Raw genomic sequence first — 1,153,433 nt, forward strand, 5'->3', positions numbered from 1 at the left:
ATCCCCAATCAGATCATGCTTCTCCAAATGCTTATTAAGTCCTGTCTCTAACAATCTTCCCCAAGGATTTGCCCACACTGAGTAAGACTCATTGGTCTATAATTCCTGTGTGTTGGAATGTGAACGAGAGAGGTGCAGCTGATAGATATAATAGCAATCTTTTATTCAACAAAAGGAGACACCTTCTGGAGAAAGAGTTTGACCCAATATTATACGGCATTTTATATGCTAAAGATCAAAGGACAATTCTATATTTACAATATATTGACAACGCTTTCTTTGAATTACATATAGCTTTCACACGTCCTTTGCACCCACACTCCAGACACCCAAAATGAACGTTAATCAGCATTGTCTGGTTTTTCAATTACTTACTGCCCACTGTTCTAGGGACATATCGTCACGGGGTGCACTTTAAATTTAATCTAGAATCCACATGTAGTTCTAGATTGGTTATTGAAGTTAACATTTTGTTATATATCCTAAATCCAGAATATGCCCTAACACCCGGGTTATCCCTACTCCCTTCCTTGAACAAGTGAGTAACATTTGCCACTTTCCAATCATCTGGTATTACTTATTGTGATTAGCAAGGGTGCAAAGATCTTTGCTAAAGGTGCTGCAATCTCTTCCCATAGAAATCTGGGATACATCTGGTCCAGGCCTAGGGACTTATCTATGCTAAATGCTTTTTCAAAAGTTCAAACACATCCTTTTTCTTAACATGGACATGTCTTAGCATATCACTTGTTTTATGCTGTCCTCACAATTGTCAAGGTCCCTCTCACTGGTGAATAAAACCATAAAACGTAAGTGAAGAATTAGACCTTTCGGCCCATTGAGTCTTCTCTGTATACTGAAGCAAAGTATTCATTATGGACCTCCACGAAATTTCCTGGAGCACATTTTCTCTTCTATCCCTGAACAGTCCTACCCTCGCTCTCATCACCTCCTCTTCCTCAGTGTCTTGGGGAATTTCCTTAATCTTACTAGCCCACACTAATTTTCTGTGAACTATTTTGTATGACATGGAGAGAATTTTTCCAATAGTGATAATGTCTAGGACCAAAGAGCATAGCCTTAGAACAGGGCATTCTTCCTTTAGAAATAAGATGAGAAGGAACTACTTCAGCAAGAGGGCTATGAAATCTGTGGAATTCATTGCCACAGATGGTGCTAGAGGCCAAGTCACCAGGAATATTTAAATCAGAGGTAGACAGGCTCTTGATTAGTAAGGGCATTTAAGGTTACAAGGAGTAATAGACAGGAGAATGGTGTTTAGGGGGAAGCAGGCCATGATCGAAAGGCAGAGAGGACTCGATGGGCGAATGGCCTAATTCTGCTCCTAATGGTCTAATTATCTCAATGAATTAGGTGACTTATCTTTGAAAAATTATGCAACTAGTGAATAAAATAGGGTCCTCTTGAGTACTGTAAACTCTACAATGCGGCAACATAATGTTATAATTGGCTTGTACAAAGTAGATGATGGATGGCCAAATAGGTCTGAAAAGCTTTATAACAGCTTAATAGACTCAGAAAAAGCATGAGAATATATTACACAATCTACCACTATACTAGTACGATAGTATTCTCACTTTTTTTTGACCAAGTCATGTAACAAAAGTTGATCATCATTCAGCTGTACAAATTAGTAGGACTAGAATCAATTTAAAATCTTTTAATTTTATCTAAAGAGTAGAAAGGTAAAGGAATGATTTGGGAGCCTGTAATATATCAATAAAGATAATTTTTTTGCAAATAATTTAAGTCATACATAGAAGAAAGGCATTTAAATACATGAGAAATGAACAACAAAGGTAGTTTGGTTATGTGTTTTCTATCCTCTTAAGTGCCAAGCATTACTGCTTTAACTTTCATTCATTTTACAAGAGAACGTTTGTACTTAGCATTGAACTACTGACTGAATTAAATCACTCATTAGCAGCATTTACATCACTCAAGTAGAAATATTACTGATAGTTGGCAAAAGAGAAATTCTTTGATATTCATGAATTTACTGCTACTGCCAAGCAGTCAATCAATCATACAAATATAGTCTCATTATAACTGTGGAGCGCATCATAATAAAGACAATAACAACAGTTTCACTATGCAAATGATAGAAAAAAGTTAACGCATTGGCAACATTTTTGTAAAAACATATTCCAACTGAAATAGAAACAGAAAATGCAAGAAATACATAGCAGGTCAGCCAACATCTTTGCCAAAAAAAACCAAAATCCATGTTTCAAGTTGGATAATTGATGCTACCTGACCTGCAGAATGTTTCTAACCCTTGCTGTTTCTATTTCAGTTAACAGCATCTGCTGGTTATAAACTTTTACATTGGGACAGCATCTACCCATTTAACTGATACAATGACAGTAATCTGACTGGGTATTTCCTGACCAAGCTGTGACTATAAATTCAAGTTTAACTTTTAATGGCCATTTACAAAGAACACTTTAAGAAGAATTGCACAGGTAAAGGGAAAACATGGAGAGATTAAATGGAAGTAACCAGTGCTGGCTTAATGGCCAAAAGGCCATGAGAGTACCCCTGTATTAACATTAGTTTTAAACAATAAAGCAGAAATTCCCCACATAACGCAGCAGGCAAGTTTGGGATTCCCAGGTGAACACCAGCTTTTTCCGCACCATGCTCTGCTGTTGGTCTGCCTATTAAGTCTGGAAGCAGAATGAGAAGTTGCACCAATTGCTTTTCAAAAAGCAGAATTTTTCAAGATTGTCATGTAGTTAGAGCAGCTAAACAGCAGGAAATACATACAAGAACAAATGGTCCTAAAAGTTATGTTACAGTCCCTAAATAACTAGCCTTTTTAAAAAAAAATAACTTTTTCTTAATTGAAACTAAGGGTAATATTGCTCCAAAGTATGAACAAAACAATGTGGCTGTCATTTAATATGGTAGCATACCAACTAGAAAGTCGTTTTAAAAGATCCTTAAATAGAAACATAAATGAACTAGAATAGAAAAAATTGAATTTAAAAAGCTGAATACTTCTATTTCTATTTTCCTAATAAACTATGAAATATTAGGTGCATGAACTAACCACAGCTCTATATAAAATTTGCCTGGCCTCCACATCTTGAAATTGATATATTGTGTATAAAGAAATAGATCAAAATAAATGGCTTTATTTAGCAAGTAATAAAGTTAAATTAAATCATATGAATTGGTGGTATCAGCATGAGAAACTTGGTCATATATGCTGAAAAGAAAGCTGAAGTCCAGACAACATTCAGGAACAAAAGTGATTTTACATCATAAGATTGCTATTTTTTAATTCCACTTGATTCCACAAACTAATTAGTCCCACAAATCTTGCGGTGTACAGCTTTATAAAGGATCCATTTACTTAGAACTTCATCATTTACCATGTACAACTTAAAATCTAAAACAGGTTTTACATAAAGTGTATTAAATAATTATGTGCATATATTAAAAAGAGAAATAAAAAGGCACATGCAATATACTTTCTTTTTTAGAAAAGCACACTTGAAAATGATTTGGCACCAGGTCAACCCTAATGCTTAATTGTGCTAAAACAAAGCACAATTTAAAATGAATATAGCATTACAGCTCATTTACATCTGCAATACAATGTTCTTACTTGTATTTTCAAAGCATTTTCACATTGTTAGAACACATTGGAAGCTGCAAGGACATATTATAAATTTCAATCTATAGACAGTAAGATCATTACAACATTGATTTTATAGTTTTTTTGTGCACCTTATACAAAATACAACAGGAACCTTTGAAATTATTATTGCTTTCAATAACATTGTAATTTATCATAACCACTCTTCCAGTTTCATGCATTATTACTTATACCAAAAGGCTCAGCAAGCTATTTATTTTGGACATTTAAGTGTTCCACACATTGAAAAATATTTCAAAAGAAGCTTTAAAATGCTTGATCAAAGTTGAAATTAATAATCTTCCCAAGTAGTCATTAGTAAAGCTATCCCCGCACAAGCTGCCTCTGCACAGGTAGACTTGGGGTTTAGGAGTAAGGAGAAGAAAAATCAATTGACAAAGGCTCACACTTATATGGTACCTTTTGGGATAACCTAAAGCATTTTACAGTAACCTACACCTTCATTTTGAAGTATAACCGCTTTTATACGAGATGTAGTAACCGATTTGCTCAAAGGAAGCTCTTGCAAGCGGCACAGTGACGTGATCAAATATTATTTTATTTATATTAAAATCCAGACCATCAAAGGAAATTCATCAGATCTTTGAAATTATGTCATGGGCTTTTCTGCAACTCAGCAAGTGCTACAATGGAATGCTTAACTAAATATTTAGGCATGAGTTTCTTGAGTGAAATTTAAACCAACCACCTACAATTCAGTGCCTAGAGTGGTATCCACGAAGTCACAGCTAGTATTTATGGGATAGAAAGTGACTGCATTGTATAAACGTAACCTTATATACAGGAGATTTACAACTTTGCACCAACGCAAGCTACGCAAACTTTATTTATTTACAGATATGGTTTACTGTAGAGGGAGAATTGAAGGCAATAAACATTTAAGTTTCCCTTACTGAAATGTGCTTTAAAATTCATGTTTGTGTGTATTTCTGTGCACACAACAAGGGGAAATGAATCAAAAGGATAAACAGAAAGTAGAAGCAAGCATGGGATACAGAATAAATACATTAGCCAGTATTCTTTTACTGAAAGAGATAAACATACATGTTATTAGCACAATGCAATGAATCTGTAATTTAGATGCAGGATAAGGTACAGGTTAACTACCAATTTCCAGCAATATCAAAACTCAGGGAAGCACTTTTATATACTTTCCTTTGTAGGAAATGTAAGAGAAATTGCTTAACTTTTCCAGTTCTGATTAAGTTGGTTATCTAGATAAAAGAAACAAAAAGCATTTGAATGATTTCCTGAAGACTATAAAAATATATACTTCTTTAATCACAATATTTAGTTAGATTTTTCAGCTATTGGTTCTGTGAAACATGATACAAATGAAATTTCTAGTGTCATACTATAATGCCATTTATTCTGCTCTGCTCAGAAAGTGTAATGTAACCAATATTAAATAGTTACTCCAAACAACCATTTCCAGAACACATTGCAAAAGAAAAATCACAAATCTACATCCATAATTTCAGATTTAAAAACACATTCTTTCCAGTTTATGTTAATTTATTAAGAGCTTTTTTTTTACACTAATTGGTGTGGTGATAGGTAGTTGGTGAGCAAATGTTACGAGGGATAAGACATCTGCTGATCCTGCTCAAAACCCATTAAAACATTCATACGCAGGACACTTAAGCCAAAAATAGCGAGGCCAGAGGAGGAATGTTTTACAGGCATAATCGAGCACAAGTCTTGTTCAAAAGGCCTAAAATATACAGGAAGAATAGATTACACAGACATTAAACTGTGCCTTGTTGGTCTTCTATCAGGAAAGCTCAGACTTGATTAAATCATAATTGGAGATATTCTTGCATCCACATTGTCTTTCCAGTTTGCTTCTGGTCAGCTTCTCACATCTAGAGATCAAGTAACGTCCTAACTGACGGTGGAAATACATCACAAGAATGAATGAACAATTAGGTAAATGTTACTTCTGTAGCTATGCCAGAAGATTAATGCATCAAATAGATTAATTTTGGAAAACCAGGTCTTTTTCCTTAAAGAGAATGGCGAGACTAAACCATGTGAGAATGTCTTGTCCTAAAACAAGTCAATTTTAATTTACTTTGTCCTGGAATATATACAAATTATTAGTTGCAGCTACAGCTATGATGTTCTCTTTCGGATGCCAAGCTGTATGCAGAATCTTCTTGTTGAAGTCCAAACTATCAACACTAATTTCATCTTTCTTCCTTTTCCCACCTGTGCAAACTTTACGCGGTTTCAAGATGGCACGTGGTTTACTGCTTTCTCGAGATGCTTCAAGTGTGATGTCACGTTTGGTATTTCTATCAAACATTCGGAAGAAGTTGTTGTATGAGCCGGTCATGATTGCACTGTTTATAAAATAAAAACAGTAAACTAATGTCACAATAAAGATATTGTTATAAGTACATGACATTCAGAAAAAGTGACTGCAGATCTTAACCTACACCTGATGTTGGGTGTTATAACAATTATTGATGGCATTATAAAAAGATACGGCATTACCAAATTTCCCTCAACAAATTATAAGATCAAACAGCACCTGATGAATGACACACAGCCAGGAACATCATTAGCAATTCAATAAGCCCCAATTACAAATACCACCATTTGACATATATAGTATGTAATTCTTCACTTATTTATTTTCTTTTCCTAACTGTAAGTTGAGAATCACTTCAGTGCTAATTCAGATCAGTGCTGTTTTATTTGCTTAGTGAAAATACGACCCTTATAATTTAAATCGGGTGGAACTTGAACTTCACAATGTGGCTAGGCTCTACTTCCACCAGCATCAAATGCACTCTCACCCAAAGGTATAATTTGAAAACTAGAAGCACTTGTATGACATTTGTTTTTGCTGTTTTCACTCGATTAGTAAACCCAAAACTAATCAGGAATATTGACACAATACAAAAGGATATGAAAATAAGGTATTCCAATCCCTCAAGTATGAATGAATTCTATCCTGGCATACAATCAATGGAAAAGGTAACTATAATTTAATCTCAACTTCAAACACAGCACTAAAGTAATGCAAATAGCAATGCTTAGCAACAGAAGGAAGAATTGTTTCTAAATACATTTTTGTCCATATAGAGCGTGAAAAGGATACTTCTTTATCAAATTTCAGAAATGCATGATAAGACGGGTGAAAGTGACAGCTTTCTTGCAGAGATAAAATGGATAGGAAAAAATGTTAAGGACACAGTTTAAAAGAGGTTTTTATACACTAGAATGGAATATCTAATGAAAAGTACAATTTATAGATTGGATATAGATTTATAGAATCATGTCCACAAATGTACTAAGATAGAATGAACGAGAAAAAGTACTTGTTGGAGACTATGAAAGTTTAGGATATAAGTTAGAAGCCGCAATACAGGTGGTGGTGGATGAAGAACCACAATACACTGCAATCTTGCACCATGAAAAGTTCAGACTATGTTACAGTTCGGTGAAAGAGTTGCTGATTTAACCTTTCACACATGCAGATCTATTTTCTGCATGGGCAAGTAGCAAGTGAATAAGTAGCATTCATTAGTTACTTGTGATAAAGGGCAAAGGTCACCTAGAAAACACTATTTTTCATTGAATATACACAATACATGCCAGTACCATAACGGCATCTGAATTTAATAGTTCAGAGATAAGGATGTCTGGATAACAAAGCATTTCAACACTCCACTGAAGTGTCAGTATAGTTTTTACAATAAAAATCTAGGAAATAGAATATGCAATACTATTCGGATACAAGATAACAACTGAATTGGCAATAAACAGAAACATGTCAATAAACACTATATTACCTGTCTGAACCATTCCAGCAACACTCAAATTTGTCAAAGATACAATCATTTTCATACAAAGAACATAATTTGCTCCGCAGGTATTCATGCACCTGGAACAAAGCATTAAAACAAAGCACAAATCAATGATCACGAATTGTTGTTACAGAGAGAGAAAAATAAAGAAAAAGCATTATCAACAGTCTAAAGTACTCACCTGGTATGTCTCTACTGGTCTAGTTTCCATATTAACGTCCCAAACCTTAACAGATAAATAGTCTCTTGTCATCATGTACCGACCATTATGGCTGAACTTTACATCAGAAATTGAGGAGATGATTTCAGAGAAAAATGATCTACTACTCGGATCTTCTGGTTCTTCAAAGACTAGAAGTAGAATATTAATAAAGGTTAGACATCTCCATCTGATTACTTAATAAATTACTTGTATCATAAAACTGTAGCTCAGTAGCGTAGTGGTTAACACAACACTTTACAGTACAGCCACCCAGGTTCATTTCCTGCCGCTATCTGTAAGGAGGTTGTACATTCTCCCTGTGACCACATGGGTTTCCTCTGGGTGCTATAGTTTCCTCCCACAGTCCAAAGACTAACTGGGTAGTAGGTTAGTTGGTCAGTGTAAACTGTCCCATGACTAGGCTAGGGTTAAATCGGGGGTTCCTGGACAGCACGGCTCCAAGTGCTGAAAGGGCCTATTCCACACTGTATCTCAATAAATGAAAAAAAAGAATAAATATTATTACTACAAGAGCAAGTCAGAGTTTGGATATTCTGCAGCAAGTGATTCACCTCCAAACTCCCCCACTTCATGGGGGAACACTCTCCATTTACTTGGATGAATGCAGCTACAAAGATCAAGCAGCTCCACACCATTCAAGGAAAAGTATTCTGCTTGATTGGCCCTCCACTCAAAAGCCTAAACATTTATTCCCTCTACCTTTAGGACACAACTGTGCATCACCTCCAAAATATGGTACTACATGGATAGCCAAACAGCATTTCCCAAACTCTGGGACCTCTACAGCGATGAAGGTGAGGGCAGTAATTGTATACAAACATCAGCACCTACAGTTTTCCTCCAGGTACACACAATCCCTGACTTGGAAAAGATACTCATTGCTGAACAAACTTGCTTTTCAAAATAAATTGGGATTGGACAGCAAACTTCCTCAATCAGCTTCTTTATTTGATAAGGTCATCATGATTTTCAACCTCATTGCCATTTTCCCACAATATCCCATATCCCTTTAGTGTTCAAAACTCTATTGAATGTCACTGGGAATATTCTCAATGGTTGAGCCTGCACAGTTCTCTGAAAATTTCAAAGGTTCATAAATCTCCAATTCTCAGGAATAAACTGGTGTCTTTGTGCTGAGACCATAAACTTAACTCCCAGATTTTTCAGCAAGGGGAAACAGTTTCAAATATCTGCTCTGATATAGACCTCAGCTATTTTGCACATCTTTTTCAACTGAGGTTATATTCCAAAAGAGGGATAGCTGCAGCAAACTTAGTTCTCATAAAACACCCAAGTTCTCAGATTTTAAAACACATAGATCACTGTCATTCACATAGATCTCAGAGGTTTCCTGAAGTTTGTTCAATGCCAATCCCACAGATGTACTACTGCAAATGGTACCAATGAACAAAAAAATTCTTTGGCTAATTACCCTTCTCAGCTCATCTCCAATCCCATTTCATCAACCGTGCATGCATTAGAAAGAGTCCACAACTAGGTAGGTTCCTAACAGATGTGATTATCGCGGCTCAAAAGAGCAAAAATAACACTTCCAACTAACGATGCAATCAACAACAGATGGAAACCACAGGAGTATGTTAAAAGATTAGATTCAAGAGTACAAAGATCAGGAAAAGCAGGCATGGTGTCAGATACACCCAAAATATTAGGCAGTTGTGCCCATATTGATATTCAGCTTTAATCTAAAGGGAGAAAGATAAATAATGGACTCAAAGATACTGTTTTGGCAAATGCTGTTTAGGTCATAATGATTAATATTTAAGACAGAAGACCACTGAATATCAAGGATATATTATTGAAAGTTTCATCAGTGAAAGCCTGCTTATGAGACCTAAGAATTAAGTAAATACTTAGCAAAACACGAGGAAATCTGCAGATGCTGGAAATTCAAACAACACACAAAATGCTGGTAGAACACAGCAGGCTAGGCAGCATCTATAGGGAGAAGCGATGTCGACGTTTCAGGCCGAGACCCTTTGTCAGGACTAACCAAAAGGAAAGATAGTAAGAGATTTGAAAGTAGAATGGGGAGGGGGAAATGTGAAATGATAGGAGTAGACCGGAGGGGGTGGGATGAAGCCAAGAGCTGGAAAGGTGATTGGCGAAAGTGATACAGAGCTGGAGAAGGGAAAGGATCATGGGACGGGAGGCCTCAGGAGAAAGAAAGGAGCCGGGGGAGCACCAGAGGGAGATGGAGAACAGGCAAACAACTAAATATGTCAGGGATGGGGTAAGAAGGGGAGGAGGGTCATTAAAGGAAGTTAGAGAAGTCAATGTTCATGCCATCAGGTTGGAGGCTACCCAGCCGGTATATAAGGTGTTGTTCCTCCAACCTGAGTTTGGATTCATTTTGACAATAGAGGAGGCCATGGATAGACATACCAGAATGGGAATGGGACGTAGAATTAAAACGTGTGGCCACTAGGAGATCCTGCTTTTCCTGGCGGATCGAGCGTAGGTGTTCCACGAAACTGTCTCCCAGTCTGCGTCGGGTCTCACCAATATATAAAAGGCCACACCGGGAGCACCGGACGCAGTATACCACACCAGCCGACTCACAGGTGACGTGTCGTCTCACCTGGAAGGACTGTCTGAGGCCCTGAATGGTGGTGAGGGAGGAAGTGTAAGGGCAGGTGTAGCACTTGTTCCGTTTACAAGGATAAGTGCCAGGAGGGAGATCAGTGGGAAGGAATGGGGGGGGGGGGGGGGGACGAGTGGACAAGGGAGTCGCGTAGGGAGCGATCGCTGCGAAAAGCGGGGGGGGGGGGAGAGAAAAATGTGTTTGGTAGTGGGATCCTGTTGGAGGTGGCGGAAGTTACAGAGAATTATATGTTGGACCTGGAGGCTGGTCGGGTGGTAGGTAAGGACAAGGGAAACCCTATCCTGAGTGGGGTGGCGGGTGGATGGGGTGAGGGCAGATGTGCGGGAAATGGGAGAGATGCGTTTGAGAGCAGAGTTGATGGTGGACGAAGGGAAGCCCCTTTGCTTAAGAAAGGAAGACATCTCCTTCATCCTGGAAAGAAAAGCCTCATCCTGAGAGCATGGTGGATGAAGGGAAGCCCCTTTGCTTAAAAAAGGAAGACATCTCCTTTGTCCTGGAAAGAAAAGCCTCATCCTCATCCTAAATACTTAATTACTTCTTTGAAGATTTTGCCTATGAATGGAAATCTTCTTCTGGTTTCCCTGACTTCCATCTGTCTCCAACAACGTAGTTTCCTTACCTGCCTTGCAAATATCTGTCATATGCAATGAAATAAAGAGATATCTGCATAGCAATCAACTGCAGAATAGGTTTCTGTGAGTAATATCTGAATGGTTGATTAAAGCTCTCCGTGACATATTAATTATGATCCAGATAACTGAATATACTTGGCTGTAACAATACTTTGCTAGGATCTGGCAGAAATCAGTAGCCTTTGCTATAAATCTACAATTCAGATTTGCTAACAGTTAATCTGTTAGCAGCACATTTTGCTATCTTCTTCCTTAATTAAAAAAGTCAGGTGTACCAGAATTATGTTCACAATTCTGTGTTCATTCTCATATATAAGCTACTTCTGTGAGTTGTATAACTTACAAAGTATGACTAAGTTGAAATCTTCCCATGAGGGTGTGTAGCCATCTCCAAAACAATAAAGTCTCCACATGTACAACATATGCACAAGACTGTCATATTGCAAGTCAGAATTAAGCATGTTCTGTTTTACAAACCAGATATGGGACATCTGATAGATGAGGCTAAGTACCCATAGATAGTTAGAATATCTTGATAGATTGTAGATAACATAACCTGTCATCAATAGCCTCTTTAAACTGTCATTCTTACATCCTACAGAAGTAAATGTAGATTTCCAAATAAGAATATCAGTTACATTCAAAAAACAAAAGAAAGAGCGAGATATCAGGAACAGAGTCAGCATTTAGTGGTAGGCCACATTTTGGTAGATGGGACTTTGGAAGTGCACATTTCCTTTTTTTACTGCTCTCCCTATGGGTACAAAATTGGGATCCAACTAGAATTTTTTAAAAACTTGTATTTAATATCTGCACAATCATTATATTTTGTAATCATTAAAGAACCTTAAATCTTTTTTATTTGTAATAAAATTATTTGTAAAAAAAAAGCCCAGCTGATTTTACAACTTAAAACAAATTCAGATATTACAGTAGGGGAACGTAATTCATGCAACTTCTTGTAAGTGAGTAGGGCATACTTACATTTTGAATGCTTGTCACACAGGGCACCAGCACGCATATCACAAAGTCTTATAGTACCTTTACTACTACTATAGGCAAACACATTGCACTGATGAGGATGACATTCTGCTGCTGTAATTACTTCTGTCAGCTCTTCCATGTTGGCAGGTTTAATATCTACAATATCTTTAGCAAGTTGTTAAGAAAAACTTTATAACTAAACAAGGAAACAATTACATGAACATATTTCACATGAAAATCAATAGTTTATGATAAATATAAAATACAAATTTCTATCAAAAGACAAGGGAGATGGGAAAGGAATAAGTTTTTTAAAAAAAACTGCAAAATGGTCAAGATATATTTGAAAGGAATTATACTTTCATTCACTATTTCAGTTAAGGGGATCTAATCTTTAAGCCCAATGTTACCAAAATAACCTAATAAAATTAAAAGGTTTGCTTTTGTATTCTCACAGAAGGTTCAAACAGTTATTGGGGGAAACCCATAAAAAAATAATTTTCTGGACTATGACTTTTCTGAATATTTATGGCAATATGAACATGACTGGCCAGTAATCTATTTAACCATATCCAAAAAAGTGATCTGTAGTTGAAACTAACCTGTTGAAAAGCCTTCGTGTTCCTCAAGAAATTCATCTGAGATTTTTATATGGTTTTCCATCTTAGTAAATTTTCTCCTGTGTAAGACTTCCTCAAATGAGATCAACAGTAGTACAGTATGCACATTTTATTTGCAGTGAAACTTCCAAGCAATTTTTACAAATCTCATTTGCCCCCAAAACAGTTTATTAAAGGAGAAATCACTCAAACTGAAGCTGTAGTTTAAGCCACAGTTGCATAATTGTTTACTAATCCTCAACAGCTAAAGCCTTGCATCTAACGAGGAATGGAAAGTATACAAATGAGAAATTGCAAAATGTCACAGATTGTGACAACAACAATGCTAGTTATATTCAATCACAGAAAACATTTTAAATGCTGGTTTGGATGAAAGAATATTTGATAGAAACAGATATTACTAAATCAGATATCACAATAGACTATAATAGGAACATTGAGAAAGGATACTAAAACTTCTATCTGTAATTTCTAAATGCCACAGGTTTATTCTAAGATCATCTGATGAAAGGTAGGTTTCATAGTCACTATTTACTGAAATTGAGTTAATGTGATAAGTATGTGCATTTGCAAATATTCTTCGCGGACTTGCTTCTACCATCAAGTCCATAGGTTTTAGTACTGGCACCTGTCAAGTTAAAAACAAAATCATTTTCAAACAGAAAATTATAACATTTACTCACTTTCTCACTTAAGTTGGAATCTGCTATACACCCAAAAATTATGTATCAAGTTCCTTGGGTTGAGTTTTCTATTGAACTACTATATTCCAGATTAATTTTCTAGAATGCCATAAGAAAATACTATATGCAATTCATTACAAAAAAATTGCGATGAGTAACTCTATTAGATTTTATTGTTATAGTCAATAAATATTGCTTTGAGTTAGAGGACTTGAATTTAAGATTGGCAAACTATAAAACAAAATCTGAAACAATATTTAGATAAAATTCACAGTGCATGCCTTGGATGGTGGTCCATTATATAGCATCCCAGACGATAGCTAAATGTACTGGGCACAAAGAATTGCTGAGAAATCCCACGTGGGCTGCATATGCCTAAAAGCAGTCAAACTACTCTTATCAGCTACCTACATTTATTTTCAAATGAAACAAATACAACATGCTTAACCTGCTATTAAAATTTAATTCAGTCTGTGAGGGAGAGGGAGGATTGATATAACTGTATAATATCCCCATTAGTTTCATAACTACCAGCCTTAATAATAACCCAAATATACCCTGATTATATCTCTATTTGAGAACTTAGTTAATTTGGTTTTCCTGACTATGTCTGCTGTGCAACAATAATGAGAATTCTCATTTAAATTAAACTCAGCTTTAAATTAAGTTATAGCTTAACAGTACTAATGCATAAAACATTCTTTTTTAGAAAACACAATTTGAATGTAGTATTTGAATGTAATCAATCAGCAGTAACACTGATGGTTGATTCCAATTACTGGTCTAATCAGACTTTTGGCATATAGGAATGACATATTTAAACAATCTTCCAATTATTTATCATATAGGCCAGGTTCTAGAAAGAAACAACTTCAATAATTTAACTTATCAAATCAGCTGTGGTAAATACAAATGTGATCTAATGTCTATTTATGACAGAAGTACCTGCAGGTTTTTCGTACTCAGTGGGGTTAAATCTAGATCTGCACAATCTCTGTGTGAGCACAGCAACATCGTCATGAATGACACAACCCAAATAAATTGATGATTATCTCTCAAACCAATCATATCAGCATCGCATACCCGTAAAGTGGTTATTCTGATAGGATCCCTAAATCTTCCATCTTCTTCCTTCAAATTATAGCCTTCTGCTCGTTTGTCCCTTTCACTTATCTTCCACAATTTTATAGTTTTATCTGAAAGTTACAAGTTAAACCTCAAAGTTTATATTCTTTCGAATGATTTACTTCAAGTACATCTAGATTTGAATCAATTGAGAATTTCATCTTTGTTGTTCAATGCGAGATTCTCAGGATCAAAAAGACTTCAATCATGACAGAAATATCTGCAGAAATAATATGTCATTATATAATTTTTTTCCTTTGGAATGTGAATAGATTCTGAAAATTCTTGTTTGCTAGCTATAAGGTTATTGATGGACATGGTAACAGCACAAAACTACACCCAAGTAAGCATGAAACAACACACCCACTCAGAAATCTGTGAAATTTGCCCTCCATATTCCCTATGTTTTAATAGTGACTAAACCTAAAAAAGAAAATTCACTTTGGGATATTCTGGAGGATTAGAAACATAGGGGACAATTTCTTTCTTTTCAATATGCAAATTTCACATTTCAAAGGATCCAATTTTCATTTATTCAATATTTTTGACATTTCAACTTTGCGTTTTTAATCCGCTGAATATCTAACTAAAATAATAAATTTAGTCAAAATTAACATGAAAATAACAAAAATAAAGCATGATGGATTCCATTTGACAATGGAATAACACGTTCTTATATTTATCTGTGTACATGCACATTATACTAATTTATTTTTGCCTGTGTCCATGCAAAGCACTACCCTAAAAATTATAGAATACCCAAAAGGGTGAACAAGACCAGTGTTTCTCAATAACTGATCCACAGAGCCATGCCAATTCACATGATGAGAAACATAAACACACACATATTATATACATATAAATTTAGGGAAAAATAGTACAGACTTAAGATTTCAGAATGGAGCAGAATTTCATGAAGTTTATGTTCTGACCCACTTCAACTCCTTTTATTTATTCTTTTATTTAAAACTATGCTTGCATGTGGTTTTCAACTGAAATTACAGCAGCATAAACCACCAAGTTAAAAAAAGATTTTAATGTGTCCAAAAAGAATTCCGTCAAAGCAGTTATTGTTGGATCATTTGTTTGGAATAAGTAAAATTCCGACAAAACTTAACAGAGATGAGACGTGATGGACTAATCAAAGAAAAAAACAGGGAAGTAGAATGCCCTTAACCTCAGTATGCTGTATGAGGTGTCATTGTGAGCAATAATGTTATAAAAGCTTCCAAACTGATTTGTTGCCTTGAAAGCAAACACCCAATTCTAAAAGAAAAGTCAGCAGAATTCTTCCATGAAGTCAGATGAAGTGGTAACTACATAAGAACTACTAAATGATTCATGCTGATCAATGAAGTTACAGACCGTCTTTGGGTTACAAATGGCCAACTTATGGACATCTCTACATATAAATGAGCTCCATAATATTAAGTTCAAAAGTCAAACAGACATATATTACAGATGGTAGAACTAGTCCCCTCTCATGCTTTTTTGTAATTCTTCTGTCTTATCAATAGTGTACTTTTGATGCTCTTCCTTACATTTGAGTTATTTCTATGTATTTTCCAACATGTATAAAATCGATTTAGATGTCTGTTAAAAAAAAGGAACTTGTTCTTTACACAGGAACAGCCTGTATGCTAAATATATCACATCTCCTGACCCAACACATTGCAAATGGAAATCATAATTTATAATAAGTAATTCAGTTATTATAATCATAAAATTATAATTCAGTTATTAAGTCTGTTGGTCAATCTTTAGAGCTGAAAAAACTTGCAGCAGCCCTCTGACAAACACTACTGTCTCAAACTGAATTACCATGTTGAAGAAAACACTAAAACACAATTTATTCAGGAAGTGAAAACATTCAGGCCAGTTAGCAACAACAGCTCGGTGACTGGTTTGGTATTCATAAAGCTGTGGTTCATATGATTTGTGGACTCTGGTAGGACAGGACCTTTGTTAGAGATTTACTTTGCATGAATGATAGCCATAACTTACATTTGTTGCTAGACTGTTTCAAATTCTGCAAGATACTCAGGCATGAACTGTTATATGGCTGCTACAATGGAATTTGTACTGACAGAGAAGCCACAATGACAGGCAGACATTCAAATATAGTGGCTAGACTGCAGGAAGTTGAACTGAATACAATACAGTGCTCTATTTCATTTTATAAGTTTCAAGCTTTTATGAAATGAAGCAATGCTTTGTATATCCAGTGAAAGCAGAAAAAAAATGTTTGGGACCTTAAAAGAAAACCATCTTTAGGAAGATGGCTAGCCACTTCAAAACCACTCCTCAAGAAGGGAGAGAGGCAGAAAAAAGGAAATTATAAGCCAGTTAGTCTGACATCAGTGGCTTGAAAGATGTTGAGTCGATTATTAATGATGAGGTCTCAGGGTACTGGGAGGCACAAGATAAAAAAGGCCATAGTCAGCATGGTTTCCTCAAGGGAAAATCTTGCCTGACAAATCTGTTGGAATTCTTTGAAGAACTAACAAGTGGGGTAGACAAAGGAGAATTGGTTGACGTTGTATATTTGGATTTTCATAATGCCTTTGTCAAGGTGCCACACACAAGGCTGCTTAACAAGGTACTACATGAAAGCTTCTAGCATGGATAAAGCATTGGCTGATTGGCAGGAGGGAAGGAGGGGAATGAAGGGAGCATTTTCTGGTTGGCTACCAGTGAGCTGTGGTGCTCCACAGGGTCTGCGTGGGACTGATTCTTTTTACGTTATACGTCAATGATTTGGATGATAGAATTGATGGCTTTGTTGCAAAGTTTGCAGAGGATATGAAGAAAGGTGGAGGGGCAGGTAGTTTTGTGAAAATAGAGAGGCCACAGAAAGACTTAAATAGATTAAGAGTATGGGCAAAGAAGAGACAGATAGAATACATTGTTGGGAAGTGTACGGTCATGCACTTTGGAAGAAGACCTTAAGAGCAAAAGACATAGGAACAGAATTAGGCCAATCAGTCCACTGAGTCTGCTCTGCCATTCCATCATGGCTAACCCCAGATTCCAATCAACTCCATACATCTCTCTGCTCACCATAATCTTTGATACCCTGACCAATCACGTCAAACCCTGACATTTAAAGTGAATAAGTGTGAGGTTATCCACTTGGGAGTAAGAACAGGAAGGCAGATTATTATCTGAACGGTGTAGAGTTAGGTAAGGGAGAAATACAAAGAGATCTAGGAGTCCTTGTTCATCAGTCACTGAAGATGAATGAGCAAGTACAGCAGGCAGTGAAGAAGGCTAATGTAATGTTGGCCTTTATTACAAAGGGAATTGAGTACAAAAGCAAGGAAATCCTCTTGCATTTGTACAGAGCCCTGGTGAGACCACACCTAGAGTACTGTGTACAGTTTTGGTCTCCAGGGTTAAGGAAGGACATCCTGGCTGTAGAGGAAGTGCAGCATAGATTCACGAGGTTAATTCCTGGGATGTCTGGACTGTCTTACGCAGAGAGGTTAGAGCTTGTACACGCTGGAATTAAGGAGATTGAGAGGGGATCTGATTGAAACATATAAGATTATTAAGGGATTGGACAAGATAGAGGCAGGAAATATGTTCCAGATGCTGGGAGAGTCCAGTACCAGAGGGAATGGTTTGAGAATAAGGGGTAGGTCTTTTAGGACAGAGTTAAGGGAAAACTTCTTCTCCCAGAGAGTTGTGGGGGTCTGGAATGCACTGCCTCAGAAGGTAGTGGAGGCCAATTTTCTGAATGCTTTCAAGAAGGAGCTAGATAGGTATCTTATGGATAGGGGAATCAAGGGATATGGGGACAAGGCAGGAACCGGGTATTGATAGTAGATGATCAGCCATGATCTCAAAATGGCGGTGCAGGCTTGAAGGGCCGAATGGTTTACTTCTGCACCTATTGTCTATAATCAGGATATTTCCATTTTTGCTTTAAATACACCCATGGACTTGGCCTCCACAACTGCCTGTAGCAGAGCATTCCACAGATTGACTACTGTCTGGTTAAAAGAATTTCTCCTTCCCTGTGTTCTAAAAGGATGCCCCTCAATTTTAGGGTTTACTATTTTCTAAATGGAGAGAAAATTCAAAAATTTGAGGTGCAAAGGGATTTGGGAGTCCTTGTGCTGGATTCCCTAAAGGTTAATTTGCAGATTGAATCTGCGATGAGGAAGGCAAATGCATTGCTAGCATTCAGTTCAAGAGGACTAGAACATAAACACAAGGATGTAATGTGGAGACTTGATAAAGCACTGTGAGGCCTCACTGGAGGTACTGTGAGCAGTTTTGGACCCCTTATCTTAGAAAAGATGTGCTGAAACTGGAGAGGTTCAAAGGAGGTTCATAAAAATGATTCCAGGATTGAATCGCTTGTCATACAAAGAGCGTTTGATGCCTCTGGGCACTAGATTTCAGAAAAATGAGGAGTGATCTAATTGAAACCCATCGAGGGGTGAAAGGCCTTGGTAGAGTGGATGTGGAGAAGATGTTTGCTGTGATGGTAGAGTTGAAGACTAAGGGACATAGCCTCAGAAGAGAGGGGCATCATCTTAGAGTGAAGATGTGAAGGAATTTCTTTAGCCAGAGTGTGGCAAATTTGTGGAATTTTTTGTCACAGGCAGCTGTGGAGGCCAAGTTTTATGTATATTTAAGGCAGAAGTTGATATATTCTTGATTGGTCAGGGCATGAAGAGAAAAGGCAGGAGATTGGGGCTGAGAGGAAAAATGGATCAGCCATGATGAAACGGTAGAGCAGACTCGATGAGCCAAATGGCCTGACAAGTTTGGTAAAGGTTGCAGGAGGCCAAGAGCTGCAATAATGGCCAGTTTCAATAATGACTGCCAGCATTCACAGCCTCCAAACTGCTATAAGGTTGTGAGCCAACTGCATATTTTTTCAAAATTAAAAACTGGGAGGGATTGGGGAGGGAAGGAAAAATCAAATTTGAATACCAGCAGAGTGATGAAAGGGCCTATATGAGAAATGAACTTGGAAGCAGTTGATCTGTGGAGAGAGAATGAAGAAAGTGAGAGATATAAATATATTACTGCAGTAATGGAAAGAAAACTTGAGGATTTAAAGGTTAACCTGGCATCCTTAAATCACTAGGAAGACAAGGTCTTCTTAGGGATGTTCAACAATAGGCATTCCTAGGATAATGAAGTCCCAGTTCTCTGCATAGCTCTAAAAGGAATATTTCAGTGGGAGAGTAACATCACCTGTGTACCTGATATAGAGTTGTGTTAGGATTCAAAAACTTAAGTGCCCAGATGAACTTATGGAGTAGTGCAAAGTGACCTAAAAAGGTTTAACACAGTTCACTCCAAGGAGGGGAAAAAAAAAGATCTTCAATAGCATAAAATATATGCAACTGAAATTTTAGAACACAGAATCCAGAGACGTTAACAACCCAGCAGCATTGTCCAAATAACCTCTTCAAATGGGCACAGGCAGTGACTGGTGGCGAGTTACTAGCTTACTAGCTAGTCTTGCTCACATTGTCACCTGCAATTCAAACACACATTTTTCTTGGCAAGATCACTGGATTACAATGAACAGCAAAATATTCTGCCCAGCTTCACCTACTTCAACCCATGGCGCCCTAGGATTCAATAATAACGTCTCTATAATACTTGGTGTAACAGCTGAAGTTTCCTACACACAACAGGCTCTGGGTTTTGTTCACTACCAAATAGGCATTTTAAATAAACTGCCACCGGTGTCACTCTTATGTTTGACTGAATCAATTCAGCAAGTAACTATCAAAGAAACCATTCACAACATCTAGAATATCAAAACCAAGAATCAAATCTTTTGAATTTATTTATAACACACTTTTTGATTTCAATAGAAAGATAGTTACAAATAGATTATGAGAATCTAAATCTCACCATTTGTAGATAGCAAGAAATGAGCAGCATTCTGTTGGGGTAACCACCTGATTTTATTAATTTTTTCCTCAATTTCTAGACTTTTCAGATAATCAAACTCTGGTTCATGACTCTGAAATGTACTGTAAACATTGTATTCGCCTCTATGGTGAGGTCTGCTTTTACTCTGCAAAAGAAACAGGAGGTTATATTGAATATTAATATATTAACATATTGACATCCTTAATACATCTTGATAAGCAACATAGTAATGGCAGAAATCTCTCCATTATCCTTTGATCTCCTCCCATACATTCTTCCGTCCTTTTGTGCTTCATTTGCAACTTTTTAGATCTAATATGAAATTGAAATTGCACAGCAGGATCATATAGTGTCTTGGGTTTTAATATGTCTTCAATTTATCATACACAATTTACATTCAATAAATTAAAGAATACAGTACTGTGTAAAAGTCTTAGGCACATGTAAAAAAATCTGTAAAGCAAAGATGCTTTCAAAATACTGTAATGAAGAGTTTCTAAATATCAAAAGCTTACTGTAAAGAGTAGTAAACAGTTAAAAAAAAATCAATATTTGGTGTGACACCCTTTGCCTTTAAAACTGCTGGTTGGTTGTTCCAAGCATCTTGGAGAACTTGCCACAGTTCTTCTGCAAACTTTAGCTGTCTTGGTTGCTTCTACATAGTTTTGATGATGTTGAGATCAGAGCTCTGTGGAGGAAATACCACCTGAAACCATATTTTAAGAAATCTAGGATGCCTAAGACTTTTTCATAGTACTGTATTTTAAACTTTAAGCTAAAACAAAGACAAATAATATTCACAAACACTCACGCAAGACACAACCATGCAGTCCAACATTAGTTTTGCAATTTAGAATTTCCATTTCAATAAACTGAAAATTGCAAGAAAGTGGCATTTCATTGGCATTAAGCCCTCAACAAATCTAAACCTCTTGCCTTTCACTCCTTCACCTCTGCTTCAAGATTGCTACCTTTCTTTTTTTTAAGATTCATTACCTAACATCATTGGCCTGACGTCACCCTTGATACTACAATACAGTGGATTGCAGTTAATTGGGTCATTGGTTAACGGGGCAACCATTTATTTGGGACAACTCTTAATGAGCAAATAGTTGGAATTCCCTGCATTTACTTGGGGCAATATGCCACATAATTGGACAAGAGATTATTGAACATTCTCTTATTAGTGTTAGTCATGTGCACATCATGTGGCATTTAGACACAATACCATTAATTTTATTTATTTAGTGATACCCTACAGCAGCCTTTCTCAACCTTATTGCCCTGGAGCAACCCTTGAAATAATTTTCAGGTCTCAGGGAACAACTGCATAAAAATTATTTTATCTAGAGCTCATGGTACGTTAGTGTGATTAGTAAGATGTAGATATAATAATCCAAAAATAATTGCTCTTTTGAGTAGAGAATGAATTTTTAGCCAACCTTTCTTGAAACGAAATAGATAGTTAAGCTTAACTTACCTTTCTGGGAATTACACTTCCTTTCTCCTTCATAAATTTTAAAAATTCATAAGGCAAACATAATAAAGTTCTCAATTCTGGGTCCTGAGATAAAAACTCATGTATTTCACCTTCAACTGAAATGAGACAATTTCTATCCTTGCTTTTCATGCTTGTTTAACAAGAAAAAGCTTGTCCATACATGTAAGAAGTTGAAAACTGTAGCAAAATGTTCATTGCTTTCCTATGAATGGCAGGATATTTTTCTTTCACAGAAATCTGGTACTTGTCCGGAGCAGGCAGGTAAGTCTCATCTTCAGTGCATGATCAGAGTGCAGCTCACAAAGTTCTTCCTCTTCTCTCAAAGTTAAGTTCTCAAACTGAGCAGAAGATTCAGAGAAAGAGTCCCTCACCCAGTCATATAGTTGTGTTAAAAGGATGGAAAAAGTACTGTTCAGTTTTGTTCTGCAGTTCCTTCCAGGTAGCTTTCAATAACATTTGAGGCCTTCTGATATCCTTCCTCATTCTCAAGCCCAAGCAGCAGTGAAAACATTTCAAGATTTCTTTTTGTAGCATGATTTTCCAAAGATTCAGTTTTCTTTTAAATCTAAGAACCTTGTCACCTGAAGTCAAAACATTTTCTCCAAGGTCTTGTAGAGACTTGTTCAACTGGTTCATATGATGAAAAATGTCTGTTAAGGCTAATTTCTGCAACCAATCTTCATCTTCAAAACACTTAGCAAAATCTGGCCTAATATTTTCTTGAAATTACTCATGCAATTCACCTTTCAGCTCAGACACCTTGTTGAGAACTCTTTCTCTGCTAAGCCACCAGAATTCTGTATTTAGCAGGGGATTGGTGTGCTCTTTGTCCAGGTTTTTGCAGTTTTTTTTTTAAAAAGCATTCTCGAATGAACTGATCTTAAAGCTACTAAACAATTTGGTTCCTGAAACTTTTTACTGACTATGACTTTACTTTCAAAAACTTTAATCTATTTGTTTTGAGATTCCAATAGTTATTTAAAATAATCAGCACTTTAACTTGTCATATAGCTGTGATCTGTGGTTGTGTCTTTTCAATTTTGCTGGAGGCATTGCTACATTTGTAAGATGTTTGCCACAGGCTAGGCACAAACTGGATCACCGGTCCATGTAGATTAGATTCAACTTTATTGTCATTGTGCCGAGTACAGATACAAAGCCAATGAAATGCAATTAGCATCTAACCAGAAGTGCAAAAGAATAGTGTTATTTACAAAGTAACTGCGAATAAGAAGTAAGTGCTACAGCATAGAAATATAAAAGTACTGAGACAGTACAATATGGGTGCAATACTACTTAGCACTGTAATGTGAGGTTCAGAAGGGTCACAGCCTCAAGGAAGAAGCTCTTTCTGAGCGTGCTGGTGTGGGAGCGGAGCTCCTGTAGCGCCTACCAGATGGGAGGAGAGTAAAAAGTCCATGGTTAGGGTGAGATGCATCCTTGATAATGCTTTTTGTCCTGCCCAGGCAGCGTTTATGGTAGATGCTCTCAATGGTGGGAAATTGGGTGCCGATAATCCGCTGGACAGTTTTCACCACCCGCTGGAGCGCTTTGCAGTCCAATACAGGACAATTGCCATACCACACTGAAATGCAGTTGGTGAGTATGCTCTCAATGGTACAGCGGTAAAAGTCCATCAGTATCCTGGGACAGAGGTGAGCTTTCTTGATGTTCCACAGGAAATAAAGGCTCTGTTGCACCTTTTTGGTCAGTATGGAGGAGTTCAGCGACCAGGTGAGATTCTCAGAAATGTGGACACCAAGGAATTTGAAGCTTGATTCATGCTCTACTACAGCTCCGTTAATGTAGATGGGGACATGAGTGTGGCTCCTAGCATGCCTGAAGTCCACAATGATCTCCTTGGTCTTCTGGGTGTTAAGGGCCAGGTTGTTGTCAGCACACAATGCGGCCAGGTGCTGGACTTCGTCCCTGTAGGCTGTCTCGTCATCCTCTCTGATCAGGCCAATCATCGTGGTCTCATCTGTGAACCTGACTATGGAGTTAGAACCACGTACAGGAACAGTCATAGGTGAAAAGGGAGTACAGAAGAGGGCTCAGCACACAGCCATGGGGGACGCCGAGATTCAGGATGAGAATGGAGGAGGAGAGGTTGTCTAACTTAACAGATTGGGGTTTGTTAGTCAGGTCCAATTGCAGAGGGATGACCTGATACCAAACTGGCAAAGTTTGGCGATCAGCTTGGAGTGGATCACAGTATTGAATGCCGAACTAAAGTCAATGAACAGCATTCTGACGTAAAAGTTGAGGCCGTCCAGGTGGGTCAGGGCAGAATGAAGTGCCATGGAGATGGCATCCTCTGTTGATGCGATAGGAAAATTGATGGGGGTGCAGGGTAGTGGGCAGACAGGATTTCGGATGTGATAGAACCAGTCTCTCAAAGCACTTTGCAAAGGTGGGGGTGAGTGCAACTGGGCAGAAGTCATTCAGGCCCGCGGCAGTGGAATGCTTCAGCACTGGCACGATGGTGGCGATCTTGAAGCTTGTAGGGACAACTGCTTAGGCCAGGGACAGATTGAAAATGTCCATGAAGTCCCTGGCCAACTGCCCTGCAGAGACTCTGAACACACGGCCAGGTATTCCATCCGGACCAGCTGTCTTCCGTATATTCACCCTGCTCAGGGTGGCGCAAACATCGGAGGTGGAAAGTAAGAGAGGCAGTTCACCACGTGGGAGACACGCTTTGAGGATGACCTTGTTTCCTCGGTCAAAGCGAAATGTAGAACTCATTGATAAGTAGCTTTTATTGAAAACATATGGTACTGACTGATAACTTCAGTCCCGCCCACTGCTTGTCTCCAGGACCCAGAAGAGGCCGGTGGACTTCTTCTGGTGCATCAGGAGGCATTGGCTCTCTGCTGCGGTCCTGAGTCTTCCAATTGTACAGGGTGCTCAGTCATTGGTGTATGTGCATACCCAGCTGGCAGCTCTCCTCCTCAGGATCCTATGGAGACACCTGTATAGCGACCACCCCCAAAATGGCATGTGCTGGCAATGCAGCCTCTCTGCCGGGGCCACTGCTACCATGAGGGTACACAGCTTTTAGCTGGCAGCATCAGCTGCACTGATTTGAGGAAACTGCTTCACTTATACCAAGAGCTGTTGAGTTTGTTTTACCATCTGGCAGCAGAGGAGGTCCCCAGTGGAAATCTCTTTATGTAGGGTCCGTCCCCTGGACATGGGGACCCAGGATGGAAGGTGTTGCAGAGGGCAGTACCGTGCCACTGGTTTTTAAGCAGGTTCACTGACACCCCGTCCATCTGTCTATTTTGTGGGCAGGAAAAGTCAGTATACCACACTTATATGGAGTGTGAGAGGGGCTGTTGCTCTAGTTCTGGTTGCACTTCAGTCCTGTGCTCCTCAGATCTGGGCACCCAGTAAGGAAGAGAGTGGGTTGCGAGGAGGATCTACTGGTGGGCGTGCTCCTGGGCCTGGCCAAGATTGCATTCGCAGGTCTAGGCGGCGGAAAGTCGAGGGTTTTGCCAGGGCTGACTGCCTGCTGCTCTCCAAGGATATATTCATGCCCAAGGAGAGGGAAGCATACAGTCCCACTCAGTACAGAGTGCTTTCTGGGAGGGATGAGCCTCCCAGAGTATTGGCTGTTTTACAGACAGTAGTATAGTAATCATACTTTAATTTGAATTTACTCAATTCTTGTAAATAATGTTTATACTTTATGTATTTGTTATGTAAATAAACATTTACAGTTTTGTAAAACAAAATAGACTTTTTTGTATCCATTGTTGCACTAGCTCTGTGAAATGACAGAAGATTGTAACTCTTCCATCATTAAATTTATTAGAGTTGTCTGTAGGTCCAGGTCTAGAATCCTTCTCTTCCATCTGACACCTCCTCTTCAAAAATTGCCACATTGGACAGCCTTTAGAATCAAAAATTTCCCTCCAGTTCTCTACTCCATCGGTAGAATTTGTTCACTCCCATAATTCAGTTGGCGACGGAATGGGAAGTTGGGGGAGGTAATTTGGGAGGAAGAGGATAACATCAAAACTCAAGTTGGGAGAGTTCATTCAAGGCTTGGAAAACACACTTCACGCTCCTCATCAGCCTACCATCCTCCCCTCCGTGCAATAACAGTGTCCACTATCAGGCTACCGTCCTTCCTTCCATGTAATACAGCGCTCATGCGAGGAAACGGCGGCGCGACGGCAGCGCGCGCGGCTACTCCAGGAATGAATATCTGTTATTTGTAACTAGATCTGTAAGTAGGGGCCGTGCACAATCCTTATGTGATGGGGACTGATGTGAGAAGCATGGAGGAACATCTGGTGAAACTTCTGACCTGCCTGTTTCGCTGCTGCTGCTACTGTGTGATCGGAAAATCTCGGGAGAGGAAGGGCCCGAATCCTCAGCTTTGCCTGTTGCTTGGCGGCCGGGGCCGGGGTCAAAACGCTCGGCAGAGATGGTGCTCGGTGCTTGGTGTCGGAGGGTTGGTCGGAGGCGCAAATTTTTTCGGACAGACTCAGTCGGATGCTTCCAGAGGCTGCATCGGGAAGCTTTGCGGCGCTGGAAGTTCATAGCAGGAAGAGTTCTTCTTCCTTCTACGTGAGATGATAGGCTATCGAGGACCTTGAGACTTTTTTATTACCGTGTCCATGGTGTGCCCTTATCAAATTACCGCATTGATTTGCACTGTTGTAACTATATGTTATAATTATGTGGTTTTTGTAAGTTAGTCTTGGTCTGTCTTGCATTTTTGTGATATCATACTGGAGGAACATTGTATCATTTCTTAATGCATGCATTACTAAATGAAAATAAACGAGGACTGAGTGTCCTCACAATCTAATCATCAACCTATTGTTCTCCCCTCAGTGCAATACAATATTCACCATCAGCTTACCGTCCTTCCCTCCGTATAATACAGTGCTCATCATCAGCCTACTATCCTCCCTTCCGTGCAATTCAGCACTCGCCAATCATCAACGGCCTCCCCATCTCACGGGCAAAAACTGCGAATGGACTCAAGCAAATAAACACGACCCTACTGCGTACTGCCATACTGCTCTGAGAAACCTCTAACGAAAGAGCTTGCTAACGGGGCTGCTCAGCCAATGCCCACCACTGCGAGTGCTAGCATCAAACGAAGTTCAAAAAACAATGTGTTTTTAAAATCACAATCTCTCATGGAACCCCTCGCAACCTTTCACAAAATACTAGGGTTCCACGGAACCCCGGTTGAGAAACCCTGTCCTACAGAGCAGGTCCTTCTGGCCCTTCAAACCACACCACCCTAGCAACCCACAACCCTGATTAATCCTGCCCTAATCAAGGAACAATTTACAATGACCAATTAACCCACCCTGTACGTCTTTGGACAGAGGAAGAAAACTGGAGCTCCCAGGGAAAACCCACACATTCCCCAGGAAGAACGTTTAGACTCCTCACAGAACAGCACTGGAATTGAATACCAAACTCCAGATCGCCCTAACCACTATGCTACTATGGCTCTGCTATGTTCAGAGCGACGGTTTTTAAATAGTGTCAGTTGTGTGTATTTGTGTTACAAAAAAAGTGATTTTTATCACTGATCGTTGGCGAGAAATAAACAGCAAGACAATTCAGTACTGTTTTGCTCATCACAGTTTCAAGCATTCAGACTTGGAAATATTAGAATCAGCCAGGAAAAACAACAGTGAAAGTTAAGTGATTTTATTACTGCAATAAGTTAGGAACTTTGAAATTGAAGGTGTCAACAATAATCTTGAATGTTACTTTTGATCCCCATTAGACACTTAGCTCTCACCTGTGACTTAAGTAGCTGTTTGCACGTGACAGTGGCCACACCCCAATGCACTGCTTTGACAGGCTGGCTAAACCAGGTGAGGGTAGCCAACAGGTCTCGTATCCTGGTGAGTTAGGGACATGCCGTCCTAGCATGCAAAGTCACCTCTGGTGGATTGGGCCAATGAGATCTACAGTGAGATCCAATGGCCAGGATGGCAGTTCTGCAGCATTAAGTGGAGAGCACAGGGCATGATGAGGCATAGAAGTAGTCATGGTCATCCAATGGAAACAGGGAAGACCCCAGTTGTGATATCTACTCACTCCAAAGGACCTGGACCTGAGGTCAGGAGAGTGGAACTTCTCCAGTGCAACAGTTTTTCCATTTTAAAAATTCTCCTGCACAGCTCTCCTGTCATCATCAGATATGACAGACAACCACCAATAATATTGACAGTGTCTAATGAGCCCTGTATTTCATTTAAATACATAAATTGGAACTCAGTTAAATGGTTGTTTGTCTTTTTTATACCTTTTTAATGGTTTCCATGAAATTTCAGTTAATCAGGGCAGTCACTTAATTGGGCCAAAATGTACTGGCCCCGATGTGTCACATTTTACTGAAATCCACTGTATTCCTAATTCCCATTCAGGCTTTAATCACAGAACTATCTTACCAGCCTCAAGATCCTTTAATGCAATTTTAAATAGAATTTATACCAGCAAAACTACCTGACTAGATGTAATGGTGGCAAAACTATCAACATTCACTTATGATAACTGAAACAGCTCCTGAAAGCTCACATATGGAATTAAATGAGAAATGCAGAATTTCCCTTCTACCTATTGCATTGTTTTGCATACTTAATGTATTTAATTGTCAGAAATTAGTAAACAGACAAAATCTCGAAGATATGAAACATTTAACATAAAGCATTAAGAATATTTTAAGATTATACTGCAGTGATATTAGCCATTTTTCAATTTTATATTTCACCTTTGACCTTTACCTCAGACCTTTATTTTGCATTCAGTAAAATGATTATAATATTTGTTATAAATTCTAACTTTTACTCTCTGTTTTTCTGACTGAGAATTCTTCCACACAACTGCCCTCTTAGTCAGCTTGCTGATATAATTTTTGCTGAATGCAAGGGATTGTCACTCAAATTGTGAGATCTTTCCAGGAAGATTTATTTAAAATCAGGATCAATAAAATACAGGTCAATGAGATATAAAGTTACATGAAACATACATGAAAAGGGTTACTGTTAAAAAAATTAACAGAAAAGGGTTAAACATGCAAATTTATAAGGTAATCAGGCGCAGGAACAGTCAAATATATTACTCAAAGTAACCGCAAAGATGAACGAACAGATATTCAGTTTTCAAATGTGGTTAAGTCAGGGCTTGGATGGTACACTAACTTAGTTAAGAAAAACATTTAACTAGTCTAGCAAGAGCATTTCTACTGCACAATAGAAATGTCTAATGATAGCATTACCATTTTTTCTGCCATGTCTTGTTCTTGTATGCATGGAATTATTGAGATAAATACTTAGCAATAGTGGAGGAAGATTAAATTTTGTATGCCGCTGTATTCAATTTCATTACCTACCTCTTGCTCCCGTTGAAATATAACAACTCTGCCACCTTTATCCCCAGTTGCTAGTAGGTCTCCAGAGTAGTTAAATTCAACAGTTGAAATTATATCCGCTGTAAAGGCAGAAAATAAAAAATAATTAGCACTGAAAATATCTTCTTCAGTCTGTAAGTTTATTCTTGTGATTTTGATCACTAACATATCAAATGAATAGATTCCAATAAAAGTAATGATGCTCCAGCAGAAACATTTCAGCTTTGAAAAACATACTTATCCATCAAGCTGATCAAAAATATCAAGATAACTGATCTTATTTTGTTCAGATTGACTACTATATTCACCTTTACTATAAAATCTAATGATCTGACTTTACTTCTGGACCAAACCATCAGAGTTAGTTAAAAATGAAGAGTCAATAAATAGAAATATAAACCAATATAAAAGGATGCACAAGAAAAATGGTCCTTCTGTCTTATGCAAAATAATATAGGTGCATCCCAAATGAACAATCCTTCTCAGTTCCCATCTGTTAGAATTTACAAGTGACCAGCTGCCAGCTGCGCTCAGCACAGTTTGCCTTTCTACTGTAAATTTTCTAATACAGTCCTGGAAACACAGTTCCAAATAAATTCTTATTTATGCAGTTAAAGCAAAACAGAGAGAGAGAAAAATAGCTTTGTGCAAAATTTTGAAATCAGCTTTTTGTGTTGAATTATTTCTGGACTCAGGCAAACTACTGGCCATTCATTTATCAATAGGTGAAGCCCTCCAAAGGAATTACAAATAACGTAAAACAACACTGACATAATTCTCTAGGTTCAGACCAAAAATACATTTTATTTCTAGCAATCTTAACCATAAATGATCTCAAAATATTGAAAATATCTTTGAAAAAAATCAAATAGTCATCTTATAGTAAATTGCAGTTGGTACTACATTCTGGGAGTTTAGAGTAAAGTAATAAAATCTTGATTTTTTTGGACCACAACACCTCATTAACATCAGCAGCAATGTTACCCCATCTCTCCATCCACAGTGAACTTAACTACACACCCTAAAAGTGACACGTTTTTTTCAATTCTGAGTATGATTAAATTTGTTTAGGGACTGAATTAAATGCTGAAATAATTGCATTGCACCCTAGGCTGCAATGACTACACTTTGAATTTAAAATTATTACTAGAGGTCATTGGTTAAGGATGAAAGGTACCAAGTTTAAGGGGAACATGAGGGGAAACTTCTTCACTCTGAGAGAAGTGAGAGTGTGAAACCAGCTACTAGTGCAAGTGGTACACGTGAGCTAGATTTCAACGTTTAAGAACAGGTTTGATAGGTACATGGATGGTAGGGGTATGGAGGGCTCTGGTCCCAGAGCAGGCTGATGGCAGTAGACCGTTTAAATGGCTCCAGCATGGACTAGATGGGCTGAAGGGCCGGTTTCTGTGCTGCATTTTTCTATGACTCTTAAGAAAGCTTTTCTTAGCTTTCACCTCACATGTAATTTGCTGACTCCAAACCAGTAGAAACTATAGCATTTGGACTGCCCTGAAGCCTAGAGTAATTAGCAATTGTGAAGAGACTCTGGATTTCTCCATCAGGAAACAGGGGCGATTTGATCAGTCATACAGCATGGACACAGACCCTTCAGCCCTTTGGTGCATGCCAACCAAGATGCTTATCTAAACTAGTCCCATGTGCCTACATTTGGCCCATATCCTTCTATATCTTTCCTAGTTATGTACATGTTCAAGTGTCTCTTAACTGCTATTAACAGACCCACCCCAACCATTTCCTCTGGAGACCACATACAGGCCACCCTTTAGATGAAAAAGTTGTCCTTCATGTCCCTATTAATCTCTCCTCTCTAATGTTAAACCTAACGAGTGTGGAAAGGCGCATCAGGAGCTACACCAAACAAACCTAAAACAAATGAGCTGTCACACTACTGAAGTTGCAGTACAGGCTACATATGTGCCAAACCGCATGCGACAGAGGGATCTGAGCAAACTCACATCTAACGGATCAGATTGAAGCTCTGCAGTACCACAAGAGAAGGAGTCAACAATGGAGGGTCCCAATGTATGAGTGCAGAGTAAAAGCTGAAGCTTCTGTTTCAGCCAGAAATGTCAAGTAGGTGAACCATCTCTGCTTAAATCCTTTTTTTATTTCTGCTTCCTCCAAAGATCTCCACCATCATACAGCAGGCTTTATTCATTCCATGTGATATCAAGAAACAGCTGAAAGTACTGGATACAGCTAAAGCTGACATCAGGGAACACCCTGGCTGTAATATTAAAAACTTGGTTTAGAACTAGCTGCATCTCAAGTCAGGTGTTCTAATAATTACAATAATGAAATCTATCCAACACTGAAAATAGCCTAGGTAAGTCCCATTCACAAAAAAAAAGGACAAATCCAATCTGGCTAATTGTTACTCATCAATCCACACTCAACAATAAAAGTGATGAAATTGACGTTGAGAGTGCTACAGAGTAATACTTAGTCACCAGTAACCTACACAATGTTACCACGATTAGGGCAGCCTTGTTCCAAATGATATCAATCTTGGACCAACTATGCACCAAAGAACTGAGTTCCAAAAGTGAGGTGAGAAAGGCTGCCCTTGAACAAGTGTGGCATCAAATTGTCTAGGTAAAACTGAAACAAACAGGCGACAAAGAGAGAACACTCCAATATTTTGAAATAATACCTTGCACAAAAATATCATATTTGTGGCTATTGGAGATGGTACATGGAGCTTGGTAAAATAGAGGGCTATAGGTAAGCCTAATAATTTCTAAGGTAGGGGCATGATCGACACAACTTTATGGGCCGAAGGGCATGTATTGTGCTGTAGGTTTTCTATGTTTCTATAAATTATTACAGCTCCAAAGTATCATTGCATAAGCTCCTCAGTGCAATGTGCTATGCAATGGCCTCCTTCCAAAACTGATCAATAAGGCACAAGTCTTGATGAAGGGTCTCCTCACAAATTGGCAACTATTTACTTCTCTCCATACCTTGAACTTGACCTACTGAGTTCCTCCAGCATTTTGTGTGTCACCCTACATTAATAAACTTACCTCTTACAAGGTCAGAAGTGGAGATTTTGTTAATTTTATTCACAACTTTTAGCAAACAAAGCTGCCATGTAAAATTCAAGATACAGACAATGCCGGACTATTAGTTGTTAAATGGCAAATAATAGTCTCACAACAGAAGTCCCAAATAACCATCTCAGATAAGTGAGACTCTAACCACATACCCTGACATTCAATGGTGCTACTATCACCATATAGATTCCTGTTTTTTCTTAAAAAACTACTCCTGGTTGTTTTAAAGAGTAACGTAAGTACTTAACTAAAAGTTAAGTAAGTTTTAATAATATTATGAGTAACCGACTGCTAAAAGCAAATCTTATGCATGCTGACACAAAAGTTAAATCCTGGTGAATGCTGGATAATGAATATTGCCAGAACTGATCAGCTGGTTAGGCAGCATCAATGGATAGTATTTCAGACAGATGAATTTTTAATAAAATTGCAATGCAAGATGACATTCAATAAGTGATAAATCCCAGATACATTAACCCATTGGCATGAAACATCCATGTGCAGCCTTCAGCTCTCCCGAGGAGCAAAACTAGCTTAGGTGTGGCGGAATTCTGTTAATAATCCATGTCCTATACTCAATGCACTCAATGACTTGCTCAGCTGCATTTTACTATTGCTGCTTTTGCCAAAATATTCAGCTTTCTTCAGCACCGAGCATCCCTATAAATGTGAAAGTTAACAATGTTTAATAAACTTGTTCAGAACTTTGCAGTCAAGTAGAATCTGTGTACTTCGACACCGTGACTTTGATGTAATTTTAAGAAACATATTAAGGAGCATTAAGAAACTCTGTGGAGAGACCCGCTATTTTAAAAATATTTTTCTAGATGTCTTTTCAACTCCTTTGGACACTTTTAACAAACTTTCAACAAACAAATGGAAGTCACTTGTACACATTTTCAATATGGCAATAATACATTTCAAACCTTAAACAGTATAATTGGCATTGCAAAGGTGTGACCACACTATTTTCTTCACAGATATATTGCTGCTGCATTCCTAATCTCCAAATGATATTGTTACCTACTCATAATATGCATTCCTGAAAAGGGTATTATAGTGACAATTGATGGAAACAAGGTGAAAAACTGTAGCTTTCAGCAAGTGGAATAAACCACCAAACTTGCAAGACAATTAATTGAGTCACTGCACATAGAAGAATAAGTATAAATATTTTGTCATGCTAAAAAACTAGTTAATTTGTGTATAGTATATACCAGTATTACAAAAGAAAATTCCATGCATTAGTAAAGAAATTGGTGCAAGATTAAAAGATTTACAAATGACAACACCTTTTTGGCATTCTACTATTTCATGCTTAAAAGAAGCAACCATGCAACTGAAATCCTTAAAGATTTTGAACATAGAAAGGAGAATCTATTAGGAGGTTGGTTTTAAAAATTCATATGAATGAGATTTTCTGCAAATTTTCCCTTTAAGGTGCAACTACTTTAAAACATGAATGCAGAAAAACAGTTTACTGCAGAACCCATGGGAATGAAGGTCAGCAACAAAAAATCTTAACAGTAAATTCTGAATATTTAAAATCCTAGAATACAGTTTGGAATCCTTTGGTTATATTCCGTACCTTGATCAAAGGATGATGTTGACATCAGTGAATTAGTACCAGAGGTAGAAGTCTTAAACACTTGAGAGAAATTGCAAGGAAAGCATTTCATCTTCTGCAGTATGCAAATACAGCTTTAACTTCCTCATTTGACACCTCCACAGTCCAAATGGGTGAATACCCTCGTCTCTAATAAGATTTTCTTTTGTTATAGATTTTCTAGATGCCTGCATTGCATAGAACAGGTAAATGTTTTAGATCAGAAAGAACAGGCATGAAAAGGGTGGACTCGGCATTTACAGCATTACAGTGCAGGCCCCATACGCTATTCCCAAGATGCTGCTAAGACAGGGGCCATTGCACTGAACAGAGCTGTCCAGTTCATTGCCAACAATTTAAAATCGAAAAATCAATGCAACTGTCACCATAACATACTGTTTTTGATTCTCTTTTGAAGCAAAACAAAATTCTGTATTGAGTAAATTACTAGTAGCTCATAGCAATTTGTTAATAATCTGAAATACATAAAAAATCTTTGCTTCTGGTAAGCTAACGATTTACAATGAAACATTGCTTTTACAGTTCAACCCAGCAGCGTGACAGTGTGGACTCTACTGTTACAATCAATAAAGCAGCCACTCAAGTGAAACTAAGCATTATCCATTTTCATCTTTCTGAGATACTGCAGCATGTTCGTTAAGGAAATCTCAAACAGCTGAAGTCACATGCTCATTAAATTATCCCACAGCCAACTACAATGACTTGACAAGTTCATTTTACAAGTGAACAAATGTTAAATTATCTGAATCTTACGGTTTGTAAGATTTTTAGTAGTGTTTATAGCTGTATTTACAATTTAAATTGGCAAAATTTACATCCACATACAAAACAACATTTTAATTTTAATTCTTAGCTATTAATAGCACATCACCAGTAATGGTTACTCTCATGTTCCTACATAAATATTTCTGGTGCCTTTTTAGGAATACCTTGTATTTTCTCTTTAAGAGAATGAATTGATCTAAGCATGTTCAATACTGCAGATATGTTCAAAAAAAAAGAAAATGCATTATATGGTACTCAGCAGTGAATATGTAAAACTAAGCAAGGACAGAAAAACTAAAAAGCTTCCATAGTTTCATGTCTGCCCAGGACTTATCCTGGAACTCTTCTACCTCTCATGTTAATGATCACCTTCAATTTCATCATATGAGATCACATTAGTTTCCACATGAAAACCTACCTTACTAATGCCTCTATCGACCCCATTCGAGGTATTTAATCTCAGCCCAACACTAGGTACTTAAGAAAACTCATCCATCTAAATTTTCATAAGACCAAAGCTAGTGTTAACTCTCACTGCTACAAGCCTTCCTCCTGTTCCTGAAGCCACTCCGCTATTGATACCTGCATCACCTGTACTAAACAATAAATAATTGGCATTATTTTTGACTCCACATTAACTGTGACCATATCTGTATATCTATGTTGTCATCAAGAGCATTTACTTTCACTTCTGAGATTTTAAATACCTCAATTAATCTGCTGACACCCTTGTTCACATGTTTGTTCTAGACTTCACTAACCTAAAGAACTCTTGATTGGTCTTCCATATTATATCATACATTAAGGTTATACTAAACAATGCTTGATCTAGTCCATCATCACCATCTTTCTTCTCGCCATTCATCAATTCTTATGGCTCAATGAACAGAAGTCACTCTGGCTTAACAACGGTTTGTTGACTTCCAGTGGTTTCTAGCTGAGTTATATATTAATTTACAGTCGGCCCTCTTTATCCGTGGGGTATTGGTTCCGAGAACCCCCCCCCCCCCCACGGATACCAAAAAATGCGGATGCTCAAGTCCCTCATTTAACCTGTCTCAATGCAGTGGACATTAGGACCCGGTGGTGCAGCTCTGAATCTGCAGTATTTCTGTTCACGAAAATAATCACGATCATGATTGAAAATAAGGTGGAAGTAATAAAGCGATTGGAAAGAAGTGAAACGCCATCGGTCACTGGAAGCTGTTAGGCTAAAGTCGGTCAATGATCGGAACAATTTTAATGGAGCATGTGAAAGGCCCTGCCCCAATGAAAGCTCCAATTATTACTAAGCAACGCAGTGAATGAATTATTGAAATACGTATGTTTCTTAAGTGTTTTATATGCATAGAAAAGTAAAATATGGACTATATACTAAGAAAAACATTTGACTTACGCTAAATAATACCGGATGTACCTGTTCCGACTTCAAATCCGACTTAAAGACAGACTCAGGAGTGGAACTCATTCATAAAAGTACAGGCAGTCCCCGGGTTAAGTCATCTCTAGATTACTTATAATACCTAATACAATGTAATGCTATGTAAATAGTTGTTATACTGTATTGTTTAGGGAATATTGACAAGCAAAAATAGTCTGTACATGCTCAAACAATGAGTGCTGGAGAGAGAACTTCTGGGTTTTCCCGATCTGCGGTTGGTTGAATCCGCGCATGCGGAATTCATGGATAAGGAGGGCCGACTATATTTTAGTTATATCATTGATTTATATTTTCTGAGCTTTTGTCTTCAATGCTGCCATACTCTCCTCCTTCCCAAATCTAATCATCAGCTTTCAGACAGGAATCAAGGGATATTGGAACAGTGTAGGAAGATGAAGTTTATGTTCTAAGTTCTACATCTAGACATCTTCAGTCCTATTCTTTTGAGCATTTTAGTTACTCTTCTAATGATTACCAAAGTTCCAAACTCTGGAATACTTTTCCTAGACCTCTTTTTCAACCCTTCTTTAAGGGTCTAGCTTTGAATTGTAACTTTGCCATAAGGGTCATTTATTTTGGGCAGAAGCAGCTGTGTTTACTCACGTCACTTCCCTCAGGCTTCTATTTTTTTCAAAAATAAAAATACAGATCTAATTTATTTGACAGTCATGTTAATCACGAGGAAGTAATCTCAATAAATGCAGGCAACATACACCGTGATGCTGGAACATCAGAGGGTCATTAGTATCTGCACCTACAGCAGAAGATTAGATTACTGAAGCTAACTTGTTCCCAACTAACCAGTGCTTTGGGAAAATAATTTTGAATCACCAACACTAATGATTCACGTTATCTTAGTATTGACAGAAATCTTAAAACTGACACATTTTTCCATAAATCTTGAACTGAAAGAAACCTTTTTTGATCAAACACTAAAAGTAAAATGCTGCTGCTGTTATATTGTCTATACCACATACTAGGTAGATCTCAGTAATATGAACGAGCCAGCGATAGTTGGTAAAGATTTCTGTGAGTGATTAGGAATGCAATGAGTTGTTAAAGTATGAAGTAACTGGGTTGCATGAGTTTAAAAGGATTTTAATACTGAAAACTTCAGAATAATGTATATTAAGTAAAATTGCTAGGAGGTGCCTTAAATAAAAACCGAGAACAAAACCTAGTAAGACATCAGCAGGGAATTCGAAAAATTGTAGGAAAATTGTAAATTGTAGGAAAAATTGTAGGAAATACACTCCAACAGAGAGCTGGTATGGGAATAATGAAGGTAAGATGAAAGCAAAGACAAAGACTGATGATGTTTCCACTTTCATTCTGGCATGGAGCTTTGGACCAGAAATTTGCTTCGTCACTATCTATGGTGCAAACTTAATTCTTAAACTGTTAGACACCATGGTGTAAAATGCTGCTGCATGGGATGATTTCTAAGATCCTTTGAGGAGTTTTTGACAGAAGATATATCACAATGACCGAGGTTCAATTCTGCCACTGTCACTATTGTTTAGCTTTATCAGCACATTGTACTTGTGATCTCATAGATTTCCTCTGGTGCTCTGGTTTCTTTCCGTGTCCCAAAGATGTGCTGATTCTTAGGTTAACTGACCACTGCAAATTACCTCGAGAATCAGTGGCCAGTGGGAGAATCAAGGGGGAAGAGAGAAGTTAATGGACGTATGAGAGAGAATAGGCTACTAGTTGATAGGAGTGCTCTGAGAACCACAAGGACTACAGACTAAATGGCCTGCTCTGTCATGAAGAGATATGAAATATGCAGGTAAAAATATAAAATATAAAAAAGCAAATGGTGCAAATGCTGTATATCTAAACCAATGTAAAAACAAAAGCAATCACACACAGTACAAGTGCATTTTCAGATCCTATCATCTTTTTGTTCCTAGAGTTATCTTTTAAGTAATGCTGGACTCAATAAGATGCACTTTACATTCTATTCAATATTAGAAAGTGAAAAGGAACACTTCCCTCATACCAAGAATATGCCACTTAGAAAATGAAACTATTTTAATAGTTATTAGCAAGTTTGCTGAATTAATCTCTATTCACACATTTTTCTTTAACTACTTCAAAATACATCTTCAATTTCTGAAGATTCATGAATAGAAAGAAGTCTTAAAATTGATTCAGATGAAAATGGGAATGAGTAAAAATGCATTTTCACTGAAACAAAAAAACTAACTATAATCTACAATTGTTTTAATATGTTGTTCACCAATAAATTACTTATAGCTAAAAATGTTTACTAACAAACTTCAATGAAATGAAGCTTAATTAGGTCAATCACTGGCTTGTCTGAATGTCTTTAGGAGATAAAGAGTGTTTATCCACCAAATTCTACTGCACCTACTTTTCCACCTTTGTGGTTGCTGCAAAGATCTATGGTGTAAGCTGAATTAGACAGTAGGTGTATGCTCAAGCTACTACTGCTAAATGTTTTTATTTATTTTATTGAGATATAGTGCGGAATAGGCCTTTCCAGCCCTTTCAGCTGTGTTCCTCAGTCCCCCAATTTAACTCTAGCCTAATCACGGGACAATTTACAATGACCAATTAACCTATCAACCAGTAGGTCTTTGGACTGTGGGAGGAAGCTCATATTGTCACAGGGAGAACGTACAAACTCTTTACAGGCAGAGATGGGAATTGAACCCAGGTTGCTGGTATTGTAAAGCACTATGCTACTGTACTGCTCTAATGTAAATATTCAAGTTAAGTCTTAATGCTTCTTGAAAAGCTATAAACCAAAGCAATCACTTTTAATTCCTCCAAATGAAAACATTTCAATTGCTTTTGTGATGAATTTGGTGTTGGAGTTAAAGGCTCCTTGGAACACCAAAAATAGATTAAATCCAATTTCTAAGCAGATATGGCACATACAATCTACTAAACTATGCCTAAAAGCTTTGATTTCAGTATTGGGAATTTTAAAAAGAGTAAGGAATAAAACTTTCTTACACTATTCTTGAGTGATTCAGGTACCTCAAATGTAAAAGCACAACGTTTACATAGGTTTTATTATAAATATTTATATTGGCGCCACTGTAATTTCTGGCATAATAGGCATTAGAAAACATTATGTTTCTGACAAGAATGTGTGATATTCTAAAGATACAGATCTATGGCACCAATCTTAGGTGGTTCCTGAATGTGATTTCTGATATCAAGTTATTCTAAATAAAGTTCACCAACTACTCTGATATTTAAAATTTATTGAAGCAAAACAATTACGGGACTAGCAATATTAGACTTCTTATTTATACTGAAATGTATAAGCCTCACAAGTATTTGTAATACTAATTACCTACCATTTACAAAACTTGCTTAAGATCATGAAAATCTGTCAATTTTATTCTCTGAATTTCTGTTTTTCTTCTTCCAAAATGGTTAAGACTTCAGCAACCACTTGGGGAGTATTGAGGGCATCTGAGCAGGGATACTCTTCGAGGAAGGGAAGATCTGAGACTTCAGCGGGGCTGCAGTAAAAATCAAAAACTGCGGTGAAGGCCCAAGACAACCTGTGACCACTGTCACAGGACAGAATTATTACAACATATATTAAATTAAAATGCATGTACATGAAACATTAATGGAGCAACTAACATTAACACAATTAAATTCTGCACAAAAGAGTAACCGGCTGGAATGGAAACAAACTATTATTGGAGAAACAAAAAAAATTGAAAAATGTTTAATGGTATCTATGATGATTGGAAAGTAATTCTTTATAAAGACATAAAAAAGGTAAATCAAAAAAACTTAATGTTAACATGTATTACACTCGGATCTTATTTTTAGTCATTATTTTTTTGAAATATGTTTGTAACTTGCATTCTCTCTTATCTTCTAACTCAAACAGAAACACCACAGTAAGACAGGCACAGGAACTGCTTTTTAGCTGAAGTCTGCTCTGCCTTTCAGTGAGATCGTGGTTGATCAGTTGTCTAGTTCTCTTGGCCCTTTGCCTCATTATCAAATAATTCTGGTTCAGAAAAATTCTATGATTTAAAAGTAATCACTGGCTTTATAACAATCCCCATTTCAATCTCTGCCATCAGCAAGCAGAAGCTCTGAAATTCACTCCTGAAAAGCCCCTCTTACTTTAGTACTAAAAACTTCTCAATCATCATTTCTCCTTCTTGTGATTTTATGTTTACATTTAACACCTTGAAAACTTTAATCCAAATGGGATCACATTTATACCTAGTGTAACTTTTCCTTTTCATTTAATCTTAAGAGTCCAGTTATGATCTGATGTATTCCTTAATTTATCCTTCCTAATGCATGTCTCCAGAACTGTACAGTACAGTGTACTCCTGATGTGGTCAAAAAGGGACTCGCTACAGCTCTAGCACAAATTCCAGCTACTTGAACCACTGTTCTATAGATATACAGTAAATAATCATCTCTACGATGTATATCAGTCACTTTGTTGATGTAGTTAGACCAAATACCAAAATCAAATCTATCCTAGTCTCTCTGAACACGTAAATCTTCCAACTTTATCACCTTTATCACTGAGCAAATACTCAGTTCTAACCTTTTTATATCAGAAATGAATAATTTCAGAATTAACAAAATAAAAATATATTTTAGATATTTTTGATCCTTTGCATCATATTTAATAATTTAATGCTTTATTTACATTGATTACAATTTTGCCTATCTTTATGTTCAGCTGATCTCTCTAGTTTCTCTGTTCCATTCCCCAAAAATGTCAGTGACACCTGCAATCTGGATATTGAAAGGAATTATTCTTAAAGTAGAAGAACTACGTAATTGTTTTCCCTACATCCTTTAAAACTGAGATGCAAACCATTTGATGTTGTATCTGTCTTCATTTAATAAGTTATTTATCTTCTGTTTATTTTGGAAAGCCCTCGACTCTGATTCAATATAAATTTCCTCACAATATTCAGGACGCTGTTCTCCTTCTCATATTTAAATACAAATACAAATCATTACATCTGTCATTTCCTTATTTACAATAGGCTTCATTATGTTTACCTTGCTGCTCTAACCATTAGCTGACTCTGTGGGTGCAATAAAGTTCACTCTGCCAGTGAGCAAGACATAGAAAACCTACAGCACAAAACAAGCCCTTTGGCCCACAAAGCTGTGCCAAACACGTCCTTACTTTAGAACAACTTAGGTTTACCCATTGCCCTCTATTTTTCTAAGCTTCATGTACCGATCTAGGAGTCTCTTAAAACATGCTATCGTTACCGCCTCCACCACCACCGCCTGCAGCCCATTCCACGCACTCACCACTCTGCGTAAAAAAACTTACCCCTGATATCTCCTCTGTACCTACTTTCAAACACCTTAAAACTATGCCCTCTCGTGCTAGCCATTTCAGCACTGGGAAAAAGCCTCTGACTATCCCACATGATCAATGCCTCTCATTATCTTGTACACCCAAGTAGTTACTGGGAACCTGCCCAGGACTGCACTGTTGGTCATTCAGTAACTTTTGCTAGCATGACCTTTTAAGTTGTTCGTAAATGCCTAACAAGAGACATTTAAAAAACAGCTGAAACCAAATTTTAAAAATTAAAGATTTGACAATTAAAAATAACAAAAATGTTTATATTTTACTGAAACTGTATTTTAAAGTCTTTTAACTTTTTCCATAAGATTTGGCTGGCATCATGCTAAAATCTAGTACTTCAGCTCAGTGTGACTGAGCTTTTTCCTGAAGTTGATGCTAATGTTCTCTGGTGGAGCTGAAGGTCAGATGCACTGGCATCTGCATTGCGAATGCACTAATTTACCATTGTGTTAGCCATTACTTTCCTGCAGTATCATTGGCTAGAGGGGAGTATGATGGGGATCTTAATAATCAGTTGAAATGTCTTTAATTTTATTGCCAATTTCCATCTTACACTTTCCTCTGAGCTGCATTTGACTCTTCCCTTTCCATTGACTTCTTCATCTCCATTTCAGAGGATACATAAGTAACTAACACCCAATCCACCCCCTTTCACAGCTATCTCCCTATATCACTTATGCAATTCGCTGCTTGACTCTTCCATCTTCACCAACTACTCCCTTTCTCAAGGTACTTTCCCATGCAACCACATCAGATGTAACACCAGACTTTTTGCTTTGTTCATTCCCAGCTTGCTGGTACCCAAGCAAGTCTACTAGCTGCAACAGCAAATTACTTGTATTTTTTCAACCTGTGTAAAATAAGTGGTTCTGATGATGTGATCTCCTATACAGGGGTCAAACCAAACACAGATTGAGTGACCACTTTGCAAGATTAGTCCACTCAGTCCCTGTGCTTCCAGTCACATTATCATTTTAATTCTCTATCCCAACCACAACATCTCACAGATGGCTTCCCACTGTTCCAATGTAAGCTCCTTAAGTTCTGCCAAGGCACACTTCATCCATCAGCATTCACCAATGAATTCAAAAATTTCAGAAAACCAGCCTTGTCTGTATATCTAGCCCGTTCAAATAAAGTCAGCCATATATATTATTTCAGTTTTCCTCTCTCTACAGATGCTACCTGATCTGCTGAGTACTTCCAACACACCATTACTGTAACAGAAACAACAGCTTAGACTATTTAAGAATAATTACTTATTTGCTAGCTGTATGTTTATGTTAGAAGTGGAGCACATTGACCAAGGAAGCACAAGTGATACAACAGAGTTAAGTTCATGCAAATATATTGGGTTCTGAAAGAAAGTTTAAGCTGAGTGTGCTTTCCATGATATTGTATAAATAATCATTTATGTAAATGTTACAGTTCAGGCTTCATTCAAATTCTCCTTACTTTCCCATATTAAGCAAGATTATTAAAGGTTATTGTATAAACTGGAGAACTTTGCTGTGAATGAACAATAGGTTTAATATTTCTAGATTTAAAATGATGCTTCCATGACTACAGAGTGAATACCATTACGATACAGTGGCATGCAAAAGTTTGGGCACCCTGGTCAAAATTTCTGTTACTATGAATAGTTAAGTGTGTAGAAGATGAACTGATCTCCAAAAGTCATAAAGTTAAAGATGAAACATTCTTTTCAACATTTTAAGCAAGATTGGTGTATTATTTTTGTTTTGTACAACTTTAGAGTGAAAAAAAAGGAAAGGAGCACCATGCAAAAGTTTGGGCACCCCAAAAGATTTGAGCTCTCAAATAACTTTTGCCAAGGTCTCAGACCTTAATTAGCTTGTTAGGGCTATGGCTTGTTCATAGTCATCATTAGGAAAGGCCAGGTGATGCAAATTTCAAAGCTTTATAAATACCCTGACTCCTCAAATCTTGTCCCAACAATCAGCAGCTATGGGCTCCTCTAAGCAGCTGCCTAGGACTCTGAAAATTAAAATAAATGATGCCCACAAAGCAGGAGAAGGCTATAAGAAGATAGCAAAGCATTTTCAGGTAGCCGTTTCCTCAGTTCGTAATGTAATTAAGAAATGGCAGTTAACAGGAACGGTAGAGGTCAAGTTGAGGTCTGGAAGACCAAGAAAACTTTCCAAGAGAACTGCTCGTACGATTACTAGAAAGGCAAATCAAACCCCCGTTTGACTACAAAAGACCTTCAGGAAGATTAAGTAGACTCTGGTGTGGTGGTGTATTGTTCTACTGTGCAGCAACACCTGCACAAATATAACCTTCATGGAAGAGTCATCAGAAGAAAATCTTGTCTGCGTCCTCACCACAAAATTCACTGTCATAAGTTTGCAAAGGAACATCTAAACAAGCCTGAGGCATTTTAGAAACAAGCCTCGTGGCCTAATGAAGTTAAAATAGAACTCCTTGGCTGCAATGATCAAAGGTATGTTTGGAGAAAAAAGGGTGCAGAATTTCATGAAAAGAACACCTCTCCAACTGTTAAGTACGGGGCTGGATCAATCATGCTTTGGGTTTGTGTTGTAGCCAGTGGCATGGGGAACATTTCACTGGTGGAGGGAAGAATGAATTCAATTAAATACCAGCAAATTCTGGAAGCAAACATCACACCATCTGTAAAAAAGCTGAAGATGAAAAGAGGATAGCTTCTACAACAGGATAATAATCCTAAACACACCTCAAAATCCACAATGACTACCTCAAGAGGTACAAGCTGAAGGTTTTGCCATGGCCCTCATGGTCCCCTGACATAAACATCATTGAAAATCTGTGGATAGACCTCAAAAGAGCAGTGCATGTAAGATGGCCCAAGAATCTCACAGAACTAGAAGCCTTTTGCAAGGAATAATGGGCAAAAATCCCCCAAACAAGAACAGAAAGTCTCTTAGCTGGCTACAGAAAGTATTTACAAGCTGTGATACTTGCCAAAGGGGGTTTTACTAAGTACTGACCATGCAGGGTGCCCAAACTTTTGCTTTGGGCCCTTTTCCTTTTTTGTTATTTTGAAACTGTAAAAGATGGAAATAAAAAAAGTAATCATGCTTAAAATATTAAAGAAATGTGTCATCATGTCTTTATTGCTTTTGGAAATCAGGATATCTTTAACTTGCTTAGCTTCTCATAGTAACAGAAATTTTGACTGGGGGTACCCATGCCACTGTATATAGTTACATGAGCTTTTACTGTAGTATGAATAGAGACACTTAACAGAAGCATTACTAAGCAAGTTTGTTATGAAACTGGAGAAAATAAAGATGTTTTCAAACTTGGATGGAGTGGTGTTAAAGATTCAGCAAAGGAATAGAGAACTTAGCAGCTAATTAGAAATGTGCAATATGTCACAATTGAAGGAGCACAGATATCATCAACAACTGAGCGTTAATAAGAACAATACAAAGGACACGTTGCCTCCAGAGATGACAAATCAAACAGACACTTCTGCAAAAAGTTACACTATCAAATAGGATTATTTACCAGTAAGCAGTTTACAAAGATTAGTTGCAGGGATGTGGGCTTCACAGGCTGAGCAAGCACTTGATTTCCCACCCTCTTTGCCCTTGAGAAGATGGTGGCGAGCTGTCATCCTGAACCACTGCAGTCCTTAAGGTGTGTGTATGCCAACAATGCTCTCACTGAGCTACAAGATTTTTATCAAGTGACAGTAAAGTTACCATGATATATTTTCAAGTCTGAATGGTATGTGACTGGGAGGGCAACCTCTGGATGGTGGCGTGCCTCTGTATTTTCTCCCTTTTCCTTTTAGCTGGTAGAGGTCATGAGTTTGGAAGGTACCATATAAGGCGTCCTGATGAATTGCTGCTATGCAGTAGATGGTACAAACTGCTGCTACTGTTGGTTGGGAGTGGTGTAAATAAATGATTATGCCTACCAAGCAGACTGCATGTCCTGTATGGCATCGAGCTTCCTGAAGCTGTCCTCACCCAGAGTAAGTGAAGAGTGTTTTATCATGCTGCAATTTGGTAATTCAAACCATAAATTTAAGAGACTACTAGACAGGTATACGGAGGAATTTAAGGTGGGGGGGTTATATGGGAGGCAGGGTTTAAATATTGGTACAACATTGTGAGCCGAAGGGCCAGTACTGTATTGTATTATTCTATCCCCCTCCAAATTCAAATCTTATTATTCACCAAGATTAGAATTTCACATGAAAAAACTCTCCATAAAAACAGGAGTACCCTGTTTGCACCCAAAGAACTAAAGTAAGGAAACTCCAGATAAACAGTACTGAATTTATATATGCGGTACAGATAATCTGGCATGTTTGGGACATTGTTACAGGATTTTTTTGGACTATTGGATGATATTCCCTCCTTTCTCTATTCCCTACTGTGCCCATTCACTTCTTCTCACTAGCCTATCACTTCTCCTGCGTCCCCGTCTCCTTCCCTTTCTCCTATGGCCTACTCTGCATGAGAAAAGAGACACTGTTCAGTTAAAAGAGAACATGGGAGCCAGCAACTCAGAAGGGAGTTTGCAAACTAGGGTCCTAGAAAGTCAGAAGGGCAAACCAGATGCCAAACATCAAGAGTTCTGAATAGTCAAGTCAAGTCAAGTTACTTCTTATTGTCATTTTGACCATAACTGCTGGTACAGTACACAGTAAAAACAAGACATTTTTCAGGACCATAGTGCTCCATGAAACAGTACAAAAACTACACTGAACTACATAAAAACAGAAAAAAAACTACACTAGGCTACCCAGGACTGCATAAAGTGCAGAAAACTGTGCAGGCATTACAATAAATAATAGACAAGACAACAGACATAGTAGAGGGCAGTAAGTTGGTGTCAGTCCAGGCTCTGGGTATTGAAGAGTCTGATAGCTTGGCGGAAGAAACTGTTACATTGCCTGGTCACAAGAGCCCAAATGCTTTGGTGCCTTTTCCCAGATGGCAGGAGGGAGAAAAGTTTGTATGAGGCGTGCATGGGGTCCTTCATAATGCTGCTTGCAGTGTAAATGTCTGTAATGGCGGGAAGAGAAACCCTGATGATCTTCTCAGCTGACCTCACTATCTGCTGCAGGGTCTTGTGATCCGAGATGGTGCAATTTCTGCTCAGGATGCTCTCAATACAACCCCTGTAGAATGTGATGAGGATTGGGGGGGGGGGGGGGGGTGGGAGATGGACTTTCCTCAGTCTTCGCAGAAAGTAGAGAAGCTGCTGGGCTTTCTTTGCTATGGAGCTAGTGTTGAGGGACCAGGTGAGATTCTTCACCAGGTGAACACCAAGAAATTTGGTGCTCTTAATGATCTCTACTGAGGAACCGTCGATGTTCAGCAGGGAGTGGTCACTCCGTGCCCTCCTGAAGCTAGTGCTTTATCAGAATTTTACTGTATGACATTTTAAAGTTAAATCCCACAAGTAGTAAGAAACCATGCACAAAATAATTACTTGTTAAAATATTTTATGAGTTATTACTGAATCTGATATTAGAAGTAACAATCATCTAATGGCAAAACAGAGCATGGACTAAAAAGACATATATATATATATACACACACTCTTCAGATTCTCAATACAGTATTTTATTTTGTACATAAGCTACAATATTTCATATTATAATGCAGCATTGTGAAATATCTATATTCAAATAAATTATGATAGAACTAGCTTTAATTATTCAATAATGATTAGATGGTGCAATTTGCAAATGTACGATTTCAATTCAGCTCAATGCATATATCATTAAAGAAGGGAAAACTTAAAGAAAACTCCCTATCATTTTGAAATGTACTGTTTTTCCTCCATAATCTTGTTTCACATTTCAGAACTGATTCAAATGCACTACAAGAGTACTTAGATGAATTTAAATCTGGTGGCTTACAGCATCAAGCCACTATCAAAGACGTACTGCAATGCTGCAAGTAATAAGGAATGAATATGAAGCACATAATTTGTATGGAACTATTGAATTGTATGTAATTTTCCTCTAGTCTTTACTTTCCTGTTAAAAGTAGCCAGCTTAGATTGTGAAAAGCTGCTTTTGATTCTTTCACCAAGTCTGGTTTTCTTCCTCTTGAAAAATTCTTCTCATAAATTTACACAGCTGTCACCATATTGTCACATTAGCATGAATTAAGTGACATAAATTGTAATGGCACAAAGCCTCTTCCACCTGTATTCACAGAACCTTCATGAACTTGTATCTCCTGATTCTGGCTAAATAAATAAAAACAAATGTTGTCGGCTCTCCCAATGCCTAAACATTTTGTCTGAGTAAAGTTCAAAGTTAATTTTATTATTAAAGCACATATATATCACCAAATACAACCCTGAGATTCATTTTCTTGTGGGCATATTCAGCAAATCTACAGAATAGTAACAGATCAATGGAAGATTTACCTAGAGTGCAAAAGAAAACAAACTATGCAAGTGCAAATATAAATAAATAGCAATAGTGAGAACTCGAGATAATGAGATAAAGAATCCTTAAAGTGAGATCATTGGTTGTAGAACATTTCAATGAAGGCCAAATGAGAGTAGTTATTCCTTTTATTCAAGAGCCTGATGGTTGAGCGATAGTATCTGTTCCTGAACCTGCTGGTATGAATCCTGAATCTCTTGTATATTCTACCTGATGGCAGCAGCAAGAAGGGAGCATGACCTGGATGGTGGGTATCCCTGATGATGGATGCAGCTTTCCATAACAGTGTTTTATGTAGATGTGCTCAATGGTTGGAAGGGCTTTATTGTGATGTACTAGGCTGAATCCATTACCTTTTGTAGGATTTCTATTTCTATTCAAAGGCATTGGTTTCCTCAGTAAGCCATGAGGTAACCAGTCAATATACTCTCCACTACACACCTATAGAAGTTTGTTAAAAGTTTTAGCCAAGCCATAAAGACCAGGAGCTTTACTAGGTTTAGTTCAAAGGTTGTACTGATCTTACAGGAATTACCAAGGCTGATGTAAATTAGCTGCAATTAACATTAGAGATCTCAGATCAAGGAGAGTAGAGTTTATTTATTTTATTTTTCTTATTTAAAGATATAGCACGGTACAGACCCTACCAACTGAACAAGCCTGCGCTGGCCAATTACACCCATATGACCAATTAACCTACTATTTCACTTGAATTTGTAAAGTGGGAGAAAACTAGAGCACCCGGAAGAAACCCACATTGTCATGGGTAGAACGTACTGAATAACCTCCTTATGGACAGCAGCAGAATAGAACCTGGATTGCTGATACTGTAATATTGTTACACTAAGTGCAATGCTACCATGCTGCCAAAGTCTCACCTTGGCCCCTGTATGAAGGTGCTGAATTCAACAGGGCTGCATAATCTGTGAGTAAAAATGCACAGAAGAATGTCCATTTTTACTAAAAAAAAAGGCTGTAAAAATTCCAATTGCATGAGATAACAGCCGTCAGTCATAATTCTTTGATTAATATCTTTGACACAATAAGCAAATAATTACACTAAACAGAAACACCATACTGTATGCATGCTTTGCGTTAGAGAACCTCTGAAAACTACTAAAGCAAAATCACATACTTGTCTCTGTATTACATTTACTGGCACTTGTAAATGTAATAGCAGAATTCCAACTTTTGATCTAATTCTCAGAGGTTCTTTATTATTTAAAGAATTCCCTTAGCGCTTGAATTTCAAGTAACTGACTGTTTCTATCCTGAAGCCATTAAGTTTTTATACTCCATGGACAGATTAACTGGTTAGTTATGATTGTCCCAAAACAGAACTAATAAAGAATCCAACCAGAATTATAAGTGCACTTCATCCAAAAAATCAGCACATCATGCAACATTTATAATTTATAATCCTTCTGGAAAAATACAGTGTAATGCAATGCACATTTCCCCAATGAAAAGCCAGGAAAGATCAGGAAAGAGCTTGGTGAATAGGTTAGAGTCTGTGATAAGTTTGAGTGGCCGAAGCTGCATTTTTAACTAAAATATCTATTTTATTTAAAGATAAATCTCAGTTACAGGCCCTTCAGGCCCAATGAGACCGTGCATGCCCAACTACATTGATGTGACCAATTAATCAAATCATGCATCTTTGAAATGTAGGAGGAAACTGGAGCACCTGGAGGAAACCTACACGGTCAAGATGAGAATGTCCTTACAGATAGTGGCTGAATTGAACCTTGGTCGCTAGCACTGTAAAAGCATTATGCTAACCACTACTCTACTAAAGAAAATCTGTTTAAAAGAATAAACAGTTTTAAGTTACCTATACAAAAAAAAAACAAGATAGGTGATAAAAAACAAAGCTCACAATTCTGGATAAGTCAGACCACAATACAGCTAATAATGAGAGAGAAAAAAGCAATAATAGCTAGATTTATCAATTAGCAAACTGACAAAACTGAAATGTTTATGAAATGTTGGCATACAGTTGTCACTGGTGTGGAAAGGGCAACACTAAAGTCAAGACATTGAGGATAAAGTACGTAGCAAGTGCAGACTACAAATGGTTTAAACATTGCAGGGCCAAAATATGAAGCTAATTTCATACTTTTCCCCATTACTCTTCCATCATTTCTACTTCCTCAATCTCTTTATCTATTTTTTCTCTTAAAAAGTTTTTGTCTGAATGCAATTCACTTTTTATTAAGAGTGCATTGTTTTTCACAAATCAACAGCAATGAATTTTTTCATATTGTCTGTGAAAATGAGGCATTTTTGTTGACATGAATACTTCAATTAATCATTACTAGGTCTGAGAAATACAAAGACAGAAAGAAGCTTTAACCAAGATGCCAATTTAACCTCATACGTAAATTTTATTTCAGAAATATGCAAACTACCTTCAAATAAATTTGCAAAACCACTAAGTAAATGTTAGCCTGAGAAGAAGTGTATTTGATCAGGTTTAATTTGACTGAAACATCTTGAAAGAGTTGCACTGTATATGTTTTGATTGTAAAATTAGCCTAAAATTATCAAAAGCAATGGTCTTATGCAAAAATATCAAAACCAAATCCAGGCTTTTGGGAAAGGCCATTTCTTCAAATAAAAGTTTCAATGAATACATATAAGAATTATCAAACAGCATTTTAACTTTCTTTGTATACAGCCTTATTCTGGGTTCAAAAAAGTTCAACTACAGAAAAAAAAATCTGGGACAACATATTGCAACCTTACAAAGTGCTGGTTAATCTGCATTTGGAAAATTGTGACTGCTACACTATAGGAAGGATGTGATTGTGCTGGAGGAATGCAGAGAAGATTCATCAGGATGTGACCTGGATTGAAGTACTCTAATGACAGGAAATGGTTGAACAGTCTGGGTTTGTATTCCCTAAAGTTTATAAAATTACAGTGCCTATAAAAAGTATTCACCCCCCTTGGAAGTTTTCATATTTTATTGTTTTACAACATTGAATCACAGTGGATTTAACTTGACTTTTTTGATACTGATGAACAGATAAAGACTCTTTCGTGTCAAAGTGAAAACAACTTACTACAAAGTGATCTAAATTAATTATAAAGTACAAAATAATTGATTACTTAAGTATTCACCCCTTCAAGTCAGTATTTAGTAGATGCACCTTTGGCAGCAATTATAGCCTTGAATCTGTAACAGTTTTGTACATCCGAGTTGTCATAGGTCTCTTAGTGGCCTCCCATTATAGTGGGAATAGTAAGTCTTGGCTTACTATTCCGGGAGACTCGAACCACCTGTCTTGACAGACTAATCCAGGGAACTCAAACCTCTCAACTTGATTGACTATTCTGGGGGACTCGAACACCCCTTTGAATTGTGGGCCACCCTGTAGGAGGGGAAAGCTATCATCCAGAAGTGCTCCAGTTGTGAGATTCCTCACTTTTGCCATGGGAGGGAAGTGTGCATTTGCATGTGGGGTACAAGGGAAGCCAGGAAGCAGCATCCCATTTAATTTCTGCTCTCTTGTTGGTCGCAGTTTCCATGTCTGAGCCGAGTGGTGAATCGAGTCTGATCAGTAGGAGTAAGGGCGGCCATAGCCAGAGGGAACAAATCTCAGGAGTTAGCGGAATGAATAGTCAGGACAGTTCTTAAATAATTACAGAACCCTTGGGGGTCGACCTTTATGTCAGGGGCGGCATTCAGTATACCACAGAGTTTGGAAGGAGTCCAGGGCTTATGGATTTGCACAGGTGCTTGTTCCGCCACTCCAGCTTCTGAGTTAGGATACGTCCTCATGGGCAACGGATACTGAGCCTGTAGGTAAAACCAATGGCACTTGTTCAGGGGTCCGGTCTGACTGCACGTGGGTACTGGGCTTCCCAACCATTCTGGAGGAACTACATCAGTCAGTGGTGATGCAATGACTGTCGAGTTGGTGATTGAAGCACTAGGCCAAGAACCATATGGGGGTAGGGAACCTGACTGTGGTAAAACAAGCGCCATACAGCTGTGGATAGTACAGCGGGATTATTATGTCATCCTACGCATTCCCAATCATCATCAGTATCGCTTGGGAAAACTGGTCAGTATGTCTGGATAGAGGCGGAGTACCCCAGAGTTATTTTTATTTTTCGTTTCCATTTTCCTTTTATTTTCCTGCTACAAACCAGTCTGCAAATGATGTACATTAAACCATACTGTAAATGTAGTGGAAGGAGTGAATGTTTAAGATGCCAATTAATCATAATGCTTTTACTTGGATGATGCCAAGTTTTTAAATATGTTTTTGAATGTGCATTTATCCAGGCAGGAGGAAAGCATTTTATCACATTCCCCACTTGGGCAACGTAGATTGTGGGAAGTCTTTGTGATAATAGAAGACAAGCCACTTGCCACAAGATATACAAGATACCTGCCCGCATTGCCAATGCTGCTAGGGATACAGAGTCAGAGTTGTGGAGCACAGGAACTCTCTCTTCGGCCCACCACAAAGAACCAATACTAACCAATAAGACTTCGGAGCAGAATTAGGCCATTCAACCCACTGAGTATGATTTGCCATTCTAGCATGGCTGATTTATTATCCTCCTCAACCCCATTCTCCTGAGTTCTGCCTGTAACTTTTGACACCCTTACTTATCAAAAACGTGTCAACCTCCACTTTAAATATAGTCAGCGATTCGGCCTCGACAGCTGTCTGGAGCAATGAATTCCATAGATTCACCACCTTCTGGCTAAAGAAATTCCTCATTTCTATTCTAAAGGGATGTCTTTCTATTTGAGGCTCTCCCCTCTGGTCCTACACTTCCTCACTGTTGGAAACATCCCCTCAATATCCACTCTAACTAGGACTTTCAATATTCGCTACGTCTCAATGAGACACCCATCCTCCATTTCTTCAAAACTCCGGTGAATACAGGCCTTGAGCTATCAAATGCTCCTTATCAGCTTACCCTTTCCTTCCCGGTATAATTCTCATGAACCTTCTGTGGACCCTTTGAACCACATTTACCTGCATCAAAAATTTCTCAGGTAACAGACAGGCTCATTTTAAAGTCATTCTTTCTCTACCTCCATACAGTGGCATTATAAATCTGAATGCAACAATTTGAAAACTGCCATGTTACTTATGGAGTACAGAGAGTCTGCATTCCTAATTAGCATCTAGTTATTGCCAAATAATCCTGAATGGAAAATATAGGCTTTTATACTTTAGTGAAATGCACACAGAGGTCGTAACAACTTTGTGTTAGATAACAGCGTTAACTTGGGCATTTCAACAGCAAACTATATCCAACAAATTTGAAACATGCCAACTCGTGAACTTCAATCACAGAGTTTGTTGTTAAAAGGAAAGGGATGGAATGATAGCTTTCAAACATGATACTGCAGTGTGAGAATGTCCCCTCTGGGAGTTCATGCTCTTCAGCCTGAGGTACAAATTCAATTCCTTCCTATTTAAAATGAACTATCATTTTTCAATTTAATAATTCATTTAACAAACTTTTAAGATGTAAACAAAAACAGTCAATGAAGATTTGAAGAAAAATCAGAAGTGTGGTCAAAGTGCATTTAAAAAAAAGGGAACAATTCAGTGATAGATTGCAAAAATCAGATCTGCGAAAGCAAGGTGGGGGGGGGGGTGTGGCATGGTAGCGCAGTGGTGAGCATAATGTGATTACAGTGCAGTGATCCACATTGTCCCTGTGACCATGTGGGCTTCCCCAGATGCTCCTGTTTCTTCCCACATTCCAAAAGATATACAGGATAGTAGGTCAATTGCTCACATGGGTGTAAGTAGGCAACACATGCTCATTAGACCCAAAGGGCCTGTTATCATGCTGTATCTCTAAATAAAATAAAATATCCCATTGGTATAGATGACAGTAGTTCAAAAATGCAACAAACCAACAATATGATTTATAGATGTAAACTAGGCCACTAGAAAACGTCCAGTGAATTTGTACACATCAGAGGATGAATTGGAGTGCATGGCGAATAAAAAGTAGAATAAGCATCATTGACCATGCCAAGATGAAGGCAATTTCAGGGCCAGAGAGGCAAGATAGATGTGTGGTTATGCATCAGAACTACTAATTCTAGTGTGCACAACTGGGTTTGATGGACTTGTAGTGTGGCAGGCCATCATTGGCTTCTTTGACTCAATTCACACACCACAAATAGCAACTGAGACATTTCACTTTCAAGACTTGACAGTAAAATCAGGTATGGGGAGCTGGATTGAATTGTGGTAATAGACCATTTGGCACCCATGTTGATGTCAGTGGTAGTGATGCAGTAGAAATTATGGCAAAAGAAATATTTAATGCATGAAATAAATCAAGTAACTAGCGGGAAAAGTGTATATCAGGGATTGAGTAAAATCTTGGGGTCAGATGGTTAGAAGGATTACAGAGGTCACAGAGATTATGAGAGAGAATGAGGTTTAAGGATAATGATGGAAATGACTAGGGGTCGTGAGGTCCCAATCTAGAACTGTGGTGGGAAGTCTTAATTATCCCCAATGTGTTCAAAAATAGTTATTCACTGAGTAATGGATTCCAATATCCCTGCAATTCCTGAAAAACTGCAGTTCATAGAGAAAAGATTAAATTCTGGCACAGAAAGTATGTCAAAGGTATAAAACTGGAAACTGCTAGCTGAATTTCCAAAGTGACAATTGAAACTGTTATTTCATTTTACAGTGATAAACTATTATATTACTAAATTTCTACATAACAACCTTCTGGATATCAACATAATTATCAGATTCAAACATAGGATCTCATCTTTTGAACGCACAGTGCATATACTCAAACATAATTTCAGATAATGAGTCAGCTACTTACATTTACATCCATCCCCCTCAAGTCCCTCATTCGTTCATCACTTCATTTTATACTGTTGCTTTTGTCATTTTCCCTCTATTCCATTTTTCAAACCAAACATGATCTTTTAACTTTAGCAAGAGGCCACTGACCTGAAACATCAACTGTTTCTCTTCCCAAATATGCAGTGCAACCTTCTGAGCATTTCTAAAAGTCTCAGCATTTTGCTTTTATATTACAATACTAGTAGTTTTCAGGCAAAACAAAACAGCAATAAGATAAATACCAATTAACCATTTAACCTTCATCATTCTGGTAAAATTCATTAATTTCAATTTGAGAAAAATGACTATCAACACTCTTATCAAGGATGCAGCAATGCCACTTTGCGATTTTAAACTAAACAGCAGATTAATTTATCACCTACAAGCTTTTACTCCTTCCACTCCCTCCCACCTTATTTATTTATTGAGATACAACATGGAATAGGCCTTTCCAGCCCTTTGAACCATGCTGCCCAGCAATCACCTTATTTAATCCTAGCCTAGTCACTGGACAATTTACAATGACCAATTAACCTACCAACTGGTACGGCCTTGGACTGTGGGAGGAAACCAGAGCACCTGGAGGAAACCAATGCAATCACAGGCAAGACACATACACTCCTTTTACAGGCAGCGGCCAGAATTGAACCCAGGTCACTGATATAGTAAAGGGCTGAGCTAACCACTACGCTACTGTGCCACCCAAAATTCTGGTTTCTGCCTCTTTCCTTTCCAGTCCTGATAAAGGGTCTCGGCCTGAAACATCGACTGACTATTCCCTCCATAGATGCTGCCTGACTTGCTGAAATCCTCCAGCATTTTGTGGACATTGCTCAATTTCAAACAGCTGCAGAATCTTGTGTAACAGATTAACTTTAATGGATCAAAGTTAGATATGGCCCTTGTGGCTAAAGGGACCAGGGGGTATGGAGAGAAAGCAGCTACAGGGTTCTGAGTTGGATGATCAACCATGATCATACTGAATGGTGGTGCAGGCTCAAAGGGCCAAATGGCCTATTCCTGCACCTATTTTCTATGTTTCTATGTAATACTTTCTATCTCGATAGTATTGCAATCATATTTATCAAAAAATTTTACACTTGCCACAAAATGAAGTAGCATAGGAAAACTCACAGAAATGACGATAATTGCTGAGTCATTGTTGAAGATAATAAACTAAGGTGGGCAAATAACAGACTACAATGCTGGAAATATGCTCCAGAATACAATAATGAATCCCTCAGGCAAATCGTGATATAAAACTGTAAGTTACTATTCACTTAAAATATCCATCTAACAGTGCAAATCAAGTCAGTTTTATTTGAATGGAATTGAATTTCCATAAGTTAATGCTCAACCCAGTTTATCTTCCTCTATTTATATCCAATTCTAGTATCACTTTTCTTCACATTTCTCCATCCAGTACCATATTAAAGGGAGACCATTATGCTTCTTAAAAGTCATATGATTTTATTATCTGACAAGATGCAAAAGAGCCAATCATGTTCCAAAATACTCAAATGGCTTTTGTTTTATCAATTTGATCAACAGGTTTCCCACAATACAATGGATATTAAAACGTGCAATAGAAGTACAGTCACTGAACCAGACAAGTACATTATAAATGTTAATCAGATATTAAGTTAATGAAGACAACATGTAAGGAGACAGATACAAATTAATGAAACTAGTTCCATGGCTAACCATGATCTGAATACAAGAAATGAACTACTATTTTCTAACATTCGTCTAAGTTTGTTAATTCTTATAAAGAATCATTTTACAACATAATTGTGTTCAGCAATTTCCACTGTCATCATCCTCAAGGTTCCATCTTTCATAATCAAGCATTCAGTATAAAAAAGGTTGTCTTTATTTCTTCTAGATTATATTAAGAACTCAAGCTCTTCAACTACAATGATTTTGTGCCACAGCTCTATTTCACAAATACAAATTATTCCACCACCTCACAAATTTATTAGTGAACTAGAATAATTATTTCATCTCACTAATATTCTATTGATACTACAACCAATGTTGAATTCACATGATGTGGATTGAAATACACAGGGAATAATGAGCTCCATTTAAATGAGGTAACATGGGTGATTTTAATAAAAAAAATTAAACTGGTTCACTATTTTGGATGACAATGCATAATATCCTTAACTAGTTCATAATCCATGCAAGACAATAAGTTATCAACATTTACACTGAAATAAATCCTTAACTTTTCTCTAAAATCTTAAGTTTTTATACTTTAGAGCTTTCTTATCCAACAGGTAGACATTACAATTTTAATGTTGAACTATTTAGCATAAAAAGAAAACATGATATATAAATTGAAGCTTCAGTATTGTGGTATTTTAACCCACAACTCAATTAGATATAGTAACATATTTCTTTTTAAATTCTTCCACTATGGTTCTCTGAACACCAGCATCAGAGTTAATTGTTCACCAAACTCAAATGAGCACTGTGTTCATTCAGTCAGATCTTCCAATGCTCTTTGGATACTGGAATGCACTGTCTGCAGAGATGAAGGAGGCAGATTGCATTTGTGGCGTTCATGAGGAAACTATATATACAAACTGGAGTACCCAACCTGCAATCCACTGACCCCTTGGTTAATAAGGCTCCATGGCATAAAAAAAATTGGAAAATCCTGTCAGCTGGAGGTATTCAGTGGGCTGAGCAGCATGTGTTAGAGAAAAGGCACTGAGGACACCCTGCATCAGAATTCCGGAACAGATGGGTCAAATTGCATCTTTCTGTGCCATAACCAGTGATTTAATGAAAGGTGGCATAAATGCCATATGACTATGATCAACTCCAACAATACATTAAACCTTTCATTCAGCTCATCTCTCCCCACCCCCCTACACACACACACAAAAAGGGATTTTAATGTTCCTATCTTGGGCCTTTATCCCTTTAATCGGTAAAGGTGCGATCGCACATTGTCTGGAGCGCGTCACATGCCTTCACCCAGTCCCCACGCCAGGCAGGCGCACACCATTTACGTCACTCCCACACCGGGAACCTTTTATTCCGGCTGCTGCTCAAAATTAACCAAGTGGCGAAAGGGGAAGGCGGGATGGATGCGGGTCTATGCCACCTCCGGGAATGGCACCCGGTGGGTATGTCAAGCCTGGCACCCGGCGCGACAACCCCGCCCCAGAGGTAAGGCCTGACCTCTTTAACAAGCACTCACCTTCCGCCACGTCCTCGTCGACGGCGCCTTTCACCTGGGAGAAACACCACTGCAGGTCGTTGTTACCGCCGACTCCGATCCCTGGCAAAGGCAAAAACACACGCTGTCAGGGACGGCAGGCCTGGCGAGGGGGAGAGAGTGGGCAACCCGGAGACTTCGATATGCACCCGTTCTTACCCGCCATGGCCGTCAGATGCTCCCGCTGGCTGGGTGGGCGGGTGCTTCCCGGCGATTTGGCTTGGAAGACGATGGCGAGGAGGGAAACATCGATCAGCGCCGGCGGACTGTCAGCAACCCGCCAAGATGGCGGACACCGCCCGTCGACATGATTCAGTGACGTCGCTCTGTGCGCGCTGCCGAGCTCCTTAAAGGGGCCGCGTCACGGTTTGTGTCGGGAGCGCGCACAGGCAGGAGACAGGAATCCGAAAACGCAGTAACGTAGGGGACACCACGGGCAAATCCCTACCCACCCTTGGCAGTACTTAGAGAGTGCAACACCTGCCATCAAATATCCCCACCATCCTCCCCATGTCATTTTCTATCAGCTGCCATTGGACAGGAGGTACAGAAGCCTGAGGTCGGTCCAATTCTCAGGTTCAAGAGCAGCTACTCCCCATTCACCATTGGGTTCATACATCAACTTGCCCAGCCCGAATCACTAACGCAAGAGATTCTGCAGATAGCGGAGATCTTGAGCAACACACGCAAAATGCTGGAGAAACTCTGCAAGACACTCCAATCTCTGTCTCAGTATAGCAACACTGTGACCACGTTGCAGTACAATGGAGTTTATTTGTATAAGCTGATGACAGAGTGGGGAATCAGCATACTTTTGCCAGGGTGCCAATGGCTAATGCGAGAGAGGATGTGTAAAGTGATTGGAAGAATGTATACGGTGGATGTGAGGGGCAGGTTTTATACGGAGAGTGCTAAGTTCTCATAAGAATGTTCTCATAAGAGATCATCTACAGGTGCTGGAAATCCAAGCAACACACAAAATGCTGGAGGAACTCAGCAGACCAGGCAACATCTATGGAAAAGAGAACAGTCAATATTTTGGTCTGAGACCCACCTGTTGCATGGAATGTTCTCAAGGGGTTGTGGTTTGGGCAGATACATTAGGGATACTTAAGAGACTCTTAAGATGGGTACATGAATGATAGAGCTATTTTAGAAGGAAGAGTTAGATTGGTCTTAGAGTAGGATAAAAGGTCACAAGATCACAGAACAAAGGACCAGTTCTAAAAAAATGATTGTGTTCTTTCTTGTAGAAATTGAGTATAATTAATATTTTTCTTGTGAATACTAGTTGTTTGATGTTGTGTTGCTGTAGTGTTTTTCATTGCTTCCCTGTTTACTTGAACTTGGGCAAAAGGCAACAAGCTCGGCTTTGAGTTTGAGAAGGGCTGTGGGACGTTTGGATGACTGGTTTCAGGAGAATGCAGATGCTGGAATCTGGAGCATCAGACTGCATGCTCCTCCACCTGTTGGCTGCTGTGAACTGATGTATTTGGGTACTAAGTTGAGTGATGCTGTGATGCAGAACATAACTAGTAGTTTGTCACTTAGATCATTTACAATTTACAATCTTTTTGTAAACATTTGATCAATAAATGCATACATCAGGATGCTCTTTATCAACCACAGCTCAGCATTCACTACTATCATCCCCGCAAAATTAGTCATAAGCTCCAAGACCTTGGCCTCAATATCTTCTTATAGTTCCTGGATTTCCTCAGTGGTTTGGATTGGTAATACATCTCCTCCATAATCTCCAACAGCACAGGTATACCACAAAGCTGTGAACTTAGTTCTCTGTTCGACTGGCTTTACACCTATGACTCGTGGCTAAGCTTAGCTCCAATGCCATATTCAGGTTTGCTGAGTACACCACTGTTGTAGGCTGAATCGAAGGAGGTGATAGGTCAGCATATTGGAGGGAGACTGAAAATCTTGCTGAGTAGTGCCATAACTATGACCTCTTACTCAATGTCAGCAAGACCAAGGAGCTAATCTTAAGAATTCAGGAGAGGAAAACTAGCAACTTATAGGATAATCAGAGATGGAGAGGGTTAGCAACTTTAAAATCCTAGGTGTTATTATTTTGAGGGATCTGTCCTGAGCCCAGCATTTAAGTGTAATTACAAAGAAAGCATGACAACGCCTTTAATTCCTTAGGAATTTGTGCAGATTTGGCATGACATCTAAAACTTTGACAAACTTCAATAGATCTATAGTGGACAATATATTTCTGACTGTATCACTGCCTGCTATGAAAAGCTCAATGGAAAATCCTACAAAAAGCAGTGGATCTGGCATGGTACATCATGGGTAAAGTCCTCCAGGCCACAGAGCACATATACATGAAATGCTATCATCTATCATCAGGGACCCGCACCAGCCAGGACATACTTTCTTTTCACTGCTGCCATTAGGAAGAAGGTACAGGAACCTCAGTACACACCACCAGCTTCAGCAACAGTTATTACCCCTCAACCATCAGGCTCTTGAACCAAAGGGGATAACTTCACTATCCCATCATTGAAATATTTCCACAACGAAGCACTAACTTTCAAGGATTCTTCATCTCATGTTGTCGATCTTTATTGCTTGCTTGCTTATTTATTTATTTATTTATTTATTATTTCTTTTGTATTTACACAGTCTGTTGTCTTATGCATTCTGGTTGAATGACTATTTGGGCAATTGTTCAGTGATTCTGTTATGGTTATTATCTTGTAGATTTACTGGGTATATCCACAAGAAAATGTATCTCAGGTTTGTATATGGTAACATATATGTACTTTGATAATAAATTAATTTTGAATTTGAAGCTAAGTTTGAAAACATGAATTAGAACTTTAAAACACTGTGACCTCCCTTGATCAAGACTTGTACTGTGAGGTACAAAATATCTCTACAAGAATGAAAGCTACTAACCAAGTAATTCTTTTACCAACAACATATTGACCATATCATCAGTTTTGAAAAATAGCCAACAGGCCCCTTCGAATGCTCACAGCTCCAGAACAGCCCTTATACTGAAAACATTGTACCAGCTACATGGTAACGTTTCCTTCATCATTGCTGAGTGTAAATTCTGGAACATTGTGGCAGTACTTTCATGTGGAGGGCTACAGCAGGTCATGAATGTGGTTATCCACCAGTATGTGTAATCAGTGTTGGTCTTCATCCTAGAAAGTAAAGGAAAACCATACTTTAACCTGAATTTGGGTGGGGGGGGGGAGAGAAAGGAAGACATGCACTCCCTCAGCAGTACAGTGACTGATGCTGACAGCAATAACATGATGTTGATTGTTGTTTACCAATCACATTGTAACATTACAACATAACCTAACATTACACTTACAACTTGAGATAATCGAGTGTTTGAGTAATTGTACTATTCTCCAAAAAAAACTAAATATAAATTTAATTTGATACATTGTGAAACAATTGTAGGATAACAATATTTTAGAATACTGCAAAGGTAAAATGCTTTGCTTTTGAGAAATAATTTAAGAGAAAGGTAGGAAATGGGAATTAGAGAAGAAGGTAATGGCATGGATGAAAGAGAGAACAATGTGAAGGTGTCGCCCCATACCAGTGACCAGAGAGAATACGACAAACAAGCCCTCAAAGGGACAAAATACTTCTACTACCTCTCTCTATTGCTTTCTTTCTGTCCCTCCATCATTTCACTTCCACACCTCTTCTTAATCAATATAAAGCTTATATCCCATCCCTTGCCTACCTCTCCTCACTCCACCTCTGCCTACTCTCCTCCTCTAGATTTCCAGAAGGCATTCAATAATTCTGTGAAGCATTAGGGAAAGGTTTAAGAATGGGAGGTCATGAAGAAGGGAAAAGCAAAGGAGAGAGAAGGGAACGGGTCCGGGTGAAAGGGAATAGGGATGAGGGCTCAAAGGTAGTAAAACAGAGGAAGGGGCAAAAGTGATGGGCAAGAATTTGCCACTTTCCCTCTCTTGCATTCTCTCCATTTTCTACTCTTTCTCCTTGCCCATCATTTTGAAGGATATATTACTGAAGTATGGGATCCCATGAGGAATTGACAGAGTGGATGCTCGAGATAGTTCCCCTAGAGGGGCATTGGTAGGTAATCTATTTGAGATCAAGATGAAGTTTCAAAGAATTGCATAACTTTGGAGAGAACTCTGGAGTAGAGTTATTAAATATATTCAAGGTGGAGACAGGCAAACATTTGAAAATTAGTGCTGTCAATGAGTAAGGGAGAGGGACCGGAAGTGGCATTGACAGTCAGTGAAAGAGAAACAGAGTTAACATTTCAGGTCCATATTTGTTCTCGTTGGTTTTGTTCATGGAATTATAGAGTAATACAGCATGAGAACAGGCAATTTGACCCAACTGATTCATGCTGACTACAGCATCCTCCCTGATAATCACAGTTGCCTGCATTCAGCCGGTAATCCTCCAAACACTTTCCTCCATGTACCTATCCAAATGCAATTGTACCACCTCAACCACTTCTCTGGCAGGTCATTCCGGGTACTCGGTATGAAGAAGTCACCTCTCAAATCACCCGTAAATCTCTCCCCTCTTGTATGTGTGCCCTCTATTTTGGAATTCCTCAACCCTGGGATAAAGACTGACCATCCACCCTATCCATGATGTTATAAACTTCTTTGAGGTCACCTCTCATAGTCCTACTCCAAGGAAAAACCAGCATGGCCAACCTCTCTGTAACTCAGGCACTGAAGTCCAGTCTGCATCCACTCCAGCTTGACAAGTTCTTTCCCATAACAGGGTGACAAAAACTGTACATGACACTTAAAGTGCGGTCTCTCTGACTTACACAATGTAATTGCAGCATAATGTTCCTACTCCTAAACTAGATGCCCTGACTGATGAATGCAGATAATTAAGTGTCTTCTTCACCACTCAGTCTACTTATGGAACTTTCAACACACTGTGCACTTGTCCTCCCAGGTTCTTCTGTTCCACACTTGTCATTGCCATTCATTGTATAGGGTCTGACCTGGTTTGAATGTGCAAATTACATCACCTCATGCTTATCTAAGCTTTAATCCATTTGCTGTTCCTTAGCCCTTCTCTCTAACTGGTTAAGATATCTCAGATAAGCATGGAGTGATGTATCTGAGTACACCGTGCTAGCTCCTGAATCTTATGCAACCTCATCTTCCAGATCAGCCTGCCATATGGGACACTATAAAAAGCCTTATTAAAGTCCACATAGACATCCCCGACCCTACCTTCATCCATTGAGTCAGTAATCTCTTTGAAAACCTCCAAAAAATTTGACAGACATTACCTCCATGAATAAAACCAGACTGACAATTCTTGATGAGGCCTTAACTATCCAAGTGATGGTAGATCTTGTCCCTCAGAATTCCCTTCAGCAACTTCCCTACAACTGACATCAAGCTCATCAGCCTGTAGTTCCTTGGCCTGTCCTTGCTACCCTTCTTGAACAGTGCAGCAACATTAACTACCCTTCAGTCTTTTGGGACCTCACCAGAGGCTCGTAACGAAGCAATTATCTCTACAAGGTTTCTTCCCAGGTCTGCAATAAGGTCCTGTGGTGCACTTAGTCAAGCTGTGGGGATCTGTCCACCCTAAGTATACCCTTTCTTGTGATGTGCATATGTTCCAAACCCTCATTATTTTTACCACCATTTGTTTGGCATCAATGATACTCTCCGTAGTAAACACCAAAAAGAAATAAACATTAAAAATCTCAGACATCTCCTGTAGCTCCACACATAGGTGGACCTGATGGTGTTTAAGAATTTCTCCCTATTCATCTTTTTACTGTTATAACTGAAGAACTTCTTGGGATTATCTTTAACCCTCCCTGCCCAATCCACTATACCCTCCTTATATGCTCTTGATCTTTGTTTTAAGCCAGCTTTTAAACTTTTTAAATATTTGTCAAGAGATTCATTTGTATCCACACTAGCTTCTTTATCCTGACCAGAGCTGTGATATCTCTTGTTATCACTCCACTTGTTATTTCTATATTCACCCTAACAGGAACAAGCTACCTCTGGACTCTTCCACTTGCCAACTGTTCCTTTGCTTTTGTGTCGAGTTCCCCAGTCAACTCCAGCTGGATCCTGCCTAATTCCCTTAAAGTTGGCTCTGCTTCAGTTCAGGAATTTAGCCTGTGGACCTGTTCTATTGTTTTCCATGATTATTTTAAAGCCAATAGGATTGTGGTCACTGGATCCAAAGTGTTCTCCACCTACAACCCAGTTACTCGGCCCACCTCATTCCCTGAGAGGAGGTCCAGTATTACTCTTTCTTGAGTAGATTCCTCTATAAATTGAGTGAGGAAGCATCTTAAATGTACCGCATAAATTCCACCTCATCCAGGCCATTTGCACTCTAGGTGGCCCAGTGAATACCAGGAAAATTGAAATTACCCCCACCCCCAGCACGACCCTACTATTCGTAGAAATATGTGCAATTTCTCGATGCAGCTTTTCCTCAATATCTCGCTGACTCTTGGGGAAGTCTGTTGTACTGTATTGTTTTACCAAGGTATGTGTTAGTGCGTGGCCAGGTGGTTAAGGCGTTTGTCTAGTGATCTGAAGGTTGTTAGTTCGAGCCTTGGCTGAGGCTGCATGTGTGTCCTTCAGCAAGGCACTTAACCACACATTGCTCAGCGACGACACTGGTGCCAAGCTGCATGGGTCCTAGTGCCCTTCCCTTGGACAACATCGGTGGTGTGGAGAGGGGAGACTTGCAGCTTGGGCAACTGCTGGTCTTCCATAAAAAAAAACCTTATCTAGGCTTGCACCCTGGAAACTTTCCAAGACTAATGGAGGCCTTCACACCAAGGTATCAATCGCTTCTTATTTTTAAGTTCTATCCAAAAAGCCCTGTTAGATGATCCCTGAAGATTATCTTCCCTATGCTATGCCATCTCTTATTAAAGTGGCCACACCCCACCTCTCTTACCTGGAATTTGGAACATTCAGCTGCCAGTCCTGTTCAATCATGTTTCTGTTATCCCAGACTCAATCCACACCCTGAATTCATCTGCTTTACCTGTCAAGCTACATGCATTGAAATGAATGCATTTTAACGTAATGGTCCCATTCGGTCTTTAGCTGTAAGCACATCTATCCTGATCACTAAGCTTACGAACATTAGTTGTTACACGTACCCCTGTCTTCTGACTGACTTCACTCTGTGTACCATACCCCACCAAACTTGTTTAAACCTTCGCCAGTGGCAAAGGAAAATTACACAACTAGGATATTGGTCCCCTCCTCTTGAACAGCTTGCTTGTATCTCAAAAGAGATCCCAACAATCCAAGAACCCTAATCTCTGTCCCCTGCACCAGCTATTCAGCCATGCATTCATCTGGCCGATCTTCTTATTCCTGGACTCACTAGCATGTGGCCCCAAGGTCAATCTGCAGATCACTGCCCTCACAGTTCAGCATTTCACTATCTTGCCTAATTTTCTCTACTCATTCCACAGGACATCATCCCTTGTTCTTTGTATCAACAAGCACTGCATGTTTGCCCACCACATTGAAAACTTTTTGTAACAGCTTAGAGACATACTTGACCCTGTTTGTTTTTGTATTCATTACTTATTAAGTGTACTTAAAATACAGATGTGGCAGTTGGCCATATGCTGATCTCATTCTTTGGTAGAATTTTGCCAGAGGCTTTTATCACATCATTGTGCTTAATGCTCTGCTCACCGTTAGTCACCGTGCGATTTTGAATCATTTTGTTTCCAAGGATACCCTTATCTATTAATGTTTCCTTGTCTGAGAAGTAGTCCTGACATTTTGAGATAAACCCTCTACATTTGTTCTTTCCATTTTATATGTCATTACATGTATATCTTGTTGCTGTAATTCAAATGTAATTTCAAATGAATACAAAAGAGACGGCAGATGCTGGAAGCTAGGAAAAAGGAACAAATCTGGAAGAACTGTGCAGGTCAAAGCAAACTGGAAGAGTAGTATCTCATATATCACTTGGGTGGCTTACAACCCAATGGCATGAGTCAAATCTGAAATTTGCACTTTCAGATTGTCCATACTCCCAGTGTTTCCCTCCCACACACCTATCACCTATTCACCTAGTTTCTTCCTGAACTCATCCCTCCCATCCCCTTCCCCCATTTGGTTACATCCATCCATCACACCCCATCTTATTCCACCTATCACCTGTCGGCATCAATCCTACCCCTCCTTTGTATTACTATATACTTGCAATCTCTCCTATTCCCCCTCAGTTCTTATGCAGGGTTTTAACCTGAAATACGATTACGTATTTTACTTCCATAAATGTAACTTGATCTGCTGAATTCTCCTAACATTCTGTTTTTATACAATATCATTTGCATTGACTACATAGGCTCTTTGTTGGCATTTTAAAAGTAACTTGAAAGAAACATCCGAAGTTTCAACAGGCCCTAGAAGAGAATTGTGAGAGAGGGCTTGCTTTATCAGTTGTAATTGAAGTACTTATATTTCAGCAGGTTGGATAGCATCTGTAGCGAGAAAAACTGATTTATGTTTCAGATCAATGACTTGATCAATCAGGCTTCCAGGATCTGTTCTATTTTGTCTTTGAACAATTGAAGCATACAGAGGAGATGTCAGAGGTAAGTTTTTTACGCAGAGAATGGTGAGGGCACAGAATGGGCTGCCAGCGACGGTGGTGGAGGTGAATATGATAGGGTCTTTTAAGAGACTTCTGGATAGGTACATGGAGCTTAGAAAGATAGAGGGCTCTGCATAACCCTAAGTAATTTCTAAGGTAAGGGCATGTTCGACACATCTTTGTGGGCTGAAGGGCCTGTATTGTGCTGTACGTTTTCTATGTTCTATGTTTCATTTCTGTTGTACTGATATAGAAGTCTGCTTTCATAAATTTCATATCGAACTCAACAGACACAAAATCAGGCAGCAATGTACCCTCTAATTTGAAATGACAAGTGTGCACAAAAATAGTGTGCAATTTTTTTGCCCAATGATAACATGTGCTCACTGAATAATTTCTTCAATATAGACAGTATAAATAAACTAGTTCCAAAATTTGCAGACAAATCATCACAAGCTTCAAGTTGTCAACACCATCTGTATCAGAAACTGGAAAAGGAAATGTGATTATGTACGATTGTGAAATATACTTAACATGCCAACGAGGTAGAAGGTGACAAGCTTTTGTGTGCAGTTTAAATTCCTTTGTGCGCTAGTAGCAAAAGATTGTGTTCATGTACACACCTTCAAGGGAACATTGTCAGGAAGCATCTGTGGAAAAGAGTCAACAATTCTGCCCAAGTCTCTTCATCTGGACTGAAAAGAGAAGGGGAACGATGCCTGAATCAAACAGTGTAGGGAAGGGGAAAGAGCCTAGCTGGAAGGTGATAGGTGAAGCTAGATGGGTGGTAAAGGTCAAGGGCTGGAGAAGAAAGAATCCAATAGGAGAGGAGAGTAGACAGGTAAGGGAAGGAGGAGGAGATGCAAGAGGAAGTAATAGGCCAGTGAGAAGAAGAGGAAAGTCAGAGTAGGGAATAGAGGAAGGGAGGGGGGGGGGGTTGGAAATGTGTTCACCTGAGGGAGAAATCAATATTCACGCCACCAAGTTGGAAGGTGTCTAAATGGAGTATAAGGTGTTGTTTCTCCACTCTGAGGGTGGCCTCACCTTGGCTTAAGAGGAGGCTATGGATCAGCACATCAGAATGGGAATGGGAATCAGAATTGAGATGTTTGGCCCTGCAGGAGTCCCGCTTGTGGCAGATAGTACTGGGGTGCTCATTTCCAATTGAATGCATGAATGAATGAAGGATTATTAAGCCCCTTCAAAAGGGCACCATGGTCGCATTGAAGTTAGCATGACGTTATTACAGCTTGGAGTGTCACAGTTTGGTGTTCAAATCCGGAATTATCTGTAAAGGGTTTTACGTACATCCTCCCTGTGAATGTGTGGGTTTTCACCCACATTCCAAAGACGTACCGGTTAATACGTTAGCTGGTTATTGTAAATTTTAAAAATCATTTAAAGTTGAATAAAAGCTATATTTAGGTTTAATTCCTTCATCCCTTCATTCCAGATAGAGCTAATCACTCCTGCACTACGAATAGCACACGTGACTTGTGGCAAGAGTTGCATACCATCGCAGACTTAAAAGCCAAACGTAGTGGTGCGGCCAACTTCACGGCCTCTCTCCTAGATGAGCTCAATTGCTATTACGTTTGATTGGATGTCTGAGCATCTGAGGAAAGTCACTGCTATAGCCTGCAACTTGGTCATCTCTGAGGTACACAGACGTTGCCAGCGAGTGGACAGTCGCAAGGTTGCAGGACTGGACGGCGTCCCAGGACGAGTACTAAGGACATGCACAGCACAACTGGCTGTGCATTTACAGAGATTTTTAATCTCTCCCTCTCCCAGTGTAGAGTGCCCTCCTGCTTCAAATTATCCACCAATGTCCCTGTACCAAAAAGACCAAGGTAACATGCCTGAACAACTAGTGTCCTGTCGTACTCACCTCAATAATAAGAAAATGCTTTGAGATGCTGGTCAAGGCCTACATCTGTAGCATGCTATCACCCAAACTGGACCCCCTACAATTTGCCTACTGACACAACTGATCGACAGATGACATAGTAGCCACTGGTCTACATACTGTCCTTACATATCTGGAGAAGAAAGATACTTATGTGTGTAACCCTTAGGTTCAGCTAGTGGTTTAATCTAGGGGAAGACAGCCTCTTCCACACTCTTCCGGCCACACAAAAAATCTTGTTTGGGTGGATGCTGTGTGATATGTTCCCATACAAATCAGTACTGCAAAATAACAAACAGTATACAATATGCAATTAAACGATTGTGCTTTATAGTTCTTAATTTGACTATAGGTTAGTAAAGAAACCAAACAGAAAAAAGGCCCATTCTCATGAAACAAACTAATGTGCAATATTGGAGCTCATGGTTTTCCAGCCTGTCCGTTCTCCATCAGTTTCCGCGCCCCCCCCCCCCCCCCCCCGGCATCAACTCCTGACCCCATTCCAAGTCCACTCTGTCCTGCAGACTACAACTTCCCCATTCTGGCATCTTCTCTCTCCTTTTTCTGCTGAGCAAAAGACCATGAAACCTTCGCTTGGGCACATAAGAAAAATATCTCCCCTCATTGACCCCTGCACATTCCAAAGTTCCCATTATCTCTAATCATAATCCAAACACTGCTGCTACAGAGAAACCATTACATTAATGTGAAACATTACAGCGTGTTACACTCTCTCCCCACCAAATTTAGTCATGTCCTCATGATATTGAGATAATTCGCCAGCCCTTCCTGCAAAGCACAAAGTCCAACTCAGGTGTAAAAGGCAGTGGCATAGCTCCCCAAAACAGTAGGGGCCACACTCTGCTCCCCTGGTGCTACATAGGCCAGCCTATCTGGTGGACTCCTAATTCTCTGAGATGTCTGTTCCCCCCTCACCTAACTCTTCAGGTTCCAACACAACTGGGGATACTTCTGGTCTACCTGGTGAGGCCTCCCCTGTCCTATCACTCATGCCCACCTGCAACCCGGACCCCTCTGTCCCGTGGCCAAGCCCTACTTTATCACTTGCAGGGTCCCGCTGCAATCCAGGCTGTCCTCAGATAGCCCCTCCAATTTCACCTGACTCTGTGGGATTAGGGCTCGGAGTCTCTTCCTCAATGGGGAGTTAGCAAAAGGCAGCATATACCACACATCCAGGTCCTCATCCTCCGAATCAGTATCCCTCTCAGGGTTGGCGGCCGCTTAACTTCTCCTGCCGTTGGCCCCGCTGTCGCCCCACATTTCTGCAGAGCCTTCTTACTAGGTGTCAGCTCCAGGTCGAGCTCTGTGTCTACCTGCACCTCTTGTCCTGGGGGCAGCAGGTGGTTCCAATGCAGAATCTGGACAGCCGAATTTCCATTCTGTGGTTTCACCCGGAAAATTGGCAGGTTTGGCATCTGACTCTCCACCACATAAGGCGTAACTGCCCAACGGTCAGCCAACTTGTGCTTCCCTGGTAGCCCCAAATTCCTTTTGAGGACCCGGTCTCCTGGCAGGAATTGGGAGAACCTGACCTTTTGATCATACTTCCTCTTATTTCCTTGATTCTGCTTGGTATCTGGGACCCCAGCCTCAGCTAATTCATAAGCCCTTTTTCAGCTCTCTTCTCATATCAGACACATACTTCAGTTAAGTCTTTGGTGGTAAGTCACCCTTGTCAGCCCCAAAACAAAGGTCAACGGGCAACCTTGCCTCGTGCCCAAACATCAGATAGTATGGTGGGTACCTGGTAGCTTCATTTCAGGTACAGTTGTAACTGCATACCATATGTACAATGTGTTGACTTCACCTGCTCTTGCTGATCTCCAAGGTCTTGAGCATGTCTAACAAGGTCCGATTAAACCTCTCGGGCTGGGGATCACCCTGTAGGCGACAGGGCGTGTTTCTCGACTTCTCAACTCCAAGCATGCCCTAACTCACGAATGAGTCTGCTCTCAAAATCCCATCCCTGATCCCTATGTATCCACCTGGGGAAGCCATAATAAATGAAATACTTCTCCCATAACACTTCGGCCACTGTGGACGCCCTCTGATCCTTGGTAGGAAAAGCCTGTGCTTACCTGGTGTAGTGCTCTGTAATGAATAAGACTTTTGCCGTGTTGCTGGCATCGGGTTCTATGGACTGAAAATCCATACACACCAGGTCCAGAGACCCCACACTATGCAAGTGGGACAAGGGAGCTGCCTGTGTAGGCAGTGTCTTCCGCCATATGCATCGAATGCATGACCTGCAATATTCTTCAACCTCCAACTTAATTCGGGGCCAGTAAAACAGACATTGCAAACAGACATTTTGCAGAACTGACACCTGTCCAGGGCAAGTTTTAACCCTTCAGCTTTCAGGTGGCCCAGCACCTTCAGTAGCCTCACTTCATGTTCTTCCAAGGTGAATCCAAACACTATGAGGTCATCCAGATACACCAATACCTCAAGTAAGTTCATATCCTCCATCATCTTCTCCATGACCTGCCAGAAGGTTGCAGGGGCTCACGATATGCCCTGGGGCATTCATTTGAACTGGAAGATCCCTGTCTTTGAAATCTCTGACCCCAGTCACAGCTACGTCGGCGCTGGTCTGCATTAAAACGAGAGTTGTGCCGGCCATTTTATCAAACCTCTGCCCACAATCGCAACTTTAATGGTACTTAACAGGCAAATTAACAATTCATCTAGAGTACCAATATCTACCCCACTGGTTCAATGCTCAGGGAAATCACACAGCATCCAACAAAATCAATACTGAAACGATACCCCCACAATTGTAACCCTTAAGTTCGGCCAGCAGCTTAATCTCCTCCAGCCTGGCCTAACTTGAGAAATCTTGTTTGGGTGGATGCTGTGTAATGTTCCCTGTTACAAATCAGTACCACAAATAACAAACTACACAATATGCAATTAAACGATTGAGCTTTATAATTCCTAATTTGACTATAGGTGAGTAAAGAAATAAGTAATAAAAAGGGCCCATTCTCATGAAACAGTCTAATGCACAACATTGGAGCTCACAGTTTTCCCGTCTATTAGTTCTCCATTGATTTTCCCCTTGGGTGTTGACAGCTTCTTCCACCAGGCCATCAGACTGATTAACACGCTGATTTGAGCGTATTTCTATGTTACATTAACTGTTCTATTTATTATAAATTATTATAAATCACTATGATTGCACATTGTACATTTAGACAGAGATGAAAATAAAGGTTTTTGTTCCTCATGTATTTTAAGGATGTAAGAAATAAAGACAATTCAATTCAATACTGATCCTAAACAGATTCCTCTGCAGTGACAAATTAATTTCATAGGATTTAATATGCTGGTCTACCCAATTCAATTTGCTGAAAATATCAGGAATGCAATCATACATCAATGCCTTGAGAAGGTATTCAGCCCCCAACCCTTCCTTCACATGAATGAGTATTGAATTTTGATCAATTTAACAGAGAATTTTTATTTGTGAATCACATGCTCCTTTTTCCCCACAGAAATAAACAGAAAATTGTAAGCATGAAAAACTAAAAATTCCAAAAACTGTAATGTCAGTAGTCCAGTAGTGTTCACCCACTTTGCTCAGTAATCAGTTGAACTACCTCCTGCGGTAATTACAGCCAGTAGCCTTTCTGGATAAGTCTCTTGTAGCTTTGCACAATGTGATGGAGCAAGAAACCCAATAGCATGAATGGCAGCGATGCTTCACTATCAGATGAGCTCAGTGCCTTCTATGCCCACTTTGAAAGGGAGAATATTTGTGAAGCTCCCTGTGATTTCTGTGTTGGAGGCCAATGTTAGTCTGTCTTTAAGGAGGGTGAATGGGTGAACCCTCACAAGGCAGCAGGCCGTGATGGCGTACCTGATAAGGCTCTGAAAACTTGTGCCAACCAACCAGCAGGAGTATTCAAGGGCATTTTCAACCTCTCACTACTGTGTCTGGAAGTACCCACCTGCCTCAAAAAGGAACAATTATACTAGTGTCTAAGAAGCGTATTGTGAGTTGCCTTAATGACTATCCACCCAGTAGCAGTCACATCTACAGTGATGAAATGATTTGGTTGGTCATGGCTAGAATGAATTCTTGCCTCAGCAAGGACCGGGACCCACTGCAATTTGCCTATTGCCACAATAAATCTATGGCAGATGCAATCTCAATGGCTCTTCACACGGCCTTAGATTACCTGGACAATACAAACACCTAGTCAGGATACTGCTCGTTGACTATAGCTCAGTGTTTGACAACATCATTCCCACAAACCTAATTGATAAGCTATAGAACCTGGGCCTCTGTACCACCCTCTGCAATTGGATCCTCAATGTCCTAACTGGAAGATCACAACCTGTGTGGACTGGCAATAATACCTCTCCCTCAGTGACAATGAACACTGGTGCACCTCAGGGATGTGTGCTTAGCCCACTGCTCTACTCTCTCTGCACCGAAGACTGTGTGTCTAGTCATACCTCAAATGCTGTCTATAAATCTGCTGATGATACAATCATTGTTGGCAGAATCTCAGATAGAGATGAGAGGGCATAGAGGAGCGAGATATACCAGCTGGTTAAGTGGTGTCGCTGCAAATTATCAGTGTAGGCGTGTTACAAATGAAGAGAGCAAAGTCGCCGCCCCCCCCCCTTTTGAGAATCGCAAGATCTCTATTATTTCGGGTCTGAGACCCAGGAACTGAGACAGATACACAGCATATCAGTAAATGAGAGAGAATAGACGCATGATAACAGAAAAAGCAGTTGTTATTGACAACGCAGGAATACACAAAGGTGGACTGTCTCCTATTGACAAAGAGAGAGATTACTGCTATCGTCTCTTGGAGAAGGAGTTGTGTATTGAGTACTGTACTATTCATTGAAACCCCTCAGGGACAACCAGAGTGGTCTGGTTGAGGGATTGCATCATCCCAACCTGATTGACCTCTGAGACCCCATGAGTGAGGGTAAAAGGAGGGTCTGGGGAACACCCCTCAGACGCACCAGGAGAAACGCTATGAGATCGGTGAGGGGGCTTGTGTGTGTGTGTCCACCCTTGCCTGGGTGACAAGTCCTCCACGGAACGGTCTCGCTAAAGGACGGATACGGATCAAGATCGTAAAAAGGTAAGTCAGCAAGTTAATAGCTGTTACTGCTTTCTCTCTATCTCTCTCTCTCCAACAATTGCAACACAGTGACAAACAAACACTGGAGCCTGTGTGAACTGAAACGAACTTTATATTTCCATTGTACAATTCATTATCCCCTAGACAACAATAGAGCTTATTTCTTATTGATGATTATTATACCCGCACTTTTAGGTTTAGTGTTGATGACATATATTATCTGTATATTTGCATTGATATTATTTTTGTGTATTTTTACTAATAAATACTGTTAAAAATAGTATCATCAGACTTCAATGGCTACTCCTATCTTTGCTGGTAAGACACCCAGTTACGGGGTTCATAACAGGCGAAAGAGTTGATTGTGGACTTCAGGAAGGCTAAGATGAAGGAACACAAACCAGTCCTCAGAGGGATCAGAAGTGGAGTGAGTGAGCAATTTCAAGTTCCTGGGTGTCAAGATCTCCGAGGATCGAACCTGGTCCCAACATATCAATGCAACTATAAGGAAGGCAAGACAACAGCTATATTACATTAGGAGCTTGAGGAGATTCGGTTTATCAACTAAAATACTGGGAAACTTATTTAGACATAACATGGAGAGCATTCTGACAAGGCTGCATCATTTTTGGTCTGGGGGGGGGGGAGAAGTGACTACTGCATAGGATCGAAAGATGCTCCAAAAAATCTTAAAATTTGTCAGCTCTGATTTCGGCAGCTTACTCAGAGTGACGGTTGGCATCACAGTAGGCTCTCTTACAAGTGCCTTTCTGTTCCAGTGACAGAGTTTAGAGGGGTGGCCTGACCTAGGCAGTGTAGTTGTGGTTTCATATTTTTAACATTCTTTTAACACTTTTTCACGATGGACTGCATTGAGTCCAAGGTATGTTCGGTGCCTTTGCTGTGGTCTTAAAGCCCTCCCCGGATTTATGCTTCTCTATTAATCATTTCCCTAACTTGTCTTGAATGCTCTTTTGTCTTAATTTTTCGTTTGGTCTGTTGCAGATGTCAGACCTTACAGAGAGAGGGGTCATTTATTCAGGTGATCCACCAATTTCCTATGTTAACAAATTTGGTGAGCTGATAAGGTAATATACTGTACAGTATTGCTCATGAGGAAAGTCAGTGTAGTAATTTCATAGGGGATAAATACATCTTCAGCCTCACAATTTTGCTTTTTTAATTTTTAGTAAATGGTTGATAGGTTTTTGAATTTTTCATTTGGTTTGAGACAATGCACAATATTTTAGATTAGCTCCAAAATTCCTACTTCAGTATATTTTAAATTTAGAAAATGAGATAGTAAAATGTGAAAAAAGTTGTGGGGGCTGAATACTTTTTCAAAGCACTGTATGTGTAATAAATATACTTGCATTTGATTCAGCTGATCACTATTGTATGAAATGATGTGTGCTTTAAGCAACTGCCATTTCTCTGAAGTGAGAGAAATAAATGTTAATGTGGCAATTGTGCTTCCAGAATGTTCTGTTACTTCTGTCTTTCATTAATACGTAATTCATTGGAAATTGAGAATGGCTTTTGCATAGACCATTTGATTCAATACAATTTTTGGAATGTGCTGGATGTGGGATGATTTTATAACATTTTTAAAATAATGTTGGGTAAAAATAGTTGAAAATTTAAAAGTAATTGTAATAAGTGAATATCAGACTTCTCTATATTACAGGCCAGATTTTCAATTTATTTAATTGCACTTCAGAGGAAATGTATTATATTAATATGTAACTGTAAGCCTGGCTTCGTTAGATCAGCAGAAATATTTAGAACTTGATAAAAAGCTGATTTAAAATAAGGCCTCTTCTAAATGCCAAAGGGTACAGGGAAATATGTGGCGTATTCTTACATAATTTTTCGCTTTTTTCCTGTAAAAACTATAAGATAACCTGTGCAAGTAAATGCCTTTTAAACAACGTTGATTAGCAAACTGTTAATTCCTCATTTCCACACATATGTGCAGCAGTATACCACAGTATTTCCACAGTATACCGATCTCTGCAGAATTTATTAAAGATGTAAATTTTCCTTGATATAAACACAGCAAAAGTTAATTTCAAGGTAACATTATTTAGGCTATATGGCTATTTCCCTGGCTTTTAGCTACTTTGATATTGCCTCTTTTTTTCCCCTGCATAAGCTTTCGTGTACATTTTTAATGATTGCTTTGTCACTGCACAGTTTACTGAGTGCTTTCAGGGATTGATAGACAGAGGAAAAGCTTCAGGGATTATTTGGAATGCCGGGGCATTAATAGAGACAAGTACCAGTTCTTAAAAAAAAACTGATAAGCTACAAGCAGTGATTAGTTTTGAAATTGAAAGAACAGCTTTGAAAACAAATGGAGCTACCTCACAGCTAGAGGACACTCAACAGATTTTGTTTTCAATCTGACGAGATATTCTTGAATACATTAGACAATGTACAGCGATGGGACTACATTAATCAGCCTACATCAAACCAGGTATTAGACATTTTCAGTTAAGTTATTTCACCTCATTGTTTTAGAGATCAAAGGAAGTTCCAGACCTGACTTATTACTTGCCTCATGGGCATATTTGGCATCATGGACCTTTTACTCTCCTCCCATCTGGTAGGCACTACAGGAGCCTCCACTCCTGCACCAGTAGGCACAGGAAGAGCTTCTTCCCTGAGGCTGTGACCCTGCTGAACCTTACATCACAGCACGAAGCAGTATTGCACCCATATTGTACTGTCTCAGTACTTTTATATTTGTGTGCTATAGCACTTAATTTTTATTTGCAGTTAATTTGTAAAACTATTCTTTGCATTTCTGATTAGATGCTAACTGCATTTCATTGGCTTTGTATCTGTACTCAGCACAATGACAATAAAGTTGAATCTAATCTAATCTAATCTAATTCATCACTTACCACATAGGCATATTTGCCATCCCATTCATCAAAATATTGAAATGAACAATATTATTGGAGCTATTGAAATTCCATTGAATTACCTGTTATTTTTGTTCTTAAAGAGTATAAAAACTGTACATACTTCCAGTTTGGAGAGTTTCAACTGAGAGTGCCTCCAAGAGAATGGTTGTTTATCATGCTGAATAATTGCAGCTACCAGCTTCAATCTCCTTGTAGCTTTAGTCACCATCTCAACAGTTGTCCTCAAAATCACAAAAGAGATGACATAGGATCAGAAGTTGCAGAATCCTTGTGGGTAGAGTTAAGAAATTGCAAGGGTGACAAACACCATATGGGAGTTAAGTACAGGCCTCTGAACAGTAGCCAAGATGTGGGTGACAAATTACAATGGGAGATAGAAAAGGCATGTCAAAAGGGCAAAGTTATGAAACTCATGGGGGATTTCAATATACACGTAGATTGGAAAAATTGGGTTGGTGCTGGATCCCAAGAGAAAAAAATTGTAGAATGTCTACAAAATGGATTTTTAGAGCAGCTTGTAGTTGAATCCACTAAGGGAAAGGAAATTCTAAATTTGGTGTGGTATTATGAACCAGAGTTGATTAGGAGTTTAAGGTAAAGGAATCAATAGGAGGCAGTGATCATAATATAATCAACGTCACCCTGCAATATGAGAGGGAGAAGTTAAAGTTAGATGTATCAGTATTACAGTGGAATAAAGAGAATTATAGAGACATGAGAGAGTAACAGGCCAAAGTTGATTGGAAGGGGACACAAGTCGTGATGACAGCAGAGCAGTAATAGCTGGATTTTCTGCGAGCAGTTTGGAAGATGCAGGATAGAAACAGCCCAAAGAAAAGGTAATCTCGGAGCAGGATGACACAACCATGGATGACCAGGAATGTTAAATCCAACAAAATAAAACAAAGTAGTGGGCATATAATAGACAAAAATTAGTGGGAAGTTCAAGGTTTGTGAAGCTTACAAAAGGCAACTAAAAATGCCATAAGGAGGAAAAAAATGAAATGTGAATGAAAGCTAGCCAATAATATCAAAGAGGTTAACAAAAGTTTTTTAAAGATATATAAAGAGTAAAAGAGAAGCAAGAATAGATACCAGACCACTGGGGAATGATGCTGGAGAGGTTATAATGGGGGAGAAGAAAATAGAGGATGAACTGATTAAGAATATTGCATTAGTTTTCACTGTGGAAGACGCCAAGAATTTGTTGGAAATTTGGGAGAAACGAGTGCAATTGCTATGAGTAGGAAGAGGGTGCTTGGGAAGCTGAAAGGTCTGAAGGTAGGTGAGTCATCTGGACCAGATGGTCTGCACTCCAGGGTTCTGAAAGAGGTAACTGAATAGATTGATAATGATCTTTTGAATCTGACGTCTGACGAATCTTATAGAATTTTTTGAAGATGTAACTAGTAGAGTGGATAGGGGAGAGCCAGTGGATGTGGTATATTTAGATTTTCAAAAGGCTTTTGACAAGGTCCCACACAGGAGATTAGTGTGCAAACTTAAAGCACACGGTATTGGGAGTATGGTATTGATGTGGATAGAGAATTGGTTGGCAGACAGGAAGCAAAGAGTGGGAGTAAACGGAACCTTTTCAGAATGGCAGGCAGTGACTGGTGGGGTACCGCAAGGCTCAGTGCTGGGACCCCAGTTGTTTACAATATATATTAATGATTTAGATGAGGGCATTAAATGCAGCATCTCCAAGTTTGCAGATGACACGAAGCTGGGCGGCGGTGTTAGCTGTGAGGAGGATGCTAAGAGGATGCAGGGTGACTTGGATTGGTTAGGTGAGTGGGCAAATTCATGGCAGATGCAATTTAATGTGGATAAATGTGAGGTTATCCACTTTGGTTGCAAGAACAGGAAAACAGATTTTTATCTGAATGGTGGCTGATTAGGAAAAGGGGAGGTGCAACGAGACCTGGATGTCATTGTACACCAGTCATTGAAGGTGGGTATGCAGGTACAGCAGGCGGTGAAAAAGGCAAATGGTATATTGGCATTCATAGCAAAAGGATTTGAGTACAGGAGCAGGGAGGTTCTACTGCAGTTGTACAAGGCCTTGGTGAGACCGCACCTAGAATATTGTGTACAGTTTTGGTCCCCTAATCTGAGGAAAGACATTCTTGCCATAGAGGGAGTACAAAGAAGGTTCACCAGATTGATTCCTGGGATGGCAGGACTTTCATATGAAGAAAGACTGGATTGACTAGGCTTATACTCACTAGAATTTAGAAGATAGAGGGGGGGATCTTATTGAAACATATAAAATTCTAAAGGGATTGGACAGGCTAGGTGCAGAAAGATTGTGTCCGATGTTGGGGAAGTCCAGAATGAGGGGTCACAGTTTAAGGATAAAGGGGAAGCCTTTTAGGACTGAGATGAGGAAAAACTTCTTCACACAGGGAGTGGTGAATCTGTGGAATTCTCTGCCACAGGAAACAGTTGAGGCCAGTTCATTGGTTATATTTAAGAGGAAGTTAGATATGGCCCTTGTGGCTAAAGGGATCGGGGGTATGGAGAGAAAGCAGGTACAGGGTTCTGAGTTGGATGATCAGCCATGAATATAGTGAATGGCGGTGCAGGCTCTAAGGGCCGAATGGCCTACTCCTGCACCTATTTTCTATGTTTCTATGTTTCAAGATTCACTATATTCTGGCATGGTTCTGGTGCACTGGAAAATTGCAAATGTCTCTCCAATCTTCAAGAAGGCAGGGTGGCAGAAGAAAGGAGATTGTAGGCCAGTTAGCCTGACCTCAGTGATTAGGAAGATGTTGGAACTGATTGTTAAGCATGAGTTTTTGGGGTACTTGGAGGCACATGATAAAATAGGCCAAAGGTTTCCTTAAGGGAAAATCTTGCCAGACAAGTCCGTTGGAATTCATTGAGGAAATAGTAAGCAAGATATACAAATAAGAATCGGTGATGTTGTGTACTTGGATTTTCAGAAAGCCTTCATCAAGGTGCTGCACATGAGGTTGCTTCGCAAAGTAAGAGCCCTTGCTATTATATACTAGCATGTCTTGAGCATTGGCTGACTGGCAGGAGGCAAAGAGTGGGAGTAAAGGGAGCCTTTTCTGGTCAGCTGCCGGTGACTAGGAGAATGGGCAAAGAAGAGGCAGATGGAATACAGTGTTGGGAAGGGTATGGTCATACACTTTGGTAGAAAGAATAAAAGTTTAGACTAATTTATAAACAAGCAGAAATTCAAAAATCCGAGGTGTAAAGAAACTTTGGAGTCCTTGTGCAGAATTCCCTAAAGGTTAACTTGCAGGATGAGTCTGTGGTGAGGAATGTGAATGCAATGTTAGAATTAATTTTGAGAGGATGAGAATATAAAAAGGCAGCCGGTGATGTAGTGGCATCTGTACCAGAATTCAAATCTGGTTTGAATCTGGCCAGCTCCTTGCTCACTCTCTATCCGTGCTAGGTTGAGAGTCAACCTAGCAAATTGGCCTCATTTAAAAAAAACAGACAAATGCTAAAGATTCGGCAAGGTTGCTGCCACAAAGCACGGAGAGGAACAAGAAGAATATAAAAACAAGGATGTAATGCTGAGGCTTTATAAAGCACTGTTGAGGCTCAGTTAGAGTATTGTGAGCAGTTTTGGACCCCTTATTTAAGAAAGGATGTGCTGACGTTGAAGAGGGTCTAGAGGAGGTTCACAGGAATGATTCCAAGAATGAAGGGGTTATCATATGAGGAGCGTTGGATGGCTCTAGGCAGTACTCACTGAAATTTAGAAGAATGGGGATGGGGAATGTCATTGAAACCTCTTGAGTGTTGAAAGGTCTAGGTATAATGCATGTGCAGAGGATGCTTCCTATAGTGGGGAACTCTAGGACCAAAGGGTACAACCTCAGAATAGAGGGACGTCCACTTGGAGTAGAGGTGAGGATGGATATCTTTAGCCAGAAAATGGTGAATCCGTGGAAGTCATTACCACAGCTGTGGAGGTCAGTTCATTGGGTATATTTAAAGTGGAGCCTGATAGATTCTTGATAATTCAAGGTGTGAAAAGCTACAGGGAGAAAGGTGCAGAATGGGGTTGAGAGGACGAATATATCAGCCATGATGAAATGACGGAGCAGACTCGATGGGCCAGAAGGCCTAATTCTGCTCCTATGTCTTATGGGCTAACTCTTTTGCCGTTGAATTCAATCAGCACTTGTTTGCTTGGTGCCTTGATGACAGAATGACCTGCAAAGTAACTGGTGATGCAGATGAAAGTACTGATCAGACTTTATACAGGTTAGACTTTTTCAAATGTAACTCGTCTACTGAGCTTAAATGTTACTATTTTTTTTGCAGTGAACATAGACAATTTTTTTTTTATTTGTGTTTGGATGGTACAATATGCTCCTGGGTTTCAATTACATTGGATCATTGTGACTTCAGAACCTAGCTTTGCAATACAAAATAGAGACTGCCTTTGTGTCAACATTTCATATTAACACTGTAATATAAAAACCACATAATCATTGAGTATTACAGCACAGAAACAGGTCATAAAGCTCCTGTTGTAATTTTTCCACTTCGCCCTCGCCATGTTATTAAATTAAACCAAAACTTAACAGTGGAAAACATAATCATAAATTGAAGTTGTTCCACACATTGAAATTTTCTTTTATTCATGTAAGGTAGTTGCAGAATGTCATGAGTTACAAATAATCAAATGGTGCATTTGCCATCTGTGGTTTTATTGGCAATAAAAAGAATTACTGCTGCCGTTACATCTTGCAGGCACAAGCCACTGATGAAAAATATATGCATAAATTTTCTCTCTCTTTCCCTCCCTCTCCCTCTCCTTCCGCCTCTCCCCTGCCCTCTTGCCCTCCTCCCACCCTCTCCTCCTCCTCCCCCCCTTTCTTTATATACAGTTTTTTAAAATACCAAATTAATGAATATGTAAAATCTGCAGAAGTGAGCATTTCTTGACTTGCTTTTATTTATTATTTAAGTTCCCAGGAATAAGTGATAAAATATTGGTGGGTGAATAACAGTTAGGAGTTTTTATCAAAATGACTATTTGCATTTTCACTTTAATTCAGCCATAAAAAAATACAGCACAGGAACAGGCCCTTTGGCCCATCTAGTCCACACTGAAACATTTAAACTGCCTTCTCCCATTGACCTGATCGGGGACCATAACCCTCCATATCCCTATCATCCATGTACCTATCTAAACTTCTCTTAAATATTGATATCACGCTTGCTTGCACCACTTGTGCTGGCAGCTTATTTCACACTCTCACAACCCTATGAGTGAAGACGTTTCCCCTCATATTCCTCTTAAACTTCTCACCTTTCAGTTTTAACCCTTGACCTCTGATTGTAGTCCAACCCAAGCTCAGTGGAAAGAGCCTGCTTGCATTTACCCTATCAATACCCCTCATAATTTTGTATACCTCTATCAAATCTTCTCTCAATCATCTATGTTCTAAAGCATACAGTCCTAACCTATTCAATCTTTCCTTATAACTCAGGACCTCCAGACCTGACAACACCAGTGTAAATTTTCTCTGTATTTTTTCAACCTTGTTTACATCTTTCCTATAGTTAAGTGACCAAAACTGCACACAATACTCTAAATTAGGCCTCCCTGCTGTTTTATACAACTTCAACATAACACCCCAGCTCATGCCATCTCCTGTACTCAGAACATTGATTTATGAAGGTCAATATGCTACAAGCTTTCTTAATAACCCTATCTACCTGTGACATCAATTTCAATAAATAATGGAGCTATACTTCCAGATCCGTTTGTTCTAACAGACTCCTCAGTTCACTGCCGTTCACTGTGTACCACCTACACATCATTGATGGTCCTCAATGATGAATGCCCCCTTCCTGATGCATTGCCTTTTGAAGGTGTTGGTCCTATCGAAGTGCAAATCCTCACACTTGCCTGCGTTAAATTCCATCCGCCATTTGTCAGCTTATTTGAGGCTAAGGCCTCAAGATCACCACTTAGATGCTTTTCACTCAGATGATAGCTACAATGCCTACCCCTGCTTGCCTTAAATTTGCTTTGGCTAATCAATCCCATATGCCAATTGGTGGCTGATCAGAACTCAGTTATGCTGTTGTGATCCGCTGATTTCTTCTGCTTGGACAGTGGACCTGAGTGAAATCTCCTCCTCTCAAGCTGGATATCCAGATTGCTCATTGATCAGAGCTCAATTACCAAATTATATAAAGTATATTTTTCAAAATGCCTTCAAATTCACGCATGTAATGCCATGAAATTTGTTGTTTTGTGTTTTTGTATGCAATACATCTAATATTACTATTAGTTACAATGAGAAATATATAGAAAATAAATATTAAAAATAGAGAGCAAAATAGTGAGGTCATGCTCATGGGTTCCTCGACCATTCCGAAATCTCAAAGCTCTTTCTAAAAGGTTGAGTGCACATTTTCAGTTCCTGAGCCTTGTCTCCGATGTAGTAATGAGAAGGCGGTGACAGTCCTCAATGATGAATGCTCGCTTCCTGAAGCATTGCCTTTTGAAGGTATCATTGATATTGGGGAGGCCAGCGCCCATGATGGAGCTGGCTGAGTCTACAGCCCCGTGCAGCTTTCTCCATCTTCTGTATTGGTGCCTCCATACCCGGTGGTGAGTCACTCACTCACTCACTCCCCATTCAGAATGCTCTCCACAGTATGTCTATTGACAGCTGGGGAGTATTATGAACTTTAACTTTGTAACTTAATAACTCAAGAACTTTAGTTTCAGAATGAAACACAATAGCACACTTGGTATATAAACTTGACAATCAGAGGATTTTCAGGGCAGAGAACACTCTGATTGATATAAATTATCCCAAAGTTTAAACAAAAAGTGCTTTTAAAAAGCAGCAGTTTGAGCAACAACTGTTGTGAAATTGATGCACCATCAATAACTCACTCTGAGACGTAAAGGTGAGATATCGGATTTTATTGACTGGAAGAAGGAACAAGCAGTGAGTGACCACCATCCTACATCCTGGAGACTGAAAGGCCGGGCTCAGGCTTCGATTGCCTTTATACAGGGGTCTGTGGGAGGAGCCACAGGAGCAGTCAGCAGGGGGCGTGTCCAGACAGGTATACGTAGTTCACCACAGGAATAAAGCAAAGTAGCCACATTTCAGATCAATAAACTCTTATCAAAATATCATCCTGAAACATTAGCTCTCCCTACCTCTCCACTGACATTGATGGACCTACTGAATCTTTCCACCATTTTGTGTTCTTTTTTTCACAATTCAGCAGAGTCACAGCAATACCACCATCACTTATATAACAAAAAAAATTCTTACTACTCTTCTAATATTTGTATATCTGTGCACTTCTAATGCTACTGTGACACTATAATTTCCATTGGGATCAATAAAGTGTTTATCTACCTAACAGAATCAGGTTTAATATCATCAGCATGTGTTGTGGAATTTGTTAACTTAGTGGCAGCAGTACAAATGCAATATGTGATCATATAGAAAAAAGATCAATTACAGTAGGTATATGTATATTAAATAGTTAAATTAAAAATAGTGCAAAACAAAAATAATATGCATATAAAAATGTGAAGTAATACTTATGAATTCAATGTTCATTTAGGAATCATATGTAAGAGGGAAAGAAGCTGTTCCTGAATTGCTGACCATCTGCCTTCAGGATTCTGTGCCTCCTTCCTAACAGTAACAATGAGAAGAAGACATGTCCTTGGGTGATAGGAGTCCTTAATAATGGACTCTATTAAAATTAGTTTAATAGAAACATAGAAAATAGGTGCAGGAGTAGGCCCTTCGGCCCTTCGAGCCTGCACCACCATTCAGTATGATCATGGCTGATCATCCAACTCAGAGCCCTGTACCTGCTTTCTCTCCATACCCCCTAATCCCTTTAGCCACATCGGCCATATCTAACTTCCTCTTAAATATAGCCAATGAACCGGACTCAACTGTTTCCTGTGGCAGAGAATTCCACAGATTCACCACTCTCTGTGTGTAGAAGTTTTTCTTCATTTTGGTCCTAAAAGGCTTCCCCTTTATCCTTAAACTGTGACCCCTCGTTCTGGACTTCCCCAACATCGGAAACAATCTTCCTGCATCTAGCCTGTCCAATCCCTTTAGAATTTTATACGTTTCAATAAGATCCCCCCTCAATCTTCTAAATTCTAGTGAGTATAAGCCTAGTCGATCCAGTCTTTCTTCATATGAAAGGCCTGCCATCCCAGGAATCAATCTGGTGAATCTTCTCTGTACTCCCTCTATGGCAAGAATGTCTTTCCTCAGATTAGGGAACCAAAACTGCACACAATATTCTAGGTGCGGTCTCACCAAGGCCTTGTACAACTGCAGTAGAACCTCCCTGCTCCTGTACTCAAATCCTTTTGCTATGAATGCCAACATACCATTTGCCTTTTTCACCGCCTGCTGTACCTACATGCCCACCTTCAATGACTGGTGTACAATGACACCCAGGTCTTGTTGCATCTCCCCTTTTCCTAATCAGCCACCATTCAGATAAAAATCTGTTCTCCTGTTCTTGCAACCAAAGTGGATAACCTCACATTTATCCACATTAAATTGCATCTGCCATGAATTTGCCCACTCACCTAACCAATCCAAGTCACCCTGCATCCTCTTAGCATCCTCCTCACAGCTAACACCGCCGCCCAGCTTCGTGTCATCCGCAAACTTGGAGATGCTGCATTTAATTCCCTCGTCTAAATCATTAATATATATTGCAAACAACTGGGGTCCCAGCACTGAGCCTTTCAGTACTCCACTAGTCACTGCCTGCCATTCTGAAAAGGTTCTGTTTACTCCCACTCTTTCCTTCCTGTCTGCCAACCAATTCTCTATCCACATCAATACCATACTCCCAATACCGTGTGCTTTAAGTTTGCACACTAATCTCCTGTGTGGGACCTTGTCAAAAGCCTTTTGAAAATCTAAATATACCACATCCACTGGCTCTCCCCTATCCACTCTACTAGTTACATCTTCAAAAAATTCTATAAGATTCGTCAGACATGATTTTCCTTTCACAAATCCATGCTGATTTTGTCTGATGATTTCACCTCTTTCCAAATGTGCTGTTATCACATCTTTGATAACCGACTCTAGCATTTTCCCCACCACCGATGTCAGACTAACCGGTTTATAATTCCCCGGTTTCTCTCTCCCTTCTTTTTTAAAAAGTGGGGTTACATTAGCCACCCTTCAATCCTCAGGAACTAATCCAGAATCTAAGGAGTTTTGAAAAATTATCACTAATGCATCCACTATTTCTTGGGCTACTTTCTTAAGCACTCTGGGATGCAGACCATCAGGCCCTGGGGATTTATCTGCCTTTAATCCCTTCAATTTACCTAACACCACTTCCCTACAAACATGTATTTCCCTCAGTTCCTCCTTCTCACTAGACCATCGGTCCCGTATTATTTCCAGAAGATTATTTATGTCCTCCTTAGTGAAGACAGAACCAAAGTAGTTATTCAATTGGTTTGTCATGTCTTTGTTCCTCATGATCAATTCACCTGTTTCTGACTGTAAAGGACCTACATTTGTCTTGACCAATCTTTTTCTTTTCATGTATCTATAAAAGCTTTTACAGTCAGTTTTTATGTTCCTTGCCAGTTTTCTCTCATAATCATTTTTCCCTTTCCTAATTAAGCCCTTTGTCCTCCTCTGTTGGTCTCTGAATTTCTCCCAGTCCTCAGGTGTGCCGCTTTATTTTGCTAATTTATATGTTTCTTCTTTGGACTTGATATTATCCCTAATTTCCCTTGTCAGCCACAGGGGCACTACCTTCCCAGGTTTATCCTTTTGCCAAACTGGGATGAACAATTGTTGTAGTTCATTCATGCGATCTTTAAATGCTTGCCATTGTATATCTACTATCAACCCTTTAAGTATCATTTGCCAGTCTGTCTTAGCTAATTCACGTCTCATACCTTCAAAGTTATCCTTCTTTAAGTTCAGAACCTTTGTTTCTGAATTAACTATGTCACTCTCCATCTTAATGAAGAATTTCACCATATTATGGTCACTCTTACCCAAGGGGCCTTGCACGACAAGATTGCTAACTAACCCTTCCTCATTGCTCAATACCCAATCTAGAATGACCTGCTCTCTAGTTGGTTCCTCGACATGTTGGTTCAGAAAACCATTCCGCATACATTCCAAGAAATCCTCTTCCTCAGCACCCTTACCAATTTGGTTCACCCAATCTATATGTAGATTGAAGTCACCCATCAGAATTACTGTTCCTTTATTGCACGCATTTCTAATTTCCTGTTCCATGCCATCCCCAACCTCACTACTACTGTTAGGTGGCCTGTACACAACTCCCACCAGCATTTTCTGCCCCTTAGTGTTATGCAGCTCTGCCCATATCGATTCCACATCCTCCAGGCTAATGTCCTATTGCGTTAATCTCCTCTCTAACCAGCAATGCTACCCCACCTGCTTTTCTTTCCTGTCTATCCCTCCTGAATATTGAATATCCCTGGATGTTGAGCTCCCATCCTTGGTCACCTAGAGCCATGTCTCTGTGATCCCAACTATATCATATTCATTAACAACTATCTGCACATTCAATTCATCCACCTGGTTACGAATGCTCCTCGCATTGACACACAAAGCTTTCAGGCTTGTTTTTACAACACTCTTAGCCCTTATACAATTATGTTGAAAAGTGGCTCTTTTTGCTTTTTGCCCTGGATTTGCCTGCCTGCCACTTTTACTTTTCACCTTACTACTTTTTGCGTCTACCCTCATTTTACACCGCTCTGTCTCTCTGCACTTGTTCCCATCCCCCTGCCACATTAGTTTAAAGCCTCCTGAACAGCAGTAGCAAACGCTCCCCCTAAGACATTGGTTCCAGTCCAGCCCAGGTGCAGACCATCCTGTTTATACTGGTCCCACCTCCCACAGAATGGTTCCAATGCCCCAGAAATTTGAATCCCTCTCCCTTGCACCATTTTTCAAGCTACGTACTCAACTGAAATATCCTCCTATTTCTACTCTGACTAGCACGTGGCACTGGTAGTAATCCAGAGATTATTACCTTTGTGGTCCTACTTTTTAGTTTATCTCCTAACTCCCTAAATTCACCTTGTAGGACCTCATCCCATTTTTTACCTATATCGTTGGTACCTATGTGCACCACTACTACTGGCTGTTTACCCTCCCATTCCAGAATGTCCTGCAGCCACTCAGAGACATCCTAGACATACTAGATTAATAAGGGACATCTTCAGTATTTCACCATTATATTATTCCACACCAGGATGAGAATTGTTGCATGTTTTGAAATGGTTCAAATTGACAACATTTTCATGATTCTTTCATGATATAAAAATAGGTTTTTATTGAAATTAAGGTAAATAAATTTGACATTATTACTTACGAGATGTTTAGGTTCTGAAGTATACAGTGATGCTCGAAAATTTGTGAACCCTGTAGAATTTACCCTACTTCTAAATATGATTTAAAATATGATCAGATCTTCTCCTAAGTCCTAAATCTGGATAAAGGGAAAACAAATAAATAACACAGAAATATTATACTTGTTCATTTACTTACTGAGAAAAATGATCCAATGTTACATGAATTTGTTGGAAAAAGCATGTGATCCTCTTGGGTAATGCATTCTACAAAAGCTATTTGGAGTTATGTGTTCCAATCAATGAGATGAGACTGGAGGTGTGAGTTGTAGAGGAGTCCTGCCCTATAAAAAAGACTCTCAAAGTCAGGTTACTGAGAGAGCCTGCTCTTCTCAAGAAAGATCTGTTTATGTGCACCATGCCTGGATCAAAACAATTTTCGAGGACATGAGCAGAAGAGTTGTAGAGATGCATCAAACTGGAAAAACCTACAAAAACATTTCTAAAGACCTAAGTGTTCATCAGTCCACAGTAAGGGAAATTGACCACAATTGGAGGAAACGCAGTACTGTTGGTACTCCCTAGGAGTGGACATCCTGCAAAGATCACACCAAGAGCACAACGTGCAATGCTGAAGGAGGTGGAAAAAAACCCAAGGACTATAGCAAAAGACCTGCAGAAATCTCTAGAACTTGATAAATTCTCTGTTCATGTGTCCACTATAAAAGAAACACTGAACAAGAATGGTGTTCCTGGAAGGACTCCATGAAGGAAACCACTGCTCTCCATAACAAAAATATTGCTGCACATCTCATATTAGCAAAAGATCACCTGGATATTCTACAATGTTTGTGGGACAATGTTCTGTGGACAGATGAGTCAAAAGTTGACCTTTTTGGTAGAAATGCACATTGATATATTTGGAGGGAAAAGGGCACCAACACTGAAACCTCATCCCAACTGTGATGCATGGTGGAAGGAACATCATGATTTCAAAATTGTACCAAGACATTTTACAGGAGAATGTCAGGGTAGAGGTATGTCACCTGAAGCTTCATAGAAATTGGATAATGCAACAAGACAATGATCCAAAAGACAGGAGTAAATCAACAACAGAATGGTTTAAAAATAAGAAAATACACATTCTGGAATGGCTGAGTCAAAGCCCTGACCATAATCCTATAGAAATGTTGTGGAAGGCCCTGAAGCAAGCAGTTCATGCAAGGAAGTCTACCAACATCCCAGAGTTGAAGCAGTTTTGTGAGGAGGAATAGCCTAAAATTTCTCCTGGCCGATGTGCAGGACTGATCAACAGTTATCAGAAATGTTTGGTTGAAGTTATTACTGTACAAGGGGGTCACACCAGTTACAGAAAGCAAAGGATCACATACTTTTTCCAAAAAATACATGTAGCATTGGATCATTTTTCTCAATAAATGAATGAACAAGTATAATGTTTTTTGTGTTATTTATTTAATTGGGTTCGCTTTATCTAGTTTCAGGATTTATGTGACGATCTGATCATATTTTAGGTCATATTTATGCAGAAATAGAGAAAATTCTGCCAGGTTCACAAACATTCTAGCACCACTGTACATTATATTGCATGCATGTTACTGTGCTTCATGCAACTCCACTGCTCCATCTGCAGGGCAGTATTACCAGTAGCATCAGCACTAGCTTGCTTTGTGAATTATATAAACAGAAATTGAGACAAATGGGGCCCATTGCCAAAATCCACAAAACATTGAACAATATCTCTGTTGAACTAGTCCTACCAATTAGACATGGCACTTAAAACAAATCTTTGTAAATGTTAATTCAATACAGGCTGACCAACAGATAGTGGCTTTGTTGTCCTGGACTGATTACATGATTAGTTACTCCAATGAACAGCTTATCATTTTGCCAAAACCATAAAACATATTAAAAATTCTGTTTAGTACATAGCATATATTATGAGCTTAGTCCAAAACATAGTGAATAAGAAATTTTAATAAAATAGATAAACAGGCTTTGCAGCTGAACTTGAAATTAAACTCAGATCTATAATTACTGTAACCAATATTAATCAAAGAATATGTTTTCTTATTGTCAGCTTTTATATTGAAAAAATTATTTAGAGAATTATTATTCAATTCTATGATCAAGTTCATTTATCTTTGAACTGACCTATGTATCTCAACCTAACTGTTACACCAAACAAACTAGTACATAACCTAGCAAAATTAATTAAGTCAGTCATGGCAATAAATTAATGTGGATTTGTTTATTGATATCAATGAAACTGCAACCACCTACCGCTTCTAAATCTAAGCCTTTGAGATATCTAATCTTTAATCTAACTTCTTGCCAATTATATACAGGATCTATCTGACTTTGTTAGGTCATGTACTAGTTGTATTCACATTCATTAGCAACTGTGCCTTCATTTACCTAGAATCTAAGCATAAGAATTCCTTTTGTAAACAGTTCCATCTTTTTCAGAAGTTTGCTTAAGTACATGGAAGGGAAGGGTATGGAGGGCTATGAATCAGGCATGGGTCGATGGGACTAGGCAGACAACAGGTTAGCATAGACTAGATGGGCTGAATAGCCTTTCTGTTTCTCCATGACTATGACTCTGAGTTTTTCATCTTCTTCAAAGCAAAGCCTACTTCTTTGAACAAAATTTTGTCATCTTAGGACATTTTACTACATTCAAAATGTTATATAATTGGAGATTATTAGTTGAAGGTAACTTTATTATCTAAGTAAATATCACCATAAATCCCCTTAAGATTCATTTTATTGTGGGCATTCACCATAAAGAAAGAAATACAATAGAATCAATGAAAAATCACACACAACAGAGGTGGGCAAACAACCAAAGTGCAAAAAACAACAAACCTTACAAGAAGAAAAAAAATAATCAACAAATATTGAGAACACGAGTTGTAGAGTCCTTAAAAGTGAGACCAAAGGTTGTGGAATCAGTTCAGTGTTGGGGTGATTGAAGTTATCCCCTCTGGTTTAAAAGCCTGATGGTTGAGGGGTATAGCTGTTCTCAAACTTAGTGAGGTGACAGTTGAGACTCCTGTACCTCCTTTCACTCCTCTCAGCAGTGAGAAGAGAACTTGACCTGGCTGGTATGGGTCTTTGATGATAGATGCTGCTTTCCTGTGACAGCATTCCTTGTAGATGTACTCAGTGGTGGGGAGGGCTTTATCTGAGCTGGACTGGGCTGTATCCATCACGCTTTGTAGGCTTTTCCTGTTCAAAGGTATTGGCGTTTCCATACTAGGCCATGATGCAATCAGTCAATATACTCTCCACTGCACACCTATAGAAGTTTGTCAAGGCTTTAGCTGACATACTGAATCTTCGCCAACTTCTAAGAAAGTGGAGGTGCTGTCATGCCTTCTTTGTAACAGTAGTTACATGCTGAATCCTGGACGGATCCTCTGAAGTGATAATGCTGAAGAATTTAAGGTTGCTGACTCTCCACCTCTAACCCCCTGATGGGGACTGGCTCATGTCCCTCCAGTTTCTTTACCCACAGTCAATAATCAGTTCTTTGGTTTTGCTGACATTGAGTGAAAAGTTGTTGTTGTGGACCAATGACAGTTGTTGCGGTCTTCGTTGCCATGACGCGTGAGTGAGTTTTTTGGGGAGGTGCATGACACCATACGGCGCATAGGTATGGTGTAGGGTATGCGGTACCTATGGCGTAGATGTGGAGCACAAGTATAAATCAGCCTTTAGCCTCATCGTCATAAATATAAAGCAAGTAGAACAGGGGTCTAAGCATACAGCTTTGTGGCGTAACTGGTGTAATTGTGGAGGAGATTCAGAGTTGCCAATCCAAACAGGGCTCTGCAAGTGAGGAAATCGAGGATCCAGTTACACAAGGAGGCATTATTGTTATGAACATTCAGAATACTTGGTCGCGTTAAATAACATGAAATGTAATATCTTAGCAGATGCTTGTTTCACTTCATGACAGTAATATGTAGCTAATTTTTCATACTATGTGCATCACTGATAGTTGTAAGTAATGTTTTTTTTAGTGCAAAGACCTGGAGATTCTTTTAGGTGCATTGACCTTAAAATTGGTACCTGTGCCACACCTGAAATTGGGCTGTGGTTAAATAATTGAAACTGATTGAATAATTGCATTGAATTGAATTGACTTTATTACTTACATCCTTCACATACATGAGGAGTAAAAAAAATTATGTTACTTTGCTGCCTAAATGCAAAATATTCAAAGAGAAAGTTGGGTGGGGAATCAGATTAGGAATTACTGTTTTTCTGAGCTGGGAACTGAGCTGGCATTTGATAATTATGAATAACTTAAGTGGGGACCTGGTGCTTTGGAAGTTGGGTCTGAAAGGATATTCCTGCATGAATAGAGGAAAATAGAGAATTGTAGACAGAGAAATAAGCTGCTGGAATAACTTAGCAGGTTAAGCAGCATCTGTAGCATCTAAAGGATGCCACATTTCAGCCAAAGACCATGCATCAGGACTGAGAGTGCAGAACAAAGATAACTAGTTCATTGATTAGTTGTTTTGCTCCAGAATGCGGCACTGACAGTCTCTTGTGTCTCAATTGTAGATCAGTTAACCTGACATCTGTAGCAGATAAGATACTAAAGTCCATTATAAAATATGTTAAGAGTAGAGCATATGGAAAACAATGACAGGGTTGGTCAAAGTTGGTAGGGGTTTGCAAAGGAAAATAATACTTGAAAATTTTACTTGAATTTTTTGAGGATATAGGTAATGAAATAAATGGAGAGAACCAGTGGATATTGTGTATTTGGACTTCCTGAATGTTTTTAACAAATCCAACAAAAGAGATTAGTGTACAAATTAAAGCACCTGGGTTTAGGGATAATATACCTAAATGGACAGAGGACTGGTTGGCAGATAGGAAACAAAGAGTAGGAATAAATTAATCCTTTCTGAGTAACAAGAAACTACTTATTGGGCACCACAAGGTTTAGTGCTTAGATACTAGTGATTCATTATAGTTCTGTTATGAATCCCGTAACTGGAGAACTTACCAGCAAAGATAGAGAGGTCCGTTGAAGTCTGATGTCACTATTTTCAAACGTTTTTATTTATAAAGGGTCACAAAAGTAGGGTTAATACATACATTTAGATAGTGCACATCGTCAACACTCAATCTAAAACGCGGGTATAGTAATAATCATCATTAAGAAGTGAGCTTTGCTGTTGTCTAGGGGTTAATAGATTGTCCGTTGGAAATATAAAAGTCACTCAGAAAGTCTGCAGGCCTCAGCCCTTTGAAAATCACTGGGTTTTAAGTGGGGCGACCGAGAGAGAGAGATTGGGGGAGAAGAGAAAGAACTTGCCGAGTCTTGATGAAGCTTCCGTGAAATTGGGGGAGCGTTGGTTTCCTCTCCCTGATGTTAGTTAAAAGCGGTTTTCTGTGATTCCAGCCACAAATTCCAATCCCGGAATCTAACGCACATGGCTTCCTTCAGAATGGCTTCCCGCTGCTGCGGGATCACTCTCTCGTGTCTTCTTGGTGCGTCTGAGGGCTGTCCCCCTGAGACTCTCCTTTATACTTCCTCACGGGGTCAATCAGGTTGGGATGATGCAATCTCTCTCTCAACTAGCCCACCTTGCCCGAGGGCTTTTCACGTGGTCTCCATGAGACAATAGTCGCTGTCGTCTTATTCTGTATCCCGGGTCTGACGTGCAATTCGGCACATTTCTCTCTCTCTCCTACTGGGTCTACTGACACCCCCCCCCCCCCCCCGACGGGTGCTCTTGCGATTCTCACAAAGGAGGGGGCTGGAATCATAACAGTTCAAAATAAATTTATTATCAAAGTACATATTTGTCACCATGTACAACCCTAAGATTTGTTTTCTTATGTGCATGTTCAGTAAATCCAAGCATCGTAACAGAATCAATGAAAAACCACACCCAACAGGGTGGATAAACAACCAGTGAGCAAAAGACAACAAACTGTGCAAAGGGAAAAGAGAAAAAAAAATAATAATAATTAAATAAATAAACAATACGTATCAAGAACAAGAGCTGAAGAGTCCTTGAAAGTGAGTCCATAGGTTGAGGGAACATTTCAGTGATAGGGCAAGTGAAGTCAAATGAAATTATCCCTACTGCTTCAAGAAGATGTTTGTAGAGGGGTAATAACTGTTACTGAACCTGGTGATGTGAGTCCTGAGGCTCCTGTACGTTTCTTCCAGATGGCAGCAGCGAGAAGAGAGCATGACCTGGGTGGTGGGGGTCCGTGATGATAGATGCTGCTTTCCTGCCACAGTGCTCTGTGTAGATTTGCTCAATGGAGGCAAAGGCTTTACCCATGATGGACTGGGCTGTATCTGCTACTTTTGTAGGACTTTCCATTCAAGGGCATTTGTGTTTCCATCCAGGCTGTGATGCAACCAGTCAATATACTATCCACCACACATCTATAGAAGTTTGCAAAGTTTTAGATGTCATGCCAAATTTTCATGTATACTAATTATAATATGATACATAATCATATATTTCAGTTGGCAGAGTTAAAAGGAGTTTCTCTACGTGTACAGTTGTCACAAACTGAGTGACATCTATGAGGAAGGTACCATGATGTTCCAATGTTATTTGGTTGACTGAGTGGTCAAATGCATGGTAGATGCAGTATGATGTGGTAAATGTGAACTATTTACATTAGAGGCAAAGCTGAAGGGCAGATTACTGTCTGAACAGGAATTTATGAGGAAAGGGTCTCCTGGCCTCTATTTGAAGGAAGTAAACATGCAAGTGCAGTAGGTGATTAAGAAGGCAAATGATATGTTGTTCATTGCAAGAGAATTCAAATATAGGAGGAAAGATGTCTTATTCCAATTGTACAATGCCTTGGTGAGACAGTATCTTGAGTATTCTGTGCAGTTTTGGATTTCTTATCTGATGAATACATAGTGTAATCTTACATTCATTGTTGAAACATTCAGTAATATGAGTTTATTCTTTAGAACCATAGCAGTGTTGCCATTCATGTGGCCCCAGACAGATACAGCACTTCAATGTTGGAGGGGCCTCCCCACCCAACTCTGCTGTTCCATGTGAGTAGCAGAAGGAGCCTATATTGTGATGTTTCCTATACAGAACCTGTACGCCGGCTATACAAGCTTCAGTGTACTCCTGTTCAGCATGTACTCCTGGAGCCTGGAATGTGCCAGTCGGCAGCATTCCTCTGCAGATATGTTGATGTGTTGGAAGACCAGCAAGTTTCAGGTAGACTAAAGAGTGTCTTTCACCCAATTGATTATACTCCACCAGCAGTTACTAATACTAGTGTTGTGTCTGTACAACTACCTATCAAATAAAGGCATGCATTCGGAGGTTCATTGTTGTTTGACATCTCTATCAACGATCTGAATGATAATGTGGTAAACTAGATCTGCAAATTTATAGCTGACACAAAGATTGAGGTGTAGTGGACAGCAAAGAAGACTAGCAAAGCTTACAGTGGAATCTGGACTTGCTGGATAAATGGACAGAAAAATGGGAGATGGAATTTAATGCACTTTGGGAGGACAGACTGGGGTAGGATTAATTGGAGAGTGGTAGGGCACTGAGGAATGCGGTAGAACAGAACAATCTGGGAATACTGATCCTTAATTCCTTCTAAGAGGCATCAATGGTAGATAAGGTCATAAAGAAAGCTTTTAATACATTGGCCTTCATAAATCCAAGTACTGAGTACAGGAATTAGGATGTTATTTTGAAGTTGTGTAAGACATTGGTGAGGCCAAATTTGGAGTATTGTGTGCAGTTTCGGTCACCTACCTACAGGAAAGATTTAAACAAAGTTGAAGAAGTGCAGAATTCAAGGATTTTGCCAGGATTTAAGGACTTGAGTTATAGGGAAATGTTGAATAGGTTAGGATTTTATTCTCTAGAGCATCGAAGAATGAGGGGAGATTTGATAAAGGTATACAAAATTATAGGTATAGATAGGGTTAATGCAAGCAGGCTTTTTCCGTTGAGGCTGGGTGAGATCAGAACAAGAGGTCATGGGTTATGAGTAAAAGATGAAATGTTTTAGGGGGACATGAGGCAGAACTTCTTCACTCAGAGAGTGGCGAGAGTGTGTAATGAGCTACCAGTGGAAGTGGTGGATGCAGATTTGATGTCAGCATTTAAAGGAAAAATTTTTTAAGTACATGGATAGGAGGGGTTTGGAGAGTTATAGCCCAGGTGCAGGTTGATGAGGCTAGGCAGATTAATAATTCAGCACAGAGAAGGTGGGCCAAAGGGCTACATCATAGAGTCATATATATTTGTGTTCCACACACAGCCCAATGCAGACACACATGGAGTTCAGTTTTGACTACCTTATTGGCAGTGATTTTTTGTTTGAATATGCTGTGTGCATACATCTACTGATGCTTCTGGACACATCATCAGTGATGTACCTAGAATCATCGGGTGTTTCGGGTCTTTCAACATCATACACCCTTCTCCAGGTGACCCAGCCGGGGCTGATCAGACCCCAGCTTGTGTCAAGATGGCCAGCTACACATGACTCTATGGCTCCCCTCTCTTGAGCCACAGCCACCTTGAGGCTCTCTCTGCCGCATCGGTGGTACTGCACATGGCTCTCCTTTTCCTCTCTCCCTCGATGCCCAAATTGCAGTAAGCTCTCTCTGGCTAAGGAACAGGCTGCAAATCCCCTACAACCAACTTCCACTGGGAGACACCTCACTCTCCATCCAGCCTATATAAATTAATCAAATAAAGTAGGTTTGTTATTTTAGTTTTGGGTTAACATACTGGCAATCATAACTGGGAAAAGTTAATAGTGCATACAATCAAAATAGAAATGGTTGGATTTTCAATCTTAGTACCTGAGTCACAGAATGATATGACATAAAAAAGAAGCCATGCTATTTCAGGCATTGAGCAGTGGGACAGCACTGACACACAGTTGGTGTAGATCCACCAACCCAACCTGCAGCATCGTTATGTGTCTGCAAGGATTCCCTGCCTCACCAAGTCCTGCTTCCTCCCAAATCCTAAAAGATGTCAGTGCTGGTAGCTTAGTTCCTATTGAAAATCGCCTCTGAAATGTAGGTGGTTTGTAGAGTCTAAGGGTATTGATGGGACTATGCAGAGAATTAAGTGTGTTTAGTGTAGAGTTAGTGTAAAATGGGCATTTCCTGGCCAGCATTTTCTTGTTGGACTGAAAGGCCTGTTTATGTTGTTTTATTCTATGACTCGATGATTCATACAAAGAACTCTCCAAATGGTCACACTCCCTTATTTTTCCACATATACCTTCAAATTATATTCCACTTCTTCTCTTTGTATTTTTTTTATGTGAAGTGCTACAAAGGCTTTTAACTGCATTTTCATCGCATCAACTGTGCATGTGGAAAACAACTTGAAAAATAAATATGTAATTACAGGCTGTCTTTTTAATTACAAGCTTCACCAGCCCGCTGAAAGCACACAAGAGTAGGTAGTCAGTGCTTGATAAAAGTCAAATCTCAATTGTAATAGAAAAGTATAATCTGCTTGGTGCTCTCCGTAACAGAACATTTACCACTTAAGCCATAAAAATAATGTTTCCAAACAATTTTACACATGGATTATAATTATCCATGGAATGTTTCCAACAGAAAAGTGGAAAAATTGATGAATTTACATCTTTATCACGTTCATCCATTATCAACCAATTTGCATCAAAAGGACAAAGGGTATTTGCAAGTTTAAGATCTTATAAAATACAAATTGCCTTTTACAAAAAGAATATATTTATGCAAAAATGATTAGAATTTTTTATATCAGCAGCTTTATATAAGACTCTAAGTACAACCAACATTAATATTTTGGAGAATTGATATATTTTAATACAGATTGAAAAATTGCTTCCTAACCATGAAGAATTAATACTTTGGTAAATTGGAACTCTACAATTTTAAAAATGGAACTTATCTGTATATAATTGGAATTTATAAAGGCATCTTATTTATTAGTTTAAAAGGTGTGCATCATTTCTCTGCAGAAGTTTATTTTCCAAGAAAATGACTAGTATAATGTTCCCTTATCATATTATCAATTTTCTGTATTTTGCTGAACCTTGCTGTAAACATGGGAACAGTCCAGAATTATAAATAATAAAGACAGGACCAAAGCAAAAATCATTGTCTCTAGCATTATGCACATTATCAATAATGATCAGCCAAAAAATTTGTATTATGCGGAGCATTTCTTCTGAAGAAGTTCTAATGCTTGCTTTTTTATGGAACTGATAGCTGCTGAGGCAAAAAGCTTCAAGTTATTTATTTATTGTAATAAATACGGTGGCTCATTGTGATTCTTATGTTTCCTTTGTTTAGTTGACTATGTCACTGATTTTTGTCTGGTGATATCTCTCACTATGTTTAAGTCACTTTTAGTCATCTTGCGGGAAGACCACTGTGTTGTAAATTGGCTTTAATGAAATTAGTCAATAGTTTTTGCCCTGCAGTTTGAATATTTTTATCTGTATTTATTCAATAACATCTACAATGTATTATCAGTTGTATTACTGGAATCCAAGAGGAATGAAACTGCCCTTGTCTGTCAATTGTTCTGCCTGTAACAAGGTCAAATAACAAGAGAAAGCATTTTCTTGAATATTCAACTCAGTGTAGGCAATGTACAATAGAAGTGTGGTCAGGTCTAAATAAATCAGCACCAAATCTACACTGAATCAAGTAAAAATTTCTTACTGATGTTACTGTTGCCTGGAAATTCAATTGCTCATGTATTTTTCAGTTTTGTACTGGAAAATAAAATATTATTCAGAATATAACCCATTATCAATAATTTCTGGGTGATTTTTGTGTCACTCAGAAAATTTAACAGTAGAAATTCACCTTCCGACTAGTATATGTTAAAGTTTCAACCTGAAGCATCAATATTCCCTTCCCACCCTCCCCACCCTAGATGCTGCTTGACTTGCTAAATTCCTCCAGCTGATTTTAGCTGATTTTGATAAATGTTATTACGCAGGAAGAGACTGACACTGTAATAATTACATGACTCAAATTAGTTACCCATTTATTCTTCCAATCCTCATTATTCCTGTTGTAGAAGTGAATGGTTGATTGTCAACTGTTTCTGTACCCTACTAAATCAGAATGTAATGAAAAATTTATTAAAAAATAAAATAAAAGAGAAGTATAACATAGCAAAGATGAGTGGGAAACCGGAGGACTTGGAAGCTTTTAAAGAGCAATAGAAGATAACAAAAAAGGCAACACGCCAAGAAAAGTTGAGGTACGGTTAAACTAGCCAAGAATATAAAGGAGGATAGTAAAAGCTTCTTTAGGTATGTGAATAGCAAAAAAATAGTTAAGACCAAAATTGGGCCATTGAAGACAGAAACGGTTGAATTTATTATGGGGAACAAGGAAATGGCAGATGAGTTGAACAGGTACCTTGGATCTGTCTTCACTAGGAAAGACAAAAACAATCTCCCAGATGTAATAGTGGCCAAAGGAACTAGGGTAAAGGATGAACTGAAGGAAATTTATATTAGGCAAGAAACGGTGTTGGATAGGCTGTTGAGTCTGAAGGCTGATAAGTCCCCAGGACCTGAAGGTCTGCATCCCAGGGTACTTAAAGAGGTGGCTCTAGAAATCGTGGACATATTGGTAATCATTTTCCAATGTTCTATAGATTCAGGAACAGTTCCTGCTGATTGGAGGGTGGCTAATGTTGTCCCACTTTTCAAGAAAGGAGGGAGAGAGAAAACAGGGAATTATAGACCGGTTAGCCTGACGTCAGTGGTGGGAAAGATGCTGGAGTCAATTATAAAAGAGAAAATTACGACACATTTGGATAGCAGTAGATCAGTCCAAGTCAGCATGGATTTATGAAGGGAAAATCATGCTTGACTAATCTTCTGGATTTTGTTGAGGATGTAACTATGAAAATGGACAAGGGAGAGCCAGTGGATGTAATGTACCTGGACTTCCAGAAAGCTTTTGATAAAGTCCCACATAGGAGATTAGTGGGCAAAATTAGGGCACATGGTATTGGGGGCAGAGTACTGACATGGATTGAAAATTGACTGGCTGACAGGAAACAGGTCCTTGCGGCTAATGGAATCGGGGGTATGGAGAGAAGGCAGGTACAGGGTTCTGAGTTGGATGATCAGCCATGATCATACTGAATGGCGGTGCAGGCTCAAAGGGCTGGATGGCCTACTCCTGCACCTATTTTCTATGTTTCTAAAGAGTAGTGATTAACGGGTCCCTTTCGGAATGGCAGGCTGTGACCAGTGGGGTACCGCAAGGTTCGGTGCTGGGACCGCAGCTGTTTACAATATACATTGATGATTTAGATGAAGGGATTAAAAGTAACATTAGCAAATTTGCCGATGACACAAATCTGGGTGGCTGTGTGAAATGTCAGGAGGATGTTATGAGAATGCAGGGTGACTTGGACAGGTTGGGTGAGTGGGCAAATAGACAATAGATAATAGATGCAGAAGTAGACCATTCGGCCCTTCGAGCCTGCACTGCCATTTTGAGATCATGGCTGATCATCTATTATCAATACCCGGTTCCTGCCTTCTCCCCATATCCCTTGATTCCCCTATCCATAAGATACCTATCTAGCTCCTTCTTGAAAGCATCCAGAGAATTGGCCTCCACTACCTTCCGAGGCAGTGCATTCCAGACCCTCACAACTCTCTGGGATAAGAAGTTTTTCCTTAACTCTGTCCTAAAAGACCTACCCCTTATTCTCAAACCATGCCCTCTGGTACTGGACTCTCCCAGCATCTGGAACATATTTCCTACCTCTATCTTGTCCAATCCCTTAATAATCTTATATGTTTCAATCAGATCCCCTCTCAATCTCCTTAATTCCAGCGTGTACAAGCCCAGTCTCTCTATCCTCTCTGCGTAAGACAGTCCAGACATCCCAGGAATTAACCTCGTGAATCTACGCTGCACTTCCTCTACAGTCAGGATGTACAGCCAGTCCTCCCAGGAATTAACCTCGTGAATCTACGCTGCACTTCCTCTACAGTCAGGATGTACAGCCAGTCCTCCCTTAACCCTGGAGACCAAAACTGTACACAATACTCCAGGTGTAGTCTCACCAGGGCTCTTTACAAATGCAAGAGGATTTCCTTGCTCTTGTACTCGATTCCCTTTGTAATAAAGGCCAACATTCCATTAGCCTTCTTCACTGCCTGCTGCACTTGCTCATTCTCCTTCAGTGACTGATGAACAAGGACTCCTAGATCTCTTTGTATTTCTCCCTTACCTAACTCTACACCGTTCAGATAATAATCTGCCTTCCTGTTCTTACTCCTAAAGTGGATAACCTCACACTTATTCACATTAAACATCATCTGCCAAGTATCTGCCCACTCACCCAGCCTATCCAAGTCACCCTGAATTCTCCTAACATCCTCATCACATGTTACACTGCCACCCAGCTTAGTATCATCAGCAAATTTGCTGATGTTATTCTCAATGCCTTCATCTAAATCGTTGATGTAAATCATAAACAGTTGTGGTTCAATACCGAGCCCTGTGGCACCCCACTAGTCACCACCTGCCATTCCGAGAAACACCCATTCACCGCTACCCTTTGCTTTCTATCTGCCAACCAGTTTTCTATCCATGTCAATGTCTTCCCCCCAATGCCATGAGCTTTGATTTTACCCACCAATCTCCTATGTGGGACCTTATCAAATGCCTTCTGAAAATGTATGGCAGATGCAGTTTAATGTGGATAAATGTGAGGTTATCCACTTCGGTGGCAAGAACAGGAAGGCAGATTACTATCTAAATGGAGTCAAGTTAGGAAAAGGAGAAGTACAAAGAGATCTAGGTGTTCTTGTACATCAGTCAATGAAAGCAAGCATGCAGGTACAGTAGGCAGTGAAGAAAGCTAATGGCTTGCTGGCCTTTATAACAAGAGGAATTGAGTATAGGAGTAAAGAGGTCCTTCTGCAGCTGTACAGGGCCCTGGTGAGACCCCACCTGGAGTATTGTGTGTAGTTTTGGTCTCCAAATTTGAGGAAGGACATTCTTGCTATTGAGGGAGTGCAGCTTAGGTTCACAAGGTTAATTCCTGGAATGGAGGGACTGTCATATGTTGAAAGATTGGAGTGACTGGGCTTGTATACACTGGAATTTAGAAGGATGAGAGGGGATCTAATTGAACCATATAAGATTATTAAGGGATTGGACATGCTGGAGGCAGGAAGCATGTTCTCACTGATGGGTGAGTCCAGAACTAGAGGCCACAGTTTAAGAATAAGGGGTAGGCCATTTAGAACAGAGATGCGGAAAAACTTTTTTACCCAGAGAGTGGTGGATATGTGGAATGCTCTGCCCAAGAAGGCAGTGGAGGCCAAGTCTCTGGATGCATTCAAGAGAGAGTTAGATAGAGCTGTTATAGATAGCGGGGTCAGGGGATATGGAGAGAGGGCAGGATCAGAGTACTGATTGTGTATGATCAGCCATGATCACATTGATTGGCGGTGCTGGCTAGGAGGGCTGAATGCCTACTCCTGCATCTATTGTCTAGATGCCATTGTGTTGACCTAACGTGGTGCCATTGCTTGTAAACAAAGGATACCCAAATCAGCATATAACCATATAAACATATTAACAATTACAGCACAGAAACAGGCCATCTCTGCCCTTCTAGTCTGTTCCGACACTTACACTCACTGAGTCCCACTGGCCCGCACTCAGCCCATAACCCTCCATTCCTTTCCTGTCCATATACCTATCCAATTTTACTTTAAATGACAATACCTAACCTGCCTCTACCTCTTCTACTGGAAGCTCATTCCACGCAGCTACCCCTCTCTACATTCCCATACTTTTTATCCAGAGAATTGCTGATCGAATGTTTCATACAAACACCTAGACATGGAACATTAGAATTATATAAACCACATAACCAACAAAATAGAGGAAGGTGGGTCTCTTAGGAAACCACACCTTCATGTGTATATGCACAAGTGCAAGTAGTCTACATTTGATGTAAACAATTGTGACTTGGTTTTCTTCCTTCAGTATTTCCTTTCTTCCACAAATATCTCAGAAGAGGAGGTTTCCTAAGCAATGATCATCAGCAGAAATTTGAATTTGTTTTATTCTCAGCTTTAGCATCAGTTTTTGATGCTGAACAATATTTATAGGTCCTAAGCAACATCAAGATAATGTAATCTTTTTATTTTGCCAGAAAATAGTTAAAATGAAAGAAGCTTCAGGTTTATATCTATCTTATTTTAGGGATGTTAAAAAGTTTTAATTATTGAGGCCATGTTATATGAATGATAATCTCCTGAAGGTTTAACTTTGCAGGACAAAGTGTTTCATTTAATGGTAGCTCATATATTGTTGAATATATAGCTAAATGATAAATGTATATATGAATAGAAAAGCAGTAAGTGCTTTCTAAAATCTGACTGGCATTAAAATGCACAAGCAGTTTTGAAACTCATTATTTCTACAGATCTATTTCAATGTATAATGTCACTTTTCATTCCCAACTGACAACATTCCGTCATTAACCTTTGATATATCAGTAAATTATTGGCTGTTATGTAGGTCGTGCAGCCTTGAACTTTCATCTGCGTTTTGAGATCTTGCAGCATAAATAATGGAATGTTTTCTTTAAAACAAAGGACACAGGCAAGGTAATTAGGGGAAAACAGCAATAGCAGGATTGGATACAAAGCTATAAAGGAGAAGCTTGATTCTATGGTAATTTAAGACCATAATGTACAGGAGCAGAATTAGACCAGTTGGCCTGTCAAGTCTCCTCCACCATTTCATCGTGGATGATCCATTTTTCCTCTCAGCTGAGTCTCCTGCCTTTTCCGCTCATGCCCTGACTAATCAAGAACTAAACTATCAACCTCTGCCTTAAGTATACCCAGTGACTTGGTCTCTACAGCCACAATTGGCAACAAATTCCACAGATTCACCATTCTTTGGCTAAAGAAATTCCTCCCTATTTCCATTCCATAAGGGCACCCCTCTATTCTGAGGCTGTGTCCTCTGGTCTCACCATAGAAAACATCCTCTCCTCATCCAATCTATTGAGGCATTTCAACATTTGATATGTTTCAATGAAGTCACCCCTCATTCTTCTGAATTACAGGGAGTAGAGGCACAGAGCCATCAAATGCTCCTCTTATGACAAGCCTTTCCAGAATCATTTTTGTGAACTTCCTTTTAACCGTTTCCAATGTCAGCTCATCCTTTCTTAGACAAGGGACCCAAAACTGCTCAGAATAGTTCAAGTGAGGCCTCACCAGTGCTTTATAAACATTTAAAGAAACTACGTTGATAGTTTTCCACCCTCTGCTTGATACATTATCTCATAGTGACACTACATTCCTTTCCCAGAAGGAGAAATAGAGCATTGAATTGCATCCTCAAGTTACTTTATATGACTGAGGTGACAGACATTGTCAAGCATTAACAATGATGTGAAGACACTCTCTGCTTGGACCTAATATTGCTTCGACTCAAATTAAATAATGAAGGAAGAAGGTAATACTTCCCAATTCTAAATTTGAATGCCAATGACCTGAGATTGCTCACTGAATCTGTTTAGCTTCTCTATGCAATAACACTCATAAGTGCAGACTTTATTAATAATCAATGACTAAATTAACATCTTTGGCTTGATATCAAAATGCTACATGATGTAAGGGTCAAATCCATCTAATGCTTATGTAAAATGCCTGATCTAAACAATGCCATGAAATTTGAATTATCTAGAAACTTTGTTCCAGTCTCTGAAATGGTAGTTGAGTTATAACTTCCAAAGTTTAAGAGTGCTAGCATGCCAGAAATAGGACGATTTTACAGAATAACACATGGCTAAAGAGTTGGTGTAGGAGGGAGGGCATAAGGTTTTGGATCATTGGGTTCTCTTCCAGGAAAGGTGGAACCTGTATAGAAAAAAATGGTTTGCACCTGAACTGGAAGGGGACTAATATCCTTAGTGGAAAAATTTGCTAGTGCTGCCCAGCTGGGTGGGAGGAGTTGTTTAAACTAGAGACCACATTCACAGTTAGGAATCACAAGGTTTAGCTTGTCCTAAACTGTGTATATTTCAATGCAAGAAGTATCGGGGGAAAGGCAGATAAACCCACAGCATGGATCAACAACTGGAATCATGGTGTTGTAGCCATTAGTGAGACTTGGTTGCAGGAGGGTCTGGACTGGCAGCTCAATATTCTGGGTTTCCGTTGCTTCAGACATGAGAGAGTGGCAGGTACTAAAGGAGGAGGGGTGGCGTAACTAGTTAAGGAAAATGTCATGGCAGTGCTCAGTCAGGACAGAATGGAGAACTCGTCTAAGAGAGGCGTTACGGGTGGAAATAAGTAATAAGAAAGATATGACCACCTTATTAGGGCTATATTACAGACCATCTAACAGTCTGAAGGATTTAGAGGAACAAATTTGTAGAGAGATCACAGACTCTTGCGAGAAACATTACTATTGCAAAAAACATAAGGTTGTTATTGTAGGTGATTTTAACTTTCCACATATTGACTGTGACTTATTGGGATAGAATTTGTCAAATGTGTTCAGGGGAGTTTTCATTGAAGTCCCAACAAGAGAGTGTGCAATATTTAATCCGGTATTAGTGAATGAGACATGGCAGGCGACAGAGGTTTGTGTAAGGGAACACTTTGCACCTAGTGATCACAATGCCATTAGTTTCAAAGTAAATACAGAAAAAGATAGGTCTGATCCACAGGTTGAGATTCTAACTTGGAGAAAGGCCAATTTTGATGGCATCAGAAATGACCTGGCAATTGTGGATTGGGTCACTGTGTTTTCTGGCAAAAGTGTACTTGGTATGACAGAGGCCTTGAGAGTACAAAACTTATATGTGCCTGTCAGAATAGAAGGTAAAGATAACAGGGTGCAGTGAACCTTTGAGACATTGAGGCCCTGGTTAATAAAAGAAAAGGAGGTTTATTGCAGGTATAGGCAGATAGGAACAAATGAGGTGCTTATGGAGTGTAAGACATGCAAGGGAGAACTTAAAGAAATCAGGAGGAATAAAGGAAAGCATAGTTGCTTTAGTAGACAATGTGCATGTGCTATGTCAGTGCCAGAATGTATGTGAAACTTGCAGATTGCCCCCAGCACACACACGTGTGTATTGGTCATTAGTTGTTAATGCAAATGCCACATCTCACTGCATGTTTCAATGAACATAAACTTGAATCTTGAATTTGGAGATCATACCTGTTGCTTTTAGATTCTCCGGCTAAGGGAAACAAATCCTCCTTGTGACCCCCTCTCCACAGTAGGCACATTCAAATTTCTCAACCCTTCATTCTAAGAAAGGCTTTTCATCCAAGTATGCACTCACGTACAGTAAGTGATGCATGAAGCCAAGGCACGTATTTCCATCTCCGTTCTAGTTCTTGCCCCTAGCCTCATAACTTCTCTCCTTTGGCAGCATTACTTTGTTGGACACATTGTCAAGTATTATTTTGAAAATTTATATTTGCTGTATATACCTCTGATGGAGAGATCCCCAAAAAAGATCTAATACATTTGCAAATTTGATAACCTTTGATGTCCCTGATAATCTTTGGCTTCTTTTGTATGATTTCAGGCACAAAAATACTGACTAGGTTTTCCTGAAGTAGCATTGTATAACTTCCAAGGTAATGGACTCCAACATTTTCCCAACAATGGTTGTCAGGCTAACTAGCTTGTCGTTCCTTGTTTTCCTGTTCTCTCTCCATAGGTACAATTGCTTTTGTTTCCTACTTTCTAGATGGTGGCATTATGGTCAAATCCTTGGAATGATGGCAGATCAGAGACAGAACTAGCAGAGGAAAAACCTTTGTACATAACCGTGAGGGCAGAGTCTAAGTATTGCACACAAGACATTGGCCACTGTGTATGAAAGAATAGTGCTGTGTGAGATATTTGCAGTAAATGGAAATGCACAAAACAAATGCTGTTTCCCTAAACATGTCACAACCAAAGACTTTGCTACAGAGTCTATGCGCCTGTGCAAACGGGCTGCAGAACATGGGTATGCATGTCCCAGCTATTTACTGTTTCATTATGGTGGCATTTAACTCCCTTCATTTCATTCTAGTCTTGCCGAGACTTGACCAAAAACACAGCAACATATACGCTGCTTGCTTACCCTTGTACTTGTCCAGGAAAGAGGACTACCATTTCGACTGACACTGTAAAAGAGCGGCATTCACTTAGTATTTAGTTACTGCTTCCAGCCACCGTGTTGTCATTTAACTTTCCATTTGAGAGTTTTAGCTAATAGCCCTGTTGGCCTAGTGTTTATTGTTTTTCTATTCCTTTAAGTTCTGCAACAGTTCTCATTAAAGTCACTGCATTGTTGACCCACTTCAGTGAGTGTCTCTTTCTCTCTCGCTCTCCGTACTTGGGCCTAATCCAAACATTTTAACAAGACAGCGTTGGAACATATGCATTTTCAGCTGTGGAGAAATTTCAAGTATTTTCTTAACTTACTTCATGTCTGAAATCCCCTGTTTTGCAGCACAGCTCTTGACTTAGTGAACAACTTGGGGGTTTCCTGGTGCCTTTACGAAATGGACACCAAGAGCCTGTCAGACATTTTATTCAGAAATGTAGCATGTAAAGCAGTACTTATAATTTGAGGTATGCATTTGTTCTGCAGTTTTAATTTAATGAATAGTATGTTATAGTTCTGACTTTTTTTTACTTGTCGTTGCTTTCGTTCCATTCAATGCTGCTTTTATTGCAGACTTTGCATATCAGTTTTCCTGTTGTCAGCACAGTTTGCTCTATTGCTGTAATTTGTGCTGAGAATGAACAGTCCACTGAATTTACCTATGGCAGTAGAAACTGAATAGAGGTCAGGCAGCAACAGTGGAAGGAGACTCAAAATTCATGTCTCCAATCATAAGTTAGCTCTAATTGGAGGATTTTTTTTTACAGAATTTGTACTTTCCTCAGAGAGCTCCATTGATAAAAAAATCTGAAAAGACAGAACTAAATATTCTTTTTGTTAAGCTTAAGAAAATAAGTCTCCTAAAAGTAAAAAAAAAGAATCTGCTGCTCTTAAGTCTACAGAATCTCTTCAAGAGCTTCTGAGATGCTGATATCCTGCCCTTCTAGCTGTCAGAATGCTCAATGGACTTGGGAAAAAAACTGTATAAAATGATGCAAATTCCTTTCTGATTCTCTGGAAGGTTGAGCTGCTAAATTAGTAACAACAGGAAAATTATCCTTTTATTGGTTTTTCTGGAAATACCCCTGATATTGTTGGATGTGAGAATATTACTGTTTTCAAATATTCTAAGCTTAAATTGTCAATAATACAGATTCAATTTTAATGATTGTCTTTAGTTATTGTCTTTAATTGCCTTTAAGAAGGATGTAGAGTACTGTTCCAACGTCTTAGGCATCCTAGCTGCATTGCACGGTGTATGAATGAGCATTATATAGGTTTTGGGTTCTTCTGTAACTTTAATGCTGCTGTGTAATTCAGCAATTGGTTACAGAGACAAATGTTCATAGATGCTGCCAAGAATGATGTTCAGTATTTTAAAAAATCAATTCTAACAGGAGTTTATGAGATTGTCGTTGAATCTGCTTACGGAACCAAGTCCAGAACCACCAGCAACTTGATCTGATAGTTTTATTTTTATTTGCCTGCATTGCTTTCAATTAGTACAGTCATTTTCTTTTTAATATAAGTAAAATATATCATTGACATTGATTGTCAATGCAGGGACCTTCCAGCCATTCATCATATTAATCCAATTGATGAGAGAAGAAATCGGGTTGCGTGATAAAGTGATAGACTAATAAGTTCAAGGTAAGAAATTGATTTGAAAAGGCCTCACTGATTCTTTCTCCCATAAAATCCACTTTGTTTTGGGATATGCAACAATATTCCACTGGGGAGGGGTATGTTATGTGTCAGTGTTGTTTTGGAATATATTGGTGATCAAAGGTGCTCATATATTTCTTAAGTGACATATAGTTTCAAGGGAGAAGTTTGATTTAAAAGCAACAAACCGCACTGAGTGTTTTTATTCCTGTAAACTAATTCAGTGAAGCTGTTGAAGACTATTGAAGCATACTCTGAAGTGCACATATTGGGTTGAATTGAATGCTCAGTATTTACTTTGCAAGCAGAAAATGTTTATTTCTGAAGGGCTTCCCCAAAGACTGGAGAAATAGCTTAACTGGCATCTTCAAACAGGCGAGGGCCCTGTGTCTGTGGTGTAAACGAGTCTAAGATTATCTTGAAGAACTGAGTGTACCATTATTACCAGATATATTATTGTTCCTGATACTACTATTTATCTGAGGATTGCTGGGTTCAATAAAGGTCACACTGTTGTTACCTCTGCCTTAGTTTATGTGATTATGCATTCCACCAGACACTAGCAGAGCAAACAGCAAATTTCCTTGCTGGCAACAGAATAATATTAGACAGATTGGAAGTAAATCTCCTTAAGAAGAATTCCATTCAATGCCAGATATGTGGCTGGATTTTAGAAAAAAATACTGCCCATGTTTAGTGAACAGTTTTAGCATATCAACATGATGGGCTGCCAGACCATTCACATTGACATGAAAATCAAGAACTGCTGAAGCTGAAAACTTGAATTCAACGCAGAAAATGCTGTAATTGTGCAACAGGGCAGGTAGCATCTGTGAAAAAGAAACAGAGTTTATGTTTCTGATCAAAGACCATCAAGATTTGTGATGAAGAGTTCAGTGTGAAACGTTACATCTATTTTTCTTTCTGTAGATGCTGTTTGATCTGTTGAGGTCATGATAATTTCTGTTTTCATTTTCATATTATGAGAAGTTATTCTTCAAATGTTAATGAATTAATCTAAAAGAAATAAACTAGCTTTGCCATCAGATCTGGTTCATTAATTTATGAATGTGTAGCTGTTGTGCATTTAATATTTGAGTAATATTGTAAATGTATTGTTTGATTAAAATTCTTGGTTGTTTACATAATACATTATGGGTTATACGTAAAAGTACATGAATGGCATATGTCATTATGCCATCACGTCATAAGTGTGCACCTCACTAAAGTAAAAATGAGACACATCTCCCACCTCCTTTGTTTTTTGTTTGATTAGTTTCAAGATTTACAAAATATAACAGTGGCAATGAGTAAGTTTTAAAATGAACCTGAGATGATTACCTACCTGTTGAAGCACTGTGAGATGTTTGAGTTTTAAAAAATAGCGTAACACACTTTCTTTCCAAAAGTGAGAGAGAGAAAAAGGCAAAAAAAAAAGGCTGGAATTCATAAACAGGGAGTACCAGGTGATAATAATAATAAATAAAAAAAGAAAAAACAGAAGTGGCTGGCTACATTGAAAAGTTAGACACGGTCAATTGCACCACACATAATTGGATTGAGCAGTATTTTAAAGCAAACAAAATAGTCAATGTAAAGTGAGTGACAGTTTTGCTGAATGCATTAGATAGAAGTGCTTACAGTTTGCTTAGAAGCTTGACTTCTCCAACCAAACCAGCTGAAATGAGCTTTATTGATATCATGAAAGTATCACAGCCACATTTAGAACCAAAAACATTGTTGATTGCAGAATGCTTTAGGTTTCATAACTGGAATTAAAAGGAAAATGAGTCTATTTCAGACCAATGTGGCTGAATTGAAGAGATTGTCTGAGTATTGGCAGTTCAGTAATGGGCTTTATGAAACACTGAGAGATTGTTTAGTTTGTGGAATCTCACAAGAAAGTATTCAAAAACTGACTCCTAACTGAAACACAACTTACATTTCTTTCTTTCTTTCTTTTTCAATCTTTTTATTAAATTTCATATATAAAAAAAACAACACAAAATAATGAATAGATTACAGATTCAATAAACTTGAGATTACATTAGTAATAGGATAATAATATCCTATTAAAACATCCATCAACAAAAGGTACATAAATCAATCAAGTCTATATAAATATATATGAAAAACAAAAATAATCGTCGAAAAAAGAAAAAAAAATTGAAATTATATATGAGAAAAAATATATAATGAAAAAAAATACTAAACTAAAACTAACATGGGCAATAATAGCACTTTATAAATATATAAAGGTGTCAAGAAAAGAACTCCAGAACTCCATACCTGAACAAGTATAAGTAGAGAAAAGGATCTGAAATAAGCCAAATTAATTCATATGAAAGTGTCGAATAAATGGTCCCCAGGTTTCTTCAAATTTAATTGAAGAATCAAAGATAGTGCTTCTGATTTTTTCCAAACTCAGATAAGAAATAGTTTGGGAGAACCACTGAAATGTAGTAGGAGGATTTACTTCTTTCCAGTTTTGTAATATAGACCTTCTGGCAATTAATGTTACAAAAGCAATCATTCGTCTGATTGAAGGGGAAAGCTGATTGCCATCTTCATTTGGTATACCGAAAATTGCAGTAATAAAATGGGGTTGTAAATCGATATTCCATACTGAGGAAATGACATCAAAAATGTCCTTCCAATAGTTATGTAAAGTGGGACATGTCCAAAACATGTGAGTCAATGAAGCCACTTCTAAGTGACATCTGTCACATTGAGGATTAATATGCGAATAAAATCGGGCAAGTTTATCTTTAGACATATAAGCTCTATGTACAATTTTAAATTGTATTAAAGCATGTTTAGCACAAATAGAGGAGGAATTAACCATTTGTAAAATTTTTTCCCATTTATCTGTTGATATATTACATCGAAGTTCTTTTTCCCATTCTTGTCTAATTCTATCCGATATTTCTGGCTGTATCTTCATAATCATGTTATAAATAAAAGCTACTAATCCCTTCTGACAAGGATTAAAAGTAAAAATCAAATCTGAAAAATCCGATGGAGTTGAATTAGGAAAAGATGGAAGAATTTTATGTAAGAAATTTCTAATTTGTAAGTATCTAAAAAAATTAGATTTAGGTAATTCAAATTTGTTGGATAGTTGATCAAAAGACATCAAAGTACCTTCAAAAAAAAGATCACGAAAACATTTTATACCTTTCCTTTTCCATATACTAAAAGCTTGATCTGTCAATGAAGGTTTGAAAGAAAAATTACATAAAATAGGGCTGTCCAGAGCAAAGTTTTTCAGATTAAAGAATTTGCGAAATTGAAACCAAATTCGTAGTGTATGTTTAACAACAGGGTTAGATATCTGTTTATTGAATTTGGCTAAATCAATAGGAAGAAAAGAACCAAGAACGGAAAATATAGAATATCCCTTAACCTCACTACATTCCAAATTTACCCACTGTGGGCACACAGGTGAATCCAAATCTAGTTTCCAGTACATTAGGTTACGAATATTATTCGCCCAATAATAAAATCTAAAGTTAGGTAAAGCTAGACCACCATCTTTTTTAGACTTTTGTAATTGCCTTTTGCTTAACCTAGGATTTTTATTTTGCCAAACAAATGAGGAAATCTTTGAATCAATATTATCAAAAAAAGATTTAGGAATAAAAATTGGTAAAGCTTGGAATAAATATAAAAATTTCGGTAAAATCATCATTTTAATAGCATTAATCCGACCAACTAATGATAAAAATAAGGGAGACCATCTAGTAGTAAGTTGCTGAATTTGATGAAGCATAGGTAAAAAATTCAGTCCAAATAAATCTTTATATTTCTTGGTGATTTTTATACCTAAATAGATAAAGTTATCAGTAACAACTTTAAATGGCATCCTATCACTCAATAAAGTTTGCGCGTTTAAAGGGAATAACTCACTCTTATCTAAGTTTAACTTATAACCAGAAAAACTACCAAATTGAGCCAACAAGGATAAAATAGCAGGAATAGACCTACTAGGATTAGAAATATATAACAACAAATCATCAGCATAAAGCGATAATTTGTATAACTTCTCATTACGGGTAATACCAAAAATATTAGGAGACTCACGAATAGCAATAGCTAAAGGTTCTAATGCAATATTAAATAATAAAGGACTTAAAGGACAACCTTGTCTCGTACCACGAGATAATTGAAAAAAAGAGGATCTATAATTATTTGTAAGAACAGAAGCAACAGGTTTATAATATATTAATTTAATCCATGATATAAAATTAGGACTAAAATTAAAGTTTCTCAATGCATTAAATAAATATGTCCATTCAACTCTATCAAAGGCTTTTTCAGCATCTAATGAGATAACACATTCTGGGGTTGTAGGTGATGAAGTATAAATTATGTTAATCAATTTTCTAATATTAAAAAAGGAATATCGATTCCTAATAAAACCAGTTTGATCTTCTGAAATAATCTGTGGTAATACCTTTTCTAATCTAATGGCTAAAATTTTTGTAAGAATCTTAGAGTCTACATTTAATAATGATATAGGGCGATAAGATGCACATAAGGTAGGATCTTTATCTTTTTTAAGAATTAAAGAGATAGTAGCTTCATAAAACGATCGAGGTAATCTCTTCTTAACAAACGCATCATTAAAGATTTCACATAGCCAAGGAGAAAGCAATAAAGAAAAAGTTTTAAAAAATTCTACAATAAAACCATCAGGACCAGGAGCTTTCCCTGAATTCATTGATGAGATAGCCTCTCTTATTTCATCCATAGAAATAGGAGCATCAAGCAAGCTACAATCTTCATCTATCAGTTTAGAAATATTCAAATTATTAAAAAAATTATCCATCGTAAACCGGTCACCGTCAAATTCTGATTGATATAAAGATTTATAAAAATCTTGAAAAGTGTTATTGATTTCTTTATAATCAGTAGTTAAATTACCGTCTTGTTTACGAATTTTAATAATTTGTCGCTTAGTCGAAATAGCTTTTAATTGATTAGCTAACAATTTACCAGTTCGATCACTATGAATATAAAATTGAGCCCTAGTCTTAATTAATTGATTCTCAATTGAAGAAGATAATAATAAACTATGTTCCATTTGAAGCTCAACTCTCTTCTTATAAAGTTCTTTGGTAGGAGTAACGGAATAAATCTTATCAATTTCTTTAATTTTATCCACCAATAAAGCTATATCTGAATATCTTTGTTTTCTTTTACCAGCGGAATATGAAATAATTTGTCCACGAATAAAAGCCTTGAAAGAGTCCCAAAGTATTCCTTTATCAATCTCTTCATTATAGTTTGTTGAAAAAAATAAGTCAATTTGTTGTTTTATGAAGGTAATAAATTCTGGATCTTGAAGTAAAGTAGCATTAAGTCTCCAAGATCTAGTATTGATAGAAGAATCCGAAATCTTGATAGATAACTTCAAAGGCGCATGATCCGAAATAGCAATAGAATCGTATTTACAATCAATAACATCTGTTAATAAACGATGATCAATAAGAAAGTAATCAATTCTAGAATAACTATGATATACATGTGAAAAAAAAATGAAAATTCTTTACCTTTAGGATTCAAAAACCGCCATATTTCAGTAATTCCAGAATCAACCATAAAAGAATTAATAAGTAAAGCTGATCTATTCGGAAGAGTTCGAATAGGTTTAGATCTATCCATCGAAGGATTCAAACAACAATTAAAGTCTCCACCCATAATCAACATATATTCATTCAAATTAGGAAGAGAAGTAAATAAACGTTTAAAAAATTCAGGACAATCAAAGTTTGGAGCATAAATATTAACTAAAACAACTTTCCGATTAAAAAGTGAACCAGTTATCAACAAAAATCTACCCTGTGGATCAGAAATAATTTCATAATGTGTAAACGAAATTGAGGCATCTATAAAAATAGACACACCCCTAATTTTAGCGGTACAATTTGAGTGAAATTGTTGACCTTTCCAGAACCTAAAAAAACGTTGATTATCCTCCCTCCTAATGTGGGTCTCCTGTGCAAAAATAATATTAGCGTTCAATCTATGGAATACTTTAAATATTTTTTTACGTTTAATCGGATGATTTAAACCATTAGTATTCCACGAGATAAAGTTAATAGATTTATCCATCATACCAATATTAATTGTGTGTATCATAAAAGGTTAAAAAGACACATAACCCACAATTTAGGAAGAAGGAAAATTGATTCAGTAGCAACCGGAGATCCTGACACCTCAACAATTTTAACAATTTAAAGTCAGCCCATAAACTAAAAGCAAAAAAATAAAAAGCAAAAGCATGAAAAAAGATCCCTCCCCCCTCCCCCCACCCTTTGAAAGAAAGCCAAGCGGCAGGCGCATAAACTAATACTAATATTACCCCCATTTCAAGATGGCAGCTCCATAAGAAAATTTTTTAAGAAAAAACTATATAACACCCCAATTAAAATATAGAGTTGCAAAAAAAAAAATATATATATATATATATATATATACCTACATATATATATATATATATACACATACACATACACACCCATATCAGACAAATCAAAAAAAAAACTAAAATAGTAAAACCAGAAAGATCATTAATAAAAAAAATGCACATTAAAGTTTAAAAATGTGATACACCTTTAAAAAAGAAATTCCATATTCAGATACAAAGATGACGTTTCACAAGCCAAGACTTATGGGAAGAAGAAACGACATTTTGAGAAAGCCATATTACAAAATATGAATATAAATTCAGCAATCTAATAAGAAAATATAGTAAAAAAGTTATCAAAATAGAATATTTTTATAAAAAAAAAGATTTAATAGACACTACAACATATTTAAAAAAAAAACTAAAGAAAAAGAATTCAAAACCTTTGTTCCATTTCTAAATACAGGCAAGCAAATAAACGCTTATAAAAAGTAAAGACTTATGGGAAGAAGAAACGACATTTTGAAAAAAAAATAATTCATTATTACAAAATACAAACGTATATAAAAAAAGGATATTATAAAAATTAAAACAGCATCTATAAGCAATAATAATAGTAGTAAAAAAAAAGACCCAGACCCATAGTTCAAAATAAGAAGTTATAACCCAACTTCCAGGGTTAAAACTTAAAATGAAATAACATCCTCTCTCCAAAAAAAAAAATCTTCAATGTAACTCATAGTTCAAGTTGCACTAGAGGATCGATATTCTTCAACAAATTTCTTCGCTTCTTCAGGAGTGATAAAAAAGTGTAGACTGTTGTCGGGCAGCACCATTCTAAGTTTCGCTGGATACATTAAAGCTTGTTTAAATCCAATCGAATGAATCTCTGCCATCACTGGTTTAAAAGCGATCCTGGCTTTCATTACTTCATACGAATAGTCTTCAACTATTCGAAATGAATAATTTCTGTAGGAGATCATACCTTTTTTACGAGCTAATCGAATTAGAAGCTCTTTCTCACGAGGATAATGAAGGCGAACAATCACCGCTCGTGGTTTATCAGACACAGACGAAAGCCTCGCAACTCTATGAGCGCGGTCAATAACAGGTTCATTTTTCAAACCTTCACCACCGAAAATTTCCCACAGTAATTTAGAGAAAAATTCAGTTAAATCACCGGACTCAACTTTTTCGGGAATTCCGATGATGCGCAAATTCTGTCTGCGAGAACGATTTTCAAGATCAGTAATTTTAAACTTGTACTGATCTAAAGTTTTAGCAGTCGACTCTATCTTCTTCTCTAACACTTCAATTGTACGTGCTTTTTCACAAATTGATTGTTCAAGAGTCGTGATCTTATTTCCATGCTGTTGAACCTCTAACGCCTGCGACTGAAACTTAGTTTCAAGCGATTTAACAACTCCTTCAAGATCGGATATTTTCGAAGTAATCCTCCTTTCCAAACTTAACAGTTTACTGTCCAATTTACCTTCTAGTCTGCCTTCCAGAGCCGCAAATTTAGCATCCAGTTTATTGTCCAATTTACTTTCCATAGCCGCAAATTTAACATCCAGTTTAGTGTCCAAAAGACCAACAATTGCGTCGATGGATACAGGATCCTTAGCCGATTTCTTACTTGTAGCCATTTTAGGTTTGACAAGATTAGATCAACTATTATTTTAGGAAAAAAGGGTCAATCAAAGGTAGCAACTCATATGATTAAGTTCGAAAAGGTCTAATTAAAGGGTGATTATAGTTAAAAAAATAAAGAGCGCCTAAAAGGCAGATGCTTACGCCGCCATCTTGAAACTCCACCCCTACATTTCTAATAATAGTTGAAATCACTGTATCAATGGAAACTACAGCCAGAGATGCAACTAAGGTGCAGTCAGGAATGAAAGTGAGCTTGAATAAAATTGTAACATTTAAACAGAAACGGGCCTGGCCAAACAAACTGTATTATTGTTGTTGCAGGTGCTCACATACACCATAACAATGCAGATCTAAAGGCAAAACTTGCAGAAAATGCAACAAAGTTGGACACATACAAAGAGCATGTTGGGCAGACAAAAATAAGTGGACTACACAGGGAAGAGAAAAAGATAAGGAGTAACAGTTTCTAAAAGGGCACTAATCCACATGTTGTTGATGAAACATCTGATAATGATGAGAATGACACAGCACTGGTTAGCCCTGAGACTTACAATGTGAGAACTGACAAGAAACAAGCAATTTGACTTATCCCAGAAGTGAACAGCAAATTAATTGAAATTGAGTTGGACTCTGAATTAGCTGTTTCAGTTATTTCATGACATGAGTTTGAATGGCATTTCAATGATACTGAACTGAAGCCTGCAGATACACAACTAAGAACTTATACTAGAGAAAAGATAATTCCTGTAGGAATGGCATTTGTTACAGTGAAATACAACATCCAACAAGCCACATTGGGCTTGTTTTTGGTAAAAACAGGAGAGCCAGCGTTGTGGGGCTGTGATTGGCTGAGACAACTACAACTTGATTGGAAATCCAGCTACAATTTGCACGCCACATCCCCTGTGATAGAGTGAACCAAAAGTGAATTAAGAAAGGTACTAGATGATAGCACAGCAGTGTTCAAGGATGGCATTGTAAAACTTAAACATATCAATGGTAAAATCGTGTTAAATCAAAATGCCACACTCAAGTTTTACAAAGCCCATAAAGTCGTCAGTGAGCTATATTTCATGGAGGCTGGAGGAATTCTTTCCAAGGCTGAGTGAAGTCCATGGGCAACACCAGTGGTCCCAGTAGCCAAGAAAAATGGGCCAGTCAGGAGCTGTGGTGATTTTAAGGCCACCATCAACCCAGTACTGAAAGTAGATCAATACCCTCTGCCCAGGCCCAGGGAAACAGTGGAGAAAAACACTTCTGCAAATTGGACAGCTGAGGCCTACCCATAGATGGAGATGAAAGAAGAGTTCAAAATGGTTTTTTTACTCTAAACACTCACAAAGGGCTTTTTTGCCATAATAGGTTTCTTTTTGGAGTAACATCTGAACCTGCACCCAGGTAGAAAGTAATGGACCAGGTGCTGCAAGGCTGTCCAGGCACTCAGAGTTACGTGGATGACATCATTGTTGCAAGTAATGATGACAAGGAACATTTCCAAAACCTTAAGACAGTGTTAAAACATTTAGAAGATTATGGGCTCAGAGCATAATGCAATATGAGTGAACTCTTTCAACAGAAACAGTGGTCACACCATTGAGGTACAGGGATTACACAAATGTGCTAAAGATATTCAACCAGTATTGAGTGTCCCATGGCCAAAGACATTTCACAGTTGTAGTCCTTTTTGGGATTTGTCATTTACTGTTACTAAGGCCTGAACAGATTAGATATGGCAAAGTTATTTCCCATGGTAGGGGATTCTAGGACAAGAGGGTACCACATTAGGATTGAAGGATGTCCTTTTAGAACTGAGATGTGGAGAAATTACTTTACTCAGAGGGTGGTAAATCTGTGGAATTTGTTGCCACGAGTGCCTGTGGAGGCAAAGTCATTGGGTGTATTTAAGGCAGAGATAGATGGGTTTTTGATTAGCCAGGCCACTAAAGGGTATGAGGTGAAAGCAGGGGAATGGGGACGACTGAAAGAATTGGATCAGCCCATGATTGAGTGGTGGAGCAGACTTCATGGGCCAAATGGCCTACTTCTGCTCCTATATCTTATGGTCTTAAGTTCCTGCCAAGCCTGTTTAAAGTGTTCCACTCATTGAACACTTCACTGCAGATTGAGAAGAAATGGCAATGGACAAAACAGCATGTGGTGACTTTCCAAAAGGCAAAGGGAGTGGTGACATTAGATACTGTACTCACACAGCATGAGCCATATCATCCAATAAAACATACCTGTAACACCTTGTCTTATGGCTTAGATGCATTTACGTCACATGTTATGAGTGATGGAAATGAACCTGTCATAGCCTTTGCATCACGCTCCCTTACCACTGCAGAGAAAAGTTACACACAGATTGGCAGGGAGGCCTTGAGTCTGGTTTGGTGTGTAAAATATTTCAACTAGTACTTGTATGGGAGAGTGTTTACCCCCATTACTGATCATTAGTGTCCATTTTCAATCTACAGGAGGTTGTTCCATCAACAGCAGCAGCATGAATGCGGAGGTGGAGTGTATTTCTTGGAGGACAGAATTACAAGATCCAGTTTAAGAGGACAACTAATCATTGAAATCCTGATGGATTGCCCCATTTACCCTTGGAAAAGGAAATAGCTGAAAAGAGGACACTCTTTTTGATGTATTTTCCTTAATGTAAATCGAATGCAGAGATGACCCAAAGGGAAAGCAGAAATGACCCACACTGTCTCAGTCTACATGGCCACTCAAAATGGCTGGAATGTTCAAATGTTCATTTTGTTATCAAAGTACATATGCAGAATACAGCTCTGAGATTTGTCTTCTCCAGATAGCCATAAAATACAGAAAATCATAGAAGTTGTTGAAAGAAAGATATCCCTCCCCCTGCATGAAAAGAAAAACTCGCAAACCGCAAACTCACTCACACAAACCCTAACAGATCACCCAACCCTCAGCGCGTCAATCGGCAACAAGAAAGAATGGGTGAGAACACGAAAAAAGCATAAAATTAAAAACTGAAGGAGGCCAATATGAACTAAAGTCCAATCCATAAATTTCAGAAATATGAAAACATCTCCAAGAGCACCAGGACTTGGCAGCCCCTCTGAGGGCAGAGACGCGAACCAACGGCCTTTCCGAAATCTGCACACTCTCCTCCACATTTGCCTTGATGTTTCAATCTTCTTTGATGCTTTAATCAGTGAGAAATGTAGTCGATTATGGCCCCTCATCTCATCTCTGAGCTTCTCCTTGTGGTAGCTTGTGCTCGCATTTCTCTCCTGGAGTTTTCTCGGGGACGACAGAGTGCTAGCTCACTCGATTGAACTACAGACTGTAAGTCATGGGCTCCAACTGTTTCAAAAACAAAATTAAAATAAAAAGAATAAGTAGGAGATGTAGAAAAACTGAAATGAGTGCCTATTTGGAAGATGCCACTTGAAGAATAGTTTTTTCTAAACTTCCAGAATATGTAGCAAAAACTACATTTTCCCCCCATTTTTACCAGAACTGGGATGAATCTGCTCTTGACAGAGGTTGTCTAATGTGGGGATTGACAGTTGTTGCATCATCCATGCTGAGAACTAAAATGTTTTAGGAGCCACATGCCTGTCATCTAGGCATGGAAGTATTGGCTTGACACTTTGTCTGGTGGCCTGGGATAGATCAGCAGATCAAGCCATGCACTGTTTGGGGCATCAACACATCCAGAAGAAACGAATTCAGAGCTGGCAGAACTGCTTCCTGCAGTTCCAAAGTCAACTTGTACAGCCGACACTGAGGAGCCCCCAGAACCTGAGATTGTTTTACAGCCACAAGTCTCAACTGCCAAGCAGGGTGACCTCCCCCCCACTCCAGCACCCTGGTCAGAAAAGACGTTACCTCACAAGAGTAAGAAATCCTCCACAGCAATGAAATTTTTAGGCCTAGAAGGACAATTTAAAGCTTACTATGCTATGAATGTCTGTATGGTAGCTGTATTATATAGTATACTGGTATATAGTTGTGATGCATGGTATATTGATTTCTCTGTTGTTTACATAATACATTATGGGTTATATGTAAAAGTACATGAATGGCATATGTCATTACACCACCATGTCATAAGTGTGCACCTCACTAAAAGCAAAATGTATCTGCATCTCCTGGCTCACTTCTTGTCTTTCAATGAGTTTTGGGAGCAACAAAACATAACAGTGGAACATAATGATCTCACTCACAGCCCACACAACCTCTTTAGAGAAATAGTTAACACGTACATATTCTGAATTCTGCCTAAAACCATCCTGTAGGTTAAACTAGCCAAGACCCACTGAGCACGCAACATTGAAATCTTTAAAACATTTATTAATACTCAGCAAACTGCTTATCCAAAATAATGTAAATAAAAGCAATATAAGCATTAAATATTACAAAAAACTATCAAAGATTGTATGATGTAGATCACTACAAAATACTATGCTCGAACATGACCTCTATCCTCCTAACAACTTCACATAGTTTTAACCCTTCACGTCAACTCCCGTGTACTTCTCTTTATTACTGGCTTTGAATGCAAATCACTCTGACAATTACCCTTTTCCATAAATTGTTCTTGCTGACAATCAGGAACTTCATAACTAAGTTTTATTTTACAGTGGAAATTCACTGAAAAAAAGAGCAGCAGGTTATAGACAATAGATGGCAGTGTACAGACATTAGAGAAATCTCACCTTTTACTAAATGTAAAGTTGATTTGTTCTATCTCATTGTTCACATTATACGATACAGAGGAGAAAGAAGAGTAACTAGTTATGGCTAAGAATTGACAAAAAAAGAGTGTTTTGTCTGCATGTTATCAAATCTAAAAACAGTAGTAAGAAGTCATAAAATCCTTTCCATATTTGAGAATACATGAAAATTATATTGCTCAAAACATATAGTTCAAAAGATCGGAAGATAAAGAAGATGCAGATGAAAGTAAAGTAGTTGAAAATGGTCACTAAGTTCAAGATTCAAGATTGCTTATTGTCATTCATCAATATGCGAGTGTAAAGAACAAAATGATTGAAATAACTGATAAAGGGGAATGAAATTCAAGATTCAAGATTGCTTAATGTCATATCAAGTACACAAGTGTAAAGGAGAACGAAGTAATTATTACACTGGATGTGATGCAGCACCAAAAAAAACTACAATAAGGCAAAACACAATTAATAGAACACAATAACCCTGGACTCATTAATCCTGAGTTCACAGGAAGAGGATGACTCATAATCTTTTTCAGAAACCAACAAGTCACATATCTTGTTAACACCCACATTTTACATTCAGTTAATTTGGAAATGTATTAAAATTCATTAAAATATGGAAAAACCTAATAGAGAATTTATCATTGCAGAATCCCACTGTGGCCTGAGATTAAAGTGTACCGTGGGCCTATATTGCAATGATTTCAGTGAAGTTGAATGGCTTGTATTTATCTCCCAGAACTATGAACATATGGAAATGGGTCATATTTTTGTCATTGTGTATCATAATTGATAAAGGAAGAAATAATTTGCAAAGAGCAAGAAGTTACAGTTGGCGAGATGCGTGGGATAATTTGAATAGGAACAATATTTTGCTGTATTCAGCAAATAATAGGTGATGCTTGTACAATTGTAAAATAGGTTTTTATGTCATTTTCAAAAAAGCAGCATCATTCTTTAATCCACAGACTCATTATACAACAAGTATTAATTCTATCTACAATACTTATGATATTATCAGACAAAGAAAATGAGACAAAGGCATGGTCAAATTTACCAGAAGCTGGATAAACACACGGGGGAGCAAATATGCAAATAGACAGATTCAGGGAATTGTGTAATAATATTGCACAGAAGGAGGCCATTAAGCTTCTCTTGCCTTCAATGATCTTTGCAAGTGATCTCCAATTAATTTTACTCCCATTTTTTTTCTCAGAGTGCTGTATTTTTCCCAGCTTTACAGTGGTTTATCCGTTCCTTTTTGAAAGTTACTGTTGAATCTACTTCAATCACACTTTTTAGCAGTGATTTCCAAACACAACTCATTGGGTAATTTATTTTTCTCCTGTCACCTTTGATTCTTTTACCAAACCACCTCACATCTGTGCCCTCAGAAAAACGCCTCCCCTCCCCACCCCCTCGTCCCCGGCAACTTGAACAATTTCAGCTTATTTTAGTCAAAACATTCGAGATAGATTTGAATAACTCTCTCAAATCTCCTCCTGATCTTGTTCAGTGTGAGGAAAACATCTCCGGTTCCAGTTTCTTGGAGAACTACTTCTGCCAGAGAATCTATTGATCTCAGTTGGGTTTCTGTATGTAGATTGTGATAATGTGGAATGGGATTTATTAAAAATGATAAAAAATACTTTAGTTTGATATTTCTAATTATTTCTATGTAAGTTATATGCTTTAATTAACTTTATTTTATCAAATGCTTTTAATTGGTGTTTACTTTAATCATGTATTTCAATATAGCACATTTTTAATTGTTGCTGCCTCAGTGAGATTTGACAACTTAAAGGCCAATTTTAGCCTGCAGGTTTGCCTTCTGCTGAAGTTGGTCAGGGCCTAATTGCCACTGAGATTTTGATGTTCGATCAAAGCACGCCTAGCATAAGCTTTGGCCTTTCTCACAGGCACAAGAAAATGATAGCTATGTGTAGTTTCTTAGTAGTGACTTCAATCAGTGGCCCAAGAAAGTAAAAAAAAAGCAATTATCACCAGACTTTGAGGCTTCCACTAAATATTACACTCCAGACTGGAAAACTTCATTAACAAAGACTCTGTATGCTTAGGCATTTCCGAATACTCTACGAGCCACCGTTTTGACTTTTAATTTGCCAATGAATCCATTCTACTGTGCCAACAGAAGTCATTATCAAGATAGCCACCTGCAATATGCTTCTTATCTGGAAGTTTCCCATTGATGACACTAGACGAAGTATTTTTATAATTGTTTACTTTATTTCTTTAGCCTTCATTGTGCAGGATGTAAAAGGATTTAAATCTCCAGCAGGGAAAACTGGATTTAAACTCACATGTCTGAGTCCAAGGACCAAGCCGTGAGATTCCAATCCATTTGCTCAATCATATGATAGCGTTACCTTAAAGTTCAAGATATTACATTTAAGTTCAAAGCATTAATTACAGTTGGAATGAAAAAAACAGTATCAGTGATACTGTCAACAAATCTACTGGATTAATATTTAATGTCTGTCAGGAAATACAACTGCGCTCCAACCCTTTTTGAATTACATGTGGTTGACTCCTACTTACTCCCTAAAATGGCATTGAAGGCCTATAAGTTCAGTTTGGGATGAACATTAAATGCTCTGTCAGAGACATCCACAATTTGTAAATGAATAATTGATCATACAATGCTTCCATTTTGTTTTTCACATTCTATATGAAAAACAGCATCAGATGTTACTGATGTGTCCCATAACTGAATGGCAGTCAGCTTAAAATAAGTTATTTTTGCCTCCAGATTCTTGGCAAACAGAATCAAAACTCTTTTTTTGTCAAAGTAAATATGCTAATAGGAAAACCATCAGTACAGTGCACAGCTGTTTATATTTCCAGCTTTCATTAAGCAATACATTAGCAAGAAAGTGCGTTGATGAATTTGGCACAATGCAGCAGTCTACAGAAACTAATAGCCGCTTTCTACATTATCATTTTAGGTGCAATTAGTGGCTAATTACACAAATGTGTTGTTCTGTAAATCACTGAAAGAGTTATTTTGCTTTGTCAGTCTTATGTTTAAGTACAGACACTATATTTCTGAAGAAATTCTAATATTTGCAGCTATGGGTATCATTTTTCAGAATAATTAGTTCTACATTTTAATTGGATCTTTATCAAATTAAATTATGCTTAATCAACATCAATCAGAAATTTATATAAAAATGTTAGAAGATTTCCCTATTCGTATATGGCAGGTTCTCTATAGGAAATGGGAATAGGACCTGAATGCGACATAAAAATCTATCTGTTATTTAGCCATTTCAAAACACAAAACATAGAACTAGCATGTAAACAATAAATTTCCCCCAAAGACAAAATTCTCAGACTACATAGCAAGTAATGGAAACGTATCAAACATGAACAGAGGTGGAAAGAGATGGTGCTCTTTCTTTTGAAACTTTCCTCTGTCCAATCAACATTTCCATTTCTCATTCATCTGGGAAGAAGACTCCTCTAAACTGGTGAGAGCCGTCGTAAATTGGGGCACTGCTTCTACAAGCACCTCTGCTCCATCTGCCAAAAGGAGAACTTTCCATTGGCCTAACATTTTAATTCCTATTCCCATTCCCGTTTTGATATATCGGTTCTTGGCCTCCTCTTGTGCTAAGATGAGGCCACCCTCAGGGGGAAGGAGCAACACCTTGTATTCCATCTGGTAGCCTCCAACCTGGTGACATGAATATTGATTTCTCCTTCCAGAACTTTTTCTCTCCCCTCCCCCTTCTTTTATTCACCACTCTGACCTTGCACTTCTTCCCACCCGCCTATCACTCCCCACTGGGCCCCTCTTCCTTCACTTTCTCCTATGATCTTCTTTCTTCTCCTATTAGATTCCTTCTTCTACAGCTCTTTACCTTTACCAGCCTCCTTCCCCTTGCTCCACCTATTTATTCTGGCATCTTCCCCATTCTTTTTCAGTCCTGAAGAAGGGTGTCGGCCCAAAACATTGACTACGTATTCGTTTTCACAGAAGCTGCCAGAGCTGGTGAGTTCCTCCAGCATTTTGTGTGTGTTGCTTGGGATTTCCAGTGTCCACAGAGTTTCATGTGACAATTGGGAACAGCTGCTTTTGGGCAACTTTGTATCTGACATGTCAGGTTTTGAAAACCAACTGCAAAGAGTACAGGTCAAGTATGTTTCAGTAAGAAGGAAGGTGAAGTAATGGAGCCTTAGAAAATGTAGACAAGAAGGAAAATGAGATGTATGTAATGTTTAGGAACCAAATTCAAACAGAGCCCTTGAGGACTGTAAAGAAGGCAGAAAAGAACTCAAAAAAGGAAAGCCAAGGGAGACTATGAAAAGTCCCCGATAAAGAGAATCCCAAGGCATTTATACATAAATCAAGAGCAAGAGGATAACAAGGGAGCAGGTAAGACCATCCAAGGATAAAGGAATCAACATGTGCTTGATGGTGGAGGATGTTGGGGAAACCCTAATTGAGTTCTGTGTATTTGCCAAAGGGAATGATGCAGACGATAGGGAGATCAGTGTTGATTATACTAATTTGTTAGGGCATTTCAAGATAATGACTGTGGGGTTTATTGAAGAATGTTAAGGTAGATAGGTCATCAGAGTCTAATTGGATATTCCTCGTAATTGAGAGAGGCATGAGATGAGATTGCTAGGGCCTTGAACAATATTTTCATGTCCTCTCTAGCCACAGCTGAAGTCCTGAAAGACTGGCAAGTAGCTGAAGTTCTTACATTACTCAAGAATGGAAAAATGGAAAACATAGACTTTTGAGGCACACCTGTGGTAGGAACGTTACTGGAAAGAATTTCTAGGGAGAGTAGACATTTGTTATCATTTGGAAAGACATCTCTAACATCATCTCAAATGACGAACTAGTTGCTCAATGCCATCAAGAGAGCATTGAAACCCTCCTCATGAGAAAGTGATGGCTGGATTGGGCATGTGCTTTGAAGGGAATCTGATAACACCACATGCATAGCCCTTCACTGGAAATTGACACAATTGACACAGAAAGAGGAAAAGAGGAATACCTGGCGTTGAACTGTCGAGGGAGAGCTGAAGACCATGAACTACACCTGGGGTACCATTCAGATGCTAGCCCAGAGCAAACAGGAGTGGAGGACCTCTGTTGCTGCCCTATGTGCCACTAGGCATAACCGGCAATAAGTAAGTAAGTAGTCTAAATTAGGGACATAGCTTGTGTGGGACAGGTCATATCCCACTAACTTGATTGAGGTTTTCAAGGAGGTGAGGAAGAGTATTCATGAAAATAGAGCTGTGGATGTTGTCTTCATGGATTTTAATATGGATTTTAGCAATGTCCCTTATGGGAGGTTCATCCAGAAGATTAAGATGCAAGGGATCCAAAGTGAATTGGCCAGTTAGATTCATAATTTGCTTGTCCATAGAAGGCAGATGGTAGTGATCAATAGTGCTTTTACTGGCTGGAGATCTGTGATTAGTGGTGTTCAACAGGGATATTTACTGGAACTTCTGCTGTTTATGATAAATATAAATGACCTGCATGAGAATGTAAATGGATGGGTTAGCAACTATGCAGATGATACAAAGATAATTGGCGTTGTGGGCAGTGTAGGAGACTGGTAAAGGATACATTGGAATGTAGCTCAGTTGCATATATGGATGTAGAAATGGCAGATGGAGTTTAACCTGACCAAATGTGAAGTATAGCAGTTTTGGAGATCAAATGTAGAGGAACAGTGCAAAGTTAGCGGCAGGCTTCTTAACAGTGTTGATGTACAGAGGGACTTTGTAGTTTAACTCCTTAACTCCCTGAAAGTGGTTAGACAGGTTGATAGTGTGTAAAGGCTTGCCTTTATTAGACAATGTATTGAGTTCAACAACTGGAAAGTAATGTTACAGCTTTATAAAACTCTGCTTAGACACAACTATAGTATTGCAATCAGTTCTGGTCGCTCCTTTCAAGGAAAGATATCAGGGCTTTGGGAAGGGTGCAGGAGAAATTTACCAGAATGCTAAACTTCTAAATAGCTCGAGCTATAACAGGAAGTTGGACATACTTGGGTTGTTGTCTCTGGAGCAGGGAAGGCTGAGGGGAGATCTGATAGAGGTTTATAAGATTATGAAGTAAATAGGCAGTGAAGACAACTGGTCAACACACACAAAATACTGGAGGAACTCAGTGGACCAGGCAGCATCTATGGAAAAAAGTACAGTCGATTATTTTGGGCTGAGACCCTTTGGCAGGACAGGAGGAAAAAAGATGAGGAGTAGATTTAAAAGGTGGGGAGGGGAGATACACAAGGTGATTGGTGAAAGGGGGATGAGGAGGGATGAAGTAAAGAGCTGGGAAGTTGATTGGTGAAAGAGATACAGGGCTGGAGAAGGGTGAGTCTGATAGGACAGAACAGAAGGCCATGGAAGAAAGAAAAGAGGAGAGAAGCACCAAAGGGAGGAGATGGGCAGGCAAGGAGATAAAGTGAAAGAGGGAAAGGGGATGGGGAATGGTGAAGGTGGGATGGGAATCATTACAGGATGTTTGAGATATCAATGTTCATGCCATCAGGTTGGAGGCCACCCAGATGGAATATAAGGTGGTGTTCTTCCAGCCTGAGTGTGACCTCATTATGACATTAGAGGAGGCCATGGATTAACATATCAGAATGTGAATGGGAGGTGGAATTAAAATGGGTGGCCGCTGGGAGATCAGACTGTACTACGCTGACTGTATCTTTTTCCACAGATGCTGCCGGGCCTGCTGGGTTCCTCCAGCATTTTGTATGTGTTGCTTAGATTTCCAGCATCTGCAGATTTTCTCTGGTTTGTGATTTGAAAACAACTGGTATTTTTTTTTTGAGGATTGAAATGCCTAATTCCAGGGGGCATGCATTTAAGGTGAGAGGGATAAGTTCAATGGAGATGTATGGGGCAAGTTTTTGTATGGAGAGTGCTGCCTGGGGTGGTGGAGAAGGCAAATATTATAAAGGCATTAAAGAGATCTTAGATGGGCACGTGAATGTCCAAAAAAGGAGGATACGAACATCGTGTAGGCAGATTGGATTAGTTTAGATGGACATTTGATAACTAATATAGTTATTTGACACAACGTTCTGGGCTGAAAGGTCAGTTCCTGTGCTGTACTGTTCTATGTTCTGTGGTACCTTATCTTATAATGACACAGGAAGAGGCCACTTAGCTTATCAAATCTATGCCAATTCCCTATGTTCCAAGCATTTCCCTATTTCTGTGTAAATCTCCTTTAAAAATTCCTCCCTCACCTCACAGCAATGTCCCCTATTACTTGACTCTGACACTCTATCTTATCTATGTTTCTTATTATACAAACGTATTTACATACAATACATTCTTCTATCAGATCTCCCCTCAGTTTCCGATGGTCCAAATAAAGCAATCTATATCTGCCTACTGTTCCATGTAGTTTACACTATCTAATCCAGGCAATATTCTGCTGAACCTTTATGGCACTCTCTTGAAATCCTCCACATCTTTCCTGTAATACAGAGACCAGAAGTGCACGCAATACTCTGAATGTGGTTTAACCAAAGTTTCATACAGCTGCAACATGGCTTCCCAGTTTCTATACTCAGCACGCCAACATATGAAGCCATGTGCCCTTTTTACCAGCTGTCTGCACTTTCAGCAAGCTATGAACTCACACTCCAAGATCCTTCGGGTATATCAAAGACCCTGCCATTGTCCATATCCAGGTAGTCTATATTTCTAAATCAGAGCTTTGAGTACAGCAGTTGAGACATTATGTTGAAGTTGTATAAGTCGGTGCTGAGTGTTTGGAGTATTGTGTGCAGTTCTGGGCACCTACCTACAGGAAAAATATCAATAAATTTTCAAGGATGTTGCTGGAACTTGAGGACTTGAGTTATAAAGAATGGTTGAATAGATTAGTACTTTATTCCCTCAAGTATAGGAGAACAAGATGTGATTTGATGGAGGCTAATAAAATTATGAGAGGTATGGACAGGGTAAGTGCAATCAGGATGTTTCCATGAGGTTGAATGAGGCTAGAACTAGAGGTCATAGGTTAAAGATGTAAGGTAAAATAATTAAAGGGAATCTGAGGGTAACTTCTTCACTTGGAGTGTGGTGCGAGTGTGCAACAAGCTTCCAATGGAAATGATGGATGTAGGTTTAATTGCAGTATTTATGAGAAGTTTGGTCAAGTATATGAATGAGATGGTGTTGGAGGCATGCGGGCTTGGTGTGGTTAAGGCTAAGCTGAGAAACAGGTGAGCACAGACTAGATGGGCTGAAAGGCCTGTTTCTGTGCTGTAAACACCTTAAAGAAGCATTTAGACAGGGACAATAGGCAAGGCATTGTGGGACATAGCCCATATACAAGTGCAGTTTAATTTGGTATCATTGATGGAAAACTCTTTGTGGAATAAAGGTTCTGTTCCTGTGCTGTACTGTTACTGTATATTTGGCGATAAGACCATAAAACCTAGGAGCAGAATTAGACCATTTAACCCATCGAGTGCGCTCTGCCATTTCATCATGGCTGATCCACTTTTTTCTCAACCCCATTTTCCTGCTTTCTCCCCATACCTTTCATGCCCTGACTAATTATGAACCTATCAACCTCCCCCTTAAATACCCCCAATGAACAGCTGCATGTGACAATGAATTCTACGGAATTGCTACCCTCTGTCTAAAGAAATCCCTCATTATCTCTGTTCTAAATAGATGCCCCTCTATTCTGAGGCTGTGCCCTCTGGTCCTAGCCAATCCCCACTATAGAAAACATCCCCCCTCATTCTTATAAATGACAGCGAGAACAGGCCCAGAGCCATCAAATGCTCCTCATATGATCATTCCTGGAATTACGTTCATGAACCTCTGTTGAACCCTCTCCAATGTCAATACATCCTTACTTAGATAAGGGGCCCAATACTGCTCATAATATTCTACCTGAGGCCTTACCAGAGCCTTATAAAGCCCCAGCTTAACATCCTTGCTTTTATATTCTAGTCCTCTCAAAATGAATGTGAACATTGCATCTGCCTTCCTCACTACCAACTCAACTTTCAGGGAATCCTGTAAGAGGAATCCCAAGTGCCTTGCACCTCGGATTTTTGAGTTTTCTCTTCGGTTTAAAAAATGTCAACACTTTTATTCCTTCTACCAAAATGTATGACGATGCACTTCCCAACACTGTATTCCACCTGCCACTTCTTTACCCATTTTCCTAACTTGTCTAAGTCGTTCTACAGCCTCTGCTTCCTCAACACTACCGACCCCTCCACCTGTACTCATATTATCCATAAATTTGGTCAAAAAGCAATCAATTCCATCATCCAAATCACTGACATACAGTACAACATAAGAAGAAGTGGCCCAACACTGACCCCCGTGGAGCACCACTAGTCATTTGCAGCCAACAGAAAAGTTTTCCTTTATTCCCATTGATTGCTTTCTGTCGATAAGCCAATGTTCTATTCATGTTACTGTCTTTCCAGTGATAGCATGGGCCCTTATCTTGCTAAGCAGCCTCATGTGCAGCACCTTGTCAAAGGTCTTCTGAAAGTCCAAGTACACAATATCCACTGACTCACCTTCGTTTATCCTGCTTGTAATTTCCTCAAAATATTCTATGTTCTAAAGAAGTAATTAAGCCATGTAAGGAAATGCTTGTTTTCCAGATACAACAGAAGAATAAGGGGCAATTTTATTGAGTTCATAGTGTTTATAGGGTGCTTTTTGTTTCTTAATCATGTTAGGGAGTATTCTGGAAATATGTGAATATAGTAGATATTATTTCAACAAGAACAAGGCTGCAGTTCTTATTGTAAATGTAAAGAAATTCAGGAAGCTTGCAACTAGCCTTCAATTTTTTTTTGTGTGTAAATTGAAGTACAGGCTACTCCGCAGTCTAAGAGATTGCATATGCAATAGCTAAACGTTAAGACAATGGGGTTGTGTTAATTGGATTGCATCAAACATGGCTAAATTATTTGCCCCATTGTACAAACTGGCAAAGCAGACAGACAGTTAGGGCAAAGAATGCAGGACTGAAGATGTTGTACTTAAACGTGTGTATTATTTGGAATATGGTGGATGAATTTTGTTGCAATTAGAGATCGTTCAATATGACATTGTGGGCATCACTGAATCGTGGCAGAAAGAATGTCAAAGTTGGGAGTTCAACATCAAAAAATATACTTTGTATTGAAAGGACAGGCATAGGCAGCTTGCTTGGCTCTATTGGTAAGAGATGGAATTACATCTTTATGAAGAGGTGACACAGGGTCAGAGAATGTCGAATCTTTGTGTGTGGAGTTAAGAAACTGCAAGGGTGAAAAAACCATTACGGGTATCATATATAGGCCTCCAATTGTAATGGAGGACTTCAATATGCAAGGGGATTGGGAAAATCAAGTTGATGGTGGATCGCAAGAGAGGGAATTTATTGAATGCCTACAACATGGCTTTTTAGAGCAGCTTGTGCTCAAGTCTACTAGGGGAAAGGTTATCTTAGACTGGGTGTTGTGTACTAACCCAGATTTTATTAGACAGCTTAACATAAATCAACCCTTAGGAGGCAATGATCATAATATGATTGAATTCATACTACAATTTGAGAGGGAGAAGCATAAGTCACGTGTATCAGTATCACAATGGAATAAAGGGAATTACAGAGGCATGAGAGAGGAGCTTGCCCAGGTGAATTGGAGAGGGATACTGGTGGGGATGATGGTAGAACAGAGGTGGCTGAAGTTTCTAGGAATTGCTCACAAGGTGAATGATAGATATGTCCTACAGAAGAAGTTCTCAGTTGGCAGGGCTAGGCAACTGTGGCTAACAAGGTAAGTTAAGGACTACATAATAGTTAAGGAAAAGACATATAAGTGAGTGGGAAGTCAGATGATTGGGATGTTTTTAAAATCCAACAAAAGGTAACTAAAAAAGCTATAAGAAAAGTAAATATGAGGGTAAACTAGCCAATAATATGAAGCAATATACTAGAAGGTTTTTTCAGTTATATGAAGAATAAAAGAGAGGTAAGAGTTGATACTGGGCCCTGGAAAATGATGCTGGTGAGGAAGTAATAGAGACAAAGAGACGGCAGATAAACTTATTAAGTACTTTGCTTCAGTCTTTACTCTGGAAGACACAAGCTGTATGCCAGAAGTCTGTGAGTGTCAGGGAGCAGAAGTGAGTGTCATTGCTATTACAAAGGAAAAGATGCCAGGCAAACTGAAAGGTCTTAAGGTGGATAAGTCACCTGGACCAGATAGACTACATCCCAGAATCCTAAAAGAGGTTGCTGAAGAGATAACAAATGCATTGGTCATGAACTTTCAAGAATCACTTGATTCTGGTATAGAAGCGATGGACTGTAAAATTGCAAATGTTACTCTACTCTTTAACAAGGGAGGAAGACAAATAAAAGCAAATTATAGGCCAGTTAGCCTAACCTCAGTGGTTGGGAAATTGTTGGAGTCCATTATTAAGGACGAGGTTTCAGGGTCCTTGGAGACTAATGATAAAATAACTCAAAGTCAGGATGGATTCTGTGAAGGGAAATCTTTCCTGACAAATCTTCTAGAATTCTTTGAGGAACTAACAAGCAGGGTGGACAAACAAGAGGTACTGGATGCCATTTACTTAGATTTTCGTAAGGCATTTATTAAAGTGCCTCATGTGAGATCGCTTAACAACATAAAATCCTATGGTGCTTGTGGTGAACTACATATACCTGTCTGGACATGCCCCCTGCGGACTGCTCCTGTGGCTCCTCCCACAGACCCCTGTATAAAGGCGATTGAGGTCTGAGCCCGGCCTCTCTGTCTCCAGGGTGTAGTATGGTGGTCAACCACTGCTTGTTCATTCTTCCAGTCAATAAAAGCCGATATCTTGCCTTTACGTCTCAGAGAGAGTTATTGATGGTGCATCAGTGCCAGAGGTAAGATACTGGCATGGATAGAGGACTGGCTGACAGGCAGGAGGCAGCATGTGGGAATGAAGGAGGCCTTTTCTGCTTGGCTGCCAGTGCCTAATGCTTTTCCTCAGAGGGCAGTATTGGACCACTACTTTTCACATTGTTTTTCAGTGATTTAGATAGTGGAATTGATGGTTTTGTGGCAAAGTTTGTGGATTATTCAAAGATAGATGGATGGGTAGGTAGTGCTGAGGAAGCAATGCAATTGCAGCAGGACTTGGACAAACAGGAAGAATGGGCAAAAATGTGGCAGATGGAATACAGTGTTGGGAAATGCATGATAATGTATTTTGGTAAAAGGATCAATAGTGCAGACTGTTATCTAAATGGCAAGAAAATTCAAATATCAGACATGCAAAGGTACTTAGGATTCCTCATGCAAGACTCCCAGAAGGTTAATTCACAGGTTGAGTGTATGGTAAAGAAGGCAAATACAATGTTGACATTTATTTCAAGGGGAATAGAATATAAAAGCAAGGAGATAATGCAGAAGCTTTAAAAGACACGATTCAGGCCGCTCTTGGAGTATTGTCAACAATTCTGGGCCCCTTATTTCAGAAAGGATTTATTGTTATTGGAGAAAATCCAAAGGAGGTTCATGAGGATGATTCCGGGTATGAAGGGTTTAACCTATGAGGAGCACTTGGCAGCTTTGGGCCTGTACTCAGTGGAAATTAAAGGAATGGGTGGGGCTCTCATTGAGACGTACCAAATGTTGAAAGGATTAGATGAAGTGGATTAGAGGAAGTTTCCTCGGGTGGGGGTATCCTGAACTAGAGGGCACAGCCTCCAAATTGAGAGTGACCTTTTAGAACAGAAGTAAGGAGGAAATTTTTGTTAGCCAAAGAGTGGTGAATCTGCAGAATGCTTTGCCACAGACTGTGGTGAAGGCCAAGTCTGTTGGTATATTTAAAGCAGAAGTTGATAGATTCCTATTTGGTCAGGGTATCAAGGGATATGGTGAGAGGACACGTGTATGGGATTGGACGGGATCTGGGATCAGCCATGATGAAATGGCAGAGCAAACTCAATGGGCTGAATGGCCTAATATTGCTCCTATGTCTTATGATCTTATGGTCTTATTGTCTTAGCATACCAAACATGGTCACAAGTACAGTATAGGAGATCAATAGTTTTTGTGTACTTACCATATTTGGGAACTCAGAAACAGCTCTGACAACATTAAGTTTGGGTTTCTGGCTCTCTGTCATCTAAAATTTTTAGAATACTTGTGATAGTTAGTTTTTTCCCAAATGGCATTTGGATCTTCAGAGAACTTTTATGAATTACAATCTGCTTCCATTATGTATCTTGAAGGAACATAGTCAACTGAAAGTACTGAAATAAACAATGTTGATGTATCTATTGAAATTGTATTGAATCACCTACCGTTACCTTTGATCTTACGGGTATATAAACGTGATGTACCTTTGGGTTTGTGAGCCTCTAGCAAGAGCATATCCAGAATGATTTCAGCTTGTTGTGATGAACAAAGACTTCTATATCACCAGTTTCAGTGTTTCTCTGGTGACTGTAATCACAATTGTGTCTAGGCCTCCGTTAGTCTCGATAGACCATGGATTTGCACCTTGGAAAGTTTCCGGGGCGCAAGCCTGGGCAAGGTTTTTTTTGTGGAAGACCAGCAGTTGCCCATGCTGCAAGTATCCCCTCTCCACGCCACCAATGTTGTCCAAGTAAAGGGCATTAGGACCCATACAGCTTGGCTCTGGTGTGATCGCAGAGCAATGTGTGGTTAAGTGCCTTGCTCAAGGACACAGGCTTCAGATAACTGGACGAACGCCTTAAGCACTTGGCCATGCGCCAACGATCACAATGACAACAGTAGGATATGGGCATTTCTGGCAAGTCCAGCACTTACTGAACATCCAGAATTACTTGTGACCTCTGCCTTGCCGCACCATTTCGGAAGGTGCAGGCTGACTGCTCCTCACTGCACATACATGTCTCTGCTGTGGAGGGTGTTAGAAGCACCAAGTTTCTGGGAGTGTACACAATGGACAATCTCACCTGGTCTTTCAACACCATCTGTTTTGGCAAGAAAGCACAGCAGTGTCTCCAGTTCCTGAAGAGATTGAGGCAAGAGAGGCTCCTCTCCCCCTCCCCCACCCCCACTGCCACCATTTTAACCAACTTTTACAGGAACACCATCAAGAGTGTTCTGACCAGTTGCATCACTGTCTGGACAGGAATTGCAAGGATTGAGAGGATCACTGGGGGCTTTCTTCCATCCACTAGAGGTATTTATCAGGAGCAGTGCATACGCAAGGACCTTAGCATGGTCATCAATCACTCCCATCCATCTAGCAATCCCTTTGACCCCCCACCATAGGGCAAGAGGTGTCATAGCACCAGGACAGGAACTGTTAGGATGGGAAATAGCTTCTTCCTCCAGGGAATAAGATTACTGAACTCCCTGCTACAGTGCAGGTCTTATTATGGTTGAAGCATCAGTAGCATTATACTGTTTACCTTTTAACCTGTATTGCATATGCATCTTACTACTTGTTAATTTATTTGTGGTAATATTACCTTATGTGTTAAGTGTGTGAATTATATGTTCTGTGTTGTGCACCTTGATCCAGAGGAACATTGTCTCACTTGGCAGTATACATGTTTTTGGTGGAATGACAATAAACTTGAACTTGATGCCAGTGAAGATTTAAAAGTCAACCACACTGCGATGCACCTAGAGTCAGAGCAGGTATTCATGGCAATGCTTCTTCCCTCGTGGATATTACAGAACCAGATGGATTTTTATGACAATCTGGAAGTTTCACTGCCACCATTACTGATACCAGCTTTTTAATTTCAGGTTTACTTAATTAACCATATTTAATTTCCCCAGCTGCTATTGTGGAATTCCAATTCACGTTTTTGGATTCTCTCAATGCCCTTGAGTTTATAATCCAATAACATAATTGTGGTATAAAGGGATTGATTATCAACCAAGATGAATCTTGGGCAGCACAATGGCATAACAATTAGTGAATTGCTTTCACAGCTCCAGCAACCTGACTTCGGTTCTGCGACCGTCTGTAAAGAATTTGTAAGTTCTTCTCATGTCTGAATGGGATTCCTCCCATATTCCAAAGACATACAGGTTAATAGTAACTCAATGGGCCAAACGGCCTAATTCTGCTCCTATATCTTATGGCTTTAATTAGTCACATGGGAGTAATTGGGCAGTGTGCGGACTCCATGGGTCAACAGGCCCAGTTACTGTGCTTTATCTCTAAATCAAATAAAATAAAGAAAGTGTCTGACCCACTGACTTCCTCTTGTGCTTGGATTTTGATAGATTCAAATTCAGATCCCCAAAGACAAGGTAGTGACGTCAAGGTAGCGTAGCAGTTAGCAGAACGTTATAACAGTGCCTGTGATCTGAGTTCAATTCGGGCACTGTCTGCAAGAAGTTTATACGTTCTGTCTGTGACTGTGCGGGTTTCCTTTGGGTGCTATAGTTTCCTCCCACTTTCCAAAAATGTAAGAGTTAATAGATTATTGGTCACATGAGTGTATCTGGACAGGTGGGCTCATTGGGTCAGAAGGCATGTTAGCGTGTTGTATCTCTAAATAAAATACATAGTTGCTGTGCTGCCCTTCTCTCTGGAAGTAAGTAAAGGAGAGAGATTCCAGTGACAGAAAAGTCAGTGGCCACTTTGATTGCTGAGAGAGTATAGATTGTTCAGATTTGGAAGCATTGTTAGAAAGCAAAGTAGATTTAGATTTAGGAGTTACTTCCTCAAGTGTTCTTTTTGGAAACTTGGAAAGGAAACATTTAAATCATTTACAAGAAGGGAGGCTAGAGTTGTGTGATTAATGGATAGCTCTCTCAAAGAACAGGAACAGCACCGCAGACCAATGGTCGGCTTCTGCGTCAGATCAGTCCATTAAGAATGCCATTTTAGGAAGAAATTAAGTACTACTTAGAGAATAATGATTTTGGGCAAGGGTAGAAAGCAAGTCAGTAGGATAAATCTGCATTAACAAAAAGCCAGAACAGGCACAATGAGCTGAACTATCTTCACATGAGAATGTAAAAAGGAGCATGAGAATGCAAAACAGAGCAGGAAAAGCATAAAACCTGCTCCCTTTATCCTCACATTCCCAATAAAGAGATTGAAATACTTTTTTACACTGCACCTCCAGGATGTCTCAAAGCATTTCAAACTCAATAAATTATTTTAAAAGGGATAGTTACTAAACCAGGAAAATACGCTTCTAATCTGTATATTAGAACCTTCCATTACAGCCATGAAATAAATGGCCTGATGATAATAAAAACAGAAAATTCTGGAGAAACAGTAGTAGGCCACATCCATGGGAATAGAAATAGAATCAATAATTCAGGTTTAAGTACCTATGACAGATTATTATACAGTTTAAGGTTCACTAAAAATAGCCATTAACCAACTAGAGTTGCAGGGAGATGGGAACTAGAGTGTCAGAACAGATAGTGGAGAAGTTTTGTAAACACATGTTGTTAAGGCTTCAGACAAAGTCTGGAAGCAAAAGGTTGAGCACTGAGGAATTAATGTTCTGAGCTGTGTATATTTCAATGTAAGAAGTTTTGGAAGAAAGATAGATGAGATCAGGGCATAGATCATATGTAATTATAATATTGGAGCTGTTATTAAGATGGTTGCAGGAGGGGCAGGAATGGCAGTTCAATATTCCAGGGTTCTGTTGATTTAGGTGCAGCAGGGATTAAAAGGGGAGGAGCAGCATTATGAGCCAGAGAAAATGTCACGGAAGTGCAAAGTCAGGACAGACTGGAAAACTCATCTAGTGCGGCTTTATGGGTGGAAATGAAGAATAAGAAAGGCATGACCACATTAATAGGCTATATTACAAATCACCCAACAGCTTGCAGGATTTAGAGGAGCAAATTTGTAAAGAGATTGCTGACTTTAACTTTCAAACATACTGTAAAAGGACTAAATTGGAAAGAGTTTGTCAAATGTGTTCAGGGAAGATTCCTAGAAGTCCCATCAAGAGAATGTGTGATACTTGATCTGCTATTAGGGAATGAGACAGGGCAGGTGACAGAAGTTTGTTTAATGGAACAATTCGCATCTGATGATCATAATGCCATTAGTTTCAAAGTAGATATGGAAAGAGGTAGGTCTGGTCTCCGGTTGAGACAGGCCAATTTTGATAGATTCAGAAAGAATCTGACGAGTGTGAATTGGGACAGGCTGTTTTCTGGCACATGTATATGGTAAGTGGGAGGCCTTCAAAAATGAAAGTCCAGAGTACAAAATTTGTATGTGCCTGTCAGAATAAAAGGTAACTATAACAGGTTTAGAAAAGCTTGCTTTTCAAGAGTTATTGAGGCTCTGGTTGGGAAAAAACAGGGAGGTGCATAGCAGGCATCAGCAGGTAGGAACAAATGAGATACTTATGGAGTATGAAAGATTCAAGGGAAAACCTGAGACAGGAATCAGGAGGGCTAAATGAAGGAATGTGGTTGTCATGAGGTAGACAATGTGAAGGAGAATCCTACGTGATTCCACAGATATGTTAAAGGATTGCAAGGGACAATAATTAACTTCTGGAAGATCAGAATGGTAATCCACGTGGACCCGCAAGTGATGGGTGAGATCTTAAATGGATTTATTTTTGCAGTGAGGAAGATTATCAGAACTTTCAGTGGCATCTGGACCAACTGGAAAAGTGGGCTAAAAAATGGAAGATTGCATTTAATGCAGACAAGTGTGAGGTGTTGTACTTTGGAAGGACCGACCAAGGTAGGTCTTACACAGTGAATGGTAGGGCAATGAAGTGGGTGGTAGAACAAAGGGATCTGGAAATACATGTGGCAGCAGAGGTAGATAGGGTTGTAAAGAAAGATTTTGGCACATAGAACTCCATAAATCAAAGTATTGAACACAAGTGATGGGATGTTATGTTAAAGTTGTATACGATGTCAGTGAAGCCTAATTTGGAGTATTATTGAAGTTTTAGTCACCTACTTACAGGAAGGATGTAAATAAGGTTGAAAGAGTACAGAGAAAATTTACAAGGATGTTGCTAGGATTGGTAGACCTGAGTTATAATGAAAGACCAAATAGGTTAGCACTTTATTCCTTGGAATATAGAAGACTGAGGGGAGAATTGTTAGAGGTATACAAAATTATGAGGGGAATATATAGGGTAACTGTAAGGAGGCCTACTTTACTAATGTTGGGTGAGACTACAACCAGAGGTTATGGGTTAAGAGTGAAAGGTGAAAAGGTTAAGAACACTAGAATACTATAGCACAGTATAGGCCCTTTGGCCCTTGATGTTGTGCCGATCCATATATTCCTTAAAAAAAAGTACTAAACCCACACTACCCTGTAACCCTCTATTTTTCTTTCATCCATGTGCCACTCCAAGAGGCTCTTAAATACCCCTAATGTTTTAGCCTCCACCACCATCCCTGGCAAGTCATTCCAGGCACTCACAACCCTCTGTGTAAAAAGACTTACCCCTAATGTCTCCCCTAAATTTCCTTCCCTTAACTTTGTTCATATGCCCTCTGGAGTTTGCTATTCATGCCCTGGGAAACTGGTACTGGCTATTCACCCTATCCATGCCTCTCATGATCTTGTAGACCTCTATCAAGTCCCCTCTCATCCTTCTATGCTCCAAAGAGAGAAGTCCCAGCTCTGCTAACCTTGCCTTATAAGACTTGTTTTCCAATCCATGTTACGAAGAACACGAGGGGAAACTTATTCACTCAGGGGATTGTGAGAGTGTGGAATGAGCTGCCTGTGCAAGTGGTGCATGCAAGCTCAATTTCAATGCTTAAGAGATATTTGGATAGGTACGTAGAGGGCTATTGTCTGGGTGCAGGTCAATGGGACTAGGATGTTTAAATAGCTTAGCATGAACTAGAGAGGCCAAAGGGACTGTTTCTCAGCTGTACTTTCCTTTGACTCTATTACTAAAATAATTTTGACCAGAATATTGCAGGGAAAATGGATTTCTTCTGTGAGGCAGCACCGAGTTGATGAGCGGAATGGTCTCCTTCTGTGTCAGTAGGAAATGTAATATGAAACTATTCCTTGATCAGTGTTGCGGATTTTGTTTTACTTCTACACCAGGGTAGTTGATCCTCAGATTAACACTTCCTCTAAAAAGTCAACGCTGCCTCTTTGTAGTGGTCTCTTAGAACTGCACCGAAGTGTGAACCTCAATTATCAATTCAGATCTCTAGAGAAAGTGTTGGACACACAAACTTCTGATTCAGAGATAAATTAGAGACAAGCGCTGTCCATAAATCTGATTTAGCCAGATATCAAGCCTGTAAAAAAAATCTTTTAAGAATGTTCAACAATCTCTATTTTGTAATTCTGGAAATTCAAATGGGCATTTTCAGTGACACGGTATTCCAAACCCTGTCAGACGTTTAACCTATGAGATGCACATGCAATGATGATGCCCATTTTCAATAATTTTAGAAAGATCATAAGAAAAGATTGGGTCAATTTTTTCACTTCAACAAAACACATTTGCCAGTCAGATGGAGTAATTTTTTTTTATGGAGCTCCCCTCCCTGCTGCTGTTGACAGGGAAACATCTGCAATGCCTGGGCTCACATCTTCAGTGTTATGCTGTAGAAATTCCATTTAGCAGCTCTGCTGTTCTGCCTTCAGCCTGTTTGGGCTATTGTTGAAGATAAGGGATGATGTGGAACATGTGCCATCCAATTAGTGGAATGTCTTCTCGGTGAGGGACAATGAGGTTGGGCTTGGTTTTTTTTTTGTTCGAGAGGAGATGAAGAGAGAGAAGATGCTGGGGAGGACCGGTTGTATAGTACGATCCAGTGGGAGACCCGTTTGTTCGAGATGGATTGTGAGTGACATTCGGAAGGTCGTGTGTTACAATAGACAATAGGTGCAGAAGTAGACCACTCGGCCCTTCGAGACTGCACCGCCATTCTGAGATCATGGCTGATCATCTACTATCAATACCCAGTCCCTGCCTTGTCCCCATATCCCTTGATTCCCCTATCCATAAGATAACTATCTAGCTCCTTCTTGAAAGCATCCAGAGAATTGGCCTCCACTACCTTCCGAGGCAGTGCATTCCAGACCCCCACAACTCTCTGGGAGAAGTGTGTTCTTTCACATTGTGTTTTTTCACATTGACTGAGGGCCCAGCATATGAGTGACAGAGAAGTTCAAGATGAGCTCCAACTTGTGCACATTTGACTGTTTAATTAGAATGGGCCTGTCTCTTTTTGTTATCCTTTACTAACACTTCAGTTAAGATTCATAAATGTAATTCCTTTAATCATATGCAGTATACTGTCTGTTATTTCATGGCATTAATTTGTAACACAGTAGCAAATGACACAGCATCCACACAAACTGAGGTTTGGGGTGGGATCAAATGTCCCTCAATTTCATGAGTTTACCTTCACATGTAAAGGGATTGACTTCTCCCTCAACACTTTGCTGCACAACACCATGTTTGTTATTACTTCAGGTGGTTGCTTTCTTTTATCTCTGGGTGAAGTGCACTATCATGTCTCCATTTTATACGCTCTGACAATGGAAGGCTCTGTGGTGAAATTGCTGGATGTATTGTATGAGCAGAAGCCATAAGTTAGGGCTCTGGGAATAACATTGGAGGAAGGGAAAAGGGATCAGTTCCCTAAGAGTGCTCATGGTGACCTCTTTCATCCTTCCTCCCCCAGGATTCCTGTTTCCATCTGTCGAGCAAAGTACTTAAGGGCTGAAGGTATGTAACCTTCTGTAAGCAGCTCTGCAACCTCACATCCTTGCTTATACTCGCCAAAGTCATGTCACCCAAAACTTTCTAGCACCAACTGATGTATGTTGAACAGTAGTAAATCAAGGCAACTGGACTTGATGTGTTGTTGAGAAGACGTTTCTCCACCCATCTGAGAGGCTTCTTCAGTTCTCATCCATGGTGGGCAGTTTTCCAGCTTATAAACTCTGTGAGTTGCTTAAAGGTATAGCGATTACATCGAGGGTCGTTAAGGGTCATAGAGGCTGTTGAGAGGGTCATTAGTCTTAGCTTTGCATGAATGGAGGTGTGAACTGTTTTGGAGACACCAGGGTAGAGATGTTAGGACTGCATTGTAGATAGCTGATAGGTGGTGTCATCACTCAGTTCAGGGATGGGTTCCCAGTTTGACAAAGATGGTTTGTTTTACCTTTCTTTCAAACTGTCTGTTTGATGAAACCAGATGAGTGATGAAATGTCTTCTAGACAACTCAGCAAGTCCAGTTGCTTTGATTTATTACTGCTTGACATATAATGACCTGGATGACAGAGAATCATCATAGACAAACTGATATATGGCATTTTTCAGAGTTTACTGTGCAGCAATAGGAGAGACACCAAAGTTTCCTACTCAAGGAAAAGATACTTTATCTTATGAGTGTTTCAGGAGAGAGGACTGCCCGAGTGAGGTAAGCTATCAGCACCGATGACACTGATGGAGTCAAACCAAATTTGCGAGGCACTTCCTGAATCGCAACAGCTAGCATTCTTTGAATGTACATGTGGTTGACAATTCTCAGAAACCATGCCAAACTTTTCAGGTATTTGCACTTTTCTGTTTCTGCACTGAAACATTGAGGGCTACTTGATTCATACCTCCTCTCTGTACTTCAGAGAGTGCAATGCAGCCACCAAATTCTGAATGAAGATTGGCAGCAGCGTCCTCAGCATTCTAAGTCTCCAAGAGCATTCTGTCTGTGTACATCTTTCTGTGTACATTCTCATACATATATGAGTGCTGTTGTTTGATGAATGTTATGGAATTCCCTATTGAATGCAAATGCATCACTGCAGTTTCAAATTTCAGTTTCCATCTCCAGCCATTTCTTCTTATCTGTTAATTATATAGTGCCACCAGATTATAGTATTTACAGTAAAAACAATTTTTGAACGGCAGAAAGCCACTGAACTTACTATGGTTAATGGCAATAGCAGAAAGCTAAAAATACAATGTTGGCAGTGACTGGTGGAAATATTCTCAGTGGAACTCAACAAATTTACTTGAATATATTGATCCACACAATTTCTTCAGGGTAGGTATTCATATGGTGCTAAAGTATGAACAAGATCAGTCAATCTCACAATTACTGAACATGTTTCCAGCTTTATAAAAATATATGAGAACTTCAGGTCAGGGCAGAGGATAGTAAAACATAATGTAAATTGATAGTTTCATGTGCGATCATGTTTCTCATGGAAATGCTTCAGGCAATAAAGTAAAGGGATAATGCATCTAAAAGAAAAGCAAACACAAAAACCATATCTGAATTTATTTCTCCTGAATACATTGTTTCTGGTACCAGTCAATAAAAAGAAATAAAGTCTTCCTTTTTCATATTTCTTATGGTGTTTCTATGGGGTTGAAAAAATTCAATACTTACTCAATATTTAAACTTTTTTTTAGGGCTATATCAATTAGACACTAATTTTGGCCAAAACAGAGTAACTTTTAGGTGGCCTGGGCTTGTCATTAAAATATTCTGCAATAAATTAGTGAGAAAATTGAAAATTTTATTATATCTTGGGACTATTGGATTTTGACGCGAAACTTAAAAACAGAAATAAAAAAAGTATTGAGCTAATGTTCATGGTTTCAATGTCCATTTAGAAGTTGGATGGCAGAGGAGAAGAAGCTGTTCCTGAATTGCTGGGTGTGTGCTTTTGGGCTTCTGTACCTCCTTCCTGATGGTCACAGTGTGATGAGGGAATGTCCTGGGTGATGGGGTCCTTAATGATGGGTACCACCTTCCTAAGGCATCACTCCTTAAAGATGTCTTGGATACAGTGGAGGCCAGTACCCATGATGGAGTTGACTAATTTTACAAGATTCTGCACCTTACTTTGATCTTGTGAAGTAGTACCCCCCGCCCCATACCAGACAAAGATGCAACCAATCAGAGTGCTCTCCATGGTCCATTTGTAGAAGTTTATTAGGTACACCTGTACACCTGCTCATTATTGCAAATATCTAATCTGCCAACATGTGGCAGCAACTCAATGCACAAAGGCATGCATCCATGGTCGAGAGGTTTAGGCATTGCTTAGACCAAACATCAGAATGGGGAAGAAATGTGATTTAATTGACTTTGCACATGGAATTATTGTTGGCATCAGGTGGGGTGGTTTGAATATCTCAGAGACTGCTGATCAGGGCCTATAGGAAAAGTAATTAATTAGAAATGTAAGAAATCTCTAATTTGAAGGTATCTGTAATGAAGTGTTTTTGGCAGTGGAAATTTAGTTGACAATTGGTCAAATGAAGCAAGAGATCCTGAATTAACCAGGTCCCAAAAACACTTAATACCTAGTTCATCCCAATCCTTAAAGACTTTGCCAGTCATGGAAGGGATAAAAAAAATTAAGGAGAATGGGAGATGATAATGAAAAATTTGCTAAACCAAAAAATTTTCTAAATTGAGACCAGATCCTTAAAGTTTGCTTAACAATTATATTATCTGTTGTTTTATTTTTTGAAAAAGAAGAGTGTGATCCAATTAACTACTTTTCCTATAGGTCCTGATAAAAATTTACTGGATGATCTTTTAAATTTAAAACCTTTTTGTTAATGGTTCTATTACTGGTATCTATAACTTGTTGATTGATTCTAGACAAGACTTTTTAGATAAAATAAAAAAAGCTTGGGAGGATGACCTAAATTGTCAGATTTCTGATGAAAGATGGAATAAAATTCTTAAAGGGGTTAATAAATCATTTTTCTGTGCTCGTCATTCTCTTCTACAATTTAGTGGTTCATAGAGCTTACATTTCTAAACAGAAGCTGTCCAGTTTTTATCCGAACGTTTCTCCACTTTGTAATAAATGCAACTCTGCTGATGCCTCTTTAATTCATATGTTTTGGTTTTGCCCTAAAATTGAAAAGTTTTGGTGGAAAGTATTTCATACCTTCTCAGAACTTTTTTAGGGTCCAATTTGATCCAAATCCCCTACTGCCTTGTTTGGTCTTATTGCAAATGAAGATATAACTTTAAATACTCCTAACCTACAGGTTTTAGTTTTTACCTCTTTTTTTGGCAAGGAGAGCAATCTTGCTTAAATGGAAGGAGTCTATCCCTCCTACACATCTTCAATGGCTACATGATATTATGTCTTATTTAAATTTAGAGAAGATCCGGTGCTCAGTATTAAATTCGAAACAATCTTTTTATGATATCTGGGGACCTTTCCTAAATTACTTTTCCAATTTATAAAGTTTAACAGAGCACAGACTTTTATGTATATTTCTATCTTCTCTTCTTAAGTGAATATGTTTTTTTTCTAATTTATCTGTTATCATCCATCAGCTTTTTTCTTTGGTGGTTGGTAGGGGGTTGACTTTTTTATATAAAAAGTTTCTTTTATGATGTATGACCTATCTTTAAATTTTTGATTACAGAGTGGGATACCTTTATGTGTTATGCTATAACATTTTGATCAATTTTATTACAATGTATGAATGTACACAAGTTATGTTGAGATGTATCTATGTGTTGCACTCTGTAAATCTTGTTTTTTCTTCTGAATAAAAATATTGTAAAAAGAAAAGAAACTGCTGATCTCCAAGGACTTTCACACACATGGTCCTGAGAGTTTACAGAGAATGGTGTAAAAAACAAAAAAAAATCCAGTCAGTGGTGGTTCTGAGGGTGAAAATGTCTTGTTAATGAAAGAGGTCAGAGGTGAATGGCCTGACTGGTTCAAACTGATAAGAAGGAGACAGTAACTCAATAACTTCAGTGGTGTGCGGAAGAGCATCTCTGAATGCACAACATGTTGAAAGTGGATGGATGTTACAGGAATCACTCTTTGTGATAATGATCAGTGAAGCACAGGGAGGATCTGTATAAATATCTTTATTGTCTCAATGGAAGAATGCATGAACTTACACAACCAACACCTGTGTGAACACTAACTAAGTTTTCCTGTCCATCCACAATAGTTGGTTTCCTACAGAATTAAAACTGCCAGCACACTTGAAGCATGTGCTTTTATATTCATTTCTTACCAATTCAAATGTTACATTCCAGTGTCATTGGCTACAGGTTATATGTCTGACCTTTAACATATTTTTATTATCTCTGCTCCAGGCCCACATCCATTTGTTGCCCTCTTCCCAGCAAATGACAATCTGTAATTTATGACTCATTGTTCTCAATCAGCAAACAGCTTGGATCATGCAGAACAGATTCAGACCCCAACAGTCAAAAACCTGCATGTTATATCCAGCCAAAGAACACCTCACAATTAGCTTCTTATTTGGAAATGATTCCTAGTTCAGCAGGAAATCATTGTGTTGACTTTAAAACAGTGATCAAGCCAAGTTGACTTTAGCTCAAAACGGAGAACTCTTCATAAAATGGCAGCCTCCATCTCGTCTCCTCCTCATGTCAAGAACAAAGACAATTGGTCTTTCTGCTTCCACTGTCCTTGATTCATTCAAGTTCATTGATTTGTAGACTGCAGTTCTTTCTGACCAACAGCCACAGCAGCAGAAGACTATGAATATACACTCAGTGGCCATGTTATTCAGTATCAGACCTAATAAAATAGTCACTGGTGCATATTTCCATAATACTCATGATGTCAACTCTCTGTTTCGGCTGTTTATCCTTTTCCATAGATGCTGCCTGGCCTGCTGAGTTCCTCCAGCATTTTGTGTGTGCTGCTCGGATTTCCAGTATCTGCAGATTTTCGCTTGTTTGTACCTGATATATATGGTGATTGGGAGAAAGACAAATAAACACCAGTAGTGACATACTATTTAGGACTTGAGAAAATGAGGATACTACAGCATTCAATCACAGTGATTGTCTTCTATGATTTATGCTCATACATTGTGTCTTGTGACAGTGACTGAAATATTCCTTTTAAGCAACACGTTATTCTGCCATTTTTTTTCTTTCTGTGCAAGGTCTCACAAGTAAATTAGGAGCTATAAATAGAGCAAATGTTAATGAAACCTTCAGAGGGATCAAAACCTGAGGAAGCATCTATATATGCCTGGAAATAAATGCAGGTTGTCACTACATCAGAGAGCTACCTGATGCAGAAAGTTAGGCATTAACTTCATAGTTAATAATGTCCCAGAGTTCAAACAGCTTTGGTCACAGTAGCTACAGAGGGAAATTTATGAAGTTGCTAAATTTTAGGGGGAAAGATCTTTCAGAAATAGGTCAAACATTACTCTTTTTAGCGTAAACATTTCAGAAGTAGATGTTGTTTTAGGAATATAACAGCAATTATGAAAATTAGTTGTGGCTGGTGGAAACTTGCCGCATGCTATAGGAAACGAATGGAATAGCCAAACAGTTTCATAGTCTCACCATACATTAAGAACATGAAATGATTTGTGGTAGAATTACTGGAGTATAGCAGATAATTAAGTAGTGAGGAAAACAAACTGTAAAAGGTGAAATTCAGAAACAAGAATTGAATATGCTGATAGAGGTGTATTTTATCCAGTACTTATAGCTCTCAGGTATAACAGGTTGTATAAAATATGTGTACATACAGTAGGAAAAATAATATAACAAAATAGCACAACAGAAACATTGGATATTTGTGGATAAGTTTTGCACTCAATTCCTTCTTCATTTTGCTAATTTGCTTGTCTTTAAAATATTAGTACATTTTATAATGACCTTTTTCTACCTGAGCCTGTAAAACTCCAAGGGACCACTTAAGCAATCAGCTCGGCTAGCTAATGGAACTAGAAGAATTTCATCAGGTAATGGGAACTAGGATTGTTATAGCACTGGGTAGCTATATTAACTCAGATCAAACAGAATAATCCTTGCAAGCATGAGGAAATCTGCAGATGCTGGAAATTCAAGCAACTCACACAAAATGCTAGTGGAACACAACAGGCCAGGCAGCATCTATAGGGAGAAACACTGTCGACGTTTTGGGCCAAGACCCTTCATCAGAATAATTCTCACTGCATAAGAAGCAGGAAAATTGCTGTTGCTATCTGCTGATAAGCTGAATTGCTTTAGCTGAAAGAGTCCTAACAGTGGGTCCATATTCATTTCAACCCTCTATACTTTTGCTCTTTAGACCTGATTCCTTATCCCTGTTACATTGTGGATTTCCTGCTTGGGAGGGAATACATAATCAGTACTGAGCTATCAGAAAGTTACCTGCAAGGTGTTGGTAGGAAATTGTATAGAAATTTCTAAAATCAATGCCTAGGTTTAGGTATATTTGCCAGGTTTGTGGAGATTTTCCAGTGCAACTTGAGTAGAAAATACTTTGCAGAGAGCACTTCCAAAGTTTTCCAATAGATGTAATGAAGAATGGATTAAATGCCTAACCAAGCAGATGGACTATATTACAATTATACAAAACAAGTGTTTGTCACTGTCGAGCAATAATTTTGTAAATGACACAGCGACCTAAAGACTAAAAAGTAGGAAATCCTGTATAGTCCATTGCTGGAAGTTTTTTAGATTTTTCTGGCCAGCAAAGTGGATGTTCATCACACATTGATTATTGGTCTGCACAATTCAACTGATCATTTGTTTCTGTAGATTCTGTTTGGTTAACTCTCTTGTTTTTACTGAGCCTTGAATGCATTGTTCTTGCAGATTAATTCATTTCAGAGAAAACTTGGTATTTTCAAGTTAAGTTACTGGTGTGTTTGCAAATCTTATTTATATTACATTAAAATATCTTACATCTTTTTTTTTTAATTTTAGAGATACAGCATGGTAACAGGCCTTTCCAGCTCAACAAGCCTGCGTCATCCAATTACATCCATGTGACCAATTAACCTAATAGCCCAAACGTGTCTGGAATGTGGGGAGGAAACTGGAGCACCAGGAAGAAACCCACATGGTCATAGCGAGAATGTTCAAACTCCTTACAGACAGCTGTGGAATTACATCTGGCTCGCTGGTGCTGTAAGGTGTTAGGCTAACTGCTATGATTCTGTGCTGGTCCCATACCACCTTGATGAATGCAGCTTTTGAGCTCGCAGGGTGTACTCTTTATGCTGGTATTTTCTTGTGATATGTATTTAATTGATCTGTGCAAAAACATATTCAGCTTTTCAAATTAGCAAGAATCTTTATAGGTTGGCCTTATCTAGACCTATATCATTTTGATCTTCAAATTTTAAATTTTGTAAGGATCTTCTGATTTAGAATCAGATTTCCCCACCTAACTCAAACTTCATAAGAATGAACATTTCTTCTAGACCAGGGGCTCCCAACTTTTTTTTTGGCATAACACACGGGGTTGGTGGACCCCAGGTTGAGAAGTGCTGTTCTAGACTCATTTTCATATTTGACATTTTGATTTTGATCCAAATTCACTTTATATTGTGCTGTGAAATGCAAACAGGAACATGGGGACGTAGGAATAAAAATACACCCTTTAGTCCCTCAAGCCTGTCTTGTTATTCTATGTGTTTAGAGTTTATCAGAAACCTAAGTCCATATAGTCAGCTTTCCAATTATCCCTTACAAGCTTTATTAAACAAAAATCTATCAATCTCAGATCTACAAATCACAATTGATCTTACATCAATTAGTGTTTATGGAAGAAAGTTCCAAATTTCGTGTAAGAAGTGTTTCCTAGCTTTGTTCCACTGACTACGTGTTGGTTCCACTGATTGGCTGAACACTGCCAACCAGAATTGCTGATTCTACTTTCTGTCTACCGAGTCAATTCTGGCAGGATGCAAGGCTGAGATGGATACTGACATTGCCATCAAATTCTGAGAGGTTTTTTAACAAGTGTTTTTCATGCCTTTGATTTCAGAAGCAGACAGATTCCAATTAAGTTTCTTTAAATTAAACAAAAGTTGAACCTTCAGTAATGTCTATCTGGCTATTGAGAAATTCTGGTGGCTTGGCACCTGATTTATCTGGTTTATGTTTCTTGTGCTCCCTTCTCCTTTGCTAGGATCTCAGATCCCAAAACCTCCTCTGACTCACTGGGACCCTGGCTGCTGTGTTCCATTCAGATGGCCCAGGACCAGAATTCCCGCGCTCCCTTCCAACACATTGGCACCCCCTTCCCATAGCTTTAAATCAGCAAAGCCATGGTTCTCACACTCCATTCTGACTCTCTAGGGCCTCAGATCCTACTCTCCTATTCAACACATCTGGCAGCTGTTTCCAATGCTCCCTTTATGATTACTGGGTTCACTGGAAAACTAAAATGCTATTGCGTAACATCTAAAGAAAAGTGAATTTAAAACGAATTGAGGGTATTAATTTGAAAAATATACCAAAGTCCTGAATGTAACGATACAAAGAAATTTAAAATATAAATTAAAACATTATATATAACATGCATTTAAATTCCAATGATTAACTAGAAAAATTAAATAAAGCAAAATATATAAAGGACACAATATTAACTAGCTTATTCTTCTTAATCTTAATTTAAGGAATTCCCATAATTGCCATCTCCACTTAAGATCGAGTGATGAAATAAAATGACAGCTAAAGTGGATGGGATCCACAATGACTTGTTTATTTGTATTAAGAGTTGTCTTTCCCTATAGATGATGGGGGGGGGGTGGTCAAAGGTTGTTTTTACTGGGTGGAGTGCTGTGACTAATGGTGTTTTGCAGGGATTAGTACTGGGATCTCTGTTGATTGTGATTTAATATATATAAATAATGTGGATGAAAACATGGATAAATTCACAGATGATACAGAGATTAATGGCACAGTGGATAGTGTAGGAGATCACTAAGTGAAACAGCTGGACATAGATGACTCGCAGATATGAACAGATAAAAGTGGCAGATGGAGTTTAATCTGGCCAAGTATGAATGTTGCACTTTGGGTGGTCAAATGTAAAGTGACAAACAAAATTAATGGTAGAATCATTAACAGTGTTGGTGTAGAAAGAGATCTTGGAGTATTTCCATAGCTCCAAGAAAATGGCTGCACATATTGACAGGGAGGTAAAGAAGGCACATGAATGCTTGCCTGTATCAGAAAGGCATTGAGAACGAGTGTCAGAGGATTTAAGTTGCAGCTTTTGTAGACTCTGGTTAGGTCACATCTAGAGTATTATAATCAATTCTTGTTGCCCCATTACAGGAAGAATGCAAAGTTTTTGATGTGGGTGAATAAGAGTTTCACTAGGATGCTGCCTGGGTTAGCAGGCATGCAATATAAAGAGAGGTTTGCCAAATGTGGGTTGTTTTCGCTGGAGCAGTGGAGGCTAACAGGGGACCTGGTAGAATGTATAAGACCATGAGAGTCATTAAAAAGGCAGCTGGCATCTTCGTCCAAGGATTGAAATGCCTAATCCTACAGGTCATTCACAATAAGAGGGATTAATTTCAAAGGAGATATGTGAAGCAAGATTTTTTACATCAAGATTGACAGGTGCCCGGAATGCACTGCCAGGGATGCTAATAGAGGCAATTAAGATAGAGACATCTGAGAAGTTCCTGGACAGGCACTTGAATGTGTAGAAATGGAAGGAGATGGATCTTGTGTAGCAGAATGGATTGTGTTTGTTAGACTTTTAATTACTAGTCTAATGAGTTTGGCACAACATTGTACATTGAACGCCTTGTTTTGTGTTCCATGCTCTAGAAATGCTAGGAATGGTTCATTAACATCTTTTCTGAATTTATAGCAGCTCCACATATGTTCAGATGTTACTCACTTAAGAACAGTTGAATGTTTGTCCCTGGAACTGCTGACTATTGCAAGCATAATGTGGCTGTAGTCTTGAAAATTACCATCAGGGGAAAATTCAAACAAACATTTATCAGTTGGGGTTAGAATATTCTGCACCCTAATTATGTTCCTAACATCTTGAGTTTTGCTTTATTACAGCAGATGGACCTCACTTCCAATTTGTGCAGCCAGTCCAAAGTTTAAACATTTGTCCTTCAGCATTTAGTAATTTATGATGATATCTATGGCTTAATGGGGAATAGCTGACCAAGAATACACAGCAACAAATGGTTATCTGATAATTTTGTTACCTACTATTTGACAATCAAGTGAATGCTTGAAACAAAGAGAAATGAATTATTATTATTGGTCTCAACTGGTCATCATCTTAAAACAAAATATTTCAAAGTTATTTTCAGATTATGGTGTCAGCCGTGGCTCAGTTGTTGGTCCTTCTACCTCTGTGTTAGAGTGTGAAGGTTTATGCCCCATTCAGCAGATTATATTTTAGTTTTATTAGATACATCATGATAACAGGCCCTTTTAACCCAAGGAACCTGCACTTCCAAATTACATCCACGTAATCAATTAACCTACTAACCTCTGTGTCTTTGGAATGTTGGTGGAAATGGGAACACTTGGAGGAAACCCACACAGTAACGTACAAGCTCCTTACAGATAGCAGTGGAGTTGAACTGGTGCTGTATACAGTAGTGCTAGGCCATCCGCTACATTACCACTGAAATCTGAAAACTCTTGACTGACATTGCAGTTACCTTCAGGAGAATAGAGTGACCTGAGTTCCCTTTCCTTTCAGATGTCGCCTTCAACTGGATTGTCCTCAATTGATTTCAACATAAGAGATCAGAGAAACTGTAGATGTGGGGAGTGCAGGAAGACAACTAGATCAAGGACAATCTGGCCAAATACTGAAGAAGATACACAAAAGGGAGCTTAGTGTACACTGTACACAGGTGTACCATTGGAAAGCCATCCATTAAAATAAAATTAACCATTGTTTGATGAGGCCAACTGTTAAAAGTTTGTATTTAAGCCTATTTTCTACACATCACTGCTATCAAACAGTTCTTTCTATTTTCATGTGCTGTATTATATGACAAAGGTAATCATGTCTTTCCATGTCCATGCTCAAGTTGGAGGAGCAACACCTTGTATTCCATCTAGGTAGCCTCCAACCTGATGGCAGGAACATTGATTTCTCAAACTTCTGGTAATGGCCACTCCCCCTCTCCCTCATTATTTCCCATTCCCTTTTCCCCCCTCTCACCTTATCACCTTACCTACCCATCACCTTCCTCTAGTGCCCCCCCCCTTCCATGGGCTTCTGCCCTTTCCTATCAGATTTCCCCTTCTCCAGCCCTTTATCTCTTTCACCACTCAACTTCCCAGCTCTTTATTTCACCTATCCCTCTCCCAGTCTCACCTATCACCTACTACCTTGTATTTCCTCTTCTCCTCTCCCCACATTCTTACCCTGACTTCTCATCTTCTTTCTCCAGTTCAGTTGAAGAGTGTCGCCCCAAAATGTTGACTGTTTACTCTTTTCCATAGATGCTGCCTGGCCTGCTGAGTTCCTCTAGCATTTTGTGTGTGTTGCTTTGGATTTCCAACAACTGCACATTTTCTCTTGTTTCTTCTTTTTATGAACACGATTGTTCTGGGCAATTTTTTTTTCCAGAAATGGTTTGCTGTTGCCTTCTTCTGGGCAGTGTCTTTACAAGACGAGTTTCCCCAGCCATTATCAATACTCTTCAGTGATTGTCTGCCTGGCGTCAGTGGTCGCATCACCAGGGCTTGTGAGATACGCCAGCTGCTCATATGACTATCCACCACCTGCTCCAATGGCTTCAAATGACCCTGATTTTGGGGGTGGCAGTTGTCTAAGCAGATGCTACACCTTGGCCTAAGGTGACCTACACACTAGTAGAGAGAAGGAGTGCCTTACACCTCCTTTGATAGAGACGTATCTCCACCTCACTACCTCTATCAAACCGTAGAGAGGTCTAAACCTTATTCAGGTGAGCATACACTGTCCAAAGCAGGCTTCCCTTTACAATGGGGCAGTATAAGGCAATAATGGAGAAATGCAAGGAAATTGATGTGTCTCTGTGGATGGATTGATCATATCATGAGGCTCCATGGCCTCACCTGGAGATGTTTTTGCATAGATAACTATTGTCCATTGGATGATTTGTCTCCGTAGTTAATTATGTTCTCTATACTATGGACTGCTTGAGTGATTGAGTTCATTTTCAGACAAGTATTCTGTCTCCTGGTTACGTTTTGCATTTAGTTGCTACTGCTCCTCTCAGAAATGTCTCCTTGCAGAACAAAAAAACAAATGCAAATCAAATTGGTAAAAATATTGGGGAGAATGCAATGTATAAGCTGAATTTAGTATTCTTCTCACATTCATTCCTTGACAAGGCTAGGCTTGTAAGCATTGACTGGGTATCTCAAAGGGGCTGCAGCCAATGCTGCAGTGAATGGCTTCAGCATTCCAACAGGCCTCTTTCCTCTCCTTTGGCATAATCGTGATGCTGTGGACTGCTGTAAAGTAATCTAGACATTCAAGTGCCGTGCTTGAGATAAGTGATCATACACCAGCCTTATGTTTAGTATACGGATTTACTTTCTATGTGCAAAATGATTATAATGCATATAGTGGATGATCTGTGCTCAAAGAATCATAAAAAAAAACTATCAAGTGCACATCTCACTTCAGCATTTAAGGCTAATACTGAAGTTCAGATTAGAAAATTGCTCTCTGAACAGCCTCAGTGCAATAGTTTCTTCTGAGAATCTTCCTCTCCATCATCACTCCTTCTTCCCTCTTTCAGCGGCTCTTCTTGTTTTCCCAGATATGCTTGACTCTCTGAAGAAGGCTAACGAGAGTGCACAAGTGTGGGGATTGGCTGCTTTAGGCAGCAGCTTTGAAGTCAGTTAGAAGTACTCTACTTTAGCAATTACCACACTACTCCCTGCAGACTTTTAAAACTTGAAATAACTGCAGTATGCACCAACAGCACATGGAATTGTAACTACTGCCAAAGCTATAAACCAGTAACTAATCTGTATGTAGTTAATGAACCCTGTAAATAGTGTTGATGCTTGAGCTGGAAAAACAATAGGGAGGAAGAGCATTTTTTTCAACTTCTTGTTGTGTGCTTGACTATTTGAGATTAGGGAACATTGGGGTGGCTCACTGTGTTCCAAAATGACAGAACTGGTGTACACTTCCTTTGACAGAACTACCTATCTTCTCCGCTTAATCATATTGTGCCTCCAATCAATTTATTACCTATCAGTATGATATCTATCACATGTTGCCTCAGAAGTCTAATGTAGAGTCCTGCAGTTGTACAGCATAGAATTAGTCCCTGTGGCTCAAGATGTCCAGGTCCATTTATTTGACCATCTTTGCTAGTTCCATGCTAATGCCTGCATTTATATGCTTTTATGCCTTGTCTATTTAAGTGCCTGTTCAAATGTCTCTTAAATATAATGGTTTGTCTGACTCTACTAGAGTCATAGTCATAGAATGCTACACCACAGAAACAGGCCCTTTGGCCCATCTAGTCCATTGTAAACTATTATTCTGCCTCATCCTATTAACCTGGACCCCTCCCATCCATGTATCTGTCCAAATTTCTCATGCTGCAATTAAACCCATGTTGGCCACTCGCCACTTGCACATGTACACTCCCACGACCCTTTGCTCTAGTTTGATCACTTCTGCCCTTTTATAGTAACACCAATGCCCAGGATTGGAAAAGCCTACAAACAGTGGCAGGTATAATTGTGTCCTTCTCAGGAAAAGCCCTCCCCACTCATGAACACTGCCACGAGAAAGCAGCTTCCATCATCAAGGACACCCACCTTAAACATGCAATGAGCTTCAGAGGTCCCGTTTCGGCATCATAAAGGCTTTGTAACTCCCTTATTCACCAACATAGCTAAAATCCCAATCTAGGCTCTTTTGCTGTGTTGCCAGTTCATTGCACTTGGGAGTCTGGTCATAATCCATAGCTGCCTTTTTTATAATAATAATTCCACAAGTGTTAACACCACTCCTATTAACTGAAAGTCAAAGTGAAAAGATGTTCCATTTGTAACCAAACAATGAAACATCCATTAGGTACAGTTAATGTTTCAACCATCACACACAGCTAAGCACAGACTCCTGAGTACTGTCAAGAGTTTCCTGTACCCACCGGATTTCAGTGGAGATGGTACCAATCTTCATGGCTCAGATTCAGTAGCTATCTCATGTCACCGGATTTGCCACCGGTCTCTGGGCTAAGTTTGAACTTACTCACATGTAACAACAAGAATCTGCTTAGAGAAAGCCAAATCAATCCATGAGGCAACAGGCCCTTTTGCATCCATGTCATCATTTTGGGGGAGGGATTGGTGCTGGTGTGAGATAAGAGGAAGCCCTGATTACAACACTACCGTCTAAATCTTGGACGGATGGCAAAACCATGCCACCGACATTTACTGCCTTCGAAATCTGTCAAACAAATTCAATGTGTCTGGATTGAAGACTTTTAAAAAAACTTTCAAGAACTACGGAAGTTGAAAAAAATAGCAAAATTGCATAAACTTAAACAAATTGAAGTTCAAAGTAAATTGATTATTGAAGTACATATATGTCACCCTACTACCCTAAGATTTATTTTCTTGCAAGCATTCACAGTAGAGCAAAGAAATACAATAGACACACAAAGACTGACAACCAAAGTGCAAAATAAGACAAACTGTGCAAACACAAAAAAGCAAACAAGTAAGTAATTTATGAAATCAAATTTGTTTTGTTTCTGAACAACAATAAGTTCTGATGGAAAACAAGTGCTATAAGTTGAACCTCCCCCAGTTTCAATGGAAGACCTCTACTCACAATAAGCTAGCCCCTTAGCACTCACTTTCACTGCTACACTATAGATACAAGCAATACACATTGCACCCTGTGGTTCTTTATCCACATTAGTCCTGCTGTTGTCTACTTCTGGGGCTCTGTTTATGCCAGTACAAATGATAGCACAAAGCTTTCAGATGGATTGTGCTGTTCGTGCTTTGCTCTGAACTGCTGCTTCCCTTTGGCCCATGGAGAAATCCTGTGATCTTATCAGCACCATATCAATTTGGTTATTTCCACTTCAGCACATGAGCTATAAGTTATTCGTTGGCACTTCATAAAAAAATTGGTGTAACATACTGAGCAGGGGGATATTTCACTTGTTAAATTGTAAATGTACCTGTATTTAACAAGAAAATTTATGTGATTTTCCTACAAGTCGCATTACAAATTAGAATGTTTTTTTTCCCCTCAGCACAGCTAGCTTTTTGAACAGTTTGCTATTTGTTTCTTAAAAGGCACTTTGAATGGTGGAGGGAAAGAATTATAATTGAAGATAATCTAAAATTTGTCAGTTTTGCTAAGATTAGCTGGATTCTTGTTACCCCCAGAACCCTCATCTGTTTCCATTGACTAATGTCCTATTATAAAGCTGGGGCACAAATGTACTTACACCAGGTGCAGGGAGGCTCATGCAGCTAGTTTGCAATTTCATCAACAACCAATGTAAGTTAAAATTCCTCCTATGTTCCTCTAGTTCTGCAATCCAACCCAGCAGCTTGCTGTCTCCTCCATTCTGTCAGATGAGATCGTGAACATTGAACTGACCATACAATCTTAAAATCAACCATACATTCACACCATTTCTCATAGAATGATCCATGACTATGATATATCACTGAATGTTGCTTAAAATCTTCCCCATAAGACCAAAAGACAAAGGAGAAGAATTAAGCCATTTAGCCCTTCACTTTATCACGCCTGATTCATTTTCCCTTTAAACCCATTCCCTTGCCTTCTCCTCATAACCTTTTGCACCCCAACTAAAGAAGAAGCTATGAACCTCTGCCTTAAATAGACTCAATGACCTGGTCTTCACCGTCATTTGTGGCAATTAATTCAATGCGAAATTTCAATGAGATCCCCCCCATTCTTCCACATTCCAATGAAGACTGGGCCAGAGCCACCAAACGCTATTCATATGATAAACCTTTCATTCTCAGAGTCATTCTTGTGAACCTCCTCTGAACCCTCCCCAACGTCAGCACATCCTTTCCTAGATAAAGGACCCAACACTGTTCACAGTGAGGCCTCATCAGTGCCTTATAAAGACTCAGTAGTACATCTTTGTTTTTATACAGTATTCTAGTCATCTCAAAATGAACACTACCCTTGTGTTTGTCTTCCTCACCTCCGATTCAACCTGGAAGTTAATCTTTATGAAACCCTGCACAAAGACTCCCACGTCCCTTTGCATCTCAGATTTTTGAATTTTCTCATTTAGAAAGTAGTCTATTCTTTTATTCCTTCTACCAAACTGCATGACCACACAAAAAGTTCCTGCCATTGTATTCTATCTACCAATTCTTTTTCCATTCTCCTAATCTGTCTAAGTCCATCTACAGTCTCTCTGGTTCCTCAACACTAACTGACCCTCCACCTATCCTTGTATCATTTGGCCACAAAGCCATCAATTCCATCATCCCCATCATTGACATACAGCATAAAAAAAAGCTGGCCCAACACTCACCCCTGTGAATGCCATTAGTCACCGGCAGACAATCAGAAAATTCTCTCTTTATTCCCATTCCTTGCCTCCTGCCTATCATCCAATGCCCTATCCATACTTGTACCTTTCCTCGAATAGCACGAGCTCCTACTTTGCTAAGCAGCTTCATGGGTGGCAACTTGTCAAAGGCTTTTAGAAAATCCTAATACACAACATCCACTGATTCTCCTTTGCCTATCCTGCTTGTTACTTTCTCAAAGAATTCCAACAGATTTGTCAAATCAGATTTTTGCTTAAGGAAACCATGCTGACTTTGACCTATTTTATCATACGCCTCCACCTTCCCCAAAACCTCATCCTTAACAATCGACTCCAATATCTTCCCAAACACTGAGGTGATGCTAACCGACCTATAATTTCCATTCCTCTGCCTCCTTCCCTTCTTGAAGACTGGAGTGACATGTGCAATAGGAGTTCTCCAGAACTCTACCAGAATCTATCGGTTCTTGAAAGATCATAAATGCTTCCACAATCTCTTCAGCTATCTCCTTCAGAACCCTGAGTGTAGTCCATCTGGTCCAGCTGACTTATCTATCTTTGGACCTTTCAGCTTCCCAAGCACCTTTTTGCTTGTAATAGCAACTGCACTCACTTCTGTCACTTGACATTTCCGACTTTTGGCATACGGCTAGGGCCTTCCATAGTGAAGAATGATGCAAAATACTTATTCAGTTTATCCGCCATTTCCGGGCCCCCATTACTAACTATCCAATGTAATTTTCCAGCCGTTTGATATCTACTCTTTATGTATCTGCAAAAAAAAAATTTTGATATCCTCTTTGATATTATTACCTCTCTTACCTTCATATTCATCTTTCTCCTTCTCATGGCTTTTTTAAAGTTACATTCTGTTCTTTTTTTAAAAACTTCCCAATCCTCTTAGTTCCCATTATGTTTTGCTCCATTATATGTCCTATTGCTTGGCTTGTATTTTGGCTTTGACTTCCCTTCTCAGCCATGGTTGCATCGCCCTGTCTTTAGAATACTACTTCTTCTTCGGGATTTATCTACCCTGTGCCTTCTGAATTGCTCTCAGGAACTTCAGCCATTGCTGACCTGCTGTCATCCCTGCTAGTGTCCCTTTCCAGTCAACTTTGGCCATTTCCTCTCTCATGCCTCCATAATTTCACTTACTCCACGATAATACTGACACAGTTGACTTTAGCTTAACCCTCCCAAATGCAGGGTGAATTCTATTATATTATGATCACTGCGTCCATTATCAGGCCCAACCCCATCTAAGATATACTCTCTTCTTGCATTCATATGATATTTCACTATTCTCTACTTCAAAAGGAATAGTTACCCAAAGTCATTTGAGTAATGTCTTAATTCGACTGCATGGAACTGAATGGAAATACATTTTGGAAGGAGTAAATCATGATGGTGAATTATTTTTGCATCTGTCAGAAACCTTGATCAGGCTCTTCTTGCCATATGTCATTTACTACCTCGGCCATCAGCCAGACCATCTGATAACCTCACCCTCTACCTCAAGTTCCCTGACCACGGTTCATCTCCCTAAACCCAAACCCATCCAGACTCACACTCAGACAAAAAGTAATGGATACGACCCTGCCCATCATGGGTAAAGCCCTCCCAACCATTGAACAAATCTACGTGAAATGCAGTCACAGGAAAGCAGCATCTATCATCAGGGACCCCCACCACCCAGGATATCCTCTTTCCTCACTGCTGCCATCAGGAAGAAGGTACAGGAGCTGAAGCACTCACACCAGCAGGTTCAGGGACTGTTATTACCCCTCAGCAAACAGGTGCTTGAACCAAAGGGGATAACCTCACTAGTCCCACATTGAGATGTTCCCATTACCAAGGACTCACTTTCAGGGACTCATCATCTTATGTTCTTGATATTATCTATCTATCTATCTATCTATCTATTAATTTATTTATTTATTTATTTATTTATTTATTTATTTATTTATTTATTTATTTATTTATTTATTATTTCTTTCTTTCTTTTTGTGTTTGTAGCTTGTTGTCCTTTGCACACTGGCTGAATGCCCTAGTTGGTGCGGTCTTTTATTGATTCTATCATGGTTGTTATTCTTTTATGGGTTTATTGAGTATATCTGTAAGAAAATGAATCTCAGGGTTTTATGTGGTAACATATGCCTACTTAGATAATAAATTTACTTTGAAGAAGGATTTTACATCTTCCAATTTTAAGTTACCTTTTTCTGAGGATTTGATTTAATTTTTTACCAACAGAGCCACATTATCCATTCTGCCTACCTGTCTTTCCTTTCAATACAATGTGTATCCTAAGATGTTAAGCTCCCAAATATAATCATCTGTCATCCACGTCTTAGTGATGCCCACAACTTCATACTTGCCAATTGCTAGCAGTGCTACAAGATCATCTACTCATTCAGTATACTGTGTGCATTCAAATATAACATTTTGTACTGTATTCATCACCCTTTTCAATTTTTTCCCCCATTACACTGTAACACATTCCACTGACTGCTATTTTTCCCAGTCATCTACCTGTCCTTCCTGACAGTCCTATCACACACTGCCTCTGTTTGTATACCAACTGCCCCATCCTCAGCTCTATCATTCCCGTTCCCACCCCCTCTGCCAAATTAGTTTAAACCCTTCCCAACAGTTCTAGCAAACCTGCCTGCAAGGATATTGGTCCACCTTAGGTTCAGGATAACCCATTCCTTTTGTACTTGCCATGCCTTCCCCAAAAGAAATCCCAGTGATCCAGAAATCTGAAGCACTGACCCCTGCGCTACTTCCTCAGTCACACATTCAGCCACCAAACCATCCTATTCTTACCCTCACTGGCACATGGCTCAGGCAGCAATCCAGAGATCCTGCTTTTCAGCTTTCTGCCTAACTCCCTATATTCTGTCTTCAAGACATTCTGTCTCCCTTTTCCTCCCTATGCCACTGGTAACAATGTGTACCACAACTTCCGGCTTCCTTCCAGCATTCTCCTTTTAGAATGTTGTGAATCAGATCTGAGATGATCCCTATGGACTCCTATGAATTGAAAGTGAGAATATTTATTTCCTGCTGTTCTTGGGTTGACATAATAGAGGTCCAATTATGAACCCCATCCTATTGAAAGCGCAAGAGAATACATGGGGTACCAATTATTCACGAGATACCGATGATTGCCCAGGATATCATCCCTAGTTAGTACCAATAGAACTACATTTCAGAAGTGGAGAAGAATATGCAGCTGTTGCTCCAATGTATTTTCAACCACTGACAAATGATTCAGAACAAAACACACAGCCAGTTCTGTGTTGCATGTTTAGTGTTACTGATGGAAGATGATTTTATTATGACACTGATGACCTTTCAGCTTGTCAGGTTCATTCCGGATCTCTGAGAAACAATTACCTTCTCAGTTGCCAAAGATGACCTACTGGTCATGTATAAAACTATTTTACATTTCCTGGGGATGCTTGAGGCAAAAATTAAACAGCACTGTGAGGAGAGGAGACAGTATTGTTCCACATGAACATTATAATATTTAGGTCCTCTGTCTTGATTATTGGATTACCTGATCTGCAGGGTCTAGATTTGAAGATACTGAGGATAGAGTGGCAGTCATCCTATTATCCAACACTAGCTATCAAGATGTTGACCTTAATGAATGCCTAGCAGGTTAAAATACCTAAATCTCATTATCCACCTTTAGCTATTTCCACCAGTCACAATAATTATGTTGCTACTTTTGATTCTATGTAATGCTGGCAAATATTAAAATATATCTGTACCATTCTACTTGCTAATACTGGTATCAAATTCAAAAGTGGCTAAATGGAGTTGTATAAAAATCAGCTGTGCCACACCAAGTGGACCAAAGTCAGCATCATTCCTACATATCCCTAATTATACAAGAAATCTCTATGCTACAAATAATTTATTTTACCATTTATAACTTTCCCTTTCTGTTCCTAACACTTAAACCTTAATTTCTAACCTTTAGTCCTAATTAACTAGAAATGTCTTAAAATCCACCTGGGTTGTCCCTATTTCAAGAGAAGTCAAGAAATATGGCAATATTTTTTGTTGGTTTCTCTGTTTACCAGATCATTATCATCAATTCACACAGGAGGGGATCAAACCTTTTGGCCCTTCAATTCCATACTAATCATCTTTGCCCACTTACTCTAATCTGACAGTAATTTTATTTTTATTCTCCTCAATTGTTATTAGTTACCCCCACTCCCTGAATCTATCACTAAACTGACACACCAGAGACAATTTGCCATTGCTAATTAACCTACCAGTCCATGTCTTTGGGATGTGGGAGAAACGCCCAATAGTCACAGGGGAATATGTAGACTCCACAAGGACAGCACCAGAGGTCAGGTTTGATGCCCCAACCCTCCCCCTCCTCTGCCACTACCACCCCCTTCCCCCCCAATCCCAGCTTTTATCTGTGCCGGGTCTTCACTATCCCCTCTGACACTCCCCTCTCTGAGGTAGAATGTTCTGTCCTCAGTAAGGTCCTCACATTTGTTCTCATGTGCCCACACCTCAGTGAGTTCCACGCCCGTCATGACGCTGAGCTCTTCTTCCATTGCCTCCGTCTCTGAGCCTATGTCTTTGGTGATGACCCCTTCTGCTGTCTTCAATCTTCCTCCTCTACCTGGACACCTCGCTCTGGATCTTTTCAGTGCTAACTACCAACGGGACATCAAACCTCTCGACTTCACCACTCCTCTCTCCAATTCCAACCTCATTCCTTCTGAATTCTCTGCTCTCCACCCTCTCCACACTACTCCTAACCTCACCATCAAACCAACAGATAAGGGGGTTTTGTAGTAGTCTGACAGACTGACCTCCAACTAGTCAAGGTTCAGCGACAACTGTCAAACACCTCCTCTTACTTGCCCCTTGAACAGGATCACACAGGCCATTGTTCCCACACCATCACTGACCTTACTAGCTTAGGGGATCTCCCATTCACTGCTACCAACCTTTTAGTTCTTGTAACCCGCACCTGCCATATCTACCTCCTATCCAAGATCCACAAAGCTGTCTGTCCAAGTTGACTCATTGTTTCTGCTTGTTTCTACCCCACTGAACTCATTTCTGCATACCTCGACTCTGTTTTATCCCCCCGGTCCAGTCCCTTCCTACCTACATCCATAACAACTTCACACACTCTGTATCTTTTCAATGTTTCCTGGCCCTGAGCATCTTACTTTCACCATGGATGTCCAGTCCCTATACATCTACATCCCCCACCAGGACTGCTTCAAAGCTCTCCGTTTCTTTCTGGACACCAGACCCACTCACCACTCATCTCCATCTGGTGGAACTTGTCTGCACTCTCAATAACTTCTCCTTTGGCTCCTCCCACTTCTTTCAAACTAAAGATGTAGCAATGGGTCCTTGCACTGCTCCCAGCTATGCCTGCCTTTTTGTTGACTACATGGAACAGTCTATATTCCAAGCCTACACTGGTGTCACTACCTCTCTTTTCCTACTCTATATCAATGACTGTATTAGCGCTGCTTTCTGCACCCATGCTGAGCTCAGTGACTTTATCAACTTTCCCTCCAACTTTCACCTTGCTTTCAAATTTACCTGCTCCATTTCCGACACCTCTCTCCCATTTCTCGATCTCGCAGTCTCTGTCTTTGGAGACAGCTTATCCATTGGTGTCTATTACAAACCTATTGACTTTCACAGCTACCTCGACTATATCTCTTCTCACTCTGTTACTTGTAAAAATGCCATCCCCTTCTCTCAATTCCTCCATCCCTGCCACAACTGCTCTCAGGATGAGGCTTTTCATTTCAGAACGAAGGATATGTCCTTCTACTTCAAAGAAAGGGACTTCCCTTCCTCCTCCATCAATGTTGCCCTCAACCTCATCTCTTCCATTTTGTGCATGTCTGCCCTCACCACACCAGGGATAGGGTTCCTCTTGTCCTCACCTATCACCCCACCAGACTCCTTGTATAGCACATAATTCTCTGTAACTTTTGCCATTTCTAAGGGGATCCCAGCACCGTGCACCTTTCCCTCCCCCCCACTTTCTGCTTGCCGCAGGGATTGCTCCCTATGTGACTCTCTCATCCATTTGTTTCTCCCAACTGATTTCCCACCTGGTACCTGTCCTTGAAAGTGGAACAAGTGCTACACACGCCCTACACCTCCCCCCTCGCTACCATCCAGGGCCGCAAACAGCCCTTCCAGGTGTGGCGGCACTTCACCTGTGAGATAGTTCGGGTCATCTTCTGCCTCGGGTACTCCTGGTGTTGTCTCCTATGTACAGGAGAGACCCAACGTAGACTGGAAGACCGCTTTGCTGAGGACTTATGCTCCATCTGCCAGAAAATGTGGGATCTCATTTTAATTTACTTACCATTCTCATTTCAACATGTCAGTTCATGGCCTCCTCTGCTGTCGTGATGAGACCACACTCAGCTTGGAGGAACAACACCTTATATTCCATCTGGGTATCATAGAACATAGAACACTACAGCACAGTACATGCCCTTCAGACCTCCATGTTGTGCTGACCCATATAATCCTTAAAAAAAGTACTAAACCCACACTTACCCTATGAACCCCTATTTTTCTTTCATCCATGTGCCTGTGCAAGATGCTCTTAAATACCCCTAAAGATTTAGCCTCCACCACCACCCCTGGCAAGTCATTCCAGGCACTCACAACCCTCTGTGTAAAAAAACTTACCCCTGATGTCTCCCCTAAACTTCCCTCCCTTAATTTTGTACATATGCCCTCTGGTGTTTGCTATTTGTGCCCTGGGAAACAGGTACTGACTATCCATCCTATCTATGCTTCTCATAATCTTGTAGACCTCTATCAAGTCCCCTCTCATTCTTCTACGCTCCAAAGAGAAAAGTCCCAGCTCTGCTAACCTTGTTTCAAATAACTTGTTCTCCAAACCAGGCAACATCCTGGTAAATCTCCTCTGCACCCTCTTCATTGCTTTCACATCCTCCCTATAATGAGGTGACCAGAATTGAACACAATACTCTAATTGCGGTCTCACCAGAGATCTGTAGAGTTGCAACATGACCTCTCTACTCTAGAACTCAATCCCCCCTATTAATGAAGCCTAGCATCCCATAGGCCTTCTTAACTACCCTATCAACCTGTGTAGTGACCTTGAGGGATGTATGGATTTGAACCCAAGGTCCCTTTGTTCATCCACACTCTTAAGTAACTGACCATTAATCCTGTACTCAGTCTTCTGGTTTGTCCTTCCAAAATGCATCACCTCACACTTATCCAGATTGAACTCCCATCTTCCATTTTTCTGCCCAACTCTGCAGCCTGTCTATATCCTCTTGTAACCTTTGACAACCTACAGCTCCATCCAGAACTTCTCCAATCTTCGTGTCATCTGCAAACTTACTCACCCATCCTTCCGCTTCTACATCCAGGTCATTTATAAAAATCACAAATAGCAGGGGTGCCAGAACAGATCCTTGCGGCACTCCACTAGTTACTGACCTCCAGGCAGAATACATCCCTTCCACAACTACCCTCTGCTTTCTTCCTTTAAGCCAATATTTTATCCAAACAGCCAAGGTTCCACTTATACCATGCCTCATGACTTACTGGATGAGTCTCTCATGAGGGACCTTGTCAAGTGCCTTGCTAAAGTCCATGTAGACCATATCCACTGCCCTACCTTCATCAATTTCTTTTGTAACATCTTCAAAAAACTCAATCAGTTTCATGAGGTACAATCTTCACAAAGCCATGTTGACTATCCATGAGTAGACTGTACTTCTCCAAAAGCTTGTAGAGCCTATCCTTAAGAATCCTTTCCTGTACTTTGCAGACCACTGACGTTAGACTCACTGGTCTATAGTTCCCAGGTTTCTCCCTATTACCATTTTAAAACAAGGGAACTACAGTTGCCATTCTCCAGTCCTCCAGCACTTCCCCTGTAGCCAAAGAGGACCCTCCAACCCGATGGCATGAACATTAATTTCTCGACCTTCTGGTGATGGCCAACTCCTCTCTCCTCCTTCACCATTCCCCATCCTCTTTTCCCTCTCTCCCCTTTTCTCTTTACCTGTCCATTACCTCCCTCTGGAGCTCACCCCACCTTTTCTTTCTTCCATGGCCTTCTGTCCTCCCCTATTTGATTCCCCCTTCTTCAGCCCTGTAGCTCTTTCACAAATCAAGTTCCCAGCTCTTCACTTCACCTCTCCCCCCTCCCAGTTTCACACTATCACCTTGTGTTTTTCCCTCTGCTCTCCCCACCTTCTAACTCTGACTCCACATCTTTTCATCTCCAGTCCTGCTGAACACCCTCGGCTCGAAATGTGCCTCTACTCTTTTCCATAGATACTGCCTACCTGCTGAGTTCCTCCAGCATTTTGTGTGTGTTGCTTGGATTTCTAGCATTTGTGGATTTTCTCTCGTTTGTGTCAGGATTGAACCATGGCTTCTGATGCTGTGAGTCAGTGTTTCGGCTAGCTGCAACGTTGTGGTGCCCTGTATAGGTATGCCTCATCTTTAAATCTATCTAAATCTGACAATTATATTCTTTCACTATATTGATCAGGGCCATTTTTAAAAATTATTGATAAGAGGGACAATAAAATGGATTCGCTTGTTTTTGAAAATCTGCATTGCATTAACCTGTTTCTAATTTATCCAGTATTCAGAAGTCATACATTTAAGAGAATAAGGATTCAAAATAAACATTGTAACCTGCACTGAGGCTTCAAAGTCTGCGTCAATATACCGCCCATACAGTATGTTCTGTAGTTTTTAAATCTAATTTTATAATGTAGATAGAGATATGTCTTTAGAGAATCATCTATGGTATAAAATATCAATTCCTTATTCTCATTTGACTTCGGCCCGGAAGGCATGACTACATCCAGTTGTATTCAGTCAATGTTGCAGCGTCACTTATCATAAAAAGAAGCACATACATTGTCAAACTAGTCTTTGTGTACTGGGGCATAAATTGTAGCATTTTAAGGAGTAAACTGCCAAACTCCTATGGCTGTGTAAAGGAGATAAGAAAGAAAGGCTTGCATCTATGCAACACTTTGTCACAAAGTTCAGAGATGCCCAATAGGTTTCACATACAATAAATTATTCTGAAGTGCATCAAGAAGGTTTGATTCGGCCCACCACCCGAATACGTTGTTGTCCGGTTCTGGCTGCACCAGGATATGAAGGACTAACCCAAGTAAGTCTCGGCAAAATGCCTCTAATTGTCAGAGGTAGTTAAAACATCTCAAATAGATAAAAGTAATTAAGCACACATGTATTGATAATAAATAATTAAAATTACTCAAATAGCTGAAGGCTTTACCCTCACTTAGATCTTGGCAACTGCATCCACGTAAACAGGATCTGTGGAGAGTGATTATCAGCTGTAAATTACTTGCTACCTATGTTCCCTCTAAGCTGTGCGCGTGTGTGCCGGCGCACACGTTTTTGAACCAGTGCACAAAGGAAATCAATGTGCGCACAAAAGGTTAGTTACCTAAAATAATGTAGTAATTAATAATTATATTTATTGAAAATAAACTTTTAGCTAAATGTTTCTGTTACCTAGTTAGTTGTTTTTTGCACGTCACTAATTTAATTTGGATATGTTAATGAGAATCAAAAGCTATTAATTGGATGAAAGTTCTATTAGTCTAGATTGAGTTTACAAAGAATGGGTAAATGCCAAAGATGAGAGAGAAAAAGTAACTGAGTGACTTAAATATGTACGTTATTTTGCTGTTATTCTGCGCAGTTTTATATCAAATATTTTGTAAACCTACATAAACTGTGCCATGTGTGCATCCAGTGCACACATACTTGTCACAGGAAAATATTTGCACAACATAAGATTTTTGCGCACACTGACTACTAAAAATTAGAGGGAACATTTCTTGCTACTTCTCTGTTCTACTCCCATTCTGACCTATCTGTCCATGATCTCTTTCACTGTTTTAATGAGGCCCAAAGCAAGGAATAATGCCTTGTTTTTTGTCTGGCTACGTGATAGCCTTCCTACCTCAAAATTAACTTCTCCTGCTTCAGGTATCTTCTTTCTTTGTCTGTATCAGAACTGATTGCTTGGGTTGTAAGTCATCTATCTATGATATTGGCACTGTTTTTCTCACTCTTTCATGGAACTTGATCTGCTGGGCATGTCATACAGCTCAGCTATGAACAAAATATCATATTTATTGGCAAATTATCATGTCAAATTGTCCCCATTGACCCACCAACAACTCCAACTACTAACCCCCATGGCAGCACTGATCTTATCCAGTTACGGATATTTGTGTTGTCCTTTTCCTCTTCTCAATGTCTCTGAAACTTAAAACTACATTTTGCTCGTCTATGAAGGTTCTCAGTCATCCAGGTAATTGGATCTCAAGCAGTAGTAAATCAAAGCAACTGGACTTGCTGTGTTGTCTAGAAGACATTTTGTCACTAATCTGAGGGGCTTCTTCAATTCTGATCCAAGGTGGGTAGTTATTCGGCTTCTAAACATATTACCTCTTTGAATCTGAATGACCCTTGTGTGATTGCTATACCTTTAAGTAACTCACAGTGTTTATAAGCCAGAAAACTAACCACTATGGATGAGAGCTGAAGAAGCCTTTTGGATGAATGACAAAATGTCTTCTAGCTAACACATCAAGTCCAGTTGCTTTGATTTACTACTGCTTGACATAGATGTTGACGCTTTCCTGTTCCTGACAAAGGATCATCAACCTGAAATATTAACTTTGTTTCTCCACACACAGATACTGCCTGATTATTTCCAACATTTATTCCTTCTATTATGAGTGGTGTTGGGTTCTGGCATCAACCCTGCCATAAAGCCAATAGTCCAGGTGAGCCATGCAACCCACTCCTGCACTCAACACATCACTGTCCTCTTGCTGGGGATGAAGATGAGTCCAATAGAAGAAAAGAGTAGAGGGACTGGCATCTGACCTCCAACTCATCTCGGACTTCCACATTTGAAGAGATGGATTGAGAGGTGGGGCTACAAGTAAATGGGATCAGAGCAATGTTATTATATAATTAGACATTATAGCGTAATGGATATATGTTGGTCCTGATAAGAATTTTCAGTATGCTGCTGACTTTTTATTTTACCGCCGTGCATTTACAAATGTACAAAATTAGTACAAAACCAAGATTTAACTACTGTTTCTGAAATGTTTGTGAGGTTTGTTTTAGAGGAAGAAGGCAGGAGAATGGAGTTAAAATGGAAATTAAGTCAGCCATGATGGAATGGCAGAGCAGACTCAATGGGCCAAATGGCCTAATTCTGCTCCTATGTCTTATGATTTAATAATCATTTAATATAACTATAAAAATACATTGAATTCTGTGATTTTTGCAGCACCCTTAATTACTTTTAAGTGTTCTTAAGTGACCTTAATGATCATTTAGTTCAACAAATGCTATGAAAACTAAATGCTGCATCCTAAAAAATATCCTGAAAACATCGAGAATAGTTTAGGAAGGAGGAGGGAAGGAAGAGTACCAATGTTGCTGGGGTGAATGTACATATCAACCAGTAAATTCACTGCTTTTCTTCCCCAATTGATAATATATTTTTTCTGAATTAATCTGCTGGATGAATAATTTATCTCTTGATTTCATAATTGCATACACTAGTTGGTGAGATCTGAAGGTGTAACACTATATTAACTTTTTTTATTTAAAGGGATATTACAAGGGTGACCTTTGGTGGACTCTAGAGTTGCTTACACACCACACAGAAGTATGAAAGTCTAATCTGAGATTATATTACTTAACCCACGAAAGGCATAGTTAGTAGTCACAGAAGTGAGCAGGAGGTGCCTAGACTATGGATCACGATAAAAGGCCTAGGTAATTTATTTACTTTATCAGACCAAGTAGTAGGAGCACGATAGCACATAAGGTTGCTGGGCAGGGTAATGCTTTACAGTGCCAGTGGTCACGATCAGGGTTCAATTCCCACTGCTGCCTGGAGGAAGTTCGTACGTTTTCCCCATGACTGTGTGTTCTGGTTTCCTCCTGCATTCAATGACATATAGGCTACGGTTAGTAAATTGTGGGCATGCCTCAATGGTGCTTGAAGCATAGCGACACATAGAGGCTGCTCAGCACAATCCTCAGATTGTGTCAGTTGATCTTGCAAAGTATGCATTTCAGTGTGTTTAAATGTTTTGATGTAGTTGTGACAAGTAAAGCTAATTTTTACCTTTATTTTTCAGTTTTACTTACATCCTTATATGTTTGTAATTTAATTCTACACTTTGCCCGATGATGCCTGTTCCCATACATCGTTCATCACAATTCATCTCGTGAGTGCACCTATCCCTCTGTCTACTTTCCGCCCTTCCTATCTATTGATCCTGGTGGTGGCATCCGTCGGTCTCGAGAGACCATGGATCTACGCCTGGAGTTTCCAGGCCGCAGGCCTGGGCAGGGTTGTATGAGAGACCAGCAGTTGCCCAGGCTGCAGGCCTTCCCCTCTATACGCCACCGATGTTGTCCAAGGGAAGGGCACTAGGACCCATGCAGCTTGGCACCGGTGACGTCGCAGAGCAATGTGTTGTTAAGTGCCTTGCTCAAGGACACAAACACGCTGCCTCAGCTGAGGCTCGAGCCAGTGACCTTCAGGTTACTAGTCTGATGCCTTGCCCACTAGGCCACGCGCCAACACATTGATCCTATATCAATCTATATCATCGCTTTGCAAATATTCTGTCTCTCTTTTCTTATCATCAACAAATGTTCTCCATCCACCTATTGTACATTTCGTTCATGGGTTTTACCTTTCTGTTTTGAACAAATCCTGATTGCAAGGTCATGGGCAACAGAAAGGTGTGGAATCTTAATAACCTGGTGGCAGAATTCTATCTCATCCTGTCATTTTGCATTTCAGCTTTCACTGAAGTCAGCGGCATGAAAAGTGATCCTGTGTGTAATCATTATCTGAAACATCTTGACATTGATGATTGTATTTCATTTGCTCCATCTTCAACGATGTTTTTACCCTTTCTCTGGGTTGTAGCATTGGGATGCCAATGACAGCTCCTCCTCTGAGGAGGGTATTTGACCTGACCATGTGACTTCACAGCATCCACACCCATTATGAGATTCTCTCTTCAACAGGTGCTGTAAAAGAAAGAGAGCAGGGCTTTCTCCATGCCATTCACATCACAATTGGCAAGCGTGGATGAGAGAAGCAGGGACAGCAGTGGAAAGCCAGCATTAGAGTATCCAGTACTTTCCAAGGTCTATTCAAGAGCAGTCACCTCAGAGACCATTAATGAAGAGAACAGACTACAGCAGAAACAGAGAATATATGATTTTACCAATAGACATTCCATCTGCACAGGATGATTTTTGCATGAGTGACACAAAATTATAAGCACTTGTGTTGATGTTCTTAAAATCATAGAAAGAATGGTCATATGCATGGAGCAGTAATTGCAGGAATCAAGTAAGTATACACAGAGGTTACTTGAAGACTTAGTTGCAAAGAATGTTAAAGTAATAAGATGTCATGATCACTTGTTGCCCGATTAACATATTGTTGTAACAAGTTATGGTCATGCCATCTTGACAACCCTTATAGGCTGTCCCCAGCATGTCCCCAGACTGCGTTTTGTCATTGGTTAAAAGGAGCATTTCACTATATGTGTAAATGTACATGTGGCAATGCTAATCTTCAATCTTTGTTGCAAATACCCACTGCTAGCAGGGTAGTTCAGAAGGACTATGGGAAGGATGGTGAGAGAATCCATAAAAGTGGGAGCTGTGGTCAAAGCACTTTGGCTTCTCTTTTGACTCAACAATGCATGTCCTGGCTTCTGTCAGCAGCATGGTAGTACAGTCTATTGCAGGGGCTCAAAGCTGTAAGAGACCAAGACATTGAAACCCAAATAACATTTCAGCAATCAGCGAAGGATTAGAGCAGCTAAATACTGTCCCTGCTGTAGCTATAAAGATTGCGTAAGGTAGGAGTTTGTGAAAGAGAAAAAATATGTTGTACACATTGAGTAACCTTTATCGGAAATGCTTAGAGCCAGAAGTGTTTTGAGTTTTGGAAAATTTGCATCTATATAACAGGATATCATTGGGTGAGACACAAGTCTAAACACAAAATCAACTTACATTACATATGCAGCTTATACATATATCCTGAAGGTAGTTTTATATAATATTTTTAATAATTTTGTGCATGAAACAATAATGTGCAGATGAACTGTCAGAAAGGGAAGCTATCACTCCCTCGGTTGCCCAGGAGAACAGTCGGTGGCTGTTAAGCATTGCTGTCATTCCTGACTCTAAATTTATGTGCTACCGATAAGCAGCCATTCTCTTACACTTGTTCATCACACATATGTATCCGTTCAGGGTGTTAGATTCTCATCAGCGACAATTTGAGCAAACTCAATGAATTTCTCTGCTGCTTCATGAACAGCAGATGCTTTATCACCACAAATCTTAAAAAATTTCATGCCGTGCTTTTTCTTATATTTCTGCAACCAACCTTCAATTTCCAGTTTGTCGTGATGGACCTTTGCTTGCTTCACGATCAGCATGATTAAGCGGCATATGCTCACTCTGACACTGGCGAATCCACTCTTTCAATACACATTCGAGATCTTCACTTTTTGCCTTATGCAGTGTCTTTCTATTTTTCATTAACTTCTGTACATTACACATGTGAGGTCACTTCTCAGAACTATCTGTGGCCTGCAGAGACCCACAGTGCCTGGTAGAATTTTCCATTTTTGATGTCAGCACTCAAAAACTCAGGGGTTTTTGGATTTTGGAATTTTTGATAAGGCACTCTCAACCTGTGTATGTATATGCACAGAAGTGGTTCACACAAAATAAAAAGAATGGTTGATGTCTGTGATTTTGACTCTGATATATTACATGTTCCATAATTGAAATCAAAAGAAAATGCATGCAAGTTTCAGTGTGGCCCAACTAACACATGGGAATGGTAACCATACCAGGTTCTTTCCACTTGCTCACTGTCATGAAGTCATCACCTAATGACATAAGGGTATTGTTCACACTGTGCCATTCAAAGCAATAACTTGCCTAAGGTGTGCTGTAACTTTGCACTGCAAAAGATGATTTGAATTCTGATCAAATCTGCAGTGTAATATTAAGTAGCAAAATACAGAACAATTCCTCACCCATCATCTGTCAAAGTCTCATCCCTATATTTACAGACCCTCATGATCTCTGTCATGCATATATTTCTGAAACACCTCTATATCTGCAAACTCTTTCTGATTCTAGCCATGTATTTCTCCCACCCACTCACACCTCTCTGGCTCATCACTGGTGACAGCTGCTTACTAGCTGAAACGTGCAGCTTCTGCTTTGCCAGCTCTCTCTCTCTCCCTTCACCTTCCCTAAAATATGCTCTGATAATGACGTTTCTGCTTATCTCTGTTCATTTATTTCTGTATCCATTGATGTCTATTTACACCTCTGTGAAGAGTGTTTATGTGTTTTCCTGCATATAATTAAGACCAGAGGGCTTCTCAATACAATAGATGGACTGGACTGTTGATTTTGAGATGGCACAAGGTGGCGGTTGTGTTTCATGATAAGCTCTTTGTGGTGCTTGGACATAGCAGACTTGTCACCCTCTTGTTTCCATGATCTGGAACACCTGATGATTAAGTGTTGACCATTCTATTTACCAAGTGAATCCTCCTCCATAATCCTGACCACAGTTTATATAGATGCCAAAAGCAGATTTTAAACAAGGACTCAATGTATTGCCATGATTAACAAAGAAGAAACGGTCTGCTCTGATGGAATCCAAATCTTTGTCGGGGACTTCAATCAAGCTTATTAGAAGAAAACTCTGCACAAATATCATCAATATATCACCTGCAGCACTTGACCACTGTTACTCTTTGATTAGGAATGCCTGTGGCTCTATGCCTAGACTGCATTTCGGGAAATCTAATCACTTAGTTATCCTCTCTTACCTGCGTACAGACAGAGGCTAACGAGCACGGCTCCAGAGGTAAAGACAACAAAGAGGTGAATAAACTCTTCTCAGACTTCCAACCGGGTGCAAGTATTGATTTTAACTGATGTTAGATGACAAACACTGCCATCTTCATCAGGGATGATTCCTGGACACACCCTTCCTGATTGGTTAGTCCTCATCCAATCAGGTTTCTGCTGTCCTATTTGTTTACCATCGAATTCCATTTCTTAGTTAGAGCGATTTCTTAGATTGTCTTTATTAAAGTTCTTTTCCTCTAGTTTTATCTCAATGGCTTCCTTCACCAGGTGGCCCCAGAAGCCATTGGCACAGCACAGTAGTTTTGTGCCATCAAAGTCAATCCTTTGGCCATTGCGAATGCAATGTTCTGCTCCTGCTGATTTCTCCGGGTAACACAAACGGCTATACCTCCTGTCCTCCTTGATGCAGATTTCTGTCATGTATTCCATCTGGCTGGTTTACATTGCTCCACATTCACAAGGAATCCTGTAAACACCAATCGTCCTGAATTCCAGGTCATCTTTGACCCACATTAGCTGTGATTTGAGCTTCCTGACGGGTTTGTGAATGGTATTTCTTCAGGGTCCTGCCGATCCTTCCAGAAACCATGGAAATATAGGGAAGACAGGTGGTAGCAACGGGTTCCTTCTTGTGGTCAGTTTTCCTGTTGGAGCTTTTAATGGCCCAATTGATTTCCTTCACCTCGTAGCTATTCTGTAGGAGCATCGTGCCGTGCGTAATCATCTTATTTCCTCATGGATACTTCTTGGTTCTGAAATAGTTAGCACAAAGTTAACTAAAATGGAAAGAACTGCTCTTCATTGGGAGGTGTGATGATGGCTGTTATTTTTGAGGTATAAGTCCATGTGAGTGGGTTCCCAATAGACACCATGTCCGAGGCTACCATCTGTTTTCTGTCATATTAGAATGTCGAGGAACAGGAAGCAACCATTCCTCTCCATCTCATTGTAAGTTGAATGTTTGGATGTGTGCTGTTCAGATGGTTGTGAATTGTTGGAGTGCCTGGAGTCCATGAGGCCACAGTACGAATCAATGTTGGTTAAAATTGATACCTATAACTGGCTGGAAGCCTGAGAAGAGTTCATTTGTCATATACACCTGGGAGCACTGGATCCTTTAATAAAGAGGTGGCTGTGGGAGGCTGAAGAGTAGCTATGGAATTGGTTTTAGTTGATAGATGGGGCCATGTTCAAAGACCTATCTGAGGATCTTAACAAACACACCAGAGTAGTCATGGACTTTATAAAAACAGTTGTAGAGGAGTGCGTCCACACAAAATCATTCAGAGTCTTCCCTGACCAGAAGCCCTGGATGAACCATGAGATGTGCAGTCTGCTGAGGTCCAGATCAGTGGTGTTCTGTTCTGGCAATCAAGTTAAATATAACAGGTCCAAGGACGGTTTCCAGAAAGTCTTCTCACATTTGAAGTGGCAATTCCAGACTAAACTTGAATCACTGAAGGATGCTGGACAGCTGTGGCAGGGCTTGAATACAACCATCTCCTATGAGGTGAAACCAAGCGTAACAGATGACAAAAGAGATGAGCTCAATAACTATAATGCTCGCTTTGACCATTAAACCATGGAGGCACCTTCACAAATTCCCACAGCTCCCACTGATCCTGTGATTTCAATCCCTCGGGCGACTTGAGAGCATCCTTCAGGAGAGCAAAGCCATGGAGTACTAAAAACCTGTGCTGATCAACTGGCTGGAGTGTTCCTGACTGAGAAGTGTTTGGATCCACTCCAATTTGCTTACTATCATAACAGCTCAACTCCAGATGCAATTTCATTGGCTCCACTCAAACCTGGAATATCTGGACAGTGAAGATGCAGACATCAGGACACCATTGACAAAAACTTGACATTCAATATTATCATCCCCTCAAAACTAATTAGTAAGCTGCAAGTCTTAGGCAATAATGCTTACTTGTGCAACTGGATCCTCAATTTCTTCACTTGCAGACTCCATTTGGTTTGGATTGGCTACATCTCCTCCACGATCTCACTCAGCACAGGTGCATCACAAGGCTGTGTGCTTAGCCCCCTGCTCTATTTGATTTATTCTTATGGCTGTGAACATAGCAGAGTTCAAATGCTAAATTTAATTTTGCAGAGAACACAGCTGTTGGTCAAACCAAGGGTAGTGCTGAATCAGCACATAGGATGGAGATGGAAAATCTGGCAGATTGCTGCTACAAAAACAACCTCTCAATGTCAACAGAAGCAAGGAACTGATTATTGACTTCAGGAGGAGAAATACTGGAGGTCCATGAATTAGTTCTCATTGGTGCATCAGAGGTGGAGACGGTCAAATTCCTTGGTGTTATCATTTCCTTGGTCCACTATGTAAATGCCTTTATGAAGAAAGCACACCGGTACCCTGAATTTCTCAGATGGCGAAGACTTGACACGTCATCTAAAACTTCGACAGACTTCTTTAGATGTTTAGAGGAGAGTATATTGCCTACTTGCATCACAGTCTGGTACAGAAACACCTATGCCTTTCAACAGAAAAGCCTACAAAAATTAATGGATACAGCCCAGTGCATCATGGGTAAAGCCCTCCCCACCATTGAACATATCTGCAAGGAGAACTGTCGCTAGAAAGTAACATCTATCATCAAGGACCCCCACCATCCAGGTCATGCTCCCTTCTCACTGCAGCCATCAGGAAGAAGGTATAGAAGCCTCAAGACCCACACCACTAGGTTTAGAAACAGTTATTAACACTCAACCAGCAAGCTCTTGAACCAGAAGGAAGAACTTCACTCAACTTCATTTGCCCATCACTGAACTGGAGTCACTTTCAATGACTCTTCATCTCATGTTCTAAATATTTATGGCCTATTTTAATATTATTATTATTATTATCTCTGTTTTTATTTTCAGGCTACAATGCTCGCAGATAGTAGAAACTGCTTAAGAAGAGAATTTAGCAGTTTTCTGGAGATGATTGGAGCGAGATGATGGATAAGACCAGGAGAAAGAGATTGTAAGGGAGCACAGGGATAGGAGAGGATTACAGGGAAGTAACTATACCAGTAGAAAAGTGGAGGGAAGCCAATCTTACTATCTGAATGAGAGGGAATGTAAGAGAATTATGTAGGTAAAAAGATCATAGAGACAAGAAGTGTGATTGTGTGGTTGGGGTGATTAAAGTATCACTAAGGCCATATTGCAGGTTTATGGAATATAGTAGCAGGAGCGAATGAATAAATCAGAAGAGAAGACTCAGACAAGGTGATAATAGATAGATTCATGCTGAGAGATAATCAGAGAATGGTGAGTGTGCTCAGTAAGGGAGGCAATCACGTGATGGTTAGACATTTAGGCTGATGACAGTTATTATCAAAGAGATGCAAAGAAGCCACTAACCTGGAGGAGGATGGATGCTTTAGATCCTTGGTGCATTCCAAAGAGAATTGTGTCCTTTTAATAATGAAGAAATGAAGAATTAATAAGAATTAATAATGAAGAAATAGGCCTCTAAGATCTGGCTAAGATCACCTTCATTGTGTGAGGATTGTACCAATTGTGGGGCTATTCATTGTGTACAATTTTGCACCAATGATTTTATTTAAAGTCCAGCAGCCACCGAGTGGAGTTTCATTGCACTGTCAGAACATTGCTACCGCATTATAAATTTAGTGGCCACTTTCTTAGGTACAACAGTACACCTGCTCATTAATGTAAATATCTAATCAGCAGATCATGTGGCAGCAACTCAAAGCATAAAAGCATGTAGTCATGGTCAAGCGGTTCTGTTGTTGTTTAGACCAAGTGTCAGAATGGGGAAGAAATGTGATCTAAGTGACTTTGACTGTGGAATGATTGCCGGTGCCAGACAGAGTGGTTTGCGTATCTCAGAAACTGCTGATCTACTTGGGTTTTCATGCACAACAGTCTCTAGAGTTTACAGAGAATGTTGCAAAAGAAAAGATATCCAGAGAGGCAGTTCTGTGGATGAAAACACTAAGTGAGAGAGGTCAGAGAAGAATGGCCAGACTGGTTCATTTCCATCCTTCTGTGATTCCAGTTTGGTCTGGAATTGTCACTTTATACATGAGATGGTTTTCCAGAGGTTGTATCTTGTACTTTACTTGGTTACCGAACCAGAATGCCACTGACCTGGCCCTCAGCAGACTGGTTCAGGGCTTGCGGTTGGGGAAGACTGTAAATCATTTTGTGGGGATACAGTCATCTATGATTGACATTATAAAGTCCATGGCAGCTGTGGTGTAATTGTTCAGATCCTCTTATACGACCTTGAACATGGCCCCGTCCACTAACTTGAAGTAATCCCATAGCCACTCCACTGCCTCCTACAACCAGCTCTTCATTGTCCTTACTTCTAGATCCTTGCTCTTTAGCCTGTGCCTGTACGTAAGTAGTGGGAGGATAATTAGATGATCAAATTTCCAGAAATCTGATTTAGGGCTGAAGTCCATGGAAAGTATCTGGCCCAGACGGGGCCCCAGGCCGACTATTGAAGATCTGCACTGATCAACTGGCTGGAATGTTCACTTATAGCCTTAAAATCTTGCTTCAGCAGTCTGATGTACTCATCTGCTCCAAGCGAGCTTCAATTATTTCAGTGTCCAAGAAGAACGCCTTAACCTGTGTCAATGTCAATCATCCAGTAGCACTTACATCCACTGTGACAAAGTGCTTTGAGAGGTTGGTGGTGAAACATCCTAACTCCTGCCCCAGGAATGACTTGGATCTGCTCCAATTTGCCTACCCTCACAATAGGTCAATAGCAGGTGCTATTTCATTGGCCCTTCACTCAACCCTGGAACATCTGAACAGTGAGCATGCATACATCAGGATGTTCTTCACTGACTCCAGCTCTGCATTCAATACTATCATCCCCTTAAAACAAATCAGTAAGGCCCAATTCCTAGGCCTCAATACCTTCTTGTACACCTGGATCCCTGATTTCCTCACTTGCAAACCCCAATCAGTTAGGATTGTCAACAACATCCCATCCACAGTCACCATCAGCACAGGTGCACCACAAAGCTGTGTGCTTAGACCCCTGCTCTACTCACTTTATGCTTATGACTGTGAGGCTAAGCACAGCTCCAAGGCCATATTTAAATGAGCTGAGGACTCCACTGTCTTTGGCTGAATCAAAGGTGATAATGACTCAGCATATAGAAGGAATATTGAAAATCTGGCTGAGTGGTGCCACAACAACAATCTCTCATTCAATTTCAGCAAGACATCAGGAGGAGGAAACCGGAAGCCTGTGGGACACTCTTCATCTGGGGGATCAGAGGTGGAGAGAGTCAGCAACTTGAAATTTCTTGGAGTCATCATTTCAGAGTATTGTCCTGGATCCAGCACACAAGTTCCATTACAAAGAAAGCACGGCAGTCCCACCGCCTTCTTAGAAGATTGCGAATATTCAGCATATAATTTAGAACTTTGACTATCTTCTATAGATATGTGGTGGAAAGTATACTGACTTATTATATCATAGTGTGGTATGGAAATACCAATGCCCTTGAATGGAAAAGCTGACAAAAAGTAGTGGATATAGCCCAGTCCATCATGGGTAATAAGGAGTCCCGTTGCAGGAAAACATCCCTCAACAAGGATATTACACCATCCAGGCCATGCTCTCTTTTTGTTACTGCCATGAAGAAGGAGATACAGAAGCCTCAGGACCCACATCACTAGTTTCAGGAGTAGTTATTACCCCCTCAAGCATAAGGCTCTTGAACAATGGGAAGAGCTTCACTCAATTTTATTCGCCCCATCACTGAACTGTTCCCATTGAATTGGAGTCACTTTCAATGAATCTTCCTCCCATGTTCTCAATATTATTGCTTATTTAGGTATTATTATTAATATTTCTATTTTTTACTCTTTGTATTTACAGTTTGTTGATTTTTTTAACACTTGTTGCTGTCCATCGTACTGGGTGTGGCCTTTCATTGATCCTGTAGAGTTTCTTGTATTTACGCTGATGGCTTGCAAGAAAATGAATTTCAGGGTTGTATATATGTACTCTGATAATAAATTTACTTTGAACTTTGAATGTAGTGTACTACTTAAAATGCTGTTGCCATATTTATACCCATGTATTTTCATTGTACCTCTTTCATCTAGAAGTTTATTTTCAAATAAAATTCATGGAACTAATTTGATACTATTAAAAAGCTTTCAGAAATTAGATTCATTTTAATGATGGATGAGAATGCATGCAAAAGCCATACATTACCTAGTGTCATAATAATTGCTGGTGCAGTAAAATTCAGATATAGATTCCACTTATTATTGCTGAATTCATTACAAAATGCAGTATCAGAGCTTATTTGAAGAGGTATTGAAGGACTCTGCTAATGCTATTTACCAAAAAGAATGCCTTAAAGTTAATACCCAGGCAATGGTAGTGAAATGGAAGTGTCCTTCACTTTGTAAAGCACTGTCATTATTCAAGCACTCCGAAATATTCATGATCTATAGCCCTTTGTTGTGAAGAAAATACTTTCACTTTTAGTCTCTGAATCAGCCAGTTTTTCCTTTTACACTCATAAGTGAATCTCCCATTGCCCATTTATCTGAATGTAGAAGTGGATGTGTTGTTGATTAATTCACCGTTTTGTTGTAATGTTGTTGAGACACAGTTCTGTGCAAAAGTTTTAGCGCATGTATGTAGTTAGGGTGCCTAACACTTTTGCACAGTACTGTAGTAATTTTATGCATTGAACTGTAATGCTGCCACAAAAAAAAATTCATGACTTATGTGAGTGATGATAAACTTTATTCTGATATGCATCTCTATTTGTGGACTGAGAGTGGGAAGACGGCAGGCAAAGGGAAGGGAAAGTGAAGGAGTGGCAAGCACCAGAGAGACATTCTGTAATGATCAATAAACCAAATGTTTGTAATCAAATGAGCTTGCATGGTATCTCAGGGCTGGGTGTGTCTGTACCTATGCCACTACTTACCCTTGGAACTCCTCTGCCACCCATCCCACACCCCTCCTGAGGCACTCCACCCTCACCCTTCCCAACGTTCTTTGCTCCCATCAGATTTACAAACCTGCTCTCTGCTCCACATTGACAAACAAAGTACTGTGTCTAAGACTTTTGCACAGAACTGTATTTTTTGATAACTGAGAAACGTAATAATGGCTGAGAGGTAAACTGCCAACATTTCACAGAAATTTGACTTAGACCATTCACATTCATTTCAAATTTCTGCATATAAAGCAAGTTTTTTATTGCTTTTATAAAATGAAACAAAATGGGCTGCAGTAAGTGCAAACATTAATTTCTTCATTGTTTCATTTGCAACTGAAGGTAGCTAATTCAAAAATAGTTTATGCTTAGTAGTCAGTCACCACAGATTAAACAAAAGGCATGGGCTGTGATATAGCAACCTAAAGCTGCTTCCTTGTTTATAAATTCACTTCTTGACACACAATGTTCTTCTAATATCACATTTATGTTTATTTATTTACAGAATGCAAATTAGCTGACAAAAGCAGTGTTTGTCATCCATCCCCTGAAGCTGGTTACGAGCCAGCTTCTTGAATCACTGCAGTCCAAAATAGTTGATTTTAGCCCAGCGATGAAGAGAGAACGCCAATATATTTTCAAGTGAGGAGTTACGTATGCCATTTGTTGGAAAATTTGTAGGTGGCTGCATTCCCATGCAGATGTGCATCTGCCCTTTGGATTTGGGAGGAGCTGTCAAAGAATCATTAGTCATCTGCTATTCTTCCTGTTTTAGGTGGTAGAGTTTGCCAACAGAGAGTGGTAGTAGTAGAGAGAGTGAGTAGCTGGTGGGTTGGATGGTCATCTAGCAGGCTGTTCTATCAGACCTGTGATGAAATATTGTTCATTTGTCTAGAAACTCAGCAACATCTAAGGCAGAACAAGGTAATACATCTACTAGACTAAATTATCACTTCACCCATTATCTGACCCATCGAGGTTATGAGACAATTCATCTTTCTGTGCGATGCAACTTGATGAGTCTTCTCTAATGGCATCTTTTATCCAACTGGATAAGAAGGACAGAAATGCAAATTTGCTTTCAAGTCATGCAATATACTCATCTAGAGAGAAAATACTGCTCCTCCTTCACCATGGCTGGTCAAAATCAGTTATGGAACATTCTAACAAATCACATTATGGGAGGACGTTCATAGGGAAAGGTGAGAAGGAGTGGGCCACTTGCCCCTCAAGCCTGCATCACCATTCGATATGATCATGGGTGATCTGCCCCAGGCCTAACCTCCACTTCTATGATAATCCCAACAAATCCAGTAGCTCAAGGTGGTACTTCATCACTCTCTTTTGAGGATTAGAGATGGCAGTAAAGTTGACTTTGTTGGGAAAATCTACTTTCCTGTAGGCATAAAAAAGATCCTTTTATAAGCAATCTATTTCATCTTACAGATAATATTATATTATTGTACCTTGATTGATAACAGTTCAATGAAGTCCTTTCGAACAGGATAGCTGCACTCTTTACCTGGTCTATATATGGCCCCAGACTCATATCACTTAATTATGTTGTGAAAGGTCTAGCAGGTTTGTTTTATGGTAATTGCTAGGTTCTGCTTTTGCATAGTAAAAAAGGAAAACTCCTGAAAGTCACGTTCAGAAGCGCAAAGCTATTTTTGAGAGCCAGAAGTATAGATTTTTATATTCTTACATGCAGTCATCATATATGTAACCAGATGACTGTTGAACGTCATTTTTCATTTTTAAAGTGCACTTATGTATTCACTCTGATAATGCTAAAATTGCTGCCTGTGTCTTTAAGAGAAAACGGTGATGTCATTTTGCACACGTGGAGTAGAAGGAAGAGTTGCAAGGTTCCAGAAAGGATGTCAAATGCTTATCATATGGTGAGGAAAGATTTTCATGAGTAAGGTGTCGGCGCTGGATAGCGTGGTTGTGCGAAGTTCCTTATTGGCCTAGTAGCGTGATTGAGGAGAACTTGTGTCAGCGTCTAGCCTATATGTGTTTGGAAGTTAAGCACACGTGTGCCAAAAAATTGCCACTACCATATTGGTTTTGTATATCTTGTTTACGTACATTGTTCATCACAACTTGGCTTGAATCAATCTTCAAAGGTGTGAGTATCTTCAAAGGTGTTTCTATGGAGGGCTATAGGTAAGCTTAGTAATTTCTAGGGTAGGGACACGTTTAGCACAACCTTGTGGCCGAAGGGCCTGTATTGTGCTGCAGGTTTTCTACATTTTTTAGTACAGTATTACACATGGACAGAGTATCGTGTTCTAAAGACTGCCCATGTATTTTTTTGTAATAGCACAGAAGCATATAGAGTATATTTAACACATGCCTGACCCCTTCAGCCTTAGAACAGGATTGACTTTGTATGTGCAGAACATAACTACATGTACATAAAGCAAGAAGCAAACTAACTAAGCCTAAAGAGAGACCCTGAATTTGGAGCAATCATACTGTGCTTTCTCATTGTGATTGGTTCTACTTACATGCCTCTTCAAATAATTTCTGTTTCTCAGCCTCTTGAAGTGTTTTACATTCCTGCTCTCTCTGCTCCTAGTCACTATTCAACAATGACTGATCAGCCTGTGCATGACTTTGAACTGTCGGCAAAAATTACTCAAGGTAGATACCTGCTATTAATAAGTCTAATGGGAGAGAGAGGGTGAAGTTTTGCTGAGAAGATTCTAGAACTGTCTTTAACAATACCTGCAGACATGTGAGCCCAAACTTGTTAGGAAGATATTCTCAGAAAGACATTATTAGAAGTAACCTTTAGGAAATTAAACTGCTGGAGGCTGTTTTGTAATTAGTGTTAGAAAGAGTAAATGGAATGAAGCGTTAAGGGAGGATCAGTGTTGTAGAATCTGAGGTGAGCCTACATATCCTGGTTCTTTGTGTCTAGTCTTGTTCTCCAAAGCATCAGTCCTTCAATGTAAAAGACTACAATTTTGTTTTATATAGAACAATAGAATACAATACAGGTGTAAGGGTGGAGGTATGTCTTCATCGAAGGAGGTGTAGGGTGCTTTTTCTCTTCATTAACTTACAGGTCACCCTTGGGAAAGCGCTTAGCTCCCACGAAGTCATGGAGGCAAGTGGTGGATGGTGGTATGAGCCCCTGGTGTACCTCACAAGTTATGGTTATGCAATCGCTGACGTGAGGCAGACAATCTCCGAAGAGTATTGATAATGGCTGGGGCCACCCCTCTTGTAAAGACACTGCCCAGAAGAAGGCAATGGCAAACTAGTTCTGTAGATATATTAGCCCAGAATGATCATGGTCATAGAAAGACCATGATCGCCAATGTCATACAACATGGCACATAATGAACAAACAAACAGCTCAATACAGGCCTTTGGCACACAGAGTTGTGCTGACTCTTTAATCTGCTCCAAAATCAACCTTACCTTTCCATCCCACGTAGCCCTCAATTTTTCTTTCATCTATGTATCTATCTTAGAGTCTCCTAAATGTTCCTCATGTATCTGCTTCTACTACCACCCCTGGCAGTGTGTTCCACGCACTCTCCACCCTGTGTAAACAAGAACTTACCTCTGGCATCTCCTCTATACTTTCCTCTAATCATCATAAAATTATGCCCTCTTTTGTAAGCTATTTCCACTCTGGGGGAAAAAGCCTTTGGCTGTGCACTCAATCTATGCCAATTAAAATCTTGTACACTTCTGTCAAGTCACCACTCATCCTCAGTTGCTCCAAAGAGAAAAGCCCCAGCTCATTCAGCCTATCCTCATAAGGCATGTTCTCTAACCAAGGCAGCATCCTGGTAAATATCCTCCGACGCTCTTTAAAGCTTCCACATACTTCCTGTAATGAGGAGAACAGAAATAAATACATTGCACTGCCTCCTTCTAAAATTGAAGAAGTATCTTTGCATTAACGCATGCATAGAATTTTCCTCCACCTCCATAATGTTCTGTGAACTCCACCCCCACACCTTCTCCCAATATTTATGAAGTAGCATTCTGTATAAGCAGGGAAGTGAAGCATTAAAGTGGGGGCCAAGAGAACAACATGCTGGAGGATGACTTGGCTTTTCTTTCAGTGAAAGAGGTTCTAGAGAAATTATTTGTATCTGTAAAATCAACTGAAAATTATAGCTTGTAGCTAAAATGCCTTATTAGGTCTAAATATTCTTCATTGTGATCATGGCTTTGACCAGTAAAATGGATCATTCCATTTACTTCCTGCTATTGAGGTTTACTCCATTTAATCAAAAGCACAAAACTATAGATGCTGGAAATTTGAAATAAAAAAAGGCCAATGACCTGCACAGTTAACTCTGTTTTTGGTTTCGACAGATGCTGCCTGACCTTCTGAGATCCTCCAGAATTTTCTGTTCTCTTTCTATACTTAACAGAAAAAAGTCCTTAGCAACAATCATAGCAGGTTAAGCTGCTTGGCTTCGCTCTATTATACCTTCTCCATCCCTCCACAGGCAGTTCAGCTCAATGTCAGTGAGTAATGAGAGGTTACTCTGCTTGTCATACACTATATTGAACATTATCTAACTTCTAATGTCAGGTTGATATTTTATTTAAGTAAGGTTAGATAAGGCAGGGGCAGAGCATGACATGCGGAATAACCTAATTTCTTCCATAGCTTTTTATCTTGTGAGCCAAGTGTCACAAAATGTAAACCTCCTGTTTTGAATTTAATTTGAACTGATGGAGATAGTTCACAGAAACTGCTTATTGCGAAGTTCATGCTGATTATGTGTTGATAAAGGACATTTTAAATGTTGAGTTATATTGAGACATAGATAAAGGACCCTGCCAACTCTTTCTAAAATGCAGATAGATTTCTGCATTAAATTATTTATGGACTTGACTCCAGAGAGAAACTTTTAGACTTTCATTGGAGTTTACAGTGCAAAATGGACCCAGCTAAGTAGTCTACTTGTTCATCCAATTATTATTTATTAGCCATGAAGTAAAAATCATTAATCGAATTTTCTTTTAACAATACTCCTTGTGAAGGTGAATGTCATAAGGCAAAGCAATACAAAGTCATGGAAAGGAAGATACTTTAGGCAGTTTAACTCACGTTTGGTAAAAAGCTAATACTACAAATCAAGAATGGAAATTAGTATTGATCAGGTAACAGACAAACAGTGGCCTAGGAATTATAATGTGCTGTTACACAGGTGTGTGTTATGGTTGTTGGTACACTGGCAATCCATTCATTAAGGGCATACTGCTGCAAATTTTGGAGCATCAGATATCATTGAGACAGATTTTTACACTTAATGCATTGTAGTGTGTGTGCAGGAAACACACAGTTCAAAGTTCAAATGTTCTAAGTAAATTTATTATCAAAGTACATATATATCACCATACACAACCCAGGTTCAGTTTCTTGCAGGCATACTTAATAACTCTATAATAGAATTGATGAAAGACCACACTAGCTTGGTCATTCGACCCAGTGTGCAAAAGTCACAAACTGTGCAGATACAAAAATAAATAATAAATCATTAAATAAATAAATAAACAAACAAATAAATAAGCAATAAACATTGAGAACATGAGATTAAGAGTTCTTGAAAGTGAGTCCATAGGTTGTGGGAATATTTAAATGATGGGACAAGTGAAGTTAGAGTGAAGTTTGGTTCAGGAGCTTGATGGTTGAGAAGTAATACCTGTTCCTAAACCTGGTGGTGTTGGTCCTGAGGCTTCTGTACCTTCATCCTGGTGGCAGCAGTGAGAAGAGAGCATGACTTGGATGGTGGGGGTTCTTGATGATAGATGTTGCTTTCCTACAACAACGTTTCTGTAAATGTGCTCAATGGTGAAGAGAACTTCTGTTGTGATGCACTGGGGCATATCCACTACTCTTTTTAGGATTTTCCATTCAAGGGCAGTGGTGTTTACTTTCCACTACACATCTATAGAAGTTTGTCAAAGTTTTAGATGTCATACTGAATCCTCACAAACTCCTAAGGAAGTAGAATCGCTGATGAGCTTTCTTCATAATTGCACTTACGTGTTGGGCCCTGGGGAAGATCCTTTAAAATAATGACACAGAAGAATTTAAAGTTGCAGACCCTTTCCACCATTGATCTCTGATGAGCACTGGCTCATGGACCTCTGGTTTCCTCCTCCTGAAGTCAATTAGAAGCTCCTTGGTCTTGCTGACATTGAGTAAGAAGTTGTCGCTATGGCACCACCAGCCAGATTTTCAATCTCCTTCCTGTATGTTGATACATCACCACCTTTGATTTGGCCTGGCCTATAATAGTGGTGTCATTAACAAACTTGAATATGGCAAAGGAGTTGTGCTTAGCCACATAGTCATAAGTGTAAAACGAGTAGAGCAGGGGGCTAAGCATACAGCCCTGTGGTGCATCTGTGCGGATGGAGGCAGTGGAGGGCATGCAGTTGCCAATATAAACTGATTGGGGTCTGCAAGTAAGAAAACAGTGGATCTGATTGCACAAGGAGTATTGAGGCCAATGTCCTGAAACATATTGGTATGTTCTGAGGAGGAGGTGATAGCATTAAATGCTGAGCTGTAGTTGATAAAGAACATTCTGCTATATGCATGTTTATTTGTCTAGATGTTCCAGGGTTGTTTGAAGAGCCAATAAAATGGCATTAGCTGTGGTCCTATTTCTCTGGCAGGCAAGCTGGAGTGGATCCAAGTCGCTTCTCAGGCAGGAATTAATATATTTTATCACCAAACTCTTAAAACATTTCATCACAGTGCATATAAATACTACTGGATGATTATCATTGAGGCAGGTTACCATGTTCTTCTTAGGCACTGGTAGGTTTGAAGTGAGCACTCCAGCTGGTTGATCAGAATAGGTTTTTAGTACTTGGCCAGATACCCCCTCTGAAGGCTGCCTGTGCATCAGCGTCAGAGACTGGAAATCACAGGAATGTCAGTGTTTGTGGGAGTTCACAATGGTTCTTTCATGTTTTGATGGCCAAAGTGAGCATAGAAGCCATTGGGCTCATGTTGAGGTGAAACCCTCTTGTCAGCTTTGTCACTTGATTTAACTTTATATGAGAGGATCGTATTCAAGCCTTGCCACAATAGTTGAACGTCTTTTGTGATTCAAGTTTAGTCTGGAGTTGCCACTTTGCCCATGAGATAGCTTTCTGAAGATCATACCTGGATCTCTTGTAACTTTCTTGGTACTAAGTTGATTTCAGAATTATCCATATTCCTCAAATACAAACTTTTTACTCTTATCCATGAGTCCCAGGTCCCATAACTTCAGAACCATTCACTCCATATCTTCACATCCTTACCCATTCCCCACTTTACAGGTATTTTGTGATTTGTAAGTTCCCACACAAAATTCCTACCATAGTGAGTTCTTAGTCAGACTATTTGAACAGGTGAATGATTGACTGAAGTAGCAGAAGATAAAGAACTGAGTTTAAGAGAACTACTTTAGAATTGAGGGGGTTCATAAGGAGCTAAAGGTTATAAAAATAGTAAGTTCCTTTACCATCACCTTACTTATCTTCCTCAAAGATCTCTGCTCCTCCTTGTTCATCACTACTATAATCCTCTTCCTTCTGTATTCTACTCCCTTAGAACCTCCAAAAGCAGGGTTCCATGTTTGGAAAATTGTGGATGTGGGATGTCTTGTAGGTGTGCCGCCATAATTCTTTAGGAAGTTGAAGTTCAATGTTCAAAGTAAATTTATTACCCAAGTGCATATGTGTCACCATATATGAAGTTCATTTTCTTGTGGGCATTCTCAATAAATCCTAAGAATAATTACCATAACAGAATCAATGAAAGACCACCAAACTTGAGCATTCAATCAGACTGCAGAAGGCAACAAACTGTGCAAATATGAAAATAAAGAAATAGTAATAAATAAATTAATAAGCAATAAATATCAGGCAAGTGAGATGAAGAGTCCTTGAAAGTGGGTTGATTGGTTATGGGAGCATTTCAATAATTAGGTAAGTGAAATTCAATAGATTGCAATAGGTGCATTTAATGTCAGAGGATTATGTACAATATACATCCTGAAATTCTTTTTCTTCCAGACATCCATGAAAACAGAGGAATGCCCCAAAGAATGACTGACAGTTATATGTTAGAGACCCAAAATTCCCCCCAACTTCCCCTGCCATGCACTGGGAGCTGCAAGGCAATGACCCCACCCCCCAACCCCACCAGCAAAAAAGCAGCAGCACCCTCCACCGAGCACCCAAGCGTGCAGCAACGCATCAATAAAGACACAGAGTTTTAGTACCTCAAAAATTACTTGTTTACCCGATAATTTGACATACCACAGGCTCTCTCTCTCCCTAATAAGGGAAAAAGAGGCGTCCCTGTTTCACAGCGAGAGGTGAGATATAACAAACAATTCGTTGGTTTACGACGTTAAAAATTTCTGAGCTTTGCACCCGGAGAGTTGGCACCAAAAAGACGCAGGTCTCCGGGCACACAACTCCCAGCGGCTGACTCGCTGCTCCCGATGTCCTGTGTTCTCCCATGACACTTCATTCAGGGGCACTGGCCTGGAATCAGCACGTCCCCAGAGCCACGAAATCCCGGAAACCTGAAGGAGTGTTCATCATCCCGGTGACGTTCCTGCGATATCAGAAAGCAGACGGTTGTGAGGTCCTGAAAGTAGATCCCATTTCCATAAAGAACTGAAGTCAGAGTGTAACTCCAAGTTAGGGTCTTCAAAAGAACCCCCCCCCATACCCTGAAAAGGAGAAAATGAGATATTAAAGATAGAAATAAAGCTGTTTCCAAAGATGCAAGCAAAGGAGTTGCCGTTTAGCGCCAGGTTAACTTCGCCCTGCCTTCCTGTATCTCCTTAGGTTCAAGAGCCTGATGGTTTAGGGGTATTAACTGCTCCTGAACCTGGTGGCATGAGTTCTGAGATTCCTGGGACCTTCCTGGTGACAGCAGTGAGAAGAGAGCATGTCCTGGGTGAGGGTCCCTGATGATGGATGCTGCTTTCCTGCGACAGCAGTTCATGTAGATGTGCCAATGGTTGGGATGGCTTTACCCATGATAGATTGGGCCATATCCACTACTTTTTGTTTGTGTGCAAGTCTGAGTGGATTTGTGTTTGGGGAGATGACTCATAGACGGGGATTTGGAGATTGGGATAAAGTAGGTATCACTTTACTGATGGTAGGAAGTGCCTGGTCAAGGTTCTTGACAGGCACAGAAGTGAGCACCACCATGATTCACTCCTTCCAAAATGTATTTTCATTCATGTGCATGCAGTCAAATTATGACCTTATTCCGGTGACTTTGGTAAATATTCCTTTTGAAGTAGAGAATGGTGAAATCTCACATGAATGCATTAAAAGGGAGATGTGCATTATTGAGATTGCTGCTTTGAGCACTCCAAAAGGAGCAGTGATTCTCACCACTATCTGAGGACATTTAAAGAAAGTTTGCTAATAATAATACAAAAACCTTAAAGAGTACCAGAATGATTACTTGAAGACCCATAAAATGACATGAGAACTAAAAATTAAAATAACAAGATTAAGTATTTTTTAAATGATGCTTGCACTTTTCAATCAAGGTCAGCCAAATCATTTAGTTAAAATCAGTTATGCAATGTATACAGCTTAGCTCAGTATGGTAATGCTTGGACTGAATGCTAAACTGACCATGGGTTAAAGTTAGCTGGCAGTGTCATAGAGCATGTGTGACCAAACAGCAGTATGCTCTCACCCGAAGTTTTATGGCATTTTGTTGCACTTTTCCGAGCACGAACTCTCCAAATACCTCAAATACACCAACTCCTTGATCCCTAATTTACGAGTTCAATGAGAGAGCTTATAATCTGCTCTGTACCCAATTCCAGTCAAGACACAAAACCCAAGCAATGGAGATGACTTAGCGACGAGCAATAACATTACTTATAGACTTCAAAGTAACAAGCCACGAGGGGCCACAAATCAAGAGAGACAAATATTGAACACAACAGGCAACTAAGGCTACTAAGGCAACAGGGAACTAAGGTTCCCCCGAAATCTCCCCCGAAAATGGAGATTTTCAGAAACGCTCTCCAGAGTGTGTAATTTTGAAAATGTCACTTGGGGAGAGCAGTGTGGACAGGGTAACCGGAGAAATCTAAAAACGCTGTCATGATGTGCCGGAACAGATGGTGGCAGCAGCGTGTAATTTCATTGTTTTCATGACCACAATAGACAGACAGGACCTCTACTATTGGCTCATCCATGGGGAACAATGGGGGTTGGTAGCCAGGATGGCATGATCTTCAAAGGGTGACATACGTTACCCATGGTAGAGGAGGTGTATAGAATGTGGGCAGCTCAGCCAAGAGCAGATACTTCTTCCATCTGGAAGGGTTAGAGACAGTGAAGCAACACAAACTTCTCCACTTGCTGCCTGGCTCTTTCTGACTGACTGTTGGTCTGCTGATGATAGCCAGAGGACAAGCTCACTGAGGTGTGGAGGTGGGAGCAGAAGGCTCACCAGAAGCGGGAGATGAATCGTGTACTCTGGTCTGACACAATGTCCGGAGGGAAACTGTGGAGACAAACTTCATGTTGCAGAGCCAGGTCTGCCGTCTCTGTGACTGGCAGAAGTTTGAGGAGGGCAATGAAATGGGCTGCCTTGGAGAACAGGTCATGTTGGGAAGTCACTGTGGGCAGTGGGTGTTATGATCACTGTCTTCCACTCATCACTTTGGAGGATACCGATCGGGTAGTACGTGCTCTGTAGATTCATTTTGGTGAAGATCAGAATCAGAATCAAGTTTAATATTTGCTGTTTTGCAGCAACAGTACATAATAATAAAAATTTAACTACAATAAGAATTCTATATAAAAACAGAAAATTTAATTAAATAAGTAGTGCAGAAAGAGAGTGAGTAAAATACTCAGGCAGTGTTCATAGATTCATTGTCCATTCAGAAATCTGATGGTGAATTGGAAAAAACTGTTCCTGAAATATTGTGTGTGTGTCTTCGGCCTCCTGCACCTCCTCTTTTATGGTAGCAATGAGAAGAGGGTGAGGGGGTTTCCTTAATAATGGATCACCTTTTGAAGGATGTCCTGGATGTTGGGGAGACTATGATGGAGCTGGCTGAGTTTCCAACTTAACGCAGCTCATTTCAATGCTGTGCAGTGGCCCCTCCATCTCATACAGTAATGCAAAGAGTTAGAATGCTCTCCATGGTACGTCTGTAAAAATTTGCCAGAGGCTTTGGTTGCATACCAATTCTCCTCAAGCTCATAATGAAGTATAGCTGCTTTTGTGCTTTCATTATAATTACATCAATATGTTGGGTCCAGGATAGGTCTTTACAGGTGCAGACACCCAGGAACTTGAAATTGATTACCCTTTCCATTTCTGATCCCTCAATGAGGACTGGTATGTATTTCCTTGACTTCCCCTTCCTAAAGTCCACAATCAATGCATTGGTTTTACTGACACTGAGTGCAAGGTTGTTGCAGCCATGCCACTCAGCCAGTTGATTTATCTAGTTCCTGTACACCTCCTTGCCACCATCTGAAAGTCTGCTAACAAAAATGCTGCTGGCAAATTTATAGGAGGAATTTGAATGTGGGTGTAAAGCGAGTGGAGCAGTGGGCTAAGCACACGTCCTTGATGTGTGCCTGTGTTGAGTGTCAGCAAGGTGGAAATGTGGTCTCCTGATGAGGAAATCAATAATTCCAGAGGGAGGTACAGAAGCCCAGGTTTTGGAGTTTGTTGATTAGAATTGAGGATATGATTGTGCAGAACACTGAGCTGTAATCAATAAATAGCAGCTTGTCATAGGTCTTACTATTGTCCAGGTGATCCAGGGCTGAGTGGAGACCTAGTGAGACTCTTGTGGTGACGAGCAAACTGCAGTGGGTCCAAGTCCTTGCTTATGGCAGGAGTTGATTCTAGCCATGACCAACCTCTCAAAACACTTAATCAGAGTAGTGGGTGATAGTGGTTGGGGCAGCTCGCCCTGCTCTTCTTGTGCACTGGCATGATTGTTGCCTTATTGAAGCAGGTGGAAAACTCCAAATGCAGCTGTAAGAGATCAAAGAAGTCGCTGAACACACCCACCAGTTGGTTGGCTCAGGTTTACTAAGCCCTACCAGGTACACCATCAGGGCATGACACCTTGCAAGGATTCAACCTCTTGAAAGACGTTCTGAGGTCAGCCTTCAGGATCACAGGGTCACCAGGTGCTGCAAGGATTTACACAGTTGTAGCTTTTATCCTCCCTTTCAAAATGCACATAAAATACATTGAATTCATCTGGAATGACCTGGGGCCTATGGAGAGCTTTGAGTACGTTATTCATCAAATGAAGGGTGTAATAGTTCTCAAAGGTGATCTTGTTAAGTCCATGGTAGTCACTGCAGTGATGAAGACCCCCCCAGTCTCATCTCTTCTCCAAAGGAGAATCCTCCAGTGGCTGGGGAATGGGATGGTCAAATGAAGTCACGCGCTTTGACAATATAATCATTCATGGCTTGGGTCTCAGGAAGAGACAGGGAGAACAGATAACCTTGGGAAAGGTGGTCCTCAAGAGGAGGCCAATCGTACATTTGTGTTGTCTGTTTGTGGCAGGGTGCTGGCTTCCCTTTTGTTGAAGGTGATGGCTAAATCATGGCATTCCTGGTATTCCTATGGGAGTTAGGAGTTAGGAGAGATCAAGGGTTTCTCCATTTCCACAGATTTATCAGGTGAAGTCAACTAATGTTGTGGGCAGGTGGGTTCTCAATCACTCTGCAACACTCACATGCACACATTATGTGCATGCTCCTACCATCCCAGACCCTAATGGACTTCTGTCAATGGTCAGGATGCAGAAGGGGTGAGAGATAGACTTGGCAGGGAGTCCAAGCTGCACACACAGAGTCTGGTCTGGAAAGTTGTCTGCCCTGCCAGAATCTATCAGAGCCTCCTATGTGAGTGGAGTTGCCATGGTGTGTATGAGGACTGAGAGATGAGTCAGGCTCTGGTGCTGGAACGAGGGGCCAGGGAGAGTTTTCCAGATGGGAGGCTCCTTATCTCCACCTGGTGGTGTCATTCCCCAAATGTTGTCAATATGGAGGGCTAGAGTGATGAGGCTTCTGAGGTTGGTAGGCATCTCGCAGGTAAAAAGCTTGCCTTTCAAATGCTCCGAGAGGTCGCGATAGCAATAAGCCAGCAGCATTTCCATATTTCTGCCCCAAGGATCTTGAATTCCATGGTGTAATCCAGCACAGAGCATGAGACTTGATGCAGGCGAAGAATCCAATCCACTATCTTCCTTCCACTTCCCAGATGGTCAAAAACCCAGCACTGAAACTCAGTGGCGAAATACTCATATTTGTTGCAAATGGTAGCTTGATTGTCCCAGTTAGCGGTGACCCAGATCAGAACTCACCCAGTCGAAAGAGAGATAAGAAATTAAAAGGATCTAGTGCTTTCCCAACATATAGAACATTGAACTTAAAAATCTACGGCACATTACAGGCCCTTTGGCCTACAATGTTGTGCTGACCATGTAATCTACTCTAGGAGCTGCCTAGAATTTCCCTACCACATAGCCCTCTATTTTAATAAGCTCCATGTACCTATCTAAGAGTCTCTTAAAGACTGTTGTATCTGCTTCCACCACCGCCACTGGCAGTGCATTCCATGCACCCATCACCCTCTGTGTGAAAAACTTACCCCTCACAACCCCTTGAACCTATTTCCAAGCACCTTATAACTATGCCCCCTCATGTTAGCCATTTCAGCCCTGAGAAAAAGCCTCTGGCTATCCACACAATCAATGCCCCTCATCATCTTATACACCTCTTTCAGGTCACCCCTCATCCTCTGTCACTCCAAGGAGAAAAGGCCAAGTTCGCTCGACCTATTCTCATAAGGCATGCTCCCCAATCCAGGCAACATCTTTGTAAATCTCCTCTGCACTCTCTCCATAGTACCCACATCCTTCCTGTAATGAGGTGACCAGAACTGAACACAGTACTCCAAGTGGGATCTAACTAATGTCTTTTATAGCTGTAACATTACCTCATGGCTCTTCAATTCAATCCCACGGTTGATGACCAACACACCATTCGCCTTCTTAATCACACTGTGTGGTGCATAAACTCTTCTTGGCCTTCCAGTCAGGTCCAGCTGTCAATTTTAACAGACGCGTCAAATGATAAACTCTGCCACCTTCATCAGGGATGATGCCAAGGCATGTCAAGCCCGGTGGTATATACTGTATACTCAATTCAACTGTTGTCCATCCCTCCTGATTGGATAGTCCTCAGAACTACTGTGGTATGCCAATGACACTTGGGACCGCCTGGTGAAGGAAGCCATTGAAATAAGATTAGAGAATAAGAATTTCAATAAATACGAAAGTCTTGCTCTAAGTAAGAGCTGGAATACAATTTTAAACAAGGTGGGATGGCAGAAACCCGATTGGTGAGGACTAACCAATCAAGAGGAGTAGATGATGGGAGGTGAGTGTAAGTTCTACCGGACTAGACATGCTTCATCCCTGATGAAGATGTCGGAGATTGTCATCGAAAAGTCAGTTAAAATCGACACCTGGACCTAGTTGGAAGAGTTTATATATGAGGAATACATTCTGTAGAATACAGAATGGGCTGCCTCTTGAAGAGTAAGATGCACTGGGGCAGAAATTTGCAGGATCACTTTGAGGATTCAAAGTGTTCGGGCACCGGAACCCAGTGTTCAGTGGGAGGAATTTGACTGATTCAGGGTTGCTGGGGAATTGGAAGAGGGTGGTGACCAGATAGTTAACAGTTTCCTGCTGCTTCTGGATCGTGTGCTCATGTCAATGTTTGGCAAGCATACTCCACTGGGTCAGCTGATGGCTCACTCATCCTGTCAGGAAATGCAGAGGAGGCCTGATCTACAGCAGAGATGCCTTAGCAGTGAGTGATAACTTTAATAATACATAGCAAAATAACAAGCCATGAGGTGCCACAATATAAGTGAACAGCTACTCAACACAACAGGCAACTGAAAGCTCGGAGCAACTGATTGAGGCCAGCTGGTCCAATGAGTGAAGTAGGAACTGGGAAGAAGGAATGGGAACTAGGTTTAGATAGGCTGCTGGTGATGAGTTGGAAATGAGTGGCGGGTGCCTCCTATTAGCTGGGTGGGCATTGGGAGGTGCCTGCATATTCAGGCCTGATACTTCCCTCTTGAACTACAAACTGCCAGTATCCAGTTAAGCATCCTCTATCTCAATCAAGTGCCAATCTTCTAATGACCAACACATTCTCTTCCATCTCAGCCCTGAGTCTCCAAAGGTCAAACACACCATTTCGGCAACTCTCCAGAATATTCTTTTTAAGTTTTTGATTTTGCATTTCATGTGATGTGGGTGTTAAATAAATTTTAATTGTCCTTGGACTGAGTGGCTTGCTGGGCTATTTAGAAAGCAGTTAATAGCCAACCACTGCACTGTATGTCTAGAGTCAGACTTCTCAGAGCAGGTGGGGACCAAATGTTCTTGTTCCTTAAAATTATGAACCAAAGGGACATTGCAATAACTGTTTGTTCAGGGTCAATGACTGATACTAACTTTCTAATTCTGGGTGTACTGAACATTTTGGAAATCTGTATCTTAATTGAATAAAATAAATACTTGGAAGAATTGTATTCCACATTTTGAAAAATAATTCATTTGACTTCTTTTCTCTTTTAACTGTATTTAATCTAACTCAAAATTATGATAGATGATATGCTGGGAAAAGTTGTAATGAATATTTGAGCATAAAGTCCAGAGCAAATATTGCAGAGACTTTTAAGCAAGAAACCAAGAATGTTATAATCCATTATCTAAATTAGAAAATTAATAAATAAACCAAATTCCACTGCATGGTATAACTACAGAATAAAGTATTTATCTTGATTGACAGGTTGCTATTGAAAGATGTAACATTCCAGAATATTCCAGCTGTGATATTTAATAATGTGAGTAGTGGAACCGTTGAAGATTCACTACCGCTTGTGAGTTCTGAAGTTGAAGAGTACTACTGACTGCAAATCAAATGATTCAAATGATTCCACTTATTATCAGAGAATGTATACAGTATACAACCTGAAATTCCTCATCTTCACAGACATACAGAAAAAACAGAGAAATCCTAAAACCCTAAAAAAAAGAACGATAGAAAAACGTAAGAAACCCAAAGATCTCCCTCCTCTCTCCCTCGTACAAGCTGCAGCAAATCATCGACCACCCCCTCTCCTCACCCATTTCAGCAAAATGTGTCAGCGCCCAACACCCACCAAGCAACAGCAGAGCACCGAACGAGAGACCATGATCTGGAATCATCAGAACCTATTGTTCACCTGACAGCTTGACATGCCGCACACTTTGTCTCCCATTAACGATGGACAGAGAACTGTCACCTACTTCATGGCAAAAGGGGAGACTAATAGTCACTGTTATGATGTTACAGTCTACCGAGTCACTTTTTATTCCGAGATTCTCCGATTTGAGAATCAGTAGCAAATTCTCCTCACTATTGAGAAAAAGAGAGAGAGAGTGTGATCACTCAACTATAGAAACCTCCTTCCACATTTTTTTTCTCAGCAATATTTTTATTGGTTTTTGAAATCAAGAAAGTATAGTACAAAGGAGGTTTTTGCAGCACATAACAAATGTAATATGCAGTACAATTCACATCTATGAAAGAGATGCACCCATAGTACAATCATGCTTTGGTTGCCTCCCTGCCCTGACCTACCCCCCACCCCCAATCCCCATCTCCAAGCCATCATTGCATTAGCAAAAAGGGTTAAACAGAACCTTTATCCCCACAGAGCTACATTGGTATAAAGAAGGTGTATTTTCCTAACACATAAACTGTTGTATGTTTACACATCTGAGTTCATAGAATTTTACTGGAGAATGCTGAAAGTCAGGGAGTTGTGCGGAAAGGAAAGTAAGAAGGGATGAAGCTTTAGTTTGGCTTGGAATTCTGAGAAAGGGTCCCCACACCTTTTGGAACTTTATGTCTGAATTGAGAGTTGAATAATGGATCTTCTCAAGCTATAGACTGGAAATGATGTCCCTGAGTCACTGAGCGTGGGTGGGCAGGGCAGCATCCCTCCACCTGAGCAAGACTGCATGCCTGGCCAAAAGAGAGGCAAGAGACAGTATGCGATGTTTGGTCGGACTTAGGTGCATGTCCCTTTCTCGGGAGGTGCCAAAAAGAGCAATCAAAGGGTTAGGTTCCCAATTGTAATTAAGTATTTGGGATAGAATTTGGAAAACATCTTTCCAGTATTTTTCCAAGCTAGGGCATGTCCAGTACATATGAATAAGGGAAGCCTCGCCCCTTTTGCATTTGTCACAGCAGGGATTAACATCTGAGTAAATGTGAGATAATTTAGTTTTAGACATATGGGCCCTGAGTACAACCTTGAACTGTAACAGGGCGGGCACATAAAGATGCTGAGTTAACTAACTTGAGAAGTGAATCCCATAGATCGTTTGACAGTGAAAAACTTAAATCTTGCTCCCAGGCAGTCTTAATTTTGTCAAGGGGGGCTCACCTCAGAACCACTAGCTTGTCACAAATAGTAGATATTAGACCTTTGCACAAAGGATTCATGCAGAAAAAACGTATCAACAACGTTTCTGTCAGGTGCCTCAGGGAAGTTTGATATCAAAGGACTCATAAAATGTCTAATTTGCAAATATCTGAAGAAATGTGTGTTGGGTAAGTTAAACTTTGCAGACAATTGTTCAATTGATGCAAAACGGTTGTCTATAAAAAAGATCTTTAAAGTGCCTGATGCCCTTTCTATACCAGTCTTGAAATGTCTGATCATATATAGAAGGCTGGAAGAGGTGATTATGTAGAATAGAACTTGAAAGAGCGAAGCCATAGATACCACTATACTTTCTGAACTGTACCCATACTCTCAGGGTGTGCCTGATAACAGGATTAGCAATCAGTTTAGGCGTAAGAAAAGGGAGTGCAGATCCAATAAGTGTGGAAATAGAGCAATTCTTAATAGGCTCCATTGCCACCCAGTCAGATTGGTTGTGGAAATGAGACCAAAAAATGAGACCGCTCATGTTAGCTGCCCAGTAATATAAATGGAAATTGGGCAGAGCCATGCCCCTAACACTTTTAGATTTTTGAAGATGGACTATATTCAGTCGGGGACGCTTGTCCTTCCATAAGTAGGACAATATGACTAAGTCTAGTGAGTCAAGGAAGACTTTAGGAATGAAAATTGGTATGGATTGGAAAAGGTATAAGAAGTTTGGAAGGATTTTCATTTTCACAACATTAATTTGGCCCATCAGGGACATGGACGGGGTGACCACTGTGCTAGGCTCTGTTTTGTATGATTTAACAAATTAGTGAAATTTTCTCCAAAACGATGTTTATAATTCCTTGTTACTGTGATGCCAAGGTATGTAAATTGGTTATTCACTACTTTAAAAGGGAGCTTATGGAACTCTGACACTTGTGCTTCTCCATTTATTAGAAAGAGTTTGCTCTTGTGTAAATTAAGTTTATATCCTGAAAACAGGCTAAATTTGTTAAGGAGTGAGAACTTGGGCGTAAGGAGGTGATCAGGTTTGATATAAAAAGCAAAAGATTGTCAGCATAAAGGGAGACTTTGTGCTCAACTCCCTCCCTCCAAATCCCTGTCAGATCTGCACAACTGCGGAACACCATCGCCAGTGGCTCTGTGGCCAGATCAAAAAGTAACGGGCTTAAGGGGCACCCTTGGTGGGTTCCACGTTTGAAATTGAAAGGTTGGGATTGCTAAGAGCTGGTCCAAACAGAGGCAGTGGGACATGAATATAACAGTTTAATCCTCATGATGAAACTTGGTCCAAAATCAAATTTTTCTATAACAGCAAAAAGGTAATTCCATTCCATATGGTCGAACACTTTCTCTGCATCTAAGGAGATAACACATTCAGGAATCCCAACTAAAGGTGAGTATAAGATATTTAAAAGATGGCATATGTTAAAAAAGGGTTTTGACAAAACTGGTTTGGTCTTTAGAAATAATAAAATGTAGGTTGTTCTCCAATCTACGGGCCAGAACTTTAGCTAAGATTTTAACATCAACATTTAACAGAGAGATTGGCCTATAGAAGGAGCACTCTGTTGGATCTTTGCCTCTCTTTGCTAGAAGTACAATGCATGCCTCATTAAATGATGCTGTTAGGTTACCTTGTTTAAATGAATCAGATAAAACCAAGGTTAGTTGACATGAGAGCAGTGATGTAAATGATTTAAAGAATTCTACAGGGAACCCATAGGGTCCTGGAGATTTACCAGTCGGCAGTGACGAGATGGCTAAAGATATTTCTTCTAATGATATTGGTTCATTCAGTCTCATTTTGAGATCAGGAGAGAGTGTAGGGATATTTAAGCTATTTAAAAAATTCTTGACCAAAATGTTATCATTTGGGGATTCAGAAGTGTAAAGTCAGGAGTAAATGTTCCTGAATGTGTCATTAATTTCAGAGTGATTCGAGGTGATGCTTCCATTTTCCATTCAAATTTTTGTGATGTGTTGTTTGTCTTTGAAGCCCTTTAATTGGTTGGCTAAAAATTTTCCAGATTTGTCACCATGAATATAGAACCGACTCTAGCTCTTCAAAATTTGGTGTTTAACTGGGTGAGTGGAAATAAGGTCAAATTTAGTTTGGAATTCCACTTGTTTTTGTATGGCTCTGAATTTTTAATTTGAGCATATTGTTGGTCTACATCTTTAATTTGATTGGCCAGGTCAAGTCGTTCTTTATGGTTCTTTCTTTTCATATTTGCAGTGTATGAAATTATTTGACCCCTGAGGTATGCTTTCAAAGAATCCCAAACAACCAGGCTTGAGGTTTCAGGTAACATATTGGTATTAAGGAAAAAGATTATCTGGTCCTCCATAAATTTTACAAAGTCATTATCTGACAGTAAGGTTGAATTAAAACACCAATTCTTATTTATTTGAGAAAGGCCAGGAAGAATTATAGACAGGACAACCGAAGCATGGTCTGATATCACTATGGCTAATAATCACAGGAACGGACAGAAGGAATCAGCTGATTATTGATTAGAAAGAAGTCAATTTCTAGAAAACGTGTGATGGGTATGTGAGAAGAAAGAATGCCTCTCTTATTTGGGTGGAGAAAGTGCCATACATCAGAGATGCCATAGTTGGAGAGGAAGGACTGAATTAATGAGGCAGATTTGCTTAATACTCTGGGAATAGGAGACGATCGATCCAGCACTGGATCTAACCAAGAATTGAAATCTCCACCTAGTATGAGAGAGTATGAACTCAAATCAGGCAGCACAGCAAAAAACTGTTCTAAGAAGTCCACATCACCTGAGTTAGGAGCATATATGTTAGTCAACACTACCAGTGTGTTATACAATTTCCCTGAGACAATGACAAAACAGCCATTTGTATCTGAGTTGTGGAGCTCAAAGGGAACGTTTTGATTTATGAGAATTGAGACCCCCCCCCACCCAGCTTTAGCCTGAAAAGTGGAGTGAAAGTGCTTCCCTGCCCATCGTGACACAAGACAGGAATTATCAGAACTGCGAAAGTGTGTTTCTTGTGGAAATGCAATTGCTATGTTAAACTGTTTGAGATGTGAGAAAACCTTCCTTCTTTTAACAGGATGATTCAGCCCCTTGACATTCCAGCTCACAAAATTTAATGGACTTACCATTCTCCTTTAAAAAGGATACAGGTTGATAGGCATAAGCAGTGTCATGTTTTCGGGTGTCAGCTCTAAGGCAAAAGTGTAATACAAAGAGAAACAGGGCACAAGTAAATCCTGTATAACAAGGACTTCTAAGGGTTCTTAAAACAAAACTGGCATTGGAGTACCCTCCTCCAACCACTCAATCAACAAGACAGCTGCCAGAGAACCTAGCACCAAGTTCTTAAGAACAATAGTCATCCAGCAGTACAACTTGCTGTCACTCGTAGCATCATCTTCAACTCCGTTGTTGTTACTTAAAGGAAATAGTAAGCATTCAACACTCCTAAACTGACAATGTGCTTAGTGAGAGATAAAACAATTCCCCCATGGTTTATTAGACACGGCTCTAAAAACTGAATCATAAAATGGAAATACAAACTGATATTTGAAAAAAAATAGACAGACTTTACCCAGTGCTCTTCCCACGGAAGGTTGTAGAGGTCACTGAATTGGAGGTAAAAAGAAATACTGTCTCTCTCTATCTCTCTAGAGAGCAGACTGAATGAGTATTATTCCACCTATCATGGTTGTCAGTACCTAACACGATCAAGTCAGACCAGACCTTGCTATCCAAGCACTGCAAACGTTACCTGGCAGAGGGTATGGGAAAAAAGTATGTTATGAAGAATCCAGTGTAGTGGGGAGGCTGTTGATGTATTTCCATGCCTCATCTACCCAGTGTAGCCACTTCTTTTCACCACTGGGAAGTGTAATGCAGAGCCCTGCAGGGTATAGAAGGGAAGGCCTGAATCCTCCGTTGTATAGCTCCAGCATTACTTCTCTATACTCGGCTCGCAGGCTCAAAACTTCGGGGGAATAGTCCTCCACAACCCGAATCTGCTGGCCACGGTATTCTGACTTCCCTGTCTGCTGGGCCTCCCTAACCAGGTGATCTTTAATCTGGTAGCGGTGGAGTCGAAGGATGTCCTGGGGCTGGTTTAGCTGCAAGTGAACGGTGGGCTCCATCAATCTCTGGTGGGGGTGGGAGCGTCTCCTTCCCAAAGCTCTCACAAAGCAGACTGGAAAAAAAATCAGTAGGACACCTGCCTTCAATTGATTCGGGCAGGCCCAGGATGCGTAGGTTCTGCCTTCTGCTCCGGCCCTCCAGGTCAGTAACTTTAGCCATGAGCTTGGTATTGTTTTCACATAAGCTGGAGTAGATGTTTCCCAGCTCACTGGCGTGCTGGCTCAGGTTGTCCATAGCAAGCTCGTGAGAGGGTAAGCGATGGCCATGGTCCTTCACTTTGCATTGGATTTGATCAAGTTTCATTTCTAGCAGGCTGAAAGAAGATTTAAATTCGGCCGCTAATGCCACGTGGTATTGATCTAGTAGTGTGGAGATGGCCTCTACTGTCAGGCCAGCCGCCAAATCATCTTTTCTCCTGGATTTAGTACTCTTTGAGGTCAATGGAGCGAGTAACTTCGCAGGCAGGGTGAAGGGCAAAAAAGTCCAACAATTTGGTATGAGAAAAGGGGGAAGAAGGAGTGCGAAAATAGAAAGTAGGATGGAGTGCGTGTTCTTCGCAACTACTTCATTTGCTTGCCAACCAGAAGTCCCTCCTTCCACATTTCAGCAAAAACCTGATGTTCCTTCCCCTGTGATGCCTCAGTCGACAACACCTGCCTAGAATTCGTTGTCCACAGATCTGTGCAAGGCTGCACCCAGAAGGTGCCATTTTCCAAGTCAAGGAGAATGTCAGAAAATGGCTGATCGGTGAGCTCCTGGAGCGGGAACTCATCCGCAGAGAGAAACCACAGTTTTGATCAGATCAGGAATCTCAATAGAACCCCAGCCACCTTGAAAAGGAAAAAAAAAGAATTTAAAGAGAGGAATTTAAGCAGTTTCTGCAGATAAGTTTTGAAGAGGCAGCGATTTGGTGCCATCTTAACTCTGCCCAATCAGATGCCAAACCTGAAGCATTCTGGTCAATATTGCATGTAGGCGAAAGGCTGACTGTCAACTTTGGTCATTTAGCACACATAGTGTGAACATTATGGGGGCTGATTGATTCCACATGACAAGCAGCAGCAAAGCATTAATGCCTCATGCATTCCACATCATGCTTACAGATGCCTACTGTGCCACAAATTATCCTCAACCACATTTAGGTGGAAACTGTTGTAGGTAATATTCCCATCTACTTTCAGTATGTAGAAAATCATCTGATCTCAGATCACCTCTGCTCAACTACATGTCAGTCGTGCAGCAGACACTATATGTTCAATACACAAAGAAGATCAAGAGTTTAGAAGAAAGGACCACCATGGGTCATCTGATTGGCATAACTGAAAGGGACAATCAAATTACTTGTAGCCTTGTTGCTAACAGATTTAGTGTTGGTGTATTTTCAGTGATACTTTTGAAGCCTACAGGCAGAAGAAAACGTGGAACCTTTCATTTCTAGGATTATTCTTTCTGTCTGTCATTTTCATGGTAAATAAGCAAATGGAACCACATGAGAAAAGAGGCATTTAAATGTTTCTACCAGCCTTCCAAAAGATTTGTTGACGTGCCCCTGTCGAGGACACTCATAACTCTAAAATCATCCAACAGAGATCTATGTAAAGCAGGATATCTCGTCGTCGTCTCCATTTCAAGTTTCTTAATTTAGAGAATTTGTGATCAAAAGGATTATGTGATCCTTAAACATCCTACATCAGTTGAATCAACAATCTGGTTTTACCTCCCTTCTTTCAGTGGACTGGTGATCACAACATCATGTTTTTTTCCTTTGTGGAGACTTACTTGTTTGCCATATGGCTACAGGAGGTCATAAAGGTAGTTAGGGTCTGAAGTGGTTGAGATCTTGGCTTGCTTGCCAGCATGTAGCAAATGTAAGATGACAATAAATTTATGCAACAGCTAAAACTGAGAAGATTGCTCCCTGGTGCCCCGGAGTCAAAGTTTTTTGAGAGATCTCTGGATGTTGATGCTGTTCCCTGCTTTTCTCTTGAGTAGATACATGGAGAAGGTCATGCCCACTCTCCCAACATAGATGGAATCTTCTCTGTAGTTTGAAGAGTACCTTGCTCCCCTGTTGAAGCAAGCAATTGAGGAGGATATCGGCTATCGTTTGCCCTGTCATAGGAAGCAGGTGTCCCCTCTGTAGTTACCATAATTAATTCTTTTTCATTTCTTGAAGATTGCCGCAATTGCAGCATCATCTGCTGTGTCTTTCATCCTCCCAGACAAAGGAGTGAACTCGTAACTGAAGTTCCTTTCCACTACATTACACTGTGGATACCTCCTAAAGATCCCTTGAATGCAATATCACACTGGGCAGACGGCACCTGCACCATCCTTTCCTCCTGCTTTTGTTGGAAACCTTTTGCGGCCAGTGATTTGTCACTTTCAAACCCGATCCCCAGGCCAGCTACTGCTTACAGTCTCAATGAATGGTGCTGAGTAACCATCACAGAATCACCAAACTCCTGAGGGACCTCAGTGAATTGAGCAGCATGTGTTGGGGGAAAGGAATTGTCGACATTGCAGCTCAAAAGCCTGCATGAGTCCCTCTAGCAGATAGTATGCTGCACCAGGTTCCAGCATTTGCAATCTCTTTTGTCCGCATTTGAATCACCACAGCCACCTTCATTCGACAACTTGCACAGATTTAGCAGGCCAAGCAGAAACTGTAGAGATAGAAAGTTAACACTTCCGGTTGACAGCCTTTTAGTGACTTACACCACTGAGCTAGGCCATGAAACTCTTCCAATATAAGAGGGGAAAAGAAACTCTGCAGGTGCTCATAATCTGAGATAAAGCAGATAATGCAGGAAAAAAATCGGCAGGCCAGATCGCATCTGTGGAACAAGGAACGGACAACGTTTTGGGTTAATGATCATTTAAAAGGTTGAAGACCTGAATTTCAACAGCAGCCGGTCTTCAGGCCCGAACGTGGATTGTAGATTGAAATTAAAAGAGAGCCCTGAACAATGGTCTTCCTGGAGCTGCATTTAGGGGGTTGACTGCAAAGAGAGAAACATTCCACTTGATTGCAAAAGCCTGCACGTGCATGAAGGTGACCCAGAGCTGGTTGGAATTAACATACATTTTGGGTGTCTGGAGTCTGGGTGTCTGGAGTCTGGGTGTGAAGACAAAGGTGTCTGAAAATCAGATGTAATTCAAAGGAAGCATTCTAGATACATTGTAACTATAGAATTGTCCTGCTGTTAGCTTTGATCTCTAGCATATAAAAAATGTCATGTAATATTGCGTCAGGGAGGCCTCTTCTTCCAAGATTGTCTTGAATGCTGAATAAAGGCTTCTATATTGACTAGTTTCAGTGTCTTTCCAAGGACCTGCTCATAGACACTGTATTCAGATCTGATGAATATTGAACATATTGGACCTGTTTCTCTTTCCACAGATACTAACTGATTTGCTGTCATTTTCCAATATGTTCTGCTTTTATTCCCCTCTAAGAAGTGCAAGTTGTCTTTAATCAAGGCAAGCTACTTTATCGTAATCCGGGTCCCTAACAAAATTGTCCTTAAGCATTCAACAGCATGGTTAATACTGGCTGCTTGCTGAGCTGACAATAATGAGCAGCCAGCACACATTTCATGCACAGACTGCACTAGTTTAAATGGGTACAAGTTAATTTCACATTACGATCCTGGCACCATTATCCGGCACTATCCAATTTACCTTGTACTTTGATTTTCTGTCACTTGCTCGATCAAATCCCTTGAAAGTCATTGAAAAGCACCTATACACTTAATTTATGCCCAAGTGGAAAAAACACTTCTACAATCTGCTGATCTTGACTAATCGGCACATGAAAGGCATCAACATGCGTGAAGTTGAAATGGCGCAGTGACAATGCAAAGTAACATACACAAAATGCTGAAGGAACTTAGCAAGTCAGGCAGCATTAATGGAAATGAATATACAGCTGAGACCCTTCTTTAGGACAGGAGAGGAAGGGGAAGCATGCCAGAATAAAAAAGGTAGGTGGAGGGGAAGGAGGGTAACTGGAAGGTAATTGATGAAGCCAATGGATAGGAAAGATGAAGCTACACAGACAGAATATAAGGTGTTGTTCCTTCACCCTGGGGTTGGCCTCATCTTGTGCCAACATATGGCCCACGGACTGACATGACTGAATGGGAATAGGAATTAGAATAAGAATCGGATTGAAAATGTTTGTCTACCAACCCCCACTCCCATTCCAATATGTTAATCCATGATTGTGCCAAGATGAGGCCGCCCTCAGGGTGGAGGAACAATACCTTATATTCTTTCTGGTAGCTACTAACCTAATGGCATGAATATTGATTTCTCTATCCATTTTAAAAATAATTCCCTCCCCTTCCCCCCACTCTGGCCTCTTTCCCTTTCTACTATTGTCCACTTTCCTCTCCTGTCAGATTCTTAATTCTCTAGCTCTTTATCTTTCCTACCCACTTGGCTTCACCTAATCCTAGCTATCCACCCTCCCATCCCTCCACCTTTTTATTCTGGCATGTTCTCCCTTCCTTTCCATTCCTGAAGAAGGGTTTTAGTCTGAAGTACCGACTGTTTACTCTTTCCCATAGTTGCTGCCTGACCTGCTGAGTTCCCTAAGCATTTGTGTGCATTGCTTTGTATTTCCAATATCTGCAGACTTTCTTGTGTCAGTGACAATGCTATGCCAAAATCCTTGAATGAATTTGTAAAATTTGTAAAAAGAATGCAGTTAATTTTATATCACTTTCATTTGTATCCAATACGTTTCTCAAGAAACACAGTTACATAGCAGAACCTGCATGTAGGAAAAAGGCTATTTAACTAAATGTGAACATTCTGTGTGGGACGTCTCATTAAATTTTGTTATTTGACATGCAGAGAAGTGAGAAATAACATGCACTACACGATTTGACATCAGTTATAGAAAATTCATTCATGCATACCTGACTGAGAGAAGACCATCATAAGACAAATGAATCCTGCTTCTTCGCTGCTTCCTTGCTGGGAAGTTGTGTACTTCTTGACAATTGTAGGTGATTTTGAAATTGAATTCTCAACAGCCCATTTCAACCCTCTTCAATATAGATGTTATTTGAACTGTTTCTACTAATGCCTGTTCAATTCATGCCTGGTCTGTTCCCACTTCATCCCATTTAAAGTTCTCACCTGATTCTCAAGTCGTGTCCATCTTTAATGCCCAAATGAATTCATGAGTAACCAGATGAAATGTCCTGTCATCATTTAAACGCATCCTCACAATGCAATGATGAATGGCTTCGAGGCTGTGGCCCACTTTTGTGAACTTCAGTTCTGAATGTTATTTGCTTACTTTTATTGTTTGTACAATTTGTGCTTTTTAATTACTCATTGGGTGTTTTACGTTCCTTTTTTTAATGTGTTCTATCGTGTTTCTTTGTTTTGTGGCTGCCTGCCTGTTTACCTACACCAACAAAATTCTAGCTAATTCCTTTATGCACCATATGTGCACAACAGAATATTAATGCAAAAGAGTCAAAGTCACATTCAAACCTTCATTTTAAGCATATGTGTAGACCCTCTGCCCATCACTTAGCTAATTGATTTCTGATGGATATCACTGCTCTTTATATAGTGCTGTCTATTTTATGGGGAGTGTGTGGCATATTATTTGGTTTATCAGAGGGTTTAGAATTGAAATAGACTTCTCGTGCATTGTGAATCATTCAGACCGGTAGTTTCAATTTACAGTCTGTTAATGCAAGTCAGAAGTTAATGACACGATGGCCCAGATCATTAAAGGTATGCTAATTCTGGAGATGCATCTGGCTAATGGCAAAGCCGTAACTCGCTCCTTTTTCACATTGTACATAGATTCCCGTGGTTTTGGGGGGTGGCAGGGATGGTTAGCACCATGGTTAACTTATTACATTATTGGACAAGTATCCAAAGACCTGAGCAGTTGTTCTGGAAATCGGTTCACATTTCACCATGGGTGCTGAGGAATTTAAATTCAGGTAATAAAGTAAATGTACAGTGATATGCTTGTGACCATGAAGCTATGCGTGAACTGAATTCCTTGGGATTTCCTTGGGTAGCTTTGATATATCATTAGACCATAATACATTCGAGCAGAATTAGGCTATATGGCTCATTGAATCTGCTCCACCAATTGATTGTGGCTGATTTATTTTCCATCCTATTAAGTCATTTAGACAGGACATAAATGTGGACTGAGTTGTACCCTTATCCAATGGCTAAATATAAGAAATGTTACAAGATCAACCAGAACAGGGTAATTACAGAAACTGGTGAATATGCACTGAAGTGATATTGCCTATCAAGCATCAGTTTAGAAATAGCAGCTAAGTGGCAACTAAGTTGTTTAGTAGTTAAACAAACAGGGTAGTTCTGATCTGCTAAACAGGGACAACGTTGAAAAAGAACTAAACTGCCTTGACATGCATTTGTGTTGCTGCTGTAGTTTCCTTTCTTGAATGATACAGACTCAGTTTTGCAGGAAATATTGCAGAGTTAAGACATGTAAAGTAATACCTGTATTTGTATTTCATACCTTCACATTTGTTCGAGTTTCTTTGTTTAGTATTTGCCAAATGTTGTCTCTATTTAGCAGATAATAAAGACTAGATTTATATGTCACATGCACATTGCAACGTACAGTGAAATGCATCATTTGCGTCATATCAAATCAGTGAGGGCTACGATGTTTGGCAGGCTTTTGCTGCCGACACAGCATGTCCAGAACTCACCTACCCTAACCATGCATCTTTGGAATGTTGGAGGAAATTGGAGCACCTCAAGGAAACCCACATGGTCATGGGGAGAATGTGCAAACTCTTTACAGACAAGGGTGAGAACGAAATATCAATCTTATAGCTAGCATTGTAAAAAGTTGTGCTAACCATTATGCTACAGTGCCACTATGTTTAAATACTAGAAAAAAACTGTTACTTAAGTGGCATTTAAAATAAAAAAAGCTAAAACTGTTGCTAAATAGTCAATCTCTGAAGTGTAGTCATAAAAGTGGGAACCAGTTTGGATACAATAAAAATAGCCATCTATATGGTGCTGGCCATTGGAGTCAAGGAGGGTTATAAAATATCAAGACGTACAAAAAAGCTGGATGAACTCAGCAGGTCGAGCAGCATCCGTTGAAAGAAACAGTCAGCGTTTCGGGTCGAGACCCTTCGTCAAGTCTGGTACAACAGAAAAGAACCTAATTTATCCAGAAAATGTTTGGCGTAAAGAATGGTCATAAATACAGCAACTTCTCCCAATGAAAGCAAAATAATTTTACTAGAGGTTGGCCTTGGTATTGATTTACTATTGTCACTTGTTCCATGATACAGTGAAAAGTTTGCCTTGCTTACTGTTTATAGAGATCAAATCATTACACAGTGCATTCAATGAGTGGAAGTGTCACAACGTTTGGATGTGGCTCAAGTGTGGAGTGACAGACATTGAAGGGGGTTGATAGCTCACAGACTTTAATGCAAACCAAGTTAGAGGGGAAAAAAAAACAATAAATGCTAGGCCAAAACAGGGCTGTTAACTAAAACTCTCAAATAGAAAATGAAGCCAACACTGCAGTTCAAAGGAATAACTAAATGTAAAGCGAATACCGCTAGTCTTCAGAATCAGTTGACTCGACAGTTCAATTTCTCAAGCCAGGCCGAATGCAAGCAGGCAGCAAAATGTCGCTCTGCTTTGCTCAAGTTTCGTCGGCACCATGACAAAAAGAATGGAATTAAATACCATCAAAATGGTATGTGGGTGGAGCTGTAGGTTGTTGAGGTTACAAGAGGATATAGACAGGCTGCAGAGTTGGGCAGAAAAATGGCAGATGGAGTTCAATCCAGACAAGTGTGAGGTGATGCATTTTGGAAGGACAAACCAGAAGACTGAGTACAGGATTAATGGTCAGTTACTTAAGAGTGTAGGTGAACAAAGGGACCTTGGGGTTCAAATCCATACATCCCTCAAGGTTGTTGCGCAGGTTGATAGGGTAGTTAAGAAGGCCTATGGGATGCTAGGCTTCATTAACAGGGGGATTGAGTTCAAGAGTAGAGTGCTCATGTTGCATCTGTACAAATCACTGGTGGGACCACACTTAGAGTATTCTGGTCAACTCATTATAGGAAGGATGTGAAAGCTATGGAGAGGGTGCAGAGGAGATTTACCAGGATGTTGTCTGGTTTGGAGAACAAGTCATATGAAGCAAGGTTAGCAGAGCTGGGACTTTTCTCTTCGGAGCGTAGAAGAATGAGAGGGGACTTGATAGAGGTCTACAAGATTATGAGAGGCATAGGTAGGGTGGATAGTCAGTGCCTGCTTCCCAGGGCCCCAGTAGCAAACATCAGAGGGCATATGTACAAAATTAAGGGAGGGAAGTTTAGGGGAGACATCAGGGGTAAGTTTTTTACACAGAGTGTTGTGAGTGCCTGGAATGACTTGCCAGGGATGGTGATAGAGGCTAAAACATTAGGGGTATTTACGAGCCTCCTGGAAAGGCACATGGATGAAATAAAAATGGAGGGTTATGGGGTAGTGTGGGTTTAGTACTTTTTTTTAAGGATTATATGGGTCGGCACAACATGGAGGACTGAAGGGCCTGTACTGAGCTGTAGCGTTCTATGGCTCTAAAATGAAATAATAATTAGCTGACACGTGCATATTCACGAGCGCAATTCCCATACCTGCTGTGCTGCCGAATCTGTGGATGGACAAAGGGTGCTTCAGCAATATAGCTAGCACTCTGAACAACAGCGAATTGAGCCAATTGTCTGCAAGTAATATTGTCTCAATATATATAACCTCAAAATGCAAGGTGTTATTGTCACCAGTACAGAAATAGTCCAAACAGTTAAGATAATGTATTGTATTAAGCTTATAAATATTTTATATTTATGATGGTTTATCAGCTAAGCATTTGTTCCAGAAAGCAAGTTTTGATAATATCATAAGCCTTTTATAACTACCTAATCCACCTTAGTAACGGGAATTCAGTTAACATGAAGTCTTTGAACATTACCTTTCCACTGATGTTGCCTAACCTACTGAGTGTTTGTAGAATTTCTTTTATTTGAACATGAACTTTCCACTGATGCTGCCTAACCTGCTGCGTACATGTAGGGTTTCTTCTACTTTTATCACAGAATGAAATAGCTGGGGATAAGTAATGAATTCAGCTGGAACAGTTTCACCTGAAATACTATGAAGCCAAAGAAAGAGCTAGGCAGCAGTAACATTGAAGCAGTCAGGGTAATCTGGATTAATATGCTGTGCAGTAGGGTGCATTTCTGGAGGGAGAAAGGATGAAACAATATTGAGTGAAGGTAAAGAATTAGGTTGACCTATGAACAAGTACTGGCTGGTGTGGGCTAATTGGCTTTATAAAAGAAATGTTTCTTTACACAGTAAAATCCTGGGGTACCTTGAGTTGGATTGAGGAGACTAATAGATTTTACGAGCTCAGCATTTAACAACCTTTTACTGAGTGTCGGCAAATGATAGGCTTCCCTTAATTATTTAAGACTAGCTTGAAGTGTACATGAACTGGGGCACACCAATGAACATTGGCAATAAACTCCCAGAGGGAAAAATGAACCAAATATTGACAGTAAGCTTGGATTTGAAGAAAAGCATGCAATACAAGTATTTGTTAACTTACTTCCATTTGCACGTAGTGATTTACAAAGATTTGGGATCTACATGATTACTACATGTTACATTTAACCTCAACCTCGAAAACCATACTTTCACCTCAAACTTATTGTTCTACCTTTATTCTTTAGAAATGTTGAATGCTCATGATTTTACATAGCATATTACACCAACACACCAGAGCAAATTCCTAATACATTTTCATGTATATGGCGAATAATTATGCAAAATTATTTTCAAAGTCAAGAATATTTGATTGCCTTCAATTCACACTAAATTAGTGACACAGTGATTTTTAAAACTTATTTAAAATCTTCTGAAAATAATGAAGGTTCTTTCTATTGTGCAATTCATTGAGAAGTAATGCAGGTTATAGCTTCATTATCTCCCTGGCAGAAGTCTCTCATTACCATCACAGAGCTTCCTGGTGCTGTTTATTCTTGCCCCAAGACTTCAACCTCTCCATAATCGAACAACATATTGCTATATCACAAAGCTGGCAGATGGTCGGTGTCTCATTGGAACCTAAGACAGGCTTGTTTTTTTGTGTGTCTGTTTGATTTCTAGCCAACTAATGACAGCACATGTCAATATTCAAAACAGTCAGTAATGCAGCTGTAGAGTGTCTTCAGTTGTTTTGTGTGCAGATAACAGTGTGAATTTAGATTTGGCTTTAACATGAAGATTGATTGTAAAGCTTCTCATATAGTCAAAATGATAGGGGCCACATGATAAATACCAACTATCACACTCTTCATGCTCTCTTATTCTCTTTTATTTTTGATTTCCAGCAACTGCTGTGCGGTGTCCTTCATTTCCAGCATGCTATTCTCTCTCACTCTCTCTAAACTGCCTTCTTTACCTTCCTCTACTTACATTCCCCTGGGCAGATATGATACGATGGTCCAGCATTTACTTTCCATTCTTAGAAGACAATTATGTCACCTGGATAACTTTGGCTTCTGCTGTTTAAATCACAACTTAAAACCCTCAACATCTCACTTCTGATCATTGATGGATGACTATAAGCTGACCTGGTGTCAGGCCAGATGATTACACCATCTGGAGCTGAGGGCTTGTACTTTGAAGTTGCTACTTATGGGGCACTGTCTGTAAGGCAGTGTTGGGATGAGCACTGGGACAAGAAAGCACCTTTTGATTCTACGACCATTTAAACTCTACCATGCTCATAAGTCCATTAGATTCTGTGTCTGCTATGACCCAGACCATTCTGTTGCCACTAAAGTCTCCAAGTACATACTATGACATGTGATCAAGAAGTACAAAACACTGTCAACAGTGTGTTTCCCAGTTGTTCTCTCTGCTTCTTGGGAGCTGCAGTAAGCTCCTGGGTGACGCCAGCCTAGCTCTGAGTGTTCTCCTCTACACTGGAGAAACCAAACACAGATTAGCTAACTGCTTTGCATGACATCTACTTTCAGTCTGCGAGGATGAGCCTGTGTTTTCAGCTGTCTGTCACTTTTATTCTCCACCCCACTCTCATTCTGACCTCTCTGCCTTTGACCTCTCCACAGTGAAATCAAAGCCAGATACAATCTGAGCATCTCACTTTCTCCTTCTCCATGGACAACTTAAACAGTTCAGTATGGACGAACTAGGCCAAAGGCCTGTTTGTGTGCTGTACTTTTCTATGATGGATGACTCTCTGGAATGCTGCAGCCCTCAGTGTTACACTGAGTTCAACGATTTTAGGTAAAAACAGCCATTTCAGCTTGTACCAGAGCTAGTAGTACGATGACTTGAGTCGAAAATGATGTTCTCCAAAGAGACTGTCTATTGGTGGGTCCTCAGCTGGCTGTAGAGGCTGATCCAGCAACCACATAACCAACATGTCAGGGTGGATTCCGTGAATGGAGAACGTCTGTGAGTAACTTTGCTTAACGTGGGGAGGTGTTGCTTGGGCAGCCATCACAGATCGGGGTCTGGGTCTGGGGGCATGGCATGTAAGATGACTGGGGACCCCTTACAGGTGTAGTCTTCCCCTGTGTTTTCTGTCATTGTGATGTGTTATCATCTTCCACCAACACCACCATTGAATTCCTGGTTAGATTGCTGTTTGTCTGGAACGTTCTTGAACCTAGCTGCATGGGTGACACTACCGGGTGCTAAGTGCCAGATGGGTAAATTCTGGATGCCATTGCTCTTGGGATCTTAGGAACTCACAAGCCTCTCCATCACAAAAAGGTGACGATCTTTGGAAAACACACACAAAATGCTGGAGGAACTGTTCCACATAGCCAACAAACAGGTAGGCATAGCTGGGACCCATTGTGGGACAGTCACCAGTGTCGGCTTGGAACATAGATTGTTCCACGTCGCCGACAAATAGGATGGCATAGCTGAGACCTATGTCTGCCTGTTTGTTGGCTACGTGGAATAGTCTATGTTCCAAGCCTGCACTGGTTACTGTCTGAAGCACCATCAATAACTCTCTGAGACGTGAGACGAAATATAAGCTTTTATTGGCTGGAAAAAAGAACAAGCAGCAATTGACCACCACACTGCATCCTGGAGACTGAGGCCAGGGCGGTGTCCCCAAATGCCTTTATACCGGGGTCCGTGGGAGGAGCCATGGTCAATGGGAGGAGCCACAGGAGCAGTCAGCGGTGGGGGGGGGGGGGGGGCGTGTCCAGACAGGTATATATAGTTCACCACACTGTCCCGCACTTTTCCTACACTACATCGATGACTGCATTGGTGCTGCTTCCTGCACCCATTCTGAACTCGTCAACTTCATCCACTTTGCCTCCAACTTCCACCCTGTCCTCAAATTCACCTGGTCCATTTCTGACACCTCCCTACCCTTTCTCAATCTCACTGTCTCTATCTCTGGAGACAGCTTATCCACTGATGTCTATTACAAACCCATGGAATTGCACAACTACCTGGACGACTCCTCATCCCACCCTACTACTCGTAAAAATGCCATCGCCTTTTCTCAATTCCTACATCTCCACCACCTCTGCTCTCACAATGAGGCCTTTCATTCTGAAATGAAGGCGATGTCCTTGTTTTTCAAAGAAAGGGGCTTCCATTCCTCCACCATCAACGTGCCCTCAACTGCATCTCTTCCATTTTATGCAAGTCTCCTGCCACCCTACCAGGGATAGGGTTCCTCTTGTCCTCACCTACCCCCCCCCCCCACCCCACCAGACTCCGCATCCAGCACATAATTTTCTGAAACTTCTGTCACCTCCAATGGGATCCCACCACCAAGTACATCTTTCCCTCCCGCTCCCTTTCTGCTTTCCACAGGAATTGCTTCCTATGTGACTCTCTTAACCATTCATCCTTTCCCATTGATCTCCCTCCTGGCACTTATCCTTGCAAGTGGAAGAAGTGCTACACCTGCCCCTACACCTCCTCCCTCACTATCATCCAGGGCCCTAAACTGTCCTTCACCTGTGAATCTGTTGGGGTCATGTACTGTGTTTGGTGCTCCTGGAGTGGCCTACTGTACATTGATTGGGAGACCGCTTCGCTGAGGATCCGCACTCTGTCCAACAGGAACAAGCTGGATCTCCTGGTGGCCACCCATTTTAATTCCACTTCCCATTCTCATTTCGATGTGTCCATCCCAGGCCTCTCCACCTGCCCAGTAAAAGCCAAGTGCTCACCAGTAGGATGAGGAGTACTGATGAGTGTGACCACTGTCCGGCCCTCCTCGACGCCACTCACTCTCATACCTGCTTCTCTGGAGTGAGGTGTCCAATGACAAGCAGTCTCCATCTTGGTCGATTCTGGTGTAGAGGGGTGTTTCAGTGATTCCAGCTTGGCTGCCCAGTGGTGATTACCCATGTCTGCTCTCCAGTCACCATTGGTGGCCAACGCCTTGAACGGTCAGAGACTGGCTAGCATCACACATATCACGGCCTCGGTGAGTCTCAGTTTACCCGGCAACCATCATGAACAGTTAACCCTTTATGTTATTAACTTCTCCTCAAGCTCCCGTTGTCCTGGGCCATCCCTGGTTAGTCAGACACAACCCCTCACATTGACTGTCTCAGTCGCAAGATTGTAGGCTGGATGGAGCCCATTCTGTCCCTCCCACTGCCTCTGCCATGCTCAGATCCCCTTGCCTCCAAGTCCAGATCCCCTCCAGACCTTAGTGCCATCCCTCCTGAGTACAGGGACCTCAAGGCTGTGTTCAGCAAGTCCCGGGCCATTTCCCTGCTGCCTTATCGTCCACATGATTGCGCCATTGACCTCTTTCCTGGCACATCTCATCCAAGGGGCCACCTGTATTCCCTGTCCTTACCTGAAACAGAAGCCAGGAGTAAGTACATTCAAGAGTCTCTGGCTGCAGGCATCATCAGGCCGCCTTCCTCCCCTGCTGGTCTGGTTTTTTCTTTGTTGAAAAGAAGGACAGATCCTTACATTCATGCATTGATCACCGGAGACTGTATGAAGTCACTGTTAAGAACCGTTACTCTCCTTTGCTCATGCCCTTGGCATTTGAACTACTGCAAGGAGCCTCAGTTTTAATCAAGCTTGACCTCTGTCTTGTCCACATCCGTGAAGGGGACGAGTGGAAGACGGCCTTCAACGCCACCTCAGGCCATGGCGAGAATCTGATCGTGCCATTCGGTCTCACCAGCGCCCCCGCTGTCTTTCAAGTCCTGGTAAATGACATTCTTCGGGATGTGCTGAACCAATTTGTTTTTGTGTATCTCGATGACATTTTGATTTTTTAAAAAGTTTTCTTGCTGAACACACAGGTCACGTCCGTAGAGTTCTCCTGCATCTACTGAAGAACTAGCTCTTTGTTTCATCACAATACCATCTCCTTCCTAGGGTATGTAATTTCTGGTGGGTCCATTCAGATGGACCAACAGAATATCAAGGCTGTGGTCAAACGTGCCCAACCTTTGACTTGCCGGAATTGCAATGCTTCTTGGTCTTTGCTAACTTCTGTCACCACATCATCAGAAATTACAGTACACTGGCTGCACCATTCACTGCTCTTACCTCATCTGCTGTCAAATTCTCCTGGTCCGCTGCTCTGAAAAAACATTCTCTGACCTGATGGAACGTTTCACCTCTGCCCCCATCCTGATTCAAGCCGACACTGACCGGCAGTTCATTGTGGAGGTGGATATGTCTGACATTGGTGTAGGAGTTGTTCTCTCTCAGCGCTCAGCCAAGGATGAGAAGGTACACCCCGTGCCGCCTTCTCTCACCACCTCACTCTCACGGAGTGGAATTACGATGTCAGAATCTGGGAGCTGCTGGCTGTGAAGTAGCTCTGGAGGAGTGGAGGCATCGGCTGGAGGGAGCTGAGGTGCCATTCTTAGTCTGGACTGATCACAGGAATCTGTAACATATCCGTACGGCCAAGCTTCTCCACTCCCGCTCGTTGGTTCCTGTTTTTCTCAAGATTCAATTTTACTCTGTCCTTCTGCCTCTGTTCCCAGAATGGAAAACCTGATGCCCTCTCCTGAAGATTTCCCTCCTCTGAGACCCCTGACATCCCTGATGTCAACATCCCTGCTCACTGTCTTGTGGGTGCAGTGCAATGGGACATTGAAACCATGGAGTAAGCTGCTCAACTGGGCAAGGCAGCCCCTAGTCAATGCCCCACTAACCGTTGTTCCCAGCTCTGTCCACTCACAGGTATTGCAGTGGGCTCATCCTTCCCCGTTACCTTGTCACCCTGGAACCAAGCGTACGTAGGCCTTCATCAGTCGATGGTTCTGGTGGCCCTCCTTGGGAGATGACATCCTCAACTTCATCTTGGCCTGCTCGGTCTGTGCTCAAGGCAAGAACTCTAACTGGTCACCTGCTGGTCTGTTACAACCCTTTTCTATCCCCAGGAAATCCTGGTGCCACATTGCCCTGGTTTTGTCACTGGTCTTCCCCCATCAGACGGTAACACCACCATTCTCACAGTAGTTGATCATTTCTCCAAGTCTGTACATTTCACTCCTTTACCTAACCTCCTCTCTGCCAAAGAAACAGCCAAATTACTAGTACCTCATGTTTTAAAATTACATTGTTTACCTACAGATGTTGTGTCAGACAGGGTCTCTCAATTCACATCCAACTTGTGGAGGGCATTCTGTAATCTTCTGGGTGCCCCTGAGACTGTCTTCAGGATTCCACCCACAGACCAATGGCCAGACCGAGCGGGACAACCCATGGCTAGAGACAGTATTGCGGTGTCTGGTCTCCCTGAACCCCTCTGCATGGAGTCAGCAGCTACCCTGGGGTGAGTACACCATAAACTCTCATCCATCCTCATCCACCGGTTTGTCCCCCTTCGAGTGCTGCCTTGGCTATCAACCTCCACTTTTTCCAGCTCAGGAGGAGGTTGGTGTTCCATCTGCTGAGGCATTCATCCGCCGTTGTCAGCAGATGTGGAGGCACACTCGCTCTGTCCTTCTCCGTGCCTCTGCTAGGATCAAGCGTCAAGCTGACCGCCATCGCTCCAAGGCCCCACGTTACCGCCAGGGGCAGCGTGTGTGGCTTTCAACCCGAGACCTGCCCCTCAAGGTGAATTCACACAAGCTCACCCACCCCTCAGCTTCACTGGCCCCTTTCCCATTGCTAAAGTCATCAGCCCTACTGCCGTCCGTCTCAAACTCCTCTCCACTCTCCGCCACATGCATCCCACCTTCCATGTGTCCTGCATCAAGCCTTTCATGAGCCAACCACATATCATGTCCCCAAACACCACCCCCCCCCACAATGGCTCATCGATGGGTCTTCACGGTGTGTCAACTGCTGGACGTTCATTGTTGGGGCTGTGGCCTCCAGTACTTTGTGGATTGGGAGGGCTATGGTCCTGAGGAGAGGTGTTGTGTCCCCACCCGTAACTTCTCTCTCATCCCCAGCACCCAGCTCTAACTGCTGTGACGCCTCTGTAGAGAGGGGGGTTGTACTGTCAGTGGATGCGGACAAGATGGAGATCAAGCTTGGTAAAAACAGATGGGTGAGATCGTAAATGCATTCTTTGCATCTGCATTTACTTGCGAGCTGGATACAGATTCTGTAGAAGTGAGGTAAAGCATCAGCAACTTCATGGACAGTATCTCCGATGGAACTTTGTATTTTTGTGTTTTCCCCTCGTTGTCAGTCTGTGGTTTTGTATTGCTTGTGCTGTTGTCTGTTTTCATGCCCCATGTGTTCCTGTCTCCACTCCTGCGCTACTCCGGCCCCTGTATTACTGAGTACTCTGTCTCTCATCTGCTTCTCATTATTACCTGTATTTCTGCCATCTGTGTCTCATTGTGCTCCACCTATCTTCTGCCTTTGTTTATTGCTCAATGTATTTCAGTCCTGTGTTTACACGTGTTTCTTGCCAGATTGTGCCAGTAAATTTTCCTGAGCTTTTCTGGTATTTGTGTCTGTACCCTGTCCATCTAAATATTGACTCTGCTTATTTCCCGATTCTGGTTTTTGGATTTCTCTGGATGTTTTGATCTCTGTCTGAACTTTGACGCTGACTTTGTTTGCACCTCAGGATTTGTTACTCAATGAATATCACTGTGTGCATGTACTGGGTCTGCGATCGGATCCCTGCACCAGTGCCCTGACACTCAGATGAAATGGCATAAATAGACCCAGATTAAGGCCACAGTACAAGCCTAACTTTCTGTATAGGAACTATTTAATTTCTAAGCACATGCACTTTTATTGTGATAAAAAGTTTCTGAAGCTCAGCATGTAAAATATAATTTATCATATATCCACCAAAATAATAACTGTGTCAATTTACTCATGTGAAAATTGATTTCATGCATGATCACAAGCAACATGGTTTAATGTAAATGTGTCACCTGGTGCTGTCTTGCACTTAATTATTTATACTTCCTAATTACACAATACAAAATGATGGACATTGGCTTTGTGACATTCTCATTGCTGCAACGTCTCGGTTTCCTCTGTTTACTGTAAAATGGAAAATATATTTGTTATAGTCCATTTTTAAGACTCTGCTGCAACTAGCAAGCAGAAGAAATCACTTCCACAGTATAAAAATTGCCATTATGTAGTGATGTAATCTTTGGGATGGATCACACTCCTGACTAGCTGCCATGTGCCAGTGCTCTGCAGGTTTCTGTATCCAGCACCTTGGCTTCACAGCATCCCAACAGCTGGTGTAGCTTCCACAGCCACATTCACTTTAATGAGGTCACCCACCTTCATTAAACAGATACATGAAATTAAATGTTCTTTCCCTTATGTTCATCAGCATTCATGGGTTATAACTAAGTTACATAAGTTGAAAGGGGTTTTGAATCAGTTTGCTTTTAAATTCCATTAATCTTTGAAAGTAAAATATATGATTTTTCAATTTCAATTGGTGAAGACAGCTGGAGCCAAAGGGCTTATTTCAGTGCTCCACAACTATGTTGCTAAATGCTTCGTATCATCGGTGACATTTCGAAACAGTAGCTGAGACCTTCTGATACAGGCAGTCCAAAGAAAGGAACTCAGGTCCCATTCCAAGTGGTCAGTCACTGCTTGAAGAAGACCTGCATCACATTTGTAACTGAGCGGGATGTTGAAAGCCGATCTGGATATTGATTATAACTGAGTCAAAGCCACAGTGAAATGCAAGCACCCATAAGCTGCATGTGCACAGCTTTATCTATTTGTAGGGTGGATGCAGTAAACATATCAACACTCTTTTTTTGAAATATACAAGCCATCTAATATAGCAGTTTTACAGATAATTATTAATTGGAACTTATCAGGCAATTTTCTTCTTCCCCTTAAATATTGTGATTGGACAAAATCGTTGTCACAAAGCACATGCTGGTAAAATGAAATGCTTCCATCATAGGTACGTTGAAGATCTCTTGACAGAGGTTCAACAGCTGCTAGAAACAGGGTAAGAGTTTCTTTCACACTCCGTTTCTTTGTTGGGGAGGTGCCATGTGTGATTGAACACTGCAGGTATGAAATAGAAACTTCGATGTATGTATTCACACTGGATATGCAGCAAAGAAGCTCTTCAACTTGAATCAAAAGCAGAATCAGGTTTAATATCACCAGCATATGTCATGAAATTTGTTGTTATGTGGCAGCAGTACAATGCAACACGTAATAATAAAAACTGTGAATTACCATATGTATATGTATATGTGAAACATCCATGAGTATGTCAGGAAGATGGCCCCTAAGGATGACCTGCTCGAAGAATGTCTCAGACAATAGACAATAGACAATAGGTACAGAAGTAGACCATTCAACCCTTCGAGCCTGCACCAGACAATAGACAGGGTCATAGAACTGGAAATGGGTGAAGCAGAGCCAGAGGACCAGAGGCCATGGCAGGACCAGCCACTGCAAGGGATGTACACTGCCGGATGTCAGAGGAGACTGACGTAAGAAGGTCCTACCAATGGCTGGAAATGGCAGGGCTGAGGGACAGCACAGAGGCGCTGCTCAGGGCTGCACAAGAACAGGTGCTGAGCACAAAAGCAATAGAAGCGGGGTCTATCATACCACACTAGGCCCAAGATGCAGAGAGTGCAAAGAATCAGTTGAAACCATCCAGCACATAGTAGCAGGGTGCAAGATGTAGGCAGGGTCAGCATACACTGAATGGCACAACCAAGTTGAAGGAATTGTGTACAGGAGCATCTGCACTGAGTATGGATTGGATACTCCTAAGTCCAAATGAGAAACACCCAAGAAGGTAGTGGAGAATGAAAGAGCTATGTTCCTGTGGGACATCCAAATACAGACTGATCCTTCTTCTTCTTCTTGAAAGTCCATTGGGAACAACGATGACATCTGTGATGCCTCTGATGAGAGCGAAGCCTGCACTGGGAAGTGCAGATGGCCCTGTAGGTCAGGGATATTATGGCCGTTGAAGAGTTGGGTCGTCTCTCCCTGCGGTCCTGATGCTTTTGATGGAGGTCCTTCAGATGCTGTTCTTCACGTCTGATGGTGCCTTTGTAGACTGCCAAGCATCAGATGTTACAGTCTTTCTCGAAGGTCTCCCAACTAGTCACAGGGATATTGCATGCCTTCAAGAAAGCTTTAACACAGTCTTTAGAGTGTTTTGTTGGGCCTCCCTACTTTCTGTTGCCACGTGTCAGCTTGGAAAAGAATACCGTCTTTGGAAGGTGGTTGTCTTCCATCCAGACCACATGTCCAACCCATCGAAGATGAAGATGAGCCTTCATGATCAGTTCTGTGCCAGAACTCTCAGCCCTTCGTAGTACTTCTGTGGTGGGGACTCTGCCTTACCATGAGATGCCCATGATCATTGTAGGTGGATCTGGTCAAGCATCTTGATGTCCATGTTTCACAGCCATACCATAGAGAAGTTAGGACTGCTCTTTAGACTGCCATCCTGGTCTTCAGTGGAATGCCACGTTCTCCACACACGTGTCCATAGCCAGCCAAAGGATGCCCCAGCTTTTGCAAGTCTGTTTGAGACCTCTTGATCTAGACTGCAGGAGGAGGTGAGGCAGCTTCCCAAATGGGTGAAGGCTTCAATCTCAATTCGTGGTTCTGCGGGGTTGGTATGGGGTGCAGGTTGAAGTAGAACTTCGGTCTTCTGCAGGCTGATGGTTAGGCTGAATTTTCTTGCTGCCACAGTGAGGCAGTCAGCGAGCTCATGCAGGTCCCTTTCACTGTGTGTTGCGAGAGCACAGTCATCTGCAGAGGAAGTAAGGATTTGCCAAAGGCCTACGCAACTGATGGTATCACATGCTTTCATCAGGTCCACAAAGAGGATGTAGAGATTCTGGTTCTGTTCCTGGCACTTCTCTTGGATCTGTCTGACAGCAAACATCATGTCCACTGTCCTTCTGTTAGATCTGAAACCACTTTGGCTCTCTGAGGCATCGTCATACAGGCCATCATCTTCCCGGTTATGCTCAGGGGAGCTATGCCTCTGTGGTTGTCACAGGATGCCCTGTCCCCCTTGTTCTTGTACAGGATTTCCAAATACAGACTGATAAGCAGGTACTGGCCAACCAACCAGACAGAGTAAAACTGGACAAGGAACACAAGAAAGCAATAGTAAAAGATGTGGCAACCTTGAATGTCAATGACATCAGGAAGAAAGAATGTGAGAAGCTGGAGACATACTAGGGCTTGAAAGAGCAGATAGAAAAGATGTGGCAGTTTAAAGCCAAAGGTATTCCAATGGTGATAGGAGCACTTAGAGGTGTGACACCAAGACTGGGAGAGTGGCTCCTACAAATCCCAGGAACAACATCTGAGATCTTGGTCCAGAAGAGTGTGCTACGAGGAACATCAAGGTTACTGTGCCAAACCCTTAAGCTTTCAGACCTCTGAGGATCTGATATTGAGGGGAAAAATACACATATGCACCACTCACAAGACGTGAAAAAATAAATCTATGGTTAATTCAAAGAAGTAGTGCAACAAAAGTTGTGAGGTACTGTTCATGGGTTCAATGTCCATTCAGAAATCTGATGGCAGAGGGGAAGAAGCTGTTCCTGAAATGTTGAATGTGTGTCGCCAGGCTCCCCTCCTTGATGGCAACAATGGAAAGAGGGCATGTCCTGGGTGATAGAAAATGAGTCTCAAGACAGCACAGAGGGAAATATTTCAGAGGACCGGAGGTAGAAACTTTTTAGTATTCAGAATGAGCAGTGGTCGGCATATAGAAATCCAGAAGCTTTTATCATTCTTAACAATTTGACACAGCAAGAACAGTAACCATGCAATTTTAATATCACACATTTGAAGAATAAAACATGAATGCAGGGGCTCAGCAACCAAATAAAAAGCAGAGAGGATCCATTAGTCAAATCAGGAATGGGACTTAAGAAATGAACCACCAACATAAGCAAAATTGAACTAAATACTGTCAACCAGTTCACCGATCTTCACAGCAATTTTTCATACGTTTTGTTAATTGATAATGAAGTCTTCTCTCAGATCAGAAAAGCTGCATTTCAATCAAGAGATGTAAAAGAGTGCGATCAAGCACATAAAAAGACTGAAAATCTGAAGAACTGTTCTAATTGGTGCCCTTAAACACTGATGCAAACACTACACATATTATCATCATTACATTTGACAGCCTCAAAAATTCCACTTCCAACAATGAGTGGCCCACAAGCAAATCAAATTGCAAGACAGAATTAGCACCAGCAAGGCGCTTTGATGTGCTTTGAAGCTGCCCTGCTCTGGTGAAGGCACATTGCTCAACTGCAAAACTCCACTCTGTCAAAAGGGATATTAACCATTGACTTAAAACAGATCACGCTGAAGCAAAAGGTCTGGTTATACAAGAATGTTCTCAAGCGCAATGTTAGCTTATTCAACAACATTGATCGTTCTGGTTGTAAATATAATTTCCTATAATATTGGTTACTATGAACATCAGTAGGTTATTCTTCTAGGAAGACAACAATTTTAATGTGAGCAACAACTAATTATAAGAATAATACCAGAATAGTATGGTTATACCTCTTGGGCAATTGGTGAAGTCATAGCTAACAATGGAAGTTATCTAACAGTACATTGATCAGTTGGAATGCTTTGAGGAGTGATCACAGATGGAACTTAATCCAGTCAAGTGTTTCTAGCTCTATGTCATCCATTTTGGAAGATCAAATTCTGGTAGACATGTAACATAAATGGCAGGGAGTTTATGGATGGAGAGACCTTGGGGTACAAGTCCATAGTTCAGGACCAAGTTCAAGTTTATTGTCATTCAATCATATAAATGTATATCACCAAATGAAACAAGGTTCTGCCAGAGCAAAGTACACAACACAATGCATCTAGCTCACACACAACGCATGAAGTAATATTACCACGAGTAACATATAATAAGGCATATTTGCAACACAAGTTAAAAAATGAACAGTATAACACTACTGGGGCTTCATACATGATTAGACCTGGCAGTTTAGTATTCTCATAGCCTGGAGAAAGAAGCTGTTTCTAACAACCTTTGTCCTAGTTTTGTGGCACCTCCTGCCTGATGGTAGGGGATCTAAGAGATTAGTGGATGGATGGAAGGGATCATTGACAATGCTAAGGGTCATTCATATGCAGCACTGCTTGGATGGGTGAAGAGACACCCTGATGATAGCTCCCTGAAAGGTACTGCACACACTTGTTTGTGAATAACGTATTTGGTATGCTTGCCTTCATGGGCTGGTGAATTGAGTACTGTATAAGGATATCATGTTGTAGTTATACAAGCATTGGTTCAACTAACTTAGCTTATTGTCTGCTGTTCTAGTTGTCACCTACATGAAGGGTATGGTAACAATAGAGAGAATGAAGAAGAGCTTCACGTGAACATGTTATGCTGTGCTCCTGACTGTGCCAGTTTCTGGGGTTTCAACGCTCCGATTCTGCAGTGTGGCTATCTGATGTGGTCCCTTTAAAGTTTATGGCCCATTCTGCTAATTGGTAGCCATGCCATGCTCAGGTTCAGTGCTCAATCGTCAGCTCAACTTTGGTTTAGTCTGTGATCGGGTTTAGTATTTTTGTCTCATTTGGATTCTCGTTCGGGCTCATCAGGTTCTCATCTAGCATCCAGTCAAGAACTCTGTTTGTATCTCAGTCTCAAAATCGTGACTCGATTCTAGTCTCGGATACTCCGGCATTTGGGTCTTCACCATCGTTGCTTAGGCCTCTTGTCTCAGAATGTTGCCAAGAATGGAGAGCTGCAGTTATATGGAGAGATTGGGTTGGCTGGAATTATTCTCATTGCAATATAGGAGACTGAGAAGCATAGACAGGATACATAGTCAGAATCTTTATTTACCAGCACAAGGGTGTTTCGAAAGGGGAGAAATTTGAAGGAAATCTGAGGAGTAGGTTCTTCACACAAGGATAATAAATATCTGGAATGAGCTACCAGAGGAGATGCTGAAGGATAATACATTTACAATGTTTAAAAGGCTTTTGGATAGGTACTTGGAAGGGAAAGCCATTGATGATGAAGGCAATCAGGTTTAGCATAGAAAGGCATCAGAATCAGCATGGATGAGTTGGGCTTAAAGGGTCTGTATATGTGTGTGTACACTTCAATCAGAATCAGAATCAGGCACACTTTATTTATCCCGAGGGGAATTGGGTTTCGTTACAGTTGCACCAACCAAGAATAGTGAAGAAGTATAGCAATATAAAACCATAAATAATTAAATAATAATGTTAATCATGCCAAGTGGAGATAAGTCCAGGACCAGCCTATTGGCTCAGGGTGTCTGACACTCCGAGGGAGGAGTTGTAAAGTTTGATGGCCACAGACAGTAATGACTTCCTATGACGCTCAGTGTTACATCTCGGTGGAATAATTCTAGGATTCTGGGGGAGGTTAAACAGACACGGGCTCTATCTCTGGAAAACAAGTGAACTGGTGGAAAGCTTTAATGTTACAAAGGGATTGGATATGTTAGATATAGAGAAGATGTTTACACTTTTTGACGGGGCTGAGAAAAAGAACCATAAATATGAGACTCAATAGAGAACTGAAGAGCAACATTATTCTTACAGAGAAACTGTGATGAAGTGTCTCGCCCTGAAACGTCGACATCGCTTCTCCCTATAGATGCTACCTAGCCTGCTGTGTTCTACCAGCATTTTGTGTGTGTTGTTGTTTGAATTTCCAGCATCTGCAGATTTCCTCGTGTTTGCTCTCTGCCAGCAACAGGATTGAAGATGAGTGGCATGGATGGATTTAAGGCATTTTAAACAAATACATGTTGGACAAAAAAAATAGAAGAGCATGTTGATAAAATTAGACACAGAAAGTGGAGTTCAAATTGACAGCTTTAAAACAACATATTTTAAAAAAGAAATTATTTTATTTAAAGAATTACAGCTTGGTGCAGAAATGGTTAGATTGTGGATAAAGATTCCTCCATACAGTTTCTCCAAGTGCTGTTTTGTCCACTGGTATCATCATGAAGACTCACAGGGCTCACGTGGATGCTGAACTTGAGTCCTGGACTGAGTACCAGAACCTCTGTGACTCATCCAGCTTTGGTTTGAAGCATTGAACTAATCTCTCCAAAAATGTTTTTGCTACCCTGAATGATACCACAATCAGAAATCCTCTACCTCAATTCTTAACATCCCTTCTGATCACAACACACACAAAATGCTGGTGGAACACAGCAGGCCAGGCAGCATCTATAAGGAGAAGCACTGTCGACATTTCGGGCTGAGACCCTTCGTCAGGACTAACTGAAGAGACAGATACTAAGAGATTTGAAAGTAGTGGGGGGAGGGGGAAATGCGAAATGATAGGAGAAGACCGGAGGGGGTGGGATGAAGCTAAGAGCTGGAAAGGTGATTGGCGAAAGTGATACAGAGCTGGAGAAGGGAAAGGATCATGGGACGGGAGGCCTCAGGAGAAAGAAAGGAGTGGGGGGAGTACCAGAGGGAGATGGAGAACAGGCAGAGTGATGGGCAGAGAGAGAGAAAGAAAAACAAACAACTAAATATGTCAGGGATGGGTTAAGAAGGGGAGGAGGGGCATTAACGGAAGTTAGAGAAGTCAATGTTCATGCCATCAGGTTGGAGGCTACCCAGCCGGTATATAAGGTGTTGTTCCTCCAACCTGAGTATGGATTCATCTTGACAAAGGAGGTCATATCAGACATATCAGAATGGGAATGGGATGTGGAATTAAAATGTGTGGCCACTGGGAGATCCTGCTTTCTCTGGCAGACCAAGTGTAAGTGTACAGCGAAACGGTCTCCCAGTCTGTGCCGGGTCTCACCAATATATAAAAGGCCACACCGGGAGCACCGGACGCAGTATACCACATCAGCCGACTCACAGGTGAAGTGTCGCCTCACCTGGAAGGACAGTCTGGGGCCCTGAATGGTGGTGAGGGAGGAGGTGTAAGGGCAGGTATAGCACTTGTTTCGCTTACAAGTATAAGTGCCAGGAGGGAGATCGGTGGGACAGGCGGACGAGTGGACAAGGGAGTCACGTAGGGAGCGATCCCTGTGGAAAGCAGAAAGGGTGGGGAGGGGAAGATGTGCTTGGTAGTGGGATCCCGTTGGAGGCGGCGGAAGTTACGGAGAATTATATGCTGGACCTGGAGGCTGGAGGGGTCGTAGGTGAGGACAAGGGGAACCCTATCCCAAGTGGGGTGGCGGGCGGATGGGGTGAGGGCAGATGTGCGGGAAATAGGAGAGATGCATTTGAGAACAGAGTTGATGGTGGAAGAAAGAAAGCCCCTTTGTTTAAAAAAGGAAAACAACTCCTTTGTCCTGGAATGAAAAGCCTCATCCTGAGAGCAGATGCGGCAGAGACGGAGGAATTGTGAGAAGGGGATAGCATTTTTGCAAGAGACAGGGTGGGAAGAGGAATAGTCCAGGTAGCTGTGAGAGTCTGTAGGCTTATAGTAGATATCAGTAGATAAGCCGTCTCCAGAGATGGAGACAGAAAGATCAAGAAAGGGGAGGGAGGTGTCAGAAATGGACAAGGTAAATTTGAGGGCAGGGTGAAAGCTGAAGGCAAAGTTAATGAAGTCAATGAGAGCATGCTGCAAGAGTCAAGTGCTACACCTGCCCTTACACTTCCTCCCTCACCACCATTCAGGGCCCCAGACAGTCCTCCCAGGTGAGGCGACACTTTGCCTGTGAGTCGGCTGGTGTGGTATACAGCATCCAGTGCTCCCGGTGTGGCCTTTTATATATTGGTGAGACCCGACGCAGACTGGGAGACCGTTTCGCTGAACACCTACACTTGGTCCGTCAGAGAAAACAGGATCTCCCAGTGGCCACACATTATAATTCCACGTCCCATTCCCATTCTGATATGTTTATCCATGGCCTCCTCTACTGTCAAGATGAATCCATACTCAAGTTCGAGGAACAACACCTTATATATTAGCTGGGTAGCCTCCAACCTGATGGCATGAACATTGACTTCTCTAACTTCCGTTAATGCCCCTCCTCCCCTTCTTACTCCATCCCTGACATATTTAGTTGTTTGTTTTTTTTTTCTCTCTCTCTGCCCATCACTCTGTCTGTTCTCCATCTTTCTCTGGTGCTTCCCCCCTCCCACCTTCTTTCTCCTGAGGCCTCCCGTCCCATGATCTTTTCCCTTCTCCAGCTCTGTATTACTTCCGCCAGTCACCTTTCCAGCTCTTAGCTTCATCCCACCCCCTCCAGTTTTCTCCTATCATTTCACATTTCCCCCTCCCCCCACTACTTTCAAATCTCTCCTTTTGGTTAGTCCTGACGAAGGGTCTCGGCCCGAAACGTCGACAGTGCTTCTCCTTATAGATGCTGCCTGGCCTGCTGTGTTCCACCAGCATTTTGTGTGTGTTGTTTGAATTTCCAGCATCTGCAGATTTCCTCGTGTTTGATCCCTTCTCATCGTTGTTTCTGCCTAGCAACTGAATTTATTGATTAACTTTACTTTGCATTAAGGCACATGGGCAGCACAGCAGAGTGCCATAGTATAACCCAAGGCTGAATTTCTCCACCAGTCTTGGGGAGGTGGGGCGGAGGAATTTCATAAGTCTTCACTAAAGCTCCACAGGGAAGGGTCATATCCAAGCTACATGGGGCCACGGTCTAGTTTAGACCATAACATCATAAGATATAGGAGCTGAATTAGGCCATTTGGCCCATCAAGTCTGCTCTGCCAGTTTATCATGGCTGATCTATTTTCCTCTCAGCCCTAATCTCCTGCCTTCTCCCTGCATTCCTTTATGCCCAGACCAACCAAGAATCTATTAGCCTCTGCCTTAAATATACATAAAGACTTGGTGAATTTAAATATACATAAAAACTCCATTCTAAATGGACGCCCCTCTATTTTCAGGCAGCGTCCTCTGGTCTTAAACACAAAGTGCACTGCAGATGCTGTGGTCAAAGCAACACACACAACATGCTGGAGGAACTCAGCAGGTCGGGCAGCATCTGTGGAAATGAACAGTCAACGTTTTGGGCTGAGGCATTGACTGTTCATTTCCACGGATGCTGCCCGACCTGCTGAGTTCCTCCAGCGTGTTGTGCATGGTCTTCTGGTCTTAGGTACCTTTGGAAACATCCTCTCCACGTTCACTCTATCAACACCTTTCACCATTTGATAGGCTTCAATGAGGTCACCCTTCATTCTCCTAAATTCCAGTAAATACAGCCCAAAGCCATCAAACACTCTTCATTTGACAAGCCATTTAATTCTGGGATCATTTTTGTGAACCTCTTTTGAACCGTCTCCAGTTTCAGCAAACCCTTTCTAAAATCAGGGGCCCAGAACTGCTCACAATAGTCCAAGTGAGGGCTCACCAGTGCTTTATAGAATCTCAACATTACATCCTTGCTTTTATATTCTTTTCCTCCTTACAGGGTCGACAGGGTTGGCCGGTCGGCAGTGATATCTGCTCCGGACTGCAGAATGGAGGTTCCCGGGTTCGAATCCAGTCGGATTCCTGAGTTCACTTTCCATCCGTGCCGGGTGGAGTGTTGAGCTCGCAACTTGACCTCGTAAAATAAAGAAAAATACTGCAAAATGACTGTGAGGAGTGGCGTGCCATACAGTCTTTTGTTCCGCGCCTTGTAAGGCATGAAAATGCCCGACGCTGGCCTCTCAAGCCCGAGTTAATGTCATCATCATCATTATCTCCTTACATTTGTCTATTCATATTTGTTTTCCTTCTACAGCAATAAACAGATTTATGATATTCAACAGCTACCTGCTTTTGAGCTTCTGTTTGATTTTCCCATGTGCTGTAATAGTCACACATTCAAGATGACTTCTGACCTTTCCTTTTTCTGATCACTTGCAAAATGTCAAAGGCACTCCAGTGTCTCTTTCTTCCCCACAGACAATCAACTGTCATCAGAGGACCAGGCCTACATTCATCAAACAGTAAGCAAAGTGTTTAAAACATATGGAGTACTACGGTAAAAGAAACAAGCCTAATGATCCCACATCAAAATACCACTCCAAACCTCATCCCCTCTTGCTATTTTCTCTTCTAGCATCTCTGCCTTTACCTGGGAGCAGCTTTGATTGTGCAAGCCAACAGCTCACTGGACGCTTGGCGCTGATGTACCATCCTAAATCCAATTAAATTATTAAACAAAGCAGTAAATTCACTTTAAAGCTGGCATTGTTGTCAACTTGTAAACATCGAAGTACTTCAAACCATGAATCACTGCAGATCTCTTCATAAACTGCCTTAAATTCTGGGAGAGTTTAACAGTAAAGGATTTACATGGTGCATTCATAGCTATGTTAACATCCTGCCACAGTTAGATCAGGGGAATCTTGAGGAAAGTCCCAGCACATATATCTCATCTAGATAATTTTTCTTCTCTATGCATTCTGACTATGTAGTGGATCTTAAATTGGTGTGGTTGATAGGGCCTTGGAGCGTGTGTCATGGTTAGAAATCTATCATCTAGAATTTTTAAAAGATTTAATGGCAATCCTGTCGGGTTTTTCTTTGGAAAAAATCAAATTCTGCAGAGTTAGGGTACAGGTGATGCTGTAACAGTTATTGTGAAAGGATGCCACTGTTTAGATGGCCTTAGTAGGATTATGGAGAATATGCTGCTCTGTTTTAAATTCAATACAGATGGTCATCATTATTAGCAGATCTGGCTGTGTCACATATCCTGCAAAATATTACCATTTTTTAAAGCTAAGGGCACTATTGCTATTGCTACAGCTCTTTATATTTTGTGCATACTAATGCTGAAGATTGAGATAGTTCGGGACCACATGCATATTTTAAGATTTTCACCCACCTATTCAAGGTGACTTGAATCCTTGAAAATTCAGCCCTTGTAATTTAATATATGTATTTTTTGGGGTATGATAATTATGTTATCATACAAGTCCTTGCAGAATGTATTTTCAAAAATGTTATTGCTATTTGATTGCAGCTGTTATTGCTACAGGTTGTATTATAATTTAACACTTCAAGGTTAAGGTATGAAAGCGGCATAAAATCTCATAAGCAATGCAAAATATAGTATAGTGTAATATATCTCCTCCCCCCTCTACAGCATTATCAGGGAATATGCAAATAAGTGCAATTCTAAAGGTTAGTGAGTGTGGCCTGAAGATATAACTATCTTGTTCAAATAAATTACTTTAAACGCACAATAATACAGGATTTTCAATAGATTCAAGCATTTGTTTTTACACTTTTAGAAACATGCTTGGGAGCAGCCAGCCATACACCAACAGAACTTAAAAAAATAATTTCATATTTTTTTCTATTTAGTTTCTAATTACTAACTTTTGATGGGTTAATACTGTGCCTGACATGTATTTCGTATTTTCTTTAATTTGGAGATAAATAAAGACACACAAGTCTGAAAATGCCAAGGTCTGGAGTAACAGATAAGATGCTGGAGGCACTCCATGGGTCAGACACCATCATGGAGTAAAATGGACAATTATGTCCGTGTCAAGAGCCTGTTTCTGAATCTATGAAGGTACTTGATCTGTAATGTCAGCTGTCAATTCAAATAATAAAAACTGAGGTAAATGGTAGGGGAAATATAACTGAAGATATTTAAAGAAAGTAGAAAGGATACCTGAAGTGTTCAGCGATCATTTTTGTTAATATTGTGAGCACAATATTTATATTATTATTAGTATTGGGATACAGTGTGGAATAGGCCCTTCTGGCTGTTCGAGCTGTGCTGACCAGCAATCCCTTGATTTAATCCTAGCCTAATTACGGGACAATTTACAATGACCATCAGTAGGTCTTTCAACTGTGGGAGGAAACCAGAGCACCGGGAGGAAATCCATGCAATCACAGGGAAAACGTACAACCTTCTTACAGGCAGCTGCAGGAATTTGTGAAAATGTTATATAAACATTTTGTATATTCAATATATACAGTATTTATGTTTATTTATGAAAAGTAATATAAAATTATATTTAATTTTATAGTACTTTATAATTTTATTTATTCAAAAATTTAAAACTGTCTGCCAACTCTGTATCACTCATTTCACGCAAACACTGTGAAACAAAATTACTGTCTATAAGTGTGAAGTTCATACATAATAATCCACCAATTCCTAGTTTAAATGAATGCAAATTTATTTTCAAATCTAGATAAACTGCTCTTAAATGGACATTACTTTTCATTCAAGAATTCCACGTCTGTGTTTCTTGTAGTGAAATGGGGAATCAAATTCCTAGGGTGCAGAAGCATGCATAGTAAGATTTGGTGATGAGGACAAACAGGAGAAAATCTGCAGCTGCAGGAAATCTAAAGCAACACTCACAAAATGCTGGAAGAACTCAGGAGGCCAGGCAGCGTCTATGGAAAAGAGTAAACAGTCAATGTTTTGGGCTGAGACCCTTCATGAAGACTCATGAAGATGAAGGATCACATTTCCAGGCATGCTTACTTCTCTTTGGTAGGAAGCATGTGTACCACCCTGGGAAAGGTTTCACTGCTAATGTAATGGTCTTTCTGTAGAAGCCGTGTTTGGGTTATGGTTAGAGATACTGGGTGCTTTGGAATGTGAGCCATTCAATTAGGGGAGCGGGTTTTTGTGTTGTGTGCCTGACACCGTGGGAGCTGGGGTCATTTATTCAGTAGGAAATGAGGAGAGAAGACACTGTAGAGAACCAGTCATAGGATTCGACCTGGTGTGATTCAATGGAGCAAGGTGTCAAGGCTGACTGAGAATCGGTGAATATAAATCCTGGGAAGAGTTGAGCTTCAACTTGTGCACCTTTACTTAATTATAACGGGCTCTTTTTGCTTGTTTGTTTCTTTACTAACTCTGTAGTTAAGATTCATAAATATAATTCCTTTAATTGTAAATTTGTTGTTTGTTAATTTCTGGCACTGAATTCTAACAGGATAGCAAATTACATACAAACTGGGGTTTGGGGTGGGAGAGCCACCTCAATCTCAGGACTTGGCAAGACCGAAGAGTGTCTTCTCTATACTTACACAGCCAAGGAAACCAGGGAGGTTTCACATATATTGTTGTTCTCTCGAGGCTTTGACTCGAGAGATTCTGGCAGTTGGACTGTGCAATCAAGTCAATCAAGATTTGAATAGCTCAGCAGAAGGCCGTTGATTAGACAATCAAGATTTGAATAGCTCAGGCTCAGCAGAAAGCAGCTGATTGGGCAATCGAGGTCAGGTGATCAAGCAGTTTGAAAAGCTCAAACAAATAAATAGAGAGTTACCTCAAGCAGACCAACCTGTGAAAAGTGGCCAGTGAGTGAGTGGGCCAGTGAAGGAGTGGAGATTAGAGGCTTTGACTTGAGAGGCTTCAATGAGAAGAGGCTGAGGACAAGCTTCACTCCAAGTGAGGTAAGGCTGGGTAAGTTCCTTTCAAAGGAGAAAGTTTCAAAAGTTCAGGCAAGTATTGGGTAGGTCATGGCAGCTGAGATCGGCTCCGTGGTTTGTTCATCCTGCAGCATGTGGGAAATCAGGGATACTTCCATTGTCCCTGATGACTATGTGTGCAGGAAGTGTGTCCAACTGCAGCTTCTGGCAGAACGCATTGAGCGTCTGGAGCTGCGATTGGATTCATACTGGAGCATCTGTGATGCTGAGAAAGTTGTGAATAGCATGTTCAGTGAGCTGGCCACACCGCAGGTAAAGGCTACACAGGCAGAAAGGGAAGGGATGGCCACTAGACAGCGTAACAGTAGGCAGTAGTGCAGGAGTCTCCTGAGGTCATCTCCCTCCTAAACAGATATACTGTTTTGGATACTGTTGGGGGAGATGTCTCATCAGGGGAAGGCAGCAGCAGCCGAGTTCATTGCAACATGGGTGGCTCTGCGGCACAGGAGGGAAGGAAAAGGAGTGGGAGAGCTATAGTGATAGGGGATTCGATTGTAAGGGGAATAGATAGGTGTTTCTGCGGCTGCAAATGAGACTCCAGGATGGTATGTTGCCTCCCTAGTGCAAGGGTCAAGGATGTCTCTGAGCGGCTGCAGGACATTCTGGAATGGGAGGGTGAACAGCCAGTGGTTGTGGTGTACATAGGTACCAACGAAATAGGTAAAAAACAGGATGAGGTCCTACAAGGTGAATTTAGGGAGTTAGGAGATAAACTAAAAAGTAGGACCACAAAGGTAATAATCTCTGGATTACTACCAGTGCCATGTGCTAGTCAGAGTAGAAATAGGAGGATACTTCAGATGAATATGTGGCTTGAAAAATGGTGCAAGGGGGAGGGATTCAAATTTCTGGGGCATTGGAACCAGTTCTAGGGGAGGTGGGACCAGTATAAACAGGATGGTCTGCACCTGGGCTGGACTGGAACCAATGTCCGAGGGGGAGCGTTTGCTACTGCTGTTCAGGAGGCTTTAAGCTAACGTGGCAGGGGGATGGGAACAAGTGCAGAGAGACAGAGGGGTGTAAAATGAGGGTAGATGCAAAAAGTAGTAAGGTGAAAAGTAGGCAGGCAAATCCAGGGCAAAAAGCAAAAAGAGCCACTTTTCAACGTAATTGTAAAAGGGCTAAGAGTGTTGTAAAAACAAGCCTGAAGGCTTTGTGTGTCAATGCGAGGAGCATTCATAACAAGGTGGATGAATTGAACATGCAGGTAGTTATTAATGAATATGATATAGTTGGGATCACAGAGACATGGCTCCAGGGTGACCAAGGATGGGAGCTCAACATCCAGGAATATTCAATATTCAGGAGGGATAGACAGGAAAGAAAAGGAGGTGGGGTAGCATTGCTGGTTAGAGAGGAGATTAATGCAATAGAAAGGAAGGACATTAGCCTGGAGAATTTGGAATCAATATGGGTAGAGCTGCATAACACTAAGGGGCAGAAAACACTGGTGTGAGTTGTATACAGGCCACCTAACAGTAGTAGTGAGGTTGGGAATGGCATTAAACAGGAAATTAGAAATGTGTGCAATAAAGGAACAGTAGTTATAATGGATGACTTCAATCTACATATAGATTAGGTGAACCAAATTGGTAAGGGTGCTGAGGAAGAAGATTTCTTGGAATGTATGCAGGATGGTTTTCTGAACCAACATGTCGAGTAACCTACTAGAGAGCAGGCCATTCTAGATTGGGTATTGAGCAATGAGGAAGGGTTAGTTAGCAATCTTGTCGTGCGAGGCCCCTTGGGTAAGAGTGACCATAATATGGTGGAATTCTTCATTAAGATGGAGAGTGACATAGTTAATTCAGAAACAAAGGTTCTGAACTTAAAGATGGGTAACTTTCAAGGTATGAGATGTGAATTAGCTAAGACAGACTGGCAAATGATACTTAAAGGGTTGACAGTGGATATGCAATGGCAAGCATTTAAAGATTGCATGGATGAACTATAACAATTGTTCATTCCAGTTTGGCAAAAGAATAAACCAGGGAAAGTAGTGCACCCGTGGCTGACAAGGGAAATTAGGGATAGTATCAAGTCCAAAGAAGAAACATATAAATTGGCAAAAAAAAAGCGGCACACCTGAGGACTGGGAGAAATTCAGAGACCAGCAGAGGAGGACAAAGGGCTTAATTAGGAAAGGGAAAAAAGATTATGAGAGAAAGCTGGCAGGGAACATAAAAAATGACTGTAAAAGATTTTATAGATACATGAAAAGAAAAAGATTGATTAAGACAAATGTAGGTCCCTTACAATCAGAAACAGGTGAATTGATCATAGGGAACAAAGACATGGCAGACCATTTGAATAACTACTTTGGTTCTGTCTTCACTAAGGAGGACATAAATAATCTTCCGGAAATAGTAAGGGACCGAGGGTCTAGTGAGATGGAGGAATTGAGGGAAATACATGTTAGTAGGGAAGTGGTGTTAGGTAAATTGAAGGGATTAAAGGCAGATAAATCCCCAGGGCCTGATGGACTGCATCCCAGAGTGCTTAAGAAAGTAGCCCAAGAAATAATGGATGCATTAGTGATAATTTTTCAAAACTCCTTAGATTCTGGATTAGTTCCTGAGGATTGAAGGGTGGCTAATGTAACCCCACTTTTTAAAAAAGGAGGGAGAGAGAAACCGAGGAATTATAGACCTGTTAGTCTGACATCGGTGGTGGGGAAAATGCTAGAGTCAGTTATCAAAGATGTGATAACAGCACATTTGGAAAGAGGTGAAATCATCGGACAAAGTCAGCATGGATTTGTGAAAGGAAAATCATGTCTGATGAATCTTATAGAATTTTTTGAAGATGTAACTAGTAGAGTGGATAGGGGAGAACCAGTGGATGTGGTATATTTAGATTTTCAAGAGGCTTTTGACAAGGTCCCACACAGGAGATTAGTGTGCAAACTTAAAGCACACGGTATTGGGGGTATGGTATTGATGTGGATAGAGAATTGGTTGGCAGACAGGAAGCAAAGAGTGGGAGTAAATGGAACCTTTTCAGAATGGCAGGCAGTGACTAGTGGGGTACCGCAATGCTCAGTGCTGGAACCCCAGTTGTTTACAATATATACTAATGATTTAGACGAGGGAATTAAATGCAGCATCTCCAAGTTTGCGGATGACACGAAGCTGGGCGGCAGTGTTAGCTGTGAGGAGGATGCTAAAAGGATGCAGGGTGACTTGGATAGGTTAGGTGAGTGGGCAAATTCATGGCAGATGCAATTTAATGTGGATAAATGTGAGGTTATCCACTTTGGTTGCAAGAACAGGAAAACAGATTATTAACTGAATGGTGGCCGATTAGGAAAAGGGGAGGTGCAAAGAGACCTGGCTGTCATTGTACACCAGTCATTGAAGGTGGACGTGCAGGTACAGCAGGCGGTGAAAAAGGCAAATGGTATGTTGGCATTCATAGCAAAAGGATTTGAGTACAGGAGCAGGGAGGTTCTACTGCAGTTGTACAAGGCCTTGGTGAGACTGCACCTAGAATATTGTGTGCAGTTTTGGTCCCCTAATCTGAGGAAAGACATTCTTGCCATAGAGGGAATACAGAGAAGGTTCACCAGATTGATTCCTGGGATGGCAGGACTTTCATATGAAGAAAGACTGGATCGACTAGGCTTATACTCACTGGAATTTAGGAGTTTGGGGGGGATCTTATTGAAACATATAAAATTCTAACGGGATTGGACAGGCTAGATGCAGGAAGATTGTTTCCGATGTTGCGGGTCCAGAACGAGGGGTCACAGTTTAAAGATAAAGGGGAAGCCTTTTAGGACCAAGATGAGGAAAAACTTCTTCACACAGAGAGTGGTGAATCTTTGGAATTCTCTGCCACAGTCCGGTTCATTGGCTATATTTAAGAGGAAGTTAGATATGGCTGATGTGGCTAAAGGGATCAGGGGGTATGGAGAGAAAGCAGGTACAGGGTTCTGAGTTGGATGATCAGCCATGATCATACTGAATGGCGGTGCAGGCTTGAAGGGCCAAATGGCCTACTCCTGCACCTATTTTCTATGTTTCGATGTTTCTAAGTGCTATGCACACAGAAATGCGCTGTATGTAGCAGCTCAAAGTTCAATAATGCAAGCTAATTTGTACAGTGCTGGCATGAGGTGAGAGCTAGTCTGGGCAGACAGATGCTAACATTTTCCTCAACGTGTTCTGCTTAGTGATCACGCCAGCACACAGCCGGAGAGAGAAAATCAAGGCAGGTGGTGGAACAGGTTTTCCTAATCAGCTCACAGCAGGAGACATGCCCGACTCTGTATGCAAGGGGAAGATTTGCAAGGGTGACTTGGGAGCAGAGGATTGCTATTCAGTGTATATTTTTCATTTATTTGTATCTGAATGACATTGCCTAGCATCACAGAAGGGCCCTATAAAATGAAGTAGGGGAGTGACACCTTGGAACAGATTGCCTGACCCGCTGAATAGCAGTTAAGGTAAGAGGGTGACAAGACTGGCAGAAACCCTCATCAGTTGCCACCTTCCGATTTTCTGAGTGCAGTTGACTTTACTGACCTCCTGCTGCTCCACTAGCAGCCTGATATCCACTGTGGTGGGCAAGATCTTCAACCAACATTTCAAGCTTCATCTTGATCGTTTGGGCCACCAAACGACTGGAAATAGCCGTTCCTTTGCAGCAACTGCACCATCATTTGACTTGTCACTCTAGTTTCCATCGCCCTGCCACAACCTTAGCTTGTCTTTTTACATTTCTGCAGGAAGCCAGTAATCAAGATCAGAGTATATAATTAACAAGTCCATAAGATATTAGGCCACTTGGAGAATTTGCAGATTTAGGCTGTTTGGCCCATTAAGTCTGCTCTGCTATTCAATCATGGCTTATTTATTTTTCCCTCTGATCTCCACTCTCCTGTGATGCCCTAACTAATCAGGAACCTATCAACTTCTATGTAAATATATCCAATGATTTGGCCCCCACTGCTGTTTCCATAGTTTTACCATCCTCTAAAAAAACTTCCTGTTCATCTCTTTTCTAATAGGACATCTTTCCAGTCTGAGGTTGTGTCTTCTGGTCCTAGATTCTCATGTTATTGGAAACTTCTCTCAACAACCACATTATCACCGATGAGATAAACCCCATTCTTCTGAACTGTGATTAAAGGCCAGAACCATTAAACTTTCCCTTTCATTCCCAGGTCATTCTTGTGAACCTCTTTCAGACTTTCACCAATACACCCATAGATAAGTGGCCCAAAACTTCTCGCAATACTCCAATTGTGGTCTGACTGATGCCTTATCAAGCCCTGCATTACATCCTTGTTTTTATACCTCAGTCCTCTTGAAAAAATATTAACATTGCATTTACCTTTCTTCCACTGACTCAACCCACAATTTAACTTTCAAGGAATCCTGCACAAGCACTCCCATGTTCCTTTGCAGCTCTGATTTGGAAAATAGCATACACCTATATTCCTTCTACCAAAGTGCATGACCATACATTTCCCTATACTGCATTCCATCTGCCACTTCTTTTCCTATTTTCCCAATTGGTCCAAGTCTTTTTGCAGACTCCTTGCTTCCTTAGTACTACCTCCCCTCCACCTATCTATGTATCATCTGCAAACTTGGCCACAAAGTTAACAGTTCTGCCATCTATATCATTAACATATAATGCAAAAAGTAGCAGACACAATACTGACCTCTGCGGAACACCATTATTCAACAGCAGCCAATCAGAAAAGGCCCCCTTTATTTCCACTCTTTGTCTGCTGCCAGTCAGTCAATCTTCTATCCATGCTAGTTACTTTCCTATAATACCTTGGGCTTTATCTTGTTTAGCTCTCTCATGTGTGGCGCCTTGTCAAAGCCTTCTGAAAATCCAAGTTAAATAGTATCTTTTCCTTTGTATATCCTGCCTGTTATTTCCTCAAAGAATTCCAACAGATTTGTCAGGTAGGATTTCCCCTGGAGGAAACCAAGTTGACTTCATTCTATTTTATCATGTACCTCCAAGTAACCCCCAAGCTCATCCTTAGTAATAACTGTGACCAACTGAAGTCAGTCTCACTGGCTTATAATTTCCTATCTTTAGCCCCCGTCCCTTTTTAAAGGATGGATTGACATTTACAATTTTCCAGTCTTCCAGAATGATTCCAGAATTAAATGATTCTGGAAGGATCATACTAATGCCTCCACAATCTCTTCAGCTACCTTTTTCACAATCCAGGGGTGTAGTCCACCTTATCCACATGATTGATCCACCTTCAGACCTTTCAGCTTCCTAAGTGCCTTCTCTTTAATAGTTGTGACTACACTCACTTTTGCCCCCGACACTCTACCCCCGAAACTGTTGGTTTCTTCCACAGTGAGGACTGATGCAAAATTCTTATTCAATTTGCCTGCCATTTCTTGTTAAAACAATGCTTCGGCTGTGTTGGATATTGCTACTTAAAGGTACCACAAAATGGAGCACACCATTATTTGAAGATGGGTTAGATTGCCTTTGTTTGTCATATATACATCAAAACATACAGTGAATGCATTTTTGCATTAACTCCAATCAGCAAAGATTATTTTGGGCAGCCTGCAAGTGTCACAATGCTTCTAGTGCCAAAATTGCATGCCCACAACTCGCTTACCCTAACTGTACATGTTTGGAAAGTGGGCGTAAGTGGGAGCACCAGAGGAACCCCAAGTGGTCATGGGGGAACATGCAATCTCACTACAGATGGTGGTGGAAATCATATCCTGATTTTACAGCTGGCTCTGCAAAGCTTTGTGCTAACTGCTAAGCTACCACACTACCCCATGGTATTTGGGGCGCAAAACAGATAATAAGATCCGAAGTAACATCCAATTTGGGGACCACCCCTTCAACAAAAGAATCACAAAAAAGTAGGGAAAACCTATGTTGCCTTTTTTATGAGAATTCACAAGATTCATGTCAACCTTCTTCCCTAGCTCACGCACACTGTCAGTATCTCTAACTCCTTATCCTGCTGCACTCCTCTTTAACACTGAAACATATTAGAGGCTGTAATGATTTTGGTTGACATTTACAAAATTTTTCTATCTTAACAAATGTGCATCACTTCATTTGTTCTTTACTGTGGGGCCATTCCTACCCGGAGCCGTCAACTATGATTGCAGAGGGTCTTCAAGTTGTCTGACAACATTTCTGACATTTAGTAGAACTGAAGTAAATAATAAAAGATATTAAACTATAATGTTCTGAAAATGACAAAAATAAATTTTAAATAACAAAACATTAAACTAAAGCAAAATAATATTAAAAATAAGTCATGAATTTTCATATTTTACTCCTAAATATTTGCTCTGCAATCACATCAAAACCAATGGGTGCTTGAACATAAGAAATAAGATCAGGTCCCTCAGACCTAGTCTGCCATTCAATAAGATCATGACTGATTTCCTATCTCAATACTGTTTTCGTGTTGAGATACTCAATTCTCTTGATTCCTCTAATATCCAATGAAAATATTGACCTTTGATTTGAATGCAATGAACCTCTAATGATTAATTGTGTTTTTAGCATTTTATCCTCATCCTCATCTGGGTCAGGATGGACCATTTTGGCCAAAGGACCAGGGTCCTAGCTGCATGACTCTATTCCTGTATATCCTCTAAGAAGCTTTATGTTTCAATTAGGCCACCTTTTGTTATTTTTCCTAATCTCTAAAGAATATAGGCCTCTGCAATGACATCATCAGAGAAAGGGACATCAAGACTGGAAAAGAAATTGGGTGGTGCAAGAAGGTATGTGATGGGGCAGCAAAACATGGAGCCAGGAGAATATGAAGAAGAAACCAGTCACAATACTTAAAGGTGTTCTATCAGAAGATCTATGCCTTGGAATCTATGGCAGGGAACTTTGTATAGGCTTCACTACTTTACCTACTGCTGAAGAAGTCTCAGCCCTCTTGGTTAAGGACTGCTTCAGATAAAGTAGCTTACGCTGTTTACACGTGTTAACTGTCCAAACTTGGGTGGTGGGGTGGAGATATGTCTCCGCTAGTGGAGGAAGTGTAAGGTCCTCCTTCCCTCCACTAGCCTGCAGGTCACCCTTGGGCAAGGTATAGCACCTGTTTAGGTGTAGGGTCCAGGTCACATGAAGTCCTGAGAGCAGGTGGTGGATGAGCAGCTGGAGCGTATCACAAGTCCTGGTTATGCAAACACTGAAGCCCAGCAGACTAGCTCTGAAGTGTATTGATAATGGCTGGGGCCACACTGTCACATGTCATTTGATGTCACTGTGTATACTCAGCAACCCCCATGCACTTGCACAGAGGGCTCAAGACAAAAGTTTTATTGTATGCAACCCGTGTACAACCAGATCTTGGATTAAATTCTTTTTACAGAGCACACAATGATGATGGACTAATCTGAAAATATTTCTGTACTTTATCTTTCAAGAAAATTAGATAAATATTTCTGACAGAAGGCATCCAATATTTTATTGGAGACTGTGATTTAGTTGGATTACCTTTGTACGCCACAATCAAATGAAAACCGCTCTCGATTTGTAGATGTGTCTAGCTTCGTGGCTCTGTGAATTATAGGTGAATGGTGTTAAATTAAATAATCAACCCAGGAAGAAAAAATCTTTAAATGTTCACAAAGTGTTACAATTCATTATTCAAAAAGAAAAGGTCCCTTCTAGTTGGACTCAGTGGCCACTTTATTAGGTACACCTGTACACCTGTTCGTTACTGCAAATATATAATCAGTCAAAGATGTGGCAGCAACTCAATGCATCAATGCATGCAGGCATGGTCAAGAAGCTCAGTTGCTGTTCAGACCAAAAACTGGAATGGGGGAGGATGTATCATCGAAGTGACTTTGACTGTGGAAGGCAGATGGGGTGGTTGAATATCTCAGAAACTGCTAATCTCCTGGTATTTTCATGCACAACAGTCTCTAGAATTTACAGAGAATTGTGTGATAAGCAAAACAAAACAAAGAAGCATCCAGTGAGCAGCAGTTCTAGGCTGAAAATGCCTTGAACGAGTTCAGATGAGCATGACCAGGCTGAGAGGAATGCAACAGTGATGCCCATTACCAGCACAACAGTGGTGTGCAGAAGAGCATCACTGAATGCACATGTCAAACCTTGAAGTGGATGGGTTATAGCAGCAGAGGTCCATGAATATACACTCAGTGGCCACTTTATTGGCATAGGAGGTACCTAATAAAGAGACTATTGAGTGCACATAGCAGTTTTTTTCATATATGACCATAAAAGTGAAATATGTAATGTCACACTATTGTTAGAAAACATACACATGAGGTAAAGTTGCAAAATGTGTGGTGGTCAAATGTATCAGAAAAAAACAGGATATACAACTGAGCTCTATATTTAATTCCATTCTAGGCCAAACTTACATTCTCTTTTTGATTTGCAATTGCCCTCCAACTTTCAATCTTTAACTTTTAAAATTTGTGTTATAAGGCTTTCTTGTTATTTTGCATTTAAAAATCACACTTTTCACCATACATGCCCAATGTGAATTTCCTCGCAAGTACTCTTGATTAGTCACTGTAAGATTGAAGGACACACTGGAGACATACGTAATGGCTACAGGTAGCTTTGGTCTTGCAGAGTTGCGTTCAATCTGGACCAAGAGTACACTTCAATTATTAGCAGGCCAGCATCAGAATATTGCACGAATGCCAGCAAGTATGATACAAATGTGCACAATCTGTAATGCCAAGGGAATACATGGAGATTTATACTATTTGTGTGTACCTTGTGGTTATATGAGAATTACTGCTTGTAGATTAGTTTAAGAGACTTGTTGAAGCCTTACTGTCAATAAATCAAGAATGAGTTGCAAATTTAAAGGGTTGTTAAAAACAATTTACGAAAACTGTGGTTTCTTGGTGGAGTAAAGGGGATTTGTTTGCATATTGTCTAAAGCTGAATGCTGAAAATAACTCAGGAAAGTTAACTACTGCAGCACTTACTACAAGCTGTTTCAGGCCTGGTACTGCTATCCCCATGTAAAGCAAACTCCTATTTGGCATCTGTCAACAAATAAGATTCTTCATCTTGACCTGAAACGTCAACTGTCCATTTCCCTCCATCGATACTGCCTCACCCACTGTGTTCCTCCAACAACTTGTTTGTTGCACCAGATTCCAGCATCTACAATCTCTTGCAGTTCTTCTGACATCTGTCAGATCAGAAATCTGCATTCACCAGACTGAAAATCTAAAAGAAAAATGCAAACATTAACACAAGAAAGTCTGCAGAAGCTGGAAATCCAAAGCAACACATCCAAAATGCTGGGGGATCTGAGCGGGTCAGGCAGCAGCTATGGCAATGAATAAACAGTCGATGTTTCAGGCCAAGACCCTTCTTCATTTTCATTGATGCTACCTGACCTGCTGAGTCCCTCCAGCAGTTTGTGTATGTTGAAATACAAACAGTGTAACCGTGAACTAAAACTTGAAAATTTTGGAAATATTCAGCATGTCAGGCAGCACCTGTGGAGCGAGGAATGGATTTGCTGGGCTCAGGGAAACGATCACCTTTCTTGAGGACAGGGTACTGCAATAACTGAATAATTATAATTCTGTACCAGGTAATTAAGTGTTTAACTTTCAAAAGGTTGATGGAACTCACATATACTATGGGCTTAATCGCACATACTGGCATTTATGTATTGAGTTTTTATGTGCCGTCAAAAGATAATTGCCTCTTGCTATTCACAGAGTAGTTTCTCACATGCGCAGGTTGCTGGTTGGAATGATTCCAAAGCTTAGCACTCTGAGGATTTCTCCTCCAGAATGTAATGTTAAACAGAAAACGATATGCAGCCTGAAAAGACTGCAGAGTCTGTTTGAAGGACAGCTTACAATTCACTAAGGAACAATGGACTGATAAACCTCACCATCTTAAACAATCTGTTTACAACAGAAGTTAGCAGCCTTAGCCTTAGTACAAGATAACAACAAAGGAACAGGTGGGTAGTAGGCACTCCAGGAGAATACAGCCCATTCAGGAACTGATCATGCACCTACAGCATTAAACAATTAGGATTAGGAGGGGAAGGAACAGGCAGTTGCAAATGCAAACAGAAGGAGGTGATCATTAATGGAGAAATTATGTTTGGCCCTGATTGACCATTCTGGAAATGTTTCTACAGAGCAACCATTATTCAAGTTGTGGATACAAAATGCAGACTGTTGACTGTGGGTGATTTGAAAGTAGAAGAGTGAATGTTAATACTGGCAAGCGAATTGATAATATTTGTGGAAGGTATAACCAGAAACGTTCACTCTGGGGAAAGTGCGGAGTTAGATTTAAAACAGTGTGGTGAACTGCAAATACCTGTCTGGACACACCCCCTGCTGACTGCTCCGGTGGCTCCTCCCACAAACCCCTGTATAAAGGCGATTGAGGCCTGAGCCCGGCCTCTCAGTCTCCAGGATGTAGTATGATGGTCACTCACTGCTGGTTCCTTCTTCCAGTCAATAAAAGCCGATATCTCGCCTTTATGTCTCAGAGTGAGTTATTGATGGTGCATCAAACAGAAAGTGGTGAATTAAACACAAACCACATGAATGAGAGAAACGATTTCAGAAATCAGTAGAAGTTACTTAGTTAGGAGATCTTAGCACTCTGCCTTCCTGCAAGTTGCAAGTATACCCTTTCTAAAGGCCTGTGAGTTGGTAGGAATCTTTTCCTGCAAACTGAGGTTGACCTTTAGCCTGTTTCTTCATTTCTGCTGATATCTGAACTTGTTTCTCTCATTTCTGCTGTCTATGTTTAATTCACCACATTTTGTTTTAAATCTAGTTCTGCAACTTCTCCAGAATGCCTGTCTCTGGGTCGATACTTGTTGTAGAAACAGCAATTCATAAGTATCATGTGAGGTGAATGAGCCTACATACTTGAAGCCTTGCTGGCTGATGGTGCTTAGCTGTCCCTAAGGAAGCACAATGGGAGAGAGTCTGTAAAGCATTCTTGTAACGTGCCATGCCAGGGTGCTGTGGTACCTGACTAAGTTGCCTGGAGATACAATATGTTGCTTTATATGAAATTCATGAGAAGAATAAAATATTCCAAAAACTTCCTATGCACCTCTAGCGAGATGCAAAGCATGGTTACCATGTGCTCCTTTCAAGTGATTCTCGAAAAGTGAATGCTGACTGTAATCAGATAAACTAGAATGGTGCAGTAGTGCAATGAGTGCAGCTGCTACCTCACGGCACTAGCGATCTCGATTCAATCCTAATCTTGGTTGTTGTCTGGGTGGAGTTGGCACAATCTGCCTGTGACTGGTGGGTGCTCTCCCCTCCAGCTTCCTCCCACATCCTGAAGGTTGGTACATTAATCATCATCATTGTCATTGTGTGTCGTGTCAGATGATGCGGGTGACCGCGGTCTCTCCATGAGCATGATTGTTCTTGCTAGTGGCTAGCCATTGCCTTGTTCTGGGCAGTGCCTTTACAAGACGGGTGACCCCAGCCATTATCAATACTCTTCAGAGATTGTCTGCCTGGCATCAGTGGTTGCATAACCAGGACTTGTGCTATGCACCAGCTGCTCATACAGCCATCCACCACCTGCACCTATGGCTTTATGTGACTCTGATCTGGGTGGGGGTAAACAGATTCTACACCTTGCCCAAGGGTGACCTGCAGGCAAGCAGAGGGAAGGAGTGCCTTACACGTACTTTGGTAGAGATGTGTCTCCACCCCACCATCCAGTACATTAATCAGCCTGTGTAAATTACCCCTAGAGTGTAGGTGAATGGAAGGACCGGGAAGACTTTATAAGAAGGTAGTAAGAATGGGCTGCATGTAAGTGCAGTGGTTAGTATAACACTATTATAGTTCCCATGACACTGGTTCAATTCCCACCACTGTCTGTAAGGAGTTTGTATGTTTTCCCCCGTGACATCATGCGCATCCTTCAAGCACTCCAGTTTCCTCCCACATTCCAAAGACGAATGAGGTTGCAGGTTAATTGGTCATGTGGGTGTAATTTAGTGGTGTGGGAAGGTCTGTTACTGTGCTGTATCACTAAATAAAATAAAAATAAGACTGATTGGTCTTTGAGTGTAAGGAGATGTCTACCTTGAATTCTGTCAACCAGTACATGTTCGGTAATGTACTGAAATTTAATGCAGCTGAAAGCTACAAACCTTGTGAGGGGAAAGACTTCTTCCTTCTGCCATTGAATATGAGATCATATTAATAAACTCCAACACTTTACTGATTTGGCGTTTGGAAATGAAGACATTTGGGACATGTTACCTGGATCCATCTATTTAAACTGTCCCCAACAGTTCTAACGAACCTGCCTGCATGTTGGTCCCCCACTCAGTTCTCATGTAACCCATAGCTTTTGTACAGGTCATACCTTCCTCAGAAGAAATGAAACCCTCCTGCTGATTATTCAGCCACAATTATTCTGCTTCACATTCATCTGCCACGTCATCTGTTTGTTACCCTCACAGGCAGCAATCCAGAGATTACTACCTTTAAGGTCCTACTTTTCAGCTTCCTACCTAGCTCCCTATGTTCTCTGTTCAAGACATTCTCCTTTTTTCTTGCCAATGTCATTGGTATCAATATGTACCATGACCTCTGGTTGCTCGCCCTTCCCCATAAGAATACTGTGAACAGATCTGAGATCTCCCTGACCAAAGCCTAGGAGTCAATGTAACATCCAGGAATCTCTTTCAGGAATGAAATACAATGTTGGAAAATGCATGATCATGCACTTTGGTAGTAGAAATAAATGTGCTGACTATTTTCTAGCAGTACACATTGAAGGTTAACTTGCAGGTTGAGTCAGTGGAGAGAAGGCAAATGTCATGTTAGCATTCATTTCAACAGGTCTAGAATACAAGAGAAAGGAGGTGATACTGAGGCTTTATAAGGCACTGGAGAGGCCTCACCTTGAGTATTGTGAAGAGTTTTGGGCCCCTCATCTTAGAAAAGATGTGCTGGCATTGGAGAGGGTCCAGAGGAGGTTCACAAGGATGATTCCAGGAAAGGAAGGGTTATCATACACGGCATGTTTGATGGCTCTGGGTCTGTACTTGCTGGAATTCAAAAGGATGGGGGGGGGGGGGGGGGATCTCATTGAAACCTTTTGAATGTTGAAAGGCCTGGACAGAGCAGATGTGGTAAGGATGTTTCCCATGTTGGGAGAGTCTAGGACAAGAGGGCACAGCTTTAGGATAGAGGGGCGCCCTTTCAAAACAGTGATGCGGAGAAATTTCCTTAGCACGAGCGTGGTGAATTTGTGAAATTTGTTGTCACCTGCAGCTGTGGAGGCCAGGTCATTGGGTATATTTAAGGCAGGGAACTGGAGTTGAGGGGGAGATTTTAAAAAAACGAATCAGCCATGATTGAATAGCAGAGCAGACTGGATGGGCCAGATGGCCTAATTCTGCTCCTTTGTCATATGGTCTTATGGTCTTTCACGTTCACAGAATCTCTTGTCTGTTCCCTAACTATTGAATCTTGTTGCTACCACTTTCCCCTGGTAGATTGTCCCCATGCCAACATATCCCAAGTAGTATAGTTTCTATTGAGGAGAACAGCCGTAGAGATACCCTGCTCTATCTGCCTATCCCCTTTCCCTCTCTAGACAGTCACTCAGTCACCTGCCTCTTGCAACTTAAGTGTCATCACTTTCCTATAGATCATATCTATTAACTCCACATTCTCTTGAATGAGGATTATAAATATTTATGGAAGATGTGAGACCATTCTACTGTAAGTGCAGATGTCCACAATAACATTGGTAGGCTGAAATTCACCTTAGTCTTCAATCTAGGGTCTTATCATCCCAACTGCCAGGTGATCCATCATTTTAAAGCAAAACTGATCTAGTGTCTCAGAACTAGGCTTTTATGAGACACTGTGCACTGATATTAACATATTCCAGGATAATTTGTAACCTGTGGTCTTGCATACCTTCACCCAATCAAGCCATGGCAGCTCTAGGTGTACTTAAAATGCACATTCCTGGCACTTTTCAGAAGCAGAGATTTGCTAAGGTCTGCTTGCTGCTGATCTTGAGCCTTTTATACTTGCCCAGTCCTCACTCAGGCCTCTCAGTATTGTTGTCTGAACAATACCTACCTTCAGGGCTTGCCATGAGCTAAGTTCATTGATCCAATGTGCAGAAGTGGAACAAAAAGTTCAGCACTTTATATTTCAGATTTCCACCAATAGCAATTCTTCTTTTAAAGTTCATCCATTATTTCTGCAGCTTTTAGAACAATGCTTTCCTTGACTTTCTGATAGAATTACAAAGGAAACATTCACTTTGTGGGATCCCAGTCCACTTTTTTTCCATCATCTAATAGCCTTCCCCATTTTCAGAGCATCTTCCCTTGAAAAGTGAGATGTGATAAACACCATTCTAACTCTCACTTGTCTCTGTGCCTGTCCTTCATCTTTCCTTGTATTTACTTCAACCTGTCCCACTCTGTAACCTTTTCTATTCCAGTGACAAAGAGGTCACTAACCAGAAATGCAAGTTCTGTTTAGTTCTTAGAAACTGCTTTGGTCTACTGAATAGTTCCAGTATATGTCTTTTTATCATAATACTCCTTGATGTAATATTACTGGTATGTTATAAAACTTTGGTATAACCTCTGTAGAATTACATTCTATGCTCAGGTCTATTCTTGCATTTAGTTACTTTATTAAATTGCTTCATCACATTGTCTGGACATTGAAATTGATGTCTATTATTCTCAGGTCCCCTATTAAACCTCCCTGAACTAATTTAATTTCAGTTATTGTACACTTAAATCTGACATTTTTTGACTTATCTATAATTTGGTACATTTATCTGTGCAAATTAATTTTTCATTTTGTATACCTAGCTTAATAACTAATTTAAATTCTGGTACAAATCTTTCCCACTGGAAAAGACAACAATGAATCTGTCAATTCATGTTTGTCCTTTATGTGAGCACTTTGTCAGCCGCATTCTGAAAGCTAAAACAAACTGCATCAAAGAAAGCACTGCTATTCATTTAGTCTTTAATGTCAAGCAGGTTTTCCCCTTATAAATTCATACTTCTGCATGCTAACGTATTGCCCTGTAGACATTCCTCTTGGTTATTCTTTGTGATTGCTTTCATTTACAAAGGGGGATGAAGGCTATAGTTCAGCGTGAGTCTATTCAGAAGCACATCTGATGTAGGGAAAGCCATCATCACTCAACTGAAATACACTCAAGTCTTCAGAGCATCTGACTCCAGAGCAAAAAGCAACTTACTCTGAGGATGAAGCTTCCCTTTGAGGATCGAGGTCTGTGCTCTAACACAATACTATGATGAGGATCTCAGACTTTTCTATCCCTTTAGGAAGTGAGCTCCAGACCCACTGGCCTTTGAAATAATTACTTTGCAAATACTTTACAAACCTTCTACTGTCTATGTTTGCTCTATGCTGCTGACTTCTAGCATATATTTTGAGAGCAAGAGAAAGAATTAGTAAGGTAATGTTCATGAGTTGGTTCATTGTCAGAAACCTGATGGCAGGGGTGAAGAAGCAGCTCCTCGAACAATGTGTGTGTACCTTCAGGCTCCTAGACCTCCTCCCTGAAGGTAGCACCGAGAAGTGGGTATGTCCTAGGTGAAGGGTGATTTTGTACCTCAGTTCCAAAGAAAGCAACTTCATCAAGGACCTTATTCACATTATACATCAAAGGAACAGATGTTTGCTGATGATTGTGCAATATTCAACTGCACTCACAATTTCTCAGTGAATAATGAAACAAAAACTAAATAAAATTCTGGGCTTGGCTGATAAGTGACACTATCATTCACGTCACTATCCATGTGTTATTAACAATACATTATTGTCCTTTATAAATGTAATTTTTCTTATCACAAGACCTTGCTGAACATTAAGAACTTAGAGTACTGCAGGTCTACTCCAACAGTGAGTTGCTGGTTGAGGTAGGAAGAGGGGAAAAGGAGTTTACTGAGGGTGGAAAACTGTTGAGAGGCTGGCAAGATGGTGGTGCCATCAGGAATGAAATCGCCTGGCACTCATAATGGCAGCCTATATACGAACTCAGCTGGGGATGACTGGACGTCCTCTTTTGGAGCTGTTCTGAGCCCCAGCAGGACCTGCGGGAGATGATTATGCCTACACTTATTGGTCAAGGAAGCCTTCAAGGCAGCCTTTAAGGAGCGGTGAAACCATTTGCATTGGCTATTGGACCGTGGTTGACATTTTGTTGTATGATGTAGTCTAACGCTGAGGTTCTGGACCATCACAGCCCAGTGGTCTGATATGACTTGGGAGCCGTGGTCAGATGAAATATCCAATGGGTTGCCAAACCGAGCAACCAAGGTACTTGTTGAAGGCCCGAGCAACATCTACGGCCATTGTCGACACTAGAGGGATGGCCTCTGGCCACTGGGTGGTATGGTCCAGGGGTAAGGGGGTACATAAAACCATGGGGGAGGGGGGAAGAAGACCAACAAGGTGCATATTGACATGGCCAAACCGTTCCTCAGGGACTCAAAAGGTGCCAATGGTGCCCGAATATGACAGTTAATTGTTTCCTGCTGCACTCTACCTAGGATGCAGTCTAATCATACATGTTCTTCCTAAGGTTGTGCCACAAGAATTTTAGTGCAACCAGTTTCTTTCAGACTTTCCCTGTCACAATGGAAAGGCCATGTATGGAGTTAAAAACCGACCACCTCTAGTTTGCTCTGAGGCAAGGGCAATTGTTTTAGATACAGGAGAGAAACTCTAGCTTCCCCGAACTTAATGTCAGCCAACTGCAGGCCCGTAACTGCTGTTCTGTAAGCCTGGACATCTGGGTCAGTATCTTGGTCAGCTGCCAACCAGCATAGTCAACCCCTCTGTGTAAGGTTTCAACAGCTGGCCATGAGAGACAATCAGCTATGGCATTATTTATACGTTGTATATTGGTTGTGAGCTCCGATATATAGGCCAGTTGGCATTGCTGCCGTGAAGACCAAGGGGCTGAAATTTTGGCCATCGCATGCATGAGTGGTGTGTGGTCAAGGAACACTGTGAAATGGAAACATTCTAGAAGAAAACAAAAACAGCAGATAGCTAGAAGCTCACAATCAAACGTGCTGTGTTTCCTTTGGAGGGACAGAGCTGCCAGCTGAAGAAGACGAGTGGCTGCCACACGCCTCTGACCAACTGTTCATTTAAAACCCCCCCCACAGTGTATTCTGAAGCATCAGTAATAATGGACGTGGGTGTATTGGGGAGCGGGTGGTGCCAGTCGTGTCACACTGGAAACAGTTCAATTAGTACCATCAAATGCCCTGGTCGTGTCCGCCAACCAGTCAAGCACGTGATTAGGGGTATTGGCTTTAAGGGCACTATACAGAGGGAGCATAAATTCAGCTTGCGGAATGAAGCAGTGATAGAAATTCACCGGACCTAGAAGCTCCTGTAGGTTTTAGTAGTGAAGGACAGTGGCAATCTGTAACAGTGGCTACTTTTGACGGGAGGGATTTTGCAACTTCTGCAGAGATGCGATTGCCAAGAAAGTCAATGGCTGACAACCCAAACTAGCAGATAGCAGGGTTAATATAAATCCATATTGGCTTAAGCATTGGAAAAGTGCACGGAGATGAGCTATGTGATTGGGTTTGAATGCGCTGGTATGCCATTCAGGTAAAAAAAAATCTAAGTCTTTTAATCCCGAGTCCATCAGTCATTAGAAAGTCTCTGCTGCATTTTTCAGTCCAAACGGCATGTGTAGAAATCAAAGAGGCCAAACGGGGCTATCACAGCTGTTTTAGGAATGTCCTCCGACCTCACAGGCACCTGATGGTAGCCACTAACTGTGGGGAAAAATTTACTTTTCAGCTAAATGTGCAGAAACATCTAGGATGTGTGGGACTGGTTAATGATCAGGAGTTGGGACCTTGTTAAGGCTTTGGTAGTCACCTCATAGGTGGCAACCACAATCAGACTTGGGTTCTATATGGAGGGGTGAAGACCAGGGGCATACAATGTCAAGTCTTTCCATGTTGGCAAACTCAGCCTTTGCAGATACCAGCATTTCTGTGTCCAGTCTACGTGTGTGGGCATGGATTGGCAGGCTGATTGTGGAAATGTGGTGTTCATCCCCCATGGTTTGTGACTGCAGTGGAGACTGTGCGCTTGGGGAGGTCTGGGAAATTGCTGGCTGTGCACTTGGGGAGGTTTGGGAAATTGCCCAGGAGTCAAGTAAACTCACGTGTGGTGGTGCATGTGCTTGATAGAGTCGTGTTGAGAACTTACCAGGTGAGCAGGGTAGCGACCCAAAGTCTTCGACAGTCACAAGCTGTCAATTTTTAAGATCGACTGATAGGCCTTAGGCACACAGGAAATCTGCACCGAGCAGAGAACTAGCCACTTTAGCCAGGGCAAAGTGACATGTGTAATGTCTCCCACTGAAGCATACCATCACCCGTCGTGTCCTGTAAGTCTGCACTTGCAACCATCGGCAGGCTCCAGCGAGGTTTCGTTGCCCTTTGCTTTCTCATCGATGGGCAACATTGGCAGCACACTCACTTTTGCATCTGCGTCACACAGGATGCGTTGAGCTGAAAGGGAGGCCATAACGAATAGTAGCTGACCCTGACAGCTGGAACCCATGGTGTTCACAGGCCTTTGATGTCCCAATGGGCTGGCGCTGTCAAAGCTGCAAGGTGGTTAGCACTTCCTAGTGCTCGCACCCAGGACACATATCTGCTTTGCGGCCTCAGGCATCCTTATGTTGGGGGGCCTTGCTGACCAGGGTTATTGAGGTCGTGAAAGGAGGAGGAATCATACACTGCTGCCGAGCTGACTGTAGGCTATCAGCCATTTTAGCAAACTCTCTATAGTCCTTCATGGGTACATTAGCAAGGGCTATGTGAACTTGATCTGGCATTTGCTACATAAAGAAACCTTTAAAAATAAAACAAGGATGGTGATTTCCCAGGAGAGACAGCATGTGGTCCATCATCCTCAAGGGATTAGCATCACTGAGGCTGGGCAAGGAGAGCAACTGTCTGAGGCTCAGAGTCCGATTGTTCAAAAAGGTGAATTTTCAACGATCGGCATTTATTGTGTTCAGGCGGGTGTTCTAGTAGATTCACCGCTCTTACAGTCATGGAGTTTCTGAGTAACTCTACTACACAGTAGAATTTGGTGTTGTCAGCGGTGGTTTCTCACAGCATGAATTGGGCCACAGCTTGTACAAAAGAAGCAATAGTATTTTCTTCTCAAAATTCCATCAGTTTCAAAGTTGACCGAAATGTTCAATAAATCTGGAATCATCCTAGAGTATTCAGGGTCACCAATGTAGGTTTTCACAAATAAAACAACAAGAGGTAATTTCTGTTTAAGAACATACTGTACAAGTTATTTATTGAACTCTAAAAATCTGAACAAAGCTCAGTAAAAACCCTTGACATAAGTATGTCATCATGTCAGACCAGCCTCTTAAAGTGAAACCCCTAAGCAATGTTGGTGGTTGTGAACTATCTACATATCCACCATTAGTTTGGTTTCAATGTTGGCAAGTTTCTGTGTTGTTTCTTTGTCTTTTCTAAGCATCTCGTTTTCCTTCAGGCATTTATATCACAATTATTTCTGATAATCTTGTAGTTAAAGTTGAATGAATTGTATTCCTAAAAAAACACTCAAAATATGTCACATTTATTTGGTTTCATAAAAATAAAATTTCACCCAAGAATTCTGCCTAAGCTTTGCACACACCATTAAAGGCTAATCAACATGGTACAGATGTCAGTGTTGATGAAATTTAGTGATAAAATTTTAAGGTTGAACACATTATGATTTGTGTATTTTCTATTAACTTTGTCACAATACATTCTAGTAGCAAATTCTGAACACAAATGCAATAACTGTATATGGTTTTCCTTTATCAGGAAAGCAAAAATGCGGTATTGCAATTCTGTTTTTCATTCTGTCCCAGTAAACGAGAAGGATTAAAAAGATATTATGGGCAGTGGTTTGGTAATACATGAAGGTAAATGCGTTCTGGGCAATTGTTGAATTTTGCAAAAAAAATGGAATTAAATTATTATTGCTAAAATTATAAATTCACTAATCTCGGATGATCAGAGATATCCATTTGTTTGGGGGTCTATCTTATAAAGTCTTAAATTTACATTGTTCAAAGAAATAACCTTTTCTACTTGAGTTTATTGTCATCTGTCAACAAGGTAAGTGTATGTTCAATTAGAGGAAGAATCACTATTTACTATAAGTGGAACATCCTTTCCTAAAACAGCCATTCACTTGATGGTGCTTCAGCAGAATTACACATTCCCCTTACTTAGTTCAAAACTCCTTGGTGTAATAAGTCAATTGGTTTTTACCAATTCATGTCCTGGTTTGACAACAGATAGAGCAACATTCAATTAATAATGTTTAACAGCTGATTGATCTGTAACAACAGTTTCAAATGTGAAAGGTATTTTAGAACCTGTTGAGAATTGATTGACTTCAGAAGTAAACTGAAAACTGATTCTAAGGTGGAAAACGCTGCCAAATTAAGAGACTGATTATCCAAGACAATGATTGTCTGATGAAGTTCATCCTGCGAACACACTATTAAGCTGAGCTCAGAAGACCAATAGATACTGCTGAATTAATTGATTATACTCTAAGTTAAGGACAGGCTAGTTCTACTTAAGGGACTAATACAAGATTCTCAAATTTAAACCTATATCTGTAATAATCAGTTATTTCTACAATGAATTTAATGAGTGCCCGTTAGTCCACACAAATTGGCAAAAACTCCATATCGCCTGTTAATGAACACAAATGAATTCCTGCACATCTGTGCACAAGATAACAATTTTAATCACTAAACATTATTGCTAGCAATGACAAGAATTGATTGAACTGTTTTTCAATGTATGTGCAATAGATTGTAATTTTTTATACAAGCATCTTTGCTACAGGTTCTACAGTGAATGATATGAAATCTTTGGTAATAGCTGAATTGCTAGGTAGCTTCAATAAACACAACTAGAAAATCTACAGCCTTAATACAAACATGATCAAAACTTTGAGAACATTTGTGCAGAAATCAGATCATCTAAATAAGAAGATTAATATACAGGGAATGGAGAAAATGGAGGTTTATGGTTCACGTGCAAGCAGAATGGGCTTTGTTTAATTTGGCAACATACCTGGGCCAAAAGCCTGTTCTTGTGCGCTAATGTCAAGGTTCTATCGTCTATGATCTATACCCTAATAACAGCTCAAATGGGGGCCAAGGGTCAGGCAACGGTTTTAATTTTCAACACGGATAGTAAGGAGGATGTTATAGAAGGCCATTTATTATATTATCAACCTTTTCCTAAACTTATTGAAGAAAAATAAGAGTAGTGATATATAAAAATTATTAGACATCAATTACTGCTCTGAAAACCAACATTGAATTATTTACAATATTAATGTGCTTCTTGTTTTATGTTGACCAATAATTGAAAAACCAAAAGAAAAATCAACGTCTTAGTTTTGCTGCCCAAGCCTTTTAGATTTTAGCTCTTTGAGTCTTCAAACAGATACTTCTTAAATAAGTATGTAGTTTCTCTCTTTACCATATTTGTATGCACCAATCAGAGATCTACCGTTAATCATTTGGGCAGGTGCGGCTTGTCAGCCTTGGTTGGCAGCCCGCCTAAGAGAAACAAAAATTCCGCTGCCTAGTGGCCCGACCCACCAATGGAAAAGGCTTTGGGAGTAAACCCCGAGGAAGAATTCTGGAGCCGGGGTCCCTAAGGCAGTTTGATGTTAATTACAACTTAACCCTGGTAATCCCTGTGACGATATTGATGCCAAGCTGTATCGGCACTTGCCCTTCCCATGAACTACATCACTGAAGTAGAGGAGGGGAATCTGCTGCATGAGCAACAGCCAGTTCTTCAAATCTTCATACCCAGGCTTGCACCCTGGAGAGGGCACGGTCCACCAGAGATGCAAACCTATGATCCCCTGGGATCGACGGCTGCCTACTATGACTAATCATGTAAAACAATTCTCAACTACCTTTTATTCCATTTAATAGTTTAACAAGAAACATTTAAATTTATTTCCCTTAATTATTGACTTTATTCCCTTAAAGATGTTCTTCCTGTTAACCTTTTATAGGCCTCATAATTTTCACACACATCAATTAAAATCTTCCTTCTAGCAAATGTTTTTTACAAAAACAAAGTCCAATTCAGTCTCTCCTCATAACCATAATTTCCCAGCCCTGTTATCATCCTGGTAAATCTTCACATTCTCTCAGTACTGTGGTGACCAGAGCTGTGGTTGTGACTTAACAATTATTGTATGCATTTCCAGTATGTCTTCCTTACTCTTGTGTTTTATGTAATAACACACAAAAGCCTAAACACATATGTTTTTTAACCGTTTTCCCTACCTGTTTTGCTGCTTCCAAGGATCGATGGATATGCTCTTCAAAATTCCTCTGATTCTTTATGTATTTTTGTATTGTATGATTGCTTTTATATTCCTATCTCTTTTAGTTTTTCATTCTAGAAAGCATGTCAGGACAGCAGAATTTATCTAGTGTTTGTTTTGCAGTCCATCTTCATTGAAATACTGACTGCTGAAACAAATTAAGTTTGCCAAATTAATTAGTTCCTCAAAGTCTAAACTCCCCATCGATCACCCACAGTCTTTGCGTGGGTACAAAATCAATAAATGCAGCATAAATAACCACACTATTGCATCTACAGTGTGGACATCATGTGTCACAAATCGGAGAAACACACACAAAATGCTGAAGGGATTCAGCAGGCCAGGCAGCATCTATGGAAAAGAGTAAGCAGTTAATGTTTCAGACTGTAATCCTTCTTCTGGACTCTGGACTAACCAAGGGAAGTAATCTTTAGGATTGATCATTGGAATCCCTGAGGTTTTACTGAAATAATGTCAGCAATCATATAGCAGGAGTTCTGCAGTTCCCAGAGAAAGAGGAATGACAGAATTCCCAGAGACTCCCAACTCTCCCCATCCAAACCTACATCCAGAAATATCTCTCTGTTCGTGTGGGAAAGCTGGGCGGAAGATTAGCTGAGATTCTCTGTATTTTTTTTGTTCTCTAGTTGGTGTGAGTATTTCTTAGATTCAATCATATTTAGGACAAATATATACAATACCTTTACCTTTGAGAAGTCTTCCATTTGTTGGCAGCATTGAATCTAAACCTATTGGAATAAATTGGTTTTAGCGTATTTTAAACAATGTGACAATAAAGAGAGGCAGGTACTAGTGACATGTGCTATGTCATAATTGGCTGGGAACTTTTGTGTAGAACAGAAATATTAAATGATTAATTATCATACAGTATTTTCAGTCCTCTTAAGATCAGAGTTTGAACTTGCCAAATTAATGCCTCTGTGCTTGCCACTGACAACTACTGGACGGTGCTGAAGGGTTCGAAATTAGTGTAGAACATTGATGCCTGAGGATAGTAGTTTTACTGACTTGTTCTCAGAACTCCATTGTAGTCTTAAACTTTAATTAACTAAATAAATATTTTGATGACCAAATATGCATTAATTTTTCCCTGATTATTATTAATTTTACACTGTGTATAATGAGCATATGTTGCAACTGGTAATGAAATATGACCATGAAATGAATGCAGTTTGTGCGGTAAGCCAGCGCAAGTATATATGTCTTAAGGCAATACTCTGAGTTGTTGCAGTACCTAATTGTTAAACAACCATAAGACATAGAACGTAAACACGAGGAAATCTGCAGATGCTGGAAGTTCAAGCTAGTCCTGACGAAGGGTCTCAGCCTGAAACATCGACAGTGCTTCTTCCTATGGATGCTGCCTGGCCTGCTGCGTTCCACCAGCATTTTGCATGTGTTGCTTATAAGGTATAGAAACAGAATTCTATCATTCAGCCCATCAAATCTACTCCATCATTTGATCATGGCTGATTTACTTTCTTTCTCAAAATCATTCTTTTGCATCCTTCCTAAAACCTTTGATGCCCTTATCAATCAAAAGTCTATCAAACTCCACTTTAAATATACCTAATCTCTTGGCCTCCATATCTGTCTGTGGCAATGAATTCTACAGATTCAACATCCACTGCCTGAAGAAATTTCCACTGGACTTTGTTCTAAAGGGAAGAGAATGTATTCTGAGGCGGTGTCAATAGACAATAGGTGCAGAAGTAGACCATTCAGCCCTTTGAGCCTGCACCGCCATTTTGAGATCATGGCTGATCAACTACTATCAATACCTGGTTCCTGCCTTGTCCCCATATCCCTTGATTCCCCTATCCATAAGATACCTCTCTAGCTCCTTCTTGAAAGCATCCAGAGAATTGGCCTCCACTACCTTCCGAGGCAGTGCATTCCAGACCCCCACAACTCTCTGGGAGAAGAAGTTTTCCCTTAACTCTGTCCTAAATGACCTACCCCTTATTCTCAAACCATGCCCTCTGGTACTGGACTCTCCCAGCATCTGGAACATATTTCCTACCTCTATCTTGTCCAATCCCTTAATAATCTTATATGTTGCAATCAGATCCCCTCTCAATCTCCTTAATTCCAGCGTGTACATCCCAGTCTCTCTAACCTCTCTGTGTAAGACAGTCCAGACATCCCAGGAATTAACCTTGTGAATCTACACTGCACTTCTTCTACAGCCAGGATGTACAGCCAGTCCTTCCATAATTCTGGAGACCAAAACTGTACACAATACTCCAGGTGTGGTCTCACCAGGGCTCTGTACAAATGCAAGAGGATTTCCTTGCTCTTGTACTCAATTCCCTTTGTAATAAAGGCCAACATTCTATTAGCCTTCTTCACTGCCTGCTGCACTTGCTCATTCACCTTCAGTGACTGATGAACAAGGACTCCTAGATCTCTTTGTATTTCTCCCTTACCTAACTCTACACCGTTCAGATAATAATCTGCCTTCCTGTTCTTACTCTTAAAGTGGATAACCTCTCACTTATTCACATTAAACGTCATCTGCCAAGTATCTGCCCACTCACCCAGCCTATCCAAGTCACCCTGAATTCTCCTAACATCCTCATCACATGTCACACTGCCACCCAGCTTAGTATCATCAGCAAACTTGCTGATGTTATTTTCAATGCCTTCATCCAAATCGTTGATGTAAATTGTAAACAGCTGTGATCCCAATACCGAGCCCTGTGGCACCCCACTAGTCACCACCTGCCATTCCGAGAAACACCCATTCACCGCTACCCTTTGCTTTCTAGCTGCCAACCAGTTTTCTATCCATGTCAATGTCTTCCCCTCGATGCCCTGAGCTTTGATTTTACCCACCAATCTCCTATGTGGGACCTCATCAAATGCCTTCTGAAAATCGAGGTACACTACATCCACTGGATCTCCCCATTGTAACTTCCTGGTTACATCCTCGAAAAACTCCAACAGATTAGTCAAACATGATTTACCCTTGGTAAATCCATGCTGGCTCGCCCAATCCTATCGCTGCTATCTAGATATGCCACTATTTCATCCTTAATAATGGACTCTAGCATCTTCCCCACCACCGATGTCAGGCTGACAGGTCGATAGTTCTCTGTTTTCTCCCTCCCTCCTTTCTTAAAAAGTGGGATAACATTTGCCATTCTCCAATCCTCAGGAACTGATCCTGAATCTAAGGAACATTGGAAAATGATTACCAATACATCCGCAATTTCCAGGGCCACCTCCTTTAGTACCCTAGGATGCAGACCATCCAGACCTGGGGATTTGTCAGCCTTCAGTCCCATCAGTCTTCTCATCACCGTTTCCTTCCTAATGTCAATCTGTTTCATTTCCTCTGTTACCCTATGTCCTTGGCCCATCCATACATCTGGGAGATTGCCTATGTCTTCCTTTAGTGAAAACAGATCTAAAGTACTCATTAAATTCTTCTGCCATTTCTCTGTTTCCCATAACAATTTCACCCATTTCATTCTTCAAGGGCCCAACATCGTTCTTAACTATCTTCTTTCTCTTCACATACCTAAAAAAGCTTTTGCTATCTTCCTTTATATTCCTGGCTAGCTTGCGTTCGTACCTCATTTTTTCTCCCCGTATTGTCTTTTTAGTTAAGTTCTGTTGTTCCTTAAAAACTTCCCAATCATCTGTCCTCCCACTCACCTTAGCTCTGTCACACTTCCTTTTTTTTAAATGCTATGCAATCTCTGACTTACTTTGTCAACCACTGTGGCCCCTTTCCCCCCTTTGAATCCTTCCTTCTCCGGGGGATGAACTGATTTTGCACCTTGTGCACTATTCCCAAGAATACCTGCCATTGCTGTTCCACTGCCTTTTCTGCTAGGCTATCCGTCCAGTCAACTTTGGCCAGCTCCTCCCTCATGGCTCCATAGTTTCCCCTGTTCAACTGCTACACTAACACCTCCGAGCTGCCCTTATCCTTCTCAAGTTGCAGATTGTCCTCTGACCCAACACTCTCCTGCTATTAAAAGCATTCACTCTTTGTCCATTCTATCTAGGCAGTTCAATAGGTTTCATTGAGATCCACTCTTGCTCTTCTAAACTCCAATGAGTACAGGCCCAGAGCCACAAATGCTCCTGATACATTAACCCTTTCATTCCTAGGATCATTCTCATTAACTTCACCTGGACTCTCTCTCTAATGCCTAACCATTCTTTTTTGTTAAGGGGCCCAAACTGCTCACAATACTCCAAGTACAGTCTGAACTATGCCTTATTCCTCAGGATTATATTCTAGCTTTTAAATTCTAGTCCTCTCGAAATGAATGCTAACATTGTACTTGCCTTCTTTATTACTGATTCAACCTGCAAGATAACCTTTAAGTAATCCTGCACTAGTTCTCCCAAGTCCCTCTTCACCTCTAATTTCAGAATTCACTTCCTCTTTAGAAAATAGTCTACACTGGGCAGGGTTATGGACTACATTAAAGTTGCTTCAATCGTTCCAGTTCCCAAGGAAGACAAGATCACTGGAGTTAGTGATTATAGGCCAGTCGTTTTGACTTCAGTAGTTATAAAAATGTTTGAATGTCTCATGTTCGCCTACCTTCAGTCCATTACTGATCCTATTCTTGACACACTACCGGTTGTTTACAGAGCAAATCGCTCAGTTGAGGATGCAGTGAAATTGTGCCTTCATAACATTCTTCAAATTTGGACTCCCCCAACACCTATGTGAGGATCTTGTTAGTGGATTTTAGCTCCACCTTCAACACTAGAGTTCTGGAGTGGCTCACAGCAGGCTAATCCAGCTAGCTATACCTTACAGTGTATGGACTACAAAATTCCTGACAGGAATTTAATACCATCAAGACAGTGGAAATGAGGATTGATCCACTGACAACACCCCCGCCCTCTTGGAAATTAATGGTCAGTCTGTGTCTGTGATCAAGTCATTCAAATTCCTGGGGACTACCATTACCAATACTTTGAAATGGGACAAGCATGTTATGCTTATCACCAGGAAAACCCAGCAGAGATTGTCTTCCTATGCCAGTTTAGGAACCTTAACAACTTAGGGCATATCCTGATGGTTTTTAATGCAGCTATCATTAAGAGTGTTGTGACCATCTCTGTCACCGTTTGGTTTCCCACTGCCTCCTCCCTCTCAAAGTCCAGTTTGCAGCCAGTGGTGCACTCATCGGAGAAGATCACTGGCTGTCAGCTACCAACATTAAAAGCCCTGTTCACTGCGAGATCAAAGGAAAAATCACTGCTGAATCCACCCACCCTAGGAGTCATCTATTCACTAAATTGCCAGCAGGGAGATAATACAAGTCCAATACCACCGGGACTACACGCCATCTCAGAACAACACACACAAAATGTTGGAGGAACTCAGCAGGCCAGGCAGCATCCACGGAAAAGGTTGACATTTTGGGCCGAGACTCTTCGCAGGTCCCCAGCATCTGGAAGATTGGATTTCCAGTATCTGCGGATTTTCTCTTGCCTGTCATCTCAGAAGTTCCTTTCCTGTAGCTATCCAGTTTCTCAATAAAACTCACTCAGGTGTAAAACTTTAAACTCCCTGCACTACACCCGTTAAATGGTCTTTCCTGCCCTCTTTGTTCAGTTGATAATTATTGAGTTTCTTCATGCATTCGCATTTATTGTAGTTGATAATTGACTTTTGAGCATGTGACCATTCTGCTAACTGTTGATTGCTCATGGCTGTTGCACTATTGACTTGTAAATTGTTAGTTGCTATTGTGTTGTCTTTTATGGTATTGTCCCGTGTTTAATGCTTGGCACCGAACCACAATCAATTCTGGTACGTTTCACATACTGGTAAGAAAATGATCCTGATTCTGATTTACTCCTTTAACCAAAGTGCATGACTATGCACTTCCCTACACATATTCCATCTGCCACTTTTTGCCCATTCTCCCAATCTATCCAACTCCTTCTGCAGCCTTTCTTCTTCCTCAGCACTAACAGACCCTCAGCCTATCACTGTATCACCCACCTCTCTGTGCTGTGTGCCGCCCTGATGGGAAAAAGGACATGGGAGACACAGGTGGGCCCACCTGCAGCATACCTTCAGCACTATGTATCCATAGAAGTGACCCAGGGCAACTAAATCAAGGGGGTAATCCAAAAGTCGAAATCCACAATATGGAAACACAGGTCAGAAAACAAAGGCTACAAGACTACAACTAGCACGATTCTTTAACAGTCAAGTCTCCCCAATAGCGCTCTCCCTCTTCCCTATCAGGTGTCCGCTCACCAAGCACAAAAATGCCATGCCCTATCAGGCCTTCAAACTTTGCCCCACAGCTGTCAATCTAGAGGTCCATTCTCAGAGTATCAGATTGATACCACTGCTAAATGTGTCAGTGTTGATTGTTTTTATTCTATTCCTAGTCCAATGATTTTTCCAACAAACTGTGGTGTGATTTGCCTCTGGAGGACATGGAAGTCTGAGTGTGTAGCATTCAGAATTTATCATCTCAGCTGATTCTGGGTCACTGCATCTCATTGAATCACACAGTCTATTTCATCCCCTCAGTAAAACACAACATGTTGCAACAAAACATTTAACAGAGAGTAAGAGTCACATTAATGAAACCAGCCAGAAGAGTCAAATGACAGCTTCTATTAAACACTGCATTTATTATTCAATAGGGATGACTTGAAATATTTATAATCTGCAGGAATAGCATGGCCAATTTAACAAAATAAAAGATAATTTTGAAGAATAACAGTTACGTTTCCACTCAAAATATGAAGTACAGTACTGTATTTTGTTGTTTTAATCCACAAACATGATCACTTCTAAATCGTTGCTGATTCTTTACCTTTATGAAAATATTTTGTAATTCCTAAAAATGAAACATCTACAGATAGCTAAATTAATATATTCATTATTCTGAAGAGTGATGCTGGCAGTAACCATTGTCAACTCAGGCAAGCAACCAGTTTGATGCAAAGGAGAGTTGCTTCTCTATTTATATGGTTTCTAATGCAGTGTCCCCCCCAGAGGAGCTCAGTGTTAATCATCTTTCAGACCCCTGCTTTACTCTGGATTAGTCTCTTATTTGACAGCTCATAATTTTGGTTTGCCTACAGCTGAATATAATGACGCAGCCCATGCTACCATCAAGCTACTGGCCATAATCTTTCATTCTTAAATCTGTTCCATGTGAATTTGGTACTTATGTTCTAATTTGTGCTGAATTACTATTGGTTGTGGGAAATCTAACTTCACCAGTTAAGATCTTGACAGTCCAAACAAAATGCAATTATCCAGTAGCAGATCATTATTCCCTGGGTTTAAAGCGAAATGGCTACGTGAAAAAACGGCTCCAACCCATAAAACACATTGTGATTTATTTTAAAAGGCACATGTTATGAAATTTTGGTGCCCAAAGGTTAGAGTAACAGCAAAGATGTCAGTATTTTTCATGCATAACATTGGCAAGTTCCTAGATGAGTGCCAGCAAATTCAGATTTTCTCACAAATTGCATGCATCTGCAATTGCTAATCTTACTGGCATCTACACAGGTCTAATTCATTAACGCTACTCAGACAGTGCATGAATAATTACCACATCAAGATCAAGTTCATGTTTACTGTCATACAGCCAGACAGGATACTCTCCATGGTGCTCCTGTAGAAGTTGTTTGAGTGGCTCAAGAAGCCTTGCACACATCAATCTCCTCTGAAAATGCAGATGCTGTTGTGCCTTCCTAACTATTGAGGATGCGTTGTTGGTCCAAGTTAGATGGTCTGTTATGTGCACACCAAGAAACACTCTTCACTTTCCATGGCAAGCCATTGACGAGCAATGGAGAGTGGTTGACTGCACCTTCCTGAAGTCCACGGTATTTCTTTTGTTGAGACTGGAGTTGTTGCTCTCACATCATCTAGCAGGCTTCTCTATTATGTTCAGCAGACCATTGTGGGCCGAAGGGCCGGTATTCTGCTGTAGGTTTTCTAAAATCTCCTCTCTGTTTGCGACTCATTATTGTTGCTAACGAGGCCAACCACTATAGTATCGTTGGCAATCTTGATGCGGTTTGAGCTAGATCTGGCAGTACAGTCGTGAGTCAGCAGTGCGCTGAGCACACGTCCCTGGGGGGCACCAGTGCTCAGCATGATGGAGCCTGAGATGTTGCTGCCATCTAGGAATAGCTGGGGTCTTTGCACCGAGACGTTCAAGATCCAGTTACAGAGAAGGGAATTGAGTCCCAATGAGGACAGTTTACCCACCAGCCTCTGAGGGATGATCGTGATAAATGCCAAGCTGAAGTCGATGAACAACAACCTGGTGTAAGAAGCATCATTTTCTAGTTAGGACAGGACAGAGTGGAGGGCTGGGGCTATGGCATCATCAGTGTACTGGTTTCAGTGGTCGGTGAACTGGAAAGGGCCAAAAGTAGCAGGAAGGTGGGATTTTATACTATCCATTACTAGCCACTCAAAACACTTCCTGATTTTTGAGGTCAATGTCACTGGGTGGTAATTATTTAGGGAAGTTACTGTCGCTGTCTAGGGCACTGCCATAATGGTGGCTGCCTTGAAGCCTGCAGGGACAGTGGACTATTAAAGATGTCTATTAAGACTGCTGTTAGCTGGGCTGCATAATCCTTCAGCATCTGCCCAGGTATGTTATCCGACTCTGTAGCTTTGTGTGGGTTTTCTCCGGCTGCGATCAGACAGGGTGCCTGTTCCTCAGGAGAAGAGGGGGCTTTCCTCAATGTCACATCATTCATTGCATCCAATTGTGCACAGAAGGCATTCAGCCTATCAAGAAGGGTGGTGTTGCTGTCATTGACACTTAGGGTAGTCTTGCAATCTTTTTATGGTTTGTATACTTTGCAATATGTGTCCCTTGCTTCACAAAGGTGTCTGTGAGTACTCTCACTTTGGCACATGAGAGTGCGGCTTTTGCCAACCTTATGGTCATCCCGTCCCCCTGAGCAGTGAACAGAATCTGCAGTCAGCCATCGTTTCCGGTTTGCCCTGGCTCTGTAGTGTTTAATCATGCTTGTGTCCTCACTCCCAGTCACTGATCCCATATGTTCATCAATGTTAATGTGATGATTGCAGATAGCCGCCTCCCTGAACATGCTTCAGTCTGGGCCCTCAAAACAGTCCCGCAGCACTGAGGTGGCATCTTCTGGCTGGGTCCTGATCCCTCTGTGAACTGGCTTGACTCGTTTAACCAGTGGTCTGTATGAAGGTATTAGCAAAATGGAAATGTGGTCTGAGTATCCGAGTTGAGGGGTGGGGGCAGGTTGGGGAGCAGGGCGATACTGCCTTGTAGCTCCATGAACATTGGTATAGACAAAGTCCAATATTGATATGTTGGTAGAACTTTGGCAGGGCTGTTTCTAAGTTGGCATGATTAAAGTCACCAGCCACTGGGGTGAGTAGATATGAGGTTGCAGATGATACTGTAAAGCTCTTTTAGTAATTCCCCAGTACTAGCACAATGACAGAAATCACAATTACAAATATAAACTTTTTTATGGAGTACCACAAATGGCTGGGACTAAAGTAAATGGAGTCATTTACTTTATGTGACCCAAGGATTGGACTCATTCAAAGATGGCACTGATAAGTGACAGCTCCTAGTGTGCAGTCCTGATAGGAATCATCAAATATTCCTATTTAGGACTTCTACAACTAATATTCACAGCTACAGTCATTCGTACTTCAGTAAGCAACATCATTCTAAGATGTTTAAAAAAATTATTAATCCTTAAAATCGACAGACCCCCATGAGCAGGCACAGGTTGCGGGTGCAGTTCCCTTTTAAGAAAATAGAAGCAGGGAAGACGCACTGGTCTACAGGTATGATTGCAATCCTATAACTGACTATCCTGTGGTGAATGTACAGTCTCTGGAAAATAAAATGGAAGATCTCAGAGCAAGGTTGCCGTACCAGAGGGATATCAGGGACTGTTGTGTACTCTGCATCACAAACACATGACTCACCTCTGCCATTTCAGACACAGAACTGAAGCCAATTAGCTTCACCATTTTCCGCAAAGACAGGTCACTTGAGTCTTTTAAAGGCAGAGGAGGGGAAGTCTACTTCATGATTAATTCATTGTAGTGCACAACCGTGATGGCTCTGTCTCAATCCTGCTCACCCAAACTGGAAAATCTAGCAGTGAGGTGTTGTTCATTTTATCTGCTGGGTGAGTTTTTCTGCCAGCATCCTGGTGGTGGTGTACATTCCACCTTTGGCCAATGTCAGGCTGGCACTGGAGGAGTTCAACAAAGTAATCAGCACTCTCAAAACAGCGTGCCCTGATGCCTTCCCTATCATTGCAGGGGATCTCAACCAGGCCAGCTTGAAGATGTCTCTGAACAACTATCACCAACATATCACCTGTAGAACCAGAGGAGCCAATACACTTGACCACGGTTTTATCACCATCAAGAACATTTACCATACTAACCCATGCCCTTACCTAGTAGGGCTTCTACTCCCAGTACATAAGCAGAGACTAAAGACAGCAGCACCTGTGGTAAGGACCAAGAAGGTATGGTCAAAGGAGTTGGAGGAGTGCTTACAGGACTGCTTTGAAATGCTGAACTGGACTATATTCTGGGATTCATTTCCAGATTTGAATGAATCCACCACAGTTGTCACTTTATCAAGACCTGGACGAGTATGTGCCTTCAGGAATATACTGGATAGATCCAAACCAAAAGCCCTGGTTGAACCAGGAGTTTCACAGTCTGCTGAGGGATACATCTGTGGAATTCAAGACCAGTGATCTAGAAATACGCAGCTTACATGCGTTACGACAGTAGTGTGCGAAAAGCATCTCTGAATGCACAATACATTGAACCTTGAAGTGGATGAGCTACAGCAACAGTAAGTCACACCAGGTTCCACACCGCTGCCTAAAAAAAGGTCACTGAGTATATATTACAATGGATGGGAGAGGCTTAGGGTTAAATGGACTAGATGTAAATAAATTGGATTAGCTTGGTGAGGTCCAATGTTGGCACGTCAAAGAGCCTGCTTCCACTCTGTATGACTCAGTGACTATGACCCTAAAATATTAATAATTGGTTTTTAATTTTTAATCTTTGAGAACCGGTCCTCATCATCAACAACTTCTCCTTCAGCTCCTGTTACTTTTGCCAAACTCAGGGGGTAGCCATGGGTACTCAGATGAGTCTGCCTTTTCACTGGCTACATAGTCCATATTCCAACCATTCCCTGGTAATGTTCCCCAACTCTTTCTATGCTACATTGCCTACTGCACTGGTGCTTCATGCATTCATGCTGAGCTCATTAATTTTTATCAACTTTGCGTTCAACTTTCACCCTGCCTTATATTCACTTCATCTACTTCTGACACCTCTCTCGCCTTTCTCAATCACCTTCTCTGGAGACAAACTGTCCACTAGGGTCTTTTATAAATTTACCAATTCCCATGGCTTAACTATACCTCTTCCCACCCTGTCTCCTGAAAAAATGCTATTCACTTTCCTTAGTTTCTTCACCTCTGCCGCTTCTGTCCCCAGGATGAAACTTTCCTTTTCTTTCCACCCTACCCACATCTCCTAAATTTCCCGGACATCTGTGCCACCCCATCTTCCCACCATTTTAAAAGGGTTAGAACTTCTCGTTTTCACCTACCACCCCATGAGCCTCTGCAATAAACACATTATTCTCTGCAAATTCCACCATCTTCAATGGGATCCTACCAGCAAACACATCTTTACACCGTATCTACTCTGTGCTTTCCACGGGGATTGTTCTATGATCTCCTTGTCCATTTGTCCTTCTCCACTAACCTCCCTCTTGGCACGCACCTGACGGAAATACTACACCTGCCCAATCACCTTCTTCCTCACCTCTGTTCAGAGCCCCAAGCAACTCTTCTACGTGAGGCAACACGTCACATGTGAATCTGTTGGCATTGTCTTATCATACCTGATGTGGCCTCCTCTACATTTTTTGGGACAGAACGTTAACTGGGGACTGCTTTGTTGAGCACCTCCTCTCCATCATAAAAATGTGGAATTTCCGGGGGCCAACCATTTTACTTCTTTTCCTCATTCCCGTTCTGTCAGGTTGGTTCAAGGCCTCTACTTCTGCCACGATGTGACTACTTTCAGGGTACAGGAGCAACACCATATATTCTGTCTAGGTAGCCTCCAACCAGATGGCATGCACATCAAAATCTCCTTCTGTTATTTGTTTTCCCTCTCCTCATTCCCTTTTCTTCCATTCCCTCCTCTGGCCTCTTACATCTTCACCTCACCTGCCTATCACTTCCCCCAGTGTCCCTGCTTCTTCACTTTCTCCCAAGGTCCACTCTCCTCTCCTATCAGATTCTTTCTTCTCCAGCTCTTGACCTTTCCCACCCACCTGGCTTCATCTATCACCTTGTAGCTAGTTCTCCTGCCCCTCCCCCCACCATTTTATTCTGGCATCGTCCCCCTTCCTTTCCAGTTCTGATGAAGTGCCTCGGCCTAAAATGCCGACTTTTCATCTATCTCCATAGATGCTGTCTGACCTGCTGAACCTCTCCAGCACTTTGTGGGTATTGCTTTTGTCACAAATATCAGAAACATTTGAAGTTACTGACAGTCTCAATAGTTAGCTTTCAGCTAACCATCCACATCATCTTTGTGCATACCTATACTGCCTATCATCTTATGCTTCAGACTGCCTTAGTAATCTAGCCTGTGCTCTGCCCAAAAGCTGCAGCATGGCTGGTTGCTGATGACCCTGAAGAAGGAGGAACTAGGAAAGACGGAGCCACTGGTTTTTGTAGACCCAGGTGACTTCTTCCAGTTTGTCCATGAAACAGCTTATTCTTCTCTTATATCTTTCTTTTCTTTACAAGGTGGTTGGGGTTCTGTCAGATTCTGTGATCTACACTTCAAACTATGGTTCTTCACAAGTGGTGGGTTTTTGGACTGGCTGTGTGGCCTGGCCATTAGCTATCTCCAGGAACAGTCTGGGAAACATGTACCTTTGGGGAGCGGCCGGTTCCTTGCCAATTTCACTGACTGAAGCATCATGGGAGACCGAAACATTGAGACAGAGGTTTTGTATATTGTCATCGTATGCTTACTCTGAACTCCAGTGATTCCAACATCATCCCCCCCTCACCCTCCCTCTCTCTTGATGGAGAGTGAGAGCCTGACGGTCCACATGAAGTGATGTAGAAGATTGTAACATCAGGACAGCAAATTGCTGGTCTCCACTCTTGTTGTTACAGGAGTGATCTCTCTCTCGCTCGACGGAGAGAGAGAGAGAGAGAGACTGTCTGAGATGCTGTGTTATGGACTGTAGTTTTTGATGGACTCTAGATCTACTTGGGGTGCTTTTTGCTTGCACGGTAGGGGCTAGAGGGGGTCGGTGTTTCTGTTGGCACAGATGGGTCAATGCTTCTGCTGCTGCTCGTGTGTGGGAGAGTGGGCCTTTGGGGTTCAGATGTTTCCAATCATGGGGTTTCTTGTTTCGAAAATATCTGTGGAGAGTAAGAATTTCAGGTGGGTTACTGTATATATTCTCTGATATGAACAGCTCAAGCTTTGGAAACACACACAAAATGCTGGAGGAACTCAGCAGGCCAGGCAGCATCTAGGAAAAGTGTATAGTTGACGTTTCAGGCCGAAACCCTTCAGGAGGATTTCCAGCATCTACATTTTTTCGCTTTTTTTTCAAGCTTGGGAAGCCCATTTTTGAATTGCACTGTATTTTCACAAAAAACAGTCTTGATCAACTGGAAATGGACTGACAAAATGGCAGGTGTAGGAGGTCACAAAAGTCATCAGCTCAAGAGGTCCATGCTCCTTGGAAGCACTGCTGCATCTGGTCTACTCTTTCTTGTTGTCCTGGATACAGATCACTTGTATCTATTGTGTCAGTAAATGAGATTCCTATACCCATACAATATGATGTCCATGCATAATCAGGTGGGAAAACGGTAACAGGATGCTATCACCATTGTTCCTTTGCTGTGCACATTGCAGTTCCTGGTTATCTGAAATGAAACAACACAAAGTTAGCACATTGTTGAAGACAACGCAGATGCTTAAACTGTCTGCTTGATAGTTAGAGAGGGGAGGTGTTGAGTTTGTCTCATCAGGCTTGGGTGAGGTATCAGGTAGAGATGAGTCCACGGTCAGATCAGCCATGATCTTATTGAGTGGCAGAGCAGGCGTGATGAGCCAGATGGCCTACTCCTGCTCCTATTTCTTATGTTCTTGTGGTGAACTACATATAACTGTCTGGATATGCCCCCCCCCCCCCCCCGCTGACTGCTCCTGTGGCTCCTCCCACTGCCCCTGTGGCTCCTCCCATGGACCACGGTATAAAGGCAATTGGAGACACAGCCCCGGCCTCAGTATCCAGGATGTATTGTGGTGGTCAGTTGCTGCTTGTTCTTTCTTCCAGCCAATAAAAGCCTATATCTCGCCTCACGTCTCCAGGAATTATTGATGGTGCATCAGTTCTTATGATAAGAAAGGCGAGGAGATGCATCAAAAGCACAAGACAGGGTTGGCAGAGGGGGTGTTGTGGCTCTGTTGGTAAAAAAAAATCAAATCCTTAGAAAGAGGTGTCATAGGATTGGAAGGTGTAGAATCTTTGTGGGTAAGGCTAAGAAATGGTGAAGGTAGCAAGTCCCTGATTAGAGTTACTGTATATACACGACTCTGAACAGTAGCCGGAAGGTAGGCTACAAATTACAATGGTGATAGAAAAGGCTTGTCAAAGGGGCAATGTTATGATAGTTATCAGGGATTTCTATATGCAGGTAGATTGGGAAAATTAGGTTGGCACTGGATCCGAAGAGGGGAAATTTGTAGAATGCCTACAGGTTGGCTTTTTAGAGCAGCTTGTGGCTGAGCCCACATGGGGATAAGTTATTCTGAATTGGGTGTTGTGCAATGAACTGGAATTGATTAGGGAACTTAAGGTAAATGAACCTTTAGGAGTTTGTAATCATGACTTATCGAATTTGCCCTGCAACTTCAGAGGGAGAGGCTTAAGTCAGATGTATCACTGTTACTGTGAAGTAAAGAGAATTACAGAGGCATGAGAGAGAAGCTGGCCAAAGTTGATTGGAAGGGGACACTAGGCAGGATGACAGTGGAGCAGGAATGGCTGGAATTTCAGGGAGCAATTTGAAAGGCGCAGGATTGATACATCCCAAAGAAGAAGTTGTTTTCTAAAGACAGGATGACAAACCATGGCTAACAAGAGAAGTCAAAGCCAACATAAAAGCCAAAGAGAGGGCAGATAATAGAGGAAATATTAGTGGGAAGTTAGAAGATTAGGAAGCTCTTAAAGATTAACAGAAGGCAACTAAAAAAGTCATAAGGAGGGAAAAGGTGGAATACGAAGGTAAGCTAGCCAATAATATTAAAGAGGATACTGAAAGTTTCTTCAGATACACAAACTAAAAGAGAGGCCAAAGTAGATATTAGACCACTGGAAAATGATTCTGGAGAGGTAGTAATGGGTGACAAGGAAATGATGGACAAAATAAATAAGTATTTTGCATTAGTCTTCACCATGGAAGACATGAGCAGGATGTTAGAAGTTCAGGAGTGTTAGGGGCCAGAACTGAGTGCAGTTGCCATTACTAGGGAGAAGGTGCTGGGGAAAGTGAAAGATCTGAAGGTAGATAAATCAGCTGGACCAAATGGTCTACACAGCAGGGTTTTGAAAGGGGTGGCTGAAGAGATTGTAATGATCTTTCAAGAATCGATGGATCTTAGCATAGTTTCACAGGATTGGAAAATTGCAAATGCTACTCCACTCTTCAAGAAGGGAAAGAGGCAGAATAAAAGAAATCATAGGCCAGTCATCCAGACCTCAGTGGCTGTGAAGTTATTGGAGTCAATTGTTAAGGATGTGGTTTTGGGGAACTTGAAGGAAAATGATAAAATAGTATTGTTTCCTTAAGAGAAAGTCCTGCCTAAAAAATCTGCCGGAATTCCTTGAAGAAATAACAAGCAGGATAGACCAAGGAGAATTCGTGGATGTTGTGTACTTGGATTTTCAGAAGGCCTTTGACAAGATGCCACACAAGTTAAGTGCCCATGGTACTACAGGAAAGATACTAGCATGGATAGACCATTGGTTGATGGCAGGATGCAAAAAAATAGGAGTAAAGGAGTCTTTTCTGGTTGGCTGCCACAGAGTAATGTTCCACAGAGGCCATGCTGGGACTGCTTCTTTTTAAGTTATATGTCAATTGTTTAGATGACGGAATTGATGGCTTTGTGCCCAGATTTGCGGACAATCTGAAGATAGTTGGAGGGGCAGGCTGTGTTGAGGAAACAAGGAGGCTGCAGAAGGACTTAGAGAGATTAGGAGAATGGGCAAAGGAAGGGGCAAATGAAATTTCATGTCCAGAAGTGTACGGTCATGCATTTTGGTAAAGAAATAGAAGTATAGACAACGTTCTAAATGGAGAGAAAGTTCAAAAATCTGTGGTTCAAAGGCCTTGGGAGTCCCTAAAGGTTAATTTGCAGGTTGAGACTGTGGAGAGGAAGGCAAATGCAATGTTAGCATTCATTTCGGGAGGACCAGATATATAAGCAGGAATGCAATGTTGAGGCTTTATGTGGCACTGGTGAGGCGTCACTAGGAGTATTGTGAATAGTTTTGGGCCCCTTATCTAAGAAAGGATGTGCTGACATTGGAGAGGGTTCAGAGGATGTTTATGAGATTGATTCCAGGAGTCTAAGGTTTACCATATGAGGATCGATTGATGGCTGGTCTGTATTCACCAGAATTCAGAAGAATGAGGAGGATCTTGTTGAAACCTATTGAATGTTGAAAAGCTTTGTTGGAGTGGATGAGGAGAGTCTCCTGTGGTGGGGGAGACTAGGACCAGAGGGCACAGACTCAGAATAGGTTGTTTGGAAGGGAGATGAGGAGGAATTTCTTCAGCCAGAATGTAGAGAATCTGTCAATTTCTTTGCCACCTGTGGCTGTGGAGGCCAAGTCTCCGGGTATATTTATGTCAGGAGCGTGGCCGGATGGACCCAAACGCAGGACGCAGACACTGAAGTACTAGGGGGAGGGCAGGATGGGGATGCCATGGCACTTAAGGGTAGAGCTGGGGTTCAGGTAGATAGAGTTCAGGCAGGCAGGCAGAGCGGAGCGGGCTCCCTGAGTTCGAGTTCAGGTAGACAGGTCCCCGGGGTTCAGGCAGGCAGGTCCCCGGGGTTCAGGTAGGCAGACAGACAGGTCTAGGTGGCTAGATAAGCTGACTGAGAGCCCTCCCTGGGCGGGCCGCATATATCCTGGGTAGGGCCGCCTCCCAGGTGGAAACACCGGAGGCCTGCGCATGACGCGAACCCCTAGGTGGGTGTGGGGCACGATCCCAGAGTTCAGGCAGAAGAGGAGGACAGGGCAGAACCCCACTGGGCCGCGGCAGGTCGGCCGGATCCGCCCAACAGAGGCAAGGGATAGGAACGGGCAGAACCACTGCTGGGCAGTGGCAGGTCGGCCGGACCCGCCCGACGGAGGCAAGGGGTAGGAACGGGCATAGGTCCAGGGTGACCAACACAACAGTCATGATAACATGAAAATCGGGAACGGCCGGCAGACAGTGCGACCGTGCGAACAACACAAACGAGCAGAGAAGGGACCCCAGCGCATGGGAAGAAAGGTGGGGGAGAGGACCAACCTGGCATTACTGGTATGGGGCAGAGAAGCACAATGAGGAGTAGATCTGAGCCCGGGCAGGATAATAGAATGCAGAGAAGAGTTCGGAGCCGGCAGAGAAACAGAACAAAACGACCACCCGCTTGGTCCCAGTCCCAAGGCCCCTGCAGCTCAATGAGTTACAGGTGTGCCTCCTCGAGCCAGGAGGGTCCTAACTAGATCACGGGTGACGGGAGGGATAACTGCAGGACCCGGAGTCCGGAGCCCTCAGACCGGATCAAAACCCGGAATGCGGATTACTGACCGGACCCTGACAGTTTAAGGCAAAGGTTGATTAGTCAGGGCATCACAGCAGTAGAGGAGGCCTTGGACTGACATGTCAGAATGGGAAATAGAATTGAAGTGGGTGGCCACTGGGAGGTTTTGCATTTTCCGGCGGATGTTGCGTAGGTGGTCAGAGCTGAGAGGGAAATGGATCAGCTATGATGAACTGTTGGAGCTGACTTGCTGGGCCGGGTAGCCTGGCTCTGCTGCCATATCTTATGGTCTCATGGTGTGCTCACTCCACTGAGAATGTGAGACCATATTATGGGTCACACGGACTGAAGAAGTCCTGTTGGTAGGTGAGTCATGTGGCTGTGATCCTTTGGGCTATGTGTATGGGTTTAATGGTGCAATCATGTATTCTCTGACTTTAACTGCACATGGGAGCTGACTAAACTTTCCTACCGCCTTATTTGAGCCCTTTGGCTTCGACTCCTCAAGTGGGTTTTCATACTGTCTCCACCTACTGCTTTAGTATTTGCCCAGCAACTTGCTGATGATGGAGAGTCTCTTCCTTCCTGTTTATCTTGTAAAGCTGCATCTCTCAGGCATTAAAATAAATCGCGAGTAACTCCTCTCAACATGATCACCCATCCCTTCTAGCGAAGTCCAAGGTCCTGTGGAGTGACTGTAATCATTAATTTTAGCAAGGAAATACCCACACTTTGGACTGCAGGCTAATATTACCATCACTCACTGGCTTCAAGTAGTGTTTCCAACTCAAGGAAATAGGCACATATTGAAGTTTTGCTATCTTCAACAGCATTGTTAGCATCTTCTGGACACTCAGTTTATCGCAATGAAGTCACAACTCATACCTTAAGAGTGCCCTGCATGAAATGAAGTGGGTATGGGGCAAGGAGAGGCAGCGGAGTCTGCAGAAGCTGGAAATCTGGAGCAAACAATTAACTGCTGGAGGAGCTTGGCCAGTCAAGCAGCATCTGTGGAGGCACAATCATTTCAGGCTGAGATGCTGCATCAGGACTGAAACACAGACAGAAGGTAGCCAGTGAGTGGGAGGAGGGAGAATAGTGTGGAACCAGATGACGGGCAAATGGAGCAAGGTCAGGGAGGGTCTGAGTCTGAGGTTGGTAGGTGATAAGTGAGATCGGATGAGGCAGGTGTATGGGAAGTAGACATGATGTGCTCCTATAGGCATCTCCCAGTTTCCACCCAGCTGGTAGGATTCACCTACTGCTCATACCAGTCTCATTATGTTCATCATGTGTCGACAGTCCTTGTTCACTTATCAAACCAACTAACCTCAACCAGTTGCTCCTAGTTGTCTGTTGTGCTTAGTTTCTGTTCTCTCTTGGTTTGCGGCCCCTCATGTTTTTATTTTGCTGTCTCTGCTTTTTGGATCAAGCCTCCTCGGAATTTCCTGACAGAAACGAGAGAGAAATAGACAGATGGAGCTGGGGGAGAGGACAGAGAGAGGCAGGTAGGAGATAAGTGAACCAGATCATGGATGGATGCTGGGCAGATGGGACATAGCTGGGGCAGGGAAGGGGATAGGAAAGGAGAAACAAGGGAGGGAATATGCTATAGTACAAAGACGAGAAAATCTGAAGATTCTGGGAATCCAAGCAATACACACAAAACGCTGGAGGAACTCAGCAGGCTCATGCTCCATCAAGGGCATGGACCTCCCAGCATCAAGGACACCTTCAAAAGGTGATACCTTAAATAGGAGCCATCCATCAATCAGGACCCCCATCACCCAGCATAGGTCCTCTTCTCATTGCTACCATCAAAAAGGAGGCGCAAGAGCCTGAGGACACAAACTCACCATTTCAGGAAATGCTTCTTCCCCTTGACAATCAAATTTTTGAATGGACAATGAATCCATGAACACAAACTCAGTATTTTTCCATTCTTTTTGTTCTACTTATTTAATTGAATCTCCTTTTTCTATATATACTTTTTGTATTTTTTATTATTATGTGTTGTAATGTTCTGCTGCTGCAAAAGAACAAATTTCATAGCATAGGCCAATGATGATAAACCCAATACTGATTCTGATTCAAGTTCCTCCGAGTGAACATCATCCTGGTTCAACCATGCTGATGTCATGGCTAAGAAAGCTCATGAGGCAAAAAGAAATATGGCATGTCCTCATTGACCCTTACCATTTCTTATCCGTGCATCATGGAAAGTGTTCTCATTCTGTCCGGATGCACGACAGCTCAGTGTGGTAGCTGCTCTGCACGTGACTACAAGAAACAGCGGGGAGTTGTGCATACAGCTCAACACTTCACAGGAAACAGCCTCCCCTCAACGGACCCAATCTATACTTCTCGCTGCCTCAGTAAAGCAGCCAGCGTAATCACAAACCCAACCAGCCTGGATATCCTCTCCGCCCTCCAACAGGCAGAAGGTAGAAAAGCCTGAAAGCACACACCATACAGCTTCTATCCCTCTGTATCAGACTACTGAGCAGACCTCTTGTACAATAGGATGGACTCTTGACCTCACAATGACCTTGCACTTCAGTGTTTACCTGTATTGCACACCACTGGTAGCTTTTACACTTTATTCTGCATTGTTATTGGTTTACCTCATTCGAGCTCAATGCACTTTGCAATAATTTGATCGGTGTGATCAGTGTGCAAGAGAAGCCTTTTACTGTATCTTTGTGCAACCAAACCCAATACCAATTTTAACAGCCAGTAGGCATCCTGAGCCTTGAGTATTAAGACTTCTTTTCACTAAGTTGGCTCATTGAGTAGTAATTACTTAGGTGGGCAACTTACCTGCATGATGTTCAAGAGTTCCTTTCATCCTTTATGGTACTGAGAAGGTTGCAGAAAAGTAGTCACTGTCACTTTTATGTCTGCTTGGGAAAGTTACAAACATCACAAACTCACACCATGCATTTCTCAGAGCCAGCAGCAAAGAATTTAAGTGACCGACATCCCACTGAGCACTTATTGGACATAATGTGTGAGATGGTACTCTAAATCATTAATATACTGTACACTACATAAAACAAGGAAATGAATCTAGTGGAACCTCTGATAATAGCTTCTTAGTTACAAAAACATCTATCAGTCATTAATCTCTGCTTACTGTCACTGAGCCAACATGGGATACAATTCTTCCTTGGATCCCATGTGCTTTTGTTTAACGACCACCCTGCCATGCAGAAACTTGTCAAATCCTTGCGAAAACCTAAGTAGATCACGCATAATGTACTGACCTCATCTACCATCCCTTTTCCCTCTGCAAAACATTCAGTCTAGTTAAACAGATGCAGTTAAATCCAGTTAAATCTAGTTAAATCCACACTGACTACCCTGAGTTAACCCATGCCTTATTAAAGGACAGCAATGTTCCTAACCTTGAGTCAACCTGCATAACCCTAATTATTTCATCAGCATAGCAACACTGTGACTTCTTTAACCATCTTGCACTATAACAGACTATTTTTCTTCTAATTATGTTCCTAATTCTGATTAATTTATGTTTAATTTATGATTATTTTCTTGTGAATACAGCTCACCTGATGCCATATGCTTCTAAAATGTTGCTGCAAGTTTTTCATTGTAACTGTGCGTATGATGATAAACTTAACTTTTAACATTTAACTGACTTCCAGAATGGATTTCAATAATTTTCACGTCTGTATTTAAGTTAAATGACCTGACATTACTAGGTCTACATTTTTTTTCACTTTTTAAACAACTATCAGTCCTCTAACCTGCCAGCAATTGTCCTGTAGCAATGGGAGTATTTGTGAACTGTGGTCAAATTTGTATACCCGTGTATTTTCTAATAAATGGGATATGTTTCATTTGGGTTTAGTAGCTAACCTATTTCTAAAGATTCTAAACAACTTAATACTTCCTTGATTATAGTTATGCTATCCAATATTTCACATGTGTTCACCTTAATGACAACAATGTGATCACTGTCCTTTTACAAGAAAACTGTGGAAAATATTCATTAACAAACCTCACTCATATACTCTGAGTCAACACTTTAGATATTTACTTGGCCTCCTGTTGGATTTAGTATTTTCTTAGTTATTCTCTTGCTCTTCACATAGAAAAAAAATAGCTTTTAATCTCCTTGCTGTTCTAATTTTCCTTATAAATTGATTTCCTGCTGTATTGATGTCCGATATGCTTCCCTTCAGCTTTGTGCAGTGTGTTGATCAGGAGATTCTCAGTTTGGGATGTCCCACCTTTTTCACGTGTTCATTCTAATCCATTGAATCTCCTTCATAAATGCCTCCCATTGTTTGGAAACTGATTTACATTCAAGTGACTGTTTCAAAGCTATCTCTGCAAAATCATTTCACACTTGATTAAAATCTGACCTCAGCCCAATTTAGAACTGATTTTATATTATAATAGTATCTATTTTAAACTTTTTCCTTCACCATAATCATGTCTTATATAAGTGAATTATGATCACAAACACATACCCCTTCCTCCTGCCCAGCTTCATTCCTTAGAACTAAATTGCAAACCTTCCTGTTCAGTTTGCTGTACCCTGATTAAATGTATTTTAGGAATTTTCTGTTTTCTGTTCCTTTCATACTGACCATTAATGTGATTGAAATCACCTACAATTACTATCTGCCTTGTGCCTTGACATTTGCCAGAGATTTGGGTAAAATGTTGCTCTTCTAATTCCTTTCAACAGTTTACAGGTCTGTAGTACATTCTCCTCATTGGGAATGATACTTTATTGATTAGTAATCTTTATAGCCTCTTTTGATGATCCTTTTTCATATTTCTTTGCTTCTCAAAGCTGTGATTGTTTATTTAATTAACATTATCGCTCCTCTTTTTTATTCTCCCTATTTCTATAACAATGGATTTTAAGCTTTCAGTCCTGTCACTCTTTGTCACAATTTCCACAATAGCTGCAATATCATACTTCTATCAATGCTATCAATTCGTTTACCTTCCTTCCTACATTCATTGCATTTAGATACAGTATATACCATTAAGCACAACCAGAATACTTATTTTTAAATCTATTTGTAATCTTTGTGTTCTCTGTCTTACAATCTTCCTCCTAATGTTCTGCTCTGGTTCCCTCTTCTCCGCATGTCCCCAACTGTAGAAAGGGGACAGTTGATGGTAATAAAGGAAGAACAGTAAGGGACGAGTGTAGGATCAGCGTAAGAGGATGTTCGATAGCTCAGTTGGCTAAAAGGCCCATTTCCATGCTTTGTGACTCATTCTCCCATCAACCTGCCAAGCTAGTCTAACCACACCACCATCATCTACTGCAGCTTGAGAAACAAGGATATTGGTCCTAGCCCTGCTGAGCTTAGACATTCCTAAATCGGTACAGATTCCCCACAAATCTGAACGTCTCACTCACACATTTACCTGTATTATCCTTCCAGTACAACACTCAGCAGCATGATAGATCAGGCATAATCTGGAGGACCCACTGAGTTCCACTTAATCACTTTTTCCCAAGCTCCTCAGAATCTGTCCGCAGCCTTTATCTTTTGTCCATTTATGCTGTTAGTGCTAATAAGGAGCATACTATCTGCTGCCACCCCTACCCCACTACTCACCCCTCTAGAACGTCCTTGACTCCTTGACCCTGGCCCGGGGAGTCAATTAAACCACAACAAAATGAAATGCGAGCACAAGCTGCCACAAGGAGAAGCTCAGAGATAAGGTGAGTGGCCATGATGGACTGCATTTCTCACTGAGTGAAGCTTCGAGGAGGATTGAAATAGCGAGGCAAATGCGGAGGATAGCAAGTGGTTCTCGGAAAGGCTGCTGGTTCACGTTGCTTCCCTTCAAAGGGACTTTGAGAGGGGCTGCTGGGTCCTGATGCTCTTGGAGATGCTATCAAAATTCTGAGATTTATGGATTTGATTGTCGTTCATATTTGCCTTTTTCAGTTTTCAGTTCTATGCTTTTTTCATGTCCTTGCCCACTCTTTGGCAGGCTGGGGGTTTGGGTGATCTGTTAATTTTTCTGCGAGGGAGGGGTTCGAGGTTTGCAAGTTTCTTCATTTCATGTGGGGGTGAATTAATGTCTGTCATTCAACTACTTCTATGCCTTTCTGTATTTTACGGCTGTCTGGAGAAGACAAATCTCAGAGTTGTATTCTGCATGCAAACTTTGATAATGAAATGAACCTTTGAAATCATGCCTTCAGCTACAAAAAGACCTGCACAATTTTCTAATATAACTTCTTCATTGATTTTTCTTTTCCTTCTTTGTCTAGCTATCACTCAGTTTCTCTCTACTTGCATTCTCATGTCTATGCCCTGAAATGCACAATCTCTGAAAGACTCACTCTTGCAGATGTCAGCTACTGCTCAGGCTTCAGAGCTGATAACCTTTCCCATATAGCACTATTACAGGGCCAACGACCTGGGCTCAATACAATTGTTGACTCTAAGGAGCTTGTACATTGTCTCCGTGTCTGAGTGGGTTTCCTCCCACATTCTGAAGACATTCAGGTTGGTACGTTAATCGGTCACATGGGCACAATTGTGTGGCATGGACTCGTTGGGCTGGAAGAGTAGGTTACTGTGCTATATTTCCAAACAAAATAAAATAAAGTCTGTGGTTATCTAGGACATCAAAATAGTTCCAGAGCTCCCACATGGCACAGAATTTGCAGGCCATAAATTAGTGCCATGCCACTATTTTTAGGATAGCTTGCTATGCAGAAACCATACAGCACTTATTCTCCTCACAAAGAAGTGAAAGTGAGCTAATACAGGCAAGCATGGTTTAAAATTGTGACAGACACAATTGGTATAAATGAGCTTAATCAGCAATGCTAGTTATTCATCCATACCAGTGAGAACTTTCAGTCCTGTCCTCAATGTGCCTAATGCCACAATTATTAAAACCCTGAGGTTTATACACTGGCAAAGCTTTACCCATGTTAACGGACTCTGAACTACAATTTGAGCTGCAGTGGTTCTGCTGGACTTGCAATGGAGAAACAGCAAAGTTTGAGAAATAATTATTATTGATTGTTGCTAAATGTTAAAGTAAATCTCTCAGAGTACTGACTCTGGTAGCAATTTTTCCACTATATTTCAGCCATAAATCTTGTGAAACTTCATTAGCTACTCTCTGAGAGGGTCAAGGAGAATGTATCAATAAGAACATAAATTACAGAAGTCGTGTTAATCCATTCTCATTCCATTCTTAATTTTTGTATCTTGTTTACTTTAGGTAGCATATCTAGAATGTTTACAATGTTATGTCAGTCTATTTTTCCAATTGTTCTTCCAAATTCATTACTATTGCAATGAGTTCTTTTAAAGCCTTCCATTTATTATGGGCTCCAGCTGATGATCACAAACACAAAGTGTCTTTAGCAACACACACAAAATGCTGGAGGAACTCTGCAGGCCAGGCAACATCTATGGAAATGAACGCACAATCAGCATTTTAGGCCGAGACCCTTCTTCAGGACTGAGAAGGAAGGGGGAAGACACCAGAATAAAAAGGTGTAGGGGTGGGGGTGGGGGTGGGGAAGGAGGTTAACTGGAAGGTGATTGGTGAAGCCAGATGGGTGGGAAAGGTCAAGGGCTGGAGAAGAAAAAATCTCATAGGAGAGGAGAGTGGACCAAAGGACAAAGTGAAGGAGGAAATGGCCTAAGGGAAGTAATAGACAGTTGAGAAGAGGTAAGAGGTTAGAGTGGGGAACTGAGGATGATTGGGTGGAGGGAAATATGTTTAGCAGAAGGAAAAATCAATATTCATGCCATTAGGAGGTTACCAGATGGAATATAAGGTGTTGCTCCTCCACCCGGAGCCTGGCCTCATCTTGGCACACGAGGAGGCTATGGACTAACATGTAATAATGGCAATGGGAATTGGAATTAAGTGATTTGGCCACCAGCAAGTCCCACACGTGGTGGATGGAGTGGAGGTCCTCAACAAAGCCGTCCTCCCCAGTTTACGACAGGTCTCACCGGTGTAGAGGAGGCCGCGTTGGAACACTGGACACAATAGACAACCCCAGCGGATTCACGGGTGAAGTGCTGCCTCATGTCGTAGGTCTGCTTGGGGCCCTGAACGGCGGTGAGGGAAGAGGTGTATGGCCAGCTGAAGCACTTAGGCTGCTTAGAAGTGCCGGGAGGGAGATTAGTGGGAAGGGACGAAAGGACAAAGGAATCGTAGAAGGAACAATCTTTGTGGAAAGCGGAGGGGTGGAGGTGAGGTGAAGATATGTTTATGGTAGGATCCCTTTGGAGGTGGCAGAAGTTTCAGAGGATAATGTGCTGGATGCAGTGTCTCATGGGGTGGTAGGTAAGGACAAGAGGAACTCTATTGCTGTTAAGATGGCGGGAAGATGGGGTGAGTATGGATGTTTGGGAAATGGAGTAGATGCAGGTGAAGGCAGTGTCAATAGTGAAGGGATGGAAATTCAGCTTTTTAAAGAAGAAGGATATCTCTGATGTCCTGGTACAGAAAGATGCTCCCTGGGAACAGATGTGGTGGAGGTAAAGAAACTTTGAAAAGGGAATAACATTTTTACAAGAGGTAGGGTGGGAAGATGTATAGTTCAGACAATTGTGGGAATAGGTAGGTTTATAGAAAAGATTGGTTGGCAATTTATCTTCAGAGATGGAGACAGAGAGATGAAGAAAGAGGAGGGATATGTCAGAGAAGGAGCAAGTGAATTTAAGAGCAGGTTGGAAGTTAGAGATAAATTTAGTAATATTGATGAGCTCAGAATGGATGCATGAAGCAATGCCAATGCTGTCATCATGTCGTAGTGGAAGAGCTGGGGAGGGTTACTGGGGAAGGCTTTGAAAATGGACTGTTCTATATAACCAATGACAAGGTGTATAGAACATGTGAGTGCCTGTAGCTACCCCTCAGGTTTGGAGAAAATGAGAGGAGCTGAAGGAAAAATTGTTCAGGGTGAAGACCAGTACCGCCAGACAGAGGAGGGTGAAGGTGGAAGAGAATTCATTGGTTCTTTTGTCAAGAATGAAGTGGAGAGCTTTGAATCCTTCTTGATGGAGGATAGAAGTGCATAGGAACTGAACATCCGTGGTGGAAGATGAGGCGGTCACCAGCAGGGAATTGAAAGCTACTGAGGAGATCAAAACATGGGAAGTGTTGTGGCTATATGTGGAAGGGACTGAATCAAGGGGGGATAGAATGGAATTGAGATATGAAGAAACATGTGGGGCAGGAGCACGCAGAGACAATAGGCCTGCCCAAATAATCCCGTCTGTGGATTTTGGGTAGGAGGTAGAAGTGAGCAGTGCGGGGTAAGGTAACTATGAGTTTCATGGTAGCTCCCCAGAATGGATGAGGTCAGGGATGTTGTCGGAGACAGTTTTCTGATGGCCCTCTTCGAGGAGTAGGAATGAGGAGGTGTCTGAGAGTAGCTGCCTGGCCTCAGAAAGTTGTAGTGTGCCACACTGTAACAGCACCCCCTTGGTCTGTGGGTTTGATGGTAAGGTTGGGATTGACGTGGAGAGAGTGGAGGGCAGTGTGTTTAGAGGGGCCAAGGTTTGAGGAGGGGATCCTTACAAAATGTTTGTGACCTAAAATGTTATTTCCGTTTCTCTTCTCATGGATGTGGACTAACTTGATGAGTATTTTCATCATTTTCTTTATGTCATTTTAACACGAAGTACAGATGGTATTATGGTAAATATAAATTCAATTCTTATTAAAAAGAATGGTTAGATAAGATTGTGAAATATTTATTAATGAAAATATTGTGAATTATGTACATACTTTAAAAAAGTAAATATTAATGCATAAATGGAAATTGATATTACTTTTGATAAAACTAAAATTCTGCCTTTTTAGATACGTATAAGCTCAAATAATGTCTGAAAATATTACATTACAAAACTGTACTGTAGATGGGTTACCTTACTGCAAGCACAATTTTGAAGTATTACATTGTAGAAAGCCAAATTTTTGAATATACAGGCAGTTCTGTATGGTTACTTTCTAAATATTTTAAACATCAAGCTAGCATTACTGATCAGGCACTCTGCATTTTATGAGGTTTAACAGATTTGATGAGGCAAACAAATTTATTAAAGAGCACATAGTAATGTAAATAATCTTGTCATACTATACTTTTCCAACCTTACCCTCACTATTTTCACTAACCTCACTAGTAAATACAGGATACATAAATAAACTAAAATTGCCATGTAATTTCTTTATATACTGCAATTATAATTTAACAGTGCAATTCAACAAGCTGACACTGAGTAAAACTTATTTTAACTCCACTGAACTAGATGTGGGTCTTTTATTGAGCATCAATACCTGTAGACAGGTTAGTATTAATAATTTAACAACCCAGAGATGACTTTTGGAACAAGCTTCTTTTTAAAAATATAAAACACTAATTAAAAACCATGGCTTTGAAATTTTGCCATGGGATTTTATAATCCAAATGCTCAATTTTATTGAAATACTGCTATTTTGTATGGTAACAATTGTATTTGTTTCTTCTTTAAAATAGTGCTGATAAATGCAAATTCAATTAAGAGCACCAGTCCAGCTTCTTTTCACATGAGTAATCCAGCCTCATTTCAACATAAGTTGATGTCATTTTAAAGAAATTAATTTCTTTTCTAGCCAAAAAGAGGGCACTTTAATTGTCATGGAGGTTATTCAATATTACATAATGTGTGTGCTGAAACTAAACTGTTTTATTAAACTTTGCTTAAATGTCAAGCAAGAATATGATACATGTAGTTTAAATAACATGTCAAAAATTGGAGAATCAACGAAATACTGATCAGAGAGTTGTGTGAGCTGGTATTACCTATAACTTTAAATTTAAAAATGATCTTACTTTATACCTTTATTATACTATTACCCAAACACTGCACAGATAAGATTGTCTAAATTCCTTAGTCATCATATCCTTCACAGTAGTTCAGTTTCAGCAGTGTTTTATCTCATCTTCCTCAGTCGAATTCTGTTTTCTTTGTCCCTCTTTTTGAGAATATTTATGAATTGATTGAAGAAATGTTCTTGATCTTTTCTCTTTTGTACCATTTTAAATCGATGATCCCTTCCATTTTTTTCTGCAAATTCCTGAAAAGTGGATCTTGAGAAGGAAGAAAGATGCAAAAGACTTGTCATGGATTAGTTGTGATATGGCATACAAAACACGTGCATTTAGTTTGAAAAGCAAGTAGGAGTTCACTCCAATTTTTGAACTGATTTGCTTCAGATTATGATGCATGTTACAAAAGCACAGTAAAAACATACAATAGGACAAATATTTCCAGTTTTTTTAATGAAGGAAATTGCAACTGACTTTAAAGTAAAATGATAGACTATTTCATGGCAGTAAGACATTTTTTTTTCTCTTGAGGTAAGGCTTCTTGAAACCTCAGTGCTTTAATTTGCTAATATTTTACAGGAATGAGAATGCAGTTTATTCTACATTCTATGTTGAGTTGAATGGCAGATTTAAAAGCTTGGTGCAGTGACCATTCCAGAAGGTATTAACATCACAAATAATTGAAATTTGACATTACTGTGGCAAATGACAGAGCAAAGATATTGTGGAGTATAGCCTATTGACAAAAGATAAAATACTAATCTGTCACATATAGCAAGATGGGCCACGTTAAAATGGCACAACCTTGAAAGGGCAGCTGTAAGGCATTAAATATGTCCTATAATATGACACAATAATATGCTGCTATTCAAAAATGATGGGTTCAGCTCTTCAATGAGTTATGAGTTTAATTTCAATAACTAGAAAAAAAATCACATCTCTTGGGGAATCATATTAGAAGTCAGTAAATTACAAAGTCATATTATTGTTAAGGAATGTTAATATATTCAAATAAAATTTCTCCCACTCCAATTCTATTGGAGGCATTTACCATATAAACCATTTAAAATAAATGGATAAACAGCTCTACAGAGCTTAATTTAATATGAATAAATTACTATTCACACATGAACATTGCTCATTTTAAATTTCAGATTATAGAGCATATTTTTTCTACTTTATTTTATTGAGATGAGATTGAATTCACAAAATAAGGATTTAATGGGTATTTGAGACCTTGTCATTTATAAATGCAATTGTACTTAAATTTAAAATAAAAGATGTTACTGAGGGTATAGAAATAGAAATGTATTCACTAAGGTCATCACTATTATAGAATCCCAGCATAGATTTGATCTATTCCACCAAAGGAAACCTAAGATAGATGATAAATCTCATGAAAAAAGAGCAACAGGAAACTGTTGCACGGCCTAAAGAATATCAAAGCACTTGTGCAATGAATAACTGAAAGGACAATATACAAAAATCTTTAAAATAATGCGGAAGGAGGAAGTGTTTTTATATCACGGCAAAAGGCTTAATATGGTATTTGAAACTGAAAAGGAAATGTAAATGCAAATGTAAAATCTTGTTGGGAATTCATTTATTGTTGATGTCCAGCAAACCTTTCCTGGGAATAATTCAGAAATTAATCAACTAATTAAGAGAGGCAAAAAGCAAGTAACTGTCTTAGCTCAGTTAAAAGAAGACAAGAAGCTTGAGGAACACACAAAATGGCTGGAGTAATTACTGTGTCAGGCAGCATCTATGGTGGGAAATGGTTAGATGATGTTGTACTGCCCTCGCTGAGGTGTTGTAACATCAACTACACCATCAGCCAAACTCCATTCAAAAATGACATGAGAGTCAGGGTATAGCATTTTAGCTCGTTGGGTTTATTACAGACTCAATGGCATGACATAGTGAATCAGGAGTGAAAAAGCAATGCTTCTGCTGGGTAAATGATAGGATGGCTTTAGACCGAAACTCCCAACATAAACCTCTGACCTATTGCCAGCCAATGTGTTCTTATACTTACTACTGCCTGGCTGCACAGGAAGTGACCTAATCTGAAATTGTTTATTGAAATAAAAGCTGAATGACCTTACCAACATAAAAAAGCATGAATGAATTGCACAAATGGTAGCCAGACTTTTTGGGAGATCATATAAGAATGACTCTCATATCTTCTTGGCCATTGGATCATTTCAAGTTATAGTAGCAGATTTTGACCTTGACCTTTGTGTCATTCCAAGCATGGGGTAAATAAATATTTCTGTTCACAAAGGATTGATTATTCCATCCTACTGTTATAAGACTCTTGAATGAACCTTTAGTACAAAAATGGACTCTTGGACTTACACTCTATTATGATCTTGCACTTTATCATTTAAGAGCCTTGCACTTTTTTAGTAGCTGTTACACTTTATTCTAAATTGTTGCTGCTTTACTTTATTCTAGCTCAATGCACTGTATAATGAGTTGATCTGTAGAAACAGCATGCAAGAGAAGCTTTTCAATACATCTCGGTCCATTTGACAATAATAAATCAATCCCAATACTTTATTACAGTGAGGAGAAGCATGCTCGTTGTGCACTACGATTTCCCAGGAGCACAGACCTTCAAGAATACCAGAAATCTGAAATATAAATGGAAACTGCAGGAACTATTCAGTCTGTCAGCTGGTGATTTTGGAGAGAGAAAATGAGTGAATGTTTCTGGTCATTGACCTCTCATCAGCACATAGCAAAATCAGAATTCAAACAATATGTGTGGATTCTAATAACACTGGCACTTCTCGGGGATGTGTGCTGACCACTGCATCACTCTCTCTGTACCCATGACTCTGTTGCTAAGCACAGCTCAAATATCATCTATAAACTTGCAGATAAAACAACTATTTTTGGCAGAATCTCATTGTAACAAGAGCGTGACCATCTAGTTGAGTGGTGTCGCAATAATAACCTTGTCAGTAAGGGGAAAGAGCTGATTGTGGACTTCCGGAAGGGTAAGATGAGGGAACATATCATCGAGGGTTCAGGAGTGGAGAGAGTCAGTAGTTTCAAGTTCCTGGGTGTCAATATCTCTGAGGATCTAACCTGGTTCCAACATATCGATGCGACTATAAGGCAGCAGCTATATTTCATTAGGCATTTGAGGAGATTTAGTTTGTCATTAAGACACTTGAAAACTTCTACAGATGTAACATGGAGAGCATTCTGACTGGCTGCATCACCATCTGATATGTGGGGGGTGGGTTACTGCATAGGCATGTCGCAAACTGCGGAGTTGTAAGATTAGTCAGTTCCATCATGGGTGCTAGCCTCCTTAATATCCAAGATATCTTCAAGGAAAGTGGCTTCCATTATCAAGGACCCCTGACACCCAGGATGTGCTGTCTTCTCATTGTTACCATCAGGAAGGAGGTAGAGATGCCTGAAGGCACACACTCAGTGATTCAGGAACAGCTCCTGCAATACGAATTCGAAACAGATATTGATACCATGAACACTAACTCACAACTTTCTTTTTAAATTTCTGTTTTTTGCACTACTTATCTTAAATTAACCTTTTAATACACACACACACACACACACACACACACACACACACGGAGGGGAAAGGGGTGAAGCAGCTATGGAAATGAATAAACCGTCGACGTTTTGGGCTGAGTCCCTTCTTCAGATTAAAATGAGAACATTAGCAAGAAAGAAAAAAACCCTGCATTAAAACATTCTCATACTCTCTTGCCTGCATCACCATCTAAAAGGGTTTCTATGATTTTGTTAATCTAATGTTGATGTGGTAAGAGTTCTCTATTCACATTTACAATTGCTGCATTTATATCTTATAAAGGTGTACTTATTTGTAATGAAAATATAGAACTGGTCTATATATTGGATCTAAGTGCCAAATAAAAAACATTAAAAAGTAGAAAAATGTTAATAATGTTACCTGGAGGAAAGTACTATGATATGGAGGAGTGCCTTTTTGTGTGGGTTATCCAAATGTGATAGGTTCATGGAAGATGGTCTTGTTTTTCAGCTGATCTTTATCGTGCTGGTCCAGTCATGACATTACACACAGAGCAGAACTGCAATTCCCAGTGTGCTAAAGGCCCTGAGTCCTCATTATGTAGTTCATTGTACATATCTCTGTACTGAGTCCAGGAACAACTTGTTCTACCGTCATGAATCAAAAGCAGAGGTATGCTTCATAATGAATCAAAGAAATGCCCACTTGAGGAATGTTTCCATTCCTTCCAACATTTCCAGACAGGTTCACCATTTATTGCGATGCTTGAGAAGAGCTGTTTTTCTATCCAACAGTAGAAAACCTGGGTATTATTTAATGCTTCATATATTTTCCTTTCCATCAAAAAAGCCAAACGTGAAAATTATGCCTTGCATTCATAGAGATGGTTAGAAAAATATTGATAGGAATAATTTCAGACCTCATTAGAAGGGAACAACGTCAACACAGGTCACCTACATCAGTTGGACAGATTAGACAGAATATTAGAACAGCAGGATAACATGGAATAGGATTTTAGTTGACAGACGATGGTTAACACCAAGCTCAATCCAGAGACCACAGTGGAGATAGAAATAGGCTTGGATATTGGGGGAGCTGGATATCATGGGAGAAAGTTGGAAAACATGCAAACCCAGAAATGACAATGTTGAAGGAATCACAAATATGTGTAAGAGATATTTTGGGTGCTCATTGAATAATGGCGATTTCTCTGCCGAGGACCAAGGAAACTAGAAAAAAACAAACAGAAGGGCATTGAAAAATGTATGGAACTCCATTGCACTTCAGGCAACATGATATGAAGCAGGAAACAAAGTGTTGGAAACAAGAGCATCATACACTCCATCTCTAGGAAACCAGTGTTTTCCTCTCCACAGAAGTTACCTCACTTTCTGACTGGCCCAAACATTTTAGCTGATAAGACCATAAGATATAGGAGAAGAATTAGGCCATTTTGCCCAATAAGTCTGCTCCACCATTTTATCATATTAAAACTGATTCTGAGCTAAGACCATAAGACATATGAGCACAATTAGGCCATTTGGCCCCACGAGCCTGCTTTGCCATTTAATCATGGCTGATTACTTTTCTCCACCTCAGCCCCACTCCACGGCCTTCTGGTGACCTTTGATGCTGTTCCAATCAAGAACCTATCAATCTCTACCTTAAATACACCCAACAACCTGGTCTCCACAGCTGCCTTTGGTAATGAATTCCACAAATTCAACACTCTCTAGCTAAAAAAATTTCTCTGCATCTCTGTTTTAAATGGACGCCTCTCTATCCTGAGGCTGTGCCCTCTTGTCATGGACTCCCCCACCATGGGAAACATCCTTTCCACATCCACTCTGTTTAGGCCTTTCAACATTCAAAAGCTTTCAATAAAATCCCCCCTTATCCTAAATTTCAGTGTGTACAGATACAGAGCCATCAAATGTTCCTCGTATGGTAATCCTTTCAATCCCGGAATCATCCTTCTGAACCTCCTCTGAAACTTCTCCAATGTCAGCACATCTTTTCGCAGATGAGGAGCCCAAAACTGTTCACAACAATGAAGGTGAGGCCTCACCAGCACCTTATAAAGGCTCAGCAACATATCCCTGCTCTTGTATTCTAAATCTCTTGAAATGAATGCTAACATTGCATTTGCCTTCTTCACCACCAACTCAATCTGCAAGTTAATCTTTAACATGTTCTACTGAAAGACCCAAGTCTCTTTGCACCTCAGATTTTTGGAATTTTCTTCCAGTTTAGAAAATAGTCTGCACATTAGTTTCTACTACTAAAGTGTATGACTATGCATTTTCCAACATTGTATTTCATTTGCCACTTTCTTGCCCATTCTTGTAATCTAAGTCCTTCTTGAGCCTACCTGCCTCCTCAACACTATCTGCCCCACTACCAATCTTCGTGTCATCTGCAAATTTGGCAACAAAGCCATCTATTCTCTGTATAAATCATTGATATACAGCATAAAAAGAAGCAGTCCAAACACTGACCCCTGTGGAACACCACAGATCCCTTTATTCCCGCTCGCCATCTGCTACCATCAGTCAATACTCTAATCAAGCCTCTTACTCTTAACAATTTCTCACCATTCTCCTCCATCTAGTGGAATTGGTCCTTACTCTTAATAATTTCTCCTTTGGCTCCTGCCACTTCCTTCAAACTAAAGGTGTAGCCATAGGCATCCATATGGGTCCCATCTATGCCTGCCTTTTTGTTGGCTATGTGGAACAGTCCATGTTCCAAACCTATACTGGTATCCATCCCCCACTTTTCCTTTGCTACATCAAGGACTGCATTGGCGCTGCTTCCTGCAAACCTGCTGAGCTCGTAGACTTCATCAACTTTGCCTCCAACTTTCACCCTGCCGTCAAATTTATCTGGTCCGTTTCTGACACCTCCCTCCCCTTCCTTGATCTCTCTGTCTCTATCTCTACAGACAGCTTATCTACTGATGTCTAAAATAACCCCACGGACTCTCACAGCTACCTGGACTATTCTTCTTCCCACCCTGTTACTTGTAAAAATGCCATCCCCTTCTCTCAATTCCTCCGTCTCCATCGCGTCTGCTCTCAGAATGAGGCTTTTCATTCCAGGACGAAGGAGATGTCTTCCTTTTTTTAAAGAAAGGGGCTCCCCTTCCTCCACCATCAACTCTGCCTCAAATGCAGCTCTCTCATTTCACGCACATCTGCTCTCACCCCATCCTCCCGCCATTCCACTAGGGATAGGGTTCCTCTTGTTCTCACCTATCACCCCGCCAGCCTCCATGTCCAACTTATAATTCTCCATAACTTCTGCCAGCTCCAATTGGATCCCACCACCAAGCACATTTTTCCCTCCCCCCCCCCTTTCTGCTTTCCGCAGGGATCGCTCCCTATGCAACTCCCTTGTCCATTCGTCCCCACCATCCCTTCCCACCGATCTCCCTCCTGGCACTTAGCCTTCTAAGCGGAATAAGTGCTACACCTGCCCTTACACTTCCTCCCTCACCACCATTCAGGGCCCCAGACAGTCCTTCCAGGTGAGGCGACACTTCACCCTGAGTCTGCTGGTGTGATGTTCTGTGCTTGGTGCTCCCGGTGTGGCTTCTATATATTGGTGAGACCCGACGCAGACTGGGAGACCGTTTCGCTGAACACCTACGCCCTGTCTGCCAAAGGAAGCAGGATCTCCCAGTGGCCACACATATTAATTCCATGTTCCATTCCCATTTTGATATGTCAATCCATGGGCTCCTGTACTGTTGAGATGAAGCCACACTCAGGTTGGAGGAACAACACCTTATATTCTGTCCAGGTAGCCTCCAACCTGATGGCATGAACATTGATTTCTGTAATTTCTGTTAATGCTTCTCCTCCCCTTCTTACCCCATCCCTAATTTTTAAGTAAAAAAAATTCTCTCTCTTTCCCTCCTGCAATAACTCCTTGCCTGTTCTCCATCTTCCTCTGGTGCTCCCCTCCCCCTTTCTTTCTTCCAAGGCCTTCCGTCCTTTGATACTCCCCCTTCTCCAGCCTTGTACCCCTTTTGCCAATCAACTTCCCAGCTCTTAGCTTCATCCCTCCCCCTCCTGTCTTGTCCTATCATTTTGGGTCTCTCTGTTCCCCTCCCACTTTCAAATCTCTTACTATCTCTTTTTTTTTCCCGTTAGTCCTGATGAAGGGTCTTGACTTGAAACATCGACTTCTTCCTATAGATGCTGCCTGGCTTGCTGCATTCCACTAGCATTTTATGTGTGTCGCTGTAATCAGGCCAGTATCTTTTCTGTAATACCATTGGCTTTTAACTTGGAAAGCAGACTCATGTGTGGCAACTTGTCAAAGGCCATCTGAAAGTCCAGATATACAACATCCACTGCATCCCCTTTATCTATCATATTTGTAATCTCCTCAAAGAATTCCAACAGGTTCATCAGGCAAGATTTTCCCTTAAGGAATCCATGCTGATTTTCTCGTACCTTGTCTTGTGTCACCAAGTACTCCATAACTTAACAATTGACTCCAACATCTTCCAACCACTGAGGTCAAGCTGCCTTCCTCCTTTCTTAAAGAGTGAAGTGACATTTGCAATTTTTCAGTCCTCTGGCACCATGCCAAAGGCCAGTGATTTTTGAAAGATTGTTACTAATGCCTCCACAATCTCTGTCACCATCTCTTTCAGAACCCTGAGTCCTCAACTGGTGCAGTTAATCTGGCTCAGGTGACTTATGTACCCTAAGGTCTTTCATTGTTTTGAGCACTTTCTCCCTTGTAATAGTACCTGCACTCACTTCTCTTTCTTCACACACCCTTCACATTTTTGTTAGTTGCTCTCTGTAGGTTTTTAAAAGCTTCCAGATTCTCTATCTTCCCACTAATTTTGCCTTTGTTGTATGCCTTGTCTTTTGATTTTACATTAACTTTGACTTTCCTTGTCAGCCATAGTTGTACTATATTGCTATTTGAGTGATTATTTATTTTTGGAATACATCTACCCTGCATCTTCTTCATTTTTCCCAGAAACTCACACATTTGCTGCTTTGCTGTCATCCCTCCCAGCATCTCCTTCCAACTTACCTTGGCCAACTTTTCTCCCATACCACTGTAATTTCCTTAACTTCACTAAAATACTGCTATATCAGACTTCACTTTCTCCCTATCAAATTTCAAGTTGAACTCTACCACTGCCTCCTATGGGTTCCTTTACCTTAAGCTCCCTAATTGCCTCTGGTTCATTACATAATACCCAATCCAGTATAGCTGATTCCCTAGTAGGTTCAATGACAAACTACTCTAAAAGCCATTTCTCAGACATTTAACAAACTCAGTCTCTTGAGATCCATTACCAACCTAATTTTTCCAGTCGACCTGCATCTTGACATTTTCCATGACTATAATAACATTGCTCATTTGCCGCGCCTTTTCTCTTTCCCATTCTAATTGGTGGTCCACATCCCAGATACTGTTTGGAGCTCTGTATATATCTGTCATAAGGATCCTTTAACCCTAATAGTTTCTTAACTCAATCCACAAGGAGTTAACATATTTTGATCTTTTATTACATGTTTGTACTGATTTGATGACATTCTTTACCAGCAGAGCCACGCTGTCCCCTTTAACTAATTCACTATCCCTTTGATACAACATTCAGCTCCCAACTACATCAATCCTTCAGCCATGATTCAATGATAGCCACAACATCATATCTGACAATCTGTAATAGTGCAACAAGATCATCCACCTTATTTCTTATACTTGCTGGGAGTTGCTGAGACGAGTGTGTGTGGGGGGGGGGTGGGGGTGAAGAAGTGGAGAGAAAAAGGGAATGTCTGTGATAGGTAAGAGAATAAGAGACACAAAATGATGAAAGTGGTGTCTCCAGCTGAGAGTGCTGAACATTTAAAGATGAATATTAATGATCTATTAGAGTTGACATATAACATTTCATTGAGTTGCAATTGAACATGACAGGCTAGTGTCACCCATTTCTGTTCAAGTAATCACCATTGACTAATTATCTCATACCTTTACGTTCCTTTTTTTTCAAGCTTAAAGCCTATTGGCACCACTGTTGTCATATATCAAATATCCTTTATGGCTAACACGAAAATGACAAACATGAGAAATTCTGTAGATGCTGGAAATCTAGGGCAACACACACAAAATGCTGGAGGAACTCAGCAGGTCAGGCAGCATCTATGAAAATAATTAACTGTCGACATTTCAGGCTGAGACACTTATTCAGATTAAAATGATAACGTAGCAAGAAAGAAGAAATCCAGCATTAAACCATTCTCGTACTCTCTAGCCTGTATCACTATCTAAAAGAGTTTCTATGTTTTACTCATCAAAGTTGAAATGGTAAGAGTTCTCTATTCACATTTATACATGCTGCACTTACTTTGATACAGCTTAATAAAGGTGTAATCTGTAATCAAGAAAATATAGAATTGGTCTATATTATTGGATCTAAGTGTCAAGTATAAAACATTCAAAAGTAGAAAAATGGAAAAAAATGTTAATAATAGCTGGAAAAAAGTTGCATGATATGGAAAAGGGTCATTTTGTTTCGATTATCTTAATGTGATAAGTTCCTGGAAGATGGTCATACTTTTCAACTGGTCTTTATCATGCTGGTCCAGTTATGATATTATACACAGAACAGAACTGTATTTCCCAATGTGCTAAAAGAATTGAGTCCTCATAATGCAATTCATTTTAATGAGTCCAGGAACAACTTCTTGCTACAATCATGAATCAAAAGAAGAGGTATGCTTTGTAATGAATCAAAGTAATGCCCGCTTGAGGAATGTTTCCATTCCTACCAACATTTCCAGACATGTTCACCTTTTATTTGAGATGCTCAAGAAAAGCTGGTTTTCTTTCCAACAGTACAAAACTTGGGTATTACTTAATGTTTCATACTTTTTCCTTTAAACCAAAATTACAGAATGTAAAAATCATGCCTTGCATTGACAGAGATGGTTTAGGAAAATATGGATAGCAATAACTTCATCTAACCAAAACCCAGGTAACTGAGAGCTAATAGCTTCAATTTAAAGTTGAAAATTTTAAGGGGCAAGTTATCATTTCATGTTTTTCAACATCAGATTTCAGCTTTGGAATAATTACCTTTGACATTATCTTGTTAACTAAAATCATGAAAAAAACATACTTTGCAAAAGCTTACAGCATAAAAAATACAAAATAGTTTAAATTTATTAATATACAATTTTTATGTCACTGGTTTCCTCATTTGCTGTGTCATTTCTGTTTCTTATTTGTATTGTTGTATATATCAATGTTCTCATGCAGAAAATATAAATACGTTACCAGGAGTAAGGTGTGCAAGTCACCTGTAAAATTGCATAGTCAAGCACTCAAATGATAACTGACTTCAGGAAGGTAAGAGATCCCAAGCACACTGTTATGCAGGTGAATAATGTTAAACCCCAGCTTGCCAATAGGCTTTGAGCATAATGGACTTTCGGATCACTTATTGCATGTAAAGATGGAATTTTGCTTTAATTAAACCATACTGCATGCATTGTATATATCTGATTTGCAATGGACTGGAGTAGCATCGCAATCTCGTTGTCTGAGCAATGATGCCTCTGTGGAACAACAGTTTTACTCTATTCTACTCTCTTTAAGGAAGTGAAGAATAGAAGAGTTTCTGCAGATGCTGGAAATCTAGCATCTTATATGTGGTTCTTCAAGGAATTGATCTCTGTTCAAGTTTCTATAGTCCTCCTTTCCCTCTCCTCTCTTTTTTACTCTGGTGTCTTCCCCTTTCTTTTCCAGTCCTGAAGAATGGCCTCAATCCGAAATGTTGACTATTCAATTCCATGGATATATGAAACATACTGAGTTCTTCTAGCATTGTATGCTTTGCTCCAACAATTATAGATCACATTTCTGCATTAAAAATCATCTTCCAGCAGAATGTTATAAAAGACTGGACATAGAGCCCAGAATCAGCCCATTTATCTGCTCCCCAGGGAAACATTTAATAAAGAAATGAAATAATGTAAAAAGAACTGCTTTTGATGGAAATGTGAAGAGAAAAACAAAATTGTTATTTCAGGTCAAAGCACATCTTTCAACTTAGTATATTGAATTCTATGCTCTAGATATGATCTCTTCTACTCTATATTGGTAAAACCAAATACATATTGGATGACCAATTTGTAGAAACCCTCTTTTCCATCAACAGCTGAACTTGATTTTCCAGTGATACTAATCTCGCTGTCTTCAACCTTCTACATTATTCCAACAAGGCTAAAGCAACCTTTAGAAACAGTCCATGATGTTCCATTTGGGTATGTTGCAGTTTTCAGGATTTAACATTGAATTCACAATTTTTGTTATCCACTCCCTTTTTCCCTCTCCCTGTCCATAAATGTAAATATAACCTTCTGTCTTAGTGTGTCGTTTCCCTCATATCTCCATCTACTAGTTTATTTTGAAGTAATATTTTGCCAACATTGGTCAGCAACACATACAAAATGCTAAGGAACTCAGCAGGTCAGGCAGCATTTATGGAAATGAATTAACAGTCAATGTTCCAAGCTGAGACCCTTCTTCAGGACTGGAAAGAAAGGTTGAAGATGCCAGAATAAAAATGGGGGGGGGGAAGAATTCCAGCTAGAAGGTTACAGGTTAAGCTAGGTAGTTGGGAAAGATAAAGGGCTGGAGAAAAAGGCATCTGATAGGAGAGGAGTGTGGACCATGGGAGAAAGGCAAGAAGGAGAGTCAACAGTGGAGGTGATAGGTAGGTGAGGAGAAGGGGTAAGACACTACAGAAATTAGTGAAAAAGAATCAGATGGGAAGGTGTACTTGTAATTCAAGATTAGTGATGATCATATTTGAACAGGCTCATGGTGGCCATATAGTTAACTTCTGTATTTATTTCTTATTAATGCATGTACCTTGAGATTGTAAGGATAAATGGCAGTGCATAAGAGTCATCTAAGTCCCAAATTGCATCTTACAGAGCAACTTTATAATCTTCCCAATTATTCCAGTAACATCATTCTTGAAGTAGCTTTCTTTTAAATTACACCGTATAGTGACATTAGTTTGTTCAAATTAGCTGACTGTTGAACCTTGAGGATCAGGCTGTTAATGAGATTTTCAAATATGCACAACAGGTAGTGACCGAGCCTACAAAATCTTTACCCTTTCTATTATGTTTTAGAAAACTAGCATTAAGGTCCTTATTTGAATGAAGCCCATTTACCAATCTTTTAGAATGTCTATAAGCCTAAAACTCCAATGCCAATAGGATATCTTTTGTTAGATATTAACTGAGCAGAATTAAGATATTTTATTAAACTACTAATTTAAAAATACTGGAGTACTTACAGCAATCTTGGCCTCACTTGTATCCTTTAACTATCCACATCTCTGCAACCTAAAACTAACTTACTTAGCTTTTTTTCCTGTCAAATAGTTTTTGACCTGCAACATTAACTCTTTCTTTCTTTGCAATGATGTTGCCTGGTCTGCTGTTTTTGGTTTAACTTCAGATTTCCAATATCTGTATTTCTTTTTCTGGATTTTGCTTTCCACTCAGACTATCCTTCAGGATGAAGGTTTATTTGATTCAACTCTGTTTTATGGATATTCCAACCAATATAGGGGGTACAGACTCTTCCAGAGATGGGACAGGACTTGGCCTAAAGGACAGCTGGGTATATAGCTTGTGTGATGTGGTGTTGGGCTTCTCTCTGGTCCCTTTGCCAAATAGTCTTTGACCTGAAACATTAGCTCTGCTTTTTTTTATTCCATAGATATTGCCTGGCCTGCCATTTCCTGCATTTTCTGTTTTAATTTCAGAATGCTCCTTCCACACATTATATAGTCATGGACCTTGCATTTTGAGGAGTCAATGGGATCTTACAGTTCTTCGAATTAGCTTGAAAGCATTCTTGATTTTTTTTTTCCATTGTCCATCTGATAACCTATTTTCATAACAGCTCAGAATCGAGCTTCCTTTTAAGGGGCAAAATACAAGTTCCTGGAGGAACACCATAGGTCGAGCAACATCTGTGGAGGTAGAGGGACAGTCAGCATTTTGGGTCAACATCTTGCATTAAGCCTGAAGATATAGTGGGTAGTAGTCAGAATAAAGAGGTTTGGGGGTTGGGGAGCAAAGCAGGAGCTGGTAAGGATTCAGGTGAGAGAGGTTGATAGGCAAAGGAATCAGGTGGAGGGGTGGAGATGGCAAGAGAGGCTGGGAGTTGATGCGAGACAACAAAAAACTGCAGGTTATGGATTCTGATTAGAAAGGATGATGATCAGTAGAACCATATAAGGAGGGATGGTACGCAGATGGGAACAATATAGGGAGGGGATAGGAACTTAATGGGTTGAGTGTGTGGATAATAAGCAGATGAAAACAGGAGTGGGTGCGGGAGGAAAGAGAAACTGGGTAATGAGTGGTGGGTTGGGAAAGAAGGATGAGTGTGAGAGGGCCTGGCTGAATCAGAAGAGAGATAGTTTCAGGGTCAAGTGTTGGGCACACAGGTGATGTTGCCTGCCTAAAGGACCAAGTGAGTGAAATTCCTTAACATTGAGAAAGATGGCCTAGGTGATACTGATGTTAACTTGCTTATCCTTACAATGAATTGGAGGACTTAAAAAAGATAGGACTTGTTGTATTTTTCCAGTGCCTTGAGTTCCCTGCTGAAACCATTTCAGCTCTGGAAAGTGGTGCATGTTTTCTGGAGCCTCACTTACAAATGATGTTGTCATTGTGCACTGTTGTGCAAAGAAGGCAGGCTGGCAGACAAATTTCAAATAGATTTACATACACACTTAGACTTGCACAAACAAGCAGCAACAATAGGAGAAGACCTAATGTCATCTGCTTTGTTATCTAGCCAGAAAGGCATACAGGCAACATTAGAAGGGAAAAGTGTCAACATGGTTAGTTGGATAGATTAGGGGGCCAATTGAAGAAGGGGTAAGGGAATTTTAGAACCACAAGATCACATGGAAAAGGAATGTAATTGACAGATGACAACCATCAACAAGCTCAGTCACAGTGTGAATAGAAAGTGGCCTGGATGACATATGGGAGTAATTTGGAATACTTGAAAGTCTAGAAATGCCAATGTTCATGGAGTTACAAGATGTACTTCAGAGATCTTTTGGTTGCTCATTTAACAATGGGCATCCTCTGCCGAAGACCAACAAAATTAGAAAAGGAAACAGTAGGGTATTGAAAACTGCATGGCGATCCACTGCACTTCAGGCAATGCGATCTGAGACAGGCAACAAAGTGTTGGAAATAAGAGCACCGAAGCACTCCATCTCCTGGAAACCAGCATTTTCCTCTCCACAGTTGCCTCACCTGCTGAGTGGCTCCAACATTTTCTGTTTTACTATCAGGTATCCTACGTCTGCAGTTTCCTTTGCGACTTTCATGCTCTCCCTTGTGTGGCCAAGCCCATCAGGAAGGATGTGGGTAAACGTGAGGCAATAATCGTAGATAATAAGGCCTACAGAATTAAAGCTCCCTGTGCATGGCTAATGTTGCCATCTTCTGCTTGGTTTCATTGCTGTTCCACAGATTAAGGAGAATCTGTGACAAATTTGGACAGGGCAAGTCAGAGTAGAAGTGAGGATGACTTCTTTCCTCACTGGGTCGACTGATATTTTGCCTCCTCCATTGTCAAGTCAGCTTGCCTGGAGCTGCTGGAAATGTAGCTCAGGGAAGCCATGGGCATATGGTGATATGAAAGCTCCAGAGAAATGAGGTGGTGAGCTAAGTGAACCCAATATGGCTCTTATCTTAATAGCTGCCATAGCAATGGGCTGGATTATGCTGTAATGGACCTCAGGTAAGAAAATATTAAGCATCACTAGATGCTAAGCATTTTTTCTGTCTTGTAAAGCAGGATGAATCCAGCCATGATGCCAAGGGAAAAAGTGGTAGAGCTTGTTTGGTGATTCTTTGATCTGGCAAAAATCATTTGGTAAAATGGTTATTCACCAAAACTTCAAGCAAGCACCAAGATCTAAATTTGCTGGTAATAGGCAGGATCTTGAGTGTTAGATCCTTAGTACATAGATGGAATCGCAATTCTACAATTCTTTAACTTCAAGGCTGTGCACTAGGAGTGAGACCGCAATCTATCTTCTTCTGGAACGTGTGTCTGCAAAGAAAGGAATGCAGTGCTACGTGTATTGCTGAGTGATTCAAGACTCTGTGTGGTGTTCTCATAATGGACAGAACTGGGGTCAAGTACCAACTGATTCACTGAATCAGTGAAGGACTGTCCCAAACACCTGGTCTCCTAGTACAAGTAGTGGTCCATGACTCATTACAGCAGATAGTACATTCTAAAGCAGAGCTTTGTTTAAATTACAGAGTCACAGAAGGATATTGCGCAGAAATAGGCCATTCAGCCCATTTAATTCTATGCTGATCATCAAGCACTGATTACAACATTAATCCTACCCTAAGCCATTTATTTTCCCCCCACATCCTCAATAACTTTGCTATAGATTGGACCACTCATCTAAATACTAGGGGCAATATTAACTGAGACTAATTAATTTACCGGTCATTTTTAGAATGCAGGAGGAAATCAGAGCACCCGTAAGAAATGTACGCAATCACTGGGAGAATGCGCAGTCTCTGCACAGGCTGTGAGAACAGCAGACAAAATTGGCAACTGTTGGTTATATTCTGAAACAGCAGCAATATTTCAGGTGATAATGCCTGTCCCTGAAAGCAGAAAGGGATGACCTATCCTGTGACTTCTTATTTCTGCTCTTTTTCTCTTTTTGATTGAAGTGGGATCAAAATATATTCTTTTCAGCGGGGTTTGCCAGCTGCCACTGGCCACATCTCAAGCAAACTCTGAGCTTCACAGTGTAATGAAAAGGAATGGAGCTAAGTCATGATAGGTCCATTTGTTCTCATCCGGCAGGCATTCAACGTAACTTCAATATGAAGCACAAGAATATTTTGCCCAGCATGTTGTTAGCGCATTTCCTTTATCCCTCCATAAGGCTCAAGTCCATGTACTTTTATCTGGATGAAAGCCCCTGCAGCAGCTAAGTAGGACCGCTGAACTAATCTATAGTGCTTAGATCCAAGCGCACATTCCTGTGGCCATTTTCAGCAGAATGATATGAAAACGAGGAGGATATTCTTCAATAGTTTAATGCTGCAGACATCGGGATTCATTCTCTTTAGAAAACTAAGTATTACATGAAGTCTATACCTGGTACTAAGTGAAGTGGAACAGACAATAAGTGATTCCTTAACATTCATTTTTAAAAGCACCTGCAATACTGTGCAAAAGTCTCAGGCACCCCAGCTACATATATATGGTTAAAACCTTTGAACAGTACTGTAGTAATTTAATGTGTTGCACTGTACTGCTGTCCACACACGCACAAGAAAAACCAAATTTCATGATATACATGAGTTATAATAAACCTGATTCTGATATAGGTTTCTATTGTGGACTGAAAGTGGGAAGGGGGAAGGGAAAGGGGAGGAGCGGGAAGCACCAGAGAGACATACTGTAATGATCAATAAACAAATTCTTTGGAATCAATTGACCTTGCCTGGAGTCTCAAGGCTGGCTGCGTCTGCACCACACTGCCTCCCCTGGTGCAGATGCAGCCAGCCTTGAGACACCACCTATTGATTCTATGCCTCTTGTCCCTCACCACTCCTGAAGCATTCAACCCTTGCCATTCCCAAAATCCTATGCTTCCACCAGATTTACAAACTCACTCTCTGCTCCACATTGATAAATGTACTGCTGTGCGAAGGTCTGAGACCTGCTGACTATTTATATCTCTGTGTGCCTAAGATGTTTGCACAGTCCTGTAATAGATTCAATGACACATTCTTAAGAAAGTACAGATAAATAGTTACCTCACTACAGGTTGAGTACCCCTTGTCCGAAAATCCAAAAGCTAAAAACCTCTGAGATCTGGAATGTTTTGAGCACGGACACAATGTCACAAAAATCTACCGTGCGCTGGGAAGGCTCCCAGGTGATGCGCAGGTCACTGTTTAGCACAGTTCTGAGAAGTAACCTCACATATGTACTGAACAGAAGTTAATGAAAAATAGAAAAACACACTACATAAATCTTAAATTGTGTATTGAAAGAGTGGACTCGTCAGCGTTGGTCTGAACATATGGCCTTAATGGTATTCTGATCCTGAAACAAGCAAAGGTCAATTCTGACAAACTGCAAATTTAAGATAATTATGAATATTCAGATGGCTGGCTGCAGAAATTTAAGAAAAGGCATGGTATTATTTTTTTAAAGTTTCTGCTGATCACAAAGCAGCAGAGTTTGCCAAGATTTTTGCCGATGAAAATTAACACCAGAACAAGTCTACAATGCTGATTGCTTTTACATCTTACATAAAACACTAGATACATCACCAAAACAATTATAATTCAAGTGCAGTGTGCTGTAATCAAAACACAACATCATAGGTGGAGACTGAAAGCCTGCCATTGTTTGTCGTTGTTCAACAGCTGATTCAGGTATTCTCCCGATGCTGCTGTGCTGCTTCTGTTACCCTGCTCACTTTGCATTGTTATTATATTAATCGTATGTAATAGATTTTACTCTTAATTCCATATTTGTGATGAACAAGTGTAAAAGAAAGACTGCTTATCGATAGCACATAAACTTAGAGTTGGAAATGATGATGTTCCCGAGCTATCTCATTATATATTCCAAAATAAAAAAAATATGAAATCTGAAGCACTTCCCATCCCAGACCTTTCAGATAAGGAGTACTCAACCTGTAGCAGCATTTCATTTTTGGACATGGGACTAGCTCAATATTCCTGACATTATCATTGTGACCACACTTCAAAAATGCTTCATTGACTATGATCTGTTTTGGGTCATGACAGGAGTTACAGTAAATTCATCTTTTAAAATTAGGGAGGAAGGAGACATTTTGTTTGAACCATAATTAGGACATACAGTAGAACATAGAACAATACAACACAATACAGTACTGGCGCTTCAGTCCATGATGTTGTGTCAAACTACATAAATCTATTTGTTGATCAATCTAACTCCTCCTTCCTAAACAGCTGTTATCATTACATTTTACTCTCATCCATGTGCCTATCTAAGAGTATCTTAAATCTTCCTATTGTACCACAATCTGCCTTCACAATCATCCTCAACTGTGTATTCCAGGCACTTGTCTATGTTAAAACCCTACCTGTGATATCTCCCCTAAACTTCCTTCCACTTATTTTAAAATGATCTCCTTCGGTATTAGTCATTGCCTCCCTGGGAAAAATACATTGGCTGTCCACTCTATTTATGCCTCTTATCATCTTAAAAACACTAGCTTGCTCAAACTTTCCTCACAGGATGTGCTCTTTACTCCAGGCAACATTTTGGTGAATCTTCTCTGAACTCTACATCCTTCTTATAATGAGGTGACCATAAACCTCCACATTCTTCCTATAATGAGATGACAATAAGTGAACATAACACTCCAAGTGTGGTTTTTTGTAGAGCTGCAACATTACCTTGAAACTATCGAAATCAATTCCATAACTAACGAAGGCCAACAAACCATACACCTTCTTAACCACCTTGTCAAATTGTGTAGGAACTTTGAGGGATTGATGGACGCCCCCAAGATCCCTCTATCCCTCGACACTGCTAAGAATCTTGCCATTAAAATTGTACTCTGCCTTTGAGCTTGACCTGCCAAAATGTATCACTTCACACTTTTCAATTGGCTGATTCTCTACCCAGCTCTGTATCCTGTCTATGTCACACTGATAACCTTCTACTCTATCCATAGCACCAACAAACCTTCATGTCATCTGCAACCTTACTGACCTGCCACATTCTCATCCTAGTCATTTACAAAAATCACAAAGTAGGGTGGGGGGCATAGACAATAGACAATAGGTGCAGGAGTAGGCCATTCGGCCCTTCTAGCCAGCACCACCATTCATTGCGATCATGGCTGATCATCTACAATCAGTACCCTGTTCCTGCCTTCTCCCCATATCATTTGATTCTGCTATCCTTAAGAGCTCTATCTAACTCTTTCTTGAAAGTGTCCAGAGAATTGGCCTCCACTGCCTTCTGAGGCAGAGCATTCCATAGATCCACAACTCTCTGGGTGAAAAAGTTTTTCCTTAACTCCATTCTAAACAGCCTACCCCTTATTCTTAAACTGTGGCCTTTGGTTCTGGACTCCTCCAACATCGGGAACATGTTTCCTGCCTCTAGCATGTCCAATCCCTTAATAATCTTATATGTTTCAATCAGAACCCCTCTCATCCTTCTAAATTCCAGTGTATATAAGCCCAGTTGCTCCAATCTTTCAACATATGACTGTCCCGTCATCCTGGGAATTAACCACATGAACCTACACTACACTCCCTCAATAGCAAGAATGTCCTTCCTCAAATTTGGAGACCAAAACTGAACACAATACTCCAGGTGTGGTCTCACCAAGGCCCTGTACAACTGCAGAAGTACCTCTTTGCTCCTATACTCAACTCCCCTTATTATGAACGCCAACATTCCATTAGTTTTCTTCACTGTCTGCTGTACCTGCATGCTTACTTTCAGTGACTGATGAACAAGGACACCTAGATCTCGTTGTACTTCCCCTTTTCCTAATTTGACACTATTCAGATAGTAATCTGCCTTCCTGTTCTTGCCACCAAAGTGGATAACCTCACATTTATCCACATTAAACTGCATCTGCCATGCATCTGCCCACTCACCCAACCTGTCCAAGTCACCCTACATTCTCCGAACATCCTCCTCATAATTTCACACTGCCACCCAGCTTTGTGTCATCTGCAAATTTGTTAATGTTACTTTTAATCCCTTCATCTAAATCATTAATATATATTGTAAATAGCTGCGGTCCCAGCACCGAACCTTGCGGTACCCCACTAGTCACTGCCTGCCATTTTGAAAAGGACCCATTAATCCCTACTCTTTGTTTCCTGCCTGCCAATCTATTTTCTATCCATGTCAGTATCTTACCCCCAATACCATGTGCTCTAATTTTGCCCACTAATCTCCTATGTGGGACCTTATCAAAGGCTTTCTGAAAGTCCAGGTACACTACATCCACTGGCTCTCCCTTGTCCATTTTCATAGTTACATACTCAAAAAAATTCCAGAAGATTAGTCAAGCGTGATTTCCCCTTTGTAAATCCATGCTGACTCGGACCGATCCTGTTACTGCTATCTAAATGTGCTGCTATTTCATCTTTTATAATTGACTCCAACATCTTTCCCACCACTGATGTCAGGCTAACTGGTCTATAATTCCCAGTTTTCTCTGTCGCTCCTTTATTAAAAAGTGGGATAACATTAGCTACTCTCCAATCCTCAGGAACTGATCCTGAATCTATAGAACATTGGAAAATGATTACCATTGCGTCTACGATTTCTAGAGCCACCTCCTTAAGTACCCTGGGATGCAGACCATCTTGCCCTGGGGATTTATAAGCCTTCAGCCTTATTAGTCTACCCAACACCATTTTCTGGCTAATATGAATTTCCTTCAGTTCCTCCATTACCCTGGGTCCTCTGGCCACTATTACATCTGTGAGATTATCTGTATCTTCCCTAGTGAAGACAGATCCAAAGTACCTGTTCAACTTGTCTGCTATTTCCTTGTTCCCCATAATAAATTCACCCATTTCTGTCTTCAACAGATCCCTGTGGAACACCACTAGTCACAGACCTTCAGGCAGAATATGCTCCATACATTACCACCCTCTTCCTTCTGTGGTTAAACCACTTCCACATTCCACATTGCCAAGCTTCCATGGGATCCCATTCTGCATGACTTTCTGGATGAGCCTTCCATGAGCTGTGTGGTGCAAAAGGCACAATAGCGCCTCTTTCACCTCAGACGATTGAGAAAGTTTTGTATGGGCCCCCAAATCCAAAGAACTTTCTACAAGGGCACAACTGAGAGCATCCTGACTGGCTGCATCACTGCCTGGTATGGGAACTGTACCTCCCTTAATCACAGGATTCTGCAGAGAGTGATGTGGACAGCCCAGCACATCAGTAGTTGTGAATTTCCCATGATTCCGGACATTTATAAAGACAAGTGTGTAAAAAGGGTCCAAAGGATCACTGGGGGCCTGAGTCACCCCAATCACAATCCGGGAAATGATACTACAGCATAAAAGCCAGGACCAACAGGCTCCAGGACAGCTTTTTCCACCAGGCCATCAGACTGATTAACTCACGTTGATTTGAGTGTATTTCTGTTACATTGACTGTTCTATTTATTATAAATTATTATAAATTACTATGATTGCACATTGAACATTTGGATGGAGACATAATGTAAAGATTTTTACTCATGTATATGAAGGATGTAAGAAATAAATTCATTCATTCATGGGGAACATTGTTATACTCGTTACTGCAATCCACACAGCATCTCACTTGTTTCATCACTTCCTCAACAAAGTCAATCAGACTTGTGATTCATGATGTACCCTTCCCAAAGCCATGCTGACTGTCCTTAATGTGATCATAATTCTCCAAATGCATGTAATTCCTGTCCTAAGTATCCTCTCCATTAGCTTGCCCATCCTGATGCAAGACTCCCTATGGAACATTTTGCTTATGTTGATTATGGCAAGCATTAACATTTCAGGTCAGAAATTACAATTAGAATACAGCATGTGGCTTTTGATATTGTTTTGTTAGTTCTTTGTTAGATCCACTTTTTTCTAATGGTTGAGCTCTTAAGATGCATCTTCCTGTCATAATTTGTCTTGATTCGGATTTTATTTCCCAAAGTGTATTTTGCACTCTGGTTGGCACCAGCAATCTGTTCTTACTTAACAACAGAAACTTTTGTTACTAATTTAAAATAAAACAATCATCACACCATTGAATGTAGGGACCTGTGAGTGAATTAAACAGACCCCATCCTTTTCTCCACCAAGACATTGATTTTGTATGTATAAAAGAAGATCTCTCCCATAATTTCCACTTAAAAAGTCAGTGTTTGACAACCATCTGTAAAGATCAGTCAGTGCACCAGATGTTAATTGTCAATTATGGAGGCTTGAGGCCAGCTAGAGCTACTAAGTGTGATCGTCTGCTCTGCACTCCATTCCATTCCTTGCCCTGTACAATGTCCATCTCCCCTTTCCCTCACCCTCACCCCACAATTCCATTCTTTCTCAGCTCCTCAGTAAGCAATTGACTTTTCAAAAGCAAGTATGTACTAATTTTAACATCTTCCAATTTAGTACAGCAAAATGCTTAACATCCAATTGCTGAGCAATGATATCCAAAAATTAACCTGGTAAGCAGGGTTAAATTTACTTGTACATTTGTATGAAGATAATGGCTACAATGGAGACCTCAGGCTGAAATTCAAATGAAGATTTAGATTAAAAGAATAAGATACCATCTCATCAGTATGCTTCTCTGGGAAGGAAATCTATTACCACCGTTAAACAGAATATAAGATTAATGAAGCAATCATTATAATATATAGAAAATATTTAGATTCAAAAATACAGTTGATGGATCAAAGGTACATATATATATATATATATATATATATATATATTTCAAGTACATATGAAAACCAACTAAATTAAAAAGAAAATCAACTGCAGCTTTATTTCAGATTTGAATATATAATCATAGAAATGAAGAAATTTGTTTATTCCAAAGATTGGTGTTCTTTATTTTTCATACATTCAGATTATCTTAATTGATGATTGCAAACCAAAGATATTATTGAAGTATAACATTTGTAAGTTTAGGATAGGCAGAATGTGTGCCTTTGGGGCACACAGAATTAGAGCTTTATTGCATTGTGCCATGGAGTATTGGATTCAGCTTTGCTGTAAGTTGAATATGATGTCAAGCCTTCATGTACTTCCTAAGAGGAAATTAGGAAACAGCAATCTTTTAGGCGAGAAGCAATATCAGAAAATTCGCCAAGCATTCAGGTCAGTGTTGAATCATTTAATCTCAGTGAACCTAGAATTTTCCAGGGAAGGAATTTTCAACAAAAACATCACTCAAATAGTTCAGATGACGGGTGGTGACCTCAGCACTGACCATTCATTTCCTTCATTGGCCTGACCTACCAATAAAATTGGTAGGTCAGGCCAACATTTTATTTATCAGGCCAACATATATCAGGCCAACATTTTATTTATTGCTTTAAATTCCAGAACCTTTAGTCTCTTGCATCTATGCACTATTCCTCCCTCTGCTTGATTATTTCTTTCATTTCTGTTTCTTTGTTTCAGATACCCAGCAAGTGCAATGTTTATACTCCAATATTCAAGTCAGGTTGGCGTAGCCACAAAGTGGAAGCATTACTGGAGATGAGGTACTGCTGCTCTGTAATGCATAAAGATAACATGTTTTCCATGGTTAAAGAGGCCATTCTTCATTGACCTCTATGTACCTGAGAAAGGAGAGATAATGGAGGAAGAGAACTAGGGAGAGGATTAGGGTGATCAGAAGGAGAGTTCAAAGTTCAAAATAAATTTATTATCAAAGTACTTTTATGTCACTTTTATGTACTTTTTATACAGCCCAGAGATTCATTTCCTTGCAGGAATATTCAATAACTCAATAGAATAATAACCATAATAGAATTGTTGTGGATAAGGACAGAGGAAGGATCAATGATTTATGATACGTGTTAGGAAAAGGGTGGTGGCAGGTTTGGGGATAGTCAGATTTTTGGGAGGGCAATCAAGACCAGTAGAAGGTTAAAGAAGGCATGCACTTGGGGAAAGATTGGACTCTCCTTCAATGTTCCAGGTAGTATGAAACTTTTCAATTATCATGGAAGTAGGTGTCTGGGTTGTACAAGAACTAATTCAATGTTGTCACAAGCCTTTAAGCATGGGATGTGACATCATTTGAGCTATGTACATTCAGTGGCCATTTTACTGTAAAATGAATACCTCTCTCAATATAGTGGACTTCTCTAGCTTTGTGGCTCTGTGAAATACCGTTACCTGGTGTTAAATTAAATAATTAACTCAGGAAGAGTAAAATCTTTAAATAGTTACATAAAGTGCTGCAGTTCATCATTCAAAAGAAAAGAAACCTTTCATTTGCACTCAGTGACACTTTATTAGGTACACCTGGACACCTGCTTGTTAATATAAATACTTAATCAACCAATCATGGGGGAGCAATTCAATGCATAAAAGCATTCAGACATAGTCAAGAGATGTATAGTTGTTCAGACCAAGCATCAGAATGGGGAAGTAATGTGATCTAAGTGAATTTGACTGTAGAATGATTGCTGGTGCCAGATGGGGTGGTTTGAATATCTGAGAACCAGTTGATCTCCTGGGATTTTCACACACTACACTCTCTAGAGTTACAGAGAATGGTGTGAAACACACAAATTAAAAAGTATCCAGTGAGCGGCAGTTCTGTGCACATAAACACCTTGTTAATAAGACAGGTCAGAGGAGAATATCCAGACTAGTTCAAGCTGTCAGGAAGGTGATAGTAACTCAAAAAAACACCTGTTAAAATAATGGTGTGCAAAGTAGCATCTCTGAACACATCAAACCTTGAAGTGGATGGGCTACAGCAGCAGAAGATCACAAAGTGATGTAGTGACCACTTTATTAGGTATTGGAGGTGCCTAATGAAGTGGACACAGTATCTCTCTGTGGCCCATGATCTTCTGCCCTTAACTGAAATTGTCCTCCAAGCTAACATTTTTAGGTAATTCTAACCTCTGACAGCCCTCCACACTATCCACAACACACCCAACCTTTGTGTCCTCAGCAGATTTACTAACCCAACCCTCCACTTCCTCATCTAGGTCATTTATAAAAAACCACAAAGAGTAGGGGTCCCAGAACAGATCCCAGAGGCACACCACAGGCCACCGGCCTCCATGCAGATTATAACTTGTCTACAACCACTCTTTGCCTTCTGTGGGCAAGCCAGTTCTGGATTCACAAAGCAATGTCCCCTTGGATCCCATGCCTCCTTACTTTCTCAGAAGAGGGATTGAGCTAAAAGAAACTTGTTATCCTGCAGGGAATGTAGGGGCTTGAGTAAAGTGGGGATAAATTGTACGCCAAGTTATCTGGTCAATGACTGAATGGAAGCTGTAAGTGTAACCTCCAGAGAGAGATAATGTGGGAAAAGAATCAGATCAGCTGACTCAATTTCTCTGTCTTCGATCAGTCTTTCCTGCACCTGTTTGTTCCCATGTGTGCCAGAGTTCATGCTCCATATGTTTCCTCCAAATCTAATCCACTTATTCTTGTCTAGATAGTTTCTCTTTCTTTCCACCCTGTGTTCTACCTATCCTACCTTTTACTGAATTTACACCTTATTATTTACCAGTACTACACTAGTTCTGTAATTGTAACATCATATTCTGTGCTGTATTATTGTTTTATTTTAATGCACCATTGTAATGAATAATGTATGAACAGTATGTAAAACAAGTTTTCCATTGTACTTTGGTTCATGAGTCAGGGGTACCTCTAATTTAATACAAATCAACAATATATAATCAAACATTTATAACAAATAAATAGACTTATTTTCATTCCATCTCTTACAAAATAGATAAACAGATCAATGTTCAAAGATCCTGACTTTATCTAAAGGTGTGTAAGAGAAGTTGAATTTTAAGATGTCTCAAATTGAGAATCTCAGCTGTTCACTCATTTCTATAGAATAGGGATAAAATGTAGTGCCGTATTTTCACAGCAATCCCCAAAATCCCATACAAGAAAACAATCAGCTAGTTTCCAATGTTAATAAATTTCAATACTAAACATAATCTGTCACCACCTACAGGGTATATTGTTTATTATGAATTGGGGAAAATGTGTGATAGCAAAACAGGAAAATAATTTACTTCTCACCTTCAATGAAAATAAAAACTAAGTATGGAAATGAACTGCTGATGCACTCTCACCTACTTTATACAAGTTCACATGGTCAAGATTTAACCAGTAATTCTAGCTGAAAAGAAATTTGAACTGACATTTGCCCCAAATGCTTTCTAATAGCCGTATTTGAGACCTGAACAATGAGGTGAAGAGATTACATTACTTCTGAGAGTTAAAAGAATTTCAAAGGTAACCATGAAGTTAATTTATTTTCTATTAATGTTCTGCTCCAGTCTGGATACAGTTAGAACTTCTATCCACTTCAACTGCACTTGAAACTTCATTATTGGCTGTTTCTTTTCTCATGGGTGTACAGACGTATTGACTTCATGTTTATATCATGCTTGTCTCTATACTCCTCTGGCCTATTCTGAACTTAACTAATCTTCAGAATGAAAAATCCCAGCACATTACTCATTGCCTGCATACTCCCACTGAGACCATTCAGATTTTATTCTTATAACTAGCACACAAAACCAAAATGTACAATAGCTTAAACTTGACATCTACAGGGAAAAAAAAGCATATTTAGGATCCATGCAAATTACTTCTGCTGCATAACTGTGCAGAATATGTAATAGAATTCCAGGGCAAGATGGCTAAAATCAAAACGGCTGGAGGAACTCAGTGGCACAGGCAGCATCTGTGGGGGCGGAGAGATGACTGATGTTGAGACCCTGCATCAGAACTTGTTTTGAAAGGCTGGCTTCTTTGTGCTTCTACTTATGTTCCATCACTGAATAAAGGTGGTGTCCTACTGCATGGTCTCCAGCTCAAAGGTTTGAACATCCCTCCGCTGCCTGAGCAGCTGGGTTTCTCCAGAAATGAAAAGAAGATTGCAACATCTGCAAGACACACAAAATGCCAGTGCCACAGCAGGCCAGGCAGCATCTATAGGAAGAAGCACTGTCGATGTTTCGGGCCGAGACTCTTCATCAGGACATCTGCAGTTTCTTTTAACTCTATAGTAAAATCAAATCTAGGCAGAAAATATAAAAAGTACCAAATAGGTTTCTTGATGATTTAAGAGTACTAAGATTATTTTAAGGATGTGCCTTGTATATGTCAATTGCAATGTTGAATAACAGCAGGCCCAAATAGAATGCTATGTTAGCAGTCTCCCTGCATTTTAAGCAACACACACAAAACGCTGGAGGAACTCAGTAGGCCAGGAAGCATCTATGGGAAGAGTACAGTCGACATTTTGGGCTGAGACCCTTCAGCAGGACTGTAGCAAAGAACATGAGGAGAAGAATTAAAAGGTGGAGGGAGGGGAGGGGGAACTGGGAGGAGCAGGGGAAGTTGATTCCTGGAAGAGATACATGGCTGGAGAGTGGGGAATCTGACAGAAGATAGAAGGCTATGGAAGGAAGAAAAGGGTGGGTGAGGAGCACCAGAGGAAGGTGATAGGCAGGCAAGGAGATAAGGTGAGAGAGCGAAAAGGGGATGGGGACGGGTGGGAGGGGAACTATTACCAGAAGTTCGAGAGATCAACATTCATGCCATCAGGTTGGAAGCTACCCAGACAGAATATAAGGTGTTGTTCTATAGACATATTGGAATGGGAATGGGAAGTGGAATTAAAATAGGTGACCACTGAGAGATCCCACTTTTTCTGGTGGATAGAGTGTAGGTGCTTGGCAAAGCAGTCTCCCAATCAACATCGGGTCTCACTGATATACAGGAGGCCACACTGGGAGCACCAAACACACACAGTAAATGACTCCAACAGACTTTCAGGTGAAGTGTTGCCTCACCTGGAAGGACTATTTGGGAGGATAGTGAAGGAGGAGGTGTAGGGGCAGGTGTAGCACTTGTTCCACTTGCAAGGGTAAGTGCCAGGAGGGAGATCAGTGGGGAGTGATAAATGGACAAGGGACTTGTATAGAGAGCGATCCTTGTGGAAGGCAGAAAGTGGAGGGGTGGGGTGCTGAAGATATGCTTGGTGGTGGGATCCCACTGGAGATGACAAAAGTTACAGAGATTCTAAGCAAGGATAACACACTGCTGGCAGCATCCTAATAATGGCATAAAAAATATTTTTTTATGAGAAGTAACATGCTGCATAGCATCCTAATGGATTAAATATTGAAATATTTACTTTGTTAATTATGGCAGCACCATTAGCTGCTGTTGCAGGTGTAAATTCAATATTTTACTGAAATAACACAGCATTACATAACACAGATGTAGACTTTTCAATAAGTTTTTCACTGTATCAGCAACCACTTGGCTTTCCCTGTCCTTGAAATATTGAATCAGATAAGTTTCGTGTATTGAACACTTCAGTAATGTCTGAGTGATCTTGTAAATATGTTGCTCGTTTAAATAATTCACTACAGGTTATAAAACCCTCACATCCATGCATTTAACCAAATGTCAGTCGCTTAATTTTTAATTTTTTTTATTTTCTTTTATTTAAATATATAAGGATTTTGCTGGACTGCGTTATGTGGAAACATTGAACAGAAAGGGACTTTATTCCTTGGAAGGCAGAAGATTGAGGGGGGATTTGATAGACATATACAAAATTATGAGGGGAATAGACAGGGTAAGTGCAAGCAGGCTTTTTCCACTGAGGTTCGGTGGGACCACAACTACAGGTCATGGGTTAAGAGTGAAAGGTGAAAAATTTAAGGAGAATGTGAGGAGAAACTTCACTCAGAAGGTTGTGAGAATGTGGACGAGCTGCCAGTGCAAGTGGTGCAGTATTGTTTCAGTTCCTGTAGCACTGTTCTATGATCAACTCCACTGAGTCCCAGCATGTGCTGTGATTGGTAGGATGTGGGGATGATGGAGTGGTGGAATGCCCTTCTATGCCACACCACCTCGACTTTAGGAAATCTGCGCCCTCTCCTCTGATTCTTTGCTCCGCATTTACCTTCATGACTCAGCATGTGGAGAAATGGTAAGGCCTCTAAAGCTGGCTAAGTCACATTTAATTTGGAGTCCTGGAGTCACAGGGCAGTAGAGTATCGAAACAGGGCCTCCAGCCGAACTTGTCCGTGTTGACCATGGTGTCCCCTAAACTAAACACATTTGCCCGTGTTTGGCGTATTTCCCCCTAAAGCCCTCCCATCCATATAACTATCCAAAGGTCTGTTAAATGTTGTTAATGTACTTGCTTCAATCACTTCAATTTTATTTTATTTTATTTAGTGATACAGCTGGCAACAGGCCTTTCCAGCCCAATGAGCCACTCCACCCAGCAACCCAACTATTTAACACTAGCCCAATCACAGACCAATTTACAATGACCAATTTACCTACTAACCAGTACTTCTTTGGACTGTGAAGGAAACAAGAGCTCCTGGAGGAAACCCACAAGGAGAATGTACAAATTCCTTACAGATGGTACAGAAATTTAACTCCAAATTCTGATGTCCAGGGCTGTATTAGTGTCACGCTGTCTGCCATATTTCTGGAAGGTCATTCCAGATACACATCACTCTGTCTGAAGAAGGTGCCCTTCTGGTTCCTTTTAAATCTGTTCCCTCTCATTTTAACCCCCTAGCTTTTCTTTTCGCTTCCCTGGGAAAAAGGCTTGCACACATCCTGTCCATTCCCCTTGTTATATTTTATGCCTAAGTAAGGTCAGACCTCAATCTTCCGTGTTCAAAGGAATACCAAGGAATTTGCTCAGTTTATTCGATGGGGCTCATGGATGATGTTACTTTGATTATCGGACTTCTGTATTCTGGTGCACTGTTATTGTATATGACTAAATTGTATATGTGGCTGTTGGAGGCTGAGAAACTCAGATCCTTCTGCATGTGGTTATAAAGTGGACTGCCCCAATAGAAAATTATCATTGCTAGGGATTAAAATAAAATACACATGCCGTAGCAAATTCCATGATTTTGAGATGACGTAATGTTCTGAATATTGAGAGGCTTCTAGCAATAATTATGTTTGCCTCCACAGCCAATCTAGGACTTCAACAAGAATGTTCAGCACCTTCCCAATGTTTGTACCCTCAATTGAACTACATTCAAAGAAGAACATCACTATTCAAATCAATGTACGTCAAAGGGTTTCCAGTTACTATTACGTGAATATTTGCTGCATTTATAGAGCTTGAAAGGTTTTTAAAAATTTATTGGCATATGCAAGCCTTACAAACCATTTATAAACCTGCTAGGGTTCCTAATTCTTATATTAAAAGCTCTTCTTCTGACTCCATTATCCCTGTAGGTTCACTCCCCACTGATCTTTTCTCCTCATATCTCTATCTTATCCCCTCTTGTCTAATCCTTTCCCACCAACATCTGGGGTATTTCACATTCCTTTGGCCATTTTAGCAACTCCACTTTCCTAACTTCCATTGCTTCATCTGCCTGTATGCATCTTCATCCTTTCATCAGGAAGGTCTTTGGACTTTACATTTTTTTTTCTGGAACATACATCTAGCAAGTTCCCCTCTACTAATATTCTTACCTGTTTTGTTCTTACCCAGAACAACATCTCATTTGATGCCTCTTAAATATTATGAATGAAAAATGTGGCCATGGACACTAGCTATTCCTGCCTTTCACTGGCTACTTCGAACAGTCCTTATTCCTAACCTTATCTGGCATCACTCCACAACATTTTCACCGCTACATTGATGACTGGTTCTGCCTTCCACACTCGTGTGAAACTTGTCAATTTTATCAACTTTGCCACTTTACCCTCAAATGATACGGGCCATTTCTGTCATCTCTTTACCCTTTCAGAGGAAAATCTATCCAACATTCACTATAAACTCCCACAGCTGCCTAAATTATACCTCTTCCCACCGTAGCTCTTGTAAGGATGCCATCCTTTTTCTCAGTTTCTCCATCTCCATTTCATCTGTTCTCAAAAAGGCGCTTAGAGTTTCAGGACTTCTGAAGTGGTTTCCTTTTTCAGGAAATGTAATTATCCCCCTCTAATGTATTTGCTGGAGCCCTTTTCTGAACCAGCTCCACTTCTCACACCTCTATTCCCCCTCAGAGACAGAGGGGTCTGCTTTCATTCTACCAGGCTCTGTATCCAGCATGACATTCTTTATCATTTCCACCACCTGCGACGCAAACCCATCACCAGCTTTCTGTAGGGACCATTCTCTCAGTGACTTATCCTTCCCACCCATCCTTCCCATACCCTGGCACTTATCCCTACAGCTGTAAGAAATGCAGCACCTGTCCCTACATTTCTTCCCTCACCTCTATCCAGAGATCTAAGCAGCCCTTCCAGCTGAGACTGAGATTCATGTGAACCTCCTTCAACCCTGCATTTGGTGCTGAAGACATGCCCTTCTCTACATTGGTAGTCAGGGTGACTTGTGATTTGTCCGCAATGGCCATCATAAGTTCCTGGCTGCGTATCGTTCCACATCAACCTGTATGTTCTCCACCTTCTCACTGCCATGGTGAGGCTAAGCAAAAACCAGAAGAACAGCAACTCATATTCCTCATAGATGGTATCCTTCTAGTCTACCCAGGATCTCTCACCCTCTTCTTTTAAATAATCCTGCTCCCACCAGTCCATTTCCCCTCACCTAGTTACATCTACCTATCACTCACTTAACCAATTCATTATCTTATTCCATCCTCAACTCCAATCTACCCATCATCCTTCCCTCATCCAGTTCCACTTTTCATATTCCTTATTAGATTACAGAATCTACATTCCTTTGTTATCTCCAATTACTACTGTCCAGTCTCTACTTCTATCCTCTCCTGCTCCTACCTGCCCTTCATTCCCCTCTCCACCTCATTTCGCCTATAATGTGTCAGCTCCTGCCTCACCCCTCCTCCTCATCACTGGCTAGCTTCCCTCTAGACCCTCAGTCCTAATGCAGGATCTCAAACTGGAATGTCAACAGTCCCTTTGCTTCCACAGATGCTGCCTGACTCGACGAGTTTCGCCAGCAGTTTGGTTTTTATACAAGGCTTCACCTGTTTCTGGGGATGGACAGAATGGAAATCTTTGGAGATGTTCTAAGAAAAAACAGACCTGAATGAACTGTATCTCAACAGCATCAACAGAGTGTTTGTCAGAACAGTCTGTTTGCATAGATTTTCCAAAAAAAAATGAGCACAGGTTAAGGGCAGTGATGATATATGCTACTATTCTAATGAGGTATTGACATCCTCCAGTGCCTCTCCATGAATGCAGCTGTTATCAGCTTATGGATCAGCCTCCCTTTGAAATGGAGGACAGCAGTGACCTAACTAAGTTCTGGTGCATTTTATTTTCCAGCCAGTTCAACTTTGGTAGAGATTGCATTATATCAGTGATGCTGTTGCTGGGATCATAGACATAAATTCCACAGAGCATTTCATTGTCTGCTGAAATTCCCATAACAATTGGTAATGGTTTTTTACTTACTCTCTGACAAGGAAGTGTAGCTCTTTGCAGATAGTCCAATACATTACATTATTACTGGTACCATTGGAAACTTCCTTATAAAGACTGGATACCTCGAGTACCTACCTATGTTCTGCTTAGTGCCACAGTTTGTGATTCATCTAGTTCTTTTGCTCTTCTGCTTATCCAACTGTGAGCACACATTTACTGCAGGAAGGGCGCAATTTGTTAAGAAGATGCTGCAAATGAGTTTGAAAGGATGTGGTTGTGAGAACAATGACAATTTTTTAAAGCGACATATGAGAAGGAAATGCAAAAACTATTCTGTGTTGACTATGACTGCAAAGGGAAGAATAAGATGAAAACTATTTGTTACACTTCTTCGGGGTGAATTGAAGCGTGGGCCCATGCATCCTCGTAGCAAATCCACAGTCTGAAAGCATACGAGTAACCATCTCTTCCCCACTACAACTATCATTAAGGACATTATGTTGTCTGTACAAGAACGGTCTGAGTGTAAGGCCCCTCTTACCACCAGCCAATTAGGATGTATCTGTCTGTGAGGTTGAATGGCAATGGCGACAAACCTTTCCTTTGCAACACCAGGGATAGGTGGTGACACTTAGTGTCTATATACTTTGTTTCTACACACAGCTTGCTGCAGCCACATAGGAATGTGGTCTTCAGGATGACTGCAATGTTCGATGCACTTTTGCACCTATTTTCAGTGGATTTGTGCATCATAACCTATCAGACTCCCTCTATCCTGGACTCATAGATCAACTGGAAGATGGCTTAGATTATTATCAAAGTGAAGGAGCAGGCAACGGGCCAAACCTGCATCAAGTACTGCAACCCTAGCAGCATATACCTTGTAGAATCTGATGACCAAGTTCTACTCAATCATTGTCAGCATCATTTCCACAGACCCACTCTTTATTTGGTCTTTCCAATCCACTCCAACCAGTTCTTGTTGCACACCTCAGACTCTATGAACCTTCAGACCCGATGATAAAGAAGAAATTGAATTGGTTGGGCTATTACTGAAGCACTTAGCCTTGCTCTTAACACAACTGACTCTCGCTCCCAATGCCAACTCAAATTAGTCACAGCTGCTAATCAACCTGAAAACTGATCATTGATCCAAGCAGAAGATAGTGACATCATCCACATACAGGGAGATTTTGTCCTGGGTGCATCCATTGCCTGGCAATGTCAGCACTCTCATGTTCAACATGCAAGATAATTTAACGTCAGTTCCTGCACACAAGCATAAATGAGAACGAGTCCTTCCTGGTGGATTTGGCAGAGGTCTATGCAACACACAAACAAGAGAAAGGAGAGTGGACAATCCTATCTGACTTGAGACTTGATGGGGAAACTATACTTGCTTCCTTACAATACTAACGCTGAAATGTACTGATCTTCCCTCAAGGAGTACAATTAGTATCAGAAGATTTAATTTAATGAAGGCTTAGCCATGAATATTCTATGGACTTCACACTAATTCCAATATTGTAATACAAAATGTATTTTATATTTAATCTTCATGCAATAATAAGCAATATTGTATCTAATAATTAAATGTGATTCCTTATTTACTTTACATAATTCCAATTTGCACTTTCATGATGATAAAGATGATTTTCTAATTCTCAATTATATTTTAATTTATCCTTTTTTGCCTGAACATTATATTTATGAAAGCTTCATTAACCAATTTGTTATTAAATGTAGTATGATTTTAATCAAATACTGGGTGATTTATATGAGTATGTTATGAATTCATTCAATTTTACAATTACTAGTTAATTACAATTAAATGGCAAACATTTTGCTGGGAATTGGTAATGTCTGGAGATACAGAAAGGTGATAAATATATGGTTTAATTATAGCTTCAACTAATTATGCTTTTAACTTAGCTTTAATGAATGTAACAAGGTTTATATTCAGTTTGCTTATGGATTGGAATAGTTAATTATATATTCAGAGACTTAGGCAAAATAATTGTTGATTGCATAATGAGCAATAAACTTCCATTTAGACAAGGTAGAATATACTGTGTGTCTGATTCTGGAAAAAAAATACTTAAAACATCTGTCAACCAACACATTTAAGAAACAGAAATAGAAAATGCTTTACTGATGCTTAAAATGCTTTACAACAGAATTAACTTTACAGTGCAGTCACAAAGTATCATCTGGCTATTTTCTTTCCAAAAATGCTACCTTGTTTGCTGTGAATTTCCAGCTCTTTGAGGTTCCAGATGGAAATTATTTCCATTACTTAGAAAAGAACATCCCCCAAAGTTTCACATTTGCCATGGAATGATTATGATGGTAATACGTACATGGGCCACTAGAGTCTGAAAGCTTTATTGCAAGTATTCAGGAATCATTAATCAGAAAAATCTTTGCCTACAGCTTCTATTTTCCCATGAGAGGTGGATATTAATTAATTTTATCAAAATGACAGCTTTCCCTCAAATTAACTGGGTCATTTGAAGATGTTTTTTTCACTTAAAATAACATTCAACCTTAAATATGAGTTGTCATCTCTTGATCACAATTAGTACTTATGGTAGTAGGAAAATCCAGCATAATTCAGTCAAAGCAAATCTGAATCCTCTGTGGTTATTAGCAAGATATGCTCATAATATGTCAATGCATTATCTGGTCATGAGGATAAAGCTGGATTTTACTGGTGAAGTAACAAAGGAACACAAGTGGCTAAAAACAAGGAGCTGGATTAAATACTGCTGCTCCTCATGCTTGTTCCACCATTATCATTACAGCTGCTGTTTTAATTCTACACCATCTTTATATGATAATTAGTAGCAGAGACATAGGCCCTTTCAGTTTGCTCTGTAATTCCTCAAATTTATGGCTGATCATCTACTTCAGCACTATTTTCTTTCCTGTCACCATATCCAATGTTTCCCTTACTATTGATCTCCTTGGATCTCTGATTTGAATGAACTGAATGATGTTTTGTTATTGAGACCATTCAAAGCAGAGCCTCTGCAGCCTCCTGAGGTGAACAGCCACAAAAATTGATCACCCTCTTTGCATCCACTCTGATGAGTCCAGGGAGAATTTTGAAGCTTCCACGTCACTTCCTATTCCTTTAAATCTGCAAGGGTAAATATGTACTTTACTCTCTTTACAAGGCAGCTCCTCTCCCAGGATTGCATCTTTGCTACAATTCCTCTACAGCAAAATAAAAACAACACACACAAAATGCTGGTGGAACACAGCAGGCCAGGCAGCATCTATAAGGAGAAGCACTGTCGACATTTCGGGCCGATGAAGGGTCTCGGCCCGAAATGTCGAAAGTGCTTCTCCTTATAGATGCTGCCTGGCCTGCTGTGTTCCACCAGCATTTTGTGTGTGCTGTTTGAATTTCCAGAATCTGCAGATTTCCTCGTGTTTGCCCACAGCAAAATAAATCTTGTTTTTTATTAATCACAAGACTTAATTTACACAGAATAAAAAGTCTTGAATTGTGAGCCCCCATATCTTCCACAAATACAGAATTCTAAAGATTCAGAACACTCTTAATTAAGAAATCTTCATTTTATTTTTATTGAGATACTGCACAGAATAGGCTCTTCTGGGCCATTGAGCCTTGCCGTCCAGCAGTCCACCAATCCCCCAAAAGAAATTTGTTTTCTTCTCTGCTCTAAATGGCCAACCCCTTATTGTGAAACCATGACCCCTGGTCCTTGGCACCCAAGCTGAGAGAAACATCATTAATGCATCAACAACATTAGCCCAGAAAACCAGTTCATATTCTATACCTTCACAGTATGGCCAGGGTCAATTTTGATCCGGCCCAAGATTCCCCTTATAACATTGTGTCTATACCAAATTTTGAACCACAGATCTATTTGAAATGTATGAATAGCCTATCTGACATTAATAAATGGGTGATTAATCCTTAATTAATGTTTCAGAGATCTAAAATCCATTTCAATAGATACTGGTCAAATTTGAGCCTGAACAGCCTCAATGTACAAAAATTTGTAGCACATGTACAAAAGTATAAAATTTTAAAGTATTTTCATTTTTGTGCATTTTGGGTCACATTCGGAAAAGTCATCATATTTTGGCTAAAAAAATGGCATTTAGGATGTTTTTACTGCTGTCAAATTTGACCTGAACAGTATGTAAGGGTTAAGATCCTTTTGGATTTTGTATCAACTCTAATTCTGCAAAACCCAGTATACTTAATTCCTCTTCACAGGATAAACCCTTTACCCATGGAGCCAGTCTAATAAACCTTGGCTGCACTTCCTGAGGTAAAAATACATGCTTTCTTACACTGCAAGATCAAATCTATACACTTCAGATGTAGTGATACCATTACCCTGAATAATGAGAGCAAGAAATCTCTACTTTCGTACTCAAATCATCTTGCAGTAAAGGCCAACATATTGTTCACCTAATTGCTTGCTGAATATTAACTTGCAATTTTTTTGCACTGAAAAATATCCAAAAAGTGATCCCTTGCAATCCCTCCCCATTTACTCTGTTCTCCTTATGTTGTTTTGATGATAAGCAGCAGTAAATCGGGGGTTCGTTAAATGCAGACTTGTAGGCTTGGTGTGTAATACGATTTGCAAGCAAGGGCATCAATACTTATACTTTTAACTGTCAAGCTGAATAATATAAGTGATTCCAAAGCAAGAATAAAGAGAGTTGTGAGCAAAGATGGATGTTCATTGCATTGGATTGATGTATGCCATAATTCTCAGAGGCTTGGTGAATAACTGAAGCAGGACATACTGCAGTCATTGATCAAAACTGTTGGTCTAAGGGGATAACAGATGAGATTTCACTGGCAGTTAACTTCCAGAAATCTCACAGAGAATCTAGTTTTGAACACAGGACCTATGGCCCCATATTCAGTGCTGTGACAGTTGAGTAACAAATGGTGCTGGAAGAGAATGGAAATCAATCAAAATGAGGTTTCAAGAAGAGAAGAAACTAATAACTGAAATGCTTCAAGAGCATTAAAAAATGAAATAAGCTAGGGGAATGAGACAGGTTGGAATTTTGTATCAGTACCAGGCATACTTACCTTTTAGAAATTCTAACTGAGTTCATGGTAAGTGCATTTTCCACTTCACAAATAAGGCTCCAACTATTAAGTTTTATGTAAATGAGGGAAATATATCAAACAACAGATTTAGTTTCATTGGTACACTGACAATGCAGTGTGCCCTTATTTGGTATTGATAAGGCTCTAGAATAGCGGTTCACAACCTTTTTCATGCCATAGAAGCTTACTATTAACTGAGCAGTCTGCAGACCCCAGGTTGGGAACCCCTGCTCCAGGTGAAATTAATTTAATAAAAAGGACTATCTTCCTTAAAGCAGGTGTTATTAGGAAAGTAGTCAGATTGAAAAGTGGATCACAAGATAGTTTTAAGCATTCTCGGCTGATTTTCAGCATCCATTCACTCTTCAACAAGATGTCACAATTAAAACTCCCTCTTTTATACAAGAATCTCACTAATGTTATTAGCCATCTGCATACTCATACACAAAGTGCAAATAATCCTGATTCCTGAATAAATGCAGTCGATGGGCTGAATAGCTAACCATATTTTCTTCCAAAGGCATTTATTGGGTTTTATTAACACACACTACTGCTATTTTTTTCATCTCAGAGACATTTTGTTCTATTACCATCATTCAGGGATAAAGACTTCAAGTTTCGGTGCTGTTGAAAACTGATTTTATATCTGCAAATATCAAAAAATCACAATGAGAATGACTAAAGTTCAAGGAATTTGAATGGTAGATAAAGTTAGAAAAAGCTGTAAAATGACCATCATTCCAGCCCATCTACAGGAATCTGATCTGTTTATAATTGAGAGATAAAATTCTGAAATGCCAATATCTTTGGTCAACAAAGGGAGCGGATATTATCTTTGCATGGTGCAGGTTTATTGATTCTTTGTTTCTTTCTAAATTTGAACAAATGTCAGAGATGTGGTGTCTCTTGTACTCCTAGCATAATAATGGCAGATGTGCAGATCCTAATATAAATTTCATAGTTTCACAGTATTATTAAATATAATATGATAAATGTTGGATGTGTTGGAATAATATTCCATCATTCACTTTAATTACTTTTCTGAAAATTGGAACAGTATCTACTTGTAATCACGAATCATTCTTTAACATTGGAAATGAGAATGTTACATCTCTTCTCAGGGACCAGCTTAAAAAAATTAAAAACACAAGGAATACTTCTTTTTTGAAATGCTAGGGGTTGTGGAATCAGTTCAGTGTTGGGGTGAGTGAAGTTGTGTGAAGTTATCCACTCCGGTTCAATAGCCTAATGGTCGAGGGGTAATAACTCTTCCTGAACTTGGTGGTGTGGGACATGAGACCCCTGTACCTCTTTCCTGATGGCAGCAGTGAGAGAGTGGATAGAGGGGGTCCTTGATGATGGATGCTGCTTTCCTGCCACCGTGTCTCTTGCAGACCGTGCTCAATGGTGAGGAGGGATGACTGAGCTGCATCTACTACCTTTTCTGTTCAAGGGGATTTGTGCTTCCACATCAGGCCACAATGCAACCTGTCAGTGTATTCCCCATCGTGCATCTATAGAGCTTTGTCAAAGTTTGAGATGAAATGCCAAATCTTCACTGACTTCTTAGTATTAGCAGTTATGTGCTGGACACAGGAAGATCTCTGAATTAATAATAGTGAGGGATGTAAAGTTACTGATCCTGAAGGTTACTCATAGGCCTCCAGTCTCCTCCTCCTGTAGTCAATTATCAGCACTTTGGTTTTGCTGACAATGAGTGAGACAATATTGTTTTGGTCCCGTTCAGCCAGTTTTTCTATTTCACTCCTATGTACCTTTCCAAGGTGCAATTCTATGGTCTATCAAGACTAACGGGGGCCTACACTCTGCACACACCTATTCATCACCACCTTTGATTCACCCCATGATAGTGTTGTTGACAGCAAATTTAAATATGGCATTTGAGCCTCACAGTCACAAGTACAAAGCAAGCAGAGCTGGGGGCTAAGAATGCAGAGTTGTGATGCACCTGTGCTGATGGTGATTGTGGAGCAGACGTTGCTGCCATTCCAAACTCACTGGGGACTGCACGTGAGGAAATCAAGGATCCAGTTACACAAGGAGGTATTGAGGCCTAGATCTTGGAGCTTATTGATTAGTGTTTTCTTCTAAGGAAGAATTACACCAATGTTCTTGTGGATTTTGACTATCTGCCTTATAATTTTGATTTCTGGATGTCTCCTCCATGATTTGTTTGCTTCTTTGTTATGCAGTCTTAAGTTAAGAACAAATGAAATGTTGCCTATAGTATTTAAGGGTGCAATGACAAGCAGCTTTGGATCTCAATACAATGAAATTAGTACAATCCCAGAGATAGTAAACACATCATGGTATCTGGTTTTGTATTTATTAAATATGTGTTTAAGAGGCCTAAAAAGATAATGAGAGTCTTCAGATGTATCTTCAATTTGAAGAAGCACAGTGAATAATAGAAAATCTCACTTCTCCAATGGGAAGTGGGATTTTGATCAATGAAATAATGATAAATACAAGTTATTTTCTAAAGTGACACACATTTCCTATCTAAGCAAGAGCTACATTTGTAAAGAACACACAGCATTCAAATTCTGGAACATCGAAGCATTTAATTAAGACAAGGAAAGGAAGATATATAACAGTGCTTCTAGTTTAATGACTTGATGTAAACATTTTGGACTATGTCCTTGGAGCGAATTAAAGCAGACACTCTTACTAATCTCCAAATCTGAAATATTACCCATTCATTTTCACTGGGATGAACAAAACAATTGGTAATCTTGTTATCCCAACACTATCTGTTCTGCCTTCAGAAGGCTTTTGTTTTAGATTACGGGGTAACCTCCTCAATTCTCTCTCACGCTTTAAGAAGCCCCTTAAAATTTACCTTAACCCTCTTCCAGTATTCGATCATGATATTTGGTAAAAGTGTTTGTTCTCATGAAGTGGCCTGAAACATTATTGTCAAAGATTCTACACAAATCAATACTGCTGCTGTGCGTTGATTCTTCTGTTTCCCAACTAAATCCAAAGATTAGTGGTTTATACAAAAAAAACTTAATAAGAAGGTTTACAGATCTATAAATCATTTTTTATTTATTCAATAACTTAGTGATTTTTTTCCCTTTAAAATAACTGTACAAAGTGTCTGGGGAGTTTTCTAAATAGTTTCTCTTCTTTGTTAACTGAATGTTTCTCCCGGCCAAGTTTGTACTGGGCAAAAGTACTTGTAGTTTAAAATATATTCTTGGTAATCTCAACGCCTATTTCACCTCAGATGGTTGAGAAAGTTTGGTACAGGCCCCCAAATCCTGTGAAATTTCTATAGGGGCACAATTGAGAGCATCCTGACTGACTGCATCAGTGCCTGGTGTGGGAACTGTACCTCCCTTAATCACAGGACTCTGCAGAGAGTGGTGCAGACAGCCCAGCTCATCTGTAGTTGTGAACTTCCCATGATTCAGGACACTTACAAAGACAAAGGGCCCGTAGGATCATTGAGAACCCAAGTCACTCCAACTACAATCTATTCCAGCTGCTATCATCCAAGAAATGGTACCGCAGCACAAAAGCCAGGACCAACAGGCTCCGGGACAGCTTCTTCCACTAGGCCATCAGACTGATTAACTCACGCTGATTGAGTGTATTTCTATGTTACATTGACTGTTCTATTTATTATAAATGATTATAAATTACTATGATTGTACATAGCACACTTAGGTGGAGATGCATCGTAAAGATTTTTACGCCTCATGTATGTGAAGAATGTAAGAAATAAAGTCAATTCAATTCAATTCAAACTATTTGCAAAACTCGACAATGGGTTGGCAGGATATTTGACCCAGTGAATATTATATGGTAGATGTGGCAAATCCTGAACTGGCCAGGAATCATTACACCATCATTTGCAAAAGGTTATTACATAACAAGCAGTCATAAGAATTCTGACATTTCCTTTTCCTTGAGGCCACCTTGGCTCATGTCAGCCAATTCATCAGAGACTGAGAATTGAACTGAAGATTCCCTTAGATAAATTGGGTGAGATAGAAACAATGTCAACATATTTTTCCTAAATTGTCACATAGATTGTTGCTCCACTATACAAGATATGAGCTATCTTTGTTTCACTATAACCTTGAAAGATGATTAATGAAAAGTCGAAGTGAGCAAAAACCAGTTCTTATCTGCAGGGAATTGTATTTTGTTGCTAGATCAAATGCCTACATTCATGTGTTGTTATTTAATATAATTAAACGATATCATGCTCCTCAAGTATGTTACTATTCCAAGACAGTAAATAATTTACTGATTTTATAATCCCATATTTCTATTGGATGTGACTTGGTAATGTCATACTCGTCAGGATTGAAAACTGGAGAAGTGGGGAAATAATGTGCGTGTATTCTCTTAAACACTTGCTTGGTTCCGAGCATGATTCTACCACAGAAATGAAATTATCCTTGCTGACTACTTGACAAAATCAAACTTTCAGGACTTTTCTGGTGCCCTCTTGTTGCAATGCAAGCAAAGAATCAGTTGAGGGGCCAACAATTTGACAGGGACCAGGATGAACTAGGTATCAGGTCGAATGAGAAGAGGAGGTGTTTTTTCCTCTCTGAGGATTGAAAGACTTTGTAATTCTGTACTACTGTGACATTAAACATATAGAGTCCAGGCTGGATATCAGATCACCCATAATCACATTTAATGGAAGGCCAGACCTACAATTGCTCTATTCCACTCCTATTTCTTCTGGAGTAAGTTAATGTACTGCCATGTTTCATATGATAACACCAAAGTACCAGAGTTTCTGGCAACACTGTTGCCAGGTGCCACCAAAGTACCAGAGTTTCTGGCAACACTGTTGCAGGTGCCACTTGTGCCCCTGTAAGCTGCAGTCCCACTGGAAGCCATGGTCCGTCATGTTCCTGATATGAATGCAAAGCAAATGGATTGCTTACTGGTTTCTTATGGTCATAATCCCAAAACAAACTTGTCTGATGTTGACCACCGGTGGGATTTTATCACAAGCGGTATTATCATGTCAGCCTTTGCAGCAGCAATAATCCATGAATGCATTATAATTGATACCAGAAATGAGCTGGAACACAAGGGGCTGCTGATGCTGGAATATAAAGCAATACACAAAGAGATGGAGGAACTCAGCAGGACAGGGAATATCTATAGAAAGAGATGGACAGTTGGCATTTCAGACCAAAACCCTTCATCTGGACTGAAACGACATGAGTAAGTGAGCTTGCTTTGCTTTGACCATAAGATAAACAGGCTTAGATCAAAACCAGATTTCTGGTGGCTAGATTTAGTAGGACACAATATGATTAACATAATGATAGTTTGGAAGCATTAATGTTGATGCCAGTTTTAGTTCATAAGAAGTTGGGAAGAATGGAATCAATTAGTATCTGACTGGCTTTCACCCTGTGAAATGCAATACATATTCAGGGCAAAATCATCACAGTCTTAGAACCCTGCTGAAATGATTCAGCTAGAAGTCTCAGAATTAAAAGTTGGTAATCTCCCTTCGATTTCCTACTGAGATGTAATGAATTTGATGTATTCAAAATATGATCAATAACCTCAAAGCAAAATAGGAAGAAGTAGAGGGAAACAAGATGCAATTTGCATCACCCATTATGAAACCAAAAATTAGATATGGTTGTTTCAGAGCAGGATTAAACCATCTTCAAATGAACATCAAGATTCCAGATACCTTTTGTCTTTGTTTTGAATGCAGTTCTTTTAAATACTAAAACCTATTTAAAGACTAGACATTGATATTTGCCCAGTATTTGCAGCAAAAACAATAGCATGACTGTCAAGCACTCACATTGTCAAAAGATAAATGAAACACCTGTTTCTGCAACTGGTGATGAATATTTAGATGTGGATGTCCGGAAACTGCCTAACACTTCCAGATTGTTATATACCTATATCTAAAATTAAGAGTGAAATTCAAAGGGAGGGTGCAAAACATACTGAGTATACTCATGTGAGAAAACCTAGGTTAGTCATTTTTAACTGTACAATAGATATTAATTACTGCTAAAAATAATCACAAATAAACTTTCTTTGAAGACTAGAGGCTCATTGCTCAGAACTTACTGCAGTAGGTTTTTAAAATAATAAGTATTTTGAAAATGTTTAATTTATTTATCACTATCTTTTATTGCAACACCAACAAATTACATTCAATACACCCAGTTGCCGAATACATTTTGACTGTTTAACCCAGCCACCCACCAATTCTCATCCCCATCACCTCTCCACCCTTCCCCCCCTCTCCACCTCTCACTCCCCTCCTCCAACCAACTGAATAGTTGTGCATACACAGACAGAGCATGCCTAACAGAAGATCTTTTGAGTTAGATATCAAATTTGTCCACATTAAGATTGTGTTTGGTCATGCATCATTGACTCTTGCTGATGATAATTCCAGGTAAGAAATGTCCAAAAAGCTCTGAATACAGTGAGTAGTTGAAATATCATGGGGAGGTTTCCAATGCTGGACTACAATCTTCTTAGCTGCAGTCAGGCCTGCCAGCCAGATTTTGTGTGTTTTTTCCATAAGGGAAAGTGGGAGTCATCAGTTAGAAGATGTACAGTGGGATCCATTGGTAAATGTACCTCCGTTAGTTCTGTAAGAGCACTGATAACCTTCCCACAAAAGCCAAAAACCCTTGGACATTCCCATACAACATGTATAAAAGAACCAACGGTTCCGTGGGGGCAAAATGAGCAATATGGGTCAGGAACCTGTCCCATTTGATGTCTAATTCTCAGTGTTAGATATGCTCTATGACAAAATTTCAAGTGTATATACTGATGATTTGACCTTTTCAAAGCACAGGCAGCATTATCCCAAATTGCATCCCAGTCTAAGTCTTGTCCCAATTCAGATATGTCCCAATCCCAGGCTTTCATCCCTAACAGTGCGATATCTAATTTCTCTCTGTGTAAGGAACCTAAAACCTTTGATCACTTGTAGGGAGAGTTTAATCCTCCAACATTAAATGATACAATAGGAAGATTTTCGAATTTATCTGTGTTGCTCATCTTCCCCTGGATCTGTTGTTTTAAGTTGGTGGTGGAGTCCTGACTTACCCCTTTCCCACCCCCTTCCCATCACCCCGCCCATTCAACCCTTTACTTTGTAACATCTGTGTGTGTCACTTAGCAATGTCTGACACCGAACATTAACCGCTCCCCTCTAGCACCAACACATTAGAAAGGCAAAGCAGTTCTCATAGACAATCATATCAAAGAGACAAGAAGGAAGAAACCTGGTCAAACCAATTAATCTATATAATTAAAACCATTCCCATCTCAAATATAGTATAACACATAATCAGGACCCCAACAGCTCCCTTGCGGGAGACTGTTGCTTTAATAGACCGTCGCTTAGTGATAACGCCAGAGACGTCTTATCTCGTGCCCAGGAACGTAAACGAGTCTACTGGAGACATAACGTGTACAACTACAAGTTATTCAGGACAAACTGCTGTTTTTCAGCTTCATTCTTAATGAAGTATAATATATGGGTGTGTTGAATATCACCTTAGAAAGTAAAAGATAAAATGTATATTCTAGGCGGACTTTTATCACATTACCATGTTATCCTTGTACTAACAAGTTGACTGAGCCATTGCCTTAAAACTCTGACCTGCAATACTCAGAAACAAACTGGCCCCTTAATTAACTAAATACAAAAGTGCATCAAATGACTTTCCAATAAAAGAATAACCAGAAAACTTCACACCTAGGACGTTAACTTGTCCAAGCCTATTAGATCGTGCGTACAGGCTGGTCAGAGCTCTTAATGCAGTTCCATCTCCTCCTGAGGGGCGTGTGGACTTTGCCCAGGGTCTTCTTCCATATCTCCCAGCACCAAAGATTTCAGGGCTTCTTTCGTTTCCTCTGCCAAGTTAAACGACATCTTCATGCCCTTGATATTCACTCTCAAAATCGCCAGGGATATGAGGAATGAGTCAATCCCCTTCTGTCGAAGCTTAGCGCGAATCTCCTTGTATCCCTGCCATTCCTGCATCGTGCTGGGGCTGTAGTCAGCGAAGAACTGCAGCTGGGTGCCATCAGGGAGAGTAGGTTTGTCTTTCCTCAAGCCCTCCAGGATAGCCTGCTAGTCGGTGTACCGTAGAAGCCTAAAGACCATGGTCCGCGGTATTGAGACATTGTTGGAAAAGATCCTATGTGCTCTATTGATCTCCAGTGGAGTGCTGTGGGTGTTCTTGGTTGCTGGAATCTAATTAGGCAGCATCTCCTGGAGGTAGCCTCTCAGATCGTCACCCTCAGCGCCTGTCGGTCGGCTGAGGTACATTGTTTCTCCTGGATCTATCCTCCAAGTCATTTAACTTCTTAGTCACCTCAGCGAGACAACAGCTAGTATCTTTCCCATTCTTGTATAAGCTAACCTGAATATTGTCTGTTTTGTTGAAGACCGTGCTAAATTTTTTAGCATGAATGTCCGCTTACTCCCTTAACAACTGGAAAATGTTGCCATTCTCTGCCATATGTTTCTGTATGGGGTCAAGAGCCTTTTCCAACAACTTCTTTAGCAAGTGGGCTACCGTTTCTTGTAGCGCTTCCATCTCCGTTGCCATTGTTTGCTTAATTAGCATAACTATTTCCTTGGATGAATCGCCAGCTTGGTGTCGTCTGCTTGTATCTTGTTTCTTGGTTGAATTTGGATCTTCTTTTGAGGTCATTTCTTTAGTTAGATCTTTCTCCAACTCAACCTTTTATTAAGACCATCTACAAGCCCTAAAGAACGTGAAAAAGGAGGGACATATGTCAGCACTCAGTGCTGTGCTGCCATCTTGCCTCGTGCTTCACCAGAAGTCCAAAAATGTTTAATGTTTAATTACTCTTTTCTTCCTCGCACTTTACTTCCTATAGTAGTAGTAGTAGGCCTCTGTTAGTCTTGATAGACCATGGATTTGTGCCTTGGAAAGTTTCCAGGCTGCAAGCCTGGGCAGGGTTTTCTTTTATGGGAGACCGGCAGTTGGTCAAGCTGCAAGTCTCCCCTCTCCACGCCACCGATGTTGCCCAAGGGAAGAGCATTAGAACCCATACAGCTTGGCACCGGTGTCGTCGCAGAGCAATGCGTGGTTAAGTGCCTTGCTCAAGGACACACACGCAGCCTGAGCCAAGGTTTGAACTAGCGACCTTCAGATCACTAGATGAATGTCTTAACCACTTGGCCATGTGCCAACACAACCTATACCTGCTATTACATTGATTTAATTATCCAACTTACATACTAGTGTTGCATCTATTTTGCTATGCATTAAGTATAATGGTTGCTTCTTTAATGAAACTATGTCCCGCTGTTCATCACAGCTTCTTCCCAATCGATAGTTGGTTGCCATGACAAACAGGTGAGCTTATGTAATACAGTATAATATAATACGAATATTATTGGCAGACATCAGCAAACTTGGTAAATATTACAGAACATAGGAGGAGTTTGGTATTTTTTGAACGATTACATATTTCTTCAGGTTAGCAATATTTCAGAAGTTACAAAGAAAAATACTGAAGAAGAAAAGTGAAAGAAAATCTTATGATTAGTGAATTGAGCCTGGACACACAGGACACCAGAGCACAGTTGATACCCGATTTAACAAAGTGGTTGAAAAATTAAGGGTATACACTTGTCAGTATAAATGATACTTAAAGAGTGCTATCGTAACATGTCTTTTACCATCTCCTCCTATGGGAGTGCATTCCAAAGACACCTAACACTATCTACATAAAAAACATGGTAAATCTCCTTTAATCTTGCCCCCTTTCATCTTAAACGTATGCCTTCTGGTATTTGACACTTCCATCCAGATAAAAGGACTCTGACTCTGCATCCTACCTATGCTTCTTATAGTTTTACATACCTTTATCAGTCTCTGATCCTCCAGATAAAGGTACTGACAATTACTGTATACTTTCTTCTTGCATCTAACCTCCCAAAATAGACCATCTCATGCTCGTCCTGTTTAAACTCCATCTGTCATTTCACTGCCCAAATTTCCAACCAATGTTTTTCCTGCTGCATCCTTTGACAACCTTCCTCATTATTCCTTAGTCCACCAATTTTTATCAGAATCCCTAATATACAGAATGCTATAAACAGAGTTCTCAGCACTGAAATTTGTAGAACATCACCACTAATTTGTGATCCTATTTACCAAATTACTATGGATCCCAATGTGATTTAATCTTCTGAGCCAGCCTACTATGGGGGCCTTGCCAAGTACCTTATTAAAGTCCATGATAACAACATCCATATTCAATTGTCATCAATCATCATTGTAACCCCTTCAAATAAAAACTCAACTAAATTTGCAAAACAGCATCTTGTCCACACAAAGCCAGACCCTTTCCCTAACAAGTCTATATTTATCCACGCTCTGTCTCAAGTAGTACCAAGTAATCCATTGTTTCCCAAAATACCAAACATACAGGTTGGTAGGTTGATTGGCCATTGTAAATTGCACCTGATGTGAAGCTGAGTGGGTAGAATCCAAAGTGGTTAGGGTGGAGTTTGCTTGCATGTCAAGAGTATAAAATGTGATTAGCATAAATGGGAGTTTGTTGGGTAAGAATAGAAACCAGAAAATTTTAGAATCAGGATCGCAGGTTTAATAAAGGTTCATGGAAATATGTATTGTTCTCATGGAGTGCTCTAGACTCTTTCCATATATGAAACAGAGCTTCACAGCTATCCCAAGGGATATCTCTCACCAGATGTTCAGTTGCTCTGATTAGAAATTCCACATGATTTAAATTCTACATCTGGGGAAACCCACATGGTACTTTGCTTTTTAGGCAGTGTCTTGTGAAAAATTTGAGAAGTAAACAGAAATGGTCAGGTTGGTCATCCTGACTTTAGAGGTGGCAAAACCTCCCGGAATAGTAGGGATTAGAATATGTCCAGTGACAGTTAGAAAAGAAGGAAAGCAGAGAGAGGAATGTAGAGATCAGTACACCCATTATGAGGGAATAACTCTACATAATTTCAGACTGAAAATTCAGTTAAATGGCTGTATACATTATACAGCTCTTTTTGATTACCTCAGTCAAATTGGTATCAATGCAATTTGCTTCCAGCAAGCAATGACCAGTGTAACAATTTGTGAGCAGCTAGGGAACAGCAATGCCACTGTTATACCTCAACATTGATTACAGTAACTAGGGAAGTAATGAGACTAATCTGGACCCACAATCAAATGATGTGATTCCATGACTGTTTTTTCCAGTCATTGACATCAACAGATCCAGCCCATATTTTGTCCAGGAAAAGTTTCTGTTTGGTATATACAATATATGGTCTGCAAATTCCCATTCTTGATTTCATTTATGCAAACTGCAGGGGTTGTTATGGGTTTGGGCATGGGAAGTTGAAGAGAAATTATTTGTGTTCCTGTCACGGAAGAAGTTCCAAACCAAGAACAGTTTTACACTACATGGAAATTCCTGAGGGGGTCCACGTGTGAGGGTGCACAAGCAAGGAGAGACAAGCAAAAAAAAAAATTGTGAACGCTAGAAATCCACATGCAAGTACCAGACACACACAGAAAATTGAGCAACATAATGAGGAGAGAAACAGACTGATTTTCAGGTTCAAGTGAAGGATAAAGCATCAGCTCTATTTCCTTCACCCGCTCAGATTTGCCAACTTCTTGCAATTTCTGTTTTCTGTTAATAAAGAGAAACTAGATAAAGTCTACTTCATAAATATATTTGCCACAGTGCTTTTATAATTCTTGTAGAATTGCGGGAAATGATTAGTGTTGTTCAGCAGAAATAGCTTAGAGCTAATGTAGAGCGAAAAAAAATGGATTTACATATATTGCACCTTTCTCATTTCTAGAAGACACTGTTGCAGAAATCTAAGATGTGGCTGGTATGCACACACACAACGGCACTTATCAGTTAAGCTCCCATCGAACTGTCCATGAACTACACATACAATCTTATCAAATCTGACCAATTAACTGAAGGATAAGTTTTGGGCAGGATATTCACCCATTCTTCAAAATAGCAAGATGGGTAGTTTAACATCCAGCTGAGCAAACTGAAGGGCTCTCGGTTATGATGCTGGATGGTTCAATGAAATAAAGGTACCAGGTAACAAAAAATGTAGTAATGGACAACGATGGGTGGAATCTCACTGAATCTGGTCTATGTATAAAATTCTTCCCTCCCATTCCTCCATCCTCACATCTCAATCAATGCTGGTCTTGGTATCAGACAGTACTTCTCCAGCTAAACAGATTCTAATACTCTCCCAGTTTCCCTGCCACAATCCTTGAAACACAGAAGGCCTTGGCAGCAAGAAATTCATAGGCAGCAGGAACTACGGCCGCAGCCAGGCACTCACCTGATAACTTTCTGACACTTTGTACTGAGAAAGGCCTTTTACCCTGTTTCTTAATATCTCTGAATATCAGGTCATTTGGAAATAATAGAGAAATATGTAAATCATATAATAAGTAAAATTAATCAACAAGAAATTAAAATATGTTTAAGATGGTTTTATGTTTCAAAGATTAATTTAAAACGTTAAAGTAAAAGAAAATTGCAACTTATCTTCTGGTGAAAATTGTCAACTACATTCAGGTTATTGAAGCCACAGCAGATATCCCGACACTGGCTCCTGTAGAATTCATGAGCCAATTATGAGGCTCCTAAGCTCAAGATGATACCTGGCACATCAGACTCCATGGCAGAATCAATGGTTCATTTGGGGAGAGTCCATTGGATCCATTGATTCATCAATTCTGAGGCAATGTTGGAGTTAAACTTCTTTCTCCGAGCTCAGTGATGACTTAAGGGTTGTAAGTTTTCCTCCTTTCCCACATCTTGCTGTAACTCTCCCAAATGGATACCCTCTCAAGTATTAGCAGTTCAGAGTCTACTGCCTCACACATCATAGGTTCTGTTGTCCCTCAAATGAACCAATGACTTGCTATTACCGCTAACTGGCCCAATTTTTGTAACTTTGGCTCAGCAAAGTTTCAGTCAGCATAGTTTACCTGCTAGTGTTGTGGGTTGTTTTACACCCACTGTGAAAGCAACTGGTACTTAGGATCACTATCCCATCTGAAAGACAGCAATTCAACAATATTGCTTTTCTTCAATAATTATGAAGAGGACAGCACTTTATCTGTACATTATTTATTCATATGTAAATATAATTATTGATAAAATTTTGGATTTTACAGTTAGGAACTGGAAAATATTTTGACGCAAAATTCACCCTTTTTTAATATACTGTAGGTGATTCAGTTTTACTTGAGACATTTTGGATGGTGGCTCCAACTGTTGTACATCTATGTGATGCATCTAAGTACAATATCTTGCACATTTTGCTGCATGACAAGATTCAGTTACAATGTGATACTAATTATGAAATGAGCAATATTTATTAAGGATCCATTGCATAAAGGGAACTGTATTAGACTTCAACATTTTATTAATCAAACTGTATCCAATAAACAAACAGAAATGTAATAAAAGGCAACACGAGTGAATCTACAGATGCTGGAAATAAATAAAAACACAAAATGCTGGCAGAACTCAGCAGTCCAGACAGCATCTATGGGAGGAGGTAGTGATGACGTTTCCGGCCGAAAACCTTTGGGGTTTCAATGAAGATTGGACTGTGCAGCCTACAAGAGTTGCCATGGTCCCAATGACAACATAGCATGTCCACAACTTAACCTTGCGTCTTTGAAAAGTGTGAGGGAACCAGAGTGCTGGGAGAAAACCCATGCAGTCATGGGGAAAATATACAAACTCCTTACAGGCAGTGGTGGAATTGAATCCAGATTGCAGGTGCTGCCAAAGCATTAAGTTACCCACTACACTACTGAGCTGACAAACACTGTGTGGAACTGCGGCTTTTGAGAAAATTACTTAAACAAACCGATGTAGTCAAAGGCTTAAAGAGCACAGTTTGAAATTATGATCAGCATTAGTCTGTATTTTCAGGGGAAAAATTGGAAGAAACAATTATACAGATATCTGAACAGAAGTGTACGTGGGTACAAAGATCAGTTTCCTAGTTTGACATCATTTCTATTTAATACTGACAATATATCAGATATGATCTGACCTGCACCAGTTACAAAGTAATGAAATTAGTAAATTAACAGATCCACAGGCGTAGTTAGCATAACTTAAGATTTCATGAAAAACAGTGTTTGCTTCCCTACTTCCTCTGTCAGTACCTGAAAGAAGCTTTCTCTGTTTGTTTATGACTGCATTTTGAGCAGTGTAGCCTTTGGTCCTCTCATTTCCATAACATTTCTGCAGCTACTAACCTAATTGACCAAACCCTCATTTCAAACCTTACGGCTTTTTAAACTATAATTCCTTCTCTGATCCTGGCCACTCTCTGTTGCAATCTTTGTGTTCAGGGCTGTAGTTTTGAATGGAAATATCAGAATGTAGATGATGTCAGCAATATTTATTATCCACACTTAAGTTTTTATCCAAAAGTGATAGTAAGTTGTCCTCTTTTAAATCACTGCTATTATTAAGAGCATTGCTAGAAAATTCACTTAGAAGTGAAACACATTTGCATTTTTAAAAGACAAAGATGATTTTTCTTAGAATGTAGAACTACGGAACTCAGCAAAAAGCTCTTCTGATTACAATACAAGATCATTTCTAGAGGCACAAAACACCTGATTTAGAATCTTTGACTCCCACATTTACATGCTCATAAAAATCATATTCCAAAATGAAAAGAATAATCTAGCATTTGACATGTTCTGAAAGGATATTCAACGTAAACTGACGGTTTTTGCTTTTTTTTGAGATATTTTGAGAAAACCAAGTAGCTTATTGATCGCATGTTAATCAAAGTCTCAGTTGGTTATAGAATCACGCTACACTAATCAATTAGAGTGACAACTGCTACTGTACATTAATTTTAGTCAACTTGATGTTCAGCCTTTTTAAATCTTGTGTGCATTTTAAGCACTTGAAAAATAAATGAAGCACAAAATAAAATTATCAGATCATCATTGAAGGGTGAGGTGGTACATGTTCATGTTCGTAAAATATGTTTTATTTTCGTGTATATGTTTTCTGAATACTTGGGAGCAATTTGTTTGCTGATGGAGACCACAGTCTGTTTACAGTGAAGGTTTTAAATATTTTTTGGGCATACTTGTGCACGGTCAACAATAATAGAGGGTTAGAACCTAATGTGTAAGCAGATAGTTAGTGAAAAAGAGAAAAATATTTTTATTGCGAACTTAACCGACTAAAAGTTCACACTTTCTGAAATTCAATGCACTCGAGCAGATGCATATCTCTGTTTTTCATTAACTCTGCACACGTCCAGCCTGCAGTGCTGACAAAATAACAGGAACGTGGATGCCGACTGCAGGCTAGGTAAATAACGTAGCAACCACACATTTACTGGCTCAAAGGTCCAATTTTTTTAAACCAGAGGAATAGAATACAGGTTGATATTGTTGCTGTTACATCAGTGAGCATGTCCTGCGAGGGAACAGAGGCCGCTGGGAGTGCTCATTAATGTCAAAATATATTAATTCTTTTTTCATGTCTCTTGAACAAAATTCATTAAACACATGGTTCCTGTGAGAAGATTGATGCAGGTCTTGATTCCTCAGGTCATATTCTATCCTCACTGGTACAATGTTTTCGCACCCTGTCATTCATCTATTGGACCATGTGATTCCCACAAACCCAACATTTGTTCAACATCAATTTTTCTTTCCTCTAATTGCTACTCCTCACTTAAGAGTCCTACTTGAATCTAGACATTCTCGTGTGATCTTCTCTGTAACTCCTAGCCATTTTCACAACAATATCCCCTCCATATCTGATGATAAACTTCTCAACAACTTCCCTTGCCTGGGGATCTTTTTCATGCCCCTGCCCCTCTTCCAGCAATCCTCCAGGTGACCAGACCCTCTTCAAAGTATCTTACCCAATGATCTCACCCATCCCCAATGGTTCCTTCTTCCTGTGACTTTTTCCCTCCTAAAAGGTCCTTCCCATGGTCCTGCCTCTCTCCTAACCATGATCCTGTGATCTTGTCCCTCTACCTATGATTCTCCTGTGACCCCTGCACTCTCCCTCTGATCTTTCCTCTTACTTTAGTCTTCACCCAGCCATGTTTTGTTAATCCTTACCAGTGTTTTTCTCCTTGAGCCTCACCTTCCTCCTATCAATCCTTTCCTCAGCCCATGCCCCTCCCTTTATGAAACTCCTACATCTCAATCTTCTCACAAATCTCACCACTTCATCAGAGATGTCCTAGCTAACCTCACCCGTCTCCTGGTAGTCTTCCCATACCATCCCCATTTTTCCAGTGATCTTCTGTATGACACCTCTTAGTGGTTCTCTTATGATCCACACATCCTACATCCCTACCCCCGCCCCCCCCCCCATGCTCCAGTCTCTCTCTGGGCATTTGTCCTAACTCATCACCCAGCGTTCTTCCTTCTGAGCATTTCCTGCAATAATCTTTCCCTTCAACTCACCTCCTCTTTGATCTCTGTAATGTCAGGAAATAGTGAAGGAAATTTTGCTACTAAGGGCTTTTGGGTTTTGTGTGCAGTGAACACTGGAGCCTCACAGCCAGAGACTAAGAATTGGACTGGACCAAATAAAAACATTTCAATTACATACTGACATTAAACATGCAGAATACTGACATTAAACATGCAGAATTAATGCAAACAATGGCATTATTTTGACATTAGGTACATTATTAATACAGTATATTAAACTTTGGGCAATGGTTATATATGTTTGTCAAAATTTTAAATATGCCTTGAGTGGGGATTTAAATATTAATTGCAAGACATTTCAGGCCAGAAATTCAGCTACTCGAGCCTTTTACCAGATGCTAAGAGAGTTTGCAATTCTTTCAACATCACGGGTAGGAAGCTTATCCAATTTTGGATAGATGGCATTAGCTTTAAGATGAAAGGGAAAAAGTTTGGAGGAGTTTGGAGCCCAGAGTAAGTTTTTTTTTACATAGAGTATGGTAGGGACCTGGAATGCACTGACTGGGCTGTAAGAGGTACTTTAAGAAGAATTTAGATAGGCATGGTGAAAATGCAGGGTGTGGAGAGATAAGGATTATTTTGCAGGCACATAGGTCAGCAAAATCATTGTGGGCTGAAGGGCCATTTCGTGTAGGGTTCTATGTACTCCACCTATTACACTTGCCATGTAGATATGGTGCTACCCCAAGAACATCAGAGAAGTTTATCCAATTTAGGGTCTGGTACTTCTTGCAACAATGCATGATACACAGAGGAAGAGGTTGGGACAGGTACAGCAATAACATTAAGAAAGACATTGAAAAGAAAAGTTGATAAGAGGAGTTTTGGAGTATTCTAAGCATTTTGGGCCCCACATCTGAGAAATGATGTGTTAGCATTGGAGAGGGTCCAGAAGAGGTTTACAAGAATGACCCAAAAATAAAAGGGTTAACATATGAGAAGCATTTGATGGTTTTGAGACTATTCACTGGACAAATGGTGGGGGGGGGGGGGGAGGTTGGAATTCTCACTGAAACCTACTGAATATTGAAGGACCTATATAGAGAGGAAGTGGGAAGGATGTTTCCAATAGTGAAAAGGTATAGGACAAGGGAGCACTGCCTCAGAATAAAATGACACTCCTTTTCGCAGAGACAAGGACAAATTTCTTGATCCAGAAGGTGGTGAATCTGTGAAATTCATTCTTACAGAGGGTTGTGGATGCCAAGTCATCAGATATACTTAAAGTGTCGGTTGGTTTGATCTGATGAGTAAGGGTTCAAAGGTTACAGGGAGAAGTCAGGAAAATAGGGTTTAGAGTGGCAGCCCTGTTTGAATGGTAGAGCAGATTCAATGAGCTGAATGGTCTAATTCTGCTTCTATGTGTTACAGCTTAAAGGGATATGGTCCAAACACAGACAATGGGTCCAGCCTGATGGGTACCATGTTTGGCATGGAGGAATTGGGCCAAAGATACTGTTTCCACACTGTATTAGTCTATGATTCTGACTGGCTGGCAGGCATCAAAACCTGTCTTAATATAGAACAGAAAGGAAAGTAGCCCTGATTGTGCACTTCCAGGATAACAAGTACGCTCTGCTCTTCCCAACTCAGAAAATAACATTAGACACATTTTTGAGGTCATCTTCATTTTTTACTAGCAGGTTTTACAGAGCAGAGCAAAGCAAGCTCATGTTCCAGTTACAAAAGGTGACTGCACAGAGACAGTCTTGGAATGTGACAGACGGTTGGTTCGTTGGTTTCATTTCATCTTTGCTAATTTTTTTTGTTTGCTGGACGAAGGAAGTTACAATTCATATTTCTGCTCTCTCCTTTCACCCTGCAAGACTTCCTACACAGACCACAGGGGTCCTGATACAGAGTTTTGATTTGAAACAATTGACAATTCCTTTCCTCCCACAGATGTTGCTCAACCTGCTGAGATCCTCCAACAGATTTACTGTTGTTCCAGATTCCAGTGCCTGCAGTTGTTTGCATTGACCACAGTCGATACCGTGTATATCCAATGGAAGAGAAGAGATTCCAGTCTAACAACACAATATACACCTTCTTAGATCTATTTCTCTGTGGATTGTCCCTTAGCTTACTTTTTGTGTGGGAAATGTTGAAGGACGTAAATAGGATGTACAAATTACAGGGTGTTATGGTCCGTGGCTAATAGGATCGGGGTCATCATGTTGGGCTGATAACAAATTGCGGTTTTATCATGGATCAGCGATTCTCAATGTGGTCGGCAGAGAAACAGGTTAGGTTGAGGTTCAGGGCAAAACACCCCTACGCATTCAGATGTGCAAGCGGTATAGAAGGAGCATGTCAGCAGTCCGTACCTCCCTCACTACACCCCATTTTAACTGCTGGGGTTCCTCGAGATGAAATGGGGGACTGGTGAAGTGGTTTAACCTGAAAGAGATGAAATATGGAGTCTGTGGTTTAATGAAACATTAAATAAGCTATCTGCCTTCAAGGAGTCATAGTGTTCACCCAGCCTTGGCTGGCCTAGTTTAAAACTAAATATGGCTAGGTTGTGAGATATGAAATCTTAACTCACTTCTGACCCAAACCCATGCATTTAAAAAGTCCCTAAATAAAAGGAAAATTATTGGTACAAACTGAATAGGATGTTGATCTATTTTACTGTTAGCAATCATCCAAACAAGACTTAGAAAAGTGACTTAAATATACGTGCACCATATAGATATGTTTGTATTGTCTCATACTGACTTCTGCAATCAATGGCAAATATGGCATTGATTACATATTCTAGTGCTGGTCAATATCAGAGCCATTCCTACTGTACCTACAGTTATTAAGCTGTTTGTCATATAACTAATCTTGTCTTTTGCCATTTGTTGTACTTAATGATTACTTACAGATTGCTTCAGATACCATTTTAATAATGAGAGTCATATTTGATAAACCAACCTTTCATGTTTGTCTGCATATCACACATTTCATCCATTTTTGGGGAATCAATTTGCTCATTAAGTTTTAATTTCTTTTTGGTACTTCAACAATCTAGAACTTGAGGTATTTTTCTGCATTGGAATCAATGATAGAATCATTATGGCTTAGAAGAATACATTCAGCCTATCTATTTTAAACCAGTTTACCCGTAGTCCATTGTGTTATTCTCTGCTTTTTCCCTCGAATCTTGTAAATTACTTGTACTCATTCAATTTTCTTTTGAAAACCAGGGCAGCAGTGAGTTCAAGATTAATACCACTCTCTGCAGAAAACAATGCTCTACACATTCCTCTCATATCATTTACACTTATTATAAATGTGATCATTGACCCACGAATCATTTGCTGATAGAAACATGTTCCCTCATTTTCCTTTTCTAAACTTGCCATGATTGTGCACAAGACTTTCAAATCTCTTCTCAAATTTATTTGATCCAACAGCGAACCCAGCTTCTCCAACTTAGTTCCTGTTGTGAACTACATATACCTGTCTGGACACGCCCCCCCCCCCCCCCCCCCGGCTGACTGCCCCTGTGGCTCCTCCCACGGACCCCAGTATAAAGGCGATTGGAGACACAGCCCCAGTCTCAGTCTCCAGGATGTAGTGTGGCGGTCAATTACTGCTTGTTCTTTCTTCTAGCCAATAAAAGCCTATATCTCACCTCATGTCTCCAAGAGTTATTGATGGTGCAAAAGTTCCTAATGCAGCCTAGTGTAGAGGAAATCTCTCATCCCTGTAACCTTTCAAATAAGTAACCTCTGTACTGTCGCTGTGACTTTCAAAGTGCGGTGATAAGATTAACAAAACTGTGTCCTAAGTACTTCTAAAAGATTCAACATAACTATCTACTTCTCTATGCTAGATCCCTATGAAATAGACACCAAATAGTTAATACAGACTATGATATACAGACTTGATCATGATATAATAGATTGTTTGGAAGGTCAGTATTAGGGTTTGTGGTGAGTTGGCTGTGGCTGTGGTTAGCAGATCTCTGAACAGGAAAATTGAAAGGACCCGAATTTTGACCCCATACTGTGCACATTTTTTGCCATGATCTCCAGCTAGAAGTCTGCCTGATTGACAGCATTATCTTTGAATTAAACAGCACAAAAGAAGGGAACAGGCTTTAACTGATGTCTGCCTCCACGATAAGATTGGTAGGAGAAGAATTCCTGTTCAATAACATGTATGATTTTGTGTGGACAGAAAAGGGGAAAACAAGAAGGTAAATTCAGCAGAGAGGGGAGATACTTGTTCTACCTGTCCTACAAGTTCTGTTGTAAAGGTAAATTCTAAATGGATGCTTGTTCAGCCAGCTCGCACATTTGGTGAGGCATTGTCATTACAGGAAAAGATACAGTCTAAAGTTAGAACAGAACAATGTGAGTTGAATTTCTCTCCCATTAAAATACAACAGCAGATTCTGCATTATAGATATCCGAGGCAGGTCCAGTCTCAACTGGAACATTAGGTTCATTTCTGATCACATATAGGAAGGGTATGAAGCCATTTGAGATGGTGGTGAGGAGTTATAAAAAATGGTTCCTGGGATGAAGAACCAGAGGGTCTGGGGCTGTTTTCTGAAGGGAAGACCGAGGGGATATTTGATAAAAGATAAGAAAAGATTAGGATTCTGGGCAGAGTGGGGAGTGGAAGAGCAGTCTCAATGGTGAAAGTATTGAGTACTGGAGATCACAGGTATAAGATAAACGTGAAAATAATCATAAATGATATGAAGAAAAATGCAGGTCCTACAGATTATGGCCTTAAAGTGTGAAATGGATAAATCTATGGTGGCGAAAACGTTGCAAGTCTATGGAGAAAGGACTAGCTGCTGGAGAAAGAAAGCTAATGTGGGGATATTTCACCAAATGGTCTCATTCTGTGCCATAACCATTTATGACTCCATGCTTCAGTCTTCAAAACTTACATTATTTATGAATGAGTATAATAAAGATTCAAACATATTTCATGTTAAAATAAGGGACCTTGTGTATTAATCAACTGAAAGTCCTTTATTCTGGCATAAAGTATGCAGCAATGCTCATTAATACCATAATAATCCTGCAGGGAAGACATTTCAAAGTAATTACTGAGGCATTAGCTATGATCTAAATGGTACTTAAAAAGTATCATTCTTACAGATGCCATATGGGGCTTAGTTGGGTACATAAGCTGTAAACATGGCAAATCTAATAGCACATCCTGAGAACTGATGACTATGAGTTTGTCATATAGCACATTAAAATGAATGACTGCTTGGTAACGAACAAATCTATGCTGCTCAACCATAAATCAGTCTTGTTTGTTTTTTTTTATCAAACCAACTTCCCTTTTCACATTTTCTCTCTGAATAGCTTGCTCTTTTTTTCCCCAAAATAAAAATAACATATCATTTATCTTTTTAAAGAAACCAAAATGCTACATTATATATCCAATGATGCACAAATCCCATTATATAACCAATGATGTTCTCTTCCAAATACCACTAGTCCAACATTAGCAAAACACAAAGGAAAACTTTGATGAATCTCTCTTTCTCAGAGTAACAAAAATTGACCTCACATTATCAGGCAAGTAAATTTATCTTTTCTCAACCAAATTACCAACCTCCTTCAATCATTTTTAAACAGGTTTCTGTCAGATTAATGATCACAATTGTTAATGCTGGATGTCAGTAGCAATAAAAACAAAATTAAAATTTTGACATATAAAATGTGAGGGTTTGGTGATATGGTTGAATGTTATTTATATGCATGTCTTTGGCCTTATATGAATGCTTAAGTGGAATGTTTTACAGAGCCTTTGGCTAATTTGCTAAGTAGTAATCAAACAGAAAAGCTTCACATACAAAACCTGGAGGAGCTCAGCAGGTCAGGCAGTATCTATGGAAAAGAGTAAACAGTCAACATTTCAGGCCGGGATTCTTCACCAGTCCTGATGATTGGATTTCTGTCATCTGCAGATTTTCTCTTGTTTGTGAAACAGAAAAGCTTGCACACTAAAACACAAAACAGGGACCACAACCAGCAAAGGTGGGCAACTAAGTTACAATTTCACCTGGCAATCTTCCATGATGAATTAAAATGATGCCACTTTCCAACATCCAGTAGAAAGACTTTGAATGTGCTCTTAATTTAAGCATTTTGGCCATAGCTGTGGTCTAGTCAACATCCAGATCACAGTGTAAGAGTAGAAATGGATATCTGTGATCCTGAATCTTGCCCCACCATCCAACATGATCATGGTTGACCTATGTTGACATTAACTCCTCGTCTGTGCCAGTTCCCCAAAACCTTCCATTCCTTGATCTTTCGGATATGTATCAATATCCATCTTAAGTATATCTGGTGATCTGGCCTCATCATCTTCGGATGCGGGGAAATCCAATAGTCCATTGGATAAGCCTGCCTTTCTCAACTTTCTTGATGTGCATAAAGACTTTGACATGATTGATTACACTATGGTCAATGAACACCACTCCCTGTAAGCTATCAGGTGGAACTTGCCTAGTTGCATTGGTAACTATCCAACTGCAGTCAAAGAATCTTCCACTGGCTTCTGCCATCTTTTTTGTTCTTGTCTCTCAAAGAAGTTTTGTTTTAGTTATTTTTCACATTCATGCCAACTTTCAATGTAACTAACAAAAGACATACTGAGTTCCTCAAATATCTGAAAGAAAATGAACCCTAATTCATCACCAGGTCTTTTAATGCCTCCATTTCTCTTTTATTTGTCTTGATGTCTGTTCAATATCAAGTTCAGGATGAGAAGATATTACCTCCAACAAATGCTGGGCAAACTGAAGCCAGAACCTCTGCTCCGTATCCACTGACTTTCATTGTTCATTGGAAACTGTCTGAGATTCAGCTTGTAAACTTGGTGTCATAAATGATCAGGATAGCCTATGAAAACCAAGATTTACTTCACCACTAAAACGAATTTATTAAAATTCTCCAACTCTGTTTTGCCTTGGGACATCTGCTGCTGAAACCCTAATCCATGTCTTTGTTGTCTATAATCTTGGCTATTCCAGCGGAACCCTGGTATATTCCTCAATGCTACATACACCTGCGACTGCCTTATTTCTTAAAATACTGACTCTGGTTCACTTATTAAGCATGTGCATGTTGACCTATACAAACTTCAGTCCAGCAATGAAAATTACTTTCCTTCATTGCTGTACTCCTCTGATATCCATAGCCTTTTCTCCAATCATACAGAGATTGCTTTCTTTGTACTCTAGCTCTGGCTTTTCCAAATTTTATCACTTTGCCATTTACTGCTACGTCATCATATTGCTGTTCCATAAGCCCCAAAGTTCAATTCAGAAGCCACTCTGTGTTTCTTTCAAGAAAATAAGAAATATGAACAGGATTAGTTCACATAAATCCTTGGTCTGCTTCACCCTTCATTAAGTTTGTAGGTGGTGCTGTCCAGATTCACTTTTCCACCTGATCCCTATAACGTCACATTATCTTGGTATGCAAAAATCTAATGGCTAAGTTGAACATGCTAACCTTGAACATCCTTCAAGATGTTCCTTAAAACAGTCTTCTGTTCCATTATACACTTGTGTGGCTTGATGCTGGAATGTGTTTGATAATGTTCCAGTGAAGTGCCTCTGTTTACAGTACCAATTAAATGCAAGTTGCAGGCTCTTTAAACTTTCTGTTTAAATAAGAGTTGGAAGGGCTTATAATCAGCCCTACTAAATGGGATAAAGACCATTTTCTAATGTGGAAAACATTATATAGCCATCTTCATTTTCTATACTGATTTGAACGTGTCTCAGATATCTCTCTCCAGTTCCTCACTGTAATTAACTTTTTCACTGCCCAAAGCTAAAATCATCAGCACAACTGGTCTAGAGTGCTAAATGAACCCCTGCTATAGCAGATAAAATCACTCAAGGTTTCGTAATATTTAAAAATCTCAATTCAGGGATACAATGATGCAAAAATTGCCTACAGAATCAATCCACAAGGTGACCCAAATCTAATTAGAAAACTGTCATGTATGCCAATGAAATCCTTAAATAAGAATAAAGGATTCCAAGAATTCCACCCAGATATATATTTTAAATGTCTGAAATTAAGCAACAAAATTACTTTTTTTTGTTGAACCAATAGCATTTTGAATTCTAGTCAATCTTAAACTGCCAAATATGGCATGTATTAAAGGAAGAATTAATGATGTTGTCACCTCAAAGACAGACCACATAGAGAGGGACAGCCCTGCTTGGAATGAGTAAATGAACAAGCACTACATCATTAGACAGCTTGATATTTCATGCGTACATGGAGCCAAATATAATGATACAACTGGTGAACATCAGTTGATCTACATATGGTTGTAAATCGTCATACAAGGCTTACTTATGCATTTATTTTTATTTAGAGAAACAGTGTAGAACAGGCCCTTCCAGCCCAACGAGCCACACTGCCTAGAAACCCACCTATTTAACCCTTTAATCACAGGACAATTTACAATAACAAACTAACCTACCAACTTGTACGCCTTTGGACTGTGGGAGAAAACCGGAACACATGGTGGAAACCCATGTGCTCATGGGAAGGACATACAAATTTCTTACAGATGGCGACAGAATTGAACTCTGATGTCCCCATCTGTTATAGCATCACACTAACCACTATGCTACCATGGGCCATGGTTTATGGCTCCATATTACAAAACATAGTTACATAGTTCTTTTTAAGATGTCAAACGTATCGGGGATGTGAGAATGAAGAAGAGGAGAAGAAAGCCCTTAACTCCGAGTGGAGTCATCAGGACGCCATCATGATGGTGTACTTTTTCTAGCAGGCTTTCTTATTTTTACAAGACCAAGTTGCTAGCTCAAGGCTCAACCCAGCACAGATGGAAAGTGTGCAAGGGAGCCGGCTGGATTTGAACTTGGGAGCCTTCACTCCGAAGTCTGGTGCTGATGCCACTACACCACCAGCTGGCTTTGTGAGAATGAACTAGCCTAATAAATTCCGGTTGAAATAGTCTGCAATTCTTGAAGAGAAAATCTCTGCTTAAGTTAATTGAGGCTGCTCAGTAGAATTGGGAAGATTTATCAAATACATAGCAAACTATCTTTGTGTGTTAATTATGACTGAGAATAGGATGGCCATTTTAAAATTTCTTCCAAATCACCTGTACCCTTTCAATATCAGTGACTCTGCTATATTACAAGTAATCAGCATCACATAGAACTGTCATTTATCCTGCATTATTCTCCTTTCACAAATGAAGTCAGCACCCTGTTGCTTCAAAGGCTAAGGAGTGATAAAGTGTGCCAATTATAATTCCACTCCCAAAGGTCATTTCCAAAAGTCAATGAGCATAATTGTCACAGCTTTCATAGTAAACAGTACCATCATCCTTTGATGGTAGTGTGAATTAGTTCATTCTCTGAACTGGAATGAGCTTCTCTGAGACTACAGACTTGTTGCACATTACCAACTATGTCAGCATTGTGTAAGTGATTTACAGTTAAGAATAGTCAAGCGTAACGTCATGGAAAGGTTCAAAGGTTTGATGAAACAATGAGCAGGTGGAGCATGGCACTGTAGAAAAGTGCTTTATCAAATCAATAAATTGACTTCAAGCAAGTGATTGGATCAAAATAACACAATAACCAACCATGCAAATTATATTCAGAATCTTAGAAGCCTTAGCAATAGTGTGTGAAAATATTATAAATAAACATAGTTATCTCAGATGCAGATTAAAGCACAGTTGTCAGGATCAGTGAGCATTGAAATTGGAGAGGAAAAAAAAGTTTCAGGTAGAGCATGAAGCTGGCCTACTCCCTTCAAATTTGACAATCTGGTTGAATCCTCCCATAAAGGACATTTGAAGTTGCTTTAATGGTGACAAATGTTGGTCATTACCCACAGAGTAATGAGTTGAGGAAGGTCCAAATTCCTTCTCAAGTCCAAGTTCAAGTGTATTGTCACCTGACTGTACATGCAGTGTATATAATTAAATGAAACAATTTTCCTCCAGACCACAGTGCATCCTTAAAACATATATCACATTCAGTTCATAAAACAAAATATTATCAGAAATAAGTTAATAACAGATGGCTCAAAATGCATGTAGTTCTCTTCACAGGTAAACTAGGAGAAGTAGAGGTATTCTCAGCTAGACCTGAATCTGGGGCAGTTTGTACATGGAGGAGCTTTCTCACCATGTCATGAATATGCACAAGCATTGGTCTAAAGGCACGAAGCAGGGATGTCCAGTGAGAAACTTACTCCAATATTGTTCTATGATCTATAGTGGAATCTCAGTGGTAAGTTCTTTGACACAGAGAGTGGTGGGTGCATGGAATGCACTGCCAAAGATGGTGCTAGAACCAGATACATTAGGGACATCTCAGATAGATATATAGATAGAAATAGAGGGCTATGTTGGAGGGGAGTGTTAGATTGATCTTAGAGCAGGTGAAAGAGTACAGATAATAATTTTTACCAAATCCAATTCTATGATATGCAGATATAGTGCAATGTTATACAGTAATAGCTTGTATTGTACACCGGGGTGCTCTCTTCAGTTACCTGATGAAGTATCCATAGCCTTTGGCCAGGAGCAGATGTCGTCAGTTGGTGCCCGACCTTCATAGAGTGTTTTGACCCTTAACCACTATGGCATAAAAATAGTTACATAACCCAAGAACAATCCTCATGTAAACAAATGCCTCCCAGAGTGTTGAACTGGGCTTCTGAACTAAAATGATAGTAGAAAAAACCTCACCTAATTTCCTATATCATGCATCAGCTGACTTTCCAGTCATCTTGTCAGTCAGTTTAGAACTCAAAGAGGTGATATACGAAAATTGAAGAAATTGATATCTCTTTTATTCCCAATATAATGGGTACTGAGCCAAATGAAATATGGAAATTCATGGGTGGTGAAAGAATAATATGCTTTTATTCACTGGTTTTGTCATCCAGCATTATACTTACCACAGATTACTTATTCATCCATTTCAGAATAATTAGATTTCCATAGTATTTCTCCATGTTTTATGCAGACTCTGCTTTTAATGTGGATTGCTGACGCAAGGCTGGTTTATAATTATTTAGATATATTCTTACCTGCTAGAGTGGTAAGGCGATTGTAGAAAATACATGCTATTGATTAAAGCCAGAAGGTGAATAGAATCAAATAGTTCTTTACATTTGTATGATAATATCAAGCTATAACCTTGGTTTGCCACTATACGGTAAGTAAATTTTAGTTTCCGGCCTAAGTTGTCAAACATCCTTTAAAATAGGCAAATCAGGTATGACTACATCTGAGTGAATGGAGGTAGGAAGTAGTATTAGGAATTATTATCACAGAAAAATTATTTTCAGGGTTCAAGTCCCATTTCAGCACAAAATCGATACATTAGGCTCACTGCTGAGAATGTGCTGAATTGTGAGAGATACTTGAAGAGAAGCTGTAAGCTATTTAAACTGACTTAATGCCTGTTACACTGCTAGTGTTTAGGGAAGCAATGAAGGCCTTCCATCTTTGTTTATCCATTGCAGCTCAGATGTAGAATGATTGTTCATTGCCGTTTCCTTAACGGTTTAGCTTAACCAGGGTTGTTATCCCTGAGCTGAACCTCAAAACCTGGACCGGTGGACCACTCTTAGTTTGGCTTCTACCCTTTGACCTGTTTGGCATGGATGACCCTAACAAGAGCCAACATAGGTCTTCGGGTCATTAAGGCACTCAAGCCTCCAAACCACAAAATGATTGTGGTTCTCGTAGACATTTAAGCCATTTATGCTGGTTACAAATCATTCTCTGGCATTATATAAAGCAGAACGTCTTTTGAGGAAACATATCATTTAGACTTGGACATCAAAACAAATAATTTGGTCATTTATCTCAGTGTCCTTTTGAAGGCTCTTGTTTTGTGCAAATTAAGATTAAATTCAAAAATAGATAATCAGCCATTGAATGCTTTTGGACATCTTAGAAATGCTAAATCCTGTCCATTGCTATCTCGATGCACTGAACTGCGCTTGGTCGACTTTAAGGTTCAAGGGTCAAGGTATATTTATTATCGAAGTATGAATACAGATATACAAACTATGTACGTATCTGAGATTCATTTTCTACAGACAGCCACGAAACAAGGAAAACATTGGAAGCCATTCAAAGAAAAACATCAACCTCCCATGTGCAAAGAAGGAGCACAAACAGCAAAAGAATATCAAATCCCCATGTACAAAAATCAAATCATGCAGACAGCAACAAGGATATTAAACCCCAAACCCAACCCCATGCAAAAAAACATATCACGCAAACAGCAACAGGAGCATCAATAACAAACCCAACTTGCAAAAAAAAAACAAATTCTTATCTATCAATTCATAGCCAGAGAATCACTGCAGTCACTTCTGTTCCTCGACTGTCACTGCAACCTTTCATGCCTCCCCACTATACTGATCCCTCTACTTCAATTCTACAATGCAGCCCTTAGCATCATTAGCTAAACAGACAACGAGTTTTCACATGTAGTTCGGTCTCACCAGTATATTTCTGTGCTCCTCTGTCTCTCATTTTCCATTGTGCTTGCCCCACAGAAGGAACAGAGAATTCCTCAATACAATATTGGGACAATAATAAACATTATTTTTGTTCACTGTCACAAACCATGCCCAACTAAAACTGTATATGACGTCTTTGCATTCTTGGGTTGATAAAGCAGGATGTATCAGCTTGAACCAGTGAACTACGTGTGCCTGTCTGGACACGCCCCCTGCTGACTGCTCCTGTGGCTCCTCCCACAGACCCCTGTATAAAGGCGATCAGAGCCTGGGCCCGGCCTCTCAGTCTCCAGGATGTAGTATGGTGGTCACTCACTGCTGGTTCCTTCTTCCAGTCAATAAAAGCCGATATCTCGCCTTTACGTCTCAGAGTGAGTTATTGATGGTGCATCAACCAGTCTAGCCATTCTCCTTTAACCTCTCTTATTGACGAGGAACTTTGCCTACAGAACTGCCACACACCAGATGCATTTTTTTTGTTTTTCACACCATCCTCAGTAAACTTTAGAGACAGTTGTGTGTGAAAATCCTGGGACATCAGCAGTTTCTGAGATACCCAAACTGTCTCGTCTAGCACCAACAATCATTCCATTTAATCACTAGATCACATATCTTCCCCATTGTGATGTTTGATCTGAACAACAACTGAACCTCTTGACTATGTCCACGTACTTTGATTTATTGAGTTCCTACCATACGATGAGATATTTCCATTAACAAACAGGTGTACTGTGGAAGAAAGTTCTGAATAAAGGGTTAAGATATGTGAGTTGTTAACACCCTTTAATTAGCAATATGGCCTGTGCTGGCCTCAGTGCTAACACAGCTGCATAAACAAGATGAAGAAAGTGAAAGTGATAAGGACACTGGAAGGACACTGTGGGCTGTCAGTTTTCTGACAGCTAAAAGTTTGTCTGGTTTTCCTTCACCTGTCAGGTACTAACACATAATTCAAATTGTACCTTTGTACTTTAATGACTGACTGGATCTAAGGATTTAATGAACCTTCCTTATATCATAAATAAAGACTCACCATTTGGCCTGGGTGCTAGGCATGCTTGCAATAATCTAACTTATTTTCAAGGGTATTCTAACAACCTCTCTCTGTGTGATGTGGGTAGAAAAGCGACTGTCTTTGGCATTTTCGAGGGAACTGAGAAGATGCACAGTTTTGACTTTTTTTAAACTTTGATGTAATTGACTTTCTGTGTGCATATATAAAAAAGGCTGTGACTGTTGTTCTTTGGAAGACTTGATGATTACACTGTTAGAGAGTCATTCTTCCCTTATTCATGAATAAAGGTATTCTCTCATCACTTTGAAGTCCATGTCCAATTTATTAGTGACCGACTCTAAATGAATCATTAGCAAATTAATTTCCCTAACATGTGCTTAACAAAATTGGCCTTTGAGAGTATGTGTTAATGCAAATCAACAGCCCATAAAATGAATGATTTGTTTGTTTATGAATTTATTACTTATTTACAGTTCTTTATGAACAATTTTCTTCTTAAGCTATATCATGACATTGTCAAACACTATGCAAACCATATATAACATAAGTCACTTTCCTTCAACTTGTGCCAGAGTGCTTTTATGCAAAAGTTACTTTGCAGACGTCGAAATTAGATTCCCTGTATGGATCAATACCCACTAAACAACTGGGCACAAGTTCCCAAATTATTCCATCCCTGTGACAATAGAACATATTTTATTTCACTAATCTGAACAGCAGGTCTCGAAATCATTAACACAAGGAAGGCTGCAGGTTCTGGAAATCTAAAGCAATGCACATAAAATGCTAGAGGAACTCAGCAAGTCAGGCAGCATCTATGGAAATGAATAAACAGTCAACGTTTCTTCAGGATGAAACAGGAACAGGGAAGATGCCAGAATAAAAAGGTGGAGAGAGGGAAAGAAGGATAACTAGAAGGCAATAGGTGGGCCAGGTGGCTAGGAAAGATAATGGGCAGGAAAGGAAGGAATCTAATCGGAAAGGAGAGTGGACCATAGGAGAAAGGGAAGGAGGAATGCATCAAGAAATACAAGGTTTAGGAGTGCAAGACTAATGTATTAACCACAAATGCTGTAAGGAATTAATCACAAGCATTTGCCAAGTTGTATTCTGAATGTAATGTAATGTACAATTCATTATCAACAAGCAAAATACTCTCAAATCAAATAGTGTGATGAACAAAAGTGTAGTTGCCAAATTCTGCAAAATTGCAAGGCAGGAATACTTCAATCATTCAGACATTGAAAAAATGTTGCCTTGGGATCAAACAGTAACAAAACCTAAAGGGAAAGTAACCAATTTTTTCCTTTTCATTGGGTGTTCTGTATTTACGATTACGTTTTATTGAGAAAGATGAAACCCTAAGGATTAAAGATTTGTGATATATAACAAAATCATACTGTTGTTTTGTTGTTCCTTTAAGCACAAATTTTTCATGCAGTGAAGTAATGCTGGATACTTTTATGCAAACACCTCAGGTACAAAAATGTTATTATTTTTCAGAACGTTATATATTTAAAGGGCAAGGGATAAATCTGGCTGAATTGGAATAGACAGTAAACAAGTTAATTATCAACAAACAGAAAAAAAAAACAAGTCATGGATTGTTTTTCCAAGTGGAGGGAAGTGGAAAGCAGTGTTCAAGAGGTGTCAGTTCAAAGAGCCACTTCTCATATTAATGATTTGGACTCAGCACAATTTTTAAATCTACAGATAATACAAAAAATAGTGGATACAGACCAGTCCATCAGGGGTAAAACCCTTCCCACTATTGAGTACATCTACATCTACAGAATCCTTCATCAGGGATTCCCACCACCCAGACCATGCCCTTTTCTCACTGCAGTCATCAGGAAGAAGGTACAGGAGCCCCAGGACCTACACCACCAGGCTCAAGAACAGTTGTTACCCCTCAGCATCAGGCTCTTGAACCAAAGCGGAAAACTTCACTCAACTTCACTTGTCCCATCAGTGAAATGTTCCCACAACTAATGGATTCACTTTCAAGGACTCCTCATGTCAAATTCTTGTTATTTATTGTTTATTTATTATTAATAATATTAATTTCATTTTTTATTTGCACAGTTTGTTGACTTTTGCACACTGGCTGAATGTCCAAGCTGGGGCAATCTTTCGCTGATTCTATTATGGATTTGTTTAGTATGCCCACAAGAAAATAAATCTCAGGATTGTATAGTGACATATGATAATATGGTAACAGACTTCAACGAGATACAGAGAGGCTGGTGGAATAGGTGATTGATGAAATTTAATATTGAGAATTGTCAGGTGTTATATTTTCGTGGGAATAATGAAAAGAGACAGTATGAACAAGGGCATTATTCTGAAAGAGGTACAAGGACACTGAAACCTGGGGGCATATGTGAATAATTTGTAGGAAGTCACAAGTTTAAAAAAAATTGGTTAAAAATTGATGAGAAACTTACTTGAAAAGGCCTGAGGGAACTTGATAGAGAGGATGTGAAGGGGATGTTTCTTCTTGTGGGAAATATAGAATAAGAGGTATTTGTTTAAAATGAACCAGTTTCCCACACTTTTTTCTCAGAGGATATCATGTCTTCCTCAAAACATGCTGAAACTAAAGTCTTCATATAGTTTTAAGAAAGAGGTAGATGCAAAGGAACTCACAGAACAATGGAGTTGGGGTTACGATAAGATCAGCCTCACTGACTGGCAAATTGATTTGAGGAGATGTGGGATAATCTTGCTCCTTACTCATATTGAGAAGTACAGCATCCAAACCAAGGTGAAGCAGTACCAGAGCTGTGTTCCTCCCACATTCTTGTACTCGTCAGAATTCTACTGCACGACAGAGAAAGGTCTTGCCAACCTGTTGTCATTCCACATCGCAAGCCATTACATCTCCAACCACACATTGCTCCTTCAGTGTCATCAAGAGGACATGGTCAACATTATCATGAGGAAATTCTGGAGATGGATTAGGCAAGTAATGAGAAGAAAGGGCAACTCCATCATCGAGACAGAACTCCTTTTCACCCCTGAAGGGCGGAGGAATCATGGGAGACCAAAAACAACTTGGTGCCATAACATAGAGGCAGAAATAAGGACCCTGAACCATGCCTGGGCCAAAATAGAGATGATGGCCAAGGACAGATAAAGATGGCGGACACTTATTGCTGTCCTAATTGCCAGTGGCTTAACAGGCAGTAACTAACTTATTCATATGCAAAAACACACTTGATTCTGGGCTTTAAAAACAGCGGTGTCAAGTACAAGAACAAGGTCATGACAAAATGGCTACTTAGCTACATCTGGAGTATTTGCTAAGAGATTTGTTCTGAAGAGATTTACCAACTGGCAGAGGCAACAAGAACTAGGAAATAGAGAAGAAAGGTGATGAGGCAAATAACCAAAAGTAGCATGAAGTTTTTTTTTAACACATTGCAAGAATAGTGTGGGAGGGAAATCAAATTGTACAGTTCAAAATAGATCTATTTAAGTGTCCAAAAGAATTGTTAGTGGTTTGAAGGAAAGATGATGGGGTGGTCTAGTTGCATTGCTCTTAAATGGTGACTCTGAAATTAATAGGCTTCATGGCCTCCTTTGACGCTATAACAATTCTGTAATTCCATATGGAAATATTATCATATATACTTTAGTTATTTTCCTAAAGACAAATGTTTGAAATACTGTGAATAAATCAAAGTTATTTCAAGAAGCAGTTAATTCAAAGTGTTTCTTCAATGAATCTCAATAATTAACAATCTTCCCTGTGAATATATTTGTTAGCCACTAGTCTTCAAATCAACTGGTAGCTTTACATGGGGTATACTTGAAAGCAATAAGGATAGGGAATTAGTTTATTGATTACCATTTTACACATAAATGGATACTTACAGTATATTATCACAACACACTGAATACAATTAATCTAATGATGCAATAACCCTAGCAATAACCCAGAATTTGCAGCTCGCATATTGTTAAAAGTGTTGGTACTCATCATCAGTATTGTCAGCAAATTATATGGGATGTTTTCAGAAAGCTAAGAACGGAAATGGAAGTGTGGATATAAATAACTCCATGCTCCTTCACAAGATATCATTTTGTACTGAGCATTATCACTAGAAATAAGTATATAGACAAAAGCTTCAGGAATTTACAAACAATATTTGCTGTAAAATCTCTGGAAATATTGTTGTACTGGAAGTTCATGAATTTTCAACTTTGTATTGAGGTATTATGACCAAATAATTTGTTCTGAGAGAAAATAAAAACTTTTGTGTAAATTAGATTCACCTTAAAATATTTAAATGCATAATGAATAATAATAATCATAATAATAACCACCTTATATTTTGTTTTATGAACCCTAATTTATTATTTTTGAACCTAAATATTCTTAATATTGCTATTTAAAATGGCACATTTTATTTCAAAATTTGATGCCAGAGAGAATCTTTCCAAATGATCAGCTGCTAACTTGATGAGATTATTGCTGCTAGGCAGGAGGATCTGGAACTGCTGCCTGAAGCAACTGATGTTGGATAAAAGGAAGGCCATGCCACAGAGATCACTTGATCTTTGTAGACAACTTACTTCAAGGTCACTCTCAAGAATAGACTCTTCACTGCTGACTGCAAAATTGTGATAGCTCTGCTGTGATAATACTGCAATTTTAATTTTCAGTCAGGATATGCACCAGCTTACCATTCCCTTCCTTGACATTGTTCAAGTCCTATGAGTACTCTAATTTTACATTCAGTGGCCACATTATTAGATACCTACTGTACTAAGAAAGTGGCCACTGGGTGTATATTTGTGGTCTGTTGCTGCTGTAGCCCATCTGCTTCAAGGTTTAATATGTTGTGCATTCAGAGATGCTAGTCTATACATCACTCTTGTAATGCCTGATTATTTGTGTTACTGTCACCTTCCTGTCATTTTGAACTAGTCTGGCCATTTTCCTCTGTGCTCTCTCATTACCAAGGCATTTCTGTCCACAGAGCTGCCACTCACTGGATGCTTTTTTTTTGTTTTCACACCAATCTCTGCAAAATCTAGATATTGTTGTATGTGAAAATAACAGGAGATCAGCAGTTTCTGAGATACACAAACCACCCTGTCCTGCACAACAAATATTCCCTTGTCAAACACGAGGAAATCTGCAGATGCTGGAAATTCAAACAACAACACACACAAAATGCTGGTGGAACACAGCAGGCCAAAGTCAAAGCCAAATTCCCTCGTCAAAGTCACTTAGATCACATTTCTTTCCAAACCTGATGTTTGTTCTGAGCAACAACTGAACCTCTTGACCATGTCTACATGCTTTTATGCATTGAGTTGTTGCCACATGTTTGGCTAACTGGATATTTGCATTAAAGAACAGGTGTAAAGTCTATTTATTAAAGTGGCCACAGAGTGTATATCTACATATACAGTAGCAACTACCTTAACAATTGAATTGAATTGACTTTATTTCTTACATCCTTCACATACATGAGGAGTAAAAATCTTTACATTAAGTCTCCGTCTAAATGTGCAATGTGTAATCATAGTAATTTATAATAATTTATAATAAATAGAATCGTCAATGTAACATAGAAATACTCTCAAATCAGCGTGAGTTAATCAGTCTGATGGCCTGGTGGAAGAAGCTGTCCTGAAGCCTGTTGGTCCTGGCTTTTATGCTGTGGTACAGTTCCATTCATATTGCAATTACATCCTCCTTTCCAGAACTATGCCATCTTAGTTTGGCTTCTCCCAGCTTCTCAAGTTAAACTACAGAGAATTTTTTTTTAATTCCCCAACTTGGTGCAAGCTAGACGTTAACTTCCATATAATATGCGCAACTAAAGTCAAAATGTTTAGTCCTATACTATTTCAGAACAACATAGCAAACATCAGAAGGGGAAGAAGTATGATCTAAGTGACTTTGACTGTGGAATAATTCTTGGTGACAGTCAGAAAGGTTGAGTATCCCAAAACTCAGAATTTTCATGCACTCTAGAGTTTACAGAGAATAGAGTGAGAAACAAAAGAAAAACAAATCAGTAAATGGCAATTTGGTGGGTAAAAATGCCTTAACAACAGAGGTCAGAGGAGAATGGCCTCAAGCTGATAGGAAAACCATAAGATAGGAGCAGAATTAGGCCATTTTGGTCCATTGAGTAAGCTCCACCATTTGATCATAGGTGATCCATTTCCCTCTCATCCCCATTCTCCTGCCTTCTCCCCATAGCCTTTCACATCCTGAGTAACTACAAACCTATCAACCCCCACCTTAAATACACCCGATGACCTGGACTCCACAGCCACCTGTGGCAACAAATTCCACTGATTCAGCATCCTCTGGCTAAAGAAACTCCTCCTCATCTCTATTCTGAGGTTGTGATCCCTGGTCCTAGACTCCCCCACTATTGGAAATATCCTCTCCATATCTACTCTATGGATGGTTTCAACATTTGATAGGTTCCAATGAGATCCCCCCCCCCCCCACCCCGGCCGCTTTTCTAAATTCCAGCAAGTACAGACCCAGAGTCACCAACCGCTCCTCTCATGATGAGCTTTTCATTCCCAGAAGCACTTTTGTGCTTGCAGCACACACAAAATGCTGGAGGAACACAGCATGCCAGGCAGCACCTATCGAAAAAAGTGCAGTTGATGTTTCAGGCTGAAACCCTTCAGCAGGATTGTGTTTTTGGATTTTCTCTTGTTTATCATTTTGGTGTACCTCCATTAAACTTGCCCCAATGCCAGCACATCCTTTCTTGAATAAACTACTCACAATACTTCAAGTTCTGTCTGGCCAACGCCTTACAAAGCCTCAGCATTACATCATTATATTCTACTCCTCTTGAAATGAATGCTAACATTGTATTTGCCTTCCTCATCACTGCCTCAATGTGCAAGTTAACTTTTAGTGAATGCTGCACAAGGACTCCTAAGTCCCTATGCACCACAGATTTTTGAATTTTCTCCCCATTTAGAAAATAGTCTAAGCTTTTATTCCTTCTACCAAAGTGCATGACCATAGACTTCCCGACACTGTGTTCCATCTGCTCCTTCTTTGCCCAGTCTCCTAATCTATGTTCTTCTGTAGGTTCCTGGCATCCTGAGTACTACCTGCCCCTCCATCGATCTCTATACTCTTCGCAAACTTGGCCACAAAGCCATCAATTCTGTCATTCAGATCATTGACATACAACGTAAAAAGCAATCCTAACATAGACCCCTACAGACACTACCAGTCAGCAGCAGCCAATCAGAAAAGGCTCCTTCATTTCCGCTCTTTGCCTCCTGCTGGTCAGCCAATACTCTCTCTAGGCTAGTACCTTTCCTGTAACACCATGGACTCTTAACTTGCTAAGCATCCTCACGTGCGGCACCTTGTCAAAAGCCTTCTGAAAATTCAAGTACACAAAGTCCAACGATTCCTTTGTCTATTCTGCTTGTTATTTTCTCAATGAATTCCTGTCATCGTGGCTATCCCTTGAGGTCGAGGATGATGGTCTTCGTTCCGTTTCCACAGAGCGAAGACACCTGTGCATGTATTTGTTTAACGTGTATTTGATGTTGCATTCCAAGAAGCACACGATATGTCACAAATCAACCGACTGATTCCAATGGCACAGAAACCATGACGATTGGAGCTGAAGGATTTGTTACAGCCTTCATCCGCCTTCACAGCTGTTGAGTTTGAAGTAACTTCATCCCCCTGTTCCACCGTTGAGGTGTTGGTTAGATTGTTCTTTGTCAGGGACCTCACTCTCGACCTCACCCCCATGGATGACCCTACCAGGAGCATTGTTCCAGACTGCATTGCTCTCGGGATCTCAGGACCACACAAACTTCTCCACCACGACAAGGTGACAATCCACGGAGAAGTCTCAATGAATTAGAACAGATTGGTCGGGCAAAATTTTCTCCTCAGGTAACCATTGCTGACTTTGCCCTGTTTTATCATCTGCCTCCAAGTACCCTGAAACCTTGTCCCAACAACATTGTCCCAGTCACTGAGGTCAGGCTAACCAGCCTATACAGTAAAGCGAAGGTAGCAGAAGCTCAAATAATCACACTTTGCAACATGGTGTCCAGAACACCCAACACATCGAACTTTGAAGTGGATGGGCTACAGCAGCAGAAGACCACACTGGGTTTCACTCCGGTACCTAATAAAGTGGCCACTGAGCAACGTTACCTCAAATGTGTAATAACCAGTGTGTGCGAAAATCATGTGCTGTGCGAATTTTACACAATGACAACAACACTGAACAACTCCTTCAACAAAGACAGTATAAATAAGTCAGTTCTAAAATCTGCAGACAAATCATCACAAACTCCACGTTTTCAACACCATCCACATCAGAAACTGGCAAAGGAAATGTGATAAAAACACAAAATGCTGGCGGAACTCAGCAGGCCAGACAGCACCTATGGGAGGAGGTAGTGACAACGTTTCGGGCCGAAACCCTTTGTCAGGAGTCAAAGGAGCTGTGATTATGTACAATCGCCAAAAATATACTTAACATGCCAATGAGGTAGAGGGTGACAACCTTTAGTGTGAGGTTTAAATTCATTTGTGTGCTATAAGTAGAAGATGTGTGAATGCACACACAAATGTACACCCTACAGAGAACATTGCTACTGAATGTATATATCACTACCATGCTTCTCTGCTCATCTTGCCAGATGTCACTTTAATTTCTCTTAAACCAAGTTATTAATCAATTAATAAAACAAAACAGCATCAGAAGGGGCAGTGAAATAAATTTGTTTTTATGAGAACAGATCAGCACTTGGTCTACCTACATCATTAGAAATAACATACCTGGGAGTAAGCTTGCATTCTTCTAGGAGTTTTCTAAATTCTTCTTTGGCCTGGAGTAGTTTACACTTTTTCTCTTTATATTCTTCTTTTATTCTTGCTTTGATAAATTGTTCAAAAATCTTTAATTTAAAAGCATTGTAGCATGAGTTGCATAATAGATATTGTTTTCAATTCCATTATAATTCATTTCAAAAGAAAAACTTTAATGATTTATGGTGCTATTAAAACAATCATTTATCATATACGGCAGTTGTAGGAACCAATTTTATCTCTTTCGCTAGTTACTAGGAAGAATAAATAATCTATTTACTTTATAGCTCTTGGAATGCTACAGATCTTATATATTTATATATATTTGGAAAGGTTCAGGCAGTGTATGTTAATGACACACTACAATGGAAACTAAAAGCAAAGGGAAAAGATGAAGACTATTATTTTAAATAAAAGTCTTATAAGTCAAAAACAATATACAGATAATGGAAAATTAACTGTTCTTGACATTACTCATTATTAATGGATATGCTGCTTACAATGTTCTTTATGGCTTTCACCAGTTCTGTATCCTGTATGTGGGCATTGAGACATCAGGAAGCAAGTGACTGGAAATGGCTAACTCCAGGGTGGGCTAACCTTTTACTTTCTATTTCCTTAAATGTTTAAAATTAAACTTAAATTAATTAAATATAAAAAACATTAAAATGCAGTATCTGTATAGGGTATATTGACATTAATATTATTACTTTGATATGTGATTTGGAATTTTGTATCAAGCACATTCTTTTTTGGTTGTAGATTCTAAATAAATCAAAAACCTAATTCTATATATATGGAGATAAGTCTGGTAAATTATTGGCTAACCAATTGAAAATTGTTTCGGATAAATGACAGATTACTAGGATTCGTAAACAAGATGGTACTCTGACGATCGACCACAAAGAGATACATAAAGCCTTTCAAGATTTTTATAATTCCTTATATCAATCAGAATTCACTAAGGACTTTTCTATAATAAATGAATTTTAAGGAAATTGAATATTCCAAAAGTAACTGTTGAGGATAACGTATTTTTAGATACACCTATTATGGAGTCTGAAATAGAAAAGGCTATTTTTTCAATGAATTCTGGTAAAGCTTCTGGTACAGATGGTTTTTCCGCAGAATTTTTAAAATCTTTTTCTTCTATACTTTCTCCTTGGCTTTGTAAAATTTTTAAAGATGTATTAAGTATAGGCAAATTACCACAATCTTTTTATGAAGCTTCTATTTCTTTAATTCTTAAAAAAGATAAAGACCCTACTGAATGCGTATCCTATCGGCCTATATCCTTGTTGAATACGGATTTTAGGATACTTAGTAAAATTTTGGCTATTAGATTAGAAAATATATTACCTCGAATTATTTCTGAAGATCAGACTGGATTTATTAAAAATCGCTATTTATCTTTTAACATTAGAAAATTAATTAATATTATTTATACTTCTTCATCTAAAATACCAGAATGTGTCATTTCTTTAGATGCTGAAAAAGTATTTGATAGAGTTGAATGGCCTTATTTATTTAATACATTGCAACAATTTAATTTTAGTTCAAAATTTATATCATGGATTAAATTAATATACCATAAACCCTTAGCTTTGGTTTGTACCAATAATCAAAGATCCCCTTTTTTTCAGTTATTTTGTGGTACAAGGCAAGGTTGCCCTTTAAGTCCTTTACTATTTGACATCGCTTTAGAACCTTTGGCTATAGCTATTCGTGAATCACCCAATATTCTGGGTATTACCCGTGGGGAGAGGACGTATAAAGTATCATTATATGCTGATGACTTGTTATTATATATATCTGACCCTGAAAGATCTATTCCTGCTATTTCATCTTTGCTTACTCAATTTAGTAACTTTTCTGGTTATAAATTGAATTTTAACAAGAGTGAACTATTTCCATTAAATATGCAAGTTCCAATTTATAAACATTTACCATATAAAATTGTTACAGATTATTTTATTTACTTAGGTATTAAAATTACTAAAAAACGTAAATATTTATTTAAGGTTAATTTTTTACCTTTAATTGATCAAATTAAGCAACTGGTTATTAGGTGGTCTCCACTATCTTTGTCATTGGTTGGTAGAGTTAATGCTATTAAGATGATGATTCTACCTAAATTTTTATATTTATTTCAAGCATTACCAATTTTTATTCCTAAATCTTTCTTTGATACTATTGACTCCAAAATATCTTCTTACTTGTGGCAGAACAAAAACCCTAGATAGGGCAAAAAATATTTACAGAAGCCTAAGAAGGAGGGCGGCTTGGCTTTACCAAACTTAAGATTTTACTATTGGGCAGTTAATATACAGTATTTAATATTCTGGACACAAGAATTGACTATAGCTGCTTGCCCACAATGGGTAAATTTGGAATGTAAATCTGTGCAAGATTTTTCACTGATTTCAGGATCTTCACTTCCTTTTTCTTTATTCAAATTGAATAAACAGATAACTAATCCCATAGTCAGATATACATTACGAATTTGGTTTCAATTTCATAAATTTTTTGGTTTGAATAAATTTATTTTATCATGTCCTATAACATCTAACTATTTTTTTCGGCCTTCATCTATGGATCAAGCTTTTCTTTTATGGAAAACAAAAGGTATAACATGTTTTCGAGATCTGTTTCTGGATGATAACATTATGTCCTTTGAACAGCTATCTAATAAATATAATTTACCTAAAATCCATTTTTTTAGATATTTGCAAGTTAGAAATTTTTTGTATAATGAGTTACAGTCTTTTTCGAAAGAATGTCCATTGAACATTACAGAAAGAACTTTAGCCCTTAATCCTTATCAAAAGAGTTTAGTAGCCATCATTTATAAGATGATCATGAATTTACAGCCAGATGTGTCAGAAAAAATTAAGAAGGAATGGCAAGAAAAGTTGCATTGTCCTATATCCACTGAGCAATGGGAAAAAATTTTATTATTGGTAAATTCGTCCTCTATTTGTGCTAAACATGCCCTAATACAATTTAAGGTTGTACATAGAGCTCATATGTCTAAGGATAAACTTGCTCGATTTTATTCTCATGTTAATTCAACCTGCGACAGATGTCATTCTGATGTTGCTTCATTGACTCATATGTTCTGGTCTTGTCCTTGTTTACAAAATTATTGGAAAGATACTTTCAGTATTATTTCAAGAGTTTTAAATATCAATTTTCAACCGCATCCTTTTACTGCAATTTTCGGTTTACAAATGATGGATAATAACCGTTTATCCGCTTCATTTCAACGAATGATTGCATTTGTTACATTAATGGCTAGAAGATCTATTTTATTGAATTGGAAAGAAATTAATCCTCCAACTGTATTTCAATGGTTTTCTCAAACTAACTCTTGTTTGAGTTTAGAAAAAATTAGAAGCATGATTTTCGATTCTTCAGTTAAATTTGAAGGAACTTGGAGACCATTTATTCAACATTTTCATATGAGTTAAATTGTCTTTTCCTAAACCTTACTTTTATTATCCTTAATTATTTGGATGGAGGTTCGGAGTTATTGGCACTACTGTATGTATTTAACATTATATATTGGCCCATGTTGGTTAGTTTTTTTTTCTCTTTTTTTTTTGTTTTTTTTTCTTTTTTTTCTTTTTTTTGTCTCTTTTACATAAATACAGTGAGTTTGGGAGGCCTTATATATTGATTATTATATATCTGATTGTCTATTTAAACTATTAATTATGTATTCTCAAACACTTTATATTCATATTTCATCTATGTTTTTCTTAAAATTAATAAAAAGATATAAAAAGAAAAAAGATTCTAATTATTCAACATTAGAGAAACAGGTGCTAACACATTTTCAGAAATTCAAAGTAAAAATTAGTTCATTGTGGCAAGCAAAATGAAAAACCATAATGAGAATAAATATCTAGATAGATTCTGAATTAATTGTATAAAACAAAATGTCAGATTCACCATTAATGAAGGAAAACAGTAGAAAGGCGGCAATCAATACGGACAAATTGAGTTCAATCAAGGCACTGTCATATATTTAATAATGAGAATAATGATGAGGCTAATAGTGCTCATCACTATTACTGACAGCAGATTCCAGAGTTCACACACATAAAGCTAAAATTTGAAATATGTATCTTGTTGACTGAGTCCTCCATAACCTGTGCAGCTACAATCACTGTTCATTATAAATGGGTTTTGAAATTCAACCGGGTACGTGAAGTTGCAAGAATTACTTCGTGGAAAGTCACTAAAGAGGCAGGAGACATAAGGACTGGTGTACTTAGGTGTAAGTCAATTTTTAACTCCATAATAATTATGGCTAAATTGTCATTTGGCCCCATAAATTTTATTTTTACAGCTTTGAAATCTAATTTCTTTAGAGTTTAAGTAGTTCTGAACCATTTTGAAAAAAAAATTAAGCTTTTCTTTCTGTCTTCACTATGTCTCTCACTTTCTCTCACTCCTATCTTTTCAGTTCTCCTTTACGTCATTTCTGTTCACAAATTAACAAATAATTATTTCATATTTCTTCATATTTTTATGGGATAAGTCAATCCTTCAAAAAGGATGATTGTTCTGGTGGAATTAGAAGCTTGACATAATAAAAACCCAGTTTTAACAAAGGCATTTTGATCATATTTCCTTACAATGGAGGGTGAGTCCATTTGGCCCATTGAGTCTCGCTCAGTTCTCAGACCAATCCTATCAATCAGTTTTATTTCCTTCTAATCTAGTTGCTCACACAGACCCATTAATAGTCCTATGGGATTTCATAGGAACGCATGAGGATTAATTTGCAGTAGCCAATTTATTTAGCAACCAGCATTTTTTTTAATATATATATATATATATTTATGTGGGAGGAAACTGGAACAGTTCAGGGAAATCCATATAGCCAAATGAAGAATATGCAAGTCCCACCAGAGGACAGAACCAAAACCAGGGCACTGGGGCTGTGAGTCAGCTGCATCATCTGCACTACAACTGGCTGGCCTATGACCAAAGACAGGCTATCAGTCGGCTTGCAAGGGTGAATGAGGCATCAGACATCCTACCACTGTGTGCAACTTGACAACTATCCCCTTCTTCCTGGCGTGTTCCATCACTGAATTTAATCCCCATGATCTCTGACTTGCCCATATTAATAGCTGGAGAGTGATCTCTCCCAATTTGCTGTGTTGCTGCATTCTTTCACTGGCTGGCAGTTAGCAGCAAATCCTGGAGAGGAGAAAATTGTAAAGGATGTCCTCCAACTAATCTATCTATTCTGGGTTTTATCTCCTTTACTCCACGTCCATTTCTCTTTGGGAAAGTGCAGGGTGCAGGAATCTTCAATCTCATTGGCCTCCGTTGATTTGTTTCTGCTCGTGCTATAAATCACGATGCTGATAACAAAAGTTGCCACTTAAAGCCCAGTGAAAAATCTAGGGTTATCTGTAAGATAAATGTATGGCAAACACAACCCTTTGTTAATCTCAAAACCTGGCTGTAATGTGTCTCAGAAATTATCCCTAGTGCAATGATAATAATAAATATTTTCTTTTCTTTGGAAGCTTTATCTCAAGATGCATCAGCTATATGTACAGCACATAGGAAAACTTCCTGTTCTGCATTCTCCTCTTTTAGGTTGGAAATGCAGTTCCAATAGAAACCTATCATACAGTAACTATTGTAATCAATAATTCTTAATTATTTTACCATAGCAAGTGCAAATTAAGGGGTACACATTGAAGTACACCATCTCTCTTTTTGCTCATGATGAAAAACTTTGATTGTACAATACAATCTGTCTGGTACATTTGGCTTGAGCAAAAAGATAAAGGTTGCCAGAATGGTACAATTAAATGTAAGAGGCATGCAGCTCGACTGTTCAAAATTATGTTTTTTAAAATTCAAAGCCAAATGCTTGAGATAATGTGTCATTTTACAAAGAATGATTTAAATATAGAATTGAATAATTTAAAACTTCATTTTGGATACATTTGGTTAAACAAGACAGAGAACGATAGGCTTTAAATAATTTTGGCAGTCTGGCTTACTTAAAAGAAACAATAACATTATTTTAAGAAAAAATAAGTAAGGGCAGCAGCTGAAAAAAAATACACACCCTTTAAAATACCCTGTTTCAAATGTTGTTCAGCTACCTTAATACAAACGTAGTTGAAGATTTATTATCTGAATTTTTCTATTTCAGAAAATACTTAAGAACACAGGGAACTTGGGTTCTGCTTGCTCCAGCAGGATATACAGCATGTCTATTATAAAATATGTAATTCCTCATTAAAGATTAATCCCACTTGTTGAAACATGCTCTGCACATTTAATATTAATAAAAAGAAATACCTGTTTACGTTCCTCAGGATTTAGAAGGAGATAACGTGGGTCAAACACTATTTTGTGCAACTCCTTTTCCCAAGTAGAAAATGCAGAGACCTAAAGAAATAAATGCAAGCTTTTAATGTGTTGTCTACCAGGGAGCTTTAAACTGTGGTCACGTTTTTGTAGTGTTTATATTCATCAAGGTTTGGCAGCACTGTGTTTACAGGGCGGTTATTAGTGCAGTTCATTTCACACAGTCTGGAATACAACAGATAGGACTCACAAGGAAATGGCACTCATCCTGTGAGGTGTTCACGGACTATTAACAGTTGAAGGATTACACGAAGTAAAGCTTTGTTACAAGTTGATAATACTCTTCTAGGATGATGCACAGACAGATCGAGGAAGAAGAGAAATTAACCTGATAATGATTCTGGGATATATTCCTATCCTGAATCAGCAAATGCAATAATTACATTGGGCTGCGGTACTTTTGCTACGATTTTTGGAATTTCTTTTGACAGTTTGATTGATGAAAATAGATGGTTTCATTAATAAAACCATTAATAAACTAATGGCATTAAAATTATATTTGCTGCATGTATGAGTTATGTTGGTGGTATATTGGATACATTAATATTAAGATTCACGATCCAGATCACATTAACTGATGACTTGAAATTCAAAACAAAACAAGTGGAACTTTAAAAACCGATTGTTAGTACTTCATTACCAACATTGGTTGTAAAATATAAAACTGACCCTACAGCCCAGCAGAAGAAAACTGCCATCTTACCCACTGTGACATGATTCCGGAGCAGCTAATGTGGTTGACTCTTATATGCCCTCTGAAATTGTCTGGTAAGACAGCCAGTTTCATAGGCAACCAGAGATGAGCAGGAAGTGCTGGCCTTGAGATTGACATTCAAATCCCAAAAATTAAACAAACTCATCAAATATTGCCAGTATGAAAATAACTGGGAGTAATTAATTCCCTGAATACACAAAGGGATGTTGACACCAGTGTCAGGGCTGTCTGAATTTAGTAATGCAGTTCCATAAGCTTTACATGTCTTCAAACTGAAGCTGGAATAAAGATTTTTTTTTACATTTGACAAGGTATCATAATGTATGCGGTCAGCTGCCAGACTTTCCGCCAAATTGCATTCCTATGCAGCCAATAATAAGAAGACCTTCATGATATTGAGTTATCCCAACTAAAGAATGCCAACCTGGCTGTTTGTCTCAAACACTCCAAAATAATACAGGTGGTATCAACTGCCTGTGAAAAAGCCACAATCTTCTACTTAGCTTGCCCCTTTTGTCCAAAGATCATTTTCCATTCCTACTTTTAGTTGAGTCTCAAGTGACCATACTACACTGGGCATTTGCTGGAATACTGAGCCAGAGATTGTTTGCAGGTACTGAGCAACCCTTGGTTGCTGCTCATCTATGTGTCACTTTATTTCAATCCCACAGCGCTACGTTGTTTCACAAGTTGTCCCATTTTAGGATGGTGAAGCCTGAATGGTGTCAGGACCTTGTACAAAGCAACGTCTTCATAGGGGTGAGCTAGAATAAGCCTATGTCAGAAGAGAGCTGACTAAACTACAATCTCAGGCTTAGAGTACTGTCAAAATACTGAAAACTTCCAAATATTCCTAACATTACTAAACAAAAAATAATAAAAAGAATTGAAATTCATAGAAAATGAAAATAGAATTAAAAGGTCATTAAGATTTTAGAATGTTAAAAGAAAACACTTTAAAACCATTCCAAAAGTTTCAGTTAATTTAACAATGTGCTTTAAAACAATTCCAAATATTTCAGTAATCTCAAGTAATTTAACAATGTAAATAGTCCTAGGTTACCTAGGTTTCTGACAGTTATTCCTCTATATTGAAGCGAATTGATTTTCTACTCTTGCACCAATCTGATGTGCAAATGCTGGCATTTCCCAGTAAATTCCAGCTCATTGAAATCAACTAACTTGATCTTGATCCTGATATCACAGTACCTTCAAAGGCAAGGATGTGGAGTGTATTGACATTTACCCTCCATCAGCTGAAGTGGATCAAGAAATTTTGCCTTCTTAAAGTTCCAACTATACTCATATTAATTAGCAGATGTACAGTAAATTATTGACTTTCAAATAGTAGTGTTTCAATTTCAAAATTCATCCATCAATGTGGCAATGACATTATGAAATAATCTGTCCAAACCATCAAATTCTTCAGCATAATCCAACAACTAATTACTGTAAACTTGAATAAGTCTAAGTGCATTGACCTCCAAGGTGCCAAGTGCCAAAACCTAAAGATTACAAATCTGACCTTCATAGGATCAACAGAATAGTACGCCTAAGATGGTGAATTCATTCGGCTAAGGAGTTTGTGAAAGCTGGCTTCACTCACTCAGAAAAACATTTCTGTCAGTGAGATTTTATTTGACCTCTTCTCAGCAATCAATCCATCATAAAATTTGTTGTGGACACTGTTTCCAAAACTCTATGATTGGTGATATCTAGTAAATTGAGTACTTTTCCCCCCAAGTTCTTTAGATCTTAAAGGTCACAGGTTCCAGAAACAGGCTGACAGCTACTGTTTTGGCCTCTAGAGGTACAGCTAATTTTGTATGAAGATCACTTTCTATATGTAAGTGGTTTTTAAAAATTATTTCCTGAACAGATTAATTTATATTCATGATGGGAAGACATAGATCTTCATGTGCTCTTTGGGTGCCCTTGAAACAGCAATATCTGTGAGTCTTAAGTTTTTGGAAATATTGATGAAGATTTAGTAGATATATTTTGAAGGAAATATGTTTATCTTTCTGCCACAATTTTACTCTTGTCTAGACTGCACAGCTATGTAGTGTTGTGTATGTGTACTGTCTTGGTTGGCACCAGTTGTGAGAATAATCAACAGTATCGGTATATTCAGGCAAGTGACCATTCTGTATTGAGTTTACATAACTTTGCAGTTACACAGTAAAAAAAAATCTCATTAAAAACCCTGAAGAAAGCTTCTGTCTGAGGTGATTTTTGAGAAGTTATTTAGCTCACTCAATAGCTGTGTCCACAAGCACAGCGAGGGCAGTAGGGCGAAAAGATGGCTCATCTTCAACGACATTGCCTCCACATCGCATCTGACTGCCGTGGAGGATAATGTCAGCTTCTGTCCTGAGCAATGTTGATGGTTAAGTCCTGGACGTCAAGTCAGAATGTGGTACATCTTCCATGTCTTTGTGATGCTCAAGTGAAGCCACCACTGGCATATCTGTAGCACGAGCTCACACCAAAGATGAAGCAGCAAGAATGAGAGCAGCATATGCTGTGTGAAAATGAGATGCAAATGGTGAAAGCACATGCAGACATGGAGAAAGCATGTGTAGTCTTGGATACATCATGTATAGAGGCTACATTAAGTGTGCTCAAGGAAGAGCATGAAGCAAAGGCTGTCTTAGCAATGGTAAATGTGTATGAAGCCACAGTTGACTTAGACAGTTGTGATCTCTTACACCAAAATCAGTTATGCTTCGCTATCACAGCAGACAATGCATCTTACTCAAGAACATGTCCAAATATATTTTGGCTATAAAAGTACAGTGCTTCAGCTCTACACGGAGAAGCTGCTTACACCACTCAGCCAACAATTCTTTCACACAGGCCAGATTTTGACAGTCAAGGTCTACAGCAGGAAAAACCCACACCACCCACTTCTGCAGTTTGACCACAGCAAAGACAATAGTCAAGACTTGCTACTGATGCCAATTCCATCAATAAACAGACATGGACGGACTGGATTCCATCCATCCCAGGAAACACATTTAGCAAACCCAACCCCCACAAAGCTCTCCTTCAGGAGTCGCAGGTGCATTAGATTTGGCTTGGTAACTGGCTCATCCAAACCGAATCACAGGAGGACTAAAGACGATTGGCCACAAGTCTGCCAGTTATCTCTCCTCAAAGTCAAACTTCCACAGTGCTAAGGAAGGACGAAGTCTCAAATCTAGTGAGGAGCATGACCTTCTCTGTGGGTGGCCTGCCGGGGAGTTAATAAAACATGCAAGAAGGATTAGGGCGGTTCACATTAATTATCCAGCTGCAGGTTTACAAATGCTATGGTTCTCCAAAGGCAATCAAATAATCTCTCTTCATGGTAATTTATGTTTTTTAATGATTTTGTATTGCAATGTACAGCTGTCACAAAACAACACATAACACGTCAGTGATATTAAACCTAAGTCTGATTCTGAAGTTTGCCTTGATTTATGACTAGTGTCCTGGAGACTGGGCACATAAGACATTTCAGACTCTGCAAGAGTAGAATCTATATGAAAGGGAAGATCGCAGGCAAACAAACCTAATGATATTGCATACCTGAAGGTCACATACACTGCTGGATACAGTGAAGTTGGGTTCATCTCGGGCAAGGCAAAGCTTGCTCCCAGACTAGATATCACCATACCACAGTTTGAACCCGGTGTTTCTGCTCTAATAGTTGAGATGGCAGAGATGATAAACAAAGAACTGGAGAAAGAACTAGATGATATCAAGTTCTTTACTGACAGCAAAGTTATGCTAGGTTGTATATTTAATGAACAAGGAGATTCTATGTTTATCCAACATACCAGAAGAGCCAATGGCACTATGTTTCCATTAAACTCAACCTGACTGACCATGTCACAAGAGGGCTCCAAGCTAATCAGCTCACCCTCTCCTTGTGGTTAACTGAACCAGCATTTATTGCGGATTCCCACCAGGAACCTCGTCAGCAGGAAACCTTTGACTTAGTCACTCCTGAGGCAGATATAGAAATGTATCCTCAAGTGTCACCCAACATCAGGATCAAAATCGGGCATAATATTATGAGCGTATGTCGTGAAGTTGGTTGTTATGTGGCAGCAGTGCATTGCAATATGTAACACCTGTGTAGCGCTTATCTAATCTTGTGTGACTGGTTGCCACACTCTTTATGAGAAAATCAAATTACATAATACTACACTAGGTGCTAGTAGTCAATCAGAAGCTCTAGGTATCGAAAGGAGGCAGTGAATGGAAAACACACACTTCTGGAAGAAAGTTTTGTTAATAAATATCAGCAATATATACAAAATATTTACATGAGTAAGAACAATTCAAAATCCAACATTCCAAATCTCAGATATCAAACAAAAACCAAATTCCTGTTTAGTTAGAACAGTGAGATTCATCAGAATAACCTTCGTTACTCCAATAAGATCTAGTGTTATACCCTTTTTAAAGAATTGCAGACTAACAATTTCCCTTCTATTTATCCCAAGTTAGTTAGGAAACTAATTGAATTCTGATTCTTAAGTATTATGGTTAACTTCAGTTTCAGTTCAAGTTAGTATGTCTACAAATTCAAATTCAAAAATTTTATATATGTATATATATATATATATATATATGTATATACACACAGCTTAAGACCTTTCATGACAAATTCTCCAATATTACAACTATTCTAAACAAGTAAATCTCATTCAGTAACTTATCAAAGCGTAGGCAAATATAATCAGTTCTTGCAGAAAATGAAATTCAGATTCTTTGAATGGAAATAAACTTATACATGCAACCATATTAAATCCTCTATGACATGAAACATTTTGTTCCTGTGCTGGTCCTTTGATCTTGGGTGGCTCACCATCTTGTTTCTTGATTCATTGGGTGAATTGGTGGTTCATCGACAAAAAGTCCATACACAATATTCACACAAAAAAACCTGACCAAATCCCTTGGTATGATGTAACAGAAATAATTCCCGATTACACGGTGGAGATCTTGGACACTTGTCTCTGCCAGTATTGTCTCGTTATAGCTGCTGCTTGTTACAGCTGTAGCTTCAATAAATCTTTTATCTCTATCATTCCTCCTCCAAGGGTTTCACCCTGATGTTTTAAATTAAGTAGGGTAGGGATACTCACTATTAATTCCTCTTTTAACAGTTTATATCATTAGTTTCTAAAAGTTTACTTTGTTTTTCTCACTTGTCTGTAAGTTGAAGAACAGGACATTCGGGGTTGTGATCTCGTTGCTACCCATGCCATGTGCTGGTGAGGCCAGAAGTAGGAAGATCATACAGTTTACCATGTGGTTGAAGAGATGGTGCAGGAGTGAGGGCCTTCGATTTTTGGATCATTGGGCTCTCTTTCAGGGAAGGTGGGATCTGTGCAGTAGGGACAGCTCACATCTGAACTGGAGGGGGATTAATATCCTACAGGATGGTTTACTAGTGCTGCACAATGGGGTTTAAACTAGAGTTGCAGGGAATGGGAACCAAAACACCAGAACAGATAATGGAGTGGTTATGGAGAGAGATGTTGTTAAGCCTACATGCAAAATCAGGAATCATAAAGTTGACCATGGTGGACTAATAGGCTGAGCTGCATATTTCAATGCAAGGAGTATTGTAAGAAAGGTGGATGAGCTTAGGGCATGGATCAGCACATGGAATTATGACAATATAGCCATTAGTGAAGGCAAATGGCAAACCATTTCTGTAGAAAGATTTGCCGAGAACAATCATGGTCAAACATACAAATCATACAACACAGTACATATTGATGATGATAATAAGCACTTAGTGAGACTTGATGTCAGAAGGGGCAGGACTGGCAGATCAATGTTTTGTTTTAGATGTGATAAAGTGGGAAGGATTAAAGGGAGAGGGGTGGCATTACTAGTCAGGGAAATATCACAGCAGTTCACAGTCATGACACTTAAGAGTTCATCTAGTGAAGACTTATGGGTAGAAATAAGGAATAAGAGATGTATGGCCACATTAATGGGATTAAATTATAGACCACACAATAGCCCACATGGCAAATTTGTAGAGAGCTCAGATTGTTACAAGAGATATAAGGCAGCGATAGCAGGTGAATTTAAGTTTCCACGTATTGAATGGGACTCCCATACTGTAAAAAGGGCTGGATGGAAGAAAGTTTGCCAAATGTGTTCAGGAGAGTTTCCTTAATGGAATTCACAGCTAGAGAGCGTGTGATACTAGAACTCGTATGAGGAAGTGAGAAATGGCAGGTGACAGAAGTTTGTGTAGGGAAGCACTTTGCATCTAGTAATCATAATGCCATTATTTTCAGGATATTTATGGAAACGGATAGGTCTGTTCCTCGGACTGAGATTCTAAATTGGAGAAAGGCCAATTTTCATTGTATCAGAAAGGATCTGCCAAGTTTGGATTGGGACATTGTATCAGAGAGGTTCTGCCAAGTTTGGATTGGGACATTGTATCAGAGAGGATCTGCCAAGTTTGGATTGGGACATTGTATCAGAGAGGATCTGCCAAGTTTGGATTGGGACATTGTACCAGAGAGGATCTGCCAAGTTTGGATTGGGACAGTGTATGAGAGAGGATCTGCCAAGTTTGGATTGGGACATTGTATGAAAGAGGCTCTGCCAAGTTTGGATTGGGACATTGTATCAGAGAGGATCTGCCAAGTTTGGATTGGGACATTGTATGAAACAGGTTCTGCCAAGTTTGGATTGGGACATTGTATCAGAGAGGATCTGCCAAGTTTGGATTGGGACATTGTATCAGAGAGGATCTGCCAAGTTTGGATTGGGACATTGTATCAGAGAGGTTCTGCCAAGTTTGGATTGGGACATTATATCAGAGAGGATCTGCCAAGTTTGGATTGGGACATTGTATCAGAGAGGATCTGCCAAGTTTGGATTGGGACATTGTATCAGAGAGGATCTGCCAAGTTTGGATTGGGACAGTGTATGAGAGAGGATCTGCCAAGTTTGGATTGGGACATTGTATGAAAGAGGCTCTGCCAAGTTTGGATTGGGACATTGTATCAGAGAGGATCTGCCAAGTTTGGATTGGGACATTGTATGAAAGAGGTTCTGCCAAGTTTGGATTGGGACATTGTATCAGAGAGGATCTGCCAAGTTTGGATTGGGACATTGTATCAGAGAGGATCTGCCAAGTTTTGATTGGGATGTTGTATGAGAGAGGATCTGCCAAGTTTGGATTGGGACATTGTATGAGAGAGGATCTGCCAAGTTTGGATTGGGACATTGTATGAGAGAGGTTCTGCCAAGTTTGGATTGGGACATTGTATCAGAGAGGATCTGCCAAGTTTTGATTGGGATGTTGTATGAGAGAGGATCTGCCAAGTTTGGATTGGGACATTGTATGAGAGAGGATCTGCCAAGTTTGGATTGGGACATTGTATGAAAGAGGTTCTGCCAAGTTTGGATTGGGACATTGTATCAGAGAGGATCTGCCAAGTTTGGATTGGGACATTGTATGAAAGAGGTTCTGCCAAGTTTGGATTGGGACATTGTATCAGAGAGGATCTGCCAAGTTTGGATTGGGACATTGTATGAGAGAGGATCTGCCAAGTTTGGATTGGGACATTGTATCAGAGAGGATCTGCCAAGTTTGGATTGGGACATTGTAAGAGAGAGGTTCTGCCAAGTTTGGATTGGGACATTGTATCAGAGAGGATCTGCCAAGTTTGGATTGGGGCATTGCATGAGAGAGGTTCTGCCAAGTTTGGATTGGGACATTGTATCAGAGAGGATCTGCCAAGTTTGGATTGGGACATTGTATCAGAGAGGATCTGCCAAGTTTTGATTGGGATGTTGTATGAGAGAGGATCTGCCAAGTTTGGATTGGGACATTGTATGAGAGAGGATCTGCCAAGTTTGGATTGGGACATTGTATGAAAGAAGTTCTGCCAAGTTTGGATTGGGACATTGTATGAAAGAGGTTCTGCCAAGTTTGGATTGGGACATTGTATCAGAGAGGATCTGCCAAGTTTGGATTGGGACATTGTATGAGAGAGGATCTGCCAAGTTTGGATTGGGACATTGTATCAGAGAGGATCTGCCAAGTGTTTTCTGGCAAAGGTGTACTTGGTAAGTGTGAGGCCTTCAAAAGTGAACTTCCACTTTTGAAACTACAGACTTTGTATGTTTCTGTCAGTATAAAAGCCAAAGATAACAGGTTTAGGGAACTTTAGTTGTCAGGAGATATTGAGGCACTGGTTTAGAAAAAGAAGTAGGTGCATAAGAGGAGTATGAGAAATGCAAGAGAACAACCAATAAGGAAATTAGGAGGGCTAAAAGAAGGCATGAGGTTGCTCTAGCAGACAGCATCAAGGAAAATTCTGAGTGTGTCTCCAGATATATTAGGAGCGAAAGGATAGCAAGGGACAAAATTGGTCCTCTGGAAGATCAGAGTGATAATCTATGCATGGAGTTGAAAGAGATGGGGGAGATCTTAAAAGGACATTTTGCATCTGTATTTACTCAAGAGACAGAGTCTATCTAATTGAGGCAAAGCAGCAGTGAAGTCTATCCAGAGGAGATGTTTGCTGTCTTGAGGCAAGTTAGGGTGGATAAATCCCCAGTTCTTAACAAAGTGTTCCCTCAGCACCTCTGGGAGGCTAGTGCAGAAATTGCAAAGGCCTTAGCAGAGGTAGTTAAAACCTTCTTAGCCATGGATGAGATGCCAGAGGATAAGAGGATAGCTAATGTTCTGTTGTTCAGGAAAGGCTTGAAGAGCCTTCTTGCTGTTTAAAGACAGTTTTATGCAGAGGAACTGCAGTACATTACAAGCAGGAATCTCCCTCAAAACCAAGTTTACTTCGTAAACTCTGTCTCTTTTTTTTTCCTCTGAGTGGCTACTGCGAGTTGGAGGATGGGGAAAGAAGGCACAGCTCACCCGAGGTAACTCATCCAATCGTCATTCAACTCATCACCTCTCTGCTCTTTAGACATTACCAAAAGCAAGTATGACATCAAGGCCAGCAGTTTCGAAGCGAGGATGATTAAAGGTGGCGTAGTAAGAATGTTTTCAAAACCAGTCTCTGAGACTATCCTTTTGCCAAAGACTAAGTGATCACTTAACTTTTACTTTCAGTAGTTAAGTTCAATATCCTATGGATGACAGTCAGGGAGTGTTCTGGCCTCTAGAGGCACAGTTCATTCTGTATTCCTATTCATAACCTGTGTTTTTATATAATTGACTGCACAGTTTTTATTCTGAGAGTGCATGGTTGAAAGACATGCACCTCACTCCACTCTTTATTTGTCCTTGAAGTAGCAATATATATGAGTCTTTTGTTTTTGGTAATATTGGCAAACATTTCATAGATGTATTTCAAAGGAAGTATTATGTTTTAAGTTTATCTTTGTTCCATGAGTTTACTCTTGTTTACACTGCACAGTTATGGAGCGTTGTGCATGTGTGCTACTTTGGTTAACATGGGTTGTGAGAGTAAGTCACAGAAAAGAGATCTTATTAAAAAGAAGGAAGTTTCTGTCTCAGGTGATTTTTGAGAAGTTGTGTGGCTCGCTACATAGCCACAACCAGATGTAAAGAGAGGGCATTAGAATGAGACTCAACCTCTCAGAAACAAAGGGAAAGAATGTAATAAATATGAGAATAAAAAGAATCTAATGTTTTCCCAGCGTATACGATGAACAATCTCTTTTCAGGCTTCCAGTCAGGTACAGATACCAATTTTAACCAATGTCTCAATGACAAACTCTGCCTTCTTCATCAAGGACGATGCCTGGGTATGTCTAGTTCAGTGGGATTTATACAACCATCATCCACCCCTCATTGGTTAGTCCTCATCCAGTCAGGTTTCCACTGTCCCTCCTTATTTAAAATCAAATTCAAGTTCTTACTTAGAGTGAGGTCCTCATCTTTGTCAGAATTCTTTTTCTCTTGTTTTATTTCAGTGATTTCCTTCATCAGGTCCCAGAAGCTATTGGCATGGCACAGTAGTTTTGTGCCATTGAAATCAATCCTATGGCCATTGTGAATGCATTGCTCTGCTACTGCCGATGTCTCTGGGCAACCCAAACAGATAGACCTTCTGTGCTCCATTTTAGCTTGGTAGCTAGAAAGAAAATATTTAAAATTTAATCTGGCAAATTCATATTTTGAATTTCAAATTAATACATTTTGAATGTATTAATTCCTTATTAAAAAGGCAAGAATTGGAGGACAAATAAGCTTCTTCAATTAGTTTCTCAACTTTCCCACAAGCAAAGCTCTCAATGCAACATCAACAGGCAACGGCAGTCCAAATGGTAGCACTAACCAGAAACTGTCACAGCTGCTTAATGCTAATGAAGAAAAGGTGTTTGAGAACAGTACTGGTAAACTCAAAGACATGACAGTGGGAATTGAACTGGATGAAGCAGCAACACCATGATTCCATAAAGTGTGTCCAGTGCTTTACGCACTGTGTCTTCAGTGGTTGCTGAACTTCAGAGCTTGGAGGCATCTGGCATTCTTTCCAAGGTTGGGCAGAGTGAATGGGCCATGCCTATTGCCCTGGTAATCAAGAAATGGAAGGCCAGAACTGTTTGCATATGTGGCAACTTCAAAGTGAGGATCAACCCTGTGCTGTGTACTGTGCAGTACCCCTACCACGAATAGAAGACATTTTTGCATCTTTAGCAGGCAGAGAGAGGTTTTCAAAGATTGACTTGTCACAAGCCTCTCTGCAAATGGAGATCAAGGAGTCAAGTAGGAAGTTCCTCAAGATCAACACTCACAAGGGACTACTCCAGTATAATTGTCTCATCTTTGGCATCGCATCAGCTCCAGCAATTTGGCAAAGAGCAATGGACCAAGTGCTCCAAGATATCCCAGGAACATAATGTTACCTTGATGACATCATCATGATTGGCAAGAATGATGAAGAGCACCTCCAGAATCTTGATCAAGTGCTTACCAGGCTGAGTGAGTATGGTCTGCACACAAAGAGAAAGAACTGTGAGTTTTTCAAGAATGAAATCATATATTGTAGCCATGTCATTGGCAAGCATGGCTTACAGAAGTCTCAGGAGATGATTGAGGCAGTGCTGCAGGCAACCAAACCAGAAAATGTGTCACAACTCAGGTCATACTTGGGCCTGGTACACTACTACCAGTGGTTTCTCCCAAACATTGCTACAGTCTGCACCCATTGAATGCACTCTTACAGATGGGAGCAAAGTGGGAATGGTCAGAAATATGTGAAAGAGAATTCAAGGAAACAAAGAGACTAATAACATCAGATGAACTGCTCACCCATTATGACCCATCACTACTCATTAGACTGGCATGTGATGTGTCCCCTTATGGCACTGGTGCCATTTGTCATATACTATGAAAGAAGGATTTGAATGTCCAATTGCAATTGCTTCAAGGTTACTGATGAGCATAGAATGCAACTATGCACAGATCCACCGTGAGCTTCGAGATTGGGCAGGAAGTCCTAGCGCTTGATTACCAAGAAGACAAGTGGACACCCAATAGGATAGCTAAAAGAACTGGACCACTGATGTTAGAGATCATACATGGAGATGTCATGGGGACCAGATACTGGATGCTCTGCCAAAGAGCATACCAAAGTTGAATGCATCCAACAAGACGGACATTTTACAGGCACCAGACTTACTTATTGGTGATGATCATGTCACTAACAGCAATGTAACACCTGCAACAGAGAAAGTTGTCTTTGACAAGACATCTGCCAAACCTGATTCCAGTCCATAGGTGCTATCCTGAAAGAAACAGAGTGCCACCCAAAAAAATGAACCTGTAGTATAATGAAGTTAGTTATGGACTGTTATTGTGAAAGTATGTTTACTTGAATATGGTTTGTTAAAGGGAAATGGAATGTTTTGTTACATATAGAGTTTTATGTTACGTTAAAAGGGGGAGGAACTGTAACGTATAGATCTACTTCTTTTAGCACAATGACTCCCTTTAGCTACTTATTGACTGTAATCCATGCAGATTGATCTGTTTGTTCTTTCAGTCTCTCTTTCTGCAATGTGAATACACCAGTTAAAGCTACTCCCACATGCGTACCTTTGTTTAATTGATACCCCTGTATGTAGTTGCACAGACACAACAGAGACCTTCCTGGAGTCTGCCAACAGCAGCAAGATCGATAGGTGACACTATGCTACAGTGGCCAATGTTACACATGGGACCTCCTTTGCAATTCCTTTGCAACTCCTAAATTCAATTCTTTCCACCTATTCCTACCTCCCATCATGGCGAACAGCATGCTTGGGTTCCTGTTGACACTACATTCCATCTCATTAGATATCATCCAACCTGATGCACACCAACATTCCTTTAGGCCCCCTTATAATGGCACGTTCTGTGTTTTGGAACAGAGAGAAAAGACTTTTTGCATAGATAAGACGGTACACCTGAACGTGTTTCGGTCGATCGCCTTAAACCAGCCCACCAAGATTTGGAGGATTCCGCGACCATGCCCCTGTTGTCATGACATGTCCACGAGCGTGTCAGCACACCTCTGGATGAGCAAGAGGCACCTGTCGTTCTTCCCCCTTTGGGATATAGGACCTGAGCCAGGAGGCTCTCCTGAGCTGCAGATAGGCTCACAACGCTGGTTTTAGTGAATTCTGGGGTGGCCTGTGTAGTGTAATGTAACTGGTGAAATGTACAGAATTCACAACCACTGACATTGGGTTGGGGTTCACTTTAAGAGGCTGGTCTGACATGATGAGAAAATTACATAAAGGATTTTTATCACACATGGTGTTCAGTTTTTGGAGTTCAAATAAATGAGTTGCTACTGCTCTTTTTAAACAGAAAACACCTCCACCATTTTATTTGTGAAAAAATGCAGTACAAACACTCCTTACAGAGGACACCAGAATTGAAATCTCAACCCTGACATCACAAACTATAATATAATCTAACTGCTATGCTGCTGTGGCACTCCCATGTAAGAAATAAACATTCACCACTGCATCATATTCCATGTCTTGTTATAATTATGACTTGGAATACTTTAAATCAATCATGAAACCTCTTTTAATGAATTTTTTGCAGTTCAGATTTTGGCTCTCTCAACAATGTTCATCTTCTGCCAAATCACACAAATAAACAACTGTGAGAGATTGGCTGTACTGATATTCTCAATTATTTTCTTGCTTCCCACTACAGGAGAATGTGGTAGTCTCCACTTGATATGTTCAAAGAATAATGAATCCTGGACATGAACGTTTTTGACTTTACTTTGGCCATGGATGTTGGATAGCTTATATATTCAGTTGTCAAAATTATTAATTTAAATAAATGTAAGTTAATTTTACAGTCTTGATCATCCAGATGGCAGATGCACTTAGAACTTGGCCTGCAATGTTTCAAAGCCATATCTGACCCATAGCCATTATACCATAAAACTAAATTATTGGAGGTTATAATTTCCTTATCAATCTGAAATATATTTCTAAATTTGCTTGAATACATTTTGTTAAAAATGTCACACTATTTGGTTAAATTACATCCTCCTTTGTCTTCCTGATAACCTTTGAATTTTCTGGAGACACTGAGGAACTACAAAAGAGTATGGAACAGGAGAATAGGCGGAAGAAGGTAAGATTAAGTTTCACAGAAGAATAGGCTGAATGTTCAGTTCTAATATGCCATCTGCTCAGACATTCCATATATCACTTCCTCCTTCATACATTGGAAATGGAACAGAGCATCAGGAAAGAGACCAAAGATTCTTCTTCAGCCATCTCAGACCAGACCTGCAGAGGACCAGTTGTTGAAGGAAACCAGAATGCATGGAATTAGATGATGCCTTCCGTCAACGTTGCCAATGCCTCCTGTGAAACACATTCACTCAGAGGGACTTGAGGGCAGCCATGATCTTGTGCATAATGATAACCCAAAACATTCTGATCTTAACAATTCCAATTCATTTCATAGATCATTCACGGTGTCTTCTAATTTCATGTATTCATAACTCAGTGTACCACCCTGCGATCCAATGGAGCAAGAACCAGCTTACTTCTCTGGATCTGTCAACAATTAATCTCTATCTTTCAGGACAGAAATGGCTAATAAGAGGGGACATAATTTTGAGGTGATTGGTTGAAAGTATAGAGTCCTGATGAAATGATTCAGCCCAAAACATCGACTATGTTCTTTTTTCCATAGATGCCCCCTGGCCTGCTGAGTTCCTCCACCATTGTGTATGTGTGGGGAATGTCAGAGATAAATTTTTACACAGTCAATGTTAGGTGGCTGTAATGCCCTGCCAGGGCTGGTGGCTGAGGCAGGTACATTTGGGGCATTTATCTCTTAGATAGGTATATGGATGATAGAAAAATGGAAGGCAATGCAAGAGGGAATGGGTAAATTGTTCTAAGAGTGGTTAAAAGATCAGCACGACATCATGGGCTGAAGGACCCCTACAATGTTGTATGTCTATCTTCTATTATTACATTCTCACATATGTAAATGCTATGGTTCAGTTAGGCATTGTGAAAGACAGATAAAGAGAGTGACATTGTAAGCGGGGAAGTAAATGGTAAATTGGGAGAACATCCGGCAGTGGGACGATGGAGGTGAAGTAAGTAAGTCTGATTGAGTATCTAATAAAACAGCAAGCAAAGGGATATGGGGGTGTGGAAGGCAGAGGGAATGTAAACACGGCACAGAGAGGGAATGTGTCAAATAACACACGTTTAAGTGGTAATCAAGGCTGATGATGAAGGCAAGGACAGAGATTGCACAGGTAGGATGTAGGATCATTCACTCACCTACAGGTAGACAGAGTGAAATAGACTTTTGGCATGTTGGCCTTCATAATTCAAGGCATTAAGTGTAAAAGTTGGAAGATCAAGGTGTGGTTGTACAGGATGCTGCTGTGGCTGCACTTGGAGTATTGTGTTCAGTTTTAGGTGTCTTGCTACCTATATGAAAGATGTTACTAAACTGGAAAGAGTACATGAAAAGATTTACACAATGCTGCAAGGACTTGAGGGAGTCCCTCTCATGCACCCCTCACACAAACTCTTCTCCCTCCTGCCACCTGGCAAAAGGTACCAAAGCATTCGGGCTCTCACGACCAGACTGTGCAAGTTTCTTTCCCCAAGCCATCAGTCTCCTCAATACTCAGAGTCTAGACTGACATTGACATCATTTATTATTATATTGTAATTTGTCCTCTAATGTGCCTATTGTCTTGTTTATTAATTATTGTACTGCCCTGCACTGTTTTGTGCACTTTATGTAGTCCTGTGCAGGTCTGTAGTCAAGTGCAGTTTTTATGCTGTTTTACATAGCCTGTTGTAGCCTTGTGCTGTCTCACATAGTCTAGTGTAGTTTTGTGTTGTTTCATGTAACACCAGGGTCCTGGAGGAACGTTGTTTTATTTTTACTGTGTACTGTACCAGCAGTCTATGGTCAAAATGACAATAAACTTGACTTGACTGAATTATTGGGAGCGGCTGGACAGGCTAGGATTTTATTCCTCAAACTGAGAGGTGTTCTTATAAAGGTGTATAACTTCATGAGGGACATAGATAGATTGAATGCACTCAGTCTTTTTACCCAGGGTTCAAGTGCTGGCGGGCATAGGATTAGGGTGAGAGGGGAAAGATTTAAGAGGATCTTGAAAGACAGCATTTTAACATGAAGGTGGTATCTATTTGGAATCAGCTGCTGGGGAAGAGGTTGCAGCAGGTGAAATAACATGAAACAACTTTTAAAAGACAGTTAGTCAGGTGCATGGATTGGTAAGGTTTGTAAAGTTATGGGTCAAATGCAAGCAAGTAGAACTAGCTTGGATGGGGCACCTTGGTTGGCATGGACCAGATGGGCCAAAGGGCCTGTTTCTGTGCCATATGACTCTATAACTTGGCAACATTAGCTCTAACAGCAGTTCCATTGCTCTACCCATAGTCATATTTCTTCGTGGGAATATCTTCAATGATGGCCAGTTGCAAATCAAAGCTAGTCTGTGCAGAGGGCATGGACATGTTGAAGATGAAGTTTAAAATTTCACACCTGGCTTTGGCCATGATGGGAATTGTCCAGAGATGGGATATGGTGATGAGGGCTTTGCTGAAAATGCTTCCACTTTTCAGTTGCTGTCACCCACTGCCCCTGTCAACAGTTCGGCCTTTTACATTCTAAAGACTGATCTTGTCTTGTGCAGATGCAGTGCTCTGCACTGGGACTAGCAGAACCCTGACAATCCCAGCCAAAAATATCTCAGCAGTCATAGCAGTGATCCAAGCTGGCCTACCCTGTCACTGCAGAATGCAGAATTGCTGTGAAGAGGAAGAATAATGATTTTCAATTACACAACTGGATTTAATTAATTTGTGATAAAATGTTAGGTTATTAATTTTGTGTAATACTGTCATACACATAAGTACAATTTGTTTCTACTATCTTCCCATTTTGTTATAAATATAAATAGGTAAGAAACAATGAAGAGAATTAAATTCTGGATCAGGATAACAACATCCATGTCAGGACCACCAGACTCAAAAATAGTTACTTCCCCTAACCCAGGGGTCGGCAACCCGCGGCTCCGGAGCCGCATGCGACTCTTTCATCTCTGTGCTGCGGCTCCCCGTGGTTTGTTAGTTTTTGAAATGTAATTCAAAATTTGAAAATTATGGTGATCTTGTACAATCTAAAAATGTTGTGGAGATCCCATTTCCTGACACATCCGAACCCGCTCACAATTAGCCACCGTTCCGGCTAAGGGAGATAGCCTATGGGGGTTTGTGAGTACGTGTCTTTTGGAGCATCCGCGCCCACGGGGATGGGTTGAGGGAGGCTTTAAAGCAAGGCTGTTTAGTTTGAATAAAGTTACCTTGACTGCAGTGTCTTTATTTTAGCGCTGCGTGTAGCACACTGCTACAACGTGTTTTTTATCGCTATTAATATACATCACCACTGCCAATGCCTGACACCCGCCAGTGTGCGCTTTCTTTTAATTATTCGATCCAAGGTAGGCTAACTATGGAGTAACCTTCAACCCAACGTCTTTTTTTTGGAGTTCAAAACGTTTTTGTTGCATGCAGAAATGTAATTTTGTTTTCTCTGCAGGAGTTCATCAATTTCATAAATGCAACACATTATAGTTTGTTTATACATAGCATAAAGGCAAAAAAAAACGTTGTATGAAGTGTTATTTCATTTTAAATGTCAAACGTGTTTTGTGGCTCCCAGTGTTTTCTTTTCTGTGGGAAATGGGTCCATTTTGGCTCTTTCAGTGGTAAACGTTGCCGACCCCTGCCCTAACCCATAAAGCTGGTCAACATCTCCAACCATTAGCACACACCACCACCAACCACTACAATATTATTTCCTGTCAAAGGCACCTTATATACATACTGTATACTCTTGGACATAAGTATCACACTATGTACATTGAATCAGTCTATGTACTATATATAAGCTAATCTAATGTATTTATACTTACAGTATATTTTATTGTGTTCTTTATTCTTAGTGTTTTTTATGCTGTATTACATCCAGAGTAACAATTATTTCATTCTCCTTTACACTTGTGTACTGGAAAATGACAATAAAACATTTTGAATCTTGACAAAGAAAAAAAATATTTGTTCCAGCATGGTGGACGCAGCTGAAAATAAAGCCTCTTTCTTATTGTAAGTCCACAAACTTCTCGTACACGTTCTTGATAAGGGTGAAGTAAAACAGGCAGGAGGATTGAAGAAGACTATGTGGAGGGGAAAGCAGCAGCCACTGATGACTTTTTTATATTCCGTGACCGTGAGCAATTTCGGCAGTAATAAATGACTGACCTATTATCTGCCATAAATGTTTAGGACCCATGAGCATAGGATGCTGTTGATCAGGTATCAGTCAGGGAATTTCCCATGGTGAAAGAGAAAAATTTTTACTGTGACTTTGGCTGTCAAAGGCAGAGGTGAGAATGTAATGGGGATAGCTATGGAAATACTCTGGTGAGTACAGGGCCTAGAAAGCTGGGGATTTGGACATACAGTTGGAAATAGCCCAGTGGAGTAGCTTCCACAGAAGAAAATTATCAGAAAATACTCGTCTTTGAACGGCACAGTTGATAAGCCTCTGAACCAATGCGCTTGGAGGGCGATGATGAATATGTGTGGATTATCGGAAGAAATCTTTGACAAAAATAGGAGCACAGCGAAGTTGCTTGTTCTTTTTCTGGAATGACTACAGAGGTTTAAATCAACTAAGGCTAAGGGAACAAATCCAATGCCAAATTTATCACAGTGATAAATTTGAGATATTATCCGGGCAGGGAATAGAATATTAACATTTTATGTGAGAGGGAGGAGAGTTGGATCAAGCTAAGTTGCATTATGGAAGAAAGCATTTTTCAGAAACCAGAGAAGTACCAAGGTATGATTTGATAACAACTACACTGGCTTGCATTGTTTTATAATCTATATGTTTTACACTTAAACCTGTACGTATCATACACTCACTGAAACATTATGTCCCACTCACTAGAGGAGGCCATATACAATAAATGGACTCACATATCAGGGACTGCCTCACCTGGAAGTACTGTTTAGAGTGAAGGAGAAGGTCTAGGGACAGGTGTGGTTGCAGGGATGGGTGCCTGGAGGGGATCAGCAGGAAGGAATGAGTGACAAGGGAGTAACAGAAAGAGTAATCAGTGCAGAGAGTGGAAAGGGGTGAGGAGGGGAAAAATATTGGACAGGGGATGGGAGGGGAAAACATTGCATTGCCGCCTGAGAAGGTAAAAATACAAACATTTGTAGGTCCTTCAATGGGTCTTTGGTGGATGAGGCATAATAGGAAACAACTGGTCCTCTGGAAGACCAGAATGATTATCCATGTGTGGAGTCAAAACAAATGGGGGAGATCTTAAATGAAATCTTGGCATCTGTGCTTACTCAGGAGACAGATACAGAGTTTACAGAAGTAACCATGAACCCTGTACAGTTACAGAGGAGGAAGTGCTTGCTACCCTGAAGCAAATCAGAATGGATAAATGCCCAAGGCCTGACAAGGTGTTCCCTCGGACTCTATGGGAGGCAAGTGCAGAAATTGTTGGGGTGCTCGCAGAGATATTTCAAACATCCTTTTAGCGAAAGGAGGGGTAACAAAATATTGGAGAATAGCCAATGTTGTTCCACCTACCAAGAAATTATAGGCTGGTGAGTCTGATATCAGCTATGACAAAGTTATTGGAAGGTATGCTACAGGACTAGATATATAAGTCTTTGGATAGACATGGTTTGATTAAGGATAGTCAGCATGGTTTTGTGTGTGGTAGTTCATGTCTAACCAACCTTGTAGAGTTTTTCAAGAAGTTATCAGGGAAGTGGATAAAGGCAAAGCAGTCTATGTTTCCTACATGGACTTTGGTAAGGCATTAGACAAGGTCCCACATGGGAGACTGGTCAAGTAGGTTTAGTCGCTCGGCAGTCAGGATGAGGTAGCAAATTCGATTAGACATGGGCTTTGTGAGAGAAGCCAAAGAGGGATATTACAGGTTTGCCTCTCTGACTGGAGGCCTGTGACTAGTGGTGTACCGCAAGGACTGGTGCTGGGTCTGTTGTTGTTTGTCATCTTTATCAACAAACTGGATGATAATGTGGTTAAATGGATTATCAAATTTGATTGGGGGTGTAGTGGACAGTAAGGAATGGCTATCATGGCTTGCAGAAGGATCTGCATCAGCTGGAAAAATGGGTTGTAAAAAGGCTGATGGAATTTAATGCAAACAAGTGCGAAGTTTGCACTTTGGTAGGACTGACTAGAGTAGGTCTTACACAGTGAATGGTAGGGCACTGAGCAGTGGGTAAAACAAAGGGGTCTGGGAATACCAGGTACATCATTTGTTGAAAGTGGCATTTCAGGTAGATAGGATCATAAAGAGAGGTTTTGGCACATTGGCTTTCATAAATAAATGTATTGAGTATTGGAGATGGGATATTATGTTGAAGTTGTATAAAACATTGGAGAGGTCTAACTTGGAATATTGTGTGCAGTTTTGATCACCTACCTACAGGAAAGACGTAAACAAGGTAGGAAGAGTACAGTGAAAATTCACAAAGTTGTTGCCGGGTCTGGAGGACATGAGCTAAAAGGAAAGATTGAATAGGTTAGGACTGTATTCTTTAAAACGTAGAAGATTGAGAGGGAATTTGATAGAGGTATACAAAATTATGAGAGATATAGAACCTTAAGGGGAACATGAGAGGAAACTTCTTCACTCAGAGGATCGTGAGAGTGTGGAATGAGCTGCCAACACAAGTGATGCACTCGGGCTCGATTTCAACCATTTAAGAGAAGTTTGGATAGGTACATGGATAGCAGAGGTATGGAGCGTTATGGCCCGACTGCAGGTCAATGGGAGTGGCAGTTTAAATGTTTTGAGCATGGACTAGAATGGCTAAAAGGCCTGTTTTTCTGAGCTGTACTTCTCAACGTCTCTATTGGTTTATCTAAGAATAATTCAAGCCTGGAATGGCAGCTGACAAGAAGGAAGGTGGAAGAGTGCTGAAAGGTTAGGATACAGATTCAAAAGAAGTGGAAGAAATTCAAAGAAACATGCAACACCAAAGAGAGAAAGAGCACAGAAAGTATAAAGGGGACAATGAGGGGAGAAAAGGTGAAAATCAAGTCACAGATTCTAGTTTGAAGCAGATAAAAAATGTGCTAATAGTCACAGAGGAATTCACAGCCAGATTACAAGGTTAGAAATTGAAGGAATTCATGGGAATAGAAGGATGGATCATGGGGGGGGGGTAGAAGGGGGAATAAATGGTACTTTTTGCACTGGATCAGGATTTTAAATCCATATACAATCTAGGCTGTCAAAAATATGATCTGATCCCACCATCCTCAGTACATAATCAAAGCCAACTAAGCTGCAATTGTATAACTCTTCTTGGGAGAGGTAAATTTCCAACTAAATGTATTAATTACTTGTTCTGCTCAAGTCTGGGCACTTGGGCTTCCAAAGCTCTGTGAAACTTGCCAATGAAATGATAGTGAGAACACAAAGGCACTGGAGAGGGTCTGGCGAGCTGACAAGGTAATATAACAAAAAAAAACTGTATTCTCTCAACTGGTGAATTAAGTGGAAGTTTTCCTTATAGACACTGCTTTTCCTTAGAAAAGTTTGATACCTATGAGAAAATCTGCACTAAATTTGTCAGTTTTTGTCTGCAGTTAGCATATCTATAGAAACTTCTTCAACAATGATGCTTATGCAGCAGTGTTGTACGACCCAGAAGAGTTTTGTGTGTAATCTGCAAATGAGAGATACCTCTCAGAGTAAACCAACCCATAGCTAATTATCATTTCCATTAAACTTCATGCTGCAAGGTAGGGACAGGGTAAATTGATGCCTGAGGCAATCAGGAGATTAGTGAACTGGAAATCAGCATGTATCACTGCTAAGCCATTGATCTAATTTGAAATGTTGACAATTGCCAGGGTAGGGTGGATGAATGTTATTGTGGATCTTCACTGTCCACGGCTGACAGGTGGTGGGGAAAACTTTCCTTTTAGCCAACCTTAACTTTCTAAACATAGCAGATGCCATTTTTAAAGATCAGAGAATTTTTTTTTAAGGAAAGTTAAATTTCCAACCAATATTTCTGTTTAGCTTCTTGCTGTAAAAGGGAGCCAGTCTTCAGTATTTACTGTAAATGGTAAGTAATAATCTGTCTGAAGTCAAAAGGACAGCTTTGAAATCAAGCACTATCTATATAGCATAGAGTGATAGCCTCATTATTTGGGCTGACTTCTCAAGAGATGCAGTCTAAGACAAGGGGGTTCTGTTAATTGGGCATGAAGCCAACCAGATGATACTGGCTAGAGTTATTTAGTTCAAGGAAACTTGCAGATCAGATTGTTGCTTCCACTTTGCACATTAAATATCTGATCTGCTCATAATTGGAAGGTTTGTATGCTCAAAGAGACAGTTTTAAAGCATTAATTGTAGGAAACTGGGAACTTGTCCCCTTGAGTGTTTACACCACCTGTGTGGAAAGGTACCTGGAAAAAATAGCACGTGAGTGGAGACACCCAAATGGCAGAAATGGCTTAGTGAGTGTACCCATAGTCAGACAGGGTTTAAGATCTTCATTTGTGTTTAGAACTTTGCGATCAGAAAACCAAATGCCATCATGTGATCTTGTGTCTACAAGCTGAAGTCTAGTTTCCTGTTCATGTTGGGACATCAGTGTTATCAAATGAGATTGTGCTTGATCTAAGTGGCTTCTTAAATTAGATTATGATGCTTGCAGGTCCAGTGGACAAAACCTTCTGCTGGATGTAACCTCTGTTCTGTCGAGGCATGTGCAGAATCTCACTACTGTTGTCAGAAATGTAGCTATGTAGTTAAAAGGTACATTATTTACTGAGTTCATGTCAAGTTCACTGTAGCTTTAGCACAGAAGATGACACCTTTTTAAGAGGTGAGCAGCAGAAAATTGTAAAAGATAATGTTGCCAGTTAGCCTCACAGTCACCTGACAAGATTATCTAAAAACTGTGAATGTTTTTAACATTAAAAAGGAACAATTAAAAGAGCAACAACTTCATGTTGTTTTTAAATTTAAAAATGCACTTGAATTTACTTCAACTATTTAAATAAATTACTGTTATAGAATTGTTGCTGACAGCAAATCCTCCCTGCCTGAAAGAACCGGGCAATGTTTTTCTACCAGTTGTAACCTGGCAGTGGACTCACCCATCATATATTGTGGGGAATTGCTGTAACTTCACTTCTTTTGCTGAAATCCAGATAGAACCATGATGATGTTCAGTCATAGATTTCCCAACAAACTGCTGTCAAGAAGTTTTGTTGTTTTGTGCTTTTCTATGCCATCGGTGTCCTAAACAATTGACATTCACAGCAAAATCGAAGTTACGACAGAACAAATACTCCTAAAGCAGGGTTTCGAGGTGAATCGTCAACAATTCCCTTACCACCTTCCCACCCCTGCAAGATGTTACTCAATCTACTGAGGTCCTCTAGCAGATTGTTGATCCAGAAATGTATTCCCACTATGAAAAAATATATCTCAAGAGCTTTTTTCATACTTCATTATTGAACTACAGTCCTCTGCAAATGTCTGAGGCACATATACTGCTAGCAAGACGTTTGCACATTACTGTAGTAATTTTATATATTACAGTGATGATGAACCTGATTGTCTCTTGAGGACTGAGAGTGGGGAGGGGGCAGGGAGAGGGGAATAATGGTTGGGAAAGGAAAAGGGAGAGCAGGAGTGGGAAACACCAGGGGGACATTCTGTAATGATCAATAAACTAATTGCTTGGAATCAAATTACGTTGCCTGGTGTCTCAGAGCTGGACGGGTCTGCACCCACACCCCCCCCCCCCCATCCTGCCCTGCCACTCCTTCTCCGCCACTTGTCCTACACTCCTCTTGCGGTGATCCACCCTGGCCATTCCCAACTTCCTTTGCCCCTGCCAGATTTACAAACTCTCTCTCCACTCCACGCTGACAAATACAGTACTGTGCAAAAGTCTTAGGTACATATAAGTCTTAGGGTACCTCAGACTTTTGCACAGTGCTGTATTTAGGAAAAATTAACCAGCTAGTACAAAGTCTATTTGTTCTGGAAAACTTTGACCTTTTGTTCTTGGCTATGAATTATTTTATTTATGATCTTCTCAGATGCATCTCCAATTAACCATCTTGTTGAACACCACTGTTTTACATCTCAGCAGTGTACAATTTGCTGTGATTTTTGAATTTCTTTAAACAGGTCAAGAGAGAATTAGAAAGCGTGACTTAATTGCATGCCCCTAATTCCTATGCTCCCTCTCCCAAAATAATTCCTGTTTATTATTAATTAGATATAATCACTTTTTTTGATTGATCTAAGGCTTACATTGGAAATTTAAGTTACTTAAGATAAATAGGACCATAGAATTACACAATAAAGCATTGTAAGCCATCAATATGAGAGAGAAATAGGGGGGCGAGGATGGGAAGGGAGAGAGGGAAGTGGAAGGGGAAAATTCTAATTCATTACTAACTCATTAAACTTTAGCTTTATCATATTGGGGGAGGTCAGGGAGAGGTATCAGTTGATAAATGGATAGTATGAATGAACATTTCAGAATGTTACAGATACCAGGTGTAACCACCAGCACCATGACAGACACACTGAGCTCCAGACGACTCAGATTTAACTATCATGTCTTGTTAGACACTGCAGCTCAAAATCTTAACATAGTTTAATTTGTCTTGTTGCTTCATTTATACAGCAAAATTGTGGAATAAAAGCTAAAAACACAGCTCTTTCTCCATCAGAATGCTGACAGATTGATCTAAGGATTTATCAAATGGTTGAAAGCTTTGAAGATAGAAGGGAAAAGAACACATTTCAGCAGTGTAATTGCTGTGAAATCCATCAGAAATTGGAGAATTCATTTATTTTTATTAGGATACATGATTTACTTTAATTGCCTATCCCATTTGATTTAATTGTGTCATCTGCACAGCCTTGTTTGGAAAATCAATACAGCTGCTTGGAGGATAAAATCAGATACAAATCACTCCTGTTGCAAGCAATTATTTGGATCAATTGAGACTTCAAATTCATAACATACAAAAGTTGGATAACCCAAATATAGAAAAGATGATTTTTCTCCTTAAGAAGAGCTTTCTTGGACTGTCAGAGAAACTGATGCCTCAAGTGCAGATAGATCCATGAAAATATCATTACTATACACTGGCATAGAACTTAAAAGTGTTTTCATGTTCACAAAGCCAATTATTGTCCACCACTGCAAATCTGACCAGCAGATCAGCAATAGAACTTAAAACTTATATTGATTCAATTATTTACTGTCTGAATCTTCATCAAAATTTTGGCCATTGAAAGATTTTTAACTGTCAATTATAACTCTCCTGGAGTGATAATGTTATTCAAAAGAGAAGAATACATGCAGTCCTATGTTCAAAGGTATGAGCACAAATATCAAGAAATAAGATAGTCAAATCCATTGGTGTCTCACCAGCAATGTTCAGATATGATTAAGAAACTGCAGATAGTTTACCCATGGTATTTTAAATTGCTTCGAGTCTATGGGAAGTGTTTCCACAGACTGGAGAAAAATGATATCTCACTCTACGTTGTTTGACAGAGAAAAATAACACAGACCTATTAGTCTAACATCAGTTGCAGGGGAATTGCTAATGGGATATAATGACTGAATACTTTGACACATCCTGGTTTCATTGGATCTCAGATGGCATCTCTGAAAATGGACTAATGATTGTTCATTAGTCAGAGGGGTATGTGGACCTGACCATCAGTGCCTGACAGCACTTTGAAATAGTGCAAAGGATCTGAAGTTCCTTATATACTTATAATATAAGGAAAGTAATAAAGGAATTTATAAAGGGAATTTTTTTATTAATGCTGAACAGCCTTTTACTTGATACTCTTTTAATTAGTGTTGTCGCTGTAACCAGCTAGATGGGTTTCCTATAACACCTTTTAAAAGCTCTCTATTCAAATTCCCTACTGACATTCTCAAAAATACCTTTCATTATATGTACCAATTATCCAGTAATTCCTCATTCTCCTCAGCAGCCATGAATGCACTTCACAACCAATACATTATGTCTCACAATGATTGCCTACACTGCCACTATGTTCATTTATTTAATGTTAAAAAGGTATCATTAAATGCATGTTTAAAATAACTCAACAGACTGCAGGAGATTACCTGAAGGGTTACAAAACATGGGCTACTTCAACATTAATAAACAGCTACCTTGTGGGTAGGAGTGCACATGGGAGAATGGTTAAAGCCAATCAGATCACAAAACTCACAGGTGATCATAAAAATTCAAATCTTGTTCTCTCCTCTGCTCACTTTGCTTAAAGGAAAGCTGCAGAGAAGGTCTGTGGGCTTTAGAGTAAGCTGCACTTGGCACTGGGCACTGAAAGCGGGCAGTGCAGCCAGAGAGAAAGGATGGAGCAAGGCCAAATTGGAGACAATTTTAGCAGTGCACATCTGGACTTCCAGAGGTGGGAATGTTAGTAATTCCAGCAGACAGGAACAAAATATTTGGCAAAGCTGAATAATGTCGGCCATGGCAAAGGATGGTGTATAAGGGTATAGAGCTCAGTGCCTCTCCAAAAAAATTAAAGCAATTAAATTATATTGTCTTGAGACCATTATTTTGTCTTCTTTCAGTTTTTTTTCCTAATGGGTTGTTGCCAAGAGGATCCCCCAAAGTCTCAATGAAAACTGCACTCTTGCACCAGTGGAGACATCCTGTTACCATTACCAGTCAATTAGGTCCTGCCTGGCATGGGAAGGAAAAGCAGGCAGTCTGCATAATGGATGAATGATTTGCTACTGTCTGCCTTGAGTCCCTGATGGAAATAAACTTCATGATAACTCAGATCGGTTGCATTTTTTATCAGGGCTCTATTTTCCTACTTTCAAATATTAAAGCACTTTAGGGAGTTTCAGCTAGTCATCACGTAATGCCCACATCAATATCAAACCTTTTCATCTTTGTGTCATTGTTGAAATAACCTATTGAAGAAAGAAGCTAAAATTAACCCTATCCCTTTCACAACTATACCAAGTAAATGAAACCTTCCTCACCCCCCCCCACCCCCCGTACAGCAGAAAGAAATGTATTCTGCACAAAAACATCAAAGGATATCAAGACAATAATCAGGGAGTAATCATGAGAAATATTGTTGAATTATCAAGCCAGGCTGTAGATTTCTAGTAGGAATAGGTGGAGTTATATAAGTTCCAAGTGGTCTGGGCTTTTCCATAAATGATTTGCGTAACCTAACTAGTTTTCAATAAACAGCAGTTATTGGAACCCATACAGAGTAATTAACTTCAAAGGTTTAGTAAAGCCAAGGGGGGTACACCCTCTGCACAAAAACCTTATAGCTGGAATTTGCTCCAAAGTGTTCATGATGTTCATGATACAGCACAGGAACAAAGTATTCGGCCAATCAATTAGTTACCAATTTTCATTAATCCTCATTACCAGCATTTGGTCTACCCCCTTCCACATTTTGGCAATTCAAGTACTTATGTAAATATTGCCTAAATGTTGTGTGAGTACCTTCTGTCACTGCCCAGTCAGACAGTGTATTTCAGATTCCAATATTCCCTGGGTGAAAACGTTTCCTCAGATCCCTCCTCTTCCTTTAGACTTAAGTCCTTTTCAAAGGTGTTACTTTTGTTATGGGATAAGGTTTATTATCTATTCTGGTTATGCTCTTCACGATTTCTATGACACAGTCAAATTTCCCCTCAATCTTCTACAAGGTAAACAAACTAAGCTGTGACCAATGCAATTTTTAATAAAGCTGTACCCTGCTCACATATTCTATGCTCATGCTAATGAAGACTAGACCTGATCACTTTTTAACCACCCTAAACTGTATATCTAGGCTGCCATTTTTGTGAGATTTATACAAAGGTCCCTCTCTTATTCAATATTTCCTCATTCATTGCATTATGTACTTTATTAGTCTTTTCAAAGTGCTTTACCTTATGCTTAGTGGAATTAAATTCCATATGCTTTGATTTCTGCCTCTTTCACCAATAGATTATTATCTTCCTGTGACTTATAACTATCCTCACTATAAAAAAACCTATTTTCATGCCATCTACAAATTTACCTTTCGTACATCCTACATTCATATCAACATTATTAACGTAAATGACAAACAGTAAAGATTCAAGCACAAGTCCCAGTGGTTAGCAACTGAAAATAGGATTCTAATCAGAAAAACAGCTCTTCCCCATTATTTTTTGCCTCCGAGCAGCAAACCAACTATGGATCCAATTAGCCAACTTGCCTTGGATCCCATGGACTCTAGTCGTTTATACCCATCTCCTGCGTGGGGCGTCGTCAGAGGCCTTAATAATATCTGCTGCCCACATCAATATATTTTGTTACCTCTTTGAAAAATTCAATCACATTAGTCAGACAGGATCTTACCTTTATGAAACCATGCTGACTCACTAATTAATCCCTGCCTTTTCAAATGTAAATTAATTCTTTTCCTCAGGACTTCTTCCACAAACTTCCCTTCCAATTATGTAGACATATTGGCTTGTAGATATCAGACATATTCCTTCTGCCCTTCTTGAATAAACATACCATATTTCCTGTCCTGCAATCATAAGGCATCTCACCTGTGGCCAGCGAAGTTTTACAAGTCCCTGTTCAGATCCCAATCATCTCTTTTGTAGCAGCCCAGGATGTGTCATCAGGCTCCATTAGGCTCTGAGGATTTGTCCAACTTTACTCCTGTCCAATAACCCCTGTTGCTCTCTCTCTATTCCCCAGGTACAATGAGCTCCTTAGTGAATACAGAAGTATTCATTTACAACCTCACCTGTATCTTCTGACTTCAAACATGTTGTCACTTTAAGATTTAATCGCCCTTTACTTGTTTTGGCCTGAAACGTTGGCTTGTGCTTCTTTCCATTGATGCTGCCTGACCTGCTGGGTTCCTCCAGTTTTGTGTGTGTGTTGCTCAGATTTCCAGCATCTGCAGATTTTCTCTTGTTCGGCCCTTGCTCTTTTCCAGTCATCTTCTTGCCCTTAATGTACTTATAGAAAGATTTGGGATTTTCTTTATTGATAGTTCATGCCTCCTTTTGATCTTCTGATCTCTCTTGTTAGTACCCACCAACACATTCTATACTCCAAAAGACCTTCTCTGTTTCCAGTTCTTTATACTTGTCATATCTTGCTTTTAGATGTTAGATTGAATTGGGCAATAATAAAGTAGTAAATTAGCTAACTACTAATGGTAGAAATAGGGAACAGGCACAGTGGATAATGTTTAGTCTTTAGAGGTGACAAAGTTAATATCAAAGTACTGAATACACATTAAGGAACATACTTTTGATGAATAAATTAAACTTTTAAAGAATCTTGTATCTTGTACAGCCTTATATATTAATAATTAAATTTATAACAGATGGCATGCTCTGCTTATAGCTACAGATGTATAACAGGAGATGCATCTATTTTTCAGCATAATATCCAGGAGAAGGACAAATGTGTCATTCAACATTGGATACACACATATGAATTCTTCTCATTCTTCTTCAATATTACATTTACATAGCATTAATTTGGAAATTAGATTCTCTCTTTATTGTTCAATTTTACAACTGTAATGTATCCAGGCCCTTCATTGCCCAGGGGTTTTCATTCTCAATAACATCACAGGCTATTGCTCAGTAGCAGCTCAAAATTATATCTATATTTGGCCATTCTGAAGGCAAGCAATTTAAATAATCAGTATTCTTGACTGTTAGGCATCTGCTTAAAAATAAATAGTAAAGTCAAATTTATGACAAATAACAAAATATTAAACATCTCAGATGAAAGATATGAGACATTTTAAATCAAAATATTTTGTAAATGATGACTGTATTTTCATCAGTCTATTTCAAATAAAATGCATTATTGTGTTGGTGTCTAGAATAACTGTAGTATTAACAAATCTCCAACAAGTTTGAGCCATAGCAAGTGAGACCCTTTTACTTGATACTTGATGGCAGCCGTTAGTCTCGCGAGACCATGGATCTGCACCTGGAAAGTCTTGCTTCAGTCTATGTTGTAAAGCAGCGTCTGTAGAGGCCCACACGGGCGTGACAGTCTCGGCTGCAGCGACTGCACTTGAAGGTGCTGTCCTCTGGTGTTGTCTTGGTGCTGTTTTCTTGGCGAGTGCGCTTTTCTTCAGCAGCAAGCCTCAGCTTCTGTCCTCCTCTTTTTAGACCTTTGTGTAGTTCCAGCCTCCAGCGAGACCGATCGCTGGCAATGTCCTCCCACCTCTCAACGTTCATGTTCAGTGACTTCATGTCTCTCTTGCAGACATATTTGAAACGAAGATGGGGTCGCCCTTGTGCTCTCTTGCCGGAGGCCAGTTCCCGGTACAGCAGGTCTTTCGGGATCCTCCCGTCTGACATGCGGTGTACGTGGCCTAGCCAGTGGAGACGGCATTGTTGGAGCAGGGTGAAGAGGCTGGGTATCTGGGTGCGGGCAAAGACGTCATTGTTGATGACTCGGTCAGGTCACGATGTCCAGGATGCGTATAATTAGCATTATAGTAAAAAGCTTCCTGGACCACGTTTCAGTCACCACCCACTGGGGCTGTGTGCTGATGGGTGTTTTTCTTCTGTATTTTAATAGAGTTGGGTAGAAATTTTCAGAGTATCTGCGTGGAGCTCTTTGGTTGACAAGAACTTCAAATGCAGACTAATTTTACTTCCTCCAGCTGGTGGATAATATGGATATGCAAACAGATTAATTAACTTTGAACTACATTGCTTCTCTCAGCATTTTTCCAATCAGCTAAAAGTGGATGCCATTCCTTGTGCAATGCTCTGTTTGAAACTGTTAGGTACAATAGTTATATATTTCTTTGTGGGGTCATTTGCCAGTCGCCGACTTTGAACTACACGCCATGCAAAGCACCTACACCATTTAAAATGGTTATCAATCACTTTTATGTAACTCTGGATGCTTCTAGTGGCTACAATAGTTATGTCTGATACTGTGAATTAGCCACATCCTCAGCACTAATCTCACTTTTCCACTTCTGTCTGCCAAGATACAGCAGAAAAGGTGGGGTTGGGGGAGAAAGACTACTGCCCACACAGTAAGAATCCACATGAAGTCACACAAGCTCTCCGAGAAACTGTATTTAAAGGCAAAGTTTTTGAAGGTCACTGATGTTAAAAGCCAGTAAGTATCTGCAATTCACCTCCAATACACCTGTGTATCTGGACGACTTCATCCAATTGGTGAAGATTGGCATTTCCCTGAGCCCTTTCAAATGGCAGCAGTGAACCTATGCCATGCATCGAGATTCCCAGCTCACCACTGCATTAGGGATTTCACTGATGTTCTTCTCAAGGGAAGGGAAATTCATCTTCTTCACCTGGAGTAGAGATCAACAAACATCATAGGCATGTTGATCTGTGAGGATTTCAGTCATGATAGTCAGCAATCTTGTGACACACTGGTCTCCCTTTTCAAACCCTGTATCTATCTGAATTGCAAGTAGTTTCACAGCCCAACTGTCCAATGTCTGGGGTGACATTGAGATTAAAATTCTGCGGAGTTCATTTTAATCTTAGGCTGCCCCTGATGCCTGCTATATTTCAGCTGCTGCAGTGCTTTCAGAGGACAAGAATATCTCCACCTTCCCTGGTTCTTCCTTCTCTTGCTCACTCCTCGGCAGGAGGGTGCAGGGACCATCCGAAGCGGTAGTGAGTGCTAGTATAATCCTCAAAGTGTGATTCTGGTGCACGGACTGACTGGGGGGCACCCTGAACTGTGACACTGTGCTTCACAGCTTGCTGCTGGGCGCCACGGTAGCGTAGCAGTTACAGCTTAGGGTGTTAGAGTTCAGAGATCAGATCTATCTGTAAGGAGTCTGCACGTTCTCCCCGTGGAATGCATTCGATTTCTCTGGACGTTTCTGTTTCTTCTCACAGTCCAAAGGCGTACCGGTTAGTAGGTTCATTGATCTTTGTGAATTGTCTCATAGTTAGGCTAGGATTATATGAAGAGTTGCTGGGTGGTGTGGCTTAAAGGATGGAGGGGTCTATACCATGTTGTATTTCAATAAATACATTTCAGAATCTTGCCAACATGAGGACTCAGCACTAACTTGAAATGTTACTGCCGCAACAAGTCAAGAAAGATGATAGGAAAGTATAGAATGAACAGTCAGAGAGCGGAATGAAGAGGGGTCCTTTCTGAATGCATAGCCTGGGAGCATCTCGCTTGAGTGTGGTGTGGGTCACCTGTCCTTGCTTGTCTAAGATATGAACAATATTGAGATTCTATTGACAAGTATATTAGAGAAATAAACCCAGAATACAAAATAATCCTGGCAGCTGCATATGGTATCAATTTCTAATGTGCTTCTCCATGAAAAAGATTGACAGCGGTGACATTACATGATAAAGGAGGTGGAATGAAATTCAGCACCTGGCTGCAGGAACACTGCCCTCATCACCAAGAGGATTAATGAAATAGAAACAGCCCACTATAAAAAGGCTGCTGACAGCAGGGAGAACTTTGAACTGCTTCTCCGAAATCCTGTCCCTGTGACAACTGACTCATCAGATCTGATAGGGTATCCATCTTCTTCCACCTCATTACAGTCCATCATTTACTCCCGGTGACTGGTGTTGGCTTTCTTGATTTGACAGCAGCACAGGAGACGGTCCAGCAATCAGCTCTTCTGGCAAAGATGTTGCAAAATCTGACACATTGAGCTGCTTGTTTAATCAGTGTTACTATTTGATGGATGCAGTTTAATGCCCAATGTATGCATCTGTGTCTGGCTGCAGTACGTCTCTTTCTTAACCTGCACAATGATGAGTTGCCAGCCACCAATTCTTGAATACTTGTCAAACCCAGTGTCTAACCTCTGCTGTACAGGCGCATAACTTCTCATTTGTGGAACTCAAACATGCTGCAAACCATTACTGCTGAAAGTGACACCTGATACTAAGATCATCTCATACAGCCTGCAGTTCCTGCAGTTCACTGAATCTATGTTTGACCACCAAACAACCACTTACATCTATCGAATTTTATTCTTCCATATTCTTTCCAATATTCTCACCAAATTCTAATCAAGTCTCCTGAGATTCTACCATTCACCTACACATTAGGGGCAATTAACTGTGGCTTACGCGATAAAAATATGGAGCATTCAAAGGAAAGCCACAGCAAGAATGTGCAAAATCCACACAAGCAGCACCCCAGGTCAGGATTGGACCCGAGTTATTGGAGCTATCAGACAGTCGCTTTACTATGCCATCCCAAATCTTGAATGCTAATTGGATCATGTTGGTGCTAATTGTCATAGGACTCTTAAAACAGTCTACCAATTGAAGGCGCAGGCTCAAGCAGATGGTTCATTTGTTACATGGTGGAAAGGAGTGGACAATTAGTTCTCTAAGCAAAAGGAAGGCAATTTTTTTAAGTCACTGAAAGATACACAGGGGAATTGAAGAAACAGATGGAAGATAGCCAGTTTGGAAATTATTACCAGTCTTAGCCTGACAGCCCTCCTTCACAAATTCAGTTTAATTAAAGTATTTTATATCATTACTTAGTAATAAGTGAGAGTAGATATTTCTCAGAGCAGTGCATTTTTGAGCTTCTTACATGAAGGTTTGAATATTAGAGTGGATATTAGCCAATAGCAAGAAAGCTCCAGTTTATGATTCAGTCACACTGTTTCCGCTGGAGACATGAAAGAGTGAAGTGACAATTGTTTTACTGCAATTTCAGATGATCAGAAAAGATTAATTCCATTCTAAGATGTAGACGCAGGGGATTTACTGAACCAATTTGCCGATTGCGAGGCATGTTTCTCAGGCTCTTTTACATGGCCTGTGAAGTATGATATTTCAGGATAGAAGTAAGACATTGAGTTCATCAACAAGGTGATTTTGAGACACACCTCACCTCATCTCTAATAGATGGGTGTTGGAGATTCTGAATCCTGTGCAGGCAACTGCAGAATGTGCACATAAAGTAATTTTGCTGTCTATTTGGTCCATGAAGATGCGGTGTCCCCTCAAAGACCTCATTATCTCCAACAAAGTTACATTTCCGAGTTAGGATCATGAAGAACAGTTTTGAGGATATTATCAAGATGACATCGTAAATGACAACTGAATTGTCATTAGCATATTACAAACAAAATGCATAGTTGTGCAGGTGTCTGCAATATGTATGTAATACTCACATTCTTCAGTGGTATGCAAGATCAACAAACACTGCAGTAAAAAGCTTCTTTCATCACTGTTCAGTCACTAAATTATTGGAATTATATAGGGATAGCTGGAAATAATTTATGAATGACATATTCCCTGTTAAATGGCTTAATCAATTCTTGAGAAAGGTGAATTTGTCGCTCTACGACAGATGCCATTGCATCTGCCATTCACCTAGCCTAGACACACCTGAAAAACATGGCCATTTATGTCAGAACTTTAATGAACAAACTTCTACTTCTTGGTTTAAATTCACCACTGGGTGTTGGACTTCCTAACAAACAGATCTCAGAGAGTCACTTGCACAACTGTTCCTCCCTCTCCATCATCCATAGTACGGGTGCCCCCCAGGGTGTGTGCTGAGCCCACTGCTGTACACTCTGCTCACACATTACTGCATGGCCAAACACCCGTGCAATCATATCATCATGTCTGCTGACGACACGACAGTGGTGGGGCTCGTCACCAACAATGATGAGGTGGCCTATAGAGAGGAGGTGGAAGAGCTCGAGGCCTGGTGCCAGGTGAATAACCTCCTCCTCAATGTCAACAAGACAAAGGAGATGGTTATCGACTTCAGGAGAACCGGCACACTCACGCCCCTCTTTACATTGGCAGTACAGCAGTGGAAATTATGAGCAGCTTTAAATACCTGAGAGTGCACATCACACACAACATCTCATGGACCCAGAACATATCCTACACAGTCAAGAAAGCTGAACAACACCTCTGCTTTCTGAGGAGGCTGAAGAGAGCTGGACTTTTCACATCCATACTCAATGTCTTTCTACAGATGCATGGTAGAGAACATCCTAACAGGCTGCATCACTGATTGGTATGGAAACTGCATTGTGTGGACAGGAGAGTTCTACAACAAGTAGTCAAAACTCCCCAGCGTATCAGTGGCACCAACCTACCCACCATTAAGAACACGTATTGAGAAATGGGCCAGAAGTGTCATAAAAGATCCCATCCATTCTGCTAATGGACTGTTTATCCCACTCGCATCAGGGAGGAGGCTAAATAGTATCCACGCCAGGATCACCAGAATCAAAAATAGTTACTTTCCCCAAGCAGTAAGGCTGATCAACACCTCCAGCACTACTTTGTATTTCCCATTAGTCACCTTAGGTACAGCCTAGTGTCACTTTATAGACATACAATTAAACTCTATATATAAAATCTATCTTATGTGGTCATATTTATTGTGTTTTTTGTGCTACATCGGATCTGGAGTAATTCCATTTTCCTCATAGTTGTGCACAGAAAATGACATCAAACAATCTTGAATCTTGAATCTTGAAATAAATGCATCACTTACAGCATTTCAGTTGGACAGAAATTGCTCATTTATATTGAAGCCATTATGTATCATCTTGAAACATGAATGATTATTTATAAATGAACAAGTAATTAAAACAAATTATACACATCAATTTTGTGTATGCTGCAAGATTTCTTACCCCCCTCTCCAGAAGCATATCTCGGAAGTGATTAATACGTTCTTCCAAGGGGACGACAGTTCTGTGTGGGGTATTTCCCAGGTTTTTCCCATCCATTTCTTCTTTTTCTGGATTAGCAATATCTGGCTCTTCAGTTCTTTAAAAAGTTTCATAATATTGATTAAAACTCACAAATGGCTATATAATTTTATTTTTAGAAACAGTATTTTATTGAAACCATTCTACGTTTTTGAGAAGATGTGCTTATTTAGCAGCATTTTGCAAGCCGTAGTCTTCTTTTGGGAAATCACATCTTGGTTCTTTCATGTTACACTAATTCACTGACATAGGATATCCAGAAACCAAGAGTATGAGCCAACACTGCCATTATCTTTTTTATGGTAAAATAAACTTCTGAATTATATAAAAAAAAGAACACGATCTACAAAAACAAAAAAAGAACAAAATTGCTCTGGAGCCTACAAGAATTAAAAGCTAATTTCTAACAAAAGCAAGTAACCCAGTAGGGCAAATAAGTTGCTTAAAACTGAAGCATAAAAATGTCTCATGTAATGTTCTTATAGCCTTTACATTTGCTACAAAGTAACATTCAAGAAGATTACTTTCCAATCCAAAGTAACATAATGCTAATTGGCATGAGACGGGGTACCATGGACATGCGGATGCATCAACTGTTCAACTACAAGGATTTGGAAAGGAATACATATTGTGGCTACTAATTATAAAACTTTGAAGAATATTTCCAAGAGCTCTCAGCAGTTACAGGAGATCGGGATGAAAGTTCCTGCAGTTTGTCAGACCTAATCAATCATTCCCACTGCCGCAATGCTATTTCAGCACCGACTTAAGTAGGTGCAAAATTCACCAGGCTTGTGAGTAAAAGCAATTCTGCATTTATATCCCCATAATTGGTAGTACCTTTTCCCATAAAAGTAGATAGACTGGACTCTACATATTCTCAACCTAGCACACGCTTTTAAGAATAAAAATGAAATTTGAAACTGAGGAGGCAAGCTGACAATATTCACTGCTATTTGTTTTCCTTTTACTTTAGTGGAGTTATTTATATTGGAGTCTTTTCAAAGATTTGTTTTAGAAAATATAGCCATTTCATTACAATATAAACTGAACAAAACTAAGTTTAGCACTAAAAGTGAATTTCCAGAATTGTGTTCACCAAAGCAGTATAAGTAACTGAAGTGTAAATATGTATATAAATCTAAATCAAACCAGTGTTGGCATACACTTATTTGAACATTTACGGTTCTTCAGTTATCTATATATTATGCATTAGTACAATTACAATATGAACATCAAGACAGCAGTGCTTTTACAGTCATCAGCATTTTTATGCATTATTTATATCAGCAATGGTTTAAATTAACATCGTTTAAATTCATTATATTACCACAAAACTTAGTCTTTTAATTAGTTAGTGTTTATTATTGTATTCTCTTCCATCAAGGCTAACCAGAACATCAATGTGCCTTGTTTAATTTTTAGGTTCACCACATCGGCAACAGGACTGTAATTAAGTTTCAGTGAAGAATTCCTATATTTTTATGCTTGAACTTTAAAATATTTGATGGAAGTAACTTCATCTAATTCAAAATCTGACAAGAGGATGTTCTTGGATAAACGTATTTAGTCTGTGGACATTTCTGAAAGATACATTTATGGGGGAGCAACGTTATTGTATGGAGAGCTACTGCAGCCATCAGTGTACAGTATCATACTAAGCTGCAGTCATAGCAATGACTGCAAATTTAAGTGTTGTTAATATTTAACGTATTTGCAGTTCCCTGACCTTCTTAACGCTTGAGTTTATATTAGGCAAATGTTCAAGTTTGCTAATTAACTGCTCAATCATCTGTTGTAATATTACGTAAAAGACATAAATGACTATTGCACTCAATGGGAATCTAAGTCAGTAAATGCTCTGCCCAATTAAAATAAAATTTTGGTTAAGGGTAATGTTATGACACTTATGACAATAGGGGTTTCATCTAATAGTACAAAGGTAATGATGAACTTATTTTCATATATCCTGATCAGCAAAAAGCTCACAACGTACCATTACATCTGCCTGTCAAAAGATATTTATCAATTTTAGATATTTTTGCAGGTTGGAATTATTTTTCAAAAACTAACATGTAGAATATTCACAGGATGATGGACAGTTGTGATGTTCTGTTGTTCATTCTAACAAATTTCACCCCTCTTGTGTTTAATTGAAACATAAATGCAAAAATTCTAGACAAACAGTTAAAGGAAGTGGTCATCTTATGCATTAATGATGTTCAATACATTTTATAAATTTGAAAGCTGATGTATATCTTAGTTGATCCATACACATGCCACTGTGTTGTCCTGATATCAGCAGAAATGACATCAGTGCATTCACCCTTGCTTGAATAAGGCATAATTAATGAAACCCCAAGCCCAGTTTGAATAGAATCAAAAGGCAATGCACAGTGTTTAATTTGATACATCTTGGGAAAGAAGATAGCTTTATATACCTTGAACTGTATTCAGTTTCCTTATTTCACAATAGCCACATTAGGACTACAAAAGGCAGCCAGATTAAGGAATAAATGAATATACTCCTGAATTTATAATTGTTAAATGATAATTGCTTAAGAAATAAATATTTTAATCTGGAAATTTTTTTCATAGAAGTTAATTTAAATCTTTTGAAACAATTAATGACTGTTTTAGAATATAGTTAAATTTTGCAGAATTAGCAATAGTGTATATATTGATTTATGAAATATAAGATAAAAATATTTTACAAAGTCAAAAAAATAACTTTCATACTTGTTTCTCTTTGTTTTCATCAGGTGTTCTTCATTTGCCTCTTCTTGATTAGAAGTGCCATCTTTTGCTAATAATGTAAGACAAGTTAAATTACATACATTTGATAATGACAATGCTTAGTACTTATTTTTGATGGATAAGTGTAATAAATATACATTTGTAGACTACATAATTATTTAAAGACTTGAGAACTTTTGGCCCAGTATTTGTAGTCAAAACTGAGATGTCTGTATCAGATAATTCCCTATGAAAGTATTTTACCTCTTTCATTTCCCTGGAGGGAACTTCATGAAAAAGAAACTGGCTTAGTTTCCCTGTGTTGGTAAGGTCTAACTTTGAGAAGAGGAAATAAATACCGAGTTACACAGGATGAAAACAGGCCTTATGGCTAAATCCATTATTGCCAACCAAGAAATCTTCCTGATCGAAAGCCCCCTTTCCCCGACCTCACCAATTTAGATGAATGCATACTAAGTCAATACTAATTCAAGTGGATGGGGTGATAATGAAGGCATACACCAATGATACCTTCATCATGTATTGAGTATAAAAGTTGGTAAGTCATGTTGCAAATGTGCAAAACTTCGGTGAGACCACATTTGGAAGACTGCAAGCATTTCTGCTAGTTGCACTGCATTAAGGATGTGTAGGCTTTGAGAAGGGTGTGAAAAAGTTTCATTAGGATGTTGTATGGATTGAGTGTATTCGCAATCAGGAGAGGTTGGACAAATTTGCATTGTTTTCTCTGGAGTGTCATACGTTGAGTGGGTGGCTGGATAGAAGCATTTAAATTTACAAAAGATAAATGATCAGTCTTTTACCATTTTCCAGAGTGGAAATGTCAAATACCATATAGCGTAAGTTTAACGGGAGGAGGGAAATTTTGAAGGAGATGCATGAGGCAAGTTTTTTTCTGGGGAGAGTGATAGGGGCCCAGAACGTGTTACCAGGGGAAGTAGTTGAAGTAGCTACAAGAGTAATTTTTAAAGTTCTCTTACTCACTGGAATTTAGAAGAATGTGGGGATCTCATTGAAATCTACTAACTGTTGAAAGGACTTAGATAGGGTGGATGTGGCGAGGATGTTTCCTATGGTGCAGGTATCCAGAACTAGAGGGCACAGCCTCAAAATTGAGGGACAACATCTTAGAACAGAGAAAAGGAGGAATTTTTTTAGCCAGATAGTAGTGAATCTGTGGAATGCTCTGCCTCAGCCTGCAGTGGAGGCCAAGCATGTGGGTATATTTAAAGCGGAAGTTGATAGTTTCCTGATCAATTGGAGCATCAACGGATATGGCGAGAAGGCAGGTGTATGGAATTGAGTGGGATCTGAGATCAGCCATGATGAAATGGTGCAGCAGGCTCGATGGACTGAATGGCCTAATTTAGCTTCTATGTCTTATGGTCTTAGACTCATGAACAGGTGGGGAATGCAGGGGTATGTACTATGGCAGTCAGGTGGGGTTAGATAGATTGGCAACAAGGTCCGTGTAGTGTTCCTGTGCTGTACTGATTTATGTTCTATACTCTATAGTAAAATGGCAAATAGGGTTATTTTTTTCACATGTACCAAAATAAAGCAAAAAATCTGTCTTGCATGCTATTCATGCAGATCAATTCACTCCAACAGTGCACTGACATAGTACAAAGTAAAACAATGTTGGAAATACTGATTTTTTAATGATAGTTTTTTCTAAGATTTGTACTTTTAAACATAAAGTCTTGTATTTTTTACACCCACAGGCAGTAAACAGTATACAAACTAACAGTTTACCACCTTTCTCAATTTTCATTCAGTACATATTAACACCTTACACACATAATGTAATTGTTTTAATTATACAGCCTAGTAACTAATTCATTTCTGTCCTGTAAAAGTGAGGAATTTTTCAGAAGCTTCTTCTTGGCTTCTTCTTTAGTCCTTTGTCCCTCTTAGAATTGTGTCTCAATTCTTTATTTAGTTTGCTTAGCATTTGTATGTTGTTTGTACTCTAAAATTAACTGAAATCTTGGAATTTAGACTGCTCATTGTTCCTGACTCCTGGAAGAACCCTAAAGAACAGAAAGTTAAAGGAGACCTAGCAGCAATAACAGAGTGCAAAGAGTGTTTCAGTTACAGAGGAAGTCTAGTGCAAGTAGAGAAAATGGTCACGGTCATACTGAGGAAGACGGCAAGGCCAAGAGTTCATCTTATTGTACTAGTTAATTGTTCAAAAAGCCTAATTTCAACAGCATAGAAACTGTCCTTGAAACTGGTGGTAGGTGTTTTCAGGCTTATATATCCTTTGTCAAGTCAAGTCAAGTGACTTTTTATTGTCATTTCGACCAGAACTGCTGGTACAGTACATAGTAAAAATGAGACAGCGTTTTTCAGGATCATGGTGCTACATGAAACAATACAAAAGCTACACTGAACTACGAAAAACAACACAAAAACTATACTAGACTATAGACCTACACAGGACTGCATAAAGTGCACAAAACAGTGCAGGCATTAAAATAAATAATAAACAAGACAATAGGCCAGTAAGTTTTCAGTCCAGGCTCTGGGTATTGAGGAGTCTGATAACTTGGGGGAAGAAACTGTTACATACTCTGGTCGTGACAGCCCGAATGCTTCGGTGCCTTTTCCCAGATGGCAGGAGGAAGAAGTGTTTGTGTGAGGGGTGCGTGGGGTCCTTCATAATGCTGTTTGCTTTGCAGATGCAGTGTGTGGTGTAAATGTCTGCAATGGCGGGAAGAGAGACTCTGATGATCTTCTCAGCTGACCTCACTATCCGCTGCAGGGTCTTGCGATCCGAGATGGTGCAATTTCCGAACCAGGCAGCAATGCAGCTGCTCAGGATGCTCTCAATACAACCCCTGTAGAACGTGATGAGGATGGGGGGTGGGAGATGGACATTTCTCAGCATTCGCAGCAAGTAGAGACGCTGTTGGGCTTTCTTTGCTATGGAGCTGGTGTTGAGGGACCAGGTGAGATTCTCCGCCAGGTGAACACCAAGAAATTTGATGCCTTTAAGTGTGGGGGGGGGGGTATAGTGTGTCCACAGTAGGTGGGATCTTCAATTATGCTGGCTGTTTTACCAAGGCTATGCATAGTGTAGACAGAGGAAGGCAGGTGTCCATGATGTACTGATCTATGCCCATAATACACTACAGTTTCTTGCCATTGTAGGCAGAGCAGTTGCTATATACCAAGCCATCATGCGTCTGATGCTTCCTAAGGCACATTAATAAAAGATAGTGAGGATCAAAAGGGTTCAAGCTCAGTTCACATTCATACTCCTTGCTTTATCTAGTTGTCAGAGCTGTGAAGAAACTGTCAAGTTTTCCTGGCATTCAGAAACATTCATAAACTTTATTGTGAATATTAAAAATATGATCAGTTTAAAACTTCCAGGAATAAGTAAAATACTTAAAGCCATTTAAATTGTATTCAAAACAATTGTAAGAAAAACTGAAAACACTAACATTTACCATAGTCTTCAGCAGTTGTTATTCTCCATCAAGATCAAGATAAAAATTCCCAGTGCTGGATCTAACATGACAGATCATTCAACTCTGCAACCTTCCCCTTCCCCCCCCCCCCCCCCCCGACCCCCAGCCATAACAACAGTACACCACTTTCACTTACAGATCTCTCTGTATTCCACAAGCTCAGAATTATATATATAGTAACTTTGGGTGTGGAGAATTATTTGCAGTTACTTTAATTGATTCTTCCCTTCAGATTTAGGTCTGTCATTTTCACTGTTGGTGTCTTGTCAAGGTAACTTAGTGATGTTTTTAAAATGGAATTAAAAAAAAGAACGTACTGTATTGATTATACTTGGCCCACCCAGCTTACCTCCCCATAAGTGTAATATAGACATGTATTCCTTTCTTCACTATCTCCACAGCAGCATTTATTTATCCCTGTAGATCTGATCAAGCTGGAGACCTGTCTACTATTGTATTCCCATGATGGAGTGATCCACAATGAGCCCCAGGCACTTTGCCCACTCACAGCCCTTACAATTGACTTCTAAGACAGCTCAAATATTTTCAAAAAACTAGCATAGATCCAGAAAAATGTCACCTAAAAAAGTAACAATGAAGTAAAATGCAAAACAGTGAACAAACCACTGATTTGCATTTAGATTTTCAGTGAAGGTTGGCAATCCCTTTCAAATAAATGGGGTTGAGCTAGATATCACATGTCTCTTCAGCCCTCTAATGGAGTTTCAACCCAAGATCCTTGAAGAAGATATTGCAGAAGGTCAGTCAAGAGTAACAAAATTCTTTGTTTTAGAATTATTTACATATGAAATCATTATCCAGTTTATTAGTTCATTTTCTGGCTATCACTGGATTCAACTACATCAGAAGATCAGAAGACTATGATGACTCCATCAATGTAGAATTGGGATCAGGTTGAGAAACAAGGGGTGAAGACAAGTTGTGAACAATGTTTTGGAGATCTAACCCAGTACCTACATTCCACAAAAAATTAACTTCCTCCCTACCTCCTCTTCCAACTATTATCAGGTAGATAATAACATCTTCTGCAAAATGTAATAGGGAGGTTATTGAAGAGCCTTCATAATAACCTCAGAAACTCTAATCTGGAGCTCAGACTCATAAAGGGCTGCTCTTCACTTCTTGCTAAATCAAGAATTGATCAATTAAGTTCTGAACACTTCAATGAAGTTACTACAGTATTCATCATGCAGTATGGCACATCAATGCATTTACTTACTGTTTCTGGTTCTTACTCTGAATTATATTAATTTTTGCACAAGTTATATTTCCATCTTAACTTACATCCAAAAATTGCACAAGGAATATTCTTGACTTTCTAGGCATTTCAACCATCAGTGTAAGCCTAATACATAATGAAAACAAACTGGAGTGGAGAGGATCAAACCATCCCTCGGGAGGAATTTTTACCCTTAAATACCCTGCCTCTAGGCTGCTGCACACAGAGAAAAGTGATGCAAATACAACTGAGCAGCCACATAAACTTCATATCAACTCAACAAATCCAACTTACTATTCTTTGTGCCAATGGTGTAATTGAGTGCTTTGTCAGATTAGTGGCCTAACAGTTAAATCATCCCCAAGGAAATGTGAATATCATAGTAATTATCTTACCCCTTCTAAATTTTATAGTCCTGTTGCCTTTTTGTCATAGGTTTTCACAATACCCTCCAAGAGAACTAGAACATCATCACTGGCTTTGGAGGCTTACATGCTTCAATGACCCAGAGAACTATGTTGACTGGAATCAGGGCTTTTTGCTTTAGCTCTTGTCAGGCCACCCCTGCCAAACAGGATAACAGGTAGAGGCCAGACTAAGAGTGGTCCTGCAGTCAGGGCTACCAACCCTGACTAATTAAACAAAATTGTTATGGAAGGAGCAATGAAGAATCCTTCTGTAGCTGAGTGGTCATGGACAGACAAAGAAGGAGGACCTTCATTGTTGCCTTAAGTGCTATTGGCAGTAAGCAAGTTTCACAGTATATTTATTTCTTTAAATTCATGATTCTTTGTTTTTGCTTTCACTGATAAAAGATTTAATCTCCTTGGTTTCTTTGCATCAATGATCAGGATAACATATGAGACTATCATAGATGCTCCCTTTGTTCATTACTCCTTATACTGAGACAATTTGCTCAGTGATTGATTGACTATCATGTACAGATGGCACTATCACTGATTATTCTTATTCACTTGTAATATTTATTTGCCTCAACATCATTCTGTATTATTACAATTTTTATTTAATATGAAATGTCATTTTGAATCCTTCTGCAAACTTGTTATGTTGCTTTAGATACCCCAGAAAGTTATCATTTATGCTTGCATGTCTTGCCTTCCCTCATACCTTGTAGCAATCTGCAGAGTTATTTTTAGTGCTTCCATTATTTATAAATAATTTGAATAGCAGAAGTCCCGAGAAAATACCTCAGGGATGCCTTCTTGTTAAACCTGTCCGATTAAAATGACTACCAGTGATCAATGACTTTGTATCTTATTACTTAGGCAATTTACTATCCAATTTACCACTTTGTCTTTTATCTGAGAAACTATTACTTGAGCCAGAAGTCTCATGACAGAGTCTTTATCAAATGTTTTCTAAATGTTAGGATCCATAAGTTTCACCACATAATCCTTTTTTTTTTTAACAAATTTGGTTATGGAATGAAAAGAACTAAGTATATTAGCTTTACTAAATAGAAATAGTAATGATTTATTTTCTTCACAATTCAGGCTCAATCTGCTTCCTCTGACTCAACTGTTTTCTAAGTATGGGCATTAAACTAATAGATTTTTAACTACTTCAGACTGTGATTCATCCCTTCTCATTTTTAGACAATGCTATTTTGAATTATCTAATACTTTCTGCAAACAAACCTTATTCTTCTTATTTTTTCCAGCCAAAGGAGTATTGGATTCAATCAGTTTTGTTTGGATCCACATTTATATTCTACCGGCAAGCAGGTGCAGGCAAAGGTCAGGGCATTCAGTTAGTAATGCCACATCCCTAGGCTAAGAGTGGGGTGGTAAAATTTCAGAACAGAAATCCAGTGATCATTATTCACTTTTTCTTCAGCCAGAAACTAGCAATTCTTATGCCCCTACTTCCCCATCTGTCTCCTTCTGCTGCCTTATGTTTCATGTTGAGTTCATGTTACCTCACTTGTACCTGCTTAAGTGAACGCCTCTGTGCAGCTGACTGCAAAGAAAGCGAATGCTGGGATGGGTTAGTCATTACAAGAGAATGATGGAACTGCAAGGTCTCGTTCATTAGTAATCTCCTCTGCTGCACACTGGCTTGCAAGAGGAAGGAAATCATATTCTTTTTGAAGTACTTGAATAGCCTTCAATTTTAACCAGCTTCTTATAGATTTTGTTTCTGAGGGAACTGGTGAAGTGAGTCAATACGGAGTAGAATCATTAGAACAAAAAGGAAAGTTTCCCTGCTGATGCAGTGAAATCACAGACAGACCTTCACCGTGATGCTAATTAACAAGGCAGGGATAAATATGGCATTGAGTCTTTTTCATGGGGTTTCAACTTGCCATATTCTCTACCATAACCAGATTTTCTCTAGGAATGTATAATGTCTTCTCCTGTAGGATTGATTAATGCTTTAAATTTTAATTTTTTCTCTATTTTCTCATCGAATTGAGAAAAGCCATTTTAATTCTATCTCTCTCTCTCTCTCTCTCTCTCTGAACTTCCTATTGTTAGTCTTTTATATTGTTTTAAAAAAGCCCACATAAGATAGAAAACAACATTTCCATGAGCACCTCTGCTCCATCTGCCACAAGCAAAATTTCTTGGTGGCCAAACATTTTAATTCCCAGTCCTACATGTAGGTTCAGGGTCTCCTCTTGTGCCAAGAGACACCACCTTCAGGGTGGAGGAGCAACACATTATATTCTGTCTGGGTAGCCTCCAACCTGATGGCATGGAAATCGATTTCTCCTTCAGGTAAAAAAAATCTACCCCCTCCTTCCTTTATTCCCCACTCTAATCTTTAGAGAACCTCTAGCCAGTTCTGATAAAACACCATCAACTGTAACATTAAATCATTCCAGAAATGTATGGTAACCTACTGTGCACTTCCAGTAATCTCTTTTGTTTCAGATTTGCAGCAACTGCTGTGTTTTATGCCTCATATTTCTGTATTTTAGTTTGCCTTTCCTCTGCCCTCATTTTCAAGATAGTTCAACTCCAGTTAATAAGTCTTCACTTTCTTCTTAGTTGGCATCTGTAGCATTCAGTTTCGCTTTATCTCTGTTCTATTGCCAACACTCCCTTTGTTTTCTCCACTCCTCCCATATCCCTGCCACTTTTAAACAAGTTTCAGTTCTGAATTAAGATGTTATTAACTGAAATGTAAGCTTTGTTTCTTACGCTAAAGTTGCTGCCAAACTAGCTGAGTATTCCCACCATGTTATGTTTTATTTTATGGACCAGATCTGTTCCATAAGAATAAAGGAAAAAGTACTTAGGATTCAGATCTGCCAAGCTTCATTAAGATCCTCCCTAAAAGAACAAAGCTTATCTACAGTTCCAGAAAATAGCAATGCTATTTAGAATGCCCCTAGTGCAGGCAAGTATACCTCAGGGCTGTAGTTTCCTGAATACACTGACTTCCCTTTCTATAATTCTTGCAGCTCTAATGGCCTCCTTGCTGTCTTTCTTACCATTTCACCAAACCCCCCCCCCCCACCAAAATGATTAACCATGCAACTATGTCAGCCAAACCCCAGCCTTTCTTAAGCATTCCTGTGCCCTTTTAACAGACCACTCAATTCTGTAAATGTGCAGGGTCTTTTAGCATAGATATTGCATGCTTGCACACCCTTACCGATCAATCTTCTGAGCTCTCAGGTGGCCTTACACCAACATTATTTAGATTATCTGACAAGAAAGTTTCTGATAGGATCAGCAGACCATGAATTTTGGACCAAAGGTTTATTCCATTAAAAGTATACAGTACAACCATACCTAAATGTTCCAGCAATAAAAAAATTCCTGAATAACAAAATCCCTGATGAAAAACAAATTCCCAAAGGGAGAATGTGAGCTTGTGATATCTTAAAAGAATCCTGCTAATGAAGTAATGGGGGGAAAAAATCTTCCTCCTGGTGTTAACTGACCTTGAATGTTCTTGAGTACAAAATCCTAAGACTAATAGGTACTTTTTAATTCTAATTCATAGTTTATTATTCTTTTTCATGTTCTACTCTGCTTACCTCTGCTCAATGTCTGTCCTTATGGGTACACTTCAAGTAAAGAGGCCACTGTACTCATTTGTAGTGTGATATCATGCCCCTCATAGAACTGTGGTGGTGCTTATTTCAGGAGTTGCAGGCTCTAGATGAAGTCACTTGAAAGGGCTGAACTACCATTGTGGATGCTTGGACAACTTGGTCCTGTATCCTAGTACTTTCTGAAGGAACCTGCCAGGGAAGCTGGTAGGTGGGATCATATAAATTATAAAAACAGAGTTGAATGAAAGAAGAATTTTAGGTGCATCACTTGTGCGAAATCATGGGACTGATTTCTGAATGATTAGAGGCTGGATAAAATGGATTGTATCTGCCCTAACCTTCAATCCCTGAGAGATGTTATTCTTTGGGTAGCTTCCTATTAATCTCTCAAAATTGGTCTTCAAGATTTAAATGCCTGAGGTCAGAATTTCCAGTTCGTCTGTACAATCTAGACTGGATGTCACTGCCATCTGGATATCGATGACTTTTCATCAATACCTATCAAACTGCTGCTACTCATCATTCTTCTGACACTGAGCGTAGTGAATGAGAAACCAGCACACATATAAAGAGTAGCAAGAAAAGCAGGAGAGTTTGCCTGTCTGGTTAAGTCATTTTGTCACAAAGGCATAATAGGATTTAAGGTGATGTTCAAAGAAGCTACAGCTTATCCATTGGTAACACCTCTGTAGTTGCATGTTCACCTCCCCCATGTGTGTTGTGCAGAATAGCCAACAAACAAATAGGTTGGCAATATTGCAGGTTAGAAATGGCAGATGAAGGTCTCATCACAAATACTTTCTAGAAACTAGGATTAAAATAAAGGGTTGGCCTTTCTTAACAAAGATAAGAAGGGATTTCTTCACTTAAGGGTTATTATCTCTTTGGAATTACCTCTCCTTAGGATGGTAGTGGGAACACAGTTGCTGTGTACATTTAAAAGAGAGAGATTTTTATATAGGGACAGACTAAAGGGAGGGGGAGTTAGTGCAGGAAAGGGATGCTGAGGAGAAAGATCAGCCATCATCTTATTAAATGCTGGAACTAGCACAAAGCACAGAATGCCCTTCTGTTGCTCCTATTTCTTGTTTTCAACCTAAAATTAGCTAATTGAATTTTAAGAAATCCTATTCAAGTTAAGATCCATCACATATTGAAATAACTGGGCAAAGAGTTAAAAAAAGGTTGGAATAGCCATTTATCATACAAGAGATAGTGCAATAAATACTACTGGTGAGAACTTAGGGTTTCGTTAGCAATCTTTGTAGTTAAAAAAAAAGCCACAGTTTTTAGACTTACACCTAGGACTGACAAAAGACCATAAAACCATAAGGCATTGGAGCAGAATTAGGCCATTTGGCCCATCAAGTCTGCTTCACCATTTCATCATGGCGGATACATTTTTTATCTTCTCAGCTCCAATCTCCTACCTTCTCCTTGTATCCCTTGAAGCCTTGACCAATCAAGAATCTGTTAACCTCTGCCTTAAATATGCATATAGACTTGGCTTCCACAGCCACCTTTGGCACTGAATTCCACAGATTCACCACTCTCTGGCCAAAGAAATTCCTCCTCATCTCTGTTTTAAAAGGAAGTCTTTTTGTTCTGAGGCTGTGCTCTCCGATGTTAGACTCTCCCACCCTAGGAAACATCTTCTCCACATTCAGACTATCAAGGCCTTTCACCATTCAATAAGTTTCAATGAGGTTATGGTTCATCCTTGTGAATTACAGTGAATACAAGCCCAGAGCCATCAAACGCTCTTTATGCCACAAGCCATTCAATGCTGGAATCACTTTCATGAGCTTCCTTTGAACCATCTCCAATTTCAGCACATCCTTTCTAAGATAAGGGGCCTGAAACAGCTCACAATCCTCTAAATGAGGCCTCACAAATGTTTTTTAAAGCCTCAACATTACCTCCTTGCTTTTATATTCCAGTCCTCTTGAAATTAATGTTAACATTGCATTCGCCTTCCTCACCACAGACCCAAACTGCAAATTAACCTTTAGGGAATCCTGCACAAACACTTCCAACACTTCCTTTGCACCTCAGTTTTTTTTTTGTATTTTCTCTCCATTTAGAAAATAGTCAACCCTTTCATTTCTTCTCCAAACTGCATGGCCATATACTTCCCAACACTGTATTCCAACTGCCACATATTTGCCAATTCTCCTAATCTGTCTAAGTCCTTCAGTAGCCCCTCTACTTCCTCAAAACTACTTGCCCTTCCACCTATCTTCATATCACCTGCAAACTTTGCAACAATACCATTAATTCGATCATCCAAAAGAATTGGACCCAACACGAACCCCTGTGGAGCACCACTAGTCATTGGCAGCCAACCAGAGAAAGGTTCCCTTTATTCCTGCTCTTTGCCTCCTACCAATCAGCCACTGCTTTATCCATGCTAGAATCTTCCCTGTAATACCATGGGCAGCCTCAAATGTGGAACCTTGTCAAAGGCCTTTGAAAATCCAAATTCAACCAATTCTCCTTTGTCTATCCTGATTGTAATTCCTTCAAAGAATTCCAAAAGATTTGTCAGGCAAGATTTTCACTTAAGGAACCCATGCTGAATACAGCCTATTTTATCAAGTATCTCCAAGCATCCCCAATACCACATCCTTAACAATCAACTGAAGCATTATCCCAACAATGAAGTCCCTAACTGGCCTATCATCTCCTTTCTTCTGCCCCTCTCTCTTTTTTCTTTCAGTGGGGAGACCTTTGCAATTTTCCAATCTTCCTTAACCATTTCAGAGTCTAGTGATTCTTGAAAAACTATTACTAATGCCTTCACAATCTCTTCAACCACATCATTCAGAACTCTGGGGTGTACATCATCTGGTCCAGGTGACCTATCTACCTTCAGACCTTTCAGGTTTCCAAGAACCTTCTTTCTAGTAATGGTAAAGTCACACACTTCATGACCCCTGACACTTGGAACTTCCATCATACTGTTTATGTCTTCCACAATGAAAACTGATGCAAAATATTTATTCAGTTCATCTGCCATTTCCTTATCCTCCCATTATTACCTCTCCAGCATAATTTTCCATCAGTCCGAAATCCACTCTTGCCTCACTTTTACATTTTACGCATCTGAGCAAACTTTTGGTAACCTCTTTAATATTATTGGCTAATTTATTTTCATATGCTATTTCTACGCCTTCTGATGGTACCAGAAAGCTTCTCAATCCTCTAACTTCCCACTAATTGTTGCCATATTGTATTCCCTCTCTTTGGCTTTTATGTTGGTTTTGATTTCCCATGTTAGCCATGGTGTGTCATCTTGCCTTTAGAAAACTTCTTCTCTTTAGGATGTATATATCCTGTGCCTTCTGAATTATTTTCAGAAATGCCAGCCATTGCTGCTCTGCCGTCATCCCTGCCGGTGTTCATTTCCAATCAATTCTGGCCAACTCCTCTCCCATGTCTCTGTAATTCCCTTTACTCCACTGTAATAATAACATATCTAACATTAACTTCCCCTTATCAGATTTCAGGGTGAACTGAATCATATTATGATCAGTTTCCCTAAGGGATCTTTTACCTTAAGCTCTCTAATCAATTCTGAATCATTGCACAGCACCCAATCCAGAGTAACTATTCTCCTAGTGGGCTCAACCACAAGCTGCTCTAAGAAGCCATCTCATAGACATTCCAGAAATTCCCACTCTTGGAATCCAGCACCAACCTGATTTTCCCAATCTATCTGCATATTGAAATCCCAAATGACTATTGTAACATTGCCCTTTTGGCATGCATTTTCTATCTCCTGTCGTAATTTGAAGACCACATCCTTACTACTGTTTGGGTGTCTATATATAACTATCATAAGGGTCTTTTTACCCTTGCTGTTCCTTTGCTCTGTCCACAATGATTCAACACCTTCCAATCCTATGTCACCTCTTTTTAATGATTTGATTTCATTTTTTTGTCCAACAGAGCAACACCACCCCCTTCCTGCCTGTCCTTTTGATACAATGTGCATCCTTGGACATTAAGCTTCCAGCTGTAGTTGCGTGAATGAATCACTGGAGTAAAGCACTGATAGATACAAAGCAGCTTCTTTATTCGACAACACAAGGTACAGCAGGCATTATATGGAGACGCTTTTGGTCAAAGGTCTGGCTAGCTCAATGTGGGGCCCAATATTTTATGTGGACAATTCTATATTGACAATGTATGGGCAATGTTTTCTTTGAAACTACACACAAACTTACATCTCCCAATATGCACCCATACCATAGGCATCCAAATGAATTTTGCTCAGCATTGTGGGCTCTGGGATTCATGGCTTTCAGGAACCCATTGTTCAGAGCTGCACTCCAAATTAAATCCGCAATATATAGCCAGATGTGAAGATTGGTAGTCAAAGTCATTTGCTAAATGTAAAGGTACTGAACCCAAAAATTGTACTAATACCAGCTATAATCTTTCAGCCTACAACATCATACATGCCAAACTCTAACTGTGCTACGTTCATCTACCTCATTCTGTATACTGTGTGCCATCAAAGGATAAAGTCAGTGATTACAATTTCACCCTAAAATGTACATTATGAAATACTTTAAAATCTGAGCAATTGAAGAATAAAACCTGACAATGTTTTAAGAGGTGACTCGTCCAGCAAACCGTCTTGGTAGAATACACCCTGCCAGACAACAAATGTGAAATAATGGTGTTCCAGGGTTAGGTGAAGTGTATCTACTGTTCCTGTCCCAGTTAATGAACAGTCAGAGAGACAGAGAGAAGGGCAGTGAGAGAGGATAGAGAGCGACAGGGAGGGAGGGGTTAGCGATAGTGGGAGAGAGAGGGGGAGGGGGAGAGAGAGGGGGGAGAGAGAGAGAGTGGGAGAGTGAGAGGAGGGGAGAGGGAGAGAGAGGGTCAGCGAGAGGGGAAGAGAGAGAGGGGGAGTGAGGGGGAGAGAGAGAACGGGGAGGGGAGAGAGAGACGGGGAGAGGGGGAGAGAGAGGGGGGGAGTGAGGGGGAGAGAGAGAACGGGGAGGGGAGAGAGAGACGGGGAGAGGGGGAGGGAGAGGGAGGGAGAGAGAGAGAGAGAATGAAGATGAAGGAAAATTGGCTTTTTGCCCTGTTCAGCAGAGAAGGCAAGTGAATAGAACTAATAACTTATTGAATTATTCGTGTGTGTATGAGAGAGAGGGAGGAACCTAGTGCTTTAGCTGTCTAAGTATAATTACTTAGTAACTTGTAATCATCAGTTCTCAGCAAATGATTTATAATTTCTCAACCTGTTGGGTAATCTGTGATTGTCTTAAAATGTTAAAATGTCACATAGCAGCTTAAATGCATTCTTGTGCTGCAGTAATCAGTATGAGGTACAAGGAGTAAGATTTTTGACAGACCCCATTAAGGATAGATGAAGTCCAAGGAATGTACAGATTTTCTATCATCAGTATAAAAGTTTTTAATGACTATATTATTAAATAAGTGATCTTTACAGTGGACAAAAGTGGACTTGAGTGTACTCAGGGAGGTAAGTACTTATTACTACCAACTCTTCTACCAGATTTTATAACTCATGTACTGGCTCATCTTTCAACTCTAATATAGAAACAGGTTAGTAAGTTGCAGATCTTATTGTGAGAAGCAGAAACAGCTAACTTCTGAGAAATTATTGTATTCGGACTCTGACATAGTCCTATTTATTTATTTATTTATTGATTGATTGATTGATTGAGGGACCATGGGGAATAGGCCCTTCTGGCCCTTCAAGTTGTGCCACCCCTCAAACCCCTGATTTAATCCGAGCCTAATCACAGGGCAACTTACAATGACCAATTAACCTACCAATTGCTTCTTCTTTAGACTGTAGGAGGAAACCCACACGGTCACAGGGAGAACGTACAAGCTCTTTACAGGCAGCAGTGGGAATTGAACCTGGGTCGCCTGTGCCATATAGCATTGAAAAGTACTACACTACCATGCCATGTGGTATTTATGTATAATACCATCATGTTTGTGAGATAGAGAGACTAAGAAAGCAGTTAAAGTTGCACAAGAAACTCAGAAATGTGACAATCCTTGTCTTTCCTTGATAATTTACAGAGCAACATTTAGGAGTGTCTTCAATAAAATCCAAGCTGAGCTACAACTGGCATTTTGCTCAGCAAGATCTATTCTGTGCTCTCACCACAAAAATGAACCCATGGTTGACTTAACATATTAAAATCACAGAGACCTCCCTTTCATCTTTCTTTATGAAATCTACCCACACAATTATTCTACTTACCTTGGACAGAATGGCAAAGTCAAACAAGAAACTAATTAAGTTAGAATTGCCTTGGAGCTAGAGTTGGGTAATCAGCTCTGTGAGGGGTGACCTTAGTGAAACCTATCAAAAATTGAAAGGCCTTGATAGCATAGAGGTTGAGTTGATGTTTTCTATGGTGGGGGAGTTTAAGACCAGAGGACACAGAATCGGAATAGAGGAATACCCTTTTAGAATGGAGATGATGAGGAATTTCTTTAGCCAGAGAGTGGTGGAATTCATTGTAACAGGTGGTTGTGGCCAAGACATTGGGTATATATTTAAGGCAGGGGCTGATAGATTCTTGATTAGTCAGGGCATGAAGGGATACGGGGAGAAGGCAGGTGATTGGGACTGAGAGGGAAATGGATCAGCCATGATGAAATGTTGAAGCAGACTCGATAGGCCGAATGGCATAATTCTGCTCCTGAATCTCATGATTTTATCAAACTAAGAATCAACTTTGGTATGGAGATTAAAAACATCAAGATTAGGGGAAATAAAAAAAACATAAAGCTACTGTTTTTGTAAGGCTAGATTATTTTGGCAATATTTTCTTCAATGCCTCTACTTCCTCCAGTGGCGTAAGAAGCATAACATGTTCGATCCTCACTAATTGCAATCAACTGACTGGGTTTGCCCATCCACCCTAGTTGACAAGAGTTTTTGACTGTGTTTTCTGCTTTCAGTAACTGTTCTTCATAGTCAAAGAGTCATAGAAAACAGGCCCTATCTAGACTGTTCCAAGCCATTTAAACCACTTAGTCCCATTGACCTACACCTTTACCATAGCCCTCCATGTACTAAACTTCTCTTAAGTGTTGAAATCAAAGTCACATCACCGCTTTGCACTGGCGGCAAGTTTCACATTCTCACCACCCTCTAAGTGAAGAAGTTTCTCCTCATGCTTCCCTTAAGCATTTCAGTTTTTACTCATAACTCCAGCTGTAATCTCACCCAAACTCTGTCAAAAACATCAGCTTGTATCATACCTCTCATAATTTTTGTATATCAAATCTCCCCTCAATCTTCTATGTTCTAGAGAATAAAGTTCTAATCTATTCAACCTTTCCTTATAAGTCCCAGCAACATCCTTGTAAATTTTCTCTATACTCTTTAATCTTATTTACATCTTTCCTGTAGGTAGGTGAGAAAATTGCACACAATACTCACAATTAGGCTTCTCCAAAGTCTTATACAACCTTAACATAATATCCCAACTCTTAAAATCAGTACCTTGATCTATGTGCCAAAAGCTTTCTTTACTTCCCTATCTACCTGTACACCACTTACAATGAATTTCCGTGGAACCACAGTGGATACAATGCTAGTTCTTTTACCTGGCTTTGCATCTCCTGAGAGACAATAACTTGATGGGCATCATACCAGATATGTCTTGGCCACTCTGATCGGTCTGAGAATCCACATTTTAAGCACCAGAATACTTCATGAATTCCATGGGTAATTCTTTTATATGAATTCTTCTTTAACATTCCAGTATGTTAAAGATGGCCATAGGAATAGTTGGAAGAATATGATATCAGGAGACAGATACTCCTACAGCATTCATGAGTGCTGGTAGATGTCCAATAGCAGATTTCAGTCCAAATTTCATATGCGAATGTGTGAACTTGGAAATTCCTCCATGCTTGCAGTATGTTTGCATAGACACGAAAAGCTGCGCACTGTGATATCCCAGTAGAATAGTTGGAGAGTGCTTTGCCATTGCAGGAGCCATCCAGCAGATGATATATTAAATTAAGATCCAGTCTTCCTGCTCTGGTGAGTGCAGAAGATTCTCCTGTGTTATTTCATAGCGGGAGCTCCCTCAGTGCTCGAGATCGAGATTCAATGCTGACCTCAGGTTCTATTTGTATTGAACCTGAACATTTTCCCTTGGTCATCTGGGTTTCCTCCAGTTTCTCCATTTTCCTGCCAGACATGGGCGGTAGGCTGACTGGCAGCACTTCAAAATTACCTCAATGCCTCTAAGGAGCTTCAGCACAACTTGAAAGAGATATCAACGGCACTTGTTAAAACCATTTTTCTTCTTCTTCCTTGCAATCTCCCTTCAGGTTGAAATGTCCCAGATCAGCAGGACTGGATGTCCATGCAAACAGGAGGCACAAAGAGGCATGAGTGCTGGTCAGGCGGAAAGTCGAAAGTATATTTATTATTAGACTATGTATATATAAATGATACAACTTTGAGATTTGTCTGCTTACAGGCTGCCTGAAAGAACCTGATTAAAAAACAGATCGACAAGCACTTAATGGGCAGAGAGAGAAAAAATACACACACATGCACATTGTGAAGCCAATAAAAGCAAGCAACAGCTATGGGAACAAACAGTGAGTCCATGGACACCAAGTCCGGAGCAGCCGGAGCATGCCCACAGCCTCAGCCTCACTTCATCACACAGTGGGGGGGGGGGGGGGGAGGAGAGAGAGGGAGGAGGGAGGGAGCGGGAGAGAGAGAGAGAGAGAGAGAGAGAGAGAGAGAGAGAGAGAGATAGAGATCATAACACATAAGAGCAGAATTAGACCATTCAATCCATTGGGTTCGCTCTGCCATTCCATCATGGCTGATTTATTATCCCTTGCAACCCACTCAACTGCCTTCTCCCCATAATCCTTGATGCCCTGACTAATCAAGAACTTATCAGTTTCTACTTTAAATATACTCAGTGACTTGGCCTCCACAGCTATTCATGGCAATGAATTCCACAGATTCACTACCATCTGGCTAAAGAAATTCCCTCTCATTTCTATTCTGAGGCTGTGTCTTCTGGTCTTAGACTCATTCTCTACAGCAAACATCGTCTCCACATTGATTTTATCTAGGCCTTTCAATATTTGCTAAGGTTCAATGAAATCCCCATTCATTCTTCTAAAGTCCAGTGAGTACAGGCCCAGTTCCATCAAATGCCAGCTCATTTTTTTTTAGATAAGGAGCTCAAAACAATTCATAATGCTCCAAGTGCAGTCTGACCAACAGCTCATAAAGCCTCAGCATTACACTGTTACTCTGTTGCTTGCTGTGTTCAGTGTCATTCTGCCAAGCATTGTTGTGGGAATGTTATCTTGGTGCCAGAATGTGTGGTGACACTTGTGGGCTGAGTCCAACACATCCCTAACGTTACGTTCTGAACTACATGTAATAAATAAATCTGAATCTCAATATAAATATCCCTAATGTGTAAGTAAGTGATAAGATTATAAGGGAGTGATGATCTGGTGGATGGTTCCTTCTCATGTACAATGTAATTACAACTGTGAAGATCCCTGCTGCACCTAGTGACCCTGTGATCTCCGTCTCAGAGGTCAATGTCAGGATGTCTTTCAGGAGGGTTGACCCTTGCAAAGTGGCAGGCCCCAGTGGAGTACCTTGTAAGGCTTTGAAAACTTGTGCCAACCTGATGGTGGGAATATTCAGACATTTTCAATCTCTGCTACAGTCAAACGTTCCCACCTGCTTCAAAGAGGCGACTTTTATACCAGTGCCTAAGAAGAGTAGTGTGAACTGCCTTAAAGACTATTGTCTAGTAGCACTCATATTTATGGTGATTAAATACTTTGAGAGGTTGGTCATGGCTAGTAAGAACTCCAGCCTCAGCAATGACCTGGACCCACTGCAATTTGCCTATTATCACAATATGTCTATGCCAGAGACGATCTCAATGGCTCTTCACATCACCAGAACAATACAAACACCTATCTCAAGATGCTGTTCATTGACTATAGTTCAGTTTTTAACACCATCATTCCTAAAGTCCTGATCGATAAGCTACAGAACCTAGACCTCTGTACTTCCCTATGCAACGGGATCTCCAACTTCTGAACCAGAAGACTACAATCTATGCAGATTGGTGATAATATCTCCTCCTCGCTGACAGTTAACACTGTTGCACCTTAAGGGTGTGAGCTTAGCCCACTGCTTTACTGTGTGGCTAGGTATAGTTCAAATGCCATCTATAAATGTACTGATGATATAACCATTGTTGGTAGAATCTCAGATGGAGTTGAGAGGGCATACAGGAGCAAGATATACCAGCTAGTTGAGTGGTGTCACAGCAACAACCTTGCACTCAATGTCAGTAGACAGAAGAGTTGATTGCAAACTTCAGGAAGGGTAAGACAAGGGAATACAAACCATTCCTCACAGAGGAATTGGAAGTGGAGAGAGTGAGCAGTTTCAAGTTCCTGGATGATCTTTGAGGATCTAATCTGGTCCCAACATTATCAATGCAGCTATAAAGAAGGCAAGACAGTGGCTATACTTCATTAGGAGTTTGAAGAGATTTGGTTTGTTACCTAAAACACTTGAAAACTTCTATGGATGTACTGTGGTGAGCATTCTGACAGGCTGCTTCACTGCATGCTACGGGAATGGGGGGTGCTACTGCGCTGGACCGAAAGAAGCTACAGAAAGTTGTAAAATTAGTCAGCTCCATCTTTGGTTCTAGCCTCCATAGTATCCAAGACATCTTCAAGGAGCGTCCATTATTAAGGAATCCCATCACCCAAGCCATCCCCTCTACTCATTGTTCCCGTCAGAAAGGAGGTACAGAAGCCTAAAGGCACACACTCAACAATTCAGGAACAGCTTCTTCCCCTCTGCCATCTGACTCCTAAATGGACATTGAACCCATGAACACTACCTCACTCTTTTTATATGTTATTTATATGTAATGTTTTGCACTATTTTTATCTAACTGTTTAATTATATTTACAAATGTACTGTAATTGATTTACTTATTTATTACCTTTTTTTCTATATTATCATGTATTGCATTGTACAGCTGCTGCTAAGTTAATGAATTTCACAACACATGCTGGTGATAATAAACCTGATTCTGCTTCAAATTCTAATGTAATTACAATGTTCCACTGCAATTAAGGAAATCACACTAACTCTAGATTAAAAAATAACCAGCATCTTTGTCGCTCTGCAATCTCTGCATTAATGCAACCATGTTTTCTCATGTGCTTTGCTATATAATTATTTGTTACATTAAAGCAGCTTTTGTAAATTTACATATATGAAGCTGTTAACAAGCTTATTCTCTATACACACCAGTTTTTTTTATATTTGAAAAATAGAACATAATTCACTGTAAATTGATAGTCAAACCCAGTTATGGACTCTACGAAATGACAGAAATTCAAATATAATTAATGAAATGAATACCCATCTCACCACTGCTCGGTTCTGATACCTTACCCCAAAAAAGGAGTCAGTCCAACATAGGTTCACTAAAGTAATTTGTGGGATGAGAGGTTTATCCTAGCAAGCGATTGCTAAATAGTTTGGATCTTTGTTCCTTGGAGTTTAGAAGAATGATTTTATTTGAAAATATATGATTTGAAGAGAACTTGACAGGGCAGATATTGAGATGAGAGAAATGGGAACAAGGAAACATAGCTTGCATGTCTATTGGGACCACCATTTAAAACTGCTGCATGTCCAAATTTCTTCTCCATATCTGGAATTCTGTGCCCTCAAGGGTGGAGGAGGCCAGATCATCAGATCAGGTTGGAGCATGGATACATGCTTCAAAGACAGAAGTATTGAGTGTTAGAAAGTATAAATATGACAACTTTAAAGACAGAAAATATGAAGCAATCCAGACAAGAGAACTGGAAGTGACTCATAATAACCTGACTAGAAAAAAGTGAAATAGTACGTCTAAATGTTGGCTAATTCTAGCACCAGGCCTCACCCTTATGTTTCTCTAATAGCATTATAATCAAAAATTGCCTGTGCTGATAGGTGGAGACACCAGGGAGGTAGAATAGCCATTTCTGTAGGGTGACAGGTTCTTCAAAAGTTACAAAGGGACACCACTGGAACCCTCAAGTAGGCTTGGTATTTGCATCATGCACAAAAGGTACTTCAATTTGCCTCATACTGTTTGTATAAACATTCAAATGTCCTTAGATATTTCTTGTTAACATTAATACTATTCTCTGGAAATTTCAATAACAGCACTTTCACTTGATAATAATGATCTCCCGAGGGAGGTAAAACAGAGATATGATTCTATGTTGGCTAATGGTGCAAGGAAATTTTCTGAACAAATGTTCTGTGATCCTTAAGTGCAATTGAGCACAGCTCCAGGAGATTATTAACCAATAATATCAATTCAGCAGCTGAACATGTAATATATTTTGAACAAGAGTGTCTGTCTGCAACATTAAAGCAATGTACAGTTCCCTAAACAGGAATGGTAAATGCCCTTGGGAATAATGGTACGTATTACATCCACAAAGAAAAAGATGCTAAAGTATATTTCTTTACTGGATATAAAATTGTGCCATCCAGAAAAGTAAAGCTCACCACCATTGAGCACATGAATCGCTGTCATAGGAAAGCAGCATCCATCATCACAGACATCTCTCTTCTCATTGTTGCCATCAGGAAGAAGGTACAGGAGCCTCAGGACTCATACCACCAGGTTGAGAAAGTGTTATTACTCCTCAACCATCATGCTCTTGAATAAAGTAAGTTAACTTCACTCACCCCATCATTGAAATGTTCCCACAAACTATGGATTCACTTTCAATTACTCTTCATCTTAAGTTCTTGCAATCTATTGCTTATTTGTTTGTTATTATTCTTTCTTTCTTTTTGTGTTTGCACGATGTGGTTTCTTTTGCACACTGGCTGAACATCCAAGTTAGTGTGGTCTTTCATTGATTCTGTTGTGATTATTATTCTATGGATTTACTGAATATGCCCACAAGAAAATGAATCTCAGGGTTGCTGGAGCTGGCCAAGTCTATAACTTTCTGTGGCCTCTTTCAGTCCCGTGCACTGGAGCCTTTATATTGGTAGGTGATGTGATCAGTCAGAATGCAGTCCACAGTACATCTCTAGATATGTTCTTGAGTCATTAGTGACATACCAAATCTCCTCAGACTTCTGATAGGTTACAGTTACCGGCATGCCTTCTTTGTGACTACATCCATATTTGAGGCAGAGGATAGATTGTAGAATATGTTGATGGCCAAGTATTTGAAGATGCTCACCCTTTCCGGTGCTGACCCCTACCGAGGAGATATCACGTTCCTCATCTAAGTGATTTCTGTGATGTTGTGCGCATTTTAGAAACACAATTTATCCATCCTTCCCTGATGTTTGTCATGGAAATAATCTGCACAAACATGTGATTTACTTAAAGGAAAATCTCAAAAATAAGACTGACAAATGATATGATTTCCAAGAATATTTGATCAAGTCTAACTTATAAAGAGTAGAAAGTAAAACTACATTTCTGATGGTTCACGAGACTCTGATATAGAATCACAGAAAAGTACAGCACTGAAACAGGCCCTCCAGTCCATCTAGTGCATGCTGATCCATTGAAACTGCCTATGCCCAGTGACCTGCACCAGGACCATAGCCTTCCATAGCCATGCCATCTATGTACCTATCCAAACTTCTCTTGAATGGTAAAATCGAGCTTGCATGCACCACTTGTGCCGGCAACTTATTCCACACTCTCAAAACTATCTGAGTGAAGAAGTTTCCCCTCATGTTCTCCTTAAACATTTCACCTTTCACTCTTAACTCATGACCTCTCATTGTAGTCCCACCCAACCTCAATGGAAAAAGCCTGCTTGGATTTACACTATCTATACCCCTCATAATTCTGTAGACCTCTATCAAATCTCCTCTCAATCTTTTATGTTCCAAGGAATAAAGTCCTAACCTATTTAATCATTTCTTATAGTAAACACAAAGTACACTGCAGATGCTGTGGTCAAATCAACACATACAAACAAGCTGGAGGAACTCAGCAGGAACTCAGGACAAAGGGTCTCAGCCCGAAACGTTGACTGCTCGTTTCCACGGATGCTGCCCGACCTGCTGATTTCCTCCAGTTTGTTTGTACGTGTTAAACTTTTCTTATAACTGAGGTCCTCCAGACTCAGCAACATCTTTGTAAGCTTTTTCTGTACTTTTTCAACCTTACTAACATCTTTCATATAGACAGGTGACCAAATTAGACCTCGCCAATACCTTAAACAACTTCAAAATAATCCTGTTTTTTTAAAATTCCAGTTTATATCCACAATAAACCACAAACAGTCTATATACTCCAGGTGTAATTAATATCCGAACAAATCTTCACAAATTATTGATTTTCATACCCTATTCCAATACCAATTTATAAACCCACCGATTTGTATTATTGCTTAACGTGCAGTTTCTGTATGCTTTGAGTGTATAAAATCTGCACTTCTCAAAAATATGCTGCAGTGTTTGATGGACATAACATCAGCCAAAGTGATGCCTGAGCTGTTTACTTCATGAAGCACCACTTTAAAGCAGCAGTATCCAGATGTCATTCTATTTAGATTTCTCTGTCAAAGTCGAATCTGATCAGTTTTAATGTTGCAATTAAATTATTCAGGAGCAGGTTCAATATTTTCCAATAGTTGGCTCACTCTGTAGATGGCTACTGGCTTTGTTCACCATCTTCCTTCTCTTCCAGGAGCCCGTGAGCTTCATGCACAAGAAATTTACAGATTCTGCCACATCCATTTCTGTTCAAGTTCTCAGATTCCATTCAATAGTCCTCTTATCATCTTTGGCCTTCACTGTCAGTTTGAAAATCAGGCTGTGTTGTTTAACTGATGCAAGTAAGTATATTGGTAGGCATGTAAGTTGTGAACCTCTACTGAATCTTAGTGCACTGTCAAGAGTGACAAGTTTCTTAGTCTGACAACATCCATATTAGATGGGAATGTATCATTCAACTGCAGTATCTGCAGTTATTTTGAGCATAATAGAATCAGCATCCACCCCATTTTGTAGTGAGCTGACGGTTTAGAACAGAGACCTTATTACTGATATTTTCTAAAAAAATGGCTTATTTGTGAGGCAGGAATCAGGATTAATGGGGTATCTTAAAAGAACCTCACTTTCAGTTAGGATAATACAACCTGGCAGCACAATCATTCACTGAAATATCTGCTACTTTAGTATATCAAAGTCACAGGAATATATAGCATTATCAAAGTTGTTTTTGTTTTCACTTAGTAGGTGATACTAAGTATTTTTTCAAGCAAGATTGTACCATTTCTTGTTATTATGCAAGGCTGTTATCAAAGCATTGAATTTTCTGCCCTATGCTTTAAGCTGTCAGTACAGTCCATCACAATTTAAAACCACAGAAATAAATGTAAAATAGAGCTGGCTTTTGTTCCTTAAATTACTTGCTAATTTAAACTCCCATATAAGCACACTTTCAATCATTTCAAATACATCTTTATGCAATGCCAGTTTAGTTACATTAAAAAAACTTGACCATACCAAAATAACTGTAATTAAACTTGTATATTTCCTAATTATTCAATGATGAAATTATTTCATAATTTTTATTGTTTGGTCAAACTACCATATCGTGGCTTTCAGTGGACCAATACACATGAGAACGATGACAAGCAGATGCCACACTTATTAGAAAACCTACTGACTTTGAGTGATAACAACACTTCGAACATATTGAGCAAAGCTTTTTAATATTGCTGCTTGGATTTTGCACAATAGCCACATTACTGTGGAGAGATCCACATTTTGCAGATGTGAGCATGACTAATGCACAACCCAAAAGGCATAAGACATCCTTATTTGTGTTCAGAGTCAGGTTTATTATCACCGGCATGTGTCATGAAATTTGTTAACTTAGGAGCAGCAGTTCAAGGCAAAACATAATATAGAAGAAATCAATCAATCAATTACAGTATGCATATATTAAATACATTAAAATCATGCAAAAAAACAGAAGCAATTTATATATATTTAAAAAGGGAGATAGTGTCCATTTAGGAATCAGATGGCAGAGTAGAAGAAGCTGTTCTTGAATCACTGAGTGTGTGCTTTCAGGCTTCTGTACCTCCTACCTAAAGGTAATGGTAAGAAAAGAACATGCCCTGGGTGCTTGGGGTCCTTCATAGTGGATGCTGCCTTTCTGAGAGACCACTCCTTGAAGATGTCCTGGGAACTTTGTAGGCTAGTACCCAAGATGGAACCAACTAAATTTACAAATCTCTGCTGCTTCTTTCAGTCTTCTTTCATTCTAATAGTGACTACTCTGTTGTACTGACCCTCTTGGTAGTGTTTTGAACTCTCCTGATTATTCTGAAACAAGGGACTGGGGTAATATATCAGCATGAATAGTTCGACTAGTCTTAGTGATACCACACATGGCACTAATCTTCTGGTTTGAGTGATCTCCGTGAACTCTCCATGGGATTATAAGATATGGCAACAAGAGTGGTCCTTGCCCTGGTCACTCATCACTCCATCTCCTCTCAGAAAATTTGTGAAAACTGAGGCTTTGGGCCTACTCCAGGCTGCTCCAGGGATTTGGATCTAAGGACTCAATTTGGTTTAGAATGCTTTTGTTGTTGCTTGCATGATTGGTTTTGATTTTTTTTCCTCTTTTTTTATTGGCACTGGGGGGTTGGTCTTATTTTTATTAATTGGATTTTTTTGGGTTCCTTGCTTTGCGGCAACCTGTTAAGCAAACAAATCTCAAGGCTGTATAATTTATACATTCTTTGATAATAAATGCACTTTGAATCTTTGAATATTTTCTGCATTTATATCCCAATGGTTAAAGAAGGAAGCGTAACAGCGGAGATGAACCAGACTTGATTCTTGGAGTGAGGAGATGGTACTGTGATAACAGATTTCATAGGCAGAGCTGATGTTCATAACCATGAAGTTAATAAATGGTAGACCAAACCTAGGGGAGAAGGCCATGGCTCACAGAGGACTTTCAAACCAGGTGATTAGTGGCTGAGTCTTATAGCATAGAAACAGGCCTTTGGCCTGCTGTTGTCACCAGTTATGTTTCTATACTGTGGTGAAGAATTTAGTTATACAGGGAGAAGTTGAAATTTTATAAATAATAAATATGTGATACTGCAATAGAAGGTAAACTGGTGGCATTCAGGTACGGCACTGTGAAATAAGAACATATACCCCCCAGCCCCTGTTGGTGCCTAGTCTAATGGGTTATTCTAAAGGCATTCCTGGATATAGTACTGTGTAAATGTCTCAGGCACATATATATCACTAGGATGCCTTAGACTTTTGCATAGTACTGCATTTGCCAATGTGGAGCAGAAAGTAAGTTTGTAAATATGGTGGGAGCAAAGGATGTTGGGAAGGGTAAGGGAGGGATGCGGGACAAACGGTGAAGAAGGAATGCCAGGGCAGGGGGGAGGGGTGGTGCGGGTGTAGACACGCCCACCCTCAGGCAAGCTCATTGATTCCAGACTATTGGTTTCTCGCTCATTACAGACTGTCCCTCAGCTGCTTCCGGCTCCCTCCCCTCTCTGTTCTGTTCTTTCCCCAACCATAATTCTCCTTCCCACTCTCAGCCCACAATAGAAATCCATGACAGAATCAGGTTTATCATCACTCACATACATCATGAAATTTGTAGGGTTTCTTTTGCAGAGGCAGTACAGTGCAATACATAAAATTACTACAGTAATTACTACAGTACTAGTGAAAATTCTTAGGCACCCTAGCTATACGTATACGGGTTTCACCCGCTATCTGAAGGTAGAGCATTCCTATGAAATGTTTCATAAGCCAGAATATTGTAAAGTGAAGGAGCAATTACCATTTATTTATATGGGAAAAATTTGTGAGCATTTGCAGACCCGAAAAATAACCTACTAAATCATGCCAAATTACACATAAAACCTAAAATAACAGTAACATATAGTAAAAGCAGGAATGCTATGATAAATACACAGCCTATATAAAATAGAAATACTTTTCGGCAATCATTGCAGCACTGTCTAGCATAGCAAAAATCTCACGCAAGCATTCTCTCCAGTAACCTTTATGCTATGAAGCTACCAAATTATCCCAAATAACACATAAAAATACACAGCCTATATAAAGTAGAAATAATGTATATACAGTGTAGTTTCACTTACCGAAATCAGGAAGACAGCGAGCATACTGATATTGGTGAGTTAGGCTGAGTCGTTGGATGTTGGGGTGGTGGGAGGCAGAGAGACTGGGGTGTCATCTCATCATCGTCTGTTTCCATCAGGGCAGGGAGGTCACCTTCTATGTCCGCCTGTCTCAGTGTTGAAGGTTGAGGTTCGTCGTCTGCTGTGACTGATGTGGAAGGCTTGAAAAATGATAGTGTGCTTGACTGCTTAGCCTCATGCATTTTTCTATCATACACTTCTTTGTAAGCACTCAAAGCATCCTGCAAATATGCCCTAAACCTATGTACCCTTTCAAAATTAAAGTCATACTTTTCTGCAATATTTGCAGCATTGTCAATCGCAGTGAAAATCTCACGCAATTGCTTCATGTTCAGTTACTGGACGACTTCACTTTCAGGCCATTTGCTTCTGTGTTTGGTTTCAATTGTTATCCTTTCCTCTTGCAATTGCATCAGCTCTTCATCTGTCAGTTCTTGGTCATTGGATGCCAAAACCTCTTCAACATCATCTTTGTCAGTTTCCACAAACCCAGCCTCCTTAGCCAAACTCACAATGTCCTTACTTCATTCACCAGGATCGAAATGCTTAATTATGTCTAGTTTTACACTAAGTGTAACACCCTTATGAGCTCTTTTAGGCTTTTGCAATAACTTAGAACTCATCTAGCTAACGGATGCACAAAATAAATCAAGATAAAGCACAGATGCTCATAGGCTGGTGATTAAGCAATGGCGGCTAGAATGCAGTTCCAGGGGAGGAGCTTGGCTGCCTGGGATGTGTGCTGCCTTTTTTTGTAACAGTGAAAACATCTTCTGTTAGCAAAAACAGGTAACTAATGTAGGTCTTTCGTAACAGCAAGGTGTTGGAAAGCAAACGTTTGAAAACTGGGGACCACCTGTATATAAGACAAGACTAAGACTTGTGAATGATACTGTAGTTTAGCCAGTCAGCAGAGGGTCCTTGTTACTCATTTGTTTCAGAATGCATGAGTAGGGATAGCTCCAAAAAGAGCATCTCAGTGCTGCTCTGTGAAATTTCCTCGAAATAACTAAATATGGACTTCCGGTCAAGATGGTAATGGACTAGTTGCTAAAAACTTTCGCTCTGCTCTTTTTCTTATCTCCACATTCCTTCTCTCCTCTTTTTTTAAATTCAAATTATTAAACTTTTTATTCTCCTTCCCGGCTGCGAATACGCCTGCTCTACAATGACCTCAATGAGTTCCAAACCCGGGAAAAAAGACATTCCAGTGGCTGGCCCGTTGGGCGAAAACATTATCTTGATACTGGATCAGCACCGTCAGGAGATAATTGCTGAATTTAAGTCCTCTTTCAGTTCTTTGGAATTGAAATTGGATCAAATCAATTCCAAAGTGGAGGATCATGCCCATCGCTTATCAAGTTCTGAGCTTGTTACGCAAGATTTGCAACAACGCGTTAACGAGCTGGAAAACATTTCTTCCAGCTTGTGCGATAATAATAACAAGCTAACAGCAAAAGTTACTGAGCTGGAAAGCCGAAGCAGACATCAGAACCTATGTATCTTGGGCCTGTCGGAGTCTATCAAACGTGGACGTCTCACTGAATTTTTCTCCACTCTGCTATGTAAGATTTTTGGGAAGGACATACTTTCAACTCTGCCCAAGATAGATAGAGCTCACCGTTCTGTAGCACATAAACCAGCTTCAGGACACAGACCACGCCCAGTAATTTTACAATTTCATCGCTACCAGATTAAATATCTCCTGGGCAGGGAGGCTTGCTGGAGAAAGAACTTAGAGTACAAGGGTCAATCGATTCGTGTTGTTGAAGATTATGCTCCTCAAGTTTTGACTCTATGAGCTGAGTATAGAGAAGTAATGAAGGAGCTATATAATCATGGATTCAGGCCTTCTCTTTGGTTCCTGGCACTACTTTGAATTACTCTTCCCAGTGGAGACAGGAAGTGATTAAATTCGGTTGCAGAAGCTCAGAAATTTATTGATAGCCTCCCTATTACTTCAATTTCTTCTGATTCGGTCTGATTAGCTAGATTGGCAGAGAAGCATTAATTTTTTTTTCTGTTTTCTTCCATGACCTTTTTTTTCAATTCCGTGAATTTTTTTTACAGTTTTTCGTGAGCAGTTCATTGGGTAAAGTCTGTTTATTTGTTTTTATCTTTCTTTTTCTAAATACTAGTTTATATCCTCTTTTTGGATTATTACTTTGAGTCATGCTTAATAAATTTTGGAGGAATTGCTCTACTTTTCACAATGTCTGGAGTGTCACGAGACAGGAAGTTGAATTAGGAGGTGACTTTTTTTGAAGATCTTGCTGCTGTTTCTCAGCAGCTGTCTTGCTGTGGGTTGGGAGGTGGTAGGAGGGAACTCTGTTGACAATATTATTCCTAGAACCTTTAGATATTTTAGTTATTCAGGACATATTTTTGTCTTGTTTTTCTTTGTTTTATATTTTTGTCCCAGAACTGTTATTCGAATTTCTGACATTGCTTATGCCTATTATCCAGTATCTTTTTTAAAGGACAATGGTTAGTCCATTGAATTTTGTGAGCTGGAATGTTAAGGGATTGAACCATCTTGTTAAAAGATGGAAGGTATTTTTGCATCTTGAACAGCTTAATGCAGCAATTGATTTTTTGCAAGAAACATACATTCATAGTTCTGATAACTCTTGTCTCATGTCAAGATGGGCAGGGCAACACTTCCATTCTATTTTTCAGGCTAAAGCCGGGGGGGGGGGGGGGGGTCTCAATTCTCATAGATCCAAATGTGCCCTTTGAACTCCATAACAAAGTATCAGATACAAATGGTCATTTTATCATTGTCTTGGGGAAATTATATAATACATTGGTAGTGTTGGCTGATTTATATGCTTCTAACTCAGATGATATGGAGTTTTTTGACCATTTCTTCTCTCTATTGCCTGAGTTGAGTTCAGACTCTCTCATATTGGGTGGTGACCTTAACTGTTGCTTAGATCCAGTTTTGGATCAATCGTCTTTTATTCATTAGTTCGGCCCTTACTTTCCAATTATAGTATCTCCGATGTATGACATTTTCTCCACCCAAGTGAGAGAGATTATTCTTTTTTTACACGTTCATCACACTTTTACTAGAATTGATTACTTTTAATTGATAATCAGTTGATCCCATCTGTCTGTTCTTGTGACTATCAGAGTATAATGATTTCAGATCATACCCCAATTACCCTGTCTATAATTCTTCCTGGTTCACCACAAATAAATAAGCATTGGTGTTTTAATTTGACCTTACTGTCAGATCATGATTTTGTAAAATTTATGGAGGACCGGATAATTTTTTTCCTAAGTACTAAGATATCATCTGAAACTTCAAGTCTGGTTGTTTAGGATGCTATGAAAACATACCTGAGGAGTCAAATAATTTCATACTCTGTGAATTTGAAAAGAAGGAACTATAAAGAGCAATTAGAGCTGCTCAATCAAGTCAAAGAAACAGACCAACTATATGCCCAAACCAAAAATCCGGAGCTGTATAAGAAATTAGTGGAACTTAAAAACTAACTTTGACCTTATTTCCACTCACTCAATTGAACACCAACATTTGGAAAGTAAGAGCCGGTTTGTGTTCATGGTGATAAATCTGGTAAATTTTTAGTCAACCAACTAAGACACTTCAAAGCTAAACAACACATTACAAGAATTCTAATGGGAAAAGGGAATATAACCTTGAATCATTCTGAAATCAATGACACATACAGGAATTTTTATTCCCGACTCTATACTCCTGAATCTTTAAATGATAACATTTCGGCTGAGAATTTCTTAAATAGTCTAAATATTCTTACACTTTCTCCTGATCTCAAAGCAAAACTGAATGAGCCAATATCACTAGAGGGAATATCCTCAGCTATTTCTATACAGCAGACTGGTAAATCTCCTGGACCTGATGGGTTCTCCATAGAATTCTATTCCTCATTGCTTTCACGTCAACTAACCTTGGTTTTATATGACTTGTTTAAACAAGGTAAGTTGCCAGCATCATTTAATGAGGCATGTATCATTCTTTTAGTGACAAAAGGCAAAGATCCAACAGAGTGTATTTCATACAGGCAGATTTCTTTGCTAAATGTTGATGTTAAAATTTGGCTAAAGTTTTGGCCTGTAGATTGGAGAACTTTATACCCTTAATTGAAGACCGAACTGGTTTTATTAAAAATCATTTCCTTTTTTCAATATACAGCATCTATTTAATATCTTATACTCACCTTCAGCTGGGATTCCTGAATGTGCCATTTCTTTAGACGTGGAGAAAGTATTTGATTATGTGGAGTGGAACTATCTCTTTGCGGTTTTAGAAAAATTTGATCTTGGACAAAGTTTAATTATGTGAATTAAATTGTTATACTCCCATTCCACTGCCTCTGTTTTGACTAACTCTCAGCAACCCCAACCTTTCAATCTTAAACGTGGCACCTGGCAAGGGTGCCCTTTAAGTCCCTTACAATTACAAATACTTTATTGTCACCAAACAATTGATACTAGAGCATACAGCCATCACAGTGATATTTGTTTTCTGCGCTTCGCGCTCCCTGAAGTACAAATCAAAGTAAATATAATAAAAATTTAAATTATAAATCATAATTAGAAAATAGAAAAGGGAAAGTACGGTAGTGCAAGTCTATTTGGAAGGTACAGCCCAAATCCAGGTCAGGATCTGTTCAGCAGTCTTATCACAGTTGGAAAGAAGCTGTTCCCAAATCTGGCTGTATGTATTTTCATGCTCCTGAACTTTCTCCCGGAGGGAAGTGAGACAAAAAGTGTGTTGGCTGGGTGGGACTTATCCTTGATTATGCTAGCAGCACTGCTCTGACAGCGTGTGGTGTAAAGTGAGTCCTTACTTTTTGATCTGGCCATAGAGCCATTGGTTCTTGGTTCTCCAAAATATTCGGCATGGAATTTCAACTGGAGGTGGTGGAGGATAGACTTAGGAAGGAGATTTTGGAAGAAGAAGAAGAAGAAGAAGAAGAAGAAGAAGAAGAAGAAGAAGAAGAAGAAGAAGAAGAAGAAGAAGAAGAAGAAGAAGAAGAAGAAGAAGAAGAAGAAGAAGAAGAAGAAGAAGAAGAAGAAGAAGAAGAAGAAGAAGAAGAAGAAGAAGAAGAAGAAGAAGAAGAAGAAGAAGAAGAAGACGAAAAGCTGTCTTAAATTTAACTGGGTTTGATTGTGTGACTATGGTAGGATGAAGATTATTCCATGTTTTAATTGTGCAGGGGAAAAATGAATTGCTGTAAACATCTGACTTGGTAGTTAGTATTTCAAATTGAAATGAGTGCCTTCGTCTGCTCCTAATAGTTTTGGGTTTGGTGTAAGATTGGTAGTCTATGTCAAGCTGACCATTTAACATTTTGTAAAAACAGATCAGAAATTGTGCTTCACATCTATCTTGGAGAGAGTTCCACTTCAATGAATTCAAATGCTGGCGATTGCATTTTGTAGCTGCGCTGATCTGATGTGGGTTTGGAGGGGGGTGTTGAGCACAAAGTCTCTCTTTATGATGATCTTTTACTTTTTATATCAAATTCGACTACCTCCCTACCTCCAATGTTTTCACTCCTTAACAAATGTAGCCAATTTTCCAGATACAAACTTAATTTATATAAGAGTGAACCGAGTGAACTCTTTCCAATAAACAGAGAAGCACAAATGTTAGAGTTTCACACCCTTCCTTTTTAAGTAGTGAATAATCGATTTACTTACCTTGGCATTACAGTAACAAGGAAATATAAGCGTATTTTGGAGAAAATTTTACTTATCTCTTAAATCATATAAAACAGAGTCTAGTACAGTGATCACCCCTGTCCATGTCACTGACGGGTCAAATTAATGTCATTAAAATGTATATCCTTCCTAAATTTTTATACTTATTTCAATCTTAACCAATTTTTTATTTCTAAAGGTTTCTTTAACTCATTAGATTCAATTATTTCATCCCATTTATGGAAGGGCAAATGCCCCTGATTAAATAAAGCTCACCTTCAAAAACCTAAAAGTGTAGGGGTACGGCTTATGGCCTTTCCCAATTTCCGCTTATGTTACTGGGCAGCCAACATATGCTGTCTTATGTTTTGGTCTTACTTTTATAATCAGTCTGACTGCTCAATATGGCTGGCAACAAAGTTGAACTCTAATAAGAATTTCTCTATCTCCACACTTCTTGTATCTGCACTTCCTTGCCATCTGCCTAAACCAATTGTCAATCCTGTTATCAGGCACACTTTGAGAATATGGGCTCAGTTTAGAAAGTATAATGGTCCTCATGGTTTCTCTCTCTCTAGACCTATCTTACATAATCATCTCTTTCAGCCTTCTATGCACGATTTAACATTTCAAGTCTGGCACAGAAAGGGCATTAGGTGGTTTGAAGATCTTTTAACAGACAATCATTCTGCATCTTTTGAACAACTGTCTGTAAAGTTCAACCTACCCAACACTCACTTCTTTAGATATCTCCAAATTAGACATTTTATCAATCCTTTACTATCAAACTTCCCTGAGGTACCTGCTAAGAATGTTGTTGACTTGTTTCTTCGCATCAATCCATTGTGGTGTAAAAGTTTAATATCTACTATTCAAGATAACTTAGTTTCTTTGAGGCTAGCTCCCCCCCCCCGACAAAATTAAAACTGCCTGGGAGCAAGATTTAAAATTTGCTTTGTCCGATGATGTATGGGATTCAATTCTTAAGACAGTTGATTCAACTTCTTTATGTACTTGCCATTTCCTGTCACAGTTTAAAGTCATACATATGGCTCATATGTCTAAAATTAAATTATCACATATTTATCCAGGCATTAGTCCCTGTTGTGACAAGTGTAAAGGGGGCGAGGCTTCCCTTATTCATATGTATTGGACTTGCCTGGTTTGGAGAAATACCGGAGAGACGTCTTTCTAACTTTATCCCAAATATTTAATTACTATTTGGAACCTAATTCTCTGATTGCTCTTTTCGGCACCTCGGGGGAGGCTGATAAGCATCTGAGTCCGACTAAACGTCGTGCCCTGTCTTTTGCCTCTCTTGGCCAGACATGCAGTCCTTTTTAGGTGGAGAGATGCTGCCCCACCCACTCATGCTCGATGGCTCAGAGACATTAGGTCCTGTTTAGACCTTGAAAAGATTCATTATTCACTTCTTAATTCGGACATAAAGTTCCAAAGGGTGTGGGGACCTTTTCTTGAATATTTTCATAATTAAAGGTCCATCCCTTTTTTTTTTCTTCTGCATATAAATCCCTTACTTCCAGCTTCTTTCAGTTAAGATTTACTGCTTTTGATGTGTAAACATATTATAGTCCAGGTAGTAGGCAATATACCTTCTTTTTATAAATACAGCTCTGTGGAGATAAAAGCTCTGTTTAACTTTTCTATATACAGGCTTCTCCTGCAATCCAAAGGTAGAGCATTCCTATGAAACTATTTGTAATCTGAAATGTCGTAAACTGAAGAAGCAATTACCATTAATTCATATGGGAAAATTTTTTGAGTGTTCCCAGACCCAAAAAAAACCTACCAAATCAAAGCAAATAACACATAAAACCTAAAATAACACTAACATATAGTAAAAGCAGGAATGATATAATAAATATACATCCTATATAAAGTAGAAATATTGTAGATACGGTGTAGTTTGACGTATCAAACTCGGGAAGGCAGCAACCAAAATCGATTTGAAGAAAAAAAATTGGCACGTGCATGCATACGTATGCATGTGCTTACGCACGTACACACATGCGCAAACAACTGCCTGCACGAGGCTTCATGGTCATTGTGGTCTTTCTCGGGGTAAACACATGTATAAAGCGGGTGTCTTGTTTTCATAAAAGCGAAAATCCTCTTTGGTTGGTGAAAACAGGTACTAATGTAAGTCTTTTGTAACAGCAAGTTGTCGTAAATCGGATGTTCGAAAAGCGGGGGCCACCTGTATTGTAAGGTTGGCTTGGAGTCGGGCAATGGGAGGGTGGGGTGGTAATTAACTACATATGATTCTACCATGGGTGCTTTTTTTTAAACTGTTATGAACTGTACATTCGATACCTTTGTTTTGCACTGTACAAACTTCTTCATTGGGACTTTTTCATTGTAAAAACTAATTTAAAAAAATAACTACATCTGCCAGAATATGATATTACAGCAAAAGTAAATAAATGCAAAAGGAACTGCATCGATATAATTTCAAGTTCTATCGCCTTTCAAACAGCTTATAGGCTTGCTACATTTCAGAAGAGTAACTGTTAAAGGAACATTTTGCAAATGATAGTGATCGAAGGAGCCTCTAAAAACTGGGACACAAATTACCATTACATAAAACATAAAAAATTGCATTTTTATTGTCTTTTTTGAGCAGAGTCAGGTGATATTCATGTATAAGCAATCTAAAGAAGCTGGGCAGTGTATTGGGAGTAGAAATTTAGATTTTGCTCTTTTACTGATGTTCCTGATGTTCTAAGTTCTGGAAGAGTAACCCTATAACAAAAATGCTGGAAATCTTTAAATATAAATTCAAAATTGGGAACACTCAATGGTCCAGCATCTTCTGAAGTGGTAGAAATAGCTTCAGTAATTCAGATTGATAATAATGCTAAGCCTTATAATTTCTTTTGCCAGACTTTCCATGAAAGGGAATTCATGCAGAATATATATCAGATACCGATTGAACTCATCTGTCTAACTAGGTGTCAGAAGTCTAGTACTCGTGTATGCAAAAAGGTTCCTTTGATGCTAGTCCTACCTGTCAATAATGATCAAAGGAACAACAGTGCAAATTCACTAATATTAAATCACAATATCACACAATTCCTTTGGAATGCCAAATGCACATTTTTGGAATCTGGCTAGCTGAGTACATCGATGACTGAAGCTGCAACATGTTGATTTGAAACAAGACACATGGTCATTTTTATTTACCTTGCCCAACATCCACAGCCACTGAATACATTAATCTTTGACAGTGTATTAACAAGATCTGTAGAAATAATTCACGCTTGTACGTTGAAGGAGAGGAAGTAAATTAAAGTGCAGCCTCCTTCCAACATTTGCAAAACATAGGAGTTGGAGCAAAATCAATTACTCTTCCTTTGAACTAGATTAAATAAAAAGACTGCCTAGTTAATGGTGATATATTTCAGTAAAAATAAATCCCCAAAAAAATTGACACAGTTTATAATTTTTCTTTTCTCAAAACATTGCCAAAATTTATTGGAGTCGTTGACACTCTATTGGTTACTAACAAGCAAGACAGAAATTCATTGGGCATGGATCCAACTTTTAGCTCTGTGATATTTCTTCTCTTGGGTACTACATGGCAAGTATGTTGTGTATCTTCAGGCTGAACATTTACCTGAATTGAAATACCTAGCATGCAATTTGATATCATAGGGATTCTATCCCTTCAATAATGTGGGGTCCCCAACTGGCATGAATTCTAATTACCCAAATACCTAATTTTTCACTGCCCTGTGCTTGTCCAGATTTGAGAAAGCTCAGCTAATGAAATGGGAGTCTCTTATTGCCTCTGTTCAAGTAGAAAATGAGATAATATAGCCATAAACTGCCTCTTATGGATTAAATGCATAGGTCCAATGATTGAAGCTGTTTTAATGTCAATAAAAATTAATTTTTCAAATCTTCTCTTTCAAAACCATGAAATACTTACATGTTACATGCCTGAGTATTGGGTTTACTGTTCCATTCCAGAAGCAGTGGAGATTTCAGATAACAACAGCAGAGTGTTTGTGTTTGTCCAGGGCTTCCCAACCAGGGGTCCATGGCATAAAAAAAAGGCTGGGAAACCTTGTAGCAAATGTTAAAGAAAGTTGAGAGATTACTGCATGCATTGTACTGTTCTCAATTTTGTAACTCAAGTTCTTGCTGCATGAATTCAGACACGTGCAGTGTGTGACATATGCTTGGATTCCACTTCTATGATCGTCCTTCATACGCTTGTGGCCATTTGTCCCTGTAGGCAAGTCATGTAGACCCAGACTTTAATGGAACAAGCAAGACCTGCTTTGAAGTACTTTAAAGCAAACTTGCCTGAGCAAGAGTCACCTCACAGAAGGCTGTTTTGGGTCCACTTTCTTTAAACTACACTTGAATTCACAAATATAATAGCTAGTTGAATGGTGTCACAGCAACGACCTTGCACTCAACGTCAGTAAGACCAAAGAACTGATCGTGGACTTCAGAAAGGGTAAGATGAGGAAACACGCACCAGTCCTCACAGAGGGATCTGGAGTGGAAAGATTGAGCAATTTCAAGCTCCTGGGTGTCAACATCTCTGAGGATCTAACCTGGACCCAACATATCGATGCAGCTACAAAGAAGGCACAACAGAAGGCACACTCTCATTAGGAGTTTGAGAAGATTTGGTGTGTCACCAAAAACACTTGAAAATTTCAACAGTTGTACGGGGAAGAGCATTCTGACTGGCTGCATCACCATCTCGTACTGGGGGGTGGGGTGGTCCTGCTGCCCCAAAGTTAACAAATTTCACAACATATGCCAGTGATATTAAACCTGATTCTGATTCTGATACTGAGGCTGAGGTAAACCCGACCTCATTACACCTACACAAAGAACTAGCCTTTAGAAAAAGTCAGTCAGGCAATAGTCTGTGCTGGAGGTCCCTATAGGGCTTTGAGAAGGGGAGGCAGTTGGAACTTTTAGATCAGCGGTTCCCAACCTGGGGTCCAAGGACCCCCTCAGTTAATAGTAGGTTTCCATGGCATGAAAAGGGTATGGAACCCCTGCTTTCGATAATGAAAGAGCAGATTACCAAAATCATTTGCTGCAAAGCCACATTGATCGAAGTTCAAGGAAGCAGAAGCAGAAATGTAAACCATAACAATCTATAATTTCATGATCCGGTATATTCTTCATTCAAATATTACAATCAAAACAACAACAGAAACACGTAATAGAGGAAGGTCTGCAATCTCACAACTAACTGATCACATCAAAGTTCCGCACACTGCACTGTAATAAAAATAGTGAATAATTAAACATCGAACAAGAGGAGGACGTTCCAAGAACATCACCATTTTCAACAATAGAGTGGCCAAGCATGTGAATATTAATAACAAAGCTGGAACATTCACAGCCCATGCTTGGCTAGAAGTAGTGAAAGATGATGCATTTCAGCTTCCTCCTTCAATCCGGCAGAAACAGAAGCCAGTCTTCAGCCAATTCAATTTTTCTCCATGCAAATTCACAAAATACCAGGAACACAAAACTTCCTGATTGTTATTTTACTATTTTTTGTTTTTTTTTTAAATACAATTGCATTTATCTTGTATTACAAATAGAACATTTTGCCTTAACACATTTTGTTCACTGAGGCACAACATATCCTCTCTGCAAAGTCATTCCCTAATGGCATACAAATACACCTTCTCAGTGCTGACAAATGATGTGCAGTAATGTGTTTACAACCGGGTTGTGTATCTTAAGAAATGTTTAAACTTGCATGCATATATAAACAAATATAGCTTTGAGTGGAATGGATTCCTCTAGCCTTTTCTAAACCAGAATGAACAATTATTCTTAGAATACTCTGCAACTGCAATATCACACCTTTGCATTCATTACATATACTATTAATAAATTAATAATGAGCTCATTAGCATTAATGTTGCTCATGGTTCAGCATCAACAGTACCAGGCTGTATATGTTATGTACAACAGAATGACTCATCGCAGACATTTTAGATTCTTCAGGAGAATAATTTGGAATGTTCTTGACAAAACTCATACAGCAAGAAGAACTCATATGTCAGGATGCTGCTCAATGACTACAGCTCAACATTCAATATAATCATCATCAATGATAATCAAAAATAATCATCATCAATGATGATCAAATATGATCATCAATCTTTTAGAACTGGACTTCTGTTCCTCGCTTTGTGACTGGACACTTGACTTTCTCATAGGCAGACGTTAATCACTAATAAATGCTAATCACTTCCTTGTCGATCATCAGCAGGTGCATCTCAATGCCTCATGCCTAGCGCCCTGCTCTACTGTCTTTACACATATGATCATGGGTAAGCACAGTTCCAATGCCACCCTGAATTTTGCTGATGACAGTAAATCAAACTCTTGAACAAACTTCTACAGATGTGACACTGGAAATATTCTAACTGCTTGTATCGTGGTCTGATACAGCAATCAGAGTGCACAGCAATGTAAGAAGCTGCAGAGTAAGGTGGAATCAGCCTAATACATCAGATATTCCCTCTGACTATCAGTAGTATCAACAGGAGGCAATGCCACAAGAAAGAAACATTCATCATCAAAAATATCCACCCTCCAGGCCACGCTATTTTTTCATAGCTACCATCGGACAGGAGGTATAGAAGGAGGTACATACCACATCACCACATTCAAGAATAGCTACTTCCCTTCAACCATTCAGTTCTCAATCAACTTGCAAAAACTTTATCACTCCAGTTTAACACTGTGACCTCTTTGATTCTCTCTGCTATCTGTAAGGAGTCTGTACATTTTCTATGTGACTGCTTGGATTTCCTCTGAGCATCCCAGTTTCCTCCCACAGCCCAAAGACATGCAGATTGGTAGGTAAATTGGTCATTGTAAATTTTCCTGTGATTAAGCTAGGATTAAGTTGACAGTTGCTGGGCGGTGTGGCTCGAAGGACCAGAAGGGACTATTCCTTGGTCTATCTCAATAAATAAATAAAAAATCATTTTGTACTAAAGTGGACTTTGTTTTCTTTTTGGTCTAAGTACATTCTTTCTTGTAAAAACTGTGTATTATGTATGTTTTATGTTTTTCTGTGAATGCAGCTATCATGATGTTATGTGCCCATGTTGCTGCTTGCTATAGGTAAATTCTTCATTGCAGCTGTCTATGCATGTACTCATGTTAAGACAATAAGCTCGACTTTGATAAATTTACAAACATCCAAATTCCTTTATACCAGTATGACACAATCTTAGATTTACAGTGCAAGCAAGTCACTATGAAATGGTCTGGTCTGTTACTTGAGTAGGTTTATGGAGAGTAGGCTCAAAAGTTGTCAAGTCTTTAACCAAATTATGCTGGTATACTGGTAACATATAATTTTGATATAATGCTACTGAGAACTATGAATGAGATAGGAACTGTAGAAATAATTAGGATCAATTACTTTTCTTACTGTATTTTCATATTATTGTGTCTTTTTATCAACATAGATTTAAAATAAAATATCTCAATAAGGTAACCATGCCTGTGAAGAAAGTAAATTTTCCACCATTAAAATATCAGGGGAATGCATCATTAATAGCATATCTCTATGTTGAAATGAATAATACACCCAAACCCTGAATTTAAACTCCAAAATTTGGACATAGAGACACTCTACTTAATTTACAGATTAAAAATCATATATCACACAGATATTTGTGCTTATAATAATATCATTCATCTCCAGGTTTATCTCAGATAAGTTATTAGCAGTCAGTTAAGATGTCAGACAAGATAACTTGTCAGGTTCAATGCCAGCTTTATTCAACTACTGTGAAGAATGGAACAGTCGGTAACTAGGACCTACTACCAGGTCTTTGGATATCAGGGGACTGATAAAAGTCCAGCTTTCATAATGGAATCTGATTTCTATGGTTAGATACACACAAAGAACCACATCCGTGAAATATTGTCATGTGACCCAACTCTTTGAATGTGTGATTAAGTGATGGTACGTTATTGGTTTACATTGAATGTTGGTTGCTTTAAAATCTGTCTACAGCTTGCCCAGCTGGTGCTTGTTAAAGGGGAAAATACTTTCCATTCTATCAAAAAGGTTAAATTTAATAGAATGTGGACTCAGAGGAACTGGGAGACAGTGATCGCAACTCCCTAACCTTTGCCACAGCTTGTGAAGAGGTAGGAGTAGACTGTATGGGAAAGTGTTTAATTGGCTGAGGGTAGTTATGATGCTGTTAAGCAGGAACTTGGGAATGTAAATTGGGAACAGGAGGATAACTGAAGTGAGGGTATGACCACTCAGGGATAAAGAGGGAAATGTATGCCTGGATACGCAAAGGAAGGGAGATCCTTAATGAATACTTTGCTTCAGTGTTCAGCAGGGAAGACTTTGAGAATGTGAGGTTAGAGTAGAACAGGCTGATGAGTGGGTGCATGCTGCAGTTAAGAAAGGCATTAGGATGGATGAATGTCAGGGACTGGACAGGATATAACACAGGTTATTATAAAAAGTGAGGGAAAAGTTTGCAAGTGCATTGATATTAACCTTGGCATCCTCCCAAACTACTGGAGTGGCACCAGGGTATTGGAGGATGGAAAATGTTGTTCTGTTGTTCACAGAAGGTAATAGGGATAATCCTGGGAATTACAGGATAGTGAGTCTTATGGTAGTGGTGGATAAACTTTTGAAAAGCATTCTTTAGGACAGGATTTATGGCGATTTGCAGAAGCATAGTCTTATTGGGAACAGTCATCATGTTTTGTGAGGGCTAGGTCAGGTCTCATGAGTGGAATTGTGTTGTTTGAGGAGATGACAAACAAGGTGATGAAGATAGAATAGTTATAGTGTGTATATGAATTTTGGTAAGTTATTTCACAAGGTTCCCATGGTAGATTAATCCAGAAAGTCATGAAAAATGGTATCCATTGAACAGGATTGCCAACAGAAGGCAGAGGGTGGTAGTTGATGTTATGTATCTAAAATAGAATTTGATGACTAGTGGTGCCCACAAAGATCTGTTCCAGGACAAAAGTTTTTCATGATTTTTATAAATGACGTGGATGAGGAAGTGGATGGGTGGGTTAGAAAGTTTGCTGATGAAACAAAGGTTAGTCCTATTGAAGATAGTGTAGGAGGTTGTCATAGATTATAATAGACAGGATGCGAAATTGGGTGGGGCAGTGGCAAATGGGGGCCAATGCAGAAAAGTGTGAAGTGATATACTTCGGAAGTCAATCTTGAAGGCAGAGTACAAGGCAGGATTCTCAGTAGTTTGGAGGAATAGAAGGATCTTTGGGTCCAAGCCCATAGATCCCTCAAAATTTCTGTGGAAGCAGTTGGGGTGGTTAGAAAGCCATATCTTGTGCTAACCTTCACTAGTTAGGAGATTGAATTCAAGAGCTGCAAGATAATGGTACAGCTCTATAAAACTCTGATTAGATCACATTTAGAATTTATGTTCCATTTTGCTCACCTCATTATAAAGATATGGAAGTTTAAAAGAGAGTGCAGAGGAGATTTACCAGGATGCTATTTGGATAAGAGAATTCTTGTGAGGAAAGGGCTTATTTCTTATCATCTCGGCAATGGAGGACGAGAGATGACTTAATGGAGGTGTATAAGATTATTAGAGGCATAGATAGAGAACAGCCCAAGGTGGCAATGACCTTTAGCAGAGGACATCTGTTTAAGGGAGTGGAGGATGCCTGGATTGTCCTACCAGGGGTGATTGTAGAGGCTGATAAAATAGTAACATTTAAAAGACTCTTAGATAGGCACATGAATGTAAGAAGAATGGAGGGTTTGATCATGGAGTAGGTTGATGATCAGTACAATATTCTGAGCTGAATAGTCTGAACCGTGCGTACTATTCAATCTTCTGTGTTGTATGTGCACAAATGTCTTCTGACCACCCAACCAAAGCTTCAGAATCCCACACTTCCCTCAATTTTTTCAGTGTAAACTTGACTCTTAGCAGTAATTGCTAGCACTATCTTCTCTGATTCCTTTTGTTCACCTCTGGTTGAATCATGTTTTCTGTCCTTCTAAGGGCTTAATTGGTAGCTCCTGTCAATATTATAATAGCCCAATATCTGATGCCTACTTTCTGCTGAGCCTCTAAAGGTATTTCATTGGACGTTTGCAGTTTGTTGTCTCGATGAACATGAGGTCAGAGTTTCAATATAAGGTGCGGTCTAGGTCTAATCACTGATGTTCAAGGACAATTTTGTGCTCTTCATATGTATCCATGTTATGTTCCATTTCGGTAAGTTGGCAAAACTGGTTCACAGTGAACAATGTTCCAAGTAATACTTATTCTGTTGATACTTACACATTGCCAATTCTATTTTACGCTTATGGGGAGGATCTTGAATGATCTTGTTAATATCACCTCGGCCTTCAAGTTCTGCTGGTTTATCCCACACTGACAGTTGTATAGAGGGGTTGAAGAAAAAAACACGGTCATCTCCAGTCCAGACAACACACCTACACATAAAAGAGATTATATTGTTAAATCATGGCTAGAAACAATGTTTTGTTTTGATTTTGCTGAATATATCCAGAATGGGAAATAAGCATAGGTTACTTATGATCTTAATTTATAAAAAAAGACCTTGAAGCCATGGATATTACCTTCAAAAATGATATTTTTGCATCAACTGGACAATACAGACTCTCAAAAACAATACCACCTGAAGAAGTGGATCAAAAATGCATTTTTAACAACAAATGAATTCCATTCATAATTTACTTGAAATGTATTACTGTTTACTACTTCAGCAGTATTTAAAATACACATTGCATTTATTTTTGGACATACTACAGCATAGTCAATTTTAGCAACTGTCACAAAGAAATGAGGTAACAAGGGCAACTGTGGTTTCATATCATGTTACAGAAATATTTCCCCATTTCAAAGAAAAATGAAATTGCTCTTTGATCTTTATATATTGCACTCCACTCAGCATTGAATGCATGGAAAATGCAGTATTTTCACTCTTCATTTTAATGTGCTCTTTAGTCAAAAGTGAACCAACTTTAGCCCATGCTATTTACCAGCAACTTACATCCTTCCAATGGACTATGCCTGGACTCATTTGATAAGGCACGTGTTGGGATGGCTTTATAGGGAATTGAAGGACGGAGAGAACTATGACCAGACCAATAGTGGGCTACAAAATGCACGAGCAAGAAAGTCAGAAACTCAGCCTTGTGTGGTCTGTTATGAATATACCACAGCTCTGAGGGGCCGAAGGGACGGGAGCAGCCCCCTCCTTCCGGAGAATCGCAAGATCACTATTAATTCGGGTCTCGGACCCAGGAAATGAGAGACAATGCAACGGTTTTGACCATGTTCTTAGAGACACCTGTGTGAATTGCATGTCCCTGCTACATGACAGCTACCATGGATATGGACACCCTTGGGCAATGTGGGGGTGGGGATTGCATCACCCTACTTTGATGGACATCTACAACTCTGCAAGTCAAGATAAAAGGGGACTGCAGGAGGCGGTACCCCAGCGACACACCAGAAGGACACCATCGCTCAGCGCTCCCGTGCTAGTGGGAAGCCATACAAAGCCACGTGTGTTCCATCTCTCCTTTGCCTGGGGAGCGGGTGGCTGATAACACTGAAAAGGACTTCGAACTAACAACGGGGAACCAACGCTCCCCTGATTCAACGGAGTTGCTTCATAAAGACCCGGGCAAGTTTTTTCCTTTTCTCACCAATCTCTCTAAAACACGTGAAACCAAGCGATTCCCCAAAAGGCTGAAGCCTGCAGACTTCTGAGTGGCTTTTATATCTCCAACGGACAATATATTATCCCCTAGACAACTGTCGAAATTATTTCTTAAGGATGCTTATTACTATACCCGCGCTTTAGATTGAGTATTGATGACATGCATTATCTGAATGTTTGTATTAACCTTACTTTTGTGCCCCTTTATAAATAAAAACGTTTGAAAATAGTGCCATCAGACTCCAACGGACCTCTCTATCTTTGCTGGTAAGTTATCCAGTTACGGGATACGTAACAGGTCCTTTAAGGATTTCTGGTTAGATTCCTCAATATTTATTACGACTGAAGATAACGTAGGTGCATGATGCCCACTAATCTAATTGTAAGAAGGAATCAGAATCAGAATCGGGTTTATCATCACTGGCATGTGTCATGAAATTCACTAACTTAGCACCTGCAGTTCAATGCAGTACATAATATAGGAGAAAATAAGCAAAATAAAATAATAATAATAAATAAATAACTAAACCAATTACAGTATACATATATTGAATAGATTAAAATTGTGCAAAAAACAGAAACAATATATATTTAAAATGTGAGTAAATACATTGAGGCCACTATTTTAGTACAATTGTTCATTAATGAGAATATCTAATCAACCAATCATGTGGCAGCAACTTAACACATAAAAGCATGCAGACATGGTCAAGAGGCTCGATAGTTGTTCAGACCAAATAATCAGAATGGGGAAGAAATAAGATCTAAGTGACTTTGACAGTGGAATGATAGTTGGTGCCAGGTTTGGTTGTCTCAGAAAATGCTGATCTCCTGAGATAGGTTCAAGCTGACAGGAAGGCAACAGTAGCTCAAATAACCACACGTTACAATGGTGGTGTGCGCAAGAGCATCTCTGACGCAAGACGCATCGAAACTTGAGGTGGATGGGTAACAGCAGCTGAAAAACATGAACAGTGACTGCGTGGGTTTCTTCCTGGTGCTCTGGTTTCCTCCCACATTATAAAGACATACTGGTTGAAAATTTGATTGGTCATCATAAATTGTCCTGTGATTAGGCCAGGGTTAACTTGGGGGTTGCTGGGAGGCACAGCTAGAAGGGTCAGAATGTATTATTCTGCACTGTGTCTCAATAAAAAGCTAGAACTGTGTAATCTTGGTTGTATCTTAATGCTTAAGGATGTGAGGAAAGAGCAGTGTTCACCTTGAATGAAAATGTTAGAACACAGCTCTTATTCAGTGCTCATCTATTATCTGAACTTAATGCCTACTCTCTCAGTTCATTCAGGGGCTCAAGTGGCCCAACCACTTGAAGCAGCAATTCACTTGCAATTCTTGCTGTCCAGTATAGTGCATTCAGAGCTGACAACGTAGCTTCACTCTTTTGCTGAGAAACCAAGAACGGATTAGCTAACTGCATTGCAGAGCTCTTCCTCTCAGTCTGCAGGGATAATCCTGAGTTCTTGTCACTTGTTACTTTAATTCTCTATCTAACTCCTTTTTTTGTTGCTATTTTTTGTGACTGTGAATCAGGGCAGCCTGTAGGTTATGAACCCTGAGCAGAACTGAAACACGCCCAGACTCGTTCGATTTTCTGTTTCATATTTGGTGTCCTTTGCTCTTTTTTTTGTTGCCATTTGCGCAATTAGCTTTTTTGTGCATGGACGGTGTGCTTGATGTTTTCCTTTGAATGGGTTCCATGGTGTTTCTTTGTTTTGTGGCTGTATGTGGGGAAGACGAATCTCAGGGTTGTATACTGCATACGTACTTTGATAATAAACGCACTTTGAATCGTTAACACCCACTCTGTTCAATCTGACTGCAGCCCCATGCTCTGTTTCAACAAGTTGAGGAACAGTACCTCAGCTTCTGGGATCCCAGGTTCCAGCCTCTGGAACGAGTATCAAATCTGTAAACTTCTGGTAGCTCATTTATTCTGTTTGTATCAGATTTGATCACTGTAATTTCTACTGTTGAGGGAGGCAGGGCAGTGTAGTAGTTAATGGAATGCTTTACATTGTCAACTGTAAGATTGGAGTTCAATTTCCACCGCTGCCTGTATGTTCCTGTTGTGAGTGCGTGGATTTCCTCCAGGTGCCCCAGTTTCATCCCACATTTCGAAGATGTACAGTTAGGGTTACTGAGTTGTGGGCATACTATGCTGGAAGTGTGGCAACAGTGGCTGATTTGATTTGACACCAACGATGCATTTCACTCTATGTTTCGAAGTTCATGAGGCAAATAAAGCTAATCTTTCTCTAATCTTTCAGCATTCCCCTCAGATACTACCTCATTTTGCTCTTATGCTTGTTGGGAAATATCAGGGAAGAGGGAACAAAGACAAGAACAAATGGATAAGCATTTGTTTGCTGGCTCGTTGGGTAACTTTATTCCATGATATGGTGTTGAATGATAAAGACTTTCAAAGTTGTAAGTAAAAGGAGGAGCCTTGGAAATATTCAGCAGGTCAGGCAGCATTTGTGGAGAGATAACACAATGACCTTTAAGTCAATTACCTTTCCACAGAACGGAAAAAGTGAACAAAAATACAAGCATTTTCAAGTTTAAGAGAAACAAAGGAAATATAATTCATTGGGTTCAAACCAATAAAATCCAAAAGATGCAGAAGGTGTGTGTGCTACCTAAGAAACAGCGGTGAATGCTTGTTAATCATAACTTACTTACAGTATCTGGAAGAAGAGGAAGCAGAAGGAATTGTGAGAACAAAGAGCAAATAAATAAACATAGTGAGATAGAAAGCAGGGTGGTTGCTGCAAATCTCTGCTAAATTACGAAAAGTACTTGCACATTCAGGTACCATCTGCGGAGAGGGAAAATACTGAAAGCTACAGATTGATGACCAGACATTAGAAATGAGCAGGAAAGGCTGGTTATCTGAAATTGTTAAGTTCGAGCCCCATCTGCTGCAGCTATCTCAGACATAAGACAAGGATCTTTTGCTTGAGTCCACCATGGCCTGTTGATGGAACAATGTGAGGAACTAAAGGTAGAAGTATCTGAGTGAGAGTTGGGGGGAAAATTAGAATGACAAATACTGAAAGCTCAGAATAATTTTTGAGAACTGGTCAGATGCGTTCTATAAAATGCTCATCCAATTTGGGCCTGGTTTTTTAAACATAGAAGCAATCAAATCATGTGCACCGAATGCAGATCATGTGAATCACTATGTCACCTTGAAGAGAAAATTTGCATGTGTTGGAAATCTGAGCAACAGACGCAAAATGCTGGAGGAGCACAGCAGGTGAGGGGGCATCTATGGAAAAAAGTACAGTTGACATTTCGGTCTGGAATTTTAACCGTATTTTTCTCCAAAGATGTTGCCTGGCCTGCTGAGTTCTTCCAGCATTTTGTGAATGTCACTAGAAGGAAATTTTGTGTCTCTGAATTATAGAAATGGAAGCAAGTGATGCTTGTGCTTATCGATTCAAATCATTGAATTTTAGCAAAGGTAAAGAAATGGGTGTGGTAGTAAGAATGGAAAAAGTGAAAAGTCTAGAGGTTTTTAAAATCACCATTGTTAAAAATCTATATATTTCAAACTGAGTGACTGAATACACTCTGTGTTATATTGAAATCCTCTTAAAATTTATTAAAGTAACTCAACAAATTATCTCTACAATTGCTACAAAGTCTTAACAATACATTCATAGTACCATGACAATTTACAGAAAGTAGGTGTACATTGATTTTTATAAAATGGACAGAGCTTTATGTAAGATGGATACACTACTAACATCAGACTTAATGTATAATCAGATAACACTATTGTGTGTCATAATTCCAACCTTTATTAACTTAGTGCATGTTCAGGCTCATTTGAAAGCATTTTTTTTTGTTTTGGATAAGATGATTCAAAGTTCAAGTCTTGTTCCAGCAAAATAAGCACAAAAACGCCTGCTGGTATATAAGTATAATAGTTCTATCAGAAGATTATATCACAGTAAGATTAAGCACATGATTACATTGTACTATATTGAAGAACAGCAAATAAATATCCCTGGTACCCTACCCAATTTCCTCAAAGCATGTCACTAAATCAAATAATCTGGCTGATATCATTTGGCATTTGTTGCGGCTTGTGAGCATAAATTCATCATCAGCTTCCCCAGTTTACATCATATCTATAACTTAAATAAAAAAGAGTTGTGATATTCTGAGCTTGGGATGCCTTATACACTCAATTGCCACTTTATTAGGCACACCTGTTTGTTAATACATATATCTAATCAGCCAATCATGAGGCAGCAACTCAATACATAGAAACATGCAGACATGGCGAAGAGGTGCAGACCAAGCATGAGAATGGGGAAAAAATTTGATCTAAGTGACATTGACTGTGGGATGATTGGTGCCAGATGGGGTGGTTTGACTATCTCAGAAACTGTTGATCCTCTGGGATTTTCATGCACAACAGTCTCTAGAGTTTACAGAGAATGGTGGTAAAAACAAAAAGAAATCCAGTAAGTGGCAGTCATGTGGACAAACGCGCCAGCAAACAACATGAGCAAGGACAACATCTTCCAGATGGTTCATGAAACTAGTTCTTTCACGCTTTCTTTTCTTTCAAATATGGTTCTTCCACAGTTGGAGCCTGAGATCTATATGCTGCTGGTGTGTTATCGGGTCAATTGAGCAAACAATCTCTGTGGGTGTTCCATGAGGCTTCGAGCAAATTGTGCAGGCATGAGGCCAAAAAGCCTGGAGACAGGGTGAATGCCCATGATCAATTCCATTTCTCACTAACCTCGCCGATTAAAGTGCTGAGGAAGATTGAAATCATCAAGGTGAATGTGCCATCTACCTGCCTCTCACTCGCTGCTGCCGGTAGAGGGTGTCTGCGAATGACAGTCTCTCTCCCTTTCGATTGCTGCTCATGGAGAAAGGTCCCTGTGTTCAAGTAGTCTCTCTCTCCCTTGATGCTGTTGGATGATGGTGCTGGAGTTCTAGGTCTTAGGCTAGGTTTAATTGACACGGTTTGTGAATTGGACTCTATAGTTCAAGTTTTGAGGTGTTCCTGGTTTCTGGTCACTCCTTTTTTGTTGCTATTTTGGGCGACTTAAATCAGGGCAGCCAGCAGATAACCAACACTGAGCTGAACTGAATATAAAAACGCAAACACAAGGAAATCTGCAGATGCTGGAAATTCAAGCAAAACACACAAAATGCTGGTGGAACACAGCGGGCCAGGCAGCATCTATAGGAAGAAGCACTGTCGATGTTTTGGGCCGAGACCCAGGACAAAGGGTCCACCAGCGTTCCACCAGCATTTTGTGTGTATTGCTGAACTGAATATGCCTGGATTCTTTGGGTTTTGAGTTTTATATTCTGTGTTTTTTTTTTTACTTTTTTTTGTTATCGTTTTGAGACTTGTTCTCTTTTGTGCATGAGGTGGGGTTGATGGTTTTTTTCTTTGAACAGGTTCCATGGCTTTCTTTGTTTTGTGGATTTCTGTAGCTATTCTCAGGGTTATATACGGCATACATACTTCAATAATTTTGATACTTTGAAAATGTCTTGCTAATGAGCGAGGTCAGAGGAGTTTGACCAAATTGTTTCAAAATGACATTAACACAAATAACAATGTATTACAACAGTAGTGTGTAGAAGAGCATCTCTGAATGCACACACCACATTGAAGTCTGAAGTGGATGGATTGTACAAATGTACATAAATACACTCAGTGATTGCTGTATAGGTATCTCCTGGACCTAATAAAGTGGCCACTGAGTGCAAAACACAAGTTCTTTCCTTTTCAACTCTTCTAATACCAAATATTCACAAGTGCTTTCAGACATTTAAAAATGAAACTAAATATTTCCATGTCATACAAAGGAAATCCCACTGAATTGTTTATGCCTACTTAAACTACTGTACACATTTACTTAAACTTAATTGTGCAGCAACTCATTTTAAAATGCTGCCATAAGATGTACATGCCAATGAATATCAATATATATGAATTCTAGTTATTATCCCTTCCCTTTCATAAACAAAGACATTATGGAATAAAAAACCTACTGGTGATTAAGAAAACAATCTTTTAGTTACAGTAGGTGTATCTCTAAAGTTCAAAGTAAATTTATTATCAAAATTCCAAAATCCGTAAAACTCTGCAATCAGGAACACCTCCAGTTTCTTCACATTGGATGATGAATGCTCAGCCTGTACTCGAATTATAGAAATGTACAGTGCAGAAACAGACCCTACAGACCATCTATTCCATTCCAAACCACTTAAACGGCCTACTTATATAGCCCTTCATACCCCTACAATCCATTAACTTCATCAAACTTCTCTTAAACATTGAAATCAAGCTTGCATGCACAACTTGCACTGACAGCTTGTTCCATACTGTCACGACCCTCAGAGTGAAGAAGTTTTCCCTCATGTTCTCCTTAAATTTTTCAGCTTTCACCCTTAACTCATGACCTTTAGCTGTAGTCCTACCCAATCTCAGTGGAAAAAGCCTGCTTGCATTTATCCTGTCTCTACTCCCTCATAGCTTCGTATACTTCTATCAAATCTCCCCTTAATCTTCTACATCCTTGAGAATAAAGTCCTAACTTGTTCAATCTTTCCTTTTAAATCTGGTCCTTCAGTTATGGCCACATCACTGTGAATTTTCTCTGTACTCTTTCAACCTAATTTACATTATTCCTTTAGGTAGGTGATCAAAACTGCACACAACACTCCAAATTAGGCCTCACCAATTTGGTGGGGTGGGGGGAGCTTTGAGGTGCTAACATTTAACTGTCATTCATTCTTTGGGGGCACCCCTCTGTTTTCATGGAAGGTTGTGAAGAAAGAGTATTTCAGGTTATATATTGTATACATTTCTCTGACATTAAATTACCTTAGAAATCAATGTCTTATACAACTTCAACATAACATTCCATCTTCTGTACTCACAACTTTGATTTATGATGGGCAATATGCCAATACCTTTCTTTATGACCCTATCTACCTATGCTGCCATTTTCAAAGAATTATGGGCCTGTGTTCCCAGATGCCTTTGTTCTACCCCACTGCTCAGTGCCCTACTGCTCACTGTGTAAGAAATACCCTAGTTGATTCCACCAAAGTGCAACATCTCACACTTAACTGCATTAAGTTCCATCTGCCATTTTTCCACTTGGCCCAGGTCCCTCTGAAAGCTCTGACAACCTTCCTTACTGTTCACTTCACCCCCAATCTTGGTGTTGTCATCTGCAAATTTGCTGATCCAGCTAACCACATAATTATTGAGATCATTGATATGGATGACAAACAACGATGGATTTAGCACCAATCCCTGCAGCATTCCACTAGTCACTGGCCTCCAGTCAGAGAGACAACCATCTACTATCATTCTCTGGCTTCTCCCACAAAGCCCATGTCTAATCCTATTTATTACCTCATCTTGAATGCTGACCGATCAAACCTTCTTGATCAACCTCCCGTACGGGATCTTGTCGAATGTCTTGCTAAAGTCCTGTAGACAATATCCACTGCCTTACCTTCATCAACTTTCCTGGTATCTTCCTTGAAAAACTATAAGATTGTTCAGATATGAATTACCATACACAAAACCATGCTCACTATCCCTAATCAGTCCATGTCTATTCAAATACTTATTTGTCTGGTCCCTTAGCATACCTTCCAATAACTTTCCCACTGCAGATGTCAAGCCTATAATTCCCTGATTTATTTTTAAAGCCTTTCTTAAACAGTGGAACAACATTAGCTATCCTCCAATCTTCCGATACCTCAGCTGTAATTAAGGATGATGCAAATATCTTTGCTATGGCCCCTGAAATTTCTGCACATCCCTGCAGATTGTGGGGGTCCCTCCATACTTTAGCCATTAATACTTGATAGAACATACTAGATATCGCATATAAATCCTTCATAATCAAGCCTGGTGATTTACCCACCCTAATTTGCCCCAAACCAGCACACGACTACTCCTCTGTATTCTGTATAGTGTTCATGAAGTCAGTGCTGTTTTGCTTCACTTATATAGAGTCCGTGTCCGTCTCCTGAGTAAATATAGATCCAAAAAATCATTTAAGATCTCCTCCATCTCTTTTGGCTCTGTGCATCGATTACTATTTTGATCTTCTATTTTGTCCCTTGCAATCATTTTGCTTTTACCATATCTGTAGAATCCCTTCAGAATCTCCTTCATTTTGTCTGCTAGGGCAACCTCATGCCTTCTTTTAGCCCTCCTGATTTCATTCTTAAGTGTTCTCTAGCATTTCTTATACTGTATTCATCATTTCTTCCTACCTCCCTATACCTGCTTTATTTTTCTTAACCTGGGCCTCAATATCTCTTGAAAACCAAGGATTCCTAAACCTGCTATCTTTACCTTTTATTCTGACAGGCACATACAAGCTTTGTACTCTCAAAACGTCACTTTTGAAGGCCTCCCACTTACCAAGTATACCTTTGTCAGAAAACAGCCTGTCCCAATCCACACTTGCCAGATCCTTTCTGATACCATCAAAATTGGCCTTTCTCCAATTTAGAATCTCAACCCGCTACTGTAAAGGAAATTGTAAAACCAAAGTGAATCTGATTTTGTGAAAGTACATTTAAAAGGTAAAATCAAAATTCAATTTGTCAGGGAGAATAATTTAGATGTAAATAATGCAATACCTAGCAAGAAAACCTTAGAACAATGTGTACAGTTGAAGAAACATTGAGATTCCAGGTGCTATTTAATCAGATCCGAAATATCAGCACCAGCCATGAGTGTACCAATATTCAAACAGCATTGAAATATTTCTATTTTTATTCTCTTCATCTTGTATTTTTGTTAAAATAGATTTATCTTCTGTCTTGTCACTGGTTTATCTTCTGAAAATATAACAACTTGTGTGGCCTATTTCAGGAAATTGACAGAACTAAGCTTTCCCTACATCATGCTATTGTTCAGTAAGTTTATAGGCAATAAAGTGACCTCAAAGGATTGTAAGAAAACATAGACCTGCATTTCTATAGCATTTTTTATGTTTGGGTCATCTCTCTGATTTTTTTTTAACTTTAGTCACTGTTGGAATGTAGGAAACACAGTATATAATACATTATTGATAACAGCATATAATAACATAAAATGCTGAAAAGCTTCAGTAACTCAAACAGCATCTGTTGAAAGAGAAATAGTTCACATTTTAGGCTTGGGACCAGTTCATCAGAACTGGGAAAGATGGAAAGCAAGATCTGGTCTCAAGTGCACGTTAACTCTATGAAACACTTTCATAGTATCACCCTGTAAAACATTCTATCCTTTATCTATACAACCCTCTTTTCCATATTCTCTGCTACTGAAAATCATTTTGTTTTTTTGTTTCCCAGTTCTGACGAAAGGACTTAGGGAGGCAATGCCAGTCAATATTTCAGGATGAAGGCTCTTTATCAGAAGTGAGAAAGAGAAAAAGCAAGTGGGTCTAACTATTAGAGAAAGAGGTGGACCAGAGATGGAACAAGAGGAATGTCTCTAATACGGTGCAATAATTTGACTATTGAATGGACAGTTGAGCTCCTTGTGTACTGCATTGCTAATATTATAAATTCTGGGTAATGTAGTATTTCATGGCCAGAATGTTAAAATAAAAATCTTGGGGGTTGCTAGCATTACTGTCCATTATGCCCTAAGGACTGACCTTAATGAACTAAACCTTTCAATGAACAATAGATGATTTCTACTCCCTCGGCTTGTGGGTGATGTGAAGCAGTTTCTTTTGGTGAATGTGTTGTTCTCGAACAGCACTTCATACTGAGGAGATTTGAACTGCTGGACAATTGGCAATGTCCCTAAATGGAGAAGCCTATAGAACATGGCGGACACAGCCCAGCCCATCACAGGCAGAGCCCAATGAGTTCCTCTACAAAGAGTGTTGTCACAAGAAATCAGTGTCTATGATGAAGGACTCCCGGCCATCAATGTCATGCTCTCTTCTTGCTGATCAGGATGGAGGTACAGCAGCCTTAGGTCACACACCAACAGGTTCAGGAACAGTTATTACCCTTCAAGCATCAGGCTCCTAAGCTAGTGTGAATAACTTCACTCACCTCAACTCAACTGATTCCACAACCTATGGACTCACTTCCAGGCCCTCTATAACTTATATTCTCAGTATTATTTATTACGTTCTTTTCAGTGTTTGTATTGTTTATCTTCTTTTGCACATTGTTTTTTTATCTTTCCTTGTGTGTAGTTTTTCAATGACCCTGTTGCATTTCTCTGTTCTACTGTGAATGCCTGCAAGAAAATGTACTTCAAGATATTGTATTTTTTTTAACTTTAATAATAAACTTACTTTGAACTTTGATTGAATACTGGGTTCAAAGGTTACCTTGTTTCCTTGATTCCTCACATTAGCCTCTGAACCCAGATACAAGGAGATATCCACAATTACCAGTAATGTCGAGAAAATTTAATTTAGTTTCCTCAAAATGGGATTTTGTTGTCGGCATCAGTCCAGCAGAGACATGACTTCCACACAGCCATGAAAACCAAAGAGAACAGCTGGTGCTAGTAAGGGAAACAAGAGCATCACCCAATGGGCTGACTGGCCTATGTCTGCTCCTATATCCTATGGTCTTATAGCCTCGGGCTATAGGATAGGGCCCAAGGAGCAGCAGGAGCAAGGAAATTTGAAGGAAGAAGGTGCCCCTGTAAAACTTCAAAGTCTTGTCTTCCAGCTGACAAAGAAGGGAACTTTGTTAGCATGCCCTATAGCAGACTCCCTGATTGAGATGTCTCTCTAAAGGGGTCTGAATATTACAAAGCAAATCAGGTGATTCCCTCCATACTTTAGCCATTAATACTTGATAGAACATGCTGATAATCATGCGGAGAAATCTAGATAATGCATAAAAATCCTTCATAGTTAGCTTTGGACAGCTACCTACACGAGATTTAACACACAAATGAGAAATCCCATGTAGAGTGACTTAAACTGCTTATTTCCTACTACTGCTAACAATTTCCTAACAAAAATGCATCACTAGGAAGACTTAGTCTTCTGTTTAATATAAATTTGTCCACTAGAAACTCCAAAATTCAGGCTCAATATGAAGGTATACCTAGTTTATTAGTCAATTTGTCTCCCTGCCTGTGTAGGCACACCCACTATTGGACTGCCCCACTCAATATGGCTGGTTTTCACAAGCACACTTCACTTTTAGCTATTTAGTTCTTTCACAAGTTGGTCATCGTAATAGACCAATTTTACAACCAGTCTGAAATATCTATGTCCTGCACCCTGTTTTACCAATGAAGCTGCCTATCCCTTTTCATCTGGGTTGTGTTGCCTTAGACAGTCCTTTCCAATTAAAGTTAGCATGTTTTCATAACTTCCAGCATAGCTGCACCTGCTGCCCATTGTCTTTCATTCTGTACTTTGCTCTAATGCCTGGAAAATCTCTCAAGAACTGGGGACTTTCCATCAACAAAATCCACCTGAACTTCAGGGCTTGGTTCATTACTGAAAATCTACAACACTGTCAGTTTACATGTCAAAGCAATGGTTCTTACTGAAACATTCACTTGATTGTCTGTTGATTGTGGCACATATGATACAATGTCAGATCCTCATTGTCTGGATGAACCTCCAGTTTCTGAAATCTTTCAATTTTATTGTCATTTTGAATTCCACTCTAACTGCTTTGTTGTATGCCTTCGCCTTGAATCTGTAGGCAGCCAAAATGTGCCATTCATTTAGCACATTTTAGCACAATGGAAGTACTTGTATATTTCAGACTAACAAACTCTTCTGAGGAAGGGCCTTTACAAGGACAGCAGTTGATTAAACTAGTCTCATCAACCTATTTTGGATTTACTGTACTTCCATTATCTTGGACTTTGGTGTTCTTTGTGCACCACGTTTATATGCATCCCTTGTGATCAAAATTTCCATGTATTCTTGGCCACTACTTCTATCAATGCAACAATTTTAATTGTAGATTCAGATTTCAGGTTTTGTGCCCTCAACAGCTTTGACTGAATTTGTTCATCCGCCAAATCACATACAAACCTAGCACATAATGGACAATCTAAAGCAACAATATAAAGTTAAGTTCTTTAATGAAACAAATCCACTCTGATTTCTGATAAATTGCTCCTGATGAAGGGTTTCGGCCTGAAACGTCATCACTACCTCCTCCCATAGATGCTGTCTGGCCTGCTGAATTCCGCCAACATTTTGTGTTTTTACTTAAATCCACTCTCTAATTGTCTTACACCAGTTCTGGGTGCTTGTCTCAAATTTGCTGTTTTCAGCTGTTGTAATTTAGTTAAAGCAATCTTCCAATTTCTGCGCACTATCTTGAAACACGAAGATTTGTCAACGCGCCATATGATCTTGGACAATGTTCATCTGGAATTGCTGGTATTACAATTTTATCTTCTCTTTCTACCTGCAGGGTGTTCCATTTAAAGAACAGACCCATGCTATTGAAATATGAACGGAACTGTTCTTCTGCTCAGTCATACTTGCACAGACTCCAGAATAAGCATTTAAGGTAGTCATTATCCATTCCCATGACTCAATGATGAAAAATTACTTTCTTGTTTCAAACTCACCTACACCCTGCCAAATGAGAGCCAATTTTGGATAATTTGTTCTTTCTTTCTCTTTGTGTCAGGACTGGCCATTAACTTGCCATTCTTCTCACTTACTTTTCTTTAATTTGATTATTCAGCTATCCCTCTACAGCATACTATTCAACATTACCCTGAGAACACAATGTTGGCAGCACAAGACACAGCAAAAGAGCTCAACAGTCCATTCAATGGCCACATTTCACACCCTGACAGACATTCCCTTTGTTCCACCTTCTCCAGCACTTAAACCGATTTTCTTTCTCACTGTTTCACTTCTGATAAAGTGTCCTTGATGTAAACTGGTATCACTTCCCACAGATGCTGCATAGACTGGATGAGCTTGTCCAGCACTTCCGTTTTTCAAGGGCTATCAGTATTTCATCTGCATCAACAACTTGTAATGTTTTCACAAATGCATTGAGGCACAATGAAAATAGAATCAAAGAGATAATGATCTATTTGCAAGGCAGCACATAAAAGCTATTGATACTTTGAGTGAACGTCTGTGACATTTTTGCGTTGCTCATTCTCTTGTCCAAAGGGAAGAGAATGTGAAAAGACATGGAGACAAAGAGAGAACAACAAATCTATCCTGAAAGATACACCATAACAAACGTATGTTCTCTGGTTGGTCTGATTACTATCATATAATTATCAAATAATAACTGGATATTCCTAACATTTTCTTTTTCCTTTGATGCTCTGCATCTGATTACTAAAACGTCTAGACAGATGTCTTTCCTTGATTATTCAAGGTCACGTTGCATAGAATCTTCTCTCTTCTCCCAGGCAGTAGCAAATTTGGAATTTTCTGCTCCCAAAGATGGTAGAGGCCAGATCATTCGACACATTTAAGGTGAAGATGGATAAGTAATGGAAAGATTGAGGTATTGAGAGCTATGGAAAACTGCAGAGAAGAGCAGATAAGGGCAACATACAATATATCAACCATGATCATATTGAATGGTAAGTACAGGCTTGAAGGCTGAGTGGCCTATTCCTGCTCATATTTCCTTATGTTCTTCTGTCGAAACCTTCTAATTACAGAGACGACTCTTGCCCAATTCACAACTGTGTAAACAGAACTTGAAAAATAAAAGCAGTGAAAGAAAACTGATGAAGTCAGAAGCTCCAATTTAGTCAGTCATATTATTTTCATGTTTGTGTTCTTTGGCACTTGTCAATTATATTAGCCATTGTTAATTTTTGCCTGAAAAATGTGTAAATTTTAATTGAATTTTACTAATGAAGCTGGAAATCTCATAATATATCTTGTAAGATTTGGGCTTTGGACCAAATTTATTTAATGAGTGAATGTGGTGAGTCGCTTATTTTGACACTGTCCTATTTAGACTCCTCTAGTGATCTCTCCACACTGTATGCTAATTAGGTATTGACACAGAGTTAGATTTATATAATTAATTAGTATAAGATTTTAATTTTCAACTTATACCTTGACTCTGTTTTATCCTCCCCGGTTCAGGCCTCCAACCTGATGGTATGAACATCGATTTCTTAAACTTCTGGTAATGCTTCCCCCCACTTCACTATTCCCCATCCCCTTTCACCTCTCTCACCTCAACTCCTTGCTTGCCCTAAACACAAAATATTCTGCAGATGCTGGGGTCAAAGACACACGCACAACATGCTGGAGGAACTCAGCAGGTCGGGCAGCATCCGTGGAAACGAACAGTCAACATTTCAGGCCAAGACCCTTCTTGCTTCCATGGCCTTCTGTCCTCTCCTATCAGACTCCCCCTTCTCCAGCCTTGTATCTCTTTCACTAATCAACTTCCCAGCTCTTTACTTCATCCCTCCTCCCTCCTGGTTTCCCCTAACACCTTGTGTTTTTCTCTCTCCCCTCCCCCCACTCCCCATCTTTCTTTTCTCCAGTCCTGCCAAAGAGTCTCAGCCCGAAATATCAACTGCACTTTTCTCCATTAATGCTGTCTGACCTGCTGAGTTCCTCCAGCATTTTGTGTGTGTTGATAAGGTTTTAATTGATTTTTTTTCAAGTGAGGCTGGAAATCTCATAATATAGCTCACAGCATGTAGACATTGGACCAAATTTATTTCATCAGGGAATGTGGTGAGTCAGGCTTATTTTGACACCATCCTATTTAGACTCCCCCTCCAATGATCACCCCACGCTCTATGCTAATTAGGTATTGATTCAGTATTAGGTATTGCTCCAGCATCCTGGTCTTCATAAACTGGCAGTCATGTGGTGAACCATGTAGGGATTTCAATGACTAATAGACTTCAACGAATGTCCACCTGAGTCCCACCTACAGAATGCTTTCAGAGCCTTTCATCGGTATAAGCCTCAATTCTGCGCAAGCCTCTGAGATGTTGTTTGGCATGAATCACCTTTAAAACAAATCTAATTTTGTTTAAGAGGGGGAAAGATATTTATTGCTTATTTATTACTATTATTATTTGTATTTACTGTGAATGCCCACAAGAAAATCTCAGGGTTGTATGTGGTGACATATATGTACTTCGATAATAAATTTACTTTGTACTTTGAATTTTGAGATAGAAAATTACGCTGAACTCTATTTTTGAGGTACAACTCATCAAACTGGCTGAGTGGCCAAATAGAGAGGAAAAAAACTGCAGGCACAATGACCTATTAATCCCTTAATGACAACATGAAAACTATTAGTAATAAGGATATATATGCAAAACCTTGATGTGACTGTAGGGTGGAGAGGCTGGGGAATTAATAGAAGAACCACAGATGTCTTGTTTATTCCGTGATTTCTTGTGGTTCAAGTCAGAGAATTGAAGAATGCCCTCCATCAGAAAAGCAATCTATTACAATTCAAGAACACTCAATGTACACCTTTTGATGAACAAAGCAAAGGTGTGTTTCTAGGAACAAATTCAAACTCCCTTTGAATCAAAATGCAATTTTTGTAAGGAAAATGACCTAAGATTGAAGGCTGCAGATTGAACAATGAAACCTTCAGCTTTTAAGATGGTAAGCAATATTCATTTTCTTTTAAGTTATAACCTAGATGCTACTAATTTAATTATAGACTATTGTTAACACTAAATTGGTGAAAAAGTGTTGCTGACACAACTCTACTATAGTTTGTGGAGCTAAAAATGCAGAAGTTGGGCACAACAAGAGGCAAAATTCTCCCATGTATTTCAGAATCAGATTTAATCAGAAACAGATTTAATATCACTGGCGTATGTCGTGAAACTTTGTAACTTTACTGCAGCAGTACAATGAAATACATGATAATTAAATATTAAGAGAAAAACTGAGTTACATTAAGTATATATAAGTGAAAAATAACAGGAAAAAGGTAGTGGGGTACTTTTCATGGGTTCAATGTCCATTTAGAAATCAGCAGGCAGAGGGGAAGAAGCTGTTTCTGAATCACTGAGTGTGATGATCACCCCACGCCAGAAGCTAATTAGGTATCAAATGCAGCATTAGGCATTGCTCCAGCATCCTGGTCTTCCTAAATTGGCAGTCATTTGGTGAACCATGTAGAGATTTCAGTGATTATTCAGTGCAGTGTTATGCCGGTGATATTTATTTTGCATCAGTAGTTTCAGTCCATCCAAAGGTAATGTGTCCTTTATAAGGTATGACACCGAAAACGCTCACAGTATTTGAAGCACTGTTGCAGTGCAATTTCTACTCCTTGTATTTCAATCCTCTGGAAAGAGATGCCAGCATACCATTAGAGTGTTGACTTTTTCAGAACTCTTGGATATTTGCTGCCAGGTCCAGAGAATTCATTACATTCTTAATCACTTTACTTTCCCTAGTGCAATTCCTCTTTGTTTCTCTCAGTTGGTTCCTTACATTTTATATGTTGTTTGTAACTTCTGTTATCCAAATATGTGTAATCCTTTCACAGTAGCCACAGACTGATTACTTTTTAAATGGAAATTTTACTTCTCGCGTGTGGAAGACGACACTCTGTATTCCGAGATTATGTTTTAGTACTGGAGATTGAAGAGATGGCGGAAGGAATACAGAAACAAGCCCCTGGCTGCCTGTGACTCCAAAAAGTATATTTTTAGAACACCTGTTCAACTGTTTTCTGGCTATTTTGCATGATTAATGAGTTAAGAATTCAATATATTTTGCAGGGGTTATTTATCTCATGTATCCGTGATTAGTGATCGGCCTTTAAGTGTTTAACATTGTTTATCAGTAATCTCCATTATAAATTAAATGTCTCAGGTTACTCAGGCAAATTCACCTCCCATGCTGAAGGGTCTAGTTTCTTAGTTTTGAAATCATTATCACTTACCACCAGATGATCTGTTACTACTAAAATACTAAATTATCTTATCTCATTATGCAAGACAAATTCTAAAGTAATCTTTTATTTTCTGGTTTAATGTGGTTGACAAGATTCTATTGGTGAAACAAAGAAATTCTCTTGAAGAGCATGAAGTGATTTATCCTGAGGCCTGATTGAAAGGTCATGGACAAATGTTATCAGCAGTGTATAACAATTGGATAAACAGAGCATTGAACATTTTAAATAGTTTATCTAAGCTGAGGTAACTCAATTGTCTTTGAAGTCTCATTGATACACGAGGAGCTAACAATTTAACAATTTCAAGCCGCAATTTAACTCTCTCACTGATAGTAAAAATTGCGCAGAGTAGTTAAATAAAACTATGGACTTAGTCATTACTTTTTGACCAACTGCAATGTTCATTTAACGCACTGTCGTTTTCATAGCCAGGGAGTTCAGGGTGTGAAGCAAAAGATGGAACGGGTTTGAGAGTGAGAGGTGAACAGGGTTTGACATGGTTTTGGCTAAACTCAAGTTCATAAAGTAAGGAAGATACTGGGTAGGAGATGATTCAAAAAATAATTCACAGATTCACTGTAATAGTTTTCATTGTTTTCATTTTAGAGAAATTACAGAACAAAAATGTGTGACCATGCTCCTCGGTGTATTTTACTAACGTTTTTCCTTTCCTTTTTCAATTAAACTTTAGTTTCTATCACAATAGGCAATACGATTAAGGATTCCATGCTCTATAACTCTCATTTCTTGAACTGTCCTCCTTCACGTTCTTTGGATGAAAAAGACCAGAATATTTTCAACTTCCAGACAAGTTCAAGTGGACATAAATTGAACTTTGACAAAATGAAACGTAAAATATTTTGGGTGGCTCTCCTGGTACACGTCCCTGCAAGCAACAGGAATGCAAGATATGCCCATTCATCATCTCCCCCACCTTCATTCAGGGTCCCAAACAGTCCCTTCAGGTTAATCTGTTGGGATTATCCATTGTAGCCAGTGCTTGCAATGTGGCCTTCTCTACATTGGTGAGACCTGATGTAAATTGAGGGACAGCATTGTTGAGCACCTCCGCTCCATCTATCAAAAGTGTAATTGCACAACTATTTTATTTCCTATCCCCATTCCCATTCCACATGTTGGTCTTTAATCTTCTGTTTTACCACAATGAGACCACTTACAGGCTGGAACAGCAACACCTCATATTCCGTCTAGGTAGCCTCCAAATCAATGGCATGAATGTCAATTTCTCCTTCTGGTAATTTTATTTCTCTTCTATTCTCTACTCTGGGCTCTTACCTCTTCTCTTCACCTGCCTATTACCTTCTGCTTGTGCTCCTCCTTCTTCCCTTTCTTCCATGGACCACTCTCCTCCTCTTCTCCAATCCTTTAACTTACCCATCCACCTGGCTTCACATATCACCTTCTAGTTGGTTCTCATTCTCCTCCCCCCATCCCAACCCTTTTATTTTGGTGTCTTCCCCCTTCCCTTTCAGTCCCAAGGAAGAGTCTGGGCCCAAAATGTCAACTGTCCATTCATTTCCACATTGACTGATTTGCTGAGTTTCTCCAGCATTTTGTGTATGTTGCTCTGGATTTTCAGCATCTGCAGAATCTCTTGTGTTTATTATTAGTGGCACAGCTAGTAGGCTCAGTCTTGACTTTAAGTGCTATCCACGTGGAGTCTGCACATTCTCCCTGTGCCATGTAGGTTTCCAAAAGGTCCTCTGGTTTCTGCAAAAGTCATGGTGGTTGCTAGTTAAGTAACTGCTGCGAATTGCTGAGTGCTTATAGCTGTGTGGTTGCATCTAGGCGTTGATGACAAAGAAGGGAACATATAAAACGGAATTCATGTAAGATCATTGTAGGAAGTTTGATGGCTGGAATAGACTTAATGGGCCAAAGGGCCTTTTTCTTAGCAGTATATCTATTAATCTGTGACTCTATAGAAAGGAAATTTATTTTAAAAAGCTGAATTATTCCACTCTCTGGGTTGTAGCAAGGTAATGGCGCAATGTAGGTGCCAGTTATCTTTGAACCCATGTGATTCTCACATGACACAATTGTAACTTCTAATAGGATTATTGCTGCAGACATTGGGGGAAATATACCTTAAATAGTCAAATATAGTTAAAAACTACTCCCAAGCTCTATACAACCTTAACTGGCTCCTGAGCCCTCTTTGTGACTAGTTAAGAATCACGATATCTTCAATTGAATGGTGTATTTAAACTAGAAAATTTTTAATGGGAAACATAAGAAAGTACTGTGTTAGTATATGAGACAAAAGGCTTGGTCAAAGAATTTGACTATACAGTGCTTATAAAAAGTATTCACTCCCTTGGAAGTTTCCATGTTTTATTGCTTTACAATATTGAATCACAGTGGATTCAATTTGGCTTTTTGACACTGATCAACAGAAAAAGACTCTTTTGAATCAAAATGAAAACATATGTAAAATACAAAATCATTGATTGCGTAAGTATTCAGCCCCTTAAATATGACACAACAATTCATCAACAGTTGGTTTTCAGAAGTCACATAATAAATTAAATGGAGATCACCTGTGTGCAGTCAAGGTGTTTCAATTGATTGTGGTAAAAATACAACTCTATCTGGAAGGTCCAACTGCTGGTGAGTCAGCATCCTGCCAAAGACTACACCACAAAGGATTCCAAGCAATTCCGCAAAAAGGTTATTGAAAAGCACAAGTCAGGAAATGGATACAAGAAAATTTCCAAGTCACTGAATATCTCTTGGAATACAGTTAAGTCAATCATCAAGAAATTGAAAAAATATGGCACAGCTGTAAATCTGCTGAGAGCAGGCCATTCTCAAAAACGGAGTGAACATGCAAGAAGGGGACTAGAGAGGGAGGCCACCAAAAGACCTATGACAAATCTGGAGGAATTACAAGCTTCAGTGGCTGAGATGGGAGAGACTGTACATACAACTGTTGCCTGAGTGCTTCACCAGTCACAGCTTTATGGGACAGTGTCAAAAGGAAAGCCACTGTTGAAAAAAAATCTCACATGAAATCTCAGCTAGAGGTTGCCAGAAGGCATGTGGGAGACTCTGAAGTCAGCTGGAAGAAGATTCTATGGAAGAAGCTCAAAAAAAATTAAGCTTTTTGGCCATCAGACTAAATGCTATGATCGTCATAAGCCAAACACTGTACATCATCAAAAATACACTATCCCTACTGTGAAGCACGGTGGCGGCTGCATCGTGCTGTGGGGATGCTTCACTGCAGCAGCCCCTGGAAGGGTTGTGAAGGTAGAGGGTAAAATTAAAGCAGTAAAATACAGGGAAATCCTGGAGGAAAACCTGATGCATTCTGCTAGAGATCTGTGACTTAGGAGAAGATTTGTTTTCCAGCATGACAATGACCCCAAGCATAAAGCCAAAGCCATATACGAATGGCTTAAAAACAACAAAGTTAATTTCCTGGAGTGGTTAAGTCAGAGTCCAGACCTCAATCCAATTGAGAATTTGTGGCTGCACTTGAAAAGGCTGTTCACTCATGATCTCCATGCAACCTGACAGAGCTTGAGCAGTTTTGCAAAGAAAAACGAGGAAAAATTGCAGGGTCCAGATGTGCAAAGCTGATAAAGCCCTATCCACACAGACTCAGGGCTGTAATTGCTGCCAAAGGTGCATCTATTGAATATTGAGGCAACACACACAAAATGCTGGAGGAACTCAGCAGGCCGGGCAGCATTTATGGAAAAAAAAAGTACAGTCGACGTTTTGGGCTGAGACCTTTCAGCAGGACTGGAGCAAAAAGATTAATTAATTAAATATTGACTTGAAGGGGGTGAATACTTATGCAATCAATTATTTTGTGTTTAATAATAATTAATTTAGATCATTTTGTAGAGATCTGTTTTTGTTCGATACAAAAGATTCTTTTTCCATTGATCAGTGTCAAAAAAGCCAAATTAAATCCATTGTGATTCAATGTTGTAAAACAATAAAACATGAAAACTTCCAAGGGGGGGCAAATACTTTTTATAGGCACTGTAGGTAGTGCCCTAAAGGAAGAGAGAAACAGAAATAGAGAAGCAGTGGGAGGAAATGCCAGAGCCATGAGCTTTATTAGCTGATGACACAATTATCAATAGCAGAGCTGTTACAAATAAGTATAGTTAGAAACATGCATGATCAGAAATAGCATGGAGGTCTATAGGGATGGGGTAATCTTCAGCTGGAGAGCAATGGGGCACAAAGCAAAAGATTTGAGAACTTGCTAAGAATTTTAAAAACAATGCCTTGCTGGTAATTGCAAGGGCAGAGGGCAATGATAATGGTGGGTCAAGGGTGAATTCACTGACCTTTAACAGAATGGACACACACGCATAATTTCACACTACCAAAAACTTTTCTTCCGGAATGACAATAGGTTTACATGATTTATTCAATTTTCCTTTTCATTAAGAGGGGAAATTTTCAGCATTTATCCTTTGAATAAAGATATATGAATAAACAATAAAGGGAAGAAAAAGAAACCATTTCCTAAAAGAAAACTTCCAATGAATTTTCATTTAAGTTTATATCCAACATATTCATAAATGATGAGCAAACAGATCTTTTTGTAAGAAACCATAAAATTGTAAACATCATGATTACTAAGCTGGTGCAAAACTGGATAATGTGTACAAATACAGAAATAACTTTTGAATAATATCCCATAATTGCCTGGAGATCTTCAATTAAAATATCCCGTTTGCACTGCTGCACTCATTTAAATCCAAATAATGTGAAAATTAATGAAATGAGCATTTATGATGAAAACAATGATCACAGATGTCTTTCTAAATCTAGCCCCCAGTGAATGAAATGGAAATTTGCATTTAGCAGCCTTAACCTTCTCCATCTGCCACTTTTTTTGTTCCTAGTGTCCTTGCTAGAAAGAAGAGAAAGGTCCACAAAAACTTATTTTCTTAGCACAATCACATATTAGCCTTGAGATAAAACTGCTTCATCTGCTGACATTTCCACTAACAAAGATTGGCAAAATAATAGAGATTATTAATTATAGTTCAAGGGAAGAAGTTTAGATTTTTTTATATTTTGGGAGAATCCTCTATAGATAACAGAAATATTAAACATTAATGATGCCACTGATGATTACTATCTTTAAAATGAGGGTTATAGAAATGCAACCATTATTGAACAAATGGAAATGCTGATTTAAGTTTAGGAACTGAACAAAGATATGTGGTTTTAGTTGAGACAAGATTTTGTTCATTCATTGAATAGGTTTGGTACGTGGATGGTAAGGCATGGAGAACTATGGTCCTGGTGAAGGTCCATGGGAGTAAGCAGCTTAAATAGTTTTGGCATGGACGAGCTGGCTAAAGGCCTGATTTCTGTGCTGTATTTTTCTATGACTCTATGTCCAACTATAACTCTCTTCATATTGGGATGATAGCACTTCTGATACATCATAATCTTTCACAGAAACATAATTCAGTAGTGTTATTTAATACTCACTAATGCCTGGATAAGTGCTGCTACAGTAACACTTTTGAAGCTTAACACTATCTCAGATCAAACAGCCTGTTCCCAATTGCCACGGCCTAGATGGGCCAAAGAGACTGTTTATGTTCTGACACTATGAATGCCCAAATGCTGTGACCAGAAATACCTGTTTTACAGTATTGACATGAAAGAGAACCCAAAATAAGCTTTGTATAAAGTAGTAGCACTTTAGATGTCCATATAAATCTACTAAGCTGAAAAATATCCATAAACTATAAAAGCCTAGAAACTTATCATCAGCTGATAGGGTTAACCAGGCCAATGCATTATACTCTGCCTCTGATATTAATCCCATTGAAGTCAGTGGAATTTAAAAGCAGAGTAGAAAATTCTGACATTAATTTATAGTATACTTCGTGCTACTGGCTAGCGACAAATTTCAATACATTAGTTCATAATTGCTTATGCTAATATATTTAGAAATTTAAAACTTTTAGATATCTTTGTACTCTAGAATCTGGAATTGCAGCTGGTTCTCAATATAGTTATTCTTCCATTTAATTTACTCTTTATAATTTCATCTAAATAAAATAAATATTTTAATTTTTTATTCTTTTACTCTATTGGATAAAGATCTGAAATGTAAGTGTCAAGAGAAGTAATTACCTAAATGGTTCATTCATTTGTTGTAAAGGTAAAAGCTCTGGGGAATATGATGGATCAAAAAGGAAAAAACTTGCATTTAATGGACATCCCATAGCATTTTTTAACCAGTAAAGCTGCTTTTCAAGTATATTCACAGTTGTTATACAGGAAATGAACTAGCTAATTAAGGCACTGCTAGACCCTACAATCAGCAATGTCTTAGTTAAGTGCATAATGTGTTTACTGTTGAAAGAAAATCTGAAACAGAAACAAAAATGTTGAGAATCAGGCAGCACCTATAGAAAGAGAAACAGTAACACCTCAGGTCCTCAGAAGTGGCTATCCAAGTTTATTTAGAGCATTCGGAATTTTATATTATTAAACATACACTCAGTGGTCACGTAATTAGGTACAGTTGTACACCTGCTTATTAATGCAAATATCTCTTCAGCCAATCATGTGGTAGCAACTTACTGCATAAAAACAAGCAGACATAGTCAAGAGGTTTATTGTTATTCAGACCAAACATCAAAATGGAGAAGAAATGTGATCTCAGTATAATCAGATGATCGTTAAACATCAGGTTTTATTGTTAAAGTGCACTTACGTATTCACCCTAGTAATGCTAAAACAGATGCCTGTACCTTTAAGAGAAAGCAGTAACGTCATTTTGTACAGGTGGAGTAGAATGAAGAGTTACCATGTTCTAAAGAGAATGACGTATGCTTTTCCCAGTTTTGGTGAGGAAAGGTGAATATCCATGTAAAGTTATTTATACTTGTTTTTAAATCTAGAATATCAGTAATTTGACATGTTTCACAAGTGGATGCCTTAAATCTTTGCGAGTAAGTAGATTAATGCTAGATTGTGTGGTTGTACGAAGTTCCTTATTGGCCTAGTAGGTTAGACTTTTGTAATTTAAACTCCAAGGCAATATATTGTGAAAGTTCTATTATTGTCTTTCTTTATTCTTTCATGACCGAATGTGAATGCAATGGAATAATGTAAATGTGTTAATCACTGTTTGTGTAGCATAAGCAAGGAGAACTCATTTCAGGGTCTAGTGTCTAGTCTATATGTGTTTGGATGTTAAGCATGTGTATGCCAAAGTGGATATATCTCTAAGTTAAGATGAGATGTATTTATTCATATTTTTGATGTATGTACGGTACAGGGTTGGTGGGATTCTAATGTTGTTTGTATTGTTTCTTTTTAGAATTGCCACTGCCATATTGGTTTGTATATTTTGTTTTAGTTATTTTCATACTGCATATGTAACAAGGGTGTGGTCCAAAATTAAACTGAGATTGTAGCAGCAGGAACTGCTTTTTTAAAAATTCATTTTGTTTTTATTTTGATACTGTCTTTCTGCATTGAAACATCTAAAACAGATAAAGGAATTAAAGACCCGAAAAAGTACTTCTTGTCCTGCATGTGTAATTTTCCTCAGGCGACAAAATGAGTGACTTTGACCAGTGAATGATTGTTGATATCAGATGGGATGGTTTGAGTATCTCAGAAGCTGATCTCCTGGGACTTTCATGCACAACAGTCTCCAGAGTTTGCAGAAAATGGTGAAAAACAAAGAAAAATCCAGTGAGCAGCAGTTCTGTGGGCAAAAATAGCTTGTTAATGAGAGAGTTCAGAGGAGAATGGCCAGACTGGTTCAAGCTGACAGGAAGGTGAGAACAACTCATATAATCACATGTTACAACAGCAACGTGCCGAAGAATATCTCTGAAGGCACTACACAACAGACCTTGAAGTGAATGGACTATAGCATCAGAAGACCATGGGCATACAGAAGTGCACTCAATGGCCACTTTATTAGGTATTACCCATACCTAATAAAGTGGCCACTGAGTGTATTTTGAATTACGTAAGCTTCTATTAAGAATCAAGATTGTTTATTGTAATTTCTTATTACACAATTCTAAAGGATTGTTAATCAAAGTGATTGTTAATCAAGTTCTGTTGCAGCATATAAAAATACATGGCATTAAAAACAGAATAAGAAGCACAAGAAATATTATTAGGTTATATACATAGACTGTATGTACTTGAAGTGACACTAAGTACAGGAGCAGCTGTACATAAGGTGATTGACAGGAAATTATTTTGGATATTTTAAATGCAATAAGGTATCACTGAGTTAGCTAATGAGAATCATATTCTCATTGAATATACTTTTCAAAAGAGAGAAGATTTGGGAATGAATCTTCAGTTGTAATTCTGATGGATGAGTTAGCGTAATAGCTGTTGCTGGAGTTTATGTTCAAAGTGCAGTTAATTTCCATAGGATAGATGACTACAAGTGGTGGAAGAGCAGTTGTAAAATTCTCTGGTCCTACCATGTCTACTTCTGTACATTGGTAGACAACTTAACAGCTAACATAAAGATCTAACTGGAAGATCATCCCTGTTCATCAGGCTGAATAATTTGCCAGCATTTTAAGATGGAGGTGTTAAATATGTTCATCCATCTCAGCTTTCTACTGAGATCTACATCATCATCACCAGTATCAGTCTCCAGTCAATATAAATCACTCCGTGTGATATCAAAAAAGGCTGAGAGCTCAGGATGCTGCAAAAGTTATGGGACCAGACAACACTGCAATTGTAGTACTGATGGTCTGCACTCCAGTACTATCCGAACCTACGGCCAAATTCTCTATTACATTTACAATACTGACATCTACCCAACAATGTGGAAAATTGCCTATATATTGTATGACAGACACTGGAGAAATCCATCTGGGCTAAGTACCATGCAATTCTTCCAATCATCAATAAGGTGACAAAAGCTGCCAATGACAGTGCTACCAAGTAATAACTTACTTAACAATGCCCAGCCAGGGTTTGCCAGGACTACTTGCATCAGAACTCAACACAGCCTTTGTCAAATCATTGACTAAAAGGCTAAATTTTAGAGGTGAGGCAAGAGTCATTGACCTTGCTATCAACACAGTATTTGACAAAGCGAACTATCAAGGCATTCTAGTAAAATTACACTAAATGGTCAATCAAAGTAAAACACTTAAGTGGCTGGCATTACAGCTTGCATAAAAGTAGATTGTGCTGAATACCAGAGGATAATCATTCCAGCATTCTTCAAATATCATTGCATGTTATGTAGAGCAATATCTAGAACTTATGCAACTCTGTTTGCAAAGGTACTATGTAAGCAAAGGTTTTAAGGAAGTGTTCACAGCCATTGTCTTAAGATAGACCCAAAAATGAATGGGAACAAAAGCACCAGATGTATTTATAATTAACAACTATTTCCCAAATTGATTCTACAATCTCTGAAAGAATGTTGGTTAATCCTACAAGCAATAGAGTTTTGGTGCATCAGTCTTCTATCACTTTATCAGTTGGTCTCAACAGGTCTTTTGGCGATTGACAGAGATAGGAATTTGTCATCTGCTGTAGCAACATATTTGCTCTGAACTCTGCTTCTCTCATTTTATTCCATTGACTTCAATAGTACTGAATTTTGGAAGCAGGATTCAATATAAATTGGCTACTACCTAGTGCATTCAGCATTTATTAGTGTCTGAATGTTACCATACCCTGCACAGTGTCAAAGTATATTTATGAAATTCTACACTTTGATAAATAATACCCAAATTGTGGCACCTAAGGAATCGCATTTTTTATGGGAAATGTTGCAGATCAATAATTGGAACTTATGTAGGTTTCTATGACCAATGACCTTTCAAGCAACCAGCCTTTGATTAGTGTTTTCATCACTACTTTAGACAGTGCACAAAGTCTGAGTCTTAGGTAAAAAGGATACACCAAAGTTGGTTTGTTATATTCAATGAATTAAAGCACATTAATACTATTTCTGATCTTTGGCATGTGTATTTAAGGCTACATTTCTTTAATTTACCTATTTTAGTAATATTGAATTCTGTACTCGATAAACCTTCCATTGACCACACTGGTTAAAACACATACATTTATGCTTGATGATCACTGTCAAACTCATTTATGTAATGAAACATTGCATTATCTGTTTTTCTACTACTTTGAGAAATGATGATGCAAAAATAATAAGAAGGGAGGGCCTGAAAATAAAGTGCTTTCATTATAATTTGAAATAGACAAAATCGTTGAAAGGTCAAGGGAAAATAAAACACTGTTTGCAACAGTTTTATTTTCTACAGCATAGGGGATTTGTCAGTTATTGACTCAGGAGAAACTCAGTTGCCAGGATTCATTAACTGTCAACTGGTTCATCTGTTTCCAGATAGAAGAAGAGGGGACATCCATTACCAAGATTAAAAGAACAACCAACAATCTCTGACCAGTGAGGAGGCAGCCAATCCAGTTATTATTCAAAGACCTACTTAATTGGCTTGTCTATTATGACACCGAGTATCAGGAATCGCATCTCAGGAATCAGGAATGAAAGACGTGGATGAGATCATTTGCAAGTGCACAGGACACAATATTGTTGGAGGGAATCTAGCTAAATCTGTTATTCTCCATTAAATACAGTTTATCACGTGACACACTCCTGAGCTGTAAGCTCCAAAAAGCCATCAATAACATTTGATGAGACTGCATTCTACCTGTTTACCAATTGATTTTTGATAGTGATGCAGAGGAATTTCAACTTCCATGAAAGGTATGACGACTGACAGGGCCAACTTCAAATTTAATTAGATTGAAACCATTGTTTCTGATTTCTGATTTTAGATTCAGCACCACTTGTTCAATAATTATAAAGTTAATGCACGTACTTCACGCTTCTTCAGAATAACAACCCAATGCCAGCAATGAAATACAGACAAATCACATTAAATATTGATCGAGAAATATAAAAATATGCATTGAAATAACTGACTAATAAACAAGAAAATTTGAACTATGTGGTTAGACCCTGTGTAGAACCAAGCAAGCATTTTTGATTTCAATGTATGAACGGTGTTCATTGAAAAATGACAAAAATTGGCTATTGTATTGTCAAAGTTTGGACTTACCAAGGAGATCCTGGTACAGGAGTTGATGCCACAGGCTTGGTTTGGTGACGTACAGTTTCTTTCTCATCAATGGCTTTTTTAATATCATTCTTAATATAAAAAATGAGTTGTCAGTAAAATACAACTGATTTTTGTCAAATCTTTCAAAATCAGCATAAACTCAAATGTTCTAGGTGCAGTTTTGTGAAAATGACCTGTTAAGGATTGAACATGGAAATTATGTGATGCAAGAATTAATTTATTATAACTGGCTTGAAGGTTAAAAATAAGCAATGATATTTTTTGGGAAGAAAGACAAGAGTAATCTTTGAATAGAACAATGGTGACAGGATTTTCTTTTCATCTGACCACTCTGTACTCCGGCTAGCTGTCTGCAACATTTATCTTTAAAAGACAGCTGATTGTTCATATGTACCTGCAAGTCTGTCTGTAAACAACAGTCCAAATGTGTCAATTCGTGAGTATCTGGGGGACAGTGTTATAGGTCAGCATGAGGTGAAACAGATGTACACCAAAGTTGTCAGGTGAAGCCCTGCGTACATGAATTCACTAATTTTCACAACGCAGGGAAGAATAAAAGAAGATAGAATAGTATCCTGTGTATGGCAGATGTTATAAACTTTAATGAAATTTAGGGTTAAGGGCAATCGTTAGGAAGGGAGATTAGCACAATGGAACCTTCATTGATTTATCTCCCCTTGCACATCCAGTTGAGTCTAACTACCGCATCACTCTTTCCACCACAATTAACGGAATGCTTCAATCTCATGACATGTACTCATTTAAACAAGCAGTCAATAAATCATTATCTTTGATTATGGTTAAAAGAAAGTGCTGATTACTGGAAAGTAACTACTTTCTAGCTACTATACTGTAAATAGATTTAAGTAATTTTGCCAAGGTATGGGGTACTTCCTTTCCCTTCCTGGTCCTGAAGTTTGCACAAGTTAGGAGTGGTTCTATCTCCTCAACAACATCACCCCTTTCTAAAATGTGCTTTAGTCAACCATCTCTTCAAAGAACCAATTAAAACTTTCCTTCCTCTTCATAGTCTTTGGAGACCAATTTTCACCTATCATTTTCTTGCCCATATCTCTATGATCAGGTTTCTGTTCTGAAACCAGTAAAATAGCTCTTGCAGAACTCAATCTATCCTTCTTAGTTCAACTACTACCTTTGATATGGTTGATCACATTCTTCTATTCTTTCGTCTCTACTGTTGTCCAGGAGGGCGGAACTATTCTCTTGGTTTCCATTCTTATCTGTCAAATTTTCATCAGGGAAATGCTTCTTTTTCAACATGGACACTATTACCTCTGATGTCCCCTAAATACCTTTCTAAAATCTCATTCTATTTCTAATCCTCTTACTGTCACTCATGAACCTCACATGGAAGCATACATTTTTTCCAATATACTGTATATACCGAGGTTACCAGCACTACCTTACCACACCTCCTTTGTCCAAATTGTTATAGATTGTCAGAATATTGCCTGCTACTAAATGAAGCAGAAATTTCCTCCAGATGAACAGTAAATCACAACTATTGGTTTCAGTGCCTATTGCAAATTCCCACTTTCAGGCACCTGTCTGAAATTGAGCACAGCCACTCTGCTTCGCTGCCATATCTGATTAGGTGAAGAGCTTGGGACCATATATTTCTCCCTCCAAATGCTGTCTGACTCCTCAATTGTCACGATTCTTTTGCTGCTCAAAGGTGTCTTCTTTTTTTTTCATGGCTTATCTATTCAAATTCACTCTTGATAACCCTTTTTCATTTTACGCTCCATGAAATAGAAGTTATGCAAAATTCTCATGTCTGTGTCTTACCTTCCACTTTTCATTGGGCACCCTCTGCCCAATGTGCAGGTTTCAGTTTAAACAATGCCTCTGCTTTAAAATTCCCCCTTATTCTGTTGTCTTTATTCCCTTTTCCCCATCTCCATAAAATTGAAACCCCTAATAGCCCAGAGATGTCAGCATTCCCTCTCATTAGGTGACCTTTATTATCCCTAAATTTTTAGCGCAACCAGCAGTGGTCAATCCTTCATCTGTTGAGATTCTTAACTCATGAGGTTCCTCCCTAAATCTCATTAACTCTCTACAACCTTTCTCCTTTATGGTGCTTCAAAACCAAGTTTTGCTTATTTGCCATACCATCTCTAAGATTGGCATGTGAATATGTATTGCCAGATGTTATATTAAAGGTGCTATTTACATACAAGCTACTTTTGTTTTGGTTGTTGTCAAAGCTGTTGTATACAATTCCAAGTTTGTTCCTTCTTGGTTTACCAATTAAATTGCAACTATTTTGCTTATTCAAAATAATTTAAAATTTTTATTAATATTAATGTAGAGATTAAAAGTGAACTAAAACAAACCTCTTCTGAATTCATATTAGATTCACTTTTCCCTCCTGAAATTGCATTGGAAGCCCTGGTACATGATTGCTGGCAAGATCCTCTTTCTTTATCTGTGAATAAAAAGAAATGGTATTACATTAAAATATCAAAATCCACAACTGTGAATACAAGTTATTTTCTTCTAAGCCAAGTTAAAATAACCAGGGTACTTTTAAAAGATTTGAGTTCATATGTTTTACTAATTTAGACATGTTTTGTAAATAGTTGTATATAAATTTAATTTATTCTGTTACTTATCCTGTTGTTCAGTACAGTTCACCTCACTGTCAATACCCTTTACCTCATTTCTCTATTTAATTATTTCCTTGCTTAAAAGTTCTGGTACAGTTATAGGTTACAATGCATGTTGTAGCCAATCGTATATTTATCAGTATTTACTTTTTCTTTCTAATAAATTAATAATGGCACATTTTAACATATTTACTGTGGCTGTTTGTAATTTACAAAGTCTTTACCTAATAGCCATGCATATATGCAAGTAATATAAATATCAGCAGAGAATTTTAGATTCAATTCAATATTGCTTAAGGTTTATGTCATGTGGAATGGGGAATAATGAATCTTAAAGAATTTTTTGAAGATGTAACTAGTAGAGTGGATAGGGGAGAGCCAGTGGATGTGGTATATTTAGATTTTCAAAAGGCTTTTGACAAGGTCCCACACAGGAGATTAGTGTGAAAACTTAAAGCAAACGGTATTGGGGTATGGTATTGATGTAGATAGAGAATTGGTTGGCAGACAGGAAGCAATGAGTGGGAGTAAACGGGACCTGTTCAGAATGGCAGGTAGTGACTAGTGGGGTACCGCAAGGCTCAGTGCTGGGACCCCAGTTGTTTACAATATATTAATGATTTAGACGAGGGAATTAAATGCAGCATCTCCAAGTTTGCGGATGACATGAAGCTGGGCGGCGGTGTTAGCTGTGAGAAGGATGCTAAAAGGGTGCAGGGTGACTTGGATAGGTTAGGTGAGTGGGCAAATTCATGGCAGATGCAATTTAATGTGGATAAATATGAGGTTATCCACTTTGGTTGCAAGAACAGGAGAACAGATTATTATCTGAATGGTGGCTGATTAGGAAAAGGGGAGATGCAACAAGACCTGGGTGTCATTGTACACCAGTTATTGAAGGTGGGCATGCAGGTACAGCAGGCGGTGAAAAAGGCAAATGGTATGTTGGCATTCATAGCAAAAGGATTTGAGTACAGGAGCAGGGAGGTTCTACTGCAGTTGTACAAGGCCTTGGTGAGACCGCACCTAGAGTATTGTGTGCAGTTTTGGTCCCCTAATCTGAGGAAAGACATTCTTGCCATAGAGGGAGTACAAAGAAGGTTCACCAGATTGATTCGTGGGATGGCAGAACTTTTGTATGAAGAAAGACAGGATCAACTAGGCTTATACTCACTAGAATTTAGAAGATTGAGGGGGGATCTCATTGAAACGTATAAAATTCTAAAGGGATTGGACAGGCTAGATGCAGGAAGATTGTTTCCGATGTTGGGGAAGTCCAGAACGAGGGGTCACAGTTTAAGGATAAAGGAGAAGCCTTTTAGGACCGAGATGAGGAAAAACTTATTCACACAGAGAGTGGTGAATCTGTGGAATTCTCTGCCACAGGAAACAGTTGAGGCCGGTTCATTGGCTATATTTAAGAGGAAGTTAGGTATGGCCCTTGTGGCTAAAGAGATCAGGGGGTATGGAGAGAAATCAGGTACAGGGTTCTGAGTTGGATGATCAGCCATGATCATACTGAATGGCGGTGCAGGCTCGAAGGGCCGAATGGCCTACTCCTGCACCTATTTTTTATGTTTCTATGTTTCTATTATATGAGGTATTTCATAATGACAAAATGAGAAATTGTTCACTGTGCTGTCTGTTGGTATTTCTGCAAAGTTTATATTTGTTACACAGCAGAACGTTACATGAAAACGTATTGCTCAATGATTTTGTGCTTGAAAGGCCTATTTCATATACTATTTCTCATATTTGCAAATGACACAGGAGAAGGTAGGTTGGTGCATCAAGTCAGTTCCATCATTCTAGCACTCACGGACACAAGGGATGATTTATGACAGATAATTCATCAACCATCGCATCATTGGGATGTGGAAGTGAGACCCTTCAAAAATGCACACAGTCACAAGGAGAACTTGTGGCCTCCATGCAAACTCTGAGGTCAGAATTGAACCTGATCCCTGGAGCAACTGCTGTACCACTATACCAATTCAAATTTCTATCTTAGCCCTCCATTTATGGTGTATGCATTGTTTTTTTGGTAAATGCAGTAATATCAAATGGTATACAGGAGCAACTGATTCCTTTTCTGGGCTTAGGTGATGGATCAATGTTGTGGTGCCGGACACAGAGACAGATAGTATCTATATCAAGTGACTAGTAGAATCAGAGTGTGGATGAACAGGTAAATGGAGGAGTGGACTTGATGGAATGGAATTGAGTTGATGGGTTGAATGGCCATCTTCTAGGCAGTGAAGAAATATGATACATGAGAAATAATACGTGAATTGTGTCTCTATGCACAAGGTGTCTGATCCTATTTAATCTTTGTATCTGGTGTGATCATTCTTCCTTCTCCTAAATTATACAGTCTTCTCTCCAGTACATTCAGCTGTTTATTCAATCCCGTGATCTCAAAGTCAAAGTAAATTTATATATCGTGTCACCATGTACAACCCTGAGACTCATTGTCTTGTGGTCATTCATAGTAACTACAAAAACCACAACAAAATCAAAGAAAGACAACATCCACAGGATGGACAAACAACCAATGTGCAAAAGGCAACAAACTGTGCAAATACAAAAAGAAAGAAAGAAAAAAAGTACTAAGTCTGCTGCTACTACTACTAATAGTAATAATAATAATCAATAATTATTGAGAACAAGAGATGGAGTATTTAAAAGTGGGGGCATAAGTTATGGGAACAGTTCAGTGATGGGGTGAGTGAAGTTGAGTGAAGTTATCCCCTCTGGTTCCAGATCCAAATGGTTGAGGGGTAAAATTTGTTCCTGAACCTGGTGGTGTGGGTCCTGAGGCTCCTTCACCTCCTTCCTGATGGCAGTAGCAAAAAAAAGAACATGGCCTGGATAGTGGGGCTCCTTGATGATGGGTGCTGCTTTCCTGTGACATTGCTCCATGTAAATATGCTCTGTGGTGGGGAGGGCTTTACATCTGATAGGCTCAACTGTATGCATTACTTTTCGTAGGCTTTTCCACTCAAGGGCATTGGTGGTTCCATACCAGGCTGTGATGCAGCCTGACAATACTCTCCATCGGACATCTATTGAAGTTTAAGATGACATCCTTATATCTTTGCGAACTTCTAAGAAAGTAAAGGCACTGCCATGCTTTCTTCATATTGGCATTTACGTGATAGACCAAGGATATATTTTCTGAAATGATAATACTGAGAAATTTAAAGTTGCTGACTTTCTCCACCTCTAATGCCCCAATGAGGACAGGCAAATGGACATTTGGTTACCTCCTCCTGAAGTCAATAATCAGCTGCTTGATGTTGCTGACATTGAGGGCAAGGTTGTTGTTGTGGCACCACGCGGCCAGATTTCCAATCTTCCTCTGATATGTTGATTCATCCTCACCTTTGATTTGGCCAGTGACAATGAGGGCATCAGCAAAATTAAATATGGCATTAGAGTTACCTTTAGGCTCACGGTCATAAATATGAAGTGATTTGAGCAAGGGCTAAGCACAGAGCCATGGAGTGCACTGTGCTGATGGTGATTGTGGAGGAGGTGCCATTGCCAATCCAAACTTGCTGGGATCTTCAAGTGAGAAAATCGATGATCCAGTTACACAATGAGGCATTGAGGCCTAGATCTTGAAGCTTATTGATAAGCATTAAGGACATGATAGAATTGAATGCTGAGCTGCAGTCAATGAAGAACATCTTGATGAGTATCTTTACTGTCCAGATGTTCTAGGATTGAATGAAGAGCCAATGAAATAACATCTGCTGTTGACCTTTTGTGAAGGTAGGCAAACTGGAGTGGTTGAAAGACACTTCTCAGCAGGAGTTGATATGTTTCATCACCACCTCTCAAAGCATTCATTTCAGGGGATGTAAGTGCTACTGGACGATATTCATTGAGGCAGCTTACAACATTCTTCTTAGACATTGGTATAATTGAAGCCTGCTTGAAGCAGATTGGGTACATCAGACCGCAGAAACAAGAGGATTAAGATATTGGTGAATATCTTAAACCTTAGCTAGGCTGCTTTCCATGTGTTCCCCCCTCCTAAAGGATGCTCTCACAGTGGCCTCAGAGACTGAAATCAGAGGGTCATTGGAGCCTATGGGAGTTTGTGAAGGTACCTTTGTTCAGATGATCAAAGCCTGTATAAAAGGTATTGAGCTCATCTATGAGTGAAAACTGGTTATTGCTTGGTTTCACTTTGAAGAAGAGTTCAAGCCCTACCATAGTTGTCGAGCATCCCTCAGTGATTCAAGTTTGGTCCAGAATTGCCACTTCACCCTTGAGTTGGTTTTCCAGAGATCGGTGGCCAAACCTGAATGCCACTGGTCTGGCCCTCAGCAGGCAGCAGATTGCATGGTTTATCCAGTTGGGGAAGACTCGGATTGATTTTCCAGGAACATACTCATCTATGAATGTTTTTCTGAAGTCTGTGATAACTGTGGTGTATTTGCTCAGATCCTCTGAGTCCTTAAAAATGGTCCAGTCCACTGACTCGAAGCAACCTTGTAGTTGCTCCTCTGCCTTGTGTGATAACATTTTCCTTAATTTTGGACACTTTTTCTTTAGCTTCTGCCTAAGTGCAAGTAGGAGAACAGCCAAATGATCAGTTATCCCAAAATGTGATCTAGGGATTGAAAAGTAGGCATCCTTTATGGTAATGTAGCAGTGGTTGAATGTGTTGGGACCCCTGGTGCTGCAGGTGATACGTTGATAATAATTGGAGAAAGATTTATTTAAACAAGTCTGACTGAAGAGCTCGACAAATGGTTTGCCTTCTCAAATACAGTCATCTTTCAAGGCCGCTTACTTGCCTCTCTGCTATAGCCCAAGTTTTCTCCATGCTCCTTATTTTTACCATGATCATCTCCCCACCCTTTCTCTAACCTTCCCCCTCTCTTCCTGGTCTTCTCCGTACTGATCACCTCTGACACCCAATACTATACACCCCATACTCTATGCAATCTGCCTCTCACCATCTCTCTGCAATGCCCACTCCTCACTGTGGTGCTTTCTCCATTCATGATGTTTTGGGTATTATAAATGGTGTTAAACAATAGTCTTCCATCATTATTATTATTATTCCTCAGTTACTGAAAACAAGAGCTAAAAAAATTTCTGTGCCTGATATTATATAAATACATTTGGTTAAGTTCAATCCAGGTCCTGATAGCTGTCAGCCTGACCTACAAAATTATTCAAAATTCAGCATAAGACGGCAGGAAAGGAATAGCTCTCAGGAAAATAAATCATTCACAATGGATAGATTAAAGGACAACCCATAACAGTAAATTAATACACAGATTTTTAAAAATTACCCATAACTCATAAACATCAACAATGTTTTAGATATAATTCTGATGATCATGAATTTCCACTCTGGAAATTTTTAAATGCCTAAATAAATTTGTTAATACTGCAGAGTTGGATTTCAATCACGTTGTATATTTCTATGTCATTCAATTTTAGTGATGGTGATTAATTATTACTTTGCACTATTTATGAATCATGATCTGTAGTTTTACAAGATCTGTGACCAGTTTCACTTTAGTAGTCACTATATTTTCAGATTTGTGTTCATCTAAAATGATGAAAAGCACCTACATGTATCATTGAAGTTAAGATGAATCTAAGTTCATTCAGCAGAGATAAATAATGATTGATGTGTTATTTATATGCTCCTTTCTCAATGTCACTTTAGAAGAAAAATTACGCTGCCATAGTAACAAGTAATAGATTTGCTCTAAGTTAAACCTTCAGTGTGATTTATTTTCAGTTCAGTAACAGATTATGTTGTTTATGTTAGGTTTTGTACTACATCCATTCTATAAAATTTGATTTATTGATCATATGAAACACACAATATTAGATATATGTTCAAAATTAAACAATTGTCAATTTGACAAAATAATATTTTTTAACATTATAAAAAAATCCTATGCTTGAATTGTAATTGCATAAATTAGGAACTAGGACAACAGCTACAGTGTATCATGGGTTCTAATATTAACAACATGGGGACACAGGTCTCATTCAGTGAAAAGATGTTCAGGAAACTTTAATTAAAGTCACTAAAGTGACTTTAATTAAAGTCACCAATCAAAATGCAAGTAAATAATTGTACCGACACTGCACTTGAAAGGTAAATTACAATAATTTACTTGTTCATCTTGCTAATTTATCAGTCTTAGCATTAATTATTTTAAGAAGATTGGCAGATGTGAGGAAACGTTTCTTTTGAAGGTTTTCCCACATTTGCTACACACCTCTTATTACAAATTTTATTGATCGTCTTATCTAGCCGGATTCTACATAGATAGGTAATATGTCCTCTGCCTTTTCTATTTAATGGTACTAGTTTAGATTGAACCACCAGTTTTTATTTTCATTAACTATGCATAGCTTTGCTGATATTTTTAAGTCATCAAATGCATTCAAACATCACAAAACCCAAAAATGTTTGTTATGAATTTTGAACATTGACATTGATATTTATGTATGCTATATTAGTAAACACATTTCTTCCTAAATTGAAACAAATGCATCAATTTACGTGAACTTTTCAACTATATCATGAAGGTGGGGCTTGACTTCTACGACATCTGAGGATGAATTGCCAGCCATTTCCCTTGTCCTGTTTTTACCTGTGCCTGTTTCCTTTTGAGTTAAGGTTACTTAGATATTCTTGCTGGGCTACTGGCATATTAAACCTAAATTAATCTAGATGCACAGAAATATTATTTTGACAAGGATTTTCTTTTTGCCAAAGAAACAGATGAGATTCTGAACACACAATGTAAGATATATATTGTATATGTTATTTATATATTGTCTTTAATAATGAAATAGAAATAGCACTAGCAATTTTCAGTATGTGCTCAAAAATGCATAAAAGTGCATGAAAAGAACTTATAAACATCTATAAGTAAATGTTAAAAGGTTATACTCTTCACCGCAGGCATCACGCAAATCATATAATACAATATATTTTAATTTGACGGCATAATCTGCTCAAAAAATAACATGTTAAGGATTTATGATGATGATTTTCCTGATACCGATATAGCAGGTTGCACAATTCCAAATTGTAATGAGCATGCAGTTCCTGTTTGACACATTAGCAACTTAAGATCCTATTTAACGCCCAAAAGCTGGCAAGGTGCCATCAAACTTCCAAGTCTATAAGTCAGGCAGTACATCAAGCAACAAGTAGATATTCCTTTTCTGTGGAGAAAAATGATAGCTTGCACTCGGATGATTATGTACTGAAAAATAACTTTTGTCTTTCATTAGTAAAATTAAGCACATTATAAATCATACTGCTTGATATTACCTCAAATTATCAATGAGTATTACAAATAATTTTCATAAAACCAACTCATCAATATTACATCTAAGTTCAGCAATTTCAGGCAAAAATATTAAATAAATGTTAGCTTTGTTTTATCTGTTGAGATATTTTGTAAGATGAAATTGACCCAAACATTGTTCATGCTTTTTGAACACAATGTTAAAAATTCAGACTTCAGAGAAATGCCTTTTTATTTGAGGTAATTGAGCATTGTTAGTACAATTTAATATACCAAGTTATCTACTAGTATATCTGGCCAGGTGATGCTCACGATGAAACATTAGATAAATAGAGAGAGAGATGGATGGTTGACAGACAGATAGGTACAGAAATTGAGGCTATGGGCCAGCTCCACCTGCTTCAGGCTTTGTGTCTATGGACTCAGTTTTGTTCTGAACGATATTGCTTGTTTTTATTGCTTGCACCAATGTGTTGTTTTTTTCCTCTCCCTCTCCTTTCCCCCCACCCCGCCCCCCCCCCCCCAAATTGGGTTTTGGGTCTTTGTTTTAAAATTGGGCTCTTGTTTTGTGGCAGCCTGTAAGCTGACAAATCTCAGGGTTGCATAATTTATGCATACTTTGATAATAAACGTACTTTGATAGATAATAGGCAGAAAGGAGGGAAATCACTAAACCTCAAATCATCATAATAATAGAATTGTAACCTATTATCAATATATGGGCTATTTGTAAAGCAGTCTGTTGATCTAAAGGACCTTTGGATCCTTTTGATTTAATTTAGATGATCATACATTAGACATATTAATTTTGTGGTTTGTGAAATTGCATCAGAACTAAATAATGAGGATGTCCTCTGGTATTGTTTAGGCTTTGCTATTCTTAATAGGGCCAACTTGATCTTTAAGTCACCAGAGTTGGTTGGAGATTGCTAACTTTCCATCATGATATCAAAACAACTATCTGACAAGATGAAAGAGTTGGTTGTTGAACATGGCTGTGTCCTCAAAAATGGAGCTGCTGTAAAGCTGTTTGACAGTTTTGACCTCCTCGGTGTCCATATTACCATCGATCTCCCCTGGTCCCTCACACTGGTGCAGTGATCAAGAATTGACTTCAACATATTTACTTTCTTAGGCAACTGTGAAGAGTTGACAAGTCCATAAGCATTCTCTTGAACTTCTATGGACTCTCTAGAAAGTACCCTGGTAGGTGGCCTCTCAGCCAGGTATGGCAACTATTCTGCTTTGGAGCAGTGGGACCTGTGAAATGTGTTGATTACAGTCCAGCTTATCACTTCTGTCTATCCAGTCTATCTTTATGGCTCACTGCATTAGGAAGGCTAATTGTATAACCACCTGCCACCCTGATCATTCATTTTCCTGTTTTCTGTCTTCTGGGAAAATATACAAGAGCTTGAAGCCTGGATGTTCAAAGAAAGAACAGCTTCCTCCCTACTACTATGCTTGCATCTCTTTTTGTCCCATTTAAATTTCCACAACAATCTTCACACCATTATACTCTTTTGCATTCATTATTGTACTTATGGATATAATTAATATCGCCATGTATACTGTTAAGTCTGTGAGCTTCTTGAAAGCAAACAATTTCAATGCACTCTAGTTAATATGGCAATAAACTAATCTATTCTGAATTAAATAATAAACTTCACACAATCTTATAATAAATATTGCTGTTTATACATTATTTGTTTATTGAGCACGGACTAGGCCCTTCCAGACCTTTGAGCCATGCCACAGAGTAATTCCCCAATTTAATCCGAGCCTAATCACAGGACAGTTTACAACGACCAATTAACTTACTAACTGGTGCGTATTTGGACTGTGGGAGGAAACCGGAACTCCTGGAGCAAACCCATGCAGTCACAGGGAGAACGTATAAATGGCTTACAAGAAGCGGAATGAATTGAACCTGTGTAGCATTGTGCTAATCTCGATGCTACCGTGCCACCCTTTCTAGCAATGGTGTTGGAATAGTTTCAGTCTCTGCACATTACATGATGTTAATGTAGTACTTTGCTCCTTGAACACATTTTAACTGATCAAAAGCATACTGCGAAGGGAAGAGAAATATTGAGGTGATATTTTAAGGAAATGGCAAAGTGTTGGAGGCACTTAGAAATAAATGGGAATGAAGCATCAAATAAAATACCAGCGACTTTATGAAAGGCTGTCAGAATAGAATTTCTGTAGTTGAATTAATGCTGTTTGATATAATGGTATGATATGTTGCGATGAAGCTTTGTGCTGACAGTGCTAAAGGTGAACACTTACCATGAAATAGACACATGGTCTGCTACACAATCTCAGTAAAAAAAAATGAATATAGAACATGTTCTTACAAATCACATAAGGAACTGTGGTTGCATTAAGCAATAAAATAAAACTCAGGAGTTACATTCTTTAAATTATAAGACAACTGCATTTTTAGCCCAGAAGTCTCCTGTGAACATCAGGGAATTGTGAAATTGTACTTGTAACTCCGAGTTCTATATTAAATCTTGCAATTGTAGTTTAGCATTTTGCAACATGTATTCAGATCATGTAATTAATATGGTATTTGATATTTACACAACTGCTTTTAAATCTACTTTGCATTCAAAAAGTAATTTTAATTTTCCCTTCCACATTCACCACTGCTGTGTCTCAGAAGTTGATTTATTTGCTACCAACCATCTGCCAAAACAAAACAGATCTTGAATTTAGGAGTTGATGAGAATAGACTGATCATCTTTTGCTACTCATCCTTCTCTTCTCAAAGGAGGCTCTTGCCATCTGTTAGCTCCCCACAATGGGTTAGCTCTGTTACCAGCTACATAGGGTGCCTGATCAAACCAAATATCTTAACTGGCCTCCGAACACTTTTGCACACATTGTGTTTTCAAGACAAAGGTAAGGAATTGAAGAGAGCTGAGTAATACATTATTTAAAATGTAATTATAGATTACTTAACTATAAAGCCATATTCTTCCTTATTTGTTTCTCCCAACAGTAATGCTTTCTGACTTGCTGAAAGAAATATATTGACTACCTCAGTGGCAGAAAATTAGAAATTAGCACAAGAATATGAACTTTTATTATGTGGTCTTTTATTACATCTGGTGATTGCCACTTATCAATTTGTCAGTTTGTATTTCCAAATGAATAGCAATAATACATCAATATGCACCGATGGATACACTTTAAATTTTATTGTAGTTTTAAAATTACTTCACTCAAGGTTGCCAGAGTTCTTATTTGTTGCTAAATAAGGTATAATAATCTTACTTTTGCTTCTCACCAAAACAATACAACATGCTGAATATTGGAAATTCATTAACAATGGTATAAAATTTATTTGCCTGACCTATAGTGTTGTTTCTGATTAAACCAATGGCAATGTATTGCCTTGAAGGGTTTTTTTTTTCTTTTTCTTACTTTTAGACAAATTCTTTGCAATTTTACCATATACAGTAAACAGAAGAAAGCTTAGCAACTATGAAACCTAGAAACTCACCGGCACGACAAAAATTATAACATCCAGTAACAAGGCAGAAAACATATTTTATACAATCGTAAATTTTTAAAAATTGTATGGTCCTTTGCGGCAGAGGGTCATTTGACAAGGTGCCACACATGAGGCTGCTTACCAAGTTAAGAGCTCATGGTATTACAGGAATGTTACTTATGTGGTTAGAGCATTAGATGATTGGTAGGAAGCAGCGAGTGGGAATAAAAGGATCTTCTTCTGGTTGGCTACAGTGACTAGTGGTGCTCCTCAGGGACCAGTGTGGGGACCATTTCTATTTATGCTGTATATAAATGATTTACATGATGGAATAGATGGCTCTGTTTGCAGATGATATAAATAAGTACATATTCGGCACAGCATTGTGGGTGGAAGGGCCTGTATTGTTTTGAAGGTTTTCTATGATATGAAGATTGGTGCAGGGGCAGGTAGTGTTGAGGAAACAGGTAGAATGTACAAGGACTTAGACAGATTAGAAGAATGGGCAAGAAAGTGGCAAATAAAATACAATGTTGGAAAATGCATGGTCATGCACTTTGGTAAGTAGATATAAATGTGCAGACAGTTTTTCTAAATGGGGAGAAAATTCCAAAAATCTGAGAAGCAAAGGGACTTGGGAGTCCTTGTGCAGAACACACTAAAGGTTAACTTGTAGGTTGAGTCGGTGGTGAGGAAGACAAATACATTGTTAGCATTCATTTCAAGTGGTCTAGAATACAAGAGCCAGAATGTAATACTGATGCTTTATAAGGCACTGGAGAGGCATGACCTTCAGTATTGTGAACAGTTTCGGGCTCCTTATCTGAGAATATATGTATTAGCATTGAAGAGGGTGCAGAGGACGATGCTGATGGCTCTGGGTCTGTTCTTGCTGGAATTCAGAAGGATGGGGGGGGGGATCTCATTGAAACCTTTTGAAGGTTGAGCGATCTGGACAGACTAGATGTAGAAAGGATGTTTCCCGTGGTAGGAGAGTCTAGGAGAAAAGGGTACAGCCTCAGGATAGAGGGGCAACATTTCAAAACAGAGATGTGGAGAAATTTCTTCCCCAAAGGGTGGTGAATTTGTTGAATTTGTGGCCACATGCAGCTGTGGAGGCCAGGTCGTTGGGTGAATTTAAGGCAGATAGGTTCTTGATTGGACATGGCATCAAAGGTTACAGGCAGAAGGCTGGGAATTGATGTTGAGGAGGGGGATAAAAGAGGGATTAGCCATTATTGAATGGTGGAGCAGACTCTATGGGCCAGATGGTCTAATCCTGCTCCTATGTCTTATGTGAATGTCCTGTACAGCCAGAAGCCACCAAAGATCTTTTAAAGCATATAAGAACAGTCATTTGTACATGGGATGTTTGTATATGCAACAATATGGTAAAGATCAGATAATAATGTAGTATAGATGCTCTTTACAAGTTCCTCTTTTTGATAAAATAATGTGCAATGTTGCAAAGGAACATGTATATGATACTAGAAGGATCTGGTGTATTCTGGATGGCACAATGATATACACAATCAAAGCTATCATTTCTTCAGTATAGTATTTTCTAAACTTCTGTCTGTCTAGATTTCATATCTTTCCTTAAACATTTCTATCTCTTTACTCCTCCTTTGTGATATTGCTTAAAATCTACCTAACTCAGCATCTCAGTGAACTTTTGGTCATATGCCTTGAAATTATATTTCTCAGCACTTCTATCCATTAATATTTCTGCTATGTTAAAAGTTATATAACCAAATAGCATAATTTATTTCAGGATTTTGAAACCAACAGACAATTTTAACAAAGGGGAGTTATTATTGTATTTGGAACATGCACTCATGTACAATTTTAGCATAGTAATACCCCTGAATGCACTTCATTACAAATATTGACAAGTAGCTGGATTTACAGTGAAGGACCAAAGCCAAAGCAACATCAATTTTGTGGAGACTATTTGAAGTTCAGAGATTTTTGGGAGGTCTGTTTGCAGCCAGTAGAGCTGCTGCCTCACTCATTTAGCAACCTGTATTCAATCCTTCTCTCAAGTGTTCTCTTTGTGGAGTTCACATATTGTCCCTGAGACTATGGGTTTCTTCTGGATGCTCTGGTTTCCTCTCCCATCCTAAAGTCATATGGAAAGTGTTAGTGAGTGAATGGAAATGAGGGAAGAATAAAGATTGGATTAGTATAGACACGTTCTTGATAGTCAGCTCAGACATAATGGGATAAAAGGTCTGTTTCCATGATGTCTGATTGCAATGGCATTTTAGAAAGAAAATTCTGAATATTTTCTGATGACTGCCATAGATTGTGATGTCTATGGAGGGGCCATTAATAAAATGGAAGGGGTTAAGGCTTCATAAGTGGAACGAAAAAATTTAAATCTATTGTTAAGGGAACAGAACACACTGTCAGATGCAGAGTTCAAGCAATCTTTCTCAAGCATAGAAACAAAGATGGTTCAAGTTACCACTGTGATCATTATACCTGAAGGAGAAATGTGAGTTTAAAGAAGCACAAGGAAGTCAGACAAAACATTACTTTTTCAAAAATTCAAAGCATTCTATGATCTTCCTCAGCATAATAGCTGTGCACTGGATTGTTATCATTCAGTGGGGAAGTAACAGAACAGATGTGCCAAATTTTGCTCTCAAAGGATGCATTAATGTTTCAATTTACTATTGTAAGCAAAAGGGCACGACTTTTTCATATTTATTAAGAACATAATATCTGCTGATATCTGGGTTATGTTTTTGTTGGAAGGGCAGGGAGTCTAAAACCCTCAGAGATAGAGGAGAATTGTTTGTGTATATTTTCCATTTATAGAAGGACATATAGTTTGTGAGGAAAGGCATCAGTTGGAAGCTACACAGCTGCTCTTCAATTTTCTGTCTTCTGCAAAATGAGCTTTCAAACATCATCATTCTAAGAACTTGGGAAATAAGAGCAGGACTGGGACATCTGATTCTGAGAATTGCTATAATGCCCCTTAATGGTTTGAGAATGTATCATGATATTGAATTTTGTTGGGTGCAATAAATTCTTCAGTCCAGGCAGCTTTATTAGGTTGTATATTTTACACTGGTAAAGCTACTAGTTGGTGCGATGGCTGCAGTGTACTGTGCTGTAGAGAGAGTGATGTTTTAGGAATTTCACAAGCACTTACACTGACAGCAAATGGAGCCCCAGGTACAGACTAAGATGTTGCTGCCAGCCCCAAACAGGGACGCAGCACGAGCAAACGTGAAGGCTTCTCAGTGGCCTCATTAACACCCTGCACCATATCCCCTCTTAACACCTTCAGGGAAGCAAAATTATCCCTGCCTCCAGCTGTGAGTGCTTCTCGTATTTCAGCATTAAATGCAGGAGCTTTCTAAGGTGTAACAGCTTCTCTATCCAAGAATTATGCTCCACTGACATTTTTATTGGAATTAATGTTTTCACATGATTGGTACCTCCTGACAGATAACTTGTAAATGTTCTATCTCTCCTCACATTGCAGGAGCACAATCTCCTCACAAAAGTCATTAATTTGGCAGAACACAGAATACTAAATTTAAATGCATAGCAATTCTGCAATTCATCACTGTAATGTTACCCTACCACTGCTGGAGTTGTGCACACATGCTTACCCTATCTAACCTATCCGCCCATTGCTGCTGTAGCTGGAATGATTCCATTCACTGTGGAATATTGCACAATGAAATGGTTAAAGTACATTTGTATATGCCACTAGAAATAACACTTGGTGTTCTTCAGATTCCAGCCATAACAAAACAAAATCTTCCATGACATTACTTGCCTTATGCAGTTTGTTTTGTTTAGACACAGAATCAATCAGATCATCAGAATTTGATACGGAGTACTCCTGGAATCTAAATAAGCAGTTCCAGAATGTTCTTACAAAGGGTTTTGGTCTTCCAAAATCACACTTCGAAATAAGCCCTTTAGCAATGTCCAGAACCTTAAGCCTTCTCCTTAAACTCTTCACGTGAATGACCCTTCATCAAATATGGTGATATTTTTACTAAATAAAGCATGCTACATTCTGTGATTCGGGTAACTTGATTGCTCTCGGTAAACACTTGGATAGTGAAAGCTCAATCTGCAAGAATTCTCTCTCACTTAGCCATCACTGCCTCTTTGATTCTCCTGTTACCTGACAATAGTGGTAATTTACAGTCATCAACTAAACTATTAAATGCACATCTGTGGAATGTGAAATTAAACCAGATCATTGAAGAAAAACCCACCGAGCCATAGTTGACATTCTTTCACAAAGGGGATGCGATTATACAACACAATAAAAGGAACATATATAGAATTCTACAACACAAGTTCTCAGCATTACCTATCTATCAACCTATGTACGTATCTATTTATTTATTTGTACCATTTGTCTTCTTTTGCATGATAGTTGTTTGTGTAGTGTCTCTTTAATTGTGTTGTATTTTTTGTTCTACGGTAAATGCCTGTAAGAAAACAAGTTTAGAGAACAAGTTTACTTTGAATTGTGAACTTTGAGAATGAATGCCTCCCAACTATCTGGATGATGGGAAATTGGTTTGGATGTGCACATATCGAGTGAGTGAACAAGTACTCAAATAGTTCAATGATTGAATCAATGCTGGCTGTGGACTCCAAAATCTCAGTGGCTTAGCTGTGGAAGTGTCCCACGTCTGACAAATTCAGATGAAGGTATAGCTTTCCAGCATTGTTCCTGGCCTCGATATAGCAAAACAACTTCCTCTAGAGGAAGCAAAACCCAGTGCTTTAACAATTGATATGGATAAAGGCAGTGCACAGATCTAGTTTTCATCCAAATGGGTGAATCGGGAGGAGAACTTTTGAACCTGGAATCATGTACTCTTCTCAGTCAGCAATGCCAAGCCATGTATAAAGCATATCAATTCATTCATGGCACTTAAAACACAAGTCATGCCACATTTGCTGGGTGTTCTGATAGCAACAGGATATTTGCTTGTTGTTGATGGCCTTCTGATCTATATCTGTCTCTTGCCACTTTATTTACAACATAGAACAATTTGAGCCAAAGAAAAGTCTAATCCTTCCTGAGTTACTACTTTTCTTCAAAGTAAAATTTCCCCTAATGATATCAACAGTAATACAACGTGAAATTTGTGTCCGGCATGATTTTCAATCTCATTGGTCTGGAAAATAAATAAGCATTATTTACCCACATAATAATCACATTTACTAACACTATTCCTACTGAAACTGCACCAATAAAAGGGCTAACAATCAAAGTTCATTCTCTGATCACTGACATTTATGTTCCACTGTTTCTTCAGAGCACATGCACACTAATGCCTGAAGTCTGGTGCTTAAAGGGATCAAGATCATGGTCATGCTTGATATGGGGTCAATCAGGCTGATCAATGCCATATTTCATAGTTTGTTAATCAGAACTACAATAAGGAGGTCACCCAAACTCAGTGCTTGAGGAGAAAAGATCTCACTGACAGGAGCAGACACAGGAATATGTGTATCTGTTGCATTGCAAACGTCAGAAAGGGTGGGCATTTGTGACTCTGACCAGGACCTCCGTGGCAATCACCATGCAGGAGTGTTTGGTTGTAGCCCTGTATTACCTTTGTCCACTCTTTATAGAGATAGCATGTTCTGCACTTCTGCCCCCTCCCACCCCCACCCCCACCTTCCTATTCTGGCTTTTACCCCTTCCTCTCCATTCCTGATGAAGGGTCTTGGGCTGAAACATTGACTGCTTATTTCTCTCTATATATGCTGCCTGACCTGATGAGTTCCTCCTGCATGCTGCATGTGTTCCTCAAGATTTCCAGTCTCTGCAGGATCTCTTGTGATTATGTTGTACACCGGCTTTTCCTGACTTCTTAGAAGAACTTCCCAAATCTCGCCTTCCATCACTGCATCATCCATTTATTAAGCACAACACTTTCTGGTAGTTAGAAGAATGTTGCCTAGTTTCACTTTAAGAGTTGACGGCCGAGAATGTCATAGTGAGATTTATATATTGGAAATAGATGCAACATTATACAGTACAGGGATCTCCAAAAGCGCTGTTCTTGCAACTGAAGATCCTGATATTTATATAAGTTTATGATATTAATACTGCAATGTTTGCTATCTAATGGTTTGAAAATGCCTATAGTTTGGCTCACTGTGACCCCAGTCTCCATGCTCCCTTTAAACCTACAGAGGCCTCTTTACAGTGCTTTCTTAAAAAGGAGCCCCATTTCTCGTATGTTGTTTGAACACATTGGGGCTCTGTTTTCCTGCATCCCTTTTAAACTCTCCAGGTTTATTAGATGGATATCATCTAACAGTGAAATAGAAGTACACTAATAAGATCAATCTCAATTGCCTTGACAATCTGCCAGTCTGGCACTACTAAAGTGCAAGGTTGCAGGATTGTGAAACAGAATATGGTAACAGTGTTAGGTTGCTTTAGACTATTCTCAACCCCATTCTCCAGCCTTGTCCTTATAAACTTTGACACCCTTACAAATCAAGAATTTATCAACTACTGTAAATGCTCTGTACCCAAAACTTGGCTTCCATAGCTGTCTGCAGCAATGAATTCTACAGATTCATCACCCAGTGACTAAAGAAATTCTTCCTCTTCTCTGTTCTAAGGGATATTCTCCTATTCTGAGGCTGGATTCTCCTGTGCTATACTCCCCATTATTGGAAATGTTCCCTCCCACTCTATCTATACTTTTCAATATTCAGTAGGTTTCAATGAGATCATAGAAATAGAACAATAAAAATCTACAGCACATTACAGGCCCTTTGGCCCACATGCCAACCATGTAACCTATCCCAGAAACGGCCTAGAATTACCCTACTACATAGTCTTCTGTTTTCCTAAGCTCCATGTACCTACCGAAGAGTCTTTTAAAAGACCTTATTGCATCAGCCTCTCCCACCATTGCCAGTCGTGCATTCCACGCACCCAACACTGTGTGAAAAGCTTACTCTTGACATCCCCTCTGTACCTACTTCCAAGCACGTTAAAACTATGCCCCCCCCCCCCCCCCGTTAGCCATTTCAACCACGGGAAAAAGCCTCTGGCTATCCACACAATCAATGCTCCTCAACATCTTATACATCTCTATCAGGTTTCCTCTCATCCTCCATTGTTCCAAGGAGAAAAGGCCAAGTTCATTCAACCTATTCTCAAAAGGCATACTCTCTAATCCAGAAAACATCCTTGTAAATCTCCTCTGCACTCTCTGTATAGTATCCACATCCTTTCTGTAATGAAGCGACCAAAACTGAACACAGCACTCCAAGTGGGGTCTGACCAGGGTCTTGTATAGCTGTAAATTACCTCACTGCTCTTGAACTCAGTCCTATGGTTAATGAATGCCAACACACCACATGCCTTCTTAATAACACTGTCAACCTACATAGCAGCTTTGAGTGTCCTATGGATATGAACCCCAAGATCTCTCTGATCCTCCACACTGCCAAGAGTCTTACCATTAATATTATATTCTGTCTTCAAATCTGACCTACCAAAATGAACCACTTATTTGGGTTCATTTATCTGGGTTGAACCCAGCTGTTGATCTGCATCCTATCGATGTCCTGCTGTAATCTCTGACACCCCTCCAGACTATCCACAACACCCCACCCTTTGTGTCATCAGCAAACATATTAACACACCCTTCTACTTCCTCATCCAGGTCATTTATAAAAAAAAATCACAAAAAGGAGCAGTCCAATAACAGATGCCTGTGGAACACCACTGGTCACCGACCTCCATGCAGAATACAAATCATCTACAATCACCCTTTGCCTTCTGTGGGCAAGCCAATTCTGGATCTACAAAGCAAGGTCTCCTTGGATCCCATGCCTCCTTACTTTTTGAATAAGCCTTGCATGGGGAACCTCATCAAATGCCTTACTGAAATCCATATACACTATATCCATTGCTCTACCTTCATCAATGTGTTTTGTTACATCCTCAGAGAATTCAGTCAGGCTAGTAAGGCATGACGTGCCCTTGACAAAGCCATGCTGACTACTCCTTATCAGATTATGTCTCTCCAAATGCTCATAAATCCTGTCTCTCAAGATCTTCTCCAACAACTTGCCCAGCACTGAAGTAAGACTAAGGTCTATAATTTCCTGGGTTATCTCTACTCCCTTTCTTGAACAAGGGAACAACATTTGCAACCCTCCAATCCTCCAGTAATCTCCCATCCCTATTGATGATGCAAAGATCATTGCCAGAGCCCTAGTAATCTCCTCCCTTGCTTCGCTGAGTAGACTGGGGTATATCTTGTCTAGTCCCGGTAACTTATCTAACTTAATGTTTTTCAAAGTTCCAACGGCTTCTCTTTCTTAATGTCTATATGTTCTAGCATTTCAGTCTGCTGTAAGTCATCCCCACAATTGCCAAGGACATTTTCCCTGGTGAATACTGAAGTAAAGAATTCATTAAATATCCCTGCTACTTCCTCCAACTCCATGCCCACATTCTACTATCCATCTAATTGGTCCTATTCTCACACAGCTCATCCTCTTGTTCTTCACATATTTGCAGAATGCATTGGATTTTCCTTAACCCTGTTTGACAAGTTCTTCACATGGCCCCTTCTGGCTCTCTTAATTTCATTCTGAAGCTCCTTCCGTGGATGGTGCACAATGAGATCGCCCTTCATTCTGCTAAACTCTAATGGGAGTAGGCACAGAGCCATAAAACACTCCTCATATGTTAACCCTTCCTTTTCTGAGTTCATCCTTTCAATCCTCTCCAATGCCAACACCTTTCTTGGATATGGGACCCAAAACTACTCACAATACACCAAGTGTGGTCCGAGCAATGCCTTATAAAGCCTCAGTACTCCACCCTTGCCTTTATATTGTAATCCTCTCGAAATGAATGCTAATATCGCATTTCCCTTCCTTACCACTGATTCAATCTGCAAGATAACCTTTCGGGAATCCAGCATGAGGACTCCCAAGTGTCTTTGCACCTCTCATATCTGAATTTACTCCCCATTTAGAAAATAGCCTATGCCTTTATTCAATCTACCAAAGTGCATGGCCAATATTTCCCTACTCTATTCCATCTGCCATTTCTTTGCCCATTCTGCTCATTACATGGTGTGTTGGCTTTCATTAGTCAGGGGTTTGAGTTCAAGAGCTGCGAGATAATGTTGCAGCACAATAAAGTTCTGGTAAAACCACACTTAGCTGACCTGTGGCGTAGCAGCATCAGCACCGGACATTGAGCTGAATAATCCCGAGTTTGAATCTGGCCAGCTCCTTACATGCTTTCCATCTGTGCTACGTTGAGCATTGAGCTAGCAACTTAGCCTCATAAAAAAAAGTCAAATGATGGCCCCACCTCATACTCCTCATCCTCCCCCTTCTCAGCCAGACATCAGAAAGTGAGATACAATGGTATTTTTTTAATATAATTTTTTAAATTGAATTTTCAAATAGGTTACAGAAAGAAAAAAAAGTTCTTCCCTCCCTCCTAACATATCTCTATAGAAAAAGAAAGAAAGAGTGAGAGAGAGAGAGAGAGAGAGAGAGAGAGAGAGAGAGAGAGAGAGAGAGAGAGAGAGAGAGAGAGAGAGAGAGAGAGAGAGAGAGAGAGAGAGAGAGAGAGAGAGAGAGAGAGAGAGAGAGAGAGAGAGAGAGAGGGAGAGGGAGAGGGAGAGGGAGAGGGAGAGGGAGAGGGAGAGGGAGAGGGAGAGGGAGAGGGAGAGGGAGAGGGAGAGGGAGAGGGAGAGGGAGAGAGGGAGGGAGGGAGGGAGGGAAGAAAGAAAGAAAGCAAGCAAGCAAGCCTGGATATCGGAAGATACCTACATGCTCCATGGAGTTCATAATAGCTTTAATATGTATATTTCTTTCTTTCCCCAAATAACCAATAATTTTATCTTCAGAGCACCTATATATTTTTTCAAGTGGAATGCAGCTAAAAATTTCATTCTTCCAACGATCTATACTTAAGTATGAATCTGATTTCCAAGTAACTGCAATAGCCTTTTTGGCTACTGCCAATGCAATTTTTCTGAATTCTTTCTGATATTTATTCAATTTGGATTTTGATTTTATCCCTTAAGTATCACCTAGTAAAAATAATGTTGGAATATGTGGAAGAGTAAAACACTTAAATTTGTCCAAAAAGGTTGAATTTTAAAACAAGACCAAGTAGAGTGTAAAAAAGTGCCAATTTCTTGATTACGTCAGAAGCATTGATCAGATAAATTTGGGTTTCATTTATTTATTTTTTGTGGTGTAATATATAATTGATGTAAAAAATTATATTGCACTAATCTTAACCGGACATTTGCTGTATTTGTCATACTGTCAAGACATAGTCCTGACCAATTTGTTTCTTCAATTTTAATATTCAAATCAGTTTCCCATTTTTGTCTTGACTTATGAATTCCTTGTTTAATTGCCTGCTTTTGAATCAAACTATACATACAAGAATTTCTTTAAATTTTTCCTTTTTGAGTTAAAATTTCTATTTCATTAGGTTTCAGCAATAACATTGTTTGACTCAATTTATCTCTTAAGTAAGCCCTTAATTGGAAATAACAAAAAAGTGTTGTTTGATATTTTATATTTATTCTTTTATTGATCAAATGACATTAATATACCTCCTTCAAAACAATCTCCTATATATCTAATCCCTTTTTGAAACCAGCTGTATAGAAGTTGGTTAAACATTGTAACAGGAATAAGTTTATTTTGAATTAAAGGTCTCTTTGCTAATACAGATTTCTTTATGTCATCATCAAAATTTATCTTACTCCATAAATCAATCAAATGTTTTAATATAGGAGATTCTTTCTTTTCCCGTATCCATTTAGATTCCCACTTATATATAAAATCTTCTGGTATATTTTCTCCTGTTTTATCTAGTTCTATTCTAATCTATGCCAGTTTATTCTCATCAAAAAAGATGCAATAAATCTAAGTTGATTTGCTTTATAATAATTTTTAAAGTTTGGAAGTTGTAACTCTCCTAGGTCAAATTTCCATGTCAATTTTTCCAACGATATTCTTGACATCTTACCTTTCCAAAGGAACTTCCTCACACATTTATTTAACTCTTGAAAAAACTTCTGCAGTAATTGTATTGGTAGTGTTTGGAATAAATATTATAATCTAGGGAATACATTCATTTTTACAACATTTACTCTGCTTACTAATGTTATTAGTAACATCATCCATTTATCAAGATCTTCTTGAAATTTTTTCAATAATGGTAAATAATTTAACTTATATGTTCTTTATATCATTATCATCTCTTATACCTAAATATTTTATACCATTTATCGGCCATCTAAATTGAGTTATTAATTGACATTGACTATAATCTCCTTTAGTAAGGGGTAGAATTTCACTTTTATCCCAATTCATTTTGTAGCCTGATATTTTCCCATATTCTTCCAATCTAGAAGATAATTTACACAGCAAAAAAATGGGTTTGTTAAATAAAGCAAAACATCGTCAGCAAATAAATTAATCTTATATTGTTCCTGGTTAACTCTGAAACCCATAATATCTAGGTCTGTTCTAATTACTTCAGCTAATGGTTCTATTGCCAACACAAATAAAGCAGGTGATAATGGACAACCTTGTCTAGTTGACCTCGTTAACTGAAATGATGTTGAAATTTGACCATTTGATGTTACTTTAGCTTTGGGATTAGTATTTAAGGTTTTAATCCATTTTATAAAAGATTTTCCTAACCCACACTTTTCCAATACCTTAAATAAAAAATCCCATTCCAATCTATCAAATGCTTTTTCTGCATCTAAAGCAACTGCCACACTCATTTCCTCCCTCTTTTGTGCCAGATGAATTATACTGAGTTACATTATCCGAGTTACATTATCTGCTGATTGTCTATTTTTGATAAATCCTGTTTGATCCATATGTATTAATTTTGTTAAGAATTTAAATAATCTATTAGATAAAACTTTTGCTATTATTTTATAGTCGGTGTTCAACAAACAAATAGGTCTATATGATGTTGGCTTGAAAAGATCTCTATCTTTTTTGGCAATACTATTAAAATAGCTGTTGAAAAAGATTCTGGAAGTTTATGTGTTCTTTCCGCTTGGTGTATTAACTCCATAAAAGGAGGAATTAGTAAATCTTTAAATCTTTAAACTTTTTGTAAAATTCAGGCGGAAAACTATCTTCTCCTGGGGACTTATTACTCTGAAGTGATCCTAGAGCTTCTTCGACCTTTCTTAATGTAAAAGAGGTCCCTTCTGTTCTTCCGAATTCAATTTTGGAAGAGTTAGTTGTGATAAAAACCTTTCTATCTCAACATTATCATTTTGTGATTCTGATTGATACAGTTCAGAATAAAAATTCTTAAAACTTTCACTAATTTCTAAAGGTTTATAAGTAATTTTATTTACACTTGTTCTAATTGCATTTATCGTTTTGGAAGTCTGGTCTCTTTTTAACTGCCAAGCAAGAATCTTGTGTGATCTTTCACCTAGTTCGTAATATCTCTGTTTAGTTCTCATAATTGCTTTTACTGTTCGGTATGTCTAAAGTATTATATTGTAACTTCTTGTTAACAAGTTGTCTTCTTTTTTCTTCTGTCATATATCTTTGAGATTCTTTTTCTAATTTTGTAATCTCTTTCGCCAATTGATCTGTTTCTACTATATATTCCTTCTTAATTTTAGAAGTATAACTTATTATCTGACCTCTCAAATATGCCTTCATTGCTTCCCATACTATAAATTTATCATCAACTGAATGTAAATTTGTATCTAAAAACAACTGAATCTGCTTTTTCATAAAATCACAAAAATCTTGACGTTTTAATAATATTGAATTAAATCTCCATCTGTAAATCAATTCCTCTTTATCCATCATTATCACTGTCATTATCAAGAGGGAATGATCCAACAATATTCTTGCTTTATATTCCATATTTTCACTGTTTTGAATATTCGTTGATAATAGAAAAACATCTACCCTTGAATAAGTTTTACGTCTATTTGAATAAAATGAATAATCTCTTTCTTTTGGATTAATTCTTCTCCATATATCAATCAAATTTAAATCTTTCATCAAGGATAAAGTTAATTTTGCTACTTTTGATTTTGTAACAACCTTTGTTGATCTATCTAAAACTGGGTCTAAACAAAAATTAATATCTCCACCTATTAATATTTTGTCATATGCATCAGCCAAATTCAAAAAGGCCTCTTGTATAAATTTTACATCATTTTCATAAGAGTTCATAAATATTCATAAGAGTCCATAGTTCTGAAAACATTTGGCAATGTATAGTTACATATCTCCCTGCAGAATCAATTAATACATTTTGTATTTTAATTGGTAAAGTTTTATTAACCAAAATTGCAACTCCTCTCGCCTTTGAGTTAAATGAAGCTGCAATAACATTTCCAACCCAATCTCTCTTTAATTTCTGATGTTCTATCTCTGTTAAGTGTGTTTCTTGTAAAAAAAAAGCTATATCTATTTTCATTTTCTTAATATATGTTAAAATTCTTTTTCTTTTCACTGGTCCATTAAGCCCATTAACATTAAAACTTTAAAAATTCAGTAAATTAGTCATTATTTTTAACAGGGTTACTCCAATCTATAATAATACCTAATCTTTCAACTTTCGTAGTACCTTGGGGAATCTTTTTAAAATTCTTCATGTTGCTATGTGTGTCTCCCCCCCCCCCCCCGATTATCTAGGCAAAGAAAGAAAGATAAAAGAAAAATAGATTATAAAGAAAAAGATAATAAAATACCCCCTACTAATGTTGTGAATGAACATCATATCGCCATGATTACACATGTGAATCCTGTAGCAATCGATCCGAAGTTCCCCCAGCTCCCCGTAACATAAAAAGTATATATAAGAGACGAAAAAAACATAATATCACTACTCTCGATTAATATTTCTCAATTTTTAACCTTTCTCCCTATAAGATATAATTAAGAATATATTTAAATATTCTGTCCTTAAACATCCATCAGTTCCATTCACTGTCCCTATCTTCATTTTTAATCCATTTCACTTTTAAATCTTTGACTGTAATTAGCGAATACTTGGGAGTTCTTTTGCAAATTCTTCCGCATCCCGATAATCAGTAAAAAATCTTCTTTTTCCATCATCCAAAAAAATTATCAGGGTTGCTGGGTGGCACAATATAAATTTATAGCCTTTTTCCCATAAAACTTTTTTTCGCTGGGTTAAATTACTTCTTTCTCTTCAAAAGGTCATAACGTATATCAGGATAGAAAAGAACTGTTTTCCCTTCTATAATCAATGGCCCATTTCTCTTTCTGGCACGTTGGGCAGCCGCCTTCAGGATCTTTTCTTTATCTTGATATCTTAAGCATTTTATCAAGATTGATCGTGGGTTTTAATCAACTTGAGGTCTTGGTCTTAAGGCTCTGTGAGCCCTTTCAATTTCAATTAATTGGGCTCTTTCTTCCATTTCCAAAAGTTTCGGGATCCATTTTTGAAAAAAATTTATTGGATCCTCTCCCTCTATACCTTCTTTAAGTCCAACAATCTTAATATTGTTTCGTCTGCTAAAATTTTCAAGCACATCCACTTTTTCCAACAACTGTTTTCTTTCTGATGTCCAGGCAGAACTATTATCTTCCATTTTATTCACTCTATCAATGGTGTCTCCCATTGTTTCTTCCAAGTTTTTAATTTTCTTGTCCATTTTGTCCTGTCTTTTCATCATTTTATCAAACATAATCTTCATATTTTAATATCTTTTTTATTACTTTTTAATGCTTTTAATTCATGCGTTATTTGCACAAAAGTTTTTCTTATGTCTCCATCACTTCCAACCTCTTCCTGTTGCTCTTCTTTGTTTGTCTCTTCATCTTCATCTGATTTATCCAGAGAATCTGATTCCACCTCATCTTCACTTTCACTTTCAGTTCCGATCGTAGCAGGATTTGTAGTTTGGGTTGCTCGTGTTTGCGTATGCCCTTTCCTTCACGCATGTGCAATTCCTGTTGCTCTTTTTTTTTTGGAAACAGCTGATGTTGCCGCAGTTTCCTGTTCTGTATCGCCAGAGGTAAAATGCAGTTGAGCCCGAGGCTCTTTCATAGCGACTGGCCTTGATTCTTTTCCAACTTGTGTTGTCTTCAAAGTAGTAGTTTTCTTCTGCTTCTGTTTAGGAGGCATATCTTAAGACAATCCTGAATAGTTTATAAGTAGTTTTTAAAAATTATTTACTAACTTTTCTTCACTTAAAAGTTATTTTACTGTTTTTTTATGGGAGAGCTAGATTTTCACGTCTAGATCCTACGTCATCACGTGACGTCCCCCTGAGATACAATGGTTAAATGAGCACTAGCAGGCAATATCACAGAGCTCGGTTATCTCACCAGTCTTGTTCACTCTGTACACAGACGACTGCAGAAGCTCACTCCCAGGCATGCAGTACATAAAGTACTTAGATAACACAGTCATCTTCAACACTACCAACTCTGATGAACGCATCAATGAGGAAATCAATGAATTTTCTGGATGGTGCACAAACAGCTATCTTGACCTGAACCCCAGTAAAACAAAGGAAGTGATAGTGGAACTTAGAAAACAATGGTTCTCTGTCCCAACCCTGGAAATAAGTGGTCAATCGATAGAGTGTGTTGGAGAATACAAGTACCTCAGCATGACTACAGATAACAAAATCACCTTCAAGACAAATGGTGGTTGATAATCTCCAAGTGCCAACACTGGTTATTTTTCCTTAGGAAGATTTGGAAACTTGAGGTCCAGCCATCGATTCTTCAGACATTTTATAAGTGCTTCACTGAATCAATATTAACCAACAACATCATGGCATGGTTCTGAACAATGAGCACTATCAACCTCACCCCACTCACAGAATTGTCAGAAGTAGTAAAATCATTGGCCAGGAACAAGAATCACTCAGCAGCATCCATAAAAGATGGACAATAAAGAACGCTCAACAAATAGTAGAGGACATTACGCATACACTTCACATATACTACACTCTCATGCCATCTGGATGCTGCTACAGGTCCTTGCCTATCAGCACCAGCAGAGCCTTATCTAGTTTTGTACCTTCCTCCATTAGTCTCCTCAACACCCAATTTTGAATATATAGTACGCATAGCACCTTTGACAGTAAAAACAGTTAGCTTTATTATGTGTATTTGTATTTTATATTATATGCATTTTTTAGTATTTATTGTCTATTGTGAGGATATGTAGTGTGGTGTTGTATATCTTCGGTTCTGTGATGTTGTCCTTTCCACTGCACAAACTAAGCTCCTCATGGAAAATAAAGTCAATTGAAGGATGTGGAAGCTTTCGAGAGTGCAGAGGAGATTTATGAGGATGCTTTCTGGATGAGAGAGCATGCCTTATGAGGAAAGGTTGAGCAAGCCACGGCTTTTCTCTATGAAACCAAGAAGGATGATAGGTGATTGATAGGCATTTAATCGATGATAAGAGGCATAAATGGAATGGCCAGCCATTACCTTTTGCCCAGCATAGAAATGGCTAATGCAGGGCGACATAATTTTAAGGTTATTGGTGGAAAGTATAGGCAGAATGTCAAAGATAGTTTTTTTTTCCAGAGAGTAGTAGGTGTATGGAATGTGCTGCTGGGGTGGTGGTAGAGAGAGCTACATTAGGGACATTTAAAAGATTCTTAGATTGATAGAAAAATGGAGGGCTAAGTGTAACAGAAGGATTAGGTTAAAAGATTGGCATAACATCATGGTCCAAATGGCCTGAAATGTGCTGAAATGTTTATGTTCTATGTCCGGTTCTGTCTGCATGGAGTTTGCACATTCTCCCTGTGATCCTATGGATTTCCTTGGATGCTCTGGTTTCTTAGATTATGGGACACAAAATCCACTCACGATCTTCCAGATGTGATCTGATGAATGCCTTATAAAGCATTACATACTTTCTTTTACTTGCCCTCTCAAAATGAATGCTAACATTGCATTTGTCTTCCTTACCACCATCTCAACCAGCACGTTATCCTCCACTTAGACTATCCAGTCCCACCACACCTCCGAGTTTAGATTTAATGCTATTTAAAATAATAGAGTGAGTTCTAGGCCAGTAGCTCTCACATGGCATTCTCAGCCAGTATCTAAAAAACTTTTAGCTATTATTTATCATTTAGTTATTAAGCACTTCAGAAATATGTGGTGCTTTTTGCCATGGAATATTGAAACTGAATTCAAAGATTAGCAGCAACAAAAATCATATAATACAAAATGCAAGAACTCTCAGCCAGGAATTTATCTGCTTTGTGACTGCACCACATGGATCATCTAAGCCAGTTCATACAGTCACAGTGCTGTTTCAGCCCAATTTATGGCACTTAGCTTCACAATAAATACACACAATCCTTAAAGGGACATCCACCATGAAGCCACAGCTGTGCAGAAGATGGAAGTCTTAGTCACCATGAGGAATGAAATACTTCTAAACTTGGAGGATTGCCACAACAAAAGCAAGGTTAGAACTCCCACATTTCAAGCTCATGCACTCAAACCCTTGAGACAACAAATCATTTACGTATACATTCAAAAACAGAAGAACACAGGTAATCATTTGCACCCACACACAGAGGCAGGTGTGCGCACGTGCGCACACACACACACACACACGCACACACGCACACGCACACACACACACACACACACACACACACGCACACACACACACACACACACACACTTTACCCCTTTACAAAGAGGTGTAAGTCTTTTCAAGAGATCTTGATGAACATAGACATGTCTCGTTCACATTTTCTCTGGCTGAAGTTGCAGTCAGTAGCTTTGCGTCAGTTCACAAGTGATGCCATTAATGCAAAATCTACTTTAGTCTTACAAAACATTTTGCTCAATAAGCTTATTAGCTTATTATTCAATCAGGTAACTCCGCCTCACTAACTGTATTTCAATGCTGACTTTGCTCAATGAGATGTAAGGAACTGCTGTAGTTCAAGCCTTGCTGGAAAGATTTCTCATTTATCTATTGGTAATTGCAGTGCTATAAAAATTGCAAGTCCTTACATATCTAGCATTGCAGGCTGTTCTAAAGTCTTTATTGAAAGCTTCGACTGAAATACTTAAGAATCTTTAATGGGTATAAACAATGATTAAAATAATGCTATTGATTTGCTAAAGTGATCCATAACTGAGGTGAGATGTTATACTAAGTTAAGAAATGCTTACCATTCCATGCCAAGACCATTTTTCAGAAAACTGGATCACTTGGCTGTCCTTCCCCTACTCATATTCAGGCAAGTATGCAGGTAGGAGAAGGACAGCAAAGATGTTAGGATAACAAAGAGGTGGCTGAGGGAGGAAGAGGAGTGGCAAGGGGACTGCTTTGATTTAGTGGACTGGGCCATGTTCAAGGACTCATCTGTGGATCTGAATGAATACACTGTAGTTGTCATGCTCTTTATTAAAACAGTTTTAGATTAGTGTGTCCCCACAAAATCATTCAGTCTTCTCCAATCAGAAGCCCTGGATGTACCATGAGATCTGTAATCTGCTGAGGGCCAGATCAGAAGCATTCAAGTCTGGTGACCAAGAAAGTTACAAGCTATGATCTCCAGAAAGTTATCTCAAGAGTAAAGTGACAATTTCAGACTAAATTTGAATCAACGAAGGATGATCAACAGTTATGACAGTTGAATACTATCATACCTTATAATGTTAATTCAAGCGACTGTGGAGCTTCATTTCCGGATGAGCTAATTGCTCACTTTGACTGAAAAAAACATTGAAAACCTCCATGAACTCTCACAGCTCTTGATAATCCTGTGGTTTCAGTCTTTGAGGCTGACATGCATTCAAGAGGGTGAACCCACGAAAAGCATCTGACTTGGATGGGGTACTTGGCCAAGTACTAAAGCCCCATGTAGATCAACTGGGCAGAGTGTTCACTAAGATTTTTAACTTCTTGCTTCAGCAGTCTTCAAACAGACTTCAATTATACCGGTGCCTAAGAAGAAAGTGATGAGCCACCTTGATGACTATTGTCCTGCTGCACTTACATCCAAAGTGATGAATGTTTTGAGAGGTTGATGATGAAACATATCGACTTCTATCTGAAAAGCATCTTGGATCGGATCCAATTTGCCTATCAGAGCAACAGGCCCACGGCAAATGTCTTCTCACTGGCTCTTCACTCAACCCTGGAACATCTGGCAGCGAAGATACATACATCAGAGTGTTCTTTATCAACAACATCTCAGCATTCAATACCATCATTCCCTCAAAACTAATCAGTATGCTCCAAGACCTTGGCCACAATATCAACTTGTGCAATTGGATCCTCAATTTCCTCACTTGTAGACTTCTTTCAGTTTGGATTTGAACAACATCTCTTCCATGATCTCCATCAGCACAGGTGCACTACAAGGCTATGTGCTTAGCCCCCTGCATTACACATACAACTGTGTGGCTAAGCACAGCTCCAGTGCCATATTCAAGATTGCTGATGACATCACTATCATAGGCAGTATCAAAGGTGGTGATGAATCTGTATAGAGGAGGGAGATTAAAAATCGGGCTGAGTGGTGCCATAACAACAGCTTCTTACTCAATGTCAGCAAAACCAAGAGCTGATTCTTGACTTCAGGAGAGGAAAATACCTGGATTGCAAAGATGCATATGTCAGGATGCTCTTTATCAACATCAGCTCAGCATTCATTGGAGGATCAGAAATGCAGAGGGTCAGCAACCTCAAATTCCTCAGTGTTAATATTTTGGAGGTCCTGCCCTAGGCCCAGCTCATCAGTGCAATTACAAAGAAAGCTTGAGAGCGCTCTTACATCTTTAGGAGTTTGTGAAGATTCCACATAACATCTAAAACTTTGACAAACTTCTATGAAGGTGTAATGTTGAGTATATTGACTGATTGCAACACAACCTGGTATGGAAACTCCAATGCCCTTCAATGGAAAAAAGTCTACAAAAAGTATTGGATATAGCCCAGTCCATCAGAGGTAAAGCCCCTCCCCTCCACTGAGCACATCCACACAGGACACTATTGTAGGAAAGACAGCATCCATCATCAGAACCCCAACACCCAGGACATGCTCTCTTCTCGCTGCTCTCATCAGGAAGAAGATACAGGAATATCGGAACTCACATCACCAGGTTCAGGAACAATTATTACCCCTCAACCATCAGGCTCTTGAACCAAAAGTGATAACTTCATTCAACTTCATTTGCCTCATTATTGAAATGTTCCCTCAACCCATGGACTCTTCAGCTCATGTTTATTGCTTATTTGTTAATTATTATTTTTTTCTCTATTTGCACATTGGTTGGACATCCAAGTTGGTGCGGTTTTTCATTGATTCTGTTATGGTTATTCCTCTATTGAGTTGCCCACAAGAAAATGAATCTCAAGTTTGTATATGGTGACATATATATACTTTGGTAATACACTTACATGAACTTTGAACTATAAATATAACTTGTAGTGTAAGGATGATAGATTTTGGTAAGAGACAAAGAGATGCAAGAATCTGAAGCATAAAGGAAGTGTTGTTGGAACTCAGTGTATTAGGTAGCATCTGGATTAGATAAAGGGTCTCAACCCAAAACATCTGCATCCATTCATAGTTGCTAAGCTTTGTGATTAATCTCCATATACTACTAGTCCCTCAAAGAATGAAAATATTGGAAGATAACAAGGAACCGCATACATTTACAATTTAGTTTTTTGAGTTCTTTACATCTGATAGTAACTCTGTGCTGAACTGGCAGAACATCCCAAGCATACTCCTGTGTCTAGAGCTGTGTCTGCTGAAGTTGCAGACATTGATCCCCATTGATTTTGAAAGTGTTAACTTCTGGAGGCTATGGACCTGGAATTGATTTATCATTGTCACATATATCAAGATACAGTGAGAACCTTGTCATGCATATTGTTCTTACAGATCAAATTATTATACTGTGCATTGAGGTTAGTGCAAAATATAACAAAAATAACAGAAGGCAGAATAAAGTGTAAAAGCTCCAGTGTAGTGCAGGTAGGTAATAAAGTGCAAGGTCATAATGATTGTGAGGTCAAGAATTCATCTTCAGGGTCTGTTTTTGCTATATGTGGGATCAGTCTTTTAAATTGTCCTGCAGCACACCATACAACATCATAATTACCTGGTTCTGTTATGACTATTAAGTGACCAATTCATATTGGATCAACATGGCCTAATTTCCTCTTGCATTATTCTAAATGCATGGTGGACATGGACCGATGCTTTTATGTGTCCATCTTATGCGGAAAAGGGGTCATGTCCACAATTGGATTTCATGATAAATTCCCCCATCTAATTGTTCTATTCATACAAAATAACTGATTAAATTCCACTCTGAAAAAGCCCATGCTCAGAATGCCTCAGCATTTAACACTATATGGTATGTCACTAAATTCATGTCAATCAAAAGCAGAAAGCAAAACTGTTTATCTGTTTTTATGGAGTTTCACCATATTCATCTCAGTTACACAATGTCAGTTAGGCCACTATGTTTAGTTTATACTACGTTATTAAAAAAACAATGCCCTATTGTGTTAATCAGAGTGCCTGATGGGTACTTCAGGGAGAAACGGTTGAGAAATTGCTGGTAGATCCTGAATGAACAATCCTTAAATCTTGCAGTCTTCCTTTGTGAGTATTTCACGTAGAGAATCAGTCCCTATACTAATTTGTACATTAGCCTTCAGATAATTCAAAAATAAGCTTCAGGAAACAATGTGAATTTAGAGTAAACTATGTCTTCTTGGTTACTGAATCTTTTTCAAAGAGTCTCCATTTTCCTCTTGATTCCTATTTTCCCCTGTGCTTTCAGTATAATATTCAGCGAGATGTAAATACACGATTGGCTGTGACAGCACGACAGGTAAACTTGTGTCAGATGTAGATGAGTTGACAGCACTATTCCTTCTAAATTTAAAGGTAACTGTTTAAATCTGAACCCAGAATATAGAATCCAGGTTGACACTTGTGTGCAGTACTGAATGAGTACTGCATTGTTGGAGGTTAAACTGAGGCTCCATCTATCCTCTCGCAGGTTTATTTCAAGAATCCATGGGATAGATTTAAAATAAATCAGAAGAGTTATTCCCAGTGCCCAAACCAATATTTATCCCTTAGAAATATTCATTATCTTGCTGCAAATTATTGATGTTAATTGTTTGCAAATTGGCTGTTGCATAGATATTACAGTTTCACATTACTTCACAAGCCCTTACTCTGACAACCTTCCACAGATTTCCAGAGGCCAGCACTCTGACTAGCTGGTTCATGGCCTGATATGGGAAGGAAGTCCAATGCACAGAGGACAAGACACTACAGAGACTCAGCCAGTTTCACTATGGGTACAGGTCTTTCCACTGGCAAGGATATTCACAAGAGGTGAATATCCTCTTGTGACTATCCTTCTCCATTATTAAGGAAAAGGAACTTCCATTATTAAAGACCATTCCTTCTTCTCATGGTTGCTATCAGACAGGAGGTACAGGAGACTGAAGACCTACACCTCAAACAGCTGTTGAACAACAGCTCCTTCCCCATATTGGATTGTGTTTTCCTTAACTTGTACAAATGTCATTGTGGTGAACTACATATACCTGTCTGGACATGTGCCCCTGCTGACTGCTGCTGTGGCTCCTCCCACAGACCCCGGTATAAAGGCGATTGGAGGTACAGCTCCTTCCTCAGTCTCCAGGATGTTGTGTGGTGGTCGCTTGCTGATGGTGCTTTCTTCCAGCCAATAAAAGCCTACCTTAACTCACGTATCCGAGAGTTATTGATGGTGCATCAGTCATTGAGCCTATTTTTTTTATTTTGCTGTATAAGTTATGTGTAATTTATGTTTGTAATGTATTATAAACTTGAACTTTATTTCATTATCTCCTTGACTGTAGAGCTATGTTACCCTAACAGCTTTAAACAAAGATTCCTACAGAGCTCAGAGCTAGGAAACGAGAATGAGAGGTGTCCCCGTATTGTGAAGGTAAGGATGTGTTTCACAGAGGAAAACCAATCGTTGGGAAATAAACTTACACATCTATCACCCATTCTCAGCCCTCCTGTCATGAGGTGCAGGAGTCAATTTTTCATTTTGTCCACAAAATCACATCCAATCTCTGTAGCTTATGTGGTTTTTGTCATTTCTACAGGTCAATAACTTTACACCAAGTTAGTCAGAATATATTGTTAGCACCTTTAACAGGCAGGTGCAGAATTTCACCCTCTCTGTTTAAGTATCTAATAATCTCCGTAAGCTTGGGTTTCCCACTGCAGAGTGTTCATACTGTAGTGGGGCTAGATTTTTAGGAATAGGTTGAAAGATTGGATGCTAGCACATACAAATTTAGGTCAATAATTTTTTGGTTAAAATTTCCGATCATTTATTTTGATATTATCCAATTGTCCTATTCATATAAAACCATAGATCAGAAAACACAGGAACAGAATTTGGCCACATGGCTGAGTCTGCTCCACTATTCGATCATGACTGATCTGTTTTCCCTCACAACGTCATTCTTCTGCCTTCTCCTCATAACCTTTGACGCCGTTACTAATGAAAAAACAATGAACCTCAGCTTTAAATATATGATTTAGCCTCCACAGCCATCCGCGGCAATGAAATGCACAGATCCACCACCTCTTGGCTAATGAAATTCCTTCTCAGTTATACAGGGACATCCTTCTATGCTGAGTCTGTCCCCTCTGCTGCTAGATTCTCCCATTATTAGAAACATCTTCTCCACATCCACTCTGTCTAGGCCTTTCCATATTCAATGGGGTTCAATGAGACACCTCCTCATTCTTCTAAACCCCAGTGAGCACAGGCTCAGAGCAATCAAACGCTCTTTCATCCCTGGGATCATTCTTGTAAACCTTCTCTGGACCCTTTCCAATGTCAGTGTATCCCTTCTTAGATATAAAGCCCAAAATTGCTCACAATGTGTCTGATCAATGCCTTATAAAATCAAAGTTTGCACCATATTTGGTAAGAAAAATTGGTTTAAGGTTCAAATTTCAAGGTACAAGATAAATTTATTATCAAAGTATGTATGCACTATGCAACTCTGAGATTCATCTTCTTCAGACAGTCAAGAAACCAAAGCAAACCATGGAAGCAGTTAAAGGAAAAACATTAATGCCCATGCACAAAGTAAACCAAATCACGCTAACAACACCAAGAACATCACTTGAGTAATGTACAGCACTAGTTGAAAATAATTGCACGAGTTCAATTTTATGTCTAACATTGTCTAGCTTTCACCTTTTCATAATGTCAGAGTATTTCAAACCTTTGCAAAAATGTTGAGCCTTGTCATTTTTTAAATGCTTATACTGTTTTCCAAATCCTGTCATTATTTTAGCACTTCTAATGATTGCACCTGCTTCCAGTCTTCAGAAATATCCTCCAGTTCTGGTACTTTGAGTTACATGATACAGCTATGACTTTGATAATTTGCTACCCCTCACTGTGGCCATCTCAAACCATCCCTAAAATCTCTCTACTTGTCACCACACCTTTACATCTGACCTCCATTTGCCCTGTTTCATATAAAAGAGGCAATAGTTGCTTGGGCAATGGAAATTTCCAGACATGAATTGTGATTTCTTTTCAGAAATCAAATTCTAAATGAATTTAATGTTTGACCTTTTAGAGTGGCACACGTATGCATGACACCAGTACAGTTCAATCTAGACCTATTGTAGAATGTGACCTACAATTCAGACTCAGCATATCATACGGATGCATGAAATTCCATGCTATGAACAGCTTTGCATCTCTGAATTTCAGAATTGGTGCTATGCTTTTTTGACTGTTATTCAAATAATTACAATGTGTTATGAATCGTTCACCATGAGTAATGCTGAAAATATTAAAGATAATTATTTTGAAAGAGAATTAGGAGATGTCTATCATTTTTATGAGTGGCTGATGTATATTTGTACATTCACAGTTAAATTTTTAAGTGCCTGGGAGCTCAGCACTGTGGTATACAGAGGGCGAAGGTACCTCTTGTGAAGAATGGAAAAAATATATAATTTATGCAGAAGAATAAAGGAAATGGTTGCAGAAACTGGAAATCTGAAATGAAAAGCAGAAAATGTAGGACATGCAAATCAGGTGAGAATTAATATGTCAGGTCAATGACCATACTTCTGGACCAGAAAAAGTTAGAATAAGGAATTGAAAGGAGATTTACATAACTAGGGTTAAAATAGAAAATGCTGCAAATTCTCAACTGGTCAGGCAGCATTCGTGGAAAGAGAACCAATTAACATTTCAGATCTGAGACACTTCTTCAGAATTGAAACTTTGTCCCCTTTTTCTATAGTTGCTGCATGACCTGTGGAGTGTTTTCAACATTTTCTGCTTTTATTTCAGATGTAATATTTTTATAGTTTTCCATTTATCCTGTTGAGGTGTTCGCTCAAGAGCATGGTGCCAGTGAACAACACTACCAAGGGCAACAGCCACAAGGTGGGTCAAGAAGGTGGTGTGCTTTTGGGTCTGGTGATCTGGCACTTTGAGACAAAAGGGCACTACAAGACAGTGTGCAAAGTGTGCAGCATAGAGTTAAGGCAGCCTAGGGATGGGTTGTGAACCCATGATTGCCCATCTCTTGCCGATCTCGCTGATTAAAGTGCTGAGGAAGACTCGATATTGAGGAGGGTGCAGAGGTATGCAAGAGTCAAATGCTGTCTACCAGCCTCTTGCTTGCTGCAAGAAGAGTGTTTCTGCGTGTGATGGCCTCTCACTTCTTTTTGCTCACTGCTCCTGAGGGAAGGTTCTTGCATTTGAATGATCTCTCTCTCTCCTTTGATGATGTCAAAGGCTGGTGCCAGAGCAAGGTTTAATTGACAGGGTTTCAGGATTGGACTCTAGTTCATGTACAATGTGTTTCTAGTTTTTCTGGTCACTCCTTTTCTTGTTACTATTTTGGGTGATTTTGAATTTTGGGTGGCTGCAGAACACTGAGCTGAACTGAAATATCCCTTTTGATTTTATGTTTTATATCCTGTGTTTTTGCTCTTTGTTTGTTGCCTTTTGTGAGATTTGTTTTTTTTTTGTGGGTGGGGGAAGGGGTTTGAAGTTTTTTTTCCTTTGAAAGGGTTCCATGGTTCTTCTTTGTTTCATGGCTGTCTGTGGGAAGATGAATCTCAGTGTTGTATACTGCATACATACTTTGATAATATATGTATTTTGAATCCTTTGAATGGCAGGTTCTCAACCATAAATTCTCACGATATTGCCGCTGATAAATCTATCGAATAGCATCTCTGTAACCAATGTCTGTTGCTTGAACACCTAAATGTTTTCTCAAAAATATTTCACCTTTAGCTTACAACATTAAGTAACAGAAACAATCCTCAATCATTTCAATTTGCTACACCTGGTTTGAAACCATACCACCATTCCCTCAAAACTCAAACTTAAAGTTGAGTTTATTAGTTATTTGAATATACTATACTCACTTATCATCCTGTGATGTCCTCCACATTGGAAAAACCAAGTTCAAGCTGGGTGACTATTTTGCATTCAGTCCATAAATATGACTCGTACTTTTAATTGTGTTGTTAACTTCACAACACCCATTCATGAAGTGGGAGATCCATTTCAGCTTCTTTTTATGATTGCTAGAAGATGATAGATGAAGCCAGGTGGGTGGGGGAGTAGTGATTTGAGAAGCTGGGAGGTGATTGGTGGTAAGGTAAAGGGCTGAAGAAGGAGGAATCTGATAGGACATGAGAGTGAACCATGGGAGAAAGGGAAGGAGGAGAATCACCAGGGGAATGTGATAGACAGGTGAGGAGAAGAGAAGAGGTAAGAGAGGGGCCAGAATGATGAATGGAAGAAGGGGAGGAGGATTTTGGTTACCACTAGTTAGGTCCCAGTTCTTGAGTACTAAAGGAAAAGGATTAGCTTAAAATTGTTGTGAAAGGAGGGAAACATTTACAACACAAAACTTCAACAGCTCTTCAGCCAAAAGAAATTGCAAGATAAGATATAAACAAAGGTTTAATACATATTCCTTTCCCTCTACTTTAATGGCATTTGCTATTGGTTACAGCACTGTTCATCATCCATGCTTAATCCTTGGTGGTGTCACTTCCATTAAGTTAAGAACATAAAGCCATGTCTGCCCCTTCCAGTTAGTCCCTGTCGCCCCTGGTTGTACACAATTTTGAGCAACACACACAAAATACCAAGGGAATTCAGCAGCATTAGGCAGCATCTATGGAAATGAATAAACAGTGGATGTTTTGGATTGAGGCCCTTCACCAGGACTGGAAAGCAAGAGGGAAGATGCCAGAATAAGAAGGTGAGGGGAAGGGAAGGATGAGACAAGTTAGATGGTGATAGGTGAAGCCAGGTGGGTGGAGAAGGGGTGAAGTAAGAAGCTGGGAGGTGATAGGTGGAAAAGGTAAAGGGCTGCAGAAAAAGAAACCTGATAGGAGAGGAGAGTGGATCATAGGAAAAAGGGAAGGAATAGGGGCACCAGGGGGTGATGATAGGGAGGTGAGGAGAAGAAGTAAGAGACCCAAGTGGGGAATTGAAGAAAATGGAAGGGGGGGTGAAATTACAGGAGGTTAGAGAAGTCGATGTTCATGTCATTAGGCTGGAGGCTACCCAGATAGAATTTGAGATGTTGCCCCTCCAACCTGAGAATGGCCTCATTATTGCAGTAGAGGAGGCCATGGAGTGACACGTCGGAATGGGAATTGGAATGGGATTGGAATTGAAATCATTAACCATTGGGAGTTCCTGCTTTTTGTGGGTGGAGTGAAGGTACTCGATAAAGCAGTCCTCAAATCTATATCGAGTCTCGCCAACATAGAGGAGGTTCTTTCAGGAGCACCGGATAAAGTAGACAACACCAACAGGTTCTCAGGTGAAGTGTTGCCTCACCTGAAAGCAATGTTTGGGGCTTTGAATGGAGGTGAATGGGCAGGTGTCTCACTTTTTCCACTTGCAGGGCTAAGTGCCAGGAGGGAGATTAATGGGAAGGGATGAATGGACAAGGGATCATGAAGGTAGTAAATTCTGTTGAAAGTGGAGATTGGGGAGAGGTGTAAAGATATGGCTGGTGGTAGGGTTGCATTGGAGGTGGTGGAATTCGTGGAGAATGTTGTGCTGGATGCTGAGGCTCATGGCGTGGTTGGCAAGGATAAGAGGAACTCTATCCCTGTTAAGGCAGTGAGAAGATGGCATGAAGAGATATGGGTGAGGGCAGCATTAATGATCAGATGTCAACTGCTTAACTTACTAAGCTTATATAACAGAACTTAGAACATTACAGCACAGTATAGGCCCACAATGTTGTGCTAACCTTTTAACCTACTGAACTCTAAGGTTAGTAGGCTAAGGTTAAGTAGTAGGAGAAGTAACCCTTCTCTCCATTTCTTTACCATCCATGTACTTATCTAACAGTTTCTTAACTGCTCTTGATATATCTGCCTCTACTATCACCCCTGACCGGGCATTCCATGCACCCATCACTCTCTGTGTAACATCTTATCTCTGATATCTCCCCTATTCTTTCCTTCAATCCAAAAATGTTTTCACTTTTATCTTTAGATTTCCAGCATATGCAAATTTTCATGACATCCTCATATGCATGGAAGCACCATTGTCTATGCAGATGAATTACATTTGAAATGAATGATTTAAAAATATCAAACTTAAATTAAAAGAAACTTTTAAAGTTAAATGTGATTTTTAATGCATTCTGTGCCTGGAATGCCAACTGCAACGCGTGTTAATTCAAGACATTCCTCATTATCCAGAGTGCCTCATAGACTGTGAGTTGACTGGCCCAAACTTGATGTTGATTGTTCTGTGGCATCTGATGTGTTTCAGACAATTAACCATCTTTCTGAAAACATGAACTGTTCACCATGAACCAAATTGTTCGTGGCAGTTGGAAGTCATTACCATAAGTTAAATGTTAGGTTTTGTTTGAATCCCTTCTGCCAATCATAATTTCTGGTATATTCACAGACAGTGTAGAAGGACTCACTTTTTGCATTAAAAAGGTCATCCTGGGTGATGAGGGATTACAACAGCAAGAAACTACATGACAGAATATCTGCACTGCATCTTAGATGAAGTCTTCTATGTAAATCCAGAGTAGGCATTCATGCACCTTCTAATCAGCACACTGAGGCAGTTGAATATCACACCTTGTTTCAAAGATATGAAATAAAGTGTGTTTTCTGTCATTCAATCTCAATCTCCACTGCCTACTTTCATGAAGTGCAAGGATGGATTGTGTGTGAAGGAAGAAGAACAAATCTATAAAATTCAAAGGTCTGATGAATCATGATATTATTCGAACGAACTCTAAATTAAAAAGACTGCAGTGAGCAGAAAAGCCAATTTTATCAATCTGCTTCTATTTGTGTAACCCTGCAAGAAAGATGGTTAAATGTCTAAAACACAACACCCGTATAGTTATCAAAATTAGATCGAGTCCAGAAAACAACACTAACACAGATTACACCTAAAATTGCACCCGGTTTTACAAGTATTATTTGAAGGTTTTGAGAGTAAGCTAGAACAAAATCTGCCCCCTACTAACATGATTGGGATGATTGAGGATTGATTACCTCAAGATGTATGGTGCTTCTCAAATAGTGATTTTTTAAAAACTGCACAAAAGGTCATGGAAGTCCAATTTGCATGAGGGGTGATTACCTTATTTCCTTTCTTTACTGTCATTCAGTATAAGTACACTGAGTTTTAAGTAGTGGAAACTTTTAAGAACATAGAACATTACAGCACAGTACAAGCCCTTCAGCCCATGGTGTTGTGTGTTTTGTTTTGAGAAGTGGGTGTCACTGAAAAGGCAAACCTATTTTATCCATAGCTGCCCTTGGGATGGTGGCAGTAAGGGACTGCCTTGAACTGCTCCAGTCCCTGATTAAAGAACCCGCACGATCTTGCAGGATAGGGATCTTTTGAACTTGGACTCAGAAACAACACAAGTCTGATAAAATAATTTACAAATCAGCTACATGTTTAATCCTACAGTTCGTGACAATCCCATGTTTCTGTTGTTCTTGTCTTTCATTGTGATAAAGATATTGGTGGCAAAGTTGTGTGTTTTGTTTTGAGAAGTGGGTATCACTGAAAAGGCAAACCTATTTTATCCATAGCTGCCCCTGGGATGGTGGCAGTAAGGGACTGCCTTGAACTACTCCAGTCCCTGATTAAAGAACCCGCATGATCTTGCATGATATGGATCTTTTGAACTTGGACTCAGAAACAACACAAGTCTGATAAAATAATTTACAAATCAGCTACATGTTTAATCCTACAGTTTGTGACAATCCCATTTTTCTGTTGTTCTTGTCTTTCATTGTGATAAAGATATTGGTGGCAAGGTTTGAGGGTTTAATAGGAGTCATTATTCATTTGTGAAAATTCATCCACCGCCATACTGCTGACGTTCTTTGAGGATGGTTGAAAAACTTCTCTTGTTTTTCCAGTCCCTTTGAAATTAGCATTATGCATTTTCTTTTTGGTTCTATGGGCTCTGAGTGCCAAAGATTGATGCCAACATTTGCCTCACTCTCCTGCAGTAGAAATTGGCCCTTAACCAATGCGACCAGATCTGCCCTTCTTTGATATGTCCAGTACTCAAAATGTCATGAATCATTACTTCACACTAGTTTACCTGATAGGACAGTAACCTGAGCTGCTTCACTCAATCCTTGTTCAAACTACAGTACATGTCATTAGATAAGAACAGAATTTTAAATTCAATATACTAATTTGCCAAAGGCATATGATTAAAGATCATTATATACCTTAAAACCCTTGACTGATGCTGTTCTGCAAGGTTCGGTGTTTAGCCCACATCTTTGATAGTATTGATGGCTTTGTAGCCAAGGCTGCTTACAATACAAAGATAGGTGGAGGGACAGACAGTCTTAAGGAAACAGGAAGCCTGTAAAGGACTTGGACAAATTAGGTGAATGATCAAAGAAGTGCCATTTCGAATACAGTGCAGGGATATGCACTTTAGTAGAAGGAATACAAGCGTAGACTGCTTTCTTAATGGGGAGAAAGAGGTGCATAGGAACTTGGGGATCTTAGTGCAGGATTCCGTGAAGATTAACTGGCAGGTTGAATTGGTTATAAGGAAGGAAAATGCAATATTAGCATTCACTTTGAGAGGACTAGAATATACAAATGAGGATGTAATGCTGAGGCTTTATTTGACATTGGTCAGATGACATTTGGAGTATCGTGAGCAGTTTTGAGTCCCATATCTAAGAAAAGCTGTGCTGGCATTGGAGAGGGTCCAAAGGAAGTTTACGAGAATGATCCCTGAAATTAAAGGGTTAAGGTATGAGGAGTATTTGATGGTTCTGGGCCTGTACTCATTGGAGTTTAGTAAAATAAGGGCATCTAACTGAAACCTACCAAATATTGAAAGGCCCAGACAGAGTGACATGGAGAAAATGTTTACAATAGTGGGAGAATCTCAGAGCAGAGGGCATAGCTGCAGAATACAAGGATGTCCCTTTAGAACAGAGAAGAGGAGGAATTTCTTTAACCATTGGGTGCTTAATCTGTGGAATTCATGGCCACAGATAGCCATGGAGGCTGTCATTGGCTATATTTAATGAAGAGGCTGATAAATTCCTGATCATTAAGGGCAACAAAAGTTGTGGAGAGAAGCCAGGAGAATGGGGTTGAGAGGGAAAATAAGCCAGGCATGATTGAATGCTCTAATTCTGCTCCCATGTCTTATGGTCTAAAATATTAATGCCAAGAAACATTGATCTATTAAACATTCATATTTTTCTTATAATGTTTCCTTCTAACACATAAGATTCATTGGTCAGTACCAATTTCATGTCTTGCTCACCATTAATTCCCAAGTGCCAACTCACCCTGATACAATGTGGCCAGGAGACAATGGCCAGATGTGCAAAGTGTAAGGTTTGGTTGAGGAGTTATTTAACAGAAAGTTAAAGGAAAAGGGATAAGGATTCCTGGGTACTGGAGCAGAACATAGGATTTTATTTTGAACAAATCAAGACATCACTGTGGTCAATCCTTTTCACTTCCCTCCTCTTCCTCCTGTCAGTGTTTCTTTCTTCCACACACAAAACGCTTTGTTGCTTTCCTCCTGTGGTCCTGCACTGTCTTTGCTAATGCCAGGACATACCTTAGAGAGTAATGGCCTGGCAATGCCAAAAAGATGACTGTGTGCAAATTAATCTGCAGCTAACCTGCAATTAATAAATAATCACTTTGTGTGACAGAAACCGCAGGGAAGGGATTTGGATGCATGTTGGAAAGCGTCCTTCTTGTCGCTCTGTGTGAATTAATGCATCATTGTGACAGCAGCACGGGCTTCATATCACTATTGTGAGCAGGTTAATAACTTGGTTTGTCCCCTCTATACTTCAGAGAATGTCACTTCTGCTCTGAATACACATGTCTGCATGATATCCTGAACTAAAAGTGCTTAATTCTCTAACTAGGCAAACAAATGGTTGTTACAGAGCTAACTGGCAGAGACTATGTATCTTGTTATTTCATGTTCTTCCTTTTTATTGCTATTTATTTATATTTGCATTTGGACAGTTTGTCATCCTGTGGTTGATCTTGTTATAGTATTATTCAATAGATTTGCTGAGTACACCTGCAGAAGAATGAATCTCAGCATTGGATGTGGTGACACATATGTACTCCGATAATGAAATTTACTTTGAACTCTGAACTCTTTGAGCCTGCAATTGGTTCCTTAGTTCTGTCACTTACACTTACAGACTGGGTCTCAGAAGTGACATTGAGGAAAACAAAAGTGCAATAATCTTGATGATAAATGATTGTGGATGATTTTGGGTAACAGAGAAACCGATGATATTTGGACACAGTTTGGAAACAGAACAAAGCAAGACAAAAATAAAGCACCTGCATTACAAGAGGCTTTGATAAGACCAGCAACATCAATGTTCTGATGAAATATGTTGAGCTTAAGGTCAAAATTTAAACAATTGAATACTGTAGAAATTCTCCATGACAGCTGGAACAACACAAGATGTTATGCCTTTTCACTTTGCACAACGCACTGTGGCAGGGATTCAGAGAACTGTCAAATAATATGCAGGCTGCTTTCCAACATGACTTTGTTATCTTGATTTATACTCGAAATGCACGTACAATGACATTTTATATACAACAGGAAACTTAATTTTCAATGCAGTATGGATTTAACTTGCATGCAGATATTCCTTCTCATCTAGACATTCTGATTTAGTTAAAAAAACATGAAAATTTTGTGCAAATATTATCCCATAAAATATATTAATAATCATCTCAGTAAACACTACTTTCTGGTTTATGTTCTTATTTCTTATGCAGTGAACAAATATAATTTCATCATATAATCTGGAATTACACTTCCATATATCTATAAACCATGGACTCATTTTGATTTAATATGTGATTGCTGCATCCTTCTCTATACAATGGTCAACTATTTCCATGACCACAAATTTAATATTCAGGTGTGAAAACTGAAAATCTGAACATATATTTTCTTGGATGCCAATCAGGAAACTCTGTTGTTTTCAAAATTAACTCTCTCTCTCCACTTCTTTTTCACCTATGAGGGGACATATACACACACACACACACACACATTCTATTTTATTTCCATTTTTTATATCATTGCCATGATTGAATATGCGGTGATGAAGTAGTGAACAAAAGGCTGAGGGTATCTGCACGTTTCAGTATAACATCGGAATTCCTACAACAACTTCTGAAATAGGCACTTGTTTAGTTAAATATGGAAATCCACAACCTCCTTTTTTGATACCAAAATTCCCTACAGACTTTGTTGTTACATCTTTGGAGGCCAGAAGCAACCAAAGGAAAACTAAGCCTTTGTTCTTTGGCAATGGGTCAAAAATCATCATACAGTTTTGTTCTTTGGTAATGAGTCAAAAAAGAATATATGATTCAACACAGGGTCTGATTAGCAGATTAATGAGAAAGTGTTCAAAAGAGCTGGGGTATTGGGATTGACTTATACCAATAGAGAAGATGAAGTTGGGAAAGTGGGAATAGCATTCCTTCTCAATAGCAGGAAAGAACCTAGTCATTAGCTGTAAGGTGCTCCCAGAATACAGACCACAAGTGTAGCCTTTTCCCCACTACTTGCTGTGAGCATCACCCACATCATCTTCCATTTCTTCAGGAGAGAGAGGAAGAAATGTACCCTATGTTGTCCTAATCCTCATGGCCACCTTTCGGTGTGGTTGCACAAACTGTGCAAAAAGTAAAGGGAGGCAAATATGTAGCCAGTTGCTGAGGTTCAGCTTGCTGCAAGTGTCACAAAGGAAGGGACTATTCTCTTCAGCAAGGGATAGTCCATTCAGTTGGATAGTATCACACCACTTATCGCTCACAGAGAAGTTTCTGCAGAAAAACATCTTTGACCACAAGTATATAGGCAGTGATCTGCATGGAATGTCCTGGAAGCCCAGGGAGAGAAAGGTATAGCAGATCTTAATGAGTGGTTCCTGGAGTCATTTGGCTTGATGACTTACCATCCAACTTCTCAAACAGCATCTAGAGTTCACCTTGCTGGTGGTGAGCAGATCCTTCCTGATCACATCCTTCAGGCACTGATGGAGGCTCACTCATATTGCTCTTGAGAGGCTGCCTTGCAGGTGGATTGATTGTCCACCTGTTTGTGGAGTTTTTATTTGCCAAGATCAGCAAACAATGAAGTGGTCTTTGTCAAGTTTTACATAAAAAAAAACAGATATCATATCACTCTGATCTACAGTTTTTCTTATAGGGACATATAGCAAGACAAATATAAGCTGTTGCTGGAAGATTACCAGCCAGTAAAAGATTAACTTTGATTTGCTTAAAATTTATTGATCTTCCAAAACAAAGAGACACCCACAACCAAATGTGGCCAACTGGCACATTACAAAGTGTAGGAGTATCTGCTTAGTGATGCAGTGAAGCCTGATACAGACTCCTCAAAGTCTATGAAGTCAAGTTTCCACTGGATTGAGAGAGCCTAGTTCCCATGAGTCACTGATGGATGGCTGGGGTTTAAATTTCAATGACTTTGACAAGTCTGGATACAGAAAGTAGATCTATATTCTTTGGATTTTAGATGAATAAGATGAGATCTTAATGAAGTTCTGAGGAAGCATGTGATGGTAGATGCTGAGAGTTTTCTTCTGGTGGTAGAACTTTGAATAGGGGGCATAGTAACAAGATTATGGGACAACTGAGGTACTTAGGAACAATTTTTTTCAAAAAGGTGATAACTGTCTGGAATTCTGTACTTCAGGAGATCATACAGGCTGGATCAATTGGGATAGTTAAAGAAGAAGGTGATACATTTGTGAAAGAGCAGAAGAGAAGCTCGAAGTTCAAAGGAAAATTTATGATCAAGAGACCATACATGGCACCACTACAACCCTGAGATTCTCTTGCTGCATGCATACTTAGCAAATCTGTAGAACAGTTACTGTAAATAGGATCAAAAAACAACATTCTGTGCAAATGCTGATATAGATATATAACAATAAATAATCAGCATGAAATAACAAGATAAAAGAGCGTTAGGTGAGTGTAGTTATCCCTTTTTGTTCAAGATGGCTGAGGGGTGGTAACTGTTCCTGAACCAAGTGATGCGAGTTCTACTTGTGCCTTCTACCTGATGGCAGCAGCAAGCAGTTAGGGGGGAGGGGTTAAGGGGAGGGGGTAAGGGTTATATACATTGTTTTTTCATACTTTGTAACCATTTAAAAATGCAATAAAAAAAGTTTAAAAAAAAAGAAAGGAGCATGGCCTGGGTAGTGAGGATCTTTGATAATGGATGCTTTTTCGTATGGCAACGTTTCATGTAGATGTAGATATTTCATGTAGAAGTTAAGACCTGAGGTCGATTAACCATGATCATACAGGATGCTAGGGCAGGTTTGAAAGGCTAACAGGCCTACTTCTGCTCTTAATTTCTTTTGTTCTTGGTAAGAAAATTCCAATATTGTATATTAACATTCAGATACAAAATTATTATCTTCCACTGTTTTAAGTTTTCCAAGATAATGCTTTTCCTGAGGGTCTCTATCCTTTGCTCTTTGTACTGCGTTTAGATGAGTGGGCTAAAATATGAGCATTGAAAACAAAACTGTTAATTGTCCCACAATGTGGCAAACTATATTTCAGTTTCACTTTACAACAATTTAGAAACACAGTGTAATGAAATTCAGTTCATTACAGATAATGCATAAACGTTAGTGTTCTTAAGAACCATTAGTACTGGTTCTTAATGTGTCATACTGCATTAGTTAAGGTTTAATTAATTCCACACTGTGCTATAAAATGCAAATGATAAATTATTGACTTAACATTTGCAATAACTTGGATAAATTTCATTCCAAGGTGATGCTGAACTATGGAACTGTTCCTAAATACACATACTGTATATGTGAGTATTCATGCAGTGTTCACTCATCAATGAATGATTTGATAGCAAAGATAATATGACCTTTTGCAGAAATTGTTCAGAAAAGCACTATACAAGAGCTTATTGGCAAAGATGATGAATAGTTATCATATTTTAGTGTGGTCTGTAGATGCTTAACATAAAACGGAATGTAGGATTTAAGGGATGACTTTTGAGAGGGAAGGGTGTAATTAGTAGTATGTCAAGAGTCAGAGTTTGAGTCTCATCCATTTACAACCTGCATCAGTGAATCAAATTGGCGTGATGGAAGAATGTAGAGTGTGGTGGTGGAAGGTCGTTGTTTGGACTGGAGGCCCATGATTACTGATTTTACCCAGGGTTCAGTGCAAGGTCCATTATTAATTGCCATCTGTATCAATGATGATCCATAGGAATATACAAGGCTCGGTTAGTAGGTTTGCAGATGACATTAAAACAGGTAGTTTCACTTACAGTGAAGAAGGTTATCAGGATTTACAGAGTTTAGAGATTTAGTAGAAGGCAGAAAATGGAGAGGTGCAGAAGCTCGTGAGGGGAATTACAGAGCTTAGAGCTTTGCCACCTGAATAAAGAATCACAAAGGGTGAAGGAAATTGACGAAGTACAAGAGCACAGAATTGGAGGGAAGGGTTATGTGCTTGAACAGCTGCGAGATCATTAATGAACTGGTGCACATCAATTGGAAAAACAGGCACTCATCTATATGTTTTATTTTCTTCAGGATCATCAGAACCTGATTTATCATCAGTGACAAATGTCGTGAACTTGTTGTTTTGCAGCAGCAGTACAGTGGAAGACATAAAGGTTACTCTAGATCACAAAATAAATAAGTAGGGCAAAAGACAAATAATGAGCTGGTGTTCATGGGCTCATGAACCATACAGACTATTCAGTGTCTATTCCTGCTCTGGCTACAACATCATACTGGAAGAAATCCAGGGATTACTACCATTGAGGTTCAGCTTTTCAGCCTCTTCCCTAATTCCCTATACTTGCTGTGTAGGCTTCTTCCCACTTTCTTAATGGCTGCTCTCCCTCCCCCCTTGAGAAAGTTTTGCAGTCTCTCTGAGGCATCCTGACCCTCGCACCCAGGAAGCACCACACCATGTCAGCATCTCTTTCATGGCCAGAGAATCTCATTTCTGTACTCCTAAATACTATGTCTACTATCACTATTGATCTGCTTGACTTCACCTTCCCTACTAAGCCCCAGAGCTGACCATAGTACCATTAACCAGGCTGCTGTCAGTATATTATGTGGAGTGATATGAGACAGATAATACTAAGAGTTTATTAAACAATGGATGCTTTTTGTTACCTTTTGAAATTGGAAGGAAATTTGCATCAATCACAAACATTAGCTGCATTTATCAGTCTAGGAAGCAATTTAAGTCTATTCAGTCTTCTTGAATTGATTATTTTTACGGTAAGGCGGTAAAATTTAAATACAGCTTAACATTTCCTTTGATAACATGATTAAAGCATTGTCACACAAAACCATTTTCAATCATTCTCAGTTCTCCAGAATAGGAGAAATACCCTTGGACCCTTCACTTGTATATTGGGTCTCATCCACATTTTTTCCCCTTTACTGAGCATTCATACCAAAATCTACTGCAGTTGAGATTTCAACATTCACAATTTCAAATGGATCTCATGTTATTTGGTTTTATATTTTTGCTGAAAGCTTGCTGTTCAACAGAATAAAACCAGCAGTAATGAGATTTCCATTTTTTAAACCTTCACATCACCTGACACTATCAACTATGCACAAACTAGTTACATCGGCTCCAAAATTAACTTGCTGGCATTCATTATGTTGCTGAGGCCAGTTGACAAAGAGCAATTCGAGACCTCGGAGACTTTCACTGAGAGGCTTTATCTGCATTCACACATTCAGTCTTACATCTAAACTAATTGGAAGTATGAACTGACAGTGTGCAGAAGAATTTTAGACAGCTGGGCACCCAAGGAAAACTCCTATGCAGTTAAGTATGGGGTTGGAAACATGGTAGCACTTGTGCCAGAGTAATGAGAGGAAATCCCTAAAGGACAGAAACACAAAGTTCCATATAGAGTCTGGAAGCAATGTTCCCCCTCCAGGAGCTTTTTACTGCTCTCCCTTATTGTTGCTGTCTGGAAAGAATGGAATAGGTACCCTAACCTCATCAAAAGGATAGACTAAAATTATAATTTCTTGGAAACTAATGGATTCCAAAGCATTCGACCCAAGGTGGTGCTGGTGAATCACAGTGATGTGTTGCAGGTTCCTTTCAAAACTTCTAATATACCTCTTCTGAATTAGTCACTTCAACCTGCAGCCTGTAATTTCCCTTTAAGCAACACACTTTAGAAACATCTTAAAGAAGTAGTGATTTTACAATCTCTGAAGGACTGGGTGGACTCTCTCTGAAGGACTCTCAAGAATGCAGGTACGGCACCTTTAAGCAAATGAAGGTACATCACCATGGCTAGAAGACAGGGAGGAGCGGAGGATTCCAAGCCGGTCTGAAACACAGAGGAATGAAAGTCCCTCTACCCAGTATCTTGTTAGCAAATTTACAGTCACTGGAGAACAAGATTGAGGACTTAAGGGCAAGAATACCGTATTGGCAGGAAATGAGGAATTGCTGTGTTCTGTGTTTCATGGAGACGTGACTTACTCCGGACACACCAGATACGTAGGTAAGACTTGAAGGCTTCCCAAAATGCTAGATGGACTGGACTGCAGATTAGAGAAAAGAAAAGGTGGGGGTCTGTGTTTCATGATAAACTTTTTGTGGTGCTCAGACACAGCGGTCTTGTCCAACTCTTTTTCCCCCAGCCTGGAATATCTGATGATAAATGCCAACTGTTCCACTTACCAAGAGAGTACACATCCATAATTCTGACTGGAATTTACATACTCACTGTACTGAACGCACAATCAGCAAACAAGAAACATCCTACTCTGATGCCTTTCAAATCATTGTCAGGGACTTTAATCAGGCTATCATCTGCCACACCAGGGACCCCTACACACATGACCAATGTTACACTACAATTAGGAGTGCCTACCATTCGGTTCCTACACTTTATTACAGGAAACCTAATCACTTAGCTGTCTTCCACCCACTGGCAGAGGCTAAAGAGCAAAGCTCCATAGGTAAGGACAACAAAGAGGAGGCAGAAGAGTAACTATGGGTTGGCTTCAATTTGTTGGACTGGGCCTTGTTCAAGAACTTATCAGAGGATCTGAACAAATACACCATGGGTGTCATGGATTTTATAAAAACAGTCCTAGACAAGTGTATCCCCATAAAATCGGTCAGAGACTTCCCTATTCAGAAGCCTGGATAAACCATGAGATCCACAATCTGCTGAGGGCCAAATCAATAGCATCCAAGTCTGGTGACCAAATTAAATACAGAGTCCTAGGTATGACGTCTGGAAAGCCAACTCACATGCAAAGCGGCAATTCCAAACCAAACTTGAACCACTGAATGGTGCTTGACGGTTGTGGCAGGGGATGAATGTTAGCACCCCCTACAAAGTGAACTGTAAGTGACAATGAGTCATCGCTCCCAGATATGCTCAATGCCTTTTATTCTCGGTTTAACCATTAAAACATGTAGGCACCTTCACGAACCCTCACAGTCTCCAATAACTCTATGACTTCAGTGTCTGAGGCCAATGTAAGAGCATCCATCAGCAGGGTAAACACACAGAAAGCATCTGGTCTATATAGGGTACATGACCAAGTACTAATCACCTGTGCTGATCAATTGGTTGGAGCATGTTGGGGCATACTCTGGAGTTAGGGTATATAGCAAATATTAATTTCACCAGCATCCAATCTTCAGACATAATCATGGATTGTAGATTGAATTTAAAATGCAGCTCTGAACATTTGTTTTCCTGGAGCGATAGAATGGAGTTGATTGCAAACCAGACAATGCTGATTAACATTCTTTTTGGGTGTCTGGAGCGTGGGTGCAAAGAAGCAGGTGTATGAAAACTATATGTAATTCAGAGAAAGGATTGTAGACACATTGTATCTATAGAATGTTCTGCAGTTACCTTTGATCTTCAGTATATAAAAACGTAATGTAATATTGGGTCAGGAAGCCTGTTTCTCTAAAAGTGTCTCAATATAATGCTTGCTGCTCATTTCTTTTGAATAAAACACTTTTATATCAACAAGGTTCAGTGTCTCTCTGGTGACTTTGTTCACACCACAACATTTGGGGGCTCGATTGGGATACATTCATAAACTGTCATGTGGCCAGCAATCTCTGCAGTCTAAGTGGTTGAGCATTTTTAAAATTGGCACTCACACTTCGCTCTGTTCAGGGATATGACCACGGGATCACTAAGTATCACAAATATGGTGGAGAGCTAAACTGGTAGATATAAAAGTAGTGTGGGATGTGTGTGTGTGTGCATGTGTACTTACATGTAAGAGATAGGACATTTTTGTGTCAATTTGGTGAGACAGGGCAATCAGCTGTGAATGGAGGTTACTGGCTGTATGTGACACCAGTGGAGTGTGTGTATACTCATCTGGGTAGCTCTATAGTAGCAGACACATTTACAAGTGTGTTTGTGCGTTTTAAAAATAAGTCTGTAACCTTGGTGTAACAGTTTTAAAAGCAAAGGGATACAACAGGCATTATGAGTTCAGATGGCAAATTGTTGAATGGTTTACTCTGTGGTTTTAAATATTACTTTCTAATTTATATCTAATATTTATATTTTGCATAACATGGGAATTATTGTGGAAATATTTGAGGGGGGGTTATAAAAATATATCTGTTGAGATGGCACTGATTGAGGTCAGGTAACGTCAGGTCAAGAAACCTGATGATCCAAGCCAGCCTGTAACATTGATTATGACCATCCATAAGCCCTTCACCACAGGAGAAGCAAAGCATTTTGTAGAGCTGCTGTCACTTAAGGTCGCTTGTGGAAATGCAGAATTCTGGCGCAAGCTTGAGGAAATGATTGAAATTCACCAGATGCACCCTAAAGATATACATGTATTGAATTGAATTGCTTACCTCCTTCATATACATGAGGAATAAAAATCTTTACATTATGTCTCTGTCTAAATGTGCAATGTGCAATTCATAGTAATTTATCATCAATAGTATGTACAGCAGGACAGTCAATATAACATAGAAATACAGTTGCCTGTGAAGTATCGTGTTTTCCAAGGGGTGCATGATGGCACATGGGCAACTACTGGGAAAGCCAGCAATGAAGAGAGATCTCACTTCCTTAAGGGAACGTAAGGTGAGAGTAACTGTGGAACAATAATGATAGTGGTTCAGAGAGCTACAGAGCCTGTCATGGATTAAGCAGAATGTAAATATCGAGCGCATGAGGAGTATTCTGGGTTGGATAATCAAGGGAGGGATAACCCAGTCTTCCTGACAATTCTGAAGGAAGGACTGAGGTCAGCCTACCTGGAGGATTTAGCTTGTTGTATAGAGGTGGGATTGATAGTATTATGGTTGGTGAGATAAATCTGAGGAGGGGAAAGAGTGTAGTGAATGTAGCTGCTATGATGTCACAAAGAGCTTCTTTTACATGCCAGCAGCTGGGGCACAGATCAAGGAACTGCCGAAATAGACATGGGAGGATAAAGGAGATAATTTGTTGCAGCAAGAGAAGATCTGCTGATGCTGGAAATCCAAGCAACACACACACAAGATGCTAAAGGAACTCGACAGGCCAGGCAGCATCAATGGAAAAGAGTACTGACAACGTTTTGGCCAAGACCCTTTAGCAGGACTGGAGAAAAAAAGATGAGGAGTAGATGGGGGGAGGGGAGGGAGAAACACAAGGTTATAGGTGAAACTAGGAGGGGGAGGGGTGAAATAAAGAGCCATCTTTTTATCTCCAGTCCTGCTGAATGGTCTTGGCCTGAAACGTCAACTGTACTCCTTCCCATAGATGCTGTCTGGCTTGTTGAGTTCCTCCAGCATTTTGTGTGTTGATTCATTATAGCTGGGGCTTCTCAGGCCATGGTTGGAAGCAGTGTCCTGAAAAGAGAGCAATGTGTGAGAATCATTCACCAAAGCAGGCCAGAATACACAGCTGTCTTTCCGATTTGATTGCTGACCAGATTATAGAGCTGGTGAGGTTAAACAAATGGCTGATGGCCTCCTCTATTGCCAGTGGTGGCCATCCATGGGTGTACACAAGAGATTTATGAGTGGGCTAACAACATGAAATGTTAGTGGACACAGGGTTGTCAATATCAATAAATGACCTATCCTTGCCCATGACTGGAGAGATGATTCACATTACCAGTGCAGGAGGTGAAACAATGATGGAGGAGAGAAGTCAAAACCAGGTGCTTGAGGTTGAAGGAGTGAAGCTGCCTTCAAATGTTGGGTGTGCCCAAATAATGAAGGTACTATACTGGGAATGGACACACTGAGTAAGGCAGGTGCTATCAGAGAAAAAGGTGAAATAACACAAACAAGACAGGACAGCAAACGTGTGACCTGCAAAGCAGCTAACATAGCCCACAGAGAGAAAGCAGGGAGGAGAGACAGGGCGATGCGTGGAAATCATGTCAGGAGGTCCTGAAGGGAGGGGCCAAGCACAGTGAGGAGCTGTTAGAAGCACTGCAGCTGCCTGAGGAGGTAGCAGTGAATAAAGTAAAGGCTCACCAGAAAGGGGATAGTAAGGAGCAGAAAGGGAATGAGTGGGCAGACATCAGCATGAGGAGGACAGTGGAAGAACAAGAAGCAACTGAAATTACTAGAAGAGGATACTACAAGCGCCAATTTAGTAAGATGTGAAGGACTACTGTAACCAGGTTAACACATTGAAGGATCGAGCAAAGCAGCAACAGCAACATATCACAGATCAGAGTGAGCCAGAGGGATAGAAGATAGTCCTCCCATGGTCAAGTGACCAAATCATCTTATGGAAACTGCCTGAAAAGACATGCTTCGCTTCCAGTGAGATAGAGACACAGGTGGTGGTCTGGACGGATGACTCCTGTGTTGATGTACAGTCCCAGAAAGGTAGCCTGGAAACGCTGGCCTCAGGTTAAACTGTATGATCTACCTCCTTGTCGGCCTGACAGACAGAGAGACTGAGTGTGCCCCATAACAGTGTCTTTGCAGAGAACCTAAGTGATGAACACCAGCCAGCTGCACCAGGTTTGACCACACCTGATGGAAGCAGACCCACAACAAACACAAGTGCAGAAGACACTGAAAGGGTGTGACAGCAAGCCGTGAACAGTATGTTAAGGTACAATGGTAACTGTACTCTGTAATGAAGGCTGGTTGCTGAATGTAGATGATTAGCACAGAATAGATACAATATTGAGGAAAGTAGATGGGAAGGGACCTGAGTTACAGCAGAGATGTCAGGTTCCACAACTTTGATGGTGGGGCAGACCAAGTAAGAACGTAAAATACACACAGCATCTGAAGGCAGTCACCCCACCCTGAATAAGGAGTGAATACAATTGAGTTGGGCCTTTCAGTGATTGGGCCAGTGAATGTATGGACAAAGCAGAAGGGGGTGCCACTGGGATGAGGTCCATGCAGTCATTCAAATAGAAACCACCCTAACTCCTCCTGTACATTGATGAATGGGCCCTTGAGCCTGAGGCAGCCAATCAACAACCAACTTTCAGACATGAACGTGGATTGTAGGTTGAATTTAAAGTGAAACTCTGAACATTAGTTTATCGAGGCTGTAGACGGGAGTTGATTACAAACCGGACAATACTGATTAACATTCATTTTGGGTGTCTGGAGTGTTGGTGCGAAGGAGGCGTGTGAAGACTGTATGTTATTCAAAGGAAGCATTGTAGATGCATTGTAACTATAAAATTGTCTTGTTGTTACCTTTGATCTTTAGCATATATAAAATGTCATGTAATTTTGGGTCGGGAGGCCTCTTCCTCTAAGAGTTTTACAACATGTTGCCGACTGCTCATCTTTGTTGATTAAAACATTTCTATATTCACTAGCTCCAGTGCTTCTCTGGTGCCTTTGTTCACATCAAAACAGAATGTTCACCAATAGCTTTAACCTCTTGCTTTGGCAGTCTGAAGTACCCACCTGCTTCAAGCAGGCTTTAATTATACCGTTGCCTAAGAAGAACATGGTAGCCTACCCCAATGACTATCATCCGAAAGCACTTACATCCACTGTGATGAAGTACTTTTGAGAGGTTGGTGATGAACCCTATCAACACCTGCCTGAGAAGAAAATTAGATCCACTCCAATTTGCCTACTATCAAAACAGGCCAACAGCAGATAGTATTTCATCGACTGCACTCAAACCTGGAACATCTAGACAAAGAAGATGCATACATCAGGATGCTCTTCATTCATTACTATCATCCCTTCAAGTCATAGGCCTCAATACCTCCTGGTGTAACTAGATAATCAATCTCTTCTTCACTTGCACACACTAGTTGGGTCGGACTGGCAACATCTCCTCCAGAATCTCCCTCAATGTAGGTGCAGGACAAGGCCGTGTGCTCGGTCCCCTGCTCTACTCACTTCATACTATCATTGATTCTATTGGTTTCTTGTACTTACTGTAATTGCCTGCAAGAAGAGGAATCTCAGTGTTATATATGGTGACATATACACACCGTTGATAATAAATTTACTTAGAACTTTCAGTTTCTGCAATCTTCTGAAAGACTCATCTGGTTTCTAATAAGCAACAAGGATTAAAATCGACCAAGGTAGAAAACTTTTACAAAGAAACAATCATGTATTTAAATATCATAGCACCAACAGTTTTTGTTTTCATAACTGGTATTAGAAATGCAAAAGAAATTGAAACTAATTTATTGCTTAAGAACATTCAGCACTGTCCAACTAGTTGATAAGTGGTTCAGTGATAACATAAGTGGCCTCAATAAATTAATGCAAAACTTGTGAAGAATGCAGAATCAACAAATTAATTATGCCACCTCATATTTCATTTTAACAAATAGTGAAGGGGAATTTTGATCATCAGCATGGCTGGTCTATTCAGCATTAACTGACAAGGTGCAAAAGTAATGCTGGTCAGTTACGTATATTTTTTGCAGAAAATTAAATTGAACAGTGTGATATCAAGAACACAGTCTTGGGATTTCAAATAGATTCAATTTAATTATTACTAAATTTCCTCTACTTGGCCTCATTGTACGGATGGCTAGAACGCAAACATAAAATACCAATGAAAAATGTACAAGAATCAAGAACAAAACTTGTGTCACTGAGTTACTGTAAGGAAGAGTCCCTGTTGATGGTTTATCTGATTCATTAGATTTTCAAAAGATTTCCTATCATATTACATTTACACCCTACACAATTGCAATACCAAACAATTGCAGCTACCTCTGCTTTGAGGAGATTAGTGAAGCATAAGAAGGCCCCAGTCACTTCCAAAGCATGATACAATATTCAATTTGGTGCTTTGCCAAAAGAATCTCCACTGGAAGCTGAGAGAAAAAATATATTTAAGGGAAGCTGTAACTTTCATTGCTACAATCACAGCGGTCAGATTTTCTGAAGCAGCTTTGACTTTGGGAGCAATCAGCTCCCAGATCTTAATGATCTTGTGGCTCAGCTTGAAATTCCTCTCATGCAGCTTTTATTAGATATCATAGTAATTCATCCTGAGCTTATAAATCCTTCTGCCTGGATATCCATCTCCCTTTCCTCCTCCTCCTCCATCACTAAATCTATTGAAAATTCTGTTGCTCCTTCTACTGTGTGATTGCTATGTCAGCCCAATCAAATACAAAAAAAAAGCAAAAGGATATTGGTAGAAATGGTCATGATTTTTCATATTAATTACCTTTGCTGACTACATGAATATTTTGATTTATTTTAGGCTATGATTCAAAGTAGACAGAAGGTAGCTGAATCCTAAATGCTTTTTTTCTCCCCCCACCTGGTTTCAATCTCATCTTTGATCAGGATTCCACACTGAGATCTTAGACTTGGATACATTTTTGCATGTAGAGTATTAAGTGGCCAATATCAGCTGTAGGCAAGAGTAATAAATGCTTCTTACTTGCCATTGACCTGGAATAACAGGCCGCAAATTTACAGCTGGTAAAGTGTCTGCATATTGGGGTCTTAAAATCTGAGTAATGTCTGGAAAAAAAAATGATTGAAGAATTTAAGAGTAAGGGAAGTAGTAGAGAGCAGAATTTAAAAAATAATTAGCTAGATAACTAATTACATTAATGCTGAACCATCTAAATCCCTCTGAGGCAAAGAAGTTCACATTCAAGTTCATAACCAGTACAGTTCCAGCCATACATTATGGATCATCAGATTCCATACTTACTCAACCCCCACTACCACCCCCCCCCCCCCCCCACAGCAGTGAAGACTGGGAAATTACAATAGACTGACAAAGACAGCTAATAGGGTTATGAATACATGGAACACTTTTGCACTCGGCCTATGGTGCTCCCTGAAAATCTTAAATGCTCCTCTGAAATGGCTTCTTAAATGCAACTGGGATAGTAACATATCCATTCTGGTATCAGGAGACAGTGTCTGTACAATATTCTCAAGCAAATGTGTGAAAGACACTGGTTAAGTCATAGAACTTTTGAGATTAGGATGTTTATTGCCAGAAGCAAATTAGAACGTATTTATAAAATATTTTCTGTATGTTTGGTGTTGAAAGCAGCCTGAGAAATGCACCCTCTGTTTTTTATGCCTTTCCTTTTACAGACCACTTATAGCTAACCAGCACAGCAAAATCAAGGGTAGATAAGACTGGATGAAGATTACACCACCAAAGAGCAATACTGCAGAAAGAGGAACATAGTGTTCAGGGAGAGTACAGCATTGTAAGAATTAAGAAGTAACTAGCTATGCCAAAGGGAGTCACAATGTTAACATGTTCTGTACAAACTTTTTTTCTCAATTGTGCTTTACAATGAGACATGAGTGTAGTCATATCAGCAATGATAACAGCTGTCAGTGCAAATTTCAGACTTGCTTCTAAAAACCTGCTGAATAGAATTTGGTAGAGATTCTACAGAAGATCACATCCATTTATGTCAGAACCTTAGCATGCTTCAGATTGGGAATATGATAAGTTAGTACAACTATGTAGCTGCTCAATATCATGCTGGAATTTCATAACATACAGTGGAAATTATTCCATAAAAATTACTGCTTTTCATTCCGATAATAAAGTCCCTTTTAATTTAAGTAGTTATGTTCAATGGCCAAACACTCAGGAAATCCTATTTTAGATATTGGTCATACATTATGGAAACTATGCAATTCTTTAATACTATTCATTAGTGTAGGATTTATGGAACAGTAATGATTTTGTGCATGACATTTTCTCAGAATACAAGGGTGGACTGCTAACTCAGAAGATTCTATTGTACTTATTTTCTGATATCAAGATATTCAGGTATCTGAAGACGACATTCAGCCTGAGTTTAATGGATCCATATGTCTCACTATTGAAATATAATTTTACTACTTATTACTTTGAATTTAACTTGTCATTATGTGAAGTGCAAAGGATTTGTAAACGATGCTGGACTTGAAATTGGTTGACTATTTTTCTTAAATCTAATAGAGGTTCAGGAGGATCAGAAAGAGCACTTCCAAGGAATGGTTGAAGAACATTATTCGCTGTAGTTCTACCAGCAAACAGTAGCTCCTTTACACTTTCAGAAATGGAAGAGGGGTGGCAGAGAAGAGGATGTTAGTGATGTTGAAAGGAATCAGAGCCCTGAGCTAGTGTTGGAAACATAGGGGAAGAATTATATTGAAGAATGGAACCAGTATTGTGGCAAGTAGGGAATGGAAACAAAATTAAAGGCTTCAACAATTGGCTTTGTGGGGTTGGCTTAGGGCTGGAGTTGCAGATCAAAAGGGACATTGATACTCAGGAATTATATTGTCAGATGATCAGGTGATAGTTGGGACCAAAGGATGAGGTTTATAAAAATTATTAAAGATAAGTTAAAGAATTAACTTACTGTTATTGAACAAAGCATTAAGAGAACTTAGTTACTCTGAAAATGACCAACAGTAGTTACTTCCAGAGCAATCTGGTCCCAGTTCTCCCATTGTTCCCCCATTCTTCTAAAGGGAGGAATTACCATTATTAAATTATACTGGGGTAAATTTACCTCATGGACAGAACTGCCAAGTTGAATTCCAAAGTAGCTTGAAACTATTTGGAAATGGATGTTATCAAAATTAATTTCAGAACAAAATTCTTCTCAATTGCAAGACACCAACGACACTATTTGTTGAATTCCTAAGAGATGGCTTTTAGAGCAGTTTGTCATTGAACCTCCTAGGGGATCAGCTATCAGCTAGGGGATTATGTGTTATGTAATGAACCAGAGGTGATTAGGGAGCATAAGGTAAAAGAACCCTTAGGAACCAGTGATCACAATATGATTGATTTCAACTTGAAATTGGAAAGGGAGGAAGTAAGGTCTGATGTAGCAGTATTTCAGTGGAGTAAGGAAAATTACAGTGGTATGAGACAGAAGTTGGCCAAAATAAATGGAAGGAGATGCTGGTAGGGATGTCAGCAGAACAGCAATGGCATGCATTTCTGGGAAAAGTGAGGGAAATGCAGTACATATGTATTCCAAAAATGACGAAATACTCAAATGGTAAAGTAGTACAACCATGGCTGACAAAGGAAGTCAAAGCTATTGTAAAATCAAAAGAAAAGGCATACAACAAAGCAAAAATTAGTGGGAAGATTGGGAGGTTTTAAAAAACCTACAGAGAGTAACTAAAAACATCATTTGGAAGGGAAAAGAAAGCAAGCAAAGAATATCAAAGTGAATAGTAAAAGGTTTTTCAAGTATGTTAAATATAAAAGAGAAATGAGAGTGGATATAGGACTGCTAGAAAATGAGGCAGGAGAAATAATAATGGGGGACAAGGAGATGGCTGATGAACTAAATCAGAATTTTACATCAATCTTCACTTTGGAAGACACTAGTGGTGTGCCTGATGTTGTAGTATGTGAAGGAAGAGAAGTGGGTGCAGTTACTATTACAAGAGAGAAGGTGCTCAAAAAGCTGAAAGATCTAAAGATACATAAGTCACCCAGACTAGATGAACTGCACATTAGGGTTCTGAAAGAGGTAGTGTTAGAGATTGTGATGGCATGAGAAATGATCTTTCAAAAATCATTGGACTCTGGCATGGTACCAGAGGACTGGAAAACTGCAAATGTCACTCTGCTCTTTAAAAAGTTGGAAGGCAGCAGAAAGGAAATTATAGACCAGTTAGCCTGACCTCAGTGGTTGGGAAGGTGTTGGAATCAACTTTTAAGGATGAGGTGATGGAATACTTGGTGACACAGGAAAACACAGTACAAAGTCAGCATGGTTTCCTTCAGGGAAAATCCCACCTGACCAAACTTTTGGAATTCTTTGAGGAGATTACGAGTCGGATAGATAAAGGGGATGCAATGGATGCTGTATATTTGGACTTTCTGAAGGCCTTTGACAAGGTGCCACATGTGAGACTGCTTACCAAGTTAAGAGCACATGGTATTACAGGAAAGTTACTAACATGGTTAGAGCTTTGGCTGATTGATAGGAGGCAGCCAGTGGGAATAAAAGGATCCTATTTTGGTTGGCTGCCAGTAATTAGTGGTGTTCCACAGGAATCAATGTTGGGACCACTTCTTTTTATGCTGTATATAAATAATTTAGATGATTGAATAGATGGCTTTATTGCCAAGTTTGTTGATGATACAAAGATTGGTGGAGGGGCAGGTAGTGATGCAGAAACAGGTAGGATGCAGAAGGACAGACAGGTTAGGAGAATGGGCAAGAAAGTGGCAAATGAAATACACTGTTGGAAAATGTATGGTCATAAACTTTGAAAGTAGAAATAAATGTGTGGTCTGTTTTCTAAATGGGGAGAAAATCCAAATATCTGAGATGCAAAGGGACTCGGGAGTCTAATGCAGAATTCCCTAAAGGTTAACTTGCAGGTCAAATCAGTGGTGTGGAAGGCCAATGCCATATTAGCATTCATTTCTAGAGGTCTAGAATACAAGAGCAAGGTTGTGATGCTGGTTTATAAGGCACTGGTGAAATCTCACCTTGAGTATTGTAAACAGTTTTGGGCCCCTCATCTTCGAAAAGATGTGTTGGCATTGGAGAGGGTCCACAGGAGGTTCACCTTTTGAATGTTGAAAGGCCTAGACAGAGTAGATGTGGAAAGGATGTTCCCCATGGTGGGAGAGTCCATGACAAGAGGGCACAGCCACTGGATAGCGGGGTACTCTTTGAAACAAGATGTGGAGAAATTCCTTTTACCAAAGGGTAGTTAATTTGTGGAATTTTTTGCTGCATGCAGCAGTGGAGGCCACGTCATTGGACGTATTGAAGGCAGAGATTGATAGGTTCTTGAGTGGACACAGCATCAAAGATTAAGGGGAGAAAGACCGGGAATTGGGGTTGAGGAGAAGGTAATAAAAAAAAGGATCAATCATGATTGACTAGCTGAGCAGACTTGATGGGTCAGATGGCCTAATTCTTCTCCTATGTCTTATGGAAGAACAGTATAATACAAGGCCCATATCAAAGAAAAGATGAGCTGACATTGGACAGGGCTCCAGAGGAGGTTTACAGGAATGATCCTCAGAATGAAAGGATTGATGTATGAGGACCATTTGATAGCCCTGGGCTTGTACTCACTAGAGTTTAGAAGAATATTCAAAACTACCAAACATTGAAATGGAGTGGACATGATAGAATGTTTCCAAAAGAGGGAGAGTCTGAAACCAGAAGGCACATATTCAGAATAGAAGGATGTCCCTTTAGAACAGAGAAAAGGAATAATTTCTTTAGCAAGAGGCTAGTGAACTCATTGCCACAGACCAATATGGAGGTCAAGTTATTTGATATATTCAAAGCAGAGGTTGATAGGCTCTTAATTAGTAAGGGAGTCAACGATTACAAGGAGAAGGCAAGACAGAGCATTGAGAGAAACAATAAATCAGCCATGATCAAATGGCAGAGATGACTCAATGGACTGAATGGCATAATTCTGCAATAATTACTACATATTTGGGATACTAAACTGTGGAACTGACAACTAAATACTTTCTCACAGTTTGCATTAGTTCTTAAGCAGCTTGGGCACTGGTCTTGAAATTCTACTATGTAACATTATGTCGTTACATTAGAGTCATGGAGTACTTCAGCACAGAAACAGACCATTTGTCCCATCCAGTTCACAGCAACCTGATTTTCTGCCTAATCCCATCTTCCCTTATCTTATGGTCTTAGATCATAGCACTTCATTCCCCTCTGTGCACATACCTATCCAAATTTCTCTTAAATGTTACAATTGAACCCACTGCCACTATTTCCACTGGCAGCTCTTTCTGAACTCACATCATCCTCTGAGTGAAGAAGTTCCCCTCAGGTTCAGCTTAAATATTTCCCATGTGTAATGCACACACTCAATCAGAAAATAATTTACCTACACCAAATAGAATGGAGAATTCTACGAGACTCAAACAAATCTTGATTGCTCCAGCTTGTGATATATTTGAAACATTAGGGAAAGTCTGGAAATGAATAAAATATCTTCATAAGCTGGACATTTATGTGGACACACTTGAGTGACTGCAGTTGCTAGAAATCTAGATCAACATATGCAGACTGTTCTACAAAAAGGAATTTTAGTAATGTACTCTTGTGTACATTGTACTGTCTGCTTACAACTTCAGCTGGTGTGAAACACATAGACAACAGACAATAGGTGCAGAAGTAGACCATTCGGCCCTTCGAGCCTGCACTGCCATTCTGAGATCATGGCTGATCATCTACTATCAATACCTGGTTCCTGCCTTGTCCCCATATCCCTTGATTCCCCTATCCATAAGATACCTATCTAGCTCCTTCTTGAAAGCATCCAGAGAATTGGCCTCCACTGCCTTCTGAGGCAGTGCATTCCACACCTCCACAACTCTGAGAAGAAGTTTTTCCTTAACTCTGTCCTAAATGACCTACCCCTTATTCTCAAACCATGCCCTCTGGTACTGGACTCTCCCAGCATCTGGAACATCTTTCCTGCCTCTATCTTGTCCAATCCCTTAATAATTTTATATGTTGCAATCAGATCCCCTCTCAATCTCCTTAATTCCAGCGTGTACAAGCCCCAGTCTCTCTAACCTCTCTGCATAAGACAGTCCGGACATCCCAGGAATTAACCTTGTGAATCTACGCTGCATTTCCTCTACAGCCAGGATGTCCTTCCTTAACCCTGGAGACCAAAACTGTACACAATACTCCAGGTGTGGTCTCACCAGGGCCCTGTACAAATGCAAAAGGATTTCCTTGCTCTTGTACTCAATTCCCTTTGTAATAAAGGCCAACATTCCATTAGCCTTCTTCACTGCCTGCTGCACTTGCTCATTCACCTTCAGTGACTGATGAACAAGGACTCCTAGATCTCTTTGTATTTCTTCCTTACCTAACTTTACACTGTTCAGATAATAATCTGCCTTCCTGTTCTTACTCCCAAAGTGGATAACCTCACACTTATTCACATTAAACATCTTCTGCCAAGTATCTGCCCACTCACCCAGCCTATCCAAGTCACCCTGAATTCTCCTAACATCCTCATCACATGTCACACTGCCACCCAGCTTAGTATCATCAGCAAACTTGCTGGTATTATTCTCAATGCCTTCATCTAAATCGTTGATGTAAATCGTAAACAGCTGTGTTCACCAAAGGTGCAGTGATGCAAGTTTCAAATGCAAGAACAGACTTTTATTGGAGGGTGAAGTCCTACTTTTACATATGTTAAAGGAACAGTCTCTGCCATCCAATTTGGCACTGAAGATTTGACCTGATGTTTTTTTCCCTTGAATAATGAATTCTTCGATCTCCCCTTCTTCAAAGCAAGGCATTCATTTGTTTTTTCTTCCAGGAGGTTCACCTGACTTTCGCACTTTGGATAAGCTGCTGCAGGGGTCAAATAGCAATTATAAATTTCCCATAAAGCAAACATTATTTCTAGCAGCAGGTGCCAAATTTCAGAGTATAGCAGAAGAAATGGAAGTAAATTTGCACTAGAAAGTCTATGAGGTTTGCAATTCTAAGGTTCAGCTACGTTCACAAGTCTAATATGCTTCTTACATGTCTTGCACATGAGAATATATCTCCCCTAGAGTTCTGCTTCAACAATTGTCCTGTTACCTTGGAAAATTTCAAACCTTTACATTGTTGATATGGCTCATTTTGTTTTACATTTTGAATTTTTGTTTTTACCTTCCATTTGGTTATTCTTCTTTAGTCCAGGCCTGCAGAGTTGCCTTATCTGGGAAAAAATAATTTTTAACTTTAAACTTTTTAACCTTTGGTGGCTTTTTCCGAGTCCTACAGGTATTTAGATTCCAGCAGTCATTACAAAACTGAATGAGTCGCACGCTGACAGATTGCAGTACCAGTGCCTGAGTGTGACCAAAGGGCCACATAAAAGATCAGCAGCAGGAGAGAGTAAACACTGAAACACCTAAAACTGGACTAGCTTGGATAGAGAACCATCATAAGTTGAGGAGAGGCCTTACCAGAAGTTAGATGGGATTCTGTCATGTGATTATCCGCTGACAATAGAATAGATAAATCACGCCAGTTGCATATTTCTACCAAAATATCAGTGTTTAGAGGAACAGCTTTACCGTTCAAGAGTTTCATGCAATTTCATTGATATTGGTCACTGTGTGGATGATGTGAATAAGCATCAACATGGACTACTACCATAAGAAAGCAGAATCCATCATTACAGACCCCCACCATCCAGGCTATGCTCTCTTCTTGCTAATGTTATTGGTATGGAGCTACAGGAGCCTTAGGCCCCACAGCATCCGTTTATTATTAACAGTTATTACCCTCAACCATCAGGCTCCTGAACCAGCATGAATAACTTTACTCACCTCAACAATAATTACACAGCCTATGGACACACTTTCAGGGACTCTACACTCATTTTTTCAGTGTTATTTATTTAGTTATTTTTATTTATTTGCACAGTTTGTCTTCTTTTGCTCATTAGTTGTTTGCCTTGACCATGTCCTCGTTGCTTGTACACAGTTTATCACTAATTCCATTGTATTTCATTTTTCTACTGTGAATGTCTGCGGGAAAATGAATCTCAGGACAGTATATAGTGACATATACATACTTTGCTAATAAATGAACAGTCAACTGTGAAGCAAAGATACTGCTAAGCTTTTGCAGTGATAGTCATATACAATGGTGTGTTCATTTTAATATCATTATCTTGGAATTCACACATGCTCATGAGGATACAGCAAAGTCAGAAGTATATGCATTATTCAGATTTGTTCAACATTTCACTAGAAACGATTGAAACCATCTCCCACTCACCCTGTTGATCTTCCTGGGCCCTGTTAATTTTCTGACCTATGATTCACTCCGATCAACTATCTGACCAATTCCACTACCATCAATACACTTACCATTTCTCAAAAACAACTCATTCTAACTAATCACCGCCATGAACCTCCCTGCTGATCATCTGCGTAGCCTTCCTCAGTGGTTGGCTCCTGCCCAAGACCCTTTTCCTTATCTTGTTCTTGGCAGTTAACAACAGCTAAATTTCCAAAATGTTAATCAGTTTCAAAAAAAAAAAAATCTGCACTATTTTACTTCTCAGAAGACTCCTAAGAGCAAAATATTTGTTATATTTAATAGCTATTTTAACTCATTTGATTACTCTCTTCTTAAATGAAAAAAAAGCATCGGTAAGAAGAAGCAGCACAGAAAGCATTAGAGAAACCCAGTGGATCAGGCAGCATCTTTGAGCAAAAAGGACAGTCAACATTTTGGATCAGGACCCTTCAGCTGCTAAGAATTCTGCTTTCTCTATCCACATCTCAAATTAGTAATTTTAACATTGCTAGTCTTTTACCTTGATTGTGTTGGATGCCTAAATGGGAAACAATTTCTCCATGATCTCTATTCTATGTGATGTTAACAGGTTATGAAGAATGGGCCTTTGTGGATTATTGAGTTCATTGAACTACTGTTCTACAAAGTGAGGCAATGTTTTACCACTAAATATTAGAAACATGGAAAACCTTCAGCACAATACAGGTCCTTTGGCTCACAAAGCTGTGCAAGATACCCAGGCTCACCCATGGCCTTCTATTTTTCTAAGCTCCATGTATCCATCCAGGAGTCTCTTAAAAAACCCAATCAAATTCACCTCCACCACCACTGCCAGCAGCCCATTCCACGCACTCACCACTCTCTGCATAAAAAACTTACCCCTGACATCTCCTTAGTACCTACTTCCAAGTACCTTAAAACTGTGCCCTCTCATGCTAGCCATTTCAACCCTGGGAAAAAGCCTCTGGCTATCCACACGATCAATGCCTGTCATTATCTTGTACACCTCTATCAGGTCACCTCTCATCCTCCGTTGCTCTGAAGAGAAAAGGCCGAATTCACTCAACCTATTCTCATAAGGCATGCTCCTCAATCCAGGCAACATCCTTGTAAATCTCCTCAGCACCCTTTCTATGGTTTCCACATCCTTCCTGTAGTGAGGCGACCAGAATTGAGCACAGTACTCCAAGTGGGGTCTGACCAGGGTCCTATATAGCAGCAACATTACCTCTCAGCTCTTAAACTCAATCCCATGATTGATGAAGACCAAGGCACTGTATGCCTTCTTACCCACAGTATCAACCTGTGTAGCAGCTTTGAGTGTCCTCTGGACTCGGATCCCAAGATCCCTCTGATCCTCCACACTGTCAAGAGTCTTGCCATTAATGCTATATTCTGCCATCATACTTGACCTACCAAAATGAACCACCTCACACTTATCTGGGTTGAACTCCATCTGCCACTTCTCAGCCCAGTTTTGCAACCTATCAATCTTCCACTGTAATCTCTGACAGCCAACCACACTATCCACAACAGCTCCAACCTTTGTGTCATCAGCAAATTTAATAACTCATCCCCTACTTTCTCATCCAGGTCATTCATAAAAATCACAAAGAGTAGGGGTCCAAGGACAGATCCCTGAGACACACCACTCTGTTAATTGGACAAAAGTAAGAAATAAAGCTTCGTTGTAAAAAAAAATCTGAATGCACCACGCATACCAAATTTATATTTCATAATTGTGAAGCTCTAAAATAACCTCAAAACATTAAAAGGAAGCAAAAAACTTCGAACATTTTTATTTGATCAGCAAGGATTATTAATTCAGCATTGACCTTGAACTGCTGACAATGTAAGCTACACAGCTTTCCTTTCTGTTTAGCAAAACATTTTCTATTCCGCAAGGCTCAGTATCTGGTCTGTGAAATTACTGAAATCCAACTGCAGTCTTCTATCACAGCTAGATTGTACCTGTGGTGAAAGTGAGTCCTTTCTTCTTAAGCAGACAAAAGAAAAACATACCATGGTTTTTTCATGATGTAGCATCTTGCTGAAAGTCACTGAAGTGTGCCAACAAGTTAGTAGGCCCTCAGAGAAGATTCCCACATATAAACATATGGTGACTGACATAAATACTTAGATAATTATTATATGCATAATTTGAAGGTTCTATTTTTTCAACATTTGAAAAGTGGGTGTAATGTGGTGCAGCCGACTGCATGTAGTTTTTTCTTGTTTAGGGCAATTTTAATTAGTCTTCAGTAAAAAGCTCAGTCAGAGTCCACATTTTCTCCTTTGCTGATTTGTAAAATATAAATCAGGGGAGAGGGTAGTGATTCAATTGAACGTGCACGGAAGGATTTAAATAAAATCTGTGCAGACAAATGGTCCATACAGTATGTATATTATGTAATATAAGTACAAAACAGGGCTTTATTAGAAAATATTGGCTGATTCAGCTTCTTGTAATGGAACTTGAAAAATCAAATATTATTCCTCTCAAGAGTTATTTTAAAATTCATTTCCATATTTTTTTAATTTAAAATTTTCACTTAAAAACTAACAAGCTTAGAAAAGAGTATCAATATATTTAACTCTGTATATTCTTCTGTTCAGCTGCCTATGCCACATAGGTGTTCTACCAAGAATAAAACTTCAGAGATGTAGGGCTGGAAGAGAGTCAGAATATTCTTTAAAAAAATACAGTGCAATGTACAGATCAAAATGTTATTGATGTTGAAAGAACAAAAGATCAGATGTGGAGGAATGATGAATGTCTGCCTTTCCGGTTTCCCCATTCTATCATTATCCATGTTTGCTTGCAACCTGTAATACTAGTCAGAATACAAACTTACTCTGTGAATGATGTACAAAAGTTCAAACCTAGAATGTGGTATAATGTATGCTGCAGGCAACAGATGTACGAGCAGCCACAGTTTTATTGGTATTAGAAAGTTCTAACTTATTTATGTTCCTTAAAAAGTTCATCAAGATCTTACATATGTATTACATTTCTGTTCAAAGGTGAGTGAGTTTTTTTTTAAATGGCTGTTCCAACCATGGTGGGCAGCAGAGTTCTCAGAGAGTACTTGGAACTCAAGTGTTAGGTTGGAAAGGAGATTTAAAAACTGTTAAGATTAGTTTGAACTTATGATGTAGGTTTTAAAACATCACAATTTAACTCACTGAGGATGATGCTTCAATGGAGCAAGTGATGTACCAATATTATACCATCACAAAAGTATGAAGTGCTGCAATTATGAGCTACTTGACTTCAATATTCAAATAATCCTGAATTTGGAAATGAGGAATGACAAAAGGTGAACAGTAGGCACGTTGGACTAAAGAACCATCAGCATTACAGAAAAGAACAAAACTGACTATCTCCTGCTGTTGAATAGCAAGTTTGCAACACACATTTTAGATTACTCATACATGAGTATGAGGCACTTATGTCCCAAAGACAATATTTAATATTTTCACTTGCTTGGATAATTAGTGGTCCCTAGAGAACATTTTGGTTATCAGATTGTTTTTGTACCAAGTGTTACATAACGCAACACTGCATTGTTCATTACAATACACTTCTATCCTGTTCATAGCTTACACTGGTTAGCAAATAATGTTAAATCTAATTTTACTGTACACTCTAGTTTAAATATTAGATGATACCACAATCATTTGCAACACCTAAGGGATATTTACTTCTGTGTTCAAAATTCAAAGTAAATTTATTATCCAATTAGATACATGTCACCATATACAACCTCAAGATTAATTTTCTTGCCCGCAGTCAAAGTAAATATAAAAAAAACAGAATAGAATCAATGAGAGACCACACCCAACAGGATGGATAACAACCAAAGTGCAAATACAAAAATAAAGAAAAAATATAAATGAATAAATAAACAAACAAATAAGCAAGCAATAAATATTGAGAACATGAGATGAAGATTCTTTGAAAATGAATCCATAGGTTATGGGAACAGTTCGGTGATAGGGCATGTGAAGTTAAGTGAAGATATCGCCTCTTGATAAACCTATTGTTTATCAATATTTTTAGAATTTATTGCCACTGAGGATTTCCTTTGCACCTGATCAAGATGTGAGCTATTCTTAGCACTGCTCTTGACAGTGAGTTGAAGAAATATCTTTAAAAATGTCCAATAGTTTCAATAATTTCAACTCCCCTTAAATCATTCCCACTTCATTTAATGTAATTGGTTACATTAAGTGTTCCATTAATATAACATATTGCTTTTAAATATATGTCATAATATGGCACATTTCAGTAGTCTTTATCACACCTAGTGTGAGTGGGGCTAGCTACAGCAAAAGGTTAAATGGAGAATAAACTGTTAAAGTTTTAGTCTAATTTACTAATCCCATCATCAATCTACTTGTCAAAACAGATTATTCAGTTGCTCCTTCTCTGCAATGTTAGTTTATCAATCCAAATTTGTAACCTCTCAATATTGTACATAAGGCTATCATTCATCTTCGACTGTCTTTGTAATCTTTCAGCATTAGATATATTTTGACATACCAGATTCATTCCCAGTTTGTGTAGTAAATGTGTCCATTTTACATTGAAATAGATGTATGTTCTGCCAAAGGGAAACCCTAATTATTTTCAATTGATGTTTCTTAATGCAAATTAGCAGTCATTGAAATTCTCAACTTGTATCTGAGGGCCCATTTGGATTTTAATCAATTTGCCAGCTGACGGGTTGAAAACAAATGAAATAAACTGCATAAAATCCTGAAATTTTAATCTCAGTCTCTATTTTTTGTGGGGTCTTTTGATGGGTAGCAAACTTATTTGAGAAGTAAGTGAAGTATAAAGCCTAAGAAAGTAGAGCCTTGTTTCAATCCCCACGAAAATAACTAAGCCGATTTGGAAGACAAAAAATGTGTCATAATCATCCTGGGGTTGTAGATGTAAAGCAGGCTAGATTGCTCAGTCCACAGCCTCCTTTCCTGTTGTGATAAGACCTCATTCAAGTTGGAGGAGCAGCACCTTATATTCCATCTGGGTAGCCCCTAACCTGATGGCATGAACATTGATTTCTTGAACTGGTAATTGCACCCCATCCCCATCACCATTCCCATTCCCATTTCCCTCTCTCACCTCATTTCCTTTCCTGCCCATCTCCTCTCTATAGTGCTCCCCCCCCTTTCCTGTCTTCCATAGCCTTCTACCCTCTCCTATCAGATTCCCCCTTCTCCAGCTCTTCATATCTTCCACCTATCAGCTTCCCAGCTCTTTACATCAAGCCCTCCCTCTTTTCCAGTTTCACCTTTCACCTATCATGTTGTACTTCTTCCTCCCCTCCCCCCACCTTCTTGCTCTTAACTTCTCAGCTTTTTTTTTCTCCAGTCTTGGAGAAGGGTCTTGGCCCAAAATGTTGACTGTTTACTCTTTTCCATGGACACTGCCTGGCCTGCTGAGCTCCTCAAGTATTTTGTGCGTGTTGCCTCGATTTCTCAGTCTTTAATACTGTATTAAAAAATAACACACACACAGCAGCTCCATCTGCAAGTCCAAGTATGTGAACAGAGTGAGGATGGAACCTATTAAGCCTGATGTGCCCATTATGAATCAGAACTAGGTGGCCCACAGTGTTAAAACTCTCACATGAATAATGGATACTTGGGGAGGCATCAGATGGTTATTACGAGCCTGGAAATCAGCTGAAGTTTAAACCTTCAGCAGGATGACAGGGAAAATTATTGGTGAGGAAAACAAATCCTCTGTCAGTCTTTGTGATAAGGTTGAATTGTCTCAAAGAACTGTTCCACTAAAGAAAGTTTAGACAATGAAAGTCTGAAAAATGTGCTCCTTATTTGACAGTACGGAGAAATGTATAAGGTTCTTACTCATGTCTGTATTTTAATTTGTAAGAGAATTCATAAATTAGTCATGGAAAATGTTTTGCCAATGTTATAGAGTTGTAAATGGGTAATAATGTGTCATAGGGGGAATCAGTGCGAATGTTTTCCTAAAGACTGCAGCTAGGGAAAATAGCAGAAATATGTGAACAGATTTAAAGCTGATGCGTAAGCCTAATGGCGAAGCAAATAGTGCAGAGAAGATTGATGACACCCAGAGACCAGACAACTTAAGTATTATTTAATGTGGACAATCCAAGGCATTGCACATTAAGACACATTGATCACTTAACCACTCAGCAGGCATCTGCTGACAGAGGCAGATAAAAAAACTGACTTAAGTGCAATTGCTGTGGTCAAACATCTGACCCCTGCATGTCTCATGAGAGTGAACTACATCTCTCAGGACTGTTAATGTGGTCTTATGAGCTTGCCACCTAGGATATAACGAATAAGAATTGAGGAAGAATTTTGTCAGGTCAATTCATTTGTCTTTATTTTCAAAGTTTAGTTTCAACTAAGAGTTTGGATTAGGTCATTACGGAATGTATCCTTTTTAAGGTACTAATAATTGGTGTCACTTTAACATCAGTAATTCTGTCATCAATACTGTCTGATACAGGTGACCTCAACCTGGGAATTGTGGACCCCTTGCTTCATGGTATTGGTCCATGGGATCAAAAAAGGTTGGGAACCCCTGCTCTAATACAAAAGCAGAAAGGTCAGTGAGCATTAAACTCAGTCAGCTAGGAGAGAAATAGACTCTACAATTTAGATAAAGACTCTTCTTTGAAAGTAGAAAGCAAGTGTTTTAAGTCACAGAGACAGGGAGGAGGAGAGAAAGCAGTAAAAATATTTGTGGTAGTGGTAGACCAAGTTTACGAATATAACAATTACATTCAAAACTGGCAGTTGGCAGAAGTAGAAAAATGTAACATATTGAAATAGAAAGGTATGGCTATATCTGTGGAGAAAGAGGATTGGTTGTCTAAAATTGTTAAACTGAATATTAGGTCCCAAGGACTTCAGTATACTCAAATGGAAGATTAGGTGTTTTTACTTGAGATTATACTGGTCATCATTGGAGCAATGCAGAAAGCTGCAGGCAGGGACCTCAGAGTGGATGTGAAGTGGACAATCGAAGCAACAGGGAACTGGAAGCTTAGAGTTAACTTGCGAATTAAATGGAGAGGTTTTGCAAATGACCACCCAGTTTGCATTTGGTTTCTCTGGTGAAAAGGGGAATGGCATCATCGACAGTGAATGTAAAAGACCATCTAGGAAGAAGTGTAACTAATTTATTGCCTCATCTAGAATTAGTGTTTGGGGACAGGAATGGTGAGAATGAATGAGGTAATATGAGAAATTCTGCATCTCATGTTGATGAGGATCGGTTGGTGGAGGTGGTAGAATGAACCGAGAAAATGCTCAAGCTTTTTGAAGAGGAAGATTTATCCAGATGAGGAATCCAATTGCAGCTGCCAAAAATTATGGAGAATGATTGGTTGAATATGGAGGATGATGGGATAGAAGGTGATGAAAGGTCTCGGCCCAAAACGTTGACTGTTTACTCCTTTCCGTAGATGTTGCCTGGCCTGCTGAGTTCCTCCCAGCATTTTTCTCTTGTTTGTGAATAGCCTAGTTGTGTTCTGGCTGAATGAAAAGGAGCTATGATCAGAACCGAGGGAAGCAGTCAATGTGATTGAGATTCCTATCAAACATGGTGGAGGTAAGCGAACAGTTAAAAAGGAAATAGCTCTTAAAGGCATTGGCAAGAGAAGTCTTCTCATCACAGCAGGCATGGAAAGACTGAAACAGTTCTTACTGGAGACAGGGATCGAGGGGCTGTCGGTGAGACAGCAACAGGGCTCCGAACTTATGGTGGATCTTGGGAGCCAGCCCATTCCCTGAGATGGAGATAAAGATGTCAAGAAAGGAAAGGGAAGGATTAGATATGGAGAATGTGAAAGTGACCGCAGGGAGGAGATTGGCAGCTAGTGTAATAGAATTTTTAAGTACTGTAAAAATACAGAAAACAGCATCAATACAGATATCAGTGTAATCGAAATGATGGAGGACTTCTGATGAGGATATGTAAAAACTGTTCAACGCATCCAAGATGGCTTGGCCTCTTGTGAGCTCCTCAGCTATAGATGAGAGCTGGAGTCAGAGAGAGGTTTTGACAGAGAAGTTGTCCAATAAAAAATAAATAATAGCTTTGGCCCACATCCAATGAAGAGACAGGAATCATTTGAATCTATATGATAGTGGATTCAAAATAATTTATTGATTGATTCATTTGTGACACCCCCATGCACATGAAATACAGGTGACCTAGTTCAAAACTTCTTTTTATTTTAATTTTATTTACACAGGAACAGCCCCTTTTGTCCCAATGAATCTACATCGCCCGATTACACCCATGTGATCAACTAACCCACTAACCCGTACACTTTTGGAATGAGGGAGGAAACCCATGTGGTCCCAGGGAGAATGTACAATTCCCTTACAGGCCGCGGTGAATTGAACCCAGTTTGCTGGTACTGCAAAAGCGTTACACTAACGACTATGCTACAGTGCCATGGCTTTATTTTCTGAATGGAGTTTTTAGTTCCCTGTTAACCACTTGTCCAGGCTGTTTATTTCTTGAAATATTGCCGTCATAAAATAAAGACATTATGGCTACTGCAGAGTATTAAAAATACAGATGCATTACTCTTTTCATAAGACATAAACATTCATTACATATACACTGACAGAATAAAGCTTTTCCCATTCATGTACATCCTGGAGTTGTCAGTGCCTTAATACATAAAGTACATGTGCAGCATCAATGAGGGCTTGCACTTAGGGATGGTCGGCCTCCTTTGGAAATACTTCTGCATGCCTTACCATCAGGAAAAGAAGAAGAATGGAGCAGTGACAGAGTGGAACTCTTGTGAGAATTAGTAAGAGAAAGCTGATCCATGAGTGTTTCCTGAGAGAATCCTAATTCCCTGCTGAGGCCTCCTATTTTCACCCTATTGCACTGCTGCGGAATGCTGGTACAGTGAACCAACCCTACAGTACATTTAAATTGTTGGGGAGTTAAAACTCTACAAGTTGTCTTAAGCAGTAAAATTTAACTGCTACCTGTTTTCTCCCAGCTGGATGAATTAAAATTTCAGGGAAGTTATATAAATATATCAGTCTACCTCAAATCAGCACTTCAGTTGCTGATCTGAAACTGGCAACAGCATCATAACCAGGAAATAAATGTCTGATTGACATCAGTTTGAGTGTCAAACATTAAAAATATTTCAGTTGGTACAAGCTCCACAAATTGCAATGAAAGTCAGTTCATGCATTATTTGTAAAGGCTTGAATATTTTCTTCTATTGCTGTCAGATCACATCAAGTTGTCATTCAAGCTTTGGGTGAAGTAAATAAGCTTTTCTTTGATTAGTCTTTCTGTGCAGATTGTTTGAAAACAGCGAGTTTTGCCTTGTATACCTGCTGCTTAACATTTCCATCATGTACATATTCAGAATGAATCTCTTTGCAATTATGATGTTCAGTACAGAAAGAAATATCTTGAAAATGTCTGAGAAATGTAGAATAGTGTTTCATCCCTGCCTCATTCATAAGGTGTGGTGCTGATAAGGCAAAATTGAGGGAAATGTGAGCAAAGGATTGGATGGTAATTAGTAGGTCCAATTTTGTCAATAGAATGGCAGTTATTAACTCAGGTCAAAGATAGCACAATTTATCACAAATAGGTAAGGCCTTTCTTTATGACAACATCATTCCAATAACTACATTATTTTAATTCAAGTCAAGTGGATCAAATAAAATAAAAGTGGTTCAGATGGTGACAAGAGGGTGTGCAGGAGTGAGATATACCAGTTAGTTGAGTGGTGTCAAAAGTTCAAGATTAAAATTTATTATCAGAGTACATACAGGACACCACATGCAACCCTGAGATACTTCTTCCTGTGGGCATACTTCTCAAATCTATAGAACAGTAACTGTAAGCAGCATCAATGAACAACAAACTCAGCAATAAATAACAAAAAAAATAATGAGATGAATAGTCCTTAAAGTGAGACCACTGGTTGTGAGAACAACAGAAAAAGAATGAGTGTAGTTATTCCCTTTTGTTCAAGAGCCTGATGGTTGAGGAGTAGCAACTGTTATTGAACGTGACGGTGCGAGTCGTGAAGCACCTGTGCCTTCTACCTGATTGTGGTAAACTACACCTGTCTGGACACGCCCCTCTGCTGACTGCTCCTGTGGCTCCTCCCACAGACCCCTGTATAAAGGCGATTGGAGGCACTGCTCCTCCCTCAGTCTCCGAGATGCCATACTCCATTTTGTTGCTAATAAAAGCCTATCGTTCACCTCCCATCTCCGAGAGTTATTAATGGTGCATCAATTTTATTAGCAGCAATTTTAAAACATGGAGAGCATTTTACAACCAGACAGATTGGATCTCAACCTACAATCCCAGGAGGCCGGTGACGCTTTCGAACTCTGGCTAGCATGCTTCAAATCATACCTGGAGGAGATTCATGTGACTGACCCTGCCACAAAGAGCAGGGTTCTCCTATCCAGAGTCATTGCAAGGGTCTACACCATGATCAAAGACCAAATGGACTACTAGGGTGCGATGGATGCCCTCAAAAGACAATACCGGTGGCCGGTGAACACCGTCTACGCAAGACATCCCTTAGCAACATGGCGGCAGTGGGCCAGAGAGTCGAGCGCTGAGTTTGGCCGGGCCCTACAGACACTCGTGCGGGCCTGTGACTGCAGGGGACTGATGGCGGAACAGTATGCGGAGCTGCTGGTAAGAAATGCCTTCGTTACAGGGATCAAGTCAGTGTACGTGCACCAGCAGCTGCTGGAACATGCTGATCTTACCTTACATTCGGTGATCGAGCTGGCTGACACGCTGGAGGCCGCTCTGCACAACGCTGACGCTGTCCAGGCACGTCAACTCCTGCCAGCCCCGTGGACGCTGCAGACCCCGCAACCCGCCGGCGAATTGACCTTGGCTGCTGCCAGTCGTGAGTCCGTGAAGTCCACGCAACCCGCCAGCGGGTCGACCACGGCTGCTGCCAGTCGCAAGTCTGCACAGTGTTACTTCTGCGGACTCGAAAAGCACCCCTGAAAATGCTGCCCGGCCCGAGAAGCTACCTGCTCCAGCTGTGGAAAGAAGGGCCACTTCGCCAAGGCCTGTAAGTCCAAACCACGAGCGGGGTTGAGCAGCGCCGCATGCGAGGCATGGGGGTCGCCGTCTTGGCCACCGCCATCTTGCCTGCCGGCCTCGTGCGAGGCATGGGGGCAGCCATCTTGGTTGCCGCCATCTTGCCTGCCCGCCGCGTGCGAGGCATGAGGGCGACCATCTTTGCGGCGCCACCTCGCCCCACGTCCCACCCATGGGTACTTACCGGGCACCAAGACGGCGATTCAACTCTGGCCTCCGTGACTCTCGACCAAAGCTTACAAGGTCAATGATGGACATCCTGGTGAAGGGGCACAGGACTAGCTGCCTGTTTGACACGGGCAGCACTGAGAGTTTTATTCATCCGGACACAGTGCAGCGCTGCGGAATTGTGACACAGCCGGTAAGCCAGAGGGTCACCTTGGCTTCTGGGTCGCATTCCACAGACATCTGGGGGTGGGGGTTGTGTAGTGACATTGGTGGTGCAGGGCACAGAATACCGGGACTTTGGATTACTGGTCATGCCTCAACCGTGTGCCCCTGTGCTATTGGGGCTGGACTTCCAGAGCCACCTGAAAAGTGTGACAATGGAGTATGACGGGCCCCTCCCACCAATCACTGTCAGAAATCCTCAGTTTTGTGGGACTTCGTCATATTTCCTGCTACTGACCACACACACACACCGACCTGCATATCCCACCCAACACCATGCCAACAGCCGCGCTACTGACACCACTTGCAGCCTCTCCACCCTCAATATCCCTCCCCCACCACTGTTCACCAACCTGACCCCCGACTGTAAACCTGTGGCAACTAAAAGCAGGAGGTACAGCGCGGGGGACATGGCCTTCATTCAGTCAGAGGTGCAGCGGCTGCTCAGGGAGGGGATCATTGAGCCAAGCACAAGTCCTTGGAGGGCCCAGGTGGTTGTTGTTCAGACCGGGCAGAAATATAGGATGGTTGTGGACTATAGCCAGACCATCAATAGGTTCACGTAGCTTGATGCGTACCCCTACCCTGCATCGCGGATATGGTCAATCAGATAGCTCAGTACAAGGTGTACTCGACCATAGACCTGAAATCCGCTTATCATCAGTTCCCCATCCGCCCAGAGGACAGCCCCTACACCGCCTTCGAGGCAGGCGGCAGGCTCTATCACTTCCTGCGCATCCCCTTCGGTGTCACAAATGGTGACTCTGTCTTCTAGAGGGAAATGGACCGGATGGTGGACCAGTACCAACTGAAGGCCACGTTCCCATATCTGGATAACATCACCATCTGCGATCACGACTGGCCGGATCACAACGCCAACCTCCAATGATTTTTCCAAGCGGCCAAAACTCTTAACCTCACCTATAACAGGGACAAGTGTGTGTTCGGAACAACCCGACTTGCTATCCTTGGGTATGTCGTGGAGAACGGGGTCATTGGCCCTGACCCCGACCGTATGCGCCCCCTGTTGGAATTCCCACCACCCTCAGAGCCCTCAAACGGTGCCTGGGCTTCTTTTCCTATTACGCCCAATGGATCCCCCATTACGCAGTCAAGGCCCGCCCCCTGGTCAAGTCCACTGCATTTTCCCTCTCAGCCGAGGCCTGCGCGGCCTTCAGCCACATTAAAGGGGACATTGCCAAAGCAATGATGCATGCGGTGGACGAGACCATTCCCTTCCAAGTAGAGAGTGATGCCTCCGACTTTGCACTGGCTGCTACCCTCAATCAGGCAGGAAGGCCGGTAGCATTCTTCTCTCGTACCCTTCAAGGCTCTGAAATTCGGCACTCCACGGTGGAGAAAGAAGCCCAGGCCATGGTGGAAGCTATTAGGCACTGGAGGCACTATCTCACCGGCAAAAGGTTCACCTTGCTGACCGACCAACGCTCAGTTGCGTTCATGTTTAGCAACCAACAGCGGGGCAAAATCAAAAATGATAAAATTTTGAGGTGGAGAATAGAACTCTCCACCTACAACTATGATATCCTGTACCGGCCTAGAAGGCCCAATGAGCCCCCTGATGCCCTATCCCAGGGAGCATGTGCCAGTGCACAGCTTGACCAGCTATACGCCCTCCATGCACATCTTTGCCACCCGGGGATCACCCGATTTTCCCATTTCATGAAAGCCCGGAACCTGCCTTACTCCCTTGAGGAAATCAGGACGATGACCAGGGACTGTCAAGTCTGCGCTGAGTGCAAACCGCACTTCTACCATCCTGAACAGGCACGACTTATCAAGGCCACCCGCCCCTTTGAGCGACTGAGTATCGACTTTAAGGGCCCCCTTCCCTCCACCAACCGCAATGTCTACTTTCTCAACATTATCGGCAAGTACTCGCGGTTCCCCTTTGCCACCCACGGCCCCGACACCACTACCACGTCCGTCATAAAAGCCCTGCACCAGCTCTTCACTCTGTTCGGATTGCCCTGCTATATCCACAGTGATAGAGGGTCCTTGTTTATGAGTGACAAGCTGCGCCAGTACCTGCTGGCTAGCGGTATTGCTACTAGTAGGACCACGAGCTATAATCCCTGGGGGAATGGACAGGTGGAGAGGCAGAATGCCACTGAGTGGAAGGCCACACTCTTAGCCCTTAGGTCAAAGGGATTGCCAGTCTCTCGATGGCAGGAGGTCCTCCCCGAGGCACTCTACTCCATCCGCTTCCTATTATGCACGTCCACCAATGCAACCCCTCATGAGCGACTCTTTTCTTTTCCCAGGAAGTCTGCCACTGGGACTACCCTACCGGCTTGGCTGACGACCCCAGGGCCAGTGCTGCTCCGGAAACATGCAAGGTGTAATAAATACTCCCCGATGGTTGAGAGGGTTCACCTACTTCATGTAAACCCCCAGTATGCCTACATGGTCTTACCTGATGGGCGGGAGTACACGGTCTCCGTCCGTGACCTGGCACCCACAGGAGCACCAGACCCCTACCCCGAACACTCCACGGTGACTATGAACCCCGTACTCACTGATGTATATACCCACGAGACACTGCGCACACCAAGCCCTACATAGACACCTCACGACACTCCCATACCGGGCACCACGCACACACATGAGGGATTACTGGCTCTTAACCGGCTGGCAGCTCAAGTCAGGCCAGAGCCAGCACAACCACCAACAACGGTGCTTCGTAGATCGCAGCGACAGACTCGACCGCCTGATAGACTTAACCTGCAAATATACTTGTAAGAAACTTCGCCCCGTGGGGACTCTCTTTTAAAACAAAGGGGGGGGGGGTGAATGTGGTGAACTATGTATACCTGTCTGGACATGCCCCTCTGCTGACTGCTCCTGTGGCTCATTCCACAGACCCCTGTATAAAGGCGATTGGAGGCACTGCTCCCCACTCAGTCTCCGAGATGCCGTGCTCCGTTTTGCTGCTAATAAAAGCCTATCATTCACCTCCTGTCTCTGAGAGTTATTGATGCTGCATCACTGATGCAGCAGTGAGAAAAGAGAATTCCTTCAGTGGTGAGGATCTTTGACGATTGTCTGCTTTTCTACAGCAACATTTCAAGTAGATGTACTCACTGACTGGGAGGATTTCACCCATGATGTACTGAGCCAAATCCACTAGCTTTTGTAGGATTTTCCACTCAAAGGCATTGCTGGTCACTTACCAGGCCATGATGCAGCCAGTCAGCACACTTGCCACCACAAAGCTATGGCAGTTTGCCAAGGTTGCAGCAATAACCCTGCACTCGATGGCAGTAAGATCAAAGAGCTGACTGTGGACTTCAAAAAGGGTAAGATGAGGGAACACGCACCAGTTCTCAGAGAGGGATTGTGGAGAGCGAGCGATTCCAAATTCCTGTGTGTTAATATCTCTGAGGACCCAACCTGGTCCCAGCAGATCAATGCAGCTATAAAAAGGCAAGACAGCAGCTACCTGTATATTTCAGTTGGATATTGAAAAGATTTAGTATGTCACTGGAAACACTTGCAAATTTCTACTGATGTACCATGGAGAGCATTCAACTGGCTAATCATTGTCTGGTATGGGGGGTGGGGGTTGCTACTGCACAGGATCGAATCAAGCTGCTGAGATTTGTAAAATTAGTCATCTCTATCATGGGCACTAGACTCTGTAGTATCCTAGACATCTTCAATGAACGGTACTTCAAAAAGGCAACATCCATTATTAAGGACCCGACCACCCAGGACGTGCCCCCTTCTCTTTGTGACCATCAGAAATAAGGTACAGGAGCCTGAAGGCACACACTCAAGAACTTGGGAATAGCTTCTTCACCCCTGCCATCCGATTTCTGAATGAACATTGAACCCATGAATAACTCACTACTTTTTTTTTTTATTTTTGCACTACTTATTTAATTTAATTATTTAATGTATGTGTGTATATATATTAATATATATGTTTTCTGTAATTAAGTCTTTTCTTATATTATCAGATATTGCATTGCATAGCTAGTGCAAATTTAATAAATTTCGTGACATATGCTGGTGATATGAAACCTGATTCTGATAAAAAGAAAATGCAAAGTAATAATCACAGCACCAGTATTCCCAAAGCCCTCACAGTAGACCATTGATTGGCAATGGCACCTTTAACAACTGAATCCCTGAGCGCAGAACCCCCAACAGCAGAATCCTGTCAGAAACTCCAACAGCTGAACTTCTGCAGCAGCAGAAAACCAGGCACTGTGAACAACACAGGACAACAAAAAAACTTCTACACCTCAACAGTATAAGCCATGACACTCCAAAGTGGTGCCTCCGGCAGCCAAGAACCATGACTCTAGACAATGTCCAAAATCAGCAATTTCCTCCACAGCAGGGAACTCCATTAGAAGTATATCTGACAGCAGACCCCTCTAACTACAGAGCCCTCTTGATGGTCAATACCCCAATGGTGAATCAATCTACATAATTATTGACAAGTATGACAGGATGTCACAAAATGATATGCCTTTAGGAAAAATCTCTGAGGTATAAGGATCTTGTGAGCTCTCCAAGTTGTCAGAAAGTGTCATTTCACCCTTCATCAGAGTGACAAGAAAATTCAATGGAGGTAAAAAGTTGAGGTGGGAACAGAGACATATAAATAACCAATTCAAGCAGCGAATGTGCTGTTTACAATAGTGGTAAAAATATTAAAGGCGCAATGTAATCCTATATCTCAACTGAAAACTTCACATTAAGAATGGAATGCTAAAGCATCCAGAACCATTCGTGATGTTACTATAGCAATGAAGATCATTTTGGCGCATTGCAACTTGGGAGAATTTCATAACAAAATCACAAACAGGTAGGATAGTTTATAGATTAAATGAAGATTTATTCCAAATGACCCTGTATGTCTAAATTACAAACTTGAGAAAATCTGCAGATGCTGGAAATCCAAGGCACAACACACAAAATGCTGGAAGAACTCAGAGGTTCGGCAGCATCTATAGAAATTAATAAACAGTCATCACCCAGTCCTGACGCAGTGTTCCAGCCCAAAACGTCAACTACTCGTTCATTTCCATAGATGCTGCCTGATCTGCTGAGTTCCTTCTGCATTTTGTGTGTCTTGCCTGTGCATCTGAACTTACATTAGAGGAAATCTGACAGACTGGAAATTGCAAATGTCACTTCACTCTTCAAGAAAGAAGGAAGGTAGAAGAAACAAAAGATAGCATGACCAATGAAACAGTTAGCCTGACCTCAGTGGCTATGAAGGTATTGGAGTCAATTGTTAAGGACGAGGTTTCAGGGTGCTTGGAGGCTATGGCCACAGTCAGCATGGTTTCCTCTGGGGAAAATCTTGCCTGACAAATCTGTTAGAATTCTTTGAGGATATGAGGATATAACAAGTAAGATAGATACTGTTGTGGACTTGAATTTTCAGAAGGTCTTTGATAAGGTGCCACACATAAGGCTGCTTAGCAAGTTAAAAGCCCATGGTATTACAGAAGAGATATTAGCATGAGGCAAAGAGTGGGAATAAAAGGAGCCTTTTCTTATTGGCTGGTAGTGACTAGTGGTGTTTCACAGGGGTTGGAGTTCGGACCACTTATTTTTATGTTACATGTCAATGAATTGGATAACGGAATTGAGGACTTGGTGGCCAAGTTCATGGATGATCTAAAGGAGCAGGTAGATTTGAGGAAGCAGGGAGGCTGCAGAAGGACAAACAAGTTAGGAGAATTGGCAAAGAAATGGAAGATGAAATACAGTGCTGGGAAGTGCATGGTCATGCATTTTGGTAGAAGGAATAGAAGCGTAGATTATTTTCTAAATGGAGAAATTTCAACAATCTGAGGTGCAAAGGGTCTTGGGAGTCCTCATGCATTAACACTAAGGGTTAACTTGTAGGTTGAGTTGATGGTGAGGAATTCAAAAGCAACGTTAGCTTTCATTTCAAGAGGAATAGGGTATAAAAACAAGGATCTAATGCTGAAGCTTTATAAGGCGTTGGTGAAGCCTTACTTAGAGTATTTTGAGCAGTTTTGAGTTTCTTATCTAAGACAGGATGTGCTGACATTGGAAAGGGTTCAAAGGAGGTTCACAAAAATGATTCCAGAAATGTAAAAAAATTATTATATGAGGAGCATTTGATGGCTCTGGGCCTGCACTTGCAGGAATTCAGAGGAATGGGGGAGGGGTGATCTCATTGAAACCTATTGAATGTTGAAAGATCTAGATAGAGTGAATGTGGAGAAGATGCTTCCTGTGGTGGGGGAGTCTTGACCGGAGGGTACAACCTCAGAACTGAGTGTTCCATTTAGAATGCAGATTAGGAGGTATTTCTTTAGCTGGAGGGTGGAGAATCTGCGGTATTTGTTTTCACAGGTGGCTGTGAAGGCCAGGTCAGTGGGTGTATTTGAGACAAAGGTTGATAGATTCTTGATAAGTCAGGGTGTGAAATATCTCCAGTGTCTTATGGTCTAATAGATGGCACTTCAATGGAGATGCAAAAATATACCTGTAGGCCTGCAGTCAAACAGAAAAGACTACTTATTTAGGGAACATGCACTGGCAAACAGTGCAGTAATATATAATTTAAAATGGCGGCTATCAGTTTTGCCAAATGAAGGGTCACACTGCAGCAGCTTGGTAGTCAAAGGGCAAACTGAAGATGAAAGCAGATGCTCAAAATAAATGCCTTTAGTGGCTGCCAATTAGAAAGATGAAGAAACTGTCACATTCAGTATGCATATTGTAAACAGCCAGAATGAAAACTAGTGAATCAAGCCTTTAAAACCAAGGTTTTAATCAAGAGCAAGCATCCTGAGATGAAAACCAACTTGCCATGTTGTATTGTGAGTCACAATACTTGCAAAATTTCAGCAGGATGCCTTTATGGGAAAAAGCACAATCAATTTTTCCAGTTGTTGGATCAAACAGAATGACTGGTGAAACTTACGTAAATATTCATGAGACTATCATTATAAAAGCAATATTAATAGCTTGACATTGATGGGCAATATTAGATATATCAACTGAATATAAATTGGGAAGATGTGGTTTGTTTAGAGATGGCAAAGTCAAATCTAGACAGGCAAAATGAACAAGTAAGGATATCCAGTATGTACTAAGAGATTTGTAAGTTCGTGTTAAGTTCCAGATGTGAAACCCATCTACCCACATTCAGGGCTATTCCTTACACATTGAAAGCCTGTCAGTTGGGAACTGGATAAATTGGAAAGTCGGACTTTTGGCAAAGACAGGTTAAAGCAGATCAAATGTTGAATGCAATGGAGCAGCTAAACATAAACAAAATATGAAGACCCAGTGGCAACTGGATGGAGTAGAAATTCACAGTAATAATGCCTAGAGGAGTGCTTATGTCCCCTAGTAAGAGAATGGGAAGAACTACAGAAGATATGTCCAGCACTGCATGATGTGGAGGGTGGCAGAAATTACAGAGAATGGTCTACTGAATGTGCAATGTTCAGAGTTCAAAATTTCAGGAAAAAATATTATCAAATTACATATATGTCACCATATACAACCCTGGGATTCATTTTATAGTAGGCATACTCTAAATCCATAATAGAATAATATCCATAATAGAATCAATGAAAGACTGCACCAACTGGCCATTCAACCAATGTCCAAAAGACAACAAACTGTGCAAATACAAAAGGAAAGAAATAATAATAATACAGAAGTAAGAGATTAATATAGAGAATATGAGATGAAGAGTCCATAGGTTGTGGAAACATTTTAGTAATGGGGCAAGGGAAAGGAAGCTATTCAGCCCATTAATTCTGCACTGGCTCTCAAAGCCTTGCCCTCATGTATTTCATTGTAACTTATTCTGTCTCACAAGCCCATCAATTCCTCCTAATTCTTCTATCACTAACTCACACTGGGAACAATTGAAAGTAGTCAATCAATCTTTAAAAAAAGGTGTTCATGAAATGTGTGAAGAAATGAGAGAACCAGTAGAATTCCACTCAGTCACAGGAAGAATGTCCAAAATCCTCACAGCTATTCTGGGTGACAGAATGAGAGTGGGAAATGAAACAGAGTGGCTTAGAGCTCAGTCAACTATGATGGGTGGGAAACTGTGGCTCATTTCTTGTGCTTTCTGTAGTGTCAGCTACAAAATAGAATCCAAGACTTTGAAACAAAACAACATAACAAATGCATTGTCCAGAGAACCTTGTGAGAATTCAAAGACTGGATGTGAAAGCCTTATCAATATAGTATGAAGACCAAGTCAAAATTATCACTAACTTCAACTCTCTACTGCCCGTTATGCCACTGGCGTTTCGGGCAGCAATGAAGTTCCTCCATCTCTGGAGGTGTTCAGGGCGGCCTTCATCGTGTCAGTCATTCAAGTACTGACAGAGACTCAGGAATACCATTGCACTCAGATGTCGAAGGATTCTTCATTGCTGTTTCTGAAACAACTTATTTTACTAGTCAGGGTTGTTTGCTCTGAACTGTACCCCCAAAGCTGGAGGACCGGGGGACTACTCTTAGACTGGCTTCTACCCTTTGACCTGTTTGATATGGGTGACCCTACCACGAGCCAAAGCATAAAGCCCTGACTCCAGCCAACATAGCTCTCTGGGTCATTGAGGCATGTAAGCCTCCAAACCTTATGGCAAGTTTGTGGGTCCTCTTGGATGACTAACTTGATACTATATAGATAATGCTTTCACATCCAGTCTTTGAATTCTCACAAGATTCTTGAGACAATGTATCTGTTACATTGTTTTGTTTCAAAGTCTTGGATTCTATTTTGTAGCTACATTGAGATTGAGATACAACAATTATTTATCTTTCTATTTATAACAAACTCTGGACTCAAATTTACCAGAAATGAATATGGTCTGTTATCGATGTAATAATACTTCCCAAGAAGGAATCAATGCAACTTAATACTGAATTACATACCAAGAAATTGCTTCTCTATTTCAGCAATATTTGGTCTGCTTTTCAACAATGTATGGGAGGCAAAAGCACTGGTGTTCTCCAGCCCTCATCTATGACATGATTGAGGAATGTCCAAACATCACATATTAACTTCAGTTCACAGGAGGTGTCATAATGGATAATGGGTGTTTTGAGAACAGCTTCATACGCACACTACTGTTCTTCGTCCCATATACATTGACTTCCTTCATCAAAAAACATTGTCAATTTTGGCCGAAAACTTGCATGGTGTTGTACCATTCTTAAGGAGGGCTTCCATTCAAAACACATTTTAGGCTTGGGAGCCTTTATAATCTCTTGACAATAAACCGTGCACACCAATTCTAACCATGATGTTTTGCAGAACACATTTATAGTACCTCTGTTGAGTTTCACATTGTGCTTCTGCAGCCACAGTGAGAATCTTATTTTCGGCATAATGTCCTGATTGCAAAAATAATGGCATGACTTTTGTAAAATTTCATCAATGATGCTATTAAAAATTTTACAAGTGACTTATCAAATGGGAGTTTAGTATTATGATAATAGAGTCAACATTTGTTGCTTATTACAAAACACTGTGTTTATGGTGATTTGTTCTGCTTATAATCCTGTGCTTAAGAACAGATTCATTGTGGTTAGTCAGAGACAAAATATAGATATAGCTGCAAAAAGTAAGACCATTTTATTTTTGATGAGTCACCATGTTATCACTGTTGTTTAAATTGCAAGAAAACTTTAGTTTGAAATGTGTAGAGTTTGAAATTGAGTATTGCGGGCGAATTAAAGCTCCAAGATGAAAAATAACAGAATGGCAACAGAACATATGGGAATGGTGGTAAGGAAAGTAATTGCTCTTAGATTTATATGCTGGGCAGGTTGGAATTGTAATCTAGAGGAAATGACAAGCCATTTTATCACATGTCAGCAGTGCAGATCAATGCAACATTGTAAGTGTGGTCTTGGCGGAAGAGACTTTTTCAATGAGTACATGTAGATTTCTGTGAAAGAGTTGACAACATTTTAGTCCTCATAATTAGTCATCACAGTGGTTGTGTGTAAAGCACGTGGGATCTCCAATTACCATAAAATGTATGTTAAACAAGTTAAGAATATTTTTACACACCATGGTCAACCAGTGAAATGAACTTCTGACAATGGACTACAATTTTGTGCATGACAGTTGAAGGATTTTCTGAGAAAAGGGGATCAAACACATTTGAGTACCTTTTATTATCAGGATGTAGGGAGTGATGTGTACAACTAAACTAAAGTACAATCGTATTTAAATAATGTGCCTGCTTAGGTCTCCTTATAAAAAACACTGCAATAATAGTATATTAGAAAAGGTCAACATCAGAGTATCTAAAGAAAATCTGTCTGCTGAATATAGTTTTGTTAATGTGAAAACAACATTATTTTCGTAGGGGAGCAGATGTATTTTTTAGACATATCTGATTTTTTAAACTCGGGGATCTGGAAAAATTAAATAAAATTTAAAAATGCTGGAAGCACTCAACAAGCTGATAAAAAGTTAATGTTTCATGTCTGAGATGTTTCAGCAGATGCTGCCTGACCTGTTGAGCGTTCCCATTGCTTTCTGTTTGCATGCTGTATTAAACTGGTTGGTTGTCCTGTAATATACCTGCGTTATATCCACAGCATGTTGTCAGGTCAAGCTCTCACAGGATATGAAAAACTCCACACATGCACCTTTTGAATTTTCAGTTATTGTAAAAATTTGAGATTTATTGTTGGAATCTTAATGTATTTGTTAAGACACCACAAAGATTTATAGGTAAAATGATCCAGCTGTCTCACTGTGCTCCAGTCAGTTTGTTTGCAGTATTTAAAAATTAATACCTTTCTTTTCCCAGAGCATACAAATGACTGAGTGTGAGTGGGCTTATCTTGTTTCATTTAGTAGACCTCTGACTTTTGTGTCAGATTGCTGTGGATTTAAGACTCTAGCTCTCACTCAACATGTTTTATACCTTCGGGTGAATGTAAAATATTCAGTATCACATTTCAAGCTTGAGGTGTTTCTAGCAACCTATCCAATATTTTTTGATTGGTAATTTATTTATTCTTATTGCTGTCTGTATTTGAATTAAGGATCAATTAAAAACTGAATTATATGCAATTTATATTTAAAAGCAATTTACAAACCCTTCTCTACCATCATCTATTTGTTTTGTCACTTCCTCAAAGAATTCAGTCAGGCTTGTGAATATGACCTGTCCCTCACAAAGCCATGTTGACTGTTCTTAAAGTTTGCTTCTCAAAATGCTCATAAATCCTATTTCCAAGAATCATCTCCAATAACTTGTCCACCACTGTAAATTTAACTGATCTATAATTATTTGGGATATACTTACTTCCTTTCTTTCTTTGAACAAACATTTAATGTTTGCCACCTTCCAATCTCTAGGCGTTACTCCTATGACCAGTAAGGATGCAAAGATCATTGCCAAACATTCAGCAATATCTTGCTTTGCTTCCTATAATAACCTGTAGTATATCCGATTCAGCTCCAGGGACTTATCAATCCTAATATTTTTCAAGTTTCCATTTTGTGCTTCTTAACCTCGACATGCCCTAACATATCAACCTGTTCTACACTGACCTCATAGTCATCAAGGTCTATCTCATTGGTGAATACAGAAGCAAAGTGTTCATCAATTAGTCTTCTCATGTCTGCTTCCATCTCTCCTAAGTCCATTCTGAAGCACCTTGAAGCTTCAATTTTCCTCGCCGCTTCAATATGGACTCGTTCATGACACACATCACATCTTTGGTCTTTTTCACGAGTCAGCCTGTGCTTCCAGTCCCCTTCGGGTTCTCCCTCTGATCTCCACCTGGCAGCCCTCTAGACACGGCACAGCGCCGGATCCCTCAACTGAGACCCAAACTGTTCATCACAGGCATTAACTGTCTCCGAAACATAAACAATACAAAAAGAACAAGAAGAAAGCAGAGAAAACCTGAAATAATCTAAAAGGTTTGCTAGCTAGAATCACTGCTTGCTGGTGCCATCTTGACCAATATTGGCAAAACACATCTAACTTTACACCAACCGCCCATCCTCTCACCTATCACTCTGGTTCCCATCCCTCTGCCATACTAGTTTAAACCCTCCCCAACAGCCCTAGCAAAACTGCCCAAAAGGATATTGGTCTCCTTCAAGTTCCAGTGTAATCTACCCCTTTTGAAGTGGTCATAAATACATTCCCCATAAGAGATCCCAATAATCCACAAATTTGAAACCTTACCTCCTAACTAATTCTTCAGCCACATTTTCATCTGCCAAATCACCGTATTATAAAATTATTCTCATTCGTGTGTGGCACAGGCAGCAATTCAGAAGTTACCACACTTGTGTCCTTGCCTTTTAGCATCCTGCCTCACTCTCTATATTCTACCTTAGGGACCTCATTCTTTTTCCTACCAATATGATCCACTACTTCTGGCTGTTCACACTCTCTTAAAAATGCGCCTTGGACCCAATCTGAGATGCCCTTGACTATGGCATCTCATGCCTACAGAATTGCTCTCCTCTTTCTAAGATCTCAGGGCTCTGGAGACAGGTGGATTAGGAGTCAGTGTTATGGCAGGAGACTCGTGTGTTGCCAGGTAAACCAGAAAATCTTTCGCCCTGAGCCCGAAGACCCGAGATTTTGCGATCTTTGGGCACAGAGCTAAAAAAAAAAGCAACAAAACGAACTTATTAACATCATAAACCACTGGGTTGTAGTTACGTCTCCTGTTTGCTATGAAAATGGGGGACACCTCCCTCTCTCTTGCCAGGGAGGGAGGGAGAGAACCTGTGGGTTTCCGAAAGCTGGATGAATTGCGCTAGTCTTTGGGGTAACTGCAAGGTCAGTGTTTTTGCTATCGCCTAGCTCACTCCTGTGTTCGGTAACGGGTGCACATATTTTGCTGGGGAGGTGAGGTATAGTTGCCTTGCTGCCGCTTACACATGGGAGGGGGGAGCTGGGGGTTACTTCGGGGTTCTCACGTTTAACTTTCGTTCATTTTTTGGGGCACTTCTCTGTTTTCATGTATGTTTTGTGGAGAAAAAGCATTATACAGTTCTCTGACATTAAATTGAACCTTCGAACCGATTACTATTTTCCCCTCTCAACTGAAATCCATGCTCTCTAATTCTTGATTCCCAAACTCTGGACAAAATAAAAAACATTCACCCTGATACATTAGCCTTGGCTTACACGAACACAAGAGCATTCCCTCGACCCCACATTGGACTTCAGATGACTTATCTGTAGTGTTACTTCCAGCACACAAACCAGTTATCAAATGAGTCAAACCAGTTCTAAAGGTGATGAAAACCTGGCCTGAGGGTGCAATCTCTGCAATGCAGGACTGTTTTGATAATATGAACTGAAGAACACCTATATTAACATCGAGGAACATGTAGATTCTGTGACCAGCCACAAAGAGTAGTGTACTGAGGGTGTTACCATCACAAAACAGATCCAGGTGAGGGCAAATCAGAAGCCATGGCTTACTGCAGGCCGAGGGATCACGTCTTTAGGCAGCTCTCAGGGAAGAAAGAGCTGTGCTTTCCAACTCCATCAGAAAGGAGAAATGGGAGAATTCTCAGAAAATTTACAGTCACTTTTGTAAATTTAGACATGGGGTGCATGTGGCAGAGGATTACAGACTACAAGTCTAACCTGCAAATCAGTGACCAAGTGCAAATCCACTCCCTGAGAGGCTGAATGTCCACTACACCTGATCTGACGGGCGGAATAAAGTGTTGAGCAGACACTCTGGCTGAAGCAGAGTTGTGGAATACCCTGGCCAGAGTCAACCCATACAAAGCTGTGGAGCCCAATAATATAGCAGGTCAGATTCTGAAAGACTGCGCAGCCCAGCTGATGGATAAATTCAACATCTCTCCAGAACAATCCATTGTTCCCTTGACTTTCAAGGTGGCAACAATCAAGCTAGTGCCAAAGAAGGTGTCAGTAACCTGCCTAAATGACTATCATCTGGTGGCATTATCGACTATTCCCATATCATCTGTTTTAGTGTCATCTACAAACTTACAAACCATTCTTGGGAATCGCTGTATTGAAGCAGAGCACACGTAAACAATGTTCCTACCTTATAAATGATACACTTAGCACCCAATTGCATGCACTGATGAAGTTTATGAGAACAAACTCTATCACATAGATCACTTACAAACTGGGCCATTATATAGTTTGTATTCTTTTCAGACTGTCACCTTTACATATCAGAAACTTGAATATTCTTTCCTGCTTTCATTGCACTTAAGTGCAATCAAATACAAATCAAGGGTTTTGTATTTGTAATTTGCTGCTTTGTTGACAAATTCTAGTTCCATGAAATGGTACCTTTTAATATAACAATAAAGAAAAGGAAATTAGGTTGTCCTCACAGAAGATGTATTGTAGGTTGTGTCACAGCCTCAAAGGGAGGAATAATAGGATTCAACATCAATGGTCGTTAGTGGATAATGAACAGCATGGAAAGGACAGATATTTGAAAACGTGCACACTTACATAACACATAAAAACATTATGTTGCAAATCACTCCTGCGGAACATGATGGATATATTAAAAAAAACACATCTGAACTTGTGTTAATAGAGTTTTGACATTCTATCCAAGGAAAATTCTCCTTATCAATTGAATCACAAAACATGTAATACAATAGAGAGAAGCAGGGCAAAGTCATGATTGAAACCTACTATTATTTTCATATTTTCTCTGCACATATGAAACAATAGGGCTGATTGGATGATGACCTTGTAAAAGGATATGAATTAACCATCAGGCATTAAAAAAGAAAGTGGTTACCCAAGAGCAATAACTAGGCGTTGAGCCTTCAATATACATGTCATTAATGTGGCTTGAGACTGACCTAGAAGAAGAAATCACAATACGACAGATGTGCAGCATTCCTGAAGAAACTTGTACTGAACAGGCTAACCCAGATGTCAAACTTCATCTCATTTGAAGAAGAATGATCATCTATGTAACTCTGCTGCTGGGGAAAGAAAAGCAAGGCCAGCACGAGAGTAAACATTCAGGCCAAAAATGATATGCCCACTTTCATCTTAATTATTGGAATGCCATTGATTCTTAAAAAATCTGGCCACTATATCTGGTCAGTTGTTCTGACTAATCTACCTATGAAGAAATCTGCTTACAAAATGTTGAGCTAGCTCATCCAGGTTGATAATTTCCGGTACAACATAGAGTTTGATCATTAAAACAACATGATCAAATTAGATTATTTTCAATAGGGATATACTTCCATTAGTGGGCACTTTAATATTCTCACAGATATTATGGATCCTTCAGGCATTATTAGAGTTATGATTTAACAAATTAAAATCATATCCTGTGCAGAAAGTGACATGCCTGAGGGCAACAAGTCTCATTCATTAATCAATTGTCAGGAGAAATGTATTGTTGGGTATTAGTCATCAGCTTATTTTCAACTGAGAGCAACTTCATAAACAGATAGTTTATGAACAGGAAGAAGAACAGTTAAATTTTAAGCTGTTAACTTGGTTTTTAAAACAAGTGAAATGCAATAATTAGAGAACTTTATCTGAAAACTACTTTCCATAAACACAGACTAGTGTTTCGCTGAATAAAAAGGGCAACATATTTCTAAACAACGAAATACTTGCAAATTTTGCAGCATAATTAACGTTGGTTATGCTGTCAAATCAATGTACAGATTTTAATTAAGTGTTTTGAGAGAGTAATATTCTGTCAATAGAAGTAGCAATCAACTTATGTGCGCCAAAATAATCGTTCAGCACTTCACAAAGAGCTGTTTTGAATGTTGCATAAACACATAAACAAAATAAATAGTAAATCTGGCTCTGACTTGTATTCTTTTAGTTAAAAGTAGCTGGATAACACCTGAAAGGGTTCTGATATAGCAATGTTCTGATACTTTAACTATTCTGACATGTTCCTTCAGAAACAGCGCATCTCCTCATACTCAAAGTAAGCTTCAAACCTGCTAATATGTTACTGACAGAGTGACTCATTCCCAGCTTACAGAAAAGCATCAGAAAAAAAAAACACCTCAAAGATATGATTGAAGATATTTCTGATGTCTCAGAACTTTCAGAGATCATCATGCCAGCCATCCTCTTCCACAGCCTGGTCTATTAAATCCATACTGTCCTAGGGAGTGACTTAAGAGAGTCTTTCCTGCCCTGGGAATCTGATAGGAGAGGATAGTAGACCATGGGAGAAAGGGAGGGAGGAGGAGCACCACAGGGAGGTGATAGGCAGGTGGGGAGAAGAGAAGAAGCAAGAGGGGAGCCAGAATGGGAAAAGGAAAAGGAGAGAAGTTGGACAGGTAGAAAATACCAGAGGTTGAAATTGACACCTATGTCAGCCTTTTGGGGTGATCTTAAGAGCTCTGTAGGTGACTAGTTGTTTGCAATTTCATAAATATATGAAAGGGAATACTGTGACAGACAGATTGTCCACCAACAGATTCAAATAACAGCAGAAGGATCATACAAATGAAAAAGCTGAAGTGTTAAAAGATACATTGTGGGGTATGCCCTGATGACTCCTCATCCTGCAGCATCCAGCAATCCCTGATTTAACCCTAGCCTAATCATGGGTCAATTTACAATGACCAATTAACCTACTAACCAGTACACCTTTGGACTGAGAGACGAAACTGGAGCATCACGAGAAAACCCACACATTCCACGGGGAAGACGAACAGACTCCTTGTAAATGCCGTCACAAATTGAGTTTCGAACTCTGACACCTCAAGCTGTAATATTGTTGTGCTAACTGCTCCATTACCATGGCAGGCCACATTCAAAATTTACTAAATAAGGAACTGGGAGCTAAACCCATAGATACAGACAATCTTATAGATTGATACAATCCTTATTTCAAGTATTATCATCCTCTGCTCATCAGCAATGTATGTAGTAAATCTGAACAGAACATCAAAGAATGAATTGTAAAAATCAAAAGTTGAAGAACAACTCAGTCTCTTATATACATTTATATTTTAATAAATGTCAAGAAGTTCGGAAATAGTGATGAGATACGTTTGCACTGTTGAGAACTGGTGTCAGCATCACTCATTCCTTAGAGCTAAACATAGAATAGACTATAGAGGCAGAATAAAGTTTTACTGTCACAGTCACAACCAGAACCTAGTCAATAATCTTCAAATGCCCCATGGTGACAATATGGCAAAAACGTACAAGTATAGTAAAGCATACAACTGTCCCACACCATGACCACCATGCTCTGCAACCCCTTCTGATGTCTTCATTTATAATTGTTAACGCATCACTTTTCTATTCTACTACACTCTTGGTAAGCATCCCATCTTCCACCCACCATATATTCAAGCTTGGCCATTCCTCTACTCATAAACATGTACCAGCCTTATCCAGCCATCACCCTTGAACTTGCTGACATACATTGGCTCCAGCAATTCAATGCCTTGATGTTCATTCTCTTTTTCACCATGACCTCCCTAGCTTTAAGGTCTCATTTAGCCCCACACAGCTAAGTATTTCTATAGTTGTGGTCTCCGGTAAATTGCTTCATCTTTTTCCTCAACCCTGGTAGCTCTGCATTTAGCACTGAATATATTTCCAATTGGTTTCTTCTTCTCTTCCTCCCCAATGATATTCGAATAAACCTCTTTTGATAATCCTGCTATGAAACAGCATCCGGTATTGAGCACAGTAATCCAGTCAAACTCATGCTAGCTTGGCTTAAAAAGTTATGGGGAGGTAATCACAAAATAAATATATATATATATGTTTAACTAGAGATTATAATTCCAACCCCATTCAAAATTTGACCTGGAGCAAGAAACTATCTCCAATGTATGCCAATGGAAAAGACTAGTGTGTTTGAGAGTTCCCTTGTGTATATAAACCACAGTGGATCAGAATATCAGACAGGTAAATGCATATGGCAAACTGACATCATTCTTATTATTTTTAGTCAGTAACAGTAAGGTAACAAAAAATCTTTTGTTCCCCTTAGCTGATTAACAATCTCACTTACCTTGAGAAATAGAGCTTCATCAGCCTCAACATTTACAGAGCTGAAAAATGCAAAACAGGATTGAATAGATGATATAAACTGAATAATTTTTTTTAAAAGAATTGAGGGAATAGCAAAACCTGTGAAGCGCGTACGCAAACCTTTGATGGTGACAAGATAAAATGAGAAGACTATTTTAAAAATAAATGGAGATGAGCAATAGAAACTTCCTTTCTCCCATGGTCCACTGTCCTCTCCTATTGGATTCCTTCTTGTTCAGCCCTTTACCTTTTACATCTTTCACCTCCCAGCTTCTCACTTCATCTCTTATCCCTCATCCACATACCTTCCCCCTCACCTGGTCTCACCTATCACCTGTCAACTTGTATTCCTTCCCTCCACCCTCTTATTCTGGCTTTTCCCCATTTCTTTTCAGTCCTGATGACGGGTAGATACCCAAGCAGTCTTGGGGTGAACGTACGAACTCCTTACAGACAGTGGTGGGAATCGAACACAGATCTTACTACTGGCTATTATAAAATGGTGCACTGACATCTATGCTACTGTGAGCCCTTGATAACTGGGATAATCAGTAATCCTATTAAACCAGCTCCCTCAACAGTGTCTCATGTCAGCCTACAATTCCTTTAGTACTGCCCTGAGGTCAGCAAATTAACTTCCTTAATGGTGAGCCAGTGACAGTAAGGGGCTACATCAGCACTGCCATATGCCATCTCTGAACTACTTCTTTCTTGACAGTGAGGTTAATGACTTTTATTCCTCTCCATAGATGCTGCATGACCTGCCAAGTTCCTGCAGCATTTTGTGTGTGTTACACTGGATTTCCAGCATCTGTAGAATCTTTTGTGTCTGTAATATAGAAACTAGGAAATAGGGTTTAAACACTGATTAGAGTTCAGCTGGACTATTGTGGTCAATACTTGAGACTACAATTTGGGAAGGTTGCCAGTACCATTAGGGTGTGTAGAGAGGGATTTACATGAAAAGCATCAGGTGATAGAATTTGGTTATGCACAGTTAAACTGGTTAAACTGAGGTTATACATCATAGCATAGAGATAGCTTCAGAGTTGATTTGACAGAGGTATGCCCAGTCTTGATTGAATAAATAAAACAAGCCATTTCCAGTGGTAAAGAGCAGATTCAACATGGCCATGAAAAGAACCAGAAATGAATTAGTAAAAGTCCAATATGTTGCTTTACTAACTTCACTATCCAAGAAGTAGCAGTTCAGAGCTTGCAAAAGGGCCATGCTGATGCAGCCCCCCCCAGCTGTCACTGGGACACCGCTGAGGAAGATCATGGACTGACAACAGGGCAAAACTGAGGGAATTGTAGGCTGACATGAGACACTGCTGAGGGAGCTGGTTTAATGGGATGACTGATTATGATGGTTATCAGGGGCTAACAGTAGTTAGTGCATCGTTTTACTTTAGCCAGTAGTAAAATCAGGGTTTGATTCCCACCCACTGTCTGTAAGGAGTGAGTACATTTTCCCAGTGACTGCTTGGGTTCCCACTGGGTGTTCCAGTTTCCTCCCACGTTCCAAAGACATGTGGTTAGATTTAGTGAATTGTGAGCACGCTGTGTTGGCACCAGGAACATAGCAGCACTTGCAGACTACCGAGCACAGCCATCATTGATTTGCTTTGACACAAATTGATGCATTTCATTGAATATTTCAACATACATGGGACAAATAAAGCTAATCTTTTCATTAACTGGTGACTTTCAAGTCTGGGATATTGTGGATAATAGAGCATTTACTCCATTTTTGCACTTTAACCTGTACAAATGGTGCCTGAAAATAGTAGCAAAAATAGATTCGGCATTATCTTTGAAATGGGAATAGGGTATATTCTTGAAGGAAAAATAAATCTATAGTAATGGGGAATAAAGCAGAAATGTTCTACATTTACGTTACACATCATGTGCCAAATGGCCTTTTCAATTCTGCATTTTTCCAAGGAGATAAGTGATTGACTACTGTTTTAATCTCTTTTTACCTCACCTGGGAACTCATCACTTGCTTGTCACTATAACAAGATTTTGTGCAGATGAAGATTTATACTTAAATAAATCATTGGTTATTTCTGGCCTTCTTTGTAGTTTAGTCAATGAGTCATTTATATGCCCAAATCAGATTTAAACCCCGGAACACAGGAGAATGAGGAGAGGTTTCATACAGTTACATAAAATTAAGAGGGGTATAGATAGGCTAAATGCAAGCATTTTTTTTTCCCTACAGAAGCTGGGTGAGACTAGAACCAGCCGAGAAAGATGAAATGTCTAAGGGTAACATGAGGGGGGGATTTCTTCACTCAGAGGGTGGTGAGAATAAGGAATGAGCTGCCAGCAGAAGTGGTGGCTGCAGGTTTGATTTCAACATTTAAGAGAAGTTTCAATGTATGAAGAGCTGTGGTCCACCTGCAAATTGATGGGACTAGGCAGATTAATAGTCCTGCACAGACTAGATGGGCCAAAGGGCCTGGTTCTGCGCTGGCGTGCTCTATGACCCTATAACTATAACAAGGCAATGAACCTTGTAAACTTATTTTCAAGTGTCCATTAAAAATGTTGCTATTTAAATGACAATTATCTAAATATGAGGAATCAGGTAATTGAAAATATGTACGTATAGGTCACTGGCTGATGTAATGAGTGCAGTCAAAACCACGTTACATGGAAACTGTGTTATCATTAGCAGCTCCATCATTGAATTTAATCCAGATGAGTGGGTGATCTAATTGCTATCCAGTCATTTTCATTTATCATAGAGACAAACTGCCACATCTTTCTTTGAAAGCTCATGAAAAAAATGTCATCAGACAATTTAACAATTTAAACTCTGTTTGTGCAAGGAGGGCTGCAACCAGATTATGGAACCCATGGGTAAGAAAGTTCTTATGTCCAATAAAGCCTTGCAAAAACAGATATTTAAAGTTTCATGCTTTCAGTTATTAACTCAGCTTTCGACCTGTTTTCAGCAATTGATCAGAGATGGATAAAATATGGAACAAAACGAGTCCAATAGACTTTGTGACCTTAAATAGAGTTAGGCAACATTCTGATGAAAAATATTTCAGGTGTAACATTAACTATTTTACGTTAATGACATTAAAAGAGTAGACAGGACTGGGGCCCTTCCAGCTTCATGGCTTATCTTCAAATATGTCCACTTCTGTCTGATTCTCATTACACTTGATTCCATAAATGTTCAGAAGTCCACCTTATAAATATTTTGAATGAACTAAATTAATAAGCAACCATCCCTCTCGAGAATTTTTAATATGGAAAAACTTCCACATCAGGAATAATCATTAACCCCTCCTATTCAAGACGTTCTCATCTGAGGAGCAGCTGGTCATATCTATCTGATCATGCCCTTTCAAAATCCTTCATTCTCCGGTGAATGAGTCTCACTTTGCATTCTTGCAAGCTCTAGGCAGTACTGCACTGCTTGCAATGCAGATATATTTGCCTAAATATACAATTATATTGCGCCGCCCTTTTTAGCCCTAACAAGGGAAAGAAAAAAAAAGTTCCCAGAATAGATGAAGTTAATGATAGTTTTCAGGTCAAACCATGTCATTGAATAAGCTTGAATGGGCTATTAATTTTGCAATTTGCTCATTTGTGTAAACTTGGGTTTCCGTAGTTGATTCAAATGTAATTCTTAGGGCAAAGGAGAATTAAACTGTGTCAATAGGAACAGGCCATGATATTCTAAATCACAATTTATTGAGCACTCTTAACCACAAGAGATTTTCACCACACTACTTACTCTACAGCAGCACATTTAAGTGGGGACACTTTCAGGAAGACTGACATGCCAACCCAACCTGGGTGGATTCCCTTCATTTGACATGCCCAATCACCACCAACAGCTCCATGATCTTCAAACTGAACCCTCTCATGCTCTCCACCAAAATTCGTGCCTGCTGCACCACTACTACCTCCCACAGCTCTCCCCAACCTACCAACCCCCCAGGCATCCATTGTCTGATGACTAATCCATTGCCTGTAACTCCAGGTCCAGGCCTCAATCACTTGACCAACCCATCAACTAATGCACCGAACTCTTGATTGCCAACTTATAAGTGACCAATAATCATAGGTCAGTGAAAACCAAGCTCTTACACCTTGCACACAAAATGCTGGTGGAACGCAGCAGGCCAGGCAGTATCTATTAGGAGAAGCGCTGTCGACGTTTTGGGCTGAGACCCTTCGTTCAGTCCTGACGAAGGGTCTCGGCCCAAAACGTCAACAGCGCTTCTCCCTATAGATGCTGCCTGCTGCGTTCCACCAGCATTTTGTGTGTGTTGCTTGAATTTCCAGCATCTGCAGATTTCCTCGTGTTTGTTTTACACCTTGACTGGCAACTGCAGACTCCCGAGTTACTGAACTCTCTCCTATTTCAGGCCTCAAACTCAGCCTACCAAGTCAAACCACACTTTGCAGCTCTAACTTACACCCTTCCCTAGCTCCTGTTTCAATTCACATTCCTTCCCCGCCACTGCTTCCCTCCCCCTCCCAATCCATTTACTTCAAAGCACTGCACCATGCAGAACTCTGCACCAAACCCAGCATCAGATTTTCATATCTGTCCTCACACACTCTGCCTTGGGCCCTGGGCTTTGGCTATACAGATTTCCCAAATGGCAGCCCACAACCAAATGCACAACTATCCTTTTCTTTAACATGGAAAAGCCAACACGTTTGTAGATAATCTTCCCTAAGGTATAGAAAGCAAGTCTGCACATTCTACTTCATGTGCCTTCTCTGTGGAGCCCTTATAAATGGAGCAGGACACCTTATTCTGGTATTTCAATGTATTTACATTGCCAAAACATCTTTTGCCTTCCTAATTGCAAACTGAAATTTAATAAACACAAGAGATTCTGCAAATGTTGGAAATCCAAGGTAACATACACAAAATGCTGAAAGAACCTAGCAGGTCAGGCAGCATCTAGGGAGAGGAATAGAGTCAACATTTTAGTTTGATGCCCTTCATCAGGACTGCAAAGGAAGGGGGTAGAAGCCAAAATAAGAAAGTGGGGGAGAAGAAGGAGTACAAGATTGAAGGTGATAGGTGAAGCCAGATATTTGGGAAGAGAGTGGGTGGAGGAGGGGGAATGAAGTGAGAAGTTGAGAGGTGATAGGTGGAAAAGATAAAGGGCTGAAAGAATCTGATAGGAGAGGGGAATGAACCATGGGGGAAAGGGAAGGAGGAAGGGCACTAGAATGAGGTGAAATGCAGGTGAGTAGAAGAGAAGGGGCAAGAAGAGAGACAGAATGGGGAATGGAAAAGGAGAGAATGGGAAGGGGGGGAAGAAATTACCAGAAGATGGAGAAATTGATGTTCATGTTATCAGATTGGAGGCCATCAAAATGGAAAGCGAGGTGTTACCCCTCAAATCATAGAGTGGACACGTTTTGGAAGTAGAGGAGGCCAATTACTGACATGTTGGAATGGGAATGGGCAGTGGAATAAAAATTATTGGTCACTGAGAAATCCTCCCTGTTGTGCACAGAGCAAAGAAGCTTAACAAAACAGTCCTCTCATCTACAACAAGTCTCACCAATGAAGAGGAGACTGCATTAGGATCACCGAATCCACCCAACAGACTGCCAGGAAAATTCAGGTAACAGCTTATTCCTCCATCTAAAATACTGAAGGACATTGTGAATAGCTGCATTCCTACCTTTGATACATTTGCGATTTGACTTTAAAAAAAGTTCTCAACCTTAAAAATGATGGTTTAGTCTCTGCTTTTAACTAATTTCCTCTCCATAGCAATACAATATTCATACACAAGGAAGTCTGTAGATGCCGAAATTCCAAAGCAATACCTACAAAATCCTGGAGGAACTCAGCAGGTCAGGCAGCATCTCTGGAAAAGAGTAGACAGTTCAAAATTCATTCCCCATTCTGACCTTTCACTTCTTCTCACCTGCCTATTACTACCCCATGAGTCCCCTCCTCCTTCCCTTTCTCCTATTGTCCACTCTCTTCTCCTATCAGGTTCTTTTTTCTCCACCCCTTGACCTTTCCCACCCACCTGGCTTCAACTATTACCTTTCAGCTAGCCTTTTTCCTCCTTCCCCACCTTTTTTATTCTGGTAGCTTTCCCCTTCCTTCACAGTCCTCAAGAAAGATCTCAGCCAGAAACATAGACTGCTTACTCTTTTCTATTAATGCTTCCTGACTTGCTGAGTTCCTCCAGCGTTTTGTGTGTGTTGCATATAATTGTCAAGCCTAAGAAGGGTTTACTCTAGGGGAAGGGGTAGCTAAGTTTGGGATGGTGAGGTGATCACCTCCAGATCAAATTGTTCGGCTTGCACTCTCCTTCCAAAGAGAATCACAATGCCTGCAAGCTAAGAAATGACACATCAATATCATGAGCAAAGAGAGCACCAATGTGGATAACATACACTATTTTGTTTGTACAATTAAAACATCCTTTAATATGTGAGCTACATTGTACTGTGGAAAATAAATGATTAAACACCTATCATCATTGAGAAAAGATTGTAATCATTGTTATCAAATCTGAACAATTTATCTGACTTTGGGCTTTAGAGATCCATACTACTTCAAGGCCCAGGGATAAATATATTGCAATAGCTTTACTAGAAACCCTAAAATGGATTGTTTTAATTCATATAAAACCATAGGATACAGGAGCAGAATTAGGCTATTCGGCCCATCAAGTATGCTCTACCATTTCATCATGGCAGATTTACTTTCCTCTCAACCCCATTCTCCTGCCTTTTCCTCGTAACCATGAAAACCCTTGGATGTTGCATTAGCTACTTCTTGAGCATGGTTTTCACTCATTTTGAAGAAAAAAATTACAATCGGAATATTTGTCTCTGAATATAATTATAAGTGCCTGAATGTAATCTCAAAGTCAAAGTCAAAATAGATTTATTATCAAAGTACAAAGTCACTAGCTGTATGGTGGAAGTTCCAGATATCAGAGGTCATGAAGCGTGTCAAGTTACCATTACTACGGAGAAGGTTCTTGGGAAACTGAAAAGTCTGAAGGTAATTGATCAGCTAAACCAGATAACATTCTGAAAAAGGTGGCTGAAGAGATTGTGGAGGCAGTAGTAATGATCTTCGAAGAATAACTAGATTCTGGAATGGTTTCAGAAGACTGGGAAATTACATATGTCACCCCACTCTTCAAGAAGGCAGAGAGGCCCAAGAAAGGAAATTATAGGCCAATTAGTCTGTCCTCAGTAGTTGGGAAGATGTTGCAGTTGATTGATAAGAATATGGTAACAGGGTACTTGGAGGCACATGACAAAATAGGCCATAGTCAGCATGGTTTCCTCAAGGGAAAACTGTGCCTGGTAAATATGTTGGAAATATTTGAAGAAATAACAAGTAGGATAGACAAGGGAGAATCGGTTGATGCTGTGTACAGTACTTGGATGTTCAGAAGGCCTTTGACAAGCTGTCACACAAAAGGGTGCTTAACACGCTATGGGCCCATGGTATTACAGGGGAGATTCCTGCATGGATAAAGCAGTGGCTGATTGGAAGGAGGCAAAGGGAGACTTCACTGGTTGGCTGCCAGTGACTAGTGATGTTCCACAGGGGTTTCTGTTGGACCCGATTAGGTTTACATTATATGTCAAGGATTTGGATTATGGAATTGATGGCTTTGTTGCAAAGTTTGCAGATGATATGATAGGTGGAAGGGCAGGTACTTTTGAGGAAGTTAAGTGGAAGATTGAATACAGTGTCAGGAAGTGTGTGGTCATGCACTTTAGTATAAGAAATGAAAGGGTTGACTATTTTCTAAGTAGGGAGAAAATACAAAAATCTGAGGCATGAAGGGACTTGGAAGTTCTTGTGCAGGATTCCCTAAAGGTTAATTTGCAGATTGTATCTGTGGTGTGGAAGGCACATGCTATGTTAGAACTCATTTCAAGAGGACTGGAATATAAAAGCAAGAATGTAATGTTGTGACTTTATAAAGTGCTAGTGAGGCATCACTTGGATACTGTAAGCAGTTTTGGGCCCTTTACCTTAGAAAGGATGTGCTGAAACTGAAGAGGTTTCAAAGGAGGCTCACAAAATGATTGCAGTATTGAATGGCTGTGGAATCTGTTGCCACAGGCTGCTGTGAAGGCCAAGTCTTTATGGGTATTTAAGAAAGACGCTGATAGATTCTTGATTTGTCAGGGCATGAAGATATATGGGGGTAAGGCAGGAGATTGGAGCTGTGAGGGAAAATGGATGAACCATGATGACTCAATTGGCCAAATGGCCTAATTATGCTCCTATATATACTCTTATATATGCCACCATATACTACCTTGTGATTCATTTTCTTGCAGGCATTTAGAGGAGATTAAAGAAATACAATAGAATTTATGAAAAACTGCTTAAACAAAGACTGACAAACAACGATGTGCAAAAGAAGACAAATTGTGTAAATAAAAAAATAAATAATACCAAGAATACGAAATGTGGAATGTTTAAAGGGAAGTCTGTAGATTGTGAAATGAGATGAGTGAAGTTATCCACTCTGGTTCCCTTGCTTGATGGTAGTAAGTTAATAACTAATTCCTAACCTAATGGTCTTGGACCCATTGCTCCTGTGCCTCCTGTCCAATGGTAGTAGTGGGCAGGGAGAGTGGCCTGGATAATGGAGGTCCCTGATGATGGATGCTGCCTTCTTCTGGCTTGCACCATTGAACATATCTACACTACATATTGTTGCAGGAAAGCACCAACTATCATCAGGGACTTCCACCATCCAGGACACGCTCTCTTCTCACTGCAGCCATCAGTAAGAAGGAACGGGAGCCTCAGGGCAAACACCACCAGGTTCAGAAACAGTTATTAACCCCTCAAGCATCAGGCTCTTGAACCAAAGGGGATAACTTGATTCAACTTCACTTGCTCCATTATTGAAATGTTCCCACAAACTATGGACTCATTTGCAAGGATTCTTCATCTCATGTCTCAATTTTTGTAGCTTGTTATTATTATTATTTATTTATTTCTGTATTTGCATACTTTGTTGTCTTTTGCACATTAGTTGAACACCCAGGTTGGTGCAGTCTTTTATTGATTTTATTATGATTATTAATCTATTATGGATTTATTGAATATGGCTGCAAAAAAATTAATCTTAGGGTTATATAGTATATGGTGAAAAATACGTCCTTTGATAATAAATTTACTTCGCACTTTAAATGCACTCAATAGTGGAGAGGCCTTTACCTGTGAGGGACTAGGCCGAATCCAACACTTTCTGCAAACTTTTCCATTCTTAGGCATTGGTGTTTCCATACCAGACCATGATGCAACCTGTCAGGATACTCTCCCCTGCATACCTATATAAGTTTTTCAAAGTTTTACATGAAATGTCGAATCTACTCAAACTTCCAGGAATGTAGAGGCATATTCATGCCTTCTTTGATATGGCACTTAAGTGATGGACCCAGGGCAGATCCTCTGAATTGATTATGCCAAGGGAATGTTACTGACCCTCTTTACCTCCGATCCCTTAATGAGGACTGGCTCATGGACTTCTGGCTTCTTCCATCTATGGTCAATAAGCACTTTTGTTTGATCTCGGTTAATATTTGATATTTTCCTCTCAAATGGAACACTAATGATTAAGAGAGTTAATATCGACAAACCAAAGATGAAGCAAATTTTTCTGTTTTACCAAAGGAATACACACAAACAAAATAAATTATTAATAAATTGCTTTCTTGGCAAGGTAATTAACTCCATACATGCATATTTTTGATGAAATTTCACCTTTCAGAAACCACAATATAATACAATGCTTTTATTAGAAAAATGACATTATTCCATTAAGTTATTTAATTGGACTAACGTTAAAAATTGTTAAAATAGGATGTCAATTCAGAATAAATCTGGAAGAAGCATGTAATCGTAATGCAAGTGCCATTCAATGCAAGCAATACACGTACAAGTTCTGGCAGCACAAAAGCAAGACAATCTTTCAAAACAAATGGATAATACTTTCTCTTCTCTTTCTCCCTGCTGTTAGGATCAACAAACCAGGCTGATATAATGCTAATCCATGTTCCTCACTTATACCAAATTGAATGTACACTTGCATGAGAAAAGTTCAGTACCCCCACACAGCTAGTTTTAATCTTTTCTCTCGTTCAACATTGATGAAGGATTATGAAAATGAACATTAAGCAAGATAACATCTCCTGAATGCCTATTAAAACATCAGTTACTTTCCAGCCAAGGTTAGAAAAACTGACTATCTGTTCATTATCACACTGTTGATTGTGGGCACGAGGCCCATAATTCCAACATGCACCACAACAACATTCATTTGCTAGTTCTTCAATGGCTGCATATTGCTTTGGGATGACCTGAGGCAGTTAAAAGCACAATACAAATTCATGTTTTGGTTCAACAAGCTTAAATTAAAAATAATTGTTTCAATGTATTTTGTAGTGTAGCCAGTGGCAAGTTGATAATACCAACTGATGAGCTCAAAGAAAATCATCCACAAATACCTAGTGATCAGAATGCTGTAGACCTGGTGCTTTCTGACGAGGGTACTCTCAGGCATCAGTTCAAGGCCACCTAAAATCAGTGACATCAAACTGAGCACCCAATCGTATTTTTAAAAATTCTCAAAATATAAACCTAGAGTAAGAGCAGCATTTTTATCTAATATTTTATACATTTGACTGAGTCAAAATAAAGGATTGAACACACATAGTCTATCGGTCAAAGTAAATTTATTATCAAAGTACATACACATCACCATTCAACCAGTGTGCAAAAGATGACAAACTATGCAAATACAAAAAGGAAAAAAGAATCATTAATAAATAAATTAGCAATAAATATGGAGAACATGAGATGAAGATTCCTTGAAACTGAGTCCATAAGTTTTGGCAACATTTTGATGATGGGGCAAGTGAAGCTGAGTGAGGTTATATTGAGAATAATATTAATAATAGGAGTTGTGGAGTCCTTAAAAGTGAGTCCATAGATTGTTGGATTAGTTGGGACCTCAGTGTTGTGGTGAGTGGAGTTATCCACTCTCGTTCAGGAGCCTGACAGTGGAGGGGTAACAACTAATTCTAAACCTGTTGGTGTGGACCTGAGATCTTGTACCTCCTTCATGATGGCAGCAGTGAAAGAGAGCATGGCCTGGATGTGGTGGAGGGGGGGGGGGTTGCTTGGTGATGGATGCTGCTTTCCTGCAGTGCCCCTTGTAGTTGTGCTCAATGGCGGGGAAGGGTTTACCCGTGATGGACTGGGCTGTGTCCATGACCTCTTGTAGGCATTTTCTTTTAAGGGCACTGGCGTCTCCATACCAGGCTGTGATGCAACCAGTCAGTATACTCTCTACCACACATCTATAAAAGTTTGTCAGAGTCTTAGATGACATGCTGAATCTTCACAAACTCTTACGAAAGTAGAGGCACTGCTGAGCCTTCTTTTGTAATAGCAGTAATATGTTGGACCCAGAACAGATCCTCAGAAATGATAACATGAAGAATTTATAGTTACTGACCCTCCCCACTTCTGATCCTGATGAAGACTGGTTTACTCCTCCTGTAGTCAATAAACAGCTCCTTGGTCTTGCTGACATTGAGTGAGTGGTTATTGTTGTGGCCCCACTCAAACCAGATTTTCAATCTCCTTCCTATATGCTGATTCATCACCACTTTTGATTCAGCTAACAATAGTGGAGTCATCAGTGAACATAGATATGGCATTGGAGCTGTACTGAGTCCCACAGTCAAAAGTATAAAGAGAGTAGAGCAGGAGTTTAAGCACACAGCCTTGTGGTGTGCCAGTGCTGATGGTGGTTGTTGAGGAGATGTTGCCAATCTGAAATGACTAGGATCTGCAAATAAGGATCCAGTTCCACAAGGAAGTATTGAGGCTTCGATCTTGGAGCTTATTAATTAGATTAGAGGAGACAATTGCATATAATGCAGAGCAGCAGTCAATGAAGAACAACCCGATGTATGTACTTTCACTGTCCAGATATTCCAGGATTGAACAATCAGCCAATAAAATAACCTCTTGTGACAGTAGTCAAATTGGACTGGATCCAAGTTGCACCTCAGGCAGGATTTGATGTGTTTCATCACCAACCTCTGAAAGCACTTCATCAAGGTGGATTTAAGTGTTACTGGATGATAGTCATTTAGGCAGGTTACCACATTCTTCTTGGGCGCCAGTATGTTTGAAGGCTGCTTGAAGCGAGTGGGTGCCTCAGATTTCTGAAGCAAGAGGTTAAAGATATCAGTAATACTTCAGCCAGTTGATTATAACATGTCTTCAGCATTCAGCCAGGAACACTGTCTGGGCCATATTGATAACAAACATTTCCCAAAACTAGATATTTTCATTATTTTAAAATCCACAATATTTTGAATTATTTATCAGATAATTATAATCTACACATAACATTTGATTTTTAGGACTTAACAGCTTTCTAAGGAGTAGACATGATTTTTAAAATGATTACACCAAAAGAGTTCATGTAGTTTGTTATTTTACAAGAAGAAGAGTTTGAGGTTCTTCACCTTCACATCAGATTTTAATTCCTCTTGATTTCATTGGTGAAAGCTGTAACAAAGTGCAAACTATTAAAAAGAAGTCAATCCCTAATAGGGATGTCTACATTTCTGTGTTTAACTGTGAATGTATGTATGCAGTCAAGTGGTTGCTATTAGTCTTAAGATGTAATGACAAGATCGGTTGATTGCAATTCCAATAAATGCTGATTACAGTGGCATTGCTAATGTAATAGAAAATATTTGCCCTTCGTGAAACTCAAAGATGCTGTTTCTATTTTTATCTGTTCCCTATAGCCTTCCCCCTTGAGTATGAATATTCAAACAGACAGCACATCTTTTTGATAGCCTAAATAATATTGTTGTGCAGAAATATCAGCTATGACATTTCAAAAACACATTTCCAAATTCAGAAACCTCTATCACACACTTTAAAAGTATTATTTTTATATGAGAATTTAGATTAAATTTTAAAAATGAATAGTAACGCAGCTTTGGGAGGCAGTGCGATATACAGTTATCACTCAGACATTATCAACCAGTAATTTTGCTTTTAATTAATTCACTTGTTGCTACATGTATTGTTTCAATAATTAATTTGATGGTGCTCGCTGCCCTGTGATTTGTTAATTAATTCATTTGTTCATGTGCCCAATTATCAAACCATTTGCAGTATTTTCTCTGCTCAATATACCTCTATTTAATGTGCTAGTGCCCATTGTATTGTAGGCAATAATAAACTATTGCCTCATAGATAAAAATATATAGATTCTGTGTCCCTCACGTTCAATCATTAACAAACTTATGAACACCCATTAGAACCAACATATTATGAAACTTTCCTGGTTTAGTGAGTTATGATACAAGTTGTTTGCCCTGAATTATGCTTTTCTATTGCATTACCTTTCCTAAAACCTAATTTGTGTTTTCCAATTCATTTCATTTCTTCTTTAATATTTATGCTAATACAGTGGTGGCATTTTTTTTTGTTTTCAAGTGCATTAAATTCTCTGTCAATGTATAGACAAAAGTTAATAGACCTTTGTGCACAATGTTATTCCAGATAGTTGAGCACTATACGTAGTAGAAGTTAATTATTTTTGAAAAATGGAATAACTTTGCCCATAATATTTTCCTGGTGAGCTTTTAAGAAAATTAGGTCATAAAGGAAGCATTATAGAAAAGATTATTGCTGAATTATTATATTTATGTGAATTGTACTGTGGAGACTTGGTCTAATTGGGGTTGTGATGTAAAATGCTCCTTTTGAAAACATATTTCTATATACTATTCCCTGATACCCTGTGCAGTTAATGTGTCTCACTACTCTGCAAGGTTAGAGGTGAGATTGCTGATGTCCCACCACCACTGATGACATCTTCCATAATGATTCTGATGCTTTCTCTGTACGCATGCAGTAGTCATTGGTGTGAGAAGTCAAGGAAGCCAAGGGCAATCCTGGTCTCCAAGGATCAACCAATAAACTTATAACACTGCGAGCACCATCAAATTAATTAAGAAAGCATTGCACACAGCCATAAGTGAACTGGAAATGGAGCAATATTATCTACCCATTCATAATTTCTGAGTTCTGGGGAACTTTTATTAGCTGTAAGCAGCAAATCAGCAAGCAACAATTAAAAACCGAGGAAGATCCAGAGAGAAGAAAATACAAGTTAATAAGACCTTGGTCTCACTGAATAGGGCTGCCCAACTATGAAAGTGTGGCAGAATGTCATGTCTTGCTGTAATGACCACCATGGAAAATGTGAGCCTTTAAATGTCTTATTGACATGAGGTCCACATATGACAGTGTGTCTGAAGTTATTACAGCAGCAAGGTCTTTTGCTGCTCAGCATGTCTTTGCCTCCTGCTTTGAGCTCTTCAACACAACCAGTATGGTCATTTACTGTGGAGTTCTGCCTGTGGGTTGGTGCTCAGAAGCAGCCATTCGCTGAGTACTTCAGTGTAAAAGAGCTATAGGGCTATAGAGCTACAGAAAAGTACAGCGTAGAAACTGGCCCATCAGTCCATCTAGTCTATGCCAAACCATTTAAAGTGCCTACTCCCATCAACCTGCACTGGGACCATAGCCCTCCATACTGCTACCATCTTAAGAGTTGAAATCAAGCTTGCATGCACCACTTGACTCTGAGTGAAGAAAGGTTAGATCATATGCCTGGTGTTCATCTGTTGACTTTCACCAGTGTTTGTGCAGCCTGCAGCAAACCACTAAATTTGCAACTAGGTCTCCATTGTCAGCAGATTGTCCTTTTAAAGATTGATGAATGTAATCAAGTTGCATGATAGGCCCCTGATTATAGCGTCACACTCCCAATGAAAGTTGCAAGTTGCACACCTTATTTGAATTAGAAAGGGAGGAAATGTTAGCTCGGTCTGCACATGATAATTAATAAACAATTGACATATAAATATATATTTTGTACATGGAAGTGCCCGGCTCAAGAGCATGATTTCACTCAGAAATAATCATTCATCATCATCATTATGTACCCTGTACTTGACAAATCTCTCTATAGAATTGGCTTGCCATTACCACCTTCTGGGCAGCGTCTTTACAAGATGGGTGACCCCAGTCAATATCAATACTCTTCAGAGATTGTCTACCTGGCGTCAGCGGTCACAACAAGGAATTATGATAAGCACCAGCTACTCATATGACCATCCACCACCTGTTCCCATGGCTTCATGTGACCCTAAACAGGGTGGGGGGGGGGGGGCCGAAGCAGGTGCCTCACCTTGTCCAAGGGTGACCTGCGGTCTAACAGAATGAAGGAATGCCTTACACTTCCCTTGGTGGAGACATATCTCCCCCCCACCACCCAAAATAATCATTGATGCAGTCAAATCACTTACGTCTGTAATGTATGTATGATGGCAGATATTTTTGGCATAATGAAGTTTAAATTGTACTTTGGATTGAAGCTTGAATAGTCCAAAATATACTTTGCAAGGGGAATGACGTAATCCATATGGAAGTAATGTGCAAATCACATTAGAGGCTCATCGGTAACTCACATCCATAACTGCCTGGCTGCGTTTGCAGAATTAAAGTGAAACAACCCCAGAAATGGTCTTTGCACATTTTATATTGGAAACAAAAGAAAAATTATACTTCAGCCGCAAAATACGAAAGAAACAGTAGTATATGATCAGTTCCTGGATAACAAACTTAAATGTTCATCATTAAGTGTTCTCATTTTTGCACAAATCTTTACTACAAGGAAAGAAAAATAAATCAGCAAAACATCAATTCTCTGGTCATGCTGCAAATTTAATGGAAAATTAGCTTTACTCAGGATCCAACTTAGCTGTTGAATATCAATCATTTTGCAGGCTGAATATTCTTCCGGGACTGAATAACTCAAATCCAGCACACTGTGTAACTTAGGATGATGACAAAGCCCAGCATTATCAATTACAATATTAAAAGATTGTATTTAACATGGGCGGATGGTTATGTTCTGTTGAGGATTTTACTCCTGATTTTAAATGAGTATAGCCACAGAAATCATTGAAAATTTGACTACTAATAATTCCAAGGGTAACATCTAGTCTCAAAAGTTCAGAAGATTTAGAAATTATGATTGTTAATGAAATAATGAGGGTAAAGTAAATTAATTTTGAATAATCAATGTTTAAACTAGGATCACATTCCCTTACGTAATTTTAACTTCAGCTCTCTTCTGCAGACTTTTAAGCTTTATAATATCTGCATAGTAATATCCATTGTACCTACAGTAAGAATACTGAATTTTTGTACAGACACTTTAAAATATGAGAGAGTATTTGTTACAATCCCAGATTCTAGCACAATTGTGCTTTGAAATAATCAAAGCATGATGAGAAGTTGGTTAATAGTGGGAAAGGTGATGCAGTGTGTGTGAGAGAGAGAATGAGAGGAGAGGGAGCGTAGGCGTGAATGAGAGTGGAGATGAAAGGGACGGAATGAGAGGTGGGGACAAAGAAGAAGCAGATGTGAGAGGGTGTAGATGTGGGAAGGTGGAAGAGAGGAGGGGAACAAGGGTGGCAGATGTGAGCGGGGTGGATATGAAATGCTAGATGAGAGCGGGGTGGATATGAAATGGTAGATGAGAGATGGGGTGCGAGAGTGAGATAATGAGAGAGAGGGATCAGACAGGGAGAATGAAAGTGTGGTTAAGAGAGGGAGGATGAGCAGATGGATGAGAGGGGGTTGTGGGATGTGAGGGTGATGAGGAGGGATAAGGAGGTGATGAAAGAGGGGAATGTGAGGAGGGATGCAAGGGGGTTGAGAGAGGGGATGAGAGGGGGTAAGAAGGGGTGGGGGATGAGAGGTGGCGAGGGAGTGATGAGAGAGGGGATGAGATGAGTGGAGGTATGAGGTGGGGGTGAGGAAGAGGATGTGTGAGAGAGAGAAGAGTGAGTGAGAGGCTGAGAGGCTTGTGAGAGAGGGAAGGTAGAGAGCAGAATGAGGTGGGTGAGATAGGAAGTGAGAGAGACAGTGGAAATTGAAGGTGCTAAATGGCAACTCCTTTGCTTTCTTCTTTGGAAACAGCTCCATTTCCATCTTTAATATCTCTATTTTTTTCCTTCTCAAGGTACTTTTGAAGACCCTGACCTGGAGTTACATGCTGACTATGGTTCTTTGCAGAAATGGGACCCGCTCTCGGGGTTTCACAACTGGCTGTTGTTCAGCGCGCCAAAGGCTCGGCCTAAGAGTTTGGCTCGCCTTTGGAGGCCTAGGATCTCGGGGCTCTGGAGGTGGGCTGATCAAATGTCAATGTCCTGGAGTGGTGTGTTGTGGGAGCTGGAACATCTTTGGCTGTATGCCGAGAAACCTGAGGTCTTTGGGCACAGAGCTCGAAAAATGCAATGCGATGGATTTTTAACATCATAAACCAGACAGATGTTTGTTATGTCTCCCCTCTGCTGTGAAACATAGACACCACTTTCTCCTTTATTAGGGTGAGGGAGAGCTGGTGTGTGGTATGACGAATGCCAAGTGAACAATGTAGTCTTTGGAGTACTGCAAGTCTGTGTCTTTCCTGTTGCTTTGCTTACACTTCAGTGCTCGATTGGCGGATGCCGACACGTTTTTTTTTGCCGGTGGAGGTAGGGAGGATTGTTGCTTGTTGCCGCTTACGCGTGGGAGGGAGGGGAGCTGGGGGGGGGAGCTTTGGGGTTTTAACATCAAACTGTCGCTCATTCTTTGGGCAACTCCTGTGTGTTTGTGAAGAAAAAGCATTTCAGGATGTACATTGTATACATTTCAATGATATTAAATGTACCTTTGAAACCTTGGAGTGGGGGTGAGAGTGCAGAATGGCATATAAGAGGGGGTGGGAGTGTGGGGTTTGAACGTGGGAGTATGAAAGTGGATAGCGGGGGTGCGAGGGTGGGAGTATAATGATGGGAAGTGGGGGTGTGAGAGTCTAGGTGTGAGGCTGTGTACGGGGTGTGAGGATAGTTAGTGGGGGTATGAGACTGGGTGTGTGAGTGGCATTTCAGTGTGAGAGTATGAAAGTAGATAGTGGGAGAGTGAGGGTGGAGGTATAAGGGTGGGTAGTGGGGTTGTGAGGGTAATGACAGCAGGTGATGAAAAGTGGGGTATTCAGAGCCCATTAAAGCAGAATGGAAGTAAGCCATCTTTAATCTAAAATGATTTTCAAAAAAAGGAGGAATTGCTGCAGCGTTCACAATATTCTGATAGAACAGATTCCTTCCAACTGCTGTGTATTTAATAGTTCAGTAATAATTGAAAAATATATTGTTTGGTTAAGCATTCTTTGTTGTTACCTGTTTCATTACGGGTTATATGTAAAAGTACGTGAATGGATACATCATCATGCCACCATCTCATACACACCTCCTCGCTTAAAGTAAAAACAAAACTAAGACACGCATTCCCAGCTCTGAGTTTCCTTTCAATTAGAATTCTGTTTTGGAGTTACAAAGTATAATAGTGTCGGTGAGGAAACTTTGAAAAAAAGCTAAGATGACTACCAACCTGTTGAAATGCAGCAAAACATTCAAGTTTAAAAAAAGTGTGAGAAACGTTCGAGGAAAGAAAAGAGCACACCACTTGCTTCTTTGGGAAATGACAGCGATGGCTGAATTTTTTAAAAAAGGCAGACAATGAACAATTTCATGGGTTTATAAACAGTGAGTACTGGGTGATAATAATCATAAATTGAATAAAAGCAGAAATGGTTGGCTACATTGAAAAGATAGATATGTCTGATTGCACAAGAGATAACTAGAATATGTAAACTAAATGAACTGACTAGTATTTTGAAGCAAGTGAAATAGTGGATGAGAAGAGAGTGTCACTTTTTCTGAATTTAAAGGCATATAGTTTGCTTAAGTTTGACTGGTCCAACCAAACTAGCCAAAACGAGCTTTACTGATATCATGAAAGTAATACAGGTACATTTAGAACTGACACCATTGATGATTGTAGAACACTTTAGGTTTCATAGGGCGAAACAATAGGAAGGGGTGTCCATTTCAGCTTACATGGCTGAATTGAAGATATTGTCTGAGCATTGTAAAGTTCAATGATGGTATGAATGATGCACTCATTGAGAGATAGGTTAGATTGTGGAACTTACAAGAAAGCTGTCAAAAAGGACACTTACCCAAGCACAACTTACATTCAAATGGGCACTGGAATTCACTGTTTCAATAGAAACTGCATACAGAGATGCAGTTGAGGTGCGGTCGTGAATGAAAATGAATGTGAATAAAATTGCAACGTCTGAACAGAAATTTGCCAAGCCAAACAAATTATGTTCCGTTGTGGCAGGGGCTCAAATACACCAGGCCAATGCAGATCTTTTTTTAAAAACTTGCAGAAAATGCAATAAAGCAGAACACATTCAAAGAGCATGTTGGACAGACAAAAATAAATAAGACCGCACAGGGAAGAGAAAAAGAAAAAAAGTTGCAGTGTCAAAAAGATCATTAATCTGCATGTTGTTGATGAAAAATCTGATGATGATGAGAGTGACACAGGACTGAGTAGTCTTGAAAATTACAATATGAAAGTTTGCAATAGACAAGCAATATGGCTTACACCAGAAGTGAACGGCAAATTCATTAAAATGGAATTAGACTGGTTGTTTCAGTGATTCCACAAAATGAACTTGAATGGCATTTCAAAGATACTGAACTTAAGACTGTGGATAACCAACTAAGAACTTATACTGGAGAAAAGAAATACAATAACTAACAAGGCATGTTGTGCTTGTGTGTAGTAAAAACATAAGGGTAGCATTGTGGAGTTGCAAGTGGCTACAACTACAATTTGATAAGAGATCCATCCACCATTTTCATACCACAAATGCTGTAATAAAGTCAATTGAAAGTGAATTTAAAAAAGGTACTGAATGATGCCACAGCAGTGTTCAAGGATGAGACTGGAAAACTCAGACATATAAAGCGTAAAATAGTGTTAAATGAAAGTGCCACACCCAAGTTTTCCAAACCCTGTCAGGTTTCTTATACCATTTTGTTAAACTAGCTAGTGAGCTAGATTGCATGGAAGCTGAAGGAATTCTTCCCAAAGTTGAGTGAAGCCCATGGGTATCATCAGTGATCCTAGTAGCCAAGAAGAATGGGTCTATCAGGATCTGTGGTGTTTTAAATGAGAACTGAAAACATATCAATACCCTCTGCCCAGGATAGAGGATATCTTTGCAAACATTACAGGAGGAAAACACTTTGGCAAAGTGGACCCAGCTGAAACCTGCCTACAGATGGAGATGGAAGAAGAGTCAAAAGTGTCTTTCACCATGAACACTCACAAAAGTCTTTATTGCTTATTTTTGGAGTAGTATCTACACTTGAATTCTGACAGAAAGCTATGGACCAGGTGCTGCAATGTTGACCAGGCACTCAGTGTTACAAAGGTTAGAAAATTGTGGGCCCAGGGCACAATGCAACAACTGTGAATTCTTTAAACCAAACATTACTTACTGTGGTCTTACTTACTGATGCACAAGAGTTACACACGTGTGCTGAGAAAATTCAAGCAGTGGTAGATGACCCAAGGCCAAAGGACTTGTTAGAGTTGCAATCCTATTTAGGGATTTGTCAATTACTATAACAAGTTCCTGCCAAACCTGGCTACTGTGCTTCACCACTGAACTCATTGCTACAGATCGGAAAGAAATGGCAATAGACAAAGCACTGTGATGTGGCATTCAAAATGGTAAATGAAATGGTGATGTCAGACTCACACATTGTGATGCATATCATCCACTGAAGCTTGCCTGTGATTCCTCTCCATATGATATGGGTGCAGTCATGCCACATGTTATGAGTGATGGAAGTGAACATCCCATAGCCTTTGCAATATGCTCCTTTACCACTGCAGAGAAAAATAATGCACAGATTGACAGAAAGACCTTGAGTCTGGTTTGGAGTGTAAAGCATTTCAATAAGTATTTATATGATTACTGATCATCAACCACTAGTGTCTATTTTCAATACACAGACCAGTGCTCCACTAACAGCAGCAGCACTAACACAGCAAAGGGTTCTGTTTCGTCGAGAGCATAATTCAAGATGACTAATCACGGAAATGTTGATGGATTGTCCCGTTTACCCTTGAAAAGGAAATATTTCAAAATCTAACAAAAGATGACTCTCCTCTTGACATATTTACCCTAATGCAAAACAAAAGTCTTCCCAATACAGCGGAAATAGAAAGTACCCCAGACTGTTTCACGTCTACATTGCCACCCAAAATGGCAGACAGGTTATCCAGGTGTGGTCAAAATTAAAGAGTTGGTGAAATTGAAAGGTAGCCTGGGATAGATCAGCAGATTGAACAGCTTGCCATGCACTGTTCAGGGTACGAACATGCCCAGAAGACGCCAGGTACAGCACCTCTCCATCTCTGGGAATGACCTGCATTGCCCTGGCAGAGGATTCCAGTAGATTTTGCTGGACCATTCATGGACACACATTCCTTGGTAGTAGTAGATATGGCTACAAAGTGGCCAGAAGGGTTCCCGATAGCCTCCACTACAGCCTCGCACATTGTCGATGTTTTGAGAAGCCTCTTCTCAAGGACAGGTGTTCCAGAAACCTTAGTTACTGGCAATGGATCACAGTTTGTTGCAGAATAGTTCCAGAAAATGAATGGAATAAGACATATTACATCTGTACCCAGCTACAATTGGTTTGGTGGAAGATTTAGTCCCCAGTCTAATGAACACAAATTGGGCAAAGTCAGCAGAACACACTACACTGATACTGAATCAGAAACTTGCCACTTTCTTCCTTGCACATCGCAATTCATCACACTCCACAACCAACAACTCACTGGCTATGTTGTTCCTGGATCATCAGTTGTGTTCACACTTGAATCTCCTCAAACCCAAAATCAGAAGGAGTATGCAGGACAAACAGCTGTCATACTGAGGGCTCCTCAAACAAGGAGGTTCGAGACTTCCCTCCTGGAAAAGCACCCTGCTGAGGGGCCATCAGAAGTGGGTACTCAGAAAGATTAAGGACAGAACTGGACCATTATATTGTTTGAGAAGATAGATGTCCAGAACTGTCGGAACTACTTCTTGCAGTCCCAGAGTCAACTGATTCAATGTTTACAGAAGTCTCCAGAACCTGAGATTGTTTCACAACCACACATCCCACCTGCCCAGCAGAGCGAACCCCATTTTTATCAGGAAAGATGTTATTCCACAAGAAACCCTCCATAGTGATTAAATCTTTAGGCTTGAATGGGACAATTTGTTGTGGATGTCTATATAGTAATTGTATTATATAGTATACTACACACACACACAAATATATGACTAGAGAGCAATATGTTACATATTTGTTATATATTTACGTTGAGCTGGATTCTCTTTTCAGTTGAAGTTTATAGCGAAGTAGGGAGGAGTGTTGCATATTTAATATTTGAGTAATATTGTAACTATATTGTTTGGTTAAGCATTTGTTGTTACATAATGCATTATTAGTTATATGTAAATGTACATGAATGTATACATCATCATGGCACTATGTCATATCCGCACACCTTGCTTAAAGTTAAAACGAAACCGAGACATGATTTTCGGGCTCTGTGTTTCTTTTCAACTAGTTTTATGTTTTGGAGTTATTAAGCACAACATTCACCCATGAAGCTTTTTAGAAATACTGGCATGCAGGAGTTCTTTGATTATATATGGCATGTGTTTGACGTGCTTCAACAACAGAAAGCAGGTACTAAGTTTTTATTTCATGATGAACACTATTCAGTACTTCACTGTAATGACTGAAATTGAGTTTAATTACCTGTAATGTAATTCAAAATTAAGACCTTAAAGCATTTAAAAATTGTGTCAAGCAGCTAACACAGATATCGGAAAGGGGAGAATACTTTAGTACTGTTTGCTCATCCAGGGGTGGTGAGGATGTGCAAAAACAGTGTTCGATCAAAGGGAAAGCTGCAGTTTTTATTTTTTTTGTGGCACATGAATTTTATTTTTAAAACAGGTACTGCATTCAAGATAAATCAACTGGTCTATCACCGGAAGACATACAGTACCTCAATTGAATTGACCCCCTGGAAAGTCAAGGGTGGATGTAGGGTTCAGCTGGTAGCAGGAAGTTTGGAGAAAAAAGGAAGGATAATCTGTTGTCAGTTATTACATTAATTTCTCCATCTCACATCACATTTCCAAACAAAATAATCAGGATCTGTGTCAGTAATTCTACTATCGAAACATTCCGAACATGGAAGGAAAGACATAAGGTATACTGCACTACTAAGTTTATGACTTCTTTGGGGGAAGCTAAAATGTTTGATGGGATGTATGGAGGGCATTAAATAGGGAACCAATCACTACGGTTTACTTGAGAAGAATCTTAATACTAAAGATGTTATAATACTTATTTTAAGATAAGACTTCATCATTGCTAGCTTTTGAAAATACGAAACTCTTAAAAGCTATCAATGATGATTAAATGATACAAACACTTACGTGTGTTTCCATTTATGGGAGACATACAGTGCGAGAAGAGAAACTACTATCAGTGATTCTCTGGTTAGTTGTGGGTAGATAGGAATGGAAGCAGTGGGTGTCACAGCGAGATCAGGGAGAACCTGTAAACTCTATAAATGCATTCCTGAGGTTGTTGGAGCTGGGAGGCAGCAACTTTATTAGTTATGACATAGTGCTCACAAAATGTCCATTCATTATGTTTCCCGTGTAAAAGTAAAGGCACAATATGCCTTACATGATGTAGTTCACAACTTGCCCTTGAGAGAAAACATGCGTGTCACAAATTAATGCTGGACACGAAGAGAAAACAATGGATAGCACAGTGGTGCAGCTCGTGGAGTTTCTGTCTCACAGCTCAGTGATCCAGGTTTAAGACTGACCTTTACCCCTCTCTGTTCTGAGTTTACACATTTCTCTTATGACTGCATAACTTTCCTTTGGGTGCTCCAGTTGTCTCTCACACCCTAAAGACATGAACGTTAGCAGGTTATTTGGGTTCTGTAAACTTCTCCTGAGTAGGAGAATCTGAGGAGAGTTGATAGTTGTGTAGAGGGAATAAAATGAGAGCTCGTGTTTATAGGTGCTTAATGCCTATATACTCAGTAAGCCAGAGTGTTTGTTTCCCTGTTTTATGACTTGATGGCTGTATCTTTTTGAACAACAATAGAGATGCAGTGGAGAAGGGATGCAGGCCAGTGTAACGTGATGAGCAGAGGTAGATTATCTGTGGAAGTGTTTTGTAATCTTGATTAGTGGTGCTTTCAAACTGTGGCAGAAATACAACTCAAGGAATTTAATTGAAGATAGATAGGTAGGATCAATACATTCCAGGACCTTGGAGACAGAAAAAATAAGGTCACAGTAGTGTCCAAAATCAGAGTAATTAAGGAAAATTTTTTGAGGAGTGTGATGATAGCTGATTTATGGAAGAATGGGTCAGCATCTGCAGAAAGAGATCCATTAATGACATCAGCTAACATCCTGGCCATGATGTTCAGTTGGGTAAGTGCCAGTTTAGTGGGGATAACCTGAAACATGGAATGTGACTGGTAATTCTGGAGAAAAACACATTAAGTCTTGGGTTTGCATGCATCTACTGGAGGAGTAAAACAAATTTAATTAAGATTTTAAATACTTCAACTGTTTAATCATTGAAGGCAATATATGAAACATTTTGAAATTAGGTTCCCAGTCCGAATGCAAGGTAAAGCTCCCCATCCTCAACTTGATTTCTCCCAAAGGGTGCCAAGCCCTCCATGTTAGACCACATCCCTCCCTACATACGTCTCAGAATTGGTTGGCTTCTTTGATCAATTCTCCATATCTGACTTGGGTAATAGTGGGTGGGGGGAAAACGCTGATGGGAGAGGGGGTTGAATCCTGCTTAATTTGGTCTATAGATTGATAAAAAAGAAACAATGATTCATGGACAAGGTGAGTTGGAGAGGGCACCAGGAGAAACAAGAGAGAAACTAATAACAGATTTCAGTTCAGCGTGTAGAAATAAGAGCCCTTTGGAGTTTGATCCAGAATGTAAAAACACATTGTCTGCAAGATGTGGGCACCAAATACCACCCTGCGGTTAACAAGCCAATTTTGGGATGGTAACAAATCTTACTAGCTTGTCTAAGAAGTCCTCATTATTAGGGGAACCACAGTTTCCAATATGCAGTTGAAGTTAATATCACCACATTTTGCAGCACGTTGACACTGGGTAAACAGCTTCAGATGATATCTCCACACACAACTAAACTTTCCAATCAATTCAAAGAATTGACTTCAAAACTTGCCAATCTTACTTATGCAACACACACAAAATGCTGGTGGAACGCAGCAGGCCAGGCAGCATCTATAGGGAGAAGCATTGTCGACGTTTCAGGCCGAGACTCTTCGTCAGGACTAACCGAAAGGAAAGATAGTAAGAGATTTTAAAGTAGAAGGGGGAGAGGGAAATATGAAATGATAGGAGAAGAACGGAGGGGGTGGGGTGAAGCTGAGAGCCGGAAAGGTGATTGGCAAAAGGGATACAGAGCTGGAGAAGGGAAAGGATCATGGGACAGGAGGCCTAGGGAGAAAGTAAGGGGGAGGGGAGCACAAGAGAGAGATGGAGAACAGGCAGAGTGATGGGCAGAGAGAGAATAAAAAGAGGAGGGGGTAAAATAAATAAATCAGGGATGGGGTAAGAAGGAGAGGAGGGGCATTAACGGAAGTTAGAGAAGTCAATGTTCATACCATCAGGTTGGAAGCTACCCAGCCAATACATAAGGTGTTGTTGAGGAATGTTGTACATTCATAGCAAGAGGATTCGAGTACAGGAGCAGGGAGGTTCTACTGCAGTTGTACAAGGCCTTGGTGAGACTGCACCTTGAGTATTGTGTGCAGTTTTGGTCCCCTAATGTGAAGAAAGATATTCTTGCCATAGAGGGAGTACAAAGAAGGTTCACCAGATTGATTCCTGGGATGGCAGGACTTTCATATGAAGAAAGACTGGATCGACTGGGCTTATACTCACTGGAATTTAGAAGATGGGGGGGGGGGGATCTTATTGAAATGTATAAAATTCTAAAGGGATTGGACAGGCTAGATGCAGGAAGATTGTTTCCGATGTTAGGGAAGTCCAGAATGAGGGGTCACAGTTTAAGGATAAAGGGGAAGCCTTTTAGGACCGAGATGAGGAAAAACTTCTTCACACAGAGAGTGGTGAATCTGTGGAATTCTCTGCCACAGGAAACAGTTGAGGCCAGTTCATTGGCTATATTTAAGAGGGAGTTAGATATGGCTCTTGTGGCTAAAGGGATCAGGGGGTATGGAGAGAAGGCAGGTACAGGGTTCCAAGTTGGATGATCAGCCATGATCATATTGAATGGCGGTACAGGCTCAAAGGGCCGAATGGCCTACTCCTGCTCCTGTTTTCTATGTTTCTATGTAAGTATATAATATAGGCTATTAATATATTATTAACTCCTAGACCTGGGACCATCACCCTTTATAACTATATTCTTGACTTCCTCATCAACATCAGCAGACCACAATCAGTAAGGATAGCCAGCAACCCCTCCACCATGATTATCCTCAACTTTGCTGTCTGACAAGATTGCCTCCTCCGCCCTCTTCTTTACTCTCTATACAATTATGACTGAATAGCTTGATTCTACTTTCAAAGTTTATAGTACATTTATTATCAATGTATGTAAAGTATATACATCCTGGAGGTCCGTCTCCTATCAGGCAGCCACAAAACAAGGAACCCCATCAAACCCATTACAAGAAGATTGCCAAACACCCAGCGTGCAGAAAAATAGAAAAAATCATGCAAACAATAAAAGTAAGCAAATAACATTCAGGACTTAAGTTCACGAAATGAGTCCACAGCCAGGTAGCCAGTCCCAGCCGATCCAAGAGCCTGTTAGTTGCAGGTCACAGCCTCAGTTCAGGGCAGAGTTGAGCAAACCTCATGAGCAGTGAGCTGGATATGGTCCTCCCTTTGCCTACAGCCTCAACAGCATGACTTCTTCAATCTGGCTCATCGCTTAAATCACCCTTCGGGTCATTCTTCACTCTCAGACCCAGGCCCTGTCAATTCAATATACTGTAACTCCATTTTTAAGAATACCACTATACTGAGCCATATCTCACATAATCATGAGTCCCGGAAGGAGTTAGAGAACCTAAGAATGATGTCACATGATACCAAGCACGTGACATCATTTATCTGGGAGCATCTTTATCTGGGACAGCAAATGATATTTACAATACAGAGGCTTCCAGGTACCTCGTGCGGCCTGGGTGGTGGAACTATATACAATGCATACTGGGAGTAAAAAGAGTGGAAGTAAAGACCCCGCCAACCCCGGATCCCACCTCTTGCTACCTACAGCTCCCCAACTTACTTTTTAATAATACTCACATTACAACACTTCTCCCCCTTTAAAATCCAACATTCCTCAAATATAGAAGAACTGGGAAATAAAAACAGTGGTATCATTAGCAACAGGTTACCAATACAAAAACACCTTAAAAAACATGGCAAATTCAACATTCAATCTAACAACAAAAGAAACTATCCAATCAAAGATTCAGTCTGTCAGGAGGTTTGCGAGGGCACTGCGATCTACGCACTACCCCCGGTGACCCAGCAGGCACCCCTGGTGAGGATGTTTTGGGTGGATCTAGTGTTGGGGACACGAGAGGGGTCTGTGTATCAGCGTGAGAATGTCCATCCTCTTCAGGTGACTCTGCCCCCTCTGCCAGTGTGTCTCCCTCTAGCAAAGTCACTGGTGGACATGCTTCCCCAGGAGTCTGTCTCACCATTGGAAACTCCATGGAACTGTCTACCTCCGAGCCGGAATCATGACACAGGCGCACGTGGTCCTGATGTCTGTGGAAAACACGCCCATCAGTCAGCTTAACAACATAGGAGACTCGACCGCTCTGCTTAAGAATAACACCAGATAGCCATTGCTGATTGTTTCTCACATAGACATTGTCATCCGGTTCTTACTGTCTGTCTCGTGCATGTTGATTGTGTCCCTCCTTCTGCTTTTCCTGCTTTCTCTCCACTTTTGCTTTTATGTCTGGGTGCAGCAGGTCTAATCTTGACTTAGGCCTACGCCCCATCAGCATCTCTGCTGGAGTGCGTGCAGTCGTAGTCTGTGGAGTGAGGCGGTATTTAAACAGGAAGCGTGAAAGCCGGGTACTAAGAGAGTTCCCTGTCATCCGCTTCAGGCCTTCCTTCACTGTCTAAACAGCCCACTCAGCCAAACCATTTGAGGCTGGGTGGAATGGGGCCGTCCAAATGTGAGAATGTCATTCTGCTGCATGAACTCACCGAACAGCTCACTGGTGAACGTCGGGCCATTATCAGTGACCAGATGCATCCCACCACTAGCCCCAGCCAGGATACAGCGTTGGGCTCTCACATTGTCAGCCTACCAGTATACTACCATGTACAGAGTGGGTGGGGATAATGCAAATGCTGATGCGCTGAGTCGACTCCCTTTACCTGAGATGCCTGTTACTACATATGTGCCTCCAGAGACTGTTTTCATTGGACAGGCTGTCCGCGACACCTGTAAAGGCGACCCAGATCAAGCAATGGACAGAGAGGGACCCAGTCCTGTCTCAAGTCAAGAATTTTCTTTTACAAGGTTGGCCCAGAGTTGTGGAAGGAGAGGAACTGAGACCTTATGCCAAAAGCAAGACCGAACTGAGTCTGCAGGATGGTTGCATTTTCTGGGGGGGGGGGGGGGGGGGCGAGGGTCATCGTGGCTCCCCCTGGCCATTCACAGATTGTGGAGGAAATTCATGAGATTCACCCAGGGGTGTCTTGAATGAAAAGCCTTGCAAGATCCTATGTCTGATGGCCAAGAATGGATCAGGATCTGGCGAACAAGGTAAAATCAAGCATTCAGCTCCTTTGCACCCATGGCCAGTCTACCCCTGGTCTAGGCTACATTTGGACTTTGCTGGCCTCTTTATGGAACAGATATTTCTTGTAATGGTAGATGCGCATTCCAAATGGATCAAAGCTCACATCATGAGCAACATCACAGCCCCCTCAACCATAGACAAACTCAGGCAAGTGTTTGCAGTCCACGGGTTGCCTGACACTCTGGTCACTGATAACTTCTACTTTACAAAAAGACCACTCGACAACTTGATGGCCAAAAGAGCATCTTTATCTGGGACGGCAAATGATATTTACAATACAGAGGCTTCCAAGTACCTCGTGCGGCCTGGGTGGAGGAACTATGTACAATGCATACTGTGAGCAGAAAGAGCGGAAGTAAAGACCCCGCCAACCCCGGACCCCGTGTCTTGCTATCAACTGCTCCCGGATTAGTATTAACTTACTTTTAATAATACTCACATTACAACAGACTCTATATACATTTTTCATTATCTTGGTAAAGCATAATAAAATACTCCACATACCCCGGGTATTTTCTCTTTTTCTCCCTTCCATTGGGCAGAAGATACTTTCAGATGCCTGAAAGCACCTCTTCCAGGCTCACAAAAAGCTTCTATCCCACTGTAAAAGGACTATAGCAAGGTTCCTTATTATGATAATAGGTTAAAAGACTGACACAATATCATGGGCCGAGGGCTTGCACTGTGCTGTACTTTTTATGTTCTATGATAACATGGACTGTCGACCTCGGAATTACCTCATTATGATCTTGCACCTTATTGTCTACCTGCACTGCTCATTCTCTGTAATTGTAATACTTCATTCTGTATTCCATTATTGTTTTATCTTGTATGACATCAACATACTTTTGTAATGAATTGATCTCTATGAACAGTATGCGTCCAGGTTTCTACAATATCTTGGTATATGTGACAATAGACTAATTTATCTATTAAATTGTAGAGAGTAACTTCACATAGTGGACGTAAGATTCATGCAGCAGAAATATCCAGAGTAATTTTAACCCTACTGATTAATGTTTCTCATTTTCCACAATTTCTCAGTTAAGGTTTTTAATTCTTTCATGTCATTGTGGGTGCTGAGACAAGGCCAGCACTTATTATTGTTTTCCTCTCACTGCCCTAGAGAAAGAAATGGAGAGCCAGATTCCTTCACGATATTATCTGTCTTCTGAAGGTCTTTTCATCATGGTATTATTTCGTGAGTTTCATGAAACTGATCCACCGATGATAAATGAACAGTAATATTTTTCAAATCAGGAAAGTATACATCATGGAAAAATCTTAGTGGTGGTGGGGGTGGGGGAGTGATCAGATATGCTTGCTGTTTATGTGTTAAGTGGTGGAATTTACAAGTTTGGGTTCTAATTGCTGAAGAAGGTTTACTATGTTGCTGCAATGCATTTTATTGACCAATGTTTGCCAGTAGCATGGGCTTGAATATTCAAGATGGCTGATCTTTGGGGCTTCAGGGTTTTAACGTTTTGGTCATTCTTTGTTTATTTTTCTTTTTGGTTTGTGGATGTCTAGGAAGAATAATGTTTTCGGGTTATATACTGTATACATTCTCTGACATTAAAATGAACTATTGAACCATTGATGAGCTGTCAATTAAGCAGATTGTGTTCTCCAGATGAAATTAAAACTTTTTTTTAATTATGGTTTGACAGGGAAGGTGTTAATCATCACAGTATTTCCTTGAGCCTTATAGGTACTGAAAATGGTCTCAGAAGTCAGACAGTGGCTTGGGCCCTTCAATTATTACCTCTATATTACTGTTGCTGATCTAATTAAGTGACAAGTCAATGATGAGTCCAAAAATGTTGCTGACAGTAATGTTGAAGAATGTCAAAGTAATGATAGAACATTTGTTATTGAAATTGGTGAAGACTCTTCAGTAGTATGAATGATATCTGTAAATTTCCAGCTTATGCCTGTACATCTTACTTGTTTGTAGATTGATTTGTCTTCTTCAATGTTCCCAAAACTTTTCCCACAATCTATGGACTCACTTTCAAGGCTAGGACCTGTTCTCAATACGTACTGCTTGCTAGTTTGTTTGTTTGTTTGTTTGTTTATTTATTTATTATATTTCTTTCTATTTGCACAGTTCGCTCTCTTTTGCACTTTGGATGTTGGGTGCATTGTTTCATTGATACTTTTATGGTGCATGGAGTATGCTTGCAAGAAAACACATCTCAGGAAGGTATATGGGAATATATATGCACTTTGATAAAAAACTTACTTTGAATGTTGAACTTTTCAATTTTGAATATTGTGGCTAAATTGGGTTAAAACTCCTCCATGCACTGAAGAACAAGTCTCAGCTTTGAAATGTTCCTTCAATTGTTCCAATGACCGGACGAGTGCTGCTTTGACAATACTTGTGATGCACAATATTAATAAGCATAAAGCAGCCCACATAATTGGCTCTCTATCTCTCACCTTAAAAATGTATTCCTTCTGCCACTGAGTGTACAGTATATGCCATTTACCAAACAACATGCCATTATCCACTACAGCTAACATAACACCAAATCCTCATTTTTTATGAGATTTGGTATGGCATCTGAAACTTTGAGAAACTTCTGTGGGTGTGTAGTGAAGAGTATATTGGCTGGCTGCATCACAGCCTGTTATGGAAACACAAATGCCCTTGAATGGAAAATCCAACAAAAAGTAGTAGAAATACTGTAGTCCATTATGGGTAGCGCCCTCCCAACCACTGAGGCCATCTACATGAAATATTATCATTGGAAATGAGCAGTCATCATCAGAGACACCTACCAGCCAGAAAATGCTTTCTTCTTCCAGCTGCCAACTGGAAGAAAGTACAGGAGCCTTGGAACTCACAGCATCAGATTAAGGAACAGTTATTACTCCTCAACCATCAGGTTCCTGAACCAAAGAGGATAACTTCACTGAACTTCACTTGACTCATCATTGAAATGTCTCCACAACCAATGGTCTCACTTTCAAAGACTTCATCTCATGCTATCAATATTTGTGCTTATTTATTTATTAATATTATTTATTTCTTATTGTATTTGCAGTCTATTGTCTTTTGCACACTGGTTGAATGCCCAAGTTGATGGGTTCTTTCATTGATTCTGTTATGACTATTATTCTATTGATTTATTGAATATTCCCACAAGAAAATGAATCTCAGGGTTGTATATGGTGACATATACTGAGTGGACTTTGATAATAAATTAACTTTGAACATTGAACAAGTTTTGTTGATCTATGATGCATCAATGCAAGTACTAATGCACATTAGATTCATCAAATAAATTAACATTAAATGAATATCATTGAACATCCTGCTTTCAATACCTGTAAAACTGCACCTAATTAATGAAAGTTGATGAATGCTTTTGAGACATTCAGAACTGCAGGCCAAGTTGAGCAAGTCTAGCAGAAAACACTTAAATCTGTTTTATAAGATGTTTTCAATCTAATTTAGCTGTCAACTATGAAAGAGTAGACAATATGCTTTCAGAATAGGTTCTGCCTCATGAAATTTCTGGAACAAGTGACTAAATTAACTCACAACGTTGTTATGTTGCCATGTTGGTATGTAGTATTATTTAAGATTTACAAAAACATTTGGTAAGATATCTTGCACACAGCCAAAGTTCTACACCTTCTCACTCACCCCCTCCCTCACCTCCATTCGGAGCCACATACTCTCCTTCCAGGTGAGGCAGCACTGCACATGCAAATCTGCTGGGGTCATCTGTTGTATCTAGTGCTCCTGATGTGGCCTCCTCTACACTGGTGAGAACCATTGTAAATTAGAGAACCACTTCATCAAGTACCTATACCCCATCCACCAAAAACAGAAGTTCCCATTGGCCCAACACTTTAATTACAATTCCCATTCCCATTCTGACATGTTGGTCTATGATCCCTACTTGTGTCATGATGATGTCATCCTCAGGGTGCAGGAGCAACACCTTACATTCCGCCTGGGTAGCTTCTAACCTGATGGCATGAATATCAATTTCTCCTTCTGGTAAAAAAATCTTCCCTCTTCTCCTCTTCTTCTATTCCTCACTATAGCCCCTTATATCTTCTCTACCAGTCTATCACCCTTGCTAGTGCTCCTCTTCTTTCCCTTTCTCCAATGGTCCACTCTCCCCTCTTACCAGGTTCCTTCATCTCTAGCCCTTTACCCTTTACCCTTTACCTTTCTCACCCACCTGGCTTTACCCTCTAGCTATCTTCCCCTCCTTCCAACTTTTTATTTATGGCATTTACCCCTTCTTTTCCAGTCTTGAAGAAGAGTCTTTGCCCAAAAAGTGGACTGTCAGAGCTATCAAAAAGATTAAATGTTTGAATGACATCCTGAACATTCAAAACATTACAAGTTAATCACATTTCTGCAAAAAAAATTGCAAAAGTTTTTTTCTTATATAGTGTGCTTAAACTTTGGAAACCTATTGTACTTAAATACACTTAATCAATTTGAAAATATGTACATACATTACCTGAAATAAAACTCTCCAACTTTCAATTAATCCTTTCCATTGAAACACACACAAAAAAACATTGCATTCCAGGTTCAGTAACCAGATATTTCCAGGGCGTTGTTTGGAAAACTAAGAATTTGATCAGATGGTGGTGGACAAACAGTCCACTGTCAGAGTTCAGAAGAGGTTTCGCTGGCTAATTAGCAGCTTAGAGATTTACATTTGTTCAGGAGTCCTGAGCTTTGAGACAGTTACAGAAGAAAGGAAAATTTGAGCAATTATCTATTAAATATTAATGATAACAATTTGGAACAAATGTGATGATTACAACAGATGATAGGTGAGAAGTTAAAAGGAAGCACTGGGGGAAGTAGTAAGTTAATTCTGCACACATGTAACTCTATGGCCAACTTTTTTTGAGAAAAATGCAACATGTGTCATAAGGTCCATGCATAATCTCACATGTTTTATTTTCTCCAGTATAAATATTACTTCCTTTCCAAAATCAGGACCTTTATACTCTAAAAAATCTCCAAGCTAGATGTTTTGCTTTCAAGTTAAATACCAGCTTTGACAATATTTATCTTGAAAATAAGATTTGAAAACAAAATAGCTTTGAAGAATAAAAAACAAGGTGCCACACACCAAACAAGATATAATCAAATAAGGGAATTGCATATATGTATAACTATTTAAGCATTAAGATAAAATATAATTGTATGCATAAATGAAAAATAAAACAGATATGTAAAAATAATTCCTAAAAACCAAGAGTAACAAATCACAATAGTTCCTAATAGTATAGGCTAACAGTTACAAAGCTAGATGATTCAATTTTTAAAAACTGATTTAATTCCACATGATGGTCTTAATTGGGAGGATCTATAAGGTCTGCATGAATTTATAAAGTGTCTAGTGGCTGAATTTTAAACCTTGAAAATAGGAGATCTGGTCCTCTTCCTTATCTGAGCCCAACACATTCCAACATCCACTTCTACTAAAATGGCCATAAGACCATAAGACAGTGGAGCAGAATTAGGCCATTCAGCCCAAAGAGTCTACTCCACCATTCCATCATTCCATCCCGGATCTTACTCAACCCCATACAAATGCCCCTTCTCAATATATCCTTTGATGCCCTGACCGATCAGGAAACGATCAACATGCCTTAAATACATGCACAACCTTAACCTCCACCACAGTCTGTGGCAGACCATTCCACAGATTTACTACTCTCTGGCTGAAAAAAATTCCTCCTTACCTTTGTTCTATAGCGTCTTCCCTCAATTTTGAGACTGTGCCCTTAAGTTCTGGATATCCTCACCACAGGAAACATCCTCTCCACATTGACCCTATCTAATCCTTTCATCATTCAGTAGGTTTCAAAGGAGACCCCTGCATTCTTCCAAATTCCAGTAAGTTCAGGCCCAAAGCTTCCAAAGTCTCCTCATATGTTAATCCCTTCATTCCTGGAATCATCCTCGTAAACCTCCTCTGGACTCTCTCCAATGACAACATTAGAGATATGGGGCCCAAAACTGTTAACAGTACTCAAAGTACAGCCTGACTGGTGTCTTATGAAGGCTCAGCATTATCTCCTTACTTTTATATTCTATTCCCATTGAAATGAATGCCAACATTGCACTTGCCTTCTTTAACGCAGACTCAACCCGTAAATGAACCTGCTGGGAGTCTTGCACGATGACTCCTAATCCGTCTGCACCTCTGCTGGTTGAACCATTTCCCCATTTAGATATAGTTTTATTTATTCATTTACAGGATTTAGACATCACCAGCTAAGCCAGCATTTATTGCCCATCCCTAGTCACCCTTGAGAAGGAGGGGATGAGCTGCAGTCCCTGAGGTATAGGTACACCCACAGTGCTGCAGTAGGCCACAATATTATTCCTTTTCCCAAAATGCATTATTGTTCATTTCCCAGTACTGTATTCCATCTGCCACTTCTTTGCCCCATAAAATAAAATATAATTGAAGATTTATGGAATATATTGATAGGATTTTAAAATCAGTCACACTTTTATCTTAAAACATGGAGAGCACAAATATTTTGATCTCAGTTCACCCATGCTCAGATTAAATATATGGATTTTAACTGGATCACCAAAACTAACTCCTCAATACCCAGAGTCCGGACTGACACCAACTTACTGCCCTCTACTGTGCCTGTTGTCTTATTTATTATTTATTGTAATGCCTGCACTGTTTTGTGCACTTTATGCAGTCCTGGGTTGGTCTGTAGTCTAGTGTAGTTTTTGTGTTGTTTTACATAGTTCAATGTAGTTTTTGTATTGTTTCATGAAGCACCATGGTCCTGAAAAACATTCTCGTTTTTACTGTGTACTGTACCAGCTGTTATGGTCGAAATGACAATACAAAGTGACTTGACAAAATTCAGCAAGATTGTAAAATGTTGAGATTGAACCAGTCATCCATTCCTTAACTGGGTGATTTTCTATTCTGGCTGATCGTCTGCAGAGGCTTAGCTTAAGGTTAAGTGTGCACTGTAACTAAATTTACATAAACTAGAAATTCCTCATCAGTATCTGACACAATGAAAAAAGCATTACATTTGGTTGAAATCAGATGAAAGCATGTTAAAAACGAAAAATTCACTGAGAATCTCAGTAGATTTCCTTTCAGAGTTTTGAACACCTTTTATGAGTGACTGGAAAAATGCTTGCCAATGAACAGCTGATATATATACGATTAACCATGTCAACGTATCTAAGTACTAACTGGAGTGATAATTGGTGTAAATCTTGCATATACCTAATGTAATCGGCTAGTATACTTTGGCGTTAGAGAGCAAATAAGCATAATAGGATTTTTACTCAGCACTTAATTTTTACTTATTTGGCCACCACCATTATTATATGTCTCTTAAAATATTTTGCCTGTTTAATAAAGTGTATAGGAGAAATGCAGCCATGGTTGCCATCACTACCACCACTACTATATATACATGTACCACCTGCAACAGAGCTTTTGGTTCCAGGATAGGACTGTATAGTCATCAAAGATCTCACCGTTAAAGGAGTGGGTGTCGACATCAGATTTCGATGGACAACCGAAGAAGACAGAATCATTAGAATAGCCAAACAAGGCAATTGGGTCATAAGGTACAAAATTATACAATGTTACCAGTTTCAATTTCCAAATTATTCCTGGAGATAATGAAGATAAATAACTGATGTCCTGCTCAATAAACATGCCAAAGCTCGTGTCTGTGTTACTCACAGTGATTGGCTGTGTATAACACAAAACAACTCAGAACTGTTGCCCAGTTTCCAAGACATGCAGGACATGCATCAGGAGTGCAGAAATACTGGCCATTTCCCATACACAACTTGCAATGGAGAGAGCTCTGAGATATTGCACTGTGGCATTCCTTAACATAATTTAATTTAATGGACAGACCTGAACAATTTGCTTCATTTTAACAGATTTGATGACTTGTTTCTATAGTTCTTCCACGGCAAATTTCACACAATCTTTAACTGCCTGCTTCCCCATCTCTTAATCCATGTTTGTGGCAAAAATTGTACTGCAGAATCCCCAAGAGTTGCAGGTGTCTGTAAATGTATGCTTACCTGAAGCAAGAGTCGTGAGATCTTGCTAAGGAAGATTTCTAGGTCGATGGGTATTGACAGGTATGCTTTAAATAAACTCCAACACATTATTCCAGCATTCCTGTAAATCTCCATAAGCACACCAACTTTCAACTCTGTTTCACTTTTACACCAAGGGAGATATACTTGTGCATTCTTAAAATCTAGCTCTCTTTCAGATCTCCTTTCCTGTGGGTCCACCAAGTTCACAAGAGATTAAAATTTGAAGGTAATGGTAAAGATGAAAGCCGAAAGAAGTCTATTGTGGCTGCCAGTGCTCAAATATATGGAGGGTCCTTACGGAAGAATCAGAGGCCCAACCAACACATTCACATTGACCCTCCTTTTGGTGAGTTATTGAGTCACACAGTATGCTCTTCAGCCTAACTATCCCATGTTGACCTTGCTCCCCATCCAAGTTAGTCCCATTTGCTTGTTCTTAGCTCACATCTTTCTAATTGTTTCCTGTCCATGTTCCTGTCCAAATGTTTTTTTAGAAGTTGTTATTTCATCCATCTCAGTCATTTCCTCTGGAGGCTCATTCCATATGTGTACCACTGTCTGTATATAAACAAAAATACCCTTCAAGTTCCTATTAAATCATTCCCCTCTTGCTTAAAACTATGTCCTATAGTTCTTGATACACCAACCTTGGGGAAAAAGACTAAGTGCATTCACCCAATTATACCCCTCATGATCCTTGAGAAGATCATCTTATGGGATAACCCCCAGCAGGTGCCCTTTTCTCATTGCTACCATCAAAGTGGAGATACAGGAGCCTGAAGACAGACAGACAGACATACTTTATTGATCCTGAGGGAAATTGGGTTTCGTTACAGCGGCACCAACCAAGAATGGTGTAGAAATATAGCAATAGAAACCCATAAGTAATTAAATAATAATAAGTTAATCCTGCCAAGTGGAAATAAGTCCAGGACCAGCCTATTGGCTCAGGGTGTCTGACACTCCGAGGGAGGAGTTGTAAAGTTTGATGGCCACAGGTAGGAGTGACTTCCTATGTCGCTCAGTGTTACATCTCGGTGGAATGAGTCTCTGGCTGAATGTACTCCTGTGCCTAACCAGTACATTATGGAGCGGATGGGAGACATTGTCCAAGATGGCATGCAACTTGGACAGCATCCTCTTTTCAGACACAACCATCAGAGAGTCCAGTTCCACCCCAACAACATCACTGACCTTACAAATGAGTTTGTTGATTCTGTTGGTGTCTGCTACCCTCAGCCTGCTGCCCCAGCACACAACAGCAAACATGATAGCACTGGCCACCACAGCCTCATAGAACATCCTCAGCATCGTCTGGCAGATGTTAAAGGACCTCAGTCTCTTCAGGAAATAGAGATGGCTCTGACCCTTCTTGTAGACGGACTCAGTGTTCTTTGACCAGTCCAGTTTATTGTCCACTCATATCCCCAGGTATTTGTAATCCTCCAACATGCCCACACTGACACCTTGGATGGAAACAGGTGCCTTAGCTCTCCTCAGGTCCACCACCAGCTCCTTAGTCTTTTTCACATTAAGCTGCAGATGATTCTGCTCACACCATGTGACAAAGTTTCCCACCATAGCCCTGTACACAGTCTCATCTCCCTTGCTGATGCATCCAACGATGGCAGAGTCATCAGAAAACTTCTGAAGATGACAAGACTCTGTGTTGTAGTTGAAGTCCGAGGTGTAGATAGTGAAGAGAAAGAGAGACAGGACAATCCCCTGTAGAGCCCCAGTGCTGCTGACCACTCTGTCTGACACACACTCAAAGTTTTAGGAACAGCTTCTTCGCCTCTGATCTCAGATTTCTGAATGGACAATGAACCCATGAACATGACCTCACTATGTTATTCATCTTTGCTCTCTTTTCTTCACTACTTATTTTACTAATTTTTAATATATTTCTTATTGTGAATTATAGCTCTTTGATCATTATGTACTGCTATCACAAAATAACAAATTTCACCACACGTGAGAGTGATATTATACCTGATTCTGATTTTGGTCTCTCGGTCTCCATCTGTACTTTCTGATAACCTTCCTCAGGGTCAATATGGCCACTGATTTAGTGTCATCTGCAATACTAATGATTGCATAGTACTTAGTCCTATATGTCACTTTACAAATAATGAACCACTCTGTGTCCTTATTAGTTAGATGACATTCATACAAGAACTAAAACATTACAAGTAACACTGATGCCAATTGGACCATAATATGTGATGTAAGGTCAACGGAATGCAAAATGTGGGACACCACTTATTCCAGATTATCTTTTAGATCTGATGCAGTCTTGACTTGGAAATATATTATCTCTTGTTCATTCTCGCTCAGCCAGATCATGGAAGTCCTTATCTGACCGCACTGTAGAAACACGCCAGATATAAGGACTACAACAAGTGACTTAATACCCCCTTCTCAGTGGAAAGTAGTAAAGGGAATCACATGCAATGAATAAATCAGTCTGAAATCGGAGAGAGGTTAAACATCTCTGTAGGCAACATTTTTGATATTTCCTCCCACTGCCACCCTGAAAGATCACCAATGACCAGACTAACTGTGTAAATACAGACGTAGGTCAGAGTTTGGGTACTTGCAACAAATGACGCAACTCTCACCTTTCTGCAAACTTTCCACTCATCATCTAAAGGCAAAGCTGTGATGGAACACTTTGCACCTGCTGGGATCAGGGCAGATTAACGCCATCCAAGCCAAAGAAGCCCCCGTCTAAATGCCCACTCTCTCTATCACTAGCAGATATACTGTATACCATTTACAAAATGTACAACGATTCACCATCACTTCTAGAACAACACATCTCATCCAGAAATTCTATCAATTAGCAAGTCAAAGACTCATCAGCTGCAACACCCCAGCTTCAGTTCTATCCTCCAGTACTCTCCATATGGAGTTTGCATGTTCTCTCCTGCACACTTCAAGGTTCCCTCACACATCCCAATAAGGTGGTGTCTGGTAGGTAAATTATCGATTGTGAATTACCCAATGAAGTTAGGTGGAAGGAGGATCACAAGGAGTTAATGAGCATGTGAGAGAAAGTAGTTTTAAAAGATTATAGGAGAGAGATTGGATTGTTGTGGGTGACAACATTGACCCTAAGCTGAATGGCATCCTTCTTTATTACAAGATAATAGGAAATATGAGGACCAATGCTTGGCAACACCAAGTTTTTCTTCAAGTCAGTCATCATCCGCTTCTAGAATGTCAGCACAAAATCTATGCTGACATTAAGGGAGATATTTCGCAGTGCTCAAGTCATATGTATCACTGAAAACACATCAATTGTTCACCCTCGCTTTACTGCCCATGGGAGCCTAACATAAGAAAACTGACTCAACTATGACCTGCTGGATGAACTCAGTGTCTTAGGTAGCAGCTGTTGGGGGCAATGCACAGTCTATGTTTCAGGCTGAAGCCCTTCATCTACAACAGGAGTTCCCAACTTTGTTTAATGGTAGGAGTCCGTGGCATAAAAAGACCGGCAACCCTTGATCTAGAGGAAACTGCCTGTCGTTTCCCTTATTACAACAATGACTACCTTCAAAAGTATTCCATTGGTTACAACTACTAATTTGTGGAACTTGTAGTGGGCCTTTCTTAAATTCCTCTGTGTAAAACTGAGGTTATACAAAACCCCTCTGCCTTAGTTTATATGGTTCCTGGTGCCACTCACCCATCACTTCTGTGTCTGTCAACCTTTGTTGACTTCAAGTTACCCAAAGCCATAGTTATGAGATTCTCATCCTTGTCTTCAAATTCCTGCATGGTGCTGCCCATCCCTTTCTCTGTACACTCTAACTCAATGTACCTTTAAGGTATTTATGCTCTTTAATTTCTGGCCTACAGTGTCCTGTAAAAGTATACAGCCCCAACACTTTGTTCACATAAAGGAGTAATACAACCAAGGATTGTGATCAATTTAATTGAAAATTTTTATTTGTGAATCATCTGCCTCTTTTTTTCGTAGTACAGCCCAAAAAACAGGTAAAATTGTAAAGCATGAAGAACTAAAAATTTAAAAACTTAAATGTCAACAGTTCAAAAGTATTCATCCCTCTTTGCTTAGTGTTTAGTTGAAACACCTCTTCCAGCTATTACAGCCAGTGGCCTTTTTGGATGGGTGCCTATTAGCTTTGCAGCATGTGTTGAAGCAAGATTTGCCCATTCCTCCTTTCTCAGGATGTGACAGGTCATGTTAGGGAGCAGCGGTGGACAGCTATGTTGAGAACTTGCCAGAGATGTCCAATCCGGTTAAGGTCAGGAGTCTGACTGGACCACACAAGGATATTAATTTTCTTCACTTGAAGCCAGTACATCAGTGGTCCCTGCCCTCCAGGCCATGGACTGATACCGGGCCGCAAAGTGTGCAGGAGTGCAGTGGTAGCCGCAACGCACCCAGCACATCTTTAAGAAAAAAGCCAAAAATAAACAAGCTGATTAATTAGGTGCTGCCCAACATGTAAATGTCTGTCCAGATCAGAGGCGATTGCTGATTTCACTTGCTTTACGCAATCAGCAATCGCCTCTGATCTGAGCTGACATTTACGCGCCGGGTGGCACCAAATTAATTGGCTTGTTTATTTCAGATTTTTTCTTAAAGATGTGCTGGATGTGTTTCGGCTACCGCTCCACCCCTGCATGCTTCGCAGCCCGGTATCGGTCTGCGGCCCGGAGGTTGGAGACCTCTGCAGTACATGGTTGCTCTGGCAGTGTGCTTTGGGTCATAGTTCTGCTGAAATCATTTCAATGTTGCAGACAAAGAGAATGATTGATAGATCTCTATCCACTTATTCCTAGGATAACGCTGCTGAAAATCTTCTAGGCCGAGTCCTAGGTCAAACTATTTTTTGCCAATTTGCTAATACCTCCAATAAAATATATCATAAGTAGTGGAGATGCTCACTGTTCATTGCACTGTTCTCAACTTCATTCTCAACTCTTCAGAGAATGAAACAGTCCATGCTTTCATGTGGCAAGAACGAGATGAATTCAGCTGTGGTTGATATGTGACAAGTAATGCTCACAACACAAAAATGCCAAGCTACTTCAAACATGAGAAAATGTAATCACCTAATTTTCATATGCAATGACAAAGCAATTGGGGAGTTGGGGTACATTTCCCAGAAAAATGCTGTGGGTTTACCATCTACTCTTTAGAGCAATTAAGTCCTGCAATAAAAGTTGTTCTAGTCATACATAAATTAAATTTAGTGTTGCTGTTATAAAGTGCTTTCAGATGGCCTCAGTTAATAAAAAATAATTTAGAAATACAAGTTCATTTTATTTCTAAACTGCCAGCATATTTATCATGCAGGCTTCTTTGCATGATGTCACATACAATCAGGAGCTGAGGGAATGAGATTTTCCTGTGGAGTTAATTAAAAGGTATTTTCTGAGAACATGCTGAGAAACATTGGTGCTATTGATTGGATCCTATAATTTGAGAAAATCAGCAACCCTATCATTTGTATCACTTCAGCGCACTGATATCCTGTTGTGATGCAAATATTGCTTAATTTCCCTACCAGGATCAATAATATAGCTGGTGTTTAATGGTTTCCACAGGGCCGTCAGGATGCTCACATCTTTCACATTCTTTACATTGGGCATGACCTCTTGCCATTACAGAAAAACTGTTGAAAATACTCACCAGACCAACACCATCTGTGGAGGGAAAAAGAGCTGATGTTCCAAATTGATGACCTTTCTAGTGAGAGGCCACTAAACCTGAAACATTAACTCAATGTTTCTCTTCAACAATGCAGATTGCACTACTGAATCTAGTTAGTACCTTCTGTTTTTGCTTCATTTTTCCAGTATTTTACTTCTGGGAGATTTTCAGTGAGGCCTACAAAGCTATACAGGGAAGACTGAGAAATCCAGGCAAATCACTATCAGTTTGTACACAGCTAGAGTGGAAAATAGCTGGATTGTTTGATATTTCACAAACAAGAGAAAATCTGCAGATGCTGGAAATCCAAGTAATACACACATTACTGGAGGAACTCGGCAGATCAGGCAACATCTATGGAAAAGAGTACAGTCAATATCTCTGCCTGAAACATCAGCTGTACTTCCTTCGCTATTAGATGTTGCCTGACCTGCTGAGCTCCTCCAGCATTTTGTTTGTGTGTGTGTTATTTCATACGTGTTTTGTCATAGGTAGCCAAGGAAAAGGGCATAATAAGGGTAAATAGGTATGCTACAAAATGGAGAATTAACTAGGTATTGTGGGACCATAGAAGTAAGTAGTTTTGCCTCTACAGTTTGTGCTGGATACATTTGGCTGCTGAATATGAAGATCATTGTTGTAGTTTAGAGAGTGTGAAGAGGGTGTTTATTAACCATCATGGGATAACACAGCTGCTATCTGTGAGAAAGTAAAACTATCCAGTGATATTTGTAAATATAATGCATGTAAAAATTATACTGGCACTCATATAATGTATGCAATCAGTTGTTAGTAAACTGGAAAACTTTGCAATAAGAGGAAAGAAGAGGTAAGGAGTATAATGGATGTTTCTCTTTGTTGGAGTTGGTTATCTTCAGTGGCTCTGTCCCCAATGGTGATTGATATACTTCGCTGCTTAAAAGACTTGGGCTTATGTGTTGCCTCAGTCACTAATTTTCCCAAACATTGGGTGGACATCTTTACCATTTACTGGATGCTAGACAAGAATTTCCTGCTAAGGTTCTTGTTTATTTAATACCAAAAGTTATACACTTCTTTTTCCTCATTTTAGCTTGCATACTCTTGGTTTTCTCGAATGGAAATAAAAACAACCATCAAGTTAAATTTCTCATCAGTTGAGGGACTTGTTTATTTATAATTATAGAGATTTCTTTTTGCCAGCAGCAATCATTTTCGTTGTCTACTTTATTTTGGTGATTTCCCTGATGGCATAAATTTAAAAAGGAAGCATCTTTTTTACTGTAAATCTGAAATGCATAAAGCTGCATACTGTACACAGTAAGTCTTGGGCTGGTGCTATAACTTCAGGCTATAATTATACATTGCTTTTCAAAAGTGATATTACCATCTGTGGTGGTGCTTCTTCAAAACTGGGATACATCCTACGATGTGCTTGGACACATTGTCAGTGATATGACCTGAGGTCATCGGGTATTTTAGGTCTTTCAACATTAGACACCGTCACCAAGGTGACCCAGCCAGGGTTGATCAGGCCTCAGTTTGCGGCACAGCAACAACAGCCCACAGGTCACACCTCCTGATCCATAGCTATCTGCAGGGCACACTCAACAGTCTCTGTAATGGTCCCAATGGCTCTTCTCTTTGTAGCCCCCATTATGGCAAGGAGAGAGTTGGTTCTGCAGAGCGATCAGCTAGCAGAACCTCTATGGGCTCGCAATGTGCACTCCACCATAGCTATTTGTCCTTTTTACGGTCAAACACTTCATCAATCTGGGCTTCCCAAGGCACTGTCAGACCAGAAACACTGATACAAAAAAAACCTTTCTAAGAGTTTGATGAAAAAAAGTCTTTTTACAAGAATCCAATAAACATCTTTAATTATTTAGGTGTCAATTAGCAGTCGAAAGCAATGTGTTTTCTGATGTACACTCTAATGGTCTAATGAATTTAGTTACCATGTCTGCTTTTAAGAGCCCCTAAGGGCAGTCATAGAAAATTACTACAGCACCTGGAATGAACAAAAAAAATTGGAGTACTTGTTTTATTTTATTGCATGCTATAATATTGAGTGGGATTTTCTATCTAAATAAATATAAAAGTTAAAATCCTACAGTTAAGTCCCATAGATGTGCAATACTAGGGCCTTAGTGAATGACACCCAAACACTTTAGGCAACTGCTAGGCCCTGTGTATTTGTGTCACACTTTCTATGGGCCAAGAGAGGTTGGTGTCAACAACGTCAATCGAGCGCTGAATATGCATGGCATTCAGGCATCATAATTGGTGGGGGGTGGGGCAAAGGACACAGATGCACGTTGGAACATGCTGGCTGTCCAGCTGGAGAAAAGCATGGAGATTTGAGATGCAACACGATTCTTTATAAGAGAGAGAGAGGGATACTGAGAAGCTAGTAATTCAGTAGCACAAAGTGAGAAGTAGTTCAGAACTGGGTGACGTAAAGACCGGGAGTTTTTATGGGGTGACATGCAGGGTCAGGGGAGCAGATGAGGGTGTTGACTTCAAGCACTTGGGAAATAGCATGATCAGGACTGGGATGGGCACCAGGGTGTGAAAGGTACTGAGATGTGAGGCTGCAACAGCTGTCTGATCTCCAGATTTAGTCCTGCACTGTGAAGACCATAAAATGCAAATTAAGTTCAATATAGAATAACACAGTCCAGGATCTCCTACAAACAGAGTACTGTGTAGAGAATTACACCACCCCATGCACCTCAATACAGCAATTGTATCAGGGCTACTAGGGCAACACACATGTTGAAGTAGCTAGCTAAGTTTTTTTTAAGGAATGAAAAAAAACCAAAAGCTTACCCCAGATGAAATCTACAATGCAGAAGAAGATTAGCTTTTTGCAACTGAATTTGTACAGGAGACCATTAGGTAAATGGAAATGAATTTCAGAATCAGATCACCTCATGTTGCTGTGATTAAAAAATATATATTATTCATTTCCAGTATGTATTTCTATTAATATCAATTTTAAATCCTGATAATTTTTTTCCCCTGAAAGACCTCTCAATGTTTTACCATTAATTTTCCCATTTTCACGGTTGCACCTCATAACTGTGGACAACTTCAGCCTCTTTCACTAAAGTCCATGTTATCTAAATCTGAAAGCCTATTTTACATTTTACATTTACTATTTTACATTTCTCTTGTTCAAATAATGAAGAATTCAATCATATTATGATTTGTACTGGACAATGGCCTGCACTTTTAATCAATTCTGCTTTATTAATCATATTAATAAAAATTCATACTCAACTTTTATTAGTTTTAAGACATATTGGTACAAGATTACGATCCTCAATTTGGGAAAATTACCTGTAGATTTTCCTCCATTGCAATAGAGAGCTCAGAGACATTTGATTGGTCATAAAGCATTTTGAGAAGCTCGAAGGATGTTTAACATGTTATGTAAATACAGGCCTATTTTATTTTAATTACTTATCCTGTCACTTTGCAGCTGCATCAGGAAGTCTATATAAGTTCCTATTAAAGCCTTAAATATTTTTTTATTAGTCCTATCTCTAAGGTCTCCACAGTCTACTTAACTGATTTCATATGCTCCCTTATTATTAAAGTAATTTCATCCTTCATCAGTAAATTTATTCCTACTCATTTATTAAATTCTGCTGCTCTTCTGTGGATATTCTAGGTCCTGGTATATGTTATATGATACTTAATATATTAAATCCTCACTTCCAACCAAATTTTAGCCACCACATCATATCCTCTGTACTTGTGTCTTCATATGCACCAAACTGAATGAATACGCACTATTTGGATTGGATAGTGTAATGAGTCTTCTTGCTATACTGCTCTTTCTCATATTTTCTTATGCATTTCCTCCTGACGTAACCAAGGGAAGGTAGGTGGGGGAGGGTAATGAGTGAAAAGCTGGAAGGAGGTTACGTTTATTCATGACCAACCTCTCAGAGCACTTCATCACATTAGATGTGAGTGTTACCAGGTGATAGTCGTAGAGCCAGCTCACCCTGCTCTTCTTGGGCATCAGTATGATTGATGTCCCTTTGAAGCTGGTAGGAACCTCTGACTGAAAGTGCAAGGTACATTTACTATCAAAGTATGTACACACTATACAATGTTGAGATTTGTCTCCTTACATGCAGCCACAAAACAAAGAGAACCCCAAAAGAAAAGAACCCATAAAAAAAAGACCTTCAAACACCCAATGTGCAAAGGAAAAAACAAATCATGTAAATAAAAACAAGTAAGTTGCATTCAGAACAAAAGTCCACAAAGAAAGTGAATTCATAGACCCTTAGTCCAGCTCAGAGCCAAGAAAGCATTGTGGAGCAGTAAGCGGTGAGTGATTGAAGATGTCATTGAACATTACAGCCAGTTGGCACATGTTTTCAGTGCCCTGCTAGGTATACCACCGAGGCTTAACTCATTACAAAGGTTCTCCATCTTGAAGGATGTATTGATATTGGCCTCTGAGACAGATATCACAGGGTTACCAGATACTGCAGGGATTCACACAGGAATAGCTTTATTCTCCCTTCCAATCATGTATAAAAGAGCTTAGATCATTGGAAGGAAGTAATAGCCTGCAAATCCTGCCACAGTTGACACGTAACCAATTCCGTCCCTAACTTCATTTAGAATTACCTTTTCACTCTGAAGATCGCCTTACCCAAGTCACTTCTGGACGTTATTATTATTGTGATATAAGGATTAAGAAGGTAATCCTCATCATTTTTTCAGGCGATTGGGGAGGAAATAAATGTAGCTTCAGTAGCTTCACCCACATCCCAGTAAAAATGATAAAGATGGATAGTGGTGAAGAGTTGAATATAGAGCGCAAGCTTTGGTGAGAATCGTGTGAAGATTGCATAAATTTTCCTGAACGTGAATAAACATTTCTTAGGTATAATCCGGGATGTAAATAGGTTTCCAAGCAATCCCAGTTCTTGGAATAATTTGCAAGATTCAGATATATAAATGTTCTAAATAACTAACTGGATCATAACCACCTTGTAAATCACAAAAGATTGTGCAAATCTGATGGGAGTATATATAAATATACCAACAATTTCAAATCACAGGATGGATGCTACTTTGTGCTAAAAGGACCAGAACTCTTGAATATTCTCTCGATAGTCGGGTAGACAAGTTTGGATTGAGGCAGGGAGAAATTTTGCAGCATGGAGAGTTGTAGATGCTTCATTTATTGAGTAGATTGAGATTTAAATATTTTGGGACACCAAGGGAATCAAAGGATACCAATCTGAGGGAGAGATAGAAAACTAAATATATCAGCTGGATCTTACTAAGTGGAAGAGCAAACTTGCATGTCCCACTCACTTCCATTGCTTGTTTGCTTTGGGCAACAATTCTGATAATGATTCTTCTCTTATCCTGCTTGACTCCTCTAAACACATCTTTTGTTTATAGAAGAAAGAGTTTGTTGTCCTATGGCGCTGCCCATACTCTGCACCAGTATGCCCACTGCCCGCTAATCTCTCCCGTCCTATTGTAAACTTTTCATTCTTCTATCAGAGTCAAAGAGCACTACAGCCTAGAAATAGGCCCTTTGGCCCATCCACTGCATGGCAAACTGTTATTCTGCCTAGTTCTGTGGAACCACACATGGACCATAGCCTTCCATACCCCTCCCATCCATGTACTTAAGTCCATGAATTTAACCAACATTCTCTTAAACTTTGAAATCAAACTCGCTTGTTTCACTTGAATGTTGAAACCTCCCCCTTTCCCCTGCCTCTACTTGTTTAATATCCATTGTTACGAATCCCGTAACTGGAGAACTTACCAGCAAAGACAGAGAGGTCCGTTGAAGTCTGATGTCACTATTTTCAAATGTTTTATTGATAAAGGGACACAAAAGTAGGGTTAACACATACATTCAGATAGTGCACATCGTCAATACTCAATCTAAAGCGCAGGTATAGTAATACTCATCATTAAGTGAGCTCTGCTGTTGTCTAGGGGTTAATAGATTGTCCGTTGGAAATATAAAAGTCACTCAGAAGGCTGCAGGCCTCAGCCCTTTGAAAATCGCTGGGTTTCACGTGGGGGGACCGAGGGAGAGAGATTGGGGAAGAAGAGAAGGAACTTGCCAAGTCTTGATGAAGCGTCCGTGAAATCGGGGGAGCGTTGGTTTCCTCTCCCCGATGTTAGTTAAAAGCGTTTTTTTGTGATTCCAGCCACAAATTCCAATCCCGGAATCTAACGCGCGTGGCTTCCTTCAGAATGGCTTCCCGCTGCTGCGGGATCACTCTCTCGTGTCTTCTGGGTGCGTCTGAGGGGCTGTCCCCCTGAGTCTCTTCTTTATACTTCCTCACGGGGTCGCAGGTGTCAATCAGGTTGGGATGATGCAATCTCTCTCTCAACCAGCCCACCTTGCCCGAGGGCTTTTCACGTGGTCTCCATGAGACAATAGTCAGTGTTGTCTTATTCTGTATCCCGGGTGGGACGTGCAATTTGGCACATTTCTCTCTCTCTCTCTCTCCGACTGGGTCTACTGACCGCCCCCCCCCCCCGAACGGGGGCTCTTGCGATTCTCACAAAGGAGGGGGCCGGGATCATAACACCATAACTTATTAATAACTTTCTCCCTGGATGCAAGTCTATCCCAACGGAAGCTGCCTGACCAGTTGAGTCCTCAGTTCATTCTGTTATTGCTCCAGATTTTTGCTTCTGCGTCTTTGTTATTCTGCAGATTCTGTGTTAATGCTTTTCCTGATTCACACTGTCAAATGACCTATGAAGATATATTTCTCAAGTCATTTTTATTGCTTTTTTAAATGTAATTTGCAAATTGAATTCCCCGCTGACTTTTAAAATTAAAGTTTGATTTAGTTCATAACATATCTTTGTTTTATTTATGGAGATTCCAGTAGAGCAACCTTTCTTATTTCATGCGTCACCATCAAGGTAAAAGAAAATGGCCTTGCATGTTGCTGGAAATGTACACAGTACATTTATGGAGAATAGTATGGAGAGGGCAAGAAGATATCTGAAACATCTAGTGAATAATGAGATTATTCTCTTAAGAAATAACATTTTAGAGACAGAAAGATTAGATTAAGAAAGAGAGAAAAAGGTAAAAGAAAAACATAATCACTGAATTTTAGCAATCTTTAATAATTTACTAGCGATGGGGATGAATATTTGGATAGCACAGTGATTACCGTTGGATAGCACAGTGATTACCGTTGGATAGCACAGTGAGCTATTTTCTGGAATACTGAGTTTTTGATCTGGAGACATCAGCTGAAACCTCACCACAGCAGTTGGTCAGTTCAAATTCGACTAATGATACAAATCTTGGCTTACAAAAACCACTCTACAGACCGTGAAATTATCTGACTGCTATAAAGCTTCATGTACTTGTGCCATTCTTGCTCAGTCTGGTCTATACATGATTCCAAACAGCCTTTGAGTTGATTCTTAACTTCCCTCTGAAACCACTTAGGGTAAAATTGAAAGTGGACATGCTCAGAGTACAGAAGCTGGGCAGCATTGTAGAAACACTGGCAAATATTGTAATGTGCTCCACTCTGTTTTGCGGGAGCCAAATGCAGATTGGTGCCTACTTTGTAGAACATCCCTGTTCCAATCACAGGAGCATACCTGTTGCCCATCAATTTAATTACTCTGCTAGCCCCAATATAGAACATAGAACACAGAAAGGTAAAGCACAGGAACAGACTCTCCAGCCTATGATATCCAACCTGAATATGATGACAAATTAAAATAACTCTCATCAGCCTGCTCATTCATGTTTTTGTCTATAAGCCTCATAAGCTCCATTATTGTATCTTCCAACACCACCCCAGCAACCTTATGACCAACCTCATGTATTGTTATTGTTCTTCCTTCTCAAGCCTCGTGGTGCATTGGACGACATTTCTGCCATTACCTTAGTATTTTGTCTGTTTTTTATGATGCTGAGTTGCTAGCTCATCACTCAACCCAGCAAAGATAGAAAGAGTGCAAGGGGCAGTCTGGAATCAAACCTGGGACCATTTTGCCTTGAAGTCCAGGGCTGATGCTACCACACAACCAGCCAGCATTGTTATAATAATTCAAATTGTAAACTTGGGGAACAGCACTTCATCTTCCATGGATGCACATTGCAGCTTTTTACAGAAAATGTACTGATAACGTTGTGGACAGGGCAAGAGGATACCTGAAAAACCTGCTGAATAATGGGACTATTCTTTTAACACATAATGTTTCAGAGAAAAGAAACTCTACATTTTATTGTCCAACTAAGCTAACTCGTTTTCTCTCTCTGCTAATTTCTACTATAAATTGATATTGTCTTAATTTAGGGATTCTCAACCTGGGATCCATAGCCCTCTTGCTAAATGATATTGGTCCATCTCATAAAAAAGGTTGAGAATCCCTGGCTTATTATTTTTCTGTCTCTTTACAGAGCCTGATCTGCCAAAGATGTCCTACAACCTTACATCCCACATCTTCTCAAGTGCCTTTCCTTTCACACTATCTCATAGCCCACATCTCATAGTTTTGGCTCATTTTCTCTCTGTAATTGCCCCTCCACCTATTCACTCACAGACTGGATACCCCCTACAATTTAATCCTGTAGCATCACTAGTCTCACCCCTTTGAGATAATCACTTTGTCCTATCCATTCTCCTCTGCATCTTAAAATAAATCCTGATGAAAGACCTTGACCTGAAACATCAACTGTTTATTCATTCCATAGATGCTGCCTGACCTGCTGAGTTCCCCCAACATTTTGCATGCATTGATCTGGACTTGCAGCATCTACAGACTTTCTCATGTTTAAAATTAACTTTTCGTCCCTTTTCCCCAGTTTTAACAAAGTGTCTTCAATTTGAAGTGCTATTTATCTTTCACAGATGATGTCTGACTACTGAGTATTTTCAACGTTTTCCTTTCTTTTACTCCAACAAAAAAATATTTCAATGAGAAAGATACTTAAGCTGTTAAATACCTACTCCCAACATTCTACAATTAATGTAATAATTAATTGTGCGTATTAGTCAATTCTTGAAATTTCCAGATATTTGTACAGTTAAGACAAATTCTGATCTTAACAAGCTCAAAGAAGAAGCTATGCAGGTTGACCAGCAGTTATAGCAACTCACTCATCATTGAATATTTTAAATGGAGGCAGAGATGGATTATCCAGCATTTCTGGATGAAGATGATTGCATAGTCTTCCACCTTGTTTTTCATTTGCATCTGTGCTGCAATCTGCTGTCATTGAGGATGTGATCTTCATGGAGCTGTTCTTCCTTTGATTGTGTGATTGTCCAGCATCATTCAGGACAGAATGCAACAGATTCCAGAGCTTCGATCAGGCAAATTTCTGATGGGACCACACAATTCTAAAGCCGCATGCTACTTCCAGTTCCACATCCCAAATCTGGCAATTACGTTGTTTTAGTACTTAAACAATAGTAGTGCTTTTTAGTAGTTATAGAATGGTGGCTCCTTCTCCAGAGTACTAAGTACTTCACCCAAGTGCTGTTCAACACCATTCATCGATAGCAGGCAGTAATCAGCAGGAGGTTTCTTTGCCCATGTTTGACTATGAGCTTTTATGTGACCTGAAGTCACTGCTGAAGACTCTTGGAACCACCTCTTTATATCCTGACTGTCTACTAAAGTATAACAATGAAAGAATCAGGGTTGATACTGTATGTACAACTTGGCATGTAAGACTGCTTTCCCAGTCTTGGCTGAAGTTAGAGAAGGCATTTCTGCAAGATAGACCGTACTGGATATGGTGTTAAGACCATAAGACATGGGTTATTTGGCCCATTAAGTCTGCTCCACAATTCTATCAAGGCTGATTTAGTATCCCTCTCAACCCTATTCTCCTGCCTTCTTCACTCTTGACACTCTTACTAATCAAGAACCTATCAACTTCTGCTTTAACTATACCCAATGACTGGCCTCCATAGCCATAAATGACAATGAATTCTACAGATTCTCCAACCTCTGGCTAAAGAAATTTTTCATCTCTGTTCTAAACTCCATGCTATGTCTAACTCCAATGCTTAGAAACATAGAAAACCTACAGCACAATGCAGGCCCTTCAGCCCACAAAGCTGCGCTGAACATGTCCTTACCTTAGAACTAGCTAGGCTTACCCATAGCCCCCTATTTTTTAAGGCTCCATGTATCTATCCAGAGTCTCTTAAAAGACCCTATCATTTCTGCCTCCACCACTGTCGCTGGCAGCCCATTCCACGCACTCACCACTCTCTGCATAAAAAACTTACCACTGACATCTTCCCTCTACCTATTTCCAAGCACCTTAAACTATGCTCTTTTGTGCTAGCCATTTCAGCCCTGGGAAAAAGCCTCTGACTATCCACACGATCAATGTGTCTCATTATCTTGTACACCTCTATCGGGTCACCTCTCATCCTTCGTCGTTCCAAGGAGAAAAGGCCGAGTTCACTCAACCTATTCTCATAAGGCATGCTCCCCAATCCAGGCAACATCCTTGTAAATCTCCTCTGCACCCTTTCTATGGTTTCCATATCCTTCCTGTAGTGAGGCAACCAGAATTAAGCACAGTACTCCAAGTGGGGTCTGACCAGGATCCTATATAGGCACAACATTACCTCTCGGCTCTTATAGCCAAGTGGCTTGTTTGGCTTTATTGTTATTCAATATTTTTAAAGCTATTTCAAAGGATATTGCTGTTTATATAGATTAACATCTATCCAGGCTATAAAAAGATGGTAAATATTTTTCCAGAAAACGTCAGTTAGGTTCTTGATGAAAATGTGGTCATAAATATTAGTGCTTCATACAATGGTTAATTAAGGTTGTTATAACTGGGGCTGGTAATCTCATTCTACTACGTACAAAATACTCGCAATGGCATGCACTTCAAACAACCATATCCAGTACCTGGCCTTCTACTAACCCTGGTGGACCCATTTCTAGTGATGGGATAAAGAGCAAATGCAGGTGCCTGGCAGATGGGGCTCATCAGCTGTGGCCGGCTGCTCATCTAGGAGAAGAAAATCTCTGATCTCAAAACCTCCACTGCCTTGTGGCTACACCCACGCATGGGGCTTCGGGAGTATGTTCTGAGGGAAAAGTCTGGAGCTAGTGTCCCTAAGGCAGCCCTGCGTTGAGTTCAACACTGATTGGCAACCCCTGTGATGCTACAGGTGCCAAACTGTTTTGATCTCTGCCATTCCTTTGGGTTCATCAGATGCATAGAGAGAGGGAGCCTGCTACATGGGCAAAGCTTGCTCTCCATATTGTACTACCTAGGCTTGCGTATCTAGACAGCAAGGATGCAAACCCATGGTCAACCCTGACCAATGGAAAACTTAGTCATACAGTGAGATATTCCTAATTTACCAACATATTTGCATTTACTAAATTAATTGCATTTAATCTCCCCAACTGCCTCGTATCACTAGTCCAGGAAATCTTAGTTCTAGATCACTAGTCCAGAATTACATATATAACCTGAATGATACCATACCCAATATGCAGTTAACTTGGATCTATGTTATATTTTAATTTCCCTATAATTTCCATTAAGCAGTTATATTGGCAAATGCATCAAAGCACAGAATAGAAGCCCATAGATCATTCAAAGTTGTACTGATCTATTTGTATTGAATGTGAACTGTAAATGCTAACACGATGATTGTTATCTAGAAATACTATTAAATCAGTTGTTGCACACCAGCAGCTCTTGTAATTATCCTGTTCATGATTCTTATTACCATGGAAACCTGTAAGAACTTTTAATTGTGGAGAAAGAAACAAAAAGGCTGTTATTAACCTTGTCCATCCAGCAGCAGCAGGACCAGAAAAGGGCTCAGTTCAGGAAAATGAATATTTTTACTGTTTTAATATTTCCCTTCTGAATGCTTCTCTGAGAAGTAAACTTTAGATCTTCCTACTACACCAACTTCCAATAGGCCCAACGCCTCCAAGTTTCTTTAGTGCCAGTAACTGCTTCTTCATACACCTCTGTCTGTTACCAACTCTCACTTGGCTTCGAACTTCCTGTATTATCCTTGCTGTGCATGACAACAGCCAATATTACTTAGCACATCTTTCCTCCATATGTCAACATTTACAAGCAGGTTTGTAGATGCCCCAATGGATTAGGAAAATATTGGGCTTGGATTATCAGGGCCCCGGGATAAACTCATCTTTGATGTTCAAGGCACAGGTCAGCAATGCAGTTAGATTTTAGAGAGTATTACTATTTCTTTTTATGACATCCTATAGGCTATATTTGTTGCAGGGAACTTCATTATCCATACCTGGTGCAGTGGCTAGTTACATGAGATGGGACTGAGGACACAAAGTAGAATCGTCCCCTCGAAGTCTTCACCTATAGCTGATATGCCAAATACAACCAGTTTTGCCAGGAATCTCTGATGGCAGGGCTGCTGTGATACCCTCAATAGTGTGTCGATTGGGTTCAGAGTCCAGATGCAAAAATGACCATGAAAATGTATCTTAATTCAACCCACAGCTCTTTGACTGAAAGTCACACTTTTTGCTTAGACAGATATGGACCAGCACTACCCACACTTCCAATGAGCTATAATAGTAGGATCCATACCCTTCACACAACTGCCACTCTAATCACACCCCAAATCGCTGTAAAAGATCACTATCACTCTCCTTAGGCTGAGTAGTAACTAATGGAAATTGCATTTTTAGAGCATTAGGTTTGGGGGTTACAAATCAATAAATTGATAGTCAATTACAAAAATAGCATCTATTAAATCTTAAAAGAGATAAATACCATGGAAAGGATAGATTAATCTTACCCAATTAAGACTCTAGGATCATCATCTTGCTGCTAATTGTATAAAGCAGGGAATAGGCTTTTTGTGTTCTGTCTTAAAGTGACTCCAATCATTGTATTTTGTGCTCTTTGGCAGAAATATCTATCTCACATACTTCCCATTCTTTGGCCAAATAATGGACTAGGATTACCCTTAGCACATCGGTTAAAAAGCAATACAGTTCCATTCCTGTCTTTTCCACTTGTCAACCTGTTGTCTTCCTGCCACATTCCCTCTTTTTAACATAGACATCCCAGCCTTTTACATCATCCTATTGCTCCACTCACACTTGAGATTTACAGAAAACTCATAATGTAGTAAGGCAATTAAGGAAGATGAAACATCACTAATTATAGAGCAGAGAGGAGAGAACATGAAAATATAAGGTGGAGCAGGGTGACAGGAAGAATTTGATTATGTACAGAAGAGACAATAAGACAGAAGGGTAAAACTGTATAATATACACAAATTTGTATGGCTACCTTAATTGCAGATAAAGAGAGCTGCCCCAATTCAATTAGTTTCACCTCTTAGAAACCTAAAGCACTTTGACAAGAAAACAGCATGCTTGAGTTAATGTAAATTGCAAGCAGTAATCAGTCTGAAGTTAAAAGAACAGCTTTACAGAAGAAAAAAACAGCACTGATAAAAGACATTGGCTGCTGGCCCACAACAGGGGGCTGCTTTCTCGACAGATATGATTTGCAGAGTAAAATGACCATGAGATGTTCTCATCTTCTCACTTGCATCAGTCGAACATAAAATAATGGGGTTGTACTAATTGTCCTGCATTAAGCCAGTCAACACTGGCCTATGTCATTTGCACCATTATGATTTAGTTCAAGGAAGCTTGCAAGTCAGACTGATTTGTCAATTAGCACATCAAACATGGTGAAAGGTATAGTTGATCAATCAATAGCTAGGATATTTGTGTCATCAGAAAGTCAGCTCTCACAGCATTAAATTTGACTGTCTGGGATGTTTGTCCCCAGATGACTTTAGAAGCATTTGGACCATCTATGTGAATTAACTTACAGAGATGTCTGCCAATATGTAATTCAAATGAAGCATTCTCAATCCAAATATTGAAGCAAACAATGTCATTGTAATAAATGAAATTGCATTGAATCACTTGCAATACCTTTGATCTTAAGGGTATAAAAATGTGCTGTTTTGAGTTTGTGAGACTCTACTGAGAGGGCTTCCAGAAAAATATCTGCTTGTTGTGATGTATAAAAACCTTTAAATCACCAGCTTCAGTGTCTCTGTGGTGATTTAGATCACAGTCAGAACATAACAAATGGTTTGTTGGAACCCCTTCCACTCCTTTTGTATAACACATGCATGCTTCATCATCTCCTCTTGCTTCATTTTTGGTGAACAAATTATATCCCATTGACTTCCTATCCAATTTCAGGTTAGCTTCAAATGCTTCATTTTGCTATCCAGGCAAACTCCATCCTCAAACATAACAATAATTCTAGTCCAGGGCTTTCCAACTTGGTTAATGGTAGGGGTCCATGGCATAAAAAAAGTTTGGTAACCCCTGTTCAGGTCAATTTGGTAACATAATTGAAGGAAGACATTTTTTTCAAAAGGAACAACTCAAATCAAGGCATAGACATGAAACAAGTTTGCAGATGATACCATCGTATTGGGCCATATCTCAAATGACAATAAGTCAGAGTACAGGAAGGAGATACAGAGCCTAGTGGCATAGTACCATGACAAACACAAGAGTCAGTCATTGACTTCAGAAAGGGGGACAGTGCACATGCTCGGTTTACATCAACAGAGATGAGGTTGAGTGGGTTGAGAACTTCAAGTTCCTCGGAGAGAACATTATTAATAGACCACCCTGGCCCTATCAGGTTGATATATTGGCCAATAAAGCTCACCAGCACATCAAATACATCAGGAGGCTGAAGAATGAAGGTGTGCCTGGTGTAGCTTTTATTACTACCAATAAAACCTTCTTACATTGTGATGGAACCACCTACTTAATGTTAGCATCCATTGTATTGATATAATTCTCATACAATTAATAGAAATCCAAGACATTGAGCTAGTCACAATGTGTGTAGTGTAGAAGGTAATCACCCAATTTCCAGAATACTGCAGGAAAAAGTTTCCTGAGGATAGTAGAACAGGCCCAGCCATCAACAGCTGCTTTAATAATGACTTCCCTCCATGTTTGAAATTCAAGTTGCTGCTGATAAGTGATAATTTCCTAACAATGATAGGTCTCAGGAGGACATGGTGCTAGTGCTAGTGTGATGCGGCTGGCTTTTTATAAATGATTTCTTTTGAATGAATACTTTATTTAGTAGTTAACTTGAAACATAATACAAATGATCCTATTTTAATACTACCTCATCAATTGCATGTTCTAATCTAAACAGAGTTATTTTTAAGGAAGAATTTGGGGAAACAAAAAAATAACTTTGCTGAGTACATTTATCGCACTTAAGGTGATAGCATGAAGCATACACAATAATAGTTAGATTCCCAAAGGTGGCAATGGTTAATCTTTTCTATTTTTTCCATTTGACTTTTTTGTGAAATATATTTCTGCCAAGGTGAATGTTTTTTAAACACATCACCACAACGTAGTCTGACTATTGTAGCTTCCATTTGGTACGTTATCCATAATTCATATACGTAAATTTCACCACAATGATGCCTACAAATCATTGTAGAATTCACAGCTCCCATTCAGTTAGGTTATGATATATAGGATTTGAAGTTCTTTCACACAAATACAAAAACATCCACCATCCAGTTGAAAATGACACTGATGATGCCGAAACATGTAAAATGTGTTGAAACAACTAATCTACTGGGAACTCAGCAGGTCCAGCAGGAAAAAGGAACAGCTCCCTCTCCCACTCTCCCCTCCCCCCCCCACTGAGTTCCTTTAGTGGGTTATTTGTTGCCCCATACGTTGGCATTTGCTGTGTATTGTATTTCTATGTAAAATTTGTCCAAATTGAGATTTTCAATCCCAATGGTCTGAAAAAAAAACACAGCTCTAATTTAATCACAGAATCCCAGTTTTCCCTTCAATTAAGTTATTTATATAGTCTCTGGGATCAATGACTTCCCCTGTCCTCAAAAATAATCGTATAATATTCATCATCATCCATCCATCATTCAGGCAGGAGGCAGAGTAGCCTTAAGTCACATAATAGCAGGTTCAAGGACAGCTGCTTTCTTTCAACCATTAGGTTCTTGAACAAACCAGCAAAATCCTAATCAGTACAGTTCAGCAACACTATGACCACTTTGAACATATGGCATAATAGTGCTCTTTCTTGTAAAAAGTATGCATAATTTAGTTTTAATTAATACTTTTCTTGTGAATGCTGTTTAAAATATGCCATCATTACACCTGTGCATACATGTACTTGTGAATATGACAATACATTTAACATTTAACATTGACCATTGTGTCCTTTGAGATTAGAGTCACAATTACTTTCCACTTCTCACCCCAGGATCATACTAGACAGTTGCCACTGACCTCAGTGATCAATGGAAGTTAAGAAAACTTCTCAAACAGAAGAGGTTTGACCTACTTTTCTTTTAACTCCTTGGAGAGCAGAACCCCATGTAGTGCCAACTTGATGAATTGGAGACATTCCAGAGGGTATTCATCTCCCAATGGAGCTTGATTTGCCAATATCTTACAAACCTTTACTAAAGCATCTGACTGTGGTTCTGGACAGTCCCCATAGTGATCCAAAGCTAAGAACAAGCCTCTTGTATGCTCTACTCTTCAGTATCCCAGAAAGGTCTTTCTTATCCCCTAAGAGTTCTTTGTCAGTCATGAACCCATCTCTGCAGCAACTTTTGGCAACAATCAACTGTGGTGAAAGAACGTCGCTTATATAATGGTCTTTCCTGTCAGTAAGTGCATGCAAAGGTTGGTCTTGCCTCATCACATTGTAAAGACTGCGAGAACATGCAACACAGTGCTGGAGAATGCTGAGCTGATATTGATGCATCATTTTAAGCATACCAATATGTAAGTAAGCCTGATAAAGTTATTCTGTGAACTTACATTTGATTGCCTTGCTCTTCATACTCTCTTCACTACTAGTGTTAAGAAGGCTAACAATGGTGTTTTGACACCCTGAAAATGGTGTGAAGCAATTTATAGGTTATGACCCTCAAAGGAACATTTGCAAAATTATAAACTGGACATACTTTCATATTCAATATGTGTGATAAGCATTTAAAAGCTGTGTGGTACATACTAGACTAGAAATACCTGGAAATTAGTATGGGCAGACTTTAATAGATCTGATGGGCCATTTATGGCCATTTCCACATTTATCAATGAAAATTGTTGTTAAAGATACAGCATAGGACCTGTGCTTATAACTCAAAGTCAATGTAAATTTATTATTAAAGTACATATGTCATCATATACAACACTTAGGTTCATTTTACAGGCATTCTCTCACTTTCTCACTCTCACTCACTAAACCCAACTTCTGAATGTCTTAGGTAGCTCTCTTAAATTTGTACAAACTTGTATTACATTGGTTTTCTTTATAAAATATGAAGCCCAATCACAAACAATGAAGTTGTATACTTGCTACATAATGGATCAATGCAATAAATGCTCTTTTGGAGAATAACTTTTTAAGCCTTTAATTTCTACCGCCTTAAAAGCCTTTGAAGTTTATCAGAACAATTATACTATTTGGCTCCCTGCAATGTTTCTATCATCTTACTTCAAGAACTTGTAACTCTGGTTATTTTAACTTTCAGCACAACTTGACTTTCTTTTTTGTAGAGATGAGGTGCAAATATACCAACGGGGCTAAATGACGATTTGCTTAAATTGAGTCATTTTGATACGTGATTATCATTCACCCATTTAATACAGACTAGGCTGGTTAAGATATTTCAGTAAGATATCAGCTCTATTGAATTAGAATAGTCCCAACCTCTTAAAGATATTTCACATATCACCCCTTCATCCTAGGAATTAAACTTCCTGCACAGCTTCCAACACAACTACCATATATCAATCCTTGGAGACCAAAACAGTATGTTATACTCAAGGTGTAGTATCATAAGTGCCCTGTACAACTACATCAAAATTTACCAAACTTTATACTCCATAGTCCTTGCAATAAATTAGATGTTTATTAAGCTCCCTATGATTTGCTATGTCTGCATCTTAAACTTTTGGGTTCCATGTACTAAAAAAGACTCAGATCCAATGCAGACTTCCTGTGTTATCCACAAAAGTTGCAAATTATCAACAAACTTGGCTACAATACACTTGACACCTTCATCCAAGTTATTAATGTAAATTATAAATACTTGAGGCCCCAGCACTGATCTCTGTGGCACCTTACTAAATGCTGATTGCCAATTTGAAAATGAAGCATTTATCATAGCTCATTTTTTTTCTGTTATCAGCCAATTTTCTATCCATGCTTACCTAACAACCCCAGACCTACATTAATCTCTTGCATGACATTTGACTGAATACCTTCTGGTAACAGCATCTATGCATAGGAGATATCCTGTACTGGTAGGGAGCCAGTAGGCTCTCTATTCACAAACTGAAGGCAGTAGGAGACCATAAGGAATATAGCAGTATTAAGCTATTTGGCCTATTGAATTGGCTCCACAGAGCTTAAAGTGAAAGTAAAATTTATTATCAGAGTGTGTACATGACAACACATACAACACTATAGAATTATAACGGCAAGCAGGATCAATGAAAGGGCAAGCACACAGAACACAACAAACTACGCAAATGCAAATATAAATAAATCACACTAAGTAATGAGAGCATGAAATAACAAGATAATGGGTCATTAAAGTGAGATCACTGGTTGTGGGAACATCTCATTAGATACGTGGTACCTGTTCTTGAACCTGGTGGTGCAAGCCCTGAGGCATTGTACCTTCCACCTGACGGCTGCAGCAGGAAAAGAGCACGGCCTGGGTTTTGAGGACCTTTGATGATGGATGCTGCTTTCCTAAGACAGCATTTCAAATAGATGTGCTCAATGGTTGAGGGAACATTACCCATACTGTACTGGGCCAAATACACTACCTTGTGTAGGACTCTCCACTCAAAGGCATTGGTGTTCCCATTCCAAGCTGTAATGTAGCCAGTCAATAGACTTTCCACTACAGATCTATAGAAGATGGTCAAAGTTTTTGATGCCATGCCGAATCTCCACGGACCCCAGAGGAGATTCTAGAGGCACTGTTGTGCTTTCTTTGCATTTACATTTACAGTAAATGATGGGAGTCCAGGATAGGTCCTGGGAGATAGTAACACCCAGGACTTTAAAGCTATAGAGATGAATGTAAAAAGTACAACCTAGATGTAGTGTTAAAAATGTTTTCTATGAACGCCAGTGAAGACATATGCAAATTGATCTCAATGTTTTATTTGTTCTGTGTACAAGACTCTATTGAATCTACATATATTTCTCATTACTTCATTTTGCAATCTCATTCCACCTGGCTGGCCTATATTGCCAATAATTCAGCTATGACAGGCACCCATAACACTGTGACATAATTCATGATCAAGTTATCTCTTTATCAGTAATGAAATAATGAAAGTTTTTAAATCAGTTATTACAGTTTTCTTAATTGCTTTTACCATCTTTGTTCATCACTTATTGGAATGCCCCAGAGCATAATAAAATCACAATAATAAATCAGTGCTGGACTTCCAAAATTTCAGTTCTGTTTGAAGCAGAACAGCTAACAGTGGACTTTGCTAGTCAGGCCTTTGTGTGTTCTGAGTTTCATCCCATGCCTAGCATGTTCAGCAATGCACCTTTCAGCTGAGGTCTACAGTGGCATTGTAGTTGAGCTGGTAGAGTTGCTGCCTTACAGTGCCGGAGACAGGAGTTCAATTTAACATCCGATGCTTTGTGTGTGAAATTTGCACATTGTCCATTTGACCAAAGACATGCAGATTGATAAGTTATTTGGCCACTGCAAAAATATCCCTAGTACATAGCTGAGTGGTAGAATCTTTTGTGCGGGGGGGAAGTTGATCTAAGCATGGACGAGTAAAAATGAAATCAATGTATGATTAAAGTAATTGGGTAGTTGATCTATGAATTGTTCCCATGCTGTATCTCTTTATGATTCAATGAGGTGCTAACCAAGTTCTGAAATATTTCTAAGAGCTAAGTTAAAGGTTTTATTAATGTTAGAAAAGCATTCATCCCCAGGTAAAATGATCCAAACAAAGGAAATAGGGTGTATGACCAATTACGTGATTGTAGTGTTGTTTGAGGCAGTCATGTATTCAGCACAGCAGGAGAGCTTATTCTTTGTCAAATGGATTATTTTAAGACCACTAAACAAGCAGAAAGGGACTTGCTTTAACATCTCATCTGAATAAAAGCATCTCCTGCAATGCAGCAGCTCTTAAACAGTAGACAGGAATGTGCTCTGTTCCTGGGGTGGTAAAGACAAATCTGTGTTTCATTCAACTGTGCAAGCTGACAGAATGATTCAAGTACTAAAAGAAAAATCCGCCAAAAGTAAATACATTAGGTCTGACAAGTCCAGGAACAGAAATTCATTTAAACCCCAATGTAGCTTTATTACAACTTACATTTTCTATCAACTGACAGTATATTAGTTAATGAAATACCTACTGCATCAAATGAATATTCATCAGATACCTATATTCTTCCCAAATGTTATACGTTGCCATCCATTTCTGTAACTCTGTTTAGAGATAGTCAACACTAATCCTTTATATTAAAGCAAAAAAAAGAAAAGCTGCAGAAAACACTTGCTTATTCACAGTAGATTGATGACATGATGATTATATAAGCAAGGTAAATCTAGGCCACTTCCTTAGGGAAATGTTTCAGGAGAGACAAAGTTCTGCATTACTGTCAAACATTCCTAGTTATGAAAGACTGATTTCCAATTTTCCAATCATTAACAACTTGTTCATAAAAGTAAACACAAGATAAGTAACTACACATCATGGAATTTAAATTATATTTCTCAAATTACTTTAAGTCTCCTTTACGACAACAGGAAATGCACTTGTCAAAATTGTGGAAAGATGCAGAACCAACAGGGTTGTTATAGCAGGGGACTTCAACTTCCCCAGTATTGATTGAAACTTCAATAGAACAATATACTTAGACAGAGTGGAATTTCTTCAGTATATCTAAGAGAAGTTCTTGAAACATTGTGTGGGGAGTCCAAAGAGAGGAGAAAACATAAAGAACATTGAACATGGTGCACTACAGCACAGAAACAGAGCCTTTGGGCCATAATGTTGTGCCCAACCAATTAGATTAGTAACCAAATGGCCAACTAAACTAATCCTTTCTGCCTACACAATGTCCATATCTCTGCATTTCCTGTGCATTCACATGCCTATTTAAGAGCCCCTTCTACATCCTTATTACATTTGCATCCACCATTACATCAGACAGCACATTCCATGCATTTACTCTCCGTGTAAAAAAAACTTGGCCTGCACATATCCTTTGAACCTAACCCAGCTCACCCTAAACACATGCTCTCTCATACTAGACAGTTCAAACCTGAGGGAAAAAAGACACTGGCTATCTATCTCTCATAATATTATAAACTTCTGTCAGACTTTCCCTCAGGCTCTGCCATTCCAGCCTAAGTTTGTCCAACCTCTCCTGATACCATATTCACTCTAATTCAGACAGCATTCTGGTAAACCACCCTCTCCAAAGCCTCAAAATTCCCTTTTGAACCAAAAGCAATTCTGTAAATGTGGCCCAAGTAGAATTTTACAATTCTGCAACATAACTTCCTGAACTCAATTCTTCAATCTATGGCCTAGACCAGGGGTCAGCAACCTTTACCACTGAAAGAGCCACTTGGACCCGTTTCCCACAGAAAAGAAAACACTGGGAGCCGCAAAACCCGTTTGACATTTAAAATGAAATAACACTGCATACGTTTTTTTTGCCTTTATGCTATGTATAAACAAACTATAATGTGTTGCATTTATGAAATTGATGCACTCCTGCAGAGAAAACGAAATTACATTTCTGCATGCAACAAAAACATTTTGAACTCCGAAAAAAAGACGTTGGGTTGAAGGTTACTTTTAAGTAAAATACTCAACGTCTATTTGAGTCCTTCTTGTATTTATGAAAAATGCCAAACTTAAATTTGCCGCCAGCAGCAAACCAAAAATAACATCAGCCAGCTGTCAGCCTGAAAAATAAAAGGACTATTTCACTGAACAATGAAAAAATATGAATATACATAAAATAATAGGCAATTAAAATATTTATCATACTTGGTTAATGGGATTTCTGCTCCTGGACCTCAGCGCACAGCGTCTGCACATCAGGGTTGTATGACGTCACCTTCATCTTTACACAGGATCGCAAGCTGTCATCTGTGAGGCGTGCGCGATGTTTGTTTTTAATAAAGTTCATGTTGGAGAACACCTGCTCACATACATATGTGGATCCAAAGATCGACAGGACTCCAAGCGCATACTTTTTCATGTTTACATAAATGTCGGGCATAGCATTCCATGTTTCGAACACAAGTTTGTCCGGTTTTGGAAGGTTTTCAATATCACTCCATTTGTGATTCTGAGCAAGAACGGCCTTCTGACGGGCTACATCTTCAAGGTCTGCTGTCAAGCGTCTAAACTTGGACACCCATATGTCTTTGTCGGCTATGTCGGCCAGTTCCATCTCAAGATCAGGTTGACTCACACCTGCCAATGCAGTCGTATTCAGTAGGGAAGGATCGATGCTTAAGGGAGTGACCGGGAAGGATAATGTGTTTTTTTCCTCTCTGAACTCACAGAAGCGTTTCCCAAACGATGTTTGCATTGCGATGATTGCAGAATGTAAATACTCCGAAATTATCATGTCGTGACCTTGTTTGAACTCTCTCAAATTGGGGAAGTGAGACAAAGTGCCTTTCTGTAAATCTCTGGCAAGCACTGTCAACTTGCGCTCGAATGCCAAAACATCCTCCAACATGTGCAGGGCTATGCGTCCTTTCCCCTGAAGAGCTGTGTTCAGCGTGTTCAGGTGCGCTGTCATGTCTACCATGAAGTGTAGCTTTTCCAGCCACTCTGGCTGTTCCAGCTCAGGAAAGGTGAGCCCTTTGCTGCCCAGGAAAGTTTTCACTTCTTCCAGACACGCGACAAAGCGTTTCAGCACCTCCCCTTTGGACAGCCACCGGACTTTGTTGTGCAGCAGGAGATCAGAATATGCGCTTTCCATCTCGTCCAGTAACAAACGGAATTGACGGTGATTTAAACTTTTTGCCATTATTTTATTGACAATCTGAATGACAACATCCATTACTTCTGTGCATTCCGGAGGAAATGTTTGAGCGCACAGTGCCTCTTGGTGCAAGATGCAGTGAAAAGTCAGCAGCTTTCTGTCCAGCGACTTCTGCAGTAAAGCCACAAATCCCTTGTGCGTTCCCGTCATATTCGGAGCCCCATCAGTAGCTACTGACACCAGATGGGTGGTCTTTATTCCTTTGGCTCTTAAACAATTCAAGACAGCCTCACAGATGTCCTCCCCCCGTGTTTGGTCTTTTAGAGGTATCAACTCAATCAGTTCTTCCTGTGGCCCGGCAGAGTTTACATACCGGCAGAACAACGCTATTTGTTCAATATCACCTTTGTCTTTAGACTCGTCACAGGCAATCGAGTAGGCCACAGCTGAATTGATGTCTTTAATTTGCTGTCTTGTGATGTCTTCTGCCATTTTTATGGTTCTGTCTTTGACAGTCTTTGCAGAGAGGGGCATATCCCTGATTTTCTGCACAATTTCACTCTTGTTTTTAAAGTCCGTGAATAGATGTTCTGAAATCTTAATGAAAGATTCTTTTATATATTCACCATCTGTAAACTGCTTCCCGTGCCTGACTATTTCCTAAGCGGCAATATAACTGGCGTATGTCGTTGATTTTCCAGACTTCATCCATTTCTGGAAATGATTTTTGCTCAGATCAACCTTCCGCATCAGTTCCGAAACGGCTTTTTTTCTCTCATCTCCATCCGGATATTTTTGAGCAAAGGCTGCGTGTTTACTCTGGAAATGCCTTGCGACATTTGACTTTTTGTTGTTTGCTAGTTTCTCATTGCATATTAAGCATACCGGTAAACCAGTCTCGTCAACAGTGAAAGCAAATGAATCTGTCCACGTATCATTAAACGTTTTGTTTTCTTCAGTCACTTTTCTTTTTTTAGAATTCTCCATAGTTGGCTTACCTTGGATCGAAAAATTAAAGAAATCGCGCACTGGCGGGTGTCAGGTATTGGCAGTGGTGACGTATATTAATAGCGATAAAAACACGTTGTAGCGGTGTGCTCACGCAGTCAGTAAACTGCAGTCGAATAACTTTATTCGAACTAAACAGCCTTGCTTTTAAGCCTCCCTCAACCCAGCCCCCATGGACGCAGATGCTGCAAAAGACGCGTACTCACAAACCCCCGTAGGCTATCTCCCTTAGCCGGAATGCTGGCTAATTGTGAGCCGTTTCGGATGTGCCAGGAAATGTGTCGCCACACTTAGATTGTACAAGATCACCATAATCTTCAAATTTAGAATTACATTTCAAAAGCTAACAAACTAACATAAAATACATTTTAATTAAATACTGACCAATTATTTCCCAAAGCCACAGGGAGCCGCAGCACAGAGGTGAAAGAGCCACAAATGGCTCGGGAGCCGCAGGTTGCCGACCCCCGGCCTAGACAATGTCCTTTATGCCTATATGATGTCCATATCCCTCCACTCTCTCTACATTCATGTGCCCATCTAAGAGCCTCTTCAAACCTTTATCATATTTACAATCAGACATCACCCCAGTCAGCACATTCCCAGTACCACCACTCTGTACAAAAATGTTGCTCTGCACATCTTTGAATGCTACATCTCACCTCAAGCTCATTCCCTTTTGCATTAAACATCTCTGCAAGAAAGAATGATAACATAACTTCTGACTCTTGAACTGAATGATGCCTCAATTAATAAAAGCTGGAATACCATATGGCTTCATTACCAACCTGTCAACCTGTATCACCACTGTCAGTGAGCTTTCCACTTGTTCCCCAAAATCATTCTGTATATCAATACTCTGAAGGGTCCTGCCAGTAACTGTGTACAGTGTCTCTACATTTGATCTCCCAAAGTGCAACACTTCACATTTGACTGGTTTACACTCTATCTGCCAATTATTCTGCCCATATCTGCAATTTGTCTATTTTCTGCTCCGTCTTTATCAGTCTCCAATGCCATCTACAACACTACTAAGCTTCATATCATCTGCAGACTTACCATCCTACCCATCTACATTCTCAACCAAGCCATTTAAAAATATCACAAACATCAGATGGCCCAGTACAGATCCCCACAGGAATACCACTACTCATGGAACTCCAACCAGAATAAGTCCCATTGAAATCTACTCTCTGTTTTCTATGGACAAGCCAATTACTCACCCTGGATTCCATGTATCTTAATTTTCTAGATGAGCCTCCCGTGAGAAATCTTGTCAAATGCTATACTAAAATAAATTAGATAACATCTACAGCTTTAATTTCAATTTTCTTCATCGTCTTCTCTAAAAACTTATTCAGTAGGACACAACTGGACCTGCTTTAGAGAAATGAGCCTGGCCAGCTGATAGTGGATTGAACATTTTGTGAATAGTGACAGCAACTCATTATATTTTAAGATAATTATGAGTAAGGATAAAACCAAATATTGTGGGAAGGTGCTAAACTGGGGAGAACATATTCTATGAAACAGAACATTAGGGGTATTGGCCGAAGGGGCTGCAGCTGGACAAGACAACATCTCACATATAGGAGTTACTTAAAGATGAACAGTTCAGAGTTCAGGATTAACATGTTCTCGTAAAGAGTAAGAAAAAAGATAGCAAAGTAAAGGAACCTTAGATTATCCTAAATTTAGTCAGCAAGGAAAATGAAGTATACATAAGGTTTAAGGTTTAGGAATTTAACATCAGATTGGTCCCTCGCAGAATATAGCAGGAAAATGTTCAAGCAGGTGATTAGGAAACCTAAATCCATGAAGTGTCCTTGGTGAGCAGGATAAACCTGAATCACAAGGCATTTATATTACGAAAAAAGAGTATAAATATGCTCTACTTCAGGATAAAGGAGGAAATTTGGGCTTGGAGTCAAGAATTAAGGATAATCCAGGTAATTAGAAAACAGCTGGAAGATGGTAAGGCAGCGGACACTATCTACAAGGATTTCAAACAGGTATCTGGTAAGGTCCCTCATGGTCGGTTGATTCAGAGGATCTAAAGTAAATTGCAAGTTTGGATTCAGACAGACAGCAAGGATGGAAGGCTGTTATTCTGGCTGGAGGTCTGCGACCAGTGGTGTTCTGCAAGGATGGATCAGTGCTGGGACCTCTGTTGGTTGCGAAAAATATCAATGATTTGCAAGAAAATGTAGATGGGTGAGTTGGAAAGTTTGCATTCAACACCTGGATTGGTGGATTTGTGGACAATGTAACAAACCACATAATAATATGATGGGATATAGATCAGTTAAAGATACAGGCAGAGAAATGGAATGGCAGGTGGAATTTAATCCAGACAAGTATGAGGAGCAGCAATTTGGGAGCTCAAATGTTAGGAGAAAATTATACAGTTAATTGTGGCCCCCTTAATACCATTAAGATACAGAGGGATCTGCTGTCTAGGTTTATGGTTCACTGAAAGTGGTTATACTGGATAATGTGGTGAAAAGGGCATTTTGAATGCTTACCTTGATTGGATAGGTGTTGAGTGTAAGAGTAGGGAAGCCATGCTACAACTATATGAAACTTTAGTCAGACCACACTTAGAGTATTACGTACAGATCTGGTCACATGATTTTAAGAAGGATGTGGAGACTGTGTGGAGGGTGCAAAAGAGGTTTACAGGATGATGGCTGGATTAGAAATCATGAACTATAAGGAAAGGTTGGTTAGATCTGGGTTGTTCTCCCTAGAAGCTAAGAGAAAAGGCGTTTAAAAATGATGAGGCATTAATAGAGTAAACAGTTAGAATCTTTCCTCCAGGGCAGAAATGTCAAGTATCAAAGGACATGTTTTTAAGGTGAGAAGCGGGAAGTTTAAAAGTGACATGAGGGAGGGACTTTTTTTTACATAGAAAGTGATACGTACCTGGAACAGATTACCAAGCGGAGTAGTTAAATCAGGCAGCCTGGTGGAGTTCAAGAGACTATTAGATAGATCCATGAATATGTGGAGAATGGAAGGATATGGATAATACACAGGAGGAAAATGTTTTGTATAAAATGACATCAAGATCAGCACAATATCATGGGTTGAACGGGCTGTCCAGTACTGTACTAATGTTAGTGAATCATTATCCATCTTTTTCCCTACGTAAGAAGCATTTCTCAGTTTCCACCAAATAAAATGGACAAGAATAAAACAAAATGTGAAATAATAAATGAATGTTTTGCATTAAATTCAGATCATTCCATATGCCATGTGAAATCAATGCTATTATCAATTGTACTCAGTCTATGCATTCATCTTAAAACTATGTTCTGTATAAATATACCACAATCTATAAATGAACTCAAAATATTACCTGGGGTGATTGCCTATTCACTGACTTATGAAATCAAGATTGCAATAAAACATAGGGTTCAAATGAGCCTTTTCAAACAACATGGATATCTCAAGCTTCTGGACATCTTTAATTCAATTGTTTTCTTTATCAATTATACCAAATTGACAGGACATGCCCTCTTCCCATTGCCACCTTCAGGAAGGAGGAAGCCTAAAAGCACACATTCAACAATTCAGGAACAGCTTCTTCCCCTCCGCCATCGGATTTCTGAATGGACATTGAACCCTTGAACGCTACCTCACTACTTTTTGCTTGCACTGCTTATTTGACTTAACTGTTTAATGTATGTACTCATACCACAATTCACAGCTTTTTTTTCTATTATTATGTAATGCTGCCACAAAGTTAATAAATTTCATGATATATGCCAGTGATAATAAACATGATTCTGATGAACTATATCATCAAAACTCATCTCTTTTACCTCCCTTTCAGTATCACCAAATCTACTCCAGTCTGTGTTTAACTAATTCCAATTTTTTCTCCCTGCCATCACTTGCTTCATACTCATACACATTTAGTGATTACTGTAGTACCTGTGAGGCCCCATGTGCCACCTTGGCATTAAGGGTTTAGGCGTAGTACCTGTACTTTAGCTTTTTTGTGTTTACAAAATAAAAGGCATATGTTGGATATTTAAGTCAATATTGTTTGATAATGGAGAAGCCGTTGCTACATGCATGTCAGTTGAGCTCAGAAAAGTGCATGAAAGTGCTCAAATTAATTTTCTGATCGTTGTAACTCAAATTAGAAATACTCACCTTGCAATTTGCTTCACGGTCAACTACTTCACACTCAAAATAACATCTGCAAATTAGTTCAATTGCTGGGAAACCGATCTGCTGAGGATGTCCTACAATTCCTCTTAACCATTGAGAATCTAGCACACTTTCAGTATTATTATGGTCTCAGGGCAAATCTTAGACAGAAGTATTAGACAGAAGTATAAGTATCTTAGACAGATCGTCTGTAGAAAAATACATATACCAGCTGAAAGCACACAAGTTATTTTGAAATTGCAACATTGCTTTTGACTCAAAGATACTTTTGACAATAGAAAAACTGAGTGAACAGGCAACAACAGTGCAAAGGAAGTGCAAAGGAAGAAAAATGTGAATGTAAGTTTACCCCCTTTGGCCAATAAAAATAAAACCCAAAATACTGAGTATTACTAAAATCGTGAGAGAATAGTAAGTGTTTATATTCAAATTGATTTTTTGTGTCCTTAAATAACATGACTGCACAGTAGGTGCAGTACACAGTTAGGAAGACAAATGGCAAGTTGGCTTTCAGTGCCAGGGAAGTTGCAGCCAATCCATTCATTGCTGGGTGGTGAGGAGCTGACTTGAAATGTCTGATGCCATTTTTACTTCATGAACAGCCTGGAATTCTTCTGATATGTACTGTGGTTCATTGTCACTCACAGTTTGCTCTGGTAAGCCATTTCTGGCGAAGAAACCCAATTTCCCTTGGGATCAATAAAGTATGTCTGTCTGTCTGTCTGTCTGATAGTCCTCAGAGCCGGGACAGTCTTTGCTGAGGTGGTTGACTTAATTGGTATAACTTCCGGCCACTTTGAATGAGCATCCACAGCAAGCAGAAACATGGAGTCCATGAATTGCCCTGCAAAGTCAATATGTACTCTTTGCCATGGTGAAGGTGGCCACTCCCATAGCTGTAACAGTGTGTGTGATGGTGTATTTTGAACTTTTTGACATCCCGACAGCTTTTAGCCAAATATTCAATTTCTTTATCTATTCCCAGCCACCACACATAGCTCTGAGCAAGACTCTTCATCGAGATTGTCCCTAGTTGTCCTTCAAGCAGATCTTCCAACACTCTGGTCTGCAGTTTAGAGGGAGCCACAACACAAGATCCATACATCAGCATTCTTTGACATACGGACAGTTGACACTGAGAACTCTGGAAACATAGGGTTACCATAAGCTGCCCATCCTTGTATTGTGATTTCATAGACTTTTGAAAATGTTGGATTATTCCTTGTTTCCCTTTGTATTTCAGAATTTGTTACTGGCAACTGGTCCACCAATGCAGAGTGGAACACTTCTGCTGGGCCACAATATTGAAACTTTGCTTCTTCAGTTGCCAGTAGCGGAAGACATGACAAGCCATTAGCATAACTGTGTTGTTTGGTACCCTTGAACTCTATGTCATTAGAATGGGCTTCTAGGAATAGTGCTCAACATTGTAGCCAGGTACTCACTCAGCCTGATGAGCACTTTACCAAGATTCTGGAGGTGCTCCTCATCAGTTCTGCCAGTCATGATGATGTCATCAAGGTCGCTTTGTGTTCCTGGGATATTTTGGAACTCTTGGTACAATACTCTTTGCCAAATTGCTGAAGGTGATGCGACACCAAAGATGGGGTGATTATACTGGAACAGTCCCTTGTGAGTGTTGATTGTGAGGAACTTCCTGATTGACTCCATTTGCAGAAAGGCTTGTGGCAATTCAATCTTTGAAAACCTCTCCCTGCCTGCTAAAGATGTAAAAATGCCTTCAACTTGTGGCAGGAGATACTGCACAGTATGAAACACCAGGTTGATGCTCACTTTGAAATCGTTACATATGCAAATGGCTCCAGCCTTTTCCTTCTTCATTACCAGGACAATGAGCGTGGCCCAATCGCTCCACTCAACCTTGGTGAGAATTCCTGATGCCTCTAAGCTCTGCAGTTCAGAATCCAGTTTAGGACATGGTGCATAAGGCAGTGGACGTGCTTTACAGAATCTTGGTGTTGCTGCTTCATCCAGTTCAATTCTGGCCTTCATGCCTTTGAGTTTACCAATCCCCTTCTCAAACACCTTCTCATTTTTAGCATTAAGCAGCTGCGCCAATCTCTGGTTAGTGATACCATTCGGGCTGCCCTTGCCTGTTGATGCCACAATGAGATCTTTGATTGAGTGCCAGCCTAGTTGGATTTTCCTCAGCCATTCACATTCAAAAAGTGTTGTACTGCTGGGGGCCCATTGTTTTAAAAGAAATAGATCCAAACATTACAGACAGCGTCAATTGAAATTAATAAAGAGTCAATATTTTGGACCGAGACAGACTCTTGAAGTTGTCCTCAATGTTGGGAAAGCTATGTCTGCAATGGAACTGTATGCAACACTCTGCAGTCTCTTGTGATCATATGCATTGGAGGCTCCGTAAATAGGCTGTGATGAAATCAGTTAGAATGCTCCCTACCATACGTCTATTCAAAAATTATAAGACTCTTTGATGACATATCAAGTTTTCTCAAACTTGTAAAAGCAGAGCCATTGGTGTGCATTCTTATTGATTGCATCAATGTGTTCAATTTATCCAGGCTAAATCCTTTAAGATGGTGACACCTGGGAACCTGAAACTACTATCCCTAAACTCTGCTGACCACTTAACAATGACTGGTATGTACTCTTGCAACTTCCCTTTCCTGAAGTCCACAATCAGTTCCTTAGTCTTACTGACACTGAGTTCAAGATTGTTATTGCAACACCAATCAACCAGTCGATGTATCTCGCTCCTGTAAGCTTCATCTGAGATTCTACCAACAATAGTGGTGTCATGATCAAATTTATAGATGGTGTTTGAGCTGTGCTTAGCCATACAGTTTTGAGTGTAGAGGGAGTAGAAGCATTGGCTAGCTTGAAGCATGCTTGAGCTGCTAATGAATGAAGAATGTCATAACCCATTTGCATAGTCTGTGGTCTCCCAATATAGAAGCCAAGGCTACAGCTGCAGAATAAAGTACAGAAGCTCAGGTTTGTTTCTTGATTTCTACTTCTGAGGGAATGATAGCATTAAGCGCTGAACTGTAGTTGATAAACAATAGCCTGACATATGTCCTGCAGTTGTCTATGTGTTCGAATGCAAAATAAAATGCAAAAGATATTTCATTGAAATGCATAAAATTCTTTGCCCTGACTGAAGAGTCCAGAACTAGATGTCAAGCTATTGGAGGAATCAAGAGGTAAAGCAGAAAAATGGTATTGAAACAGAAGATGAGCTATAATATTATAGCAGTTGGGAGGCCCAAGTGGCCTATTCTTGCCCCTATTTCTTATGTCCATTCAAATCTACAGCGGTTATGCTTTTAGACATACTTGTTAAGAGGGCTGATCAGAGGAGATTATGAGTATTGGATTATAATACTTTTTTCAAGGACAGGAAGTAAATTAACACACTTATGCCTCAGGGCTCTGTTCTAGGACCCTTCTCTTCATTATTTTTATAAGTGACCTGGATGAGGAAGTGGAGGGATGAGTTAGTAAATTTGCTGATGACACAAAGATTAGAGGTATGTGTTTGTGTGGAGGGTTGTCAGAGGTTACAGCGGGACATCAATAGGATGCAAAACTGGGTTGAGAAGTGGCAGATGGAGTTCAATCCAAATAAGTGTGAGGTGGTTCATTTTGGTAGTTCATATATGATGTCAGAATATAGTATTGATGGTAAGACACTTGGCAGTGTGGAGGATCAGTGGGATCTTGGGGTCTGAGTCCATAGGACACTCAAAGCTATTACGCAGGTTGACTGTGTGGTTAAGAAGGCATACAGTGCATTGGCCTTCATCAACCATGGGACTGAGTTCAAGAGCCGAAAGGTAATGTTACAGCTGTAATGTACAGCTAATGTACATTATGTAATGTACAGGTAATGTACAGCCCTGGTCAAATCCCACTTGGAGCACTGTGCTCAGTTCTGGTCACCTCACTAAGGAAGGATGTGAAAACTATAGAGAGGGTGCAGGGGAGATTTACAAAGATGTTGCCTGGATTGGGGAGCATGCCTTATGAGAATAGGTTGAGTGAACTTGGTCTTTTCTCCTTGGAATGACGGAGGATGAGAGGTAACCTGATAGAGGTGTATAAGATGATGAGAGGCATCGATCATGTGGATAGCCAGCAGCTCTTTCCCAGGGCTGAAATGGCTAACATGAGAGGGCACAGTTTAAAAGTGCTTGGAAGTAGGTACGGGGGGGATGTCAGGGTAAGTTTTTTTATGTAAAGATTGGTGAGTGCGTGCACTGGGCTGCCAGCGATGGTGGTGGAGGCGGATACAATAGGGTGTCTTAAGAGACTCTTGAATAGATACATGGAGCTTAGAAAAATAGAGGGCTATGGATAACGCTAGCTAATTTCTAATGTAAGTACATGTTCGGCACAGCATTGTGGGCTGAAGGGCCTGTATTGTGCTGCAAGATTTCTATACCTCTATGTCAGCCTATTCTATATCAGCTGAAAGATAGATAGCACCAGAGAAATCTAAATGCTTGTTTTATGAAAGACCATGACAGAAATGCTGGAAAGTGAGGGATCTTGTAATGATGTGTGGATGGGAAACAGAGAGGTGTAGAATGAATTTAGTTGGTGAGTCACACTCTACTTATTGAAAGTTACAGTCTGTAATTTATGCTTTTCTCCTTTGGCAGCAGACCGCTAGTGTTTCTGTCCCATTTCCTTTTCTTCATGTGCACTCACCTCTTGCTCTGAGAAATTGTTGGTTTACATCTTGTGCTAAGAGATGGATGTACATAAAGGAAACCGCTAGTGAAGCTCATTTCATTGTCCTGATCATCTTCATCCATGCTTTTTTCTAAAACCACTCTTCTCTTCGTAACAAAGAGCAAGTAATCTCATTATGAAATAAGTATTTAGAGTAAAAATGAAGACTTTGAGCAGAACAGAGCAAATGCAGCATCAAACAACATGAATTAGATCCTGAATCAATTGTGGCAATCATTTTCTAATGAACATCATGCTTAGGTGTCAGGTTTTAAGTAAAATTAATTTTTCTAGAGTATTAAAAGATTATATGACATAAGAGAATTTTGAGGTCTTTCTTTTATTCAAGACAGTTCAACCCACAAAGTTAATTAATGGAAAAGCAGCAATAGGAGGTTTCCCTATTGTGGCTGCCTCATATCTATACTATTTTCATATATGAAACCCTTGAATAACTATTTGGCTTTAGAGTTTGTAATGATCAATTAAATCAAATTGTTCAAAAATACATCATCTTTTCTTCAGTAACTTAAAATTCCGTGCACTTTCTTTCTGGAATTCCATAGGTATTTAATCATAATTGCAAGAATGTAACCACAAACTCCATCCATCCCACAGAGAATCTGGGATGGTCTTTGTGACCAGAGTTGAGGGCATCTTGTGAAGGCATAATTTAACCTCAAATTTTCTTGTGTGTTTCCAGAAGCTATTGTACACATGTAATCATGCTGAATGACATGCAGGAACCTTTATGAGAGAGTTGGCCACACTTTGGTTTCAGTTAAATGGGCATTGATAATACTTACAACACACATAATATGCTGGAGGAACTCAGCAGGCCAGGCAGCAGTTATGGAAAAAAGTATAGTCAATATTTCCAGCCGAAACTCTTCGGCAGGACTGAATGGCTGATAATACTTGCTTTGTTACTGAGGAGTCTGAAGCATTTAATCACCTTTCTAGTATGTCTACAGTTCAGAATTTTCTCCCAGTGGCCCTCTCTTGCTATCAATGTCCTCATACTTGCAAATGGTGTTCTAAGAGCAATCCCTTCTTCAACCCCACTCCCACCTCCTTGATACCTGGTTTAATCTGTAAACACCTTATCTCTGATACTATATGAAACCCAGCCTGAGACCATCAATAAAATTGATTTTCTGTTCCCCACTGGTATTTCGAACATTCCAGCATTCCTAGCATCAAGATGATACCAATAACCTTCACACTTCAGTGCTACCCATCCCCCTAACCATTATCCTTCTAAATTTCCAACACTAACTAATCTCCAACTTTAAATCCTATAGAAACCCTTTCCCCCAAAAGCTCAACTTGCAAAACCTTTCAAATTCTACAGTCATCTCACACAAGTGAACAAATTGATTCCTAAATGATCCACGCTATCCTGCACTTGCACCACTTTATCTGCACCAAAAGGCCGATTGTCAATGCATATCACCTTCATCTAAGTGGCCCATGGGTTAAATCTTGGAACATTTGTGTCATGAATAATTACCGACTTCTTCCTTTACTTTTCTCCAGGGCTTGAAAGCTGAAATTAGTTCTTGGTTGGCATCATGCCTTAGTGCTTTCTGGACCCAGATCATGGCTGAATGGTCAAAAATATTTAAATGTGTCAAAATATTGTGAGAAGATTGAGTTATTAGATGGTCAAGTTCAAAACTAAGCCTTGCTCTTCTCTTACCAGCTTAGGAATTTTCAGCTCATTAAAGGCTGCAAAGAAATTTCCAAGTAGTTACAAACAAGAGAAATCTGCAGATGCTGGAAATCCAAGCAACACACACAAAATGCTGGAGGAACTCAGCAGGCCAGGCACTGTATTTACCACCTAAAGTATATAATTGAAAATGCAAAGTCAGGCCATCAGAATTGACAGAGCTCTTTGCCAAAACATTTAACTTATGCTGATACAGATTTTAGGCAGTGCGTATTAAGCAGAAGCAGACAGGTGACTTCTTGCTTCACCAGCACAAGAAAATCTGCAGAAGTTGGAAATCCAAAGCAACACACACAAAATGTTGGAGGAACCTGGCAACCAGGCAGTACGGAAAACAGTAAAGAGTCGATGTTTCAGGCCAAGACCCTTTATCGAGACTGATAAATAGTCTCAGCCCGAAACGTCCAACTGTTTATTCTTTTCCACAGATGCTGCTGGGCCCACTGAGTTCCTCTAGTATTTTGTGTGTGCCGCTCTTTCTTCACCAGATTCACCAACTTTATCAACATGACAGAGAAAAGTTTGTGCTTTTGCAGTTTCTAAGGATTTTTCTGATTTGGATTTGACACCTTAACAGCAAATATAATCCTTAGTATCTTTCTTTGTTACTAGTTGTATTAATTGTTAATACTTATTATTTTTGAAAACATGGATTTATTTTTCTGGGATACTTATGATAATTAACAACCTATGTGCAAAATACATGCATAGTTATTTATAAGTTTTCTAAACATTTATAATACATCTTTAAGTCAGGGAATGTAATTTATAAGCCAAGGGAGATTACCATTGTTAAAATTGCAGAGTTGTTGCAGTTATGGCATTTTAACTTGCTTCAATATTCCATTTAACTAGGAACAAGGACTTTAATAAGATCATTAACAGTGAATGCATACCCTCAAATAATTATTGGTTAAAGTAAAATGCTACATTTATAATAATGCTTAAGCAGAATTTTGGGTTATGAATTCCACACTCATCAGCATGCAAGTGGAAATGGAGCCTGACCATCAGGGATCCAATTAACGTCAGTTTACTTAGTACAGACAAGACTTAAACTTTGAACATTATGCCCTGATAATATGCCTCCCTGCACTAAAGTTGCACAACACAAGCAAAACAAAAATCTAATAATTTTAAGATAGATCAAATAAAAAAGTTTTGAAGTTAGTGGAAGTCAGGAACAATCTGTACATTGCCTTTTAAGTTATACTAGATTTGTGTTTACCTCTAAATTCAATTGCATTGTCCTGTTTCTTTCAGAGTTACGCTGCTGAACATTGATTCTTTTCCTCACGAGTGATACACCCTAATCTCTATTTCTGAGTAATTTTACTTCACAGTCACCAACTATTATGTAACTATCCTGACATAGAGATCCATACAGAGGACGTGATGATTCAACCTAGGATGACACAACTGTCTGAGTATGATTATGTCAGTTTGTTCAATAGTGAACTCTCCCAATTGTGGCACAAAACTCCTGACAGTTAACTGGCAAAATCTAATAGCGTCTTGCTTTGTTATGAATCAAACAGGTTGATGTAAGGTGTGCAGCTTTTCTATAACCATTTGATAAAACTGAGTGCCATTTCAGGAAGCACTTAACAGGCCAATCCATAACAGGTTTGAAGGCATATTCGAGCTAAAGCAGATAATGGTAGCAGGCATCCTTCTAATAAGGATGTCTTTTGAATCATTTAAGTTTTTAAAACAATTAAGTGGCTTCCATGGTCACTATTAGTGATGCAAGGTCATTATTCCAGTTATACTTAATTGATTGCGATTCCTCAAACAATCATAGTGGGGATTTGAACTCACATCTATGCATTAACCATCCTCCGGACGACAATTCTAAATCATCATCACATATTTTGTTACCAGTTTATACATCATTTTGATTATTTTGGTATCTTACAAAGTCTTCTGAACAGTAAACAGATACAGCATTTTTCTCTTTTAGTGTGAGGAATGGAAGGATCAATTATTATTAATTCATATCTTGGTAGCTTAATAATGTGTATGGAATGAAAATGAATAAACAATTTGTCAAAATTACTAACTTGAATGAAAATTGTATGTTAATTATGAGCTATACTTTTTATCATAATTTTGAGTGTTCTTTAGGGAAGGAAGCAGTACGACTGCATATAATTGGCTTGGCTTAAATGTAGCTTCATTGCTACTTGAGATTTGACCATCAGTCCTATTATGTATATTATGCAATGCCTCACGTAGTGGTACCTGCTGTACATAATAAAATGATCACTGAGTGTATGTGCATGGCTTTGTGCCGCTGCAGTGCATCCACGTCAAGGTTCGACTTGGCGTGCATTCAGAGATGCACACCACTGTGGCTTTCCTGTCAGCTTGAACAAGTCCGGCCATTCTCCTCCAAACTCTCTCATCAACATGGCTTATTTGCCCACAGAACTGCCGTTCCCTGTTTTTTTTTTGTTTGTTTTTTTCTTTGCACCATTCTCTATAAATGTTTAACATTTAGAGCATCTGTTATATCTCCTGAGAAATTAAATCTATCCACGTACAATTATTCTCTAATAGTTTGTTTTAGCAACTTTTATATCAGCTGATGTGAATGCTCAATTTAGTGATATAAACTTTAATGTATAAATTGCTATTATTTGCTACACAGTTTATGGGGAATTTAAATTAAGTGCAACATTACATAACTTTACTTTGCTGAAAAACATACTCATTGTCCTTGGTACATTTCACAATATATTGAACATTCAGTGCTCAATTCATCACAGGACATTATGACTAGATTAACATCTGACATGGAACATTGTTCAATCCTAGATGAGTAATATTATTTTTATGTTCTGTCAGAAATACAGCACAATAAGCTTTTTTTCCATAGTATATTTTAGTAATATGAAGTTTTTGTAATGTTAAGTTTTTACAAGTAAGCATGTTACCCAGCTGGTTGAATCTACAGTATCTGTATCATCAGATCTTGAGCACAAATCTTTCCCATCATCTCTCTCCATGGTATTACACTTGAATGTGCAGCCTCAGATGCAGCACAGCTCAAAAGACAAGGATCAAAACATTGTGCTTGACTGAAACAGGCTTGTAACCTATAAGGTAAATAATCAATTGGGTTATAGCTGTTCCTGCAGGTACATCAGTTGATAATTATGAATATTATAACACTGATCTTATAAAGGTTGTGATTTCTCATCGTAAGAGCAGTAACCCCAAAGTTTAAGAAAATTTTAAGGTTTCAGCACTGGAGACCAAATTGATAAGGAAAGGGACAAGAAAATGTCAGAATAATCTATTAAAACACCCTTTTAAAAAACTGGAAAATGTTCTATAGATATCCAAAAACAACAAAAGATTAACATAAGTTCATATAAGGCTGAGAATAAGAAATTATAAAATGGCAAAGAAATTTCTGTCTTTCTTGTATAGTGGAGGACAACCAGACTAGAGTAAAGCAGGAGCTGAAAGAAATTAGCATGACTTTAAAAAGATCTAGTGCTGTTAGTTGGATAAAAGCTAATAAATCTGTGGAAGCTGAATGCTTAGGAGATTGTGAGTGCACGCATTATCTTCCAAATCTCCATAGAATTGGCTTCACTTTATCACTTATAGTCACTGTCTCAGTTATACAGAAGAGAATACAGAATACAGGAGAAAATGAGATTCAGTCCTTTGCAAGGGGGGACATAGGATCAGGAGAAGTAGAGTCTGTGTGGATAGAACTGAGGAACAGTAAGGGCAAAAAGACCCTAATGGGTGTTGTTTACAGGCCCCCAAACAGTAGCATGGATATTGGGTGCACGTTGAATAGGGAGTTAACATTGGCAAAGGTAATGCTGCAGTAATTATGGGGGATCTCAACATGCAGGTGAACTGGGAGAATCAGGTTGGTGCTGGACCCCAGGATAGGGAGTTTGTAGAGTGCCTACAGGATGCATTCTTGGAACAGCTTGTATGAGAGCCGACCAGGGACAAGGCTATTCTGGATTTAGTCTTATGTAATGAACAGGATTTGATAAGTGATCTTGAAGTAAAGGAGCCATTAGGAGGTAGTGACCATAATATGATAAGTTTTTATCTGGAAATTGAGAAGGATAAAGGCAGATCAGAAGTGTCAGTGTTGCAGTTGAACAAAGGAGACTATGGAGCCACGAGGGAGGAGCTGGCCAAAGTTAAATGGATGGATATTCTAGCAGAAAGGACAGTGGAACAGCAATGGCAGGTATTCTTGGGAATAATGCACAAGGTGCAAAATCAGTTCATCCCCCGGAGAAGAAAGGATTCAAAGGGGGGAAAGGGGCCACAGTGGTTGACAAAGGAAGTCAAAGATTGCATAGCATTAAAAAAAAAGAAGTATGACAGAGCTAAGGTGAATGGGAAGAGAGAAGATTGGGAAAGTTTAAGGATCAACAGAACTTAACTAAAAGGGCAATATGGGGAGAAAAAATGTGGTACGAACGCAAGCTAGCCAGGAATATAAAGGCGGATAGCAAAAGCTTTTTTAGGTATGTGAAGAGAAAGAAGATAGTTAAGAACAACGTTGGGTCCTTGAAGAATGAATTGGGTGAAATTGTTATGGGAAACAGAGAAATGGCAGAAGAATTTAATAAGTACTTTAGATCTGTCTTCACCAGGGAAGACACAAGCAATCTCCCAGATGTATGGATGGGCCAAGGAGATAGGGTAACAGAGGAAATGAAACAGATTGACAGTAGGAAGGAAACGGTGATGAGTAAACTGATGGGACTGAAGGCTAACAAATCCCCAGGTCCAGATGGTCTGCATCCTAGGGTACTAAAGGAGGTGGCTCTGGAAATTGCAGATGCATTGGTAATCATTTTCCAATGTTCCTTAGATTCAGGATCAGTTCCTGAGGATTGGAGAATGGCTAATGTTATCCCAATTTTTAAGAAAGGAGGGAAGGAGAAAACAGAGAATTATCGTCCTGTCAGCCTAACATCAGTAGTGGGGAAGATGCTAGAGTCCATTATTAAAGATGAAATAGTGGCATATCTAGATAGCAATGATAGGATTGGGCCGAGCCAGCATGGATTTACCAAGGGAAAATCATGCTTGACTAATCTATTGGAGTTTTTCAAGGATGTAACCAGGTAGTTAGACAAGGGAGATCCAGTGGATGTAGTGTACCTCGATTTTCAGAAGGCATTTGATAAGGTCCCACATAGGAGATTGGTGGGTAAAATCAGAGCTCATGGCATTGGGGGAAAGATATTGACATGGATAGAAAACTGGTTGGTAGATAGAAAACAAAGGGTAACGGTGAATGGGTGTTTCTCGGAATGGCAGCTGGTGACTAGTGGGGTGCCACAGGGCTCGGTATTGGGAACACAGCTGTTTACGATTTACATCAACGATTTAGATGAAGGCATTGAGAATAACATCAGCAAGTTTGCTGACGTTACTAAGCTGGGTGGAAGTGTGACATGTGATGAGGATGTTAGGAGAACTCAGGGTGACTTGGATAGGCTCTGTGAGTGGGCAGACATTTGGCAGATGATGTTTAATGTGAATAAGTGTGAGGTTATCCACTTTGGGAGTAAGAACAGGAAGGCAGATTATTATCTGAACGGTGTAGAGTTAGGTAAGGGAGAAATACAGAGAGATCTAGGAGTCCTTGTTCATCAGTCACTGAAGGTGAATGAGCAAGTGCAGCAGGCTAATGGAATGTTGGCCTTTATTACAAAGGGAATTGAGTACAAGAGCAAGGAAATCCTTTTGCATTTGAACAGGGCCCTGGTGAGACCACACCTGAAGTATTGTGTACAGTTTTGGTCTCCAGGGTTAAGGAAGGACATCCTGGCTGTAGAGGAAGTGCAGCATAGATTCACAAGGTTAATTCCTGGGATGTCCGGACTGTCTTATGCAGAGAGGTTAGAGAGGCTGGGCTTGTACACGCTGGAATTAAGGAGATTGAGAGGGGATCTGATTGCAACATATAAGATTAATAAGGGATTGGACAAGATAGAGGCAGGAAATACGTTCCAGATGCTGGGAGAGTCCAGTACCAGAAGGCATGGTTTGAGAATAAGGGGTAGGTCATTTAGGACAGAGTTAAGGAAAAACTTCTTCTCCCAGAGAGTTGTGGAGGTGTGGAATGCATTGCCTCAGAAGGCCAATTCTCTGGATGCTTTCAAGAAGGAGCTAGATAGGTATCTTATGAATAGGGGAATCAAGGGATATGGGGTCAAGGCAGGAACTGTGTATTGATAGTAGATGATCAGCCATGATCTCAGAATGGAGGTGCAGGCTTGAAGGGCCGAATGGTCTACTTCTGCACCTATTGTCTGTTGTCAATTGTTTATTGTCTAGTACCATTCTCTAAACACTTTCATACAAAGATCCTTTTCTTTCTCTTTCTCTTTGGTGCTTCTTGTAAGAATATATCCAACAAATTCTCCAATAAGTGGAACCAATCTTTCAGTATTTTCACCAGACAAAGCCTCACAGATTTATCCACCCCTTTACTGGCTGCTTCTCTCTCAAATGTGCTCCAATTCACCAACTTCTCTTTACTGCTATTGATCTGAAGGATGTATGAACTCAGGGTCCCCTAGTCTTTCATTCTTACTCACCAGAGCTGCCCTTCACAATTTTCTTTTCTCATTAAATTCTCATTTGTAAGTCTCCCTTTCCCCCTAAATCCCACCTCTGGCTCTTTCTCAGTTCACTATTGTCACCCACTCTAATCTCCAGCTTCCAGTTCATAGAGCTCCTTGTGATTTATACCAGAACAGCCCCACTATCTTTTGAGCAACAACCATCCTTGTACAATCTGCAACCATCCCCTCCACACCGAATCGCTCACGACATCTCCAACCCCACCTCAACCCATCAATTCTGGGATAAACGGAAGCACCTTTTCATCAGACTATGGACCCTCAGCTTCCATAATGTTATGCTGTCTCTCTCTGACTTGTTTGGTGGAGATGAAGAATTAAAGAGAACAAAGGAGAGGAACAAATGTTTCTTTCTCCTCAAATGCTGTTTGATTTGCTCTCTGTTTTAGACAGCTGGTATGCTTACTCTTTAGAGAAACCAGTAACTTTAGTTATGTCCAAAACTACCGATCCCAAACTGTTGTGTGATTGAAACTAACCAAAGATCTTTTAAATAATCCAAAAGCAAAAAGAAAATAGATAGTGGAAACCTGAAATAGCAACAGAAAATGCAGGGATTATTCAGGAGGTCAAGTAGCATCCATGAAGAAGGAAACAGAATTACTATGTCAGATAGGATCTCCCAAATAAATCTTGATACATAGCTTGATGTATTACCTTGTATTTTCACAAACAATTAACAATAAAATCTAAGGGTTGATATGAATCCATGCAAGCTAGATCAATGCAGTTAGCACTGGAAGCAGGTGTTTAGACTAAGGCAGAGTCCACAGAGTAAAAAAGCTTGCTGCTTTTCTTTCTAATTGCTGTGTTGATCTCTCCAGATTAGCTCCATGTCCATAACAATTAAAACAAGTCCCTTGACTCCACGGCCTCTGCTGTAGTTTCATCAGCTTATTCCCTGCAGTATCTTCACTGTCAACTCTTGACACACTTCCTGAGCTTCGTCCGGTGACCTCACCCACCCTGAGTCCTGCTCAATTCAGATGGCCTAAATTAATTCTGACACACCCTAAATAGTTTGCAATCATTCATACTGAAACCCTGCCCAGCTGTCATTTTTTATCCTTCACAGATACTCTGTTGGTCTTCTCAATTCTACTGGTGGTATTATGAAGTTTGAATTAAAAGATTACACAGTCAAAAGCATACTCCTTTTCCCAGCTATTACAATAATAATTTTTTAAAATTCTGATCAGCAAGGCTACAAAATTTTAAGTCTGAATCTGTATAATACCTGCAAACTGATTTTTTTCTAATTAAAACCAAAACTGGAAATGCAGTGGACAGTGAGGCAGGCTATCAAAGCTTGCAGTAGGATCTGGGCCAGCTGGAAAAATAAGTGGAAAAATGGCAGATGGAACTTAATACAAACAAGTGTGAGGTGTAGCACTTGGGATGAACAAACCAGGGTAGGACTTAAACGGTGAGTGATAGGGCATTGTAAAACGGAGGGTCTGGAGATCTGAGGCCTCCGTTGATCAGGGTTGAGCATGGATACTGTATCCTACCTATCTAGATACGCAAGCCAGGGTAGTGCTAAATGGAGAGCAACTATTGCCCATGTGTATCTGGAAATACAGATCCATAATTCCTTGAAAGTGGCATCACTGATAGGGTCATAAAGAAAGAGATTGCAACTTTGGCTTTCATAAATCAAGGTATTGAATACAGGAGTTGTCTGAAGTTGTACAAGACGTTGGTGAGGCCTAATTTGAAGTATTGTGCTCTATCTGGTCATCTACTTACAGGATACATACCATATCAAAAAGATTAAAAGAGCGCAGATAACAACTACAAGGATGTTGCTGGCACTTGAAGACCTCAGTTATAGGGATAGGTTGAATAGGTTAGGACTTATTCCCTGGAGCATAGGAAATAAGGGAAGATTTAATATACACATTTATGGGGTTTGTAGATAAAGTAAACGCAAGCAGGCTTTTTCCACTGAGGTTGGGTGAAACTAGAATTAGAGAACATGGGTTAAGGGTGAAAGATAGAACGTTTAAGGGGAACACAAAGGGAAACTTAGAGGATGGTGAGTATGCCAGCGGAAATGGTGAATATGGGCTTGATCTCAATACAAGTGAAATTTGGATAGGTACATGGTTGGGAAGGTTATGGAGGGCTATGCTCTAGGTAGATGACAGAACATATTTGCAAATAACCAAAATACTGTTAGCGTATTTACTAACTACTAAAATATAATTTTAGATGAAAATTTACCAGTGATACGGTTATTTATTTTAACAATATCTTAACGAAGTTGTCAGGTAATTGTTGGGATGGTTTTCTGCAGTAAGTGATGACTCTCACCTATTTCATTAACCCGTTCAGTTCCTACGACACATTCCAACACAGCACCCCAACACATAAACTGCACCTCATTAGTGACAACTTAAATCTTAAGTGGTCCACTTCTAGCCTCTTTGAAGTCAGATATTTTTATGGCTGGAAAATTAAGTGGAATTTCTAAAAGGGCAGTTTACAACAGGGTGGTGTGTCTACCACCACTTCTATTTGTCTCATGATGAGCTGCCACCACCTACTGAATATCAGTGTGTTAATTATGCTGACAGCTACTGCATCACAACACAGCAAATGAGTATTGAAAATCACAGAAGATCCTGGATTGGGCATTGAATAAGATAATAAATTACTATGTGCATTTGAAATTGCTAAATAAAACCCTATGCTAGTTGAATAATGGATCTTGTACAGCAATAATCCATTCACCATGAAGTTGCTTCTTTGATGTCATGAATCTGGCCATCAATATCTGATCATAATAGATGATTTATTTTCATTATTGTGAAATGTCAATATAAGAAATTGTACAACTCAGTCCATTTTTAAGGATTATACGCGTTCATCCTTGTTAATGCAACAGCATTCATTGCCAACTAATATGCTCGAATCCTAGTTCTCGATTTCAAGTGGACCTGATTCAATTAGACAAGAACAGATGTTATTTTGATAAGCATATACGCTAGAAAGCTGGTACTTGAGTTAAAACAAAACAGTAGAAATTGATTTTTGTAGCCAATGTAACATTGCTATCAATGAGGGTAAATCTGCATTGAGATAACATTCAAAAGGATCAGACTTTATCTTTCTACTTCAAGTAACAATCTTAATCCACTAGGCATAAAGTATGTGAAGTAAAACAGAAGGCATAAATACCGTTCACCAGACACTGTGTTATACCTAGGATCAATGAAGCTCTGCCACTGGGACACAAAGAAGCTCCCCAGCAGCTTGTAGGATTAACAGTGAGAAAAAGGTACAGTACTTCGGGAAAGATTGTACATGGGTAACAATGAGCCACGTAGCAGTTTTTCTACCTGGGTTACGCTGAGATGCCGACCTGTTCGTTCACTCTGCTGATGCCTTTGCTAAATTGCATTTTTGCTTGTCCCTAGGCTCCACAAGTCCTGCATCACTGACCTAAATGGCACTGTCCTGCAGAGCAGGGAGAATGAATGTATCTTAGTCCCTATAGTTTATAACAAACTGTTTCCCCTATTTGGAATGGTTCATGGGGGAAAGTACTTTTTTCTTGCATCTAATTATGTTTCAGCATGTATCAAACTATGCCTGGATACGTCCTAAACGGATATCCAAATGACTAGACTTTCAGCAAGGGCTGCTGGAGACAGATATATGTATTGTCTGCAAACTTACTAATCCACCCATCCAAGCTTTCAGACAAATCGTTACATCAAAAACTGAAGATGTCCCAGTATGAATCAATTTTGCATCTTCCCATACTATAGACATTGTATAGAAAGGTCAGGCAGGTAGGCAGAGGGGGTCAGGGGCTTTCTTGGTAAAAAATTAAATCAATCATTATTAGGAAGAGACATAGCATCAGAAGATGGAGAATGCCATTATGGAGAAAGCATGGCAGCACCTCTACCTCCTTAAATGTTTGCGAAGACTTGGCATTACATTAAAATGTTAATAAACTTCTATAGATATGCGGTGGACAGTATACTGACAGGTTGCATCACAACCTCATATAGAAACACCAATGCCCTACAAAAAGTAGTAAATACAAGGGGTGATTGAAAAGTTTGTGGCCTAATGTAGGAGTCAATTTTAGAAAACCTGGCACATTTATTTTTCCTACATTTACACACTTAGTCCAGCGGTCATGGAGTGTACGGATCCCTTCTTTGTAAAAGTTGGTGTCTTGGACCTCCAGAGGTGGTCCACAGCATAATAAGTTTGTGGCCTAAGGTAGAAGCAGATGAGTTATTACCTTCAAACTGCATTTTCACTCAAAGAGTTGAACTGCACGTGCATGTAACGAGAGCTGTATAACTCATCTCCTTCTACCTTAGGCCACAAACTTATCAATCACCCCTGGTGTGGACCACTTCTACTAAAAAGGGATCCGTATGCTCCATGACTGCTGAACTAAGTGTGTACATGTAGAAGGGGACTATGTTGAAAAATAAATGTGCTAGGTTTTCTAAAATTGACTCATTCTACCTCAGGCCATAAACTTATCAATCACCCCTTGTATAGCCCAGTCCATCATGGGTAAAGCCCTCCCCACCACTGAGCACATTTACATAGAACACTATTGCAGGAAAACAGCATCCATCATCAAGGACCCCCACCATCCAGGCCATGCTCTCTAATCACTGGTGCTATTAGGAGGAAGGTACAGGAGTTTCAGGAGCCACACCACCAGGTTCAGGAACAGTGAACAGCCCTCAACAATTAGGCTCTTGAACCAGAAGAATCAACTTCACTCACCCTATCACTGAATTGTTCCCATAACCTATGGACTCACTCTCAAGGACAGTTCATCTCATGTTCTTGATGTTTATTGTTTATTTTTTTGCTTTTGTATTTGCATATTTGTTGACTTTTGCATATTGGTTGTTTGTCTGTCCTGATGGGTGAGGTCTTTCATTGATTCGGTTATGTTTCTTGGGTTTACAGTATATGCCTGCAGGAAGATGAATCTCAGGGTTACATATGGCGTTTGATAATACATAGAGTTTATGCAGACCTCTGAACAATAGCCATTGATGTGTAGTACATATTACAAAGGGAGACAGAAAATGTAAAAAGGGCAATGTTATGGGGAATTTTCAATATGTGAGTAGCTTGTGAAAATCAGGTTGGTACTGGATCCCGAGAAGGAATTTGTAGAATGCCTATGTCGTCAAATCCACGAGGGAAAAGACAATTCTGGATTGGATGTTGTGTAGCAAACCAGATTTGATTAGGGAGCTTTAAGATGAAGGAACCATTTGGAGGCAGTAATCATTATATGATAAAATTCACCCTGCAGTTTGAGAGAGAGAAACTAAAATTAGATGTATCGGTATTACAGTGGAGTAGCGATAATTGCAAATGCATAAGAATGGAAATGGAAAGTGATTGGAAGAGGACATTAACAGGGATAATAGTAGGGCAACAATGGCTGTAGTTTCTGAGATTAATTTAGAAAATGTAGGATCAGTTCAATCCTGGACTTATCCAGCATTAGAAAAAGAGTATGAGGCAACTGTGACCAAAAACAGAAGCCAAAGACAGCATAAAAGCAAAAGAGAGGGCATTCAATATGGCAAACATTCATGGGAAGCATTTAAAAACCAACAGAGGCAATTAAAAAGGAATAGGAAGAGGAAAATAATGTTACATTTGCTAAAAAAAAAAGAGGATACCTAAGTAATATTTTCAAATATATGAAGAGTAAAACTTAGGTAAGACTGAACACCTAGAATATGGGAATTACAGGAAAGATACCAACATGAACAGAAGATTGGCTTACCTGGCAGATTGCAAAGGGTAGCAATAAAAAGGGCCTTTTCTGGTTGGCTGTCAGTGACTAATGATGTTTTGCAAGGGCGGGTTGTAATTCTGCTCCATTTCATGTTATATGTTAATGATCTGGATGCTGGAATTGATGTGTTTATGGATGATACCAGAATAAGTGGAGGAGCAGGCAGTGTTCAGGAAACAGTGAGTATGCAGAAGGGCTTGGACAGATTAGGAGAATGGGCAAAGAAGCGGTAGGTGGAATACAATGTAGGGAAGTGGTGATACATATTAATAGAAGGAATAAAGGTGCAGACTACATTCTAAACAGGAGTGAATACAGAATTCAGAGGGGCAAAGGGAATTGGGAGTCCTGATACAGGATTCCCTAAATATTAACGCAGTTTGATTAGGTTATAAGGAAGGTGAAACTGCTGGCATTCCGGGTCGAGAGAGGACCTCGGTATTGGAGACCTTGCAGGTGATCTTCATCAGAGAACGTAGGTGACGCTGTTGCAGTTGGTCAAGCTGGTGTACGTGACTCTGATATGGGCACCATGTCTCACATCCGTGTAGCAAGGCTGATACCAGTGCTGGGCAGGATTTCATAATGCCTGACGGAAGACTGCCCAAGGACATCTTGTATGGCCAACTGTCCAGTGGTACCTGAAAATGAGGAGGCCAGTGACTACAGTACAAGGATGTTCTGCACAGGAGCCTCAAGAAAGCTGACATTGCCCCATCAACATGGGAAGATCTGGCTCAAGATTGCTTACAGTGGAGGGACACCATCAGAAAAGGCGTGGACGCTGCTGAGAACAAGCTCATAGAGGTAACAGAGGAAAGGCACAGGAAGTGCCACAACAGAGCTTCTGCCCCTGCTGCCCCTCCAGGCCTGTACAGCCACTCCAGGACGCACATATCAAACCCCACTAACAGACTGAAAGGAACCATCATCATCCTATTGGATGGTTAGCCAGAGAAGGAACGTAAATGCAATGTTATTATTCATTTCAAGATCAATAGAATTATGAAGGCAACGATGTGACGCTAAGGTCTTATAAGACAATGGTCAGATCACATTTAGAGTATTGTGAACAGTTTCAGGCCAAATATCTAAGAAAGGCTGTGCTGGCATTGGATATAGTCTGGGAAGGTTTACGAGAATGATCCTGGGAATAAAAGGTTCATATGAGGAGCATTTGACAGCTCTGGGCCTGTACTCACTGGAATTTAGAAGAAAGAGGGAGGATCTCTGTGAAACCTACCGAATATTGAAAGGTGTAAGTAGAGTGGATGTAGAGAGGAGGTTTCCATTAGTGGGAGACCCCAGGACCAGAGGGCACAATCTCAGAATAGAAGGATGTCCCCTTTGAACAGAGATGAGATATAATATTTTTAGCCAGATGTTGCTGAATCTGTGGTATTTACTGCCACAGAAAACTGTATAGATTGACAGTTTCTTGATTAGTAACAGGGTCAAAAGTTACAGAGAGAAGGCAGGGAAATGGGGTTAAGGGGAAAAATAAATCGGTCATGATCAAATGGCAAAGCAAACTCAATAGGCCAAATGACCTAATTCTGCTCCTAATGGGTTGCTGCAGAACATCACTAGTCACAAACCTTTGTCACCTCCTTGAAAAACTCATTCAAGTTAGGAAGATATGACTTGCCCTGCATACTGTCCCTAGTTTTAGAAATGTTCATCAGGGTAGGACATCACAGCAGTGTAGCATTTAGCACAACACTAGTACAGCTCAGGGCCTTAGGTTTCAGATTTCAATTCCTGCATCCTCTGTAAGGACCTTGTACCTCCTCCCTGTCAACGCATGAGTTTCTTCCAGATGCTCCAGTTTCCCTCACACAGTCCAGACCAGTTGGTAAGTAAGTTGGTCATTGTAAATTGTCCTGTGATTAGGCTAGTGTTAAATAGGTGGGGTGCTGGGCAGAGTGGTTCATTGGGCTGGAAGTGTATGTCTAAATAAATAAATCCTATCCCTCAGAATCCTCTTCACAAGCTTCCCCACCATTGACATGAGTCACACTGGTTTATAGATTCCAAGGACATTGCGTTTTACCTTCCTGAAGACTAGAAAGGACACAAAGATCTTTATCATTGAAGGCCCCAGCAATCTCATCTTTTGCTTCCTTAACCCTGGACAACTCCCATCAAGCCCTGGGGACTTAACATTCTTCAAATGACTCATTGTTACCTCTTGTTTATCTGAAAATGCCTTAGCATTTTGAAGGCTGCACACTGAGCTCTCTGTGCTCCATGTTAATTTCCTTGGTGTACAGTGATGCAAAGAACTTGCCTACATCTTCTGTCTCCAAGCTCATGCCTCCTCCTTGAAATGTCCTACCCTCTTCTTTGTTTTCCTCTTACTTTTGATAGACTGCATTTAATCTTACTTCCAAGGAGTATTAATGGCTCTTACCAATTCTCCTAATACCCTTCTTGAGCTCCTTTCTAGCTTTTTTATAATCCTCAAAGATTCTGTTTTAACTTATCTTCCCGAACCTTACATAGACTTTCTTCTTCTTACTTTCACCACTTATCTTATTATATAATGTTCCTTTATCTTGTTATAAACGTAACTGGAGAACATCGTCCTGCACTCTCTGCAGTTGGTCTTTAAACATGTTCCACATGTCTGATGTGGGCTTGCCCAAAAACACCTACTCCCAATTAACTTCTTCCTAGTACGTTTGAAATGTACTAGGCTTAGAGGACAACTGTTGTTTTGATCTTTGGTAAGCTACTACTTTGGTTGATTTCAGGAAGTTTTACAGACATGCGCACTCAGCAAGCTTGTTCGAAACAAATCAACTTCTTAAAGAACAAAGCTCAGCCTACGCCAGTTCTGTAGTTAAGGTACAACAATTTTTCAAGGCTACTTGATCAAAGGAGGCATCTCAGGAAAACCAATTTCATCCTCATCTGACATCTAACATATGTCATGGTGAAATTTGTATAGCACAGTAATGGAAATAAAGTCATAGCGAATCAGTAATCTGTTTCTTACCCAGGCTATATTGGCTTTATGGAATAGAAAATTGCTCAGAGTGTGAAAAAAAGCTGCCAACTTGCTATTGTTTATTTGTACCATCACTCTTGGCCAAATTCATTTCATGCACATTGCAGAGTAAAAACCATTTTGCTACTCCCAATCTCAGAGTCACTGATGAAAACATCTATATTATTGCCACCTATTCAGGCAGTTTTCCATTTAGTACAGCAAACTGCTTACTGATTAAAATGACAGAGAAAGAGCCCTTTCATCTTGCTGTGACACCTCTGTGACATGAACATCACAAAACTTTCATCATTATTATGATTGCTCAGAAACCTACTATTACTAAACACAAATAACCACCAGGTTTATTCCACTTATTTACTGCAATATAACAGTGCCACTAATAAGCTGCATTAATATAAGACTATAAGATATAAGACTAGAATTAGGCCATTTGGCCCATCAGGTCTGTTCTGCCATTTCATCATGACTAATCAAGTTTACCTTTCAGCCCCAATCTCCTGCCTTCTCTCCATATCCCTTCATACCCTGACTAATCACAGACATTCCACCCCGCAAAAACTCATTTCAGGGAGGTAGCACCCCCACCTCCCACAACCCTAGATCCACCGCCCGCACCCCCAGTTGACCTCCAAGGGTATATGTAATACTTTGTTTAGTGATTTTGTCTAATCTGTAAACCATGTTGGGTATATGCAGAAAATGTGACATAAAACTATGTACTTATATTATAATATCATGGAGTCATTTTTTTATTCTATTACATCTTTAAGCAAGTCTACAGGGGGATTGGCCTCATCACGTAGGACATCAATAGAGTAGCTCCTTAGCAGCTAGCCAGCTAGTTTAAATAACATTAGCTACACTAATGAACAAATGACACCTGTTAAACTCACCTCAACATGTCTTTTACAGTCATTTAACCCACCATGGGCAATAGAAAAGTCACTGTTGCAAACAGTGCAGCGAGCAACACGTTCATTATTTTCAACTCCTATTAGGCAGGAATACACTTTAGTGTAATCTAGGGTGAAGTACATTTTATACTTTCGTTTTTTTGGAACACTCTGCCATGGTGCAGCAGGACACTAAACTGAACTGATGGACAATGAAAGAGAGAGAAAGAGGTCGACTGTAAAGCCCGCCCACAGAGAAAACTGATAGGTCTACTTAGCATGAAGAGAGAGCAATCAGGATGCTTCCTCTTCCTCTCCTCCAAAAATCAATTTCCAGGATATTGTATGTAATTTGCAGGCATTAGTGAGCCACTATCAATACGCTGGAGACTCCTGGAACTTCTGGGAGAGGTGGAATGTCTGTAATCAAGAACCTATCAACCTCTGCCTTAAATATACCCAATGACTTGGCCTCTACAGCCACTTTTGCAACAAATACCTCCTCATCTCAATTTAAAAGCCCATGTGTTCTGAGGCTATGTTCTCTGGTTGTAGATTCCTCCACCACAGGAATCCTCTCCACATCCACACTATCGAGGCTTTTCAACATTCAATAGGTTTTAATGAGATCACTCCAGAGCCATCAAGCACTTCCCATATGACAAGCCTTTCAATCCTGGAATCATTTCCGTGAACCTCCTTTAAACCCTCTCCAATGTCAGCACATCCTTTCTTGGATAAGGGGCCCAAAACTGTTCACAATATTCCAAGTGAGTCACCAGTGCTTTATAAAGCCTTAACATTATACCCTTGTTTTTTAAAGGCAACACAAGTGAATCTACAGATGCTGGAAATAAATAAAAACACAAAATGCTGGCAGAACTCAGCAGGCCAGACAACATCTATGGGAGGAGGTAGTGACGACATTTCGGGCTGAAACTCTTCATCAGGAGAACTTCCCAAAAAATGTCTGACGAAGGGTTAGTACTGACGAAGGGTCTCGGCCTGAAACGTCAACAGCGCTTCTCCCTATAGATGCTGCTTGGCCTGCTGTGTTCTACCAGCATTTTGTGTGTGTTGTTGTTTGAATTTCCAGCATCTGCAGATTTCCTCGTGTTTTCTATTTTGGATCAGCATTTGACTAGCTATTATAGTTACAGGGACAGGAAAGTTTTAAAGGGATATTGGTCAATCATGCGTAAATGGGACTATCTTAAATGGGCATCTTGGTCACATTGGACATGTTGGGGTGAAATGCCTGCTTCTGTGTTTTATTGCTCTGTGATTCTGTGACTCTACAATGGGTTGACTAAAACACAATATGCAACCACATGCTTAAGAACCAGCATAAGCCAGCTGTACCATGATATGGTTTCTTAACATGATAAGTTACTTATTCCTTCTTACTATCAAACACAATTAAATTTCCAAAGGAATTTATCTTGAGATGTAAAAGGAGTTCATATTGAGGATTACAATTACACAACATGTAGTATCAAGTACACATTCATGAATAATACAGCAAATTTACGGTATATGAAAATAAAGTCAATAGCTTTGAAGATACTAGTCTACAAATTTAATTGTGTTAGCAGGAATCAATCCCTGTGCTCAGGCATCTATGTAGAAGGTGAACTCTATATAAAGGCTCGTAAAATTTGGAGATTCTGCTGGGGTTGCCCAGCTGCTCAACAATAAAGAGCTTTCAATATCATGCAATGGCTGAATGATTGATCAGTAAAGAATAACTTTCCTAACTGAATTTAACTCAGTGCCCTTTAGAAGCCAAATATTGAAGAAGGAAACTTGAAAGGTTAAAGGTTCTATAATTTGATTACGCACACGACTTAATATTTCTTTCGCTCGTGTCTCAGCTGCCTAACTGCACCAATATTATGTGATGCTCTTCCACACTCTATAAACAGGGTGAACTTCCCAGAAAGTGCCACCTCTAAAATATCACAGTCAGCATGGCCTAGAGCAGCGGTTCCCAACCTGGGGTCCACTGTCCCCTCGGTTAATGGTAGTGGTCCATGGCATCGAAATGTTGGGAGTCCTGGCCTACAGTATTTTGGAGTTTAAATTACTCCTCTCCAGCTTTTAATTAGCATGAAATTTAATGTCTGATTGAACCAAGCTTCAAAGTGCTCTGTAAAATTTTTCAGTGGGAAAGGAGTATAAAGTCCCTTCATGTCTGGTACTGTTCTAGATCAATCAATGAATACATCACCACTTTAGGTATTCCTCAGGTTATGATGTGGAACAAATCTTTACAGCTATTTCAGTGGTTTTATGACATCATAAATTCAGAGGTTGCAATGTTTACAGTGACTGCAGATGTTTGATTCCATTACAAACTCCTCAGAAAATGAATGAAGCAATCTATGCCCTGGATATTACAAAAAATAATGATATTCACATATCCATAGATAATTGGAAAGTATTATTTGAGTCATGCCACTGACCAGATAGCCACTTATTATCGTTGTAATAAACATCTCTAACAAGAGGCTATCTGGTGAAAAGCAATGCCACTTAGTAATCTCCATCAATATCCTGAGGACCACTACCATCCAAAAATTTAACTGGACCAGTCATAAGAACTATGGCTGGAAAATGAGGTGACTGACTCACCTTCTGGCTATCCAAATGGACTTCCCACTAAGCACAAACAATACCTTAAGTATGATGAAATACTTTTCTTGCCTGTATATAGGCAACTCCAATGACACTCGAGAAGCTCAACACTATCCATAAAAATATCAACCTGTTTGCTGATAGACCATTCACCTTCGTAAACATTCATTTCTCCTATCAACAGTCACAGAGTCATGGTATACAGTGCTTATAAAAAGTATTCACACCTACCCATGTAAATTTCCATGCTTTATTGTTTTATAACATTGAATAAGTGGATTTAATTTGGCTTTTTTTTGACACTGATCAACTTCCGTGTCAAAATGTCATGAATTTCAGAAGTTCAAGTTCAAGTTTAATTGAATACAGTCAAATGAAATGGTGTTACTCCTGTTTGAAAGGAGTAGATGATCACTATGACTTCCTCAAGCAAAGTTAAAAGTGATAGTCTATTCTGATCTTGCTATTGATGCCAAAATTCATAAATGAATTAAATAAATATTGCATATATAATGGAAGCCACTGAAAGTGAATTTCTACCCTATTATGTTGGGAGAAATAAAGATTGTATAGCATTATACAATTAAATTATATTGCTTTTGATTTGAAATAATAATAGCTGAACAGATATAGTAGGCATGACACAGCAGTGTACTGGTTAGCAGTATGCTTTACAGTGCAGGCGACTTAGGTTCAATCACCATCTCTGCCTGTAAAGTATTTGTACATTTACCCAGTGACTGCATGGGTTTCCTCTGGATTTTCTGGTTTCCTCCCATAGTCCAAAAATGTACCAGTTGGTGGGCTAATTGTCCTGTGATTAGGCTAGGATTAAATTAGGGGATTGCTGGGCAGCATGGCTTGAAGAGAGGGAGGGAGGGTGGGATGGTGGGTAGGTAGATAGGTAGGACAGAGAGATAGGTAGGTACATGAATAAATATGACATCAATGTTTTTCTCACAATTCTTTTTGTTTTATTTTTAAAACAAGAAGTTACATGAATCTTATTCATAACCTACTGAAGTCCAATATACATTGCAGCCTAGCAAATTTTGCTGTTCGACTTAAGCAACACAGTCAGCTGAACTAGCATTATGAAGTAGTCTCCACGCATTGGAATAAACTGTCAGCACTACTGGTACATGTTACATGGCAGACAAGTAGTACACAGACATCAGACTACTTCATTACAGGTGACAACAGGTTAGATTACTTTCATCCTGTCCTAGAAAGCACTGATAGCAGGAAATATGTTATATCAGGAGTCCTTCAAGAAATGGCAAGTGCCAAAGGCAAGGTAAGCTATTTTTCCCCTCAACAGCACAGCAGCATATGTTTATCTTGTTAAAAGACTCCCATCTGCAGAGTATTTCATCTAACTTAAAGTGTTAGCTGAGTCAGTTTCCAATCCCAGGGATGTATTTGCAAGAAGCGTGAAAAAAGCCTCATGGGAATGCCCATGACCATTTATTCTGAAAAAGGAATTTGAATGTAATTATGGAAGTACAATTCATTTCAGGAAATCAATTAAGGAAATAAGGATTGTTATGGGACTTTGCAGTCTAAATGTAGGGATGGTGTTTCCCCTAACTTCTGGACCCTGGTCACAGTCTCATAAGAGGGCCACCTCTCAGAACTTCAAAAAGGAAAAAAAATCTTTATCAAGAGGTGAGCAAATCTTTTGACAATTTCTATCCAAGGAGGCCTTGGAGACTGAGTCACATTGGACATTCATTCATTGCTCAATAAATTCTTGGATACTGCGGGAATCGACAAATATGGGATTAGTGGAAGAAAGAGGCTCTGACCTTATTAAAATTTGTAAGAAATAATGCAAGATTAAATCAAGCCTTAGCCAACTGATCTCGTCTACAAACATGCTCTGATACATAGTATTAAATAACTTACTGACTTTATTTAGGACTTTTTTTTTGTTTTCTAATCCTAATAATTGTGTAAACCCACTTCCAGATCATGTTCCAGTACACATATTATAGCTCAGCAATATCATTTGATTCTGCTTTCACTTTTGTATTAACTGAGATATGATATACGTTTAATATTATATAATTTAATTAATATTTCATGATATTGAACTTAATGGCAAAATTGTGTAAATTTAAGTAAAGCTGTGAAATATTTTTTTCTGACATTTAGAATCCATTGTTTTCTTTGTGGGTGATTAGCTGGAGTTACATCTCTACCAAAGGAAGTGAAAGGCACTTCTTTCCTCCGCTAGCCTGCCGGGCACAGTGCAGCACCTACTTAGCTGCCCGATCAGGGTCATGTCCAGCTATGGGAGCAGGTGGTGTATGAGCAGCTGGTGCATTTCACAAGTCCTGGCTATGCGTCCACTGATACCAGGCAGACAAGAGTATTGTTAATGGCTGGGGTCATCCATCTTGTAAAGACACTGCCCAGAAGGCAGCAATGGAAAACCACTTTTATAGAAAAATTTACCAAGATCAATCACAGTCAAGGAAAGACCATGATCGTGCACGTCATTCAATACAGCACATAATGAGTGATGTATTCTTTAATTAGAATCACTTTTTTCCTAAATAATTGACCTTAGTTTTTTTTTAAATTGTGGTTCTGCGTTAAATAAAAGACAAGTAGATCTGCATATTGTGCTTTCTCTTTCCAATATATTTTAGTTTCAAAAGTACTGTTGAACTGAGCAAAAACCAACATATTAACATGAAGAGACCGTCTATTGTATTTAAATCCCAGTTCACATATGCTAATGAATTTAAGAATGATGAAACAAACATTACCCAAAGAAGTCAATTTTACAATGCCTATACTGGTTAGTAATTATAGTGTGGCGGCTCGCCCACGCAGCAGGCGAACCGGCTCCAGCAGTCGCAGGCGAGTCCACAGCCAGCGGCAACTGAGAGGGCTCTGAGTGTGGTGCAGACCTCGGCCCAGAAGCTAACGTCACTTCCGCCCCACAAAGAGAGGGGGATGCTGGGAGCGGGCACTTAAACGTGCGCGGATTGAAACAGTAAACAGTTCAACCAGACCCTGCTCGACTCAGTGTGTTGCTTATCAGCACGATGACATTGGAGACCCCAACATTCTAATGGCATTTGGACCCAGCATGAACAACTCGGCTCTGCAGAATGCAGTTTCCCTTAAACTGACAACCTTCTGGACCACTCAACCCCTGGTCTGGTTCAAGCAAGCAGAGGCCCAGTTCCAGGTCAGGCAAATTGTCTCAGACGCCACCAGGTATTACTACGTGGTGGGCACCCTCGACCAGGAGACAGCGAGCCACGTTATCTACTTTCTGCATCAGCCCCTGGCAACAGACAGGTACAAGGCACTCAAGGCCCTGTTAAACCGCACATTTGGCCTCTCCCACCATGAACGGGCTACGCGGTTACTGCATATGGATGCCGCATACTGGGAAACCGCTTCTTACTGGGAGACTGCACACCATCAGCCCTGATGAGCGACAAGCTAGCACTGGCAGACGGCCATAAGCTTTGCCTCCTTTTTTGAACAGATCTTCCTGAAGCAAATGCCAGAAGACATCCACCTCCTACTAGCTGATGAAGACTTCAGAGACCCACGCAGGGTGGCTGCCTGTGCGGACGTGATTTGGCATGCCAAACAAAATGGCGGAACCATCATCGAAATTAGTGCTGTGGCACGACCGAAAGCCCAGCCCTCCCACATCCCAGCAGCGGAGCATTGTAACACCCACACCAAGGGGCAGCACCGCATCTGAGTCTTGGCGTTTTTATCATCAAAGGTGGGGTTCCGGGGCCTGCTGCTGCCAACTGCCAAGCTCGTTCCAGGGAAACGCCAGGACCAGCCGTTGCTGATGGTTACGGCGGCTGGTCACCATGATAGCCTCCACTACGTTTGGGACAAGCATTCCGTGCATAGATTCCTGGTGGACACGGGAATCCTATCCCCCTCGAGCCACGATACCCGAACTAGAACAGGACGGGAACTTACGGCAGCCAACAGCAGCACCATCCGCACCTACGGCACAAAAACCATCCCCTTGCAGTTCGGTTCCAGCCGCTTTACATGGACATTTACGCTGGTCGCAGTATCGCAGCCATTGCTGGGTGCGGACTTCCTCCACACGCACTGACTGCTTGTGGATTTGAAGGGATGACGATTGGTCGATGCGAAGACGGTCCAGACTTTCTCCCTCGGTGAGGCCAGGTTACCAGCCCCGCACCTGGAATCCGTCACATATTCCAACAACGAGTTCGCCAGAATGTTATCGGAGTTCCCATCTATCATCACGCCGCAGTTTTCCTCAACAGACCCCAAGCACAGCGTGATGCACCATATCCCCACACAGGGACCTCCCCTTCATGCCCGGGCCCGCAGGCTACCGCCCAACAAGCTCCACTTCACAAAAGAGAAATTCAAGAAGATGCAGGAGATGTGGATTGTGCGGCGTTCCAACAGCCCGTGGGTCTCCCCACTCCATATGTGCCCAAGTCCACGGGAGGGTGGAAACCGTGCGGTGACTATAGGAGGCTGAACAACATCAGCACATCCAATCGCTATCGGGTACCACACATCCAGGACTTTATGGCCAACGGGTCGCGCATCTTTTTGAAGATTGACCTGGTCCGAGGGTATGATCAGATCCCAGTCCACTCAACATCACTTCCGCCCCGCAAAGAGAGGGAGATGCTGGGAGCGGGAACTTAAGTGCGTGCGGATTGAAACAGTAAACAGTTCAACCAGACCCTGCTCGACTCAGTGTGTTGCTTTCACTTGTTGCGTATCAGCGTGACCACAATAGCATATTTGTGTCCATTTTATTTTATCTGCACTGGACACCAAACAACCAAGCATTTCTTTGTTATAGTATTCTCTTTCTCTCATACAACCACAAACTTTCCTGTTGGATTTAGCATAATTTTCTATGTGGTACCTTGACATCACCCTGGCAACAACTGCAATAACTTCAATTCCTAGTAAACGTCTCAAATAAGTGACCATATTGTATGTTTGTGTTGATGTAAACTGGGGCCTTTTGAGTGCTAGAGGTTTATATGGGACAGAATTTGTATGGCGCATGCAAAAGGGTTTCTTAAATCAGTATGTAGATAGTTCAACAAGAGGAAGGGATCTACTGGATCTGGTGTTAGGTCATAATCCTGGCCAGGTGACTGACCTACTAGTGGGTGAACAATTAGAGAAGAGTGACCACAACTCCTTAAGTTTTAAGGTAGTTAGAGATAAGGATAAGTATGGATCTTGAGTATTAAATTGGAGCAGGACAAATCATGAGAGCACTAAGCAAGAATTAAGAAGAATTAATTGGGAACAGCTCAGCTATTCTGTGGGCAAGAGTTACATGTGCAGTGTGTTTAAAGACTAACTGCACGGAGTACAGGACAGGTATATTCCATTAGCAAGCAAGTTCAAAGACATCTAGGTAAGAGAACCTCCAATGTCAAGAGCAGTGATGAATTCAGTCAAGAAGGAAAAGGAAAAGTATGTAAAGTTTAGGAAGCTGGTATCAAACAGAGCCCTTGATCATAATAAAGAAACCAGAAATTAACTCTAGAAGGGAAGTAGGAAATCCAGGAAAGGCCATGAAAAGTCCTTAGAAAGAAGGGTTAAGGAGAATCCCAAAGCATTCTATACATAGATAAGGTGTAGAGGATAACTAGAGGGTGAGTGGAACCACCCAAGAATAAGGAGGGGGAACATTTGTTTGGATGCAGGTGAGATCCTGAATGATTACTTTACATTGGTAGTTACCCACGATAAGTTGTAGAGGATAGGGAAATCTGTGCTGAGTGTATTAATTTGCTAAGGTATTTTGAAGTAAAGGATGAGGTAGTGTTGGGGTCTCGTAAAGAGCATTAAGATGAATAAGTCCCCAGGGTCTGATGTGTATACCCTAGGTTATTGAGAGAGGCAAGAGAAGAGATCACTGGAACTTTGACCAAATTCTTCGTGTCCTCTCTACAACAGGTGTGGTGCTGGCACGTGGCCAAGTGGTTAAGGTGTTCATCTGGTGATCTGAAAGTCGCTAGTTCGAGCCTTGGCTGAGGCTGCGTGTGTGTCCTTGAGCAAGGCACTTAACCACACATTGCTCTGCGACGACACTGGTGCCAAGTTGTATGGGTCCTAATGCCTTTCCCTTGGACAACATCGGTGGAGAGGGGAGACTTGCAGCTTGGGCAACTGCCGGTCTTCCATAAAAAATACCTTGCCCAGGCTTGCGCTCTGGAAACTTTCCAAGGTGCAAATCCATGGTCTATCGAGACTAATGGAGGCCTACACAATGATCCTAGAGGACTGGCGAGTAGCTAATGGTATTTCACACTGAAGAAGGAAACTTGGAATAATCCTGGAAACTATAGTCCAGTGAGTCTCATGTCAGGGAGGTTACTGGAGAGAATTAGTAAGGATAGAATTTAAGAGCATTTGAGAGAGTCAGCATGAGTTTGTGTAGGACAAGTCATGCCTTACTAACTTAATTGAGTTTCTTGATGAGATTAAGAGTGTGATTGATGATGGTAAAACTGTGGATGTTGTTTACATGGATTTTAATAAGGTGTTTGACAAGGTCCCTCATGGGAAGCTCATCCAGAAGATTAAGATGCACAGGATTAATGGTGAATTGGTCATTTGGATTGTCAATAGAAGACAGAGAGTAGTGGTCGAAGGGACTTATTCTACCTCAGGTTTTCCCAACCTGAGGCCCACTGACTCCTTGGTTAATGGTAAGGTTCATTGGCATAAAAAAGGTTGTGAACCCCTGCCTGGAAGCCTGTGATTTGTGGTGGTCTGTATGGATCTGTATTGGGACCTCCATTGTTTGTGATGTACTAGAAATAACCTGGATGAAAATATAGATAGGTGGGTTAGTAGGTTTACAGATGATACGAAAGAGTGGTAGTGCTGTGGATCATGTAGACAGCAAAGAATATATCAGAAAGATCAGTTCCAGATATGGGCAGTGTAATGGCAGATGGAGTTTAACACAGTGGAATGTGAAGTATGCATTTTGGTAGGTCAAATGCAAAGAAACATTACACTGTTAAAATCTTTAACAGTTTTGTTAAACAGAATGATCTTGGGGTCCAAGTTCATAACTCTCTGAAAGTGGTTACACAGGTTGTTAAGGTGGTTAAGAAAGCATATAGCATGCTTGCCTTTATCTTTCAAGTGATTATGTTCAAAAATCAGGAAGTTATATTGCAGCTTTATAAATCTCTAGTTATGCAGCACCTGAAGTATTGCATACAGTTCTGGTCTCCACATTATAATAAGGATATTGAGGCACTGGAGAGGTTACCAAAGTCGTTTACCAGGATATTGCCTGGATTAGAAGCCATGTGCTATACCAAGAGGTTGACCAACCTTGGGTTATTTTCTCTGGATCGCTGGAGGCTGAGGAGATCTGATAGAGGTTTATGAGATAATGAGAGGCATAGATAAATTAGATAGACAGTATGTTTTTCCAAAGGTTGATATGTTTAATACCAGCAGCCATGCATTTAAAATGAGAGGGGCTAACTTTAAATAAGATGTGAAGGGAAAAGTGGTGTAGGCAGAAACATTAGAGATTTTCAATAGCCATTTAGACAGGGACATGATTGCAAGTAAAATGGAGGGATATGGATATTGTGTAGGCAGAATAGACCAGTTTAGTTAGCCATTTGATTACTAATTTATTTAGTTTGGCACAACAATGTGAGCTGAAGGGTCTGTTCATGTGCTGTACTGTTCTATGTTCTATATTCTCAATATCAATGAGGTACAGTTGGTTACTTGGCTGATCCTCCAAGAGAATATGAAGCAAAAATTCAGGAGCAAAAGTCAGCTATGTTGTATAGACTATTGTCAATTCTTTGAGAATTTATTATACTGGTTTACCCCCACCTAGCAACTTCTCCCTCTGTTCTGTAGCTCATTAGGTGCAGTCTGGGTAGATTGATGTGCCTTCATTAGTTGATCTGTACCATGGGATTAAAGAGATACAGTACATATATTGCTGTATCTTAAATGCAAAATGAATTGTTTGGTAATGAAATAATAAATGTTGCTAATATTCAGGTCAGGCAGCACCAGTGAAGCTTATGTTTCAGGCTAATAAACTTTCAGATGTGTCATTGAAAACTGTTAACAGCTTCACACTCCACCAAGCTGACTGGCCTGGTACTTACCGTTATGTTTTGTAACATCAAAATATTAAACTAATTCAAAGGAAGACACGGAGCCAGGGATGCGAGTGTAACTGCAGCTTTACTTTAAGTGAGGTGCACACATATCTCATGGTAATGTGATGACATATGTAATTAACGTATTTTTAGATATAACCCATTCTAATGACTTAAATGAACAAGAATGCTTAATTAACCTATCCCTCTCTCTATATATATATATACACACACACAAGATTACTCAAATGTTATTGAAATATTAAATAAACAACATTCCTTTCTGTTTATCTCTAAACTACAACTCATATAGAATGCATCTCAACTATCTACAGTGTATTATATAATACAGCTACTATATACAGACATCCACAGCAATTTAAAAAATTGTCCCATTCAGTCCTAATCATTTAATCACTGTAGAGGATTTCTTCCTCTAGTGGGATAATGTTTTCGCTAATGTTTTTTAAAGGGGCATCACTCTGCTTGAAAGGTGAAACTTGCAGCTGTGAATCAATCCCAGGTTCTGGCATCTCCTTCATGGTGGTTGTAGGAGTTGACCCTGAGACTGCAGGAAGTGGCTCTGAAAGCTCACAGCTTTCTTCTCTGTTTCTCTCTCTGGATCTGCTTTGATTTATTCATTTTTTTCTTTCCATCTGTTCCTTCCTTCTTTCTTCTTCTAATTTGTACATCTTGCTCTTGGGAAGGTGCATTTAGTACACTGGCATATTCTCTTATTAATCCTTCAATTGCTCCCTGTACAAGCTTATCTCTCCTCTTCGTTTCTGCATCCACTTCATCCGATAAACCCTCTATTTTTGTATCTCCATTGACACCTTTCTTTTTGGCCTTCCGTTTATCCATCTTTGGTGTTCGCACCTACTTTTTCAAGCAGCTTTTTGTCTCCCACTTGAAATTCATGTAATAACCTTAATGCTCAGAGTGGATTCTGGTTCTTTATACTCACAAATGCCCAATACTTGCAACTTTCCTGAAGCTCCTTGAATTCTCTTCCAACTTCAAACAAAGCCACATTTTGCAATTAACTGACTGATAAACATAGAGAAGCTTTATCATATATATTGCCTTCTGTTTTTACCACATACAAGCTCGGTGTGGCTTGTTGGTTGTTGTATTTCACTGTCATGAATGTCATTTCCACAAGAGTTATCTTTTTTCCTGCTATGAGTTCTTAATTATATATCTGCAGGCTTCAATTTCGTATCTATGAAATGCTGTTGAAACTCATTTTGTGGAATGACTGAAACAGCTGAATCAGTGTCTAATTCAATTTTAATTAATTTGCTGTTCACTTCTGGCATAAGGCATATTGCTTGTCCAATGCTAATTTTCACACTGTAAATATCAATGCTACACAGTCCTGCGTCACTTTCATCACCACTAAATTTTTCATCAACAGTGTGCAGATTAGTGCTCTTTTTGAAATTGCAACTTAATTTTTTTAGCTTTTTCTCTTCCCTGAGCCATCCATTTATTTTTGTCTGCCAATATGCTCTTTGTATGTGTCCTACTTTGTTGCATTTTCTGAAAGTCTCATCTTTAAACCTGCAATAGTTTGGTGTGTGTGAGCCCAGCCACAATGGTAGCACAATTTGTTTGAAATCAGGCTGGTTTCTGTTTGGATGCTGCACTTCTATTATCGTTCACTTTCATTCCTGACTGAATCTCAATTTTGTCTCTGAGCGATTTCCACTGCTCTTTTAAATGTAAACAGTATTTCAGTTAGAAGCCATTTTTGAATGTTTTCTTTTAATATTCCACAAACTAAATGATCTTCCAGTGTATTGTTAAGCCCACTACTGAACTGACAATGCTCAATCTCTTCAATTCAGCCATGCACACTGAAATGGAATCCCTTTTTTTTTAAATTCTGCTTCTGAAACCTAAAACATTCTGCAATCAACAATGGCTTCGGTTCTAAGTGCTCCTGCATCACTTTTACAAAAGCAACAAAGCTCATTTCTAATGGTTTGGTTTGGGCAGTCAAACATCAAAGCAAACTGCATGCCTTTAAAGCCAATACACTCAGCAGCATTGGCACTATCTTCTCAAGGACTATTCTATTTGCTTCAAAATACTGTTCCAATAGTTCAGTGTACATGAGCTAATTATCCTATATGTAATCAAACTGGTCAATCTTCCTGATGTAGCCCACCACTTGCAATTTTCTTTATGATTATTATCACCTGGTACTCAATCCTTATAAACCCACAAATTCTTCAATTTAATGCCTTTTTTTAAACTTGATTGTGTATTCTCTTCTGAAGAACTTGCGCTATGCTGCTTTAAACTTGACCGTCCCTCGCTACACTGTATTTTTTAGTTTGAACATCTCATTTTTGTCACGGTCCCGACCATTAATTCCCCATTTTCTCTTAATTCCCTTTGATTGTGCCATGGTTCCGACTATTAATTCCAATTTTCTCCTAATTTCCTTTGATAGCAGCACACCTGGTTTTCATCAAGACCTGCAACATAAGAACCCCGGCTTTGCACCCTGTAGTTGCCAGATCATTGGTTTTGCCAGTGTGGTAAATTAATGTTTCCCAGCTGCTTAGGATTGTGTGTTCTAAGTTTTGCTTCAGTACTGAGGTGTATCGGTGAAACTCAGTCTCTCCGTGTCAAGATAAGTTTTCTAAGTTCTACTCCAGTTCCGAGGTGTACCTGAAAAAAACTCAGTCTCTCCATGTCAAGAGAGTATTCTAAGTTTTACTTCAGCACCGAGGTTTACCTGTGTAACTCCATCTCTCTGTGCTAAGTAAAGCTTTGTCTGCCACTTCCCTTTCTACACCCTGTGTCAAGGTAAGTTCTGCCTGCCACCTGCTTTCCTGCACTCCCTCCTGTTTGCCGTTCAACGCTCACGCACACGTCTGCATCCTAACTCAATCTCCGTGCCTGAGTCCTGCGTTTGGGTTTGCTCCATTCTCTACAACAGCTTTAACAGCCATTTTGGGTTCATTTAAAAAAAAATCCTTGGCACCAGTGTTATGTTTTGTACTGAGATGTGAGTGTAACTATGGGTTTACTATAAGTGAGGCATATACGTACCAGAACCTAAGTACTTAATTAGTATGAAAATCTATTATTATATATTAAGATGAGCTCCACCTCCAAATGTGCCTTGTGGAACCATCATCTTGTCTCTGGAATCCAGTTACATTTTAGGTCACAATGTGCCACCCATAATAATTACAGCTTCAAATTTGTATGACTAAGTTAATAACAGGAAATCTTAAAAGCAACAACACATCTCTCCATAATGTCCACCTACTAATCTCCCAGAAAACTAATTATTCCATTTCTTTGGCTTAAGGCAATGAGTAGATTCTCTGCACCTCATTTCTGTTTTACTCACTGTGCTCTTTGCAGCAGCTCCCCACAGATTCTTTGTAGCCGTTTCTTTTCTTATTTCCTAAAACTGTTCTCATGCCTTGTATTTATTCCATCCATATCTGTCTCATTTTACCAGAAATAACAGTGAATTTAGTCTGTGGGGGGAAGCATGTCTGACTTACCATGTCTTCTTTGCTTGTCTGAATGAAATTCTTCTCACAAACTTGTTGAAGAATCTTTTTAGCATATATTTTATTTTATCTTCATTCCAGGGATATTTATCATGAGAAATTTATTGGTATAAAAAATATGGAGTAAATGCAATAGAAGAGACCTTTACTCCACAGTGGATTTCTGCTTCTCAGACATCAGACTCAATTCCCCCTGGAGTGCAGGAAGTTCCATTTATCTTATAAAGGCTTGAGACATGAGAAGAAGACAGTTCTCAGATTATCTTTCTGTTTTGTTATGCAAGTAACTCTCACATCCTATGCTTCAACGACCTTAAAGCTAGCAGCATGTATGTATATTGAAAATATGAATGGATTGCAAGGTTGACCATTATTCAAAAATCGTTTAGAAGAATTAAAACAAATTTATTTTTAGAACCAACAGTATTCCTCTGGGTATTTGATTATGTTAGGAAAACTATAAGTATGCTAATTACCAACAGATGAGAGTGAAAAAACAGTGAAAGCAAGACAGAGATCACAGCTGCTTGGGAAAGTTTCTTTCCTCATACTTATTTGAATTTTTATGCAATGCTAAATGTGAAAATGTAATAAACCAGAAGCGATTCCATGTAAGGAAGAAAGTCTCCAAGCACTTAACATTCTCAGATTGAAAAACAAGTTAGCTTTCTAGATAGTGTCATAGTCATAAAGTTGCAGAGCACAGAAACTGGAGGTAGAAGCCACTGCACCCATGCCAAAATTTTTGCCCATCAACACTAAACCTCATTTCCTCCATTAGATTCATGTGTATATTTAAGTGCCTGTTGAAATATCTCCCCAACATAGTGGCTTGAACTGATTCCAGCACCTTCTCTGGCAGTGGATTCTGGATATCAACCACTCTACGTAAAAAATTCCCCTTAAATACTAGTTATAATTATTTCCTCGTACCTTAAACATCAGCCAATTTGCTTTTGATACTGTCTGACTATCACAGGACGTGGAACCGCACAGTGCAGGAACAGGCCATTCAGCCCACAATGTTGTGTCAAACCAGCTGAAAAGCAAATCAAAAACACCCAAACACTAATCTCTGCTACCTACACCCGCCTATCCATGTCATCAATACCTCTCACAGTTTTATGTACCCCTGTGAGGTCACCCCTCAGCCTCCCTTATTCAAGGAAAAATAAATCCAACCGATCCAGACGCTCCACTTAACAAAATTCCCCAGACTAGGCAAAATCCTGGTGAATTGCCTCTGCAATCACATCCTTCTCAAAGTGCAATCTAACTGGTGTTTCCTGAAGTTGCAACATAATGACCCATCTTTTATATTCTCTATCCTGGCCTATGAAGGCAAGCATACCAAGTGCCTGCTTCACCAGCCTCTTTACCTGTTTGCTATTTTCAGGCAACTCTGGACTTGAACCCAAAGTCCCGTTGTTTATTAATATTCCTTAGCCTATTGAATGGCTCTCTTGAACAACAACATGAATTCTTGACCTCACAATCTATCCTGTCATGGACTTCCACCTAAATATTTGCCTACACTGCTCTTTCCCTGTAATTGTAATACTTCAGTCTGCATTCTAGTATTGCTTTTCTTTTGCACTATTTCAATATACTGATGCGATACAATGAACTGTATGGATGATACTCAAAACTAAGTTTTTCAGGTACCTCACTACATGTAACAGGAAACCAATTTACAATTTCCATATACAGTTTATATCCTGCCCTATTTTGGACTTCCTAAAATGCATCACATCATGTGTTGGGTTTAAATTCAACGTGGCAAAACTGTGCTCAGATTTGTATCTGATCATTATTCCTACCATTCATAATACAACCAACTATCCTGCACAATATTCCACATCTGATTCAACAATAGTGCAAAAATATAATAAAACCTCCCTATTCTTAAAATCCAAGCCCTTCACAATAAATGACAACATATTGGTTGCCTTCATAACATTATATTAGACCTGCCCTCTGCCAAGAACACCTCAGCCCATGCTAACTTATTTCCTCCAATACCTTGGACTCTTAAATTGTGCACCAATCAACATATATGGTATCTTATCAAATGCTATTTAGAAACCTAAATACACTACCACTACAGATAACCCATTTTCAACTCTCACTGTCAAATTCTCAAATAATTCAACAAAATTTGTCTAATATAATTAATCTTTCTTAACACCATATTGACTATGCTTTATCATATTCAGATTTTTAAAATAAGCGATTTTCATTTTTATTATTGACCAACAACGGATGTTAAATTAACTGGCCTATAGTTTCCTGACTCTTCTATCCTTTTTTTAAAACCTAGGGATTCACACTGGCTTTTATCCAATCTCCTATTACCCTTCCAGATTTTGAACTTTAACTATTGTTTCCACTGTTTTTGCAACCACTTCCTTTAAAATCTGGTAATTGACCTGCCTTTAGCCCTTTGCAATTCCCTCATAATTTATCCCTTATAATTGATATTTTTACAAGTTGCTGCATGCAATTTGAAATTAGCCCATCTGTTGCCTTCTGGTTGTTAGCAGTGTCCTCCACTGATGCAAAAATCTGATTTAATACATCACCCTTTTCTTTGTTTCCTTTTATTAATTTCCCAACCCTGAGATTCCTACCCATACTGATATGATCCATAAAAACTCTTATTGTTTGTTTTAATATTGTACAAGATATCTCTTAAAATCAATTTTCTCCCTTCTGATTGACTTTTCACTCTTTCTCTGCTGGATCCTAAAAACTTCTCAGACTCTTGCCTACCACCAGCCCTGCCGCTTTTCAATGTAACATTATCCTTGACCTCCTTTCTCACAAATCCTTCTTTCTAATTGGGGTAAATTGCCACTGAGTCTAACAGAAAAGCTTTTTAAATATCTGCCACTGTTCATCTACTGACCTGTCTCATAGCTTGTTTTCCTAGTCCACCTTAAAGGACTTTACCTTCATACCACCATAATGACAGAAAACAATGGCTTTGGTCTTGTTATTTTCACCCTCAAATTGCATCTGGAATTCTATTAAATCAATTCACACCACAAGATCACTTATTAATCTTTAATCAATACACATGATCAAAAGTATGCCCATGCACAGGTGGGTTCCCTAACATTCTTCTAAGAATCAATCCACAATGCACTTCAAATATTTCTACAATTGACATAGTTTAGTGTGTAGAAAAGACAGAAGAACCAGTTTGGTTAGTCCAATTGATATGGAGATTAAAAGTTCACACAGCAATTAAAGTTCCCTTCAAATATGCCTCGATACTTCTCCATTTATGCTCCTCCGTATCAGGAGGTTACATTTTGGGGATTATACATGGCTCCACTCATTTTCATGAATTCAAACCAAACTGATTCTAAGCAACACACATGAAATGCTGGAGGAACTCAGCAGGCTAGGCAGCATCCATGGAAAAGAGTAAACAGTCAATGTTTGGGGCTGACACCATCCTGATGAAGGGTCTCAGCCCAAAATGCAAACTGTTTACTCTTTCACACAGATGTTGCCGGACCCGCTAAGTTCCTCCAGAATTTTATGTGTGTTGCTTTGGATTTCCTGCATCTGCAGATTTTCCTGTGTTTGTCAAACAGATTCTACATTACACTCCATTGCAAGCATGGTGCATCTCACCACTGTTCTGATACTCACCATGATTAACAATACTTCCCAGTTTCTTTTTCTTTTGAACTGTTCTTTTGGAAATATTGTATAACCTACTATACTGATCACCCAGTCCTGGTCACCTGAATTACTTCTGTAGTAGCTATTATATTGTACTCACGTGTTGCTATCTGTGCTGTCATCGCAAACTTTTTATTGCAATGCTACAGTACATGCATTCAAATAAAGATAGTTCAACATTGATTTTTTAAATAGTTTTTTAATGTCCTTCTACAGTATTCAATATTTTTTGTTATCCATGATACCACAAGTCTTGCCATCTTTGCCTTTCAAGCTCACTGGAACATGTTGGCCTTGAACTCTTACGCACTTTTTAAAACTTCCCACATGTCCAGTGTCATTTTACCCCCAAGCAGCTACTCCCATTTTTTTAAGCAAATTCTTTGTAACACGATTGAAATCAGTCTTCCCCCAATTCAAGACCTTAACTTGACAACCATTATCCCTTCCTATAACTACTGAAAAATACTGAATTATGATCACTGTTCCCAAAGTTTCTCACCTACCAACAGTTCCACCACTTGTGGGTTTCATTTCTGAAGGAATGGCATGGAATGTTCCTGATGTAAGTATAATGCCCTAGTTAAAATTTCTACTGCTATGCTGGTGAGGTATTTTTATTTTAGCAGTTTGCTGCAAAAGTGGTGTGCCCTGCCAGTAGCAGTGCTTTGGCTTCAGCCAAAGGAACAATGTTGTCCAATTTAGGAATGTTGTATTAGCTATTTGGTGTTGGTTTGCTACATGTTCTAACCTTCTGCCCAGTGGGTTGTCATGGAACATTTGCGGTTAGATTTCTGAAGAACAGCTATCTAGTTTGAGATCTTTTGACAGGGGGTGCTGAGAGAAGATGACTGGAGAATTCCATCCAAAGGGAAGAACCTAATGTGTAGAATGTTTTGCAAGATTAAAGTTTCCAAGAAGGGAGGTTCTACCTGTGGGTCAAGATGAGAATTCAACATTGTGGGTAAAGCAGTACACCCAACTACTACAGAAATGAGCTCCAACCGATGAGCACATTTAGAGTGGTTTAACTGTAATGGGCCCTTTTATCTTTCTTTCCCTGTTAACTGTTTGATAAAGTAGAAAAATTGGAAAATATACTTAATAGTTTTATACTGGTGTACGATCTGTCGTTTGTTGGAGACTGATAATTGTGTATGGGGCAGTATTTACACAGCATTCGCTACAATCAATGTTCCTTAATTAGAACATCCCAATTTTCCTGTTTGGTCGAACCACATAACATACCAACCCTAGATGTATAATGCTTATAGAAGGCAGCCTTCGCACTGCTGAGATATGTGGTCGTTAGCAGAGCTTTGCAGTGTGGAGTGCTCTTCCAGAGTTTGGATGCTGTCTGAAAGCTGTACAAAGATTGATTAAGCAGTTTATTAAGCCAGGGTTTAAAAAGGTGTTTGTGGAAAGTGAAGTGCATTGTAACTAAGGTACATCATTATGGATGATGCATAATTAAGGTACATTATAATGGATGCCATGGGGATTAAGGTCTGGTGTGATATGAAGAGGGTATCCACATGTTAAGTTTGTACTCTGAGTGGGTGAATGTCTGAATTCCCGATGAAGTGCTCCCAAGAGCGCTAAGTTCTGTAATAGTGTTGGGAAAAGTTACACTGATTGAACGGCATTTTGACAAATCAGCTGGTACAGAAGTTGTGTTAGTCAAGACTAGCAGTGACATGACTGAAGACATGCTGCCCAATAGGATAGAGCAGGCATGGGCAAACTACGGCCCGCGGGCCATATGCGGCCCGTTAAGCTTTTTAATCCGGCCCGCAGAACTTGATAAAATTATATTAATAAACCTTGTTAACGTTTTTCCCCCGCAATTCTGGTGTTTTCCCAATAGATGACACACTCTATGTACATTGACCTTTGTTGAGGTGCAGCGTATTACTCCACATTTGCGCTTTACTTTGTGACCTTGTGGCGACCCATTTCCTGGCACATCCGAACCGGCTCACAATTAGCCAGCGTTCCGGCTAAGGGAGATAGCCTGTGAGGATTTGCGAGCACAGAGCTCCGCATATTGGCGCACTCTCACGGTTCTCTCATTGTGCGGGTCGTTGTTGAGTTTTGGCACAGGAGACAATTGAATAAGAAGGAGCAGGACAAGTAGACCTGCATCTCCTACCGTTTTTGAAATAAAGACAGTCAGGAGGAGAGTGATGATGATAATATCTTGAAGGATAACAGAATTTTCAGTGCTTTAAAATAATAACTGTTACTATTTAAAAAAGCTGTATTTTATTCATTTAATTTTCAGTGTTTTAAAAGTCATTTCAATAAATAGCTAAATACCATGGGACTTCAAAGACAGATATTTTGTTGTAATGCATTTGTTCCGTTTCAATTGAAATTAAAGCTCATGTTTTCTACATATCCCATGATATTTTATTTTCTCTTATGAGGTGTATTACCAAAACACTCCGTCCATCTGCTCCTGGTCCGGCCCCCCTGTCTATTTTAGAACCCTTTGTGACCCTCAAGTCAAAAAGTTTGCCCACCCCTGGGATAGAGGCATCTGGAGAGACAGAGCCAGGGCGGTCCTATTCTTAAAGGGGGGAATGTGGCTAAGGGTGAAGACTCTAAAGACAAGTTGCTCTCATTTCTGTGAAGTGGAGGAAAGGAATTGTCTGATGTGAAAGGTCTAATAGGTCCTTCAGCAGTTGATTTAAATTCCAGCTGATTTGACTATTATATCACTAGTTGATAAATGCCAAAGTGTACCTGCAGAGAGCCAAAGTTATCATAGGCTGAGTGTGTTCTCTGCAGTCAAACCTACCCCCAATGCAGAAGAAGAATACAATGCATGGGCTGAGCAGACATCTCAGTAACAGGATGAGTGGCAATGTTCAGATAATATGGAAAAAGGGTGACTGGTAGAGAGTTTAAATGTCAGCCTGAGGATGTGGTGAGGTCCTTTATGGTAGAAGACTCATTGGTCATGTCCGTAAACTACATGCAAGCATTAGAAAACACTTCTGACACGACAGACATCCCAGCTGACCTTATGATGAAGCTCAGACACACGTTCCAGGAGAAAGGAGAGAAACATTCTGCCAAACTTTACAGGCTAGATAAACCGTTACATTGCTTGTGCCGTGAAGGGGCCATTCAACTGGCTGAGATAAAGGATGGAGCAAGATGTGAAGGGTGCGCTGTCACATGACGTGATTGCTTTAAGCGTTCATGTGCCTTACAAGATTGTGACCCCCCCCTCCCTCATTTGTTGAGCTGCTTAGGGAAGTAAGAGAGGAAGAAAATATGATGGAGGAGCTGGAGGCTTCCAAAAGTCGGGTAATCACCTCAGCAGTAGCCTCTGGTGCTGAAGCGACCCCTGATGCCACATACGTATGGTTTTTGCAAAATGAAGTGAAAAACCTGCAAGCTGAGGTGCCTCGGTTGATGTTGGCTAGTGCTACAACCAAGTGTGACAAGTCTGCTTGGAAACTCGATCCACCTGCAGGACTTACTGAGCAGTAGAATCCACTGAAAGGGGTATTTTGAATAGGGAAGCAACTGTCATTCTCTGTTATAACCATGGATATGATGGATATTTCAAGCGGAAGTGTGAAAGACAGGAAAACCTTCAGGAAGTAACCTGGCGGTTGCTTAAACAGAAAAGGAAGTTGGGAAACTTCAGAGAGATCTTGCCGGTGCCAGTAACATAAGAACTACAGGGAATGGCCTGGCCTCTCAAAGAGAACATGATCCAATCAGTGTGCCAGGGAAAATACTGAAGTGCAAAATACTATTCTTGAAGTGGGACCAAACTTGGGTGTACCCTTATGGATTAAAGGTATCTATGCTAGAGCCATATTTGACACAGATTCTCAAATTACTTTATTTTTCAGATCCTTTTACAACCAGTATTTGATGAATTTACCGTTGACACCACTCAGGGCCCTAGAAATTTGAGGGCTTAGTACTGATGATTGCCTGTATGATGACTACTTGTCATTGAAACTGCAGTTTTCAAAAGCAGATGTTAGAGTAGCTGAGAGACTTGATACACTAGAGTTGGTCTGCCTGGCTCCGGTCCAAAAGGGTGAAGCTTCCATTCTTGTGGGAGTAAATGCTTCCATTGTGAGAAGGCTCCTGGGAGCATGAAAAAAGAGAAATGGAGAATTGTTTTTGTAAACCCTGTCCATTAGCCTGGAGTTCGGAACTACTTTTGAGAAGGCGAAAGTTCCTCTTAAGTAGGATGATGAGCATAAATGATGAACCGTGCGGTACACACGAACCAAATACGCCATGTTACATCCAGGGCAAGTAGCTAGAGTGCCAGGAAACCCCAAATTCCTCTGAATGCCTGATGCCAAGGCCTTCCTGGTGGATGCTCTGGAGGACCAGGAAGAAGAGTTGCATTTACCTGCCAGAGTGCCGGTGACACGAGAACTACAGAGACCTTCGGCGGTCCATGCAAACAGGATAACAGTGATTGTCAGGAATACCTCCGAGAGAGAAGTTACCCTCAGACAGGGGATGCCAATGGCACAGCTTTTCCTTGTGATGGTAATGTCTAGTTTTCTGGTGAGAAATTCAGGAGAGAGACAGTCTCCTGGACTGGGAAAATTAACAGCAAAATCATTCCAATTTGGTGACTCCCCAGTAGCCCAGGAATGGAAAGGGAAACTAACTGAGAAGATGTTGAAGTCCAAAGATGTCCTTTCTATTGATGAGTTTGATGTTGGTTGCTCCAAGAGTACTTGCCACACTGTTAGAGTGACAGAGGACACCCCTTTCTGAGAGAGGTCTCACTGGTTAGCACCAGCAGAAGTTGAAGGTGTTTGGCAGCACCTGCTTCAAATGGGCTCCAATAGAATTGGGGATGAAGTGGAATTCAGTCAGTGGCAGGGGGACCTGTGTTGCCAGAATGTATGAGTGATAGACAGGGGAGGCATCCTCTAGTAGACAGGAACGGTCACAAGGAGTGACTGAAGCTGATGATGAGGTAAGGAGGACTCACATAGTCAGGAAACCCCAGATAGGGTGGCATATGATGCACCTGGGAAGCAATGTTATATCATTTACATTTACAAATAGATTGGAGGTCCTGGAATCATAAAATTTATTTGAATACTATGTCATTAATAATGGTTTAATACGTTCCAAGGTCATGAGGACATGACTATTTTTGTTGGTAGGAGAATGTAATGGCCTGGTTAAAATTTCTACTACTGTGCTGTGAGTTATTTTTATTTTAACAGTTTTCTGCAAAAGCAGTGCATCCTGGTAGTAGGAGTGTTTTAATTTCGACTAAAGGAGCCACGTTGTCCAACTTACAACAGATGTGTCAGCAAATCGGAGTTGCTTGGTACGTGTTGTAACTTTCTGCTCAGTGGGATGTCACGGAACATTCGAAAAGGCTGCGCAGGATCAGATATATAGTCTGGTTTGGGACCTTTTGGTGGGAGTTGCGAAGGGAAGAGCACCAGGAAAGATGCCTGGAGGATCCCATTCAAATGGGAGATTGTAATACGAGGAGTACTTTGCGAGATCAAGGATTCCAGGAAGAGAAGCTCTACTTGTGGTTGGAGATGGAAATTCAGTGCCATGAATAAGGAGGTACACCCAGCTATTATGGAAACAAACTCCATTGTTTATGTGTACAATTAGACTGGTTGAAATGTAATGGGCTCTTTTATCTACCTTTGCTTTTCCTGTTAATTGTTTGATAAAGTAGAAAAATTGGTAAATATGCTTTCTTTATAATTATATACAGGTGAATAATTTATCATTTCTTGGTGACTGATAATTGTGCATGGGCAGTATTTACACAGCATTCGCTGCAATCAATGTTCCTTAATTGGAACATCCCAACTTTCCTGTTTTTCAGCTTTTGAAACCACAATTCACTGTAATACAGTTTGTTAAAGCTGTGTCAGGAAAAGCAATCATTTCATATTTTTTATGCATATGTAACACACTGTAAGGTTTCACTGCTAATGGAATGGCCTCTTCGTAATGTTCCACTGCTAAGGTAATGGTTTCTCTGTAGCAGCAATGTTTGGGTTATGACTAGAGATAATGGGGCCTGTTAGCCAAGGAGCGGGATGTTGTTATTTCTTGTGTGTCTGAGAGCAAGAATTTCATGGTCTTTTGTCAGGGAGCAATGAAGAAAGAGGACGCAAATAGAGAGGGTTGGTAGATCGCTGGACGGAGTGGACTGAGGAGTGAAGGACTGAGGGTCAGCTACACTCAGAGGAGGACGACAGGAACAAATGGACGACACTGTGAGCTCCAACATTTGCGCATTAGACTGTTTCATGAGAATGGGCCTTTTCTTTTTTGTTGTTTGACTAACCATAGAGTCAAATTAAGAATTATAAAGAATCGTTTAATCACACATTGTGTACTGTTTGTTATTTCATGTTACCAATTTGTAACAAAGGACACATCACACAGCATCCACCTAAACGAGCTTTCTTAAGCTTGGCCAAGCCAGGGACTATCACCCCCTTGATTAAGCCACTAGCAAACCGATGGTTACACATATGTCAAAAGCTCCCTGTATGCCCAGGCTGTGTACAAAATCCTAAAAATATCATGTTTAATGATTAACAGATGAACAGATTTTAATTTTCTATTGAAAGTTCTACCGGACGTGAGGTGCTCCTCGTGATAGATTCCTGATACCGAGCTAATCTTCCATGATGGACCAGAGCCTCAGCTGCAAGTTTGAGTAACGTCAATTGATCATGAAGCCTTGGTTTACTTAATTCTTCAACAATATCCTAGAATGCAGTTAACCTGTGTGGTCAATCCTGGAGATTACATTTATCACCAGAGATAATGCTCTTCACAAACAACTCCAGATGATTTCATTATTCCTCAGAATATTCCATTGAGATGGTAACAAAATAAGTTTCATGAGATACTCTGAGAAAGATCACAGCCTCTGACTGAAATCAAATAAAATAGGACCAAGTGTTCTGCTTTTCTCTTTCTTGGAAGGACTCTGAGTTAAATAATTGTGACTAAAATATTTCTGACAATTACCCTCCACCAGCTTCTTGGTCCAAAGCAGTACACTATAAGAGCCCTTCAGTGGTAATGGTCTATTATTAAGACATATATAAACCATATTATTTTTTCCAGTGAAAATACCACAAACATTGCTAAGAAAGATGTTGTAGTGGTTTGGTTGCAAAACCTCAGATTCCATGGTAACTCCTGCAGATACATTTAAAAATAAATTCTACAGTTCTGTGCCACTAGTGATGGCAATAAAAGGTGTTCCATTATAAAGCACATCAATCATAAGTGGGCATGATTCTCTTAGAGGGGGTTTGTATGGAGCTTCCTCAGTGTTCTTCATTGTAAGCAGTTTGGAGTACTACAGACATGAGAATACAGCAACCAGCAGTTAATGACTTCTGATTTATCAGCCTGCTATTGAACAGTAAAATTAAATGAAAGCTGATCAATGTCAACATGGAAATACTCATCAAAAGCACTTGATCTCATGAAAGTTCCTTTCAATTCCAAGAAGATCCATTGGGCTGTAGCTACAATTGCAGTAATACAGCTACTCTCAGGTAAATAAGATCTAGAGTTACTGGATCCAGGACCCACAGCCTGCACATCAGTCACTTTACTTTACCCCTTCATTGTATGTGGAGTTCAAAGGTACAACTCAATTCAGGTGAGGTTCTCCAGAATTGAACCAGGGAATCTACATCTTGGCTCTTCAAAAGATAGACACTTACACTTATACTTTATTGTCACCAAGCAATTGATACTAGAGCGTACAATCATCACAGTGATATTTGTTTCTGCGCTTCATGCTCCCTGAAGCTCAAATCAAAGTAAATATAATAAAAATTTAAATTATAAAGCATAATTAGAAAATAGAAAAGGGAAAGTACGGTAGTGCAAGTCAGGTCCAGATATTTGGAAGGTACGGCCCAGATCCGGGTCAGGATCTGTTCAGCAGTCTTATCACAGTTGGAAAGAAGCTGTTCCCAAATCTGGCCGTACGAATCTTCATGCTCCTGAAACTTCTCCCAGAGGGAAGTGGGACAAAAAGTGTGTTTGCTGGGTGGGTCTCGTCCTTGATTATCCTGGCAGCACAGCTCCGACAGCGTGTGGTGTAAAGTGAATCCAAGGATGGAAGATTGGTTTGTGTGATGTGCTGGGTTATGTTCACAATCTTCTGTAGCTTCTTCCAGTCTTGGATAGTTAGAATGGAAATTATTAGAATAAGACAAACTGTTTTTTCTTTCTCATTATATTAGAGATTTGACCACTGGCCAATCCAGACATCAGAAGTTTGAGAAGAGGGGACTTTAATCAGGTCCACTGCCTGAGGAATAAAAGCAGGAGCAGGTTGCCGCAGCATAATAGAGCTTTGACCAGGAACAAATGGCCTTTGGGATTGATTAGTAAGAAAAACTAGAGGAAGATGGAGTAAGTACAGTGCCCATCGTCTGAGTGGACATAGAGTGGTGATCTTAAGATTTAACTCTTTGAGGCTTCAGCGATGAGATGTCTCACTTAGAGAAACGAAAACTCAAAATTGTTCCTTCCTTTCTTTATATCTGCAGGATAGTGAAATGCTCCTCTTGTGGAATATAGGAAATCAAGGTAGTAATGGAGGACAATGAACTAGTGGAAGAATTAATTAAGTATTTGGCATCAATCTTCATTTGTGGAAGACACTAGCAGTATGGTAGAAGTTTTAAGTGTCAGGGGATGTGAAGTTACCATAACTAGAGAGAAGGCTCTTGGGAAACTGAAAGGTCTGAAGGTAGATAGGATACCTGGAGCAGATGGTGTACACCCCAGGGATTTGAAAGAGGTAGCTAATAAGATTGTGGCATTAATAATTATCTTTCAAGGATCATTAGATTCTGGAATGCTTCCAGAAGACTGGAAAATTGCAAATATCAGTCCATTCTTCAAGAAGGGAAAGGGACAGAAGAAAGGAAAACTTCGGTGAGTTATTCTGACCTCAGCGGTTGGGGGGATGTTGGAATCGATAATTAAGGATGAGGTCTCAGGGTACTTGGAGGCACATGATGGAATAAGCCATAGTGACGTGGCTTCTTTAAGGGAAAATCTTGCCTGACAAATCTGTTGAAATTCTTTGAAGAAATAACAAGTAGGATAGTCAAAAGAGAATTCATTTATGTTGTGTACTTGGATTTTCAGAAGGTCCTTAACAAGGTGCAAATCATGCCGCTTAACAAGCTATGAGTATTACAGACAAGATTCTAGTATGGCTAAAGCAGAGGCTGATTGGCAGGAGTTGAAGAGTGGGAATCAAAGCAGCCTTTTCCGGCTGGCTGTCAGTGACTAGAGGTGCATTAGAACAATATAGCACAGTACAGGCCTTTCGGCTCACAATTTTGTGCGCCCCCTAAAACCCTGCCTCCCATATAATCCTCCACCTTAAATTCCTCCATATACCTGTTTAGTAGTCTCTTAAATTTCACTAGTGTATCTGCCTCCACTACTGACTCAGGCAGTGCATTCCACGCGTCAACCACTTTGAGTAAAAAACCTTCCTCTAATATCCCCCTTGAACTTTCCATCCCTTACCTTAAAGCCATGTTCTCTTGTATTGAGCAGTGGTGCCCTGGGGAAGAGGCGCTTGACCCAAATACATTATTTGTCAATGATTTGGTTGACGGAATTGATAGACTGTTGCAAAATTTACAGATGATATGAAGATAGGTTGAGGGGTGGGTAGTGTTGAAGAAGCACTGAGGTTAAGAAGGACATAGACAGATTAGGAGAATGAGCAAAGAAATAGCAGATGGAATACAGTGTCAAGAAACATATGGCCACGCACTTTGATAGAAAAAAATGAAAGGATTGACTATTTTCTAAACGGAGAGAAATCACCAAAAAAACTGAGATTCAAGTGGACTTGTGAGTCACTGTGCAGGATTCCCTCAAGGTTAATTTTCAGGTTGAGTCTGTGGTGAGGAAGGCAAATACAATGTTAGCGTTCATTTCAAGAGGCCTAGAATATGAAAGCAAAGATATAATTTTGAAACTTTATAAAGCACTGGAGAGGCCTCACTTGTAGTATTGTGAGCAGGTTTGGGCCCCTTATCTGCTGTGCTGAAAATGGGGATGGTTCAAAGGAGGTTCACAAAAATGACTCCGGGATTGAACGGTTTGTCATATGAAGAGTATTTGATGGCTCTGGGCCCGCATTCATTAGAATTAGAAGACCGAGGGGTGACCTCATTGAAACCTATTGAATAGTGAAGGGCCTTGACAGAGTGAATGTAGAGAGGATGTTTCCTATAATAGGAGAGTCTAAGTCCAGAAGACACAGCCTCAGAAGAGAGGGGCACCCTCAGAATGGAGATGAAGAGGAATGTCTTCAGCCAAAGAGCAGTAAATCTGTAGAATTCTTTGCTCAAGCAGTTGTGGAGACCAAGTCTTTATGTATATTTATGACAGAGGTTGATTGGTCAGGGCATGAAGGGATACCGGGGAGAGTGGGGGGGGGGGGTGAAGGCAGGAGATTGTGGCTGAGAGGGAAATTGGATCAGCCATGACAAAATAGTGGAGCAGACTCGATGGGGCAAATGGTCTAATTCTGCTCCTACATCTTATGGTCTTATCAGTTTAGGGACTGCAAGTGTTTATTCATTATGTTATATGTTTTAATTTGTTTTATTTTAATTTTATAAAGTCTACTTTAAAAAGCATGGTGTGTGGCCATGGATTATGCTTTGGAGACGCTAGGTGACATATATTGTACAAAGTAGATGTGTCCAATAATGTACTGCACAACTGCCACAGCATCTCAGTCATAGAATCCTACAAAAAAAAGTAATGCAACAGGAGGCTCTCGCATCCCTGGTTATTATCTCCCGGCTGCACACTAGGCAAATGGAAAGCATTCTTCACAAGAATCTCGAAGTCTTTGGCTGATTCCTTAAAATCCAGACAAGGGCTACTTTAGTCAATGTCTGCCACCACCCTTCTCTTCCCTCTTTGCCTGTCCTTTCTTTACTTCACTTTCCTCTTGATTAAGATGCTCTTGCAGAGTCTGGCCCTCATGATGGCCAGGTTGTACAGTATGTTGTAGATGACATTAATGTATCCCGTCCTCTCTGAGTTACTCTATGTGATGTAATCAAGATGTGATCACATCTTGGTTGCAGATTGTCCTGTGATGTTGAATACATCAACAACTGGAATCAGCAGTAATGCAATTTATGCTCCCAGGGATCATAGGAAGATGAAGTTAAGTACTGCTTTCAAGGCCAGTAAGTAATAAGCACTGCAGAGAACTTGAGAATTATGTGGTGATATGAACTCCCCAGAAACAAAACAGTAACCAGAAAAAGAGTCATCTCATCGTGGAGAACATTTGTATATTTGGGAATGATAGTCCTGAAGATTTATGCGGCGATCTGGGTTCACATATGGAAATTTATCATGCACATTACTGAGGCACTTCCCTCAAAATAAACTGAAATCCTGACCAATATATGCCACATTTCCAAATATTTCTCTGTTCAAAGACATTTCCTTTTTAGACCATAAGACATACGAGCAGAATTAGGCCATTTGGCCAATCTAGTCTGATGTGCCATTCAATCAAAGCTAATCCTTATTCCCCTACTCAGCCCCACCCCCAGTAACCTTTGATGTCATATCCAATCAAGAACCTATCAAGCTCTGCCTTGAATAGACCCAACGACCTGGCCTCCACAGCTGCATGTGGTAATACCTTTACCTTGAGGAGGGAGCATCCTCTGACGTGGAGATCACCAACACACTGAACAATGAGTCATAGATCAGCCATCTGGAATGATTTTGAGGACCATGTGATCAAGGTAACAGAAAATTGAACTTCTATCCAAATTAGATTTTATATGACTGATATATATTGTGAAATACATAATACTGTGCAATTCTGTATTAGTAAAAAAATATATAAATTACAATAAGAAATACTATATATAGGATTCCAGTTAATTGGAACACATCGGGACCAGCACATTTGAGCCTAATTAAGCAGTTGCCCCATTTAGCCAGAACTTTACGTTTGTTCTTTAAGAGTTGTCCCAAATAAGTAGCTCCCCAATTAACTGGAATCCACTATACTTACATTAAAAAAATGCAAAAAACAGCAAAAAAAATTATCTGGTAGGGTTCATTGCCCATTCAGAAATCTGATGGTGGAAAGGAAGAAGTGGTTCCTACACATTGAGTATGTGAATCCAAGCTCCTCTACCACCTCCTTCTTGGTGGTAGTGGCATAGCTAGAGATTTGTCCATGAGAGATTGCAAATCTCCGTTACCTCGGGCTTTGGAAACAACATGCAGACAAATGGCTCCTCCGACAGCTCGAGCTAGTAGCCTGTCTCCAGTTTCTGTTCAATGAAAGCTTCTGCAGCCACAGGTGCTCCTTCTCTTCTCTTTCAGAGACCTCAATCCTATCTACCATGCCTACAACATCTTTTTCCAACTTCAACTCATGCAGCATAATTAATGCAGAAGCAGCCCTATCAGAGTGAATATAACTGAAGAAATGATTGTGCAGCTCATGAAACGTCACTGCAGCATCTTAGAACCCCTCCTTTGAGCCCTGACAATGTTCATACTCCTAAGGCAATACACCGTAGACCAAAGTGAAAAGAAACCAAGTGGCCCTTTAAATAATGCAGCTGCTGTGAGTATGATACTATAAAAAGCTGCTTCCCTGTGAATGTCCCACAGTAGTTCTTGATCAGACAAATGAGATTCATTTGCAGCTACATAAGTGTGAAAATAAGCATTGTATGAAAATTGACACTGTTTGAGTATCCTCAATACATAAATAGCCCTGCATACACGTTACACACATCAATGCAGCATACAAATTAGTGGGCTGTGCAAATCACCAAGTTTTTCTGCATTTCTGTGATAGAAGTATGAAAACATCAAAGGTCATCCCATGAGCATACAAAAACATTGCACAATGCTACACAATTTTAACCATAAATCAGAAGTGCTTCTGAAGAGATTTCAGGAATGAGATAAATTTGGATTCGTCTATTGGGAAACAACAAACAGCCTACAGGTATTATCTTGTTAATAAAATTCTATTCACATTTACTATCTGCAGTGATTGTGCAAGTTTACGGGCAATCTTGTGAGATAATGTCAAATATAACTCCAAATAATTGCTTATGAAAAGCTGTTTCTAAGCCTTATGCAGACAATTCTCATTTATCTTGCATAGATTCTTCCCCTGTTTTTTGTTTATATCATCAAGGGACATTCTCAGACATGATTTAAACTTACCTCGCCCTGTGCAACTTAGGATCTTACAATTCTCAGGAAAGAAGGTCAAGAATTCACTTTGCTCTGCTAACTTCAAATAGGCTTCTTGCATGCAAAAAGCAGATGTTGTAGCAATTCAGAAGGAGCACTCCCACCATTTTTCCAGCCACATTCAAGGAAGATGGGACACACTGAAGAGCACCCAGAAGAAATATGTCAGGCCTTGTGCCCAGCCCTGCTTTGATCAGAAGATCAGCGAATGAATGGCAGCTAGCCAAGACTGCGAGAGAAGGATTATATATTTTGTTCAAAGGCAACAGAGGAAAAAAGTCAGAAGGCCAGAACATCATCTGTCACATCTACTATAGCCTACCATGGCAGCTATATTCACACTTTTTCAGCAACAAAGCAAGGCCAAGGGCAGGTCTCTTCCTGAGTTGAAGACTTCATAACGTTTGAGATAAAGCTATTTTAGATGTGTGTTTTCTAAGTACTGCCTAGGTGTGTGTGGAAGGAGAGAAGTCATAGTTTGTTAAATACTGAATTAAACATATTGAACCCATTTTCTGGAATAACAAGGCTTGAAGTGACAATGTGCATTGTCAATATGATCAAGTAAAATTTCAATCTTTGCAGTCTAAAGAGGAGTAGAACAATCTAAAACAGTTAAAGTGTCCACTTTATTTGGCTGCAGCTGGAGCTGTCTGGAGCTCAGATGAGCCACCTACCTCAGGGTCCGATGTTCCATGGGTGGAAGAACAGCAGGTGCCTCTGACTCATCTAGAGGTGCATTGACACACTCATAGTCATACTGTGATGCCAGGGGCATGACAGCGGAATACTCTAAATCTTGGTGGGCCAGTTTAAGGTAATACATCAAAATACAGTCAGGTTTACCCCTCTTATCTATGAGTAAAAGTCTTGTCACCCTGTTACAAAATGCAAAATGGGCCATCGTAAGGGGGCCTAAGGGGATGTTGGAGTGCAACATGGAGGGAAAAATCAAACAAGCCGGAACGTAGGTCAACAGAAACCCAAGAGTGCTGCACACCATGATGGGAGGTAGGAATAGGTGAAAAGGAATTGAATTTACTGAGGAGGGTAAAATGCTGTTGAGAGGACAACCAGGTGGCGTGACATCACGAATGAAATCACCTGGCACTCATAACTACTGCCCCTAATACCAACTGCAGTCCCTCTTTTGGATCAGTTCGGAGTCCCAGCAGGACCCATGGGATACAATCATGCCAATAGTTTTCCATCAGAGAAGCCTTTAAGGAGCAGTGAAACCACTTGCATCAGGCATTGGACTGTGGATGATACACTGTGGCATGATTTAGCCTGACAGTGAGGTTCTGAGCCATCTCAGCCCCGAGGTCTGAAATGAGCTGGGCACCACCGTCAGAAGAAAATTCAGATGGTGTGCCAAACCAGGCAGCCCAAGTGCTGATGAACACCCAAGGCAGCAAAGTCCAGATTGACATGGTCAACCATTGCTCAAAAGGTGCCAATGGCACCTGAACATGACGATTAATTTTTACCCACTGGCAGTCCGCACAGGCTGCAGTCTAACCACATGTGTCCTTCCTGAGGCCATGCCAGTTTCTGTGAGGCCTTCCGTCCTGGATGTGAGAAGCCACGTGCGGAGTCAAAAGCAGTCCCTTCCAGTTTGTGAGCACAATGGGCAAGGGCAACTGGCTGAGACTTCACACAGGTGAGAAACACCAGCTTCCCAAACTTAACGTTAGCCAACCCTGTGACTGCTGTTTGGTAAGCCTGAACCTCCAGGGTCAGCAACTTTGCCAGCTGCAATGTTAGCAAAATCAGCTGCTATGTGTACAGCCTCAACAGTTGTCTCACGAGACAATCAGCCACAGCATTATTTTTCCCCTTGATATGTCATATATCAGTTGTGAACTGTTATGTAGGCCAGGTGGCATTACTGCCATGCAGCCGAAGAGTCTGATATTTTGGCCATTGGGTGCTCAAAGGGTTTGTGGTCAACAAGCATTGTGAAAAGGCAATGCCTACAGAGGAACTAAAATAGCAGACAGCCAGATAGAGACCGAGAAGCTCACAGTCAAACATGCTGTACTTTCTCTCGTGGGAAGGAGCTGCCAGCTGAAGGTGGCGAGCGACTGCCACGTGCTCCTGACCAGCTGTTCATGCACAGCACCCACAGCACAGTCTGAAGCACCAGTGGTAATGACTACAGGTGCATTAGGGAGTGGGTGCTCCAACAGGACTGTGTTGGAAAGAGCAGACTTGGTATCATTCAATGCCCTAGTCATGTCTGCTGAGAGTCAAGCACTTGTTCAGGGGTATTAACTTCAAGCACACTATACAGGGGGAGCATTAATTCAGCAACTCATGGAACAAATCAGTGAAAGAAATATACCATACCTGTATTTTTTATATATATGTGACAGGGCAGTGGGAATTCAATATAGCAGCTACTTTTGATGAGAAGGGTTTTTGCAATTTCTGTGGAGAAGTGAGGGCTGAGAAAGTCAATAGTTGACAAACCAAACTGGCATTTACCAAAATTAATAAAAGTTGGCTTAGGTGCTTGAAAAATGTGTGGGGTTGAGAAATGTGTTTGGATTTGGATGCAATGGCAACAACTATATCATCCAGGTAAACAAAGAGAAAATCTAAGTCTTTTAATGCAAAGTCCGTCAGCTACTGGAAAGTCTGTGCTGCATTTTTCAGTCCAAACGGCATGCGCAGAAACTCACAAAGGCCAAATGGAGTTATCACAGCTGTTCTGGGAATTTCCTCCAAGCACAGTGGCACCTGATGGTAGCCCCTAAATAGATCAACTTTGGAAAAAAAATTACTTTCTGGCTAAACGTGCCAAGAAGTATTGAATGTGTGGGATTGAGTAACAATTGTGGGTGGTGGCCTCATTACACCACTTGGACGGCAACCACCATCGGATTTAGGGACCATATGGAGGGGTGAAGCCCAGGGGCTACTTGATTGGTGTACAGTGCCAAGTCTTTCCATGTTGGCAAACTCAACACTTTGTGGTTGCCAGTTTTTCTGGGTCTAGGCTACACGAGCAGGCATGGACTGGTGCGTCAGTTGCGGGAGTGTGGAGCTCAACTTGATGTCTTGTGACTGTTGTGAAGAATGTGGGTTTGGTGAGGTCTGAGAGTACGCCCAACAGTCAAGTAAACACACCTGTGATGACGCATGCATGTGCTTGACAGAACCATTGTGTGTAAATTTACTGGGAGAGCAGGGTATTGACCCAAAGTCCTTGGCATCCACAAGCCGGCAGTCCTTGAGATCCCCTTGGGTACACAGGAATTCTGCACCAAGGAATGGTCTAGCCACTTTAGCCAGGCTGAAGTCCCATGTGTAACGTCACCCATCGTGTCCCACAAGTCTGGATCCTGCTGTTGTTAGTGGCCTCCAATGAGGTTTGTCACTTTTTGCCTTCTGATCGCTAGGCAATGCTGGCAACATGAGCACCAGTATCACACGGGAATATCACCCAGAAAGGGTGTCGGTAATGAACAGTAGACAACCCTGCCAGCTGGAACCCATGGTTTTCACAGAATGTTGGTGTCCTGATGTGCTGGCACTGTTAAAGCTGCACGCCGGTCAGTACTTCCTAGAGTTCATACCAAAGAGATTATGGTAAAAACACAGACCAAGCATTGTTTGTTTCACAGCCATGGGCATGTGTAGGTTAGGGGCTTTGCTGAACAAGCTTATTGAGGTAGAGAAAGGAGACAGAATGATGCACCACTGCCTAGCTGAGTGTAGACTAACAGCCATTTTAGCAAGTTCCTATGTCATTCATGAGTGTATTAGTGAGAACTATGTGAACTTGATCAGGCATTTTCTTCATGAAGAGCTCTTTAAAAATAAAAGGATGGTGATTTCCCAGGAGAGACAACATGTGGTCCATTATCTCTGAAGGCCTAGCATCGCCGAGACTGTACATGGAGAGCCACTGTTTGGCACACTCACACACTGCTGGTCCAAAAGTCCGTAAAAGGTGAGTTTTCAGCAATCGGTATTTATCGTGTTCGGACAGACTCACCACTCTTGATGCTGTGGAATTGTTGAGCAATGCTACCATGTAGTAGAATTTGGTGTCATTGGCGATGATTTCTCGAAGTTCAAACTAGGCTTCAGCTTGTACAAACCAAGCAATGGCATTTTGATCCCAAAACTCTAGCAGATCCAAAGCGACTTAATTGGTCGATGTGTTCAATAACTCAGGAATCACCCGAGAGCATTTCGGTCACTAATATAGGTTTTTTCAAATAAAACAAAACAAGGCATTTTATGTTTAATGAAACCTATAACACATTTTATTGAATACCAAAACCTAAATACAAAAGTGTGCTAAAACTCTTTATGTAATATCATTATCATGCCAGATCAGCCTCTTAAAATGAAATCACAACTCATTGACGGTGGTTGTGAATTATGTACATTACTCCCAGTTACATTATCCTTCACCATAAACAAGGGAGCATTTTGTGACTGAAATTCAGATGTCTTCATGTGATGAAGAGAGTAGAACATTTTATCAGCAACATCGGTTGGAAGGCTAGTCATGCTTTTTTGTTACATTAATTATTTCTTGAGGACACTACTGCCATAAGTGAAAAAGTTAAAAGATACCAAAACATTTGCAATGAGTAATTATACAATTTCTCAATGATCTGATGATAATTACTTAGAAAAAACAAAACCTCTTAGCAAATGCATGATTCATCAAGTCCTAATAACAGGCACCACTAAACTTGCATTAGAAATCTGAAAAAAATGCTTACGTAGCTATTGATCCAATTTGGATTCTATAATCTTGATCTTCAAAGAATAACACCATGCACTAAAATTACAAGACTCTTCCAATAGCAGATTGATATCAATTATATTAATATGTAGTAAAATTAAAAGCAATGGCAAAGTGAAAACCAAAAACAGAAAGAAAATGTCTTTTATAAGAGTGAATTTGCTAACAGAGATTGAACAGTGAAGATAGAGAAAAGGAACACTGACAATATTGGTATTTCATACATAAGCTACAATCAGATAACTCTGTTTACATGCAATGCACAAATTTGCTTGGATAAAATAAGGCTAACTACTTTAAGCTCAGAATTGGTATGAATATAAAATATGTACAGCAGTTTTTTTACTGCAATGGCTAAACATCATCCATAATTCATATCCTTGCCCATTGTGGTTATCAATTTTTGATTTTGACTTGTGTACTTTTCTCATCATACATGTTGTCCTACAGCTATATATACTTTTCATTACAATGAGGAATAATGGCAATAAAAGATGTGATTTATACTTTATTTTTTGAACTAGATATGCAATTCCAAGAAGATCTGTTGTTAAATGAAGTGGAAAACTGTGACTTACTTTCTTACCTAGAGGCAATTGCTTTGTGAGATTAAGTCATTATCTTCTGTAGAAATACAAATTCTGGGTTAATTAATTGTTCTTTCTCTGATGCTTTGTTAAATATTTAGTATTACAGGTACAGATACCATCAGCCTCTATATTGTCTAGAAATCTGCCTTGGTCAGCAACACTAAATAGACCAAATATGTCCTCTTCTGCAATTGTAGGCAAGGTGCAATGCACTAACATTGATTGTACTCTTCAATTGTTACTGTCCATAGTTAAATTTGTAATTACACCTTTTTTAAAAAAAATACATATATTACTGCTAGGCTACTAATAAGTAATGGTGTGATGGAACATTTAACATGTAGAACTAGTAGAGCCACAGTCTCACAGTACCACAGTTCAATCCTGACCTCAGGTGCTCTTGTGGAGTTTGCACCATCTCCCTGCATCTGAGGGGGCTTCGTCCCATATCCCCAAGACATGAAGATTGGTGGATTAGTGAGCCACAGTAAAGTGCCCTTAGTCTGTAGCCCAGAGGTAGAATCTGAGGGAATGAATGAGGATATAGGTAGAATTAAAAATGGACATAATGTAGAATTCATTTAAAATAGGTATAAGATCATCAGTAATATCAATGGACTACAGGGCCTTTTTCTGTGTTGTATCTCTAATTCTATGAATAAAGGATAATGATAATTGATTACTCATTTCAAATATCAGTATATGTGACGAAATATTGATCAGAATTATTTTTTCTGTATTTCTAAAGATACAAAGAAATTACATTTCAAGTAATTCCATAATCAGGTGGTTAATGGAATATTAACATGAAATTTATATATTCCAAGGAAAAGAAAAACATTTGATCAAATGCCAAATCAAATAATTTTGCCTATAGCTGCCTGGTAAAATATTTTGATTTTCCAAGTAGAAATTACAAAAGTTAATTTGACTTTATATGTTAAATTGTAACACCACTTTAACACCACTTTCTGTCAATAGTTTATTGTGACTTAAAATGATTCCTAGAACTCAGAAGATTAATAAAGTAGCTAATGATGTTGTGGACAGAGATTTTCAAAAAATCTTTAGCAAGGAGCTTGAAGTTCCACTTCCAGTCAGTAATTAATTTTCAAAGCGACTGATGTTTTCAATGGTGAGTAGGTGGTAATGGCAGGGTATATTCTTGTGGACTAAGGAAGTGCATGAGGAGTATGGGAAGGATCAGAATCAGATTTATTGTTACTGATATTAGTCATGAAAGGTGTTGCTTTATGACAGCAGTACAGTACAGGCATAACAGATTACTATAAATCACAAATAAAAAAAAATTCCAAAAGAGGAATAGCAACATATTGTCCATGGTGGGGTAGAAGCTGTTCCTAAAATGTTGAGAATGGGTCTTCGGATCCCTGTGCCTCCTCTTTGATGGTAGAAATAAGATGAGGCCCTGTCCTGATGGTGAGGGACATAATGATGGATGCCACCCTTATTTGGCATTGCCTTTTGAATACATAGGGAGACTTGTGCTGATGATGGAACTAGCAAAGTCTACAACCCTCTGAAGCTCTACAGTTCTGTGGATTGGGGTCTTAATATTAGATGATGATGCAACCAGTCAGAAAGTTCTCCATGGTACAACTGTTGAAATTTGCTACAGTCTTTGCTACATATCAAATATCCTCAAACTCCTAATTAAGAATAGCCACTGGCGTGTCTTCATTATGATTACATCAATATGGTGGGAACAGGATAGATCCTCTGAGATGTTAATGACCAGGAACTTGAAGCTGCTCATCCTTTCCACCATTGACCCCTCAATGAGGATTGATATGTGTTCTTCAAACTTCCCCTTCCGGAAGTCCATAATCCTTGATCTTTTGAAGGTTGAGCTCAAGGTTGTTGTGACTCCACTTGACCAGCCAATCTATTTCACCCTTGTGTGCCTCCTCATCACCATCTGAGATTCCTCCAACAACAGCAGTGCCATCGGCACATTTATATATGGTGTTTGAGCTGTGCCTAGCCATGCAGTCATGATTGTGGAGAGTAGAATACTGAGCTAAGCACACATCTTTGAGGTGTGCCTGTGTTAACTATCAGTGAGCAGGAGATGTTATGAGCAATCAGAACTCACGGTGGTCTTCCATTATATAGGACACTGAGCCAACTCTTAATATTCCTGAGGCTTGAATAATAGGGAAAGATTCCTCTTCCTACCTTGGTATCTGAATGACCTCTATAAATGCAACAGCAAACAGAAACTGTAGATGTGACAGCATTTAGTAAAAAGTAGTCTTCTTTTGTTTTTTAGAGCAATCAACTTAAAACTATCCTTGCAGACCAATTTTGTGTAGCTGCTCAATAGTAATGTGGGAGCTTCATAATAATCAAACAGAAATCCTACAAAAGATTGAGGAGAAAAATAATGCATTGTGTGCAAAATCATCTAGAAAGAGAGCAAAATTGTTCTATGCTGCAATAACCTGATTTTCAATGACACAGCCTCATTTGGGTGCTGTTAAAATTAATTTTTAGCCTAAAGTGTCTACTGAATCAACAATGATACAGTCATAATTCATTTATTTTATATCAATATCGTGTACCACACTGACCTCAAAACTTTTTAATTTTCCTGTACATGCACACGCTCACTTACCTAATCTAGAACCAGAAAGATAATTTTTTGGTTCCTCACACCTTCAAGTCAAGTCAAGTGTCACTTTAGCCTGTCAGTGCCCATGCTACACGATATCCCTGGCCGGCTGTGACTCGGTGAAACATACTTGAGAAGTCATCAAAAATTTGACTAGTGTTTAAATCTGATGTTTAGAAATATTTAAAACAGAAAAATTAAGTAAATACTTCCAAAAGAATCCAAAATTAATTAAAGACACCTAAAACACTAAAAATAAATTGTAAGTATTATCCAAAAGCAAAGTAATCGACAAAAGCTCTTACTTTGTTCTTTGCCCCTTATCCTGTAAGCCTAGAGTACCTGTGGATATCAGTGAGGGTTCAGATCCTGCACTGAATCTAACTGGTAGGGATCTTGGTTACAATCTCCAGTAAGAATGAACCTCACAGCTGGACTCTGTGAATATTCTGAATTTGTCAGAAAGTCCAAGACTCTCAGCATGTTTGGGACTTAGTTCTGTTTGAGTGGCTTCCTTTCGAGTCTCCAGTTACAGCCAGGGTTCGTAGGCTCATTATCAGAACTAGCGCTATAATTAGATTCACTGCACTCTCTCACAACAAACTGCAACTTGTAATTACTTCTTTGTCTACTTCTGTAAAATGCTATATACACACAAGCTGATTTGCAGTAACAAATACACAGTCAACATTATATAAGCCAATAAAAATCACTTATTTAAATAAAATGACGAAAACAAAGCTTCAATTTGATTTCTCAGTAGTTAAGGTAAGCCATTGCCACAGTCCAAAGGCAAGAAGTCCTCCCCACTAATATGTGATGCCAAAATAGAAAAAAAATCATTTACAGAGTGCATACTAATGTCTTAAGGATGCATCAGCAACTTTACAATTAATGTTGAAATGGAATCAAATATGACAGTCATTTAGCACAGAGTAAGACACAGTAAATATCAAATTCATGAGTAACTAATGAATCGGAATCCAATTCTTTTGACAAGACCTCTGGTAAGAGAATATATCTCATCACTAAGAGCATTGTCCTGATTTTTTCCAATTTTTATGAGATAGAAGTTTGCACATTCTGTGTTATAGGGTGTGTGTGTGTGTGTGTGTGTGCGCGCATGCGCGCGCACGCGCTCGCTCCTGACCTCTTCATGAATATTTACATTGTTTGATTGCAATGGTGGGCTTGTGGAAAAGTGGAGTGGAAGGCATATCCCTTCTTATATTTCCTTATGTTTGCCTCTTGTCACTGAAATTACCTGATTGTGTTACATCTTTTGGATAGGTCACCATTCACTTGTTAAACATTTGTAAAACCTCCTTGAAAAATGTTGGGATGGCAGAATTCCTGCGAGTAAATGGACTGAGGCAACTCACATAAAACCTGACAGCATTGTGAAGGAATCTTTGCTCCAGGTCACAGATTATCTGAACATTTAGTGAACAGCAGTCATTCCTGCCTGGAATATTGAGGTTTTACATACACTACTGCAATTCCAGCAATGTAACTAGATGTCCTTAGTATGCTCCCACCTTATAATCATTTCAGACTGATTAAGTTCCCTTGATATTCTAATAAAAGTGTGTCGGTTATTTGATGACTGCTTGCTAGGATGGCATCCTGGTGATTTTACACTGATCTCAAAGTGGCTACCTGAAATGAGTTTGTCACTTAGAACTGAGTGTGTTTGTTTCCCCTCCCCCACCCCAACCCCCTAGCAATTGGCAAAACTGTTCAGATAGTTGATTTCAGGTATACGGTGTATACTCTTCCCACCATACTGAGATCATGATATCCCCTGAGGTTTTTGTAAGTCCTTTGATTGCGTGTATTTTTGATGTCACATATTCAGGTAGAGGCACATTTGTCTCCCCATCCTGCTCCTCCGCTGTCTATATTAAAAATGCAAACAGTGCAAAGATGGTCAGGATTCCATACTTCATTCTTTACATCTCTGACTCATCCAGCCACAAAACTATTTCATTCACACCAGCCATAAGACCATGCAGCCTAAAATCCTAGATCTGAATTATAAAAGATATGTTAGAATAACGATGACTGGGGCACCTACGGTGGCCTCTTTCTTTTGGGGCACATACCAAAAATCTCAGCAAGTACTGTACCTTCAGCAATGATTTGCGAGTCAGCGCAGACTTAATTAAGCTTTTTTTGTTATGCACAGAATATACATTGGACCCATTTCTGTACTTCTTAATGCACAAAGAGTATTAAAAGAGATATTCCTCAGAACAGCACACACAAAATGCTGGCAGAACACAGCAGGCCAGGCAGCATCGATAGGGAGAAGCTGCCTGGCCTGCTGTGTTCTACCAGCATTTTGTGTGTGCTGTTGTTTGAATTTCCAGCATCTGCAGATTTCCTTGTGTTTGATTCCCCAGAACAATGTTTTTTTGGCACAAGGTATTCGTGAAAGATAGGGAGAAGAAGAAAGAAGGGGGCATGGCAATACTGATAAAGAGTAATACTGCTGAAGAGAGAAAATATCCTGAAATAATTGAAGGCATAATTGATCCATTGGTAAGAACAATGGAAGTGTAATTACATTACTGGGACTTTTCTATTGGTAGCCAGTGGGGGATGGATATTGACCATTTTTACAGGGAAACTTTAGATGTTCTAAAACTGATAATGAGGAATTCAAACCTCTGACTTTAGTCTAGAAAAGCAATTACATGAAGAGTAATGCATATTTGCGATTTATGAACTGTGCTAGGAGAACTCCCTTCATCATGACATTTCTGGTCCAATGAGGAAGGTGACATTGTTTGAATTGGCTCTGAGAAATATTAGTAGCACACTAGCTAGAAAACAAATAATCATATCATGTGGTTAATAACAACTGTGTGAAAATAAAAACTCTTATGTTGAAAATAGACAGGGCCTTTGTCTCATGATGTTGTGCCAACCTTTTAACCTAGTAAAGATAAGACCATAAGACATATGAGCAGAATTAATCCATTTAGCCCATTGTGTCTACTCTGCCATTCCATTATGGCTGATCCTTGATACCACTCAACCCCATACACCTACACTCTCACCATGTCCTTTGATATCCTGACCAATCAGGAAACTATCAACTTTCACTTTAACTATACCCATGGACTTGGGCTTCACCACATTCTGTGGCAGAGCCTTCCACAGATTCACTACTTCCTGGATAATAAAACAAAATTCTCTTTACCTCTGTTCTAAAAGGTCACCCCTCAATTTTGAGGCTGTGCCCTCCAGTTCTGGATATCCCCACCATAGGAAACACCTTTTCCACATCCACTGCATCAAGTCTTTTCAACATTCAGTAGGTTGCAATGAGATCCCCATGCATTCTTCCAAATTTCAGTGAGGACAGGCCCAAGGCTGCTAAATGCTCCTCATATGCAAGCCCATTCATTCCCAGAATCATCTTCATGAAACTCATCTGGATTCTCTCCAATGACAACACATCCTTTCTGAGATTTAGGGCTCCAAGTGTGGCCTGACTAGTGTCTTCTAAAGCCTCAGCATTATCTCCTTGCTTTCATATTCTATTCCCCTTGAAACAAGTGGCAACATTGTATTTGCCTTCTTTATCACAGAGTCAACCTGGAAATTAACCTTCTGGGAGTCTTGCACGGGGGCTCTCAAGTCCTCTGCACCTCTGATATTTGAAACTTCTCCCCATTTAGATAATAGCTCACACTATTGTTCCTTTTACCAAAATGTATTATCATACATTTCCCAACACTGTAATCATCTGCCACTATTTTGCCCATTCTTTCGATTTGTCCAAGCTCTGCTGCAACCGCATTTCTTCCTCAGCACCACCTACCACTCTACCTGTCTTCATATCGTCTCCAAACTTTGCCATAAAGCCATGAACTCCATTATCCAAATCATTGACAAACAATATGAAAAGTAGCGGCCCCTAAAAAGTACCACTAGTCACTGGCAACCAACCAGAAAAGGCCCCTTTTATTCCCACTCACTTCCTCTTGCCTGTCAGCCATTCCTCTATCCATGCCAGTATCTTTCTTGTAATGTCATAGCATTTTATCTTGTTAAGCAGCCTCATCATCTATTTGTTTTGTCATTTCTTTGGAAAACGTTAATCAGACTTGTAAGGCATAACCTGATTCTCACACAAAGCCATGCTGACTATCCCTAATAGACCAATTATATAAATTTAGTATACAATGGTGGTTAAGTTAGCAGAGAAATAACCCAAGGATTAATGATCCAGAATTCAAATTCCACCATTTTCTCTGTGGAATGGCACAGTAATGCATTTCTTGTTTGTCTGTGCGGAGTTCAGCACTGATATCAGTGCTCTCTGTGTGGGTTTTACACCTGCTCCCCCTGAGCACGTGAGTTTCCGCTCACATACTGAAATAGGATAATTGCCCCCTGAAAATTACCCACAGTATGTAATTCAATGGTAGAATCTGAAAGAAACTGATGGGAAGATAGAGAGAAGAAAATGGGATTAGTGTTATTGACTGCTTAGAGTCAGAGTCATACTTGCCATGCAAAACAAGAAGCCCATCTAAACTTGTTACGTTTGGCTGCATTTGACTGATATCTCTCTTAAACTTTCCTACCTATGAACTTATCCAAATGTCTTTTAAATGTTGGGTACTCTACCGGCCGCAACCACTTCCTCTGACAGCTTGATTCATTTATGCATGACGCTCTCCTTGAAGAAATTACCGTTCAGCTCCCTTTTAAATCTTTCCCCTCTTGCATTAAATCTGTGCCGTCTAATTTTTGATTCACCTTTTCCAGAATCAAAAATGCAACATTCAAGAACACATGCGTTCATCCCATCTATACCCTTCATGATTTTCTAAATATCTATGAGATCATCGATGCTCAAAGAACGAAGTCCTAACCTTTCCCTATGAGTGCTGGTGCTGAGATACATCCTAGATGTGCTGAGACGTATCATCAGTGATGTAAACTGGAGTCATCGGGTGTCTCGGGTCTTTCAACTTCAGACACTTTCATCCAAACACCCCATCCAGTGTCGATCAGGACATGGCTTCTGTCTCAATAGCATTGGTCCACAGGTCACACCTCTTGATCCATTAACATTCAGAGGCTTGCTCAGTAGCCTCTGTGACAGTCCTGGTCGCTCTTTTCTTTGCAGTTCCCATAATGCCAAAGAGAGAGCAGCCAACAAAACCTCAACACCCCACTTCTGCAGGCTCATATCGTGCCCTCCACCCCTGTCTTTGGCACTACTCTCCCAGCTCCTGGCAATGTTCTCATAAATCTCCTTCACATTAATGATATCTTATAAAACGACAAACAAAATTGTACATATAATTAACGCACAAGTGAGAATCTTTTCTTCTGTTTGGATATTCATTCTTGTTTATTTTCCGCTCTGTACACATGTTGCTTTTGTATAGTCAAATACGAAATATTAAGTCATTGATGTCACTGATATATGCCCAATATCTTTTGTACCTATGTGTTGTACCCACACAGAAGCATGCAAATGGCTACTATTCATCATGGGCTGCAATGATCTGACATGAAAGGCATCAGTTGCAGGGTTGTATTTTTTTCCTCTTACTCATATCATTCAGTTCAGTCTGTACCATTTCATTCGACTCCCAACTTTCTCTTGCATCACCCCAGCCACTCCATCAACACTATGCAATTGGCCCTCCTGATCCAATTACTGCTAATGGTTTACTGATTTTTAATATCCTCGTTATGCATATGGCTCCATTCTGCACAAGCTGGTGGAGCTCACACTGACCAAGCATCACGTCCCTAGCAAAATCAGAGACCTTACCACTGATTATTACAGCAACTTCAGGAGGACGGTCTTTTCAGGAGCAATTACATCAAGCTGGTGCTAGGTGGAGATCGGCATCATCACTATCTCAGTGACACTGTTCTCCCTAGCCATGAATATGCTCACTAAGTCTGCTGACCCAAAGTGCAGAGGGCCCAGAGTGAATTCCGCTCAACGGCAACCACCCATCCCTGCATTCATGGATGACCTCACAGTCACCGCGGAATCAGTCACCGGCTGCCGGTGGATTCTGCAGGGGATCAAAAAGCTGGTGGAGTGGGTCTGGGTGCATTTCAAACCAGCCAAATCAAGATCTATGGTGCTGAGGAAATGGGAAGGTGGAGAACAAGTTCCGGTTCAACATCGCAGGTACAGCCATCCCCACCATCACAGAAAAGCCAGCTTAGGTAAGGCTTTTGACAGTTCTTTAAGGGACACAACATCCATTCAGGCGACCTGCACCGAGTTGGAAGGCTGGCTGAAATCCGTGGACAGGTCTGGCCTCCCTGGGAAGTTTAAAGCCTGGGTGTATCAGAATGGCATTCTTCCCAGAATCTTGTGGCCCCTTCTCGTCTATGCAGTTCCGATCTCAACAGTCAAAACCTTAGAGAGGAGGGTTAGCAACCACCTCAGGAGATGGCTGGGGCTGCCAAGGAGCCTGAGCAGCATCGCACCCTATGGGCACCACAACAAACTGCAACAGCCGTTCAAATCCTTGGAGGAGGAATTTAAGGTAACAAGAGCCAGAGAAGTGTGGCTACAGCAGGGATGCAAGTGAGGACTGGCAGGAAGTGGAGGGCAGAGGAAGCTGTTCAGGAAGCAGAGGAAAGGCTGCGTCACAGGAGGCTGGTGGGAGTGGTCACACGAGGCCGAGCTGGACTCGGATCCTTTCCAACTCCCCAAATGGACACCATCAGAGGGAAGGAAAGGTGCCGCCTAGTTCAGGAGGAGGTGAGAGCAGCAGTGGAGGAGAAGAGAAGCTGCAAGGTGGTGGGAATAAAGCCACAGGGAGCTTGGACAAGGTGGGAGAATGCGGTGGAGAGGAAAGTGACCTGGGCTGAGCTTTGGAAAGCCGGGCCGCACTGCATCCAATTTCTCATCCAGGCAGTGTATGCTGTGCTTCCAAGCCCATCAAACCTGCACACATGGGGCAAAGCAGAATCATCTGTGTGCCCACTGTGTTCCAAGCAGAATCATCTGTGTGCCCACTGTGTTCCAAGCAAGGAACCCTGGAGCACGTCCTCTGTGGCTGCACAAGGGCACTTGGTGACGGATGGTACCGATGGAGGCATGATCAGGTCCTGAAGACCACCGTTGAAGCCATCTGCACAGGAGTTGAGTGGGTAAGCGGTCCTGACCGTCCAAACAGACCATTACCTTTGTTAGAGCTGGGGAGCAGCCAATATCCACCAAAAGAACATCTGCAGGCATCCTGACCTCTGCAAGGGACTGGCAGCTGTTGGTGGACCTTGAACGGCAGCTGAAGTTCTCCAACTATATCGCAGCCACCACCCTGTGACCAGACATTGTCCTTGCGTCTGAGTTTAATAAGCAAGTGGTGCTGCTGGAGCTGACAGTCCCATGGGAAGATCGCTTGGAAGAGGCCTTTGAAAGGAAGCTCTCCAAGTACGCAGGACTGGTCAGCAACAGCCAGCAGACTGGATGGAGAGTGAGGTGTCTCCCAGTGGAGGTTGGATGTAGGGGATTCGCAGCCTGTTCCTTAGCCAGAGCCCTCAGCAATTTGGGCATCAAGGGAGAGAGGAAGAGGAGAGCCATCCGCGGTACCACTGATGCAGCAGAGAGGACCTCAAGATGGCTGTGGCTCAAAAGCAGGGAGCCATGGAGTCATAAGTAGCTCACCATCTGGACACAAGCTGGGGTCACTCAGGGGAGGGTGTATGATGTTGAAAGACCCGAAGCACCCGATGATTCCAGGAACATCACTGAAAGTGTGTCCAGAGGCATCAGTAGATGTATGTACACAGTTTACACTGCAGGACAGCCTTCAAATCTGAATTAGTAGCAAGATACCAGATTTAAACTGGGAGGGACTAAGTATATATAAATATCAAAGTATTGTAAGTGCAGAATAGTGAAATAGCTGACAGGAGTACTTGATGGAATTTACTGGTTATAGTATTGTTGTTAGCTCCAAGGTTTCTTACAATGCGATTTTTAGGGGAAAGCTAAGTGAGGTAGGAAAGTGCATTCATTTTTATCTCCAAATTGGAGTCAACATTTCTTGTTTAAAGCCCAGTAAATACAAAAGGAAATACTTAATAAACACACAGTAGCCACTGAATGTACACTGCCATGCATACAGTCAGGAATAACCAGGTTTTTCATGAAGCATGAAAAATTACACTTATTAGAACATCAGCGTACATATGAAGTGGCCACTTTATAGGTACAGGAGAGGAATCTTGTGTGGACTTCTGCCTCAGTAGCCCATCCACTTCGTTGTGCTTTCAAAGGTACTTTTTTGCACACCACTGATGGAATACATGGTTATTTAAGTTGTGTCTCCTTCTTGTCAGCTTGAACAAGTCTGTCCATTCTCCTCTGACCTCTTTCATTTTCGCCCACTGAAATGCCAGTCTCTGGATGTGTTTTTTATTTTGCACCACTTCCCATAAACTGTAGAAGCTGGTGTGTATGAAAATCCCAGAACATCAGCAGTTTCTGAGACTATGTCTGCATGTTTTTATGCACTGAGCTGTTGCCACGTGACTGGCTGATTAGACACATGCAATAACGAGCAGGCATACAGGTGTATCTAATAAAATCATCAGCAGAGGTGAGAAAAAGAATGTTCAGTCCAGTGCCAGAGTTTCTCTAACCTCTGAAAAAGAATCAGATTAGAATAAATTGGATTGGATTAGTCCAGAGTTGAGCTGGGAAGACTAAACTGTATGCCAACTCAGGACAGCCACTGTTGGATGGTTACAGACCAATCTGAACCACTTACCACCTTCATGTTCCAAATGGGGTTTGTTCTGGAAATGGCATCATCCCATGCGACATTTATATAGAAGCTGGGTTAGGAACAAGGATAATTCATGCCGGACATGCTCAGTCTAGTATCCTGAATGATGTTTCACAACCGAGAAGTAGTTGGCATTCCTTTATTTTCCTGAAAATAATTGATTTCCAATCGCATAAAACCGGAGAAAGAAGGGCTGTTATTAAATTTCATTTCTTAAACTGTCAAATTGATATTGGTGCTGGCAATTGATAATGAAAGGAGCAGCATCAGAAATTTCATTTTTGCATTACCTTGGTAGTGATCTTGAAATACTGGTGTCTGTTCTTATACTACTTCCAAGTCCTTATAGTCTGACAAGCTTATCAAACTCCCAAGTCACAGGCTGAATTAAAGTTCAAAGTTATTATCAAAGTACATATATATAACCATGTACTATTCTGAGATTCATTATCTTGTGGGCATTCACAGTAGATACAAAGAAATTCAATGCAAGCAATAAACAACTACACAAAGATGAACAATGTGCAAAGTAAAACAGACTGCAGATACAATGAAAAGCAAATTATAGTAAAAGTAATAAATAATATTGAGAACATGAGTTAGTTGCAGAGTTCCTGAAATTGAGCCCACTGTCTGTGGAATCATTTCAATGTCAGGGTAAGTAAAGTTATCCACACTGGTTCGGGAGCCTTATAGTTGAAGGGTAATAACTTCCTGAACCTGGTGCTGTGGGACCTAAAGGTCCTGTACATCCTTCCTGATGGCAGCAGTGAATAGAGTGCATGGCATGTTCATCAGTGGTAGATACTGCTTTTGTCTGACAATGCTCCTTGTGGGCATGGCTTTCCTGTGATGGACTGGGCTGTATCCTTTACTTTTTGTAGCCAAGGTTTGGATGGAAACTCAGAGTCAGAGTCATACCCAAAAGTTAAAGTTTTCAGTTCAATCTGAACTGAAATGACCCCTGAGCATTCCAGATTCAGGTAACTTGCTTAAATATGATACTTTCCTATAGAAAGTATACCCATTGCCCTGAGAAAGAAGTGACATTGATTTTGATGTCAGAATTTGCACTCAGTACACAATATGCAGGTGTTTTCTGGTACCTCTATATAGTTGCTGCATGCCTTTCTTACATTTTCCAAACTGACGGGGTCACAGATGTGTCAAATCCTAAGGAAGACTCAAGAAAATAAGGTGAACCACATATTGAGAGCATAACCTATTTTCCGTTTCCTTGAAATTCTCACACTTGTTCTCCTTTCAGAGAAACGATCAAAGGCAATTACATACACATAAAGTGAATGGAATCATAGAGGCATAAAGTCGATAAAACAAGGAAGAAGTTCATTCAGTCTATCAAACCCCTATTAGGGCCCAGTTAGTGGTCTAATGTAACAAGCTCCCCTGCTTTTCCAACACTTAGAAAAGGTGTGAATTAAACACAAAGTAGATGGAAATTGTCGAAAGGACATTCTAAAGATTATAAATTACAAAAGTAATTCCCAATTAACAATACATCAATAATAACATTGCTCCCAAAATACTTGGTACTTCAATGTTGACATTATACAGTAAAATTCATGTAGCATCAAGGATTACGTAACACAGAACTATTGCGTATTCTTGAGCAATCTAAATCTAAGGAGGGGAAAAAATGTTATGGTCATCAAAAGACCTTGAATAGAAGGTGAGGCTGAAATATACATGCAAAGAGAGATTTTAAACTTAATGCTATTATATCTACAATTTAAAATCCATTAGAAAAGATCAGTGGTTTTATTTCAGTGTTCTTCTATGCTCTTTCAGAAAGTTATCTTCCAGCAATCTTCTCTAAATTTCTTCATAAAATGATCTAAGCACCAAGCTTAGCTATGAACCATAAATCTGCAATAACACAGATGAATAGAAAGCCTCAACCTTGGAGCTGTCTGATTTATTAGATATTGGGGTTACGTCCTCTTACTAAGATGAACAACTGATGACAATTATCCTTATCTACAAACAACAAGCATCAATTATATCTTCTTGCTGCAACATTTCTGGCCTTTCGGTCCCACTTACAGGATTCCTCTGAAAACAGGCAAAAGGCATTTTCAATCCAAAGCTAGATGAGCAGACGCTTACACCTAGTAACAACTTTGTGAAGTGAAAATCACATTAGCTATTTAAAATTCTACCAAAAGATAAATAAACTATAGCAATTAAGAACAGTAAATGCTAGCTGCTGTCTGAGGAAAGTACAGGATCCACAATGCCAGGATTGATTGGTGAGGCTGTCAAAGATTGCAGAGAGACATTGATAGGATGCAGAAGTGGACTGAGAAGTGGCAGATGGAGTTCAATCCGGAGAAGTGGGAGGTGGTACATTTTGGAAGGACAAACTCCAAGGCAGAGTACAAAGTAAATGACAGGATACTTGGTAGTGTGGAGGAGCAGAGGGATCCGGGGTTACATGTCCACAGATCCCTGAAAGTTGCCTCACAGGTAGATAGGGTAGTTAAGAAAGCTTATGGGGTGTTAGCTTTCTTAAGTCAAGGGATAGAGTTTAAAAGACGTGATGTAATGATGCAGCTCTATAAAACCCTAGTTAGGGCAAACTTGGAGTATTGTGTCCAGTTATGGTCGCCTCACTATAGGAAGGATGTGGAAGCACTGGAAAGAGTACAGAGGAGATTTATCAGGATACTGCCTCGTTTAGAGAGTATGCATTATTATCAGAGATTAAGGGAGCTAGGGCTTTACTCTTTGGAGAGAAGGAAGATGAGAGGGGACATGATAGAGGTGTACAAGATATTAAGAGGAATAGACAAAGTGGACAGCCAGCACCTCTTCCCCAGGGCACCACTGCTCAGTACAAGAGGACATGGCTTTAAGGTAAGGGGAGGGAAGTTCAAGGGGGATATTAGAGGAAGGTTTTTCACTCAGAGTAGTTGGTGTGTGGAATGCACTGCCTGAGTCAGTGGTGGAGGCAGATACACTAGTGAAGTTTAAGAGACTATTAGACAGGTATATGGAGGAATTTAAGGTGGGGGGTTATATGGGAGGTAGGGTTTGAGGGTCAGCACAACATTGTGGGCCAAAGGGCCTGTAATGTGCTGTACTATTCTATGTTCTATGAATTGCTTTTGGGGACTTGGTGATGCACATTGCATGTGTTCCAGGATTCTGGTTATATATTTTTTACTGTTTTTCTCCGGTTTGATTGAGACGAGTGATGTGGACTGTGGCGCTACGGCGAAGATTGGCCCTCTGGTTTGCACTGGCTAGCTGTGCAGTGCTGAAATGAACTGCAGAATATTACCAGTCTGACGTTTGATATTCTATGTGTTGTGCACTCAATTTTTCCCATTTGTGCAGTTTGTTCTTTTTTTTTTGTATGCTGGGTCGATACTTGATGTTTGCTTGAACAGATTCCATGATGATTTTTTGTTTTGTGGCAGTCTGTGGGAGGTGTATCTCAGAGATGTATTCTGTATGGAAACAACTCAGAAAATGTATAGAACCTCTGGCTTCTCCCTGTTCCAGGCAGACAGGTTGAAAAACCTAACTGGGAAGATTAAAGGAGGAGGGGTGTGCTTCATGGTCAACTATGCTCAGTGCGACACCCAGAATGTGCATGCCCTCAAATCGTTTTGATATCCAGACCTGGAATATCTGGTGCTGCTATGCAGACCCTACTGGCTACCTAAAGGAGTTAACGGCTGTTATCATCATGGTGGTGTACATTCTGCCACAGGCTGATACTGACTGGCTCTCAAGGAACTGTACAAGACCATCAACATGCTGCAGCCTGCACACCCAGAAGCTGCCTTCATCGCACTAGTGATGTTAATTGTGCGTAGCTGACGAAAGTCTCTCCGAAGTTAGTCAACACATCCAGTTGTGCACTCGTGGGGAGAACACACTTGACCGCGGCTACATTCACTTCCGCAATGCTTATAAAGCTCCCCTTTGCCCAGCTTTTGGAAAATCAGAACACTCTTTAATGTACAGGCAGAAGATGAAACTGGAGGCAGCCATAGTTAAAACCATCCACTGTTGCTCTGACCAATCAGCCTCCATGCTGCAGGAATGTTTCTATTATGTCGGCTGGAACGTCTTCCATGATGCGGATGTCTCCGAGTTCATGGATGGAGTCACATGCTTCATCCGGAAGTGCATTGATGATGCCGTCCCCCAGAAGTCAGTCGGGGTCTTCTTGAACCAGAAACCCTGGATCGATAGTTCCACATGAACAGCATGACATCAAGTGGTGATCAAAAGGAGCTCAAGAAAAGCAGCCATGATCTGTGCAAAGTTATCGAGGTGGCAAAACAACAATATAGGGACAAGCTTGAGTCAAGATTCACAGCGAATTGCACACGTGACTTGTGGCGAGGGCTGCGTACCATTGCAGACTTCAAAGCCAAACATGGTGTTTACTGGCAGGTGTGTTTACTGACATTTTTAATCTCTCCCTCTCCCAGTGTAGAGTGCCCTCCTGCTTCAAATTATCCACCATTGTCCCTGTACCAAAAAAAGACCAAGGTAACGTGCCTGAATGACTGGCATCCTGTTGCACGCAGCTCAATAATAAGCAAATGTTCTGAGTGGCTGGTCAATGATTACATCTGCAGCTTGCTAGCACCCAAACTGGACCCCCTGCCATTCACCTACTGACACAGCTAATCGACAGATGACACAATAGCCACTGCTCTACACACTGTCCTTACACATCAGGAGAAGAAGGATGCATATGTAAGAATGTTGTTCTTGGACTACAGTTCAGCATTCAACACCATAGTTCCATCCACGCTCGAAAAGAAGCTCAGAGACCTCGGGCTTGAACTTGCCTCATGCAGCTGGATCCTGTCCTTCCTGTCAGATTGACAGCAGGTTGTAAGAGTGGGCTCCCTCACCTCCAACTCTCTGACTCTCAATACAGGAGCTCCTCAGGGCTACGTACTGAGTCCCCTCCTTTCCTCTCTGTGTATCCATGACTGTATCGCCACCCACAGCTCTAATCTGCTAATTAAATTTGCTGACAACACTACATTGATTGGCCTTATCTCAAACAACAGCAAGGTGGCCTACAGGGAAGAAGTCATCTCTCTGACACAGTGCTGTCAAAAAAACAACCTCTCCCTCGATGTCGCAAAAACAAAGGAGCTGGTTGTGGATTACAAGAGAAATGGAGACAGGCTAACCCCTATTGATATCAGTAGATCTGGGGTTGAGAGGGTGAACATCTTTTAAGTTCCTCAGCATCCACATCACCGAAGGCCTCATGTGGTCTGTACACAGCAGCTGTGTGGTGAAAAAAGCACAATAGCGCCTCTTTCACCTCAGACAGTTGAGGAAGTTTGGTATGGGCACCCAAATCCTAAGAAATTTCTTCAAGGGCACAATTGAAAGCATACTGACTGCTATGGAAACTGTACCTCCCTTAATTGCAAGACTCTGCAGAGAGTGGTGCGGACAGCCCAGCGCATCTGTAGTTGTGAACTTCCCATGAATTCAGGACATTTACAAGGACGGGTGTAAAAAGGCCATTAGGATTATTGAGGACCTGAGTCACCACAACTGCAGTCTATTCCAGCTGCTACCATCTGGTAAATGGTACTGCAGCGTAAAAGCCAGGACCAACAGGCTCCAGGATAGCTTCTTCCAGCAGGCCAACAAACTGATGAACTCACGCTGATTTGAGTATACTCTATATTACATTGACTGTTCTATTTATTATAAATTATTATAAATTAATACACATTTAAATAGAGACGTAACATAAAGATTTTTACTCCTCATGAATGTGAAGGATGTAAGAAATAAAGTCAATTCAATTCAGATACAATACATATGTATTCTGTATACATACTTTAATAATAAATGTATTTTGAACTTTGAAAAGGTTGTCTTCAACTAATGTTAAAAATGTTAGAATCCCTTGTGCAGAATTCCTTAACAGTTAACTTGCAGTTTGAGTCAGTAGTAAGGAAGGCACATGCAAAGTCATTAGTTTCAAAAAAACTAGAATATAAAAACAAGGAGGTAATGAGGAGTCTCAAGATATTGGTCAGATTACATTTGGAGTACTGTGAGCAGCTTTGAGCCCTGTATCTAAGAAAGATGTGCTGACATTCGAGAGGGGCCGAAGGCAGCTTAAGAGAATGATCCCAGGAATGAAAGGGGTATATGTTTGAAGCATGTTTGATGGCTCTAGGCCTGTACTCACTAAAGATTAGAAGAATGGAGGGGGGGGGGGAAATCTCATCGAAACCTAGCGAATATTGAAAGGCCTAGATGGGGTGGACATACTGGTTGTTTCCTATAGCCTGAGAATCTAGCACCACAGGGTGCAGTCTCAGAATAAATGGACATCCTTTTAGAACAAAAATGAAGAGGAATTTCTATAGCTAGAGTGTGATGAATCAGTGGAATTCATTGTGGCAGATGACTGGCCAAGTCATTGGGTATACTTAGAGCTAAGGTTGATAGATTCTTGGTTTGTCAAGGTGACAAACATTACAGGGAGAAAGCAGAAGAACGGGTTTGAGGTGACAAGATATCAGCCAGGATCAAAAGTTGGAGCCAAGTGGCTTAATTCTGTGCCCATGTCCTATGGAATTCCAATTCTAAATATGATGAAACAGGGCTCGAAACTCAAAAATACTGACTACAACAAGGAATTCCATAACCAATTAACATGCCACCACTTCTTTAAGGCATGGGAAAATAAAAAGACAGGGAAACACCATCAGTCACAGTGAAACTGTGAAAACTCTACATATAAAGCAGCAAAAGTTTGGTTCCAACTTGGTATTCTTACTGAGGGACAGCAGTCAAATGCAGTTTGTGGGCAGAAAGTTTGAAGTTGTACAAAACGTTAGTTTGCCTATATTTTGAGTACTGCTCACCACACTAAAGGAAGGAAGTGATTAAGCTAGAGAGGTCACAGTAAAGTTTCACAAGGATATTACTTGTAGTAGAGGTCTTAAATTGCCTGGAGAGATTAGACAGGTCAAACCTGTCTTCCCTGATGCAAAGGAGGCTAAGAGCTGACATGATACAGGTATATAAATTCATAAAACATAAATAGGGTAGATAACCAGTGTCTGTTTACCATGGTGAGGGTGTGCAAAACTAAAGGATATAGATTTAATATGAAGGAGAAGTTTTGAATGATAATTTCTTTCATGCCAAGAGTAGTTGTTATCTGGAATGAGCTACCAGAGTAATTGGTGGAGACAGGAACAGTAATAAAATTTGAAAGACAGCTTAATAAGTATTTGAATAAGCAGAACATAGAGAAGTACAGAATTAATGCAGGCAAGAGGGACACACAGATAAGCACAATGGTTGGCAAAGATGGAACAACGGCCTATTTGCAAGCTGCAAAACTCTACAACTCACTGAAAACCACTACTGTACTGCTCATCTCAGGGAGAGATGTCTCAGATTGATTCTATGCCAAAATATCAAGCTGTAATCAGCCATCCCTATTTAAAAGCTGCCAACAGAGGTCTTTGACATGCCCAGAAAGAACCAAAGGTTAACAAATTTAGAAGAAAAAAAATGACATAAGACAATGATTACTTTCACAAAAGATATCCACGGCTCACCAATCCACTAGTGAACGGAACTTCTCAAAATGAGATTTTTGATGTATATAACTATCTGTCATGTTAATCTGAGCTCATGTTTGCACTGTCCTTCAAATAGTTCAATGAAGCTTAAGGTCTATCAATGGATCTTCTTTTGTGCATAATAGACCATTAATCTTAGTTCTTGTGTTTCATTGTCCTATTCACCTCTCTGCTTTTCAGATCTCTCTGAGGCATCTGCAGATTCCACTAGAGCATGAAATTACTCCAATGATCAATTGTCATCCTTCTTCCATATTGTATTAGATACACCCAAGATACAGCCCATCTTAAAGGTGTCTATTTGAAATTCCTTGAACTTCCAAAACCCATCTATAGTCAGAAGAAATATTTAGCCGAGGGAAATGAGAAAACAGATATTAGTATTGGGTTGTTATTCAAAACAAACAATCAGAATTTAACCATATTCATGAGGTGCTGCTCAATCTTCCCTTCATTTCACCAACAAGTTTCCTCGGCCCACAGAAATACAAGCACAGGAATTAAATTCAAATCCCTGCCGAATTCTTTTCAAAATGCACATCATTAACATTTGATGATGATTGAACTGATACAGCTGAGCAGGTTATTTGCTCACTAAAAGTAGATGTTGGGATGCTGAAGGAGGCTGGTATCTACAAACGTTTGTAGTTAATACTTTGAGAGTTTAAACTTCCTGACTGGCAAACACAATTTCTTCATCTCTTGACTCCATTTTAATGTGCATTAGGAAACCCACCTAGATAGCAGCCTGCAACAGGCAAGTCTTAACCAAGTTATGCTTAACCAAGCACTACAGAGACATATTCAACTTTGTACAGGCCATGAAATCTTACTGAGGCTTGGATTTTTCGAATATGCCATTCACGGTAACAGCGACTCAATATACAGTCAATAGAATCAGAATAAGATTTATTATAACTAATGTATGTCATGAAATTTATTTTTTTGTGGCAGCAATAGAGTGCAGGGAATAAGAGTTACAAAAATTAATAAACAATAAAGAGGAATAATGAAATAGTGTTCATGGGTTCTTGGACTGTTCAGAATCTGATAGTGGAGGGGGAGAAGCTGGTCATAAAATGTTGAATTCAGGTCTTCAGCTTCCTGTACCTCTTCCCTGATGGCAGTAATGAAAAGAGGGCATGTCCCAGATGGTGAAGGTACTGAATGATAGACGCCACCTTCTTGAGGCATTGCCTTTTGAAGATGTCCTTAATGGTGGTTTGTGCCTGCAATGGAGTTGAATGAGTCTAAAACCCTCTGTAGCCTCTTTTGATCCTGTGCATTGGAACCTCCATTTCAGATGATGATGCTCTCCACAGTACATCTGCAGAAATTTGCTAGAGTTTTTAGGGACAACCAAACTGTCCTGAAGCTCCTAATGAAGTACAGCTGACTTTTTCATGATTTAATCAATGTGTGAGCCCAGTATATTATAGATCCTTTGAGATATTGAACACCCTTTCCACTGCTGTCCCTCAATGAAGACTGACTTTCCACTGCTGTCCCCTCAGTGAAGTGTTCTCTTGACTTTCCCTTCTTGAAGTCCACAATTACTTGACAGTGCTGATGATGAATGCAAGCCTATTGCTATAACACCACTGAAGCTGCCAATGTATCTCACTTCTGTATGCCTCCTCATCGGCATAGACAATAGACAATAGGTGCAGAAGTAGACCATTCGGCCCCTCGAGTCTGCACCGCCATTCTGAGATCATGGCTGATCATTCACTATCAATACCCAGTCCCTGCCTTGTCCCCATATCCCTTGATTCCCCTACCCATCAGATATCTATCTAGCTCCTTCTTGAAAGCATCCAGAGAATTGGCCTCCACCGTCTTCCGAGGTAGTGCATTCCACACCTGCACAACTCTCTGGGAGAAGAAGCTCTTCCTCAACTCTGTTTTAAATAACTGACCTCTTATTCTCAATCCATGCCCTCTGGTACTGGACTCTCCCAACATCTGGAACATATTTCCTGCCTCAATCCTATCAAATCCTTTAATTATCTTAAACGTTTCAATCAGATCCCCTCTCAATCTCCTCAATTCCAGCGTGTACAAGCCCAATCTCTGCAATCTTTCTGCGTAAGACAGCCCTGCCATCCCAGGAATCAACCTAGTGAATCTACGCTGCACTTCCTCAACTGCCAGAATGTCCTTCCTTAAACCTGGAGACCAAAACTGTACACAATATTCCAGGTGTGGTCTCACCAGGGCCCTGCACAAATGCAAAAGGACATCCTTGCTCTTGTATTCAATTCCCCTTGTAACAAAGGCCAACATTCCATTTGCCCTCTTCACTGCCTGTTGCACTTGCTCATTCACCTTCATTGACTGGTGAACTAGGACTCCTAGGTCTCTTTGCATTTCTCCCTTACCTAACTCTACACCGTTCAGACAATACTCTGCCCTCTTGTTCCTGCTTCCAAAGTGGATAACTTCACATTTATTCACATTGAATGACATCTGCCAAGTATCTGCCCACTCACCCAGCCTATCCAAGTCTCCCTGTATTCTCCTAACGTCCTCTTCGCAAGTCACACTGCCACCCAGTTTAGTATCGTCAGCAAACTTGCTGATATAGTTTTCAATGCCCTCATCTAAATCATTGACATAAATCGTAAAGAGCTGTGGTCCCAATACAGAGCCCTGTGGTACCCCACTAGTCACCTCCAGCCAGTCCGAGAAACACCCATTCACTGCTACCCTTTGCTTTCTATCTGCCAACCAGTTTTCTATCCATGTTGAAACCCTGCCCCCAATGCCATGAGCTCTGATTTTACTCACCAATCTCCTATGTGGCACCTTATCGAATGCCTTCTGAAAATCTAGGTATACAACATCCACTGGCTTACCCTCGTCTAACATCCTTGTTACACCCTCAAAAAACTCCAACAGATTAGTCATCTGAGATTGTACCAACAACAGTGGTGTCATCAGTGAAGTAATAGATGGTGTTCGAGCTATGCCTAGCCAGTCATGAGTGCAGAGCAGTAGGCTAAGCATGAACATTGAGGTGTGCCTATGTTGATCATCGACAAAGATGAGATATTATTACCGATCAATACTGAATAACAGTTCCAGGCAGCATCTTTCAACATGGATAACCAGTCACCCTACTGCTACCACTATCACAGTTCTTCCACTCTTTCTGTTATGATTTCATCCAGTCACCACTTTGAAACCCCACTCCAGGTTCAATCTCTCCAATATTTGCACTGCTGATCATCAAGTTAATACCCAAGGTAATTCTCAACTTTCACCAGTTTTCTCACATTAAATCTAATGCACCTGTCAATTTATCCTAGATGACTCTCATTGATCTTGTGAAGACCAAAGTTCTGAGGCTTTACTGCAGCCTCTTCTCTAACTTCAAATATAATACCTGTTCTCAGTTGGTTCCAGTCAACATGACTTCTCAGTACTGCAGCACTGATGGTATTACATTCAACTACCTCAATACTATACTCAGGATTCCTTATCTGAACCCATTCAGACTCCATCTCAATCCTCCACCTTTAAAAATATTTGTAATATTATCTTCTTTTCATCTTGCTTTCAGTCTAAATGCCAAATGTGTTTTTCCTCTGCTATTGCTTCTATAAAGCAATATGAAATGAGATATTTATTAAGCTATAGAACGTACATAAATGTAGTGCATTGTCATTCCAGCACTATATAATTTTTGAAATCTTCCACCATCTCTATTTCTATTTATGCCACTGTAATTATTTCAGCCTTGATACTGATGATTTACCCTATGTTGGACACATGAGAAACTATGTGAAGGCAACTTAAATCAATATGGTTAATTTTAGCATTGACCAGACAAAACAAAAATCCCCCCAAAAAACTAATTATTACATTTAATTGCTGTCATCAGAGCATTTTGCTAAATGCAACTATTACCTTCAAAATAAACATGACAAGCAGAGAATTCTACAAACAAATAATCATTGATGCATCTATAAAATCCTTTCATCATTGACTTACAATAAAAATCTGAATAGTCTTTACAAAAACAGAAATCAGAAAGCTTACATGAGCATTAATAAAGATCCTACAGCTTTGCAAGACAACGTCAACAGTCCTACATAGTAAAACAGAAATAAAGATATGAGGGAAGCTTAGCGTTCAGGCTGGAGTTTAGTCTCCTGCTCCACATTCAGAGGCCAGTGACACAGATGTGGGACATCAGTGGTCGGACGACGGGTCAGCAGACCAACGAGGATTGCTCCACTTGCGCCACCCCTCCCCCACCCTCAAGGTCAGTGAATTGTCAGCAGGTTCAAGAATCAGAGTTCCATACCGGCAATGTGAACAGGGGCCTGTAACATTTAGGTACATGGATCAGTTTGAGGCTTTGTGTTCAAAGTCCTAGCATTGGAAAGCCAGAAGTTTGAGGCCTAAAGCTTGGGATCTTCATCCATTGTCATCGGCAAGTCCTGGGGTCTATGCTAAAAATCAAAGCCTTAAGGTTGATAGGAAGTCCAGAAGTCTGTGAAGTCCCAGAAGTCCTGGGTCCGCAAGTCTACTAGGGAAGTTGAAGTCCAAATTCTACAAATTCATGAGTCTGTTGGAGGCTAAAGATGGCCTGTCTTGTGGTTAAAGGACTGTATGTGGTTGGGTAAGAACGAGGATGAAAGCAATTTGTTTTACAGTTCATTGTTTTCATACTATTTTGGCACCGGCAGGTGTGGTGACTCTTGCTTTGTTACATTGCTGTTACTGCAACAGTGATGGTTGTTAATGCAAATGATGCATGTCACTGATGTTTTGATGTACACGTGATTAATGAATTTGAATCTGAACCTAGTATCATTCACATCTACAGTGATGAAATGCTTTGAGAGGTTGGTCATGACTAGACTGATCTCCTGCCTCAGCAAGGACCTGGACCCATTGCAATTTGCCTATTGCCCCAATAGGTCAACGGCAAATGCAATCTCAATGGCTCTTCACACGGCTTTTGACTACCTGGACAGCACAAGCACCTATGTCAGGATGCTATTATTCGACTATAGCTCAGCATTTAATACCATCATTCCCACAATCTTGATTGAGAAGTTATACAACGTGGGCCTGTGAACCTCTCTCTGGAAATGACTCCTCTATTTCCAAACTAGAAGACCACAATCTGTGCAGATTGATGATAGCATTTCCTCCTTGCTGATGATCAACATTGGTGCACTTCAGGGATGAGGAATGACTTTTTTCAGGTTGAACTGTTTCTCATATCACTACTGTAGGATGATAACACACTTCAAGTTGGTACAGGCATAAACAAGTAAGACCATGGGACAAGATTAGAAGACTGTAGTTTCTTTTCTGATAAGCGTGATGCTTACTGAGTCTCTGACGTTCCTAGGAGAAGTGTTCTATTGCTGATGAAATGACCTTAAGCACCCAAGCATTATAAGCTTTGTTCACCTGTCTATCGAATACATGAAGCTTTACAAAGGTAAAATATTGATCAATTCCTTGAACAGTACAGAAAAACAGGTAAACTCTACACAACAATCCAAAGACAGGACATAAACTAGAAAAAAACAGTATATTTCAGATTTCCAGCATGCAATATTTTTATACCTCCTAGATAAGTATCATCTGGTACAATTAAATGTTACTAGTCATGGTAACCACCATCTATTTTCTGATAACTTCTGAACTTTTAGATTCGGAATAATGTTTTCAAGTAAAAAAAGTGATCACAAAACAACAAGTTGAAGAAGTTCCTACATCTAATATTTCTGCATTCTACTTGCTGAAAGTGGTCCGTTTCCTCCAAAACCGTTTTAGAATGCCAATGTGTTACCTTTGTGCAGGCTTGCTGGGTAGATTTATTTTTATGGGTGCGTCATGTTACGTCCGTGGCCCTCTCCTTTTTGAAAATCACAAGATCACTATTAAGTCAGTTCAGGAGACCCAGGAAATGAGAGAAAGACATGCAGAATCCACAAAGAGTTTGGAATGTGTCCTGGCCTCTGAAAGGTGGAACCATTGATAATGGCTATTGTCTCTTGGAGACGGAATTGTGTACTGAATACGGTACGATGCATCGAAGCCCCCAGGCAATGAACCAAGGGAGGGTTGGTGGAGAGATTGCATCATCCCAACCTGATCGACATCTGAGACCCTGTGAGTCAGGATAAAAGAGGGTCTGGGGAGCAGCCCCTTCAGACGAACCAGAAGAAATGCTAGAACTCCTTGTAACAGCGTAATAGCGAAAGCCAGTGGAAAAGCCCACATGCGTCCTTTTCCATTTGCCTCGGAATCAGTGGGCCTTTACCACAGAAGCACGGCTTTAGCTAACCACAAAGGGGAAATCAGACCCCAACCACTCTCGAAGGATTGCCATCATAAAAGGAATGGGCAAGTTAAACCTCCATCTTTCTCTCCAACCAAAAAGCTGCAGCTTGAATGAACTTGAGTGACTTTTATATTTCCATCGGACGATACATTATCCCCTAGACAACGATAGAGCGATTTCTTATTGATTATTATTATACCCGCGCTTTTAGATTTAGTATTGACGACGTATATTATCTGTATGTTTGCATTGATATTATTTTTGTGTATTTTTATCAATAAATACTGTTAAAAATAGTACCATCAGACTTCAACGGACCTCTCTATCTTTGCTGGTAAGTGACCCAGTTACGGGGTACGTAACAGTCATAAAAGATGTTCCACTATAGAGTCACATCGAGTATACTTAGTCCCAGTAGTATTGCTTTAATTTAGAATTCCATTTAAAAAATCAGTTAGATTATTAAGACCAGTTCCATTCCTAAATAACTCACTTAATTAATATTTGTTGAACAAAAAGTACTTTAATTTCTTATTCTAACTGGATTCTCAGTCTAAATGTGTGTAACATCCAATTACATTTCGCTTGTGATAACATTAGTTTTTTACAATTTTTCCTACAGAGATTTAATTCTGATAAACTAGACTGCAGATACATTTTAACAAATACATTTTAATTAGTATCTATTTGTCATTGTCAAAGAGCTATTAAATTAGTGCAGCCCACTGCAATTTGCCTATCACCACAATAGATCTATGGCAGACGTGATCTCATTGGTTTCCCATGCAATATGGGATCACCTGGAAAATACAATTATCTATGTAAGGATACTGTTTATTGACTACAGCTCAGCACTTAACACAACCATTCCTACAGTTCTGATTGAAAAGCTCCAGAACCTGGGCCTCTGTATGTCCCTCTGCAACTGGATTGTTGACTTCCTAACTGGAAGACCACAATCTGTGCAGATTGGAAATAACATCTCCACCTCGCTGACAATCAACATTGGCGCACCTCAGGGATGCGTGCTTAGCCCACTGCTCTTCTCTCTCTACAGCCATGACTATATGGTTAGACACAGATCAAGTGCCATCTATAAATTACCAGATGATACAACCATTGCTTGCAGAATCTCAAATGGTGACGAGAGGGTGTACAGGATATACCAACTATTTGAGTGATGTCACAGCAGCAACATTCCACTCAATATCAGTAGGAGCAAAGAACTGATTGTGGACTTCAGAAAAGGTAAAACAAGCAAACACTCAATAGTCCTCAAAGAGGTCGGAAGTGGAAAGAGTGCATTTTTTCAAGTAGCTGGGTGTCAATATTTCTGAGGACCTAACCTGGACTCAATTTCTCAATGCAGCTATCTTTCATTCAGAGTTTGAAGAGACTTGGTATGTCACCTAAAACACTCACAGATTTCTACATATCAATGCAGCTACAAAGAAGGCAAAACTGTGGCTATATTTCATTAAGAGTTTGAAGAAATTCGCAATATCACCTAAAACTCTTGCAAATTTTTTACAGATGTACAGTGGACAGAATTCTAACTTGCTGCATCACCTTCTGGTATGGAGAGGACTACTGCACATGATCACATTAAGCTGCAGAGAATCATAAAATTAGTGATCTCCACCATGGGTGCTAGACTCCATAGTATCCAAGACATCTTCATGAGCGATGCCTCAAAAAGGCGACGTCCATCATTAAGGATCGTCACCAGCCAGGACATGCCCTCTTCTCATTGCTACCATCAGGAAGGAGATTTAGAAGCCTGAAGGCACACACTCAACAATTCAGGAACAGCTTCTTCCCCTTTGCCATCTGATTTCTGAATGGACTTTGAACCCATGAACATTACCTCACTACATTTTTTGTTTCTATACTTTGCACTACTTGTTTAATTTAACTATTTAAAAAAATGTATATATACGTACACATACATACACACTTACTGTAATTCTCAGATCTTTTTCTCTCCATTATCACAAATTGCATCGTACTGCTGCAGTAAAGTTAACAAATTTCACAACAGATTTTGATCATATTAAGCCTAATTCTGATTTATTGATCCTAACATCAACATCTTATTTTTGGGGTTGAGAAATGTGATTAGACTATCTGGGCAAAAAAATGTTTTGTAGTAAATGGAAAAAGAACTTCCACTGTTAAGTGAAGTGATCTGAGTACTGTTGTTATTATATCTGGTTCTGACCATAGATGAACACCAAAATTTAACTGACCGCATGAAGGGCACAAAATACATGGTTGATAGGGAACCTCAAATTCCATCAACATTTGTTTGGCTGGACCATTAGCAACCATGTTCCGATAGACAAAGCTGCCAAACTGTGTTTGTGACAGTTAATGTGATAAATACTATATTAAAACAGAGGAGCAAAGCTCTGTAGTCTTGCCACATCTAGTTATGATTGGTGGTGAAACATTAAACAGCAAACATACGTTTCAAGACCATTCCTCACCATTACAAGGTGGAGCTCAGGATATCAGTGCTAAAGAGGTGATAAATTATCACCCTCATTCATTCAGAAGTGTTATATTGATGATTCAGTTCAGATTCTTCCTGAGATTCCCAGCATAACAAAAACAGTCATCAGTCAAGTCAATTCATTCCATGTGATATCAGGAAAAGGCTGAGAGTACAGGATGCAGAAAACTTTTAACATCAGTCCTGAAGTGGGACCATGTGGAAAGCTGTTCAGGAAATATTCAGTTCAACAAACCATAGGGAAAATCCAATCAGGCTTTAGATGTTTCAGAAAGGATAGGGAGGGAGGCAAAAGAAGTGGGGACATGGTACTATTGATCAGAGATAATGTCATGGCTGCAGAAAAGGAGGAAGTCATGGAGGGATTGTCTACGGAGACTTTGTGTGTGGAAGTACGGAATAGGAAGGGGTCAATAACTCTACTAGGTGTTTTTATACACCACCCAGTTGTAACAGGGACATCAAGGAGCAGATGAGGAGACAGATTCTGGAAAGGAATGATAATAACAGGGTCGTTGTGGTGGGAGATTTTAATTTCCCAAATATTGATTGGCATCTTCCTAGAGTGAGGGGTTTAGATGGGGTAGTGTTCAGAAAGGTTTCTTGACACAATATGTAGATAACACTACAAGAGGAGAGGCTGTATTTGATCTGGTATTGGGAAATGAACCTGGTCAACTGTCAGGTCTCTCAGTGGGAGGGCATTTTGGAGACAGTGATCATAATTCTATCTCCTTTACCATAGCATTGGAGAGGGGTAAGAACAGTCAAGTTAGGGAAATGTTTAATTGGAGTAAGGGGAAATATAAGGCTATTAGGCAGGCACTTGGAAACATAAATTGGAAACAGATGTTCTCAGGGAAACGTACAGAAGAAATGTAGCAAATGCTCAGCAGATATTTGCAAGGGGTTCTATGTTCTAATGACACAGGGAAAGGATGGTAAGGTACAAGATCCATGGTGTACAAAGGCTTTTGTAAATCTAGTCAAGAAGAAAAGAATAGCTTACGAAAGGTTCATAAAACTAGGTAATGATAGAGATCTAGAAGATTATAAGGCTATTAGGAAGGGGTTTAAGAATGAAATTAGGAGAGCCAGATGGGGCCATGAGAAGGCCTTGGCGGACAGGATTAAGGAAAACCCCAAGGCCTTCTACAAGTATGTGAAGAGCAAGACGATAACATGCGAGCGAATAGGACCAATCAACTGTGACAGTAGAAAAGCGTGTATGGAACCAGAGGAAATAGCGGAGGTACCTAATGAATACTTTGCTTTAGTATTCACTGTGGAAAAGGATCTTGGTGATTGTAGAGATGACTTGCAGTGGACTGAAAAGCTTAAGCATGTAGATATTAAGGACGAGGATGTACTGAAGCTCTTGGAAAGCATCAAGTTGGATAAGTCACCAGGACAGACGGGATGTACCCCAGGCTACTGTGGGAAGTGAGGGAGGAGATTGCTGAGCATCTGACAATGCTGTTTGCATCATCAATGGAAAAAGGAGAGGTTCCAGAGGATTGGATGATTGCAGATGTTGTTCCCTTATTCAAGAAAGGGAGTAGGGATAGGCCAGTGAGTCTTACTTCAGTGGTTGGCAAGTTGAAAGAGAAGATCCTGAGAGGCAGGATTTATGAACATTTGGAGAGGCATAATATGATTAGGAATAGTCAGCATGGCTTTGTCAAAAGCAGGTCATGCCTTACGAGCCTGAGTGAATTTTTTGAGGATGTGACTATACACATTGATGAAGGTAGAGCCGTAGATGTAGCATACATGGATTTCAGCAAGGCATGTGATAAGGTACCCCATGCAAGGCTTATTGACAAAGTAAGAAGCCATGGGATCCAAGAGGACAATGCTTTGTGAATCCAGAACTGGCTTGCCCACAGAAGGCAACATAAGTGGTTGTAGATGGGTCATATTCTGCATGGAGGCTGGTGACCAGTGGTGTGCCTCAGAGATCTGTTCTGGGTCCCCTACTCTTTGTAATTTTTATTTATTTATTAACGTGCCGCACCAGACAGTCAGCCATTCTTGTCTGGCGGATGGTGTCAGGATTAGTCTCCTTTCGGATTAACCGGGTAACGATATGAACGTTCCTGACTCAACCCTTTTTCTTTCACGAGACGGAGTGGCTAGCTTGAAGCTCAACCTGGCATGGATGGGAAGTGTGCTCGGGGATGGCCCGACTTGGATTCAAACTCAGGAGCCTTCGCTCTTAAGTCTGGCGCTGATGCCATTGCACCACCAGCCAGCGTGGTTTTTATAAATGACCTGGATGAGGAAGTGGAGGGATGGGTTAGTAAATTTGCTGATGACACAGAGGTTGGAGGTGTTGTGGATAGTGTAGAGGGCTGCCAGAGGTTACAACGGGACATTGATAGGATGCAAAACTGGGCTGAGAATTGGCAGATGGAGTTCAACCCAGGTAAGTATGAGGTGGTTCATTTTGGTAGGTCAAATATGATGGCAGAATATAGCATTAATGGTAAGACTCTTGGCAGTGTGGAGGATTAGAAGGATCTTGGGGGTCTGAGTCCATAGGACACTCAAAGCTGCTATGCAGGTTGACTCTGTAGTTAAGAAGGCATATGGTGCATTGGCCTTCATCAATCATGGGATTGAGTTTAGAAGCTGAGAGGTAATGTTGCAGCTATATAGGACCCTGGTCAGACACCACTTGGAGTACTGTGGTCAATTCTGGTCACCTCACTACACGAAGGATCTGGAAACCACAGAAAGGGTGCAGAGGAGATTTACGAGGATGTTGCCTGGATTGGGGAGCATACCTTATGAGAATAGGTTCAGTGAACTCAGCCTTTTCTCCTTGGAGCAACAGAGGATGAGATAGAGGTGTACAAGATAATGAGAGGTATTGATCGTGTGGATAGTCAGAGGTGTTTCCCCAGGGCTGAAATGGCTAGCACGAGAGGGCATAGTTTTAAGGTGCTTGGAAGGAGGTACAGCGGAGATGTCAGAGATAGGTTTTTCTCATGCAGAGAGTGGTGAGTGTGTGGAATGGGCTGCCGGCAGTAGTGGTAGAGGAGGAAACGATAGGGTCTTTTAAGAGATTTCTGGATGGCTACATTTAGCTTAGAAAAATAGAGGACTATCGGTAAAACCTAGGCACAGCTTTGTGGGCTGAAGGGCCTGTATTGTGCTGTAGATTTTCTATGATGTGACATTCTTGGCCCATCAATACCAATAGGTCTACATCAAATGAATGGAAGGTGTAATGACCTTTGCCATCAAGAGAGACAGACTCATAAATAACCTGCTCTCTGATAACCAATTTACAAAATTTTAGGATCATTCAGCTCCCAACAACTTCATTACCTTGGCCCAAACATGCACTAATGAGTTAACTTCCAGAAATGAAGCGAGATATCAAAACAGCTATTGATGGAGTGGTCTCAAGAGGAGCTCATAAAACTTAACTTAAGGAACATCATGATAAAATGCTCCAGTGACCAAAAATCATATTTTAAACTAAGAAAGATAGCTCTCATTGTTGGGAGATAAAAAGCCTCAGGCCCAGGACATTTCCATAAGAGTGCTTCAGTAAAGTGCTCTAGGCCAGGCATCTTTTGCAGTTTATTAATGATATTCCTTGTAAGATAAAGTCAGAAGTGAGTATATATACACTGGTAATTGCATTGCTCAATTTCATTTGCAACTCCTCAGCAAATGAGACAATATGCAACTAGAACAACAGTCATTGACAATATTCAGAAAACAATGCTGATATCAGAAGGTAACATTTAAACCACATGGGTGTCAGGAAATAGCCATCTTCTATAAGAGTGAATCTAACTAACTATCCTTAATATTTGATGGCACAATCATTGCCAAGGCACACACTATTAATAAGAAACTTAATTGGGACAGCCACATAAACAAGCGGGCTATTATAACATCAGAATTTGAGTATCATTCAAGTTACACATGTTGCTGCATTTCAGACCCTATCCACTACCTGCAAGACACAAGCCAAGAGCTGAATTGGATACATTTGAAAAGATGAGTACACTTCATGAAATTCTATCTGATTCTGGATAAAATAGCCAACTTGACTTGTATCCATCCACCATAAACCTTACCACAATGGTTGTAATGTGTTTCATCTACAAGATCAACTAGTTATTCACAGTGAATCCCAAATCAGTGATCTCTACGACAAAGGACAACAGGAGCAGCCATGTACACACATTATTATGTGTAGGTTGCTTAAGTCAAAGACCATCTTGTCTTGGAATTATATTTCCATTCCTTCACCTTCATTAGGTTGAAATTATTGGCATTTCCAATATAACAGCACAGTGGGAGAACCTTTACAAGAAAGAGTGCAGCAGTTTGAGAAGGTACCACATCTAGCCTTATCAGTGATGTCCAACAAAACAAAGCAAAGAAACAAAAACAAAGCTACTCTGGTAATCACAGTGACAGTGTAAAAAGGAACCAGTGGAGAGGACAAGTAGGAACTTATTTAACCCTCCAGTTGCATATGACTACCAAGATAAGCTTCTGTGCCAAGCCGCTGTTATTACTCAAGTTCTTGTCACTGGGCAACATCTTCTCTAGCAGTTTGTACCATTGACACTCACTTATGTCTTGTCACCAATGCCGAGATTCTTGTCATGGCTCCAAGCTAAGCTTCCCTCACTATCTAACCATGATGGAAAAAGGGGAGAAGAGACATTTTCCCAGCTGCTAAGAGATATGGTGCCTTGCAAAACCATAAAATCAAGGGTACCATTTGAAACGAAACCCATTAGAAATCAAGACAATCAACAGTGAGAACTTGCAAAACTCTGCACAGCAGCAAAAACAATTGAAATTGAACTTGTCTCTCTGGAGCTATTCAGCAGCAGTACTGTTCACTACACAGATGTTGCTAGTTGCTAGTGACATTCAGAAACAGGAAAAAAAAGGCTTCTGATAGCACAAGCCATAGAATGGCCTCTGGCTATTGGGAGCCATGCAGTGGCGGGGCCAGTGCAGAAAGGACAACTTGGCATTGACCAAAACAAACATTATTGAAGCTATCAGCTACTTTCCAGTATCTGCAAGAGTTATTTCAAATAATTATTGGCTCTCCTGGTCAGATTAAATGTATCTTAAGTCAGATCAATTATGCACATCTTAAGTCATAGCTGCAGTACTAACAACAAAATCTTCCAGGGTACGAACATCAAGCACCAAAGGATATGCTCTTAAAGTAAGGGAGAGGGGTGAGTTTATAGGAATGTGAGGGGCAAGTTGTTTTTCTTTTAAACAGAGAGTGGTAGATGTGTGGAATAGACTAACAGGGGTAACAGTGGAATCAGGCAGTTTGATGGTCTGTATTGCTTTTCATTTTAAGATCACCTTCTGAAACTTGCTTGTGGCCTCTGAACACAGGTAGAAGATGAAAATTTAACTTTTAGAGATACAGTGCAAAACAGGCCCTTCCAGCCCAACAAGCCACACTACCCAGCAACCCCCCTACTTAACCAGAACCTAATCACAGGACAATGTGGGCATTTATCCTTCGAACCAGTTCATCTTTGGAATGAGGGTGTAAACTGAAGCACTTGGAGGAAACATTCACAGGGAGGACATACAAACAGCTTACAAATGGTATTGGAATTCAACTTCAAACTCTCTTGCCCCGAGATGCAATAGTGTCAAGCTAGCCATTACACTACTGTGGCGCCCCACTGCATCATTGAATTCTTTGGGCTTCTGCTTAGCAACATACATCCATAATTACTTTATTGAGCATCAATGAATGAAGTAATTTGTTCAATAAAATAATCACTTTCTCAATATCAGGCAACTTATAATAATAATATTGCTACCTTCTCAGAATATTATCAATACTCAAGAATTCTATTGTTTTGTAGCTGTGAAATAGAGAGTAATGCTATTAAAGGTGAATTTTACACACAGGAAAATATTTTTAAGTTATTCAGTTCTATTACTAAATTTGTTAACTTGTTCCAATGCATTATATTCAGTACAAATGCATATAGTCTAATGTATATTTCAATCACAACAAGAGAAAATCTGCAGTTGCTGGAAATCCAAGCAACACACACAAAATGTTGGAGGAATTCATCAGGCCTGGCAGCATCAATGGAAAAGAGTAAACAGTCGACGTTTCAGGCTGAGACCCTTCAGCAGGCCCTTCACCGCATTTTGTCTGTGTTGCTTGTATACTTCAATAATGTTTTACCGGGTGTGTTCTTTCTTATATATTATACACCAATGTAATTGTATCTCTGTAACTGTAAAGATAGCCAGGTAAGTTACCATCCCTGCAAACCATCAGATCAGAGGACTGGTTGTTGCCATGCTGTTGCAAATCTGATGCTTGGCCCAGTTCTACTATTGAGCTCCTTAAATGTTATAAGATGGTGGTCAGTGCGATACACTGCCTTCTAATTGTCCTTTTTAAAAAAAAATGGAGAATGGCTAATTCTTTGCTTCTTGCTAGTAAATGACGCGACATTGAACAGAAAAAAAATCATTAAGAACAAAGCTGGCCTGTGCACAGGCACACTGGATTTGTTATATGCTAGGTCGTGCATGAGACTGGGATTCTTCCATCATGGCTTAACAGGGAAATAGGGTCTGACTGAAATCCATTGCTATTATTTACTGCCAATCTGTAATATCCAATTTCCTTTCTTGAGGTGCTCATAAAGTGCTGTTATAAAGGAATTACTATGTATTTAGCCAATATTAGAATGCAAAAATCAATATACTTCCAAGAAAGAATGTTAGTGAGAAAGAATTCAGAGGATGGGTGTATATTTATTGGTTGAAATTTTCTTAATGCTGCAGTTAAATAATTGTAATGTTGCTCAAAACGGCTGCTTAAGTCCTGAGTCTACTACTCAAGCAGCCAATGACTAGACCATAAAACATAGGAACAAAATTATACCATTCAACCTACTGGGCTTGATCTGCCATTCAATCATGGCTGATTTATTATTCCCCTCAATCCCATTCTATGTTCCCTTCATAACCTTTTATGCCCTGTCAATCTCTGTTTTAAATATACAGAATGGCTTGGGCCCCCATAGTCTTCTGTGGCAATGTGTTCCACAGGGTTCCTGGCTAAAGAAATTTCTCTTCATCACTGTTCTAAAGGGATATCCTTATATTCTCAGGCTGTGTCCTCTGGTTCTATAATTTCCCACTATATCCACTCTATATAGTCATCTCATATTTTTGCTATTAAAAATCTACTATAGACGCTAAAGTAGTTCAGAGGAAAACAAGGGAGATGATTCATTCTCCCAAATCCTTATGCTGAAATAGGCCAGAAAAATTCCTAAGGCCACAAAAAAATGTATTCCAATATCCCCTAAATATGGGTATATATAAAGTGGAAGTTGACAGGTACTTTATTGGTAAGGGTGTGGGTGTCAAAGGTTGTGGGAAAACAGGAGATTGGACTTGAAAGGGAAAATTAATCATCCGTGATCAAATGACAGAGCTATATGATGGGCCATATGGCTTAAATCTGCTTCTATATTCTAACCCCATTTATATTACTTATATTCCTATCTTTTGTAATTAACACTTACGACACAGACATTAAACTGAGTTCCTGAGATTCTTTGTGTGATCATAAAAGCTGAAAGGTAGTTTGGAGACCTTGAGGGTTACATAACTAAGCTGCCTGGCTCTCTAAAGCATCATAATGTAGGGTTTAGCAATCTACACTTGTTCATACAGAATAGGTGTAAAGAGTAACCTTGTTTTTTTTTAATCTACAACAGTTTTAACCACAATGACTTTTTTTTTATTTCTGAAGTAGCAGAAACTCTTAAGTGACAGGATCACCGAGTTCAACACTTAAATATATAAAGGATTTCTGCTTTGTGGATGGTTAAGTAAATTTCAGTCACACCAAAGGCATCACTGCAGAGTAGAAGAGAGCAATTTTCCCTCTTCAGATTTCATCAATTCTAAACCATGGGGCTGAACATTTTCTGACAATAGAAATCAGAGAATGACTACTTGGATAGTGAAAACCTTTGTTCAAGATAGTAGAAAATGGGCACTGACATGGCAGAATTCAGTTGACTTGATCTGTGTTTTTTTTAAAGCAGTTAACATTTGTATTAAGTTACTACTTGACCACTTAAAAATATAATCCATTTTGTAGCACTTGATAATTATTGGATATGCAATATGTCAAGCACCCAATCTTATATCAATTTGTAAACTTTAAATTACGTATGATCTATGCTAGTGATTACAAAATTTCCACAAGTTAATTGCTTTTAAGCAGATGGTATCATTTTAAATAATCTGCCTTGGTGTTTCTGAGTAAGTATCTGCCGCGATGATATTAAGTAACATCTTTGTTGTAATTAAGAGCAATTACTCTTCAATTGCTTGGTAATCTTAATAGTGACTCTATATCACCATCTGTAAAAGATGGCAATATAATTATAAACTATACTGCCAAGGACTTTTGAGACAGAACTGCAGAAGGATTGACTTTTTTTCACATCCCAATCTAGAGATTGAACCCTGCCCTTAATCCTTGAATCAAAACTAATAGTACATTGTGGTCAGATGTTTGTGCTTATTGACAGTATAACTGAAGCTTTTTCCACAGATGAACCACAGTGAAATGGAATGATGGTTTTTTTTTAACTGAATCAGAAAGCTATATTAAAATGGCCACTGATGCACCATCAATAACTCACTCTGAGACTTAAAGGCGAGATATCGGCTTTTATTGACTGGAAGAAGGAACGAGCAGTGAGTGACCACCATACTACATCCTGGAGACTGAGAGGCCGGGCTCAGGCCTCGATCGCCTTTATACAGGGGTCTGTGGGAGGAGCCACAGGAGCAGTCAGCAGGGGGCGTGTCCAGACAGGTATATGTAGTTCACCACACCATGCGCACACTGTGATTTGCCATCTTTGTTATGATGTTAATGCCATATTGCACATTTCCTTGTCTGGCAGCAAGAAATTGAGTTTCGGGGAAAGCTATAATCTTTACTGTTTGTTCAGGAAATGATTGAATGCACATTATGTAGAGCACAGAAATGTAATAGCAAATAAGGGGGCAACACCATCATGTAAATGTCTTGCCATACCGTAACAGTCATGAGGAGAGTTCTTTAAGTGCCAATTAACTTCCACAGCAATCTGCACGGCAATGACAAGGCAACCGTGAGCCCTGTGAATAGGAACCGAACAGCCCCTATGAACCTATGTGTTAAATTCTGCAAAACACTTTTAACTTCCTTTTGCCCAATTTCACATATCATTTCAGTTTTGAGTGAATTCTAATTTCTAGGCAATTTAAAAAAATAATTGAAAATCTCTGAGAAATATTCCCAGTGCATTTGACACTAAATACACAAATGTATCCTTTAAGAATTTCCTTTTCGTACCATACTCAGTAAAAGCTTAAAAATTATAAATTACAAATAAACTACTATTTTGAAATTAAAAATTAAACACGCGCAATAGGTTTAAATGTAAATTTTATCATTCGCAAATAACTCAAAAAATGGATAAATGATTTCAGCACTGCGCACTGAAGTTCAATGCACCAGGTTACAAATGCAAGAATATTGTTTTGAATTGACTGATCGTAACAGACTTACAAAAGCAAAACGAATGAGAAGCTGTTCCACTCATAATGTGATAGCTGAAAATCGAAACAGATGACAAGTGGTATGACGGCAAGGGGTTGTCAATAGGTTGCGAGGAATAGTAGAGAGATGTAGTTAGATAGAGCCAGTAAATAATATTATCAAAAGGCAGCAAGCTGTTTAGAAATCCAAGGATAGATTCTTTTGTTGTGAATAAGGGAGGGGTTTGAAACTGATAATAGAATAATTGATATCATTCCTGGCTGTGATTCAATAGGTAGTAAATCATACATGTTTCCTTAAAACTGAATGATAGAGAGAGATTAAATATTAAATGTTAGAAATACATACTCAGCAGGTTGGACATCATGACCTGCTGAGTATTTTCAGTAGCCTGTATTTTTTTAATTTCAGATTTCTAGCAGTTGCCATCTTCACTTTGATTCTATTCAGACAAGTCAGACGATGTGCTTAAAGCCAACTCGATCAAATGCCGCAGAACAATATGAGAAGTATAATCTGGTCACAGCCACAGAACTGACCATTCATTATACTAGCTAATGAAAATACAGACAGAAAGCTCGTCTACCAAACTCTTTGGGCTCATACTGGTTGACAATGGGCAGAGTAACCTCCATGGTCTTACAGCCTGCTGAACAACATTTTGTGATCTAGAAGTTTCAGCCAAGTTTTGAAGGGCTGGGGCGTAGGAGTTATCTTATTAGAGCACTAGCAAGGGTCAAGAGAAGCCTGTATTATTATTGGCCATCTGATAGATGCCATCCTGCTCCTACTTGACCTACAATAGATTAAGTACAGAACAAGAAATTCAAGACTTCAACAGCACCCTCCAATGGTCTCCTTAAGGACTGTTGGCTTGGCTTCACAGTGCTTGAAGTAAGGATCTGCTGCACCCCTGCCACATTCTATAGTCATTTACAAACTGTAACAGTGCAAAATAAATACTATACACATGATTTTTATTTTACAATGAAGTATGTGCCCATATAATCAAGTTAACAGCCACTGTATTTCAAAGTAACATGCACAAAATGCTGGAGGAACTTAGCAGGCCAGGCAACATCTTATGGAAAAGGGTAAACAGTCAACATTTCGGGGCAAGAGCCTTTGGTTGCTTTGGATTTCTGGCATTTACAGATCTTCTCGTGATTGTGGATCACTGTATGTTAAAATTGGCACCAGGTACGCAGTCTGGATCTGGAGCTAGTAAAGTGGAAATTTTCATAGTTATATACCCCTTAGTTTGGTTACGCATTGATTGCATGTTCTTGTTGCATTGTCTATTCCTGCTGTTGATCCTGGGATTTAAACTTGAGCCTCCTGTGCCTAACCCGTCCATCTCAAAAGTGTTGGGAGAGCTGTTATTTGCATTGTATTGGTCTCTGAAAATCCCTTTCAAAACTTTGTCTTCATTTTTGGAATATTTATTGTTATTTGCATATGTCAAATCCCTTACCGTTAAAGGCCCTTCAAAAATAAACATTGTTATGATCTGCAAGAATTACAATGGGACATTTTTTGTCAATTCTAAGTTGGTGGTAAACCATTGCAACATAATAATACTCACTACTAAATTGCACAGAGGAAGTACAATATGTACAGAAATTTGATGTTCATTTAGTAGCACTGCTGAATTCCATACTGCAATTTCACATCAGTATTAAATCATCTCTTTACAGTTTCCAGCTTAGCAGCGGAATATCAAAGACACTGCAGCACAAATCAAGCAACGTTACATATCAGTTTCTCTGGCTGCCATCCAAATCCACCCAAGGCATATTTGTACCTAGTTCTAAGAGACTGTGAAACGAACAAAGAAGAGAAAGAGATTTTCAGTTCAACGTCTGTATCAAGATTTTAATCGTACTTGTGAAAATTTCCTCTGATCAGAACTTCTAGCAAAATCATAAACATCCTTTGAAGCACATTTATAGAAATTATGGAAAAAAAGAACATTTCTGATGTTTCTACATGTACCTTACAGAGGAAATCTTGTATCATTATGCAATTTTACATTCTCCTATTCCAAGCACACACATGTGCACACTTTATTGAAGTTACAGTATTTATGACAGCAGACTTAATAGGATTAACCTGTATTAACTTGGGCACTAGCCTAGATCGATGTGCTTCAAAATTGCAGAGAGCATTCAATATGAACCTTGTAGACAGCACTCAGTATATCTTAATGAATTGTACAATGGTTGATTCTATAGCGATTCACAACATCAGCCTACAATGTTATTTCATTGCCATCTTCTTTTGCTAATCCATTCTATGAATATTGCTTCACTTGACTGTGTAAACTGAAAATAATGTGTCAAGTATAATGCTCGAAAGAGTGATCAGCACACAGGTGAAACAGTGGCTTGAACTTCCACAATGCTTAAGTCCTGTTGGACTGTATGGGAACAGCAAATTAGAATTACCAATTGCAAGTCTTGTAAATGCACCAAAGCAAGGCTGATAATGACCTTCACTGAATCTGAAGATGCTGTTATTCGAACAGTGGCCCCCATGCGGCAACGGTGAGGAAGTGGACCCCATCTGAAGAGGTACAGAGTGTTAAGTCTGCTCTTTGCTTCAGGGATGTGGTTGGCCAAGTCCAACTTGGGAGAGCCAGGCTCAGGCTCGTCCCAAAGGCTCCTCAATGGCACAAGGCAACATCAGTGCAGAAGAAATGGCTCATGGTGGAGGAGGTGAGAAGACAGGAGGAGGCAGAGCAACACACCAGGGCCATCTTAATGGCCACACAGGACCAATGGACTAATTGGGAGATCCTGGAAAAGAGGAAACTCAGTTGGAGTGACATCTGGGAGATGGAGGGATCTCAGCTAAGTTTGGTCATTACAGCCACTTATGACCTCCTACCCACACCCCAATCCCTGAACCAGTGGTGGGGAGAAGACCCCACTTGCTCTCTTTGTCAAGCACCTGGATCATTGAGGCACATTTTAACAGGATGCACAATGAGCCTCAGCCAGGGGCGGTATAATTGGAACAATCTTGGAACAGAGGTGAATTACCACAAATGTTCTCCCACACACATTGGCAAGAAATGTTCACATCACATGATCTGTACCAGCAGGCCAACCTCCAGAGCACCATATAACATCAAAAGAAGTAAGCATTCTGCAGGTTGCTCGGGATTGAGAAATGGACGTGGATTTGAAAAAAAGCTAGAGTTTCCCCCAGACATTGTGGCTACAACACTCTGCGCAGACATGGTCCTGTGGTCCACAACAGCCAAGCTGGCATATGTTGTGGAATTGATAGTACCATGGGAAGATGATGTTGAAGAAAAAAGTACTCTGAAATGGCAACTGAAGCTGCCCAGAACTGCTGGAAGACCAAGATTTTCCTTGGAGAAATGGGATGCAGGGGATTTGTGGCTACATCTACCACCAGTCCAATGAAGAAGATGGGGGTGAAGGGTTATTCACTCCAACAAGCAGTCAAGTCCTTGTCAAATGCAGCAGAAGAAAGCAGCAATTGGATTTGGATTAAAAGGAAAGACAACAACTGGGCTGCAAGATGAAGACAGGAGGGTACGGAACTGAGGGGGGTGTATCTGGGACGACAGGTAGCACCGTTGAGCCCTCTGGAGACGTCAAGGGCTTATTAATGAAACGTCAAAGAAGGAGGGTGCCCAATTGATGACCCTGATAAGGAAGCTACCCTCCTTGTCACCACTCCAAGCCCACTGCCAACATCGAGAGTGCCAGCTTATCATAGGGATTGAAACATCAAGTCCCATTAGCTTTACTATATCTAGGGAAATCAGTCCAGGGATTGGGATTAGAATAGAAATTCATCTCTTCCAATGTAGCCTTGAAAAACACAAAAAGATCAATGCATTAATGAAAGAGGATCTGGTGCTTTACATTAATGTTCCTGAATGTGACTGCATATTACCTGCATCTAATTCATTGTGGCCCCGGAGAGGAATGGCAAGGAAATAAAGTATTATTGACATATTGACTTGTCAATAGTGAAAAATAATTGTACAGCTTGAACAAACAAGAGCATCAGATACATTTAGTGATTAATAACACTCTTACTCATTTTCTCGGTCACCTGTTCAGCTTCTCATTTCATTCCCCCTCCTCACACCCACACACTTGGCTTTACCCATCACCTGCAAGCTTATACTGCTTTCCCTCCCATCACCTTCCTATTCTGGCTTCCATTCCAGTCCTCATGAAGGGTCTCAACTCAAATCGCCGACTGTTTATTCCCTTTTGTCGATGCTGCCTAATGTGCTCAGTTACTCCAGCATTTTGTGTGTGTTGTCTTTAACTCACTCAGAGTATCAGCTTTGTTTCTAAGGCCATTATTATTTATCAACACTAACCACAAGAAGATACTATTAGCCTATTCTCTTGAATGTCATAGTCTTTTTGTGATTATGTATTTCCATGATAATATATGCCGTGATATAATGATCAATAAAGTCAGGGTGACAAGACAGAGAAAGTTTTCGAAGTCTGACATTATTAGTTCAATCCTTTTCAGTGAATAGAGCTAGAGGAGTGTTTAAAGGTTAGACCTGGTAGGTGCTGCAGTCCATCTTGTATTTTCTATACCTGTGGCCACAACACTTTAAATATACAGACATGAAGACATTTCACCTCATATCAACAATCATGATACACTCAGCAGAGCTACTTTTCCATCAAAGCACAAATGTCAATTTCCATTAGAAAATAATCAGTGAAACACAACCCATATTTTTTCTAAGCTAATCAAACCTGACAAACCTAAATTTTATATAGGTCTCCAACCACCCGTCACTCAATGCCACCACCACCATTTTCTATTGACTTAAATTATGTCGCACACACTAAGATATCTGCACAAACTATAGTACAGAACAATATTGAGGGCAAGTATATTGCTGAGCAAACAATTAATGATCCAAATTAATCTTTCTTATGCCAAGAATCCCAAGTCACAGAGCTGAAATGTTTAAGGGGAACATGAGGGGTAACTTCTTCACTCAGACGATTGCGAGAGTGTGGAATGAGCTGCCAGCACAAGTGATGCATGTGAGCTCGATTTCAAAGTTTAAGAGAAGTTTTGATAGGTACATAAATAGTAGAGGTATGAAGGGCTATAGTCCCAGTGCAGGCTGATGGGAGTAAGTAGCTTAAATGGCTTGGCACACACTAGATGGGCTAAATAACCCACTTCTGGGCTGTCATGATGACTCGATGGCTCTATACAAGGGAAGATTCAATTCTTGCAATTTCCATTAAATTCTAGAATTAGTTTCAACTTAACAGAATTGTTTTCAAACCACTAAACAACTTACCTTGAATCATAATGATCCAAGTTTATTTCCATGTTACCATTCATTAGTCTTCATATACTCTGAATTAGGTTTTATTCTTGGTTTTGAACTACTGAATTGTAGAGGCAGGGAGTGGTTGAAATAGAAAACAAAAACAAAACGTACATACTTTTAAGATGAGCCTGGAAAGTGTGAGTGAAGAGGTAAAAAAAGGGCTACACTGATAACTGAGAAAGTCATGAGATTTGAATGAAGCCAAAAACCTAAGTAGGGCTGCATGTCCTGCTTCTCTGCAGTACTTTTTACACAATTCCTACAAGATTTCTGTCGATATGTAATAGTTTACAAATGCCAACATCAGAAATGAGAACAGTAACAGAGTGGTTAACTCTCAGTTGCTACCACAACAGCTGGTTTATTTAATTCAATTAAATAAATAAATCTGGATTAAATAGCTAGTATAAATAACAGCAGCTGCAAAATTGCTTGACTTTTATAAAAACTCATCTCATTCTCCAATGGCCTTCGGGGAGGAATCTGTTATCCATTCCCAACCAGGTCTACATGGAATTTGAAAGCCCACAGCACTGTGATTCAATCCAACAGCCTCTTAAAAAAAGACTCTGTCCAAGGGAAATTAAGGATAACCAAGTCACAATGGGCCACGTTCTGGCAGCAAAGAAAATAGTTGGTGATTTCACCTTTCAGGTTTGTAAACTGTATTAAGTTAAGTTCCCAGATGCCTATCAGCATTTTCAGCAAAGCAAACATAAACATGTTATAATAGTATTTTTAGATTGGATTATATATTCAAAATTCTCTACTGGCATCGTTTTCCTTATGTTTTAGCATAGCCCTTAGTCAAATTTGTCTAGAATGCAAACTAACAATTGCAGCTGCAGTTTTCATGAAAAGTACCATATTAGGATTTAGATAAGTGACTCCATTAGGTAGTATCTTTAGTTCTATTCCACACTGATATTGAGGGTTAGCCAAGGGTATTATGGTTTGAGATATTCCAGAAAGCCTTCTTGAATTTGTAAAAGAAAGGATTCAAAATTATAAGTTTGTATTTCAATCTTCTATTTATTAAAAATATTAACATAAACAGAATAATTAATAATTGACCTTTCTAACAAATGGGGTAAAGTTCATGAATAGAAATAACAAATTTGAGAAAGCCTCAAGGATCTTATGATATGCTGTATGCAAGTTATTGGTTCATTACCAAATATTTTTAATCACTTAGATTTGGATGCAAGACAGTAAAATATAAAAAAGCATCAACAAAAACATTTGAACAGTGTAAAAACAATAATTTCAACAAAACAACAAATTGCTGTTCATTACAAAAGCTGTTTTTGTCTAATGCCTTCAATGACAGCTGATAAGAAAACATTAATCACACCATAAGAGTTCAGGGTTTTCAGAGAAGCCATAGTTTAAAGAAAGAAAATTACCAATAAATTTTTGAGCAATAAAGTTTCAATTACTTAATTCTCCATACATTTACATGCTGTAATGTAGTTTCCTCGGACAAGGAAAGCACTCATTACAAGTTATTGAACTATGATGTTTTAATCATAAAAAGCCAGCGTCCTAGGGAAGAGCATTGTCCTTCTAAACTTCATTTTCCTACCATATCTGTGAGCAATGCACCTGACACTTTATCGCCCCCACTCAACATTCACTTCCTCCACCACAAGTAAATCATGGCTCCAAGTGTGTACCATTATTCAGAAAATGCACGTTATCTATTCTCAAAGGCTTCTTCACAATACTCTCTCAGACTCAACTACCTCAAAGGAAAATGACAATAGATACATGTGAACCCTAACAACAGAAGTCTCCTACCAAGTTAAATACCATTCTGACTTGGAGATGTATTGTCCTTCCGTTATCAACTCTAAGTCCAGCCCTGAAATTGCCTGTGCAATAGTTCTGTGGAAATGCACTGTAACTATTCAATTATGTGGTTATCCATAGCTTTTAGGCCAATTAAGGAGATATACCTGCAGGCTTTTCAGTTATGTCAACATTTTAGAAATTTTTTTTTTTAATTTTCTGGTTTCCATACCTGCTAATGTTTCTGCTTTCTCACTCCCACCAAAGAGCTCTTCAAGTTGTACCAATCCAGGTAATGTCAATTGAGTTAAATAAACTAACTATAGGAATACTCATTTGCTTGACACAAACTACTGAGATAACATTAAGATGTGAAAAACATTCTTCTGGTTGCCACTTAACAAAAATATTAACTTTTTAAATATGTACTAAAGCAGCTGTGTGGTACTTAGATTGCATGTAATGCGATTCAACTGCAACAAAAAGTCAAATATAAATAAAAATCGAGGCACAACTGCACAAGCATTTGGACATCAGTGAGTTAGACCGGCGGGAAGGATTTGAAAAAAGACAGTTTTATAGAGCGGGCGTCGGAGCAACAGGCGACTGAGTACAGGGAGACAGAGTAGGAGGGCTGTGGTTCAGTGATACCGGGTCAAGGCGAGGTAAATTACCTGTGAAGAATAGAAACTAGAAGTATGTCTGTGAGGCCAATGTTCTGTACTGCGTGTCAGATGTGGGATGTCTAGGAGACTCGCAGCCTCCCGGATGGCCACATCTGCGCCAGGTGCATCAAGCTGCAGCTCATTAGGGAATGGGTTAGGGAACTGCAGATGCAGCTCGATGACCTTCGTCTGGTCAGAAAAGTGAGGAGCTGTAGGCAAGTAGTCACACCAGGGCCTCAGGAGACAGATAAGTGGATAACAGTCAGGAGAGGGAAGGGCAAAATTCAGATACTAGAGAGTACCCTGTAACTGTCCACCTTAACAACAAGTATTCCTGTTTGAGTACTGTTGAGGGGGAATGACCTTCCTGGGGGAAGCAACAGTAGCCATGCCTCTGGCACATAGTCTGGCCATGTGGCTCAAAAGGGTAGGGAAAGGAAGAGGATAGCAGCAGTGCTAGGTGACTCTATAGGTAGGGGGCAGACAGGCGATTCTGTGGACACAGGAAAGAAACACAGATGGTTGTTTGCCTCCCAGGTGCCACCGTCCGGGATGATTCTGATCACATCCACAATATCCTGAAATGGGAAGGTGAACAGCCAGAGGTCGTGGTACACATTGCTACCAACGACATAGGTAGGAAAAGGGAGGAGGTCCTGAAAACAGACTAACGGAGTTAGGAAGGAAGCTGAGAAACAGGACCTCAAAGGTAGTAAGCTCTGGATTACTGCCAGTGCCACACGACAGTGATTATAGGATTAGAGTGAGGTGGAGGATAAATGTGTGGCTGAGGGATTGGAGAAGGGATGAGGGATTCATATTTCTGGATCATTGGGATCTCTTTTAGGGCAGGTATGACCTGTACAAAAAGGACAGGTTACACTTGAATCTGAGGGGACCAATATCCTGGCAGGGAGGTTTGCTAAGGTTATTGAGGAGAGTTTAAACTCGAATTGCTAGGAGGTGGGAACCTAACTGAAGAGACGGAAGAAGGGCTGGTTGGCTCACAAATAGAGAAAGCTTGTAGACAGTGCGAGACGGAGGATAGGCAGGTGATAGAGAAGGGACGCGCTCAGACCGAAGGTTTGAGATGCGACTTTTGGTTTGAGATGTGTCTATTTTAAAGCAAGGAGTGTTGTGAACAAAGTGGATGAGCTTAGAGTGTGGATCAGTACTTGGAGATATGAGGTGGTGGCCAATACAGAGACTTGGATGGCTCAGGGACAGGAATGGTTACTTCAAGTGCCAGGTTTTAGATGTTTCAGAAAGGACAGGGAGGGAGGCAAAAGAGGTGGGGGCATGGGATTGTTGATCAGAGATAGTGTCACGGCTGCAGAAAAGGTGGACGCTATGGAGGGATTGTCTACAGAGTCTCTGTTGGTGGGGGTTAGGAACACGAAGGGGTCAATAACTTTACTGGGTGTTGTTTATAGGCTGCCCAATAATAACAGGGCTATCGAGGAGCAGATAGGGAAACAGATCCTGGAAAGGTGTAATAATAACAGAGCTGTTGTGATGGGAGATTTTAATTTCGCAAATATCGATTGGCATCTCCCTACAGCAAGGGGTTTAGGTGTGTTCAGGAAGTTGCTTGACACAATATGTAGATAAGCCTACAAGAGCAGAGGCTGTACTTGATTTGTTATTGGGAAATGAACCTGGTCAGGTGTCAGTTCTCTCAGTGGGAGAGCATTTTGGAGATAGTGATCATAATTCTATGTCCTTTATAAAAGCATTGGAGAGAGATAGGAACAGACAAGTTAGAAAAGAGTTTAATTGGAGTAAAGGGAATTATGAGGCTTTCAGGCAGGAAATTGGAAGCTTAAATTGAAAACATGTTCTCAGGGAAAAGTATGGAAGAAGTATGGCAAATGTTCAGGGGATATTTGTAGAGGAGTTCTGCATATGCACATTCCAATAAGACAGGGAAGTTATGGCAAGGTACAGGAACTGTGGTGTACAAAGGCTGTAATAAATCTAGACAACAAGAAAAGAATAGCTTACAGAATGTTCAGAGAGCTAGGTAATGTTAGAGATCTAGAAGTTTTATAAGTTTATTAGGAAGGAGCTTAAGAAGGAAATTAGGAGAGCAAGAAGGGGCCATGAGTAGGCCTTGGTGGGCAGGATTAAGGAAAACCCCAAGGCATTCTACAAGTATGTGAAGAGCAAGAGGGTAGGACATGAAAAAATAGGACCTATCACATGTGACAGTGGTAAAGTGTGTATGGAACCGGAGGAAACAGCAGAGGTACTTAATGAATACTTTACTTCAGTATTCACTATGGAAAAGGATCTTGGTGATTGTAGTGATGACTTGCAACAGACTGAAAAGCTTAAGCATGTAGATATTAAGAAAGAAGATGTGCTGGAGCTTTTGGAAAGCATCAAGTTGGATAAGTCACCGGGACCAGATGAGATGTACCCCAGGCTATTGTGGGAGGCAAGCGAGGATATTGCTGAGTCTCTGCCAATGATCTTTGCATCATCAATCGGGATGGGAGAGGTTCTGAAGGATTGGAGGGTTGCGGATGTTGTTCAAGAAAGGGAGAAGAGTTAGCCAAGGAAATTATAGACCAGTGAGTCTTACCTCACTGGTTGGTAAGTTGATGGAGAAGATCCTGAGGGGCAGGATTTATGAGCATTTGGAGAGGTATAATATGATTAGGAATAGTCAGCATGTCTTAGTCAAGGGCAGGTCGTGCTTTACGATCCCTGATTGAATTTTTTGAGGATGTGACTAAACACATTGATGAAGGAAGAGCAGTAGATGTAGTATATATGGATTTCAGCAAGGCATTTGATAAGGTACCCCATGCAAGGTTTATTGAGAAAGTAAGGAGGCATGGGATCCATCAGGACATTGCTTTGTGGATCCAGAACTGGCTTGCCCACAGAAGGCAAAGAGTGGTTGTAGATGAGTCATATTCTGTATGCAGGTCGGTCACCAGTGGAGTGCCTCAGGGATCTGTTCTGGGACCCTTATTCTTCGTGATTTTTATAAATGACCCAGATGAGGAAGTGGAGGGATGTGTTAGTAAGTTTTCTGATTACACAAAGGTTGGAGGTGTTGTGGATAATGTGGTGGGCTGTCTGAAGTTACAGAGGGACTTTGATAGGATACAAAACTGGGCTCAGAAGTGACAAATGGAGTTCAACCCAGATAAGCGTGAGGTGGTCCATTTTTGGTGGGTCAAATATGATGGCAAAATATAGTATTAATGTTAAGACTCTTGACAGTGTGGAGTATCAGAGGGATCTTGGGGTCCAAGTCCATAGGACACTCAAAGCAGCTGCGCAGGTTGACTCTGTGGTTAAGAAGGCGTACAGTGGATTGGCCTTCATCAATCATGGAATTGAATTTAGGAGCCGAGAGGTAATGTTGCGGCTTTATAGAACCCTGCTCGGACCCCACTTGGAGTACTGTGCTCAGTTCTGGTCACCTCACTACAGGAAGGATGTGGAAGCCATAGAAAGGGTGCAGAGGAGATTTACACAGATGTTGCCTGGATTGTGGAGCATGCCTTATGAGAGTATGTTGAGTGAACTCAGCCTTTTTTCCTTGGAGTGATGAAGGATGAGAGGTGACCTGACAGAGGTGTATAAGATGATGAGAGGCATTGATTGTGTGGATAGTTAAGAAGCTTTTTCCTAAGGCTGAAATGGTTGCCACAAGAGGACAGAGGTTTAAGGTGCTGGGGAGTAGGTACAGAGGGGATGTCAGGGGTAAGTTTTTTTATGCAGAGAGTGGTGAGTGCATGGAATGGGCTGCTGGCAATGGTGGTGGAGATAGGTACGACAGGGTCTTTTAAAAGACTTCTGGATAGGTACATGGAGCATAGAAAAATAGAGGGCTATAAAGTAATAGCCCTTTATTATAGTAATAGGCTATAAAGTAATTTTAGGCTATATAGTAATTTCTAAGATAGGGACATGTTCAACTTTGTGGGCTGAAGGGCCTGCATTGTGCTGTAGGTTTTCTATGTTTCTATATTAACTTAATTTACGTAACTAAATTTTGTACCAATTGACTTTCTAAACAATAATACTAACAGAAAAACCACCAACTCTGATACTAACAGTTTCAGAGCTCACCTAGACTAGACTCCAAATACAATTTAGTTTTCAACTGACTGTAAAATCTTAGACAAAATTATATCTGGGAGAGAAACAGACTCATATTTTTCAGGGCATTAATCCTTAAAAAGTAAGATGACATTTCCATCCAACAATCTGTCAATCTCAGAGCATTTCAGATTGAGGCCTGCTACAAAAATGGTGACTAAACAATGTGTTCTTAGAGGTTTAATTTAAAATAACAGAATGGTTCTTCAACATTGAATTACCACAGTTCAATGTAAATTTCTCCACAGGTTACTGCTCCATTTTAACATTAGTAAGCTACATTGATACTTCTAACTGCACCACTTCATTGCTCGGCCTATCCCGTCACACCTTCACTGGAGAAAACACGAGTACCATCAATTCATCACTTAACCGTAAATTAAGAAGATTTCAAAAATTATTTTAAAATAGTATTTCTTTAAAAATAGCTTGGTGATGTTTCCATACCTTAGGGATCAATTGTAAGAGATTAGTTAAATCACATTTTGCCAGAATGACCATCAATGAGGCTATAAATTAAACTTCAGTATCTTTGGCAAAATTTCTATTTGAGAGGCGTTCATCATTTTAATCTTGGCATATCCAAGCTTATATTTCTCTTTAATTATATTTTAACATCAGGCAAAACTGCACCATTTTAAAAGGACCCATCTGCCAACAAGCTCATTCCATTCAGTAGCACCTGGTGCTAAAATATAATTGAAGAAATTTATATATATATACACAAGTGATTAGGAAGGAGCAGCGTCACATTCCATTCCACCTCCAAAATTTAGTTCCAGAATTTTAGAAATATTGCGCTGATACTTAACAAGGGCATTTAACTCAATGATTGGAATATGTTTCTTTGCAACTATATTTTAACTTCTACTTAAACTTCCTTTCAATCAAAATAAAGGGTTAATTATTGGAGCAAAAAATCCATTTTCTTTTCATTTTTGAGCACTGAAGTATTGTGCCATGGTGCAATAACACAGTTTCAGCTCCCTCTGAAAAGATTAGGATATCAACTCCTAACAAGTGTGCAACAGCTTTATCTCGTTTTTGGCACCAAATGCTTTGGGCCTGAGGCAATGGTCAGGCTGGTTCAGCTTGCTGCTCCATTCTGCATTGAACTAATGGTCTGTGGATGGACTCTATGGACTCCAGTTCAGAACACCATTTGCTTGTGTTATTCATTTGCATGATTTTTTTTTATCCACGCTCTGCACATTGTGTGTTTGACGGTAATTTTTTAAATGGGTTATTCGGGGTTTCTTTGTTTCATGGTTGCCTCAAGGTTGTATAATGTATACATACTTTGATAATAAATGAACTTTGAATTCCTATCTATCTTTACCGATGTAATTTTCACCAATTTACACTAAATCTGGTAGTATAGCATGCACTGCACCAAATCAGTATTGCACTGCTTAAAGGCCAACTCTTCATAGCAGTAGCACACATTAATAGCCACCCTGCAAGGTTAAGCAGGTATTAAGGAAGATAGCTTTGGAGGACGTGCATTGGCATGCAGATAAATGATAGGTTTGTACTAGAGCAAGCCAGAATTTGAAAGTGGAGGCATAAGAGACTGCAGGTGCTAAAATCTGGTCATCTGGTAATGTGGCTTATGAGTGAAAGAGAAGGCTTCCATATTTCCATAACTACTTCATTACACTGAGATGAGGACTATCATCACAATGCTTTTGTGCAAAGGAGAGGGGGAGAAGGACAGAGAAAATCAAATACAGATGCACACACATCAGCATGACTCCTGATGAAGTGTCTCGGCCTGAAACATCGACTATTTACTCTTTCCTTAAATGCTGCCTGGCCTGGTGAGTTCCTCCAGCATTTTGTGTGTGTTGCTTTGAATTTTTAGTATCAGCAGATTGTTTACATGTTTATGGTTGTTGGAAGCCAACTAGCTCTGTAAAATATCGCCTAACTAAAGTACCTATGCTGATGTCCTGAACTGCTTATTGTTTTCAGTATCCCAGAGAATGATTAAGGGAGATATGGCATCAGAAGTGCTGATTGGTGAAATTATTAAATTTAGATGCCAGGCCTGAGTCAATCTTTTCATTCACAATTGTAATAATATATGGATTGCATCAAGCAAGGTTGCCAACTGCACCATATTATACAATATGGCCTTATTTGGAAGAAAAGTTGTTTGCCTTTTATTACATAGACGAAGACATTTATTTTTCTGTTAAAAACATAGTCAGGGAAATCCAAGGCATTTAGCAGCACTATGAAATGACACATCTTCACCCAGTTTATCCCATGCCATACAGTCATGGAGTCATAAAGAGATATAGCATAGAAACATGCCCTTTAGTCTATCGGCCAAGCTGAGCACCAATCACCCATTTTCTCTAATCCAAGTTAATCTAATTTTTTTATTCTGCCCACATTCTCAATAACTCCTCCCAGATTTTACTACTTATAATTTATGATGCCAGGTTAATCTACCTAAACTGCATTTAGGATGTCACAGGGAGAATACGTAAGCTCTTGGCAGACGTTATCCAAGGTCAGAATTGTACTCGAGTCTCTGGTGCTATGAGCCCTCAGCTCTACCAGGTTGTGCCTTTGTTCCACCCAAAAAGGTGGCTCCTAGAAGAATCACCGTGAAGCCTGTGGCTTTAGATTCAAGGCAAGAACGAGATACCTTTAAGGTTGGGTTGGCGTTCTCATCATCAACCTGTCATTCAGCCTGCTGCTAAAGAACCCCACACAATGTTGGATCTAGAGCTTTGGGCCAACACAATGTCAGATCTGGATCCTTGCTGCCCAACTGCTATTGACTCTGGTATCTCAGTACCCATGTTGAGAGGGCAAGTGTATGGGGTTGAATGAGATCTGGGGGCTCGATGGGCTGAATGGCCTAATTCTGCTCCCATGTTTTATTGGTTTGGAGTATTTGTGAGCCACCCAATCTCAAACCTTATCATTGTGTGAAACCCAGAGATCAAGCTGAGGTCTCATGCTATTTTTGGCTTGTTATCAGCCTGAGGCTATTGGCACTCACTGCAATTTCAAAGAGTGTTATTGGCATTTTGAGTTATAAGAATCTTTGAATCACTATCCCTATCCTGGCAAACCTCCCAGATTTTACTGCTAGCATTGCACATGCACAAGACCCGAGAGATTCCCAAATAAACCTTACACTGCAGAGTTCCACATTTATTAACAGTGGATGGGGAGGAAATGCTGAAGCTTCCTGACACACTGGAATAGGAATTATTCAGCCTCTGAGATTAAAGTGTGACCGTACAGCCTTATGAAAAGAATACCAACCTTTAACAGAGACACAAGAGACTGCAAATGTTGGATTCTGGAGCAAAACACAACTTGCTAGAGGAACTCAGTAGGCTAGGCAGGTCTGCAGAATTAAAGTGAATGGCTTCAAGCTTAAACATCAACTGTCCATTTCCCTCCATAGATGCTGTCTGACTTGTTGAGTTCCTCCAGCATCTTATGTTGCAGCAGTATTTAATATATTTCATTCTGGATTGGCATTTTTTTCAGTATTTAATGGCATAGCCTGAGTAATAGTGTATTTTCCCTCCAATCACTAATTTAAGTCATTTCAAGCAATGTTTATAGTTACAGGTGACCAGTTGCTCCATTGAGCATGTGTAGCTCCTAGGATATTGTGGTCAACCTATGAACAGCACACACAAAAACTCCAATGAAAACCTTTTACTTCATGTTGAACGAGAATGTTGGCAACCCTGCTGGTGATAGACAACAAGCTGTGTGATTCAACTGAGAGAATATGATGGAAAAAAAAATCCATACAAGCTGCTGCACTTTTCACGGCAAGTAGTAAAGGACGAGGAACATGGACAGAAGAATTCACAGTGCATGTAAAACTGGCTGCGGCAGATGAACTTGAGCAGATGAAAGTAAAAAAAAATGTTATTATACGCCACTGCTCACAAGGGGACAGAATTGCACCACAACCATAAAACTCTCAAATGAAACCCTGGAGAATGCATTAGGTGCACTACAAGCACATTGCAATCCTCCTAAAATGAAAGTCATTGGTTACTTATACAATAGCAGAAGCAGGGAAAATGCTTTGATACTTCCTTGATGGACGCAAGACTGTTAGGAAGTAATTTCAATTTCACACATTCGAAGAACTCACTCAACTCCATCGATTGGATTATTTGTGGGATCCTGGAGCTTGGCTGTGGGAATGACCATCCACGCGTGAGGCAGAGGAAAATGCAAAGGTGTATGCAGAACTGTACAGAGCTACACTAAAAATGCGAATGGCAAATATAAGGAAGTAGATATAGTGAGGGTCAAGGCAGGGAACAGAGAAAGTACTGACGAAGTTGCTTACTGCAGTTAACAAAAATAATGAGGAGAACAATACAAGCACTTGGAAAGGAACTATCTTGTGTATTTGTAAGTGTGTAATTTGGATTATTTTTTAAATACTGGACAAGATTGTGAAGTAAACCTCCATTGACAGGGTGAATTGAGCCATGCAGGAACAGAGAGACAGTAAGATTCAAAGTTACAATCACAGTTGAATACAATATAGCTGACATCAAAAGAGGTTAATTCTGTGGAAGGAAAACCAGCAGACATATCTAAACCAAGGTGTTCTTACAAGGAAATCTGATGGGATTCCACTGTGATTATAAGCAGAGGTCATAGATTAAGGGTGAAAGGTGAAAAGTTGTGGGGAAACTTCCTCACTCACAGTATGATGAGAGTGTGGAAGGAGCTGCCAGCATAAGTGGTGCATACAGTCCTTGATTTCAACATCTAAGAGAAGTTTGGATAGATTTAAGACGTAAGAGCAGAAGTAGGCCATCTGACCCATTGAGTCTGCTCCATCAGTCAATCATGGTTTATCTTTTTTTTCTATCTCCTCCTCAACCCCAGTTCCTGGCCTTCTCCCTGTAACCTTTGATGCCATGTTCAGTCAAGAACCCATCAATCTCTGCCTTAAGTACACCCAATGACCTGGCCTTCACAGGTGTGTGGATGGTTAGAGTATGAATCAGAATCAGAATTAGATTCATTATCAGCAGCCTGCGACTTGAAATTTGTTAACTTAGCAGCAGCAGTTCAATGCAATACTTAATCTAGCAGAGAGAAAAATAATAAATAAAACACAATAAATGAACAAGTAAATCAATTATGTATATTGAATATATTTTTAAAAAAACATGCAAAAACAGAAATACTGTATATAAAAAAAAGTGAGATAGTGTCCAAAGCTTCAATGTCCATTTAGGAATCGAATGGCAGAGGGGAAGAAGCTGTTGCTGAATTGCTGAGTGTGTGCCTTCAGGCTACTGTATCTCCTACCTGATGGTAACAGTGAGAAAAGGACATGCCCTGGGTGCTGGAGGTCCTTAATAATGGATGCTGCCTTTCTGAGACACTGCTCCTTAAAGATGTCCTGGGTACTTTTGTAGGCTAGTACCCAAGATGCTGACTAGATTTACAACCTTCTGTAGCTTCTTTCAGTCCTGCACAGTAGCCCTTCCATACCAGAGAGTGATACAGCCTGTCAGAATGCTCTCCACGGTATAACTATAGAAGTTTTTGAGTGTATCTGTTGACTTGCCAAATCTCTTCAAACTCCTAATAAAGTAGAGCCGCTGTCTTGCCTTCTTTATAACTACATCGATATGTTGGGACCAGGTTAGATCCTCAGAGATCTTGACACCCAGGAACTTGAAGCTGCTCACTCTCTCCAATTCTGATCCCTCTATGGGGATTGGTATGTATTCCCTTGCCTTACACTTCCTAAAGTCCACAATCAGCTCTTTCGTCTTACTGACGTTGAGTGCCAGGTTGTTGCAGTGGCATCACTCCAGTAGTTGGCATAGCTCTCTCCTGTACATCTTCTTGTTGCCACCTGAGATTCTATCAACAATGGTTGTATCATCAGCAAATTCGTATATGGTATTTGAACTATGCCTAGCCACACAGTCATGTGCTTATAGAGAGTAGAGCAGTGGGTTAAGCACACACCCCTGAGGTGCGCCAGTGCTGATCGTCAGTGAGGAGGATATGCTATTACCAATCTGCACAGACTGTGGTTTTTCAGTTAGGAAGTCAAGGATCCAATTACAGAGGGAGGTGCAGAGATCCAGCTTCTACAACTTCTCAATCAGGATAGTGGGAACGATGGTATTAAATGCTGAGCTATAGTCTATGAACAGCATCCTGACGTAGGAGAGATATGGTTCCGGTGCAGGTTTATAGGAATAAGCAGTTTAAATGGTTTCAGTATGGACTAGATGGGCTGAAGGGTCTGATTCAGTACTGTACTTCTCTGCTGACTCTATTCTGAAGCAAGACAAAATCCTTCACAAGATGGTAAAGTTGAAACTACATGCAATGACGTACAACAAGCTTTCACAGAAATCTTCCGTAAAGTCAGAGGACTAAGAAATCAAGAGAGATAACTTGCGAATTTCACACTACTCATAGAAGTAGTGCTGTGCAGTAGATGTGATTTACAAAGATATATCACAATGGGTTCATTCAACAGTTCAAAGTAAATTTATTATGAAACTACCCATATGTCACCATATACAACCTTGAGATTCAGTTTCTTGTGGGCATACTCAATAAATCTAGAGAATAATAACCATAACAGAATCAATGAAAGACTGCCAAACTTGGACATTCAACCAGAATGCAAAATACAACAAAATGCAAATGCAAAAAGAAAGAAATAATAATAATAAATAAGTAAACAATAAATATCGAGAGTATGAAATGAACGGTCCTTGAAAGTGAGTCCATTTCAATAATGGGTCAAGTGAAGTTGAGAGAAGTTATCACCTTTGGTTAAAGAGCCTGATGGTTATGGGCTAGTAATTGTTCCTGAGTCTAGTGATGTGAGTCCTTAGGGTCTTATACATTCTTCCTGGTGGCAGCAATGAGAAGAGAGCATGAACTGGGTGGTGGAGGCCTCTGATGATGGATGCTGCTTTCATAGAAACATAGAAAATAGGTGCAGGAGTAGGCCATTCAGCCCTTCAAGCCTGCACCGCCATTCAGTATGATCATGGCTGATCATCCAACTCAGAACCCCGTACCTGCTTTCTCTCCATACCCCCTAATCCATTTAGTCACAAGGGCCATATCTAACTTCCTCTTAAATATAGCCAATGAACCGGCCTCAATTGTTTCCTGTGGCAGAGAATTCCACAGATTCACCACTCTCTGTGTGAAGAAGGTTTTCCTCATCTCAGTCCTAAAAGGCTTCCCCTTTATCCTTAAACTGTGACCCCTCATTCTGGACTTCCCCAACATCAGAAACAATCTTCCTGCATCTAGCCTGTCCAATTCCTTTAGAATTTTATATGTATCATTAAGATCCCCCCTCAATCTTCTAAATTCCAGTGAGTATAAGCCTAGTCGATCCAATTTTTCTTCATATGAAAGTCCTGCCATCCCAGGAATCAATCTGGTGAACCTTCTCTGTACTCCCTCCATGGCAAGAATGTCGTTCCTCAGATTAGGGGACCAAAACTGCACACAATATTCTAGGTGCAGTCTCACCAAGGCCTTGTACAACTGCAGTAGAACCTCCCTGCTCCTGTACTCAAATCCTTTTGCTATGAATGCCAACAAATCATTTGCCTTTTTCACCGCCTGCTGTACCTGCATGCCCACCTTCAATGACTGGTGTACAATGACACCCAGGTCTCGTTGCATCTCCCCTTTTCCTAATTGGCCACCGTTCAGATAATAATCTGTTTTCCTGTTCTTGCAACCAAAGTGGATAACCTCACATTTATCCACATTAAATTGCATCTGCCATGAATTTGTCCACTCACTTAACCAATCCAAGTCACCCTGCATCCTCCTAGCATCCTCCTCACAGCTAACACTGCCGCCCAGCTTCGTGTCATCCACAAACTTGGAGATGCTGCATTTAATTCCCTTGTCTAAATCATTAATATATATTGTAAACAACTGGGGTCCCAGCACTGAGCCTTGCGGTACCCCACTAGTCACTGCCTGCCATTCTGAAAAGGTCCCGTTTACTCCCACTCTTTGCTTCCTGTCTGCCAACCAATTCTCTATCCATGTCAATACCATACCCCCAATACCATGTGCTTTAAGTTTGCGCCACTAATCTCCTGTGTGGGACCTTGTCAAAAGCCTTTTGAAAATCTAAATATACCACATCCACTGGCTCTCCCCTATCCACTCTACTAGTTACATCTTCAAAAAATTCTATAAGATTCGTCAGACATGATTTTCCTTTCACAAATCCATGCTGAGTTTGTCTGATGATTTCACCTCTTTCCAAATGTGCTATTATCATATCTTTGATTTTTTTTTCATTTTTTTTCATTTTCCCCACCACCGATGTCAGACTAACCGGTCTATAATTCCCCGGTTTCTCTCTCGCTCCTTTTTTAAAAAGTGGGGTTACATTAGCCACCCTCCAATCCTCAGGAACTAATCCAGAATCTAAGGAGTTTTGAAAAATTATCACTAATGCATCCACTATTTCTTGGGCTACTTCCTTAAGCACTCTGGGATGCAGACCATCTGGCCCTGGGGATTTATCTGCCTTTAATCCCTTCAATTTACCTAACACCATTTAGCTACTAACATGTATTTCCCTCAGTTCCTCCATCTCAATAGACCCTCGGTCCCTTACTATTTCCGGAAGATTATTTATGTCCTCCTTAGTGAAGACAGAACCAAAGTAGTTATTAAATTGGTCTGCAATGTCTTTGTTCCCTATGATCAATTCACCTATTTCTGACTGTAAAAGACCTACATTTGTCTTGACCAATCTTTTTCTTTTCACGTATCTATAAAAGCTTTTACAGTCAGTTTTTATGTTCCCTGCCAGCTTTCTCTCATAATCTTTTTTCCCTTTCCTAATTAAGCCCTATGTCCTCCTCTGCTGGTCTCTGAATTTCTCCCAGTCCTCAGGTGTGCCACTTTTTTTTTGCTAATTTATATGTTTCTTCTTTGGACTTGATACTATCCCTAATTTCCCTTGTCAGCCATGGGAGCACTACCTTCTCTGGTTTATTCTTTTGCCAAACTGGGACTAACAATTGTTGTAGTTCATCCATGCGATCTTTAAATGCTTGCCATTGCATATCCACTGTCAACCCTTTAAGTATCATTTGCCAGTCTATCTTAGCTAATTCATGTCTCATACCTTCAAAGTTACCCTTCTTTAAGTTTAGAACCTTTGTTTCTGAATTAACTATGTCACTCTCCATCTTAATGAAGAATTCCACCATATTATGGTCACTCTTACCCAAGGGGCCTCGCACGACAAGATTGCTAACTAACCCTTCCTCATTGCTCAATACCCAATCTAGGATGGCCTGCTCTCTAGTTGGTTCCTCGACATGTTGGTTCAGAAAACTATCCTGCATACATTCCAAGAAATCCTCTTCCCCAGCACCCTTACCAATTTGGTTCACCCAATCGATATGTAGATTGAAGTCACCCATTATAACTATTGTTCCTTTATTGCACGCATTTCTAATTTCCTGTTTAATGCCATCCCCACCCTCACTACTACTGTTAGGTGTCCTGTACACAACTCCCACCAGTGTTTTCTGCCCCTTAGTGTTATGCAGCTCTACCCATATCGATTCCACATCCTCCAGGTTAATGTTCTTCCTTACTGTTGCCACCTCTTTAAGAATTGTTTCTTGTGATTAATTACCTGGTGTAACAGAGTTCCAAGAAAGTGGCTGTTCAAAAAGCAGCAAATTTCAGGAAGCTGGCACCTTTGTTACTAGCTTTACCAATTATTTCTAACATCGTGGAGAATGAACAAGGGAGGTACTTTGGCAATAGAGCTGCCTAAGTTTCAACAGATTGGAACACAACTGTTTTCTCATTCCCTTGCAGAAACTCCAAAGAAAAGGAAGTAACTATCGACAGCCTAGATGTAGTAAAGCTGGGTCAATGCCATGATCAGCCTTCAAAGCTAACATATTCTCGAGTCAATAGGGAAGGTTAATATGTTAGTTTAAAAGACTACTACATTTCCATTCAACATCTGAATTCTTTAATTTTGCTTATAATATTTTAACACATTTGTGAATGCAACATTTATTTTGCAGCATCCAAGATGTACAACTTGTCACACTAGTCTTTTGTGTTCAGCCACATAATTAAAGGATGGCCTAAGGCAAGAATTTACCTCAAATACAGAGACACGAGTTTTAAAGCAGAGATGTAATGAATTTACAAAATTACTACGGTCATGACACAAATAGCTGATTAACAGAATTTGGATCCAAATAAATGGCTGCTTGAAATTTGCGTATGAGAGGATTACTGGCTTCCTGAGCTCATGCAGAGGCACATGTCATTATTATATTAATCTGCAATGCTCTCCCATAGTTTCAGTGGATTTCCTTATTGATATTGTATCCTGGATGGATGTCAAATAAAACTCGATATACAAAGTAACACAAACAAAATGCTGGAGAAACTCAGCAGGCCAGGCAGCACCTATGGAAAAGATCAAACAGTAGATGTTTGGGGCCAAGCTTCAAAGATTAAGGAATTATGTTTACTCCTCTTTTGCATGTAATGTTTAAGTGTCCTGTGCCAACATTCTTTCCACACTTGTATATAATGGTTCCCATGCATGAGGAACATGTGATATCTATGTAGATGATTTTTTCCACAAAAATACCCCACCCCGTATGTTTTTCACCTCAAAGTATTGTCATTACCTTGTCTGAAAAGACAGAAGGCTGGGAATAAACTATCAAAGAGGTGTTACGTTTCTTCACTGCTACATTGGGTACAATTGGCTTATCTTTATATGATCTTCAAACATGAGTCAGTGTTTCTATTTATGAGAGTCAATGTTACATACTGGTTCAGGTCACCCTTGGTAAAAATTCTATAACATTTCAAGGAAAGAAGAATTGCTAATGCATTCTGGAGGATATATTCTTAATGAGCCATTGTGTTTCTTGGATGACTCAATCAGACTCATGTCTCAATGATATTTCTATGCTTTCTCTCATTTTTGCTTTAACAGGGGCTTTATTGGCCTGGAACATTAACCCTTATTGAAAGACAACCTCTACAAACCATTTAATATATAGTTATACCCACTAATCTCAGGGCAGCAACTCACCCATTAACTGATCACTTTAGAAACAGTCCTTTACCCAGATGATTTATGGCATTTAACCAATGGGTACATTAGCAGAATCACTCTCCTCTGAGGAACCCACCGTGTGCAGAATTGTGAAGGAGTATGTCCCTCATTTCCAGAATAATTAGTGTTGTAAGAATAATGGGTAAATAAACTTGGGATTGTTTCTTCACCTTCAACAGCATTCAAGTGTTTTGTGTTACTGCTGCTGTGGGAATGTGTTATGTCAAGAACAAACTATTAAGGGAATAGTACAAACTGTTAAGGGAATAGTCAATAACTACTCTGGGTCTTCATGAGGATCTTCCAACTATTAAAGGATCCTTGACAGCATGGGCAGATTGAGCTTCCTTTATGCACTGAACAACATGGCATGATTCTGATATTAGCAAACTGCCCTTTGCTACTATGACCGCTAACTGGATGAACCCAGTCCAAATTTGTCATTAATATGATTTGTCCTGGAAAAGATATTAATTGTGATTTATTCCACTTTATATTCATTATTAATTGCTTAACACAGAGATAAAAAAGCTCTTTCTGATCTAATTTTCAGGCAAGTTCCTTTGCAACAATAACATATTCCTGAGATAGATAAGAATGAAATAAAAGAGGTAATGTTAATTAAAATCCAATTATGGCCAAAAATAGGAAATTTTAAGTGACTACAGTACTTACATAATTAAGAAATAATAAGGGAGTTGTAACTATATAAACTGGGGCAGGGAATGAAATACAATTTGTAAGCAATTTGCAGATGTGCAATCATACACTTAATACTTACGAAGAATTTCAATTATTCTTCAAGGGAATGGGAAGTTTGTTGAAAAGAGCAAGAACAATTTTTTGGGATATATCAAACGCTTAAGTTGTACATTCTATGTGTAGCAAGAGTGGATGCTAAACTGGAACTGATTCTGGATGATAAAGCAGAACAGGCATCTAATTTAGAAAACAGAAATACAATCAGTAATTATTGGCTATAATATAATTAATATATAAATATATGGTGTTGAATTTTGTGCCATAATTAGCAAGCATTGCTAACTGTGCAGGGATTGATCTCCAACTAATTAATGTGTAAAAAGACATGTTAATCATCGGAGTATTGAAGACAGATATTTGATTATAGTATGAATAAAGCAGGGAGTAAACATATTCATAACAGAAGTTGTACTTACCATGGTTAAAAAGAATAGCTAAAGTAAATACAGATATTTAATGTAAAGTATTTTATCAATACAAGGAGCAATTGAGATAATTAACAAGAATTTAGAAAAAAGCACACAGAACTCTGTAAAAGAGATGTGGCGCAGAAAAAGCAAACCATTGCACTTATAGAAAATGAGGTAATTTTATTTATTTATTGAGATGCAGTGTAAAATAGGCCTTTCTAGCCTTTCGAGCCATGTTGCCCAACCAGCAATCCCTGGATTTAATCCTAATTTACAATGATCAATTACCCTAGCAACTAGTACATCTTTGGACTGTGAGGAAACCGGAGCACCCCAAAGAAATCCATGTGGTAATGGGGAGAACCAACTCCTTGAATTGAGCCCACATTACATGTACTGTAAAGCAGTGTGCTAACCACTACACTGTTGTGATGCCCATTTTCTTGCGTTTGCTATGGGATGCATCAGCTCACTTGCAAACAGTGCATATCAGAGCATCTGGTAGTTTGGAGCACTGTTTATGAGCACAAAAAAAAACACAGGAAAAGAGACAACTGAATATCCACCGGAAAAGTACACACCAGAAAGGTCATAACATGAAGCAGAATATTGACAGAAGCAGTGACACTTTTGAGCTCACTGTTGCAGCTGGTGCTCACTCAAGCTTTCATGGATGAATGCTCTTAAGTACACGTTTAAATGGATTATCAAAGCTTACAAATTAACAGTTTGTTGAATTCTGATGGCTGCAAATATGCAGTGCAGCATGCAAGAAAATAGGTACAAAAATAATCAAATCCCCAAGGAGAAACCTGCCCCCAGAATCAGGAGCAGGAATTGTTTGGGATCCATGGGCGCCAATAATCCGGTAAATTTTATAGCGATTCCGGATGAGACATAACTGCTAAGAGACCAGTGATGGGAGATTCTTTCAGAAATTGCCTATTAACACAAAAGTAATATTTGGGTAAAGAGAAAACTCTGAAAGCATCACTTGTAATAATACCATCATTCCAATACCATCAATACCAAAAAGTTTTGAAAACTTGAAGAAAAAGCCTTGAATCAATCTCACTCTCAAAAAGATTTGACATTTTATAGTTAATGCTCCTGCTGATTTCTCTCATTCACAGCTTCCTTTTGGGTTTATGATATTCCATCTTTCTCTAAAAATTGTCAGTTCTAATTAATTGTAAATAATTCATATTTTTGGTCTTGATTATTTATATTTTTCAAGATTTTATAAATCCTGATAAATTGATGTCTGTATAATTTATTCAGGTTCTTAACAATTTATGTGCTTAATTTTCCTCTCTGCTATTCTCTTGCTGTTTTAATGCTTCTTTGGTTCGACAGTAGCAGAAGGAGTGAGAGATATTACTTCCCTGAGGAAATGTAGCACCAATCCATTGATTTGCAGAAAAGGACCAATTTCTAGGTTTGTTATTGGCAGGGGACCTTATCCGTGCGGTGAACAGATCAAGAAATTGCAAGTGTACTACCCATAATTTTACATCAATTCCTTTTTATTAGACCACAGACTGTAAAGCTGTGATTTTCCAATAAGCCCCAAAAGTAACAAGTCTGATAGCAGAATCCTTGCAATTTACTCCAATTATTTTTAATTCCATTTTGATATTAACTATGAATTCCTTTTCTACCTCATTAACCTGATAGTTTCATGTGATTTTCTTGTTAATTCTATTTTCAAGTAGGTAATCTAACTGTGATCTGCAGGGCATTTTGGCTGAGAGCAATTTAAAAGAAAACAATATCTACTCATTAACAACACAGTTTGTCTTCAAAGAAAAGGAAAAGTATCCCCTGACTTTTTTCTTTCAATATCTAAGAGTCAGGTTTCCACTAACTCAGTAACACACACATAATCATGACAGACTCATCCAAAAATACCATAAAAGATCATTTAGTTCTAAATGAGAGCATTTACCCCTCTTTTACCTTAGCATTTTATACAAGGATGCATAAAGCATTTGATGTTGGTGACAAACCAATAGTCCCTTCTTAGGACCAACTTCAGTTTAACTATGATATACTTCTCTAATTTATTCTTAGCAACCATCATATGAACTGGTTGAATTTCAAACTTTCAATGATTCAATCACTATTAACTGCACTAATTATATGGATGAGTATTTAGCTTTCATTACTTGCACTTGGTGAAAATTCACTTTTAGGATTCATGTTAATGACAATCCATGCCAGGCTAAAAGCTAACCCCACCAGGCCAGCAGTACCGTCCCTCCTGCTCTCAAACGTCCGTTCTATCAACAACAAGCTGGATGAGCTGCATCTGCTGAGAGAAACATGGAAGGAGTTTAAAGACTGTTGTGTGTATGTTCTCACGGAATCATGGCTCCACAACAAAATAACGGACTCGGCGATACAGCTAGAGGGAATGGCATCATTTCATGTGTACAGAGAGGCAGCTATCTCCAGTAAGAGCCGGGGAGGGGATCTGTGTATCTACATCAATAAAAACTGGTGTGCGAACGCAACAGTAGCTGCCAAACACTGCTCACCTCTGGCTGAATTTCTCATTGTGAAATGCCGGCCGAGGGAATTCACCAACATGTTTGTAGCAGCTGTTTACGTAGCTCCCCATGCAAATGCTAAGGCTAATACTAACGAAGCACTGGGAGGCCTACATGAAGCCATCAGTGAGCTACTGACTACACATCTGGACAGCTTTGTGGTGATTGCTGGGGACTTTAACCACACCAGCTTAAAGACTGTGTTCCCCAAATTCCTGCAATATGTGGATTTCAAAACCAGGGAGACGACACACTGGACTTGGTTTATACCAACACCCCACAGGCATACAAAGCAGCCCCCCACCCCCATCTTGGCCACTCTGACCACACATCTGTCATGTTAACACCAGCATATAAACCACTGCTTAAACGTGTGAGAGCAGAGAAAAGACAGATAAGGATCTGGCCAAAAGGAGCAGCCTCAGCACTACAAGACTGTTTTTTGCACACAGACTGGGACATATTCAAGACAGCAGCCTCCTATGATGACCATACAGACATTGAGAAGTACGCGGAGGCAGTAATCAGCTACATCGCCAAATGCACGGGGGATGTCACTGTGATGAAAACCTTCACCGCACGTGGTTATAAAAAGCCATGGATGACAACAGAGGTGCGTTCACTACTGAAGGCCCATGACACAGCCTACAGATCGGGGGACAGGAGTGTGCTTCGCTCAGCCAAGTCTGCGCTTTCACTAGGGATCAGGAAAGTGAAAAGGGCCTACATGGGCAAAATACATGGGCACTTCTGTGACACAGGTGACACCAGACGGATGTGGCAGGGAATTCAAGCTCTGACAGACTACAAGATCAGGCAGAAAACTGATTACAGCAACGCCTCTCTTCCGGACAGGCTCAACAATTTCTTTGCACGTTTTGAAGCATCAAACACTACAGCAAGGGGGAGAGCCAGTCCCTTCTTACCATCTGACCAGCCGGCTCCAATCATTGATTCAGAGCAAACACGGAGGACCCTTGCCAGGGTCAACTCACGAAAAGCGGGATGTCCCGACAACATCCCTGGACGTGTGCTCAAGGTATGTGCTGATGTATTAGCAGATGTCCTGACAAACATTTTCAACATCTCCCTTAGTCAAGCCATTGTCCCCAGATGCTTCAAAACCTCCACAATCAACCCTGCAGCAAAGAAATTAGTTGTAGCCTGTCTGATTGATTACCGTCCCGTCGCCCTGACCCCCATAGTGATGAAATGTTTTGAATGGCTTGTCAAGCCTCAAATCACAGCCAGCCTCCCCTCATCGCTGGATCCTCTGCTTATCATCCAAATCGCTCCACGGAGGACACAATATCCACCACACTGCACACAGTTCTCTCTCACTTGGACAATAAAGATACTTATGCCAGAATCCTGTACATTGATTTCAGTTCAGCGTTCAATACTATCATACCGCAGAGACTAGTGGAGAAACTGTCGTTGCTTGGCCTTAACACTGCCATGTGTCACTGGATTCTGGATTTCTTGTCAGAGAGACTACAGTCAGTCCGTGTTGGCAGGAACATCTCTGACTCCATCACACTGAGCACTGGATCCCCACAAGGCTGTGTGCTCAGCCCGCTGCTGTTTACACTGCTAACACGTGACTGTGCAGTCAGATTCAAGGGGAACCTGATCATTAAGTTTGCTGATGATACCACAGTGGTGGGGCTCATCAGCAAAAATGATGAAACAATGTACAGGGAGGAGGTCAAACACCCAGAGAACTGGTACAGTGACAACAACTTGATGCTTAATGTCTCCAAAACCAAGGAGATGATCATCAATTTTAGACGGTCTCAGCCTGAGCACACACCCCTCAGCATCAGCGGCTCCACAGTGGAGAGAATGGAAAACATCAAGTTCCTTGGGGTGCAGATCTTGGACAATCTCATCTGGTCCAGGAACACCACTGGAATTGTGAAACGGGCCCAGCAGAGATTGCACTTTCTGACGAAACTTAAACAAGCATCACTCCCCACTAACATCTTAACTACATTCTACAGAAGTGTGGTTGAGAGTGCGCTGACTTTTGCATCACAACCTGGTACTCCAGCTGCAGTGCTGCTGACAAAAAAGCCTTGCAGAGGGTGGTTAGGGGAGCAGAGAAGGTTATTGGGGTCTCCCTACCTTCAGTCCAAGACCTCTTTCAGAGTTGATGCCTCCAGAAGACACGGTACATCATTAAAGACCCCTCACATCCTCTCCATGAACTGTTTGTTCTTCTGCCATCAGGCAAACATTACAGGAGCATCAAAACAAAAACCACAAGGTTACTAAACAGCTTCCTCCCACAGGCAGTCAGACTGCTAAATAGCTGCTCTACCTGACTCTGCTTTGGACACTTTTAACTTGTACTAGACACTTATAACTTGATTTTAACCAACATATGGGTGTTTTGTTCTACTATATATTGTTGTGTTTACTATTTATTGTTGTGTTTGTTATGTTATGATTGCATTTGTCCCTGGGAAAAGCTGTCTCATTCTGCTCTGCAGAGCTGATGTATGGTTGGAATGACAATAAAGTTTTTGAATCTCGAATCTTGAACAATAAAAGAGCTATAAAATTAATACTAGAATTGTTTCCTCAGGCAATTACTTGTTCATATCAATGGAATATGAAGTAAGGAATGAAATGATCTATGCCAGCCCCAACATTTCTATGAAATGATTCACCCCCATCATTATGCAGCATGTAGGATGCGATCATAGTCTTATGACCATGATTGTTCTTTACAACTTTTCTATAGAAGTGGTTTGCCATTGCCTTTTTCTGGGCAACGTCCTTACAAAACGGTGACCCCAGCCATTATGAACATTCTACAGAGAATGACTGCCTAGCATCAGTGGTCACATAAGCAGGATTTTTGATGTGCACCAGCTGCTCATATAACTATACACCATTTGCTCCCATGGCCTGATCCCGGTGGGGGGGGGGGGGGGCGGGGTTAAGCAGATACTACACCTTGCCAAGAGTAGCCTGCAGGCCAGCAGATGGAAGAAGCGACTTACAGCTCCATTGGAAGAAACGCATCTCCACCCGCCCACCTATTTGAAATTGGAATAAAGTAAAAGTAATAAAGTATTTGGAGAAGGAGGTCTGAGGATCAGAACAGGAGTGCTGTGGGAGCCATTTTGATTTTTTTCTTCTCATCGGGGTTAAGAGAGGTGGGATTGCACAGGCGCATGACGTCGGGCAGTGAAGCGCAGAAGATTTAAAAGGAACACAGCCTTATACAGCGGGCAGTGTCGTTTGCGGGAAAGGAAAGGAAAGGTTGAAAGGAAAGGTTAAAAGTTTGACAGAGCCATAGTTTTCAAGGGAAATTGGAAACTTGGTTCGGAAAAAGAGAGAGATCTACAATAAATATAGGCAGCATAGAGTAAGTGAAGTGCTCGAGGAATATAAAGAATCTTAAGAAAGAAATTAGAAAAGCTAAAAGAAGATATGAGGTTGCTTTGGTAAGTAAGGTGAAAATAAATCCAAAGGGTTTCTACAGTTATATTAATAGCAAAAGGATAGTGAGGGATAAAATTGGTCCCTTAGAGAATCAGAGTGCACAGCTATGTGTGGAGCCAAAAGAGATGGGGGAGATTTTCAACAATTTATTTACTTTGCTATTCACTAAGGAGAAGGATATTGAATTGTGTAAGGTAAGGGAAACAAATAGGGTAGTTATGGAAACTATGATGATTAAACAAGAGGAAATTCTGGTGCTATTAAAGAATATAAAAGTGGATAAGTCTCCGGATCCTGACAGGATATTTCCTAGGATCTTGAGGGAAGTTAGTGTTGAAATAGCAGGGGCTCTGACAGAAATATTTCAAATATCATTAGAAACGGAGATGGTGCTGGAGGATTGGCGTATTGCTCATGTGGTTCCATTGTTTAAAAAGGGTTCTAAGAATAAACCTAGCAATTATCGGCCTGTAAGTTTGACGTCAGTGGCGGTAAATTAATGGAAAGTATTCTTAGAGATGGTATATATAATTATCTGGATATTCAGGGTCTGATTAGGAATGGTCAACATGAATTTGTGCATGGAAGGTCATGCTTGATAAATCTTATTGAATTTTTTGACGAGGGTAAAGCAGTAGATGTTGTCTATATGGACTTCAGTAAGGCCTTTGACAAGGTTCCACATGGAAGGCTAGTTAGGAAGGTTCAATCGTTAGGTATTCATATTGTAGTAGTAAAATGGATTCAACAGTGGCTGGATGGGAGATGCCAGAGAGTAGTGGTAGATAACTGTTTGTCAGGTTGGAGGCCGGTGACTAGTGGTGTGCCTCAGGGATTTGTACTGGGTTCAATGTTGTTTGTCATATACATTAATGATCTGGATGATGGGGTGGTAAATTGGATTAGTAAGTATGCAGATGATACTAAGATAGGTGGCATTGTGGATAATGAAGTAGATTTTCAAAGCTTGCAGAGAGATTTAGGCCAGTTAAAAGAATGGGCTAAAAGATGGCAGATGGAGTTTAATGCCAGTAAGTGTGAGGTGCTACATTTTGGTAGGAATAATCAAAATAGGACATACATGGTAAATGGTAGGGCATTGAAGAATGCAGTAGAACAGAGTGATCTAGGAATAATGGTGCATAGTTCCCTGAAGGTGGAATCTCATCTGGATAGGGTGGTGAAGAAAGCTTTTGGTATGCTGGCCTTTATAAATCAGAGCATTGAGTATAGGAGTTGGGATGTAATGTTAAAATTGTACAAGGCATTGGTGAGGCCAAATTTGGAGAATTGTATACAGTTCTGGTCACCGAATTATAGGAAAGATATCAACAAAATAGAGAGAGTACAGAGGAGATTTACTAGAATGTTACTTGGGTTTCAGCACCTAAGTTACAGAGAACGGTTGAACAAATTAGGTCTTTATTCTTTGGAGCATAGAAGGTTGAGGGGGGACTTGATAGAGGTACTTAAAATTATGAGGGGGATAGAAAGAGTTGACGTGAATAGGCTTTTTCCATTGGGAGTAGGGGAGATTCAAACAAGAGGACATGAGTTGAGAGTTAGGGGGCAAAAGTTTAGGGTAGCACAAGGGGGAACTTCTTTACTCAGAGAGTGGTACCTGTGTGGAACGAGCTTCCAGTAGAAGTGGTAGAGGCAAGTTCGATATTGTCATTTTTTAAAACAATTGGATAGGTATATGGACAGGAAGGGAATGGAAGGTTATGGGCTGAGTGCAGGTCAGTGGGACTAGGTAAGAGAAAGCGTTTGCCATGGACTAGAAGAACCGAGATGGCCTGCTTCCGTGCTGTAATTGTTAAATGGCTGTATGGTTACATAAAATTGCAACTTTGTTTGGGGGTTCTAAATAAATGGTTGTCAAATTAAGCCAATGAAAAGGCAAATTAATCATTCAATACCGACACCTATGTCAAACCAACTTGTTATCCCCTTCTGCAATACTTGAAATTTCCTTCCACCATTTGCAGCAGTCGAAATCATACTATTCAGCTTGCTATTCTTAAATCACATGCAGAGATTACATTACCTAAGTCTTTTTCCCACCAATTGCAAACAATGGAAGTTGTTATTCAGCCTTTCAAGTTATTATTCACATTTCTTCAACTACTTTTCATAGTATTCACTAAAAAGTACACAAAAATATGAGCTACAATACAATGAGACAAAGTCCCCAGACAAACCTTTGCTTTAATGAGTAGTATTATTTGAACACCAACATCTCACATTAGCTTAGATACATCATGTTTCTTCTGTGAAGTTGAGTTCAAATAATAAAGATATACATTTTGATTTTTAGAGCCCTGAAACTAAGCATTACGTAGGTGAAGGCTACAGTCAAAGAATTTAAAAGGACTTCAGCCAAATAGTTTGGCAGTTAGTGTTAATGCCTCATAAATGCAAAGACATGTTCTCAGTCTGATTTGCCTTAAATTTACACTCTTTTCAAGGTGCTCAAGTTTCCTCCCACATTTCAAAGACGTGATTTTTTCTAGTTTATTTAACTTCTGTAAATTACCCAATGGTGTGCAAGTGACAGGTAAATCAGAGCTATGTTGTCAGCTTTGTTGGGTTACAGTAAAGCAAGTAGGGTTCAGGATTGTTGAGAATGCTCCATAGCTGATATAGATTGCTGTCCAAGTTGCATGCCATCTTGGACAATGACTCCCATCCACTCCATAATGTACTGGTTAGGCACAGAAGTACATTCAGCCAGAGACTCATTCCACCAAGATGTAGCACTGAGCGTCATAGGAAGTCATTCCTACCTGTGGCCATCAAACTTTACAACTCCTCCCTTGGAGTGTCGACACCCTGTGCCAATAGGCTGGTCCTGGACTTATTTCCACTTGGCATGATTAAATTATTATTTAATTATTTATGGTTTTATATTGCTATATTTCTTCACTATTCTTCATTGGTGCAGCTGTAACGAAACCCAATTTCCCTTGGGATCAATAAAGTATGTCTGTCTGTCTGTCTGTTACCTGTGCCTCCTTCTAAAGAGATAGGATATGCATTCAAATTTCTTTTCAACAATTTGAATTGACAATCAACCAGGGCTAATCTCCACCATGGAAATTTTACAGCCATAATCACCCACAGTTCTCAACAACTGAGCACCAAAGCCACGAAAACCAAATTCTTCCCCAATGGCTTCTTCATCTACACAACATTGGCAAACAGTACTCAGTGTAGATCAAGCATTAACTAAGGGCTCTTCTGAACCAATCCAGAACTAAACAATCATTATTTTAGTAATTATTCTTTCTACTCCCACTGTAAACATGATCCATAAAATGCCTTAGTACTTTATAACATATTGCAGAAATTATATAATTAGGCACATAAAAAGATAGTAAAAACAACTGGAACATATATTAGGTGAATTGTTCATTTGCATTCATATTTTAATTGGTATATGATCTTTAAACTATCTAAAATGAGACAAATTACCTTCTATATACTTAACATACAAGTGCCAATTGTGCTGTGGTTAAGTAAGTTCTTAAAATAAAGAAAACAATAAAGTAGGCTTGCATTAAGATCATAATTATTCCTCTTCAAACTTTGGTACAATTGCTTTGTTTTCTTAAGTTCACAACAGCTCGTTTTTACCTCAAATCTCCAATCAGCAGGTTCAAGTTCATTGCAATACTTGTTAAGTAGTATAGAGAAGATATGACACAGACAGAATGGTATACAAAGGTGGAAATCACAGAAAAATTTTGTGAGAAATGTTATATAGTCAAGAGATTGCCCAGTTTCTGATCCATACAAATTGATGAGCATGAAAGAAAGCAACACTATCCAAATTGTTCAATAGGACAATAAATAAAACTATGGGTGCACAAGCCAATGAGGGATTTCTCACATTGCAAACAAAATGTAGTACAATACAGACAACCAATATTTAATGTACAGATTAAGGACCGAGACATCACTTCAGATCATTGCTCGATGCAGCACAACAGAATTGAAACTGACAAGTAATTTTGATTTTCCATTTAGCCTTTTTCTTAAAATATCTTGAAAGTCTATAAATTAGCTATATTTCTCATAGTCATCAATTCTAAATTATAAAGACAATTAGATTAAAATTGTGAATTTCTAAATATGTCAATACTCAGTTGATCAGTTTTCACAGACTTGGGTTTATTCTGCCCTCTCACCACTAATGCTAATCAAGCTTAACAGGACACAAGCTGAAGATCACTTACCAATACTTCGATCCCTTGCATTAAACTCAGCAACACTTTTGACGTCACAGTTTGTAGGTTGGCCATAATTTCGTTTACCCAAATCTCTCTGGAGACAATAAATCTGTCTGAGCAATTGAGTGCTCGGGTGACTGGAGGATGTCACTAAATTAAATGGAAAGAAATAGGTGTCTAGATGAATGAAGAATGAATAGAAACGATTTAATTCAGTAAGTAAAAGACATTGCAACAGAGCACCATTTTGTAACTAAGTTACATCATTATAGATGAACAAAAAACAACTATACAAGAAACAACTAACACCAGTTATTAAACTCCCTGTCTGGGCAGTTATGAAGTAAATGGAAGAGCAGAATGTGTTAGGTAGTAAATTTTGAAATCCAACAAACCTGATGTGAATAAGGTTTCTACATGTTTGGGCAGTTTCAATTCAGCTTCTTAAAGGTAGAAATTCACAAATTTCACGGGACTTACTTTTCCAAAAATACAATTGCTTGACAAACTGAATACTGTAACTTCTCAGCATCAAATTAGAATCCCAAAATGTGTTACAGGAGCTCATTCAAGATTAGTACTGAAATGAATGAGTCAAGTCTTTCACATGCCCAATCTCTCAGCATTCACAACTGCCATATCAACGGTTCCTTAAAGTAACTGCTGGAGACCACTTTCAAAATCCGAGTCAACTGCAGTTTCATACTAACCCATTAGATTTAAACCATTATGTTTTCCAGTGAATTAGGGATATAGTATTTTAAAATAATTGTATTATGCAAAAATTTTTAGAACAGTTTTATGATATTGACTTGGCCATTGTTTCAAATGTCACGGGCGACTTAATCCTGTAGATATATCAAAGCATACCATTTTTGATCTGACTTAAACCATTCAGTACTTTATTACAACTTAGGATGTAACGGGCTTGTCCACTGCCTTGTAGCATAAGCTAAATTTTCATGCTTTTGCATATGCCCATCCAACTTTAACAGAGGTGACAGAACACAGCACTTGGTGAAATGAGGTCGTATCTGGAACACTGAGCTCCTTGTTTTCACTGCATATGGATGAACTGAATAACAGATATGTTCCGTAGAACAACAACTTGGAAAAAAAAATGTTTCCATGGTTTCAAGAAGAGATGGATGAATAAAATAAATTTTCAGCAGAAAATAATATCACTGGTTTGCGATCTGCATGTTTGCAACAGACTTTATAAGAATAGATCAACATCAGGAGATGGCAGGATTATAAAGAGTTAGTCACATTAACTGCCTCCCCACTCTCTGGTTTCTGCAAGATGAGTGGCATTAAAATTATTGTCTCAGCACATAACCGGCTACATTATAGGATTCTGAAAAATTGATGGTAGAAATTGCGGAGGCCGTCAAAATTACACTTCAGGTCTCTGAGTATAAATGAGTGCTGAAGGACTGGAGCGTGTCCAATGCTTTACCCATCTCAAAAGAAAAAATGGAGAAATAATTAATCTAGATAATTACATGTCACTTAGCTCAACATCTGCGGCGAGGAAGATTTTAGACTGCTTAATTGAGGATAAAGCTGCCACATATTTAAATAAGGAGAAAATAGTTTAAATAAGAGAAAATAGTTACAGGTACCTAGATCCAAAAGATACAATCAAGGTTTAAATATTCCATAGAAATATTTTAGAGAGGTAAAGGACAACAATATATGGGGGTAAAAGGTGATTGCAGAAAGTACAGATTTAATACTTTATGCAACAGCATAAGTGTGATTTATAATTGGCAGGAGAATAGTCAAGTTTCTCAGGCCAGTTAGAAGTAGTTGGTACTGGTCGATCCATGTGACAGGAGGATACAGCTATTCAATGGGAGAAGGAATGGCTGGTATCAAAATTTACAGGCAATACCAAAAAGATATTGTTAATTCCTCTGAAAGGTAAAGGAAAGTAAAGTGAGATTCATAAAATGGAATGCTGGTTTAAAATGGCAGTAGAAACTCAAAATAACGGAGGCAATGCATCAAAATGTAAAAGTGATATCTGAATGAAAGTAGGCTGAGTAGTGTAAAAACACAAGCATACTTGGAAGAACTTGTGAACGAACTATTAATAGCAGCACCTCAGGCTATGGAAAATTAACATAATCCTGGTCTTCATCTGAAGAGATAGATTTGGCTCCATGCATTAAATGCAAGATGTAGCAGTCTACGTGTTTGAATTCATTGCAGAAACAGAGAACAATGCAAATGCTAATACTTAGCAAATTCTGTACATGACTAATAACTACCTTTGACAAGAGCTAAGGGAGAATGAAAAATCTTGAATTAGATCACTCAATACAGTCGGTCCTCCTTATCCGCGGGTTCCGCATGCGCGGATTCAACCAACCGCAGATCGGGAAAACCCGGAAGTTCTCTCTCCAGCACTCATTGAGCATGTACAGACTATTTTTTCTTGTCATTATTCCCTAAACAATACAGTATAACAACTGTTTACATAGCAATTACATCGTATTAGGTATTAAAAGTAATCTAGAGATGATTTAAAAGTATAGGCAGTTCCCAGGTTATGAATGAGTTCTGTTCCTGAGTCTGTCTTCAAGTCGGATTTGAAGTCAGAACAGGTATATCCTGTGTTATTTAGTGTCAGTTAGTAAAACGTTTTTCTTAGTATACAGTATATATTTTACCTTTCTATGCGTATAAAACACTTAAGAAACATACGTATTTCAATAATTTAACCACTGCGTTGCTTAGTAATAATTGTAGCTTTCATCAGGGAACGGCCTTTCACATGCTCCATTAAGATTGTTCCGATCGTTGACCGACTGTAGCCTAACACTTTTCCAATGACTGATGGCGTTTCACCTCTTTCTGATCACTTTATTACTTCCACCTTATTTTCAATTGTGATCGTGATTATTTTTGTGAACAGAAACACTGCAGATTCAGAGCTGCACCAGGGCCGAAAGTCCACCACACTGAAACAGGTTAAATAAAGTCCGGGTTTCCGCTGGGTCCTAAACACCACCGCACTGAGACAGGTTAATTGAGGGACTTGAGCATCCGCGATTTTTGGTATCTGCGGGGGAGTCCCAGAACCAATCCCCCATGGATAAGTTTTGCATTCCACCTCCAGAAAGGATCACTCACAGTGATGTTACTGAGAAAATGAAAATAAAAGCTGCATTAAATGTCCTATTTCTATTTGTTTAAACTTCGATCACAGTAATAAAAAAAATTAGATTGTGGTATGGATTCATTCAGCCTATCCTATTGGTGTCAGCCCAAAAAAAGTCAGCATGGGGTTGCTCCCGGTTACCAGCTCTTGGTCTTTAATTCTGTAGTTACAATTTTAAAATGAGGATAATGGTCCTGCCTCCATCACCATTGTTGCCAGTGAATTCAAGATGACATTAATCGCACTCTAACCCTTCGAACAATTAACTTGAATAGGTTATCTGTTTATTAACCTTTTTATCAAAAGTCCCATATTCTTCATATCTACTGTACAGGTTAAGTTGAAAGATGAACAAGGGAATTAAGTGAAAATGGATGATAAGGAGGAGGAAGGAGATTGTCACCACTGTCATCAAGTAATTGTGCTATAAGCACAATAGTGCTGACAGTAATGAGGAAGAAAACAATGATCTGAATTTAACTGACTTCCACAGTCTGTACTTGTATCATTAGTTACAGAGATTAGGAAGAGGCCCTGCTCTAATATAGGCTATAAGATTCAGTGTTAAAATATGTGCATGATTTCGATCAGTTAGATATCTATAAAACCAGTTAGTGAAAGTTTGGGCAAAAATATTCAAATGCATGTGAATATCTAATACCACAATATACAGCATCTTGATAATTGACACACATTGAAGATGCATTCCATCAGAGTTTATTCAAGACTTTTAAAAACATTGCTGAGCTAATTCCCCTTCCGTTCCAATCCTGATGAAGGGCCTTTGTCTGAAATGTCAACTGTTTACTCCCCTGCCTGACTGGATGAGTTCCTCCAGCATTTTGTGTGTGAGACTCAACAATCTCAGCTTCTGCAGAATCTCCTATGTGTTGAGATAGCATACCTTGCACTTCTCCCATCTTGTAGGAAACACGTACGTTCGAATGCTGTTCATAGACTTCAATTTAGCATTCAACACATTCATCCCTCAGAAAGTGATTGGAAAGCTGAGCCTACTGGGCCAGAACACCTCCCTCTGCAACTGGATACTAGACTTCCTGACTGGGAGACCTCAGTCAGTCTAGATCGGAGGCAGCACCTCCAACACCATCACGGGGGCCCCCAGGGCTGTGTGCTCAGTCCACTGCTGTTCACTCTTTTGACCCACGGACTGTACTGCAACATACAACTCGAACCACATCATCAAGTTCGCCAATGACATGACCGTGGTGGGTCTCATCAGCAAGAACAAGAAGTCAGCTTACAGAGAGGAGGTGCAGTAGCTAACGGACTGGTGCAGAGCCAACAACCTGTCTCTGAATGTGAACAAGGCAAAAGAGATGGTTGTTGACTTCAGGAGGGCACGGAGCGACCACTCCCCACTGAACATCGACAGCTCCTCGGTAGAGATAAGTAAGAGCACCAAATTTCTTGGTGTTCACCTGGCGGAGAATCTCACCTGGTCCCTCAACACCAGCTCCATAGCAAAGAAAGCCCAGCAGCACCTCTGCTTACTGCGAAGGCTGAGGAAAGTCCATCTCCCACCCCCCATCCTCATCATATTTTACAGGGGTTGTATAGAGAGCATCCTGAGCAGCTGCATCACTGCCTGGCTTGGAAATTTCACCATCTTGGATCGCAAGACCCTGCTGCGGATAGTGAGGTCAGCTGAGAAGATCATCAAGGTCTCTCTTCCTGCCATTACAGACATTTACACTACACGCTGCATCAGCATAGCAAACAGCATTATGAAGAACCCCATGCACCCCTCATACAAACTCTTCTCCCTCCTACCACCTGGGAAAAGGCACCGAAGCACTTGGGCTCTCACGACTAGACTATGTAGCAGTTTCTACCCCCAAGCTCTCAGACTCCTCAATACCCAGAGCCTGGACTGACACCAACTTACTGCCCTTTACTGTGCTTGTTGTGTTGTTTATTATTTATTGTAATGCCTGCACTGTTTTGTGCACTTTATGTCTACAGTCCTGGGTAGGTCTGTAGTCTAATGTAGTTTTTTTTTCTGTGTTGTTTTTACGTAGTTCACTGTAGTTTTTGTAATGTTTAATGTAGCACCATGGTCCTGAAAAACATAGTCTCGTTTTTACTGTGTACTGTACCAGCTGTTATGGTCAAAATGACGATAAAAAGTGACTTGACTTGACTTGTAGGACTTCTCAAACAACTAGACTGAAGATTTCCCCCCTCACCAGGACTTATATTATTCACCTATGTGTACAATATGTTATTAAGTATTGTTTACCTCTCCAGAATTGGGAGTTAGAAGTCTCATTCTAAACAAGATAACTCTTTCTAACATAGCACTTACGAGTCTCAGTGTGAAATCTTCACTCTAGCTGGTTGAAAGTCCCAGAGCTGTTCACACAGATCCCAGGTTCTTCAGAAGCAAAGTTCAGATACTCTGAGACCTAATACCATCCAAATGACAATGAATCAGAAGCATTTGTATGTGTAACGAATGAAAAGTACTCTTCATCCATTATTGTCAAAATCCAGGCCAATATTATGAATGTGGTGATCTCCATCTACAAAGATCATACCTTATGTGTTTTTTTCTGTCAGTCTCTTTGATCTCATTGACAGTGTCTCTTTCACTGCTGCACACTTATATCACTACTTCGACCTGATAGGAATTAAATTAATAAAGATATTATTTTGGCCAATTGACTAAGCAGATTAATTGTGCCCGCACAATGCAGTATGCACGAAGGATGCCACCTCACTAAGGAATTCTAAGGTGAAGGGTGGTTACAGAACTAATGTTGTCCAATTCAAATCCTCTGAAAGGAAGTGCATTCAAGAAGGATCAAGGCTATGTATAGACTAAGTGTTCAATTTTAAGACATATATCAACCTTGAATATGAACGAATAGAGTTATTTCGATTCATATACTTGTAGGGTAATGTAATTGGGAGAAACGTACATAATTCATAGCCACCAACATTGAGTTGGGGTTCCATTTTAAGAGGCTGGTCTTACATGATGATATTATTACATAAAAAGATTGTTAGCGCAATCTCTGAAGATTATTGATAATGGCTGGGTTCACCCACCTTGTAAAGACACTGCTTCGAAGGTGGAAATCACAAACCACTTCTGTAGAATTTGCCAAGAACAATAAGGGTCACAGACCACGATCGCCATGTCATATGAGATGGCACATAATGATAACTTGCAAAAATTGTACCATTGATCTTCACTTTAATGGGCTTGGTGACACCTTCATATGAAACCTTAAACGATTATTGTGAATTCATTTACCATTCATTTAAAAATGGTTTCCATCATCTTTGATATAAAACATTGCAATAAATCTAATGAATTTTGACCATAAATTTACCAAATCCATTCTGTGATGAATGCATTTTTTAAAAAATCATGAAACATGCATACGGTTATTAATATCAAGCTACTTTTGTGTTCTATACTGAATCCGGCAACACAGTAGAGGTGCTAACTCAGCTCTTGTGGCTCATGTTCATCTCTGCTGCTGTCTGTGTAGAGTTTGCAGGTCTTCCCTATGACCAAGCAGGTTTCCATGTGTACCCTAGTTCCTCCCACAGTCAAGAGACGAGTAGAGTGGTGGGTAAATTGTCCCTATTATGTTGAATTAAAGGTAGAATCTGAGGGGAGTTCAGGGAAAGATGGAACAAATAAAATGCGATTAGTGTATGATTAGAGCAGATAGGGGCTTGATGGTCTACATAGGCAGTGTGTCAAAGTGCCTGTTTCCAGACTGCAATTATTTGTTTTTTAGAAAAATACAGATTTGTATTCCCTTAATTGTTCAATACAGTAATTTTTAGCCATTGTTTTTAAAGCCAAGGTTACACTATGAGAAATACCAATTTGGACAAGGATTTCTAGCATTTCAGATTTTTCAGGAGCAGATGAGGGTTTTGCTACACTTAGGGCTCATTCTCAAAATTTACATTCTTCACTTCTTTTGTCAAAAATAATTTTAGAAAACAATCAAGCACATGCTGATGACAACTGATGACATTAGGTTTTAGATTTTTGGAAACATACTGGTATGTACTGAGAAATTGTGGATATTCCACATGACCAAAGTGTAGGAACTGTATTTGGACAACTGAGTCCTGGTACACATAAAGTACACCTCTGGTTCTTTGCAGTAGTCTAAATAACAATCATGATCACATGATAAGGCATAAGTAAATGATTACTTATTTTATTGATTTGGGTATTCCAAATTTAATTTACTGAAAAATAGGTGGCACTGTTATCTACAAAAACCCTTTGGGAATTAAGCCCAGAAACAAACTTGATGGCCATCACCTTTTTATGACCCTGTTTATCCTCTCCAAGACTGTAGACACAACTAGTCATGCTGCAATTTACTACCCAGTAATTAATAGCTCTTTGAACTTCTGTAATCTGTATATTCAAAGTATTTCCAACAGGGAGCTCACAATGTAAAGGTATTTGGGTAGGGAATTGTGGTTTTGCGAGCCAGTGATGAAGGAACTGCAATATGCTTCCAAAGCAGGATAGTGTTTGAGTTGGAGGACAACTTACAGGTTGTGCTGCTCCTATGTGCCTGCTTCCCTTGTCTCTTCTGCAAGCTCTGTCAAAACTATCTGTCCAACCTCCCGTAGTAGAGGACCACAATTCTCTCCAGCAAGATTTAACCCATCATCTTAGAACTTTGTTAGAGACTTATACTTAATACCTGTTCTAGGCCCTTCCCGGCCATAAATAAGCTTCTGAAGATTTTATCAAAACAGCAATTGCAAAAAAATTATATTAAATAATATTAACAACTCACAGTGAAGTCCTTTGAACAAAACTATTTGTGCATATAATAATATTTTGTGTGTTTGCCAAGCGAAGTTAACATTATTGAGAATCATTTTAGAACACTTGAAACACAGCATTTCGCAACTAAATCCTAAAAGGCATATGAATGTATGCCAGACCTGGAGTGTAGCACCTGCCATTATGTTACTCAATGCTATTCCACATACACCTGTCTGGCAATTCTCATGAACAGATGTCAGTACAGGCGAATGTCCAGAAAGATGTCATGTGCACATCAACATCTGTTCAAGGATACTTGTGGTTGACATGAACCATGCTAATTGTCCATCTAGTGAAAATTAAGCCCTATTATTCTCAAATTGTCTTAAAAACCTATAATAACAGCTACTTATTATTATCAACCTATATCCTTCCACTTAGCATATATGCACCTACAGGGCAACTAATGCTTGCTCATACACATATGAAAAACACAATTGCTCTAACAGTCAGCTGTACAGTATTACATTACTGAAGTCCCTAATGACTTTGCTTTATGGCAAAAATGAGTCTGGTGTTCCCTAAATTAGATTGCCAATTCAAGCAAAAGTATACGTATAATCTAGACTGACATTTCAGTACTCTAAATGAAAGGGCACAAGGCTAAATCCTTCAATTTGTGAAAACATGGCATAGAGCAAGTAAACCACTAATTTCTTTCTCCCTCTGAGATCTAATTAACATGCCAGTGCTGATTGGTGTGTGCTGGATTCTGGATTTCTTGACAGAGAGACCACAGTCAGTCCATGTTGACAGGAACATCTCTGACTCCATCACACTGACCACTGGATCCCCACGAGGCTGTGTGCTCAGCCCACTGCTGTTTACACTGCTAATACATGACTGTGCAGCCAGATTCAAGGGGAACCTGATCATTAAATTTGCTGATGATACCATAGTGGTGGGGCTCATCAGCAAAAATGATGAAACAACGTACAGGGAGGAGGTCAAACACCCAGAGAACTGGTACAGTGACAACAACTTGATGCTTAATGTCACCAAAACCAAGGAGATGATCGTCGATTTTAAACGGTCTCAGCCTGAGCACACACCCCTCAGCATCAGTGGCTCCACAGTGGAGAGAATGGAAAACATCAAGTTCCTTGGGATGCAGATCTCGGACAATCTCACCTGGTCCAGGAACACCACTGGGATTGTGAAAGGGGCCCAACAGAGATTGCACTTTCTGAGGAAGCTTAAACAAGCATCACTCCCCACTAACATCTTAACTACATTCTACAGAGGCGTGGTTGAGAGTGCGCTGACCTTTTGCATCACAACCTGGTACTCCGGCTGTAGTGCTTCGGACAAAAAAGCCTTGCAGAGGGTGGTTAGGGGAGCAGAGAAGGTTATTGGGGTCTCCATGCCTTCTGTCCAATACCTCTTTCAGAGTTGATGCCTCCAGAAGACAAGGTACATCATTAAAGACCCCTCACACCCTCTCCATGAACTGTTTGTTCTTCTGCCATCAGGCAAACATTACAGGAGCATCAAAACAAAAACCACAAGGCTACTAAACAGCTTCCTCCCACAGGCAGTCAGACTGCTAAATAGCTGCTCTACCTGACTCTGCTTTGGACACTTTTTACTTGCACTGGACACTTATAACTTGATTTTAACCGACATGTGGCTGTTGTGTTTTACTATGTATTGTGTTTACTATTTGTTGCTTTTGTTATGTTATGATTGCACTTGCCCCTGGGAAACGCTGTCTCATTCTGCCCTGCAGAGCTGATGTATGGTTGGAATGACAATAAAGTTTTTGAATCAATTGAATTGAATCAATAGCATTGGCAATTCCAGGTCTCAAAAAATCCCAAAGTTTTGCCTCCACAATCTCTTTCTGCACTAAGTGCCCTTAAAGCAATTCCCAATGGGGAAGTAGAGGAACTGCATGGGAATGGATTTGTATTCAAGTGGTATGGAGCAAGACTGGGATATATGGATATGGGTACTCTGTACGAACAGAACATCAGATGGGAATGTATAACCAGGACAAGAAGGATAGTGTTCACAGTCCAAGAGATTTCCTTAGTACTATCCCGGGGGGATGTATATTGGTGCTCACTGCTGAATACTGCAACTGTAATTATCAACATGCTTCTTTCTCTCCATCCTGTGTTTTCAGACCGTTGTCCCAATTAAACAAGAGAGTCATGCAGTCTATCTACTACTCAACAATATAATAGTTTTGCAGAGACCACAAGACCAGAAGACATAGGAGCAGGATTAGACCATTCAGCCCATTGAGTCTTCTCCACCATTTCATCATAACTGATTTATAAACCCTGTCAACCCTATTCTCCCAACTTCTCTCCTTATCCTTTCCACATCCACTCTATCTAGGCTTTTCAATATTCAATAGGTTTCAATAAGCTCCCCCCCCGCCCCACCCCATTCTTCTGAACTCTAGTAAGTACAAGCCCAGAGCCATAAAACATGCCTCACACATTAACCCTTTCATTCCCAGAATCATTCTTGCGAACCTCCTCTGGACCCATTCCAACACCAGCACATTTTTTTCTGAGATAAAGGACCCAGAACTGCTCACAACACTCCAAGTACAGTCTGACCAATGCTGTATAAAGTCTCTGCATTATATCCTTTCACTTATATTTTAGTCCTCTCGAAACAAATGTTGATATTGCATTAGCCTGCCTTACCACCAACCCAACCTGCAAACTAACCTTCAGGAAATCCTGCACAAAGACTCCAAAGTCCCTTGCAACTCTGATTTTTGAATTTCTCCCCATTTAGAAAATAGTCCACACTGTTTTAGTTTGCAACAACAGATTAAAGTCACACCAGATAATAATTTAAATGTAAATACTTTGTAAATAACTATTGTCACTTTAACATATTGTATAAGGATTGTACCTTAATGAAGGCATTACACCCAGTAGTGGCCAAGTTTGATAAGGCATTTAAATAATACATGAACAGAACTAACTGTCTGGGTTTTACATGCTTTTTCATTTCATTTTCTTGATATTTTTATTCAAAAGAAAAAAAAGATTTACAGAGTGCAACACATAGATACATCTCAACATAACTTGTGTACATTCATATATTGTAATAAAATTGATCAAAATGTTATAGCATAACACATAAAGGTATACCACTCTGTAATTAAAAATTTAAAGATAGGTCATACATCATAAAAGAAATTTTTTTATATATAAAAAGTCAATCCCCTACCAACTACCAAAGAAAAATCTGATGGATGACAATGGATAATTAGAAGAAAAAAACTATTCACTTAAGAAGAGAAGATAAAAATATACATAAAAGTCTGTGCACTATTAAACTTTATAAATTGGAAAAGTAATTTAGGGAAGGTCCCCAAATATCTTAAAAAGATTGTTTCGAATTTAAGACTGAGCAGCGAATCTTTTCTAAATTTCAATGTTACATAATATCACGTAGCCATTGAAGATGTGTAGGAGGGGTAGACTCCTTCCATTTAAGCAAGATTGCTCTTCTTGCTAAAAGAGAGGTAAAAACTAAAACCTGTAGGTTAGGGGTATTTAAAGTTATATCTTCATTTGCAATTATACCAAACAAGGCAGTAAGGGGATTTGGGTCAAATTGGACCCTAAAAAGTTGAGAGAAGGTATGAAATACTTCCCGCCAAACTTTTCAATTGTAGGGCAAAACCAAAACATATGAATTAAAGTTGCATTTATTACAAAGTGGAGAAACACTCGGGTAAAAGCTTCTGTTTAGAAATGTAAGCTCTAAGAACGACTTTAAATTGTAGAAGAGAATGATGAGCACTGAAAGATGATTTATTAACCCGTTTAAGAATTTTATTCCATCTATCATCAGAAATCTGACAATTTAGGTCATCCTCCCAAGCATTTTTTTATTTTATCTAAAAAGTCTTGTCTAGAATCAATCAACAAGTTATAGATACCATATACCATATAGATAATAGAACCATTAACAAAAGGTTTTAAATTCAAAAGATCATCCAGTAAATTTTTATCAGGACCTATAGGAAAAGTAGCTAATTGGAAACATAGAAAATCTCTATTTTGAAGGTATCTGTAAAAATGTGATTTTGGGAGTGCAAATTTATTTGACAATTGGTCAAATGAAGCAAGAGATCCTGCGATAAACACGTTCCAAAAACACTTAATACCTAATTCATCCCAATCTTTAAAGACTTTATCAGTCATGGAAGGGGTAAAAAAATAATTAAGGAGAATGGGAGATGATAATGAAAAATTCGCTAAACCAAAAAATTTTCTAAATTGAGACCAGATCCTTAAAGTTTGCTTAACAATTATGTTATCTATTGTTTTATTTGCTGAAAAAGAAGAGTATGATCCAAGAAGAGAGATAATAGAGGAATTTTTTACAGAATTAACTTCTAAGGAGACCCATGATGGGCAATCTTTACGATAAATATAATAGAACCAGAAAGTAATATTCCTTATATTGGCAGCCCAATAGTAAAACCTAAAATTGGGTGGGGTTAGTCCACCCATCTCTTTATTTCTTTGTAGGTAAACTTTACTTAAATAAGCTTGTTTATTATTCCAAATATAAGAGGTTAAAATTGAATCTAAAGAATCAAAGTACGTCTTAGGAATAAAAATAGGTAAGGCCTGAAAAAGATATAAAAATTTAGGAAGAATCTTCATTTTAATCGAATTAATTCAGCCAATTAGGGATAAAGAAAGAGGGGACCATTTAGAAAGCGTCTTTTTCACATAATTCAATAAGTTTTCTTTGAATAAATTCTTGAAGTTTTTAGTAATTGTTACCCCTAAATATGTAAATTGACGTAACAACTTTGAATAGAAATTTGGCATTTGATGACATTAGGTCATTTAAAGGAAATAGCTCACTTTTATGTAGGTTCATCCTGAAAAAGAACTAAACTGGGAGACTAAAGAAAGAACCAAAGGTAAAGAAGTTTCAGTGTTAGAGATAAAAAGTAAAATATCATCAGCGTATAATGAAATTTTATGAGACATACCTTCCCTTAGTATAGCAGAAATGTCCTTAGCTTCTCGAAGTGTTATTGTTATGGGTTCTATTGCTAAAGCAAAAAGTAAAGGACTAAGAGGACATCCTTGTCTAGTTCCCCGCTGTAATTTAAAGGGCTTGGAAATTTGGGAGTTAGTAATAACCTGAGCGGTAGGAGACAAGTAGATTAATTTAACCCAATGAATAAAATTAGGCCCAAAATTAAACTTTTCTAAGGTCTTAAAAAGATAATTCCACTCAATCCTATCAAAGGCTTTTTCTGCATCTAAGGATAATATACACTCTGATATTTTTTTGGATGGTGAATATATCACATTCAATAACCGACGTATATTAAAATGAGAGTAACAATTTTTAATAAATCCTGTCTGGTCATGTGATATAATAGATGGTAGAATATTTTCAAGTCTTTGAGCTAAGATTTTGGCTAAAATTTTTGCATCAACATTTAATAAAGAAATCGGTCTGTATGAAGAACATTCAGCTGGATTTCTATTTTTTTAAGAATAAGAGAAATAAAAGCTTCATAAAAAGATTGAGGGAGTTTACCTGATTTAAAGGACTCTGATAAAACAGAGGATAAGTAAGGTGTAAGTAATGTAGTGTAAGTTTTATAAAACTCCCCAGGAAAGCCATCAGGTCCTGGGGTCTTAACATAATGTAAAGCTTTTTTATTTGAGATCCACTTACATACACAGAGAGAGGAGTGCGCAAAATTTTCAAGAAACATGCTCTATACATAAGGAGTAAACATGACTGTTTTAGATTAAATTCCATCATGGGGGCATTAAAATCAGTGCAATTATATTTTTGCACCACCACCTTTTAGATAAGGCTTTAAACTCATATTCTGCCTGTCTGGTTATGTGGGCAAAAATATCCTATTCAAAGAAATACATTAAAGGTGATCTGGCTAATAGTTATCCCCCAACTAGCTTCACTAGATTATGATTTATCACACTACTTTTGTTAGACATTACTGAACACAGATAGGCCGAGAAACTTTTGATAGGTTCCAGGAGCAATATGTTAAAAGCTCTGTTGCTGGTGGCAAGTAAAAAAAAATTTATACAGTTTTTCTCTTTTACTGATGGCAGCAATAAATCTGGAATCAAACTCCTGTTTTCCTTATGCCATCATCATTTACTCCTGTTCTGACCTGAATTTCACCTGGTGCTTCCTTCTCACTAACAGATTCCTCCCAGGTGTGTATAGTTTGCTGGAACCTGGAAACATTGGTGAGAAACACCGGGTGCAGTCTTGTTCTGAAAATGCTAGCCAACTGCTCTTCTGTGTCTACAATGACAGAAAAAACAGAAAGATTACAACGCTTCTAGGGACACCTTTCAACACAACATGCATTGCATGATACAGTGAACGACACTTGAGTACTTCTCTGTATGCCCATCTACCAGTGAGTGGGCCCAAAAAATCAATAATAGTATCTGTATAATAGCCTGTTGGATCCACCCACTCATTCCAAGTCCTGTGTATGGTAGCATGCATTCCTTTAATATTCAAGAGCTTATAATTTCTTTAGTATGCCCATTCCTTGTAAATAAGAACTGTTTTGCTTCCCACTGGGGAAATAACATTTATAAGTTGCCAACAGTGTAGTTATTCAAAAGCAGTTTTGCGTTAAAACTGATTTATATAACAAAGCATTAGAAGACTTCAGATGCTAAATGTTTGCGACTGTATTTGCAGCTTGAATATTTGTCCTGCTGGAAGATGCAGCATGGGTAATAAATGAAAGAACAATGAATTTTGATGGGCTTGCTGTAAGTTAAGTATGGAGCAAGTTAATACAGGGAATGCTACTTTTGCACATTCATTTCCAGGCAATTTCCACAAAGCAGACAGACGTCTTCTGTAACTGTTCTCAAATTTCACTAGCGGTGTTTATTTCTTGGCCCTGGCTATTCTGTTCCAGTATCCTCTGAGAAGATTGCTGTTGAATGAGAGGGGGATCAGAACACTACAGTACTTGCACTCTGTCAGCTCCGGAGCTCCAACATTTCCTACATATTTTGTTTCTCAGAACATTAAATTTTGCCATGCTTGTTTTGTTTTCTTTCAATAACTTTTTGATGAAGTTAAAAAATAATTTATTTTAAATTATATCTTTGAGTTGTCATTTCCCTTTAATTATGAAACACAGTCCTGAAATTATATTGAAAGCTTTTGTCTTCTCCCTCATATTTGGGCAGCACCAAAAGCTAAATCCGCCAGTAAGTCCCACTCTAGGCAGAATGATATATAACTCTGATAGAGCTATCTTTTCACTATGTTTATGAACAATGTTATTATCGTGACCGAAAAGCAACCCTTACATCTGTACTACAAATATCTACAATGTTTTAATGTCTTCCAATTAAGTTGGAAATGCCAAGAGACACCCACTACAAATGGATGCATTATTTCTCTTTCTCTACACTTTAAAAAAAAATTGCTTTTAGAAACTCATTTTGCTAAGTTAACACATGCCAAGAAATTCAATTACAAAGACCCTGGTTCAACGTTATGTGACAAAATAATGATTCCCTTTTTTTCCTTCAGGAGTGAAATGTGGAAACAACTATTTCAAGGGTATTTTGCACCATTCTGGTGACTCAAGAAGGAACTTCCATGGATGTAACCTTTATGATCCTGATTGAATTTCCATATCAGGAAAACATAATGATCTCAGTCCTGTATGACTCTGCAATGGGACAGACATCAGGCACATTTTTCTCCTAATTACCTTGTCCCGTTTGCCTGCTTTTTTACTACTTAGGCACCAGTACCTAATTCCTGCCAATCCCTGGTCTCCCTCTTGCCCTTACCAACCATGGCATTACTTAAATCTTCATCCCATAAACTTTATTCCCTCCTCCCCCCTCCCCCCACAGGCCTTATTTCAATGGAAAATTAAGCTTGAATAGCAAGGCAAAGAGTATGAAATATGGAATCTTCTCCAATTCAACACTTTCAAAAGTACTGCATAGTAGAGTCACCTATGTTATGTGCTTTAACCTACTTTCAATAGACATAGAAGAAATATTGTTATCAATTCAGTACAACATCTGAGTTGAACATCTTCTATGAAAGCAAATATTGTTTCATGTTCAGCCTAAATCTTTAAGTGTATTGACAACTGAATATATCAAATAATCTATCCAACCTGACTCAAGTCCCAGTGCATTTAAACAAAACTCAATCATACTCTCTCTAATCTCACCTTCTACAAGATAAATAACCTTGGAGCTTAACTTCAGAACTGAAAGCTTTCAGACCAGACAGCATGCAGGTTATGTCCTTGTACTATTTTCACAATTTCTCATATACCCTGCCATACACAGAAATTTAAAAATGAATACAATACTTCATCTGTAGACTTTACAGAGTCTTGCATAATGCATTGCTCCTGGTGTTTTATATAATGGGCCTTAGCTATAAGACCATACGACATAGGAACAGAATTAGTCTATCTGGCCCATTGAGGCAGCTCTGCCATTTCATCATGGCTAATCCATTTTGCCTCTCAGCCCCAATCACCTGCCTTCTTCCTGTATCCCTTCATCCCCTGACTAAATCAAGAATCTATCAGCCTCTGGCTTCACTATACCTAAAGACATGGTTTCCACAGCCGCCTGCAGCGATTAATTCCATATAATGTGTTGCTCTATTTCAGTGATCTTGTCATGGATTATCCGTTGCCATGGATTACCAATATTACGCACATTAAATTTAACCAGGTTACTTTAATTGAAAAAAAATGATTTTAATAAGTCATTGAAAAACTGTATTTGTTCCTATCTCATAACCAGAATTCTAAATAGGTGAAAAAATATTTAAACAATAACCTTCATTTTCTTTTCAATGTCAATGCTTCATTATTTTATTTAGTTTATCATTTATCTGAAGGCTTACTATCATTTACAAAGTTAAAAACTTGCACAGAGACATATTAACTTAAAAAAACACATGATGTCATGTTTAGTTTAATTTCTCAGTTAAATGGAAATATGTAAAACATATTTTAATAATGTTATAGTGCCATGTCAGTTTTTTTCATTGCTAATACAATCATATTAATAACATAGTTGATTAATCTATCGCATTTACCAGGAGCATATACTGTATAATTTTGTAAGCGTGTTAGTCATTGTTTTTTCTGATAAACTCCTCTTAAAAAGGAAGCAGTAAAAATAAAGTCATTTTGGGAATAATTTTCAATGTACTAGCAATGAAAAGACAAGTTTCATCTTTCTTAAAATGCTCTATTTGAGAAGAGCTACTATAATTTTGCTTATATTAGACCAGGTTTTCCCAGCCTTTTTTATACCATGGACCCCTACCATTAACTGAGGTAATTGGATCTTTGGATTAGATGACCATTATCAAAAAATGAAATACATATTGTACATAGGTCATGTTGCATGAAAAATAATCACTCTCTTTTTTTAAGTAAGAAATTATTAACTGTTGATCCAAGAGGCAGATTCTAAACATATTCTAAAGAAAAACGGCCATGGATAACACTACCTTGCAATGCAAATTTGAATTGTTTGTTCAATACTAAGGTTGGCAACACTATTGTTGCTGATATTAACTAGAAAGCAAGGAGGAAAGGATTAAAGAAGTGTCTAAAAGATATATGGTACTGCAGATATATGATATTCGGTCCTGTAGAAGGGAATTGGCCCGAAACATTGACAGTTTATTCATTTCCATAGATGTGCCTGACCTGCTGATTTCCTCCAGCTTTTTCTGTGCATCGTGTTGGATTTCCAGCATCCGCAGACTTTCTCATGTTTATGGTTTGCAGGTAATTTAGTTGTCATACAGTCCGACAACCTGCATTTGATTCTATCCTCTGATGCTGTCTACATGTAAGGAGTTTCCCCATGATCAGATGGGTTTATACTTCAGGATCCTACATCCCAAAAACAAATGGGCTCTTCAGTTAATTGGCTCCTGTAAACCACCCCCTATGTAGGTGGCTGGTGGGTGACTCAGGAGGTGTTAATGGGCATATGAGAAAGAATAAGTTATAGGGGAAATGAGTGAAATAATTGTTCTGAAAACTGGCATAGGTTCAATGAGCTGAAGTGCTGCTTTATCATACATAAATATGAAATGTGAAAGCAGACATAGAAATAATAATGCAATTCATCAAATTATTTTTAAAAAACTGTTTGCAAGACATTTCATTCTTAGGGGATTAACATTTTCCAAAAGACACATTTATAACATGCTCAACTTGAAAACTGCTATGGACATGATTATTTGACATTACAAATTTAAATAATTGTGATACAGGGCAAAGAGGGCAATGCCTAGTCATTACATTGCACGCCTTTTTGCTGTGCTGAATTGTGGTTGCGCTTAGCATGAATTTCAAATCAGATCCTCTGCAAAAACAAAAAAAAACAAAAAAATTAGTAAAGAGATATTTGGGACAGTATTAGAAGTGGCTTACATCTATGAGCAGTCATGCGCCCTGGACCTGCATGACTCCCAGTAAGATCTCAGAGTTCCACACATAAAAATATACATTCTGCAGAGTTCTTTGCTTAAAGTACCATTTATCAAGAAATCTTCAAAAGTTGCAGCAAGCATTTATGTAATTGGATTGGGTATTTATTCATTCACATACCAGAATCAATGTAATTGAAACTTCAAAGCAGGATGTGCTGGATTTTTTTGTATCATTGGGTCCTAAATCTCATTATTGGTGTACTGTGTTGATGGCAAAAATGGGAATGCTGAAAACGTTACTAAGTAGACATGGCAAATACAATCCTGAAAGTTTCTTCGCCTGTGCTGATTCTTCTCTACTCAACTGGGCTAGGAGACTGTGGATGCTAAGCAGAGATATACCCGTAGTATACTCTTTCTCCTGCTCCTGCTGTTCTTCTCATTGTGCCTCATTGCCTTCAGCCTCCAGGCTCCTTTCACAGGCCGCTGTCTACATGATTACTTCTGCTGGACAACACTGAACTGGTATATGGAACTAAATTTCTTCCTGAGGAGGCCAGTGGTATTTCCTTCCACTTTCCTTGTGTGGATATCACCGTATTGCACTCAGTTGCTGTGGCAGTAGAGCCTATCAGTGTTAATTTGCAAGGAGATCAAAACTGGCACTTATCACCAAGAATCTATCCCTCTAATCAGCACTGGCCACATAAATGTCCAGCAGTACAGCCCCCTTGAGATGAGTGAGTCACACAAGACTCCCAGATAAATGGTATTCACTATGAGAGCATTCTCCTCTTGATCCATAAGAAGTGACAGTCTGACAGAGTGTAAACCTTTCTTATTGGTGAAAACATCGTGGTACTTCATGGAAACACAAGGGATTCACAAGGTGAATGGCTGTCTGCATTCATGGGATGCTACGAATGGTGGCAAATACTGGTGTTCAAAATGCTACCTTTTCCACAGTGAAGTTAAAGCAGTTGAAATTATGGTGAGGGATTTGAAGATCAACATGATATTTGCCCCTATGAGCAGAGCAGTCCTGCCAGGGTCATCCTGCAGAACGTCTCCTATCACCAATCCCACCAACACCTCTACTTCCTCAGCAGGATAGTGAAAGTTGGCATGGGTCGATTGACTCTGATTAATTTTATCAACACACCACAGAAAGCCTAACGGCATGGTATGGCAACTGCCCTGCACATGACTGCAAGGAACTGCAGAGTTGTGGTCTCAGCTCAGAACATCACAAACACCAGCTTGGCCCCCGTAGACTGTCTCACCGCCTCAGCAAAGCAGTCATCATAAGCAAAGACCTACCCACCCCGACATTCTCTCTTCTCCCCCTCCCATTCAGCAGAAGGAGAAAGCACGAATTACCAGGCTTAGGCTCAGTTTCTATATCCTGATGAAGAGTTTTCACCCGAAGTATTGACTGTTTATTCTGCTCCATAAATGCTATGTGATTTGCTGAGTTTCTCCAGCATTTTAAAAATTAAAGACCAGCTTTATTTGTCACATGTACAGTGAAACATTAAAGCATACAGTGAAATGTGTCGTTTGCATCAGGATGAGCTGGGGCCAGCCCACAAGTGCCAAGTGCCTTCAGTGCCAACATAACATGCCCACAACTTAGTACCCCATATCCCTTTAGAATGTGGGAGGAAACTGAAGCACTTGGAGGAAACCCACAGTCATGGGAAGAATTGACAAGGGTGGGAGTGGAGCCCTTGTCAATTCCCACCCTTGAGAACTGGTGCTTATAAGATTATGCTAGTCACTACACTACTGTGCCACCCTCATTTTCTCTCTGTTCGTCAAGATTTCCAGCATCTGCAGAATCTCCTGTGTTTTCTGTTTCTATTTGCTGTTATACGACTACTGGACAGTTCTGTGGTGCAGTAAGACTGGACAACCTCACGAGCTGCCTTATTATGACTTTGCACCTCACTGTCTACCTGCATTGCACTTTCTCTGTAACTAGCTATTCTGAACTCGATAATTGATACTGCCCTCTCTGTTCAGGGATGATCAGGAAGTGGAAATATATGTTTGCATTAATAGTGATGTCTACATTAAAGAAGCATATCAAATAGCCACTATGCCATAAACGACCATTCAGTCTCCAAAGGCCTTGGGCTTCCCACACCTATCACTTTATTTCTCCATTCCAGTTTCATTTTGAACTTTTGTCTTTGGCCTAGTTTGCATTTAACACACCTCAAGCCTTTTCTCCTAGTCTCCACTCTATCACACCCCTTTCTCTTAGTTCTCTTTGACTTTTCTCAAGAACTTGCACTTTTACCTCGAACTTTTCCCTTTCCAGATGAAACATCAGGAAATGATCTTTCTAGCATTATAAGTATTTTACTTTTAGAGAATACTATCAGTGAGTGGTGTGTTAGCTGTTTTGTTGGTACTGTCTTTGTGGATGAATAGTTGGCAGTGTGAGCAATCTGAGTGTTAGAACTGTAGGTGAGGCAAAATCATGAATATTTTTATTAATGGGGTTATTGGTCAATATGATGGAGGTACGCATTGAGCAGTTGCAAAGAACAAAGGTGAAGGTGGCAAGCTGCAGCATTCAGACTTGAACAAAGGATCATTTTGCTGCGCTGCATCCACATTTTTGAGGCATTGACCATCATGGCTATATGATTGACATCTATTTTACATCAGTCAGAAGCTAAGTGCAACTGATGCAGAATACTGAGAGATTTGCAGATCTTCTAACATTCAAAACTTGTTAAAAACCATTCATAACTAAAGATGCATTTCAATAACCACCCCTTCCTGAGTAGAAGTGCTGAAATCAATCATAATTAAGTATATCTTTAGTGCTTGTACCCAGGTTACTGAAATAGTATTACAGTGTTCCTTTCATTCATTCTTATTTCCTTTCTTATAGTTAAAGGCTTTCCCCATGGTTCATATAATCTTTCCCCACTTATTTCATATTGTAATTTGTAGTATAGTTAATGTATTGCACTGTACTGCTGCCACAATACAACAAATTTCATGACACATGTATGTCAGTGACTTTAATCAAATCACAAACAGGAGAAAATCTGCAGATGCTGGAAATCCACACAACACACACAAAATGCTGGAGGAACTCAGCAGGCCAGGCAGCGTTCACGAAAACAATGTAGAATTGACATTTCGGGCCAAGAACCCTCAGCTGGATGGGCCCAAAATGTCAACTGTTTGTTTTTCCATAGATGCTATACCTGCTATTCACCTTCTCCCTCAACTCCATTCAGGGCACCAAACAGTCCAGATGAGGCAACACTTCATGTGCAAACTTGTTGAGATCATCTACTCTACCTGGTGCTCCTGATATGGCCTCCTCTACATTATCGAGACCCAGCATTTATTGGGGACTACTTTGTCGAGCACCTCTGCTCCATTCTGCCCCCATCTTTTTTTTTTGATATCTTCCCTCTTCATTTCCAGTCCTAATGAAACATCTCAGTCCGAAACCTCAACTTTTTATTCATTTCCATAGATGCTGCCTGACCTGCAAATTAAATTCTGGCAGCTGGCTGTGAATACTCGTTCTCCTTGAGCAACACTGCAGAATCTCTTGCGTTTAACTCTTTCACTTTGTTTGCTTGGTTCTCATATGGACCATATCTACAAAGTTGCCCATCTTCCTGTACTGCTTCAATGACCTTGGTGTAGCACCAACCTAAAGCAATGCATCATACAGGTCTCATCTCACCTCGTGCATAATACTGTCTTCGAAATATCATAGCTGTTGAGTAACCTATAAAAATGCTGTAGTATAAAATTAGGGCATGATGGTGCATGCAGATGACTTAACACTGAATAATGTCTTTCTATGCATGAAGAGCCGTTAGATACTATTTGAAATTTCTGCCCATATTTCAGATTTGTTGTATTTCATGTATCAAATATAGGATGCATTGCAGTGTCTCATAAGCTAATATGTTTTTCACATGCTTGACATACTGCTATTCCCTCAGGAAGAAATTATTTTTGTCAGGAGCTCAGAATACACATCTATAACTGATACAATATTTAGAGCCATTACATAATTTATACTTCTAATGCCAGGAATTTTAGTTTTCGAACACTTTATGTATTTTTGTAGTCATTGATTATTTAGTCCACAAGAAAATAAAAAAAGGGGAAAGGAAAAACAAATCAGACTTCAAATACAAAATGCCCTGAATTTGATATTAAACAGAATACCATACTTCAGAAGTCTTCTAACATCAGAGAAATGCATATGGAAACTGATAAAAAATAACTCAACAGAAAAATAAACTTGCACCTTTAAACAATAGATAAAAATCCCAGGTAGTGCAAGAATAAACCAGAAACAGGTGGAAAATTCAGAAACGTAATTAATCTGATCATGTGTGTTTCATCAGAAATAAGCTTATGAAGGATTATTTTCACTTATAACCCTCACTACAAGTTGGTGTTTAGAGTAATTATTCTACCTGCACAACAAGGTACTAACAGGACATTTTTATGAATCATGTCTCATCTGAGTAGAAAGTGTTCAGCACTCAATAAGTGACTGTACACTCCTTACCAGTCACAGAAAGACAGGGAGGAAAGCGTGAACACAAAATCCAGCAGATCATTGGAGCTAAGTTGCGAATCTTCAAGGTAAAATCAAGCAATTTTGATACTGCAGATTTGAGAGTACGGTGTACAGGAAATGAGAAAAATTATACAATTTCTGGCGTCATGAAAAACCTGAGGTTTCTATAAATATGACCAGTGAATTAGTCTATGATCATCACAAATTAAAAGATGATATACGAATACACCCACTAAAGCCTGAAAATTATTGTTGATCCTAAAGAGCCAGTGCCTCTTCCCCAGGGCACCACTGCTCAATACAAGAGGACATGGCTTTAAGGTAAGGGGAAGAAAGTTCAAGGTAGATATTAAAGGAAGGTTCTTCACTCAGAGAGTGGTTGGTGTGTGGAATGCACTGCCTGAGTCAGTGGTGAAGGCAGAAACACTAGTGAAATTTAAGAAGCTACTAGATAGGTACATGGAGGAATTTAAGGTGGAGGGTTATATGGGAGGCAGGGTTTAAGGGTTGGCACAATCTTGTGGGCCAAATGGCCTGTACTGTACTGTATTGTTCTATGTTCTATGTTCTAAAACCAGTAAGAGACCCTAATTTATAGTAGATAAAGCCATGAAGTTCCATGTAGTTAAACAGATGAATTATATGGCTGTGGTTGACACTTCAAAATCCAAAGAATAGTGAGAATATATATCAAACAAGTATGGATACATTCAAGAACTTAATGTATTAATATTCAACAAAATATATTCATTCATAAAGTACAATATTGCATAAAATAGCAGTTAAAATTTATCCAGTGTAGAAAAACGCAAATGTTAAAAATTAACAAACATGTCTATAATCTGAATATACTGTATCTATACTTTGAATGCTGCTTGATCTTATGGAATTAAGACTGAAGATCGTCCATAGTTTGTTGATTTTGTTTAATTCCTCTCCGCACCTTGTGGAGCATCTGGCAGCAACCTTGCTGTCACTTTAGCACCTGTCTGTTTTTTACAAGTCTGAGTTGCCAGCTCAACACTCAATGCAGCATGGATAGAAAGAATGCAAGGAGATGGGCTGGATTCAAACATAAGACCACTCACCTCAAATTCTGGTGTGGATGGCAATACAACACTGGCCAGCATCTTCTATTGTGTTATAATATTCACCAGAATATGAAAAAAAATTAGTAGTGTATCTGAAAAATTAGTAGTTAATACTCATGCTTCCACAAAAACTTTTACAAACTCATAGTTAAGTTCAAAATTAAAGACGGCAAGACTGCAAATTTCAGCAAATAATCAAGTTTACAGAAATATTTCAAACTAAAATTATTAGGGAAGGATTTTCAAAGCTGTTGTTTTTTTACTATATTTAATTATGGTTAGCAATAACTATCCACAACAACTGATAGTGAATGATATTGGAATTTTGGTCACTGTTGCTTGGTATTTGTCGGGAGATTGATAGCTAGTTCTAGTTTTTATGAGGCTAACTGAAGAGTAGCATAAATCACGAATTCTTCACTGCTTTTGTTTTGCTTTGCTCAGTGATACACCATGAACTCAGCATTAATTTTGCAGGATATTCTAGCCAATATTTTGCCAATGATAGAGATAGCATTTATAGTAAGGCTAAAGTTAACATATTAACAATATCAATCCACTAATTAGATTTACCTGCATGACAAATTAGGTTATTAGGATGTAAAACGGAACAAAGCTGCACGACTACAAAATTGATTAAAGTACAGACACTAGAAGACTTCGGTGAATGTCTGATGTATAAGCTCAAGGCAAGCATACAGTGCTATTATCTAGAAGTCAATATGAGGATCACTAGTGCTTTTGATACATGTATAGATGCGACATACCATAGGCAAGTTTTTTAAGTTTGCAGAAACCTGACAGCTTGGAAGTGAAGGGTGAGAAAGATGAAATTAATGTTTAAAAAGGCAAGAACATTCTTGAGAAATGGGCAAGCACATAGTGGATCCAATAAGAGCAAGTTCAAAGAGAATCAGAGGAGATTCATTAGGATGTTGCTTGGGGTGGGATGCTTCAGTTATGATGGCAGAATGGAAAAGCTGGGCTTTTCTACCATGGAGTGTAGGAGGCAGAGGGGAGAACTGATGATGAAGGGTAGATGATATTGAACCTTCCCACATGGCAGAAATAACTAAGACAGGTGGTCATAGGTCTAAAGTGAAGTTAGAAGTTTATAGGAGATCCAAAAAAGATTTATTTTCTTTCGAAGAGGTTTTGAGTGTTGTCGTAACCTGGAATGGCCTGCCTGAAGAGATGGTGGAAGAAGGTTCACTAACAACATTTAAGAGTTATCTGAACAAGTGCCTGAATTGCCAAGGCATAGTAGGCTAAAGACCAAGTGCTGGTAATGGTTTGGGGTGCTTATGTACAAAGATTTGAAGATGGCAGAATCTATTAAAAGAGCATTTGATGGGATCATGAAATTTATAGATAGGGACAAGGGCAACAAATTTCTTTGGTGCTGGAAAGGTATGGTAAACAAATGGTCTGCAAAAAGCCAGAAGAGGTCTTTATTTAAGGGCCAACTCTGAACAATCACAGCATGCAGAATGCCAATGGTGTTATGAACTATGGAAAACACTTTCTATTGCTTATGTAGCAAAAGTGGTTTGATTGTATATACTATGATTGTGTCAATTTGTGCCATCATCTTGAGAATTTGGGTGAGGAAGTATTGGTTGGAGGGTTGATTGCTCAAAGATTACATTGCCTATAAGAAGTATTCATCCCCTTGGAAGTTTTCATGTTTTATTGTTTTACAACATTGAATTACAGTGGATTTAATTTGGCTTTTTGACACTGAACAACAGAAAAGACTAGTGTCAAAGTGAAAACAAATTTCTACAAATTGGTCTAAATTTATTACAATTATTAAACACAAAATACTTGATTGCATAATTACTCACCACTTTCATGTCAGTATTTAGTGGATGCACCTGTGGCAGCAATTACAGACTTGAGTGTGTGTGTGGGGCTAGGTCTCTATCAGGTTTGTACATCTAGACACAGCAATTTTTCCCCATTCTTCTTTACAAAATTGTTCAGGATCTGTCAGATTGCATGGGGATTGTGGGTGAACAGCCATTTTCAAATCCAGCCACAAACTCTCAATTGGACTGAGGTCAAGACTCTGACTTGGCCATTTCAGGATATTAACTTTGTTCCTTTTAAGCTATTTCTGTACAGATTTGGTTCTATGCTTGGGGTTATTGTTTTGCTGGAAAACAAACCTTTCCCAAGTTGCAGACTGCATCAAGTTTTCGTCCAGGATTTCCCTGTAATTTGCTGCATCCATTTTACCCTCTACCTTCACAAGCCTTCAAAGGCCTGCTGCCGTACGGCATGATGCAGCCACCACCATGCTTCACGGTACAAATGGTGAGTTTCTGATGAGGTGTGGTGTTTGGCTTACAGCGAATGTAACATCTAGTCTGATGATCAAAAAGCTCAATTTTTGTTTCTTAGACCATAGAACCAGAAGACGTCAGAGTCTCCCACATACCTTCTGGCAAACTATAGCCAAGATTTCATGTGAGTTTTTTCTTCCCCCCCCCCCAAGGGGAAGAAAATCTTCCAAGGGAGGTGAATACATTTTATGGGTACTGTATGTGACATGATTGATGGAGCTGGGAATAGATTGGTTACAGGTTAAAATCAGCTACTGCAGGTTTGGAATTGGTCATGGAAGTGTTGGGGAGTGAGGACTCATGAAATATCCACATTATCCAAGGGCCAAGTAATAAAGAATCATGAAGTGGTATTCAGCAGCACAATTTTAAGCCTGAATAATTGTCTAGGTGCCTGATAACACATGGAAGGAGCAGATGGAATATTGCAGATTTTATAAAGCATGTGCCAATTTCTTCAATAATAGTTTTCTCATTGAAAGTCAATCATACAGCACATATCCTATTTTTTTTAAATTCAAAACAGATCAGTAGTTTGTCTGTAAGGAGCTTGCCTATTGTCCTGGATTGGTATGAGTTTTCCCACGTGTCTCTGTCTCAGCACATCACAAAAACATGGCATTGAGGGAAGTTAGTGGCTATTGGGAGCTAGCCACCATGGACTGGATTGTAGGAAAATCAAGGTGAAGTTAACTGGCTTGTGAAACACAATAGTTTGCAGAGAAAATGGGTGAGTGAATGGAATCACTCCTAGAGCTGGCATGGTCACATGGTCATTTATCTTGTAAGAAAATATGATAATACACAAGAATATGGTTGCTAAACTTTATAGAGAAACACTGCATCAAAATTTTATCTTAGCAATTATTTGAGTGACCATGATATGACAACATGGCATTGCCAATTTAAATAATATTTAATATATAATCTTTGAGGACTAAACGACATTAATAATGAACAGGGTCAGGCTAGTGTTCCTCTGAAATGGCAGACACTCAAGAAACTTTTGCAATGGCCTAATTTCAGCAACTTACTACATAAAGAAAATTTTAAAAAGCAAATCATAAACACAAAGTCTACAGGTGCTGGAAATCTGAAGCAACACACACAAAATGCTGGAGGAACTCAGCAAGTCAGATAGCATCTATGGAAATGAATATACTTTCAACACTGTCCTGAAGAGGAGTCTTGGCCCAAAATATCGACTATTTATTTACTTCCATAGATGTTGCCTGACCTGCTGAGTTTCTCCAGCATTTTGAATGTGTTGCTTTAAAAAAGCAAACTTGAAAGGGAAAGTCTATCAGAAGTAAATGATGATAGATGTCTCACTGCAGCAAATATGGCTCATCCTGTTTAACTTAGACAGACAAATTTGATAACTAACAATAAACAAGCTGCAGGAGGACTTCAGCAGATCATGTTGCATCTATAGAAGTATTGTATCATTGGCATATTGCACCAAGACCCTTTATCTAGGCATGTTCATCACAGTATGATAATGTCCTCAAAGGGTTGCTTCTTGTGATCTTCACAAATACTGATAGATTAAAATTTATAGAAGTCATGCATTATATATAAATGAGATAAATCATTAATATGAGAGGTTCCAGAAATTCTTTTGTCCACAGAAATGATGACCAGAATTCTAATGCAACTACAATCTTCAAGAGTTAGGGCTAATTAGAAAATTACATTTTAACCTTAAATAATTTGCAGAACGTATATTAAGATTACTAATGTCAATTATGATGGTTTCTATGTTGAGGAAGGTACTGCCATTCTTCCATTCTTTAGAATGCAACAATTTTTTTATCTTACTTACTCTTGAGTAATTTATTGTTCCATCATTTCCATTCAGCATAAGAATGATAAAGCATTTGAAGAACTGATGAAAATCATATTGAGGTCACTCAAAACTCTGCCACAATGAAATCTGATAAAGGATGCATATAATTAAACTATTTGATCAGTACTAACAGACCTGGACAACGTGCTCTTGCGAATGGCGTTTGATTGGGAACAATGTGAGTAGGTTGTATGTTTGAGCACTTGCAGGTGACGTATCCTGGGCTGCTTCTGTTTGTACTGAAAACATTACTGCTAGAAGAAATACAACTGCCTGATCATAAGCAACATGTTCAAAAGTTGCTTCACAATAGCCTTCAAAGAAATTATGTCATGACATGTATATTGAAAGTCTGGCTTCAAAGTTAATAGTCACATATCTTGAAACTGCTATAACACTTCTGTTTTCATATTTAACACTTTGAAATCAATGATATTTCTTTAGCCAGAGGTATCGAATCTGTGGAATTCATTGCCACAGATAGTGGTGGAAGCAAAGTCATTGGGTATACTTAAAGCAAGTAAGGGACTCAAAGATTTAGGGGAGAAGACAGAAGAAAATGCTTGACAGGGAAAATAAGTCACCATGATTGAATGGCTGAGCAGACTCGATGGGTGAAATAGCCTAATTCTGCTCCTATATCTTGCAGTCTTACAAGATTAGATTTGTATCATGATGAAAAATGATACAATTACAGATAGTAATCATATATAAAATACAAAATCAAAAGTTTAATTGTTATCTGTCAAGTTCTTCACAAGTTTTCCTGTTATTAATTCTTACATATGAAAAGCAGCACAGATATCAATTTTCCCCATTGAACCCATTCCTCCATTCAGAGTCATAGCTGATGTACTACTGTACATGAACTCCATTCTCCCAAATTCTCCACACTTTTTAAGCCCTTAGTGCCCAAAGAATCAACCTTGGTCCTGAATTTGATTTAGTCTGAAATTCAACATTTTCTGACTGAAGAATTCCAAAGACTCACAATCTCTGAGGAAAGAATTATTTGCTTCACTCCTAAATTTATGACACATGTTCATGAGATAATAGCTCCAAATTTTAGGTAGTCTAACCAGAAGAACCAACCTGACAAGGACACTAAAAATTAAATTTCAATAGCAATAACATTATTCAAAATGCATGAGAATAATGAAACATGATGCTCAATCTCCCCCCTCATAGTTCTCTCATAACAAGGCCAGTATAGTTTTCTGTAAGTGTAGACAATGAGACCACCGGGCTTTAGCCAAGTTTCAAGATTCATATTTATATATCACATGTACATTGAAATATACAGTGAAATGTTTCATTTGTGTTAACAACCAAGGGTGTGCTGGGGGCAACCACAAGTGGCACTACAGATTCTAGTGCCAACATCACATATCCACAATGCTTGGCAGAACAACACAGAACACTAGCGACAAAACAATAGCAAAACAAATACCTTTCCTCCCTCACACCCACACAAGACTTAAGAAATTTAAACAACTATAACATCTTACGCTTATATCTATTATCTTGATATTACCAGATTGATTCCTGGGATGGCAGGACTTTCATATGAAGAAAGACTAGATCGACTAGGCTTATACTCACTGGAATTTAGAAGATTGAGGGGGGATCTTATTGAAACGTATAAAATTCTAAAGGGATTGGACAGGCTAGATGCAGGAAGATTGTTTCTGATGTTGGGGAAGTCCAGAACGAGGGGTCACAGTTTAAGGATAAAGGGGAAGCCTTTTAGGACTGAGATGAGGAAAAACTTTTTCACACAGAGAGTGGTGAATCTGTGGAATTCTCTGCCACAGGAAACAGTTGAGGCCGGTTCATTAGCTATATTTAAGAGGAAGTTAGATATGGCCCTTGTGGCTAAAGGGATCAGGGGGTATGGAGAGAAAGCAGGTACAGGGTTCTGAGTTGGATGATCAGCCATGATCATACTGAATGGCGGTGCAGGCTCTAAGGGCCGAATGGCCTACTCCTGCACCTATTTTCTATGTTTCTGTTTCTATCTCTTTGAAACAAGGTTAAAAAACTATTTACTTATTTAGATCTCCATGTTAACTTTCTGTGATTGATATGCAGGGATATCCAAATGCTTCTAAGTATCAATATTTATTCATTTGCCATCTGCTTATTTATTTGCAATACAAATTGGATAACTTTACAATTCCCACATCCAATAATTCAACTAGTCTGGTTAATTATTCACAAACTCTTTCTATCCTTATGTAGATTTTTACCCGAAACATTGACATTCAAAGGAGATGTGTGGGGCAGCAGTTTTCCACAGAGACTGATGGGTGCCTCAAATGCATTGCCTGGGATGGTAGTAGAGGCAGATACATTAGGGATTTTGAAGAGTTGTTTAGATAGATACAAGATGTGAGGAAAATGGAAGGATAAGGACATTGTGAAGGTACATGGGAATAGTAAATAATTTGATTATTTATTTAATTGGTTCCATAAGATATAAGAGCAGAATTAAGCCCTTTGCTCCATCGAGTCTGCTCTGCCATTTCATCGTGGCTGATCCACATTTCCTTTCAGCAGCAATCAGTAAAACATTGTGGGGTGAAGAGCCTGTTCCCATGTTGTACTGTTCTATTCCTTTCTTCCCACAGGTGTTGTTTGATCCATTAAGTTCCTCCAGCAGATTGCTTATTGCTACAGACTCCAGCATCTGCAGTCTCTTGTATCTTTACATCCAGTTGCTTTGCCTAACTCTTTGAAATAGATTATAAATAGCTGAAGCACTGGTTTTACAGCAATCTGCCTATCCAAGATGACCCATTTTTTTACTTTTTCTCTGATTCATGTTGCTTAATCAGTTTTCATTCTGGTGTGATAACCAAGAGAACTTTAAGCCATAATTAGGAGTAGTCAAAGACCATCTAGCATTCCCAATCCCCTCCACCATTCATCAAGATAATGGATAATCATTGATAATAACACCATTTCCTCCACTGATTCATTCTCCTTTCTTTACTATACCCTTCTGGTCTGATTCCCTTAACACCCAGGAATCTATTGTTTCTTGGTTTTTAACTATCTTAGCAACAGACCCTATAGAACTGTAGGGTAGAAAATACCAAATATTTATTGCCAGCTGAGTGAAAATTCTCCTCATTCCATAATGGCTTACCACCCAACACCACTCTGTAAGTTCCAGACTCCTCAGCTGTGTGAATCATCATCTCTACCTAAATCAGGCTGAGGACCAAAAGAAAGTTCTAAGTTGACATCATCTCTAATTCTATTAAACTCCAGAGGAATCAGGCCCTGCCTTCTCTAACTCTCCTCATATAGCAAACATGCTATTCCAGGGACCAGTCTAGTAAATCTTCACTGCACTCTGTCTGTGGCAGATATATCACTTTTTGAGATTAGGTGAGCAAAGCTGTACACAATCTCCACATGCAATGGGGCTAAATCTCTACATGATTATTGTAATATGCCTTTACTCCCAAACTCAATCCTCTTGTAATAAATGCAATATACCATTTGCCTTCCTAACAGGTTGCTGCATGTATCCTAATCTTGACCAATAACTTCTGGTGCGGCATCTTATCAAATGTTTCCTAAAAATACACCGCATTCATTAGTTTTACTTATTTGACCTACAATGTCAAAAAACTGATTTTTCAAAACAATTTTCTTTTCGTAAAACAGTAATTACTCTCCCTGGTCATATTGGATTTTCCAACTTCTCTGCCACCACATTTTTAGAAACTGTTTACAACATTTTCCCAATTACTCGCGTCAAATAAACAGACATCTGGTTCTTTGTTTTTTCTCTCTCTACTTTCTTAATCAGAACTATTTCATTTGCTATGTTCCAATCTTTTATTTTGGTGATCAGTAAGATCAAAAGTATTACATCCACTAATCTCTTCAAACACCTATTTAAACTCCTGGGTACAGATCCTCAAGTCATGTGGAACTGTTAACTTCTAATTCCATTAATTCACATACATTAATTATTTCAAGGTTTTATGCTTATTAGATTTTTAGTTCCCTGCAATTTCTAATTAGGTCTTTGTTATTTTTATTATGAACATTCACTTGATTTCCCTGCCATTACATTTTATCGTATCACCAAGGATCCAATTTACTTTTGCCTATCTCTTCTTTTATGTGTAAAATATATTACAATCTACTTTTGTGTATCTCTTGTTCATTTAATTTATTCCCACGTTCTATTCTCTTCCCAAAGATTGATTTCTTGATCTTAATTTCAAATATAATATTTGAATGGTCTATTTCAGTTTTGTTCACTTCTATCATTTCAACATTTCATTTAAAAGAAATGTGTTTCATTGCTTAAGAAAATCCTAACAAATAGTCCTGGAAAAAGATGGTTGTAAAGAACATTTTTTGTGTGAAAATATGTTGCTAGCCCTCTTAAATGATAGAGAATAGCATATTACAAATGAACATTCACCCATACAAAGAGGGTGACAACCAAATGTAAGCGCAAGATTCTGTAGATGCTGGAAATCCAAAGCACCACACACAAGATGCTGGAGGAGCTCAACAAGTCATCAATGGAAATGTCAATGTCTCAGTGAGAGACCTTTCAATAGATCTAGAGAGGAAGGGGGAAGAAGCCAGAATAAGGAGGCGGGGGAGGGGGAAGGAGTATAAACTAGAAGATGATAGGTGGTCAAGTCAGGGGGAAGGTAAAAGGGTGGGGATAAAGTGAGAAACTGGGAGGTGATAGGAGAAAAGGTAAAGAGCTGAAATGCCTGAAAAGGCCTAAAGAAGGGAACTAAGAAAGCCAGGAGGGGCCATGAAACATTCCTGGCAAGTAGGATTAAAGAGGATCCCAAATTAATGAAAACACAGATCAAGAGCAAGAGGATAACTAGGGAGTGGGTGGGACCACTCAGGGATGGGGTGAGGGGAGAGAGAATATTTACTGGAAAGCGGAGGATGTGGGTGACAGTCCTTAAGGAGTACTTTACATCGGTATTTAGGAAGGACAAGAATGTAGAGGATAGCAAGATCAGTGCTGAGAGTATTAATGTGCTACGGCATTTCAAAGTAAAGGGTGCATTCCCTGCTAAATCGATGCCTTAGCCAGCTTTATGCTGTATAAGTACCCAGAGCCAGTTAGGATTTACCCCTATCTGTGACAGAGGGGAAAAGAAGAACTTGGCAGGGCTCTAATTTGAATTTCACCCTTCCCAGACTAGTGATGAAATGCTTCACCTTAAAAAATAAGTGCATTACTTACCTTCTCAAGCTCCAAAAGCAGACTGCTGTTTTGATCCCCAATGACATCTACTCCAGGTTATTTGCTGGCCTTACTATACTCATAATGAACTTCGGGATTTTCCTAAATCTTACCTGCCAATGATATTTCATGTCTCATTATTCCCCTACGCTTTCTATATTTCTGATCACCCTTGTTTAAAATTCCTCCAATGCATCTAGAAAAAAATCCTCCTATGCTTTGCAAGGTATGATTTGAAAATTGGTCAGCGTTTCATTCTTTGTCAAAACCAGTTATTCTGACTAGCAATTTATAGACACTTGTAAAGCACCGGCACTTTAGATGAACTCCTTCTACTGTTAGTCAATTGATGAACCTCCCTAAGTTGGTGAAGCATAACTTTCAAATTAAAGATAATATAAGTCATCCATTGGATACATGACCAATCAAGCAACTATTAACACATTATCCATCTTCAGAATGGGGGAATATTGAAGATTTTTAAGATATAATTACTCTGAGTCCTTAAATCAACAAATCAATTAAGTTGCATGTCAAAGGAAAGTAGCACTTTTGTTCCTCATCAACTTTTGTCAGAATAGGAAAAGTACAGAAACAAGATATACTGACAACCTCGTCAAGCAGAGGCAAATTAAAGCTACAGAACTGGAAGCAGAGCCACCAAATAATCAAACAAAATGTACTTTCAGAATCAGAATCAGTTTTATTTTCACTGACATACATCATGAATTTGTTGATTTACAGCACCAGTACAGTACAATGCATAAAAATATTCCTATAAGATACTACAATAATACATAAAAACAGTGTAAAAAGAAAGCAAAACAGTGATGTAGTGTTTTTGGGTTTGTGGACTGTAAAATCTGATGTAATTTTTGAAAATAAATATTTGACTTTTGTCCCAAAATGAACTATAACTTGGAAATGTTTGAAACTCTGTTTGAAAAGGTTTTTTTCCAAGTTGACACCAAGCTGTTGTCCCCATTGAGATCATGGCTTAAGACTTAAGTTGTCTTATTATATTGTAGGGATTGTTTTGGGGACAGAGAGGAGAGTTAGGGTTTAGGGAAAATGATATGGGATGTTAGATGTCAGAGTAGGATTTAGGGACAGGGTTGTGGAGGAGTTAGAGGCAAGGCCGCCACTCCGTGTTCAATGTCCAATGGCACAGATGGGTGGCAGAGGACATCCACAGTTCAGGTCACCACTCTGCGCTCAGAGGGCAATGATGCAGACATGGGATGGAGGATACCTGTGGATGTCGGGCTAACCCAAGTCAGTGTTTCACAGGATCAGAAGTCTGTGCAAGCAGGAGGCACAAAGGCTGGTCAGTGGTTGAGCCCAGAGTTTGAGCCTGGAGTTCAGGAACCCATTATCAGCTCATCCAAAATTCAGAGCCCAGAGGTCAATCGGAAGACAGGAAGTCAAAGCCTGTTGGCCAAACCCTGGGGACTGGAAAATGGAGCAGTTGGACACCTGTTTTGGAGTTGAAGGACTGTCTATGTGTGTGGGAGGTTGGGAAGGAGGAAAGAGGATTATTTACTGCTGCTGCTTGTTGTGTTCTGCTTTGGTCTGCCAAGCATTGTGAGCATACATTGTTGTGGTGCTGGAATGTGTGGTAACACTTATGGGCTGCACCCACCATATCCGTAGGTTGTTTTGGTCATTAACGCAAACAACATATTTCTTGGTATGTTTTAAAGGTTGTGTGATAAATAAATCTAAATCAAATTGTGAAGCGTTCTTGCCTCACAAGTTGACTATCAGTTTCAGAGTCAGATAGCTTTGATGTTTCTCAGGGAACTGATCTGATGCAGAAGTGTTATCGGACCAATTTACCAAAAATCATATTGGAAGCTAAAATGTTGTAATTATGAACTGATCAGCACTTACTTATACATAATTTATTGAACTTCTGCAGGTTCTACTTAGGTGAGTAACAGTCATCCTACAAATGGGTTATTCTGGACACAGTCTCCTGTGTAAAGTCATTGGCCACAAAATTTATCTCCTGTGCCCTCATTGCTTAAATGCAGCAAATGGTCCCAATGTGTATTGTGCATGTATTAGTCATGACAGTTGCTAGTGTCTCCACTGCTCTCAGGCAACCAGAGTAAACAGATAGTGATATCAATTAATGACAATGATGAAAACACTAACAAACTGGACCTTGGAGATGCAGTTTGCATCATCTTTTGAACTTGCATGGAGTGTGTAGTGCTTAGCAAAGACTCAAACCCCACAACACCCTCAGGAATTAAAGAGATCAATGATTATTTGCTGTTTAGTTTCTGATTAGATTATGTAGCACTAGGTGTTTAAATTCAAATTGGCCATGTTGGATTTTTTGGCTATCTGCAGAAAAAAACAAAGATTGAACTGTAATGGATTAGAAGAGATAATGGGAATGTGAGCAATTCATCTTTACACCATCAACAGTTTATTAATAAAGCCACAATCAAGAGTAAAATGGATAGAAAGAGGATTAGATATGAGTTTTCTGGCACATTGAGTTGAAGCAAACTTGATATAACAAGGGATTTGGCAACGGCTGCTCTACTTAAGGGATCTCCTCTGGAGAAGCATAAGGCATTACAGCCACATGTTCCACTTTCAATTTTGATTTCAGCTGCTGCAGCTGGCTTTATCCCACATGCAGGATATGAAAATGTGGAATTTGCACAATTCATGCAGAGCTTGCACAATTGAAAGGTGATGGGAACCACTGTAATAGGCTGGAGAATGAAGCAGTTGGTACAAAAGTAGATGCAACATGTGGGAAGACTGCAAGGAAGGATAAGCAGTGGATAAGGCATAAATGCAGTCAGTTGAATGGGCTAATTTGTTTTGTCTAATATGAGAAGTCTCAGGGACAAAGGTGCTAGAGCTCAACATTTAAAATAATTATTGCTACAGTCCTGATCAAAAAGCTCCAGATCCTGGGCCTCTGTACTTCCCTATGCCACTGGATCCTTGACTTCCTAACCGGTAGACCACAATCTGTGCAGATTGGAAGAAACATTTCCACCTCGCAGGCAATCAACATTGGCGCACCTCAGGGATGTGTGCTTTGCCCACTGCTCTCTGCTCTCTGCATCCATGACAGTGTGGCCAGGTTCAGCTCAAATGCCACCTATAAATTTGCTGACAATACAACCATTGTTGGCAGACTTTCAGATGGTGATGAGAGGGCATACAGGAGTGAGATGTATCAGATAATTCTGTGGTGTCATAGCAACAACCTTGCACTCATTGTCAGTAAGACCAAAGAATTGATTGTGGACTTCAGAGAGGGCAAATGAGGGAACACACACCATTCCTCATAGAGGGATCAGTAGTGGAAAGGATGAGCAATTTCAAATTTCAATGATAGAGCTATATTCCATTAGGGCTTTCAGGAGATTCAGTCTGTCACCAAAAGCTCTTTCAAATTTCTACAGATGCTACTAAGGAAAGCATTCTAACTGGCTGCATCATCTGATATTTGAGAGGAGGGTGGATGCTACTGCACAGGATCGAAGCTGCAGAGAGTTGCACTAGCCTCTGTGATATCCAGGACATCTTCAAGGAGTGATGCCTCAAAAACACAGCATTGATCACCCAAGATAGATTGGGAGACCGCTTTGCCGAGCATCTACACTCCGTCTGCCAGAAGAAGTGGGATATCCCAGTGGCCACCCATTTTAATACCACTTCTCATTCAATTCCGAAATGCCCACCCATGGCCTTCTCAACTGTTAGGATAAGGCCACACCACTGTTAGGATGAGGCCACACTTACGTTGGAGGAACAACACCATATATTCCATTTGGGTAGCCTCCAACCTGATGGAATGATTATTGATTTCTCAAACTTCTAGTAATGCCTCCATTCCCCCCTTCACAATTTCCCATCCCATTATCCCCCTCTCGTGTTATCTCCTTGTCCAACTATCACCTCCCTCTGGTGCTCCTCCACTCCCCCTTCTTCTTTCTTCCATGGCCTTCTGTCTTTTTCACCAATCAACTTCCCAGCTCTTTGCTTCATCCCTCCCCTTCGACGTTTCACCTATTGCCTGGCACTTCTCTCTCTCCTCCCCCCACTTTTCAAATTTACTCCTCCGCTTTTTATCTCCAGTCCTGCTGAAGGGTTTCGGCCTGAAATGTCAACTGTACTTTTTTTCCATAGATGCTGCCTGGCCTGCTGAACGCCTCCCGCATTTTGTGTGTGTTGCTTTGATCATTAAGGATCCCCATCATCCAGGTCATGCTTTGCTCTCATTGCTACCATCAGCAAGTATGTCAGAAGCGTGAAGGCACACACTCAACGATACAGGAACATCTTCTTCCCCTTTGCCATCTGACTCCTAAATGGATATTGAACTTATGAATACCACATCACTAGTTTTTTAATTTTTATTTTTGCACTAATAATTTAACAATATAATATGTAGAATCAGAATCAGATTTAATATCATGGAAATTTGTTGTGTGTGTATATACACACACACACGAATGTCTGCATATACACTCTGGGCAGATGGGGCTCGTTAACCACGGATAGTAGGCTCATCTAGGAGAGGGAAAACTCCAATTTCAAACCTCCGCTGCCTTGCGGCTATACCCATTCATGGGAAAGACTTTGGGAGTAAGTCCCGTGGACAAATCCAGAGTCGGAGTCCCGAAAGCGGCTGACTGCTGTACCCAGCACCGGCATGGCAACTCCTGCGACGCTGCTGGCACAAAACCGTATCGACTTCCGTCGTTCCTTTGGACCCGTCGTCAGCATGGAGAGGGGGGTCCCACTGCATGGGCAACAGATGGATCTCCATATTAATTCTGCCCTGGCTTGCGCCCTGGAGAGGCCACTCCAGTTTTGCTCCGGTGACTATCAGAGGTGCAGTACCCATGGCTGACCATGACCAATGGAGGCCACACACTATATACACACATACACATGCACACATATACAGTCGGCCCTCCTTATCCGCGAATTCCGCACCCGCAAATTCAACGAACTGCGAATCGCAAAAACCCGGAAGTGCTCTTCCAGCATTTGTTGTTCAAGCATGTACAGACTTTTTTTTGTCATTATTCCCTAAACAATGCAGTATAACAACTATTTTACATAACATTTACATTATATTAGATATTATAAGTAATCTGGAGATGATTTAAAGTATACGGGAGGATGTGCGTGGGTTATCGTGGATAGGGATCAAAAAAATCAGAGGTTCCCTTACTAAGTAAGTCGGAACAGGTACATCCAGTATTATTAAGTGTCAGTTACTCAAATGTTTGTCTTATTATATAGTATATATTTTACCTTTCTATGCATATAAAACACTTAAGAATGTATGTTTCAGTGCCGGGCTCGGGAACTGTTCCCAAGTGTGAGCCAGTGACAGACCGCTTTCGAGTGCGCTCTCCATCCGTGCCGGGTTGAAGTGGAGGATCAAAACTCAAAACCCAATAATTAAACCACTGCGTTGCTTAGTAGTAACTGTAGCTTCCATTGGGGCAGGGCCTTCCTCACTTTATACTTTAAAATCATTCCGATCGTTGACCGACTGCAGCCTAACGCTTTTCCAATGACCGATGGTGTTTCACCTCTTTCTAATCACTTTATTATTTCCACTTTATTTTCAATCGTGATCGTGATTATTTTCGTGAACAGAAACACTGCGCATTCAGAGCTCTGGTGCCAGGTCCTAATGTCCACCACATTGAGAAAGGTTAAATAAGGTCTGGGGTTCCGCTGAGTCCTAAAATCCACCGCATTGAGACAGGTTGAATAAGGGACTTGAGCATCCGCGAGGGGTCCCGGAACCAATCCCCCGTGGATAAGGAGGGCCAACTTTACGTACACATACACACTTCCGATTCTGATTACCTTAAAGTACATACCAGAACATGAAACTACTACATTGTTGTCATTAGAGAGACTTGGCTGTTGTCAGGACAGGAAATGCTGCTGGATGTGTTGTGACATCTGCACAAATATGACCTTCATGGAAGAGTCATCAGAAGAAAACCTTTCCTGCATCCTCACCACAAAATTCACCATCAGAAGTTTGCAAAGGAACATCTAACCAAACCTGATGCATTTTGGAAACAAGTCCTGTGGACTGATTAAGTTAAAATAGAACTTTTTGGTCGTAATGAGCAAAGGTATGTTTGGAGAACTAAGAGTGCACAATTTCATGAAAAGAACACCTTTCCAACTGTTGAGCATGGGGGTGGATTAATCATGCTTTAGGCTTGTGTTGCAGCCAGCGTCACAGGGAACATTTCACTGGCAAAGGGAAGAATGAATTCAATTAAATACCAGCAAATTCTGGAAGCAAACCGCACAGTCTGTAAAAAAGCTGAAGATGAAAACAGGATGGCTTCTACAACAGGATAATGATCCTAAATACACCTCAAAATCCACAATGGACTACCTCAAGCTGAAGGTTTTGCCATGGCCCTCACAGTCCCCTGACCTAAACATCTTCGAAAATCTGTGGATAGACCTCAAAGGAGCAATGCATGCAAGACTGCCCAAGAATCTCACAGAACTAGAAGCCTTTTGCAAGGAAGAATGGTGAAAATACCCCAAACAAGAATTGAAAGACTCTTGGCTGTTTACAGAAAGCATTTCCAAGCTGTGATACTTGCCAAAGTGGGTGTTAATTAGTACAGACCATGCAGGGGGCCCAAACCTTTGCTTTGGACCTTTTTCCTTTTTTGTTATTTTGAAACTGTAAAAGATGGAAATAAAAAAAGTAATCATGCTTAAAATATTTTAAAAAAGTGTCATCTTTAACTTTATGCCTTTCGGAAATCAGGTCATCTTTTACTCGCTTAGCTATTCACAGTAACAGAAATTTTGACCGGGGTGCCCAAACCTTTGCATGCCACTGTAAATTGGGAATAGATATTCGCAGGGAAATGTGGAGGTTGTTTATGGAGCACTTACATGGAGTTCTAGATAAGTTTGTTCCAATGAAGCTGGGAAAGAATGGTAGGATGAAGGAACAGTGATTGACAAGAAGAAGGAGGAAACATATTTAAAGTTCAAAAAGCAGAGCTACTGACAGTTACAGGATAGGCAGGAAAGAGTTTAAGAAGAGACTTATAGAGCTAGAAGGAGTTATGAGAAGGCCTTGGCAAGTCTGGTTAGGGAAAACCTAAAGGTGTTCTACAAGGAATGTTAAGAACAGAACGATGACTAGAGTGAGGGTAGGACTGATCAGAGATAAAAGAGGATACATGCCTAGAGTGCATAGAGCTTGGAGAGGTCCAGGAAGAGACGGTGATGAATGTGAGATCAGTGTAGAACAGGCTGATATACTGGAATCTAAAGGGTAGTCTAGGGTAGGGGTCCCCAACCTTTTTAATGCCATGGACTAATACCATAAAGCAAGGGGTTTGTGGACCCCAGGTTGGGAACTCCTGGTCTAGGGGTATGGCAAAAGCTTATACTGCCTAAGTATACTGTTCCACTCCATTCCACTTCATGAGAAGAGCTGCAGTGGGGCCAGCAGGAGCAGCAGAAAGGTAAGTAGGACTGTAAGCATCTTATAACCAGAGTTATGGTCCGGATTGAGCACAATCAAGCCCAGTGATAATGAGAAGAGGTCAAACAGATTAATCCTGCATTACAATGCTTCTGCATATTACGTCTTCCAATTCAATGACTATAATACAGGTCCACAATCCCTTATCCGGAATTCTGAAATCCAAAAAGCTCCGAAAACCAGTTTTTCTACCAATAGCTGACATCACTCAGGTGTGACGTTGCAGCACTAGCAGAGCCGCCAGGTGTCAGCTGTGGCTCAGTGCTCGTTCTGGTTACACGTGCATTTGCTGTTCACTGATACTTCATGTTCACTGTTGATTTTGTGTTTAATTTCACTGGGAAAATGTCAAAAAGAGCTGCAGATACCCCTACGGGTATGTATCCAGATACCGGCCACGTGATAGACGCACTGCCACCTGGCTGGTCGGAGGACACACCACACGCCAATCAACATTATTTGGTCCCTTCCAACTAATCAATGCACACCTAAATTATTGGTCACCTTAATTGGATTATCTCGCCCAGCCCCATGCTATAAAAGGTGAGACTTGTACCTGGCTCGGTCTCTCTTACAGACCACCTCATTGAAGGTAAGTGCATTGATTTATGTCTGGGAAGGTCTATCATTTGTCCTGGTAAGGGAGCCGCAGCTATCCAAGGTCAAGGGGGATAGCTGTTGTAGTGCTTTTCCCTTGTTCTTTGTATGTGTAACCGTACCCTGTCCGCACACCGCTTCCTGTGTATTGTAGTTGCTTGTGTCGACCCGACTTCCCCTTGTAAATAAATTCCTTATTATTAAAACTGTGCGTGTCCAGGCTTCTACTTTTGAGGCTCAAAGAACCAGTTATTTTCCATCACAACAGGGTAACAATGAGAAAAAGAGAAGGAAGCATCTATCATTATCAATAACGCAGAAAGTGGAGCTATTACGGAAACTTGATTGTGGTGTGTCTGTGCGGCATCTTACTGAAGAATATGGTGTTGGAACTACCACTGTATATGATTTAAAGAAACAGAAAGACAAGTTACTGAAGTTTTATAGAGACAGTGACATTCTACATTTCTTCCAATAAGTCATTTACCATGTGTTTGATTCGGTTCATTTGAAGCTGTATATTTTTATGTTTTATGGAATGTTTTTGTTGGAAATAAATCTTTTTTCTTGTCATTATTCCCTAAACAATACAGTATAACAACTATTTACATAGCATTTATATTGTATTAGGTATTACAAGTCATCTAGAGATGATTTAAAGTATACAGGAGGATGGGCGTAAGTCCGGAGCTCCGCTGGGTCCTAAAGTCCACCCGCACTGAGACAAGTTAAATAAGGGACTTGAGCATACATGTTTTTTGGTATCCACAGGGAGTCCTCGAACCATCAAGGAGGGATTCTGAAATCTGAAAAATGCTTAATTCCGAAATGCAACTGGCCCCAAGGATTTCGGATAAAGGATTGTGGACCTGTACCTAAATTGCTTCCAAGCACATCCTCAGATATTAAATTGTTTGAACTTGCATCCATTTATTTATAACTTCAAGGATATTAAATACTAACTGTGATTAAACATTTTAATTGATCAACAATAGTAGTCATGCTGAACTAAAATTGGAGTTCAGTTCTGGGAGCAACACCAATCATTTTAAACCAAAATGTCTCTGATCCCCATTACATTCAAATCTATGTATTGCTTATTAAAATTCAAAGCAATTGTTGCAGATGTTATGACATTTCAATGTTATAATACTTTCAATATTTGGCAGAGTAAAGGTCATTTTTGCATAGTTCAGAGTAAATACTAACAGTTCTGCTGTTTGGAAGAGCAAGGATTAAATAAATGCTGCATATTGCTGTAATTTCCAAAGCTTAATATGTATTTTCAAAGCACCATGAAATTCAAAAGGAAAAGCACTCTGTCACATTGCATTAGTGTTTAGACTGATTGTTGTAAGAATGAAGATGCTCAAAATTTGAAGAAGGGGCTTCCTCTACAAACCTGATATTTATAATCAAGGGAATTCCATCACTGAACTGGAAAAATTTTAAAGTGTGAATCATTGAACTATTACTGACACATTTTGCAGAGAAATGAAGATGTGATTTAAATCACAAATGAATGTTATGAAATACAGCACAATAAAGATTGTAGCAGAGGAAGTGCTTTTACACTTCAACATCAACGCACATTTTGACAAATGGAAAAAGCATTTCAGGAGGAAATAAATAATTTAGCTAACATTCCATCCAATGGCAAAATATAGGAACTTAAGATTTCCGATTGATTCTTTGGTCCAGAAAGTTGAATCCATGATCTGAGGAAACTCGTCTCCAGGATTCCCACATGTGCAAAAGGAATGATGCAAGAGGTACATAGACTTGATCCTGCCAAATTTAGTGATGTCAACTTATTGGAATAATTATTATACAGTTCATCTTCAATTCCCTCAGATAAAGCTGAATATTAAGTCTGTTTCAGAGACTGGGAGACCGTTTTGCTGAACACCAGCACTCAGTCCTCCAGCAGTGGCGGGATCTCCCTGTGGCCACACACTTCAATTCCACAGACCACTCCCACTCCGACATGTCTGTCCATGGCCTCCTCTACCGTCAAGATGAGGCCACACGCAGGTCGATGGAGCAACACCTTATCTCCCGCCTAGGTAGCCTCCTACCTGCTAGCATGAACATTCAACTTACAGACCTCTGTTGATACCCCTGCCCCCCCCCCTTACCCCATCCCTATCTATAATCTTAGTCTGGTTCTCTTTCTCTCTCTTTTTCCCACCTCACTATAATCTACCCCACCCCCCAGCCTTACCTCTCTTTCTCTTTTATTTCCCATAATTCTCCACCTTCCCCCTAGCCCATTTCCCTCCAGCCTATCACTTCCCAGCTCTCTACTTCATCCCTCCCTCCACTTCTTATCCCCCCCTCGACCATCCTATGTTACTTCACTCTTGATGAAGGGTTTCGGCCCGATACGTCGTCACTACCTCCTCCCATAAATGCTGTCTAGCCTGCTAAGTTCTGCCAGCATTTTGTGCTTTTACATTGTCCTCCCTTCATATTAGTGTATTTTGAGGGCAGATAAGACAGACATTTTTTAATGACTGTGTCAGAGTAGATCAACTTGCTGACTTGCATTTCCAATTAAATTTGTGCGATTAACGTAGATATGCTACTGCAAGTAATAAGTCTTCAAAGGGGTTCAAGTTGCAGCAGTGGACCATGAAAAGCACCTGCATAGCTGCTTACTTCTTTGATATCCAAGTATTAACATATCTAATAACTAGTCCAAATGTTCATTCTTTCAAAGGCAGTAGGGAGAGATGCCCCCACACAAAATCAGAGACAGGTATCATTTAAATGTTTACATCTGGTGGCTCAGGCCTATGATTTGCCATAAAATGTACTCCTCACTAAAGTTCAAAGTAAAGTAAAAATTATTATCAGAGTACATACACGTCACTACATACAACCCTGAGATTCTTTTTCCTGCAGGCATACTCAGCAAATCTATAGAACGATAACTGTAAACAGAATCAATGAAGAACAAACTCTGTAAATTCAAATATAATTAAATAACTATAAATAACAAGAGTATGAAGTAACAAGATAAATAGTCCTTAAAGTGAGATCATTGATTGTGGGAACAGCAGGATTAAGTAGAGGCGCTGTCGTACTTTCTTTACAATTACAGGTCCCTCCAGGAATTTAAAGTTCCTACCAGCCCACCCAGGAATTTAAAGTTACTGACCCTCTCCACCTCTGCTCCTCCAATGAGTACTGGCTCATGGACTTCTGGTTTCCCTCTCCTGAAGTCTAAAATCGGTTTAGAGGCATAACAACCTTCCATGAACACATTTTCCTACAGAAGAATCAGCTCAGAAAAGGTTCAAAATTCATGTTATCAGGCCATCTATCTTTTAAACAGAATGAACATCATTATCTTCCCTAGAAGGACATAACGTTAACTGAGTTAGAGAAGCAATTGAGGAGAAGAGTGATGTGCTAAGTCTAGAATGACCTGGTAATTCACATTCAATTTCCAGTTCATCTCATTTGATTTTAGAAAAAGTAAACACACTCTCAACAAACAATCATTTATTTTCTAAATATCAACAATAAATGTTGCTTATGTTATCAAAACTGAGCAGGAGATACAAAAGAAAGGCTTAAGTGTAAAGCTTGTTTGAAATAAGGTTTTGAAATTGAATTGAAAAATTGAATTTCCAGTTTGAATTTTAAGAGAAGCAATGTAACAAAGAAATCCTCGTGGGATCTCAGGATAATTAAAGGTGAGGATGACTATTTGGCCCAATTTACTTCTTCGATCCAAGGAGATTCTAACAGCCATCTCCACTCTATATCTGAATTGTTATTTAACATTATCAGCTTATGTCTGTGCAGTTCTTACTGGCACAAGAGATAAGAGGAGAACATTAGGTTTTATAAGGTATTCAGTGAGATGCCTCAGAAGAGGTTGTTCCTCAACGTTAGGGCCCCTGGTGTTATGGGTAATGAATACTTGGAGAATGGTTAACAAGCAGAAAAAGAACATTGAAATAAGGGGACATTTTAAAATTGGCAGTTTGTATCCCAAGGATCAATGCCCCATAGAAACCATCCTGCCCAGAAATGTCAGAACTTTGTATGTCAATTACTCTGCCTGAGACCGCAAGAAACTGCAGGGTTATGGACATAGCTCAGCTAAGATTTCCCTTTACGGACTCAGTCTACATTTCTTGCTGCCATGGTAAAGCAGCGAGTATAATCAAAGATCCACCCACTCTGGATATTTTCTCTTCTCCCCCATCCTATCAGGCAAAGGAGACAAAAAAACAAAGCATGGACCATCAGGCTCAAGGACACCTTCAACCTCACTATTATAAGACTAATGAACAGACCCCAGTGCAATAAGTTAGCCTCACAATCTACCTTTCTGCCTGACCGCACTGCACCTTCTCTGCAACTGTAATATTTAATTTACACTGTTACTGTTTACCTTTGGACAACCTCATTGCACTGTTGTAATTAAATGATCTCTATTGATGGAATTCAAACAAAGCTTTTCACTATACCAATTTATTTCAGCCTATTTTGCTGAGGTAGTTAGAGACTGAAAAAAGTAAAGAGTTTTTGGAGGAAATACATAGAGCTACATGGAGACCATCTGGAAGAATAAGTCCCTGTTTGACCATGTTAGAAAGAGACATTCACTTGCTTCTGAAGATGTTGCAACAAAGGATTACTAGATTCAGTGATTAGTGCATGTGAGGCTTTAAGTTTAAGGATCATGGGGGACATATATTCTCCGATACTTCAATGACTGAGAAGGAACCACATTGAAATCTACAAAATCTTTAAAAGCCATGAAAGTGTGGATGCTCTGTTTCCATTTTCTGTAGAGTGTAGGGATGGGGTGCATTCCCTTAGGATAAAGGCTTCTGAATTTAGCCTAACTTTACCCAAAGAGAAATTATTATTTGGAATTCTCCACCTGAGAACAGTTAAGACTAAACTGTATAAATACAGGCATCTGGTACAAATATACTGTAAACAGTGCCATGCAAGTTCTTTTATTTCGCTAGGGAAGTAGGAGGGAAGTAGCCAAAAAGTAGGATCAGAGATCAACACTCGGACAACCTAGCAATAACAAGGTCTCAGTTTTAAAGAACACCAACCTACCAAATCCAAAGACCATTTGTACTACTCCTATATTTATTTATTTTATTTAGAAATACACTATGGAATAAGCCCTTTCAGCCCTATTTGGCCTCAGAATATGCTGCCCAGCAACCCCTGATTAAACCCTAGCCTAATCACAGGACAACTTACAATGAACAATTAACCTACTAGCTGGTACGTTTTTGGATTGTGGGTGGAAACTACTGCACCTGCAGGAAACCCACCCATTCTACAGGGAGGATGTAGAAACGCCTTATAGAGGATGTTGGGATTGAACTCCATACTGTCATAGTGCCCCAAACTGTATTAGTGTCACACTAACCACTACACTACTGAGGTGCTGTATGCTACTACAGTTTCTTATTCTGAGGAAAGAATGAAAGGGCATGCCCTGGGTGCTAGAGGTCCTTCATAATGGTCACTGCCTTTCTGAGACACTGCTCCCTGAAGATGTCCTGGGTTCTTTGTAGGCTGGTACCCAAGGTGGAGCTGACTAGACTTACAGCTCTCTGCAGCTTCTTTTGGTCCTGTGCAGTAGCCCCCCTCCCCCCACCCACCCCCATACCAGACAGTGATGCTGCCTGTCAGAATGCTCTCCAGGGTACATCTATAGACCATATTGACATTCGGAGGAGTGGAGAGAAGAATGTGAGCAAGAAAATTGAAAGGAACAGAAAAACTCTTGCATCAAACGTCAACAACCTGTTAAGCTACATTCTATGCTCTGAAAGCTGTCCTAAACCATTTAAAAGTATTAAGACAATATAGTAACATCTACTTACAATGTACAATGTAAATTTATTATCAAAGTTTGTACATGTCACCATATACAACACCGAGATTCATTTTCTTGTGGGCATACTCAGTAAGTCCAAGAGACATAACAGATCAATGAAAGATGACACTCAACAAGGCAGACAAACAACCAATGTGCAAAAGACAACAAAATGTGCAAATACAAAGGAAATAATAATAATAATAATAATAATAATAATAATAACAAATAAGTAAGCAATAAATATCAAGAATGTGAAATGAAATGCCCTTAAAAGTGAGTCATAGGTTGTGCGAACAGTTCAGTGATGAGACGAGTGAAATTGAGTGAAGTTATCCTACGGGTTCTACACCTGTTGGTTGAGAGGTAATGTCTATTCCTGAACCTGGTGGTGTAGGTCCTCAGAGAGCGTGTGTCCCGGATGGTGGGGGTCTTTGGTGATGGATGCTGCTTTTCTGCGACAGCACACAATATAGATGTGCTCAGTGATGTTGAGGGATTTATCTCTGATGGACTGGGCTGTATCCAATACCTTGTGTAGGATTTTCCACTCAAAGGCAATGGTATTTCCATACCAGGTTATAATGCAAACAATCAGTATACTCTCCAACGCACATCTGTAACAATAACTTTTATCAAAGTTATATATGCAATGACAAATCTTCACCAACTTCTAAGGAAATAAAAGTGCTTTATTTGCAATTGCAATTATGTGCTGGACCCTGGACAGATCCTCTGAAATGATAACACTGAAGAATTTAAAGTTGCTGACTCACTCTACCTCTGAACCCCTGATAAGGAATGGATCATAAAACTTTGGTTTCCTCCCCCTGACATTGAATGAGAGGTAGTTGTTGAATCATTTTGAATTAATAATTTAAAAAATGGACACTTTAAAACATACTAAAACAACTGGAAACAAATAAACTTAGTTTTAAAAAGAAGTATGAATTAAGTTCAATCTCCCAGCCATTTTCATCTATTGAAATAAATGAAGCAGTTGACCATGTTTGCAATGCCAGGGTATTCCTTCGTCTTTGTTCTTCCGAGTTGGACTCAATGTTGTTGAAATCCAACAAAGCATTATCAGCAAAACTGTGACAAAAGGCTGACCACAATGTCACACCTTCCATATTCATGCATGAAGTTGAGACATTTTGGCAAGGAAATGCCAACAAAATGAAGGAATTGACATCTCTCCTCCACAAAACTGGTCATTCTGGTCAAATACATTTCCAATGGTAAGCTTTAAAAGCACAATTGTTTTACAAATATAATCTTAAATCGCAGTTACTTAACTTATTTAATAAAGTACATGAAAATGGAAAATAGAATTATCATTGAGTGATCTAGAATAAAGTATACTTTTGTTTTGCTTCCAAGTGTAAAGGAGAAATTATATTTCATTTCTAGGTAATAGTCAGGTTTGTTCATCCTTTAATTGATTCGGTACCTGTCCTACCAAAATGCACATTTCCTTCCATGAAGTTGAAGTTTAAGAGCATATGCTTGTTCATTCCCCCTTCACACTAAGCCATAACAAATCATGTTCGGTCCATTGTTCTTTTAAATTTCTTCTACACAGAATATACACTGCACAATTATCTCCATCTGCTTGAAGATCACTTCACAAATCACCCAGTCAGTCAAAGGCTCTAAGGTGATTTGTAAAATAATCTACAAACAGATGGAGATACGTATCAATGGTGAAATGTATCTCAAAGAAAACGATGAGAATTAAGTGATGGGTAAGTTATGGGGATATGGGGATGGAGAAATCTAAAGGGCTGTAAACTTATAATTCTAGCAGCCACACAGTGCATTGTCACAAAAATCAGAGTTGATAATTTACCAGCAAATTTTTCAATAATCAGTGTAATGCACTGCGTAATTTCTGATATTCACAATCAGGAGGTTCTGCATCTAGTGCACACAGCTGGAAATTTACCCTGACACTTAATAAATTTGGCTGAAGTGTTTTGTACTTAAGTAACTGGTAAACAAATAACCAACTGCCTCTAAAACAAAAAAAAACATGTTGATTTTCTTCCAAACTGAAGGAAATCAATGAAAGTAGCTAATTTACTAATTAGCTGAGGATGTTCTACGAGGCTGTGGTGGCCACTGCTATCATGTTTGTTGTTATGTGCTGGGGCAGCAGGCTGAGGGTAGCGGACACAAACAGAATCAACAAACACATTTGTAAGGCCAGTGATATTTGTGGGGGTGGAACTGGACTCTCTGACGGTGGTGTCTGAAAAGAAGATGCTGTCCAAGTTGCATGCCATCTTGGACAATGACTTCCATCCACTCCATAATGTATTGGTTAGGCACAGGAGTACATTCAGCCAGAGACTCATTCCACTGGGATGTAACACTGAGCGTCATAGGAAGTCATTCCTACCGGTGACCATCAAACTTTACAACTCCTCCCTTGGAGTGTCAGGCACCCTGAGCCAATAGGCTGGTCCTGGACTTATTTCCACTTGGCATGATTAACTTATTATTATTTAATTATTTATGGTTTTATATTGCTATATTTCTTCACTATTCTTAGTTGGTGCGGCTGTAACGAAACCCAATTTCCCTCAGGATCAATAAAGTATGTCTGTCTGTCTGTAAGAATAATTCCATCCACATATCAGATCATTAAGTGTACTTTTCCAATAAAATCTTGTCCAGGTTCCAATTTTCCCTAAATTATAACAAAGACACCAAATGGCAGAATCAAGCTAAGGGGACACTGCAAACTATCTGATTTCAGGTCCATTTTCACATTTTAACCAGCTGCTAGAAGCACCAGAGAATAGTCTAACAGCCCCACTATCTAATTTTCATTATTTCTCCATTTGGAACAACAAACTGACAGTATAACTGGGAACACATAACACAAAAGCTAAAATCACAAATAGGCATTCTATCATGCTACGGAACAACCTTCTGGGATGTTGTCATGATATCCTACTAACTTGACTCACTTGATTTTTTTTACATTTAATATACAAAATATTCATGAAAAAATTACACAGAGCAGTAATTTCATGCAAAGCCAATGAAATGTTATAAAAATCCAGTTCAAAATGGAGCAAAATTGTTATGTGTTAGTCATTATGTGATAAGACCAATATTGTCTACATGCCAATTGTTTTAACTGACATTTATGATAATGCATTCTATTGTCAATGGCACTATAGAAGATTATTGTCAAGTATAATTTGCAATTTATTATGATTTTAGAAGATTATTTTTAAAATTCATCTCAGATAATTTACATCATTGACAAGAATGACTCAGAAGGTATTAAGTTATCAGTAACTGCTATCTACAAAGATATTTGATGTCATTGGTAAAAAAGCAAGAGAAGAAAAGGATGGCGAGCATTAACAATCACCTGATCATTTAAGAGTTATCAATATCAAAATCTAGTTGGTCATCTTTGCACTAAATGTTTACATAGAACGGCAGCAGAGTGGAAAGATGACAACAACTCAGTTTGAAATTGGTTCTAAGGTTCAGAATGATGTGGTGAGGAACTTAATAAGTTCTTTGAGGAAGGATCCCCATCGTTGTATAGATTGTGGATGGAACCTGTGTAAAATTGTAGTACCCAATTGCTTAAGGACTGTAATAAATGACATAATGTTAATGTTAGACAATTAGAATTATTAAAACTTATAATTATGGGATAGTAATAAAAATGTTGACTTGAATATTTGATATTATATACATGCAGTATCTTTATAAATAAAATATATTTTGAAAAAGGATCCACATGCTAGAAACATGACACATAACAAGAGATAATCAAAAAAAAGGTTGATAGATTATCAAACTAAAACATTGATTCTGTTTTTCTCTCTCCACAGACTCATAGACTCTGCCTGACCTGCTGAATATCCTGCGATTTTTATTTCAGTGGGGGGGGGGGTTATGTTTTATTTCAGACATTCCCCAATTTTGTATTAGTTTGTTTGCTTGATACCAAGAGCTTTGAGTGCCTTTATTCAAGAAGTGATCATAAAAAAACACCTACCAAACTGTCACATTTCTATTCAGAGATGAGTTTATTTGTCAGAATAAGTAATCTTTAGTTATAGTCAAATATGTAATATTTCACTCTGCAGGAATAAACAAAAGTAGGAATCTTTCATTACTAGAGCTAAACATCTGTCTTATTTGATTTATAAGTTAACAAATTTGTTTTGCTTATTTTGGATTGGTTCTTAATCTTCTTATTATAAAATACTTATTATTCTTATTCTGCTGAATAATACAATATATATCTATGAAGAATATTAAAAATATTCAAAATCTTGCTTGAGTTAACTTCACAGCTGATTAAATCATCTGGGAACTAGCTCAGTCATTGACATGTTAAAATTCAGTCTATTATTACACATTTATCATCACTATCAATTTAATTCTGAATTAAGGAACTGATGGGACAAAATGCACCAAATGCCAACTTATTCAAAAGCAGCACACGGTAATTGAATGGGACTCTATTTCACTTAGTGCATTTAAGCTAATTGAATGCAAAAATGCCTAGATATTGTTCCAGCCTGGTGAGAAATGAAGCACCAAAAGCAATCTAAAAATATATTCACAAATTTTGAAGGGTCATAGATTTAAGCTCAAAAGTTAACATCTTTTAAGTCTGATACAAACACCTTGAGTTTGGATTCTCACTCTTCTTGTTATGCACAGTAGCAAGAGAAATGATTCTCAATCATTATTTATCCACCTTTGCTCACACCTGTGCTTTGTACCTGCTGCAATCTGGATTTTAGATTTTTGCACCTCTTGCATCTGTTGTTATTCAACACCATCTGGGTGATTTTACTCACTCCAATATATCATTTCTTTTGAATAAACAAGATAAGGTACAAAGTAATATGCATGCTTCACCCAAAAGCAATAGATCCTCAGGAAATTAATTTTGAAGCAACATCATTTTGTGTGTACATACTGACCCAAAATCAACTTTACACTATACAGTATATACTAATATACTGCAGCCCTATTTTGTTTTCAGTTTATTTCTTTTTTTTGGCCTTTAATCACATTTCTCCTGTCACATCTGGGTTAGTCATTATTCTCTGTCCCTCTTGGCATCTGATACGTACAAGATGATATATTAAAAGCTGTACAATTGACATATATGATAGAAAGCCATAGGGAAGTTATAGATCTAAAAACTTATCTAAAATTAAATTATAGAACAAAGATGAAGTTCCAAAAAAAAGCAATGGATTACAATTTAAAGTGATAATAATAATAATTGTAAAAAAATTAATAAGGTAATAATTGTAAGGGAAACTAACCTCCAATTCCTAGCTCCAATTCCTAAACAGCTACAGGGAACATCAAATTTTTGTCACACTCTGTTTGATACATTCATATGATCAAAAAAATTTAAGACAAAGTGGCCATTCAATCCTTTGTCTATGCCAACCAAATACAAACTACTTATACCAACAACAGCTCTGTAGGCTTTTGTGTTAGACAATCCCAGTACATGCACAGATAATTTATAAGCACACTCAGAGATTTTGCCTGCATAAACTTTTGTTACGAATGTGCCACAACTCTGACGGGCCGAAGGGTACAAAGTCGCCCCCTCCTTTGTGAAAATTGCAAGATCGCTATTAATTTGGGTCTGGGGCCCAGGAAATAAGAGAGAATCCACAAGGTTTGGAATGTGTCCTGGCCTCAGCGAAACAAAGCCACTGATAATGGCCATTGTCTCTTGGAGACGGAATTGTATATTGAGTACTGTACTATTCATTGAAGCCCCTCAGGAAACGACCAGAGTGGGCTGGTTGAGGGATTGCATCATCCCAACCTGATTGACATCTGAGACCCTGTGAGTAAGGATAAAAGAGGGTCTGGGGAACAACCCCTTTAGACGCACCAGGAGAAACGCTAGAAATCCCGTGACAGCATTTAATACCGACAGCCAGTGGGGGGCTCGTGTGCGTTCTTCCCTTGCCTGGGATTGACGGGCTCACCACGGAAGAATGGCTTAGCTAAAGGGAGAGGCCACAAGTAAACGGCCACACCAACAAGACTCCGACGGATCGAAATCATAAAAGGAAAATTGGCAAGTTTCTCAAAATCTCTCTCTCTCTCCAACCATTGCCACACAGCGGTCCCCAAAGGCTGCAGCCTGCATGAACTGAGTGACTTTTATATTTCCATCGGACAATACATTATCCCCTAGACAACGCTAGAGCTTATTTCTTATTGATTATTATTATACACGCACTTTAAGATTTAGTATTGACGACGTATATTATCTGTATGTTTGCATTGATATTATTTTTGTGTATTTTTACTAATAAATACTGTTAAAAATCGTATCATCAGACTTCAACGGATGTCTCTATCTTTGCTGGTAAGTGACCCAGTTACGGGGTTCGTAACACTTTAAAACAAGTTCAAGAACTCCACTGTACTCAATTCCCCGTTAACCCTACTACCATCAACATCAACTCTATGCCTTTATGTTACTGATCTTTTACAAAGACAGAAAGGCCTCCCAATTCATACTTCTGTAATTGTAGCACAATTTTATGCAGCACTATTAATCTTCCTTCACCCTTCAAAATTCAAAGCAGACATATTATAAAAGTACATTTACAACCCTGAAAATGCAAACAACTGCAAATATAAAAAATAATAAACAAATAAACAAACAAAAATTATCAAGAACATGAGGTGAAGAATCCTTGAAAGTGAGTCCATCCATAGGTTGTGAGTACCTTTCAATGATGGGCAAGTGAAACTGACTAAAGTTATCCCCTTCGGTTCAAGAGCCTGATGGCTGAGGGGTAATAACTGTTCCTGAACCTGGTGGTGTGAGTTTTGATGGCAGCAAGAAGAGAGCATCACCTGTGTGGTAGGTGTCCCTGATGATGGATGCTGCTTTCCAGCAACAACACTTCGTGTAGATGTGCTCAATGGTGGGGAGGGTTTTAACTGTGATGGACTGAGCCATATCTACTATTTTTGTAGGATTTTCTATTTAAGGGCATTGGTGTATCCATACCAGGATGTAATGCAGCAAGTCAATATATTCTGCACCACACATCTATAAAATTTTGTCGAAGTTTTAGATGTCATGCCGAATCTTCGCAAGCTCCTAAGGAAGTAGAGGTGGTGCTGTGCTTTCTTTATAATTGCCTTTACATGCTGGGCCCAGGTCAGGTCCCCTGCAAAGATAACAGAGAGGAATGTAAAATTACTGACCCTCTCCACCTCTGATCCTTCAATGAGGACTGGCTCATGGGCCTCTAGTTTCCCCCACCTGATGTGAATAATCAGCTCCTTGGCCTTGCTGACATGGAGGAAGAGGTTGTTGTTATGGCACCACACAGCCTGATTTCCAATCTCCTTCCGATATGCTGATTCGGGCTACAACAGTGGTGTCCTTGGCAAACATGAATTTGGCATTGGACCTGTGCTTAGCCTCACATTCACACGTGTAAAGCGAGTAGAGCAGGGGGCTAAGTGTACGGTCTTGTGGTGCACCTGTGCTGATGGAGATTGTGGAGGAGATGTTGTTGCCAACAGTGGGAAACTATCAAAGGGAAAGCAGAGAATTCTGGGGCCAAGACCCAAGGCCTAGTTACCCCTCCACCTCTTTTCAGTACTTTCACAGAGAAGTAAAGTTGAATTTATACAGCGCAAGTTACAACCTGTGCTTTCGGGTTGAAGCAAAGATGTATGAATTAGAGTTTGTTTATTTTTTTTCCAGGTGGCATTTGGGTACTAAGATAAGATACCCTATATAAAGTTGCTCCATCTTATGCCTCAAAAAAGATTAAACTCTATTTGAGCAGACTGTATGTTAGGTCAGAAGTATTAGCAAACAAGCATCCTATGTGACCAAAGTGAAAATACAAATGGGCCAGGTAATGCATTATGGTCACCTCTTGCCAGATACCCACACTTATACCTATCCTTTACACATGCTTGGCTCTCGACATCCTGTGTGCCTTAATGTTGCAGCCATTATGAGTGGTATTGCAAAACGTGGTAAGCTGCAACTGTGCTCCAAATGGAAAAAATAAGACCTTGTGCATGAACCACTTGAGCTGGCCGGAACTACTTTCCACTCCAAGAATTAGAGCTATTGACAAACTGTTGTAAATCATTCCATGTAAAAGAAATAAATTAATTTAAAACCACATGTAAATTAATTAAAGCAAATATTTATTAAAATAAAAAAGCAACTTACTTTCACTTAGCTTTTTAATGAAATCTAGGACCACTCTAGATGCAAAGCTAAGGAGCCAGACAAGAACCATATATTTGTTCTTTCTCAAATAAGAGAAAATCTGCGGATGCTGGAACTCACTGTAATACACACAAAATGCCGGAGGAACTCAGCAGGCCAGGCAGCATCTAAGGAAAAGTGTAAACAGTTGACGTTTTGGGTTAAGACCCTTCATCAGTTCTAATGAGGGTTCTCAGCCCAAAATGTCAACTGTTCACACTTTTCTACATTTGGCTTTTCTGCTCAGTTTGTGTCAGAACACCTCAATTCTATACTTGTGCACTGTCATGTACAGATTCAAAAGCAAAGAACACGTTGACTCACACATTGGTACTTGCTGGTGCTGTTGTATCGAACTGCAAGCTAGCCATCAACGAGATCCAATGCAATAGTTCAATCTTTCCCTGAAATTCGGGTATCTTTTGTTAAGTGTTTAATATTTCAGTAATATTTGAGAAATATTGGAAATTTTGTTTGAGCACTTTTGTTGTTTATATAATTCAGTACAGATTATGTTTAAAGTACATGAATGATATACGTCATTATGCCACCACATCAGAAGGCCACACCTCACTAAAGTAAAAATGAATCATTCTCCTGGACTCCTGTCTTTATCATTCAATTAGTTTTATTCTTCGAAGTTAGATACTAAACCATAATGCCATTGCCTTCCTTGCCATATCCATACAATGCAGCAAGTTACCATTAAAACTTGATACTGGTCTGGGAAGGAAATAGGAGATGGGGGTGGGGATGCTGCAGTGATCATCACTGACCCAGGGCTATTCTAGAGGCCACTCTCTCCTAGCTCTATTGAGGGTCATGAAAATTACGCTAATTTCATCCCACAAAACGGGCAAGCTGCCTCTCAGGACACAGTGCACCAAACATGAAGAAAGATTTCTCCTTTTCTGATTTTTAGACAACTTTCCTGTTGAACAAGACTGAGTGATAGTTACAAAGCATGGAGAGCAGAAGACTGGAATTGTCTCTAATGCGAAATTAACCAGCAGAGGAGTGAAATTTTCAGGGGTTACTGCCAAGTAATATTAGAAATGCTTATGGAAATTTAGAAGGCAGTAGAAAGATTTTTTTCACACTTATGAAATGTGGATGTTATTGGCAAAATCTTGTACTTTATGCCCTCTCTTAAGAAAACATGGCAGGCCACAAATAAATGCAACAGCTGTGATGAAGATAGCTTTATTATAGAATTCTGATCGTGGGATATTGATGAACCAGAAATTTATTTCTTGTGTTCATAATGCTAAGTAACTTTATGGACAGCATGCAGTTGATGGCATCCTTATGTACCTACTGTTCACCTATCCAAAAGATATCTTTTTCAAGTTGGGGGGATGATCTTAAATAAGCTTTAGTGAGCTAGTGGTGTGCAATTTGTAGCTGAGGCAATTGGGGAAAATGATAATTCAGGGTTCTGCTTATAGTGCCATTCAAATGGACTTTTGTCCCAGGCTGTGTTGAGCTTCTTGATTGTTGTTAGAACTGCACTTTTCCCAGACAAACAGTGAATATTCAGTCACAATCCGGGATAATGAAGAGGTTTCAGATGGGTAGTTGGTTTGTACTTCAGACCACAGCATTAATAGTGATGCTTTGGTAACTACCAGCACAGTGCCCACTGTCAGCCATCAGCAAATACTCCTACCTTCAACCTCATGATTGAGCAAAATTCATGGAAGAATCAGCTGAAAATGACTGGGCCTAGAATATTGCCCTGAAGAACTGTTGAAGAGATATTCTGGACCTTTTTCCAATAGTATCAAATAACCAGTCTGATATTAACTGTGTAATTGAAATGATTGGAAGATTGTTGCATATCATTGAGATTCTGGGAGAGGATGGTACAGGGAGAAGGTACATCTTTGACTTCTGGAAGATAGGCTTGGTGGTGAAATGATGCTACAATCTAGTTTGAAAAAGTGGACAAACATAATGTAATTATCATACTCATCCTTGCTCTGAGTTGTACTGCCAGACTGCATTACAACTTGGGAATGATAACACGACATGACATACACAGTATCTCCTGGGTCACTTTTCTGTCAAATATGGGCAGCAGGTTCATCAGTTCTATCTGCAGCTCTATTGTTGTACTGGAAATGTGATGTTCTGAAACCTCCAAGTGGCGTGAGCATTTGGATCAATGTTAAATAATGTTCTACTGTAGGAGCCACCTACACACTTTGGATGGGAGGTAGACAACTAGAACTATCTCATTCTGCTGAGGCACTAACTACAATGGTACATGATTATTTCAAGAGCCACATCTGAGTTAATACTCGGGTAACAAAGGGTAGAATCTGACAGTACTGAGAATGGGTGGGTCCAGGAAGAACGTACAAACAGAACTAAGATTGTATTGAGTTAACATTTTAAATACATTTTCCACATGTAGCTGAATTCAAAATCTTGGGAACTAAACTTTGACTAGTTTATTATCATAATATCAAATTATAAATCCCATTCTACCAAATTCTAATCATCCATTTGACACAGAGCCAATGACAATGATTTATATGTTTATTATTATTTAGCATTCCATTCTTATTCTTTACTGCTGAATTACAAAAGAAACAAAAAACTTCTACGAGAATACATAAAATCCTATGATAATCCACAAATCTGATTTAGTTTGGCAATGAAGCATTTTGAAATACCCCAAGGATATCAAATATAGCATAAGAAGCTCTGTAATTCATTCTAGTCTCTTAACTATATAAAGCAATGAGTGCATTTCCAAAAAATATTTTATTATTTGTATTTTAATGGGAGAACTATTATTGTAATGCAAATTTCTACACAAACTGTGCAATCAAGCAAGCCAACATTTGTTTTAGTGCATTAACTCAATAACAAAACAGTAAACACATTCATTGGTTTTGCAAGTAAAATACACACAAATATAATAAATTAATGGTAAATTGAGTATTCCAACCAACACTCTAAGGAATTTTCTGTCAATTATTTGGTGTGGTGCCCTACTTAGTTCACTGCCTTCTTTCAATTATTTTCTTACCAAGTTTAATTTACCTTTTTCTTAAAAGCCATAGACAAAAATACGAAAATAAATTCCTACATACACTTCTTCTAATCAGGTCTATAATTACTGAATAATAGGCTAGGAAACATAATTTATTAATGGACTCCAGATAAGTTTCCAGAGTGATTTCAAAAGCAGGATATCTTGAAACAAAACACTGGTAACTCAATGCAGAGGGTAAAGGAAATTAAGGTCTGTGCTTGCAATACTTGCCATTGACTGTTCAAGTCTGAGGCAGTATTTAAATTGCCCAATTATAGCTCTTAATGAAAATTACTACATTTGATTTAAAATATCTTTTGTAATAAGTTCAAAAATGAAATATAAACAATGTAGAGTAATAGAGCAGATTATGATATGTGTAGTACAGGGGTGTGAATTGGAGATATTTCAACACAAAGTCAAAAGAGCATCTGACTTGTTTGCTCCAGATCTGTCACACCTTGTTAACAGAAGGGGGAAATTTAATGGGGTGGCTGTGAGCAGATAACAGAGAATCATGATCCACTGAAAACACAACCAAATGTATTTTCTAATATTGAGAAAAACACTAGAGGTTGGTATAAGGATAGACAGAATGCTGAATACTGTATCTTGGATTAAGAAATCCTCTAAAGCAGGAGTTCCAAATGGAGTCCACAGACCCCTCAGTTAATGATAGGGGTCCATGCCATAAAAAGGTTGGGAACTCCTGCTTTAAGGGAAATATGAAGTCATTTAGCAAAATGTAGTACTTCAGGAATTCAAAATTAGGGGAACAATTTGCTATGATATTTAAGCAGGAAAGTTAAAAGAGAAAGGAAGGCTCCAGTCATTATGGTCCATAACTGGATTAACAATAAAGGAGATGAATAAGAGATCCTGTTTTATTAGGTATCAATTTGGCTCTTGGCATTTAAACAGCTCAAAGGTTATTACTACACCACATAAAACTGATATGGAGGTAAGATTGCTTGAAGAATAGTGTTATGAATGTACCACAGCTCTGAGGGGCCAAAGGGGCGGGAGCAGCCCCCTCCTTCCGGAGAATCGCAAGATCGCTATTAATTCGGGTCTCGGACCCAGGAAGTGAGAGACAATGCAACAGTTTTGGCCATTGTTCTTAGAGACACCTGTGTGACGTGCATGTCCCTGCTACGTGACAGCTACCATGGATATGGACACCCTCGGGCAATGTGGGGGTGGGGATTGCATCACCCTACTTTGATGGACATCTACAACTCTGCAAGTCAAGATAAAAGGGGACTGCAGGAGGCGGTACCCCAGCGACGCACCAGAAGGACACCATCGTTCAGCGCACCCGTGCTAGCTGGAAGCCATTCAAAGCCATGTGCGCTCCTAACTCCTTTGCCTGGGGAGCGGGTGGCTGATAATACCGAGAAGGACTTCGAACTAACAACGGGGAAACAACGCTCCCCTGATTGAATGGAGTTGCTTCATAAAGACCCGGGCAAGTTTTTTTTTTCCGTTTCTCACCGATCCCTCTAAAACATGTGAAACCCAGCGATTCCCCAAAAGGCCTGCAGACTTCTGAGTGACTTTTATATTTCCAACGGACAATATATTATCCCCTAGACAACAGTCGAGATTATTTCTTAACGATGATTATTGCTATACCCCCACTTTAGATTGAGTTTTGCCGACGTATATGATCTGAATGTTTGTATTAACCTTACCTTTGTGCTCCCCTTTATGAATAAAAACGTTTGAAAATAGTGCCATCAGACTCCAACGGACCTCTCTATCTTTGCTGGTAAGTTATCCAGTCACGGGATACGTAACAATAGTGTGAAAGAGAGAGGTTTCATTTAGTGAGACACTGCCACCAGTTTTAGAACAGGAAGGAACTGTACCTTGCTAGAGTTTCACCTGAGCCAGGATGGTGGCCTGCTCCTCCTCCTAATTTCTTACGTGCTTATGCCAATTAAAAATTAGGCAGCTGCTGAGAATCTGTTGTCTCTAGCCAGATAATGTACTATCATGACATACAGTCTCAGACTCAGCATCAGGCATTTAATATCAAGGTAAGATGAAGTTTTCTGACTTGATAGTATAACTCTTTAGTATTTTTTTATCCTGGATAAATGGGCTTACTCAGGCTTTGAGAAAATTCAAAGAAAATTTAAAGAGTTTAAAGCTAAGGGAATTCAAAGAAATGGAGGTTTCAATTACCCACCAAGCTATGAAAGGAAAGTCAATTACCCATCATTGTATGTTCACACTGAGTGACACAATAATTTTAAGGGGCTTAAAAGCCTAAAGCTTGTTGGCCATGGAGGAATTACAATATGGAAGAAAACATCAAATTCAAATGGTTTGAGATCGATGGAATCAGATACACCAATCATTTTTATTCTTGCTATGTGCTTGAAGCAGAGAGAGGCTCCAATTTTGTGAAGGTGCTCTGTAATCTCCATCTCGTGAACTGTTTGTGAACTGATTCTTGTCCTAGGTTAATCTAAGCAGAGCAATTGCACGTGGACACAGAGTTCTTGCAATGGGCTTGCTAAACCTGAGATCATTCTCAGATACGCTGTATATTGTGCAGAATGGCAGGTCTGCAGAAGTAATCTCCTTGTCTCAGTAATCTGTTTGACAGATGTGGACCAAAATCAAAGGGAACTAAAGAAGCAATCTGAGGCATGAAGTTGTATAGCCTTTGGACTACATCCAATGGGAAGGTATGATAGGTCAGTCAATCAGATAAACCATAGCCAATAACACTGAAATTGCAACATTTGAAATGGTAATTTAAAAACAGAGAATTTTGAATACAAGGTAGCAATTACTCCAAAGATTCACCATCACAAGGAAAAGCCGCCACGCTAGGGACTGAGAGAAGAAAAGATCAATCATCTGGCTATAAGAGATCCCCTATTTTGGTATAATAAATATAAAAAGTTGTCTAAGTGAGTATTGGTACAAAGGGAATGATGGAATTCATGTTCCAAGTTGTTGGGCTGGGGTTAACATAGTTAGACATTGTTTGCGCAGAGACAATAAAGTGCGAGCTTCATTTATTTAAGAATTGTGTAGTGAATTTCCTAACCTAGTTCCATTGATGAACAGACAACAAGCTAATCACGAGTTCAAATTCATATCTGATTTTCATATCTTTTCTTGATGAGTGGACTTCCTATTCTATGCTTCAGCCCATAGATGGGAAAATCATTGGTATAGGGCAACCAGCAATTTCAGATGTCCAGTTCACAAGTGAATCGTGAACTTGCTGCTCCGTCCCTTTGTGAAAAGACAAAAGTAAAAGGAGAACAGAAGTTGATGTAAAGAGTAATCCCATTATCCCAAATGATCAGTGCTGAGCAGAGACAACAGTTTTACCACATATCTAATTCTAATTGTATTCTAAGCCTGAAATGCCGTTGATCCATTTTTCCCCACCAGCTTCATCTCAATGCCCACTTCTTCAACCAAAACCTTCGCCCCAGACTTTCTCACATCCCTAGAATTCCTGAATCCTTGGAGCCTTCTCACATTATGTAGGTTAGAGGTTCCCAATGTGGAGTCCATGGACCCCTTGGTTAATGGTAGGTGTTTATCGCATTAAAAAAGGTTGGGAATCCTTGCTGCAGGTCTATACATCACTAAATTCCATTGTGGTGTTGGCTGGCTCAATTTCTTCCATTTCCCTTACTCACACTAACTTACAACCTCTGAACTTGAAGCACTCTGTTCACTAGGACTAGCCCTGCTGACAAGGGTGGTGTTTTTGTAATTGGCAAATTGACCTCTTTCTTTCCAAAGACAAATGTCAGCGTACAGACATTTCCTCATAATTCTTTGTTCTTCCATCTCCACCTTATCAACACCATCTTCCACACAGATTCCTCCAATACATCTTCCTGCTTCTTGAATCAGGGATTCCTATCTATCATAGCTAACAAAGCCTTTGACTGTAGCTTACTCATTTCCTGCTCTTACACTCTAAACTCTCTACTCCTGACCAGAGCAAAATTTCAGCTCCCCATGTCCTCAATTTCCACATCACCAACTTGTACATTCAACAGATCATTCTTTGTACTTTCTGCCACTTTCAACAAGACTAAAACTGGGCAATCTTCAAGACCCTTTCCTTTCAAATTACATTATTCTCTTCATGTCTCACTGATCTGATTCTCGATCTCCATCAATCACTCCCCTTCTTAAAGCACTTTCCTTTGCAGCAGAAAAGATACAGCTACTCTTATCGTGTCCTTTTTCACTATTCAAGGACACAGGCAGTCAACTGTAGTGAAGCAGTAATTCAATCGTGCTTCTTCCATTCTTTGCATTTAGTTTGATGGTGTGGTCTTCTCTATGCTAGACAAACCAAACTTAGATTGGGAGAGCATTTTGAAGAATGATTTCATGCAGATTACCAAGACAGCCTTGGGCTTTCATTTGCCTGTAACATTAATTCTCCATCCTACTCCCACCCTATCTTCTCTGTCTGTACCTCTTGCATTTTCCAATGAAGCCAAAAGAAATTTTTAAGAACATAGAGAAAATGTGATTAATGCAGGATTAATGTACATGGCTGGTTAATAGTTGGCAAGGAATCAAATGAAATAAAAGAGCCTGTTTCCCAGCTTTATCTGTCTATGCCTCTCATTGCAGCCTTTGGGACTTAAAAATCAAATTCAACAATTTTAGGTAAATGTTCTTTTCTGTTTGCATGAGAACTGCCCATTTCTGCAGAAAGGTTACCTTAACCTAGTTTTACTGTCTCCATGAACAACAGCTGATCTACTAAGCATTTCTAGTATTCTCCTTTTGGCATCAGTTCTCTGACCTGCAATTCAGTTTTTACTTATTTGTGTTTTTTTCCCTTTCTCTCTGATGGCCAAAGAGAAAGAGCAGCATAGACAGAATACTATTAAAACAATCCTAGCTATTCCCTTTGTCCTATCCATCCCCTTACCCCCACACACTCTGCAACTAAAATCTAATCTGTTTTCTCTCTTTTCCAGTTCTGATAGTCTTTGACCTGAAACAATTATTGTATCCCTTACCATAGATGCCACCCTCTTAAGCATTCCTAAGATTTTGTGGCTTGATTTCAGATTTACAGCACCTGCAGTACTTATAGTTGCAAAAATATAATCCATTTATATTCTTCTGAAGTTAAACCCTGAAGGAACCCTTTGGCCTGAACATGAGAATGAAAAGAATAGTCAAAATGCTAATTAACTATTTGGAGGGTTTTAACTAAAGCCAGTGTCTGAAAATTGAATCACTATTGTTTGCAACATTCTACTAATCTCTCTTAAAGATCATAAACATACATCTGAGCAAATGATGCATCATTCAGGTGTAAAGTGAGTCAGTACTGTTAAAGAGCTCCTTTGGAAGGCAGTTACAAAATATAAAAACGTTTTGATGGGGGACATTTTAAAATCACATTAATCACTATTGTTGACAGGTATTTATTTTTCGCAAACAAGAGAAAATCTGCAAATGCTGGAAATCTAAGCAACACACAAACTGCTGGAGGAACTCAGCAAGCCAGGCAACAGCTATAGAAAAGAGTATGGTCAATGCTTTGGGCCGAACCCTTTAGCAGGATTTACAGTCGACATTCTGGGCCGAAATGTCGACTGTATTCATTTCCAGAGATGCTACCTGGCCTGCTAAGTTCTCAGGCATTTTTTTTTCATTGTGAGTTATAACTTGGGGTCCAACCACTAATGGCATGTAAATAATGGGCACCATTAATTATTTCCATCAGTGTTCATTAATGACATGCACATAATACGACAGATAAATGAGAGCTAAACTGGGGTAAAGTGCTATGTCCAACTTCCTAGTGGTTATGACTTCAACAGGAAATGAAAATAAATACTTCCCAATGCTTACCAAACCTACTTTTGTGCAACTTATGCATAAAGAGCAAATACAAATTATTCTTATTGTTGATTTTAGATCTAAGATGGACAGATGTTTTGGAGAAATATTAATATAAGAAAATAGAATTATATGGAATTAGACAACCAAATAGTCTACACTCAGTGGTCACTTTATTTGGTACACCTACTCATTAATGCAAATATCTGATCAGCCAATCATGTGGCACCGACTCAATGCATAAAAGCATATAGACATGGTCAAGAGGTTTAGTTGTTGTTCAGATCAGCCATCAGAATGGGGAAGAAATGTGATCTTGCCATGCAGAACTCAGGAACCACATGTGAATTAAATTTTATATTTATTGATCCCCTGCATTGATTTACCAGTGCTATTCTCTAACCAAATTGCAGCCCAGACAGAAGTTGAATCACTTTGTATGCAGTGCTGAAATTTATAACCTTCATTATTGCTGTGGCACAGGGCTTGATTGTAATACAGTCCTTGATCTGATGGCAACATAGCTTGAGTCCCATCAGCCAATGCATCATCACTTATCTCTTCACCTTAATTTCTGTTTCATCATGAATGCAAACCTTTCCTCTGCCTTTGCTTTTCCTAAGCAGAGTTCTTTAACACCACCAATTGGTTTCCCAACAGGCAGTAAGTGAGAGGGATAGTGGCTCTGTGGTTGACTGCTGTTTCCATCCGCAAGCAAATAAACTTTCGAACACATTAAGTGAAAGAAAATCACACATGACCATGTTCCCATTTCAGCAAAATCTCCTTTTAGGATGACACTCAATTTGACATAGAAGCAAAATGCAGCTTCTATCTAGCACATCACAAATGACTGAAATCCAAATCCCAGGCTTTTATGTTCACAAGTATGCTTTGCTACCTATATTGGCACCATTCAGGAAAAAGCAGCCAGAATGATCAACACCAAGCCCAGTCCACCACCTGAAATGTTTAATCACTGCCCATATCTGCACCTTTAACATGCATGTCAAGCCCTCCTGAATCCGAGTACTCTACAAGTGTGAGAACAGCAGGCACACATGGAGAACAGCACTTGCAAGACCCCTTCAGATCACAAATCATCCTCATTTGGAAATAACACTTTTCATTGTTGGTATGTTTAATCCTCGGAACTTCACATGTAACAATATTGTGGAAGAGAGACTTGCAGAGATTCACTGTTAATTGTACTGACGAATAGTGTTCATCAGTACATTGTTGAAGTACCAATGTACTTCAAGAACATCTTGTGATGGCAAATGTTCTTAAAGTAATCAGCAGTGAATCTCTGCAGTCTCTCTTACCAGTAGAGTCTACACCCCCTCAAAAAAAAAGAAATTCTTTCTACTAGTGACATATATATGCATCCTACTTTTCATTCTCAATTAAACTTTATTTGCCACTGATAATCCTAAGTGTTCACCCAACTGAATTTACTTTGTAAAAAGTCTACATTCTAGATAACTTATGCACATCAAAACCAGTAAATTATAAACTATTTTAGTTTATTTTTCCCCTATTATTCTGCCTGTTCATTTTTATCTTCTCTTTTCAATAATTTATGTATATTTCTTGCCCCAGAAGTTGCTACCTACAAATTATGCACTAGTTGCTTATAGTACTTTAAGGTCTGGAGATGCCCTGCTAAAGGTTTTTGATTTAGATTGTACTTCCTTTTACATTAAAAAAATACACTGAAGGTTGTCCTAAAACGTTTGCTCCTTTTAACATCAATATTACATGTTATTTATGTGGTTATCTTTATGAAAGGTCTCTGCTTTGTTTGATTATTGATCATATTAGTTTTCTTATTACATAGGTCAAGCTGATAAATCTGTAATTACCCTTTATGAGAATTACATTTTCCTGCTTCCAGTCAGTGTTTATGATTCCCCGGGAATAGTGATCACTGATCCATAGCTGCTAGTTTTTAACTCGAGTATCTAGTAATTTATTGGCTTTTAGTGTAGAAAGAATGTGTTATGATTTTAAAAAATGCCTGTTGATTTTTGCCCTATTTAAATACTCATGTTAAGTGGGGCTTAGAAAGGTTTTTGTTTATAGTTATTACATTAAAGAAAAGCTTAATTGATCTTTGCAGATTGAAAAAAAGCACAAGTCAGTATTGACTTAAGTACTGGTGCCTCTTAACACTCCATTGGATGAAGGTAAGCAGGTTCTGTGGGGAAAAAAAACATTCTGACTATCCAATTTGGGTGAAAATAAACTATGCAATACTATCTCCAGAATTGCAGGACTGCAGCACCATCAATATGCTATTGCATATTGGCTATTTGGATCATCTACCATATTCTGCTGGGTGAATGAGGGTGTCAGGGAGAGGTAGCACCTCTGGTGTAGGGGCATGTCATGTCCATTCTGGGGCAGCTCACTACCTTTGGACCCCACCAGACACTCAGCTCTCACCTACGGCTCCAAGTAGCTGCTTGCATGTGACGGTGGCCACACCCCTGTACAGGCAAGCTAAACCAGGTGAAGGTAGCCAACGACCCTCATACCCTGGTCAAATAGGGACATGTCTGTCCTAGCATGCAAACTCAGCTCCGTCAAACTAGGTGGATGAGATCTACAGTGAGATCCAATGCAACTGCCCCCGTGCAATGGCTTTTCCCACTTTTTAAAACTTTCCTACATAGATTCCCTGTCATCATTCGACACCATGAACAACCACCACATTCCATCATTCCATAAGATCATACACTCAGTTGCCTATTTATTTGGTACCTCTTCTCAATAATACCTTCAAAGTTCCCACTCAATAGATGTTTCTCTTACCATTTTCTCAACCAGTTTCTGCAAGAATGTCAGAATTGTGGGGCCCAATGGGTGAGACCTCAGCCAGAACTATGAAAGTACAGTGAAAATGTGCAAGAAGTCTTTATTTCTAATTCAATTTAGAGGCTATATAATCTGCAAAAGGAATTGGATAAGCGCCCAGGTAAAAAACTGGCAGAATTTGTATATTATGCGGAAATATAAAGTTTGCTTGGAAGATCAGAATGATGTTTAATGGAGAATGGATTACAGAGTGTTGCTGTACAGAGGGGTAAGGAGAATTCCCATGCATTAAACATTAAATGTTCACATTTAGGAACAGCAACCAATTAGAAAGGCAGTTACAATCTGAGTATTTAAGAAGGTTCAATTAGGTTGATTCCGGATATCATTCAAGACAGAGATAGGCAAATTTTTGAACTATGAGGGAGATCTAGGTAACAGGCAGGAAGCTGGAGTTCAGGCCAAATTCAAATCTTATCGAATGACATAGTTCAAGAAGCCACAAAATCTGTTCGTCTAATTTCTTGTGTTAGATTCTTATGCCTAACTGTTTGAGTGTTGTTGGATCTGGGCTTATCCAGAGAAATGAAGAGTGGACCAAAAGATATAGCTTTGGAATTGTGCTTCACCCACCATGCTTTAAATATACACAATAGAGTAAGCTGGGATATATATAAAAAAACTAGATTTGTACAAGTTTGTTGTTTTGGCTAGGCTGTATATGGAGCATTTATATTTATAACTGTGGTTATAGTCGCCAGAACTACAGGTAGACTTCAAGTTCTCATGACTGCTGTGAAACTGAGGTTTAAGATGAAAATCTCACATTGAAATGCCTGATATTCAATCTGTTCGGCCTCAAAAGAAGCATAATAAAAGACTTTATTTACGTAAATTTAGTGGAATTGATGAATGAAATAAACTCAAAAAATGCTTATGGTTGTGGCTGACTCCGTAAACAATGTCCTTCAGGTGAGGAAATCTTCCACCCTCACACAGTTAGCCTTTATGGGCAAACCTCACAGTTCAACACAGTTCAGGGTGGGCCCAAGTGCAGACCTATCTGACAATACCCAGGTCACAGAAGGCAAAAAGTTTAAGAGCATATTAGTTCACTGTTATGGTGGCCAAAATAAGGACAGATGTCAAGCAATGTTTGTCTGCACAATATCTATCAAGTAACATAATTGTGCTAATTGGCAAGAATGAAAGAAATTAGAATTTTAAACTTTCACTTCAAAAAGAAACTGGAAAATGCATTTATGACAAGGTTGCAGTATTTGTATTCTTGAAGGGTTCATTAAATGTGTTAAAAGGTCCATTTTGCAGAAAAAATAGAAGATGAATAACATGAAAATTAACAACTGACTGATCAATTGGTTACATTAATTCAGCATCTCACCATTGTTGGATTGAGGTGTTACCACGAGATAGGGTCTGGAGCCTGTCGACGATGTTGGTTTGGTTACTGCTGATAGTGCCACTGCTACTTGATTTGCTTTTATTATGGGCTTTTTATATCCATGGAAAAAATTCATATCCTCTGATTTTCCCCAGGTTGATTCCACAGCAATTGCATTATTGAAATATACCTGTGTGCAACACAAGTGATTATGAATATATAATAACCAGTAGAGTTGTTGTCAATTATAATGTCAGTTATTCTTCAATCTGAGAAAGATTGTGCACATGGATAACTGAGCCAAGCTTAAAGACTCAAGTACAGAATGCACTGAAAATTAAAAGTAGCTTGAATCATAAGATCATAAGTAACAATGACAAATAAAATTCTGATTTATACAAATGTCTTCATTTGTGATCAGGTGCACTCAGTGGCCAACATTACTGGATAAAATTTTTCCAATATTAAATTATAAGTGGATTTAAGATTATTTTATTTTCTGTAATAGAGACCAATTTATTTAATATTAAATTAAATAATTAATTATTTTGGAATTGGTTGAAAAATACAGTAATTTATTCACTTTCATCCAAATCATCTTCTGATTAAAACCATATGTCATCTTAAATTTTTGCTCTTTCAAAAAAATCTTGTTGAATTTTAGTTTTCTTGACTTTTTCAAATAGATAATGACTACAGTATTACAATGTGCAAAATTCACCACTAACCTTCAAATTGATGCATTCACGTTATCAGCCCTCCCCCCAAAGAATGCCCAAGTCTAACCCAATCTGCTTGCAACTGCTGTATGTAGCTATACATAACCATGAGACATATTTCAGACCTTATATTTATGCCAAGGCAAAGCAATCTTATTTTCACCAGCATTACATCTTCCTGTGTACCAGTTGATCATCTGTAGGAAATCTAATTCATACCTTTGTTAACATACATATTTTACATTGATGCACAAGCCTAGCCAGCCTACTGTACACAATAAAGTTGAGAACCTCCAAAACATTGTTTCTTTCTCTAATGTACACCAGATTCTACAGGTTGCATCAATCCAGTTCTAACTTGCTCCAGTCTAAAAATTTAATTCCTCATTGTGAAGTCCCTCCAAGGCCTTCTTCCTCCTCAGATGCAACATAAAATATTCTAAAATGTCACACTCCTGCAGTTCTGGTAGCGTAACTGCCCCATATTTTATTGCTTCATAATAGCCTGCCATCACTTCAGATGCAAGTCCATAGGCTCTTCCATCAGTATCTCTCCTTGTTTCACTTTCTCCCTTTTAAACCCGTGCTCTTGAGTAATCTTTTGGCCATTTACCCAAGTATCTCCATAATGGCTTGGTGTTAAATTTGCCTGGTAATGGTGAGACACGGTTAACTAAATTAGACAATCTATATGATATTCTGGCATGTTTTACTAAATTTAACAATCTATATAATTGCTAATTGTAGTTATAAATCAAAGGTATGAAGGAATTTAATAGTATAAATATGAATTATGCAATAGTTCAAATTAAGCAATGTAACATGGCAATGTGAAAATTAAGTGCTAAAATTTAAATTAGAAGATGACTTAAATAATTTTGATTTGCTAAGCATGATTATAATGTGAGATAATATACAAATAATTCAGTATTGTAATGGTCTGTTTCTGAATCATTGCAGCTGAACTATTGTCTGAAATTCAGTAGCCCCAACACTACAAGTGAAAATAAAAATTTGCATTTTCTTAAATGCTGTGCTTGACAGTAATAAATTCAATAAAATTTGGCCCACATCCTCTCTTTGTGTCAGGCCTTACATTTCAGACTTAGAATATTTTTCATTCTTGTATCAAATGCAAAATAGGTGCTATTTTCCTCAACTATTCACTACCAGCATAGACATCATGAAGTTGGCATTACAATATCTAACATAATCTGTCAAACATAAATATATCTTACTTTGCAATCAGGAGTCTTTTTATCCATCCAGCCCTTATTTGATGACCGCCGGGAAGAAGCGTGCATATGGGGAACTATGGGAATGAAGTCCATACCAATTGGTGGAGGAAATCCTACAACTGGGGGATGGATTATTTGCTCCCACTGTAAAAACAAAATATGTAATAATTAACATAATTTACCACCAGTAATAGGAACCTTTACTTACATACTGTAGAGAGGAGCCAACAATATCAAACACCTCTCCCATTCTCTCTTACAAGATACAAAACCTTGAGAACATATACCACCAGGACTCGAGGTGAGATTCTATCCCACTATCAGACTCTTGAACGGTGCTCTCCTACACTAAAAGATAAACTCTTCATCTACCTTATCGCAGCCCTTACATTTTATTTGTCTACCTGACCTATGTTGATACGTAATTGATTTACTTTTTATTCATTATTATTATTTTTTTTCTCTCTGCTAGATTATGGATTACATTGAACTGCTGCTGCTAAGTTAACAAATTTCATGCCACATGCCAGTGATAATAAACCTGATTCTGATTTCCTCTGTATTTGCAAGACCACATTTCCTTTTACTGCCTTGATGGAATTAGGTATGCATGATCTGTCTGGCTGGCATGCACAGCAAAGTCTTTTCATTGCGCCTTGGTACACATGACAATAATAAATCAACAACAGTTCCAAAGAATTGTAAATTACTTCCTTTAAAAGTTCATTGTCCCCTTCAAAGGACAATCATTTTTTTAAAAAAAGTTTATTCAGATGACGGGTATCCAATCATCAAACCCAGTATTTACAATAATGTAAAATAAAGGCACAAGACATTGTAAACATTCTGGAGGTCAGGTACCATCAACAGCATCTAGATGCTACCTAACTGCTGAATAATTAAAGCATTTTCTGTTTTTTATCTTTCAGAATTCGGGAATCTGCACTTTTTTAAAATTTGCATTTCCAAAATCATGTTAAAATTAAGAAAAACACTGAGAGCCACTATCTATTTAAAACGGATAAATGCCAGATCCTTGAAATCAGGTTGAAAAGCTAAGGAACACAGCTAGATTAAAGGACAACAATGGATTGGATCACCTGTTTAACCTATGACCTTGATTGTTAATTCTTGGTCTGAAACTAGTTGGGGGAAGTTCTGTTTAGAACTGCCTGCTATTTCTTGTATTACAAATCCCCCCCCCCCCCCCACAGTTTGAGATGTTCATTGAAATACAGAAGTCCCAAACTTGATGCATGCTTCTTGTTTGCTATTTTGCAAATGTGCTCTCATGGAGTCCAGCATTATAGCTCGAACTTGCAACAGTTTATAGAATCAGTAAGAAAAAAAATATAGCATGGCTACAGGCCCTTCTGCCTAAGCAATCCATGCTGATCACACTGTCCACCTATATAGTCCCAAGTTCCTGTGCTCACCCCATATCCCTCTAAAATCTGCCCCTCCATGTAACTATTCAAGTAAGTCATAAGTGATACTATTATACCTGCCTCAACCATTTCTTCTGGCAACTCATTCCTCATACTCATCACCTTCTGTGTGTAAATGTTATCCCCAAGGTCATTTCTCCTCTCACCTCAAACATTTGCCTCTTAGTTTTGGACAGCCCTACCCTAGGGAAAAAGACTGTAACCATCCACCTTTATCTAATTCCTTAGCACTTAGGCTGGGGGATATTCTAGCTGAACCTGCGACAAGTCAGGAACAACAAACAATCCACTGGAGAAACTGAATGGGTCAAGCAGCATCCATAGAAGGGAAGAAATTCTCAACATTTCGTTGAAATCCTACATCAGGTTTGTTTGATGCTCTCATTCCAGCATCTTTTATGTCTCTTCTGTGACACGTTATACCTATCACAAAAAATGCATTCAATCCAGTGGAAAGAATCAGCCACAAGAAGCTAGGTAAGTATAGGGGAAAAATGAAGGTTCTTGACCCAAACCATCAACTCCTTATTCATCGCCACAGATGCTGCCTGACCAGCTGAGATCCTACAGCATTGACTGTGCGTGTACTACTCTGGACTTCCAGTATCTGCAAAATCTCTCATGTTATTGGAGAATTCAGATTTTTTTGGTTTCATGTTTAACTTTTAATATTATATATCTTAATTTTGAACATTTTAATTGTTCTTGAATGCTTCTGAATGTGGTTTAATTTGCTTGTTTTTCTTCAGCTACTTTATGGGTAGATAATTCTAATAAACTCCTCGGCTTAACTTTGTGCCAAGTCCTTAACAATATGTGGATAGACTTAGATGCTGAGTCATAACAGCAAATTGGCATCAGTAGACTACAGAAGGTAATCAAATGTTTAGGCACACAGGTGAGCAGTGCATTTTTTTGCAAATTCCAACTTAAAGACCTGAGTGGAATTTGGGCATTACTTAAAATACATGGCTAGTGAAAACTGCCCTAGTGAGCACAAAAACGCACACACAAACAATACCAAGAAAGGCAAAGATTAAGGTTTCAAGGACGAGTAACTTTGTTATGGTGGACATCAAAAGCACACTGGAACCATAGCATGCTTCACTGCCTTTCAGGCATTGTCAACAAAGAATCACACTGTGAGTTGATCCAATTAAATTCTACTACATTTTGCCTAATTGTAAAGGTCAGTAAGGATTGCTTTACAATTGATATTACAAAGTCACTAACATATTATAAATGTTTGACTAAACTGTATTAAAATGTTTCCAAAATTATATTTTCAATCACTACTAACACAACTATTCAGAAAAAGTCGACCTTTTTTCATTATGAACTGAAGCTTTAAATCTGATAAACCTGCATGAATAAATAAGGTTGATGAATTCTGAATAAAACTTTTGCTAATAAAGTCCGTTGCAGCCAAATAAGCAGATTTACACCAATAAGAAATTCCTGATCTAAATCATCAACCGCAGCCAAGTAAATGGCATTCTTGTTTCTGAGGATTTTTTTTGCTCAAGTACTACTCAAAGGACTTGAACACAACTCTAGGCTGACACTCAACTGCAATACTGTGGAAGTGCAACATATTAGAGGGAGCCAATTTTCAGCTGGCATATTAAATCAAGAATTCAGTTGCCCTCGCATCCCTTACACATTATTTCAAAAGTAGGAGTAAACTTCTGAAAAATTTGCCTGCAATCAATATGACTGAAACAGATGATCCAGTCATTATTATATTGTTGCTTATGAGACTTAACTTTAATCCAATGAGCTGCCATGATTCCAGTATTACAGCTACGTAAAAGTTCAAAAGTACCTCACTGGATCAAAGTGGTTAAGGACTTTGAAAATTTGAAATCTTGTGAAAACTACTGCATGAATGTTCCTGTCTTCTTGTAGTTCAAAAATGTTTAGTGAATCTTCAAATAATTAAGTAACAGAGCACAGTATGAAATTATTTCTTCCCTTGAATGGTATATGTTAATGATGCACAGAATTATTGACACTATCAATTACCAGGTTGTTGCATTTCTGCCTCTGAATTTTCAGTTATACAGTATATCAAATTGCAGACATACATTTCAAATAAAATTTCATAGGAACACCATAGTTTTCAGCAAAGCAAGGTACTCAACCCCTCGAATTATTTTTACCTTACAATTTTGAGTAAATTGTTAATTATCTTTTCTACATTGTTATCAAAGTGACTATAAGAACAAGAAGTAGGAGTACATAGAACATAGAAGGGCACATTTCAGGCCCTTCAGCTGACCATGTAACCTACTCTAGAAACTGCCTAGAATTACCGGTACCCTACCACATAGCTCTCTATTTTTCTAAGCTCCATGTACCTATCTATGAGTCTCTTCAAAGAACCCACTGTAACATCCTCCACCACCGTCACCAGTAGTGCATTGCACGGATTCATCACTGTGTGAAAAACTTACCTCTGACATCTCCTCTGTACCTACTTTCAAGCACCTATGCTCCCTCATGTGAGCCATTTCAGCCCTGGGAAAAAGCCTCTGACTATCCACACGATCAATGCCTCTCATCATCTTCTACACATCTATCAGATCACCTCTCATCCTCTATCCCTCCAAGGAGAAAGGACCAAGTTCACTCAACATATTCTCATAAGGCATGCTCTCTAATCTAGGCAACATCCTTGTAAGTCTCCTCTGCACTCTTTCTATTGTATCCACATTCTTTCTGTTGTGAGATGACCAAAACTGAGCACAGTACTCCAAGTGCGGACTGACCAAGGTCTTATATAGCTGTAACATTACCTTATGACTCTTGAACTCAATTCCACGGTTGATAGGATAAGCTATTCAGCCCCTTATACTTCCTCCATCTTTCAATATGATAACTACTGTTCTTTTACCTCAGCATTATTTTCCTACACCGGCCATATACTCCTTAATTCAGATGATATTTAATAACCTATGGCTCGCTAGTTTACAATTTCTGAACTTTCCCCATCTGTGAAAACTATATACTTTCAATAGACACTTTCAGTTGTGCCGTTGCAATACTGGGAAACAGTTTAATTCCATGTCAGATTGCTTTTAGCAATGCTGCTCATAAAATTCTAAAACCTATCCGCATCAGTGCCTCCTCCATAGCTGCTGCCTGACTTGTTGATTCCTCTACCAGTTTGTGTCTTGCTCAAGATTTCCAGCATCTGCAGAATCTCATGTTTACGATTTGTTGCACCACTGTGAAGTCTCTTCAAGGTATGCCTTCCTTAAAGTACTTTAAATCCTGTCTTCAAAGGTTCAGTGAGATCAGGATCAGAATCAGGTTTCTTATAACCAGCATGTGTTGTGAAATTTGTTAACTTAGCAGCAGTAGTTCAATGCGATACATAATAGAGAAGAAAAAAAAAGTAAAAATAAATAAGTAAACCAATTACAGTATTCGTATATTGAATAGATTAAAAATAGTGCATAAACAAAAATTATAAAATGTTAAGAAGTGAAGTAATATTCATGGGTTCAATGTCCATTTAGGAATCAGGTGGCAGAGGGAAAGAAGCTGTTCCTGAACCACTGAGTGTGTGCCTTCAGGCTTCTGTACTTCCTACCTGATGGTAACAATGAGAAAAAGGCATGCCTAGGATGCTAGGGTCTTTAATAATGGACATTGCCTTTCTGAGACACCACTCCTTGAAGTTAGCCTGCGTACTTTGTAGGCTAGTATCCAAGATGGAGCCGACTAGATTTACAACCCTCTACAGCTTCTTTCAATAGACAATAGACAGTAGGTGCAGAAGTAGGCCATTGAGTTCAATGTTCCTCCTCTCAGCTCCCCTCTGAAATCAGTGAGTATTTAAACATGTGCTCAACCAGGCTCACTCACATATCCCCTGTCAGCTTATATTCCTTCCCTCTCCCCCACCTTCTCATTCTAAGCCCCCCCCCTTTACTTTCCAGTCCTGATAAAGAGTATAGGCTCAAAACATCAACAGTCTATTTCCCCCAGCCCCCAAAGATGCTGCCTGTCTTGCCTAGTATTTGGAACATTTTGTGTGTCTTGTTCAGTGCCACGCTATATTTAGGCTCTCTGTACCTCAGACTGTGGTGTTCTAATCAATAAAGCATTTTGAATGCCAAACAGCATATACTTAAACTCTTCAGCATTATTTTACAGCCGATTAGGTCTTCACTGCCATATTAATACTGTTATTATGGAATAACAAAATACCACGGCATTTAAGGCCTCATCTCAACAATTCAAGACTATAAAATAAAACTGTAAAATGAGCATCTCAGACAATCCTTCGTTGAGGAAAAAAAAATATGCTAAGGTTTTATTAAAAATGTTGGAAATATTGTAACTATACCGATGACAAATACCACAAAATATGCAGTGAAAGTTTCCACTGTCACATGGATAATAATTCTATAGAATATATATGAATACATCATTCACTGTTATTCTTCCTTCACTACCAGAGAAAAAAGTCTGTGATGAGCCATGTCACAGTAATATTTGGATCAGATGTTCATAAATTCTTGATACAGATGAGAAATTTTGAAGGTTAAAAGAAAACAAATACAGTGCTGGAGCAGTACATAATTTCAAATCTGTTATGTTATATTTAATATAACATGCTGAGACAAAACCTTCAGGAGGACCTTGTCGTGGTTTGGAGGCTTGTGTGCCTCAATAACCCAGAGACCTATGTTGGCTGGAGTCAGGGTTTTATGCATTGGCTCTTGGTAGGGTCACCCATGCCAAACAGGTCAAAGTAAGAGTGGTCCACTGGTCCTGCAGGTTTGGGGGTTCAGCTCAGCACTATAAACCCCGACAGGTAAAACAAAATTATTACAGAAACAACAGTGAAGAATCCTTCTACATCTGAGTGTAATGGTATTCCTGAGTCTCTAACTGGGACTACTGACAGTAGTGAAAACCAAGAGGAAGCTACTGACACAATGAGTACCACCAGAGATGGAGGACCTTCATTGCAGCCTTAAACACCAGTGAAGTGACAGGCGGCTGGTTGCTAAGACAAAAACATTTACAGTATTTTATAATCTATATTGTACATATAAACACACACACATACTGTGCTGTATAAACCTCAACAGTTATTCCTTCTGCTAATTGATGTGAACATATTACCAATAGTGAATGGTTCTCTCTTACCAATAATCACAAATACTCTTTCTGATTGCACTATCCACTTGTTGCCTGGAGACATCCTGATTCAAACTTCATGCTCAAGAGTAAAAATGAACAAGACCCATTCACAAAACGGCAGAAAATATCTTTAACAGGAGACTTATCCATGCCCCCAATCTGACCACATTCTAAGCTTTCAAGGATTTTAAGTGTGCACATTCTGAAGCATTCAAAATGTTCAAAAATCTACTTAAAAAAGAGATCAATGAAAGAAGTTTAAAATCACTTAATGAAATCTTGGAATGGCATTATGATGTTCATGCAATCATAGCCTTTCACAATATCAAAAATATTCCTGTTCTTAAAAGCTTATGCTTTATATAAAGCTAACTCAAGTTTTACCTGTAGTTAAAGAAAATCAAAACATAATTGCAGTACAAAATCTACAATTTATCACCCAACAGAATGCAGGGTCAGGTTAAGCCCTGAAATCACCATGCTCCACTGAGTATTCACCAACCCATCACTAAAATACTGTTGTATTTTTTAAATTCACACGCTTGTTAAACATCATTTGGAATGCTTCATTGCATATTCTCAATCATGTCAAAACCAAACTTCTAAAATGATTGGATTCACAAAGATAATAATCATCTTGAAAGCTTTCATCTTTCAATACAACTATTGTTCAAAGCCTCACCTCTCCCCACTCTATAATAAAGACCAGAATCACATACTCTTGTATGCACTTTTCAATATTTCCATGAAGTCTTTGGTGTATTCCTTGTTCTGTATCAACATCTGCTTCAGTGATTATAGCTTCTAACCACAGCCTCAGCACCTTCAATTTGACACATCTTTTTCTGCCCTTCACAACTTCTAAGGGTTCTTCACTTTATTTGTATTTCCCGTTCTACTCCACATCCCCTTTATTCTTTTGCTTTGCCATTCAATATCCAACATAAAGGAAAGTTTTGTTTTCAGAGAAGAGTTATAAATATATAGATGACTATTGATAATTCTTTGTAAAACCCAACTGAAATCAAAATAAATACCTATACTAACAGTTTTATTATTTATATCAGCTTCATTGTGAATACATTTTCTGCTAGTTTATAAATTATTTCAGACTCAAATAGTAACGATGATTGTAAGGATTATGCAAATATGTTTTGTTTAGATAAATATAACTCTTGCAATTTGTATAACTTCCTAAATGGCTTAACAGCATTCCTTGTGCAATCACAATGGATTAGGGATTTTGTTGAAATTTATTGTGTAACAACTTTCCTACCTGCATAGTTGGAACTGGAAGCTGAAGAACTGTTGGTTCTGGTGGAGAAGGTAGCACCATCAAAGGAATGAAAGAGTCATAAGGGATCTGCCATCCGGATGGGACTGGTAGAAATTCAGGAGGACTATGTGGAGAAGTCAAAGGATGAAGTTGGCGAGGGCCAATTATTCTAAAAAGACCAGGTACAGTTGGAGCCGTCCAAATCCACGCAGGTGATTCCTCATTTGCCGGCCAGACCTGATGCTGACCTTTTGATCGTGGAACAGGAAACATCCTACACCTTACATCCCACAATCCCAGTGTGTTGCTTTTTACAAACATTGTCAATTGAGCTGCAGCACAGATAACAAAGATGGAATAGTGTTGTCCAACATGATGGAAGATTTCAAGAACATTCGCCCTGGCCTATTGGATGCACATCTAATAAAAAGAGAAGAACATTATGTATATCCTCCTGTTTTATCCTCTCAGATCAAAAGTTATTTTTGTTTCTAAATGTTCAGTAAAAAAGTAACCAATCATCATCAGCTGATTCAACTCAATTTCTAATTGCTGAGTAGTATTAATTTTCTTCCAATACAAATTAATACAAAACATTGACAATAATAGAATTACTTAATATTCAATTTAAATACATTCCTTCCATACATCTACAATGATTATAGACTTTAAGACAGTGCAGGCTGAGCACACCTCACTGCACGTACATGTCTCCTCCATAGAGAGAGATAGGAGCACCAAGTTTCAGGGAGTGCACATAACGAACCATCTTACCTGGTCCCTCAACACTATCTCTTTGGTCAAGAAGGCACACCAACATTTCCACTTCCTGAGGAGATTGAGATGAGTGAGACTTCCCCCCCCCCCCCACCCGCCATTCCAGCTAATTTTTACAGTAGCACCGTTGAATGTATCCTGAGACGCTACATCACCATCTGGTACATGAAGTATAAGGCATCTGACCACAAGTCCCTACAAAGGATTGCAAGGGCCTCTGAAAGGATCAGCGGGGTCTCTCTTCCACCCATCGAAGAAATTTATCAGGAGCACTGCATACACAGGACTGTTACCATTGTCAATAATTCCTGCCATCTTTCCAACAATCTCTTTATCAAACTACCCTCCCCCCCACCAGCATCAGGTAAGAGGTACCATAACATGAGATCAAGAACTGTTAGGATAGGAAACAGCTTCTTCTCCCAGGTTGTAAGACTACTTAACTCCCCGCCACCACCAAGGTCTCATCATGCATGAAGCATTCTACAGTTTACTTCTTAACTTGTGTTGTAATGCACCTTATCATTGGGTAATTTGCAATATTACTTTATGTACCGTGTTGCGCTCTTTGGTCCAGAGGAACATTGTTTCATTTGGTGGTATACATGTTTATGGTTTAATGACAATAAATTTAACTTGAAGGTGCAGACTATTTATGTCACAACTTTATATCATTTAATGTTGTGTCGCTGAACAATTTGCAAAATTGTTGAATTCAAGTTAAAAACAGCTTTGTGCTGATGTTTGGGCTGCACATCCTCCATAATAAAGCCAATGAACCTTAACGTTAATAAGGTACACAAACACCACATAATAAGGATTTTAAAACGAGTCAGAGAAAGTATGTTGAATTTGAAGGCACTCACTTGCTTGAAAGCAAACCCAGTTAATGCTCTGATTAAAAATTGCAAAATGACACAGTTGCAGTTTTAATCAAACGTCCATACCAATAGTTTTATAGTGGTGATGTACCCCATAACCTTGCAAAACGTCAACGTTATTTCTAAAGCGTCGAATGTAACATCAATTTTATCAAGTATCTCATGCCTAAATTTGCTTCCGGTATTCTTTAATAGTATAAACCTTATCATAGTCCCAACGGTCAAGCAAAACCAAATCGTTTAAGTTTAACGTTAAGCTATCTCATTGCAATAAATAAACACACATGAGAATTTATCAAATAAAAGCATAGTTATCAGAATGTAAACCATCTGATGTTTAGAAAGAACATTAAACGATTTGATGCACATCAATTGCTTTTTCTTGGCAAAACGAGCAATCGTAAGCAAACTTATTGTGGTTAGGTGTGTATGACTATTAACGAGGTTCCCCAGCTGCTGTGCCGGCTTTAGACATTTTGTTTATTTCATATACTCAGTGGTAGTTTTAACAACACTCCGTATAGAACCAACTGCAGATATGGAAATTTATCTTTACCTATTTCAAAACATAGAGCAAATATTTAGAAATAAAGAAACAGATCAGTCTAGTACTCCAACTTTGGATGCTCATGTCTATGGAATTTGCTCTTCCGCAATCGTGCCCACTTTTTGCAGTCCTTTAAACCTCATGAAACAGAATAAACTGCACGCTCGGTTGGCAGATCAAACTGACAGCGTCCTATCCTGCTTGAGGCAGTTTCGTGACTGCAGCGAGGAGAGAGCTCCCAGGCTGCTGTCCAATGCAAGGAGACGACGGGCGCTGATTTTATTTTTAATTGAGGGTTGGGGCGGATGATGCCTGGATCTCGGCGGTACCGTTCGCACTCCACAGCAGCTCCGGAACTGTTACTGAGCGGCGGGAAGCCCGAGTTGAATATTCATCAGAGCCTTAGTACACCCCGGGGGCCTTACATACAACCACTACCCCCCGCCCCCCCACCACTCTCCTACCCTCAGATGGCACAAATTGAAGCCGCTCAGTTTCGCACCGTACACGGCCAAAATAAGTTTCTGACTTGAAATAGAAAATGAAGCTGTGTTTATTTTTTTTAAAGAAACGCTCCTATACAAGGCTGTGGGAAGTGAGCCGGTAACTCTAAATATGTGGGTGTGCGTTATGTGTGTAGCGCCCGTTCGCAGTCCACCAAGGAGATGGGGGGGGAAAGTCAACACCCGGCAAGAAAACGCCTCAGCGAGAGGAGGGAGAGCGAGGAGATAACAAAACAGCAGAGTTCTCACCTCGAGCAGACGCCGTCTCCTCGGCACTCAGCGCGCCCCGAGTTTCTCAGGGCGACTGGCTCCCTCTCCTCCGCTTTACCTGACAATCACCGTCTCGGGAGGACCACGTCGGACGCCCCCTCGCCTTCCCTCAGCTCACTAGTACTGTACTGAGACAACTCCACTTGGACACGCGGGAAATACGGTTAATGGCAGATGCTAATCTGAGGAATTCAGAGTCCAACCAGAAATTAAACCCCGGCTCGCAAGTACAAGAGGTAATCACACATAAACGCGCACTCGCACTCTCCAACCCCGTCCGCTCCCCTCCCCTCCCCTCCCCTCCCTCCCCTTCCACCGCTGACGGCTCGGCTGCCAGCACTCGCAGCCTCCTCGCACCCCCCACTCGCAGGGACGATCTTGTCTACACCCACCCTCACCCTTTCCGCTCAGAGAAACGGCGAAACAACGCCACCCGTCATTGCTACCAGCCCTGCCTCGAGTGCCGTTTGCCACAAAATAATCTTGCCTTTTGATAACAGGCCGTGCTCGAGGGCAGCCTCACTGCAATTTGGCGAATGTCAGCTCATTTATTCTACCCTATCGCGATAATTAGAGAGGAAAGGAGGTCAGGGCTTTTATTGATGAACTGATTCTGGGAAACAGGTGCACTCCGGCAAGCTGTCTTTCATGGGGCTATACTGACTTACTGAGTTTGCTATGTGTCTAGCTCTGGGATAAAATGTAACCATAACTAAATAGCTGCACCGTCGCTTTTTTTAAAAAAATTGTTTTAATCACTTCGTTCTCCCAATGGCTGTGAGATTATATTTCATACAGATCGATTAAAAGGAAATCAAAATGCAGTTGAGATCATGATTATGAGCAATCGGCACAGCGTCTCAACTTTTAAACCAGAAGCCATGCATCTTCTAAATTGTTACGTTATAAATGAGTAGTATTTAAAATGTTTTGTAAGCAGTGGTGTTTAGTAACATCACTGGTTGTGAATGAGTTTGTATCTACTGAAAGTTCTCCAAGACAACTCAATAGTAATATACTCTTAACTTTTTTTCCCCTCACTAAATTCAAGGAATATGACGGTTTCCTCAAGTTAGTAAAGGTAACCATCCTGATATTGTCTTCTGGTGGCTACAAATGTATTTACTGCATCACCACCTTATTTACATAAAAGTTCTTGGGCCTTTTAAAAATGAAAGATTACTTAGTTCAAAGGTTCATTAAGTCCATAGCTATATTTGTAGAATTTAAATATGAATGTAATTTGCCTCGATGTAACTCATCTTAATATTTGTAATATTTGAGTAGTGATAAGAAAGTTTAAAACTGCAATATGTATTATTCACTGAAAATTGGAGCACAGGATAATTAAGTTTCTAATGATGAAGGTTCAAATTGACTTAGTCAGATAAAGCAGAAATTGTCCTCCAGGGCTTCTCCATTGTTCATAGCCGCAAGAGGTAACCAAAATATAAGGAGAGGCATTTCGATCATATCCAATAAGAAATCCAAATGAGGGCAGCTCAGGCAATAGTCCAGTTCATCACAACTTTATTAATATATATGCATATTTTGTATAAAAATTGGATTAAAGCAATTTACTTAAATACTTCTCTAGGCAAATGCTACAAATTACTTTATGCAAATTTGATGTGATTGTTTCAGAGTGAAGATTGCATAAAACTAAAACTGTGATACCATCTCTTCAAATGCTTTCAGCTAAATTCCCACTTGCACTCTGTTGGCATGGTTTCCTGACATATATAAATGACTGTTGGCCACAGAGAATTCAAAATAGATATCCTAATACAAGGTACAATAAGTTTATTTTCTGTCAGATCAATAAGACTATCAGATACAAGTCAAAGCAACATTGTGATAACTGCAAACAATCAGTTGATTCATACAGAGTGTGAGCCCACAGACCTAATACTTTCTCAGTTTAACCACCGTCATTTCTTCTGGCATCTGTAATAAGGTTACACTAATGCATTATTCTTTAAGCAAAAAGTTCAAAAATATCTCAGCATGGAGATTCTGAGACAGCAGTTAATTTATTCTTTATGATTAAGGTTTTCTTTTCCAATCATGTTCCTGAAGAGGACATGTTCATTTACAAGTTTGTTTCAAAGGCTACCCAACATATGAAATAAACACAATATCAGCCTTAGTTTATTAATCCCATTATGGCCTTCTGTTTAAGGCCATAAACTTCAATAATGAGTGGAGTATGGTTGTCTAGGCAGCAATGTCAAGGAAATTGCAGAACTAGAATTTCATTAAGCATTCTGCATAGCTTCTCTCAGATATCTCAGCACTCTCAGTGAAGATGCTAGCTCGTTCTCAGGAGTTTTCAGACAAATTATACAGAAATTTTAAGTTGTTCATCACAGAATTCTTAGCCTCCAGGGAACATACTGCTAATTAGAAACACAATCCAAATGCAATTTTGAGAAATTTCTTAGTTTGAGTGTACATGCCACACACCAAATTGGGACTTGAACATTTTCATAAATTTTAATAAAATAATTTTGCTCTGTACAATTTATCTGTTTAATTAATTTCTAAAACAGGAGCTGTCATTTGCATTGTGCCTTTAACATATCAAACTTGCCTTTAGCATTACAATTGCTCCCAAGTCACATAAGGCAACTTCAAGAACAGATGTCCATCTGGGTAGCCTTCAACCCGATGGCATGAACATTAATTTATTTAACCTACCATATTTTCCCTCCCCCACCTCTCTTTTTCCATTCCCCTTTCTTGGTCCCTCTTACCCTTTTTCATCTCTTCACCTGTCCATCACCCTCCTCTTCCACTTTCTCCCATAGTTGAGTGTTTTATCAGAATTCTTTTTCTTCAACCATTTGCTTCTTCCACCTATCACCTCACAGCTCCTCCACCCACTCAGCTTACCCCTCACCTGGTTTCACCTGTCATCTTCTACACCTTCCCTCCCACCTTCTTACTCCAGCTGCTTCCCTCGTCCTCACCAGTCCTGATGAAATGCAATTTCAGTCCAGCCTGAAATGCCAATTGTTTTTACCTCTCCTTAGATGTTGTCTGATCTGCTGTGCTCCACCAATACTCTGCTTGTATTTCTCAAGATTTCCAGCATCTGCAAAATCTCTTGTGTTTAAGATAACCAGAACTTTGTAATAAGAAAGCAGTTGTAAAAGTAAGACTTAAAGTGGAAAAGACATTTAGGGATTGGTGGCATATTGGAAATAGTTTATAGTTTGTATCAATACATTTGTAGGAGTCCTTATTTACCATTATTTAAGTTAATTATAAAACTACAAGTTTTTTAAGATTTGCTAAATGAATGAAACTGTCACACAAATCCATACTGAGTATTTTTTTTTGGTGTTTAACTGAAATATCTACCAACTTAAGTCTACTTTACAAGAGTGCTAAGGTATAGCAAAGAAGAAAAGGATTATTGATTAATGGGGAGGTAGAGTTGAATCCTTCAGCATTGCTTATCAATTAATTCATTATGTAAAACCCATACAAAAATTGCCTTTATCACTTCCCTTCATCTTCCTGGTCATCCATCATCTTCGCACTCCCTCCAAGCAAAATTTCCTCGTGGCATCTGAAAATCCTGATATGATATACTGCATTCAGGCTTTGGCATTTCTTTGACCATGCATGATTTGTTAATGAGGTTTACCCACTAAAATAGTTCAGCTCAGATCTATTTCACCTGATGGATAACCCATTAGACACTCTTTGCCTATTTCTCATTTGCCTCTTCTAATGTTTTTGCAAGGTGCTTCCCTAATGGCTACAACATGACAAGGAAGACTCCAATATGCTTCAGGACAAGGCTACCTAGTCTATCAGTTGATCAATTGATCAATTGTCAAGGTTGCATTCTATGAGCTAAATTCAACTTGCCACATTGCCTCAGACATTGACTTCTCAACCATTTTCTATCAGAGTACTCTAAGACATTTCACTTCCTTTACCCACATATGTCATCAGTTGCTGTCTATCCTATCCTGTTTCAACTACAATCTACAGTAGAGGGGGAAGTCAGAGAAAGGGGAGGATAAAGAGAGTGAAGGCCTTTCTACCTGTTTAGTTGGGCTATAACTTCCTGAGTGAAATTAAAAAGGGATAGATAAAGAGAGAGAGAGAGAGAAATAGTGCCCTTGTTCTGCCTCTAATCTGGTGAGTCTTCAGGTCCTTTGACTGCATGAGATGTCTATTACCAGGACTGTAAACCACAGAACTGGACTTACTGAGGTCATAAAACTGGTTAATTGAAATATTACCAGATAAGTATAGTCTCAGTGGTGGCAGTGACACCAAAGTCAAAAAGTAATGGTTTTGGGATTAGCTGCTTCAAAAATCCAGATTAAATACTGTATTCAGAGAATGTTGCACTATCATCTTAACCTTCTTTAAAGCAAGGTACAGTCTCCTTTCTCAGACAAATATATCAAATAATGATTCGTTTTGAGCTTTGTTTGATGCTTTGGCTAAGTTTATCTATTATCCATTGTAATATACTACCTGTTCATCATCACATTACCATTTGTAGAATCTTTCTCTGTGCTGGTTATTAGTTACTTGATTGCAAAATTGGAAAATAACTTGGGAAGCCTTGCAGGAGTGAGCAACATCATCTAATTCCAAGCCCAGAAGAATCAGATTCATAGAAAATCATTGCAGTAAAAGATGCACGAATCTCGGTGGCAGGCTGGTAGACATCAGCAAATAATGGCAAGATTGGGAGCATAAATTCAAGGAAGAAAATGGGTTCCTATTCTATAAAGTTATTGCCACTCCCAAGGGTAGCAGTTTTAGCAATCCTACAATTGATGACTGTTGGCAATAGTACAGAAACCCCTTTGAACAGTAGCACATGGAATTAGGAAGACCAAATGTTCCTGGTGGTAATATGAAATTCTACCATCACTTTTGACTATCAGAAAAGCTGTTTGTGCTCCATTAGAAGCTACTGTCCAACAATGAAAGTAGTTAGACTGGCAATCAGATTCTGAATAAAGGTGAGCTCCACATGGACGTTGATAGAAGTAACCATGTTTGTCATGTAAGAAAGGTATGTACTAAAGACTATGCAGAACCCTTTGCCAGTTTGGATCTGAAATCTGCCAGTTTCCTTGGCAGTGAGTGTGCTTTCTGGAAAGCATTTGAGAATGTGCAACCAAATAGTAATTAAAACAAACAGAGGCTATAAATATTCAAATGGTTATGCACATATTGTAGAGTGAGAAATTAGGTTATTAGCCTGAAAACCTTGGTTCTTGCACTCTCTGTTCGGCTGTTGTTTAGAACATTATGGTACAGATTTAGTTTTTAAATGGCTCCCACCACTTCTTGGCCACAATGCATTTCCTGTTTAAATACTGTCAGCCATTTGCTGTATTGAATCCCCAGCTAATGCTATTTGCTCTAGGTTTTACAGTTGCCACTACTTACAGTTCCTCTTTCTCCTCCTCCAATCATTAAATTGTTGTAATGATTATGAGTCTCAAAAGTACAAATATATGGAAGCAGGAATAGACCACCTAGCCCCACTGTCCTGCCCTGGTGTTTATTCTGATCATGCCTGGCCTGCCCCAAACCTCAATACTTTTCCTGTGGAAGATTGCCATAGTGGTTAATCTCTCAATTTTTCAAAATAAAGTCTACCTCCGCTTTAAATGCTTTTAATGACCTGGTCTCCGCAATCTGTCTGTGCAGAGAGTTACAGAGATTTGCTGCTCTCCACAAGAGGAAATGTCAACATACTCTATCTTGGTTTTAAAATGACCGGTTTCTTACCTTGAAATCATGTACCATCATTCATCATCCTTCTCACAATAAAAAAAAAGCTTTTCAAATCTAATAACTTAATTCCAGATGTATACCACTCTGGAGAAATCAGTATTTCCTGCTGGGACAGTGTTACTTATCAGCTAAGCACGTTTCAACAGCACTCTAAATGTACTTGTAACTTCCTGCAAAGTCCACTTGATATTGATATTGATATCCCAATTCCTATCTCCAAATTAGTTCAATGAACTACCTGAGAATTGTATTGTGATCCTTCTTACTTGCTAGAAGTCAAGTTAAGAAGATTTAGAGGCTAACTAGGCAAGAATTAGAAGGCTATAAAATCTGACAAACAATTTTCTGCCATCTTAAACAAGAAAAAATCTGCAGATGCTGGCAATCCAAGCAACACACACAAAGTTCTGGCGGAACTCAGCAGACCAGGCAGCATCTACGGAAAAAAGTACAGTCAATGTTTCAGGCCAAAACCCTGCTGAAGTCCTGCTAAAGGGTCTTAGCCCAAAACGTTGACTGCACGTTTTTTCATAAATGCTGCCTGGCCTGCTGAGTTCCTCCAACATTTTGTGTGAGCTTCTTCTGCCATCTTAGTCTTATTGGTGCTCATCAGAGGCATTAAAAATCTGTCCTGGTGAAACTATGAAATGTCTCATTATCTTCTTTCAACTTACAAACAAAAAATGCAGGCATATTTGTTCTTAAAGTACTTTAAAAGGGTAAATGTGCAATAGTTCAATCAATGCCTGAAAGAAGAAAATACTTTTTATCCTCTTGATAATATTTTTCACACCTCATCAGAGTCTTACTTTGTATGTATTTTACTGGTTGACCTGCTGTGCATTTCCAACATTTTTTGCTTTATTTAAAATTGATGCCTCTTTCCCCTTTTATCTCCATGCATAGTATATATCTGGACTTCTGATGTAGAAGATTCCATAATACACATTAGAAAAATACTGTCTACACTGAAATCTGTAACTGCTCAGAAATCTGATTTTATTCGCACTAACAACTGGGCATTAGTTCAACTCCCACTTTTGCTTGATGCCTGTAATGGGGAGTATTTGTGATGTAAAGAAATCCTACAATACATGTGTCTTTTGGAAATGTTTTATCACTCAGTGTGCATATACTTACATGGTGTGAGTAACTTGATCAAGAGTTGGTCCATTCTTTCCCATAATTTGCGCTTTATCTTTCAGTTCAGTGTGTTTGCTCCCTCAGAGCTATTGGATTTCACACTGAATTCAATCCTCAGTTTCTTTGGATTTTAGTCCATTGTTTGATTTTAATTTATCCTTCAATTTGGCTGTATTTTATCTTACAATTTGGTTAAATGTTATCCTTCATTGAGTGTATGTTTCTACCCTCAGTAAGTTATCCTTTTAGCTCAATTAATTAAGGTTAAAGAGGGATACAGCCCATCGAGTCTTCACCAACCATTAGCAACTCACTTTACTCTAATCCTCTGTTAAACCTATTATAGAACATAGAACAATACAGCTCATTACAGGCCCTTCGGCCCACAATGTTGTGCCAACCTTTAAACCCTGCCTCCCATATAACCCTCCACCTTAAATTCCTCCATATACCTGTCTAGTAGTCATAGTCTATTCATATTCATATTATACCCATATTCTCTTCAATTCTCCCAGACTCTAGACACTAGGAGCAATTCACAGAGACCAATTAACCTTGCAACCCACACATCTGCCAACTTGACACAAGTACTAAGCAACTTGGCCTTTTCTCCTTGAGCGACGGAGGATGAGAGGTGACCTGATAGAGGTGTATAAGATGATAAGAGGCATTAGTTGTGTGGATAGTCAGAGGCTTTTTTTCCCGGGGCTGAAATGGCAAACATGAGGGAGCATAGGTTTAAGGTGCTTGGAAATAGGCACAGAGGAGATGTCAGAGGTAAGTTTTTCACACAGAGAGTGGTGAATGCATGCAATGCACCACCGGTGATGGTGGTGGAGGATGTTACAATGGACTCTTTTAAGGTGCTTGGAAGTAGATACAGATGAGATGTCAGGGGTAAGTTTTTTACGCAGAGAGTGGTAAGTGCATGGAATGGGCTGCCAGTGACAGTGGGGGAGGCAGATACGATAGGGTCTTTTAAGAGACTCCTGGATAGGTACATGGAGCTTAGAAAAATGGAGGGCTATGGGTAACCCTAGGTAATTTCTAAAGTAAGTACATGTTTGGCACAGCATTGTGGGCTGAAGGGCCTGTATTGTGCTGTAGTTTTTCTATGTTTCTAACACACACAAAATACTGAAGGAACTCAGCAAGCCGGGCAGCAACTATGGAAAAGAGTAAACAGTCAATGTTTTGGGCCGAGACTCTTCATCAGGACAAAAAAACAGATGAGAATTCAGAGAAAGAAGGTGGAAGGAAGAAGTACAAGGTAGTAGGTGATAGGTGAAACCAGGAGAAGGGGAGGGGCTGAAATAAAAAGCTTAAAAGTTGATTGGTGAAAGAAGTAAAGGGCTGGAAGAGGGGGAATCTGATATGAGAGGATAGAAGACCATGGATGAAAAAGGAAGGAGGTGGAGCACCAGAAGGAGGTGATGAACAGATAAGCAGATAAAATGAGAGAGGGAAACAGAAAAGGAGAATGTTGAAGGAGTGGTGGGTGGAGGAGGGGGGGGGTGGAATTTCCAGAAGTTTGAGAAATCGATGTTCATGACATCAGGTTAGAGGTTTTAAGGTGTTGCTCCTCCAACCTGAATGTGACCTCATTGCGACAGTAGAGGAGGCCAGGGACTGACATGTTGGAATGGGAATGGCAAGTACAATTGAAATGGATGGCTACCAGGAGATCCTGTTTTTACTGGTGGACAGAACATAGGCGCTTGGTGAAGCAGTCTCCCAATCTATATCAGGACTCATTGATATGCTGGAGGCCACAATGGGAGCACTGGTTACAGTAGATGATCCCAACAGACACGCAGGTGAAACATACAGTTCGGGTCAAATTTGACCTGTTGTGACATTTGACAGCAGTAAAAACATCCTAAGTGCTTTTTGTTTTTAGCCAAAATTTGATGACTTTTCCTAAAATTACCCAAAATGTGCAAAAATGAAAATATTTTAAAATTTTATACTTTTGTACAGTTGCTACAAATTTTTGTACATTGAGGCTGTTCCAGGTCAAATTCGACCTGTATCTATTGAAATGGATTTTAGATCTCTGAAACATTAATTAGGGATTAATCACTCATTTATTAATGTCAGATAGGCAATTCATACATTCTAAATAGATCTGTGATTCAAAATTTGGTGTAGACACTTGCTACGAGGGAATTCTTGGAGCAGGTCAAAATTGACCCAGACCATACTGTGAAGGTATAGAATATGAGTAGTATAAGAGTTAATTCCTCTGTAACACACACAAACTGCTGGAGAAACTCAGCAGACCAGGTAGCATCTATGGAAAACAGTCGATGTTTTGGGCCAAGACCCTTCTTCAGGACTGGAAAGGAAGGGGAAAGAAGGCATGATAAGAAGGTTGAGGGGAGGGAAAGGAGTAAAGCTAAAAGGTGACAGGTGAAGCCAGCTATTTAGGGGAGAGGGATGAGGTAAGAGGCTAGGAAGAGATGGGTGGGAAAGTTAAAGGGCTGGCGAGGAAGAAATGTGATTGGAGAAGAAAGTGGATCATGGGAGAAAGGGAAGGAGGAGGGGCACCAGAAGGAAGTGATAGGCAGGTGGAGAGAAGAGGTACGATGAAAACCAGAGTGGGGAATGGAAAAACAGGGAGGGGAAACATTACGAGAAGTTAAAGAAATCGATATTAATTTCAGGACTGATGAAGGGTTTCAGCCTAAAACATCGATTGTACTTTATTTCATAGATGCTGCCTGGCCTGCTGAGTTCCTCCAGCATTTTGTGTGTGTTGCTTGGATTTCCAGCTTCTGCAGACTTGCTCTTGTTTTTAATGTCTCTGTGTTTACTGGGCTGGTTAGAACTAGTTTGCAGTAATGTTCACATATTAAAAGTTGTATTTCTATTCATAGAATTTTATGTAAGAATATGAAACTAGGTGGAGTCTGGTGATTACTTGAGTTAACTTGATATATTGCTTCTGTTAATAGCACTTGTCCTGATCCACTATAGCTTACTTGGAAACCTGGAAAGAGGTGGGTACATTATTAATACTATCAGTCCCAAGAGCTTGCTGTGATGAACCTCACCAATTCACAGGCCTGCAGTTACACAAGTGTTTCTATAGAGTTACTGGAGCATCACCAGTAAATTCTAAGTCCTGCATTCTTCAAACTGCTGCTGGCCACAATTTGATGAGATGCACTTTCTACTGCTGTTCAGAGCAATGCACCTATGTGAGATGAGAGAGTTCCAGCCAAACAGTTTCCTGCAGAATAGATCCTAATGAGGTGCTGGCCCTCAAAGCTTTCTCAATATTTTTCCCTATTGGTATAATTCAATACTTGGAGTATAAAGTTGATATATAAACTCTACTACAGGAGGTACATCATGCACAGTTTATGGCATTTTGTACTTCAGGCAAATCTAGACGTTTTGACCAATTAGCTCAAAATCATATCTCATAGACTTCTTCGGACTTCCTAAAGCTTGATGTCAAACCTTCTGAACTAGGTGAACATCTATTTTAGTCAACAGCCTGTTTTTACAATATTATATTCTCTAGCATGTCTGAAGTTTTGTATGATGTTTTGATGAAGTTCTTCAACACTGAGAAGATGCACCAAATAAACGTGGTGCTAATAAATGTTTCTGTGAGGACCCACAGTGGAAATTTCTATTGCTCTTGAGATCTATATTGTTTTGTATCATAGATCAGGCCAGACATACAGTAGGTAACTCACTTACAGCCCCTCAATGTACCACTCTAGAATAATCAGGTAGCTGCTGGGTTGTGATGGGGTTAGGTCATGAGAGTGGAACCATGAGTGATGTAGGGTGTTATTCGTTTTTTTGTTATTGAAATACACCACAGAATAGGCCCTTCTTGCCCTTTGAGCAGGCTGCCCAGCAAACACTGGTTTAATCCTATCTTAATCATGGCACAATTTACAATGACCAATTAACCTACCAACGGGTACATCTTTAGACTGTGGGAGGAAACCAGAGCACCCAGAGGAAACCTACGTGGTCACAAGCTTCTTAGAGACTGCGGTGGGAATTGAACCTAGTTTGCTGTTACTGTAAAGCATTGTGTTAACCAACATGCCAGCATCATTAAGTTCAGGGGACAGTTGATAGGTTACTGAGATCTCAAGTTCCAAATTGGGATGTGGTGGAGTATGATAAGTCCCTTGGATGGTATGTAGTCTCAAACATCTTGAGGTTCATGATGAGAGTTCTGGCACGGGAGCCTGGCTTCTATAATAAACCAAAATAGCTGCCAGCACCAGACACCAGTGGCTCTGGCAGACCCCTCTTACACTGACACTTGGCTTCTGAATGAATATTATACCATATTGGTGGGTCATGTATACACCAATGAAAATTACTGAAGTGAAGTCCAATTAACTTTGCACAATATAGGACACAACTGTTCATGTCCTGGTACATCTGGGAATTAGCACATGTTAGGCATGGACAACCTGAAAGGAAAATGGAAAACTTAGTAGAACATTCAGTAAGTTTTCAACCATAAACTTTTCTAAGTACATTTCTCTTAGTTTACTTTTGTGATTCTCCATCATACGATACCTTGATCTAGAGGTAGCACTTAGTCAAAGGATGCTGATAAAAAGGCTTAATTTTACACAGAAGGAAGAATATTTTTTCTCAGAGGAGCCCCATTAATGCTGTGAACCCCCCCCCCCCCCCGCCTCCCCCAACAACCACTGGATTCCGCAGCAATAAATCCACCTGCCTCTGGCTTCATACTTTTAAGGTGTATATGACTATGGTCCCATCAAATCCATGGGTTAGGATGCCCCGCCCACCCAGACCACGGTTTGTGTAAATGTTGTGTGATTTACTGCCCTGCAATAGCCAGTCAGCTTGAAGTAACTGATCACACACTGTATACAATTGTAAAGAAGTATATTTGTTAACATTAACTTAGCCAAAGAGTTAGTAAATAAATGAAAAAAAACAAAAGAGCCCATTATAATTAATCAGTCAAATGTGCTCAGGTTGGAGCTCTAATCTTCCAAAAGCCATATTCTCCGATCCTCGGCAGGCCTCGCGCCTGGGCTCCATCGAATCTTGTTTCCCGACCAGATCAAATCATACAACTGGTTCTCAACAGTGTCTTCTCTCTTCATCTCCTGCCAAACAAAGACAAAGGCCCACCACTTGTGTCAGTCACAAAACTGCTCCCCCAGCCTTCCCAAGTACCTTCTCCCTGTTCCACTCTCCTGATTGGATGACCCACATTCCTAAGCATCTCTTATCTTCCACAGCAACCCAAATTTTGCTTCTATAGAAATACCATTACTTGAAACACCCTACAACATCAGCAGTAAAACCTTTAACAGGGTATTACAGTTGTATATAAAAAAAATCAAATATATATATATACACACACAAATACATTACTTTCAATAATTCACAATGCAAATGAGAGCAAAAGTATATTGATTTTCACCACATCTACCTCTGCATTACAAATTAATAAAATTTACTCTTTGATGTTCTAACTAATTTTGATTTATCAATACAGTTAAAGGTTTCTCTGAATATGATGGTCCTTTCCCACATTTTGCAAGTAAAATTAATATTTAATATTTATATGGTTGATATAATATGTCAGCAGAATACATATTAAAATACTTTATTCTGTTTAACCACACAATCCACTGCAATTTTCCATCATTTTACATATCAATTTACAGTGTTTTCATCCAGACCTTCTAATTTTACTCATTCAATAATCATAATTATCCTCAGTGCAGAAATCGGGAAATGGCAACAATTTTTTTTGGAACGTTGGTTAATAATTGCCTTTGGAGAGGCACCTTCTTGAAACATTGTGATGCTTTTGGTGCGGGTGTTCCTAAAATGTTCTTGATAGGAAGCTCCAGAATTTAAACCCAGCAGCAATGCAGAAGCGGTTATATACTTCAATGTCAGGATGACACATAACTTAAAAATAGAGCTGCTGACATGATGTTCCCATATACCTACTGTCCTTATCATTTGTGCTACTGAATTGGAAAGTGCTGTGAGGTTGACCTGAGTGAAGAACTGAAATGCTTTTTATATCTGATACACACTGCCGATATGATGTACCACTTATGAAGGCAATGAATGCTTGGAATGGTGGATCGGATGTCAATCAAGCTGGCTCTTGGACATGCACAGACATACCATAAATGACAGTATAATGGATGACACAATATGTTTAGCAGTATGGTGGCATGGCTGTTGACTCTATACCTCACAGTTCCGGCTTCATCCCTGACCTGGGTTAGTTACTGCCGATTATGCCACTAGCATTTAGGGCAGCAGGAAAGGTCCTCCATCCCTAGCAGTGTTCAGGGCTTTTGTCATCACATCAGTAGCTTCCTCTTGGCTTTCACCACTGTCATGCATGCAAGTCCCGGGCGGAGACTTGGGAATACTATCACACACAGGTGTATAAGGGTTCTTCATTACTGTTGCCATAACAATTTTGTTTTACTAGTCAGGGGTGCTAGCCCTGAACTGAGCCCCAAAACCTAGATGACCGGTGCACCACTCTTAGTCTGGCCTCTACCCTTTTTCCTGTTTGGCATGGTTGACCCTCCCAAGAGCCAAAGCATAAAACGCTGACCCTATCCAGCATAGCTCTCCAGGTCATTGAGGCATACAAGCTCCCAAACCTTCAGGAGGACCAATCCCTTGTCATCAACTCCACCTAGATTTTACCCCTCACCTACATAATGGGGCAATTTAAAGTTGCCAATTATTCTACCCATCAGGGAAAAAACTGGAGCACTGGAACGAAATTTGGATCGTCACAGGGAGAATGTGCAAACTCCACAGCTAACACCAAAAGGTAGGATTGAACTTGGTTCAGTGGAGCATTTTTCTATGACACAAAGGTATTTCATGTTGAAATACATGGCTGACTTCTGGTGCTGTCAAGCATTCCTTGTCATAAATTTGTGGCCCTAGATTGCCATTTTGTTCCTTCGATTCATGGGCAAAATGTCAGGCACAATGAGTTCATGATATATCACCCATTAAGTGAGTCTGACTCTATGTCAGAACACCTAACTATAGAATCAACTCCACATATATATGGAGAAAATATGGCTTTGTTCAGTCAGACCATAAATCAGCTTGCACTGTGTCGGTTTTTTTTTAGAATGTACATTTCCAAGGTTTTCAGAACACATGATCAGAACCAGAACCTGGTTTAATGTCACCATCATCTGTTGTGAAATTTGTCGTCTTCGTGCCAGCAGCACAAAGCAATACATAATAATAGAGAAAAAGTGTGAATTACAGTATATATTTATCAGAATAAGACTTAATATCACCACCACATGTCATAAAATTAGTTAACTTTACGGCAGCAGTACAATGAAATACATGATAAATAAATACAGAGAAAAAGTTTGAGTTACATTAATAGACATATATTTCTATTAAATAGTCAAGTTAAAATAAGTAATGCAAAATAACAGAAATAAAAAAAGTATTGAGGTAGTGTCCATGGGCTCAATGGCCATTCAGAAGTTGGATGGCAGAGGGGAAGAAGCTGTTCTTAAATCATTGACTATGCACCTTCAGGCTCCTGTACCTACTTCACAATGGTAGAAATGAGCATGTCCTGGGTGACGGGGGTCCTTAATGATGGATGCCACGTTTTCGAGGCATCGCTCCTTGAAGATGTCCTACAGAGGGAGGCTAGTTTCTATGATAGAGCTAAGTTCACAACTTTCAGCAGCTTCTTTTGAAATGGCTTTCAGGTCATTGCAGCAACACTTTTCAATAAGTAGCACACACTATTTTGTGCCGCTAACAGCATGCGTATGCATTTCAACATACAGTAACACCATTGCTGATGAGAGTGAACTGTTCCCAGCCTACCAGCTCTTTCGCTAATAACAAACGCAATAATTTTGAGAAGATCGAGCTTGGGTTTACTTTAAGTTCGATTGCCAATTTACATACAAGGTGACTGCAATCAGATGATAAATTTGTAAAATCATTCCTTTTGGCATCCCAGGGTGTACAATATTGTCGTTCACGGCATGATTGCCTGAAGTTTTCATAATATAGTAATTCTATGTTAAATAAAACACTGAATCAACAAGGCAAATCCACTGAAAAAGACTTTCGATCATTTACATTTTTTCCCAGAGAACTAAAATATATATTTCTGTAACATCGAATTTGTAGAGCAAATTAAATGTATTTTGAAGTACATTCAAACGGAAATCTCTTCTACTTGCATTTATAAACTTTTTAACTTCTGAATCCAATAATTGGCATTGTGTGACTAACCTGGTATTTACTCTGTCAAATACAAAATATGTCTTTTTATATTAATATATTCACACAAATAAAATATTTCAGTGTTCTTATTCAGAACTTATTCACCAACAAGACATGCTAATAATCTGCACTCTTCCCTACCTGTCCAGCAGGATAACCAAAAATTGAGAAAATAAAACATGAAAATGATTAAGATGGCTGAGACTTAAAGTTTAGAAGCCAAGACTGGATATCCCTACTGTAATAACACTAATTTCATAATGCAAACAATGTTAGGAAGCTAGCTGGGTATATCAAATGACTAATTTTGCTGGACATTTATTGTGCTTATATTATGTGTATGAGCTAGAATAAACTGTTTAGCTCAATAAAGTATATATATTTTATATTGATTATTTGTTCAAGTCTTTGAAGAAATTTCATTTCACCAACCAGAATTCCACTTTATGTCATTCAAATTGCAATAAATACATTTTACCAGCAGTTGTGGCAAAGGATAGGATAGAAAATTAATTTTTGTAAAACTCATATGGATTTTCTTTTGCCTTCATCAATATATGGTTCTACAACAGTCAATCTAACAAATTGTGCCTAAGTACCATGATGTACAGCTTTTGAACCTTGCCTCATGATCTAAGATCCAATTTCTGCTTCTTTGAGATCCATCAATTAGCCTTGATAAATGTGACTATATTATTAGCAAGGAATTCTGTGCAGAATGACTATTAAGATACAACCAGATTGTTTCTGAATCTATAATGACAGTGCATACAAGTATAGTCCGTTGCTTCAATTTTATCTTTGGGGCTTTGGATCCAACTTAATATTTATGAGTCCAGTTATTACTCAAGAGTTCACATTGTGATATACCTTCTCTTATTTTGGCTACAGAAAAGTTAATGACCTTAGACAGCTTTTCTTTTGCAATGGGCAGAAACTATTGGATGCAAGTGGTCCTCTGGACATCAATTCATTGTTGAGAGTTTGTGCCCTCACCTTGATTTGGAATAGTAATCTGGTCATGGACCTCAAGCCTACTCCTGCACCTATTGGCTATTGTCTAAAGCTTTCTTAGTTTTATCCTCACCTTTTCAATTGCCAGAGATGTATTTGTCCATAACAATTTCTATCAGAGTATTCTGTGCAAGTGGAGATGAATCTTGAATTCGCACAGAAGTGACTTACCAACATGTTATAAACCACTGCCACTATGCCCACGGAATCAGCCTTTTAATCCAAACCCAAACAAATATGAGAGATTACCAGAAACAGAATTATATCCAATCACAATTTTTAAAGGCATTCAGTCACCCAATTTTCCATGACCTTTAAGCCAAGTGACAAATTCAGTATGAGGCCTACCTAAAAATTGAGGAGCCATCCCAGAGAATAGAGAAATACATAGTGGTAAGTAAAAGCATGCTGTGGAAGAGTTAAGATGGTGGACAAAAACAGAATGCAGGAAAAACTCAGCAGACAAGCAACATCTGTGGAGACAAGAGATGTAAGTCAACATTTTGGGTTGAGACACTGCCTCAGGACAATAATACACCATTTGATCCAGTGTTTCATCAATAGCACGCCCCATCCAAAATTATTACAGTCGGAATCCATGTTAAAGTTCTGCAAAAAACTCAAGTCAAATCAACCAGACTGTTTGATGATCAAAGATTAATCATCAAAGCTTCCTGAACTTTGCTGCAGGAATTTCTCAGGCAATACAGTGGATTTCAGTTAACTGGGCTATCAAATAATCGATGCAACCACTTATTTAGAACAACTTTTAAAGAACAAAAGCTAATAGAGAAAATAGCCTGGATTCCCTTCATTTACCTGGGACTCTGTGTTACTTAATTGGAACAGGAGGCTGTTGCTGAAGCTGCTAACTAGCATTAATCGCATGCATTTATGTGGCCCTTAGACATTACACCATACTTAGAGCGATCAGTTTTTAAATAGCATCAGTTGCAGCACGTGTGTTCAAAAAGCAATGACTTTTGTCACTGTTAGTTGGTGAAAAATAAGCAGTAAGATCATTCAGAACTGTTTTGCTCACTTTGGTTTCCAGCATTCATGCTTGGAGATGTCAGAAATGGCCGTTAATGAAAATGAAATGCTTTAATTACTTCAACAAATTACTCCTTAGGAAAGATTTGTAACTATAAAAACTTGCAAAGAATTTGAAGATATTGACAACCATCTTGAATGCCACAATGAAAATGAATATTTTGAGGTTGCCATAAGAATTGTATGAAGGTAGTCCATTATCAGCACTAAGTATGTTGATTTTCATCATATATAATCAAAAGAGCACAGTAGCGTACACTGAATGAATTCCTCTGTTGATTACTATTAGGAACTAATACATAGATTTATAGCACTGCAGTGGTGTTGGTAGTGATCTAATTAGTTCTCTATTTTGCTTAAATACATAATTTGTTATATCACTTATTTGTTATTTATGGCAATCTGTTTTATACTTTTTAATTATTTCCATGAAACTTCAGTCAATTAGGGCAGCCGCTTAATTAGGCCAAAATGTACTAGTCCTGGTATGTCCTGATTAACCAAAATCTATGGTATCTTAGAAAGAAAAAGAATATTTCCATTAGCAATCACACTCTCAGCAACAAATTTTGAAATGGAGATACAAGAGACTACAGATACTATAAATGGGCTGCAGCATTGGAGAATTCAATGCTCATAGATTATATAGGTGACAAGTATTATATAAGGTACCATTCTTCTGGCTTCAGTTTGACCTCACCATGGTAGTAGCGAAGGCCAAGGACAGACAGGTAACTGTGGAAATGGGAAGAGGTGGTTGAAGCAACTTACAACTGGAAGCTCAAGATGCCCATCGTGGACAAAGTGCTGGTGCTCTGCAAATGTGCAGAGCCTACATGTGGTCTCACCAATCATGAACACTGCAGTAGACCAGGCTGGAGGAGGTGAACATGAATTGCAAATTAGAAATGAAGTTCCTTAGTGGTGATTGTACCACATTCTGTGTCCTTCCCAACTAATGGATCAGCCTGTGCCCACAAGGAAAAAAAACTTAGACAACATAAAGGTTTGATAGAAAAATGTCAAGTAATATCGCCTAATTGCAAAAAAAAAATTACCATCTCCAATAGAAGTCTAATTATATTCCCTTGAACGGTGATCAACATCATGATCAATAAGTTCTCCCCTATCAACATGGTGATGGAGGTTAAAGCATGGGGTTGAATGAAATGGGAATACAGGAGAGGAGGCATAGAGTTTTATTGCCTTTAGCCAGAAACTTAAGCAAATTAAGCACACTAATGCTGCCACAAGAAAATCAGGGCAAAGGCTTGATATTATTCATTGAGCCTGTCATGTAGCAACGATCAAGTCTTTCCACCGTCTACTATATAGGCCATAAATATGATGGAATACCTTTTACATGCTTGAACGAATGTAGCTCCAACAATATTCCAGAAGCTCAACCACTTCATTTATGCTCCATCCACATTTCCAACATTTATTGCACAGACATCAGAGATTTATAGCTGAACTTTGTACTATTTTCAAGATGCACTGTAACGATCTGCCAGCATCTCCCAAACCAACATCACTGCTATCTTGAGGCATAAACACTACAGTTCCTTAGGTAGAGCAGAACATGAAAGTTCCACTCCAAGTCACACAAATGCTGACTTAGAAATATCTCAATTTTTTTTTTCGCTGGGTTAAGATCATGGAGCTCTCTGCCTAATAGTCCAGCAATAATATCTTCACTACAATACTACATTTCAAAGGGCAAATCACTACTACCTTCTCAAGCTTAATTATGAATGAACAGTTAATACTCAAATTATCAGCGATTCTCCCATATTAAAAGAAAAAGTATATAATGGAATATTATATTTCCATTAATATTGAGGAAAATAAGAACTGATATTGAGTTAATATCAATAAGTCATCCATTTGGCAACCTGCTGGCCAGAATTAAATTACTTCAATAATAGATTTATTTAATAAAGGTTTACATCTGTCAAAACAATAGATGGGGCAATGTTACCTGATGGAGTTGGCACTCATTAGCAACTACCCAGCAACAAACTTTCCAAAAACAAAGTACTAGAAAGATTGTAGGTAATTCAATATTTCTCAATTTTTCCTTGGCACATTGATTCATCTAACTCATCTAAAAGAAAAAAAGGACTGTTCACAAATGATGAACAAAATGTGAGATAAAAAGTTTGTTCACTGCACAAGATGTAATGACTTGTCATTGCTACAGATGAACCATTGGCTTCTATGTTTATTTCTATAATAAAGAAAATTTCATTTGTGAGATCGAGTTCCAAACCCAATCATTCTTGCTTTATTGGTGATTTGTGAGTTACAAAGATTACAATTTATCTTAAGTTGAATGAATAAAATGCAGTTTATGAAATATCAATTATCTTACGATCAGTAAGCTATAAAAATACCATAATGATTTCTCTATTATTTATCATAGAAAGCTCATAGGAATCACATTTGTATTGGCAATTTTTCTCACCAATTTTCTGTTCCCATTTTAGTTAAGCACTAGCTACAAATAAGCTTCTGACATTAATCTCCTGGGTGGTCTTCCCTTCAAAGCATACTATCGCAAAGTTTTTGTATACTCCACAAACATAGATATATTTTAAACAAAGATGATTCATAAGACCATAAGCTATGGAAGGAAAATTAGGCCATTTGGCCCATTGAGTCTGCTCCATCATTTCATCATGATTTTCTATTATTCCTCTCAGCCCCAATCTCCTGCCTTCTCCCTGTATCCCTTCATGTCCTGACCAATCAAGAATCAATCTGCCTTAAATATAAGTATAGACTTGGCCCCCACAGATGCTTATAGTAACAAATTCTATGCATTCACCATTCTCTGGCTAAATATTGCTTCTTATCTCAGTTCTAAAAGGACACCCCCCCCCTATTCTGAGGCTGTGTCCTCTGGTCTTAAACTCTCCCAAGTACAGAAAACATCCTCTCCACATCAAGGACTCTATCAAGGCCTTTCACCATTCAATAGGTTCAATGAAGTCATCTCTCATTCTTCTGTATTTTAGTGAATACAGACGCAAAACTATTCAATACTTTTCATATAACAAGCCATCCTTGAAGTTTTCGTGAGTTTCCTTTGAAGACTCGCCAGTTTCAGCAAATCCTTTCTAAGATATGGGGCTTCAGACTGCTCACAATGCTCCTAGTGAGGCCTAATGAGTGCTTTATAATGCCACAATATTACATCCTCGCTTTTATATTCCAGTCCTCTTGAAATGAAGGCCAACATTGCATTTGCCTTCCTCACTACATATTCAACTTGCAAGTTGACCTTTCAGGGGATCCTGCATAAGGACTCCCAAGACCCTTTGCGCCTCAGGTTTTTGAACTTTCTCTCCTTTTAGAAAATAGTCTACCCTTTTAGTTCTTCTACCAATGTGCATGATAATCTGCCACTTTTTTTTGCCCATTTTCCTAATCTAAGTCCTCCTAAAGTCTCTCTTTTCCTGAAAACTACCTGCCCCTCCACCTATTCAGTGACTGACCAAAAGTTACATTATCTTTACAGCTCAGATATGAAGGGATGTTCTGACTAAGGGATTGTTCCTGAATTTTGCATCACATTCAACAATTACTTGTCCATTAATAGCTTTATGGTCTTATTCCTATCTGGTTTTATTGCTCTTTAATAGCACCAAGTGTTTCTTCATGTCAAAGCAAATATTTTATATCTTTGAAATTATGTTGCAGATTTTTTTTACTGTGCCTTGTACATAACAGACTTTCCTCCCTGTTAACAGCAGATTTTTACTATTTTCTGGAAAATAAATTATGTGTGACAAATTTCTTAGTGTTCTTTGAAGATGTGATAAGCAAAGCATAAGATAAGAACTGACAATATCTTTAAGCAGAAAATCCTACAAAAGGTAGTGGATTTGGCCCTCCCAACCACTGAGCACATGTACATGAAATGTTGCTGTAGGAAAGCAGCATTCATTATCAAAGATCCTCACCACCCAAGCCATGCTCCCTTTTCACTGCAGCCATCAGGTAGAAGGTACAAGTGGCTCAGGACTTGCACCACCAGGTTCAATAACAGCTACTACCCCTCAACCATCAGGTTCTTGAACAAAAGGGAGTAACTATACTCATTTAAGAACTCCTTTACATTGTTATTTCATGGTTGTTATTTTGCCATTTATTTATATCTGCATTTGTAGTTTGTTGTGCCCTGGTACTATTACAGTTACTGTTCTATAGATTTGCTAAGTATGCCTGCAGAAAAAGAATCTCAGGGTTGTATGTTGTAACATGTATGCACTCTGACAATACATTTTTACTTTGACTTTGACAATGTACAGTATGTAGTTGGATTTCCAGAAATAATTTATAATGGTGTTACTCTACAAAATAAAATCCTGTTAATAAACTGTAGATCATCTAATGCTCTGTCCTAGTACTGTAATTACAAAGCTAACAGGAAGACAGAATTCTTTCTTTTTGCCTTTGTTAATATTTAATGGTAAATTAATGAGACAAAAATAAAGCCAGATATCCAAATAAATAAACAGATGATCTGATGAGAGTGGGTTGAACATTGATTGGAAGGGGAAATAATGAATTAACACTCCATTAGTACAAGAAATCCTGTAGATGTTGGAGGTCTCAGCCCTCATGATGGCTCTTGGCCTCCATTGAAGCTGCCTGACTTGCTGAGTTTCTCCTGAATTTTGTGTTGGTGACTTGTATTCAGGTCAACGACTGTGCTTTTACTTCTGTGTAAAGGCAAAGACTGAGAACTGCAATGCCAGTGGTGAGGACCAGAAAAGTATTGTCAAGGGAGGTAGAGGATCACTTACAGGACTGCTTTGAATCAGTTATTCGGATATCCCGGGATGCATCTTCAAATCTGAATGTATATGCCACAATTGTCACCCACTTCATCAAGACCTGGTGGATGAAAGTGTGCCTTCAAGAACATAGCAGACGTAACTAAACAAAAAGCTGTGGATGAACCAGGAGATTCATTGTCTGCTGAGAGCTAGATCAGTGGCATTCAAGACTGATGATCCAGAAATTAGCGATGGATTCAGATGTATGTCAACTCTGGCAGGTTTTGTAGGCCGTTAGTTTTTTGAAATCTATCATTCATGATCTAACAGCTGTGATGCTGCACTATGGAACACTCTAGCAAGTTTCTACAGAAGTGCCATGGAGAGCATTCTAACTGATTGCATCACTGAATGATATAGAGGCTCCATCATGGCCATGAGACTCCTCAGCACTGAGGTCATCTTCAAAAGACAATACCTCAAAAGGCTGGCATCCATCATTAAGGACCTCCGTCACAAGGGACAATACTCTCTTGTTACCTTCAAGGAGGAGATATAGCAGCATGAAGCCACATACTCAGCATTTAGGAACAGCTTCTTCCCCTCTGTCCAATCAGAAACCTGATGGTAATGAACCTATGTACATTACACTACCCTTGCTAATTTCTCCCTATCTTTTTGCATTAACTGTTTAAATTACACTCACACTCACACACTCACTCACTCTACAGGTGTCCCCCACTTTACGCCACTTTGCTTTTACTAAAGACCTACATTAGTAGCCTGTTTTCGCATTACAAAGAGGATTTTCGCTGTTGCAAAAATTTTTCCCATATAAATTAATGGTTCTTCGCTTTACGCCACTTTGGCTTAAGAAAGGTTTCATAGGAATGCCACTTGCCAATCCAATTATGGGCACCAAGGATTGAACATTTAAGGAGCACCTGAACTGATGTTCTGTGCTTAATTGTAAACCTGCTCATGATTTCCTCTCATGTTTGGTTTGTGTTCAGATTCTCAATTCAGTTTGAACCTGTGCCTCGCTCCTTGCTGCGGATACTCTAGCGATTGGGTCTGAGTCATTCTCATGACACCTTTTAAACCTGAGTCTGATTCATTTTGTAAATATGTATTTGGAACCTACCATATAATATGTTTTTAGAAGTTAGATCACATTACATCATGCTTTATTGTGTAATTGGCAACACCATGGTCAAAGAAAATAATTTTTACAATTAACTGACTTAAAAATCAAAGACACTGGAAATTTTACAGTCTATGATTTTTTTTAAATCGATGCTTTTTGTACATCTGACAACTATAGTCAAGTATGGTGGGATATAATGTGCTCCACTTACATAATTTAAAATTATCTATGTCTGTTCCAAGCTGTTTCTAGGATGCTTTCATAACATCGTTAAGCCTGTGACAGTATAACTTAAAGTCAACTTTCCTGAACATGTACTTTACCTGGGAATTCAATTCAATTAATTACTAAACTGGCCAATATTTGTGCATCCCATTTTTGCTCCTACCTACACATCCCAGCTACCAACTTCATCTCCCAACCTCAGATTATCCCTCCAGACACCAATTTTACACCCAGCAAAAACCAATTTAACTTCCACTCAAAGTACCTACCCCACCTCCATCCTCCATTCCTTAACTATAAATTTTATTCTTCCTGACTCACTGGCAAAGAAGCCTTATGCTGACTCTTCTAGTTACCATGATACACAAACTTAACTGATTTCCTTTGTTATTTAGAGGATCGCACAAAGGAAATTTGCAACAACCCAAAGGATCACCAGAGAGAGTGTAGAGGATTTTGTGCAGATTGGAAGACTTTATTTATGGGAAGAGATATGATAGTCTTTGCTTTTTTACCCATAAGTGGAGGAGACTGAGGGGTGACCTGATAAAAGCATATAAGAGATTGATAGGCATAGATGAGATAGATAGGAATCATAGATTTGTTGAGAGATGTAAATTTTAAAGGGTAACTTTTTACACAAATTTGTTTGCTACTAAATTAGGTAATGAAACAGACACAATTACAATGTTTAAGAGACACTTAAACAGGCAAGACAAAAATGGATATGGTCCTATTGTGGACAAATGGGATTAGTTCAAATAGGCAAATATATATATATATAAGTGGTGGGTTGGAGAGTCCATTCCAACTCTACGATTTTATGATTCAGTGGCAAAGTATGCATTAGAAAGGTCTTGAGTGTTGAAGGGCTATTGAGTAAGGTAGAAATACATCCTGACAATGGGTGATGGCAAAACATTTTAGTAAGCCTATTCTAAACTGGCTGTTTGTAGATATTGATCTCTTTGTTGCAAATAAACTTCTCTTTGTTCAAGGAGTAAAGGATATTGAAATCAGAATCACACCTAGAACTAAATATTATGAATACTATGTAACTTGCATGACAATATAGTTTTCTGCATTGTTTAGATTATCAACTGAGAAATAAAAAATGCAATAGTTTTCTTTGATTAAAGGTTAATTCTGAGCCTCTTGCTGATGAAATCAAAATTCAATTTCCTTATGATATCATTAAGATTGTCTCGAAAGGGTTTTCTCATAGAGAGATGTTAATACCAAACAACAGTCTTCTATGGCTGTAAATAGTTTCAGAGTTAAAATTTAGTGGATTGAGCTTATTGGTTTTCTTTAATTATTACCATTAACTAAATATGTTCAATACAATGTTTTAACATTCAAGTTCTGTACATGCTTTGCTGCCCTCATTGGGTAGAATATTGAATTAAGTTATATTGCAATTTGTAAAATGATTTATTTTTTTATATATGTGCGTAGTTGAAAGATTTCAGAACTGCACCAAACAGTCACTGAAAGATTACAAGATCAATACAGCAGTCAGATATAACATAATACCATGAAAGTTAAAGTAGACTATTTCTGTAGTCATCAGTACTAACTGCCAATAAATTGTATTCTTAAATATGTCAGGATATCTCATTTATTTGACTGAGTTGCATGACTGAGGTGTCAAAATCTATTAAGTTAATGCCTGTGTTATTAGCATGCTATGTTAGGTATCATTTGATGGAAAGTAAAATAATTTGTTGAGCCAACTGACTTTTTAACATTTTGGCTCTTTAATACCAATAGTGCTCCTTAAGATTTGATTTATAATACTTAAGATATTTTCTAATAATTATACTAGGGAAATAGTAGTTCCTTGGGTGTTACTGCATATTTTTACATTTATTTGATCTACTGCTATAATGTGAAATCAAGCTGTCTCATCAGATTTCTCATGTACAGTGTAAGATGTGTTGGGAATTCACATATCAGTATAGTAGGCAATAGTGAATTATTGGCTTTGTTGTACATTAGTAGAGGACGGGGGATGATTGTGCAAAAGAGAAATAAAGGGGGGCTCTGCCAAGTTGATACTAAGAGAGGAACTGTAACTTTTAAAACAGTTTGAGCCACAAACTATAGTGTAAAGTGAATTCATGCCTGGTTACTTGCAGAAAAACAATTCCATAAACTCCAGGACATAAACTTGCCATTATACATGTAAGGTAAAGGTGAAACTGGTTACTGCTCACGTAGCACCCAAAGCACCTAAGCTTGAAATCTCACATAGCACTAAGGTGCAAAGCTTGAGACAGCAAAATCTTACCTCACTCTATATATACACAGTACATGTAGGATAGAGATAGTGTTGGGAAGGGGGTGGAGTAGGTAAATATAGTATAATGGAAACTTTGGGATCAAAGAGCATTCATTCCAGGATGAGTAGCTCCCCTGTTGATGTTGGTTTCTAATAAAGGAAAAGTATATCAGAAGGTAAACCTCAGATTCCATGTGAATTCTTTTCATCTACCATTAGGAATTAAATTATCTAGGTCTATTATCAGTTAAAAAACAACTGATTACTTTAGAGATATTCTCCTTCTGAACTCCCCACACCTAATTCTGAGCAATCATTGGATCCTATAATTGGTCGTCATTTCCTCTGGCATGGAGATGACGCTCCTGGAAGTGAAAGGAAGGATAAGGTATCATTCATTGAGGTGATTCAGGGAATGATGTAAGGGTACTAGAGGGAAGGTTTGGGTGAAATATATTCAATAGAATTTGGAAGGAAGTGAGGAGAAAACACATAAATGTCAGAAAAATGATGGGGAAAAAATTGAACATCGTCTTGTCTAAGAAAAATATGACAGAGTAGAAGAGCAAATGGTTCTTTAAATGGGGTTGTAGGGTTAATGGAAAAGGATGATATATGAATTAATGATAACGTTCTCCAAAAAATGATAGCAGTAAGGTTAGGGAAATAAATTGAATGAAGGTTGCTGTCCTTTAGGAGGTAAGGAATTAAGGAATAATAAGGATGTAATGCCAAGGCTTGGTAAGGCATTGGTCAGACCACATTTGGAGTATGATGAGCAATTTTGGACCTATTATCTAAGGAAAGATGTGCTGGCAGTGGAGAGGGTCCAGAGGAGGTTGACAAGAATGATTTTTTGGAAATTGATGGGTTGACGTATAGTATGAGGAGTGCTTGATGGCTCTTGGCCTCTGCTTGCTAGAGTTACAAAGAATGAGGAGGGATTTCATTGAAACCTACTGAATATTGAAATGCCTAAGTATAGTGGAATATGGAGAGGAAGTTTTCTTAGAGGAGCATCCATTTAGTACAGGGAAGAGGAGGAATTTCTTTAGCCAGAGAATAGTAATTCATTTGAATTTCCATACCAGTGGTGATATGGGATGATTCTTTACATTTAGGGCTACGACAGCTGAGATTAACAGTCATGGCAATGGGTATTTCAGTAAGCAACATCGTTTTAAGACATTTAAAAATTCTATTCATACTCAAAATTGATGGATCCCGAACTGCAGACTCAGGTCACAAATACAATAACCCTTTAAGAAAACCAAAGTGTGGAAGCCGAACTGGTCTACAGGTACAATTAGAACACAGAGGCCTTAGATCCCATTCCAGCTGGCCAATGTACGGTCTCTGGAAAATAAAACTGGAAGACTCAGTAAGATTGCTGTACCAGAGAGACATCAGGGACTGTTGTGTACTCTGCTTCATGGAAGCATGGCTATCCCCTGGTATTTCACTGCAGCTCGATGGCTTCACCATTCTCCAAAAAGGAAGGACAGTCTTTTAAATGCAAAGGAGGTGGAGTAAGCTATATGATTAACTCATCATGGTGCATAGATGTAACAATTCTGTCTCAGTCCTGCTCACTCGAAATGGAACATCTAACGGTTAAATGTAATCCTTCTTATCTGCTGAGGGAGATTTCCACCATCATCCTGGTAGCGGTGTACATTCCACCTCAGGCCAATATCAGACAAGCAATGAAGGAAATAAGCTCTGCAATCCGAAGAGGTCCGGGACTCTGCTGGGAAGAACAGGCCCCCAGTCCTTGGGGTCGCGTTGCCGATGGCCGATGGCGGGGCCGTTCTTATTACGCTCGGCAGAGGATGGTGCTCGGAGAAGCTGTGCCGGAGGGGATGGTCATCAGCTCAGAGGTTCGACGGACTCGGAGTCCTTTCAACGGACTCAGGTCGCTTTCGGTGTGTGCTGCGTCTGCGAGACTGGTTTCGACGGAGCTTCCTTTGTGTGCTGCGTCTGCGAGGCTGAGTCAGGTGGCGCCTTGGAAGTCCATAGCGGGGGTATTCCCTTCTGCCGCCGGCGTAGGATGGCGAGTCTGTCGGGACCCTGGGGACTTGTGGAAACTGTGGTGACTTCTTTTGAACTTACAGTCCTTTAACATCTTGGACTACTTTTACTGTGCCCATAGTCTATTTTTTATCAATTATGCTATTGTTTGCACTGTTGTAACTATATGTTGTAATTATGTGGTTTTGTGCAGGTTTTGTAGCTTTAGTTTTTGGTCTTGTTTTTGTCTGGTAGATTTGGAGCTCCTTTCCGGGTAACGTGCTAGACGGTAGCGCGATATTAATATGCAGCAGCCTCTCCGGACTCTGGATTGGGGGTTGCCAAACGTTACATGGATTTTCTGGTGTAGTCTGTTTTGTCATGTGCTTTTGTGATATCATTCTGGAGGAACGTTGTCTCATTTTTTAACTGCATTGCATTTGTGGTTTCTAAATGACAATAAACTGAATCTGAATCGGAATCTGATACCTTCCCTATCACTGTGGGGGATCTCAACCAGGCTAGATTGAAGAAGTTTCTGAATAACTACCACTGAAGTATCACCAGTGGAGCCAACACACCTGACAACTGTTATGCCACCATCAAGAACACTTACCGTGCCATCCCATACCCACGCTTTGGAAAGTCCATCAACTGGCTGTACTTCTGCTCCAAATACATGGGCGGAGTCTAACAACTACTGTCCCAGCAGGTATGGTCAAGGAGATGGAGAAGGAGCTGGAGATGCTTACAGAACTGCTTTGAGTCCTGTGGACTGGACAACATTCAGGTATTCATCTTTTAATCTGAACAAATACATTACCCTTGTCACCAGCTTCATCAAGAACTGTGTGGATGAGTGTGTATCTTTGAGAACATAGTGGACGTACCCAAACCAAAAGCCATAGATGAACCAGGAGATTTGTAGTCTGCTGAGGGCTAGATCTGTGGCATTTAAGAACGGTGATCTAGAGCTATACAAGAAATCCAGGTACGACTTACTAAGGACTATTTTAAGAGCAAAAAAAAAATTCCAATTGAGATTGGAGGTAGAATTGGATGAATGTCAGCTCTGCCAGTGTTTGCAGGCCATTACTTCCTACAAAGAAAAACCCAATGTCATGAATCCCAGATGAGCTCATTGCCTTTTTATGTATGATTAGAAAGGGAGAAAAAAGTTACACCTGTGTGAATCCTTGCAGCATCTGGTGATCCTGTGATCTCTGTGTTGAAACCCACCCTCAGCACATCTTTCTAGTGAATGAATCCTGGGAACGTGTCAGGCTCTGATGGTGTACCTGGCAGGGTTCTGAAAACCTGTGCCAACCAGCTGCGAGTGTTCAAGAACACCTTCAATCTCTCATTGCAGCAGTCAGAGGTTCCCACCTACTTCAAAAGATTGACAATCATACCAGTGCCACAGAAGGACAGGGTGAGCTACTTCAGCGATTATCACCCAGTGGCACTCACATCTGCTGTGATAAAGTGCTTTGATAGTTTGGTAATGGCTAGAACAGGCATGGGCAAACTACGGCCCGGGGGCCACATGCGGCCCGTTAAGCTTTTTAATCCGGCCCGCAGAACTTGATGAAATTATATTAATAAACTTTGTTAATGTTTTTTCCCCGCAATTCTGGCGTTTTCCCAATAGATGACGCACTCTATATACATTGACCTTTGTTGAGGTGCAGCGTATTACTCCACATTTGCGCTTTACTCTTTGTTCGGCTCGACCTATTTGTGTGAACAGGCATTCAGCGTCATGAACATCAACAAAGCCAGTCACAGATCCAAGTTAACTGCCCAACACCTCAGATCCATCCTGAGAATCACCACAACAAAACTAAATCCAGACTTTGATGCGCTGGCTAAAAAGGGAGACCAACAACACTGTTCCCACTGAAATTAAAAATAAGTTTCTTCGTTGTGTTATGTAAAAAATGCATTTGAAAATATTTTTTCAATAAGCCTTACATGTTACATGTCATTTCTGTTAAGTGATGGACATGAGTAGTGCGCAGGTGCATGTACGTTCTCAAAGTAAAAAATGCGCTCCAGATCAAATAATGCGCTCCGCATACTGGCGCGCTGTCACTGTTTTGTCCTTGTGCTGGTCGTTGTTAAGTTTTGGCACAGGGGACAATTGAATAAGAAGGAGCAGGACAAGTAGACCTGCATCTCCTACCGTTTTTGAAATAAAGACAGTCAGGAGGAGAGTGATGATGATAATATCTTGAAGGGTAACAGAATATTCAGTGCTTTAAAATAATAACTGTTACCATTAAAAAAAGCTGTATTTTATTCATTTAATTTTCAGTGTTTTAAAAGTCATTTCAATAAATAGCTAAATACCATGGGACTTCAAAGACAGATATTTTGTTGTAATGCATTTGTTCATTTTCAATTGAAATTAAAGCACATGTTTTCTACATATCCCATGATATTTTATTTTCTCTTATGAGGTGTATTACCAAACACTCCGTCCATCTGCTCCTGGACCGGCCCCCCCTGTCAAATTTTAGAACCCTTTGTGGCCCACAAGTCAAAAAGTTTGCCCACCCCTGGGCTAGAATCAACTCCTGCCTAAGCAGGGACCTGGTCCCACTGTAACTTGCATATCGCCACAATAGATCTATAGTGAATGTGATCTCACTGGCTCTCCACTCAGCCTTGGATCACCAGGATAGTAATAATAATTGTCGCAAGCTTAGCATTCGACATAATCATACCCTCAGTTCTAATCAACAACTACTTCCCTCTGCAATTCGATCCTTGCTTCCTCGCCGGGAAACCACAGTATGTATGGATCGGAAATAACGTGTCCTCCTCACTGACAATCAACACTGGCGCACTTCAGGGATGTGTGCTTAGTCCATTGCTCTACTCTCTTTACACCCATGATTGTGTGGCTAGGCACAGCTCAAATGCCATCTACCAATCTGCCTATGACATTTTCATTGGCAGAATTTCAGATGGTGACAAGAGGCATCCAGGAGCAAGATACATCAGCTGGTTGAGTGGTGTTGCAGCAATAACCTGGCACTCAATGTTAGTAAGACCAAGGAATTAATTGTAGGCTTCAAGGAGGGGAAGTCAATGGAACACACACAAGTCCTTATCAAATGATCAGCTGTGGAAGGGGTAAGCAGTTTCAAGTTCCTGGGTTTCAACATCTCTGATGGTCTTTCCTGGGCCCAACATATTTATGCAATTCCAAAAAAAGACACAACAGCAGCTATATTTCATTAGGAGTTTGAGGAGACTTGGCATGCCACCAATGACACTCACAAATTTTTACGGATGTACAATGGAGAGCATTCTAACCGGTTGCAGCACGATCTGGTATAGAGGGGCCACTGCACAAAATTGAAAAATGCTGCAGAAAGTTGTAAACTCAGCCAGCTCCACCATAGGCACTAGCCTCCCCAGCATCGAGAACTCCTTCAAAAGCTGACGTCTCAAAAAGGCGACACCCATCATTAAGGGCCCCCATCACCTAGAACATGCCTTCTTTTCATTGCTACCATCAGGTGGGAGGTACAGGAGCCTCTCAATATACACCCAATGTTTCAAGAGCAAACACAAGGAAATCTGCAAATGCTGGAAATACTAACAACACACACAATTATAGATGCTGCCTGGCCTGCTGTGTTCCACCATCATTTTGTGTGCAATGTTTCAAGAACAGCTTCTTGCTCTCTGCCATCAATTTTCTGAATAGACATGAACACTACCTTACTAACTTTATTAGTCTCTACTTTGCACTACTTAATTTATTTTTAAATATATATACTTACTGTAATTTCACAAAGTATGTCAGTGATATTACATTTGATTCTGATTCTGACTGTGAACCTGTAGAATACATTGCCACAGACTGCTTTATGTGTTAAGTTATTGGGTATAATTAAAACAGAGGTTGACAAGTTCTTGATTGATCAGTGCATCGAAGATTACAAGAGAAAGGCAGGAGAATGGGAATCAGAGGGATAATATATCAACCATAGTGCAGTGGCAGAGCAGACGTGATGGACGAAATGACCTAATTCTGCTCCTATGGTCTTTGTGCCATCTTTGCCAGGATTAATGCAGAATCATTTCATGATACTGTTACGAGTAACAAGCAAAAAAGGGCATGGTGAAAGTGGAAATGGCCTGGAAGGAAAGATGAATGCATGAAGAAAGAAATTTGAAAATCCTACTGATTCCTCTGTATTCAAATATTTATCCTACAGTCAGATGTGTATATCATTTGAGGAGCCATTTGGGACATAGAATATAAAAAAAATAATATGTGTTAAGATAAACTTGGAAACAAACTTTATTTTCAGAGGATTGCAAATGCTAGGAAGTAATCTGAAATTACATGTGATGTGGGACCAATGGATGAATTATTAAGGTCATTAATCTAGTTGAACACCCATTAAGTGGAATAGGCTGATCAGCTAATAAATCTGCTGATTGACAACACGTATACCTGGCCTTAATGTAGTTACTGCACAGGAATATGGAGCATTTTAAAATGTGAAAGTAATTGCATTTATTTAGTACTACAGTGTGAAGTAAGAGACTAATTTTAGAAAATGTAAGATATGGCATACGAGGTGACCTTAACCACCTGAAGTAGTGGCAATGAACACAGACTGATTTCTGGAGACTCAGAAACAAAATATAGAGAAGTGACATAACAGATTAGTGGGAAGCCGATAAATTGGAGTAGAACCATCTTTTACTTACTGACTTGGGGCAGTCCATTAATTAAGATAATTAGAGAAACAGAGTTAATCATAAATTTAAAAACACAAAATGCTGGCAGAACTCAGCAGGCCAGACAGCATCTATGGGAGGAGGTAGTGACGACGTTTCAGGACGAAACCCGAAGGGCCCGAAACGTCGTCACTACCTCCTCCCATAGATGCTGTCTGGCCTGCTGAGTTCTGCCAGCATTTTGTGTTTTTATTTATTTCCAACATCTGCAGATTCACTCGTGTTGCCTATTAATCATAAATTTGTTTAGTTAATGATTTAACCTCGGCTTCTATTGAACAAACTGAAAAAAAACAACTTGGAACAGTCAGATAAACATAACCAGAGCAAGTCCAGTGGTGAAGCTTCCAGGATCTGGGAGAGTTGCAACATTGTTAGTAAGTAGGCTAATGAATTGAGACGTGTCATGGCATCACGGACTTGTCAAATGCACATTCCATGTAATGTGGGAACTCCCAGGCAAACAGAATGTTTCGTCAGCTGGAAGGGCTCAACCAACGTGTGTTGAAGCCTAATTAGCAAATTGTATCACTGTTGTAAGTTTTGGAAGCTGTATATTTCATGTTTTGCATATTTCAGGAGCTAGTCTCCCCTCATCTGAACCTTTTGCAGCTGAATAGCACCTAGGAGACTGCTTAACAGACATGGGGCACCAGGCAAAGATAAATTTTTCATTGTATCATACTGAGTAATTAATTTTCAGTGCTCAGTACTGTAGGAAGAGACAGTTCCTCACCAGTGTCAATTCATGGTTCTCTCTGCTGAAATATGTAAATAGAGCACAGGAAACTTACAGGAATAGAGGAGTCCTTTAGGGGTGAATGATAAGGTTTCTTTGCTCACAGAAGTGATGCTAAGGTGGTAGCTTGTTTCTCTTATGCCAAGCCTAGGTAGGGATGCCACTAATGTTGGACATGCTAAACTGGAAGACAAATAGGGAGGCTGAATATCCAGATACAGTCAATCACATCAGAACCAATTAAACATTCTATAAGAAATACACATTTCCCAAGCAGATTATAGAGAATGAACAATGGGTGTGAAATTCTCTGGATTGCTGCTAGTGCCACGTATCAGTAAACACAGAAATAGGAAAATAATATAAGTAGATGCTTGGTGATAAGATTGGGCAAGAGGGATGGTTATGACTTCCAGGGCCACTGGGCCAGGTTCTGTGAAAGTCAGAAAGGTTGCTTCTCACCTCCCAGGGAGGTATGCCAGTATAGTTCGGGGTGAAGTTAAATTAATTTAACGGAGGGAATCTAATGGCAGTTTCAGAAGGGAGAGAGGAAACATTGGGTGCATGAGGCAGGGAACTCAATAGTATATTTGGAAGGCAGAGGAAACAAAGGTGAGATAAAAATAGCAAAAAATGATTTGGCATTGCTTAATGACATGTATTTAATGCAAGGAATCAAGAGCAGAGAACCAATTAATTCAAGATATATGTTGGTATATGAGAGAAGACAATTGCAACATCTAAAATCCATGAAACCAAATCCATCCTCTGTCATCCCATTGTTTAAAAGTTTCAAACTACATTTATTATCAAAGAATGTATAAATTATAAAACCTTAAGATTTGTTTGCTTACAGGCAACCACAATGCAAAAAACCCAAAATAACCCAATGTAAAAAAAAACAACACTCAATGCGCGGAGAAGGAAAACACAAATCATGCAAAAATAGAAGTGAGCAACTATCACCAAATGAGTCCTGAGATCTGAACCCCGGGGCAGTGTGGAGTAGGCCCAAAGCCTTGATATCAGTCCATCATATTAGCAGGCACAAAACACAGCAGCTGAGGCAGTCTTCATAGACTCAGAACTATGGAGAGAGGAGTCACAGGAGAGCAAGCGACGTCTTTCCAGTCTATCTAGGCCAGAGATTAAATAGTCCAAACAACGCATCGTGTTTTTGTCCTCTGGTCAGACTCACTTGGAATGGGTGCTTGATGGATGCTTCTGTGCTTATATGAGTCTATGACTATAATTCCATAGCATCTATAGGCTGGAGTTAAGTGGTGCAGCTGGCTTGCATTAATTACTCATCATGAACCTCCCACACCATTGTTAGAGGGCTTAAAATTTGCGCCTCAATGGTATGAAGTTCAATGCCACAAAATCCTTAATGCCACAATGCCACAAATGCCTTAAAATCACAAGAAGAGCTACCCACATACTTGAGGTGATCTTTAAGGTAGCCTAAAGCATACAATCAGTGCCTCTGCAGGAAAATGGAGAAATGGAGTCAGCAAAGCCAGGTTTCCTTTGATCAACACTGGTAGAAGTGACAGTTTCTATAATTACAGGTCCCTGAGTATTGATGAGAGAAACATTCTGCCAGAGGTATTATTGAATCTGACAATTGTAGTCTTTAAGGAAACCGCTATTCTCATCTAATTTATGCACACTTTGAGAACCAAAGGATTTCCCATCCTCTACTTTGCGAGATGCAGCCTAAAATAAAACCACACATTAAGAGACTGCAGAAAAGCTAGAGCTTCCACAGGCAAAAATAATATATCTATTAGATACAGATGGAGATTAATATTTATTGCAAAGCAAAGTATTAAAAAAATCTCATGAACTCCGCTTTTTATTCAAAATTATTTAAAGCATACATGCCTACATACACAGGGCAAGGCTTCATTGAAAGTATTTTAATCCATGTGTGATTTTATTCAAATTATTATGCAGCTTTGGGTCAATGGAGTTTATCAGCTTGGGAAGGTAGTCCATATATGAGAGGGAAAAGTCTGATTTCAAACCTTCACTGCCTTGCAGCCATACCCACTCATGGGAAATGCTTCGGGAGTAAACCCTTAGGACAAATCTGGAGCTGGAGTCCCAAAGGCATGTCTGACGTCTTCAAGGTCGTTCTGGCAACTCCTGTGACGACACTGCTGCCAAGCTGTATCGACCCTTGCCCTTCCCTTGGACAACGTGGCATGGAGAGGGAAACTTGCTGCATAGGCAACTGCTGGTCTTCCATACAACCTTGCCCAGGCCTGCACCCTGGAGAGAATTTTCCAGGCGCAGATCCATAGTCTCACGAGACTAACGGATGCCAAACATGCAGCTTAAGTGAGCCCTCCCCTTGTTTAACAACAATAGAACTGAACTAACTTTTTTTTTCTACATCATGTCCTACTGTGATGTCTTAGCTAATCACAACTAGCCATCCTCCAATTCAGGTACCAACCTTGTGAACTTAAAGCACAAGATAGAATGCATGATAAACAACTGGGACAGTACATTATACATTGAGCTTAGAGAACCTATGGCAACAAGTCATATCAAAGCTCCAATATCAAATACATTAACAGTTCGAAGTACATTTGTTATACAACATTGATATTGTTTTCCTTACGGGCAGCCACAAAACAAAGAAATCCAGATGAACCCATTTAAAAAAGAACGTCAAACACCCAATGTGCAGAAGAAAAACAAATCACGTAAACAATAAAAGTAAGCAAATAACATCCAGAAGTGAAGCTCACGAAAGTGAGTCCACAGCCATGAAGCCAGTTAACACTGCAGTTGATCCAGGAGCCCGTTTGTTGCAGGCCACAGCATTCAGTTCAGCGCAGAGACAAGTAAACCTCATGGAGCAGTGAGTGGAACCAGCCCTCCCTCACCTCCAACCCTGATTTCTGATTCTTTTCAACTGTCCAAACCTCAGGTGGTTTCTTGCTCTCAGACCTAGCCCATTCATGAAAGACAATTAAATAATTAATTGAATCAAAGGACTTCATAAGTATCCCTACCTTCAAACATTTGCAATATATATTTGTATAATTCTGCAAGACCTAAAGGATAGGATAAGAGTAAATATGGATACTTGCTGCTCAGCATAGGTGCAATGGACTATTGGCTGAAGGGCTGGTTTTTGTGCTGTACTTTTCTATTTCTCTATACTTAGCCAACATTGACAAATGAACAATATTTCAGAGACATATTCTGAGGTGTCCAGCATCACAGAAGTCAGACCCAGCAAGTTCTATTTACTTTACATGTTAGAACAGAAAGCTCAGAGTACTGACAGGTGGCATTATTAAGATGTTTGCAGGTGACACTAAAAAATGGTGGAATAATGCACAGTGAAGAAGGTTACCTAATATTATCTTGTGGTCTTGATCAACTGGGTCAGCGAACCAAGGAGTGGTGGATAGAGTTTAATTCAGGTAAGTTCACTATGTTGCATTTTCGTAAAACAACTCAAGGTAGAAGAAGGCAGAGTCCTGGAGAATATCATGGGACAAAGAGATCTAGGTACATAGTTTCTTGGAAGTAGCGATGCAGTAGACAGGATGATGAAGAAGATGTTGGTATGCCTGCCTCCAATATTGAGAACAGGAGCTAGGACATCATATTACAGGCTACATTTAGACTACAGTGTGCAGTTCTGGTTGTCCCGCTTGTTACGTACCCCGTAACTGGGTGTCAGACCAGCAGAAAAAGAAGAATCCGTTGGAGTCTTGTGGTATCAAAACTAAAGGTGTTTATTAGTAAACTACACAATACAGTATCAAAAATGCAAATATACATATAAAACAAGTTAGCAGTAATAAACCTAAAAGTGTAGGAATAATAATAAGCAATAATAAACAAGCTCTATCGATGTCTAGGGGTAAATGAATTGTCATAGAAAAGTATAAAGTTCAGTTCATGCATGCTGAGGTAGTTATGGCTGTTGTGTTGTAATCGTTGGAGAGAGAGAGAGAGTGAGCGAGATGTAACAGCTGCAGCAGGCAAACCTTCTATTGCTTTCTTATTCCATCGTATAGTTGTGGTCATTCAGCTATGACCCATCTGTTCTTCAGCTAGACTTTCTTCTGTGGTGGACTCGTCACTCTGGCATGAGTGGACACACACACAAGTCCCCACCAGCTCTGCTGTAACACTGTGAGCTTTATTGACCGATCTCCTGATTCTGTCTCCGAAGCCCCCACCTTTCTTGTGGGTCCACAACACTCAGTCAGTGTCCACTGGTGTGTCTGAAGGGTGTCTCTCCAGACATGTCTTTTATCCCTACTAATGGGGTCTCAGCTATTCATCAACTATGAATGACTGTGTCCATCAAATCAGGCCACTCCTGCTGTCTCCTGAGGAATGTTAACGAGCAAAGTAACGTAGTGAAAGGTAAATAATCCAGGAAGAGTCAAAATACAATAAATCAACAGTCTCTCTCTCCCTCTTATCTGCAGCAGATGTTCTTGCCTGGGTGTCATCTCTCTCTGTCTCAGTAGCAGCATAGCAACAACAATAGTTCATAGTTCTCAGGTAGGGGAATGGTTAACTCTGCACCCCATTTCCATCAGGTCTGTTCATCACTCATAACACCCCCATCCTTCTGGGAATTTTCACCAAGGTGAAATTTAACTAATAAAGCATATTACAGAATTACAGAGTTAACAAAATACAGAAGTGTTCTTAACTACAAGAATAATACAGATACACTTTCCAATTAACATCTGGATAAACAATCAGCAATTACATTATCACTCCCCTTTACATGTTGTATTTTAATATCAAATTCTTGTAACATTAGACTTCAGCTTAATAACCTCCTATTTTTATTTTTCATATTAGCCAAGAATACCAAGGGGTTGTGATTGGTATAAACAATTAATGGTCTCTGTGCCGAACAAATGTAGACCTCAAAATGCTGTATCGCCAAGATAAGTGCCAACAATTCTTTTTCCACAGCGGAGTAATTTCTCTGATGCACATTGAACTTTCGAGAGAAATACGCCACTGGGTGTTCCACTCCATTCCCTGCTTTCTGCAATAGGGCTGCCCCTGCAGCCTCGTCACATGCATCAGTCACCAGGGAGAAAGGTTTTGAGAGATCAGGTGCTTTTAACACAGTGTGGTAGCACAGTATGGTTTTCAACTTCTCAAAAGCTTCCTGACAAGGACTGCTCCACTCAAATTTTTCCTCCTTCTGTAGGAGCTTTGTAAGCGGGAGGGCAATATCCGCAAAGTTTTTACAAAATTTTCGATAGTACCCCACCATGCCCAAAAACCTTCTCAATGCCCTCTTATTTGTTGGGACAGGAACCTCGGAAATAGCCTGTACTTTAGCCTGCACAGGAGCCAACTGCCCCTGTCCTACCACATACCCCAGGTACATGATCGTAGCGTGGCCGAATTCACTCTTTGCGAGGTTCATTGTGACATTGGATGCAGACATTCGTTTAAACAGTTTCTTCACAGCCACAAGGTGCTCATCCCATGTATCACTCCAACCCACCATATCGTCAATATAAGCCTTTGTATTTGTTAACCCTTTAATCATGGCGTCAATCATTCTCTGAAATGTCCCTGGAGTGTTTTTCATTCCAAACGGCAACACATTGTATTCATAGATCCCTGATGGTGTGACAAAAGCTGAAATTTCTTGAGCCCTGTCAGTTAAAGGAACATGCCAGTATCCCTTTAGCAGGTGAATCTTAGTGATGTATTTCACTTTACCCACTTTATCAATACAATCATCCACCCTGGGGATAGGGTAAGCATCTGATTGTGTGATGGCATTCACCTTTCTGTAATCTGTACAGAATCTTATACTACCGTCCAGCTTCAGTACAACCACACATGGAGATGCCCATGCAGAGGAAGATTCACGAATAATACCAGCAGCTAGCATATGCTCAATTTCTTTTTCCACTAGCTTGCTCTTTTCCAAATTCATCCGATAAGGGGATTGTTTAATCAGCTGGGCTGAGGTAACAATAACATCATGCTCCGTTACTTTGCACCTCCTGGGAAAATCTGGGCATAAATCTGCATGCCAGTTAATTAGCTGTGTCAGTTGCTCTCTTTGTTCAGGCTCCAAGTGACTGACTTTATCAGTAAAGTTGGCCAAAATAACAGAGTTCTCTAGTCTGGTGGGTACTATGCTTATCTTTCTGGAACGTTTGGGCCCCTTCTTATCAACCCTTTCTGCCTCATTGGTCTTCGTGACAGCACCGACCACCGTGGGGGTCACGTCATGATAACCCTTTAGCATGTTAATGTGAACCAACTGGCTAAGCTTTCATCTATCAGGAGTTTCAATCACATAATTCAGAGAGTCTATTTTCTTGATCACTTTGTACGGCCCTTGAAATCTCACCTGTATGGTCTTGGTAACTACAGGGAACAGGACCAAAACCTTATCGTCCACTTGAAATTCTTGCTCTCTGGCTCGTTTATCATACCATTGTTTCATTTTAGTCTGGGAGTCTTTAAGATTTTGTTTTGCAAAATCGAAACTCTCTAGAGCCTTTCACAGAACCTCAAAACATAGTCAATCACATTGACTTGCACATTCGGACTAGACCATTTTTCTTTGAGTAAGGTTAAGGGTCTTCTGGGCCTGTGACCAAAAACGAGCTCAAATGGACTGAACCCCAGAGATTCCTGAACCGTGTCCCTCACTGTAAATAACAGAAGTGGTAATGCATAATCCCAGTCTTGAGTGTTTTCCTGACAGTAAGTTTTAATCATGGTCTTTAAAGTCGCGTGGAATCTTTCCAATGCTCCTTGAGATTCCGGGTGGTATGCAGAGGCTAGAATTTGTTTAACTCCCATCTGAGTCAACATTTGCTGAAATGCACGGGACATGAAGGTACTCCCCTGATCTGACTGTATCTCTCTAAGTAACCCTACTGTGGTGAAAAATTTAATGAGGGCCTTTACCACCGCAGGAGTCCTAATATTCCCCAGGGGCACAGCCTCTGGGAATCGAGTAGCAGCACACATCATGGTCATGACGTATTGCCGCCCGCTCGCAGTTCTAGGCAAAGGACCCACAAAATCCACGATGATTCGGGAAAAAGGCTCCTCAAAGGCAGGTATTGGTCTGATTAGGGGTGCATTAGGGAGAACCTGATTTGGCTTTCCTACCACCTGACAAGTATGGCACCTTTTACAATAGTCAATAATATTCTTCCTCATACTTGGCCAATAAAAATCTTTCATAACCCTATTTACTGTCTTCCTTACTCCCAAATGTCCACCTAGGGGTACCTTATGAGCCAGGTTCAAAATTTCATCCTGGTAGACCTTTGGAACCACCACCTGGTGTACCACCACCCAGTCCTCATTGGCTGGCACCGTGGTCAGCCTCCACTTCCTCATTAACACTCCCTCCTTCAGGTAGTATCCCCCTGGTTCCTTATCAATCTCTGCTTCAGAAAGAGCTGATTCTTTCAATGCCACAAGCTCCTCATCACGTCTCTGCTCCTTTATAAAATCCCTCCTTGCTAATGGTAGCTCTACCTCCTCTCCTTAACCCCACTATCCTTTTCCTCCTCATCCGGTAACCCCTTTTAATACAAGGTCGGTAAAAATGTCTCTGCCTTTCAGCCTCCATCTCCTTTATCTGGAGCTCATCCTCCCTTTTCTCCTTTTCCTCAGCCAACCTTAATTTTTCTATCTGTAACTGAACCTCACCCTCGGCTGGTTTCCTCTCAGGGAACAGGTCCAATACATCCGATGGGAACACACCCTCGGATACATAATGCACAGCTATTGCTTTCTGTATGTCCAACTTTCTCATCGTCAATTTCACTGCTGAGAGATTTAATCATTTCGCAACACTTACCAATTCCGCCTTCCTGGCATCCTCTGATGCCCCCGAAGTCGGGTCTTATAAAAATTTGTCAATTTCCACCTCTGCTGGTTTCCTGTCTGGTTATCCACACAACCAGATCAGATAAAGGACTTCTATCCTGATTCACTGGCCCCCCAATTTGGTAATCAAATCCCGGAGACGAGGCACCAATTTGTTATGTACCCCGTAACTGGGTGTCAGACCAGCAGAGAAAGAAGAATCTGTTGGAGTCTTGTGGTATCAAAACTAAAGGTGTTTATTAGTAAACTACACAATACAGTATCAAAAATGCAAATATACATATAAAACAAGATAGCAGTAATAAACCTAGAAGTGTAGGAATAATAATAAGCAATAAACAAGCTCTATCGATGTCTAGGGGTAAATGAATTGTCATAGAAAAGTATAAAGTTCAGTTCATGCGTGCTGAGGTAGCTATGGCTGTTGTGTTGTAATCGTTGGAGAGAGAGAGAGAGAGAGAGAGAGAGTGAGAGAGAGCGAGCGAGATGTAACAGCTGCAGCAAGCAAACCTTCTATTGCTTTCTTATTCCATCGTATCGTTGTGGTCATTCAGCTATGACCCATCTGTTCTTCAGCTAGACTGCTCTTCTGTCGTGGACTCGTCACTCTGGCATGAGTGAACACACACACACAAGTCCCCACCGGCCCTGCCGTCACACTGTGAGCTTTATTGACCGATCTCCTGATTCAGTCTCCAAAGCCCCCACCTTTCTTGTGGGTCCACAACACTCAGTTAGTGTCCGCTGGTGTGTCTGAAGGGTGTCTCTCCAGACCTGTCTTTTATCCCTACTAATAGCTATCCATCAACTCTGAATGACTGTGTCCATCAAATCAGGCCACTCCTGCTGTCTCCTGAGGAATATTAACAAGCAAAGTTAAGTCCTTGTAGTGAAAGGTAAATAATCCAGGAAGAGTCAAAATACAATAAATCAACAGTCTCTCTCTCCCTCTTATCTGCAGCAGATGTTCTTGCCTGGGCGTCATCTCTCTCTCTCTCTCTCTCTCAGTAGCAGCATAGCAACAGCAATAGTTCATAGTTCTCTGGGGGGGGGGGGGAATGATTAACTCTGCACCCCATTTCCATCAAGTCTGTTCATCACTCATAACACGCTATAGAAAGAATGTCATGAAACTGGAGTGGATGCAGAAAACTTTTACCGGCACTGAAGAGCTTTCATTCTAAGGAGAAGATGGAGAGGCGAGGACTTGGGCTTCTTTCCCCAATAAGGCTGAGTGGGGACCTTATTATAGATTCAAAATTGTTTATTGTCATTCTTCAGAGCACAGGTGAAAGAAGGAAAAATAATTATTGCTTTGGATCCAATACAGCATAAAAAAACACAACAAGCATAAAAAACAATAAATATAAACATAAAAGCAATTCTATAAAACACAATGTAAGTAACTGTTGACTGTAGCCCGATATACATAAGCTTAGCTTATATACATAGTAAGGAAGTGCTAGGCACAGGAGTAGTTGAAGATAAGGTGACTCTGATAGGAAATAATAAATATAGAGATTTGTAATATCATGGGTGGAGCCAAAACTATAGCGCATTAGTTTAAAGTGAGAGAAGAATATTTTAAAAAGGATCCAAGGGGCACTATTTCACGCAGAGAATGATTAGTGCATGGAAAGAGGGGCCAGAGGAGGGTACAACCAACATTTAAAAGGTATTTGAATAGCTATAGGGATAGGAAAGTTTTAGGGGGATAAGGGCCAAACACAGACAAATGGAACTAGCTCAGTTAAGCAAGCTGGTCAGCACAGTTAAGCTGGGCTGAAGAGCCTTATTCCATGCTCTGGCTGTTAAAAATCTCTGACTCTACAATTTCAGCCTCCGGACCAAGGTGATCCACTGTAGCTGCAAGCAGCTGTAATATAGCACCTACCTGACAAACTGGGAAATTGCCCAAGTATGTCCTACTTGGCAAATCTAATCCAGCCAATTACTGTCCTATCAGCCTACTGTCAATCATCAGTAAAGTGATGGAACATGTCGTTGGTATTCAACCAGGTGACACATTTTCATCAAAATTGTACCCATCTATGCTCAACAAAGGCTTTACGTTATTAAAGCATTAGTCCAAAAATGAGCAAAGGGTGAGAATAACAGCCTGAAATATCAAGGGAGCTTTTGAATCCTAAAAAAACTGAAATTTGAAACCAGGGTACAATCCTGCCTTTGTCTCTGAACCCACGCTCAAAAGGCTCTATCTGCTCATCATCCTTCACCTTGCCATGGTCCACAGGTCAATTCCAGTCTCCTTTCTCATTACACCCTCTGTCCTATTTATACTGGCTATTCTACCTCTCCACTCAGTACTGATGCAGAGTTTCACCCTGAAATGTCCACAATTCCTCTGCCTCTATAGATCCTTCAGCATATTGTTTGTTGCATCAGAATCCACCATTTGCATTCTTGAGTCTCCAGAGTAATATCCCTACCTGCTGATGTCATATCTAGAACAAAGAGAAACAGTTGTGATTGTTGAAAGCCAATCATTTTTATATCATGGTATCTCTGGATGTATTCCTCTATGCCCTTGACACATCATCATTAAATGCTTCATTGTTAAAGTTCCCTGCATTATAATGTCATCAGTGGGGATGTCCATTGATGATTGCTATTCCACTTGTATCTCCTCTGATAATGAAGCAGTGATGTTCACATGCAGAAGGAAAGTAATCTAGAGTACGTTGCAAAACAGCAAGAAACACCACTTCAGAAAGGTGCCCGAACATGGAAACTTAAACACAGATAAATCCTGTTGGGCTAGACTGCTTTATTGTTATTTTCTCTGCAGTTGAACAATTAATTATGTACTGGTATTTTATATAACTACTATATAAATGTATCTGTTTAGTATGCTTCCTAGTGGCCACATTATGTATATACAATTATTCAGTGTGTCCCCTAGTGCTTACATTTGTGCCATTCTGGAAAACCCTGGAAGCTTCTCGGGATATTTGAAATAAGGGGTGTCTGATTGGCTGACTCTTATCTGCCAACTTGAATAGAATGTTGATCATGAGGCCGCACCACTTTAAGCCTTCAATCCTTTGGTTTGCAACTCTACATTTTCAACTTTCTTTGTTCTATTAATACTTAATAAAATAATTGTGAAGCAACAAGTTTCGTGTCTCCAAATTTCCAAAAGAACCTTGGATTAAAAGCTTCAAAATCCAACAATCCAGACATCTCATCCAGACGTTCCATCATATTATTTCTAATCACTATCAATATTCTGGTGTCATTATTGACCAGACAAATACTGTACTGAAGTAGCGGCTCAGTGACTCCACCTCTCACTACCACCCCACCCACCCACCCCAAAGTACACAACAAAATGAAATAGGAGCAGGAGTAAGTCACACAGGCCCTCAGTCTTGCTGCAGTATTTAATAAGGTCATTGCTGGCCAAAAAGCTTTATATTTTCATCCATCAACAGTAATCTTTTAATTTGTTGGTCATCAAGTTGCTATCTACCTTTGTCATAAAATATTCCACGATTCTTGGAGGATAACAAGTCCAAGTCACAGAGAGGAGAATTTTCACCTCATCTCTGTCCTAACTGGATCACACATTTTTTTAGATCGAATACCCTTACTTCATGATTTCCCCACTAGTGCAGATATATAAAACAGTCAAGACCCCTCCACATTTTATATCCAAAAAATGTTCCCTCTCACTTTTCTGACTACCAGTATGTACACAGTAGCATACACTGTCTGATTTATTTCTCATAAGCTGTCTTGTAAGCCTCATAACCAGTCTCTGAATTGCATCCTTCCTTAAATAAGGAGATCAATAATATACACAGTGTTACGAACTCCCGTAACTAGATCACTCACCAGCAAAGACAGAGAGGTCCGTTGAAGTCTGATGGTACTATTTTTAAAAGTATTTATTGATAAAGGGCACAAAAATAAGATTAATGCAAACATACAGATAATATACATCGTCAATACTAAATCTAAAGTGCGGGTATAATAATAATCAATAAGAAATAGCTCTATCATTGTCTAGGGGATAATGTATTGTCCGATGGAAAGATAACAGTCACTATCAGTTCGTTCAAGCTGCAGCGTTGTTGGGTTTAAAAACGATGTGGTTTAAACTTGCCCAGGTCTTTTATGATGCCAATCCGTTGAGTCAGGGGAGGGAATTTCCCCGTTGTTAGCTAAAAGCTGTTTTCCATGGTTCCAGCCACGGAATTGAACGCACGTGGCCTCCTTCCGATGACTTCCTGCTGTTACATGGTCGCTTAACGTTTCTTCTGGTGCGTCTAAAGAGGTTGTTCCCTAGACCCTCTTTTATCCTTACTCACGGGGTCTCAGATGTCAATCAGGTTGGGATGATGCAATCCCTCAACCAGCCCCCTCTGGTCATCCCCTGAGGGGCTTCAATGAATAGTACAGTACTCAATACACAACTTGGTCTTCCGGAGACAATGGCCATGTCCCGTAGCTTTACATCGCCGGGGAAATAAGGCATTTTGCACGTCCCATTCTCCTTTCCTGGGCCCCTTGACCCAACCCAACGGTGATCTTGCAATTCTCACAAAGGCAGGGGCTACGGACGTAACAACAGTAATTAAGATGTCTTACTGGTGGGCTAAATAACATTCTTATTTTTATATGAGTATAAATTTCCTGAGCAATAAGTAATGGCATTCCATGAGCTTACCTGGTAACTTGCTGAATACTGAATAAATACTGCTGGTGAATCATTGACCAGGTCATCGAGACTCCTCTGCATTTTAGATTTCTGCATCCCATCTCATTTGCTAGCTTAGCTCCTTTTCAATTTACCATCAAAAAATAAACCATCCTGCCTTTTTCACACTTTTTACTCCATTTGCCAAATCCATATAATTAATCATTCTATATTCCTTTGCTGCCTCCTATGTCCTATCTGCCATGTTCTTAACTCTCAATCTTTATGTCTACAGTTAGTGACTAGACATTTTGTATTTTCATACCAAGTTATTTGTAAAAATGGTAAGAAGTGGAGACCTCAGCATGGAAATATGAAGCGCAGGTGGATCATGCCATTCAGCATGCAATCGTTACTTAAGTACAATACTGTTAGATTGGAACTTCTTAATGCAAATCACGCAAGGTGTTAAGCCTGCATGGAGGATCAAGCTTTCATAAACAGGATGGCTGTTCCACCTGTGCTATTTAAAGAAAATCATTGTAAGCTTTGATGTTAGTGAGTCAATGCCGATTGATTTCCAGTGAAGTTTGGCTATTTTTATTCTTTGGAATTGTTTAAATCTGTAGGAAGAGGTGAGTCAGAAGCTGTTGGAGCTGTCTTGTCTTCATTTATTTTGTTTCTTAATACAAGTAGTTTAGCAACTATTCCTTTTAGAGAACAGCAGGACAGAGAGAATGACTGGAGTGAATGCAGAACAGGACAATCTTCAAGAGGAGAACACTTAAGAAGAGAAAGGCCATTTTCAGGAAACCATTTTGCTATGTGCATTTCATCAATGAAGGAAGCAAAAGAAGTCAATAATTCAATAATGAAAGCCGCTTTGAGATGCACCACATGTTGCTGCCGGAGGACAAATCACAGACCATGCAAGAACTCCTTTCCTGCAGTGTTCAGCTTCTATACTTTGAACTGGGTTCAGGCAAATGTTGGAAATAACTGCAACCTATCACAACTCATCTCTTACTTTCACACAACAGACATCTTAGACAATGTATTCTGAGAGCAGAATGTGCAACAGGCTTTTCTGTGACACACACACAAAATCTTGGAGGAACTCAGCAATTCAGGCAGCATTTATGGAGGGGTCTAAACATTTCAGACCTTCATTAGGACTGGGAAGGAAAAGGGGCAGAAACCAGAATAATGTATGGGAAGGGGGAGGGCTACAAGCTGACAGGTTATAGGTGAGACCAGGTGAGAGGGGACAAGGTGGGGATTGGGGGGATGGGGTGGATGATGTGAGAAGCTGGGAGGTGATAGGTAGATGAAGTGTAGTCATATAACACAGAAAACCTAGAATAATAAACATAGAACAGTACAACAATGGAACAGATCTTTCATCCTGTGATATCTGTGTCAATTGTGCTGATGTACCTAATACCATCTGCCAGTACAAGGTCTGTATCCATCTAATTCCCTGCTTGTTCATGAGCCCATCTAAATGTCTCTTCAGGATTTATTGTATCTGTCCGTTGGGTGAAGAAACTACCACTGTGCAGTTGAAAAAGGAGATCCAGATTTTAAATTCAGTGACAATAAAAAAAATGTTTTTAGGTTAGGATGGTGTAAGATATGGAGGGGAATTTGCAAGTGTTGGTGTTCCTATGTACTTGCCAACATTGTCTTTCTTGGTGATAGAGGTAGCAGATGTGCAGTGGCCTGGGTGAATGATGGCAATGCATTTTGAGCCACTTTGTGGTTGGAGGCCTGAATAATTAGGTGCTGAGTAGTGTACCAATCAACTGTCACTCATTTTGAGGGTTGTAGGTGCTGTCATCTTTCAGGCAAGTGGAGTGTATTCCACTATGTTTCTGACTTGTTACGGGTAGCAGGAGGTGAAACACACATGACAAAGTACCCAGCCGCTAGTTAGTTCTTATATCCATGATATTGAGTTTCTGGTTAATGGTAATCCCAGGGAACTGATGGTGAGATCTGGGAATAGTAATGCTGCTAATGTCAAGGGAAGATGGTTATAACCCGTCCTGTTGGCGATAGTCATTACCTGGCACAAATGTGCCATTTATCAATCCACACATAAATCTTGCCAAGATCTTAATACATATAGGCATGAGTGGTTGCTAATAGAATTAAATGTTATCTATTCATCAGCAATCTTTCCCGCTTTGACGTTATGATGGAAGAGGGGCTATTGATGAAGCAGCTAGAGATGACTGGTGTAGCATACGGTTGTGAGGAACTCCTGAAATATTGATCTGGGGCTGGGATAATTGGCTCCACAACCACAATCGTCTTCCTTTTGTGTGAGGTATGACTTAACATACTTAAGTGGTTTCCATTGATTCCCATTGACTTCAGTTTTAACAGGGCAATTTGATACCAGACTTGGTTAAATGTTATCTTGATGTTAAGTGTAGTCACTCTCACAACGCGTGTAGAAAATTGTTGAGATGCAAGAAAGAAAACTGCAAATCACAAGATGGAGGATTCATTTTAACAGGTTTGTGAAGTTCTTCATGCCCGTTTACTCACATATTCAATATTCTCATGTTTTATCAATGTTGTTATCCTTTACCAATTTTTGATCCAGTCCTCAATTTTACTGCTTTTTTTTTGCATTATCAGTGTTTCCTTTCAATTTAGTGACATCTTTAATTTCTTCTGTAGTCCAAGATTGGACATTGATTCCTGCTATGACTTTGTGTCTTGAAGGAATATGTGTACTTATTCCAGCAACTAGAGAGTGCTGGATAGCTAACAGAAAGCTTTTAGAAATCTCATCTTTATTTCACTTATTTATCGTTTGGCCAAGCATGCAATTCCTTTCTTTGGAAAATTGATGCTGTCCACTTTATATTATGCATTCAGTTTCCAGGTTTGTTTTGTTACATATTTGAATAAAAATATTGTTAACTTTCTTAACCGCTATTGTGGGAATGGGGCTATCATTCCTGAACTCATTCCATCTTCTTTTTTTCAAATACAGCATTCAATTGAGTTGCTCACCAGTGCTTTGCACACAATCCCTTGTGTCCACTACAGCTTTACCATCTTCTTTTAATCCATCCAAACCTGGGAACCTCTATTTTCTACATTTTATTAATTTATTACTTTCCTCACTCTTAAACATAGTTTTATCCTTGTCTGAATTTCCAGCATCTTCAAATTTCCTTGTGTTTTATCCTTTTTGTTTCTTCTTCTCATGTGACATCCACCAAGCATTTTGCCAGCAAATCCTAAGACAAGTTAATTAAGAATTCTGTCAGTTTGATTTTACCTTGTGCATCCTTATCTTCATAACCTTTTTCACTGACCCATCACCTTGATCCTTCTCCCTGTAGCCTTGTAGTTTTCTGTTCACTTCCTTAAGCTTCAATTCTTTTTCATTTTTACACTCACTCTTTTTTAATAATGTGTAGAAGCTCGTTTAATAACACTTCAAGCTGAAGTGTTGCACAAGTAAACACTTTTCTCTCTTCTTTAATTGCCTTGTATTTGTATCTTCTTGTTACTAACGAGTGAAAAATTAATACATCATACCTCTGAATTTTTTGTAACTTCTGGTCATTACCCTTCTGAACTCAAGAAGACAAATCCTAATCTCTCAAATCTGTTTTCACAAAGAAAACATCTTCACCATTAATAAACTATACATTGCTGTTCATCATTATTTTTTTGCATCTTAAGAATATCAATATATATGGAAATTTAATATAATAATCCATTTGTGAGTTAGGCAAGGTGTTGGGATCTAAGCCAATTCAATCACCTCCTTGTAGTTTTATACCAACAGATAAGCTCTAACCCTGCTGTCTTTTACCTCCTACAGTGTTCCATTGAAGCTCAACATAAAATCAAATTGCAATCCTGCTCTTTCATCTGATCACTTTACAGCACTCAGGTTTGTTCAATATTGAATCCAACTGTTCCTGATAGCAAGCGTGTTTCATCAGCACAGAGCAAGAACTGCAATGGAGTAGTATGATTAAATGTTTTTATTGAGTTACGTTTGAAATGGTACAAGCTAGGCAGCTTACAGTGTGCGAGTGACGTACCAGGCCCACCAAGATGAAAAGCATGTATGTTCACAGGCCCACATGAAAAGAGAACCCCCTCCATCCGTAGGAGTCCCAGTCGATTCACCACACTATCAAGTGGCTGCAATCTTCCCATCGATCTGATACAGTGAAAAGCCTTTACTGTTTGTGCCAGAACTGCCCAGATCTGACATTAGATCATCTACCTGTAACATTATTCCAGCTTTTTTTTCGCTCTTCACAGATGCTCCCTGGTTTGCTGAGTATTTTCAGATTTCTAACAATTACCACGTTCTGCAGCTAACAAAGTTCTCATTCATCTTCCTCTACCTGCGTTCCTTGAACAAACACCTGCTTAATTTTTTTTCTCTTTCAGATGATACCAACATAGTTGTGTCACAGGATTCATAGTCACATAGTCCTTTAGTTCCTTCCATACCCCTTCCCTTTCTCTGCAATTTACAAACATATTGGTTTTGTTATTTTTCAGTTCTGATGTGATACTAATCCTGTTTCCCTCAACACAAACGTTGCATGGTTTTTCAGATTGGACAACAAATTTTTTCGTAAGTGTTTCTTCCTCCGAATTTGTTTTTGGTTTATGATAGACCATTTGAAGCTGAACACAAATATAATTTCATATTACTTGTATCAAGTAGGAAAGTGGAGAAACAAGAAATTAACATTTATTGAATTGAATAATTATTGAACTTTTATTGAATAGAATAAATTAACTTCTATTGAATAGAATCGCATAACAGTGCTGACACTTTGCAATTGTTCAAATAAGCTAAAATGTTTTGTTGATGGTTTACATTCATATTCAGTGTTTGAGGCTTCTCACTTAAGTGACCAACAATTATCAGCCAGCAGTGATGAATTCTGATTGCCCTGACACTGTTTTTCCATGATCACAATATCCTGGTGAAACCTTTCACTATGCTTATCATTCTCAGCACCAAGAATTGCAGGGAACAAATCTAAATGGGAATGCAGAACATGAATCTTCAGTGACATGTTGCACTTCATGACTTTGTATGCTTGAATCATGCTTTTAACCACCTGTGAGTAGTTTGGTGCTCTGTAATTGCCAAGAAAACTTAGAACAACATCCTTGAATGCCTTCCATGCGATTTTCTCTGGTCCCACTAGAAGTTCTTCGAATTGCCTGCCACTAATGTCCTGTTTAATTTGTAGACCAACAAAAATGCCTTCCTTAGTCTTGGCATCAGTTATTCTGATTTGAATTATGAATTGAAATAACAAATATAGGTGATTTCAAAAAATGGTGCGTGAAATGGTAAGGAAATTTCATGATGATTTTCATGATCTGCAGCCCAAAATCTATAAGATGCACCCAAATGTATTCAGGAAGCAAAAGCATTGTTGTCCGGTGTTATCTGCTGCATTTTCTGGTTTAATTCAGACTTTTACTTGCACAGCCACATTTATTTAGGTGTATATAAACATCATATATGGCATTTCATTTTTTTCACCAATATGTTGACCAAGAGCTTTCACTTAGCAATTTGCTTCCCCACTAACTTACATCAGAGCTTTGGACTTCGCTGACCAGGTTCCAAAACTACAAAGAGAAGCTAGCTTTGTCGATTTGTAAAAAGACCTTGCATTGTAATATGGCATGGTTATCAGCAAAGTTAAATACCAACGCAGTGTAATAGAGTCATGGATATAGCACTGAAACAGGTCTTTCAGGACATTGAACCCATATTTAGATTCAAAGTAAATTTTTTAAACAAAATACGTATATGCCACCATATACAATCCTGAGATTTATTTTCCTGCGGGTATGCTCAGCAGGACTATAGAACAGTAACTATAACAGGATCAATGAAAGATCAGCCAGAGTGCAGAAGACAACAAACTGTGCAAATGCAAATACAGTATAAATAAATAGCAATAAATAACAAGAACATGAGATAATGAGATAAAGAGACATTAAAGTGGGCTCATTGGTTGTGAGAGCATCTCAATAGATGATTGAGAGTGGCTATTCCCTTCTATTGAAGAGCCTGATGGTTGAGGGGTAGTAACTGTTCTTGAACCTGGTGGTCCTATCCTAACCTATTTTATTCTCTCTAAATTCCCATGGCTTATTTCATGCCCCAGATTCAACTCCTCATTACTGCTTACGTGACAACTTACCACAGCAAATTAACTTACCAAGCTGCAGACTGTTGGGATGTGGGAGGAAACCACAGGGAAATTCATAGTGTCAAAGGGAAAATGTTCAAACTTCACACAAGCAGCACCACAGAAATAAACCCAGTTCATTGGAGTCATAAATCTGCAGTTCCAGCAGCTGCACTAAGGAGGAAATAGAGGGAAGAGAACGCAGATGGGAGCTAGTGAGTAGCAAAAGAAAATTGCTGAAATAATCTAAGTCAGCCATTAAACCATAGCCACTCTCACAGGCTGTTTCTGGCAACTGGAACAACTCAGACATTCCAGAGCCATAGTCATAGAGCCATACAGCATGGAACCAGACCATTCAGCCCATCCTGTCCATACCAACCAGTGGGTACCTGCCCTTATTAGTCCCATCTTCCAGTACTTGGCCTGCAGCCTTCCATGTCTAGGTACTACATGTGCTCGAGTAGTCTCTTCTCAATACTGTCTGTGACATGGCTTCCACCACTCTCTCAGGGAGTGTACTCCAGGTACTCACCACTCTTTGGGTGGAGATGGTTCCCCACCACCACAACCCAAGATTATTTCTCTTACAGTTAATATTATTCCATGTCCTGGAGTTTTATCGAGCCTGAGGAAATGTTTCCTACAGTCTACCTTATCTAAACCCCTCATAACTTTATACCTCAATCATATCTGTTCTTAAACTCCTCCACTTGAGGAAAAACTTTCTTAGCCCATATTGAAATTCATTAAAAACTATTGAAGTTTAAAATTAAAACACATCAAGCATTTAAATAAACTTAATCACTTTGAAGCAATATAATACTTGCAACCATGCCCTTCCATTGAAGTGAATGGAGAAGCTACACTTTGACCAGGTTTGATGTGGAGAAGATTGTTCAGGCAAGTGTGGAATTAACAAAACTTCTCATGCAAAGAACTTCATGAGAAATCCAAATGTTGACCCTATTGCCACTCTTATATTAAATCATAAGATTCACGCATGTACTTAAATACTTCCCATGTGAGCTTGAACTAAAAAGAAGCACTACCACCGAGTTAGAGTCTTCTCTGAGTTCCAAAGACAGGGTGCTCTTTCTTAAAATGATTGTTCCCAGGTTATAACTCACAATGTCTCAGGTCACTCTTGTATTTTATTTCTTCCAGTCTGCAAAAGGTTTTCCTTGTTTGTACCCCAACCTGGGACAAAATTGATTTTGAAATCAATTATTTCAAGTTATGAGTCTTTGAAGGACTGGGTAAACAAAACACTGCTAATCAGGATAGGGGGCTCTTCATTGTTCATACTTTTCTCATCATGCAGCCCCTTTACGGACTGCTCCAGACACAGAGTGTTCCAGACACTCTGATCTCATTCACACTGTTTCTCATGGTCAAATCACACATCTATAAAGTTGTCTCAGCTAATCACTGTCCAGTTATTGATCACATGACCTTCCTTCACTGGGCCTATTTGTTCTGCGGTTCCCAGCATCTCTCTGTTGAACTAGTAGAGTACCCTCCCAGAGCCTGCCAGGATACTTAACGTCTTGTCTCCCACCACACAATATTGGAGCATAGATGGAAAAGCCGCTGTCAGTAACAGAATATGGCTCTGGGATTTTTGCATTCAAATGGAAATCCTGATGCCAAAGGGAATTAAGGGTACTTGTGCAGAGAACTGTTTATATTTCCCGACCAAATCTTTCATATTACTCCACAGATCTCAACATTAAATTACATTTGCCACCTTTCTGACATCTGGAGTTTTGTAGTTTGTCAAAATCCTATGAAAATTAATAATTAAATACAATTTAGCAATAGTAAATTTAACTACCGATTCCCTAATTTACAGGTTGACCTGGTGCTTAGTACATTAAACTGTGCTTGTTTACAGCACAAAGTTCTGACATTTGTTTAATCAGATCAATATCTGTTCTTTGAATGATTAATGCACAACTAAACCCACAGTGGTACTGTGGCAAAGCTAGTTGAACTGTTGCCTCACAGTTTAATCTTGACCTAGAAAGCTGCCATTTGCACCATTCTCCCTGCTATTTCATGGATTTCCTTAGGGTGCTCTGGTTTCCTCCCATCTTCCAAAAATATGTGGACTGGTAGATGAATTGGTCACTGCAAATGGTCCCTAAAGTGCAGGTGAGTAACAGAATCTCAGGATGTTGGTGATACTGTGAGAAGAATAAAAAATAGAAATTAATTTAGAATTGGTATAAAATGGTGGTTGAAAGTTGGACCAAAGGACATGTTTCATGCAATATCTCTCTATGACTCAATGGTTAGCCTGATCTTCAAATATGTTTTTTCTTTAGAGATTTATAATTGTTTTCCTATAATGTATAACTCTTTTCCTCCATGATTCCCACTGGCAAACCACTTCATGATTTAAAAAAAACTTTGGTGTAAAGAAACTTTCCCTGAATTTTATCCTTGCTCCAATGACAGTCTAATATTTCCAAATCAGTTCACAGTTATCAGTCATGATCAGCCAGCACGGGAAGTACCGATCATCTCTGATGGAGATTGGTCCACAAGCATTCAACTAGATTTTCCAAGGAAAAAAGGCCAGGGCCAGAGGCATTCATAACCAGTGCTGCTTACAGGGTGGCAACGTAAGTAACACCAGTCATTTTGTCAAGATAGGACGATAATATGTCATTATTAACTGTGCAAAACATGGAACACAAAATCAAAATGGATTTAAGGAATTCTTCTACACATAAAAATGTAAAGTGACGGATCTTTGCTCTAACTGGTGCTGTTTTGTATTGAACTTGGACATTACCAATGTATAGAAAGATATGTGGTCCCGGAGTGACCATCAATGCTGGCTACTGGAACAAGGTGTCCAAGGTTTGCAACACTGTTCCTTAAGGAATAACATTTGGGAAATTACATCATCTACCGATAAATTTTCATTCAGATCTTCCACACCCATAAATATTCATTCCAATTTCTGGCATGATGCAGTACAGGTAGAAAACCATACTTAATTCTGTGCTTACCAAACAAATGGCTGAACTGTATTGTTAACAAGAAACAAAAACCTAGTTTTAGATATGTCTGATGTGATATAGCATTTAACCTCCCTTGTTCTAAAATATTTCCGGCTGGGCAAATGCCAGTACCTTTACATATATTTGCAGCAGTTTTTTAATATGATCTACAAATGAGAATGAACATTTTGCTTTGATCTTTTATCTCTATACAACAAAGGGACACAGAGACCAAGGGCCAGGTGAGGCAATTGAATCTCTTCATGCTGCTGGGATCAATAAAAATGCCATCTCTAAATACTATTTTTACAGCTCTGGTACTTTAAACTCCTAGTCCTCCACAGGGTGCCTGAACCAATCATTTGATAAAAGTTATTTTTAGCCTGTTCTGAAACAACCCAGAAAATAGCATGTTTGTAAGAGGAGAACAAACAAAAGCCTAATATAGAATCTATCCAAGGGAAAACAGAACACCATAGTCTCACAGTGTCCTTTAAAAAAAAAGATCAATTTGTGCTATAAGCAAGAAATATATTGCAAAACATGTGAGCTATATGGATTTTAGTCTTACCTCTTGTTTCTAAAGACTCTGGCAATCATCTTAGTCTTCTGACTGAATAATTCTAATGGCATTGAAGACAATCTTACTTTGGAGATTATCTTTACAAGCACAAGTCATGTACAAACTAATAAATATTGTCCAAGTAAGAAACAATGTTTGTTTGCTTCTAGTTATCAATTTATTTGTCCAAATGCAGTGTCAGAAATCACAGCAGATACTTCACTTCAATACATGGCTTCGAATGATAGGCACAAGTAGGTTATTCAATAACAGTTAACTCAAAATAATGGCTGTCAGACAATTTCTCAAATTTCAAGATGAGATTGATTGCCTATGTGCTCTGCACAGGATGAACTGCAAAGACTCCCTATTGATGTACTGCATACCTATGCTTATGTGAACAGGGGTCTTCAGATGATTACTTCTTCCCTGGTGGAGGTTGATAATGTTGAATCAGATTTATGAGTCTGGCAAGTGTTACAGAAAGCACTCTCAACAAATAGGCCTGTTAATCATTTATTTACAAACAATAGAAAAATTGACCTAACATTCATGTTCCCCAAGTTACAAACACCACAAAGCTGAATATTCAAGAAACCTACATATATTCAACAAATGTACTTCACTAAAAGTACATATAGAGCATACCTTCCCTATAGTCATGTGCATCCTTGCTTTAAACAAAGGGCGAGAGAGCAAGCCCTTGTGCTACTTTATATACCCAAGATATCTGAACCTGGATACCAAGAATCTATCTAATGGGAAAAACATCTGCAGCTTCTAATCTAACCAATCAAAACGGAAGCAACTTCCAACAATCAGAATAAGGCATGCATGCCCCCACAGGACACTTCACCCCTTGGAAATTGTGAATGTGATGATCCAACTGTCAGACTAGTATGACTCTCACAAATTCCCAACTAAGTTACACATAAAACACAAGAGTACAATACCCAGTACGGTTAACCCAATAGTCACCTCCCAGTATACTACAGTGTCCACCAGACTCCCTGTGCCCCAAAAGGCCTTCAACCCCATCCTGGAGTATAATAACCAAAGATCTTGTCCTCCCTCTTAATCTCATACACTGAGTTATGGTCAACCATATGAATAATGTTACCCAACCCTTCAGGAATATAGGTGCATCATTCTTAACCAACAATGTACAAGTGCCACCTTCCTTTGTGAGCAGGTAAACTAAGATCTCTGAAATCAGTTCCGGGGACTGTCTGGCTGTACCACGGTGAGGAAGGCTATCATTCAAAACATCCTGTATTTGCAAGGCCCCCTTACCAAACAACACGGGCAAGGTGTTCATTCAGGGCACTGGGGTGGCATACATATGGCATCACATATGAACTGCACCACCCTATGGGAACGATGGATAATACTAGGAACTGCATATCCAGTAAGTGCCAATCAGCTTCCAACAAGTGCACAGCAAAACAACACCATTTGGCATAGACACAGCTATTCCAGGATATAGTTCCTGCTCCATCTTGCACCTTGTACCTGTACTAAACATTCCACCTACACCAACACTCTCTGTCAGGTGGAGAAATCACCTTAAGAGTCCAATACCACAATGTAATGTAGGGAAATACCAGACTTGAAGCAATACCTCTACCAAAGCTAGTAAGGCTTAAGTTCCTTAAGACTGTTATCACACATTGGGTCAGGGTTTGGCTGGAATAGATTATCCCTTCAAGCTCCTCCAAAACAGAATGCTGGAACCCAAGAATCCAGATAATTTCCTTAATTGTTTTTCCTTGTCATCAATGGATCAATAGCAGTGGTATCCCTTCTGTGATATGGTAAGGAGTCCTCACACAGATTTAGCAATCTGACCCAGTAGTCCAGTGAGCAAATTCAAACACCATCCCCAGAAATGTATCATAGGATTTCCCACCACAAGTCACCATCCACCACTTTGCTATTCTGTAATGCAGGAAGATACAAACGCAACTGCTCCTGATTAGTCACTGGATAGTTGGAAAACACAAAAGCAATAGAACTGCCAGAATTGCTCCCCAAATGTTCAATTCCCTCTCATATCCAGAATAAAGTTGCACAAATTTCTACCAAATAGCAACTCAAATTTCATATGGCCAGTATGAAATGAGTCATCCTAAGGCCAATTACGTGGGGAAACAAGTAACTAAGTAACAGATTAAGTCACAATAAATAGGTAACAGATTTAGAAAGAAGGAAAAATGTAACTGACTAAACAAACATAAGAAACAAAGAAACAAAACACGGAGCCCAGGCTGGACTCCTCTTCAAAACTTCATATGAAACTGCAAAAACGTAAAACAGTTAATTTCTCAGAGAGAAACAGGACATATCAGAAAATAACTGAGAAGAAAAAAAGCAGCTGGGCTATTCCTAACACATTCACAGAGTCTCTTAAAGGTCAAGTCCTCACATTCCTGCTGTTATGTACCCGTGCGTATCTTGTGCCTGTCACATGACCATGATGTAATTGAGGCTGTGGTGGGCACGATGTAATGGTCTTGTGATGGTGGAGTGATGTAATTTTCCCACCAGTGAGAGGTCATGTGATAGTCTTTTTCCAACAGGGTATAAAAGGAGAACCCCTCCCTGTGATGCAGGTCAGTTCGTGGTTGAATTTGTCAGTAACTCCGTTCTGCTGCATATTTGATGTTATGACACAGTTTCGTTTTAAAAGTGGAGTTTTAATTTCTACTGTGAGAATCATTGTGCCGGCAGTTCTGAAAATCACTGCCAGTTAAAGTCCTGTCAGAGAGTGAAGAATTATCGAAGTTCGGGAAGCTGAAGGATGGAGGAAAGTTGACGTTGTCGGTGGCAAAACAGGCTCGATTTTATTTAATCTTCATACAAGCAATTAGTAACCTGTGTCCGAGATAGCTCCTGCTTTGCTGAAAGAGCAGAAAAAGTTGGACGCAGCCTTTCGCCAAGGAAAGGTCAGTGCCTTTAAGTCGTTTTATTTCCTACATCGTAAATCCTTTGGGGCAAGGCATACTTCGGCTGGGATCAGCAGTAATGTCACGTAAGAGGATTTAATACTTCAAGGAAAGTTTCTCCTAACTGACTGTGGAAATCATTTTGGACTTCTTGCAATACTACTTTAAAGAACTGAGTTCGCATTTCTCACTTTAAGAACTGTTCGAGCTGCCGTATAGCAGTTCACTTCCGGTTAAGTTAGTCGTTTGTTTACTTTTGGGTTTTTTTTTTAAGCGGTGTTTAATAAATGTTTTATTTGTTGTAAAAAACCTGTCTCAATTATATATTCATTGTTGCTGGATCATAACACTACACACATACACAGAAGCAAATTGACGCATGTGGCCACAGGTCACATTTCTCTGCAAATCATTCACACTCTACTTAGGGATGAAGGTCAAATGACCTGCTCCCTACAACAATGAAGCATGAATGTGCTAACTACTCTCCAAATACAACTGCTGGTGAACATTGGCCAATATACAATTTAAGCATCTGCAGATTTTCTCTTGCCGATACCCTTTGCCAGGGAACCTTGAATAGAATGCAAGGAATCCAGCAGAGGACAAAAGGAACCATTATCTGTAGAGGACTTGAAGAATGACCCTTCCCTCTCAAAAACCTCTTGCTTCTCCTGACAGTACTTCTTCCACATTGCATAGAGGATGGGGATAGGAACCCCATTTACTTGCTCCTACGGAACCCCAGCTTTAAGCAATGCTAATAACTTTTATTTATGGGACATGGGGATCCCCTTCTCCCTGTCTGCTTATCTAATTTTTGTACTTGGGTATTTGCACCCTCTTCTAGGTACTCTAAACATTGTAATAATTGAATTGCTGTATTTATAGGATGACAACACCTGGTGCTGTTAAAGACAGCACTACTCCTTTTTTTGGGAAATCCAGTGAAGTAATCATGTGTCCTATCATAGCAGAAGTAAATTCAACATTCCCTGGTGGGATACCACTATTGTTGTGTAATTCTGTGATAACAACCCATTGGTTTAGAACTTTAGTACTCTCCTCTACTGTTCTCCATTCCATTCGGGCCTTTAAATCCCAGTCAGTAAGAGAATTATATTTAAATTTAACTGCAACCTTTGCTCAAACAAATAATGACACATTATGCCCAGGGGAAGTAAGCAGTGTTTTCATTGCATTACTGATCATGTGTAGGGATGACAAGCTCCCTAAAGCACTCATTGGATTGTTCCAATACACCCCTCATCCCATATCTTAAGACTTTTGTCTGTACTTATTCTCTAAACTCACTAATTCCTTCGTGAAAATTTCTCTGAGCTCTGTTGCCTCAAAGATGTCCATAGCACCATCCTCCATACATTTCTGAGCCTCCTCCCACACCTCTCCTGAAAGCAAGAAGCAGCAGATTGATGCCCCCTCAATGGGTGTCAGAATGCATGATCACTGGCATGGCCCGTACTGTTTTGGACATGCAGGGGAGAGGGCAATCATCTCAAGGAGTAAACCAAGGGGTCCTTGCTACTTTCTCTCCCTCATCTTCATTATCCAGCCAGACATCCCCATCCTCTACCTACATGTTGAGATCATCACCACTTGTCAACATGGCTTGAAACTTCATGGCATCTAAGTGCTGTTGCTTCATTAGCTGACAAGCTTCCTGTGTATTTGTATGCTCTAATTTTGCAGGTCTACTCTGAGCCATCAATAGATGGTCCAGAGGAGATTCACAAGGATGATTCCAAGAATGAAAGGGTTGTCTGTGCTTGCTGGAATTCAGAAGGACGAGGTGGGATCTCATTGAAACGTTTTGAATGTTGAAAGGCCTAGACAGAGTAGAAGCAGTAAGGATGTTTCCCATGGTGGGTGAGTCTTAGGATAGAGGGGTGTCTTTTCAAAATAGAGATGTGGAGAAATTTCTTTAGCCAAAGGGTGGTGAATTTGTGGAATTTGTTGCCACATGCAGCTGTGGAGGCCAGTTTGCTGGGTGTACAGTCGGCCCTCCTTATCCGTGGGGGATTGGTTCCGGGACCCCCCCGGATACCAAAATACCAAGATGCTCAAGTCCCTTATTTAACATGTATCAGTGCGGTGGTCTTTAGGACCCAGCGGAACACTGGACTTCACTTAACATGTCTCTGTGCGGTGGACATTAGGACCTGGTGTTGTAGCTCTGAATCCGCAGTGTTTCTGTTCACGAAAGTAATCACGATCGCGGTTGAAAATAAAGTGGAAGTAATAACGCGATCGGAAAGAGGTGAAACCCCATCAGTCATTGGAAAAGCGTTAGGCTACATCGGTCAACGATCAGAACAATTTTAATGGAGAATGTGAAAGACCCTGCCCTGATGAAAACTACAATTATTACGATGCAACACAGTGGTTAAATTATTGGAATACATATGTTTCTTAAGTCTTTTATATACATAGAAAGGTAAAATATGTACTATATACAAAGAAAAATGTTTGACTAACTGATGCTAAATAATACCAGATGTATCTGTTCCGGCTTCAAATCCGACTTAAAGACGGACTCAGGAATGGAACTTATTCACAACCCGGGGACTGCCTGTACTTTTAAGTCATTTCTAGATTACTTATAATACCTAATACAATGTAAATGTTCATGTAAATTGTTGTTATACTGTATTGTTTAGGGAATAATGACAAGAAAAAATAGTCTGTATGTGCTCAAGCAACGAGAGCTGGAGAGAGAACTTCCGGGTTTTCCCGATCCGTGGTTGGTTGAATCTGTGCATACGGAATTTGCGGATAAGGAGGGCCGAATGTATTTAAGGCAGAGGTTGATAGGTTCTTGATTGGACATGGCATCAAAGGTTACAGGGAGAAGGCTGGGAACTGGAGTTGAGGAGGAGATAGAAAAAAGGATCAGCCATGATTGAATGGCAGAGCAGATTTGATTGGCCAGATGGTCTAATTCTGCTCCTATGTCTTAAGGTCTTATCAATAGTGATTCTCTCAGAATTATACAGCGCTAACTGAGATCTTCTAATTCATTCTTAAGACTCACTATTGTTTTATACTGATGTCTTACAATTGCTGCAAACAGCCAGAAAGCATCCATCCAGGTATTTTTCTTCTGGGAAAACCAAACAATTTAAGTACGGAAACAATGTGGAGTCCCATTTAAACCCCAGTGAAATCTAACTGGTCCGACCAATCTATGAATATCCCATAATCCATCAGTAAGTTAGCAAGACTTCCAAAGCTCTCACTATTATTTGTCCACCATGGAACTCTACATTTCCCATACTGAGTACGGAGGGTCCAGAAATGCATTTCCACTCAAAAAGCCATATCCCTTTTGCAGCACTAAATGTAATGTTGAATCAGGTTCACTGGTCTGGGAAGTGATACAGAAAGCACTCTCTGTGAATAGATATATTAATCATTTAATTACAAACAGTAAAATTTTCATCCAAGCATTCATGTTTCCCAAGTTACAGTTACTACAAGGGTGAATATTAAACAAATATACATACATAACACAAACATATTAGCTGAAAGTGAGCGCAGGGCATACCTCCCCAATGATCATGTGCACCCTTGCCTTAAACAAAGGATGAAGGAACAAGCACCTGCCACGTGCTATATTATATAGGCAGGATACTGGAGACCAGGTGGATAACCAATGGGAAAAGTAGCTGCAGTTTCTAAACTAAACAATTACAACAGAAGTGACGTTAGGCAATCAGAATGAGGCACCACCACCCCCCACCCCCCACAGGACAAGGTTCCATTGTGATTTTGAAGTAATTTGTTAACTTACAGTTAATTAAAAGATTGGAGAAGAGTTTGTTCCACTTCTGAAGCCTTGTCCAAACCAAGGAAAGGAAAAGATATATATTTTTAAAGCACCAGAGTGCCTTCAAGCACTTTGCAGCAAATTAATTATCTTTGCAATGCTATACAGATAAATGTAGCTGCTAACTTAAACTCAGCTATGCTTCATTAACAATATTGAGATGAATGATCAATTTCATTATGTTCATTGAAGGTAATGATGCAGTCTGTTTTGTATCCAATCTCAGGAGGAAGGTGGAATCCTGCTTTAATATCCCAGTTGAAAAGAAGTTGTCTTAATACCAGTGGGCTGCTTTCGTATTGTACTAAATGATGTATTCCACTCTGTTTTTAAGTCCTTCAGCGAAGCTACAAATCATAATCTTTGATTCTTAGAGTCTGAAGTGACAGGGTAACAATGAAGTACTTGCCTTTGGCCTGTCTTCAATCAGATATGATGGAGATCTATTCAATAACATTGTCAAAACTTCAGAATCTGTCATGGTTTACTAGATAATCAATAACCACACTCTTCAATGAAGAATCTATGTAAAGCAGCAAGCCAAAGTATATCTTTGTGGAGATGTTGCTGAAGAGTTACCAAAAACTTCATGCATGCAATTATCTTTGCCAGTTTGAATAACTGATCAGCAGAATTCATAAATGACACATAAAAATATGATGAAAATAAACAGATACAGGAGCAGACCATTTGATTTATCATTCAATAACATCATGGCTGATCTTTCATCTCATTGCCACTTTATTGTACTACCATATTCCTGGCTTCCCTGATTACACAAAAATCTATCAATACCTGTCATGCACATATATAGAAACTCAGCCTCCAAAATTCTCTGTGGAGAAGAATTCCAAAGATCCACTGATGGAAGAAATTCTGTCTTATCTCTGTCCTGAATGGCTGACCCTTTATTATGAGATGCTGACTCTGACTAAACACTCCAACTAAAGGTAACATCATTCTTTGTAACAGTAAAAAACCTGGATGCTTGAATGAGATAAACGTTTATCCTTCTAATCTCTAAGGCTCAGTGTACTCAATTACTCCTTGAAGAACAACAACAACCTCTTAGCTCAGGAAGCCATTTGATAAGCTTTCATGGCACTCCCTTCATTACAGATATAACCTTCCTTTGGGAGAGAGATTGAACATCATCAGGATGTTGATAGTAGTTATAAAACATCATTACTCCTGTATCCAAGCCCTCTTATAATAAACTTCAATAAACTATTTGACTTCAATTAAAAGTAGAAAATGCTAGACACATTCAATGGGTCAAGTCAGAATCTCTGGAGAAAATTGGTATTAATATTTCAGGTGAATGATCTTGCTTAAAAACTTCAAACATATTGCCATGCCTTCCTAATAGTTTTAATTGCACATTAACCTTCTGAAATTCTTCCTCATTATTCTCAAAATATTTGCAGTCTTGTTGATGGATGACCACATCATGTTCATTTGAGACCTCTCCGCCATCATCTGGCTAAAAAGGATCACATTCACTTAGGACAAATCTTATCTTACCAGGTAATAAACAATTACATTCATGTCCCTTCTTTCTTTCATATTATTATCTCTGGTATCACTCAAGGAGTTCTTAAATTATAGTCAAATTCACCGGGACCTGTGGACTTCTCCACTCAGCACAAGACTGCTTGTCCAGAGCCCATTGGCAGAGCAGTAATTTAAACTAAATATTGCATCAAGTGGTTTTCTGGAGAATCTGCTGCTCTTGTCTCTCTGGGTGGTCAAGGGCTAAAATCTGGGTGATATTGAAGGAAAAATTATGTCATTTCTCTAAAAATGTGTATGTATGAAAATGTAGATTTGAACTTCTGCAGAAATACTGTAAAAGTAAGCCTTATGAAACTTCATGTTTTCTCTGCCATTAATTAGGATCATGAATAATCTTTCATCTCAGTGTCATTTTCTAGCATGATTCCACAACCCCTTGATTTCTTTAATGCCTGCAGATCCATTGATCTCTGTTCAAAGCCAAATTTAAGTTTACTAGTATTCACACAAGTGTATGGATTCACAGGTGAAAAGAAAAACTTATTGCAGCAGCATTACCAACACATAGCATTATATAAGCAACACTCACAAGAAAAACATAAATAATACACAAAATGAAGTCCATTGTCGTGCAATCAGGGTTATTTTCTTCCTAAACCAGAGTGTTTAGGGTTAGTAGGTTGGTTCAAAACCAAATGGTTCAAGGAAAGTAGCTGTTCTTGAACCTGGTGGAGGTGGACTTCAGACTTCTGTAGATGTGAAAAGGTGGTATGTCCCGGTTTGTGGGATCTTTTAATGATGGATATTGCCTTCTTGAGGCAGTACCTCCAGTAACGGGAAGGAATGTGTCTCTATTATAATGGGTAAAGCTTCTCTGCAGCTACTTATATTCTTGTGTATTCAAATCCAGACCAAGAAGTAATCAGTCAGGATACTTTCTACAGTACATCTGTAGATGTCTGTCAGAATGTTTGGTGATTAGCCAAATATCTAACCTCCAATAAAAGTAAAGATACTGGCATGTTTTTATTATGATTATATCTATGTGCTGGGCCCAGGTCATGTCATCTGACAGAAAACACCAATGAAGTTAAAGCTGCTGACTCTCTCCAACACTGATTTCCTGAATTGAAAATCAGCATTTTAGTTTTAATGACATTGCGCAAAAGGTTGTTTTTGTAGTACCTCTCAACCAGGTATTCTTCCTTTGGTAGGCTGACTCTTTGCCAGCTATGATCCAGCCAACAACAGTTGTGTTGTCAGCAGATTTGAGGAGAGGTAGTAGAGCAGTGATAACCACATAGTCCCATCTGTGTAGAGAGTGGGGGGGGGGGGGGGCGGTAAGCATGCAAACTTGAGGTGCATCTGCCTGGATTATCAGTGAGAAGGAGATGTTGTTACCAATTCTCAATATTTGAGGTCTGCTGATGAGAAAATCAAGTATCCAGTTGCAGAGAGAAGTCTAGGTCTTGACACTTAATGATGGGTTTGGTTGGGATGATTTTGTTGAACTCTGAGCTGTAGTCAATGAACAGCAGCCTGATGTATGAGTTCCAGTTGTCCACCTGGTTGAGAGCAGAGTGAAGGGCCAGAGAAATCACATCTGCCCTTTACTTGTAGTGGTACGCAAATTAAGACCATAAGACCATGAGACCATAACACATAGGAGCAGGCCATTTGACCCATTGAGCCTGCTCCTCCATTCAATCATGACTGATCCTTTTTTCCCCATCTTCAGCCCCACTCACCGACCTTCTCCCATAACCTTTGATGCTGTGTCCAATCAAGAATCTACACCCAATGACCTGGCCTCCACAGCTGCTTGTGGTAATAAATTCCACAAATTCACCACCCTCTGGCTGAAGAAATTTCTCAACATCTCTGTTTTAAATGGATGCCTCTCTATCCTGAGGCTGTGTCCTCTTGTCCTAGACTCCCCCACCATGGGAAACATCCTTTCCAAATCTACTCTGTCTAGGCCTTTCAACATTCAATAGGTTTCAATGCATTCCACCCATCCTTCAAAACTCCAGCAAGTACAAACCCAGCGTTATCAAATGTTCCTCATATGATAACCCTTTCTTTCCCAGAATCATCCTTGTGAACCTCCTCTGAACCCTTTCCAATGCCAGCACATCTTTTCTTAGATGAGGAGCCCAAAACCGTTCACAACAATCAAGGCGAGGCCTCATCAGTGCCTTATAAAGCCTCAGTATCACATCCCTGGTCTTGTATTCTAGACATTTTGAAATTAATGCTAACATTGCATTTGCCTTCCTCACCACCAACATTACTTTCAAGTTAACCTTTAGGGTATTCTGCACAAGGACACTCAACTCCCTTTGCATCTCAGATTTCTGGATTTTCTCCCCATTTATAAAATAGTCTGCACATTTATTTATACCACCAAAGTTCATGAACATGCATTTTCCAACATTATATTTCATTTGCCAATTCCTTGCCCATTCTCCAAATCTGTCTAAATCTTTCTGCAGCCAACTTGTTTCCTCAACACTACCTGCCCCTCTACCAGTCTTCATATCATCTGCAAACGTGGCAACAAAGCCATCTATTTCATCATCTAAATAATTGATATACAGCATAAAAAGAAGTGGTCCCAACACCAACCCCTGCAGAATACCACTAGTCACTGGCAGCCAACCAGTAAAAGATCCTTCTATTCCTACTCACTTCCCCCTACCAATCAGCCAATGTTCTAATCATGCCAGTAACTTTCCTGTAATACCATGGCTAAGCAGCCTCATGAATGACTTTTTGAAGGCCCTTTGGAAGTCCAAATATACAACATCCACTGCATGCCCTTTATCTTTCCTACGTGTAATTTCCTCAAAGAATTCCAACAGGTTCAACAGGCAGAATTTTCCCTCAAGGAAACTATGCTGACTTTGTCCTATCTTGTCCTGTGTCACCAAGTACTCCATAACCTCATCCTTAACAATTGACTCCAATATCTTTCCAATCACTGAGGTCAGGCTAACTGGTCTATGATTTTCTTTCTGCTGTTTTCCTCCTTTCTTAAAGAGTAGAGTGATATCTGCAATCTTCCAGTTGCCTGGCACTATGCCGGAGTCCAATAATTTTTGAAAGATCAGTACTAATGCCTCCACACTGCACATGCTCCAACCTTGTTAAGCAACTTCCTACGCAGAAGCTAACTGAAAGTTTCTGGAAATCTAAATAGTTCCCTGATCTATTTTGCACATTGCATCCTCAAAGATAGAACACTTCAGCACTTGGGTGACTCTCAGAACCATCATGTAGCAGGCGTCAACTGAGCACAGATGCAACAAAAGTATCAGGAGTGTAATGTGGCTCCCACTTCTTTCCAGTTCCACTGACCCAAGTTTACTGCAAAGCCCAAGTAGTTTTCACTAAATACCTGTTTGGGGAGTTGTCAGTAACGGTGACTTGCAAACCCTGAACAGATTATTGAACTTTTAATTTAGTAGTGTGTCTAGTTTCTCTGCTTCATGCTTTTGATATTGACACAACCTCCATCTCCTGACAAATTTTCTTACTTCTCTTTTTATAATTGATCAGGAGGAGGGGAAAAAAGTCTAACTTACTTTTGTTTACCCCAAGGCTTTTGAAAGTGTATCAGTTACCAGTATAAAACCAATCCTTTAGTTTGGTACAGGCTTTTATGTGCTGCACACAATTCCCTATGACCGCTGACAGGCGTATTTGTTACTCCTGCTGTTCACCCAAATTAGTTGATTACTGAAAAATGTTATGCATATTACTTCACCAATGTTGGGATAACACACAGAGAGATTAAACACTAATAGAAATGCAAGAAAATGTTTTGCCCAATTTCAAAAATTTATTTAAATATATTCATAAATCTGTATTGTATTAAATTTATCAGGTCACCTGATGTGGCCACTCCCCTTTATGCTTTGGTAAATTTTCTAGGCTAGAATGCTTTACAGATGAAATTTATTGTGGTCCTTAATTTCTCCATTTGCAATTACCACAAGCCATTTTCATTGTTATCTAACAAAGAATTTATTCTTGTTATTTGGTATTGTTTTTATGTTATTTTGTTTTAATCTACATACATAAATTAAAAATTAGCATTAATCATCTTCCTTCTATAAACAGTCCAGTTTAATTTTCAGTTATCCTCCAAAATAAATCTTTTCAATATTTTATGCCAGAAAATTGTTGTACCTATATTTTGTCTGAGAATAATAGTTTCGATACATGTTCATCACACATTTCTCATCTATTTCTTCAACTGAGAACATTTTTGTGTAACTTTAGAAAGTATTAAACACAGAAAAAAAAAACAGTAATCAGGGTTTATTTCAGCGAAACTTCCACCAGAGCAGAGAATAATCTTAACTGGCCTAAGACTGTCAACTGAAAACAATCAATGTTTATGCCTTTTAAAAAGACAGGCCAAACCTCATGGAAATAGAACAATGCATTGTCTCATCAACTATGATGCGCCTGCTCTCATTAACAGAGGGAGTTTCTATGCCATTGAACGCTAAGCATGCAGGGTCAGAGACTTTCCAATACACTTATAAACCAAATGAATAAATTGCTTAAGATTTTCTTCTTGGATGAACAGTATCAATTGCCATTAACACTTAACTTGCCTTTTACTTCTTGAAGATTCAAATACACTTCTGTTGAATTTATCTTTCTTTCCAATAAAAGACTTGGACAGGGATGCAAAAGTTCTTAAACATGACAATCAATGCAGAACAGAAAGAAAGAAATGTTGAGTGCACATTCACTGGTCCTTTTGTAGTTTGGACCATGAAAATAGACATTAGGACCCCAATGCTAAATTAAACTGTGCCAATTCATTGTAAAGTAAACAGTGCATCAATCTTGTGTGACCAGATCTTTTATCATGTTTTCTATATACACCAGTTGATAGGCCCTGAGATGATTATGATCTCTGATATGGATGTATGTAGAATTGCACCCAAATCCTGTAGGTATTTTGCACTTTCCACAATGAAAAATATGATGCCTGAGATGAAGCCAAACGTCAGGAAATACAGGCAGTCCCCGGGTTACGTATGAGTTCCATTCCTGTCGTTAAGTCGGATTTGTACGGAAGTCGGAACAAGTACATCTGATATTTAGCGTCAGTTAGTCAAATGTTTGTCTTAGCATAGAGTATATATTTTACCTTTCTATGCATATAAAACACTTAAGAAACGTATGTATTCCAACAATTAAACCACTGTGCTGCTTAGTAATAATTGTAGCTTTAATCGGGGCAGCGCCTTTCACATGCTCCATTATTCTCACTTTATCCGTTATCCTTTAAAATTGTTCTGACCATTGACCGACTGTAGTCTAATGCTTTTCCAATGACCAGTGGGGTTTCACCTCTTTCCAAACACTTTATTATTTCCACTTTATTTTCAATCATGATCGCTTCCCGTCAATGGAACAGAAACACTGCAGGTTGCGGCTCCTGAGCTTTGCCAGCTCCTGAGGTCCGCTGGGTCCTAAGGACCACCGCATTGAGACAGGCTAAATGGGACAAGTGGGGGCTGTGCTGGGATTTGATCCTCCACAATATTCCGCATGGCAATTTAAACTGGAGGTGGCAGTGTTTTTTTTTTATGAGGTCGAGTTGTGAGCTCGACATCAGCCCAACACTGATGGTACGGGAGTCACTGGATCAACATCAACCCGGTACGGGAACTGTCTATCACTGGATCGAACTCGTGAAACTCCGTTCTCCAGCTCAATGCTGATCTCACTGCGCCACCAGCTGACCGGAACGGTGGGGGGGGGGGGGGGGGGCAGGGTCAGGGTCAGGGTGAATCTTACTAAGAAAAATTTAAACCAAACACAAAGTTAAACACTCAACACAGTGTCAACGGCAACAACTTAAAATGGCAGATGGCGTCGCAATCTGACTTAAAATGGTGGGCGGCTTTCTCCTTCCTCGGTTCGTAAGTACGAGTTGTCCGTAAGTCAGACGTTTATAACCCGGGGACTACCTGTAGTGGATGGTGAACACAAAATGAGGGATGGCTTGCCAAGGAGACTAAATTGACGGGGGATGATTGAAAGAAATCATCTGTGGAGACTGGAGCTCAGGAAACAATACTTCTGTTCTTTCTGTTTCTGGGTATGTGTGCATAAGCCAAGTTATATTGGGGTTCTGGAACTAGGCAGGAGTAAGAGCACAGAACGGATAACCATTGAAGAGCAGGGCCAAGGATTTTGCCCACTGGACTGAAGATCTTTATTGGAGAGATAGAAGATAGGAAGAATCCTGCATATCAGCAAGAGATGGAAATTAGAAGTCCTCTAGCCAGATATTCAAAGGGAAATGTATAATAGAGTAGTCAATGTCAGGAGTTCAGACCAAAATCATAGATGCAATGTGAGAAGAAGTTTAAAACTCTTTAACTTCACCTCCTATAACCTCCCAGCTTCTTACTTCATCCTCCCCTCACTCACCCACCTGGCTTCACCTATCCCCTTCTAACTTGTTCTCTTTTCCCCACCCCACACCTTCTTCCAGTCCTGATGAAGAGCCCTGGCCCAAAACAGTGGCTGCGTATTCTTTTCCATTGATGCAGCCTGACTTACGGAGTTCCTGCAGCATTTTGTGAGTTGCTCAAAATGATGCACAAGAGGGACTAAATGGGAGGGGTAGGCTTGCCTTTATGTTCTTAACTTAATGGACGTGACACCATCTAGGATTATATATGGATGATGACAGGTGTTGTAACCAATCATGGAAACAATTGAAGTAGAGAGAATGGGATATATATTAAGCCTTTGTTTATACCCTATCTTGAAATCTCTTTTGGCTGAAGTGCTGTTGAAGGTTTCTGTTATAAACTTTGTCCTCCTTTCACAACAGTTTTAACCTGATCCTTTTTTCAATATCTAGGAACATGGACTTAGCTAGGTGAAAAATGAAAAGGAAAAGGGCAGTGAAGTTGAAGCAACACCATATCACAATGTCAGAGCTGCTGTCCTCAGCTCACAAACCAATAGTGCTTGACATTTAGATTGCAATGAGCCAAGATCAGCACAAGTGGAGACAAAAGGCAAAACTGTACTGTAGCCTGGATAAGGCAGAAAGGATAGTGTAGATGTAAGCTTGCTAGATGCCTTAGACATAAAACATAGAACCTTGAACAGTACAGCTCAGGAACAGGCCATTCAGCCCACAATACTAGGAAATAATACCATAAGAAATATGAACAGATTTAGGCCCCTTAGCCCATGAAGTCTGCTCCACCATTTCACCATGGCTGATCTACTTTTTCCTTTCAGCCCCAATCTCCTTCACACACTAACCCCCCCACCCACCCGCCAATATCCCTTCATGTCCTGACTAATCAAGAATGTATCAACCTATGCCTTAAAAATACATAAAGACTTGGTCTCAACAACGGTCTGTGGCAACACATGCCACAGATTCACCACTCTCTGACAAAAGTCCCTCTCATCTCCATTCTGAAAGGATGCCCCTCTATTCTGAGGCTGCGTCGCTGGTCTTAGACTCTCCCACCATAGGAAACATCCTCCCCACATACACTTTATCAAGGCCCTTCACCATTTGATAGGTTTCAATTTTGTCACCCCTCGTTCTTTTGAACTCTAGTGATTACAGGCCCAGGGCTATCAAACGTTTTTCATATGACAAGTCTTTTCATCCTGAAATCATTTTCATGAACCTCCTTTGAACCATCTCCAGTTTCAGCACATCCTTTCTATGATAAAGGGGCCAAAAACTGCTCACAATACTCCAAGTGAGGCCTCACCAGTTCTTTATAAAGTTTCAACATTACATCCTTGCTTTTATATTGTAGTCCTCTTGAAATGAATGCTAATATCATATTTGCCTTCCTCAACACACACAACCTGCAAATTAACCTTCAGGGAATCCTGCACAAGGACTCCCAAATCCCTTTGTGCCTCAGATTTTTATATTTCAATTCCATTTTAAGTATAGTCAACTCTTTCATTTCTTCTACCAAAGTGCTTGGTCATACAATTCCTGACATGGTATTCCATCTGACACTTCATTTCCCATTCTCCTAATGTCTAGGTCCTTCTGTAGCCTCCTTATTTCCTCAAAACTACCTGCCCCTCCACCTATCTTCATATTGTTTGTAAACTTTGCAACAAAGCTATCAGTTCCATCATCCAAATCATTGACACATAATGTAAATAGAATTGGTCCCAACACAGACATCTACGTAACACTACTAGTCACCGGCTGCAAACCAGAAAAGGCACCCTTTATTCCTACTCTTTGCCTTCTGCCAATAAGCCTCTGCTTTATCCGTGCTATAACTTTTCCTGTAATACCATGGGCTCCTAGCTTGTTAAGCAGCCTCATGCTTGGCACTTTATTAAATGCCTTCTGAAAATCCAAGTACACAACATCTTACTTATTACTTCTTCAAAGAATTCCAACAGATTTGTCAGGCAAGATTTTCTCTTGAGGCAATCATGCCTACAACACCCTATTTTATCATGTACCTCCAAGTACTCTGAAACCACATCCTTACCAATTGACTCCAATATCTTCCCAATCACTGAGGTCAGATTAATTGGCCTATAATTTACTTTCTTTTGCCTATCTCCCTTCTTGGAGTGACATCTGCAATTTTTCAGTCTTCTGGAACCATTCCAGAATCCAGTAACTCTTGATCTTTACCAATACCTCCACAATCTCTTCAGCCACCTCTTTCAGAACCCTGGGGGTTACACCTCTTGGTCCAGTTGACTTATCTACCTTCAGATCTTTCAGTCTTCCAAGAACCTTCTCTCGAGTTATGGTAACTTCACACACATCATGAACCCGATATCTGGAACTTCTAACGTACTGATAGTGTCTTCCACAGTGAACACTGATGCAAAATACTTATTCAGTTTGTCCGCTATTTTCTTGTTCCCCATGACTACCTCTCCAGCATCATTTTCTACTGGTCCAATATCCACACTCACATCTCTTTTACACTTTATGTATCAGAAGAAACTTTTGGTATCCTTTTTAATATTAATATTGTTAGCTAGCTTACTTTTGTATTCCAGCTTTACCTTCTTAAAGACTTTTTTATTTGCCTTCTGTAGGTATTTAAAAGTTTCCCAATCCCCTAATTTCCCACTAATTTTTGCTCTATTATATGGCCTCCCTTTGGCTTTTATGTTGTCTTTGACTTCCCTTGTTAGCCATGGTTGTGCCATCTTGCCTTTTTCCTCTTTGGGTGTCTATCCTGTGCCTTCCAAACTGCTTCCAGAAATTCCAGCCATTGCTGCTCTGCCACCATCTCTGCCAGTGTTCTTTTCCAATCAATTCTAGCCAACTGCTCTCTCATGCCTTTGTAATATCCTTTACTCCATTGTAATGCTGATTCATCGGACTTTAGATTACATGTTGTGCTGAATCAACTAAAAAACAAAGCAAAAACACCTAAACACTAATCCCTCCTACCTGCACCATGTCCATATCTCTCCATCTTTCTTACAACCATATGCCTATCCGAATGTCTCTTAAAAGCTTGCAATCTATTTGCCTCTACCACCATACCAGGCAGCACATTCCAGGCATCCCCTCCTCTCTGAGTGAAAAATGTACCCTTCACGTCCCTCTTGAACCCACCACTTCTCACTTTCAATGTCCAACTGTAGAGAATTCTAGTGATGATTTTGGTGGCCCAAGGCAAACAGACTGGCAGAAGTTCGCAAAATATATCAAACAGTTCATAAATTGACTATCAAATTCACTGTATCTCTCCTTTGTGTCTTTCACTTAAAATTGTTATTGACTAATATTATCAGGAACACAAATCAACAACTTAAACAAGGGTTCTAATTTGCCCAAACAGGATTTCAATTCAAATATTGCTAGGTAATTTTTTGGACTGATTAGCAGCTCAGGAAAATAGAGATGAGGTGCAATATCAACGCATAGCTTCATTCACAAAATGGTATTCTCAGCTAAGAAATTGTCACTAGAGCTAAAGAAAACTAAAATTAGAAATCATATGTTCTCAATTTTTGTATCGTTACAGCTGAGTGTGGGGAAATAAGGAACAAGCAGTCGTCTTTTACAATGCTGAACTGCAGAGGTTGTCTTGTGCAAAACTACTAAGTCAGATATGTGAACCGCAACATGAACTTGAAGGTTTCTCTCTCAACAGGAGTCTCCTTTGTTGGAATATTTTCAGGATTTACAAAAGCTCCCAAGATTACATATCAGACCGATATATTTGATGACTTCAAAATCTAAACCTGTCTATGCAGAGACATATATTCAATATCTTTAAAATGGCAAACAAGATCAGAGATCTTAAAAAGAAGCGTAAGCTCTATGGGAATAAAAGAGACAGGCAGAATTCTTTGACATGCTCTTATCTTTTGCATTGGTTACTATTGCTGGCAATAAAAGTGTCAACATCATTCTCCAATATAATCACATTCAAAATCAACTCTCCAAAAGCTCAAAGAATATTTCTGTCTGACTTTGATTCATGGAAAGAAAAGCAATGAATTCATGACCCACTCACATTTAGAGACACTGAGACCTCACTGTTGGCAATATTGGAGAACAAATTTCAATAGTTTTTAATTGAAAAGGGACTGATATTACATATCCAAGCTTTACCGGCTTTTCCAATTAAAATCAGGACAGAATATCTGGAACTCAGTGAAATTGCAGTCAAAAACCTTATTGCCATTGGATTCTCAAACAAGGGAAAATCTGCCAAAGTTGGAAATCCAAGCAACACACACACAAAATGCTGCAGGAACTGAGCAGGCCAGGCAGCATCAATGGAAAAAAGTACAGTTGCCCGAAATGTCATCTGTACTGTTCTTCTATAGATACTGTCTGGCCTGCTGAGTTCCTCCAGCATTTTTTTGTGTATTGCTATTGGATTCTGCACATTTTTGAGAAAGTACTGCATAGTACTTCTGGGGCATGGTAGAATAGCAGTTAGTGTAAAGCTTTACAGCACCAATATTTGGAGTTCAATTCCCACTATTGTGTATTTAATATTTCAGTAATATTGTAAATAGAGTATATTGTTTGATTAAGCATTCTTTGTTGTTTACATAATTCATTGCAGGCTATACATAAAAGTACAAAATCACATAGGACATGAAGCCATCATGTCACAAGTGCATGCTTCACTAAAGTAAAAATGAAATGAGATTACACTTGTTATTCCCAGCTCCATGTTTTTCCTTCAATTTGTTTTATATTTTGGACTTACAAAATGTAACATCCCTTGAACTCTACGATAGATTGAGAAGAAATGGCAATGGACAAAGCAGTGTGTGATGGCTTTCCAAAAGACAGATGAAATGATGACATCATGTGCTATACTCACACATTATGATCCACATCATCCAGTGAAGCTTTTCTATGATGCCTTGGCTTCTGGTATGGGTGCAGATGTCACATGTTATGAGTGATGGACATGAACGCCCAATAGCCTTTACATCACATTCCCTTTTCACTGTAGAGAAAAAATACACACAGATTGACAAAGAGCCCTTGAATCTGGTTTAGATGTAAAATACTTCAACCAGTACATATATAGGAGTGAGTTTACTCTCATTTCTGATCAGCAACCACTAGTGCCCATTTTCAATCCACAAAAAGGTGCCCCACGAACAGCATTAGCAAGAATGTGGAGATGGGCTCTGTTTCTTGCAGGACACAATTACAAAATCAAATTCAAGAAGACCGATCATGGGAATGCTGATGGATTGTCCTGTTTACCGTTGGATAAGGAAATACCTGAAAAATTTACAGGAGAACATTTTTCTCCCTAATGCAAACCAGAAGTCTCCCTATTAAGGCAGAAATAATCCAAAAGGGGAACCTGAAAAGTCTCCACACTCTGTCAGGTCTGAGAGATAAAATGTTAGAAGAACTACATGTGGTCATCTAAGTGTGGCAAAATGGAAGTGTTGGCTCAAAGCTTTGTCTAGTGGCCTGGGATAGATCAGCAGATCAAGAAGCTTTCCATGCATTGTTCAGACTGCCAGCACATCCAGAAGATGCCAGGGACTGGCCTGCATTATCCTGGCAGAGGATGCATGTGGCTTTTGCCAGACCATTCATGGGCACAAATTTCTTGGTAGCGGTGGATTCAGCTACAAAGTGGCCAGAAGTGTTCCCAGTAGACTCCAGTGCAGCCTCACATGCTGTTCTGTGTTGAGAAGCCACTTCTAAAGGACTGGTGTTCCTGAACACTTAGTCAATGACAATGAACCACAGTTTGCTGCAGAACCATTTCTGTCATTCCTGAAAATGAATTGAATAAGACATTTAACCCACCTGCAATGGCTTGTCAGAATGGTTTGTCCAGAGTCTAAAGAACACACTACACTGATTTTGAATCAGAAGCTCAGCAATTTCCTCCATGAATATTGCAATTCAGTACACCCCACAACCAACAACTCACCAGCTATGTTGTTCCTGGGTCATCCCTTGTGCTCACGTATAGATTTCTTCAGAAGCAGTACGCAGGACCAACAGCTGAAACAAACTGTGGGCTTCTCCAACAAGGAGGTTGGATGTCGCACTCCTGAACAAGCCGTCCTGGTGAGGGACTGCAGAGGTGATCAAACGTGGGTACTACGATAGAACAGGACCACCCTCCTACAGGGATTGCTTTTGATATAATCTGGAGGTCGCACTTCAATCAGACGAGGGCAGCAGAGTCAATTGCTTGAGAAGAAAGGTGTCAGAACCACTTCCTGAAGCCCCAGAGTCAACTCCTGCAACTACCTTGGAGGAAGCCACTGAATTAGAAGATGTTTCACAGCCATAAGCCTCACCTGAGCACAATCTCCCTCCCACCCCACTGTCTGGAAAGACATTATCCCACAAGAGAAAGTAATCCTCCACAGCAATTAAATTTGGAGGACCGAATGGGACACTTTAAAATTTACTATACTCTTGATGTCTGTTTAGTAATATTACATCACATAGTGTATATGGGTGCCTAGACAGCAACATATTTCATGTTAGAGTTGAGATGCATTCTACATTGAGTTGGAACTTATAGCTAAGCAGGGAGGAGTGTTCTGCTTTTAGTACTTCATTAATATTTGAAGAATATTATAAATATATTGTTTGATTAAGTATACTTTGTTTAAATAATTGACTACAGGTTATTTATAAAAGTAAGTGAATGGCATACGTCATTTCTCCATTATAACATGTGTGCCTTACTAAATTAAAATTGAAACTCATCTACACACATTATTCCCAGCTCCATGTCTTTCTTTCAATTAGTTTTATGTTTCTGAGTTACAAAACATAAAACCTGCTATTTTTCTGAAACCAGAATGTTCTTTCTCCCTGTGACTATGTGGGTTTCCTCCGGGTGTTCCAGTTTCCTACACATTCCAAAGACATGGACAAGTAAGAGGTGGGCCTGGTATAATGGCTCCAGAAGCAAGGCAACATTTGAGGTCTGCACCAACGCATCCTCAGACCTTGTTGGTCATTGACGCAAATGACATCTTTCACTGTACGTTTTGGTGATTCGATTTACAAGTGGCAAATGAAACTTAGCTTTTGAAAAAAAATTAACAATGACTACAATTAAAACCAAGTGCCAGAACCAAATCAGCTAAAATAGCCTTATTTAAAATCTATACCCAGAGAAGTTTGGATTGACATAGCAGGCTTTGAATTTTATGAGAACAGGGTGAGTGAAGATCTTTATCTATGATATGTAGATCTGGTATCATAACAAAAGCTTTATCTTTTTAATATTTATTTCTGTTTTGCCAATGAGCATATTCCACCCTATGACACCCATGTGCCCAATTAACCTAGGAACCCATACATCTTTGGAATATGGGAGGAACCCAGAGCACCTGGATAAAATGCACAGTCACAGAATGTACAGATTACCTACAGACAGCGGCAGGAATTGAACTCTAGTGGCTGACTGTGTAATAGGATTAGGCTAATTGTATTTGTACTATGCTGTCCCAAATCTGCAACATACTTTGTAAAATCACTCTCTTCCAACTATAAAAAATTGTTCATGTTCTCCTAAATTCTTTATTTCACAGAAAGATATGTTCTATTTTCATTATCTACATTAAACAGGATAAGTTTAGGGTGATTCAATTTAACTACATCCCTATATTACTCTAGCATTGAATTTCAAGCAATAAGAAAAAGAAAAAAAAGTATATTGGAACTTTAAAAAGATTTCCATGCTTGTTTGGAAATAAGTTCTAGCTTAACTGTAATTGTTTTTGTTGTTTGATATCTGAGTACATAACTCACATTTGGCTCAAGCTTGAACTGCAAAAAATTCACTTAATTAAGATTTAAAAGATTTCTTTCCATACATGTATGTGTGATAGAAGACTTTTTTGGTTGACAATAAAGTTACTAAGAAGTCCATGAGAAGCAGTGTGCATCCAGTCAACGGCAATTTGTGTTGTGAGAAAGCCTGTCATCTTTGCAAGCTAATTTCTAAGAAAGAAAGATTGTCACATTGTCACATGTACATTGAAACATACAGTGACATGCATTGTTTGCATCAATGACCAACCCAGCCCGAGAATTGCGTTAAGGGCAGCCCACAGGTGCCTCCACACTTGCAGTCCCAACATAGCATTCCACAACTCACTAAACCTAATCTGAATTGTACAGTATGTTTTTGGAATATGAGGGAACACCTGATCACCCATATGGTCACAGGGAGAGTATCCAAACTCCTCACAAGCAGCCACAGGAATCGGTAATCGCTGGTGCTATAAAGCATTGAGTTCACCACAACATTGTCATGCCCCCCTACAGGGCAAGAAAAGAGATTGCAGATTTCTGCTTGGTGCTTCGGTGAACTTCCTCAGTTAACAGAACATAGCAAGGAGTAAAATTTCCTGTATTGGAATCCCAGAGACATCCAAAAAACAAAAGGTACATTTATTTCTAATGTGGCCTAAAATGCTTTTGCACCATCAGAATTTCTGGGCTCCCTTTCACCATCACCAGCCTAAAAGCTAAAAGTTGGAATGACAAAGGTTCAGTTGTAGGATCAAAATTAATTTCAACTGTTCAACAATGGAGTTGGATATCAGAAAAAAAATCTATTCTACAGTAGGATTTATGTCAATGAGAGAAAAACGTACATTTACCAATCACCATATATCCACCAGACATCTTTAAAATGTGTTTTGTTCATCTCTTTTAGACATGGGTACTGATATGCGGAGGGCTTGGCTAAATACTAATTCCCTAAAATTGTTCTCAAAATTTTGGTGAACACTTTACATTCTGCTTCACATCGGTTGGTGCTCAACCGATCACTGGATCAACTTTGCAACATCTGGTTTTCGACTTTTGCTACACAGCCTAGGGGGCAGTTGATATAATTTTCATCTGCAGAGTTTGACTCATAAGAGGAATGTTACCTTCCAGTATTGTTTGAGTTGGCTCACCATCTAAGGTCTGTCTAAAACCATCAGTCAGCTGTCAGGAGGCTGATAGTGTGTGATAGATTGAAGCAAGGACCACACAGGAATGAGCGTCAGCTATGAAGGGGGCTTTACGTATTCGTTTCACGCTGCACAATTTTTGTGAGTCATTGAAGCTGATTTAAAATGAAATTACAAATCAATAGAAATAGATTTCACAAAAATGCAGATTCCTAAGCATGAAAGCTGCCCATTTCATAATTCTGAGGCCAATCAAAAGTCAAGCTATGAATGAAATATTTATAATCTAAATCATGGATGGGAATATTGGATGAAATCAACAAATACTGTAGAAATATTTTGGCTTAAATATTAAATTCTAGAAATCTTCAGGTAAGCTTCCCGAATGACTGAGTCTGGAATGCAATAATTCCAAAAACCTGCTGTACTCTATCCCCATGCTCAATTATTACCAACAAACACTGCACTTTCAAATAACAATTATAATTAGGGAAATGGTCAAAATGTACATATTGAATTGCAGCTCGTTGAGTTAGTGTAAGTGAACTTCAGGAAAATGAATGCTGGAAACCTGCATAAAGATAGAAAATGCTGGAAATGTTCAAATGGGACAGGCAGCATCTGTGAAAAGAAAACACAGTGTAAGTTTCATCAGAATGAGTTGAATATTTCCAGGACCTGAAAATTTAACTCTTGTTCCTCCTTCCACTAAGGCAATGAAAGTATTGAAAGGATCAAATGCTGATTTAAAAAGATCATACTGCAGATGCAGCACCTTCTATTTCTCTGTGCACAAAGAAAAGTCTTTTATCATATTGAATGGTAATCTCAAACCATACTGAGATGTGATTCTTTGAATTTGGACATAATGATTGATGAAGCAAAACTAGAAGTTATCTTGTCTAAGAGTAGGATATAAATGCATAAAATAACTTCGCTTTGAACATTTGGAGCCTAAAATCATTCAGTTTTAAATATCACAGGGCACTGTTATGGACTGGATCAAGGAAAACTCTCCTAGCTAATACAGGGTATCAATGAATTACTGTTATAAAATGACCTTTTTGGACATTATGAGCTTTAGTCTATTAAGGCTAATTTGAATAACCAGTATAGATTCTTTCTCCCTGCAGCCTACTTTAAAAATTAATAAGAATCATCAATACATTTGAATCACTTTTAATGCCTTCTGATTGACTCTGTAAATAAGATGGCACAGGTCTGGAGTAGGAAAAAAATGGAAGTCCAAATCAGATATAAATGGAAAAGGGGTCTGAGTGTCAGGAACATGGCCGGATGGACCCAAACACAGGATGCAGACACTGAAGTACTAGGGGGAGGACAGGATGGGGATGCCATGGCATTTAAGGGTAGAGCTGGGGTTCAGGTAGATAGAGTGTCAGGCAGGCAGAGCGGAGCGGGCTCCCAGAGTTCAAGCAGGCAGAGCAGAGCAGGCTCCCAGAGTTCGAATTCAGGTAGTCAGTCTCCTGGGGTTCAGGCAGACAGACAGGTCCCCGGGGTTCAGGCAGACAGACAGGTCCCCGGGGTTCAGGCAGGCAGACAGGTCCCCGGGGTTCAGGCAGGCAGACAGGTCCCCGGGGTTCAGGCAGGCAGACAGGTCCCCGGGGTTCAGGCAGGCAGACAGGTCCCCAGGGTTCAAGCAGGCAGACAGACAGGTCTAGGTGGCTAGATAAGCTGACAGAGAGCCCTCCCTGGGCAGGCCACATATATCCCAGGTAGGGCCACCTCCCAGGCAGAAACACCAGAGGCTTGGGCACAACACAGACCCCTAGGCGGGTGCAGGGCACAATCCCAGGGTTCTGGCAGAAGAGGAGGACAGGACAGAACCTCTGCCAGGCAGCAGCAGGTTGGCCAGACCCACCCAACAGAGGCAAGGGGTAGGAATGGGCATAGGACTAGGGTGACCAACACAACAGCCATGATAGCAGGAAAGTCAAGAAAGGCCAGCAGACAGCGCAACCACGCAAACAACACAAACAAGCAGAGAAGCAGGACCAGCGCATCAGAAGAAAGGTGGGGGAAAGGACCAACCTGGCATTACTGGTACAGGGCAGAGAAGCATGATGAGGAGTAGTTCTGAACCCAGGCAGGATAACAGAATGCAGAGAACAGTTCAGAGCCAGCAGAAAAACAGAACAAAACAACCACCCACCTGGTCCCAGTCCCAAGGCCCCTTATAAACACCTGCAGCTCATTGAGTCACAGGTGTGCCTCCTTGAGCCAGGAGGGTCCTAACTAGTTCACGGGTGATGGGAGGGGCAACTGCAGGGCCTGGAGTCCGGAGCCCTCAGACTGGATCGAGACCTGGAATGCGGATTCCGGACCGGACCGGACCTTGACACTGAGAGACTGCAGGAATCTCTTTACAATAGCCTCAGCCAATTTAACAGTGGCTGATGCAGGTACGCCATTGTCCTCTGTGCTGCCAGACTGGATTATTATAAGCCCATTAAATTTATACAGCTTCATATTTTCATGCTAAGGACCATTCTTGAAAGTGACACAAGTCATATCATTTAGATTTTGATGGAGCAATGTATTTGATAGTTTGTCTCAGATTCAATGCTAGGATCAGAATTAGATTTAGTATCACTTCTGACATAACATAAAATCTGTTGTTTTACACCAACAGTACTGTAGAAAGACATTCAGTTACCAAAACCTCCAAACTAAATATTCCAAAGAAATGGAGTAATGAGTTGAGGAGCCATTCAGAAATATGATGGCAGAAGAGCAGAAACTGTTTCCAAATTAATGAGTGGTTGCATCGTGTCCTGGTGTGGAAATACAAATGCCCTTGAATGGAAAATCCTACATAAAGTAGTGAAGTCAGTATCAGAATCAGGTTTAATATCAGTGGCATATGTTATGAAATTAGTTGTTTTGCAGCAGCAGTACAATGCAATACATAATAATACAAAAAACATGAATTACAGCAAAATATATACACTTCTGTACTCCATCCTGCTGGTAGCAATGAGAACAAGGCATGACCTGGGTGATGGGGGTCCTTAATGATCGTTGCTGTCTTTCTGAGGCATCACTCCTTGAAGATCTTCTGGATACTACAGAGGCTATTGCCCTTGATGCAGTGGACTGAGTATACAGCTCTCTGTAACTTATTTTGGTTCAGTGCAATAGCACTTCTCCCCCCCCCCCCCCATACCAGATGGTGGTACAGCCAGTTAAAATGCTCTCCATGGTACACCTGTAGAAATTTGTGGGTGTCTTTGGTGACATACCAAACTTTTTCAAACATGAAATACATCTGCTGTTGTGCCTTCTTTGTAACTGCATTGATTTGTTAAGTCCAGGATAGATCCTCAGAGATATTGACACCCAGGAACATAAAGTTGTTAATTCTTTATCTTCTGATCCCTTCATGAGGACAGGTTTGTGTTACCTCATGTGAAGTCAGCAATCAGTTCTTTGGTCTTACTATAGTTGACCAATTAGGTAAATTAATATAATTAGGGATAGTATCTGGTCCAAAAAAGAAACATAAATTAGCAAAAAAAAGCGGCACACCTGAGGACAGGGAGAAATTCAGAGACCAGCAGAAGAGGACAAAGGGCTTAATTAGGAAAAGGAAAAAAGATTATGAGAGAAAGCTGGCAGGGAACATAAAAACTGACTGTAAAAGCTTTTATAGATACGTGAAAAGAAAAAGATTGGTCAAGACAAATGTAGGTCTTTTACAGTCAGAAACAGATGAATTGATCATAGGGAACAAAGACATGGCAGACCAATTGAATAACTACTTTGGTTCTGTCTTCACTGAGGAGGACATAAATAATCTTCCGGAAATAGTAAGAGACCGAGGGTCTAGTGAGATGGAAGAACTGAGGGAAATACATGTTAGTAGGGAAGTGGTGTTAGGTAAATTGAAGGGATTAAAGGCAGATAAATCCCCAGGGCCAGATGGTCTGCATCCCAGAGTGCTTAAGGAAGTAGCCCAAGAAATAGTGGATGCATTAGTGATAATTTTTCAAAACTCCTTAGATTCTGGATTAGTTCCTGAGGATTGGAGGGTGGCTAATGTAACCCCACTTTTTAAAAAAGGAGGGAGAGAGAAACCAGTTAGTCTGACATCGGTGGTGGGGAAAATGCTAGTGTCGGTTATCAAAGATGTGATAACAGCACATTTGGAAAGAGGTGAAATCATTGGACAAAGTCAGCATGGATTTGTGAAAGGAAAATCACGTCCGACAAATCTTATAGAATTTTTTTAAGATGCAACTAGGAGAGTGGATGGGGAGAGCCAGTAGATGTGGTATACTTACATTTTCAAAAGGCTTTTGACAAGGTCCCACACAGGAGATTAGTGTGCAAATTTAAAGCACATGGTGTTGGGGGTATGGTATTGATGTGGATAGAGAATTGGTTGGCAGACAGGAAGCAAAGAGTGGGAGTAAACTGGACCTTTTCAGAATGGCAGGCAGTGACTGGGGGGGTACCGCAAGGCTCAGTGCTGGGACCCCAGTTGTTTACGATATATATTAATGATTTAGACGAGGGAATTAAATGCAGCATCTCCAAGTTTGCGGATGACATGAAGCTGGACGGCGGTGTTAGCTGTGAGGAGGATGCTAAGAGGATGCAGGGTGACTTGGATAGGTTAGGTGAGTGGGCAAATTCATGGCAGATGCAATTTAATGTGGATAAATGTGAGGTTATCCACTTTGGTTGCAAGAACAGGAAAACAGATTATTATCTGAACAGTGGCTGATTAGGAAAAGGGGAGATGCAATGAGACCTGGGTGTCATTGTACACCAGTCATTGAAGGTGGGCATGCAGGTACAGCAGGCAGTGAAAAAGGCAAATGGTATGTTGACATTCATAGCAAAAGGATTTGAGTACAGGAGCAGGGAGGTTCTATTGCAGTTGTACAAGGCCTTGGTGAGACCGCACCTAGAATATTGTGTGCAGTTTTGGTCCCCTAATCTGAGGAAAGACATTCTTGCCATAGAGGGAGTACAGAGAAGGTTCACTAGATTGATTCCTGGGATAGCAGGACTTTCATATGAAGAAAGACTGGATCGACTAGGCTTATACTCAGTGGAATTTAGAAGATTGAAGGGGGATCTTTTTGAAACGTATAAAATTTTAAAGGGATTGGACAGGCTAGATGCAGGAAGATGGTTTCCGATGTTGGGGAAGTCCAGAATGAGGGGTCACAGTTTAAGGATAAAGGGGAAGCCTTTTAGGACCGAGATCAGGAAAAACTTCTTCACACAGAGAGTGGTGAATCTGTGGAATTCTCTGCCACAGGAAACAGTTGAGGCTGGTTCATTGGCTATATTTAAGAGGAAGTTAGATATGGCCCATGTGGCTAAAGGAATCAGTGGGTATGGAGAGAAAGTGGGTACAGGGTTCTGAGTTGGATGATCAGCCATGATCATACTGAACGGCAGTGCAGGCTCAAAGGGCCAAAAGGCCTAATCCTGCACCTATTTTCTATATTTCTATGTTTGACTGCAAGGTAGTTGCAGTCACACCACTCATCTAGCTGATAAATCTTACTCCCATGTGCCCTCTCATCACTTTCTGAAATTCTGCCAACAATAATTCTATTATCAGCAAATTTATAGATGGCATTTGAGCTGTGCCTAGCTACACAATCAGTGGTGCAGAGAGAATAGAGCAGTGGACTACGTACACATCCCTGAGGTGTGTCTGTGTTGATTGTCAGCGAGGTAGAAATGTTATTTCCAATCTGCACAGATTGGGGTCTTCCAATTAGGAAGTTGAGCTTCCAGTTACAGAAGGAGGTATGAAGGCCTAGGTGCTGGAGCTTTTCGATCAGAACTGTTGGAATGATTGTGTTAAGCGCTGAGCTGTAATCAGTGAACAGCATCCTGACATTTGTATTGTCCAGATGATCCAAGACTGCCAAGAAGAGCCAATGACATCACAATAGGCCTAATCCATCATGGGTAAGGTCACCACTGAGCACATCTACACAGAGCGCTGTTGCGGGAAAGCAGCATCCATCATCAAGGACCCCCACCGTCAAGGCCATGTTCTCTTCTTGCTGCTGCCATTAGGTGAAGGGACATGAGCCTCAGGACCTGCTACACCAGGTTCTGGAACAATCATTACCCCTCAACCATCAGGGTCTTGAACCAGAGGGGACAACTTCACTCAACTTCACTTGTCCCATCACCAAACCGTTCCCATAACCTATGGTTTCACTTTCAAGGACTCTTCATCTCACGCTTTCAATGTGTATTGTTTATTTATTTATTTATTCCCTTTCATATTTACACAGTTTGCTATCCATTGCACATTAGTTGTTTGTCTATCCTGATGGGTGCAATCTTTCACTGACTTTATTGTGATTTTTCAATTTAGTCGTATGCCCACAAGAAAACAAATCTCACCATTGTACATCGTGACATAAATGTACTTTGATACTAAATTTACTTAGAATTTTGAGTTAATTTCAGCCAGAACCTTATGAAGCACTTCATTATGGTGGAGGTGTGTGGTACTAGTCAATAGTCATTGAGTCATCTCACCTAGCTCTGTTTGAGCTCTGTATGATTGCTACCCCTTTAAAGCAGGTCAGTGCATCTCCTCACTGACGATTACCACAGATGCCCCTCCAGAATGTGTGCTTAGTCCTCTGTTCTACCTTCTCTACAAGTGGAGTTTTTTACTCCCTTGCAAAGCGTACATTTACACATTATTAATTTTCAAAACTTTTTGCTCACAGTATTGTTGGAAATGCAAGTAAAAGAAAGATTAATTTAGGACAAAAATAAAGGAGATAGAGAAAGGAAAAATAAATATGAAAAAGAAGCTGACAGTCATAAAGATGTCAACAAGAATTGTAATATTGCTAATTATTTTCTAATTCATAGTTTTAATAAAGGCTTAATACAAAATATGTCTTTTGGTTAACAAACTAAAATTATATCTTCAGGCCTATTATATTTTCCAAAATGTTTTGGCATATTTTTCTACTTTTTCAAAGTATGTTGCACCAATATATTATCTGAAGGAATACCTTTTTTTAAGTATCTTTCTATTCAATTGATTTCCTGAAAAGTCCAGCCATAAAGAAAGAGACTTCTGTAAGGATCTATGAACATCCATTACATTAGCTTCTGCCATGCTTCATACAGAGGTTATGGTAAATGTTGGGGTTTCTCGTCAGTGATTGTAGTTGAGAATTTCACTGTATAATTTCAGTAAAGGTTTTCGACCATTCTTGAATGTATCTACACTTAGTCATAAGTTTCAATAAACACTAATAAGTCATTGGTTAATTAACTAAAATAATGTTTACTGTTTTTTTTAATCTGTTTCAGTTAGTTTCAGATAAACTGTGCATTCCAAATATTTTTACAGTTTACATTACAAAGGCTATGGATCACCATATGTTTGGACTTATTCAGCATGTCCGACTGAAATTGACTGAAATGTCCCATTCTGGATACACTACAATAGAGAGAGAGGGAAAGAGAGAGATGAAAATGCGGATTGGTTTGTCAAGTTAGAGAAGAATACCAATGATTACCACTGAATTTTTAATCCACTTTAAAACCATTACAACTTACAGGAGAAATTCATTAATTTTTATGTGAGATAAAATGCAATATGGCGTGTTGTCAATAAAAACAAATTTCAACAGTAGAGTGCTAACATGTTGAATGTCAAGTATTAGTAACGAGGATGAATGTCAAGCCATTGTCTTGAATCCTCTTCTCCCAAAAATTGGCTGAGTTCTCTCCAAAAAACTCTGAGCTGTTAAGCAGTGGCCTATATGATGATCTTCAATATCTTAAAATATGCATTGTGCACAAGACATTATCATCTATTTTTGCAAATATATTAATTATAAAAATCACAAAAATTCTGAGTATTTTTGCACCTATTTAAAATAGTTCATTAAGTTAATGAAAATTTGCAGTGATATTCATGAGCACTTTAAGTTTTAAACAGTACTTGTTGGTCCATTGATGTCGTTGTATTGTCACATGCTTCTATTTATATACTATATTTAACAGGAAAAGATCATTTAACACTCCTAGGTTTTTTTTGTATCTTTGTCACGGTTTACAGGAAGCAACTATAGTAAGCAAGGAAATGAAGAAGGTACTATTTCAAAATGCATTAATTACTTCAAATAAATATGCTTTCATGCTTACATGAATATAATTCCATAAACATGCAGAATGATGTGGCCACATTGCTTTTGTTGCAGTCTTAAAACTTGACAAGAAGACTGGAAATGTATAATTACTAATGTCTCGGAATAAAAAGGGTTTCATTGTTATGCATCGATTTCTTTGAAATTCATTCATTTTCAAGTGACAGAAACCATGATACATGATTTTGGTGTCAAATATCTTGAAATGAACCCAAGAGATGTGTTATGAGGAGCACATATTTCAATATGTTGGTGTTTGCTCTTTCAAATTCAGATTAAAAGTAGATTTTTCATTTAGGGTAGATCTTCATTCAGATCAAGAAAGATCTGTGCCAGCATACAGTGTAAGTAAAGCAGCTCTTTGAGAAGGATCAAAGAACAGCCTCAGACTTGGATCTCTGATGTCAGCTTTTAAGATCATAGGGGGAAATTTCTGTCTAGTGGGGCAGTCTTGGGTGAAGCAATTTAAATCAATGCAAGTTTGCAGCATTTTAAATTTTGAACAGTTCTGAGAGGATCAGTGTCCATCCTGAATGTTCACTTAGAGGAGATCAGAGTTCTTCTTTATGCATAATGGATTTCCTAAAGATGCAATGTATTCATCTAATTCGGTTCACTTTTTCTGTTAAATTTAAGGGAGTTTTCCCTGTTTGAATGTTTTTTTGTATATAACAATGCTATGGCAGGTGAAAAAAAATGTTTCAAGTTGGAAAAAGTACAAAGTTGTCTATCAGTTAGGAAGTACTACAACTAATCATGTATTCCAGAAGACTAATATTGCCAAATTTTTTGCTTTCCATTTGGTCCCATGAATTCCATCTCAGGCTGTCCTGTAGGGTTGTTTATCTGCAGTTTCCATCTGGTGGCACAGTGGTACAACTGCTAAAGCCGCAACCTTACTCCAGCAGAAGCCAAGGTTCAATCCTGACCTTGGTACAGTCTATGTGCAGTTTGCATGTTCTCATCCATTTCAAAGTTGCTCCTACATTCCAAACACATGCAGTCTGGCAGATTAATTTGCCACTGTAAATTGCTGCTAGATGAGAGGTGGAATGTGGATGGGGAGATGGGACTGATAAGAATGGGAAAAATAAACACAGGATTTGTGAAAAGCTAGAGATGATAGGCAGGGTAGGTTTGGAGATTACAGTGCGAGTAAGAATTAAGGGTATTAGCAAATAGGACAAGATTTTGGTTGAAGTACTCTGCCCAGTAGGCACTGACTATTTCTCATTGATAAGCTCTCTTGTGCTCTATGCTCTCAACAGTGTTGGTTCTTGGTTATTTGTGCAATTGATGTCTGAACAGTGTCCATGGACTTAATGTTTTTCAGCAAATTGCTTGATCTGCTGCAGTCTTTCCACGGACTGTCTGTCTTTTAGGTCATGTGTTTTTGTTGGACCTCAGCTGGCAGATGACTGTTTTCTACCTTTCTTGAGAAATGCTGGAGTTCTCAATTAAAGAATGCCTTACGTTTGTGGATAACTATGCTTGTGGTTCATCAAAACAGTCCTGCTGACTTCAGGCGAGAAGTGAAATGTATCTCTTCCGAGATGTTAATTACTGTGGACCTCTGAACAATCCCGGTAATGTGAGCTTCATTATCTGGAGTCTGAGCTACTGCAGGAAGCAGGCTACTGACAGCTGTCAGAAAGTCATAGAGAGGGACAGCATTGAAACAGCTCCTTCAGCCTGTCATTGAAACTCCTTGTTCCTTGTCATTTACCTTTCTGTGGCAGCATTTCTTTTGTTGTTTAGAGGTCAGGTTGACGCAAAATAATGAAACAAGACATTTCTTCCTTTCTATTGAGATTTTGAATCATTCTGGGCATATGATGAAGGTTCCTACCTGAAAAACTGCTAGTCCGTTTCCCTCTATAGATCCAGCAGTTTGTTCTTTATTGTGCCTCTTTGTGTCTTGTGGTGCATCGGGCAACAATCTTGCCACTTGCTTAGAAGTTGTCTGCTTTTTTTTTATGAGACTCAGCACTCAACCCAGCTCAGATGGAAAGCGCACAAGGAGTCAACCGGATTCGAACTCTCACTTCAAAGTCTAGTGTAGATGCCTCTACATCACAAGCCAGCTTCCAGCAGACTATAAGTTTTTAAAAGTGTTGCTTTGTTGAATTAGAAATGCAGCTTCTGATCAGATTACTGAAACTGATTTTACAGCAGTTTTCAAAAGAAAGTAGAAAATACTTGCAAGGAATGAGAAATGAAAATGATATAAGGAAATAATGCTCGCATGGCGTAAAATGCATTTTTGTTTCTTTGAAAGGTCTGGCACAGACTTAAATGGGACACATGGCCCCTTTCTGTGCTATGCTATTCCAGGATTCCAGTTCTAAAGATGATGTTGTCTAGATTTGTTTAAACACCTCAATTTTCCATTAGCAGAGCTTACTCAATTCTAATTATTACTTAGATGCATGCTATTCCAATGGGGTCATGAGTCATTGCAGTAATAAAATTAATGGAATTGACAATCAGGTAGGTTCTGCTGTGGATGAATGTTCTGCTCTGTCAGCTGACTGCCTGGACAGTGAAGATAAAAAATCTGGTTTGCATCTAATTTGAACTACGTGGTGAAAAGGTTTAGTGGTGAAACCTTAATTTTATAAAACTCTGACAATCTAATAAATGCAAAGTGCATTATTTATGCTCAAATGCAGCAAATAACCAAAAAGGCAAGTAAATATTTTCTAGCTATTATGGAGAAGCTTTTAAGATTTCTTTCTCTTTGAGTCAAAAAAAGGACATTGGCAGAATATTAGCAGAAATCCTGTGCTACAGCATGTTCACCTCTTTTGTTAACAGTGCCAATTGTTTTAATTGGCTTTACAATTCAGCTTAGATAGGACTAATGTTTACTTTCTTGTATACATGAAAAAGACACTGTATAAAACAGATATTCATTTATGCTTTTTTTTTTAGCTATTACAAAACTATTGAATTGCAGGCAAACCCCATCTCCCAAGACACATTTCCTGAAATCAATGCAAATAGAATAATGCTTATGTAATAGCAGTGAGTTGCCTCATTGGTCTCAAATTGCAGCATCTTTCTGATGCATGCCAATAACAAGCTCATGTTAATTTGAAATGTGTGTTGCTAATGTACTTGTAATTATATAATTCTTTTCAAAACCAAGTATAAAATTTAAAGAAAGAAAAGAAGACACAAGAAGATTGAATTAAGATTGAAAAGGAAGGAAACACGCTACAGAAGGATTTGTATTGAGCAGCTTCCATTTCTCCTAACAAATGTGAGCACATACTGTATGGTCAGTCCTTCTGAAATATCTTTCCTCATTATATTTTGCACCATAAATATTAATTTTAATTTTAGTTGAACAAGAGATAGCAATTTGAATTGTCTACCTGAGTAATTTAAATAGATCTCAGTGATTACAGCTGAGTTGTGCAAATTATTTGGCTTAAAATCAGCTGACTATTAAGTAAATTGGGGTGTTAGGATGGAGATACATCTCTGTCAAAGGAGATGCAAGGCTTTCCTTTCTTCTGGCGAGCCTGCAGGCCACTGGGCAAGGTGTAGCATCTGCTTAGCCCACTGATCAGGGTCACGTTAAGCCTGATAGATGGTCATATGAGCAGCTGGTGCATATCACAAGTCCCAGTTAATCCACGTCAGGCAGACAATCTTTGAAGAGTTTTGATAATGGCTGGGAATATCTCTCTTGTAAAGACACTACCCAGAAGAAGGTAATGGCTAACCACAGCTGTAGAAAAAAATGCCAAGAACAGTTATGGTCACGGGGCCATCATCACCCATGTCATACGATGTGGAACATAATGATGATGGTGATTAAATGTAATTAGTTTGTACATTTTCTTTTTAGGTCCTGATGGACACAAAAATTTAAAGTTTTATCATTAAAGTGACAGGTGGTGATGGCCAGATTAGCCATGATCTTATTGAATGGCGAAGCAGGCTTGACAAGCCAGATGGCCTACTCCTGCTCCTATTTCTTATTTTCTATTCAATGAGAATTGCATCACATTTCCAGTGATTTTTGACTTATCTTTATCTTTTAAGTTCTAAACCATGATGGTATGCCAAAGCAGACCCTTCTTCAGAGCTTTGCTGCAACAAAGAAAGATACAAAGAAAAGAATGTTATACCAATTTCATAATCCTCCACACTCATCCACTTTCCCCTTCACCTGCTCCCACCTATCACCTGCCACCTTGTGATGGCTACCCCTTCCCCCAACTTATTCTGGCCTCTGCTCTGCCCCTTGTCCTTTCTAGTTCTGATGAAGAGTCTCAGCCCAAAATGTTGACTATTCATTCCCTTCATCGACGCTGCCTGCTCTGTTCTGTTCCTCCAGCAGTTTGTGTGTGCTTTACTCAGAATTTCAACCATCTGTAGAATCTCATATGTGTGGAGTTATGTAGTTTGGTGCCTTCAAAGTTATCAAAACAATGAAAAGTGAAGTACATCTACCCTGCCAATACAGATAAAGAAACTATGCCTTATTATGAGTTGTTTTATTCCAAAACTAGCTTACATCAATAACTTTGAATAAGTCAGGTCACTTCATTAGAAATGTAGCCATTTTATATGGGTAGGGTGAATGCTGAAGGTGGGCACAACATGAAAATTCAGTAGGAGACCTAATTAATATAATTACCAATTATAATATATTTGGCACTCATCACCAGCTTCTTTTTGCCAGCCATTTATCTTCATCTCAAAATATGACACATTGTAAATCACATGGTGAGTCTATGAGCCTGACTACAGAGGTTGTACTTGCTCCCAGTGAGGTTCTACTAACAAAATATGTTTTTAATAAATCAAATGAAACACAAAGGATGCAATCTACTATTAAAATTGCATCTACTCCTCTTATGAAATGACTGGAGAGTGTCCAAGTTCATTTTCAATTAGAAACCTACTTAATTTGAATGCTTAATGAGAGCCGCACCTTAGTTAATTTAAAAGACGAGACAAGGTGCCCTTTTCTCACTAGATAAAATGTTTCTTAAAAACTTCCTATCTAAGCACCTCATCTTCCAACCCTAATAATAAATATGATATAACCTTCTCTGAATTATATTTAACAAAAAATGTGTAGAAAATCTACTTATGCTGCGGCTTAATGGAATTCACAATGGCAGCTGAGCAATAAATATGAATTCAAAATTATTACTGAACAAATCCACTATAATACTGTCCTATTTTTCAGCAAACTACAAGATAAATGTAAACATCAGTTATAATTTTACAATAACAATTAATTGTTTCGTCAAATGTAGTTAATTCAGGAAGGAGTTTCTCTTTTTGTTTTCCAATAAAGGTTGTGTCCAATAAAGAGGTTGTTCAGCTAAAGTTTGTAAGATCTGAAACTTGAATGCTTTCTTTTAATTATACAAGAGCCTGAAAATTATTGGCAGCCCTATCTATGCATTTCTTGAACTTCAGCTGAATTTCTAACTCATTTGCAATAAATGGCAGAATGTCTTCATTTAATTGATTACAAATTGCAATATGTTATATGACATCTGGTAAAATTGCAGATAGCAATTTCTAAATTCTAGATTTGGATTACTTTCAGCTCCAGTGTTTTTCTTGAAGACTCTTTACATTCTTTATATGGACTTACATTTTGTAATTTTGGTTGCAAGCTATTTGTAGTTACACCAGAATTTGCAAATGATTTTTGCAGCAAGGTTTAGTTTCTAGAGGGCACTATAACTAGAAATGTCTTATTACATGGTAAAATTAAATTATAATCATATTTTAACCAGTCTGTAGCCTTTCAACTGTTTAATATTAACAAAAGTAAACAAAAAAACAAATACGTGTTTCTGCTTCTGGCCCCTAAAATATATAGATTAATTTTCTATGAGCTTGTCTCTTAGATTTCAGAGTTATTGTTTCAGGTAGATTAAATTGGGAAATATTAGGAATAAAAGCATAGAGATGGGATTGGGAAGGTCAGAGAGATCAACAAGGAAGGTCAGTGTAGGATGGAGACAAAGAAGGGCTGGGTAGGATTGTGTTGAGAAAGGTCTGAGTAGGAAAGAGATGAGGAAGGTCTTGGTAGGATGGAGACAAGGAATGTCTGGGTAGGATAAAGAGAAGGAAGGCCGGGGTACGATGGAGACAAGGAATGTATAGGCATGATGGAGATGAGGAATGTCTAGGTAGAATGGAGATACAGAAGGTCCAGGTAGGATGGAGATAAGGAATTTCAGTGTACGATGGAGGTGAGAAAGGTCTTGGTAGGATGGAGATGAGAAAGGTCTGCATAGGTTGGAAAAAAGGAAGGTCAAGGTAGAATGGAGATGAAGAAGGTCTCGGTAAGTTGGAGACAAGGAGAGGTAATGTAAGATGGAGTCAAGAAAAGTCTGGGTAGGAAAGAGACAAGGTAGGTTTTGGGTGGATGGAGACGAGGAAAGTCTGAGTATTATGGAGATGAGGAAGTTCAGCTGAGGATGGCCTGCTAAATATTTCCAATGTATTCTGCTTTCTTTACATTTCAGATTACTTGTGTCTGCAAGATTTTGGTTCTGACGTGAAATTATCTATTGAACAAAGAAACTGAACCTTTACACAATTCAATCTCTATGTTCTGGTGATGTGTTGGCTCATTAACTCTCATATAAAAATTCCCAATATATTTTCTGCACCAAAAAGTAGTTGTACTTATTGCATTTGATTGAAAGTTATCAGTTTGATGATTCTGACTACATTCACAAGAGCCTATTTGCTTTTTATATCTTAATAATGTAATAGCTCTTCATAGACAATTGTAAGATTCCAAGCAATTGTATGATTTGATAGGCTTAACTAGGACATAATGTTAAATCTCATGTTGTTGAAAATGCAGTTGAGGTGAAATAGACTCCCACTGTTCTTTATATACTAAAAATTCTTACTGTTTCACAATCATTTCTGATTAGTACCATAAAAAGTTAATTGCATGACTATATTATATCCCTTGCATGCATAAAATTCGGTTTCATTGTTACCTCTCTAAATATACCTAATAATCTAAGTTGGAATGAACTAATTTTTTAAATAAATTATTGAGGTAAATGTTACTAAAATACTGTGCCATTGTCCCTATGAACTTATGGGTTAATGCAAGAAATAGTGGAATTACACTCTTATAATATGATCACATCCTGCAATTCACCTTCTGAATGGGAATTATCAAAAGTAATCTTTACAGAATTGAATAAATCATTCATTTCATTTTTGTTCTACTGATGAGTGGTAAACAAACTAATTACTTAAGAATGTTAAATTCTGTCAACTGCAAGGTGTTTTAATTATGCAAGGCAAGGTGGTTTAATTACAAAAATAAATTAGTAAAAGATTGCATAATTCCTACATGGGTGAGCATTGAAGCCCAATCCATGATCCGAACAAGGCCCTTGATGATGGAACACTGAACAATCCAATGTCACTTAGTCATCAGATTAGTATCATTAGATCCATGCTGGAGAGCTGCTCATTGGCTGGGAATCTATTATTCCCCTTTCCCTTTCTAACTTTCCAACTTTGAAAGGTTCCAATTGATAGAGCTGTGGGATTCAAAGAATTGCTTTCCCCAACTTGTGCTATTTATGCTTCTTTCCTTTAGAGTATTTGCATTATTTCCTTGAACTTCCATGTGATATCTGCCCTTGACAGTCAGAAGTGTCAAGAGCTAAACATTGTATACAGTATCTATTCCAGCAGAACTGATGATCTACTATTATTCCAATGCTGCTGACATTTGACAAGAACATATTAACCCCTGTGTACTTGCAATTAAAACATTTATTATAGCTTTTCTCGCACCATGATGGCTAAACTTAATGTGGTGTAGTAAATATAATTTATATCACCATGTGTTATTGTGCTTTATATTAATGAACTCCTCTGAGATTATTGCTTTTCAAAGAGATGGAAATATTTGGAGAGCTAAGACTTGATAATAAATTTGAAGTGCATATAAACTGGCCATAGATAGACAGACTTTCTGAGGATAAAGTACAGCAGGGATGTGTCTGAACAAAATGAAAAACAGCTATACTATTTCCAGATGTCTGTAAATTATGTACAAGAAATATGAACACAAGATAATTGCACACAGTGCCTCAGGTTGGAGGAATGCTTGCTTCCATTCTGATACTGGCTGCTCTGAGATCACAAAATCGTATAGTCAGACAACAGGAAAATAGGGCCTCCAGACAACTATGTCCAAGCCACCATTTTTCCATCTATACTAATTTCATCTGCCTGCATAACTTGCTTACTTAAGTGTCGGTCTAAAAGTCTCTCAAAGGTAGAAGGCAAAAAGTAGTAGAATCAGAGGATGATAGTAGATGGAGTGTATTCTGTCTGGAAGTCAGTGTCCAGTGGTTTTCCATAAGGATCTTCTCTGGGAGCCCTGCACTTCGTGATTTTTATGAATAACTTGGATGAGGATGTGGAAGAGCGGGTTAGTAAGCTTGAAGATGATATATATGGCAGGCAGGGTTCAATCTGGAGAATTGTGAGGTGACGTACTATGGAAGGTAAAAAGGTAAAACTTGGGAAAGTGGAGCACATGGTTAATGATGGGATTCTTAGCAATGTGGAGAAACAGAAGGATCTTGGTCTCTACATACTTAGATCCCACAAAGTTGCCGTTCAAGTTGATAGGGCAGTTAAGAAGGTGAATGGCATGTTGGCTTTCATCAGTTGAGGATTGAGTTCAAAAACCAAGAGGTAATGTCACAGCTCTATAAATGTCTGGCTAGACCACACATAGACTATCGTGTTCATTTCTGGTTGAGTAATTATCACCAGGATATGGAAGCTTTGGAGAGAGTGCAGAGGAAATTTACTAGGATGCTGCCTGGATTAAACAGCATATCTTGTGAAGGAAGGTTGAGCAAGCTAGGATTGTTTTACACTTTGGAGCCAAGAAAGATGAGAGATAACTTCATAGAGATGTGTAAGAGCCACAGAAAAGATAGTCAGTGGCTTTTGCCCAGGGCAGAAATGGCCAATACAAGAGGGTGTTGTTTTAAGGTGATGAGAGAAAAATATAGGGGGATAGTCAGATTTAGATTTTGTTACACATTGAGAGGTGGATGTGTGGAATTCACAGTCAGGGTGGCAGTAGAGGCAGATATTTTAAGGACTTTTAAGAGACTCTTAAGTGTGCCTAAAGTATCTGCCTCTACCAGCTGCATGACAGAAAAACAGAGTGTGATGTGGGAAGCATCAGATTTAACTTGGAGTAGGGTTGAAAGCTTGACAGAACAGTGGGAATTGAAGGGCCTGTATTCTGCTGTACTGTTCTATATTCCACAAGTAGTTGTATCTGATTCTACGACCTACTCTGGCAGTGCATTGCAGGTATCAACCATTCCTTGTGTAAGGCAGATAATATAAATATAATGCAGATATCAATCACACTCCGAGTGACTCTTGAGGCCAATATGCAAACTACAGACTGTGTCACGTTTGGGACGTTGAGGAGCTTGACGGAACAGCAGATGAGCAGCTTGGGAGGTGGTGCACACTTACCATTGGCTTTGTGATGAAACGAATGCCCTAAGATTCTCAGATTCAGGTCAAGTGTTCCTGCTCCACTTAGAGTGGACATGAGCCAGAGATTTATCTGTGCATTTATTTATGTAGATACGGTGTGGAATAGGCCCTTCTGACCCTTTAAGCCACTCCACCCACCAATCCCCCCCAATTTAATCCTAGCCCAATCACCGGACAATTTTCAATGACCAGTACTTGCCAACCATTACATCTTTAGTCTGTGGGAGGAAACCGGAGCACACGGAGGAAACCCTCGCAATCATAGGGAGAATGTGCAAGCTCCTTACAAGCAGTTGTGGGAACTGACCTAGGTTGTCTGTACTGTAGAGTGTTGTGCTAACCACTATGCTACCACGCCGTCCTTGTATTCTGTATTCATTGCTTCCTCATTGCTGAGGAGAATAAAGTGAAAAAGAACAACCATTTCTTTAGTCCCACTGTATGACTACGACCTTGCAATTGTTGGTGATTTTAGTTCTCCACTCCATTCCCATAATAATCCCCTAGTCCTTGGCCTCTTGCGGTGCTTCAATGAAGCACTATGAAAGCTTGAGGAACAAGACCTCATCTTTCAAATAGGCACTCTCCAAATTTCCCCGCTTGAAGTCAAGTTTAACAATTTCAGACCATTTTAGGCCATTCTTGGGTTTTCTGGAATGCTGCCATTCTTTGAAATCCATCTTGGATTCATAAACAGGCAGACCATAATTGATCTATAAAATGTTCTTGTTAAAGTTCATGTCTAACTAAATTGGAATATGACTCACATTATGTTGATATAATTTACCTCTAGAGGTGGAAATGCACAAATTCATAAGAGACATAAAGACAATGAATGTTTGAAATTAAGGGCTAGTAACTAATTAAGGTTGGTATGGCTGGTGAAATGGTTAAAAGAAACATTCTGCAACTTATAAGGAGGATGGCAAAGTTTTGCATGAATTCATGAAGGGTAGATGAAGAGTCCAATTGGATTCTTAATCAATAAATCAACAGAAATGCCAAACAAAGTTCTGTGCAAAAGCCTTAGTCATATATGTATAGCTAGGATACTTAAGATTTTTGCACAGGACTGTATTTGTCAATGTGGAGTGGAGTGTGTGTTTGTAAATCTGGCGGGATCAAGGGATGCTGGGAATAGTGAGGATGGAGCACCATGGATGGAGGTGTCGGACAGGTCTCAGACAAGGAGTGCCGGGCAGGAATTGTCAGACACCAAGCAGGTTCATTTGATTCCATACAATTGATTTACTGATCATTACAGAATGTTTCTCTGGTGTTTCCCACTCCCTCCACTCTCCGTTTCCCAACCATGATTCCCTTCTCCCAGCCCCCTTCCCACTCTCAGTCTAGAGTCGAGTATATCATCACCTACATATATCATGGTATTTTTTTCTGGGTGGCAGAAGTATAGTGTAATACATAAAATTATTACAGTACTCTGCAAAACCTGGATAATACCATCAGCTGGAAAGGATATTATTAGAATCACAGTTTGGTGATACAAAGGTTTCAGACATTTAGCTTAAAACTGTGTCTGAGGTAGAGAAGGTAGTACAGCTGAACAGAGCTAATGGTTGAAGTCCAAGATTTTTAGCTTCAATCTTCTTGGCTGGAAGAAATTGTGCCCATTTGGTTGTTGAAGTAAAAGTCTGGCTCTACAATACCATGTAATTTGCAAATAACTCAATTATACACAATAATTGGTGAATTGAATTAGATGTGCTTAACATAAATTTAAAAAAAAACAAATGGCAGAGATTAGAAATGAAAATAGAATTCTGCAAATAGTCAGTGACATTTGGGGAAAATACACTCAATGGCCACATCATCAGGACCTTCCTGTACCTAATAAAATAGCCACTGAATGCTGTCACTCACCTGCTTCAAGGTTAGACACAAAGTGTACAGAAGAGCATTTCTGAATGCACAATGTCTGAAGTGTAGTTTTACTTGAGTTACTGTCACCTTCCCGTCAGCTCAAAACACTCTGGCCATTCTCCTCGACCCTCTCTCATTAACACCCTCAGAACTGCCACTTACTGGAGGTTTTCTTTCCTCCCATTTCACATGATTCTCTGTAAACTCTAGAGACTGTTGTGTGTGACAATCCCAAGAAGTTATCAGTTTCTGAGGTACTCAAACTACCCCATCTGGCACCAACAATTATTCCACGAACATAGTCATGTAGATCATACTTCTTCCCCATTTTGATGTTTGATCTGCAACAACAGATCCTCTTAACCATGTTTGCATGCCTTTTGTGCATTGAGCTGCTCCCACATGATAGGCTCATTAGTTATTTGTGTTAATGAGCAGGTGTACATGTGTACCTAATAAAGTGGCCACTGAGTATGTTAATGACTTACCAAAACAGAATAAAATTCATCCTGAGTATTGTATTATCTGCACTTTCCTTTCTTTGATTAAAATTGCCAACAGTCTGCCTTTCACAGGATCATTTAATTTTATCACACATCATTTCTTCTAATTGTGAAAGTGGGCTAGAAATAATCTTTATTCCAGGCCCCATGATGGCGATGTAACAGGGAATGGAAAAAGCTGCATTGCATACAAAATGTCATGGAGGGCAACTTTGTTCAATAAAACATGAAAATTAGTTTATTTGGTCACTTTAAGCCATTGGTCATGATCACAGATGATTCAGACCTTTGATTTCTGAATGGCAGATTTTTGAAGCTGATTGCCAGCTTTTCAAATTTATTGTAGCTTTGTATTAGTGTCTCCATCTTGCATGGGAGGGAGTTTTGTAGTTTCTTGTTCCTCTGTATTAAAGTCTGTTCCTTTGCCATCTGCTTAACTGATCTGGATCCTTCTCAGTAGGTTTTATTTCTCTTTATTTTCCCAGGGGCACTAAGCATTGGTAAATTCTGTTTGCTAAGCACTCCCGTCTAGATCAGGAAATACAGGAACAACATCTGCCGAATGAGGGAGAAGCTCATCACGTCTCGCTGTTTGCAAAGTTGGTAAAGAACTTTTAAGAGAACATTAATTTTCTGTACATTTGTTATGAGTAAACAAGGCTGACAAAACCAAAGCGTGCAGGAAATTACAGATGGATCAACCAATTTAATGGCATTTTTTCATATTTTACTTTTAACAAGTGAAGCTCTTACATGTTAGTATCACTTTATTGGAGATGGAACAATTATTGACTTGTCTGGCTAACCAACTGTTTTCCAGATCTTAATTGACCAGGCAGTTGATATTATCTTGATCAGGTAAAAAATATAGGAAAACTAACACTTATGTACAAATCATGTTATTTTTATAGAAATACACGCCTAGTTCATTTGAGGATAGCAAGATGAAGAATAAAGGACAGATGGGGACTACACGGTTCTGGAATATTAAGTGTGTAGTAGAGAACGATGAGGCGGAACAAGTGATAAGGAGGACACATGCACAGAGGGATGGTCTGACGGAACATGGAGTTAAATGTGCAGAAAGAATAAGTAAATTTAGAAAGGACAACAAAATTTAAGGGGCGTATAGCCCGATGGGAGTTCGGCGAGCTGGGTTAAGCACAATAGGCAATGATTTAAACAGAGAGAGGAGAAATGGGCTAAAAATTCTATATTTGAATGCATGAAGTGTCAGAAATAAGGTGGATGAGCTTGAAGCTCAGGTGCGAATGGGTAACTATGATGTTGTTGGGATAACGGAGACATGGCTGCAGGGAGATCAAACCGGGAAATGAATGTACAAGGTTATATGTGCTATCGTAGGGACAGAAATGTGGGCAGAGGGGGTGGGATGGCCCTGTTGGTGAGGAGTGAGATTCAGTCCTTTGCAAGGGGGGACATAGGATCAGGAGAAGTAGAGTCTGTGTGGATAGAACTGAGTAACAGTAAGGGCAAAATGACCCTAATGGGTGTTGTCTACAGGCCACCAAACAGTAGCATAGATATTGGGTGCAAGTTGAATAGGGAGTTAACATTGGCATGTGGCAAAGGTAATGTCGCAGTAGTTATGAGGAATTTCAACATGCAGGTGAACTGGGAGAATCAGGTTGGTGCTGGACCCCAGGATAGGGAGTTTGTAGAGTGCCTACGGGATGCATTCTTGGAACAGCTTGTACGAGAGCCGACCAGGGACAAGGCTATTCTGGATTTAGTCTTGTGCAATGAACAGGATTTGATAAGTGATCTTGAAGTAAAGGAGCCATTAGGAAGTAGTGATCATAATATGATAAGTTTTTATCTGCAATTTGAGAAGGATAAGGGCAGATCAGAAGTGTCAGTGTTGCAGTTGAACAGGGGAAACTATGGAGCCATGAGGGAGGAGCTGGCTAAAGTTAACTGGACAGATATCCTAGCAGAAAAGACAGTAGAACAGCAATGGCAGGTATTCTTGGGAATAATGCACAAGGTGCAAAATCAGTTCATCCTCCAGAGAAGGAAGGATTCAAAGGGGGGAAAGGGGCCACAGTGGTTGACAAAGGAAGTCAGAGATTGCACAGCATTAAAAAAACAGAAATATGACAGAGCTAAGGTGAGTGGGAGGACAGATGATTGGGAAACTTTTAAGGAACAACAGAACTTAACTAAAAAGGCAATATAGGGTGAAAAAAATGAGGTATGAATGCAAGCTAGCCAGGAATATAAAGGAGGATAGCAAAAGCTTTTTTAGGTATGTGAAGAGAAAGAAGATAGTTAAGAACAATGTTGGGCCCTTGAAGAATGAATTGGGTGAAATTGTTATAGGAAACAGAGAAATGGCAGAAGAATTTAATAAGTACTTTAGATCTGTCTTCACTAGGGAAGACACAAGCAATCTCCCAGATGTATGGATGGGCCAAGGACATAGGGTAACAGAGGAAATGAAACAGATTGACATTAGGAAGGAAACGATGATGAGTAGACTGATGGGACTGAAGGCTAACAAATCCCCAAGTCCAGATGGTCTGCATCCTATGGTACTAAAGGAGGTGGCCCTGGAAATTGTGGATGCATTGGTAATCATTTTCCAATGTTCCTTAGATTCAGGATCAGTTCCTGAGGATTGGAGAATGGCTAATGTTATCCCACTTTTTAAGAAAGGAGGGAGGGAGAAAACAGAGAACTATCGTCCTGTCAGCCTAACATCAGTAGTGGGGAAGATGCTAGAGTCCATTATTAAAGATGAAATAGTGGCATATCTAGATAGCAGTGATAGGATTGGGCTGAGCCAACATGGATTTACCAAGGGCAAATCATGTTTGACTAATCTATTGGAGTTTTTCGAGGATGTAACCAGGAAGTTAGACAAGGGAGATCCAGTGGATGTAGTGTACCTCGACTTTCAGAAGGTCCCACATAGGAGATTGGTGGGTAAAATCAGAGCTCATGGCATTGGGGGGAAGATATTGACATGGATAGAAAACTGGTTGGCAGATAGAAAGCAAAGGGTAATGGAATGGCAGGTGGTGACTAGTGGGGTGCCACAGGGCTCGGTATTGGGACCACAGCTGTTTACGATTTACATCAACAATTTAGATGAAGGCATTGAGAATAACATCAGCAAGTTTGCTGATGATACGAAGCTGGGTGGCAGTGTGACATGTGATGAGGATGTTAGGAGAATTCAGGGTGACTTGGATAGGCTGGGTGAGTGGGCAGATACTTGGCAGATGACGTTTAATGTGAATAAGTGTGAGGTTATCCACTTTGGGAGTAAGAACAGGAAGGCAGATTATTATCTGAACGGTGTAGAGTTAGGAGGGAGAAATACAAAGAGATCTGGGAGTCCTTGTTCATCAGTCACTGAAGGTGAATGAGCAAGTGCAGCAGGCTAATGGAATGTTGGCCTTTATTACAAAGGGAATTGAGTACAAGAGCAAGGAAATCCTCTTGCATTTGTAAAGAGCCCTGGTGAGACCACACCTGGAGTATTGTGTACAGTTTTGGTCTCCAGAGTTATGGAAGGACTGGCTGTACATCCTGGCTGTAGAAGAAGTGCAGCGTAGATTCACAAGGTTAATTCCTGGGATGTCTGGACTGTCTTACACAGAGAGGTTAGAGAGACTGGGATGTACACGCTGGAATTAAGGAGATTGAGAGGGGATCTGATTGCAACATATAAGATTATTAAGGGATTGGACAAGATAGAGGCAGGAAATATGTTCCAGATGCTGGGAGAGTCCAGTACCAGAGGGCATGGTTTGAGAATAAGGGGTAGGTCATTTAGGACAGAGTTAAGGGAAAACTTCTTCTCCCAGAGAGTTGTGGGGGTCTGGAATGCACTGCCTCGGAAGGTAGTGGAGGCCAATTCTCTGGATGCTTTTAAGAAAGAGCTAGATAGGTATCTTATGGATAGGGGAGTCAAGGGATATGGGGACAAGGCAGGAACCGGGTATTGATAGTAGATGATCAGCCATGATCTCAGAATGGCGGTGCAGGCTTGAAGGGTCGAATGGTCTACTTCTGCACCTATTGTCGATTGTCTCTGTGAAATGGAGGAAGTAATTTTATAACATTTTCCAGATGGTAAAATGTGTTGCTGCAGTGATGCCAAAGTTACACCACTGTATAGTTTTTCATTCTGCTGAATTGTCTTGATACAACAGTCAATTTGTTAGTAGGCAATCAAGAAGAATCAGGTTGGCAAATCTTTTCCCCTATCTCATACCACCCCCAGTATAATTTTGATAGATGCCTGACTAATAATGAAAATCTTCTTAGTGCTCTAATTTCTTGATTAATGGTGATATTTTTTTCACAAACACAATCCAGGTAAAGCGTATTTGATTTGAAAATATTGAATTTCCCACCAAATGTTTTCAACACAACAGCATTTCGTACTTAAAGAGGACCATCGGTTGTATTTTCTAATGATCATTAAGTGAAGGTACAGGAGTTTATCCTGTAAAGAATGAAATAACAGCCACAGTTTATGGGCTCAATGCCCAGTCGCTGATGTTATTTACCATTCGCATCCAGATGAACAGAGAGGAGGAAGGTTATAAACCCGAGAAATTCTGCCCTGTTGAAGGGTCTCCCCTGAAAAGCTTACCTGCTGAGTTCCTCCAACATTTTGTGTGTGTTGCTTTGAATATAAACCCGTCCAGATAGGAAAAAAATATTGTGTTTTATTGCCATCTCTCCAAGGAGATGGACTAAAGGACATTTACATTAGATAAGTAAAACAACCCTTTTGATTAAAAATATTGCCTGTGTGTTCGAGTACTGGGGTGTAGTAAGAAAATGGCCAGCAAACTTGAACAATGAAAGTTGGCAATAAATTATCAAAAGGCCTTTTATTGATGTTGCAGAATTAATAAGGAATAATAAAATAATGTGGTGGTGAAACTGAATGGGGTATATTAAACGGTTCTTTCCTTTGTGACATTTCACATCGATCTCCTTCATCTATTTAGAATGATTCTTTTCTCTTCCATTTCATTGCAAGAAACTATTTGTCTTCAATGTAGGAAATTAATCTGAATCAGAGTTTATATCATTGGCCAATGTCATGTAATTTGATGTTTTGCAACAGCAGTATATTGCAATAAATTATATTAACAAAAACTGTAAATTACAACAAGAAATATATTTAAATGATTAAATTAAATAAATAGTGCAAAACGAGAAAGATAGTGTTCGTGGGTTCATTCTTCATTCAGAAATCTGATGGCAGAGGAGAAGGTGCTGGACTTGAACTTACAAACAAAATTGTCTGCAAAATTCATGCTTAGCGTTTGTTTGTCATGTGTTGTGCTGTATGACTCGGGTGATCATGGTCTTTCCATGACCACAATTATTCTTGGCAATTTTTTCTACAGAAGTCAGATGCCTTGTAATTTCTTTATTAATATATCATTTGTATTTTGTTCATATTATTAATAATAATAAAAAGATTGAGAAAGAAAAGAGAAGTCAGATGCCAGTGCCTTCTTTTGGGCAGTGTCTTTACAAGATGGGTGACCACAGTCATTATCAATACTTTTCAGAGATTGCCTGCTTGGCATCAGTGGTAAGGACTTGTCATATGCATCAGCTGCTCAAATGACTATTCACTATTTGCTGCCATGGAGTCACAGGACCCTGATGCTACACCTTGCCCGATGGTGACCTGTAGGCCAACAGAGGGAAGGAGCACTCTGCACTTCCTTTGGTAGAGACCTATCTCCAACCTACCACCCCTCCTACTCATTCTAGTGTTAATACAAGTTCAGAAGCGTATGATTTCAAAATCCCTAAGAGAATAGTATTTTGTATCCATCCCAAAATGTATTTTATAATCAAATAGATGTGTTATAAAGAACAACAAAACAGAAAAAGGAAGTGGCTGAAATATACATATTGTACATAATTTTTTCCTTTTGCTTGTTTTTTCTTTCCACTCTTTTCTATAAGTGTATACCTCAGATAAATACTTTGTGGAGATTTGTGATATATATGATTATATGATATATATGTACAATGTCTGAAATATATCCTATGGAAATGTTTGTTTGATGATAAACTTCAATTTAAAAAATAAATTATTAAAAAAAGAGTGCGAAAGGGCCAATTCTGCTCTTTGAGGCAAACCCATGGCTTCTTTTATGTCCACCTGAAAGGATGTAGCATCTCCTTTCATACCTCCTGTGGTGCAACACTACCTAATTAAGTGGTGAAAGATTGCAGTATGCTGTTATGCAGATGGATTTAGGAATACTTGTGCATGAATCATAAAAGATTGTTTTGCAGGTGCAACAGGTTATCGAGAAGGCAAATGAAGTGTTGGCCTTTATTGCTTGAGGGACTGAACTTAAAGGCAGGGAGATTATGATGAAACTGTACAGAGTACTGGTGAGGACCCATTTGGAGAATTGAATGCAGTTCTGGTCTCCCTATATGAGAAAGGATGCACTGGCTTTGGAGAGTGCAGAGGAGATAGCCAACGAAGAGAGATTGAGTTGCCCAGGACTTTACCTGGTGGAATTCAAAAGAGTATCATAGAAAAAAAAAACTAGAATAATGGAAGGGATTGATAAAGTGGAGGCAGGAAGTCATTTCCGCTGGGAGCTGAGACCAGAATTAAGAGATGTGGCTTCAAAATTTGGGAGAGTAGATTGAGGACAAAAATAAGGAGGAACTGCTTTTCCCCGAGAGCAGTGAATTTGTGAAATTCTCTGCTCAGTACAATTTAATTAGTCAATAAATGCATTTAAAACAGATAGATTTTTGCATGGAGAAGGAACTAAGGGTTATGAGAGAAAAGGCATGTTGATGGTATTGAGTCCACATCCAGATCTGCCAAAATCTTATTAAATAGCGGAGCAGGCTTGACAACAGATGGCCTACTCTTTCTTCTCTTCCTAAAAATTGCTTTGCATTTTTATTACAACAGACTAATCTTATCCTGGTCTCAGTACCACTCACTTCCTGTGCCACATAACCCAATGGACCAAAAATCTGCTAACTTCTGCTTTGAATATACTGTATTCAATCACTTAGCCTCCACAACTTCTACAACAGACAATTCCAAAAAGTCTTGCCTCTTGAGAGGAGCAATTTCTCAGATCTCTGTCTTATTTCAACATTGCACCCCTAGGTTCCAGATTCCCCTGCATCCTCTCATTGCCCAGCTTATCAAGACCCTCATAATTTTTCGCATTTCAATGCAGGAAAATCTTTTGAATGTTGATGGAGTCCAAACCAAGTAGGTGTCACAAAGATCAGAGAAACCACAATAAATTTGATAGAGGATTGAGGAATGCTACGGTATGGTATGTATATAGAAATATACAACAGGGAGAAGTTCAGGTAAATATCAATGATACATTTAGGAGATTTGAGGAAAAGAAAAATAGATCTAATATTTGGGATTAGACATGGTAAAATGAAGAAGAACAAGAAAATATTCACAGATTACACAATCAGACATCGAATTTACATTTTCTTCCAGATCTTTTACTTGAGTAATTTTATCTTTATTTACCAAGAAATTGATAGATATATCTTTCAGGAACAGCTGAAATGAGTAAGATAAATCTGTGAGGACCCAAACAATCCAGGTGAAATGTCTATTAGGATCTTCCGGTCACAGCCATCCACACTGATGGACCTATGATGGACCAGGATGTAACTCAGAAGTCTTGTAGTCAACTCCTTCGCTTCATGAGACGAACTTGCAGCAGTGCTGCCATCTATTGCCTTGCGATGGCCTCTTCCTCTCAACTGCTCATCAAAAGTTGGCTGTGAAAATATGATATGAAATTAATACCATAAATTTCCTAGGGCTCTTCTTCCATTACTGTTAAATTTTAAGTGTCTGGTATGATTCACTGAAGAATTGAATATGATGGAAAAAACATTCCCTTGCTCTCCTATGATCAGAAAATCTTGATTGACTCTGCATAGTGAGATTCTCTTCAAGGTGACCTTGTCCTCAGCTTCATATTAGTTGCTTCAGGTGATTGCAGTTAGTGGGAAGATTATATATTAATCCTGGAGAGCTGAAGGATTTAATTTAAAATGCATAGCCTAACCCCTGTAGGGAGTTGACGAAAGACAGGTGTTGTTTTGTACACGGATGGACATCTACATCACCAATGAAGATCGACTGTATTATTAATATTACATATCAAAAATCTATAGGGTGCAATTGATTGTGTTATTATTGACATAAACAATAGAATAGGCATTGTTTAAAGCAATAAGGTTATGTATTCACAGTTTGGATCTCCTGAGACTTTAAATAACTGTCAGTGGCAGACCACAATAGAGACAATAAAGCCAGAAATTGCAAGACTAAATCTCAGTGTTCCAGAATGAGCGAAACTTCATCCTTTCCATAAAATTACTTGTAAGTTTTTAGAAGGCACAGTACTCTACACATGAAAGTAGAAGCAAGTCTCTTGAATAATTACAGACAAAAGCTATCTGCTTTGTGCGCAACTGATATGAGTAACGAAAAAGCTCTAATAAATTCAGAATAATTAAAGGTAGATGGTCCCAAATGCATTGAATTTGTTTCCAGAAATAATTGAGCTCATAAGCTTTAAATATCACTGCTACAGAAAATGGAACTTGAGAGTACACTAAGAGAATACGTAAGTTGAGTATGAAGGTTAAGGGGAAACTTAATCAGGTTTTTTTTCCTAGGCAGAAGATGTCAGTAACCAGATTTTAGGCTTAACATAACTGGCAAAGGAGATGGCAGAAATATGAAGAATTTTTTATACAACAAATTAATTAGAAAGGAACTGCACTCTGGGTCAACTACTGCAGACATTCCATCAAATGAGTTCAAAGGCACAGAACTGAAGCTTACAGATAGCAAACTAACAACGTATCCAGGAGAAAAGGTAACTCCTGTAGGAACAACATTTGAAACAGTGAAATAAAGCAACCAACAAGCCAAATAGGGCTTGTATGTGGTAGAAACAGAGGGACCAGCATTATGGGGCCGTGATTGGTTGAGAAAGCTACAAATTCATTGGAAATCCATCCACCATTTCCATGCCACATCCCCTGCAATAGAGTCAACCGAAAGCGATTTAAGAAAGGTATTGGATGATGCCACAGCAATGTTCAAGACTGGCATTGGAAAATTCAAGCTTATCAAGGATAAAATAGTGTTAAAAAATGCCACATTGAAGTCTTTCAAAGCCCGCTCCGTTCCTTATACCATCCATGATAAAGTAGCTAGTGAGCTAGATTGAATGTAGGCTGAAGGAGTTCTTTCCAAGGTTGAGTGGAGCCTATGGGAAATGCCGGTGGTCCAAGTAGTCAGGAATGATGGATCTGTGGTGATTTTAAGGTCACTATCAATTCAGGACTGAAAATAGTTCAGTACCCTCTGTCCAGGATAAAGAATAACCTTTTCAAACCTTTCTGGAGGAAAACACTTCAGCAAAGTGGACTTAGCTGAGGCCTACCTACAGATGGAGATAGAAGACGAATCCAAAGCGCTTCTCACCATATACACTCGCAAAGGATTTTATCGCTATAATATTTTAAGAGTAGCATCTGAACCTGCACTCTGGCAGAAAGCTATGGACCAGGTGCTGCAAGGTTGCCCGGGTACTCAGCGTTGCCTGGATGACATCATTGTTACCAGCGAGAATGACAAGGAATCTCTCCAAAATCTCAAGGCAGTGTTAAAAAGATTAAAAGATTATGGGCTCAAAGCTTGACGTGACAAGTGTAAATTATTTAAACCAAGCATTGCCTACTATGATCACAGTATTTATTTACACAACTGCTAGGAAAATTCAAGCAACGGTGGGTGCCCAAAGGCCAAGGAATGTGTCGCAACTCTTGTTCCTTGTTAGGATTTGTTAAGTTTCCTGCTAATCCTGGCTACTGTGATTCACTCCTTGAACTCGTTATTACAGATCAGGAAGAAGCAGCCAAGCAATGGACAAAGCAGTGTAAAGTGACTTTCCAAAAGGCAAAAGAAACTGTGACTTCAGTCACTGTGCTCACTCATTATGATCCACATCATGAAATGAAGCTTGCCAGTGATGTCTCATATCAAGGTATAGGTGCAGTCATGTCACGTTATGAGTGAGGGAAGTGAACACATCATAGCCTATGCATCACATTCCTTTACCAATGCAGAGAAAAATTTTGCACCGATTGACAGAGAGGCCTTGAATCTGGTTTCAATTACTACTTGTATGGGAGAGAATTTACCCTCATTACTGATCATTTTGTCCATTTTTTATCTATAGAAGGGCATTCCACTAGCAACAGCATCATGAATGCAGAGAAGGGCTTTGTTTCTTGGAGGACACAAAAGCTCACATTCAAGAGCACAACTAATCATGGAAATGCTGATGAATTGTCCTTTTTACCCTTGGAAAAGCAAATACCTAAAAATTTGCAAAAGAGTACTATCCTCTTAACATGTTCTTGCTACTGAGGTAGAGATGATTCAAAGGGAAACCAGAAAAGGGCCCACACAATCTCAGGTCTATATTGCAACTCAAAATGGCTGCAGTGTGCAGCAAAACTCCCAGTTCACCCATTTTTAGCAGCGTCAGGATGAACTTGGCTGATGTCTATGTAGACAACATCCACTGCCTTGCCTTCATCAACTATCCTGGTAAAATTCTTGAAAAGCTCTATAAGATTGATTAGATATGACCTACCACACACAAAGCCATGCTGACTAACTCTAAGTAGCCTCTGTCTATGCAAATACTCATTTATTCGGTCCCTTAGAATACCTTCCAATAACTTTTCCACTATTGATGTCAGGCTCACTGGCCTATAATTCACTGGTTTATTCAGAACCTTTCTTAAGCAGTGCAACAACCTTAGTTATAAACTTTTCTTGAGCTTCCAGCCAGGTACAGGTATCAAAACTTTGGTTACAATTGATATCTGTACCCGGCTGGAAGCCTGAGAAGAGCTTATTCATCATATAGACCGGAAAGCACTCAATCCTTTTTCAACCTTAGCTATCCTCCATTCCTCTGGTAACTCACCTATCGATTTAAATACCTCTGCTAGGATCCTGGCAATTTCTATGGTTGCCTCTCACCAGGTCCAAGGCAACACTTTGTTGGACCCTGGGGATTTGGCCACCCTATGTTACAAGCACATGTGCCTCTGATCTGTATAGGGTCCATGGCCTGTAACTGGTAGAGGGTCCATGACTTGCTGCTGCTTTGCCTCACTCCTATAGACTCTGTGTCCATCTCCTGAGTAAATACCAATGCAAAATATCCATTTAATATCTCTCCCACCTCTTTTGGCTCCACACATAGGTTACCGGTCTGATCTTCCTGAGGACCAGCTTTGACCCTTACAATCCTTTTGCTCTTAACATATCTGTAGAATCCCTTGGGATGATTCCGGGAATGAAGGTGTTAACGTACGCGAAGCATTTGGCAGCTTTGGGCCTGTACTCACTGGAATTTAGAAGAATGCATGGGAATCTTATTGAAACCTACCAAATGTTGAAAGGACTAGATAAGGTGGATGTTGAGGGGATGTTCCCTGCGGAACCAGAGGGCACAGCCTCAAAGTTAAGGGGTGACCTTTTAGAACAGATGGAAGGAGGAAATTATTTAGCTAAAGAGTGCTGAATCTGTGGACAGCTCTGCCACAGACTATGGTGGAGGCCAAGCCCGTAGGTATTTTTAAAGTGGATGTTAATGGATTGCGGATTAGTTGGGGGATCAAGGGATATGATGAGAGGGCAGATTTATGGGGTTGAGTGAGATCTGGGATCAGCCATGATGAAATGGCAAAGCAGACTTGATGGGCTGAGTGGCCTCAATCTGCTCCTATGTCTTATGGTATTATGGTCTTATTCTTCTTCAACAAGTCTGCTAAGGGAACCTTATGCCTTCCTTTAGCCTTCCTGATTCCTTTCTTAAGCGTCCTCTTGTATTTCTTATACTCCAGAAGTACCTCATTTGTTCATACTTGCCTTTACCTGCTATGCATCTCCATTTTTTTCTTAACCAGGGCCTCAATATCTCTGGAAAACCAAAGTTTCCTAAATGTGTTATCTTTACCTTTTATTCTGATAGGCATGCATAACCTTCATGTTCTTAAAATTTCACTTTTGAAGGTCTCCCACTTACCATGTGCACCTGGAGATTAGTCACTCTCCAATTCAGGTGCAAACCATTTCTTTTGTAAAGGTCCCACACTCCTTGGAAGAGAGCCCAATGATCCAAAAATCCTACATCTTCCCTTCTACATCAGCACCTTAGCCAAAAATTAAACTGTATGATCTTCCTATTTCTGACCTCACTAGCACATGGCACAGGTAGCAATCCTGAAATCACAACCCTGGAGGTCTTGTCCTTTAACTTAGCACCTAACTCCCTGACCTCAGTTTGGAGATCATTCTCGCTCTTCCAAGCTAGATAATTTCTACCTTCATGGGTCATGACCTCCAGCTACCAACCTCCCTCTTAAGAATGCTGAGGACTCGATACAAGATGTCCCTGGTCCTGGCACATGGGAAGCAACATACCATCCAGGAATCTCAGTTGCACGAACAGAACCTCCTTTTTGTTCGCCTAACTAATGAATCCCCTGTCACCACAGCTCACCTCTTCTCCCCCCATCCCTGAGTCACAGACAGTGGTGCGAGACCTGATCACTGTGGCTTTCCTCTGCTAGATCATTCCCCTCCCCCCCCCCCCGATTCCTTTTACCAGTTGTTGAGGGGGACGGCCACAGTGGAATATGGTATTGGCTGTTTAACACTTTTTCCCTTCCAGACTGTCACCCAGTCTCCTGTGTCCTGCACTTTGGGTGTAACTGCCTCCCTATATGTCCTAGTTATCACCCCCTCAATCCCCTTAATAGGTCATCCAGTTCCAACTCCAACTCATTAATGTGGATTATTAGAAGCTGCAGCCGGATGCACCTCTCACAGGTGAAGTTGTCAAGGACACTGAAGGTCTCCCTGCCTTTGCACATTCAGCTATCCTGCTTGGCATCCCTACTGTTCTAACTGTGCAAATATAAAGAAGGAAACAATAAATAAACTGTAAAAAAATCTACCTACATATACTACATCTGCATCATACTATCCAGCTACAAATGACTTGGCAGAAAGGTTTGTCTGAGGACTAAAGAACACACTGCGATCAATATCAGCAGTGCACACTACATAATGAATCAGAAGCATACCAATTTTCTTCTTGCATATTGCAACACAGCACACTCCACAAACAACACCAACTCAATAGGTTTCAAAAGGTACCTTTAATGTCAGAGAAATGTATACATCCTGAAATCCTTTTTCTTTGCAAACATCCACAAACAGAGGAATGCCCCAAAGAATGAATGACAGGTAACCTTTAGGACCCCAAAGCCTCCCCCCCAGCTCTCTCCTCCCACACACAAACAGCAGCAAGGCAACAATCCCCACCCCCACCAGCAAAAAAGCATCAGCACCCTCTGCTGAGCATGCAAGCATGCAGCAAAGCATCAATAAAGACACATACTTGCAGTACCCCAAAGACTACTCACTCACCCAGTATTCGACATACCACAGGCTCTCTCGTTTTCTCTCCCTAATAAGGGAGAAAGAGGTGTCCGTATTTCACAGTGAGAGGGGAGACATAACAAACAACTCACTGATTTATGTTGTTAAAAGTCTGTTGCACTGCTTTTGCTGATCTCTGAGCCCAGAGTGGGCCCCAGAAAGGCTCAGGACACACAGCCCATGGCAAGCAAAGGAGCCATCATTTGGCGCCGTCATAACTTCACTGCGCCCCACCAGCTACGCTAATCCTGGGCTGTTCCTTGCACTCACGCTTGGATCTCCTCAAACCTAATCTCAGCAACGAGTTGAAACAAACTGAGGGCTTTTCAGACAAGAAGGATCGATGCTGGACAAGCGGTGTTTGCGAGGGTCTGCTGAAATGATTAAAAGTGAGTACTTAGAGAGTTTAAGGACAGAACCGGACCTTTCTCTGACAGAGTGGAGACTGCATCTGATGTCATCTGGAGACAACACCTCGATCAGTTGAGGAGAGCAGAGTCAATTGCTGGGGAAGGAAGGTGTTCAGAGCAGTCAGAACCACTTCCTGCAGAACCAGAGTCAACTGATTAGAGAGCAATATGGTAGCTATTTGAGTTGAGCTGGATTCTATATTATGTCAGAGATATAGCTAATCAGGGAGGAAGGTAGTGCATTTAATATTTCAGTAATATTTGAGTAATATCGTTAATATATTGCTTGATTAAGCATTCATTGTTTACATAATTCATTATGGATTATATGTAAGAAGTACATGAATAGCACACGGCATTAACCCCTGTAGGGAGTTGACGAAAGTATTGAGCTTATTGAGAAAGTAAGGAGGCATGGGATCCAACGGGACATTGCTTTGTGGATCCAGAACTGGCACAGAAGGGAAAGCGTGGTTGTAGATGGGTCATATGTGAGAGCCTCATTAAAAATAGGATAAAAATACTAAGTAGACAAGTTCCTGGCTCCTGTGTTTTTCCTTTGATTAGATTCTGGAGTTACAAAATATAACACAGGTATTTTGTAGTGTGGATTGTTTGAACAACAATTTGGCAGCTATTTTCTTGATACTTACAGTTCTTTTGCCTTTCACTATCCTCGTCAAAATCTCAACAAATCTGTGGCACTGATGACCATGTGACTGTTTCTCCATTTGAGCTGGGATTACCAACAACATCAATGAGTCAAGTTATTTAGGAAACAAACAAAGAAACTCAAAGACCCCGTGTCCCCACAAGATCATCAGGCAAGAAGCAATTTTTACAAGTTGATGCTGACCATTAATTATAGTCTCACCATAAAGGCATAAGTTGATTTCTCAACAAATCGATACCCATATATATGGCATATATGGCAAACTTCCTTCAAATAAAATACTGTTTTGCTGTATCTGTGCTGTTTACTTGGAGGAGAGACTTCCTGAGGGATTCTGATGCTATAAAATGTACTGGAAGCTGAAAGACACATGTCAGGAGGTTCAAAGGTACAAACACAGAGAGCTGATGTGGAGACACATCAAGAAGGTTGGCTTATTTAGATACAGAGAGCTGGGAGGAGTCATGTCAAAGAATTAGGTCAGGAGAGAACTATAATTTTGTCCTTGTGTCCATGAGAAAAAGTTTTATTACAGATGAGATCCCAGAGGAACATTGTTGTGTATTTAACATATCAATAATATTTGAGTAATCTTATAAATATGTTGTTGATTAAGGAGCAAACACAAGGAAATCTGCAGATGCTGGAAATTCAAACAACAACACACACAAGATGCTGATGGAACACAGCAGTCCAGGCAGCATCTATAGGGAGAAGCACTGTTGACTTTTCAGGCCGAGACCCTTCATCAGGACTAACCAAAAGGAAAGATAGTAAGAGATTTGAAAATAGTGGGGTGAGGGGGAAATGCGAAATGATAGAAGACCGGAGGGGGTGGGATGAAGCTGAGAGCTGGAAAGGTGATTGGCGAAAGTGATACAGAGCTGGAGAAGGGAAAGGATCATGGGTCGGGAGACCTCGGGAGAAAGAAAGGGGGATGGGGGAGCACCAGAGGGAGATGAAGAACAGGCAGGGTGATGGGCAGAGAGAGAGAGAGAAAAAAAAACAAACAACTAAATATGTCAGGGATGGGGTAAGAAGGAGAGGAGGGGCATTAATGGAAGTTAGAGAAGTCAATGTTGTTGATTAAGGATTCTTGTTTGTTTAAACAATTAATTATGAGTTATATGTAAATATGTTAATTGCCTACATCATCATGCTATTTGTAAAAGTAGATGCAAAGACCAAAGCCCAGCTGGATGAATGGAAGGCAAAAAAAGAAGGAGCCAATGGAGATACAGAAACAGATGATTCATCAGATGATGTTGTAGATGAGGAAACCAAGAGGATGGATCAGATTGTAAAGGGAGCAACAGAAGGATTAATAAGGGAATACCCCAGTGAACTAAATAGACCTTCCTAAGATCAAGATGCTCAAATTAGAAGAAAGAAAAGGAGTGAAGAGATGGAGAAAAAAAAATGTGAAGGGGAAAGAAAAAGGTGTGAAAGGGAGAGGGAACCTGAGAAAGAAAATGAAAGAGATCAAAGTAGATCCAGAGAGAGAAAAGAAGAAGAAAGTTGTCAGAGCTTTCAGAAGCACTTCCTGCAGCCTCAGAGTCAACTCCTACGACCACCACAGAGGGGACCCCAGAACATGAGCTTGCTTCACAGGCACAAGCCTCACCTGCCAAGCAGAGTGATCTCACTTGTCAAGAAAGGCATATCGCACAAGAGTAAGAAATCCTCCAGACCGATTGAATCTTGAGGCCTGAGTGGGACAATTTAGAATTTACTACACTGTCGATGTCTGTATATAGTAGTTGTATTACATAATATACTGTGTGTAAAGTTGAGATGCATTCTGTATTGAGTCAGAGCTTATAGCTAAGCAGGGAGGAGTGTTGTGTATTTAATATTTCAGTAATCTTGTTATGTGAGGTTGATCAAGTATTCTTGTCACTTGAACAATTAATTATGGGTTATATGTAAAAATGTGTTAGTTGCCAACGTCATCTTGCTACCATGTGATATGTAAACACCTTGTTTGAAGTAAACTTGAACTACATCCATAATTTTGGACTCCCCACATCTGTCTTTGAAGCAATTGAATATTTTGACTTTTCAAAACATAACAAACACCACTCTCCAGATTTCAAGACCAATTGTTAAATCACATGTGTGGATTTTAAATGCTCTGCTGGAGATTCTACACTTCTGTAGAGAAGGTGTTCTTCCCCCTCAAATCTGGCATAGCAATGATGGGCTGAATGGCCTTTGATATGTGCTACAGTACTGTACAAAACTCTTAGATAACCGAGATTTTTATATTGTTTCGGATGGTATGACCTTCACAGAGCCCTGGTCTCATCGAGGCTGTCTGCGATGGCCTGGAGAGGCAGAAGCAAATGAGACAGCCAAAGTCTGTAGAAGAACTATGGCAAGTTCTGCAAGATGCTTGGAACAACATACCAGCCGATTTTCTTATAAAACTGCATGGCAGTGTACTAAGAGAAATGATGAGGTTGTAACTGCAAAGGGTGGTGAGTTGGGATTCTCACGTTTAACTGTCATTCATTCTTTGGGGCACTTCTCTGTTTTCGTGAATGCTTTGTGAAGAAAAAGCATTTCAGGATGTATATTGTATACATTTTTCTGACATTAAATTGAACCTTTGAACCTTTGAGCTGAGTAGTGATTTTTTTATATTGTTTAATGCTCTTTACAGTAGTTTTTGATATTTAGAAACTTCTCATTTCATTATTTTGAAAGCATCTTCACTTTACATAATTTTTTACACATGCCTAAGACTTTTGCAAAGCGCTGTACACTGTAAGCTCCAGTCTAGCTCTTACTCACCACCCTTTTATATTGGTTAACTCCCTTCTTTATTTCCAATCCTGATGAAGAATCTTGGCCCAAAATGTTAAATATCCGTTTCCCTGCATAAATGCTGCCTGACCTGCTGAGTTCCTTCAGGGTTTTATGTGTTGCTGCATATTTCCAGCAACTACAGTCTCTCTTGTATCTATGTGATAAATCAGTTTATGTTAAGTGTTTTTAAATTACTAAATTTGAAAATTAATTTTAGAATTGTGGGGATTACTTACAATGGACTGAAAAGCTTGAGCAAATAGACATTAAGAAAGAGGTTGTGCTGGAGCTTTTAGAAAGCATCAAGTTGGATAAGTCACCAGGAATGGACGAGACGTACCCCAGGCTACTGTGGGAAGTGAGGGAGGAGATTGCTGAGCCTCTGGTGATGACCTTTGCATCACCAATGGGGACAGGAGGGGTTCCGGAGGATTGGAGGGTTGCAGATGTTATTCCCTTATTGAAGAAAGGGAGTAGAGATAGCCCAGGAAATTATAGACTTGTGAGTCTTACCTCAGTGGTCAGTAAGTTGATGGAGAAGATCCTGAGAGTCAGGATTTATGAATATTTGGAGAGGCCTAATATGATTAGGAATACTTTGCATGGCTTTGTGAAAGGCAGGTCATGCCTAAAAAGCCTGATTTAAGTTTTTGAGGATGTGACTAAACACATTGATGAAGGTAGAGCCATAGATGTAGTGCATATGGATTTCAGCAAGGCATTTGATAAGGTACCCCATGCAAGGCTTATTGAGAAAGTAAGGAGGCATGGGATCCAACGGGACATTGCTTTGTGGATCCAGAACTGGCACAGAAGGGAAAGCGTGGTTGTAGATGGGTCATATTCTGCATGGAGGCTAGTGACCAGTGGTGTGCCTCATGGATCTGTTCTGGGACCCCTACTCTTCATGATTTTTGTAAATGACCTGGATGAGGAAGTGGAGGGATGGGTTAGTAAGTTTGCTGATGACACAAAGGTTGGGAGTGTTGTGGATAGTGTGGTGGGCTGTCAGAGGTTACAACGGGACATTGATAGGATGCAAAGCTGGGCTGAGAAGTGGCAGGTGGAGTTCAACCCAGATAAGTCTGAGGTGGTTCATTTTGGTAGGTCAAATATGATGGCAGAATATAGTTTTAATGGTAAAACTCTTGGCAGCGTGGAGGATCAGAGGGATCTTGGGGTCCAAGTCCATAGGACACTCAAAGCTGCTGCGCAGGTTGACTCTGTGGTTAAGAAAGCATTTGGTGCATTGGCCTTCATCAACCATCGGATTGAGTTTGGGAGCCGAGAGGAAATGTTCCAGCTATAGAGTTGACGTGAATTTATAGAGTTGACGTGAATAGGCTGTTTCCATTGAGAGTAGGGGAGATTCAAATGAGAGGACATGATCTGAGAGTTAGGGGGCAGGTTTAACGGAAACACGAGGGGGTATTTCTTTACTCAGCGAGTGATAGCAGTGTGGAATGAGCTTCCTGTCGAAGTAGTAGAGGCCAGTTCAGTTGTGTCATTTAAGGAAAAATTGGATAGGTATATGGACAGGAAAGGAGAGGAGGGTTATGGGTTGAGTGCAGGTAGGTGGGACTAGGTGAGATTAAGAGTTCGGCACGGACTAGGAGGGCCGAGATGGCTTGTTTCCGTGCTGTGATTGTTATATGGTTATATGGTTATACAGGACCCTGCTCAGACCCCACTTGGAGTACTGGGGTCAATTCCAGTTGCCTCACTATAGCAAGGACGTGGAAACCACAGAAAGGGTGCAGAGGAGATTTACAAGGATGTTGCCTGGATTGGGGAGCATGCCTTATACATTGAGTAAACTCAGCCTTTTCTCCTTGGAGTGACGGAGGATGAGAGGTGACCTGATAGAGGTGTATAAGATGATGAGAGGCATTGATCATGTGGATAGTCAGAGAGTTATTCCCAGGGCTGAAATGGCTAGCACAAGAGGATACAGTTTTAAGGTGCTTGGAAGTATTTACAAAGGAGATGTCAGGGGTATTTTTTTTTACGTAGAGTGTGCGTGGAATTGGCTACCAGTGATGGTAGTGGAGGCGGATACAATACGGTCTTTTAAGAGACTCCTGTACAGGTACATGAAGCTCAGAAACATAGAGGGCTATTGGTAACCCTAGGTAATTTCTAAGGTAAGGATATGTGCGGCACAGCTTTGTGGGCTGAAGGGCTTGTATTGTGCTGTAGGGTTTCCACATTTCTAATGTTTTTATGTTTTAAGATTAAAATAATTTAATTGACTTACTATAATGCTTGTAGTGATATTTCTGAATGATTTTTTTTTTGCTATTTTACATCTGGCCTTTTTCTGGATGTATCCCATTGCATCAGAGGTTGCTATCCCAAAAAGGCACCAATGCTCAATCATTACTTAACACGTTTTAAGGATCAGTGAAAAGTAAGTTTGTGGTTGCTACTCATGTTAGTGAGTTTGGTGTCTCATCACTTGAAGCAAGTTCTGACTGAATATTTTTAAATGCAATTATATGCATAATTTGCCAGATAAAGAACTTCCATTAAGATATCAAAGCATAACAGGAAAAGTGATGTGTCCATGGCTGACAGAAAACTCAAGATGGCATTTAATCAAAGGTTATCATAAATAGCAGAGAAATGGGAGCATTTTAGAACAGCAAAGGGGCATCAGAAAACTAATGAAGAAAGACCATAAGACATAGGAGCAGAATTAGGCCATCTGGCCCATTGAGTCTGCTCCGCCATTCAATCATGCCTGATCATTCTTTTTTTCCCTCCTCAACCCCACCTCCTGGCTTTCTCCCCGTAACCTTTGATACCATGTCCAATCAAGAACCTATCAATCTCTGCCTTAAATACACCCAATGACCTGGCCTCCACAGCTGCATGTGGCAGCAAATACCACAAATTCACCACCCTTTGGCTGAAGAAATTTCTCCGCATCTGTTTTGAAAGGGTGCCCCTCTATCCTGAGGTTACGCTCCCACCGTGGGAAACTTCCTTTCCACATCTACTCTGTCTAGGCCTTTCAACATTCAAAAGGTTTCAATGAGATCCTCCCTCATCCATCTGAATTTCAGTGAGTACAGACTCAGAGCCAACAAATATTCCTCGTATGATAATCCTTTCATTCCTGGAATCATCCTTGTGAACCTCCTCTGGACCCTCTCCAATGCCAGCACATCTTTTCTAAGATGAGGGGCCCAAAACTGTTCACAATACTCAAGGTGAGGCCTCACCAGTGCCTTATAAAGCCTCAGCATCACATCCTACTCTTGTATTCTAGACCTCTTGAAATGAATGCTAACATGGAATTTGCCTTCCTCACCAGCAACTCAACTTGCAAATTAACCTTCAGGCTGTTCTGATCAAGGATTCCCAAGTCCCTTTGCATCTCAGATTTTTGGATTTTCTCTCCGTTTAAAAAATAGTCCACACATCCAACATTGGATTTCAGAAAGGAAGATTGAATATGAGAATGGGCTGATAAGAAACATAAAATGGATAGTTTCCTTCAGTAAGTTTAAAGAAAAAGAGAAGCAAGGGCAAATGTGGGCCATTAACAGACAGAAGGGACAATTTATAACAGGGAATAAGTAAACAGTTAAACAACCACTTTTGTCTATCTTCATGGAAGGAGACACAAAAATTGCCAGAAATATTAGAAAACTAAAGGTCTGGTGGGATTGTGAAACAGCAAAAAAAAATTAGTGAAAATAGAATGCCAGAGACATTGGTGAGACTTAAAACTAATAAATTCCAAGGACCTTATGATCTACAACCTGTGATTTGGAAGAGTTGTCTATGCAGCTAGTGCATGCATTATGTTTATCCTTCAAAATTCTATAGATTCTGAAAAGGTTCCTGCAAACTAGAAGGCAGCAAGTGTGAGTGCACTGTTTAAGAAAAAAAGGAGAAAAAAACAAGTTAGTCACATACAGTTGGCCCTCCTTATCTGCGGGGGATTGGTTCTAGGACCCCCTCCATGGATACCAAAAATGCAGATGCTCAAGTGCCTTATTCGATCTGTCTCAGTGCAGTAGACTTTAGGACCCAGCGGATCCCAAGACCTTATTTAACCTGACTCAATGCAGTAGACTTTAGGACTCAGCGGAGCCCCAGACCTTATTTAATCTGTCTCAATGCAGTAGACTTTAGGACCTGGCGGAGCTCTGAATCTGCAGTATTTCTGTTCACAAAAATAATCATGATCACAATTGAAAATAAAGTGAAAATAATAGAGCGATCGGAAAGAGGTGAAATGCCATTGGTCATTGGAAAAGCATTAGGCTACAGTCGGTCAACGATCGGAACAATTTTAAAGGAAAAAGTGAGAAAGGCCCTGCCCTGATGAAAGCTACAATTATTACTAAGCAACGTAGTGGTTTAATTATTGAAATACATATGTTTCTTAAGTGTCTTATATGCACAGAAAGGTAAAATATATACTATATACTAAGACAAACGTTTGACTAACTGACGCTAAATAATACCAGATGTACTTGTTCTGACTTAGAGAACTTTCGTTTTTTTCGGTCCCGATCCGCGGTACCCTATGCACATCCTCCAGTATAATTTAAATCATCTCTAGATTACTTATAGTACCTAATACAATGTAAATGCTATGTAATCGTTGTTTTACTTCATTGTTTAGGGAATAATGACAAGAAAAATAGTCTGTACATGCTCAAACAACAAGTTCTGGAGAGGGAACTTCCAGGTTTTCCCGATCTGCGGTTGGTTGAATCTGCGTAAGCAGAACCTGCAGATAAGGAGGGCATTTAAAGTCATAGGGTTAAAGGGTGATACAGCATGCAAACAGGCCCATCAGCCCGATTCAGCCACACTGACCATGGTACCCACCAAGTGTTACTACGCTATGGATGTCTGTATATAGTGGTTGTGTTATATACTATACCGTCTATATGGTTGAGATGCATTCTCTATTCATTTGGAGTCTATAGCTAAGCAGGGTGGAGTACTGTGTGCTTAGTATTTCAGTAATATTTAAGTAATCTTGTATATAGAGTATATGGGTAGACAAAGTTTGTCAGCCTGGGAAGGCAGTCCATCTAGGAGTAGGAAAATTCTGATTTCAAACCTCCGCTGCCTTGCAGCCATACCCACTTTTGGGAAAGGCTTCGGGAGTGAACCCTGAGGACAAATCCAGAGCTGGAGTCCCTAAGACAGTCCGACATTGTCTTCAATCTTGTTCTGGCAACTCCTGCGACGTCACTGGTGCCAAGCTGTATTGGCCTTTGCCCTTCCCTTGGACAATGTCAGTGGCAAGGAGAGGGGAGAACTGCTGCTTGGGCAATTGCGGATCTTCCATACAACCTTGCCTAGGCCTACGCCCTGGAGAGACTGAAGCAAGACTTTCCAGGTGCAGATCCATGGTCTCGTGAGATTAATGGATGCCATATATATATTTAACATCTTTGTTAAATAATTCATTACGGGTTATATGTAAAAATACAGGAATTGCATAGGTCATCATGTTACCATGTGATATATGCGTGCCTCACTGAAGTAAATCTGAAGTTAGACTCACATTTCAGACTCCCATGTTTTCCTTTAATATAGTTTAATATTTTGATGTTACAAAACATAACTCAAAGCTGGTCACATTTGCCCATGTTTGGCCCTTATCCCTCTAAACCCTGTCTAACCATGTCTTTTAAAAGCTGTTATTGTACCTGACTCAATCACTTTCTCTGGCAACTTATTCCATGTATGGATTACCATCCACGAGAAGCATTTTTCTCTCAAATAAATCCCTTTATGGGTTTTCATTTGTCACCTTGAACTTAATAATCTCTAGTTTTTAGTTCCTCTTCTCTGGGAAATAGATTACATTTGTTCATCCTATCTGTACCTCTTCTGATTGTATATTCCTTGATATAGTTACACCTCAGTTCCCTACACTCCAAGAAATTAAGTCCTAACCTACCCATCTCTCTTCATAACTCAGACCCCTGTGACCAAGCAACAACCTTGTAAACTACTTCAGCACTATTTCCTGTTTAATTAGGTCTTTCCTGCAACAGGGTGACCAAAACTTTACACAATACTCCAAGTATGATCTTGTTGGTAAATTGCTGGAATTTATTATGATTTAACAACAAAACACCTGAAAAAGGATAATAGGATTGAGTCCTGGTGTAGGGTCAGCTCAAAACTTTGACTGGTTTTTCCTCTCCATAAATCAGTGGTTTCCAACCTTTTGTTTTGGCATAACCCTTAACATTAATCGAGGGATCTATGGATCCCAGGTTGAGAACCCCTGTCATAGACGCAGCCTGACGCTCTTAGATCCTCAGGAATTTTGTCTGTGTTACACAAGATTTTCAGCATCTGCAGTATCTCTTATGTTTATAGTTTTTAGCCTTATAATCTAGTCAAGGGGGTTTTTGAAAGTTAAATATTGGAGTTCCTTAAGAACGTGCAATAGATAAGAGGTGGGGAACCAGTGGATATCGTCTATTCAGATTCTCAAAATGCTTTGGTTTGTCTCCATACTGGATTATAGATTAGTTGTTATGGTTACATTACATGTAACATCATCATCCTAGTGTGTTCTCGGCTGTGTTGGATGGACTGTACAATTGTTATTTTCCTTGTAGTTTAACTTTCTTATGCTTGCTTGTATTATATATAACTGTCTATGTACATGCAATTGTTCAATGTGTCTATTTTTAGGGGTTGCAGTCACCTTTGTACCTTTGTAGAAACTTCCTGGTTTTAGTGGCCGTAATTACATTACATGAAAAGGGGCTTGTTCTGTTGGTTAATTCAAGCAATGGAATTTACAGTTATCAGCAATCTGGTATAAGAGGACAAAACCATGATTGTTCTTTCTCTTTTCTGTTGTCTTCCCACTACTTACTCTCGTTCTCTCCCTCTCTCTCTTGCTCTCTCCCTCTCTCTCCCTCTCTCTCACTCTCTCTCCCTCTCTCTCACTCTCTCTCCCCCCCTCTCTCTCTCTCTCATGCATCATCTTCCTTCTCTCATTCTTTGTTTTTTGTAATGTTTATTGAACAATCATAAGCTAAAAGTTTTATGCCTCATTCTTGACCTCTGAAGAACCTTGGATCACAAACATCAGAATCCACAGCTGATATCAGAGACAACTCAGGCTACATCCCCACTACACCAGATAAATCCATATCCGAAGCTTTTCCTCTTCGTTTTTACCCTCTGTCCATACCAAAATGGTGTTTTCGTCCCCCGAAAATTGAGCTTTTCAGAAACACTCTCCAGAGTGTGTAATTTTGAAAACGCCAGATTGGCTAGAGCAGTGTGGATGGGGTAACCGGAGAAATCTAAAAACGCTGTCATGACGTGCCGAAACAGATGGTGATAGCAGCATGCCATCTCATTGTTTTCCTGAACGCAACCTAACAATTTCAGAACAGACAGCAACGAGCCTGAAGCCAGAAGAGTTAGAAATGTACTTACCAAATACTTTCACCCATAACTTACTGAATAAATAAGTATACTCACTTTCTCCTTGCTCGTATGAAGGTGGTTTACGTATTTATGCAAGTGCTTCTCTGACAATAGTATGTAACATTGTATGGAAATACAAGATAGTACTGATGCAGACATGTTTTATACATTTAACAAGGGGCTTTAGTAATGCAACAGTTAGTTATTTTTTCAATGTTCGTCGTCAACCGGGTCATACTGTCCATGAACTCCCGGTCGGTTGCCTTCATATGCTCCACTATTTGTTTTTTTTTTAACTTTTAAGTCTTCTTGCACAAGAGCCAACACCAGTCCATCATCTAAGTTTTTCTAGTCTGTAACTGCACAAACGCACACCAAGCCTTTCACAACGAGATTCGACACGAAACACGTTGCTTGTTTTCAGTAGATGTGTCCTGCGCATGCACAGCAGGAGGAGATTTGCTGAAGTATCCATTTTAATGTGGACAGAGATATTTTTAAAAATGCTTAGTGTGCACGCCTATTGTTTTTATGTGAAACCGGCATTTTCAGAATTATCCAGTCTAGTGTGGACGTAGCCTCAGTCACAGGTATCAAGATAATTATTATATATTACCAAGAATTATCTGTTTCTATCTGTGGTCTTTCTAACTTGTTTGGCAGTAATGAAGAATATTTATTATTAAAATTTCTGCACCTTTTCCTGCCTTCAAATTATTGAAAGCTATTTAGAAAAAAGAAAGCACTTTTTGGAATTGCCACAGCAGCCTTCGTCTTTTACATATTATTCAAACCTGTCTTGAAAAAGGAAAAGTTCAGTGTATTTGTCAAGTGATAATAATCTTTCTCCTTTCTGGAAACAGATTACCATTGAGGGAGAAATTAGTGAGCAGCTGGAAGCATTTGTCAATTGTTATTCTAGAGAAACTCTATTCGTAACTATAGGATATTCTCATTAAAAATCTCTCAGGGTTATTGCATATTTCAAAACAAATTTCCTCACATTGCTTAGGGATCCTCACTTAAATATTAAAATCTAGCATACATGCTCTTTTGTTGGACTTGATATGAAAATAGTATTCCATCTTCCCAGAACTTTACAAAATACCCACCTGGGTTAGATCCAAAAAACATTTTACATTGATTTGGAAACAAATTACTTAAACAATCGGAGCTTTAATTCAGTTTCCGATAGTTTCAGTCATATTCTGAGGCTGGTTAGAGTACAATAACTCTAAATGATGAAGACAGACTATCATCCTATTCTAATTTTTTTATTATGAGCCAGATTAAGCCAAAGTGTAAATACAAGCCGTCAACATTTTAAATGAATCACCAGTTGATCTGTTTCAACTTTTCAGTTGCTTAGAGTCTCAAGACATGAGAAATCAATTTCTTTTCATTGAAATTAAAGCCTGTCAGAACTAATCATATGTTACCTCCTTCCATTCTTATTGAACAAACACAAAGTAGAACAGCATCAAGTTGATCTTTTACCATCTGGGAGTTTCAAATACAGATAGGGTGACCCAGAAAAATGGAATAAAAGATATTTTTCTCAAGGGAGGATTCTGGGCCAAATATTTGGACTAATTGTAAACATGTACTGTAAAAAAAAACTTTCAGTTCACTAATTAACATTTTATGAAAGAATAAGATCAATTCTGCTTTTCATCATAAAGGCTGGTTTTATTTTGATAAGTTTAAAATGCATCCCTGAAGTCCAAGGCTGTCTATTTTGCTGTACAGGGAGAAATACATATTTTGATTAATGCCTTAATAATGTTACTTCAGAAGTTATTTCACTGTCCCTGGCAGTACAGAGAAGTATTACAAAGATTTTATATTTTGCATTTGCTGATGCTCTGCACAAATCTTCAACAATTCTATTTAATTTATCGCATTTTATCCATGTCTTTCCATTTCACTTGTTGAAATGTATGAGTCAAGTGGAATATCTCAAATGCATCTGCACAATTCAATTTTTACACTTCATGTAGTAACGTAAGCAAAGGGAAAGAGAAACTAAATGAAGAAATTTAGTGACAATAATGGAACATGAAATAAAAGGAACAAAAGTTAGAACAGTAGAGTACAGCACAGGAATGGGCCCATCAGCTCACAACGTTAAAAAAAATCAAATGAAAAACTGAAAAGATTGAGATTCCCATTCCAATTGATTTCTAGACTTCTCTCTATTAGTATATTTTCCAAAAAGACTGGGAAACTGAAATAAGTAAAATTTAGCAGTGTAAAGAGGGATGTCTACAATAGATATAGGCAGCATGGAGTAAAGGAATTGCTCGAGGAATATAAAGAATGTAAAAGGAATCTTAAGAAAGAGATTAGAAAAGCTAAAAGAAAATACGAGGTTGGTTTGGCAAATAAGGTGAAAGTAAATCCGAAAGGTTTCTACAGTTATATTAAAAGCAAGAGGATAATAAGGGATAAAATTGGTCCCTTAGAGAATCAGGGTGGTCAGCTATGTGTGGAGCCGAGGGAGATGGGAGAGATTTTGAACAATTTCTTCTCTTCGGTATTCACTAAGGAGAAGGATATTGAATTGTGTAAGGTGTGGGAAACAAGTAAGGAAGTTATGGAACCTATGACAATTAAAGAGGTGGAAGTACTGGCGCTTTTAAGAAATTTAAAAGTGCATAAATCTCCGGGTCCTGACAGGATATTCCTCAGGACCCTGAGGGAAGTTTATATAGAGATAGTAGGAGCTCTGACAGAGATCTTTCAGATGTCATTAGAAACAGGGATTGTGCCGGAGGATTGGCGTATTGCTCATGTGGTTCCATTGTTTAAAAAGGGTTCTAGAAGTCAGCCTAGCAATTATAGACCTGTCAGTTTGACATCAGTGGTGGGTAAATTAATGGAAAGTATTCTTAGAGATAGTATTTATAATTATCTGGATAGACAGGATCTGATTAGGAGTAGCCAGCATGGATTTGTGCGTGGAAGGTCATGTTTGACAAACCTTATTGAATTTTTTGAAGAAGTTACGAGGAATGTTGACGAGGGTAAGGCAGTGGATGTAGTCTATATGGACTTCAGCAAGGCCTTTGACAAAGTTCCACATGGAAGGTTAGTTAAGAAGGTTCAGTCGTTAGTTTTTGATGCTGGAGTAATAAAATGGATTCAACAGTGGCTAGATGGGAGATGCCAGAGAGTAGTGGTGGATAATTGTTTATTGGGATGGAGGCCGGTGACTAGCGGGGTGCCTCAGGGATCTGTTTTGGACCCAATGTTGTTTGTAATATACATAAATGATCTGGATGATGGGGTGGTAAATTGGATTAGTAAGTATGCCGATGATACTAAGGTAGGAGGTGTTGTGGATAATGAGGTGGGTTTTCAAAGCTTGCAGGGAGATTTATGCCAGTTAGAAGAATGGGCTGAATGTTGGCAGATGGAGTTTAATGCTGAGAAGTGTGAGGTTCTACATTTTGGCAGGAATAATCCAAATAGAACATACAGGGTAAATGGTAGGGCATTGAGGAATGCAGCAGAACAGAGAGATCTAGGAATAACAGTGCATAGTTCCCTGAAGGTGGAGTCTCATGTGGATAGGGTGGTGAAGAAGGCTTTTGGAATGCTGGCCTTTATAAATCAGAGCATTGAGTACAGAAGTTGGGATGTAATGTTAAAATTGTACAAGGCATTGGTAAGGCCAAATTTGGAATATTGTGTACCGTTCTGGTCACCGAATTATAGGAAAGATATCAATAAATTAGAGAGAGTGCAGAGACGATTTACTAGGATGTTACCTGGGTTTCAGCACTTAAGTTGCAGAGAAAGGTTGAACAAGTTAGGTCTCTATTCATTGGAGCATAGAAGGTTGAGGCGGGATTTGATCGAGGTATTTAAAATTTTGAGAGGGATAGATAGAGTTGACGTGAATAGGCTGTTTCCATTGAGAGTAGGGGAGATTCAAACGAGAGGACATGATTTGAGAGTTAACGAGAGGACATGATTTGAGAGTTAGGGGGCAGAAGTTTAAGGTAAACACGAGGGGGTATTTCTTTACTCAGAGAGTGATAGCTGTGTGGAATGAGCTTCCTGTAGAAGTAGTAGAGGCCAGTTCAGTTGTGTCATTTAAGGTAAAATTGGATAGGTATATGGACAGGAAAGGAGAGGAGGGTTATGGGTTGAGTGCAGGTAGGTGGGACTAGGTGAGATTAAGAGTTCGGCACGGACTTGGAGGGCCGAGATGGCCTGTTTCCGTGCTGTGATTGTTATATGGTTATATGGTTATAATTGACTGAAGTGATTTGTACAGAAATTAGCAAGAAAATTGACCAGCTTTCATTTGCTGTCTAGCTTCACATAAATTGGAGAAAAGTAGGTGAACACAAACTCTCTGTGCAAGTTCTGCTGCAGTCCATCCTGAGATATAAGAGTCCTAAGGAAGGGTCTTGACCCGAAACGTCAAATGTACTTTTTTCCCATAGATGCTGCCTGGCCTGCTGAGATCCTCCAGTGTTTTGTGAGTGTTGTTAAGATATAGGAGATTGCTGTAAAGTTAGTGCAATGCATCCTGAAGGTAAAAGCTGCATCTTAGATGGTTTATTTAGAGTTTTGAAAACCCTTATCTATAAATCTTTTTTTTTTAATTGGAGGACTTGAGTTTCTCTGGAATCCCTTCTCCAAACTGGTGGTGAGCACTGGGGCAAGCTAATCTTTGAAACATGGAAGGGAATTTCCTTGTAAGAAACAGGCCTTTCTGAGGTAATGAGTAGGAGAATGAGGAAGTGAATAACTCAGTGGAAACCAACTTAGAAGGCTTCACAGAAATGGGGAAGAATACAAACTACTTTAATCAGGAAGCCAGTGTTAATCAGTCAGTGTTTTCCAATCTTTCCAGGCAAATCATTCAGGTAGTAAGAATTAGGTCACTAATTGTCCATTCAGGTCAATTGTAGATGATTACCTCCTCCTTCAGAAGCAGTGCGAAAGGAAAGAGCAATTCATTTCTGCAAACTATGTGTGTTTGGTACAATTGATAGTAGTCAACTGACACTGAAATTCCCTTGTTAGAACTTTCTCAGCTAATAATAGAGGTTTCATCCCATTAATGTGCAGCTCATGTATGGTGCCACTCTCCTTATTTTGCAGATTAATCCCATTACCTGAAGTTGCCATGACACTTTCATTATGTGGCAATCCACCATGTGCACTCTCATGTTTTACAGTCATGTATCAGGAGGTTTGATAGGGGATCAAGCATATCCTTTGCAGTCAAAGGTTTAACACAACATTCTTGCAACCAGAGGCAGCGCGGAAGAATAAATATAACGAGACCCGTGGGACTACATGAACTACGATGAAGCTGATTGGCATTCTGAGTTCTCATTTGAGATGTGTAGATGATACTGGTGGATTGTGTATTATAACTCCAGGATTGTTGTGACCAGCTGCTTATGTAAGATTGTAATGTGAAATAAATCAGAAAATCTTAGTGTTAGATGGAGAGAAAACATGGTTAACTTGTCATGATCAATGACAATTTATCATTTATTTTTCTTCTGCTGTTTCTTGAAATTGTAGAACATGTTTATGGGGATAAGGAAGAAGGTCTCCCCTTAATCATATCAGGATTGAGAAAGAAAAACCTTTGGAACTTAAGAGGAAAGGTCTCCTAAAGACACAAGAGGCATCTGATACAGGAAGCTGGAGTGAAAAACAAATTGCTGGAGGAACACAGCAGGCTAGGCAGTATTTATGGAGGGAAATGGACAGTGGATATTTCATTTCAAGATTATTCATCCGGACTCAACCAAGAGAATGGAAAAATGAAACATTAAGTGAATGGATGTTGAGAAATACCAAAAAAGTTCCTGTTCTGCCTTCTTCCTCACATAGCCACTTTCAGCAACCACCCCAAATAAATCCCAAACTGGTTGACCAGGTCCTTTGGAGCTTTTTTTTTAGATTGAAGGACTTGGTAACACGGTCAGGCTCTGTTCTTAAACATCTCTTTTCAGTTTCTTGCAAATGGCCCCGAACTCTATTTCTCTTTCCACAGAGGTTTCCTGATGTGCTGAGTGTCTGCAGATTTTTCTGTTTTTATTTCTGCAGTTGTTTTTGTTTGGTGTTTATTAACTAGAGAAAGGTGCTGCACCACCATTACCACAGTGACGTGTTGTTCGAGCTCTTAGAGTGGAGGCTGAGATGCAAGGGATAGGTGGTGTTTTTATGAGTTGTACCGATCAAAACCATTGATAGCAAGAAATATGAAAATGCACTCCAGAGTTCTTTGCTTGGAGTTGGTGAAAGGAATCTACCAGTCTGCCAATAGAGCTTAGAGCCAGTTTTCTCCAAGCTGGACAATCCACAACAGGGGTGCAGGAAAAGAGCTACTTTTTAATCAGGGTGGCGATCGAGATTTCAAAGGCGGAGTTTTGCGACAGTTTCTCTGAGTTGAGGAGCAACCAATCAGCAAGAGGGATTCTTTAGAAAGGAGGAATTCGAGTAATGCAGGTGGGAGCAGAGCCGTCGTTCCTCTGAGTGTGCCAGTCATTAGAGTGGCTTTGCCTTATCAGGCTTAAGCAAGATTGGGGCTTCGGTGAGGTACACTGTCTTGAAAGCTATTCTCTGTCTGTTCTTATTTGTTTGTTCCTCATCTATTAGTCCACAGTATAGTGAGAATGGCTCCGGGGGCAGTATATTGCACTGCATGTGGGATCTGGGAAGCCTGGGAAACATCCGGACTCCCAGATCCTGCACCAGGTCCTGAGACAACCTATTAAAGAACTGGAGCTGCAGCTCGATGACCTTTGACTCCTATGGGAGAATGTGGAGGTGACAAGCAGGAGCTATAGGGGGCTAGTTACCCCTGGGTTGCAGGAGGCAGGTAACTAACTGGGTGACTGTCAGGAGGAGGAGGATCAGCTATTCTTGACTGGGTGTTGTGTAATGAACCAGAATTGATTAGAGAGCTTAAGGTGAAAGAACTCGTTGCGACAAGTGATCATAATATTATCAATTTCACCCTGAAGTTTGAGAAGGAGAAGCTAAAGTCAGATGTATCACTATTACAGTGGAATAAAGGAAATTACAGAGGCATGACAGAGGAGCTGGTCAGAATTGATTGGGAAAGAACACTGGCAGGGATGACAACAGAGAAACAAGCCATAAACTTCTGGAAGCATTTCGGTGGGCACAGGATGTATACATCACAGAAGAAGAAGTATTATAGAGGCAATATGACACAACTATTGCTAACAAGGGAAATCAAAACCAACATAAATGCAAAAGAGGGGGCATAAAATAGAGCAAAATTTAATGAGAAGTTAGAGTTTTGGGAAGTTTTTGAATTCCAACAGGAGGCAACCAAAAAAGTAAATAAGACGGTAATGATCGAAAACAAAAGTAAGCTAGCCAATAATGTTAAAGAGGACAACAAAAGTTTCTTCAAGTACATAAAAGAGAGGCAAGAGTGATTTTGGACCAGTGGAAAATAACAATAGGGAGGTAGTAATAGGGGACAAGTAAAATGGTGGACAAACTGAATAAGTATTTTGCATCACTGTTGAAGATACTAGCAATGTGGGGGAAGTTCTAGGTGCAGGGGTCATGAAATGTGTGAAATTATCATTACTAAGGAGAAGGTTCTTAGGAAACTGAAAAGTCTGAAGGTAATTCACCTGGGGAGAGAAGTTGTGCACCCTAGGGTTCTGAAAGAGGTAGCTGAAGAGACTGTGAAAGAGGTCACTAGATTCTGCACTGGTACAGAAAGACTAGAAAATTGCAAAAGTCACTCCACTCCAATAAGAGAGAGGCAGATGAAAGGAAATTATAGGCCAGTTAGTCTGACCTCGGTGTTGGAGTGGGTCTCTGGGCACTTGGAGGCACATGATAAAATAGGCCATAGTTAGTTTGGTTTCCTTACGGGAAAATCTTGTCTGAAAAATCTTCTGGAATTCTTTGAAGAAATAACAAGTAGGATAGTCAAAGGATAATCAGTTGATATTGTGTACTTGGATTTCCGGAAGACCTTTGTCAATGTGCCACATATAGTACATAGAACATAGCACATTACAATGTTGTTCTGACCATGTAACCTGCTCTATAACCTGTCTAGAATTTCCCTACTGCATAGACTCCTATTTTCCTAAACTCCATGTACCTATCTAACAGTCTCATAAAACACCCTAATGTATCCGCTCTACCACCATCTCCGGCACTGCATCCTACACACACACCACTCTCTGTGTGAAAACCTACCTCTGACATCCGCCCCTTACCTAATTCCAAGCACCTTAAAAGTATGCCCCCTCATGTTAGTCATTTCAGCCCTAGGAAAAAGCCTCTGGCTATCCACACAATCAATGCCTCTCATCAAATTATACACCTCTATCAGTTCATTTCTCATCCTCTGTTGTTCCAAGGAGAAAAGGCCAAGTTCACTCAACCTTTTCTCATAGGAATACTCTCCAATTCAGGCAACGTCCTTGTAAATCTCCTCTGCACTCTCTCTGCATCCTTCCTCTCATGAGGTAACCGGAACTGAACACAGTTCTCCAAGTGGGGTCTAACTGAGGTCTTAAATAGATGTAATATTACTTCACAGCTCTTGAACTTGAAGAAGGCCAACATGCCATATGCCTTCTTTACACTTCTAAATTGCACAGTAGCTTTAAGTGTCCTCTGGACACGAACCCCCAAGATCTCACTGATCCTCCACACTGCCAAGAGTCTTACCATTAAAATTATATTCTGTCTTCAAATTTGACCTACCAAAATGAACCACTTCACACTTACCTGGGTTGAACTCATCTGTCACTTCTCAGCCCAGTTTTGCATCCTATCGATAATCCTGCTGTAAACCTTTGACAATCCTCCACACTATCCACAGCACCCCCAACTTTTGTGTCATCAGCAAACTTACTAACCCACCCTTCTACTTCCTCATTCAGGTCATTTATATTTTTTAAAAATCACAAAGAGGAGGTGTCCCAGAACAGATCCCTGCAGAACACCATTGGCCACCAACCTCCATGCAGAATACGAACCATCTACAACCACCCTTTGCCTTTTGTGGGCAAGCCAATTCTGGACCCACAAAGTAAGGTCTCCTTGGATCCCATGCCTCCTTACTTTCTGAATGAGTCTTGCATGGGGAACCTTATCAAATACTTTACTGAAATCCAATTAAACTACATCCACTGCTCTACCTTCATCTATGTGTTTTGTTACATTCTCAAAGAATTCAACCAGACTCGTAAGATGTGACTTGCCCATGACAAAGCCATGCTGACTATCCCTAAACAGATTATGTCTCTTCAAATGCTCATAAATCCTGCCTCTCAGGATCCTCTCCAACAAATCTGCCCGCTACCAAAGGAAGACCCACTGGTCTTTAAATTCTTGGTTATCTCTACTCCCTTTCTTGAACAAGGGATAAACATTTGCAACCCCCCAATCATCTGGTACTTCTCTGACCCTATTGATGATGCAAAGATCTTCGCCAGAGGCACAGCAATCTCCTCCCTCGCTTCCCACAGTAGCTTGGTGTATATTTTGTCTGGACTCAGCAACTTAACCAACTTTTCAAAGGCTCTAGTACATCCCCATTTTTAATGCCTATATGCTCAGGCATTTCAGTCCACTGCAAGTCATCCCCACAATTACCCGGGTCCTTTTCCCTGGTGAATACTGAAGCAAAGGGGCTAAGGCTTCATGACGAGCTATGAGCCCCTGGTATTACAAAAAGATTCTAGTATGGGCAAAATTGTAGCAGATTGGCAGGAGGCAAAAAGGGGGAATACAGGGAGTCTTTTCTGGTTGGCTGCCACAAGGTGTTCCACAAGGGTCTGTGTTGGGACCGGTTTTTATTATGTTATATAGTATGTCAATGATTTGAGTTGATGCTTTGTTGTAAAGTTTGCAGAAGATATGAAGATAGTAGAGAGACAGGTAGCTTTGAGGAAGTAGAGAGGCTTTGGAAGGACTCATATAGACTCATAAAGAAACGGCAGATGGACTACAGTGTCAGGAAGTGTATTGTCGTGCTCTTGGTAGAAGAAAGGACAGGTTGGTGATTTTCTAAATGGAGAAAAAACACAAAAATATCTGTGGTGCAAAGGGATTTGAGAGTCCCTGTCCAGGATTCCCTTAAGATTCATTTACAGGTTGAGAGCAGTGAGGAAAGCAAATGCAATATTAACATCCATTTCAAGAGGACTGAAATATAAAAGAAAGGATGTAATGCTGAGACTTTATAATATTAAGGCCTCACATGGAGTACTTTGAGCAGTTTTGGACCCATCTTAGAAAGGATGTGCTGAAACTGGAGAGGGCTGAAAAGTAGTTTCACATAGATGATTCCAGGATTAAACAGTTTGACTTATGAAGATAGTTTAAAGGCTCTGGGCCTGCATTCACTGGAATTCAGAAGAATGAGCAGTGACCTAATAGAAACCTATCGAATGGTGAACAGCCTAGATAGAGTGAATGTAGGGAGGATGCTTCCTATGGTGGGACTGTCTAAGACTGGAGGACACAGCCTCAGAATACATGGGCATCCTTTTAGTATTGAGATGAGGAGGGTTTTCTTTAGACGGAAAGAGGTGAATCTGTGGAACTCATTGCCACAGACAGCTGTGGAGGCCAAGTTTTTATCTATATTTAAGGCAGAGGTTGGTAGATTTTTGATTGGTCAGGGCATGAAGGGACAGGCAGGAGATTGGGGCTAAAAAGAAAAATCGATCAGCCATGATGAAAGGGCAGAGCAGACTCGATGGGCCAAATAGCCAAATTCTGCTCCTATAGCTACGGTCTTATGGAATCACTTTCTAGAGTCTTGTTGACCAAAATGTTCTGTTTGGCATGGGAAACCTCTTATAAAATGCTACATGCAGAACCCATAACGGAATTGTGGATTCTGTCACTTCTATGAACAAAAGATTGATTATCCTGATCATTGCTTTTATTTGAATAAAGGAATTCAAGATGTCAACAATTTCCCTCAGATCTGTAGTCTTCACTTATTCCTTCCATTTCTCGATTCTCTTTTTCTCTGTTTCTTGATTCACTCATTGAACTCCTATCAGCGGCAGATCAGTTGCTGAGTCAGAAGATTATAGGTTCATTCGTATTCGCAAGCCTATTTAGATGACACTCCAGTATAGCACTGATGGAGCACTTCACTGTTTGGAGGTGCTGCTTTTGAGATGACGTTGTAGCAGTGTGCTCACGCAGCGCTAAAATAACGACACAGAGTCGGTAAACTGCAATTAAAGATGATTTTATTCGAACTTCACAGCCTTGCTTTTAAAGCCTCCCTCATCCCGCCCTCCCCGGGCACGGATGCTCCAAGGGACACGTACTCACAAACCCCCGCAGGCTTTTTTCTCTTTGTTGCGGACCTGGCCTTTGTGCCTGCATGCTGGCTATTTGTGAGCCGGTTCGAGTGCGCTAGGAAGTGGGTCACCACATAACCCCCCCCCACAGAACCGGCGATACACCCCCCAATATCCACAGTCTGGGCCGGACCCTGGTTGGGAGGTTGGCCCGTGCGCCGTGGTGCCAGGAACTTGACCGGTTGCGCCGTCCACGTGGGCTGGCTTGAGTCGGTCCACCATGAAAACCTCCGCTCTCCCCCCAACGTCCAACACGAACGTGGACCCATTGTTCCGGAGCACCGTAAACGGCCCCTCGTAGGGCCATTGCAGCGGTGGCCAGTGCCTGCCCCTTCGTACAGACACAAACTTACAGTTCTGCAGGTCTTTGGGTACGCAGGTCGGGTTCTGCCCATGCTGCAAAGTGGGTATGGGAGCCAGGTCACCGAGCCTCTCGCGTAGTCTGCCCAGGACTGCTGCGGGTTCTTCGTCGTGCCCCCTTGGGGCTGGTATGAACTCCCCAGGGACGACCAGGGGTGCGCCGTACACCAACTCGGCCGACGAGGTGTGCAGAGAGTCTTTGGGCGCCGTGCGGATGCCGAGTAGGACCCAGGGAAGCTCGTCCGCCCAGTTAGCTCCTCTCAGGCGGGCCATGAGAGCCGACTTTAGGTGACGGTGGAAACGCTCCACCAGGCCGTTCGACTGCGGGTGGTAGGCAGTGGTGTGGTGCAGCTGAGTCCCCAAAAGGCTGGCCATAGCTGACCACAGGCTGGAGGTGAACTGGGCGCCTCTGTCGGAGGTAATGTGGGCTGGTACACCAAAGCGAGACACCCAGGTGGCGATCAGTGCCCGGGCGCAAGATTCGGAGGTGGTGTCGGTGAGCGGGATCGCCTCTGGCCATCTTGTGAACCGGCCCACGATAGTCAGGAGGTGCCACGTTCCACGCGACACTGGCAGGGGGCCCACGATATCCACATGAATGCCGGTGGGTGGGGTGGAACTGCTGCAGCAGAGCTTTGGTGTGCCGCTGTACCTTGGCCGTCTGGCAGTGCATGCACGTTCTGGCCCATTCACTGACCTGCTTGCAGAGTCCATGCCAAACAAACCGGCTGGAGACCATCCGGACGGTTGTCTGGATGGAGGGGTGAGCCAAGTTATGAATGGAGTCGAAAACACGTCGCCGCCAAGGTGTCGGGACGACGGGACGGGGCTGGCCGGTGGTGACGTCACAGAGTAGGGTCCTCTCACCTGGGCCTACGGGGAGGTCCTGGAGCTGCAAACTGGAGACTGCGGTTCTGTAACTCGGGGTCTCCACATCTGCCTGATGTGCCCCTGCCAGTGCCTCAAAGTCTACCCCTTGGGAAAGGGCATGAATGTTAGGGTGAGAGAGCGCATCCGCCACGACGTTGTCCTTACCCAAGACGTGCAGGACATCCGTTGTGTATTCAGAGATGTAGGACAGATGGCGCTGCTGGGGGGACGACCAGGGATCGGACACCTTCGTGAACGTAAAGGTAAGCGGTTTGTAGTCCATGAACGCGGTGAAGGGCCGACCTTCTAAGAAGTACCTGAAATGCCGGATTGCCAAGTAGAGCGCCAACAGTTTCCAGTCGAAAGCACTGTATTTGAGCTCGGGTGGCTGCAGGTGTTTGCTGAAAAACGCCAGGGGTTGCCAGCGACCCGCGATGAGCTGCTCCAGTACCCCACCGACTGCCGTGTTAGATGCGTCCACTGTAAGGGCGGTAGAGACGTCCATTCTGCGGTGCACTAGCATCGCGGTGTTCGCCAAGGCTTCCTTCATTTGAATGAAAGCGGCGGCGGACTCCTCGACCCAGGTAATGTCCTTGCCCGGACCCAACAGCAGGGCGAACAGAGGGCGCGTGATCCGGGCAGCTGAAGCTGAAGGGAGGAAACGGTGGTAGAAATTGACCATACCTACAAATTCCTGAAGGCCTTTGATCGTGGTGGGTCAGGGGAAATGGCCGAAAGGCATGCGGAGGAACTCGAAAAGGCCGAACGGAGTGATGAGTGCCGTTTCGGGGATGTCGTCCGGATTCATTGGGATTTGATGGTATCCCCGGACGAGATCTACCTTGGAGAAGATCCGTGCGCCATGCAGGTTTGCTGCAAAGTCCTGAATGTGCGGCACAGGGTAGCGGTCCGGTGTGGTAGCCTCGTTCAGCCTGCAGTAGTCGCCGCACAGTCTCCAGCCTCCCGTCGCTTTAGGCACCATGTGTTGGCTGTCAGACCGCCGGATGATCCCCAATTCCTCCATCCTCTGGAACTCCTCCTTCGCCAGTCGGAGCTTGTCCGGGGGAAGGCGCCGAGCGCGGGCGTGGAGGGGTGGTCCTTGGGTTGGGATGTGGTGCTGTACGCCGTGTCGGGGCATAGCTGCCATGAACTGCGGTGCCAGAACCAATGGGAAATCCGCCAGGACTCTGGTGAAGTCGTTGTCGGACAGTGTGATGGAGTCGAGGTGAGGAGCTGGCAACTGGACTGCACCCAGGGAGAACATCTGAAAGGTCTCAACATGGACCAGTCTCTTCCTGGGCAGGTCGACCAGTAGGCTGTGAGCCCGCAAAAAATCCGCACCCAGAAGCGGTTGGGCTACGGCGGCCAGTGTGAAGTCCCACGTGAACTGGCTGGAGCCGAACTGTAGCTGCACCTGATGGGAGGCATAGGTCCTTACTGTGCTGCTGTTCACGGCCCTCGGGGGGGACCCGTTGCCCTGTTGCAGGTGTCATAACTCGTCAGAGGTAAGACGCTGATCTCAGCACCGGTGTCGACCAAAAAACGGCGTCCCGACCGCTGGTCCCACACATACAGGAGGCTATCCCGAAGGCCAGCCGCCATAGCCATCAGCGGCGGCTGGCCTTGGCATTTCCCGGGAACTGGCAGGGCGGGCGACAACGGCGGGCTTCTGCACCCCACTGCTGGTGGTAGAAACACCATTGTTCATTGGGCTCCCCACCCCTGCCTCCAGAGTTAGCGGGCTCTGCGGCCGGGCCTGGACTGGTTTGCTGCTGGGAGTGTGGCCTGGTGATCTGTGCGATGGACGCCCCACTCACCTTCTTGGCGTTCCACAGCAAGTCTGCCCGGGCTGCCACCTTCCGGGGGTCGCTGAAATCCACGTCGGACAGCAGCAGGCTTATGTCCTCCGGCAGTTGCTCCAGGAATGCCTGCTCAAACATGAGGCAGGGTGTGTGTCCGTCGGCCAGAGACAACATCTCATTCATTAAAGCCTAAGGAGGTCCGTCTCCCAAACCATCCAGGTGCCGTGAGATTCCAAAAGTCCTTAGGAGCAGGGTTTTGAATTCCATGTACTTGCCATCCGCTGGAGGAGACCGTACGAACTCCGCAACCTGGGCCGTTGTGTCCTGGTCAAGGGAGCTCACCACGTAGTAGTAACGTGTGTTCTCTGAGGATATCTGCGGAATGTGGAATTGGGCTTCTGCTTGCTGGAACCATAGGTGAGGTCGCAGCGTCCAGAAGCTTGGCAGTTTCAACGAAACTGCAGGAACAGATGCGGCGTCGGTCATCTCCGGTCCAAAAATCGTTTGGACCGTCGGGGTCACCATTTGTAGCGGTGTGTTACACGCAGCGCTAAAATAACGACACGGAGTCGGTAAACTGCAATTAAAGATGATTTTATTTGAACTTCACAGCCTTGCTTTTAAAGCCTCCCTCATCCCACCCTTCCCGGGCACGGATGCTCCAAGGGACATGTACTCACAAACCCCTGCAGGCTTTTTTCCCTTTGTTGCGGACCTGGCCTTTGTGCCTGCACGCTGGCTATTTGTGAGCCAATTCGAGTGTGCTGGGAAGTGGGTCGCAACAACATAATAAATAGTGACCACTGTTACCTTCTCAGGAGAATGCAAAAAAAAATCCCATGATACTATCAATTCACTAACACAGACTGCAAAACAATCGGAATAAAAATCAAAGGATTGGAGCAATATGTTTATTGGTGAGATTTGGTTTTATTGAGGGAGAAGGTTTTGGTCTGTAATTGAGACGTGATTAACTAAGCTATTACTCAGGACAGAATTTTACAGAATAGGTAATGATTACATGAGATATGTGCTCTTGATAAATTTAACGTGTTTGAAGATTTTATAAATTAACACAAAATAAATTGAGTGAACAATTTGCAATTAGCTGATGACATAAAAATAATTGGAAATTCTGTGTTAAATTAAACAAACTGTCTGATGCAGATCTACTATGACATGTGTGGCAGATAACTTTATTTGTAGACAAGTAAATGTGATGATATTCAACAAAGAAATGGCCAGATAATTATACACCATATGCAGTTTTTCACTCACAGCTGCATTGAAAAAGTTAATGAGATTTGATGGTCTGAGCCAGGGTCACAAGGTTGCTGTGGGAGCAAATAAGGTGTTAGCAGAATAGATGAGATAAATGAAAATGAAAGCTGAACTACAACTGTGCCAAGTGTTAATATAGTAAGAGAGAAGGGCACTGAAAAGCTTCCAAAGGCGGCCAACCAATTTATTACTTAGTTTATAATACTTATATATCGTTATGGAACAGGAATTTCACACAATTATCCATGAATAAATTGGAATAGAATTCTAATAATCATAATGAATGTTTACTAAAAATAAGTGACAAGATCAATAATATCCAAAACAGATTGATTGATTATCAAGCTATTCCTATCCTTAAACCTTGTTGCTGTTTTGAATGTAACATTCAGACCATCTAATTGATTTTTCATTGTCAAGTTATAATAGCATTTTCATAGGAACACGTACAACAAGCTGGAGGAACTCAGCAGGTCGGGCAGCATCCATGGAAACTGCTGCCCGGCCTGCGGAGTTTCTCCAGCATCTGCAGTGTACTTCGTAGGACAAAGACTCTGTGAAATTACAATACAAACTAGATTAATATTAAGACACTGAGATTAAGAAGAGTGGACATTGTGTGAGTGGGCCAGTTGGAGTGGGGAATTTATGGCGAGAAGCAAAGGATTTAGGTAGATTTTTTTTTGTTAGTTCTCTTTCGTTCTTGTTGCACATTAGAGCAGTTGAGATGCCATACAGAATAGCAGAATGCTCCTCTTGCGGGATGTGGGAAGGCAGGGTGACCTCCAAGGTCCCTGATGACTATACCTGCAAGAAATGCATCCAGTTGCAACTTCTTTCAGACCATGTTAAGGAACCGGAGCTGGAGCTGGATGAGCACCTGATCATTTGAGAAGCTGAGGGGTTGATAATAGGCAATACAGGGTAAGTGGGTGACTGATAGGGGGAGGAAAGGGATAGGCAGCTTGTGCAGAGTACCCCTGTGGCTGTTCTCCTCAATAAGAGACTTCAGCAAGGAGCAGAAGAGATGGTAGGGAAATTTTATTTTGTTTAATACTCTTTCTTTCTTATTGCATAGGTGGAGCAGTGGAGTGCTTGTCACATGAAGATCATTGGATGGCTCTGTGCCTTTATTCACGAGAGTTCAGCAGAATGAGGAATGACCTAATTGAAAACTATTAAATATTGAAAGAACTTGATAGAATGGATGTGGAGAGGATGTTTCCCATGATGGGAGAGTGTGTGATGACACAGCCTCAGAACAGAGGGACGTCCTTTTAGAACGGAGGTGAGGAGGAATTTCTTTAGCCAGAGTGGTGAACCTGTGGAACTTCTTGCCACGGGTCACTGTAGAGACCAAGTCTTTGCGTATATCTAAGGCAGAGGTTGACAGATTCTTGATTGATCAGTACATGAAGGGATACAGGGAGAAGGCAGGAGACTGGGGCTAAGAGGAAACATGGATCAGCCTCAGTGAAATAATGGAGCGGACTTGATGGGCCAAATGGCCTATTTCTACTATATTTTAAAACAGGTATACTGTTTCAGATACTGTTGGAAGTTGGGGGGGTGGGGGGGGGGGAGATGTCCTAGCAGAGAAAAAGCACAGCAGTCAGGTCTCTGGCACTTGAGCCTGTATCTGTGGCTCAGAAGGGTAGAGGGAGAAAAGGTGAATTGTAGAGATAGATGGCTCATTGGGTAGGGGATAAGACTGGATGTTCTGCATGTGATATGAAATCCCTGGATGGTATGTTGCCTCCTCAGTGCCAGGGTCAGGGACATCTGAAATTAAGTCCACAGCTTTCTTAAGTGGGAGGGTGAGCATCCCAAGGTCATAGTCCATGGCCATACTATTCACATGGGTAGGAAGTTTGATGAGGTCCTGCAAAGTGAGTTCAGGGTGTTAGATGCTAAAGGACAGAACCTCCAGTGTTGTCATCTCAGGATTGCTACACATGCCATGTGCTAGTAAGGCTAGAAATAGAGAAATCATACAGTTTAACACATGACTAAAGAGATGGTGCAGGAGGGAGAGTTGCAGATTTTTGGATAATTGGGCACTCTTCCTGGGAAGGTGGAACCTGTTGCAGGAAGGTTTGCTAGTGCTGCACCTGGGGGTGGCTAAACTAGAGTTGCATGGGGATGGGAACCAGGGCACCAGACTACATAGTGCAGTGGCTGCGGGGAAAGATATTGTTAAGACCACATACACTGTCAGGAATCAAACGGTTAAGCATGTTGGAAGCAATATTCTGAATTGTGTATAATTCAATGCAAGGAATCTTGTAGGAAAGGTGAATGAGCTTAGGGTATGGATCAGTATGTAGAATTATGATATTTTAGCCATAGTGAGACTTGGTTGCAGAAGAGGCAGGACTGGCAGCACAATATTCCAGAGTTCTGTTGTTTTAGATGTGTTAGAATGGGGGGAATTAAAGGGGGAGGGATGGCATTATTCATCAGGGAAAATGTAATGGCAGTGCTCAGACAGGACAGATTGGAAGCTTGTCTACTATAGCTATATGGAGAGACCTGAGGAATTAAAAAAAAAGGGATGACCACATTAATGAATTATACTTAGAACATCCAACAGTCCAAGGGATTTAGAGGATCAAATTTCTAGAGAGATCGCAGACTGTTGCAAGAAATATTAGGCTGTGACATTAGATGATTTTGACTTGCCACATGTTGACTGGGACTCCTAGATTTTAAAAGGACTGGATGGGATAAGGTTTGTCAAATGTGTTCAGCAAACTTTCCTTAATCAATCAATAGAGGTCCCAACTAGAGAGAGTGCAACAATAGATCACTTATTAGGGAACGAGTCAGGGCAATGACAGAAGTTTCTGTGGGGCATAACGGACAAGAGGAAGGATATCAAAGCTTGTAATGGGAGCTGGACTAGCTGGAGAAATGGACTGAAAAATGGCGGATGGATTTGAATGCAGGAAAATGTGAGATTTTGTGTTTTGGGAGGACAAATCAGTGTGGTATTTATTAGGTAAGTGGTAGTACACTGAGGAGTGCTGTAGAACAAAGGGCTCTGGGAATAAAGATGCACAATTCCTTCCACAAGATATTATAGGTAGATAGGGTCAAAAAGAAAGCTTATGACACATTGACCTTCATAAATATGTTGAGTACAGGAGTTTAGGGGTTATGTTGAAATTACATAAGAAGGCAGTGAGGCCTAATTTGGAATATCATGGGCAGTTTTGGTCATCTATCTACAGGAAATATGTCAATAAGATGGAAAGAGTGCAGAGAATATTTTTAAAGAATGTTGCCGGGATTTGAGAACCTGAGTTATAGAGAAAGGTTGAATAGGTTAGAACTTTACTCCATAAAGCATAGCAGAATAAGAGGAGATTTGATAGAGGTATATAATATTGAGAGGTATAGATAAGGTAACTGCAAGCACACTTTTTCAACTGAGGTTGGATGACGCAAGAACTAAAGGTCATAGGTTAAAGGTGAAAGGCAAATAGTTTAAGGGGAACATGAGAGGAACTTCTTCAGCCAGAAGGTGTAGAATGAGCTGCCAGAGGAAGTTATGGATGTGGGTTCACTTTCAATGCATAAGAGAAATTTGGATAGGTATGTGTATGGGAGTATTATGAAGTGCTGTGGTCCAGGTGCAGGTTGATATGACTTGGCAGAATAGTTCAGCATGGACTAGATGGGCCAAAGGGCCTATTTCTGGGCTGTAGTACTGTATGACTCTGACTCTAACAATATTGAAATAAAGTTTAACAAGTTATTTGCTATTTTTAAGATTTTATGCAAAATAAAATTTAAGCACTGAATGAGCTAAGTAATTACTCTGAGATTTCAAAGCAGAACCCAAGTTGTTTTTGATACCCTCAACTGATATTTTGAAATAGATTTTTCTTTTCACATTTTTTCATTCACATCCTACATGTTCAGCTATAGGTTTAGTGATGCATATTACCATTTACATCCTAGGCATGTTAAACTGATTGGCCGCCTTTGCAAGAAGAGTTCATTTAAAGAGAGAAATGTAGAAGTACATACCTTGAAAAAAGCTTTGCACCCACTACTTTGTCTCATAGTGTGTTCATGTGTTTTGACTGGTGCGGAAGAGGCTTTGTGTGTTTTATATGGAAATTGAAATTTAGTTTCTGAGTGCAACTTTTTGCCAGTAAGACAGAGCCAGTAAGACTCTGCCTTTGGTTGCAACCCCCCCCACCATGCTTTTCTCATGATTTCTCTCACTATTGTAATCAATCTCCCAGCATCTGGCTACAATACGGTGCAGGGTGAGAGCATTTGCTGGGCATCACACTGTGTATCACAAGACCTGACCCCAGCACACATTGATTGACTTTGATGGTCAACTGATGTCAAAGATCTCTAAACAATTTTCAAATGTGTTTAATAAGACGAAATATCAGCAAGACAAATTGCTGATTGTGGACTTCAGGAAGGGTAAGTCAAAGGAACACATACCAATCCTCATAGAGGGATCAGAAACGGAGAAGTGAGCAGTTTCAAGTTCCTGGGTGTCAACATCTCTGAGGATTTAACCTGGTCCCAACATATTGATGCAGTTATAAAGAAGGCAAGACAGTGGCTATACTTCATTAGGAGTTTGAAGAGACTTAGTATGTCAACAAAAACATTCAAAAAGAGAGTATTCTGACAGGCTGCATCACTGTCTGGTATGGGATGGGTTACTGCACAGGACCGAATGAAGCTGCAGAGGGTTGTAAATCTAGTCAGCTCCATCTTGGGTACTAGGCTACAAAGTACCCAGGACATCTTCAGGGAGCGGTGTCTCAGGACGGCAGTGTCGATTATCAAGGACTTCCAGCACCCAGGGCTTGCCCTTTTCTCACTGTTACCGTCAGGTAGGAGGTACAGAAGCCTGAAGGCACACACTCAGTGATTCAGGAACAGCTTCTTCCCCTCTGCCATCTTATTCCTAAATGGACACTGAACCCTTGGACACTACCTCACTTTTTTAAAAATATATAGTATTTTCTGTTTTTTGCTCAATTTTTAATCTACTTAATATATCTTTAATGTAATTAATTTAATTATTTATTATCTTTTTTTCTTCTTCTATTTTATGTATTGCATTGAACTGCTGCTAAGTTAATAAATTTCACATCACATGCCAGTGATAATAAACCTGATTCTGATTAAACAATTCAAGTTGATTTAAAACATTTAAAATTTATTCATACATAAAAATGATTACTTTCCTTAATGAACTTCGGGATATCGGTAAACAATTAAAACATCTACGTACACTTGCTTTTTCATTCAGGTCAGCAATCCCATTCTGGGATGAAGCAAGACGTCAGGTACACCAACATTTTATGCTCCAGCTCAACTGACATTACAATGCACAGCCACACAAGCTCACCTGCATTTAGAGAACCGTTGTTCGTTTTACCTGTGGTCAGGAATCACACCATGTTGTTCCTGGCTACAGGTAAACACAACTTAAACATCATGTTAGAACAGGCTATGAATTCTGTACAGTTAATGCTCCACACCATGACTCAAGATTCTGTTCTCCTGAATATATGACCATACCTGTTGCGTTTGAATAAATATAACAGTTTCATATGAAATACAGTATTGTCCTCTCTGATAATAAGAAACATTCTACACTTTGATTTTTTTGCTATGATCTGCTACTTGTTACTTCAAGATTATTCTGTCTGGAAAATAATCTTTCAGCTGGATCAAACCATAACTTCAAGCCTGGACAATTCTCTTAACTTTCCTTGGCAAAGCTTGAAATCTGATGACAATCAAGTATGATTTCTTCCTTGTGCTGAGCCTTACTTGACCATCTTTCCAACAATGCAACTTTCTGATCAACAATATTTTGCCAAGTCCTAAACCTCTCATTAAATAACACTTGTTCATGAGCCCAGGGCTTCCGAAAGAAACATCACTCAACACACTTTGACAATTCATGCTACCTGTTAAACAGCAGGCATCCAGAAGAACCTGCTTGGAAATTATTGATATGTACCAACCACAGAAAGTTAAATATTTAGAAATCAAACACCACAGAACTGGTTTTATGTGTGTTGTATAAATGCCTCCTGATGACATCAGGCTCATTTCTTCCCTAGGATTTTCTTCTTTCATGATCTGATTAAATGCAGAACTAATTTCTGATGAATCGTACACCTTATCACTTTCATCCTGTCCCCATTTCTTCCAATTGTGTCTGCTTAATGGAATTAAAATTGTCAACTTAGTTATTAAAATTGGATATAAGAAAAAGGCAATCACCAGGGTAAGACAATGAGAAGATGATGATAAGGAACTGCTTCATCAATAGTGAAGGGTCCCCTCAGGATATGATCACTTAGAGCTGTTCTTTATTGACATCAATAATCAAATGAAGACCAAATAACTGCAAAGAGTAGTAACTTTATGCATGTAAATAATTAATTAAAAAGAAGAGTTAACCCAGAGTAGACCATGCTGGCAATCATTTCTTCATGATGTTATAGACAATTACCAAAAACGTGACTCCTGCAATACACCATAGGGCATTGATGCTTTCTGGTATTAACTGCATACTTAATGTTATCACTATTTATGCAATGTTTACTTCCATTCTTACTAATACAAGATGGAGTTTATTAAGATGCAACCCACAACCATCATTGAACAAGATTTCCCACACGGAACTACTTTGCTGCATGTATTGTTATTTAACGGCAACTCCTGGCTGGGCAGCCTCAGAAATAACTCCCACAACTATATTACAGTTTTTTATGTAACTAACCATGGTGTATTTTGCCAGCTTTCAGTTGTTGAGATATTCATTCTGTGTCTGGCTGGTAACAACTGGTGGCAGCACATCCTCTGGAGACCCCAGCATGATGATGATGAGTCTCACAGTGTGGGACAGGAATCCCGGGGTAGGAGTGCAGATGTGTGCAACAGCCAACTCTGGCACTCCCTCCACAACACTGCATCCAATCTAGTGATTGGCTACCTCAGAGTTTCCAAGGATGTAATACTATCACAGTATTTTGCATGCCAATATATATGTATACAATTTAGTGTGTTGCATAAATGGTATTCACCTTGATTCTTAAAATCTTATTTACTGAGTGAAGCGTAAAATATTGCCTAATCAAGGAGTGATTACTGTAATGACTATGTGAAAGGTAAACTCTGAAGTCAATGGAGTTCAAATGAACGACAGGACTGTGAGAAGATAAAGACACACGTACTGACCAAATTTCTAAGGTGAGTGGATTTGTCAGGTAGTGTCCAGATAGCTTCCAACATTGTGCAAAGGAATAACTAATACATTAAATACGCTTGTGGAATATGAAGTGCAGCAAAATACGAAACTTCGGCTTGCTGGAGAATTCAAAAGGAAGAAAAAGAGACCGAGAGAAAGCTTTGGCCCACCCGTTTGCACCAGACTGCCGGATTGTACAAGTGTCCAAAAGCTCTCAATGTCACTGGATTGGAGCTTTGATTAATTCAACATCAGACACGTGGGAACTGACCATCCGAGATCAGGTAATATCTGTAACCACACTGTAGCTGGGGATTGTAACAATAAAGTCAGTCAGTTTGACATAAGTTTAAGCTCTTCATTATTTAAGAGCAACATTCATTCTGCAACTTTTTTTTATAACTTCTCATGACAACTCTCAGTCTTTTATTACACTGCAATGGAATGTTACTACAACATAGCAGTTTTTGAATGTTATAAATTAGCAGCTGTGTGAGTGGTGCAGTGATACAGCTATCAACGCTGCTGCCTCACAGATCCAGTGATTCCCCGTTCAAACCTAAACTTCAGAGCTGGTGAGAGTTTGAATTTCCTCCCTGTGACTCTATGGTCTTCCGCTGGGTGCTTGATGCATCATCAATAACTCACTCTGAGACGTGAAGGCGAGATATCGGCTTTTATTGACTGGAAGAAGGAACAAGCAGTGAGTGACCACCATCCTACATCCTGGAGACTGAGAGGCCGGGCTCAGGCCTTGATTGCCTTTATACAGGGGTCTGTGGGAGGAGCCACAAGAGCAGTCAGCAGGGGGCATGTCCAGACAGGTATATGTAGTTCACCACATTCACCCCAGATGGTTCAACTCTGGCCACCGTAACCCTTGACCAAAGCGCCCCACACCAGCTTGCAAGGTCAATGATGGACATCCTGGTGGAGGGGCACAGGACTAGCTGCCTGTTTGACACAGGCAGCACTGAGAGTTTTATTGACCCGGACACAGTGCAACACTGCGGACTCGTGACATGGCCGGTAAGTCAGAGGATCACTTTGGCTTCTGGGTCGCATTCCACAGACATCCGGGTGGGTTGTGTAGCGACATTGGTGGTGCAGGGCACAGAATATCGGAACTTTATGCTACTGGTCATGCCTCAACTGTGCGCACCTGTGCTATTGGGGCTGGACTTCCAGAGCCATCTTGAAAGTATGACTATGGCATATGACGGGCCCCTCCCACCATTCACTGTCAGGAATCCTCAGTTTGGTGGGACTTCGCCATATACCCCGCTACTGACCGCGCACACACATCGAACCACACGTCCCACCCAGCACCATGCCGACAGCTGCACTACCGACACCACTTGCAGCCTCTCCACCCTCAAGGTCCCTCCCCCATTGCTGTTCGCCAACCTGACCCCCGACTGTAAACCTGTGGCAACTAAAAGCAGGAGGTACAGTGCGGGGGACAGGGCCTTCATTCAGTCAGAGGTGCAGCGGCTGCTCGGGGAGGGGATCATTGAGCCAAGCACAAGTCCTTGGAGGGCCCAGGTGGTTGTTGTTCAGACTGGTCAGAAAGATAGGATGGTGGTGGACTATAGTCAAACCATCAATAGGTTCACGCAGCTTGACGCGTACCCCCTACCCCGCATCGCGGATATGGTCAACCAGATAGCTCAGTATAAGGTGTACTCGACAATAGATCTGAAATCCGCTTATCACCATCTCCCCATCTGCCCAGAGGACCAACCCTACACCGCCTTCAAGGTGGGCGGCAGGCTCTATCACTTCCTGCGTGTCCCATTCGGTGTCACGAATGGTGTCTCTGTCTTCCAGAGGGAAATGGACCAGATGGTGGACCAGTACCAACTGGAGGCCACATTTCCCTATCTGGATAACATCACCATCTGTGGTCACGACAGGTCGAATCACGACGCCAACCTCCAACAATTCTTCCAGTCAATAAAATTGATGCACTATCAATAACTCACTCTGAGACATGAAGGCGAGATATCAGCTTTTATTGACTGGAAGAAGGAACAAGCAGTGAGTGACCGCCATACTACATCCTGGAGACTGAGAGGCCGGGCTCAGGCCTTGATCGCCTTTATACAGGGATCTGTGGGAGGAGCCACAGGAGCAGTCAGCAGGGGGCGTGTCCAGACAGGTATATGTAGTTCACCACAGTGCTCCAGTTTTCTCTCACATCCCAATGACTAGCTGATTAATTGCCACTATAAATAACCACTGAGTACAGATGGACAGTAGGAGAATAAGAGAGGAGTTAATGAACATGTGTATGAAGTAGAATAGATTACAGGGAAATAAATGTGGGAAAAGGATTGATGAGATTGCTCAGAAATCTTGCGGCATTCTTCTATATTACAAGAAAAATGTGAATATATATAATATGAAATCAAATGATATCTGCCTGAGATGAACCAAGACTAGGCAGTGAACCATCTAGTCATGGAGTCTGACCTGACAGTTCTAGTCCAATGTGAAGTATCAAATCCAAAGAAGGCTAACTAAAAAGCAAAACGTCCTTTGAAGACACTTCAGAATCATTCCATGTGATAAGAAAATGAGGGAAATAGGAGGCTCAGGAGTAGGCTGTTTGGCACCTCCAGCCAACTTGACCCCCTCCCCATTAACTAAGGTCATGACTGATAAGATTTAATCCCAACTTTATCTTCTTGACAACTCCCAGTGATTATCCACACCCTCACTTATCTTAAACATATTCAATAACTCTGTTATTGAAGAGTAAGAGGATAAGATGTGAGAGAATAGGACCAATCAAGTGTGACAATGGAAAAGTGTGTATAGAAATGGAGGGAATAGTGGAAATACTTAATGAATACTTTGCTTCGGTATTCACTACGGAAAAGGATCTTGGCCATTGTAGGGATGACTTGCAGTGGAATGAAAAGCTTGAGAATCTAGATATTAAGAAAGAGGATGTGCTGGAGCTTTTGGAAAGCATCAAGTTGGATAAGTCACTGAGACCAGATGGGATGTACCCTAGGCTACTGTGGGAAGCATTGGAGAAGATTGCTGAGCATCTGACAATGAACTTTGCATCATCAATGGGGACAGGAGAGGTTCCAGAGGATTGGAAGGTTGCAGATGTTGTTCCTTTATTCAAGAAAGGGAGTAGGGATAGCCAAGGAAATTATAGACCAGTTAGTCTTCAGTGGTTGGTAAGCTGATGGAGAAGATCCTCAGAGGCAGGATTTATGATCATTTGGAGAGCCATAATATGATTAGGAATAGTCAGCATGGGTTTGTGAAAGGCAGGTCATGCCTTATGAGCCTGATTGATTTTTTTGAGGATGTGACTAAACACATTAATGAAAGTAGAGCCATAGATGTGGTGTATATGGATATCAGCAAGGCATTTGGTAAGGTACCCCATGTAAGGCTTATGAGAAAGTAAGGAGGTATGGGATCCAAGGGGCATTGCTTTGTGGATCCAGAACTGGCTTGCCCACAGAAGGCTAAGAGTGGTTGTAGGCAGGTCATATTCTACATGGAGGCCGGTGACCATTGGTGTGCCTCAGGGATCTGTTCTGGGGCCCCTACTCTTCGTGGTTTTTATAAATAACCTGGATGAGGAAGTGAACAATTAAGTTAGTAAATTTGCTGATGACACAAAGGTTAGGTGTGTTGTGGATAGTGTGGAGGACTGTCAGAGGTTACAGCTGGGCATTGCGAAGTGGCAGTTTGATTTCAATCCAGATAAGTGTGAGGTGGTTCATTTTGGTAGGTCAAATATGATGGCAGAATATAGTCCTAATGGTAAGACTCTTGGCAGTGTGGAGGATCAGAGGGATCTTGGGGTCTGAGTCTATAGGATACTCAAAGCTTCTAAGCAGGTTGACTCTGTGGTTAAGAAGGCATATGGTGCATTGGCTTTCATCAATCATGGTATTGAGTTTAAGAGCCAAGAGGTAATGTTGCAGCTATGTTGGTCCCTGGTCAGGCTCCACTTGGAGTACTGTGCTCAATTCTGGTCGCCTCACTATAGAAAGGACGTGGAAACCACAGAAAGGGTGCAGAGGAGATTCACAAGGATGTTGCCTGGATTGGGGAGCATGCCTTATGAAAATAGGTTGAGTGAACTAAGCCTTTTCTCCTTGAAGCGACAGAAGATGAAAGGTGACCTGATAGAGGTGTACAAGATAATGAGAGGCATTGATCGCGTGGATAGTCAGAGGCTTTTCTCCAGAGCTGAAATGGCTAGCGTGAGAGGGTATAGTTTTAAGGTTCTTGGAAGTAGGTACAGAGGAGATGTCAGTGGAAGTTTTTTTTAAATGCAGTAAGTGGTGAGTGTGTGGAATGGGCTGCCGGTAGCGGTGTTGGAGGTGGAAATGATATGGTCATTTAAGAGACTCCTGGATAGCTACATGGCGCTTAGAAAAATAGAGGGTTATAGGTAAAGCCTATGTAGTCCTAAGGTAGAGACATGTTCGGCACAGCTTTTGCTGTAAGTTTTCTATGTTTCTGTGTCTCTTCAAGAAGAGAGTTGCAAAGACTAATGAACCTTGCCCTATCCAAGGGAAAAATTTGGTTGTAAACACAAGAAAGCCTCCAGATGTGGAAATCCAAAGCAAAGCACACAGAATGTTGGAGAAATGTAGGGAAGAAAACAGTCTTTCTTGTCTTTCCAAGGTCTCTGGAGGGATCACCAGGATCCTGAAGAAATACTGGATTAATACCATCCAGAAACTCATAAGGAAGCTCAAATCACAGCTGATGTGGGTCAGAGATGACCTGGGGCTGAAGACATCTGGTATTTACAGGATACCAGGGAATATTCTCTGATGTATACTCAGCATATATCAGCCAGATGGGGCATACGGTGGAAATCCACATCAAGGAACATGGGAGATGTATTTGTTTGGGTTACACAGAGAAATCAGCAGTAGTGGAACACAGCAATGACCATTGAATTGAATTCAATGGCACTGAACTACTGTGCTGTGCCAATGGGTTTTGGAATCGCCTAGTGAAGGAAGCCATTGAAATAAAACTAAAGATGAAGGTCTTGCTCTAAATAAGAATTGGAATTCAATTGGAAAAACGGTGGGACAGCGTAAAACTGATTGGATGAGGACTAACCAATCAGGAGGGATGGATGATAGGGATATATATACTGTACCACAGGACTAAACATGCCTAGGCATCATCCTTGATGATGATGGTAGAACTTGTCTTCAAAACGTTGGTTAAAGTCGATTCCTATACCCGATTGGAAGTCCAGGAAATGTTTATTTGTGAGGTATATTAGGAATAAGTATATATAATCACAGGGCCAGGAACATAATAACTTATAATATGTTCAATAATATGACTGCTTGTATCTTACAAGAAACTGTTGTTAGAAATTAATGCAAAGTAATATCAAGGCTTTAAGCTTTGAAAAGCAATTCCTTCATGAACAATTTTACTTTCCATAGCTGCTTGCTGGAAGAAGGAGGAACAGTTAGAAACACATGAAGACGCTTGAAATATTGCAAGGTAGTAGTTCTGAAAATAACACTATACAGAGCAAATATCCTGCAATAAATCCTGTAGTAAATTATAGGATTAATTACAAAATATTGTATCATAACCAATCCCTAGTTGTAACAATATGTTCAGTTGATGAAACATCAGAAGTTTTATAAAAGTCCCCAAACTATAGCAGCACACAGCATAAACTGTTTAAATTATTAATGATTTGCTCTAAAAATGGAATACCAATAGCTTTATTTAAAAAGCTCTAAGTAATCAATTGATTTTATTTCACGATCAGTCTCGGATTGCAAGAATTTACTTCAACAAATACAAATGAATTGATAAATTATTTTACATCACAGCAGGAATATTGCAGAAGACAATAATTAAGATAGTAAGGACACCAAACAGCTGGAAAATCTAATATAACACTTTCTGCCAAAGAATGATACTTCTTCACCACTTTCCTGAAAAATACTATTGGATGATTGAAATGAAAGAAAATTAAATGTAATTATGTCTTCGCTGTCTATGATATTCCAGCTAAGTACATCTTGATTCTTACTTAGTTGTCAGTGCACATTAAGAGACACTAAAGACCACGAGGCCAAAGGTATAGGAGTAGAGGCCATTTGGCTCATTGGGTCTGCTCCACCACTTCATCATGGAAGTTCCATTTTCCCTTTCTGCCCAGTCTCCTTCCTTCTCCCCATATCCCTCATACCCTGATTAATCAAGAGTCTACCAATCTCCCAATGACTCCCAATTACAATATACCCAATGATTTGACCTTCACAGCCGCTTGTGGCAATGGATTCCACAAATTCACCACACTGTGGCTAAAGAAATTCCTCCTCATCTCTGTTCTAAAAGGACACTCCTCTATTCCAAGGTGTCAAAGTTCAGAGTTCAATTCTTCTGCAAGACAATTTGTACATTCTTTCCATGTGCCCATGTTCCAGTTTCCTTCCACAAGTCCAAAGGTGTACCAGGTGGAAGCCTAATTTGTCATTTTAAATTGATTAGACTAGGGTTAAATCAGTGGGATGCAGGGTGGTATAGCTTGGTGGAACAAAAGGGTCTGTTCCAAGCTGTATCTCTAAATAAATATAATTAATTAATTAACAATTCAATAATGATGCAGAGCTGGGAGGAAAATTGAGATGCAGGGAGGACATAATGTGTCTGCAGTTGGACTTTGATCAGTTAAATAGGTTGCAGAGAAGGGGCAGGAGCATAATCCAAAAAAGTCATGTTGATGAATTTTAATAAAATTAAAAAAGTATATTTCTTAAACATGGAGGTATCCATGGATTTTCATGAGACAACCAAAAATTATAGTATAGAAAGCAAATAGCAAGACAATTGACTTGTTAGTCAAAGTTAGAAAGGTTGGGTTAGCAAAGTAACTTTTCTGAAATTGTTGAATATTTTTGTGACCTAATTTAGAGAATGTTGTGCAGTCTTGACATATCTCCCTAAAATAAATTTTTTTCACAGAGAGAGAGAATGATGACCTAGGTGGATGAAATAAGCAATCCTGCACGCAGTTACAAACTGAAATGTGGCAGTACTCCAGGCTGACCTACAGGCAATTGAGGATTGACAGCATTGGAGGACAAATGATGTGCTGCTGAACTTTTGAACTAATACTTCTTAACCAGGACACTGCACGTGTCTTGAACACTGAAATCCACAGGCATGCTGGTAGTGGTCTGGCCAGATTCTGAAACATCCTCCTTCTTCTTGAAATGCGGTTTTCTTTCTGCTGCAGTGAATAGAGTTTTCAACCACTCTTCCCCTATTGGCCCCATGCCTCCCTCATATGCACCCTTTATAAACACAGAGAGTGGTGAGTGCATGGAATGGGCTGCTGGCAACGGTGGTGGAGGCAGATACGTTAGGGTCTTCTAAGAGAATTTTGGATAGGTACATGGAACTTAGAAAAATACAGGGCTATGAGTAACCCTAGTAATTTTTAAGGTAGAGACATGTTCGACGCAACTTTGTGGGCTGAAGGGCCTGTATTGTGCTGCAGGTTTTCCATGTTTCTATGTTCTATGTAGCTCTCAAACGCATTCCACAACTAATGAAAGACAACACACCATGCATCTTCTTAAACACCCTATCAACATGCATGGCAACTTTGAGAAATTTACACACATGGACATCGGAACAGAATTAGGCCATTCAGCCCATCAGGTCTGCTCTACCATTTGGTCTTGGCTGATTTATTTTCTCTCTCAGTCCCATTTTCCTGCCTTCTCACTATCACCTTTGACATCCTTACTAATCAAGAACCTATCAACCTTCGCTTTAAATATACTGAATGATTTGTCTGCCACAACTATCTCTGGCATTAAAATACCACAGATTCACCACTCTCTGGCAGATGAATAATTTTGTGGAGCCCATGCCAGATTTATCTTGGCATTGAAATTGAGAGTTGATTCCCCTTTATAAATATCAAAACAATCTTGTTCCACTGTCACAGTGTAGGCACAACAGCAAAATAAAATTGGAGTCCATCTGCACACCCAACTCCTCCTGAAACTTACCCTGCCTTTCCATATGATCATGGCTGATCTACACAGTCTTCATCTCTGCTGCTCTTCTGCAGTTTAGTGGCAGGATGCAGTGAGGAAATCACTGAGCTCAGTCAGCGGTAGTATTGTGATTGTGCCTTCATCTGTGTATCCTGAATCAAAATCAGGTTTTAAATCACTGGCATATGTCATGAAAATTGGTGCTTTGTGGCAGCAGTACATTGTAATTTTTAGTTTTTATTATGAATTGCAATCAGTATAGGATATATATATATATAAAAGCAATGCAAAAAGAGAGGGAAGAAAGTACAGAGATAGTGTTCATGGGTTCATTGTCCATTCGGAAATCTGCTGGCAGAGGGGAAGAATCTGTTCCTGAAATGTTGAGTATGCATTCTCAGCTTTTGGAGCTTGTTTATTAGAATCAAAGATATGACTGTGTTGGACACAACTGTAGGCAATACAGCAGCCTGACATAGGTATTGCTGTTGTCCAGGTGATCCAAGGCCAAGTGGAGAATCAGTGAGATTGTATCCACTGTAGATGTATTGTGCAATAGGTAAACTGCAGTGGGTCCTGCTCCTTGCTTAAGCTAGAACTGATTCTAGCAGTTACCAACCTCTCAAAGCACTTTGGCACAGCGGGTGTGAGGGCCACTGGATGATAGTTGATGAGGCAGCTCACCCTGCTCTTCTTGCCAGTGGTCTGATTGTCACTCTTTCAAAGCAGGTAAGAACACCCAACTTCAACAGTGAGAGACTGAAGACTTGAACACTTCCGCCAGTTGGTCGGCACAGGTTTTCAGAGCCTTAGGGCCTGATGTTTTGTGAGGGTTCGCCATCTTGAAAAACGTTCTAATGTCAGCCTCTGAGACAGAGATCAGTGTCACCAGATGCTGCAGGGATTTGCATTGGTGTATTCTCCCTGTCAAAGTGTACATAGAGATGTTGAACTTATCTGAGAGTGAAGCATCACAGCCATTCATGATGTTGGGTCTTGCTTTGTAGGAAGTAATGTCCTGCGAACCCTGCCAGACCAGACATGATTCTGATTCTGATTCTAACCACAATCAGAATTGCTTTTATACCCTTACAATAGCCTTCCTTAGATGGCACTTGGACTTCTTGTATAGTTCTGGATCCCCAGTCTTGAATGCCACAGATCTAGCCCTCAGCAGATTATAAATCTTCTGGTTCATCCATAACTTTTGGTTTGGTTATGTCTGCTGTGCTTTCAAAGGCAAACGCTCATCCACACAGACCTTGATGAAGTTGGAGACAACTGTGGTGTATTCATTCAGACTTGAAGATGGATCCCTGAGTATTGACCAGTCCACTGACTCAAAGTAATCCTGTAATTGTTTCTCCACCCCCTTGACCATGCCTTCTTGGTCCTCACTGCTGATGCTGTGGTCTACCCATATGATGGGAGCAGAAGTACAGCCAAATGATCAGACATGCCAGACATCCAAAGTGTGGGTGTGGGGTGGCATGGTTAGCATTCTTGATGGTGGTACAACAGTGGTCAAGTGTTTTGGTTATTGTGGTTCCATAGGTAATAAGTTGGTAGTTTTTTCCAGAGATGTCTTCAATTTGGCCTGGATGAAACATCCCGCACTGGCAGGAAAGGCATTAGGATGTGCAGTTTCAAGCCTGCAGATTAGGTTGCTCAGTTCCTCCAGTACTCCAGTGCCAACCAGATGTTAGCTTGAGGTGGAATATACATGGCTACCAGAATGTTGCTGGAAAACTGCCTTGGCAGATCAAATGGACAAAGTTTAACCACTAGATATTCCAGGTTGAGTGAACAGGACTGAGACAGAATGTTTGGCACCATAATGAGTCAACCTTAACACATATTCCACCTCCTCTGCCTTTAAAAGACTCAGCTGTCCTGTCTTTGTAGAGAATTGCGAAGCCATCAAAGTGCAGCACTGGATCTGAAATGGCAGGGGACAGCCATGTTTCTGTGAAGCAAAGTATAGTACTGAGCCGTCCCTGATGTCTATTGCATCCCACTGGAAAAGCCAACAAATGCAACCTCATCAAGGCTACAAATACTTTAAATCCTTACTCTAACTACCTAAACTAGAACAAAAATTTTTTAAAATAAATTGAATTTTGAATTTATTTAAATCTTATATCCATCCCACAACGTAAGGGACTAAAAATCTTTCTGTTCTGACTCCATCGTGATGTACAGATATGTGAATGGCTTGTGGAAAGAAGCTGCCCTGTAGCTTGTTGGTCCTGTTTTTCATGCTGTGGTGCCAGTTGCCAGACAGAAGCACCTTAAACAGCTTATGATTGCGGTGACTGGTGTCCCTGATGAACTTTTAGACCTTCTTTTTGTACCTGCTGCTATAAATATCCTCAGTGGAGGGAAGTTCGCATCCATGGATACACTGGGCTGGCAATACCTCTGCAATACCCAGTGATCAAGGTTTGTGCAGTTCCCATATCAGACTGTGATACAGCTAGTCAAGATGCTCTTGATGGTGCTCCTGTAGAAAGTTTTGAGGATTTGGGTACTCATGCTGAACTTTTTCAGTCACTTGAGGAGGAAGAGAGGCTGTTGTGCTTTTTTGCCGCAAAGCCAGTGTGTACAGGATGAGATCATTGGTGATACGCATACCAAGGAAGCTGAAACTACTCACCCTCTCAACTACAGTCCCATTGATGTTGATCAGGGCAAGCACAGTCATCCAAAGAGGGAAAAAAGAGCATGCTGTGCTTTTTTTGAAATGTACCTGTGTCTGATTATACTAAGTAGTTGGAATCAGAAACAGTCAGGTTTAATATCACTGGCATATGTGATGAAATTTGTTAACCTACTGGCAACAGTACAATGCAATACATAATAATATAGACAGAAAAATAAATCAGTTATGGTAAGTATATATGTTAAATTAAAAATAATGCAGAGACAGAAATAATATTTTAAAAAAGTGAGATAGTGTTCATGGGTTCAATGTCCATTTAGGAGTCAGATGGCAGAGGGGAAGAAGTTTTTCTGAATCACTGATTGTGTGCTTTCAGGCTACTGTACCTCCTTGCTGATGATCACAAAGAGGGAATGTACTCAGTGATGGTTGTCCTTAATAATGGATACAGCCTTTCTGAGGAGCCACTACTTGAAGATGTCTGGGGTACAATGGAGGCCAGTATAAGACAGTAAGACATAGGAGCAGAATAAGGCTATTTGGCCCATCAAGTCCATTCCACCATTCATTAATGCTGATCCTATTTTTTTCCGTCCTCAGCCCCACTCCCCAGCCTTCTCCTCTTACTCTTTGATGACAAGTCCAATCAAGAACCTATCAAGCTCTCTCTTAAATGCATCCAATGACCTGGCCTCTATAGCAGTAATAAATTCTACATATTCACCACCCTCTGGCTAAAGAAGTTTCTCTACATCTCTGTTTCTTTCTTTTAAATGGGGCAAGCATTTAAACCGCCCCTCTATCCTGAGGCTATTCCCTCTTGTCCTGCACTCCCCCACCATGGGAAACATCTTTTCCACATCTACTCTGTCTAGGCCTTTCAACATTCAAAAAGTTTCAATGAGATCTTCCCTCATCCTTCTAAATTCCAGCGAGTACAAACCCAGAGCTATCAAACGCTTCTCATATGATAACCCTATCATTCCCCGAATCAACTTTGTGAACCTCCTCTGAACCTTCTCCAAAACCAATACATCTTTTCTTAATTGCGAAGCCCAGAACTCTTCATAATACTCAAGGTGAGGCCTCACCAAAGTGTTATAAAGCCTCAGCAACACATCCCTACTCTTGTATTCTAGACCTCTTGAAATGAATGCTAACATTGCATTTGCCTTTTTCACCACTGGCCCTACCTACAAGTTAACATCCAGGCTGTTCTGCACAAGGACTCCCAAGTCCCTTTGCAACTCAGATTTTTGGATTTTGTCCCCTTTTGAAAATTGTCTGCACATTTCTTTCTTCTACCAAAGTGCATGAGCAAGCACTTTCCAACATTGTACTTCATTTGTAACTTTCTTGTCCATTCTCCTAATCTGTCAAAGTCTATCTGCAGCAACAATCTTGCACTCAACGTCAATAGAAAGGGTAAGATGAGGTAACATGAAACAATCCTCACAGAGAGATCAGAAGTGGAGTGAGTAAGCAACTTCAAGTTCCTGGGTGTCAAGATCTCGGAGGATCTAACCTGCACCTAACATATCAATACAGCCATAAAGATGCTGTAGTACCCAAGATGGAGATAACTAATTTTACAACTTTCTGCAGCTTCTTTCAATCCTGTGCAGTTAGCCCACCCATAACACACCACCCTCCCCCATAGCAGACAGTGTTTACCTACCAGAATGCTCTCCTTAGTACATCTGCAGAAGTGTTTGAGTGTTTTAGGTGACAAACCGAATCTCCTCAAACTCCTAATGAAATAAAACTGTGGTCTTGCCTTCATTGTAGCTGCATCAGTGTGTTGGGCCCAGGTTAGATCCTCAGAGATGTTGACACCCAGGAACTTGAAATTGCTCACACTCTCTACTTCTGATCCCTCTATGAGGATTTGGTTCATGTTTCCTTATCTTACCCTTCCTAAAGTCCACAATCAGCTCTTTGGTCTTACTGACGTTGAGGGCAAGGTGTTGCTGCAACACCACTCAACAAACTGGTATATCCTGCTCCTGTAAGCCCTCCTGTCTCCACCTGAGATCCTGCTAACAACGGTTGTATTAACAGCAAATTCACAGACGGCATTTGAGCTATTCCTGGCAACATAGTCATGGATATAAAGAGAGTGGATAGTGGGTGAAGCAAGCATCCTAGAGGTGCACCGTTGTTGATCATCAGCGAGGAAGAGATATTATTACCAATCCACACAGATTGTGGTCTTCCAGTTAGGAAGTCAAGGATCCATTTACAGAGGGAGGTACAGAGGTCCAGGTTCTGTAGCTTATCGATCAGGACTGGGAATAATGGTGTTGAATGCTGAGCTACAGTCACCCAGATCCAAAAAGTTAACAGGTAGCAACATGAAGCAATCTGCTGGAGGAACACAGCTGGTTGAAGAGGATCTGTGCAGAGAAAAGAAGTGTTTCAGGTCAAAACCCTACACCAGGACTGAGAATGTTGAATGTTGAATGTCAGTCTAGTGCAGTTTCAACCTAAAGTGTTGGCAATACCCTTCTCCAAAAGATGCTGATTGACCCACTGTGTTCCACCAGCAGAATGTTAGTTGCTTTGGGTTCCACATTTGCGATCTCTTGTGACTCACAAACATGTTGTTTTTCCTCTTCTTTGAACCTTTTGAATTGTCTCCCGCATCAGCTCCCCATGCTTCACCCTATCTAACCACTCCCTTGCTCTTCTCCTTCCACCCACTCCAAAATGCATTTCTGGTGAACTTATCTATTACAAAATAAGTTTTATTTTTGCTAATCCTGCTTTCTGTGTCTGAATGAACCAGGGGCTCTGATTTCTTCCACATTCCAAAGATGAATGGTTAGGGTTTGGGCATGCTAATTTGACATTGGCACTTGCGGAGTGCACCCTGCATAATCCTTGGATTGTTTTGCTCATTGATGCAAAACAATGTATTTCACTGCACATTTTGATGTTTTGATATACTTTACATGTGACAAATAAAGCTAATATTTTTCTTTAAATCTATAGTGATATTTAGTATAATTGTAAGTTGCCTGATCAAAGACTGTTTATGAAGCTTACGTAGAATAGGCTTATTAGAATTTTCTTTCACTTAAATAAAATCATGCAAAAAATGTATTCAAAGTATTAACAGTACCCAATAAATGCAAGTGCTTAAGGTTAATCTTACTATGCGTTCAAGGGGACTGCTTTTATTTCATTACACGAGTCACTACACTGCTGCCTTGGTGCTGCCCTTTCATCAGTTCTGTGTTTGCCAAAATAAGAAAGAACTGCTGGAGAAAAATATTTTAACTCCCCTCTGTAACACTATTATTTCTGCTGTTGCCATCAGCAGGGAGCAATAATATTGCCACACTTCAGTAGGTTTCTTTAATAGAATGTAACCAGTTTGCAGGCCTGTTTTGTTAATTACTTTAATGTTTGGACTTCAGTTTTTGTGACATATCTGTCTCTCCGAACGATCCAAATGATCAGCACCAACCTTTTACACCTGGCTTGTTAGATCCTTCAACTTTTCAATTCAAAGAAGTCAACTTAGTGTGCAGAGATTTATTTTGATGGTCCCTCATGACCAATTCAACAAAACTGCTGTAGAAGTGAATGGAAGTGAAAAGAGCCAGCCTGACAGTCCGAAACTATAAGTCACTTGACAACCACCAAGGGAGGGGATGCATTCAACTTCAGAGACTGATACTCACCCCTAGTGCAAAGAAAATAATTGGAAAGCTATAACTGAAGTTAACAATTAAAGTTTAAAGTAAAATTTATTATCAGAGTGCATACATGTCACCACATGTATGTACCCACAGATTTGTTCTTTTTCTGTGGGCATACTTAGCAACTCTTAAGTATTGCTAACATGCAGGATGACCTCTTATAATCCAAAATATAAGTTGTTTTGGACAGTATGGGTGCTTAGAAACATCCTTACTAACTCCTCTACAAAGAAATTGAAAATAATCAAATATCACATATTGATATGAAGCGTTAGCAGCAATAACCAACTTGTCGGTAGGAACACACTTTAAGTATGGATACGTATGCCCTGAATGCAATGTGAAAAATTATTGAGCATGAACAGTAGGTCAGACAGCACATGTGCAAACAGAAATAGACTTAATGTTAAGATTGGTAAATTTGTATTGGAACTTAAGCTAATTGATAGGCTGTACCATGAGAAAATACACACTGTGACATAAGGGTCTTGTAGTAAAACATCTTAACCTGAAAAGTTAACTGCAGATACTGCATGACCTGTTGAGTACTTCTAGCAATTCATGTTTCACTTCCCTAATGCACGAGTGACAAAAAATGGATTTTATCTCTATCTATCTGTCTTTCCTTATCTCTCTATCCTCCATTGATTACAAAATAGAGTGGAGCAGCAGAAAACTGGTAAGTGATTACATGCCTGCACTAAGCTACACATTAAGTTAATTGACAGCTTTAGCCTGAGAAATTACTTGCCAGAATCTTAAAGTAAACCCAGCTCAGTTACTGTGGGTGTTGTTGACCATCACCTCTTCTCAAGTCTTTTTGTTGCTCCGACACACTGAGGAGGCATGCATATATCAGCACTCCAAACTTATGCACCCGTTGAGACCTCCCTGAGGCCTCAATTCATTGCATGGTTTCCTCAGGTCCCTTTCCAGTCCTGCCACCTTTGCCTTGTCAATTTTAGCAGTGACAAACACCAGAATTGAGGCAAGATTGAAAACATTGTACAAAATAAGATTTAATGTCAAGTTTCCCTGAATTTCACTTGCCTCAAATGACCGAGTTGCCTCAAATAATCTGTGTCCAATTGTGATGCAGATCCTCCCCAGCTTCTGTTCCGAAGAACCTTCCATAACCTGAGCAGTCCTCAAGTTGGAAATGCAGCTGTCTCGTAATATATTTAAATAGACATCAGCTAATCAAGGGCAACATGTAGTTAAACCAAGATAATTTAACTGTATGTGGCAGAATATGCCTCGACCCACTAAAGCCTATAAATCCATCCTCCTGGTTCCCCTTGCATGGCTGGGAATAAGACACTGATTATAAATCCAGTGATCTACATCAAATAATGGGCAAAACATCATCATACCCTACTCTCAACTCAAATTTGATGGAAGTGCATTTCATTTGAGATAATGCTCTCTCCAAAAAGGGCAAGCAGAGACTGACAAAACACAGACTCAGTGTAAAGAAGTTTCTCTGGCCACATCCATTACTTCCTGGGACAGCAAGACAATTAACTTGGGCTTGAAATGCAGCTCAGAAGGGGAAAGGACGGACAGATGTGATGTTTCTATTTCGCACATAGGCTACTGATGTCACAACCAGTTGATTTCTGGAAAAAAAAAATTTTTCAGTTATATGTGGATTGTACTTTCTTGGGTATGAATTGTTCCTTGTATTGCTTACCTTTTATGTCTTTTATGTCTAGTTGTTTTGTTATGAATCCCGTAACTGGAGAACTTACCAGCAAAGATAGAGAGGTCCGTTGAAGTCTGATGTCAATATTTTCAAACGTTTTATTCATAAAGGGACACAAAAGTAGGGTTAATACATACATTCAGATAGTGCACATTGTCAGCACTCAATCTAAAGTGCGGGTATAGTAATACTCATCATTAAGAAGTGAGCTCTACGGTTGTCTAGGGGTTAATAGATTGTCCGTTGGAAATATAAAAGTCACTCAGAAGGCTGCAGGCCTCAGCCCTTTGAAAATCGCTCGGTTTTACGTGGGGCGACCGAGAGAGAGAGATTGGGGAGAGAAGAGAAAGAACTTGCCGAGTCTTGATGAATCTTCCGTGAAATCGGGGGAGCGTTGGTTCCCTCTCCCCGATGTTAGTTAAAAGCGGTTTTCTGTGATTCCAGCCACAAATTCCAATCCCGGAATCTAACGCAAGTGGCTTCCTTCAGAATGGCTTCCCGCTGCTGCGGGATCACTCTCTCGTGTCTTCTTGGTGCGTCTGAGGGGCTGTCCCCCTGAGACTCTCCTTAAAGTATAAAGGAGTCGCAGGAGTCACGGGGTCGCAGGTGTCAATCAGGTTGGGATGATGCAATCTCTCTCTCAACCAGCCCACCTTGCCCGAGGGCCTTTCACGTGGTCTCCATGAGACAATAGTCACTGGCATCTTATTCTGTATCCCGGGTGGAACGTGCAATTTTGGCACGTTTCTCTCTCTCTCACTTCCTGGGTCTACTGACCACCCCCCCCACCTCAACGGGTGCTCTTGCGATTCTCACAAAGGGGGGGGCTGGGATCATAACAGTTTGCCTTTGGACTACCTCCGGTTTTTCACATTGTTTTGCAGGTGTCTCACTTAGTGTATCATGGGGATTGTTAAACTCTTTTTGTATTTATTACCTTTATTCAATATGAGATAATTGAATTAGCATGGGATTTTCAGTGTCTTGCATTGTAGTTGTTGCCTTTGGGGGTTATTGCTTCATCTGGACACCTGGACTCTCCGATTGGTCCTGAATTCCTATGTGCTCCAGGGTGTACTTCAAAAGGGCCTGCCAGCCTCCTCTCTTTGTTTGGTCATTGTGGATCCTCGTCTTGTGACAAGATCTTCTGTGCATCACAAGTGATTTCATTTCTTCAAGATTCTGTACAGTTCTTGTTAGATTTGCTGGCTAATTCCTGAAATAAATCTTATTTTGTTTGTATTACTGAAGTCTCTGGGATTCCTGCCCTTCAGTTCACTAGTGACCCTGACAACTGATAATTGCTTTGTAGACTGGGGGAAAATACTCACGCAGGCCAACAAATACTTTTTCAGGTCTTTAATTCCTTCAGCTGCTTTAGATGTTTTAATGCAGAAACAGGGTATCAAAATAAAAATGACGACATTGATTTAAAAAAAACATAGTTCTTGCTGTTACAATCTCAGCTTAATTTCGGACCACACCCTTGTTACCTATGCAGTATGAAAATAACTAAAACAAAATATACAAAACCAATATGGTAGTGGCAATTCTGAAATTACAAACAACATTAGAATCCCACCAACCCGGTACATTACACACAACATAAAAAATATGAATAAATACATCTCATCTTAACTAAGATATACTCATTTCGGCACACACATGCTTTTCTTCCGAACACATATAGACTTTGAAACAAGTTCTCCTCACTCACGTTACGTGAACAAAGATTAACATATTCACATATAGTCATGAAACAATAAAGAAAGACAAAAATTAACTTTTACAAGACATTTTACAATATATTGCCTTGTGGTTGAATTACTAAAAAGACTAACTTAATAGACCAGTAAGGAACATCACCCAATCACACAACCCAGCACTGATTAATTTTCTCACGAAAATCTAAAGCATCCAAATGTATAACATGTCAAATTACCAATATTCTAGATTTACAAACAAGTATAAATGAATTTACATGGATATTATTAAATATTATTCACCTTTCCTCACCAAACCTGGGAAAAGCCCTCGAACATTGTTCTCTCTAGAACATGGTGAATCTTTGTTCTACTCCACCCATGCAAACTGTCGGCACTGCTTTCTCTTAAAGGCACAGGCAGCTATTTTAGCATTACCAGGGTAAATACTTAAGTGCACCTTAACAATAAAAAAATTATATTCAGCGATCACTTGGTTACACTCGGAATAGATGGCAACTTCAGTTGAAAAACAGAAACTTTAAGAGAGGATTAAGCAGTCTTTTGGTAAGAGAACTAATTGAGAAATGGGTGTAGTAAGTTTGAGATTTCTGGTCTGAAAAAATAGACCAAAGTGGTTTATTATTAGTTCTCTGCCCAGCTGTCCATGTGATGGCTCAGACCTAAATGTGCTCCTTTTGTTCTAATTGTGTTCTTTCTTGCATAAATTTGTACCATGTGAAGGTTGTGTCGCTAACTCTGTGTCTGTGATACTGCCACAAGTATATCTTTTCATTACACTTGTAAATATCAACTTTGTCAATTAAAGAAAAATTGTCTGTTGATTTAATTTAACTTCACATATACTTGAAAAAAGGGAAATTATCAATGAAATGATACCGAATTCTTATATCCTCCAAAAATTGGTCTGGATACAAACTCAAACACAGTGAACTTATATTCATGCATTCCCGACGAAAAATGCATGAAATTTTCTTTTAAGTAATGTCAGTCATCCTGCAGTGTGTTTTTAGTACTAGATTGATATAAAGCAGAAACCTTTTTGCATTAATAAATAGTGGCAATATACAGTAAATACACCGTTTACCTATCAATAGAGCAATGTTTTTCCAAAGTATTGCAATTGCAGACCAGTCACTTTTGGTTCCACCAATGAATTTGATAAATGTATTCATTCAGTATGCCATAAAATGTCTTTAGAATAATGGATTATCTTTCCAGTTGCTATGTTACAAATTAATCTTTGAAGTTGGCAAGTATCATGAAGCTGTAAAACCCTTTATAGCTTACCTAAAGAGCTTCTCTCTGAATATTTAAAGGGAAATATAGATATGTGTCATATAAGATGCAGATTTGAAAAATAATTTACTCTCAAAAATCGCATCGTGTTATTGTTAAAAAATGTTCAACTGAAGAAACATTTCTTATTTATAAGTGAACAAAGCTGAACATAATTTGTAATACATTGATTATTTGATACTGCCATAATTATTGGTAGTTACAATATAATTACATGAAAGCACTATTGATTGCAAATATTTTATTGTCTTTCATAAAATCCAATAGGTACTTCAGATTGCTCATCTTTGAAATATCATAACTTTGTTGCTAAGGATATAGCTGCTTTTCTTGCATGTCTATTAAACTTGATTTAACCCAAATTTTTTCTGTGTTAGTGTCTGTGTTAGGCCGTACCTTCCAAATATCTGGACCTGACTTGCACTACCTTACTTTCCCTTTTCTATTTTCTAATTATGATTTTTAATTTAAATTTTTATTATATTTACTTTGATTTGTACTTCAGGGAGCGCGAAGCGCAGAAACAAATATCACTGTGATGATTGTACGCTCTAGTATTAATTGATTGGTGATAATAAAGTATTTCAGAGCAAACCAGTATATATTGGGAAATTGGCCAGAATATTTCAATTCATCTTTGTGTGGCATGTTTCCATTGATGTCAAGTACTTACAGGCACTACAAGTTGTATATTGCATATTCCTGTTATTTACCTAAATTAGAGCTTCTGGATACAACCTTTGACCTTTATTGAACAAGCACAGTACATTTCAGAGTGCATTCTCATAAACACAAAAGAATCTGCAGATGCTGGAAATCATGAGCAACGCACACAAAATGCTGATGGAACTCAACAAGTCAGGCAGCATCTGTGGAGGGGAATAAACAGTTGATGCTTTGGGCTGAGAATGCATTCCATTACTTCGCTGAATTCTTCTTTAAGGATATAGGGACATGACTGTCATTAATGGGCAGCTTCAGACTGACTGCATGCTGCAGAAACACCTTTCAGAGTTCATAGGAAACAATTATGACAGTCTTGTTCGATACCCAATCAATGGATATTTTAATGATAATACCACTAACAACATTTCATTAGTAACTTTGTATGACCCACAACAATACTAACAACTGTCACACAGGTTCACTTACTTATCTCTGCAGAGTGAAGGTGGGGTAGGTATGATAATGAAATGGCACCTAAATGATAGGGTGAGATTTCTAGGGACTACACTAAAAATCTGCAAATAGTGGAAAGCCATATTCATGGTGTTTTGATTTTCATGGCTATCTGGAGAAGATAGATATCAGAGTTGCATTGTGCATGCATACTTTGACAATAAAATGAACCTTGAAAACTATTTGATGTGATTGTTAACTCTATTTCATGCTCCACAATGAAATCCATAAGTATCAGGCCAAAAACAGGCAAGGGAATCTTTTGCTAATTATTTCCAACCATGCTTCCTCAGTTGATGAATAACTGCTCTGTCATGTTGATCTAAAGTGAGTGTGACGCTGCTGGGAATTGTGCTAGTTCAGCTTTAATGCAAAATTTAGGCTATGATCCACCACAATGGCATTTCTAACTTATTTTGACCAATTTTATGACTGTTTTTGCCAGGAATTTGACATAGGCATTATACTATATGCAGCACATATTTAGCACAGCAAAAAAAAGAGGGTGAAGCCTAATTTCAATGCAATGGCATTATATTTCTGGAGGATAATTATTAAAAGAAAAGTTGACACCATTCATTTACAAAAAGCAATAAAAACATATTACATTTATCTAGCTTGTCTCAGGAATTTTAGAAACACCAAATATAACAGATAAATTTATCTGACAAATGTGCGAAAGTTTCCTGGTAACCTCTGTTCGTGAAAGGCTGGACAAGTCCAATATGTTCTATTGTTATTGTCATCAGCAAAAAATGGAAAGCATTGTCAACTGAGCTAACAAGCAACAAAATTCTCACCAATAACCAACCAGAGGTTCTGCCAGGAACCCTGAGCTCCATAGCTCGCGTGTGGAAAATAAAGAGCTGAATAAGGTGAATGGCACTAAAATAATCATTCAAAGGCTACTTGACTGATAAATGGACCAGAAAGTCAGTTTAAAAGTCAAAAGGAATCAGGGAGGACACTGGCCACTAGATGGGAAATGACTATGATTGGTATACATCTATTATCTGAACATCAGGGCCTTGCTGCAAAATTTCTCAGGATATTGAATGAAGGCTAACCATATTCAACTTTTTTTAACTATAATATTTCCTTCATCCACTGAGAAATAGCGATGTTCACAGTGTTCATTTCACTATCAGAATCAGGCTTATAAGAGTATGTCATGAAATTTCAGGCTGAAGCCTTTCTTCAGGACAGATGAAGGGTCTCGGCCTGAAACCTTGAGTATTTTCGTTCCCTTAAATCAGTTCCTCCAGCATTTTGTATCGGTTACTCTGGATTTCCAGCATCTGCAGAACCTCTTGTGTTTGTGACATGAAATATGTTATTTTGTGGCACCAGTATAGTGCAAGACATAAAAAGTGACTAGAAGTTACAACAATGACTCAAAGGTTGGGGATGTTGTGGATAGTGTGGTGGGCTGTCAGAGGTTACAACGGGATATTAATAAGATACAAAACTGGGCTGAGAAGTGGCTGATGGAGTTCAACCAAGATAAGTGTGAGGTGGTTCATTTTGGTAGGTCAAATATGATGGCAGAATGTAGTATTAATGGTAAGACTCTTGGCAGTGTGGAGGATCAGAGGGGTCTTGGGGTCTGAGTCCATAGGACACCCAAAGCTGCTGCGCAGGTTGACTCTGTGGTTAAGAAAGCATATGGTGCATTGGCCTTCATCAATCATGGGATTAAGTTCAGGAGCCGAGAGGTAATGTTGCAGCTATATAGGACCCTGGCCAGACACCACTTGGAGTACTGTGTTCATTTCTGATCATCTCCCTGTAGGAAGGATGCAAAAACCATAGAAAGGGTGCAGAGGAGATTTACAAGGATTTTGTCTGGAATGGGGAGCATGCCTTATGAGAAGAGGTTAAGTGAACTCAGTCTTTTTTACTTGAAGCAACGGAGGATGAGAGGTGACCTGATAGAGGTGTATAAGATGATGAGAGGCTTTGATTGTATGGATAGTCAGAGTCTTCTTCCCAGGGCTGAAATGGCTAGCTGAAGAGGGCACAGTTTATAAGGTGCTTGGAAGTTGGTATAGAAGAGATCACAGGGGTAAGTTTTTTACCTAGAGAGTGGTGAGTGCATGGAATGGGCTGCTGGTGGTGGTGGAGGAGGCGGAAACGATAGGGTCTTTTAAGAGACTCTCTGGATGGCTACATGGAGCTTAGAAAAATAGAGGGCTATGGGTAAAGCCTAGGTAGTTCTAAAGTAGGGACATGTTCAGCATGTCCTCAAACTCCCAACAAAGTATAGTTGCTGACATGCCTTCTTTGTGATTACATCAATATTTTTGGTTTAGGATAGATCTTCTGAGATGTTGATGCCCAGGAACTTGAGCTTCTTCACAGATATTAAAGTAATTCATGCCTTCATACAAGATCTAGACACAATTCAGAAATGGACTGCTAAGTGATAAGGAATATGTGTTCAGAGAGTAGCCATTATCAACATAAATTTAATCATCTTACCTTGGTGATCAACAATAATGTCATCATCAAAATATGTTGTTGACCACTAAAGATGAGAAACTTGACTGAAATATCCATTTAAATACAATAGCTAAAGGCTTGAGAGTCCTTCTTACTCCCCAGAATTTCCCACCATCTACAAGGCACAAGTTGAGAGTAGCTCCACCAATTCTCAATTTTGAACAAATTAATATCAGTATGGAGGTTTCTTTCAGATCCTAATAGGGTATAACCGGACATAGAAATACCTTCTTAAATGTATTAATACCTTGTACCTGGCCAGAAAAGGAAAAAGGTGTTGCCCCAAAAACACCAGCAATCAATAAGCCCAATGAAAGCATAATGATAAATCTGAGGATTGTCTCCTCCAGAGGCATAATGTGTGATATATTTAAATTGGCAAAATGGTAAATCAGCTTATTATTGAGACTTGTACTGAGGTATCGCAAAAAAAACTTGTTTTCCATGCCATCCAAATAGATGGTTTCATCACATTGCTGCATCAATGTCCCACAAGGGGAAAGCAACAATAAGATAATGAATAAAACGTTACAGTTACAGAGAAAGTGTAGGGCAGACAAACAATAGGGTGCAATGTCATGCCAATGTCAATTCTGAGGTCAAGAGTCTGTGTTATCGTACAAGAGTCCCATTCAATGGCTTTGCACAGCCATCACTGGGTTGAGAAGAGAGGTCCCTGCACAATAGGTTGGTCTTCTGGCCAGGGTGCTGCAGATAAAATAGCTGATGAACAATAAGAGACAATTAGAGCTTCTGAACTTCCAGCACGGATGAGTTGCCCAAAGGAATTCTTTTTCTTGGCACTTCATTTGTTGCAAGTTTAATTTCTGCAGCTAAGAGCAATGTAAACAATGTTAATGAGCAAATGTGACGCTGTCCCAGCTATTTTGGAAAGTTAAATATAAAAGCAGTGTCTCTATAGAACAAGGGATTTTGAATCCACTTTAAAAACAACAAACTCTCTTTAAGAATTGAACCACTGCAGGTATAGCCAGTAGATTAATAATTTACATCTCCCTATTGGCAAGGTTGGTACATGGGGCAGAGCTCACCCAAACTTCTTGAATTTCAATTCAGATATTAACATACCAGTTCATTTGCCAGAAGGCTGATGCTGTTTGGTAGAGCAAGTTTCTTTTAATTGTCACAGGCTGGGTCCATAGCAACTTGACACTTGCTCATGGGTATTCACAGCAAGTACACTGCCAACTGCAAAGACGGGCAATTTTGTTCATATTTTACGGACTTGTGGAAAAAAATACATTATTATTTCTTTTTAGTGAGCTTTAATCTTTCATGTTTCCAATGCTGAAATGTAAGCTTTAGCAAACTGGCTAATCCAAATCCTTGTCAGTTAACAAGGTGTCTAATTAAATTACATACGTGTCTTTAAAAACAAGGTTACAATCCAAAACCTTAGATAGTCCCCTGTGATATAAAGCAATAACAGCTATTTGAAGACTATTGGTAGCTTTATTTTATTGTTATTCTTGCTAGAAAATATCAGCAGATCAATATGTTTGCTCTCTATGCATATGTTCAAATATCAAAGTAAAATTAATATTGAAGCATACATATGTCACCATATACTACTCTAAGATTTATTGAGTCTGCTATCTAAGCATCTTGTAGATATGCTAATTAACCATTTCAAGCATTCTACTTTCCAATTCTCATTATATGCTAAAACTGTGCCAGAATTGAGTTCAATCCTGTTACATATGACATATAAATTTCAGTAATCTACAGGGATCTCAGATTCAGATTTATTTTTCCCATGTATATCAAAACATACAGTGAAATGCGTCATTTGCATTAATAACCAACATTTTATCAAACCTTCGCTCCATAATCGTAACCATTCCTACAACTTTCACAGTACTTAAAGTTCAAATTAACAATTCATCATGGATACAAATGTCTGCCCCACTCAACACACACACACTCGTTACCAGTACCCCCGTGGATTTGCACCACCACTCAACCCCTGCAGCATCCATAACAATGTATTGTAACACACAACCCACTGGATCAGTACTCAGGGCAATCACTCTGCATCTAACGAAATCAATTCCGGACAAGCCCCCTCAATGAAACTCTCTTTTCTATCAGCTGCATAAGTCAAGGGAAGACAATCTCCGGCCCTACTAAACATGTGAGATTGAGTCGTGAGCCCACCGCAAAACCCCCTGTTTGTGTGGAAGCTGAGTGATTTGTTGCCCTGTTACGAATAAGTGTCACAAAATAACAGACAGTACACCACATACGATTAGAAGATTTAGCTTTATAATTTGTAATTGGACTAAAGAGTTAGTGAAGAAAGAACAAAAAAAGAAAGGAGCCCATTTTAATTAAAACAGTCTAATATGCACAAATTGGAACTCATGGTTTCCCCTTCACTGATCCTCCTTCGATCTCACCACAGGTTTCATCAAATCATGGCCTCATTCCAGGTCAAATCTTATGACCTCTTCTCTCCAGCATCTTCTCTCTTTGTCTCCTTAACAAAAGCCCCAAGCCCAACCTTAGTGTCCCTCACCAGAGAAACCTCCCCTTAACCCGGCCATCTAATTGGATGGCACACAATTCTCCTTTCTCTTATCTTCAACAGTAACCCAAACAAGCAGCTTGCAGAGAAAAGCACAAAAAAAACAAATATAAAACAGCATAACAGTAACAAAAATATGAACCAAGGCATGAGTAGTATTGGACCTTTTTCCTTTTAGAACTTCTTGTGCCATATTGTGAATAATTGTTAGCACATGTTTGTGATGAAATTCATTATATTCTCTAATATGTTTGAAAAACCATGGGAGAAAAACAAATATGTACCTGGCTTTTGATTTTGATATTGGGATTCAAAGTACATTTGTGTCTTTAACCTCTCTTTATTTGGAGAGACATGAAAGCTTTTTGAAATATTAATACATTTCAGATTACCTCTGTGGATGGAAATGCATAATATCATACCCAACTCTATGTCTCCTTATATTGTGGAGTCTTTTATACGGCACTTTATTGAATGCCTTCTGGAAATCCAAGTAAATAACATCCATCTGTTCCCCATCCACTGTGCTCATTATATCCTCAAAATTCTTAGTTTAAATCTTAATTTAGATTAAAACAGATGCACAGAAAGCAACACTTAAATAACATAAAATAATACTTAAATAAAATACAATCTACTGTATAACAAAATTCTAAAAGCAACATGTTCTTATATAGGATTTCATCTGGTTCTGTTCCTGCATGTTGAGAGCTCAAGCAAAATTTTGTGCTAGGACATCACAGAGCATCACTAGTGGATGATAATAACTCATTTCATATCTTCATGAACTTTCATTGGAAAGTGAGGAACTCCTGAATTTACCAAATAGCTGTTAATCTCAAAATAGCAATCACTCGTTCTGCTATCATGTTTTCCTTCTTCTTTGCTTGTTTGATTCACACAACAGTGTTAGGATGGTGGTAAATACTGGTATTTGGGTCGAGGAGTTTGATGTTGTGGTGTTCACCAAACTTGGCAATTAGCTTGCAGTCATTTCATCACCAGTCAAGGTGATAACCATAACACTATAAGACCATAAGACATAGGAGCAGAATTAGGCTATTTTGCCCATTGAGGCTGCTCCACCATTCAATCATGGCTGATCCTATTTTCCCCTGCTGGGTCCCACTCCCCAGCCTTCTCACCAAAATCTTTGATGCCATGTCCAATCAAAAACCTATCAATCTCTGCCTTAAATACACACAATGACCTGGCCTCCACAGCTGCATGTGGTAATAAATTCCATATATTCACCACCCTTTGGCTAAAGAAATTTCTCCACATCTTTGTTTTAAATGGACACCCCTCTATCCTGAGGCTGTGCTTTCTTGTCCACCATGGGAAACTTCCTTTCTACATCTACTCTGTCTAGTCCTTTCAACATTCAAAAGGTTTCAATGAGATCCCCCCTCATCCTTCTAAATTCCAGCGAGTACAGACTCAGAGCTATCAAACATTCCTCAAATCATAACCCTTTCATTCCCAGAATTGTCCTTGTGAACCACCTCTGAACTCTTTCCAATACCAGAACATCTTTTCTAAAATAAAGAGCCCAAAACTGTTCACAGTATTCAAGGTGAGGCCTCACCAGTGCCTTATAAAACCTTAGGATCGTAAATCCTTGCTCTTGTATTCTAGACCTCTTGAAATGAATGTTAACATTGCATTTGCTTTCCTCACCACTGACTGAATGTGCAAGTTAAACTTTAGGCTGTTCTGCACAAGGACTCCCAAGTCTCTTTGCATTTCAGATTTTTGTATTTTCTCCCCATTTAGAAAATATTCTGCACATTGATTTCTGCTACCAAAGTGCATGAACATGCATTTTTCAACATTGTATATCATTTGCAACTTTCTTGCCCATTCTCCTGATCTGTCTGTCCTTCTGCAGACTACCTGTTTTCTCAACATTTCCTGCCTCTTCTCCAATCTTCATATCATCTGCAAACCTGCCAACAAAGCTGTCTATTCCATCATCTAAATCATTGACATACAGCATAAAAAGAAGCAGTCCCAACACTGACCCATGCGGAACACCATAAGTCTCTGGCAGCCAACTATAAAAAGATCCTTTGATTTCCACTTGCTGCCTTCTACCAATCAGCCAATTCTCCAACCATGCCAGTAACTTTCCTGTAATGCTGTGGCAGCCTCATGTGTGGCACGTTGACAAAGGCCTTCTGAAGGTCCAAATATACAACATCCACTACATCCCCTTTATCTATCCTATGTGAAATAACAAAGAATTTCACTAGGTTCATCTGGCAAGATTTTTCATTAAGGAAACCATGCTGACTTTATCCTATCTTGCCCTGTATCACCTCAGTGCACAGTTGATGATGTTTCTCTCTGGAAGTGCTCATGTTTATATAGGCCCCTGTTCGATTGCCTCAGTCCTGATTGGCTACCCCATTGATTGACCATTGAATTCTATTGGCTCGCATTTCTTTGGCTCTTAGGGGTTTGTGGACAGCATCTATTTCCATAGTTTACTTAAGGATTTATCAGAAGATAAATTCTTGTGTCTGGCTCATGTTTGCCTGTGCCAGAACCTCTACCGTGTCCCATTTAAAGTGGTGTTCTTCTTGATCATCATGTACCAAGATCAGCGACAGTGGATTATGTCTCCCTTCTGCCAGTCAGTGGAAACACTTTGTCAAAATGCTCCGGAACAACAGTTTCATTGAGTTTCACTAGGTGATTCTTACTTAGCACTTGAAACATGCAAAATTGCCCTACAGCATGAGTATCTCAGAAATGACAGTCAACAGCTTGAACCTCACTGCATCACAATTACTCACAAACCAATGGCAACTTTAAGGAAGCTTGTCTCAAGAACCAAGGTACCAGTAAAGACAACTGACAAAATCCAAGTGTTTTATAGGATCACCTGTGGAGACTGTGACAAGAACTACTTCAGCCAGCCAGGATGTAAGCTATAAACTCACTTACAGGAGCACAGACTGGCAGTACAGAGCCATGATTCACTGTCGCCGATCTCAGTACCTGAAAACTGAGGAAGACGCAGCATTAAAAGAGCTACCTATTAATCAGGAGTGCGATCAAGATTTCAAAGGTATAGTTTCACCAATGTTTCTCTGAATTGATGAGCAACCAGTCAGCAAGGGTCATTAGAAAGGGTCAACAAGAATAATTCAAATGCAAGTAGAGTGACCATTCAGTATTTCAAATGGCTTTGGCTTATCAGGCTTAGCTGAGATCAGGCTTGCACACTGTCTCTCTCTCTCTCTCTGTTCTTAATTGTTCATTCCTCATCTGTTAGGGCACCGTAGATTAGTGAGGATGGTTTCAGAGGAAGAGTGTTGTACTGTGTGTGGGGTGCAGGAAGACTGGGAGATATCCCATCTGCCAGGTAAACACATCTGCACCAGGTGTACCAAGTTGCAGCTCCTGAGAGAATGTATAAGGAACTGGAGCTGCAGCTTGATGACCTTCGACTTATATGGGAGAATGCAGAGGTGAGAGACAGGGAGGTAGTTACATCAAGGTTGCAGGAGACAAGTAACGATGTGACTGTTAGGAGAAGGAGGGGAAATGCACAGCCAGTGCAGAGTACAACTGTGGCCATTCCCATCAATAATAGGTATACAACTTTAGATACTATTGAGGGGGATGACCTACCGGGGCAGCCGCAGTGCCTGGTGCTGTGGCTCAGGAGATCGGTGAAGTGAAGAGGACTGCAGTGTTTATAAGAGACTCCTTAGCCAGAGATACAAACAGGAGGTTCTGTGGGTGTGATAGAGACATCCCAAAGGTACATTGCCTCCCTCGTGCCAGGATCAGGGACGGCTTGGACTGGATCCATAGCATTCTCAAAGATGAGGGTGAGCAACCAGAAATTTCAGTGCATGTTGGCTCCAATGACATAGCTAGACAAGGTGAGGAGCTCCTGAAGAGAGATCTTAAGGAGCTAAATAGAAAGCTGAGAAACAGGACCCCCAGTGCAGTAATCTCTGGATTGCCCACATGCCAGTGAGGGGAAGCATAGAAGGATTTGCCCGGTGAATGCACAGCTGAGGAACTAGTGCGGGGTACAGGGATTTGGATTTATGGATCTGCTTAAGGTATGATCTCTAGGAAGAGGGCAGGTTACACCTGAAATAGAGGAGGACCGATATCCTTGTGTGCAGGTTGGCTAGAGTTGTTTGGGTAGGTTTAAATGAATTTGGCGGAATATGGGAACCGGAGCGATGGTGCTGAAGATGATGTAGTTGGCTTACAAACAGAGGAAATGTGCAGTGAGATTTCTAGCAAGGTTGATAGGGCAACACTGCAGTCAACAGGATGAGTTGTAATTTAAAAGATAGACAAAATCAAAAAGGGTATACACTGGACTGAATGTGTGCCATATATGGAATAAGACATGAGAGAGGTCTGGAGTGGGATGAGGACCATCACTGGGTTCCAGCAAACTAGCAACAGAGAAGCTGAAGGCAGTGTGGACAGGGCCAATGAATTTAACCTGTTCTTCAACAGATTTGACATTGTGGCCCCTGCCCATCCCCCACATGATTCATCTGTTGTCGGCCCACAACCAACACATACTCCACTCTTCCCTCCTCACAGACCCCCACCCTGCTCTTGTGACTACACCCCTCCCTCACCTGAAACCACCACGGTGGGCTTCACAGCTGAACAGGTGAGCAGGCAGCTGAAACGTCTCCACCCAAGCAAGGCTGCAGGCCCAGATGGTGTCAGCCCCAGGGTGCTCAAAGCCTGTGCCCCCCAGCTATGTGGAGTACTTCACCATGTCTTCAACCTGAGCCTGAGTCACCAGAGAGTTCTTGTGCTGTGGAAGGTGTCCTGCCTCGTTCCTGTACCGAAGACATCGCGCCCCAGTGGCTCCAATGACTACAGACCGGTGGAATTGACCTTCCACATCATTAAGACCCTGGAGTGACTTATTCTAGAGCTGCCCCAGCCTACGGTTAGGCCACACTTAGACCCCACTCCAGTTCACCTATCAGCCCGGACCAGGAGTTGAGGATGCCATCGTCTACCTGCTGAAGCGTGTCTACGCCCAGCTGGACAAGCCAGGGAGCACTGTGAGGGTCATGGGTTTTTTTTTTACTTCTCCTGTGCATTCAACACTATCCGCCCTGCTCTGCTGGGTGAGAAGCTGACATTGTTGCAGGTGGATGCTTCCCTGGTGTCATGGATTATTGATTACCTGACTGACAGACCACAGCACGTGCACTTGCAACACTGTGTCAGACAGAGTGGGCTAACACTGGGGCTCAGCAGCACTGGGGCTCCACAGGGGACTGTCCTGTCTCCCTTTCTCTTCACCATCTACACCTCGGACTTCAACTACAACACAGAGTCTTGCCATCTTCCGAAGTTTTCTGATGACTCTGCCATAGTTGGATGCATCAGCAAGGGAGATGAGGCAGAGTACAGGGCTAAGGTGGGAAACTTTATAACATGGTGTGAGCAGAATCATCTGCAGCTTAATGTGAAAAAGACTAAGGAGTTGTTGGTGGACCTGAGGAGGGCTAAGGCACCGGTGACCCCTGTTTCCACCCAAGGGGTCAGTGTGGACATGGTGGAGGATTACAAATACCTGGGGATATGAATTGACAATAAACTGGACTGGTCAAAGAACACTGAGGCTGTCTACAAGAAGGGTCAGAGCCATCTCTACTTCCTGAGGAGACTGACATCCTTTAACATCTGCCAGACGTTGCTGAGGATGTTCTATGAGTCTGTGGTGGCCAGTTCTATCATGTTTACTGTTGTGTGCTGTGGCAGCAGGCTGAGGGTAGCAGACACCAACAGAATCAACAAACTCATTTGTAAGGCCAGTGATGCTGTCGGGGTGGAACTGGACTCTCCGATGATGGTGTCTGAAAAGAGGATGCTGTCCAATTTGCATGCCATCTTGGAAAATGACTGCCATCCACTCCATAATGTACTGGTTAGGCACAGGAGTACATTCAGCCAGAGACTCATTCCACCGAGATGTAACACTGAGCGTCATAGGAAGTCATTCCTGCCTGTGGCCATCAAACTTTACAACTCCTCCCTCGGGGTGTCAGACACCCTGAGCCAATAGACTGGTCCTGGACTTATTTCCACTTAGCATGATTAACTTATTATTATTTAATTATTTATGATTTTATATTGCTATATTTCTATACTATTCTTGGTTGGTGTGACTGTAACAAAACCCAATTTCCCTCGGGATCAATAAAGTATGTCTGTCTGTCTGTCAAAAGTTAGACAAACTTGCAGCACAGTTACATGCAGATTGGTATGTAAAATTTTGTAGGCATCACGGAATCATGGCTGAAAGAAGATTATAGCTGGGAGCTGAACGTCCAAGGATACAAATTGAAAGGACAGGCAGGAAGGCTGAGGGGGTGGTGTTGCTCTGCTGGTACAAAATGGAATTAAATCATTAGAAAGAGGTGACATAGGGTTGGAAAGTGTTGAATCATTGTGGATAGAGCTAAGGAACTGCAAGGGTAAAAAGACCCAGAAGGCAATTATATACAGACCCCTCCCCCAAACAGTAGCCAGGATATGAAAAAAATTTTCAAAGAGAGATAGGAAATGCATGCCAAAAAGGCAATTTTATAATATTCATAGAGGATTTCAATAGGCAGGTAGATTAGAAAAATCAGGTTGGTGCTGGTTTCCATGTGGAAAAATTTCTCGAGTGCCAACGAGATGGCTTTTTAGACCAGCTTGTGGTTGAGTCCACTAGGAGATCAGCTATTCTGGATTGAGTGTTTTGCAATGAACCGGAATTGATTAGAGAGCTTAAGGTAAAAGATCCCTTCAGGATAAGTGATCATAATGTTATCAAATTCACCCTGAATTTTGAGGAGAGGCTAAAGTCAGATGTATTAATATTACAGTGTGGTAAAGGGAATTACAGAGGAATAAGAGAGGAGTTGGCCAAATTGATTGGAAAAGAACACTGTCAAGGAATGATGATAGATCAACAATGGCTGGAATTTCTGGAAGCAATTCAGAAGGCACAGGATATATACACCACAAAGAGGAAGAAATATTCTAAAGGTAAGCAGTCCTGTTTCCTTGTATGTCTGGAGATAGAAGGAGTTTTATCAATTTATATGTATGTATATCTTAACTGAAAGCTCCTCTACACTGAAGTACCATCTGACTTGGGGCACATCATCATTGATGCAAGGTCAAAACTCAGAATGAACTCAGTCCTGGAAAACTACTCTGCTCGCATCTCTCAAGAAAGAAAAGCAGTATCTCATGTTAAGCAAGCAATAATTACTCTTAGCAAACTTTCATCCATGTCACCAGTTACACAATGGCGCCTTCCGATTAATACAAACATTAAGCCAAAGCAACAGTCAAGATTCAGCAACTTAAAACTTGCACGTCTCTGAGCCAGAAGCTATTTTTACTGATGCATCCTTCACTTGGTTTTGACAATAATAGAAATACTAAACAACAGAAAAATAACTTTTTGTTTTTATGCCTAAATTCCACCAAAAATTGTGTTGCACATTTTAAAATGTTGACACCCGTTTCCTGTTTGAGTCCCACTCATCATTTATTTGCTGCAAAGTGAAATTTGAGAGAGTTTTACACTAGCCTAAAATGCTGAATCTGAGTAAAGGCTCAGGTGTTTCATATTAACTTCACATAATGGTTCACATTGTCAAATATGTCACATTTTCATTTTGTTTATTTTGTATTTTAATTTGAAGCTTATAGTTATTCAGTGCTAATCTTTCTGCTTTTGGAAAGAAGCAGCTTTCCAAAACAGAATTTTTCTAAAATCTTTCGGTAGTTCCAGTGTGTGAGCCAAGGTGTCTTATTAACCCTGGGTTAAAATATTTGAGTGCACTCACATTTCAGATTTGATTCAGAACAGCTATTGCCTCAGAAACTATCTTTGACAGCAAGGAAAGCAGATGCTAGGATGGTGTCAAGATCTTAAATGATAGATTTGTTCCAAAATCATGTCTGGATTTCTGCTAGCATTCATTTTTCTGTGTGCTGTAAGCAGATGGAGCATGGAAGGTGTAATCAGATTAATGAAAAGTTTTCCTTTCTATTGGAGCTGGTGCTGAGCAATTGATGGCCTGTAACACTACAAATCACTCCCTTAGGTTAGTTCTCTATCCCTATTTCCTGGAGATCATATGCGCTTGCTCAAGTATGTCTAGAAATTCATAAGTTGCCCAGGGTTTATAAGAAAACTTAGATTATATTTTAGGTCAGTGTTTTATCACATGTACTCATGGCCCCTTACTTTTATATAATTCTTGGAGTAAACTATCCATTGCCACATGAATAACAGTTTAATTCCATAAACAGATTCAGGTTTAATATCATTGGCATATTGGCATCTGTTAACTTTACCCCAGCAATACAGTGTAATACATTATAATAAAGAAAACAAAACTGTGAATTACAGTAAATATATATGTATTAAATAGTTAAATAAGTAGTGCAAAAAAATAGGAGATAAAAAGGTAGTGAGGTAGCTTTCACAGGCTCAATGCCCATTTAAAAATTGGATGGCAGGGGGAAGAAGCTGTTCCTGAATCATTGAGTGTGTGCATTCAGGCTTCTGTACCTCCTTCTTGACAGTAACAATGAGAAGCGAGCATGTCCTGGGTGGTGGGGGTCCATAATGATGCCTTTCTGAGGCACTGCTCCTTGAAGGTATCCTGGATACTACAGAGGTTAATGCCTATGATGGACCTGACTAATTTTACAACGCTCTGCAGCTTACTTTGCTATCTGCAGTGCCCACCCCTACACCAAGTGGTGATGCAGCCAGTTACAATGCTCTCCACAGTACATCTGTAGAAATTTGTGAATGTCTTTGGTTACATACCAGATCTCTCAAGCTCCTAATGAAATATAGCAGCTGTCTTGCCTTCTTTATGGCTGCAATGATATGTTGGGTCTAGGTTAGGTCATCAGTGATATTGATAACCAGGAACTTGACACTGCTCACTCTCTCCACTTGTGATCCATTGGCATCCTATGAATAAAAAGTAGTCCAGAGAGAATTCATTACCTTTAAGTCAACTTTAATTTCTACTCTTGGGACTACAGGACATAAAGAAGTTTTTCCAACAAAAAGGAGAGAAGTGCAGAAAGCATCGTGGGCTATGAATTTTCCCACCCTTAAACAGCCTTACCAAATGTGGATTCAGTGGTAACAAGCATCTATTTATTCTAGTCATGCCAGCACACGTCTTTATCAGAGTCCACAGGTAAATAGACAAGCAAAATATCTTTGTTCTATTACCACAGAGTAAACATTTGTTAGTAAGTAAATACTGTTCATCTGTGGACTTATATGAAAATTGATGTTAGGACTCTAACTTTAAAAGGAGCACTTAAGCATGTCATAGCTTCAAATTATTCAGCTGTAATGGGTGTGAAGGACGCTCAGATAGGTAGAGAGAGGGTGACCATAATTATATATACTGCTTTTGGTATCTTAGTTAAAGAAACTGAAAGATTCTTTTCCCCAAAGGTGCCAGAATGAGGTATATCAACATTGGGAAGAGGCTGCCCAGAAAATGTGCTGACATGGTAATGTAGTAGTTCTACAGTGTGAACAAGCAGAGTTTAATTCTGTCGCTGCCTGAAAGGAGTTTGTACATTCTCTCTGTGACCTTCGCGCATTTCCTCTGTCTGCTCTGGTTTATTCCCTCATTCAAAAGCCATACAGGTTAGTGGGTTAATTTGGCACATGGGTGTAAATAGGCTCATTGGGCCAGGAGGGCATGTTACCGTGCTGTCTCACTAAATAAAATAAGCCCAGTGAACACAAGAGTAATGAAGCAGGAATTTCCATTCACTCAATTATGTGTTCAAATATCATGTTCCAATTCTTTAAAATCTGGCATGCAAATGTAGCCCTGCTGAATTCACACAGTGATTATCACATGGACCACAGTTAGCCAAGACTGCTTGTCAATCAGTAAGCAATGTATTTCTCAATGGCAGCAGGTGTAGATCACCCAGACTGGAGGAACTGATGAAGCAATGTTTCACTTCCAAAGTCTACTTCCTCTGTGGAGTCTCAATCAGCTCTCATCAGCAGATTCATCATAGTTACCAGAAGCTTTATGAATTAATTGTGATCTTGAAAAGAATTATTTTCTGTTGAAAATTAGTGATCCAAAGTAAATCCTTTATGTAACCAATGTTTTCTTTCTCAAATGTACATCAGTTGTCCGGTTCTTGCAGCTATCCGACCAGACACCCTCTTGTCTTCTCGGTAATCGCGCACTAGGACTTCCTGTCCAATCTCAAAGCTGGTTTACTTGGCAGCGGGTCACACTATTTATTCTGCACTGTCTTCTGTAGATCTGGTTTCAGGAGGTCTATGTGAGATCTGAGATTCCTGTTCATGAGCAGCTTGTAGGTGTTTGATTTGTTGTCGCATGAACAGAGTTCCAATACACAAAAAGGAAGCTGTCCGCCTTATGCTGTAGAGAAATATCCTCCTTGTCCATAGCCTTAATAGATTCTGGAATGTTTGGATCAACCTTTCAGCTAACCTATTTGTTGCTGAGTGGTGAGGAGCTGACTTGAAATGTTAGGTGCTATTTTTCTTCATGAACAGTCTGAACTCTGACATGTGGTCCATTGTAACTCACAGTTGGTTCTGGTGAGCCATGTCTGAAGAAGATAGTCCTCAGAATGGAAGCAGTCTTTACATAGGTGATTAACCTCATTGGTATGACCTCAGTCCATTTTGAATGAGCATCTACAGCAATCAGAAACATGGAGTCTATGAATGGCTCAGTAAAGTCAATATGTACTCTTTGCCAGGGTGAAGATGGCCACTCCCATGGGTGTATCGGTGACTGTTGGGGTGCATTTGGAACTGTGTGGCATCCTGAACAGCTTTTGGTCAAGCCTTCAATCTGTCCAACTACTCCTGGCCACCACACTTAGCTCCAAGTGAGGTTCTTCATCTTGACTGTACCCTGGTGTCCTTCATAGAAATTTTCTAAAACAGTCTGGTGTGCAGTTTAGAAGGAACCACAACACAAGATTCACACATCAGTTTTCTTTGACATACAGACAGTTGGTTTCATCTCACTGAGAACTTTGGAAACAGAGGATTACCATGAGCTGGCCATTCTTGCACAGTGATGTCATTGACTTTTGACAATGTTGGGCCATTCCTTGTTTCTCCTCGTATTTCAGAATTTGTGACTGGCCACCTATGCTCTGTTGAGCACTTCTGCTGGGTCACAGAATTAAGCCTTTTTCTTCCTCAGTTGCCAACAGTAGAAGCTGTGACAAACTGAAAGCATTGTTGTGTTGTTTGGTGCCCTAGAACTCTATACCATCAAAGTGGGCTTCAAGAAAATGTGCTCAGCATTGCAACTGAGTAGCAGACATCACTGCGATTCTCTTCCTGGAATTAAAAATGGGCACAAGGGGCTGGTGGTCTGTCACTGGAGCAAACTTTTGTCCGTAGAGGTAGTGATGGAACTTCCTTAGCCCCATACTACACTAAGGGTCTCTTGGTCTACTATGCAGAGTTGCGTTCTGCCCTCATCGGTGATCTTGAAGCAAATGGAATTGGAAGTTCAGATTCATCTTTCACAGTGTGTGACAACATGGCTCCAAAAACATAAAGGGAAGTATCGCATGCCAGTGAGAGATGGGTCATAATAGGTAAGCAGTTCATCTAATGTTTTTAGGTTTTTTGTTTCCTTGAGTGCTCTTTTACAACTTTCTGACCATTCCCACTTTGCTCCTGTCTGCAACAGTGCATTCAATGGGTGCTGCACTGTAGCAGTGTTTGGGAGAAAACAGTAGTAGTAGTTTACAAGGCCCATATATGACCTGAGTTGTGTTCAAGTTTGGGTGCCTGCAGCACTGCTTCACTCTTCCCTTGTGACTTTCATAAGCCATGCTTGTCAATGACAAGTCCGCAATATGAGCTTTTGTTCTTGAGAAATTAACACTTTTCTCTCTTTGTGCGCAGACAATACTCACTCAGCCTGGTAAGCACTTTACTAAGGTTTTGGAGGTGCTCTTCATCATTCTTGCCAGTTACAATGATGTCATTAAGGTAACGTTGTGTTCCTGGGATATCTTGGAGCATTTGGTCTACTGCTCTTTGCCAAATTGCTGGAGCTGATGTAATGGCAAAGGTGAGATGATTCCACTGGTACAGTCCCTGTGAGTGTTGACTGTGAGGAACTTTCTGCTTGACTCCTCGATCTCCATTTGCAGATTGGCTTGTCAGTCATTGGAAACGTCTCTCACATGCCAAAGGTTGAAAATGTCTTCTATTCTTCGCAGGGGATACTGCATAGTACACAGCACAGGGTTCATGCTCTCCTTGGTCCAAGCATATGCGAACTGCTTCAGCCTTCCATTTTTGGTCATCGGGACAATGGGCGTGGCCCAATCACTCCACTCAACCTTGGAGAAAATTCCAGATGCCTCCAAGCTTTGAAGTTCAGCATCCACTTTAGGGCGTAATGTGTAAGATACTGGACGTGCTTCATGGAACATTGCTGTCGCTGCTTCATCCAGTTCAATTCTGACCTTCATGCCTTTAAATTTACCAGTACCCTTCTCAAACACATTCATTAGCATTAAACAGTTGTGACATCTCCTGGTTAGTGCTATCGTTTGCGCTGCAGCTGCCTGTTGATTACATTGAGAGCTTTGATTGTGTGCCAGTCTAGTTCGATTTTTTTCTGAACTATTCATGTCCAAAAAGTGCTGGCCCTCCACTTTTCAATGCATCAAAGAGATTTGTAGAGACTACTCCATCACTGCTGGTAGAGGTAGATCCCTTGGAGCTCAAACTGACGAGCCAGATCAAAGTTTGACAATATTGTTTGCTTCACGTGGATACAGGAAGAGACGTTACTGAATGACAGATACCCATTTATCATTAGGAGTGATTAAAAAATCTGAATGTTCAGCAGATCCTTTGAATGATGACATGGTAAACACCCCAAGTTTAAGTTTAATATGGAACAATCTGAGTTCATGCACTTCGGTGGGTGGATTCAAAGGGTAGACCATTGTGTGCATAGACAGAGATTGGAAATGAGTAAAGTCATGTGGGATAGAACACAGAACATAGAAAATACAGCACTGTGTAAAAGTCTTAGGGACATATACATAGCTAGGGATCCTATGGTTTTTGCACTGTACTGTAGTAATTTTATGTATTGCACTGTATTACTGCCACAAAAACAAAATTTTAAAAAAATCATGACATATTTGACTGATGATAAACTTGATTCTGATATGGGGTTTCTACTCTGGACTAAGGGTTGAAAAGGGGCAGGGAGAGAGGAATCATAGTTGGTAAAAGAGGAGGAGAGAGGGAAAGGAGTGAAAGGCACCAGAGAGACATACTGGTGATGACCATTTATCAAATTGCTTGGAAATAAATTACCTTCACCGGTGTCTCACAGCTGTGTGACCCCACGGTGACCCCTACCTCCACGGTGACCCCTACCTCCAACCGGCATGCCTTCTCTGCCACCTGTCCTACATCTCACCCGGGGCACTCTACCCCTTGCTATTCCCAACATCCTTTGCTCCTGCCAGATTCACAAACTTGCTCTCTGCTCCATGTTGACAAATACAGTACCGTGCAAAATCCTCAGGTACCCTATCTACGTACATGTGCCTAAGACTTTTGCCCGGTACTGTGTAACAGTACAGCACAGGAGCAGGCTCTTCACCACACAACGTTATTGAAGCCAATGATACCTATTGAAACTAGTCCTTGTACCTGCACATGGTCCAAATCCTTCCATCCTCTGCTTTTTTACGCAGATTTCTAACAGCCTCTTAGACGCCTCTATTGTATCTGCCTCTACCACCACCCCTGGCACCGTGCACCATTCTGTGAACATCCCCCCCCCCCCGCCCCAGGTTAAATGCATGCCCTCTAATATTAGACTCTTTGACCCTGGGAAAAAGATACTGGCTGTCCATTCTATTCTCTCTCCTAATTTTTTGAACTTTTATCAGGTCTGGGTATTCACGTGCATAAAGTATGAGAAATTAACAAACAAGTGCAACAAGTACTAAGGAAAGCAAATGACATTTTGACCTTTATTGGAAAGCGAGTTTCAGTATAAAAGAATACTGTTACAGTTATAGGGAATGAGAGTGAAGCTGTACTGGAGTAGTATGCATAGTCCACTCTTTAAGGGTGAAGTAGCAAATTGCTTGTTCTTCTTCCAATCAGGTGTAGTGCATTCAGTGTTCACAATGTGACTTCCTCTACAGTGGAAAAAGCAAATGTAGATGGGTGACTGCCTAGTGGAAGACCTAAGTTTAGTCCACAGGTATGACTTTGAGCTTCCGGTAACCTGTCACATTAATTCTCTACCCAGTCCTACTGTACTCTGGCCTTTCTCCTTGTGAGCTTCCTGCATTTTTACAACAAGGCCCAACACAAACAAAAGAACGACAACTCATCTTATGTCTAGACACAGGAGTTAAGGTGAATCATTTTGGATTAGTTATTTTTGTACAATCTGGGTCCTTGGACAATGTTCTCTCTAAGGTGTACACATGTGCGCACACACACATATTTCGCTAAACTGCACACAAAAGGTTGTCACCCGCCACTACTTTGGCATGTGAAGGCTATTTCACGATTGTACACAATCACATTTCCTTTTCCAGTTTCTGTTGCAGTCGGTGTTGACAATGTGAAGTTTGCGATGATTTGTCTGCAGATTTTAGAACTGGTTTATCTATACTGCTTTTATTGGAGAAATTATTGAGACACTATGTTGAATTCCAAAGAAGCAAAGGGTGTGAAGTTCATTTAAAGCAGAACAACTTAAAGAAACAATCATGAAATTGGACTTGGTAGTTTATTATCCTTAGAATAGCTTCGGGTTTACTTCCATTTAAAAATTGAGTGTGCACACGTTGTTGTGACTGGGCAAAAATTATACAGCACAAGATTTTTGTGCTCACTGGTCATTACAAATTGGAGGCAACTCTGCCCTTAGAGATGTCCCATAGCTTTACTTGTAGCAAGACATTATGCAGACTAAGAAACTTAATCTGATTTCCATTACCCCTAAAGTGCCACATAACATCATCCACTCTCCTGCTATCAGAGATCTTCCCTTTGTTTTGTCCATTTTCTCCGCCATCCCTGCATTAACCTGTTCTCTCTTTTTCCAGTCCCAATGAACACATCTGGGCTTGGAACATTACCTGTTCATCGTTACACAAATGATGTTTGACTTGCCGTGTGTTTCCAGCACTTCCTCCTTTACTTCAGATTGGGAACATCTGTAGTCGTTAATTCTGATTTTCACTAACTCACTCTTTTTTGTTTTCAGAATCACACCATTTTATTTGAGGCTGTGCAGCTCCTTGTCATGTAATCTTTAAAATATAGTTGGTTGAGTTTCTGATAGACTGACTTTTCATTCACTATGAAGCAGATGTGCACATTAAGTCCTGTTAGACCAGAAGAGATGCCATTCTGACAATTTATCAAATGCGATTTCAAAACGTCAGCGCTGAAAGAAGCAATTTTTTTTTCAATTATGTTTAAGCTGTCATGCCCATACCTTCACCAGTTAAGCTGGCCTTCTTCACTGGCTGCAATAATGGTTATCAGTACTTGCTGCTCATTATATAGTACTGCATTGCCCATTTTTGAAACACGTCCGTGAATCTTCGCCAAAGTATGCTTTCAATTTGTTGGGGTGTTCCATGAACAGTATTTAGCTGGAGTTGCATGAGGAGGTGCCTTGACTTTTTGTCAAGTGGTCTCCAGCAACATCCGTTTGCATACCTCTGCCTTGGTTGTTATTCAGCTGTCAGGATGAATAGTCTACTGCCAGGATTGCTTGTGACATAATTGTGTAGAATTGCAGGTCCTCATTGTGTAAAATATAGTACAGCAGCTTTCTGACAGTCCGCTTTGCTCTGGTGTTTTGCTTTAGAATTAGAAACATTAAGAAATAATCATCAGGTAAATTGATACCTACTGTATGTGGTCTTGGTAGCTGTCTGGGCAGCACGTATTACCACTTAGTTCCAGAGTTTCAAACCTGCTGCTCCATTTTTAACTCATGCTATTGATGTGGGATAGTACTAATAACTACATCTTTATACAACACCAAGCATGATATTTTCTGCTGTCTGATATATAACATCAGTGTCAGAAATATTATTATGCCTGCTACTCTTCCTATTTGGACTGATCCAAATAAATGATGATGGAACCAACACTCATGAGATAGGCTGCTTTAAAATCTCTCTCAACCACCATTTCCCATAATCAGAATTCTGCCTCATCATTTCTATCACACTTTCAGCATCTTAAATTCTCTAGAAATCTTTCATTGTGGTTGTGCACAATTACTTACTAGGAGTACTGTGAAACAACAGAGTTTTGTTCTATCTAACCTTTTGGGACTTTCCTTCTTGCCTAGATTTAAGTTTTGAAAAAAGAAACAATATTAAAACTAATTAAATTTAAATCTTTAAATGTGTCTAACTTTCTCACTAATAACTGTTATATTCTTTTGTTGTGCCTCCTACACCTAACAAAGTGGCTGCTGAATGTGTATTCATAGGTCTTCTGCTGCTATAGCCCATCCACTTCAAGGTTCAATGTGTTCTGGATTCAGAGATGCGATTCTGCATACCACTGTTGCAATGTGTTGTAACTGGTTATTTGAGTTACTGTAGCTCTAATGTCAGTTTGAACTAGCCTGGTCACCCTCCTCTGACCTCTCTCATTAACAAGGTATTTTCGCCCACAGAATTGATATTCACTGGATGTTTGGCCTTTGTTTTTCACACCATTCTTTGTAAACTCTAGAGACTGTCGTGTGTGAAAATCCCAGGAGATGAGCTGTTTTGAGATACTCAAACCACCCTATCTGGAACTAACAGTCATTCCATAGTCAAAGTCACTTAGATCACATTTCTTCCCCATTCTGATGTTTGGTCTGAACAACTACTGAACCTCTTGACCATGTCTTCATGCTCTTATGCATCAAGTTGCTGCCATATGATTGGCTGATGAGATATCTGCTTTAACAAGCAGTTGTATCTAATAAAGTGGCTATTGAATGCATGACCACGATGAACTGCAGAGGAAGCCTGAAGAGCTAAATGGCCTGCTTCTGTTCGTGTACTCCTGACTGAAAGTACACTTAACCTTCCTTGGAAAAAAAAATGCATCAGCACCACCATAAATGCCTTCAGCAAGTGATCACTGGAGCTTCACAAGAGATTCTGCAGATGCTGGAAATCTTGAGCAATGTACATAAAATGCTGGAGGAATTCTGGTCGAGCAGCATCAATGGAGGAAAATAAACAGTTGATAAACTGAGACTCATGAAGTGTCTTGGCCTGAAATGTCAACTGCTCATTTCCCTCCAGACATGCTTCCTGACCTGCTGAGTTCCTCCCACATTTTGTGAGTGAAGCTTCAGGAGAGCCCGAATAAAACTAAAATTAAAGCATAATCCTTCCAAATGCTCTGACAACCTACAAACCTGAGTCAGGAGGCTTAATAATCTGTAACAAATAGATAAATGGAAATACTGCAGCTGGAAGGCCCCTTTGGAGTTAGATGAAAGACACAAAGCAGAAAGGTAAGTAGGTCTGATAGTACAGTATTATCCTTTCAGCCTTAAAACCTTGTTGAAATGTTTCATTAAAACTGTTCAGTTATCTTCATATTACAGTTCAACAAAAGTAATAAATTGGGTATCGTTCATAACATCTTTTATGAAGATGTTCTCTATGGGAAAAAGTAATAGCACTAACATAAATCTCAGTTATTTTACTGACAACTTTTGGATCTAATACTTTCATAGATTTCAAAATGAGAACAATGATGTGGCATAAACAACTTGCTGTAATTATGTGGTGTTACAAATCCAAGAACTATATAGTGTCGGGAACAGCTGGGTATAGCACAGAAATTATTTGGGATTCCAAGTCTGTTTTCAAGCACAATATATAATATTTTGGTTGCTCCCATAACAGCTCTTAAGAAAAGCCTTATGAAAAATTCTAGCCATGTAGTATTTAAGGATATTAAAGGAATTGAGTTATGGCTGGAAGATGGAATTAGGTCACATATTTCCCAAGATTTTATTGAATGTTAGAATGGGATAGAGGAATTAAATGGTCAACAAGTTCCTGTGCGCATTTAACTTCCAATGTAATTTCAACAAATAACTTTTCTTGGCAAGAAAATGAAGTGGATGACACTTCCAACTAGCGAATCAGTCTGATGATTTGTCCATGTTTTAAGTATATTATGTTGAGGCCCAGAGGCAGAGCAGCTCTAAGTTTGGGCTTTTCTACTCGTGGTGAACTCATGGTAAGTTAGACAGAAAATTACAAAACACAGCTGGTGTCAGGATCAGGTGTGACAAGCAGAACAAAAAAATTTGTCAGCCTGAAGGGTTTGGAGAATTCAGTAGCAATTACTGCAGTTGGGAATGATTTTTGGCATTCTGTGTACAGAAAACAACACATGCTTCTCGCTACATTTGACAGTGTTAGAACACCTGAAGGTTTTGTCCATCTGCTGTAAGATTCCCAGGAGAATCGATTGCTTTCTTTAAGGGCATATCATTCTGAGCTATTATTATGAGGAAGCAGCTCAACATGAAACAACAGTGATTCAGGCAACATTTAAGCTGTATAAGCCCAACCAAATATTACCTCCCTCAGAATATACAGGCAACATAGGAAATACCAGGACATAAATCAGACATTTTTGTATGAACAGTGCTATGTAGCTCCATCTGTTCTCGTGAAGCTTTATGCCATTTGGATGTCGCATTGCCCTCAACCAGCACTCCATCTCCATCTTCACTCTTTCTGTGAGTGATGTACCAAGGATACAGAGATTATATCATCTACTAGGTGTACGCAGCAACTCACAAGAGTTTCCTTGGCATTAATCTTCAACTTCACTGTACGGCATGTAAAGATACTATGTATATGTGTGACATATACACATCTGAATGGTGTAGTAGGGGTTGAATAAATAAGAAGCCCTATCTATGGTGAAAACTAGGAATGTGTGCCTATGTACCAACACTACAGCCACAATTTCTAATCCTAAACATAGATGTTCAGAAAGAACAGCTTCAGATCACTCATCGTCTCTTGCAACCTGTGTTGTCACCGTTCACCTCCTATTGCTGAATCAGAATCCTGTAACCACCTCACCCCACCCCACCTCACCCAAGCCCTGATGAAACTATCATCCTCAAATCGACCATAATGATCTGTAAAAATGACTCACCATCACCTTCACCTTTCCTAGGCGTAAAGCAGTGGCTAAGTGCGACTAGAATTGGCAATTCTCCAAAATAAAAGATCAAGACTATCGTCCAGTAGCACTTGAATCCACAGGGTTGAAGTGTTTTGAGTAGCTGCTGATGAAACTTATCAATTCCCGCTTGAGAAGCAACTTGGATCTGCTCCAGTTTGCCTACTGGCTCAACAGGTCCACAGAATGTGCCATTTCTTTGGTTCTTTATTCAACCCTAGAACTTCTAGACAGCACAGGTGTATATATCAGAATGTGCTTTATCGACTACAACTCAGCATTCAATACTATCATTCCCTCAAAGTTAATAATAAGCATCAAGACCTTGGCCTCAGTATCTCCTTGTGCATTCGGATCCATGATTTCCTCACTTGCAGACCCTGGTCGGTTAAGATTGGCAACATCTCCTCCACAATCTCCATCAGCACAAGTGCACCACAAGGCTGCTTGCTTAGTCCTCTGCTCGACTCGCTTTACAATCGTGACTGTGATTGGAGCTCCAATGCCTTATTTAAGTTTGCTGATGACATAACCGTCATAGGCTGAATGAAAGGTGGTGATAAATCATGATGTAGGAGGGAGATTGAAAATCTGACTGAGTGGTGCCACAACAGTAGCCTCTTACTCAAAGTCAGCTAGACAAAGAAGGAGGAAACCAGAGGTCTATGAGTCACTCCTCATTGGGGGATCAGAGATGGACATGATCAGCAACTATAAATTACTTGGTGTTATCATTTCAGAGAACCTGTCCTGGGCCTAGCACATAAGTGCCATTTCAAAGGAAGTACAGCAGCACCCCTACTTATTTTGGAGTTTGCGAAGATTCAATATGTCATATAAAACTTGCACAAACTTCTTTAAATGTGTATGGAGAGTATATTGACAAGCTGCTTCACAGCCTTGATGAAACAACCAGTGTCCTTAAATGGAAAATCCTACAAAAAGTAGTGGATACGGCACAGTCTATTAAGAGGAAAGCCCTCCTCCACCATTGAGCACATCTACATAGAGCTCTGTCACAGGAAAGCACCATCCATCATCAGCGACCCCACCATCCAGGTCATGCTCTCTTCTCGCTGCTGCCATCAGGAGGAAGGTACAGGAGCCTCAGGACTCACATCACCAAGTTATGGAATAGTTATTATTCCTCAATCCTACTCTTGAACCAAAGTGAATAGCTTCACTCAACCTCACTTGTCCCATCACTGAACTGATTCCACAACCTTTGGACTCACTTTCAAAGCCAATTCATCGCATGATCTTGATATTTATTGTTTATTTATTTTTCTTTTGTATTTGTACATTTTGTTGTCTTTTACACATTGGTTGTTTGCCCTATTGGTGTAGTTTTTCATTGATTCTATTATGGTTACTGTAGTTATTGAGTATGCCCACAAGCAAATGAGTCTGAGGGATGTATATTTTGACATATATGCACTTTGATAATAAATTTATTTTGAACTTTGGCCAAGACTTGGAATGGGAGATTGCCTTTTGAGGAAAGTCTCGATAGACTAGGTGTATATTTGCTCTCAGCTCAGAAGTATCAATGTGGAATTGATCGAAACAAAGGAATCATCGCAGGGTGGATGTAAAGTAGGTTTTTCCTTTCATAAAAGAACCCCAAAGAAGGAGCTACTTTTTAAAAGTAAGGGTTGCCCATTTGAGGGAAAGATGAGATAAAACATTTTCTCTTGCAAATTTTTCTTTGGAACTCTCTTCCTGAAGAGCAATGTAAACAGAGTCTCTGTATATTTTTAAAGTAGAGGTACTTGATAAGCAATGAGGCAAAAGATTACTGTGGGTCGCTTGGATTGTGGATTTAAGGTAACCATTAGATCATCTATGATTTGACTAAATGGCAGAACAGCCCTGAAGAGCAGAATGACCTGATCTCTAACCCATTTTATATCTCCTGTTTATATTCCCATTCTGAAAATGAATAAGAAATACGAAGGTCTCATACAGTTCCTTTTTCATCACTCACAGTGAAACCCAAATCACAAGGCCATCCGATAAAGCATGTCTGATTTGTAATGCAAGAAATATGGATTCCATAAATAGCAGGGTGATATGCACCAAATAAGGTTTACTGAAAGATAAGTATTTGTCATCAAAGAATATTACAGCACAGTATAGCTCTTTAGCCCATGACATTGTGTTGGGCTTTTAACCTACTCTAAGAACAATCTAACTCTTCCCTCCTACATAGCCCTCCATTTTACAATCACTCAAGTGCCCATCTGTGAGTTTCTGAAATGTTCTGAAGTACCTGACCCTACCACCACCCCTGGCAGCACATTCCATGCATCCACTACTCTGTGTAAAAATGTACCCCTGACATCCCCCTATACTTTCTTCCAAACAGTTTTCAATTGCCCCTTCATTTTATCCCTTTCTGCCCTGGGAAAAAGTCTCCGACTGCCCACTCAAACTATGCCTCTTGTTATTTGGTACACCTCCATCAAATCACCTCTCATCCTCCTTCACTCCAAAGAGAAAAGCCTTAGTTTGCCCAACTGATCCTCGTAAGGCATGCTCTCCAATCTGGGCAGCATCCTGGTAAAACTCCTCTGCGTCCTCACTGAAACTTCCACGTCCTTCTTATAGTGAGGTGACCAGAACTAAACAGAATATTCCAACTGCTGTCTAACATTACCTCATGGCTCCTGGGCTCAGTCTCCTGACTAAACGGTCTAAATGGTGGGTTGGATCAAATTCCTCCTCACCTCTGAGCACATCTACAAGGAGCATTGCCACTAGAAAATAGCATCCATCATCAAGGGCCCTCACCATCCAGATCAAGCTCTCATCTCACTGGTTCAGGAACAGATATTGTCCTTCAACCATCAGGCTCCTAAACCAGTATGAATAACTTCACTCACCTCAACTCTGAACTAATTTCACAACCTATGGTCTCAATTTCAAGGACTCTACAACTTATGTCCTCAATATTATTTTTTTTTATTTTCCTCGTTGGTTATTTGTCGGTCTTTGGTATGTATTTTTTCATGTTATACTGTATTTCTTTATTTTCCTGCAAATGCCTGCAAGAAAATGAATCTTAAGGTTGTATATGATGACATACATGCACAGACAATAAATTTAACTAGAACTTTGAACATGCTATATGCCTTCCTAACACCCCTATCAACCTACATGGCAAACTTGATTGATCTTGGGATCCATGTCCATAAATCTCTCAGATTTTCCATACTACTAAGAATCCTGCCATTAGCCTTGTATTAAGCCTTCAAATTCGACCTTCCAACCACTTCACACTTTTCTGAGTCGAACTCCTTCTTCCACTTCTTAGCCAAGCTCTGCATCATGTCAATGTCCGGTTGTAACTGTTGCTGATCTTCTGCACTATCCACAACACCGCTAACCTTTGTGTCATTTGCAGACTTACTAACCCACCCTTCCACTTATTCATCCAAGTCATTTATAGAAATCACCAATTGCAGGGGTCCCAGAACAAGCCCCTGTAGAATACCACTGGTCACCGAGATCCAGGCAGAATATGCTCTGTCTACAACCACCCTCGTCCTTCTATGGACAAACCAATTCTGAATCCACACAGCCAAGCTTCCTGGAGCTAATGCCTCCTGAATGAAAGTCATAATAGAGATAATTTCCTCCCTCATTTTCAAGATATTGTCAAAAGATTTGTGTGGCTTCATGTGTATTTCATCTAAAAGGTGGCTCTGTTGACATGCAGTATTTCCTAGGGACTGTGTTTCGGCACCAGTCTAACAAAAGGTATAAAATGGTATCATTCAAAGGTACATCCAGGTAACTTAGCCACCCATTGCATGGCACCTTGGAATGAAGATCGTTTTGCTACAATATTCTGTCTGAGGTTATGAAAATTATTCAACCTTTGCAGGATAGAATTATCCCAGGGATGTCACATGCATGTTGATGTTACAGATTACTTAGGAAGTCTTGTGGAATAATTGACAGCCTGTGTGCTTGGAAGGTCTTGCAGAAGATGTGCAAATAAATCAACACATACTTGACATGTGCAACAATATGGAGAGGTTCCTGCACTATGAGAAACAAAACCATGAATTCAAGATCAAACCAGTTTCACTAAGGTACCCTGAGCTGTTCTGACTCATCTCCTACAGTCCAACTCAGTTTTTTCTTCCTAGTTATTATACCAAGTGAGATGTACTTCCTTGGGAGAAGTTAGAGCTACTGAGAAAGTAATCTGTTGTGCTCATTTTAATTGAGTGAAGCTTGCAGATGGCATTTTGAAATTAAAATATTTCTGTGGTGAATTACATATGCCTGTCTGGACATGCCCCCTGCTGACTGCTCCTGTGGCTCCTCCCACTGACCCCTGTATAAAGGCGATCTGAGGCCTGAGCCCGGCCTCTCTGTCTCCAGGATGTAGTATGGTGGTCAACCACTGCTTGTTCCTTCTTCCAGTCAATAAAAGCCGATATCTCGCCTTTACGTCTCAGAGTGAGTTATTGATGGTGCATCAATTTTATTGACTGGAAGTTTTAAAACATGGAAAGCGTTTGGATTTGGACTCCCAAGACCCTGAAGCAGCTCTTGCCTTTGAACTCTGGCTTGCATGTTTCCAATCATACTTGGAGGAGGTTAGTGCAACTGACCCCGCTGTTATGCACCGAATTCTCCTCTCAAGGGTCACCCTGAAAGTTTACTCACTTATCAGAGACCTGCCGACCTACCAAGGGGCACTGGATGCCCTCAAAAGACAGTACCTGTGGCCGGTGAACACCGTCTATGCAAGACATCGCTTAGCTACGCAATGACAGTGGCCTGCAGAATCGAGCACCCAGATTCTCCGAGCCCTACAGACACTCGTCCGAACTTGTGACTGCAAAACTCTCACGGCAGAACAGCATGCCGAACTCTTGGTATGAGACGCCTTTGTTACAGGAATCAGGTCAGTGTATGTGCACCAGCGGCTGCTGGAACATGCCGATCTTACCTTACGCTCAGCGATCAAGACGGCCGACACGCTGGAGGCGGCTCTGCACAATGCTGACACTGTCCAGCCGCGCGAACCCCCAACAGTCCCGTGGACGCCTCAGACCCCGCCGCTGCCGCCGGTTCCCGCGAGCGAATTCGCCAACGCCGCTGCCAGTTGCGATTCCACAAACTCCCCGAACCTGACCACAGCTGCAGCCAGTCGAAAGCCCGCGCAGTGTTACTTCTGCGGACTCGAAAAGCACCCCAGAAAACGCTGCCCGGCCCGAGAAGCGACCTGCTCCAGCTGCAGGAAGAAGGGCCATTTTGCCAAGGTCTATAAGTCTAAACCACGAGCGGGGTCAGGCAGCGCTGCGTATGAGGCATGGGGGCCGCCATCTTGCAACCCCGGATGGGGGCGGCCATCTTTGTCGGCGTCAACATGCCCCGCCCCCTACCCACCAGTGCTTACCAGGCACCAAGACGGCGATTCAACTCTGGCCTCAGTGACCCTCGACCAAAGCGCCCCACACCAGCTTGCAAGGTCAATGATGGACATCCTGGTGGAGGGGCACAGGACTAGCTGCCTGTTTGACACGGGCAGCACTGAGAGTTTTATTCACCCGGACACAGTGCAACGCTGCGGACTCGTGACATGGCCGGTAAGCCAGAGGGTCACCTTGGCTTCTGGGTCGCATCCCACAGACATCCGGGATGGTTGTGTAGCGACATTGGTGGTGCAGGGCACAGAATATCGGAACTTTGTGCTACTGGTCATGCCTCAACTGTGCGCACCTGTGCTATTGGGGCTGGACTTCCAGAGCCACCTGAAAAGTGTGACTATGGCATATGATGGGCCCCTCCCACCATTCACTGTCAGGAATCCTCAGTTTGGTGGGACTTCGCCATATACCCTGCTACTGACCACACACACACACCGAACCACACGTCCCATCCAGAACCAGGCCGACAGCTGCGCTACCGACACCACTTGCAGCCTCTCCACTCTCAAGGTCCCTCCCCCACCGCTGTTCGCCAACCTGACCCCTGACTGTAAGCCTGTGGCAACTAAAAGCAGGAGGTACAGCGCGGGGGACAGGGCCTTCATTCAGTCAGAGGTGCAGCAGCTGCTCGGGGAGGGGATCATTGAGCCAAGCACAAGCCCTCGGAGGGCCCAGGTGGTTGTTGTTCGGACTGGGCAAAAAAATAGGATGGTCGTGGACTATAGCCAGACCATCAATAGGTTCACGCAGCTTGACGCGTACCCCCTACCCTGCATCGTGGATATGGTCAACCAGATACCTCAGAACAAGGTGTACTTGACAATAGATCTGAAATCCGCTTATCACCAGCTCTCCATCCGCCCAGAGGACCGCCCCTACACCGCCTTCGAGGCGGGCGGCGGGCTCTATCACTTCCTGCACGTCCCATTTGGTGTCACAAATGGTGTCTCAGTCTTCCAGAGGGAAATGGACCGGATGGTGGACCAGTGCCAACTGAAGGCCACATTTCCCTATCCGGATAACATCACCATCTGCGGTCACAACTGGCCGGATCACAACGCCAACCTCCAACGATTTTTCCAAGTGGCCGAAGCCCTGAACCTTACTTATAATAGGGACAAGTGTGTGTTCGGAACCACCCGACTCGCTATCCTTGGGTATTGTCATGGAAAACGGGGTCATTGGCCCTGATCCCGACCGTATGCACTCCCTGTTAGAACTCCCTCTTCCCACCACTCTCAAAGCCCTCAGACATTGCCTGGGCTTCTTTTCCTATTATGCCCAATGGGTCCCCCATTACGCAGAGACCATTCCCTTCCAAGTAGAGTGACGCCTCCGATTTCGCGCTTGCTGCTACCCTCAATCAGGCATACAGGCCAGTAGCATTCTTTTCTCGTACCCTTCAAGGCTCCGAAATTCGGCACTCCGCGGTGGAGAAAGAAGCCCAGGCCATAGTGGAAGCTATTAGGCACTGGAGGCACTATCTCGCCGGCAAAAGGTTCACCTTGCTGACTGACCAGCGCTCTGTTGTGTTCATGTTCAGCAACCAACAGCGGGGCAAAATCAAAAATGATAAAATTTTGCGGTGGAGAATAGCACTCTCCATCTACAACTATGATATCCTGTACCGGCCTGGAAGGCTCAATGAGCCCCCTGATGCCCTATCCCGGGGAGCGTGTGCTAGCACACAGTTCGACCAACTATACGCCCTTCATGCACAACTTTGCCATCCGGGGGTCACCCGATTTTACCATTTCATGGAACCCCAGAACCTGCCGTACTCCCTTGAGGACATCAGGACGATGACCAGGGACTGCCAAGTCTGCGCTGAGTGCAAACCGCACTTCTACCGTCCTGAAACGGCGCAACTTGTCAAGGCCACCCACCCTTTTGAGCGACTGAGTGTTGACTTTACGGGCCCCCTTCCCTCCACAGACCACAATGTCTACTTTCTCAACATTATCGATGAGTACTCGCGGTTCCCCTTTGCCATCCCCTGCCCCGACACCACTACCACGTCCGTCATAAAAGCCCTGCGCCAGCTCTTCACTCTGTTCGGATATCCCTGCTATATCCACAGTGATAGAAGGTCCTTGTTTATGAGTGACGAGCTGCGCCAGTACCTGCTGGCTAGCAGTATTGCTACGTGTCGGACCATGAGTTATAATCCCCGGGGAAATGGACAGGTGGAGAGGGAGAATGCCACAGTGTGGAAGGCCACACCTTTAGCCCTTGTCAAAAGGGTTGCCAGTCTCTCACTGGCAGGAGGTCCTCCCCGAGGCACACCACTCTATCCGCTCCCTGTTATGTACGTCCACCAATGCCACCCCTCACGAGCACCTATTCTCTTTTCCCAGGAAGTCTGTCACTGGGACCACCCTACCAGCTTGGCTGATGTTCCCAGGGCCAGTGCTGCTCCAGAAACATGTGAGGAGCAATAAATACTCCCCGCTGGTCGAGAGGGTTCACCTTCTACATGTGAACTCCCAGTATGCTTACGTGGTCTTACCTGATGGGCGGGAGGACACGGTCTCCGTCCGCGACCTGGCACCCGCAGGAGCAGCAGACCCCTACCCTGAACAATCCACGGTAACTATGAACCCTGTACCCGAGGTGACACCGTGCACACCAAGCCCTACACAGACTCCTCATGACACTCCTATACCGGACATCTCGTACGCGTATATACCAGGTGCCTCGCACACACGTGAGGGATCACTGACGCCTAGTGGGCTGACACCTCCAGTTATGCCAGAACCAGCACAACCACCGTCTCCGGTGCAATCACCACTGGCACCTGTGCAATCACAGCCGGTGCTACGTAGATTGCAGCGACAGATTCGACCACCTGATAGACTTAACCTGTAAATATACTTGTAAGAAACTTCGCCACATGGGGACTCTCTTTTAAAACAAAGGGGGGGTGAATGTGGTGAACTACGTGCCTGTCTGGACATGCCCCCTGCTGACTGCTCCTGTGGCTCCTCCCACAGACCCTAGTATAAAGGCGATTGAGGTCTGAGCCCGGCCTCTCAGTCTCCAGGACGTAGTATGGTGGGCAACCACTGCTTGTTCCTTCTTCCAGTCAATAAAAGCCGATATCTCGCCTTTACGTCTCAGAGAGAGCTATTGATGGTGCATCAATTTCTAAACATGGGAAAATCTGCAGATGCTAGAAATCCAAAACAACCCACCCAAAAGGCAGGAGGAACTCAGGTGGTCAGGCTTAGAAAGTCGACTTTTTGGGCCAAGCCCCTTCTTCGGGGGGCCGCACATAGATAAAATATTTCTACTTCTGTGCCAGACACGGATATCTCCGTGGTTGCTTCTGCTTGGTTTGCCTGTTTGCCACAAAATAACCATTAGGAATGCAGTCAAGCAGGGTGACTGTAAACTGCAAAATCCATGCGCTGAAGCTTGTAACCTGCTGTAATCCAGAACTGCTGCTACAACATTCATCCAAAAATGAGCCCTTAGCATTACACCCACTTACACAGATTTTACAGATTGAATCAGGAAATCTTGTTGCAAGTACTTCTCCATACAATGAGCAGGAAGGACCTAACTTCTAACAGCATTGCAGAGAACCAATTACCCACATGCAATTTCTAGGCCTTTCACTTTACTATTTGTGGATGTGACCCTTTTTGTACAGTTTTTGTGTGTTCAACAACATAAAGACATAGCAACCCACTGAATGGCAACACTAGTAATATCAATGTGAAAAATATTGATCCCTAATGGCAGCAGCAACAGCAACTAAGACCCAGGTAATTAAATCACTTCACAGCTGACAACACAATGACTTCTTTAAATGCAAGTTCAACAACTTTGATTTGACATGTTCACTTTTCTTTATTTGTCTTTAGTTTTTTTCCCCTCCCTCTGCTGTTTCTAAACTCAGAGTAATCTATATCAGTCAAAACCTTGTAGCTTTCCTTTAGGTTATTGCAGTTCCTGCGCATTTTTCTTCTCTAGTTGTTTCTAGAGTGAGGGAGGGAGAGGGAGAAAATTGTTTACTGAAATAAAACTGAACTGAAATTGTTAGGAAAACAGATCAAGCAGCATGTGTGGAGAGAGAAAAAATTTAAGGATTGATTCCGGGATCCTTCATCAGACCTGGGAAAGTTAGCTTTAGATACCAGAGAAGGTGGTGGTGGGTGTGGGGATATGGGTAGATCAAAGGAAATGTAACTGATCTGGTGAGACCAGATGACTTAATGTTGCAAAAAGAAACCATCTGCTGGCAGAACTGAGCTGCATCTCTAGAGGGAAATGGACACTTGATGTTTTGGGTCTTCTCTGTTCATTTCCAGTAAGACTGTGAGACATAGGAACAGAATTAGGTCTGCTTCTGCTATTTGTTCATAGCTGATTTAAACTTCTCAACTTCTTCTGCCTTCTCCCTGTAACCTTTGATACCTTGACTAATCAAGAACCTATCAACCTCTTCTTTAAATCTATCCAATAACTTGGCCTTCACAGCCATCTGTGGCAATGAATTCCACAGATACACCTCCCGCTGGTTATCTCAGTCTATAGATGCTGCCTGAACTGCTGATTCCAGCATCTGAGTCTCTTGTGCCTCTGGCGTAGTGTGGCAGTTAAAGCAGCAGCTAAGATTCAGCTAAGCTCCTCTGTTTAATGTGCTGGTGATAGGCTGTGGGACATGCTCAGTGGGCCAAGCTACTGAAGGAAAACAGAGTGCAGTGACAGCAGGCAGAAATGGCCATGTTCAGAGACGAGCAGAAGGAAAAAGTGAGTTAACTTAAGTTAAAGACTTCAGAATAGAATCCTGAAAGCAGTTCCGTGCCCAGATGGAAGATGAGCTTTTGATCCTCAAGCTTCATTGCAATAATGCAGAGGTCACATACAGAAAAGATCAGAGTGTGAGTTGGATGATGAATTAACGTAGCAGACAGCTAGGAGCTCAGTAAAGTGGTCACCCGATCTCCCAGAATCAGAATCACTGATAGGTGTTGTGAAATTTGATGGTTTGCCACAGCAGTACGGTGCAAGATGACAAAAATTACAAAGTTAGAATAATAAATAATGCAAAAGAGGAACAGAGAATTAATTAATGGACTGTTCAAAAATCTGAAGCTGCTCTTAAAATGTTCGGTATGCATTTCAGCCTCCCTGATGGTAGTAGTGCCCAGGGCATGCCCAGGTAGTGAGGAACCCTAATGATAAAAGTCACCTCCTCTCCAATAGAGAGAATGCAGCATTCTGAACACCAAATGCAGCACACAGATGGAAGAAGGGCAAGTGGTTCATTGCTTCGATTGGAAAGGCAGTCTGGGTAACTAGATGATGGGAGGGGAAAATGTGGAAGAGCAGGTGATACATGCATGGGAAAATGCATATGACAGTGATTGATAGATGCAGATAAAAGAGTAGACCAGGGAATTGTGAAAGGCAAAAACACTTCCGAATTCTGAAAGGGAAATAAAGGGAAATATATGCCCGGTGGTGAATCTTTTGGGAGCTGCCGAAATTGTGAAGGATGGTTCATTAAATACGGAGGCTAGTGGGGACCAGTAAGGACCAAGGATATTTTGCTTCTATTGTTGAGACTTGCTTGCCTAAAATCCAGTATTTAGCACTGACATAATGCATTTACAGAATTTAATCTGGTAAATAATAAAGATTCAATGTAGTAATGAGCTCAATATGTTCATTATAGTTCAATATAAATGATTAGTATAATATCGTAATGTTTAATATAGTGTATATTGATTAGTGCTGTACTCTGTAGACCTGTTTAGCAACATAGTGCCTAGTGTTGCAGAGACTAAGTTTATTGTACCCACTGCTGAAACTTTACAGCTAGTTCGTCAAATAGAGACTTCTTCATGCATTGCTGCTGGAATAACACATAGGCTAATTTTTATACAATCTATTGTTGCACTATCTTAATCTTACACATATCCTCTCTAAGAAAATTTGTGCACTCTCCCATGAACCATATGGGTCTCCTGTGAGTGCTCTGGTTTTCTCCCACCGTTGAAAGATGTACCAGTTCAATAGCTCAACAGTCCTCTTTAATATCAGGGAAATTTATCCTGAAATTCTTGTCCTTTGCAGGCATCCACAAAACCAGAACATTGCCCCAAAAATGAGAGATAGTTAAGCATTAGAACCCCAAAGCCCCCCTACTTCTCCCCACACACAAGCAGCAGCAAAACAACAACCCTCACTCGCCCCCACCCACCTCAGCAAAAAAATCTTCACCAAACTTCACCCACCAAACATGTAATAGCAAAGCCCCCAATAAATGAAACCCTGATCTGCAGGACAATAAAAACTAATTGTTTACCTGACAATTTGACATGCCACAGACTCTCTCTCTCTAATAAGGGGAAAAAGAGGTGTCCTCTTTCATAGCAAGAAGGGAGACATAACAAAACAACTTGCTAATTTACTTATCTTCTGGGCTGCCTCCTTGGGATATCGAGAAGCATCTGGCTGTGAGCCCCTGGGAGCGGGCCCGACCACTACAAAGAATCAAAGTCTGAGTGTAACTTCAGGTCAGGGTCTTCAACAAAACTCCATCCACCCTGAGAGGGAAAAGGAGAGACAACAAAGGTAGAAATCAAGCTGTTTTCAGAAATCAACATGAAAGAGTCACAATTTGGCGTCGTCATAACTTAATGGGTTAATTGGTCACTGTAAACTATCCAATGATTAGGTTAGGGTTAACTTGGTGGGTTATGGGCAGCACAGATCAGTAGGACAGAATGGCCCATTCCACAGTGTATGTCTAAGTAAATAAATGAATTAAAAGCAATTACAGAGTCATCAATGACATTATTTTACACACTATTTCAGTAACATAAAAATGGCTTAATCTCTGTAAGGTATCAAGCACCATTAAGTTGCACATGGGTGGGGTTGGAGTACTGGTAATAAATTTTAAAATGGCTTCAGCAGAGCCAACAGCAGAGTGATGCAAGAGCAGCTTATATCGTAATTACTCTCTCTTTCCCGTGTCAGCCCAATCCCTGGACTGTTGATGAGCCATTATGACGGTCAAGCCTTCAGAAAAATCTGAGCAACATTTAATAACTCCTAGAACAGAGGTTAAAAACCCTTGTCACAGGCTGATAAGTGTGTGAACTGCTCATAACATAGCTGAAGTTGGGAAGTTGAAAGCTAGAAATGGAAGATGTAGACGAGCATGGATAAATGCAAGTGATCACCAAAGAAGTTAAAGGAAAACGTTTATCGCCATCAATTTTGAAGAATTCATATATAACTTATAAAATTGAAAATAATTGCAAATTTTCTACTCTTAGATCATTTTGTGAGTTGTCCTCCTACTTCAAAAACCCCATATGGTTTCCATAACAACATACTCCTTTACCTGACTCCCACCTCCACTCCAACAAGAGTGTACTATTTTTAAGCATTTTGGGAAGTTGTTTGCTCGATAAGCCTGACTTGTGTAAGGAATTGACAATAGCATCACAAATGTTATAACCAGTTACATGTACTATTCACTGCCAGGAATGAATTAAAAAATCATTAGAAATAAAAACAGTAAAGAATCATTAAAGCGCAAGTGGGCTGCTAATTATTTTTCCTCTGCTGGCAAAACAACTTCCTCAAAAGTATTTCTCCCCCTGAGGTTTTATCAATAGACATTAAAGTAATTTTGGAGTTTTAATGTATTTTTATAAATTATGACTCAAATTTGTAGAATAATAAGCATGAACCAGCAACTCAACATAAAATATGACAAAAGTGACCTTTCCCAGCAAAACATTTTATATGCATAATTGAGCTCAGGGTTCAACTCTGGCGTCCTCTGTAAGGAATTTGTATGTCCTCCCCGTGAACATACGAGTTTCCATCGGCTGCTCCGGTTTCCTCCTACAGTACAAAGAAATACCAGTTAATAGGTTAATTGGTTGCTGTAAAATAGGCTGGGCTTAAATAAGTGGGCTGTGGTGTGGTGCAGCTCATTGGCTGGAAGGGGCTGTTCCACTCTGCATCTCTAAATAAATAAATATTTAATTACATATGAAAAGGAGTCCAATTCTTTGTCAAGCTTTCACTTGATCCTTTACTCTCGGGCAAAATTTAAGCCTTTCCTATCCATGTACCTGAACAACCGTCTTTTAACTTCTGTTACTGTTCTTGACTTAACCACTTCCTCTGGCAACTCGTTCCACAGCAGCTAGTGCAGTGTCTCCTAGCACGCCAGCTGGAAGATCGAGGTTCAATTTCCACTGCTCTGTGTAAGGAGGTTACACGTTCTCCCTGCGTGAGCATGGGTTTCCTCCGGCTGATCTGCTTTCCTTCTATATTCCCAAGACGTACACTTACGATTAGTGAGTTGTCGACACACTGTTAGTGTCAGAAGCACAGCAACATTTGCAGGCTGCCCAGCAACATTCTCACTCATTTGACACAAATGATATATCTCACGGAATATTTTGACATTCATGTGACAAATAAAGCTAATAATCTTAACCATATGTGTACTAAGCTCTGAATGAAGAAGTTGCCTTTCCATTCCCTTTTAAATCTTACTCCTTTCACCTTAAATATGCCCTTTAGTATTTGATTCTTTTTCTCTGGGTAAAGGCTGCATGGCTTTCATGACATTATACACCTTGATAAGGTCACTTCCTCCCCCCTAACACTCCTACCCTCCAAGGAATAAAATCCTAGCCTGCCCAATCTCTCTCTATAATTCAGGCTCTTAAGCCCTAGCAACCTTCTCATAAATCAGGATAAAACCTCCTCTCTTCATCACATTATGCAGCCATGAGAAGCATTTTAAATACATGTGACAGCATAGCAATCACAATAATATAAAAAGCCTGTTCTGTGTGAGATAAATGCACCATAAAGATCAATGGCTTGCAGAACAAGTTTCACAAAACATCGTTGTCAGGTTTCCTAGTCTAGCGGAGTGCAGTGTTAGTCTCAGTGTATCCTTTAAATTCACCTAGTGCAAGGTTAGTCAGATGTCAGCATTTAGCCTCACAGCTGTGCTACAAGCATAAAGTTCAAGGGACAGCTTTATAAGTACAGTAATATTACAAAATGAGTGCAGTTAATGAATTTCATGCCTATTCAGCTTGCTCTTGTGGGCTGATGGAAAAGTAAGTGAAGTCTTCTCTCCTTGAATATGGTGATCAGACATCTCCCTAAAATAAAAGCAAGCAGCTTACTGGGAGGTATGGCATTGATCCCCAGCTTTGAAATGATCCTGAGGCTAAGGGACAGAAAATGGCAGTAGCCTTGACTTTGATTGAGAACAGTCCAAGCACATGTTGAGTTTCATCTTGAGGATGCAGAAGATCACAGACTGTCTTTGTGAAGTGTAACTTATGTAGACATTGTTCCTTCAGAGAAGTCTAGCTTAAAGCAGGTGTCCCTGTAAACTAAGGGTGACATGATCCTGGGTGATGAGCTTTCATCGCTTCCTCCCTTGAGGTATGTGCAGCTGCCTCTGATCTGTCTGACATCTCTGGTCCATTCCTATCACATTCAGAAAGATGTGTTTGGTTTTGACAAATCCCTATCAGAAGTACATTTTGAGTGGAGAAAAGATCTTTACAGATGCAGTAAAGGCTCGGCTTTTGTTCTGGCTGGTGCACAGAGTAAGCAGTGAGACAGCAGAGATGAAATTTGACTGTTAACATTTTAAATATCATGGTATCAGGAGAAAGAGTTCAGTGGCTGTTGTATGAGGAGTGCTTTGTTTTTCCAGATCAGTGAGGTTGAAACATTATGCTAGTGTCAAAAATTACATTATTATTTATATCATTTGGAGAGACTTTAAAGCAGAAACTTGATTTTATTGCAAACCAAAGTACTGACAGAAAGTCAGGGATCAGGTTTTCTGTAAGCCATTAAAAAGTGCAGAATTGGGTGTAATTTTGTTCCAAATTAGAGGAGACAGGCATTATTTTTCTCAGAGTTGTGAAGATGGATGACTACCTTCTGGTCACTAAAGTGCTTTTGCTTCTTTCCATTGAGCCAATATTGGATCCAATTTGCCACTTTTCCCTTGGATCAGACAAGCCTTTATTTTATTGATTAACTTTCATGTGGAAGTTAGAGGGAAATCCTCATAGGGTATGTCAAGCACCTTTCCCACAGTCTCTCAGTCTTCCACTTAACTTCACAAAGAATGCAATTCCATAGTATCCAAGACATCTTCAAGGAGCTTTGCCTTAGGAAGGTGGCCTCCATCATTAACAGTCCCCACCACCCAGGGCACGCCCTCTTCTGAATTTTCTTTCAGGAAGGACGTACAAAAACCTGAAAGCACACACTTAGTGATTCAGGAACAGCTTCTCCCCCTCCGCCATTCAATTTCAAAATGTACATCAAACCCATGAACACTACTTTTTTACTTCTGTTTTTTTGCACTACTTATTTTAACTTAACTTTTTAATAGAAATATATACTTAGTGTAATTCAGTTTTTTCTCTATATTTATTTACCGTGTCTTTCATTAAACTGCTGCCGTAAAGTTAACAAATTTCATGACATATGCAGGTGATATTAAACCTGATTCTGATTACAAACAAAAGTAAATCTGCAGATGCTGGAACTCACTGTGATACACATAAAATGCTGGAGGAACTCAGCAGGCCAGGCAGCATCTATGGAAAAAAGTACAGTCAACGTCTCGGCCCGAAATATCAGCTGTACTTTTTTCCATAGATGCTGCCTGGCCTGCTGAATCCCTCCAGCATTTTGTGTGTCTGATTCTGATTCAATTGGTCAGATATAATCTCGCTTAATAAATGTATGCTGGCTTTCTGCTTACTGCATGGCTTTCCAAATGAAAAATTATTGCAATCCCTGAGAATGCATTCCAATAATTTGCTTGCTCTAAATGTAATATTAGCTGACCTGCAGGCACTTAGTATATCCCCAAATCTCTTTTTAAATGAAAGTAAAATCTTATCAGTTCTCTGAATCTCAAACAACACTCCAGTCCCTCATGAGGACTGAAAACTTGTTGTTGAGTGACCTCAATTTCCTCCCTTGCATCTTTTAACAGTATGGGATAGATTTCATCCAGGCATGGCAACTTATCCATTTCCCAATGTTGAGCTATAACGTCAAGCAAAACAATATGTTTGAGGATTAGGAAAGAAATTAAGAATGAATTGTAAAAAACAAACTGGTAGCATACAGGCTACCCACCTTTAATCTTGATTGGGTTGCAATCGCATTATGGTGATTAGGGACTATAAACTCAAGCAGCTAGATAGCTCTGGAATAAAAAGCTCATTTTGGAAATAGTAACTGTGAAATTTCTGAATTGTCCTCAAATCTCATTTACTTCGCTATGTCCTTCGGGGAAGAAACTTTAGATCACAAAAGCAGTTAATCTTTTGCTGCTCTCTGAAATTAGTTGGCAAGCCACAGCAAAATTTTGTGAATAAACAAAGCAACAATATAAATTAGGAAGGCAATTATTAAAGTGGATGCTTTGGATAAACTAGAAAGGATGGAATGAGATTTCATGCACGAGTGCCAAAGGAAGATAATGAAGGTGGTAGTGTTGATTTCAACAGGAAAAAAAATGCAGTTGAGATGATGAACAGGAAATAAAGAATGTAAGCATTGATAAAAAATGTTATTGATGAATTTTTCAAGGGTGTTTATGGTAGGAAAGACATCTGTGGAGTGAGTGATAAAGACAAGCTGTAAAATAATGGGGACAAGGAGGAAGTGACACCTAGTGGGGTCAATAGATGAGTGCAAGGAACGGGGTCATCACAGTGATCTGGTAAGAGATGGGGACTGCACCCGAGACAACAAAACAACTGATTAAATCAAGACACATTGGACAGAAAAGAAGTGGCCAACAGCTGAACTAAGTTCAAATTTAAAGTTTATTAACAAAGTGCGTATACCATATACAACCTGGGGCAGCACGATAGCATAGTGGTTAGCACACTTTAAAGTCCAGATGCTGGGTTTAATTCCCACAGCTGCCTGTAAATAGCTTGTACGTTCTCACCTGTGACCACATGGGTCTCCTCCAGGTGCTCCAGTTTCCTCCCATGGTCCAAAGATATACTGGTTTAAGGTCAATTGCTAATTGAAAATTGTCCCATGATTAGGTGAGGATTCAATCAGGAATTTCTGGGAAGCATAGCTCAAAGGGCCAGAAGGGCCTATTCCACACAATATCTCAATAAATAGAAATAAAATTAGATAATCCTTGAGATTTATTTCATGTGGAACAAACAGCAGAGTTGGCTTTCGTGGAGAGGCTGAGTATCAATAAAGATGCTGGAAACTTGAACAAGAACCAATCTGCCAGAAGAACTCAGTGGTTTGAGCAATATCTGTGGGAAGGAATTGTTGACATTATGGATCAAAATCCTGCACGAATTCTGATGCAGGGTTTGATCCAAAATAATGACAATTCCACAGATGTTACTTGACCTGCTGAGTTCTCAGTAGATTGTTGCTGTGCATCAACATTAGGACAGGTATACAATGGAAATTGTAAGATGCGAGATTAGATTTTAGTTAACCAAACTAAGTTGTATCAATTTTATTCTATTCTATGACCTTTTTAATTCCCTTCAGACGAGATAAAAATGAAGGTGGCGGACACAAAAAAAAAATGGTGTAGAATTCTCTGGAGTAAAAAGATTAGTGCATAGAGTAGAGGACAGGCTGACCTAGAGTCATAGAAAAGTACAGCACAGAAACAAGCCCTTCAGCCCATCTAGTCCATGCCAAGATCATTTAAACTGCCTACTCCCAATGACCTGCACCTGGACAAAAGCCCTCCATATCCCTAACTAACCATGTTATTATCCAAACTTCTCTCAAACGTTGGAATCAAGCTCGCATGGACCACTTGTGCTGGCAGCTTATTCTACACTCACTACCCTCTGAGTGAAGAATTTTCCTCTCAAGTTCCTCTTAAATTTAACCTTTCACCCTTAAGCCATTATCTTCAGTAAAAGTCCCACTCAACTTCAGTGGAAAAAGCCTGCTTGCCTTTACCCTAACTATACCTCTCAATTGTGTTGCTCTTCTATCAAATTTCTTCTCAATCTTCTACATTCTAAAGAATACCAACCTAACCTGTTCAATCTTTCCTTATAACTAGGGTCCTCCAGACCCAGCAACTTCCTTGTAAATTTTTTCTGCACTCTTTCAAACTTGTTTACATCTTTCCTGTAGGTTGGTGACCTAAACTGCACACAATATTCCAAATTATGCTTCACCAACATCTTTTACAACTTTGAAAGAACAGTCCTTCTGTACTCCATACATTGACTTGTAAAGGCCAATGTGCCAAAAGCTTTCTTTGCAACCCTATCTACCTGTGACACCACTTTCAATGAATTCAATGTATTCCCAGATTCATTTGTTCCGCCACACTTCACAGTGCCAAAAACTTCTGTGTAAGACCTACCCTGCTTGGTCCTACCAAGTAGGAAACCTCAATTTTTCTACATTAAATTCTACCTGCCATTTTCCAGCCCATTTTGCCAGCTGATGCAGATCTCTCTGCAAGCCCTGATAGCCTTCCTCATTGTCCACTACATCCCCAATCTTGGTGTCATCAGCAAATCTGATGATCCAGTTAACCACATTATTTTCCAGATCATTGATATAGGTGACAGAAAACAATAATCTAGCATCGATCCCTGCAGCACACCACTAGTCAAGGGTGTCCAGTCAGAGAAATAACTCTACAACCACTCCCTGGTTTCTCCCACAAAGTAAATGTCTCATCCAATTTATTACCTCATCCTGAGTGCCAAGTGACTTGACCAGCCTCCCATGTCGGACCATCTCAAATGTCTTACTAAAGTCCATGTCGACAACATCCACTACCTTGCCTTCATCCAATTTCTTAGTATCTTCCTGGAAAAAAACTCTTAAGATTGGTTAGTCAAGACTTACCACACATAAAGCTATGCCAACTATCCTTAATCAGCCCAGGTCTATCCAAATACTTATATATCCAGTCCCTTAGAACAGTTTCCAGTAACTTTCCCAAAACTGATAGACTCGGGGGCCTATAGTTCCCTAATTTTTCTTTACTGCTTTTTAAAAGCAGTGGAAAAACATTAATCATCCAGTCCTCTAGTACCTCTCCTGTTATGAAGGGTGGTTTAAATTTCTACTAGGGCCCCAGAAATTTCTACGTTTGCCTCCTATAGGGTCCAAGGGAACACCATACCAGTTCCTGGGGATTTATCCACCCTGATTTGCCTCAATGTAGCAAACTACTCGTCTGTAATCTGTACAAGTGTCAGGACGCTGGAGCAGGGATCCAATAACAGACCCAGTACCATGCACATTAGTTGAGCAACAAATCCCAAGGTGCAAACAAAGTCAGTGTCAAAGTTCAGGCAGAGATCAAAACATCCAGAGAAATCCAAAGACCAGAATCAGGAAACAGGCAGAGTCACTATTCAGACAGAGTACAGATACAAACTCTGGAAAGGCTCAGAAAAACTCACTGGAACAATCTAGCAACAAATAGGTGAAAACACAGGACTGAAATACACTGAGCAATAAACAGAGAGGCAGATGATAGGTGGAGCACAATGAGACAGAAGTGGCAACAAAACAGGTAATAATGAGAAACAGGTGAGAGGTGGAGTACTCAGTAATACAGGGGCCGGAGTAGAGCAGGAGCAGGGACAGGAGCACATGGCAATACAAAACCACAGACTGACGGCTAGGGGAAAACACACAAAAACACGAAGTTCAACTGAAGGTACTGACAAGTTCCATGAAGTTGCTGATGCTTTACCTCATTTCTATAGATTCTGTATCCAGCTCCCAAGTAAATACAGATGCAAAGAATGCATTTAAGATCTCACCCATCTGTTTTGGCTTCACACATGGATTACCATTCTGGTCTTCCAGAGGTCCAGTTTTGTCCCTTCCAATCCTTTTGCTCTTAACATATCTGTAGAATCCCTTAGGATTCTCCTACACCTTGTCTGCTGGAACAACTTCATGTCTTCTTTTAGCCTTCTTGATTTCTTACTGAAGTGTTCTCTTTCCTATACCTGCTATGCTCCTCCTTTTTTCTCTTAACCAGGGCCTCAATATCTCTTAAACAACAAGATTTTCTAAATTTGTTATCTTTACCTATTATTCTGACAGGCACATACAAGCTTTGTACTCTCAAAATTTCATTTCTGAAGGCCTCCCACTTTTCATGTACACCCTTGTCAGAAAACAGCCTGTCCCAATCCACACTTGCCAGATCATTTCTAATGCCATCAAAATTGACCTTTCTCAGTTTAGAATCTTAACCTGCTGACCAGGCACATCTCTTTGTATAATTACTTTGAAATTAACAGCATAGTAGTCATTGAATGCAAAGAGTTCCCCTGTACACACTTCTGTAAGCAGTCCTGTTTCATTCCCTGACAGCAGATACAGTATCAAATGCTCTTTCATTGGGATTTCTACATACTGATGAAGTAAAACTTTCTTGAACACATTTGACAAACTCTATCCCATCCAGTTCTTTCACAGTATGGAACCCTTCAGCATTTTGTGAGTGTTGCTTCAATTTCCAGCATCTTCAGACTTTCTCTTGTTTGTGATTGGACTAATATAACTGTGGTGAACTACATATACCTGTCCGGACATGCCCCCCCCCCCCCTTGCTGACTGCTCCTGTGGCTCCTCCCACTGACCGCGGCTCCTCCCACGGACCCCGGTATAAAGGCGATTGGGGAATCCGCCCCGGTCTCAGTCTCCAGGATGTAGTATGGTGGTCAAGTGCTGCTTGTTCTTTCTTCCAGCCAATAAAAGCCTATATCTTGCCTCATGTCTCCAAGAGTTATTGATAGTGCATCAATAACAATCTTATGTTTCTTGCAACAATCTGCAGTCTCTTTGCAAATTTGTTTCTCTAAATTCCAAGAACTATTGGGTGGTCTGTAATATAGCCCCATTAATATGGTCATACCTTTCTTATTTCTAAGTTCTACCCATAACGCCTCAATAGTCGAGTTCTCCAGTCTGTCCTGACGGAACACTGCCGTGACATTTTCCCTGACTAAGAACACCATCACTCCTCCTTTAATCCCTCCCACTCTGTCACATCTAAAACAATGGAACCCCAGAATATTAAGCTGCCAGCCCTGCCCCTCTTGCAACCATGTCTTACTAATGGCTACAACATCATAATTCCAGGTGTTGATTTGTGCCATGGGCTCATCCGCCTTTCCTACAATTCTTCATGCATTAAAATATATACAGCTAAGGACACTAGTCGCATTATGCTCAACCTATTGATTCCTGACTTTATTTGAATTCTTACCAATATCTGCCTCTACAACCTCTCCACCAACCGTTCTGGCACTCTGGTTCCCAATCCCCTGCAACTCTAGTTTAACACCCACCATGCAGAATTAACAAACCGCTAGGATATTAGACCTCCTCCAGTACAGGTGCCACCTTCCCTGAAAGAGAGCTCAATGATCCAAAAATCTTATGCCCTTCCTCCTACACCAACTTCTTCAATTAAACCATATAATCCTCCTAGTTCTGTCCTCACTAGCGCATGGCATGGCTAGCAATCCTGAGATCATAACCATGGAGGCCCTGCCCTTGAATTTAGCACCTAACTCCGTGAGCTCCTAATGCAGAACCTCATCACTCATCCTACCCATGTAATTGGTACCTACATGGACCATGACCTCTGGCTGTTAAACCTCCCATTTAAGAATGCTGAGGACTCAAACCAAGTTGTCCTGGGCCCTGGCACTCGGGAGGCAGCATACCATCCGGGAATCTTGTTCTCACACACGGAACCTTCTGTCCATTCCCCTAACTAATAATTCCCCTATCATCACAGGGTGCCTCTTATCCTCTCCTCCCTTCTAAGTCACAGAGCTAGAGACCCGACCACTGTGACCTTCCCCTCTTAAGTCAACCCCCACAACATTATGCAAAGTGATGGACCCGTTGTTGAGGGGAATGGACACAGGGGTACTCTGCACTGGCTCCTTAACCCCTTTCCCTTTTCTGACTGTCACCCAGTTTCCTGAGTCCTGCACTTGGGTGTAACTACCTATCTATATGTTCTTTCTATCACCCCTTTAGCCTCCCAAATGATCCAGATTTCATCCAGTTCCAGATCCATCTCCTTAACCTGCTTTGTTAGAAGCTGCAACTGGATACACTTCTCATAGTTGTAGTCATCAGAGACACTGGAGGTCTCCCTGCTTTCCAACATCCCGTCAGAGGAGCACTCCACTATCCTGCCTGGCATCTCTACTGACCTAGCTGAGCAGATATAAAGAAAGAAAGGGGAATAAAAGCAACCCTAGAGCTTTTCTTTTCTCTGCTTTCTCTGACTGAAGGCTCTCTTTGCTGAAGTGTCCAAGGGCTAAAGCCTCAAGATCACCACCCTGACTCTGTTGTCTTAAACAATGGCTGTTGTTGCATGCCCTTCCTCTAATTTACTGTTGTGAATTTCAAGTGTGGTTGGTCACTGGTCAAAGCTCTATTCACTACCACAACCCACTGCTCCCTTTTCCTATTTGGACAATGGACAATCACCTCATCTCAAACTTCTGATATCCGGATTGGTTTCTGATCAAAGCTCATAGACCAGTAGGAAATGTGAGGTTTAAATATTTATTGTGATTCTAAGACAGGTTGATCATTTTCAGGAAAACATTAAGTCAAGCAAGCAGCAGAAACTTCATGAAAATTTAAATGTAGTTTAAACCATTAAAATGTATGCCTTGAAGGGACAGTTATAATTGTGCAATGCAAGCTAAAGATTAATATGCTGCATTTTGACATTCAATCTTAAGGAATAACATGACATAAAGTAGGTATTACAGTATTTTTGTACTGTGATATATACCTTTCCTAGCCATACAGTTAACTCAATTCCAAGATTATCACTTATACCTAATTAGGATCAAAAATAAATGCAGTCTTAGCAACAAGGGGATTAATGCAAATCTATCCTGTGACCTTGCACATTAACATAATCTAATTGATCATAAAATTCTAGTGACACTTCTAGATTATTTAATTCCATTAGCCTAAATACACCACTCAATGCAGGTGTTTGATCTGTGCAAGGTTTCCTACTTCCTAACCTATGTCTATTCATTATAAAAGCACAAAGTTTAAGGATTTATGATAATCTACATCAAATTGTATTTTATGTGCTATTTTATGCCTATAAATTTTTCAAGGAGTATAAATTGATCAGTCTTTGAATTTTTTAAAAGTTCATTGTATTGTCTCACTTATGAGATTCAGAAAAATACATTTTGCAGCATGAAATTCATTTACTTGAAGCAGAAGCTAAAAAATAGTTTAAGCTCAATAAAAATAAATAGATTATTAATTCAAGGAAGTTTCAGTTGGAATATTTCAGCCGGAAGGCAGCAATTTGATAGATAGGCAAGATCAGCAAAACTGTTCGAAATGTAGAGCGTGCTTACATCAGCTGAGGAATTTAAATGATCAAAAGCCAAGAAAAATAAATTCTAGTCCAGTCAAATTTTTAAACATGAGGTAAACATCTTCATTTTAATAAATTATAGATTTCACAAATGCATGCAGTTACAATGATGTGTCTATTTGATCACAAGGATGGAATACGTAGATACAGTATGCTGAAAGACTTAAAAAATTAACATAATGTGGAGCATTATGAATGGACTGTTTCAGTCGTATAAATTCATTGCACTCTGAAGCTTTTGTTACTTCATGTCACCTGGGATTAAATCAAGAAGTGCACGCAAAGACTGATTAAGTGTACTCATGCAGAAATTTGTAAACGGGGACAACTCTCTTGAAGTCAATATGAAGGCATAAGGGGAACCAAACAAGTTTAGAATATAGAACACAGAACGGGGTGGCACAGTAGTGTAGTGGTTAGCCCCACACTTTAAAGTACCAGCAACTTGAGTTCAATTCCCGCCGCTGCCTGTAAGGAGTTTCTACGTTCTCCGCATGACCATGTGGGTTTCCTCTGGGTGCTCCGGTGTCCTCCCACAGTCAAAAGATGTACCAGTTGGTAGGTTTATTGGTCTTTGTAAATTGTCCTGTGGATTAGGATTAAATCAGGGGGTTCATAATACTCCAAGTGAAGCATGACCAGTACTTTATAAAGTCTCAACATTGCATCCTTCCTTTATATTCTAGTCCTCTTGAAATTAATTCTAACATCGCATTTGCCTTCCACAGCATTGACTCATCCTACTAATTAATCTAAGGAGAATTCTGGTCAAAGACTCCCAAGTCCCTTTGCATCTCAGTATTTCTATTTTCTCCTCTTTTAGAAAATTGTCAGCCCTTTCGTTTCTTCTCCGAAAGTGTATGACCACACACTTCCCAACATTGTATTCCATCTGCTAATTCTGTGCCCATTCTCCTAATCTGTCTAACTCCTTCTATAGCCTCTCTACTTCCTCAACACTACCTGTCCCTCCACCTATCTTCATATCGTCTGCAAACTTTACAACAAAGCCAACAATTCCATCATCCAAATCATTGACATATAATGTAAAAAAAATCGGGCCCAACAAAGACCCCTGTGGAACAACACAAGTCACCGGCAGCCAAACAGAAAGGGTTCCCTTTATTCTTCCTCTTTGCTTCCTGCCAATCAGCCACTGCTTCATCCATGCCAGAAAATTTTCTGTAATACCATGGACTCGTATTACAGAAATTTTCTGGCTTTCTTCTGACTCTCTCCTTTCTTGAAGAGTGCAGTGACATTTGCAATTTTCCAGTCTTCCACAGCCATTCCAGAATATAGTGATTCTTGAAAGATCATTACTAATGCTCCACAATTGTTTCAGCCACCTCTTTTAGAACCCTGGGGTACACACCATCAAATCAAGGCCACTTATCTACTTGCAGACCTTTCAGCTTTCTGAGAAACTTCTCTCTATTAATGGTAACTTAACACACTTCATGACACCTGAGACATGGAACTTCCACTATACTGCTAGTGTCTTCCACAGTGAAGACTGATCCAAAGTACTTATTCTGTTTGTCTGCCATTCTTTTGTCCCCTATTATTACCTCTCCAGCATTGTTTTCCAACAGTCTGATATCCACTCTCAACTCTCTTTTACACTTTACGTATCTCAAGAAACATTTGGTATCCTCTTTAATATTACCGGCTAGCTTACTTTCATGTCCCATCGTTGCATTCTGATGGTTATTAAAAGCTTCCAATCCTCTACCTTCCCATTAATTTTTGTTCTGTTATATGCCCTCTCTTTGGCCTTTATTCTGGATTTGACTTCTCTTGTTAGCCACAGAAGTGTCATCTTTCCTTTAGAATACTTCTTCCTCTTTGGGATGTATATGTCCTGTGCCTTCTGAATTGCTTCCAGAAATTCCAGCCATTACTGCTCTGTCATCATCCCTGCCAGTGTTCTTTTGCAATCAATTCTGGCCAATTCCTCTCTCATGCCTCCCTTTACTCCACTGTAACACTGACACATCTGACTTTAGCTTTCCTTCTCAAATTCTAGTGTAAATTTGATCATATTATGATCTCATTCGCCTAAGGGATCTTTTACTTTAAGATCTCTAATCAGTTCTGGTTCCTTGCACAACACCCAATCCAGCATAATTGATCCACTAGCAGATCAACCATGATCTGTTCTAATATGCCATCTTGTAGGCATTCTAGAAGGTCCCTCTCCTGGAATCGAGCACCAACCCCATTTTCCCTTATGAAAGCAATGAGGGATAAATCCAAGCATGGAATACAGAAGAACATAAGGTTTCCGCATCAGTGAGAGCTGCCTGCTGTGATAGGTAAGAAATTTATGTAAAGTAATGAATGTGATAAAGGGAACCTCAGTGACAATGTTTTCTCCATTCCTGGAGTTTATATATTAGGAGAAAATATTTAAATTACAAATAATTTAAACTGTGTACATGACAAAGGATCTCGTGTTTTCAAGGATGCCATCATCCCTGAAGAATGTGGCAGAGTTTGTCAATGAAACATCAGTTATAATTGATACTCGTACCCGGCTGGAAGCCTGAGAAGTATTTATTTGTGCACATGATAGTTAATTAATTTCTATAATACAACTATTTATCCAACATATTACTGTTATGAATCTAATGTAAGTTTTCTTTTTTGGAGTGTATCTAAATGCACTGTTCACGTACTCGCGTGCAGTTAAGAGTGTTTTATTAATCATACAAATCAGGGGCATGGTTCCCCTGTGGAGGCAATGTCCTTCAGCTTTCAATAATAATATAAGTCATTCTCTGTTACTTACTTCATCCATAATGCCTATTAACCTTAGGTTCCCTTCAACTCTATGTGGCCTAATAGCTACTATATATTTGACTTACTTGGTCCACAGTGACATTGGAAAGAGGCAACTCCGCATGCAGCTCTGAATGGAATCATCAAATGTTCCCATTTAGAACAGCTACAGCTGAAATCCACAGTCACGGCTCTGTGAGTAATATTATTTTAAAACAACTGTAGATCCCGAAAGTCAACGGACACTGGACAGCAAATTCAGGTTGCAAGTCCAGTTTTCCTTTGAGGAATAGGGAAACGTGAAAAGCATTCCAGGCTAGAAGTAAGATTGAAATGCAGAGCCCTTAGCCCCCAGATTCTGCTGACAATTATACAGTCTTTTGAAAGTAAAATTGAAGACTTCATAGCAAGATTGCAATACCAAAGGTACATCAGGAACTGCTGTGTACTTTGATTCTTGGAAACGTGCCTCACCCTACCATTTCAGACATAGTGTTGCAGCCCAATGGCTTCACCATCCACTGCATGGACAGAACAGCCAAGTCTCTCATATGTAGAGAGGGTAGATAATTCTTCATGATTAACTAATCATGGTGCACAGATATGGTGGTTCTGCCTCAATCCTACACACTTGTCCTAGATCATCTAGTAGTCAAATATTATCCTTTTTATCTGCTGAGGGAGTTTTCTACCATCAGCCTGGTAGTGGTTGTGGTGAACTATGTGCCTGTCTGGACACGCCCCCTTCTGACTGCTCCTGTGGCTCCTCCCACAGGCCCTGTATAAAGGCGATTCAGGTCTAATCCTCTGCCTCATTCTCCAGGATGTAATATGATGGTCACTCACTGCTGGTTCCTTCTTCAGTCAATAAAAGCCGATATCTCGCCTTACGTCTCAGTGTGAGTTATTGATGGTGCATCAGTGGTATACATTCCAGCCTGAGCAAACATCAGGCAGACATTGTGTCTGCTGTACTTGCATACCAACACCTACATAGGCTGAATCATTGACCATCCAGAGCATAAGCACAGTGGTAAGGACTGAGTGGTAACTAGGTTCCAGACACACCTGATATGTACCCGACAATGAAGCAGAGGACCATTGATACCAATAGTTTTTAAATACCATTGATATTCCAGGACATTTAAAAGCTATTACAGGTTGAGCACTGAATTTTCGAAAGTTTTTAAGTGTTGACATGATGTCACAAACGGAGAATTCCACAATGCTTTGGGGAGGCATACACAGGTCTCTGCACATCACAGACATTTCTGAGAAGAGACTTGACATTTGTAATGAACAGAAGCTAATGAAAAGTAGAAAAACACTGCATAAAGTGAAAAATGAAGATCTCGATCGAGTATTGAAAGAGTGGATTTGTCAGCATGGAAATGAACGTCTGCTGCTTAATGGTATGCTGATCATGAAACAAGCAAAGATCTATTACAATTAACCTTAAATTGAAGGTCATTGTGAATATTCAACAGACTGGTTGCAGAAATTTAAGAAAAAGCATGGCATTAAATTGGTGATAAAGCATCTGTTGATCACAAAGCAGCAGAGAAATCCATTGACAAGTGAGCTAAGATCATTACTGATGAAAATTTAACACCATAAACAGGAGCATCAGTACATATGTGTGCTGAACAAGTGTAAGCAAAGACAGGTTACCTGTAGCACATAAATTCAGAGCCAGGAATGATGGCGATGACAAACAACTACAGACTGTTCACCTAGATGGCCGAGGTAATGATAACTTACCTGTCAAGTGGTTCAATATACAAGATATTGGTTCATGCACAAAATTATTAAAAATGTTATATAAAACTACCCCCCATCATAGTTGTTGTAGAACTAGTGGCTGTTTGAAATTAAAGATCGATATTTAGGCTATTGCAGCACGGGAACTTTGAAATAGAAGTGGCTGGGGGCAGACATTCAACTCTGACAGTCAGTGGAGGACCCAGCTGAATCAAGTCAGACTGTGTTTCACTCTTTGAGCTTCACTCCAGCTGTGCATAAACTGTACATGTGACGGAAATGGATTTCATGGCTTGTGTCCCATTCCCAAGGTAGTATTGCATTAGAAAGATGCAAATATTCCTAAATCTGAAAAAATCCAAAATCCAAAATCCAAAATATTTTTGGCTGCATGCATTTTGGAGAAGGCATGCTCAGTCTGTGTCATTGAAATGTTTAAAATTGTATTATTAATGATAAGTAGAATAATTAACCAAATTAGTTTAAAACTGATATTTGTTTTTGAATCATCTGCAGACCTCGATTCTCTACCAATATCAACGGAGTCTGACCTAGTATAGGATCCAAATGGTGGTTCCCCAGCACAGGACTTCATGTAGTGACTGAATATCTTGTCAGATTTAATCATCACACTCACAGCTCCTGCCAGAAAGACATGGACTAGCTTAATGACTGAAAGCCAGCAGATCTGTTTTAAGCCAGCGGACTGAGCCCGCACCATTCGGTTGGCCTCATGGGGTGGGCTGACAGTTGGATTTCCTCCCTGCTGGTCAAATGAGACTGAAACTGTTGTAGCGGCTTTGCATCCACCCTAGCTAACTCGGCTCTGTGCTTGGGAATTAGCTTCAGAATCAGAGTCAGGTTTATCGTCACTGACCTGTCATGAAATTTGTTATTTTGTGGCAGCAATTTAAAAAAACTGTGCAAAGCATTAAAAATAATTTAAATTACAATAAAAGTAAACAAGTAGTCCAAAAGAGGAATAGGTGATGTGCAAAGCTCAAGTAATTCTCAACCAGTTGAGGAATCAAAGGGAAATAAATATAGCCATCAATAAATTGAATTATAGAAATCAGCTGAGTTTCTAATGAAACAGCACAGAGCCATCTGGGGGTGAGGAGCCCAAAGGTTTCTTACTCACCGACCACCACACTCCAGCTGCCATCACCCACCACTAACTCCCCCACACCACCCTCCCATCCCATTCCAGTAATACCCTGGAAATTGGTACCATTTTTGTTCAGGCAACCAGTTAAAGTCATCTTTATCTATTAGAATGTCGAAAATCGATGGCATACTAGCCAGCACAAGCCAAGTAACTGAGCTTCGAGAGGTTGAACAAACACAATGGTTGTCCACTAATCCATTGGCTGAATTATTAGAGCACCTAAAATAAAATCGTTTGAAAATTCATTGTTTCCTGAAGAGCTTGCACCAATGTATTTTTTAATGTCAAACATTTTTTATATCATAGTCAGTGAAGGTTCCAGCAGGAGTTTGGTGAGTTTCATTCAGCTGTCCACAGTTTTCATGACAACTGTCAGAGCATGGCTTTAAAACTTAAAGGCACATTCTCCAATGACAGACTTAGCATTATTAAGGATCCCACCCATCCATCCAGCATCCTCTTTGACTTTCTAAAATCAGGCAGGAAACTCCAATGCACAGAAACAAGAATGGCCTGGATGGTAAACAGTCTCTTCCCTCAAGCCATCAGGCTTCTGAACTCCCTGACGTATCACATTTGAAGAATCACTGGTTAATCTGTTCTGTACCTGACAATATTTAATTTATACACTTTACTTTGCCTGTTCATGTGTAATTGATCTGTAGATTCTATCCTTACTTTCATAAGTCATTGTGTGTTACAGTATGTGTACTACTGTGCTTAAGCCCTGGTTTGGACAGTATACATGTATATAGCTCAATGACAATAAACTTAACTTTTGACCTGACTTGACAACATTAACACATGTAATAGGTACGGCAGGGGAGAGGGCACACAGGGGAATGGAGTTAGAAGTAGAGGATCTTTGAAGAATTATAACCTTTACACAGAATAAAAGAAGTCAATTCCAGAGCTGTTTCTGGCTTTATCCAACTGTATATAATGATTTCTGAACTGTGCTGTAAATGATGTGCACTATTTATCAATCATGGGGAGGTTAATGGTGGAATCAATAAATGACACCAAAGCTTCACTGAGATCCCAAATCTTTCTTTGCTCCCTCCTGAATAATTTAACCCTGCCACCATCACCTCCAACCTCACCAGTTATTGGAATGAACACTAGACAAATAAATCAACATCCACCTGAAAATTGTGACAAACAAAACTCGAGTAGTATATTTGAGAAACATTACTTTCATCCCAGTTATGCTTTAAAATGGCCTCTTAAAGTAAAGAATTGCAGAGTGAGTTATGAGAGCAGAAGAGCTCACAAAAGGATTGGTTTCGAAAACCCTCTTCATCAACTCCACAGGTATTTTTACACTTTGCTGATAGAAGTATACTATGTCAAAGTTAACTCAGTTTTGATGAATTCTGTAATGATTTATAAGTTGAAAAGATCCTATATTCTCACTTAGAGACGTGCACTGTACAGTTCAAGCTTGAGTTAATTCAAACCAATTTTTCCATAACTGAGCAGATGCAGCAAGCAGAATTGGCTTGATGTTTGAGCTGGTAACGCCATACATTCCTTATCATTCTGGTGTGCAGTGAGATAATTACTAACATAGTGAAGCGCAGACTACCAGAAATACATTTCACAGAGCACTGCTTAAAGCCCTGGAAGCAAAAATATTCTTTAGCACTTTTAAATGTGTTTATCATTGGTCATATATATTAAGCTAATACTGGTAAGCCTTTTCGAGAATTGGAGTTTGTCAATTCTGCTAAATTTCTGTACAGTATAATTACCTACAAATTATGTATAAGTGTTTATGGCGATAAAATAGCAGAGACTTCTGAAAACTTATTGAGAACCTGGAATTCTTTAAAATCCAACTTCACTCTACAATTATCCTTCAATATAAAATAATACAACAAAAGTGCATGAACAGTAACTTCTAACAAACATAAGCAATTTGTCATGCAATGTTCAACTACATATTATTTACTAAATCAAGTTGAATACAGGGGACAAGTGCGCTACAACACTTTAATCACAATACCTGTCTCAGCAGGCTCCAGTTCAGAGCACAAGATGTACATGCTCTTTGACTGGCATACTTTTCAGCTAGAATTGCCTGACTTTACAACAAGACATATATTTACTTTAAATGTCAGCTGCCAGATATTAGTAACAGCTTGTTGTCAGCTACCCATAAACCTTCCCCAGATTATTATACAAAAAAAAAACTGAAGGAAGAAGACTTAACAGCAAATCTTATGGAGTTTCATTAGAAAACCATCTCTACATAAAATCACCATTATTATTTATATATTTTGCCTTAATTCCCTGGTTACTATTCTGAAGCCAAATCTTTAGACAATACAATAATCCTTGAAAATACTTGTGTCATATTTTGCCAAAGTCTTTTTACAAACCCAAGTAATGTCCTGATGATAGGGTCTCGGCCCGAAATGTCGATTGTACTTCTTCCTATAGATGCTGCCTGGCCTGCTGCATTCCACCAGCATTTTGTGTGTGTTGGTTGTATTATATTGACCAAGCTAACAGCATCCACTGACTTAGGAAATGTTAAAATTATACAAGTGTAGCGATGTGTTGGCACGTGGCCTAGTGGGCAAGGCATCAGACTAATAACCTGAAGGTCACTGGTTCGAGCCTCAGCTGAGGCAGCGTGTTTGTGTCCTTGAGCAAGGTACTTAACAACACACTGCTGTGCGACGTCACCAGTGCCAAGCTGCACAGGTCCTAGTGCCCTTCCCTTGGACAACATCGCTGGCGTGGAGAGGGGAAGGCCTGCAGCTTGGGCAGCTTCTGGTCTCCCATACAACCCTGCCCAGGCCTGCGCCCTGGAAACTGAGATTGTGGGTTCATTTGCTGCCTTCTCATCCAATGATTGAACGTACATGTAATTTTGGCTGGGCTACGTCATGACACCTCCAAGAGGATGACATTTTTTCTCGTGGTTTGGAGACTTGTGTGTCTCAATGACCCAAAGAGCTATGTTGGCTGGAGTAAGGGTTTTGTGCTTTGGCTCTTGGTAGGTCACCCATGTCAAACAGGGCAAAGGGTAGAGGCCAGACTAAGAGTGGTTCACTGGTCTTCCAGGTTCAGGGGGTTCAACACAAGGCTAAAAACCTAACTGGTAACACAATTTTTTTTAAGGAAACAGCAATGAAGAAAATTTCTACATCTGTGTGTGATGGTATTCCTGACTCTCCACCTGGAACGTACGTGGCTGATAATAGTGAAAAGCAAGCCACTGACACGATGAAAGAAGCCCTGAACACTGCCAAATTTGGAGGACCTTCATCTCTGCCCTAAACGTTACAGGCAGTAAGTAATGAGGTCATGATAACTATCATTTCTGGGTAAAATTGTGCCCATTGGGAAATAAACCCAGTCACATCTAGTTTCTATGAACCCTTGTGTGGCTGCTGCTGCTCCAACATTAGTCACACACCTAATGATGGCACAACCAATGCACACACATTTCCTTCTTCACTGGCATAGTTTGGAGCTTTTATGTGAAAACTGTAACCTTTGTTGATTGCTCACAAAAACAAGCAACATGTAGTGAAGGGATCAGCAATGAGAAATTAATGAAAGAATTTATACTGTGATATCAATGTCTTACACAGAGCCCCACCTAGCCTTCATTTTCAGTAGTCAGGATTTTAACTCAGTAGCCACTTAATTAGGTACACCTGCTCGTTAATGTAAATATTTAATCAGCCAGTCATGTGGCAGAAACTTACTAGATAAAAAGCATGTAGGCAAGGGCAAGAGGTTCTGTTGTTCAGACCAAACATTGGGATGGGGCAGATATGAGATCTAAGTGACTTTGACTGTGGAGTGATTGTTGGTGCCAGATGGGGTAGTTTGAGTATCTCAGAAACTGCTGACTAGTGAACACTCAGCAGTATGAAACCACTAAAACTTTGACAGTTCGCGAGGAAACCAGTTTCTCAAGTGATCCAGAGATGAGTAATAAATTCGTCTTTCCATATCCTAAGACAATTTTTATTTAAATACACTTACGAATTTTGACCTTTTGGGAATATTGGTATAATATTTGCCTCTCTCCATATCTGTCAGAGCAGTTGCATTTTGTTTAAACAAATAGCAGACCTTCAAAAGAAGAGGATTATAAATGGGTTAAAATGTGTGTGGGCAGTTTTAAAATTGAAAATAGCTTGGGAAGGCTATTAAGGAAATGTACAAATACAAAATCTCCCTAGCTTCCAGAGCTGTGGGAGGTAAATGTAAAAGTTTAGAGTAAGTAGCAGAGCAAGCGTGATGATTTATGTTGCACATCAGACAGAAGGTATGCTTTGAGGCTGCTGAATGATATTTATGGATATAATAAACAGCCTATGTTATTCTGATTCCTGTACTGAAACCCAGGACTTGGAAAGCCACTCTTTAAATCATATAAGAAACATACCCTGCTTTATGTTACAGTGTGACACTATTCAAACTAAAACTGTTCAAATTCTGGCATGCAATTTATTGAAATATAACACTAAAATATCAAAGAAAATCTTCGCTGGTGAGTGTCAGCAATGGCGTGCTTGACGTTGAAAGTTCCAGTTCTGAAATTGTCTTTAGGTAATACAATTCATTCAATGTTAATTACAAACCTAAGCACTAATTTCTAAGCTGTTACTGAGTTGTATTTCCTCAGGGCAAATATTAATAGAAAACACATTCCTAAGGGGGCAGTGAATGGTAAGCAATGACCTGAGATAAAATTAATAAATTTGCTATCATAACATAGATCAAAATAGCTGTGTATTGGGGACAATTTTATTGCTAGCATCAGTTTGCTAAGAGCTGCCCATTCATTACACCTAGTATGCAAGCTCAAGAAGTCACAAGATTGTTTATAAACATATTTCCCCAACTGTTATAATCTTTGCTGTCTTGTTACTATCGACCATTATAACAAAATAACAGGTTAATCTGATTATATGTGCATTTGCATTCCCACAAAAGAGTCAGCGTAAACATATGATTTAATTGAGATATGGGTCTGGAAATCCGTCCAGATTACTTTTTGCTGTTAATACAATTTTACAGACTTCACATTTGGTGGAGTCAGATAAAAAGGAAGGCTCACATGCTGATCGGTTTCCTTGCTTAATGCTGCACTGAACTGGCATTGTTAGTTTCAGCAGTGTTGCCAGTCAATGCATTTCTCAACATGTAGCATAAGACCATAAGATATAGGAGCAGAATTAGGCTATTTGGCCCATCTAGAAATCTCTACCATTCCTGATTTATTTTCCCTCTCAACCATATTCTCCTACCTTTTCTCCCATAAGATTTGATGCCCTTACTAATAAAGAACATATCAACCTCTACTTTATACCTAATGTCTCCACAGCCACCTATAGCAATAAATTCCACTAATGCCTCCACAGCCACCTATAGCAATAAATTCCACTAATTCACCACCCTCAGGCTAAAGACATTCCTCCTGTCCTGTGTTCTAAAGGGATGTCCTTCTATTCTGAGGCTATAGCCCCTGGTCCCTACTCTCCCATTATTGGAAACATCCTCTCCACATCCACAATGTCTAGGCCTTTCAAAATTCACTAGGTTTCAAAGCAATCACTCTTTATTCTAAACTCCATTGAGTACAGACCCAGAGCCATCAAACACTGTTCATACATTAACTTTTCTTTCCTAGGATCAACTTGTAATCTTCCTCTGAATCCTCTCCAATGCTGGAACACCGCTTCTTAGACATGGGTATTCACAATACTCCTAATGTGGTCTGACCAATGCAGCAGGCTGAGCCTTTGCAAGTCAGTTCTTAAAGAGATGTACCACAATCCAAGAAAAACTCTTGAACTGCTGGGAAATATTGCTACTTAGCAAATAAGTGCTGTAATAATTGGGAATAGTTAAATGGGCAGGGTGTTGGTCCAAATAGCCAAAAGGAAGTGGACAGTTCAGTAAAGAAATGGTCTTTGTTTATGGGTGTGGTAAATACTTCAATCAAAATCAGATGTTTCTACCAAGAAGTTGCTATTAAAGAACTTAGGTGGACTTAAGTGCCAGCTCTGTTAATCAACAGCAGCAGCCTGAACTGATCCTGAAACTAGCATGTTGGGAATAACCAAAAATTTGCCTTTCAAACAAAGCATATACATGAAGTTTTATTTTAGATTGCAGCAAGCCAGTGATCTTGACCCTTTGAATCGACAGGTTTCCAGGACAACCAGATTAGTAAAACCCATCTGTTGTATTAGTGAATAAGAACTCTCATTTCTCAGACTACAGTAGCTGCAATCTGAAGGAAATTTACACTGGAAGAAAGAGCTGGACATAACAAATACAAGGATTCAGATTTCTCAGCAGTTGTTACAATATACAGAAATTTGAACTGTTCTGCTCTGGTTGAAGGCATTTTTCAACAGCATGGAACTTTATGTTTTTTGAAGTAATACAAAGGAATTTCTACTACATAGAGTGTGCTGAGTGAAATCTATTAAGTAGCTGTTAGATTTGATCCTATTTTGTGAGTCCTAGTAGCACACATTTGGATGACCAGCAAAGAAAATTTAAGAAACTGGTGAAAATTTCGGGAAAAATAAAGTGGTGACTTTCATCTTGAATCATATGAAGATCTTTGTTCATGTCTTTCCTGACAGCAGTTGCTTCAATGCTTGTGACTGTTGCAATACTCACCACCGGAGGAAAAAAACTCAAAAGAACTTATGGTAGCATCTCCTAGACAGCCACATTTATGGCATTTTTTGAAGGTTGCCATTGTGTTCTCCAGTGTGTCTGGCTCCAGCTCTATGCAACAGAGTAAACTCATCCACTTCTGAGCTTGTTACTGCAAGTAGCAAGCTCATCATGAAGCCAGGGATCAGAGCTTCTTGCACTGAGCTGCTAGATGTAGAGGTGCCATGATCATCGTCAGTGAAGCTCAAAGAAAATAGTCTGGTGAAGACTACCAAAATGTTCATGTTGGGATCCTTTAATTCCCATTTTCTTTTACTACTTGCTGTGGATCTGCTTGATATTGTTTTATAGTGAATTATAAATTCAGGTTTTATATTTCAATCTTTAAGAGCCAATTTCTGTAAGTAAGGATATAAATGGCCATAGTACACTTAATGGTCTCATTAGTTGCCCATCTGAAATTGGACAACAAGAGAGTGCATTAAATTAATTCTGCCTAGAAGCGCTCAGCTCAATTTTCCAAGGGGCTTAAAACAATCCAGAAATTATTTCTAGCACAATTTAATGTACAGAAAATAGCTGCTGTGCGAAAATCATGCATGCAAAAAAAAGCTAAATTTCAGTTTCAAAACATATTTTCAATGCAAAGCAAGTTACGTTTTGTCTGAAACTCTGGGCCTGCCTGGGAGCATAATGTTCAGCAAATGAGACAGGTTCCTTCAAAATGTTGGCATTAACGTAACCAACATTGACACAAAAAGATTATTGTGCCCATTTAAGTAGTAATTACCATCACATTTATATACATAATCATTTAAGCCTCATCAAATTCACGTATCTGTCTCAACATCTGTAAATAGCACGACACAGCTTTTTATGGTTCATGCTGATCCTGCAGTTATTGCTCAGCAAATCAAAACCTGTCACTTGTAGCTCAATTTTATTCTGTAAAAACTGCAGGTCAATTTAACTTTGTTCATACCTCCTTATGGGCTACAAACGTGTCATTTGCTTTAGATTACCCTGTGCTGATGTGGTATCATCCATAAACAAGTGTCAACGTTCCAGATAATAGTAGTCCAAACTCATAAAATATGATTTAAAAGCTCAAGGCATCATCAGCTATTTCAAGCTAAGCTGACTGTACATAACCTTTACTCAGGAGATTCTCCATTCAAAATCTTTCCCAGACAAAATATTAGCAGCATATTTTCATTAACTTGTGATTAGTGTTGTATATGAGAGCATGATGCAATAGAGGGCATTCCAATGAAATATGCTAATCTTTTATCCAAGTTGCCTGGACCCATTTGCAAGTACAAACTAAATCAATGCAGTTCATTTCAGATAATAGAATCCATGCTTTACTGTTAATTTCAAAATAAAGCATCTATACATTTTCATTAAACCCTGAAGTAAACAGTTAAAAATTGCAAGCCTAAATTTGGATTTCACCAGCCACCCATCTGGTTGGGTGGTATACCCGTCTTGCATGGAACATGGGAGGCAGATGTGTTTACCTTCTGCAGCTTTTTTTCTGTTTCTCTCTGCACCTTGTGGCATTTCGGGCAGCTACCTTGCTACTTCTTAATCATTTGCCTGTTTTTGTTGGAAACAAATTGCTCGCTCAACTCTCAACCCAGCAGGTAAGACCATAAATCATAGGAGCAGAATTAGGCCATTCAACCCATCAATTTTGCTCTGCCATTCAACCATGGCTGACCCTGGTGTACGGAGTCAGCCGGATTCAAACCCGGGATCACTCACCTTGAAATCCAGTGCGGTTGCCACTGCACCAACAGCCGGCATTCTACAGCTGAATCTCCACTTTAATGGGCATTGTTGTGTATTAAATATATCAATAATATTTGAGTAATCTTGTTTGAGTATTCTTGAAAAAGGATCTAAAGCTTTCCCAATGTATATGACAAATAAATTCTTCTCAAGCTTCCAGCCTGGCACAGGTATCGATTATAACAAATATTTCAATGATAAATTTTGCCATCTTCATAAGAACATAAGACTATAAGATATGCCGGCTGGTGGTGTAGTGGCATCAGCACTGGACTTTGGAGCATAGGCTCCTGAGTTCGAATCCAGCTGGCTCCCTTGCACGCTTTCCATCTGTGCTGGGTTGAGCATTGAGCTAACAACTTGACCTCATAAGAACAAGAAAGCCTGCTACAGAAACACTGCCAAGACGGTGCCCCAATGACTCACTGTGAGTTATAGGCTTTCTTATTTTATTACTACCATAAGACATAGGAGCAGAATTAGGCCATCTGACCCAATGATCTGCTCCGCCATTCAATCATGGCTGATACTTTTTTTCTCCTCCTCAACCCCAGTTCCCGACCTTCTCCCCTTACCTTTGATGCCATGTCCAATCAAGAACTTATCAACGTCTGCCTTAAATACACCCAACGATCTGGCCTCCACAGCTGCATGTGGCAACAAATTCCACAAGTTCACCACTCTTTGGCTAAAGAAATTTCTCTGCATGTCTGTTTTGAAAGGGCACCCCTCTATCTTGAGGCTGTGCCCTCTTGTCCTAAACTCTCCCATGGGAAATATCCTTTCCACATTTACTCTGTCTCGGCCTTTCAACATTTGAAATGTGGCAATGGCCCCCATCCTTCTGAATTCCAACAAGTAACAGACCTAGAGCCAACAAACATTCATTGTCTGATAACCCTTTCATTCCTGGAATCATCCTTGTGAACCTCCGCTGGACCCTCTCCAATGCCAACACATCTGTTCTAAGATGAGGGGCCCAAAACTGTGCACAATACTCGTGGTGAGGCCTCATCAGTACCTTATAAAGCCTCAGCATCACAACCTTGCTCTTGTATTCTAGACCTCTTGAAATGAATGCTAACATGGCATTTGCCTTCTTCAGCACCAACTCAACCTGCAAGTTAACCTTTCATCAGGGATGATGCCTTGGCATGTCTAGTCTGGAGGTGTATATACCCACATTGACCATCCCTCCTGATTGGTTAGTCCTCATCCAATGAGGTTTCTGCTCCCTCACATTGTTTACAATCAAATTCCAGTTCTTACTTAGAGTGAGACCTTGGTCTTAGATAATATTCTTTTCCTCCAGTTTTATTTCAAGGTCTTTCTTCACCAGGCAGTGCCAAAAGCCAAATGGTATGGCACAGTAGTTTTATGCCATTGAAGTCAATCCAGTGATCATTGTGAATGCAAAAGGATACACCTCCTGTGTTCCTTGATGTGGGTTTCCACTGTGCAAACCGTCTGGCTGATATATGCGGAATCCAAGGTCACCTTTGACCTGCATAAACTGTGACTTCAGTTTCCTTATAGGTCTGTGGATGGTATTAATCTGGAATTTCTTCAGTGTCCTGACAACCCTTCCAGGAACCATGGAAATTTAGGGAAGATAGGTAGTAGCAAAGAGTTCATCCTCCTTGTTATGTTTCCTGGTTTTCAAATAGGCCTTTGATTTCCTTCTCCTTGTAGCCATTCTGTATGAATGTCTTATGTAATCATTTTATTTCCTCATGGAGACTCTCCGGGACTGAAATAATTCTCACACAGTTAATCAAAGTAGAAAGAAGCGCTCTATGTTGGTAGGTAGGAGGTGGCTGTTATTAAGTGCATGTGAGTGGGTTTCCAATAGACACCATGTCCAGGGCTACCATCCAGTTTCCATTGTATTAGATGTCCAGGAACAGGAGGCAATCATTCTTCTCCATCTCCATCATAATTTAAATGTCTGGACGTATAGTGGATGTATATGGCTTCTGTACGTAACAAGTCTGAGAATGCTTCTGAAATATTAATCAGGCAGTTACTTGCAAAATGTGGCTTGGATTTAACCTGGAAGAGAGTTTAAGAAGCTTCAGGAAAGCTGCAAGCATTTGGCTTTTGTGCGTATAAAGAACCAGAATCTACTCTGTGTGTATTAAGGTTATTGCTTGAACTTCAAGTGGGAGACAAAAGGCTGCTTGTAAAAGTAGATGCAAAGACCAAAGCCCAAATGGTTGAATGGAAGCCAAAAAGAAAGGAATCAATGGAGATACAAAAACAGAGGATTTACCAGATGATGTTGTGGATGAGGAAACCAAGAGGAGAGATCAGGTTGTAAAGGGAGCAATAGAAGGATTAATGAGAGAATACTCTATTGAACTAAATGGACCTTTGCTAGATCAAGATGCATAAACTAGAAGAAAAAGGAGGAAGGAGATGGAGAGAAAAATATGAACTAGAATGATAAAGGTGTGAAAGAGTGAAGGAATGGTGAGAAAGAAAAAGAAAGGGATTGAAGTAGAGTCAGAGAGAGAGAGAAGGGGAAGAAAGGTGTCCAGAGCTGTCAGAACCACTCCTACAGTCTCAGAGACAACTCCTAAAATCACCCTGGAAGAGGACTCAGAAGCTGAGACTGATAAAGTATGTAAAGGGTTAACACGGTCGGTTAAACAGAGCAACCTGTTTTTCTGCAGGGAACCATTGATGATCAACATATGTGCTAATCTTGCTATTCAATGCTGAGAAATATTTCTTCTCATAGTTAGGCAATTAGTCCTTGTCTCTTTGTGCAGTCATGCACATAGATAAGACCAGCTCCGGTTAGTTTGAGCAACTAACTGAAGTGCCCAGGAGGCTTTGCATAAAGAGTTTGTACTTATATGGTCTCTGAGTGACTTTATCTGGATTTGACTTCCGCAGTACTGTTTCACCTGTCACACGAGTAAGAAATCTTCCACAGCATTTAGATCTTTAAGCATGAATGAGACAATTTAAAATCTATTCTGCTGTGGATGTCTATACAGTAGTCAGATTATATAATATACTGTGTATATTGTTAAGATGCATTCTATATTGGGTTGGACTTTATAGTTAAGCAAGGTGGAGTGTTAAGCAATTAATATTTCAGTAATCTTGTGTGTGTATATATTTACTTATTGTTTGATTGTTTGATTTTTTTATTTGCTAGAGAACATTGTGGCAGTGCCAGATAACGTGTGTTAAAAAAACATGAAAAGAAATGGATATCACTAATATCTTGCATAGTTATTGCTTGAAATGCTTTTGCAAACAAATTTGGTAACATATTTTCTTATAGCTATTCATTTGTAGTTCATTTGTCAAATGTTATATTCATGAAAAAATATCAAAATTGTTAGCAACAGTAAAAAGACAAATAAAAGGTGCAATAAGTGAATATGCCAGTCTTTAAACAGACTTAAATAATTATAAATATAAGGTTTCAAAACAGCATAATTGCATTTGTCAATAAAATTATATTTTCTTTCTTTGAGTTCTTCCATTTATGTTCTATAGACACTGTTAAACATTTAAGATTTAATTTGATGTTCTTGCTAGACCTATCATTCTGTCAGCTGAAGAGAGATAAGAGTATGTACTTTTGCATCTTCAGTTGCCTAAGCTGTCGTGACTGAAGTGGTGCTATGTGGTGAATCTTCCAATATAACTTTCTCTATCTGAAGTGCAGCACTTCTTGGACTAGAGCTATAATTATGAGCAACATATTAAACATTTTCAGAAAAGACTTGGCTGGAAAACTGTTTGCAAGTGCTTATTTTTATTCACCCCAACAAGAAAGGTTGATTGAGAAAGGCAAGTGAAGAAAAGTCCAGTTTTGCTGAGGGTCACTTGTACTCCAAAATTTCCTCTTCAAACTGTAGCTGAAATGTCGTACAGCATTAAAGATGCAAGTCAACAATCAGAGGATTGGTCAGAAAATTGTACATGATCACACAATTCTTTTCAACAGCAAATTTACCTGCCATGATTTCATATGATTGAGTCAAATTTAATATTAATAAATCAGCAATGAATCACAACTGAGCAGGTATACAGCAAGGATGGAAAACTGTGAGATCCCAAGCCTGAGGAACAGTTAAAAATTTCAAACTTACTGAATGATCATTTCAATCCAGGTACCAGAAAAACAGGAGAAACTTCTCCAAGCCCGATTTCAGACTCCTAACTTCAATCATAAAGCTCAAATAGTGTTCCAAATACATTTGTGTTCTGAGTGCAGATTTAAATTTTTGGCCAAATTAATTATACAGAGACAAATTCCAATTTCCTTTGAATCATTGTTACTTGAAGGCATGTTAAAATGAAATTGTTTCATTTCTCGGTGTGTCATTGAAAGCTATGAATTGACATTTTAAGGGGTAACCCAGTGGGGTTTATTAATGCATTTGAAAATGAGCTTAGAACATAAAAACTGCATTTAGTAAAATTGTCCAGTCATTCATCATAGTAAATTCACATTAAAAGTCATAGAAAATAATTTAATTTTCTAATGAACAGCTATGTTATTTTAATTTATTATTAAGTTAAACATTTTTCTATATATAAAAAAAATAATTGCCTACTGTGGCTTGTGTGCCTGTGAAAATAAGTTCACTTTGAAAAGACTCCTTGGACAATTGCACTTTTTAACGAGAAGCTACCTATTTTGTGCAGGGAATGTAGGTAGTTTTTTTTCACCTGCCAACATTTTTTTAAAACTGTGTCAAAGTTACTGAAAGCTTGTCTTAAATTTAAGGAACTTGTCTTTAAAATTTCCTTATCTTATATGCTGCTTTGACTGATTCCACCTATTTTTCCCTCTAATTCAGCTGGAGAGATCTATTTTGTCAGATGTTGCAGCTTCTCAAAGAAGCTTAGCATTTAGGGTTCTGGTGTTTCCAGAGGCATTACCATCAGGTACTGAAACTGAACTATAGAAATCTCCTGTGCTTGATTCGGAACAAGAAGGCAGCGGGAGGGCATCTAAGGATTTCCAGTGGGAAGTTCTCGGGGGAAGAGAGTGGCCAGACTGCGCAGGCGCGTGACGTCCAGTTGTTGAGCGCGAAAAGTTTAAAAAGCAGGCAGCCATATCCAGCGGGCAGCGGAGTGAGAGGCAGCAGAATTGGGCTTTGGCTCAACGGGCTTCGGCGGCAACAGGACGAGGTGAGGCAGTGGTTGATTGCAAAAGGAAGTATTATGTGTGCGAGGCCGGTTTCTGTGGTCGGTGTCAGGTGTGAGAGGTCCTGGAGTCTTCCGGCGTCCCGGACGGCCACATCTGCACCTGGTGCATCGAGATGCAACTCCTAAGGGAACGTGTTAGGGAACTGGAGATGCAACTCGATGACCTCCGTCTGGTCAGGGAGAGGGAGGAGGTGATAGAGAGGAGTTACAGGCAGGTGGTCACTCCGGGGCCACAGGGGACATAGAATTAAGAGAGGGAAGGGAAAGGGTCAGGTACTAGAGAGTACCCCTGTGGCTGTACCCCTTGACAATAAGTATTCCTGTTTGAGTACTGTTTGGGGGGGACAGCCTACCTGGGGGAAGCGACAGTGGCCGTGCCTCTGGCACAGAGTCTGGCCCTGTGGCTCAGAAGGGTAGGGAAAGGAAGATAAAGGCAGTAGTGATAGGGGACTCTATAGTCAGGGGGTCAGACAGGAGATTCTGCGGACGCAGGAAAGAAACTCAGATGGTAGTTTGCCTCCCAGGTGCCGGGGTCCAGGATATTTCTGATTGCGTCTAAGATATCCTGTGGTGGGAGGGAGAACAGCCAGGGGTCATGGTACATATTGGTACCAATGATATTGGTAGGAAAAGGGAAGAGGTCCTGAAAGAAGACTACAGGGAGTTAGGAAGGAAGTTGAAAAGCTGGACCTCAAAGGTAGAAATCTTGGGATTACTGCCTGTGCCACATGACAGTGAGAATAGGAATAGAATGAGGTGGAGGATAAATGCGTGGCAGAGGGATTGGAGCAGGGGGCAGGGATTCAGATTTCTAGATCATTGGGACCTTTTTTGGGGTGGGTGTGACCTGTACAAAAAGGACAGATTGCACTTGAATCCCAGGGGGACCAATATCCTGGCGGGCAGGTTTGATAGAGCTGTTGGGGAGGGTTTAAACTAGTTTGACAGGAGGATGGGAATCAGAATGTGATTCTGCAGGGATTAAGGTAGAAGGACAAGGGCAAGATGCTAAGAGTTCTGAGTTGATGAGGAAGGACAGGCAGGGAACAAAAGATAATTGTAGCCTGTTAAAGGGGTTGAAATGTGTCTATTTCAATGCTAGGAGTATTAGGAACAAGGAGGATGAACTTAGAGCATGGACTAGTACATGGAACTACAATGTTGTGGCCGTTACTGAAACTTGCTTGGAGGAAGGGCAGGGTTGGATGATGCAGGTCCCGGGGTTCAGGTGTTTTTAAAGGAATAGGATGGGAGGTAGAAAAGTGGGGGGAGAGGCATTGCTGGTCAGGGATAGTATCATGGCTATAGAAAGGGAGAGCGCTGCAGAAGGAGTGTCCACGGAGTCGATCTGGGTGGAAGTCAGAAATAGGAAGAATCAATCACTGTGCTGGGAGTAATCCGTAGGCCCCCAAATAGCCCTCGGGACACCAAGGAGCAGATAAGCAGGCAGATTTTAGAATGGTGCAGGAAATACAGGGTAGTAGTTATGGATGATTAAAACTTCCCTCATATTGACTGGCATCTCCTGAGTGCAAGAGGGATAGATGGGGCTGAATTTGTCAGGTGTGTTCAAGAAGGATTCCTGACACAGTATGTGGACCGGCCAATGAGAAGAGAGGATATACTGGACCTAGTTCTGGGTAATGAACCTGGTCAGGTGACAGACCTCTTGGTGGGGGAGCATTTTGGTAAGAGTGACCACAACTCCCTTAGCTTCAGCATAGCTATGAAAAGGGATAAAATCAGACGAAATGGTAAAGTGCTTAACTGGGGAAGGGCTAACTTTGAATGGATGAGGCAGGAATTAGTAAATTGGAAACAGATGTTCAAAGAGGATAGCACAGAAATAATGTGGGAGAAGTTTAGGGACCATTTGAGCTGGGTTCAGGATAAGTTTGTCCCACTGAGGCAAGGAAAATATGGTAGGAAAAGGGAACCGTGGCTGACAAAATGTGAGGCAACTCGTCAAGAGGAAAAAAGAAGCATATGTTAGATATAAGAAGCAGGAAGTAGGAGGGGCTCATGAGAAATATAGGGTAGCCAGGAAGGAGCTAAAGAAAGGACTTAGGAAAGCTCAAAAGGGGCATGAGAAGGCCTTGGCATGTAGGATTAAGGAGAACCCCAAGGCATTCTATGCATATGTGAAGAATAGGAGGATGACGAGAACAAAGGTGGGACCGCTAAAGGATAAAGAGGGCAACATGTGCCTGGAGGCGGAGGAGGTTGGGGGGGGTCCTAAATGAATACTTTGCTTCAGTATTCACAACTGAAAAGGATCTTGATCAGGATGAGATTAAAGTAGAGCCAGTCTGTGTGCTGGACAATGTGGAGATTAAGGAAGATGAAGTGCTGAAACTTCTTAAAAACATTAAGATTGATAATTCCCCAGGGCCGGATGTGATACAACCCAGGTTGTTGTGGAAATTGAGAGAAGAGATCACAGAAGCATTAGCTGTGACCTTTGAATCCTCTCTGGCTACAGGGGAAGTGCCGGAGGACTGGAGAATGGCAAATGTAGTTCCCTTGTTTAAAAAAGGTAATAGGGAGAAACCTGGGAACTATAGACCAGCGAGTCTTACATCAGTGGTTTGCAAACTACTGGAAAGGATTCTTAAGGGTAGGATCTATGAGCATTTGGAGAAGTACAGTCTACTCATGAATAGTCAACATGGCTTTGTGAAGAGAAAATCATGCCTCACTAGCCTGATTGAGTTTTTTGAAGAGGTAACAAAAGAAATTGATGAGGGTAGGGCAGTGGATGTGGTCTACATGGACTTTAGCAAGGCATTTGACAAGGTCCCTCATGAGAGACTCATCCAGAAAGTCATGATGCATGGGTTAAATGGAACCTTGGCTGTTTGGTAAAAAATTGGCTTAAAGGAAGAAAGCAGAGGGTAGTTATGGAAGGAAAGTATGCTGCCTGGAGGTCAGTAACTAGTGGAGTGCCGCAGGGATCTGTTCTGGGACCTCTGCTATTTGTGATTTTCATCAATGACCTGGATGAAGAGGCGAAAGGATGGGTGAGTAAGTTTGTGGATGACATGAAGATTGGAGGAGTTGTAGATGGAGCTGTAGGTTGTCGAAGGTTACAAGAGGATATAGACAGGCTGCAGAGTTGTGCAGAAAAATAGCAGATAGAGTTCAATCCGGATAAGTGTGAGGTACTGCATTTCGGAAGGACAAACCAGAAGACTGAGTACAGGATTAATGGTCAGTTACTTAAGAGTGTGGATGAACAAAGGGACCTTGGGGTTCAAATCCATACATCCCTCAAGGTTGCTGAGCAGGCTGATAGGGTAGTTAAGAAGGCCTATGGGATACTAGGCTTCATTAACAGGGGGATTGAGTTCTAGAGTAGAGAGGTCATGTTGCAACTCTACAAATCTCTGGTGAGACCACACTTAGTATTGTGTTCAATTCTGGTCACCTCATTATAGGAAGGATGTGGAAGCTATGGAGAGAGTGCAGAGGAGATATACCAGGATGTTGCCTGGTTTGGAGAACAAGTCATATGAAGCAAGGTTAGCAGAGTTGGGACTTTTCTCTTTGGAGCACAGAAGAATGAGAGGGGACTTGAGAGAGGTCTACAAGATTATGAGAGGCATAGATAGGGTGGATAGTCAGTACCTGTTTCCCAGGGCACCAATTGCAAACACCAGAGGGCATATGTACAAAATTAAGGGAGGGAAGTTTAGGGGAGACATCAAGGGTAATGTTTTTACACAAAAGGTTGTGAGTGCTGAGATTGACTTGCCAGGGATGGTGGTGGAGGTTAAAACATTAGGGGTATTTAAGAGCCTCTTGGACAGGCACATGGATGAAAGAAAAATAGAGGGTTATGGGGTAGCGTGGGTTTACTACTTTTTTTAAGGTTTATATGGGTCAGCACAACATGGAGGGCTGAAGGGCCTGTACTGTGCTGTAGTGTTCTATGGTTCTATGGTTTTAAAACTCTTCTGCGAGCTGAAATATAATTAGGTGCTCATAGCTCATTTAATCAGGATCATAGGCTCAGTATATGTCTAATAACATTATAGTTTCCATAATATCTGGCTGCAATGAAAGAATAACTTGAATATAATTAAGATTACATAAGTAATGTATGGCTCTGACATACCTGCTTTTAGTCTCAAAGCCAGAGATAATTTATAAACTCCACCTCAGACATAACAGGACACAGCCTATATCCCATTCACCTAACACTTTCACAGTTTCTGCAACTAACTTCACAGTCTTATCTCTCTTGTTTGTATTTGCTGGTTCCTTCTCCTCCTGTCCACTCTGCTAAACAGTTTTCTCACAGCATAGCTCTTCAGCAAGCACAACCTAAATCAGTTTTATTATTTTCTTCAGTGAAGAAGAAGAATGAGTTTACTGCACCAGTAGCTTAGTTTCTGGATCACAGGGTGGTAACCATGAAATGCTTAATTGCCATAAAAAAGCCATCTGGATTTCAGGTATCATTCAAGAAAGGAAATCTGCCTTTCCTGCTTTGTTCTATATGTGACAGCAGACCCAAACATGTCATTGATCCTTTAAAAAAACAATAGAGATGACTCATAATTGTCTCCTCAGTTCACAGGCTATCAGGGTTGGGCAATAAATGCTGGTATTGTGAGTGGCATCCACCTCCCATGGATGAATAAAACAAAGCATGCCTTCAAAACAATTCCAGGACCCAGGAGGTTGAATACAGTTTATGCTTGATTACTCTTGGAATATCCTTTGGGTTAATTAACTGTGTTGAAGGCTTGATATGAATGTACTGTAATTCATTGCTATGATTCAGGTACAATGACAACTGCAACATTTTCATGAATATTTTGAGTCATATATATGTATCCTAAGAGTTTTTGCAAGGCAGCACTTTTATATGTACGTATACGAACTTAAAGACATTCTGTATGTCTGCGAAATTAGTACCTTGTTGAGAAGCAGTCCTTGCAGGCACTTAACCATCACCATAGCCTGGAAAATCTTGTCAAGAACTTAATTTGAGTGGGTAACGTCATGCAGGAGAAGAAACTTTCCATTGTGCTAATGGCCAGATACTGCTGATGGTCATTATTGACATTCAAATGGACTAAGGCAGGGGTGTCAAACTCAAATACACAGTGAGCCAAAATTAAAAAATCGGTACAATTCGAGGGCGGACTGGTTCAGCGTTTATTGCAAAACTTACTGAAATGAATTTATTACACATATTAACCTGGAACTAACAAAGCTTAAGTTATTGCCTACAAAAACAACACTGAACATTAAATAAATAAAAAATCAGTTGCATTTATTTCTTATGGCTTTATCTGCAGCTTTTCTGGAGTAATTTCTATGAAAACATTTTTCCACAGGCCACACTAGTCTAAGCCAGATACTTGGCATCTCATCTTGAATGCAAGTTCATCAATGTTTGGAGTCAGGCTCTGAGCTGAGGAAATCCTCAGAATTGAGTGAAGGTGTTCATCAGAAAGACGACTCCTGTGTGATGTTTTGTTTATCTTCATCAAAGAGAACAGTTGTTCACACAGATATGTGCTGCCAAACATAGAGAGCATTTGAGCAGCTTGGGTACGCAGCTGAGGCATCGTGTCGGGAATGAAACGTAGAAACTGTGCAGCGCCCACCGAGTCATACTTTGCCTTGAGTGTGTCACTACATTGGAGTTCAATCAGCTCCATTTGTATGTTGGTTGGTGCGCTTTCCACGTCAGCTGCAAGTGGATTACTGACCAGTTCAAACCTGCTTCTTTGGGCTTCAGAGTCGGCAAATCGCCGTGTGAAGTCGGCACCAAGTATGCTAAGTTTTTCAGCAAACTTTGCACGTGGGAACACTAGAACAGTAGAAACCTGTTCTTTCATAGTTTGGCAACACGGTAAATGGCTCAAGTTTTCTTGCTGCATCTGCGTCTCCCACAGGCGCAGCTTGGTTTTAAAAGCCCTCACTGCAGCGTACATGTCTGTGATCACACGACCCCGCCCCTGAAGCTGCAGGTTGAGTGCATTGAGATGGCTCGTGATGTCACACAGAAACGCCATTTCACACAGCAACTTTTTATCCCGGAGCTCTGTTGTGTCTTTCCTTTTGCTTTCCATGAACTGACAGATCTCCTCACGCAAATCGAAACATCTTTTCAGCACTTTTCCTTGGCTTAACCATCGCACCTCTGTGTGATAGGGCAAATCATTATATTCTGAACCCAACTCCTCCAGAAACGACTTGAACTCGCGGTGATTTAAACCTTTGGCTCTTATGAAGTTAACTGCTCGTGTTGTGGTGCTCATTATATGTTCCATTTTCAAGGCTTTGCCACACAACGATTCCTGGTGTATGATGCAGTGATAAGCTGTCAGCTCACCTGCGCCGTTTTCCTCCCGCATCTTCTCCCGGATCCTGCCCACCAATCCACTCTTTTGACCGCACATCGCGGGCTTCTGTTTCTTGTCCAGATGCTTGTATTTGTTGTTTCGTTTCATAGTGTCGTCTTACATTATATTCTTTAATTACAGCCACACCGTCTCCACACACAAGACAAACAGGTTTGCCCTTTATATCTGCGAACATATACTCTGCCTCCCACCTGCCTTGAAAACCCCTGTTTTCAAAGTCCATCTTTCGTTCAGCCATTTTTGGGGTGAGGGATAGCTGAAAGTTGACCACACGTGACTAGCGCCATAAGGATGCTGATGAGGGAGCAATGCACTGGCAGTGCATTGTGGGATTTGTAGTATTAGTGGTGCATGCAATATACCGGCGGGCCAGCTCTAATAGAAAAAAAATTTATTCATTAATGATATTCAGGAAATAAACCAGGGAAATCAAATAAACACTAAAAACCCTGAAAACCTGGTACCTGAATAAACTCAGCATTAGCCATATCATACGCCATAGGCGCTTCGATTACTGGGACCAGCTTTAATAGTAATTAGATATTATCTCACAGGCCAAAGATAATTCCACCGCGGGCCGGATTTGGCCCGTGGGCCTTGAGTTTGACATATATGGACTAAAGCATTTTTGTGAATGTCTTTGATCCTGCTAAATCTGCATAGATGAGTAGCAGATAATTTTCATTGCCAATGACTTGCATGACTGTGGTTTTGCAGATTTACACATTGTGGCACAGTCTTATTCGCCTTCAGAACAACCACTTCTCGCATATCTCCTTCACTCTGATTATTGTTCACAGATCTTTCCAACTTCTTCTCAATGTGTTTGCTTGGAAGAGAAAATGAATGGTCTTGGTCTGCAATAGATATCCTATGAAATTAGATTTAGATTTAGAAATACAGCATGGTTAACAGGCTCTTCTTCCAACAAGCCGACACCGCCCAATTAGACCCATGTGACCAAGTAAACTACTAACTTGTATGTCTTTGGAATGTGGAAGGAAACCAGAGCACCCTTTGGAAACTTACACTGTCTTGGGGAGAACGTGCAGGCTCCTTACAGACAGCAGCAAAATTGAACCCTGATGTCTGGTGCTCTAATAACATTAAGCTATCCACTACACTACCATACATATGAGCATGTGCATTGTACCTGATAAGATAATGAAACATTTGATACCGCTCTAAGAATCTAGTGACATTGAATTGCTGATACTGAAAATATTCTACCAATCATATTTCTTCGACGGTTTGATCGGGACACAACTGTGCAAGCGCATGGACGTCAGCTGGTGAGAACAGCGAGAAGAGTTGAAAAGGAGACAGCCTTGTAAAGCGGATGGAGACAGAGTAGGAAGGTTTTGGCTCAATGAGGCTTTGGCGTTAACAGGTCGAGGCGAGATAGGTTGCCTGAGTAGAATACAGACAGGAAGTGTGTGTGTGAGGCCGGTTTTCTGTGCTTGGTGTCAGATGTGGGAGGTCCGGGAGACTCCCAGCCTCCTGGACGGCCACATCTGCATCAGTTGGGTCACGATGCAGCTCCTTAGGTACCGTGTTAGGGAACTGGACATGCAGCTCGAAGACCTTCACCTGGTCAGGGAGGGTGAGGAGGTGATAGAGAGGACTACAGACAGGTAGTCATGCTGGAGCCTGGGGAGACAGATAAGTGGGTAACAGTCAGGAGAGGGAAGGGCAGAAGTCAGAAGCTAGAGTGCACTCCTGTGGCTGTACCCCTTGACAATAAGTACTCCTGCTTGAGTTCTGTTAGAGGGGATGGCCTACCTGGGGGAAGCAACAGTGGTTGTGCCTCTGGCACAGGGTCTGGCCCAGTGGCTTGGAAAGGTAGTGGAAGGAAGAGGATGGCAGCAGTGATAGGGGACTCTGTATTTAGGGGGTCAGACATGCGATTCTATGGACCCAGGAAAGAAACGCAGATAGTAGTTTGCCTCCCAGGTGCCAGGGTCCAGAATGTTTCTGATCACGTCCAAGATATCCTGAAGTGGGAAGGAGAACAGCCAGAGTTTGTGGTACATATTGGGACCAACAACATAGGTAGAAAAAGGGAGGAGGTTCTGAATGCAAACTACAGGGAGTTAGGAAGGAAGTTGAGAAGCAGGACCACAAAGGTAGTCATCTTGGGATTACTGCCTGTGCCACATGACAATGAGAATAGGAATAGAGTGAGGTGGAGGATAAATGCGTGGCTGAGAAATTGGACCAGGGGCAGAGATTCCGATTTCTGGATAATTAGGATCTCTTTTTGGGCAGGAGTGACCTGTACAAAAAGGTCGAGTTCCACTTGAATCCCAGGAGGACCAATATCCTGGCAGAGAGGTTTGCTAAGGATATTGGGGAGAGTTTAAACCAGGATTGCTGGCGGGGGGGGGGGGGGGTAGGAACCGAACTGAAGAGACAGAGGAAGAGGCAGTTGGCTCACAATTAGAGAAAGCTTGTAGACAGTGCGAGAGGGAGGATAGATCGGCAGGTGATCGCGAAGGGATGTGCTCAGACCGATGGTTTGAGATGTATCTACTTTAATGCAAGGAATATTTTAAACAAAATGAATGAGATTACAGCATGGATCAATAATTAGAGCTATGATGTTGCAAGACTTGGATGGGTACTTCGAGTGCCAGGCTTTAGATGTTTCAGGAAGGACAGGGAGGGAAGCAAAAGAGGTGGGGGCATGGCACTGTTGATCGTAGATAACGTCACGGCCATAGAAATGGAGGAAGACATGGAGGGATTGTCTACGGAGTATCTGTGGGTGTAAGTTATGAACAGGAAGGGGTCAATAACTCTATTGGGTATTTTCTGTAGACCACCCATTGGCAACAGGGACATCGAGGAGCAGATAGGGGGACAGTTTCTAGAAAGGTGTAATAATAACAGTGTTGTTATGGTGGGAGATTTTAATTTCCCAAATATCGATTGGCATGTCCCTAGAGTGAGAGGTTTAGATGGGGTGGAGTTTCTTAGGAGGAATCCTGACACAATATGTAGATAAGCCTACAAGAAGAAAGGCTGTACTTACCTGGTATTGGGAAATGAACCTGGTCAGGTGTCAGATCTCTCAGTGGAAGAGCATTTTGGAGATAGTGATCACAATTCTATCTCCTTTACAATAGTATTGGAGATGGATAGGAACAGACAAGTTAGGTAAGCATTTAATTGGAGTAAGGGGAAATATGAGGCTACCAGACAGGAATTTAGAAGAATAAATTGGAAACAGATGTTCTCAGGGAAATGTACGGAAGAAATGAGGCAAATGTTCAGGGGATATTTGCGTGGAGTTCTGCATAGGAACGTTCCAATGAGACAGGAAAAGGATGGTAAAGTTCAGGAACTGTGGTGTACAAATGTTGTTGTTAATCTAGTCAAAAAGGAAAGAAGAGCTTACAAAAGTTTCAAAAAGCTAGGTAATGATAGAGAGCTAGAAGATTATAAGGCTAAATTATAAGGAGCTCAAGAAAGAAATTAGGAGAGCCAGAAGGGGCCATCAGAAGACCTTGGCAAACAGGATTAAGGAAAATCCCAAGGCATTCTACAAGTATGTGAAGAGCACAAGGATAAGATGTGACAGAATAGGACCAATCAAGTGTGACAGTGGAAAAGAGTGTATGGAATTGGAGGAAATGGCAGAGGTACTTAATGAGTGCTTTGCTTCAGTATTCACTATGGAAAAGGATCTTGGCAATTGTAGGGGTGATTTACAGTGGACTGAAAAGCTTGAGCATGTAGATATTAAGGAAAAGGGTGTGCAGGAGCTTTTGGAAAGCATCAAGATGGGTAAGTCAATGGTACCGGATGAGATATACCCCAGCCTACTGTGGGAGGCAAGGGAGGAGATTGCTGAGCCTCTGACGATTATGTTTGCATCATCAATGGGGACAGGAGAGGTTCCAGAGGATTGGAAGGTTGCAGATGTTGTTCCATTATTCAAGAAAGGGAGTAGAGATAGCCCAGGAAGTTATAGACCAATGAGTCTTACTTCAGTGGTTGGTAGGTTGATGGAGAAGATCCTGAGAGGCAAGATTTATGAACATTTGGAGAGGTATCATATGATTAAGAGTAGTCAATATGGCTTTGTCAAGGGAAGGTCATGCTTTACAAGCCTCATTGAATTTTTTGAGGATGTAACTAAACACATTGATGATGATAGAGCAGTAGCTGCAGTGTATATGGATTTCAGCAAGACATTTTACAAGGTACCCCATGCAAAGCTTTTTGAGAAAATAAGGTGGCATGGGATCCAAGGGGAAATTGCTTTGTGGATCCAGAACTGGCTTGCCCACAGAAGGCAAAAAGTGGTTGTAGACGGGTCATATTCTGCACAGAGGTCGGTCACCAGAGGTGTGCCTCAGGGATCTGTTCTGGGACCCTTACTCTTCATGATTTTTATAAATAACCTGGATGAGGAAGTGGACGGATGGGTTAGTAAGTTTGCTGATGACAAAGTTGGGGGTGTTGTGGATAGTGTGGAGGGCTGTCAGAGGTTACAGCGGGACATTGATAGGATGCAAAAATGGACTGAGAAGTGGCAGATGGAGTTCGACCCAGATAAATATGAGGTGGTTCATTTTGGTCGGTCAACTATGATGACAGAATATAGTATTAATGGTAAGACTCTTGGCAGTGTGGAGGATCAGAGGGATCTTGGGGTCCGAGTTCATAGGACACCCAAGGCTGTTGCACAGGTTGCCTCTGTGATTAAGAAACATACGGTGCATTGATCTTCATCAATTGTGGGACTGAGTTTAGGAGCTGAGAGGTTATGTTGCAGCTATATAGAACCCTGGTCAGACTCCACTTGGAGGACTGTGCTCAGTTCTGGTCACCTCACTACAGGAAGGATGTGGAAACCATAGAAAGGGTGCAGAGGAGATTTACAAGGATGTTGCCTGGATTGGGGAGCATGCTTATGAGAATAGGTTAAGTGAACTCGGCCTTTTTTATTTGGAGCAATGGAAGGTAAGAGGTGACCTGATAGAGGTGTATAAGATGTTGAGGGGCATTGATTGCGTGACTAATTAAAGGTTTTTTCCCAGGGCTGAAATGGCTAGCACGGGAGGGCACAGTTTTAAGGTGCTTGGAAGTAGTTACAGAAGAGATATCAGGGATAAGTTTTTTACTCAGAGAGTGGCGAGTGTGTGGAATGGGCTGCTGGTGACAGTGGTGGAGGCAGATACAATAGGGTCTTTTAAGAGACTCCCAGACAGGTATGTGGAGCTCTGAAAAATAGAGGGCTATGGGTAACTCCAGGTAATTTCTCTCGTAAGGACATGTTTAGCATAGCTTTGTGGGCTGAAGGGCCTGTATTGTCCTGTAGGTTTTCTATGTTTCTATGTCTATGTTACTATCTCTTTTGAGTTGTTTTAGCCAGCTCTTCCCCATTAAATGTGATCTTTTCCCACTGCTTACTTTAGACCTGCATGGCTGTGCTCAGTGTTGTATTATGCTCTGCAATGTATTTGCCATAACTCTAAATCCTCACATTTGCAGTGTGGCAATGCATTCCACCAACATTTAAAATTACTGGAGTGAGCCGACTGATTCATTATCAAGCTGTGTGTGACTGTGTCAATATGTTTATCAATGCACTAGTTGTTAATCAAAACTGTTACTCAACAGTCTGTTGTCATTACTGCTTATGGCATAGATTCCCATTGACAAAATCAAGGATGATATTACAAAGTCCTCCTCTTTGTTTTCATGCCAAATTGCCATTTAAATTCTTTAATCTCCCATCTGCAGATTACTGAAGTGTGAATGTTTTGCAACTGAATAACTTGGCTTTTCAAAGCTAACAAAACTGTGTGATAACTACAAGAAGAGTTGGTTGAAATGCATGCTATCCTTAGACTTTACTAAGACCTGAAGCTTGAACTGCAGTTGTTCCAACAACTGTAGAAGATGAAATTCCCTAGCATTCTCACACATCATTTCAGCTGACACAATTATTTGAAAGTTCAAGTCTGCATTTTGATTTTCTGTGCTCAGCAGTTTGACTAAATTCATTCATCTACCACTCCTCATACAAAATTATTATTGCAAGACATGAAATAAGAAGAAACTCATATTGCAAAGTAAGAATGATTATTTTAGTGAAATAATGTGCCCACAAATATCTCATTCAATTTATAGCTCCTTGCCCCAAATTTATAAATTTTAGCCACTTCTATAAGCTTGGATTGTAGTAATCTTCCAGTTTCTGCACAAAATCTTCAAACCTCGTATGGAACGGAAATCTTTATCAGTGTGCCATATGTGTCTGGCCCAATTTCCATCAAGCATATTGACTTTAATGCTGTATATGAATTTGTTTTGATCTCACAATTTTACCTTCTCCATCAAGCGCCAGAATCCTGTCTGTTTTGAAGAACATGTCCATTCATTTGATATAAGAGATGAATGATTCTGTAACTCAGTCCTTCATTCCTGGTTAAAGCAGCTATATCTGGAGTCATTTTAACTCAGACATCATTGTGTCTGCTCTGCTATTAATTCATGTCTGATTTTTTTTAAACCTCATTTTTTTGCTTTCTCTCCCTAACCGTTAACCCAATTACCAATCAAGAGCTTATCAATTTCTGCCTAAAATGTACCCAGTGACTTGGACTTCACAAGCTTCTGTGGCAATGTATTCCTTAGATTCACACACTCTGGCTGAAGAAATCACTTCTTAGCTCAGTTTGAAAGGACATCCTTTTATTTTGAGGCTGAGTCTTTGGATCTATACACTCCTGCCAATAGAATAAGCCTCATTACATCCATTCTACCCGGGCCTTTCAGTATTGGGTTGGTCTGAATGAGATCTCACTTTATCCTTCTGAACTCCATTGAGTACAGGCTCTGAGCCATCAAACTCTCCTCATGTACTCAGCCTTTTATTTCCAGGATCATCCTCATAAACCTCCTCTGGACCTTCTCCAATGCCAGCACATCTTCTTTTAGATATGGGGCTCAAAACTGCTCACAATACTCTAAATGTGGTCTGACCAATGCTTTAAAAAGCCTCAGCATTATATCTTTACTTTTAAATTATATTCCTCTCAAAATGAATGACAACAGCATTTGCCTCACTTACTATGGTACCTATTCAAACTGAAAGTTAACCTTCAGGGTATCCTGGACTGAGACTCCTAAGTCCCTTTGTATCTCCAATTTCTGAATTATCTTCCCTGGTAGGAAATGATCTACACATTTATTCTCCCCACCAAAGTGCCTAACCCCATCTTATGCTGCGCTGTAGCAACTACTACAATTTTGCTCACACTCCCAGCCAGTCCAGGTCCTTCACTTTATGCATTAATGATCTGGATGAAGGAACAGATGACATTCTGGGAAGTCTGAAGACAACACAAATATAGGTGGAGAGACAGACAGTGTTGACTCCCTGCCTCCTTTCTTTAATCAGCAATTGAAGGAAAAATGGTTGCATTTGAAAAATGACAATCATTAGTGACACATGGCATAAACTAACGGAAGGGAAAAACAGAAAGAAAGAAGGAAAATGGGGAAAAGAACATAGCACTCAGACTTGAAGCTGCTGTTTTCCAAACGTAGTGGAGTTGCGGTGACATCTTATGTTTATGAGTTTTGCCCAATTTTAAACACTTCAGAGCGATCACTCTCCAGAGAACAATTGTGCAACTCAGCTGGTTTGAAGTGGCATCCATCACCAGTCCTCTAAACATTGTCCATAGAACTGGAAACAGCTATTAAGCAAACTGCCAACTGGTGCAAAACTTTGTTATATCAGTCTGATGACTCTAATCAGCAGTCAAGGAGTTCTACCTTACAAATCAATGCACGGTTTGCACTGGTCTATGTCATATCTGCATAGTATTTTACAGCTGTAACTATACAGTGGCACAGAAGGGCAGGATTTAAGCTGCAATTTATGGCTGAAAGCACTAGCACACTAACTTATTCAAAGAACTAATAAAATCCACTAGACGGGTAAGCAGACTGAGTAGAGCAATGAACAGAATGGAAGAAGCTTGTACCTCTATTTTTATCTTACTTACAATAGCTTATGAATATATTTTGCATTCGTACTGCTTGCATAACTTGAGCATCAAAAATACAAGCTTTTGGGTGGATCAACATGTAGTACCTTAGCACAGAAGAGCATAGAGGAGTTGGGAAAAAGTTTCCCTAGGGTGAAACCTATAATTCCAGTTGTGATCTTTGTCTCTTGTATTACTCTCCTTTCCATTCACTCCTGCAAGTACATAAGTGCACAAACATAGAGGTCCGTGTCGACAATGTCGCAGCTGTTTGTGTGATTAATCCAAAGCACCAGCAGGGACTGACACCGTTTAGCACAATGGAGTCCTAGAAGTTGCCAGTCAGCGTTGAACTCAACACAGGACTGCTTTAGAGACACCAGCTCCAGATTTCCTCAGGGTTTACCTCTAAAGTCTTCCTTATGTGTGGGTATAGCCGCAAGGCAGCGGAAGTTTGAGATTAGAGATTTTCTTCCCCTAGATGAGCTGCCGACCACAGCGGATGAGCCTCATCTGCCCAAAGAGCTTGGTTTTAAGAAGCCTCAGCCCCTTCTCCTGTCAATAGAAATGGTTCTGCCAGACTTAGTAGCAAGCTACATGTGAAGGACAGGAGCTGGACTTCTTTGTCAAAGACTATTTGAGATGCATGCCATTGGGAGCATTTAATAGGTAGTGGGAGCTTATCCCTACTAACACCCCTGGCTATATCATCGTTAAGGAATCACAAAGAACAATACCAATAATATTTCATGATGTCACTTGGAGCCAACAATTCATTGTTTTTCTATCACTGTGGGAATAAAACAGCAAGTACCTGGTGACACAAGCCAACAATGCAGCATGCACTTCTCTCCATTATGATCCTCTGGGCTTTAGAAATTATTTTAATACAGTAAGCCTGAATGACCATAACATGTCCTTGTTGCATTTCAGTGAAGAAACAAGAGTACTGGGCTCACTGATCATTGCAACATGGGAATAAATAAACAAACAGCACAAGGTCAATTAGCCACTCCAAAGCTTTAAGAGCAAAATGTCACAAGATATGGAAGCAGAGGTAGAAGAAGTTATTTTGCCATTCACCGAGTTCATGGCAGATTTGTAGAGACAATAAGTCTCAATGGCTCTCCACTTGGCAGTGGATCACCGAGACCAACCTTTCTCAACTCCTTTGCCCTGGAGGAACCCTTGAAATAATTTTCAGAACTCAGGGAACCCCTATGTAAAAATTATTATATCTACAGCTCATGGTATATTAGTGTGATCAGTAAGCTGTAGATGTAATCATCCAAATATAATTATCAATTCCCTTTTGAGTAGAGAACGAATGTTTAACCAACTTTTCTTGGGAAAAAAAACTGGTAGTTAAGTTTAGCTTAACTTTCTTGAATTTAATCTCTTTCATTCTCTTCCATAAATTTAAAAAACTCAAAAGGAAAATATAATATATTTCTGTAAAATAACTGGCTTAAACCAGAATATGATTTAATTTTTCTAAAAGTAGGCTTGGTAGATTTAATTTAAATAAAGATTGTAAGTAGTTTTTTGGAAATTCAGGAGGGAGAAGACTCAACTAAGTAAACAAGGTCCCACTGCACACTCCCATGCAGGGTTAAGAGACCTCTAATGAGATTGCTAGTGGGACTGCTTGGTCACTGCGAGCACTAGCATCACACGTCATGCAAAATTCAAAAAATGATGTTTATTTATTTTAATCATGATCTCTCCCTGACCTAGACAATAGTAACACCAATGTCAGACTGCTGTTTATTGACTACAGCTCAGCATACAATACAATAATACTCTCATTTCCAATCAACAATCTCCAAACCCTGGGCCACTGTCCCTCCCTCTGCAACTGGATCCCTGACCTCCTTACCAGGTGACCACAGTCTGGGCAGATCAGAAATAACATCTCCTCTTCACTGCCAGTCAACACTGGTGCACCTCAAGTATGCATGCTTACCCCACTGCTCTACTCTATCTACACACACGATTGTGTATGTAGGAACAACTCAAATGCCGTCCATAAATTTGCTGACAACAAAGCAATAGTCAGCAGAACTTCAGATGGTGACAAGGTGGCATATAGGAGTGAGATAGATGAACTGTTTGAGTGGTGTCACAGCAATAACCATTCACTCAACATCAGGAAGGTCAAGGATTTGCTTGTGGACTTCACGATGGGGAAGTTGAGGGAACACACACCAGTCCTCATTGAGGGATCAGAAGTGGAAAGGGTGAGCAGTTTAAATTTTCAGGGTGTCAGGATCTCTGAGGATCTATCTAGGGACCAATATATTGATGCAACTACAACGGAGGCACAACATCACCTATATTTCATTAGGAATTTAAGGAAAATTGCTATGTCACCAAAGACACATAACATTCTACAGGTGTACCATGGAGAGCATTCTAACTGGTATGATCACTGTCTGTTATGGAGGTGCCACTGTACAGGATTGGAAAAAACGACACCAAGTTATAATCTCAGTCAATTCCATCATGGGCACTAGTCTCCCCAGCATCCAGGATATCTTCAAAAGATGATCCCACAAAACAGCAGCATCGATCATTAAGGACCCCAGAACATGCCTTCTTCTCATTGCTACCATCAAGGAGGAGGTACAGGAGCCTGAAGACACACATTCAAAGTTTTAGGAACAACTTCTTCCCCTCTGCCATCTGATTTCTGAATGGACAATGGACTCATAAGCACTACCTTGGTAGTTTTCCCTCTCCTTTTGCACTACTTATTTTTTTATATATACTTCTTATAATTAATATTTTTATTATTATGTATTGCAATGTGCAGCTGCGGCAAATCAAAAAATTTCACAATTTACTATATGCCAGTGATATTAAACCTGATTGTTATTCTTATCTAATTCCTCATATTTGTCTTTATCCTATTATCTCTTTGCAAATGACTCATATTCTCTAATTAAAAATTAACAAGTGAGCAATCAAAGACGCAAAACGTTTTTCTTCATCATTTTGACACTTGGATGCTCCAGCATCGTTCATTTGTGTTCTAAACATGCTGCCTTTCAAACCTTTGCAGTTACCACTGATCTTTGTGAAGCCCTCATACACATTTACACTTGCTTCAAAGCTTAGATACACAAACCAATGTAAGTTATGACTGAAAGGCAATTCCAAACTTCTATCACAACTTGCAAGCAGGATAGTTGCTAATCTTCACTGCTGAAAAGTGTGATAGATGTTTTGTTCTGAAACCTTTATCCTAGACTTGGTGGAAACCAATGGAGATAGATTTTCTCTATTTTTCTTGACAATTCACGAAAATAACATAAAACTTCATTTGTTAACATCTTAAGCTCGAGGGAATGCAATACTAGATTTTTGTGATGTTTCCTCATTCTTTAACACTTGTAACCAGGTGTCATTCCAGTAAACCAAGGCTTTAGTTCTTCCAGGATCAAAATATCTATTCAAAACTAATTTTGTAATTTAATATTTCCATCTCCCCTGATCATTATAGCATCTATCTTGGCATTGACGTTCTTGGATATACTGTTTGGCTTCCTGTCCATTGTCTAAAACATACAGAAATTATGTTTAATAATTGCAGACCCTCACAGAACCTTGTCTTATTCTGTTGAATACCTATGTAAGATTTTATGAATAAAGTATGCATGAGTCATTTCACGTGCTTAAAAAGAGCTGCAGGCCTTTATTTCTGTTACTAACAAACCAAAAGCAGTTGTCTTACACTGATATCATTACATCAGACACTGTCTCTTAAGGTGAACACAACAATGCAATGACAGGGTTTGTGAATTATGTAAGGCAGTTTCTATTATGAATGATATATGTCATCTGTTACCCATTGCATCACTCCACACCTAACTACTTTCTTGCAACTCAGTTAACCATTTTCTAATCTGATTAATCTATGAAAATGATTGAGTTGGAGGAGATTTCTAATCTGAAGTAATTCCCAAGAGTTTCAAATTTGGTAAATAATTAATTATGAAATTCTATATCAAAAGCTTGCCAGAAATATGCAAAAATAACCCATATCGATATCTTGTTCAATACCAACAAGCTGACCTTCTCCTGATGTTTCCCATCCAATCAACTCAGATGCCCTCTAACCTGATCTTTTTTTCTTCAAAATATTCCACTCCTCTTACCCAGAGTCTTGTTCCTCCCGCTCTACTCAGCACCTCTGACTCCATTTCCATTACTATGCCTCAGTACAAACATCCTCCATGATGTCCACTCTCTAAAATGTCCAGAGATTTTGAAAGAAAAGCCATTGGGTGTATTTGTATTTGCAGGTCTATTATGTAATCTACCTTGGATCTGGTCACTGTTATATTGAGATAGAGCACAGAAATAAGCACTGTAGCTCAAATCTGCATTATCAAGCACAGATTTTTCCATTAATCTTACCCTAGCCTGTTTTATTCTCTGTACGTTCCCACCAAACTCTCCACAAGTTCTCCTTTTGAACTACACATGAGAAACAACTTACTGTGACCAACCTGTATATTTTTGTGGAAGGAAACTGGAGCACCCGATGAAGTACACGTATGCAGAGGTAAAACATGTGAACTCCTCACAGAGAATGCCAGGGGTCAGGAATGGACCTGCATTACTGGGATTCTGAGGCAGCTACACCACTGTGCTGCCGATGTACAGCAGAATATCCGAAGGAGCAACACGCACAAAATGCTGGAGGCATCTGTGGACATAAATAAACAAGTCAATGTTTCAGGCTGAGACTTTTCTTCAGGACTGAGAAGGAGGGGAGTAGATGCTAAAATAAAAAGGAGAGGGAGGGAGAAGAGGATCACAATAAGATGATAAGCGAAGCCAGGTGGGTGGGAAAGATCAGGGGCTGGAGAAAAAAGAATCTGATAGGAGAGGAGAGTGGACCATAAGAGAAAGCGAAGGAGGTGGGACCCAGGGGGAAGTAGTAGACAGGTGGGAAGAGGCAAATGGTCAGAGTGGGGAATGGGGGTAAGAATTTGTTTACCGAAAGGAGGATGACTCGCACAAAACTGGCATTGATCACACCAGCACCACCTTTGTTATTTTTCATGCATTAAGCGTTATAGACCTTCATCACACTAGAACTCTAGTAATGCTTCACTTTTTCAAGAAACTATGTGTAGCATGTGCAAGTTCCTTTAAATTGGTTTTTCTCGTTAGATTACATGGAATGTCCCGTGGATGATTACATATTGTGTACTGTATATTGTGCAGAATTCTCAGAGGAAGTGGAATTTTGGTCAGAATTTCTGATCCCTTTGTGCACATTGCATGCTAACAGAATTAATTATGCCAGGTGAAAAGTTTCCTCCTCGTAGAAGTGATGAAACAGTGAATCTCACTTTCACTTTATTATTTTCAAGCAAGCATTTTATATCCCCATTTTTCAGCAGATTTCAATTAGCTGCATAATCTTCTCCATACTTATACACTCTGTCTAAACCTTAAGTTTGTGATTATATGTTCTGTGATTTGCAAGTCAGCAACTTTTGCTATAAACCCATCCGGACTTAAAGTAATCATGTTACTACTTTCACTGACAAGATGCAATCAAGTGAAAGGAAGATGGATTTTCACAGGTTGCAAAACACAGTCTAGACCAGTGAATAATCACTCACTCGTGATTAATGGACTGGCTTAATATCTAGTATTACTTTTGCTGAACTTGCATTTCTCTCAACTCAGTCTTCAGGTAATTCATGGAACTATGTTAACAAACTTTGTATGAAATTACTTGACAACATAGAAAATTTTGGCTTGCTAGGAAATTTAGCAGTCTAGTTCTACAAAATGCATGCAGTCCCCATATTACTCATGGGTTCTGTCACTGAGAACCGTCCCTAAACCAATTTTCCTTAAGTCAAAAGCATCCAACTTCAATAGTTAACCATATCATTTGACTATACCTACAGTACATTTCTAGAATTATTTCATTTCGTTCAATATTCACCCTAACACTACCCATAATTAAAATATTGAAATATGTACTATATCCTGATGGTTATTATGAATTGTTCTATTTGCAATAAGGGATTAGTCGTAATATAATTTGTGGCATTCTGACTTTAAAACTGGATCAGGCTTGGGTTTATAGTAAGGTATGGTTTCTTATATGTGTTTGTATTTTAAAGCAAGATTTTGGCGAATGATGCTTGCCACATGATTGCACCTGTGTGAACAATCAGATTGAGTTAAACTACTGCAGGATCCGGTAAAGTTTATTAATTTATAAAAAAATTTTCCCAGCTTAAGCTAGTAAAACCTGGGGGGTGGGCATAGTGACGTACACTCATTTCTCAATTGCTAGTTGTGATTATTATTACCATTACTTGAAAAATTCATTAAAAATTTACAGGAAAATTTATGTAAAGTTGGTATTCTGTTAGGTCTTTCATAACTATGGGAGCTTCTGTAGTGACCAAATAATTTAGATTATTATACTTCAACCATCAGGTTCCTGAACCATTGTGAATAACTTCACTCACCTCAACTCTGAACTGATTCTAAAATCTATATGGACTCACTTTTAAGAATTCTGCAACTCATGCTCTCAATATTATTTATTTATTTATCTGTCTATTATTATCATTTCTATTTTTTATTTACACGGTTTGTCTTCTATTGCACATTGGTCGTTTGTCTTTATTTTTCATTGACTCTATTGTAGTTCTTTCTCATACTGTGAATGCCTGCAAGAAAATGAATATTTACGTACTTTGATAAAAAAAAACCACAAGGTGTATCATCTTACAGCTTTCCCTACAGTAATTAATGAGTACCCGTGTACATTCCAGAATTTCATGATAATATGATATCAATAGGGAAAACGGCTGTTATTTACTGTGTCACAAACTAGTGATGGGCTGTATAGTTTAAAATGCCAACAGCACTTTCATCTCAGGACCAAGCCCTACTAGGTTATCCAACTCGTGTTTGTGGTATTAAAAGCTGTTTTGCTCTTCAGTCATCGATTTTTCTGCAGAATCGTTACTGGTAATTATATTTCAAATCTTGTGAAACTCAGATACAAAGTCCTAATAAAGCTCACAGATATGGACTGGTGCATAATCTGGCAGACCGTAGACCAAATGTCAGGGAAAACATTTCTGGAGCTTGACAGTATACCATGCTGAGTTGTGTAATTTGTTGTGTTTGCCTGCCTTGAGTTACTTTAGTGCTGCCTTACAGCAGTATCTTCTCTGTTTTTGTAAGGAAGGCTAGATGAGGGGAGAGGAAAAACCAGGGTAATGGTGGCCCAAGTTACATTTGGATTGTGCCTATTCCCAGCAGAACAAGTCCAGAGTCATTTCCGCTAGATTTCCATTCTCATCTTCACACATTATCAGCCTGAGTGAATCTTAGGCAGGAAACTCTTGCCAATACTCCTGTGTACTATGTTTGTTTGTTGATGATTGACTCTAACCCTAAGGAGAATCAGAATCACTTTTATTACCACTGACTTAAATGGTATGAAATTCATTGTTTTGCTGCAGTGATGCTGAGCAAAGGGGGTGGATGTGGTGTCCAGAGAAAAGTAGCACCTCTGGTGTAGGGACTTGCTGTGTCTATTCTGAGGCAGTTCACTTACCTTTGGTCCCCACCAAACTCTCAGCTTTCACCTGTGGCCCCACATAGATGTTTGCGTACGACAGCAGCCGCACTCTGGTCCACTGCTTTGGTAGGCAGGCTAAACCAGATGAGGATGGCCGGCAGCCTCATACCCCAGTGAGTCAGGCTCATGCTTGGCCCAGCTGACGAGGTCAGTTCTGGGGACTGGGAGAATGAGATCTGCAGGGAGATCCAATGGCCAGGAAGGCAGTTCTGCAACACTCCATGGAGACTGAAGGGCATGACAAGGCACAGAAGACATCATGGTCATCCACGGCAACCAAGAACAACCTCAGTTTGTGACTCTTGTTCGTAGAAGTGGACTTGGACTTGGAGAGAGAACAGCCCCAGTGCAACGGATTTTCCACTTTACTTACTTTCCTGCACATTTCCTATCATTGTCGGACATAATGGACAGCCACCACAGTGCAAATACATAAAATCACTCCAAATTACACAAATAAATAAACAGTGCAAAAAAAAAACCACACTATCAATTGCAATTTATTGTTTTATTATCTGTTTGCATGGGAAGACAGTCCAGAGCTACTAGATGGTAACCTTTAACCCTATAAACAATAAAGAAATGCAATCGACTTAACCCCACTTACGTTTCTAATAAATCTTTGCTACTTTTCTTTTTTATCCACTTCCCTGAGACACTTGCAATTTACAAAAGATTTGCTTAAATTTTTTGTCATTGTCATCCACTAAAAATTACATATGAAGTCTTCTTATCATGATATCATTTCACTGTCTATTCCTTTTCTCATTCTCCCAGAGAAGGATGAATTAGTTCTCTCTAGAATTGTCTACATCAGTACAGCTCAGCAAATGCCCACAGTTATTGATTCAGATTTCTTTATCCTGGGGTCTGCTCAGCCGTATAAATCTGTTAAAAAATTACTGTGCACCATTCTCTAACAGGTATGTTTAACTGCTCATTCAGTCTGTAAAAGTCAACCAATAAATCCTAGAAGTTACACTGTTGTGCCTTCAGACACTGTCTTGGCAAAATAGCACTTCAATAGTACGTATCTATTTTCGCCCAGAACGAGGTCAATCGCACCAGACAAACTGCATTTATACAGGAATGTTCACTGCCCACTTACTGAATGAAAATTGATATTTACCATTGAATGAATAGCATCATTGAGTGTCTTATATCCATGAGTTTATTTATCTTTGAGATGGAAGTAGTTTCATGATAAATATGCACCACAATGAAATTTCAAAACCCAAAAAATTAACCAGATAATATCTAGAAAATAATGCAATTCAATAAGCAATGCTGTATGGGCAAAAGAAAGTTTGGCAGAGGTTTAGTAGATTAATTTGAAGATGATGATTTGATGAACACAAGAGATTCTGCAAATGCCAGAAATCCAGAGTGACACATTCAAAATGCTGGAGGAACTCAGCAGATCAGGCAGCATCTATGAAAGGGAATAAACAGTCGACATTTTGGGATGAGACTCTTCATCAAGACTGTAAAAGAAGTGGGGAAAGCCACAACAAGAAGGTGGGGGCAAAGGGAGAAATACAATCTAGTATGTGATAAGGTGGATGGGAGAGGTGGATAAAGTAAGAAGCTGGGAGGTGATAGGTGGAAAAGATAAAAGGCCAAAGAAGGAAGAATCTGATAGGACAGGAAATAGGACCATGGAAGAAAGGGAAGGAGGTGAGGCTGCAGAGGGAGATAATGGGTAGGTGATAAAAAGAGAAAAGATAAGAGGGAAACCAGAAATGGAAATTTTAAAAAGGGAGAAAGGGGAGTGGGGTGAAATTACCAGAGATTAATGCCATCAGGTTAGAGGCTACCCAGGCAGAATATGAAGTGTCGCTCCTCCAACCTGAGTGTGGTCTTGTTTAATTTGATGTTGGTCAATGTTGTTTCCAAGAAACCAAGAAACGCCTGAAGCATGTAAGAATGGAACAGCTGTTATCATGGAGGACTTATTTGAGGCTTTGGTAATAATTTACTAAAATTCTCTGGACTTGGGGCAGGGGCCGGTGGATTGGAAGAAGGCAAATGTCACACCACTGTTCAAAAAAGAATGTAGGCAAAAGACAAGTAACTATAGGCCAGTTAGTTTAACATCTGTAGTTGGGAAAATGCTTGAAACTATCATTAAAGAAGAAATCGCAAGGTAACTGGAAAGAAATGGATCCATCAGACAGATACAGCATTGATTCAGCAAAGGCATGTCCTGTTTGATAAACATACTGGAGTTCTTTGAGGATCTGACAAGTGCAGTGGATAGAGGACATTATTTACTTGAATTTCCAGAAGGCATTAGATAAGGTGTCACATATAAGACTTATCCATATGATTAAGGATGCATGAAGTTGGGGGTGATGTATTAGCATGGAGAATTGCTTAACCAATAGAAAGCAGAAAGTTGGGATACATGGGTGTTTCTCTTGTCGGCAGTCAGTGGTCAGCAGTGTACCACAAGAGTTGGTGCTGGGCCCAGAATTGTTCATGATATACTGTACATTAACGATCTGGAAAAGAAGACCAAGTGCAGTGTATCTAAGTTGGCTGATTACACTAATTTGAGCAAATAAGCAACCTGTGCAGAGGATACAGAGAGAACTGCAGAGAGATATAGATAGGTTAAGTGAGTGGGCAAAGGTCTGGCAGATGCAGTACAATATTGGTAAATGTTGGTAAGTCAACTTTGGAAGGGAAATGGAATATCTGTTTATTATTTAAATGGCAATAGTTTGCACCATGCTGCCTTGCAGAAGAACTTGGGGATGTTTGTGCATGAATCCAAAAGTTGAGTTGCAGGTGCAGCAGGCTATCAAGAAGACAAATGAAATGTTGGCCTTCATTGCTAGATGGATTAAATTTAAGAGCAGGGAGATAATGCTGCAAATGAAGAGGGTACTGGTGAGCCCACATTTGGAGTACTGCTTGCAGTTCTCATCTCCTTACTTGAGGAAGGATATACTGTCTTTGGAGGCAGTGCACAGGAGTTTGACCAGATTGATTCCAGAGTTGAAGGAGTTAGATTATGAGGAGAGTTTGAGTCACCTGGGACTGTACTTGCTGGAATTCAGAAGGGTTAGAGGAGATCTTATAGAAACATATAGAATTATGAAAGGGATAGATAAGATAGATTCAAGAAAGTTGTTTCCACTGGTAGGTGAGACTAGAAATAGGAGACATAGCCTCAAGATTCAGGGGAGTAAACTTAGGATGGAGATGAGGAGGAACTGATTTTCCCAATGAGTGGTGAATTTGTTCAATAAAGCAGAGTAGGCTACCTCAGTATATATATTTAAGACAAAGTTAGATAGATTTTTGCATAGTAGGGAAATGAAGGGCTATGGGGAAAGGCAGGTAGGTGAAGATGAGTCTGTAGTTAGAGCAGTCATGATCTTATTGAATGGCAGAGAAGGCTCAAGAGGCCAGATGGCCTATTCCTGCGCACATTTCTTATGTTCTTATGTTTCCCTATCATCAGCAGTAGAGAAAATCTATAATGAAGAAAGTCATAAACACCTTCGAAATACAAAGTAGGATTTAGTAGAATCAACATTGATTTATGAAAGGAAAATGAAGTTTCACTAATTTATTGTATGTTCTTTCAGGGTAAGATAGGTAGGTAAGAATTGATGCACTAGGATTTGGGGTTTTGATTAGGTCCCACAAAGTGAAGGTTGGTCAACAAGGTTAGATTACAGAGAGTTATGTTAATATACAGATATGGATTTAGAAGTAATTATCAAACAGGAATCAACAACTGAGTATAGACAGTTCTTTCTCAGATTGGCAGCCTATGACTTGTGAGCTAATGCAGCAACCTAGTTGTACAAAATCTATATGAATGTTAAAATATGAATATCATATTTTAACATCTACAAGTGATATAAAATTTGATGGTATTGAGCAGCAGGATGCAATAAGTGTTAATGGGAAAATAGACAAGCTAAATGTGTGAGTAAAAAATCAAGTTCAATATAAATAATTCAGAAAAAATATGAACTTAGTCATTTGATGCACAAAATAGAAAAGTAGAGTATTTCATAAATGATGAGTGATTGGATAATGTTGATGTTCTGTGCCCTTATATACAAGTCACCAAAATCCTATATGTAGGTATAGCAATTGATTTGGAATACCTGCAGAGGATTTCAGTAGACAAATGAAACTGTGCATTTGCAATTATATAGGGCCTTGGTGGGACTAATGTGGACTATTGTGTATAGCTTTTTTCTCTCCATATCCAATAAAAGACATATTTGCCATAATGCAAAGGCAGCAAGCATTCACTGAAATGGTTCCACAGATGGCAGGTTAGTGCATGAAGAGAGATTGAATAGACCAGACCCATATTCTCAAGAGTTTCGAAGAATTAGAGGAAACCTCATTTAAACTTGTATGACTCTTATGGGACTCATTCCACTGGATATGGAGAGAATGTTTCTCTGGCTGAGGAATCTAGAACCAGAAGTCACAGTTACTAAACAAGAAATACATTATTTTGCACTAAGGGGAATGAAGCCTGCGTGCAGAGATTGGTGAATCTTTGGAATTCTCTACCCTGGAGAGCAATGAATGATCAGCTGTTGAGTTCATTCAAAACACAGACTGATAGATTTCAGGACATCAAGTGAATCAAGAGAGATGGGGAATAATGCAGGAGGGATGTTATGTAGAACTAGATGTTAATATCCCTTATTTGCACTCCGGAGACATGCTGCCTAGACTCTGCGGGGTAGAATATCTACTGTGATTTTGATGAACGGCAAAGCAGTCGAGAGGATCTAAGGCTTATTCCTGCTCCTATTTCCTATACTCTTATCTGATAAACATCCAAAACATGCATGTTTAATTAGCATATCATGTTTGCCTAAACCAAATTAGAAAACTTTCAGACTCTGTATGATTACACATGATTTCTTTGCCAATAAGAATCCACTTATGTTACGTGTGATGATCATATGCCAGCAGCTTTGTGGGACTGCAGCTTATTTCAAGTATATTTATTATCAAAGTATGTATTCAGACTACAGATGTGAGATTCTTCTTCCTGCAGGCAGTCATAAAACAAAGACACACCATGGAACCTGTTTAAGAAAACTTCAAACCCCCAGCGTGTGAAGAAAAATAACAAATCGCGCAAAGGGCAAAACACGAGCAAACAGCGCATTCAATATCAAACCTTAAACCAGGAGTCCAGTATTATGCAGTTTAGTTCAGATCAGCACCGTGCCACTAGCGAATGCAGGCCACAGGGCCATTCTTCACCGAAGCTCTGCAGTCCACATTGACTGCCCGGATCAAACTGCAAAAAGATAGCAAAAAATAAAGAGTAACCAGAATGCAGGAATACATGCAAGATGAACCTCAAAGCAGTCCACACCCTAGCAATGTGGATCCCAAGACTCCTGAACTCCCCTCCAACAGAAGTTAGCAGAAGGAAGAGGAAGACCAGTCAAACGCAGGCAGGTGGGGCCAAACACCCACGTCCTGGTTGATTACAATCTTGCTCAACGCCTCAATGGGAGAGAAACAATGAATCAATTATGGTCTTGCAGCCCATCTCTGGGCTATCAGGTCTCCAGGCTGCACACTCTGCTCCAAACCTCATCAAACTCCCTCAAGGACAGGAAAGCTTATTTATTCTAATCTCAGTTTTCAAATGGTTCAGAGCATCTGTGTGTACCATTTTGTAGTTTTAAACCTTTTTCTTAAATCGATTTTGCAAGATTATGAGCAACTTAAAATTGAATTCTGATAAATGAACTTGTGAAAGCTAGTTCTTAAGAACTCTGCAGTAGATAAAAGCTAAGGTTGTCTTTGACAATTTGTAAACTTTGTCAAAAGTGAACAGTAACTATTCACCATTTGGTTTACATCTGTGTGTTTAATTTAATAGAGGCCTATCCCATATTGATTAGTATGAACAAGAGTAACAGTTTTGATGGGATTTGGGGATACAGACCAATATATAGCTTGGCTGAACAAATTGTTAACTACAGAAATAGAAAGCCACAGACATGTCATTTAGGATTTTGTAATTCAATTATGGCAAATCTTTTCCAAGGGATAAAATATGGAAGGATTGGACAGAGGAAGAGAGATGTGTGTGGAAAGTGATACAAGGAATCAGAAAATACAGTGACAAGCTTAACTGTGATAGACCGGTCAAGGGGATAGAGGACTTTAGGTCTAGTGTTTCCAAGTAGTGGACATTAGATCCACAGAGTGCAGGTGGGGACTTTAAACCCAGTGAGTGTAGACAGGAATGTTAGGTCCAGTGAGTGTAGGCTTTTTTACTTTAGATCCAGTGAGTGTAGGACTGGACTTTAGATCCAGTGAGTATAGGTCTGGACTTTAGCCTCAGTGAGTGTAGGTGGGAACTTTAGATCCAGTGAATATAGGTGAGGACTTTAGATTCAGTGAGTGTAGGTGGGGGTTAGTTATATTTATAATTGCTTTAACATTTTTCTACTTTTTTTAAAGTAGATTAAAGCTATCTCTGTTAGACACAAATACAAATTATACCATTTTTGACAGAAAATGTTGAAAATATATAGCAAGTGAATCAACATCTATGAATAAAGAAAATATAAAATATATCTTCAGATAAAAAATATGAAACTACAGATCTGTTCACTCTTCTTACTGCCCATTATGATGCTGCCATTTAGAAACATAGAAAACCTACTGCACAATACAGGCCCTTCGGCCTACAAAGCTGTGCCAAACACATGCTTACCTTAGAAATTACCTAGAGTTACCCATAGCCCTCTATTTTTTTCTGAGCTCGGTGTACCTGTCTAGGAGTCTCTTAAAAGAACCTATCATATTTGTCTCTACTACTGTTGCTGGCAGCCCATTCCACACACTTACCACTCTGCGTAAAAAACTTACCCCTGACATCTCCTCCTTACCTACTTCCAAGCACCTTAAAACTGTGCCGTCTCATGCGAGCCATTTCAGCCCTGAGAAAAAGCCTCTGACTATCCACACAATTAATGCCCTCGTCATCTGAAACACCTCTATCAGGTCACCTCTCATCCTCCATTGCTCCAAGGAGAAAAGGCCAAGTTCACTCAACCTCTTCTCATAAGGCATGCTCCCCAATCCAAGCAACATCCTTGTAAATTTCCTCTGCACCCTTTCTATGGTTTCCACATCCTTCCTGTAGTGAGGTGACCAGAACTAAGCACAGTACTCCAAGTGGGGGGTCTGACCAGGGTCCTATATACTGTAGCTGCATCATTACCTCTCGGCTCCAGAAATCAATCACGCGATTGATGAAGGCCAATGCACCGTGTGCTTTCTTAACCACAGAGTCGACCTGCGCAGCAGCTTTGATTATCCTATGGACTCCAACCCCAAGATCCCTCTGATCCTCCACACTGCCAAGAGTCTTACCATTAATACTATATTCTGTCATCATATTTGACCTACCAGAACAAATCACCTTACACTTATTTGGGTTGAACTCCATCTGGCACTTATCAGCCCAGTTTTTCATCCTATCAATGTCCGACTATGACTTCTGACAACCCCCCACACTACCCACAACACCCCCAACCTTTGTGTCATCTGCAAATTTACTAACCCATCCCTCCACATTAGTGGTCGCCAACCCGTCAATCGCGATCGACTGGTCGATCTTTGAGACTTTCCCAGTAGATCCCAAAAAGAAATGAAAAATAAATACACAAATGCTGTTCAGAGATTGTTTCCGGGTTGCGGGGTTTTAGTTCCGTTCTTTCTGCCCAGTGCACATGCATGTAGCTCCCCTGCCACGTGCTGATCCCCAACCACCGGGTCGCAAGGAAACGATATGAGTCAGCTGCACCTTTGCTCATTCCCTGTCACACCCATTGTTAAACTTGAACCCATGCGAGGTCATCGGCCGCCTAAACACAGTGATACCCTCGCGCCAGGGGTTACTGGTTGGCTTGTGCGACCGGCGGGAAGTGCCGTTGCTACCAGCCTGGAGCGCGGACAGATGGGCGCCGCCTCAAACCCTGTTTAGCACACCGAATGTCCATGGCGAAGCCGGTGCTAAAATATTCGCAGACGACCTAATTCGGGCTCAGGGTTTTGTAAGTAGAGCAGCTACCACGCTGCGATCTACTGAAACAAACTTTTGTCTGCCGATAGATCCTACAAAGGGGGTGGGTGCACACCCAGTCGCACTCTTCGCTCGCCCAGTCCATCGCTCTTTCCGGACTGCGACCGCTGTGGCCCCGGTATGGGAACAGACGCACATGGCCAAGGCAGCAGGCAGGCGGGCAGGAGGCTGGAGCTCTGGCCCGGAGGCTGTCTAAAGAGGCAATGAAGCACTCAAAATTGCTTCGGTACCTTGAGTCCAAGCACCCCGCACTTAAAGACAAGCCCACTGAGTTTTTTTCCAGCTTATAAAACGTGAGCAAGCAGGACAGCAGGTAAGTGCTGAGAGCCACGAAAACTAAATTGCGGAATAGACTGGACGTAAGGAACCTGCTTCAAGTATCGCTGTATTCCAGTTATGTTTAACATCCCCACCTCCCCCCCCCCACGGCCGATTCGCAAGAATACCGTCAATCATAAACCAGTCCGCAGTGCAAAAGAAGGGTGGTAACCCCTGGTGTTCATACATTATTTCTACTTCCGGGTTGCGGGGTTTTACTTCCTGTCTTTTCTGCCCCAGTGCGCATGCATGTAACTAATCGATTTGGAGTCAATCTTGCTTTTCACTAAGGCCAAGGTAGGGGATCGTGGGCTTAAAAAGGTTGGTGACCACTACTCTACTTCTTCATCCAGGTGATTTATAAAAATCATGAAGAGTAGGTGTCCCAGAACAGATCCCTGAGGCACACCACTGGTCACCAACCTCTATGCAGGATATGACCCATCTACAACCACTCTTTGCCTTCTCTGGGCAAGCCAATTCTAGATCCACAAAGCAATGTCCCCTTGGATCCCATGCCTCCTTACTTTCTCAATAAGCCTTGCATGGGGTAGCTTATCAAATGCCTTACTGAAATCCGTATACACTACATCTACTGCTCTTCCTTCATCAATGTGTTTAGTCACATCCTCAAAAAAATTCAATCAGGCTCGTAAGGCACGACCTGACATTGACAAAGTCATGCTGACTATTCCTAATCATATTATGCCTCTCCAAATGTTCATAAATCCTGCCCTTCAGGATCTTCTCCATCAACTTACCAACCACTGAAGGAAGACTCACTATTCTATAATTTCCTGGGCTATATCTACTCCCTTTCTTGAATAAAGGAACAACACTCGGAATCACCCAATCCTCTGGAACCTCTCCTGTCCCCATTGATGATGCAGAGATCATCGGCTGAGGCTCAGCAATCTCCTCCCTCACCTCCCACAGTAGCCTGGCATACATCTCATCTGGTACTAGTGACTTATTCAACTTGATGCTTTCCAAAAGTTCCAGCACATCCTCTTTCTTAATATCTACATGCTCCAACTTTTCAGTCTGCTGTAAGTCATTCCTACAATTGCCAAATTCCTTTTCCGTAGTGAATACTGAAGCGAAGTACTCATTAAGTACCTCTGCTATCTCCTCCAGTTCCATACACACTTTTCCACTGTCACACTTGATTGGTCCTATTCTCTCATGGCTTATCCTCTTGTTCTTCACAAAATTGTAGAATTCCTTGGGGTTTTCCTTAATCCTGTCCTCCAAGGCCTTCTCACTGCCTCTTCTGACTCTCCTAATTTCATTCTTGAGGTCCTTCCTGCTAGCCTTATAATCTTCTAGATCTCTCTCATTAACTAGTTTTTTGAACCTTTCATAAACTTTTCTTCTCTTCTTGACTAGATCTACAACAGCCTTTGAACACTATGGTTCCTGTACCCTACCATCCTTTCCCTGTCTCTTTGGAACATACCTATGCAGAACTCCACACAAATATCCACTGGACATTTGCCACATATCTTCTGTACATTTTCCAGGGTTCATCTGTTCCTAATTTATGCTTCCAAGTTCCTGCCTGATAGCCTTATATTACCCCTTACTCCAATTAAACACTTTCCTAACTTGTCTGTTCCTATCCCTCTCCACTGCTATGGTAAGGGAGATTGAATTGTGATCACTATCTCTAGCATGCTCTCCCACTGAGAGATCTGACACCTGACCAGGTTCATTTCCCAATACCAGATCAAGTACAGCCTCTCCTCTTATAAGCTTATTGTGTCAAGAAACTTCCTGAACACACCTTACAAACTCCACCCTATCTAAACCCCTCACTCTAGGGACATGCCAATTGATATTTAGGAAATTAAAATCTCCCACCATGACAACCCTGTTGTTATTACACCTTTCCAGAATCTGTCTTCCTATCTGCTCCTCGGTGTCCCTGTTACTGTTGGGTGCTCTATAAAAAAAATCCCAGTAGAGTTATTCACCCCTTCCTGGTCTTAACTTACACCCACAGAGTCTAGTGGACAATCCCTCCATGTCTTCCTCCTTTTCTGCAGCCGTGACACTATTTCTGATCGACAGTGCCACACCCCCACCTCTTTTGCCTCCCTCCCTATCCTTTCTGAAACATCTAAAGCCTGGTGTTCGAAGTAACCATTCCTGCCCATGAGTCAACCAAACCTCTGTAATGGCCACAACATCATAGCTCCAAGTATTGATCCACGCTCTAAGCTCATCCGCTTTGTTCATAATACTCCTCGCATTAAAATAGACACATTTCAAACCATCGGTCTGAGCACATCCCTTCTCTATCACCTGCCTATCCTCCCTCTCACACTGTCTACAAGCTTTCTCTATTTGTGAGCCAACCGTCTCTTTCTCTTCAGTTCGGTTCCCACCCCCACAGCAATCCTAGTTTAAGCTCTCCCCAGTAGCCTTAGCAAACCTCCCCGCAAGGATATTTGTCCCCCCTTGGATTCAAGTGCAACCCGTTCTTTTTGTACAGGTCACATCTACCCCAGAAGAAGTCCCAATGTTCCAGAAATCTGAATCCCTGCCCCCTGTTCACATCCCTCAGCCACACTTTTATCCTCCACGTTACTCTATTCTTATACTCACTATCACGTGGCGTGTTGGCACGTGGCCAAGTGGTTAAGACGTTCATCTAGTGATCTGGAGGTTGCTAGTTCGAGCCTTGGCTGAGGCTGCGTGTGTGTCCTTGAGCAAGGCACTTATCCACACGTTGCTCTGCGATGACACCAGTGCCAAACTGTTTGAGTCCTAATGCGCTTCCCTGGCATGGAGAGGGGAGACTTGCAGCTTGGGCAACTGCCGGTCTTCCATTAAAAATAACCTTGCCCAGGCTTGTGCCCTGAAAACTTTCCAAGCTCTATCGAGACTAACGGAGGCCTACACGTCACATGGCACAGGCTTTGTGGTCCTGCTTGTCAACTTCCTTCCTAACTTCCTGTAGTGTGTTTTCAGGATCTCGTCCCTTTTCCTGCCCATGTCGTTGGTACCAATGTGTACCACGACCTCTGAACCCACTTCAGGATATCATGGATGTGATCAGAAACATCCCGGACCGTAGCACCTGGGAGGCAAAGTACCATCCATGCTTCTTTCCTGCATCCACAGAATCGCCTGTCTGACCCCCTAACTATAGAGTCCCTTAATACTGCAGTCTTCTTCCTTTCCCTACCCTTCTGAGCCACAGGGCCAGACTCTGTGCCAGAGGCGTGGCCACTGCTGCTTCCCCCCCCCCCCCCCCGCAACAGTATTCAAACAGGAGTACTTATTGTCAAGGTTTACAGCCACAGGGGTACTCTCTAGACGCTGACTCTTGCCCTTCCCTGAGGTTAGAAATGAATGTCCTCCATCTCTGTCTGTCCATACCATTGCACACTGATATAGGAGTCTTCATTGCTGTTCCTGTAACAATTTTTTTTGACCAGTCAGATTTGTCAGCCCTGAGTTGAACCCCCCAAACCTGGAGGACTGGTGGACCACTCTTAACCTGGCTTCTACCCTTTGACCTGTATGGCAAGAGTGGTCCCTAGCCAAAGCAAAAGGCCCTGACTCTAGGTAACATAACTCTCTGGGTCATTGAGGCTCACTACCCTCCAAACCCTATGACAACCTTGTGGTCCTCTTGGAGGCTGTCCATTACTTGCCTACCCAATGTTTCTTACATTTAACAGGTATGGTTCAAATCTCCAACATCTTCTGTAATTTACTTGTACATTACTGATTAATTTTCTGTATTTGTCCATATAATTTTAAAAGATTTTAGCATGCAAAAGAGCAAATAAATTTGATAATAAGTAGTTGCTGATGCAAGATTTAACTACTAATGTTTTTTGAATCTTATATTCTTGTTTTTCAATTAACATTTCACCCCAATATTTTTGATATTTGCACATCACACTCTTCTCCAGGCACAAATTATAAAAGGCTATTTGGGCTTCTGTTTGTTCTCTTGAGATATAAGCAGTATGAACACGTTTGGAAGTAAATCAGTGTCCAATTTTTGTCTTTGTGTCTGTAACACTTCCAATTATTTATGTGTTATGTTTGAGAACAATAATTTATTCTTCTTAAATATTTTAATGATTTGAATTGTATCACAAGTCCGGAACATTTAGTACCTAACCAATGACAGCATTGACAAACAACAAAGTTTGAGGCAGAACTGCTTAGTTCAGAGATATTGTACTCAGTGAGAAGAGTTAACCCTTCACACCCATGTGTCACAATTAAACTGTACAAAATCCTGCACAATTCACGAGAACAATATGTATACCGCATTTAAGTAGCTATTGCCTCATTCAGCAAAAACATGGGTCATTTTTGCTCTAAACTGGAAATCCCCAAAGACTTAGAACTCTGAAGAATAGATTGTACCAAGTCCTGATTAGGAATTGGACGAGATACAAATCAATATAAATGTATATCAGCATGACCTGATTCCCTTGTTAAAAGACACACTGGTACTAATGAAGAGCACTGAGAAGGTACTCTATGATGTTATATTTGAATACAAATTAAGAGTTGGGAGTAGAAAGTGGCAAGATCAGTGTCAGCAGCTGATGTGTTTGTTTGTATAGATAGATGATATGTCTATTGTGGAGTGTAAAGGATATTGTAATTGTTAGAAACAAATCATGCTCATTGCTTCTATTTTTTAAGAGGAAGATGCAAAACAACAACCACCAAGGTAATTTTTGCACCTGTTGTACCTTAAAGTAATCATAGAACAAAATTACAGATCAGAAAAATGGAGGGGTTTCAATTTTTTCCAGAAAGATATCAGGAAAAGTAGTCAAAATAGGAGCTCTGGTCAATACTGCCTGGGAACCCAGCAGCACTCCTAATGGAGTTCAAACTGAAGAAAACAATTGTATGAGCCCTTGTTGGACCCCAGTAATATGTTCAGTTTTGAGAAACATGTTCTCGTAGAGTACTATGTCCTTGGATGGGATACTACGCAAAATACTGAAGGTTGAATTTTGTAACATTCCATTGGATTTGACTGGTCGAGGTCATAATCTAAATGATAAGAGTAATATTATTTTGTAGCTACTCATGGATCTTTACACACCTCTGTTGGAGTGTGCTGGTTAAACAAGCTCTATGATGAGGTTCTGTATGACGGCTGAGTGTTCTGTGCATAAACCCCCCCCCCCTGTCTGGTGATGGTGGCACTTTGCTGACCGCCTTTAAGAGCCAACTAATTCAGGCTCTTCTCTTAGCTATCGACCTAATTGTCAAGACACTGAATGTTTCTCTATGGTTTTTGACATTATAGAAACATTCTGAATTGCCATAACTATTCAAGATAAACTGTGCTATTAAAACATCTGAAAAGTTAATTTAAAATTTCAAGAAAACATAAACCCATGAAAGCATTCAAATAAGTTCAAACCATTTTTTAAAAATCTCAGAAACATCTTTGAGTTTAATCCCTTCACAGCCCTCACTGAATCAAGGGAGAATTCTCTACACCAGTTCTAATCTGGTACAGTTTGCTTAAGCGGATTCCATTGTGAGCAAAGGGAATTGAGGTAACTTTGTGTTCATAAAGTGTCCAGAATCAGGGTATTTTTGTAAAATTGTTAGCAAGCAAATTGTCAGCCAGGTCAGCTGGAGGATATCTGTTTGCCTTATGGGGCAAGATTGAAGCTCTTCAATGCTTGTGATAGATCACCAGGAGGCAGCTTAATGTCCTCATTCAGCAGAGAGGTGCCCCCACAAGCAGATCATTGATCTCCCCGAGCAGCGAGATGCCGTGCAAGAGCAGATTAGAGCTGTCAAAGGACACAGGATGTATCTCACAAGCACCCAAGTGAATCTGCAGGAGTAAATGGATGCTGCATGTCATAGCTGGCTCTGCTGCATGAGCAGAGGGATGGGATGTGTGACCTATTTATTCTCCTTCAAGAACAGAGATAATGCTGCATGAGAACTAGTCTCTGTGCCGCAGGGGAAGAGATATCCACACACAACAACCCCCAAAAAACATTCACACACCTCTTCTTCATGAACAGAGGCCTGCACAGAGGGCATAAAGCGGTGACTCTGAGGAAAATAGGGACGTCAGTATGGACAATACAAATGTGACACATCGTTTGTCATTTGATGTCATGGTGTTCAGTGCGCTTGGCAACTGGCTTGCTGACATTTCATCACTATTTGAGGTGACACCCTCAGTGTGCAGTTGTTGGAGTATCTTTCTGGGAATGCTCACTTTTATTTTGGCCTCTATTTGCTTGCCTTGGTCCTGATTGGCTACCCCTTCAGTTGACCTTTGAATTCTAGTAGCTCTTAGAGATTCGTAGATGGCATCTATTTCAATATGTTTGTTTATGGTGTTATCAGAAGAGAACCATGCTTCTAAAATTCCTGTGCCTGCTTCATGTTTACCTGCACCAAAACCTCTGTGGCATCCCAATTAATGTGGCGTCTTTCTCGGTCTTCAGAAAAACATTACACTTGTCATTATACCCGATTCACAGCAATGAATTTCATTCATATCACATCTTCAACACAGCTAAATATCCCAAGTTAAAGTGATGTTCTTCATCACCAACCTAAACATTGTTTGTCAGTCAGTTCACATAGAAGACACTGCAATATCAAAATTCACCCACAAGGTTGTCGAATGGGAAGTCATTTGAGTTTGGATCTGTAGAAAAATAATGATTTTCCATTCATGGTTATTTCATTTTGCTTTGTTATAAAATGTTTTCAAGAAACTAGTCATATTTAAATGTGTTTCCTGTTACTGAGTTTAAGAGAAGCTCTGCCATAGACTCAGTGTCTATTTCTCTATGGAGTTGTACAGCACAGAAACAGAAACAACACACACAAAATGCTGGTGGAACACAGCAGGCCGGGCAGCATCTATAGGAAGAAACACCGTCGACGTTTCGGGCCGAGACCCTTCGTCAGGACTAATTGACGAAGGGTCTCGGCCCGAAACATTAGACCTGACGAAGGGTCTCAGCCCGAAACGTCGACAGTGCTTCTCCTGATAGATGCTGGCTGGCCTGCTGTGTTCCACCAGCATTTTGTGGGTGTTGTTTGAATTTCCAGCATCTGCAGATTTCCTCGTGTTTGCTCAGAAACAGAATGTTGTTTCAGAGTTATAGAAACCTACAGCACAGAACCAGACCCTTTGGCCCATTGCAACTTTTGTTTCCCATTGACTTTAATCCTAATTAGCCATACTAGGCTTGCATCCTTCTCTACCTTGCCAATTTAAGTGTCTGCAGAATTGTCTGTGCGGCAGCTGCATAATCTGCAAAGCTAGAAGCATTGCCAATGTCGCAGAAGTCATCTGAAAGTGAGAAAATCCTTATTATCACTAGGTAGAGAGTGATGGTTTTCCACTGAAAGTGGGAGCCTCACTACAACACGGTACATGATTGTAAAATAATTCGGCTGTGTCAGGGCTGAAAGGAAAATTGATAGCTATCAAATGATTCTTCACTCCTGCTTGGTCTGCACTCGCAACCTCTTATTGAAGATTCCTAGGACAGGTTGTGAATTCTGAATAAGTTGCCGAGTGAGATGAAAAGTCTGCCCATTCTCCTTTGGTGAAGGATTGAAAGCTTGTACCCCTCTTTCTCAAGAAGCACGACTCCTGCAGATTCAATCATTCACTGGCCTGCCCTGGTCATCAGACCCCCTTTGGGACATCTCCACTCTACCTAGAGTGATTTACAACTTGCATTCATTCAACAGCAACCCTCTCTGTTGCTGTTAACAACAACAGTTGTATTCTAAACACCTTTTCTGTAACAAGGCTGCGAAGGTTGCATCTGTTTTGCTTCATGCTGCCAACTGCCTGAGCTTGTGCTACCGTGCTGGTGAACACTGTTCTGAAACGAAGAGTCAGGCATGATATTGTCAATCTGTGAAACTCATGGCAGAACTCTTTTGATTGTGATGTAGCTTTCATAAGCTGTGTTAGTGTGACTCACAAGTTTGTTTTTTTAGCACTGATAAACAACGTCGGGCAATTTGCAAATCTCTTTTGAAGTGCAGCTGTAAAATATCTGCATGGTTATGATTGAATATATTGTATGTGTCCATATTAAAGGTTCATGGTTTTTTGCTGTAGCCTATTCACTTCAAGAATCTACATATTGTGCATTCAGAGATGCTCTTCTACACACTACTGTGGTGATGAGTTGCCTTCTTGTCAGCAACAAATCTGGAAATTCTTCTCTGACATTCATTAACAAGGCATTTTCACCCACAGAAATGCTTCTCACTTGATTTTTTAATGTTTTTTACACCATTCTCTGTAAATTCTAGAGAGTGTTGTGCAAATAAATCACAGGAGATCAGCAGCTTCTGAGATTCTCCAACCACCCAATCTGGCCCCAACAATTATTTCACAAAGTCACTTAGATCACATTTCTTCCCCATCCTGATGCTTTCTCTGAACAACAAATGAACCTCAAGACCATGTAATGCATAGAGTTGCTGCCACAGGATTGGCAGATTAGATGTTTGCATTAACAAGCAGGTGTACAGATGTACCTAATAAAGTGGCCATTAAGTGTATTCATTGGTCTGTTAAAGTGCATCACTTTAAACAAATACTGAAAGAGTAAACAAAAACGTTTTTTAATAAGGAAGTGAAAGTTGGGGTCTTTCCTTGTGATACCTCATTGGGCTAGTTTTGTTTGCTAAAAAGACCTTTGTTAACTCCCCTCACAGGAGAGCTGAGCTCATCCCAGGCCCCACATGAAACAAAAAGGGTTTGACAGATTCCCAATTAAGTTTGCCAGCCTCTGCTCACCAGTGCACAGCAGTAGTATATAAGATGGCTTCCGAGCATTTTAAATAACCTTTGACAGGGCTTTAAAAATAGCTGTGTTTCCTGCGGGAACTGTGTTTGTGTAAAAATGAATGAGACAAATCAAGAGCTAAAATCAATCTAATTAACATAACTAAGCCTTGCGATACAGTGCCTTGTAATTTTCCTTAAGGCTGAAATTAAACTCTACAAGCTATTCATGGTCCCTGAAATGTAAAAACACAGTAAAACAAAGAATTAGATATGCCTCCCAAGAACTACTATTGTACATTTTAAAGCACTGGAAGCTGTTTATCAGATTAATTAAATATCCAGATGATGATGTTTCTGTGTGAATTCATAAGCTTAGTTCAAATCTACATATTTTTTCCACCAGCTTGCTTCAGATTCCTGAGTTCAGATTTCAACATAGCTCGTCATTCCCACCTCCTTTTTTTTGCATAGGATTTTCAACCCTTGGTTCGGTTCTGAAATGGATTACTCTGTAAGACTGAGTTGTTCTTTTATATGAAGTGATGTGCAGTTATGCTTTAACTGATAATTCCTGTATCCCATATGGGGACATTTCTGAATCTTTCTGCCTTGGAAGTGGAGTCAAACAGCTCACAGGAAAAGCCTGAATTACTGTTAATGCATCTAAACAAGTGCACATTGAACAGCTTGAACAAAAATCGTTTGTATTCTTATCAGCTTTTGATCAATCAGAATGAAATGCACAACAATCAATAGTCTCAATCCATTCAGAAAATGTTTATTAATTAATGAGATCACACTATCCTCCCTCAGTATCAGCATTTTGGTGTTTATGCTAAATGTAAATAGATTTCCTTTGGTGTTTTGAGCACAGTGATTCAGAATGGTCCAGATTTAGTGGTTACACAATTGGTGGTCGTTGTCATTACATCATGAAACTTACAGTGATTTCAACCATTTGCATGTTGCCATTAAGTGGAAGAATTCAATGATGACTGCCAGTGAGACACTGCCACTTGACTGACATCACCAATGAATATTGCAAAGGCAATCATGTCAGAAACAGTGACTTTTTGTGAATTTCAGTGTTTTGTTCTCTATCCGTGCTCTGAAAACTACTGAGATTATTAAGTGTTTGTTCAATCTGGAGTTACTGTTTTTTAACAGTATGTCTTAAAATCACGGCGCAGAAACTTATAATACCCAAAGAACTAATTTTACAACATGGAGCAATATTTCCTCAGGAGGACTATAAAGATTAGATGATATTTCAGTTTCTCACTTATATATACCCATGCCCATATCTTCATTTCATTTTGTATACAATAATAAAATGTGCAATACTATCCCTCGTGCTTACTTCTTGAAATTCCATCCATGCGCATTCTTCAACATGACATGCTGATCAATTTGTTTGTTTGTCAGAACAGTCAAGGTCTTATTGAAATAATCTTTTGTGGGCAGCTCTCATTCAAAGTCTCTCTGCACTGCTGCATAATCCTTTTTAACTCAGGTCCACATTTTCGCTGAGGAGTAACCATGTGCTCACTGGCTGTGCCAGTAAAGAAAACTAAGCACCTTTTAAATCTTGGTGAGTCCCCTTTTCTGATTGAGAAGCAGTCGAAAATGATCTGTGGTATCAGGCAATCTGTTTCTTGGGTCATCGTTTTGATGTCCCACACAGGACGGAAGGTCAAGTTTTCCCTCATGAGGCCTAAAAAATGTTTGTCTATCAATCCAATCAGAAAAATAATGATTGGGCAATAATGGTCACCCTTCATAAGTATTAGCTTATAGTGGGAGTACTCAATCTCAAATTCTTTCCTCATTTTGCCTGTGTTTAATTGATTTTCTCTAGACTTTTGTTCTTCATCTTTCTTGCTACTATTCAAAATCAGAATGATAGCACTTGAAACATCCTCCTTCTTGTCTAAGTATATAAAATAGAATAGTGATAGGAAACATTTAAATCTAAATAAATGTTAAAGTTAAGAAAAAAACAAGGTATTATCTTTATATGACAATTAAGCTTGCAACATATTTTGTTTCCATAACATTGTTCAGCTGTGCCACAAGGCCAGTTTTAACACAGGGTATGAATTATTCATAAACCCTTCAGAATGAATGCATATTAATCTCTGCACTGGAATAAACCTACCTTGAGATTTGAGAAAAATGCACTCTGATTGTTGTTAACTATAGACTTGAATAGCAAATTATTCTGCCACAAGTTACACTGGCTGAAACTAACCAGATTCATAAATTACTGTGCATATGTGTAATGTTGCTTGCTAAAGAAATGTGGTGATCCATTTTATAATGGAAAATACAATAGTCTTTTTCTGGAGGTCTATACAATAGTAACACACATTTCTGTAAAGTAAGCATTTAAAAATAATTGGAATTCAAACAATCTGAGCCAGCTGTACATTAATTACCCACCAATCTCTTTCCATCAGCCTGTTCTCTCACCACAGAAAAAATCAATTATTCTTCAGACTATTATTTTCCTCTGTACTTCCTTTATCCTTCATCTAACCTTTAGTGGGATTAATTCCAGAGAATTTCACATTTTTTATTCTTCAGTACAAATAAAATATATATAATCCTAAAAGGTTGCCTCTTCAGATAGGATTAAAAGCATGCTTCATATTTACTGCATATTTAAACTCAAAAAATATTTTCCATTCTAATCAGTAGCCATTATATTGAAGCAGCAGTTCTAATATACTTTGATGAGGAAAACAACACATTTTCAAATCAAGTACTCGCCATTTCTAACATCTTGACTTTTAACAGAATTTTAGGTGGTCTTTCCTGACTTATAAAGTGGAAGTTGGCACTAGTTGTAGTGAGAAAAACTCCACTGAGGATATGGATCTAACAAGTTGGTTTTCAGAATTGGAATTGAAATTGGTTTATTGTTGCCACATATCCCAGGACACAGTGAAAGTTTGTCTTACATGCTGTTCATTCAGATTAATTCATTACCTGGTGCATTGAGGTAGTAGAAGCTATAACCATAACAGAATGTAGAATGAAGTGTAACAACTACAGAGAGAGTGCAGTGCAGATAAAAAAAAAAGGTGCAAGATCATAATATGACAGATTGTGAGGTTAAGAATCCATTTTACCATGCTAGGAAAAAATCCAGAAGTTTTAAAATGGCAGGACAGATGCCACCCTTGAGTTTAACGGTACACATCTTCATGATTTTGTATCTTCTACTTGATGGGAGAGGGAGAACAGTGAATGTGTGGGTTGGCTGGGGTCTATGATTATGCTGGCTGCTTTACTGAGGCAGCAAAAAGTATGGGAAGAGACCAGGAACAGAAGCTGATTTCCATGATGTGCTGAGCTGTGTCCACAACTCTGTAAGTTTCTTGCTGTCATGGGCAGAGCAGTTGCCATACCAACGTGTAATGCATCTAGATAGGACTTTTTATATGGTGCATCAAAAATTATTGTTGAATGTCAACAGGGACATGCCAAATTTCTTCATCCTTGGAGAAAGTAGAGGTGGCGGTGAGCTCTCTTGTCCATGGTGTCTATGTGGCTGGATCAGGAAAGGGTATTGACAATATTCACTCTTATAAACTTGAAAGTCTTGAACCTCTCAACTTCCAACACCATTGACATAGACAGGAATATGTGAAGTCAAAGACCAGCTCTCTTATTTTGCCAGCATGGCTCGAAGCTCTCTATCTTCATCCTGTACTCCAAGTCATCATTATCTGAGATGCAGCCCACGACGGTGGTATCATCTGCAACCACGTAGATGAAGTTCAAGCAGAATGTGGCCATGCAGTCATAAATATACAGGAAGTAGAGTGGCAGGCTAAGGACACAACCTTGTGGAGCACCTGTGTTGGAAATAATCATGTTGGAGGTGTTGCTACCTATCCTTATTGGTTGTGGTTGCTGGTCAAGAAGTAAAGGATCGAGTTGCAGACAGAGATGTTAATTGCCAAGTCTTGGAGTTTGGCGATCAGTTCACTTGGAATTATAGTATTGAAGTTGGAGCTGTAGTCGGTAAACAACAAAATAATCTTGGTGCCTTTACTGTCCACATGCTCCAGAATTGAATGTCGGGCCAAGGAGACAGTGTCCACTGTAGACCCGTTTCACCATTAGTTAAATTGCAGTCGGTAACAATTTTCTGGGAGGCTGGAGTTAACATGTACCATGACCACCTTTCAAAGCACTTCATGATGGTAGTTGTCAGAGCCATTGGGCAGTGGTATTTAAGCAGATTACCTTGTTTTTCTTAGGTACTGGGTGATAGTGATCTTTTGAATACAGGTGTGAACCACAGATTGAAATAGAAAGAGGTTAAAAATGTCCTCATATAACCAGCTGAGCCAACAGCTATAACCAACAGTGTGCCAGGTGCCCGTGTCAGGAAGTGAGTGCCCTTGCCATTACAAAGGAAAAAGTGCTAGGCAAAATGAAAGGTCTTAAGGTGGATAAGTCACCTGGGCCAGATGGACTACATCCCAGAGTCCTGAGAGAGGTTGCTGAAGAGATAATGGATGTATTAGTCATGATCTTTCAAGAATTTCTTGATTGTGGCATGGTACCGGAGGACTGGAAGATTGCAAATGACACTCCACTCTTTAAGAAGGCCAAAAAAAAGAAAGAAATTATAGGCCAGTTAGCCTAACATCAGTGGCTGGGAGAGTATTGGAGTCTATTATTAAGGATGAGGTTTTAAGGTACTTGAAGACTAATGATAAAACAAGTCAAAGTCAGCATGGTTTCTGCCAAGGGAAATCTTGCCTGACAAATCTATTAGAGTTCTTTGAGGAAGTAACAAGTAGGGTGGATAAAGGAGAGACAGTGGATGTCATTTGCTTGGATTTTCAGGCAGCGTTTAATAAGGTGCCTCAGTTTCAGAGGGCACAACCGCAGAATTGAGGGACGACCCTTTTTTAGCCAGAGAGTAGTAAACTGCGGTGGAGGCCAAAACCTTGCATTTATTTAAGGTGGAAGCTGATCGTTTCCTGATCAGTCAGGGCATCAAAGGATATGGTGACAAGGCAGGTGTATGGTATTGAGTGGGATCAGAATCAGCCATGATGGAATGGCAAAGCAGACTCGATGGGCTGAATGGCCTAATCCTGCTCCTATGTCTTATGGCCTTATGTGCACAGGATCTAAGGACACGGCCAGGGTTAGCATCTGGGTCAAATGCTTTCTATGGGTTCACTCTCCAGAAGAATGATTCCACATCCTCAATGGTAACCGTGCATTCACATGGTCTGGAGGCTGTTTGTGCGGGTTCGAAACACGCATTAAGCTCACTGTTGTCAGCAGTGCTGCCTAGCTTTGTTTTGTAGCTTATTATAGTATGTAAGCCCTGCGACAACTGATGGTTAGTCTGGGACTCTGAATCTGATAACCTGGGGAAGAATTGCTCTCGGTTTGTGGGAAGATACTGCTGTTGATAGTGGTGCAGCCCTCTACTGTGAAGCATCAAAAAAGGACACTACTGAAGATGATGGATAGCTTATTAATATTTTGCACATTAATAATTATATAACAAAATATTTCATGATATCGGGAACATGTTTGTAAATAGAAGCAAGTTAAAGGTATTGCATGCTATCAACCATCTGAAACTCCTCTCTCCATAGTGCATTTACAATCATTTGGTGAGGATGCTAGAACTATTACTAAAGAGCAATTTTTCCTTCTGACATACAAGTAATAAGACCTGATTCAATTGTAATTCCTTTCCATTTTTTTTCTATGCATTATTTTCCAGCTGGAAGAAATGAAATAGTCTTCTAACCAGTCCATGTTTTGTATCAAAGGACTTTAGTATATTTCCCGAGCCCTCGTTCATGTTGTACCCAGTAGACATTCATAATGTTGAAGTTGCTGCGGTTCTTCAGTGATTCTATTATGACTATTATTCTATTATGGATTTATTGAGTCTGCCCACATGAAAATTTATCTCAGGGTTGTACATGGTGACATACAGTATATGTATCTTGATAATAAATTCACTTTGAACTTTAATGTTTAAGGACATTCTTTCCAGTTATGATTCAGAGTTATTCCATTAATTACCAAAACATGCAAAGGCAAAGGGAAGGTTTATTTTCCTTACCAAGCAATCAAAGAGTCTTCAATCAAAGCCGAGACTCCATTCCCTCCCTAGCAGCCAGAAAGACTGTGGGTGTGAAGTGGAGCTGGCATTAGTATAAAGATGATCTCATTCACAGAATATTGGATGTGTTTGGCATTTTGGAAGCTCCAATGTCCCACTCTCTCTTGTTACAGCTCATGTAGCAAACAGAAGTTTAAAGTCTAGTGCTTTTCTGAGGTCCTGCAATTGCTAGATAGGCTGTGAAACTCAATTGTGCAGTTTATTGTACCCTTCACATGACTTTAAGGCAACTTCTCAGGTCCTGCTTGTAGGGAAATGTTTTCTAATTAGGCTATAGTTTCAAAACACACTGCCGTATAGACCAAGATGATCTTTCTTGAGCATCTCCACAGTGCTTGAAGGAGGAAAGAAAGATGAACAAGATAGGCAGGAATCTGCTGTAAAGTAAATATACAACCAATAATGGGAAGTCACATCACACTTTCATGTACTTCCTCTGCTACAGATCATGTGCCAATCTGCTTTAGTGATACACAAATAGTCATTTCCCTAAAATTGTCAACCTTGCAAAATCTAAACTGATCCAGAAATAACTAGCAACTCTATTCAATTTATTTTTAACGATGTTCACTGAAAAGTGATAAAAAAAATCTTTCCTTACTTCCTGCAAATTATTTTTTCAGCAACGTATCTATTCTTTGTGCTAATAAACTTCAGTTCTTAATAAGACCATAAGACAGAGGAACAGAATTAGACTATTCAGACCATCAAGTCTGCTCCACAATTCCGTCATGGCTGATTTATTATCCCTGAGCTCCATTCTCCAGCCTTTTCCCCAAAACCTTTGATGCCCTGACTAATCAAGAATCTATCAGCCTCTGCTTTAAATATACTCAAAGACTTGGCTTGCACAGCTGTCTGTGGCAATAAATTCAACAGATTGACTGACCTCTGGGTAAAGAAGTTCCTTCTTACTTAGAAATTCCTTCTTCATAAAAGGACGCCCCTGTAACGTGAGGCTATACTCTCTGGTCCAAGACTTCACCACTATAAGAAACATCCTCTCCACATCCACTCTGTCTAGGCCCTTCAATATTCAATAGGTATCAATTAAATCCCCCTCATTCTTCTAATATACATAATAATCTTCCACAGAACCCCAAAATCAGTAAAGTTGAATTATAATTTTTTAACTGCAGAATTGCAAACTGCCAACCAAATTAGAAATCAGTTCTGACGAAGAGACTCAGCCCAAAACATTGACTCTTTAATCCTTTCCATAGATGCCACTTGACCTGCTGAGCATTTTGTGTGTGTTACTCTGGATTTCCAGCATCTGCAGAACCTCTTCTGTTTAAAAACAGAAAAGGCTGTAAGAACTCAATGTTTCAGGTCAGAGATCATTCATCAAGATGAATTGCAGCTGTGTTCATTATCTTGTAGCCTCCGAGACCTGAGATGTCTTGCATCTCAGGAAACCTGTTACCCAAGAGGAGGGCAACTTCCAATAATGTGGTGCATTCATTAGCAAAAGCACTGGGTTCAAGTTATAAAGTCACTTATACAAAGGCACTGGAATGAGCACAAAGTTCAGTAACACTCCAGGAAAAGACATGAATATCCATACCCACACCATATAGATACTGATCAGCATTCAAACTACAGGCAGTAAGCAAGATGCTGGAGGAATCCAATGGGTCAGGCATCAGCTGTGAAGGGAAACGGACAGTCAAAATATCAGGACGAGATCTCCTCTTCCAGTTCCCTTGCAGAAACTTAGTCTCTTTTTATCTCCGTCATCCTCCTCCCATCTTTCTCATGCTTCTGGCAAGGCCAAGCCTGCATGATTGCAATTGAATGCAGTACTGAATTCCACAATAAATCTTGAGACACGTACCTCTTCAGGACTTCTCTAGGCAGAAGATTCGTTGCTGAGAATATCTGTGGTCAGCTTAATGAAGTTGCCGATAATAGTGTATGATCCGCTGAAAACCCATTGAATTCATTGATCTGGGTTTCGCATGGATGAATCCATGTGATAAAGTATTAATATCCACAGACACCCTTTGGTTCGGTGTAGTGGCTCAAGTTTGGATAACACAGATGGAGAGTGTGTTACATGCCTCTTGTGAAACCCACAATGAAGCACAAGTACAATCAATAATAGCCTGCAACAATCATAGCCTGCAGCAATTGAAAGACTGCAACTCTAGAGAAGCTGTGTGTACACTTTGCAAGTTGTTTACTACCAAGGCAGAAAGAGTTAAATTCTGCTCTCCTAGAACATCTATATCTTTCCAAACTCACAATAAATTGAAATGCTGGTGATGGAATTGATTAATGTAAATTGAAATCTAGCCACACCCAGGAAAAAATCAGAAGCATTGTGCCTCGCAATGCCTCAGCACAGCTCATCCAGCAAACCAGCCTTGCCTCCACCGGCCTCCTCACTGTCTGCGGCAATAGATTACCACAATTTGCTTCAGAAAAGATGTTATAAGTAATGCTTTTAGTCAAATCTCTTGCCTTCTCAACAGCCAGTAAGCTGTCACACATTTTTGGTAGTGATATCTTAACCCGGAATTGGGCCTCCTACTGTAGGCCTTTTCAACCTCCTCAGTGGGTAACCATATAACCATATAACAATCTCAGCCCTTCTAGTCCATGCCGAACTCTAACTGTCACCTAGTCCCACCTACCTACACTCAGCCCATAACCCTCCATTCCTTTCCTGTCCATATACCTATCCAATTTTTTTTTTAAATGACAATATCGAACCTGCCTCTACCACTTCTACTAGAAGCCCGTTCCACACAGCTACCACTCTCTGAGTAAAGTAGTTCCCCCTCATGGTACCCATAAACTTTTGCCCCTTAACTCTCAGCTCATGTCCTCTTGTTTGAATCTCCCCTACTCTCAATGGAAAAAGCCTATCCACATCAACTCTATCTAACCCCCTCATAATTTTAAATACCTCTATGAAGTCCCTCCTCAACCTTCTACGCTTCAAAGAATAAAGACCTAACTTGTTCAATCTTTCTCTGTAACTTAGGTGCTGAAACCCAGGTAACGTTCTAGTAAATCTCCTCTGTACTCTCTCTATTTTGTTGACATCTTTCCTATAATTCGGTGACCAGAACTGTACACATCACAGTTGTACAGTTGTCTTGAGTTGTAGCCATGGGAGATAATAAGTGATACACTGGTGTTATGGGAGAACTTTGGCTTGCTGAAGCCTTGATGTCAATACATATCCTTGCTTCTGCCACACCAGCTCTGTGGACTTCAAAGCTCTGGGGGAGAAAAGACCATAGCTCATTGCAGCCCACACAAAACAAGCTGATCAGCAATGATCATGAAGACAGTACTGTTGATGGGAGACAAGTATTTTTCATTCAACTTCCAGTGACATGATCCTCCATGCAGAACAAAACATTAGCTGTATGAATGCAAACAATATTTTCACCAGAAGCATCCTGCATATATTTAATAAAGTACTTCTCCATGCCAGGTATAAATAGACTTTCCAAGATCCCAGTTTACATTAAATATTTGTGTGTGTCGTTCACAGGGAAATTGGAAGCAGATTAGCACCCAAAGCTCTCAAATTACAGGTGTTAATTTTCTGGCAGAGGAAGAGCAGATGATGTTAAAGGACAGTGTTGTGGAAACTATCCCCAAATGGTAGGAATAGGAATTTTTCAGATTGCCAAACCCTTTATTTAAATGCTGATTCATTGAATCACTGCCTGTTACACCAGAAGTATTTAGGGCAGCAATGAAGGTCCTCCATCTCTGTCGGTCATACCGTTGCACGCAGATGTAGAACATCATCGCTGTTTCTGTAACAACTTTCTTCTGATCAGTCAGGGTTGTTAGCCCTGAGCTGAACCCCAGAACCTGGAGGACTGGTGGACCACTGTTAGTCTGGCCTCTACCCTTTGACCTGTTTAGCATTGCTGACCCTGCCAAGAGTCAAAGCACAAGGCCCTGAATCCAGCCAACATAGCTCTCTGAGTCATTGAGGCACACAAGCCTCCAAACCACAACAAGGCTGTGGTCCTTTTGGAGGACCAATTCATCGAGCTAACAAGTAAAATCAAGCTGCGTAGGAGAAGGAGCAAAGTGTGGCTAGGCCTCAAATAATGTTAATGGCAAATTTGGAGAAAAATGGGAGAAAGCATTACGAAAAGTTGCTGAAGAGGACTTAACTGCCTTGCATTCCCTAGCCATTGATTAGGTAAGACTATAACTAACTCAAACAAAAAAGCCTGAATTATTGATATGTCCTAATTCATTACTTTTGCTGTTCACATCACTACATTTGCCTGGCAGCCTGGATTCATTTCCATGGTTTAGGCACAGAAAACAAAGAACACATTTTTGAAGTAAATGACCCAACTGGATTAAGCTTGAGCTTTAGCGTAAATTCCTTCCCGTGGTTAATAAAGCTGTTACATGAAATGAAAGATCTATTTATCACAATATAGGCCTTGGAGATCATTAGTTTTCCCTATGGGAACTGTAAGGTTCAGAGGCACTGCCTGCTGCCTATGGCGTAGAAAGCATTGTTGTGTAAAATATAAAAATAAAATTCACATTAACACTAAATGCAAACCACATTATTTTCACAATGAACAACAGGTTAAATACCATTTAATAACAACAATCAATTCCACTTCATCAAATGATCTGTATGAAAAGCTATACTGTGACTAAGAAATAATAGTTCAAATTATATAGTGGTCAGTCCATATGAAAGACAGAAAAAGAAATCAGTTTATAAGAGAATATAATTCATTTACTAATCATGGCTAAGACTAACAAACTGATTTGCCAACTAAATGACAAAGCTAACAGGAAGCTGCAAAGTCTAATCAGCAGAAATTATTGACATAGCTGAATCCTTAGAATTTCAGTAATTGGAAGGCAATGGTAGGAGTTGAGGGAAGAATGAGTGTGGGGTTGAACTGTAATCAGCAGAATAACTAGTCTCTGAGAACTAATCCACAGAAATCGTTAGCAGAAAATAGGATTTTGGGAACCAATCTAAAGGTGAGTCATCAAAACACGACAGCAGAACCAATCAACAAAAGCAGATAACAAGATGAAAGCGTTTAGCAGAATTATGGAAGTGAAACATTTAACAATAATAACAAAATGTAACTGTGAGAGACTAAGATGAGAAGGAGAATATACAAGTACTGGTTGATAGAACAGACTGCGGGAAATGAATGACAAAGCTAAGCAATGGGAATAGGTGAAGAAAAGGGCCTGCAGCAAGTGGTGGAAAATATAAATTCATTTTCAATTGCACATACCCATCGAATAAGGCAATGAAGAGATACGTTGTGAATTCATTTTTGGTTTTTGATTTTTCACATTATGCTGCAGGATTAACACAAGGCAATTTCTTGCCTTATTTTTAGTCATAAAGTACTACCTTGAAGTTAAAAGAGCAAAAATGTTCAATATACGGTATATCATAGTAGATTAGAGATAAAGTTATTCTTTGCTGCCTTGACACCAATCAGAGGAATTGTCTTAATTACTACATATAGCTGTAATATAATTGTGCTTGAGCTGTGCTTAGTTAGTATTCCCAATGAAATGATAAACATGCATGATTTTGATAGAAACAATTGACTGGAGGAATAAGTTCACAATTCTGCTCCATTTAATAGCCAGGTTTGTCCCCTCCATGCTTAGTAATTCTTAAAATCAAAGAAAATTCTGTTTTGAGATTAAATTCAGGTTTTCAACATCATGGCATCAATTAATGCACAGAGTATATGGGTAAGCTGTTTGTGTGTCAAGGCATTCCATAATGTGATATTTCCCCTCTTCCATCTAAATTCTCAGAGCTTCTGTCTGGAACAGGTGGATCTATTGTCAGCATAATATTGACAGTAAACCAAGTCCTCTGATCTCTGGGGATAAATTTTTTAAAAACATACTATTAAACCTGTGTGACTTTTCAATTTTCCACACCATCTGTTCTTACAATCAGAATGAAATTGTTAGGGTTAATAGTAAAAGTGGCAACTTTGAGGGCAATGTTGGGCTGATACAGCTTCAAATAAGCCTACTTAGATTTAACAGCTGTCAGAAGTAGAGCAGATTTTCATTCTCTCTGTAATGAGCTGGAAATCTATTCATGGGTCAAATGGTCAGCACTGAAATCCCTGACCCACATTTGCTTTAAGCTAACTGAAATAAGAACAACAGGAACTCATTTCCATTACCACTAATATACTGGAAAGCAACACTTAATATGTTGCTGTTAAATACAGAAGCTTCTTTAACAATTTCCGGAAAATTGATGGCAATAGTATTTTATTTTAGTCAGCAAAATCCCACCACTTGATATCACAGCAACTTGAATAATAGAAACACCTAAATCATGTCAGTGGAAAGGAAAACTGAGCACAATCTAAAAAAAAATGATTCCTGATTCTTTATAAAACTGCATGGCATTCATATCATTTTTCAAGGATGTTTTATTTCTAAGGTAACAACCATTACAATGTCCTATTACACTGCAAATTTATATTGTTGAAGGATCTGAACTACCGTCACTCGATCCCCTACTATCACCATTTTGTGTCTCACCTGAAACTTATAATGAGTCAGATTTCAAGAACAGGCCAAGGTCGAGGTGCCTTCCAGCAAGTCTGTCATTTCCTAAAACACCAAAACATTTCCATCAGCCCACAAGGCACAAATCAGGACTATGATAGTGTGGCGGTCCGCACACGCGGGACTCGAACCACCATCGGGAGCCGCGGGCAGACACGCGGTAGCACGTTTGAAACTACCCGCTCAGGGTGGACCTTCCGGGGACGGTCTAACACCATGTCCGCCCCTTGGGTCGCAAGGGCCCATGGGAGGGGAGATTTAAGCGCCCGATTTTGAATCAGTGAACACATTCTGAGTTCAGCTCTCTCTGCCTCCGTGTGTTTCTTTAGTACTGCATTGTGCGTGACTACAATAGAATACTTTCCAGCTGCCTGGCCAAAAGCATTTCCATCCACACTCAAGAAACTCAGCACAAACCAGGACAAAGCTATCCATTAAATTGTTAATTAAACGTTGATTATCTCAACCACTGTCATTGAAATATATACCTCAACAAAGCGTACAGTGGTTAATTGCCCAGGCTACTCCAAATGCATCTCCTTTTGGGTGGCTTGGTAGCACAGTGGTTAGCACAAAGCTTTTCAGTAACAGTGACCGGGGTTCAATTCCCACCCCTGTCTGTGCTTTCTCCCATTGACTGCATGGGTTTCATCCTGGGAGGTCCAGTTTCCTCCTGCGGTCCAGAGAAGTACTGGTTGATAAGATAATTGGTCATAATAAATTGTGCAGTGATCAGGCTAGGATTAAATTGGAGATTACTGGGTGGCGCAGTTCAAAGAGCTGAAATGCCTATTCCGCGCTGCAGCTCAATAAGTAAATAAAACCCTGCAACCTCTACTGTACAGGACAAAGAAAGCAGATACGTAGGAAACAGCCATCTTGATTATAGTTTAGTTTCTGAAATGTATGACCATTTCTCCTTCATCACGGATCTAACTCTGGAAACCCCTCCCCAAAGGGGTGTGGGAATACCTTCACCAGAAGAAGAACAGTAGTTCAAAAGGCAGTTCAGTAGCAAACTCTTGAGGGCAACTAGAAAATGGCATTAATTCCTGGCCTTACCAAAATCAGCCATATCCTGAAAAACCAACTAACTATGTGTTTCTATATGTTGATGCTTGAGACCATAAGATATAGGAACAGAGTTAAGCCATTTGGCCTGTCCAGTCTGCTCTGCCACTTCATCATCGATGATCCAGTTTTCCTCTCAGCCCCAATCTCCTGCCTTCTCCTGCCCTGACCAGTCAAGAATCTATCAACCTTTGCCTTAACTTTACATAAAGACTTGGCCTCAACAGCTACCT

At 39.9% G+C, this 1,153,433-nt stretch overlaps 2 protein-coding genes and 5 long non-coding RNA genes across 12 annotated transcripts; 2 read left to right on the plus strand and 5 right to left on the minus strand.

Moving 5' to 3' along the window:
- Window positions 1–1,666: 1,666 nt before the first annotated feature.
- On the minus strand, window positions 1,667–60,691 carry ppp2r2d (protein phosphatase 2, regulatory subunit B, delta). Of its 2 annotated transcripts, XM_059947660.1 has the most exons (10): window positions 58,157–60,691; window positions 57,980–58,060; window positions 29,183–29,280; window positions 20,283–20,448; window positions 14,355–14,467; window positions 13,039–13,216; window positions 11,969–12,133; window positions 7,688–7,857; window positions 7,492–7,583; window positions 1,667–6,033 (listed from the first exon to the last, which is right to left on the minus strand). In XM_059947660.1, exons 1-10 carry the CDS (start codon window positions 58,161–58,163, stop codon window positions 5,754–5,756), a joined length of 1,350 nt encoding a protein of 449 aa, XP_059803643.1. In that variant the 5' UTR covers window positions 58,164–60,691; the 3' UTR covers window positions 1,667–5,753. The 2 variants fall into 2 exon arrangements, with proteins under 2 accessions (XP_059803643.1, XP_059803644.1); XM_059947661.1 differs by lacking the exons at window positions 14,355–14,467; window positions 29,183–29,280; window positions 57,980–58,060; window positions 58,157–60,691.
- LOC132379580 (uncharacterized) lies at window positions 57,771–68,949 on the plus strand. Its single transcript, XR_009507473.1, has 3 exons — window positions 57,771–57,948; window positions 66,532–66,614; window positions 68,067–68,949. It is a non-coding gene; the product is annotated as an uncharacterized LOC132379580 (long non-coding RNA).
- A 202,537-nt stretch (window positions 68,950–271,486) lies between these two features.
- Window positions 271,487–280,163, minus strand: LOC132379776 (uncharacterized). Its single transcript, XR_009507530.1, has 3 exons — window positions 279,768–280,163; window positions 278,278–278,395; window positions 271,487–273,049 (listed from the first exon to the last, which is right to left on the minus strand). It is a non-coding gene; the product is annotated as an uncharacterized LOC132379776 (long non-coding RNA).
- Window positions 280,164–286,677: 6,514 nt separating this feature from the next.
- On the minus strand, window positions 286,678–865,300 carry tcerg1l (transcription elongation regulator 1 like). 2 transcript variants are annotated; one of them, XM_059947663.1, is made up of 13 exons: window positions 864,852–865,295; window positions 861,895–862,314; window positions 854,011–854,154; window positions 852,054–852,243; window positions 783,061–783,204; window positions 484,831–484,922; window positions 482,450–482,538; window positions 452,996–453,150; window positions 409,889–409,955; window positions 407,072–407,207; window positions 370,991–371,080; window positions 364,622–364,740; window positions 286,678–288,063 (listed from the first exon to the last, which is right to left on the minus strand). In XM_059947663.1, exons 2-13 carry the CDS (start codon window positions 862,213–862,215, stop codon window positions 287,907–287,909), a joined length of 1,704 nt encoding a protein of 567 aa, XP_059803646.1. In that variant the 5' UTR covers window positions 862,216–862,314; window positions 864,852–865,295; the 3' UTR covers window positions 286,678–287,906. The 2 variants fall into 2 exon arrangements, with proteins under 2 accessions (XP_059803646.1, XP_059803647.1); XM_059947664.1 differs by lacking the exon at window positions 286,678–288,063 and adding an exon at window positions 344,452–344,664 and having other exon boundaries at window positions 864,852–865,300.
- Window positions 423,978–437,692, plus strand: LOC132379582 (uncharacterized). Of its 2 annotated transcripts, XR_009507475.1 has the most exons (5): window positions 423,978–424,158; window positions 427,008–427,096; window positions 431,353–431,435; window positions 433,433–433,580; window positions 437,021–437,692. It is a non-coding gene; the product is annotated as an uncharacterized LOC132379582 (long non-coding RNA). The 2 variants fall into 2 exon arrangements; XR_009507474.1 differs by lacking the exon at window positions 427,008–427,096.
- Window positions 865,301–909,922: 44,622 nt separating the features above from the next.
- LOC132379585 (uncharacterized) lies at window positions 909,923–941,594 on the minus strand. Of its 2 annotated transcripts, none has more exons than XR_009507478.1 (3): window positions 941,203–941,594; window positions 940,120–940,248; window positions 909,923–910,574 (listed from the first exon to the last, which is right to left on the minus strand). It is a non-coding gene; the product is annotated as an uncharacterized LOC132379585 (long non-coding RNA). The 2 variants fall into 2 exon arrangements; XR_009507479.1 differs by lacking the exon at window positions 909,923–910,574 and adding an exon at window positions 927,632–927,684.
- Window positions 941,595–1,029,623: 88,029 nt separating this feature from the next.
- On the minus strand, window positions 1,029,624–1,051,368 carry LOC132379584 (uncharacterized). Of its 2 annotated transcripts, none has more exons than XR_009507476.1 (2): window positions 1,046,386–1,051,368; window positions 1,029,624–1,035,816 (listed from the first exon to the last, which is right to left on the minus strand). It is a non-coding gene; the product is annotated as an uncharacterized LOC132379584 (long non-coding RNA). The 2 variants fall into 2 exon arrangements; XR_009507477.1 differs by lacking the exon at window positions 1,046,386–1,051,368 and adding an exon at window positions 1,036,073–1,040,472.
- Between the last annotated feature and the right edge of the window lie 102,065 nt (window positions 1,051,369–1,153,433).

Source organism: Hypanus sabinus, chromosome 22 (genome assembly GCF_030144855.1).
Source record: "Hypanus sabinus isolate sHypSab1 chromosome 22, sHypSab1.hap1, whole genome shotgun sequence".
NCBI lineage: Eukaryota > Metazoa > Chordata > Chondrichthyes > Myliobatiformes > Dasyatidae > Hypanus > Hypanus sabinus.

Excerpts from the sequence above, each read along its gene's own strand:
- ppp2r2d (XM_059947660.1), bottom strand. Across the intron at positions 29,281-57,979 it reads CGACGAGGACGTGGCGGAAG|CGGATATAATTTCAACTGTT; the intron begins GTGAGTGCTTGT and ends CTGCCTTTACAG. Across the intron at positions 13,217-14,354 it reads TCAGAATAACCACTTTACGG|GTGCCAGTACTAAAACCTAT; the intron begins GTATGCGATGCT and ends TTAACTTGACAG.
- tcerg1l (XM_059947663.1), bottom strand. The coding sequence starts at position 862,215 with ATGTTTGTAAAAAGCAACACACTGGGATTGTGGGATGTAAGGTGTAGG. Across the intron at positions 371,081-407,071 it reads ATATGCTTCTGGAGAGGGGG|GTCTCTGCATTTTCTACTTG; the intron begins GTAAGAAATCTT and ends TTATTTCTTTAG. Across the intron at positions 288,064-364,621 it reads GAATGCAAGCTTACTCCCAG|ATCCACTTTTCAGGAATTTG; the intron begins GTATGTTATTTC and ends TTCCTTCTCAAG.